The sequence below is a fragment of the Symphalangus syndactylus genome, chromosome 5, assembly GCF_028878055.3.
Source record: "Symphalangus syndactylus isolate Jambi chromosome 5, NHGRI_mSymSyn1-v2.1_pri, whole genome shotgun sequence".
Taxonomy (NCBI): domain Eukaryota; kingdom Metazoa; phylum Chordata; class Mammalia; order Primates; family Hylobatidae; genus Symphalangus; species Symphalangus syndactylus.
The window spans coordinates 58,214,502-59,263,470 of NC_072427.2; the positions used below are offsets into that span (position 1 = coordinate 58,214,502).

Here is a 1,048,969-nt window from a genome sequence, read left to right on the forward strand (position 1 = left end):
AATTCAGTATTTCAATAGGACTGTCTTGCATGCTTGACCTGGTGCCAAATCATTTGCAAACATAGTTTCTTCGATCTTGTCAAAATCAATTGACATTATGGCAGTGAATTGGTACTCCTGGATCTTCTAAAAATGGTGCAACTTGTAAATAGCTTTGAGAATCACAACTTACTAAAAGGAATCTATTGAGAGTCCTATGCCATAAACCTTCCAATAGAAACCATAAAAGAATATGAGATAGATAAAATCTAAATCCTTTCATCAAAAATAAAACAATTACAAGCAACACAGTAAGTACAAAGTGACACATTCCATTCATTACAGATGAATGAATAAACAAAATGTGGCAACTATACAATGAAATAGTATTTGGTCTTAAAAAAGAATAAAATTTGATCCATACTACAACATGAACTTTGAAAACATTATACCAACTGAAATAAGCCAGACTCAAAAGGACACATATTGTATGATTCCACTTACATGAGGTACCTAGAATACTCAAATTCATAGACACCAATAATAGAATAGTGGTTACCAGGGACTGGGTAGAGATGAGGTGGACAGGTGACTGAAGAATTATTGTTTAAAGGGTGCAGAGTTTCAGTTTGGAAAGATGAAAAAGTTCTGGAAATGGGTAGTGGTAATCATTGCACAACATTGTGAAAGTACTTAATGCCACTGAATTTTACGTTTTAAAACGGTTAAGATGGCAAATCTTATAAGTTTGTAGATTTTTGAGTTTCATCCTTTTACCTCTGGGAAGAAAGGCACAAGATAGTTCCATAAGTCCAGAATTGTACTGTTTTATCCAATAGGTGGATTACCTACATGCTTTAAGGTAGCAGTGTCCAGCAGAAATAAGCTACACGGCCAGGCACAGTGGCTCAGACCTGTAATCCCAGCACTTTGGGAGGCCGAGGTGGGCAGATCATCTGAGGTCAGGAGTTCAAGACCAGCCTGGCCAACACATAGTGAAACCCGGTCTCTACTAAAAATATAAAAATTAGCTGGGTGTAGTGGCACACACCTGTAGTCCCAGCTACTTGGGAAGCTGAGGCAGGAGAATCGCTTGAATTTAGGAGGCAGAGGTAGCAGTGAGCCGAGATCGCACCTCTGCACTCCAGCCTAGGCAACAAAATGAGACTCTGTCTCTAAAAAAAAAAAAAAAAAAAAAAAAAAAAAAGGAAATATAAGCTACATATGTAACTCTAAATTCCTTAGAAACTGCGTTAAAAATATAAACAGAAAAATAGAAACAAGCAAGGTTAATTTTGATTGTATATATTATTTAACCTAATATATCTCAAATATTAACACTTCAGCATATAGTGAATGAAAAATTACTAGTGTTTGACCCAATGGGAGAACAAAACTAAAAAGAAAGTTACTAGTGAGATATGTGATGCTTTTATACCTACTACACTTCTCATTTTGGTCTAGCCACATGTTGTTATTGGCTACTATACAGAACAGAACAGCCTTAAGGGCTTCAAAGAGGCCATATATTAAATAGAAATATTTTGAATAATTTGAGATTTGATCCTGCTAAACCAAACTTCATTTAATGAAGGGGATATAAAGTCTCTCAGAAAATCAAATGCTAAGGGAATTTATCACCAGCAGACAGGACCTACAAGAAATGCTTAAAGGAGTTCCAAACATGGAAACAAAATAATAATATTTGCTACCATAAAAGCACATGTAAATACAAAGCTCACTGATTTTATAAAGCAATTACACAATTGAGACTACAAAGCAACTAGCTAACAACACTATCACAGGAACAAAACATCACATGTCAATATTAAGCTTGAATATAAATAGCCTAAATGCTCCACTTAAAAGACATAGAATGGCAAATTGGATTAAAAAAATAAGACCCAAACTTCTGCTGCATTCAAGAGACTCGCCTCACATGCATTGACACCCAAAGGCTAAAAGTAAAAGGATAGAAAAAAAAGTCTGTTATGCAAATGGAAAACAAAGAAGAGCAGCTTTGCTATTCTTGTATCAGATAAATTAGACTTTGAACAAACAACAGTAAAAAAAGACAAAGAGGCCGGGCACGGTGGCTCACGCCTGTAATCCCAGCACTTTGGGAGGCCGAGGCGGGTGGATCACGAGGTCAGGAGATCGAGGCCATCCTGGCTAACACAGTGAAACCCCGTCTCTACTAAAAATACAAAAAAATTAGCCGGCCATGGTGGCAGGTGCCTGTAGTCCCAGCTACTTGGGAGGCTGAGGCAGGAGAATGGTGTGAGCCCAAGAGGCAGAGCTTGCAGTGAGCTGAGATCGCACCACTGCACTCCAGCCTGGGCGACAGAGTGAGACTCTGTCTCAAAAAAAAAAAAAAAAAAAAAAAAAAGACAAAGAAGGGCATCTTATAATGATAAAGGGTTCGATTCAACAATAAATTTAACTATCCTAAATATGAATGCACCCGGCCGGGTGCAGTGACTCATGCCTGTAATCTCAGCACTTTTAGAGGCCAAGGCGGGCAGATCACTTGAGGTCAGGGGTTCAAGACCAGCCTGGCCAACATGGTGAAACCTCATCTCCACTAAAAATACAAAAATTAGTTGGGCTTGGTTGTGTGCACCTGTAGTCCCACCTACTTGGGAGGCCTGAGGCAGGAGAATTGCTTGAACCCGGGAGGTGGAGGTTACAGTGAGCTGAGATCACCCCACTGTACTCCAGCCTGGGCTACAGAGCGAGACTGTGTCTCAAAAAAAAAAAAAAATGCACCCAACATCAGAGCAGCCAAATTTATAAAACAAATACTACTAGACCTAAGAAAGAGGATAGACAGTCATGCAATGGTAGTGGGGGACTGTAACCACTAACAGCAGTAGACAGATCATTGAGGCAAAAAACTAACAAAGAAATTCTGGACTTAAATTGGACTCCTGACCAAATGGACTTAATAGACCTCTACAGAATACTACACTCAATAACCACAGAATGCACATTTTTCTCATTTGCACATGGAACATTCTCTAAAATTGACCACATGCTGAGCCATAAAGCAAATCTCAATAAATTCAAAACAATCAAAATCGTATCAAGCGTCTTCTCAGACCGCAGTGGTATAAAATTGGAAATCAATAAGAGGAACTCTCGGCGGGGTGCAGTGGCTCATTCCTATAATCCCGGCACTTTGGGAGGCCGAGGCGGGCGGATCACCTGAGGTGGGGAGTTTGAAACCAGTCTGACCAACCTGGAGAAATCCGTCTCTATGAAAAATCCAAAAATTAGCCAGGCATGGTGGCGCATGCCTGTAATCCCAGCTACTCGGAAGGCTGAGGCAGGAGAATCACTTGAACCCGGGAGGCGGAGGTTGCAGTGAGCCGAGATCGCACCATTGCACTCCAGCCTGGGCAACAAGAGCAAAACTCTGTCTCAAAAACAAACAAACAAACAAAAAAAGGAACTCTGAGACCACACAAGTACATGGAAACTAAGCAACTTGCTTCTGAATAACTTTTGGGTAAACAAAAAATTAAGGCAGAAATTTTATACAAAAATTAATTCAAGATGGATTAAAAACTTAAATGTTAGACCTAAAACCATAAAAACCCTAGAAGAAAACCTAGGCAATACCATTCAGGACCTAGGCATGGGCAAGGACTTCATGTCTAAAACACCAAAAGCAATGGCAGCAAAAGCCAAAATTGACAAATGGGATCAATTAAACTAAAGAGCTTCTGCACAGCAAAATAAATTACCATCAGAGTGAACAGGCAGCCTACAGAATGGGAGAAAATTTTTGCAATCTACCTATCTGACAAAGGGCTAATATCCAGAATCTACAAAGAACTTAAACAAATTTACAAGAAAAAATCAAACAATCCCATCAAAAAGTGGGCGAATGAGATGAACAGACACTTCTCAAAAGAAGACATTTATGCAGCCAACAGACACATGAAAAAATGCTCATCATCACTGACCATCAGAGAAATGCAAATCAAAACCACAATGAGATACCATCTCAACACCAGTTAGAATGGTGATGATTAAAAAGTCAGGAAACAACAGGTGCTGGAGAGGATGTGGAGAAATAGCAACACTTTTACACTGTTGGTGGGACTGTAAACTACTTCAACCATCGTGGAAGATAGTGTGGCGATTCCTCAAGGATCTAGAACAAGAAATACTATTTGACCCAGCCATCCCATTACTGGGTATATACCCAAAGGATTATAAATCATGCTGCTATAAAGACACATGCACATGTATGTTTATTGTGGCACTATTCACGATAGCAAAGACTTGGAACCAACCCAAATGTCCATCAATGATAGACTGGATTAAGAAAATGTGGCACATATACACCATGGCATACTATACAGTCATAAAAAAGGATGAGTTCATGTCCTTTGTAGGGACATGGATGAAGCTGGAAACCATCATTCTGAGCAAACTGTCACAAGGACAGAAAACCAAACACCGCATGTTCTCACTCATAGGTGGGAATTGAATAATGAGAACACTTGGACACAGGAAGGGGAACATCACACACCAGGGCCTATTGCGGGGTGGGGGGAGGGGGGAGGAATAGCATTAGGAGATATACCTAATGTAAATGACAAGTTAATGGGTGCAGCACACCAACATAGCACATGTATACATATGTAACAAACCTACACGTTGTACACATGTACCCTAAAACTTAATGTATAATAATTTTTAAAAAAAGAAAAAAGTTTGAAGTAAGTGAAAAGAGAGACACAGCACACCTCTGGGATCCTCTGGATACAGTGAAAGCAGTGTTAAGAGGAAAGTTTATGGTGCTAAATCCCTACATCAAAAAGATATACATGTCCAAATTAACAACCTAATGTCACACCTAAAAGAACTAGAAAAACAAGAATAAACCAAACCCAAAGGTAGCAGAAGAAATGAAAAAACAAAGATCATAACAGAACTAAATGAAAGTAAGACAAAAAAATAAAAAAGATCCTCGGAGACTACTATGAACATCTCTATGCACACCAACTAGAAAATCTAGAGGAAATGTGTAAATTTTTGGAAACACACAATTTCACACTGAACCAGGAAGAAACTTGAAATCCTGAACAGACCAAAAACAAGGTATAAAATTGAATCAGAGTCCAGGCACAGTGGCTCATGCCTGTAATCCCAGCACATTGGGAGTCCGAGGTAGGAGGATTACTTGAGCTCAGGAGTTTGAGACCATCCTGGGCAACATGGTGAAACTCCATCTCTACAAAAAATGCAAAAATTAGCCAGGCATGGTGATGCACACCTGCGGTCCCAGATACTTGGGAGGCTGACTGAGGTGGAAGGATTGCTTGAGCCCAGGAGTTCGAGGCTGCAGTGACCCAAGATTGTGCCACTGCTCTCCAGCCTGGGTAACAGAGTAAGACCCTGTCTCATAAAAAAAAAAAAAAAAGACGAAAGAAAGAAAGAGAGAGAGAGAGAGAGAGAGAGACAAAGGGAGGGAGATTGAATCAGTAATAAAATGAAAAAATCTACCAGTCAAAAAAAAAGCCCTGGACAGATGGATTCACAGCCAAATTCTATCAGACACAGAAAGAAAAGCTAGTACCAATTTACTGAAACTATTCCAAAAAATCAAGGAGGAGGGATTCCTCCCTAACTCATTCTATGGAAGTAGTATCATCCTGACCCCAAAATCTAGCAAAGACACGATGTCAGATGAAACTACAGGTCAATATCCTTGATGAACATAGATGCAAAAATCCTCAAAATAATAACTGAATCCAGCAGCATATCAACAAGTTAATATACTATAATCAAGCAGACTTTATTGCTGGAACACAAATCTGGTTCAACATATACAAATCAGTAAATGTGATTCACCACATATACAGTTAAGACAAAAACCATATGATCATCTCAATAGATATAGGAAAAGCTTTTGATAAAATTCAACTTCCCTTCATGATAAAAACCCTCAACACACTTGGTATTGAAAGAACATACCTCAAAATAATAAGAGCCATCTTTGACAAACTCACAGTCAACAAAAATGAACAGTGGAGAAAGAACACTTTATTCAATAAATGGTGCTGGGAAAACTGACTAGCCATATGCAGAAGAATAAAACTGGACCCCTACCTATATGGTGAGCATATATAAAAATTAACCCAAATGGATTAAAGACTTAAATGTAAGACCTCAAACTATAAAAATCCTAGAAAAAATCTGAACAAACTCTTCTGGACATTGGCCTAGGCAAAGAATTTATGACTAAGACCTCAAAGGCAAATGCAACAAAAACAATAAATGGGCAAATGGGATTTAGTTACAATAAAGAGCTTCTGCACAGCAAAATAAACTATCAACAGAGTAAACAGACAACCTACAGAATGGGAGAAAATACTTGCAAACTATGCATCTAACAAAAGGCTAATATCCAGAATCTATAAGAAACTTAAGTCAATAAGCAAAAACAAACCCCATTAAAAAGTGGGTAAATGACATGAACAGACACTTCTCAAAAAGTGTCCAACAATCATACGAAAAAATGTTCAACATCACTAATCATCAGAGAAATACAAAATAAAACCACAATGAGATACCATCTCACACCAGTCAGAGTGACTATTATTGAAAAGTCAAAAAACTAACAGATGTTGGTGAGAATGCAGAGAAAAGAGAACACTTGTACACTGTTAGTGGGAATGTAAATTAGTTCAACCCCCATGGAAAACAGTGTGGAGATTTCTCAAAGAACTAAGAATAGAACTACCATTTGACTCAGTAATCCCACTACTGGGTATCTTCCCAAAGGAAAATAAATCATTTTATCGAAAAAGATGCCTGCATGCATATGTTTATCACAGCACTATTCACAATAGCAAAGTCATGGAATCAACCTAAGTGTCCATCAATGGTGGATTGGATAAAGAAAATTTGGTATATATAAACATATATACACACACCATGAAATACTATGCAGCCATTAAAAATAATGAATTCTGGGCTGGGCACGGTGGCTCAGCCTGTAATCCCAGCACTTTGGGAAGCTGAGGTGGGCAGATCACCTGAGTTCAGGAGTTCAAGACCAGCCTGGGCAACATAGCAAAATCCTGTCTCTACTAAAAATACAAAAAATTAGCCAGGCAAGGTAGTCAACACCTGTAATACCAGCTACTTGGGAGGCTGAGGCAGGAGAATCACTTTAACCCGGTAGGTGGAGGTTACAGTGAGCCGAGATCTTGCCACTGTATTTCAGCCTGGTTGACAGAACAAGACTCTGTCTCAAAAAGAAAAACAAAAAAGGAAAAAAAAAAAGAACGAATTTTGGCTAAGCATGGTGGCTCATGCCTATAATCCAAGCACTTCGGGAGGTCAAATTGGGAGAATTGCTTGAGCCTAGAAGTTCAAGACCAGCCTGGGTAACATGGTGAGACCTCGCCTCTACTAAAACAACAACAACAAACAAACAACAACAACAACAACAAATAGGCATTCATCTGTAGTCTCAGCTACTTGGGAAGCTAAGGTGGGAGGATCATTTGAGCACAGGAGTTGGAGATTGCAGTGAGCTATGATAGCACCACGGCACTCCAGCCTGAACAACAGATGGATACCCTATCTCAAGGGGCGGGGAGGGTGGGGGGAAGGAATGAATGTATGTTCTTTGCAGCAACATGGATATAGCTGCATCCATGAAGGCCACTATCCTAAGTGGAATAACATAGAAACAGAAAATCAAATGCCACATTCATTAGTGGGAGCTCAACAATGGGTACACATGGACATAAAGATGAGAACAATAGATGCTGGAGACTCTAAAAGGAGTGAGGGAGCAAGTGGGGGGATAGTTAAAAAAACTACCTATTGTGTACCATAATCACTATTTGGATGATGGTTTCAACAGAAGCCTAAACCCCACCATTGTACAATATTCCCATGAAACATACCTGGACATGTACCCTGTGAACCTATAATAAAAACAATTTTTAAAATAATTTTGTGTGTGTGTGTGTGTGTGTGTGGCAGAGTCTCACTCTGTCACCCAGGCTGGAGCACAGTAGAGTCATCCTGGCTCACTGCAAACTCTGCCTGCTGGGTTCAAATGATTCTCCTGTCTCAGCCTCCTGATTACAGGTGTCAGCCACCACATCCAGATAATTTTTGTATTTTTAGTAGAGACAGGGTTTCACCATTTTAGCCAGGCTGGTCTTAAACTCCTGACCTCAGGTGATCTGCCCACCTCAGCCTCCAAAAGTGCTGGGATTACAGGCATGAACCACTGCGCCTGGCTGAAAGAATTTGATATTTGATTTTCCTGCCATGCAATGTAAGTCATCACATAGAAAATTGGATTTCATTTATTTTATAATTTTTAAATGAGAAATGGCATGTGTTGTGTTTGTTGATGACATATCATAGTTTAATTAGCAGTCATTTTTCTTAGTGGCATGTATAATGGTGCATTTTATACTTAGTGGCATTTTAGCTTCTAGAAACACAATTTTTTTTTTTTTTGAGACGGAGTCTCTGTTGCCCAGGCTAGAATGCAGTGGCGTGATCTCAGCTCACTGTAACCTCCACCTCCCAGGTTCAAGTGATTCTCCTGCCTCAGCCTCCTGAGTAGCTGGGACTACAGGCACGTGCCACCACACCCGGCTAATTTTTGTATTTTTTGGTAGAGACAGGGTTTCACCATATTGGCCAGGCTGGTCTTGCACTCCTTACCTCAAGTGATCTATCCACCTCAGCCTCCCAAAGTGCTGGGATTACAGGTGTGAGCCACCGCGCCCGGCCAGGAAAAATAATTCTTAGCTCTGAGTCCCTGGCTCTTCCTCCATGAAATGAGGGTAATGAAGGGACCTAGGGAATAGGGTCATTGCAAAGATTAAGTAAGATAATGTGTGTAAGATATTTAGCAGCTGCTCAAGGCTGTCTGCCTTTCTTGGTCCATGGCCAAGAGGCTGGCTTCTATCTTCAAAGCCAGCACTTGTATCACTCAAATCTCTGCTTCTATTATCATACCTTCTTAAACTCCGATTCTCCTTTCCCCTTTGTGATTACACTGGGCTCACCTGGAAAATTCAAAGGAATCTCACCATCTTAAAATCATTAATCATCTCTGCAGAGGCCCACATGAGGGAACATATTCACAGGTTCTGGATCCTATGTTGTCACATTTGCAATGGACTGAATGTGTTCCCTCTAAAATTCCTATGTTGAGACTCTAATCTCAGTGTGATGGTGTTTGTGGGTGGGGCCTTGGGGAGGTAATTAGTTCATGAAGGCAGAGCCGTTGAGGATTAGTGCCCTTATAAGAACAGGCCAGAGAGCCAGCCAGCTCTTTCTTCTGTGTGAGGATACAGTTAGCAGCCTGCAACCCAGAAGAGGGATCTCACCTTAACTCAACCCTGCTGGCACCCTGATCTTGTATTTCCAACCTCTAGAACTGTGAAAAATAAATGTTTGATAGTTTATGGTATTTTATTATGGCTGCCTGGGCTGACAACATCTTTGGCGGGGCTGTTATTCAGCCTACCATGTCTGGAAAGCGGCAATTTTTTGCTTTACCCTGATTTCTATATTCTCTCCATGTAGTGGGAAGAATCCAATATGTTAAAGAGACTGTTCTAATCAATGTAAAGTAGGTGGGAGCAAATACAGACCCAGCCGGAATTCAAGGCTGAAGATGCCAAAGCTGCTACAAATATGAAGAAATAATCAGGAAGGGTGGCTTCATATTGAGGTCCACTTATTCTTCCTATATAGAAGGAATTTTCCCAATTTGGAAATAACTCTCCCCACTTCTCTCTTGTCTTTATATAAGGAGTCTGGAGGTTACCAAAAGTGCTTTCAGAGCAGTGGTTTGCAGCCTTGGCTGTACATTGGAATTAAGGCAGGAGACTAGGGAATTAGGGTAACCAAAGGTTAGGGCATAAGCAAAAGAAGAGCAGGTGCAGGCAGTTCTAGCCAAGATTGGGCAGCATACAAGCCACATCCTCCTTCCTGTGATAATAAGACAGAAGTTTCCACTTCAGACTCTGATTGGCCACAGGCCAATCTTTCATAGACTGCAACCAGTTGGAGGCCTCTAAAGGGCACCTAGGGGTGTTGCCAAGTTCTTTTGGCTTTATAAATACCCTGGGGAGCATTGCAATAGGAAGGCTCTTGAGCCACTTGCTCAAGCCTGCTCCCACTCTATGAATTGTACTTCTGCATCTTCAATAAATTTGTGCCTTTATTACTCTACTCTTTTGTTTCATCTTTCATTGCTTCTTTTGTTGCTTTGTGCATTTTGTTCAATTCTTTGTTCAATATGCCAAAAACCTGGACAACTCACCGTCAAGACGTTCTATCCAGTAATGGAATCACCTGGAGGAGCTTTTCAATGATACCAATACCCCTAAATAAAATCAAGATATCTGGAGTTGGGGCCCAGGCATCAATATTTTAAACTGTCCCCAGGTGATTCTGATGTGTTACTAGGGTTGAGAATCTGCTATAAAGGAAGTAACAGGATTCCTCTTCCGGAGGCCCACAAAATTTTCTCTCTCTCGCAAACACTTCACTTTGGTCTGAGTATTTCTGGGAATCAATGGTTTTGAATGTTTAAACATTTGGAAAGTTTACCCTTGGGGAGCCCTCAGGACTATCTCATACTTTCTCTTCTCCCCCAGTCATGTCAATACCTAATCCAATGGAGACCAAAGTTTATTGATTCTATTTTAAACTCTTTCTTGCATACCAGATATAAGTGGATAATAAATAAAGTTTCTTGAACAACTAGTAATCAAGTAAGCTGGTGTAAGGTTTTCTCTGCTGGGATAATGAACTCCAAACAGTCGAAGGATCAATATACCTCTAGCCTCTCCCCCAGGCAGTTGAGATATTTAAAGCCTGAGGACACATTCTAATTTCCATCTTTTACCTTTCCTGAGTTAGAAGGCCCTTTCTCCTCCATCTCCATGAGTTGAAATCATATCTCTTGGTCAATGCCTGTATCAAATGACACCTCTCCCATTAGCTCCTTTTTGTTCTAGATGTCATCTTTTTCATTTGAGCCTTTTTGTATTCTCTTGATGACACTTCCCTCATGCTTCTTTGCGTTAGTTAGTACTTTCCTTTTCCCTTGTGAATAGAATATAAACTCTTTTGAAGTAGGATTATATAACAAAATATACAATCCTCTCATGCCTATTTTTCCTAGCACAGTAATGCAGGTGAAGGGACATAAAAATTTCTAATTGACATTTTCTCTTGTAAGATTGATCACTGGTGATCTTCCCGGTAGGATAAAACCTTGGGAAGATGAGTTTTCCATTACATGAGAAGTCACTGGAAGACTATATTTCAGGCCCGTTGTTGACTTATCAATTCTTTAGATCAGAAATACTCAGACCATGCTTGGAGAGACAGGTGAATCTTTCAGCATCCAACCTTAGATTTATCTCTTATTTCCAGACTACAGTACTGCCTGTGGACTGTGTAGGGTTTAAACTGTCATGGGGTTTTGTTTAAAGTTGACTGTAAATGTAGTTCCAGGTTTAGCTGACCTGGAAGCCAGGAAATCTCCTAACCACCTACATTTTCAGCAGAGAAATTCTAGCAAAGGCAAGGATTCATATCCAGGAAATCTATTTCCTTGCCCATCAGACTCTCTTAGACTTTCCCCATCCACCACGCTGCCCTAGCCCTCACCCTCGCCCCATCTTTCCACCCCTGAACTCCTAAGAACTGCTGAAAAACACTGCTATAGCTCTCTCCACTCTTCTGTGACTTCGCTCAGTGGGGCTGAGAAATTCAGGATCTGAAAATCCTCAAGTTAGATTCAGACTTCACTAATCTACTGAAAAACCCCCCAAAAGAAAAATAAATCCCAACCTCCAAGGAGGGGATCAGCCTCTTTACACTACTGGAAAATCATCCCTCTGCTGGTTAAGGTTAGTTAGATGACCCCACACTGGGGCAGATTTGCCAGCTGAGAGCCGTGGGATAGCAGCCTGGAAAGGAAGGCTTTTACAGCCCAAGAAAATGGAGAAGGACCTGCCCGTTCATGGGCCCTGCCACAGAGCTGGCAGCTCTTGAGTTTGGAGACCACAGACCCTTCAGGATTCAAACTCATTGAACCCCAAGAGGGGATATCTTCATCTGTTTGGCCTGCTATATAACAAAGTATCATAGACTGGGCAGCTTATACACAACAGAAATTAATTTCTCATAGTTCTGAGGGTTGGAAAGTCCAAGATCAAGGTACCAGAAGATTTGGTGTCTGATTTTCCTGCTTTCTGGTTCGTGGATGGCCATCTTCTTGCTTTGTACTCACATGGCAGAAGGAGCAAGGGAGCTCCCTGAGGTCCCTTTTGTAAGGGCACTAATCCTCCTGCCCCGATCACCCAATTACCTCCCAAAGGCCCCACCTCCAGATACCATCACATTGGGGATTTTAATCTCAGCATATACATTTTGGGGAGACACAAACATTCAGTCTATTCAGGGGGCAACTGATGCTCTTTCAAGCTGACACTCACACACAAAGGGTGATGACCTTAGTGTAAAGACAAGGATTTCAAAGGAGCTGATGAAAACCTAACCAGTAAATATGTATGTTGTGTGGGATAAAGATCAACCATGAACATTTCAAATGGGCCTTACAAGAAAGCGACCTGCAGGGAATAATGTCACCCCTGGAGTGGGTTGGGATTCCCCAAGTCCAGTTATTTTATACTAGAAATTATTGCATGAGAAGGGCATGGTTATGTGTGAGAAATAAAGCTTTACATGCCTCCCCCAACAGCCAACTCAGACAAGGCTGCTCTTGGTGAAGTCATCTTTTGAAGGATTACTTTATCTTCCTGGTTAGCCCTGAATTCAATGCCTTCACTCTTCTTCAATTGGTGGCTGGGCGCAGTGGCTCATGCCTGTAATCCCAGCACTTTTGGAGGCTGAGGCAGGCAGATCACTTGAGGTGAGGAGCTAGAGACCAGCCTGGCCAACATGGTGAAATCCTGTCTCCACTGAAAAAAAAAAAAAAAATTAGCTGCGGTGGTGGCACATGCATGTAATCCCACCTGCTAAGGAGGCTGAGGTAGAAGAATTGCTTGAACCCAGAAAGCGGAGGTTGTAGTGAGCCGAGATTGTGTCACTGCTCTCCACCATAGGTGACAGAGCGAGACTGTCTCCAAAAAATAAAAAAGACAATGGCCTAATAATTCCTTTAAGTCCCCCCATCCCCTATGGAACCCAGCCCTTCCATTTTTTACTCATACTAAGGTATAAATGGCCTGTGATGCTTTAATAAAGCATTTATCGAAAGCTTTTTAAAATCTTTAATGGGAATTATTAAACTAGAGGAATAATTGGGCTCTAAAGTAAAATTTAAGACAATGAATAGAAGGATTTGGGGTCCCTATACTATCTTTGAACAAATTACAGAGGAGAGAGGAAAATAAGTGATGGAAAATAACTGACAACACTTACTGACTCAATGGTTCTGAGTGGTAGGTTAATACTGCTGACTTCAAAGGTCTTTATTACACCTGAATATGAAAGGCAAATGTTCTGGGGGAGGCCGGAGGTGGCCCGTGAGTCCTGTCTCTACTGCTTACCAGATGGATAATCTGAGGCAACTCTCCAAACTGTGAAATAGAGATCCTATGACCTATCTAACACAATGTCTGCAATACAGTTGATGATCGAGAAACGTAGGCATCAATACTTCTGGGCCCCTACTAAGTCAGCATTTATACCTCAGAGAAGCTTCAGAGTTACCTCTAATCTTGATACTGAGGGCTGGGATCTGCCACAAAATGGACAGGTTTTGAGGGCATGATTCATTACTCATTCTTAAACTGCTCTCTGCCCCCCGCCAACCACTTCACTGCATTCATGCATTGCAGTGTCTGGTACATAGTAGAAACTCCATAAATATTTACTGAACTAAGCCTTTACGTGGAAGGTCTTAATTCATTCTTTTTTTTTTTTGGGGGGGGGGATGGAGTCTCGTTCTGTTGCCCAGGCTGGAGTGCAGTGGCATGATTGATCTTGGCTCACTGCAACCTCTGCCTCCTGGTTCAAGCGATTCTCCTGCCTCAGCCTCCCAAGCAGCTGGGATTACAGGCAAGCACCACCACCCTGGCTAATTTTTGTACTTTTAGTAGAGACAGGGTTTCACCATGTTGGCCAGGCTGGTCTTGAACTCCTGGCCTCAAGTGATCCGCTTGCCTTGGTCTCCCAAAGTGCTGGGATTACAGGCGTGAGCCACCACGCACGGCCTTAACTCATTCTTAAGAAACACTACTGCTGAGACTCTTGACAGGAAAAGGTGGCATAAGCAATTCCAGGCTTCCAGAGGAATCCTCTGGGAAAGAGGCTAAGATTGCTGGGAAGGCTGAAACCCGGGGGGCTTAGAGAACGTTAGGAAGAGGTTGGTTCTTACTCACCCAAGGACCTAAATGAACTAGTTCATAGAATCAATGTCAGCATGAATGATTTTAGAAACCACCTGGAAGTCAGCTCCAGGCCTGGAGAGGGTATATGGCTTCTATAAAATCAAATAAACAACAAAATTGCTAAAACTAGGGTCTAAGGCTTCACTCCTGTTCAGTGCTTTTTTCCAGACAACGCTGGAACTTGCCAAGAGATATTGAGTGGAATTTTTTAAAAAGGTACTTTGGAATAAGCAGAAGTGAAAGGGATAGGCCAATTCCTAGGGCAAAGGCTGTAATGTTGACAGATAAGAGTCCTATTTCACATCAACCTTCTCTATTAAGGAAATTGATCTCAGCATGATAAAAAGGATGGTCCAAAACAGTTAGCAGGTAATTATGTTTTAAGATAGGTAACAAGATAGAGAAGCCTAATGCATTTAATTGAATTCAAGCCTTCACACCCAAAGAAATTCCATTTCAGAATACTGAAAGAATTGCCCTGTTGTAACACTCTCCCTGGGGGAGAGTATTGTATTATTAACTACTTTAAGGAAAGAGTTAACTAGCTGCCTGAGGTCAACAATTAGTACAAGGCCTAAAGGAAATCTCACATTCAACCCTCTCTGCATCCAAACTTGAGCAAATTCCACTCTACCAGGTGTCACTGGTCACTAAGTGAGCTGGTGAATTCCTTCATAGAATCTGGGTTTTGAAACATTGCAACAAAATAAAATAAAGCACCCAAACCAACAAAATGAAATTTAACAGAGCAAGTAGAAAGTCCTGCGTGTAGCATAGTTTTAAAAATCTTTACAAATACAAAACAGAGGAGATGTAGAGTAAGAAGAATTTATGTTCAAAAGGGTTAGGAATCTTGGTGGACTCCAAGCTCATATCTTTGTGTGAAACAGCTACCAAAATGGCTAGCAAAATCTTAGAAAGCATTAATAAAGGCATAATGTTCAGAATAAAAGGAGAATAGGGCTACCGTACTTTGCCAGGCAGACATCGTCTAAAGTGCTGTATTCCGTTTAGCTCTGTAGGGTTCCAGGGAAGGATAAATAAGATAACACACGATCTAAAAGTTATGCCATATGAACTGAAAGGACTTGGGAATGTTCATTTGGAGAACAGAAGGCTGTTCAATTTTAGTGACTAAAATATGAAGGAGACAGTCATTTTTCTGTGTCGCTTTATAAAATAGAACTAAGATTAATTAGTAGATAAAAGCAAAGGAAAAGAAAACTTGTGTTGGTTGAATACCACCACATGCTGCTTGTGCTAGGTGCTTTATATTATTTTATTAAAACCTTTCAGAAACAGATGGATAGTTTGGGAGTGGTGAGCTCCCTGTGTCTGGAAATCAGATCCCCAGCTCAGCACTGCTCATTTAAAGCAGTGGCGGCCAGGTGTGGTGGCTCACGACTGTAATCCCAGTAGTTTGGGAGGCTGAGGTGGGAGGATCATTTAAGGCCAGGAGTTCAAGACCAGCCTGGGCAGCAGGGAGACCCCCATCTCTACAAAAAATGGAAAAAATTAGATGGGCATGGTGACATGTGCCTGTGGTCTCAGTTACTTAGGCGGCTGAGGCAAGAGAATCGCTTGAACCCGGCGGGTGGAGGTTGCATTGAGCTGAGATCATTCCACTGCATTCCAGCCTGGGCAACAGAGCAAGACTCCATCTGAAAAATATGAAATAAAATAAAATAATAAAATAAAATAAAATAAAATATAAAATAAAATAAAATAAAATAAAAACAGAGACAGGGTTCCATTATGTTGCCCAGGCTGGCCTCAAACTCCTGGGCTTAAGCGATCTTCCCAGCTCAGGAGGCTGAGGTGGGAGCATTGCTTGGGCCTGAGAGGTTGAGGATGCAGTGAGCTGTGATCATGCCACTACACTTTAGCCTGGGTGACAGAACAAGGCTTTGTCTCAAAAAAAAAAAAAAAATTATTATTTTTTAAAGCAGCAGCCATCCCTCTTCTGCTTCCAAGATTTAAGAATGCCATTCAGGCCCTTCTGAAGCCAGCTTCCTGGCTGGCCTGGAGCCAGCCTTGGAGGCAGGCTCTCTGGGTGCAGCAAAAGCAACTGTGTGTCAGCGACATGAATTTCTAGCGTTTCAAGGTTTCAAATCCCCACTAGGTGGCTGCCTGTAAGTAGGGGGCTACCTAGTCCATATTAGCCCAAGCTGCTGCTTTCTAGCCAGCCTTGAATGTTGGGATAGGCCCATGTTTGTCTAGAGTTGTGTCTGCAGGGAGGGCTAGGTGGTAGAGGAGAGCCTGAGTGTTCTACGAGTTGATGAGGAATTGTGTGATGGGATGGGAATGGGATACTTCTCTCGGCCAGCCAGAGCCATTCTTCTCACATAGACCTGTAATCATACAGTCACCCAACCACCGAAGCCCTTTGGCCTAGGACAGGTTCTGGCCAGTGGACAATGTATCAGCCAGGGTCCTGTCCTAGCAGAACCAGAATTCAACTTGGAGGATTCCAATGAAGAGACTTTAATGAAGGGACCGTTACAGAAGTGTGAGCAGGGAATCTGCAAAGGAACCTCAGCATCACGGGCACCCTCCAACCTCAAGACCATGTCTTTGCTGTCTCTTCATCTACCACTGGCTGAATCCTTCATCTCATTCTGGTCTTTGTTATAATGCCACTCTCTCAATGAACATTGTGACTGCTCCTCCTCAGCCCTCCCTCTTCGCCACTGAACTTTGTTATATCACTTAACATCATCCAATATTTGCATATTTAATTATGTGTTTATTGTCTGCCTCTATCCACTAGAAAATGAGCAGAGATTTTTGTCTGTTGTGTTCATTGCTATATCCCAGCACTTAGAACACTGCCTAGCCCAAGGAAGATGCTCAGTAAATATTTGTTGAATGAATTAATTAATAGATGAATGAAGACTAATTGGACTTATTAGAACACATAGAGAAAATTATCCAATGGTGACATCCGATCCCTCTTTCTTGCTTCAATTTGTTAATTACTCCTTTGGGTGAAGCCACTTGAAATGCAAAAAGGCTTTCATTTGGCCACGAGAGGGTGATATTGGCCAGTTTTTCATTTTATAGCCACCTTGTTCTGAGATCATTCTCTCTCTTCTTCCCCAGACCTCAGAAAGAAAACCTGAGGCAGGGCCATGCCTACAGCCAAAGTAAACATACAGTGTGTTTCTTCTGCCCAGACGCTGTCCAAGTGAAATTCAATTAAAACCTACATCAATAAAGGTTTCTAAAGAAGAGAAGGTCACTAGAAAGTAAGAGTGTAGGGAATGTGTAGGCAGAAGAAACAGGCAAAGAAAGGCATCTCCACCACTTTGGTAACCATGGAGATGCCACCAGCAGGCTAGATGACCTCAGGTTTTGTGCCACATTCTTCTACTTCCCTTCCCTCTGCACCATCCAGGCTCCATGTGGCTGTCCCTGCAAAAGTGTGAGCTTTCACAATACAGGGTCGAGGCTCATGGTTCCAATTGTGACCCTCCAAGTGCTCAGGGAAAGAAATACAGATTACTCAAGGAATCATTCCCTCTTTTACTAAATCCTACATTGTGAAGATACTGTTTGAAGGGAACATGTGGGATGATACAGAAATAAAGGGGCCATCAGCCCCGAGGTCAAGGCACACAGTGATGACACTATGAGGCAGAAGTGGATAGGGCAGTATGGGATGCCCAGAGAAAGTTTCAGGAGCATCTGGAAGGCAAGAGAGGCTGTCTTCAGTGAGAAGGGGGCAGAGGCAGCCATATGGGAGTGAGGACATTTGAACTGGGATTGAAGGATAGGTAGGTACACATTTGTGTTTGGCGGTATCTCAAGCACTTTCTGGTTTTATACGCTGCTTTTAATTGCACCTGAATTTTAGGATACTTTTCTTCTCATTTAAGAATGAGTAACCACCTGTTTAAATGAAAAAAATCAGTTTTTTTTTCCACATCTTAATCTTATAAGACATAGCATAATATAAAATAAAATAAGCCTGTAGGGGAGATAATGTGTTGTTAAAACAGTAGAAGAGGAAAAGCTTTGTATCCACCCCAGTGGTTCCTAAGTTGAGTGCCCTTATGTACATCCCAAAAAGGCTGGAGAATCTAACAAATGAACACATTATTATTATTATTATTATTATTATTATTATTGAGACGTTTCACTCTGTCACCCAGGCTGGAGTGCAGTGGCGCGATCCCGGCTCACTGCAACCTCTGCCTCCCCAGTTCAAGCAATACTCCCTCCTCAGCCTCCCGAGTAGCTGGGATTACAGGTGCGTGCCACCACACCCGGGTAAGTGTATGATTGTTTAAGTTTTTAAAAATATACAGCAGAGAATGGAAGTCCTGAGGGGAGTTTTTATTATCTCACCTCAAGTGCAGCTTTTCTCAACAGCAAAGGGTGGAACTTGTGAATACCTAGTGAGGGGTCCCAGGACCCACAGACTAACTTCACAGACCAACACTGTAGACTCTTGTCAAACATATTATTTATTTGAAAGAGAGACATTCCAGAGGGAAAGCAGGGAAAGAATGAAATGGAAAATCTCAGATGTCAAGTAGCGGCTCTGAGTCAAAGTCTTCCACATCCTTCCTGGCCATCCCCAACACGGGACCACAGCCATGGTCCCCTCCACTCAGGTGTGGGGTGATGCCACCAGGTCACCCTAGACTAGTGTGGTAGCACTTCTTCCACTTCTAGAGTGAGCAAGGGATGTAAGACCTTCCTCAGACTCTCCAAGGTGCCCCTGCTTAGCACCAGGGGCAGGACATCCACGAGAAAATCTGGGTTTATGTACCGCAGGTAGAAAAACACACAAGCCAGCAACTTAATGAAGACTAGGGCCATGAAGGTGAGATACTGGAAATACCTGCAAAGAGATGTTCATTATTTGCATGAGAAAAAAGACAGGCCGAGGTCAAGCAGTGAAAGGCAAACCTCACAGTCATAAATGGCTGGTGAATTGCTTTCTTGAGGCAAAGTTGATATGGGAAAGTAGGGAATGGGGCTTTTTATTAAAGTGCCACTTGAAGCTCTTCAGGGTCAATCTTCCTGTTTCAAAAACTAAAAAAGCAAAGGCACAGAGAGTTCAAGGATCTTTTTTCTAAAATTTCTAAGCCTGAAGATAACTAAGAAAATTAATGCACCCTGGACTTTTTTCCCAACGAGGAATATCACAGAGGTAATCAAGTTCAGGACTTGAAAAATGCAAAGGGGCTATACCTAGGATCATAAGAATGAAAAATAAAAGTTAAATGCAACCTACATCTTTATCCCAAATTTCTCAGAAATATGCACACATTTCTCCAGCTATTTATAACTGCTGTTTAACTCTGGTGTTATAATTCTGCATTGAGAAAAGTAAGAATGGTTGGGAGAAATTTGGGGCTGCCTTATGTATTCTGATCAGTGGATGATGTGTTTATCCTTGTTCTTTTGGCCCTTATTGGGTAATGTGCAGAGTGAAATGTGGTCTAGGCTAGGTAAAAGCAAGATTCTTCCACTTACTTGTACCAACAGATTCTCTCCTGTTTCTTAATGGTGGTCTTATCCTGTGGGAAGCAATGAAAAATCACAGCTATGGCTTTTCATGCGTTCACAGAGAGGCAGAAGAGCAGAGACCCTGGAGTCAGGATGCCTGGGTTTGAATTCTGGCTCTGCCACCTCCTAGCTTCCATGGTGTGGAGTAGGCACTAAACCTCATTATTTCCTAATTATAGGATTATTAAAAAGGAGGGAGAGAGAGAGAGAGAGAACCTAGGAGAGGGAAGAGATAGAGGAAAACCCAGGTTTGGAATAGGAAAAACTTGCCATGTTTCTTTGGGTGGTGTCCACCAAAATTGACCCAGGTTTCACTATTTGAGAGGAGTCATTCTGGGCTTTGGATCTAGGTAAGAGATCAGAGCCAAGAATTAGGTAACATAATCTGAGAGGATGATCAAAGGTGCTTTCCTAAGTTATGCGACATCTACGATTCATATCCTAGACTCTTAATAACATTCACAATGCTCAACGTTTAAAATCCATAATTGCTGAACTTATAAAGAGCCAAGTAAACGTGATTCATTTTTAAAAGAAAGACAATCAGTGAAAACTAAGCTGGATATAACCCTGACGTTGGATTCAAACTGCAGTTTGTGTCTTGGTGGCAGCTCAAATGTCAGTTCTGGTCTTATGTTCTCAGCTGGGCTGCTCACACATTGCCCTGAGCACGCATGGTTTGGAAGTCCAGTCAGAGATTCAGGTATAGTTTAGACACAGATTTAGGAACTCCCCATGTCTGACTCCCTACTTTTTCCCCAGTATCATTGGCTGCCTCAAACTCTTTATTCTCTATTTTGTTAGTCCAAAAGGACTATAGGTTTTCTCTGCTGGTGCATCTTACACACCCAGTTTGGTCTTTCTTCAGGCTAGAAACTATAAAAATACGGGAAATAATGCCCATCATTCTCTTTTTCCAAGTGCCAGATCCCTTCCAGAATCTGCTTGCTTTTATTCACTCGCCAATACCTTCTGTTCATTGTTTGTTCGTTTGTTTTGTTTTGTTTTGTTTTGTTGTCCTAAGTTTCATTTTCTGCAAGAGGATTGAGTCCATTAATGGAAATGCCTGTGAATAATACCAGCAAATAATGCCTGCAAATGCTTGCAAATAATTCAATAAAGCAAGAAAAAGAAATAAAAAGGTAAAGACTGAAAAGGAAAAAATACAATTGTGATTCTTTATAGTTGAGAAACTAAAAGAAATTTTTAGAATAGGTGAATTTAGCCAGATTAATGATACAAGTTCAATATATAGAAACCAATTGTATTTCTATGCACTAACAGTAATCAATTAAAATATCAAGGCTGGGCATGTTGGCTCACACCTGCAATCCTAGCACTTTGGGAGGCCAAGGTGGGAGGATCACTTAAGCTCAGGAGTTTGAGACCAGCCTGGGCAACATAGCGGGACCCTGTCTCTATTTATTTTATTTTATTTTATTTATTTTATTTTATTTTATTATTTTATTTTATTATTTTTATTTTTTGAGATGGAGTCTCACTCTGTCACCCAGGCTGGAGTGCAGTGGCATAATCTCGGCTCACTGCAACCTCCACCTCCCGGGTTCAAGCAATTCTCCTGCCTCAGCCTCCCAAGTAGCTGGGACTACAGGCATGTGCCACCACACCTGGCTATTTTTTTTTTTTTTTTTGTATTTTTAGTAGAGACAGGGTTTCATCATGTTGGTTAGGCTGGTCTCAAACTCCTGACCTCAGGTAATCCACCTGCCTTGGCTTCCCAAAGTGCTGGGATTACAGGCATGAGCCACCACACCCGGCCACCGTCTCTATTTTTTTTAATATTAATAAAAAAAGAAAATCAAATTAACACAGCATTCACAGTAGCATTAAAAATATAAAATACTTAGGAATAAATCTGATGGAAAGTGTATAAGAATACCACACAGAAAACTGTAAAACATTATTTTGAGAAATTAAATATCTAAATAAATGAAGGGATAAAGATATCATGGTGTGTGAAACTATTGTTTATTTTTATTATTCTTTTTGAGATAGTATCTCACTCTTTGGTCCAGGCTGGAATACAGTGATGCAATATAACTCACTTTTACCTCAAACTCCTGGGCTCAAACAATCCTCCTGCCTCAGCCTCCTGAGTAGCTAGGACTATAAGCACACACAACCATGCCCGGCTAATTTGTTTTATTTTTTGTAGAGATAGTGTCTTGCTATGTTGCCCAGGCTAGTCTCGATCTCCTGGCCTCAAGAGAACCTCCCCCGCAGCCTCCCAAAACACTGGCATTACAGGCATGAGCCAAGCACCTGGCCCTGGAAAACTATTGTTTAGATACTAATTATCCTCTCACTTTATCTATAGATTCCATGTAACTCCAGTCAACATCTCAGCAAGGTTTTTTGTTTTTGTTTTGGTAGAAGTTGAAAAACCGATTTAAAAATTTATATAGAAATTCAAGGGGCCAAGAAAGCCAAGATAATTATGCAGAATTCAAGCTACCATATCAATACTAATTATAAAGCTATAATAATTAGTGTAGTTTTGGCACAAGGATAGAAACAGTGACTAATTGCACAGAATAAAGCATCCAGAAACACTCACACATATATGGTCACTAGACATAAAATAAGACACCACTGCAAATGCATAGTATCTTCAATAAATGGTGCTGGATCAATTGGATATCCATATGGAAAAAAACCCCACAAATTTTAATCTCTACCTCACACCACAGAAAAGAAAATAAATTCCAAAAGAATGTAAACCTGAGTAAAAGGTAAATGATAAAAAATTCTAGGGGAAACCATAGAGAGTAGTTTTATGACCTCTAAAATTAGGCAGAAAGCAAAAAAGAATGGACTGATACATTTCACAGATTACATTTTTTCTAAATTAATAACTATTGTTTATCTAAAATGTCATTGAGAGAGTAAAAAAGGAAAGCCACAGAATAGACTATAATACATACATTTGACAAAGGATCTTATGAAAAAAATAAGGAACTCCTACTAATCGATTAGAAAAAAACTAACCATCTCACAGATGCAGGCAAAAGACATGTCACAAAAGAGGACATTCAAATTTCCAAACTGTGTGAAAAGCTATAAAACATCATTATTAATCAGCAATAAAATGCACATAAAATATCATTATTATTCAGTAATAAAATGTTTTTTAAATCAAAATTGTATACATCACTACACCCTCCTGCCAGAATAGCTAAAATCATAAAGGCTATAAATACTGAGTGAAAGTAAGGATGAGGAATAACTAGAACTCTTGTACATTTTTTATGGGAGGGGATGTTGGTACAGGCACTTTGGAAAATTGTTTAGCTTATCTAGTAAACCAAAGATGTATATACTCTGTGACCTAGAAATTCTATTCCTTGGTATATAACCCAAGAAAAATGAGAGGATACATCCATCAAAAGACATGCACAAGAATGCTTGTAGCAGCTTTATTATAAATGTCCAAACTGGAAATAAGCAACATGGTCCTTAACAATAGCATAGATAAATTGTGCCATATTTCTATAATAGAATATAACAGCCATGAAAAAGAACAAATCATGCAGCAATGCGAGTGAGTCTCAGTGAAAACCAGATACAATCAAGAACATACTAAATTTATATAAAGTTCAAGAATGTTTTAAAAAGAAAGAGATAGAAGTCAGGCTAGTGGTTACTTTTCCGGGAGTACTGACTGGGAGGAGGGCACAGGGAGACTTTTCGGGAACTCAAAATGTTCCATAGCTTGATCTCAGTGGTGTTATCACGTATAAAAATTCACCAAGCTATATAAAATTTGTGCACTCTATGTATATTATATAATGCAATTGAAAAGTATAAATAATCAAAAGGAAAGTGTGACAATTCCTGAGACATACAGTCTATGGAAAGAAAGTATAAAAGGGTATCACTGGGGCCTCTGGTCAGTCTGGTGGACCCACTGCATCCTGGGAAAGGGGACAGCACACACACATAAAGGAATATTTCTGGGCCCCTAGTCCTCTTTTTACTACGTTTCTTCCTCTCTGAACATAGCTCCAGATAATTTTCAGGAACGGCATGCCTCTGAGGACATGTGAAAAGAACATTAGGGCCGGGCACGGTGGCTCACGCCTGTAATCCCAGCACTTTGGGAGTCCGAGTGGGGTGGATCACCTGGGATCAGGAGTTCGAGACCAGCCTGGCTAACATGGTGAAAACCTGTCTCTACTAAAAATACAAAAATTAATCTGTAGTCCCAGCTACTCGGGAGGCTGAGGCAGGAGAATGGCATGAACCCGGGAGGCGGAGCTTGCAGTGAGCCGAGATCGCGCCATTGCACACCCGCCTGGGAGACAGAGCAAGACTCCGTCTCAAAAAAAAAAAAAAAAAAAAAAAAATTAGCTGGGCGCGGTGGCACATGCCTGTAATCCCAGCTACTTGGGAGGCTGAGGCAGGAGAATCGCTTGAACCTGGGAGGTGGAGGTTGCAGTTAACTGAGATCATACCATTGCACTCCAGCCTGGGCGACAAGAGTGAAACTCTGTCTCAAACAGACAACAACAACAACAACAATAAGAACAACAACAACAAAGAGAAGAACATTAAAAAGAGATCTTTTTCTTTCTTTTTTTTTTTTTTTGCGACAAAGTCTCACTCTGTTGCCTAGGCTGAAGTGCAGTGGCCTGATCTTGGCTCACTGCAACTTCCACCTCCCGGGTTCAAGGGATTCTCATGCCTCAGCCTTCTGAGTAGCTAGGATTACAGGTGGCCGCCACTACGCCCGGCTCGTTTTTGTATTTTTTTAGTAGAGACAGGGTTTCACCATGTTGGCCAGGATGGTCTCGATCTCCTGACCTCAGGTGATCCACTCGCCTTGGCCTCTCAAAGTGCTGGGATTATAGGCGTGAGTCACCACGCCTGGCCAAAAAAAGGCTTTTAAAACACCAGTTGCTGAGGAAGGCAAGAGGAAAGCCTGAATGCTGTTGGTTTTCCAGTCTGAACCATGGAGCAGAGGCTGAAAGAGATGACTTGTTGGAGGCCATTTACACAGTGACACACACTGTGCTGAGAAGCACCCTGCCCTTCAAAGACCACCCAGACTGCCCAACTGCCACTGCAGTCCGCCAGGGAGGCCATTTTTCTAAGCTTACGTTTCTTTTTCAAGAAGCAGCACCTCCTTTTCCTCTTTCATCGTCCTCAAAACTTGCTGGTATTTCTTTCCATGAAGTTAAAAAAAAAACAAAGTCATAAATGGAAAATTTCCATATTTCATCATGATGTCATTAATAAAAACATTCTGCTAATTATTTTCCAAACAGTATACTCATCAGTATGCACACACCAGTGGGGGAGGGGTTCTAATAAAAAATTCAAAGATATTAGTGACCAGAATGGATGTATATGAACAAAAAGAGCTCCCTCCCATTTAGGTGCCTGCTTGTATTCAAATCCCAGCTCTGACGTTTACTAGCTGTGTTCCCCCATACTAGCTGCGTTCCCCGTTACTAGCTGTGTTCTAACTTCCTGAAACCTCATTGTCCCCTTGATCATAACTGTCACGCTCATAGAATTATTGAACAAATTGATTGAGAAAAATACTCTATGCTGAGTGCTTAGCACAGTACTTGGCACAAAGTAAATCCTTGACATACACCCGTCTTCTTGTTGCTGTTGTATACAGAGCATTTTCCCTAGTGACACATTCTAGCCTAATGAAAAACCAAGGAACCCATGGCCTTGGAGACATTCTGCCTCTACTCAGACTTTTCCTCCATGTGGGTTGTACCTTTATGTAGTAGATCTGGTCCTTACAGAGCTCAGACACAGATTGGTAGTCACTCTCTATCTAAAAAGAAAGAAAATTAACAAACTCCATGAGTTAAATCAGAACCAAGCCCAGTCTCCTCCCTGGGGCTCTACCTGGTGCACTGGCACTTGGCTGGTTACCTAGCAACTCCTGACTTGAAGGAAAAACAATCACATCACAAAGAGGTGATCTCATCGTTAGGCACAGGGTCTGATTTTAAGCAAAGGAAATATTTTGTCCAAGTTGTCATCTGCCTCTCATGTGAAATACCAGGGGACGTGTCAAGGCACTTTGGTTTGGAATTCAACAATGGTATTTGACATAGAGGTGTAAGAAATGGTAAAAGCAATATTTTTAATAGAAGTTTTCTTTCCCTTCAGCTGCATAAGAATGCATAAGAATCAGAAATTCATTTGCAAGATGTTTTTGTACCTCCCCCTCCCATGCCTCAAGCAGACCTGTTTCTAAGACCCTTGGGATTCTCTCCCATTCTGTCCTGGGCAGACCCTCAGTGGAAGAGACATTGCCTCTACCTTGGCCAGCTCCTCCTCTTGCTTTACACAGGACTCTGTTGACTTCTGTAGTCTTGCCTATGGAAGACAATGAGTGATGGCAGAAAGTTACTAGCATTCTTTTATGGAAGGGAAGTGGGTAATTACCATCTCTAGACCAGCAGAGGGCATGATACTAATGGCTATCATGTTGAAGACATCTGATAACAATTTAGGGTGGGCCCTTGTTATTATCGCCTCCCCCCATTTTACAAATGAGGAAACAAAGGCGCAGAGAAGTTGAGTATGTAACTTGTTAAAGTGGCAGAGCTGACATTTATGCCTCAGTAGGCCAGTGCCCATTCAGTGAGCCCAGCCTTCCTCCTTCCTCCAGGCCTACTGACCAAAGCTCACAAGCCTCTTCCTCCCGCTCATATTTCATAGGGTGCACTGGCATGTCCCCTGAATCACACAGGAAATAAAAGAGAAACCTGGGCCAGGTGTGGCGACTCACGCCTGTAATCCCAGCACTTTTGGAGACTGAGGCAGGCAGATTCAAGGTCTGAATTCAAGGTCTGAATCTGAGGTCAGGAATTCAAGACCACCCTGGCCAACATGGTGAACTCTGGACAATGTGGTGAAACCCCATCTCTACTGAAAATACAAAAATTAGCCAGGTATCATGGCGTGTGCCTGTAGTCCCAGCTACTCAGGAGGCTGAGGCAGGAGAATTGCTTTAACTCCTGGGAAGCAGAGGTTGCAGTGAGCCGAGATCTTACCACTGCACTCCAGCCCGGGTGACAGAGAGAGAATCCATCTCAGAAAAAAAAAAAAAAGAAAAGAGAGAGAAACCTGGTTTCTCTTTTTCTGAGAAATGCATAAGACAGTGGAGCTCTTGTATAGTGGGCTCGGTTAAATTGCCACACTCACCACATAAGTATGCAAAGAGCTTCCTAATAGGGGTTTTCCCCACTATTGGGTGTACAGTGTAGTCATTCATTCAATATATATTTATTGGGCATCTACTGTGTGCCAGGCACATAGTTCTAGGCCCTGGGGAAACAAATGAACAACATAGGCAACAACTCATGTTCTCAATGGGTTTATCTTCTAGCAGAGGAAAATGATAATAAAATAAATTAAAAATAAAACCACTTCTTTGGCCTTTGAGCCATGGGTTGGAAAATCAGAAGATCATGACACATCCTTGTATGATTATGGGAGTCAATATTTTCTTCCTGTTGAATAGCTTATTTGTGTGTCCTCACTTAAATAATAAACTTCCGGAGGGCAAGTCCCAGTGGGCATTCAGAACGTGTGTTTTATTGACTGGTGGAAGATGGGGACTCTGGAGCAGTTCCCTCCACTTTGATCCACTGCAGCCATCTCTGCTCCTAGTGTGACTAGTGATGTCATAAATGCCCCACAGGCCATGGGATTACATACAGAGAATAAAGGACACTGACTCATCTCTGACAAGTACACAGACATAACCAGTACATACCCTAGGGTAGTCCTTGAGAGCAATTTCTCACGGGACCTAGAATTGACACATCTCCCAGAAAAATCTGTTTGTTTTATCTACTCACCTTCATTTCCTCCAGGATCTGCTTTGTGGTTTCTTCTTCACGGCCAATATTTGTAAATAACCCTGCAATCTAAAATACCATTTAAAAAATCATGAACCCTATAAGGCACACAGACATGAAAACCTGGGACCGTGGCAGACTGGGGTCCCAGGCTGCAGACGGTGGTTACTAATTTGGGCCCTGGATAGAAGCTTGGAAGAAAAGCATCTCCTTCTCCCTGTGGAGGCTGCCTGACTCCATGCGGGCTGGACAGACTTTTCTGTTCCCATAGCCCATGGAAGTAAGGGCACAGCGAGGAGGGGAGGACAATGAGAAAGGGAAGAGAGAATGGGGCAGAGTGGAAGGAGGGATAAGTCTTTTCCCTCTGTACAGCTCTTTAGCCCTCTCACCACAATCTGTAATGCCCAGAGAACAATTGGCAGCAGCAGTGCAGAGGGAGCATGCAAACTTTGCCAGTTGCTCCTTCTTCTCCAGTTTCTGTGATTAGAGAGTTCTGGAAGATAACTCTTACCGAGATTCCTAAGAAACGAGGCTTGTTTCCAGGGCAGGCTTTGCTATGTGGAGAACAGCCTTTCCATTAACGTTTATGTATATCTTTTCTCATTCTGAATGTGTCTAGGACCCCTCCTGCATACTCCCAGCCCAGCCCATCAGCCTTTCTCTTGTGAAGACACGATGTTGTTGGGGACTCGGGGACCCTAAAACACCCAGGGCTCTCCTTACCTTTTCCTGAATCTCCACCACATTCCTGCTTAGGACTGCATTACTTTTTTCCTGTGGGGAAAAAGGAAGTCAAGGGAAGAAAGTTGCTCTGCCGTCATCTCTCCCCCTTCACCAGGCCACTGGAATAATATCTGGGGATTAGTCTATCAAGTCGGAAAAGTGCACTCTGGCTCACACAGCAGAGCTGGGAAAAAAGCCTCTTCGGCCCCCATGCCCAGGGCTTCATTCCCAGAGCACTCTCTTAAACAGCCATGATTTTAGACACAGAAGCAATGAACATGGGATGAATTCCTGGGAAAGAGAGCAGCAGAATGCAAACAAAATGCATCCAATGGTCATTTTCTAGACACCTCCTTACCAGCTTTGCTATCTCTAATTCCAGCTCCCTCAGGGATTCCTCCTGTTCATCTCTGATACAGTTCAACTCCTCCTCCTCTTTGGCTTGTTCTAGTGACAAGGCCAGCTCTCTTTCCAGGCTGAAAAAATAAAGTCACCCAGGTGTGGATCAGCCCCTAAGGAAGCTGCCAGGGCCCCAGTTTGAGAAGCTACTTTTGAAGTCTCAGGAAGTCAGAGTAACTACCAAATGCAATGGTGATAAAATGTCAACCTAATGTGAAAATTTAATGCAAAGATCTATACCTGAAGTATTTTGAGGGCACTGTAGTTCATACTTTAGGATTTAAATAAAACGTCAAGATTCACCATCTTTCTTCCACCTTCTGTATCCCAAGGGACCTGCAGGGGAGGAGAGGCCCTTTCCCCACCAACCACAAAGGCTTACCTTCGAATATTTTCTTCTTTCTCTTTAATCTTTCTAAGGACAACCTGATTCTCCACATCCAGTTTCTGCAGGTCCTTTTCAAGGTCTGAATTCAGGCAGTTAAGGTTCTGTTTTACGGCTTCTAATGCTGGTAATGCTATCATCCGGTACCTACAGAAAATCATCTTTATCACCAACCTCAGGACAGGAAAACATAGGAGCTCTAAGAAGACGTTCTCCTATAATTTCATTCATTCTCTTATCCTCTGTTGTTAATAAGCTTAACCAGCCTTATTTTGTTTTCCATGATAAATTGATTTCTACACTGTTTTGCATAAAGTAAATTCCTGGAGTGGAACCATATTTTAATTTTAAATACTATAGGTGGAACCCACTAAAACAAATCTTTCATGAAGCAAAAGAAATATTTTTTCTATGAATACTTTAACACACTTGTTTTAAGATATTTTAGATGAAGTATGCAGAATCCAAGCAATACCTCTAAAGCATTTAAAGACCTGCAAGGGCAAGGTTTCTCCTTTTGTTATCTTCTAACCTAGTCAGGCAGGGACATGGGCTGAGTAGAGGCCAAAAGGGAGATGAATCTTTTTCCTGCCAGACTGATTAGCTACTTGAGACACTAGAGATCTTTGAAAACCCCATCATTATTCTGATGAGAACTGAAGCCAAAGTTTCTTATCCCTAGGAAGCCTCCTCAGACTTGAGGAGATAAGGTCTCACACAACGGAGTTCTTCCTTACTGGATCGCTGGAGACTCTTCCCTTGGAGCTTCCTCTACTGAACTCTTTTATTATTCCCATACTTACACATCATCCAGGGGATTCTGTCCAACGTCTTCCATCATAGCGTCCCTAAAATGTGAACACAAACATCCGTTATGGAAGAGCCCCTAACAGCCAATGCACTAATTGCCCCAGGAAGGAGCAGGTAAAAGGTGGACCTTGTGTTCAGGCCGCACAGAGCCAAGAAGAAACATAAGCCTCCTACACTCTCACGCTTCCCGGGATCAATAGCAGTATTTTTTACAAGCTAAATTTCAGTAAACCAGATCGTATTTTAATTTAAAAAATCTCATAAATGAAACCCACTGGAGCACAGGAATCTTTTTGTTTTCAAAATTTTCCACACTTTGGCTCCATTTTCCTTTTCTCACCTACATTTGTCCCATCACAAGTTGCTAAGGGTATTCATGTATGTCTATTGACAAACACACTGAGTGTTTGTTTTTAACCAAACCTTCAGAGAAACTTTAAAAAATAGTAGAAGAGTTAGAGGGTAACAAAAAGTTGGCTGACTGATTTGTATTAGTTTATTACCATCCTACTTTCGAAAAATCTGTAGCTATTATAAGTGGAGTTAACCCTAAAACAACAGCAGAAACAGCAGCATGGGCAACAAGATACAACTACTGAAAGGAAGAAACACATGTCACGCTCTCAGACACAGCATATCCTAATCATCGCACTACACAAGTTCAGGACCAAATCCAACCTAAGAAAAGTAGAGAACAAAATCTCTATTCTCCTTTCACATTGCATCTTCTCTTCTTTTCCCTTCCTATTTAAGCTCTTTTGTTTTAATTCCCTTTTCAATTTCTTCTCCTGCCTCCGCCTCCTTTTTTTTTTTTTTTTTTTTTTTTTCCTCACTCTCCCTGGGTTTTACTTTTCTTTCTACGGTCTTTACACACAGTAATGTGGTGTGATGATGATGCCCTCTGAGCTCACCCTTCTCTTCCCAATTGAGATTTCTTCTGCTCCCAACAGAGATTTCCAACTGAATGTCAGAACTGTCAGAAAGGGCAATGCCTTACTGATAGTAACAGCGCATAGCTGGACCTATTATATAATCTCTGGCTGGGCAGGGCAGTGTGTCATAGTGGGTTGTGTGGGTGAGGTAAGTAGGGGGGTGGGTGGGGCAGCAACAATCCAGCTGCAGCATCACTGTGGGCACAGCGGGGGCAGAGTTCAGCACTTTAGGATGGTCTAGATCTCTTCTGTAGCAGCAATAAGATCTATGAAACAGATTTCTAGGTACAGTTCAAATCTCTTCCGAAGCAGTAATCAGTTTTATAGAACATATTTCATTTTTCCAAATCTCTAGGCCTAATGGTACTTGTGATCACTTTAATTTCTCTTCCATGATCTCTGTGCGGCATGTGTACAAATTGCTGCCCCCAAATCCAAAGCATGCATCTATATTGAATGCATCCAGGAGCTATAAGGTAGGGATGTCAGAGAGCAGGCCAGGAAGGATCTGAGAGAAGACTTATCTATGAGATAAGCAAGCCCTCATTCTCACCCAATCAGATTCTTGGAGTTGCAGAACAAGTCTCTTTATTTTCCCTTAACTGGCAATGCCGTCATTGGGAAAAAAGGATCTGACGTTTCAAAGGTGGAAGGAGTGTGTGGAGGTGGAACAGGAAGGAAGAGGAGTGTAGGGTCCAGAGATTCCATTTTACTGCCCACTCCTTTGGAATTCCCTCTTCGCTTTTTGAGGTCTTAAATTGCTGGAACAGTAGATGGAATTTTACATGTCAGTGTCACTCTGCTAACCATTCCTGGGTTCTTCTCTGTGTTGACTAAGAAGATGAGGCAGGATACAGAATTGAAGAGATATCAATAAAGGTGTGTGCTTGGACTTCAGGTCTGTCCATTTCTGTCCTGTATATGCAATTTACTCCCCTATGATCTTTTTACTTTCTTTCTTTTTTTTTTTAGCTCAAAAGGAGAGAATTCTTCTATGATTTAAGTCTAACCTTTTCCAGATAAATTGTACTAATCTCAAGTTGCTGAAAAGTCCTTATAAGACACACTAGTGTTTCTCCCAAAACATCTCTCCTATGCAGTAATATCTCCCATAACCTTATCCATCCTTTTCAGTTAGCTGAAATGCTGCTTCTGTTTCAGTAGGTAACTGGTAAGACATGAGCAGAGCCAGAGAGGGCTTTCCTGCCGCACCCACACACACACACCCACCCACACACACACACAGACACACACACACCAGGAATCAGAAATGTGAGGCAACCATCAGGTGATGGTCAGGCAGCTGTTACACTGCCTCTCTGAAATAATAATTGGTTGCAGCCGGTGCCAGGGAAAGGCAGTCTCGCAATAAATAGAAACACCTGAAGTTGGTGATCAGCCGCTTTCTGGTAAGATCTCAGGAGCTGGACGAGTGGGCTCAAGTATGTACATTAAGAGGCAAAATGGGAGAGTTTAACTGGTATATGACTTCCTAGGAACATTTGACTGGTAAGGGAAGAATGCCTCAAACGAGCACATGAACAACTCTAGGAAACACACTGCACACCTCACCTCCCAAGTGCTAGCAGGCCACTGCGCATGCGGACAGCCTACTCCAAGGGAAAAATCGGGGGGACAGGACGCAAGACCCCAGAAATATGGCAACATATAAAACCTCAAGTCAAAAGGTCAAACCGTGCACTTGATCTCTCAAGTTGCACGCTTGGCCCTCTTCGGAGTGTACTTTGTTTCATTTCTGCTCTAAAGCTTTTTGTTTCTCTTTCACACTCCACAACTCCCCTCTAAAGCTTTTTGTTTTTAAATTTTTTTAATTTTTTAGAGATGGAGTCAAGCTCTGTCGTTCAGGCTGGAGTGCAGTGGCGCGATCTCGGCTCACTGAAAGCTCCGCCTCCCGGGTTCATGCCATTCTCCTGCCTCAGCCTCCCGTAAAGCTTTTTAATAAACTTCCTTTCCTTCTCTAAAACTTGCCCTGGCCTCTCCTTCTGCTTATGGCTCCTCAGTTGAATTCTTTCTTCTGAGGAGGCAAGAAGTGATGTTACTGCAGACCCACATGGATTTGCCACTGGTAACACCTTCTATAGCTTCCTGGATGCCAGCCCCAATCCTGGCAGAATGATTCCCTCTAACCTCTTTTTGCCTCTTTGGGGATTTTTATATTGCTTTTAGGAATATAATCATACTGGTCTTCATCCCACAATTAGGCCATAAACCCTTTGAAAGAGTGTGTGTTAATCAAAAGCATTTTTATTTATCTCCTCAGTTGGGCTACAGGGGCACTGTTCACAGGAAATTCAATAGGAATGGTGACTCTTGAAATTGTTCAAGAAGGGACCTTGGGCAAATTACTTAAACTCTCTTTAAGCTCAAGTCTCCTGACTTGTGAAATGAGCACTACTTCTACTTTACAAAGTTGTGGTGATGATTAGATGAAATCATATATGTTAAGCTCCTAACACCATACCTGGCATACAGTGAGCAGCATCTAATTCTCCCTAACATGGTACTTGTTTTATTTTTTTATCTCATCTTTCTTTTGCACATGGCATATGCTGAGTATTTTTAGAATAAATGAATTAACAAATGGCTCGTTCTTCTCCCCTTGTCTAAAACAGGTATTCTTCACCCTTTTCTCCTTTTAACACACCTGAGACCCTCACCTGTACTCTTCCATTAGTACACTCTCGGCAACACATTGTACCATGGCAGAATTCCCAACAGAGGGCCACATTCCCCAGGACACCTATGCATAGTCAACAGGAATGTAATTTGAAAGCCTTTGTAAAATGTCCCAGAGCAGTAGACACCACTGGTTGAAAAACACTAATGAGGAACGTTTTCCCTCCACTAAACTGCGTTTTCCTTTTCTTAACGACACTGCACAAATTCACCCTTTCCATGAAACTTCCCAAAATAAACCCTTCTTACCTTATTGCTCCAAGTAGATAGCGTGCACTTTGCAAGTGACCACATTTCCCTTTCTTACTTTACAACCAAGATGTCAAAGCCACATTTGAAGCCCCAAATTTTTATGATTGTACTGAACATCATGGTGTATAGTCTCAGCCTCACACTTTATTCATATTCACAGAATCCTGATTATTATTATTGTTACTATTATTTTTACACAAAGTCTGGCTCTGTTGCCCAGGCTGGAGTGCAATGGTGCGATCTCAGCTCACTGCAACCTCCAACTCCTGGGCTCAAGCCATGCTCCCACCTCAGCCTCCTGAGTAGCTGGGCCCACAGGTGTGCACTACCATGCCTGGCTAATTTTTGTAGAAATGGAGTTTTGCCATGTTGCCTAGGCTGGCCTCAAACTCCTGAGCTCAAGCAATCTGCCTGCCTCAGCCTCCCAAAGTGCTAGGATTATAGGTGTGAGCCACCACACCTGGCCTGATCCTGATTTTTTCACTATTTTGTATTAAATATAGATCCAGATATAGTTAGACATAGACATAGTTGTAGATATAGATTTGAGATGGTGGAGTGAGTTTGAGTGTAATGAATAAGCACACTGGGAATCAGACCAAACTGACTTTGAATACCAGCTCAACCACTTTACATATGTAAAGTCTTTGATAAGTTATTTAATCCTTTTGAGCCTTGGTTTTCCAATTTACAAAATGGAAATGATGTGTGCCTACTTCATACAATTATCTTGAGGTTGAAAAAATGACTTATCACAAAGCCTGACACAAAATAAATGCTCAATAAATGATGATGATGATTATTATTATTTTGAGATGCGGTCCTGCCCTGTTGCCCAGGCTACAGGGCAGTGGTGCAATCATGACTCACTGCACCCTGGACCTCCTGGGCACAAGTGAACCTCCCACCTCAACCTCCCGAGTAGCCAGGACTACAGGCATGTGCCGACTAGCTCATTTTTGTATTTTTTGTAGAGATGGAGACTCACTATGCTGCCCAGGCTGGCATCATTATTATATTAAAGGTATCTAAATTGGTTCAGCACCATTAATAGTCCCTCTTCATCCATCACCTCAGGGCATTCCTCCAGGCTATGTCTCTGTCAATCATTCTCGCTCTGTTCTGACTAGCTGCAGTTCCTTCCTTTGCCACATCCTTCTTTGGCTTCTGCTTCTCTGTCCAGCCCTTTTGGCCTCACTTTTTTGCTGTCACTGTATTAGTCCATTTTCGCACTGCTGATAAAGACATAGCAGAGACTGGGCAATTTACAAAAGAAAGAGGTTTATTGGACTTACAGTTCCACGTGGCTAGGCAGGCCTCACAATCATGAAGGAAGGCAAGGAGGAGCAAGTCACGTCTTACATGGATGGTGGCAGGCAAAAAGAGAGAGAGCTCGTGCAGGGGAACTCCTCTTTATAAAATGATCAGATCTTGTGAGACTTATTCACTATCACGAGAACAGCATGGAAAAGACTTCCCCCCATGATTCAATTATCTCTCACCAGGTCCCTCACACAACACATGGGAATTCAAAATGAGATTTGGTTGGGGACACAGCCAAACCATATCAGTCACCTTGATTTTAGATATTCTGGTTTTTGCCCTGGACACTATCCTTGGGCTGTTCCTTAGTTTCACTCTGTCACCTACAAATCATACTCCCCAACTGTTTACCCAGCCTAGCACTTGGAACTGTAAATCTTGTATGTTTAGATAGGGCATGAAGGCTGTCTGAAGCCTCAAAACTTTTGTGATGATACAAATATGCTATGACCACTATAGTGGTCAACACAGTGAGCTTTGAGTTGATTTAATTGCCAGTAAATACATGGACCAGTAAACAAATTTACTAAGTAGTTGACTGAGAGAGAAAAGTTGGGGGAGTTTACTGCTAGAAACAAATATTTGGATGGGTTATGCTAATTAAAAATAGAAAGTTTGCACTCTGGATAGGGATAAATGAATTCACATATTTGTACTAGGTAGGTTAAGGCAAATGTCTTTGTTCACTAGCCAAGAAAGAGTTTTCAGTTTGATCCAGTAGGGGTCTGGCATACTGGGATCTCTTAAAGGTCTTAGTCATTTGTCATCTTTGTATAGTGAATTGCTCAAAGATGATGGTCTCTTTCTCTTTCTCTTTTAAACTTTTTATTTAGACATGATTATAGGAAAACATAGCACCAAGGGGCCCCATGTACTCATTACACAGTTTTCCTCAAATACCTTTCATTTCCGTAGTACAATATCAAAACCAGGAAACTGAGATTGGTGCAATGTGTGTAGATACCTCTATGACATTTTATCACAAGTGTAGATTGTGCAACCACTACCACAATGAAGATTCAGAACTCTTTCATCACCACAAAGATCATCCTCATACTACATCCTTATAGGCACATTCACTTTGTTCTCCTCCACTATCCCTAAATCCTAGCAGCCGGTAATGTATTTCCCATATGATAATTTTATTACTTCCAGAATGTTCTATAAATGGAATCATATGGTGTGTGATCTTTTGAGATTGGCTTTTTGTTTCACTATTTTTATCCCTGAAATCCATCCAAGTTGTTTCATGTATCAATAGTTTATTCCTTTTTATTGCTGAGTAACATTCTATGGTATGGATATAACACAGTTTGTTTATTTACCTATTAAAGGACATTTTGCTAGCTTCTAGGTTTGGCTATTACAAATAAACCTGCTGTGAATATTGTGTACAAGTTTTTGTGTGGATGTAAATTTTCATGTCTCTGGGATAAATGCCCAGGAGTGTGATTACTGGGTTGCATCATAAATATATGTTTAAGTGTTTACAAAACTGCCAGACTACTTTCTAGAGTGGCTGTAGCATCTTACATACCCACAGATAAATGTATGAGAGATCCAATTTCTTTGCATCCTTACTAGCATTTGGTATCGTCACTTTTTATTTTAGCTATTCTAGCAGGTTTGCAGTAATAGCGGATCACGGTCTTAATTTGCATTTCCCTAAAATCTAATGAATTTAATCTTTTCATGTACTTATTTGCCATCTGCATATCCTTTTTGGTGAAAGTTTCCTCATGTATCTTGCCCATTTTCTAATTGTATTGTTTGCTTTTATACTGTTGAGTTTGGGGAATTCTTTATGCATTCTATCTATGAATACTTTATTATGTATGCGACTTGTAAATATTTTCTTCCAGTTTGTAGCTTGTCTTTTCAGTGCCTAAAGAGAGTTTTCACAAAGCAAATTTAAAAAATAATTCATGCCCAATTTATAGATTTTTTTCTTTTATGGATCTGGTGTCATATCTAGATCTCTTCACAAAGCTCTGGGTCCCTAGGATTTTCTCCTATGTTTTATTCTAAAAGTTTTATAGTTTTCTGTTTTACGCTTCAGTCTACGATCCATTTTGAGTTCATTTTTCTGGAAGGTTTGAGGTTTATGTAGAGTTTTTTTTTTCCTGTGGTTGTCCGATTGCTGCAGGACCAGTTGTTGAAAAGGCTATCCTTCTTCCACTGAATTGGTTTGCACTTTTGTCAAAATCCGGTTAGCCAAATGATGCTCTTTTAACAGTTTCAGCTGATTAGATCCAGTTGTGGTGATACACCATTTTGTTTTCATATTCATAGGCAAATGCTGTCATAACTGGATTTTTTTCCTTTTCCATGGCATAGGCAGAATATAAATGTATGATTAATTATACTTGGATTCCTAAGTAAATTTAGTAGCCCCCAAGCTAGGACATATGCATGACTAGTTAGTAAACTCTGGATCTTTCTGTGCCATATAACATATTTTGAAGCCTGGGTCTACATACATAAAAGCTTTTAAGAGTATGGACCGTATGTCCTTTTTCCTTAGTTCATTTCTATACAGTATAAAATCCATGAATATGAACCACTTGCTGGTGAATACAAACGCAGATGCTCACCTGCCTTCTTGATAAATAGTTTCATTCATGCCATCCTAGCAAATAGAAAGAATGGTATTGGCAGGGTGCGATGGCTCATGCCTGTAATCCCAGCACTCTGGGAGGCCAAGGTGGGCAGATCACCTGAGGTCAGGAGCTCAAGACAAGCCTGGCCAACATGGTGAAACCCTGTCTCTACTAAAATTAAAAAAAAAAAAATTAGCTGGGCTTGGTAGTGCACACCTGTGATCCCAGCTACTCAGGAGACTGAGGCAGGATAATTGCTTGAACCTGGGAGGTGGAGGTTTCGGTGATCCAAGATCATGCCACTGCACTCCAGCTTGGGCGACAGAGCAAGACTCTGTCTCAAAACAATGGAACAGAACAGAGCCCTCAGAAATGATGCCGCATAGCTACAACTATCTGATCTTTGACAAACCTGACAAAAACAAGAAATGGGGAAAGGATTCCCTATTTAATAAATGGTGCTGGGAAAACTGGCTAGCCATATGTAGAAAGCTGCAACTGGATCCCTTCCTTACACCTTATACAAAAATTAATTCAAGATGGATTAAAGACTTATATGTTAGACCTAAAACCATTAAAATCCTACAAGAAAACCTAGGCAATACCATTCAGGACATAGGCGTGGGCAAGGACTTCATGTCTAAAACACCAAAAGCAATGGCAACAAAAGCCAAAATCGACAAATGGGATCTCATTAAACTAAAGAGCTTCTGCACAGCAAAAGAAACTATCATCAGAGTGAACAGGCAACCTACACAATGGGAGAAAATTTTTGCAACCTACTCATCTGACAAAGGGCTAATATCCAGAATCTACAATGAACTCAAACAAATTTACAAGAAAAAAACAAACAACCCCATCAAAAAGTGGGCAGAGGACATGAACAGACACTTCTCAAAAGAAGACATTTATGCAGCCAAAAAACACATGAAGAAATGCTCCTCATCACTGGCCATCAGAGAAATGCAAATCAAAACCACAGTGAGATACCATCTCACACCAGTTAGAATGGCCATCATTAAAAAATCAGGAAACAACAGGTGCTGGAGAGGATGTGGAGAAATTAGGAACACTTTTACACTGTTGGTGGGACTGTAAACTAGTTCAGCCATTGTAGAAGTCAGTGTGGCGATTCCTCAGGGATCTAGAACTAGAAATACCATTTGACCCAGCCATCCCATTACTGGGTATATACCCAAAGGACTATAAATCATGCTGCTATAAAGACACATGCACACGTATGTTTATTGCGGCACTATTCACAATAGCAAAGAGTTGGAACCAACCCAAAGGTCCAACAACGATAGACTGGATTAAGAAAATGTGGCACATATACACCATGGAATACTATGCAGCCATAAAAAATGATGAGTTCGTGTCCTTTGTAGGGACATGGATGAAACTGGAAAACATCATTCTCAGTAAACTATCGCAAGGACAAAAAACCAAACACCGCATGTTCTCACTCATAGGTGGGAATTGAACAATGAGAACTCATGGACACAGGAAGGGGAACATCACGCTCCGGGGACTGTTGTGGGGTGGGGGGAGGGGGGAGGGACAGCATTAGGAGATACACCTAATGCTAAATGACGAATTAATGGGTGCAGGAAATCAACATGGCACATGGATACATATGTAACAAACCTGCACATTGTGCACATGTACCCTAAAACCCTAAAGTATAATTAAAAAAAAAAAAATAGTAAACAACAACAAAAAAATTAGCCAGGCGTGGTGGTGTGCTCCTGTAGTCCCAGCTACTCGGGAGGCTGAGGCAAGAGAATCACTTGAACCTGGGAGGCAGGCTTTGCAGTGAGCCAAGACAGTGCCATTGCACTCCAGCCTGGGCTACAAGAGTGAAACTCTGTCTCAAAAAAAAGAAAAAAAAGAAAGATATTATGTGTATCAAAGACCTTTTAGATGAGTCTAAAAATGATCAGACTGGCTGGGTACGGTGGCTCACACCTGTAATCCCAGCACTTTGGGAGGCTGAGGAGGGTGGATTGCCTGAGCTCAGGAGTTCCAGAACAGCCTGGCCAACATGGTGAAACCCCCGTCTCTACTGAAAATACAAAAAATTAGCTGGGCATGGTGGTAGGTGCCTGTAATCCCAGCTACTCAGGAGGCTGAGGCACAAGAATTGCTTGAACCCCAAAGGAGGAGGTTGCAGTGAGCCAAGATCATGCCACTGCACTCCAGCCTTGGCGACAGAGAGAGACTCTGTCTCCAAAAAAAAAAAGAAAGAAAAAAAATCAATCAATAAATACATAAATAAATACATAAAAATAATCAGCCCTTTGGACTTCCTATAGCTTTTCCTTCACCTAGCAGTTTGTCTTTGTAATAATGCAGCAGGGAGCTCTAAGCTTCAGCAGCTTAAGAAACAGAATTGAAGACTCCTACTTACTGTTTCAAGTTGTTTTTATTCTCAACAGCTTAATTTTATTGAGAACTGCTCCAGTTTTGTTCCAGTACCTGAGGCTGTAGTGAAGGTCTATGCTAATTTGTATAGCTGCAGAATGCAATTTTAACCTTTTTGTTTGATCCCACAAGTCAGAAGGGTTTTTGTTGTCATGCTATTCTAGTTATCTGCAAATATCACATCTTGACGAGACAAATTGTTGCAGTGTCAGGAATTACTGTCTTCTGACTAAGGTGAATTAATTTTCAATCACTGGATTGCATACCTGGAAGAAGACAAAAATGTAGATTGAATATGTGTTTCAAAAATCTTGCATTCCTTATTTTACATGCAAATATGCGAAAAATTAAATCTTTTGAGATTTAAAAGAGATTGTTATTTTGTATGTTGTATAACTTTTCACAACATTAAGACTAAGTTGTCAATTAAAACTAATAGAATAAAATTATATGATAATAAAATATCATTAAGAGAGCATTGTTCACAAGGTAATAGCTGAATTGTACAATTTGTGATCAAAGTTCGAAATATAATGAATGGCTTCATACCAAAAAAGAAAAATGTCCTTCTAACCCATCATGACAAACAATTTTTCTCATGGTAGTCTTAATATCTGGGAGGGATCTATAAGAATTCCAGAATTAGGCCAGGCGCGGTGGCTCACGCTTGTAATCCCAGCACTTTGGGAGGCCGAGGCAGGTGGATCACGAGGTCAGGAGATTGAGACCATCCTAAAACGGTGAAACCCCATCTCTACTAAAAATACAAAAAATTAACCGGGCGTCGTAGCTGGCGCCTGTAGTCCCAGCTACTCGGGAGGCTGAGGCAGGAGAATGGCACGAACCCGGGAGGTGGAGCTTGCAGTGAGCCGAGATTGCGCCACTGCACTGCAGCCTGGGCGACAGAGTGAGACTCCTTCTCAAAAAAAAAAAAAAAAGAATTCCAGAATTATTATTAGGACACTGGGATTGCTCAAGATCAAAATAATGATAACACAGCATTTTTGAAAACTTTGAAATCCGATTTTTCCTCTGTAATGCTACCTATAATGGAGTGTGTTAATGAAAACTTAGCTGTGTCCTGCCTTTTATATCAGCTGGGCTAGTTTGAAAAAATGAAAATTTCAGTGGACAATGTTAGGTCATAATTCATGTTAAACAACAGGAAATCTTTGTGTGTGTGTGTTTTATTATTATTATTTTATTATTATACTTTAAGTTCTAGGGTACATGTGCACAACATGCAGGTTTATTACATATGTATACATGTGTCATGCTGGTGTGCTGCACCCAGTAACTCGTCATTTAGCATTAGGTATATCTCCTAATGCTATCCCTCCCCACTTCCCACACCCCACGACAGGCCCTGGTGTGTGATGTTCCCTGCCCTGTGTCCAAGTGTTCTCATTGTTCAATTCCCACCTATGAGTGAGAATATGCGGTGTTTGGTTTTGTGTCCTTGCAATAGTTTGCTGAGAATGATGGTTTCCAGCTTCATCCATGTCCCTACAAAGGACATGAACTCATCCTTTTTTATGGCTGCGTAGTAGTCCATGGTGTATATGTGCCACATTTTCTTAATCCAGTCTATCATTGATGGGCATTTGGGTTGGTTCCAAGTCTTTGCTATTGTGAATAGTGCCGCAATAAACATAGGTGTGCATGTGTCTTTATAGCAGCATGATTTATAATCCTTTGGTTATATACCCAGTAGTGGGATGGCTGGGTCAAATGGTATTTCTAGTTCTAGATCCTTGAGGAATCGCCACACTGTCTTCCACAATGGTTGAACTAGTTTACAGTCCCACTAACAGTGTAAAAGTATTTCTATTTCTCCACATCCTCTCCAGCACCTAACAACAGGAAATCTTAATACACTATCTATGGGATGTAAATTGGCACAATAACCAAGGAAAACGATTTGGAGAAAACTACCACTTTGCAAAAGCACTTTTGTAAATTTGTAAATGGCAAAATAGAACTTGTACCTATCCTACAAGACATCAATCTCTCTATACAACGTACCTGAAAATACTCTTGCACTTATACCCCAGAAGAGAGTGTACAATAATTTTAACTCTGCATTGTTAATAACACCAAAACACTGGAAACAATCCAAATGTCCATAAACAGTAGAATGGAGAAATAACAGATATAGAGTAGAAGAAATAATTTACAATCATAGTCAATAACATACATGAGTCTCTCAATCATAATGTTGATCAAAAGAGGCAAATCACAGAAGAATGTACGCATTCTAATTCAAGACGTACAAAGTACAAAATAGAGTAAACAAAATGTTTTAGTGCAGTGGTCCCCAACCTTTTTGGCACCAGGGACCGGTTTCATGGAAGACAATTTTTCCATGGGGTGCAAGGGTGGGGGGGATGGTTTCAGGATGAAACTGCTCGACCTCAGATCATCATGCATTAGATTCTAATAAGGAGGGTGCAACCTAGATCCCTCGTATGCGCAGTTCACAGTAGGGTTTGCCCTCTTAGGAGAATCTAATGCCACGGCTGATCTAACGGGAGCTGGAGCTCAAGCGGTAAAGCTCGCTCCAGCCGCTCACCTCCTGCTGTGCAGCCTGGTTCCTAACAGCCTATGGACCTGCAATGATCTGCAGCCAGGGGCTAGGAACCCCTGTTTTAGGGTACTTTTGTAGGTGATAAATTTACAAAAAAAAGAAAGGGCATAATTATCACAAAATTCATAATGGTTAGCCTTCTGGAGAAGAGAGGGCTTTGTAGATTCTGTGAGTGGCACAAAATGTGGCCCTTTTGCTTGCAGTGTCCAGATACAAGGACGCCTGGTTCTCTTGGAACTCATGCTTTGAGGATGCCCAAGTAGCTCATGGAAAGGAATCAAGACTTGGGTCTGAAGAAGCATTCTGGCAATAGCCAGCACCAACTTCCCAGCTATGTGAGTGAGAAATCTTGAAGGTAGGTCCTCCAGTCTAACAGCTCCAGCTAATACTTTGTAAGCAAAATAGTAGTTGTTCCCACAAAGCCATCCCAAATTGTAGATTTGTGGGGAGAAAAAGATTGTACTTTGTTTAAGCCTCTAAGCTTTGTGTGTGGTTTGTCGTTATATAGCTTGCAGATAAGCAGCAGGCTGCCTAACTCTTAAGTGTCACAGGAGGAAGAGGCAAGGAACCAGGAGCAAGGTGTTCAAAATTCTTTCAGATTTTTTTTTCTTTTAAAAAGAGTTTCCAGTCTGGGTGCTGTGGCTCACGCCTGTAATCCTAGCACTTTGGGAGGCCAAGGTGGGCGGATCACAAGGTCAGGAGATCAAGACCATCCTGGCTAACGTGGTGAAACACCATCTCTACTAAAAATACAAAAATTAGCCAGGCATGGTGGCGGGCGCTGGTAGTCCCAGCTGCTGGGGAGGCTGAGGCACCAGAATGGCATGAACCCGGGAGGCGGAGCTTGCAGTGAGCCAAGATCGTGTCACTGCCCTCCATCCTGGGCGACAGAGCGAGACTCCGTCTCAAAAAAAAAAAAAAAAAAAAAAAAGAGTTTCCAGTTTGAGGATACTACAACTGTACAGCTGAAGGAACCTGACCAGAATAAGTTAGACAGGACTCTTTACATCTCCTGGACCTCATAAGCAAGAAACAGCAGCCATGCCTAAAAGGCCCTATCTTAAAAAGCCTGACTGTCATCCCAGGCCCAAAGCACTGGCTAGAGAGCTTTGCTGGAGGAGTCCTTCAACCTCAGGCACTCCATGCTAGTCCTTCACACTGAAGATGACATCTCGTCTTGGTCCTGCTTCTCTCACTTGCAGTGACAGTCTTCCAGCCCTGCTCTGCTCTCAACCTGAGTGCCTAACTCCAGCTAGTTGAAACTGGGGCTTGAAAATGTGAAACGTTCAGTAGGAACTTCTCTGATACAGACCTAAAATCAACAAAAGCAGTCACAGCCATCATGCCCAAGATCAGTCCAACTCCACAAGAGCCAGTACACAAAAATCGTAAGTCCAGAAACTGTCCCAGGAAAATAAAAGCTACCATATGAGAAATTTCCCAAATGTAGGTTAGGGTTAATTGCAACTGATACGTTGTAATTAGGGACTTATGGTTTCCCTAGAGTTTAGGGCCAACAGCTACAGAATCTTATTAGAGAATTTAATTAATGTATTTCCTCTACATTTCTACTGACTAGAAGGGAAACCAGAATAGTGATGAAAGACTTTTCATAAAAATAAAAGAAGTCAGGTAAATTACCATTTTTAAGCCTCATTATAAAAGAAAAATACTCTTTTAATGCAATCTTGTTAACCTAAATAGGTTAAAATGCTTCTCTATGCTTTTTTTTTAAAAAACTGCCATTTCTATTTTAAGATAAATTAAGACTCAAAAGGATATTCCAGCTTTTGGTGAAATCAGTTTGTCAAGGATTTGGAAAAAATATAATCTTGATTATAAGGGGCAAATGGAATGAAGACTATCTTAGCTAAGAGAACTTGAGAAAAAGCTACATTAGTGTGAGATTACTCAAAGAGGGGATACTATTTCACACAGTTCTCTTCATTCTGTGATAATAAACATTAAAGTTAATGTGCTAAAATATATCCCCATCAATCTACAAAATGTCCCCAAATAAAGATTCATTAATTAGCAGTAAATACTTTTTGCATTTAGGAACAACCTGTTAAAATATTAGTATTCATGGAAACAGTACTGTTATCAGTTATTACAGTTTTATCTTGGATCTTTTGAAATACTACTTGGATCTTTTGAAATACTACTTATAACTACTTAAAGATAATTTCTGAGTAAAATTTAATGACAGTTTATTCCTCCTTATCAAGGTTTAGCTTATATCTCACCTCCTCTATGAAGACTTCCATGAACTCCCAACCCCAAGCAATTAATTACTCCATCTTCTTTAACCTCACAGCATTTTAGGCATGCCTCCATTATAAATGTATAACCACTCGCTAAGACATAAACTCCTAGAATTTTGGTGGTGCCAAAACAAGTGAGCTTAAAGGTTAACGAGTCATAAAAGAATTGTGACACCTGTAAATTTTGTGCAACAGGAAAATTCTTTTTCAGTTCAGACGCAATCCATATGTTATTCTTCCTACAGAGGCTTCAGAAACATTCAGAATAGAGACAGATAGAAAGCATTAGCAATATGCATATCACGAAACTATTCCCAGTTAACGAGTATATGTTGGCAAGTATCTCGCCGCACTTACTTAGCAATTCTCCTAAGAAATAAAGTTGATGGGGGCCCTGTTATATAACACCTGAATCTGTAAATTTGCAAAGGAAAAAAAACAGAATTCTCTGAATCCAGCAACAGGTGCCTTGTTACAAGAAAGTAGCTATTTAAGACCAGACCAGTACAGAGAAGGAGTAACATGGAAGGTTTAGTAGAATCTGAGAGAGAATAAATGAGTCTAGAGCAGAAGAGAAACAATGCATGAATTAAGAGTAAGAAGGATTGGAAGTTAATCTCCAAACACCATGATATAGCGTTTTTACTTATTCTACTTCCATCTACTTCTACCAGTATATCATTTAGCTATACTTAAGTTAATTGAATGGTAAACTATTGTTATTGTTCTTGTTATCAGCGTGAGCCCAGGCATTCTCAATCCTTTAATTAACTTTACAAAATTTAGAAATAACCTCTCAAGTATTATCACAGATAGCTGTCAGAATCAATTCAACCTGTCCAAAAATTGCAAATACAATAAAAATTCTGGCGTTCAGAATGAGTCTACCAGGTAAGCATTTTTTTTCTTACACAGACATTTCTCACTGAATTTTCCCCAAACACAGCATATTTCTCTAAGTGCACTATCTATTTCCCAAGCATGCATTCTCCCTAATTTTGAGTTCTCAGTTATTTGTACAGTGACTGACACATAGTAAGCATTCAATAAATATTTGTGAAAAAAGGATGGTCAGAGATCCCTTTAGCTAAACCTCCAAAGTAAAGTAATTGAGTGTTTTAATTGTGGGTACTTAATCTATCTTGCTGTTCATGATAAATGTCATATAATAAGACTATTGGTATAACAATGTTTTTTTGGTTGTATCTTCACATCATTATGTAGATCAACTGATTTGAACGTGGGCTTTTTAAAAAAATCAGTAACTGGGATTTCTATAATTTGAAAAACGTGTTCTTTCAGGGCAGTTTTGTCTAAATAGGATCAGGTAAAACTCTGAGATGTTATTTCCTTATTTTCAGTTTAGCTTGGGATCCAGAAAATAGATGGGAATTAAGAAAAATGATGTGGGTTTTCAGTTCATGCAAAAGAACATTCTTCTCCAAGGGAATATCAGTTCAAGTTTGCATGCTGATATGGTTTGGATCTGTGTGTCTGCCCAAATCTCAGCTCAAATTATAATTCCTAAAGTTGGAGGTGGAGCCTGGTGGGAGGTGACTGGATCATGGCAGTGGATTCCCCCTTTGGTGCTGTTCTTGTGATAGAGTTCTCACGAGATCTGGTTGTTTAAAGGTGTGTGGCACCTCCCGCCTCTCTCTTGCTCTTGTTTCAGCTATGTAAGATGAGCCTGCTTCCCCTTTGCCTTCCGTCATGATTGTAAGTTTTCCTGAGGCCTTCCCAGAAGCTGAGCAGATGCCAGCATGGTGCTTCCTATACAGCCTGTGGAACCATGAGCCAATTAAACCTCTAACCTCTTTTCTTTATCAATTACCCAGTCTCAGGTACTTCTTTATAGCATTGTGAGAATGGACTAACACACGTGCCTTATTTATAAAACTTCTGATTTTGTATCTCTAGTCAAAAGTGAGACAGGAAAAGCCTTTCCAACCAAATTCAGATTGACTTGAGTCAACCTCTCAAAAGTAGAATCGGAATAGGGCTCTTACTGTCAATTTTTAATTAGACTAAGCCATAAAGTACTATCTTTCCTCATATATTCCTCTAAAAACAGAAAACTAGACATTTCCTTTTCTGATAAGGACATATGCCAGAGTCATAATTGCTGATTGAAATGGGGAAGGTGGTAGAAAGATTATCTTAATGAATACTTGGTGGCTGAGCACAGTGGCTCATGCCTGTAATCCCAACACTTTGGGAGGCTGAGGTGGGTGGATTGCCTGAGGTCGGGAGTTCAAGACCAGCCTGAACAATATGGTGAAACCCTATCTGTACTAAAAATACAAAAATTAGCTGGTCATGGTGGCAGGTGCCTGTAATCCCTGCTACTCAGGAGGCTGAGGCAAGAGAATCACTTGAACCCGGGAGACGGAGGTTGCAGTGAGCCAAGATCATGCCATTCCACTCCAGCCTGGGAAACAGAGCAAGACTCTGTCTCAAAAAGAAAAATAAATAAGTAAATAAATAAATAAATAAATAAATAAATAAGTACATAAAATAAATACTTGGCAGATGTGCACCGTTATACATATTTTTGATTAAAGGATTTGGAACCCGACTGAATGTCAACACTAATTGTCACCATTTATATTAACACACCATGGTAAAATGGTAATTCTGGCACCAAGGAAAATAATAAGTAGTAGCAATAAAGAACATACTTTTATCAATTGGCAAATTTAGTTATACATAGAAACCGTCTCCCAAATTAAGAGTCAGAAAAGTGGTTCATGCAAACCTGATCACTTTGAAGAACCAACAAGCTAAATATCCCAATTTGCTTTAGTTTGATTAAAATAGCCATTTTCATTTCTTAGGAAAGGTCTCAATCTTTAAGAAATCATACTTGTCATTCTTATGCAATGTTTTTGTGCCATGATGCTAAGGAATACAACAGTTCTAGAGCTAGAACCAGAAGTATGTCAGCTTGTGGGAAATCTAACTGGATTCAGACCAAGAGGCAGACAGGCTCAGAAGTGATCTGTTACATGCAGATGGAACTCCTGCCTCTTGCCATCTCCTCTGAGCAGCAGAGGAAGGGCTGGGCCAATTTTCAAATTTTATTTATGAGACAGTGTTAGACTCTTTTTATTACATAGAATGGAGATGCAGTCAACGACTTAAGAAAAATAAAGCAAATCATAGGGATACATAAGAGCCAGCTTTTGAAAGTCTTCAGGATTGGAGACAAGTCTATAGACCATGCAGTCTTTGCTTTCACTCTTGGCTGATGGAACCTACCTCTCCCAAGGTCTTGCTTTACTAGGCATCCTTATTTCATCTGCTTGTTTCCTTGTTTGTACACTGGGAAAGTAGTTTCTACTGCACAGGGCTGTCATAAGGATTAGTGAATTAATTAGTGCAAAGCACTTAGAGCAAGGCTGGATTTCTTTACCCCATTCATCTTCCTTTCTCCTCCAAGTGTTTCTCTTTCTTTAAACCTCCCACCCCTTTCTGCCCCATCCTCACTCTCAGATGATGATTTGCTTCATATTTTACTGAGAACACAAAGAGATTTCCACAAATTCCCACCAAGACCTCAACTCAATGATGAGTGTCTGTGCCCGTGTACTCTGCTCCCCCTCCTGCCACCATGTATGTCCATGTGTCTGCCTAAGGCCCACCTCTCCACTCATGCACTAGGCCCCTTACCCTTTCTTCTACATGAGCACCCCTCACCAGGAGTGTTTTTCTTTCCTGTTTCATCATTTTCCCCTTTCGAATGGATCATTCCCATCAGCATATAAACTCCAATTCTTCCTATTAGGAAAAAATGAAAACAAAAATGCCCTCTCTTGACTCTCATTCCACCTCTGGCTACCACTCCATTTATCTCTTTCCCTTTAAGAGAACAACTTGCAGAAAGAATTGTCTGTTCTATTTCCAACTTCTCTTCTTCTTCCCTCACGATCTTGAAACCATTCCCATCAAGCTTTCATCCCCGTCACTCCACCAACACTGCCACTCTTGAGGCCATTAATAATTTCCAGAATACCAAACGCATCTGCTCACCCTTGGCCTATCTGCAGCATTTGACACAGTTGACCATTCTCTTCTCCTTCACTTTGACTTCCCACTCCTAGTTTTCCTTTCACCTTACTGGGTTCTCATGTTCAGTTTCATATCCTGGCTTTTCTTCATCTTTCAAATCTCTAAATAACAGAGTGGCCCAGGGATAATCTTTAGATCTCTTTTCGTGTCTGCCTACTCTCTCCCTGGGTGATCTTCCACTTCACATGCTGGCAGTTTTCTTTCTTTCTTTCTTTCTTTTTTTTTTTTTTTTTTTTTTTAGGCGGAGTCTCGCTCTGTCGCCCAGGCTGGAGTGCAGTGGCGATCTCGGCTCACTGCAAGCTCCGCCTCCCGCGTTCACGCCATTCTCCTGCCTCAGCCTCATAAGTAGCTGAGACAGGCGCCCCCCACCACGCCCGGCTAATTTTTTTGTATTTTTAGTAGAAACGGGGTTTCACTGTGTTAGCCAGGATGGTCTCAATCTCCTGACCTCGTGATCCGCCTGCCTCGGCCTCCCAAAGTGCTGGGATTGCAGGCGTGAGCCACCGCGCCTGGCTGCAATTTTCAAACAAATGCCTGTCCAATAGTTATCTCCACTTTTCTATCAAACAGGCATCTCAAACTTATAATGTCCAAACTGGACACCTTATCTTCTTCCCATAACCTGCTTCTGCCTGAAGTTTTCCTCAACGTGGGAAATAGTAACTGTATCCTTTAGTTGTTTGGCCAGCCATGACACCTCTCTTACTGTGAACATCACTTCCAATGTCCTGAGAGCTTTACTTTCAAAACAGATTCAGACTTGCCAGTCACTTCTCATGACTTTCATCACTACTGCCTTGGTTCAAGCCACCATCACCTTTCACCTTGAGTGTCACAGGAGGATTCCCTCTACCTTAGGCTCCCAGTCTGCACTCAACCTGGTAGCCAGAGTGATCTTATTGAAAAGAAATAGGAATATGTCATGTTTCTACTTTCCACACTCAGGGTTTTCCCATTTGACTTTAGAATAAAAGCTTAAGTCTTTTGAGTTGAGCTTGTTTATAAACCAGGGTGGACACAAACTGGTCCTTCCCTTCACGCATTAACTTCTGACCTCATCTCCTCTATTCTCTTCCTTACTCATGGCCACACTCCAATCCAGCCGTTCTGGCTGCTCAGAGCCTTGACACTGGCTGCTGTCTCTGCCCAGATTGCCCCTTTTCCAGATTTCCATGTGGCTCATGCCCTGATTGCCTATGGTGCTTATTAAATGTCATTTTGTCCCATAAGGCCTTTCTAACCATGGTGTTTAAAACCCCACTCTCTAGCTGGTTCCCCTTTCCTACCTCATGTTCTCCATAGCATTTATCACCATCTAATAGACTATTAATTTTACTTGCTTAAAAACTGCCCCCACATGAGAATGGAAGTTTCATGAAATCGAGTTTTTTTTAAAATTATTGTTATTTATATATTTATTTATTCTTGCAGAGACAGGGTTTTGCCATGTTGCAGAAGCTGGTCTCAAGCTCCTGGACTCAAGTGATGGATCCGCCCACCTCAGCATCCCAAAGTTCTGGGACTACAGGCGTGAGCCACCTTGTCTGGTCAGTATTTTTTTTTTTTTAACCTCTATATCTTCTGTGTGTAGAAGAGTACTTGGAACAAAATACGCACTCAAGAACTATTGCAACAGTGATCGGCAGTAAGTCAATGCTCTATAAGTACTAGCAACAATTTTCATCTTTCTCTTATCTGATCAGGGGGCAATTCATGGCGAAATTTATTTCCTTTTAAAACCCACTTTATTGAGGTATGATTGACATACAAAAAGTTGTGCATATTTAATATATACAACTTGATAAATTTAGAGACGATAAATATACGCTGTGAAATAATCACTGCAATCTGTGCCATAAACATATCCATTATCTCCAAAAGTTTCCTCCCACCCTCTTTATTCATTATTATTATGACCCTTATTGTATGTGTATGTGTGTTTGTGTGTGACAACAATACTTAGCATAAGATCTACTCTCTTAGTGAATTTTTAAGTGTACAACACAGGATTGTTATCTATGGTTACAATGCACGCAGTCGATCTCTAGGAGTTACTTCATCTTGCATAATTGAAACCTTGTACTCTTTGACTTATACCTTCCTATATCCCCTGCCCCCACAGCCGCTGGTAACCACCATTCTATTCTCTGCTTCTATGATTCTCTGCTTCTATGAGTCTATTTTAGATTCCTCATAAAAATGCTTTTGTGTAGCATTTGTCCTTCTCTGTCTGGATTATTCTAATTAACATAATGTCCTCTAGGTACCCATGTTGTTGCAAACAGCAGAATTTCTTCATTTTTATAAGGCTGAATAATATTCCATTGTGGCCATGCGTGGTGGCTCAAGCCTGTAATCCCAGCACTTTGGGAGGCCGAGGAGGGCTGATCATCTGAGGTCAGGAGTTCGAGACCAGCCTGGCCAACACAGTGAAACCCTGTCTCTACTGAAAATACAAAAATTAGCTGGTTGTGGTGGTGCATGCCTGTAATCCCAGCTACTTGGGAGGCTGAAGCAAGAGAATCACTTGAACCCAGGAGGCAGAGGTTGCAGTGAGCTGAGATTGCACCACTGCACTCCAGCCTGGGTGACAGAGTAAGACTCCATCTCAAAAACAAAACAAAACAAAAACAAAAATTCCATTGTATGTTTATACCACATTTTCTTTATCCATTCATGTTGATTGACATTTAGGTTACTTCCAAGTCTTGGCTATTGTGAATAATGCTGAAGTGAACATAGGAGTGCAGATATCTCTTCTAGATCTTGATCTTGATTCCTTTGGATATACAGCCAGAAGTAGGATTGCAGGATCATATGGTAGTTCAATTTTTAATTTTTTGAGGAACCTCCATACTGTTTTTCATAGAGGCTGCACCAATTTATGTTCCCACCAACAGTGTACAAAGGTTTCTATTCCTCCACATCCTCACCAACATTTGTTCTCTTTTATTTGTTTCGTTTTTGTTTTTATAATAGCTATCCTAACTAGGGTGAGATGATACCTCATTGTGGTTTTGTATTTTCTTGATAATTAGTGATTTTGAGCACCTTTCTGTATACCTATTAGCCACTGGTATGTCTTCTTTGGAGAAATTTCTATTCAGTTCCTTTGTCCATTTTTTAATCATGTTGTTTTTTATTTTTTATTGTTTTTACTATTGAGTGGTAGGAGTTCCTTATCTATACTGTATATTAACCCTTTATCATATATATGATTTGTAAATATTTTCTCCAATTCTTTTGGTTGCCTTTTTATTTTGTTCGTTGTTTTTAGTGTGATGCAATTCTATTGTCTGTTTTGGCTTTTGTTGTCTGTGCTTTTGGTATCATTTCCAAGAAATCATTGCCAAAGCCAATATCATGGAGTTTTTCCCTGTGTTTTCTTCTAGGAGTTGTATGGTTTTAGGTCTAACACTTAAGTCTTTAATGAATTTTGAATTTATTTTTCTGTAGAGTGTAAGATAAGGATCAAATTTCAGTCTTTTTAATTTTTTAATTTTTAATTTTTGTAGGTACATAGTAAGTATATATATTTGTGGGGTATATGAGATGTTTTGATACAGGCATGCAATGTGAAATAAGCACATCATGGACATTGGGGTATGCATCCCCTCAAGCATTTATCCTTTATGTTACAAAGAATCCAATTATACCCTTCAAGTTATTTTAAAATGTACAATTAAGTTATTATTGGCTATAGTCACCCTATTGTGCTATGAAATAGTAGGTCTTATTCATTCTTTCTAACTATTTTTTTTTGGTACCCATTAACCATCCCCACCTCCCTGCCAGGCCCGCACTTACCATTCTTAGCTCTTTTAACCATCCTTCTACTCTCTATGTCCATGAGTTCAATTGTTTTGACTTTTAGATCCCATAAATAAGTGAGAACACACAATGTTTGCCTTCCTGTGCCTGGCTTATTTCACTTAACATAATGATCTCCAGTTCCATCCATGTTGTTGCAAATGACTGGATCTCATTCTTTTATTTTTTTATTTTTTTTTTTGAGGTGGATTCTCGCTCTGTTGCCCAGGCTGGAGTGCAATGGCATGATCTCAGCTCACTGCAAACCTTCGCCTCATGGGTTCAAGTGATTCTCCTGCCTTAGCCTCCCGAGTAACTGGGATTACAGGCACCCGCCACCACGTCCAGCTAATTTTTGTATTTTTAGTACAGACAGGGTTTCACCATGTTGGCCAGGCTGGTCTTGGACTCCTGACCTCAGGTGATCCACCTGCCTCAGCCTCTCAAAGTGCTGGGATTACAGGCATGATCCACTGCGCCTGGCAAGGATCTCTTTCTTTTTTATGGCTGTGTGTAAGTATCACATTTTATTTATTCATTTATCTGTTGATGGATACTTAGGCTGCTTCCAAATCTTAGCTATTGTAAACAGTGTTGTAACAAATAGAAGTGCAGATATCTCTTCAATATACTGATTTCCTTTCTTTTGGGGCTATACCCAGCAGTGGGATTGCTGGATCATATGGTAACTCAATTTTTAGTTTTTTTGAGGAAACTCCAAACTGTTCTCCAAAGTGGTTGTTTACTTACATTCCCAGCAACAGTTTACAAGGGTTCCCTTTTCTCCACATCCTTGCCGGCGTTTGTTATTGGCTGTGTTTTGGATATAAGCCATTTTAACTAGGGTGAGATGATATTCATTGTAGTTCTGATTTGCATTTCTCTGGTGATCAATGATGTTGAGCACCTTTTCATATGCCTGTTTGCCATTTGTATGTGGTTTTTTTTTTTTTTTTTGAGACGGAGTCTTGCTGTGTCACCCAGGCTGGAGTGCAGTGTTGTGATGTTGGCTCACTGCAATCTCTGCCTCCCGGGTTCAAGCAATTCTCCTTCCTCAGCCTCCTAAGTAGCTGGGATTACAGGTGAGTGCTACCACACCTGTCTAATTTTTATGTTTTTAGTGGAGACGGGGTTTCACCATGTTGGCCAGGCTGGTTTTGAACTACTGATGTCAAGTGATCCACCCACCCTGGCCTCCCAAAGTGTGTATGTCTTCTTTTGAGAGATGTCTATTCAAATCTTTGCCCATCTTTTGATCAAATTACTAGATTTGTTTTCCTATAGAGTTGAGCTCTTTACATATTCTGGTTATTAATCCCTTGTCAGATGGGTAGCTTTCAAATATTTCCTCCCATCCTGTGGGTTATCTCTTCACTTTGTTGATTGTATCATTTGCTGTGCAGAAGCTTTTTAACTTGATGTGATCGCATTTGTCCATTTTGGCTTTGGTTGCCTGTGTTTGTGGGCTATTGGTCAATAAATGTTTGCCCAGATCAATGTCCTGGAGATTTTCCCAAATCTTTTCTTGTAGTAGTTTCATAGTTTGAGGTCTTATATTTAAGTCATTAATCCATTTGATTTGATTCTATTTTTATATACAGAGAGAGATAGAGGTCTAGTTTCATTTTTCTGCATAGAGATATCCAGTTTTTCCAGCACCATTTATTGAAGAAATTGTCTTTTCCCCAGTGTATGTTCTTGGCACTTTTGTCGAAAATGAGTTCACTGTAGGAATGTGGATTAGCTTCTGGGTTCTCTATTCTGTTTTCTTTTTTTTTTTTTTTTGATGGAATCTTGCTCTGTTCCCCAGACTGGAGTACAGTAGTATGATCTCAGCTCACTGCAACCTCTGCCTCCCAGGTTCAAGTGATCCTCCTGCCTCAGCCTCCCAAGTAGCTGGGACTACAGGAATGTACCACCATGCCTGGCTAATTTTTGTATTTTTGGTAGAGATAGGGTTTTACCATGTTGGGCAGTCTGGTCTCGAATTCCTAATCTCAAGTGATCTGCCCATCTCAACCTCCCAAAGTGCTAGGATTACAGGCATGAGCCACTGTTCCTGGCCTCATTTCTGTTTTTACACTAATACCATGCTGTTTTGTTAACTATAGCTCTTTAGTATCATTTGAAGTCAGGTAATGTGATTTCTCCAGTTTGTTCTTTTGACTTAGGATAGCTTTGGCTATTCTGAGTCTTTTGAGGTTCCATATAAATTTTAGGATTTTTTTTTCTATTTCTGTGAAGAATGTTATTTGTATTTTGATAGGAATTGCATTGAATCTGTAGGTTGCTTTGGGTAGTATAGGCATTTTAACAACATTGATTCTTCCAATCCATGAATATGGAATATTTTTCCTTTTTTTTGGTATTCTTTTCAGTATTTTATAGTTTTCTTTATAGAGATCTTTCACTAATTAAATTAATAATTCTTTGGTTAATTGCTACGTATTTAATTTTATGTGTGGCTACTGTAAATGGGATTACTTTTTAAATTTCTTTTTCACATTGTTCACTGTTGGCCTGTAGAAATGCTACTGATTTTTGTATGTTGATTTTATATCCTGCAACTTTACTGAATTTGTTTATCAGTTCTAATAGTTTTCTTGTGGAATCTTTAGGTTTTTCCAAATATAAAGGGCATCCAATTTGGATGCCATATATGACAGACCTACAGCTAGTATCATACTGAATGGGGGAATTTGTTCATTTCTTTTAGATTTTCCAATTTATTGGTATATAATTTCCCATAATAGCCACATATGTCATATATGGCTTTTGAGGTATGTTTTTTCTATCTGCAGTTTTTTGAGGGGTTTTATCATGAAAAGATTTTGAATTTTATCAAATGCTTTTTCAGCATCAATTGAAACAATCATATGGTTTTTATCCTTCATTCTGTTGATATGATGTATCACACTGATTGATCTGTGTATGTTGACCATCCTTGCATCCTTGCATCCCAGGGATAAATCCCACTTGGTCATGATAAAATGACCTTTTTAATGTATTGTTGAATTCAGTTTGCTAGTATTTTGTTGAGGATTTTTGTATCAATATTCATCAGAAATCTTGGCCTGTAGTTTTATTTATTTATTTTTAATGTGTCTTTGATTTTGGTATCAGGGTAACTCTGGTCTCATAGAATGAGTTTGGAAGTATTTCCCTCTCCTCTATTTTTCAAAATAGTTTGAATAGGATTGGTATTAGTTCTTCTTTAAATGCTTGGTAGAATTCAGCAGTGAAGCTGTTAGGTCCCAGGCTTTTCTTTACTGGGAGACTTTTGATTAAAGCCTCAATCGTGTTACTGTTATTGATCTCATTAGGCTTGAATTTCTTCCTGGTTATATCTTGGTTAGGTTGTATGCATCTAGGAATTTGTTCATTTCTTTTAGATTTTCCAATTTATAGGCATATAGTTGCTCGTAACAACCACTAATAATCATTTGAATTTCTGCAATATCAGTGTAATGTCTCCTTTTTCATTCCTGATTTTATTTATTTGGATCTTCTCTCTTTTTTTTCTTAGTCTGGCTAAAGGTTTGTCAATTTTAACTTTTCAGGAAACCAACTTTTTGTTTCATTGATTTTTGTATTGTTTTTTCATTTTAATTTCATTTACTTCTGCTCTGATCTTTATTATTTATTTTCTTCTACTAATTTTGGGTTTAGTTTGCTCTTGCTTTTCTAGTTCTTTAATATGCATTGTTAGATTGTTTGTTTGAAGTTTTCTCTTTTTGGATGTAGGTATTTATAATGATAAAATTCCCTCTTAGAACTGCTGCATCCCATAGGTTTTGGTATGTTGTGCTTCTGTTATCATTTGTTTCATGAAATTTTTAAATTTCCTTCTTGATTTCTTTATTGACTGGTCATTCAGGAGTGCATTGCTTAATTTCCATTTTTTTATAGCTTCCGAGATTCCTCTTATTACTGATTTCTAGCTTTTCCAGAGAAGAAGTTTGATATTATTTCAATTTTTTTGAATGTTTTAAGACTGTCTTGTGACCTCGCAAATGATCTATATTTGAGAATGATCCATCTGTTGAGGAAAAGAATATGTATTCTGCAGTTCTTACATGAAATGTTCTGTAAATATCTATTAGATCCATTTAGTCTATAGTGCAGATTAAGTCTGATGTTTCTTTGTTGATTTTCTGACTGGAAAATCTGTCCAGTGCTGAAAGGGGGGTGTTGAAGTATCCAGCTATTATTGTATTGGGACCTATCTCTCTCTTTAGCTTAATAATAGTTCCTTTATATATCCACGTGCTCCAGTATTGGGTGTATATATATATATATATATATTTTTTTTTTTTTTGAGATGGAGTCTTGCTCTGTCACCTAGGCTAGAGTGCAGTGGTGCAATCTTGGCTCACTGCAACCTCCACCTCCTGGATTCAAGTGATTCTCCTTTCTCAGCCTCCCAAGTAGGTGGGATTACAGGCACATGCCACCACACCCAGCTAATTTTTGTATTTTTAGTAGAGATGGGGTTTCACCATGTTGGCCAGGCTGGTCTTGAACTCCTGACCTCAAGTGATCTAAATGCCTTGGCCTCCCAAAGTGCTGGGATTGCAGGCATGAGCCACCATGCCTGGCCAGTTATTTTCCCTTTGAATAAACTTTCTAATCCTGCCTCTTTATCTACCTCCTCTTTAAGGCCAATAACTCTTAGATTTGCCTTCTGAGGCTACTTTCTAGATCCTGTAGGTATGATTAATGGTTTTTTATTCCTTCTTATGTCTCCTCTGACTGTGTATTTTCAAATAGGCTGCCCTCAAGCTCACTAATTCTTTCTTCTGCTTGATCAATTCTGCTGCTAAAGGACTCTGATGCATTCTTCAGTATGCCAATTGCGTTTTTCAGCTCCAGATTTTCTCCTTGATTCTTTTTAATTATTTTAATCTCTTTATTAAATTTATCTGATTGAATTCTGAATTCCTTCTCTGTGTTATCTTGAATTTCTTTGAGTTTCCTCAACACAGCTATTTTGAATTGTCTTTCTGAAAGATCACACATCTCTGTTTCTCTAGGATTGGTCCCTGGTTCCTTATTTAGTTCATTTGGTGAGGTCATGTTTTCCTGGATTATGTTGATACTTGTAGATGTTCTTCAGCATCTGGGCATTGAAGAATTAGTTATTATTTTGGTCTTCACAGTCTGGGCTTGTTTGTTCCCATCCTTCTTGGAAAGGCCTTCCAGGTGTTTGAAGGGACTTGACTGTTGTGTTCTAAGCTGTAGCTGTTTTAGGAGGAACCCCAAGCTCACTAATGTTGTGATTCTTCCAGACTCATAGAGGTACCACCTTGATGGTCTTGGACAAGATCCAGGAGAATTCTCTGGATTACCAGGCAGAGGCTCTTGCGCTCTTCCCTTACTTTCTTCCAAACAAAGTCTCCCTCTGTGTCCTGAGCCACCCGAAGCTAGGGATGGAGTGACACAAGCACCCCTGTGGCCACAACCACTGTGAATGTGCTGCATCATACTGGAAGGCAGCACAGCAATGGGTCTTGCCCAAGTCCTGCTATAACCACTCCCTGGCTACTGCTTATGTTCACTCAAGGCCCTGGGGTTTTATGATCAACAGGTAGCAAAGCCAGCCAGCCGGACCTGTGTCCTTCCCTTCAGGGTGGTGAGTTCCCCTAGGCCCTGGATAGGTCAGCAGATGCTGTCCAGCAGCCAGGGACTACAGTCAAAACCATTAGAAGTCCACCTGGTGTTCTATTATGCTGTAGCTGAGCTGGCACTCAAACCACAAGACACAATCCACTCTTTCCTCCACTTTCCAAAAGTAGAGGAGCCTTACCCATGGCCACTGCCACCACCCCACAGGCAATACGGTAAGATTACTGCTGATGTTCCCTTAAGGCCCAAGGACTTTTCAGTCAGCTTGTGGTGAATGCTGCCTAACCTGGGACTCACCCTTCTGAGCAGCAGGCTCCCCTATGACACAGGGCAGGTCTAAGAATGCTGTCCAAGAGCCATGTCCTAGAATTGAGGATGCCAAGAGCCCACTTTGTGCTCTACATTCCTATGGCTGAGCTGGTACTTAAGATGCAAGACAAAGTCCCCTTTACTTTTCCCTCTGCTTTTCTCAAATGGAAGGAGTCTTGCCCAAAGTCACCACATCTGGGAATGTGCTGAGTCTCACCTGAAGCCAGCAAGGCTCAGTATCTTGCCCAAGGTCCTTGACTTATTATCTAGGTATTGCTGCTGGTTATACAGAGCCTAAGAGCTCTTTGGTTAAAAGGTGATGAATGCTGCCAGGATGGGGTTCTTCCCTTCAAGGGAGCAGGTTCTCTTTTGGCCTAGGATGTGCCTAGAACTGTCCATGAACTAGGACTGAAAAGGGGGCCTTAAGCTTCTCACCCATGCCCTATCTTGCTGTGGCTGAACTGATATCTGAGATGCAAGACAAAGTCCTTTCCACTCTTCCTTCTCCTCTCCTCTCCCCCGTGGATGGAAGGGTAGTAGTTTCCCTCTGACTTAGTATGTGTCTAGAAATGTCATCTGGGAGCTAGGGCCTGGAATGGGGGCCTCATGACTCTGGCCAATGTTTTATTCTGCTGTAGTTAAGCTGGTATCCAAGATGCAAGACAAAGTCCTTGCCACTCTTCCCTCTCCTCTCTTCAAGTGGAAGAAGGAGGTATCTTCTGGAGCAAGAAGCTGTGCAGCTTGGAGTTAAGGGAGGGATGATGCTGGCACACCCTTAGCCGCCCTGGCTGTTGTCTCAGTATGATACATGTCCCCTCCCAGGCCACTGTTTCTGTGCCTAGTTCAGCACTAGGATTCACCTAAGAGTTGCAGTTCTTATGGCTTAGACTGTGTTTCAAGTTCATTTAGCGATACAGAGCTCTGTAGCACACAGTGGCGAGGTTTGCAGGAACTCAAGTTCAGACTGCTGAGACTGGCGATTTCCCCTGGCTAGTGCGAGTGTAAATGCTCCTTTGGTGGGCAGGCATCAGCTGAGTTCGGTCCAGTTTTCCTTTCTGCTCTAACAGGACAGTACTGAGCTCAATGCCTCACAATTACTGTGTTCTCCCTCCCCCAGTGCCCAGACACTCTCTGTTCTTCACACCATTCGGCCACTGCAGGGGGTGGGGAGGGGTTTTGTTGGCAATTCAGGACTGTTTTTTTCTATCTTTTCTGTGCCTCTTGCCTCTTTCAGCAATATGAAGTTAAAACCAGGTACTATGAGTGTTCACCTGATTTTTCATTCTTATACAGGTGTTTTTTTCTACATAGATAGTTGTTAAATTGGTGTCCTTGAGGGGGCAATAATGGCTGGAGCCTTCTATCCTGCCATCTTGCTTCACCTTTCTCTCAAATTTTATTCTTTTGCTTTGGGATATCCAGTTTTCCAGTACCATTTATTAGAGAGGCTATCCTTTACTCATTGGGTATTCTTAACACCCCTGTCAAAGATTAACCACATATATGTGAGTTTATTTCTGGGCTTTCTATTCTGTTCCATTGGTCTAAATGTCTGTTTTCACACCAGAACTATACTGTTTTGATTACTGTAGCTTTGTAAGATATTTTGAAATTAGGATGTGTGACATCTCTAGCTTTGCTTTTCTTATTCAGTATTGCATTGGTTTTGGTGTCTTTTGTGATTCTATACAAATTTTAGGGTTTCTTGTATTTTCTGAAAAATGTCATTGAAATTTTACTACAGATTGCATTGAATCTGTTGTAGATCACTTTGGGCAGTACAGGCATCTTAACAATATTGATTCTTCTATCCATGAATAAGGGATGGATATTTCATTTATGAGGGAACATGGGCAAAGCAAACTCCCAGAGTGTTTGTCGTGTTCTAGTGGGGCACTCTGCTGGCTGCTCAAAGTGCTGCCATGGTCTTTAGCACATGTGAGTTATGCCTCTGAGAAGGTGCTGAACTGTGTGCTCTGAGTGCCTCCTCTGTCCTTTCCCCAGGCCCTCACCCAGGGCTGGGACCCACACTTGATTGGGGATGGAGACTGGGGTGACTGAGCACAGAAAAAGTCAGAACGACAATTGATGAAACCAGAAGAGTCTGAAAGAATGTCCGGGATCTTAATAGTGGTTGTCTCTGGGAGGGTATTTTTTATTTTGTTGCATTTTACTTGTCTAAGTTTTCTTAAATAAACAAATAGGAGGGAAAGGTTGGAAATGGTTGTTTTAATATATGCAGGAAAGAAAAGTTAGATTCAGAGACTCTTATGACAGCAGTGTATCTCCAAAATGTCCAGGAGAGAAAGTAGCCTGCCCCAGGGGTAGCTGTGTCCCTAGAGGGGCTGCAATGGATCCACCTCAACATCAACGTGCATTAGGATTTACCCAACTAGTTCCACTTGCTGTAATGCCATGCTCACCAAACAACATTCTGATAATAATTTAGCATCCTAGGAAAATTGTCTTCAGGGAGAAGCTGCACTCACTGAACATGAGCATCCATCCTCCTGTTAGTTACATTTTCTTCATTAAAAATTAATACATTTGCTTTCTGTATTTGGTTTTTGAGATGATGGATTTTTTTTTCAGATCCCAGCTGAGAACAACAATCCTCTCTCTGTCTAGCTAATGTGTTTGCCCTGGTGAGTCCTGGGGCAGATGCAGGCTCTGTTTCTCCTCTGATAGTGGGAAGGGAATTTGAATTTCAGTGAACAACTGTAACCAATTATTGGAGTCATTGCAGAAGATCAGATATTTTATTGAAACTATGTCAGAGAATAGAAAGGTTTAATTAGACAGGGTTATGGACCCCTTTTCATTGAAATCATATTTATTCAAAGATTATCTGTAGCATTTTGAATTTAATTCCTTAATATAACAGTGGAGAGAAATAGAAACCTGCAAAACCAATTATAACAGTTCATCAAAGCATTCAAGAAGGATATATAGCTGATCAAAAAGCTCATGTAACCTGTATTTCCTATCCTGGCAATAGGGCTGCGGAGGAGAAGAGAGAACAGGCACTGTACCCTGTCTAACTGGGTAGGTGGTGGGATAACTCCATGTGTCTCCATTCATTCCCCATCATTAATTATGACCACTGCTCTAACCCCATTTTTCTGTAGTGTGACTAATCAAATAGATTTTTATATATACATAAAATTTTATATTATATAGTTATATATATATATATTAGATATAGATAGATGGAATTGATTTGTTGTCACTTTTTCCTATAGACTAATACTCAGTTTTATGTTCCCATGTTCCCATTAACTCAAGGCTTGGGCTTCAGAAGGGAAGAAAATGAAGATCTTAGCTTCTAGAACTTACCTTCGGTTCTCTTGTCCTTTTCACAAACTTGAAAGTGTTGAAAATGAGGTTCATTGTACTACACAAGAAAAAGGTAGTCCTGTCTAAAAAAGTCATTTAAATTTCTATTCTTAAGGGTTTTTGCTTACCAGTTTTGTAAGTTTAAAAGTTTTAAAGTTTAAAAGGCAAACTTTATGGAGATAGAGATGGTATTTCTAAATTCTAAGGCTCTTTTCTTTAACCGATTAATGCTTGATGGTACTGACCTTAGAGTCTTAGGTGGGAGGAGGCCTGTGAAAAAAGATGGGAAAATGAGAAGCCTAAAATTTTCAACACTTTCAAGTTTGTGAAAAGGACAAGGGAACCAAAGGTAAGTTTTAGAGGCTAAGGTCTTCATTTTCTTCCCTTCTGAAGCCCAAGCCTTGAGCTAATGGGAACATAGGAACATAAAAGTGAGTCACCATTGAGGCATCCACAACACTCAGGCTCAGGGCTGCTTTCCCAGGAGAAGCCGGAGGAGGCAGAAACCCCCTGGGGAGCCTGGCACTCTGCTTGGCTCCATGTCCAACATGGCATCAGAGTAATGGAGCAGGGGGAGCTGACGGGACAGGTGAGCCTGGGGCAGTGCTCCTGGCTCCCCAAAAGCCTCAGCCTGACTGCAAGGATGCCTGTGTGCCCTGTTCAAGTGATGGGAAGTGCTGGGAGAGCCAGAGCATCAGCAGGATGAAGAGGCTCCCATGAGAGGGGTCTTTATAAAGGTGCAGGTAGCTGGGACCCAGACTCCAGAGATAAGTACCAGTGCAAGACCTGAGAAGGTTATAGGGGATGGGCCATAACACAGTGGTTAACAGTTAAGTGTACAGATCAAATGAGCCATTCTACAGCAGCAGGCCCCGAAAGGATACCCACCGCAGGAACACTGTAAGGTGCCTGATCCATCTCTCAGGAAAGAGAAAGATAGTAAAGCAGCACTCTTGAAGGCTGAGGATTTACCCAGAGACTGTGTCATTCAAAATGTATGAATTATGCCAGGCCCTGTAGGAAATTGAACTTTGAATAATATGATTACTTAACCAAAAGGAGACTGTTTAAACCCTAAGAGACAGAAACTTTAATTAGCAAGTTAATTAGCAAGTACCTAGAGGGGGTGGAGGCTTACAGGAAATTAAATACATCTTCTTTGTGCATGTGAGTATATAGTCTGAGTTATTTGTAACCCTGCTACATTGGCTAAGTAAACACACATGAAACCCCAAGGAAAGTTCTTTCTTTTAGCTTTGCTTTGATTGCAAAGTGTGCTTGCTTAGTCAGGGAGACAAAGGGCTGGGTGAACCCAGTCTACCTAACTTACCCTACCCCATGTACATGACCTCCGTCACTGTCCACCCTTTCAGGTTGTGCCTGTGAATATTCCCCTCACCCCACAGTGAATCATTCTCCTAGACTTCTTCCTTTTCCCCAACTCACAGTTGCTAAAACAATTAGGAAATGTATTACCTTCCCTAACTGAAGTCCAGAGGCTTCAGGCTAAATTGATTCAGTGGCTCAGCAATGCTATCAAGGCCCTGATTTTGTTCCATCTCTCGAGTCTGTTATTATTAGTGCTGTCTCAGCTCTCAGCCTGGTGGAAGTTGGCTGCAGCAGTTCTAAGAGTCGCATGCAGACACTGTCTTTTTTTTAAAATTTTTTTTATTATACTTTAAGTTCTAGGGTACATGTGCACAACGTGCAGGTGGGTTACATATGTATACACGTGCCATGTTGGTGTGCTGCACCCATTAACTCGTCATTTAGACTAGGTATATCTCCTAATGCTATCCCTCCGCCCTCCCCCCACCCCACAATAGGCCCCGGTATGTGATGTTCCCCTTACTGTGTCCAAGTGTTCTCATTATTCAATTCCCACCTATGAGTGAGAACATGCAGTGTTTGGTTTTTTTTTGTCTTTGTGATAGTTTGCTGAGAATGATGGTCTCCAGCTTCATCCATGTCCCTACAAAGGACATGAACTCATCCTTTTTATGGCTGCATAGTATTCCATGGTATATATGTGCCACATTTTCTTAATCCAGTCTATCATTGTTGGACATTTGGGTTGGTTACAAGTCTTTGCTATTGTGAGTAGTGCCGCAATAAACATACGTGTGCATGTGTCTTTATAGCAGCATGACTTATAATCCTTTGGGTATATACCCAGTAATGGGATGGCTGGGTCAAATGGTATTTCTAGTTCTAGATCCCTGAGGAATCGCCACACTGTCTTCCACAATGGTTGAACTAGTTTACAGTCCCACCAACAGTGTAAAAGTGTTCCTATTTCTCCACATCCTCTCCACCACCTGTTGTTTCCCGACTTTTTAATGATCGCCATTCTAACTGGTGTAAGATGGTATCTCATTGTGGTTTTGATTTGCATTTCTCTGATGGCCAGTGATGATGAGCATTTTTTCATGCAGACACTGTCTTAAGGAAGCTAGACCATTTCCTCCTGTGTGTCCCCAAAGCTCTCATCAGAATTCTTCCGAGTCTCATCAGCCAAATTTTGTCACTAGCCTTTTCTAAGCCAAATGCCAGCAAGGGTAATAGGATTACAAAGATAAAATTAATTATCTTCAATAAAACTGGTATTATGACATCAACAAGAAATATCCATTGCCCCTTCCCCATATTCCTGCTCCAGTAATGGATGATTAATTTATTTCTCCCCCTTGAAGTCTTGTGTTATTCTTGGGGCAGCGGGGGGCAGTGTGTGTGGCGTGTTCTTCAACCTATTTCAAAACCTTTGAGCTATTAGCATCCTATTCATTCTCTGTGTTGAAGTGACCAGTACTTGAGGGGGGAGGATGGAGGCACTTTAGATACTATTGAGGGTAGAGCCAGGTAAAAACTCATGAGTAGGTCTGAACTGCAGACAGTAGCTCACCATATTTCTCTTTTTCTCTTAATGTCACTTTTTTAAACTTTTTAATTTTTATTTATTTATTTGAGACAGGGTCTCACTCTGTGGCCCAGGCTGGAGTGCATTCGTGCACTCTTGGCTCACTTCAACCTCTGTCCTCCTAGGTTCAAGTGATTCTCCCACCTCAGCCTTCTCGGTAGCTGGGACTACAGGGGCACGCCACCACGCCAGGCTAATTTTTGTATTTTTTTGTTAGAGGTGGGGTTTCACCATGTTGGCCAGGCTGGTCTCGAACACCTGACGTCAAGTGATCTGCCTGCCTTGGCCTCCCAAAGTGCTGGGATTACAGTCGTGAGCCACCATGCCTGGCCTCCTTTTTTTTTTTTTTTAAGTAAAAAAAGAAACATCTCTCAGTATAGGAGCTAATCTTTCACCTAGCTTTTGAAGCTTATTGTGCCAAAAAGTTATCTGCCTCCTTATCTGGATTGACAGTACCAAGTTGTCTCCTATGAGCTGCAGTTGCCCTTGCTCAATCTAGTTGTAGGTTTCAATTTTCCCTTACCAGCTTGACTGAAGCTGGCTGATGGTAGAATGAAACTGTCCCACTGCTTGTTAAATATTTACAGGAGTGAAAGATGCAAAGGCTGCCACAACGGGCAGGGAAGAGGCAGGATCTGTGTTTAAATGAGGACCACAGAGATGAGCTCTCAGAAGGAGGGAGGAGAACAATCCCCTGGCAGCAGCTGGCACGGTTTCATGGTGCCAGACTCAGTGGGGCTTGCCTCTAATTATCACTGGAAGCGGAACTCCAACAATTTGGAATAAAATAGGAAATGACTTGCACTTCATTTGCATGGAGTATAGCTCATTTGATAGCCACTAAGTTCCAGTATAGTCCTGAATGGTCAACTATCATTTTAATTCCAATTATGTAGGTATGAAATATTAGCCCTAGTAGAATGTACGTATATTCATTTAGTAATCAGAAGAAAACATTAACAAGATTATTTTTCCAGTTAAAAATGTAAAATCTGTACTTTACTAAAAACTTGTAAGAATAAAATAGTAGTAATTCCAACACCACCACTGCGAATAATTGCTTTGTCTTACTGTGGTAATTTTTCCATATGTATGAAATGTGTCTATAACACATACATACACAAATGTAGGTATACTTTGATTGCAAAATGTGCTTAGTCAGGGACGCCAAGAGCCTCCCGTATGTTTATGTGCAATTGGTAATACATGGCATACAATTTGTAAATTGCTTTTTTTTCATTTAAAAGTATATCATGAGCACTTTCTCATGCCCCTGCATACTCATAGCCTAGTTCCTGTCATTAAGTATTTCTCTATTGACATGTATTTTAGTTTTTTTCTTAACAACTTTTAATCATCCTTGTGAACATAGCATGTTGGAGGAATCTGGAAGGAGAGCTGGAGGGACGATTAGAAACCCTCTTACTCATCTCTCTTGCTTGCAGATGAGGAAACAGTGACCCAGGCAGATTCTATGACTTGTAGTCTGCGAAATAATTAGTGAAAAAACCAGACTAGAACCCAGATCTGTAGGCTCCTAGTTCCCAGTCTAACAGACAGTTGTACCAGATACTTCTCATCTCAAATTTTCCGACCTTTTATACGAAATTGGAGCCACTGACCTGTCATTAGCAATGGCTATAAGCTCAATGGTTGTATACAGCAGTGGTTCATTTTGATTGCTCAAAAAATGTCTTTTGATCACAGTCTGAAAGAGAATTCCTCTTCACAAGGCTTTCTTTGAAGGAGCATTTTTTTAATCCCTCTAGGGTTGTAAATTCTGTGGGCTCACATGTCCCTTTCTGCCCAGTCTCACCCTGTTGTCCCAGCACTAGATGGGAAGGAAGCACCAGTATATATGAAGAGTCCTCCTGTGACCAGTGGCATGAGTGAGAAAGACGCCTTTGGTAGGCCTGCAGTGAAATCTGTGGCCTTGGAATAGAATGGAGCTGCATACTGGAATTTGGCCAAAAACTTGAACTTCACCCTCAAAAGCTACCAACCCTCTGGCATAATGTAGCTCAGTGTTCCTTCTGTTAGAGTATTTTCATCTTGCTGTACCAGTTGTAATGCAGATTCCCTTATGTGGAAAGCTACCTGGATGGGAACATTATCTACTTAACGAATGTATATTGGGAGTTGGCTAGTTGCCAGGAACGAAGGGACCAATGATGCATTCAACTGACTCACTACCTGCCTTTGAGGAGTTAGAGGGCAGTGAGGGTGCCCACCCCTGGACAGGTGAGTGTAGCAGGCCGCGTGGTAGGCAGCAGAGAGAGGGAAATGGCACTGTGGCAGTACTAGGGGATACATAACTCCAGCTGGGAGGGGGAAGCCACTGGGCAGAGCTTCCCAGAGGATGTGAATGGAAGGATGAGAAGCAGTTGGCCCGTGAAGACCGCAGGGTTTGGAGGTGTGAGGAGATTTATGACAAAAGAGGGAATGGCACATGGAAAGTCATGGAAGTTGGTAATAACCCAGGTTTCTTTTCTTTCTTTCTTTCTTTCTTTCTTTCTTTCTTTCTTTCTTTCTTTCTTTCTTTCTTTCTTTGAGACGGAGTTTCACTCTTTTGCCCAGGCTGGAGTGAAGCCGTGCGATTTCGCTCACTGCAACATCCACCCCTGGGTTCAAGTGATTCTCCTAACTCGTTCTCCCAAGTAGCTGGGATTATAGGCGCCTGCCACCACGCCCGGCTAATTTTTCTATTTTTAGTAGAGACAGGGTTTCACCATGTTGGCCAGGCTGGCCTCAAACTCCTGACCTCAAGTGATCCGCCTGCCTCAACCTCCTAAGGTGTTGGGATTATAGGCATGAGCCACCGCACCCAGCCCAGAGTTTCTTTTACTTAATGAAACCACAGAGTATTGCTTGTTTTTTTACAAATGTTTATAGAGGTACACCGCAGCCTATCCTGATCCCCACAACTGAAACCCAGAAACAAAATATGTAGCATTTGTCACTTCGTGGGCATGCAATTAAACAGAATTTCATTTCTCATGTTACTAATAACATTTCTAATAAGCTCAGCTGTACATCGACTTTTAGATATTACTAACTTGAGAGCTTTTTTCCCCATAAGACAATTATATTCAAATAGCTAAATGCTGATTTAAAAAGAAAGTCGCAGCAATTACTTTGATCTATTATACTACAGAGAGGTCCTATTGTATAGGAATATTTACCACTGGGCCTTTTGTTTTTATTCTGTGCCATTTTAATAGACTTTTGTCTCCCTCTTCCTATCAGAAAGTGAGCTTTCCCATCTGACTGATGTTGATGTTCCTGACCATAGCACTCCATCTCTGCTCCTCCAGTCAGATGTGGGCTTGCAAACCATATTACAACATGTGTTAGAAGTGCATATGATATAAAATCACATTGATTTTGAGTGAGGAGTTCTTCTCTGAGTAATACATTTCTGTTCATGGGCATCAACGTTGGGGGCCTTCATGATTTTCACTATTCTCAATCATTTCCCCTTCTTTTCAGTTGTGTTCTAAAGAGGAAAGCTTTCTGAATAACTGAATTTCACATAGGTGAGGACCTTTATGCTCTGAATACAGAATATAAAATCTCATGTCTATTTCCTGTTTTGCAGGCCTGTAAACATTAGCGGGGATGTAAGCAGCAGGGTACATCCATGATGGGTCATAGTTGTAGGCAAGGTGGCCAGAAACCATAATATTCACAGAGTAAGGGTGGGTTACAAGGGAGGCCTTAGAGGCCAGAAAAGCCAAAGTTCTGTTCCAAAGAAGGCTTTATAAGCCTCAGACTCAGTGGGTGAATAAAAACCTGAAAACTAAAACCAAATAGGCAAGAGACTGGTGAATTGTCTTTTTTTTTTTTTTTTTTTTTTTTTTTTAGTTGTGATAATAGTATGTAACAAACCACCCCAACACTCAGTGGTTACAACAATAAACATTTATTTCGTCATCATATACCTATTAGGTCAGTTTTGGCTCTGCTTGGCTTGGCTGAGATTGGCTGGGCTTGTCTAGACTGGCTTTAGGGGTTGGAGCCATATGGACCAGGCAGAAGGAACAGCCATTACCTAGGACATGTGGCTCTCCTGGCAGAGGACAGGAGGACAATAGTGGAAGCAGCAAGTGATGCCTCTGCTCAGAGCTTGCACCTGCCATTTTCTCTACATGGCCCAGTCTATAGTCAATGCAGTGGGGAAGTATTGGTGAACAAGGGCAGGGAGGAAAAATTGTGAATAAATAATACATTCCACCCCAATAGTTGATAAGAGAATACGTTTGTGGAAAAAGCAAAGAGGGTGGAAGGTTAACATTTCAGAATACCAAAATGCAAACAAGAGGGCACCAGAAAGCTCTGGTTGACAGAGGCCTCTTTTATTGGGCCCAGGTCACACGAGTGGTCTGAGAAAGACAGAGCTGGGATGGACACCAGGCTCTAATGAGAGAGGCTGTGTATCTGAGAGTGATGGTCAGTCAGGCCCAGCACCTGCACTCTTTGGAAGGCTTACCTTATAGTGATGTTTTTTATTTCAGATTCAGGGGGTACATGTGCTTGTTTATTACATAGGTATTACATGCTCAGTGGTGGAAGTTGGGGTTCTAGTGTACTCATCACCTAAGTATTGAACATTGGGCTTGTTTGTTTCCTGGTTTTTTGTTTGTTTGTTTGTTTTTAATTTACCTTTTAGCATTCAGCACTCTTTTCTTTTTCTTTTTCTTTTTTTTTTTTGACGGAGTCTCGCTCTGTCACCCAGGCTGGAGTGCAGTGGCGCAATCTCGGCTCACTGTAAGTTCCGCCTCCCGGGTTCACGCCATTCTCCTGCCTCAGCCTCGCAAGTAGCTGGGACTACAGGCACCCGCCACCACGCCTGGCTATTTTTTTGTATTTTTAGTAGAGACAGGGTTTCACCATGTTAGCCAGGATGGTCTTGATCTCCTGAGACCTTGTGATCCGCCCGCCTCGGCCTCCCAAAGTGCTGGGATTACAGGCGTGAACCACTGTTCCCGGCCCCAGCACTTTTTTCATCTTATTGAAGATTGATGTAATTCTTTCCTGGCTGGTTGCACAAATAAAAATTTACCAGCTGGACCACAATTATGTTTAATTGAATACTTTAACAACAACAAAATATTCAACTTACCTATTGAGTGTTCAGTAATTCCAGTCTTGGCCCGTGTTATTTTGTCACTCCTCTTTCCTAAAATTGTAGTTTTTATTTTGAAATCTCATCAGGAATGCTTTAGCATGATCATTAAATAAATGTTCCCAGCTGTGAAGGTGATGCCATTCTCTTGGACACCTTGACTTAAAAACTCCAAGTCATCCAATTCCTGTATCATATCTTTTAAGTTGACAGGTATAGGTGGCTTTACTTGTGGAATGTCCCTCACTTCCTTCTGTCTATTCCTGCCACAACCTGGCACGAATTATCTCTCACCTGGATAATTGCATTAGCCTCTTGGGAGCCTCTTAATATGTCACAACATTATGTTCAACCACTATATTATGTATTTTTTCTCTTAATTTTTATTTTGACATAATTTTAGATGTACAGAAGTTTTTTTTTTTTTTTATGTGTCCATGTGCCATGTTGTTTTGCTGCACCCATTAACTCTTCATTTAGCATTAGGTGTATCTCCTAATGCTGTCCCTCCCCCCTCCCCCCACCCCACAACAGTCCCCGGAGTGTGATGTTCCCCTTCCTGTGTCCATGAGTTCTCATTGTTCAATTCCCACCTATGAGTGAGAACATGCGGTGTTTGGTTTTTTGTCCTTGTGATAGTTTACTGAGAATGATGTTTTCCAGTTTCATCCATGTCCCTACAAAGGACATGAACTCATCATTTTTTATGGCTGCATAGTATTCCATGGTGTATATGTGCCACATTTTCTTAATCCAGTCTATCGTTGTTGGACATTTGGGTTGGTTCCAACTCTTTGCTATCGTGAATAGTGCCGCAATAAACATATGTGTGAGATGTACAGAAGTTTTGAGAAAAGTACAAAGAATTCCAGAATGCCCTCATCGAGATTCCCCATATATTAACACTTTATAACATTTGCTTTTTCCATTCTCCATCTCTCACTTATATATGCATACATATATGTGTATTTATATATACATATCTTTATTTCTGAACAATTTGATAGTTGCAGACATTATGTTTCTTTACCTGTAAATGCTTCAGTGTACATTTCCCCAAAACAAGAACATAAGCTCAGTACAGTTATGAAATCAGTAATTACACTGACACAATACTATTTTCTAATCTACAGGCCGTATTCAGATTTTGCTGATTATGCCAATAATACCCTTAGCTTAAAAAAAAAATCCAACAACAGATGCTGGTGAGCTTGCAGAGAAATAGGAATGCTTTTAAAATGTTGATGGGAATTTAAATTAGCTTAATGATTGTGGAAGACAGTGTGATGATTCCTCAAAGATCTAGAACCAGAAATACCATTTAACCTAGCAATCCCATTATTGGGTATATACCCAAAGGAATAGAAATCATTCTATTACAAATACGCATGTATGCATATGTTCATTGCAGCACTGTTCACAATAGCAAAGACATAGAATCAATCAAATGCCCATCAACAATAGACTGGATAGAGAAAATGTGGTACGTATACACCATGGAATACTATACAGTCATAAAAAATAAAAATAAAAGAATGAGATCATGTCCTTTACAGAGACGTGGTCAGAGCTGGGAATCATTATCCTCAGCAAACTAATGCAGGAACAGAAAACCAAACACTGCATGTTCTCATTTATAAGTGGGAGCTGAACAATGAGAACACATGGACACAGGGAGGGAAACAATACACATTGGGGCCTGTTGGGGGTTCGAGTTGGGGGAGGAAGAGCAATAGGAAAAGTAGCTAATGCATGCTGGGCTTATTATTTAGGGGGTGAATTCACAGGTTCAGCAAACCACCATGGCACACATTTACCAGTGTAACAAACGTGCACATCCTGCGCATGTATCCCAGAACTTAAAATAAAAATAAAAATTAAAAAAAAACAACCCGGATGACATGTTGCATTCAGTTGTCATGTGTGTTGAGTTTACTTCGAAATAATTTCTCAGTTTTTCTTTATCCTTCATGGCACTGATAACTTTAAAGAGTACGAGCCAGCTGTTTCATAGAGTAGTGCTCATTTGGAGTTTGTATGATTTTTTTTTTTTTTTTTGCACGATCTCAGCTTGCTACAAGCTGTGACTCACTGGTTCAAATGATTCTCCTGCCTCAGCTCCCCGAGCAGCTGGGATTACAGGCACACGCCACCACATCCAGGTAATTTTTGTATTTTTAGTAGAGATGGGGTTTCACCACGGTGGCCAGAATGGTCTCGATCTCCTGACCTCGTGATCCTCCCGCCTCGGCCTCCCAAAGTGCTGGGATTACAGGCGTGAGCTACTGCGCCAGGCCTGTCTGATGGTTTTTTATGATTAACATCACTTTTTTAAAAGTTCCACTCTGGCCAGAAAAATAGCTTCAGTTACTGCCCAACATACCCTCAGAAAAGTTCATATGTTCTGGCCTTAAGGATCTGACCTTACCCTTCTTTCTAGCCTAAGTTTTTATACCCCAGCCAGACTGGACTACATAGTTGACAATTATCTCTGACTGTTCTTAAGATGTTCCTTCACACTGGATCATTTTCCTCATTCTTATTTCACCAATTGACCTCTACTCTTCGTCTTTTAAAGACAAATGCAAATGCCGCCTGATATGGTTTGGCTGTGTCTCCACCCAGATCTCATCTTGATCTGTAGTTCCCATAATCCCCATGTGTCATGGGAAGGACCCAGTGGGAGGCAACTGAATCATGGGGGCGGTTATCCTCATGCTGTTCTTGTGACAGTGAGTTCTCAGGAGATTTGATGGTTTTTATAAAGGACTGTCCCCCGCTTTCCTCTGCACTTCTCCTTGCTGCTGCCATGTGAAAAAAGGATTTGTTTGTTTCCCTTTCTGCCATGATTGTAAGTTTCCTGAGGTCTTCTCAGCCCTACAGAACGGTGAGTCAACTAAACCTCTTTCCCTTATAAATTACCCAGTCTTCACTATTTCTTCATAGCAGCATGAGAATGGACTAATACCCCATCTGAAAATATTCATATTTTCTCCCCAGTCATGGAATCATCCTTTCACTTTACTGATCTTCTCTTGGCTTTATTTAGAGTTTTATACTGATCACCATCAAAATTAAAATGGAATTATGAAATATAAGCCTATGAGCACTTAAAAAAAAGGAAGCAGTAATTGTTAGTAGCCAGCATCCTACAGTCAGGGCCAGGCACACCAGCATAATGTCATTTCCTTTTGTGATAAGATTGTGACACTGAGGGTTCAGGAAAATAACAGAGGCATCTCTATCTGAGTGAGGCATGTGACCAAATCCTGAAGTGTGGACCAGGTACAGAAATGGTGAGCTGCACAGATTCCTAGCCCCTGGAACCCCCCTCTCCCAACATTGGGGCCCCCGATCCCCCACCTGAGGCTCAGCCTCGCCCTGTCTCAAGGAAAGAGGCTATTAGGTGGTGTATCCCAGGTCACAACAGTGGCCAGTGTAACTCAGACTCTGTGTGGTATTTTTAGTCGGCTTTCTTGCTCCTGAAACCAAGTCCCCACTTGGTGTCCAAGTTCTAGTGACTATGTGTAGTTCTTATTTGTCTTCTGTGTCTCAGTGTTCATCTTTTACCTCCAGCCCCATGTTTTTTTTTTTTTTTTTTTTTTTTTGAGACAGAGTCTCGCTCTGTCACCCAGGCTGGAGTGCAGTGGCGCGATCTCGGCTCACTGCAAGCTCTGCCTCCCGGGTGCACACCATTCTCCTGCCTCAGCCTCTCCGAGTAGCTGGGACTACAGGCGCCCGCCACCACGCCCGGCTAATTTTTTGTATTTTTAGTAGAGACGGGGTTTCACCGTGTTAGCCAGGACGGTCTCGATCTCCTGACCTCGTGATCCGCCCGCCTCGGCCTCCCAAAGTGCTGGGATTACAAGCGTGAGCCACCGCGCCCCATGTTTTGATCTTAATTATAGCTTCTCCTAGAAACTGAAGTCCTGCCCTTGACTCATAGCTGGGGCTTTAGATTCTAGATTGTTTTCCTGATGCTAAATGTTTCTTGGATTTCTAAATATCTGTCTCTGTAATCCCTATCACTCTGCTCCCTTCACTTTTTAGAATAAGCCCGTTACGGTATGTGATCCTCATTCTCTGCCTTGCCCAGTTGACTACTTGCTTGTTGTCTGTTACCATAATTTCTAGATATTGCTGCTGCCTGTATCTGGAACTGAGTTCCCTTCAGCACTGACATGTGGATCGGTCTTCTGACGCCTGACCTCTCCTTTGGCAAGTATACTTTTATGTAAGATCCTTTCTAAGTTGTCCTAACCTGCCATTCCTGAACATAGATAGCCAAACTGTCTCTCATTACTGCAGAGTGTCAGCTAATTAAACACCCATGTATGTGGGCAGTTGACTGAGGGGTCAATGTCAGTTTTGCAGGAGAGCTTTAGAGGATACTGAAGGGCTCTGGATTTGGTGCTGCTGCGCTGTTCAACTTTTTTGTTTCAAGGGCTAGAAGAAAGCTAGAGAAAGAATGTTTATCAGGTTTTCAGATGATCTGTAGCTCTTGGGAAGTAGTAAATATAATCCTTTAATACTTTGAGAATATTCTAAGACTATTATAAAAGGGCAAGACAAGTAATATACATATTAAAATCAATAAATGTAAAGACCTTTACTTAGGTTCTAAAGGTAACTTCTCAAGTACAGGAAAAGAAAAAATCTATTACCACAGTGATCAACACTTAGCAATCCAGCAGCACTGAACTATAAGTAACTCCATTTTACATCATGCTGCTTCTCATTCTCTGGCTTTGACTTGACTTTTCTCTTCCATGAAGAAATTCCTTCCCCACTGCTTTCATCTGCCTAACTCCTCCCCATGCTATAAGACTCAGTCTCCTCCCCAGAGCCTAATCGGACAACCCAGGCTGTGCTATTTGCTTTTCTTCTGTAGTTCAATGTGTTCCTCCTCCTTGTACTGAACACATTACAGGATAGGTATATGGCCTGTACCCGTCTCCCAGAGGAGGCTGTGAGATCTCTAACAACCGGGGCCAGTTCTTCATCTTTTATATCCAGTGCTTAGCCAGGCCGTGGCACATAGTGAATGCTAATTAAGTGTCTGAAGATGCTGGAACAGGCTTGGTCCTCCTCTAGGAGTGAGCCCATACAAGATCTAAAATTGCTTCTAGTTACTTTTCTGAATTCCACCTCTGAAACCTGCTTTTTTATCCTTGACTGTCCCTTATTGAAGCCATTTCACTTTGGCTCTTAATATTTATGTTGACTTGCTCCTCAGATAATAAGTTTTTAGTTCTCCCTTGCTTTTGGGCCTACCCTCAACTCGGAGTTCCTTTTTTATTTTCTCCTTAGCCTGGGCCCCCAAACCCAGGACAAGGACTGGCCTGTTTACTCCTCTGTCCACATGCCCAGCTTCTGTTCCTGAGACCCAGCAAGCACGAAAGGCATTTCCTCGACTAGCCCTGTCCTGCCCCCTCTCTCCTCCCACCACACACCATGCTCTCTTTGGCTAGGATGATGGCTGCAGCATCAGGGCCTGAGGCTTTAGTTGACTTCAAGTATAAGACAAGCTATCAGCGTGCTATAGCTGCAAGAAAAGCACATGCTTTTGCATAATTCACGAGTAGAGTATAATAAATATCATGAGAGGAAGCGACTCCATTACACTCTAAATAGATAGATCCAATTCAGGCATCACATTTAAGAATCATACAAATTTAGTTCCTCTACAGAAAGCAAACCAGAATGCAGAAAGATTTTCAGGCCCTCTTCTGGAAAACGGATAACCCAGGGGTACATGAGTTCAATATGTGAATACCTGTTATAGAAAAAATGTGTTAGAAGCAGCATAGCTTTCTAAGTAGAGATTAAATTAAGTAAAGATTTTTGCTTAGTATAAGAGAAATTTCCTCTCAATAAGAACTATTCAAATGCAAATGACTGTTTTTATAGATTATAGTCCATCATTTTATATGTATATTTAAAAAATATATGTAATTATATATAATTTATAATATATACATTTATATTTACATTATATAGATTACATATATGCTATATTTTTTTAAGAGTGTTAGCAATAATGCCTGGATACTGGATATTCTACAGAATATTTATGCACTCTTGAGATAAATTGGACTACATAATCTCTAAGATCCCTTTATCTTCTGAAATTCCAATCCTGTTAATGTATAAAGCACCCATGTCAGCCTATTTTCTAAATTTATACGTGTCTTATTGGTCCTACTTTATTGCAAGCTCCTTCAATACAGGGATATTATATCTAATTCACTTTTGCTACCCTTGTAACAGTACATATATATTATACAGACTTGCTCAACAGGCATCTGATGAATAAATGTATGAATGGATTGATGGATGGATGAATGGATGGATGGGTGGATGGATGGATAGATAGATGAATAGATGGATCAAACAAAAACCATGTGGACTTCTCTAAGAGATTTTATGTGATCTTGAGAAATCCCTCAATTTCTTTCTCCAATTAACGAAATGAACATTAACTAAGGATCCTACTACCTGCAGTGTTAGAGGATATAGTAAATGTGTAATTTAAAGACGCTGGAAATGTACAAATGTTAGGCAAAAACAGTAAAACAGTATTTTGTTAATGATATTTGTTCCTGTCTCAAATCCTTCTATTAAAATTTAACTTTTTTTTTCAAATTATGGAATTTTATAGCTGACATTGAAGGCTCAGATGCATTTTTATCTGAGATTAATTTTTTTCACTATGCCATATTCTTTGTAAGAAATCGTTACAGAGCCATAAAATCTTTTTGTGGCATGGGTTAGAATACATTAACTCAATAATATGGCTTTAGTTATGCTGCCTAATTTCAATGTGAGAAAAAATACCAACTTCACTATTAACCGTAGCAGAAGTAGCATAAACACATGCTTGTCAGGGCTCAAAGCAAGAAACTATTCCTTTTTCCCCCCTAGGATTGATATGAGTTTGTCCTTGCAGTTCACATCTGTTGGGTTACGTGCTGCAGCCCCAAATCCCACCTGATTTACCCTATTCACAGCTACAGTAATAGCAGGGTGAGCTCCTGACCAAAGCCAGATCCATCACAGCCCTTTTCCTCAAAATCTGAGCTTGGGATTAAATATCAGCCTCTCTCCTCATAGCTGTGCCTATTACATGTTAAACTTGATGCTCACTTCTGCCGCGTTTCCCAATGTATTCTGAATAATTGAGGAAGTCTTCCTGGGTATTCATTGTTTAAATTGCCTTTATAATGTATATGTATATATTATTGGGTCTCTGCTGACTGTAGTCTTCTGGAGAGCATTTATTGATTGAGATTCTTTGGGTTACAAGTAACATTGTAGGTAGTTTAAGAAAAAATCGCAAATTTAGCTTAAGGCTATTGGTGCATCTAATAATGGAATCCAAGACCACAGAGCTAGACAGACGGTATCAGCACTAGCACCCTGCCTGCTGATTAAGCCTGTTGCTTGGACTATTTTTAAAATTCAATTATTCACTTATTAAAATTTTTTCTCACCTCCTATATATTTTCAGTGATTGTTGGCCTTTTTTATTTTTCAAGTCCATTTCAAATAGGTTTACGAAGATTGTCCTGGCTGAGGTCATCTCTTTATAAGCCAGAGTGTTTTATTTGCCATTAACAGTGAAAGTGTATTTATCAAACATGCTATCAATTTCAGTAACACAGAATCCCTATTAATGACATATTTCTGATAGAACAGTACAGTGAATATTACTTAGGTTCTTCAAGATCCCAAATTGCTTCCTGAAGTCTTTACAAGAAATGAAACAGAAACTGTAATTAGGTTTTTATTGTTTCTTCATTCCATTAAAAAGTATCAGTTTATATTTGCTACATATGATAGCGCCAACAGAATATTTAATTAGCTCAAATCTAAGGTATTGCAGAGGATACACAGGCTTTATCAGAAGCTAGATTAGCTCGGTGCCACCAGAGGGCGACCTTAAACCTAATTATGTGGAAGTGTGAGACTCCGGAGGGGTTAAAATCTAGAGTGAGCCCTAAATGGTTGAGGGGCGGGAAACGAATTACAAACAAGAACATATACAATGGAAAATTAGAATAAGCACACACAAGCCTACAATTTTCCAAGTCTTCCTAGTCATAGTTCCTTGCTTCCGAAAAACTTGTTTCATTCATTAAGGACATATATTAACTGTTTGCTACCTGATATTTAATCCTTGCTATTGCCTCATTGCAGGCGGTGGTCATCATTTAAGTGTTTCTTTAGGTTAAATAATTATGTAGAAAGTTACGCACTGCAATATTTGCAACTCACTGCCTAAGATGGAAAGGAGGCCCTGAGCCACTCCAAACACACAGGGACCCTCATGCGGCATCGTCCCATTACTGTCCCTGTTCGCTTCCCCAGTTATTATAGCAACCGTGCTCTCATGGTCTAACCCAAATTCCTAACAGTATAGTACAAACCCACTTTCTCCTCTTTTGTCTTCAGTAGTGATGGGAGCAGCTTGTGACACATACAAAAAGCTTTGTTATATCCTTTCCTTGGACTTTTATTCTTCCACTGAAATAATGTGCATTCTTTTTAGCTTATTTTCAGACATTATATGGCATTGCTACTTTCCGATTTTCCTGTTATTCTGATGTTCTCTTTTAAAACGATAGAATTGCTTGTTTTAAAATCATTATAACTGATAACAAAAATAGTTATTCTGGCTGATTTCATTTTTAGTTTTCCTCTTGTGGTGTCAAGCAGGAGTCCATCTGTGTGCCATTGGTGAAATGGTGGTGTTTACTTTGGTTTTCATTCAAACACATATCAGAGCCAGCCATTCAGTCTGAGTTCATGCAGCCTTCTATTCCTTCAGCGGGAGAACACAAAAGCAGTCTCCACTCCTGTCTCCAGACACACAGCCTATCACTGCCTGAAATCGGTGCTTTGATTCTCAAATGCAGCTACTGGGCAACTCACAGTCCGCTGCGTACTAAAGGCAGTTTCCTAGGCAGACCACCGGCACAGCCCAGACTGCAGGGGCCTGTGAGAGGACGAACCTCTGAAGTTAGGTGGCTGCTGTCCCGAGTGGTGTGCGCGTTTCTCACCACATTCATCCCCAAGAATATCTCATGGAGACAATCTTTCCTGGGAGACAAGTCAGGCAGCGGTTGCAATAGGTGTGACAAGCTTCCAAGCTATGTGTCACACTGCAAATATGTGGGCATTAAGGGGTGTGTTTCCCTGGCTCCAGACCCGAAAAGTAACTCTGCCCAAGATAACTAGCTGCCCCAGGACTCAGGGCAAACAAACAAACATGCTGCCCAGCCAATGCTGTGTCCTTCCTGCTCTAGCAAGAGAAGCTCCTGTTAAAACACAAACACAGTCTTGTTGGATGGAAGGGGATTGTCGCAAACTCACACACAGCAGACAGTCAAAGTGCAGGTATATTTTCTTTAGTAAATGAGAGATTCTTTTCCTCCTTCTATTTTCATTCTTTGGGCTTTTGATGAGGATGAAAAAGAAGCAAGACATGATCTGCTTTTTCCATTCCCATTCTTAGCAAGGGCAGTGGCAAATAATTGGTGTCTCTAGAGCATAGCATATTAAATATTAACTACCAAATAAGAACAGAAAGTCTCTTTCCAGCCCCATGATTCTGCCTAACACAAAAAAGTAGTTGACGTTTTTTCAGATCTTTTGCTGTGTCAGGCACCCATGCTAAGTACTTGGTATACATTATATCATTTAATTTTCACCACAACCTTTTCAGGTAGTATTACTATTATTCCCATTTTACAGATAGGAAAGCTGAGGCTGGTCAAGTATAGGAAATCTGCTCAAGTTCTCACAGCTGTTAAGCTATAGAGATGAGCTTTGAATCAGCATTTGTAACCATACTCTAGTCAGGACTTAAAGAGTGTACTAGAATAGAGCATGTATACAGATAGGACGCATTGGGTTCTATTCACCAGTCGTAAATCTTCACTGAAGAACTTATGCCGTAAAAATAGGTGTCATATCCTGCCAGTTTCTCTAACTGAAGGAAAATTCCAGAATCTGATGGGCTTTGTAGTTCTATGGACCAAAGAAAGGCTCCAGGCTGCAGAGAACAGGTTCCAGCTTGAATGGTGCATGGACCTTTCTCCTATCTCTATCCCTCACCCACTGGACTCACATGACAGCTGCAATGGCTGAGGGAGGGTGGGTCTCCCAAACTGCTCAGGTTTTAGCGTTGAGGTGGACATAAATCTTCTTGAGCTATAAGACAGATGCCCCCTTATTCTAAATTAATACACTTTGCACAATTGAAGATTAATAGATATCAATCAATCAATACCTACAGAGTATGTATCCGGCATTCAAAGTCTTGCTGGATTCTGTAGAAGATAAAAAAATATATACACAACATGGCTTCTGTTGTGAATTTAGCCATTAGCAAGAAGGAGAGGACTCGAGGTTCCATGGCCACTCTAAGCTGTTCCCAATTCCTGGGGCCTGTCACCCATAAAGGCACATTTTGCTTTTTGTTTCAGCAAGACCATAATCAATGGTATACAACAGTGGTTACGCAACAAGCTTTTTGCTCTTAGGATTCCTTAGACTCTTAAAAATTGTTGAGAACCCAAAGAACTTTTGTTTATGTGGGTTATATCTAATAATATATCACATTAAAGATTAAAACAGGCTGGGCACGGTGGCTCACGCCTGTAATCCCAGCACTTTAGGAGGCCAAGGTGGGTGGATCACGAGGTCAGGAGATCGAGACCATCCTGGCTAACACGGTGAAACCGCATCTCTACTGAAAATACAAAAAGTAGCCAGGTGTGGTGGCGGGCGCCTGTAGTCCCAGCTGCTGGGGAGGCTGAGGCAGGAGAATGGCGTGAACCCAGGAGGTGGAGCTTGTAGTGAGCCGAGATCGCGCCACTGCAGTCCAGCCTGGGTGACAGAGCAAGACTACATCTCAAAAAAAAAAAAAAAAAAAAGATTAAAACAGATCACTTAAAATATTTACTTATAAGTTATTTTAAAATAATGATAATAAATCCACATATATTGTATTTTATGAAAAATGACTGCATTGTTCCCCCAGATTAGTGAGAAAAATGTCACTATTTTAGATTTTTAAAAAAATATTGTATTGAATGGCCTAATAAAAGACAGCACAACTCTATCTTCTTCTTCAATTATAATCTGTTGTGACATGTTGTTTTGATTCAAGTATATAAAGAAAATATGCTTCACCTGGGTATGTAGTTGGAAAAGGAGGATCTAGCCAACTTCCTGGAAGTGTCACAGAGACCCCTAGAGGTCCTCAGGCCACACTTTGAGACCAGTGATCATTATGTAGGGTGTGGGCACAGGCAGCTTACATGGCTTAACATCAGCCTAAGACCATGTATTGGTACAAATATAGAGATGTGCTATGACTCTGGGTGTCCTACAAGGCAGCTACCTGAACGGCAGGATTTGAGAAGCATGATGAGGTCCTCCTGCCCCAAATTTTCTCCCTTTCACTGGCTCCTCATGGTGCAAGAGCCTGATGATTAGTTTAATCTTTGGATTAAGACATTGAATGCTCCAATTTAAATGCAGATTTATCGATCATCCTTTAAATAAACTTGTATTAAGTGACATAAATGTGCAAGACTTGGAGCTAGGAACATAACTGTGAATAAGAGAGAATAATAGAACAATTGATTAGCCAGTAGTTTCCTGAGAGAATGGAAAATAGAATAAGCAAATGTTGATTGTATGGAGTGGCAGAAAAAGTCTAAAGAGGATATTATCAAGGCCTAATTCAGGCCAAACTAGAGGTGGCAAGCGTGGCATGACTTGAGGGATATCTGGAATTCTCATAGGGGGAAAAATATTATTTTTGAAAACTCAAATGAGAAAACTCCCTTCTTCAAGTTATTCAATTTTTTTAAAATTAAAATATGCCTCCCTCTCCCTATCAGTATAGAGGCCACTATCAGAATTATTGGATATTCCTGCCAGCTGTTCATTCAGGACTCAACAGAATACACACACACACACACACACACACACACACACACACACACAACCCACACATACCGATTTACTGCAAGAAATTATGCAACAGGGAGGCTAGGCATGTACAAATCTGTAGGGCCAACTAGCTGTCAAGAAGGGCAAGCTGGAAACTCCTGGGCAGGAGATGATGTTGCAGCCTTCAGGCAAAATATCTGCTTCTGCAGGGAAACCTTGGTTTCAACTAATTAGATCAGGCCCACCCAGATTACCCAGGGTAATCTCCTTTACCTTAAATTGACTGACTGTAGATATTAATCACATCTACAAGATGCTTTCACGACAATGCCTGAGTAACTGGGGATATTCAACAATGGTTGAATAACTGGGGATCATAGCTTAGCCAAGTTGAGACACGAAACTGACCAGTGCATTACTTTATTGTAAATTTGTCAACTTCTCCCTTCCTAAAAAGTTTTATAAATTAAAAAAATTCAACACCTAGGGACTAAAAAATGAAAAGAAAAATACAGAGCAGTAAGATAGAAAGAGAAAGCTGGTCAAGAGGTGGGGAACGGAAGGAAGACAGACAAGCAAAGCCTGGAAACTGCCACAGAGAGACATGCAAAATTAGAGAGGGGTGAGGCCAAGGGACAGGAACAGAGAGGAAAGGGTGACTGTTCCGGAGTCTAACTGCTCTTATCACTAACTTTAAATTAGGAATTCGAGAAATAATCATTATTCGTAACTCTTCATTTTCCTTATTCTTGGTGCTGAATGGAATCGCTGTCTGAGTTTGCCAGGTAGGAAAATATAACTCCTGGAGCTCAAGTGACTGGAAACTTACTAACTTTAAATCCTAGCTGCAGCTGGCCTCTGGGATACAACTTCCCCATTCCTGCACTCTCTGTTGAGATAGGTTTGGTTCTTCCAAGTTTGCCTAGGGAAAATGTGACCTGTCTCTTCTTTTGGTCAAGGTCTGGGGCTCAGTCGTCAGACCGTGCAGAAGGAATCCTTTAGGATGGTCCCAGTGAACTCCACCTCTTAATATTCACGCCCTTTGTGTTATCTCCTCACTGTTAGTGTGGGCTGAGGCTAATGATTTGCTTCTTATGAATACAATATGGCAGATTGATGTGATATCACTTCTGCAATTAGGTTTGCATCTTGCTTTCACTCTGTCTGAATCTTCCCACGTACTTGTTCTAGTGAAGCAAGCTGCTATGTTTTAAGTCACCTTATGGAGAGGCCCATGTGATAAGGAACTGAGGGTGGCAAATGACTTGAGTTCTGTGCCTCAGTTAACTCATTTGTAAAACATGGACAGTAATAATAATACTGATGGCATAGGGCTATTGTTGGACTAAATGACTTAATACATGTAACCAGAATAGTTCTACTATTATCATTCAAAGTTCAGAGAATGATCTACTATTATCATTCAAAGTTCAGAGAAAGATCACTATGTATATCCTTCTAGAGAAAAGCACAATGTTACTGCTGGGCAATTAAGAATAAATGCGCCTCTTAGGGAGTTAGTCTTAAATTTTCAACATCAGCTTCCCAAGCTTCTGCTAGCTTCATGCAATTCTAATCTTGGAATGGCAATGTCCTTGTACATAGATGGCCCCTGAGAGCCCAGTGCCTTGCTGAGCCCAGAATATTCAAAAAGATTTCCAAAATATTTGGAAAATATCCTCCACAGATATCTTTTCCCATTTGTTCTTTTTATCACTTTGTGATTTTTACCCAAGGATTTTCAGTGCCTGGTCAGGGAGTTACCTACTAAAAAAAATAGAGAGGATGTCTGGCCTCAGAGACTGGCGAGGAATTACTTAAATGGAATGCTGAGCAGAGACTGCACCTGACGTGTCAGTGATCTACTCCAGAATCTTGCAGTGCTTTTGCCTCAAGGGATTCTGACTGGGCTGCAGGGAGTGGAGGTGTCTGCAAAAGGGAAAGACCAAACTGAAGGGTCATTATTGGTCATGTCTCTTCCCTTAACTGTACATCAAGGCTAATATTTCACCCTCTCTACTTTTCTTTCTTTCTTTTTTTTTTTCTTTTTTTTGAGACAGAGTCTCTCTCTGTCGCCCAGGCTGGAGTGCAGTGGCCTGATCTCGGCTCACTGCAAGCTCCGCCCCCCAGGTTCACGCCATTCTCCTGCCTCAGCCTCCGAGTAGCTGGGACTACAGGCGCCCACCACCACACCTGGCTAATTTTTAGTATTTTTAGTAGAGACGGGGTTTCACCATGTTAGCCAGGATGGTCTCGATCTCCTGACCTCGTGATCTGCCCGCCTCGGCCTCCCAAAGTGCTGGGATTACAGGCGTGAGCCACTGCGCCCGGCCCACCCTCTCTACTTTTCTAAGCTATCTTTTTAGGAATCAATGAATGAATGAATGCCTCAATGATATCTTTAACACACCTGTTATAGTGAAAGGAAGCTTCGGGTAATGAGTATATTTGATTTTTTAAAAACCTGCCAAAAGGTAACAGATGGAATGTTAAGTAATAGCTAAATAAGCCTTGCCATTTGGCAGAAATGGGCCTGAACTCACATCTCAAGGAATTCTTCTACTTCTAGAGATCCAAGAATGCCATAAATGTACCGTCTGTTGACCAAGGCAGGGAAGCCATCACTCAAGTGGATTTCTCTTTGGTCCCTTCCCAAACTTCTCTCCATAAGCTTGCAGCAGTTGCTGTGCAGCCTTAGAAGTAGTACCCATAGCTGTGTTGATAATGAGGAAGAATAAACAACCTCTAAATACAAGTGCTTTGGATCAATCTGTAGGATCTACTTTGACTATCTTAAATCTAAAGTAATTAAAAGTGTTTTTTTTCTTCTCTGCTTGAACTGGAGGCATTAAAGCATAGTGATTTGGTTTGGCTTTAAAATTAGATAGACTAGGGTTTAAATCTCAGTTTAGCTGAGAACCCTTAGGGAGATTTCTATTTTTTTTTTTTTTTTTTTTTGAGATGGAGTCTCGCTCTGTCGCCCAGGCTGGAGTGCAGTGGCACAACCTTGGCTCACTGCAAGCTCCGCCTCCCGGGTTCATGCCCTTCTCCTGCCTCTGCCTCCTGAGTAGCTGGGACTACAGGCGCCCGCCACCACGCCTGGCTAATTTTTTGTATTTTTAGTAGAGACGGGGTTTCACCGTGTTAGCCAGGATGGTCTGGATCTCCTGACCTCGTGATCCACCTGCCTCCACCTCCCAAAGTGCTGGGATTACAGGCGTGAGCCACTGCGCTCGGCCGAGAACCCTTAGGGAGATTTTTTAACCCTGACTCTCAGTCTCCTCATCTGTAAAATGGCAGTAAAAACGCCTACTTCACAGGGGTGTTGATAGCTATTATCATGACATGAGAGAGAATATTTAAGATGGAAGGGCAGGGCAGGGCAGGGGTGGAGAGAGGCTGAAAGCTGGATCTACCTCTGGGAGTGATGATTTTTGAAGAATGGCATTGCCATTCAGTAAAGCACTTTGCACAGTCCAGTATAACTGAGGGGTGGCAAGAAGCAGCAGTCCGGGCCCCAGGTCTTCCACATGACAACCAGTGTCTCAATCAGGGGAGCTCTTGGGCCCAATCAGTGTATCGTTGCCTCTGTTCTGCGAGTCTAAAAAGAAATCATCCCATAGGGCTAAGCTTAATCTTGTTTACTCATGGGAGCTCCTTCTGACCACTCCAGCCAGTGGCAGTCTCCCTGGACACCCAACTTCTACTCCACTCCCTGGACACTAAACTTGCATTGCTTACTTTACTGTACTATGTTCATATTTTGTCTTTGAAACTAAGCTGCAGTTCCTTGAGGGAGAGAGGTAGATTTTTATCTTATTTGAATCACTCCCAGTGATAGTATACTCATTACCTGAAGCTTCCTTTCCTTATAACAGTGTGTTAAATATACCATTTTTATCTTCTTTGAATCACTCCCAGTATTCACAAATGCTAAGAACTGTGCTCCCCAAATTGGTCTGCGAATCCCTAAGGTTCTGTAGAGCTGACTCAGGTACCTCACCTACGATGAGATCACTGGGCACCCAGTGCCAAATCCTGGGACCCCCATCCACATCTCTCCCTGCAGCTTCAGCCAGAATAGCCTGTTTTCATATAGGTTTTGCCTTTGGATGTCAGTGGTGATGATGACGATGGCATATTTATTGAACATTGGGTTTCCTCCCATTGTTGGGTATTTGGCAGCCCAATTTCCAACTGCCCACGGGCTTTCTCTGGCAGCTGGAGCAGGCTGAAAGTGCCAGAGAATTAACACCCTGGGAGCAGCCTTCACCCAGTGACTGACCGCAGTTAGCGTGTAAATACCCCAGCTTCCTTGTTTTTCTGAGGGTGACTCTGAAGTGCATGTTCCTCACTAGTTCCCAGAGTTCCCCAGTGAGACTGGGCTCCTCATGCATAGTGGTAACCTGCTTGATAACTTGCTCCTTACTGGCTTCCTTCCCTTTCCTGTCTCACTTTCTCACTCTTACTGGTACTTTCTGGGATCATCTCCCAAATCGGGTTCTGCTTTTGGAGAAACCAGACAGTAAATCAGCATCTGCTCATTGCCAGTCACTGTTCTAAAAACTTTATAGATGGCCGGGTGCGGTGGCTCACGCCTGTAATACCAGCACTTTGGGAGGCTGAGGCTGGCGGATCACGAGGTCAGGAGATAGAGACCATCCTGGCCAACATGGTGAAACCCTATCTCTACTAAAATACAAAAAATTAGCTGGGTGTGGTGGTGCATGACTGTAGTCCCAGCTATTTGGGAGGCTGACGCAGGGGAGTCGCTTGAACCTGGGAGGCGGAGATTGCAGTGAGCCGAGATCACACCACTGCACTCCAGCCTGGCAACAGAGTGAGACTCCATTAAAAATAATAATAATAAAAAAAAACCCCAAAACTTTATAGAGATACTGACTTTTCAATTCTTCAATCACCCTCTTAAATTTGTTTTTAAATTTTACTTTCCTTTTTTAAATAAGAAAATTGAGACAAGGCAAGATTAGGTATCTTACTCAGGTTCACAAAGCTAAACAGTGTTGGTGCCAGGATTCAAAGCAAAGGGTTCCAAATTGAAGAGACTTTGAAATGTGCTGATCCAGGTAGGTACTCTGCCCATTGGATGAGAATCTTAGCTTCCTTGCAGAAGTCCTTGGCAAAGCTCGTTTTCTCTCAACTCCTGAATCCTGTCTTTGTGTTGAAGTGTTTTAGGTCTAGATAACCTTTGTCTGTTGTTTGAAGGCATCTCTTTATCAGAGTTGTTAGTTTTTTTGTTTTGTTTTTCACACACCAAACTCAGTTGTGGAAGCCAGCACAGGGGCAATGTGGCAGGGAGAAGTGTATGTCCTGATGTCTTGACTGAGTGACTCATTATTTCTGCTGGTTCCCTTGCCAGTGTCAGTCATTGTTCCTCCAAGGATGGTGGTAGAAATAATAGAGATAGAAAGGCTGGGAGGAAGGAGAAGCCAGTAGGTCTGGAAAAGGGGAGCTCATGGAGAGGGTACTTACTTACAGGATAAATTCTGTTTTAGTCATGTTGATTTGAAGAAATGGTGATACACACAGTTGGAAGTCTCCAACGTACAGTTAGAAAAGTAAATCTGTAACTTGGAAGACCTGGCAATAAAGATCTGAGCATAGAGACTATGGTGGCTAAAGTCATGAAAGAGAATAAGATGAGTTTGCAGAAAATGAAGGAGGTTCAAATTTGGAATCTTAGGGAATGTCCATTTCTCATGTCAGGATGAGAAAGAGAGTTCATCAAATGAAATCAAGAAGGAAGGGTCAGAGAGGTAGAAAAGTCTGGATAGTGCTAGGACCTGGACCCCAAGGATGGGGAGTAGTTCTAATAAATAGTAATGAACCAACAGGGCCAAATACTGAAAGGGTTGAGAAGAACAAGAACCACAATTAAAGAGTGCTTAAGGTGTCTCAGCGTTTGAGGCCATAGACTATAATGTGGTAGAAACTAAGAAGTGGAAGGATATGAAAAATGTGAAGTAATGTGTAAGCCATTGATATGGTTTGGCTGTGTCCTCACCTAAATCTCATCTTGAATTGCAACTCCCACAATCCCCATGTGTCATGGGAGGAACCTGGTGGGAGGGGATTGAATTATGGGGGCAGGTGTTTTCTGTGCTGTTCTCATGATAGTGAATGAGTCTCACGAGATCTGATGGTTTTAAAAATGAGAGTTTCCCTGCACAAGCTCTCTCTCTTTGCCTGCTGCCATCCATGTAAGATGTGACTTGCTTCTCCTTGCCTTCTGTTATGATTGTGATGCCTCCCCAGCCACCTGGAACTGTAAGTCCATTAAACCTTTTTTTTTTTTTTTTGTAAATTGCCCAGTCTCAGGTATGTCTTTTTCAGCAGTGTGAAAATGGACTAGTACAGTCATGCAATTTAGTAAATTAATATTTTACATCAGTAAAGGGCTATTCTAAAATCACCTCAACATGAGATTCACCAGTCCCAAAACCTCCTCAACACACTGCTTTTATGTGTAATAAATACTTAAGTGAGTGAAGTGATTAAGCTCAACCTTAATTTTCTTTCCTATTTTTGTTGTTGTTGTTGTTGTCTGTTGTTATAGTTTTAAAGATAGTCAATAATCCCTTAGGGAACAAGCACTCTAGGTGGTCACTAGTGAATTCTCATACGTGTTAGCCATTTTTAAAAGAATTAGACTACAGCAAATTCACTAAACATTATAACTTTATAGAGGACAATATTTGATGATTAAGAAGACACTCCAGGATCTTGCTCTACATCTGGGTCATTACACTGAATTTAATTATGAAGAAAGCAAGGAAAATAAATACCAGACAAGGAGCCCAGAGATCTGGGCTTTGATCCCAGCTTTCATCAATTCAGTTCACAGTTCACCTTAGGGGGCCTTAGTTTCCTCATCTTAGAGTGAGGGGTTGACTCTATTGGTGATTCCCAAATCCGTGCTGGTCTTGATGAGGTTTTCATCTCCTTTGCGGGAAAAGGAGAGAGAGTGAGTGATAAAGAGAGAGAGGCAGAGAAAGAAAGAGATTATGTAATGAGTTATTCATAAAGTCAAATTTATTCTTAATTCTAAGATTTGTCCTTTTTACTGTCTTATGTTAAAAAGTTCTTGCTTTATACAATGGTAATAGTCATTAACTAGCAGTTTGATTATCAATGTGCTTAATAGCAACATAAAAACATGGCAACCCCATGATACAGCTGAAAATTGTCTGCACATTTTTACTCGTCTATGCACCCATTGAACTTAGACTCTACATTCTCAATTTTAGATTGTATGATAAGGTACAAATGTGGTAGTTTAAGATCTCTGACTTCTGTTTGGACCTCAGATGAGAGTAACAGGAGCCACTCAGCAGCACTGCAGGCCTCCTGAACTCTTAGAGTCCACAGCATTCTGCCATGCATGTTGGCGACAACAGCAACATGCTGACAAGGAATTGCAAAGCAGAACTCACATCCTAGGACACTGGAGCGCTGAATACTAAGAGAAATTGTGTGTCCTTTAGTGCAGAGAGAACAAGGATTTGCTTTGTTAGATTCCTTGAATTATTTTAAAGGAAATTTCACCAGCTCAAAGATACTGGAAATGAGATCTGCTCAGAACACGCTGTAGGGACAAGTTGAACCTGGGAGTTGGCCATATAGTTACATATAGTTACCCTAGAACCAGCATAAAAGTCATTTACCTACATTTTTGCCTACTGAAATATGGGTCTCACCCTGGCACCTGAAATAAATGACACAAAACTGTGTTCATCTCCTTTCCCACTGTGTGCCCACCTATTTCAGCAGGAACTATTAAAACTGCAGCAAATCAGAGCAAATTGTTGCTGGCAGCAGCTTCAATAAATCTGTGCCACTGAATTACAGGAAGAATTAAAATGCAGAAATTAGAAGTCAAAGGCATTGAGTTTAGTGTGAGACTTATCTGATTAAGTATAGTTTCATAAGCCACTAGATCTCAATCTCATAAAGCCCAAGGGAAAACCTGAGGGGGGTGGAAGGTGACAATTCCACCTTCCAGAGGAAGTCATAAATTTCAATATGCCATAGCAACAGAATACATCTCTCATTAAAGATGCAAACATAATACAGCTCAGAACAAGCTCCCTAGGAAACAAACACAGAAAAGCAGTGTTGGTGTTCACCATTAACTTGCAACACATGAGATCTGCCTAGAATGTTTTGCTTATTGGGGCAGGAAATAGTTTGCTGAAATCAGAAACATTGTGTCTTTTTTTGTGTGAGTAAAGGCCTCATAAAAGTCGAATAAGAATAGAACTTTAAGAGAGGCAAGAATACAAACAGACCGGAAAGGCAGGCATTGGAAACCAACACAAAGGAGGACAGGGACTGATCTGCAAGGAATATCTAGGTGTTTTGTGCTGAGCACTTTTACAAGACATTCTGCTAAACATTCTAATCACTCAGTCATTTAATCTTTAAAATACACCCAAAAGTGGGTATTTTCATAAAATGAAAACAGTCTTTGAGAGTTTAAATTATTTGCTCAGAATCATACAAATGTCAGTTTTGCCCAGGGCTCAAACTCTTGTGTTTCTAATGTCAAATGTCTAATTTCTAATGTCTAATACACAATGATTACAGTATAAATTTACTGTTAAACAGAGGCTGACCTGCAGGGAAATGCAAATAAACTACTATAATGCTGGTGGCTTAATCTATTGCTTTAACAACCCTTTCCAACTGGAGACTCCTTGAAGATGAATCAGCTCAATGGATGGCACCTTGCAAAAGATCTGCCTCCTAGGCTTCTGCAAGTGTGCTCAGCTTGCCTCTATCTCTGCTGTGCCTCAGAGGCTGCCCCAGCCCTGCTGGGACAAAGCCCCTTCTTTGAGTGATTTAGTTTCCGGAGCCTTTCACCAGAATGGCATATTAACTTTGGCCTTATAATGTAATCCTCCAATCTTAAAACATCAGAAAGAAAAAGGAGAATGTGAAAAAGGAGTAGAGGAAGGAGTAAAAGAGGAAGAAGAAAGGAGGAGGAGGAAGAAGAGGAAGAGGAGGAGAAGGAGGAGGCGGTGGCAACAACCACATTTCCATGTGTTCAGCTTCAGGGAGGTATCAGTAAGTGGATCCTTGCCTGTGTTAAGCAGTTGCGATGTCTGTGGCTTTTATAAACAAAATAATGCACATATCATCAGAAAAAGATTTTTTTTTGTACCTGTCCCCTCTCTATTTTAGAAAGGAATCTGAATCAAGGATTTTTGGTATGGCTTCCAAGTTTTAGGACAAAGGTATATTAGTATACCTTAGTAGCTTATTATAAAGATCTTGGAAACTAAGGATAATTTTTCTTAACATTAAAAAATGACTTTTGTAAAATGTGTATACCATCATTCCTACTGGCACCAAATTAAAGGCAGGTGTAGTCTCAGGAGTTCTTTCTGTTCACAGGCTTCCCTGGTGAGAATACCTTCTTGCCTTTGAACACCTGAACAAAAAGCAGAGAAAAGTGTTTTCTTTTTTGCTAATGAAAAACATAAATAAATCTTCAGTCAGTATATAAATAGTACTTGTGTATGTGGTGAGATATTTTAAAAGATGGTAGCTAGCAGAGTCAGCTCCCTCAACACTACAGTTCTTTCCATCTTCCCTGTTATACTTTCCTTAGGCAAAACCTGAGTCAATGCAGACTGAAGCCATGAGTGCAACTAATGGAAGACATGCATTTTCAGCAAATGGATGACTCCTATAGTTAGGAAGTGAGGCTGAAATGGATATTGGAGGAAGATTTAGTGTTGTGTGGAGTTTAATATATCACTAATAACATGGGTGAAGGCTATCTTTATCAAGTGTGACCTCTTAGCTTCTGTGTCTCCAAGCATGGGAAGTCCTAGCTAGTTAAAGCTTAAGCCTGCCTCCCCTAAGGCTAATAAACAAAGATTTATGAGACTTTTAGCCAGAATGAAGGAGCCAGGGTCTTTGGATAGCAAATGCAGTGAAGCTAACTGGCCCTCCTAGAATTGAATCCATATCCTTGGCCTCATTGAGACCACTTGGGCAACTGGCTACCATGAATAATACAACATAGCAAATGAGATACTGACTTATATGAGTGTGGATATTTTCATTAGCATTTTAAAACTATAGCAATATTACTGTTAAAACACAAATAAGAGGCCCTCTTATGTGAGAAAATCCTCAGGACCAATACTTTGAGAACCTGCCAGAGGAGAAAATAAACACATGAATTTTATTTCAATAGTCAATATTGAATAACAACATTTCAATGTCAGGCCTTTAAAATTATATATGTGAAAGGTATAAAAGTGCTATAATGAGAAAAATGAAAAATTTCTGATTTGGCCCCCACCACAGGCTGTCCACCTGCTGTTGATATTGGCTGCACAGTGCCCCAACATTCAAATACAGCGGGCTTTGAGGTCTGACTTTGAACCATGCCAGCATCCCAAAGGTATTTCATTTCTCTGTCATGTGCACCTAATTTAAGTCATAATAATGGCTGATAGCTTTCTCCAGGGGTTTAGAAACCTGGGAGGCTTTGGGTTTTTCTTTCAAAATGTAGTAGCTACAGTACCCTCTAAGACCTAAGGTCCAAGTCCTCTGGCTCTCTACTAAGAGTAACTGGTCTTGAGAGAGACTCAGTTTAAAATATAGGCTGTGTGGAAGCAAACCCAATGTGTATGTGGTATGGGGGGCATGGAGGTGGTGTATGAACCTGATGTTTTCCACTTTGCTGTTCTAGAAGCAAGGCAGTATAGTGGAGAAAGTACTGAAAAGTATTGAACTTGGAGTCAAACAATCTCCTCTTTTTTTTTTTTTTTCTTTTTTATTTTTTATTATACTTTAGGGTTTTAGGGTACATGTGCACAATGTGCAGGTTTGTTACATATGTATCCATGTGCCATGTTGATTTCCTGTACCCATTAACTCGTCATTTAGCATTAGGTGTATCTCCTAATGCTGTCCCTCCCCCCTCCCCCCACCCCACAACAGTCCCCGGAGTGTGATGTTCCCCTTCCTGTGTCCATGAGTTCTCATTGTTCAATTCCCACCTATGAGTGAGAACATGCGGTGTTTGGTTTTTTGTCCTTGCGATAGTTTACTGAGAATGATGTTTTCCAGTTTCATCCATGTCCCTACAAAGGACACGAACTCATAATTTTTTATGGCTACATAGTATTCCATGGTGTATATGTGCCACATTTTCTTAATCCAGTCTATCGTTGTTGGACATTTGGGTTGGTTCCAACTCTTTGCTATTGTGAATAGTGCCGCAATAAACATACGTGTGCATGTGTCTTTATAGCAGCATGATTTATAGTCCTTTGGGTATATACCCAGTAATGGGATGGCTGGGTCAAATGGTATTTCTAGTTCGAGATCCCTGAGGAATCGCCACACTGACTTCCACAATGGTTGAACTAGTTTACAGTCCCACCAACAGTGTAAAAGTGTTCCTATTTCTCCACATCCTCTCCAGCACCTGTTGTTTCCTGATTTTTTAATGATGGCCATTCTAACTGGTGTGAGATGGTACTTGGAGAAAGTACTGAAAACTATTGAGATTGTTTTACTCCAAGTAAGAGGAGATTGTGTGACTCCTTTTACTAGATGTATGAATTTAGACAAGTCACTTACTATTAGTTTATTCTCTCCCAGTCTTAATGGGTGAACTAATAGCAAAACAAGTATCAAAGCACAGTGTCTGAACTACTATTTATCTATACCTATATGACTACAGCATCATTATTGGTGCATCTTTGGGAAATCTTAGAGAATGGAAGAAGTACCAATAGATTTCAAATAGAAGTAAATGTCCACCTTCCCCAGTTTATAGTCTGAAACAACAGTCTGAGACTCTTTTATAAGCTGAGCTCCAGAACAATCTTAGATTTTGATAATTAAACAGCTTACTTTTGGGCACTCTAAAGGAACACAAAGACCATCAGGAATCCAAGTGGATGCACCAATGGTGTTACAGAACTCCATTCTTACTTCTTTTGTGGTAGGGTTATTTGACTGATACGGGAGGTGGTGTCCCAGGTTACATATCTGTATTTCAGTAAAGTATGTAAAAAAGGCATTTGTAGTAGCCCCATGAACAAGAAGAAATTTGGGCTGCAAAATAATATATTTATGTAGGTTATTTTTTAATTATAACTTTTAGTTTAGGTTCAAGGGTACATGTGTAGGTTTGTTACATAAGTAAACTGCATGCCATGGAGGTTTGGTGTACAAATTATTTTGTCACCCAGGTAATAAGCATAGTACTCAATAGGTATTATTTTTCTGACTTAGGTAAGTTCTTGATCATTAAATAAGCATAATCAACAGTATGAAAGTTAATCCAGGAGGGCCTCTATTAGTATTCTGAAGGTATGCCATATCACAGGTTAGTAATAATTAGCACCTTGCATGGCATGGCATATTCTAGCTTTAAAAATACCTTAAAGGTTCACATATAGAGACATCAATACATGATTGGGTATTACGATTGGAAGGAATACACACACACACACACACACACACATATATTTTTTTGAGACGGAGTCTCACTGTTGTTGCCCAGGCTGGAGTGCAATGGCATGATCTCGGCTCACCACAATCTCCGCCTCCACCCTGGGTTCAAGCGATTCTCCTGCCTCAGCCTCCCAAGTAGCTGGGATTACAGGCATGTGCCACCATGCCCAGCTAATTTTGTATTTTTTTTTTTAAGTAGAAATGGGGTTTCTCCATGTTGGTCAGGCTGGTCTCGAACTCCCGACCTGAGGTGATCCACCCACCTCGGCCTTCCAAAGTGTTGAGATTATAGGCATGAGCCACCGTGCCCACAGGTACTCAAGCACTTGCACGTGATCAAGATAGAGAAGAGCTGACTTTTGCAGTTCACGTGGGAGGAAAAAAAAGTAAATCTAGAAATTCTAGTTAACTCCAAACACAGTGAGTGTCACTGGTGTTTCTCCAAAAGCCAATCCAATATTAGGCTACACATAAAGACTGTCCAAAACAAGGATGGAGAGCACAACAATTCTGGAAGAAGACAACCTGGAATGCTTATATGGCCATCAAAGATGACATAGGCTCTGGAAACTATACTACAGGGAAAGTTGGGGGTAAGAAGAACCTTTAGCTAGGAGAAGAAAAGAGTGGATGGTGGGCGATAGAGGCAAGCATGGCAGATGCCTTGTAAGAGGTGAAGGGCCACAATGTACAGATGGTTTGACTTGTTCTAAGCGGATTTCAGAAGAGGCGCAAGGCCCAAGCTGCAGCCTAGAAGGTAGCAGTTTGAGTACAATACAAGAAAAAAACATTATTTTTCTTTGCATTTCTGATGTTCATCAGAACATGTGGGACGGAAGCTCAGGAAAGAGATCTTAAGAGATAGATGTCGTCCACAAGGAGGCGGTATATGAAGCTGTGAAATGGCTTGGGGTTTCCAGTGTCTTCCACTACCATCAGCCCAGAATTACCACCTTCCCAGTTGCACTTCCTCCTAAATCTACATCTCTGGTGCCTTTTGCTTTGAACAGTCTCTTGCCTCGGAGCTTCTCGGCCATCAAACAGAAGGGGGCACCCTGCACCGTCAGTCAAGGCAAGGACCAATCTGGCAATCCCCAACCATGGCAAAGGACCTGAGGCTGGGTGGGATGTAGGAGCCTTCCAGGACCTGGAAGGGAACCTCCTGTAACTACTCTCTACTCCCTTTAGAGTCCACAGGGCTGGAACTCTAAATGCAGAATAAGGTTAGGGGTGGACAGAGAGGAAGGGTTGTGATGCCACCTGACTTCCAAATTGAGGATGGCACAGGATCCCCCAGAAGCTCCCTGGGGTACAGAAGTCACAGCAACCCTGGACAAGCCAGGGGTTTGGTAAAGTGTACTTACCAATTTTGAAGAGGGGAAGGGATTCTCTTAAGGTGTAGAAAGGACTATCCAGGGAGTTGCAAACTTTGTTGTAAGTGGACAATCACCCTCGCTCCTCACTGCACCGTTTTCTCCTTGCCCAACAAGGCACGCGGGTTCTAGCAAGGTATTCGAGTCCAGATCTCTCTCTCTCTCTCTATCTCTCTCCCCCCCGCCCTCTCTCTCTCTCTCTCTCTCTCTCTCACACACACACACACACACACACACACGCAAAGGGGGCAAAGCGAGCAAAGCGAGAGGGTTGGTACCCAGTCTGGGCGCGCTGGAGCTAAGCAACTGGCCTTTGTTTGTGAATCGGCGCAGTTTAGGGGACATCCTCCGGTCGCCACGGGGCGCGCGCTTCCGCTGTGTGTGCGGTGCGGTGCCCAGCGGTGCGGGGGAGGCTCCACCGCGCCGGCCCAGGGCCCCCGCACCGCCCCCGCCGGCTCGACGCGCCCGGCGTTGCGCTCTCCACGGAGCGGGCGGCCGCAGCGCACTTGGCTGGGGCGAGAGGCGAGAGGGGTGGGCGGACTGCTTGGTTGGCGTTGGCGCTCTGCAGTGCAGTGGAGTGTTAGCCCAGCTCCCTATATGGTCGGGGATTAGCTTGGCGCTGCTGAGGCTGAGGCTGAGCCAGGAGCCGGAGGAGGAGGTGGAGGACGAGGACGAAGAGGAGGAGGAGAAAGAGCGCAGCAGCAGTCAGCGCACGCCGAGCGGCTGCCGGGGGAAGCAGAGGCGCCGGAGGCTGGGGCACCGCCGACGCCTCGGGAGCCATGGCCGAAGGGGGAGAAGGAGGCGAGGACGAGATCCAGTTTCTGAGGACTGTGAGTCTCCGCGGCGGGGGCGAGGCCGTGGGCAGGTGGGGAGGAGCGCGGAGCGCGGCGAGGAGGGGCTGGCTGCGCTGCGCCGCGCCGCGGTGCCGGGTACCCGGTGCCGAGCGCTTTCTCGGCACCCGCGGGCTGCAGAGGCGGACCGGCCACCTACCCGCGGGGCTGCGAGGGGCTGCGTGGGAAGGGGCACCATCTCCTGCCTCTCCCTTGTTCCTCTACCGCCACCCCTGCCCCAGGCCCTCCACCTAGGACCGCTCGCTCTCCAGGCAACTTGCTACTTGGTCTGAAACCCTTGATGCCCAAACTTCAGCCGGGTTTTGTTCGCGGTTGTCCTGACCCAGAAGAGCGGCGTTGGAAGCCCTCGCCCCGGGGTTGGCCCTCTGACACGTCCACACTCCACGCCGGCCCCATTCCTCTTCCAAGGCGCCCCCACGCACCGGGGAACCTCCGCGAAGGAGCCAGCGGGGCAGGGGGGAGCGTGGGGAGCCGGGTCAGAGAAGCGGGCGCAGGCGCTTGATCCTAGCCCTGGGATCGCTCGGAAGGGAATTCACCCAGCGCCGCCCCTCTCGTGTTAAGCCCCACGCCGGCAACTGCTGCTGGAGCCTGACTTGACTGACTGCCTGCCGTGTATTCGAGAGCTGTGGCTTCTGCTCCCGGCTCCCGCGAGCCCCGCAGGACGGGGAAACCCCAGTCAGTGGCTCCGCGTCACTCAGGTCCCCTCCTTGGCACCTGAGGGCGCTGCTCCGTCCCAGATTTGGGGGTGAGGGGGGCGAAGTGTGTTGCAGCCACACCAGCCTTGCCCTATAGGAGATAATACAAAGACTTTCAAGGTGGACGGCCACCCGGAGAGGTGGGGGTATTGGGGATGCATCCTAGCGCTGATTTCAGCCAAGTGACCTTGAGCAAGTCGCATAATCCGCCCTACTCAGCCTCAGTTTCCTCATGTGTAAAATAAAATGTAACCAGCGTTTCAGGGTGATAAGGATTAAATGATATCGTGAATGTCATACTGTTTTGTAAACGGCAAATTGCTCTGTAAATCTTAGGTAATTTTATATGCGCTGCCTTGCTTTCAGGAATTAGAATGAAATTCTTTCTTTCCCTCTCTCACTCCCCTTTAAGGGTGCCCCCTCCCCCGTGACCTGGTCTTCGAAGATCACAGCTTACCTCTTGTCCATCTTTTGAACCACTCTCCTCCTGCTGAAGTGCTTCCTTCCAATTCATTTCAGTTTCTCTTCCAAACATGGTTCTTTTGTCAAAGCTGGGACTTGGGTCTTATTTGGGGCGGTATGGAAGTACCTATCGCCCTGCTGGTACTACTGAGAGGCTAGAGTATTCATCTCTTCATCCTTGGTCTGACCTGCAGACCCAGACTCCATTCTCATCTTTCACACTGCACACAAGATGGCCCCACAGTTGCAACTCATGACAACCCTATTGTTATAAAGCTGCCTGCTCCCCTCAAAGCTCCATCAGATCTTTTGGTTGTCCCTCTGACAGGTGTCTTTAGTAGTGGATGGGTGGCAGCTCGGGTTTTTTCTGCCTTGTGTCCTCCATGATCAGTCATTTCTTCTGCTTATTATTAATGATCTTCTAGGCATTATTGCTTGAAAAAATTATCTTCAGACAGGACAATGTTGAATAGATGTCCCAGGGAGTTGAGGCTTAGGAAGGTGGTGGTTTTCGTGAGATCCTTATGCTTTTCTCTTGGCTTCTGAGCCATCTTCCCTGACTTTTCCTCTCCATCTGGCATTGTAAGTGTTTTTTGTTCTTGTTTGTTTTTGGTACACCTGTAGCCAAGGTTTATTATAGTAGTGGTTCTTAAGTTTTGTGTCCTGGGCTTCCTGCCCTAGAGATCAGAGCTGGTGGACCTCTTTTAAAGTACACCCATGACAGCCTGTGGGGTTCAAGGACCCAGGTTCAGAACCCCTGTTGCAGAGAAGTGCATATCAGTTATGACTTAGAGTGAGTGATGGTGGTAACCATGGGGGCAATGACTCCAAATGTGGCATTATTGATTCTTTTCCTTCTAGTTATCACCTTATGTATTTTTTAAGGTGTGTTCCTCATTTCTTGACCCTATGAGGCACCTTAACATCTTCGTTTTTAGCTCACTGGGAAGGAAATAGGTGATGAAACTGAAGCACGGGAAATCGAGTGACTTGAACATAGCTGTTGACAAGTTATTGGTAATTTTCATTATACAATGTTAAATTACATTCCTGCTAGAGCCTGGCATTGAGCGTTAGGCCAGATGTTATATATAGTCTTAAGAATATACTTAAGAACATGAGAGGAGTACTGCAGCTTTCTGAGCTTGGCATCCTCCTTCTTCATCTGTGAATCTGACAAAATGATTTATTGGAATCCAATAGCCATAAGCTTTTGATCTCTGCACAAAATTTTGACTTTAGGGTAGTTGGGAACACCAGGCTTGTGCCAGCAGTGGGATTTTTCTCTCCTCTGGGTATGTCTGGATTAGGGAAGCTATTTCACTTTGAACTCACTCAGTTACCTTTGCCTTAGGCTTTCTTTCTCCTCCCCAGACAACACCTTTAAAAGCATTTTGGCAGTGTATTAGTCATATATAATGCTTCCTCACATCGACATGGTCCTGGATGAGAAGGTGGCTGATACTGGACCATGGAATAGAATCATATCTTTGTAACCATGAACTTTAAAGGATTGCCATCCCAGAGAGCAGAAGCTTTTAACCTACTTACAAAAAAAGACCATACAATAGCATTATGCCAAGGATCCTAATCAAATTGTTAGTGGCTGTAGTGTCATGTTTGTTATAATAGTGCCAAAAATGAAAGCAGCTAGAACTATCGATAGCGTGAAATGAGCCAGAATTACTGCAGTAACCACTGTTGGTGTGCGTGTGGTGTGGCTTTAGACACTTAATTTGTGGTAGTGTTTATTTTGGTTATGTCTTCTGATATATTTGAAAGCCCACCCTCTCCTAAGTAGGGAACAAGACCTAAACAAGGGCTTTGGAAGCTTAAACACATGTTAACTAAATGCTACTGTACCCCAAGCCTTAAGGAGGCAGTCTAAAACTATATACCCTCTTCTGGCCTTCTGAAATCACTGACAGTCATGTATGCCAGTTAGAATCAGGCAGATAGACAGATAGAATCTTTAAGGCTAAAATTTTCCCTCCCACTGCTGTTGGCAGTGGCATCCTCCTCTCTTCCGATTGCTCTTGCTGACGTAGCCAGTGTCATTGACGTGGCTCTGAAGCTGCTCAGAAGCAGATAAACCTGCCAGCCGCTGATCTGAAAGCAAGGAGTTATGGTGAGAAGAGCGGCAATTACCCCATCTTCAGACAGTCGGTGGAGCAGCTGGCACCACATTCTGCTTTGAGGGTGCCAGGAGAAAACTTTTCTCTTCTACTTTTCCCCTTAGACTACAGTATCCATTTAAAAAACACAAAACAAAACAAAACTCTAATCCTTAGCTTATTGTTTTTAAAATATCACAGTCTTCTCCTTGCCAACTGCCTTTCCACCACAATGTGAATTAAAACAGAACTCAGAGCCAGGTGCGGTGGCTCACGTCTGTAATCCCAGCACTTTGGGAGGCTGAGGCGGGTGGATCAGGAGGTCAGGAGATCAAGACCATCCTGATTAACACGGTGAAACCCCGTCTCTACTAAAAATACAAAAAATTAGCCAGGCTTGGTGGCAGGCGCCTGTAGTCCCAGCTGCTCGGGAGGCTGAGGCAGGAGAATGGCATGAGCCCGGGAGGCGGAGCTCGCTGGACTCCAGCCTGGGCAACAGAGCAAGACTCAGCCTCAAAAAAAAAAAAAAAAAAAAGAAAAAGAAACAGAACTCAGAGTGAGATAGACATTTGTTTGCATTAGTTTCAATTAAAGGTTGGTCATAGACAGCCTAATTTAGCCCTCCCCATAGAAAGTTGTCCTCCTTCATCTAAATTTGCAGCTCTCGAGGGATGAGAAAAGGCACTTGGGCTGAAAATCAAGGATTGCTCCCTTGTCTTGGGTTCCTGCCTACAGGGTGCCTAGGACAAATTCCTGAATTTGAGCCGCGGCACTCACGTGAGCTCACGTCTCTCGTCCCTCCCCAGGGCGCGTTGTCTTGGGTTGGAATGACAGTGAACTTGTACCTGGTGGTTTATGGATGCCTGCTTTCTTCTCTCTGCAGCAGGGTCCATTGACATAACAGCTGCATGAAGCCTGTGTTTTGGTAGATTTTCTTTAAGGAGATAAGGGAAAGGAGGTGGACACCTTCCTTCAGGCGCTGGGTGCTAGTGAATAGCAATGGAGGTAGTGCTAAAATGCAGACCTCAGATGCCCAGACATGCAGTGTGAGTTGTTGCAGAGCTGAATTGTAAGCTCTCCTGCTGAGTTATGTTTGAGGATTAAAATGACAAAACTTGGAATATTCCCACACTCTGGGCCTCCCAAGGTCACTTCAGGGCTTCCCGTCTTCTCAGTCTCTCCTTCCTTCACTTCTCAGAGCTGATCTGATTAAAGACCCATATCAGCCGAGCTGGACACACAATATCCCTTCCTTTCCAGGGAAACGTTCCCGGTGAGGTGAGGAGGAGGCTGGATCCTTTTTTCCAAAGCAATTAACTTGAATCAGAAAGGCCGCATTAGCAGTACGGGGGTGGTGGCACATACCTTCTCTGCTAAGGCAAGATTGCCATGTCCGGGGTTGTCCTAAGGATTTTAAGCTGCTGAGCTCCTGGGGAAGGAGGTGGTGATGAATGCAAACTTGGAAACATTTGAAATGCAGTGTGGCCCACTGTATAAGGACTGAGGTCAAGGGATAGGTCTGCAGTTGAAGAATGTGTGTCTGACATCTGTGCATGTTTTTTTTCTTATGCTACTATGCTTATTAAGCAAGGAATAATTATTAAATATGTTAAATAACATATTTCACAAGTGTAATTTTTAATTTCTAATATTGGTTTCTCCAGCTCCTTAGGGTTGATCTGAGGGCAGAAAAAAATGGTGAAAAAGAAAAGAGTGGGAGGAATTTATCTGGAGAGAAAAATACTCTGATAATTATTTTTGAAGGATTTGTATTTAAATAAGGCATAGCTATCTGTGCTTATTTGTCTCTTTGTGTTATTTTTACACCTTCATGGAAAGGAATCTTTATAATTCGACTTTTTCTTTACCTTACTACTTAAAAGAATTTTTAACTTAGAAGCCATCAACTCCATCATCTTCTAATTGACTTGGCATTCTTCTGAATGATCTTTACCAGTCTCAAGTGCAGACCCAGGCGGTCCTAGGTCTTAAGAACCCAATACTTTAGCTAATTTCCCACAAGTTCACATCAGTATAAACCTTTCTAAATTAGATATGTTCTTTAAGCTACCCTTAATACAAGATTTATCCAGTAGGAGTGGGATGCTGTAATAAAAAAAAATGAACTTAGAGGCAAGAATTCCTATTTTTAGGTCTAGATCACTATGACCTTCAAAGAGTCACATAAGAAAATTGAAGTTTCATTTTTCCCACTGTATGGAGATAGAACCTGCATTAACAGAAGTGTTGAGAGAGGCAATAGTCATTCCAAATGACAGACATATTACCCCAAATGAGTGAGTAAGTTGTGTTTCATAGGGTATTATCATTGTGTCTCTCCTGCACTAGGAAGTTGACCCTGCTTATCATCAGATCTTGTTGGAAAACCAGCCCAGTTGCCCTCATCTCTAACGTGGTCTTTGTTGCGGGTCCTTCCCTCCATCCCGGAGCTGTTAGACAGCCTCCAGTGTCGGGCTCACCTCAGGATCTCTGGGCAATTACTTCACTAAAGCCAACTGCAACTATTCTTAAGCTATTTGATTAAAAGACTTGAGAAGTCAAGGCAGTGGGTGTGATAATCTTCAAAAGGCCAGGTAGGCTCCTCCCAGGATCCCAGCCACCAAACAGAACATTCAGAGTTATTTTTTGTCATCTCAGAAAATTACCAAGGCTACCGTTTCCCATAGGACCGCCTTTTCTTATTGAATCCCGTAGCTCTTCCTTTCATAGCTATCCTTCCTATTCCCCTTCCTGTTTCTTTTATGAGCCCATTTTTTCTTTCACTCAAAGCATTGGGGACCTGCTTTCCTGTAAAACCAGAGCCGCTTTTCCTCCCAGGGATTCTGCTGCTTTAGTCATGTCTGCTCAGGGTGTTGGGGCCTTTGAAGAGTTCCTTTTGGCTGCACCCGGATGAAGCAGATGCTTCTAGGGTGGAGAGCCCAGCCAGTGATGAGGCTGTAGGGCCACAGTTCTCCTTGGGGAGCCACACTGGGTCCTCCAGGCCCCAGGCTGGTGTCCTGTCAGCCATCTTCTTGTTTGGAAGCCAGTGGAGGTGTTTTAGGGACAAAGACATTTCCAGTCACTGCAGTTTCCTTTGGTTCAGTGAATTTTGCCATCATAGCACCTCTTCAATTCAGAGAGAGGGAAGAAAAAGTGCTGGCACCTCAGCCCTGATCCTGCTACAGGGATGAGCCTTTTGAGATGCCAAGATTATTTTTTTTCTCTTTATGTCATTTCTGATTCCCAGTTGTTAGAAAACAAAGTTCAGATCATCTCTGAGACTGATGATGCGGTATTCCAGAATAAAAGAGCTATACCTCCTCTCCTCACACGCACTTCTCCCCTCCTCTGGCTTAGAGTACATTGCTGACTCTACAGTCATACACTGGGCTATTGTCCTTTGAGGTGGGACATAGCTTTACAAGGAGGAGGCATGGAGACACCAGGGCCTTCTTTTTTCACCTTCCACCTCCCTATACAGTGAACTCCTCATTGATTTCAGGTCTCTCTTCTCCTGCACAGGCTTGTCAATACTTGAGGAATCTTATTATTATTGGATTCAATGCCCAAGAAGAAGGAAAGCAAACACTCTATCCTAAAATCAGATTACAAAGAGATTCAAAAATTACGCTCAACATGAGCTCTTCCCTCTGGGGTGACAGCTGCTTGCTGCTGCTTACTTCAGAGTACAAAGGAGGCAGAGAGAGCTCTGGAGACAGAGCTGCTGCTGCCTGTGCAGAATTGTACAGGCCATCAACAGTTTTTCTACTGAGTTCAGTTTGTAAGTGGTTTTATGCTATAGGAACCAGCCAGTGTTATGAGCAAGGCAGCACACCTGTTATAAAAGTGTAGAGATGAAAGTCTGGGTTGGTGTCAGTGTCACTGTGACCTTTGCAGATACCCAGAAGGATATCTTTCTCCTTGATCTGTCTTTGGGATAAAGCACTGTCTCAAGAAATTCCCCCTATTAAAATGCTGAAATGCAAAGTTGTTGGCTCAGCAGGTACCATTAATGATTAACATCATTAACAGCTGAGCAGAGCTTATTCCTGAAGGAACAGGAATTGGGCTGGAGAAAGGTGAGAGCACATGGGAGCATTGCCGAGAGGGGCAAGCCTGAGTAGGGCACTGCATTGGTGCTTGGGGAACCTTGAGTAGGAAATGTACATCAAAGCACAGGAATCTGGGTTCTGGAGATGGTGGTTCAGACTCCATCTTTATTTAGAGCTTTGAGCAGAGGAGAAGAAGGCTTGAGTTACCTGGGAGAAAGTGGCCAACCTTCAGGCATTCAGAAGAGCATTATTCACCATCAGGACTGGTGCTAATACATACTTTGTTTTAGATAATTCATAATCAGAGAAAACAGTAAGATAAGGTGACTCTACATCAAAATGAGAACTAAGGTGCCTCCTTCCTGAAGTAGAAAAGTGTTTGAGAGACAAAACCCCATTATCAGTTATTGTATTCATTGATGCGTCCCTCATACTAATCCCAAGCAAATGCTCCAGAGCCTCTGAAACCATTTCAAAGCAATTCCTGTAGCAAAAAAAGGAAAGTGCTAAGGGGAGCTGCTTATCCCCTAACAGAGCAAATAGAAAAAGCTCTTACTGGAAGGTACAGGCATTGCACTCCACCAGTGACAGGTACTGGCATCAACTCTGAAAATTTCACAGTTGAGTTCTCTAATGGGGCTAGGCAGAAAGAGTTAGTCAGCGGGACTACAGGAAGGAATGGAAAGTTCTCCATCAATGGCGCATAAATGTCCATGGTGTGAGAATTATTGATTTGAATCGTGGTGCTCTATACCATTGACCAGATCCAGACTGTAAATAATACTAGGGCAGAAGGAAAGATCCTGTTGGCCACCACATCATATTAAACCAGAAGCCTAATCCAAGAGATCAGATCAAAATAGGGCAGCTGGTCTTGGAGTAGCCTAAGCCCCTCCTAAGTCTCTTCTCAGTCACCCAGGACACTTGGCTATTGTTCCAGTTTAGGACAGTGGTTCTCCTCCAAGTAATCCTCTCTTCTGTCCAGGCTGGCTAGAAGATAACAGTTCAAGAATAAACTACAGTGAGGTCTTGAACAGATCTCATCTCTTTGCAAGAGGCATTTTAGGTGAAAAATATAGCAAAGAACATACTAGTCAAATGTTGGGTAAAGTCAGAGGTAAAGCGTTTGCTATATTTGGCAGCATTTCTATCGCCAGATGCCTGTGAGATTGCCTGCCCTTCCCAGGTCCTAGTTCAACCATTTGTAAAGACATGGTAATAACTAATGATTACATCTCAGAGATGTCCTGAAGAAACTCCACATTTCCTCCAGGAGAACTAGGTATGTAAATCTAGAGAGAGTAGCTTGGAATAATAGTTGCCCTATTCCCTGAAAATGTTTCCATCAGCCTTAAGTATGAGCCATACATTATGAACTCCAGGAACACAGGGGTCTTAAATTTGGTTTACGCCAAGTTCTCAGGTACTTGTAGATTGGAAAGTTCACAAATCTAAATACTTTGGGGTCAAGCAGGTAGCTAAATGTGTAAATCAGGCTTTATTTGCAAATAGAGGCGGGCCTGATCTGTACGTTCAAATAAAAAAATTCTCAACACTGCCAGTCAAGCAAAACACATCTGCAGCAGGATTCTGAGCTGCCTACCAGTGTGCAGCTGCAAATGAGCACTCCAAATCTGTTTGAATGAAGGCACTTCCTAGAATGCACGAATATTTTCATGATAGGATCAGGCTCACAATACACATCATGGCCCTTGGATAAAAATGTCAACCTTAAAGACAGTGTATCATTTATCACAGGGTATAAAAGAGAGATTGGCAGGCAGACAGATTAATGGACTTAATAAATGATAGACTTTATCATCAAAATGAATTCAGATTTTGCTAGTCTTTAAAACACTGTTTAAAATCGTCATATGGATGTAGACATCATGAAATTTAAAGAAAGCAGGGTGTGCATTCAACATATATTGACCAACTACTCTCCGCCCAGCCTTAAACAAGTTAGTGGAAGTTACATAGATGAAAAAGACATCTTAATGTTTGTTGTTTTTGACAGCTCAGGATCAAGAGGGAGCTCAGACTTACTTTGAGGTAGCAAGGATATCAGTCACTTCAGATGACTTTATAACAATTCATTTAACTTTTCCATGTTTCTGTGGTACAAAAATTTTCCTGTTGAAAGGTATGACCTTGGGGGAAGTTTCCTTACTTCTGTTGTTGTTTTCTCACGTTAAATGAGGGTCATAATAGTGCCTATCTGAGAGGATTGTTGCAAGGATTAAATGAGTTAATCCATGTGAGGTACTTGGAACAGTGCTCAACATATAGTAAATCCTCAATAAATATTATTTATTATTGTCTCAACAAAACAGTGTAAACATTGACATTAGTCACACTAGCTATTCCAAATGTCATTGCACAGTCATTTTATTGTTGGAAAGTACAAAGGGACAATCCCCTGGGATTATTCCATAGTCTTGATTCCTGGCATTCCGCTTAACTCTAAATATGAGCAGGCTTTGTGAATGGAAATGAGCCTGCAATGTTCATGGCCTTGGGAGTACAGATTGGCAGGTCAGTTCTCTGAGCGTCTACTTTGCAAAGCCTCTTGATGCAAACGCTGATTGACTTTTCCCTGGGCAATTTTAAATTGCTCACGTCAATAGATGGGCAACATGATTTGAAGAATCCTCAACTACACAAAAATTCATCATCTTTGGTTTGGGGAGACATTTTTTACAACTTACGTCTTAAGTGTAGAAATTAACCTCTCTGGGAATTCACTGTATTTCTAATAACACAAGGTCATCTTGCTGTAAAGATCTGGCTTTTCATATCTAAGGATGCAAAGCATGGACCTAAAGTAAAGCTTGATCCTTGCTACATACTTCACTGCCCTCTCCCCTGAGAGGTCCTGCTGTGGCAGTTGTCCAAGCCTGTGATTCTTCCTCCTATCAAACCTTATTCCCATCCTTTTTCCCTCTACTTTCCATGGAATTAAACTGGATCATATCGGTTATTTAACTCTATTAAGCATTGTCCTTCCCTGGTTGAGAGTACATGTGTGTGAAGCTAAAATTCTCAGCTCCTTAAGTGACAGGCGTGTAGAAAGGCACATGGACAGGCTGATGGCACCTTGTTTTTTATTAGTTTGGATCACCCTAATTGGTTCTTATTTCACTCAGAAATCTGGTCCCAATGACTGAAAGCTTAACTGGACTTAATAGATGGGAAATTTAATAATAATACAAAAAAACTAAAGCACAATTTCTTCAAATAATAGAGAATGGGTGGGCTTTTGATCTTCTTAAAGAAAGGAGAGTTCTTCTGGTGCTGAATCTGAGTGTTTTACTAACTAGCAATACATTTAACATGTTAAGTTGTGAATAGAAAAGTGAACTCTATGGATGAATTATTTCATTAATGCCAGCCTCAGTTTCCTAATCTATAGAAAGGTGAAAATTATAACTAATTCACAGAGAAGGGGTCAGGGTGAAATGAGCAGACCTGAGATTCTCCAGAACAAGGCTCTATTTTATCACCATTTGCTGCTTCCCTCTCCCCAACGGCTAACTATGCCTAGCACTTGAGATTGCCCTCAGAAAGTACACTTTATAGAGTATAAAATGCTACGAAGATGTCACACATGCATCTTAGAACTTGGACAACACTGACATCTGATCACACATTATGTTAGGCCATTCTTGGGTTGCCATAAAGAAAGCTATGTCTGAGACTGGGCAATTTATAAAGGAAAGGGTTTAATTGGCACGTGGCTCTGCGGGCTGCACAAGCATGACACTGGCATCTGCTCGGCTTCTGGGGAGGCCTCCAGGAGCTTTTTGGCGTAGTGAAAAGCAAAGCAAGAGCAAGCATGTCACATGGCCAGAGAAGGAGCAAGAGAGGGAGCGGCAAGGGGAAGTGTCACACACTTTTAAACAACTAGATTTCACAAGAACCCCGTCTATCATGAGGACAGCACCAGGACATGAGAAATCCACACCCATGACCCAAACACCTCCCACAAGGGCCCACCTCCAACACTGGGGATTACAATTCAACAAGAGATTTGGCGGGGGCATATAATCAAACTATATCCCATATATAGAGAGCCCACTATTCTAATTAAATACATTTTAGATCAAAGTTGCTCTGACTTACTTATTTTTGTACATAAATTTTATTATATTGGCTCATAATTAGGCATGATGGTACACAATTCACATAAATGACTACAATCTATGTAAGTTCTGTCTATCCAAAACAACTTTTTGTCCACTGAACATCCTAGTTCTCTCTTATTATCGATCCTAAAGTCGATGATTTCTCTGGAACCACATCATTTTCAGGTCACTATTGTCACTGTGCTTATTGCAGCTCTACAAACATAAATGACAAATTCAGAATTCACACTCTTATCAACCTTACTGTAAGCTCTTAACCACTCTTTTATCAGAGACTGTACATGATAGTGGTGCTGAGACAGATGATACATTGTTTGACAAGAGAGTGGTTAAGAGCTTACAGTAAGGTAGACAAGAGTGTGAATTCTGAATTTGTCATTTATGTTTGTAGAGCTGCAATAAGCACAATGCCTGGCTTGTACTAGGCATATTTTCTCTTCTGTGCTATAATATATGATATGCTATTTAATACATATATATATATATTTTTTTTCTTTGAGACAGAGTCTCACTCTGTCTCCCAGGCTGGAGTGCAGTGGCGCGATCTCTGCTCACTGCAAGCTCTGCCTCCCAGGTTCACGCCATCCTCCTGCCTCAGCCTCCCGAGTAGCTGGGACTACAGGTGCCCGCCACCATGCCCGGCTTTTTTGTATTTTTAGTAGAGACGGGGTTTCACCATGTTGGCCAGGATGGTCTTGATCTCCTGACCTCATGATCCGCCTGCTTCAGCCTCCCAAAGTGCTGGGATTACAGGCGTGAGCCACCGCGCCAGGCCTTAATACATATTTTGATGGCAGAGCCTACTCCCCAGTGGCTGAGGATTCTTTCTGCGAGAGCCCCAGCACCCATGCGCAGACTATACTTTGATGAGCCACCTGGGATCCTGAAGCAGCTGCTCCTCAGTGATATGGGGGGGTGGAAGATGTACTTAAACTGTTTATTTACTACAATTTCTAAGTCAATTAATTGAGAAAAGAAATCTAAATAGCTCTCCCACCTGCGCCCTGGAAGCCTTAGCCAAGTGAAAACCTGTGGGTGTGCATGCATTTGTACTTGATTTTCTAAACATGTGAAGGTTGCAGTCCAAGTCATGCTTTTAACTCAACCACAGCCTGTGCTTGACTCCCAGCTGTTTGGGAGGTGATAACTTTGACTGTCCCCTGGGCTTTGCTCTGGTTTCTGGCTGTGCTAAGTGCATGCCACTTGTTCACATCCTAGTGAGGCCTGTGGAATACACATAAGAGGGCAAATAACTCACAAAGCTGGAAGAGGCTCCCGGATCTAGTCTGAACTGCCCAATTAAATGCAGATTAAAAGGCAGGTTTATTGAGGTTTTGAAGTAAAGGAGAGTTAGGGTTAACCTTTATCTAGCCACAGGTTAGGTATAATATGTCACTGGGCAGGACGTGGCCCCTTGCCTAGACTTCTTTATCACCATATGACATGGTATGTGGAATTCCTGACATTCAAGATACACTTTTGGATTAAGGTTTTATCTCCAAGGCAAATATATTGTCTGGGGGTGGGAGGAGTGAATTTAGATGTTGGTATACATCCTCTTGGTTATGACATTATCTATGGATAAAACTTTGGTAATGTGGCATTTGGGATATAAAGAATGATCACTAAGGCACTGGCAGATTCCGCTCACAGTAGGTTACCCTGTATCTTCTGGGGAAATGGAGGAAGGAAGGGTACGCTAAAAAAGTGGCATCTTAAGGATAAGGAATAGAAGCACAGAGTCCAAACATCACTAATGTCACCATTTTTATCCCAATCAGTAGATGCTAATATCTTAGGTAAAACTCAGTGCTTTCTATCAATAGAGGAGGGGTTCTAATGTTAAATGTTTCTTTCTTTACCACCTACCTTTCTTCATCCTTGGTGCTTGTCAACATCTAGCGAGCTATGTATGATACTGATTTATCCTGTTCGTCTCTGTCCTACTTTGCAAGCATTCAGGGGCCAGAATTTTGGTTTTTTTCTTTGATGTGTTCTTAGTACTAAGGATGGTGCTTAGCATATAGTAGGTCTCTGTAAAGAGTTGTTGAAAGAATTGGTAAATCCTCATCTGTTGCCCCTCCAGCCCAGGTGCTCTCCTCACTCAACTCTCTGCTAAGTTCCCCTCTCTGTGCACTCATGGTTGGTGAGACTGAAGTATGTGTTGACACAAAGTTAAAAACCCAACCACATTATGGAATGATCCATTGGGGATCTGGGGACTGTTGTCTCAGTTTCTGATCTCAGTGGCTTATAGGAAGCCAGCTTGTGAAGACTGAGAAATCAGGATGGCACGGACATCACATATGCATTTGCCTGATTCTCAGGACTAAACACACATATCGGATATTTCTAGATTCTTCTAAAAATGGAAAATAGATATAGGACAATTCTATATTTATGGGACATATATCTGCTCTACATATTACTGATACCAGTTTGATGACTGTTCATATTTTTGTATTTCCTTGTGTTTGCAAACTGATGCTTGTTTGAGAAACTGAAGGTTATTTGATGTCAGTGTACCTTGGACAACATTTCTGTGTGCTTTTAAATCCTACAGTCTGTACCAGATACAAACCAGTAGCCACTCTATAGGACCCCTTTACTCCCATGAGATTCTTGAGCACCATCAACAGCAGATACCAGCCCCTCCACTGGCATGTGTACTTGCCGATTAGGAGCATAAACCCAGCCATCACTCATCTAAAGATGGAGGGAAGACATTTTATTGGCAGTTGAAGTTATTGAATGGTCCAAGATTAATTTTTGTTTGGCTTTGAAATGTACTTTACTACTTTCATGTTGCTTAGCTTGTTTCTACTTTTATATTATTCCTGCTTCCTTCTAGCCCTCATCTTCCTTTAGAATCTACAGCTTCTTCTGAGCCTTCTGAGATTTCTCCTGTAGGGTCCTGAATTCCCATAGGATTATGATGAGATTTCTTTTCTTTTCTTTTCTTTTCTTTTCTTTTCTTTTCTTTTCTTCTCTTTTCTTCTCCTTTCCTTTCCTACCCCTTTCCACCTTCCCCCTTCCCCCTTCCCCCTCTGCCTTCCCCCCACCACTTTCCCCCTTCCACCTTCCCCCTTCCCCCCTCTGCCTTCCCCCCTCCCCACTCTGCCTTCCTCCCTCCCCCTCTTCCTTCCTTCCTTCCTTCTTTTCTTTTCTCTTTTCTTTTCTTTCTGTTGTTGAGACAGGGTCTCACTCTGTTACCCAGGCTGGAGTGTAGTGGCACAATCATGCCTCACTGCAGCCTCCATCTCTCGATCTCAAGCAATTCTCCCACCTCAGCCTCCCAAGTAGCTAGGACTATAGGCATGTGCCACCATGCCTCGCTAATTTTTGTAGTTTTTGTAGAGATGGGGTTTTGCCATTTTGCCCAGGCTGTTCTTGAACCCCTAAGCTCAAGCAACCTGCTCACTTTGGCCTCCCACAGTGCTGGGATTACAGGTGTAAGCAACCATGCCCGGCCTATTTCTTTCTTATACGAGTCTGTTGAGGTTCTTTGTTTTTTGTTTTTTCCCCAATGTCTACTGAACGAAATCAAAGCTACTATCTTCTAAAAGAACCACAGGGCATTATAGATAGGAAAAGACCCCTGGCAATCATCTGTTAACTATTGTGTTAGGGAACTGAGATGCTATCCCTTATTCATCTATCCATCCACCCATTCATCCAACAAGCATTTGTTGAGTACTTACTATGTGAAAGGCATGTGCTAGGGATTGGAGAAGATTTAAAGGTGATCAAAACACATAATCCCATTTTCAAGGATCTTAAAATGTGGTCAGAGAGTTAGATATCTAAGGAACTAACAAGAAAGCAGAACAAAAATGTGTTAAATAAAGGTAAAAGTTATACATCCTAGAAGGAATAATTTTGACTAGGGAGTCAGGGAAGATTTGAAAAGAGAGGGAACATTTGAACTGGGGGTTTCTGTAGGTTGTTGATAGGTTGCAAATGGGGTGAAAGAGGCACTTGAGACAGAAGGATGATCGTAAAGCAATACTCAGCAGTATAAAAGTATGTGACATGTTCAGGGAACTATAAAGACTGGAGCATAGGGAGGTACATGGAAGACTGACTGTATTGGGAGATAAGGCTGGAAAACTGGGGAGCAAATCAAGACAATCTGGCCTTAATTCTTTAGGTAATGGAGAACTAGCTAACATAAGTGCAATTAAGTCTAAAAATTTTGAACATACTTATGATAATTTACTACAGCATGGTTTTGATAAGGTAGACTATATAGACATAGATTATGAAGGATGCTTTTTATATTAATTTCTTCAACTTATTGTTATATGTCTGATGCTAGATCATTTGTGCAATTGCAACTATAAATACTGTACTTGATAAGCCTTAGGGTGTAGTTAAAAAAAAAAAAAACTCCACTGAGAGAGAACTGGCATTGCCCCTTGCATGGAAGTGAAAGACGAGACGCATGTTACATCTATGATTTTCTTCATGGAATGAGAGCTGTTATACAGCTATAGAAGATGATTCACCTTCTCAGGCCAAAGGATTAAAGGTGACAGAAAAAAAAGTAGGTACTTTGAGAACATGTAGAAAACAGAAGCTGATGAGCACTGGAGGGCTACAGTCTTATTAAAGGCGTTACTAAGGAGTCTGGTTGTTGAAAGTTGAGTATCAGCAGCATCCCTCATACCTCACACTGTTAAGTGTGTATGGATCCTCCACTTCTGACAGAAAGCCATGAATCCATGGGACACAGGGGCTATCTTAAAGCCACTGGTGATAGTGTGGTACAACCATTGTTTGAATACACATTTATAGACCTTGCTACCCTCACTCTGGCCCTTTGAACCTACTATTTGGTTACATCTAATAGTGAAGAAAAATTGGAGAATTCAAATCAACACAATCAGATTGTTTAAAATTTTGCTAAAGATTTAGTAAGGACTGTAACTGGAAAGTGATTGTTAATTACTGTTTTCTGAACTAAACAATCAGGTGCTTGATCATATTGTGCAAATTTTACTTCACGTTATGAAAATCTCCTTTCCTCCACTAGACTGAATAGCTTCCTGGAGGGGAAGTTGCCTTCCTATCTTCCTTCCTTCCTTCCTTCCTTCCTTCCTTCCTTCTTTCCTTCCTCCCCATCTCTATCTCTCTCCCTTTCTTTTCCTTTATCAGTGCTCATATTTGGATATACAGTGACTCAGTGATTACTTGAATGATTTTTCATTCATCATTTCTGCATGGTCTCATTGATTAGACTAGATATTCTGCAAGTATTACTTCAGATCCCCCCAGGTGGTGTTTTCTTACTTAGTTACTTATGAAAATCCACATTCAGAAATTGCAGGTTATATTCTGAGTTAGACAATGTGAACCTCTAATGGGAATGACTTGTTTTCAATAAAATTTTAAAAGGGGGTTGTGTCTGTGTGTGTGCCTGAGATTAAGTCCAAGACTCTGGGTTTTTGTTGCTGTGTTTTCTGATATAGCCTTAATGGCCAACACAGCATTTCACCTATAGCATGTGCCAAATAAACATATGCAGAACAACCTAATAAAATGAAATGGATAAAATGGGAAGAAACATAAGTTTATTTGAAATCTGACATCTCATGTTCCAACTAAACTCTACGTCCATCCTATTTCCACCTATGTAGTATCATGAGTTCCCTGTGTGGGCTGTTACCGCAGCTCTGCCCACACTGTCCTTATCTTTCTGGAGTGCTTTGTCTGTTCCTTTTCAAGCTTCCTATTGTTCCTTTTAAGTGTGCTTAACTAAGTGGGCCACCCATCATAGCTCCTTTCTTTCACCTAATCTTCAGTTATTCCTTCTCAGGTTCCTTTCTTCAGGTCTAATGTCCCCTGCTACATTTTCAGATGGGTTCCTTCTCTATCACTAATCTACATGGGATCATTAAAGTGAGTGCCCCAGATAATATTCTCTTTGCTTTCATCAAGAGCTTCATTATGCTTTTGGGAACATTACGTATAAGCAATTATAAGTGCACATATTTCCTGTGCTTTAGTTAAGACTGATTTGTAACCTTCCTTTCCAGATGTTACAGAGGTATAATTGTTGTCTTAGACTTTGGTTTGTAGATCTAATATGGTCATTTGAATGCCTGAATCATTTTGTAGCCTTTTAATAAACCCAGACCTAGCATTATTCAAATATGTCTAAACTTGTAAAAGTACTTTCTCCTCTTCCTTCTTATGCTTATTTATTCTTTATTCCTTCATCCTTTGCTTACTTTTTCTAGCTTGTGGTTTTATTTTCCTCTTTCTCCCCCTTTTCCCTTGTTTTCAGATGTATCTCTCCTTCTTCATTTCTTGCTTTCCTTTTTCAGTATTTCTCTGGAAATATCAGTAAGTACAAGTAAATTTTAGCTATGGAATACTAATGTAGGCTGAAGTACTCCAGTTAAAGGAAATTTATGGTTAGAGTAACGGCAGTTACTCCCTGCTTAGTGAACTTCTGTAGTCGTCTGTCAAGTCTGGTCTGCAAGCCGAGGGACAGTTTCCTGCTTCCTCTTCTTCTCCCATCCCCATTTCTTCCCCTGGCTTGCAGAAGGTTTCTGGAGGATGCCTCAGGCACATGGGCTGGTGATTCTTTCTTCTCGATTTTACATATGGGTAAGAACTCATATGTAATGCTAACCTGGGTTTCTATGAGTGGGCAGCATGAAATATTTAATTTTGTCATCTAAGAAATGAAAATTTTCATGTCCCCAGAGAAGTCACTTACCAAAGAACATGAATACTGCTAATAAAAGTTATGAAAGATGAATATAAAAACTAGAACTCAGGCTTCAAATTTACCAGAATATACTTGGCTCAAACCGATGATCTATGTATGGTTTTAAAGTTCATTAAGTTGTTTGATGAGTGTGGAACTGATGGAGACAAAAAGAAACTGATGTTCCTGAAAGGAGCATCAGGCTCACTCCTTTCAGTGTGTAGAGCGATTCCACTTTTGTGCATCTTTGTCGAAAGAACTGGAACACAATATGTACCGGAAGCTGGAGCTATGTTGGTAAAAATGCTTACTCACCAGTTCTCAATGTTCTCAATACTCCTTAACATCAAAATCTTTGGCCATCACAACATTATCTGTTCTTACAATTTGACAAAGGATAGTCTATTTTTCATTTGATGCTTGTACATAGGACTGGTCTATGCCCAAATAAGCAGCCTACGGATAGTACTCAAATATAGGAGACTCCAGACTTTGTGCAAAGGAGAGGTGGTTACTGTTGTATTTGTCTGTGGCAATGTAATGCCAAGGAGACAGTCATCAAAATACAGGAAATGGAGGCAAAAGTTGGGAGTCGGGAAGGATATATGTGGTAAATCAAGAGGACAGTATGAATGGGTGAAAGGGAGTGATCTTGGGTATAAGTGCACAAACCCTGAGGTCCTTCAGGGCAGTCTTCTTACCCAGGCCTAGGGCACCGTGGGCTAAGAACAGTCATAACTCAGACTGGACAGTTTTTCCTTGGGTTATATTCTATGGAGGCACCATCCTACCCAATAAATCTCATGAGTAACTTAGCTTAAAGTGGCGGTGCTTGTTGGCTTCAATTTTAGGGTACATTTTCTTTGTCCCAAAATCATCAGGCTACACCTCTTTATGTGCTTCACTGTCTTCTATTCAGCAACCACCTGTATTCCTTCTTCATGTCTTCTGTTTATTCCCAGAACTTACACTAAGTAAAACAAACAGAGGAGTTTCTTTGTTTTCTCTGTCTTTGCATCCCCCTCTCTGAAGTAGTCTCTTCATTGGAGCAGTTGCCATCATGCCATTTTTTGCCTCCCGACTTTCCCCAATCAACCATAGCTTTCTACACATATGCCTGGAGGCACTGTCCACAGGCTGGTTAGCCCAGGAGGCTCTCTCTCCTGTGCTCTAACCCTCCCTACTCTTCCTCTCCTCCAAAGTTTACCTGACTAGTGTTCCTTCACATCGTGATTCTATTTGGTATCTCCACTGCTTTTATGAGTTGATTTCAATTAGAGTATTAAAGATTGACTAATACTATGTTCCCAGATAGTTCTATTTTAAAATCAGTCTTCAATGGCCTAATTCATGTAAGTGAACAATAACTGGAATTCTAGGCATGCTAGGAGCAGGATGCCATAGGTTGTAGCTGCTACTCAGAGCTACCCTAGTCCCAGGGTTATCAATCCCCTTCCTCAGTCTTATAGATAGAGTGTATAGCATTAAACTTAGAACTTAAAAGCTGTGAAATGTTAGTTTTCACAGGATTCTCTTAAGCCACCCATTTAGCATTTGTGTTTTAGTATTAGCTCTGCTACTAGCTCTGCAAACTTGATCTATTACTCATTCATCTCTAAAATGAATGCTCTGTAAATGCAGAGGACCTCACCCTGTAGCCGCTTTCCCCAGGAGCAGTGTGCTCCAGTGACGGAGCTTTGTTTGTTTGTTTGTTTGGTTGGTTGGTTTTTGTTTTGCAATTTTATGAACAGAGTTGAGAGAATATATTTTAAAGGCTGGTTTTCAGAACAGAGCCTCTTCATCCTACTATATATTTTTAAACATATTAAAGTTAACTTTTTTTCTCAACAAATATACTTTGGACCTTTTGAAAGAGTAATCTTTTAAAACTAGTTCATTCTCTTCCAAATATTAATTCTACAATGTTCTTGATGTCTCAGTACTTTAGGGTGTAGTCACATAGTTAAGAAGGCAAAAAAAATGTGTTCTTAAATCCATTCCACCTATTATCTTATAGCTGTTTAATTCACTAATGTTCTTATAAGGTAGATCACTAGCTAATTCCACACTTTATAAGGATGCACTGAAGCATGGTTTGGTTTAATTAAGTAATTTTTGGTAGCAAATTAATTGTTTTACTAGAAATAGACTCTTAGTTTTTCTTGCTTCACTTGGTAATGACAATGCCTCTAGCTCTTCTTCTGTGATTAAAAAATGTATACATGAAATATATATTTATACATTAAGTGCTGAGAGAAAATAGGATATTCAGTGAAATTATCTTTCAAGAATAAAGACTTAAGACAGTTTTCAGAAAAAAACACAAACCTAAGAAGGATTACCACAGACAGAACTTAGCTAAAGGATGTATTTCAGGAAGAATAAAAATGATCATAAAAAGAGGGTTTAAGAAGAAAGAAGAAATGGTAAGAAAAACAAAATTAAGTTAAAACAAAGTGATAAATATGTCTACTGGAAACAGTAACAGTATGTGTAAGTTGTGGGGTTAATAAAACCAGTATGTATCCAAAATTTTGGATAATAATTGCATGTAAATAGCATGAAAAGTGGAAGGTGATTGATGATAAATAATTCTTAGATCCTTTTATCATTGTAGGAGGTAAAGACAGTGATTTTAGAGTTTAAGTATAATATGCAAATTAAAATTTCTAGACTATCCAGGAAGAAGGGGAAGGAAGGAAATAGTACATAACTTTAAAGCAAGTACAGGAGTTAAAGTGAGGGAAATTTTAATCAATCTGAAAGAAAACAAAATTGGAACTACAAAATCAATGAGTCAAATATCCAGATATAGCAATAATGACAACATAATGGGCTTATCCTCCAATTAAAGCTAAAGATTCTCAGAATGGATACATAAACAAATTCATAAATATTAATTAGAAATGAATAGGGACAGTGCTTATCTTTGTAAGTAGTCCAGTTCATCAGGAAGTTATAAAATGTTTAATTGGCATGCGTCTGAAAATATAGAGCAAAAGTGGTCAGTGCTGCAAGAAGAAATTGTTAAATCCACTGTTTAATGGGAAATGTTAACACTTATCTCAATAATTGATCTGTTAAGCAATCAACAAGGACATAAAAGAGTTGAAAGATACAATTAATAAGACACTGCATTCAACAATTATAGAATATATACTATTTTTAAGCACACACACACAAATTATAAAAAGTGATCATGTACCAGGCCAAGAATAACATTTCTAAAAATTTTATCATATAAATCATATGCTCTCATTACAGAACAATTTAGATTAGAAATCAGTTACAACAAAGATACCTTGAAAAAAACCTGCGTTTGGAAATTTAAAAATTACACTTTCTAAATGACCCAAATAACTTCCTTAAGTCAAAGAAATTATACCTGATGGTAGAAATAACTAAGTTCAGAAGAGTTATGAAAATACCATATAGCAAAATATATGTGTTGTAGCTCAAGCAATACTTAGAAAAAAATCTGTATTCTTAAAGCAGGGTGGGCAAAATTTTCTGCAGCAGAAAAGATAATAAATCTCACTATTTACTGTCAGAACTCTGCTGCAACTACTCAACTTTGCTGCTGTAGCATGAAACCAACCATATCCAATAAATATGAAAGTAAATGGGTCTGTCTGTGTTCTGATAAAACTTTATTTATGAAAACAGTCAGTGCCAATAACGATTTCTGAAACTGAGGCAATAATAAATAGCCTACCAATAGGCAGTAATAAATAGCCTACTGAAACTATTCTGAAAAATGGAAAAGGAGGGACTCTTCCCTAACTCATTCTATGAGGCCAGCATCATCTTGATATCAAAACCTGGCAGAGATACAATAAAAAAGGAAAACTTCAGGCCAATATCCTCGATGAACATCAATGTAAAAATCCTCAACGGTATACTGGCAAACCAAATCTAGCAGCACATTAAAAATCAGGTAGGCATCATCTCCAGAATACAAGGTTGGTTTAACAATGCAAATCAATAAATGTGATTCATCACATAAACATCACTAAAGACAAAAACCACCTGATTATCTCAATAGATGCAGAAAAGGCTTTCTGTAAAATTCAACATCGTTTCATGTTAAAAGCTCTCAATAAACTAGGTATTGAAGGAACATACCTCAAAAGAATAAGAGCCACATATGACAAACCCACAGCCAACATCATACTGAATGAGCAAAGCTCAAGCATATCCCTTGGAAACCAGCACAAGACAAGGATGCCCTCTCTCACCACTCCTATTCAGCATAGTATTGGAAGTTCTGGCTGGGACAATCAGGCAAGAGAAAGAAATAAAGGGCATTCACATAGGAAGAAAGGAAGTTAAACTATCCCTGTTTGCAGACAACATGTTCCTATATCTAGAAAACCCCATAATCTCAGCCTAAAAGCTTCTTAAGCTGATAAGCAGCTTCAGCAAAGTCTCAGGATACAAAAATCAATGTGGCAAAATTGCTACTATTCTTCTACACTAACAACAGTCTAGCCAAGAGCCAAATCATGAACTCCCATTCACAACTGCCACAAGAAGAATAAAATACCTAGGAATATAGCTAACAAAGGAAGTGAAAGATCTCTGCAAGGAAAACTACAACCACTGCTCAAATAAATCAGAGATGTCACAAACAAATGGAAAAACATTCCATGCTCATGGATAGGAAGAATCAATGTTGTTAAAATGGCCATACTGCCCAAAGCAATTTATAGATTCAATGCTAGCCCCATTAAACTACCATTGACATTCTTCACGGAACTAGACAAAACTATTTTAAAATTCATATGGAGCCAAAAAAGAGCCTGAATAGCCCAGGCAATCCTAAGCAAAAGGAACAAAGCTGGAGGCATCATGCTACTCGACTTCAAACTATACTAAAAGGCTACAGTAACCAAAACAACATGATACTGGTACAAGAACAGACACAGACTGATGGAACAGAATAGAGAACCCAGAAATAAGACCACACACCTACAACTATCGGATCTTCCACAAACCTGACAAAAATAAGCAATGGGGAAGGGATTCCCTATTCAATAAATGATGCTGGGATAACTAGCTAGTCATATGCAGAAAATTGAACCTGGACTCCTTCCTTACACCTTATACAAAAATTAACTCAAGATGGATTAAATACTTAAATGTAAAACCCAAAAACTATAAAAACCCAGAAGACAACCTAGGCAATACGATTCAGGAAATAGGCACAGGCAAAGATTTCATAATGAAGATGCCAAAAGCAATTGCAACAAAAGCAAAAATTGACAAATGGGATCTAATTAAACTAAAGAACTTCTGCACAGCAAAAGAAAACTATCAACAGAGTAAACAGACAACCTACAGAATGGGAGAAAATTTTTGCAAACTATGCTTCTGACAAAGGTCTAATATCCAGCCTCTGTAAGGAACTTAAACAAATTAACAAGAAAGAAAACAACCCCGTTAAACAGTGGGCAAAGCACATGAACAGACACTTCTCAAAAGAAGACATACATACAGTCAACAAACATGAAAAAATGCTCAACATTACTGATCATTAGAGAAAAATGCAAATCAAAACCACCATGAGATACCATCTCACACCAGTCAGAATGGTTATTATTAAAAAGCCAAAAAATAACAATGTCGGTGAGGTTGTGAAGAAAAAGGAACACTTTTACACTGCTGGTGAGAGTGTAAATTAGTTCAACCATTGTGGAAGACAGTGTGGCAATTCCTTAGAGACCTAAAGACAGAAATACCATTCAACTCAGCAATCCCATTACTGGGCATATACCCAAAGGAATATAAATCATTCTATTATAAAGACACATGTATGTGTATACTCATTGCAGCAGTATTCACAATAGCAAAGATATGGAATCAACCTAAATGCCCATCAATGATAGACCGGATAAAGAAAATGTGGTACATATACACCATAGAATACTATGCAGCCATAAAAAAGAATGAGATCATGTCCTTTGCAGGGACACGGATGGAGCTGGAGGCCATTGTCCTTAGCAAACTAACACAGGAACAGAAAATCAAATACTGCATGTTCTCACTTATAAGTGGGAGCTATATGATGAGAACACATGGACACATAGAGGGGAACAGCATACATTGGGGCCTATCAGAGGGTGGAGGGTGGAAAGGAGGAAAAATAACTAATGGATAACTAGGCTTAATACCTAGGTGATGAAATCATCTGTACAGCACGAAATAATCTGTACAGCAAACCCCCATGACACATGTTACATATGTAACAAACCTGCACTTCCTGCAGCTATACACCTGAGCTTAAAATAAAAGTGAAAAAATAAATAAAGAATAATTAAAAAAAAATGGTCAGTGGATCAGTTTTGGCCCAAGCTTCTTGGTTTGCCAACCCCTACCTGCTATTTATTTATTTGTTTGTTTATTTCATTTAATCATCCTTCACAGAACAAAACTCTTGCCTTTTAAAGGCTGGTACTAGAAGAAGAGAAAGGTTGGAATAAATTAACTAATCATCTAACATAAGATCTTAATTTAAAACCTAAAGAATAAACCTAAAGAAAGGAACAGAAAGGAAATAAATGATAAAGACAAGAACAGCAATAAATAAAAGATTTCATAAAACAAAGCCAAATTCTGGTTATTTTAAAAGACTTTTTAGCCTGGGTCCTCCAAAAAGTAGAAACTTAGGTACAGATTAGTTTCTAATACTTAAGAGACACAAGTCCAAGGCTATGAAAGTGAGATAAAAAAAAAACAAAAAACCCTAAAAGCAACACTTATGAAAATAAGCTGGAAGGAAATGCAATAAAGTTAATTAAAATATAAAAATAAAAAAAAAAGAAAGCGAGATAAAAAGATCAGCAAAAAGCACCATGAGCCTGTAATCTCAGCACTTTGGGAGGCTGAGGCAGGCAGATCACTTGAGGTCAGGAGTTTGAGACCAGCCTGGCCAACATGGTGAAATCCTGTCTCTACTAAAAATGCAAAAATTAGCCGGCCGTGGTGGCACATGCTTGTAATCCCAGTTACTCGCGAGGCTGAGGCGGGAGAATCACTTCAACCTGGGAGGCTGCAGTGAGCTGAGATCGTGCCACTGCACTCCAGCCTGGGCGACAGGCGAGACTCTGTCTCAAAAAGAAAGAAAGAAAAAAAAGCACCATGCACTGTCAAGGGTACAACATGTTGCCCAGCAGGCACATTGGCTTAGCAGCATGATCTTTCATCCATGTTTGAAAGTAGAGGTATGATCCAGTACAGGTGAGCTCCGTGCAAAGGATAAAGAAGAAGCTGTGCAGGAAAATCTAAGAATGCCTGTGAGGTTTGTGTTGCAGTACAAAGACTATAAAGTTTCTAAAACTCTGGCCGGGTGTGGTGGCTCACACCTGTAATCCCAGCACTTTGGGAGGCTGAGGTGGGCGGATCACGAGGTCAGGAGATCGAGACCATCTTGGCTAACATGGTGAAACCCTGTCTTTACTAAAAATACAAAAAAAATTAGCCAGGCGTGGTGGCAGGTGCCTGTAGTCCCAGCTACTCAGGAGGGTGAGGCAGGAGAATGGTGTGAACCCGGGAGGCGGAGCTTGCAGTGAGCCAAGATTGCGCCACTGCACTCCAGCCTGGGCTACAGAGCAGGACTCCATCTCCAAAAAAAAAAAAAGTTTATAAAACTCTGAGGAGACTGATAAAAAAAGAGAAGGCATGAGTAATCAATATTAGGAACAAAAAGAGTACATTACTGATGCAGCAGAGATTTAAAAGATAAGAGAATATTTTGAACTACTTTATGCCAACAATTTTGAAAACTTAGATGTTAGGTCAGATTCCTAGAGGAATGTAAATTATCAAAACTGACTCACAAAGAAGAAGAAAATTAGAATGCTCCTATAAATTATTAAATAAAATGAAAAATATATTACCAAGAAAGTTTTCTCCAGAAACACAGAGCCTAGGTAATTTTATAGGCAAATTCTACAGCAACAACAAAAATCAAGCAACTGATAGTTTCAATCTTGCAAAAACCTTTTAAAACAGTGGATATAGAAGAAACACTCCCAAATTAATGTATGAGGCCAGTGCAAACTTTAAGCCAAAATCAAAGATTATTTCAGAAAGGAAAAATTACAATCCAAGTGCCATTTTTTTTTTGCATGTGTTCACTTTTGAACATAGATGCTAAAGTCCTAAACAAAATAACATCAGATGGAATTTATGAATAGATGAAGAAAAGCTATTTCATCATGACTGTCAACTGGTACAGTCACTTTGGAAAATAACCTGATAACATGGTGAAGTTGAATATACACATTTCCTGTGACCCAGCAATTCCTCCAAGTGGAGCCTCTAAACTCATGCATATATGCATCAGGTATGTGTTCAAGTATGTTCATAGTACTGAACAACTGGGAACAACACACATGCCCATCAGCAATAGAATGGAGAAGGTGTGTACATCATACATATGTCAATAGAGGAGATTTTTTTTTTTTTTTTTTTTGAGACGGAGTCTCACTCTGTTGCCTAGGCTAGAATGCAGTGGCATGATCTTGGCTCACTGCAAGCTCCGCCTCCCGGTTCACGCCATTCTCTTGCCTCAGCCTCCCGAGTAGCTGGGACTGCAGGTGCCCGCCACCACGCCCGGCTGTTTTTTGTATTTTTAGTGGAGTCGGGGTTTCACTGTGTTAGCCAGGATGGTCTCGATCTTCTGACCTCGTGATCTGCCCCCCTCGGCCTCCCAAAGTGCTGGGATTACAGGCGTAAGCCACCACGCCTGGCCCATTTTAGGAAATTTATTTAAGGATGCACCTGAGAGACAGGTCTATGGCTTTCCCGAAAGATGATTTCGAGGGCTCCAAATTTTTAAAGGGGAAAGGGCGGGATATTGAGAAGTACATGGTTTTCATGTAAGTGAATCCGCGTTTTTACATGAGATGACATAAACAAAAGGGGCAGAGGAAAAATGCGGGGAATCTGCATTTTACATAAGAGAATGCAGACAAAACGGGGTAGGGGAACAGTCAGATGTGCATTTGTGTCTGGTGGGCTGGGGTGACTGCACCTGTAAAGACAAGCTACCAGTTTCCATTGCTATGGTGAAATTTTAACAGCTCACTAGGAATTTCCTTGTGGGCAAAATATGGGGGAGGCATGTAGCTTTTCATCTTGGAGCCATCTTATTTAGGATCCGAAAGGGGGAGGCAGGTTTGCTGCCAGCTTCCCAGCTTGACTTTTCCCTTTGGCTAAATGCGTTTAGGGTCCCCACATTTAATTTCCTTTCACATACATATATTCATAGATATTTATAGAAGGAGCAGTGAAATGAAATAGCTAGCTACCTGCAACAATGTGGGCAAATTTCATGAACATAATGGTGAAAAAAATACGTCCTTGAAAAATACAAACATTCGTTTCCTCTTAAAAACAAGCAAAACGAAACAATATGTTATTTATGTGTACATACACACTGTAAAACTATAAAGGAAAGCAAGAGACTGACAAAACTGCAGATGAAAGATAGCTGCAGCTTCTGGCAGATGGAAGGGAGGCAGGGAGTCAGAGGGCTTCCGAAGATTGGTCATATTCTCTTTCTTATATTGGTGGTTGGAACATGAGGGCTATTAATATATCATGTATGACATTTCACACACAAAGGAAAAAGCAGATATTTTCCAGTAGACATTAGGACTACTGCACACTCGGACCCACAGGACTCAAGGCACTTACGTGCTGGGCCGTGGGACTGGAGAGGTGTGGCTGCTACTGCAGCCTGCTGAGGTGGCAGGGCTGTGGCCCCAGGTCAGACTGGAAGGGCTGATGGGCTCATGGAGAGCTCTTTCTGAGATTTATGTTTTGGAAGGAAGACTTCTGCCCATATTTTGCAGAGGATGAAAGAGTAAGGCCAATGACCAGGGAACCAGTTACAAGACTTTTAGTCCAGGCAAGAGATGACAGAAGTGTCTTCCAAGGTTGTAGTAGCCAAGATGAAGAAGAGAGGAAGGATTTGAAAGATATTTCACATGAACGGGATTGGCTGCTGCCTAGTGGATATGGAAGATGAGGGAATCAGAAAAAGTCAAAGATGGCCTCAGAAGGCAAGGATTTCAGCTGGCCTAACTAGAAGGTTAAAATTGCCATTACCTGAGTCGTGGGACACCAAAGGAGGAATGCTTTTGTGGCTTAAAAGAGAAGAAGAAAGGAAGATGACAGATTGAGCTTGAGGTGTATCTGAGACACTTTTCTCCAGGGGTGGCCTGTCCAAAGGGCGTTTGGCCACTGCCCTTCCTACAGACCCATCCTGATCCTACTGCCTGCTTCTCCTCCAAGGACAAACGCCATGTACTTTGTGTTATTCAATCTTCCTTAGCTTCTTCCAACTTAGTGGCTCCCTTTGAACGCTTTAAGGAAGGACCACAGCTCTCACATCACCATGACACAACCACTGCACACATTGCAGGTTAGGAGAACTTACCTTTTGAGCAGTGCCAGACCTGTGCACAGGGTCAGGGGCTGTAGGATGTCCTCTTCTTACTGTCTGTCATGCTGACAGTGCAGCCTTCCTAGAGTTGCATTTGTTTCTTTTGATGTTGGAGGCTTGATCCAGAATTCCAAAATCATTTAATTAAAATTTAAAGATTCCTATCCAGAGAATCAGAAGACACGGCGTGTTACTCTGCTAGGGATGCCATAATAAAATACCATAGACTTGGTGGCTTAAACAGCAGAAATTTATTTTTCACAGTTCTGGAGACTGTCCAAGATCAAGGTATCGGCAGGTTTAGTTTCTCCTGAGGCCTCGCTCTCTTTGGTTCGCGGATGGTCCCCTTCTCACTCTGTCCTCATGTGGCCTTTTCTCTGTGCACACAGGTCCTTGGTGTCCCTTCCTCTTTTTTTTTTTTTTTTTGAGACAGAGTCTCGCTCTGTCGCCCAGGCTGGAGTGCAGTGGCGCAATCTCGGCTCACTGCAAGCTCCACCTTCCAGGTTCACGCCATTCTCCTGCCTCAGCCTCTCCGAGTAGCTGGGACTACAGGCGACTGCCACCACGCCCGGCTAATTTTTTGTATTTTTAGTAGAGACGGGGTTTCACCGTGGTCTCGATCTCCTCCCTTCCTCTTCTTACAAGGACACTAGTCCTATTGGATTAGGGCTCCACCCTTATGATTATGACCTTATTTAACCTTAATTATCTCTTTAAAGGCCCTATCTCCAAATAGAGTCACATTGTGGGTTAGGGCTTTATGAATTTTGTCGGGAGGCACAATTCAGTCCATAACACTTGGAATCTCATCATGGCCCACCCATACCCTAGAGGTATGGTCTTGGGCAAGTGACTTTTCCTGTACTCCTGTGTTTCTCATCTGAAAATAAAGATCTAGAGACTAGAATGGTGGTTCTCAAATGTTAATGTGCATTGGAATCACCTGTACCTGTAGGGCTTGTTGAACCACACAATGCTAAGCCCCATCCCCAGAGTTTCTGATTCAGTGGACTTTGTTTTGTTTTGAGACAAAGTGTCACTCTGTCACTCAGGGTGCAGTGAAATGGTGTGATCTCAGCTCACTGCAACCTCACCCTCCTGGGTTCAAGTGATTCTCCTGCCTCAGCCTCCCGAGTAGCTGGGACTACAGGCACGCGCCACTGCACCCAGCTAATTTTTGTATTTTTAGTAGTGACAGGGCTTCGCCATGTTAGCCAGGATGATCTCGAACCCCTGACCTCAAGTGATCCACCCGCCCCAGCCTCCCAAAGTGCTGGGATTACAGGCATGAGCCACCGTGCCCGGTCTGATTCAGTGGACTTTGCATTTGAACAAGTTTTCAGGTGCTGCTGCTGCTGCTGCTCTGGAAACACCACACTTTGAGAACCACTGTAATAGAATGATCTATGTAGTTCTTTTAAGCCTTATCATTCTAATATTAAATTTATTGGAAAGTAACATCTTGCATCCTTTCTCAACTGGAGTTCCTCATCTGAACCACAACCTGGAAATAGATCTGAGTGGCTGTTTTCTGAATTCTCCCAAAAATGGAATATAAATCGTACCATCTACCACCTAGAAGCGGGGGGAGGGGGGGTGGTTGTTCATTCATCATAGAGAGTGAGTGTTGTAGGATGTTAAAGCCTGATTCTCTCTTGGAACCCTTGTTGAAAAGGCTGATATTAGAGGCTCAGTCAGGCTGAAAGGACTCCAGTTATGAACTTTACTTCCCTCAAGATGGTGTCCACAGCTTGTGGAAGAGCAGAACCTCTCTCTTAGATGTCCCTTCTTTCTGTCCAAAAAGGTGGAAAAAATTTAAAAAAAAATTAGAGCTCAAAGAGATTGTAAGTCATTTCGAGACCGGAAGTATAAATTTTCAGAGGAGGAAACTGAGGCTCGAGGGTGACCTATGCAAAGCCACACAGCAAATTAGTGTCAGGACCTGAACTAGAATTTAGGGTTAGTGATTAACCTGTCCAGACCAGTGCTTCATACCTACTTAGCACGAGAAACGAATGATTCAGCAAGGGAAGAGAATCAACATGGAAGTGGGTGGGCAGGATTTCTGCTTTCTGCCAGGAGCAGTGAGTCCTGCCCCCACAGCTGTAGTGGGTGTATTACCTCGGCACTTAGGAAGGTGGCAGATGTCACATGAGCACTCCTGCTGGGATCCTTTGCTGACTTCTGGCCCCTGCCATCTGCAAATTTCCATAGCATGGGGCTTAGAAAACTGATAATTTGTTGCATTGCCTTAATGCTCAATTTTTACAAATTAGGAATAAAATACAAGATGACAGGAGTTGTACTCATAAAAGAAATTTATGTCCATTGAAAGTTAAGCCATGTTCATTCTTCTCAGATGAATTAGGATTTAGCATTATGTTAGTTTCCTGATCACAGCCCTTGATGCCAGTTTTCCGGTGTGTACCCGTTTGCTGCATTGATATCTATTGCCTAAGTATTGAAAATATATTAATAGGTAGGGTTTCCATAACCTGCAGTAGTTTTAAAAATCATTTTCAAGGAAAATGGGTCTCTAGTTTCACGTATATAATATTATCCAATAATCAATCTTGTTTAGTATAATTAAAGCCAATTTGTATTACTCAGTTTTCTACCTCAAAATCCTTCTCCCTTCCCCTAAATTCAAAAACAGAAGCAAGAAGCTTCTCTTCAAAATGGCATGAGTTCTGGTCCCCATTGCTCTTGCCATTAGACTGTAAATTTCCCTGCTGTACTCAGAGAATCAATCTCAAAACCACTTCAAAAGAAAAAGACATTTCTTATTAACTCACAGCCCGGAAGTTTTATTCGAACTGTGTCCCCTAGATCCTTCCTAGTGTTGGAGGACAAACTGCGACATATGACATATGAGGTATCTAGATACCATGGGGGTCTACAGGGCAGAAGTATAGAGCTTTGAAAAAACTCGGTTGTTTTAAATGTTCTGTCTCACTGCAGTTAATTAAGACAGAAATGAACATCCTTAATAATGCTATTTTTGATCATGGAAATGAGAAAGTGGAATCAGGGAGTACCATTCTCATACCTTCTCACCTCCCCACCGTAAACCATTGAGCAAATGCACAGAACTCTTTCTACTAGGAGTACAGTACGTTACAGCATCGTCATGGAATAAGTAAAAGAATCTGTTTCTGCCAGTCCTCTGGAAGGTCTGAGTTCTTTAAAAGCTGAGGGTAGCTCTTTGCCCTTACACAATCACCCACTTCTCTAAGTGGCCCTTCATTGTCAAATGCAAAGTTAAAAAAGTAAATAAATTTAAAAAAACCCTTCATCTTCTATTCCCTATCTCTTTTACAGTCTAACGAACACCTCCCTTTGTGTTTTCCTCTGAACTGTCTTCTTTGTGGCACCTCCTGCTGAATCACACAAGAAAATCTATTTTGGGTTATTTTGTCACTATTTTATGCCTCCTCCCATCCCGCGCAGTTTGATTTCCCAGATGCTCTCGCTTTACTGTCTTTTGAATTTTCCTGCACTTTCCATCTTCAGAGTGATTTATGATCATCCTTGCCTATTTTTTACTGTGTCATGAAAAGAGATTGTTGTTATCAGTGGAAAAACACTTCTTTTCCTTTAGCATTATTTCTTGTCTACACATCTTGATCTTTTTCAAAATACTTTGCCAATTATTCTTATTTTCAGTTCCTATTGTTTTGGTTCAATTTTTCAGATGAGTCAAGATCAAAGTGGGAGGTGTCCCATCCCAGGAACGGAAGCAGACTTTTGCTTATTTGGCCTATTTATTTGGCCCAGTTGCTGCTAGCTTGAGAAAGATGTCTTGGGTATTTGCATTTTTCCTATTCAGTAGTAATTCTTGATGTCTTCTGGCTTTGGAGCAGTGATTAGTGGAATGGAGAAAGGTTAAGAAGATTCTGAAAGATGGCAGCTTCTAGCAATCTTATTTTAAGATTAAGAAAAAAATCTCTGCCAAAGAAATAGTCCCGAAATGCTGTCGCAAGCTTAAATTCAAAAATGTAGATTCACTTGCTGGAATTGTTGTTGTTGCTTTTTACAAAGCAGTATTAATGCAGAGTAATGAGATGCAATCTGTCTGTACTAGCCAAAGCAAATGAAAACTTATCTCCCTGGTTGAAGGTGAGGTTTCAATTCATCCATGTAAACTTGCACTGAAACTGGAAACTCTCTTGCTGACTTCATTAAAGAGCTTGCACCTTGTACTGAAATCTGCCTAATAGTTGAACAAACGTGTTTTGCTGACATTGGGTTAAGTCATGAAAAGTAATTTCTTCCTAGACAATATTTGCTAGTACTGTCCATTTGCCAATGTAAAACTAAATTTGGAAAATTAGACCCTGCCATGGGTATATATACACATTGACAAATGGTTTTCTAATACAGTTTTCGGTTCCCCATTTGCTTGTTTTTGTACGTTCATTTTTAGTGGACAGTATATATATTTTTTTCCAGAAGACGTCTTGGAATCATCTAGGTCATATAGAAAAAAATGTGTTAATTTTCCCAGGTGGAGTGTTTTTTTCTGGGTGGTTCTTAAGATTACCATGTTCAAAATGTTCAAAACATCTCTCAGGTGTTTCCACTCGACTTTAATTTCAGAGGCTGGTTCTGGGCATAAAACCCCTGATGAGTATAATGACAGAACCATTGACAAGACAGTTTCTTAAAACAACCAAGGCCTACTTTCTGGTCATGTAAAAATGAGTTATCACCGCTTCAGCCACTACAAAGCTCAAAGTAGGGGAGGTGACAACATAAAAAGAGGCCAAGACTAAGAAGATTATATTTAATAAGTATAATTGAAAAGTCTTGAGCTTAAGCATGACAGAGGGTTAGCAGAAGTTCTGACACTGTAGCTGATGTTCAGAATTTTGTTGCTGAAATCCACTTTCCCAATTCTCCCACATTTTGCAGGTAGGAAGGAGGCTTGCACAGATGTGAACTGACTTCCCCAACTTTGCACAGCTGATAAATAACATAACCAGAATGAGAAGTTAGGTTGTCTGGTTTCTAGTCCACTGCTTTTTTTCTTTTCTTTTTTTTTTTTTTGCAAGTTCGATATGAAGTAACTGAGATAGAGTTGCCAAAATCTATATTACAAACTCAGGAAAAAGAAGAGTAGGACAGAGTATAAGCCTACCTACTCTTCAGCAATCAACTTATACATAAATAAATATTTATTGAGTAGCCACTATGTGCCAGGCATGGAGCTCCTAGCTCACAGCATTACAAACGACTATATAAGATATCATCGAGCAGCTATTTTATAGTTTTCAGCAGCTATTATAATTATTATTATTATTTTGAAACAGGGTCTCCCTTTGTCACTCTGGCTGGAGTGCAGTGGTGCAATCACAGCTCACTGAAGACCTCTCGGGCTCTTAGGTGGCCTGTTAGGTTCTTTACTGCTCTAAAGGCCCGTGGTTCCTGGAAAAGCTTCTATAAATGTTTTCACCATGGAGTTTTATATATAGATTCTGCACAGGAGTAACAGTGTGTATTCTAGACCAGCCATAAGACTAAGGAGAGGGTCTCAGACTTTGTACTTTGCCATGCGTGGGTCCAGCCTGGGTCCCAGCAGAGCAGAAGGAGAAGGGTGTGACACTCTCCACTGAATTGCCAGCACCTCATTGCATCAGGCTACACAGTGTTCAAGAGAAAATACGTAGTTTTTAATATGGAAAATTTTCCAAACTACAAAATGAATATGCTCTGTTTACAAAAGTTTAACCATTACTAAAATCCCTACGTGAAAGTGAAAATCCTTAATCATTCCACCCACCCAGTAAAGCAGTTTGGCATACATTTCTCTAAATCCTTTTTTGAATGTATTAACATGCGCCATTTCTTAATAAAAATCTAGTTATGTTCTACTTAGTAACTTTGTGTTTTTACTTAATTATCTTAGATATGTTAGATGTTACTGTATTTATTTGAAAAAGGCTTATACAGCATTTCATTGAATGGAAGTATCATTTTAAACTATCATTATATATATTTTTTCCTATTTTTAAAACAGTAATACTATACCAACTTCCAAAGGATATTGACCTTTGTGGTTGCAAAATAAAGGTGACAGGTGATTCTTCGAAATGAGAGAAATACAACACTAGATTTTTAGACGGCTGTGTACATGTATGTGTTGGAGTGAGAAGGACGTAACTGACAGGGAGTTGGTCATAAAAACGTATTGAACAAAAATAGATTGTAATTTCTCTACAGAGAACATTGTGACATTTTATTGTGTCTGCATACTGACCTCAGTGGTTTCAAAGCAGTCCTACTGAAATTGATGGAGGAAAACTCTCTTCTCCTAATTATTTACCTGAATCCTCCAATATAATTTGCACCCAAAGTGTGGCAGTAACCCATGCAGCTGCAAGAGCAGGAACCCTGGAACCATTTGGAAGGAGAGCACAGTGGTTTATGTATGGCTTCATCTTTTATTCTGGGCATTATCTAGAGAAATAGTTCAAATATTGATACCCAAATGTAAGAACTGCTATTCTGTATCTACTGTTGGAGTTCAAAATTCTTTAAAATGCCCTGTTGTGTGTGGGGCACCTTGTAGTAATTAGAAATCCTCTTGATACCAGAAAAAATGGTAGGCAAGGTTTTCCCCTGAACTTCGCTTTATAAGTAAGTACACCAGAAAAAGGGGCCTCCAGCATAATCGTACTTGCTTTATTTGCAAAGGCCCTAAAAGCACATTAGAATCCAAACTAGTGTCACTGATTTTTAAAATTACTAGGCTTTATTTTAGATTAAAAAAAATTGAAGGCTTAGGTGGGAGGGTTGCTTGAGGCCAGGAGTTCTAGACCAGCCAGGGCAACATAGCAAGACCCTGTATCCACAAAAATTAAAAAAAAAATAGCTGGTCATGGTGGTGGACAGACATGCATCTGGTGTTTTTCTCATGATTAGGCTGGGAGTATGTGTTCTGGGGAGGAAGATCACAGATGTAAAATGCCATTTTCATCATGTCATATCGTAGGTCCATATTATCAACATGTTGACTGTTGATGCTGACCTTGATCACCTGGCAGACAGTACTTGTTGGCTTTCTCCACAGCAAAGTAACCCCCATAATGTCCCCTTCAGAGGGAAGCCACCATGCACAGCCTACACTTAAGGAGTGAAGAGGTATGTTGCACCTGTTGAAGGGCAGAGAATCTGCATAAATGATTTGGAAGTCTCCTGCATGAAGGATATGTCTTTTCTCCTGTTCCATTAATTTATTCAATCATTGATTTATATCATGAATGTAAATAAATGGAATCATGGATATTTATTCTGTACCTTGAGTTATAGTCCAATATCACTTCATCTTGTTGCTCATGTTGTGTCAGCTTTGGACACTGGGAGCTCTTTTTTTTTTTTTTGAGATGGAGTCTCGCTCTGTCACCCAGGCTGGAGTGCAGTGGCGCTATCTTGACTCACTGCAAGCTCCACCTCCCGGGGTCACACCATTCTTCTGCCTCAGCCTCATGAGTAGCTGGGACTACAGGCACCTGCCGCCATGCCTGGCTAATTTTTTGTATTTTTTAGTAGAGATGGGGTTTCACCGTGTTATCCAGGATGGTCTCGATCCCCTGACCTCGTGATCTGCCCGCCTTGGCCTCCCGAAGTGCGGGAGCTCTTTGAATTGGCTCCTGTGCCCCTTTGTCGTAGCCCATCAATTAAAAATATTTGCTTTTTGGACTTCCTCACTTTCTGACACTAGAAGATACTCCAGGCTCATCTTACGTATTTTCTGCCCCAGTCCTAGAATCAGCCATTTATTCCAGGAACCCTAGTTCCTTTCACTGGAGAATGATATCAGAAACCAACTTCCAGGTACTATGTACCCTTGTTGCTACTGGCATTTTTTTATTTTGGCACTTTTAACTGACAGAGCAAAGAAAGATATGTATGTATATTAAGGGTAGTATATACATATATCTATAAACATTCCTGTATGTAGCAATCTATGTCTCTAGTAAGCTAAACATGAGTGCTGATTGATATCTTCAGCTCTATACATTATCACATGTATTATTCTGGCCTTCTCCCCTCGCTTATTTATAAATTCTACTCCCACAGTGAGAAACCTGTCTCACACCATCTGCCCTGCATTTACTTAGTTGTTCAGTTCCAGTATACATAGCCGTATCAAAATTGTTAGCCCATAACCCCTGTGGGAAACAACTGCAGTACAGTGTTTACATGCAGTTCCTATAGCCTGTAGTCTTACAGACGTCATTCATTTCCAGAGTTACTTAGGTTAGCGTCTTTTCCTCTCTCACTTCAGTGAGGTTGTTTCATACATGGTAATACAGTTAGATTCTCCTGTCATTGTCTTCATTCTTTCCTGAGGTCTCCTGACCTAAATTATTTAATTAATTAATTAATTTATTTATTTTTGAGATGGAGTTTCACTCTTTTTGCCCAGACTGGAGTGCAATGGCATGATCTTGGCTCACTGCAACCTTCGCCTCCCTGGTTCAAGCAATTCTCTTGCCTCAGCCTCCTGAGTAGCTGGGACTACAGGCGTGGGCCACCACTCCCGGGCTAATTTTGTATTTTTAGTAGAGACAGGGTTTCACCATGTTAGCCAGGCTGGTCTTGAACTCCTGACCACAAGTGATCCGCCCACCTATGCCTCCCAAAGTGCTGGGATTACAGGCGTGAGCCACTGCGCCTGGCCTAATTTTAAAAAAATTTGCATGCATTAAGTTTCACTCTGTGCTGTGAAGTTTGGCGAGTTTTGCCAGATGTGTAGTGTTGTGTATCCACTATTGCAGCATAATACAGAATAGTTTATCACCCTAAAAATCCCGTGTTTTATTTTTTTCTCCTCCCACTGACACCCTGGCAGCCACTGATATTTTCATTGTCTCTATAGTTTGCCATTTCCAAAAGGTCATGTAATTGGAATCATACAGTAGGTAGCTTTTTCAGACTGGTTTCTTTTGCTTAGCAATATGCACTTAAGGTTCCTCTATATCTTTTTGTGGCTGGATAGCTTGTGCCTTTTTTTTTTTTTGCTAGATAATATTCTACAGGGTGGATGTACCACAGTTTGTTTATCCATTTACCTATAGAAGTACATTTTAATTGCTTCCAGTTTTGGGCAATTATGACTAAAGCTACTAGTAATGATTCACATGCACGTTTTGTGTAGACATAAGGTTTCAGCCTAATTGGGTAAATTCCTAGGAGCATGAATGCTAGATTGTATTGTAAGAGCAGGTTTAGTTTATAAGAAACTGCCAAACTGTCTTCCAAAGTGGCTGCGCCATTTTGAGTTCCCACCAGCAATGAATGAGAGTTCCTGTTGCTTGCCATCCTTACCAACATTTAATATGTCAGTTTTCTGAATTTATCCATTCTAATAGATGTTTAGTGGTATTTCATTGTTTTAATTTGCAATTCCCTAATGACGAATGACGACAAGCATCTTTTCATATGCTTTTTTCCGCCCATTTGTGTACCTTCTTTAGTGAAGTGACTGTTCAGATCTTTTGCCCATTTTTAAATCAATTTTTTTAAATTGTTGAGTTTTAGGAGTTTTAGAAAAATATTTTCAGTCTTTATCAGATCCTTACATAGATGGGCTTTAGTTAAAGTTCCTTTATCAGATACGTGTTTTGCAAATATTTTCCCCTTTTTGTGGCTTATCTTCTCATCCTCTTACCAGTGTCTTTCATGTGTTTTTAAATTTTATTGCCATTTTCTTTACTCTCAGAGAGTAGCTCTGAGCATTAGGGTTGAATTCTTCTGGTGCTAGGCAAGATCAATTATTTTGATAAAGTCAGTGCTTTCTTCTTCCCCTTTCTATATTGATAACCACTGGTCTAGATTCCCACTGCTGAGCCAAGCCTACCACACTTTGGAGTCTGCCCTTGTTGACTTAACTAGATAGAAGCAATGAGGAGGTGCACAAAATCCTAGGAGACTTGGTGTTTAGTTTTGTCTCTGCTCATTATCAGCTGCGTGGCTATAAAAAGACAGTGGTATTTCTCTGTGCTGCAGTTGCTTTGGATCTGATACTCTTTAAGCTAACAATGCATAGAATATTATTCACAAGCAAAAGTTTTACTGGCAGAGTATTTGATTGCTCTTACTGAGTTTCAAGGTTGACTACTACAAATAGCTTTTAAAACAGATGCCTATGCCCACTTCCGTTTACTCATGGTGGTCATTTAGAGAGCTAAGGTTAAAGCTGTAACTGGATGATTTCTAGGAAATAGGTTCAAGCAGTTCCAAATATTTCACTTAACACATGAGGACGTTGGGGACCTGTTTGCTCTTCTTTTAATATATTTACTATGCACTTTGAAATCTACCCCGGACCTAAGATGAGCTCTCCTTTTGAAAGTGCCTCCCAAAATGGAGCACCTACTCTATGAAACCTTCTTCTGACATTTATTAGATGAAGTAGAAAGGTTTAGAGCAGCAGTTCTAGTGTTGTTTCATCTTCTTCGTTCCTCTTCTCTAAGGTATATGAGTGCATTTTTTATATTTAGCTTGAATTTAAATTAGAACAGCCTAAGTCAACTGTGGGGAAGATAGTAATATACAGCCAAGTCCGATTTTTGCCTTGATAAGATGTTTCTGTTGTTCTATATGCCAAGGAAAGTAACTGAAGAATTTTAAGGAGAATACTGATGTGATTTGATAACTTTTTTTTTTTTTTGGAGAGGTCACCCTTGAAGATGCACACAAAAGGGATTTTAGTTGGACAGGAGCAAAAGCAGGGAAACATAGTAGGCAGTGATCACAATAGGCAAAGCTACAAAATATCTTGGACCATCTGGTGGCAGTGGAGCTGGGGAGAAGGCATCAGATTTGAAGCTTGTTTGGGAGGTAAAGCTAACCAGATTTGCTGTTAGATTGAATCTGAGTGGAAAATATGGCAACTAACCATACTGGTTTGCCCAAGAATGTCTTGATTTTTACCACTGAGAGTCCCACATCATAGAAACCCCATCTGGAATGGGTCGCCCTAGTGGAGGAACACCCACACTTTAAAATCAGGAGTTGAATCCACAGATCATGAAGTTTCTTTTCCCTACCTCTAAAGTTCTTTGTTGCTGTGATTCTGTGAAATACTCCCGCAGAACAATTTTCCCTCAATTAACAGACAGTCTAATGGTGATTTTTTTTTCAGGTAGGTCTAGGGCAGATATTGCAGAAGAAGGCATCCTGTATAAGAATAACACATCCCATCCTTTGTAACACCTATGTGAAAGAAAATTCTTTATGGTAGGAGAAATTTAGTTTCCATAAAAGAAATAATGTTTTAACTCTGGGGAATGGAAAACTGTGACTCCATCCTTTTGAAAGATCCTTGAAGAGCAGATTGGACACTCATTTATCTGACGGCTGCCCAGAATCAAAGGAAAGCTTGACATGGCCTCTTAGGGTCACTCTTCTGATTCTTTGACAAGTGGTTTGGGTTCTACAGCAAAAGAAGTTGGAAAATGCAAAATTTAGTGAGTACTTATTGTTACTGCCCAACGTAAATGTTTAACATCCCATTTTCTCAGATACAGGTGGCATCTATGAGAATTCCTTTGAGAGGCAGTCAACTTACAGCTGTTAAATTCAGCCTCTCTGCAGCATCTACCAAGAAACTACTGTTAAAGAACCATGTAGTAAGATGCCCATTTCTTAGTGTTCCTATCCACCCAGCTTTATTTCTCACATTGGAATCTGGTCTGCCCTCCCTCACTTCTGGTAGAGCATTGCCTCTTGTTTGCTTTCTTTCTGCAAATTGCACACACAAGTGCAAACATTTTGACTAATGTCACCTATGAAGCCTTGAACCTACCCATGGGGAAATGCTCAAAGTCATTTCGAAATCCTGTAAATGAGAGCATCTTTACAAAAAAGAAAAACTGCTAAGCGTCAAGTATCACTTCATAATGCAGCTCTTGACTTGTTATTATTCAAGAATGCCAAGCCTTTCATCTTCTTCGCAAGCCTGCCCTGGAATTGATTTAATCAGCTTTCTGTGCTTGGTGGGAAGTTGTGGTGTGGGAGTAGTTTCTCACTAACTCTCACATATACTCTTTATAAAATAAGTACATCTTTCTTTCAGGAGGTGGTTTATCAAGGTTGATCTGGAAGCTTACTATTTTCTGTGATGCTCAATTTCCTTAGCAATTCACAAGTGAAGTAGTTGGACTTTACTGGCCTGTCTCTGAAAGGATCAGTTGAAAATCACCTTTTGGCAGCATTCATCATGTATCATTCCCACAACCAAAGTCATGTATTAGTTGGGGCCAGGTGCGGTGGCCTCATGCCTGTAATGCTAGCCCTTTGGGAGGCTGAGGCGGGCAGATCACTTGAGGTCAGGAGATTGAGATCAGCCTGGCCAACATGGTGAAACCCCGTCTCCACTAAAAATACAAAAATTAGCCGGGCGTGGTGGTGCACGCCTATAATCCCTGCTACTCAGGAGGCTGAGACAGGAGAATCGCTTGAACCTGGGAGGCGGAGGTTGCAGTGAGCTGAGATTGTTCCATTGCACTCCAGCGTGGTGGACAAGAGTGAAACTCCCTCAAAAAAAAAAAAAAAAAATCATGTATTAGTTGGCTTGGGCAGACTTGTCCTCTTTATATTTTCCAAAAACACAAAGCATGAGATCAGGCAAAATTATGATTTCACTATTTAAATGTGAAAGGTTTCTAACTTGCAGTCATTATTTAATGGCCAGGAGAATAAGACTCGTGCTTATGGTAATTAATATTTATTTAGCATCATATGGTACCTATAGCATCATATAGCAGCCTTCCCAGCAACCCTATGAGGTGTATGTTATTATTCCTACTGTACATGTGAGGAAACTGAGGTTGAAAAACTTTAAGGTGTTTGTGAAAGCTGACATCGCTAACAAGCATCAGAGATAGGTTCGCAACTGCTGTGGAAGCCATAAGACAATCAAAGCCATGATTTGATCTTTAGGCTTCTCTTCTGCCATATTTTCTCAGGTGATTTTAAAGAGCCTTTAATCTAGTCATCCAGAGTGTCTAAAACCTTCCAGGCTGGTGTTGCTTCCATTGTAGCTGGCTATATGGAGGCCCTTTGTCACTTGGGCCACCAGAAGATGGCTGCTTCTCATCCCTGATCCTCTAGCTAGGTATAACTGGTGCCAATGATACTCATCTTGGGTGGAGAGGATGCGAACTTAGTATCTGTCTGGTCCCTATACTGCCCAGGTGCCCACCACACAATTCAGCTCAGTTACTGGCTTCTTTCTCCTTTTTCCTTTGAAATATGTAATTTGTCTATTCAAAACTTGTTAAGTGCCTGCTTCATATAGAATCCTGTAGTAGATTTTGTGAGAGAAACAAAAGAGTAAGACCTTCAGCTGTAGGACATTCAGGTGGAGATTTCCTGGAGATGGATGGCAGGGGGGTTCTCAGTTTCAGAAATAGATAAGAACTGTGAGTATAGATTTGTGAATCATGCATAATGAGGTTCCATGAATTTTAAGTGAAGGAGCAGCATGATTATTTGGAAAGGAATTTTGGAGTGAGAAGGTCTGTGTTAGTCTCATTTCTGACTCTTACTAGATACCTCTGGCAATCTTTATAACCTTAACTAAACCTAAGATCCGTTTTCTCTTAAAGCAGAATAACTGTCATTTCTACCTCACAGCATTGTCACAAGGTAGCGATGAAGTATGCCGGTGTGCTTTGTGATATGCTATGTCTAAACTTCAGTTGTTAGTGTTATTTTTGTTTCCATCATAAACAAGTGAGAAAAGTAAGAGTAGGTGAGGGTGATCCACATGAAAGTGGCCCTCTGGTTATAGTGTGCCACTTAGCAGGTAGGCTTAGAAGTCTGAATTTGAATTTGTGGACTTTTCTCTATGGACATAGTGGCACAGATCTAAGAAATAATGATAATTAAGAACATATCAAGATAAACAAAATTATGTATAATCTCTGAATTTTAATTTCTCCCTCAGTAAAATGAGAATGATTATAGACATATAATATGTTTATTTTGAGGATTAAATGAGAGGAGTAAGTAGTAAGGAGTAAGTATAAGTAGACGCTTACAGATTATAAGTAGATACTCTCTGTTCCCTCATCTGTAGATTTTTTGTGTGTGTGCCATTTAGTAAGGTAAGATTGAGGTTTGCTCTCTGAGAACCAATGTAGCATTTAACTCTCCTCTAACGTGGCATATAGTAAGAATCCAGTAAATCACAGGTAGTAATAGTTATAACATGGAAAAATAGGCCTTTGGGGGCCACAGTTGAGCAATACCATTTATTACTAGTTAATGTATCCTGGATGCTTCTTTGGAAAGGAGTGATTCCTTATGGCTGGTGACTCAGGCTCTGTTCTCTTGGAAGGGTCTTTAGGAAGTGGAAGATGTGGTGTCCCATCCTTCACTTGTCTATCTCACCTGCTTGCCCTGCCTTTATGCCACCTCTGACTTTGCTTTCCTACCACGTGGCCTGGTCCTGGACATACGTGGTGTTTGCAGCAAACAGAAGTCTAAAAATTTTGAAGGAGGGCCCAGCCCTACTTCTGCCACTTATCAGACCTTAATTATGTGGACACTGCAGGGTTTCTTTAAAATAACTTCAGATCTGGTCTTGAGTGGATCAAGAAAGATTTTGTTAATAAAACAAACAAAAACAGCAATCCTGTCCTTTATGAATTTACTTGTTTTGGAAAACTTAATTTCCACATTGGACAAGAGAAAAGGTGAGTTCTGGTAGGTGAGGGCACAACCTGGGTATCACTCTCCTCTCTAGTGACACAAGGGTCACTCTATGTCACCCTCATCTGTCAATACCCTTCTACATTTTAGAATTTCTCTGGCATTCCGCCGGGCGCGGTGGCTCACGCTTGTAATCCCAGCACTTTGGGAGGCCGAGGCGGGCGGATCACGAGGTCAGGAGATCGAGACCATGGTGAAACCCCGTCTCTACTAAAAATACAAAAAATTAGCCGGGCGTGGTGGCGGGCGCCTGTAGTCCCAGCTACTCGGAGAGGCTGAGGCAGGAGAATGGCGTGAACCCGGGAGGCGGAGCTTGCAGTGAGCCGAGATTGCGCCACTGCACTCCAGCCTGGGCGACAGAGCGAGACTCCGTCTCAAAAAAAAAAAAAAAAAAAAAAAAGAATTTCTCTGGCATTCAAAACCTTCAAATTTTAAAATCAGAACCTTGTTCTCCAGCTAACCCATCCAGATTTTCCAACTTCCTGCATTTTTGTCTTGTAGGTTATTTTATAGTGCCTACTTAAAACAGTCAATAATCTATAGATATCATAGAAAATTTAGAGTTCGATTGCTCTGCCTATGGAGTAGCCGTTCTTTATTCCTCTTTACTTTCTTAATAAACTTGCGTTCATTTAAAAAAAGAAAACTCAGCCTTCATTTATAAGTATTTTAAGAAACAACCTGTTCCTTCATTAATTGGACATTATTGACTATTTTAAAACAAACATACAGGGTAATCTTTCCCCCACACTGTCCCCAGCAATCACCAGCAAGCCTAATCTTGTTTTGGCCCTTTTACACAGAAATATTTTACATGAATGGCAAACTTAAATTGGATCAGTTGGAAAAACTGTACTAGAAGGAGGGCAGTGTCCAAACTCTTACAGCAGTGTAGCCAGTAAGTGATATGTCCTTGCAGTTGCCGGGCGAAAGCATACATCACTGCCTTTTACCTGAGCAGCATGTGCCAGGGCACGCTCTTAACTTCTAATTACTTCCTTCTAAGCTGGTAGAGTCGAGTCATGGGGAGAGTATGGAGTCAGGTTGGGTCCAATCCTGGCTGAGTGACCACTGGCAAGTTGTGTATCTCCTCTGAGCCTTGCTTTCGTCCTCGGTAGAGTGAGGATTATAATGCTGACTTCATACACTTATTGTCCAGATTAAGAACAAGGTGCCAGGCCCCCAGAAAGTGCTTAGTGGGGTGCAGGGTCTGCCCCTGTGCTGGGTACTCTACCTACTGGGGCACTGCTGCCCATCTGGAATCTCACTCTATCAACAATAAGTAAAACTTGCCTTTCTCCACTGACGAATTCTCTCAGCCTCTGTTTGGCTTACTTGGAATTTGTTTGACAGTATATCTGTCTGACCCATAAAGAGAGGAATTTAGACAAGGTTGAAATGCATCAAATTAAGTCCTGTCTCCACAAAGAAAACACCTTTTTGTACTTCTGTGAAAAGGCTGCAGAGACATAATGACTGGCCGTGAGTCACCCCAGGACTGTGATGCAGCTGTGGTCCTTAATCCTTGCCCCACAAAAGATTTGATTTAAATGCCTTGTCGCACTTGTTGAAATATGGGAAGTGGTATTGTGAAAAACAAAAAAAACAGGACTTGGTTTAAACGTAATTTTAATACCCTGTTAGATTTTGCTTCTTTTGCAGTACTTAGTGCCTTAGCAGTAGTTAAATTTATAAAAATGAGACTTACAATCTTTTGGCCAAAATAATGTGGCACTTTCTTCTCCTGAGGGACGACGAGTGCTCTTTTACCAAAGAAGAGTGACAATCCTAGGTCACATGGCTGAGAGCTTAACTAGGTGCTAGGCACTATTCTAAGTTCATTTTCTTTCAAACATTCTAAGTACTTTTCTAAGCACTATTTCATGTGTGTTGAGTATTTTAAGTATTTTTCAGGTGCTTAGAGCATTCCAAATACTTTTCAGTGTTTCTTCAGAGCCAACCTATGAAGTAGGCACTCTTTACTCTCCAAATTTACCCTGATCACATTCTCCGCTGTTACACCCTAGTTCAGGCCCCTGTCATCTCTTGCTCCGATGGTGTGATAGTCTCATAACTATTACTTCCGTCTTTACCCACTTCCACCTCTTCTCTTCACAGCAACCAACATGATACTCTTAAAACACAGATAATATCAAAGCATTTTTCTTCTCATTCAGAAAAAATACAACAATAACAACACACCAAACCGACAAAGGCCTCTACTCACTTTCCAGCGTACTTAAATTCCAAATTCCTTACCTACAGTCTTCCTACGGTCTTTAAAGACCCTGTGTGTCTTGATTTTCCCGACTGTTCACCTTCGTCCCTTGGCTTCAGCCTCAGCAGCTTCTCTGCTGTTTCTCAACTACACCAGACACCACTCTGCCCCAGGGCCTTTGCACGTCCTGTTGTCAGTACTTGGGATACTCTTTCCCCAGATAGACCCATGGCTCACGTCCTCTCTCAGCCTTTCACTTCACTGAAGTTTCTGCTCAAACACAGTCTTTTTAGAGAGGCCTTCCCTGACCCCTTATTTATTTATTTATTTATTTATTTATTTATTTATTTATTTATTTATTTTGAGACGGAGTCTCGCTCTGTCGCCCAGGCTGGAGTGCAGTGGTGCTATCTCGGCTCACTGCAAGCTCCACCTCCTGGGTTCACGCCATTCTCCTGCCTCAGCCTCCGAAGTAGCTGGGACTACAGGCGCCCACCACCATGCCTGGCTAATTTTTTTTGTATTTTTTAGTGGAGACGGGGTTTCACCATGTTAGCCAGGATGATCTTGATCTCCTGACCTCGTGATCTGCCCGCCTCGGTCTCCCAAAGTGCTGGGATTACAGGCATGAGCCACCGCACCTGGCCCCCTGACCCCTTATTTAAATAGTGCCTATGATACTCTCCATACCCTTACCCTGCTTTATTTTTTTAATGGCATTTATCATTTTGAATTGAATCTATTTTTATGCATTGATTATCTGTCTCTCCTCTTTAGACTGTAAGTTTCACAGGGCCAGGACTTTGTTTTATTCATATCATATTCCAGCACTTAGAACAGTACTTGACTCGTGGTGGTGCTCCATATAAATAAATTTTGAGATATTATTTGAATGCAAAAATAGTGCCCATTCAAATGAATCATTTGACAAGTAGACCTGTATAATCACTCTTACAGCCATGAGATAGAATAGTTTCCCCCACCCCTCCACAGTCAGTCCCTGCCCACCTCCCACTCCCAGCCCCAGGCCATCACTGACCTGCTTTCTATCACTATAGATTAGTTTGTCTTTTCTAGAATTTTGTATACATGGAATCCTACAGTATGTGCTCTTTTGTGCCTGGCGTCTTTTTCTCAGCATAATGTTTTTGAGATTCATCTGTGTTATTGCATGTACCAGAAGTTTATTCCTTTTCATTACCGAGTACCATGACTTTGTATGGATATATCACAGTTTACCAGTTCACCTGCTGATATGAATATTTGGGTTGATTCTGATCTTTGGATGTGATAAATAAAGCTGTTCTGAATGTTTATACATAGGTATTCCTGAAGACACACATTTTCACTTCTGTCTACTAAATACCTGGATATGGCTTAAAATATGTTTTGAATGAATTTTGGAAGTGAAGAATTGGAGCCTTAGAGAGAGTCAGTGACATTCCCAAGAACACACAGCCAGTGTGTTGGAGTAGGGTTTGCACCTGGGTGGCTTAACTCCAAAGTGCCTGAGTTTTGCATCTTTCACTGAAGGTAAATTATTTTCTATAGCCCAAGGCAGCCAAGGAGTCTGGCCTATGCTTTAGTGTGGCCAGCCCTCTGCTCCTGGAGACAGAACAGTAGACAGACCTGAGCAGAGGTTGCACACTCCTCACTTCCCCATTGATTCCCTTCTCTCTGCCCCAATCCAGCTGCTGTTACCTAGCTTTCTCCTCTCAGCACAGAGCAGTAATGGCTGTATTGAGGGAAAAGCAGATGTTGCAGCTCCTATTCTGATTGGAGCACATGGTGTGTTCCCCTCTAGCTGGAGGCTTCTCAGCCTGCATACAGCTGGGGCCCACATTTCTCATGGCCTGGATCCAGGTCAGCAGCTGGGCTGGGGTAGGTTTTCTATTGCAGCTTCCATGTAGATAGTGAGAAATGGATACTGGATCTCAGTTCTCTTCTTTGGTAAAGACACCCCTTTCTTTCACATCTGGGACTCTCCACTGGACACTTGCTAAACACGTGATGCAGAACTATTACAAAGGATAGAATCCCTCAGCAGATTACAGCCTAATTGAAAGGATGGCAAGCAAATATACATGAATGCAGTTTTTATAAAAGGTTGCTGAAATAAAACTATCTAACCATGCACGGGCCGTCTCCATTTTAGCAATGTAGAAAGTGCATGGCAGCAGTAAATACTTTATACCAATAGAATAAAGGAAGAGAATGAGGGAGAGTGAATTTCAGGGGTGTTTAGCATTGCACCTTTCAAAGAGTAGTCAGAGCAGAGAAAGGTAAAAGAGACTGCAAGGATTGCAGTTACCTGGGCTTCAGGCAGCATCACAAGTGTAAAATAAGGGCTAAATACGCAGCAGAAAGGACTTCCTTCACTGTGACTTCCTTACAAGTTCCCCAGCCTTGAAGAGACTCTATATTGTTCCCTTCTGCACTGGGAGCATCTTGGCTAACAAATGAGCCAGTGATACCCAAAACCTAGTGTGTGAGGAGTACCTGGTGGTGTGTTGAAAACATAGATTCCCACAACCTATTCCCAGTGACTTGAAGCTAATTGATCCGGGATGGGGCTTAGGAATCTGCATTTTTAGCAATTCCTGGATGACTGTGATGCTTGTTGTCAGGAAACCATACTTAGGAGAAAGAGTGATCCAAGCTCAGCATCTTCCTCGGTGAGCAAGGTTCAGTGGGAGCCCAGGGACTGGAGGCTGGCTGAGTTGCCTCATTCCCAAGGCTGAGCCTCCTGACCAGTGGCCACTCACCCATTGCCAGGCCTGATGTTCATGGAATCCCACAAGAGGTGAATGCAAAAGATTAATGTGTTATTTATAACACAGCACCCTTGCCCCCTGCAGTGTGTTGCCTCTTACTTTTTGTGCTGAATGCTCTATAGCTCTTGTAGATAGAATTCCCCATTGGTTTGTGTTATTGCATTATTTGCTTGGTATTTTTGCCTTCTATTGTCTTTTCCCTCCCTGTGATCCAAAATGAACAAACTGATGTTAACCTGTCTCCTCTACATCATAGGGTTGTGGGGAGAATTAAATGAACTAATGTGTGTAAAGCATGTAGAATACGGCCTGGCACACAGCAACCACTTGGTAAATGTTTGTTATCATCATCATCATCATCATCATCATCTCGTCACCACCATTTCATGAGTATAAACCTGCACATTTATATTGATATAAATCCACACATATGATTAAATCTTCTGTTCAAGTGCTTTTATTGGTTCCCAGTGTCCTACTTAGGAGGACCCAACTCCTAGCCTGGAAGCCAAGGCTGGCCTCAGCCTTCCTTGTCAGTCTCAGCTTTTCCTTTCACCTATACAGTGTTTGAATCGAGCTGGATTGCTCTCTGTTCCCTCCCATGCTTTTCCACGTATTTTCTTCTACTAGGCTTCATGCTTGGAGAGCCCTTCCTTGAAATATCCTACACCATCACTGTCCTTCAGTACCAGAGCAAAACACAAAAGTCATCCTCTCCCTCAAGGTTTCTCCAACCCTCCCAGATAGTATTAACATTTTCTTTCTGTGAAATCTCAGGGGGTTACCAGTATCATTTATCTGCACTTCCCTTATAACACCTGACACATTGTTCTACCGTGTGATGGCAGCAGTTGAGCTTGGGTCTGTACTCTCCTATTAGAGAACAACAGGGCAGTGGCTTTTGGACATGGCTGTGTATTATATACTTCTTCATATCCTCACCCTGTCCTGACTGCTCCTTCCCCAACGCAGCAACCTTCATCTGGCATCTCCATTGGTTGATGAATAAATATAATGAACACTGCAAGGGTGCCATGTGTACCAGTCGGTCTTGGGCAGAGGAGAGAAAGCAGAGAACTTATGTAGGTAGGGTGCTCTTTTTCTCTCTCTTTTCATCTTTTTGCAGGGGTTCACTAAGCTGGTGTAACCCGTGCTCCAAAATTTCCCTCTTAGCCTCTCCCTCCCTCACTCCAACTAAAACATCTTGGTTCTGCATGGAATTGTTGGCTCGCTAACATTTGATAACTAATTTTTGTGAGTATGCCAAAGGTTGATAATGGCTTAAGAGCCTTCTCTTCTGTTTCAACCAGTACTGATTTCTAATGCTCAGTTTTGGGACACGGGATCCTTTGGCCAGCAGATTCTAACTAGTGGCATGGAAGCTCCTAGGATATGGCAGAAGTTAATACAGTGGCCTTTCAAATCTGCATATGTGGATATTTTAAAAAACCCTATTTTTAGATATTTGTATCAGTATTTTTTTCAAATACATGTAGATGCTGAAATGAGTATGCTGAAATTATTTAAAGGAATTACTGAGTACAGACTTTTTGTCAATTTGCAGGTTGTCAATCATGAGATGTTAGCATAAAATGACTATTATGTGTTGAGCTCAAGAAATTTTTGTTAACAGATGGATTCTCACACTCAGAACTTTCTGTGTCTCTAGATTGTGCTGTTCAGTGTGACAGCCACCAGCTGCATGTGGGTCCTGAGCGTTTGAAATGTGGCTGATGCAATAGAGGAATGGAATTTAAAATTTTATTTAATTTTAATTAATTTAAATTTAAAAACTGATACTGGATCCAGTTACTGGAAAACTTTTTAAGTATGTTTGAAACTACTTGGATATATGAATCTACTTTTTCCACTGTAAATTTTATGAACTCTAAATACAGATCAAGTATTTCCAATGAAAATTTACCTTCTGAATTGAGGTGTGCAGTGAGTGTGAAAGACCAGGTTTCAGAAACTTATAATATCTCATTAGTAACTTTTTATATTGAATACATTGAAACGACAAATATCTTGGATATATTGGGCTAAGTAAAATGCTATTAAAATTTACTTCACCTGTTTCTTTTTTGTTTTTAAAATGTGGCTAATAGAAAATTTATATTACATAGGTGCCTCATTATATTTCTGTTGGACAAGGCTGCCCTAAACCATTTCTCTCAGTGGCTGACATTCCTTCCATCACAAACCTGTTCACTCTTCTTTTTCTCTGAGTTTCATATGAAACAAAAGGCTTCTATAGTTACTTTAAAACAAGTGGTTATATTTTGCTGAGGCAGCATGCACACCTCATGAGCAGCCCTTTGCAGGGTCCTTCTGTTTCCCATCTATCCCTTTCCTCTAAATCTTCATTTTACCCAGATCATGGTATTTGCTAGCAGCTTGCAAAACCATAGGCACAAGGCAGGGAGAAATACAAGACAGAGTAATGGTGGGAGACTTCAAATATTTGGATCTGTAGAGGCAGATGCATTCAACTAAAAAGCAGAGTACCAGACAATGCATTGTCAGGCCTTGCTGAAAAAGTCATCTCCTAAGATACAGAAGTGAAAAGGTAGACAGAATTGTGTCCGACAAGGAAGACCCAGGTTGATGTGCTGGAGAAGAAAGGGATCTGAGAAGAAAGGGATTCTATCTAACGTTCATCAAAACAAAAGTAAAGATGACAAGGCAGAAGAACCTTAGATTTGGGCAAGGCAGGCTTCAGAAACTTCAGAAAAGAGCAGTAGATGTAATTCCACGGCATGCAATTCTGACAGGAAAGAGGGCTCATTAATGTGAAGGAGGTCTCAAAAAGTAACTCTGCCACTTGCGAATGATCTCAGGAAGGAAGACAAGAAGATATAGAAGAACAGCTTTCTCAGGAGCTGAGAGGCAAAAAGGACACATACCGAAGATGGACAGAGGGACATGTGACCAAAGAGGAGTATGACAGGGTAGCAGCGACATGTAGGAGCATTACACAGAGGGCTGAGGGCTCAGATCAGCTGATGCCTGTGAAAAATAATGGCCACACTAACACCTATTTTAGTTCAGCTGGTGCCGAAAGAGTCACAACACAGGACAGTCTGGATAACCCTCCTCCTTGGGGGCCATAGTGTTTATCCATGTCCTGAGATTGGGAAGATAAACATTAATTAATTATGTGGAATTGAGAGCTCATGACTCCTGAACTGGATGAATTCCATTCTGTAGGTCCAAAAGGCAGTCAGTGAAATCACTGAACTTTCTGATAGAATCTTTGAAAGTGTGGAAGGACAAGAAAAGTGCTTGTCAGGAAGGACAAGAAAAGTCAGGACTGGGAGGGGCAGAGGAAGGGAGGAGAAGGCATTTCCAGATTTAAAAGTGAAGTCAGTGGATGGTAAAGACTCCAGGATAGTGAGTTCCACAATTCCAGACAAGACACTAGGATAGATTATGAAGAGTGTAGTTTGGGGACGTAAGAAAAAACTCAAAAAAGCCATCAGTGATTGGTAGGAGCCAGCTTAAGTTCAGCAAAAATAAGTTGTTTCATCTACTATACAGCACAGCACCAATAGCTAACAATGCTGTATTGTACACTTAGAACTTTCTAAAAGGATAGAGCTCATGTTAAATGTTCTTACTATACAAATAAATAAGTAGTAACACTAATAAAGGGGATAGGAGGAAACTTTGGGAGATGATGGATATGTCTGTGGCCTTGGTGGTGATGATGGTTTCACTGATGTACACTTAGACCCAAGTCATTGAATTGCATTTATCATATATATATACAGCCTTTTACATATCAGTCATGCCTCAGTAAAGCGGTTTTTAAAAAAGTTATCTCAGAGTAGTTTATTTTTCTTAATTTATTAGCTTATTGGACTGGAAGATAAGATTAATGTTTCACATGTGTATCACCAGTTTATAAGGCACTTAATAAGGTCTTTCCTAAAAGTGCTGTAAACCAAACTGAGAAATGTAAACTGAATGATATTAGAATTGTGCTTGGAAACTAATGCCCATAATTGAAGAACACCGATCATTTCTTACTAGAATGCAAATTCTGAGTGAGCAGTCTTTGTTCTGTTTTCTCCTGTTTCTGCAGCACCTGTTTGCTTCACATATAGTAGGTAATTAGCAAATGTGTTTTATGAATTAATTAACTTGAAAAATATGGGTTGATTATTTACTATTGATTGTCATAGATTATCTATTTTCTGGTCCTGTGTCATTTATTCTCTTCTTGGTCTTGTCTGTTCAACAGTTTTATCAGTGAATTAGGTAAAGTTCAAAAAGACATGCTTATCAAGCTGCAGATGTCATAAAGCTTTCAAGAGTAGTTAATATATTGAATGGCATAATAAAAAAAGATCTGTATAGTTAGAAATAATGGGGCTCATCTAAGAAGATAAATTTAAATAAAAGTATATGTGAAGCCCTGCACTTAATTTCAAAAAGCTAAGAGAACCAGCAGCAGTGGTACATCTGAACAAGAATTAAGGGTTTTAAATGGACAGTCTATTCAATTTGAGGCAACAGGGTGCTGTGCCTATTGAAGAACTAATGTGAACTTGGGAAACATTGAGATGGACAAAGATAAATCAGAGGAGGGGTTTGCTAGGAAAATGATGGATGGTGAGGAGCCTCAGTGTGCTAGGAGGAACCACGGGGCCCATGGGAGCATGGAGCCTGGAGACACAGTAGATGGCTTTACTCAAAATACAAGAGAATTCTACTACTTACAAGAGACTTGTTATACATAGTGCAAATGGAGAACAATGAGACCAGTCAATAGAAAATTAGAGGGATGAATTTGAGCCCAACAAAAGGAAAGAGTTTCTAACAGCTAAGATAGAATACCACACAGGAGGAAAAAAGCTACCCCATCTCTAGGGGAAAACAGGGATGTCTGGATGACATTGGGTGTATCTGATATTAGCGTGGCCAATTTACCACTGGGATTGTAACATTTTATTCATCCATTTATTTCAGTGCTACTAAAGGCATTGCCAATGATTGAAGAACTATGAAAAACAAATTACAAAGCCTATTTTTATTACTATAAGTAAATTATTTTCAGTAGCCAGAGGCTGTGATACCTCCTAGTGGCTATGTCATCAAATCAGAAAACATGTAGTTTATTACCAGATGTTAAATTCTTTCGCATTGCATTTCTGAAAAAAAAGTTCAGAAAGTATAAAGAAAATAAGTAACCAAGAAAAGACTATAGCGACCTCAATCTTTATATCCTCTGAATTCTCCCTTTTGTCACTTTCTTCCTTTATTTCCTTTCTGCCTGCCTACTCTTGCCCGTTTTCTCCTGGATAATCTTCGACTCTGCTGTAGTGTTCAGAGTTTTAAAAATACAGTTGGTTTAGTTTAGGCGATGGAGAAGTCAGACTGAATTAATGAAAACATATGAACAATGGGGCATTCTATCAAACCTTCACACAGTTTGTCCAGTCATAAGAGTGCCCTGTGGTGAGAAGAAAGAGAAAACAGGGCTCTAGAATCTGGCCCAGGCTTTGGCTAGATGAGAACCATTTCTAAGGAGCACAATTATTGGTTGTATATCAGGTGTGCTGGTAAAGGAGTTCATTCTTAAGAAGTTACACTATGATTTCAAAACAAAACAGCCAGACCCATTTTTATAGTACAGTATGACTACAAATTTCTGAACTGTTCGCATATCCCTGAAACTAATCCTGGTAGCAGTGCTGGTTGATCTAGTGATAACATATGCCCCTAAATTCACAAGGATTGTCAAGAATCCCAAGAGATTTTCAGTCCAGCCTTACTATTTTGCAGATATGAAAATTAAGGCCCCCAGAGATAACTTACTTATATAAAGTTGTGGGGCTTCTCTGCAATTAATAATCCTCTATATTAATCTTCATCTTGCTTCTGTGATAAATATTTTCTATATCTGATGAAGTATTGTTAGCACTGTAAATGGGAAGGAAGGGGGGAAGCTGGAAGTGAACTCTAGTTTTATTCATATTTTGTTATCCTGTCAATAAATTGCAAAAGCTCTTTAACTTTCCTCACACAATTTAATCATTCCTTTTTGAAAAACCAGCCTAGTTTTCAGTTCACAAAGGTCAATCACAAAAAGACGTAAGGACTCAGTATAAACAACAACAACAAAAAAATCTCCACTGAGTTTGACTTGCCTCAACTCATCCAAATATATAACATCGGAGTGGATTCTGGGTCATCGCCTAGTTTTGCAGCTTCAAAACAGGAGTTTTGTTTCTTCATTGTAGCCTTCCTCTCTTTTTTTTACCATGCTGGCTCCTTATTACAAGGTCTGGATAAATAGTCTGCTTCTCTTCTCTTAGAGTCAGCAGGGCTTTGTGGCTTGGGGAGACACAGGGTTCAGCAGCCCCCACATTAGCCTGTGTGGCCCTCATCTAACGTTGGCTTTGCCTTTGTGATCTTCCCAAGGCCGTTGAAGCTGAGATTTCTGGAAAGTGGTGACATGGATGGATGAGCCTCCTGGTCCTCTGTAAGTGGAGTTCAATTCAGTGATAATGTTCAATATAAAATGCTTGCACCTTTCCGGGTGAGGCACGTGGCTCCCAGAAAAAGTGCAGTGAGCAGTGTCCTTCCCATGCACCTTGTCAGAGTGCCCCGGAACCTCCTCGTCTGCAGTCTCGGCAGCATTCCACCCACTCTGCAGGGAGGGTGGTGGAGAAGGCCTCTTTCATCGGGTGGGCTCTAGTGCCTTGAGTTTGGAGAAATAGCCTCCTCAACTTAGAGCAAGGTCCAGAAGAGAGGGTTTCAATCCGAAACAAGACAGTGTCCTGAAAACTTTACCTGCCTCAATCCACCTCAAAATAGTAGCGTTTTTTAGTCATCGTTAGGGATGTTTCCCAAGATTAGGGAGGGCCTCAGGGAGCTCTTGCTGTGCACCAGCACTGACAGAAGGACTTTTCCTGGACCAGTCGCTATCTGCTCAATCATGACATATATGACTATATGCCGGATACAGCTTAAACATTTATATTTTATAACATCACTTTTTGAAACAACTCTGTAATCCCCAGTTTGCAGAGAAGGAAACTGAATCACCAAAAAGTGGTCATTTGCCAAAGGCCACACACCTAGAAAGTGGCAGAATCAGGCAGCCTGGCTCCAGGACCAAACCCTAGCCACTGTACTCTGTTGTCCTAACATAGACCTTGTTCTTCTCTCCTTCAAGCCCTCTCCCTATAGCCTAGCCAAACCCAGCCATTCAGCTGTCCACAAATGCCACTGGCACTCCTCCACCAAAGTGCCTTTTTTCAGTCTCTGGTCCTTTGATGCCCTTGGTCCTCTCCCTTTTGTTAAAAGCCTACTCGTCATCCATGGCCGAGCTCACATGCTGCCTCCTCCATGAAGCCTACCCTTTTCCTTCCATCTATAGCTTCTGTCTCTGTGTTTGAGGAGCTCGTTTATCATAGGATTCTCTCTGTTAGCTTCATGGCAGGTGTCAGTTTGTAATTCTTCTTATCTATCTATCTATCTATCTATCTATCTATCTATCTATCTGTCTATCATCTATCTATCCGTCCATCCATCCATCCATCTTCATCATTAATCTATCTAATTTATTATCTATTGCTCAGATCCTTCTCTGCTTTAGACTTTAAAGGAAGATACCATGTCCATTTTTTCTGAATATGGACACCCAGCACCCATAACAGAGCTTGGGCTGAAATATTTTCCGAGTGAATGAGGAAGTAAGTTAATAGATGTGTGTACCTTTCCTGTAGTAGCGGTCACATTCTGCCTTATGTGTTGGTTCTCTTTGTGAAATGTCTCTCTTCCAGACTTGATTATAATCCTCATGGACTTTAAGGCTTAGATCATGGACGATATCTTATTCATCCCAACATTCATCCCATACCTAATATAATGTGCTAGTGCCTAGCGCATGGAAAATGCTCATCAATGTATATTTGTTCACTTGAATTTAAGGGACACTTTCAGCCATCATACTACCACTTATTAAAATGTTTCTGTGCTATTAACAAGCGTTTGAAAATGCATCTTTTTCCCCCTGTAGGAGTCTTGATACCATGGCAACCACATTGGTTTGACTTGGAAGTATGTCTTAGGAACTGAAGGCTTTTCCTTCTACCTGCTGCTATACAACCATGCACTGAGATGCTTTCCAAAAAAGGCTATTATTTCCATCTGAGCAGATTTGAGTAGGTAGAGCCCTCTCCTCTACACACTGTGACACGGTTTCCACATGGTCTGCCCCACCTCTGCCTCTCAACCTGTTACTGATGAGTTATTTTGAGGTCTGTAATCATGATGTCAGAAAATCAACAGCAGTCATTCCCTTGATACTGTTACTGGCACAGAACACTAAAGTCCAGAACTCTAAAGCCAGATGTGCTAAGAAGAGCAGCTGGCAAGCTATGCTGCTTACAGATAGGACACAGCTGGCCATAAAGAATGCTGACTCCCAGTTCTTGGCTGTGATTCTCATCTTTCATGTAGGTAATCACTTTTGTGGCCCAGATACAAAGTAAACGTATTGGACATATTATAGGTACCCAGGTTTTCATTTTATAGCTAGGCATTTTAAGAAGATTGTCATGCCAAGATGTTGGCAGCTTTGGTGCAAGACAAGCAAGGCTGTGAGCCAGGATGGAGAAAGTCAAGTAAAGCATCCAGATGAACCAGAAAGAAACTGGAACCAGGGCAGGGCTCAAGGCAAAATCAGCTTCAAAGCAATTTTAGGCAAGCAGGGAAGATAGACATAAGGAACTGGAAATAAAGATGACTCATATCTAGAGCAGTAGCATTTAGAGATGGGTGCTTCGCCATACTGTCTACTGCCTACCTCCTAGGGAGATATAGACACAAGAATGGAAATATCACAAAGCAGGGATTTTAGTCTCTTTTGTCCCTCACTTGATCCTCTGCTCCAAGAACAACAGTTTCTGGCACAAAGAAGATGCTCAGTAAACATTTGGTGACTGAATGAATGGGCCCAAGACAAATCATTATTTTTATTTCATATTTATTTTGTAACATATTTAGCAAAAGCATTCACACACAATCTCATGTAAACCTTGTAACAGCTCTTTGAGAGAGCATATTATCCTGTTTTATGAATGAGAGAACAGGTAAGGAGGTAAAGTGGCTGAGAAACAGAGGGTTGCTCAGCTGGAAACTGGCATCGCAGGGCTTCAGCCTCAAGTCTGGAGCTCCTGCTGCTATTTGGAGCAGGTAGAAGGGAAAGCCTTCAGCTCCAAAGCATACTTCCAAGTCAAACCAATGCGGTTGCCATGGTATCAAGGCTCCTGCAGGAGGGAAAAAGATGCATTTTCAAACACTTGTTAGTAGCACAGAAACATTTAAATAAGTGGCAATGTGGTGGCTGAAAGTGTCATGAGGCCCCTTAAATTCAAGTGAACAAACATACATTGATAAGCACTTTCTATCTGCTAGGCACCAGCACATGATGCTAGGTATGGATGAATGTTTAGATAAATAAGATACTGTCCATGATCTAAGCTTTATTGTCCATGGGGTTTATAATAAAGTCAGGCAGTAGACATTTTACTAGCCTACTCTCAGCAGACAAGACAGCCGAGAAAAGTTGGAGCTAGGCATAGACAGACACCTAGCAGGAGGATCATATTCATTTTCTGGGAACCAGTGACTGATTCTCCAACTGGGGCAGCACAAAGCTGGAGATTCAGCAACTCCTGATGTCTTGCTGGCTACAACAAGCACATCCTGTATCCTAGATAGCTGCCTACAAGTCCAAGCCCAGGGCCTGCTGTCAGATGGGAGTTTGCAGAGGAGGGTGGGCTAAGGCAGCAGTGATGGCTGGTTCTGCTGGAACCCTTATGAGCACCACCAGTCAACTTGTTTATCTGGCATTTCAGCCAAGATGCTAAGACCTGGAAGCCCTCAAGTGAAGGTTACTCACTCCAGCCAAGTAGGCATTTGCCTTCATGAAACTGCTTTGCAAATAATAGCTTCCACTTGTTGATGCTCTGTGTGCTAGGTATTGTGCTGACTACTCTACATGAATTATTCCATTCAGTCTTCACAGCACTGCTGTGAAGGAGATAGGATTGCTATTCCCTATTTATAGATGAAGAAACAGGTTTTGATATTGTTACTGCCTGGCTCAGAAAGCGTTTTGAGACAGGGCCTTGCTCTGTTGCCCAGGCTGGAGTGCAATGGCATGATCTCGGCTCACTGCAATCTCCGCCTCCTGGGTTCAAGCAATTCTCCTGCCTCAGCCTTCCGAGTCGCTGGGACTCAAGGTGCACTCTGCCATACCCAGCTAATTTTTTTTTTTTTTTTTTTTGAGACGGAATCTCGCTGTCTCCCGGGCTGGAGTGCAGTGGCATGATCTCGGCTCACTGCAAGCTCCGCCTCCCGGGTTCACGCCATTCTCCTGCCTCAGCCTCCCGAGTCGCTGGGACTACAGGCACCCGCCACCACGCCCGGCTAATTTTTTGTGTTTTTAGTAGAGACGGGGTTTCACTCTGTTAACCAGGACGGTCTTGATCTCCTGACCTCGTGATCTGCCTTCCTCGGCCTCCCAAAGTGCTGGGATTGCAGGCGTGAGCCACCGCACCCGGCCACGGCTAACTTTTTGTATTTTAGTAGAGACAGGGTTTCACCATGTTTCCCAGGCTGGTATCGAACTCCTGAGCTCAGGCAATCCACCCGCCTCAGCCTCCCAAAGTGCCAGGATTACAGGCGTGAGCCATAGCACCCTGCTCATAAAGCTTTGACCCTTTAGGGCTTCAGTCAAGTTTCAGCTCCACACCAACCTTCATGACTACTTCAGTGTGCGTCAAATTTTGCCTTCTCCAAAGTCATAAGAATTGTAATATGGTGCCCAACAATAGATAGCCTGGTAGATAGCCTGGCAGTGCTGATTTTCTTGGTGTTTAGATTGGCACCCAATCTAGATTATGCATCCTTTGCAGGCAGGGACACCATCTCATACTTCTCATGTGTCTCTTGCCCATTTCTCCTATCAGTGAATTTGTTGAGTGATCAATTCACTTTGAGTTAGGTTTTCAGGAATGGTGGATTCATGCTGATCAAGTCTTCTCCTTCCTGTTCTCTCTTCAATTTACCAACAAGCATCTGTCAATGGCTGACCCTGACCAGGGTCATCAACTTCTATTTTAGGAATACATCTCCACATGGTGTTATAGTCCTACTTCTTTCCTCTTCCCTTTTCTACTCTCTCTATATAAATGCCAGAAAAGATCCAGATGATGTGATGTATTTATTCCTAGTTCACCTACCAGATGACAGACTTTCCACAAGTTACATAACTTATTTAAATCATATTTCTGTATCTGTAAAATGGGCTAATGCCTATTTCATAAAGTTGTTACAAGGTCTAAATGAAATTACAAAGTATGCAAAGGGTCTGGCACAGTAGGTGATCAACCTATGTTTGGAAAAAATAGCTGTTGTTATTGGAATACACCACAGAATGGAACCTCAATATATATTTCTAGGCATTTTTGTGATATTGATACAATAGCTACTTCATATTTTGGAGGTTTTTAAAATTGTTTGTTTGTTTGATTGTTTGTTTTGTCCAGGATACATTTCCAGGAGATAACTTGATTTTTATGTTCTGATGTGTTTTAAATTGTATGTAATCTTAGTAAAAGGCATCACAGTGCTTGGTTCTGCTGCAGACCTACAACAATTAGATTGTATGCCCTCAAATAGCTCCAAAATGATTAAATGAGGGCTATTGGAAGTAGCAGGTATGAATGAGAAAAAGGCAGTTATTTTATAAAAGTATAAGACAGATAAAATGAAAAGTAAATGCATTTTTTAAATATGTTGTGGTAGGAATAGAGAAAAAGAGGCCAGGAACTATAAAGAGTAATTGAAATGTACAGATAATTGAGAAAAAGAAATCTTATTTTAGGTGATAGTTTAAAATCCCTTCCTCACAATGCCTTGAATCAGGGGTGCTGTCAGAAAACAAAATTGGCTAGTTTTAATTTGGCATATTTTTATTTTCCCTGTTAAATCTCTAACAAAGCAGCTAAAAAGCGGTGAATTGCTAAAAAGATAGGCAATTAAGAGGGAGGAAGATGAATAACAAAAAAAATTTTTTAAAGAAAAAAAGCCAACCTCAGACACTGCATCCTCAGTCTCTGAATAATGGAGTATCAACTGTGCCTGCCTACTCAGGTTCACTGAGATGCGACTGGCTCTAAGCTCATCTATCATTTAGCTGGTAGCCTCCATAGTATCCTTGTCTCCTTGCTCTGTGTGTCTCTGGCTTTCTTCCTGTACGAGTATATATGTGTGTGTGTGTATATATATATATATCTCCACCCCCACCCACACACACCCACACGCATAGATGTACACGTCAGCCAGAGCTCATTTTTCCTCAATTATGGTCAGTGCCAACTATGCCTCCTTTGCTTTGAACAGTCTGTAGCAAAGGGAAGTGAAAAATATCCAGAGCTTAATGGCACCAAGAAAATTTCCTCAGCACACCAGATCACACTTGACCCTTTGGGACAGTTTGAGTTTGTATCTGGAAGCCTGAATTTAATCTTATTGGGGTTTAAAAAAATGACAACACATTTGTGCTCTGAATGGTAATGAAATGGTAATGTTATAATTGAGAGCAGATGAATTACATTGCACTAAACATTCAACGAACAGAAATGTAATTGTGAAAGCATGTGTTTGGAGCATTCTGGAAGTCTCCTGGAGCCCTCCAGGACACTCAGCAGCTGTATTCAGCTGCTCCATGGCTGTGGCTGTGGCTGGGCTTCACCCAGGGTAAATCAGAGCTTGCAAATTGGTGCTCCTTGCTTCTAAATTTAAAAGTGCTGTTATTTACTTTAGAGAACTATCTTGAATATTTATTATAATCACTGCATTATTAATAGTATAGCTATTTTTAAATTCAAGCAAGGGATATTTTATTAAACATACATTGAAAGCAAATAGTGTCTAGTGGAGAGTATCCAGGCTTTGAGACCAGATGGAGTTCAGTTTGAGTCCTGAGTTTTTAAATTATTGCTCTATAACTAAGGATAAATTGCAAAATTTCTCTGAGTCTCTGTTTCTTTCTCTGTAAAATGAGAGTAGTAATACCTACCTTAAGGGTTTGCCCCAAGTTTTTAAGTGAAATAATACAAAGCGCTTAGGACACTGTTTGATGCATGGTAAGCACTCAGAAATAGCAATTATTGTTATTGCTGTTGTTATTGTTAAGTCCCCAGTGGTCTGCTGCCAGAGAGATGTTGATTCTCTAGATGGCAAAATAGCGAGCCCGTCGGCTGGAATCAGTGGATTGAGAAGGGGAAAGATATGGGGAAGGAAGTTGTCACTTGCTTCAAAAATCCTTAAAGTTCTTGAAAGAAGGGTAATCCAGATAAAATAGAGAAGCTGAGTTCTGGATAAAGCCAGACAGGCATATTTCAAGGCTCTGGACTCAAACATGGGAGTTGTGTTATGAACCACTCTTAAAAGTTCACTGCAGTGGAATTGACGGTGATAGAGATCTCGATCCACATGTAGGGGTGATCAGAGCAAGCCCAGATTCAAGGCAAACATTATTTTTTATTGAAGTGTAATTTTTACACAGTAAAATGCACAGATCTCAAATCTATAATTTGCTGAATTTTGACAATTGCATACATCTGTGTAACCACCAATGAGATTAAGATATAGAACATTTCTGGCCAGGCACAGTGGCTCATGCCTGTAATCCCAGCACTCTGGGAGGCCGAGGCGGGCAGATAATGAGGTCAGGAGATCGAGACCATCCTGGCTAACACGGTGAAACCCCGTCTCTACTAAAAATACAAAAAATTAGCTGGGCGTGGTGGCGGGCACCGGTAGTCCCAGCTTACTCGGGAGGCTGAGGCAGGAGAATGGTGTGAACCCGGGAGGTGGAGCTTACAGTGAGCCGAGATCGCGCCACTGCACTCCAGCCTGGGGGACAGAGTGAGACTCCATCTCAAAAAAAAAAAAAGATATAGAACATTTCTGTAAACCCAAGTTTCTTCTTGTCCCTTTTCAGGCAACGTTCTCCTCCTCGCCCCAGAGACAACCACATTCTAATTTCTAGCACCATAGTTTTATTTGATCTGGCATTTCATATAGATGGATTAGTACTATATATACTTTTTTGTGTCTGGCTTCTTTCCCTCAACCTAATGATTTTAAGATCATTCATGATACTGAGTGTATCAGTAGTTTGTTCCTTTTTATTGTTGAGTAATATTCCTTTGTATGAATATCCAACAACTTGCTTATCCATTCCCCTCTGATGGACATTTGGATTTCCTGTTTATTGCTGTCATGACTAAGTCAACTCCAGACATTCAGAAATAAGTCCTTGTGGACATATGTTTCATTTCTCATGGGATAGTTTTCAAATTTGTCTCAAATTGAGGCAAGGGAACAGGGCTATGTATACACGGTTTGACTAGTCATTGGATGAGGGCTACCTGCTGGGTGAGGCAGATCCCTTTTGCCGAGGGAAATGCATGAAGAGACACAGCTGTGACCATAACAGCCAGCACTTGCAGCTGCGGGAATGGGGTCTTGATCTGAAGGGGGGAACCTGGGTAGTACTCCACAACATCCACTTCATCTGTCTAAGGTCACATTTTCCCCTGTGTTCTCTTCTAGAAGTTTTATGGTTCGAACTTTCACATCCATGTCTGTGAGCCATTTCAAATTTATTTTCGTATATGGAATGAGTTCGGTGTTGAAGTATTTCTGTTTTTGCATACAGATATCTAATTGTTCTAGCACCAGTTGAAAATTTTTCCTATCTTTATTGAATTCCTTGGTGCCTTTATTGAAAATCAACTGACCACATATGTGTGGGCCTGTTTTTGGACTCTCTGTTCTGTTTCATTGATCTATTTATCTATCCTTACATGAGGCAATGTTTTGAAAGAAATCTGATAGAAACAATGTAACCCTTTGTGTTCTGGAAGGTAATTTAGTAGCTTAGGGAAGCAAGGCAGGCAGCATGTACCACCATTTAGACAGATGTAGACAATGGGCCCTAACAAGTTAATACCTGAAGTAAATTGGGTATTGTAGGCTCTGAATTGGCTAGGCTATGCCATGGTTACAAACCAACCCTGAAATCTCAGTGTCTTAACCCAGTAAAAGTTTGTTTCTTGCTCACGTCACATGAGTTGGGTGGCTCTTCTGGGCAGCACTTCTCTAAACAATGACGCAGACACCCTGGCTGCTTCCATCTGATATCTGTGCCATCTGGAACTTGTGCCTTCCAAGACCACATGGATGGGGAAGAGGACACTGAAGGATGTTTTAAGTGTCTGGCCTAGATATTCTCACATTGTGTCCACTCATATCTAACTGTCCAGTACTCAGTTACATGACTCAACCTAACAGCAAGGAAGGCTGGGAAATGTAGTCTTTGAAAAGCATGAGCATTCTCCACAGGTAGGATTGGAGCAAGTTAGAATCCGATAACTTTCATATGCAAGGGATTGTAGCAGAAGTGTTAAACTCATGAGCTCTAGAGCCTGATTTCTCCAGGTTCAAATCCATCTCTGCCACTTACTGAATACATAGGTGACCTTAAAAGCAAGGCACATACATCTTCTGATATCTCAGATTCCTCACCTGGAAAATGCAATGGTTAATAATACTTATTTCAAGGTGTTGCTGTGAGAATTTTTTAAAAACGTAAGTTCTAGAAATCTTTTTTTTTTTCCCTTTGGATATAGGCTCTGGTTATATCACCCTGGCTGGAGTGCAGTGGTGCCATCATGGCTCACTGCAGCCTTGACCTCCCAGGCCCAGGCAATCCTCCTGCTTCAGCCTCCCCAGTAGCTGGGGCTACAGGTGCACACAACTAACCTCAGCTAATTTTTGTATTTTTTTTGTAGAGATGGGGTCTCACCATATGGCCCAGGCTGGTCTTGAACTCCTAGACTCAAATGATCCTCCTGCCTTGGCCTCCCAAAGTGCTAGGATTACAGGTGCAAGCCACTGTGCCTGGCCTGCTGTAAGAATTTAAAGAATATAGTATATATATATGGTCCTTAGCATAATGCTTGGCATAGAATAGCATTTAATAAATAGCAGTTATTATTACACCTATACAGGCCCATAGGCATTACTTTGAATTCGGATCTAGGGGAGCCAGTCCAGCCCACCTTCTTCCCATTCTATTCAGCACTTTCTTCCACAGATCTTGGGGACTCTTGATGGGACCAGAACATCCAAACTGAAACAGCTCCATGTCCCCTCTGCCTGTCCCAGCCTCCTATCATTTTAAACTTAACAGTGTTGCTTCCTGGGAGAAGAGTTGTCAAGTGGTCAGAGGCTGTACACAGCAGAAACTTAAAAGGGTTCCTCATCCCAGGCATCTGGCATTGTATGTATTCGGAGGGTTCCTCTTCATCTTTGTTGAGGCTAATGTGGTTGGTAATAAGCTGTTTGCAATGACGGCCAATGAAACCCGAGTTGTTTAAATAAGAAGCAAATAAGGAGAAGGGATCTAGTGTTTCTTTATGGAATTACCAGAAAAATGTTTGTGCCTGAGTATTTGTTTCAGTCAGCAGAAGTTATTATTAGGACAGAAAGCAGACTGAAAATATGTTTTAAGGTCATGTGCAGTGGCTCACGCCTGTAATCCCAACATTTTGGGAGGTCAAGGCAGGAGGCCTGCTTGAGGCCAGGAGTTCAAGACCAGCCTGGGCAATATAGCAAGAACCCCATCTCTATAAAAAATAAAAAGATTAGCCAGGCATAGTGGTGTGTGCCTGTAGTCCTAGCTACTCAGTAGGCTGAGGCAGGAGGATTGCTTAAGCCCAGAAGTTCAAGGTTAATTTGAGCTATGATTGTGCTACTGCTCTCCAGCCTGGGCAATAAAGTGAGACCTCATCTCAGAAAAAAAAGTATGTTTTAATATTACACTTAGTCCAGGTGAAAATCTTATCTATGTTACTACAAAGGTTCTCTTTTTCTCCTTCTAAGGGACTGTGGATAAACTACTTCTCCCTCTGAGTTTTGATCTTTCCACACCCACCTAAAATGGATAAAAGACAGAAAATTCTGATAGTCTTCTCATCAGGAAAAAAATGAGTACAAGCAGTTCTGGCTACTGGTTTGTAATCACATAAAACTGATTGCCTGTGATACTGTAACACACTGTGGTTTTCAGGAATTTGAGAGGTTGCTGATGTAATATTCATAAAAAAGAATAGAAGTGACACTTGACTATTAGTGACCGGTCATGTGGCTATTTCTCATTATGCTCTAGAAGGAGTGGAAGTGAAGGGCCATGCTGGGGATTGGAACAAAATGGACATTGGAACTGGGCATTTGGTTACGGTTTAATGCCTGTGAAAAAAATACTTTCTGTCATTGTTCTGTTTGCAAAGTTCATCTGACTTTGACTTGAACTGTCTTGCTACCCTCTATTTCATTACTCTTCAGTGTGTCTGTTTTTCACTCAACTGGAAGCAAATAATGGAATTAATAAGTCAAGAAGAACGGAACTGAGATTGAATCTGTATTAGGGTTCTCCATAGGGACAGAACCAATGGGATATATTTGTGTGTGTGTGTGTGTGTATGAATTTGTTAGAGAGAATTGGCTCACACAATTACAAGGTGAAGTCCTACAATAGGCAGTCTGCAAACTGGTGAGGAGAGAAGCCAGTAGTGGCTCAGTCCATGTTCGAAAGCCTCAAAACCAGGGAAGCCGAAAGTGCAGCCTTCAGTCTGTGAATGAAGACCCCAGAGCCCCTGGCAAGCCCCTGATGCAATTCCCGGAGTCCAAAGGCTGAAGAACCTGGAGTCTGATGTCCAAGGGCAGGAGGAGCTTAAGGAAGCAGCCGGCATCAGAGAAAGAAGGAAACCAGAAGACTCAGCAAGCAAGGTTATCCTACCTGCTTTGTTCTAGCCGCACTGGCAGCCGATTGGGTGATGCCCACCCACATTGAGAGTGGATCTTCCTCTCCCAGTTCACTGACTTAAATATCAATCTCCTCTGGCAACATCCTCACAAACACACCCAGAAACACTATTTTACCAGCCATCTAGGCATCCTTCAATCCAATCAAGTTGACACCTAATATTAACCATCACAGAATCCTTGAACTCTGTCCAATTTCTAAATTGGTAACTCTAAGGACCTTTATAAAGGGGCTCCCAGTGCCCCAGGCTTAGCAAAGGGGACTGACCAGAGACCTGTTCCTGGAGGCGGGAGGTGGGACTGGGGATGGGGGATAGTTAGGTAAATGCCTATTACCCACTGCGAGGAAACCCTCACACCATTCTATTTTAGGACATTTTCTTGCAGGGGACATTTATCTTTGAGGGACTTCTGAAGTTCTTTTAGCCATGGGAAGGCTGAACTAGAGATGGCTGAGCAGTTAGCTACTAGGGTGATAAGCACTCTAGAATTTTCAAGGGAGAGGGCTAAAGATAGCAAATTCCACAAGCTGCACTTAGTATCAGACTGCCAAGGGAGACAACTCATGTTACTTGGGTTCCATGCATCTTCCAAAGTACAGCCAGTCGCATTTGCACACGGCGCTAAGCCATGCCCTGGGTAGTGCTTTTCAGCTGGTGTGGGCTGTATGGTATTCCTCTGACAGGACATTCCTTCAGAGCCCACGAAGCAGCACCTGTACGTACACTTCAGCCAAGCCTTGCACGGAGACCCAGAAATGTCTTTAGCTTGCAAAGCTCTCCTCAGTTCTTCTGATTTTGGTGAGTATCATGGCAATCAAGCCTTTATAGCCAACTATTTAATAAAACAAATATTTTAAAGAAGGACCTTATTCTTGGTTTATCACATCTGTGCTGTTCACTCATGATTTTGGTCTTAGGATGTATGTCCAAGCCTTCATCACCTTGTAAGGATCAATAATCTCCTAAAATGTTTCCGATTTCCGGTCTTCTGTCTTCTATCTTTAGTCTATTAGATCAATTTTCCTAAACCTCTACTTTGAAAGCGTTCCCTGTTAACAGATCCACATAGGCTCCTTACTGCCAAGATGAAGGAGTCCAGGTTCCTCAGTTTGCTATCATCTGGTTCCGCCAATGTTTCCAACGCCTTCCTGTTCATCTTAGAACATTGGAGAGAAAAGTGATCTTAGAAATGCCCGAGACCCATATGTTACAGATAAAGAGGCAGATCCAGAGCAGTGAGGTGATTTGCTTGAGGTGACACAAGGAATTAGCAGCCGAACCCCTGGAAAGGAAGTGCTATGAGGTCAGGGATTTTTATTTTGCTTACTGCTGTGTCACCAGTGCCCCAAACAGCAGGTGCTCAGTAAACATATATTGAATTAATTCATGAACTTTGAGCATCTCAGTTCAGCCTTCTTTCCATCTCCCTGCTGTCCTCCACTATCCTCTGCTGCCCCAGCCTGATGGGTCAGCATCCCGTCTTCCAGGTGTTTTTTCATAGTCTTCTTCCTGCCCTGACCACTCCTCTCAGTTTAATTTTTCCTTCAAGGCTCAATTCAGTCCTACCACTCCTTGAAATCATTTCTGACAGCCCCAAATCTCAGCTTCCTCTCCTTTCATTGGCCTCTTGTTGTTCTGCAGTATGCATGGCTGACTTGCCTTACTCTGCCTTGTATTGATGCTTTACTCCAGGAGCACAGTCTGTTGCTCACCCACTTCAGCCTCCTCTGTCTTGCAGGTGCTCTGTTCATTAGTATGAGCACGACAGTGCTATGGAGTGTGATGTTGATTTTCATTCAGACTCGCCCCATCTTCTTTTCAATCCTGTAAGTTTCTATTATTTCACTTAGTTATATGCCTCCATCTCCTGTCTTGAGTGCATGGGCAGTGGTAGGTATAACAGTTATTTCCAGAGCCCATATAGCGTAGTGTAGCACAGGAATCAAGGGAGTTCAGAAGAGGGGTGTCAAAATTAGACTAGAATTTTAGTACTTTAAAAAGATGATAATTGGGTAAAGAAAGGCCAAAGAGGGCACTGCAGACAGATGTAACCTAGAAGGACAGTGTTTTGGGGAACTGCAAGAAGTTTGGTGGGGCTGGAAGGAAAACTGGATATGGGGAAGTAAAGGAAAATGAAGCAAAGTGTGTAGGCAGCAGCCAGATCATAAGGGACTCGTCTGCTGAATTTAGGTATTAAAACTTGATTGTGCATTAGTATAGTTACCAACATAAATATCCACAGGAACTGCTAATTTTAAAAGTGGCTTTTTTTTTTTTTTTTTTTTTTTGAGACGGAGTCTTGCTTTGTTGCCCAGGCTGGAGTGCAGTGGCACAATCTTGGCTTACTGCAACCTCCGCCTCCTGGGTTCAAGCAATTCTCCTGTCTCAGCCTCTTGAGTAGCTGGGACTACAGGCACGCACCACCATGCACGGCTAATTTTCGTATTTTTAGTAGAGATGAGGTTTCACCATATTGGTCAGGCTGGTCTCAAACTCCTGACCTTAGGTGATCCACCTGCCTCGGCCTCCCAAAGTGCTGGGATTACAGACATGAGCCACAGTGCCCACCCCAAAAAATGACATTTTATACTTTCAATATTGTGCAAAAGAATGAAGTAGATCTGTGTACACGCATATGACATAACCTTCAATATAAATTACATAAAATGCATTTGTGTAAATGTTATATATGACATGTCTGTTAATATAACACATATATATGCATAGAAAAATTTTGTGGTACTGTTAATAGTAGGAGCCCTGGGGGTATGGGGTGAGTGAACAACTTACATTTCATGAAAATGATCTTTACATTTTAATGACAAGAGTCATTTCATACCCTTTGGTAATATTTGAAATTTTAAACCTGTAGCTGTATTACCATGACTAAAAAAAATCTTCAGTTAAAAAATGAACAAATTCTTCATACCTAGAATGACTTAGCACCCCTGACAGATTTGAAATAAGAAAACAATGTAGTCATATTTCAAAAAGACTGTTAGGCCATAGTGAGGAAACAGAGATGGAAGAAGCGCCTCATGGAGGCAGGGAGACTAGGTGAGTGTTGGAGACTGTTACAGGGATCCCAGACAGAAGTGATGGGGGTAACAGTGAAGATCAAGACCACGAGGGGATGGAAAAGTGAATGATGAGCGTGTCAGAGCTCCAGGATTTGCATGTGTGAAAGGAGGGAGGAGTGTGGCATGACTGCCAGCTTTGTATTGTTGTGGCCACTGGCTATCTAGTGTTGCCGTCATGAGAGAGGAAAAAATAGAAAAAGACCAGAAAAATGAATGCAGTTTTGAGATACGCCACACTTCGGGATATGTCACATTTGTGGTACCTCTGACTGGTGATCCCTGTTGGCATCTTCCAGAAATTGCCTTTTGGGTTTCATAACAACATGAGTTAATGTCCAGCATTTTCATAGGGTCCACAGTACCTAAGTCTTATCTTTCAAACTACAAGAGTCCACCTTAGTCTCTAATTGGTGTGACCATTTTGTTTTTAATTGGGTGTACATTTGCAGGGTTGTTGCATGGATATATTGCATGATGCTGAGGTTTGGCATACAGATGGTACCAACACCCAGGTGGTGAGCATAGTACCCAATAGGTAGTATTTTTGGCCCATGCCCCTCTTCCACTCTCCCCCATCAAGCAGTCCCCAGGGGCTACCATTTGACTCAGCAATCCCATTGCTAGGTATATACCCAAAAGAAAATTATTCATTCTGTCAAAGAGATACATATAGTTGTATGTTCACTGCAGCACTATTCAGTCGTAAACTCATGGAGTCAACTTAGGTGCCCATCAACAGTGGATTGGATAAAGAAAATTGGGTACATATACACCATGGAATGCTATGCAGCCATAAAAAAGCACGAAATTATGTCCTTTGTAGCAACATGGATGCAGATGGAGGCCATTATCTTATGTCAATTAACGCAAGAACAGAAAACTAAATACTGCATGTTCTCACTTGTAAGTGAGAGCTAAACAAAACAATGGCTTTTGTCCTGTGCACTCTGCCCCCCATTTGATAGGCAGGCAAGTCGTGTCTCCTAGGTTTAAAGCTAGGTCTCCCTTTGAGAATCTTGCCATTACGAATATGTACGATACAGCTTTTGTACCCAGAACGAGGAAAGATGCCTTGACTGTTTATCTTTTTTAAGCTTTCAGAGAGGATGGCAACCTAAATCTTCTGCCTTCCTCAAGGCACATGAAAAGGTAAAGTGGATGAAGAGGCAATTAGTCTGCTAAATAATGCAGGCCAGAGGCATCCGGGTTTTGCCTGAATTATTTGAAAAATTCCTTGGCTCCTCTGATTATAATTGAGTTTTGTCAACACAAATTGGGTACTTTGTACTTGTTTTATTGGTCATTATTATTTTAATTAATATTGTATATATTTATGGTGTACAACATTATATATACATACCTATATATACACACCTATATATACACACACACACAGACACACACACACATTGTGGAATAACTAAATAAATTTAATTAACCTATCCCTTACTTCACATACTTACCATTTTTTTGTAATGAAAATATCTAGACTCCACTCTCTTAGCAATTTTCAATAATGCAATGTATTGTTAACTATAATCACCATGTTGTATAATGGATCCCCTGAACTTATTCTCCTGTCTGCCTGCAATTTTGTATCCTTTGACCAACACCTCCTTAACATGCCCCCCACCTCAAATTGACTGCATTTGTTTTGACTAACGATTTTCTAAAGGTTGATTGGAGGTAGTGTGGAATTTCCAAGACTATAGCAGAAGCATTTAAAGGATAACTATGAAAGAAACAGTAAAATATGACCATAATATTTTAGCCTTGATGTTTTTCCCTTCCACCCTTAGATGTGCCAGCAAGGTATAGGAAAAAGAAAGCTAAACAGTTTCCTGCGAAATTTGACGTAAAATCAAATTTTTTACGTCACTCACCACAGCTTTTTCCTTATTCCTCTACTTTTTCATCTACATTAAAGGGTTATTTTCTGGATGTATACAACACTCACCATTTCACTCATGGAAACGAGATGCTGCGTGATTAGTTAATAAGTGTTTATTGATTACTTCTGGGCCTCTTGGCAGAATTGAATTAGAGCCAGATACTATCCCCTTGTGCTTAATAGTACTTTTTTCTTCCCCTTGTAGAAGGTGGAGAAATATGTTCTCTTTGCTAACAACAGTGAAAATGGAATTTATCTTTTTTATCCCTGAAAATGCCAGGATACTTCAGTTCGACTGATTATTTTTAGCTGAGTAATGGGCATTATGATTCAAGTCATTCTTAGTCCATAGCTACTTCTACTACTGCTTTTATCTATAGAGTTATGAGACTCCAAAGTTAAAAGTACTTACCTATTGTCCTACATTAAAAACAAACAAACAAAAACCTCATAGTTTAAAATCTGAACGGTAAAGCTAAATACTCATCCTCTATGTTAATACCGACTTTGGACAGTAATGAGTTGGCTCTATATTGAGTATTTTCAAGAAATATGCTGACACTTCTGCCCCCTTTTTCTTTTCTTTTTTTTTTTTTCTTTTTCTTTTCTTTTTTTTTGATACAGGATCTCACTCTGTAGCCCATGCTGGAGTGCAGTGGCATTATTATGGCTCACTGCAACCTCCAGCTCCCGGGCTCAAGCAATCCTCCCACCTCAGCCTCCCAAGTAGCTGGGATTACAGGTGTGCACCACCAAGCCTGGCTAATTTTTTTAAATGTTGGTAGAAATGAGGTCTCACTATGTCACCCAGGCTGGTCACAAACTCCTGTGCTCAAGTGATCCTCCCGCCCTGGCCTCCTGCCTTGACTGGGATAACAGATGTGAGCCACTGTGTCCGGCCCCTTTTCTTTTTTTAAAACATGTTACTGTTATAAAATAAAAACAATCCTTCTTCAAGAAAATAGAATTTATGGATTTAAAAGGCTAAAAAGAAAATCTTTTAACTTTCTATATCAATTTGTCTTAAGGTGGTAGCATTTCATTTGATTCATACAGCCTGAAATTCTTTTCTTTCCAACACTACCCCTCTTGCTTGCTTTATATATTCCTAGAAAATTTGTACTAAAGATCAGAACTCCTGTGTTCTGAGCAGTTTCTTTAACTCATTGGTGTTTCATTCCTTGCTGTATCATAATTAAGACCATTTCCAAATACAGAACAACTCATAAGATGTCATTGAGCCCATATCTTGGAGAAGAGTGTTAATATAAAAATGTATGTTGCTAATATTGATTACTTTCGCATCAAAAATTTAAAACATTGCCATGAACTGCTGCACTCAAATCAAATTGGAGTCATGCCAGCGTGAGCTGAAATTGTAATTCCTGAGAAGATAATGGATAATGCCCCAGTGCTTCTGCTACAGCTCCTTGTCAGGTTCTTCTCCTCTTTTTTAAAAATCATCGTAACCATTTTCAGGTATACAGTTCAGTATTGCTAAGTATATTCATATCATTGTGCAACCAATCTCCACAACTTTTTCATCTTGCAAATCTGAAACTCTCTATCCATTAAACAACAATTCCCATTCCCCCTTCCCTCAGCTTCTGGCAACCACTATTCAATTTTCTGTTTCTGTGCATTTGATTACTCTCTAGATGTGTTATAGAAGTGGAATTGTACAGTGTTGGTGGCTTATTTCACTTAGCACCATGCCTCAACATTCATGTTGTATCATGTGTCGAATTTTTTTCCTTTTTTTTAAATTTTTTAATTTTTTTGAGACAGAGTCTCGCTCTGTCGCCCAGGCTGGAGTGCAGTGGCATAATCTCAGCTCACTGCAAACTCCGCCTCCCGGGTTCGTGCCATTCTCCTGCCTCAGCCTCACGAGTAGCTGGGACTACAGGTGCCCACCACCACGCCCGGCTAATTTTTTGTATTTCTAGTAGAGACGGGGTTTCACCGTGTTAGCCAGGATGGTCTCGATCTCCTGACCTCATGATCCACCCGCCTCGGCCTCCCAAAGTGCTGGGATTACAGGCGTGAGCCACCGTGCCCAGCAATTTTTTTCCTTTTTAAGGCTGAGTAATACTCCACTGTATGTATATACCATGTTTTCTTTATTCAGTAATCCACTGATGGACAATTGGGTTGCTTCCACCTTTTGGTTGTTGTGAATAGTGCTGCTGTGAACATAGGTGTACAAACATTTCTTAGAGACTCTGCTTTCAGTTCTTTTGGGTAGATACCCAGAAGTGGACTTGCTGGATCATATAGCAATTCTATTTTTCATTTTTTTTGAGAAACTGCCGCACTCTTCCATAGCAGCAGCATCATTTTACATTCCCAGCAACAGGGCACAGGGGTTCCAGTTTCTCCACATCCCCAACACTTGTTATTTTCTATTTTTTTGAGAATAGCCATCTTGATGGGCATAAGGTACCTGTCAGTTTTTTGTTGGTTGATCCTTAAATATGTGCAACTAAGGATCACCAGATATTTGAAGAAAATCTGAAAAATGAAGAAAAGAACACAAGATGAATAGGCAGGAAAAATGACCTCACCAAAAAAACAGAAATAGAGAAGAGATTGGATTTTTTTTCTTATGATTCTCAGAAAAATGTAAGCAGACACTGCATCCATAGAACAAAGTGCTCTAAAAAAAAGGAACAAAGAACAAAATGCTTAATATATGACTGTATAATGTTTTTTAAAGTACTGAAAGGGTAGATGATTTTGAGGCAGGTATAATAGAGAAAAACAGTGATGAAGAATGTGAGAGAAAAGATAAGTTATAGAGAATAAATCTAGGCAGACTAGAAAGAAAGAACAGGGAAAAGAGAGAGGAGGAAATTATAAAAAAAATTTAATTTCACAACACTAAAAAACAAGAATGAAGAGATCCACTTAATGTCTAGCACAAATAAATAAAACATGATCTACAGAGAAAACACAGTTTCTGAATGTTCTGAACACCTGGGATAAGGAGAAACACTTACGAGTTTTTTGAGGAAGAAAACAACAAAACAAAACAAGAAAACATAAAAACAGGCCACCTGCAAAAGATCAGGAACCATAGCAACAAAGGATGTGATAGTTGATAAAGTAAAACTTTAAGTTTTTGAGTGAAAATTATCTTCAATTTAGATTTCTCTTCCCAGCAAAACTATCAGGCAAGTGTAAGAATAGAATACAGATATTTCAGATATGTTCTAAGTGGGAGAAAAAAGTAAAACGGAAGATGGAATAGTGGAAATAATAATTTCAACCCAATAGAGTAAGGGAGGAGAATCCCAGGTTGACAGCCGAATTTTACTGACAATTAGTTATGACTGGAGCAGGAGAAATGATTGCTTTGGGAGGGAGGTATCAGAGAGGAGGGATAGGTGAGGAAAAGCGATTCTATAGCTACATTACTACTTTTAATTTCCTAGATCATATAGGGAAGCAATACAAACATTGCAAGAAGAAAGACAAGGACAACTATAAATCCCAGGATAAACAAAATACTATGCAATAAAGGAAATAGAGGTACGCTATACCACTGGCTTCCAAGAGTGAACAGTAGTTATGGAGTCATCCTTATATAGACACTGTTCATTGATTTCAACTTTTAGAATTCACCTATAGACAAAGTATGGAAGACAGACATGGCTACAGAACAGCATGTAAGTAGTATCAACCTCCATGCTATAAAAGTGTAAACATGAACAACAGAGAGCTTCAGAATGAAGCTGGGGAGGAAACCTGAAGGGGAAGATGAGGGCACTCATCACTCTTTATTCCTATAGAATGGAGAATTAAGAAAATTCTACTCATCATAGTTGGAACAAGAAATGAAGGGATAAGTAATTACAAAGGAAACCAATACAGAAACCAAAAGTAGCAATCAGTAGATCATATCTAAAATCAATACATTAAGAAATAATAGTATAACTATGTTTTTTAATGATATGGAGATGATCAGTAGAAAATTAAAAACAAGGACATTTAAATAAAAGTGGTTGCTACTAGGGAATAACAGCAGCTGGCATGTGGTAAGGCAGGAGACTGTGACTTTTCATTTAAAATAATTTCTTGACTATTTCGTAACAATGGGTATTGACTACTTGGATTAAAAATTAAGAATTTATTTAATACACAAATTAAAGTAAAACTGTCTCCTACTGCAGCAAGTAATGTAATGGAGTGATAATTATGACATCTATGGAAAAATATGAAAAATATTTGTCCTATGTTTAAAATCTGAACATTGATGCACAATATGATCATAACCTTATTAAATATATATGATCTGGACAGAGTCTAAAAGGTAACATGCAAAACAGGCATTTTGTGTGAAATCGTGAATAATTTTCTCTTTGCAAACTTTTATTTAATATCTTTTCACTGCTTTTTCAAGGATGCAGTTTAGTATTTATGGGTTATTATTATATGCAGCTATTTCACCTTTCAGTAATATTTATGAAAATGTAATGTGACAGTGAATTACATGAGAAAATAGCATCCTATAAATATGCTACCTTGCCACTAAGAAAGGTCACTTTGGCTATAAAAAGTTACCATGAAGAGGGCCATGTATTTAGGCTATGCTGATTAGTTTCCAATTTCTGTCATTTCAGGTATGTAAATTATTGCTGAAAACATGGTTTATGTTTGTGGTAAATGAAATTTATGTCGCCGGATGAGTTGGCTTCACTGCTGGAAATCTGTACTGTTATTCCAAGCAGAGTCTCGCTGCTGGGAGACAAGAAAAGAAATCTCAGTTTTTAATATGCTTTTCAAATGAAGGCAATCATTAAATATAGCCCATTGGTATTATCTATTTAAAGCTGACAAAATAAGAGTTTTTTTTTGTTTGTTTGTTTGGTTTGTTCTTTTAGCTGGGCCCACATGGGCCTCAGTACCAGTATACCTGGGGATCTCTAAATTTCACCTGAGCTATTGAACACTGATATTTCCAAACACTGATATTTCGAAACTGATAATTTGCAGGACCAAGCCACTGCAAAAGAGAATTCCTATAAAACCTCCTATGAAGTTGCTTCTCTTTATCTGCTGATCTTATGATGCTGAAAATAGGGGAAAGTTCGACGCATTTGTTTTCACAACTTCTTCATGGGGTGATAGGGGTGGAGAGAAGAGTTAACAAAGCAGGCATGAGGTTGCTATGTTTAGAAGGGTCTGTCTGCAAGGGTGGGGGTCTTGGCTGACACCTGGGAACTTGGTACTTGTCCCATTCTCTAAGAAATCAGAGTGGTTCACTCGCTTAGGTTGTTTGCACTAACAATGTGATTTATGCCGAACACCTGCTTAGTTCTGGGAATCTAGAAGAGTGGTACTTGCTAGTCAGAGGGTGCCCCTGTGACCATACCCCAATAAAAACCTTGGATGCTGACTCCATAATGGGATCCCCAGGCAGAAACATTGCACACAGTACTGTACTTTTAGTTGCTGGAGAAAGGAACATGCTCAGTTGTGCCCCATCACAGGAGGGAATGGGTATAAGGAAGCCTGGCATTGATTTATCTGCCTGTGTCTTTCCCTTATGATCCAGCTGTGTATTCTTACTCTGTGGCTATAATAAACTCCAGCTTTGAGTACAACTGTTTGCTGAGTCCCGTGAATCCTTCTAGCAAATCTCCGAAGGTGAGAGTAATCTTTGGGATCCCTGAAACAGTAAGGAATACATTAGTCCTGCCTCTTTCCCCTCATCCCTCCAGCCCCACCACTCTGCTTATAGTCAAAGATTTGGGAGTAATTCTCAAACACAGACATGGTTTTCTAAGAAAGGCCTGGGATTCCAACCGTTTTGAACTGGTGTGCCTCCACTGAGGCTTCACTCTCATGCAGCCAAGTAATTTCACTTTTGAACAAGTGCAAGATTGCATGTTTTTAAATGGAGTTTAAAAGTAGTTAAAATTTGGGCTGGGCACGGTGGCTCACGCCTATAATCCCAGCACTTTGGTAGGCCTAGGCGGGCGGATCACAAGGTCAGGAGGTCGAGACCATCCTGGCTAACACAGTGAAACCCCATCTCTACTAAAATAAAAAAAAAAATTAGCCAGGTGTGGTGGCGGGCGCCTGTAGTCCCAGCTACTCGGGAGGCTGAGGCAGGAGAATGGAGTGAACCTGGGAGGCGAAACTTGCAGTGAGCCGAGATTGTGCCGCTGCACTCCAGCCTGGGCGACAGAGCAAGACTCAGTCTCAAAAAAAAAAAAAAAAATTAAAATTTGAAGGGCTGCACCAAATAGGCAGAATTAATAAATCATTAGATGAGTAAAATAATAGTGTTGAGTTTTTGTTTTGACTCCCAAAAGAAATTGCAAAGTCCTTTCCATTTCTTTAGGGTTCTTTGCTCAATTTGATCATTTAGGAGGGATTGGAAGAGGGTGTAGGACTCTTCCACAATGCTTCAGCCATGTTTTTCTTCTCTCTGCAACACTGTATCCTTATGCCTCAGGGCTTTTATTTTTTTTTATTTTTTTTTGTTTTTGTTTTTGTTTTTTTTTGTTTGTTTTGTTTTTTTTTTTCGTTTTTGTTTTTTATTTATTTTTTTTATTATACTTTAGGGTTTTAGGGTACATGTGCACAATGTGCAGGTTTGTTACATATGTATCCGTGTGCCATGTTGATTTCCTGCACCCATTAACTCGTCATTTAGCATTAGGTGTATCTCCTAATGCTGTCCCTCCCCCCTCCCCCCACCCCACAACAGTCCCCGGAGTGTGATGTTCCCCTTCCTGTGTCCATGAGTTCTCATTGTTCAATTCCCACCTATGAGTGAGAACATGCGGTGTTTGGTTTTTTGTCCTTGCGATAGTTTACTGAGAATGATGTTTTCCAGTTTCATCCATGTCCCTACAAAGGACACGAACTCATCATTTTTTATGGCTGCATAGTTTTCCATGGTGTATATGTGCCACATTTTCTTAATCCAGTCTATCGTTGTTGGACATTTGGGTTGGTTCCAACTCTTTGCTATTGTGAATAGTGCCGCAATAAACATACGTGTGCATGTGTCTTTATAGCAGCATGATTTATAGTCCTTTGGGTATATACCCAGTAATGGGATGGCTGGGTCAAATGGTATTTCTAGTTCGAGATCCCTGAGGAATCGCCACACTGACTTCCACAATGGTTGAACTAGTTTACAGTCCCACCAACAGTGTAAAAGTGTTCCTATTTCTCCACATCCTCTATACATGCTGTTTCCTCTGCCTGGGACAATATTCCACCCACTCTACTTGCTTAATCCTACCCATCCTTCAGCGTTTTACTAAAAGCTGCTTCTTAAGGGAAAGCTTTCCTACAAATGTGGCTAGATATCCTTATTTTATATTCTGCTTTTATTCTGCACTTTGTCTTCAGAGCACCCATCAATTAGATGCTTACTTGCTTGATGTCTCTTCCCCCATTTGATCATAAATTGGCTGAGAAAAGGATAGTGTCCATCTTAATTGTTGCATCCGTAGAACCTAGCGCAGAGCCAGACACATGGTAAGCCCTCAAAAAAAAATCCTAAGTCAAATAAAGGAATGAAGAGACGCTGGGTCTCATTGCATGCGTCAGTGTCTTAGGGTGAACCTTTCCAAATAAACGACATGTGCTCCAGCCTTATTTCAAGGTACCCATGATTATACCTTGAAATAAGGCTGGAGCACAAGTCGTTTATTTGGAAGGATTCCAGGAAGCACCGTTGGGAAGTGGGGAAGTGAGGAAGAGAAGGGAAGGAAGCCAACCTTGGGAGGGTGAGTGGCAGGTCACTCTGTAGGCAGCTGGGACTTGATCCTGCTTCAGGCCTCTGAGAGACAGTGGAGAACATGCCTCAGGGTTGTTCTAACTGAGGGGCGAGGAATTGGGTATTTATTCACTAAACCTCTTTTATTTTAGTTGAAGGCTACTCCCAGCATCATTAACTCTCTGCCACTTCCAGCCTATGCCATTTGGAGGCCTAACAGGCTCCTGTGGGTAGAGAAGCTCCTTACACGGAGAGTAGAAAATGCTTGTAATAGCAGGAGATCAGACACTACTGGAATGGCATTGAGGGGTTATGAGTGGGTCATCCACAGTATCTACTATGGTCAGAAACCCAACTGGATGAAATCGAAGCAAGGAGAGTATAGTATAATGCCAGTATAATTATATCACATGCTGAAAAGACGGGAAGAAAATAAAACCTATGCATATATGCAGTTGTAATTATTGTTCAAGTATGTTTTAGGATGCCTGCAAGGGCATGGAATTGCACAAGAAGCTAGCACACTACAGATACGTAGTTGTGGCAGGAAGAAAGCTCATGTTGGCCATAGATTTGGAAATTCTGAAAACAGACTCCTCTAAGAGCCCTGAATGAATGGCTGCTACCACCTCATCTCTGTCACATGAAACCAGCTCTATCAAGAGAGATACTGCCAACAGCACTTGTCTTTGACTCGGTTTTTGTGTAACTGCTTAAACATTTTTCAGGGAACAGTTCTGCAAGGCAGATGTGAACAGGTGGAATCTATGTAACAGCTGACTTGAGTTAAATGAGGAACTGAAACTTCCCAGGACTGAAAGAAACCTGCTGATTATTGTCACATAACCATGATTTGCTTTCAGAACTTCAGCATAAAAATCAAGTGAACTCTTTCCATACCTATTGACCCTCCCCTCAGTGTAGTGGTTATATTTCTATAGAAAGGTTGTTAGAAAGACCACAGGAACCATGCTGAGAACCTACATAACATGTATGAAATGCAACATGCTTTTAGCCAATTCTGGCAAGAAAGGGAGAAAGACTCATATTAAAAAATAGGGAGAGGAAATAGGAAGAGCTTATTATTTATAGGGAGGGAAGCAGGGTTTTGCAAACTTTGAGAAGGAGCCCACTTGAGCTCATTATGGTTGAGAAGGAGCAACTCAAGGAAAATTCGACAACAAAGGGTGATTGTTTGGTAGGACTCAGGACTGGGAACTCCGCTGTGTATTTTAGGCTTTGCATGTTGCCAGTTTGGTAAATTATCAGAGCCGCTATTGGACGCTGGCGCAGGATGACAAGCTTGAATTCTAGGCCAGGCAAATTCACAATCTTGGACCCTTGGACTGCAACATGGCATTTCCTGTTGGTTTTTCTGATTTACTTCAGGGACAGAAAACAAGCAGCTACTGGGCAAGGACTGTGTGCCAGATACAATGTGAGGCATTCTGTGATACGATATCTCAATTAGCACATCCAGCAGCCCTATGAGATAGATGTTGACATCCCCTTTTCAAATGAGGACACAGAGACACAGGATCAAACAATTTTCCTATGGTCATCTACCTGCTAAATAACAGAGCCAGGCTCAGTTATGTCAGGCTCCAAAGTTTGTGTTCTCTGCACCATCTTGTGTGGCACAGGTTACCACTCCGTTCTCTTGTGACCCTGGGAAGTTAGTTCAAGTGTTACTGTCTTCATTTTCCATATTGGGAAATGTGGAAAGTAAGATATTCAACACTGCATGGCAGTAACTCCTACGCGGAGTAAAATGGTCCTTTGTAGTGGCATGGTGCCAACTCTGTGATGAGCTGAGACAGTAGGGAAGAAAGGAAGTTATTACAGGGTACACAAGCTTTTCGATAGAATTCAACATTGTTTAAAATATTTTCAGTGCAGCCAAAAAGAGAGATGGGAGAATCAGAAAAATCAGAGTATGTAGTAATCTGAGTCCAGTGATCTGAAAGAGAGGGACAATTTACATGTTGTGTTCCAACTTTCCATGTGGTTTAGACTGGCCCAGACTGTATACGTTTGGTGTTTAGGTGTGGGAGCAAGGGGTATGGAACACCCTGTTTTCCATCAGGTTGAGTCACAAGTTGTCACTTTGGCTGTTGAGCTGATTTTCTCCTTGATATCTCTTTGAAGTGTTATCCTGTGAAAAGCACTGTAATTTCAGGGGAAGAATTCTTTCCTCCATTCTATGAGATTCTTGGCTGAAGCCACAAACTAATTTGATTCTGAAATGATGCTGTATAGAAGAGCTCATCTCTTAATCTCTGGGGCTTTCACCAACCAAACGTGCTGATTCTGTTTTTCACAAGTCAAGCTAATTTCTAAATAATGTAGCAACCAGTTAGGGCAATCACAAGAGGGAGAGAAATTGATTTTGAAAGCCAGTTCTGAGAGATGAATGGAAATAAATTTGGAATGTGAAAGGTAAGGAGAGCCAGAGGGACATACAGTATAATGCCAGACATGAGGAGTTTTAAAAAATGCTGATGCAAAAAAACACATACTGATACCCGGGTCCCAACCTTAGAGGGTCTGACTTAATTGGTATGGTATGGGGTGCAATCTTGGCATTGAGGTTTTATAAGCTCGTTGAAGTTTGAGAACCTCTGGGCTAGAAAATACCATGTGTTATTCCAAGGACTGTGAACTTTAGAGGAAAATCAAGAAAATGTGCTCAGTTACACAAAGATGGTGTGCGATTTTAAAATTTGATTGTGAAAAACTAGTGCCCGCCCTTATAGCTGTGTACACATCAAGGTGTGACTTTTCGTATCAGTCACAAACATGGGGACTTAGCTGGAGCCTTTTCCTTCAGCGGTAGCCTGATTATGGGAAGACATTTCTAATGCAGAGATGATGCTTTATGTTTTATTCTTTCTAAGCCACAGTCCCTGGAGCACTGCTATGTTTGTAAAAACCGCAACTTAAAATGGAACCACTTCGGGGTCTTTTATTTTCATCATCTGCTACATAACGCAAGGCACATACGTACTTCAACACTGGGCATTTCTGAATGTCAGCCTGGGCTCTAGGATGACTGACAGGCAATCCAGAGAGACAGGGCCTAAAATTTGAGCTGGTAATGAATCTGGGCCAGACCCAGTGACTGACAGCCTTCCTGTGACACAGGCAGGCACTCTGCTAAGTAAGTCCTTCCACTGTGCCTGGGGCCCCATGTTCATCAGCCATTCTAGAAATCATATCTGGATGCTCTGTGCAGTGATGAACGTGGACGTGGTTCACTCTGGGGCTTCTCCCTGTTAAATCCTCTCTGATTAGCTGAGTGATTTATCTTAGGGACTGCTTGCCTTGAAAGTGACTTCACTTAGCTCTCTGTAGTTGTGGAGCGTTGGTTCCAGGACCTCCCACAGATTCCAAGATCCATGGATGCTCAAGTCCTTTACATAAAATGGCATAGCATAGTTGACCCTCAGTATCCATGCGTTCTGCCTCTGCAGATTCAACCAACTGCAGATGGAAACCCACACATACAGGGGACCGACTGTTTTTATCTGTCCTGCTGTGCCTGCCCATTTTGGATATCTGGCCTGAGTGAGTGGGTGAGACTTCATCCACCCGTGCTGTCATTCAGGGACACAGACACTTCGGATTCATGCCGGTGACTTTTCCACAGTGGCTGAAGAGAAGCGGGTGTTGTCCGAAGGATCTTACATTCAGGGGCCAGCACACTTGAGTGATTATGAAAGCTGGACCTATTCTGGCCCGGAATAGTATACTTCATTGAGAGAGAGCCCTGCCCAGGCCTTCTTTATAACTGCCAAATTTAGATTAAAAGCCACAAAATATATCCCGTCTGTGTGAGTGAAGTGAAGCACCTTCCAAACCCGTCAGTGTTTTCAGTGTTTTGTGGTTGACACCCTGCATGTCATCTCCCACCTGTGCCCAACAGTGAAAATTGTGGTTGTCACCTGAATGGTCTTCTGGCCTCTGCCTGCCCACCCGAGGGACACTTCCTCTGCTCTTGAGTGAAGTAATGAGACTTATCCCAAGTTCTCCAACTCCTAATCTTCTCGACTTTTCTGTCTTTAGATGAGAGATCTCAAGCCCTGGGGATCCCTTGGCCAGACAGATACTAGATTGGTGCAAAGGTAACTGGGGTTTTGCCATTGCTTTCAATGCAAAAACTGCAACTGCCTGTGTACAAATTTAATGCATGAGTGAAACAGGCTGGCCTCGGAGATAGGGGGAATGCTGAAGACTGTGACAAACTGGAGGGCTGGTGACCCATCTGCAGAGGATACCTGCCACTCAGCTCCAGCCAGTTGGTGGTTACCACAGTGAGATAACAAGTGACCCAGGTCTAGGGAGATTTTTACCTCTCACTCATGGATATCCTGGGCTACAGGAAAGGAGATTTAGACAGAGCCTTTTCTCCTTCAGCCCCCCTTTACAGACTGAAACCCAGAAGAGTAACGCTTACATGACCAAATAAGACAAGCCAGCCTCTTTATTTTTCTGGTACTGAAACAAAGCCAGTCATATTTTATTAATACTCCTGTAATAAAGGCAAAAAATAATGTCTGCAGAAAAATTGGAGCTTCTATATGCCAGAGAAGGCAACAATACGTTTGATTTTTGTTACATATTGTTAACTGAAAAAATTACAATGTATAAATTTAGAAAAGGAGAAGAAAGAAAATTTATTTCTTATAAAGGGTTATAACCTGTAAGGTGCCCATCCCCCAGGCTGGGAAAACATACCTCCAGCCAAGACCCGAGACAGGAACTTTGAAGGAGGAGGGGTAGGGATAGGACTTTATGCTGAACAGGCTGGCTGAACATACATATTCAGCAGGTTACAAAAGGAGCTATGAATATTCATAAAGGTGATACTGACACAAGCATATTAAACAAACATGCATGTTAACATATGACCCATGTTCACTTTGGAGTGGAGCCTTAACATTTAAATGTCTTACAACTAGGCCCTATGCATCAAAAGGTCTTTTCAGGACACAAAGACATAGAAGTACAAAATCTCTGTAAACTGGCCTAGACCAGTGCATGGTCAGTAGTCTCTTTTCAGGAGAAAGTTACTGAAAGCAGTCTCTTGTCCAATCAGAGCTGTAGTCATGGCTGGTGGAACACGGGCATCGTCTGTGAGTTAGGCAGCATCTGTGAGCTGGATGAGCTGTAATTGTTCTAATATTGCTTATCTGGAGAACAGTTCTTGTTTTGCTGCCAGAGAAAAAGAAAAACCTTTTGGCAGTGAGAATCATAGTGTATTCTTTAGGTGTGGGGTGTGTGACTTAACCCTTGCCTGGCCTTAGGTCTTGTTCATAATTTGGTATCTTATTGCCACTGAGAGGCTATTCTGTCAGTCTTATGATCTCTATTTTAATATTAATTCTGGCCAGTTGTTTTGTCTAAACCACAGAAGAGAGGGGGTGTAATGAGGCCTGTTTGATCTCCCATCCCATCGTGGCCAGAAATTCAGTTTTTTTCTGGGCTCCCTTTGTCCACAAGGGGGTCTGTGGCCCATCAGTTGTTTGGAGCTTAGGATTTTATTTTTAGTTTACAAATATCACAAGCCTGGTATACCAAATATAAAATCCGTGTAATAATATATTTCAATTATTTTTCTACAGTCCCAGCGAGATAAAATACTCAACTTGGGGCTTCTTCGAAGAATGATCTGATATAAATTTAAAGTAGCTTTAAATAAAATGGATGATGAACACACAACATTGACAGAAATGAACTACCTTTTTCCAAGGACTTTTTCAGAATTATAAAGATCATGTAAGGTCAATGGTCAAAGCAAAATTGCTAAGTTTTTATTAGATACCGTCAGGGTGGCTGTCCATCCACAACGCTGTGGGTGTCAGGCGCACCATTCTTAGTGCAGTAAGCAGTGCGAGGAACTCCTGACTTTGTCGCATCTTTACTCTAAAGAACATAAACAGTGAATTCTGAGTGGGGAAAGTGAATGGTGTTTGGCAACTTCACAGTCAGAAATAGGAGGTCTGAGACAGATGGGTTAAATGATTAGGTCACAGTGAATTTTGGCAGTATTGAAATGTGCTAGTCTGACAGAATGTCTTCAATTAGTCAGTGTATCTATACTTATTTTACTGTGTGTGAAACAAGAAATATCTCCACGCATGGGATTTCAGGGAGTTTTGTTTTGGGGAGGGATTTTTCCCACTCTCTTCTCTCCCAGGCGGGTGGAGGGTGGAGCTTTGGTCTCCTCTTGTGAGTGGCGTCGTGTGGTTAGGCACACAGCAAAGCAGCGGAGGTGGGAAGGGACCAGGAGGTGGGGGGGTGATGGGTGTTGCAGACCCACAATGCAGAGCTGAGCTGTGTTCCTGGCTCTGAGGAGAGCGAGGCCCTGGCCTGGAGGGACTCGTTCACACGGCGAGATGAGCATGTCTCTGGCAGCCTGGGTACCTGGGTGCGGGTGCACCTGCCAGCTGTCATCTCACAGGGCGTGCCGAGAATGGGCCTCTCAGATTGTGGGGGCATTGCCTGGTTCTCTAGGTTGAATGTTTTGTTTCCTCAAACTGTACCATTAGATGTTAATCCAGAATCCTGGATTTATACGAGGGCCAGGATTTAGATAAATGGAGGACCAAGACTCCTAATAGCAGAGACACCATGGAGAAGAGCACAGGCTTGAGAATCCATCACACCTAGAGCCAAATCCTGGCATGACCTTTGACAAGTGACCCTTTTTTTAAGTCTCTGCCTCTTCATTTGTGAAATGTAGCTAAACCATTGTAAGACTCATATGACATAATTTGTATTTGCTTGCTAGCCAATTTAAAGGACGGCATTTATAGCGCTATTAAGTTCTGCATTGTTACATTTCAATAGACTTCGCTGAGCCAGAACCAAGCTCTCTTCTCCTAAATTAAAAAAGTGAACCCTGAGGCCGGGCACGGTGGCTCATGTCTGTACAATCCCAGCACTTTGGGAGGCCGAGGTGGGAGGATCTCGAGGTCAGGAGTTCGAGACCAGCCTGGCCAATATGGTGAAAACCTGTCTCTACTAAAATACAAAAAATTAGCCGGGTGCGGTGGCCGGCGCCTGTATTCCCAGCTACTCGCGAGGCTGAGGCAGGAGAATCACTTGACTCCAAGAAGCAGAGGTTACAGTGAGCCAAGATAGCGCCACTGCACTCCAGCCTGGGCGACAGAGTGAGACTCCGTCTCGAAAAAAAAAAAAAAAAGGAACCCTGAAATTGCTGCAGTTGTTCATGGGCGACAACTGCTTTACCTGTATCTCCTCAACACCCCCAGGCAAGAATAATGACATGGTAGCTAATACTAAAATAAGCCTGAAAGAAAGATAGATCTATATCTATAGTTCTAGCTGTAGCTGTAAATAAATATATGGAAATATGTGTGTATACATATATGTATATGTATATACATACAATCAAATCCTAAGTCTTCCTTTTTAATAACTTCTAAAATCTAGGTAGGACAGACATAGAAGTGCACATGCCACAACAGAGCACCTCAATGAATTACCACACAGTCCACACTACACTCAACTCAGGAAATGGAATGTTACTGGAATCACCAAGCCCTCCTCATGCCCCTCCCCTCTTCTTCTGACTCCTTTCTCACAAGGAAAACACTAAGCTGACTTCTTATCTCATGGATAAATTTTGCATGTATTGAAATTTATTAAAATAAAATCATGTATATATCCTTTTGTGTCTGGCTTCTTTCACTCAGCCTTATATTTGTCAGAGTCAAGCACATTAATGCATGTCCTAACACCATGGTCACCATATGTAAACTAGGACCATCCCAGTTCATGCTACCATTTTGGCATAATCACTGTTGAAAGTGTCCCGTTTTGGAAAATAAATGGAATGATCAACCCTACCTACCACCAACGAAAAGAGATGGACTCCTTCCGCCCGCCACACACACATTATAGGCTGCTTTGTAACTTTTCCTTTAAAGCCTGTTCCTACTGATGAAGCTAATTGATGACACCTGAGTCTTTTTGCATTCACGTGCTGGGGGAAAAGCAGGTGAGCTCCTGGGTGATTTCCCTATTTAGAGGTCTGTGAAAGCTGCAGAAGGCCGAGTTCTATCACTGATTTGAACTTTCTTCATGGAGACTTTCTTCCTTCATGGAGACTTTCTTCCTTCATGGTGAGTTGTATGGAACAAGATAAAGCAACGGGGCAATTTTGTAAGGTAGTAGAGTAGGGGTGCTTGCTTTTTTTAGAATCTTAAAAAAAATTGGCTTCTGTAGCAAGATGCCTGAGTTGGCTTCCAGTGGGGAGTGGTATTATTAAAGATACTATCATGCTTTCCCTTTCTTCCACCAGCGTATAATCCAACACGTTAAAACTATGTCTTGAACAAGAAAAACACTCTGAACCTTCTTTTGTAAGTATTTAGTGCCCTTTTCTTACCTGTGGTCTTTGAGCCACTGTTTGGGTCAATCATACTGACCTAAAGTCAAGACAGCCTGGATGGGTAAATTTGCAATACAACAGCTTGCCTTAATCTGGTCACCCTGAAATGACTGTTGGTTCTGTAACAGATGTTTTCTGGTTACTGGAACACGTGAAAGGCATTAGCAGCCCAGGGCCAAATATGAGCGAACGCCCTTCTTTATCTGCAGCATGGGAGGTGTCCCCCTTGAGAGTGTCATTTAGCGGTCTCTTCTGCTCGGCTATTATGAGGTCTTAAAAACAGTACTGCTTTGTTGGGGCAATCATCCTGAAGGGCAAGTGAGCTAAGAAATCCTTGAATGTATCATCTCCTGATGATAGAAGCACTGTTTACACTCATAGAGCACTTTTAACTTCTCACAGCTTATTTAAAAAATTATTAATTTTATCCTTGCAATAGCCCTGGTCAGGCTGGGTGGTAACCTTGTTGTTGTCTCAGGCATCTGGTTTCACAAGTACACCGTATAGTGCATGAATTTAAGTCACCTGGTAAAATTCTGTGACAAGTCTTGCGAATCTTACATTCAGCGTTCAGCACTATTCAGCGCCTATCACTGCCAGCTGAAAACTGTATAGCCATTAAGATGATGCTGTAGAAATTCGAGAATTTCTGGCCTGTAGAATAATTTTTTACATGGAAAAACATTTGTAAAATTTTGCTTGATGAAACAGATTACAAAACAGTATGTTCAGTGTGATGCCATATGGAAAAAAGATATGTCACCTTTAAGACATGGACCACCATTTAACAGTTTTGAAATAAGGATACATCTCAAAATGTGAGTGCTCCACCCCTACAAATCTTATATGGATGACAAATCCTATATTTGACAGCATCTTAGAATAAATACAATCTTTTTCTCAAATCTGTACCTGTATAAGTAATTTAAAGAATGTCTACCAAAATGTTAACAGTGATTATCTCTGGGTGGGGGCAATGAGTGATTTTGTGTTTTCCAAATTTGAGTACACATTAATTTCAACAATGGCTTTTTGAAAAGATAATATACAAGGCCAAGGACCACAAAGTAGTAGACTGAGAAGGATGAGGTTCTTCCCATGATTATTATAAAATAATAGATGGAGAAGCCAAACAGCTAAAATCTTCTGCAAGAATGGTTAAAAGCATCTACAGGTTGATTTGGGGGAAAGGAAATAGAAATTTTAATTTAAATGTTGTATTTCAACATTTAAATTGATCATAGATATTTTGTGCAATTTTTGTACAAGACTATCTGGGAGGAAAGAAATTATAAGACACTAATAAATTCATACCTGCATCTGTGGTTGATTCATTTACAAGAGTGTTCCTGATAGAATTGGGAGACTAACAATTTACAGGTTACAGATGAAGAAGAGCCATGAATAACACAGCTGAAGCGGCGTGGTTAGTAAATGGCAATGGAATTTGAGTCTCCCAATTTGATTTTCTCTCCCCAAATACTTGAGGCACACAGGAGGCTTTCATAAACCAGTTGTATCAAATACGGGAAAAGCATGAACCAGGTGCTCGTTGTTTCTGTCACACTTCTCATGTAAATTCACAGTCTGCCTTGGATAAATATTCTTTATTCATCAGCTTAACCTAGAGCACTATTTAGAGCTGATTTACGATGAAAATGTAGACAGGCTGTTTTTGTTAATACTAAGCTGAACTTTACATATTAAACAGCTTGGCTAGATTTAAGCACCAGCTTTGAAGATGATCCGTTCAGCGTAAATCCTGCACAGACGAAGAGCATGTCAGTGGGAACTGCCCTAGGCAGAGGGGCCCCGGGACGGCGATGACTCAAGGACTCAGAAGACTCTGCTGGGATATCAAATTTGTGTTTTGTCAAGTCCTAGCAGGACTTGGTGCTATTTGTTGTTATGAAATCAAATGACTTATACGGCCAGGACTAATTAGGTTGACCATGGTGTCAGCTGCAGGGATGCAGGCTGTTGGGAATCTGACCACAGCTGGATGTGGATGGGCAGTGCCTGCCTCACTGCATCAGCCACAACCCTGCTATGAGCAACCAAGTCCACCATCAAATGGCTAGAGACATAGTTATTTAAGTGAGCATTTAATGGACTTTACTTTGATATTTTATTTTAGTTTGTATCTTTAATATGAGGCAGTAGAGAAATGAATGGTCAAGAGAGCTGCTTTTGGACATGAGGAATCTTAAAGACTTCATTTCTGAACCAGGACTCTATAAAGAGGTATAAAACTCAGTAACTGATGAAAGATCTCTTTTGCATGTTTTAATTATTTTCTTTTCAACCATGTATAGGTAGAAAATTAAGGCAATGTGCAATGATACTCTTTTTCTTTTTAAACTCTGGGCCAATACCTTTAGCGAAATTAACAAAATAATTGGGCTTTGTGAAGAGGAGCAAATCTAGACTCCAAATGATAAGATATATGTTTAAAGCTAGGAAACTAACTTCATAGTATACAGAGAAGTGCTGACTTTGTGTGTGGGCGTGGATGTCTGATGTTTTTAGTAATCGGAGATGAATTGAAATACTTTTGAAGTGTCAATAGTACATTTTTTCAGTAATGTGTATGCCCAATACAGACTAAATATAAAATCCTTAATAGGTAAATATATCAGAATATAAAAATTATTTTCTAATTATAAATTTCACTACAGAATAATAATTCTTTGACAACTTTTCAGTAAACATGTATGATTCATTAATCTAAATTAATGTAATTTTAGAAAACATAAAATGAGTCCGATTTTTTCAGTGAAATAGTCATAATTTTGTCTCCCATTTGCTTCATAGCTAATAATTCAAGTATTTCTAAAAACACTGATCTTAAATGGTTAATAAGTAGACTGTGTGCATAATCACATACATTGGTTCTTCCAGTTCCTTTGAAATATCTTTCCTCTTAGTTGGGTTTGGCTGAGTTTATCCTTTAACTAAATCTTGGATGGTTTTCAAATGGAAGCCAAAAGAGAGATTCTTAGCCATAATTTTAGAGGAGTGGTAAAAAAATGCAATAGCCAAAAAGCATATGGAATATCTTGTCAATTGAAAGATAAACAGTTGTTTTGTATGGGTACATCTTGCTTATAATAGCAAGCCACATGTTACTGTTCTTTCAGAAGTGTTTTTGCCTCTCCCTTTGAGGGATGAATTTGCTAGTAAAATAACAGTTAGCTTACATCTGGAGTGGTGCCTTTTATTAGTAGAAATGATGACAGGATGTAAAATCAAGATATTGCTTGTGCTGTTGCTTTTTAGCTTACCCTGATTAGTATAAATGATGAAACATCTTGGCGATGTTTAGAGGGAGAAAACATTCACTTTTATTGAACATGTATGTGTTCATGTGCTCATTTAATCTTTACAATGATTCTAAATGATAAACATTCATCCCTTCTTACCAACTAAAAAATGGGCTTCAGAGCTGTTAAGTAACTTGGCCAAGGTCGCACAGACTGGGGTGGCTGTGACCATGAGACCAAGCTTGTCTGCTCTCAAAGCTCAGGTTCTTCTATATGGTTCTCTTTAGCCAACTGGTTGTTTATGGCAGAACTACTGTCATTGAAATAGCTAATCCAACTAGCATATCAATAAAATAGGGACCTGTTTATAATTTTAAATGAGGAATTACTATTTACTACTGTGTTTTTTTTTTTTTTTTTACTTTTAACCGTTGAAACTGGAAAACACTAGGCTTCAGTCACTTTTCAAAGTATACAAGTCGAGAAGCTGAGAAGCATTAACTACAACAAAGTCTTAATACAAATGAGAATGGATAAAGTTCATAATAAAAGTATAAACTGGACTGAAATGATTTAATTTGTTTTTGAAGACTATAAGCTAATTTTTCTTTCCAGACAGAATGTATTCATTTGTATACATAACTTTTATTTTAAAAATTTGTCTTTTTGGTATCAGGTGTCTAGTATTTTAGGGGCTGTCTGCTGGAGAAACTGGGAAATATAATGAAAGGAGCATGTATCCTCCAGTCAGATGACCTGAGGTTAAGTCCTGGCTTTGCCACCAACTAGCTGTGTGACCTTGGGAAACTGGTAACCTTGGAAAGCCATGATTGTCTCATTTGGTAAATTGAACTCATACTTACCTCCCAGGTGCTGTGAAATCCCTCATGAGATAATGTTTATGGAAACATTAGAAATATGTAAAGTGTTATTTGAATCAAAGGTGATGGTAGTTTTTGTCAAACATATAAAACTTTGGTATTCTTGCATGAGTATTTTTAATGCAGAAGTTGGCTTAGGGATCTGATCTAGCAACCATGAGTGGTTTTCATTCCTTGAGGCCATGGTTCTGGCATTGGAGACTGAGGTTATAAACCACTCTCCTGATTCACTTCATTAAGAATGTGTCTTGGAGTTTAACTGGGGTAAGATGTGACCTTATAAACTGTCCTGTGTCCCCTCTCTAGGGATTTTCCCTGTGCCTTTTCACTGAGTATATGGCCAAGATTCTAGGCTGCTAGCACCTGGGACTATGGGAGGTTTTGTCTTGCTTTGATAGTAGAAAGAAAGAGTTGAACAATTCTGGAGAACCATGAAACCTCCTTGGCATGCTGATGTATTTTTTTTTAACCCACATGTAGTATTGTGTTCCATAAATACTTTTTTTTAAATATAAAGCATCATAGTTTAGTCACTTGACTGGCTGATGCTTCACTGATACTTACAAGCAAGTAAGGCATGTTGATAGTAATGATGTATATTAACCGAGGCTTATTCAGTTGCAAGTGTCAGAAACCCAACTCAAATGAGCTTGCAAAGAGGGAAACTTACTTGGTAATGTAACTGGGTAGTCCAACTGGTGGTGCTGGCTTCAGACCCAGGTAATCAAAGGATTTAGACAATGTCATTAGGACTCTGCTCTGCTTGCCTTGCTTGGCTCTGCTCTCCTCTGCTTCATTCTCAGGCAGCTTCTCTCTGGGGGTGGGGCAAAGAGGTCCACAGTGGCTATAGGCCCATAGCATCCTCACAGGTGTGTATCAGGGAGAAAAGAATGTGTCACTCCCTTCTCTATAATCCATATTGATTGCTGAAAAGGACTCTCAGTGACTCTTAGTTTATGTGCCTACCCTTGAACCAAGCAGTGTACTCAGGAGGACACGTTATTCTGGAGATCCAGTCTGAGTTACCTGCTAACTGCTGTGGCTGGAAAGAGTGTCTAATGGCAGTAGGGAGGTGGGAGGGAAGGGATATCACAGTAGTACCGTAGAATACCTTCTGTGCTTTGTCATGGATACATGGAAATAGGAATCCCATTGGATGCCAAGGAAAGGCCTTCTTTTTATTACCACCTTCTCTGATTAGACAGGTGATTAGGGGAGAAGAAGTCCCAAGGAGTGGATCTATTGATAACAGATGGCTAGCTCCCTTTGACCAAATGTTTTTAATTTCCCCTCTCAGGAATCTTTCAGCTGTCTCTTCCACACCTCTGGCCTCACTGCACTTCCATAAAATGTCTGTAATCTATCCCCGTCAGCATGACAGTGAAAGTATTGACCCATGATATTTAGTTGCCTCTCAAGAACATTTACTCTGGAGAATTTTTCAAAGATAACCTTTTAAGAGCTGAGGAATAAAGAATTGCCATGAAACAATGGTCTCTATTTGGGGGTCAGGTTGCGTGCGCTACAAATCCTCAAATAATACAGCAGAGGAAGCCACTTAGTTGGCTTTGGGATACAGGCTGAAGCCTTGTGTTCTGTACAATCAGTTTGAACATAGCTGAAAGTTAGCAGTCAGACAAGGGCTTGTTAGTCGAAGAGGAAATAACTATCCCAGGCCATTTCGTTGGTTCTTTTAGCAAATGTTTGTTGAATTCTAAATACATGCCAGATCCTACTCTAGATTCTAAGGATAAAGCAAAGTTCCTACCTGAATTGAGTGTTTATTCAGATATATACAAGAAAGGGGATATGTTAGTGAATTTGTGCTTCTATAACAAAATACCACAAACTATGCAATTTATAAACAATAGAAATTTATCTCTCATGGTTTTTGAGGCTGGCAAGTCCAGAATCAAGGCACTGGCAGGAATGGTATCTGGTGAAGATGGCTCTCTGCTTGTAAGATGACAGCTTGTTGTTGGATTCTCTGAAGGGGAGGAACACTGTGTCTACACGTGGTGGAAGGCACAGAAGGTCAAGAGGGGTCTAAGCTAGTTTCCCTCAGCGCTTTTATAAAGCACTAATCCATTCATGAGGGCTTTGCCCTCATGGCTTAATCACTATCTTAAAGGCCCCACCTCTTAATACTACCACCGTGGGGATCAAGTGTCAACATGAGTTTGGAGAAGACATAATTGTTCAAACTGTAGTAGAGGGTGATGAAGTAAATATATAATGTGACAGAAGAGAAGGAAAACAGCATAACAAGAATAGGGTATATAAATGGGGAGCAGAGTAGCCTTACTGGAAGAGACCTGATGGAGACGAGAGAGTAAACCACAGATCTGTGGACAGAGTTCCAGGCAGCAGGAACAGGAAGTCCATGTTCCTGTGGTGGGTCATGCTTGGTGTGACAGAACAGCAGATGAGGCCATGGGAGCCAGATCATCTGGGGCCTTGGAAATCACTGTGAGGACGTTGACTTGTACTCTAAGGGAGATGGAAAGGGACTGCAGGGGTGACATGCCATTTCATCCAGATACCAAAACCTGAGAGTTGGATAGCTTTGATTTTGTGTCAATGGATGGAGTTAATTGCGATTCACGTAGCTTCAAAGTACTGCAGTAGAAACCTTGACCCATGGTAGTGGAAGAGAGTGAGTAAAGAGAAAATAGAGGCATGTCTAGAAAACAGAAGCATAAAATCTGGAGAAAGGCATTTATTCCCGGCATGGACAGTGGATTCCCAGCTAACCATAGGTTATTAAGGTTAGTTAACATGTGAGCATTTCCTGTGGCATGTATATATTACTTGTTTCCCCTCTACTCTCACTCAAAAGAGTTAAACCTGATAGTGTTCCTTTGTACAGCATTGCTTGAGGGTAGGGTTGCCTTATTTGGGAAAGGAAAAAAAAATGATATCCCAGTTAAACTTGAATTTTTTTTTCCAGTTTTCATTTTTAGATTCTGGGGGTATGTATGCTGGTTTGTTACCTGGGTATATTGCATGATGCTGAGGTTGCGGCATGAATGATCCCATCATCCAGGTAATGAGCATAGTACCCAATAGATTTTAAGCTCTTCCCACACCCCCTTTGCAGTCCCCAGTTGCTACTGTGGGCATCTTTATGTCCATGAGTACCTAATGCTTAGCTGACACTTAAAAGTGAGAACATATATTCGGTTTTCTGTTTCTGTGTTAATTTGCTTAGGATAATGGCCTCCAGATGGCATCCATGTTGTGGTAAAGGACACGGTTTTGTTCTTTATTATGGTTGTGTAGTAGTCCATGATATGTATATTCCACATCATTTTTATCCAGTCCATTATTGATGGGCACCTAGGTTGATTCCATATCCTTGCTATTGTGAATAGTGCTGTGATAAATATGAGTGATTGTGTCTTTTTATTAGAACAATTTTCTTTTGGATATATACCCAGTAATGAGATTGCTGGGTCAAATGGTAGTTCTGTTTCAAGTTCTTTGAGAAATCTTTGAACTGCTTTCCACAGTGGCTGAACTAAGTTACTTTCTCACTGATGGTGTATAAGCATTCCCTTTTCTCCTCAGCCTCACTATCATCGGTTTTTTGACTTTTTAATAATAGCAATTCTGACTGGTGTGATATGGTATCTCATTGTGATTTTGATTCAGATATACAAATATTTTTAAAGTATAAATATGTCCCAAATATTGCATGCCATCCTGTATTTTATCTGGCAATCCTCTTAGGCAGCAGAGAATATAAAATTGTAATATTTTGGGTCTCAACTTCAGTTGCTTCTCCTATAGAACAGAAAAACAAATGGATCTTTAAGATTTATAGTCATCTACTTAGAGTGATCTATGACTAGAAAACTGCTCCTCACAAATCTGTCAGAGGTGAAGTAACATGAAATCCACTCTCTATGTATGTGTATTCAGATGAGGAAAAAAACCCTCCAAATCCTAAGTACCACTTTCTCATAATGCATTAGGGGTTTGCTTTTTGATTGCTCATCAGTGGCCCTTCTGCCAGAGAGTGCTGACAGGCAGAGGATTTCTATAAACTTTCACTGTCTAGTTGGCTTGGCCAATGGCCTAGGTAATTACAACCTATGTACTCGGAGATAAGAAATAGGTCTTCTTTAAGTTTTAGGGTACATGTGCACAACGTGCAGGTTAGTTACATGTGTATATATGTGCCATGTTTGTGTGCTACGTATAATAAAAAAAGATAAATAAGCAAGTCACTGATCCAAATAAACTTGACTTTCAAAAAATCTAAAAAAAAAAAAAAAAAGAAAAAGAAATAGGCCTTCTTGTTCCCAGAGACAGTACCTAGATTCCGCTCTCTCTGCAGCTCTCTACTCTCTGATACTCTGTCCCGTGAACTCTGGCTGTCTTGGGCTCCCCAGGTGCTCAGCTCTATCTGTTCAACTCAGGTTCCACCTGGGTTTCTCCTCCCTGTGCCACAGCCTGGCTCTCACAGACAGGAAGTAGGACAGTGGTTGGACCCACTGTTGTCCAGTTTCTGGTGTCCAGTGTCTTGAAAAACCATTGTTCCATATCCAGTATTTTGTTGTTTTAAAATTTTCCCTATTGTTTGGAGTGGGAGGGTCAATCTGATCCTTCTATTTCATCTTGGCCAGAGGTGGGTGTACAAGAGAGAGTATCTTAGGAATTACCCACTTCTGGAGTCCTAGCTATGTCTGAAAAATAGCTGAATTAAAACTTGTCCCTTAGAGGGAATCAAGAACTTATCTTCTAGACTAAAAAGGCACAAAACCTTGTGTCTAAGGTTTTTCTGTCTAAGGAGTCAGAAAATGCTAGTTCCTGTTCTCTTTCTCCCTTAGACCTGGATTAAAGAAGGATTGTAATCTGAGAAACTCCTGAAAACACCAGGGCCTGTGATCCAGTGATCCTGGAATTTATTTCCCTTACTTCGAGCAGCCCAAGCAGGCATAAACCCCCAAGAACATAGAAGTCAATTTGAAGGAGCCTGTTTATATTCCCTTGTTGTGTTTTTCTGAGCATAGAAAAACCATATATCCCACTGTGTAAACATGGTCTGGGGCTGTGTGCACAGTGATAAATGATAGTGGGAAGAACAGTATAACTGGCCCATCTAATGCCACCGCCTGGGAAATCTATGCCACAGCACTGATTAAGCAAATCCTTGGGGCTGATCTGCTAGCTCATCACCCTCAGTGGTATTATTGCTTCTCATGTATTTTTTAATAACTGAACACGAGCCTTTGATTCTTCAGAACACTTGGTTTGACAGGCCCAGGGCTCCTTAACTTGGAATCATTTGAGTTGAATTGGAATGAACAGGCAGGTAGCCTCCATAGTGGAAACCAATTATTCACTACGTGTCAAGATGTTGAAAATGATTTGTTACAAGTTTAGACAAACTTTTTGTCACTAAAGGTTCATCCTCATTATTCAAACTCAGGACCAGCCATCCATAATAGATTTGAGAAGAGAATTTGTCAGGTGAAGAAAGCCGATGTCTCAGAAAGCAATGAGAAGTCTGTGTGTACTTGATTGCCTTGTTTTAATCTAATTGTTGGGGAGAGTTCGAATTGAGGCATAAATGTCTTTCAGAGGATTTTATTCCCCACTGGAAGTTCTTTCAGTCTCAGAGTAACATGAGTGGCATGGGCCCCGCACAGCATGGCAGTGGGTGGAAGGCCACGAGAGGTACCATGGACACTGTATTAGTCTGTTCTCATGCTCCTAATAAAGACATACCCAAGACTGGGTAATTTATAAAGGAAAGAGGTTTAATGGACTCACAGTTCCACATGGCTGGGGAGGCCTCACAATCATGGCAGAAGGCAAAGGAGAGGCAAAGGCACATCTTACATGGTGGCAGGCAACAGAGCTCGTGCAGGGGAACTCACATTTATAAAACCATAAGATCTCGTGAGACTTATTCACTACCATGAGAACGGTATGGGGGAAACTGCCCCGTGATTCAATTATCTCCACCTGGCTCTGCTTTTGACACATGGGTATTATTACAATTCAATGTGAGATTTGGGTGGGGACACAGACAAACCCTATCAGCTACCCTCCCTCCCTGGCTGAGAAGCTGGCTTCTTGCTGGTGCCTACTTCTAAGTGCCCCCTACCTGGATTTGTCTTGCTCTGGCTGTTTGAAAGTCTGCTTACCTAGGGCTGAAGTTGTCTTGCTGAGCCCCTGAGAAAAGTTATGAGTATCGACATTAAATTTAAATAATGTATTTTCCTTGTCTCTACACAACCCTCAGCCATCACTGATGTCTTTAGGGCATTAAGTAACACAGGCAGCTGTGCAGCCTGCCTTTAAGAAGTCTGATGACAGACATCTGTCACTGCAAATATTGAAGCAAACAAATCTATATGTTCTATTCATATTTACATGGAGGAATTTCTGTGGCCACATGGATGTGAGACAGAATGAGATATGAGGATGGTTCAGATGGGATGCACACGGTGAAGAAATTGTGCCACCTGTTCCTTGGGCATGTGCTATCTTCACGGTTAACCCACTGACTCTGCTGAAGATTATTATTTCTAGTTATTTACTAATTTGACAAAGCTGCCAAAATCTGAATCACAAACTTACCACCACTTCCACTTCACCTTAGGAGTTCATTTTCCTGACTGCCCACACACAAAAATTTATGAGCGTATCTGAGGTTTGGAGCTTTCTGAGAGGCTGTGTCTTCATATGAAAATCATGGTCCTGTGCTGGTCTCTTCCCTCTGGTTGCACGGTAATGGCTTTTCACATACCACACTGATGGCCGTGCCTCAGCCGCAAGCCTCAAGAAAATAGGGACAAGACTGTCAGACTCTTGGCAAGGGTCTAGCCTATCTTTCCTGTGTTTTGGATGTTTTCTGTAGTAATAATCAGCTCCAGGAAGACATTTTAGGACCAAGTTAACCCCCAAGAAAGAATTTGTCACAGTTGTCTGTCAAGAAATCTCATATTACTGTGAAGGTAATATCCAATTTAGGTTCCCAGTGTGTCAGCCACACCTGTTGCTGCCATTCAGTAGGCTACTTTGTGTATAGTTTCTTAGTTACTTAGAATAACTACTTAGGCGAGTAAGAGATTATAAATATTATCATTGAAATGAGGTAGGCTTATTTTCTTGGATACAGTTGTGGGCTTGTGGATTCAGTAATTTCTGGTGAAGGCATGCAGCTTTTCAATTTAGTAACCCCTTTGGCTTGAGGCTGGGAAGGCCATGGGTTGTTCTTGGCACGGACTTGCCAGTGACCTCTTCCAAGTGCCAAAGGTATGTTCTCAAGCTGAATTTGGGCTTTGATGCCACTCTTCTTAGTGGGAGACAAACTGACAGTGGAAACCCTGGCTCTATGTAAGGCCTCTGGAGAGACAGCAGGTGGTGATATATGGATTTCCATCAAATAATTTGGTTGTCACCAGTAGGATCACTTTGAAGCCACCCTGGCCATGTGCATTGGCAGAAGTCTCCCTGCCCTCTGGAGAAAGGAGAGGAAAGCCCCACTGTTTCTCTTCTGGGTCTAAGGTTTGTCACCAGGCCCAGAAATATGGGACTCAGGCCTTTTTCTGCAGCAGCGGAGACCAGGCCCAGCATTGGAGATGGGCTGGTTTGGTTGTAACTCTCTGAAGCTGAGTACTGTGGCTAAATCAAGCTCCCATTCCACTGCTGCATTTTCAGAACTGTCCTCCGGTTTGCCTGTTTCACACCCTCCCACTTCTACAGCTTCCTGTTTGCAAACAGATTTGCTTGTTAAATGGAGAAAACCAAGTTTGTATGCATTTGTGTCATGCAAAGGAGGAGGAAAACCAGTCTTCCTGGGGGAAGGCAGCTGGGGTTGAGTGTTGATGATGAGAAAAAAATTCTGTTCAAGAAACTAGCCTATGTACTCCATCTTTCTCTTTCTGTGCTCTTTGAGAATGAGAAATGGTCTACCCATCTCTGGCCCTGAAAGACAACTGTACCATCCTGATAATTAGGCTGATGTAATTCCAAGGATATTATTTCATGGATAAAATGGCTCTCTTCTTTTGAAGAAATAAAAATGAGGTGTTCTTCCAACCTCTTGAATTCTGGCATGTATGCTTCTAGGAGAGGCCTTGTTATGCCCTTTGAGAAAAGGGAGGGAGCTTGCATTTCCTAGAAAACCTAGTAAAAACACATTTGTATTGGCCAGTAAGTCTTCTCACTGACTTGGATTCTCAAAAGATTTACGTCTTGGGCAAGAGTTTGTCATATTTTAGAACCTTCTCAAAGACGGAACATTAGAAAGATATGCTATAACAAGTGTGACTTCCAAAAGGGTGTGAATAACTCTTAAAGCAAAGCAGAGAAAACAGTCCAATTCCTAGTGGAAGCGTCATGTGAGGAAAGGTGGGGAGAGCAAACAAGACAGTCCTGTCATTGCCACTGAGAGCTCTCTGTGTGCTTCCCCAGAGCTTTCTTAGCAGGTCAAGGAGGTATTACTGTTCTGATTTAGGTACAGGAGTGTGGCCAGCAGGGGCTGTCATCTTCATGAAAAGAGATGTGTGGTCTGCAGACTGACTTCTGATCTAGGACTGGTCAGAATTGCAAAGTGGGTCAAATGTGTTTAAAGGGCCTCTGCACTGAGGCCCTTACCTCGTGACTGGTGCCCCCATGTTGTGCAGCAGCCCCGTGGTCCTGTTCCCCGCTCAGCTCTGCGCTGTTTCTGGGCCCCTGAGTCATTCTTTGCCACCTTTCCCATCAAAGTTTACCTGTCTTGTTCCCCCTGTATTTGGGATTCATTATCCTATTAACTTTTTTTACCATGATTGGTAATAGTCTTAATAACTTAGAGTATTGTCATATTTATATTTGAAAAAGCTCTTAGTGGCTATTTTTGCAAAGTAAGGAGAGGGAATTCCAAGTACAATGGCAGGCCATCAAGGAGGTTTCTCAGGATTAATGTCATTTAAGCATCTCTAAGATACATTAGAATGAATGCTACTATACTAATAAAAAATTAAAATGTATATCAAATTACCTAATGAATCTGTTTCTACTTGTTATACATTCATACCTTCAGGAGTCCCAGATTCTACTTCACCCCGTTGTTAAACAACAGAAATTAATTAGTCATACTATAAAATTATAAAAATTTTCATTGACTTAAAGTATTACATGATAAAGTTACAAAAATAATATTAGAAAAGAGCATGTGATTAAAAGGAGGCAAACAACTAGAGACTTCCTGGAAAATAAGGACTTTGAGCTGAGATTTTTAAATGGTTTGGAGAGTGGTACTGTAAGCTAGTGGTAGAAAGTTGTGTTGTGTGCTGGGTCTGTATAGCTAAAGTTCTGAGACAAAAGAGAAAGATTGTGCTGACCCAAAGTATGTAAGATCTGGAGGTCTCCATGGGTATCTTGCTTATAGTTCTAAATATGTAACAAAACAACTCTGGCTCCCAGACCAAGAAAGACAGCTTCCTCAACATTTTCGGTATGAGTGAAGCTAGGCAATATTTGAATCTTGACTCAGAAGCAGTGACAGAATGTGTCATGTCTGAGAGGCACCTTGAAGTTTGAATAAGTAATTTTTTTTTTTTTAGATGGAGTCTCGCTCTGTCGCCCAGGCTGGAGTTCAGTGGCACGATCTCAGCTCACTGCAAGCTCTGCCTCCTGGGTTCGCGCCATTCCCATGCCTCAGCCTTTCAAGTAGCTGGGACTATAGGCGCCCGCCACTACGCCCAGCTAATTTTTTTGTATTTTTAGTAGAGACAGGGTTTCACCGTGTTAGCCAGGATGGTCTCAATCTCCTGGTCTCATGATCCACCCACCTAGGCCTCCCAAAGTGCTGGGATTACAGGCGTGAGCCACCGCGCCGGCCTTAATAAGTAATTTGTGTGGTTTATCAATAACCTGCCAATCATCTTTGTGCCTGATAACTTCTCGGTTATATATAGGCACTCCCTCAAATATGCGAATGCATTTGGATTAATAAGACACTCTGTCCAGTATAGTAGCCACCGGCCACATGTGGCTGTTGACCACCTGGAGTGTGGCCAGTCCAAATTGAGATGTGTTAAGTATGAGGCACGTTGTGGATTTCAGAGATTTAGTATGAAAAAAGAATGCAAAGTATCTCAAGAATGACAACTTTTTATTGATTATAAATTGAAATGATGGTATTTTAGATATACTGGGTTGAGTAAATATGATTGAACTACCAGTCCTTTTTACTTTTTATTAATGTGGCTACTAGAAAAGTTAAAATTACATATGTGTCTAGCAGTGTATTTCTATAGGACAGCACTGGCATGGATATTCATGTGTGTATACAGCTGTAAAAATGTTTCAGATATTTCCATATTTTCCCCTTTCATTTAATAATTTGCATGACTGTAAGGGACCTGAATTACAAAAGTGAATAAAGATTCCATATGTTTCACGTATTCAGCAGCTTACCATTTGGTGAAAGAGATACTCTTTAAAAAAAAAATAATAATAATTACAGTACAGTATGTAAGGGCTGTAATAGAGAAGTGTACCAGTGCTGTAGGAGAACAGAGGAGAAAGACCGTGAGACCACTCCAAGCCAGGGAGTGGGCAAAGGCTTCAGACAGGAGTTCATATTTGAACTAGAATTAATTTTATTTAGTTTTTTACAAGACATAATTTCTTTTTTAAAAAAATATTTAGATTTGAGGGTACATGTGCAGGTTTGTTACTTGGGTATATTGTGTGATGCTGAGATTTGGGTCTCGAATGACCCCATCACCCACATAGTGAACATAGTGCCCAACAGGTAGTTTTTCAGCCCTTCTCCCCACCTTCCTCCCTCCCTCCCTCTTTTTGGATTCCCCAGTGTTCATTGTTCCCATCTTTGCATGTAGCCAATGTTTAGCTCCTACTTGTAAGTGAGAACATCTGGGTTTCTGTTTCTGTGTTAATTCACTCAGGATAATGGCCTCCAGCTGCATCCATGTTGCTATAAACGTCATGATTTCATTCTTTTTTATGGCTATGTAGCATTCCGTAGTATATCTATCCCACATTTTCTTTACCTAATCCACCATTGATGGGCACACAGGCTGATTTTATGTCTTTGCCCTTGTAAATAGTTCTGCAGTGAACATAATGAGTGCATGTGTCTTTTTGGTAGAATGATTTAATTTCCTTTGGATATATATCCAGTAATTGGATTGCTGGGTCAAATGGTAATTCTGTTTTTAGTTATTTAAGAAATCTCCAAGCTGCTTTCCAGAGGGGCTGAGCTAATTTGCATTGCTACCAATAGCGTATAAGCATTCTCTTTTCTCTACAACCTTGCCAGTATCTGTTATTTTTTGACTTCTTAATAGTAGCCATTCTGACTGGTGTGAGATGGGATCTCATTGTGGTTTTGATTTGCATTTCTCTAATAATTAGTAATGATGAGCATTTTCATATATTTGGCTACTTGTATGTCTTTTTGGAAGTGTCTGTCCTTTGCTTATTTTTTAATGGGTTATTTTTTTCTTCTTGATTTAAGCTCCTTATAGATTCTAGATATTAGTCCTTTGTCAGATGCATAGTTTGCAAATATATTTTCTCCTATTCTGTAGGTTCATTGTTTACTCTATTGATAGTTTCTTTTGCTGGGCAGAAGCTCTTTAGCTTAATTAGGTCCCAGTTGTTAATTTTTGTTTCTGTTACATTTGCTTTTGAGGACTTAGTCATAACTTTTTTGCCTAGGCCAATGTCTGGAACCGTATTTCCTACATCTTCTTGTAAGTCTTTAATCCATCTTGAGTTAATTTTTATATGTGGTGAGAGGTAGGAATCCAGTTTCATTCTTCTGCATATGGTTAGACAGTTTTCCCAGCACCATTTATTAAATAGGGTGTCCTTTCCCCATTGTTTATTTTTGTTGACTTTGTTGAAGATCATTTGGTTTAAAGTGTGAGGCTTTATTTCAGTAGTCCCTATTCAGTTCTATTTGTCTGTGTGTCTATTTTTGTACCAGTACCATGCTATTTTGGTTACTGTAGCCTTGTAGTATAGTTTGAAGTCAGATATGTGATGTCTCCAGCTTTTTTCTTTTTGCTTAGGCTTGCCTTGGCTATTTGGGGCTTTTTTGGTGTCATATGAGTTTTAGAATAGTTTTTTCTAATTCTATAAAAAAGAATACTGGTAATTTGATAGGAATAGCATTGAATTTGTAGATTGCTCTGGGAAATGGACATTTTAATGATATTGATTCTTCCTATTCATAAGCATGGAATGTCTTTCCATTTGTTTGTGTTGCTTATGGTCCCTTTCAGCTGTGTTCTGTAGTTCTGTAAAGATCTTTCACCTCCTTGATGAGATGTATTCCTAGGTATTTTATGTTTTTTGTGGCCATTGTAAGTGAGATTGTATCATCTATTTGGTTTTCGGCTTGAACGTTATTGGTGTGTAGAAATACTACTGATTTTTGTACATCGATTTTTGTATCCTGAGACTTTGCTAAAGTTATCAGGTCTAGGAGTCATTTGGCAGAATCTTTAGGATTTTCTAGGTATAGAATCATGTCCTCAGTGAAGAGATAATTGGACTTCCTCTTTTCCTATTTCGATGCCCTTTATTTATTTCTCTTGACTGATTGCTCTGGCTAGGACTTCCAGTACATTGTTGAATAAGAGCGGTGAGAGTTGGACATCCTTGTCTTTTTCCGGTTCACAGTGGGATTGCTTTCAGTTTTTGCCCTTTTGGTATGATATTGGCTGTGAGTTCGTCATAGATGGCTCTTATTTTGAGGTATGTTCCTTTGATGACTAGTTTGTTGAGGGTTTTTATCATGAAATGATGTTGGATTTTATTGAACATCTTTTCTTCATCTATTGAGATGATCATATGGTGTTTGTTTTTAAATCTACTTATGTGGTGAATCACATCAATTTGCATATGTTGAACCATCTTTGCATCACAGATACAATGCTCACTTGATCATGGTGAATTAACTTTTCAGGGTGCTGCTGGATTCAGTTTGCTAGTACTTTGTTAAGGACTTTTGTGTCTACATTCATTGGGGATATTGGCCTACATTCATTAGGGATAGTTTTGTTATTGTTTCTTTGCCAGATATGGGCATCAGGATGATAATTGGTTATATAGAATGAGTTAGAGAGGAGTCCCTCCTGCTCGATTTTTTTGGAATAGTTTCAATAGCATTGGTATCAGCTCTTCTTTGTAAGTCTGATAGAATTTGGCTGTGAATCCATCTGGTCCAGGGCTTTTTCTCGTTGGTAGGTTTTTTATTATTATTATTGATTCATCTTTTATTACTGATTCACTCGTTATTGGTCTTGAACTGGACTTTAAGTGAGAGTAGAAATAGACCAGGTAGAGAAAATGGCAAGAGCATTTTTCAGGTAGAGAAAAAAGCGCAAGGGAAGATGGTGAGAAATGGAAGAGCTGGACAGAGTGGGATTCAGCAAGAGTTGAGGGTGGCCAGACAGGTAGCAAGTAGAAGAAAGATAACCCTGAAAGTTGGAGAAACTGGACTTTATCTTATAGAATAAGGCTAACCTATAATGATATGTCGATAAGGTTTTTCAACAATCAGTGACCTCAAATTTGTGTTTTAAGACAACCCCTGGAAGCAGTGTAACTAAGGAACTGGGGAAGGCAAAGATAGACATCCCAGAAAAACTAAGCCCTAACTTTACACACTGGGAGTAGAGATAAAGCCAAGGGGACACATTCAAAAAATACTTAGGTGGTATAGAAGACAGGATTTGAAAGTTGAATTGCTTTGGAGAATCAAGGCAATAAGCTAGCATGAGGACAAGAGAAACCAGAACGCAATGAGTTAAGGAATTAGTGAAAGTAAAGAAGAGGCAATATGAGGATAGATGGCTTTATTTCCAGAAGCTCGAAGGTGCAGGCAAACACAGAAAGGTGAGCAGCTTTTGATGGGAGGGCAAGGAGGTGTGGTATGGTATACAGCCATCCTGCTTGTGTGTTTTATATGTGCTTTATATGCATTTAAGCCTTTGGGCCGGGGAGCAGGACCAACTAGAAAGAAAGAGACTAGAGATATAAAAGTGAGGGAATAATGAATGGGAAAAGCTTCCTGAGGAAGCCTGGGCAGGGACTGAGAAGCAAGAATTATTAGGTAAAGGAGAATCAGGTAAATTTGAAAAAGCCACTGTGAGAAACTGAGGTTGCTGAAACCCTCAGTTCTGCCTCTTTTAGTAATAGAGGCCAAGCACCTTGAAATTCTTCAACCAAATCATTTTAGAAGTGTCGGTCCAGTTCTTGCTTGCCGTTGACTTTCGGGAAGGGGTGGGAAATCCATTTCAGGTGGAAAAGTTGGCTTTTGGAGGTGCACTGTGTGCCAGGAAGTAATCAGTCAGACGTTAGACTTTATTGCCTCTAATCATAAACTTTTGGCTCCTGTCCTTCCTTCCTTCCATCTATCATTCATTTATTTTTAATCTGTATGCTTTCATTTGGAACTTAGTTTGAAAAGATGTAAAGAAAGTACTTTTCTGCTGACAGGCTCTGTCAAACCTAAGGCACAAACAGTACCTTTATTTGACAGTGTGAGCACATAAAATTCTCACGTTTTGGAGGCTTCATTTTCTTTATCTCTAAAACTTAGCGTTCGTTTGGATTATTACCGAGGCTCTTTTTAATTCTAAAATTCCATGGTGGTATGGTACCAAGTTGAATTCATGCCCACTTACAAGACGTGAAACAGAAGGAAAAAGTGATGCAGTGTGTACTCATCAGTGAGGGCGCTGGTGTTGATGTACTACATATGTATAAAATCCCCATGTAACTTTACCAGGCATCTGCAGTACAAGGACATTTTGCCTGCATAAGCAGCGTATGCTTCAGCTCAGAATATATGCCAAGCACACTTGAGAACTTTCGTATTTTGCAGCTGAAGTACAACACAGCTGGCCTCCTAAATGATTTAAAGTCTTCCTCTCCACCAGCAGAATTAAAAACTGTTATGATGCCTCTAAGAGAACGGAGATGCAACCTATAATTATGAATTTATCAGACAATAGGTGACTTTCCACAGCAATTCTTAATGTGTTACCATAATCACACTTTCTCCTTTGGAGAATCAAGGCTTGTTTTAAGAATTTGCATTGCATAGAGAGTGGGAGAGGGGAAATGGATGTGTTGTGCATCCAGCAAAACTTAGAAAGAAAATATAATTGGGTTCCTCCTTACCTGCAGCAAAGCAACCAACAGAAGAATCAGAATGTCAGGGGTTTGAGTGTTTAGCAGGTGACCATGGGGTCTCAAGCCCAGGGCCTGTTTATAAGTCCCACAAAACGTAATACATTTGTTTGTGATGTTACTTGTAAGTTGATTAATATTTTTATATTGACATAGAAGAGCAAGGTGAATCTGCTGGATTTCTTGTAGACCATTCCATTCAGAGTGGAGGTACCTTCATGTCGTGTCTTATTTGTTCTTGCAACACCCTGATAAGGTAGAAATCTATCCTTATTTTGCAGCCGAAGTTAAGGCACAAGAAGTCAGTTTCAGCAAAGCAAGTCAGGGACAGATGGAGCACTAGAATCAGATCTCTAGATTTGTAGCATGTTCTTTTCCTTCGATTTTTTTTTAAAACAATCCCACAAATTTTAAAAACTGAGCTGCTATTTGTCTAGTTCTTTGCCTACCTTATAAGAAAGGAAGCTGTTGCTTCTGATAAGGCCTCTTGATGAAATATGCCGATATAGAAGTAGGAAAGCAAAAATAATCTAGATCAGAACCTACTGTTGGTAAAATGAAATCCCACCATGTCCATTACCTACCTGCTGTGATGGTAAGCAGTCATTCTGCAGGCATTTTTGAGTACCTGCCCTGTGCCATGCAGTGTGCTAGAGACTGAGGAGGTGCTCCTAAATTTTCCTTGGGAGTCTTGCTTCTTTAGGGAAAATTACCTTACAAAGATGACTGAGTCCTTAATGGGTTATCCAGGGCAAAAAGCCAATCTGGGGAGCCAGGAGAGGAGGGATTTCACTTACTATTCATTCATTCTTTCTGTAGTAAAGGCCTGGAACTAAGAAAGATCCTGGTGAATTGGAGGAGAAACGGAATGAAGCTGAATTTTAGATTTAAAAGGGGTGCATAAGGAGACTAGAGAAAGAGGCAGAGGACAGATATTAGAAGATGTCGTCGATTGTGTAAGGTATTTAGAGGAGCCTCATGCAAGGGAGCTATCTAATTAGAGCTACTTTTGCAATCAGTCTGAGCCTAGAGATAAGTTGAAAGGAGAAAGACTAAAGGCACAGAGACCACTTTGGAGTTGTTGCATGAATCCAGGTGAAAAACCAAGGTCAGGACTAGGATAATGACATTGAGGATGGAAGTAATCTAATCTGTATGGTTTGGGAAAGATTATTGGGGCTTGGTGATAATTGGATGTGGATAAAAAGGCGAAGGAAGCTTCGATGATGATATTTAGGTTTCTGGTTCCCAAACAAAGGTAGATGGTGTGAAATAAGGAATGCTGGCAGAGGAGGGGGTTTTGAAAGATCAGTAGGAGACAATGAGCTTACTTTTAGACCTCTAACTTCATGAGAAGTTCAAAGAAAGATGCCCAAGAGGCAGTGCCTGTTGAGAGATCTAGGCTGGAGATAAAGATCGGAGACTTCAGCAGAGGAATGAAAGCCTTTGGAGGGGAGAGATTGCCAAGGCAAGAAGTAAAGAGTGGAAAGAGCAGAGGACCTGGAAAAGAACCCTAAGGCATGTACCATATACTATAAGGGAAGGATAGAGGAACAAAAGCATATGGAGAGGATTGGAAAGGAACTTCAATAGTCAGTCACTGAAGGACAAATAGCATGTGTTTCTATTTATAAAATGGCCGGAATAGGCAAATCCACAGAGACAAAGTAGATTCGTGGTGGCCAGGGACTGGTGGTAAGGAAGAATGGGGAATGACTGCTAATACATATGGTGGTTCTTTTGGGAGTGGTGGTGTTTAAAAATCCGATGGTAGTGAAAGGTGCATAACTCTGAACATGTTGAAAACCCCTGACTTGTACTCTTTGAAAGAATGACTTCTACGAAATGTGAACTCTATCTCAATCTATACTATAAAAAGAGATTTGACCGGGCGCAGTGGCTCACGCCTGTAATCCCAGCACTTTGGGAGGCTGAGGCGGATGGATCATGAGGTCAGGAGATCAAGACCATCCTGGCCAACATGGTGAAACCCCATCTCTACTAAAATACAAAAAATTAGCCATGCATGGTGGCATGTGCCTGTAGTCCCAGCTACTTGGGAGGCTGAGGCAGGGGAATCACTTGAACCCGGGAGGTGGAGGTTGCAGTGAGCCGAGATCACACCACTGCACTCCAGCCTGGAGACAGAGCAAGACTCTGTCTCTTAAAAAAAAAAAAAAAAAAAAAAAAAAAAAGATTCGATAATCAAATACCCTAATGGGGCAGGATGGATGAGAGGCTAATGTGAAATGGGGGTGAGGGAGTGGCAGGGATGTTGTAGAGTGGTTTCAACTTTCACCTGATTTTTCTCTAGGTCCTTCAGGAGTCAGGCTGGGCCATCCTTTCTCTCAGAGTTGCTAGTGCCTAGAAGTTTATGTTTACAATTCAACAAATTAAATTAAAAACAACAGACCAACATGAGAGGGACATCTCATTTCCAAGCCACAGGACTGTGAAAAGTGTTTTTCTTGGTACAATGAGCACAAAGCAGCCACAATGTAAAAGGACTCAGAGGCATCCAAGGCTTTGAATCACCGTCATTTCTCACAACACTCCGAACGAACTGTGTTATCTTTTTTATTTTTTATTTAACTGCTAAATAAACAGAGCCTATTTTTGCAAAAATGGCAATTTAAAATCTTTTGACTTTAAGCCAAGAGTGTTTTTTTCCACTGTAGCTTCTGTGGGCTTGGCCTCAGGCCTCAATCTTTCCAGGACCCCGCTGAGCTGCCGCCTCTTTACTGCTTCAGTTCCCCAGAGCTTTCAGAGGGAGTTAAAAGGGTTAAGTTAAAATGGAAGAGACGCAAGGAGAAGCCAGCCCAGTAAGTAGAGAGAACAGGTATGTGGGCAGCATATTAGAGGGAGCCAGGCTCATGAATCAGTCTCAGTAATTAGTAAAGAACAAGTTTCTGTCCGTCATGCTTGTAATGATCGGTTCTTAGCAGTACTGTCTTTTGGCCGGCTTTTCAAACCTGCAGGATTTATATGTGATGCATCCATTAAAGCTGGGAACACAGAGACTCAAAGGGAATGAGTAACAATCCCAGGTTTGTGCATGGGGCTAAGTCAGGGAACAGGAATTGAGATCCAGGCCTAGGCCCTGCTGCTTACCACTCTAGCTGTAGCATCAGCTGCAACATAGTTCAGCCCTCGGGTGTGAGAGATGAGCATGAGTGAGGACTTACAAATTGGACTTGTTGAAGGGCATGTGTGAGCCTTCTCTGTCCCTGAACACTTAGGACAAGGCCAAGCCATGTCCTTCTGAAATGAGCATGTTAAAGCTTCTGTGAGGTTCTGATGACATGTGTGGTGATCTTTAGGTAAATTACTTGGCTAGGCCATTGGGGACTGAATCACAGCAGAGTTCAGCTTGTTTCTTTTTGGAATGTCTTGAAGATCAGCAAGACGCCTGCTGTGGTGTCAGGTGGTACCTCCATGAGGTCAGATCTAGAACACACAGTCATCTCTTAAGTGTTGGGCAGGGCTCCAGGCTGCCACAGCAGAGCAATGGCTCAGGCTTCCTCCTGGCTTCTTGATAAGCTACCAAAAAGCAGAAGGATGGGGTATTGATGTGTTTGTCTAATTCTGTAAGGATCTGGCATGCTGGTAAAAAAGGGTCTTGTTAGCAGTAGCACAGAAATTCAATGGACACATCATCAGGAGTGACTCCCATCCAATCGGGCCAAAGGCAATACATAGACTCCAACTTAAAAGTGGTCAAAAAGTTTATTTTCACGCTGGCTGTTAGGGATGTGCAATGAGTTTTCCAAAAAGAAACTATGGTATAAATCAGAGTTGTACATAATAAAAATGGAGTGGAGCTCGAAGTAGCTAATGATGAAAGGAGAAATCTAGGGAGTATAGCAGCCCTCCAGCCTGTTAGAGGGGAGGAAGAAAGGTGACCAGGATGAAGTCTTGCTTCACATAACCCTCATGTTAGCCACAAGGAAGAGCCGTAAGCCCTGAAAGGCATCATTACACAGGATGTGATTCTCAGTGCCAAAGGACCAAATGCCTACTTTTAATTATGTTTGTGTAGTGCTGATCAGGCCCTAATTCATAGTGACCAAAGTTACAGGAGCTTATAAATCTGAGTATTGGTTTGTTAATTTTTATTTAGAAGCATTTATTTCCTGATGACTAGAAAATCCCCTATTTATATCAGTTCCATCTGTTAGGTAGAACTTCAGAGTAACCCAATTATCAGATGTAGAAGCAGAACAAAGAAAAATGGACGGATTTTAAAGGAGGTTTAATTTAGTTCCGTAAAATGTGGAAGACCTTCTGCTTGGAAACAGACATATTTATATAAGAATCATCAAATTACCCATTTGAGGTTGGTAGTATTGGGTGATTACTAACATTTTTACTCTTCACTTTAAGATTTTGCTTCCCTTCACTGCAGTGCTACTTCAGTTCATTATTATAATTGAACAATTCTGTTTCACATGGAGCACATTTTCAATAAACTGCTTCCCACTTGCCTTCTCAGAACTTCCTCAGGTTCCAGTTTGTGTGGATAGTCTCACTGTGTGGGTGATCCTTTGAGGCTTTTCTGACTTTGATGGTTTTTTTGTTTTTGTTTTTTTACTTGACACCTGGTATTCATACTTAAACTTGGTGTCCACTGAAGGACAATGAGGCAGCAGCAGTGAGTGACTTTGTCTTAGAATACACAGGTGATCAGAATCTTTACTCCCCAGCTGAGTGCTGGGCTTAGTCTCTTGCTCATTTATTTAAAAACCATTTATGGAATACTAGTTCTTGTAGAGAAACATGGAATGGCATATTTCCTCTTCTTAATAAAGTAACAGTGTAGTAGAATATAGACATGCAAATGAGGAATTGGAATATTGTGATTGCCATTGCAGAGGGATAAGTCAAGGTAATGGGCCATGGGTAAAAGAGCTTCAGAAGTGTGAGGAAGGCTTGATCGTAGATTCATTAGGCTAGATGATAACAGTTGGGGTAGGGGTGGTATGTGAGTCCTTTCTAAGTACACAGAACTGCGTGGGCAAGCAGAGAGAGATGAGAGAACCCGGCACATCCTGGGACTTTTCTGTATCGTAGGGCCATAAATTTATAGATAGCAGAGGTAGTATGGGAGATGAGCTTGGGCTTGGACAGGTAAGTAGGAACCAGATCAGCAGAGGCCTTGTATCCCCTGTAAAATAGTTTAAATATTAGCCTGCAGGAAGCCATTGAATTGTTTTGAATAATATATTTTAAAGGCATCTAGTTCTAAGCATATTTGCATTTGACATAGACCTAAAGACAAGACAAGGTTGCATTTATTCCCTCTTGTAGTAGTTGAGGCAACTTTGCACATTAGTGTTTTTATTTTGCTTCAAGGGAGTTTAAATTGTAACGTATATATAGTATAGAGTTTGCCATTTTAACAAGTTTTAATTTTAATGGTTAAAATTCAGTGGTAATAAGTACTTACACAGTGTTTTACAACCATCACCACTATTCCCGAAACATCTCCAGTACTGCAAATAGAGACTTCGTAACCGTTAAACAATAACTCTCCATCCCTGCCTCCAGCCCCTGGTAATCTCAAATCTACCTTCTGTGTCTCAAATCCACCTTCTGGATTTGCCTATTCTAGAAATTTCATATAATTGAAATTATATAATATTTGTATTTTTGTGTCTGACTTATTTCACTTAGCAAAATGTTTCCAGAGTTTATCCATGTTGTAGTATGTATCAGAACTTCATTCCTTTTTTTATAGCTGAATAAAATTCAATTGTATGTATAGGCTGTATTTTGTTTATCCATTTATCTGTTGACAGACACTTTGGTTGTTTCCACCTTAGGTTATTGTGAATTGGACTGTAAAGATCTGTTTGAGTCCCTGATTTCAGTTCCTTTGGATATATACCTAGAAGTGGAGTTGCTGGGTCACATGGTAATTCTACATTTAACTTTTTGAGGACCCACCAAACTGTTTTCCACAGAGGCTGTACCATTTTACACTTCCACCAGCAATGTACGAGGATTCCGATTTCTCCACATCTTTATCAACATTTATTATTTTCCAGTTGTTTTTTTTTTTTAATATTGTCATAGCCATCCTAGCGGGTGTGAAGTAGAATCTCATTGTGCTCTTATACACCCTGGATTTGGAATATGCAAAAATGTTTTATAGTGAGTAATAGGCTTTGAACGCATTTTTGTTCATGAGGTTTCTTAAGTGTTCCTATTTTTGCCATAGAAAATAATTGATTATAGACTTTTATTTCCAAATTAAGGCTTGTAAGTTGAAGCATTCTTCTAAAAATTTTAAAGTAAGAAAACCCGTCGCTCTGAACTATCCTCCAGTGCACCCAGGATCAGTTTGCTAAACGGCAGCTCTTGGCCATGTCAATATGCCTTGCTAGTACTCTTGCTGAACTCTCCTTGCCCTGGTTCAGATGTCCCTCGTCTCTGGGCTAGACTAGTACAGTGGCTTGCAGACTGTTCTCTTATTTCCTGATCTCCTCTTTTTCTCATTCCTCCTAAGTACTGCAGGCAGTAGAGCATAGTGCTTAAATGCACAGGCATCAGAATGAGAACCTGGTCTGAGTCCCAGCTCTGCCACTACTAGCCATGACACTTCAGACAAGTCAGTTAATCTCAATGAACACCTGTTTCTTTACCTATAAAAGAGGACAACATTGCCTACCCAACAGGGCTATTGTGAAGACAAGACAGGTCAAGCCCTTAGTACATGGCTTGGCACATAGACAAATGGGGTTAGTTGGGGTGCTATTAATACTGCCTGCAGACTTATTTTTCTAAAAACCTGATTATGGAACTTCTCTGCTTGAGCCACTTCAAATTTCTATTTTCTCAAAACAAACTTCAAACTGTTTGGCACTTCGTAAGAGGCCCTTTGCAGTGCAGGTCGCTAGCCTTGTCTGCTGCCCTCCTAAGCCACTGGCCAATGTAGACCAGATAAGCATGTGACTAATAGCTCAGTGCATGCTGTCCCATCTGCCTGATGGAGCCACATACAAGGAAATTGTCCTTTCTCTGAAGCCTATAAAAAGATTCCTCTCTCTGAAGCCCCACCTGGCATATATTGGACTGGGTCTAGGTTCACCTGTCTCTGTTAGAGTGATTATCTGTCATCACATGGGGGGTTTTTGTGAACTCTGCTGTGTCTTATTTCATTTATCATATCTTATTTATATGATGAGCACTATAGGGCCTCTATCAAGATGCAAATACGAGAAGCTGGGCATGCTGGTGTGTGCCTGTAGCCCCAGCTACTTGGAAGGCTAAGGCAGGAAAATCACTTGAGCCCACGAGTTTGAGTCTAGCCTGGCAACATTTTAAAAAACAAGAAGAAAATGGGAATATGGGAATAACTTTACCTACAGCAATCAGCCCCATTCCCTTGTTTTCTAACTTGGCTTGGTTAGGATTGTGGGAAGAGTTTCCACATCTTAAAACTTACCTGTCCTTTCATGTGGCCCTACAGTCAACAGACTCCTTAAAAGTGCACCATGGGTGAATCCTGTGTGCTAGTGTTGATCTCGACTGCGTTTTATTTATTCAGCAACTCTGTTGAATACCCAGTTGGTGTAAGTCACTTTAATAGCCCCCTAAGGGAGATAAAGAATTGCATAAGATGTTTCTGTTAATGAGGCTTTCCAAGATAAATGTTCTTGCTTGTCCTGTGGCTTTGAGGAATATAAAATCTAGCTGGAGCAATTGTAGTCTGTTTGCTGGAGAGGCTGTGGGAAATTCTGACTCCTCCTGTCATCATTGTATTTCCAAAACAGTTCAGCCTTCTTGCTTGGCAGATGGGGCCACATGTAGTCCTGAATCAGCTTCTGAATTTCTGGTGAAATCTAAAACTACAAGAGAAGAGAAATCCTGCTGTTTGCAAAGGATTCAAGAGGGAGACCACAATAGGCAGCAATTCAGAAGTAAACGCCAACAAAATAACCCTGTGTTGTCTGCTATAGTCTATAGTCTGTTTTCTGACACCATTTGGTCTGAAGCTTCTACTAGGTTGAGACTCACTTTTTTTTTTTTTTTTTTTTTTTTTTGTGAGACAGAGTCTCGCTCTGTAGCCCAGGCTGGAGTGCAGTGGCGCAATCTCAGCTCACTGCAAGCTCTGCCTCCTGGGTTCACTCCATTCTCCTGCCTCAGCCTCCCAAGTAGCTGGGACTACAGGTGCCCACCACCACGCCCGGCTAATTTTTTTGTATTTTTAGTAGAGATGGGGTTTCACCATGTTAGCCAGGATGGTATTGATCTCCTGACCCTGTGATCTGCCCGCCTCGGCCTCCCAAAGTGCTGGGATTACAGGCGTGAGCCCCCGCGCCCAGACTGTTTTTTTAATCTTTAAATCTTTAAGGAAAATGTACTGATATGTTCCTACATTGTTTGTAATCAATCTCCCTGACCCTCTGATCTTATGTAAAGATCTAAAGCTACAAATCAGTAGCATTATTTTGAAGAGGTATTTAATGGGAGAAGAAAGCAGTGTGAGCCAGGAGAAAAGTTACAGCAAAAGTATATGCTAAGCATTCTTTGTAAAGTAGACGTAAAACTTAGTTATGAGCTTCTTGACAGGTGATGCAAAAGAGAAAAATACCAGGAATTGAATTAATACTTTAAAATACTTTGACTTCAATACTTTGAAATTACCGAGTTGAAAAATGTTAATTTTTTTTTAAGAAAACGTGGGAAATGTGGGCACCCCCTGTGGTCCTTTGGTGCTCTTCAGCCCGGCTTCCAGATTTCAGATGATGTTGGATCCAGGCTCAGAAGTGAGGATGGGCCTTTGTTCCTGAGTTCAGAAGATGCAGGCTACAGGCACTATTCCATATTTTTTAGCTAGTTGTTAAAAAAAAATGTTGCTCCTGGAAGTAGTACCTTCTTATCCTTTCAGTGGTAAGGGTGTAACTTTTTGTACTAAAGGCAGTTTAATTTAAAAAACTACACAAGATACATGGTTAAGTGATTTTATGTACATATAACCCTTTTGGGTATTCTTATAATCTGGATTTAACAAAGATATAACTGAGGCTGGTAGTTAAATATATTACCAGCTGATTAGTGGCAGAACCAGGATTGGAATCTTGGTCTTATTTACTGGCATCTTGGTTTATTCTGGCTGCTATAACAAAATATCACAGACTGGGTGGCTTATAAATAACAGAAATTTCTCTCTCTCAGTTCTGGAGTCTGGAAGTGTGGGATTGTGGTGCCAGCATGATCAGGTTCTGGTGAGAGCCCTGTTCTGGGTTGCAGACTGCTGGCTTCTCTTGTATCCTCACATGGTGGGATGAGAGAGCTCTAGTCTTTCTACTTATAAGGGTACAAATCCCATTTATAAGGGCCCCACCCTCAGAATCTAATTATCTCCCAAAAGCCCCTCCTCCAAATGCCATCACATGAGGGATTTAGACTTCAACTTATGAATTTGGGAGAAGAGAGAGATGCAGACACTTAGTTCATAACAGCTGGGTTCTATAGTTACCAGCTAGAGAGGCCTCTGATGGATCCAGGGATCCAGGAGGATATGCAGAAAGGCACTGAACAGGGTATAGAAGTGTGTGGGTATGTGAGTCTGTGGGTATTCACTCTAAAAGTACAGTAGTATCAAAATTTAATGTTCCACTCTTTGTTGGATTTGGCCCCAATTTCATTTTACGAATGGATGTTAAGATATTTCTGGCCTTGATATTTCTGACTACAGGCCAAAGTGATTCAAAGCTGAGTGCAGTGGTGTGCACCTATAGTCCCAGCTTCTTGGGAGCCTGAAGCAGGAAGATCACGTGAGCCTAGAAGTTTTAGGCAACATAGACCTCATCTCTAAAAAACAAATGAAAAATATTCAAACTCTAATTGGTAGTAATAAAGAACGCTGCTCACAACTACATTTTTTTGTATATATGTTATGGGTATTCTCTTCAGTGCAGATTTATGACTAGTATTCTCTTTTTGAAAAATACTTTTTAGGATGACAGTCTGTTTTCAAACTCTTGACTTTATTTTCTAGAACTAGATGTTGTATTACATCACTGGAAGTTTATTCATGGCTCTCTCTGAAATGAATATTTATGCACCTGTGCAAAGCTCCCCTCACATCTCCGAGCAGAACCAGTCAATGGTATCACAATGAAAGCCAGAGGTAGAAGGAGCAGGTTGAGATTGGTGAATATAAAACATGAAACTGGAGTCTGTTAGACACCAAAGGAGCCTCATGGCTGTATCTCTTTTCCCCCATTTCCGCTGGGCAGTCTTATTTCTGGGTAGAAGCTCTGATCCAAAGAGAACAGCAAAGGGCAGGCCTTAAGTAGACAGGAAATGCTCATGTGGGAACTACTATCTTGCTGAAGCCTTTCTGAAATCCCTTCTTCTCTCAGAAACGGAGATCTCTCTGACCTGATCTGTTCTCCCTTATCCATCCCTATCATCAGGTATAACATGGTGCCATGCATTGTCTGTTATCTTTGTATTGTAAGCTCCTTGAAGGTAAGGCTTGTGTCTTTGTCTTTGGTTTGTGGTAGTAGAAGGCCACCCCAATAGTGAATGATCTAGGATTTCCAGATAAGCTTATTGTTCATCATATAGATGGTGCACATTTCCTTCTTCTTCTACCTGTCTCTATCTCTTGTATTGCATTCGAGTTAATGAGCTAATTCCATATCAAATGGCACAATGATCCTTAACATGTGTACATTCAGTTATTAATGATAGGTGCTCTCTTGGGTTTAAAAAGCTCTGCTCAAAGAAAGGTTTTGCTTTCTCTCAATTTATGAAAAGTCATCGTGTGCAGGTAGATATTAAGTTTTGTACTTTGAAGATTTTAGTAATTTAATAATCCTCACCCAGATATCTCAGATAAACAAAATCCTCTTGTTGGACAGATAATAAAAACAAAATACCTTAGACCTATGTTTCTGGGTTTTCCTATATCCATTTAAGGCAACATAAATACCCATGTGGAAACAAAACCTTAATCTTAGTTTATTCAAAGTTTTTTTTCTGTCTCCTCCAAGAGGAAGATGAGCAAAAAAAAAAACAAAAAAAAAACCAAACTGTTCAGGTGTGTTTCAATCTAAGATTACTTGATTCCTTATTTTCTAGCATTCACATAGTCAGACCCAATTAAGTTAGAGGATTTTTTCCATGACTTCATATTTTTAAAATGAGTAATAAACAGTTCTAGTTCAGGGGATACATGTTAATGGAAAAAAAAGTCAAAGTTGCTGGCATAATTGTATAGGGCACCACATTAAGTTTTTCACAGAACTTTTCAAATACCTGAGATAACACAATATACCAGGTGCCCAAGTGTGACTTGAACATCCTGTGACTTCTGTTTCCTGAAGCTGCTGAGATTCTTGACTGTTAGAGCTTGGGAATTTCAGGAGCAGCACTTCCACAAGAACCTGGTTGTCAAGTTGCCCAGTGGCTCAGACATCTTGGAGGAAAAATGACACTTTGTTTAGTGGGCGGGCACTGCAGGAGTTTGTTTTCCCTTTTCTCCTGCTCGCATCCTTTGTTTTCTCATACTCCCTTAGAATAATCATGGAAACATGATGCAGGAGGCCTGGGAGGGATCTTTCAACTGTGTCTAAGCAATTTTAAGAGTTGTTCCACCAGGGTCCCCGGAGGACTTACGGTTTTATCTCCACTCGGTTTATGAGCTGGTAGGGAAATTTGGGAAGAAGCAAGGGAACATGTTTTCAGCCTGATGAGTACCCTATATTAGCCAAGTATAGGTGTCACTAAGGATTGTCACGTAGCTCAAAGAGATGTATTTTTTTTCTTATAGACTACCTTCCTTGTAAAAGTCAGCCTCTTCTGAAAAAGATTTTAAAATCAGATAATAGCAGGAACACAAAGCTGAAGGATTCCTCTTTCTTTCTCTGGGCTTCTGAAAGGCAGACGCTGATGATCGTATTTGCACTTTTAATGGTGCTCTAATTGACTGGTTAAACATGCCATTGCTGTCTCTAATGTTTTCATTGTGCTGTAATGAATCTCTTAGAGGACACACAGCTCAGCACTCTGAATGCATCCACACCAACGGTCCTCTTTATTATCCCCTCCCAAAACACTATTTTGAGGAGACTTCTTCTTTTATACATTTTACTTAAACATATTTATTAAGCACGTATAGGAAAATCACAAAAATGGAATGAATAATTTAGGAAGCTCATCTAAGTGACTGGGTAGCACTGACAGTTGGTTTCTGGAAAGGCAGAGCTCTGTTAAATATTGTATGACATAAATAAGATTTCTTTTCAAAAGATGGTTTATTATTAGTGTTTCTTTGGGAAATAGGAATAGCAGCAGTGGGAAAAAAGACTTTGTTTTGGTTCTCTAGTGTACCTTCAGCCAGCCAGCCAGTCGTCTAGGGCCCACAGGGCATTCTGGCTGGGTGTGCTGGTGGTTGGTCTAAAATGAGAGGGGAAGTAGGGCACGTGAGCGGTTGCAATTTCCAGCCAACATCAGCAAAAAACACGAAGAGGAGGTGTACACTATTTGTTTTGAGAGAGATGACTGTTAGTGTTATCCAACCAAACTGGGTCCACTCACCCAATGCAGCAAAGCCAAACACTTATATCAGGATTGCAGTGAGCGAAAATGAGGCATTTATTGCACAATGCCAAGCAAGGAGTATCAGGCAGCTAATGCTTAGGACCCGAACTCCCTGATGCGTTACAGATGAGGGTTTTTAAAGGTGGGGAGGCAGAAGTCACAGGCAAAGTGATAAATCGGCACATCGATGCTATTGGTTTGACCTAAAAAGGGAGGGCATCTCAAAGTGGGGACCCACAGATCCATAGATGAATTTGAAGATTTTCTGATTTGCAGTTGGTTAAGGAGGGAGAGCTTTACTTAAAAATTTAGGGTCAGCAGAAAAGAATGTTAGCAGTGGCTTATGGATGTGACCTCCTCCGCGCCCCTTAGAAAGAATTTAGAACAAAGAACAGTGGTCAGAATTCTGTCCTCAGTTTCCCCCTTATCTGAGGTCTACGTGCCAGAGAATCCATTTGGTGGAGATGTGGGTTTCTGAAAAACAACTTGGGCACGTGTGTTAAGATGTCATCTTCAGTTTCTGTAAGGAACAAAACATTCTCCTGACTCTACCTTCCTTGGCTATGGTTTTAAGCTACTACTACCTTCTTGCTTATCACGTTGCTCATTTACTTCTCAAGGCTGGCTAGGTGCCAGGATTTTCCCTTGAAGAAATTCAAGATTTTCCTTTATTTCCATGCTCTGGGGGTGAGAGATGTCTGGCAGGCCCCCAAGAGTGGGTCCCCGCTCTGTCTCAGTAAACTCACCAACTGCCGGCAGCCTCAGAAGAGAGTGTACATTGCTTTCTTACCCTTTATTTTTTTAGGCCCATCTTACCTATTACTGCCTAGAGGAACAACTAGACTTAAGGGCTCAAAAAAGACTTGTCAAAGTGAATTTCTCTAAATGTTGTAATATCAAGAATGGGTGAAACTGTGGAGTAACTGACACATTGCTTGTGGGATTATAAATTGTACCACCACTTTAAGAGGTGAGTTAGAAGTATCTGTCCAACCCAGCATTTCTTCTTCAGTATAACCAGCAGGAGGTAAGCATAAGAATATCTACTGCCACATAACAAAAGCAAAAGTACTCCCATATCCATGGGAAACCACTTATGGAGCAGCTAAACAGAATGAGTTAGATCTGTATCCAGCTCAACACAGAGGGATCTCTAAGATGCTTTGAGTGGGGGAAAAAAAAGTATCACATACCTTTTATGAGATACCATATAGTTTTTGCAGCTACATTTATGTACAATCATACATATAAGTGTGTGTATATGTATGTATAGATATGTCTGGAAAGAGATAAACCTAATTTCTACTTCTGAAAAGGAAGAGAGGGGCGGGGCACAGTGGCTCACACCTATAAACCCAACACTTTGGGAGGCTGAGGTGGGCGGATCACTTGAGTCCAGGAGTTCAAGACCAGCTTGGGCAACATGGCAAGATTCCCTCTCTGCAAAAAAAAAAAAAAATGAAAAGTTTAACCAGGCATGGTGGTGTGCATCTGCAGTCCCAGCCACTCAGGAGGCCGAGGTTGGAGGATTGCTTGAGACAAGGAGGTTGAGGCTTCGGTGAGCCGAGCATGCACTACTACATTCCAGCCTGAAAAAAAAAATGAGGGGAACAACAGAGATAGAAGATGGAGGATAATCACAGAGGATTTGGCCTTCTTTGAAATGCCAAAAAAGTATGTGTTGATGTATTACTGATCTAATTTAAGCCTAAACCAAAAAGTAATGCATTTCCCCTTTTATGGCGAGACTGGGTAGTTTGTGGGGCCAGGGGACATTTTTGCATCATCAAGTAATCTGTCAACATATTTCAGATAAGAAACAGCAAGACTTACTGGAGTAGATAGGAATTATTTCTACTAGTAAGTCACTGGGTTACCCTCACTCATTGCTTACCTTGCCTTCAGATTTGGCTACTCATAAAATGCTGGCTTTTGTTTAACTCATAGATGTCTTACAAACATTAAATAGCAGTTTTGGATGAGAATAAATACGTATTCCCTTCATGGCTGCATAGTTTTTTAGAGAAAGCCAAGATAAGCATCACAAGCAGGAGTTTGTGAGGATCATAAAAATCATAGGTGCTGAGGTAAAAAGATGACTACTACAGAAGGGAAAAAACCCAAGTGTTTGCATTTAGTTAAAAGGAAGAACAGTGTGGTATCTAGGGAACACAAAGGATGTTATTGAACTACATAAATGTAGTTTTCAAAACAGTACACCTATGTTAACCTGCCAGCCCTCACCCTGTAGCCTCATCTGTTTGGGGAAAAATTGCTGTTGCAAGACTTTTTCTTCTCTTAAGATGCTTACTCCTGAGTTTTGCAACACTGCTGCATTTAAGTCCTGTTTCCAGGTGACTATGAAACTATTCTTGAGATAGTCAACCATGTTTTCTGAGTTTTTGACCACAGAGACCCACTTATATTTCATTAGATGTAAAGATTTTTCTTTTTTCTGTCTTTTTTTTTTTTTTTTTTTTTTTGATATGGAGTAGCTGGGATTACAGGTGCCCACCACCATGCCTAGCTAATTTTTTTTGTGTGTGTTTTTTTGTTTGTTTGTTTGTTTGTTTTTAGTAGAGACGGGGTGTCACTATGTTGGCCAGGCTAGTCTCAAACTCCTGACCTCGTGATCTGCCTGCCTCAGTCTCCCAAAGTGCTAGGATTACAGGCGTGAGCCACCGCGACTGGCCGAGATGAGAAGATTTTTCTAGTCTCAATAATTCCACATTGAATTAGTTTTTCAATGTCTGGCTTATATGAAGTCAGGATAGAAAAATCAGTACAATCCAACTCTTTGGCCTAAATTAATCTAGTCTTACAACCATGGGAATAATGTCCATTGTGTTGGCTGAATCAAATTAGTTAATTGATCAGTTCTTCAACTGGTCTGTCCATTACCTGAGGCCTATATTGACCTTTTCCTTCATGGGTCTTTGACTCATGCACATTCTAGAGGAAGATAAAATGGGACTCTCCAAATCACTGTTATCTGCTGCATAGAGATGTATTTTATGCTGTATATATTCAGGTATGTATTTTTGGTTAGTGTGTAGTAAGCATAAAAACTGCCACCTGGGGTTGGACCGAGGGGTCCCTATACTGCTTCACTTGTCTCCCACAGGAAAGTCATTGTTATAGAAGAGTATCTTTGTTTGATTTGGCTTTTTCAGGTATTAGTATCAAATGTTAGGCATGTCCCCCCAAATCCTTTATTTCATTAGCAGACCATTAATGCATGTTTGGATTTGCATCTAAAGCTATTTTGGTCATTCAACATTTTATATAATAAGTACATATTACGTTCACTAAACTTCTTGGGTATTGTGTGCTGGACATATGAGATGACATAGAAGTAATGATACACTCAAAGAAATTAAAGGACAATTAGGGAAGATAGATTAGTAAGTAAATAAATGCAGTTATAGGAGTATGAACAAGGGTAAGACGGAAAAATATAGAAGTAGCCAATTTATATATTGACTGTGTAGCATCTTTTGAAGTAACAAGTTTCACATGATTAGCCTATACAAATTACTTTTAGTATTAGAAAACTAAACTGGTGTGTGAGAAAGCACCTTACTGGGTAGCTAGTACATTTCAGGCTTTCAATGTATTTGCTTCCCCTTCCTTACCTCTAGCTTTGGGATGCCCCATCCACAAGCAGCTGGTTACCTCATCCACACTTTTAAGTAAACTGATGCATTTTAGTGGTTATTTCTTTTCAAGTCCCATTTTCCAGATTGGCAGACTCTCATATTTCAGTGGGACCTCATTGGACACAACTTTATCCACCTAATCATTATAGTTCATCTTTTTGTGTCTCCTCCAGCTCCATCACATTTTTCTTCAAGTGCAAAAATTTGAACTTCACACAGCATTCCAACTGTGCAAGCACCCTGATTCTCCAAAATCCTAAATAATAGTTTGCACCTTTTCTGATGGTAGTTGACATTTTGTTGGGATGTTTTTCTAGGTAACAGCACACTGGGTCTACGTCTTCAAAAATAGTTTGTGATATCATCAAGGTCTCTTTCCTAAGTTGTGCCTGAGAGAGAGCCCATCAAAGCAGTAAATGTAGGTTGTATTTTCAGTAAAAATATTGTCTATTTGCCCACAGTGAAATTCATCAGTTGTTTGTTGGTTGTTTGCCAGTTGCAGCGTCAGAAGTTTGCTCCGCAAATCACCTCCCGTGTCTTGGTGGTTCCCGTGCTTATAGTTTGTATTAGCTGCAAGAGTTTTTGTCATTTGCACATTAAGAGATTTCAAAGTGTATTTACTCCAGAATGTATTAGAACTCAGTTGAATCCATTTATTCCTCTCCATGTTTCCACATTTCTAAAACGCATCTTCTCTCTGTAATATATAGAACAATATTAACCAATTTCATGGCAACTTTTTTGAAAGTAGAGTTTGAAGCCTTGGTAACTTTATGAAATATTTTATACAAGTAAAAATATCTAGTACTCATATGTAAGGTACAAACAATAAAGATAAACTGAACACTCACATACTTGGTATTCAGCTAAAGCAACAGGGTATTACCAATAACTGTGTGCCCCTCCCTAATTGTATTTCTCTCTCTCCTCTTCAGAGATAACCTCTAACCAGAATGTGTCATTCTCTTTAGTGTTTGCTATAGGTATTTCTCACAACACTAATAAAAAGATTTTTTCTTATTTACATTTGTTGTTGTTGTTGCTGTTGTTTTTGAGAGAGTCTCGCTCTGTTGCCCAGGCTGAAGTGCAGTGGTGCGATCTCGGCTCACTGCAAGCTCCACCTCCCGGGCTCATGCCATTCTCCTGACTCAGCCTCCTGAGTAGCTGGGACTACAGGTGCCCGCCATCATGCCCAGCTAATTTTTTTTTGTATTTTTAGTAGAGCTGGGGTTTCACCGTGTTAGCCAGGATGGTCTCAATCTCCTGACCTTGTGATCCGCCCGCCTCAGCCTCCCAAAGTGCTGGGATTACAGGTATGAGCCACCGTGCCCGGCCATTTACATTTTTTTTTAAGTTCAGGGGTACATGTGCAGGTTTGCTATATAGGTAAACTTGTATCATTAGGGCTTGTTGTACAGATTATTTCATCACCCAGGCATTAAGCCTAAACCCACCCATTAGTTATTTTTCCTGATTCTCCAACCTCTGATAATTATAATTTTTATATAGATGTGTCATACTCTATATATTTTTCTGGAACTTCTTTTATTAATATTGTGAGTTTCACTTAGTGATATATATGGTTCTCATCAATTTTCAGCTGTTCTGTGGTATTCCAGTGTATACATTTATCATTAGGCTTTTTTCCTGTCAATGGATAGTTTGGGGCTTTGGGTGCGTGTGTGTGCATGCGCACACGCGTGCTATTTCACATCCTACTGTAATAAACATTCTTGTACTTGTGTGAGAATTTCTTCAGGATTTATACTTAGAAATGAAATTGATGGGTTACATGGGCTATATGCCTCTTCTTCCCTATTGTGTCTGGAATTTATTCCTTCTGGTGGGTTCTTGCTCTCGCTGACTTCAAGAATGAAGCCGTGGACCTCAAGTGTTACAGCTCTTAAAGGTGGCATGTCTGGAGTTGTTTGCTCCTCCAGGGGGGTTCATGGTCTGGCTAACTTCAGGAATGAAGCTGTAGAACCTCGTGGTGTTACAGCTCTTAAAAGTGGTGCAGACTCAAAGAGTGAGCAGCAGCAGCAGCAGCAGCAGCAAGATTTATTATGAAGAGCTAAAGAACGAAGCCTCCATAGCGTGGCAGGAGACCCAAGTGAGTTGCTGCTACTGGCTGGGGTGGCAGCTTTTATTCCCTTATTTGTCCCTGCCCACGTCCTGCTGATTGGTCCATTTTACGGAGTGCTGATTGGTCCATTTTACAGAGTGCTGATTGGTCCATTTTACAGAGTGCTGATTGGTACATTTACAATCCTCTAGCTAGACAGAAAAGTTCTCCAAGTCCCCACCAACCCAGAAACCCAGCTGGCTTCACCTCTCAATATCATATACAGCAAGTTATATTTCAAGGTTGTGTTCATTTGAGTTGTCATTGCCATCATAAGTATATGAGCCCTCCTTGTTCAATATCTTTGCTATACTGATTTCGTTTTTTTCAAATCTGATGGAATGAAATAGTGTCACACTGTGTCTTTACTTTTACCATTAAGGTTGAGTATCTTTTTCATGTATTTATTATATATTGGTGTTGGTTTTTTCTTTGAAATACCTGCTCATGGCTTTGGGTTACTTTCTTTTCTAAATAATTCATACTAGTTCTTTGGACATTACAATTGTTAACCTGTTGGTTACGTTACAAAGATCTTCCAGTTTGTGGCTTATGTGTTACTTTATCTGTCTTTTCATGAAACCATATTCTTTTTTTTCTTTTTTTTTTTTTTTTTTTTTTTTGAGATGGAGTCTCGCTCTGTCACCCAGGCTGGAGTGCAGTGGTGCAAACTCGGCTCACTGCAACCTCCGCTTCCTGGGTTCACGCCATTCTCCTGCCTCAGGCTCCCAAGTAGCTGGGACTACAGGTGTGTGCCACCAGGCCAGCCTAATTTTTTTTTTGTATTTTTAGTAGAGACGAGGTTTCACCATCTTGGCCAGGCCTGTCTTGAACTTCTGACCTTGTGATCCACCTACCTCAGCCTCCCAAAGTGCTGGGATTACAAGCATGAGCCACTGTGCCCAGCCAAAACCATATTGTTAATCTTAGTGCAACTTGATGTATTAGCCTTTAAGTTATTTATTTTTTGTTTTTGAAGTGGTCCTTATCTACCACAATATCAAAAATATTCTTATTTTCTTCTAACATTTTCAAAGTTTTCCTTTTTACATTTAAATATCTAATCCACTGGAATTGGTTGGTGTGTGAGTTGTAAAGTAGGGATTCAGTTTTATTGTTTATGCATGTGCTAACTAGTCTTAGCATCACTTATTGTAATGATTTACACTTTCAACTCTGTCAGTATCAGGATTCCATGTGTTTGTGTGTGTGTGTGTGTGTGAGAGAGAGAGAGAGAGAGTGTGTGTGTGTGTGTGTGTGTGTGTGTAAGTATAAATTCAATTTGATTGCAAAACATAGAAAAAAAAAATAGTGGCCTATTAAGCCCGGAGTTTGTCTCATGGAATAAGCAGTCTGTGGTCTGGAGCAAAGTCGTTGAGGCTGGCATAGCAGCTCAGCAGTGTCATCAAGGACCTAGGGTCCTTTTACATTACATCATTGCCGTCCTTAACATTTTCCTCATGGTTACGGCATGGCTGCCATACTCCCAGGTTTTATATTTGTGTTCAAGTCAGAAAGACGAGGAGAAGTATAAAGGACAAAGACCTGATCTTGTCATGATTTACCTTTTAGTTTTTCAGGGAGGGAAAATCTTTTTTAAGACCTTATCCCTAAATTTTACTGTATGAAACTGTTATATATACCACTCTTAGCTGAAAGGAGGCTGGGAATTAAAATAGAGCATTGAATTGAGTAGTTTCCACTGTGGAAGAAAACAAGGAAGAATGGAGTTGGGATAACTGTTGAGTGAGCCAACTTAGTCTCTGCCACAGTGGCCTGTTTCTGGACTCTGCTGTTCCGCTGGTCTGTATACTTAGCTCTTCACCAATACCACATTATCTTACTATAACTTTATTTTTTTATTTTTGACACAAGGTCTTTCTCAGTCTCCAAGGCTGGGGTGCAGTGACACAGTCATGGCTCACTGCTGCCTCAGTCACCCGGGCTCAAGCGATCCTCCCACCTCAGCTTCCCAAGTAGCTGGGACTACAGACCCATGCCACCCCACCCGGCTATTTTTTTTTTAATTTTTGTAGAAACAGGGTCTTGCCATGTTGCCCAGGCTGGCCTTGAACTCCTGGCCTCAGCATTCCACCTGCTTCAGCCTCCCGAATTATTATTTACTGACAAATGATAAATTGTATATATTTATTGCATATTATTGTATTTCTCTATCTCCTCTTCAGAGGTAACCTCTAACCAGAATTTGTCTGGTTAGACAGAAACAATGTGATGTTTTTTGAACTGAGAAAATTTACATAGTAATTACTTCACATACTTTTTTGTGGTGAGAACATTTAAAATCTCTCTTGGCAATTTTCAAGTATATTATACATTATTATTAATTATAGTCACCATGATGTACAGTGGATCCCCAGAACTTATTCCCCTTGCCTGACACTGTGTACCTGTAACCAACGTCTCCCCATTCCCTACTTCCCTCCCCATCCTCCACCCCCAGGCCCTGGTAACCATCATTCCACTCATTGCTTCTGTGAGCTCCTTTTAAAAAAAATTCCACATGTAAGTGAAATTATGCAGTATTTGTCTTGATGTGCCTGGTGCCTGGCCTGTCTCACTAAGCATAACTTTAAAAATGTCTTATTGTGTGGTGTGGAAAGCCCCCTGCTCCCAGTCCCAACCGCATTTCCTATTATTCTTTTTTCAACTGTCTCAGCTATTCTTGTTCCTTTTCTCTCCCATATAATTTTTAGGATTAAATTATCAAGTTACACACACATGTGCACCAACACACAGGGTAGTTTCACCACATTGTATTGAATTTATAGATTAATTTGAGGATAACGGACATACTCACAATATCTTTTTTTTTCCACAATATTTTTTTATCTTTGAGCATGGTACATTTATTCAGGTCTTTGTCAATGTCTTTATATAATTTTCTCCTGAAACTGATAGAGTTAAAAACATAATAACTAAAAGAATGGAATCTATTGCACATTATTATTTACATCACAAAAACACACCTGCACATAAAACAGTAATCTACACTTTACAAGAACTCATACAAACAAAAGGATACATAACAAATACATTAGGATGTTTTTCTGTGGTCACTGTGGAATGGAAATAGGAATGAGAGAATGGGCCGATGCTGATACATGACCCAAGAGTCGAGCAGTATTAGTAACTTGAAGTTCAAAGTGTTAAAAAATATATATAATAAAAAGTTCTGTAATCTTTTAGTATAGTTGTCTTGTTTCCTTTTTTGTTATTGCTAGTTAAAAATTTTTTTAAAATTTTGTTTTATAATCCTTTACTGCTGAGTTATGGAAATGCTTTTGCTTTTTAACATGTCGATCTTGGAACTAGCCATCTTGTAAAATTCTTAATATTTTATCTTTGGGTTTATTTGGCATTTCTGTAAAAGAAATTATATAGTCTTCGTATGACAGTCTTTTTCCCGTATTGCAGAGTACAATGTCAAATAGAACCAACAATAGTAAATACACTTGATTTGTTTTAATTTTTAAAGGGGCTACGTCAAATGTTTTATCATTGTACATGACTCGAGCAAGTTCCTGTAAACTCCTGTTTCTTGGTGAGTGGTGGTTCAAATGCTTTTTAAAAGTACTATATATCTTCTTCATACTCTATTTGATTCAATTTGCCATCATGTTGTTTTTTTAATTGATGCTCATAAATGAGAACAGTCTTTAATCACCCTTTCCTATATTCTCCTATGTGGTTTTAATCTCATAAAATTAGTTAGGGAGTATTTCCTATTTCTAATCTTTATTCAAAATGTTTGAAGACTAAATTGATTACAGCCATAAAATAGTTGTGTGATCATGGACAAGTTATTTAATCCTAAATCTTCACTTTCCTTATGAATAAAATCAGAATAATCGGATGCCATGGGGTTTTTAAGAGAATGAGTTGAAATAACCCATATGAAGTACTTAGCTCATTGACTAACATATGGCAAATATACAAAAAAAATCATAGTTATGGTAACATTATCTATCATTAGTCCTTTTTCATTCATTAACATATGGGCTTGTTCTTTTTTTTTTTTTTGAGAAGGAGTCTCGCTCTTTCACCCAGGCTGGAGTGCAGTGGCGCGATCTCGGCTCACTGCAGGCTCCGCCCCCCGGGGTTCACGCCATTCTCCTGCCTCAGCCTCCCGCGTAGCTGGGTCATATGGGCTTGTTCTTATGGAAAAAAATGCCTTTTTATGTGTTGTAGGTATACAAGCATGGATAGCGACAGGTAGATAAAAACGAATTTGTTTTAAATTCTTTGGTTACAATTTTTCATTTTAAAATTGAGTCTAGGCTGGGCATGGTGGCTCATACCTGTAATCCCAGCACTTTGAGAGGCCAAGTTGGGAGGATCACTTGAGCCTAGGAGCTCAAGACCAGCCTGGGCAGCATAGGGAGATCCTGCTTCTATTAAATTTTAAAAATTAATGGGGCATGGCAGCACGCACCTGTAGTCCCAGCTACTTGAGAGGCTGAGGTGGGAGGATCACTTGAGCCTGGGAAATCAAGGATGCTGTGAGCTGTGATTGCACCACTGCACTCTAGCCTGGGCAACAGAGTGAGACCCTGTCTCAAAAAATTGAGTCCAACTTCATATGGACTGCTGACTCGAACCCATTTAAACAAGGAAGTACATAGGTAACTGAGAACCACATCTTTGAGGCAATCGTAGCCTCTGTCCCATGGGTATTTTAGGATAGACTAGTTCAGTGGCTTCCAACCAGGCGTGATTATGCCCCCAGGGGACATTAGGTAGTGCCTGGAGATGTTTTTGGTTGTTACAGCTGGAGTGCTATTGGCATCTAGTGGGTTGAGGCCAAGGATGCTGCTTAATATCATGCAATGCACAGAGCAGCCTTCATAACAAAGAATGATCTGATCCAAAATGTCAGTAGCGCTAACTTTAAAACTTACATTATCAAAGTGATTCTCCAACGTGGCATTTCTATGTATGTTGGGGGTTCCTTATTCAAAATTCCACAATTCCAGTCTCTATCCCTAGAGATTCTATTTCAACTTGGTAGAGCCCTAAAAGCTGGCTCTTTAAATCTGCAGATGAGTTTGATATATGTGGTCCAGAAGGTTCATTATAAGACACAATGAAATAAGCAAATAGCGAAAACATGTTAGTAAATGCATTTTCCAAGTACGTAGACAGCAACAAGGAAAAGAATGGTCAGACAGCAGCGAGAGTATTTGTGCTAAGAGCTGTGGATTTGGGAGCAGTCAGACTCACTGGCTCTTTCTTGTGGTGGCAACGATGATTTCTTGAGTCACTTGCTGTTGTGTGACAGTAGTTTCTTACCCAGTTACATACACAGCACAGCTGAACAGTTTCTGTCATTATCAAGCACTATGTGCCCAGCCAGCCACATTTTCAGGGTCACTTCAGTGGTGAGAATCTGCCATCATTCTAGGCAGGCTGAAAACAGGGCTGAGTGAAATTCATTTCTTGCAATTGTGGTTACAGTTAGGGTTAAGAATGCTTAGAGGAAATTGCACATCAAGTCTTATCCTTGGTTGCCAAATTGTTCAGTCTGATTTTCTGACCATCCTTTTCAGCCACAGTATTAACTAATGTCACTTTGATTTAAAAAAAAAAAAAACTTATTTTAGGGTTAATATTTCTATAATGGGTGCTTTTTAGTCAATGCCTGTATAGCACATATAATTTTCCAGGAATTGTTCTGAGTTCCTTAAATATATTAGATGACTTAATTTTCGTGACAGCCTAATGACATAGGTTCTGTTACTATTTCCATTTTTTAGATGAGGGAAGATAGGCAGGGAGTTGGGGGAGGCAGATAGTAATTTTCTCATGGTCTTATAGCTGGTAGAAGTGGGGACTTAAACTCATTTATTCTTGTTTCGGGGTCTAGGCTCTCAGACACTTGAACAAACTTTCAGGGGCTTTCTCAAAACTCTGAGCATAACATTAAGCTTACAAAATGTTCATTCCCTAGAAGTTCATTGTTTAAAAGACCTCAGCTTTTAAGTGAATGCCCTACTTTATACATTTGGATACTTTCTTCTACTTTATTTCTGCAAATGTCTGAAGACCTTACTGCTGTTGAATGTGAATTACCTGTCCCAGATCCTTACCTGGTTGCCGTATTGGATTCCATGAGAGCCTCTTGATGGTGACTGAATTATTTCCTTGAGAGTAGGAAAGAGAAGACACAGGATAAGAAGAGAAAAAACATGTTCATTGTAATTTTTCAGACATATCATTGGAATGTCATTCAGCAAGTTATCACTTCTTGGATTCTCCATAGGAATTTCTGAGTTTCATTTTGTCTACTGCTCAGCTGGGTCGTGGTCTGTTACCTGTAAGATGAAGCCAGAGAGACATCAAACCCAGAAACTGGTATTAGTGTCAGTGAGTGACTTCTGAGTGTGTGCCACGCAAAAACAATTTTCAAATTCTCAATTAGGTATTATCTATTCCTTACATTTGTGTGTGAAAGTTGACTCCAATGATACATTAATTAATGTAATAAATTACCTTTTTTTCTAAGAGAGGAAATATAGCTAAAAGATGGTTGTAAAAACAATATTTCAGTCAAGCAGTTGAAATTTCCACCATGAATTAATTACATTGTTTTATGCTGTCTCACTTTTATGTTCTCTGGGAACTACAATTTACCTTTGAGCATGTTTGCTTATTATTTTTATTCTGATTAATATTAGGTAGTTTAAAAATTTAAGTGTATATAATGCCTCTTTGCTTCTAAAATTTGAAAAGAAACGACTTCAAAGAACTATATTTGAGAATTTCAGTGTGTAGTGGTTTTCTGCTTCTAGCGGAATTAAGTAGGGGAGTGAGTTTGCAAAGAAGTGCCACGTAATAATGGTGATGCTGATAACAAAGACAATTAAAACCACAGGTTATAGCCACCTGACCATATCAGCAGGTTGCACATGGCCTGAAAATGCCACATGTTGTTTATATGGCTTCCTCAAGCCAAATAGGCTTTAGACAGAAATTTCAACCATAGCAATACTTCGTTTATCCGGAGGTCACTCATCCAGTATCTGTAAATATTTAAAACATAATTGATAATAATAAGCAAAAGCCTCTGGACAGCCAAAATAGATGCTACAAAGCCAAAACACTAAATCCATGTGTTTGTCCACCACAAGGGGCTATAACAAAGCATATTTGCTCTTACAGTAGAATACAGTTGTTCTACTTGTCCTGATAATGGTGATTTCCAGACACATTAGAAGGTAGGAGAAAGAAGGGAATTACAAACTTCATAAACGAGGCCAGGTGCAGTGGCTCATGCCTGTAATCCCAGCACTGTGGGAGGCCGAGGCGGGCGGATCACTTAAGGTCAGGAGTTTGAGACCAGCATGGCCAACATCGTGAAACCCTCGTTTCTACTAAAAATACAAAATTAGCTGGGTGTTGTGGCACACGTCTGTAATCCCAGCTACTCTGGAGGCTGAGGTGGGAGAATTGCTTGAACCAGGGGGGAGGAGGTTGCAGTGAGCTGAGATTGCACCACTGCACTCCAGCCTGGGTGAGATAGTGAGACTCCACCTCAAAAAAACAAAAAAAACTGCATAGACAAAAGTGCAGCATTTCTAGTTGACAGCTAAAAAATAAACTAAACCCTGGAAGTCAGAAAAATGGAAAAATCAGTGTGCCCTGTAGGCTACCAGCAACATTAAGAACACAACATAATTTTATTATGATGAGCCTAAGTTGTAAAAAATGGCTAAATTTTATTTAATATAGGATGTTTAGTAAAGCAAAGTTTGCAATGCATTTAAAAAGAGATTAACCACTCTTTCCACCCAAGAAATTAGAAAACAGCGCCTCATGACATGACAGTATCCTATTGTGTGTTGCTTACCTAGGACAGTAAAGACATTGCTCCTCTGACACTGTTCAGAGTAGTAATTATCAGGTTGTCAGGTCTTTTATTGTTTTACAAGACATGGGGCACCTGAGTCTGGAAATGATGGAACAGACACAAAATAAATGGGCCCACTTTGCTCACTCATCAGGAATTCACTGGCTGTGCCTCTGCCACATGCCCAGGAAGCAGGAAGCTGTTTATCACATTTTCCTTATAACTCTCCTCTTGTTTTCTGCCATCATCCTTAGCTCCTGTTATCATTTTTGGAGATTTCAGCCTCTGTGTTGACAGTTCATCTGGGGTTCTCTATGTGACAGCTTGAAAATCTATTCCATTCCGACACACCATAGATATTGCAGGAGGCAGCCGCTGTGTGAAATCTAGTTACCCACACCCTGTAGGTTATATTGGAATGATAATTGCAAGATGCCCCCAGGGTGCCTGAAATGAATTTGAGGGCTTCGTGGTTAGCATTCTTTGGAAATTAAATTTTTAGTCAGGAAAACCAAATTGAGACCCATAGGAAAAAGTTTTTGGTGGGATTTTTTTCTCCATTTCGTGGGTTCCTTGTGGGGTTCGTGTACAAAGCTAGGGCCAAGAGGCTGTCACAGACCTGTTGTAGACAGGTGACACTAATTATTCTGCTCTGTGAGCAAAAAGCTTGTTAGAACAGGAAGTTTTCTAAGCAGTCCCCTCAAGTTCAGCCAATTTGCATTTTAATTTGCTTTCTGAAAAACCAAAGGTTTAAGAAATATTTATTTTGCTAATTTCATTTATTGTTTTCAGAGCAATAGGAAAATGTAAGTGCCTTGACATGTGATAAAACCATAGACCCCGCTCCTTGGTTATGTTTGTTCAGCACCTATCAACTGAGCACTAGCTTGCACATAGCTTAGCGCTAGACATATGGGGATGAAGGAGACAGAGCCTCCCTGCCCTCAAGGAGTTTACATACTAGGAGAGAAGAGACAAGTAAGCTCATGAATAAGTAAGGATTGTGGCAGGTGCTCTGATACATATTAGCAATGGTGTGAGGAAGAATAAGGGCAAAGAGCTGTCTTAGTTGGGGCAATTACATTGGAGGCTTAGACCTGAGCAGTGAGTCAACCAGCCACACAGCAAAGCTGGCAAAAGAGCATTGAAGGTGGAGAGCACAGTAAGTTCAGCAGCCCTGAAAGGGAAAGGCTTGTCACATTCAAGAAGCTGAATAAAAGCTGGTGTGAGCCGGCCCTGTGCCCTGATGGGAGAATGCTGATAGCTGAAGTGGAAGTGAAGACAATTGGTAGCCTATGTAAGGCGTTGGAGGGCACTATAAGGTGTTTGGATTTATCCTAAAAGGACGCTATCAAAGGATATTTAGCAGAAGAGTGGTATTTCATTTACATTTTGCAAAGATTCCATTCTTGGCCAAGGCAGCAGGCTGGAAGGACCAAGAATAGAAGCAGGAAGGTGAGTTGAGAAGCCACTGCAGTGGTCAGAGCAGAGGTGGTGAGAGCTTGGGCCAGAGACTCAGCAGTGAGGGTGATGCGAAGGGGGCACATGGGATATGTCTTGGAGTTGGCAGTGATAGGAAACGCTGATGGACTGGATATTGAGGAATAAGGATGCGGGAGGAATCAAGAAGGAATCTTAAGTTTGAGGTTTTGAACAACTGGGTGAATGCTGGTATTTTCAGAGATGGGGGAGACAGGAGACAGGAGACAAAATGACAAGATCTGTTTTTGACATACTCATGCTGAAATGCCTATAAGCAGCCAGCCCAGTAGAGACACATGTCTGATTTTTCCTGATCTAGGTCCCCTCTAGGGAATGTAGCAGAGACATGGTGTAGACCTTAGATTTAGTAAATATTAAATTCTGGGGAACCTGCACTTCTGTTTTTCAATCTCAGGTGATGAATATAAATTCCTGTCCCTCCTCATCTCATTTTTCTACAAAAATAAATACCACCCTTTCCCCCCCCACACACAGACACATACACACACACACACACACACAGACACACACACACACACACACACACACACACGAAAGCCATTTGAGATTCTAGGAAGCAACACAAAGGAAGAATTCAATGTTTGTTTGTTTTTTAATAAAAGTTAAAAGTCAAGTTAGTTCATCCTTATTAGGTACTGGATTTGTACATGTTACAGACAGAAGAAAATCGATGTGATTTTTGTACTGTTATAAAGAGCAAAAGAAGTGACTTTACGTTATGTAACATTAAGATCCTGAATGTTCTGGGAACCTGAGACGCGTTAGTAGGAAATGCTGTAGACTTGCTTCCTTGAAACCTTTACATGAACTCTCAGGAGTGGCTTAAGTGTGATTGTCCAGATTTTATTAGAGTCCTGAGGATAATGGAGGCAATTTCTTAAAAGTGATTTCCACACTTAATATTTACTTTATCCATGGCGAGGTGGAGAATGAAAACTAGGAACTATTTCTGCCACCTGGAGAAAATTCGTTTAATTACCACTGACCTCACTAACTTCTGCTTTTCTGATTCTCTTGCTCAAATTAGAGTGTTCTCCTCCCAAGAACCAAGCATGAGATTGAGATTTTCTTTCTAAATTGAAGACTTAGGACAACTGAGCTCTTCCCTCTCAGTTATGGAAGCTTTAGAATAAATACTAATATTTCTTTACATGGGTGAAAGTTGGGTATGAAAATAAGCTTAATGTGTTTGTATTTGTTTGCTAGAGCTGCCACAATAAAGTCCATAGATTGGGTGGCTTAGCAGAAATCTATTTTCCCACAGTTATAGAGGCTGGAATTCCGAGATCAAGGTGTCAACAGATTTGGTTTCTTCTGAGGCCTCTCTCCTTGGCTTGTAGATGATGACTGTCTTCTCTCTGTGTCTTCACATGGTCGGCCCTCTGTGTGTGTCTGTGTCCTGATCTCTTCTTCTAAAGATACCAGTGAGATTGGATTAGGGCCCACCATATGACCTAATTTTACCTTAATTACTATTTATAAAACATTGTTTCAAAATATGGTCAATTCTGAGGTACTCTAGGTTAGGACTTCCACATACGAATTTTGGAGAAGCGCAGTTCAGCCCATAATAGTATACCAATCTTAATTAGTTCCGCCAGAAAACTCACTCTAGTGCAGAAACTTGCAACTTCCTTTTAGCACTTTAGTATCATTAACAGTTGTTACTCTTCCTTCCCTTACATACATTGTAGAAGGCAGTTTCTCCAATGCCTTCACCACCTTGCTCAGTTGCCTCTTGCTCTTAGAAAACTTTTTTCCTGCTCTTTCCACAACAAATGGAGTTGAAGGCAGACTCTTTTATGCCATTGTAGAGTACGTCTCACCCTGCACCACAGTTCTTTACTTGCATCTGCAGCCCTGATTAGAATGAGAGAAATGAGGCCAAAGGCTGTTTACAACTTTGCATCCTATTATTTAGCCTGGCATAGAATAAGTGCTTAGTAAAAGAAAAGGTTGGATGTACACGTGTTAGTATTAGTTTGGAGACAGCTTCTATTTCATGTAGTGTCAATAAAGGTAATCTTTTGTTCATTGCTTAGAACTTGGTATTCATGATGATAAATTCCTGTACTCTAATTACCTTCACACAGAGAACCCCCTGATTTCATTCAGCCAGTAGCCATTAGGGTGACTGGTTGAGAATGGGGATAAATGGGTATGAACTGGGCAGTCTTCAAAGCAATAGGAGAACTGGACATTCTGTTAATGGTGGGTCAGGAGCATTCTCTTTCCCTGAAAGGACTTCCTTCCCCACCCCACGCCCACTTACTTTCCTCCGAGCAGTATTGGGGTTTTGGACTTCATAAGAGGTCAAGGTTGTATTTTGCAGCACTCCGGTCAGAGCAGGCATTGCGTTGTGCTCCCTCTGGGAAGGACATGAGATGATGGGCCTTTTCACAGATAAGATCGTCCTTGAAAGCACTGTCACAGATAAGATTGTCCAGGATGGAGGCCACTAGCTACATGTAGCTAGGCAAAGTTAAATTAACTAAAATAAAATAAAAATTCAGTTCCCCAGTGACATCTGACACATTTCAAGTGCTCAATAGCCACACATGACTAGTGGCCACAGAGTACGGACCATTTCCATCATCACTGAAAGTTCTTTTGTTCAGCATAATTCTAAAGCTCAGCTCATAACTTTTTGTTTACTTCAATAGATGATAATAGTAATAAGTACCATTTAGCATGCACTTACCATGGGTTAAACTCAAATCTCTTTTTGAGGCTCAGTGAATTAAGTAATTTGCCCAAGTTGGGTCCCCCAAATTAAAAAGTAGCAGAGACAGGATAATAATAACAATATGATATTTTCTAAAATTACCAATGTAAGAGATAGAAAATGGTCCTGTACTGTAATTTCAACTTACATGCCTTTTACAATGAGGTTAAATTAGAGCAAAGCAAATTATCTGAGGTTTTGTTTCAGACCAAGCTGGCCTCAGTTTCTTCTCTCTTGTCTTGGTTCCCAGTGACTTGAGGTGGCTGAGTCTTCCAGTGAGGGCCTCCGGGAGGATGAGCAGCCCCTCTCAGGGAAGCAGGCGTCTGGCCAGCTGCTGGCCTCGAGAATATGGAGGCAGTTTGTGTTTCATGACTGCTTTTTGCTCCTCTCCCTTTTCCAGATCAGAGTCATGTTTCAGTGGAACTAAGAGCAGGATAATACCTTTTGCCCTGAGGCTACCCAATCTACCAGTGAACAAGAATAGGACCCTGAAAGGGTGAAGGAGGCCAGTCATTTGTTCATGTGTAGACTTCTCAGAGAAACAGGTATTTCTGAAGTGAAAAAGGCAAAGCCTTGAGAGCGAGATTTGAAGGTGGCTGAGTACTAACAAGGAAATGTACATAAAATAAAAAGTATGCACAAGAGTTTCCACAGATGGTGACAAAGTAATGATGAGGGCCTTTTGCTGCTGGACCAAAGGTGCAGTTTATCCAGAAATCAATTTTAATCTGTATTTTCACTATTTCAGTGAAATAGGGGAGGAAACAATCAAAGAGTAAGAGAAAAAACAATCAAAGAGTAAGAGAATGACGGTTCTGGGAAGCGGATTCTGGCCTCATTGGGTGAGGAGGTGGACAGGTGGCAGGACCTTTGTTGTGCGGTCAGCTCCTGAGGGTCAATGGCCCTGTCTGGGTTGCCCATTGCAGCTGATTGGAAGTTGCTGCAGCTGCCTGGAGTGTGGGGAGAGAACGTGATCACTGATTATCCTTGTCTTCCACAGGTTTAGAAAGGGAAGTGGTGTCACACATGTCAAGTATTCGTGACGCAAGGGCCTGAGAAGTAGTCCTGGGAAGAGTTTCACTACTCAAAACTTGTGGCAGAGAGAGTAATTAGTTGTCTATTGCTGAGTGGCAAATTATCCCCAAACTTAGCAACTTCAACAAATTTATTACCCCAGTTCCTGTAGGTCTGGAATCTGGGTGTGGTTTGGCTGCATCCTCTAGCTCTGGTTCTCCCACAGGGCTGAATCAAGGTGTCAGTGCGGGCTGTGGTCACCTTAGTGGTCCACTGGGGGAGGATCTACTTCCAAGCTTACTCACCTAGCTGGGACAGACCTCTGGTTCTCATTGGCTGTTAACCAGAGACATCCATTCCTGACCACATGAGCCCCTCCATAAGGCAGTGGATTCCACAGTGATCAAGCGAGAGAGAAAGAGGGGTCATACAATGTAAAACTCACAGTCTCCTTGTAACATAATCTTGGCAATGACATCGTGAATCAAGCCACTAGGTCCAGCCCATACTCACCGGGCAAGGATTGCACAAGGGTGTGAACCCCAGGAGGCAGGAATCACTGAAGGCTATTCAAGAGGTTTCTACATAACCTAGTGTGAATGGGGGGCAGAATACTAAATATATTATAGAAATACATTTGTTTTATTAGTAACGTATTTTAAAATGTAACAGTGTCATGTGCTGTCCCATGCTGAATATAAAAATAACACAAATGCCATAATGAAACCTGAAAGAGTTCTGATTGTTCCTTAAAGTTTAATCAGATTGCTTTTTGCGATAACGTCAAGAGAACGGAAGTTTTGGCAAGGTGTATAGGGTAGGTCAGTCATTTTCGAGCATGGATGTCTTTGCTTCAAAGATGGTGTTCCTGCTGGTGTGGAAGGAAGGTATTTAACCAGAGGGAAGCATAAAGATCCCCCAAATCCTGGGCGGGACCGGGAGGAGGGGGACAAAGGCAGCTGAGGAAGTAGAATAGGGTCTGGATGAGGTGGAGAATACCCAAAAGGAAACTTAAACCTAGTTTGAATTATTGCTTAGTGGCAGCCCTGCCCTTCCCTTCTAGAGGCAAAGTATCCGTAAATTATCTCTGTTATCTCAATCCCACTTTTTCCTGTCCTTACTGCAGCTGAAGCATTAATACCTAAAAAAAAAAAAAAAAAAAAAAAAAAAAAAAAAAAAAAAAGAGCCAGCAACTGTGAGCATTGGCAGTTACACTTCTCAAATGGGAGAATTCCAGGGGCATCCACACCCTGCATGGCTTCACTCAGACACAGCTTAGTGGGCTCAGATGTCTGACCAAGAATCTGAGATTCTGTGATGTCCTTAGAGATAAAAATCCTGCTAAATAATTAGTTCTTGAATCTAATGGCTGTACTTTATTTGGGAAAACAAGACTCTGATTGTGAGTTTATAACCACAATGGATTTCTAAGGTTAGAAGGCAGAGAGGGCAGGGACTGGATGCCACCAAGCCCCAGGCTGTACACCCTGTAGCTTTGCAAGCAGCCAGACACTCCTGCCTCCAGCCCTCATCTCAAGCTTGTCTAAGTCAGAGTTTTCCACACAGCAGTTTACAGAGCCCAAGGTGCTGAGATGAAACTGTTCGGAGCAGAGTGACGTTGTCTATTCCTGGGCAGAGCTCCTTGAGCTCCTTGCACCCTCTGCTCTTGAATTTTTTGAGGGTTTTTTTTTTTTAATATAATGTCAGCTTATGGGCTACGTATGTATCCTTTATTTACACTGCAGACCTTGCAGGATCCTTATCTTGCGGAGTACTGAGTCCTGGCTTCATGAATTTCATGTCAAGTAAATGGGTTTTAGTCATCCCTAGTTCATGTGCATGTGCCGAGAAAAAGGGGGGCTTCTAAAACATGTGCTGCAAACCACAGAAAACAGTGCAATCCTGTGTGTCTCCTATTCCACTTACTCCTCAAGGCCCCAAGGTAGGACGCATGTTTGGTGGCTTTCTGGCTTGTAAGTTCCAATGCCTGCTCCCATTCCCTCAGAGGTTTGCTGTGATCACTGAGGGAAGCAGAATGGAACATCCTGTGGTCCTTACTGGATACTCCTTGCAGCATCTGAAACACCCAATGTTGTTAGAGGCAAGTCTGTGCTGGCAAACCTGGAATCTCATTTCATCTCTACTACTGTGTAGCTTTGGGTAAATAACAGATAGTCTGAGCCTTACTAGTTTTCTCGCATGTAAAATGCAAATGAGATCATTGTCAGTGTTTAATAAAGTACTGTTTATAAAGTGCCTGGCACAGAGCTGGTACATAACAGGCACTCCATAAATGGTGGCTTCCTTCCCCTTTCCCCCAGTAGATAGCAGTGACCTGTCATTACCTCTATTCAAACGGGCACCCTATTCTGCTCCTTTCTCTCTCTACCCCTTCCCCACTTATCTTTCAGGATAGTGACAGTTCCCATTAGCTTAGCCTGACAGAGGCTGGACAATATAAAATGAACAGATGAGAGTGACCACTGGCTGCATAGCTCTGTTATAAATTGTCAAGATTGTCATGGAAAAGGAACCTAAATTTTGAAAACAACAACAACAAAAAACAACAAAAAAAAAAAACTGGAGTAAAATGTGCTCCACAATCACGTGACTGAGGCAGACAAGCAGGTTATGTTAACTCCAGAATTATTAATGCGTCAGTGACGTCTGCAGCAGCATGCCAGAATTTGCCAGGATGGAAAAGAGGCTGGAAGATCTTTAGGTTACAGTCAAGTCCAGAGACAAGCCTAGTCCAGTCCAGACAGGAATCAAGTCCAGAGTGACATAGCAAGGAAGATGGAATCCCATGCAAACTGAGAGACTAAAAAAGTTGAAGGCTGAAAATTTGAGTTATTAATATTTCTGCTTTATAGTTTATAGGATGCATCTTCACGTATGATTGTTACTCTTCACTTTGACTTGGTCATTATTAACTTCAGTTGATAAAGCTCATAAAATTAAGGGATTTGCTCAAAGCCGTGCAGCCAGTGAATAATCAGTACTCAAACCGGAGTCTTTGGAATTTCATTCTGTTGTCTTTTTAAAAATTAAAGCACAATCACAGACTTAATCAATCTGTCTAAGGCACTGAAGTCTGGTTGAAGGCCAGGAAAGGGCCTCCATGCTCCAGCAACCAAACAGACATGATAGTGGAACAAGACTCTGGGGCCAGGCCATGTGTGTTTGCCTCTTTCAGAATTAAAATTGGTTCCAAAGGCTGCGATCCAGCCTTTCTTTTAGAGTAAGCTCAGTTATGGGGTACAAATCAGGGCTGAAAGGGAATGTTTCTCATTGTTGGTTCAGCCCTGGTGATCACCCAGCGTGCTGCCAGTTCATTGCAGGACAGACACAAGATATTTCTTTTTAACTTCCAACTTTCCAAAGCAGGACTGATACTGTGGCTTTGGGTTGGTAATCTATTGAGGATAATTTATATTGCTTAGATTTAAAGCAGCATCTCAGTTTCCAGAAAAGCAACCAAAGAGAAAAAAAAATCAGTCCTATTTCTTCTAAATCTTGGCTGCAACTTTAGAAATAATATGTCTATGAAAATCAGACTATTTCTATTGTTATAAGGAGACATAGGCCATTGAGTATTGGTTATTCTTAAAGGGCTTCTGAAATATAATGATAGAATATTAACAAAATACCAATATCTATTGAGTACTTGTTAGATACAAGTACTGTTTTGGAGGTTTTATATTTACTAACTCATTTAATCCTCAAACAATGTGTGAATAAATTACTATTATTATTATTATTTCCATTTCACAGCCACAAAAATTGAGGTGTGAGAGGTTAAAAAAATTGCCAGAAGTCACATGGTGAGGTTCAGGGGAGAAGATTCCAACCCAAACAGTCTGATTTCAGAGCCTGGTAGTTTTCACTACTCTGCTATAATGGATTTTATATGAAAATTAAAGTAGTGAAATTAATGAATGAACAAGACAGACTTTAAAAACATTGGCCGGGTGCGGTGGCTCACGCTTGTAATCCCAGCACTTTGGGAGGCCGAGGCGGGCGGATCACGAGGTCAGGAGATCAAGACCACGGTGAAACCCCGTCTCTACTAAAAATACAAAAACTTAGCCGGGCGTGGTGGCGGGCGCCTGTAGTCCCAGCTACTCGGAGAGGCTGAGGCAGGAGAATGGCGTGAACCCGGGAAGCGGAGCTTGCAGTGAGCCGAGATTGCGCCACTGCACTCCAGCCTGGGCGACAGAGCGAGACTCTGTCTCAAAAAAAAAAAAAAAAAAAAAAAAAAAAAAAAATCATAATACCTTATTCCTAATTACGGAAAAACCTCCAGCAATCTGTTAGGGTCAATGGAGGCTCACTCTCTGAATGTTTGACTTGTCTGCAAGCAAATCTTCATACCAACACTTGCCAAAAGCCTCCTGGCTCCAACCTTTTTCCTTCCTTTGAAGACTCCAGTGAGGTTTGCTGCACTTGAAACTAGGGTTTTTTTTTTTTTTCCTTAGGGGCAGCAGCCTGAACTGCAGGCCAAAGCTTCAAAATGGAATATAGTCAAGCAACAAGTTCTATCTCAAAGCTCAAAATAAACTAAGACCTTTATTAAATCATCCATTTGTTGGCTTAAGAACATTTGAAAGGTTAAGTGCTATATTAAAGTAAGATTTGTAGAAAAAAATAAACCTTAACTACTATTCAGATGGCTTTTAGGCATTCTGTGTCGATTTACCTCATTCTGGCCCAGATGTAGTTGATTTTACCAGCATTTTTCAGCTTTAAAAGTACTTTAGCTGCTTGGGGACTTTTGTATATTCTAGAGCAGTCTCTGCATAATATTCCTACCATTGTATGTGGCTGAAGGAAACAACATTTGCTTCCATGATTGCCTGGGTGAGAAAGTCATATATTGATTGCTTGTCCATAAAAAAGCAGAAATATAAAATAAGACCTACAACAGTTCTGTAGGTTTGATGCAAAAAGGAACAACTGCTATAGTATAGTGATGATTCTCCCTAAGAATGTATATCTGTATACAAATGTTAACTGTCTACTATACGACAAATCCTGGTATACTTGGAAAATATGCATGTGGAGTTGCATCGTCTTTGTGTTTCTGCAACAGTTGACACACAGTTTCCTGATATTTCTATGAAAAGAAAAATAAGGATATTGTTTCTAAAAGAAGGATTAGGGAAATAATACTAACGTCTTCCCATGTTTGCATATGAAAAAAATGTTAATTTACAATCAAGGAACCCAGACTGCACACAAATGATTAACCCTTTGACTCTGTTGGAGAGGAACAGTGAGTCAAACACAGCCTTTTCTTTTCATTGGGTCCTTTCCTAGGATCCAGTGGGCAAATGATTGACTCGTTTTGAATGAGGAACTATTGAGTTCTTGCCAGGTTGAGGCTTGGAGAGTGGTACTGGACCTGAAAATTGGCAATAGCTCAGAATCTAAGCAGACATCATAAGAATTCTGCCTGCGGCTGGAGGCTGTCCCTCTGGTCTGTTCCTTCAGTGATTTGTGAGGTGAGAGGCTCACTTGACAAAGTTCTGCAAAGATGCTGGAGTACTGGAAAACATGGCTCCTGTTGACGTGGAGCATCCAGTAAAGAGAGAAATTGAAGGATAAGAAGGAGTCATGGTGCTCTGGCTGAGTGTCTGCAAACTAAACTGGCCAGAGGAGGCAGTTAAGGTGCTTGCTTGTAAAACTGTTTAAACTTGACTGTTATCCCACTGCAGGTAACATTGGCCTTTTCTTTCTACCTACTTTCCCCATACAGTAGCCTGGACTAAAAAATAAAAACCAGAAGTTAACCTGTGACTATATTGGCGGTAACATGCTGAGTTTAAACTTAAGACCCTGGCCAAGCTAAACTCAATCATCCAGTCATTAAGCATTTACTGAGCATATCCTCTCTGCTAGGCCTTATCCTCGGCATGGAGATGAGTCAGACACGGTTGCCATCTCCAAGGATCTTATAACCAGGAGAAGGAGGCAGACAAGCGAAACAGCAGTTAAGGTACAAGATAATAAATGTAGTCCCAGAAGTATGCAGGGAGCACTATAGATGCACAGTGATGGACCCTCCCAGATTAGATAATATATATGATGCAAGCCTGAGAAAATGAGGAGTGTGATAGAGGCATGCATCCTAGGCCAAAAGAACAGCATAAACAAGGGCTCAGAGATAAGAGTACGTGTGGCACTGCAGCAAGTAGCTCCATTGCACTGAAGTTGAGCATTTGGGTCAGGGCTGGTGAGGGCGGGTAGGAACTGAGGCTATAGAGAAGAGAGCAGGAACCAGGTGAGGAGGAACTTGAACTTCAGCTATAAAACCTGAATGTTATTGGCAAACTATGGAAGAGTTTTAAGCAATGTAGTGAGCTGCTGAGATTTGTCTTTTAGGATATCACTGTGTCTGGAGCAGAGAAGAGAGAAACAAGGCTGGGCTCAGTAAGGAAGCTGTCATAGAAATCCTAGGTGCCTAAACTAGGAAAACAGCAGTGGGGACGGAGAGAAGCAAAGGAAATTCTAATTGAATGTGTAACACAGAACAGCTGTGGATGACTTCCAGGTTTCTCCATGGGTGTGTGGGTGAATGATGACACCTGTCACTGTGTAGGGAGGGCAGAAGAAACACCTGTGGGAAGGAACAATTATGATGTGAGTTTTGGATGAACTGACTTGCAGTGTGTCGGGGCATCCAAAGGAAATGACTGGCAGCCTGCAATCTAACATAGGGTCTAGAGGTCAGATAAGATGTTTAGGGGTCATAAATAAAGAGATTTGAGTTAATCGTCATTTCGGATGGAGTCACTTGGTAAGTAATGTGAGAAGAGCAGGGCCCGAGGACAGAGCCTGAGGAATTCTACCTCTAAAGGCACAAGAGGCTGAATGAGAGGATGGGAAGCTTTACAGGAGAGGAGTATGTGCCTTAGAGGCCAAAAGAAAAGATGGTTTCCAGAAAAATGAAGAGATTTACAGTGTCCCTTGCCACATAGAGAGGTCAAGTAAGACCAGGTCAGAAGGTGTCCCTCAGATAGGACAAATTGGAAGTTCCTGGCCATCTAAAGTGAAAGCAATTGGCTGCAGGAACAGACAATATCACACATTGTAGAACAAATGGATGCAGCTTTGTCATAGGAACAGAGCCCAAGAAACTTGGTCTCTGGATATTGATCCTGGAAAAAAAAAGTATTAGACACAAATGTCTACCTTGTTAAATAAAGAACAGGAAAAATATTTTATTTCCTATTTATTGCACATAATTCCACACTAAACATAATGGAGGCAGGCTTAAGTGTGTATGCAGCCACGAAGCTCAAGTCCATCAGTACACAAACATCAAGACTCTAAAACTGGATACATTGACCAAATATAACATTTTGTTAATGACTGTTTCCTTAGATTGTATTCTTACAGAATATTAATCACAAGACATTTCAAATATCTCAGAGAAGATAGTTCTGTATTCTGTGTGTGAATAACTGTAATCTAATCTTGAAAACTTATAGTAGTGTTTAACCCTCACTTTCAGTAATTCCTTTCTCATATCTCATTTCAGTCTCGTCTGCTATATTTTTAGGGCTATTCTGTCTTATTGTCACTTCGCTGGATAATGGATGGTTACCATCTTCCATTTATCAATCCTTCCCATAGCTGCAGATGAATAATAAATTTCTCTTCTGCTTGGAATGCTCCAGGCTGAATAACTTCAATAGAGCCCAAAGAATTGATCGTGCAGAATGCCAAGAGGATTAACTAGTTAATGGACACTGACTGTTTGTAGGCAGAGTGGGCAAGCACGTGACAGAGGAAGTTTTTAATCAGAAAAAGAAGTGTGCAAAATAGCATTACATCTTTTTTTATAAGCCCTGCTGTGTGATTGGTTGTACAGGTTATCTTTTGGTGCTGTGCATGTGAATTTCTTCCCTTGCAAAGAGAGCAGTTTGAACTTCTGTCTTGAATTCCTGAGAGGTTTGGATTCAGTGGCTCCTGAGATGCTTCACTCCTAAACACTGATTCCACTTCCACGTCGACCATTTTTCCATCCCTTATCTTGGTTTGGAGGTTACATTTGCACAAAAGAACTTGATAATGACAAAGCATGAGAAATGAGGCCACGAGCACCTTCTCAGGGTTTTGCTAGAGATGAGTGTTGCTTTTTCCTGTTCCTGGTGAAATCTCTTGCTGTGTTGTTTCAGTGGCTCAGTGCTGAATCAGAAATCATCAGAACAACAAGTAGTTGCAGTTGTATGATAAAATAGGGGCCATTCTATATCATTAATTTGCTTTAGATAAAAGATGTGAATTTTGGTGTTTAATTCTAAACTGACTTAGACAATTACAATCCAAAGTTACAAAGTCTCTCCATTCCTGGGACAATAAATACTGCATAATGACTAGAATTTTGTTTGTGTTCAACAAATAGGTAGCTACCTGTAGGTGAACTGTGGTTTTTTAAATGTTTGGAATACATTTACATGTATTATTTGACATTGTATAATACCATTGCGTAACTATGTTTTCTCCAAATTTGGGGAAGAAGATTAAAATTTATTTCCCTATTTCAAATGGAAAAAAAATGTGCCAAAAGAAAATTAAGATACATACATATTAGCTTTAAACATTATTTAGGCATTCTGACTCCTGCTGCTGAGAAGGAAATGTGTTGTGGGAGAGAGACCTTGATTCTTTTTGAAATCAGTATGTCAAAGAGATATCTGTAGTCTTATGCAGCACTATCTACAATAGCCAAGATATGGAATCAACTTGTGTCTGTCAGTGGATGAATAGATGAAGAAAATGTAATATGTATACACAATGGAATACTCTTCAGCCGTAAAGAATAAAGTCCTGTCATCTGCAGCAGCATAGACGAGCCTGAAGGACATTATGTTAAGTGAAATAAGCCAGGCACAGAAAGACCAGTATCACACATATGTGAAATCTAAAGAAATTGACCTCACGGAAGTAGAGTATGGAATAGTGGTTACCAAAGGCTGTTAAGGAGAAGGGGAAAGAGGATAAGAGATTGATCAATGGGTAAAAAGTTATGGTTAGGAGGAATAAGTTCTCCTGTTCTGTGGCACAGTAGGGTGACTGCGATTCACAATATCGTATACTTTAAAATAGCTAGAAGAAAGGATTTTGAATGTTTTCATTGCCAAGAAGTGATACATGTGTGAGGTGATGGATAATACCCTGATTTGATCATCATACAACATACACATAGAACATACACATACAATACATACCCTGATTTGATCATCATACAACATACACATATATTGAAACATCACACTCTACCCCACAGACATGTGCAATTATGTGTTCATTTTAAAAGTTAAAATAGTTTTACTTACTGTCCTTTGAAGCTGTCAGAAAATCATTCACACCTTGTCTTGGAGCAGTTTGGGAGTGGATTGGGGAAAGGAAAATAAGGATCAGCACGTTTCCTGTCAGTAGTGCCAGGTACATTGAGAACATTCAATAAGTTCTTGCTGGTTGCTTGGCTAGTGTGATGGTTAATTCTATGGTGTCAACTTGACTGGGTAAGGGATGCCCAGATAGCTGGTAAAACATTATTTCTGGGTGTGTCTGTGAGTGTGTTTCTGGAAGAGATGAGCACTTAAATCAGTAAGCTGAGTAAAGAAAGAAGAGTGGTTACCAGGGGCTGGGGAGGGTAGACAGTGGGATAGGAGGAGATCAATTAACACTTTGTACTCACCCTCATCAACGTGAGGGGGCATCATCCCATCTGAAGGCCTAAATAGAACAAAAAAGCAGAGGAAGGGCAAATTCTCCCACTCTCTCTGTCTTTGAGCTGGGACATCTATTTTTGTCTGCCCTTGGATGTTGGTACTCCTGGTTCTTGGGACTTTGAACTCCAGGACTACTTATATCACCAGCTTTCCTGGTTCTCAGCCTGCAGAGGCCACATCGTGGGACTTCTCAGCTTCCATAAACACATGAGCCAGTTCTCATAATCTGTGTGTATATTTGTGTGTGTATATCTCCTATTGGCTCTGTTTCTCTGGAGAACCATGACTAATACAGCTACTTTTCTTGTTTTGAACTTCTCAGTTCATTGTAAGTTCATGATTCCCTAGTTCTGGAGAAGTCTGTAAGGTGTTTAGTTTCTCTTGATGATTCACTTAAAGCTGACCTATCATCTTCCTATCTAGTCCCTGTAGCCAGGGGACTAGTCCTATGAGGCAGTATTATAAAGGCCTTGAGAAAAAAGAAACCAGGCTCTGTTTTAGAGTAGTGTACCAAATGAGGGACCTGTAAACAATAGCCTTTGGTGACTGGCGTTTTCTGGGGTCAACAATGGCCTAGCCTTTGGATTCTTGATTGAAAGGAAATGAAGACCCAATACCTGATCTTTCCCACCACTGCCTTCTTTTTGTCATATCCAGAACTCATTTATTTTCCCCTGTGATGTTATGCCTGTATTAGTATATATCTACCAACCTTCTCTAACTTCCCCAGCTATCACTTCTGACCTGAGTCAATAGAGGAGTCCTCCACCCTCACTGGTGTCTGTCACCTGGGAAGTGCTTCGATACCCGGCCCAGCATCCACCCTTCCCCAGAGATTCTCATTCATTTGGATTGGGCTAGGGCCCAGGCATCAATATATTTTTACGGGTGCTTCAGATGAGTATGATGCTCACATATGGTTGAGCCCCACGGCTTCACAGCAGAGCTAAGTTTGTTCTTTTCCTGTAGACTCATCAGAAGGAGAAAAATTCTGGTAAAAAAAATACAGAATAAAAATAAGTTGTATCTTCTGTCCCTTCCTCACCCGGGCAAGCAAGGATTTGTATCCTGGAGACCTGGGGTTCCCTTTTGCCATGTGGCAGAGCTGAGACTTAATTCTCAAAGTCTCTTGGAGATAAAAATTCAGGTGGTATTAGTAAGATGTCCCTGAGGCTTGGACAAGTTGAGACTAAATGGTCAAACCGGGGAAAGCTGTGCTTTCTGGTTTAAGACTGGTGTAAGAGCACGGCAGGGCTTAATAGGTGGCAGAAACCTGCAACCCTGACCATTATTCTCTCCAGGAGACATAGGGTCTATGAGGGCCAAAATGCTAAAGACCTGGGCACTGACCCTGAAGCCACCAAGACTTTGGGTATCACAGTCTGTGGCTGAAAATGGTGATGAGGTGGTAGACACCTGCCATCACATGGACCATGCAGGCTTGGACAGTGGGTATCTTGACAGCAATCTTTAACTGAAGACCAGCTGCCTTGCTCTAAATGTGTATACTATATAATTCTCCTGGGATTATTAAACAGCTCTAGGGAGGGGAAAGCTTCTCCAAACATGACTGAGATTGAAATTATTGCAAGTGAGGATTCAAAGCCAGACATGATTATATTTAGAGGGAAAAAAGCAATATGATGAGGATATGGAACAGATTCTAGTCTCGGTTACAAAAGGAATCAAGCAGTCATGCTTAAATAAATTAACTGTATCTCATATGCTTCTAATTTTATTGGTTTTTAAACTAGATTTTGGTTTGGCTAAGCACTCTAAGAATACAGAAAAATACAGAATAAAAGGTTACAGATTTAACCTTTTGTTGCAGTGTACAGGTGCATTTTCTGAGCCTGTTGTTAGAATATGCTCCAGAAATTTTTATGGCAGGGCATATGGTCAGCAGGTCAGCAGAGTGATTGGACATGGTAGGGGACAGAGAGAATGGCCCCTAGGCTTGAAGCTGTGTTTTCATTAAACTTAAGGTGGAGAAACAATTGGTTGTTCATATTTTATTTAAGAAAGGGAAGCTGCTCCTTTAACTAAAGCCTTCCAGCTGCAATGCCCACTGCTACACTATGAGTAAGAAGTTGAAAAAGTAGTATCACTAAGTGGGAGTGGTGAGTGATGGACATATTGCAACTCTTACATTTGGTATGCAACTGACTGAAATGCTTTCTTCACAAAAGAGCCTTGTGTAAATTGGGAAGAACTTGAAGTTTGGAGTCACACAGAACTGGATTTACACCCCTACTTACTAAATTTGAAGCTTTCTTGTATTCTGAGGACCTAGCGAGTCATACAGAACTGGATTTACAGCACTACTTACTAAATTTGAAGCTTTCTTGTATTCTGAGGGCCTAGTACTGCATGGTGTGTAATGGGCACTGAATAAATGCATGATACATTAAGGAATAACTAACAAAAGAAATCGCCGTCTTGCTCTGAGCAGTGACTTAATACGTCTGAACCCAAGCTTAAGTGCCTTTACCTGTAAAATGGGCATAATGACAACTATCTGGAACAGAATTTTTAGGAGTTTATGAACTATAAAGTACTCAAACCAGTGCCTGGAGGGGTCTTGGTAAATTTGTTTCCTGCTTGGCCCACCCCTTCCCTAAGTGCTGTTTATTCTGTGATTTGTGATAGGAAGAGCCCCACTGTATCACAGCCTTCAAGTGTGGGAATTTGTGGCACATAATATCCACTTTTTTTTTTTTTTTTTTTTTGAGATGGAGTCTTGCTCTGTCACCCAGGCTGGAGTGCAGTGGCGCGATCTCGACTCACTGCAAGCTCCGCCTCCCGGATTCACACCATTCTCCTGTCTCAGCCTCCCAAGTAGCTGGAACTACAGGCGCCCGCCACCACGCCCAGCTAATTTTTTGTATTTTTAGTAGAGACGGGGTTTCACCGTGTTAGCCAGGATGGTCTCGATCTCCTGACCTCGTGATCCGCCCATCTCGGCCTCCCAAAGTGCTGGGATTACAGGCGTGAGCCACCGCACCCGGCCTTCTAATATCCAACTTTTAACCACAGACTAGACCCTGGGAACTAAACACTGAGTCCCACCACAGGAGAATGAGTTGAGGAGAATTCTGTCAGCAGAAATAGGCTTCACTCCAGTTTCACGGGTACTTTGTCTCTCCACGAGGCAATGTCTTATAACCCTGGACAGTGTCTGGTTTTGATTCTACTTTTAGATACTTTGGGTTCACAGCTTTTTGTCCTATTTGACCCACAATTCGAATCTGTTATTTCTCCTAACCATTATTTTAATTCAATGAATACTTTTAACATGTTTTCTGTATGATCGGTATTAGGGATACAAGATAAACAGATGGAGATGGGCAGGATATGATCCTTGCCTTCTAAGCCTAAATATTCTGGTGAGAGAGGAATTAAATAAGAAATATGAGTTGCAACATAAAGGGATAAGTTTTCCAATGGAAACATTTACTCACAGCAGCTCAGCCTGGGGCAGAAAAGTTGTCAGGGAAGAGAAAAAAGTAGCCCAAACATCCGTGTGTTCTTCCTGCTGTCTTACTCAGATTCTTCTGGTCCTGAATTATGTCATCATCTCTGCAAACCAGTGCAACCCCAAGCCTGTCTAAGCTAATATATAAGCTGGGCTCTTTATCCACCTGGAATGTGACCTCCATAAAGGTGGATGCCATGCCTGCCTTGTTCACCACCATATCCAATACCATAAAATAAATATTTCTTGAATGAATGCATGATTTAGTTCTGAATGGAGCTGGAAAAAAAAACTGGAAGTTTTATGTTTTTTGGTTTGTTTGTTTGTTTAAGAAACTAGTCCTGGACAGGACAGTTCAGAGGGCTTATATGTTCCATTAAATTATGAAAACACTTATTTTTCCCGTTAGTGACCTGTTTTCAAAGATTTAACCTTCTAAAAGTCAGCCCATAAATTTCATTAACATCTGCTAACTTTATAGAGCATCTTTTTTTGAAAAAGGTAGTGTTCCCTGGTTATTAGATTTTGTATGGAAATTGCTGGATGCTTTGTTCTGACAAATTTACTGACAACATCTGTCAGTAAATTGCAGTGAGTGTGCACATACAGGATATTCAAAGAGTATCCTACATGCCGAGTATTTTAGTTTTGTTTACTTTTTCTACAGACGTTAAAGGGGAAAATCTCAGAAAGCACCCTGTATGAGGCACTACAAGTAGAAAGAATCTCAATAGGTTAGTTATTTCCCAAAAAACAAAAGTGGATGTGCTGTGGCCCTCTCTCCTGAAGATAAGTATTGTTAGAAGATCTTGCTAAAAGTAGATGGGTTTGTCGTTGGTCAGTTGTATGGCCCAGGGAAGACATTATGTCTTAACTCAGTAGCCAAAGATTCCAGAACCAATGATAAACAGGAAAATAAATAGACTTAAAAATAAATAATGTATCTAATGACATACAAATGCAGATGCCATAGATCTGATAACATACAAACATAGATACCATTGCACAATTTGTCAGGGTCTCTCTGCTACTGCCATGGTAGCCTCAGACTTAGATGCTCTTCTGTCTCTTTGGGGCCACAGTGCTTAGAGTGCATCATATGATGGAGACACAGCCACAAACTCATCAACATTTATGATCGAAATATGAAGAGTTAAAGTTTCCTGGTCATATGTCCTTCTTCGAATAAGGTTCAGGTCAGGTGTGTGGTGGCTCACACACCTCTAATCCTAGCACTTCGGAAGGCTGATTGCTTGAGCCCAGAAGTCTGAGACCAGCCTGGGCAACATGGCAAAAGCCCGTCTCTACAAAAAAACACAAAAATTAGCCAGGCGCATGCCTGTAGTCCCAGCTACTCAGCAGGCTGAGGTGGGAGGATTGCTTGAGCCCAGGAGGTCGAGGCTGCAGTGAACTGTCATCACACCACTGCACTCCAGCCTGGGTGACAGAGTGAGACCGTATCTCAAAAAAAAAAAAAAAAAAAAAAATTCAGAACAATGTTAGAACCAGAGACCAAAACTTTCCTGCCATAACTTTGTTATTGACCATTGCTACCTCTGAGGTTAGAGAGTAAAAATTATGATTTGCTGTAGTATTTGAGATTTCTCTCATTCATTCTTCTCCATGGCTGTCGTATCTAAAGAATGAAACCAAAGGAGTGTGTGCAAGCTTTTGGGTGTGGTCACTCACCTGCTGTGTTCTGATTGGGTGGGAGAGATGTATCCAGAATATCAGTGTTACCATTTTATAGAAAATCCTTCTGTGGGGCCTGAAATTCTCTGGGTAGCAACGAGATCATTATTTTTCCATCCTATGAGAATAGAAAACTTAAACAAATTGATTATTATTTCTGGAGAAAAACGTCATGGGTAATAGGTCACTGCATTCTTCCATGTTACAGAGCAGCATGTTCTGCCTGAGAGAGAATGAATTGCATATGTAAACCCTAATGCCTGTATGCCACTACATCTCCCTAATCAACTCAGGGAAAGGCTTTCTCCTTTGCTCTCCCTTGCAAGTTTTCTAAGAGATCAAGCCATGGGAGGCTGAGTAGATTTTATGGTCAAGCTCCAACCTCTGCCTTCTTGGTAATGGGAAAAGTCGTAAAGAGGAATTATAACAGTCCTCCGTGTTGCTGGAGCCCAAAGCGTCCTGTAAGCTGTGGGTGCCTGTTTTGTCAGTCTCCGTAAGCAAACAATTCCAGCTGAGACCAAAGAATGTAATGAATTCCCAGGTTTTTGTGGGGATTACTACTTAGTAAGAACTAAAACGACGAATCTTTGGTTCAGTGACTCCGCAAGTGCCTACCATATGCCAGGCACTGTTTCAGGCATTGAGTATACAATGGTAAACAGAATCATATGCATGAAGGTTACATTCTAATGAGGAGGAGAGAGATTAGAAGTAAACCTGTATTGTTAGGAGGTAAATACTGGTTGGAAAAGAATATTAAGCAAGATTGGAAGTGCAACATGAAAATGGAGTTATAATTTTATATGGGGTGATCAGGGAAGGCCTTTCTGACAAGGCGACATTTGAGCAGACACCTAAAGGAAGTGAGGGAGGGAGCCCTCCAGGTATGTGGGGGAAGAACATCCTGCATGAAGGGAACAGCAAGTACAAGGTTTTGAGGGAGGATAATGCTTCAAAAACTTGAGCTCTAAGGAGAGGGCCAGTATAGTTAAAACCAAGCAAGCAAAAGAGTTACAGAAGAGAGATTGTAGGGAGGTGGAGATATATATACCTTTATATGTATGTAAATATATACAAATATAGATAATATATATTTAGTGTATAATGTATATAATGCATTTCCTATATTTTAATTGATATATTTTTATTTAAGATATCAACTTGATGTTTTGATATACATTGTGCAGCGATCACCACAATCAAGCTAATGAATATTTCCATCACCTCACATTCTTAGCTTTGTGTGTGTGTGATAACACTTAAGTATCCTCTTAGCAAATCTCAATTATAAGATAGAGTATTGTCAATTAGAGTCACCATGCTGTACATTAGAGCTCCAGAACTTACTTACCTTGTATAACTGAAACTTTTTACCCTTTGACCAGCATCTTCCCACTGTCCCCATCCCCCTGTCTCTGACAACCACAATTCTACGCTGCATCTATGAATTTGACTATTTTAGATCCCGCAAAAAGTGAGATCATGCAGTATTTGTCTTTCTGCACATAGCTTATTTCAGCTAGCATAATGCTGTCCAGGATCCCATAACATCTGTGTTATTGCAAGTGACAGGATGCCCTTCTTTTTAAGGCTGAATAATATTTCATTGTGTGTGTGTGTCACATTTTGTTTATCTGTTCATCTGTCAATGAACATTTAGGTTGTTTTTGTATCTTGGCTATTGTGAATGTGCTGCAGTGAACATGGGAGTTAGATATCTGTTTGAGATACTAATCACATTTTCTTTGGAAATATATATATAGATAGATAGATCTGTATATTTATATCTATCGATAGATATCGATATCTATATCCAGAAGCAGGATTGCTTCATCATATGGCAGTTATATATTTAATTTTTTGAAAACCCACCTTGCTGTTTTCCGTAACTTCTGTCCCAATTTCCAATCCCACCCAGGGAATGGTTTTCAGTGTACATCCAGCATGCAGAGGTCCCTTTTTTCCATATGTTCACCAACACTTCATAGCTTTTGTCTTTTTGGTAATAGCCAGTCTAACAGGTATGAGATGGTACCCACTGTGGTTTTGCTTTGCGTTTCAAGATGGGCATTTTTTAGGACCTTGTAGGCCATAGTAAGATAAGAATCCTGCCTTTTCCTTAAGTAAGATGGAAAGTGATTGGAAGCTTTCAAGTCGTGAAATGATGTGATCTCAGGTTTTTAAAAGACTCTGGCTACTGTGTGGAGGACAGCAGTGAGGAACAAGTTTGGAGGTGATTACAATAGTTGTGACAAGAGATGATGGCTGAGCTAGGTGGTGGTGGTGAAGAGGATGCAAGATGGTACAATCGTGTATATTTAGAAAGTAGAATGGGAAGAATTTGCTGATGGTGTGGATGTGGGGTAAGAGAAGGAAAGGAATCACATGACCTCAAGATTTTTCTCTTTTCCTCCGTTCCTTTCTTCATCTCTCCCTCTCTTCCCTCCGTTCACTCAAGCAACCCCAGAGAATAGAGTTGCCATGTTCTGAAATAAAGAAAACTACAAAAGGAACATATGTGGGGAGATACTCAGCAATCTGATTTTGGACATAGTAAGCTTGACATGCCTATCGGACATCCAAGTGGAGACGTTGAGTAGCATTTTGAAACACAAGTCGAGTTCAGAGAAGAGGTTTAATGTGGTGGCACAAACTTGGGAGTCCTTAAAACACACCTGTTTTTTAAAGCCATGTAACCAAATGGAATCAAGAGGGGGAGATACAGGTAAAGAAGGGAACTCTGAGGACTGGTCCTGGAGCACCACTCTAGCAGTAGAGGGAAGAAAATGAGGAGAAGCAACCAAGGACACGGAGTATGAGGTGCTAGTGAATAGAAAAAATAGTATCCTACAAGCCAAATGAAGAAAGTATTTTAAAAAGGAAAGATAAATAAGTCTGTCAATTTGCCTCTTGGTATCCTGAAATTTCCATTTTATTTCACTTTTTAACAATAAGTAGTAAGAAACTGGAGATGGGTAGCTTTCACTAACTTTTGACACATTCTAAGACAATAAGAAGTACCAAAGGGATAATAAAACCAAAACCCAAAACAGACAGTTGTAACAACAAAACTTCAAACATTGTTGCTGGAGATACTATGTCTGAGAGCTGGACACTGGATGAAGGGAGTTATTCTCGTTCAATCTGTAACCTTTATTTTCATAATGTGTGCAAAATGAGATTAATAATATTTCTACGTCTCATGGGTCTATTGTGGAAGCAAACAGGGTATCATAGATTCCTTTAAGAAGGATCTTTATTTTGGAATTTTTATACATAAGCATATTTGTTGATATAATTAGTTGTTTTCAGAACATACGATTCTTTCATTGAATTCACAAATATTTGTGCTTTTTCTATTCAGTTCCAGGTACTATTTTAGGCACTGAAGATTCATAGACAAAGGAGAGGCTCCTACCCCTAAAGATCTTAGAATTGAAGGAAGCAAATTGTCCAAATGATTGCTATTTAGAACACACAAGTAAACGAACTTGTCATTAATTCTTGTGAAATAATCTGTGTGTAGTCTTGTCATTCCAAAAAGCCCATTTATTTTTCATTTAAGAAAGGCTTTTGATGTGGAGAAATAGGAACACTTTTACACTGTTGGTGGGACTGTAAACTAGTTCAACCATTGTGGAAGACAGTGTGGCGATTCCTCAAGGATCTAGAACTAGAAATACCATTTGACCCAGCCATCTCATTACTGGGTATATACCCAAAGGACTATAAATCATGCTGCTATAAAGACACATGCACACGTATGTTTATTGCGGCACTATTCACAATAGCAAAGACTTGGAACCAACCCAAATGTCCAACAACGGTAGACTGGATTAAGAAAATGTGGCACATATACACCATGGAATACTATGCAGCCATAAAAAAGGATGAGTTCATGTCCTTTGTAGGGACATGGATGAAACTGGAAACCATCATTCTCAGCAAACTATTGCAAGGACAAAAAAACCAAACACCGCATGTTCTCACTCATAGGTGGGAATTTGAACAATGAGAACAGATGGACACAGGAAGGGGAACATCACACACCAGGGACTGTTGTGGGGTGGGGTGGGGGAAGGGGGGAGGGATAGCATTAGGAGAGATACCTAATGCTAAATGACGAGTTAATGGGTGCAGCACTCCAACATGGCACATGTATACATATGTAACAAACCTGCACGTTGTGCACATGTACCCTAAAACTTAAAGTATAATAATAATAAAATTAAAAAAAAAACGGGTGAGTATACAAGCCAGCTCAGCCTAGGCAGCTCAGGACCTGCCGTGTTGCTAAGTCCTGTTCTAAAAGTAAGCCATGTGAGGTTCCCATGTAGACAAACAGGACAGATCTCAGAAGAATCACTGCATCTGTGATGTTTCTTTGGCTCATTTCATATATGGACAAAACCATACCTTCTTTAAATATGAACCCCAGCGTAAGATCAGTTGTGCTAGGAATTACTTTCAAAGTGCCCTAGTTCCTCTGTTATATACCACAATGCCCTTCATCCACTAATCTTGCAGAAACTATGGATTTTTGAAGGAGCCAAAAGTTGAGCAGCAAAACACGATATGAATCTCTCTGACCAGGAACGTGAAGCAATGGCTCAGTCCTCTATCGCATCATAATAGCAACAATATATTCCGCATTTTACCCAAATTCTAGGTTTGTCTTAATTCGTCTCCCAACCAAGAATCTTCAAAGCAGATTTAATGTCACTTTCCTTTTTTTAACTCTGGACATAATTTTTATCTAACTCATTTGTGTTCTATTTTTAGCCCTTCGATTTTCATAACATATTAGGCTATATAAGAAATATATTTCATGGCAAGACTGTTCAAGACTTCTTCCCACTGCTTCTTTTGTTTTCACTTGATTCTATATTTTTCTGTGAATAATTTGTATATTCTGTTGGATTTTGAACAGAAACTCTTTACAAAATTCTGGAGTCCTGTAAGAGGGATATTTGCTACTGAGCTTGTATCTAACACCCCTGAGCAAGCCAGATAACAAGGACTGCTTCTGCTGTTTAAAATGCCAGTCAGTCCTTCACCTCTCACCACTCTTCAGTACGAAGTATCTCCAGCGTTGTCTCCATCCTTACCCTGAGGAATTGACCTATTTATATGTACTTTGAAAAAATATACTTCAGGTTCATATATTGTTATTAAAAGCTAAACATAATAAATCATTCAACTATGCAAAAAAAAAAGAAAGGCTTTTGGGTAAAGTCTTAAAATAAGTGCACACCCATGTCTTTCATATATTTAGAAAGTAGGTTAACTTTATCAGTTCCTTAAGTGCCTGATGTTTAAGATGAGTAGGTAGGAAACATCTTCCCTTTTAAAGCAATACATGGTTATGGATTTTCCTCTGCAGTAATAATGTCTGCACTTAAACATGAAATCTGCTGGATGGCACTCTGTCCCACGTGCTCTTGGTCATGAGCTGCTCAGTACCAGTGATTTGCAGATCTAACTATAGGGCTGTCATCAGCTGCCTGGTGATCTACCTTAAATAGGGCTGTCAGCCATTTTGTTTTGTCCCAGAAGAGTTCTTCACAGGTGACCCACAGAGAAGCGGGAGAGCCAAGGTTCCCCAGCCATCAGCTCAGAGCCAGCAGAGATGGCTCTCTATTGTTCTGGCCCTCAGGCTGCGAGCCAAGGTATAAGAAAGAAAGCTGTAAGGATAAAATAGGCAAGATCCATTCATTTTCAAGTTCAAAGTTCTTTGGCCAGAGGATGGTAGAAAGAACTTGACTTTGTCAGAGATGACCTGTGACAATGTGAAATCTAAGCAAAGAGAGCCACAGGCTGTATATCCTTGTTCGGGGACAATCACTCAACACCACCACAAGCTGAATCTATGATAGGAATAGCTGGCGTGTGTGAACCACATAGCTTGGAGGGAGGCTGACATATGATAGACCTTGGATTTTCATTTTTCTCCCTTTGCAGCAAGTTTTGGGCTGATGTTTACCCCTTCCAGTATTGCAATCATGGGGAATAGAGAAATCTTGTTGTATTTATTTATTTATTTTAGCACTCTGGCTGCTCTTTTTGGCCTTGTGCTCTGTTATGTGGTTATGTTTCAATGTGGTTTGATCATGTGACAGGGCTGGGAGCATCTATTTTTGTCAACACCATCACCATGGGCTTTAGAATCAGACAGACATGAATTCATACCTATTGCTAAGGTCAGTCTCTTAGAATAAGAGAGCCAGTTTGGCGCCATGGTAGAGAACTGACTCTTGATTCCGACAGTCCTGGGCTTAAGGTCTGGCTCTATCACTTACAAGCTGTGTGGCACTGGGCAAGTGACTTACCCTTTCTGTGCCTCAACCACTTCATCAAATAGAGAGCATATTAGCACCTACCTGACAGGATGATTGTAAGGATTAAGCTGAGATGCTGTAACATGGTAGCACATAGTGACTGGCTATTAAATATTCACTGTTATTAAATTTACCTAACCCCTCTGAGTTTTGGTTTTCTCGTTCTTAAAGTGGTTGTGTTGTTGTGAAGTTTAATTTAATCTAGGAGGAAATGTCAGCAAAGTGTTTGGCACAGAAGTCCAGAATGAATAGTTGATAACATTATCAATAATAATAATTAAGAAATAGAAGCTATGGACTCCAAAGCCTCATTGTTTTATTTTAAATGCCAGCATCTGTTCCCATTTTATTCAATTATTCAGTTCTGACTCATCAATGAAAATGACCCTGTTATGTGGGTGAAAGTAGGGAAATTTCTTGTAATCTGAGTCTATATCCCAGTTAATTAACACATTTTTACAAAACACATTATCTTTCCAGCTTGGATGGGAAAGCAGAAGTTTTCTGCTCTAATAGAGTTTATAATTAAATAGGGTTACAATGTAAAAACATACCCATTCTGTAAATTATAATTGGGTGCATAATAGACATCAGATACCACAGTGGTGAGTATCATGATAGGCAGAAATGTGAATCAGATGTGATCCTGCCTTTGAGGGGTACAAAGTCAGCTGGAAGTGGTGGTAGCAAGTGCATCAATATAGACTGCCTGGATTAGATACCAGGCTCTGCCCCCTGCCACCATGAGACCCTGAGGCAAGTCATGTAACTGCTCTATACAGGCTTTCATTTGCAAAATGGAGACAACAATAGTGCTTACATAGTGTTGATGTGAAGCTTAAATGGGTTCTTGTGCGTAAAGCATGGTGCCTGTCACATAGGGATCAGTAAATGTTGGCCATTTAAAAACACATAGTTGGGGAGAAGGCATGCATGTAAGTAACACTGCAAAAAGTATGGTGATATTGCCATGGAAATTCAGAGACCAGAGAGATTACTTGGGCTTCATAAAACAATGTGGCATTTAAACTAAGCTTAGAAGGATAGGTAATATATGGACATGAAAAACTAGGGCAAATTAGGGCAGCTTTTTAGAGATTTCATGATCAAAGGCATGGAAATAGGGAAACCCAACGCTACAGGGAAGAAGTTAGGATGATAGTTTGGAAATGTGGAAGCCTCAGATACTAGTTCAGGAAGTTTATGTTTTTTGAGAGTGCCATTGAGGATTTTCAGCAAGAAAATAAAGCCAGAGCTAGGCCTCTGGTAGCAGACTAGGGAAGAATGCTTTGGGTCAAATAATAGCCTTGTCTTGGTCTCAAGACCTCCAGTCTCTCCTTCTGCTGGCCCATTTGCTGTGATACAGGAAAAGGGGAGGACTCAAAGATACTAGATAATGATGTGTAAGCTGAGGTTGCCCAGAGGTTGGATGTGCTTTTAACAAACTTGGGGAATATAAAAGGATAGGTAGACTGAAAAAGAAGCCTTTTAGTGCACTGGGACATGTCGGTTTGAAGAGTTGGTAAGTCCGCAGGTAAAAATAGATGGAGGTCTGGAACCCTTGAGTACCACCAGGTTGGAGGTACAGACAGTAACAGCTCCTCAGAAGTAAAGCAGGAAGCCTGAAGAATGAATGAGATGGCCAAGGGAAAATGACAAAGACAAATCATTGAGCAGTCCCTTATATTTAGGGATGGCAGAAGAAAATAGAGATGGGAAGGATCAACAGAAAGGTGGGAGCACTAGAAGAATACAGAGATGAATATGGGAATGGAGGGGTTTCAAGAAGGAGCATTTTAGGGAGCCTGGGCATGACTTATTTGGGAGACAGTAAGGCAATAGGAATGAAGGAGAGACAAAGCTAGAGGTGTCAGGTAGAACTCAACTGTGGGGCACCTGAAATCCAGGCAGAGACATTTTGGCTTACTTGGTATAAAGCAGGAAACCTTTATGTGATCTTAATGATATTATTTCCTGATGACTAAAGAGAATCATATTCTTATCCTAAAAGACAGAGGCTGAGTTTGAAAGGTCTTAGTGTCCCCCTAGCCCCCACCACCATTGCTTATTATTGCACCCTCTAACTTAGTACTTTCTTCTCTTTATTTTGTTTCTCTTTCTTTTAAAGATGAGAGGTACGATTATTTTATATTGACAGAGTTGAATCTGCTGTGAGGCCTACAAAAGGAAAATTTTGTGGTCTTGTTCCAGTGAGATAGAGTTGAAACAAGCTGAAAATTGGTTACCAGGAAATCATAAATTTATAGTGGCATAAAACCCCAGAGTTGTGTTATTTTCTCTATCAAAAAAAAAATCAAGAGTTCTCCTTGAGAAAGAGGAAATAATGAGGATGAGAGCACTTTCTAGGACCTGGAAGTCTTGATAAAATAGAGCAAATCTAGTAAAAGTAAGGAATGCGAAAGCAAGAGAGAAAATGGGTTTGTAAAGGTGGATAGTCCAGTTCTGGATTTTAGAAGTGGGATCATTCTAGGTTATGACATGGAAGGTTCATGACAGTGTGCTACCAAAACAGAGTGGAAATCATTTGGTCCAACTGAAGAGTTTTTGCACATGGGTAGAACAGTAAGGTCCAAATTTGGCGTTGGGACATGTCAGAAGTAGGCAGGCTTCTGGGAAAAGGAGATACAAAATGTGGAAGAATTTGCAGCCTTCGAGTAAGGGTGCTTCCTTGGAAATGACATCCTTCAGCAATGCCCAGATCTGATTTAAAGCAAAATGAGAAAAAAAGAGGGAGGATAATTCTAGGGGAGAAAGTGCAAATCAGTACAGGGATGAAGAGAAAGACTTGTGTTCTAATTGGAGAGCTTGTGTTTTGTATTTTACTCAGGAGCAAGAGGAGTAATCAGATGGGTTGAATTAACTCATCTCATAATCCCAAATGGAATTCAGTGCAAAGATTTCAGTGTCAGGCACTCAGAGGCTCCAGATGTCCGTCTATTGCAGGTTTATGGAAATAATTGCTGCTATATGGAGCAAAGGCAGGTGCAGGCTGCCACTCCAGGTGGTGTCTGCAGCCAGGTCAGCATGGTTGAGCAGAAGGTTCCAGACAGAATGTGGGAAAGAGTAGAAAGAGTAGAAATCATTTGGAGAAGCATCAGTTTGGCCCAGAGTCCCATACCCATCTGTCTGTCACCAGAGCCCCAACCTAGGAACACATGGGTGCACGGCTGCTGTTCTGCAAATGGCTATTAATTAAATCAGGGCATGTTATTGCATTAGTTTCTTGGCAGCTTGGGATTTGACTTATAGAATGGGGAAATTTCAGAAGACAAATAGGGAGACCCCAAGGCAGCTAGTGCAAGGTCAAAGCCTTGGTGGTTTGGGCGCCTGGGGGATAGAAAGGGAAAGAGAATTGAGATCTTGAAAAGAGAACCTCAAAGGCACACATTGATGGGAAAACTGTCAACTTTCATGCCTTTGTTAAAAAAAAAAAATCCATAATTACACTTGTATGATTTCTAAATGCCTGGGTTTTGTTGTTGTTGTCTTAGTTTTTTGGGGGGTTTTAAGTTTTGTTTCTTTCTTTTTACTAGTTAACTGTGGGTGGGGTAGATACATAACTATTTCTCAATAAGGGGTATTCTTGATCTAGGTGTGAAAGTTAAGTTTTGAGTACTGCCTCTTGCATTGCTGATGACTTAACTTCCATGGCCCCTGCTTTCCAACACAAGCAGCACTTCTCAGTCATCTTGGCAACTAAGAGCACCTCACCACCCACCACCGCCCACCAATGCCATTAGGAGGATCCTAGCGCCCCTGGTTGATATGGGATCTAGGGGCACACTACACCTGGGGAAAAATTTCATTCTCTTCAGAGATTTCACTAAACCCCCACTTTTAAAGCAGTGATATTCTGTAGTTTTCGTCAGTCTCAATTAAAATGAAGACCATGAATTCTTTTTTTTATTATTATTATACTTTAAGTTCTAGGGTACATGTGCACAATGTGCAGGTTTGTTACATATGTATCCATGTGCCATGTTGGTTTGCTGTACCCATTAACTCGTCATTTAGCATTAGGTATATCTCCTAATGCTGTCCCTCCCCCCTCCCCCCACCCCACAACAGTCACCGGAGTGTGATGTTCCCCTTCCTGTGTCCATGTGTTCTCATTGTTCAATTCCCACCTATGAGTGAGAACATGCGGTGTTTGGTTTTTTGGAAGACCATGAATTCTGATTTTACTATAAGCAAAGACTCCTGACTTTGTTTCTGACTCACTTAGATCATGAACAGTGACATTTCAGTGCTAGTAAAACTGTGGAGCTGTATTTTCCCACTCTTCTTTTCATACATCTACAATTTGTGGCTTCTCGCATTCCCCTGTAGCCCCTCACCTATCTCTGGGCACAAGCAGACATCTTTGTAGGGGTCTGTTAATAGTGAATTGTTTCACACTCTCAGCAGATAGGACCATTTTATTATTTTCATTTCATAGGCACATTCTAGACACAGTTTAAGAAAAATGATTTCTACTTAATCTGCCTTTCCAACACTCTGGTGACACTTTCCAACAAGACAATCTCTGACACTGAGGGACATGGAGGTGAGATGGGGCAATGGATGGCCAGATGCTCAGAAGGAGGGAGGCTCCAGCTGGCTCCCCCAGGTCACTTCCGTAACTTAACCACACCCGGAAATCTGTTTGCTGCTTGAAATCCAGAGCTATGTGGTGGTGATTAGGGAGCATGGCCTGACAGATAGGGACAGGAATGGAAGGATTAGTAAGGAAACTGTTTTCCTCTCCACCTCAGGGAGGGTTGTGCAAGAAGCGAACATTTTGGTGTAGATGGAGGGCTGCCTCTTTTCCAGGGCCTCTGAAATTTTAGGAGGGCTGCTTTTGAGATTGATATTTAGGAGGGAGGTCTACTCCTTGGGAATTCAGAGCAGTTCTTCTACTTGACCTTCAGTTCCTCCTCCTCTTACCTGATCTTCAAGGCATCTTTAATCTTCCTTTTCTGTGAGTCTAACACCCATCTCCTTCACCCTCCATATCTTCCTCTACCATCTCTGGCAAATACGTGGCCCACCACATACACCCCCTTCCTCCAACAAAACATACTTTGCCTCTTCCACAACCTGAAACCCCAACACTTTCCCTCCATTCATCCCACCTTGCCCTGATCTTGTCTGTATTCTCTATCCTCCTCAATGCTATCTTACTGTTTTATTCTATATTTGGAGAGATTGTATAAATTTGCTTTCACGTTTGCCCAAGTGTTGAAATCATCAGCTCACCTAGACCATATGCTTTGCACAGCTCTCAGAAGTAAGGCCTTGGCTGTATGTGTACTTGGCCCCACTGACCTCACCCCAGGATTAAGTAGAGTTCTGACTCATGGTAGATGCTCCGTGATGTCCTGTGAATAAAAAATCTCCTTCCGTAGTCAGGTTTAAAAATAAAAACAAAAAGCACGTGGCTGTCAGGGATTGGTGGCTTACCTGACTCAGGTACTGGAAGGTGACTCGGGGCCTGGCTCAGCAGTTCCCCTTACTCATGTTTGGGTCTCTCTTCTCCCGGCAGGAGGATGAAGTGGTGCTCCAGTGCATCGCCACCATTCATAAGGAGCAGAGGAAGTTCTGCCTGGCAGCCGAGGGACTTGGGAATCGCCTGTGCTTCTTGGAACCCACTTCAGAAGCCAAGGTGAGATTGGTTGTCCGCCCTGCACCTTCCTCCACCTTGGCGTCTGACATAGTCATTTAGGGGAGATACTGCTGGGAGATGGTGATGAGGATGACATTTGAAAGGACACATTTGTTTTTTAAACAGGAAGCAGATCTGGTTTAAACCATAACTCTCCACAAGCCTAGGAATCGTTGACGTAGGAACCCAGAGCACTACGAAGAATTAGAGGTGCTTTGCCTGTCTGTGTTGTCCAGGACTCTGGGGAGGCTTTGAGCTCACTGTCAGCACTGACCGAAGAGGTCCTCTTAATACTCCCAGAATGCCTTGCTGTTGCTGTTAATTCCTAGGAATCTGAGTGTGTGTTCTTTACTCCCTGCTGTCGTTTTATTGCTACAGAGACCGACAGATGCCTGAGCCTGTGTTTCACAGTGAGCACACCCCTTTCAGTTCTGACTGCCCTGAGATTGTTGTAACTGTCTGCCCACTGTGACACGAGGGCAGAGAGTAATGTTTGCACTGGTCTCTGCCTGCATGGTGGCAATACTGCTGTGTCTCTTCAGCAGAACTTTTCTTTCTCCGTTTTCAGGCTGTTTCTGCTTTTCATGATCTGTGTGTCAAGTGGATCTGTGTGCTCAGCATTCTTGCAGTGCGTTTCAGTCCTAGGAAAACCCCTATATCCGTCAAGGTTCTCCAGAGAAACAAAGTCAACTGGATGGATGGATGGATGGATGGTGGGCAGATGGGCAGATGGGTGGATGGGTGAGTGAGTGCATGAGTGGGTAGGTAGGTAAGTAGGTAAGTGTGTAGAGATTTCTTTTAAGAAATTAGTTCATGCAGTTGTAGGGGCTAGTGAGACTGAAATCTGTAGTTAATATCAGTAGGCTGGAAACTCAGGCAGGAGTTAATGCTGTCGCCTTGAGGTAGAGTTTCTTCTTTTCCAGGATATCTCAGTTGTTCTGAAGGCCTTCATCTGATCGGATGAGGCATACCAAAGTTATCAAGGCTAATAGCCTTTTCTTAAAGTTAACTGACTGTAGATGTTAATTACATCCACAAAATACCTTCACCTCAAAACCTATAGTGTCGTTTGGCTGAATAACAGCACTGTGGCCTAGCGAAGTTGACATAAAACCCACCATCACACCCTCTAAGCTCAGTTTTTCTCACAGAACCTTTTTTAAAAAAACCGTGAACAAAAATCAGAAATTGGTAACATTTTCCAAAAGACCCATCTATTGGCATGCCATTTTCCACATAAACATACACAACACAGACATACACAGAGAGTTTGGCTAAAATCTGGAACACCAGGTGTCCAGGGTGATGGCCACGTCCCCCAGAAGCCCCTCTTGTACTTCTCCCTCCCTTGTAGGTCACTGATCCGTGGATCCATGAGGATAGACATGAACCAGAGTCCCATTAAAATATATGGAATAGAAGAGAGACAAGGAAAATTTTTATCTTTTTAAAGATCTTTGACTTGATTTTCCTAAGGCCTTTTCTCATTTGCTTTTGTTCTTAGCTAGGTTTTTTTGTTTTTGTTCTTTGTTTTGTTTTGTTTTTCATTCCCGGCAGTCTGGGATAATAGGGAATTCATTAGATCAGAAGTCAAGAAGTTAATTCTCAACCATGAGCTACTCATGTGACCATGGACAAGTCAGTCACTCATGTTTGCAGTTTTCTCATCTGCCAAATGAGGTGCAGGACAATCCAATGGGAAGTGTGTTGACCTAAATTAGAAAACAAGTGGTATCCTTTTCTAGTCATCCATCGAGTAGGGTATAGGGCAGTGCTTTAGGGCAGCAGTTCCCAACTTTTTTGGCACCAGGATCCAGTTTTATGGAAGATAGTTTTTCCACGGATGGTGGGAGATGGTTTCAGGATGAAACTGTTCCACCTCAGATCATCGGGCATTAGATTCTCATAAGGAGCGTGCAACCTAGATCCCTCACTTGCACAGTTCACATTAAGGTTCATGCTACTATGAGAATCTAATGCTGCCACTGATCTGACAGGAGGCAGAGCTCAGGCAGTAATACTCACCCACCTCCTGCTGTGCAGCCTGTTTCCTAACAGGCCATGAACTGGGTCCATGGCCTCAGGGGTTGAGGACCCTGCTTTAGGGCACAGGCTGTGAGCCAGACTGTCAAAGTTGGAATCCTGTCTCTACCACTTGCTGGCTAAACCAGGACCTTGGACAAGGTACCTCACTTTTCTGAGCTGAGTTTCCTCATCTGCTTAATGGGAATTTAATAGTAACTACCTTATAAGATTGCTCTCAGGATCAAATGGGTTAGGAAATTGCCTAGTACATCGTAAGCTTGATAAAACCATCAGTTATTATGATTTCATATTTTATAAGATATTTAAACTGGGACTTAGTTTCTTGTTCTTTAAAATAAGGAAAACTAATTATCTTTCAGGGGGACTGTGAAAATAAAGAGAATATATATAAAGCACATAGTACTGAACTAATACAGTACACTTAATAGCTAGAGTTGATAATAATACTAAGTATAAAGTTGTTATCCCTTTTGACTTAAAAGGTCTGATTTTGTGTAAAAGACAGATCACGGATCAGCCCCTGAACTTACAAAATCTTGGGTTTAGAATGAAAGCCTTGGAATTACAAATTCATTTAACTATCAGATAATTCTATAAACATGGCTCTGTATTTATCGTTGTTTCACCCAAGCTAGATTAGAAACAACAGTGTGTTGTAATCTGAGAATGCTTTGTATCCCTCAGGCATAGAAACGATAAGTCATACACTCATAGATGAATTGGGGATGAGGAAATGTCTTTCCTAAGACATTTAACTAAGTGATGTTCTTATTTTAATTTGTCATTCTAAATTTCAAACAAGACTGAAGAATTTTAAAAAGAGATGCGTGTCATCCATAATTTTACCACTTTGTCACAACTATTTTCATTTGTTTTTCATTCTAGCCTTTGCCCACGTATACCTGTCTGTTTTCAAAGTTGTACTCATACTGGTTATTCAGACATTCTCTGTTTTGGGTTTTTTTTTTTTTTTTTTTTTTTACTATTTCAGCCAGTTCCATATTGCTATATGGTCTTCATGAATGGTAAGAAAATAATACGCATATGGTTTTCTTGGATTATTTTGGCTTTCAGGAGTAAATATTCAGGAGTAGAATTAATGGTGTCAGAAGCATGAACACTATTAAACTGCTTTCCCAAAATGATAGACGAATTGTTTGCAGTTGACATACCCACCATCCTTGCATGAGTGCGCCCCTTTTATATGTAGCATGAGGGAAGTGCGCCATCAGGATTCTCACAGAGAAACAGGGTCAAATTCACGGTAAGGATAGAGCAGATATTCAGAATTTCTTGTCACCATTCCTGAGAGCAGCCTGCTAGAGGAACTCAGGTTCCGAGAGCTTCATTCTTTCCTGCAGTCATTTGCAGCTATGCAAGCCTCTCTTTTGGCTGGTTGTCTTCTCCCTTATTACTAAATAGTTGCCCTAATTCTCTACCATCAAATTTCTCAACGAGCTGTGCCATTCTTAGGTTCTTGGATCTTAATGGAAGTCATGCAGTGAGGTGAGGAGGTATGTTTCCAAGCTTGGCACTGGGCATGAGGCAAAGACATCAAACACCATTCTTCTCAGCTGGCTACAGAGCCTACCGGTGACCTTGGGCATTTCTAGTCAAGGGTGTTTTAAGCTAGTTGAGACTCAGAGAAAATTGAGATGAATTCTATGGAGAAGAAAGACCTCAGAGAAAAAAAGAGATAAAGTGCTCAAAAACTATTCTTAGTGTGTGACCCTGAGGAAAGGAGATCATATGGAAGCAAAGGAGTGAGAGGATAGAAGAATAAGGGGCACGAGTATAAGATCATTAACACTTGCTGTAGACATGAAGACTATTTAGCACTTGGGAAGTCTCCCAGGACTTTGATTCCTGTATGCCATGGTCCACCCTTCCTCGAAGGTCTCCTGAAACTGCTATTAATTGATGGAAGCACTATTATTCAGCTCCCTTTCAAATAAGCAAAGGTTCAGGAATTTAAAGGTATCTTGTTTTGTTTTTAAAAATAAAAGGGCCGGGTGCGGTGGCTCACGCTTGTAATCCCAGCACTTTAGGAGGCTGAGATGGGCGGATCACGAGGTCAGGAGATGGAGACCATCCTGGCTAATACGGTGAAACCCCATCTCTACTAAAAATACAAAAAATTAGCCAGGCGTGGTGGCGGGCACCTGTAGTCCCAGCTACTCAGGAGGCTGGGGCAGGAGAATGGCATGAACCCAGGAGGCGGAGGTTGCAGTGAGCTGAGATCGCACCACTGCACTCCAGCCTGGGCAACAGAGCGAGACTCCATCTCAAGAAAAAAAAAAAAAAGAAGACTAGGGGCTAGAACCAGAGACCCAGAAGAAAGAGAGAGGAAATGTTTCTTTTTTATTTTATCGATAGCAAATGTTTATTTACTTTCCTTTTTATTCAATAGAAAATGTGTTCCTAGGCACTAGGAATTTAATACTTTCCCTCTGGTCCTTCACATTACATCTTATCTATTCTGTATCTGCAGTGTCCACTTGAGGGGGTGGGGTGGGGGTCTTTGGTTCAACTTTACATCCATACTCATAAGACTCTCATAGACCACTTGGCATCAGTCTTCTCAGAAGGACACAGGACAGGAACCATGGCTTGCCAGCTGGGATGTATCAAGTACTGCGTTTTGGCAGAAACCCCTATAGCAATTCAGGGGCTGGCTTCTGGATTTCCAATCCCCAGATGACAGCTCAGGTACAAGGAGCTTGAGAGGGTCCACATCAGGCAGGTGTGAGAGTCACCATGGCTTAAAAGCCTCATGTACCGCAGGAAACAATATATCTGTAACAATTGCATAGGCATAGCTTTTGAGGACTCCACAAAGGCAGCCCCAGCTACAAGAGTCGCTGCTCTCCAAGGATATGCCTTTCTAAAATACGTATTGTTAGTCTTCCCAGTCCACATGCAGGCTATCAATCAGGAACCATTTTTCACCACAAGCAGTGTACCCTGGTAACATGATTTACATACAGGTTGTATCAAGTGACCATGGGAACAAAACTGGAAAGTTAACTGAAGGTCAAATTCTCATTCGAAAGGATTTTTAAAAAGTCATGACACTTACCCCACAGTAATCTTCAATGATGACAATTATTTAACTACCACAGCCTTGTTAGATATATCCGGAACCCCAATACCCTTCCAAATCTCAACTTCCACCTTTCTTAATAGTAGATCATCATCAAGAAATGGGAAGAATATGAGAACTATTTTTTGTTTAAAATAAGTTTCAACAGACCAAGGTTTGTTTCATTGATTTTAAGGAAGAAGAAACTAAGGTGGAGTAAAACAATTTACCTTAGTGCCCTTTAAAAAGCCAGTGGCATGTCTAAAGTCTTGAGGCTCTAGGTATCTAACAGTGAAGTCCCACTTCTTTTTTGAGGAATTCTTTCTTTCTTACTGATCATGGCTTGTTCAAACTGAAAAATACAGTTTTCAAATCCAATGGAAATTTTCATTTTATTGTTTTCATCTCCTGTTTGGAGAATGAGGGTGGAACAGTGTGCTGTTGTTTGAGAGTTATGTAGGATCTGAAGACCCAGGATTAAACATTAGCTATTGTGCAAACATCATTATGTAGATGACATAAATTAAGATTGCATCTTTGGCTAAAAATAACTTATTTTCTATTATTTTTAGATTCTTTAGTTGAGAAAGAGATTACTGTTTCCTCCTAAAATATTAAGTCTATGAAGATTTGCAGAGACAGACTCATCCTAAGGTTGTACACCCTTCTTTGAACTTCTGATGTATGTTAGTACATAGTATTCTCTATAGACCTGAGATCTTATGAAAGACCAAGCTATTATAAAACTTTAAAAAAAAAAAAACAAAACTCCCTTGTCGGCCGGGCGCGGTGGCTCACGCTTGTAATCCCAGCACTTTGGGAGGCCGAGGCGGGCGGATCACGAGGTCAGGAGATCGAGACCATGGTGAAACCCCGTCTCTACTAAAAATACAAAAAATTAGCCGGGCGTGGTGGCGGGCGCCTGTAGTCCCAGCTACTCGGAGAGGCTGAGGCAGGAGAATGGCGTGAACCTGGGAGGCGGAGCTTGCAGTGAGCCGAGATTGCGCCACTGCACTCCAGCCTGGGCGACAGAGCGAGACTCCGTCTCAAAAAAAAAACTCCCTTGTCATGTAATATGAGAGATGTATAAGCTGAGATTTTGACTTTTTTTTTTTTTTTTTTTTTAACATTTATCAGGCATCATGCGCTGTGTCCCAAGTAATGCCGTGGGTGCCTACTGCTTTCATTTACTCTTTATGATTCTACAAAGCAAACATTGCCCTCATTTACAGAGAAGAAAGGTTATAAGAATTTAAACTGAGTTAAGTGACTTCATGAAGATTGTTCATTCCAAACCTGAATCACTGTCTAATTTTTGTAATATTCAGAAATAAAGAGTATCGTGGATCCAACTTACATAAGGGTAAAGAAGGCATATTACTCCATGTAATTAGACTTCAAAAATGCCTGGGCACATCTCCATACCCCTCCCACAAGTTTTCTACATCTGTCCTATGACTGTCTGGCATTCCTAAGTTAGAAATATATATTTTGCTTAAATCAAACAGGAACTAGTAAAATGCAAATGCTCTGAGTGAGCCATAAAGCAGTGTTAAAATTTTTTACAGCTAATATTTTACAATATAAATGAGAGTATCATGTATTTTCTTCAAAGTAGGTTTCTAAAGGGATCTAAGGCAGATTACTATGTTCCTCTATATTGGGATACAGGTACCCAGACACAGTAAGACGGGGGAGGAGGGGTGCAAAACATCTACTGCATTAATTTGTGATAGTTTATCTGACTTTCTTCTGCCTTTCCACCAGTCTGTGAGCACTGAAATCAAGGACTTTGTATAGCTCTGTATAGCACAGTGCTTAATAAACTTGACCCTGGAGTCAGACTGCCTGGACTGGTAATTCTGGCTCCAACACTTAGCTGTGTGACCATGGGCAGATGACTTTACCTCTCTCTTCTTCAGTTTCTTCATCCTTCAAACTATACCTATCTCATAGGATTATTATGAAGATTCAATGACACAGGTTTAAAATTGTAATATGTTTTACAGCAGTTCCTAACACATCAGAAGTGCTGTATTTAAGCAGTAGCGTTTAGTATCAGCACAGGGTCATACACATATTAGGTCCTCAGAAAATGTTGATTGGCTTAGTTAAGTTGCCCATGTGTACTGAATTAACTAATTCAATTTTTGAAAGCCTGGATGTAAGAATCAAGAGAATATTTGTGACTTTTAAAAGTAAAATATTAAGGAGAGTCAGAGGGAGTTAGATAAAAAGTGTTAATCAGTGAGTGGACGTTTTAAACAGCGAATCAGTGGGATATAGGTTTTAATTGTTACTAATTTTTATTTTAATTCTGATGTGCTCAGAGAACATTCTGTGTATCACTCCAATCTTTTTCAATTTATGGAGACTTATTTTGTGGCCCAGCGTATGGTCTATGTTGGTGAATGTTTCAGGTGTCTTGAAAATACAGTGTGTCCTGTAGTTGTTGGATGTAGGTTTTATGGATGTCAAGATGGTCAGTAGTGGTGTTCAAATCTCCTATGTCCTTACTGAAATGTATCTACTTGTTTTATCAATTATTGAGAGAAAGATGTTAAAAACTATGATTGAGGATTTGTCTCTTTTTAGTTCTGTCACGTGTGTTTCATGTATTTTAAAGCTCTGTTATTAGGTGCGTGTGTATTCAGAATTTTTGTTGATGAATTGATCCTTTTGTCATTATCAAATTGTCCTATTTGTCCTTGGTCTTGTAGTGTACTTTGATTGATGTTAGTATAGCCATAAGCTTTCTTATGCTTATTGTTTATATGATACATCTTTTTCATCAGTTTGTTTTTACCTTATGTATGTATTTATATCTTTATATTTAAAATGTATCCCTTATAAACAACATATGGGTAAGTACTGTTTTCCTACCCCATTTTACAATCTCTGGTGTTTAATTGGAATGTTTTATTCATTTACATTTATTGTAATAATTAGATACTCGGGTTTTAGTCTACCTTCCTGCTATTCTTTTGTCTCCTCTGGATTTTGTTCTTCTGTTTCTCTTTTATTTGCCTTTAAATAAAATAAAGTTATGTCATTTTATCTTCTCTGTTGGCTTTTTAGCTCTACCTCTTAGTATTATTTTTGAATACTTTTTTTTTTTTTTTTTTTTCAGACAGAGTCTTGCTCTGTCACCTAGGCTGGAGTGCAACGATGCAATCTCAGCTCACTGCAACCTCTGCCCCCTGGGTTCAAGCAATTTTCATGCCTCAGTCTCCCAAGTAGCTGGGATTACAGGCACCTGCCACCAGGCCCAGCTAATTTTTTGTATATTTCGTAGAGATGGGGTTTGGCCATGTTGACCAGGCTGGTCTTGAGCTCCTGACCTAAGGTGATCCACCCACCTCAATCTCCCAAAGTGCTGGGATTACAGGAGTGAGCCACCAGGCCTGGCCTTGAATACTTTTTTTTTTTTTTTTTTTAGCAATTAAAATATAAATCGTTAACTTACCACAGTTTTCCTTGCATTCATATTTATACAAATTCCCTTATATCTTTTGTGCTATTATTGTCAGAGATTTTATTTCTACCCATTATAAAATGTGTACACATTTTTGTTTTTGTTTCAGAATGTCAATAGTCTTTTAAAGAAATTAATAAAAGGGAAGAATAACCTTTTATAAAATTAATGTATTTTCCATTTTCAGTGCTCTTTTTTTCTGTCCTCTAGATCCAGATTTCTATCTGGTAGCATTTTCCTTCAGCCTGAAGGATATTCCTTAGTGTTTCTTATACTTCAGTTCTGCTGGAGACAAACTTTCCAAGCTTTTTTTTTCACTGAGAATGTCTTTATTTTGAAGGATTTTTCTCTGGGTAAAAAAATCATTATTTAGTTTTTTTTTCCTTCTTGCATCTTCTTTGAAGATGGCATATTATTGCACCTTTACCTCCCTTGTTTATGATGTAAAGTTAGCTCTCATTTTTATCATCATTCTTCTGTATGTAACAAACCTTTTCCTCTGGAAAGTTTTAACATTTTTTTCTTTATCTTTGACTTCTAGCAATTTGGTTTTTGTTGTTGTTTGTTGTTGTTTGAGATGGAGTTTCACTGTTGTCACCCAGGCTGGAGTGCAATGGCACGATCTCGGCTCCCTGCAACCTCCACCTCCCAGGTTCAAGCAATTCTCCTGCCTCAGTCTCCTGAGTAGCTGGGATTACAGGCGCAAGCCACCACGCCTGGCTAATTTTTGTATTTTTGTAGAGACAGGGTTTCACCATGTTGGCCAGGCTGGTCTTGAACTCCTGACCTTAGGTGCTCCTCCCACCTCAGCCTCCAACAGTGCTGGGACTACAGGCGTGAGCCACCGTGCCCAGTCAGGTTTCTAGCAATCTGAATGATGTGTTTGAGGGTAGTTTTCTTTAAATTTATCTTGCCTGGATTTTGATGAGCTGAGCTTTATGGATCTTTTGGTTGTTGTTTTTCATTAAGTGTAGAATTTGGGGGACATTATTTCTTAAAATATTTTATGTGCCATATTTACTCTCTCCTGGGACTCCAACTAGTTATATGTTAGATTGTTTTATATTGTTCCACAGGTCACTATGACTCTATCCATTTTTTCTTCAACTATTTTTTTATCTATGCATCTGCCCGAACACTTTCCATTGACCTATTTTATATTCCCTTTTTTAATGTACATGTGCTATTAACCCCTTCTAATGACCCCCTCCATTATTCTTTCTCCCCTTCCATTATCTCTCTCTTCTCCCATTATTCCCATTTTTTGGTAAATTCATTAATAAATTTATAATCATTATTTAAATCCTTGACTACTAATTCAACATCTTGAATGTCTATAGGTCTGCTTCTAATGACTGATTTTGCTCTTGGTTATAAGTCGCATTTTCCTATTTCCTTTAATATTTAGCATTTTTTAATTTTATACTGAGCATTGTAGATGATATTTTATAGTTATTCTGGTTTCTGTTGTCTTCCCCCTGAGGAATATTGTATTTTGTTGTAGCTAGTAGTTAAATTACTAGTGTGTCTCCTTCTTCTCATGCCAGCTTGCTCCATTTTAATTTTACCCTTAGTTCTAAGGTACTGTTCCTGGTCTCCAGATGTAGTCTTTTGGGATTTTAATGAAAAGCCTGCAGTATTTTCTAAACCCCTCTAAATAGCCAGACTTGAAAACCAAATTTTGACATTCCAGAAATAAGTAGCTGTTGAAACTTTTGCTTATTCTAAGCATTTTAGCTGTTGCTTTCTAGCAATGCTGTCTTACATAGCTTATGAGTTGGCAAACAAATTGAGGGGAATTTATATACTGATCTTGGGTTTTATTAATCTATGGTGGTTTCCTTGTTTCTAACATTTCTCCTCTTCCATTTCCAGACATTCTGGTAGCCCCAGACTCAGGTCTCTTACTTCCTAGAAGCCTGTTTCTTGACATCTATTCCCCATGGATCCTGTGAACAGGAGAGTACCCTTAGAAGAAAATTTAATTAAATGTTTATAGCACCTGATTGGCTTCTCATCTTTAAAAAGTAATATTCCTCTCAGTTCCAGATTGCTCCCTGGTGTCTTCAAATAGTTATTTATTTAAATATTTATCCAGAATGTATCATTGTTATTATCAGGAGGATTATTTTGCTATAAGTAGTTCCACCATTACCTGAACCAGAACCTCATCAGTGAGTATTCATTGCTCTTTAAAAGAAGTTGAGTGTTTAAATGAAGAAGAGAAAAAAAAATGATGGTTGAAGTAGAATTGAAGTTTTATAAAGAAAAAGTGTTAAAGTTGTAAGAAAAAGTTTTCATAAGAGACACAAGCATGTTTCTAGGGAGAGAGGAAAAGGGTCCTAGAAAAGGAGAGTGAAGGTTCCAAAAGATAGAACTATAGGCATGTGCAAAAGATAGAACTTTCTTTTGCTTATGCCAAAGCTTCACTCAATTTAATTCCCTCTCTAATAGATGGCACTACTAGAGAGGGAATTAAATTACGTATGGCTTTGGCATATGCAAAAGAAAAGATAGGTGATGAGGGCACAGATTTTGAAGTAGCAAGGATGGGAGCTGAACATGTGTAGGGATTTACTGCTGAAGGAAAACATAGACTTGTGATCATTGTATAGATTTCTCATGTGAATAGGAGATGAATAGGCTTGGATTACGTTGAATTCAGATATGGGTAACAGAATTCATGGGGTGGCAAAAGGGATCACGGTAGGAGGAGTCAAGTATGATGCTAGAGTTACAGGTTTTAGCTGCCTGTAAGTGGCTAGCATATCATTGAGTGAAATAGGGCATATATTGGAGGAGGGATAAAGGAAGACAGAGGGAGGTGATGGAATTTACGAACTAAATCTTAGTCATGTGGAATTCAAAAAGCTTGTAAGACATCCAACAGAAAATTTTGGTAGACATCTGTATATATGGCTTAAGAGTTCAAAAGAGAGATTGGGATGGAAGTCATGTTCAGGAGTTACTGGCTTAAGTAACTCCTTAGTAAAGGAGTTAGTAAATCACACTATGAGAGTGAATACAGAAAATATGTATTAAAAAGAGAGGAGGGCCTGGGAAATGTCAATAATTAAAAATGAATGGAGAAAGAGAAATGATAAGAAGGAACATCCTGAGAGATCAGAAAAGAAATAGGCATGTGTGTCATAGAAGTCACAGAAATCAAGAGAAGAATGTCAAGAAGGCCTATAGTCATAGGGTAGAATGCCTCTCGGAGAAGATGGCATGCCCATTAGATATAGTGACATGGAGGCCAGTGGTAACCTTGGAGGGAGCTCTTTCAATGGCATGTGATGAGGACAGAAGCCAATTTAGAGAACTTGAGGAATAAGAAGAAAGTAAGAAAATAAAGACAACCGGTGAGGCATCTCTGAAAAAGAATGATAGCAGGATAGGGTCTTAGAATGGAAGGATTTTTGTAATAGGAAAGACTTCAGAATGTTTCAATGCTGAGGGGAGGATATATGTGGAAAAGAAGAGAGAGGAGATACAGGAGAGGGAAGAGGTGGTCAGTGTGCAAAATTGCTGATATGGTGGAAAGCCCTGGCATTAAAAACAGAGACAAGGAACTGACTTTCAAATAAATGAAGAACTCATATTCCATTGAATAGGAAGAAAAACGTCAAGGATGAGGGTGGATCTGTAGGTTTTTGTGCAGAAACTTTTGGAGAGTGAGCTGCCTAGAGAAGAGTAATGGCATTTCCAAATAGTGTGAGAGTATAGGGTTGAAGACCACTTGAGGATGGTGACCATGAATTTTTAGTGCTACCTGTTTTCTAGATGGTGTCACTCTCTGCAGCAGTGCCAGCACAGGCACGAAGAAAGTGGATAAATTCAGCCAGTATCAAAGTGTTGCCAGGCAAGTATGGTAAGCAACAAAGGGGCAAATGAGTTTAGGAGATTGGACCATGGAATCTTGGAATTTAAGCTGAATGAGGAAAGAACCAAAGACAGAAGTGAAAATGTATAAGGGATATAAATAGTAGGGAGAGTAGTTGAATGAGTGAGCAAGCAAGTTGGAAGATGAGTAGATGTTTAAGACACTGGTCTGTCTCAATGAGAGGTCTCAGAGTAGAAGAGTTTCATGGAAAAAAAACCCTAGGTGTATGACCATGAGAGGGGGTGTGCCTGACTTGGAGTGTGGGAGATCATTGATAAAGAGGAGGCCAGATAACTGAGGAGTTGTAAGATGGAGTATTCATTCATTAGTAAGGCCACTGTAATAAATTACCACAGTCTAGATGGCTTAAAACAACAAATTATTCCCTTGCAGTTCTGGAGGCTAGAATTGGAAGTCAAGGTGTTATCAGGGCCATGCTCCTTCCAAAGTCTCTAGGGCAGGACACTTCCTTGCCCGTTCCATTTTCTGGTAGCTTTAGGCATTCTTTGGTTTGTGGAAGCATAACCCCAATCTCTGCCTCCATCTTTACATGGCTTTTTTCTCTGTGCATGTCTTTGCTTGTACATAGCATTTTGTTCTTCGTATAAAGGACATCGGTCATCTTGGAAGAGGGCCTCCATCTCAACTTGATTATATCTCATAAGGTCATATTCACAGGTACAGGGTGTTAGGAATTCAATATATTTTTTGGGGTGACACAAAACCTTATCAATATGAATGTTCAAATCGCTAGGAGCAGAAATGAAGAGAAGACAGATTTCAGTAAAGGAATAATAGGTCAAAGTACACAAACATCAAAGAGGAGGGGAGTGGAAGGTGATGTTGCCAGGTGTGCAAATCTTAGAGTTAACAGTTTGTGGAAGAATAATGATCTGAAACCAGTGTTGAGCAGGAGAAGTGCATAGGCCCCACCTTGTGAGCCTGAGTTATTTGGTGAGAGAATAAGTATCCTGTGATTGGGAAGTCCCCAAGAGAAGCAGGGTCCTTTGAGAGGAGCTGAGTTTCATTTGTGCAGGCTCGGAGGGAGAAGTGGTGCTCAGGGAGAACTTTGGGACAGATGGCTGGGCACAGTGGGTCATGACTGTAATCCCAGAACTTTTGAGAGGCCAAGGCGGATGGATCACATGAGGCCAGGAATTCAAGACCACCCTGGCTAACATGACAAAACCCCCATCCCTACTAAAAATACAAAAATTAGCCAGGTGTGGTGGTAGGCATCTGTAGTCCCAGCTACTTGGGATGCCAAGGCATGAGAACTGCTTGAACCCAGGAGGGTGGAGGTTGCAGTGAGCTGAGATCATGCCACTTCACTCCAGCCTGGGTGACAGAGCAAGACTCCGTCTCAAAAACAAACATGATCACGGAGTAGGCATTCCAGCAGGAGGTTTGGAATGGGCAAAAGGCTGAGTCAGGTGAATGGAGGGTGAGAGAATTAAGAAAATGAAAATACAGAAGAGGAAAAATGACACAGCAGAGGATTTAGATAGTGGCAGTTGCCAAAAGGAAACAAAAGAAGGGCATGAGACTTATGGGTTTAATCCTGCTGTCTTCTGGAGCATGGTGGGCATGTAGGAGATAGAGGCTGGATAGTCGTTTTGTTTGACCTAGACATTCTTTTATCTTAGCTACCAGGGTGCCTGTTTACAAGTTCAAGCCTTGCTGCCTAACATTTTGGGTGAACAGAGTTCACTAAGAATGTTCAGTATTATGCATATATGGTGGGCCAGCCCTGTGGTGAGGTTCTAGGGGGACCATGGTGGGCACTATGCATTGAGAAACTAGCCTACATCAGGCCGTTGTTCCTGTTGGGCCAGGGATTATTGCTGTCACATGCAGGCAGAACAAAAAGGCTCATTTCATATTCGTCCATATGCAACTTTAAGGTGAAGGGTTGGGATGCAATCCTACCTATGTTCAGATTCTGAAAAACATGGCTCCACATTCCAGTTCTTCCCAATTGGCAGCTCAACTGTTTTCTCTCAGGAAGTTCTCTTCCCATTTCTACATCCACATTGCTCCTCATGCTCTGCTATTTCTAACAGTCAAGGAATGGAGAAGGGAAACAGATATCTAAAGAAATAGCATAGAAGTCAAGTGCAACACATGTCAAGTTTATTAATGCATTTGTCATTTGTTGAACCCATAGTAAAAAAGAAAAAAAAATTCACCTTTTAACTCTGAGATCTCTCCTCATCTGTATTGTCCTCCTTCCTACTTGAGTTATTAATGCTGTCTTGATAACTTATCTGCTTGAGGCAATACCAAACCCCTCTTTTTATTTAAAGGCAATCTGTACCTTAGTGATGGGAATCTTCACAAAGAATTTATTCAGTGTGTAAAGTAGCACCATAGGTCTGCTGTTCATTTGTCATTTACTTGCTCACAGCAGGCCAGTGGCCCCAGGTGAATTATGAATAAGTATTATTCATACACAGGCACCTCTGCCACGTTTAGTACTTTGCTCTTTAGACCTAATAGCTGCTATTTTGGTCTCAATTAGCAGTATTTTTTTCTTTCTCCGCTGACTCCTGAACTTACTAATTAGATCACAGTCTTGCCTTTTTTTTTTTTTCTGTGATTAGAACATCTCTTTTCTAGGTGTTGTTTTTACATGGAAAAAAAAAATGGTATATTGTGTTTGTGTTAGAACTTGACTTTTAAGAGCGCAAGTCATGGCCGGGCGTGGTGGCTGATGCCTGTAATCCCAGCACTTTGGAGGCCAAGGCGGGCAGATCACGAGGTCATGAGATCGAGACCATCCTGGCTAACACGGTGAAACCCCGTCTCTACTAAAAATACAAAAAATTAGCCAGGGATGGTGACACATGCCTGTAGTTCCAGCTATTCAGGAGGCTGAGGCAGGTAATCGCTTGAACCCAGGAGGCAGGGGTTGCAGTGAGCCGAGATTGCGCTACTGCACTCCAGCCCGAGCAACAGAGCGAGACTCTATCTCAAAAAAACAAAACAAAACAAAACAAAACAAAACAAAACAAAACAAAACAAAAAAAAAAACAAAAACAAAAACAAAAAAACAAACCCAAGTCATGTTACATCTATCAGCTTGATTCTTCATGGATATTTTTAAACCAGGAGGTAAAACCTAAGTCATGGTTATGACCTTTTGTGTTGTATTTTGAAGTTATGTGCATGCTCATAATTCACAAATCATACTACTGTTTTGGGTAGTGATTCAAGAGATCTGGCTTTGCTCTCCCTCTAAATTGCTGTAAAATGTTATGCAAAATGACCTGTCAGGACTGAGTTTTGCTACCTGTCACATGAGGACATGTTTTATGAAGGAAATGCCTACAATTTTTTTAGAAATTAAGATTTTCAGACATTTACGTCGACAGTTTTATGTTCCTTATTTTTTTAACTTTCAAGTTCAGGGGTACACTTGAAGGTTTGTTACATAGGTAAACTCATGTCACAAGGGTTTGTTGTACAGAGTATTTCATCATCCAGGTATTAAGCCCAGTGCCCAGTAGTTATTTTTTCTGCTCCTCTCCCTCCTCCCACCTTTCACTGTCAAGTAGACCCATGTCTGTTGTTTCCTTCTTTGTGCTCATAAGCTATCATCATTTAGCTCCCACTTTTAAGTGAGAACATCAAGTATTTGATTTTCTGTTCCTGCATTAGTTTACTGAGGATAATAGCCTCCAGCTCCATCCATGTTCCCACAAAATACATAACATTGCTCTTTTTTATGGCTGCATAGTATTCCATGGTGTATGTGTACCACATTTTCTTTATCCAATCTGCCATTGGTGGGCATTTAGGCTGATTCTATATCTTTACTACTGTGAATAGTGCTACAATGAATATTCACGTGGAATAGAATATTCTAGAATGATTTCTATTCCTCTAGGTATGTACCCAGTAATGGGATTGCTGGGTCGAATGGTGGTTCTGCTTTTAGCTGAGACATCACCACACTGCTTTCCACAACAGTTGAACTAATTTATACTCCCACCAACAGTGTATAAGTATTCCTTTTTCTCTGCACCCTCACCAGTATCTGTTGTTTTTTTTAACATTTTAATAATGGCCGTTCTGAATGAGATGGTGAGATGGTACCTCATTTGCCCATTCATTCCTTAAAGTTACATTCTTTTTAAATAGTGACCAAACTCTATGAACTGAAAACTTTTGAACCATTTGCAAACAAAAAACTTTTTTATTCTTAACTTCCTGACACAGAGCAAATAGTTGATTTTTAAATAATTTATTAACAAAACACTCTTGGGAGTTTGTTTTTCTTCATCTAAATTATTTCAGGGAATGATGACAAAGTGTTCCTAACTCAGTCATTCCAGGGTTTTGCTGCTTTCTCTGTAAGAATGTCTTCAAATCACTTTTCTTCCATTTAACTGAGCTTTATCCAAAGCTTTTAGAGGATGAGAACAATTGGTACAAGAAAGCTGTTTGTAAGCCTCTCTCAAACAGCTGCCTTTGGGCCACTGAGCAGTTGACAAAATTAAGAAACTCTTGACCTAATGATCTGTTTCTTCTTGGAGCATTTTCATGAAGGATTTCTGCTCTAAGCCCTACTTTAGTACTTCACTGTACATCCCAAGATATTTCCACTTCAAAATAGAACAGAATATCATCTCTTTGGGGTGGTTCAGGTGCACTACTGCCTAATAACACTGAGGGTGGAATAATTGATCTCAGCCTCACCTCTTCAATTCCAAGAGTAGTCACTTCAGACTTGAAATTTGAATTATTACCCTAATAAGCTGTGGCATTTAGGTTCACACAATTTAACTTCTTTTACCTAAAGATGAAGAGAGTTTTTAGAATTTAATACAAGCTGTGTAATGGAGTGAACAGAGGAAGGCTTAATATTATCCTTCAGAAAATTTCAAGCAAACAGCTAAAGAGTATTACTCTTTTGTTTAAAAAAAAAAAAAAGAGTCAAGAAAGATGAGAACTTTTTGATGTTTATGAGAATTTTTACACCCTTCTCTGGTCAATTTTTGACTTGAAAAATGAGCCCTGTGGTTTTGCTCACTACTCAATTTCCTTGGCAAATTGTGTCAAGAATGCTTCTCCATAAAGATAAGCCTGGCCAGTATCCATGGGGCTTGGCACGGAGCTCTCTTGGAAGGGTGGTGGTTCTCAATCTTGAATAAACATATCCATCAATTCTCATTTTTATATTGGATGGGGCCAGAAACTGGCTTTTTTTTTTTTAAATAAACTCCCAACAATTCTTATGCAAGTGGTCTACAGCCTGCACTTTTGAGAAATTGTTGGCGGGTCTAAATTTGCAGTCATTAACCTTATACACCTGTTGCATCATTTGACTAATATCTTCAGTGACAAAGGAGCTAGCTAGTTAGCCAGGTTAGGTGTGCTGGTGTCATCACAAAATAAAGCAAAGCTATGATCTCGACTTCATTAGCATCACATTCAAACTTACCCACATTCTGTCCTAGGTTTCCAGTTGCTATAGTAATAGATAGACTTGCTTCCTTTCCAAAATATACAAGTTTAATAGGCAGCCAAACATGGCTTTCATCTGTGTATAGTTCACTAAGAGCATAAGGATGAATGCCATAGGAGAGCAAATGGCTAATTTGAAGCATTTATCTTCATGGGGTCTGACAGACCTTGCTTAGGTCGCCGTGAGCAAGGACTTTCCTTTTTGAGGTGTGGCATTGCTCCATCAGTTTCTATCAATGCATTCATTCTGCCTAGTGCTGCCAAGTGAACTCAACCATGGAGATAACTCTTAGTTATCCAGGAGGGAAAAAGAAAAGTCATAATTTGTCATGCCACACCCCTTCCCTGCCTTCATTGTTGATGGAGAACCTCAGTAACCCTGGTTAGTTACTTAGCAAAGCGGAGGAAGGGAGCTCAAGATGAAAGCCCAGTCATGTGAACTTGGACGGTTGGGCAGATGTAGCATTAGACGTGGTATTTCCTGGCCATTCCCCCCAGATACTGAGTGATGGGTTGAATTCAAGTAGGAGGAGACTGAGTCTCCTAATGGTTTCCCTGTGTTTATCAGAGACAGCTCATGCGCTGGGTGAAAGATGTCAATGACTTCAACCAGGAAAGATTTGAGGAGAAGGAGATCCAATAGATCACAGTTCAATGAACACTTTCATTTTACCCAAACTCCATACTTACAATTCTTCCTGGTAAGGATGACATGATTGAAGAAGATATGGCCTGAGGAGGGAATAGGTCTTTCTATTACCATTCTATTCAAAAACTGATAAGTGAACATTTTAACTCCTGCAGGCTCTGACTGGCAGTGCTAAATCCATGCCCAGTGTATATATTTTTAAGTGTCTGTGATGAATGTTACGTGCTTTCTTGCAGTGGGGATGTATAGTACAAATCCTTGCAGATGTAAACATCTAGTGGTGGTAGTTCAGCTCAGATAGTATAAGACAGTTGGAGGGGATGGGGTCTAGTTCTCTGTGAAGAGATGAGAACTTTTTCCATTTTGGAGAAAAATATAACATTTATTTCCACAAAGGTTTTTGAAAACTGCACATTTTTGAGTATCTGTCCATGTACTGCTGCTACTTATTTTTTAAATCTAGAATTCGGTTTCTAGAGATATTCTTATTTCTCTCAAAGCAAAAAAAAATGCCATGTAGGAGCAAAAAATAAAAACTACATGTCCACATTGGAATTTGGATTCAGTTTGAGAGTAGGAAGAAGGCATTGGGGAAAAATCTCAAAAAACATTTGGAAGCCAAGCTGTTGTCCTTGGCTTTCATTGCCCTGAGCGTTGTGTTCACTTCCCATCCTGGGTCCATGAACTGCATGCAGCTAATACTGCAGTCAAGGCAGGACCCAGTACACTAGAGGTGCTCCCAAAGTGATAAACGATGCCGATGCTGATTACACCTAAGGAGACAGCCCCACCTCTGGCTACTCAGTGTCTCTGTTCTGTCTGTCAGCCTTCAGTTCCAGTTTGGCATTTCCTCAGCTCTCGTGGGTGCTTAACAATGCTTTTCTCAATCTTCTGCTTCCTGTTATGCAATGAAAAGGCCAAGAGACACAGATTCTCCCATCCTGCAGCTGCTGGATACCACTGCCTTGGTAATAGAGAAAAGCCTCTCCATGGTTTGTAAATTCTGTAGCAACTGTATCATCATTCCAGAGGGAGGAGGGTGTAAGTGGAATGGGAAAGGAATACATGGGAGAGGCGACGCTCATTTGTGTTCTTCCCACCAAAACTACAGTGAAACAAAATTTGAGACAAAAACATGAACAGTAGCTGGAGACTTAGACCTTCCTTCTCCCCTCTCCCCTCAATCTTCACCCCATCTCTCTGTGTGTCTGCCAATCCTACCTCATCTTAGCTGCACCATCATGTACCCTGCCTTCCTCCCTGCTGCCAATGCTTACATCCCTAACTTATCGATGGGACGCTGTGGTTGATTTTTATCTCCTGTTTGACATTCTGCCTTTTCTCTCTCCTGGCCTCTGCTATTTTTCTGATATGCAAGCTCTTTGGAATAACATCTTCATGGTTTCTCATCACAGCATCCATTGAAAGCTAAAATTCTAGGGATTGTACATTCCCATTAAGTTTCCACAGCTCATTGTAGTACCTGTGCTACTCATTAAGTGGTTGTTTATTTATGGCTGTATATTTTTATGACCATATAAAGAGTCAGTGTTTCAGGTATTTCTGTCCATCAACAGTAGGCATTAGTTGTGCTCATCAACACAACTTGTTTTTCCAGGTGCGAGTGTTCCAACTTTTCACCTATTGGAACCTTAGCTCTGTAATATGTCAACCATGTGCTGCCAGACAGAGGGAAAAAGTGGGCTTCATTGAGAAACTAAACCAACCATCCAACCTGCCACTTATGCTTTTTCCCAGCAGGCAGTTTTGCAAGCCAGCTGTCCAGCATTTTGTCTCTGATTCTTGGCTGCCCCCTCTTCCTAATTTTAAAGACACAAGCTTTATCACACTAATTTTCACCAGGTTCTTGGTAATATTCTTCCTAACTTCCAGAAACAACTTATGCTCAGCAGAATGTAGGTGTCCAGGGCACCGCAGCATTGCTTTTGGTTGGGGTCATATCAAGCAAAATCATAAAAATAACAATCATCTAGATCTCAAATTATTGTATTATTTATTTGAAAGGAACTCTTAATGAATGGAACTCCATTCAATCCATTTTAATGAATGGATATAGAGTGAGAATCAGTTATTCTCAGAGGCCTAAATTTGCTTGTTTGGTCTAGTTGTTTGAGTCTCTCTCAAGCAGGTGTCAGAGACCTCCTGTTTAACAATCAGCTGAGATATCCTTTTAATGTACACACATGGAAAAGGGTTCAAGGAATATGAGATTTTGCCAGTCCTGCTCAGGAGTTTCTTGGGCTCACTGTATTTCTGCATTAATCCTTCCAGAGCAAGCTTATACATATCTGTTTTAGCTCTTGTGAAAAATATCTGAGCACCACCAAAAGAATAATTAGCTGGGCGCTGTGGCACACACTGGTAGTCCCGAGCTCTTTAAGAGGCTGAGGCGGGAGAGTCTCTTGAGCCTAGGAATTGGAGTTCAGCTTAGGCAACAGAGAGAGACCTTGTCTCAAAATAATGATGATGATGATAATTGATGCAAGTGTTGTTCTCACTTGAGTTAATAAACATTCCCCCAGGAGAGGCTAGACTTTAATGGATCTGATGATCGATGTCAATTAATAGCTATATATCTGGGCCTTTGAGGAATAGGCAAAGAAACAGTGATTGTGGCTATTTTTTTTTTTAGCTCTTTATCACATTAGGTTGGCATTTCTCAGCAAGTCTTTTGTCAAAGGATATTTGTCCTGCAATTTGGATTCTCTGCTTCTAGGCAGTGGTGATGCCTCCCTTACATAAGAAAAGCTTCAGCAAGCATTTTTCTTAAGTAAATATTTATTTAAGCTTTCTAGAATGAGCTTTTTATTCTATTCAATAAATAAATTTGATAACCTTCTCCAATTTCCTTGCACGTGATCAACTTATTCCAACATTTTCCTTCTGAATATTCCTTGTGGTGTTGGAGTAAACCTCAGGCCAGCATAGTGCCTAGAAACCACAATCATTCTGCTCATGGCTGCGAGTGCTTCTGCTTTAGAAGGCTCCTGGTGCTGTGATAGTGGTTTGCCACCACTGTCAGTTCTCTTGGGGCAGCTCACTCATCCCTAGAATGAAGAAGCACCTAGACAGAGTCTTTGTGCTGAACGTATTGCATTTCTGTGGTTTATTCCTCAGACATCAGAAGGGGTTTTCTTTACTTCCTTTTAAAAGATACTGACATCTTCCTCCCCACCTCCCCCAAAAAAGAATATTTTCCAGCTATAAGTTTAAATTTTCTGCATCCTACTGTGTACATATAATTGCTTTTGTTAGCAGTGTCTAAGCAACATTGCAGCTCAAATGTTGTGAATACAATAGCAAAGAGTTGGAACCAACCCAAATGTCCAACAACGATAAACTGGATTAAGAAAATGTGGCACATATACACCATGGAATACTATGCAGCCATAAAAAATGATGAGTTCGTGTCCTTTGTAGGGACATGGATGAAACTGGAAAACATCATTCTCAGTAAACTATCGCAAGGACAAAAAACCAAACACCGCATGTTCTCACTCATAGGTGGGAATTGAACAATGAGAACTCATGGACACAGGAAGGGGAACATCACGCTCCAGGGACTGTTGTGGGGTGGGGGGAGGGGGGAGGGACAGCATTAGGAGATACACCTAATGCTAAATGACGAGTTAATGGGTGCAGGAAATCAACATGGCACATGGATACATATGTAACAAACCTGCACATTGTGCACATGTACCCTAAAACCCTAAAGTGTATAAAAAAAAAAAAAAAAAAAAGTTGTGAATAGCTTCTATAGTTTTCTTCAGAAAAACTTTCCATCTTTTACCCTAGCAAAATATATTTTTAATTTAAGAAAGCTTTATGCATTTTAACTTTATTTTATAATAACAGCTCTTAACACAAACAGGCAAGCTCTCTTTTCTCAAAATGTTTAAAATCTGAATATATACACATTTAAAATCACACATGTGGTCCATAATTGAGACTCGTACCATCATCCCCAGAGTTAAATTGCCTTTTGGAAGAAAAAGCTTATATGGTGAGTCAGTCTCAGATTTTTAGAACTGCATAAAATGAAAATAATCTCACCTGCCTAAGTTTATAAAATATAGATTTTATGAGCTCTTGAGCCCTGATAGTCCCAGTAACTTCAGTCCATAGTCTTTACATTCTCCAAAGTTATTCCAAAATAGAGAATGCTTTCTGAGATACACTCAGGAACGGAGTATAAAGTCCTTAACTTTCATTTAAGGCATACGAGTTGGGAGGTAGGTAGCCTAGTGGGATTAGAATTCTACAATCTTGGGATAGGCGTGGGAATGGGAACTCTATCTCCAGGGATATTGAGGCAGTATGAGTCAGAAAGACTTGGGTCTGAAATTTAGGGTTTAAATGTTCATCCCAGCGGTGTGATTGTGGGGAAGTGTTTCAGCCTTTCTGAGTCTTTCTCAGCTGCAAATGGCTTAAAACCTCTTCTCTAAAAGCGCTGGTGTAAGGGATAGATGACAGTATTTATAAAGCATCTTAGTGCAATGCCTGGTACAATTATATAGATAGTTTCATGGATACATTTAAAATGTATATATGGATTCTATTCTTCTGTCTCTACTTGCCCACATAAGTTTTACCTAGTTCCTTTGTATTTCAATGGACTCACCTCTAATATGGTTATACAACCATTGATTATTTTTGTAGAAATCCGGAGACTAGCCAACAGCATCAGATTTAAACATTCACCATGTAACTTTCTCCATTATAAACTATCAACAACTGTCCAGAGGTCACAAAGGTAGGCTTAAAAAGCATTTAACTGCACAAATACATAAATAAAATCTGGTTAAGATGAGGTATAGATATTAATGACTGGCTTCACCTTTGAAGTATAACTACAATGCAAATAATTATGTGTTATCAATAACTGATTGGAAGTCTGTAAGTGAGCTCAGGTCTGCTGTAGGTTTATGAGATAATGTCTTTAAAGTGCCCAAAGGTCCTGAAATACAAACTACACATACCATCTCCACCTATCCTGATGCTGTCCCATGAAAATGTGGTCCTTATCCAGTTCCACTGTACCCCATGAGGCCTGGTTGACCTGGGACATTTTCCAGAGGCGATAGTGGTTTTCTGCCCAGGAGAGCTTGAGAAGTCTTCTCATCCATGTCTTTGAGTAGGACTATATAAAACCATCATAGGGAGATGGCAGTCAGCCCTGTTTGAGGTCATGGAGCAAATGCAGTGCATATGGAAGCCAGGCCACCGGGGACCGAGTTCATCTCCACCTTCTACCAGCAGACATAATGCCCCTGAAGAAGTAGACTCTGTGTCTACACAATCTGAAATCTAGAGCCACGACAATGAACACCACCCATATTTATTCCTGAACGAGGCAGTCTCAGGTAGCATGAAGAGAGCATAAAGGGGGAAATTGAGGGCCTGGTGAAGTGGTGTACTACTTTTTCTTTCCTTTGCTCACACCCATTCCTCATTCATGATATCCTCATATATGTGCTCTTTTTCTTTGAGGAGTTGAGAGAAAAAGCAAAGGGAGGCGAGGACAAATTCGGTAAAGCCTGTAATTTTAGAATGCTGCTTCAATTAATGAAATTTTAAACAGAAGGGAAGAATGCACACACACAATACAAAAAATGGAAAGAATAACTCTCCCATTTGGATCATTCATTAAACAAAAATTTGAGATCTTACTATATGCAGGAACTCCTTCTTGCCCATATATGAATAAATCCTCTTCACCCCTAAAGCCAAGCTCCCGCCTGGGTGTACCTGCCTAATCACATCGTCCCTGGGAAAGTTCCTGTACGACTTTATATGCCAAACCTCTCAATTTAGCATTGAATTTCCTTTTTTTGTATTGTTTTATAAAGTTTCGTGTACAGCAGATCTGTCTCTTCAAATAGGTAAAAAAAAAAATTCCTTGAAGGACAGAAACCATGCCTTACTTTGTTTGTTTGTCCCCAGAGCAGCTGTTACAGGACTGAATGTACATTGTTTCCTTCTCTAAGGACTGACTACCTGCATGGCTAATACAGGAAAGGACAGTGAGGTTAATTGGGCTGACTCTGGTTGCCCAGCCTCCACTAATTCTCCTTTTGTAGAGAATACGCTTTAATTCCCCAGATTCCTCCTCTTCTCCCAGAGGAGCCTACCTCTGCTGACATCTGCAGAGATACCTATACATCACCACAGAAATTTCTCCGCTTTCCTGTCACCTTTCTGTTGGCCCAAATGAGAGGTCCCAGTGGGCTATCTGCCATATTTAAATGCTGTCTACATGGTCTTTCTGACACTTGCCATGACTTGTTCTTGCTCAGTCCTGTCCTTATTGCTTTCTGTCCCATCCAGTAGAAACCTGCTCATCTCCCAGTCTTGCTCCATCATCTCCCATATCCACTTAGTCACCAGGCCTCATCTCTCCTAACTTCTCAAGATTTTAAAAATCCATTCCCTTATCTCTATTCCTACTGCTACTACTTTAATTTAGGCCATTGTCACCTCTTACCCAGTTGACTGCAAAACCTCCTAATTTATCTCTCTGCTTCAGCCTAGCCCTCTTTATCTCTCTTTTTAAAATTGGCACATAAGAATTGTACATATTTTATGGGGTACAGTGTGATGTTTTGATTAATATATACAATATGTAAGGATCAAATCAGGCTAATTAGCACATCTGTAGCCTCAAATCTTTATCATTTCTTTGTGTTAGAAACATTCAAAATCTGCTCTTGTGGCTATTTTAAAATATACGTTAAATTATTGTTAACCATAGTCACCCTAAGTGCTATAGAACACTAGAATTTATTATTCCTAGCTAGCTGCAATTTTACATCCATTAACCAGCCTCTCTCTCCCCACCCCTTCCCAGCCTCTAGTAACCACCATTCTACTCTCTACATCTGTGAGATCAACTTCTTTTAATTCCACATGCGAGTGAGAATATGCAGTATTTTTCTTTTTGTGCCTAGCTTATTTCACTTAACATAATGTCCTCCAGGCTGACCCATGTTGCCATCAATGACAAGATTTTAATCTTTTGTATGGCTGAATAATACTCCATTGTACATATATACCACATTTTCCTTATCCATTTATTTGTTGATGAACACAAATTGATTCCATATCTCGGTTATGTAATATGCAATAAGCATGGGAGTGCAGATATCTCTTCAATATACTGATTTCATTTTCTGTTCAGTAGTGGGATTGCTGGATCATACGGTAGTTGTGTTTTAAGGACCCTCCATACTATTTTGCATAATAGCTGTACTAATTTACATTCCCACCAACAGTGTATAAGAGTTTTCTCTTCTATGCATCCTCATCAGCATTTGTTATTTTTTGTCATCTTGATAGTAGGCATCTCAACTGGACTACTATCATTGTGGCTTTGATTTGCATTTCCCTGATTAGTGATATGAGCATTTTTCAAATACCTATTGCCCACTTCTGTGTCTTCTTTTGAGAAATGTTTATTCAGACCATGTGCTCATTTTGTAGTTGAGTTTTTTTGGCGGGGTGGGGAGGGGGTTGTTTAGTTGTTTGAGTTCCTTGTATAGTCTAGATATTAATTCCTTGTCAGATGAATAGTTTGCAAATATTTTCTCCCATCCTGCAGGCTGTCTCTTTACTCTGTTGTTTCCTTTTCTGTGCAAAAGCTTTTTTGATATAATCGTATTTATTTTTGTTTTGTTGCCTGTGTTTTTGAGATCTTTCTTATTCATAAAATCTTTGTCCACACCAATGTACTGAACCATTTTTAGATGTCTTCTTCCAACAGTTTTATAATTTCCAGTCTTGCATTTAAGTTTTTAATCCATTTTGAGTTGATTTTTGGATATGGTGTGTGTGGGGTGTTGTTTCATTCTTCAGCCTATGCACATTCAGTTTTCTCAGCACCGTTTGTTGAAGAGACTGTTCTTTCCCCAGGGTATGCCCTTAATGCCTTTGTCAAAAATCAGTTTAGCCTTCTTAACACTGGACCTGCAATTCTTTCAAAGATGCCAATTTGATTATATCATTTCCTACATAACTTGCTCTAATGGCACCCTGTTCTTTGAAAATGAAGCCCAAACTCCTCCTTGGCAAGAGTACTCAAGACGCAGTCTAATACTTCTTCCTAAGCCTCATTTCTAACCTCCCTAGGCTTACTCCCTTCCTCTCTCCCCCTCCCCTTCCTCTCCCTTTCTCTCCTCCTCTCTCCCATTTTTTTTTTTTTTTTGAGACGGAGTCTTGCCGTGTCGCCCAGGCTGGAGTGCAGTGGCGCAGTCTCGGCTCACTGCGAGCTCCGCCTCCCGGGTTCACGCCATTCTCCTGCCTCAGCCTCTCCGAGTAGCTGGGACTACAGGCGCCCGCCACCACGCCTGGCTAATTTTTTGTATTTTTAGTAGAGACGGGGTTTCACCGTGGTCTCTATCTCCTGACCTCGTGATCCGCCCGCCTCGGCCTCCCAAAGTGCTGGGATTACAAGCGTGAGCCACGGCGCCCGGCGCCTCTCTCCCATTTTCTACCCCTCTTTACCTCTCTTCCCTCCTTTTCCCTCCCTGTCCTCCAAAGTGGGCTTTGCTCCTCCCTCCTTCCCCTTTCTTCCCCTCTTTCTTCCCCTCTTTCTTCCCCTCTGTCTTCCCCTCTGTCTCCCTCTCTCCTTTCCACTCCAGCCATCCTCAACTCTATGTGCTTCCTCACATGTTTTCTTACCTCTGGGCCTTTTGTCTCATGCTCTGAAAATTACTCATTTGCTTCCCTGACATTCCACTAAATCACACAATCCTGTAAGGCAGGGATTTTGCCTTATTCTTATACAAATAAGAACTTCAAAAATATATTAGTGAACATATAAGTGAGTTACTGAGTTTTGATTTCATTGCTCTTTTTTGGATATGCTTGACATTTATTAAGTATTTACTGTGCACATCAGATCCTATTTTAAGCTCTTTAAGTATAAAACCTTAGTTTATTTTGAGAAGTAGGTACTATTATATCTCCATTATACAGATAAGGAAACAAAGGTGTGTATAACAGAAACTAAGTTACCTGCATAAGGTCATTCAGCTAATGAATAGTCGATCAGAGATTTGACTTCAGGTAATCCTACACTAGAGTGTTCACTCTTAGTGCCTTCAGAGCCATTGACACACCTACAAGGTATATCACTGAGGCATGACTGTGTATGAACCAGACAGATTAACAGAGAAGTGAAAGGGGCTCGTGACACTGGGAGAAGAAAGACATGTTGAATAACAGGCAGGAGACTTGAGGAGTCATTGCAGTCTGTCTACAGCCACAGCCATGATCAGCACCACACTCCTGGATGATAGTCTTGAAGGACACAGGGTCTGTTCAAGAAGACTTGAGTTGGGTGCTTACTCTTCTACGTACTTGGGATACCAACAGTAGAATAAGGCACAGATTCTTTCAAGGGACCCACAATCTAGTGAAACAGACAAACCTCAATGCATCAAGAACTATATAAGCCAAAACAGACTGCAGTTAACAGTACGATGGAGAGGTGACAGTCCTCCTTTGTGTAATTAACTCCCCACCTCATTTCCCTGAGGGCTTGGCTAGTGTATGCTAGTACAGTGTGAAGTGAATGTTGTCGATTGCCAGATAGAGAAATGCTAAATGACTATAAAACAGGGGCAGCAGATTCCTACTAGCCAGGATTCAATAAGCCCCAGAAAAATATGCCATTATGTAGATTTATGGAGCACGGAGGATATATAGACCTTGCCTCCTACTATTTTCCACATAGTGAGGCTAAGTGAATCCTAGTTCCTGGCTTACCCAGGGCCCTGGCCTCTCAAGGTTTCCTGTAGGACGTTTGGAAATGTAGTGCTTCTCTAGGCTCAGGACAGGGCTTGGGGAGAGTGATGAGGAGCCATTTCAGAACAGATGTCAACAGAGCCCTTCTCTCCGTGCTGAGAATCATCAAACACTTGCCCCATGCCTGCCAGGTAGAGTGACTGAGGCACAGGTTCCACAGCACAGACACAATGAGCTGGCCTCCTAGGGGACTCTCACGGCTGCAAACAAATTAGCTTTGATGGACGAGTGGCCTTTGCTCATTCTTTAGGAGTGTGGAGGTGGGAGTTCAGGCCAGTTTGGAGTTAAATTAAGGATGGCAGCTGGCATAGCACGTCAGATGGCTCTGTGCTCCATTCATGTCACAAGTTTTTAGTTGTTTTGTTTTTCTCCAGACATTCCAGTTGCTCTGTTCCCTCCCTTACCACTGCCCACACATTGTTTTGTGTGCTATTGGAGTGGCATGCTCTTATTTCCAAGGACAGAGAGTCCAGGCAGGACCACATGCCAGAGGTACAGAAACTAAGCTGCCAGGAAACTCTGTAAACCAGTGGCAGGTACGGTGTTCTCATTTGAGAGGCTTCGTCTCCCTGCGCACTATCGTCCTGTTTAAATGTACCCATTCAAACCAGTAATGAAATTATGACCACCTGGGGACTTTCAATACCTGGATTGAAAGGACAGCTATAATTATAGTATGCCTAGTGTCCCTATTATCTATTAGTGCTTCTCCTTCAAAATGGTTGATGGCAGAGACAAGGAGAGGTCCTGTCTCCTGTCTGAACAAACCAGACACGGGAAGGAAAGCAAGCTGACTTAGAATTACACGATGTCATGTAAGGGCAGAATATCTAGCATTTGGAGCTATGAAGGTTTCTGTCTTAAAGAGAATAGACTGAATAGGTTTATTGTAAACGTGGGTGTGAATGTTGTGACCATTTAATTTGCCAAATTAAACTGTAAAGCAGACTTTAAAGGGCCAACCATAACTGCAGACATTCTTCAATGGGAAATCTCCAAATCATTCATTCTAATGAATTGGAAGAGGAAGAAACAAGCAAACTATGGCTTTTATGCTTCCTATTCTGGGAACATGAAATTCAGGTAGGCAGAGTGGTAGAAAAATATAAAGTCTCCTGAGATGGCATCACATTTTGGAAGACTAAGTTAGACAATATATGTTTATCGTATAAGGTCTTAAGGAAATGCTTTGTCATATAATTGTATGCTACTTGTAATAATGCTGTATGTACTATACAAACATTTCCTGGACATGAAGCTCTGCCCTGCATCACCAGCTGCCTGCTTGCTCAAGTCCCATACAAATGAGTGAATTACCTGCTTTGAGAACAGACTTTGAAAACAAAGTGAACACCACAAAATAAAGGCAGTAATCCTCCTCTGTTACAATCTCTTCTTAGTTAATTGTTTTAATAAAAAAGGATTGGGCAAATTCCTGTATTGCCAGAATTCTAAGACTAGGTTTTTAGGATTTCTCAGCATAGAGACCTTGAGTTGAAAAGTATTTAAGTAGAAAAGTACTCACTCAAATCCTTAGTAGAAAAGTACTTGAAAATGCACGTCACTCAGCCGTACCTTTGGAATAGGTACGGCTGGGTGACTTGTACTCACTCAAATCCTTAGTAGAAAAAGTACTTGAAAATGTATGTCACCCAAACATACCTTTGGAATAGGATTGTCCATTCCTGACTTAAAACTTTAATAAAGGAAAATTGTAAGCAGGTCCAGCAGGTCGATTATCTTATTTTTGAGAAATTGCAGTTGGGAGAAGTGGAAGAATAAACCAACACTTGGAAATTAAAGGGAACTTAAAGATGGTCAGTTCCATTATTTTTATTTTAAAACTAAATGCTGAAGTTAGAGAGGTTGTCAGAGCCTTAGCAGCAGTCTTGGTTTAGCTTTTAAAGTGGAGCTCCACGGAAACAGCTTTACCTGTTTTGAAGTGTTAGGCATGGCTTCGGTAGCTTCTGGCCCTCATTCCTCATTCCTGTTGTTCTCATGGTATTGATGTTCTGCCAATATGTAGGAAACAAAGGATTGGTACACAGGTGATCACAAGCTGTATTCTCAAGGAAAATGGTGTGTCATTGAAATGGGATTGTAAACTCCAGAAAGGCAGTGGTTTTGGTTTGTATTTCTTTGTATCTTTTCCAATATCAAGCACTACGTAAATGAAATACTTGAATATTTGCTGATCTAGAATGTTCTCACAGTGAAGAAAAACTTTAATATTTTTATTAGTGGCAGGAACAGTGTAGGGTTAAGTGCATGAACTTTGGAGACAGACTGTCTGGATTTGTGTCTGACTCAGCCAAATGTAACACTTGGGCAGGCGACCTAAACTCACTGTGCCTTCGTTTCCTTGGCTAGAAACTGGAATATTAATAGTCCCTCTTTTATAGGACGGTTGCGAAGATTAAATGAGTTAACCTATGCAAAGCCCTTAGAACAGTACCTGGAATAAAGCACTCAATAAATATTAGCTACTGTTAGTATGCAAAGAAGGCTATCTTTAACTGTTAAGGAATGTCCCAGAATAGGCATGAATGTCATGATGTTAACTGGTCACTGTTAACTGATTCTAATAAATTGGAATGATTGTTAAAGGGATCATCAATTCTTAAAGTTCTGGACATTCCTTTGATTATGCTATATTTATATAGCTCTTAACCCCCTCTATGGCCTCTTTTTATACTATATCTAGGTTTCTTAACAAATAAATGGATTCTCTATTAGAGTCACCACTGTCTAGAGCCACATTATGTTCTGTCCACTGCCCTTTTACAGATTATTGTGGATGAGATCCCAGTGGCTTGCTTTCTCTGGTCTCACCCAGACCTGGCTGTAGATCAGCCTTCCCTTCCTCTCCCTTCATTGGCAAGGCTATGTCTGTGTTCTTCCATATGTACCGCAAGCCTTCCCTCAAGTCGATCCTGACATGTTGGAAACTATTCCCTTGATATATGGGGCTTTTCTTAGCATTCTTTAGAAACCAGCTTAAAACCCATCTTGAACAGGAGAAAGCCACCTTTTTGCATTCCTATTCATCCAACTGTCGTTTTGATTCATAGGCTCTTTGCCCTTGAGATGTTGTTGCGTGACTGATCTCTGACTGATATGAGTAGGTATCCTCATTCTGATTTTATTTCCACAGTACATTCCTCCAGATCTCTGCGTCTGCAATTTTGTGCTGGAACAGTCCCTATCTGTCAGAGCCCTGCAAGAAATGCTTGCCAACACAGGTGAAAATGGCGGCGAAGGGGTGAGTACCTGAATTGTGTCCTAGGTTGGGATTGGGGCGCACCACATCCCCAAAATACATTGTACATTTCATCCAACTTTGAACTGAAACATTTTAGGACTGTTGAGATGACTCATATGGAGATAGTAAATCTTTCTCCCTGAGTTGAGTTGTTGTTGTTCAGCAGCCCTACTTCTGCTTCCTTTGAGTTAATCAGCTCCCACCAGAAAATGGACCACCACTAATGCTGCATGAGCAAGGCATTGGATGCTAAGCCTACTCTCCTCTCTTATCCCGGAATTCACCAGCGAATGTGGAGAGGCTGAGAGGGTCTTGAGATTCAGTGTGCCTGTGAGGCAGTTTCTTTTTCCTTGGAGAAACGTCACTGGGGAGTTATGACTGCTCCAATGGAGCACAACCAAGTTACAACAGTTCGAACATGATTTCCTGCAGAATTATGAGTCTTTGACATGTGTCCAGAACTTGATGGTTTCACTGATGATGAGCAAGTACAGAATTGTCTTGAGTTTCCATTGTCAGTAAAATGATCCTTATAACTAAGAGACAAGCTCCATATTGCCTATGTTGGCAGGCTTTTGGGCAAGACTTTGGCCAGATATTTCAAAATAATTTTTGACTCTTCCCTTTCCTAATGACTCACATTCATTTTTATATATTTATCATCAAATACTTTAATTCTACTGCCTGAATATCTCAAATTCAACCATTTTTCTCCACCATCCTCACTCCCCCATACTCCATTAGATGACTGTCCTCTACCTTTCGGTTACGGCAACAGCCTATTAATTGCTTTGATTCCTCCTATACTCACCCCCTCCTCCCATTTTTCCACTCAGCAGTTCTTTCCAAAATATAAATACAATTATTACAGTTGCCTGTTTTAAAATCCTTTGTCTTCCCATTACTTTGAGATAAATTCCAAATTCCTAAACATGGCATAGAGCCCTTTAGGAGTTGGTGAGCCCTGTTCACCTTTCCTGCCCCATCTCTCACCACATCCCACCAAGTACTCAGTGTCCCAGTGACATCGGATTCCTCTCTCTGCCTCAAACATGCCAGTTCTCTTTTGCCTCTGATCCTGCATATCAGCTATTCCCTCCACATGGAACAGCTTCCCTCTTCCTCTCTCACTTCCCTTATGTAATCCCTATATATCCTTCAAGGAACCAGTTTAGTTATTAGATCAGTTGAGAAGCCTCTGCTGACCCCACAAGTCTGTTGCTGGGACGTTAGGTACTTTTTCTGTCATAGCTCTTATCACTCTGTACTGTCATTGCAAGCCTTTTTTCTTCGCTACTGGAGAGTACGCTGTCTGTGGGTAGAAACTGTTTGCAGTTACCTAGTAGCACAGTTTGTTCTTACTTGAAGTTGTACATAGTACAGACATGTCTCATTTGTAGTGGAAGAGGCAATTGACCATAGAATCAAGAGAATCGATGTTTACATTTTGGCCATCCTCCAGCCCTTAATGTGATCTTGGGTACATCTAATCTCTTGGGGCCACAGTGTTCTGTGAATTAGATCTCTAAGACCCTTAATACCAAATATTTGTGTTTTTTCACTCTTTTGATTTATAGCAGTATGCTTTAGTAAGACAACTGAGAATAGTTTGCTTTGTGCCTTAGATCATTAACACAGGTGAGATTTTTGTTCATTTAATGTTCGCCTCAGTCTGGGTTCACTTCCCCATTCCTTGCATTGACCTCAACATCTTATATCTTCCACATACTCTCAAACACTTCCAGTTTAGGGAAACTTTGTTGTTGTTGAGACAGAGTCTCACTCTGTCACCCAGGCTGGAGTACAGTGGCATGATCTCTGCTCACTGCAAGCTCCGCCTCCTGGGTTCACGCCATTCTCCTGTCTCAGCCTCCCGAGTAGCTGGGACTACAGGCACCCGCCACCATGCCCAGCTAATTTTTTAGTATTTTTAGTAGAGATGGGGTTTCACCGTGTTAGCCAAGATGGTCTCGATCTCCTGACCTCGTGATCCGCCTGCCTCGGCCTCCCAAAGTGCTGGGATTACAGGTGTGAGCTACTGCACCCGACTGGGAAACTTTTTTTAATTGATCACTCTTCTTTTTCCAAGATGCATCATATACAGAAATCTTTGCTGAGGGAGACCTAGTTGATTTTAAATATCACCACTTTCAGTATCAAATAAGATCTTCTAGACCCAGCCTACTATGGTCTCAGGATAGAAGTTAAGAAGACAAAGAGATACTATGTTATTTGGAGAATTATTCCTTGGCGATTCTCTTATCCTGTTTTGTTTTAAAAGTATATTTCAAAGGACTTCTTTTTCTTTATCATTTAGCTTGAGTGGTTCAGAGTCCTATAGATGAGAAAGTAAATTCAAAAGTTCTGGTTCTTCCTTGTTGCAAAGAACTTAATAGTCTTAACTTAGTTTGTCTTAAGAGGAATAAGTAATCATTCATGTTCCAAGTAGAATGGAAGGACCCACTTTAATAAAACTGAGCTCTTCATTTTAGAATATATGAATAAGACCTACCTTAATTACCAGGCATGTTATAGCAGAAGTTTGTTTAATATAATTATATATTTCAGAAGCCATTTATAAGTTACAACAAGTAGAAACCAATACATTAAATCTTATTTGAATAATCTACTCTTCTTTAAAAACTCACGTTCAAAATAAATGATCCGTGACATTTTTGTTAATATCTATAGAATCATCATCATCATCACGTTGAGTCAGACTCTGAAATTTTCCATATTGCCTTTTGTTCTATTTTTGCCAAAGATAAGAGAGACCTAATAGTTATTTCCCATCTTGACACATTTATCACTATTATAAGGAGTAGTATTCACTGGAGATCTCAGAGAAAAGGGACTTGAGAAGAGAGATGGAACACAGATGGGAAGGAACTCTTTTCAAATCATATTATTTTACTGTGCATTGATGACTCCAAAACATAGTTACCTGAACAGCAGCTTCAGGTACTAGAACCCTCTTGGAACTTTCTCACAACTCCATCTGGGCTCTCAGTCTTTCATATGAAAAATACGAGTTTTATATCATCTCTTGAGTCTGATTATTTTGCTTTTCTGAAGTAATTACTGTGCACATTTATTATTGGTGTTTAATTTGATTTTAGAAGATAATATTCAGTAGGGAAGAAAAAGAGGAAAAATGAAGAAGGAAGTGAGTTAACATGACAGAGCGGAATGATTCTCTGGAGAGCCTGGGGATGTTTGAGTGGGATGAAGCCTTCTTTGCATGCCACTCCATTCTGTTTGAAAATAGCCATTTTCTGCTCTTAAATAGATATTGCTTTCACTAATGATCATGACTGCCACCAAATGGGAGGCTTTGAAGAGTATAATTTTTCCTTCTAGTCAAAAATTTGGTCCTGGTGTACTGTGTCTGTTCACTGCTGTGTAGCAACTGGACATTTTTAAAGATGACTTCAGCTGTTTGTTTACTCACGTGTTGAGTGTACAGAAGTCTTTTTGCAAAGATTTACAATTCTGCAGCAATTTCTCTTGCTAACAAAGAAAACAAAAGTGCCCTAATTTAACAGCAAAGAGGTTTCTTTATTATTTAAATGTCCTTAGCTGCAGCCAGTAGCACATGGAAGCCAGCTTTATATTGAGAAGGAGAATCAGTGATGAGGAGGACCTGGAGCAGAGAACATTTTGTGCCTCTCAGAGTCTGCCCTATCTCAGCTCCTCCTTGGATCACTTTACCTCTGATCTAATCCTATGTAATTTTGTTCGGGGGAAAATTACCAAGGGATAGATGCTTGGCACTGCGGCCAATCTTATGGCTACAGTTTGAAGTAAAATTCCTGCAATCAAATATTAGAGTATTTTCACATTTTCAATTGATTAGACCTATAGTGTCTACCAACCTTCAGCAGCACATGGAGCTGAAAGAGATGTCCCCAACTCCCTCTAAGCCCTCAATCCCCATCATACTACAGAAATGACTTTAAAGTGAGAGCAAACAGCATTTGTGATGAAAAAAATGCTCAGTCTTCAGTGTCAGGCAGATGTGTTTTCAGTCCAGCCTATATTGGACCAGGTGACCTCTGGGGCAAATTATTTCTCCTTTCTGTACCTTAGTTTCCACATCTTCAAGATGCAATCTGTCTCATAGGACTGGGTGAGAATTAAATGAGATCAGTGCCTACAACTGCCTGTGAGTTTGAAAATAAAAGTATTGGTTCCTCTGTTCATCCCTGGTCCACATCCTCCTGTCACACGGATCCTTCAGGAATATTCAAACTTCCTCAAAGGAAGGAGAGTCCTGTGCTACACAACTAGGTGCATGTTAAACTTAACTCCACATGGGTTCTGACATGAACTGGCATAATGCTTCTAGGAATGAAAGGCCTTGCTTAACACAATTATCAGCTGCACTCCTTCCGATAAGGGCTCCGGTTTTCTCTAAAAGTTGACTTCATCAATGTCAAATCTTTACAACTACAAAGAGAGATGAAGTATAAATATAAAATGAATTATATAAATGGTATATATATAAATATAAAACTAATTGTATAGTTGCCACGTGAATGTGACACTTCATCCATGTCCAGAACACATAAGATTATGCCTGACTTTGGATGCTAAAATATCTGGTATGCTAATACACAAGCAGCCTTTTAACCTTGATTGGGCTGGGCGTCGTGGCTCACACCTGTAATCCCAGCACTTTGGGAAGCTGAGGTGGGCGGATCACAAGGTCAGGACATCAAGACCATCCTGGCTAACACAGTGAAACCCCATCTCTACTAAAAATACAAAAAAATTAGCCAGGCGTGGTGGCAGGCGCCTGTAGTCCCAGCTACTCGGGAGGCTGAGGCAGGAGAATGGTGTGAACCCAGGAGGTGGAGCTTGCAGCGAGCTGAGATTGCGCCACTGCACTCCAGACTGGGCGACAGAGCAAGTCTCCATCTCAAAACAAAACAAAACAAAAAACCTTAATTGGGAAATGTGACCTGGAAAGATATTATTTCTGCAAGAACCTTTATAACAGATGTCCTCACTGAGAAGTTCTTCATTTCCCTGTATTACTTGTGTGATTTGATAGTCCCATTAACTCTGAAAGGAGCTTTTGGCTCCTTTGATTTATTCTTGTCTTTACAGTAGGGAATACCACACACAGCATGGTTGCTAGTGAAATGGTGTGGCACATTTGTCATATGTTACTGCTTCCTGAAGATGACATGCCTGTGACTACTAGGGGTTGTCTCCTGGTATCATGTGACCTTGTAAACGGCCAGTGAAGCGTACACATACATTATGCTATATTCACGTAAAGGTCCTTACAGTGCATGTCATGAGATACATGAGATATTTACCTTGCAGCCAAGTTCAGGACATTCATTCATCTCATAAACTCACAAAATATTTAGTGACAGGTGGCAACATCATTAAAAAAGAATTGGCTAACAATGCATCTGCCGTGACACTGCTAGCTGATAAATATATCAAAACAAACACTGATGAAGGGAATTATTAGAAGCCCCTTGTTTAAAGTCTGAACTGTGGCTGTGCCAAGGTTTAGACATGTTGTGCAAACTCCTCTAGAATGAAAATAGGATCCTTACTTCTTTCTTCCTGGGTTCCTGTGTGCCTGCCAACATTTTTATATCATAGAAGAAAAGGGGAACCACCACCATCCAGATTTAGCATCTCACTCTGAGGTTTTTATCTTCCCTTTATAAGTGTTAGAAAAAAATTAGTAATAGAATTTATTTTGTATGTGTGTGAGGAGGAAACATGACGATGGAGGAACTGCGTCCATAACTCTAAACCTCATCCCCATTAACATGTTTTAATATTACATTTTTAAAAATACCTAAGTTAATGAGTCAAATCTAACAAGCATTGATTACACTTCAGGAGAGTTCATAAGATTTCCTTTGGAGAATAAGCACTGAGTCACTCATGCTTATATTGTGATGTAAGTCCTAGGTCTTGCCCATGCATGTGTCAAGTCCCTACAGCAGAATAGCCATGTTAGGTGTTGAAAGCCTGAATTTCCTTTGTACTCGTTGGTGAAAAGCCACTGCCTCAAGCTGTCCAAGAACATCCTTGGTGCCCTCGCTCAGGACCTCCCCACCCCAGTGCCGACGACTTTCAGGCTGCTAACCTTTGGGACACTCCCCCTCCCTACACCTGATTGGTAAGAACAGGATATCACATCATTAAATTTTTAACTTGCTTGACTTGACTCTGCTTTTTCCTTGGAGAGGGACAAAAATAACATTCTGGTTTCAGATGCTGTTCTTTCCCTTTTTAAATCTATGGCTGACCATCCGCACCTGCTGCAAAAATAATGTTTTTTTTTATACTCGCAAAATAACAAATCGACTTGGCAAAATTGCTCTCACGTGCAAAAGCTTGTTGAAACCTACTCTTTAAAAGCTGCCCTGTGTTAGAGTTCATTTTACAGATGTACTCGTGGCAGGCAGCCTGTTTCGGTGACAAAGCTGGGTGTTGGGAGGTTTAGATTTGGTCTTAACAATGCCACCAACTGGAAATTTAACTTCAAGCAAATCTCTTACCAACTGGGCTTCAGGTTCCCCACCTCTATATGACACCACTTAGATGCAAAGTCCTTTCTCAGGTCTGTACTGGTTGCAATGTACCGAGTTAAAATGGAAAAGTGTCATCACGTCACTTCCTCTGGTGTGTCCTATGGGCTGTAGCCCATCACTGATGAGCTGTGGAAATGTTCTCCCTTTTGTATTAACCATTACTTGAGACCTTGGCTCCCATTTATTTAGGTAGAATGAATAAATGTATTTATTCTTTCTTCTTTGCTATGGACAAGGAGAATTTTACAAAATCCATCCAGGACAGCAACGCTAAAACACTAAGCATTGAGTACATAATTTTAATTTTTTTTGAGACAAAGTTCTCCTGTAAATTTTCTTGTGGAGTTATAGGGGACATATCATGTATATTTGACAGGTTTTCTTTCCTCAAAGAGCTAGGAATTATTTTGATAAATTAAATATTGGTATAAACGAGAGGCCTCCAAACTAAAGTTTCAATGTGTTTTTTTTCACAGACCAAATTGTCATTAAACATATGTACATCCTCTTCCCCCTTTCCTATCCCCTCCTTACTGTTCTTTCTCATGTTATGCTATGATTTTAGGATTTTATGCTGATATAATGGATTTTAATGTTTCCTTGATAAGCTGATATTTATGAAGATATATGCAAATAACTCACATTTCATTTTTGGACTGGCCTTTTGATGACATGATTTTTAGTTAAAATATGCCATCTGGAAGACCTTCATGGTAAGAAAGCACCTTTCTTGGTCTAAGCAAAATCTGATTGATTAATCGATTGCAATTCTATGAGAAATTCCAAATTGCCTGATGTAGGTATTGACCATTTTTCTTGGGCGGATTTTCTTATTTAAATGTTAGTTATAAAAAAGTGATACAGCTGACTTAGGCGACAGTACATTGCTTGCTTATAGTTTGTTGATGATATCAGCACTGTACTAGAGAAAAACAGGAAAAACAAACTTTTACATTTAATGCTCTTGCAAACCTCTAAGATAACAAAATATTTACCAGGTAGGAAATCCACCCTCTTTTTTCTCTCTTTTTTTTTTTTAAAAAAAAAAAACTCTTTAGTAAGTATCAGTAGACTCTTCAAGTAAGTTGAAAGCTTTCAGCAAAACCTGCGCACGCTAAAATATCCATTTACTGTTTTGTTTTTGATTTTGCTAGCTCAGTGATCTCTCGGAATGGGTATGTTACTCACTCCTTCAATATACATGTACTTTGCATGGACAACTGACTTCAAGCTGTATTTGTCATGAACTGGGCCTTTCACTTGTGAGTGTTCAGGGCAGTTTCCATTCTTTGTGTCTCTGCAATTAAAAAAAAAAAACAAAACACCAGTGCACCTCACCCTTCAGTGTTGTGAAATTAGAGGTGGCTGCACACATAGAAATTCGTCGCTAGGCAGTTTGTTTTACCACTGCTCTCCAATTGGAATGACTTGCCTGTGAAATCATTTTTTATTTCTTCAAAACATTGCAAGTTATTTTTTTATTTTTTTATCTTTTTGAGACGGAGTCTTGCTCTGTCACCCAGGCTGGAGTGCAGTGGTGCGATCTCACCTCACTGCAAGCTCTGCCTCCTGGGTTCATGCCATTCTCCTACCTCAGCCTCCCGAGTAACTGGGACTACAGGCGCCCACCACCACGCCCAGCTAATTTTTTGTATTTTTTAGTAGAGATGGGGTTTCACCATGTTAGCCAGGATGGTCTCGATCTCCTGACCTCGTGATCCGCCCACCTCGGCCTCCCAAAGTGCTGGGATTACACGCATGAGCCACTGTGCCCGGCCGCAAGTTGTTTTTACAGCCTCTCGTTTGCTCTGAATATGGTCTAGACGGCCTGTGATCATAGGTTTCAATCTGGTGAGATGACACAAGTGTGTAGCTTTGCCTTCACCTCAGCTTCTCGATGCTTCAGACCTCTTCCAGTGCTATTATGCAACTCCAGCTCTGCTATTCCATAAGGTTGGAATTCATGATAAAAATGGAAAAAGCTAGTATGATATTTTCTTTCTCCTGCCATATCTCCAAAGTGAACCAGCAGAATAATTAAATGTGAACTTCAACAATTAAGAATAACCATTCAGGTTAACTAGCTTTTTACATTTCTTCATATGCTGAGTAGAAGCCTTTTCAAGTGAAAGAACTCACAGAATGAATTTTTAAAGCTCCAGACTCTCTCAAATCCCCTCATTTATTGAATATAGTGCTTCAGCTTTAGTGTGACTGTCTTTTCTTTGGTGAAATGGGCGTGTTGTGAAGTCGGCACCTCATGTTTAAGATCAATATGCCTGTCTGATCCTGGCGGTGTTTTTGCAAATGTGTTAACATTTAGCTTTGCTAATGTTACACAAACTAGAATTCTGTTCATCCTTGCTGTGGACATTGGAATGCTCTGTTGAAATAATCTTGTCATAATGGTATCTGTCATCTAGAAAGCCTGAGCTGCTTCTCCATGGCTGGACTAAAGATATTTGTTGTTGGTGGTGGTTGTTTCTGTATTTTAATTGCAAAAAAAATGTAAACATCTTCATTAAAGTTTCTTAGAGGCATGAGGAGGGATTGGGGGTGTCTAAGCTTTCTCCAGGACACAATCCGTAGGTAAATAGTTTATTATTCAGGGAGATGTTTTGATAAGAGATTTTGCTGAGAGTTTTGAGAAAAATAACTGTTTCATGGGGGGCAGGAGTAGAGATGGGTTGTAAAAACTGCATTCCTGGCAACATGTTTTAATCCTTCATTGTACAATATTTGAATTTTGGGGAAATCTTTTAAGAAACCTGCTTACCTTTTGAAAATAAAGCACATTTGCAATTTTTTAAATCCTAGGAGAATAGAAACTCTTCAGTTTATTTATTAGACTGTTCCTTTGATCATGTAATTCACTTTTTAATAAATACCTGAGTTTAAATTATATATTTGTAGTGAGAATTGAATGAACTAGAGCAAACTCCAATTTATTTCCATTTCATTAAAGTTTAATAAGAGCACCAATCTGGATATTCTGGTAAAGAAAAGTTAACTTGGTGCTGGAGAAACCCTGATCTCAGCTGGCATTTTCATCTTTACTTGAGTAAAAACCTTGTGACCGACACTCCAGTCCTATGATTGCCACTATCTGGTTTTAGAATGGAAGGAGCTAAAATGATGACGTGGAATCGGTGGAAAGAAAGTGGGAATAAGACCAAATATATTTAGGCGAACCATGGTGTAAAAATCGCTTCCGCTCTGCAGAGGGCTGAAATGGTTACCCGCAAAGTAGGAGGAAAGCTGAAGGCAGAATGCTTCTGCTTCCACCTAGAGTTTCCTCCTGTGGGTACTGCACATACTTGGGCTTGTAGTGAGGTGGGAGATGGGGAGAATGCTGAGCCTCGTTTCTGAGTTTCATGATGTTGCTCTGGTGTGAGGGAGGAAAGTGCTGGACTAGGCAGGGGGTGGACATTCTAGCCTTGGTATTCCCACTCTCTGGTCCTTGCTGTCCCACCTGCAAAACATGGACTCTGAACTAAATGAGTAGTTCCTAAACATCTATCCCAGGATCAATGTCTACCCATGATGAAGGATTCGTAAGTCATCAGGAAAATGGGAAAAACTGTTTTTTAGTACCATTCCTATATTGATGATCAGTTTCATTCCTGTGGTTGAAATTGTACTGGTTCTTGAACTTCTTCACTTGTAAGGCCTATTCTTGCCTACAGCTCACACATTCCATGTACTAAATAGTTTTGCCCAAGTATCAGATAGGTGTTTTGGTTTAAAAAATGCCTTAAAAAATGTTCTTACTGAAACCTGTGGATAGTCAATTCCCTTGTTTGTTGTGGTTATTCACCTCTTTCTTTGTGGATAACTACCTCTGTGATTGAAGAGGAAAGGCACCTGATTGTAGAGTTTTTACGCACCAGTTGCCCCTCCTTTTGTTTTTGTTCGAGAGAGAAACATGCATTGGCACCAGCACTGATAAGAATCACCTGGTGCCATCCTATTAAGGATGTACAGCTGGAGGCTTGGTGCTCCAGACCCCGTTTCTCTGCTGCTCATCTGCCTTGAAAAGGTGGAGGGTGGTAGGCAGGAGAACTGGGATGTTGTTCCAAAAGAATGAATTCAGAGCTGACCCAGTGTAAATGAGGCCCGCACCACGGAGGTTTCTTCTAAGAAACAGCCTTTGGGAGTTTGCTTTTTTTAAAAAGGCCCTTCTCTCTGCTGACTCCGGAGTCCTGCTCTCTGGGTGGGGCCAGAGGTGGAAATTATTCATGGCGGAACCATTCCTTAAAATACTCATTTTCATGTCTTTGATGAGCTATTTGAAAGGTAGGTTGAATGCATTATTTTATTTTATTTTATTTTTACTTTATATCTTCATAGTTTAGTTTCTAAAGTTATGACTTGGTTTTAGGAATTTTCAGAATTACTGCTAGGGTATAAAAATATCTCCAGTTATCGGCCAGGCGCAGTGGCTCATGCCTGTAATCCCAGCACTTTGGGAGGCTGAGATGGGTGGATCACGAGGTCAGGAGATCGAGACCATCCTGGTTAACACGGTGAAAACCCATCTCTACTAAAAATACAAAAAAATTAGCCAGGCGTGGTGGCGGGTGCCTGTAGTCCCAGCTACTCGGGAGGCTGAGGCGGGAGAATGGCGTGAACCCGGGAGGCGGAGCTTGCAGTGAGCCGAGATCGCGCCACTGCACTCCAGCCTGGGGGACAGAGCGAGACTCCGTCTCAAAAAAAAAATCTCCAGTTATTTTAAACAATTTTTTAATTGATACATAATGTACCTAGTTTCAGAATACATGTGATAATTTAATACATTCATGTAATTTATAAAGAGCAAATCAGTGAAAATCTCCAGAATTTGTTTTTGATAGGTACAAATAACTGAGCTGTAATGACTGAGCCATCGTGAGTCGATGAAATAGAGCTATGGAGCTGATTCTGTAAAACCTCACCTCCACAATGATACTGTCTAAACCATAGAAGCCACAATTAAGTCTCTGACCTCAGGCAGCTGACCCAGGTCACCAGGAGAATGAGCAACTGCTGTTTTCAGGCAACTACTTTGACGGTGCAGGGCAGGTGGAGCAATAGGGATACGCAAATCCATGCTTTATTAGCTATGCAGATTTCACTGAAAGTCAGTGGGAGAAACCGTAGGTCTGTCTGCAGCCTTCTCAAGCTCTCTCAATGATATAGTCACTACCTGTTGTATATGGAATGCCAATTTCTCTTCTCATGACTTCAGTCTTTCCTATGGCACAAATCCCTTCTGAACTTCTTACTATGTCTTTCCCCGAGTGGAGCTACCTAGGCCTCTGCTAACACTATTTATTGCATTTGCAGTTTCTTGTGAGATTTTATTAAAATGAGCTGTTCCCAGGGTAACCAGGAATGGTAAGTTCACTGGGCTGAACCCCTGGTCCAAACAGATCTAATTCAAACTGGTTTATTGTTTCGCCTTAGGTTTTTGGCTTGCAGGAATATAAAACATTCTTTGGTTCTGCCAGTCTCTTTCCCCATTTGTCTGTCTATAAAAATTCATCAATGTACACTTTTTTCTAAATATATTAACTTCATTTTAATGCTATTAACCTTAGTATTTTGTGTGTATGTGTGTGTGCGCATAATAGATATCACTTCGCACTTCCTCACATTTACACTTGTCTTTCCAAACATATATCCCTGTATAAAAGCAATTTCTAGGGTGCCTATCCTTTGGACTTCACTTCTTTTTCCCACATGGTACACTTTGTTACTAAGATAAAATTCTAACAGAATAAAAAGCCTTTAATATTATGATTTCTTGTATTAAGCTATGTTTAAAAATTGGTTGCTTCAATCCCTTTTTCTGAAGAGTAACGTCCTAGTTGCTGTATCTTACAAAACATGCCAAAAATAATCAAGAGATTTCTGTATTCCAGCTTCCCCCATGTTTTATTCAATATAGGCTACTTTAATTTATCCTCAGGTTCTAGCATGAAACAGAGGCATGCCCACCCGCAAATCATCCTGTTTTTGACATACATGTATATCCCTGTAAACCAAAAGACTCATATCTGTAAGATCTACTTTTTTTTTTCCCTCCTGAGACGGAATCTCACTCTGTCACCCTGGCTGGCGTGCGGTGGTGTAATCTCTCCTCACTGCAACCTCTGCCTCCTGTATTCAGGTGATTCTCCTGCCTCAGCCCCCTGAGTAGCTGGGATTACAGATGCCCACCACCATGCCTGGCTAATTTTTGGTAGAGACAGGTTTTCACCATGTTGGCCAAGCTGGTCTTGAACTCCTGACCTCAAGTGATCCACCCACCCCGGCCTCCCAAAGTGCTGTGATTATAGGCATGTGCCACCACCCCTGGCCTGTAAGATCTATTTTAAATGCACTCACTTGATCTAGGAAAAGAGTCTCAGGCCAAATCCAATTTTTTCTTACAAATCCCAGTGGGCTTCAGAGAAAGGGGAATGCTGAGTCAGACAATATGCTATCCCTAATGTTCCCGAACCTCTCTGTAACTAGATCCTGCTGGCTCAGACCACCCAGTTTGTAACCCATGAGACCTTGCACAGCATTCTCTCCCAGATGGAGCTTCTGCAATTTTTCAGAATGGCTTTAAAAAAAAAAAAAAAGGGACCAATAAAGAACAACCTGGGTTACCATGTTAACAGAATTGATGACAAGAGCCAAACACATTACCCGGTGTTCTTCTACCTTTTATTTTATTATTATTATTTTTTGAGACGGAGTCTCGCTGTATTGCCCAGGCTGCTGTGTGCAGTGGCACAATCTTGGCTCACTGCAATCTCCACCTCTTGGGTTCAAGCGATTCTCCTGCCTCAGCCTCCCAACCAGCTGGGATTACAGGTGCGTGCCACCACATCTGGCTAGTTTTTGTATTTTTAGTACAGATGAGGTTTCACCGTGTTGGCCAGGCTGGTCTTGAACTCCTGACCTCGTGATCTGCACACCTCGGCCTCCCAGAGTGCTGGGATTATAGGTGTGAGCCACCGTGCCTAGCCTCTTCTACCTTTTAAATAACCTTTCTGATTTTGTCTTTATAATCCAGTGATTGAAAAATAAACTTCAGTATGGGACTATTATAATTTGAACTGAGAATCACTGCTGTAACACTACATTGGAAACTCGCTGTGATGTAATGTAAATGAACATTACAATGACCATTTCACACAACGTGTCACCAATTCCTGTTTTAGTATCATCTTGAATTCACTTCTCTTTAAAATACCCAGCATGTTCCAAAATGCAGTTGTCATTTTCTCTTGAATACTGAGATCCTCCTTGCTTGGTCCAAGGGAATGCATGTTAACCTGTGCAGCCTCATGGCTGATATCTTTGAGCAAACCCCTGCTTTCTTGCAGCAACAAGGGTGGCCCAGGCTCATCTGAATTTTTCTACCCCAGGACATGACATTGTATAACTCTTTAATATCTCTGGTTCTGTTTCATAGAGAATATTAAAGATCAAACTCTGGCTCTAGGGATATTTTATTACCCCCACTATGACCCATCACAGGCCAAGTCCAATTGGCCTGAGATTGGAGGAGATATTAGTATGATACCAGAAGAGAGGTTAAATCACCTTGATGACAGAATGATTTAATAATAGAGTGAGACTTTATTATTTTTATGAGGAACATGGCACTTAATGGAACACCTACTGTATGTCCTTTCCATTCTCTGGTTTCATGGCAAAATTTTCTAGGGTTTCTAAATCATCTTTTGATTCTTCAAGCTGCGTAAACAGCTGTGGATACATATTGGTGACTGGACAGTGATAGGGTTTCCAGTGATTTATATAGCCTGCCTTGGCTCAAGTCAGTCAGTTAATCTGTCTGTTTCTCTGGCACTTCCTCTCACTGTGGGCCATCACAAACTGCTTCTCTTAGATAACATGCTTCCTTCTTCAGGCTTCTGAAGATCATTCCCAGTCAGCAGTGGTCTGTCTCAGTGGAAAGAGCAGAAATCAGCAGCAACGTTCTTTTCAGTGCCAAGTTGTCACATTACATTAACGGTAACCACCAAACTTGCTGCAAATGGATTGAATTGTTATTTTTTTTCTTCATTGGAGGAGGCAAACATCAACACAACTGATACTAATTTTATTAATTTCGTGGAGTTGTTTTTTTCAAATTGTGAACCATACTTGGTGTTTTTGAGCTGGCCGCTCCTCCTCCTCTCACAGGAGCTCTGCAGGTGCTACTTTTAATATGCCTTCTTTCTTTGCTGCAAAGCCTGCCACAGTGTCTTGCAGCTCAAGGGAAGTCAGGTTTTACTGTCAGCCCCAGTAGGTTATCCTGTCATTGTCAGTGTGATAAATTTGCTCACTGCACAATGGGAGAAATGGTGCTCGCTCTGTCCGGGTCCCAGCTTCCATTCATAGATCAGCAAAGGAGCTTTTTTATTTAACTTTTATTTTTTCCAGTTGACAGAAGAGCTAGTGGATGAGAAGAATGCTTGGACCTAAGCCAGCCTGTGAAAGGTGGGCTTTGGAAAGCAGCCATGCGAAAGCACTGTCCAAGCGTTAGGGAACTCAAAACAACTCTGAGACACACTAGCCCTGCAGATACAGAGAGAAATGTAGAATGCTATACTAAGAATGCAGAATGAATGCTGAGGCATACCCTTAAGTTCTGGGGGTCTGCAAAGCACAGAAACCAGAGTGAGAACGTAAGATCAGAAGTGACTAATTCCAGAGGGAGGTGACCAAGTAGTAAGGGAAGCAATAGTGCAAGTCCCTTTCCCCAGCCTGCTTTGTGCTTTGCCATTAACTGCATCTCTTCCCAGGCCCTGCAGCGTCCACACCGGTGGGGAGGGAGGTCTAGAATGCATGGGAGGCAGTTCAGGAAGTGTCCAGCTGACCTTTGATGTGGTGAAGACAGGTGGATCTGGGGTTGACCATGGTGGGCCTGAAACTCCTCTTCTGAGAAGCTTGTCTAGGGTCTTCACCACACATAGATTTCGTAGTAGGGATTTCTGTCTATCTATCATATATATAGAAGCAGAGCTGAGACAGAAGCAGAGAGAGTCAAACATTACTCCTAAAGTTAGCGAAAGCAAGCAATCATGTTTGTTCTTTGCTTCTTTGGGGTTCTGGAAAAATATTAAAAGGAAAGTCAATCACTGGTCCAAAAGGATGATGCTGAGAACACAGAAGTGCTTGCCGACTGCATGTATCATACACGAAGGGTCCTATGTGGCTAAGTCCCGGAGGGGTGACTGTCAAGCCTGACTGTGCATTTGAATTACCTGGGAGCTCAGACCTCATCGTGGGCCCACCAAATCGGAATCTTATGAAAATGACCCAGCTTTTACGTTGTTTTTTTTTCTTCTTTTGTATTCATTTTTAAATCTCCACTAGTTATTCCTGTCCGTAGCTGGGATTGAGGGCCACTTTTCTAGAATGAAATCATGAGAGGTTCAGAAGAATGATGTCATTGCCTTCAGAACAGCACCTGGTCTGTGGACAGGTACTAAGTATTAGGAGCGTCTGTTCTGTCTACCCCCAGGCCCACATACACAGGACCCTGGAGAATCAGCCTCTCTGCCCAAGACCACTTCATATACTTCAAGAAAAAAGCAAGATCGCTGTTTGTTTTGCTTGGTAATATAAACTTGGCCCCATGCTCATTATGTGGATATAGAGAGAACAGGATGAATCGATCTCCATCTAGCAAAATCATAGTTGAGACCAGTACAACAAAGATAGAGAGATTTAAAAAAATAAAGGTTGGTTGTTGCAGGACATCCAAGGGGAAAAAAAAACCCATGTAAGTTGAAGAAGTGCAGGAAAGAGGGAGGAGGATCAGATAACAAAATAGAATCCAGTTGACCTTCTGCTTTATAGCTTGTGTGGGTAAAGGTGTTACACACAGTAGCAGTCAGCAGGGTTTTATGATAAAAAACTTACTCCTATTTTGTTATCTGTAAATCCTCAGGATGAATAGTGAGTTTTTTATAGAGAAACAGTAGATTAGAAACAGTGTTCAAATTTTCATGTCAAGGTAATCGGACCTTTTGAATGTTAGACTCTTTGTTGGAAATATTCATTATGCTACATTTGGTGAATGGAAATAATTGGGCAGAGCTCTTAGTATTGACCCTTCATGGTCACTGATCCACTGTTTCATCTGAAGCCTGATGAGGAGGAGGAGTATGGGTGGTTCAAACAGAAACCAGAGCAGTGACTAGAAAACAAATTTGGCTGACAGGCTCCTTTTATGCAAAGAATAAATTTGGCAACATCAGATTCTTAATCTATTAGCTACAGGAGAAGGTGGGGGGAATAATTCAGAGAAAAAAAAATTGCCTCACCTCTTTCCAAGTATACTTGTCATCAATCTAAATGTCACTAATACGCTGACAAATATCTGGCGGTTTGCTCTTTTAAAAGACACCATAATAAGAAACATGTGTTAGGGCTGCCATTTTGGCTCGCTGTTCACTCCATGGCATCTGCGTTCAAAGAAAAGCACAGATGTATCCAGGATGACCCTGCCCAATTTGGAGGCATCCCAGTGACCACCTTTTCCCCCTCAATGGAAAATGCTCATCCGTCTGTTTGAGAAGCAGTGTTTGAAAAGTATCAGGACTAGTGGGAAACTCAGTCATTTAATTTGTTCCCCAACCATTGTGGATTGGGACAAAAGGGGAGGAAAATGGTTGCAGAAATCTACATGGATTCTCATAGGGCAAAGGCTCTTATTTTTAAAGTCTTGGAAGGCAGGAGGTTCCCCAGTTGTCTTCAGTTGCACATTTGGAGTTTAAGTCTGCACCATCCAGGGGATCTTCGTACGGCTTTAGGTGCCCACAGGAAAGAATCAACTCTAGGTCACCATAGCACCTCGTTTGCAGTCTCCAACCCATCTGAGCCATCTCGCAGATTATACCAATTCCATGTGCCAAACTTGTGCCAAGCAGAATCTAAATTGGTGTTTTCCTGGAAGAGACTGCTTTACTGGGGTACAGGATCTTGCTGCAAATGATGCCTGTGACTGAGAATTTACACCTTCTCAAATTAGGCTCTGGCCTTCCATCCTTTTGTTCTGAAATCCTTCCATGTGGCTGTGAAACTAATGACATGAACAAAAAGGAGATTGCACCACCTTCTCATCCAGGAAAAATAATTCTAGGCACTTCCAAGAGAGAGGGTTAGCTGGATTCAGTAAATTAAAAACCATGGGAATGGTAAATTTGACATTCAATCGTGGGCGGAGGGGGATGGATTGTTTGATTTTGCCTGTTTTCCTTGCTTAGTGGCAAAGTTTATGTATTTAAAAAATCAAAGGAGTGCCTGTCTGTGCACTGCTTTTCAAGTGTTTTTCTCTTTTGTCCCGTGATATGAGGAGATAGGAAGAAGGCAGTACTGTGGGTGTCGAAGGTGGGGCTCCCTGGAGTCAAGGTCACTCTGCAAGAGCACAGCAGCAGACAGAGTGACTGCCATAGGTCCTTCTGCCACCAGATGCAGCCAACTTTCTTTTCTGGGGTAAGGGCTGTCCTATTGTGCATTGTAGCCTTTGACATTTGGTCCTGTCTTTTTAGTAAGGCAACTGCTAGCTGACCCAGTAAGACTGCCATGATCACTGAATTTGGGGGAAGTAGTGCTATCAGATGCTGTGGCTCCCTTCTGTTTTCTGAACTTCATTAAGATTCTATTTGATGGCCAGATGTGGTGGCTCGTGCCTGTAATCCCAGCACTTTGGGAGGCCGAGGCAGGCAGATCACCTGAGGTCATGAGTTCGAGACCAGCCTGGTCAATATGGCAAAACCCCATCTCTACTTAAAAAAAAAAAAAAATACAAAAACTAGCCAGGTGTGGTGGCGTGAGCATGTATTCCTAGCTACCCAGGAGGCTGACGCAGGAGAATCGCTGGAACCCGGTGGGCAGAGGCTGCAGTGAGCCGGGATTGCGCCACTGCACTCCAGCCTGGGCAACAGAGCAAGACTCCATCTCAAAAAAAAAAAAAAAAAATTCTGTTTCACAGTTTCAGTTTTCACTTTTCTCTCAAGATGCCCATGAAAGATGCCGGGGGTGTCGCCCCCTTTCAAGCATGTTTCTGTTAAGGACCTGTACTGCTCTGGCTGAGTTAGTCCAGGCCCACTTGGAAGATTTCTTAGGGGGGAAAAACCTCTTCACAAAGTTCCCTGAAGCCAATGGCTCAGGCACCTCTGACTCTTGGCTTTAGATTCATATTAATCACACTATTATGAGTTGAAAATCAAGGTGTCAAAAGAACAATACCTTACACTGTATAGTGCTTTCTACTCCAAGGTTGAGAGCCACAGGAGGTAGATAGAATCTTTGTTCAGCTCAGGAGAAGCAGCATTTGGCAATTAGCCAGTTGAGGATTGAAGTATCTGATCCAAAAAAGGTGGTGAAGAAACAAGTTAAGTGTCCCACACTGGGCTCTTTGGGGTTTCACACCAGTTTCAGGGAGTTAGGATGGCTACATGTACTTAGCGAGCTCCTGTTGTCTCATTCTCTGGCTGTGACTCCTCATCCCTCATCACAAGCCATACTCATCTGTGCACATGCGCCTCCCACCCCTGGGCTGTACTTTCTAATTTCCAGTCTACTACCACAAAATCCTTCATTAACTATTAATATCATTAAAGGAGAAAAAAAATCCCTGTTACCAGATGTTTACAACTCAAGGCCTGTTTGGAAAATGCCCCATCAGTTCCTTTGGTGTCATTTGAGCTGGAGAGGTGTTGTCTAGCCCTATTGAGAGGTGAAGCCAGCTGGGCTTCTGGGTCGGGTAGGGTCTTGGAGACATTTTGTGTCTGTCTAAAGGATTGTAAATGCACCAATCAGTGCTCTGTGTCTAGCTAAAGGATTGTAAACGCACCAATCAGCCCTGTAAAAACGCGCCAATCAGCACTCTGTAAAATGGACCTATCAGCAGGATGTGGGCAGGGCCAAATAAGGGAATAAAAGCTGGCCACCCGAGCCAGCAGCAGCAACCTGCTGGTGTCCCCTTCCACGGAGTGGAAGCTTTGGTCTTTTGCTTTTCACGGTAAATCTTGCTGCTGCTCACTCTTTGGGTCCAGGTCCACACTACCTTTATGAGCTGTAACATCGCGAGGGTCTGCAGCTTCATTACTGAAGTCAGCCAGACCACGAACCCACGGGAAGGAGCAAATTCCCGACACCCCAACTTCAAGGGCTGTAGCACTCACCGCAAGGCCCGCAGCTTCATTCTCGAAGTCAGCGAGACCAGGAACCCACCAGAAGAAATCAATTCCGGACACACTATCTGTCCACCCCTCCTGGAAGGGCAGTTTGCTTGAGTATGATCTTTGGAGTTTGGCCAGAAGGGAGTGATCCGCTAGCCTAAAGCAGTAGGGCAGGGTAGACCTAGAATCTCACAGCTGCGTGAGGCAGCCTTGAGAAGCAGGGAATGCACCAACTCCCCCGAAACAAGAACGGGATTTAAAGTGAAGAGTCCACAAGGGACAGTCAGAGGAGCCACTGGGTTTGGGACCCAACTGCAACGAATCCCTGCAGCAGGAGATGTTTGCTATGGAGTCTGGAGCTGAGCCTGAGGGAGCTATGGGGAAGGGAGTCAGGTATCGTCAATAAAGGTTGCCTCTCTAGCGTTTCCATGTAACACCAAGGGTAAAGAAAGACTCTGGAGTCAGTGTCTTAAAAACAATGATGCTAGATATGTGTCCCCATCTGCCTTTCAGGTAGGTAAAGTCGTTTCCTGAGGATCCTGGCAAAGTGATCGTACCCACAAGCAACTGAAGGGTACAGAGAATAGACAAAATACTTTTAAAATGCTCGATTTCATTAAACACATGTACCATGTTGTTGCACCACCCCCCCCCCCACACACACACTATACTTTCCCCCAAAATGATGATATAGTAATAGTGTTAAAGAAAATTTAGAATAGGAAAAATTCAGTGGTTCGGCAACCAGCCAAATGGCTATTTCATTTTCATAGGTTTCCTTATTCTTGCCTATGTATAATACTTGAAGGTATTTTGTTTTCTGCTTTTCCCACGGTTGCATATCATAAACGTTTTTCTGTGTTTCCACATAACCTCTATAACTGCCTTCTTCAATAGGTAAAGCGTAGAACATCCTCAAGAAGCCTCATAATTTACTAGATAATATTTTTCTTTGAGATAGTTAGGTTCTTTCCAGGTTTTTTGTTTTGTTGCACCTATTATAATGCTCTTATCACAGCTGGGTGCACACTGTTCTTTGCTTGTCTTGAATTGCCCCCAGAAGTAGAATCACTACAGAAAAAGTTATAGACTTCTTTATGGCCCTTTTCATACACTTCCATATTGCTTTGCAAAAGGGTTGTATTCCGTACCACCTTGCCTGGAATCTCATCAGCTAAATTGCAACTCTGACAGCATTAAGCTTTTTTTTCCCACTTTTGCAAATTTTGCAGATGTAAAATGATATATCAAAGTTGCTTTAAGTGTCATTCCTTTCATTACTAGAAAAGAATCTCTTCCATACGTTTGAATTTTCTTCTAATATGCATCATTTATTCATATTCTTTGCCGACTTCTATGAGGCTGTTTTTTTCCCTACATTTCAATGAGATAGTAACCCTTTTGTCATAGCGTTACAAAGTCTTTCTGTAGTCTTTTAAATGTTGGTGTTTCCATTGTTCTGAATTTCAGTAATTTTGGTACAATCATATCTGTCTTCTCTTTCCTTTGAGTATATCTGATGCATCAAAGCATGGATAAGTATTAGGTCTGTGAAGAATGTAGACTCTTCCGTTGCATGCTAGTTGTTTTAGAATTTAATTTTAAAATGAAATATTTAATTATGTTATCCTTCTGTAACTTATCTTTTTATGTTTCCTGTGGATCTTACTGAAAGCTTTTCTGATTTGCCATCCGCATCTCACAGAGACTTGTGCTTAATAACCCTGCCTTTCTCCTGTTATACTGAAATCTGCTTTGTCATATGCTACACTTTCATATAGTCAGACCTGTTTATGGACTGTCTGTATTGTGCCACATTTTTCTCTTTGAATGAGAGTATCAGAGTGAATTAATGAACTTGGCTTCATAACATTTACTAAAACCTTGGTTCTTTGCAGAATAAAAAAAATCCTTACTGTTTATATTACCAGATTAGTTTTGCAGCAATTTGTGAAATTGCAAAATATCCCATTGGAATTGTAATTAAAACTGTATTAAATCTGTAAGTTACATTTAGGGGAATAAGCAGTTACAAATATTAATGTTCTCATCCTGTAACAAAGTACACCTTTCCGTTTCATCAAATCAAATCTTATTTCATACAATAAGGTTTTGTAGTTTGATTTTAAAGGTTGCATTCACCTAAGCAGATTTCTAAAAATTTAACATTTTGTGGAAATCATGAGTAGAATCTTTCTTTATGCTTTCTAGCTGAATATACTGAGTGACTTGCTTTTGTTTATTTCTACTGTTAAGTATTATTGTTTTCTACTTATAAGGCATCATTACTATTTAGTTGTCACGTGTTTCAAAGGAAATGCAAACCTCCCAGGCAATGTGAAAGGGGTCCAGCCTGTTCAGGAAATATTGTTATGTGAGCTTCCAGAAAGACTTCTTTCTTCTTAGCCTAAAAGAGGGGAACTGAAGTGAGGTGTGAAAGGAAGAGAAAATTAAAGTGCACATCCATGTTTGGAAAATGACTTCATCCCCTACAAGACCTCCTAGGAATATGACCTTCCAAACAAACTCAGCAAGGAGCCTTCCTGAGGCCTTGGAATATTTCTTATTGCCTGGGACTCCCAAAGTGGAATTTAGGGTTCAAGATGTTAAAGGAAGTTGGTTTGGAGCTCTAACAATATTGAAAGGTTTGTATGCGGCTGGATAGAAGCATAGTCCCCTCCCCTCCCCTCCTTAGTTGCCGTATCTGGTTTATCTGACTGGGAAGCAATATCCTCTGGGAACTACTAGAAGAAACGTCAGTCACGGAAATTAATTCTGAAATTATGGGCAAGAGGATTGAGTTAATGAGCTAGTGGAACATTTTTCCTCTGGACATGGCATCAGGGCCTTTTACCAGCATTTCCCTGATCCACTCCCATCCGGTGAGATGGAACCAAATATTTTCCTTCTGCCATTGGTAATAGCCAAGGTCACTCATGGCAGGGACAGGACTGCCATCCTGATAAAGCTTCCCAGTCTCGAGGTCTGGACCTCCTTCGTGAGCAGACCCACACAATCTTCTATGTAGCATATCACACCTTTCCTGGAATGTTATTCCAGAATTAGTATCAAACAGTGAAAAGAGTAGAATTTGTAGTTAGACCTAAGTTCAAATCCAAACACGTTGCTGACGAGCTCATCATGGGAATGTTTATTAAATTCTCTATGCCTTTTTTTTTCCATCTGTAAAATGAAACCAAAGCACCATCTCCCCTAATTACTTACTCATTCAGTAAATATTTAATGCATGCCTTCTATGGTGCCGGGCACTGACGTGGGCACAGCAGAAGATACAACATGATCATAGAGCTTGTATTCTAGGGGGAGAGAGAAGAAATTCATATTAAAAATAATACCACAAGAGGTAATAAAGCAGAAAATGTGACAGAGTAAGGGTGATTGTTCTTTTAGAAGAGTTGACCAGAGGAAGACTTCTCTCATAAGATGTTTGAGCACAGAACTGAATAAAGAGTGGAAGTTAACCATGAGAATATTGGAAGAGCATCTCAGGCAGAGGGAAACGCATGTGCAGAAGCTTTGTGGTGGGAGCATGCATGTCTGAAAAACAGAGGAAAACCAGTATGATTGGAGCAGAGGATGTGATGGAGAGCATGCTGCTGGCAGGTGAAGTTAGAGAGGTATGAGGGAACCAGGTCGTACAAGGCAGTGATTTGCAAACTACAGCCAACAGGCCAAATCCAGACTATGGCCTGTTTATGTACAACCCTTTAGGTAAGGGAGGTTTTAAATTTTTAGAAGAATGTTTTTAAAACGTTTTTTAAAGGGCAAATTCTTTAAAAAAAAAAAAAAAAATACATTAAGGCTGGGCATGCTGGCTCATTCCTATAATCCCAGCACTTTGGGAGGCCGAGGTGGGTGGATCACTTGAGGTCAGGAGTTCGAGACAGCCTGGCCAACATGGGAAAACCCCATCTCTGCCAAAAATACAAAAATTTGCTGGGTGTGGTAGTGCACACCAGTAATCTCAACTACTCGGGAGGGAGGCTGAGGCAGGAGAATTGCTTGAACCTGGGAGGCAGAGGTTGCAGTGAGCTGAGATTGCACCACTGCACACCAGCCTTGGGTAACAGAGGGACACAATTCTGTCTCAAAAAAAGAAAAAAAAAAGGACAGTATCATATTTGGCCCACAAAGCCTAAAATATTTGCTATCTGCCCTTTTACCGAAAAAAGTTGCCTGGTACACGGCCTTAGAGGCCACAGTGAGGACTTTGTACTTGTATTTTAAGTATGGTTGGAAGCCATTGGGCGTTTTTGAGCAAGAAAGTAACATGATGTGATTGACAGTTTTTAAAGGATGTCTCCGGCTGCCGTGACTGGAAGGAGGAAGGGCAGAGCAGGGAGCACAGTTGGAAGGTCGGTCATTAGCAAAACCCTGATGAGACCTGGTGGCAATAGAATGGACTAGACTGGCAGGTGCAAGGTGCTGAGTAGTGGGATACAGAGTATATTTTGGAGATGGCACCAAAAGATGCTTTGAACTAATGGGGGGTTATGAGAAGAAGAAAGGAGTGAAAGATGACACCGACACCAAGATTTCTGGCCTGCTCACCCTTCGTAATGCTGTCATGGAAACAGAATGAGACAATTATTTTTTTTCTACCTCTGTAGCTTGACCATCCCATTTCTTCCACCATTTTGCAGTCAGAGTTTCCTTTCTAAGGTACAACTTTGATTGTGACACTGTCCTTTCAAAAATCTATTCCAGTATTCTGTTAGCTGTGGAACAAAGTCCATTCACTGAGCCAGTCAGTCTGAGCCCTCCATAATCTGTCCACCCCTCACCTACATCCTGTGTCATGTCCTTTCACTCCTGTTCATCCACCCCACCACAAACCAGTGAATGGTCTGCGAGTCCCCATATGTGCTTTATTCTTTCCACTTCCAGGCCTTTGCCCACATGTGCTCCTCTCTCTTACTATGGAGGTGTGTCAACAGTCCTACCAGAATGTTGTGGTCTACTTTTACAACAAGGTCATTGCATGATACCTCTTTATCCTCCTAGTCTATTTCAATACTCTCTGCCTTCGCCTATTTTAATAGGTGTTTCCATTTGTAACATCATTTTTATACACAAGTCTCATCCCCCATCATCAAACTTCAGAAAAGGAGACAGTATAGCACATAGTTAAGTGTCCTCACTTTTGTTAAATCTTGACTGTGAACTTGGAACTTATATGACTTTGAGCAAGCTACTTAATCTCTGTAAACCTCAGTAGTGTGTGCCCAATGGTAGTAATCACCATGACGATAATTATCAAAAGCTCTATAGGAAAACCACTTCTGCCGTTCTAGCACTTGAGGCTTGCTTGTTCCCTGAAAGCAGTGGTTCTCAAAACATGACCCCCCCCACCCCCAACTCAGCTTTTGGAGATCAGTGACTCTTAATTCTTCTTATGATTACAGAGTTGGTAGGGACAAAGAAGAGTTGGAGAAAGGAAGTATAAGCTGGTCAGTGGATCCGTTTGAGATATAGGACTGTTTTGGGAGGACACACCCAAGTGTAAGCCATCAGGAGCCATCCATTAACTTGTAATAATACAAGTGGATAAGATCAATTTTTGTTAGATTGACAAGATGTGACAATTATTTGGTATGTCTAATTTTAACATAAGCTGTTGACACATTTATAAATACAGAAACTAAAGTTAGTGCAAATGATTTCAAGAAATTTTAAAATATTGTGAAGAGCATTGTAATTCCACACAGTATTAAAGCCTGGAGAACACTTAAATAATCTCTATAGCTGTGGGAAAAAGCGCAGCCACATTTATATTTAGTTACTGGCTTTTTTGGAACATGATACCACGTTTATCTTTCTTCTCTTCTTTAGGCTCATTATGTGACATGAAAAAACATCTCTTTGACAGAGTGATTCTATTAATCCAAATAGAATTGAAATAAAATTACCCCAGGCTTTGTCCTCCACACTACCTGATTCCCCTTCCTCCACATTGCTCATTGGTGTGGTTGCGGGTGGACACGGGAGAGGGGCAGAGCCTCAAACTAGTCCTTGGGCTGCCAGTCTGTAGCTCTGAATAAAATGGACTGCATAAAAGGTGTCCTTGAAGAAAAATGCTAGAATTATCTTCATAATTTTTATCTCAAGCTTTGGATTCTCTTTCTGTGCATGTTTGGGGAGGGGAGGGCTTATGCTCAAATATTTTCTCCAAAAAGGAGTGCATGATCAAAAACTTTATTGCTGGTTAGCATGATGAAGAGATACTTAGGTGAGAGGTTGGAAATGTTGATGCCAAAAAATCCTAGAATTTTCTGTAGATTTCCATTTTCCATGCGACCTACTCACCTCTAACTATAATAAATTGCAGTTTTGTCTCCTATCATGTACTATTCAGTTCAGCATGGTGACGTGGGAATCAGATTCAGGGAAAGAATAAGAAACAGACACCAGTGGCTTTATGTTGGGCCATCTCTCCCTCTCATGTCACCCTCTCCCACTGTTTGGGCAGCCATTGAGGAAATAGCCAAAGTGGGAGTTGCCTGGTGAGGCAGAGAAGATACCTAGATGGTCTGTCAACTGAAGGATCTATTTCTGCATAACTGGTTACCCTTTTAAAGTCCTGGATTTCAGAGCCATCTCTCGTTGGTGAGATCTGTGTATAAAGGACCCATTTAAGGGAGTGGGCAGAAGGCCTAAGTGCCTTGAAGGGAAAAGACTGCATGGCACAGAATGTGACCATGTGCCGCCTGCCACGCTGCCTTTGTGTTGCTAGGCTATGGCTACATCACATTTGTTTCTCTCTCTCACTCTGAACGCTTCTGAGAAGTTTCAAAGGAAGGTAAGCAGTACCTATGTCATTTACATGCTTCTCTGGTAGGACAGCTCTGGGTTTCTGCTGATCCTGGGCAGAGGCCATTTCTGGGAATAGATTTAGCCCCACACACCCTCTCCCAAGGATGTTGCATGGCTGTGGTCACATGTCTCTTTCTGCCCGTAGACCAGCCACTTGCTTCTGGAATGAATTCCTTAGGAGCTTTGCAATGGGTCTTTTCCTGGTAGTCTGTCTCTCAGAATTATTGTGCTGCTTGGCTCCCAGAGAAGCCACAACTGGCATGTGCTGACCTTATTCTTCCTCATTCCCACAGGCAGCACAAGGAGGTGGCCACAGGACCCTGTTATACGGCCATGCAGTTCTCCTGAGGCACTCTTTCAGCGGAATGGTAAGCAGCTGTGGTACCCACTTTGATCATTCAAGGAGGAGGAAAAACTGAAGAGGGGGAAGTACAAGAAGCCAGCAATAACAACCTAACAGCAGGAACAATTGGAACATAACTAATTTTAGCACATTATCCTCTTGGCATTTCCTTCATATGACCTACCTCAATTTGCAGTAATTGCAATTATGTTTTTTGTTTCCTCAATGTCTGATACCCCACCTCCAACTCCATGAGGAAGAGGGCCATGTTTCTTTTTTATTTTGCTAAACCTATAACCCCATCAAATACAGTGCTTTGATATACTAGATGCTCAATAAATATTTGATGAATTGACAAATGATCAAATGGCTTATGGAGTAACAGATCTCTTTAGTATACAAGGATAACCAGCATAGAGGAAAAACCAATCAAATGGAAATTTTGTGACAGTTCTCCTCCTTTACCTAGCTAAGAGAAATAGGATGGTACTCACTGTTTTCAGTCCTGGAAGAACTTGCAGGTGTGATGCTAATCCAGAGACAGGAGGAAGACAGGAGGCAAGGTAGTCACAGAAAGCTGCATGGCTATTACTAATCAGGGATCTAGAACCAGAATTGACAGAAGGACGATGCCTCAATGTAACTTGAAAAAGAATGCTACATTTTACATAAATATAATTTATTTATAATTTACAAAAGAATTATAATTTTCAATATTTTAAAAGGCAGATATTGTAGTTTTGCAGGGAGTATTAAGGAGAATATTATTACTCAGTCAACCATATGCCACTCCGATAGTGTATCATCCTCACTTTCTTTCAGTATCAGGAAGGCTTGTCATTTTCCTCTAGCCCTAGTGGAAAACCGATACATTAATTCAAGACTATTTCCACACATTTATACCAGCAGCATGATGCAAAGTTCATCTCAAGGCTTGAACTATCAAACTGACAACGGGAGCAACAGCTGCCTGTTAAATAATTCATTTGCTGCAGCATGTTTTTTTTTTTTTCTGAGCACTGGTAAGAAGCTGACCTTTTCAGCCTGAACATGCGTCTGCTGTAGTCCTTCATGGCAAAAGACGAAAAACAAAAATGTCCAAATGGAAGTGTATCCAAGTAGGAGATGGAGACGTTTTTAAGAGTAGGGAAACTTTGAACCCTGATAATATCTGGAATTGAGAAGGTGATACTATCTTTCAGAATCTGGTGTTTATCCATAGGGTAAATAAAACTCCAACACTTCTCTTTACCTAAATGTAATAAGCAGAACTTCAAAAGCATACTTCTTATGACTTCAAAAACAAGCTAATATCGTGGCAGTGACACAAAGACTTGCATTATTTACATTAAGTTTACCCCTCCTAAAAAGCAGTTCTACTCACAGTGAACATATACTCTCTACTGGCTAGCTCCTTTTAAGTACAGCTCTGGGAATAAAGCCTGTAAGATACGACTTTCTACATTGCAATGATTTTCCGTCTTCCTCTCGCAGAGACCTAGAACTGTGGCTTAGAAAGCACATCCCAAGAGCTTACCTGCCTCTCAGTCTAATCCTATGCCCATCAGTGCAGGAGGCCGTGGGATGCTTTACTGAGTTAGTTTAACAGTCATTTGTCAGTTTTACCTGCCCATGTATCTTTATAATAAGAAAAAGAACCATTATTTTGAGAAGTTTTAAAACTCATAGAAAATTTGAAAAACCAAAAATAGAAGTGGGAAGGTCATCCGTGTCCCTCCACACTATCCAAAATCAACTTCTGTTTCATTTTCGTGTAATTCCTTTTAGTCTCGTTGCTACACATTTAAATTGTTAAGTACAGGTTAACTTATAAATGTACTATTTTATATATTACTTTTTAGCTTCATGTATTGTAAACAATGTTCCAGGCTATTACACATTCTTGATAAACACTCAATAACATAATATTATATAAAACAGAAGTATCAGAGGTTATCTAGCTTTATTATTATTGTTGGTCATTTATGTTTCATTTGTATTGTTCCTAATTAAAAAGTTTCTCAACATCTTTAAGGCATCTTTAATATTTCTAACTCATTTCTATAACATATAGTTCTATACATTAAACTACTGAGTCATCAGATAAGAGCATCTTTGAGGTTTTAAGTGTGTTGTAAAAGTATTTTCAGCTGGGCATAGGGTGGTTCACACGTGTAATCTCAACACTTTGGGAGGCCAAAGCAGGAGGATCACTTGAAGCCAGGAGTTCAAGACCAGCCTGGGAAACATAGCTAGACCACATCTCCACAAAATTTTTTTTAATTAGCTGGGCATGGTGGCACACACCTGTAGTCCTGGCTACTTGGGAGGCTGAGGTGGAAAGATTGCTTGAGCCCAGGAGTTTGAGGCTGCAGTGAGCTAGGATTGTGCCACTGCATTCCAGCCTGGGCAACAGAATGAGACCCTGACTCTAAAAATAATAATAATAATTAAAAATGAAAGTATTGTGTTAAGGCATGTACCAATTAACTTTCCAATGAGCAAGATAAATAGAGGTCTCTTCACAGTAGCTCGTTGTTGAACTTAACTGGAAGCTAACTAGTGGTAAGATACCAAGACCCAATGCAAGAGTGTGACTTCACTAGTATTTGCTCTTCTTTCACAGTATCTAACATGCTTGACTACATCGAGATCCCAGACAGACAAACTTGCCTTTGATGTAGGTCTACGGGAACATGCCACAGGTGAGTCAACAACATTCCCAGATCTCTTGAGCTCAGTGGGGGTCTTGAGCTAAGGGCTTTTGAGAGGGACCCTGAATGCATTACTGATTTGGGATTCCAAACCAACCTGGTTAAGAAATAGGTCTGAAAAAAAATTGCAGAATAATGGACTAGAGAAAGAATGTGTGATGGAAGCACGGAAACTAAGAATGAAGGAGAACATAATGTTTTTACCACAGTCAGCCAGAATCTCAAAGAAAAACAATTCTTTAACATCGTTAGGTATTGAAAGTAAGTGAATAAGTCATTTGTGATAAGAACCAATGATACTAAATGACTGCCAGAAAATAAAGGTATCGTAATAAAGGCTTAAATAATGAAATATAGTGTCTAGATCAACCGAGTAGTCCTATTTTGTTCTGCAGTGAACAAGCTATGTCTAAAGCAGTGTTTTCCAAATGTTAGTTATTGACATCTATAATCATGATTTTGCCATTCCACTGTATCCTTTGTAGTATCATTTACTTTATGATTTTATTTAATTACTTTTGTACTTAAAATTTTATAGACAAAACTTATTCCGTAAGTATAAACTGTTTTTGCTTGCCATAAAAGTAAAATAATGAAAACCATGTCGTTAAGTAATTGAAGAGATGTTGACAAATATTATAACGTGTTAATGATGCACTAGTTCCAAATGTAAAACTTTATTTGAAAGCATCAGAAGGCTTAAAAGAGTAGTAAAAATGGGCTGGGCATGGTGGCTCACGCCTGTAATCCCAGCATTTTAGTAGGCCAAGGCGGGTGGATGACCTGAGGTCAGGAGTTCGAGACTAGCCTGGCCGACATGGTGAAACCCCATCTCTACTAAAAATACAAAAATTAGCTGGGTGTGGTGGCAGGTGCCTGTAATCCCAGCTACTTGGGAGGCCAAGGTGGGAGAATCGCTTGAACCCAAGAGGCGGAGGTTGCAGTGAGCCGAGATGGCACCATTGCACCCCAGCCTGGGGAAGAAGAGCGAGACTTTGTCTCAAAAAAAAAAAAAGTGGTAAAAATGAAAATAAATTTCTCACTATTTTTGTCAATGTCATTTAATTGCCTCCCACCAATGATATGCATCATATACTTTGGGAACCAATGGATTATTATTTTTTTTTACTATAGTCAAAAATATTGACAGTTAAGAGGTGGGTGCTGAAAACGCTGACCAGGATGACACAGGTTCTCACTGGAAACCAAAAATGAACAGAGGACTAAGATAACAATCTACAGATATTCAAAGTTATAACATCAAACAAGATGCTGACTTGCTGGGGTTCTTCCAAAGACCAACAGAGCAGTGGGTAGGAGTTGAAAAGAGGCACATTTCACATCAATTGTGAAAACTACTTTGGAACATCTGCAATTAATGAGCAGAAGAACAGCTGGCCTTAGGATATCAGGTGCTTCCTGTGGCTAAAAATATTCATGAACAATCTGACTATCCATCAAGGGCATTACATGTGCAATTTCTGCTCCATTTAGAGGTTGGGCTAGGTACCAAACAGGATTCTTTGTTGCAAACAAGAAAACTTGATTCAGGTTAACTCATTAAGAATGAGAATTTACTAGAAGGATGTTGGGTAGAGCCTGCACTATATCTGGAGCCTCAGGCTTGAATATTGGGTAGGAACAGAGACCAAGGAAGAGAAAACAGGTTACGGCACACTGCAGGAAAAGTCTAATTTGAATACAGTCTATAATATGACATTCTCCCTTAAATAGGAAAAGGGTTCCAATGTTGGGTAGCCAAAGAAAGACAAGAGCCTGTGTTGTTATTCTAAAGCTAGGTCAGTTCATAATGGAAGGATCCAGGTTGTCTCATTTTATAGATCTAGAAAAAAAATCCAGCATCCAAACCATGTGTACTTGCTGTTTCCATGTCTTGCACAATGGTGTCCTGAGAGTGCCTGAGGGAACCTCTTGCTCTTTTCTTCCTCTTCCTGTTTTTGTACCAAGCAAAAAAGTGGCCCTGCCTTTGCCCATTATGGTTTTTTTCCTAAAATAAGATTAGATTTGAATTTGGTTTAAAGTTTCTTTGTTTTCAGCCAAAGTGTTAGTCTTAAAATATAATTTCCTCTAAGGTGTTGTCAACCTTGCTGGAAATTACAAAGTGAGTGAAGTGCCACACTCTGAATATACACTTCTTTCTAAATATAGACCAACTGTCAATCCTGAAGAATATGATCAGAAAAGTCAAATATGGTCACTGTATGTATATCAGTAAAATAACTTTATACTTTTTGAGATTGGAAAGAAATTGAGAAACACCACTTTCTAGTCAAGTGTTCAGAGAATTATTTTAATTGTTAGAGCCTTAAATAAAAATAAAGGGAAACAACAGCAGGCAATATTACTATTTTCAGCAGTTTTGAAAAATTTCTAAAATCAGACGAGGTGTGAATTCTGTTGATAGACTAGGCAAACACATAGAACTAACCCAAATTCGAGCTGGCTGATGAAAAGCTACCTGTGGCAGAAGACAGGGAGAAAAGGCTTGACTAGGTCTTCATGAAAACCTAGAGCCTAAAATAACTTAGGTTTGTTTTGCCTCTCTCACCCAAACTCATGATATTCTCCTTGAAGAAAGCTAGCTGGTGTTTGTGAAGGACAAGGAGGATGCACCTCCAACTCAGATGAGGTTCAGCATTACCTGGAGATTCTCCTCACTGCAGGAGGAGGTTCACACGGAATCTCACAGAAGGGTACCCTGTTCCTGTCTGGCTGGTTCTTTGAATGCACTTCTGGCTCAGAAACCCCTTCAGAGTTGTAAACAAGTAAACTGGCCAGTAGCGGAGTTGAAACTATAGGAGAATATGAGGAGAAAGTGTGGGGGCAGTTTCTTGATCAATTCTGGCATTTTTCCCCAACACATTGAATTGTACATTCTCACACTTAACACAGAATTGATGATCATTTTATCCTTGATTTTGGGTAAAATTACTTATCCTGGTCTCCTTTTAAAGTTGTTTAATTGTTTTGTTTTTAGGATTTAGACATAGCTTTAGAATTTAGGCTTAGGAGGAAAGAAATGTTTAACGCACACCCACGCTAAAAGCGTTATTTTCTATTTTACGGCCATGGACTGGCCCACCCCACTGCTTCAGGGGCAGCTCCATCCCTGGCTCCAGAGTGTGGGAGAGGTCAGGGAAACAAAATGCTCTTTCTGTGTGTTCGTCTTCAGGACCCCCTTCATCCTGGACACCCTTCGGTGGTCCTCAGAGAACATTAAAGATGCATGCAACATTTTCCCCTTCAAATGTAGAGCTCAGCCTCTTTGTCATGTCATGTTTAGTTTAATTGAAGTAATACTCACACATAGATTAAAGAGAGGAATAGTTCTCCTGAGCTTATTATAAACACCAGTCTCCTGCCCTCCCTCCTTTGGATGCCTGCCTCTCTGGGGCATCTACTTGCAGCTCTTTTAGTATTGTTTACCACTTGTTTATAATATACATATTAATACAATTCTTTTTAAAATTCTTTCTAGATTATGCATTAACTGTGGATGTCCTGATAAAAATTTTGCTTTTATTTCACTCTTCCCTGTCTTTTCTTCCACTCTTCCCATCCTTCCAATAGATTTTCATCTATTTTATTTAACTATCAAATCAATATTTACTTCCACTGCCATAACTGTAACTTTTATTTGCAAATGAGCCACATAATATATTCTGACCACGTAATTTATTGTATTACTTTAGGGTTTTCCAATAGTTAATAACTGCCTTATTTGTTTGCTTAATTTTTTTGTGACCCAATCATGTATTCACTTTCAAACTTTACTATAGAACTAAAAATCTGGTTAGATTCGCTCGCATGATCTGTTCTGTCAGTTTCATCTTCTTAGAAACATCAGCCATCATCTAGGGAGTTTCTGTTGCCTTGCCCTAGATTCCGTGTTTATTAGATCTTACAGGGTTGGTTTTTGTTTTTTGGTTTTTTTGTTTGTTTGTTTGCTTATTTTTTGCCACCTTGGTTTACCACCTCACTGTGGTGGAACACATTATCTAGTAACTTTTACAGAAAAGATGCATGTGGATTAAATTTTTGTCTGAAAATTTCCTAATTACAGCTTCACAAGTCATACACACTTTACTGTAATTCTATATTGGAAATATTTTTGCCTCAGCTTCCTGAAGGCTTTCTTCTAGCCAATGTTCTGACTGTTGAGAAGTCCACATTCTGATTTCTTATCCTTTGTGCGTGACTTGTTTTTATTTTCTGAAAGCAGCTAAGAGCGTCTCTTGTGCCTTGGTGTCTGAAATTCCACAGCGATGTGTCTTGGCATGGCCTCTTTCTGTTCTGACATCTCACAGGAATGCACCTTAGAGTGGGTTTCTAATCTCTACTGTGTTAGGGACTCTGTATGTTCTTTCAATCTGGGAAAGCTCATTTTTCAGCTTTGAAAAAACTTTAATAGTATTTCTTTGTTAATTTCCTCTCTCTGTTTTTTTCAGTTCTTGCTCTCTGGAATTCTTCTAGGTTGGTTTTTTGATATTTCTAATCTGTTTTTTGTCTTCCTTCCTTCTGGAAGAATTTTTCAGCTTTATCCTACAACCTTTTTCTTTTCTTTTTTTTTTTTTTTTCTAAGATCAATGAGTATTTTTCTTTTCCTTGGAAGGGGCCCTTCATAGATACTAATGTAGCTGTTTCATCAATGTCCTCTGAGATTATTAATTATAAGACCTTTTAAGTTTTCTTTTGTTCTCTATAATCTTTGTTTTCTCCAAGTCCCTTTCTTCTCTTTTCACTTTGTTTCTGTAGTTCCTGTTAAAGACCTTCCTCAGTTGTCAGGTGGTCCTTGGTCTTCATTCGTGTTCTGATCAAGGCAGTAAAAGCTGACTAGAAGCTGGCTGGGGCTTGTCGTCTGTTAAGCCTCACTTTTAGGTCATCTGGCAGAGACCTGAGCATTTCACTGGTGACCTCAAACCACAGAATGTTTTATCTTAGCTAGTTTGGCTTCCCTAAAGAGTGGTCCTCAAATTTGGGTGGAGGGAGGGAGGGAAAGGAGCTGGGGTTTTACTAATCAGGGTATAAAGTTTGAATTCTGTTTTCAGCAAGACTCTACTTCTTTATTTGACAATGTATGGTATTTCCAAAACCAGACCCTTGGTAGTTTGCTTTTCCGTGGATTAAACGTCTAATCTTCTATAGGGTGGAGGAGGACAGGTCTTCTGGCTGTGCAGGGCACGGAAAGGCATCAGGGATTTGAATGTCCTTTTAAAGATTTCCACCAGTCCCATTTTCCACCCATTTTCTGCCTTCGCAGGTAGCTGGTGCTTCCAACTCCAGGGACTTTCTTGGGATTCTGCAGCAGGAATTGGCTTTTTATTAATGGTTTCTTCTCCATTTTCTTACTCAGAGACCTGAGTTTTAACTTTTTATTGGCTAAAAGCATCCACCTGCTTTCCTTTTTTCAAAATGTCAATTTATCTTCTTTGCTATCCATTTCTCACTTATTGTCTGAGTCCTTGCAGATGTAAGCCTTTAAAAAAAATTCCGTTAGGAAAGGGGGAGACAAAGATGAAAGTGTGTAAGTGTTCAGTAGACCAATGACGTAGATTCTTATTTATTTATTTTTTTTTCTTGATGCTCTTGATTGGAGTCAATTCTCAAAACAGAAATTTGAAAGACTATAAAAAGCATTTTTCCTATTTGCATTAAAAATACTCAAAGGCTTCTATAGTTTCTGGCTTCCAATACTCCTTTCCAAACACTGTTTTTCTGTTTCTAGGGAAAATGAAAATGACAGACATAGTCAAGAGCAGATGGGGGTCTGTCTGGAAGGGTTAGAGACCAACAGAAGTTGAGGTCTGGAATATGCACTTGTTGTGTACACGTGAAGGGTTGTCCTAGGAGGAAGGAGAACAAGGGGCAAAATTAGGGACACTGGCTTCTGTGAAGCAATGACTAACTCGAGGAGCCTTCATGTAGGAGAAGCCTGTTGGTGGACTATACATCCTGCTTCCAAACAGAGGTCCGAAGGAGAGAAAGTTCGAATTGGTGATGACCTCATCCTCGTCAGCGTGTTCTCTGAAAGATACCTTGTAAGTACCTCATAATACAAAAGTCTTTTGTTTTCAGAAATTTTTCCTTTAGGAATAGATGGCCATGAAGCACTGAGCCACAGCAGGTTGGATAGAATAAGATGCTTTTACACATACAGAGTTGACCCTTAAACAATGTAGGAGTTAGGGACGCTAACCCCCTGCACAATAGAAAATTAAAGTGTAACTTTCGACTCCTAAAAACTTTAACTTTTGATAGGAAATAGCCTAATTTTGATGGGAAATAGCCTACTTTTGATGGGAAACCTTACTGATAATGTAAATAGCCTGTTAAAGCATATTTTATATGATAGATGTATTATATATTGCATTCTTACAATAAAGTAAGACAGAAAAGGAAATGTTAAGGAAATCATAAGAAAGAGAAAGTATATATACTATCTATTAAGTAGAAGTGGATCATCCTAAAGATCTTCATCCTTGTCATCTTCACATTGAACAGGAGGAAGAGAAGGAAAATGAGGGGTTAATCTTGCTGTCTTAGGGGCAGTAGAGGTGGAAGAAAATCCATGTATACGTGGACCCGTGCAGTTCAAACCCGTGTTGTTCAATAGTCAACTGTACTTGAGGGATGATTAAATACTCTCCCCTGCCACGTGATCATGGTGTCCAGAACTAATCTGTTACTCTTTTAGATTATGGTGCTGTGTCCAGCAAGCTGTTAAAATGCTCCAAGCACTATTTGCACATTAACTCCCATTATTCTGAATTTATTGCATTGTTTAGCTCTTGTTTAGAGAAGAACAAGAAAGGATGGACTATAGGAAAATAAGTTTATGTTGGAGAAAGAAAGAAAATGTACAATGTTTCAGGGCATGAGGTATCGCAGAGAGTGGAAGTTGCCGGTGAGATTTTGCAGCTGGGGATGGGTAATAAAAAGCACCATTTGTGTCAGGCACTTCTCTGGGGGTGGGGATGCCTGAAGATGAGAGAAACGTCAGAGAAGCTTCTCACGGAGTCAACTGAAGTGAAATCTGTGGGCAGATTTTACTTTGCCTAGGCCAAGTGTTGGGTAATTTTTCTCATTTGTGAGTTATCTTATCCTACAAAGAATGGACATTTTATGAGTTGTGTTGAATCAGCTCCAGCTGAGGGGATGAAGTCAACACGTCTGCCATCTCTGTAGCTGAATAATTCCTCACCCTAGAATAAAGTGTCCCACTTTGAAGCTGCTTCTAGAGCAGGTGGAGAAATCTCCTACAGGCAGTATAGAAAGAACCAGGTGACAGTAAGGCTGTTTAATTTAATCCTTAAAGTTCTAGGTGAGCTGTTTCTGTTGGTACTGGACTGGTGATTTAAAAGATGTCTCATTTCTGTTTCTGCCGCAGCATCTCTCAGTATCAAATGGTAACATACAAGTGGATGCCTCCTTTATGCAAACACTCTGGAATGTACATCCTACGTGCTCAGGAAGTAGCATCGAAGAAGGTGTGCTTCTTTAAATGCATTTAGCCCTGAGCCTGCCTATCTCTCTTGAGCTGTATACATTGACATTTTCTGCTACTTCCCAGATCTCACCTGAATGTCTTGGTACACAGGTAGCCTGATTTTAGCTCACTTGAGTTTCTTTCTCTGAATTCAGTACAGATTATTTTCTATTCTAACTTCCAGTTACATGAGCATCTCTGAACTTATTTTTTTAACCCCTTGGAGCCCACTATTATTTTAGCACTACGTGTATTCAGGACTTGGATATGCACCTTTGCTCTCTCCCTGAGTTTCCACATTTTTATTTTTGCTTACTAGTTGTAAGTATAAAGACCTCAGCACCTTCAGTTTTAGAAGAGATTATTTGCCAAGAAGGTGACATGGTTTATATTTCTCCTTATGCTTCTCTCCATGCAGGTGAAGCACTTACTCTATCATAAAAGTGTTTGGTCGTTTGTTTTTACTTGCATTTATGGAAGGCCATTTTAACATAAGAGGTGAAATTATTTTTCCCTTGGAAATAAAGTCATCCAACATTGTTCAACATACTTTATTTCATAGAATCAGGTAAAAATCAATACACCTTTCAAGTTGTGTAATAAATGTACTGGCCTTACCTCACTCATAGGTAATACCACAGCTGAGAAGAATAATCAAATGTCAGTGACCTGTGGGCTATTGTGTTACATTTTGGCACATTATAGCAAGATCAGAATTTTTAAAAATACTCATCACAGGCTTTAGGCCTATGAAAGTCTAGTACTTTCAAACTGGGAATGCCCGTCTATTCTATGATGTTTGAAAAAAGAGGGAAAACAGTTGTCAAGGTGATACCCCAGTTTCAGAATGCATGATAGCTAAACTGAAGACTCAGGAAAAGACAAGTTCTTAACTCTTTTGGCAACAAGTGGAAGGCTTTAAAAGGTAGGATGTGTTTAGCCCTCTTCCTTTGTGCCAAAATTAACCCACCCTCCTAAGTCTACTGTCAGTCAATCCCTTTCTATTAAGAATCAAGAAGCTCTGGGTTTAAGCCTTTCCCAAGAAAGTTTTGGCTCAATCTTCTCCATGTTAAATTTTTATTTTCACCGTAGGAATAAAATTATTTCCTGGTCCCAACAGAGGGCTTGTGGAGATTAATTAAGGAGTGTTTGCAAATTATGTCAAAAGGTCCTTATACAAGTGTTGAGTGCCCTTGTAATAAAGTCTGGATAACTCATCACTTGAGTCATCTGGCTCTGTAGAAAAATGTCCTTCCAGCATCCACTGGTGAGAAACCCACTTCAGCCCTTAAGAACGTAAGTGATCTTCATCATGATGCTGCTTTCCTCACTATGGCCCTGATAGATTTCAGTTGAGAAAAGTCACGATGCACCAGCACTTGGCAGTGTTCTCTGTGTGAGTAGGGTATTGATTGAAGGAGCCCAAGAACTGTAAAGGATAAACTCCAAATAGGGCATGGCCTCACCATCATGAGATGAATGAGAGCTTAATCAAGAGGTTGGTCATGGAGGGCTTTAATTTTCTAAATAAATTAGCTGTTAAGAATCCCTCTATAATATATCATGAATCATTTTTAATGCAAAGAAGGTTATAACTCAGAATATCAGTACAAAAAGATACAGGAAAATTGGAAGGAGACTTCTGAATATTTGAGGGAATTTTAGAAAAACTCGCCTTGTCTAGGTGAAAATACTGAACTCATATCAGACTGTCACTATACAAAATTCACTAATAATACCCTTTTCTCCTCTGACATGATTGCTCATTCTTACTGTTTTAATCCAGCACCCAAAATAGTTTTAAGACAGCCCCTAAAGTGATCTAATTATGTGATTTTTTTCCTTTAAAAATTCTGACGCAGACATTGGGTATATTAAGTTCATATGTCTCCTGAGAACAGACTAGCCTGGAGAATTTCTTAATTCAGAGGAATAACAAATCCCATTTCTTGGAGCAAGGTAAAGCTCAGACTGGAGCCCCTCTCCTGCTACTATGTTCTTTGAATTAAGGCTTAGCATTTATTTGAAGACAAATGGGTCATCATGTCCTTGAAGTTCATTGTTTCCTTTCCATCTCTGAACTCCATGACTATTGAGATTATTTTCCTTATTCTGAAGGCTAAGTGTTTGTTGATGAAAGCATCTACACTTGTTCACTCAGGGATGCTGGAGAGTAATTCTGCTTTCCCTTTGTGCTGTAGGAGTAGCAACCAGATTTGATCTGTTTGTTAAATGTATTTGAATGTTGCCTTCTCTTAAAGGGTCTTAAGAATGGTCTGCTACCCCGTTCTCAGCACCTTTCTTTCCCATGACTGCAATCTGATTTGGATTTTTTTTTTGCAAAGTATACACAGTGAGATTGTGGATATTTATCCAGAAATTTGGTGTTGGGTGTTTTTACATCCTAAGCAACTGGAAACTCCTACCATTAGCAACTTAATTTTCCTTTTGATTTTTAATGATATCAGTTGGCACACTATTTTCACCTTACCTTTTGATGTTGGACTTGCTCACCTCTGAAGCCCTATTTAACTTTGAACATTAGAATTGTTTTGACTTTCCTGTCTTTTCTGCCTGAGGCCTGCATTCATGGAATAAGTAGTTATCAAAATGTGTCTCTCTCGGTATTTTCTGTAACTGGCTCAGACCTGTGTGAATTTACCCTTTTTAAATATGCCATTCTCTTCATTAAACTTCCCATCATTCACAGTAGAATATAATTCTCTTACAGGATACCTACTTGGTGGGCATGTAGTACGACTTTTCCATGGTCATGATGAATGTTTGACGATACCGTCTACAGACCAGAATGATTCCCAGCACAGGTAAGTCAGTAGCTTCATTCTTCCCCTAGCTGTTTCCAGTCTCAGGTGACTCAAACTAAAGAGTTTACCTTGTATTTAGCCACATATGAGCTCTGTACCTGTCAGTCCCTTGACGAACCTTCCTCCTGCCATGGGTTCCAGTTTGTAAAACAGGAATGGCAGTTCACCTTGCTCACAGGAGGAGCTCTGTACACATGCTGTTCTTAGGCAGTTCTGTAATGCTTCCAGATCCCTTCATTTTCTTTGGCTCTGCACTTAAACAAATTATTCACCAGGCTCTTCAAAGACAGATCATCTCTATTCCCATTTCATGTGCTAAGCAAATAAGGTGGACTTCGTTGATTTGGTTTAATAGCATTAGAGAAACTGATGTCCATCTGAAGCTGCATTTAGCAGGGGGTGGTGCCAAGGGTGCATTTAGAGGGCGCTGTGCTGAGGACGATGTGTTCTTGTCCTTATACTTGACCCCTTCATGAATGCTTTTCAAAATTTCAAAGCCATGAGATGGAGGATATGAATCCAAGTCTTAAATGCATACTAAAGAGTTTTTTTTTGGTATTCTATCATCAAAGGAACAGAACATAAAAAAGCTTGGCCTTGTAACTATAGAAATCTGATATTAAAAAAAAAATCAAACCTCAGATCCAAACTAGATTGAATTTGGGGCAGCAGTGAGTCTGATCCGGTGATAATGTTTCCTTTTCCTTTTGTGTAATGCCTACAGGAACCTTGTCAACTGCATTTCTTTTGCTTCATTAGAAACGTGGGCTCACAAGTCTTCACATCTTGGAGAATATGTAGGTCAGGCTCCTGCCACAGGTCACACACTGGCTGATTTCAGATGCACGCCTAGAAGCCAGAGCTGCTGACTCTCCATCAGGGACCATTTCCTATTTGATGTACTCAAGGACCTCCGCAGAAGCAATGTGCTTGAATGTATTATTATGCACCTTAGAAAGCACCCATTGGCAATGTGTATCCCTTATAGTTCTGAGTCTCTTCCTACTTGCTATCTACTCTGAATACTCTTTCATAGGAACCAGATGTGACCCAGAAGGGTGCCTAGGACACATAAAGCACAGACCTATGTAAAGTGCAGTGCTTAATTCACTTGTTGCCTCCCTGGCACTGGTCCAGCAGTTGATAGTTATCTCTGATGGGGAAGTTAGGTCGACCTGATTTTCCTTAGAAGTAAGGATTCTCTACCCTGTCATGTGATCCTGTTCACTTGTGGTTTGCCTTTTATTCAATATTGAAACTATACAATAGCCCATTTACTGTCCCTTTGATATCATATTCTGCTGCATCAAGGGGAAGGTTTGCAGGTGAATGAATAACTGAGATTTTATGAGTTTTGCAGGGTTGTCTGTATCTAAGATGGAATACATCAGGGCTTTCCTAATTCATTCTCTCTATTCCTGTTCTACTTTTAAGGATGGGAACTGGAAAAAAATGAAGTATTTACCATGGGCATGCCCCCACCCACATGTACACACCTGTCATCAAAATTAGAGCCAAATTAGAAACAGCTGGACAGAAACTGTGCTAGTTAGTCATTTGGTGGGCATTTCGGTCAAGTGATTCAGCAAAATTCTGCTTAGAAGGAAAGGCTCAGCAAGTGTTTGAAAGGAGGTGATGGGAAGAGTGAAGTAGATGGAGAGGGGTTTTCACAGTTGGCACACTGGAGCAGACATGCATGCCATCATTTAAATAAACATGAAGGTGGCCTTTCTTTAGTCCAGGATTTCATAGGATCTAATTTGTGTTTTGGAAAAAAATTCATCAATAAAAATAAGAAGGCTTATTTTATAAGGAAGCATGAAGGGTTTGAGACCGGGGCAAGTGAGCAGCTGTTCAGCACACTGGAACTTGAATCTTTCTATCAGCTTAGTCTCAAAACAGGATGCCTTGGTGTTATTTAATGTCTAGGTGAAGTGAGTGATAAGCCTTGTCTTTGTCTTCTATTGTCAGGTAAATCCTCAGAACTGGCCAGGATGGCCAGGAACACCAAAATCTGGGGAGCATGATAGAATAGGAAACAGCACACTAAAAGACTCCAGCAACCACTAAGGCATACAGGTGTTCCATTGCAATGGTGCTGACTCTCCAGAAGAAATTGTTTTCAGTCCCTGTAAATCCTGAGAGCAGTCAGGCTATGTGGAAAGACTGTCTGTCCCAGGGTGGAAACCGAAGATTAACAATCTAACATTTTGAGCTCTGATCCTTGGCTTTGCCTCTGGCTTGTCAAACAGCCTGGGATAAGTTACTTAACCTATTGAAGCTAAGGCTAAGCTGTCAGCCAAGCTTTCAAAAGCACCTCAGCTTGCCGCCCACTCTACTCCTCTCCTTGGAATTGTTTTAGAGAACAAGAACAAGTTGTTTCAACCTCAGTAACCTTGTGAGATTAAATGGAGCAAGCCGCCCAAATGTCACAGGTGGGAAGAACAAACCTTCACAAATCCTTCAGATGTCAGGGGTAGAGAATCTTCTAGTCCAAGCTCCAGCGCTGTTTCACCTGTGACCTGGATGAGCCACTTCATCCCTTCTCCTGAAGGGATCCTTTCAGCTTGCACCAGAGGAGAAGCATCAGTGAGAATCTTAGCAAATTTTCCTAAGTGGCTAGGAGGTTGGTGCAGTATCATTTCTGTTCTAGGCCTGGTACAGAGACACCTGGGGTGTAGGAACTCTAAAGCAATGTCAGATTTTCTTTCCTAATATTTATTGGGCATTTCCCGATAACATGTACATTAGAGAAAGATTGAGAAATAGCCTCTGTAATCCCACCTTCCAGAGGTAACCACTGTTGATGTAATGTTTCATTGATTGCTGTACGATTAATGTGTTCCTCTATGCATGTTTATAAACATTTATAAAAAACACTTTCTAAACATTTTTTAAAAGCCCTTCAAATTTTCACAACATTGTTATATAAGTACCCTTATTAGATAAGCAAACTGAGACACAGAGAGTTGAAGGGGCTTGCCCGAGGTCACACAGCTACCAGATTCAAACCCAGGTCTAACTTCCAAGCTCATATTTTGAATCGACTCATAATTATGCTGCTTCTCCAGAAAAAAAAAAGTATGCATTTTCTTTTCACCACTATTGATTAACTCGTCTCTAAAATCTAAATCAGGATTCCTCTGGGGTTTGACCAAATCAATTGTGATCCATACAAATTCTCTATGGTGGAGGTAGGATTTTAAGTTAGTGAATGTAAATGCAGTTAAATAATCAGTTTTGATCGAAGGTCACAAGATTCTCAAAAAGTGGCTGGATTCATTATACCAGGTAATCTGGGGACTGCTGTTCTTGAGACATGCTCTCAAACTGAATTTTGTACAGTGTGGAGCAACCTGTCCTGATCACAGATTACACAGAATTTATTTAAAATAAAACTTTAAAAACTAAGGCTTTGTTAATCACTGGAAAAACATCAGACAAACCCAAGTTGAGACACATTTCACAAAATACCCAACCAGTACTCCACAAAAATGTCAAAGTCCTGAGAAACAAGGCAAGACTGAGAAAGCATAACAGATCAGAGGAAATGGGAGACACGGCAGCTAAACACAGTGTGGTATCCTGGATTATATCCTGGAACTGGAAAAAAGTTTACGGGAAAAATTAAGGTGAAATCCAAATAAAGTCTTGAGTTTAGCTAGTAATGACATACTCATGTTGGTTTCTCAGTTTTGACAAACGTACCTTGGTAATGTAAGATGATAACATTGGGAGAAGCTGAGTGAGATCATACAGGAACTCTCTGGACTATCTTTAGTAACTGTTTTATAAACCTAACATTTTTCTAAAATAAAAATTTTATTTCAAAATACATTAAAAGATGATTCTTAACATGGGAAAGGAAGCAACAGTACAGTAATAAAATCGTGAACACTGTAACAACTGAGCATAAAGCTTTGTTCCAAGTGCCCTAGAACGATGGAAATGAGTTCACACTATGTCGAATAGGTGTTTTTAAAGTACAAATACATTTTTTAAAGATATAAAACTACATCAAGGAGCTTGACCTGAAGGAACTGGAGCATTCTGTGTCTGCCGTCATTGTGTAACTGGGCTATCGTGACTCCTGATGTAGAAATGGAGATGTTCTTGTTCCTGCCTTTTCTTTGCATACCTGATGATGCATAAATGCCCATGATGTGGATATGGCGAGCAGTTCTCTCCCCTCTAGCTGCTTTGACCCTTTCTGAGAGACTGAGACTGGGAAACTGTCCTTTCTCTTATTCTGGCTTTGCATTCTGCTGACTCCGAAAGGGCTTAGACAAGCTCGGTGCCTGAACAGCCTCTGCAGGGAGCTGTTCTTTACCCGGGTGCTGATCTCCAACTCTGCTCACAGGAGGATATTCTACGAAGCTGGGGGAGCTGGGACTCGAGCCAGATCTCTGTGGAGAGTGGAACCCCTTCGGATAAGGTAATGGAGGGCCTGGGAGTGCCCTTTTCAAGATTACCTTCTTTTCCAGTACAGGCCGTTCTTTTAAATATTTCATTCATTCCACATCACCTGGCAAACTCCTTCAAGTCCTTTGTCTAGAGCTAAGTTCTGATATTTCTGTTGACTTTGTTTTTAAAGAACATACACACACAATTTCCAAAGCCACTGTGTTGACTCTGAGGCTGGCAGGCTCTTCTGCACTTGCAGTAGCTGACTATAAAAGGAAAGCTCGGACAAGGCCACTGAAAGCCATCCAAGTTCTCCCATTTGTTTTCTTAAACAAGTTCTCTGGAACCCAGATAAGTCTTCTCTTTCCTCTCAGTAGCTTTGTTGGCTCCAGTGGACAGTTAGCTTTAAATGGCACACAGACAGGTAGTCACGATGGCATAAGATAAGGAAGATGTAAACTTCACTGGAAATGTAAGTGTGAAGAAAAAGGTACTTACGAGAACTTTTCGGAGACAGTTTTGTCCCTTGGTGGAAGGAACAGGAGGCTGAGACTTTCCAGCCACAAGCTTGAATAACCTCAGGTGGTCGCTTAACTTCAAACTACTGAAGGGGGATCACTTTCAATGCAGGACCTTTGCTAGGCTGAGAGGGTTTGCAAGTTAGGCTAGAGCTAAACTGCTTGGAATGAGAAAGGAGGGTTAAGTATCACCCTCTGATTTTCCTTCTCTGCCTTTCTGCTCAGTCTCTCCCTGAAAATATGTTCAAAATAAGTCTCTCTCATGCAGGGTATATGCCCCCCTAGGGGTCCTGAAGATAATCCACTGGCAATCAGAAGGGAATATTAGGACTTCTCTTACACCATACACACATATGCACACATTTTTTTTCTGAGAAATTGGCAGCTGATGGTTTAAGGAATACCGGTTTTAAGGAGAGTGCACTTAGTAACTGGCTTCAGTCATTTACATCCTCTTTCCAAACCCATTAAAAATCTGAGAGTAACATACTCTTGTTCTCAGGACATTAGGCCTTAGTTCTTGCTTAATGGACTTTTTAAGAGGTCAAAATAGGTATGTATGCGTACTTCTGGTTATGATTCCTTGCTCATTTCCCCAGAGACCTAAACAGGAAGAATTTAAGCTTTTTCTCAATGTGATTTGGATGTATTGATGCTTCAAAAAATTGGACAAAGTAGAGAGTGGTTTTAAAATTTCACACACATATCTCATAAACCTTATATTCTGAAGAGATAAGTATTTTGCATATGAGCAAATACTTTAAAAAGATAAATTTTGAGTTAGATTATTCAGTGGATAATTTCTCCCGTAACACTTACCATAACTTTTGCTGAGTGCTAATCTTTTGATGAAGGACCATGAAGAGGACAGTATTCAATATGAGTTCTCACTTGTCTTAATCCTTTTTTCCTGCTTTACTTATTTTCCATAGAATTTATCTCCTTTTAGCATAATTCAGTGTTGACTTACTATGCTTGTTTATTGTCTTTCTTTGTCTGGCAAGCGTAAGCTGCGCAGGTATTTTTACTATTTCCCTCGAAGATAGAATTCTTTGTGGTAGTAATATGTTTTAGTTCAGATGGCAGGTTTGGAAAGGCTTTCCCAGAAACAAGTTTCCATTCAAAGACAAGCTTCCCATTGATTTTTGATTATTTGCATCAAGACCTTTCAGTGGAGTGAAGGAAAAATTGGAAACCTGGGACTTCCAGTTGTATGAAGCCACTGACCTGCCTTCAAGATCATTCCTTGTTGATATCAAGAAAGAGCACTATGCTGGGTTGTAGGCAGACACGAAATCCTACAGCAAGCCATGAGCCTGGTGCATTTTCCCTTAAGGATGGACACCAGAAGGGTTATAAGTCTGCTAGCATGTGTAAGAAAGCACAGGATAAATACTGAAAAGGACTTATTTTTGTGTAAATGCAATTTCTTGTCTGTTTCATCTGCCCAGCTGGAGTGGCAGTAACATCAGATGGGGCCAGGCTTTCCGACTCCGGCATCTCACCACAGGCCACTACCTGGCCTTGACAGAAGACCAAGGCCTTATACTGCAAGACCGGGCAAAGTCAGACACCAAGTCCACAGCTTTCTCTTTCCGGGCATCAAAGGTAAGGTGTGATAAAGTGGACTTTGACCCTGTTCTAAAAGTGAAAACTCAGAAACCTCCAGGTAGAACTATAACTGGAAAAGAAAATAGGCTGGAACAAAGCGAAATTGGAAATTTGACCTAAGATAAATAAACACTTTCTTTTATCTTTTGAATTGAGTTCATGGAGGAATGTGTACCTTAGATGAAGGTTGAAGTCTTGAGCAAAAGGAGAGTGTGGAAAGTCCTGGAAAGTGCAAGGATCATAGGAATGGACATTGTTGCTCAAAGGCTAATGGAAACTATTGTTGTTGTTTAATGCATTCTGAGTTGTCTTTAATAAATTCCAAGTTATGTTCTTCACTCTTTTAAAGCAATAGTAACATGGAGGCATGAGTTTCAGAGCTGCATTTGTTTAAATAAAAAGGTAATTTGTTAAATAAAAGATTTAAATGTGAAAAGCGTGAGTTTCAGTGCTATATTTGTTTAAATTTTTTTAATGGTGCAGAGAAGACATTCTGGACATAACATTATCTTGCAGTTATTAATACCTATATGATAGAATTTACTAGTACCTTCCTCGTTCTTTTCCTTAACTATCCCTACTCCCCAGATCTCTTAGCTTTCTCCTATCCATCCCAAACCTTCATTAAGAATGGATCCTCTGGTAGTTAGGTTAACCTCGAATTAATGGCTTTACCTTTTGATGTGTATGTAGACAACTATTCTTTTTTAGAAACCACCACCTTTAATGTTCAGTCAAGCTTCTACTCTGTCTAACTCAGAGCTGGATCTAGCTGAATAGTCAGAATTGCATGCTGAGCTAACCTCTGACAGACAGTTGGATGGTCTGTCACTTTATGAGTGTTCTGGAAAGATCATCCAAGCATGAGAAGGGCTCTGCACAGATGCTTGCACAGTTATCAGGAAGTCTGCACTTCCTAAGAATATAGCTCAATATCTCCTTTGGGAGCTTCACCTTTGGTTTCATTCTTTGCTCTTTTCCAGAAATAAATCTTGATGTGTGTTCTCACCATGATTTCACTCAAGGGTTGTTGAGTAGTGCTAGGTGTGAGGCGGACAGCTGAATTTTCTGTGGGGCATCTCTGCTTCCTAATGCACCTGAAGAAGATAGTCAGCACTGTCCCCTTCTTTGGTGCAGGCGTTCAGAGTCTGTTTTCTCCCTCATTTTGTGCTCCTATGGTCTTTTTAGGCAGAGAAACTCTTTGGCATGTAGTTTTTTCTCTTTGATATTGCCCTATATCAGAATTGGGCTTTTTTCATATCTTTATTTCAAATATTAAAAGACGTGAGCTTCCTGTTCATATCTTCCTGTCTCTCAAATGTCATCTTCCATCTGCCTGTCTTCCAATGGCTATTGACTCTGATTTCATTCTGGTTTTCTGAGCACATCTTCCTCACTTTGCTATCATTTTTTTTAGATTCCCAGCGCAAGAGGGATTCTTTACATTCAAATTTATATCTATTTAGTGAACAGTTTTGCCTCCAGGAAGTGATTTAGAGCAGTGCAACTTTCTAAAAGATTCAGTGAAACAAAGCAACAGAAAAGTCATAAGAACAGAGACTGGGACATGGAGTGGGAGCTGAAGGTGGGTGGCAGTAGAAGAGGGAGGTGGAAAATAAGAAATGACTCATCGTGGCTAATGACCAAGCAAGTGTGTTCCTAAGAATGCCAGTTTGGCCCTTTCCTTATTTGAGCATTCTACCCCCTTTCTCCTTGACCCACTCAGGATATGCTGCCAAGGTTAGAACAATGACCTCGAGGTCTTTACCATTTCAAAAAGGGGCTTTTCTTCCAGCACAGGATCAGGCAGGCTTCCAGGCAGCTGGCAGGATCCTGTTCCAAGGGGACTCTTCCATTCTATTCCATTCTTGGCTCAGTCTTGTGGAGCATGGCTCAGCACTGTGCTGTGGTCTCTGGGGTAAGCAAGGAAAGATCAGAGCCCCATAGGGACCTTGTAACACTCCTTCCGCTTGGCATCACTTCTGGCCTCTGAATACATTTCCCTTCAAAGGGTCCGTTGCTTATCTCCCCAAGTTCCTCCATTTCCATGTATGGAGAGGCAAGCAGCGCATGGCTGGAAAGTCGTCATGGTACAGCGGGGGCCATCGGCATAGCAGAGCTGGAGGCAAAAGTCACCCATGAGTCACATTGTCCTGTGCACTCGGCAGTGTGGTTACATTTCATTGGAGTCACTATACTAGAGATTTTAAGTAAGTCTCCATGCGGTAGTATTCAACCTAGCTACCTTCATTTCAATTTGAAAGGAACGGAAATTAAAATGGCCTGGACTCTATGGCAGGCCAAGATATGGCTGTGTTCCCACTGGACATCAGGGTTTCTTTGGGACATTGTGTGGGCAGGGCTTTGGCACCTTAGACTGCGAAGCTGCACAATAAGGACGAACATGTGGAGAACACATAACTGTCATACACCATCCAAATAACTAGGGGGAGAGTGCTGGAGAGGCCCTGATTTTCCTGGGCTTCCATGTGCCTGCTTAGTAAGCATATTCTTGCCTTGCTTGGCACGGACTTTCCTTAAATGCACTCTCTGTGCTTCCCCTCCCTGAGTGCTAGTGACAATACCCAGCAGAAAGAGGTTTGGAGCTCTGTTTCTCAACAATGTAAGGACACTGAATCATCTGGCCAGCCCTTGACTGTTACAGGTGTTATGTGACAGAGCAAGTGGCAAATGGTAGCGTGAGATAGTGGTTCAGGATCTGTGTGGTGGCATAGGAGTTGGAAAGGCTGAGGGAGAGGTGGAGACAGTCACCTATTTCCTATGGGACTGGGGCAGAGGGCGAGGAAGCAGGGTGTTCTTCTGATCCTCTCCGTATGTTGGAGAATCTGAAAAAGAGAAAAAGAGACTCTTGGGAAGAGCACTGCTGGGGCTTTAGTCGTGTGTTTTGGGAGGACACTGGATGTGCTGGGTCGTGAGTCATTTGGTAATGACAAGCTTCCCAGCCCACATTTTCTGTCAGGTTGCATTTGCCTGTGACAGTTATGACTACTAAATTGGGGACCACTGGACAGCTGCAGGTGTGTGCTAACATCCTTAGCAGCCTGCCATTACCAGGAAGATGGCAGGTGCCCCAGTGCATCTTGTATGTGCATAATAAGATGGAGGTGGGATTGAGCCTTGCTGAAAGGTGACCAAGTCCAAGAACCAGCTGCAGTTATTGGCCTGGGCCTGGCTCAAATGCAATCAGACCGAAGACTTTGAGCAGGCTGTACGAATCACATAGAATAAAGAGCAGGATGTGATCTTGATCAAGGTCCTCCTTCCCCGCACTTCAGCAGATGGCACAACTCAAATTGGAGGGCTAGGATGTAGTATTACTTCCAAAATACAGCATCTCAGCCTTATCCCTTTGATCTGGGAGTGGTGTTGTGTAAGACACAGCCTGGCTTCAAAGTTAGCGTAGATTGGGCCTCGATTCTCATCTGCTCTCTGTGAGACCTGGAACACAATTCTTCATCAATGTGCACCTCATTTGAAGTCTGTCATAAAAGTTCATTCAGACCTGACTGCTGCCTGCCCTTCCATTGTGTCTCTTGCTACTTGCCTGAGGTTGCCTTGAGCTCCGACATACTATTTATCAGTCTTGGAACATATTTGTTTTTTTCTAACCATGAAACTTGTGCCTGGAATGCCTTTTGCCCCTCTGCACTCCACAGTGAGCACAGTGAGCACCTTCTCATGCTTTCAGGCAAGTGTCAAGTGCTCTCTGTGAGAGGAAAACCTGCTCATGCATCTTAAGGCCATCACTTCCTTGACTGGGAGCCCCTGGATGACAAGGACCATGCGTACCCCACCCTGCTTTATTTTTGCATCCCAGAATGTCTTGTAGTAAGTTTGAAAAATGCTTGCTGAAGGGTTACATCAGTGTGGTCATACCTTGAAACAGAGTGAAATCCATTTCATTCTAACCTCCATTATCTTTTTTTTTTTTTTTTTTTTTTTTTTTTGAGACGGATTCTCACTCTGTCACCCAGGCTGGAGTGCAGTGGCATGATCTCGGCTCACTGCAAGCTCCGCCTCCCGGGTTCACACCATTCTCCTGCCTCAGCCTCCCAAGTAGCTGGGACTACAGGCGCCCGCTACCACGCCCGGCTAATTTTTTTGTATTTTTAGTAGAGATGGGGTTTCACTGTGTTAGCCAGGATGGTCTCGATCTGCTGACCTCGTGATCCTCTTGCCTCAGCCTCCCAAAGTGCTGGGATTACAGGCGTGAGCCACTGCGCCCAGCCAACCTCCGTTATCTTTATAGAAACATCCTGCCATCCTTGTGTAATGATTTTGCTACTGTGATCTCTTCCCAGTACACAACCAATGAGAGAGATTCACATTATTTTGAACATCTAAGTCAAATTTCTATGAACTTGATTTCACATCATTTTTCCATGGTCTTGACATTACAAGGCCATTCCCACAAGGATTTCAGATGATGTGATTTAATATTTACTCTGGCACAGCAATATTGTCTTTTTAGATGTCATGACTCAATGTCAGTTTACAGCATTGAATTTTTTTCAGGGAAAGGTAATAATGTTAAAGCAGGCCTTATATATAGCCACTTATTGTAAAGCCACTTTAAAAGTGCTTTAAAAAGCCATTTTAAATGACTACACCATACGTCTTGAATGACCGGGATAGAATCTCAAATGTTGCCTATTTCATAGTGTAAGGGTATAGAGCTATCACTGTTCCCAATTAGAGGAAATTTTTCCTCACTGTATAAAAACATTAAATTCAGCTTAGTAAACATTTATGAAACATCTATGTGCTGAGTATGGTGTTCTTGGCCAAATGTGACTTCCCTGCCTACTTTTCACATGCCCTTTAACCTCGGCAGCCACAGCACCCCTAACCAAGGTGACAGCTGTGCTCATGGTGCACCTGTCTCTGAAACTCTGGTGCAGAAACAGCGCTGTTTTTGCCAGTCCCCTTGCTTGCTCCGTTTTCTCACCAAGTTATCCACTGGGGAAAGGGAGGGTATGGAGCAAAGGAGGGAAGGGGAGAGAAGAAAATATGGATAGTAAGATTCAAATGCCTAAAGACAACATCACTTACTGCAGCTTCATTTTAAATAAAATCTACAAAGGATTTTTAAACTTTAAGTTGATGTGCTTTCTCTAGTGTTTATTGTTCAAAGTGGACCAAATAGAGAGTCAGTCAAGGAAAACCTTGGGCTTTGAAGTGGAAGAAGCCTGGGTTTGAACCCTGGCTCTGCCATATGCTGTTCGTATGTTTTGTAAAAAATAGAGATTTTTTTTTAAAAAAGTGTGTCTTGAAAGATTGCTGTGAAAATTAAATGAGACCAGGAAGATGACCCGGTAGTTTTCTTATCCATAAAATGGAAGTAATGCTGCTTATCTCAAGGTGGTGGTGCAAGGGTTAAATGAGAAATACGGAGAAAAGAGCCCAGTACAGTGACTTCTGCTCAAGAAATATACCTTCCCCAATAAGGCAGATGAATCTGCTTCCCAGCATGTAGTAAACAGAGGAAGGCATTCCTCCTCTTCCCACACAAAGCTTGGGGCCAGCTAGACTCTTACCAATGTTCTGTAGTGTGTGGGTTTTAAGGGCAATGCGAAGATCTCAAATTCTAGATGAGAAAGTCTTAAGGGGGCTATACTGATATAGAAACAAACCCAAAGGTGATTCCTCAAGGTTTCTCCAGAGACACCTGGAAATAGTGGGCTAACCAGGAGTTTCTTGAAGGCTCACCCCAGCATCCATGAATGGGCTCTGCCTTCCCATATCTACTTTTCCTCTGAAACATTTCTGAGTGCCTACAGTCCTGTATTGTAAAAGGTACTTTCTTGTCATCTGTAAACACAGGTGGCTTAATTGTATTAAATAACACATTTCACTCTAATTAATAAGCATGGATTAGAAGCTACTCCATTCCACGTATCATCCTAAATACTAATGGCATAACTTAACAACTCAGCTATCTCCAGCCATATTTCTTGTCAGCCCATCACTCACATTGATGCCAGAATGGTTATTCTAAGATGCAACTCTGTGTTTCAGTGGCTTTCCGTTACTTACACTAGCTTTTCCCAAGAGGTATTCCAAACAATGATAATAGTGGGAGGAAATAAACAAAATGCTGCATTAGAGTTCAAAAGGTCATTTTGATTTTTTCACTGATGCTGATGTTTTGTTTTTACCAAAGGACTAACAAGAGCTTATACGATCATAATATTCCCTTTGACTGTTAGAAGAAGATTCAGTATTTGTCCACAGTCATCTTTTTCCCACACGAAGTCTGTTAACAACATGAGCTTGAGAAACATGAACCTATAGAATAGAGTTCAGAGTCCTTAATTTTTGCTCTCATCTCTTTCTGGATTCCAGCATTCTTCTAGCCTTCTAGCCATGCAGTGCCCCTTTTACTAGAAAGCCAATCCCTTCCTCATTTCCCTTCACTCCTCTCTCCCCTGGCTGCACTCACATCAGGTAGAAATTCTTGTATAAAACCATCCCTAACTCCTCGGTAGAGTTATTTTTTCTTCCAAACTCCAATTGTACTCTGAATATAGACCATACCACCTTGTTGTGCTTGTTGATTTATATGTATAACTCAAAATTTGTATGAACCTAAAGCCATTTTCTAATAGTATTATATGTTTTCAACTTTTTCTTCATATTAACCTTTAAGCAACGAAACTATTGGTATGATTAATTACTTAACTGTGCTACTGGTAATGGCAACTATTCAGATATTCTGTTGAAATGAATTATACCTGGCTTTGGAATTGTACCTGATTTTGGATTATGTTCTATTACTTACAACTATGTGGCTTTGAGCAAGTTGCTCACACTCTGCAAGCCTCAGTGTTACCATCTATAAAGTAGGATAATACAAGCCGTAGGGCCATTGAAAGATTTAGAGAAAATGTAAAGTGTCATGTGTGATACATACCACTTTGTAGGTCCCTGGTAAATTCACGTGATGGCATTTTCATTGTAAAGTACTTAGCACAATACCTAGTTTGAACCAGGCACTGGGCAACTATTGGTTCTAGTTTCTTTATTTTTTATTTTTTATTTATTTTTTGAGACGGAGTCTCGCTCTGTTGCCAGGCTGGAGTGCAGTGGCACGATCTTGGCTCACTGCAACCTCCGACTCCCTGGTTCAAGCAGTTCTGCCTCAGCTTCCTGAGTAGCTGGGATTACAGGCACACACCAACACACCCAGCTAATTTTTGTATTTTTAGTAGAGATGGGGTTTCACCATGTTGGCCGGGGTGGTCTTGATCTCCTGACCTCGTGACCCACCCACCTCGGCCTCCCAAAGTGCTGGGATTACAGGCGTGAGCCACCACGCCCGGCCGGGTTCTAGTTCCTTTCTTCATCCTTCCAGGAATATTAAACCAATCTTGGCAACTTGATCATCTCCAGCCAAACATTTACTATTCCAGGAATATTAAACCAGTCGTAGCAATTTGATCATCTCAGCCAAATACTAATATGACAATTATGATGTGGTCATGAGCATTTCCTTAATAAGCTGTCAGTGGAGGCAGAGGATAATGGTTACTGCCCTTCAACACATATTAGGCCAGATGACCTCTTCCTTCTTAGAATCAGCTTATCATCTAACATAAACAAGGTTGATGCAGATAAACAGATACAGATTGAATGCCTGCAGAACAATAAAACAATAAATGATTTGCAACCTGTTTTAAGCATTGTATGAAATACAAAGACAAATCTCAGTTTTGTTTTTTTTTGAGAACTTTATTTATTTATTTTTTATTATACTTTAAGTTCTAGGGTACATGTGCACAACGTGCAGGTTTGTTACATATGTATACACTTGCCATGTTGGTGTGCTTCACCCATTAACTCGTCATTTACATTAGGTATATCTCCTAATGCTATCCCTCCCCCCTTCCCCCGCCACCCCACAACAGGCCCCGGTGTGTGATGTTCCCCTTCCTGTGTCCAAGTGTTCTCATTGTTCAATTCCCACCTATGAGTGAGAACATGCAGTGTTTGGTTTTTTGTCCTTGCAATAGTTTGCTGAGAATGATGGTTTCCAGCTTCATCCATGTCCCTACAAAGGACATGAATTCATCATTTTTTACGGCTGCATAGTATTCCATGGTGTATATGTGCCACATTTTCTTAATCCAGTCTATCATTGATGGACATTTGGGTTGGTTCCAAGTCTTTGCTATTGTGAGTAGTGCCGCAATAAACATACGTGTGCATGTGTCTTTATAGCAGCATGATTTATATACCTTTGGTATTGTGGAAGACAGTGTGGTGATTCCTCAGGGATCTAGAACTAGAAATACCATTTGACCCAGAAATCCCAGTTTTACACCTTTGGCATTTTCAATCTGGCAGGGGGCAGCTAGTATACCAACAGCAATACATGTTTTTAAAATGTAGATTTTATTATTCAGGTATGATGAAGGCAATAAATCAGGAGACAATCAGCATTGAAAAAGTACACTTGTTACTCACAGTTGCCAAGAGGAATGGACACGCCATACCACACAGGGCCACATAGAGAAGCGCCATTCTCCAGGAGGCAGAGAGTGAGGGGAAGCTGGGGGAAAGCCTTTTCGTGGTTTGCGTAGAAAGGGATGGGCTAGGCAGGATAAATAGGCATATGGTTGGCTACTTTGAATAATTTCAGCAGGCTCTGGAGCATGGGAGTTGCTATTAGTTGTCTGGTACCGGCCCTGGGGAGATTAGTCTAGGGGAATGGGGGTCCAGAGGGTAAAAGAGGAGGTTGGCTTTATGCACTTCGGGTTGGTTTTGCATATAAAAGGTGAGTCCTGGGTTTGCATACCCAGATGAGTCCTTTACCATTTTAGGAATTGGCTAGCCCTGGAAAGGACAGTCCCTTCAGGGTCCACAAAACCATGAGATCAGAGAATGTGTACAGGTATCCTCTGACTTTGGCTAAGTAGAGAAGGCTTGATGGATGGGATGTTGTGCTATGTTCCTTTATGTGATCATCAGTCAGGTGCAGCCATGTGAGGAGATACAGGAGAGGCTTAGGAAAACAAAGTTTATTATACTCACAGGTCCTAGCAACAGGAGACGTGCCACGCCATGCAGGGTCACATAGGAAAGCACCAGCTTTGGTCAGAAGGCAGACAAGGGGCAGAAGCAAGGTGACAGCCTACGCTACCACTTTTGTTGGGGTTTCCGTGGTTAAGGCAAGGCAGGGCTGGGTAAACAGTTTGGGATTTGCTAGTTTGAGTAATTTCAGGGGGCTGTAAGCTATAGAGGTGGTCCTTATCTACCTAGTACCTGGCCTTGGGAAGGCAGAGGAATATTGCCTCCTGGAAGGTATGAGCCAGCTAGAGGAGGTCTGGCTGTGAATTGATTAGATTGCATATCAAAGGCATGCAGCTGAGCCCTTTGCTACCTCTAACAAGAAAGGCAGTCTCTCCCCAGCCAGAAAGGTTTTAAAAATACTGAAATACCACAATATACAGAAGATATGAAATATAAACAATACAGATGTAGAGATGCCAAGGTGAGGCTGGGGAATTCCAAACAGAAAGTGTGATGTCAGTAAAGGCCCAGAGAAGGGGAATATTTGGTACATAAATATAAGTACTCTTAGTCCAATTTGGTTAGAGCATTTGGGGTATAAAAGCTTTAGAGATAACAATTGTATTCCATAGGAACTTGGGAGTTATTGAAAGAGAATGATTGGATTAGCTCTATTTTTTAGAAAGTTTCCATTTCTAGCAGTAGGGTGACTGCAGCTGGGGCCATATTCAAGTAAAAACAGAAGGGAGCATTAGTTCATACTCAAGTCAAAAGAAAATCACCAATGTGCTGTCAATAAAATCAAGCCTCTCCATCACTGAGCTCTTTAATTTCCTTTACTGATTTATCATTATTGTTTAGGGTTGCATTGGGTTGTTTTTCATATGGATTTTGTCTCTAGATCTTTGTTTGTTGTTGCTGCTGTTCTATTAAATTAGAAGTGCCCACTGCAGTGACTACCATAGAATTTGGAAGCTGATGCTGTTTTGTAAAAACAAAAACACAGAAACACTCCTTTCTATACAGAATAATGATTCGTTTATTTCAGTAATTCCAGAAAAACAGATCTTTGTATTTTTTTTTGCAAAGCCGTGTTTAAATAAGTGAAAGGCAAGAAAGTAATGAAGTTACCATATTCATTGATAGTTGGATAATATGAATTATTTTAATCAGGAGCTATTAGAAATCACTGTAATTATTCATATTTAACAGTTGTGGTGTGCATAATTTTTAACCACTGCATTGGCTATGGTTAGAGAGCAGATTAGAGATGAGAATTTTGGCGTCTTTTCAGTCCTGTTACTGGCTTGAGTGTCTCCAGAGCTGTGAATATTTCTGCAGTGAAAATCGAGTATCCATTGTTTTATAGAATAAATGCATTCTTGATGAATTGCCTATAAAGAAAATCCCATATATCAAATACTATTTTCCTATTAGCTAATGTTATAAAATCAGAAATATATTTTTCTGGAAATAATCTTTTTGAAAAATTCATACTTATCCTTGGATGTTATGTTGCTGCTTGAAAAAAATAAGTCATAGTTAATAATCCAGCCAATGTTTCAACACACACATTTAAAAGAAAAAGAAATTTCTTGTAAAATACTAATATTGCTCCAAGTGATCCTTTAAATGCTGTGCAAAATAATTTTGTTTTTATGAAATCTTGAAGGAAAATAAGAGTTGAAATGAAAAATAAATGTGAAAGAAAAAATTACTCAGCTATATATATTCTCTCAATATATGTCCATTAAGTAATTGATAGGTGTTGAACTTTGTTATAAATCCAAAGTTAATTGAAATTTGGCCTGTGCCCTTGATTTTTTTCATAGCCTGACAAGAAGAAAATGTCGTATAGACAAACACATTTTACATTATGATGCGCTAAGTGCCCAATAAAGCAATAAGACTGTGCTGGGGAAGAACAGCCGGAGAGACTAACTCTTCCCTTACAGAGGTAACCTCTGAGCAGGGTTTTGCAGGGTGAGTAGTAGTTTAGAGTAGGAGAAGAACGCAGACTCTGGAGCTGGACTTCCTGATTTAAATCCTGTCATTACTTCCTGAATGATCTTGGGCAAATTTACCTCCCTCATTTTCTCATCTGTAAAATTGGAATGGCATTTGTAGCTACGTCAGAGGCTACTATGGAGAGTTAAACCGTGTAAAGAACTTAGAACATTGGTATTGAGCATGGTAATGACTCAATACATATGCTGCCATTTGTTCCACTATTAAGAATGAGAAGAATGTGGAGGCTGAGGTGGGTGGATTGCTTGAGCCCAGGAGTTCCAGATCAGCCTGGGCAACATGGGGAAACCCTGTCTCTGCAAGACACAAAACAACAATAGCAGAAATACAAAAGATTAGCCAGGCGTTGTGGCCTGCACCTGTAGTCCTAGCTACTTGGGAGGGTAAGGTGGGAGGATCACTTGAGCCTGGGGGCAGAGGTTGCAGTGAGCCAAGATTGTACCAGTGCACTCCAGCCTGGGCGACAGAGTGAGACCCTGGGCTCAAAAAGAAAAAAAAAAAAATGTTTATGCAAATAGGTAATAGCCATTTTTTATTCTGTGAAAGTTCAAATTGCTGCCTGCTTAATGGCTTTTACAAATGAGCAATTTAATGCAAGATGTAGAAAAGAAGTGGAAATAGGGTGTAACCATTCAGAACAGAACCACGGAGGCCCTGATTGATGAGGAGGGGAAGAAGTTACCATGCGTCAGAGGTCTACCTCATGACACGCTATTGTGACAGGTACTTCAGATTGTCACTAAGCTGTAACCTGATGCACAGGAAGTCCCTTTTCCACACTGGAGAATAGGCAGTGAAACAGTGACAACTGAAGAATGAAACCGCCTGACTACAACACACCACTGAGGAGGCCCTAAGAGACTGATACACAGATTACTACATTAGCTTCAGCCACGGTAGTAACTCCTGCCTATTCAAAGGGTCTCCTTTCTCTGCAGGTTTTTATAAGAAATTTTTCCGTGAAATCAATAGATATGATGAAAGCCTCTGAGTCAGTGCATTTGTGACAGATAACCATTACAATTATGGAAGATGTCACTCACTGGAAATAAGTTAATTGGCTAGTAACAGATTACTTATTAAGGTATATAAATCAGGATGAGGAAAGTAGAAAATATAGTGAAGAATTACACAAAATCGGCACAGAAGAGAGAGCTTACTAGGTGTCCCCTTTTCCCATGGATTTAAATAATCACTGAAGTAACCAGAACTCGAAAGCCAATGATTTTACAGTTAACAAGAGAAAAGGGAAACAAGTCTTTCTGAAGTCCCGGCTTGGACAGGCACATCATGATTATTTTGGTAACCAGTTGCCTGGCTTACAGGTTCTTCATAGGTGATTCGTTTTGTATATTGAGCTTCTAATTTAATCAGATATGCCTATGTTCGTTGCTTTTTCTGTATGAATTAGGAACTCAAGGAGAAATTAGACTCCAGTCACAAGCGAGACATAGAAGGCATGGGAGTTCCAGAAATCAAGTATGGAGATTCTGTCTGCTTTGTGCAGCATATAGCCAGTGGTCTGTGGGTGACCTACAAAGCACAAGATGCCAAAACTTCCCGCCTGGGACCTCTAAAAAGAAAGGTGAGATTCAGAATGTCTGTCTACAAATTGTTTTACCCGAGTTGGAAGCAACTAGGCAATAGAAGTGATTCTGAGAACCAGGTGGACGTGATTGTGATTTACTTCTTACTATTCAGAAGAGTTATTTTGTGATAGATTGTACACAGTTTCTCCAATACTTCAGCCTAATTTGGATACTTTGACCCCATATTCGATAGGGGAAAAAATAGACAGCAAATCTATGAGGAGGAGGTGATGTGTTTAATGCACTCTAAAACCTCATCTAAATGACTTTTGGTGATGTGCTGTCTTGGGATTATCCACATCATTGCTCCCTTCATTTCAGTGGATAATTGAGTTGTTGTGCAGTTTTCATAATAGACTAAATAGATCTCTACAGAGGAAATGCAGATTGCATAATAACAAGCCCGCAGGAACCCACTGGCAGAAAGGAGGGATGTTGTGGAATGACACTGTATCCACAGATTGTATCTTGATTTGAGTGGTGCATCACAGCCTGCTCCAGTGAGAAAAACTAGCTTGGGTACCTGCAGCATCTATTTACCAGAAAGCCAATTGCCATAACAGTGTTTCTTTTGGTGGGAACCAAATAATGGATGTCAAGGATGTGATGCTTTTATTCCTGAAATACCCTTATAAAATATGGGTTTAAATAGTCAACTAGCCCCAGAATAAGGTGCTAGGAGGCACTGTGCTCTGTAGTTGAGGTATAGCAGCCTAAGGTAGTGATGATGAAAAGTTTTCCAGAATGCAGGTTATGGTAAGAAAGGATGTTGAGAATGAACATAAGGTAATATCTTAATTCTGTGTAAGGCAACACAGACTAGGAAAATATCCAGAAAATGGGAAATGAAATGATCAAGAGGGGATAGAAAATAGAATAAATAAGAGACCACATAATCTGGCTTGTATGAGACCAACCCTTCCTCTGAAAACAACCGCAAAGGCTGGATACAGTACCTTCAAAAAAAATGGAAGGTTTCAACAACCAAGCCACCCAAAACATAAGCACAAAATATTGCACATAGAACATAAGTGCACTAAGGTGAGCCTACCTTGATCTTTGTTTTCTCCTTCAGCACATTTGCCGATTTGCAGAACTAGGGCATGGGATCTTGCATTAGCTCAATTGTGCTAAAGAGTCAGATTAGACATAGGTGCAGCCAAGGCTTCTGGGACTCAAGGAGCCACGAGTCCAGAGTAGAGAGAACTGCAAAAACGTAAGCCTAAAATTCTACATGCAGTTTCCTCTAGAATCCTAAGCTGACCATGGATGGGGTGTGAAGCCAAAATAGTAACACAAAACTGCTGTGATAATGAAGAGCAAAGCAGAGATGTTGACATTATGACAGTACTAGGGATATACAAGTCAGGGTTCGGGGTATGACAAGTTGGAATTGCCGTGGAAAATACAGTAGGCTTTCCGCTGATCTTTAGAAGAGCTACACCCTTGGAATGAGGGCTACACGCTGGGAATAAGAACAAATCAAAAATAAATGCCAAAAATCCATCCTCTATTCTTACCAGCCTATCAGAAGAAACTTAAATCCTCTGTAGAGTGCAGTAATACCATCTAGAGCCTCTACAGTTTTTCAAACCTACTAAGGCAATGGTAGCATTTAAAGAAAGTGGAATTTGTGGATCTTGGCTGTAACTCTCGGTGGGCAGGGACACAGTACAAGGACTCTGTAAATGTGGAGAGATCTCATTTTGCATTGTTGACTTACTGGGCCTGGCCATGCCTTTCTCTTCTAGGACCATAGCCCGCAGATTCATTTAACTGTTAGAATGTATGTGTGAATTTGGGAGGTGCTTTTATAAACTCTCTCCAGCTGGTGTGATGGTGCTCAGCCCTCGACAGGGCTACACTGCTTCATTTCCTAAGAAGCATGTTAAGTGCCCTCTCTAAAAATACAAAGGATGTCTAAATCTGTGTTGTGTTTTATGAAATGAACAAAACAGTAATCAAGAAAAACCAATCGAGCACAAAGAGAATGAAACAACTGATGAGTACCCATTTTAAAGCACCCTCTTTCCTATTCCCATCTTAGGCTTCTTCTCCCTGCTCTTCAGTTGTAAGATTTCTCCGAGAGAAGGAAGTACCTTAGGAACTGGGCTGCTGAGATCAATAGGGTTCATAATAACAACATTCTAACAACTGCATTTCCCCCGGCCAGTTTTAAATGTGTTATCTGAACAAGCAAAACCTAAGAATTTCAGTCTTTAAGGACCAGAAATCTGGGACCCAGGCCAAAGTAAACACAGTGGCAATGTATTGCTAAACCCAAATGCAACATTGCTAACCAGTTGCTGAGATGTTCTGACAAAGTAATATTTTCTAACAGTCAGTGATTCCAGTGGTAACAGTATACTTTGCTAATGCTTACACTGCAGTATATAGATGGGATGCAAAGTCTTGTTTCAAAAATGAACAAGCAGGTATTCTATTTCATCATATCAGGAAGTACCTTCAAAATAATAAAAAGGAAGAGATGTTTCACATGGAAAAGAAAATAAGTTGTTCCTTTATGCTAAAAATGAGAGAGACCAACAATCTTCATTCTATAGGTATTTTCTAGAGCCACATGTTTTGTCTGTGTTGACATGTAGACTTCCAGGATCTACGCTTTGTCTCTCTTTGCTTACTTCCATCAAGAGGAAACCAGGCCAGGGAACTTGGATCAGGATTTGACCTTGACTTGAACCAGGATCAAACTATCTCACTTAACATCTTCACATGCTTGATCATTTTAAGGGAAAAAGCCACTGACCTCTACACAAAAAGCTGGTAGTCCCAAAAAAATTGTGTCATGATATCCTTAGTGACAAGTAGATAAGCTTAGCTTCCAGATAACTGATCTAACATCAGTACCTATTCTGCCTCTGATAACAAACACTCATGAGCACCTATTAGATTCTAGGTACCATGCCAATTGACTACATGTAAATCATTGAATCCTCCAACCCTCTAAGATAAGTCTATTTGCAGATGGTGAAATCCAAAGCAAATAGGGTTAAGTAACTTGCCCAAGGTCACATAGCTGGTAAGTGGCATAGCGGGCCTAGACAAAGGTCTGCTGGTATCAGAGCCCATGCTTTCAAATTTACTCTCTAGCCTCCAAGAGAAGCCAGATACCACCTTGAGCTGCTTTCCCCAGCCCTACAATTAACTAACTCAGGGTAGCTGGCCTTCAGTCGAGAAACCAAGCCTGATCCCAGTACAGAATTTTGCTTTAAATTGCCTGTCTTTTTCTTCAATTCATCTCTGGAGGAAAAGGCTTTGAACACAGTGACTTTTCCCATTTCCAAGGGTAAGATTCTATGTTCATTTTAAGAGAAAAATCAATTATGAGGTATGCTATCACCCTTTCAAATCTAGGCCTGAGGAATATGTGGTAACTCATACCATGGTGGCACATAAAATTTCATTTTCATCAAAGCACTGTGTCTAAGGAATGATTCACATGTTACTAATAGGGCATATGGGTGCAATAACTTCGCTAATGTCCCATTCTCAAAATGGACCCAGGGGAGCTTATTTGGAGAAAGGAATAAGAGGGATGAGGGAAATACTGCAGGAAATGTTGACTGCCCATATGTGGAATAATTGTAACCTAGAGCTCCCGTCCCTTGCCTGTGGGTAGGTCATACTCCATCAGGAAGGCCACATGGATGATGGATTAACACTGCAGAGATGCCAGCGTGAGGAGTCCCAGGCTGCTCGGATCATCCGGAACACTACAGCCTTATTCAGCCAGTTTGTCAGGTATGTTAGCTCCTTTCCTCCTCTACCTAGTGAGTTTGACTCTGTGGCCTTCCAACACCACCACCCACCTCCTTTTGATACTGTGAATGTTTTCAGGAAATAATGATACACCAGCAAAGAGTTTTACCATCAAGAGCCTGAGACTGAAACATATTTCCTACATAGGTGAACCTCCTACTAGCTTCATCCTTTGTTCAACAGATGCCCAAGCCCCATTAGTTACTCAGATTGGAGTGATGAATATCCAAGATCTTTGCGTGAAAATTAAGTGAATGGAGTTGGAGTGCATAGGTCCATTTTATATTTGTGTGTAAAGAGAGAAAGAGCAAAGAGGAACTGATACACTCCGCCATGTGTTATGTAGAAAGGGTTTCTACAGTCATTCAGAATTGCTGCTATGGTTTGGATCAAAGTAGCTTTGCACTGGAAGCCTTGGGTTGCCCAACTGTGGCTGCGGCTTAAATGGGAAAATGAACTGAACTGTCTGCTTGGATCATAATCCCTCCAGTCTAAATAATGCTTCCAAAACAGAACTCTGCAAATTGTTTTCACCAATTACCATGAGAAACTGATTCTGTTGTGAACTGTGCAGTGTTCCAAGACCATTCTTCTCTTGTAGGAAAATCTCTCTAAAGCCAAGGGGTGTAAATTGCATGTGTGAATTTGCATGAAATGATAACTTTTTTTTAGATCTTGACTTTTCTTGCTGTTGAAGGACTGCAGTCCAAGGGATGTGTATTAGGAAATAGAATAGGCTGCCATTGCAGTTCAGAGTAAACTTTTACTTCTTGTTTAAGTAATAATATAAAGTAGGTAGGTGGTTTAGGGAAAATAGGTGGCCTAGCTACTGGGGCTCAGGTTCCTTCCATCTTGCTGCTCTGACATCTCCCACAGATTCTTAAAGTTCTTCCCTGGACCAGAGCATCAGCATCACTTGCAAACTTGTTAAAAATGCAGATTCTCAGGTTTTACCTCAAACCCACTGAATCAGATACCCTCAGAATAAGATCCAGCAACTCATATTGTTATAGGTCTTCCAGGTAATGCTGATGCATGTTAAAGTTTAAACTTGACAATAGAGATCTTAACCTTGGCCACATGCTAGATTTATCTGGGGAGGTTTTAATACCCTGATGCCCAGGCTACATCTTAAACCAATTGCATCAGAATCTGCAGATGTTGGATTCAAATGCCAGTATTTTATTGAAGCTCCCTAGGTGATTCTATTTTCATTCACATGGCCAAAATGTCCAGAATAGATAAATCTATAGAGGAAAAATGTAGAGGCAGAAGTGGAAAGAGTTACCTAGGGCTGGGGTGTCTTAGGGGGAAAGGGAGAGTGACTGCTACTGTGTAAAGCTTTTTGGAGAGCTGATGAAAACATTCTGAAACTGATCATGACAAAGGTTGCACAACTCTGAATATTCCAAAAGCTAGTGAACCATTGAATTGTGCTCTTTAAATAGGTTACTGTATGATATATGAACTGTATTTCAATAAAGTTGTTATTTTAAAAAGTCAGTGGGAGTTATGTGCCTGACAATGGGAAAATTATTTTTAAACATCTTTATTGAGGTAGAATTTACATATTACAAAATTCATCCTTTTAAACATACAGTTCTGTGAGATTTTATTTTTTGTTTTTTGTTTGAGATAGGGTCTCACTGCAGCCATTCCACCATCCAAGCTCAAACTGTCCTCCCACCTTAGCCTCTTGAGTAGCTATGACCACACATAAATACCATCACACCTGGCTAATTTTTAAATTTTTTGTAGAGTTGGGGTCTCACTATGTTGCCCAGGCTGGTCTCAAATTGCTGGACACAAGTGATCCTCTCACCTCAGCCTCCCAAAATGTTGGCATTATAGGCATGAGCCACCATCGCTGGCCAATTCAGTAAGTTTTAATATATTTATTTGCAGAGCCTTACAACCATCACTGCAGTTCAGTTTTAGAACATTTCCATCACTCCAAAAATATCTCCTATGCTCATTGCAGTTTATTCTAGTTGCCACCCACAGCCCTAGGCAACCACTAATCTGCTTTCTGTCTCAATTTAATACATTAAATTAATAAATCATAAAATATGTTGTCTTTTGAGTCTGGCCTTTTCACTTAGCATTATATTTTTGAAGTTTATTCATTTGTTTCCTCACCTTTTTATTGGTGAAGAGTATTCTTGTGTGTGTGTGTGTGTGTGCATGTATGTGTGTGTAGAGTGAAAGATCTATATAGATAGAGATGCACATATATCACATTTTATTCATTCAGTTGATGAACAGTTGATAGTTTCCATTTTGATTACTAAGAACAATGTTTCTATGGATATTAGTGTAAAAGTTTTCAGATATGGTTTCCATTTCTCTTGGGTAAATACTTAGGAGTGAAATTGCTGAGTCATATATAAAATTGTATAACTTTTTGTTGTATTTTTATTGTGGTAAAATATACATCACATAAAACTTATCATTTTAGCCATTTTTAGGTTTAGTGTCATCACTACTATCCATCTCCACGTTTTGATCATCCCAAACTGAAACTCTGTATTTATTAAACGAGAACTCCCTATTCTCCTGTCTCTCAGCCCCTTATAACTTCTACTTACTCTCTGCTTCTATGAGTTTAACTATTCTCAGTACCTCATGTAAGTGGAAGCACACAATATTTGTCCTTTTGTGTCTGGCTTATCTCACTTAGCAAAATATCTTCAAGGTTTGTCCATGTCGTAACATGCAACATTTCATTCCTTTTTAAGGTTGAATAATATTCCATTGTATATAAATACCATGTTTTGTTTATTCAATTGCGTATGTTTTACTTTTTAAGAAAATGAAAATCTATTTTCCAAACTGGATGTACCATTTTACGTTTCTCTTAGAAATGTCTGAAGTTCCTGTTTCGTTACATCTTTTCCTACATTTGTTACTATCTGACTTTTTTATTGTAGCCATACTAGAAGTAATATCATGGTGGTTTTAGTTTGAATTTCCAGAATGAATAATACTGGACATCTTATCATGTGCTTATTAGCCATTCATGTATCTTCTTTGGTAAAATGTAATTAAGTATTTTGCCTTTTTAAGTTGGGTCATTTGTCTCAAAATTTGAGAGTTCTTTGTATCTTCTGATTACAAATTTTTTGCCATATTTATGATTTGCAAATATCTTCTCTTTGTCTTTGACTTTTCTTCTCTTTTTTTTAAAATGTTGTCTTTTGAAGCACAAACACTTTAATTTTTTATTAAGTTCAATTTAACATATTTATGGATTGTGCTTTTGGTGGCATGTCTAAGAACTCTTTACCTTACTCAAAATCATCATGATTTTCTCCTCTGTGTTTTTCTAAAAGTTTCAAAATTTCAGCATTTACATTTAGGTCCGTGATCTATTTTGAGTCTATTTCTGTGCATAGTATGAGGTAAAGGTTTAAATTAATATTTTTGCATGTGGCCATATGGATATCAGATTTTTCCCTGCACAGTTTTCTGGAAAGACAATATTTCCCCATCAAGTTATCTTGGCACCTTTGTCAAAAGCCAAGTGATCATAAATATAAGAGTTCTTTTTGGGCGCTTAGTTCTGTTCCATTGATCTATATGCCTGTCATTATTCCAAAATAACACTGTCTTAATTAATGTACCTTTATAGTAAGTATTGAAATCATGTACAGTGAATGCTCCAGTTTTTTACTTTTCAAAATTGTTTTGGTGCTTCTGGGTCCTTTGTATTCCCTTGTAAATTTTAGAGTGAGTTTATTAATTTTTGTCCAAAAAAAATTCTGCTGGAATTTTGATGGGTATTAAATTGAATCTAGAGATCAGTTTCGGAGGACTGTTATCCTCATTAAGTCTTCCAATCTACAAACATAAAATGTCTATTTATTCTTTAATTATTTTCGGGAAGATATTGTGGTTTTTATTATATGTCTTGCACTCCTTTTATGAAATGTATTCCTATGTATTTGATTCTTTTTGGAGAGGGTGGGAAACACCAATTTTTCACTATTAAGTGTGATATTGACTGTAGGATTTTTGTAGATACCCTTTATCAGGTAGAGGAAGTTCCCTTCTATTCCTGGTTTGTAGAGAGCTTTTATCTTGAACGAGCATTAGATTTTTTCAAATGCTTTTTCTTGGTCTATCGATATGACCATATAGTTTTGTCCTTTGTTAATGTGGTTTATTACATTAACTGGTGGAAAATCGGTTATTGATGTTTCTGTTACTGTTGAATTGTCATCTTCTACTTCAATTCCATCAGTTTTTGCTTCACATATTTTGGTTTCTGTTGTCAGGTGCTTATATGTTTATAATAGATATGTATTTCTGATAAATTTGCCCTTTTGTAATTTTAAACTATTTTTCTTTTTTCTCTATGAACAGTTTTGTCTTAAGTCTATTTCATAGAGCCATTCCAGGCGTCTTCAATGTGCAGATTATGTTTTTTGTTTGTATGGCATATTGTCTTCAATCTTTGTACTTTTAACCTATTTGTGTCCTTGAATATAAAGTGTGTCTCTTGTAGACAACATATATTTGATTTTTAAAACTAGTCTGACAATCTCTCCCTTTCATTGGTATGCTTAATCCATTTATATCTAATGTAATTATATAGATAACTGGATTTATGTCTGCCACTTTGCTATTTATTTCTTATGTCTCTTTTGTTATTTTTTGGTCTTCTGTTCCTCCCTTACTACCTTTTTTTGTGTTAAATAGATATTCTCTAGTGTAACATTTTAATTAACTTGGGTTTTTAAAAATACTTTTTTGAGGAGTTATTTTCTTAGTGGTTGCTCTAGGGAACTTAATATATATTTGACTTGAAATAATCCACTTCAGATTAATACTAACTTAGCAAATAAAGCAACTCTGCATTAACATTTTTCCATTCTTTGCCTACTCCTTTGTGATAATATTGCCATATATATTACATCTTCATAAATTATAAGCTCAGCAACACAGTTTTATAATTATTTTATGAAGTTGTTTTTTGAATCAATTACAGGAACAAAAAAGAAAGATACATATTTTTATACTGTTTCTGGTATTTACCTACATAGTTACCTTTACCAGTGTTCTTTATTTCTTTGCGTGGATTCTAGTTACTGTTTGGTGTCATTGTCTTTCAGCCTGAAGGACTTCCCTTATTATTTCTTACAAGACAAGCCTGTGACTATTTGCTGATGGACCTGTGTGTGTGGGCTGAATGACAGTTGGAGGTTCAGGCAGTTTAGAGTTCTATCCTGGATTTTGTTTTCTGCTTGTGTGGGAATGAATAGATAGCTAGGGTCCTCTCCAGCTTTTCCCAAGCATGTGTGTGGCTTTGCCCACTGCCTACTCTGCCCTGTTAGAGCTGTTTTGCCATGAGGTGGTAGGGGGAGGGAGATGGAAGCATCAACAGGCTGGAACACCAGAGACTCCAACTGTTCTTCCTAAGGCTCATTAAATTAAAAAAAATATATGTATATATATATATACACACACACACACACACACACACACACACATATATATATATATACTGGGCTGGGCACAGTGGCTCATGCCTGTAATCCCAGCACTTTGGGAGGCCGAGGCAGACGAATCACCTGAGATCAGGGGTTCAAGACCAGCCTGACCAACATGGAGAAACCCCATCTTTACTAAAAATACAAAAATAGCCGGGCATAGTGGCGCATGCCTGTAATGCCAGCTACTCAGGAGGCTGAGGCATGAGAATCACTTGAACCCAAGAGGTGGAGGTTGCAGTGAGCCAAGATCACGCCATTGCACTCCAACCTGGGCAACAACAGCGAAACTCTGTCTCAAAAAATAAAATAAAAAATTAAGATAAACACTTCATATTTTGTATGCCTTTAGTCAATTTCCAGAGTCCAGAGATTGTTATTTTGAAAGGTTTTGCCCAATTTTATTATTATTTTGTGTGAGAAAGGATTTACTGAGCTCTTTACTCAGCTATTAAGTCCCACCCTCAAGAGGCAAATTCTTGATTCTTCCAGGTGCAGGATATTTTAGAAAAAAAGGACTAATGAAAAAATATCGATGCTGAGGGGGTGTGGGCTGCAAAAATTATAGTATTTGAATTTTGTGATAGCTAGGAAGTAAAGGAGAAAAAAACATTTTAGAAGTAGATTCTTCTTTCCCATCTCTTTTGAGAAACCAACTTTGTATGCTGTGTGTACACGGAAGCCAGGAGGAGGGATGGCCTTCTGGGAGCACATTAAGGCTAAGGGAATAGGGAAGGAACAAGAAAGAAAAATGAAGACGAAGAGGGTAAACTTTCATCATGCTATCTCATCATCCTCTGTAGAGTTGCTGGGAACTGTCCAGTAGAATGAACAGTGTGATCAATTAAGGAGTCTGAAAAACTCTGCTGAGGAAAAGATACTGTCAGCTGTCCTCTAAGTTTAACCTTAGAAGAGAGACAACAAATAAATCACTATGTTATGATAAATATTCAGAATCACCTGGGACCTCACTTGAATTTAATAAAAGAATTCATTGGCAAAGGCCCAAGAATATAGTGGGACAGGCTATAGGGAGTTGAAGAAGGTGGGAAGGGATAGGTGCCGACTGTAGTTATTTCTGAGTTGAGGCTCTGACTTATCTCTATACATTGGGCTTTACTCTCTGAGGTTCTTCTAGAGTAGAATATGAACGCCATGATGCTTTCCGGAAGTCATGTCTGTTTTCACCGTTGCTCCCCATGCCAAGCGTGTGATATGTCTTATTTTTTGAGGACGGAATGAATCTGCCTTAGTCTAGTGGAGGACTATAATATTCATGTTTCTTCAAGGGGCAAGATGAAGTAGCCCAGCAATGAGAACCCAACAGACAGAAAATTAGACCTGAAGGACCCTGGCAATCAAAGACTGCCTTTTCTATTTTCCAGGTGCTAAATGGAAGCATAAGAGGCTTAGCGGCAACCCAAATATCACACTGATAATGGCAGTGGCAAGGCTGAGACCTGAGATTTCCAACTCCCTGTATGGTGCATTTGCTGCCTCAGCAAGCTACAAAAATGTCTATAAGCCTCTTGCTGTCATCTTTTCCTGTCATGTAAAGAATTATTCTTGACCACCCTCGGTGTCTCTAGTAAAATGAAAGTGTTTTTAAAACAAAAAGCAAAAAGCAAGCCCTGGAACTAGACCAAAATATTGAGGAAAATGTATTCATTCCTTCACTGAATTCAGAAGTGGGAAGTTCTATCGAATTGAGTTTCATACTGCCAAGCCTTCATCTCATGTACTCATGGCATTCTCTTCCCCACTATTTTTGTGTCTAGTAATATCCCAGGTAGTCATTTGCAAACACTAACTGAGAACTTACAACGTGCCAGGCACTGCTAGGAGTTGAATACACACTGTTGTGCCTCCCTGCCTATAATAAGCTTACAGTCTCCCATTATTCCTTCCCCATTGCATGCACTTGGCATTTTTAATTCAAAATTGGAATGATCACCTCACAGCCCGATTGCTTTCAGAACTTTCTGAGTCTTTGGGCCCAGATGAAAATTTTCCCTTAGCATCTATGCAGATTAATATTTAGCAGTTGGTGAATAAGCAAATATACTGTGAATGCCTAGGAGAGCTCATTAGAAATTGGCCATCAAGAAGAAGCCGTGCTAAATGCTCTAATTAAAAGACACAGAATGGCAAGCTGGGTCAGTAGTCAAGACCCATTCATGTGCTGTATTCAAGAGACCCATCTCATGTGCAAAGACACGCATAAGCTTGAAATAAAGGCCCAAGGAAAATTTACCAAGCAAATGCAAAGTGGAAAAAAGCAGGGGTTACAATCTTAGTTTCTGACAAGACAGACTTTAAACGAACTAAGATCAAAAAAGACAAGGGCATTACATAATAATAAAGAGTTCAATTCAACAAGAAGAGCTAACTATCTTAAATATATGTGTACCTAATACAAGGGCACCCAGATTTATAAAACAAGTTCTTAGAGACCTACAAAAAGACTTAGACTCCCACACAATAATAGTGGGAGACCTTAACACCCCACTGTCAATACTAGATCATTGAGACAGAAAATTAACAAAGATATTCAGGACCTCAATATCAGTTCTGGATCAAGTGGACCTGATAAATGTCTATATAACTCTCCATGCAAAAACAACAGAATATACATTCTTCTCAGTGCCACATGACACTTAACTCTGAAATCAATCACATAATTGCAGGTAAAACACTTCTCAGCAAATGTAAAAGAATTGAAATCATAACAGTGTCTCAGACCACAGCAAAATCAAATTAGAACTCAAGAAACTCGCTCAAAATCACACAACTACATGGGATGTGAACAACCTGCTCCTGAATGACTCCTGGGTAAATAATGAAATTAAGGCAGAAATCAAGAAGTTCTTTGAAACCAATGAGAACAAAGAGACAATGTACCAGAATCTCTGTGATGCAGCTAAAGTAGTATTAAGAGCGAAGTTTATAGCACTAAATGCCCACCTCAAAAAGCTAGAAAGATCTCAAATTGACATCCTAACATCACAACTAAAAGAACTAGAGAACCAAGAGCAAACAAACCCAAAAGCTAGTAAAAGACAAGAAATAACTAAGGTCAGGGCAGAACTAAAGGAGATAGAGACACAGAAAGCCCTTCAGAGCATCAACAAATACAGGAGCTGGTTTTTTAAAAAAATTAATAAAATAGACTGCTAGCTAGACTAATGAAGAAAAGAGAAGAATAAAATAGACACAATAAAAAATGATAAAGGGGATATCAGCATTGACCCCACAGAAATTGAAACAACCATCAGAGAATACGATAAACACCTCTATGCAAATAAACTAGAAAATTTAGAAAGAGTGGATAAATTCTGGACATATACGCCCTCCCAAGACTGAACCAGGAAGAAATTGAATTCCTGAATAGACCAGTGATGAGTTCTGAATTGAGGCAGTAATAAATAGCCTACCAACCAGAAAAGCCCAGGACAAGATGGACTTAACAGCTGAATTCTACCAGAATTCTACCAGGTACGAAGAGGAGCTGGTACCATTTCTTCTGAAACTGTTTCAAACAATTGAAAAGGAGAGACTCCTCCCTAACTCATTTTATGAGGCCAGAATCATCCTGATACCAAAACCTGGCAGAGATGAACAAAAAAAGAAAACTTCAGGCCAGTATCCCTGATGAACATTGATGTGAAAATCTCAATAAAATATGGGCAAACCAAATCCAGCAGCACATCAAAAAGCTTATCCAGCATGATCAAGTTGGCTTCATCCCTGGGATGCAAGGCTGGTTCAACATATACAAATCAATAGATGCAATTCATCACATAAACAGAACTAAAGACAAAAATCATATGATTATCTCCATAGACACAGAAAAGGTCTTTGATAAAATTCAACATTTCTTCACAGTTAAAACTCAATAAACTAGGTATTGATGGGACATACCTCAAAATAATAAAAGTCATTTAGGACAAACCCACAGCCAATATCATACTGAATGGGCAAAAGCTGGAAGCATTCCCCCTTGAAAACCAGCACAAGACAAGGATGCCCTTTCTCACAACTCCTGTTCAACATAGTGTTGGAAGTTCAGGCCAGGTCACTCAGGCAAGAGAAAGAAATAAAGGGTATTCACACAGGAAGAGAGGAAGTCAAACTGTCTCTGTTTGCAGATGACATGATCCTGTATCTAGAAAACCCCATCATCTCAATCCAAAAGCTTCTTAAGCTGATAAGCAACTTCAGCAAAGTCTCAGGATACAAAATCAATGTGCAAAAATCACAAGCATTCCTATACACCAACAGCAGACAAGCGGAGAGCCAAATCATGAATGAATTCCCATTAATACTTGCCGCAAAGAGAATAAAATACCCAGGAATACAGCTAACAAGGGAAGTGAAGGACTTCTTCAAGGAGAACTAAAAAACACTCCTCGAAGAAATTAGAGATGACTGAAACGAATGGAAAACATTCCATGCTCATGGACAGGAAGAATCAGTATCATGAAAATGGCCATACTGCCCAAAGTAGTTAATAGATTCAATGCTATTCCCATTAAACTACCATTGACATTCTTCAGAGAATTAGAAAAAACTACTTTAAAATTCATGTGGAGCCAAAAAAGAGCCCATATAACCAAGACAATCTTAAGCAAAAAGAATAAAGACAGAGGTATCACACCACCAACTTCAAACTATGTTATAAGGCTACAGTAACCAAAACAGCATGATACTGGTACAAAAACACATAGACCAATAGAAGAGAATAGAGGACTCAGAAATAAGACCGCACATCTACAACCATCTGATCTTCGACAAACCTGACAAAAACAAGCAATGGGGAAGTGATTCACTATTTAATAAATGATGCTGGGAGAACTGGCTAGCCATGTGCAGAAAATTGAAACTGGACCCCTTCCTTACACCTTATACAAAAATTAACTCAAGATGGATTAAAGACTTCAATGTAAAACCCAAAACTATAAAAACCCTAGAAGAAAATGTAGGCAATACCATTCAGGACATAGGCATAGGCAAAGATTTCATTATAAAAACGTCAAAAGCAAATGCAACAGATGCAAAAATTGACAAATGGGATCTAATTAAACTAAAGAGCTTCTGCACAGCCAAAGAAACTATCATCAGAGTGAACAGACAACCTACAGAATGGGAGAAAATTTTTGCAATCTCTCCATCTGACTAAAGTCTAACATCCAGAATCTACAAGGAACTTAAATTTACAAGAAAAAAAACTCATTAAAAGGTGAGCAAAGGACATAAACAGACAGTTCTCAAAAGAAGACATTTATGTGGCCAACAAACATGAAGAAAAGCTCAACATCACTGATCACTAGGGAAATGCAAATCAAAACCACAGTGAGATACCATCTCATGCTAGTCAGAGTGGCAAGTATTAAAAAGTCAAACAACAGATTCTGGCGAGGCTGTGAAGAAATGGGAGTGCTTTTAAACGATTGGTGGGAATGTAAATTAGTTCAACCATTATGGGAGACAGTGTAGCAATTCCTCAAATACCTAGAACCAGAAATACCATTTGACCCAGCAATCCCATTACTGGGTATATTTCCAAAGGAATATAAATCATCCTATTATAAAGATACAAGTGCCCATATGTTCACTGAAGCTCTAGGCACAATAGCAAAGACATAGAATCAACCCAAATGCCCATCTGATAAGACTGGATACTACAAAATACAAAAAAAATTAGCCGGGCGTGGTGGCAGGCGCCTGTAGTCCCAGCTACTTGGGAGGCTGAGGCAGGAGAATGACATGAACCCGGGAGGCAGAGCTTGCAGTGAGCCGTGATCACACCACTGCACTCCAGCTGGGGCGACAGAGCGAGACTCCATCTCAAAAAAAAAAAAAAAACAACAACAAAGAAAATGTGGTACATATACACCATGGAATACTATGCACCCATAAAAAGGAATGAGATCGTGTCCTTAGCAGGGACATGGATGGAACTGGAAGCGATTATCCTCAGCAAACTAATGCAGGAACAGAAAACAAAGCACCACATGTTCTCAGTTATAAGTGGGACCTGAACAATGAGAACACATGGACACAGGGAGGGAAACAACACACACTATGGCCTGTGGAGGGGTGGGGGGTAGGAGGAGCCAGAGCATCAGGAAAAATAGCTGATGCATGCTGGACATAATACTTAGGTAAGGGGTTGATAGATGCAGCAAACCACCATGGCACACGTCTGTGTAACGAACCTGCACATCCTCCACATGTATCCCAGAACTTAGAATTAAAAAAAAAAAAAAAAAAAAGTCCTCGTGATGTTACTTGCACATTGAGCCAATTCTCAATCACTCAGGGCCTAATGATGCAAACTCACAAGAGGTAGGTCCATTTCCCCTTCCTCTTCATAGCCTATGCCCTCTGAGAGGCTCCCAGGTGTACCCCTCAAGGAGATGGGGAAATGAAGGGTCATTTTGTTATCTGTAGTGCTTTGTATTCTCTCTGTGTTGAAGGGGTTTAATTACAAAAAATTGGGAGAGATTAAAACAGAAAAAGAGACAGAGACACTTGCGGAATAGGAGGAACACAACAGGGAGAGAGAGATGGAAGGGCAGGTAACGTGGGGTTGGGGAACACCAAGAAACAAAGAGGGACAGACCTCAAGGCAGAGAAGAGGGATGTTTGAGAGATAGGGGACACTGAGAAAGGAGAGTGATATTCAGAGAGGGAACACAGGGAGAGGAAAGTCAGATGAAAAGACCACAGATACAGAAAGTAAAGGAAACATCAACAAATGGAATGAGGGAAAGCAGGCATGTACACAGAGAAACATGATGAGAAAAACACATGCAGAGAGCTCAGAAGACACAGAGATGTGGAGGGGGTACAAGAGGAGAGACAAAACTAACATGGAGATAGAGGCAAAGACCCAGTGATAGAAATCCTTCCAGCCTTATGATTAATCAATGCCAAGAAGGTGTGATTGTTTAAAAGAATCATGGGTTAAGAAGTTTATTTTTTCTAAATGTTTTTATTTAAAAAAAAATGTGTGACAGACAACCAGGGGTAAACGGAAGGGGAAGCATCTGCTATAGATAGAAGAGTCACTGTCACAATCACAGTTGAAATTACCTCTTTAGATTACAGGGAAATCTTGATTAGACATTCAGTGAATACCCATTGACGCTATGTGCTGAAATATTACAATAATATTAACAGGATGAGTTATAAGTTGCTTGAAAATAAATGTGCTAAAAGGAGTCATTTCCCTTTGTTTATGAAAATAGCTTTAAACTTGAATGTGAATATTTCCTTCTGTTGCTCTGTTATCTGGGAAACTTCATTTTGTAGCTGCTGGTACAGTGGCCGCCCAAGGAAGCAACTCATGGTGCACCATGGGGGGCTGTTAGGAGCAGGACCCAGTGGGTGTCCATCAGGGCCCTGCTGCTGGCTGGTGCCTAAACCATGTCAATCTCATGGTTTTTAGCGGAAACAATCGCACAGCTGCCCCCATCACCCTGCCTATAGAAGAAGTCCTGCAGACCCTACAGGACTTGATCGCCTACTTCCAGCCCCCGGAGGAGGAGATGCGACATGAAGACAAGCAGAACAAGCTCCGCTCACTCAAAAACAGACAAAATCTTTTCAAGGAAGAGGTAAGTCGAAAAGTGAAAAGTTGAAATTCACTTTGTGTCCAGAGCTAGAATATCCCTACGACTGCAACTTAGCTTTGTCTTTCTGCATGCACGTGTTTATGAGAGAGCCAGAGGACGAGAGAGATTTGGAAGCTGGGAAATTGGAAGCCAACCTTCTCTGTCCACCAAACCTGGTTACATTAGCAATGGCCGGCACGTTCAAACCAGATTACATTTTAAAGCTTCAGTGCCACATGTGTATCAAATATACATTTTCAGTAAATTTCAGCTGTGAGAGCATGACATTGGCTGTGATTCCCAAGTTTTGGGAAATGTTAGAATTACCTGGGAAATCTGTTTGAAAAATACAGATGCCTGGATTCTACCACATTAAGAATACCTGAGAAGCTGGTTTAAAAGACACAGAAGATGCTAAGTCTTATGTCAGAATTCAGCATCTGAGTCACTGGGAGTGGGGCCTGGCCATGCGGAAAATATCAGCTAGGGTCTTAAGAGACCCAGGACCTCATTCTGGCTCCATCTCCAGCTGTGTGTGACCACAGACAAGTCACAAGCCTTTTCCAGACTCAGAGGTGTGATGATTTAGTGCCAACAGGCCATGGTTGTACTTCTGGGCCTGCCATGCCTGGGCACAGGGCTTGTCTCTTGGGCATTTCCAAAGTTAGTGGTGTGGGATGTAAACCATCCCAGCTCAGTCTTCTGATCTAACCAGACTTTGGCCCCAGGGGCATTCTCTATGACTTAAAGGCTACTGAAATTCCATTTACCATCTCCCTCCTATGCGCTGAGAACAGCTAGCACAGATTTTTACTGAGTGGCATAGTATTTCAAATTAGCTAGAAAAGTGGTTGAAGATCCTCTTATAGTGTTATTGTCTCTAAATCCCACCTTTTTTCACGGGGGGTGGTGGGGGGAGGTAGGAAGCAAGCATGGTTGTTTTGTGCATCTGAATGGAACTTGAACTTACTTGATATTTAAGAGAAAAATAGGTACTATATCCAGAGCTGTTTCTGGGTGAGTCAGAACCACTTCACACCAGACTGAAAGCAGGTTTTTGTGAAACTCATTCACCCTCCCTCTTCGTAAGTATGTCCTTGGATTGAGTTAAGCACGTGGGGGCAACCCGTCAGAAGAGGCTGCTGACTCACTCTCCAAATGGATGCTATTTAGGTCTCTCAGGCATAAAAATACATATTTTGGTTTTAGGAGGGAAAAAAAAACAAAACCCAACTGGCACCATGAAGATCTGTTTGCATATTGGCATTATCAGCTTTAAAAGGTGAATGACACAGGAGGGGAAAGAGCAAGAGGGATTCTGCTTTCTTAATCAGCAATGTTTACATTTTCCTCCATTCTCCTTCTCAGGGAATGTTGGCCCTTGTCTTAAATTGCATTGACCGCTTAAATATCTACAATAGCGTAGCACACTTTGCAGGGATTGCAAGGGAAGAGAGTGGCATGGCCTGGAAAGAAATTCTGAACCTCCTCTACAAATTGCTGGGTAAGTACACATACAGTGCCTTCTGCCTGGGACGATTTCCGTGGGATTTCCACGTGCAATCCCAAGATTGTCTTTAACTTGCCATTAACCCTGTGATATTTGGACTGCCTTATTCCTTAGAAGCCCTTTGTTAACCATTCAGTTTTAACCCAGCTGGTCATTCTGTTAACTAGTAGCAGCCAGTGGAAGCAGATGGTAATCAGTTTCCCTGCAACTACCTGGGAAACTCTGACAGACACCTACACTCCCTCAACCTCTATTCCTTACCTTTCATGAGGAAACGAGACTAGAACACATTTATGATGTCTTCCAGTTTTAAACTTCTGCAAAGATATCACCTGCACTTTAAGAATTGTTATTCTCTTAAATCTGTGGCCTCTCACTTGTCTGCTTGTTAGTTATGATTCCCACTGCTTTGGCCTGTTATTTATTTCATTTTGGTGAAAAAGGTGGGAAATGAGAATATTCCAGTAATAAGCTTATCTTCTCACAGTATGGAGTGTGTAGTGATGTTCTGGTGCCTTCTCCAACAGGTTCCATCCAATAGGCCTAGGCCACCCGCCTGTGGGTGGGAGGCAGAGAGAAGACAGTGAGCCTGTGCAAGAAGGTGGCCACCAGGAGTTGCTCAGACACTGTGATAAGCTAGCACTTTAGGGCTTTTCTCTGAAGTGTATGTCCCACTGAGAGGAAATCTATCATAGAAAGTTCACTAGGCCAGAAGGGAGCCCAGAGAAATCAGTCCGGACCTATTCCCCAGCTTAGGGTTGAGGCTGATTGGATTACCACAGTACTGATCGATTGCCACTGTATGACCCTGTAAAGTGTCTTCAAACTCTAGTGTTTTGTATTGACCCAGTAGGCATGATTTTAACAATAATACCTAACAATTATTGATCTCTTTGTGAGCGGTGAAATATCTCTTTTGAACCCCAGAGCAACACTTTAAGGGTCAGTTACTATTATTATTATCATTTCACTGATGAAGAAACTGATGTACATAGATGCTCATAACCCAAGGTTACACATCTAGTAACTGATGGAGCTATGGCTTGAGACCCAGCAGTCTAACTCCAGGACTCTTATGCTTAACTTCCTTGCTGCAACTGATCTGAAAAGGAGGTCAGGAGCTCAGACTTGAATTGTGTCCTTTACTGACTGAAGATACAAAGCTGAGGCCCTAGAGGAGGCCTTTCTTTATCCTAAATTTGCCATGTATCAGCCTCAGTGAAATTCCAATTCAGACCTATCACGTGAAGGGCAAGCTACTTGGGAGCTAATCAATTCACATGGACTTGTTCCAGATTTGCGTCTACTCTTTTTGCCCTGCGGAGAGAAGGTTATTTGGTGTAGATTGGTAAAACTCAAATGACAGCATATTCTCTCCCTCTCTCTGCAGTATCATCTGCCAGTGGCTTTCAAGTAGGAACAGGCATCAGGATCAGCTGGAGGGCTGGTTACAATAAAGATGCCGAGGCCCACCCCCAGAGTTTCTAAATCAGTAAAGCTGGATAAGGCCTGAGAATTTGCGTTTTTAACAAATTCTTAGGTGATGCTGATCCAGGGACCATGATTCAAGAACCACTGTCAAATAGGGATATATTTTAGATATTTTATAGTTACGTGTTGCAATTATTCATCCATTAGTGTATAGCCAACCTTTCCAGCTGTGTTCACTGGGATGCCTTCCTTTAGCACTGAAGAATAATAAATCTGTAGCTAAATTTAAGAAAACACTGTAAGAAGTTGAGTTCTTAAGTCAGTAACCAAGCCAATATTAAATTCTTGCTTATCACTATCTGAAGGAATTTCATTACTTTATGCATTTATTCTCTCCATTGCCTACTTGATGAAGGCAGGGAATCTTCCTCCCTTCCTCATTGCTCTAGTCTGAACAACTGGACAGGTGTTTGGTACATAGCAGACTCTCTGGAAACACTTGTAAAGTGAGTCAATACTAGATTTTTATTTTTCTAAGTATAGAAAGAGGTTGGGTGTGGTGGTTCATACCTGTAATTCCAACAGTTTCGGAGGCTGAGCTGAGGAGGATTGATTGAGGCCAAGAGTTCAAGACCAGCCTGGGCAACATAGACCCCATCTGAATAAAAAATATTTACACCAGGCATGGTAGCTCATTCCTGTAATCCCAACACTTTGGGAGGCTGAGGCAGGTGGATCACTTGAGGTCAGGAGTTCGAGACTAGCCTGGCCAACATAGTGAAGCCCCGTCTCTACTTAAAAATACAAAAATTAGCTGGGTGTGGTGGCGCATGCCTGTAATCCCAGCTACTTGGGAGGCTGAGGCAGGAGAATCACTGGAACCAGGAGATGGGGGTTGCAGTGAGCCAAGATTGCACCACTGTACTCCAGCCTGGGCAACAAGAGTGAAAACTCCGTCTCAAAAACAAAAAAAAAAACTTAAAAATTAGCTGGACATGGTGGTACATGCCTGTAGTCTTAGCTACTCTGGAGGCTGAGGCAAGAGGATCACTTAAGCTCAGGAGTTTGAGGCTGCAATGAGCCACTACACTCCAGCCTGGGTGACTGGGTGAGACTGTCGCTTAAAAAAAGAAAGAAAGAAAAAAGAAACAGAATTGTGTCAAAGGGCTAGATAGGCTAAGATTGGCATTCAGTTCCTTTTAGTTGCTAAGCAGGTGAAGTATTGGACAGCTTTCCAAGTTCTCATGCCCATCATTATATCCTTTAACCTCTATGATCAAACATCTCCTTGTTTGCAGCTGCTCTCATTCGCGGAAACAGAAACAATTGCGCTCAATTCTCCAACAACCTTGATTGGCTCATCAGTAAATTGGACAGACTAGAATCTTCCTCAGGTGAGAATTGACAGGAAACTATAACAAGAAAAGATGAAGGGTTTTTTTTTTCTTTCTGTTAAGAAGAAAACAAAGTTGAATCTTTTCCAGTGGATTCCAAACAATCCTCAAATCATACTTCAAAATTAAAAAGAAATAGTTTTCAAGCTTCCTGGCACCTGTACAACTTTATTTAACAACTCTAACCCAGACTTCAACAATCCTTCCTTTTTAAATTTTTTACTTTGTGCCTTCATTGTTATTCCATGCCTTCATTTTTAATCCTTGGGTCCATTAATCACCTCCCCCCCACCCCACCCCACCCACCCAGTGATCGTTGTCTCCTTCTAACTCCCATTATATTCTTATTCTCTGGGTTTTTAAACCCTTTTCAATGTTGCCCAAACTATTTCTTAGAGTTCTGAAAGCGGGGGTGACAAATGACAGGGATGAGAGGAAAAATGATCCCCACTCACCCCCTCTCCCCTGACTCACCCTTCACATCATATCTATATTCCTCCCTCATGACTTACAGAGAATCTGAGCCAAGAGTGTGGTCAGCATTGGGAAGTGACCATGCTGCAGGGCTTAGCAGTTTGCTTCCTCCGAGATGAGTAAACATGGCAGGTGTAGGCCCCTCATGGGGAAGCTGAAGGTTTTGATGCTTTTCTCACAGTATAGAAATGACAGGTGCTTTAACAGACCGGCCAAGAGAGGGTCCCCCAAGGATCATCCACCTACACATGTCTTCCTAAGCCTCTCTTTTCTTCAGTGCCTCGGTCTCATGGGCTAGATTACATTTCAGGCTAATTTATGAAAACATTGAGAAAAAAACAGAATCAAAAGAAATTTTCTTAAACTAATTAAGCTATTAGCCAACTACTTCCCCTGAATTTCCATCATGATATTACCGTGTATGTGCCAGGCTGCAGAGGCACTAGTTTTTCTTAAGCCTTCACTTATATAACCTATCCAGTGTGCCAAAAAAAGGGGGAAAAGCCAAACAGACTTTATTGTGTGAGCTTACAATTTGTTTAATACATGAGTAGACCTAAAATAAAAATAATTTCTAGGGTAGTTCCTAGAAAAATTCCTATTTGGGAGAAACTCAGAATATTTTCCGAATTACTTGAATGACCTTTAGAATTTATAGTAAACTGGACGTCTTCTTTTATATCTATTTTTAAATGAAGTATTATGTGGTTTGATCAAATGAAAAATTTTATTTTACAGCTGCTTCTCTATATTTTGACATACAAAGATCATGTCTTTGTCCAGGAAGCGGGAGGTAGGGTTCGTGCTGAATTAAAATCACCAATAAATTACAGACTGGTTGACCCCCCGGGGGCTCTGAAGTCTACCGGAAATGAATGCATTTTTTTTCTGACTGGAAATATTTGATAGATTCAAAGAATTGATGATATCCTATCCCCTCAGGAAGGTCTGTTCACACTCAGGTTTCTAAATTATGGTCACTTCTGCAGGGCATTTAATTTCCAAATGATGTTTGTGGCATTCATGTAGGTATCTTGGAAGTTTTGCACTGCATCTTAACTGAAAGCCCAGAAGCCTTAAATCTGATAGCAGAGGGCCACATCAAGTCCATCATCTCCCTGTTGGATAAGCACGGGCGGAATCACAAGGTAGGTGTGGAAAGAACAGTGATTGACTTTGCCTGGTGTTTCCCTCCCTAACGTTCATGACCACTGTGTATTACTGAGAGCATGTTGATTAGTCTCTTTCTTGACTTTGATAAAAATCTTGGGAAACTGGAGAAAGACTTTCCCCGCATACAAGCACACTCCAAGCTGGGCAACCACACTGGACTTTGGATGGTGCCGTGCGTTTCCACCAGCTCCCCAGTTGCCACTCAATATCATTAACCCTTAACACCAGCTCACTGTGGGACACTCAATAGGCCCTGTCTGCACATGGCCCGTATGGGACTGGCTTCCACCCTAGGGTCCAGGAACTTCATAGTGAAACAGCTTATACCAAGCTGTATAGAAAAGGTATGAAAAAATCAGATTTAAAACAGCGTAGAAAGTCTTGGCAACGTGGTTTGTTATTAAACAAAATCAGATTTACTATGAGTGAAACCAAATGAAGTAAATGAATCTGTGCATATGCAAGCAGAACTGAAGCCACTGGTCCTTCCCTTTTATGCAAAGCAGTTATATGAGTTGGGGCCTCAGTTATGTCATCTGTAAAATGGAGACAAGGGCATCTCACTAAGTGGATTGCTATATCATTTTTTGAGATCTCTTATAGTTCTAACATCTATTTTTATGAAGTTATATCTCTAAGACACAGTGATCTATGGGGAAAGTCTACTAAAGTATGGAGAGTTTTTTTCCTGACCCTTCAACATCTGCACACACATGGGGGCTACTGTGCTAATTAGTGGACAGATGCAATATTCAATGGTTCAGGAGGTGTATTTCAGAGCAGATGGCATGATGGGACATGTGGGACTGCAGCTGTGCTTCTACAGAGTGGAGAGAAGTAGGCTTGGTCACTGGGAGCCTCTGCTTGTCATCATCTGGGGAGACTGCGTATTTGAGACAGCTCAGTGTGTCCGGGAGATCGAGACTCGGCAGCATAGACTGTATGACATGCATCAGCCTTGGGCAGCAGAAAGCCATGGTCCTTAGCATGTGTGAAATTGTTTGACAAATAATAAAAAGAAATATGTGGGATCTGAAATCGCTCTTCCAAATGTAGTAAATCAAAGGCAAACATGAAGCTTCAGCTTCAGTCCAGATTCTCTGCGTTCCAACATGTTCCTTCCTGTCTGTGAAGTGTAATGAGAATAATCAATATGCATCTGAGCAATGCATGCTAGGAGCCATGGGCTATGTGCAAATGTCAGAGAAGCCTTTTGACAGGAAAGCTGCTCTCATTTCATTGCCCCAGAGGTTTCTTTATTATTAGAACATGTAGTATACTTAATAAATAACCAACTTTGTTGTGGCTTCTTTCAGCCAAAAACCACAAAGCATTTGATGCATGTCACTTGGTGGCAAGCTGATTACTATTCTACCCATTCCACAGTTGAGAAAATTGAGGCCCACCAAGCTGAAACATTTTGCTAGAAATCAATGCCTGATCTGATATGTTATCAGATTAGCCTTTAATCTTCTAGAACCAAGACATTGTTAGAGAAATTCTGGTAATGTAAAAGTTGAAGCAATGTGATCTTGGTATGTAAGAGTCTTTTCAAAGATGTTCCTTTTCCATCTTTGGATACATTTTTGGGTAAAAGTTTGTCATGAATTCAGATCCTTCCTTAGGTACTATTCCATTGGATAGCTTTCATTTTCAAAGAGAAAAAACAGGTTCAAACCATCACTAATGTATTTGTGGTCATTTTGCAAAGAATGTGCTGAGTGGAGGCCAGACTTCCATTGCAACACTTCATCTTTGCTTGGAAAATGCCAGGGTCATGTTTTTCTATCCAGGCTGCATTGTTGTCTCCTGTCCTAGAATTTCAGGAGTCTCTGACCAATCCACTTAGTTTTTGGTGAAGACAATGACTCAAAATATGCAGAATTTTAAAGCCACAAGGGACCTCAGAAGTCCTCTCACAAGAGCAACAACAGTAATGATAACCAGCATTTATTTTGCAGTTAACAAATGCCGGTTATTGCTGTCAGTGTTCGTGTGTATCTTATTCAGGTCTCATTACGACCTTATGACATAGCATCATTATTATTTGTACATGACAGTGGCAGAAGGAAGGCTGGGGCCTGGGTCCTTAGATGTTAAGCTGTTTCCCAGGACCCACACAGCTAATTAATGACAGACTAGGAGCAGAAGTTGAATATTCTTTCCAGTGTTTCTCAAGCTGCAGCCTGTGAACATGTTCTTTAGAATCCAAATGTTCTGTGAGAATATATTTAATTTTGTGATTTTATTTTTATAATTATCTAAATACAAAACTTTTGCAGTGAAAAATTCACCCTAGAAAGCATTTTCTTTGCTTTTTTTATTTATAAAAAAAAATAAGGGGTACAAGTGCAATTTTGTTACCTGGATATATCGTATAGGGCTGATGTCTGGCTTTTTATTGTAACCCCAACCCAAATAATGTACATTATACTCATTAAGCAATTTCTCATCATTTACCCACTTCCACACTTCCAAGTTGCCAGTGCCTATCACTCCACTCTCTATGTCCGCATCTCCACATTATTTAGCTCCTACTTATAAGTGATATGCAGTATTTGACTTTCTGTATCTGAATTATTTCACTTAAGATTATGGCTTGCAGTTCTATCTATGTTGCTGCAAAAACCTGATTTCATTCTTTTTTATGACTGAACAGTATTCCATTGTGTGTGTGTATATAAACCACATTTTCTAGTCTTCCGTTGATGGATACGTACGTTCATTCCATGTCTTTGCTATTGTGAATAGGGCTATGATAAACATACAAATGCAGATATCTTTTTGATATAGCAATTTATTTTCCTTTGGGTAGATACCCAGTAGTGGGATGGCTGGATCAAAAATGGTAGATCTATTTTTAGTTCTTTGAGAAATCTCCATACTGTTTTCCATAGGGGTTGTATTAATTTACATTCCTACCAACGTGTATAAGCATTCCCTTTTCTCTGTATCCTCACCGACATTTATTGTTTTTTAATCTTTTCAATAGTGGCCATCCTGACTAGTGTTAAGATGACGTCTCATAGTGGTTTTAGTTTGCATTTCTCTGATGATTAGTGACGCTGAGCACTTTTTCGTATGCTTGTTGGCCATTCGTGTGTCTTCGTTTGAAAAATGTCTGTCCCTGTCCTTTGCTCACTTTTTAATGGGATTATTTGTTTTTTGTTGTTGTTGAGTTGTTTGAGTTCCTTGTAAATTTTGGATATTAGTCCTTTGTTGGATGCATAGTTGGCAAATATTTTCTCCTATTCTATAGGTTTTCTGTTCACTCTATTGATTATTTTGCTTTGCAGAGCTTTTTAATTTAATTAAGTCCCATTTATCTATTTTTTGTTTTTGTTGCTTGTGCTTCTGAGGTCTTAGTCATGAATTCTTTGCCTAGACCAATGTCCAGAAGAATTTTCCCTAGATTTGCTTCTAGGATTTTTATGGTTTCAGGTCTTACACTTAAGTCTTTAATTATATCTTCAGTTGATTTTTGTATGTAGTGAAAGAGAGGGATCCCATTTTCATTCTTCTGCATATGGCAATCCAAAGTTGCCAGCACCATTTGCTGAAAAGGGTGTCCTTTCCCCGGTGTATGTTCTTGTTGACTTTGTCAGAGATCAGTTCGCTATAGCTATGTGGCTTTATTTCTAAGTTCTCTATTCTGTTTCATTGATCCATGTGTCTATTTTTATACCAGTACCATGCTATTTTGCTTACTATGGCCTTGTAGTATAATTTGACGTCAAGTAATTGTGTCACGTATGTCCATGTGAAGAGACCACCAAACAGGCTTTGTGTGAGCAACAAGGCTGTTGATTTCACCTGGGTGCAGGTGGGCTGAGTTCGAAAAGAGAGTCAGCGAAGAGAGATAGGGGTGGGGCCATTTTATAGGATTTGGGTGAGTAGTGGAAAATTACAGTCAAAGGGGGTTGTTCTCTTGCGGGCAGGGGTGGGGGTCACAAGGTGCTCCGTGGGGGAGCCTCTGAGCCAGGAGAAGGAATTTCACAAGGTTAATCTCTCAGTTAAGGTGGGGCAGGAACAAATCACAATGGTGGAATGTCATCAGTTAAGGCAGGAACTGGCCATTTTCACTTCTTTTGTGATTCTTCACTTGCTTCAGGCCATCTGGACATATACGTGCAGGTCTCCGGATACGATGGCTTAGCTTGAGCTCAGAGGCCTGAAAGTAATGTGATGCCTCCAGCTTTGTTATTTTTGCTCAGAATTGTCTGGGCTACTCAGGTTCTTTTTTGGTTACATATGAATTTTAGGATTGTTTTTTCTAATTCTGTGAATGACACTGGTATTTTGGTAGGGATTGTATTGAATCTATAGATTGCTTTGGGCAGTATGGTCATTTCAAAGATATTCATTCTTCTGATCCATGAGCATGGGATGTTTTTCCATTTTGTGTCATCTGCAATTTCTTTCATCAGTGTTTCATAATTTTTTTTTAGAGATCTTTCACCTCCTTGGTTACATGTTTTCATAGGGTTTTGTTTTTTGGCAGCTGTTGTAAATGGGATTGCCTAGAAGGCATTTTCATATAATAAGTTAGTGTTTTGCAGACTGGAATTGGAGAGCTCCTATGGGTTCATGAAGGTAGCCTTCAGGGTATGACATTTTTCCTTTAAATATAATTTTATATCTCATAGGTTTGAGATGTAAAAATTCTTTCTGTACCTTGCCACTTCCAATCATATGCTTAGAATTGAGACTACATATAATGGTAGCAATTATTATACCTTTACTTCTTTGCTAAAATATTTAAGTTGTTAGCTTTGTCCCTTTCATGGAAATAACTGCCACTCATCAAAAGCATGATCAGATTTGAGGTAAAAAAGTTATAGGGGAAGAACACAATCTTTGGAGTGAAAAAGACAGGAGTGTGTTGCAGTGCCCACTCCATATTTTCTGAATGCACTTTACCCTTTGACCTCTCAATGATTTCACTCTTGTGGATCCTTCAGCAGCTCCTCACTTCCTACTTTTCCAGGACTCATCAAAATTCTTCTCTGGTCAATTAAAAAATCAATAAAAAATTCTTGTCTGCTCTTTAAAACTTAGTTCAAGTGCCACTTCCTCCATGAATCTTTTTCTGATTCCAGTTGGAATTGGTCTCTTCTTATGATTTGTTCTCTGCTGTAACGATTCTTCCAATCTGCCTTCTATTATAGTTATTTTTTCATATCTATTTCTCTTACATCTGTAAGTTCCTTTGTGATAGGGACTGTCTTTGTAATCCTCATAGTGCCAAGCTAAGATGTTGTACATGGCAAGCATTCATACAAGTTTGTTGAAGGTTTAATAAATGAATAAAAGGAACAAATGAGTGAGCCAGAATCTACTCCTGTCTCACCTTGAACTAATAACACACTATGTTAGTAGCACTGATTGTGTTATTTGGTAAAAAGAATAACTGATGAAAATTCTAACAGTCACTCTGTAGTTTTTCCAGAGTAAGTTTCTGCTAATATATATAAAGTATGCATTTTCTACTTGCCCCTGAAGCTGCCTTACTCCAAACCTGCTCAAAGTTGCCATAGATAAATATTTTTTATTATCTTCTTTGTTTTGCAAGGATTTGGGGCTACCTTTGAGAAAAATATATGATAAAATAGTAATATCATTGATTCTCAGAAAGTATAAATCAGGAATCAAAGGTTTAGCCTGGAGGGGCTGAATAGCACTCATTTCTCAAATATAGGACTTGATCTAAAAATCTCAGAATAAATATAGTTAGCATTTGTTTAATAAGACTGCTTTTACAGATGAAAGCTAATGACAAAAATGCAACAGCCAAACAGTGTTTCCATAGGTATTTATCTTCAAAGTATAATTCCCATATAAGCTTGTGTTTGGGATAGACAGTAATAGAGATAAAAAGCAGTGAGAGGCTCTCTAATGAAATGTGGTATCAGTGATGAGAATGAAAACAACCAGAAACAAATGAACCCCACAAATGGGCCATTGATTAGAGAGGCGTAACTCCTATGACACACAACCCCATATTGTCAGTGACTTAGTGTAGTCAAAATTTATTTTTGCTCATATGACTCTCCAAGGCCAGTGGGAGGGCTCTATTCAGTGTGGTTATTGGCTTCACCATCCCCTAAGGGCAGAGCCTCACAGACAGTAAGGTGTTTACAGGTCTCCTGGGGATCATGTTAACATGGGGGCTCTGATTCAGTAATTTGGGAGTGGGGCTGGGGCTAAGCATCTGTATTTCTAGAATGGTAGCACTGTTGCTGATGAACTAGATGGTACCAGTGCTGGTGTTCTGGGGATCACACTTGAAATAAGGAGATCTTTGGGCTTTGGAAGCCCTTGTTGGATATCTGTATCCAGTGGAAGGAAGGTAAGGATGGTGGGGCCCACTCCTGGGGCCCACCCACTTCCAATTGGCCAGAATTTAGTCCCCTATACCTGCAAGTGAAGGGTGGGAAATAAAGCCTTTGTATGTTCAGAAGGAGAAGAAAATGGAGTCTGGTGAATACTCAGCAATACCTGCCTCTCCAGCCAGGTATTCCAGAGGTCACCAAGATGCCCCCTGTCAGTCAGAAAGTACAGATGGCCTCTAGTTGCAATGCCTGCATGCCCCCCATGGTGGATTGGACGTATCTGCACTCCTTTTTCTTTTAAAAGAACCTGTGAACCCAGAAAATCTGAGACAGGTCTTAGTTAATTTAGAAAGTTTATTTTGCCAAGGTTGAGGACGTGCCCGTGACAGAGCCTCAGGAAGTCCTGATGACATGTGCCGAAGGTGGTCTGGGCACAGCTTGGTTTTATACATTTAGGGAGACGTGAGACGTGAGACATCAGTCAGTATATGTAAGAAGTACAATGGTTCAGTCTGGAAAGGTGGGACAGCTTGAAGCAAAGGCAGGAAGACTGGAAGCTGAGAGGGAGCTTCCAGGTCACAGATAGGTGATACACAAATGGTTACATTCTTCTGAGTTTCTGATTAGCGTCTCCAAAGGAGGCAATCAGATATGCATCTATCTCAGTGAGCAGAGGAATGACTTTGACTAGAATGGCAGGCAGGTTTGCCCTTAGCAGTTCCCAGCTTGAGTTTTCCGTAGTGATTGTGGGGGCTAAAGACATTTTCCTTTCACATTTCCCCACTTTTCTGTTTTTTTAATCTTTTGGAGAAAGCATTTTACAAGAGAATGAGTCTCTGGTCTCAGGTTTCATCTGATCTCTCATAGCTAGAAGGGTTTATTCCTAGATGGGTGGGTCCCAAAAGCTAATTTTTAGGGGGTTGTGAAGTCCATATCCTGTGAATAGAAAACAGTGGGGAGGAAGGGAGAAAAAAAAAAACAATGAACAAAAGAACAATCCTGGAGAAATCCATATAGGCCACATTACTCTGAAGTCCATACATTAGTAGGCAGGTATGAAAGTGGCTTATGTATGTAAACAGGTTGTTGTTATTTTCTTCTGAGGTTTATTTAAGTTGTCTGGCTTCGGTACACAGGGTTTTAAGAAAGCACAACTTAGTTTTCAGTGACTCCAAATTAGGAAAAATAGAAAAAAGAAGGAAAAAAATTTGAAAACATTATTTTGAAGACTTGTAACCAGGAAAAATTAGAATTCATTCCCAAACTGTAGAAAATAATAAAAATGGAAAAAAATACTAGGCAGACCAGAATCTAACAACAGGTCTACTTGAAACATAATTTTTCTCTCTGCAGTTTCCTATTTTCACTAAAGACAAATCATGGGAGGACTGGTTTGCTTTATTATACTTGGCCTAATTATTTGTATACAGTGCAACAAGAGTAATTAGTTTTTACATAGGCTTTTAAATGGGCTTTGATGGAACTTTGTTCCATAGCAGGAATCTCAGATACAACTTTTTAAAGCTGAGCCCAGCCATGGATTTGTGCCATCAAATACCTATGAGTTGGGTGAATTTCCTGTCCTCTGGAGAGTCCAAGATAAACCTGGGGCTTCTGCACGTGTCAGAAAGTGACATTCTTTACTTAGCTCAGAAACCCTGTACGTGGACTGTGTACACAAAATATGAGGCCATTTGTTTCAAGGGCTTTATTGGCTCCGTAAGTCAAGTTTGATTCCTTAAAGCAAAGCACACCATTCCAGTCAAAGCCTTGGTAAAATAACCAGTGTATCCAACTGTGCCCTATTACAAAAGAAAAGTGATTCTTATTGCACTTATGCAAATAACTCTATTGCCATAAATTGAGACTACTCACAAATAGTTTCCAAATTCTGGAGAAGTTAGGTAGAGAGAAACAAATATGCTCCAAACTTTGTTCACAGGAGTGTTCTTTACTCAATTGTTAAAAGCCGTAAATAGCTTAAAAGTTTTCTTAATTCTGTAAAACAAAACAAAGTATCAGCAACATTTGAAGCAAAAAGTCAAAAAGATTACTTCAATTTTTTGTCGCTTCAGTTAATTCAGTTAACTCCTGTTCTGTTTGATAGCCATGAACATTTCAGCTCTCCATGAGAGTTCTGAAAGTTTTTTCCTTTATTCCAATGTCACAATTTCCAAAGTTACCAGAAAACCTGCGTTTAAGTGCATGCACTGTTAGAGTCCTACAGCTGATTATAAACCCACCTTTTAGAGAAGGTTTAAAACAAGATAAAACAAGACAATTTCTTGCGGATGAAAAAAAGGTTTTAAGGCAGCCATAGTTAAAAGAAACAATTGACAAGGAAATTTGTTAGCTCTGTGGCATGCAATAATTTTAAAATGACAATTATGATTATTACTGATAATGTACACTAAGGTACATCAGAATTATAGGAGTTTCCCATAATTTTGGAATACATACCAATAATACATTTATACAAATATATCCCAAAGAAACCAAATACCATTTCATATTTGACAATGCTTCCTGAATAATTTTTATACCAAATAAGCTAAATTATGTCATTTTTGGACTTTAGGGAAACTAATGTCTTAAAAGATTAATTAGGTTAGAAAAAGACGTAATTTATAATTTGATTTTGGAAAGCTTGTCAAATATAAAAAGTTTAAAACACTTGATATTACAAAATAGGATTACAGGTCATTGTAAAGTCATTTATTTAAGTGATAATTCAAGCATTTCAAAAAGCGAAAACCTTCATTCTCTGAGAGAGAAGACTTAATTTTCTAAAAGGAAGCCCTAATAAAAACAGCATGAAGTCAATTATATTTGCTTTTCAAACTTTTGTAAACAATTTATAAAATTTAATCTTGATTATAAAATATAACTTCCGTAAGCCTTTTATAACCTTTATAATCTTTATTAAGAAGTTGGTTAATCCTTAAAGAAAACCTTGTTAATCTGACACAGGGATCCATATATTGGTTTTGCATCAGTGTGCCTTTGACATTAATAATTAATTTATAGAGGAACTGAACTTATTTTATCTTTCAAAATTGGCCCTTACAATCTTACACACCCACCTCTTTGGAGACAGTCCCTGGGCCTTGAGGAGTTCAATAGCTTTAATTTCTTGCCCTGTGTCTCAGGAATGCAGTTTATTTTATTGACATCTTCTACGGGGCCTGAAGATGAGCCTTTAATTGCTGTCAGTGTTTAAGATTTAGCAGGACTTGGTGTCCTTTTTAGACCCAGGAGTTAGAGCCCTGTAACTCAATGTTACAAGAACGTTAAATGCACATACAGGAAGATACATGGATGTAATAATGTAATAAACTTAATTTAAAAAAAAAATTATCTCAGTTTTCTTTCCTAAGCAAACCAAAACTTAATATGACAACTTGATTATATGAATTTTCTTTAATATGTAAATCCTCTTATTGTGACTTACACTGACTGCTCATGACAGGGTTGGACTTTCTGATTTGTTCTGAACATCCCTCCTTTTTAAAAAAATCAGCGATTTTATTTTAGGACTAAATTTGCCATACAAGATTCTTTCTTATATAAACTTATTTCTAAGTTTTTCACCGCAGAAAAAAAAATAAAACCTCTTTATTTTTATAACTTTCTTTACATCTTTTTTATTCCTGGTTCCTTTCACCTGGTTTTATAGATAACCTTTAAGCTTTGATTAGACAAAACTTGTTCACTTTTTTTTTTTTAAGGACATACTTTTTTTTTCTTTAGCAATAATGTTTTCCTACAATATGCATTTATTGGAAAATACCCAAATAGTGAAATATCTATTATTTGATTTAATATAGCTTTATATTCTAAATTATGACCAGTTAGTCTACAAATATTTATGCCATTACATTTACCTAATTGTTTTAATTGTTTACCTGGATTATTCACAAAAACTGTGATAGTCATTATTTAAAGTTATAAAACTGCCATTGCAAAATTATAACTGAGACACTGAAAAGAGATTTGATCTAACTGACTCAATATTGCTCTTAACCTCCAAGCTGTCCTTGTTCGTTCCTGGGCATAGGCCGAACTAACTTTGAGAGGAACGTCATTTATAGTTTAGCTTTGAAATAGACAATAACAGTCCTTTCCCAAAACAAACCTCCTTATTGCCTGTGGACTAGACTGCCTAAAGCCACCGGATTAGAAGTTACAGTAATCTTACTAAATTCAAGATGCAGCTATTTTCATTAAACCCTTATCAATGTCTTATTTCTTGCAAATTACAAAAGCAAAGATTATTCTGTTTTGGGCTAGGCTTATAGTTTTGTAAGCCCTATGCCGAATTTTGACACCTTACAGTATTTGGCAGGGATAAGTATGAAATCACTTGATTAATAAATGCAAACAAAAGTGTATGCTGGGCAATTAAGGTATTTCTAATAGTAGTTTACCAGTAATTTTAAAGCTAGCTTACTTATTAAGATTTTACTGGCCAGGCACAGTAGCTCACGCCTGTAATCCCAGCACTTTGGGAGGCTGAGGTGGGCAGATCATGAGGTCAGGAGTTCAAGACTAGCTTGGTCAACATGGTGAAACCCTGTCTCTACTAAAAATACAAAAAATTAGCTGGGTGGTGGGCGCCTGTAATCCCAGCTACTCCGGAGGCTGAGGCAGGAGAATCGCTTGAACCTGGGAGGCAGAGGTTGCAGTAAGTCAAGATTGCACCATTGTACTCCAGACTGGGCGACAGTGCAACAGTGCGAGACTCCGTCTCAAAAAAAAAAAAAAAAAAGATTTTACTTAAGTTACAGGAACTTTAAAAAGCATTTTATTTAGTCTTTAAACAGGAACTTTAAAATAAGGACTAAACAGGAACTTTAAAAAGCATTTATTTAGTCTTTTCTTATTTAGTATATAATTTAAGAGCTTTTATTTTTTAAGCCAATTAATTAGAGCTCTTTTATATATTGTTAGTAGTAAAACATTCTGTACACGTCACAGAAATACCTAGAAAAACTTACGAGGCATGCCAATGGAAGTACATTTTATAGATTTATAAAGACTCCTCTCCCCTTTTTTTTTTTCCTGTCTTAGACTTACATATTCTTGATAACCTGTTTCACAACCCTAGGCAGTTTTCAGCTAAATAGCCTTAAATTTGCACATTAAGGGAAACAACTCAAGTGAAAATCAAATAGCAACATTTACATCATAAAGTACAGAGAGAAAAAGTCTGGTGGTGCTTGAGGGAGACACTTATTTTTCTTGAGCCAAATTAAACATAAAATTAAACTACACTCTTCCTTAAAAACCCAAGAGTAGCCTCTGTTGCAATAACTATTTTAATTTAAAAAAAAATCAGATGAAAACAGAATTCAGTTAACTGAGAAGAAAAAAATTTGCTCAAAAAAAAAAAAAAAAAAGACAAGGCCTTAGGAGAGAAAAACAAACAAAATACCAAAAACACGAAGACCTTTCAAATACAAACACGCACACATGCACACATACACACACACATCTTGGATGTTAGCCTTTTAATTAAGCTGACTTCTAACCATTGAGCTCCTTTAAAAAAATTTTTTTTAAATCTTATTACCGTATTTCTGCTAGGACAAAATGCTGCTAAACTAACAATGATCACACAAATTGTACGATTTCTGAGCACTCTTAAGTGTTAAGCAGAAATTAACACCAGCTGGTTGTTAAATGCTAACTTTAGTCGTTTAAAAGGAATTTGCAAGACAGAATCCCAAACCAGTTTCTTACCTAGTGATGGGTCTCAGGCTGTAGACTGCTGTCTGCCAGCCTAGAAGCAGGACAAAAAAAAAAAAAAAACTCATCTTCCCTGTTGGAAGCAAGCTCAAACTCCATAAAGGAGTTACCTGCCTTCCATCATCATGGAAGCAGGAAAACTTGCCTTCCTTGTTGGAAACAAGTAAAACTCAAAAAAAAAAAAAAAAAAAAAAAAGTTGTATAGCTAAATAGACTTTAGATCTCAACCTGAAGTTTTGGGAGATCAGGGATTCTCTGGAGGGGGTACTCTCAGACCTCAGCAAATTGTCCTATTGGTTTAAGCCATAAGGTTAGCTCATGCTGGTACCAAGCACCGATAGGAGATTCGTCAAAGGTCAGGGGCATCTCCACTCAGAATCCCCCCCGTGGTTACCAACATGTGAACCCAGAAAATCTGAGACAGGTCTTAGTTAATTTAGAAAGTTTATTTTGCCAAGGTTGAGGACTCGCTCGTGACACAGCCTCATTAAATCCTGATGACACGTGCCCAAGGTGGTCCGGGCACAGCTTGGTTTTAGACATTTAGAGAGACATGCGACATCACTCAATATATATAAGAAGTACGCTGGAAGGCAGGATAACTTGAAGCCAAAACAGGAAGACTGGAAATGGACAGGGAACTTCCAGGTCACAGATAGTTGATAACACAAATGGTTACATTCTTCTGATTTTCTGATTAGCCTTTCCAAAGAAGGCAAATCAGATATGCATCTCTCTCAGTGAGCAGAGGAGTGACTGAATAGAACAGGAGGCAGGTTTGTCCTAAGCAGTTTCCAGCTTGAGTTTTCCTTAGTGATTTTGGGAGCCCAAGATATTTTCCTTTCACAAACCCATTTGAACTATTTTAGAAAAGGAAGTTTATCCCCATTCCCCAGTTTTACCTGAAGGAGTGTCTCCTAAAGCAAAACCTAAGCAATGTCAACTCTGATTCTTTAAGTGGCGTCATTTATTTATAGATGAGGCACTGCTCTGTTAGGCTGTGTGCTTTTTACAGAGCCTTTTTCTTTTTGCTGTTCCTACGTTATGTGGATTAAGCCCTGCTTTCCCTCTGGCTGTGACAGCAAGTCTCCCACAGCCATCACTCCAAGGCAAAACAGGTGAAATGTGTAATAGGCCGACTGAAAAGTATTTCATTTCCTGGCCATCTATGGCTCTTTTCTTAGGGTGAGAAATTATCCTCTGGATTTCAAGTTTCCATAGTTGATGCCTATCACAGAGTGCTAATGATAAGAGTCCCCCATAAAACTGCATTTGGGATGCTTTTCCGCTTGTCCCATAAATGTGCTTTGTATTTATCTGGAACAAAACTGACATTCAGGGAGTCAGGTAGAAAGTTGGTTTGTGAGAATTATGGATACAAATGCCATGAACATCTTGAAGCTATCAAACCCCACTAAGCATTGGGTCTTCAGTGGCCACTTTGAGAGACTGAAATGAGGCTGCCTGCCTCTCTGTTGGTGCAACCTGCCATATCGTGGCTGTTATTTATCGACTGCTGTTTGTACATTCCTGTCTGTGAATGAAGGAGAGCGGGAGGAAGAGAGCCTGAGTGGCCCAGCACAGTTCGCTTTGCCATGATAGGAACAAAAATAAATGTGAATGAAAGAGGATAGAGTGCAAGGAGAGGACAGAGGAGAGGTGAGCGTGCAGGACGAGGCAAACAGAGACTGTTTTCCAGCTGCCTAGGAAGTGGGAACAAGGGGCAGAAGCAGTTTAATGACGGGTCTCTTAGACTCATGGGCCACCTGGGCTCTTGAAAGTTTGTTCTCCTTCTAGATGGGAGAAGGAGAGCAGGTAAAATATTTAGAATACCAATTTCCAGAAATTAAAGGGTATCTTCATGAGTTTGATGATACCACAGCAAAAGACCGAAGAACAGCAGTCTGCCCTACCATCACCCCACCTACACGAGATTCCCAAGCTTGCTACATGCAAGACCTTAGCCAAATCTTACGTGCCTTTTTATTAAGACCTGTAATGAGCCTCCACTAATACTCAGTTCCAAGCACCATCAGGGCTGGGTGAGAGTGTGCTGCTTGAGTTTGAAGTCCATGGAGGGCCTTTTATCCTTCTGCCCTGTGTTTTCAGAGCTCGGACAGTGAGCAGGGCCTGGATTTTGTGCCCTAGATGCCTCACCACACCTTAGTCCTGGCCTGGCTGGGATATTATCTTAGACAGTCTGTCTTCAGAGCACAGCCTCTTACTTACTGTAATAGAACAATGGCCACCGATGGTGTGCATAGTTTGGAGGGAAGGGGCATAAGACTAGAGCAGAGGGGCTAGAAAGAAGCCAAGACTCATTTTCCCAAGAAGCAGTAGGCTCTGAGGCATCACTCGCTCCTTCTGGGTAAGAGGCAAAGCTTCCTTGGCTCTGAGCTGGCTCTCCACCCATCACCTAGCCCCCATTCTTTATGACTCCTTCCTTCATGCATTGAGGTGGTCCTGCCCGCTGTGCCCTCCTGGTGGTCCTGAGGTTTGGTGGGTGTGTCCTGCTGCAGGTTCTGGATATCCTGTGCTCCCTCTGTCTCTGCAATGGGATTGCAGTGAGAGCCAACCAGAATCTGATCTGTGACAACTTGCTGCCCCGGAGAAACCTACTCCTGCAGACACGACTGATTAACGATGTAACCAGGTAAGGCCACCACCATCATTCCAAATGTCAAGCATAGTTCTGCCTGTCTTGTCTCCAAGCAGGAAAAGAGGGCTGATCTGAACTCCAAAGTTGCCCACCCATTGTTTCCATGGTGATACAAGTACATAAGACAAGACCAAGCAAATGTGCATTTCCTATGACCAGGGCGTCCAACCCCTTTAGCAGAATTCCTCAAACTTTTCTGTTTAAGTAGCTGAGGATAGAGTATGTGTAGCATCTGAGTGCTAAAGAATTTGACCTGAGGTGGCCTACCATGTTTTCTTTTAAACATTAATGCAACTCTTATAACTTCATAATATATTCATATTTATTTTTATACACCAACTTTGTTTTCTATAATCTTTTCATAGAATGGATGTCCCAAGTGAGACTGTGGCTTCTTGCATCCTCTGGCTCATGGCCATGTATCTCACTGCTGTCTGTGAGGATCAGAGTAAAGAGCAGGGTCCCATGCAAGACCCCTAGCTTGATAGTCCATACATGTGGCTGCACGTGAGTCATGTGAACTCACTGGACTGGGACTAGGCAGGTCTGCGGTTTTGTAGCCACTTTCTACCTAGGCCTACACACTAATCCACAATGGCAAGAATAGAATCTTTCCTCTGAAGTGCAGAGCAGCCCAAAGACCTGAGCTGTCACACAGACTTACTTTCTTCATGGTGCCAGCCTCGTTTTTCTTTGCCTACCCAAAATAGGGCATAGCTCCAGCCCAAGAACAGTTTGTCTCTAAGAGTTTGATTCTTAACATAAAAACTCTAAGTGGTGTATCTTAAGCTTTTAACCACTTTGCTGGATACATTAAAACCTCTTTCCCTTAATGAGGTTGCCTAGTAATGACTTCTTAATGGTTTTAAGAGACCAGTGTTATTAATAATGCTTCGGTAACAAAGCTGCTATACTGAAAATAAGGGTGCTTATACCAATTGACCAGAAAATGGAATTCAAGTAAACTTTTTTAACTTAAAAAACAAAGGTTTGTAATTATATAAATCTGTATAACATTTTCAGCATCGTTGCCCATGGTTGGCACTCAGTAAACGTTGGTTGCCTTGAATGGAATATTAAAATAAACATCCTTTATGTTTTTTAATGAAAATGTTGTCCTGATGCATCACGCTAAGAACTTGATCAAGTGTTGAGGGTCCTAAGCTTTTTCTAGTCTTTTTTTTTTTTTTTTTTTTTTTTTCTGAGACAAGGTCCCACTCTGCCGCCCAGGCTGGAGTGCGGTGGCATAATCATGGCTCACTGCAGCCTTGAACTCCTAGGCTCAAGCAGTCTCCAACCTCACCCTCGCAAGTAGCTTGGACTATAGGTGTGCACCACCATACCCAGCTAATTTTTGTAGAGACAGGGTCTCACTTTGTTACCAGGCTGATCCCAGACTCCTGGCTTTTAGAGATCCCTCCCATCTTTTGAGCAATATGAAAAACACAGCATTGCTCTTGTCCTAGGTGTAAATGGGCCATTGCCTCCTATGGTCTGGTTCAACTTGCTTTCTCAGTTTTTAAGGGTCTGTAGATGCCACTCGCCCATGTTTAATTTCAGTATCCGGCCAAACATCTTCCTGGGAGTCGCAGAGGGCTCAGCCCAGTACAAGAAGTGGTACTTCGAGCTGATTATCGACCAGGTGGACCCCTTCCTAACAGCAGAGCCCACACATCTGCGGGTGGGCTGGGCCTCTTCCTCAGGCTATGCCCCGTACCCGGGAGGTGGAGAAGGATGGGGAGGCAATGGTGTTGGCGACGACCTGTACTCCTATGGCTTTGATGGACTTCACCTTTGGTCAGGTGAGTACCTTGCTAAAGCTTTGGCTCATAATCTCACTGGAAATGATGGAGGCTCAAATTATTCAAGCTGAAATAACCACTTTCAGTTGAAATGATACAGACTGAAGAGTCTCAACTAATTAAACAGTTAGGTGGAAAAGAGTATCAGGTTAAAATAAGACTCATTTATACCATTACTCAGACAGTTCCTAGCTACATGGTCTAATGCAGATCACTTCTCTCAAGCTCATTGCATCTGTATGAGCCTTATTATACGGAATCGTTAGGATTATATGAGCAGAGACTCAGCATTTATTCACTGAGCAGTGAGTTACATACTGTTTTTTCATTTTTCTCTTATTTTATCCTCACAATGACCCCTTAAGGTGGAAAATATTGACCTCATGTGACAAACATGTAAACAGAAGCATAAAGATTGTTCAGTAATTTATTCAAAGTCACACTAGGGGCTGGATGTGGTGGCTCACGCCTGTAATCCCAGCACTTTGGGAGGCCGAGGCGGGCGGATCACGAGGTCAGGAGATCAAGACCATCCTGGCTAACATGGTGAAACCCCCTCTCTACCAAAAATACAAAAAATTAGCCGGGCGAGGTGGCAGGCGCCTGTAGTCCTAGATACGTGGGAGGCTGAGGCAGGAGAATGGCGTGAACCCTGGGGGGCGGAGCCTGCAGTGAGCCGAGATCGCACCACTGCACTCCAGCCTGGGTGAAAGAACAAGACTCCTTCTCAAAAAAAAGGAAAAAAAAAAAAAAAGTCACACTAGGAAGGATCCAGACCTGACTATAAGTCCATAATCTTGTCAACACAGCCTGTTGCTTCATAATAGAATTATAAAATGTCTGGATGGATGCCTAACACACAATAGGTGCTAACCTCTTTAAACGAATTCAGGGCTTCGTTTTTTTTAGATAAATGATTGATGCTTTTCCCAAGCATGTCCATGGCCTGTGCCTGTGGAGGAATGTCTTGACTTCTGCCTGGGAGAAAAACGCAAGATTCACTCTCAGGCTTTCAGCAAGAAGAAGAGCCCTACCTCTCCTGTCTGTTGTCCAAGGCATGTGTTTTCTGTATCTTTTGCAAAACTGCAATTGCAGACATCGTGTCCCTTATAGAAATCTCTTACATAAGCACTGAGTCTGTGGCTATGAGGTAGTGACCTTAAGCTTAGGTTATCATCAGATATCATAAGGTTCACAGGAAACTGTCTCTGAAGAAATGGTCTGAGAAGAAAGAATCCTTATGCTCATGCACCTTTGCAGCTCCCGAGTGTGGTAGGGTTAAGTCTGTGAAGGAATTAACAAGACTGACTTGTAAAATTTGTTTCACACTCCTGCTGACTGCTGCCTATCTCCCGCCAACTCACCACCATAGCCCAAGAATGTTCTCTGGAACCCAGCTACGCCTGAAGAGCACTCTGCATGGAAATTGACTAAGGAGGTATGAAGCACACCTAGACCCTGGGGTGAAGCAGATTGGACCCTTGTTTCGAAGAGAAACTAATCATTCTCAAAGGAAAAAAATTTACTTAGTCTTTTTCTGACTTTACAGCACTGCGTGGGCCACTTACTGTATTCTTGTATCCCTTTGTAGAAATTTGAGGAGTGAATACATCAGTGAGTCAGGAGGCATGGAACCCGTTCATGGTGCATCCATAGAGGGCTACTCTGTGCATTTCAGAACCTGAACATCCTGTCTAATTGTGTATCATTCCAGGAGTGTACAGTTCCCCATCCTCTCCCTCATCCCTCCTGTCTCCTCTGAAGGCAAGGAAGCTGGGTGCTCCAGACTCATGCCGAACATGACTAGCAGTGGCTCCTATGATTGGAGAAGTGGGAAGAAGGCTAGTGACTCAGCTTTTCAAAAACTGATTGTGGCTCTCTGAAATGGCCCGCACTTGATGGTGTATTGCCATGTAGGTGCACTCAAGGGATTTCATCCCTCAGTCTCCAGCATCTGATGAGACCTGGAGAAACCAGTGTCTCCAAGTTTTATACGTTTCATTCTCACCAAAATCCAAGCTTTCCTGGGTCTAGGCATCATTCTGACTTCTCTAACCAGCACACGGGGAGCATATATCTTGCAGAAGGGATTGGAATGTGTCAGGAATATTTCTTCAGCTGAAGAAATAAAGTTTCTGTTGATGACCCCCACCAGGACAGCCATGAATTTCAGACTATCTGATGAAAAGGTAATTATCTGATGAAGAAATGAAACGGAAATAACACTCCAACTTACTACAGGGGAGAATGGTGGGTACATAGGGGGATATATTAGAAAGTGGTCATGATAAATTATTCTCCTTTTATTTGAGATTTAAATGCCCAGGTCATTACCTTTAAAGTTACTCATATGCATAAATTAAGCCACTGCCTTGAATTGGTCTTTAACGTAGTTATTAAAGTACAATAGATTTTGCAGTAGTTAGAAAGAATTATGGTGCCTCTAACACTTTGTCAATGGAAAGTCAGGAACAAACAGCATAGCTTTGGAGTTATGCCTGGGTTTGAATCCTAGCTCTGCCACTTAATGTTTCTTTTTTTATATTGGGCAAATTACTTAACCTCTCAGAGACTCAGTTTTCCTCTGATAAAATGAGGATACTATAAGATTCTTACGAAACTTAAATAAGAAATATGAAGTCCCTGACATATATTAGGTACACAGTAAATATGAGCTACCTTCCCTCATCATCTATGAATTGCACTGTAGTTATAAAGACCAAATCCAGAGTCCTTGATACTTCACTCAAGACCATGAGAATAGCCCAGTTAGGGCTACCCCAGGAATATCTAAGGGCATAAAGAACCCCAGTTCCATGCTGAATGAGAAAAGAATTCTCAGTGACATCCTGGAAGTATGAATGAGCTTTTTCTCTGTGTAGGGGAGAAGACAGCCTTAATAGGCCTTTTTAGCCGTGGAAGCCTGGGAAGTCATTTTCAGGCATCAGCTGTGGGAACATCTCCCTCCTCAATTCTGTCTAACCCTCCCTACAGAATCCAGGGTCACCTCAGACACTGTGATCTTCTCTTTGGAGGAATGGCTCTTTTTTGTGATGATCTCACTTTCCCTCTCTGGATGGAGCCTCAGTGGGGCTTTCAGGATAGCACTTGGGAGTGAATTCTGCTCAGAGCAGCCTACACAGTATGTTACTGGCTGGGGGAAGTTTCATAGGAGAAATCATATCTCCCCTTCCCTTTAACCACTTTTTCCTACTCAGAATTGAAATAAGCAAAAGAATTCACCATTCCAAGAGACGAGTAGCATGGAAGTGAATGAATGGAGTAAAATTGTGCTTCCTGATTTATTAAGACTACTGACTCCTCAAGATAATTTACCTCTGCAGTCAGATCTGCACAAGGGGACTTCACCTGTCTCCCAACTAAGATGAGTTCCAGGGTATTTGTTTATAAAACACAGCCCACTGTGACTCACACCTTTCCAACCCCAGTGCTATGTGGACAAGATCCGAGGAGTAGCTGCAGAAGAGCAGCGCTTTTCTGTCTTTGGATCCCCTGTCATTCCAAGTGGCTAAATATTTGTGCTTGTATTATAATGCCAAACTCTGCAGTGCCTGGACCTGTGCAAGTGCTGAGCATCGCTGTTACCAGTTGGCTTGTTACTAATCAGAAGGGACTAAATTCTGCAGTAATACACCCTGAGGTTAATTGAAGATGTGCAGCATCTGATTAAGTGGCCTTTAAAAAAAATCTTATTATCGGGTTTGGAATGGCCTTTCCAAGCTTCCTGGGCCCTTCAGGTGGGCCTGAGCCTCCAAACCAGGGGACAGTTTTTCTTCTTCAGACTGGCAGAGATAAGAACCACTGGCCTCTTGCAGTGGATGGTCTCTAGAATTATTCAGAGTTCCTAATATCATAAAAAGCACTTGAGGCTGCTCTTAGAAAAGCTCTCTGAAACAAGTTTGATTTTTCATTCCATAGTGTCACATTTCTGCTGGTTGTTCTAAAAGGGTCAAATACATTAAACATACTTTAAAATGTGCATGTTTTTCAGTACTGTCTTTCAACAAAGAAAGTAGATTTTAAATCACTTTTTAGATTCAGCCCTCAGTGCTATAACTTCCCATATTGTTACTTTCTTCTACTATTATAAAAGGTGTAATATTCCTACAGTGTCCCGGCAAACTTTTCTACTGTTAGCCTAATAATTAAGGTTCCTGGAGTTGAAAAAAACACAAACAAATAGCACTTGCTGTGGGTTACAGTGTGTGAGGCACTCTTCTGTTGCTCTATAGAGATTAAGTGATTTAAAACTCATAGCAGTCTTATGAGGTAGACATTATTCCTGTTTGACAGATTAGGTAAATTGAGTCCACAAAGGTAAGTTACTTGCCCAAGGTCACACAGTAAGTAACAGAGCCAGAACTAGAGCCCAGGCAGTCTGGTTCCAGAAACCCCTTAACCACTACGATAAACTGCCTCTTAAGTGGTACATAGGACATCATTTATTTATTTCATTAAAGTGAAAAGGATAATAATGGTACCTTACAAATAACTCTCTTTACAGCATCCCTGTGGGTACCACTGTGCCCATTTTACAGATGGGGAAGTTGAGCCTCTAGTAAAATCATAGGTCCTGGTTCATGCAGCAGGTAAGGGCTTGGGATTTGAACTCAGTCCTGTGTGACTCCAACGCCCCTTCGACCTCCCTTTGCTACCTCATTGCAGCTCAGTTGAAAGGATTTGCGTCTTGTTTAAATGTGGAGTACAAGACCCTTCCTAAGTGATTAGGAAGCCATGAAAGCCCTCACAGGGGTGGAGATTACTTTCTCTGCATGTGAGGAGATTTATAAAACACAGTATGCAAAAGCAATGCCACAATTCCATCATTTTCCAATTTCAAACTCTTCATACTACTCACATTTTAAAGTGAGGTATACTTCATCAGATGACGTTTTACAGTGTGAATATGATATGAAATGGGCTCTCTTATCCAAATAGTCTTCCCATGACATTGCTCTAAGAACTTGCTAAGTATATCCTTCATATCCAGTGATTATCAACAGCTACCCTTTCATTTCTAGAAAATATTCGTCCCAACTCTGTTCTCTACTGTACAAGCTTTAAAATAGGCCCAGCCTATGAGTTCAATTTGCTTATAACTTTTCTTAGCAAGTGTTCCAAAGGAAACTTCTACTATGAGCCCAGTCTCTTAGAGAAAAGGTGGGAAAAGACAGCATCTTTCACCACGAGGGCATAATTGCTCCTCCTGGTGGTTATTTTCAATGGAAAGAGCAAGCCAGACGGGGGAAATTCTCTCAGCCATATTTCCTCTGGAGGGCATATGGCAGCTATGGCTAAATAAAGTTCAGAGCTCAGCTCCTGTTGGTATCAAAGCCCTGCTGCAGATGAAGAGCATCCCCCATGAAAGCTGCTCTTTGTCTTCAGTGGCCGAGCCTCAGGCCAGTATAGAAGCCAACAGTGAACCCTCAGAGGACGGGAGAGAGGATGCTGGAGTCATGATTCAACATTGGCAGTTTCGTCCCAGTTTGTATGATTCTTAGAACATGAAAGAACCTTGGAATTTGTATTTTTATCCAGTAAGGATCTGAATACTTTTAAAGACAATTGTCCAGTGTAGCATTTCAATTATTTCCTGGTCTTCCTCAATTCACAAATATTTGTTAGAATTTGTTCAAGTAGGCTGTGTGCGGTAGCTCAAACCTGTAATCCCAGCACTTTGGGAGGCCGAGGTGGGGAGGATCAGTTGAGGCCAGGAGTTCAAGACCTGCCCAGCCAATGTGGTGAAATCGTATCTCTACTAAAAATACAAAAATTATCTGGGCAGTGGCGTGCGCCTATAGTCCCAGCTACTTGGGGGGCTGCAGTGAAAGGATCACTTGAACCCAGGAGGCAGAGGTTGCAGTGAGATTGTGCCATTGTACTCCAGCCTGGGTGACAGAGTAAAACTCTGTCTCAAAAAAAAGTTCAAGTAACTACAGTGATATTTTCCAGAAGTTAAGCTAATGAAAAAAAAAAAAGATTGTTTTTAATGGTAAATCTTAAAAGTGAGACAATTACTGTAAGTTTTGCTGAATTTTAATATCATAAATATTTTTTCATAGCAAGACTTAGGAGGAAGAAAAGATCCTGGGACCTTGGGTATCTAAACTCCATACAATGAGCTAAGAGTACTCAGTGTCCTCAAATGGAGAAATGTGAAAGACGTCAAACCTACACACTCTTCAACTTTGGCTCAGTTTTGTTTTGTTTTTAAATAATTTTACCTACAGGTGCTTCATTGAGGAAGTTGTTCCTCTTTCTCAGTGGTGAAGCAAGGTATTAAAGTTATAAAAACAGAGTCTAAGGCCACTCCAGACTATTTGCCAATATGCATTGAGTACATTACGTGTAGCAGCATTCTTACTGTGCAGGTGGTCCAAGCCGGATGCTCCTGTCCGGCTTTATTGCCCCACCATATCTCCCTCATCCAGCCCTCATTAACCCTCACCTTCCAGCCTTACCAAACTCCAGCCATTCTGCAACTGTGTTAGACACTCCTCTTGCTCTTTCCTTTCATTTCTCTAGTGAGCTTTTTATTCTCCAAGTCTCAGCTTGTCCCATGCTCCCAGACAGATTCCCAGGCATCTTCCTCTCCCTCTAGAAGGCAACGCATACATACCTTCATTCCAATATTTATTGCATTATTTTTTATTTAAATGTCCATTTCCCACCAGACAATGGGCTTCTTAAGAGCGTGAGTTGGGTCTTCTGTCTTTGATCCCCAGCCCCAGGTGTAGTATCTGGCACAGAGGAGAGCCTCGTTACTTACTGCCTGTGGAAGAATGGGAGGGAATGCAATATGGCTTTGTCAATTACCCAAATTAATTAGAGGGAGCTACCTAATCTTTATTAATTAAAAAGAGCACAGTGATTTCACCATTTAAAAATTCACCACTTAGTTTAGAATCTATTATAGGTTGAGTATCCCTTATTTGAAATTCTTAGGACCAAAAGTGTTTCAGGTTTTAGATTTTTTGGGTTTGGGAATATTTGCATATGCATAATAAGATACCTTGGGAATGGGACTCAACCCTAAACACAAAATTCCTTTGTGTTTCATAAATACAAAGCCTGAAGGTAATTTTATACAAAATTTTTAATAATTTTGTGTATGAAACAAAATTTTGACTTTTTTGCCTGTGACCCATCACATGAGGTTGAATATGAAGTTTTCTACTTGTGGCATCATGTCAGTGCTCAAAATGTTTCAGATTCTAGAGTATTTTCACGTTTTGGATTTTTAGATTAAGGATGCTCAACCTGAACTAGACTAGCAGTAACCACAGAAAACATTAAATAGTTCTAAACTGGGATTATAAATATTATATAGCAAAGATACATGTACAAAATCTGTAAATAACTCGTATCCATCAGGTGGGGATTTTTTAAAATTACCTTTTCATAGCATATTATACAGCCATTAAATTTCGAATGAATATTGTATTATACAATAAAATGTTTGTGATATAATTAGTAGAGCAAGCTACAAAAACCTATTATACCCCAGTTTGAACAAAAAGTGTGTGTGTGGGGCCGGGCGCGGTGGCTCACGCCTGTAATCCCAGCACTTTGGGAGGCCGAGGCAGGCGGATCACAAGGTCAGGAGATCGAGACCATCCTGGCTAACACAGTGAAACCCCGTCTGTACTAAAAATACAAAAAGTTAGCCGGGTGTGGTGGTGGGCACATGTAGTCCCAGCTACTTGGGAGGCTGAGGCAGCCTCCTGGCCTGAACCCAGGAGGTGGAGCTTGCATTGAGCCCAGATTGTGCCACTGCGCTCCAGCCTGGGCGACAGAGTGAGACTCTGTCTCAAAAAAAAAAAAAAAGTGTGTATGTGTATAACTCCATAAAATATATATAACTCCATCAAAATAGAGTGTGTGTGTACATATATATTTGGAAGCATTTTTATGGAGTTATATTTTTTCTTTTGTATTTATTTGAGACAGGGTCTCATTCTGTCACCCAGGCTGGAGCGCAGTGGCATGATCTCAGCTCACCTCAGCCTCCACCTCTTGGGTTCAAGCTATCTTTCCACCTCAGCCCCCTAAGTAGCTGGGACTACAGGTGCGCATCACCACGCGCAGCTAATTTTTGTATCTTTAGTAGAGACAGAGTTTCATCATGTTGGCCAGGCTGGTCTCAAACTCCTGAGCTCAAGCGATCCGCCTGCCTTGGCCCCCCAAAGTGCTGGTATTACAGGCATGAGCACCTAGCCTTTTTGTATACTTTCCTGTATAAATGGTGACCATTTATAATGAATACATATTATTTCTGTAATCAAGAAACAAGATATCTTTTTATCTTTTGCTGGAAACTCTATTTTAAAACCTAACTTCTCTTTTGTTGCTCTCTTTCTAATAGAAATGTAAACCTGATAGGGGAGGGGTGGGTGGTTATAATTATTAATATTTACTTTTAGAATTTCCAGAATAAGATGATATAGGAAAGCAGAGAGGTGATTTTCCTCACTACTTTAAGTCAGGAAATGATAAATCATCTCATGAAAGAGATGTGAAGAAGTTTTTTAATCAATTCAGAGTATAACTGGCAATGTGTTTTCCCACTTATCTGAAATAATAAAGTTTTTTAAAACAAATAAGCAAACTGTGTAACATAGTTTTTTTTGTTTGTTTTTTGAAATGGAGTTTTGCTCTTGTTGCCCAGGCTGGAGTGCAATGGCATGATCTCGGCTCTCCGCAACCTCTGCCTTCCGGGTTCAAGCGATTCTCCTGCCTCAGCCTCCCGAGTAGCTGGGATTACAAGCATGCACCACCACGCCCGGCTACTTTTGTATTTTTAGTAGAGATGGGGTTTCTCCATGTTGGTCAGGCTGGTCTCGAACTCCCAACCTCAGGTGATCCACCTGCCCCAGCCTCCCAAAGTGCTGGGATTACAGGCGTGAGCCACTGCGCCCAGCCTATGTAGTATAGTTTAATGGCTAGATGTCCTTGCCATTCTTCTCTTTGATGGCTTCTCTATTCAACACTAGAGCAGTCTAATCTTTTTGAGGAAGTAGAAGACAGGAAGGTCTTTGGGCACTTGCAACTGAACAGACACACACACCAGCTACCTCTGAAGAGCTACACCAGCAACAGCAGTCTGTCTGTTACTTCAGACACCAGGCCAGAGTCTGAACACACATTGAGCAGGCTAAGTTTTGTTATTTCTCATTCTTAGCAGCTTGAGCATTTCCCCTGAGACTCATCTCAAATCAAGCATGGTGTCTGCCCACTCGCCAGCTTAGGAATTCATTTCTCATTGCTCATCTCACATAGGAAAAGCAAAGTTGCATTTCAAATGCAGTAGTACCTCCGGACCTCTTGAGTACCCATCACACCTCCCCATTTCCCACAGAGGCCTCTGAGCCTTTCTCAGCCTGGCAGGTGCCTCTAGAGTTCCACAGCCTTCTTCCTGTTCTTTCCTCACCAGGCCGGATACCCAGAGCTGTGGCTTCCATCAACCAGCACCTCCTGAGATCGGATGACGTGGTAAGCTGCTGCCTGGACCTCGGGGTGCCTAGCATCTCATTCCGCATCAATGGGCAGCCCGTGCAGGGGATGTTTGAGAACTTCAACACAGACGGGCTCTTCTTCCCTGTGATGAGCTTTTCAGCAGGTGTCAAGTAAGTTATGGCTGTGATTTCATGGAGAGTAGCAGTTACCCCACCTCCCCACCACCACTGTGAGCTGCGAAGCCAGCAGTCTCCTTCAGGGCTTCAGTACTGTGAACTAAGTTCCCCAGGACAGTGATGGTGCAAGGGCAAGAGCCACCTAGAGTCATTTGCTCCATCGCTACTGGTAGAACCAGGGGTTGTATTATGTACTCAGATAAACAGTAAGATTAGTAGGATAAATCCTGTGTAGAAAATTAATAATTATAAAAGTATTACATGCTCATTATAAGAAAAACTTCAAAGACATAGTTATGAACAGCACAGTAAAAATCACCTATGATGCCAATGGTTAGCTGTAATCTATTAATACTTTGGCATATTTTTCAAGTCTTTTCTTCTACAAATATACATCTATTTTTTAATTGGTATCACATCGAATATGAAGTTTATGTCTTGATTATCTTTTATTCAACAATAAGTAATGAGCCTTTTCCTGAGTCATTGAGTATCCTCAAAATGATTTTATAGCCACATAATAGCCCTTTATTTGGCTGTTTCATAATACAGCCATTACTCTGCTGTTAAAGTCTATGCCAATTTCATTTTTATTGTTGTAAATAAAATTCTTATGAATATCCTGAAGCATAACTCTTTGTGTGCTTCTATTTTGTTCCTCCTTGAAATTGGTCAAAATGCATGAACGTTTTAAAGTCTAAATTTATAATTATGTGGCCAAATTGATTTTGAGAAAGATTCTCTAAACAGTTCAGAATTCCTTATCAATAACTTTAGAATCTAAAACGCTCTGAAAACCATAAATTTGTTCATAACTCATTTTGTAATAAAATGTAACCTGAACTCATTTTGTGACAAAACTGTCATCAGCATAAATGAGGCTGTTTTCAGTCATTTATTCTGCTTCTTGTGAATATATGTTTAACTGCAGAAATATTAATGTGTCTGATTATGATGTACTGCCCCTCCCCTGGCTGCAGTTTCTGCTTAATCTGCATAACGGGTAACTTTTTAAAAAATTCTAAAGAATTCCAAAGTCTGAAGCACATCTCTGATGATTTCAGATAAAGGATTTGGGCTTGCAGTATCATTTAAAGCAACATACGGGAATGTCCAACTGACTGGATCCTTATTAATTTTTACTGTTACTGGTTATTTTAAACCTTCGCTGATTTGGAAAAATTGTACCTTAGAGTATTATTTTTTTATTTTTTATTACGAATGTGGTGAAACATTTTTTAATGCTAATTTTTATGTACTTTTTCCAACCCAGTATTTTTGCTAACTTTGTGTTCTCAGCCTTTCTGATATTTATTTTTTGGTAGATATCTTACATATTTTGTGTATACTGACTTTATATAGTATATGTAATATATTTACATATTTATGTATAATAATTTTATATTGAGGATGTTAAACTGTTGTTTATTGGTTTCAAATATTTCTCCCAGTTTCTGATTTATACTTTAACACTTGGGTTTTTTCCTATTGTTTTTTGTTTTTCTTTTTCACAAAAGGAATGTAAGTCAAAGAAAGTACCAGGAACCCATAATAGTACCACCTAGAGATAATCATATTAGCTTTTTATATACACAGTTCAATATTGTTCATTTAATTGGGCTTGTGCTATGCATGCTGCTTTCCTATATACTATTGCTATTTCTCTGCCTCTTTCCTTGTACCTACCAGTTGGATGCTATTTTTAATTCTTTTAACCACGTTATACATTTTAATGTCTGTAAGGCAAAACCCCACAATAACCCTTCTTTCCCAAGCTTTTCTCAGCCATTCTTCATCCTTGTATTTTAAAGAGATCACAATCAACTGAGCAGGAGACTGGAGTCAACATAGAATCATACTAGTGTCCATGGAAGCCCCTGGAAAGGGTCATAGCAGGAGGAGAGTTGTGGGAAGCAGGAGCTGAGATCTGGGATCACAGAGAAACCATTTCAGGGATCCAGGTCCAAGTGAGGGGATTTTCAGGGTGAAACCACTCTAGTAGGCCTCAGCACCTCATGTGGATTGGTAAACCAAGATATGTTCATATGTTTTCCAAAGTAGGATTTTGGTTCTGTTTCAATTATATAAACTATTTAGAAATAATTGTCCTTTGTGAATGGTACTCAGCCTTTGGAATTTGAGACGGATGTGTATGTTTGTATACATACACAAGCATATTTACAAACATTCATATAAATGGATATATTAAAGTTATTTAATATTTAATAAAAACAATTTAAAATTGTTTGAGGTTCTTGTAACAAATGGAGAACCAGTAGAGTAAAGCTTTACTGAGGCTGAAAATCTCATCACATATTCAAGCCAGGGAATCTTACACTATCTGCAGACACTGTATTCTAAGAGCTGAAAGTTCTTCTGTGCTGAGGATATTTCATCCCAGTTCTTTCTTTTTAAATATGTGAGGGTACCGCATAGAGCCATTCTCATTGATAGCCATCAGAAGCATGTGGAAAACGGGGAGTGTTATTGACAAGAGAGGCACTGTAAGCACAGAAGAAACTGACTGGAGCAAAGGCCTTCTGGAAGAGGGAAAGGACCTTCTAGCCCTATTTTCCATCTTCCCCACTCCACTCCTTAGGAATAAAGAGAATGAGTACAAATACAAATACAACACAACAGTATTGGGGTCATCCACCCTTTGACTCAGGACCTTCCCTGAAGAAACAAGGTTACTCTGAGCAGTCAGTTCCCAGGACTGCATTTGCCTGTGTAGCTGGTGGCCTTGGTCACCCACCATTAATACTCCTCCCACTTTTACTTATTTTGCCCATGTCCACTCATTGTTTTTAACTTATTTTCAAAGGGAGTACACCTATTTCACAAGCATGTCATTTGAAAAAACTACTTAGGCAAATTTAGATCTACGGAGAAGGGATCTTCTCCAGTCTACTGGCTAATGGACTTTTCCACAGTTTGTGTTTAGAGAACAGTATATCTGCTCTCAAATGTTGCATAATGATTCTTAATCATTAGTTCATCCTTCCCATCTCCCTCAGAACAATGAGATAGGATTTTTGTGTCTGTGATTTTTTAGAGGGTAGTGGAGGGATTTTTTTGGAATCCTCTCTTGACAAGAACTGCAGTTAGCAGATGAAAAAATAGTTGACTGAAAGGTGGTATCCACATGTAGAAGACATTTCTAGCATCTGGTGTCTAGGTCAGCAGATCATGCAGACTTCTGAGTGCACAGATGAAAGAGAAGCAATGTTGCAAGACAAGAAAAATGAGATGACTAATCATTTAGGAGGCACGACTGCTAAGGAAATTTAAGAAACTGAAGGGTCCAGATGTATTGACTCAAAGAACCAACAGCTTAGTTCTGAGAGCTTTTTGCTTATAGCAGCTGAACAGGTGGGAAGGCTAAAAAGCAGTGCCAGTAGGGTGTGCAGTGGGGCTTGAAGTCACTCAAGCCTCCTGTCTCTCAGGAAACTATCCGCTCTGATATATTCCTGGCTTCAGGTCTCACAGCATGTTGTGATTTGAAGAGAGGTGGAATCACAGGGCCTATGTAGTTGGGATACATTTTACTGACATGCCTCTAGTGCATCACATGATGACCTTGGTCAGGGTCAGTGCAGGACCTGTACTGGGGGCTAGCCAGTTGCTTATAAATCAAAATAAACCGATTGGCTATTCTACAATCCAGGTGTTATTCTTACATCAACTGGTAAAGTATGATTTGGTGCTGAAACCCAGCAGTTCTTCTCTGTACTACTTTAGTTCAGTTGAACAAAGAGCTAGAAAGAGAAACCACAGTATGAATTCCAAGTTAATTAAAGTATCTTATTGAAAAGAAATATATTGGCTGGGCGCAGTGGCTCATGCCTGTAATCCCAGCATTTGGGAGGCCGAGGTGGGCGGATCATGAGGTCAGGAGATCGAGACCATCCTGGCTAACACGATGAAACCCCGTCTCTACTAAAAATACAAAAATTAGCTGGGCGTGGTGGCAGGCACCTGTAGTCCCAGCTACTTGGGAGGCTGAGGCAGGAGAATGGTGTGAACCCGGGAGGCGGAGCTTGCAGTGAGCCAAGATCGCGCCACTGCACTCCAGCCTGGGCGACAGAGTGAGATTCCATCTCAAAAAAAAAAAAAAAAAAAGAAATATATTTTATAATGAAATTGAAAAGAAATTATTGTTTCACCCAATACTGTAGAACACTTGCCTGGTTTTATAGCATCTCTCCCAGCAAGATGCAAAGTGTTATGCCCGTCTAGAAAGAGATTCTTTTTCTCCCATCATAGAAGTCTTCAGAGTTGTTTCTCATATTTATTTTTAACTTCTGTATGGCTTCTAAATTAGATTTGAGTTCTCTTTCACAGTCCTGTTTCCTCCTGTTTAATGATCTTTACTGAAATCCTTGTCTTGAATTTTTAAAATAATTTTTATACTTACAAACTATGTTGTTAATAATACCTGATTAGGATGTCCCTGCCAGCCGTCATCGAAGAGCAAAGCTACATGAAGGGCAAAAATCTTTGTCAATTAGATTTACTCACAGTGAAGTCAAAGTTAGCATGAGTAATTACTGACAAAACCCACAAATCAGTGTCATAGCCTCTTTTCTCTTAATGAATATGCTTCCAAAGTTTTCTTCTCAATGTGGTTTGTTTATAGACAGTATTATTAGTGCAGTAGGCCCCCAGTGTAACAACCCTATTCATTATAGAATAGAATTTGGGATGAGGTATATGTATCTTGTAGCCCACCGAAAAGGTTGAATTACTTAGATGCCAGGAAGCTCTTACTAAAAGTTGATCTTATATACACCTCACAAATGGCATGAATCAGATAGAGAGCATTATACAGAAAGCCATAATATATAGTGAAATTTGGGTGCTAATTTTTTTTTTGCAGAAAATTAATGAGTTAGTCATAATAGAATATATTTTATGGCTATAGTTAAACTCCCCATAAATCTATTTAATCATCTTACGTAACTCTTGCCAGCTCTAATTTATAAAAATAACCATATCCAAAGATAGTATTTGTGGTGGTTGTTTGTTTTCTGTTGGTATTCTCCAGACTTGGCTAAAATTCAGGTAACCAACAGCTTAGCTATTTCCAGCTTGCTGTGGTCAATGCTGTGGAAATTATTGCTGAGATAAATATACTTCTTCAGAGAACATGATGGGCACTGGCTGGATTGCCCTGAGCTTTCATCAAACACTAGCCAGAAAGAAATATGAATGTGGGAATGTCCATAACTCAGTCTTAGCGATACGGCCTAAAGATGCAATTATGAATCGTGACTTATGAGTCGAATTCAGGTCAGCAAAAGCTGGCTAATTCTTTCTCCTCTTAACCACAGCTTGTATCCTTTTCTTCTATGAAACATTATCTCAGCTCTCTGGGAGGAATTCAATAGCAGATAACAGTAATGAGACATCTATAAGACTAGTGATTTTACACATTTGCTAGCAAGCTCTGAATAATAATATGATAGCCCAAGGAAAGAAAAGTTGGTCACCCCCTTTGAGCACAGCACAGCTTTGTCATGATTTTTACTATTTTTTTTCTTAATGGGTTAATCTTTCAAATCTGGGAATTTGTAATAGGTAGTCCCATCTCTCCTGGAAGTTAACAAGCAAAAATGCACAAATCTCAAAGATGAAGTTGAAAATGCTGGCAGAGATTTTTCAATATAATTTGTCCTGTGTTTTCAAAATTAGTCAAGTAAATAAAAATTTCCTCTACACATCCCAAAACTTCACTACTCCCAGGCAGCTCTTACTGAAGCTATTGCTTATCTTTGAGGTGAGAGTATCTATGGACAGAGTCGCTTACTGTAAACACTTTAGGAAGGAAAAAGTCTTTGAGAGCTGATGAAACATTTGAGTTACAGGAAGAACCCCAGAAAATGATACAAGTGCTGTGGTGGAACGGATTAAACTGATTAATGAATTTGATTTTTTAAATCCATTAATGTAGAGAAAAATCTGAGGATAAAGAGGAACTAATTGTAATGAAATCAGTTCTGAAATTCTCTTTTTTATTTTACATTTAACATTTTGGGGATGCTGGGTGATTCCATGGAACTCAAGGAGCCGGGGAGGAAACATGTAGAGAGGGGAGATTCGCATTCCAACTGGACATTTCTCGTTTGTGAATGAGGCAAAGGATTTAAAAGATAAACGTGAAGTGCCAGGTAACAATTTACTGAGAGAAGTGGACTGGTAGGTTTAACTTTATTGTTTCTTCTTCTACGCCTGTAACTCCATGCTCTGGACAAGTCCTCGGGTAGGTCCTGTAGCTTTTATTGCTACTTTTAGGAACAAGAACAATCTTGTCAGTAATTTGAAAGTTCTGCCTATTTGAATATAAAATCAAAATTTGTATCCAGTTTACAGCTCGAGCCCTCCCCCAGCTTGGGCCTGCAGTATGAGGCAGCTTTTTCTCCACATTGGTCTGCCCCTCCCTGATTGGCCAGCTCCTATTGCAGACCCGTCTAGAGTTGAGCCCCAGGGAGAGGTGACTGGAGAATAGGCATGTCTGATGGAGTCAGTGCTATTGTCAGGTAGCATTGAGTCTTTGTGTAGTGGTTGTACAGTTGCTGCCTCTTTCTTTTCTGGGACCCTTTTGTAGTTTTCTTAGCCTCAGGCTGGGAACTTCTGACCAGTTCTTTTGACACAAACCTTACCACTTCTGTTGGCTGCTCCCTCTGGCTGACCCTAAACCTCCCTCCAGATCCCCCTTCCCACGTCCCCCAGCCCCTGGGTTTCTGATCTCTACTCAGACATTTGCCTTTCTGGGAAGTCCCTTTTTAAGATGGCAGACAGTGGGCTCATTCATGGAGCCCTTAAATAGCCTTCTAGGGAGCACAGTCCTTGGCGTCGCCCTGAGCGGAAGGGCACCTCTTTTCCATGCAGACCTTTCTCACGCTGTCAGCTCTGTCACCAGGAAAATGTGTCCCTCAGTAAACTCCAGAGGACACTTGTCCAGCTTCTACGTGGTTTCTTGAAACCTCATCATTTGGCTTCCAAAAAGGGAGAACGCTTCTGCCTTTCTCCCTGAAAGTTCTCTCCAAAGGAATTCTTTCCTTTATCCGTCTAGAGGTGTGTGATAGGCTGTGGCTGATAGAACTGGTTTCACAGTTTTTTCGTATATACTACATAGTTGACTCAGCACTTCACTTTAGAATGTGAAAATATTTAGCATCCTCTGAATTATGGATTCATACATCTAACTTTGGGACCTCAACCAAAACTCTGAGACAGAGGGGAGCCCACTTTCATATACTCAGATACTTAAAGTGAGTTTCAAGTATTTTGTTTCCGTCTTTCAGTCGTTCCCTTCAAACCTGAATTTTATCTCCCTAGTTATTACCTTTGATCTCATCAATCTGGATCTCACAGGGCAAATTATGAAGGGGACCGTCAATATTGGTGGCGGTTTGTTGGATCCCTTCTCACAGACTCTGGGCAGTTTGTTCACAGGCAGTGAGGGGAGGAGCCACAGGTGGTAGGTGTGCCTTGGACCATCGTCTGTTCAGTCTGCCTGCTGAGGGCACAGGGACTCTCATCTCCGGGAGTTCTGAAGCAATCCAGGACCTTTTCTTCCACCCACTGAAGCACTGCACGATGATGTTTAAAGACCAAAGATTCAGTATGCAGTAAACACTGATTCCTGCCTGTGTTAATTTATTTTACAGTTTATGTGGCCATTAGAGAAGATAAGATTCAGATTTATAACCAAATGATCAGTCTCCTTTTAATAACTGAATATAAAAACTAAGCATTGTTCTCATTAGATGCTACCTGAAACTCTACCTTTCTTGATTTGTTATCTCATCCAGCAGATTTTAAAACCTAAGAGAAATTTTGAAACTCAACAATTAGCAAGAGAGCTCATGAATAATTAAATTCCTCTAGAAATCCTCATAAGAGACCATTTACTTGTTCTTGGAATCCATATGCTAGTGAGTAATGGAATACACTTACTTGCTGTACAAGCTACTAGGCATTCAGCTGCTCTCAGGAAAGATGCTCAATGAGAAGAGAGAGGCAGAAAGTTTCCCACACTAATTCTTTGCCCAGAAAGATCCAATTTTATCCCATGGTTTCCATATGTCAGTAACACAATCTGTTACGTTGCAATTGAATTGGGAAATTTTCAACAAATAATTTTAAGATTTAGTCATTATTTCCTGAGGTTCACTAAATTAGTAATACTGCAGGCTAATGACTCAATTTTGTTTTAATTTCATTGTTCAAATTCTTAATAAACATAGATCATGTCCTACATAACACTTAATGTAGGAGCATTCACAAGGGACAATTGTGATTCTAACTGTATATCATTATTATTGAGTACCTTAAAATAGGAAACTGGGAGGTTTCATATGATTTCTAGAATTAATTTTAAAACAGCATTTTATAAAATGCTTTTCAGATAAAGTGTCTGCTCTTATTGGGAAGGAAAAAAACCTTAGCATCTCTTAAAGAGGCTCCAGTTTCACGATTAGGATATTTCCACCATCACAATTATGCAGCCAACACTGAGAATATCTTGTGAGGCTGCCCTACCGGAACGTTCCAGTGAAAGGAAATGAGGCCCATTGGAAAGTATCCTGTTGTGAAAGTTTTGCCAAATCATAACTTTTCTCCGTTTACCTCATCCCCCTCCACACAGACACTCAGTCCATGAGCAATTCCAAACAAGCCTAATTCCAAAACAAAACTGGGTGTGGCTGCTTGGATCACCTCCATCCAACCCACCATTATCTCCCTCTGACTATTTCAAGATAGTCCCCAGATCTATCTGCATAGGGCAACTAGGAGAATCTTATATTTCCTTACATTAAAACCCATCAGCAGCTTTCCATTTGGAATAAAATCCTACCTCCTTGCCAGGGCTCATAGACCCTGCCTGATACAGCCTTACCACTCGGGCTCATGGCATTCTCACCCACGCCACCCTCCTTCCCGTTAATCTGATCCACCCAAGGTCTTCTCCACCTCAGAGCCTTTGCACTTGTTCCTCTGCCTGAAATGCTCTTCCTCCAGATCTTGAGCTCACTGGTTTCTCCTTACCCCTCAGAGTCAGCTTGCATGTCAGAGAGGCCTTCCTTGATACCATCTCTAGCAGCCAACCCCGTACCTGAGTGATTTCAAGATGTCTGCCAATCAGTAATTAACGCCTATTGGTCTGCTAGAATACCTGCTCTGTGACACCAGGGATGCCATATACCTTGTTCATTGCTGAATCCCCAGTACAAAAGCAAGTGCTAATTGTATGGGCTCAGTAAAGATTTGTTAAATGGAGAAGGGCAGGGGAATGAATGTTGTACGTAAACACTGCATATATATTGACATGTTTCCAGTGTTCAATTACTGTTGAATCTCCAGAGCTCCATATCTTGCCATGTTTTAGTTATGGAAAACTGGTTGTATTTCCTCATCAATTTAATGTGGTTGCAGCTGACTTGTGAAAGCTCTATTTCTGATTATAAACCTGGGATCATATGAAGTATCATTTTGAAATAGCTTACTTTCACCTCTCCTTTTTGTGTGGGGAACTTTAGGGTCCAATCTAACCCTAACCTAACCCATATATATGAGGCTGACTTTCAGCCAGAATGCTGAATTACAATATTGAAAGACTTCCGCGTGGTGGTAATCAGAGCCTGCCTGCTATTACTGTGAGACCTTTAGTGTCCTTCCCCACTTCGTTGGGAAGTACCAGTGAGCACTGCAGAAGGTGGGCCAGGGTGTCAGGACTGGGTACTATCAGGAGGATGATACTAAGAAAGACACTGGCATCCCAGTGAGCAAACTCTTGATGCCCATCTGTGCCCATGCAGCCATGGCTGCCTCCTCACAGTCGCCCCCATACAGCTGCTTCAGGGAAATGTGGCCTCCACAGTGTAACATTTTTAAGTAACCTCACCAGCCATGTACCATTTGCGATTAATACTCTGATGTTACTTAGTCTTTTCCCCTGAATATTAAAATAAGATTTTACTACTTTCTCCATGTAGTTATGTCATGCTTTCGTCTTCTTCTTTTTCTTCTTATTTTTTGAGATGGAGTCTCACTCTGTCACCCAGGCTAGAGTGCAGTGGCGCGATCTCGGCTCACTGCAAGCTCTACCTCCCGGGTTCACACCATTCTCCTGCCTCAGCCTCCCAAGTAGCTGGGACTACAGGCGCCTGCCACCACACCCGGCTAATTTTGTGTGTGTGTGTATTTTTAGTAGAGACGGAGTTTCACCATGGTCCTGATCTCCTGACCTCGTGATCCGCCCACCTCAGCCTCCCAAAGTGCTGGGATTATAGGCGTGAGCCACCACGCCTGGCCACGTCATGCTTTCTTTAACTGATGTGTGGATAATCTCTCTCAAGAAGAGTTGAAGTTATCACACTGTAATTTTGATATGATCTTTGCAGAGAATAATCTCATTATCACGGTTATGTTTTTCAATACTGCAATAATATCTATAGTAATTATTTACCTATTAGAGTTCAGATAAACTTGGTTCTAAAAACCTAGTGGTTTATGTATATAAATGTTTAGGAACTTAGCCGTGATGGGTCAGCTGAGGATCAGCCTTGATGCTCACTTACCCCTTTACTGCTTTGTTACATACTGGAGGATGTTTGCTGTGGTTAACCTGAAGTCATTCACTTATCAACAAAATTATGTTGAGGGTGGGAGGTAGGGATTGATCTTTAATTTTCACTTATTTGGGCAGCACTGTTTTTTTTTTAACCTCTGTATTTCTGCTGTCTTCAAATGACAGAGTACGTTTCCTGATGGGTGGACGTCATGGAGAATTTAAGTTCCTGCCTCCCTCGGGCTATGCCCCTTGCTATGAAGCCTTGCTTCCAAAAGAGAAGATGAGATTGGAGCCTGTCAAAGAATATAAACGTGATGCTGATGGCGTTAGAGATCTCTTGGGTACCACCCAGTTCCTCTCCCAAGCCTCTTTCATCCCATGCCCCATAGACACCAGTCAGGTAGGTTCAAATTGCCCGCAGAAGGCAACCGATACAGATGAAGCAATAGAGTTAAATAGTTCTTTCTTTCTTGTCTTTGAACCTTTCTTAATATACATACTCCAGAATTGTTGTGTAATGTGAACAGCTATTACTCTTCACATTTTCACCGCATGCGTTAATTGGGTCTTTAAGGATTTCTCAATCTGTGAACATGTTGAGCACCTGCTACGTGTGTTATATTCTGTGAAGGATATACAGAAATATTCATGTATTCTCTGGGAATTCTCAACCAAGTTAAAGATGTAAGAAGCAAATGTATTATTTTTTTAAAAGGCCAAATGTAATAAATGCAAAATGGCCAGTATGCACCAGTAAATACTAGAGAAATCCTTTAGGCCAGAATGTTTCTAGAAGTCTGTGTGGTAAGAGTGGAATTCAGTTAGAGCCTTTAAAAAGCTTAAATGGGGAGGGTCTCCAGGGGTGATATAAAAGAAATGGTATAAATAAGGGCCTAGAAGTAACACAAAGTAGAAATATAGACAGGGGCAATGCATATTCTCATATGGCTGGGCTCTGGGAAGAGGGAGGAGCATGTAGGAGAAGAGTTGGAAAATAAAAGGGAGAGAAACAGGGAGTAGCGTGAAGGGCTTTGGAAATGCTGATAAATGGATATTTTCTTTCCCCTCCAGGGTCTGTAATTTGAGAGAGACACATTCACATGATATTACAAGGGGCATGCAAGAGCTTTCAGCATTTTCTACACTGCAGGGCTATTTGAATCACTATTCTAGATGTTATAGAAAATAAATGAAAAGAGACTATGCCTCTAAGGCACTTGGGGTTAATAATTTCCCCAATATAGCTCTTTTAGACTAGAGACTTTCTCTAGCATGCATTTTTACTCCCATAATATTCATATGACCCTATTATATTCATCTATGTGTATGTGTTCATGAGTCTGCTTCTCATCTCCTGTGGCTAATGACTATGTATTAGTCCATTTTCATACTGCTATAAAGAACTACCTGAGACTGGGTAATTTATAAAGAAAAGAGGTTTAGTTGACTCACAGTTCTGCATGGCTGGGGAGGCCTCAGGAAACTTACAATCATAGCAGAAGGTGAAGGAGAAGCAAGCACGTCTTCACATGGCAGCAGGAGAGAGAGAATGAACGGGAAGTGCCACACTTTTAAGCCATCAGATCTTATGAGAACTCTATTATGAGGACAGTAAGGGGGAAGGCTGCCCCTACGATCAAATCCCTCCCCACCAGGCCCCTCCCCCAACATGTGGGAATTACAATTCGAGATGATATTTGGGTGGGGACACAGAGCCAAACTATATCACTTTTGATAGCATTTCAGTATTTCTCTGCCTGCTTCACAGAGTACCTTAATGGGGAATGAGAATGTTGATAGGAAATTGAGAGGGGGTTGTGAGCTAGAGGTGATTCTAAGAATTAGATCATCTAGGTTCTGTGTATTCTAGATGTCAGGGAGGAAAAACTTTTCTTCTACCCTCCTAGGTTCTGTTTTTGGGGTCCTGTGAATTAAACTCATATGGACAGATTAGCAAGAGAAAAAAAACATTTTAATCACCTGGTATGGAGTTCACAAAGAAATGTGGCTCAGGGAGGAAGTTAGAATTTGGAGCTTATATACCATCTTAATAGGAAAAGGAGATGGGGAGAAGGGCACTTTTGGGAAAATAAATGTCTTTGGGGAAAGATAAATGATTCCTAAGGAGAACAGATAGGAGATATGATAGTTCTGTGATAGAGCCTTTTTAGGTGTGATGCTGACCTTTCTCTGGTGGTAGGTGTCAATCTCCCATGGGAAAAAAATTGTTGAATTCTTTTGGGGGGCTCTTTTTTTTAGGCAGATAAGAGGAGTCCAGAAAAAGCCCCATCCTGTATCATTTGTTTTTCAAAGTCTTCAGCTCAAAATAATCCTTATACCACTGTGGCATTTTCTGGACTCCTTCATAGACAAGAAGCTTGAAGGCCAAGGCCTGAAGGAGCTTCTCCATGGATGCAGGGCTGCTGGTGCCCAAGCAGGCAGAAAGTAGAAGCATGAGTGTGACTCCTGTCTGGGCTGCCTCTCCTGACTTAAGTAATCAGAAACAAGTAATCAGTAACATACTCAGACAGGGCTTTCTATAAGATGCTGGCCTCAACAAGGGTTCAAAAGAATGAGGTAAAGTTTTGATTGGGAAGACTTGTTGAATGGCTTTGACCAAAATGCTGATAGTTATATAGACAATAAGGTCCACCAGTCTGAGGTGGCCTCAGATGGAGGTAGAAGAACTTGTTGGGAACTGTGGTAAAGGTCACTCCTCCTATGCAAAGGGACTGGCGGCATTTTGGAACTTTGAATTTGAGAGAGATGATTTAGGGTATCTGGGGGAAGAAATTTCTAAGCAGCAAAGCATTCAAGAGGAAGCAGAGCATAAAAGTTTGAAAAATTTGTAGCCTAACAATGCAATAGAAAAGAAAAACCCGTTTTCTGGGGAGAAATTCAAGCCCACTGCAGAAATTTGCATATATAACAAGGAGCCGAATGTTAATCCCCAAGACAATGGGGAAAATGTCTCCAGGGCGTGTCATTGACCTTTGCAGTAGCCCCTCCCAGAGGCCTAGAAGGAAAAAATGATTTTCTGGGCCAGGCCCAGGGCCCCCTTGCTTTGTGCAGCCTAGGAACTTGGTGCCTTGTGACCCAGCCACTTCCCTCCAGCTATGGCTAAAAGGGGCCAAGGTACAGCTCAGGCCATGGCTTCAGAGGGCGCAAGCCCCAGGTCTTGGTAGCTTCCATGTGATGTTGAGCCTGTGAGTGCACAGAAGTCAAGAATTGAGGTTTGGGAACCTCTACCTAGATTTCAGAGGATGTATGGAAACACCTGGATGTCCAAGCAGAAGTTTGCTGGATGGATGGGGTCCTCATAGAGAACTTCTACTAGGGTGGTGTGGAAGGGAAATGTGGAATTGGAGCCCCCACACAGAGTCCCCACTGGGACACTGCTTAGTGGAGCTGCGAGAAGAGGGCCACCATCCTCCAGACTCTAAAATAGTAGATCCACCAACACAACAGCTTGCACCACACACCTGGAAAAGCCATAGACACTCGAGCATGCAGGTCCTCCTGAAATGGATGGTTAGTTCTCAGCTCCAGCTGACAGACACCAGGCAAAAGTATGGGTCCTGTGTTAGTCATCTTCTAAGTTGTCAAAAGAAACTAGAAATCTGGAATTTTATATGAAGTCTCCCATTTCTTAGGGATTGTCAACCAATAAACATGAAAATAATAATAATAAAAAATCTGAGAGGAAACAAAACTTAGGCTCCCATTTTGTGACCTCTGTGGAGAGATAGGAGCAAAACACCAGGAAAATACAGAGGAACTCTCCCTTTAGGTAATCAGGGGAGACTTCTCAAAGGTGGTGACACTTGAACTAAATGCAGGAGGATAAATGTTGAAGGTATTTGCCAGGTGCCAGGGAAGAGTGTGTGGTGGGGGGTGGTGTGTGATGTGTACGGTGGGGAGTATTAATAAGGGTTAAGGTTGCATATGCAAGGGCACAGAACTGTGAAACAGTGTGGTCTTTTGGGAGAATTTCAAGAAGTTTGAAAAGGATGTGTTTGTAGAGACTGTGATGAGAACTAAAGAAGAGCACTGTGTATGTGGTTAATACATCTAGTCTTAGTGTCAAGGAACACTTGGGTGACACTAGAGAGTGTTCCGACATGATTTTTTGTTGTAGACTTGTCCCACTGGTTGCAGTGTAGAGGATAGATCAGTGGGGAGCTGGGGAGGCCAATTGTAAGGCTCTTGGAATGGTCCAGGGAGAAAATAATGAGGTTGAGTAATGGAGAGAAGGGGATCCCTCAGAAGGACACTTAGGAAATGAACATGGTAGGTTTCATGACTGATTAGGTGAGGGAGTAGTGCCAAGGGAAAGATAATAGGATGACTTCCAGGCTTAAAGAGGTAGTGGGGCCATGCAACAAAAAGAGAAAATAAAAACAGGAGGAGAAAAAAGATTTTGAAGGAAAAATAATGAATTCAGCTTTGGGTAACATATTGAGCTCACTTTAATGGAAAAATCCTGTAGGCAGCTGGAACCATGAGTTTAAACTTCAAAAGAGACCATGGTTAGAAATGGCCTGACTTGGGAGTGATCATCTACTGGGTGAGAGAACATGTAGAGAGGAAATAAGGTGAGGCAAACATTCACATGTGAAGAACATTCAACACATACACCTACAGAAAAGACTAAGAGGCAATGGTCAGAGAGACAGCAAGGAGCAGAGAGGAAGCCAAGAAAGGAGGAGGGAGGAGGGCTGGGAGTATGTGGGTCAGGCAGAGTGAGGTCGGATACTGCAGCTCCTCCTGGGTGATGTGCCAATTCAAGTGGGGTGCCCAACTCCTATAGATTTTATGATAGGTTTCAAAACAATCGATTCTTTTCACTTGCTCCTTTTCCTTTAGGTTGTTTTGCCACCGCACCTAGAAAAGATCCGAGACAGACTAGCTGAAAACATCCACGAGCTTTGGGGAATGAATAAAATAGAACTTGGCTGGACTTTCGGCAAGGTATGTGTCTCACGGCCAGGTTGGGGTGAAGGATGGGATTGCCTTGTTGCCTGGAACCGTTCTTCCTGCTGCATCCCTAGTTTTCATTGCATTCACTAGTTAGGAACACTGAGGAGACCAGGTCTTCACAGACAGAACCAGAAGTGTCTCCCCTTTCTTACTCCCAAATACTGGTTTATTTTATTTGGGATGTATCATTGTTTCTCAGCACTTGCTTCAGAATACTCAAATCTCTCCTTCAGAAAAAAAGTTGTCATCTCTGTGTGGATAGTGAAAAGTGGCTGATTCATTATTTTGAATCAGAACTTGTTTAATATGGTTTTCAGATGTGTCACTAAGATTAATGGACACTCAGAGGAGGATAGGGAATCTTTCACTAGAAATCATTTTTCAGAGAGAATGTAAATTGACTGTGTTCCATGATTTGTGTAAGGTCATGTCTGAAGGCAGGATAGGGAAGTTCAGAAGCTTCCTATAACCCCGACTCTCTCAAATGACACACATTCTAGCTTAGTTACTGACAGGGTCTCTGCATTCCCACACTTATGTGTTTATATAGCTACCATAAAATATTCTCACATGAGGATGGCTTCACTGTTGAACTCCTAATATCTAGCTCAGGGTCTGTCATGTAGTACAGGCATACAACAAATGTTTGTTGAATGAATTAATTAATTAATTACTTAATGTCTAGAACTGTACTGTTTAATACAAAGCCATGAGTCACATGTACTTGAAGTGTGACTAGTTAGGATTGAGATGTACTAAAAGTGTAAAATAGTCACCAGATTTGGAAGATTAGTGTGGGGGAAAAAGTAAAATATCTCATAAATCATTTCTTATATTGATTACTTGTTAAAATGATTATTTTGCATTTATTAGGTTAAATAAAACACATTAATTTCAACTTTTTGATTTTCTAATGTGGCTACTAGAAAATTTGAAATTACAAATGTGCTTCATGTTTGTGGCTGACTTTTGGTTCTACTGCACAACACTGGTCCAGATTCTGTAGCCTGTCCTATACTGAAGAATGTTCCTCTTCAGAAACATTATGGTTACATGAATTTTGGAGGAACAAGAGCATGGCTGCCACATGTAGCACTGCTTCTCTCGGAAAGTATGTTCGAAATGCAGATGCCTATCTAGAAATAAATCCACGGAGCACAAACCACTGGCAACTTGGAGACTGTGTGTCTCATTTACTAGAGAGATCATCTGTTTGCCGATTAGCAAGTTGCTGTCTTTGTCTTGCCTGATATGGATTGCCTGGGCCATGTTTCAAAGTATGTTCTGTTCTGTTTTCCCATGCAATGCCAGCTGTCAAAACTTAAATCACATTCTTTCTTATGTCACCACCTAGATACGAGATGACAATAAAAGACAACACCCTTGCCTTGTGGAGTTTTCAAAGCTCCCCGAAACTGAGAAGAATTATAACCTGCAAATGTCAACTGAAACCTTAAAGTGAGTATTTAATTGAGCTAAAGTTTTACAAACAATGAGTAGATGATTTAATGCATTATAACTAAACTGCAAAGATATGTCTCTTGCCTGAAAACATGGCGCATTCTAATAAATTAGAGGAGATGATGATGAATCATGTCACAACAGGATTTAGCATAACCACCCACCATTATTATTGACTATATTTCTTAAACCATTTGCTATTTGCTAGGGACAGGGAAAAAGTAAGAGGCAGAAAAGAAACTTAGAATCAAAGGACCAAGTACCTCTTGCAGTTCACATTAAATAAAGGAAAAAAGATAAAGCATTTCTAAAACCCGTTGGGAAACCTGATCTGATTCACTAAAATTCAATTTTAAAATAACTTTCGCTTCTCCATGATGCTACCCATGGGCCTAATTTAGACCTTAACTTTTCTAGCCCAAATTGTTATCTCCCATTTTGAATTCTTTGGGGGCTTGTTACCTGCTCTCTTATCTTTGTATTTCCCTGTTCTCCAGTTGTCACTGCAGAACATTTTAACTTTGTGGTTTTGTTGGCATAATGATGCTCCGTAAGGTCCCTTGTCCCACAGGCTCACATGGGATACCTTCAGTTACACTGGCACCTTTTGAGGGTACGGCTTTGTACTTCATGGTTTTAAGCACAGCTCATGCCCTTACAGGCATCATGCAGTACATATTTGCTGACCTGTGGGCTGGATATTAGAATTCTATCTGTTCCATGGAATTAGAAGAGGCATATAATTGTAATGCAAATTTATAAAATAGAAAAATGTCTCCAAGAGGGGCAATTAACAAATTTCTCTTTTGTAATCTTACACTTGCTATCATCTAAATCGGGAGTTGACAAATTATGGCCCATGGGACAATCAGACCAGCTACCTATTTTTGTAAATAGATTGTTATTGTAACAGAGTCAAGCTCATTGGTTTGCATATTGCCTATGGCTGGCTTTGCTCTGTAATCACAGAGTTGTAGCTGTGACAGAGACATATGGCTCACAAAGCCTAGGCATTTACTCTCTGGCTCTGTACAGAAAAAGTCTACTGACCCCTGGTCTCAATGAATGGCTCTTGTCTGTTTTCAACTCAGATGTGAATTAGGGTTCCTGCTGTTCCCAACACTGCAGTTGACCTTTGTCTTCTCCTTCTGTTGTGTCACAGAACCCTCCTGGCCCTGGGGTGCCACATTGCTCATGTTAACCCAGCTGCTGAAGAGGACCTCAAGAAGGTCAAACTGCCCAAAAAGTAGGTGATTTTTTTTTAATGGTTCAAGACTTTAATGCTTCAGCCTGGATTTTTAATCCAGGTGGGTGGTACCAAGACAGACAGCTAGCCCACATAGTTGCTAGCACCAGCTCAGAAGGGCTCCCCTGTTTCCTGGATGGCACTGAAGCCCTCAGATAGAAGCCTGGTGAAGAAATATTTCAGGGTTTTCCCTCTCTTTGCCCCTTCTACCTGGACCTCACACTAATATTGTTAGTTTTGAGCCAGGAGGTGTGGAGACATCAGACAGATGCACTGTCTTTGATCTATAAGAATAGCATTCAGCACAAAAGCTTAAAAATGGTGCCCAGCCATGACAGAGAGTCACTCCTCTGGCATTGGACCAGCCTTGTAAGTCCTTTGTGGAAGGGGTATCTCTGCCACCATTCATTTGACCCCCTGGATCTGCCTGTGTCCTACTCTCCCTCTCTCCCGCTACATTCAGACACAGTTGCATGTTTCTTGTCCTTGCACATTCAAATACTTGCTCAGTGGCACATCCACTGGTTCCCTTGCTTGCTTGCTCTCATGCATGCCAGCAGATGTGCAGATGGATTCGCACACAGGTGTCATCATTACTTAGGAGCCAAGCAGTGCCAGCTTTAATCAAACGTTTATCTTCCCCCTTCTTTCCACTTAAACTTCCAAGATCCACTCTCACACACGCAACTCCTAGTACCAAGAAAAGCACATCTGACAGGCTGCAGTGGAGGAACAGGCTGCTGGCCAGAGCTGCTGAGGTCAGGATGCAGCAGTCAGTGCATCCTGACTATGCCCAAGGGCAGCATCCTGAAAAGGTGGATGCAGAACATTATCTTATACCTACCTACAATAGACCCTGCATCTCATGCTGCTCAGAAGTCCTGGATGGATTGAGCCCTGGTCTATGGTTCATCACTGTTGGATTCTGGCTCTGGCCTAGGCAGTCAGTGGCCCTAGGGCCATAGATACCTTTAAACTCATATTCCCACATGGCTATGACAATCTGCTTTCCTGAGGTTTCACTCCACGGTGTGCCCTAGTCTTCTGCATTTACACAATGTGTCTCCCTAGAGCTCTTCCACTTCTTCCCATTTTCAGTCAACTTACAGACATTTGAGGCTGTGACTCTTGGACTGGACAGCTAACTGCTAAGATCACTTTAAGTTCAAAAATTCTCTGACATCATTCTTTTTTTAATTCCAAAAGTAAAAGTTTGGCCTTTACTTTTTGACTGAGTGATTATTCTGTGCTGGTTTATAAGGAGACATTTGACTCAAGGTCTTGTTCTTGCCAATCTGGTTTTGACTTTTTGTGTTTTTGTAGGGGGATGAAGGGCTTCTGGTAATGTTGCAGCATGCTGAATGTGCCCATTCTTTGCAGAGAACAGAAGTAGTTTTCATAGAAATAAAGATGGTTTGTACTGACCATCTGCTTTTTTCAAGTCTTCTTTGAAATGTGTTACATATGTTGGGAAGAAGGATGGTAGATTGGGGGTTTCATCTATAGACTTGAAACAGAGCTGAGCTATTCGTTCAGCCAAAGAGTGGGACCTGTGACTGTAGCCTTCTTTGCACAGCATTCTTACCATGTGCTCTTGGTCTAAAATCCGGAATGGGAAACTCATGGAGATCTGTTAAAAATGTATACTTTTACATTTACTTGTAGCTATATGATGTCCAACGGCTATAAGCCAGCCCCTTTGGATTTGTCTGATGTGAAGCTATTACCTCCTCAAGAAATTTTAGTGGATAAGCTTGCAGAAAATGCGCACAATGTTTGGGCAAAAGACAGAATAAAACAAGGATGGACCTATGGCATCCAACAGGTAAGAAATGCTGGGTCAGGCATGCTGGAAAACTTAGAAGATATGATCATCCACGTGCCGTTTTGCTTTGGTGTGTGTTAGATCAGAAGGAAGAGGTTGCCTTTGCACTCTATCCCTCACACCTCAGTGTGTTCATTATTTATGGAATCATGGGGCTGGACAGAATTTGTAATAGTCACATCATAGCTCAGCAATATTTCTGGGATAGTCCCACGTATCTACTGGTGAGGATGAAATGGAGGGGAAGCTAGCCCAGCACAGCAGCAAACCAGCCTGCCCAAAAGCTTTTGTCTCCTTATTTCAGTCCATTGAGCCAACGATTTCTGGGCAGAGGCCTTGGCCTGAGCAGGAGGCAACTTGAAAGCCAGAGCACAGCAAGAAATTAGACAGAGTTTAGCCCCAAACCACCTGGCACACCTCTTTCCTTGAGATGGTTTCTCTCATCTTAGTAATCACCAGTGGTAGGGTTAGTATCAGGGAAGATCAGGAGTGGCTATGTGCACATTAGTTAATTCATGCTGGAGCCTTCAAACCTGCACACATCTGGAAGCCAGGAAGAAGACAACTATGAAAACTATGGGGGGAGGAGGAGCAGCAGAGTGAAGAGGTTCAAAACCGCATGTTATATGTGTGAGTTTGGGTGACTTATCATTACAGTTGTCCCTATTGTCTTCTTAGTCCCTCCTAAGGAACTGAGAGGGACATTACTACAAATGTGTGTCCTCTGCCATGAAATGAACACACTGTGGCTCTGCCACCTTTTCCGACGTTTCTCCATGAAGGCTTGTTAAGCTGTTATGAGGAGGCTATAGCAACTTAAATGGTGACATGATCTTCCATAGGGAAATCATTATACAAATCTCCATCTGCTTTGCCTTGGGAATGGAGGTTTCTAACCAATTCTGTGACGCTTCATTTTATTCACAGGCTGGTATTATTTAAAGTGTTTTTTGTTTTGTTTTGTTTTGTTAATGAGACAGACTCTCGCTCTGTCACCCAGGCTGGAGTGCAGTGGCATGACATCAGCTCACTGCAACCTTCATCTCCCAGGCTCAAATGATTCTCCTGCCTCAGCCTCCTGAGTAGGTGGGATTACAGGCATGTGCCACCACACCGAGCTAATTTTTGTTTTTTTCGTAGGGACGGGGGTTTCACCATGTTGGCCAGACTGGTCTCAAACTCCTGACCTCAAGTGATCTGCCCGCCTCAGCCTCCCAAAGTGCTGGGATTACAGGCATGAGTCACCATGCCCGGCCAAAAGTGTTTTTTAATGCTAGCTTTGAGCATTAGTGAAATGTTCCCATTTATACTCATTTAATCGGGAGGAGAAGTGGCAAATATGTACATTGCTAAATGTGAAGGCACTGAGGGAAGAGCTAATAGACCTAGAGCAGCCAGAAAGCTAGGACTGTTGCTGGGAATATGTGAATAGGGTGAGTTGTGGTGAAGGTGAAATGTTTTCTTGGCACCTTTTTTCTCTGGCTTCACATAGGATTTGAAGAACAAAAGAAATCCCCGTCTGGTGCCATATGCATTACTGGATGAGCGTACCAAGAAGTCAAACAGGGACAGCCTGCGGGAAGCTGTGCGCACTTTTGTTGGTTACGGGTATAACATTGAGCCATCAGACCAAGAACTAGGTAATGAGTTGAGAGTGTTTATTCTGGCCCCAGTTTACTAAACAGGTCCTCTTCTTGGGGCATCCTAACTTCAAATAGGTCTAACTTGTACTATTGGAAATAGTATTGGGGCTGAAGAGCACTAGACTAAATGGTGTGATTTTTTTTATTATTATCAGGGAGACCATGTTTGATATAAACCATCATCCCATTGACAGATTTTCTGCAATGAGCACTTCTATGACTTATTCCCACAAGGAATAGGTTATCTTCTAGGGTAGCCAAGCTTTTCAGAATACCTGATCAAAAACCAAGTCACTGTTTTTTTCTCTTATTTTCCAAATGTGTGAATATCAGCTTACTTTTAGATCAGGTAGTCACATCTCCAAATTAAAAGCTTGTTCAGATTAAAATCTGAACAACAGCTTAAAATTGATGAGCCTGTTACTGTCATCCCATGCCCCAGGAGGTACAATAGGCCACAGGGGCAGAATTGTAAGTCGTTAAGGGGATGGTTTTGAAGTCCAATCTGGGTTTATACCTTTGCTCCTCTGTTCATTGGCTCTGTGACGTTGAATAAATGATTTTACCTCTTGAGCCTGAATTTCTTCATCAGTAAAATGAGGACAATATTAGCTACCTCATAGGATTATTGTGAGGGAAAACTGAGAAGTGGTCTCTAAAGGATCTACTATGAAGCAATCCCTCAGTCAGTGGTAGCTTGTATGGTGATGATGATGATGATCATCATGAACAGAATGCCATATTGGATAGTAGTCGACCTATGGTCAGTCTTAGATGTTCTCATCAAATTCTTTTGAGTAGTGCTACCTAATTATTAAAGATCTATGTTCTCTCTTTCCCTTCCACACCCTCTGTTCGTCTTCCTTCTCACAATAGCTGACTCGGCTGTGGAGAAAGTCAGCATAGACAAGATCCGATTTTTCCGGGTAGAGCGATCTTATGCAGTGAGATCTGGAAAGTGGTATTTTGAGTTTGAGGTGGTGACTGGAGGAGACATGCGAGTCGGCTGGGCCAGGCCAGGCTGTCGGCCTGATGTCGAGCTGGGGGCCGATGACCAAGCCTTTGTATTTGAAGGCAACAGGGTGAGTCTATATATGTAGCAAACACTCATCCTCAGACCACATTTTCCTTCTCCAAACATTTTTCTGGAAGCTCAAATTACTGGATCTCTGGCTTCAAAGTGAGTGGCCACCACCACTGGCTAATGTAGACATTGAATGAGCATCGCCTAGTGACTGTTTCTTTGCTCTTCACTCTGTTGAAGGGGAGCACTGTACCCCAAATCCTTTCTACAAGGATTTCATATCTGCTTTTGCACCCAAGCCCATTGACTCCACTCCAGAGGTGACACAAAGATCACTATGAAGCTAGCATGTCAGGAAATCTTACCAGTTTTCCCTAGAGAGAATCCTGATTATTGCCATAGCTGTGACTAGAAATCAAGAGACTTGGGCTACCTTGTGTGTCTCGGTTTCATTCATAACATAGACCACTCCTCCTTGTTGGTTATCCTTGAGTACCCCCTAGAAATCATGTACCACTGCTAGTTAGGAGATATTGCAGATATGGTCATTTCTCCAGCTGCTGGGGCTTCTAGAAACTCCATTTCTCTAAGCCCTAGAGTCTTGTTTTCTAGGGCCAGCGTTGGCATCAAGGAAGTGGGTATTTTGGGCGTACCTGGCAGCCAGGGGATGTGGTCGGATGTATGATTAACCTCGATGATGCTTCAATGATCTTCACACTGAATGGGGAGCTGCTGATCACCAACAAAGGCTCTGAACTTGCCTTCGCTGACTACGAGATTGAGAATGGTAAATCTAACACCCTTTGCCAACCCCAGCTCCATGAGGCTGGAGGAAAATACAGGGAAAACTGAGCGAGCTGCTCTACTTCCTTATTTGGTCTACACTGTCCTTTGCACATTTGAAAACCCTAATGGTGAAGACGATCCCATAGACTAGCAATTTCAAAGAATTAGGGGAGATAATAGTGATAGTTGGTGTGTGCAGCATACATATACATTCTGAACTCTCAGATAGGTTAACCAAGAAGCTAATTCCCTGCCCTGTGTCTTGGCATTTTAAGATTCTCCAGATTTCCCAGTATTACAAAGAAAATGCTTATTGTATATGACTAATGTCCTTGACAGGAGAGAAAAATCAGTGAATTAAAGAATTATCCTTTTATTCTGATTTGAATTGTCAGTCTGTACGTTTGTGTAATTGAACTTGATGCTTTGAAGAGAACCATTGAAACACGAAAGTTAGATTTAGCTATTTCCTTGAATGAAATAGAACTTATTTTGAAATTCAGACACGCTGTGAAACCCAACCAGAGTTGCATTTTTTAATGTCCATGAATAGACCACAGTCAGGGGCACACTTCCAGCTACACAAAGGAGGAAGTGGAGCTTATTATTTCTTGTCTATATAACTACATTATGTACACAAGACTGTTGGTATATAGGGGAAAGAGTGTACTGCAAGTCAGTAGACTTGCTCCTAACAAGCTCATTGGCTCCTAAGGAGTATTTGTTTGACCTCTCTGGGCTTTACTTTCTTCATGTATATCAGAGAATAAAAGGGGTGATGAAATAAAATCTAATGTTCTTCCCAGATATAAAATTCAACGGCAGTGACTTAACACCTGCTGTGTGAATGCCCTTATGCCTGGTGCTTTGCCACACTGTTTCCTCCTCACGGACGAGAAGGGGGCTGTTCTGGGTCAGGAGACCTGGACCCTCACCTGCCACTGCTCCTGCCTACCCAGGACATCTTAGTTGACTTTATTTATCCATTTGGGAACTCATTTTTCTCTCTGTAAATTATGAGGGCTCCTTGTAGCCCTAAATTTCTGAGACTTTACAGAAAGAAACATTTCCTACCTAGAAAGCTAAAACGATACAACTGCATAGGCAAGAGAGCACAAATAAATGAAGCTGTGTGTATGTAATATACATGCTCTGTACAGAGCATTTTTAGCTTTATAAATGACTTTCGCACTTTTTTTCAGACACCTATTGTCTAAAGTATGCATATCCAACTGTACCTTTCAGGGTTTTTCTGAGAGCCAAATATTTGGAGAAATAAAAAGCTTACAAGTCATTGTATTTTCCTAAAAAGACAAATGACTAAAGTCAAATGGGGTCATATTTTAATGCCTTCCGAAGAGGTTTAAAATCAAAGTTTTAAAGAAATAACTCCGTTTTTGGAGACAGGTGAGAATGATATTGCCAGAAGAAGGAGTGGCCTGTGTGCTGGTTCAGAGGCAAAGGAGAGGATTTCTGTGGGTGGACATCAGGGCAGTGTACAAAGACCACCGGTGCTTTCCAAGCACCCACCTCATGCAGTGCCCTCCCTCTGAGGCCAGGAGGAAAACAGCCTAGGAGATTCAGGCACATCTCCAAAGAAACTCGTTCTCTGGGGTAGAAAGAGTCCAAAAATCAGGACCTTTTCCAGGCTCTGCTATTGTGTGAACTGGAAGAGGTTACTAGTCTGTTGAACTCTGAGGAGGAGATGAGAATCTCGTATGTTGTGCAGAGTTACAAGAACTTTGTAAAGTCCAAAGCCTTGATACTCAGAGTATGGTCTGCTTGTTAGCAATGAGGAATCTCAGCCCCACCCCAGACCAGAATCAGAATCTGCATTCTGATGAGACACTCTGGTGATTTGCATACACACTGAAGTATGAGAGCAGTGGTTTAAAGCGTATGCAAATGTGAGGCATTTGTGCCTCCCATTAGTAGCAGTACTAAGGAGCTCATTTTTTAGTTGTAAAAAAGATGATAATAATGCAGAGCAGTAAGTTATCAATGGCAAGTGACTAATACAGAATGAAAAGTCTATATGAATGGGATTTGAATTGCATGTTAACTAAAGAATACGAGATGTCTATGTGTAAGGAGAAGGCTAGTCCTGTCAGGGGATGTAACAGGAGTAGTTCTGTGGCTCCAGGAAGCTATAGGAAAGGGTAGAAGGTTTGTGTGTGGAATGTGTGGATGATGAAGCTGGAAAGGTAGATAAGGTGCAGATTATAGGCTCAAATACTGAGACTCAGCCTTTTCATTCAAGAAACTACTGTCTTCTCTGAGCCAAGCACCCTTGGACTTCACCCTCTAGGAAATGAGGGGCCATTATGGGGTTTGAGCAGAGGAATACTATAAAGGGGAGGGATATTTGAGCATAACCCTGCTTTTAGAGAGCATCTGTATTGTAATGAAAGTAATGTCCCATAGGCCTGTTGTGTACAGGGATATGATTTGACCTTCAGAATAACAAAGTATTATTAGGATGCTGTTTAATAATAGAATTGTACTGTAATGTGTTAGCACATTATACTGTCCTATCATATTGCCCTTTAATAACACAGAGACAACATAATTGGAAAGCTCTTTCAGTTCTGCAATGGCTTGTGAGTTGGTGGAAGTGTAGTTATAAGGAAGTCGACATGCCATTCTTTGATAACAGTAGCCCAAAGGCCTGGAATAACCACATAGCATCTCTCTTCTCTCTGCGTCAAGTGGAAAGAGATAGCAATTCTTGCCTTGAGTTAAGAAAAGCATCTGTTGAAAATAAAACATTTCATGCATTGTAGCGCCTACCTCCCCCCACCCCGTAAAGCAGAATGCCCTACTTGCTTGTGTTCTTCTGGTCACCAGCATGTCAGCTTTGATTTCAGTCATTACCCCAGTGGGAGCTGGGCCATGGGAAGCCTTTTGCCCTTTTGGGGAAGCAGTGGGGACAGATATTGTAGTTCATGGCTGTTTTTACCTCTGGCTTACTTACAAGTTGTCATTTCCATCCTCTTATGCATCATAGATTATATGCCTTTATCTGCTTCATTAGAATTTTCTAATTAATGTTCCCTCCCCTGATCCCTGGACTGGACCATCACAGCTGTCAGTGTTGTCACCTAGAAGCATCTGAGATCTCAGAAGCCTCCAAGGTAAACCCTTTGCTATTAGCCTTCTCTTTTCCTCTGTTTAAAGGAAAGGAAGATAAAATCCTGAACATCCTGCTAGACCTCAGAATGCGACATCTGGAAGAGGCTTTGGTGTGGTCTCCTGTGCTGCCTCTCTGCCAGGCACTTCCCTGAGGGACATCCTGCCTCCTGCTGCAGCTTTGGTGTCTGCAGGGGCAGCCTCCCAGGCTGTTCCTGCCCATTGACCTGTCGGGTTTAACAGATCCCTCATTTCTGTTGGCAGCTTTTCAATAGGCAGAAAGTGAACCTTATCTGCAGGAAGTGTCACTGCCATCTGCAGGCACACACGCTGGTACCCAGGGTCCCCTGTCATTCTCTCTCCAGATGGGTCTTGTGTTTCAGAAAGTGGCTGTGGCAGGGGAGCGTGGCCTATCGTTTCTTTTGTTTTCTACAAGGCTTGTGACCATCTCAGTGTCGTCTCCTGTAACTCTGTCTTTGCAAGGCTTAGCAGGAAATGGGAAGCAATGGGTATAACATGTACTGCTGGATTGAAACTCCCAGAAACACTCCAGGAATGGTCTGAGCGGTCATCTACCTCCCTCTCTCTAAGATGTCAGCTTTTCCCTTGCTGGTAGCTATTCTCTTTTATGTCTTCCTTTAGTTTAAAATGGATTGAAAATGGGCCTATCCTTTGCATTTTTGAGAGAGCTGGTTTCTTTGCAATCTCCTGGAATTATAAGATTACCCCCCTGCTCTCCCTCTTCCTAATCAGAAAACCAGTATGAGGCCTTATAATACCAAGTGTATCAGAACTGGGGGTCCTCTACAAAATGTAAATGCATATAATCTTGCCATTTCTTTCCTGGGACAAGAACTTCTATATACATCTTGGCTGAAGACTGTGCCGTTTGCAGATTTTCTTCTCAGACCTCTTCAGAGTTGTCAGCATAATTATGTCTACTAGGATGCATGTAGGGAGGTGGTATTCTTTTCCCTCTTATTTTTTTTTCTTCTTCTCCAGTCTCATTTGAGGCTATGGGTTAATTAAGCTGTGTGCAAAATGGAAATCCTTCTTTGTGACAGATAGTAATGCTACGTGACCTTGCCCAGTGGGTCCTTTTATCCAGGTGAATTCTGGAAAGCCACGTAGTGAGCTGTGTACAGGTAGCCCTTTTCCTCTTAGGGGCCTGGAATGTGTTGTGGTCATGGGTCTCCATCTGTCTAATCTAGAGACAAACAGGTGAACTACCTGACACGTTGGAAAATCATTTGAAAAGCAATGTAACTGCTAACAAAACAAGTTAGCTTAGACGACAATTAGAAAGCAGGCATCCTGGCCGCAGTCCCCATTGCTTGCTGTGGACTCCTGCTCAGGCAGCTTTGTTCACATGCTGACTCTGCAGTTTACCAGGTGGCAGATGTTGAGCAAGTCCACTTTCTAGGTCTGTTTCCTCGTCTGTAACATTGGCATAATAATGAGATGTGTCTGTAGAGCACTAAGCCTGACATTTACGAAGTATTTGGTAAATATTTGCTATTGTGGTTTGTCATGCCATGGTTGTTCTCCCTTATCTATCTTTCATGAAGAGTTACAAAGTTACAAGATTTTTAAATGCCTCAAATAAAGAAGTTTTAGAAATGGAGATATTAGCTAGATCCTCTTAGCCAGGTGGAGGGAGCTGATTAAATGTATCTAGTTATCGAATCATTTTCTCCAAGAGAAAGCGCTGATGCTTTATGAGAATTAATCTTTCCTCTCTGTCCTTTCAGATTTTCTCTTTTCTGACTCAAGCCTTACATTTAGCTTTTCTGCTGCTGTGTTACAGAGCTGCCCCAGCTGTGTCCACTTAGCCTCCTGGAGGTGCCCAGTACTCTGTGCCTCCCATTGCTCTTGCATCCATGACTTTTGTTACCGTGTCTTTTCCCACGGAGTGTGCAACTCTCCCTGTAGAGAGGGCTTCTGCCCCACAGGGACAACACTTTACTCTCTAGTGAATGCAGTCCTCTGGCCCTGGTCATAACTACTGTTTAAATCTGGGGCATTCATCCCCTGAACACTCACTCCCTCTCACACACAGACTGGCAGCTGGCCTATGACTCGAGGATAAAGAATCTCATCCCATTTTTGTCGCTTGCCCTTCCCGTGACCATGGTCAAGTCCATTAACTCGTCATGTTCTTAGTTTTAGCCTTATTAAAGTGCTGTCCTCTCTACTGGTGCTTAGGAATGAAGAGGAGCTCAACATCCTTAGAAAAAAAGAAGTCTTATGCAATTATTACCTTTTCCCCCTTACATTGTCAGTGGGTCTGTGACTAGGACATTATTTTTATGTCCTGAGTTCAAATCCTCATTGTTGCCACTTCCCACGGAAGCTTTTACTCCTGTTGCCCACTTATTGCACCATCCACGTTCATGGAGAAAAATGGAATAGAGAGGTTTTCTTAAGCTATCCTATTCTGTGCTCACATCAAGGCTGGACTGTTTCATGATCTTCATGTTCATGGCTCCAAGATAAACCTATACTGGTGGTTTTCTTGGTTTAGTTACCTCCCTTAGTAGAATAACTAAAATGCTGTCTTGAGATGAGGGATGGTTTGCAGCCAACACATTCCCTCTTTTATATTCCATTCCTTGTCCTCATTTCTGTAAGCTCCTTGGGATTGGGATAGTTTCTTCTTCCTTCACATCTTGTCATGGCACATAGGAAAACCATCTTTCCCAATGAGGAGCCTAGGAATTTTACTGGCAAGCAATTCTCATTCTACACTGTAATCAGATTTCCAAAGCTTCTTTATTTATAAACATCTATAGAAAGGAGATGGTTTCATCCATCGCAGCCCCTATCACAAAAATACCAGAAGCATAGCAGTGCTCAGGATGTTACATGCACAGGTGCTTGTCCAAGGGACCAGTCCATTGCCTGTCCTGAGAGGCAGGGGTCCTAGTCTGTCCTCAGCTGGCAGTGCTGCGAGGAGGCTTTTTGTACAAACATCACTGCCATTTTGCTAGGACTGCATTGACATTCTCTTTTATTTAGACACGGTATTAAACACGTCTGTATCCTAAGTGAGTTTATAGTTTCTAAAAGCAACCACATAGCTTGCAAGAGATTTACGTTTCACTTACGTAACTTATTATTTACATAGAAACTTCGTGGCTTAGATAATAGTACATAAGCCTCCCGTCTAGGAAGAGTGCATCTTGGCCTTGGTGTCTGTGAAAGAAAGTTTTTACTGTTAGATGTAAATGCTCCCAAAATTGGCCTTTAAATGTCCCCTGAAGTGACCACTCTTATCCTAGGGAGTGACACCACTTTCTTTTGTAAGGAGCTCCAGCCCCTGCCTCATCCAGCAGCCTCAGAACTTCTCCTACCCTTCCAGGCACTCTCTGCAGCCTCCAGCGGTCCTCCAGCCACCTGCCTGCCTCTCACATCCTCCCAAATCCAACATAATTAGCGCTTTCCCTGTGTTGCTGATTTGTTGGTCCACAATTATGATTTATAAATAGCCCACAAACAAGAACACCAAACAATTTGAACTTCTGCTTTGGTCTGTTTTGAGTGGTAGTTTTTTTAATATGATCAAGCTACAGATGTGAGCTTGGAGAGATGATAGCTGTAGGAAGGAAGAGAGGAGCTTTCTCTGGCTCCTGCTTGAAACTCTGCCCTCCTGAGTAGGCGAGAAGGAGAGTGGGCTAGGAGACTGGGTGTTTGTAAATTGTATTTTGTTAACAAGCACAATCATAGTGCTAGCATTTAAAACTTCTTAGAATCCTACTCTCGAAATGTGAAGGACCTCTCATGTCACTGGGGAAGATGCTGGGGTTCAGAAAAGTTGGGCAACTTGCACCAAGTCACCATTTTTTTATTTTAAATAAATTTTATTTTGTATATTTAAGGTATACGACGTGATGTTTTGAAATACATAGAGATAGTAAAAAGGCTACTACAGTGCAGCAAAATAACATATTCATCATCTCACATAGTTACCCATCTTTTTGTTTTGGGGGCAGAAAATCTCACCAAGTCATTCTTTAGGCTCACTGCATTGTTTTGGGTAGTGTTTAAATTTTCCCAGGGCCTAAGATCAATTTTAACTAAGGGATAGATAAAGAATTTCACTTTTTCTCTTACTGGTTTTGCCTTTCCAGTTGATATTTATTTATATCTTACGAATATTCTTAACTGGATCATTGTTTTTCCCAAATCATTTTGAACCAAGCTCTCTTATCTTTCCTATGTACCATGGGCAGTGGTGGTCTCCATGTGGCCTCCTGTTGTTGATTTTATGTGCCAGGAAGAAAGACAGAAAGAATGGGTTGTGTCCCATCTTTCCTACTGGGAGTCAAAGCTCTTAAGCAAAGATTCAGCTTCCTCAGTTTCCCGGGATGGTGCCCTCGGGTTAAAGCAGGTCTCTCTAACTGTTCTGCAGGCTTTGTGCCCATCTGCTGTCTGGGGCTATCTCAGATCGGCCGCATGAATCTAGGGACAGATGCCAGTACCTTCAAGTTTTATACCATGTGTGGTCTCCAAGAGGGCTTTGAGCCTTTTGCTGTCAACATGAACAGAGATGTTGCTATGTGGTTCAGCAAGCGCCTCCCAACGTTTGTCAACGTGCCAAAGGATCATCCACACATAGAGGTAATGTTACACGATGTGCGTGGCCCTGGCAGGTCAGGTGGGCCAAGGCCCTAAGCTTGCCCTAAGTCTCCTGTCAACAGGCAGCTGTTTACCTAAGTCCGTGCCCTGGCCACTTACCAGCCACCTCCACGCTGGCCCTCAGAGCTGCAGTTGCAGGCATCTTAATTGGGGCAGCTCAGTGGCATCTTACGAGAGACATCAGCCTTGCACATAAAACCTTACAGATCAACTCTCAACATTTTGGGCCCCTGAATTTGCTCTGGATGTTCCTGTACTGTATTGTCATAGCAATATAGTATCCGGAGACCTTAAACTTTTCTGTTTTTTTTTTCTTTTTTTAAGTTCGGGCTGGGTGTGGTGGCTCACACCTGTAATCCCAGCTACTTGGGAGGCTGAGGTGGGAGGATCCCTTGAGCCCGGGAGTTCGAGGCTGCAGTGAGCTATGATCACATCACTGCACTGTAGCCTGGGTGACAGAGAGAGACCTTGTCTCTTGAAACAATTTTTTTATTAAAAAAAATTTAAAAGTTCCATACCTATATTCAAGATTATATGTACTGAACATGTATGTTGTTACCCACTCATGACTTGATGTCTTGTAGGACCTATTTAATTTTTTCATGGTGTTGCCAAGATTTTAAGCTGATGTGTGATCATTGATTAATCTATCCCCATCTTCTAGGAGGAGCAGAGAGGAGCCAAAGACTGTAAGGAGCCTAACTTTAGTCCTGGCCCTACATCGACTTAGACTTGCCTCTGTTTTGGTTCACAGACCATGGTTTTTCCATGGTGGATAGCGGGAGAGTGTTGATTAAAAAAATGCCAGACAGATCAGCCCCATTGCAGCTTTAGTCAAGGTAGATTCTATGGTTGGCTTCAACCTCACTGTAAGTTCCTTAACTCATCCTCCCATCTGAATTCAACAAGCATCAACCTTAATGCCCCACTTTCTTCCTCAGTTAAATAGTAGAGACTTTTCTCTCTCTGATTCCTCCCTAACCATTGCTTTAGAAAAGTGACTCTTAAACTTTTGGAGGTCATGAACCCCTAGAGGCCCTCTACTTAGAAAAATAGAATGGAAGTATTCTCATAGGACCTAGGACAAGAACAGTTCTATAGAGAGCAAAGAAAAGGCTCAGATTATAAGAAATTTATTATTGTAAGCCTCAGTTCACATCCCCTGTATCCCCCCATTTCCCTCTCCACACACAAATTGCAAAAATCCATTTCTGACCTTTCCTCCCCTAACTCTGCCCCCTGCAATGCTTGTGCCTAGGAACTGCTGATTTCCTAGTATTAGGAGGCTCCAGCAGCCTCAGCCTTCAGGCCGTGACTGTGGCAGAGATGAGAGCTGGGCTGGGTGGGGAGGGTGCCCTTCTCAGGAGCTGGACATCCTTCCTGAGCTTTGGGATTACTTTTGTCCCTTCCCTTAGATGTTCTCATGCCCAGTGACAAGCATGGTCCTTGGAAAGATTATCTTCTTTAGCCACTTGCCCCCTGACCTAAAAGGTTAGCCTCTGTGGACACTATGCTCTGTCTCCCAGATGCCACCCCCCTCTGGCATTTATTCTCCACCCTTGGTCTTACAGAGAACCCAGTGAGCATGTTTTTAAATCTCTAATTTCCCTAGCCAGGAGCAGATCTGTTTCTTCCTACAGGACAAGGCCCAAGTAATGATGAGAATCATAGTTTGGTTATCACTGGACACAACTTACTTCTATAGTTCACAGAATGCCTTGCCATGTGCATGTCCACGAGGGAAAAAGGGACTGGGTCAAGGTCAGGCCCTTTGGTATGTCAAGGTAAGGACTCGTCCTGTTTCCAGGTCATGAGGATTGATGGCACCATGGACAGCCCTCCGTGTCTCAAGGTGACCCATAAGACATTTGGCACACAGAATAGCAATGCTGACATGATCTACTGCCGCTTGAGCATGCCTGTCGAGTGCCACTCCTCCTTCAGCCACAGCCCCTGTCTGGACAGTGAAGCTTTCCAGAAAAGGTGAGGGTGAGGCCTCCAGTTCTCAGAGGCACTCATTGCATCTACTGTAAAGTGAGCTTTCTGCTTTTTACCCTAACTCAGCACGGGAACTCCATAGATAGGGTTCTCTCTGCTTTCAGTCAGGTAAAAAAAAAAAAAAAAAAATGAGAATGTGTGTGCACGCATGTGCATGCAAGTACACGTGTGTGTTTGTGCAGTGCATAATTAAGGTACCAATCATGCTAAACAGACACATCTGGTGGAAAAGTTTCTGCTCTTCTTGAACTCTGAGCCCCTACCTTCCTTGCTGCCCACAATTCCTGTGTTTTGTGAGTGCATAAGAGGGTGCGATTATTTTTGCTTTTGTGTGCAATTAGAAGTTTCTGGAGGCAGATACTGCCTTCTTTGCATAACTATGGGCATTGTCCAACTCTGCAGCTGTGTGATTCATGGGCAATGTGACTTCTTTCTTCCTGATAAGGAACATATTCCTTGCTGTGTTTCTTTCCCCTGATGTCTATTTTTAATCATTGATGTATGTCTGCTGCCTGGAGCCATCTTGTTGGAGTTTCCTCTAGGGTTTTGCTTTCTACCAAGCTTTTAAACAAGCACAGCTGCTTGAGAGAATAGGATAACCTATTCAGAGGTATCCCTGCTTATATTATTGCAGTCTTCCATCCTCACTCTCAACTTACCATCTAACTTACCATCTGGGCTGAGGGATAAGAGTTGGGAGTCACATCCCTCCCTTGTGTTAACAGCTTACAAATGAATAAGTCCCAAGACTGGTTGCAATCACTTGTGTTTAGGAAGTAGCCAGTTTCCTAAACTTACCTTGATCATTGAAGGTAGATCAATTGCCTGTTGGAACTGTGGGATTCTCTATACAGCTGAATAACTAAAACATGGATTATCTTTCCCCCAGGAAACAGATGCAAGAAATACTCTCTCATACAACAACAGTAAGTAAATGTGCTCAGTTATGGTTTTAATTATTTGATTCTTTGTTGTGCCTGGTAATATGCCCCTTACAGCAAAGATCTATCTAGAGATCCTCTTTAATTGCCAATTACTCTGTCTTTTAATATCCGTCTTGATGCTTCCAGAACACATCTATGGCATTTCTCAAGTGGGGGAAAGAAATACAGTTACTCGGCGCAAAGCAAAAGCTCTACCTGGAGCTCCTAACTGGGCATCATTGGGTACTTGTTGCCCATTTGCCATCAGGGATCCAACACTGCCTTTCTGATTGAAATGAGCATCAGTTGGAGGATGCTCAATTAAATCTTTTGGTTTGCTTTTTTTGTGTAAACTTTTGTGAGTCAGCTCCCCCATGTCTCTGTGCAGTGCTAGGAGTGATGTTAAAAGCAATCAAATGAGAAGAAGAGCAAGAAGCCACTGCAGAAGATGGAAGCTACTTTTGGTCTCTAGACAGTAGTCAGAAAGCAACTCCTGGTTTTTCTTTCTTTCTCTCATTCTTCTTTAGCATCTGGCAAAAAAAAAAAAAAAAAAAAAAAAAGCCTGTGGAAGAAATGTGTGTCAACCCTTCTGTAAAGTTATCCAACAATCCTGAATTTGTAGGTTAACCCTCATCAGGAATAAGATTCTCGCTGCAGTGAATCACACACACAGTGTGTGTGGGACACTGTGCTCGGCACATTGTCGCCTTCCCATTTAATCTCCATTTAAAATTAATCAGCAAGCCCTGAAATGGATAATATTACACGCAATATAATGCACAGAGAGGACAAATGATTTGTTCAAAGTCACATGATGAATACCTGGCAGTGTCAAGATTCAAGCCCAGGTTTGTCTAGCTGACCCTTTTTTCTTCCGGTCAAGAAAATTTGACAGACTACAATAAGAGCCACTTCATTAAGAATGAATCTGCTCAGTTTCATAAGGAAAATGATGAGCTAGTCACCTGCCTCAGTGCTGTAGCTATTGTTGTAATATAGTGATAACCCCATGAATTGTATGAGCCCTGCCAAAAATTGCTGTACTTCTCAGTACTGAGTGTAGTTGAGTGTGACAGCTACACAAAGCACATTTGGCCATGAGATGAACTCTTTCTTAAGCAACCTCTTTCAAGACTTTCCAGTAAAAAGCACTGGACTTCCCTTTAGAAGAAGAAAGTAGAACAGGAATGCTCTGACCCTTGACCACTCTCTCTCTGAGGGCAGGGACTGTGCCCGCTCTCTCCTGCAGCGCAGATCTGCCCTGGTGCCCAGGAAATGGTTAGGGCTCTGTGCTGCCATTCTGAGCAGCTGCCACTGCTTCCATCCACAGCATCTCCTGATTTCAGCACCAGCGTCTTCTGGGCAAAGGGTGGTAGATTAGCTTAAGCATTTGCTTTGCCAGATGCTACAGCGAAATAGAAAGGAAAAATTAGGAAGCCAGAATCCCTATTCAGCCTTCCTTGCAGATCTAGCGTGTAGTCTACCTCTACTAGTGTGTACTTTTCCAGAAAAAAAAAAGGGAGCCAAGTGAGCTGCTGTGTTATTTCTGCATCTTGGGCCCCCTATCTTCAACTGCATGGGGGCTGGGGGCCGTTGACTCCCCTCTGCGGTCTCTCCACAGCAGTGCTACTATGCCATCCGCATCTTTGCTGGACAGGATCCATCCTGCGTCTGGGTCGGATGGGTGACTCCAGACTATCACTTGTACAGTGAAAAGTTTGACCTGAATAAAAACTGCACAGTGACTGTCACCCTAGGGGATGAAAGAGGCCGTGTCCACGAAAGGTAAGGGGGCTCCCAAGTGGCAGGGTTAGCATCGGGCTTCTCAGTCCCTACCCCCAGTCTTTTTCTTCCACCCCACACCCAGAGAAGGAGACATCTTGGCCTCTCTTAAAAGGAGAAAATGAAGCACAGACTTCAAATAAACAAACTGGTACTATGACAGTGAGAAAAAGTGCTAGTGAAAACAGAGAAGAATTTTATCATGTATATAAATCGTGCCCCAGGGATGGAAAATATAGACAGAGAATGGGGTACGTGATCTCTCTCAGAGTTTTTTTTCCAGCACTTCTGGGCAAGTCCCAATTTCTACAACATCAGGACAAGACAGAGAAAATCTCTGGGTGCTTGAGAGAAGTTGATTCAGAAGAAATAAAAAGATATACCACATCACGCACTAACTGATATACTCAGAACTCCTCCTCCCAAGAGTTTATAATGGTTGAAAGCATAAGGAATGAAAGAGACATTGAAACTTCATGAATAATAACCACCAAATAGAAATTAGGAAACTTTAGGGCAAGCACGTTCTAGGCATACACATACCCTCCCACTGGTCTGCTGGCACTGCTGCCAGAGAAGGGATTGTTGGCCTGATGTGCTCCAGAGGTGACTCAGGAGACCATGGCTTGTGGTTTCCATCTATTCCCCACCTATGTGAGGTACAGGGCATCTTTTCCCTATACAGCCATACGTAGTAGAGATGTCATAAGTTGTTTTTCAAGCTGGCCTTTGCTCCCTACAAAGACAGGAATGTCTTGGAATCAGTGCCCTTTAGAGAATATTGGCTCACCAAAGACTAGTGGCCGGAGGTGAGTCACAGTCACTGTGTCATGAGGGACCTGCAGCTGGTTAGGAGTGCTGGCTTAGGCCGGGCACGGTGGCTCATGCCTGTAATCACAGCACTTTGGGAGGCCGAGGCGGGTGGATCACGAGGTCAAGAGATGGAGACCACCCTGGCCAACACGATGAAACCCCGTTTCTACTAAAAATACAAAAATTAGCTGGGCGTGGTGGCATGTGCCTGTAGTCCCAGCTACTCAGGAGGCTGAGGCAGGAGAATCACTGGAACCCAGGAGGAGAATGTTGAAGTGAACCAAGATCACGCCACTGTACTCCATCCTGGCAACAGAGCAAGACTCTGTCTCAAAAAAAAAAAAAAAAAAAAAAAAAAAAAAAGGCTGGCTTTAGAATAAACTGCCTGGGTTCGTAGGCATATGACATTGGACCAGTCACTTAACCTCCCTGGGCCTCGATTTCCTCATCTAAAGATGAGGATAATAGTTTCCATCACAGAGTATTGTAAGGATTAGATAAGTTAATTCATAGAAAAATTCTTAGGACAGTGCCTCAATTCAGGCACTCAGTGAATATCAGCTACAGTCATCCCTTGGCATATGAGCTAGATTTGCCCCAGCATCTTCTGCCTATACCAAAATCCACTCATACTTAATGACTGCAGTCAGCACTGAACCTCTGTATAGGAAAAGTCAGCCTTCCCTATTGGTGAGTTTTGCACTCTGTGAACACTGTATTTTCAATCCATGTGTGGTTGAAAAAAATTCACCTATAAGTGGACCCATGTATAATGGACCTATGCAATTCAAACCCATGTTTTTCAAGGGTCAGCTGTCTAATTATTATTCCCATTATTGAATGTCCATCATTGTGAGAGCCAAAATAGATGCTATAAGCAACATCTGGTTTAGATTGGAAATGAAAGTATTCTAAAGTAATAGACCAATCCAGGCTTTGTTCTTCAGCCAGAAGAAAAGGCAGAAGTGTCCACCTCATTTGAGTTTGTAATTCCAGTTTGCTGGCTCTACCATACGAGATAGATTACTTGATTTATCTGAACCTCCATGGCCGTACTTACTGTGAAAATTAACTGACATTTTAGCACCTAGGATAAGACATACTGTATGGTACACATTCAGTAATTCTTACTTCTTTGTCCTATGTAATAAGCAATAAATACAAAATCCGTTTACAGATGCTTTAGGACATTTTGAATTTGAGACCTTTAATATATGACCAAAGTCAGCCACTTCACATTCCCACAGCTTTAATACATTATTAATTGAATTCTGTATTAGTCATCAGTATGGTTAGCACCTTAATCACTAAAAAGTAGTACTAACATGGCTGCAGTTATGGAACTCTAATAACGCTATAACTCTTTGAAAGAGGCTATTTGCACTGGTCCCTGCCTGAGGGCATTCACAGGAAGTGAGCGGACCCATCATTGCCCCAAAGGAGAGGACAGGAGATTAATGCATGCTTACAACGTAGGAAAGTGATAGACTTCTAGAGGCAGAAGGAACTCGGAGAATCCTAATTGAATCCTTGGTTTTTCAAATGAGAACATCATCCCGAGAGGTGAAGCAACTCTCAGAGTTTACAGGATCTATTCCAGGATCTACCCACCCCACAGTGCCAAATGTACTATCCCTGCCGCTGTGTGGCCTTGCCCTCCATGCTGAGGACCACAACAGGAAGCCAAGCTGAGTCACATCAGACTGACCCTAAGATGTTTAAAGGGGCTGCTCTTCCATCAGGTATAGCATCACCCTTTTATTTAACTTGAGAAAAGTCATGTCATGTCACTTCGAGGGACCAGGTGCCTGAGCTGATGTACACCAGTGTGGGCTTAGAAGGAGAAAGAATCAGCCATCTCTTGCCCACGGTGGGGGAAATCTGAGAATCACTTCTGCCACTGCACATCTCCCCAGCTCACCTGGGATGTGAAATCCTACAATTAGGGAATCAGGCTTTGGGAGCCTTAAAGTCTTTTTCATTATTGTAGTTTGCTTTTAAGTGTAAATACCTGTAATGGAGTTTTGTGTTCTGGGGTTTGGTAGACAGAAAGCTAAGCAAGGCACCTAAGTTGATGGTTAGCCAGTAGTGCGGGAGGCAGAACTCCAAGGCACTGGGAAGGACAGGGGCATATAAGTCAACGTAGCGGCAAGGTGTCAGAGAAAAACTACTTTGTAGGGCTACCAGGCCGGCCATCCTAAGGAATGTGGGCCTGAGTTTTTAAGTGTTTTACAGCCTTTTGCCCTGGTTACCAGACTGGGACTCTGAACCCAGACTTTTTTTCTGCCTCTTATTCCAAATCCCCGTATAAGTTTGCTGAAGGTGGTCATTCACTCCGTGCCTCAATTTCCCGTCTCTTTGGTGGGATACTGCCATTCCCATGATCTGTTTCACAAAGGTGTGTTGGCATTGAGTCTGGAAACAGTTCTCTGAATATTGTGCTCTTTGGAAGGAGGTAGCCTGAATAGATTGCCACATCCTTACACTGAGTGGTTTGTGTCTGAGTAAATTAGGTTGAAGCTAAATAAACTCATTTAAGAAAAAAACAGTATTTGGAGCTGAACAGAAAGCTTTCTAGGAAAGTTTCTGTAGCCATTTTTATTTTTCATTTCATTCCTGAGTCTTGATTACAAACTGCCCCAGTCCAGATTCTGTGCCTTTTCCTGTCTTGGCTCCTAGTGTGAAACGCAGCAACTGCTACATGGTCTGGGGTGGGGACATTGTAGCCAGTTCCCAGAGATCAAATCGGAGCAACGTGGACCTGGAGATCGGCTGTCTCGTGGATCTGGCGATGGGCATGTTGTCCTTCTCAGCCAACGGAAAGGAACTGGGCGTCTGCTACCAGGTAAGGGCGGCTTCTGGGGCCGAAACAGGGCTATCCCAGGCCTGGTGTTTATGACTGTGTTCCTTGTTCTCCGTACTCAGCATTCCTGCCACGGTGTGTCAAGCTGATAAGCCCACGTGGGCCATGGGCCACTTAGGACAACAAATAAACAACAACAAAGTTACTTCACTGTATGCAGAGAAAAAAGGGCTGGGCAATCATAGTTATTGGTTGATCCAATATGCCAGTCGTCTTTCTAGAGGACAAAAAGTCTTTTCCTTGGTGTTGAGCTGTAAATGTTATTTATTTATTTCATAAATATTTCTTCTGCAGCCTTATCTATTACCTGCACTATACAAGATACAAGACGTAAAAGGTGAACAGAAATACTTCTCACTTTAAGAAACTTCTGTACTCAAAATAGAAACCTATAAAAATGGATTAATTTGCCAGGAAATACGCTTTTGCAAAAAGGTTATCCACATTCCCTATGACTACCTTATAAGATGCTTTAAAAATACATTTATAGGCCAGGCACGGTGGCTCATGCCTGTAATCGCAGCACTTTGGGAGGCCGAGGTGAGGGGATCATGAGGGCAGGAGACTGAGACCATCCTGGCTAACACAGTGAAACCCTGTCTCTACTAAAAATGCAAAATTTAGCCGAGCGTGGTGGCCTGTGCCTGTAGTCCCATCTACTCAGGAGGCTGAGACAGGAGAATCGCTTGAACCTGGGAGGCGGAGGTTGCAGTGAGCTGAGATCATGCCACTGCACCCCAGCCTGGGCAACAAAGCGAGACTCCATCTCAAAAAAAAAAAAAAATACATTTATATAAATAATGTGTTTCCTCATTTCCTGGACTGTGAACTTCCATAGAGCTACTCAGGAAAACCATCCGTGATACACATGTAGGTTTACCTGTCATTAACCACAAGCAGCCTGATCTCTTCATCCTTGATGGCCAGGTAAGCTTGGGAAACTGCCACGTATCACATCCTCCTCTTGAAGTTTTGTAATGAAGGTTAGCACACTGAAATATTTGATAAATACTTCAGAAAGAAACCTGTCTAACCAAGCAATTCTCAAATTATTTGACAAAGAAAAGCACTTTTTTTAATTTTAAGAATCAGTAATGTTCTATGAACCTAGAGTTCCACAGAGCAAGCTATGGGAGATGGGAGGTTAAGGAATTAATGTCTATGTTAAACATTCTTGACTCTCCAAGGTAGAATGGAGAGTCACAAGTATTTGTAGACAGAGAATGCTATACGAGTTCAAAAAAGAAGCGCTCACTCCATCACGAGCAGTCAGGAAAATGTTCATTAAGGAGAAATCTTGATTTTTTTTTTCTTTTTTTAAGGAAAAAGCGTTTTTACGGGCCAGGCATGGAGGCTCACACCTGTAGTCCCAGTATCTTGGGGAGGCCGAGGCAGACAGATCATTTGAGCTCAGGAGTTCGAGACCAGCCTGGGCAACATGGTGGACCCTCAGCTTTACAAAAAATACAAAAATTAGCTGGCTTTGGTGGCATACATCTGTGGTCCCAGCTACTCAGGAGGCTGAGAGAATCACTTGAGTCTGGGGAGGTCAAGGCTGCAGTAAGCCATGATTGTTCCACTGCACTCCAGTCTGAGTGACTGAGTGAGACCCTCTCTTAAAAAAATAAAATAAAAATAAAAAAGAATGAATTTTCATGGGTAGAAAGAGAAGAGTGTTGAATACATAGCTCAAGAAGTATTATGGAGATGGGGAAGCAGAAAGTGTGTTTGGGGATCTGTGGACAACATCGCATAGGGCTCTTATGGTTATTGGTAAGAAATTTATTTGGAAAGCTGGGGAGATATAGATAGGAAATGGGGAGCCATTGAAGGTTTCTGAGCAGGAGAGTGGCGTGCATTATTTAAGGAATCCAACAGTTTTTCAGGGTCACCAGTTTACCTAACTATAGCAAATTAAAAACATCCTGCTATGATGTACACGGATAAAACCCCTGATTGTTAAATCAGCCTCAGGTTACAGCCTCCAGGCTGAAAAGCCTCTTGGCAGCCAGTTCTCTGGCCTGTGGTTGGAGAGAATGGGGTAAGGTAGACAGCAGACAGAGTAGCCACCTCCCATCTGAAACGTTCATTGACCAAGAACAGGTGGACCAAACCCTTCCTGGGGGCGGGGAGCAGCCTGCTGGCACAGAGGCCGCCACCTTGTTTCTCCAGCACCTCCTGCAGTGCATGACCCTCTCTGCACCTCCTCCTCCTGGGAGAAAGTGGAATCATCACCACTTGGCATGCTTGCTTCAGCAGCTGGGGCCCAACCAGCTATTTCCAGAAAGATGCACTCACAAAGCCAGGCTTTCAGGCAGAAAGTAAAGTATTATTCTCCTAGTACTTTTTCATGATTCTATCTCCTCCACCCCCAAATCCCCTGAGAAATGTTTTATCTACATTACCGCTGTCCTTTAGAATCCATTAGCTTTTTCCCATTAACTTTAGAAATGAGTTTAACTGAAGGGTCCTCCCTGAGCTGCAGAGAACACTAAAGCATCTCGTAACTTTTAAGACTAGCTGATCTTTAGAAGTTCAAAAAAATTAATTAATTTTTTTAAATGGCATTTGCAGCAGCAGTGACTTGTCTGCTTCAGGAAAGAGCCCATGATGTTGAAGAGGAGGACACTGTGGCAGCTTTAGCCCACCTTTCACCATCCTCCTGGGTGACATAGGCTGGTCAGTTGTCTTCTTTTGGCTGGGTTCTGGTACCCTACCTCCTGGAGAGCCTTCCTCCACCCCGTGCATGGAAATCCTGATGACCCTGCTCAGTGATCCCAGTCCTGACTCTTGCCCTTAAGAATGCTGCTGCAAAGGAGACAGTATCAGGACTCTGTCCAGAAACCTGAGCAGTTCACACCCGGCCAGCCCCCTTCTCATTCCAGGCAAGACAGTAACGTGTCCTGCCATGCATCTGGTCCCTGGCAGTGGGATTGTTGTTATTCTGCAGCTGTAGCCGTTTTCATTTTTCAATTATCTCAAGAAAAACAGTCCAGCAATATTTATACACTGGCTTTCAGATTCAGAAAGGGCTAGAAACCAAACTAATGAGAGAAGGAGTCTCTCAAACAATGTTTCTAGACCTCCCCATTAAATAGTGATAAGCAATTTGAACACATTTTTCTGTCCACTTAATATAATCAGTGGAGAATTTGAGAAATAAAATCTACATTCAAGAGATACTCCTTGGTGATCGCCACTCCAGGCACACCAGTCTGAGACAGAGGCAGCTATGAGGTTTGGATTTACAAGAGGGGTTAGCTTTCAGTTCAGGCCCGTTCCTACGCCATGACCTTCACATATGATTAGAAAAAGAATGTCCATTATTGCAAGGACAAACAGATCAGCCAGTGATGAAAGGTGCCTCAGATACAAAAGGGAAAATGTCAGTGGCATACCACGGCAGTGCTAAATCTGGGCTGGTTACGCAATCCATGGGCATGTAAGTTCCTCATTTAGAAGGTAAGCTCCTTGAGGGCAGAGGCCCTCTCCTGTGCTCACTGCTGCCTCCCCATGCATGAAACAGTACCTGGCACCTAGTGAATGCTCACCGAGTATGTGTTGCCAGCCTGACCCATGGCTGGGAAATCCCCCTGTAGGCATTTTTTTATTGCTGCCTGACAAGTTACCACAAAATTTAGCAGCTTGAAACAACACACATTCTTTCAGAGTTCTGCAGGCTTGACTGGGTACTCAGATTCTCACAAGGCCAAACACAAAGTGTACCCTGGGCCTGAACCAGGCTCATCTGGAGGCTCTAAGACGAATCCACTTCTGAGCTTATTCAAGGTATTGGCAGTTCTTTGAGATTATGGGTCTTAGGTCCTAGATTCTGAGGCCCCTGTTTCCTTGCTGGCTATCAGCCAGGGCCACTGTCAGCTCCCAGAGGGTACCCACATTCCTTTACACGTGGCCCCCTCCATTTCAAAGCCAACAAGGGCACATCTGGTTTTTCTCTCTGATTTTCCCTTCTTCCTCCAGCAGGAAAACTCCTGCTTTTAGAAGCCTCGTGCCATTTGAAAAGGCCAACAAGGTCTCCCTATCTTGAGGCCAAATGGTTAGTACAGTTTTATTACATCTGCAGAATGCCTTTTGCTGTGCAACATAGCACGATCATAAGAGTAACACCAGGGGTCCCAGAGGGCCTTCTAGAATCCTGCTTACCACACCACCAATTGCCCATTTTTATCCTCATTACATCCTCATGAGCCCACACTTGTGTTTTTTTCTTATTTTAGCGATCGAAGAGACATTTCCTTTGTTTATCATGTGGGAGTATACTCTGCATGGTGGAAAATAAACCTATCCCAGGGCATCCTAAATGCTCTCAAAACACTTACTTTCTTCAGGGAGGATTGAGGAGAGCCCTGGAGCTTGGGCAGTTTATGAAGCTTTCAGGAATCAGTCCTGAGGGACCTGAAAATAAAACTCCCTCTTCAAGCTATGGCTTCCTATACTGGTGTGATTTAGTTCAGCCGAGGAAGCCTTCGACTGAATGCATTTCTCTCTCCCTGTTAGCACAGATGCATGGGCTTCCTGCTGGTCCACATGAAGTTTCCTCAGCCACAGGAGCTCTTTCCCTTCAGTTTGCAGTGACTTGAGGCCTACAAGTTGTTCTAGATGTCACATATTGGGCATTTGAGAAATCTGGGAGCCAGCCCAGGGACGACTCCTGCCTTATAGCTAAAGTCACTTTTGTGTACTAGAAGGACCATGTACTGGGTGGAAGTCTGGGGTTTAACCAATCCATCCTGTTTCATCATGAACAAATGATAGCACTAAATCATGTAATCTTCTAAGTCATAGCCATAAAAATGTGTGGTTTTGTAAATCTTGTGTCTAAATGCATTGAGGAAGTTCATTATTTAAAGAAAACCTATGACAATTGCTTTGACAAAAAGAAAACTCACTGTACTCATTCTCTGTTGTCACATTACAAATCACTACAAATTTAGTGGCTTAAAATAACATATTTATTATCCCATAATTTCTATGGATCAGGAGTCTGGCCACAGTGTATCTGGGCCCTCAGTCCAAGGTCTCACAAGGATACAGTTAAGGTGTCAGCCAGGCTGCATTCTTTTCTAGAGTTCAGTATCTTCTTCCATGCTTACGTGCTTGTTGGCAGAATTCAGTTGCTTGCATTTGTAGAACTGAGGTCCTGTTTTCATGCTGGCTGCAGCCAGGGGCCCCTCTCCCCACCTTCCGCCCCCAAGAATTCCTTGTTCCTTGGCCCTCTCGTAAGCCTTCTAACAGTGTAGCTGCTCACATCTCCAAGGTCAGCTGGAGAAGCTTTCTCTCCAGTCCAAGATGAAGTTTTACGTAAAATAATCTAGGAAGTGACAGGTCCTTCATCTTTGCCATTCTATTTGCTGAAAGCAAGACAAAAGTTCTAGGGGAATGATGACTCACTGGGGTCACCTTAGGGTATGTCCAGCACACCTGCCATCCCCTCATTTGTAGATGGGGAGAGTTGCAAGAATTTCCTAATGTCTATATTTGCTTCAACCTAAAAGGTTTCAGTTGGTGGAATTAAAGTCCCAGTGTGTGAGCAGACTTTATGTAGTCTTCCATCATCCTCCAGTGACTCTCTCTTGAAAACAGTTTAGTAATATGGAATTCAGAGGCTGCTCCTCCATCAAAGGGAGCAAGTAATACCTGGAGCTCCTGATATGGTACACTGATAAATCTAATGTTTCATCTAAATGGCAGCTGCAGCACAATCAGTAAATGCCAGACCCTTCAACATAAGAACTGGAATGCTGAAGAATACAAAGGGGGTGGAGAGGATGGAGAGGAGTCCAGAGGAACCCGGGGAGAATGAGAGCTTTGAGAGGGAGACAGTGTCCTTTTGTTATTCCAGTGAGGGACCTCACAGACTTTGCCTGTAGAGCAGTGTTTCTCAATCAGGGGTGCTTTTGCCCTTCACAGAACATTTGGCAACGTTGGGAACCTTGTTGGCTGTCATGACTGTGGTGGGGACAGAGAGTGCTGCTGATGTGCAGTGGGCAGAGGGCAGGGATGCCGCTCAACATCCTACAGTGCACGGGATGGCTCCCACCACAAAAAGCTACCTGGCCTGAAATGTCGGCAGTGCCAAGGTTGAGAAACCCTATCATGGGATCTCCCTGGGCTTGCTTGACTAATGTCGGTTTGCCTGAGTCACCACCCTATCCCAGTTATCATCTCCTACGGGCAGGTGTGGAGAGTGATGGTGCTGCCATGTGCCACGTGTCTCTGGGCTCTGCGAAGAGCAAGCACATCGCACTGTTCAGTGACCAACAGCAGGTATGCCTTTGGTGGGGAGTTAGCTTCACACCTACCTGTCCTGTGCACTGGAGGAAGCTACTGGCTACAGGTATCTGAGAGAAAAAGTGAAAGGACCTGAGATTATTCAGCCCTGAGCGGAGACAGTGTTTAAGGTGTGGAATTGTGACAATCTCCGCTGATAGATAATTGGTCTCTGCGAATTTCTGAGCAGTGGAGAATGACCAGACAGCTAGCAGTCATTGGAATGAGATTGTTGACCAAAACACCCAATGGCTGAGCCAGCTGTGATGTTTGCCCAGCTCTGGGCAAAGCTTTCGATTTGTTTTGATTTCCAGGTGGAGCCTAATACCAAAGTGTTTCCAGCAGTCTTCCTGCAGCCTACGAGTACTTCTTTGTTTCAGTTTGAACTTGGAAAGCTGAAGGTATTTATTTGTCCTCTCGTCTAATGGCCATGACAAGAGAAAGAATCACAAACCATTAGGGGGGAAATCCCAGGCCTCAGAAGATGGGAGAAGCCTGCTCACTTCCCATAAGCCCCCCACCCCCAGGCCCTGCCCTTTCCTGTGGCATTCAGATGATAGAATATGCATTCTTATCTTCCCCTTTTCCCACCTCTTTTGGGTGCTGAAAGAATCAACTAATGCTCATATAACCCATTATTTGAAGTGCTAATTAATGCTGGTAAAGCCCTGGATACATTTGTCCCTCTTTAATCTATACTGACCATATTGGTTAAAATGTCTGGGTGCGTCATCCAGCAACTGTGTGTTTCTTTTCTAATGCCTTCCCCACGTGCCCCAGAACGCAATGCCCCTGTCGGCGGCCATATTCAAGAGTGAAGAGAAGAACCCAGTCCCACAGTGTCCACCTCGGCTGGACGTCCAAACCATCCAGCCCGTGCTCTGGAGCCGCATGCCCAACAGCTTCCTGAAGGTGGAGACCGAGCGTGTGAGTGAGCGCCACGGCTGGGTGGTGCAGTGCCTGGAGCCCCTGCAGATGATGGCGCTCCACATCCCCGAGGAGAACAGGTACCAGAGGGGCCCGCGAAGGAAGGGGCAGGCCTGAGGGGCAGGTGAGGCAGAGCCAAGCCAGCCCAGAAGGAAACCAGGAGCATCTGTGTTGGATCCTGCTCAGTCCCAATATGACTTGATTTTCCCAGTGCCTCAGTTTCTATTCCTTCCCACTTTCATTACTCAGAAACAGCAGGAAACACCCTACAAGGTGCCTGCCACAGGGCCTTTGTTGCAGCTCGTAGTGCCTGGTATTAAGGAACAGTGCCATGCCTTAAATTAAAAACCAGTTTACCTTGAAATATGCATCATTTATGACAGGAAGGGGAAGACTCTAGCTTGACTTAGAGAATCAGGAATCAGGTTCCTGGTCTCCCCTTGCTAAGAGGTGCTATTAATTATGGCTGGGGTTCAATCCCGTTCCTCTCTCTTTCTGGCTATGTGGCCTTGGGTACATTACTTGTGTACTTTGAACATTGCTCTCTTCATCTACACAGTGAGAGAAATGCCCACCCAAAGGGTTTCTGGGAGGAAAAAAATGAGATCATATAGGTATAATCTGGTACAGTTTCTGTACATAGTAAGAAATAAATGTTACAGTTATTGCCATCCCTTGACCTCTTTGAATAAAAAAGCAGAGTAATAGGAAAGGGTGGAGGTATTTGATACCTGCATAGGTCCCATTTAGGTGTCCCACTGGGTCACGGGCAGCAGGGCAGGCCATGGCGGGAAAGGGGCAGAAAAGACCAGGAGCCCAGCCAAGTAAGTCAGTTCCACAGGGTCCTCAAATCCATGAGGAGGCGTGAGACTAAATGGAAAATCTAAGCAGAGATTAGAACCCAGGGCTTGGACCCACACAAACAAGGGAGCAACATACAAATAGACCTCTAAGTTAAGAAAGAGAGAGCCAACTGGATAATGTTAACTGGTTTCAGGTTGGAAGGTGTTTCCTCTCTGGACAAGAGTGCAGGTGTGTTTGTTTTCAGGTTGTCGGAGGAACACCCCATGGATAGTGGTAGATTGGACATTATACAAATGATACAGATCAGTGGTCCTCAGCCTTTTTGACACCAGGGACTGGTTTCATGGAAGATAGTTTTTCCACAGACAGTGGTGGGTGAGGCTGGGGGAGGGGGTAGAGGGGATGGTTTCAGGATGAAACTGTTCCACCTCAGATCATCAGGCATTAGATTCTTATAAGGAGCATGCAGCCTAGATCCCTCGCATGCACCCTAGATCCCTCGCATGCACCCTAGATCCCTCGCATGCATGGTTCACAATAGGGTTTGCACTCCTATGAGAATCTATTGCCGGTCCCTGTCCATGGCCCCGGGATTGGGAACCCCTGATGTAGATAGTAGAATGACAGAAAGCATAATCTGCGTTTTCTGAGGAGATTTTACACAGGGAAATGCAAGATCTGCTTGATCCTACAAGTAAGATGACCAAGTCATCGCTCTCATATATGTGAATGTTTTCTGTTTGGGAATTTCGGATTTTTTCCTAATAATGAGGACTTTCAGATTGGTAAACCAGTGTCTTGCAGGCTTTTGAGAGCCTTGTAGTTAAATATGGTGGAGTACTGGGAACTGGAATATGGACCAGAGCTGAGAGAGGCATGATAAACCGTAAGAGAAACTGTGGCAGAGACCCCTCCATCCTTCCACCCACTCTGCCTTTGTTGGGCTGGGTGAAATCGCTGGATTCTGGTGGGTTCTTCTCCCCCTGGTGTGGCTGATTGCTTGTCGTCTCCTCAGGTGTGTGGATATCCTGGAGCTCTGTGAGCAGGAGGACCTGATGCGGTTCCATTACCACACGCTGAGGCTCTACAGCGCGGTGTGCGCCCTGGGAAACAGCCGCGTGGCCTACGCCCTGTGCAGCCACGTGGACCTCTCCCAGCTCTTCTATGCCATTGACAACAAGTACCTCCCCGGCCTCCTTCGATCTGGTTTCTATGACCTGCTCATCAGCATCCACCTGGCCAACGCCAAGGAGAGGAAGCTGATGATGAAGAACGAGTACATCATCCCCATTACCAGCACCACCAGGAATATCCGCCTCTTCCCGGACGAGTCCAAGAGGCATGGACTGCCTGGGGTGGGCCTGAGAACATGTCTCAAGCCAGCGTTCAGGTTCTCCACCCCTTGCTTTGTTGTGACTAGTGAGGATCACCAAAAGCAGAGCCCTGAGATTCCCTTGGAGAGTCTCAGGACGAAGGCTCTGAGTATGCTGACAGAGGCCGTGCAGTGCAGCGGGGCCCACATCCGAGACCCCGTAGGGGGGTCTGTGGAGTTCCAGTTTGTGCCTGTGCTGAAACTCATTGGAACCCTGCTGGTCATGGGCGTGTTTGATGATGATGATGTTCGGCAGATCCTTCTCCTGATTGATCCCTCTGTGTTTGGGGAGCATAGTGCGGGGACAGAGGAGGGAGCAGAAAAGGAGGACGTGTCCCAGGTGGAGGAGAAGGCCGTGGAGGCTGGGGAGAAGGCCGGCAAGGAGGCTCCTGTCAAAGGCTTGTTGCAGACTCGGTTACCCGAGTCCGTCAAGCTGCAGGTAAGCTGCAGGTGGTTAAGTGGAGGCAGGTTAATAGATCTTCTGCTTTGATAAAAATATCAGGAACACACTGAGGATTAAAGGAGGTAAGGTATGTCAAGTGTGCGGCGTAATGACTGGCCAAGAGTGCTTGATGATTGTGGTGCTTGTTGTTGAGTAAGTTCTAACAGTGATAAGATTGGTAATAATAACAATCCAAAACAACTCATTCCAGAAAAATAGTACGAAAAACAATGAAAGATGGAGAGAAGGACAAACATCTCTACTTTCCATCCTCCAGGACTGGAAAATTTCAGAAAGGGAGGCAGCACTCACATGCATGATCTGGAGCTGGTTTTTCTACTCAGCTTCCTGGGAAAATATTTTCTTAGAAATGTCATTCTCTCTCTCCACAGGCAGATTTCTTGTGTCTTTAGTGAGCTGTTTTCTGTCATTGCCTTCACCTTAATGGTGAAGATATGAGTAACAGCTCTATGGCTACTGTGTGGCAATTTACTCTGTCTAAGTATCAGTGCTACTGTCTGTAAAATGGGGATGCTAGCAGCCTCACCAATGTACACAAAGTGTTATATATATAATACTTTCATTGCAGATGTGTGAGCTGCTCAGCTATCTTTGCGACTGTGAGCTGCAGCACCGAGTGGAGGCCATTGTGGCATTTGGTGACATTTATGTCTCCAAGCTGCAGGCAAATCAGAAGTTCCGCTACGATGAGCTCATGCAGGCCCTGAACATGTCTGCGGCCCTGACTGCCCGGAAGACCAAGGAGTTCCGCTCACCCCCACAGGAGCAGGTGAGGGTCCCTCCTGAGCCTCCATCCAGTTCCTGTGGAAGAACTTGAGACCTATGGAACAGGGCACATGAAACCTCTGTGGTCTCTGGGGCAGCCTCAAGAGCTATGGAAGATGAAAAGACCCACTTCAATACCAGGAGACAGGCCTAGTCCTGAAAGCTAAGGAATATGTGCCAATTCTCTTGGGTAGGAAAATACCCCTTTCTAAACTGCACATGTGGCATGGCTTCCTCCCTTCTTTAACCCTCTCCAATGCCTCCATTACTGATTCAAAGACCAGACCACTGTTGGGATTCAATTGTCTCCTCAGCAAGGATACACCACTCAGAAGGATTTCTGCCAACCCTTCCAGAAGTCGCTACCTGTCTATCAGATACCAACAGAATAGGGTCAACCTGCCCCTACTTATGAGAGTTGGCACACAGTCTTCTTCGTCTAATGCGTCTAAACCCCCTCGCCAGTGGCACGACTCTCTCACAAAGCCTCCCCAGCTCCATGGAGCCTGGAGAAGGGGACTCAGTGAGTGAGTCATCTTTGTGATTTGTTGTATTCATTCTTTACAGTACCCACCTTGGGGTTAGCCTTACCCCGATGGGAAGGGCTTCTTTAAGAAGAGTCAAGATCCTAGTGAGAAATTTCTAAATGAGGGAGGCACATCTTGTAGAGTAAGAGTTTCCATTTTCCCCGCTACTCAGCAGCTCACTTAGACCTTGCAGATGGGTTGGCCACTGCTCCCTAAGTGTTCAAAAGAAAGATAAATCTTTCAGTGAAGGAAGTAATTTTTGTTTTGAAACCAGATCTTTGGATTGTATTTATACATATAGATAGATAGATAGATAGATAGATAGATAGATAGATAGATAGATAGATAGATTTTTGTTTTGAAACCAGATCTTTGGATTGTATTTATACATATAGATAGATAGATAGATAGACAGACAGACAGACAGACAGATAGATGTGTGTGTGTGTGTGTGTGTATATATATATATATGTATGTATACATCTGGGAGGGAGATGCAAAATGTAGGTAATTTTTGCATCTCCTCCCCAGGGTTCTTGCAAGGATCACATGAGATAATTTGTTTAGATTGCTTAGCATGACGCCTGTCGTAGAGTAAGCATATATACATGTATATAAAACAAGCAGCCTGTCCATGAAGTGTTGTCAATATAGTTACCACCATTGTATGTTAATGGCAGAACTACAATTCCATCCAATTACTTTCCTAACCTATTTTAAAACGTAGATATTTATATTGGCTTACAAATGAATGACATATCTTGGCTTTCAAAAGACTCTCTTGAATGATACCAGCCTGGCTAATGAGCGGGTAAAGCTTATCATCCCTTTGCAAAATGAGAAAGCCCTTTGGATTGACTGGAACAGATCGTTTGCACCACACAAAATGCACAAGTGTGCTATTTTCCCAAGAATTACTCCTGAAGGCTTTACAAATGTTGTCAGGCTGCTTTTAGACTGGCAATAGATCTGAATGTTCCCTATTTCACTGGGCAAATTCTGGCTCTTTCGTATGTATTTGTGAATTACAGAAGACAGAATGACATGGTGATGGTAACACGTGTTGGCCTCAGGCTGTGGGTTCCCAAACTGGCTCCCCCATTGCTCGCTCTGTGGCCTTCCACATGACCTTTCTGTATCTGTTTCTTTAGCTGCAAAATGTGGATAATTTTTGCATCTCCCTCCCAGGGTTCTTGCAAGGATCCCATTTAGATTGCTTTGTGTGATGCCTATCACAGAGTAAGCATTCTGTAAGTACTGAGTGAGCTACTATTACTTTTATTTTTGGAGATATTTGCGATTGCTTCATGACAGGCTCTGTGACCTTCCATCAGTGACCCAATGAGTGGAGTTCACACGTTTTCTGGCATCTCTTTCTCCCAGCCAAGACTGGGGTTGCCCACCCAACACTGTCCTCGTGGATATAGCTGCTCATGGTTCCAGATCTTGGGAAGGACAAGGCTTGCTCACACACTTCCTTTCCCCATTCTGCCTCCATACCTTCTGCTGTCTCTTGGGCTGCCATTTAGATCCACTGCCAGTCTAAAAGCAGCTTGACAACATTCGTAAAGCCTTCAAGAGTAATTCCTGACAAAACAGCATACCTGTGCATTTGGCATAGTGCAAATAATATTTTCCAGTCGATCCAAAAGACTTCCTCATTTTACATCCAGCAAAGGGATGATGAGTATGTACCATCCTTTAGTATTCTAAACAATCCTCTGATCAATCATTTCAGACTCATTTCAGAAAGTCTGTAACTCAAGAAATTCTTCACTAATGTATTAGACCAGTGATTCTTGAGCAAGCATCAGAATCATCTAAAGGGCTTAATAAAACACAGATTGCTTGGTTTCACCCCTAGAGTTTCTTTTTTGCAACAGAGTCTCACTCTGTCTTGCAGGCTGGGATGCAGTGGCATCTCAGCTTACTGCAACCTCTGCTTCCCGGGTTCAAGTGATTCTCATGCCTCAGCCTCCCAAGTAGCTGGGACTACAGGCATGCACCACCATGACCAGCTAATTTTTGTATTTTTAGTAGAGGGGCAGGTTTCCCCATATTGGGCAGGCTGGTCTCGAACTCCTGACCTCAAGCTCCACCTGCCTCAGCTTCCCAAAGTGCTGGGATTACAGGCGTGAGCCACTGTGCCCAGCCTCACTCCTAGGGTTTCTAATACGGTGGGTCTAGGGTGAGGCCTAAGCATTTGCATTTTTAGCAAGTTTTTCAGGTAATGCTGATACTGCTGGTCTGGGAATAAAAATGAAAGAAGGGACACTTACCACTATGAGATTCAGCTGTCCCCCTGCCATCCCTCTGAGAGTATTCACTTCTATAGGGCACCTACCCGTAGAGTTATCAATATCAGGAAGATTTAATGTCATCAATGGATATGGTGGATTTAGATCAATTTCAGAGAATAGCAATGCAAAATCACTTAGAAAATAGGATGCCTGAAAATTACAATTTTAAAACAGTGATATCCTTCTACAACCTTTGAAGAGAAAATAGATTTTTAAGCCCTATATCCAGAGAGTATTCAAGGAGATGAAAGAAAATGGGGGATATAACTAAGTACAAAAGAAGGTAAAACTGAGATTAATCCAAGGGTTGCTGGCAAGTTAGCCAAGCATAGCCAGCTGGCCTTTCACTTCCAAGAGGATGTCATTAAAGGGCATGACCTGCAGTGGAAAATTCAGCTCAACCCAGCTTTCTGTTGTATGTCCTACAGGCAGGGAAGCCCCTGCTTCCTAAATGTTCTGCCAAAGGAAAGATCTTTTAGTAAAGAAATTAGTTTTCTAACTCAGAAACCAGATCTTCAAATCTTATTTTTATTTAATCGACAACAAATCAGCATATGTTGTTAATATAATTACCGTAATTTAACCTCACAGAAAAACCACAAACGTGACCTCGCCTGTTTTGTGGATATTTTTTCTTACAAACAATACCTCCACCTACTTGCAAAATGTGGTTTGCAGTAAGAGCTTTGCGTAGAGTTCCCCCCAACAATGCTACATAAGGTTCATGATTTAATAAGAGATTGCAAATTTTTCCAACCTGGAAATCCTAAACAAAAGGAGTTTGGGTTATCCTGGCTGAGGCAGCAAAATGTTTACCTCTGGTTATTTCTTCTGTCACTCCAGGTGTTCAGTGACCTGGGGTCGTGGCCCTATAGGCAGAATTCAGAGATCTAGGAACCTGAGTGGAAAAATGAATGACAGCTTTATTTTCACTGATCTCTGATAGCATTTCTTTTCTTATTTTAATATTGGCAGCAAAACAAGTACCTGACTTTGACACCAACCAAAATTGCACACTTTTTCATATCACATTACGGTGCTTACGGTATCTAGAAAGATCATTTTCATTCCTTACTACTTCAAGACCACAGCGGATATAAGACCTGCCACTAGATCATTTTCTCTAATGAGTTAATAAGTACATATGATACTACATCACAAATTTGGTTTTTATAGTTTTGATACCTGTATTGCAATATAATTATTTCTCTTTGTAGTCCTATGTATTTTATTTTGTGCATTTAAAATATTAATCAGAGAAGCAATCCATGGGTTTCACCAGACTGTCAGAGGGGTCCATAGCACAAAAACTACTAAAAATCCCTGAGTCAGGCCGGGCACAGTGGCTCACGCCTGTAATCCCAGCACTTTGGGAGGCCAAGGCAGGTGGATCAGGAGGTCAGGAGTTCTAGATCAGCCTGGCCAACATGGTGAAAACCCATCTGTACTAAAAAATACAAGAAATTAGCCAAGTGCAGTGGTGCACGCCTGTAATCCCAGCACTTTGGGAGGCCAAGGCAGGTGGATCAGGAGGTCAGGAGTTCTAGATCAGCCTGGCCAACATGGTGAAAACCCATCTGTACTAAAAAATACAAGAAATTAGCCAAGTGCAGTGGTGCACGCCTGTAATCCCAGCACTTTGGGAGGCCAAGGCAGGTGGATCACGAGGTCAGGAGTTCTAGATCAGCCTGGCCAACATGGTGAAAACCCATCTGTACTAAAAAATACAAGAAATTAGCCAAGTGCAGTGGTGCACGCCTGTAATCCCAGCACTTTGGGAGGCCAAGGCAGGTGGATCACGAGGTCAGGAGTTCTAGATCAGCCTGGCCAACATGGTGAAAACCCATGTGTACTAAAAATACAAGAAATTAGCCAGGTGCAGTGGTGCACGCCTGTAATCCCAGCTACTCGGCACCCTGAGGCAGGAGAATCACTTTAACCCAGGTGGTGGAGGTTGCAGCGAGCCAAGATCACGCCATTGCCTTCCAGCCTAGGCAACAAAGCAAACTCAGTCTTGAAAAAAAAAAAAAAAATCCCTGAGACAAAAACTAAAAAGAATGATAGATCGGCGTGAAACCCCGTCTCTACTAAAAATACAAAAAAAAAAAAAAAATCAGCCGGGTGTGGTGGTGGGCACCTGTGGTCCCAGCTACTTGGGAGGCTGAGGCAGGAGAATGGCGTGAACCCGGGAGGCAGAGCTTGCAGTGAGCCGGGATTGTGCCACTGCACTCCAGCCTGGGCAACAAAGCGAGACTCTGTCTCAAAAAAAAAAAAAAAAACTTGTAGACAAAATTAAAAGCTGACCAAAAACTGGGCAATACATTTAGAGTATAAAAGTATATAAAAAGTTAAAAATCTACAGGTGTGCAAAGCACTCAAGGGCAAATTTTTTAAAGATAATTACCCAGTAGAAAAATACAGGAAAAACATGGATGGGAAATTTATAAAATACAAAATAAAATTAATCTTTATGTGTGAAAAAAATTTCAACCTCACCAATTAAGCATAAATTAAAGCAACAGGGATAGGACATTTTTCACCCATTCAATTGAAAATGTATGAAAATGTGTTAACTCTCATTACTATAATGAAGATGGCATAGTAATACACACTTGTATAAATTTGTTAATAATGCAAATTGTAGGCTTTCTGAAGGGCAATTTGTAAATTCATATAAAAAAATTAAAATATGCAAACCTGTTGCTCTAGTCATTTTGCTTCCGGGAGTTTATTCTAAGAAAGTAAGCAGAGACATGAACAAAAATTATTTTAAAGGAAACTCAAACCAGCTTTATAAGGACAAATAATAGAAACAAATATGTCATAACAGAGTTAATTTTACATAAATTATAATTCTTCTGTATAATTACAATGAAACTATTAAAAATTGGATTAAGAAAATAAGAAAATGTTCAAGTAGCATTAAGTGGAAAACTCTGGTTTTTAAAAAGTGTATCTGGAATGTGATCCCATTCTGTGTGTATACCTATATAATGTCAGGAAGACATTAGCTAAAATATTAACAGTAGTTATCTTGGGGTGGTGGAATCACAGTAAATTTTCTTATTTAGATATTTTCCAAATGTTATACAATTAATACTTTACTTTTATAATCAGAAAAAGGTGAAAGCTACTTTTAAATATTGGCCACTTTTACCAAAAAAAAAAAAAAAAAAATCACTAAGCAAAATAAATTTGCAAAGAATGTAAGTGTCTGTATAAGGCAGGATCTGAGTTGCCTTGGCCAACATTGAGAACCAACTAGCTATTCTTCTCTTGCCTCTCAAAGATCAACATGCTTCTTAACTTTCAACTGGGAGAGAACTGCCCCTGCCCAGAGGAGATTCGGGAGGAGCTCTATGATTTCCACGAGGACCTTCTCCTTCACTGTGGTGAGCTGCCCAGAGAAAGGCTTTGTCCAAGAAAAGTCTGTTGTGGATTCCTTCATTAGAAAGCTGGTGGGAGGTTGGGAAGTTATTTTTGTATTTAAAATTGTAATACTGTCTTTCAAGACGTGACTCTATCCTAACTACTTGTGTCAGAAAAGATGCAGGAAGTAACCCTGGCAGAATATATGACCAAAATTCCTTCTGCCTAGAGGAGCCTGTGCTGAGCTATAGAGAGGAAACAGGGTTTCTAGCAAAAGAATGAAGATAACTGATCCTTATATAAACCTCACCTAATTTGCTTAAAGTTAGTTGGGACTCTCAGCTTCCAGGTGAGACAAGATTCTGATCCCTTTGCTTTTTAGCGTGTGTGTGTGTGTGTGGGTGTGTGTGTGGGGGTGTGTGTGTGTGTGTGTGTTAACTTCTGCCCTTAAGGCTTCTCAGCCAGCAATCTCTACTTGGATACGTACCTACTGGTTTCGAGCCGCTCTCAGCATTTGTGTGGCTTGTACCTGGGTAGATTTAATAATATATGGGTAATTGACAAGCTTTTCATTTGAAATAACTCAATGTTAACTCCTTCTACAGACTCTAGGGCCATATCCCCCAAACATTCTTCCAGAGGTTTCAACACTATAAGAGTGTATGTAATCCCCCATACACTCTTTTGGAGGTTTTGGGGGTACAGATTCAAAACACCTGTTTTAGGATTAAACTTACTTGATGTTCTGATAAATAGGAAATCAATCTTTTTTTTTTTTCAAAAGCTATAAGATAGGTAAATATTTACGAGAGATTGCTTGTAGTATCTTTAGAAAGTTCCAGAAGGATGGGAAGCAGTTTTTTAAATGTTCTTTCTGACACTATGATGGTTTCATGTACTGCTTTGGATTTTCACCCTGTTCTGTGGCTTGCTAGGGGTTCCTTTGGAAGAAGAGGAAGAGGAGGAGGAGGACACCTCCTGGACAGGAAAACTCTGTGCCTTGGTTTACAAAATCAAAGGCCCACCCAAGCCAGAGAAGGAGCAGCCGACGGAGGAGGAGGAGAGATGCCCCAGTAAGTGACATTGCCTTTAAATGACAGTGTGCTCTTCTAAGACTTAATTAAGGTAACTGTTTTTTTAAACAAATACTGTAAGATAGATAGGGGCTGCTTAACTTCAAAGAAAGCATCTGGGCAGTATGTTATAATTGCTGGTGGTTCTGTTATGTATTTTGGGTTCTGCCTTTCTTCTGGTTGAAGAAACTTACTTTCAGACTGTCCTGAAACCTGAGATGGATTGCTTGGTGTCTGTTCTTGCTGTCGTGTTCTACTTAACGGTGCCTGTAAATGTCTGTTCTTCTTTTAGGTTTCCATAGTCTTCCTCTTTTAACCATTATTGTTAATGATTATTGTTTCCGTCACTTCCTTTGTGGTTCCTTAGCATTGAAAATTGCAGCAGAGAGGAAATAAAATAATAATAAAAGAGAGTTCGTAAAGGAAATAGGATATGAGTTTGGGAGGGGTCGTTTTTGGTTTTGGGGTATGATTTTTGAAAATGTAGCATCCTAGAAACTTTGACCTCATATTTTTTTTTTTTTTATTATTATTATACTTTAGGTTTTAGGGTACATATGCACAATGTGCAGGTTTGTTACATATGTATCCATGTGCCATGTTGTTTTGCTGCACCCATTAACTCGTCATTTAGCATTAGGTATATCTCCTAATGCTGTCCCTCCCCCCTCCCCCTACCCCACAACAGTCCCCAGAGTGTGATGTTCCCCTTCCTGTGTCCATGAGTTCTCATTGTTCAATTCCCACCTATGAGTGAGAACATGCGGTGTTTGGTTTTTTGTCCTTGTGATAGTTTACTGAGAATGATGTTTTCCAGTTTCATCCATGTCCCTACAAAGGACACGAACTCATCATTTTTTATGGCTGCATAGTATTCCATGGTGTATATGTGCCACATTTTCTTAATCCAGTCTATCGTTGTTGGACATTTGGGTTGGTTCCAACTCTTTGCTATTGTGAATAGTGCTGCAATAAACATACGTGTGCATGTGTCTTTATAGCAGCATGATTTATAGTCCTTTGGGTATATACCCAGTAATGGGATGGCTGGGTCAAATGGTATTTCTAGTTCGAGATCCCTGAGGAATCGCCACACTGACTTCCACAATGGTTGAACTAGTTTACAGTCCCACCAACAGTGTAAAAGTGTTCCTATTTCTCCACATCCTCTCCAGCACCTGTTGTTTCCTGACTTTTTAATGATGGCCATTCTAACTGGTGTGAGATGGTATCTCATTGTGGTTTTGATTTGCATTTCTGTGATGGCCAGTGATGATGAGCATTTTTTCATGTGTTTTTTGGCTGCATAAATGTCTTCTTTTGAGAAGTGTCTGTTCATGTCCTTCGCCCACTTTTTGATGGGGTTGTTTTTTTCTTGTAAATTTGTTTGAGTTCATTGTAGATTCTGGACTTCCTATTTTTCAACAATGCCGAACTTTGTCCAGATTTATCTCTCTAATCCTTGTACTATAGATGACTCCTACCATTTTGACCCATGACGAAACAAGATTATAACTTGTTCTGCAGGGCTGACTGTCTCTAAGACATGAAATTTCAAGAGGAAGATTGTCTTGTCTGAGTATTATATATAATCAGTCTGCTCCTTGGTACAGATTCAGCAAATTTATCATTTGTCTAAAGAAGAAGGAATTTCTCAGGTTTAATATCATTGCTTTTTATCTTGTTTCCTATTCCTATCCATCTTGGAACACACTTTCAAATCATAGACTAGAGCAATTAACTGTCAAGATAGGATCGGTTTGTCTGAAAACACTACTTTGGGGTTCATACATCTTACTGCCCTTTATATTGACCTTTTATCTTTGTCAGAATATCTCTGAAGGGAACAAATCTCACCATTCGTCCGCAGAAGTATTGAAACCTCTGGAAGAGTGTATGGGGGACTTGGCACTGGCAACCCTTGATAGGGTAGTTCAGTCAGGCACTCTGGAAAGGGCGGGTCTTTTTTGAGGACGTGCCAGCAGCACTCTGAAGCCACAAAAACGTGAATTTAGACTCCCTTTGTGGTTACCGCCAAAGGAGAACTGAAAATAGGCTGAGTTACCCATATGTCTCCTATAACACCTGCTGAGAGTCTCTTTTGAAAGTGGATGTTCCTTTCCCACCTTCTTTTTCTTTTTTTTTTTTTTTTTTTTTTTTTTTCCTGAGACAGGGTCTTGCTCTGTCATCCAGGCTGGAGTGCAGTGGTGTGATCTCCGCTCACGGCAACCTCCACGTCACGGTTCAAGCAATTCTCATGCCTCAGCCTCCCGAGTAGCTGGGATTACAGGCATGCGCCACCATGTCTGGCTAATTTTTGTATTTTTAGTAGAGACAGGGTTTCATCATGTTGGCCAGGCTGGTCTCGATCTTTTGACCTCAAACAGTCTGCCCTCCTCAGCCTCCCAAAGTGCTGGGATTACAGGCATGAGCCACCACAGCTGGCCCTTTCCTACCTTCTTTTTAACAGAGAGTTTGTCGTGGCTGGGGGTCCCACCAGGTGACCATTTCATGTGAGGTAAATGGAGTCAGTCAGATGAAGTCACTTGTCACCTGCCTCTGTGAAGCCTCCCCCTACGCCTGTGAATGGTGTTCGGGCACCAAGGATTGCAGTGTGCAGCCCCGCTACCTCAGGCCTCAGGCACACAGACCACATTCTGTCTGTCTTGGCAAAACACGCACACCTAAGAGGCCAGCCCTGTATGAGACTGCATGTCTTCACCTCATGCTTCTTCCCTTCCCCAGGAGGAGTTATGAGAGGTTCACGCTTCGTGTCATCAGTGCTCTATCCTGGGATCCCAGAAATAGACGAAATGGTCGAGGTGATCAGGCATGTTTGGCTTCTCTGCTGAATGTTCCAGACATGATGAATCCCCTCACTCAAGCCTGGCATTTTAAAATAAATTCTAGAGAGTGGTTTAACAACCACCACCCCTATATATTGTTTTTAATATGATCAAAGAGAGACAAGGTTGCTGATTGCAGAACCAGATGCATTGAAGGGTCAAAATCCTTTAAATTATTGATAACTTTGTTCACGTTATTTCATATCTGATTTCTATTACCCTTGCATTTGATGAAATAATAAAAGTGTAGATAGTGTTAGAAACATTCTACAATGAATTGGCAGTTTACCAAATACTTCCACACATATTCATTTACTGCTGTTAGTTTTCTACATTCCTCCATCATATAGTTGGGGGAAGCAGGACTCAGAAGAATTAAGGGGTACTTGTTTATTCTTTCTACCCTTACCCGGTTCCAGAAAAACGTCCGAGTGTCTGATTGTCACCAGCCCAAGGTACCTAAAGTGAGTAAAGCTATGGCTTGAAGGCAGGTCTTCTGTCTCTTTGTATTGTACTGTGCTTCTCCACTGTACCATGAGGCTTGCCAAAGAACTTACCAGCATATGTACCATGAGCTACAAACACATATGGAACGGCTTTTTAAAATCACTTTTTTTTATCTTGCCTACTACATCTGTGAGATATCTCACTATTGTGACTCGAAATCTGAACCCAACGGAATGCAATGTTTTAACATTTAAAATTTCACCAAACCAAGGATCTGAATTGTTTTCAGATAAGGCGGTGGTGGGCCCGCCCTGCAGTCCCTCCACTGTGAGCAGCTGATGTTGGCCAGTGACCTGCAGAGAAGCCACAACTTTTCTAGGAAAGAGAGAGCAACGGTGTCCTGACACTCACATTCTGAAATCTGCTAGCTGGTTCAATGGTGAAGGGATTTGCCTAAATTAACTCCAAGCCATATTGTTAATGAAAGCTGTTACAGTATCATCAAAGGATCAAATGATAATGAACAAGTGAAAAAAAACTAACAATAGTAGCCACTATACTGTCACTTTTTTTTTTTTCATATCTCCATCGAGAAAATTCCCTAGAAAATGTTTTGCTTGTTCCTTCTGGCAGTACTTCTCCAACGCTGCAGTTTAAGCAGCATTTCCTTGAATGTAAATATATAGGCACTGAATTATTCTTCCAGAAGAGGCTGACCAGGTATTTCTGCTAAATTCTAAAATTAACAAAATAAAAATCACCTGTCAAATTTTACAGATTAAAATGTGGTACCTTCTTGATCTCTGCCATTTGTTGAATGCTTTCCCCATGGGAGAAGGAAGCTCCATGCTAGCATTTTATCTCTATGCTTAGAGGCCTTGAGATGACCCATTGCAATTCAGCTTTGGGTGGCATCGGTTAAGAACTGAGTTATAGGTGAGCATGACTGAATCTTTCTGAAGGAGGTGAACATCCCTCTTCTGTCTTTAGCCCTGTGCTGTTTGCCACAGAATGTTACCTCTCGCAGAGATTAGGTGGCACTCTTGGCCTTGAATAGCACCTGCTCTCCCCTGCCACTCTTCTTCTAATGAAGACCGGAACTGGAGGTGACCTTGAACCTGTCAAGCCCCAAAGCCCTTACGTATGTTACCTCTTGCCTATTCACGAAACAGCCTAGGAGGCCTAAACCAAAATTCTCTCCCAGCTAAATGCTGTAGCATGTTTAGTGCTGAGAGGAAGAAAACATCTATACGAAATAAGTCCTAGCCCCTCAACACAAATACGCACATGCAAAGTAAGATAACTTAGTAGTAAGTACATCTGCAGAGCTCAGGCAGTATTTCTAAGCCTCTTCTCTAAATTCTCTCCAAAGAGCCTCTCCCTAAACATACACACAAACGCCTCCTCTGTGAAGTCTTTCAAACTCATTCTTCTTCCCTCTACCCCTTCCATATTGTGGAATTTCTAGTAGTGTATGTATGACTTTCCATCTTATGTGAGGTATTGGTATATGTATTTGTTTTCCTCACCAGGTCTTAATGCAGGGAGCATGTCGTACTTGTTTCCACGCTCAGCTCTATGGCACAAATCTTTTTGACCTCCAACTGAATATTGGTCACTTGAGGCTTATAAAAAAGAATAAAACAGAGACCTTTCAGAAAAAGGAGGAAATGGGTATGGCTAGGCAACTCAAAATAATCATGAGGTTGGATGTACTATAATAAAAGTACAGACAAAATACAGTAGGTGGCCAGAGGAGGAGATTGGGAAATTGTCTGTGAAGAATGTAGATGGATGGATAAAATAAGAAGGAAAAGGCATTTTTAATGAAAAAAAAAAAAAGCTGCTTCAACAAAGGCCCATGGGCAGCAAAGTTCATGTCATAAACAGGAATGGCAACAAGTTGAGATTGGCTGAGTTATAAAAAGAATAGAATGGGTCAGAATGAAAAAAAAAAAAAAGAGTGGTGTTAGAATATAGAACATCTTGAAAAATCCAACGGCTATATTCCCAGCTACAGGGGAGGCTGAGGCGGGAGAATGGCGTGAACCCAGGAGGCAGAGCTTGCAGTGAGCCGAGATAGTGCCACTGCAGTCCGGCCTGGGCGACAGAGCGAAAATTCTGTCTCAAAAATCCAGCAGCTAAACCGTACGCAGGCTTAGAGTGTTACTCTTTGTTATACCCGTGTATTCTGTAATACTTGGTCTCCCAATTGTGGGGAGGGAGGGGCGAACACTTACGTGGTACCCACTTTGTCCTGAGCGTTGTCTTGAGCACTTGCATAAATATTACCTCGTTTAATTCTCATGAGAACAATCTGTAATACACAATTCTATTTCTATTTTACAATGGAAGAAACTGAAGTAAAGACAGAGTAAGTAACTTGCCAAAATCACACAGAGGTGGCATAAAACTTCAAAACTTCGTCAACCTGAATTCAACGCCCATCCTTATCACTTATGTAATAACATCCTGCCCCCTATAGGCAATGGCTGTGAAATGGCTTAAGGACTAAATCATGAATTTACTTAACAATACTGAGATAGTTATGAGCACAGGGCTCTGGAGTTAGGCTGCCTAGTCTTAAATTCTTAACTTCTCCCAGAATTCATGATATCCAGGAGACTGAGCGTGAGACAGCTTCTCTGTGCCTCAGTTTTCTCACCTATGAAATGGACATGGCATATACATACTTACCTCATTGGGTTGATATAAGCATTACATTAGTTATATGCAAATTGCTTAAATGTGTGGCATATAGTGAGTGCTTAATTTTAACCATTTTTTGGCTATTGTTTGTTGATTACTTGCCATATTAGGCACAAATCAAACTGCTTTAGCAAGACAGTAGTCTTTTAATTAATGATTTAGTCCTTACCAGCTTTGTATAGCCCTCCCTACAGCGGGGAGACACTGGGAACAGGGGCATCCGTTAGGATTTCATCGCAGTGCTCTGGGTGAGAGGTTGTGAGGACTTGAATAAGGCTGGTATGGTAGGCAGGATAATTGACCCCAAAGATGTTCACATCCCACTTCCTAGAACCTATGGATATGTTAGGTTAAATGGTCCAAAAAAAAATGCAGATGGAATTAAGATTGCTAATCAGAAAATCTGGTTTATTGGAGTTGACCCAAAGTAATCCCAAGGGTTCTCAAGAGTGAGAGAGATCGACAGAAGAGAGCCAGAGATATGCAACATGAGAGGGATGTGGCTTAAATTTCCTGAAGGAAGGGGTCATGAGCCAACAAATGAATGCTGCCTCTAGAAGTTAAAAAAAAAAAAAAAGGCTAGGAAATGGATTGTCTCCCAGAACCTTCAGAAAGGATTGCACCTTGCCACACCTTGCTTTCAGTCTAGATCTGGGTCAGACTTCTGATCTATAGAATCATCGGACCAGAAATTTCTGTTGTTTTAAGCCACTAAGTTTGTGGTAATCTGTCACAGCAGCAATAGAAAAGGTGGTGACAACAAAAAGTATTTTTGAGATGTCAGACATGTTAGAGGTAGGGTTGCCATATCGTGGCACCCAATTAGAAATGTGAAGAAGAAGAAGGCATTAAAGAGAGCATTATAGTTTCCTGGAAGATGGTCAGGCGCATAATAGACATGCAGATGGGGTAAGTTTGGGAAGAGGGGCAGAACTTTACTTTTATTTAGCTCCATAGAGGTTGCAGGAAGATTTTCCACACAGTCTGATTTGCCTTGATACCCTGCATGGCAAACAAAACAGACGTCATTAGTCCCAGCTTAGAGATGAGGAAATGGGGACTCCCAGGCGGTTAGCAACTTGCCTACCTCACAGGTGGCAAAGCAGGCATAAAAAATCATTGTACTGGGCTCCTGGAATGGTGCTTCACAGTAATCGATGCTTAAAAAGTATTCTGTGATCTGTTTAATTAATCAGTGTCAGGCCCTCTCTTTTGGTAGCCTGTGCTTTAGTGACGGGGAAGAGAGTTTGGTTCTCAGGTGGGAGGAAGTCAAACACTTAATTGAGTACCTCCTTTGTGCCCGGTACTGCGCTTGGCACTTCACCTTACCTCGTTTGATTTTATCCTCGCAACAAGCAACCAAGTATAGTGACCTCTAGACTCCCATTTTATGCACTAGGCAACTAAGCCTGAGAGTAGAAAAATAATTTGGACAAAGTCTTGCAACAAGTAAGTAAAAGGCCAAGATCTGAATTGCAATCCGGACCCACACTCTTTCCAGAGTACCGTGCAGGGATGCCTGGAAAGGGGGCCATGGGGATGGAAAAAAGGGGATAGGGAAGCATGGATGTTTAGGGTACATGGCCAGTAGCTTGCCTCATAATCACTTATTCTCTATATTGAAACTAAAAAGCAATTCGATGACTTTCCCAGCTGAGTGAAGACAGAGGCCCCAGGTCCCTGAGTCCTTTGCTGTGCCATCTTTGCCTCATCTTTATTTCAGAGGCATCCCTCCCTAACACATCAGCAGGTGCCCTCTGTCCTCACTGTGCTCTTTTCCCCACCATCATCATCGGTCATTTAATCGCCTACATGTATTGAGAAAGTGATTATGAGGCTAGTTGACAGATTTCAAAAACAGGATAATTATCTTAGTCTGATGGATGAAACCCCTTGGGACTCTAGAGCAGGACTGGCAGAATCAGGCTGCAAACACAGTCTCACTGGTGGCTTGCAGGGCTGCCTCTGTCAGATATGGGTATCTATCTGGCTAGGGAAGCAGTTCTGGGAGTGAAGCATTTGATTCTACACTTGTCTCCATCCTTAGAGAGATGGAGGCTCTGCCCAAGGTAGAAAACCACAGACAGAGGGAAATTTAGAAACAGATTTAGCAGAAATACACACCTGTCACGAGCCTATCTAGACACAGCCTGTCCTGAGAGCCAAGTTCTGTGGGCCAGTATGACTGGGGCAGTTTTGTGGGATACACAGCCAATCATGGATAGAGTCAGGAGGATCCATATCCGCCACACCTTCTCCTGGACAGCACTCACTACCACCTGTTTATAGGAACTTAGATTTGTTTATTCAATTGAAGCATTGCTTTGCCTAAAGAAACCATAAAGCGAGGCTTGGGTTAAGAAGGGCCATCATTGTTGGGGAAATTCCATCCCTGCCACACCTGTCTTGTCAGTTTTTACATGGTAATGGTGAGGATTGAATGATCATTCAGGCACAGTAATTAAGAGTCGGACACAGGAAGCTCTTAGTAAATGTTGGCTATATTATTTGATATGGTTTGGCTCTGTGTCCCCACCCAAATCTCCTGTGGAATTGTAATCCCCACTTGTTGAAGGAGGGGCCTGGTGGGAGATGATTGAATCATGCGGGCGGGGCTTCCCCCGTTCTGTTCTCGTAATAGAGTTCCCACAAGATCTGGTTGTTTGAAAGTGTATAGTTCTTCCCCGTTCATACGCGCTCCCTCTCTCCTGCTCTGCCATGATAAGATGCGCTTGCTTCCTGTCTGCCTTCCACCACAATTGTAAGTTTTCTGAGGCCTCCCAGCCATGCTTCCTATACAGCCTGCAGAACTGTGAGTCAATTAAACCTCTCTTCTTCATAAATTATGCAATCTCAGGTAGTTCTTTATAGCAGTGTGAGAATGGACTAATACATTATGATAATGAGAGGTAGGATGTTCTAGAAGGCAGTTTGAACTTTTATTCTTCAGCCAAGGAGGCCAATATAGAAAGATACAAATGTACATACCCAAAAATTAAATACAGACCCGGGATGTGTCCTGCTGTTTCCTGTGGAGCCTGGGGCCAGCCCTACACCATCACGTGCCTCGAGGGCTCTGATAGCCAGTGCCTGTTGTGTGCCCTGATAACACGCTATAAACACAGCAGTTCTTATCACCCAAGAACAATGCTCCAGGTTGTCTTCACAGGTTTTTCCTTTCACTGCAGAGAGCCTTGTAACTTTATTCTGAGTAATCACAACAACATCCTTGCTCTAGCAAAATGAGGCCAAAACGGTACCTACTGCACAACCTGGGCCAGAGAGGCACTGGGGAAGCACAGAGAAATTTGCATGATGAATTCTCCAAAAGTCCTCTTGAAGTCCATGGATTTAACTTTTTCCCTGACCTTCTCTGCTAATAAGTAGTAGATATTTGGCGACTTTGTAATTCAGACCAGACTTTTGGCCTAGAGGAAGCTCTAGGGCACAGAGCACAGAGGGCATGAGTTTTCCCCCCCAGTAAATCTTCCCAACTAAATCTAGAGGGTGTTATTGCATCACCTGACCCCTGACACAGGAAGCTTCATTTCTCTGCCAGCAATCAGGACAGACATCAAAGAGGCCATCAAGTTGCCACAGCTCATCTCCTCGATGTAAATGATTAGTGATGTGCAGTGATGCTTTGATAATGGCCACTTACTCACCATAGTCAGTAACCACTGGAATTTTGAGATTTTATTTCTTCATCCTCAGGTTTTACTGTTAGGAAAAGCAAGCTGGGTACCATCAAAATAGGGCATTAAAATGTGATGGTAAAATTCTCGATGCTCATTAATTTAACCCAATGAAGCCAAAGGCTTTCGTTTGCCATTTTAGTAAATTGACACAACCCTTTCAAGAGCTCCATGGGTCAGATAGAAATAGAATCATGGAATATTAAGCCACAAGTGACTTGACTTCACAGAAGTGCACAGAGACACAGAGAGGTAGGTGACTTGCCCAAGGTCACATAGCCAGAGCTAGAACAAAGGACTCTTATTCCCTGACCAGTGCTCTTGTTCCCATACCACACTTAGATTCATTTTCTTCAACATAAATTTTATATTGCTAATTTCATTTTATTGGTAAAGAAATCAAGGCTCCGGGAAAATGAGTAATCTGCCCAGCTGAGAGTCAGAAAAAGAACTAAAGCTTTATGATTTGGGAGATTTTATTTCTGAATCCATTTTATGGTTTATTAAAAGAGCATCATCTAGACAGAATAATATAAATTTAAAACATTAATAAAGACTATTTTTCTGAGTTTTATGGAGCTATTAAAAGTAAACAGCTCTAAGATGGTCAAGTAGATGTGCTTAGATTCCAGCAGCGTGGGTTTGAATTCAAGCTCTGACATTCACTAATTGATTGTAATATTAGGCAACTTCCTTAACCTCTGTATATTTCAGTTTCTCTATATGAAAAATGAGAATAATAATAGCTCCTATCCTGGTGAGTGGGGGCTAGGGAATATAAGGATTAAATAAAATAGTGCTCAGCTTGATGTCCTGGTTCTTGGAAGTTTGTATGCCTCAGCTTCTGAAATGAGTATACAAAGCATAGATCATAAGAACTTCATCTCCACATTTATCTTTTCCGATGCTTTCAGCAAACAAGCAACAGGAAGCCCAACTCAGGTAGAACAGCCATTAACGGATTTCACTGGCTGACACCTGTGAGTTTAGCAATGGAGCCAGCCAAGGACTGAGTTCATCCAGTGGCTCTGCTCACTCTCCGGGCAGTCATCTTGCTTCTTGTTCCAGCTTTGCCCTCGAGCTGGTAGTAAGATGGTGGCTGCAGTTCTGGGCCTCATATCCATGCACTACAGTGTCCAAGGGAAAACTGAGAAAGTTTATCCTGCCCTGATATTGCAAGCAAGGATCCCGAGATCACTTTTGATTACAAAAACTTGGTCACAGGCCAATCCGTGTACTAGAGTGTGACCTAGAAAATAGAACATGCTGGTTGACTTAAGTCAACAGGGTCTATTTCTGAAATAAGTTTGGGTCATTTTACATACCTGAGGAGCATAGGCTGTAAGTTGGAGAGGCAGAAACCTGTGCAAAGGCAGGGTTCTGTTAAGAAGGAAGAAGAGACAAATGGATGCTATGTATGTGGCCAGTAATATTCATTATGCATGATGGTTATCAGCATCTTTAATTTATTCAGGGGTTAATGTTGACATGCAGCCAGCTCTAGCTCGTGATTTTCAGAGGGAGAACAGGGCAAAAAGAAAAGCTGTGTTCTAGAAACTGGAGACTGTGCTGTCTGTAATCTACGTATGTTATCTAATGGTCCACAACAGTTCTGCAGTAGGTGCTTTCTGTGTTTAATGTCAGCTCTGGCTTCACAAGAGCTCTGAGCCAGATTCAGGCAGACCTCAGTTATATCAGTAGCCCTGCAATTTACTCCAGTTGCCTCAACAATACATAGAAGACTGTATCTCTCTTGGGTCCCAGTTTCTGTGGGCACATTTGCCATGGCTTTGTAACGGAGACTCTCCGGTCTGGTTTGTAGCTTCAGAAAAGAGTTAATCATCCTCAACTCAAGCCTTTCTTAACAGCTGGAGTACATTAGTTTTCTATTGTTGCTATAACAAATTATCACAAACTTAATGGAACTGAAAACAACACAAATTGACTTCTTATAGTTCTGGAGGTCACAAGTCAACAGTAGGCTAGTAGGGCTGCATTCCTTCTGGACTCTCTAGGGGAGAATATACATTTCATGCCTTTCCCAGCTTCTTCACATCTGAAAAGTCTCTTTTGTAAGGTAACATATTCATATGTTCTGGTAATTAGGACATGGACATTTGGGGGAGTTGGAGGGACATTATTTAGCCTACTACTGGGTGAAAGAAAGTAGAGGTCAAAATACACTTATTCTTTACACTTCGAAATTATCTACCACCTGTTCATGCCTCCAGAGCATTTACAGCATGCCACAAGCTGACTTTTCAATCACTTAGAATTTAAAAATAAGTGTACATCCTTTAGATGCACATAATTATTTTTCTTTTCCCATTGTAATGTGAGCATTATAAATTGCTTTCTAAGTGTAACCTAAGTGTGGTGTAATTTTGTTTGCTCCTTCTTCTCAAAGGGATTGGATGACTTTTTCTTCCAAACTGACCCAGATTTAAGAGCACTCACAAAAATATAACACCAGCATAGGTTTGAGATCTGTAAGCTGCAGGGATTTGCTTTGCCAGTGGCCAACCTCTACTCTTTGATCATAACGTACTTCATTGCGTGGTGGCCACTTGGATTGTGATCTAAATTTGGAGGAGGAAATAAAAGATTATTTACAGACCCCTGCAGCCTAAAAATTTAAACCTGCACCATGAAAATAAGTGACCTTTCCTTTATGGTAGTTGGCATTGCAAAGCTGGTAATTTTACCATTTAAAAAGGAGTTATACCAACTTTGGTAGGGGAATCTCTAGAGAATTTCTCATAAGGGTCAGACATGGTGTGCTTGGGTTCTAAAGTCAGAGGAGGAAGTTACAAAATGACAAGTGGAGGGGAATAAACAATAATAAGTGATACCTGGGCTCCAAACTGATGTACTAAGGCTAGCTCAAATTTAAAGACACTCTAACTCTTTGTTATTGTATAAAAGGTCTGACTAGTCCAAAAATCAGGTAATGAGTAGTTTTGTTTTTTTCCTTTTTGAAATATCCCTCAGGCATCAAGTCTCCCTAAACAATACAGTGCCTTGGAAATATTTCCGTTCTGAGTTAGCCTGAATAATCATTTAAAATGCAGCTTATAGATCATATATTTGATATCATTGCCTTAATGTGACTACCCCTAATTACACTAATTGCAAAAGTGAAGTGAATTAGAATGTTAATAGTAATCTCATAAATGAAGCCATTTATAATTATCAAGGAAACCATCTGTACATGACTAGCTTCCCTAAGACATTCTGTTCAAGAGGATTTGCTTTATTTCTCATCAGAAAACATGTGCTTGGCGACATATTTTTCTTTCTTTTTCCTTTTTGAAAAGAACACTATATAATAATCCCATGAACTGAACCATCGAGTGCACTTGGCAAGGCCTTCTTGAAATTCTGCTAAGTCAGTGCACAAAAATCCTAGAGATGCAACAAGGTCTGCTGAGGCGTCCTTGTTATGTGTGGTGGCTCTGAGTGGGGTTAAGTGGTGTGCACATGCCTGTGTGCGTGTGTGAAAGAGTAAGATGGGCCATACTTTGTGGCAAATGGTAGATTTAACCTGTTTACCTCAACATCATCTTGCTTCTGATGGCTGTCCCACTTTGAGAGTCATGTTTCTTACCAATACCGAAGTATTTTGTAGTCATTAAAGGGTAGCATTTCCAAAGATGAACTTAGAAAAGCAACAGAAATAAAATCATTATTTAGTTGTAACTCTTCTTAAAATCTCTGTTGCTCTTTGTTTATGAAAGAGATTCAAATAAATTCACAAGAAATAAGTCCCTCCTTTGCTATTTGAAAATCCTACCAAAACTGGGGAGTCCATTCCAAGATGGCCAAATAGGAACAGCTCCGGTCTGCAGCTCCCAGCATGATCGCGCAGAAGACGGGTGATTTCTGCATTTCCAACTGAGGTACCTGGTTCATGTCATTGGGACTGGTTGGACAGTGGATGCAGCCCATGGAGGGTGAGCCAAAGCAGGGCAGGGCGTCGCCTCACCCAGAAAGTGCAAGGGGTTGGGGGATTTCCCTTTCCTAGCCAAGGGAAGCCGTGACAGACTGTACATGGAAAAACGGGACACTCCTGCCCAAATACAGTGCTTTACCCAAGGTCTTAGCAACCAGCAGACAAGGAGATTCTCTCCCATACCTGGCTTAGCAGTTCCCATGCCCATGGAGCCTTGTTCACTGCTAGCACAGCAGTCTGAGATCAAACTGCAAGGTGGCAGCCTGGCTGGGGGAGGGGTGTCCACCATTGCTGAGGCTTGAGTAGGTAAACAAAACAGCTGGTAAGCTCAAACTGGGCGGAGCCCACTGCAGCTCAGCAAGGCTTACTGCCTCTATATATTCCACCTCTGTGGGCAGGGCATAGCTGAACAAAAGGCAGCAGACAACTTCTGCAGACTTAAATGTCCCTGTCTGACAGCTCTGAAGAGAGCAGTGGTTCTCCCACCATGGCGTTTGAGCTCTGAGAATGGACAGACTACCTCCTCAAGTGGGTCCCTGACCCCCATGTAGCCTAACTGGGAGACACCTCCTAGTAGAGGACGACTGACACCTCATACAGATGGGTTCCCCTCTGGAATGAAGCTTCCAGAGGACGGATCAGGCAGCAATATTTGCTGTTCTGCAATATTTGCTATTCTGTAGCCTCCACTGGTGATACCCAGGCAAACAGGGTCTGGAGTGGACCTCCAGCAAAGTCTAACAGACCTGCAGCTGAGGGACCTGCCTGTTAGAAGGAAAACTAACAAATAGAAAGGAATAGCATCAACATCAACAGAAAGGACATCCATACCAAAGCCCCATCTGTAGATCACCAGTATCAAAGACCAAAGGTAGATAAAACCACAAAGATGGGGAGAAACCAGAGCAGAAAAGCTGAAAATTCTAAAAATCAGAGTGCCTCTTCTCCTCCAAAGAATCACAGGTCCTCACCAGCAACAGAAGAAAGCTGGACAGAGTTGACAGAAGTAGGGTTCAGAAAGTTGGTAATAACAAACTTCTCCAAGCTAAAGGAGGATATATGAACCCATCGCAAGGAAGCTAAAAACCTTGAAAAAAGGTTAGACGAATGGCTAACTGGAATAAACAGTGTAGGGAAGACATTAAATGACCTGATGGAGCTGAAAACCATGGCACAAGAACTTCGTGACACATGCACAAGCTTCAATAGCTGATTTGATCAAGTGGAAGAAAGGGTATCAGTGATCGAAGATCAAATTAATGAAGTAAACTAAGAAGACAAGGTTAGAGAAAAAAGAGTAAAAAGAAACAAAGCCTCCAAGAAATATGGGACTATGTGAAAAGACCAAATCAGCGTTTGACTGGTGTACCTGAAAGTGATGAGGAGAATGGAACCAAGTTGGAAAACACTCTTCAGGATATTACCCTGAAGGATAATATTCCCCAACCTAGCAAGACAGGCCAACATTGAAATTCAGGAAATACAGAGACCACAAAGATACTCCTTGAGAAGAGCAACCCCAAGACACATAATTGTCAGATTCACCAAGGTTGAAATGAAGGAAAAAATGTTAAGGGCAGCCAGAGAGAAAGGTCAGGTTACCCACAAAGGGAAGTCCATCAGACTAAGAGCGGATCTCTCAGCAGAAACCCTACAAGCCAGAAGAGAGTGGGGGCCAACATTCAACATTCTTAAAGAATTTTCAACCCAGAATTTCATATCCAGCCAAACTAAGCTTCATAAGTGAAGGAGAAATAAAATCCTTTACAGACAAGCAAATGCTGAGAGATTTTGTCACCACCAGGCCTGCCTTACAAGAGCTCCTGAAGGAAGCACTAAACATGGAAAGGAACAACCAGTACCAGCCACTGCAAAAACATGCCAAATTGTAAAGACCATCAATGCTATGAAGAAACTGCATCAATTAATGGGCAAAATAACCAGCTAATATCATAATGACAGGATCAAATTCACACATAACAATATTAACCTTAAATGTAAATGGGCTAAATGCCCCAATTAAAAGACACAGACTGCAAATTAGATAAGGAGTCAAGACCCATCAGTGTTTTGTGTTCAGGAGACCTATCTCACGTGCAGAGACACAGAAAGGCTCAAAATAAAAGGATGGAGGAAGATCTATGAAGCAAATGGAAAGCAAAAAAAAAAAAAAAAAAAAAAAGAAGCAGGGGTTGCAATCCTAGTCTCTGGGAAAACAGACTTTAAACCAACAAAGATCAAAAGAGACAAAAGGGATCAATTCAACAAGAAGAACTAACTGTCCTAAATATATACGCACCCAATACAGGAGCACCCAGATTCATAAAGCAAGTCCTTAGAGACCTACAAAGAGACTTAGACTCCCACACAATAATAACGGGAGACTTTGACACCTCACTGTCAATATTAGATCAACAAGACAGAAGGTTAATAAGGATATCCAGGACTTGAACTGAGCTCTGCACCAAGCAGACCTAATAGACATCTACAGAACTCTCCACCCCAAATCAACAGAATATACATTCTTCTCAGCACCACATTGCACTTATTCTAAAATTGACCACATAATTGGAAGTAAAGCACTGCTCAGCAAATGTAAAAGAACAGAAATCACAACAAACTGTCTCTCAGACCACAGTGCCATCAAATTGGGACTCAGGATTAAGAAATTCACTCAAAACCGCACAACTACATGGAAACTCAACAACCTGCTCCTGGGTTGTCAATAATGAAATGAAGGCAGAAATAAAGATGTTCTTTGAAACCAATGACAACAAAGACACAGTGTACCAGAATCTCTGGGACACATTTAAAGCAGTGTGTGAGGGAAATTTATAGCACGAAATGCCACAAGAGAAAGCAGAAAAGATCTAAAATTGACACCCTAACATCACAATTAAAAGAACGAGAGAAGCAAGAGCAAACAAATTCAAAAGCTAGCAGAAGGCAAGAAATAAGATCAGAGCACAACTGAAAGAGACAGACACACATACACAAAAAAAAACCTTCAAAAAATCAATGAATCCAGGAGCTGGTTTTTGAAAAGATCAACAAAATTGATAGACCGCTAGCAAGACTAATAAAGAAGAAAAGAGAGAAGAATCAAATAGACGCAATAAAAAATGATAAAAGGGATATCACTGCCAATCCCACAGAAATACAAACTACCATCAGAGAATACTATAAACACCTCTATGCAAATAAGCTAGAAAATCTAGAAGAAATGGATAAATTCCTGGATACTTAGACCCTCCCAAGACTAAACCAGGAAGAAGTTGAATCCCTGAATAGACCAATAACAGGCTCTGAAATTGAGGTAATAATTAATAGCTTACCAACCAAAAAAAGTCCAGGACCAGACAGATTCACAGCCGAATTCTACCAGAGATGCAAAGAGGAGCTGGTACCATTCCCTCTGAAACTATTCCAGTCAATAGAAAAAGAGGGAATCCTCCCTAACTCATTTTATGAGGCCAGCATCATCCTGATACCAAAGCCTGGCAGAGACACAACAAAACATGAGAATTTTAGACCAATATCCCTGATGAACATCGATGCGAAAATCCTCAATAAATACTGGCAAACCGAATCCAGCAGCACATAAAAACCTTATCTGCCACAATCAAGTCAGCTTCATCCCTGGGATGCAAGGCTGGTTCAACATACACAAATCAATAAATGTAATCCATCACATAAACAGAACCAATGACAAAAACCACATGATTATCTCAATAGATGCAGAAAAGGCCTTCAACAAAATTCAACAGCCCTTCATGCTAAAAACTCTCAATAAACTAGGTATTGAAGGGTTATATCTCAAAATGATAAGAGCTATTTATGACAAACCCACAGCAAATATACTGAATGGACAAAAACTGGAAGCATTCCCTTGGAAAACTGGCATAAGACAAGAATGCCCTCTCTTACTACTCCTATTCAACATAGTTTTGGAAGTTCTGGCCGGGCAATCAGACAAGAGAAAGAAATAAAGCGTATTCAATTAGGAAAAGAGGAAGTCAAATTGTCCCTGTTTGCAGATGACATGATTGTATATTTAGAAAACTCCATCGTCTCAGCCCAAAATCTCCTTAAGCTGATAAGCAACTTCAGCAAAGTCCCAGGATACAAAATCAATGTGCAGAAATCACAAGCATTCCTATACACCATTAACAGACAAACAGAGAGCCAAATCATGAGTGAACTCCCATTTACAATAGCTACAAGAAGAATAAAATACCTAGGAATCCAACTTACAAGGGATGTGAAGGATCTCTTCAAGAACTACAAACCACTGCTCAACGAAATAAAAGAGGACACAAACAAATGGAAGAACATTCCATGCTCATGGATAGGAAGAATCAATATCGTGAAAATGGCCATACTGTCCAAGGTAATTTATAGATTCAGTGCCATCCCCCTCAAGCTACCAATGACTTTCTTCACAGAATTGGAAAAATCTACTTTAAATTTCATATGGAACCAAAAAAGAGCCTGCATCGCCAAGACAATCCTAAGCAAAAAGAACAAAGCTGGAGGCATCGTGCTACCTGACTTCAAACTATATTACAAGGCTGCAGTAACCAAAACAGCATGGTACTGGCACCAAAACAGATATATAGACCAATGGAACAGAACAGAGGCCTCAAAAATAACACCACACATCTACAACCATCTGATCTTTGACAAACCTGACAAAAACAAGAAATGAGGAAAGGATTCCCTATTTAATAAATGGTGCTGGGAAAACTGGCTAGCCATATGTAGAAAGCTGAAACTGGATCCCTTCCTTACACCTTATACCAAAATTAATTCAAGATGGATTGAAGACTTAAATGTTAGACCTAAAACTATAAAAACCCTAGAAGAAAACCTAGGCAATACCATTCAGGACATAGGCATGGGGAAGGACTTCAGGACTAAATCAAAAGCAATGGCAACAAAAGCCGAAATAGACAAACAGGATCTAATTAAACTAAAGAGCTTCTGCACGGCAAAAGAAACTACCATCAGAGTGAACAGACAACCTACAGAATGGGAGAAAAATTTTGTAATCTACCCATCTGACAAAGGGCTAATATCCAGAATCTATAAAGAACTCAAACAAATTTACAAGAAAAAAAAAACCCCCATCAAAAAGTGGACAAAGGATATGAACAGACACTTCTCAAAAGAAGACATTTATGCAGCCAACAGACACATGAAAAATTGCTCATCATCACTGGCCATCAGAGAAATGCAAATCAAAACCTCATTGTGAGATACCATCTCACACTAGTTAGAATGGCCATCATTAAAAAGTCAGGAAACAACAGGTGCTGGAGAGGATGTGGAGAAATAGGAACACTTTTACACTGTTGGTGGGAGTGTAAATTAGTTCAACCATTGTGGAAGACAGTGTGGTGATTCCTCAAGGATCTAGAACTAGAAATACCATTTGACCTGGCAATCCCATTACTGGGTATATACCCAGTGGATTATAAATCCTGCTACTATAAAGACATCTGCACATGTATGTTTATTGTGGCACTATTCACCATAGCAAAGACTTTGAACCAACCCAAGTGCCCATCAATGATAGACTGGATTAAAAAAACGTGGCACATATACACCATGGAATACTATGAAACCATAAAAAAGGATGAGTTCATGTCCTTTGCAGGGACATGGATGAAGCTGGAAACCATCATTCTCAGCAAACTAACACAAGGACAGAAAACCAAACATTGCATGTTCTCACTCACAGGTGGGAATTGAACAATGAGAACACTTGGACACAGGGAGGGAAACATCACACACCAGGGCCTGTCAGGGGGTGGGGGTCTGGGGGAGGGATAGCATTAGGAGAAATACCTAATGTAAATGACGACTTGATGGGTGCAGCAAACCAACATGGCACATGTATACCTATGTATCAAACCTGCACGTTGTGCACACATGCCCTAGAACTTCAAGTATAATTAAAAAAAAAAAAGCCTACCAAAATTGTCAGCATTTCCCCATGGATACTATATATATATGTACACAGACACACACATGCACACACACATACAGGTGCTATATGTATGAATCATCTAAGGAGCATAGCATTCCAAAATAATCATAACAAAGCATGATGTCTTTTTCATCAGATCATTTCTGATATCACTTGGAAGGCCCCTCTTTTAACTTCCCGATAGAGCTTTTTCTTCCCTGCTTTAGTCTCCATGTAATGGAGACTTATTCTAGAAATATAAACAACTTCAGATAAAAAAAAGCCATTGGAAGAAAAGAAAGGGGGATCTTATTTCTCTTCTCTAGTTTCTTTTGAATGTATGTGTTACTACAGGAGTTATGCCTTCTTATGAATTGTCTCATTTCCTAATTGTCTTAGACAACACACTTTTACTCATTATTTTACATTTATTTTTTATTAAATGCTTCACATGTATTAGTTTTTCCAACTAGGCTGTAGTGGATAATAATTGTGTCTTGAAATAGTTTCTTGTAGAGTACTTAACCTTGGGCATGTGACAGATACCCAGAAAATGCTGGTCAGTTAAAAGCTAACTTAGAAGTGGCCGTGACCGGAGTTAACTCAGCTACTCAGATGAAGACAGGCAGAAACTTGTGAACTGGTGTATGTCCTGAGTCCTGGACACATATCAACTTCAGGGCAAAGCCTCCTATAGTTGACAGCTCTAGTTTCCAGTATTAATAAGAGGAAAGTCATTGCTGAAGGATCAGCTAATGTTGGGGACAAAGAGTTAAGTGCCTCCCTCTCCAGCCTGCAGCCCACCTTTCTCTGTGCGTGTGCAGAGCAGGCTGAAGAAAGCCAGGCAGCCTCAGCATAATACAAGCCTGGCTCCCTCCTTGCTTAGAAGATGACTGTTCTTAAGCCCAAATTCAGGAGAAGAAAAGCGTTAGGAGCCCTTCAGGCTAGGAGGTTGCCCGTTGGTGATGAAAGAATAATAGCCAGGGCCCTTGACTGCCAGGATTCAATTTTCAAAATAATGATTCTTTAATCCTCACTTTATTTCTCAATGTGAGGTGTCTTACTCTTCTTATATGAGATACTCTTCTTACGTGAGATACTCACATTTAATCTCACATATACCCCCCTCCCATCCAGAAGTAAACAGGGAAAGCCTCCTAATCTGTAGCTTTCTAGGTTCAGGTCTCAGCTACTTGATCAGACTCATGCAGCCTAATAGAACAGGTTTCATCTTAGCTGGAGGGAAAGCTTTGGTTTCCATTCACAGCCTCACTTCAGCATAGGCCCTTCTATATAGATCAGTGGTTCTCAAACCCTTTGGTCTTGGAACCCCTTTACACTATAGAAAATTACTGAGAACCTCAAAAGCTTTAGTTTATGTGGATTATATCTATCGGTGTTTACCAAATTTAAAATTAAAATTGGCAAACATTTAAATATTTATTAATTTAAAAATAACCTTATTACATGTTACATAAAAATACTTTTATGAAAACTAAATTTTTCAAAACAAAATAAAGTGATATTTCTTTGCATGATTATAAATCTCTTTAATGTCTGACTTAATTGAAGGCAGCTGGATTCTTATATCTGGTTAAAGAATGGGAAGAAAAATGGCCTTAAATATATGATTGGAAGGGTAGTAGTATTTTTCATAGCCTTTTCCAATAATTATGGATATTCTTCTCTAATACTATATCTGAACAAGTAGTAGTTTCTGAAAAGTTAGTTGGCATGTGGAATCTGAAACCATATTAACTAGATGTTTGTACTTTGTTACATAAAAATTCATTGGTCTATCTTGCACATTGAATGGATCTTTTACCTATGAATGTTTTTGTAATGTCATTCATTGATCATTGAGAGATTATTGGTTCATTGAGTTAATAAGAACTTCAAAATCTTGACACATTTCATTATAAAATAGTTTAAAAATCACATTTGTTAATATAGACAGCTTAATCAGAAAAGTCTTTAAGTACTGGGAAGCTGTTGAGCTCCCAGTGGCAGATAAACATTTTTCAAAATTCTGATTTTCACTTGAAAGCTCAAATTTCATTATTGGCAACAAATACTATCATTTGAAGTGAAAGGCTTACTTTTTTCATTGCATTTTTTTTCATTTGTTCAAGTTAACCACAGTTTGTTGTTCTTTAATTAAAAATGGCATTCCATGAAATAAGCAGCTAGTTTAGCTCACAACTCCATCACACAAGTACTTTTCCTCCAGAAAAAACACTGAACTTTAATACACAGCAGAAGTGCTTTACTTCTTTTCTTTCTCTGTACCATTCTATCACAGAGGATATTTTAAAGATGTAAACTCAAGAGTTTATGATTAATAAAATTAATAATTTTTACTGCTTTATTCAGGACATCCTTCTGTGAAACTGGGCAATTATCTGGAAGTGTGGCAATAAAAAATATAGTTGGGTGCTGCTAACTTGATTCAAGCTAAGGCACAAGCAGTTTTACCCACCATTTCTTTTGCACCATCAGTGCAATTATCAACACGATGAAAAAGGCCAACAATATCTTAGAATTTTTATGAAAACACATTTGGACTTAAAGGGTATCTAAAGGATCTTGGGCCCCCAAGGCTCTGCAGATCCCATTTTTATAAGTATTGGTAGAGATGTCAGTAATAGTACACCTTTATTAAACCTGCAGTATGTGCCATCCATGGTTATATGCATTAATTAGTTTAATCATCAGATATACAGGTATATGGAGAGCCTAACACAGTCTAGAAAATGTATTCTTTTTAACTTCTGGACTCTGGTACGTTTTGGCTGCTCTGCTGCTGATGCACGGGAGCTAATTAAAATCTGAAGAATTTTTAGCAGCATTGCTGCTAGGGGTATAAAGCTCCATTTTCTCAATCCCAAAAGTGTTTAGACCTTGAGAAGTTCATTGGTTGTGCCTGGGTTTGCTTGGTGGGTCCTGAGTCTCTAGTATATGTCAGATGACAAAATATGTTGTGCTTTTCATGGCTCCTGAAAATGTCCCCTTCTGCCCCTCTCCCCCTGAATTTTGTTTCTCTTCATAGTTATTGTTTCTCTCACTTACTGCACTTTGGTCTCACAATTTGAAACATTGTCCAGTACATACGGCTTTAAACGTCAGGCCTTCCATGGAATTACATCTGCCTGTCATCAACGCAGCAGTAAGTCTTGCCTCCTTTTCTGGCAGGACCTGGCAGCTACTTTTTTTTTTTTTAACTGTACTTTAGCTTGGTCACACATAAATATTTATCCCATTCTCTGACACTGACTTTGAAGGCTTGCCTGGGCAAAGAATGGAGTGGAAGGTGTTTACTGCTCCATGCTTTGAGGCCAAAAGGGTGTTTCCTTTCCCATTTGCCCTCTAGTGAGGTGTTTTGCTTTACATGCTCTCTAGGCCATAAATATTTATTTGGATTTTTGAGTCAGTGTGAGGCTAAGAGCTTACCCAAATCCTGAATTAATCTGAAAGCCAGGTTAAGGGAAACTAATATGTACTTGGTTTTATTATGATTCTGTAAAATTCTCTGCTTGAGCAGATTAGTAATTCCACCAGATCTGATTATTGCTTTTCCAGTGTGGCAGGGACTGGGATAGCATGTATTATATCTGCAGAGAATTGTTTTGTTAGTGGTGAGAACTATAATTCTTCCAAGCCAAGGTATACGTTTTAGAGGAAATTGTACTGACGGGACTAGAAAAACTTAAATTGGGTACGAGAGTCTATGTTTTTGTCTTGCTTTCATTCTTACTGCACAAGTAATAACTAGGAGTGCATCCATACGTGTTTGTGGTCACCTCTGTGATGCTGCCTCTGCTGTGCTGCATGCCCAGTGCCCTGGGCTCCGCAGTTGCCGGCCTCCATGCTACCATGCCTGCCCCACCGCCCCAGCAGCGGCCAGGTCCTGTGCCCGGCCCTTTGCGCTGCGCAGTGTGCATGTGTTTGGGGTCTGCGTGGCAGCCTGGCCTGCTGTGGCCTCCTAGGCCCTGTGCCTGTGGCTACAGCGGCTGCGCGCTGCGCACCAAAGGAGACAGAGCTTCTGTTGAATCCCTGAGTGATGAAATTAAGGAGGAAAGGGAAATCGAGAAGCATAAGAGGCATTCCCTCCCTAAGAGGTCTGGAAGTTGGGAGCTAGAATTTAAATGGAACAGAAGCTAAATTAGCATGGCAAGTTGCCAGGGGAAAGATCACTGTCACTTTCAACATTGTCAACAGCATCCCACCCACATCTGATGGTGAGGAGGAGCCCTCACAAGGGCTATAGGTTGAAGAACAGGATTCTGAATTGACATCAACTCCCAGTTTCATAGTTGAAGTTATGAAGAATGATAGCAAGAAGGTCCTGGTGCTGACTGTCACTATCAGAGGATGAGTTTGGACAAGAGCAGGTGGAGAGTAACATTTTCTCCATCAGGGAAGTTAGCTTTCAGTCCAATGGCAAGTCTGGATGGAAGGGCACTAGTACACACTCAATGCAGAGTCCCCGGACTAGGCCTTGTATTATTTCCTTGAGGACAAAGGGGTGGACAACGCTTTTGTGGATGGGTTGGTGGAGCTCAGCACAGTTCCGGAGCACCAGGAGGATGTTACTTTTCTTGAAAATCTCAAAAGTTTTGTCAAGGACCAGCAGAGTAGACAGACACTGAAAGCCTTAGTTTTATGGCAGGCTTTGGCCAGCGAACAAATCCTACCGTGAAGCCAGGCACTATCATCCTAATATCATGGACAAAAAATAGCAAATTTAAATTATTTCTTTTGTGCTCTCATTTACTATTCATTTGTTTTTTTCTGTACAAATCTATTATTACTAGTTTTTTTTTTTTTTTTTTTTGAGACGGAGTCTTGCTCTGTCCCCCAGGCTGGAGTGCAGTGGCGCAATCTCGGCTCACTGCAAGCTCTGCCTCCCGGGTTCACGCCATTCTCCTGCCTCAGCCTCCCGAGTAGCTGGGACTACAGGCGCCCGCCACCACGCCCAGCTAATTTTTGTATTTTTAGTAGAGACGGGGTTTCACCGTGTTAGCCAGGATGGTCTCGATCTCCTGACCTCGTGATCCGCCCACCTCGGCCTCCCAAAATGCTGGGGTTACAGGCGTGAGCCACTGCTACCGGCCTAGATTTTTTTAAATAATATGACAGACAATAAAATTAGGGTTTCTCCTCCAAAACGTATACATGTGAATTAACTAGGAGATGCAGGAACTTTTATATTTGGACTCTGAGGAAACAGGTTTCTGACAAGGAGCCCAGCGTAGCCCTTAAATGGCTTTGCCCCTAGAGGATACAGATATTATCTAACCTAACAGGTATTAGTCTGCAGTCCCTGCCTAGTGAGATCTCTTAAGAACATCCTTTAACTGTGCTTCTCTCTGACTTGGGTGTCCTTTTTTAAGGTTTTCAGTTTATGTGTCCCATCTGAATCTAACACACCCACAGGGTTGATAGACACAGCAGTAAGTTAAATTAATCCTTTACATCTAGGTCTCTTTTAAAGCTTGGTAACTGAGTTCTATTTTTATATCCTTACGATGAGCCAAGACTGTATATAGAGCAGACATCTGCCATCTATAGTGATGTGGAGTAGAAACCTCGACTATTAGAGATGCCACGGGCTACCAGAAGCACTGATCTGTTTACTCCCCTTTCTTTCACTGATTGACTGAGTGACCTTCATTGTCCCCTTGGCACTGCCTGGCCTGAATTAAGGATCTTCCTGCCATCCATACCTTGTAGGACTGTGATATGCAGTGCGAGGGTAGGATGCATTTGTGATTTAAGAGCAGTGTGTCTCACCTCTGTCATCTTCTGGAAGTGTGGATGGTAAGGGAAGAGGTGAGCAGTGACTTCCCAGCCATTCCAACAGGTCCCCTTCCTCCTTTACCTCCTATGCCAGTGCCAATCAGCAATTTTCAGGGGCTTTTTAGTATGACCTCTGAAGGTTCCACAGCTGTTTTGAGTCCCAGTTCAGTAATCTTTCCTTTACCTGTATAGACAGTAAAATTTCTCTAAAACCAGTATGAGCCCCGATAAATTCTGAATTCAAAGTCACTGTGGTTTTTTTCTCTTGATGCTTATGAAAGGAGTCCAAGATGCAGTGTCAGCTGACTCTTGCCAAAGATCCAGTACAAAAAAAGGCTGTTCAGACTTTAGGATGATGGTCAGATGTCCCGTTGTAAATAGCCTTTAGATCTGTTCTCTCAGCCCAGTGTGGATGCAAATATTGTTTAATCAAAATAGAATAGTTAGCACCCTGAACTCATAATTGGGATATTCTTTTATTGTTATATAGCCGGTTTGTCTTTTGATGATATATTCTACTTCTGTGTATGTCATAACCCACCCTTAAAATACAAAATTTTTTTTTTTTTTTTGAGACACAGTCTCACTCTGTTGCCCAGGCTACAGTGCAGTGATGCAGTCATGGCTTACTGCACCCTCAACGTCCAAGGCTCAAGCAGTCCTCCCACCTCAGCCTCCCAAACAGCTGACTACAGGCGTGTGCAACCACACCCAGCCTCTTTTTTTTTTTTTTTTTTTCTTTTTTGTAGCAACAGGGTCTCGCTTTGTTGCCCAGGCTGGTCTCAAACTGCTAGGCTCAAGAAATCCTTCAGCCTCAGCCTCCCAAATTGCTAGGATTATAGGCATGAGCCACTGCACATTGCCTGTAATAAGAATTTTGTAACCTCAGCCAATGATATGTCTTCTATTTGCATGAAGTGGCTGAAACACCCAGCTCTCCCTGAGCCATGACAGCCACAGTCCTACTCCCCCCTGTTGTCCTTCCAGCAACATTGAAGGAACTCATCTCACAGACGATGATCTGCTGGGCCCAGGAGGACCAGATCCAGGATTCAGAGCTGGTCCGAATGATGTTCAACCTCCTCCGGAGGCAGTATGACAGCATCGGGGAGCTGCTGCAGGCGCTGCGGAAGACCTACACCATCAGCCACACCTCTGTAAGCGACACCATCAACCTGCTGGCTGCCCTGGGCCAAATCCGCTCCCTCCTCAGTGTCAGGATGGGCAAGGAAGAGGAGTTGCTCATGATCAATGGGCTGGGGTAGGTGATTCACGGTTACATGCTGTTCTCTCTAGAAAGCTTTAAGTGGGAAAACTGACTTATCTTGACATAGGGATGTAGTGGAATCAAATCATATTAAATCTTTGTGTGACCTGATTCCAATTTCACTCCTCATGGGGTCATATCCTTTGTAACCTGAGAGACCCGACTACTCACAGTGAAAGGCATTGCTAAAGGAAGTATGGAGGAGTCTTGGGGAAAAGCACTTGGTTTTAATCTTTTGAAAAGAGCCCCAGGGAGCCCATGAAAACATCTGGAGGAAGGGACAGTGTGTTCAACCCAAGACGGAAATGATCTGAGCACCTGAGCTTTTGACTTGAAATCTTCTGAAACTTGCCTCTGAAAAATTGCCACCTGATCTCTCCCTTTTCTCAGGACTAACCTAGAGTCATTTTTGTTAGTTCATTGAGATAACTTTCCCCTTAACAGTAGCTCATGGCTCTCCCTTAGAAGCCATGTAGTCAAAAAAAATTCATAGCATTTTAGGCATCAAAAGGGTTTCCTATAATTATGTAAGGTAGCCCTTCTATTTCGCAGATGAGAACACGAAGGCCCAAAAAGATTCACTAACCAGCCTACAGTTTTACTTTATTAGAATCAAGAACTAGACCTACAGACATCCTCCTACCTAACTTCTCATCCTACCACCCTTGAGCCAGCAAACCAAAGGAGCATCACCAAGGTGCAGGAAAGGGACGTTCAGGATCCTTGGGGGAAATGCACGCATTCGCCAACCTCATTTCCAAAGAGAAATCTTACATACGTGAAGAAACTCTTATGGGAAGAGAATACAGTTAGAGAATTATTCTCTCCCCAGCCTTCGTAGTAGACATAGCAGAAGTAAAAACTGGCAATTGCAGGTGGTGTTTCCTGCAACCCTCAAGAGAAGGGGAATGGGCAGCCAGAAAGTAACCACCCAGCAAGGGAGTACACAGCAAATTACCAAGCTGTTTCTGTATTTTGATTTGCATGCAGCTTTACTCTGTGAATTTATATTGGATGACTAAAGATGTAATTGTTCTTACATCTTAATATCATGAGTTTTTAAAGACTATTGTCCAAAAGCTTCATTGGTATCTAAAATTATTACAAGAAAAAATAAAACAAGGGATGTTTAATAGGTCATTAGAAAGAAATGTTTCAAAGAGAAAAAGCAAGTACTTAGAGGAGCGCAGAACATTTCTGTCAGCTAAAATGGCCCTCCACATATATTCCAGCTGACCTAGTGCCTTCTTACTATCTTTTCAGCCTGTTACTTTCATATTACTTTGCCCTCTCATGTGTTTGTGTGTTCTCATCCCTGAATTTTCATAGCATATAAATAAGTAGGTGCTGAAGACTCTCTCTGATCCTTATCCTAGGGACATAATGAACAACAAGGTGTTTTACCAGCATCCCAACCTCATGAGAGTCCTGGGCATGCACGAGACGGTGATGGAGGTGATGGTGAACGTGTTGGGTACAGAGAAATCTCAGGTAATGCTAAAAGGAGAACCTAGCCAGAACTTGTCCCTTGAGGCAGGAGCACATGAGGTGACTTGTTCAGAGCCACGTGGCTGGTGTCCCTTGCCTCAGTTTCTCTTCCAGGGGGAGGAAGGGATAGGCACAGTGCCAAGAAGGAGCCAAGCGATGGGATAATGCTGCTGGACGGAATCCCATTGTGTAAGAGCTCCTGAAGCTTGGAGACTTTCTTCATTAATCCCACTGGGCTATTCAGTTGCTAAGTTTACTTCCCGTATTCGGCATCCCCGCTCTTTCCAAGATGAAATCACTCTGACTTCCACTTAGGAGGCTAGTGTGTCTTGTGCTGAGTCAGGGGAAGTCTGTTCTAAAGGAGAACAAGATCTCAGTAGTGATCCTGGCAGTGTTTCCCCAGAAGTATTTGTGTTTCCTCTGTCAACCGAGCTCCTGAAGAAGCCAGATTTCCTTGCCAGCTCCCTCATGAGGAGCCTGCATCAGGGGGATCTCCTGTTGGTAAGGAGAGAGGAGTGGGGATAGGACACAACTGGACATTTATCCCAGCTGGGCTGGGGTCCTCCTCGCAGTTAAACTGCTTCCGCAGGCAGTAGATAGGGTGTGGCTTCAAATGTTGGAATTTCCAGAGTGCCAGGGTCCTAGGAAGGGATGATTTCTGGTGCGGTTTCATCAGTGCTACTGGGGAGGGGGGTGGGTGTGTAGAAGGAACAGAAGCCAGGGCCACGTTCCTCATGGGCTTCCTTCTGATCTCTTGGGAAAGTGAAATCTCTCCAGAAGATCCCTGAGCACATGTCTGGATGCCTCAGCGAGCAGATAGACTGTAAGTTTCTGAACCTTATTGCTTAGAGCATCCTCTGTGATATTAAAGGAGGAAATCAAGGTTGTCTTAGGATCCCGAGCAAGGTTAACACTGGCACCATTTATTGAGCATTGTAGGATCAAAACTAAGATTTGGCCCAACCTAGAGATGCTGGTTACTTTGTTAAGCAGAAAAGCCAAGCGCAATCAACAGGAATGTAAGATGGCATCTTTATGCTAGACTGCATGAATCAAATTACAAGTGCTGCGGAATCCCATAGAAGAGCAATTATCAATGACAAAAGTAGTCAGAGAAGACTCAGAGAGCGATGCCTTTCAGACTTGCGTAACTGTAGAGGCCAGCCTTGACCGAGGGCACTTGGGCTTTGATACACTGGTGGGCCTTATGTGTCTACGATGACCTGTGTCTGTCTGTCTGTCTGTCTGTCTCTCTCTCTCTCTCTCTCCCCCCCTTTCTCTCTCCCGTCTCTCTCTCTCTCTCTCCTCTCTCTCTCCTCACTCTCTTCTCTCTTTCCTCACTCTGTCTCCTCTCTGTCTCACCTCTCTCTCTCCTGTCTCTCTCTCTCTCTCTCTCTGAATTCTGTCCACTCGCTTCCTGGTTGGAAACAATAGCCTGGTAGAAGGTCATGCAATTTCACGTGACTTCTGAGGATGGTTGGGATTCCTGTTTGACATCTGTTTCTCTTGGAGGAAAGATATTTCAGGAACTATAACTGTCTCTCCTATGAATAAGTCTTGAGAAAAAAAATGGAAGAAGAAAGTTCATTTACCCACTTAAGACTCTGAGGTCAGAGTTTTCAGAAAGGCCTCACGATAGATTCTTTTGTCTGACACTTTCTACTTCTCCCTACAGATTGCATTTCCAAAGATGGTTGCTAGTTGCTGCCGTTTCCTTTGCTATTTCTGTCGAATTAGCCGGCAAAATCAGAAGGCAATGTTTGAGCATCTGAGTTACCTTCTGGAGAACAGCAGTGTTGGCCTAGGTGCGTAAGTCTTCTTGTAACTTCCACATCCAAACTCGAAGGTTACACTCCCCCTTTTGACCACTTAGGAAATACAGGTAAAGAAGCCACATGCGTGCTGTGATATTTGTAAATGCTAGAAGAGACTCTGCCTGATTTAAAACAACTGAAGTAACGATGCCACAACAACGTTCTCCAACATAAGTAGAGATGTTGCTGCCAGCCAAGATTGGTGACAGATTAGTGTTGGCATAGTCGTACAGTTTTACCTCATCTCTCTTGGGACCAGTGGCCCATGGTTTACAAAATGCCCCTGGGATTGCAGATATAGTCTGGGGGCACAGCTCTTCCCAGCCCACTCAACTGACCAGGGAGCAGTGCTGATGAGACCAAGGTCATAGATCGGATCTCGTCTTGGCAGGGTGGCTGCAGGCTGCATACCTGTCCATCAACCTCCCAGCAAGTGCTTTCCTTAGCGGGGAGGCAGACTGGCCAAGAGCAATCGTGGATAAACAGTGTAAATCCACCACCACCACTAGAAAAGCAAGTCAATGCATATGCCTTACTCACTGTTCTGGATATAAACGAAATGAATTTGTGTAATACACAAATACTTGTACTTGAAAACTGAAGTTTCACGGGTTTTTATTTCTCAAATGCAACCTCAGGCTACTAACCTTTTTGTAAAATGCCACCTGAAGTTTTTCTTAATTCTAGCCTGAGAACCAAACAAACAAGTCAAAAACAACATTGGTGACCTGGTGAAACTATATGAGCTAATGCTGTTTGATGCTATTTTTAAACTCTAGGTGGTAGCCCCAGAAATATACAAGTTCCACTGGGCTTAGTTGGTCAAGTGGCATCTGATATGGGGACCTCAAGAAGTTTTGTGTTAGAAAAGCACTTGGAAATACATGGTCCCGGCTGGTAGTGTGAGCCGATTTTCTATTAATTTGTATTCATGGCAATGAATTTGGGGAGGAAGGATAGCTAATAGAGCTGTTCTTAACGCAAGTGGACTGGCCCGTTGGCGAACAGTTGTGTAAACCAGGTTTCAATGTGTTTGCTGCCCTCTCCTGTCCGCTTATGTGCACTGCAGTCTCGGCTCAGCACTGAGTGCCTTCCTCTGTCCTTTTCTTGCTAATCCTCCCCTCCTCCCTCAGCCTCCCCGTCGATGAGGGGATCCACTCCGCTGGATGTGGCAGCTTCCTCTGTGATGGACAACAACGAGTTAGCGCTGAGCTTAGAGGAACCAGACCTCGAGAAGGTAACCGGCCCTTGGGGAGACAGTGTGGCACTCTTTCTGCCTGTAGTGCAGCTAAGCTAAGGATAAGCAGACCACAGATGGAGTCTCTGTCACTGTATGGTCATGTTGGTGGGCTTGTAGGGAAAGTGTGGAAGAATGTGAGTAACCAGTAGCAGCACAACGATTACGACCAAGGGATCTCCTGTGAACACAGGTAGCCAACTTCAGAGACTTGTGGACATTTATGTTCTTCGTGTGTGGAAGCCCAGCCTCGTTGGTCTACATGGAACATTACCAGATGCCTGCAGTTCCTAATAAAGTTCTATGTAATTTACAAATTTATAAATTTACCTATGGAAGGAAGAGACATGGCAGAATACTGTATAATCAGTGTCCTTTCCATGTGCAACTGAGACAAACTGAGCTGCCCTCTGCTGGGAGCGTGAATGAAGCTCCTGGTGGTGGAGCTGGTTGAGGCGGCCTCACTACATCTTTTCCCCATCCCTTTCTTTCAATGATGTCCTTGACCGGAGGGCTGACAGGATTCACAGTGTGACTTTCTGAGTGTGGAGAAGAGCAACCTGGAGGGGGAGGGGGGAGGAGAGGAGGGACGTGGGCAAGTCAAAGACAAATCAAAGGTCATTATTATGTAGGGGGTTTGGGAGCATGCGGAAAAGGGCACCTGAGCCTGACTAGGGGATTGGGAAGGTCACTCAGAAACAGTCGTGACCTGAGGGATGAGTAGAAGCTGATCAGCCGCATTGTTGGGGAAGCATGCCACGGATGTTTGCATGTCGGAGAGGAGAGCATGGCGTGCTGGGGAATAGGAGACTGGGTATGACTGAAGCACAGAGTGCCTGGGGGATGTGGTGAGAATGCAGCAGAAGCAGTGCGGAATTGAACTTTGTGCTACCATTTCTATTACTAAAAGAAATTCATGCTCATACACTGTGCTAGGCTTTATTCTGAATGCTTCCCACAGATGAACTCACGTGACCCTGAGACCAAGCCCTTTCATTGTTGCCTGCCAGTTACAGGCAAGGAAGTGGAGGCATAAAGAGATTGGGTGGCATCCTCAGTGTCGTGCGGTTAGTCAGTAGCACAGCCAGGTATCGAGAGCATTGGGCTCCGGAGGCTGTGCTCCTACCCACTTTATTACAGGAGGTCACCGTAGAGCCAAGAGTGGTGGAAACCACTGGAGATTATTAGGCAAAGGGGCAACACAGTACGATTCATATTTTAGAAAACACCCCAGTTTCAGTAAGAAGAACTGGTTGGAACAGAAATAAGTCTTGAGGCAAGGAGGAGAGTTTCTCTAGTAATCAAAGCCCAAGACTGTGCTGGCTTCAATTAATATTGATGCAGTGGGTGTGAGAAGCGTTTGAAGTCAGGGGACCGATCTATTAGAGGACAAATTGCAGCCATTAATTAGGTATCAGTTCAGCCCACGTTTTCCTCCAAGGAGTGCAGGAGGTATAGCAGATCTGAGGAGGCTGGCGATGAGTTTGGGGTCTGTCAAGTAGAAGGGGCCCCGAGGCTCCCAAATGGCATTGTCAAGTAGGGAGTTGACGACGTGGCAGTAAATCTCAGGAAAGCTCTCTGAGCTGCAGATAGAGCACACAGAGGGTGGTTAAAGTTCTGGGGGTACATGAGGTGACTCCAGGGGCTGGTCTGGAGCAAGAAGAGAAGCATGTCCAGGCCAGAGCCCTGAGGACCACCAGCATATTTAAGGGAGTCGCTGAGGAAAAGGCACCAACAAAAAACAGGAGGAGGAGCAGCCAAGAGGATGAAAAAACCCAGAAAATCTAGTATCTGAGAAGCTGAGAGGAAAAATTGAGAAATAAATACACATTTTTTTCTTCGTGTCGCATAGTGAATGTGGGGTGGCTCAAAGAAGACAGGGTGAGGAAAGAGAGAGAGGGGATGTCTTGATTAAACGATTGTGGCAGCAGATGGCCTTCCTCTAGCTGAGGCAGCCACACAGACCACATAGATTTACCACTCACGAAGATTCTGCTGTTTCAGGCCTTGGCAGAGAATCATTGGCCAAGCTGCAAAACCACGTCTGATCTATTAAGATGAGATGATAATTACCCACCAATAATTCGTTGACATTTTTCAGTTAGTAAATTCTATTTCAAATGCATTCAACTGATAATTACTGAGGGCCTATCATGAACCAGGCAGACAAAACACCCGTATTTATGCAGCATATTTCTAATGGGAGGAACTTTCCTTGTAGTAAGAGGAGGATATTACTTTGCTGGGGCTGCCATAACATTAAAGTACCACAGGTTGGGTGACATAAACATCAGAAATTTATTTTCTCACAGTTCTGGAAGCTGGAAGTCCAAGATCGAGGTGTGGGCAGATTTGGTTTCTTCTGAGGCTTCGCCTCCTGGCTTGCAGATAGATGGCCACTGTTTTGCTGTGTCGTCACTTGGTGTTTTCTTTGTGTGCACGTATCCTTGGTATCTCTCTATATGTCCAGATTTCCTCCTCTTGAAGGACATGACCCCAACAACTCAGTTTAACTTAATCACCTCTTTACAGCCCCTATGTCCAAATACAGAAACATTCTAGGATACTGGGAGTTAGGGCTTCCACATATGAAATTTGCGGGAGACCATTTAGCCCGTGACAGAGGGGTTTGTCTTTGAGTTGGTCCTTTTATTTTGTTCTTTAAAGTATTTTGAAATATCAAAGAGACATTTTTACAATAATGTTTTGAGGTGACAAATTTAAGTGAAAGCGTTTTTTTTTTATTTTGTCAGATGCAATCAATATTTCCGGTGGACTTCATTGGGTCCCTTATAAATCATTAAGTTAAAAGCAGGAATCAAGGAAAGAATCTATTACTGACCTTATCAAATATGGTATTTATCAAACAACCCAATAGCATAATAGAAGAACCTTGCTTTGTAGCATTCTGTTAAAAGAAGGCAGTCGCGGTGGCTCACGCCTGTAATCCCAGCACTTCGGGAGGCCGAGGCAGGTGAATCATTTGAGGTCAGGAGTTCAAGACCAGTCTGGCCAACATGGCGAAACCCCGTCTTTACTAAAAAGAAATACAAAAATTAGCCAGGCGTGGTGGTGGGTGCCTGTAGTCCCAGCTACTCAGGAGGCTGAGGCAGGAGAATTGTTTGATCCCAGGAGGCAGAGGTTGCAGTGAGCCGAGATCATGCCACGGCACTCCAGTCAATATGACTTAGGGTTAACTTTAATAAGCTCTCAGCTGCAAAAGGAGTAAGTGAAAATGACCAGACCAGAGGGAAATGCTAGAAGTTGCTCCTCCAGGCCCAGTGGACCTGTGTTGTGAAGGGTACCAGCCACCTCCTACATACACACAAGACTCAAGCACCACGCCACCTGTCGTGAGAGCTTCCATAAATGCTGTGTCTATTCATGGTCTCTGCTTCTAGAGGGACAGACCTCAGCCAAACTCTGTTATTCATACATTTAGATGACAATAAATAGCTCAGTGTTTTAGGTGGTGTGATGATAACCAATGCTTGTGTGAAAAGCAGCTGAATGGGTCTTCTTTGACAAGGCAATGCCACAAGGTTTTGCACTCCATATCCTATTCTCAGCCTCAGTTCATCTTTTGAAACAATGTTGCTCAGCAAAGACATGGAGCCTCCACTGGAAGAAGTCAGATGTGATTAACGCAGGCCAGCAAGCTGGGAGAGGGGAGAAATGGGCACTTCGGGAAATCTGTAAAGGGGATGAGGTTTGCCACACCGTTTTCAAGTAGTTGGGGTGGCTTAGCACACCGCCATAGACTTTATTCAACCCAATGTCAGGAAATTACCCAAGTTTGGTTCACAGGGAAGAACAGCAAAGGACGGGTATGCTGGAGTTTCTCCCTTCTATTGATCACGCCAGAAATTAGATCATTTAGGATTGAACAGTAGCCCTACCCCAACACATACACACACGCATATGCACACACACACACACACACACTCTTTCTCTCTCTCTCTCTCTCATATGGGCAATTATAGCAACCTGTGAAGTATCTGCACCTGCAATCTTGAAAACTCTGCCCAATTCTGGCCCTTATTGATGCTTCCTTGACATTTTAAAGACAAAATCAAATCTGAACTCTAAACAGAATATTATCTTTACTGGTTTAAGAAGGAAAAAGTATGGCGATAGATTCTTGCTGAGTTTGGCCTTATTTTTATTATACTTGCAAAATAGAATATTTGACAGCAGCAAGTAAGTGATTCATTGAACAAACATTTATTGAATAGCTACTATGTGCTAGGCCCTGGAGGTTAAAAAATTCTTAAAAACACCATCTCTGACTTTGAGGACTTTGGAGCACTGTGGATTCTCCTCTTCTCTGTGTATACATAAGATACCAAAGGTGAAATTAGAATAGCAACTGTGTTTTAAACAAAGGTATATTTGCCAGGCTTTTTGCCTGACAGCTGCTGAAAAGTAGAACAGAATATAAAATCGTCTGTAAGATCCTAGCACAGAGATCTCGTGATAAGTGGTAACCTGGAAGCAAAGAGACCACCACCAATCCCAGTCCTTAATGGATGGGGATCTCTTTTTCTGGCCGTTGCAACCTTAACATCTTGGCATCTTGGCAACTGTTGTGGATGCAGAACGAGAGTAGACACCCCTGATTACTCAAGGGCCCAGTCTGGGTCAATCAGTGACTGAATATTGTGGCCTTGCAATACCATGGCCAAATGAACATGGCCAGACCCCAGTGGGCCCTTCTTTTCCTGCACTGTTATCTCCCCAGATGTACGCTAGCTAGGCTTATTTTTAAATGACAGCTCCCTCTTGCCAGAACTGGAAAAACCAGGAACTGACAGTACATGGTGTGTTCCTACATAACAATGATAATCAATCTTGTTAATTACTTGGAAACAAAAAATGAATTGGAGGCTCTTTCTAGCCTCTAGGGAAATGGACGCCTTTGAGTTCTTAGAATTTCACAGGCCTCACAGCTATCTCATAAAAAAAAATAAATAAAAACTTGAGCAGTTTTTTTTGTTTGTTTCTTATATATGTGTAAGATTTATTTTTAAATTTTTTTATTGTGTTAAAATACACAAAATATATAATTTACTATCTTGATCATTTTTAACTGTATATGTAGTATTCAGTACTTTTGTAATGTTGTTGAATTGTCACCACCATCTATCTCCATAACTATTTTTCATCTTGTAAAACTGAAATTCTAGACCCACTTAACAATAACTTTTCATTCTTCCCTCCCCTCCCCCAAGTCCCTGGCAACCACCCTTCTACTTTCTGTCTTTATGGGTTTTACTACTCGAATTACCTCCTATGAATGGAACGATATGGTATTTGTCTTTTTGTGACTGGCTTATTTCACTTAGCGAATGTCCTCAATGTTCATCACATTGTAGCATATATCAAAATTCTGTTCCTGTTTAAGGCTGAATATCCCATTGTACGTATATATCACATTTCGCTTATTCATTCATTCATCCATCAGTGGCCACGTGGGTTGCTTCCACATTTTAGCTTTCAATTATTTGGGGGTAGATACCCAGAAGTGGAATTGCTGGATCATATAGCAATTCTGTTTTTAATTTTCTGAGGATCTGTAGTACTGTTTTCCACAGTGGCTGTACCATTTTACATTCTCACCAGCAATGCACAGGAGTTCCAACTTCTCTACATCCTCAACCAACACTTGTTATTTTTTGAGGTGTGTTTTTTAATAGCCATCCTAATGCGTATGAGAGAACACTTTTGTACTATTTCTGGCAGGTGGTGACCTACTTGGCAGGCTGTGGCCTACAGAGCTGCCCCATGCTTCTGGCCAAAGGATACCCTGATGTCAGCTGGAACCCCATTGAAGGGGAACGCTACCTGTCCTTCCTGAGGTTTGCCGTCTTCGTGAACAGTGAGTCCCACATTTTTCCATACCTTTTATACCCAGAATAGCATGATCATGGATACGTACAAGGAAAAGGATATCCTTTCCATTGCTTCTTATCTGAAAATAGGGGTTTGGTGGCTGGCAAGAGAAATCTCAGGGAGAATCACAAGTGTTTGGTGGCTGGCAAGAGAAATCTCAGAATAAGGCCAGACAAGGATAAAGAGTAGAGTCCAGTGAACAGAGCACTGAGCATTAGTCCCAGGTCCAGCAAGAAACTCACTGCCTGAGGTTGGACATGTCATCTCTCTGCACTGTAAAAGGGGGCCTTATGAATATCATCATTAATACCTCACCTGTTTCACAGTGCTAAATGCACATGTACATCTAGATCCCTGGACGGATGGACGGACGGATGGATGGATGGATGGATGGATAAAATCAAGTATAACTGAGTAGCTGTAAAAGATAAGTAAACTCCCAGGAGAAAAAAATTGCTATAGCAACCCTAAATATTATTCTTCATAATACAATTTACCTCCCATTTATAGTGAATTCCAACACTACCAGAATTCTTTAGTTGCTCTGGAATAATATGCTGAATATTATGTAAAATAAGTGGGGTACTTTCTTGAAAATGAGCCTTGTCTCCTAAGAATTTTTGTTACAATACTAATTCACTTGTATTGACATTATCGTTACAGTCCCTCTCTGTTCTCTCAGTTTGGGGTTCCAGGCTAACAAATTGCACTAAGCAGGTTAGGTGATCTCAAAGAGAGATTGTAGCTAACACACAATCATGCCAATTGTTCTAAGTATAACAATTTGTCTCAAAATACGTTGACATAATGTGATCGTTATATTCCCATGTGCTTTTCTTGTTGTCTCTCTACCCTCCCATTGCACCTGCTTGCTTTTCTTCACGGTACTATACTATAGTCATAATATTTAAATGCTTTCTTTTCTCCTTGCCCTGGATGGATTGCAGGCCTTGAGGTGGTTGTGTTTTATTCCCCTGGGACCCACCCAGCCAACTTCCTAATCAACTCTCTCTGCTTCTCTCTGTGTTTTCATCACTGCTTCCTTCTGTGTTTATCACCAGCTTTGCTAACCTCCATTTTCTTCTCTCGCGGGCAGTTTTAGAGTATCCTCTAATAGCCGCGTTCACTTTGTATCCAAATTATCGCATGTCCAGAATTAATGTAGAGTTAATGTAAGAGTAAGCAAATTTGTGGATGTATGAAGCATGTATAAAGTATGAAGTGTGGATGTATAAAGATTAAGAATTTATACAGCTCGCCAAATTATGTAAATAGATTGTTTGCAGACAAATCTGATCAAGGCAGGACCAATTTATTCATCTTGGTCACCTTCACAGTCAAGATCAAGAGCTTTTTGAGTCATTTTATGAGACCATCTACCTGGGTCGTGAAGGTAAAGGAATCCACTGGCTCTTCTTCTACGCAGATTGCATAAATTCTAACACTTGCTTTTGTGGGTTAGGTAAACCATATTGAACTAAACTCTAGACCAAAATGTTCGGTCCACCCCTTTTGTTTTCAAGTTATTTTATATCTTTTCTAAAGATATAAGTTTTAAGTTTCTAAAACATGCTTTTTAGGGGATACATTTAAACAATAGTACTAGGTTTCCTGAGCACAGTATGCTTTAGCCTTTGAGCTACTGTACATGCTGCTCCTCAACTGAATCTATGTATTTGGAAGCTTGACCTTTCAAAGCTTATCTCTAACATCACCTCCTCCATTAGGCCTTTTCTGATCTCCTCAATAAGCTATGTTTCCCGTCTTGAACCCCTTTGGTGCTCTCTCCCTGCCTTACGCCATTTTTATTGTTTTAAAACTTAAAACTTATTTTCTGCACTACAATTTTATAATGCAACAAACTCTGGCAAACTGGCCCATCAGTATAAATATTTGTGGATTTTAGTTTAATGTTTATTTTGTCTCTATAATAGTGTTATATATAAAGTTTCGGTGCTGCAAAAAAAATAGCATTTGAATATAAAATTTTCTTTTTAATTCTCAGCAAGGCAAGGTATTTCTATAGAAGGGTGCACCCTTACAGATGGAGCAATGGTGAGCACACACTTGGACAAAGGAGGGGAAGGCGTTCTTATTCCTGATGCACGTGGCCCCTGCTGCTATGTCCTTCCCCTGTTGGCTAGGGTTAGACAGCACAGGCTAAACTAATTCCCATTGGCTAATTTAAATAGAATGACGGGGTGAGGGCTTTGGCGGGAGTCAGGACAGAGCAGGTAGCAGGTAATTGGAATGAGTCAGGGTGGAGCAGGTGATCAGAATGAGCCAGGGTGGAGCAGGTAATCGAAAAATGTTGCTTTACGAGGAAGTTAAGTTTAAAAGTAGAAGGCAAAGAATTGAACATACTGACATATTCTTTGAAAAGAAATTTAGAACTCATATCTAATACATAGCCATGTCTAGTTTTGGCAAAGGATGTCAGCTTCTCCTTTCAAAGAATTTTCAGTCTTCTAAGGGGAGGAGACATGGACAGAGATCACTACAATAAAAATGGCGTAAGGCAGGGAGAGAGCACCAAAGGGGTTCAAGACGGGAAACATAGCTTATTGAGGAGATCAGAAAAGGCCTAATGGAGGAGGTGATGTTAGAGATAAGCTTTGAAAGGTCAAGCTTCCAAATACATAGATTCAGTTGAGGAGCAGCATGTACAGTAGCTCAAAGGCTAAAGCATACTGTGCTCAGGAAACCTAGTACTATTGTTTAAATGTATCCCCTAAAAAGCATGTTTTAGAAACTTAATCCTGAGAGTTGGGAGATGGGGCCTAATTGGAGGTGTTAGGTCATGAGGACCCAACACCTCATGAATGGATTAATGCCCATTATAAAATGGCTTGAGGCCACGAGTTCAACATCTTGCTTTCTTGTGCTCACTCTCTTGCCATGTGATGCCTTCTGCCATGTTATGATGCAGCAAGAAGGCACTTAACAGATGCACCCCCTTGATCTTGGACTTCTCAGCCTCTAGAACCACGAGCCAAATAAACCTCTATATTTTATAAATTACCTAGTCTTTGATATTCTGTTATAGCAGCACAAAACAGACTAAGATACCCAATGATCTGTCAGTCTGGAGGATAGATGCATGGATGGCAGTGGTAAGACATAAGGTTTAAAAGGTAGGTGATTATAATGGGGAAAACCTAAATGCCAAGTTGGAAAGTTCAGTATTGATTCAGTGTGTAGAGAACTGCAAAACTTTTTAACAGAATAGAGACTGATGGGTTGATACCCACTCATGGGTTCTGTGCTCAGATTAGAATAATGAGTTTCTAAATTATTATGGTGTTGGTAAAATGGACTGGAAGAGATACATTTGAAGGAAATTACAGAGGTGGAATTCATAGGACTGTATTAGACCATTCTTGCATTGCTATAGAGAAATATCTGAGACTTGATAATTTATTAAGAAAAGAGGTTTAATTGGCTCACAGTTTTGTAGGCTTTATAGGAAGCATGGTGCTGGTATCTACTAAACTTCTGATGAAGCCTCAGGGAGCTTCCAATCATGGCAGAAGGCAAAGATGGACTAGGCATGTCACATGGTGAAAGCAGGAGGAAGAGAGAGAGAGAGTAGAGAGGCTGGAGGTGCCATACACTTTTTTTTTTTTTTTTGAGACAAGGTCTCACTCTGTCGCCCAGGCTGGAGTGCAGTGGTGCAATCTCAGCTGACTGCAGCCTCGACCTCCTAGGCTCAAACAATCCTCCCATCTCAGCCTTCCAAGTAGCTGGGACTATAGGCATGCCAGTGGCTCTACCATCCTGGGGTCTGGAGGGTGGTAGCCCCCTCCCCACAGCTCCACTAGGCAGTACCCCAGGAGGGACTCTGCATGGAGCCTCCAACCCCACATTTCCCCTCTGTACTGCCTTAGTAGAGGTATTCTGTGGGGCTCCACCCCTGCAGCAGGATTCTGCCTGGGGACCCAGGCTTTTCCATACATCCTCTGAAATCTAGGTGGAGGCTGACAAGTGTTCTCCACTGTTGCATTTTGCATACCTACAGGCTTAACACTACGTGGAAACTGCCAAGAGTCATGGCTTGCATTCTCCGAAGTGGCAGCCCAAGCTTTAGCTGGGCCCATTTGAGCCACAGCTAGAGTTGGAGCAGCCAGGATATATGGGGAGCAATGTCATGAGGCTGCCCTGGGCCTGGCCCACAAATTAATTCTTACCTCGTAAGCCTCTGGGCCTATGATGGGAGGGGCTGCCACGAAGGTCTCTGAAGTGCCTTTGAGGCCTTTTCCTCATTGTCTTGGATATTAGCACTTGGCTTCCTTTTAGTCATGCAAATATCTCTAGTAAGTAGTTGCTCTACATCCCACTTGATTTCCTCTTCTAAAAAGCCTCTTCTTTCTCTTGCCACATGGCCAGGCTGCAAATTTTCCAAACTTTTACACTCTGCTCTTGTTTCAATAAATTTCCAACTTTAAGTCATTTATTCATTTTCACAAGTGAACATAGGTTTGTTAGAAGCAGCCATGCCACTTCTTTCTTTCTTTTTTTTTGAGACGGAGTCCTGCTCTGTCGGCCAGGCTGGAGTGCAGTGGCATGATCTCGGCTCGCTGCAAGCTCCGCCTCTGACGTTCACGCCATTCTCCTGCCTCAGCCTCCCGAATAGCTGGGACTACAGGCGCCCACCACCATGCCTGGCTAATTTTTTGTATTTTTAGTAGACACGGGGTTTCACCACATTAGCCAGGATGGTCTCGATCTCCTGACTTCGTGATCCACCCAGCTCGGCCTCCCAAAGTGCTGGCATTACGGGCGTGAGCCACCGTGCCCGGCTGCCAGGCCACTTCTTGAACACTTTGCTGCTTAGAAGTTTCTTCCACCAGGATACCCTAGGTCATCACTCTCAAGTTCAAACTTCCATCCATCCCTAAGGCATGAACAGAATGCAGCCAAGTTCTTTACTAATGCATAATATGCATGACCTTTGCTCCAATTCCAAATAAGTTCCTCATTTCCATCCAAGACCTCAGCAGCTTGGACTTCACTGTCAGCATTTTGGTCACAACCATTTAACCAGTCTCCAGGAAGTTCCAAACTTCCTGTCATCTTCTTCTGAGCCCTACAGACGCTTTCAATCTCTGCCGCCTACCCAGTCCCAAAGCTGCTTCCACATTTTCAGGTATCTTTATAGCAATACCCCACTCTTTGGAACAAATGTTCAGTAGTAGGCCATTCTTGCATTGCTATAAAAAAATACCTGAAACTGGGTGATTTGTTAATAAAAGAAGTTTAATTGGCTCGTGGTTCTGCAGGCTTTACAGGAAGCATGGTGCTAGCATCTGCTTGGCTTCTGGTGAAGCCTCTGGGAGCTTTCAATTATGGCAGAAGGTGAAGGGGGAATAGGCACATCATATGGTGAAAGCAGGCATAAGGCAAGGGGGAGGTGCCACACACTTTTGAATGGCCAGATCTCTTAAGAACTCACTATCGTGAAGACAGCACCAAGCTGTGAGTGATCTGCCCCCATGATTCAAACACCTCGCACCAGGCCCCACCTCCAGCATTGGGGATTACAATTCAACATGAGATTTGGGCAGGGACAAATATAGAAACTGTATCAAGCACTGAATGGCGATGATGATGGCTGAGCCTAGGTATGTTGAGCGAAAAGGAACAGAGGTCACATTGAAGCTTAGAGATTTGAGGGTAGAGAGAAAGAAATAAGGATGTCAGAAGAAGCAAAATGGTTTGAGATGGAAGGTAATAAGCTTGGCTTGGGTCACATCGTATTGATTTTTCTGTATACAATATCCATATAGAGATACCCCTAATTGAATTTGTAGGACAGAAATCAATCAATCAACAGATTAGAACTAAGTAGATTTGCAGTCCATCAGTAGCTCAAATGCTTCGCAGTAGGTTTCCACAGGCGAAGGCATGAAAAAGAAAAATGTGGAGACTATGAAAAAGAAAAATGAGAATATTTCTAAATACTTAGGAGGAATAGTGGCTCAATCACAACAGAATGTTACAGAAGAGTTTGGGCTGGAGAATGGAGTATCTTGGGTTCAAATTTGGCTCTATCATTTACTAGTTATGTGAATTTAAGCAAGTTAGTCAAAATGCCTAACCTCAGTGCTTTTTTATGTGTAAAACAGAGATGATAATAATGTATGCCTCACAGAGTTGTGAGGCTTAAATGAAATAATCCATGGAAAACTTAGATTAGCCCAGTGCCACAAACCTTATAAACTTATAGTTATGATAGTTTTGTTCATGATCTTTACAAGAGTGGTAGGGCATTGGAAATGGGAAAACTGTAATAAACAGATTTCTTTGGGATCTCAAAACCCTTTATAAGTCCTTATGTCTAAAAGGTGATTCAAAAGGACTTTCTGAATACTTTTGTGACCTCTGCTCAGCAATGTAAGATAAAAGTGATATAAGGAATCATGGCAGATGATGGAAGTATTCATGGTGGGTGATGGTAGATGATGGTGGGTGGTGGTAGATGATTATTGTGGGTGATAGGGGTGTTCATGGTGAGTAATGGTGGTAATGGTGAGTGGTGGTGAGGGTTGTGATAGTGGGTGATGAATGGTGATGATGCTAATGATAGTGGAATATGATAGTTGGTCAGTGGTTATAGTGAGCTGTAGGGTGATTGAGGTGGGTGGTGGTTAGTGAAGGTAGACATGGTGATGGTGGTGGGTGATGATGATGGTGATGATGGGATATGATGGTTGGGTGGTGCATGGTCATACAGGGGGGTTATAAGGGTGAGTGTGGTGAATGATGGTGAGTGATGATGGGGGTGGTGAGGGTTGTGGTGAGGATGACAACAGCTAACACTTATTGAGCATTTACCATGTACCAGGCACTGTTCAAAACACATATATTAAATTATATGACAATCCAATGAGGGAAGTATCTTAGTCTGTTCAGGCTGCCATAACAAAATACCACAGACAAGGTAGCTTATAAACAACATAAATTTATCTCTTACACTTCCGAAAGCTGGGAAGTCCAGGATCAAGGTGCTGGCAGATTCAGTGTCTGGTGAGGTTTCCTAATTCATAGATGGTGACTTCTCACTGTGTTCTCAGATGGTGGAAGAGGCAAGGCAGCTCTCTGGGGCCTCTTTTATAATGGCACAAATCCCATTCATGAGGGCTCTGCCCTTATGACTTAATTACCCACCAAAGGCCCTACTGCCTAATATTGTCACCTGGACAGTTAGGATTTCAACATATCAATTTTGGAGGGTAGGGGGACACAAATTTTCAGACCATAGCAAGTGGATACAATTATCTTCATCTTATAGATGAAGACCCTGAAGCTTAGATTAAATACCTTGCCCAGAGTCTCATAGGTAGTAGAAAGTAAAGCCAGAAATTGAATCAAGCAGTTTGACACCAGAGGCCAAATTTTATGAACCATTGTGCACTGTTGTCTTCCTGTCTCCATAATGAACAAGGAGAAACAACCTTTTCCCCTTTGAGCTTGTAAAAAATTGTGGTATTATTTAATCACTGTTTGGTGCTAATTTAAAAAATTTTAAGCCAAATCAAAAACTTTTAATATATCAAAATAATGGAAATAGAGAACTCTTTCTAACATTAATTCACTATTATTTCTTAATGTTTGTAGTAAATCTTCTTAAATATTTGTCTTTAAGAAAATGTTTCAAGGCATATAATTTGCTTCACTTTATTAGCTGTTGAGAAGCCTTGGTTTGTGTTTAACTCTAGAAGTAATGAAGTCGATAAGGTTCTATTTTCCCGGCAGTTGCAAACACTGTAGCCAGGCTAAGCACAGATGTGTTTGGGTGTCTGTGATTAATCCCTTCCTATTAGATTAATCTGAGAAGGAAAAGGTTTCCTATCAATCCACAAGAAAAAGGGAAAAGTTATTCTGTGTTTTCTTAGAGTCCTTGGAGAGTTACAGCGATATCTTCCCCAGACTACAAACTTAGTTTAAGGAACATAATATCTCCTCTGAGCTTTGCTGAATCTGCTTTCCTAGGTAGATTTATTACCAGTGGCCATAACTTGGGCATCCATCATGTGACATGTGACGAGTCTATGAGGGGCTGTGAAACGTGATGCTCTAGAAGTCCTGCCCAGAAGTCACTTCCTGCAACTCAAAGCAGGAAACAGAGAAAACCCAAGTAGAGTAATCAGAAACATGTCTGGAATAATTACTAAAAACTTTGTAATCAACCACTCCTACCTACATAGTGACACATGAGACGTTGGCATGCCAAAATGATGGCGTTTATTGGAATCTGGTAGAATTAGTCAAGGGATGCATGAGGAAGAAGGAAAGTGTTGAATAACGTCTTGAAATAAATGGATATAGTTTAACAAAGTCCTAAAGGGAGAGCATATGGATAGACTGTTGTGCTGGGAGACATACATCTTTTAGGGTTGAGAGTACAAAGTGTCATCTTAGCTTCGAAGGGCATATAAGGTGTAGACACTTCAGAATCATCTGGTTTATTTCTGCCCTTGTATTCATGTTTTTAGAGTCAGAAAGGGCATGTTAACCATTCTTCAGTGTGATTGGTACTAGACTAGGCATGGTTAAGACTAAATGTGTGAGACATAGTTTTGTTCTCAAATTTATAAAACAGTTGAAAAGATTCAGCAAGCTCTTGAAAAATTAACCAATGGCAAAAGATTTAAATAACAGTTTAAAACAAATAGGAACAACATCGCAATGTTGTACTCAGGAGACACATCATGCTACAGTGATAAGAAGGTAGAATATAAGGTACATTTGAGATATGGCTAGTTGCAGCTGGATTCTTAACATCTGTGTTACACCTTTGTACTAACTGTAAGGTATCTTAGTCCATTTATACTGCAGTAACAAAATGCCTGAGACTGGATAATTTATAAAGACAGAAATTTATTTCTCACAGCTCTGAAGACTGGGAAGTTCAAGAACAAGGCACCAGTAAGATTGATGTCTGGGAGGGCTGCTCTCTGCTTCCAAGATAGTACCATGTTGCTGCATCCTCTGGAGAAGAGGAACACTGTGTCCTCACATGACAGAATCAATTGAAGGGCAAGAGAACATCCCTTCAATTTTAAACCCTTTTATAAGGGTACTAATCCCACTGGTGTGGGCAGAGATCCTTATAACTTAATCACCTCCCAAAGGCCACACTTCCTACTACTGTTTAATATGGTTTGGATGTTGTCTCCTCTAAATCTCTTGTTGAATTCTCATCCCGAATGTTGGGGGTGAGGCCTGGTGGGAGGTGTTTGGATCATGGAGGCAGATGCCTCTTGGCTTGGTGCTGTCCTCACACTAGTGAGTTCTCATAAGCTCTGGTTGCTTAAGTGTGTGGTACTTCCTCCCACTCTTTCTCTCGTTCTCTGAGACACCTGCTCCCCCTTCACCTTCTGCTGTGAGTAAAAGTTTCCCAAGGCCTCACCAGAAACCAAGCAGTTGCTGGCACCATGTTTCCTGTATAGCCTGCAGAACCAATGAGCCAATTAAACCTCTTTTCTTTATAAATTACTCAGTCTCAGATATTTTGTTATGGCAATGCAAGAATGGCCTAACACACTGTTGCATTAGGGATTAAGTTTCCACATAAATTTTGGAGGGGGCACCATCATTGAAACCATAGTATAAAGCGTGTACAGTTTTGCATACCCCACTTTCTTCATTCTCCCACTGGACTTCCTGGAATCTTTATACCTGAGAAAAGGAAAGGAAATCTATCAGACAGGTAAAGGGCTTCTAGTGACAGAGACAAGGAAATGTGCCTCCATCTGTAAAAATTCAAAGTGAAACAGCATCAAAGTCCAGAAATAATAGACAGTCAAAACACTACCAGTAATAGAAAATAAATTCCTCAAATAAAGAAGCCAATGGCAAATCTAGGCCCAGAGCACCAAAATGAGAAAAGCTGGCTGGGGTGAAAGGATGTCAGCTACATTCTTTTCACACTAAGTGAATTTCTCAGCAGCTTGCCTCCAAGGGCCCTGTGGGATTCCAATGGTAGTGGTAACTGAGTGTCTTGGCAGTGGACTCAAAAGTCCAGAACCTACTTAATATATGTATGTAGATTTCATCAACCATTTCATTGATAAGAGTAGTAAATGAAGCCTGATACTTCAATAAAACTATGTAATTAAGCTAAATGAAACAAAAAAATCTGCTTCATCAACATTATTCACACAAAATGGCAGTATTATGATCCTTGTGCTCATGAAAGGCTGATTTTCATCATCTTATTGAGAATGCCCATATTTTGTCAGAGCACACCTCAATTCTGACTCCAGGTTTCTATTGCATTCAAGTTTTATTTGGCATATTTCATGAAAAAGCTACATGGACCCAAACTCTAGACACATGGGCAAAATCTTAGCACAATTCTGTGATTAAATACTGGTCTTCAAAATATCTGGGCTACTACTGGCCATCCACCCTGCATGGTTTCATGCAGTCCCTTGGCTTTGAATTCCACGTATACACTGATGACCCCCAGATTTACTTTGCCAGCTTTGTCCTCTTCCCTGAGCCCCAGACTTGTATATCTTGGTTATCTACTTGGTATTTCTACTTGGAGGAATACGCATCTTAAATTTTGTACATCTTAAAGCTGAGTATGTAATTACCACCCAAAACCTGTTCTTCCCCGAGGATTCTCCATCTCCTTAACTAGCTCCACCAACTTTTCAGATACTCAGACTAAGTCTAGAAAGCATCCTTGAATCAACTTTTTTTCCTTATTCCCACATTCAGTCCATCAGCAAGTTCTGTTGATTCAGCATCTAAAAGATATCTGAAGTCTATCTTCTCTCCATCTCCACTGGCCACTTTCTACTCCAAGTTGTTATTATCTTATACCTGGGCCACTCTAAGTTGTGTAGGAACTGAATTCCCTCCTTCTACTCTCTTATATCAGCCTGCATCTGCTACATAATAACTTCATAATCTCAAAGGCATAAAATAATAAGCATTTATTTCTTACATATCTGCAAGATGGTGGGAAAGCTCTGCTGCAGGTCCACAGGTCTGCTGGGGTGACTCTGTTCCACTAGTTTCATTCTGGGGTTCAGGCTTGACTGTCCTGGTTACTGCTTGTCTGCTGTCTCTAGATCAGTTACTAGCATGTAGTATGGACTCAATGGATAGTTGAATTCATTAGTAAATGGGCAAACAATTCCTGGTTTGCTCTCTATGCTATCACAGTGGCTCTTAGACACATCTCCAGTCCATCCCTTCCCAGGCTGGAAGGCCCTAAAAAGAAGATGGTATGTCCTTACTATTTGTAATCACTTAGTTCATACAAGTTGCCTGGTACCCTATCAAAGATGGCATTTAGCAAAAAGAGGTGTTGGATCCTGGCCATTACCCTGCCCGTGGGATTCTCTAAATTAATTAAATGAGTGTCAGTACATTCATTCATGCTGGAGCCCCGTGTTCTGTCTTACTGAGGTGGGACTTGATTGGGCATATGTTTCTTTTATTTAGGACTAATTGAAATCTGAGGTAGTAGACGATGCAGACTCTTGTAAACAGAGGCTGATAATTGCCTGGGATAATACAACAATGGGTAGCCACCTTTGGTTTTCCATCCAGTCATTTCAAGTCTGTGCCTTGAGTCTCAATGAAGTCTACTGACTTATTGAAGAAATATATTTTTTGAATGTTTGTGATATGCCAGATGTTAACAAGACCCTTGAGCACACAGTGTTAGATAATTCAGACACAAGGCCCTGTTCTTATGGCATGTACAGTCTAATGGGGAAAGCAGGCACAAAGGAGGAGGACAGGGTGTTTGAGAGGAACAGGTCCTCTGGGGTTCCCATGTTTAAGCTCCTCCTGTAGGATGAAATGGAGTTACCTAAGCTGAGGGTTTACATCAAAAGAATGGGAAGAAAAACAGTGTTCCAGACAATGGAACTTTAAAACAGGAACTAGAGTTAGAACACAGAGAGTGAGAAAAGTGATGGGCTGAAGGTTAAATAATTATTTCCCTGCTAACCGTCCCTGTGGTGAGTATGACTGTTTTACCAGGGTAAAGTGGGGAGAATCATTTCCATTTCCATCCAACTATTCGGGAACGTTGAAAAGAAAATAGTAACATGAAGACAGTGTTGAAGCCTTTGAAGAAAGGCACTGTGAACATTCATGCTGTTATTAAGCTCATTATTCATGTTAGAACTCAAGCAGAAAGCATTGTTGCAAGCCCTTGGGCAAAACTAGTTTACCTCAATCTCTCTCTCTCCCCCTTGAAAAATGCCCTCAAGGTCAATATCTAGCTTTTCCACAATGGATTTGGTTAGCAGTGAAGCTTGCTGAGCTACAGGTAATTAGGAAGAGACTGTCTCTCCCTCCTAATCATGCCATCCTCTTTGCCTTGGGAAGCCTTTGGAAATTCTTTTCCTTGGTCCCCTGTCTAATTAGCGGCAATGGTTGCACTTCAGCTCCTTCCTCTTAGAGTGTGCTCTGCATTCTCCGCAGATGTCCACAATTCAGTAATCAAGGGCCGGCTTCCTGGGTCACTTGTAGGAGCAGACCCAATTAGTTCAGTTCTGAAGGCCTGAGACTCAAATAAAATAAGGTTAATTGGGCAAATGAATTTCAATCACAAGCTCAACGTAGAACTCACAGTCTGATTTTTCAACTTCTGCATATTGTGGTTTTATATCCCACCAACTTCGTGATGCCAATCACTGTGGGAAAAGCTAAATTGAATTCAACATGCTGGTAAAATAGGTGTGGCTGACCCACAAGCATTTCCACCAGGTAACTGAAAGAATCTGAGTATAGTATTCAAATAAGCTTGATTAACAGAGTTGGGTTTTTTCCTCCATTTTTTACATTTAAAATTTCAATGTTTTAGCTTTATTATTCTTGTAGTGAGAAATTACAACTGAGAGGGCTGATGTATGTGCTACCTGATAAGTATTGGAGGCCAAAACCATTTGAAAGTAGTGAACTGTGAGATACATCCAATCTATGTCTGAGACCACTGGCTTTTAAAAATGTAGATTCTCCTGGGGCTTTTCTGTAAGTATCCCTCCTGTGAGTAAACTATATTAGGTATAAATGGTAGGTTCAACTGATAGGAGAGCATGGGCGTAGTACTTGGCATCATACCCTTCTCTGAGGTCTTCTACAAACTGTACAATGTCTCTCAACCTCTCCTTGGCTTCTCTTTTTCCAGAATATGTTGATTCTTTCCACCATCCCATTATTATGATAATTTTACCCTTTTAGTATCTCCTGAGAATTTTCTTCACATGGATTCTGGTTTAATAAAAACCGATTTTTTTTTTTTTTTTTTTTTTTTTGGTGTGTGATACATTGGATAGAACTTGAAGACAAACTTCTTTACAAAAATTTTAGACTCTTGAAGGATTGAGCTATAAAACCGTGAATGGAAGCTGATTAGCTGTTTAAATTCAGTCTAATAAGTTTTTTTCTGGATCGAGCTACACAACTCTAAAACTTAGAGTGGTACATGCTTACAATCTTGGATTTTGCCCACAGTGCAAAAGCTTGAGTGATAAAAGAGGATGTCAGCAAGCCAAGCTCTAGGAATGGACTACACCTGTGGTCTGAGGTAGACTCTCCAGGGCTGTGAGACACATTCGGTATGTTCAAGATTGAGTTTGGTGTGAGAGGTGAGCCTGAGTTAATTACGAGCATTCGGACGGCAAGCTCAGCTGCCACCCCACCCCATCCCCATTCCTCTGAGCATCATGGGAGAAATCTCTGCATCTCAGTTAGACCAATAGCGTCACTCTAAAACTAGATGGAGCATGCATATCTGAACAGGGGAAAGATCCAGTGAGATTGTGCAGTGTGTGTACTCACACAGTGATGAGCTAAAAAGCTGGAACCAGAAGATTTTCTGGGTTCTCATTCAGATGCTCTGCCAGGGTGTGGTGGCTCATGCTTGTGTAATCCCAGCACTTTGGGAGGCCAAGGCAGGGGGTTGCTTGAGTCCAGGAATTTGAGAACGGCCTGGGCAACATGGTGAAACCCTGTCTTTACAAAAAAATACAACAACAACAAAAACAAAAATTTGCCAGTTGTGGTAGCATGTGCCTGTAGTCTCAGCTACTCAAGAGGCTGAGGTGGGAGGATCACTTGAACCCTAGAGGGTGAGGCTGCACTGAGCTGAGGTCACGCCACTGTACTCCAGCCTGGGTGACAGAGCCAGACCCTGTCTCTTAAAAAAAATGGTTTACTCGCAACACTTCTAAGTTGATTCATAAAATGTTTTATTAAATAGAACTTAAGCTGCTAAAATCGTTTCAAAATAAGTCTGTAAATTCTTTGATGCTCCTCTCTCCAAAATACAGAGCCTAATTCTCCCTTTACATGTGAGCTGGACTTAGTGACTCACTTCTAATGAATAGGATATGACAAAGTAACAATAAGTGACTAGGTTATTAAAGGCAGCTTGGCTTCCGCTTTACTGTCCTTCTGGATAATTTTCTCTGTGGGAAGCCAGCTGCCACATCATGAGAACACTCAAGCAGCCTTATTGGGGGGAGGTCAACATGGTGAGAAACTGAGGCCTCCACCCAACATCCAGTATGCAACTGAGGCCTCTTGCCAACAGCCGTGTGAGTGAACGTGGAAGCTGATGCTCCAGTCCCAGACAGGCCTTCAGAAGACGGCAGCTGCCACCTCATGGGAGACCCAAGGCAGGACCACCTAGCTTAGCCACTTCAAAATCCCTGACCTGTACAAATACTGCGAGATAACAAATATTTATTATTCTAGTCTGCCAATATTTTGAGGTAACTTTTTGCAGAAGAATAAATAATACAAGAGCTTATCACATTGTAACCTCTGTTATCGCTCAGTTCTCCAAGAAATACCCTATGATTCTGTAGAAAAATTTTTCTTCAAGCTTCCAATACATAACATCAAAAAGTCTTGCCTTTGAGTATTGGGTTCAGGGATAAATTCTCAGACACAAATGAGGTACCTCTTATGATTTTGTAGAGAAGTTTTTCTTTAGCCTTTAGCAAACACAACGTGAAAAAAAGTCTTGCCCTTGAGTCTTGGCTCAGAGATGAATTCTCAGATACAAATTAGGATTTCATCTGAGACAGAGGTATTTTTTTTATTAACTTGTTTGCACAAGCTACCAACCCACTTTTGAATATAAATATTGGCTCTAAGAAAGAATGGCTATCCCTAAGTGTCCAGTTCTACCACTTAATCACTTGATCACGAAATGAGACCCTATCTTCATTATCTATGGTTCATCCAAAAACAAATGCCACAGAATACAATTCTCTAACCTCTGCCTTCCCACAGAGCAAGTTTAGGAATAACCAATAAAACTTTACCAAGCAGATTCTTCATCTGGATACATGATTCCAGAAATGACCTGAAGTCCATCCATACAAACCTGGCTGTCCTAGGGTAGGTATTAGACTCTTTGAGAGTATTAGGGTAACAGAGTCAGAAGCTGATATGTCACTTCCCCAAACGTTAATTGAAGCACACCAGCTCGAGTAACCATCTTACTTCCTTTCAAGGAAGGAAGTACAGATTTGCATGCCCTCATTGAGGTAATCAAGATGTAAAGTCCTTCTGTTCTCTAAGTCACTTGGGAATGAATCAGTATTCCATGGTAGACTCAGTAGTTTATTAATTGCCCTCTGAGGACCTAAATATATGGAAATAATCTCTACAGTACAAAATCCTGAGCCGAAGAGTAAAAACCTGCTCTGCAATGGTGGATCTTAATACTTTAAATAAACAGATCCTGACCCAATTTATCAAAGCCACCTTTTTCTCCATCAGTATCAACTCCTAATCTCAAGAGTAGATGAGGCTGGTTCAAATGCAGTGAGTGGGGTTTATAACTAACTGACTACACTCTGTTACAGATGTCTTAGTTCCTTCTCCACTCCCACTGCCCACTTAACTGACCTAAACCAAAAAAAGAGTAGGTGATAAGCTGAACAAAATACTGTTCTCCCAGCCTCATCAACTAGAAATAAATTCTGGGGTTGTCCTTTCCATTGAGAAGGAAACAGTGTCTGTCTTCCTTAGGTGAGAGTGTGGAAGAAAACGCCAGCGTTGTGGTCAAGCTGCTCATCAGACGCCCAGAGTGCTTCGGCCCGGCCCTGCGGGGTGAGGGGGGAAACGGGCTGTTGGCGGCCATGCAGGGTGCCATTAAGATCTCTGAGAACCCAGCGCTCGACCTCCCCTCTCAAGGATACAAAAGAGAAGTGTAAGTGAATGGAGTTGCCTTCCAGCACGGATACGGTCGGTGAGCTCTCAGATATTACCGGTATACGGATGATTTAGGAGGTGATAGAGAAAGTACATGTTCTTAACAGTTACAGCTAAAATATTTGCCCTTCATCAAGCACAGTGATGCCTTAACTCTCCCAGTAAGCCTAGTGATCAGCCTCACCTTCATCCCCTTCCATTTTCTCTACTCTGCTCAGCACAGCTGGAAATCACAAAGTGGGCAAACTCTTGGCCTCCCTATAGTATCACCATGGGGTAGGAAGCTAAAGGCCTGGACCAAGGTTCTACTCCTTGTCTAACTTCAGCATGTTTCCTTCAGCATTTTGTCCCACAGTGTCTCATCCCATACCTCGTTTGTAAAAACAGATAGTGCCTCCATTTCCTCTTCTGAAAGCACAAGGACTAATTAAGAAAGTGTTTTGATTTGACTTCTTTAAAAAAAAAAAGCTGCAGAATGTGAAAAGTCACAGCACTATAATGTTGTTATTTAAATGTTAAGGATATAGTTGGTAGATTATCTGATTGTCTTACTTTCCCTTTATCAAGTCTCATGATCATGTCTCTTTCTTTATCACAGCCTTTAGATTAGACCATAGAATCTAGAGCGTGGGCATAACCCAGCAGCAGAAACTCTTTAGACGGTTGGCTTTTCTCTTTGTCATCAGACCTGGTAGAGCTGGAAAGGACCCTACACATACGCTTTCACCACTTCCTCAAGCAACATGAGAAAAAATCTGAGGCCCAAGGTCATATAGCTTATTCGCAACAGAGCCAGGACAGGGACCGAGCCCTCCTGACTCCTGGTCCAATGTGCTTTCCATGTATCTTCCCCTCACAGAGAGGAAAAGGGAATGAATGGTTGGTAGGAGTTATGGTCTGATGATCAGCTCATGTTGGTACTCATGCCTTAAGATTCATGGAATCCTGTGAATGTCATGGACAAAAATTTGGGTTCCTTGAGCTTAATGAATGAAACCACTTTGTCAACTTCTAGAGGAAGACGAGGTTCCAAGGGAAAGGATGTATGTGATATGCAAGAAGAGCAGAGTGCTTCCATATCAAGCAGCTTATGTCTCCCATCGTGGCAGTGCCTGCCAACCTTCCTCACACCTCCCCTCTGTTGGTTCTCTCAGCAGCACGGAGGACGATGAAGAGGAAGAAGAAATCGTGCATATGGGCAATGCAATTATGTCATTTTATTCGGCCCTTATAGATCTACTGGGCCGCTGTGCTCCTGAAATGCACGTAAGTGATAGAGCTTCCAGAGAACAGCTTTAAGAAACTTACACCAAGAACACTATAGATTTCCTGAACCTCATTTCTTCCTCTGTCTCTGGCATTTGCTATCATGCCTTTTTCTAGGTCCCTTTTAGCTAATTTCAAAAGTAGTTTCCACCTCTGATACGTGACTCTGCTGCTTTCTAGGGAGGGACTCCTGGGCAGATCCCTGTCTTGTGTGATTTCTCCGTGGCACTAGTTGAGCATGTCCTCTGAACAGTTTATTTCAAAAGCCTCCCATTTGACATGCCTCAATTTGGTCAAAATGGAAGCAACTTGATTCTGGATCATGGCCATCAGGATGCTCCACGTAGAAGATCCCTTTCCTGATGACTATGGCATTAGGCCCAGGGAAGGCAGGCTCTTCCTGTGGTTGGTGTTTGAATTTTTCCCCCAGAGGTAGAGTTTGTAAACATCACAAAAGGATGGTTCTGTTTTATGAGATGTCTTCTCAGACTTCTAGTTTTGAACTAGAAAGTATGTTCTTTTCTTTTTTCACCTCTACTGAGGGCTGAAAGAATAAGCCTTATTTCATATAAGGTCTGACATCATAAGAGAGGAAATAGCTGCTTTTCCTATGAAAAGCAACTCTAAATCTTGATAAGGGAGGCTGATCTGAATTCCTAGGATTCCAATTCCTACTATGATAAAGGAGACTTACCCACATAGTTCTGTTTTTCTATTTCAGTGCCTTTAAGCAAATGCAGGAAACTTGGAAGGGAGCCCAGAAAACACTAGGGTGTTCTACAGTCTTGGGGGTGGGGAGGGTCAGGGTCTCCTGTGTGTTCATACTCTAGCTTTCCTGATCACCTCTCATCACATCAGAAAGCACATTATATATAGTTCGCTGCTTCTCAAGAAGGCAGCGTGAGATAGCTCAGTCACCAGAGCCCCATCCGCGGTGCCCCATTCTTCCTGCCTTACTGCCTCTGCTCCAACACCTTACACACACACATACGCATGCATACATCCCTTCTTAGGACCCCTCCTGTGGGTCCTGCCCTATCAGTGGTGAGGGAAGGATGCCATCATCACCGACCACCTCTTCTTTACCCTTGGAGATGGCGGTGGCACCAGGGTGGGTGGGCAGGCCTTCTCCTTTCCCTGATGGCACCAAGCATCATATCTCAGCATACCGTCGAGCCCACCTGGGGACAGTCTGACCCTATGACATTCAGTTCCCAGCTGAACACCTGCTACAGCCTGCCAGAGACTGCCTGTGCAGGGGGATATGCGTGCACACCATTGTACATGCTGGTTGGCCCATCAGTGTCAGGGTGGATCAGGCTACTTAAGCCGGGATAACTCCACTGAGCCCCTCAAGTTCTCTCTGACCTTCTCTACACCCTTTTTGCCCCCTCGTCATCCCCAGCATTAATCAAACTCTTAGAAATTGAAATTCATAAGCCATTTCTACGTTTAACAGAATTCTAGAGGCCAGGCGTGGTGGCTCATGCCTGTGATCGCAGCACTTTGGGAGGCCGAGGTGGGCAGATCATGAGGTCAGGAGATCGAGACCATCCTGGCTAACACGAAGAAACCCCGTCTATACTAGAAAAAAAAAAAATACAAAAAAATTAGCCGGGCGTGGTGGCGGGCGCCTGTAGTCCCAGCTACTCGGGAGCCTGAGGCAGGAGAATGGCATGAACCCGGGAGGCAGAGCTTACAGTGAGCCAAGATTGCACCGCCGCACTCCAGCCTGGGCGACAGAGCGAGACTCCGTCTCAAAAAATAAATAAATAAATAAATAAATAAAACAGAATTATAGAGTCTGGCATTGTGGCCACACTGCCAACACTTCTATCATGGCCACTGAGTGCTTCCAGCAGTGCAGTCACACTGAGAAGCCACCAGCAGGTCGTGTACTTATTCCTGGGACCTGATACCACAACCTCATGGCCACTTTAATAACAGCAAAGGAATCATGCAACCTCTTTAGTTATTTCCTCAGTAGCACCTCTTCTGGAAAATCAAGAGACCACTCTTCTCTTTCCCTGTGGCCACAAATGTCTGTAGCAATTAGGGAAACACAGAAATGGACCCCTGCCCTGAAGCCATTTTACTGCCAGAGGTTTGGAGGTGGGGTGGATCGAGATGTGGGAACCTCACTTATCTAATGTCATTCTCCACCCTATCTTCCAGCTCATCCAGACAGGAAAGGGGGAAGCCATCCGCATCAGGTCCATCCTGCGCTCCCTGGTCCCCACAGAAGACCTGGTTGGGATCATCAGCATCCCCTTGAAACTGCCCTCCCTCAACAAAGGTAAGGGGAGTGACTGCAGGCTGCAGCAGCAGTCTCCCAGCAGCCACTGGATCAGGGCAGGACTCTGTCCCCACCACAGCGGCCCCCAGGCCCTGACTTGCAGGGCGGGCTGCACAGGGCAAGTGTCTCGCCGTTTTTCCTGTGATGAGTTTTCTCCTCTAGGCTCTAGCCAGCTGCTCTCTTGTCTTCTCAAGAAGCAATCTCAAAACAGTAAATTGACTCCTGATTCCTAGCATTTACCCATTTCTGTGGTATAAACTTTCTTACCATGACCAATTTCAAGCCACCAATGTAATGTCACTGAACACAGAGTTGGGAAGAAAATGGACATGGCACACCGTTAGGTTGTATTCCCAAACCGCAAATACAACTGATGCAAAAAACCTCAAGAGTATAGTTCATAGTGAAATAATTCGGAAGTAATGAATTCAATCTGCTCTCTTGTCTGTGTCAAGACAACTGTACCCTGTGTCCCACAGGTACAGACAGACCTTGCTGTCCTCCTATGAGCATGCCAACCCTCTGAGGGAGGCTGATGGAATGGGACAAGCGAAAGCTCTCCCCACGGCCTCCCTTCTCCTTTTCCCCTGGGTCCCCCAGCTTGTGTAGGCAGTTGGGGCACAGACGGGCCCCCCACACAGCCTGTCTTCAGCCACAGTCGCTCACCTCATGGCTGAGGATCATAAAGTGTTTTCCCCCAGTGCTACCTGTGACATTTGACATCAGTCAGTGTTATCTTTGCAAAACTTACACTCTCCTCGAAGTGTTGTTTCTCTGAGTCGCCCCACCCATTATCCAGGCTAATGGAAGAATTGAAAACATATGATTCCAACCGTTGGTTTCCCAAACTGATATTCCACAGAAGGTTTTTTTGGGAGATATTAATAGGTGTGCATATTAATAAGGGGCCTGGGGTCAAATAAGTTTAGGAAATGCTGTGGAATACATCACATTGGTATAAGCACAATAAAATGATTACATCTCTGAGAAAACTTAAGATAAAGCAAATAGATGTTGAACTCAGTGTTTCCCAAACACAAAACACTAACTAATATCCCACCACACCAGGCATGCGTGAGAGAGGAAGTCAATTTCAGCCGTTCAGGCCCGGCTTCGCCTGGTACACAGGGCAGGAGAGGCCGCAGCCTGCGGTCTGGAAGGCCCCTTCTCTCTGGCTCTCCTAGAGCCTGACGCTGATTCCTGGGCAGGACGAGAGTCTGGGCTGCCTTGGACTTAATCTTTGTCCTCTCAGGGCTCCTTATGAAGTCCCACACCTTTCCAGTGCAGTATTTAAATATGCTGTGGCTATCATTTGGGGGTCCTCTTTCCTAGTTTTCAGTGTCAACAAAACAGGAAGAGGAAATTGTTTTCTATCCTCACTCGAAATCCTGTCTTTATTCTCCAGCTCAAGCAGTTTTTATTTTCTTCATAGTATTTCCCCACTTCACCTTTGAACCTCTTGATTAAGATTAGAATTCTTGGATGACCTGGTTTACATTTCACCTAAATCAGACGATAATTTCCAAATATTGCAACAATATGTCCTCGAAGTGTGTTCTATTTATGATGTAATAACTACAGACATGACATATTAAACTTAATCTGCCTTCATTCATGTTTTCTCCCTCACTTATGTTTCAAATCAACAAAGCAATAAATCGAGCCCTGATTCCTAGCATTTGCCCATTTCTGTGGTATAAACTTTCTCACCATGGCCAATTTCAAGCCACCGATGTAATGTCACTGAACACAGAGTTGGGAAGAAAATGGACATGGCACACCATTAGATTGTATTCCTAACACACAAATACAATTGATGCAGAAAACCTCAAGAGTGTGGTTCACACTGAAATAATTAGGAAGTAATGAGTTCTAGTATTTGTTACCTTTTTTAAATATCTATTTAATTGTAAATTCTAATTTTTAATAATGAGCATGTTTAACAACTGGCTGGAATTTTAAACTGGCTTTTCAACAAAGTACAAGCTACCTTCAGCACAGCACTGTACAGGTTGAGTACTCCTTATCCTAAATGCCTGGGACTAGAAGTATGTTGGATTTTTTTGGATTTTGGAATATTTGCACTATACTTACCAATTGCATATCTCAAATCTGAAAATCCAAAATCCAGAATACTCTGTTGAGCATTTCCATTGAGCATCATGCTGGTGCCCAAAAAGTTTCAGATATTGGTGCATTTCAGGTTTCAGATTTTTGGATTTGAGATGCTCAATCTGTATTTTTCCAAAATTCTTGTCCCTTATAGGGAGAACAAGCTATAGACAGACAAGCTCTGTGTTACCTTTTGAGACTTTGGAGATAGAAAAAGGGAAATTACATTTTCTATGTGTCTTTCAGATGGGTCGGTTAGTGAGCCAGATATGGCGGCCAACTTCTGCCCTGACCACAAGGCACCCATGGTGCTGTTCTTGGACCGCGTTTATGGCATTAAGGATCAAACTTTTCTGCTCCACTTGCTGGAGGTTGGATTTTTACCTGACCTAAGAGCTTCTGCCTCTCTAGATACAGTAAGTTGCAAAAATAACAAAAATTATTGTTCCCATCATTGTAAAATTAGTAATGTTGGACTTAGAAGCAAGTATTTTCTATTTACTCACCAATTACATTTTAATAGCTTACTTTAATGGGTGAGAAAATAGGGGTACCATGAAATGGAAGATCTTCATTTATTGGGCCAGAGACTTAGACATAGGTAAATTTGACCCCAAATCCAACTCCCTCAATTGCAGAGTTTTTTTTAACCTTGACAGTAAGTTGTAAGGGGCTATCCTGTGCATTGTAGAACGTTTAGCAACATCCCTGGCCTCTACCCACTAGATATCAGTAGCACCCCAGTTCACCCCGAATCCCTGCCAAAACCAATTTCAGATATCACCAGATGTCCCCTGGGGGACAAAAGCACCCTCTGGTGAGACCATGTCTCTATTGCCTTTGAAAAAGGCTGGCTGGCGACATTATAGGCTGACATTACTCTTCCCACTCTCACTTCTTAGTTTCATGTAATGACCACCAGATGGATAGGTCTGAAGCTAGGGGCCTGACGAAGGTCAGTACAAGAGGACAAAGGCAAATATAAGTTTGGAAATCAAGGGTGAGATAGATAAGGTAGTTCACCATCAACAAACATCAAGAGAGGGGGCCCCTAGGGTTACAAAGCTCAGATACGAGATGCCACAAGTCAAAACTAAGCAGAAAAAGGTACACCAGGAGTCATAGGTCCAAGGAGAAAAGACAAACTAGATCGGCGTAAGCCTAAAAAACATCTTGCCAGTTTAGGATTGTTTTTAGTTAAAACATTTCTCAAAGGCTCCACCTGGTGTCCAACAGAGATAGAAATCTGAGCTCTGTGATGGGTTGTCAGCGGTAAATACCTTAACTTGGGTGGATTCCACCTGCACGGGTTATCCAGAAATGGAAAGAAATACGAGCCCCAGCCTCAGTGGGAGCTGCATTCCCATGTGTGGTATGGAGATGATAAATGGTATATATGACAGTATTAGGGTATACGATCCCTAATACCGAATAACCCAGTCTAACCCTACATTTTGATATAATAAAACAATAACTTTTTATTCATAATAATTATGAATAATTATTTGTGAATAATTAAAACAATGCTTCTGCCACTGCTGTTGTTTTGAACTTTTCTATAAATTATTTGATTTTAAAAATAGTTTTCTTAACTCACGGGATCTCCCCAAGCTTCCTGATCAAATAATTTAACGTTTTTATAAATCAAATAAACAGCAAATGCTATTCTAGTATCTGGTGTTCAATCAGATGTTTGTCCAAACACCATCTACAACAAAAAGGTGTTATATTCAGTTCATTAACACATAGACATTCATGCATTCTCTTTTGAAAACTTATAATCTACTGAAATCAAAGCTCTGTCCTTTCTCATTTTAACTCTGTATATTAAAGTGATAAATGTGAAAGATTAGCTGTTTCTCCCAGAATGATTACTGAAGTTCCTAGGAGACAAACTTGATAATTTAGATAATTTATAGGAACAATGAGACATGTATATAGTTCAAAGAAAATGGTTTTTCAAATCATAAGTTATACAAAGTATGTTACAGATAGAATGACTGCAGTAATCACAGGAAATGGTAATATTTCATCTGTGTGGATCTCAAGCTTTCTTTTGAAAGTTCTACGGTTTTCAAAGATGGTGGTAAGGCATGCTTTGGCTATACTTAGTGTCACTAAATGGGTTTTCCTTGTATTCAATTCATCCATCTAAATGTACGTAAAAGAGCATCATAAGCAAGAACTATGTTAGAGTTGTATAGAAGGTCCCAAGTTTCTGTTCTTTTTCCATGTTCCCCATGCAGAGTTAGGTTCCCTTTAGTGGGGTCTACTCTCATGTCAGTATTGATTGTGAATTGCTCGAAGCGCTACCAATTAACTGAAAGGAGTCAGAGTTCCACTTTCTCTTTCACAAAACTGGTGAATTTGAGAAACTGCTTGGCCTATAACCATTCACTAATCTTACAGTCATAAGATAACAGTGTGTGAGCCCCTGGTAGGTGAGAAAAGAGAGCAAAAACCAGAATAATAATGTAGTATCCTGGCAACTAGACTTCGCACGCATCAAAATGTTGGGTTAGACTGGCCATCGGCTGATTTTAATGAGTTCAAAATTCTTTTGAAGGGAACAGATATTTATAGGATCATTTGGGAAGACTTAGAGCCAGCTAGCCTTTGTTACTATTTTTTTGTTTTTTGTTTTTTTGTTCTTTTAACTTGATTTTTTTTTTCACTGAAAATGCAAAAAGAAAAATAGAACTGCTGATAAGGTAGAAAGTTGTTCACTTCCTTGCTATGCAACGTGGACATATATAAGCTCCCACAGCTTGCTACATGGGAACTCAGCGCAGAGCCAGCTTTGCTCTGTTCCTCAGGGCGATTAACCTGTGTCCCAATCTTCTTTCCCTAGGTTTCCCTAAGCACCGCAGAGGCTGCGCTTGCACTAAATAGGTATATATGTTCTGCTGTGCTCCCGCTCCTCACAAGATGTGCCCCTCTCTTTGCCGGAACAGAACACTGCACCTCTCTGATTGATTCCACACTGCAGACAATATACAGGCTTTCCAAGGGACGTTCCCTCACCAAAGCACAAAGGGACACTATAGAAGAATGTTTGCTTGCCATTTGCAAGTAAGTACACATCCTACGTTGTTAGTTCTGTGTATGCATCCAGGTCAACTGCATTTTCCTATGTAGTCTAAAAACCGGTAGTCTAGTCTAAGGAAGCTTCCAGGCCTTTGTCATACACCAGCCCTCCCCCAGACATCTCATAGGATGTGTTCGGCTCCCCTATTTGCCACAGACTCTTCCTTGAGGCTGATCTTCCCCTTTGGGGAAGGGAGAGGGCACAGCTCAGGCTTTACCCATCACGGTTGATGGACCAGAAGACTATTTCAGGCCTAAAGTGTTCAGATTAAGGGTTGTCTTCATTCTCAAAATAGAGCCAGAAGCAGATGTGTCTGCCCTCTACATGAGCACATCTTACATAGAAGCCAGACTCTAAGTGTGAATAAAAGTGACCTACCTCTAGGCCTCCCAAGACCGGCAGCAAATAAAAGAAAAAACCTCCAGTCACAGTGGGGAGTTTAAGGCAATAATTTTTAAGACTGCAGATAGGCATCAGAGCCAGCTGAGGACAAAAGGTAAAGTCACCCCAAGAGCCTTGGGTCCTCAGGAATCTAAGTCAAGTCTGGTAGAATCCAAGGAAGACGACTCTTTCAACAGCAGGTCTTGGCAGCACAGGCCAAGACTGTGATCTGCTGTTTTTCAGCCAGTGTTTTTCCTTCTCACCTGCATATCAGAAATGCTTGAGGAGTTACGAAATAAATATCCCAGTGCCCAGGCCACATCCCAGCCCAAAGAGTCAAAACTGTTAGGGATGGGACCCAAGATTCTGGCTTTTGAACTTCCCAGGTGATTCCAATATGTAGTCAAGATTAGGAATCACTGCTGTAGGTCACTCCAGAGAGAGGATCAACAGGCTTCCCCCTTTAGGGGCCAGCTGAGTATGGTCTTGATTTCTTGTTGAATGAGTTCTTTTCTGATCACATAAATTACTATGCACTGGGGAGCTAGGGCTACCTAGAAAAAAAGACTCATCGGTCCTCACATCGATGTGAGTAGAACATCACACCAAAAGGTAATCTCAGCAATGAGATAGCACTACACACATATCAGAATGGCCAAAATGCAGAACACTGATAACATCAAATGCTGGCAAGGATGTGGAACAACAGGAACTCTCATTCATTGCTGGTGGGAGTGACAATGGTATAGTCACTTTGGAAGGTAATTTGTCAGTCTCTTATAAAACTAAACATACTCTTAACCACATGATTCAACTCTTACTCCTTGGTTTTTTTACCCAAATGAGTTGAAAACTTACATCCATACAAAAACCTGTATGCAGATACTTGTAGCAGCTTTATTCATAATTGCCAATACTTGGGAGCAATCAGAATGTTTTTGAGTGGGCAAATGGATAAATAAACTGTGGTACATCAGACCATGGACTTTTATTCAGTGCTAAAAGGAAATGAGCTATCAAGCAATGAAAATACATAGAGGAACCTTAAACCCATATTACTAAGTGCAAGAAGCCAATCTGAAAAGGCTACATGCTGTATGATTCCAACTATACAGCTTTCTGGAAAAGGCAAAGCTAAGGAAACAGTGAAAAGATCAGTGGTGTCAGGGGTTGGGGGAGGGAGAGATGAACAGGCTGAGCACAGAATTTTTAGGGCAGTGGAAACAGTATAATGATGGATGTATGTCATTAAATACTTGCTCAAACTGATAGAATGTACAACACCAAGAGTGAACCCTAGTGTAAATTATGAAATTTGGGTGATAACGATGTTTCAGTATAAGTTTATCAGTTGTCACAAATGTGCCACTGGTGGGGGATAATGATAATGGGGAAAGCTGTGCCTGTATGGGGCCAGGGATATATGAGAACTCTCAGTACCCTTTGCTCAATTTTGCTGTAAACCGAAAACTGCTCTGAAAAATAAAGCCTGTTACAAAACAGTTTTAAAATGTTGTAAAAAGGATAATCTCATGCTTATATTTCAAATATAACAATGACCACTATGTTTAAAATACTTTTTAAAATTAATCTATACCTACTGTCTTTGTATCGTCTAAGGCCTACAGGCTTTAACTGCTCTATGGGACAAGCTGTGTCATTGCATAGTATTATTTTCTTGGGGTGGGGAGTAAAGGCTGGTTGGTGGGAAGGAGGCCTCGACCCAGGCCCCAGAAAGGATTTTCTCCCAGAGATCTCCTTCCAAAACCAGGCCTGATACTATGGTACTGCTTCATTCAACACAAGATTTTTATGATAACTGGCAGACAATTAAGCTAATTAGAATATTTTTGGTCTTTCAAGAGAGACAAATTTCAGTGTACACACCAATTAACCTCCAGGAATTAATAAGTTACCTAGGTTCTGCACTTTGCCACTTCAAAAGGAAGATTAATGCCCCATTATTTTTATGAGCCTCTATTTTCTTAATGGTAGAAAATGAAATAAATAATGAGTTTACACAAAAAGAAATCCTTTGCATCAGCTTTAATTTGTAATTGGCTGGTAATGCATCAATAGCAGCTGCAGATCTTGTTCTGCCTTTTGCTGGAGCTGAACTCTGGGTGTATTTTAGAAACCACATCAACCAAGGACCCCTGCCTCCCAACATAAGCTATTTCCTAATAACAAAGTCACATTGGTGAGACTGATTAGAGCTGCAAATATTTCTAAAGAATCAGACTTTGGAGAAATTAGATTTTTTTTTTTTTTTTTTTTTTTTTTAAACAGAGTCTCGCTCTGTTGCCCAGGCTGGAGTGTGGTGGTGCCATCTCCGCTCTCTGCAAGCTCCGCCTCCTGGGTTCACACCATTCTCCTGCCTCAGCCTCCTGAGTAGCTGGGACTATAGGCACCCGCCACCACGCCTGGCTAATTTTTTGTATTTTTAGTAGAAACAGGGTTTCACTATGTTAGCCAGGCTGGTCTCGAACTCCTGACCTCAGGTGATCCGCCCACCTTGACCTTTCAAAGTGCTGAGATTACAGGCGTGAGCTACTGCGCCCGGCCAAGAAATTAGAATTTTACATCAAACAAAAAGTAGAGCTCACAGCCCTATTACTGTACTTTTAGAGCTTTTCTTCTTGATCACTTGAGCTCTAGATGTAGCAGGCAAACTGATACTTAACTAGGTTTTTTCATTGTTTATTTTAATAAGTCAGGAATTCGCAGAATTACAGATGTATTGCACTCTTTGTATTCAAGTTAGTGAATCTTAGGTGATAATTGCTAAAGAGCTGAATAATAATGTGAAACATTGAGTGATTTTTGTATTCTAACTATTGGATTCCGAGACAAGGCTACTTACTCGCTGTGTATTTTCACCCCGGGGCTTTTTATCACAAGGCCAGCTCCAGAAACAGTTGTGAAACAGATGACTTTTGTTCTCCATCTGCATACATCCTTCTTATTGTAGATGTTCCAAGGATTTCTTCCCTGGCATTCCAACATTTAACAAAGGGGTGTTAGCTTTACCTCCGTAGCTCCTTAGGCAATAGTGGAAAAAGTCCAGGGATTCATGAGCTGAACTTATATACCAAATTGTGTTTATGTGTGTACACCTTTCTCTGGAGAAAACCATAGGTTCCACTAAGATTTTTCAAAGTTTGGCAATGTAAAAAAGCAAAATTCGTGTTGCTTACCTCTCCTTTCTCTACCTCGAAATGTACTTGTGCCATGAACTCTGTAATTTGATAGATTATTCTTTAAATAATTACTGTATTTGCCTATTAATGGAGTTGTTTTGAGAACAAAGCCTTACCCCAAACAAATGATTCCAGTAGTGAGAATTTCATGGCCCAGATCGTAAGGCAGAGGGCTTTAAAGTTCTCTTCAAATCACACCAGTAGGTGGCCTCAGATTCCACCTGTGCAGCTGCTCAACGCAAGTTTCTCCCTCTGCAGAGTTCAGGGGACATTAGAGATGACTACAAAATGAACTGCACCTTCTTTCTGTTATATTCTTTGCACATAATCAGTGACTATATTTTGAGTATACATATATCCTAGAACATTTTGTCACATAGCAATTAGAATTCCACCTCAGGTATCCCAATTCATTAGCACCCTTTTTCTGAATTTTAACTATACTGTTTTCAAGTGTTTTATCATCTACTCTTGTTTATCCAAGATCTTGTGTATTAGGAGCTGTTTTGAGGCTTGGCCGTAATATGCTTATTGTTGAGTGTTTCTTTCATTCCTCCTTTATTATTTTTCTTATGTTTTCATTTTATTTTTCTATGTTTCTTATTTCATACTGCAGTCACTTGAGGCCTTCTATGTTACAGCAACTCCTGCGACGCCTCGTTTTTGATGTGCCACAACTCAATGAATACTGCAAAATGCCTCTCAAGGTAAACATCACTATGGTTACAGAAATACAGTCTATTGCACAGGAAACTTGCCTTGTAATATGTGATGTCTTCACAATTTGGAGGGAAAAGTACATGCTAAATGGGTTTTACTCCTTTAAATTGATGATTAGCTAACAAGATACATCCCACAAAACCAAGTCCTTTCTTGAATGCCAAGGTTGAAGAAAATTGCTCCAATTTTCTTTAACTGCTTTCCACTGACTGCTTGATATTTAGCTGCAGTTCATACGGGGACTTAGATTTTGTGCTTTCCCGCTATAATTAGGTTTATCAGAATGTGTTCATCTCAAAAAGTTTTGAAGGCCCTGTGGTTTTTCATTAAATTGATTAAAATGTCCCTTTTCTATTCCATACTGTTTTGTGCTTTTCTTCTTTGTAAGAAATCTTTTTTTGTTGTTTTCTATTTTTTTTTTTAAATGAGATGGAGTCTTGCTCTGTCACTCAGGCTGAAGTGCAGCGGTGAGATCTCAGCTCACTGCAACCTCTACCTCCCAGGTTCAAGCAATTCTCCTGCCTCAGCCTCTTGAGTAGCTGGGACTACAGGCACGTGCTACTATGCCCAGCTAATTTTTGTTTGTTTGTTTGTTTTTTAGTAGAGATGGGGTTTCACCATGTTGGCCAGGCTGGTCTCGAACGCCTGACCTCAAGTGATCTACCTGCCTCAGCCTCCCAAAGTGCTGGGATTACAGCCATGAGCCACTGCGCCTGGCTCTCTTTCTTAAAAAGACCACAGACCCCTCTCTTTTATTATTATTTTTTTGAGACAGAGTCTCACTCTTTTTTTTTTTTTTTTTTTTTTTTTTTTTGAGACGGAGTCTCGCTGTGTCTCCCAGGTTGGAGTGCAGTGGCGCAATCTCGGCTCACTGCAAGCTCCGCCTCCCGGGTTCACGCCATTCTCCTGCCTCAGCCTCCCGAGTAGCTGGGACTACAGGCGCCCGCCATCACTCCCGGCTAATTTTTTTTTTTTTTTTTTTTTTTTTTTTGTATTTTTAGTAGAGACAGGGTTTCACCGTGGTCTCGATCTCCTGACCTCGTGATCCGCCCACCTCAGCCTCCCAAAGTGCTGGGATTACAAGCGTGAGCCACCGCACCTGGCCGAGTCTCACTCTTTTACTCACTCTTGAGTGCAGTGGCACAGCCACGGCTTGCTGCAACCTTGAGCTCCCGAGTTCAAGCAACCCTCCCTCCTCAGTCTCCCAAAATGCTGGGATTACAGCAGGTGTGAACCACCATGCCTGGCCTTCCCTTTTTTTATTGTCTTGTTTCTGGTTTTCTCATACATTACAAATATTTTATCACTAGAGGCATCTGGGCCTGGTGGGAGGCCACCAGAATCAGCCATCCACCCAAGCAGACAGTGTTTTTTACCTTTTCTCTCTGAGGCACCTGCCATATTCACACCTGAAAATCCTACCTAATGATTTTAACAGCACTTTTCTTTATAGTCCAAGCAAGCATTTCAGGCAGCATTTTACTGTGATAACCAGAATTCCCAGAGGGCTTTAGTTCAATCCCCTGTCTCCATGCCAGGCAGAAAACAGTTTGTGTGTTCTCAGAGATTCCACAGTCCTCCAAGGGCTGATTCTTCTCTCTAGCAGCCCTAGTTTTAATCTCAAAAAAATACTTTAACTGAAAACCATAGTGTGTACATCTTAATTTAGTATTGCTTCCTCTGCAAGCCTTTGCTGCCAGCTGGATACTGGCTTTCAAGAGGCATTATTGATATCACTCAATAAGCTCACTTTTACCTCTCAAATCCGTGGGATTTTTCTTCGAGGACATGGGTCCCACCTGCTGAGAGGGAAACATTACCGGTAATTTCTGCCCTCTACTGGCAAGATGTGAAACTGCTGTAAAGTCACTGGGGTGTGAGAGAGGGGAGAGGGAGTGGGCACAGGGAGTGGGGGCAAGGAAACAACGGGTAGTAATTGATGAGAGAAAATCTTCAGACCCACGATTTGCAGCCCACCATCCTCTCCCCATATCAGCATCCCCCCAAGATCTTCCAGAATTACAAGCAAAGGTCCCAGAAGAAATTCTTTCCACCCCTGACTGGCTAGAACAACACACAGTGGCTACTTTCAGAAGGTAGCACTTTCTGGTTTGAACTAGAAACGGCTCCTCTCCATTTTCTAGTAACTGCTAGGGGCACATTAGGAGGCACAAGAATTAATCAGGCAGATCCGCTCAGGCTCAAGCTCATTAGGCAGAGAGCAGACTGTTCCCAGCGGTGTTTGAAGGGCCTCTTTGTAAACAGCCCAGCTGTTTCGCATGTTTCATTCTCATGATCTCTGCTTACTATTTGATTCTCTCCTGCATGTTTTTGATGCCTGTGGACTTTCTCTACCCCACCCCGCTGGTCTGTCCTGTTCTGCACCTCCCAGCTTCTGACAAATCACTATGAACAGTGCTGGAAGTATTACTGCCTGCCTTCAGGATGGGGGAGCTACGGGCTAGCTGTGGAAGAAGAGCTGCACCTAACAGAGAAGCTTTTCTGGGGGATTTTTGACTCGCTCTCCCAAAAGGTAATGACAGTACTTTCTGAATAAAAAGAGAGCATCTCAGTGCTCCAGCAGCTACAGATAATAACAGCCATCATCTGTTTAGCATTCCATTTGCCCAGGACCTGTGCTAAGTACTTCACAAGCGTATTATGCTAATCGTTACCCATCTCTCTGAAATGGAAACTCTCAAAATCCTTATTTTACAGGTGAAGAAAAGCCTCGGAGTAGTTGAATAAATTTTCACATTCACAAAGCTGTACATGGGAAAGTGACTACCAGAGTGAATTACACACACATCATCTGATGTCAGTCTTTGATGTCTTACTTCCCCATTTGTTTCCCCCTGATGTGGCGCGGCTCCTGTCTGCCAACCTTCACTAGGCTCGAGCCAAGAGGAAAAGTCCTGACATCTGCTGTGATGGTGGGACAGGGGATTTCCGGAAGACCTTAAGCCATTCTGGGAGAGGTTCTTCGCAGGCACTCATTTGAGGAGGCGTCAAGTGAGAACTGAGAGCCTCTGAATCCCAGGCCTTCCTGAACAGTGTGATTGAAGTAGAGCTCTGACTCTTAGACTTTGCTCCACTTCCCCTAACCCAATTTGTGAGGTCAGGAGCTTTAAAGGTAGAAAATGAGTAGGTCTGGTTTTCTTAGAGAAATCTAGAACATGCACATAGCTTGTTCACCTGCATTTAAATTTTCTTTACCCCTGGATTTCATTGGTCTAGTATAAGCAGATCAAAAGCTCTTCCCAACCCCATGCTATTTGACTGAAATTCATTTCTGGCTGAGTTCAAGAGACAATGATGGATATTGAGCAGCCTGCTGATGATGTCAACATATGACCCATATTAGCTACTGCAGAGCTTGGCACAGCTTACTCTGCCCTCTCCAGTTGTAAGTTGGGTCCGTTTCTATGACCATCCTTAGCAGACAAGTTTATAGTCGCTTCTGGCCTAGCAACTAGTCACTTTAACCCGTAGGTAGTCTTGAAATTAACCATTTAGGAGATATTGATTTAAACCTGTTTAAGATTTTTCAACTTAAAGCAAATGGTGACTTGAGGATTTATAGAGTGTTATTTCATTTTCCAAGGATACCTTCGTTTCCACCAGAAAATATTTAAGGGGTTACACATTTCTCGTTTTGGTTAACCTGGATAAATGCACATATTTTATTTCTGTTTTCAGCTGATTGGTGATTGGTTCTGTCTAAGGGCATGGTTCTGCTTTCTCTACTAACGTGGCCTTGTTTTTCCCTCACAGAAATATGACCCAGATCTTTTCCGAATGGCCCTGCCTTGTCTCAGTGCTATAGCTGGGGCCTTGCCACCAGATTATTTAGATACCAGAATCACAGCCACATTGGAGAAACAGATCTCAGTGGATGCGGATGGCAACTTTGACCCAAAACCTATCAACACCTTGAAGTGAGTCCAGAATCATCTCTAAGCTGGTCCTGTATTTTGTCCAGTAGCCAATGTTTTCTTCCAGAGGTTAGCAAGAAATGTGAGCTTTACCTCTTTCCCTCCTGCCAACACTGTTCATCATTTCTCTTGACGTGGCAAGTCCCATCAGGCACAAGGTTTAATCCATACATATGTGTATTATTATATTCTGGGCTTTTGGTGGGGGAGGAAAGGGTTGGTTTATTTTTTACCAGAGATAGATGCTCCCACAAATAAATGTCTCCTGAGGCACTGAGAGAACTACCCTGACAAATTATGCAATTAATTTATTAATGAGCTTTTTGACAATATCTTTGCTCTTGGTGAATTAGGCTCATATGGTTCTAATAGCGTCATACATCACAACAGCTCCATAAATAACACTCAGCTGTGTCCTGGCAAGGCTGGGGTGTGATGGCAGAACAGTGTGGGGTCCTCAATGGAAAAGCTGGACCTGCTCTTTGTCATGCCGAGGGATGCTGGAACTTCAGAATAGCCCTACCATTGTGCCTTTTACTTTCTCCCTATAATTTTCCAGAATTTCTCACTGGTGTTGACTAGGCCATGGAGGTGTGCTTATCCCTTGGGCAAAATATTGCTAAATTTTGGTTTGTGGTAGTTCTGCCCAGTTATGAATATGTGCTGCAGGGTATACAGTCAGCTCCAGGTGCATTTTAAATGAAGAGCTCTAAAACTGCTTCAGAGTGAGCAGGGAAAGTAAGCCTGAGCCTATATGAGCCCCTTGGACCTGTCCTTCATGGCGGTAGTTCTCAAATGAAAGCCTGAACCCTTCCCAGGGGGACTGTCTGCTTTGATAATGTGTAAAATTCATCTTTGGGACAATTAAACACACATTCCATCGGAAAGAGCTTTGAGCTGTGGGGATGGTGGGACAGAATTGAAACTGCTGTAAGTAAGAGGTAAGGAGCATGGTAAACCATCAAGCTGGGGCCAAAGAAGGCAGGTGCTGACTTGGGAGAACTCTGCCTATAAAAATGTAACAGTGCTAAAGAAAGACAAAGCAAATGGCGTAGTAACTTGGATGCTTTTGAAAACATTCTGAGAAAACATTATACTCTAGCAACTGTGTGTTAATGGCTCTGTGTTATTTTGAGAGTTCAGATTTATTCCAGTATAGCTGTGACATCAATATAGTTCCTTGAGGAATGGAGAGACTAACCCTGGCTTAAGGAGAAAAGCGCCTTATTGCAAGAATATGGGGTCATTATCAAGACCAAGTGAAAGGCCAACCTGGCCTTAGCACACATAGTCATCAGGGAAGGACTGGAATCAGGCATAGTGAGGAAATTGACAATCTTCAGGTGTCCCCATTGGGTGAATCACCTTGAAGAATTTACTGCCCTAGTTTCACCCAACTCAAGACTTAAATTCCGTGGAGAGAGAGTCTGATTTGCCTAGTCATATGCCCATCCTTGGTGACAGTTCACGTAACACTGCATGCAATATAAGAAGACTATACAATATGCAAAGGGAATGTAGGTGCTGGTACCAACAGAAGGGACAAGAGCTGTTTTCTGGGAAAACAAATAGCAGATGTCTACTGTACTTGCAAAATTCTAGCTTTCTTTTTTTTTTTTTTTTTTTTTTTTTTTTTTTTTTTTTTTTTTTTGAGATGGAGTCTTGCTCTGTCACCCAGGCTGGAGTGCAGTGGCACGATCTCAACTCACTGCAAGCTCCACCTCCCGGTTCACGCCATTCTCCTGCCTCAGCCTCCCGAGTAGCTGGGACCACAGGCACCAGCCACTACGCCCGGCTAATTTTTTTGTATTTTTAGTAGAGACGGGGTTTCACCGTGTTAGCCAAGATGGTCTCGATCTCCTGACCTCATGATCCATCCACCTTGGCCTCCCAAAGTGCAGGGATTACAGGCATGAGCCACAGCGCCCGGCCCCAAAATTCTAGTATTTTACCATGAGCTACTGAGCCCCAAAAGGTAGAAAACCACTATTTCATAACATATGACTCTGTGGCTACCCAATTCTACCATTTCCAGATTGTAGCCAGAGGATGACAGGCCATTTACCTTGGATTCTCACTGTCTAACCAAGACAGGTCTGGCCCAGGAGCCAAGAGACCCCGGAGCACATGGCAGGAGGCCTTCCCAGCCAAGGCTCCTGCAGAGATGTTCCATGGTTAGACTTGGGTGTGTCTGTGACCTAACCCTGGCTATGCCACCCCTACTGAGGAATGTCACTGTGCCTGGAGTCCAGCTTTAGCTTTGGGATTGGCTGGCTGATCAAATCCACCTTCTGACAGCTGGTTGATTGGTGGTTCTGACTATCTTCTGCTATGTCTGGCTGAAGTGCTTGGGGAGGTTGTAATTGTTTTTCCTCATTTCACAGTTTTTCCTTGCCTGAAAAATTGGAATACATCGTCACCAAGTATGCTGAGCATTCACATGATAAATGGGCCTATGACAAGGTAGGGATTATCATCCAACTGACAATCGTCAGGAAGGAAAAACAGCCCAAGAACATTAAAGGGCCCAGTGCTGGAAATCTGCCTGATTTGTCTAAGTAACAGATTTTCCATGCCAAGAGCATTCATTATTTCTGAGCAGCAATTTCCCAGGGTTGGTGGAAGTCAAAGAAATAGGTGACAGCAGCTGCTGGTGTTGCTTTTGTATTTCTCAAGAAAATGATCAATTCTGGAAGTGTTAACTTCTTTCTTAACATTTACTTACTGGAGTCGTGCCCAAACACAGGCTTGTGTGTGTTTGATGTAAATGCTTAATGGGAATGGGGAGGCTTCTATTTAATTTTTATCTTTGAATGCAGATTGGAAAAAAAAAATGAAATCGAAAGCCTAACCCTTGCACGTTTCTGGAAGGCTGGATTTTATTCTAGGGAAGACATGCAATCGTCTTCTTATGGTAGGCAGTAGTAGAACTCCCAGACACTCCCTTATTAATAAGGCTCTCCATCTGGTGTTTAAAATTCCTCACCACATGAGGTCAGGCTGTTTAATAAGTTTCATTGCTGTGTCAACCCTTTAACACTGGCAGGCAAAGTGGGAAGACTGTGCCAAAGATATCCAGGATTCCCGTGGGCAGCTAGTTAAGGATTGGGGCCATTTCTCAGCTGCAGCCTACAGTGTGTAACAGTGGACCCATGTCCACAGCGAAGCCACAGAAAACCACCTCCATACAATGTGCCCACAGAGAGGGGACACTGTGAACCACCAGCTCAGCCTCTGTGTGGATGTAGGCTCAGCTCATCCTTCCAGGAGTCTACTGGGGGCTGATGATAACAGCTATTCATTGTAACTATAAAACAGGCTAATACCTCATGATTCTAAAAAGGAGTTAAAACAGAGTTGGCAAATCTATTCTGTAACGGGCTGAATGATCAACATTTGAGGCTTCAAGGGCCAGACGATCTCCACTGCAACAACTCCACTTGGCTGTTGTGGCACAAAAGTAGCCATAGAGAAAACATAAACAAAAGTGCATGCGTGTGTTCCAATCAAATTTTATTAATTAAAAAAGGTGGCCAGCTAGATTTGGCTCGGGGCATAGCTGCTGGCCCTGGCTCTAGAGCATCTGCGTTTTCTAAGAACTCTTTGACTATGGCCGTTTGGCCAGCCTGTGAATTAGGGAGAAGAGTCACCTCCAGGAGCCCACAGCATTAGCCAAGCTATCACTCATGCATGTGGATTTGAACTCCCGAGTCTCTCTTACATCTGTACATTTGTCTCTGTTCTTACGACTTCAGTCCAAGCTGCCATCGTCTTTTACCCAGACGACTGGGATAAGCTCTTTACGGGTCTCCCCAAGTGCATTTGCCCAGTCTGTTCTTCATACTGCAAGCAAGTCAGAGTTTCAGTACACAAATTAAATCATACATATTCTACCACTGCTCCTCCTACCCAGGCCCTTCTCCTTGTTAAAATCCTTTCATAATTTCTAACTCTTCTGAAGATAATGGTCAAAATCTTTGGTATGGCCTGGTAAGCACTCCCTGATCTGACTGCTGCTGCCATCTCTAGCCTCATCTCCTCCTTTGCCCTCTGCCCTCCAGCCACCTCCCCTTATTTTAGACTCACTCTCTCTTTCATGTGCGCTACACATGCCAGAGACCCTCCTCTGTCTGAGCCTGCCAGATACTCACCTGTACTCACACACATTCTCACAGCGTTCACCAACTCATCCTGCAAATATCACTGCAAGCATGAATTCCTAGAATGCCATTTAGGATGGCATTTTTTTCCAGATTTCTCAGCCCTGGGCCCTCTTAGCACCTTGTTCTTCTCTTTCATAGTACTTCCATAGCATGCTTAGGTATTTGTATTTATAACAGTTATACATCTATACATTTATTCTGTTTATCAATTTTACATTTACTAGTATGGTTATTTGATTGATATCTCTTTCTGCCACTAGACTGTAAGCTTCACGAGGGCATAGATACATGCTGCTCAGCAGTACCAGGCAGCACTGAGTATCTCACGAGAAAAAAGAGTATTTTCCTTGCCCTCAAAAGCCTCATGATCTTGTGGGAGAAACAAAATGAACCAGCCATTGTGGGGCAGCTTGTTCAGGGCTATGGTGAGCATCAGCACAGGATTAGAACACATAGGAGTCCCTAATCCAGGACTGGGGGTCCAGGGACACCTCCCAGAGTTGGTGACATCTACAGCATGTGCTAAAGGATGAGTGGGAGCCATTTGTCACAAGGAGGTAAGCACGCTGCCGGCCTTGGGAACAGCAGGTGCAGACCCAGGGAGGCAAGAGACAGTTTGGCTTTAGGGAACCATGGTTCAGTATAGCTAGGACATAGAGCAGGATGGGAACAGAGGGTGAGAAATAAGTCTGGAGAGGGCAATATGATCACCTTTTTAGGTTTACAGGTCATTTGAAAGCACGTGGGTTTTACCAGGATGGCAGCTGGCAGTCAGAAACATTCGAAGTCAGAAACATTCGAAGTCAGAATCGTTGTGTGCCCACAAATGATTGTGATTTTTGAATATCCCCTGACGCTGGTGTAGAAAATGAATCCATAGAGAGGCAGCAAGACTGGAGGCTGGGAGGCTACTTAGGAAGCTCTTGCAGTAACCCCAATGAGAGCTAATGGTGGCCTGAGCTAACACATTAGCAGGGAAGTGGGTGAGAGAGAGAGACAGACAGACAGACAAATGATGGGAGGGGTACAGGCAGTGGTGTCAAGGAGGACTCCCATGTCATTGGCTTGGAAAGTGAGTGTAAGCTGGGGCTGTTCACTCCACTTCATCCAGGGGACCCAAGAGGAGGAGACATGTAGAGAAGTAATTTGAGGGGTGCCTGTGGAACATCCAAGCAAAGCTTAAATAGGTTTGAAACTAGGAGGGAGTTTCTGCGCTGGAAGTACTGATTTGATACTAGTCTCTTCTCAGTGGTAACTGAAACGTGCATTTAACAAATGGACAGAAGCAGAGATTGAGAAAGAGCAGCCAGGAGTCTTGGGGATATGAAGTTACGGAAATCAGGGGCTCTTACTTATCTTCGTATCCACTGTACCTAGGACAGAGTCTGGTGTGTACCGTAGAAGACATTCACCCAATATTTGTTGAATAACCCTAAAAGTTCTTAAACTTCTGTGACTCTAGGAAGCACACATCACTACACTTTTGCTCTGGCACTGGCAGGCAAGGGTTGCAAGGCAAATGGGCCCCTCTAGGCAGTGGCAATAGGTCCAGTCTTCCCAGGCCTTCCAGTCCTAGCCTCTGTGCTTCCTGCGAGGGGGGTACGCTAACCTGAGAAGCACTGTTCCCAGGGCCTTTTGAAACATGCTGTTTTAAGTGGGCCTGAAATACAAGCGAAAAAGTGGAGAGGACAGCAACTGAAACAAGAAGGAATAAAAGAGCAGGGTTCAAGATTCAGGAGGCGGAGAGCCTGATGGCCTGAAAGTATCAATTAGGCATTTTTGAGGAGAATTTCTAAGCCCTGTCACTATCCATTATTCCATTTGCTCCATGAAAATAGAAGCAGGGATTGGGTCACATAGCGGGGTTCTTTGTGTGCCAAGGATATTTGAACTGAGAACATTTCTACAGAGTCAGAGTGGATGGAAATATGGGATTTCCCTGGATGAAAATGTGAAGACCCACCCACTAATAAGGCCTTTCAAGACATTAACGGAGAAGGTAAGAAACAGGCCTCTGGTAACACTGTGTGGCCATGCTCTTTCCTTCCTTGAGTGATTTTATCAGGAGCTCAGAGGAGTTCAGAGCACATTGACTCTCAAGTCCCTAAAACATCGTCTAGGACTCAGTAAACTGCTCACAAGCTTGCCAGTGTGCAACTGCCTCAGGACCAGTTTCCGAGAGCCCAGCCTCACTTTCTGTTCTTTGGCTTTGAGAGGCCATTGGTGAAAGAAGCATTGTTCAGCACTTTGAGGCTGGGCTAAAATGCATTTGTAGTTCTGCAACTGAACTGAACCAGGAAGGGGTTTGGTTAGGGCAGGGCAGGGAGAAGGCACAGTGAAATTACTGGAGAAATTCAGACAAGGCCGGGTGTGGTGGCTCACACCTGTAATCCTAGCACTTTGGGAGACCAAGGTGGGAGGATTGCTTGAGGTCAGGGGTTCAAGACCAGCCTAGCCAATATGGCAAAACCCCGTCTCTACTGAAAATACAAAAATTAGCCGGGCAGGAGAATTAGCTGAGGCAGGAGAATTGCTTGAACTCAGGAGGCAGAGGTTGCAGTGAGCCAAGATCATGCCACTGCACCCCAGTCTGGTGACAGAGCGAGACTCTATCTCAAAGAAAGAGAAAAAATTCAGACAAAAATAATTTCTTTCTTTTTTTCTTTTTTTTTTTGAGGCAGGGTCTCATTCTGTCACCCAGGCTAGAGTGTAGTGGTGTGATCTTGGCTCACTGCAACCTCCACCTTCCAGGCTCAAGTGATCCTCCCACCTCAGCCTCCCAAGTAGCTGGGACTATAGGCATGCACCACCATGCCAAGCTAATTTTTGTAATTTTTTAGCAGAGACAGGGTTTCGCCATGTTGGCCAGGCTGGTCTTGAACCCCTGACCTCAAGCAATCCTCCCACCTCGGCCTCCCAAAGTGCTGGAATTACAGGTGTAAACTACCATGCCCAGCCAAAAATGATTTCTAATACACAGAAGATACAGGTAATAGAGAAGAGAATCCTCAAGAAAATATGGTTAAAAGAACACGTCTCTTGCTTAAAAAAATTAATTAATTAATTAACATATTTGGTTTAACTCAACTCTGAATTCTTGTCTTGCAATCTGTAAGATTCTTAGTGAGCTTTAGGCCTAGGCCTAGTGTCACATGTAAAGGATGATGTATGTATCTTTGTATTCATGTTAACTACCTATTAAATTGTACATAGACCAAAAGAGAATTCTTTTTTTTTTTTTTTTTTTTGAGGCAGAGTTTCACTTTTTTTGAGACGGAGTTTTTTTGAGACAGAGTAGCACTCAAGCTAGAGTGCAGTGGTGCAGTCTTGGCTCACTGCAAGCTCCATCTCCCGGATTCAAGCGACTCTCTTGCCTCAGCCTCCCAAGTAGCTGGGACTACAGGCATGTGCCACTACGCCCGGCTAATTTTTGAGTTTTTAGTGGAGATGGAGTTTCACCATGTTGTCTAGGCTGGTGTCGAATTTCTGACTTCAGATGATCCACCTGCCTCGGCCTCCCAAAGTGCTGGGATTACAGGCGTGAGCCACCGCGCCCAGCCCACAAGAATTCTAAATCTAAGAAATTATCTTTCCCAAACTCACAGGAGAGCTTTATGCAGATGCATTTTGACAAGGTCTCATCTTCAACAACTACTAGAACATGAGGAGTCACTCTCCTGTTCCTGTTCTTTGTCTACAGAATGTAGATAATGTCATTAATAATGTCTGGCACATTTCCTTCCAGGGCAGGAGAGACTGTAGGGTCTTATACCTAAAAACACCGGAAAGACTATGTTTTGGGTAAGATGCTGCAAAGGATGTTTTGACCTTGTGAGAGAAGGCTGTTGCTAACTAGCACCCCCACCCACAGTGGGAGACACCTTCCATGCAGAGATGGGCCAGGGGGAATGCTGGGGTGTGTTCTGCAAAGTGCTTCTGCTCAAATTCTCTTCTAGGAGAAGGAAATTTATCGCTGGCCTGCCCGAGAGTCCCTGAAAACCATGCTGGCTGTGGGCTGGACTGTGGAGAGGACCAAAGAGGGAGAAGCTTTGGTTCAACAGCGGGAAAATGAGAAGCTTCGAAGTGTGTCCCAGGCCAACCAGGTACGACACCACACCCAGAGGCCCACACTAGGCCGATGGAAGCCATGGAGAATCTGGAAATGTTCTGCTTGGGGCATCATAGGTGGGACCATCTAAGATGAACCCTGGGGATTTTTCAGGGCACATCTTTGACAGCTGAAGTTGGGGATGCCTGATAAGAACAAGGAAAATAATGGCAACCCAGTGACTCTGCCTTTGCTTTCCTAGGGCAACAGCTACAGCCCTGCTCCCCTCGACCTCTCAAACGTTGTGCTCTCCAGAGAACTCCAGGTCAGTGCCCCAGGTCCAGCATGGCTCAAGTGCAGGACGCATTACCTTCCAAAGAGTTAAAGGGGGAAAAAAGGGAAAGAATGCCTAGAACATATCACCACTAAAATTCAAAACTGAAGATGGTCACATTGTGCAGAGGCCACAGGGAAAGTCTCTGCAGAGTGAACCAATCCTCCAAGAACGGGAGGCTTTGCGCTTCTTCCAAGGACTTCATGATGGGTGCTGACACAGTAGGAAGCACCACCAGCGCGCTAGTCATTCCTCAGTATCCACGGAGGCTTCACCCTAGGACTTCCCACAGATACCAAAACCCACGAACGCTCAAGTCCCTGACATAAAATGGCATAGTTTTACCTATAACCTACACACATCACCCCATATACTTTAAATTATCTGTAGATTATTTATAATTCCTAACACAATGTAAATTCTATGTAAATAGTTGCTATGCTGTATTGTTTAGAGAATAATGACAAGAAAAAAGTCTGTACATGTTCAGTACAGACACATTTTTTTCCAAATATTTTCAAGCTATGATTGGTTGAATCTGCAGATGCAGAACACATGGTTAAGGAAGGCTGACTATACCGTATCAAAACCCAAAATAAATAAGACAGCTAGGACAAAATCTGTGAAACTTAGCGCCTCAATGGAGGTGCTTGCTCGTCATTGCAAGGCCCCCAAAACATAAGGACAGCCCACACGTCCCACAGTGGGTTTGCTGGAGCTCCCTGTGTTGGTGCAGGCAGGCAATCATTGCAGGATATAGGGATGTAAGACCAAGGGGTTGAAACTGAAAGCCCTAAGCTGCTTCCTCCCATTGCTCCCCTCCTGTACACATGGTGGCTGTGGCCTGCCTTAGCCTGGAGTACTCACCCTCTGGAAGTCCATCAGACCAGCCCCTTGGACCTTAGAGAAAGTTTCTTTCCAAAATACGTCCTTCATTTTAAGTCACTGTTTTACAAGCCTTACAAAGATGGATTCTACTAGAGAAATCTTATTTACAGTACTTCCTTTAAGATGTGATTAAGGTTTAGCTATAGGCTTTCAGGGGTTCTAGACTTTTCTTGGCCCGCACTCCCAACTCCCCGTCTGAGGTCAGGAGTACAATACCCAGCTGCTGTGAAAAACGATGTGCTGCCAGCATGCAGGTTCAAGTGGAAATGGATGTTTCTCATAAATGCATCAAACTGCCAGAGTAATAAGTTACAAGGGAAGGACAGAGTTAGAAATTGTTTTCTATGTGTATGAGAAGATAGGAAACTAATGAGGTACATAAGCACAGACTAATTAATGATGGGAAGCCCTTGGCCGTCTGCTGTTAGTGTTCAGTGGTGTGCTTTTCCCGAGGCTGCCTGAAATGGCCTAGCAGCTATGAAGCCAGCTTGCCTGCTTTCTTTCTCTTTGACTTGGCTCTTCTTGGTGGGACACAGGGAATGGTGGAGGTCGTGGCTGAGAACTATCACAATATCTGGGCCAAGAAGAAGAAGCTGGAGCTGGAGAGCAAAGGTGAGTGAGGTTCACAGCATCCCCTAAAGAAGCTGAACCGGGGCAGCTATGGTCTCCCAGAAGTGCAAAGGAAGAGCCAAATGTCATCTCTCACCTTACTGACCCCAGGTGGTGGCAGTCACCCTCTTCTTGTACCATATGACACCTTGACTGCCAAGGAAAAGTTCAAGGACCGGGAGAAGGCACAGGACCTGTTTAAGTTCCTCCAAGTGAATGGCGTCATAGTTTCCAGGTAAGTCACCTTCTATGTGATGTTAGTGGGACAGGGCTGTGCCTCCCCAGGTATTTAATTACCTGCCTACAAAACCCATCCAAGTAAGGAGAACAGTTGAGTCTTTTAAAATGAGAACAGTTTTATTTTGGAAGATGAAGCCCTCTTTTTTTGACATAAGCAGAAATGTTAGATATTAATTTTCAAAGATCAGTGACAACAAAGAATTACAAATTATACCTACATACCTTAAACATTTCATTGTAACTTAAAATATATAAGCATGCATTCATTCACAAATCTTGTGCTATGGGCCAAGGCCCTTTCTTTGTATATTCTCTTTATTGGAGTTATAAACGACATCCATAATACAACCTCAAAGCTTTGGAATTTGGGCTTCTTTAAAGAATGGTGATAATTTGCAGCACATGATAACAGGGTAAATGCAGTACCCTAGATTTTTTTTATTATTATTTAAGTTCTGGGGTACATGAGCAGAATGTGCAGGTTTGTTACATAAGTATACACGTGCCATGGTGGTTTGCTGCACCCATTAACCTGTCATCTACATTTGGTATTTCTCCTAATGTTATCCCTCCCCTTCCCCCACAACCCCCACAGGCCCTGGTGTGTGATGTTCCCCGCCCTGTGTCCATGTGTTCTCATTGTTCAACTCCTACTTATGAGTGAGAACATGTTTGGTTTTGGTTTTCTGTTTGGTTTTCAGTTCTTGTGTTAATTTGCTGAGAATGATGGTTTCCAGCATTATCCATGTCCCTGCAAAGGACATGAACTCATCCTTTTTTATGGCTGCATAGTATTCCATGGTGTATGTGTGTCACATTTTCTTAATCCAGTCTATCATTGATGGGCATTTGGGTTGGTTCCAAGTCTTTGCTATTGTGAACAGTGCTGCAGTAAACATATGTGTGCATGTGTCTTTATAGTAGAATAATTTATAATCCTTTGGGTGTATACCCAGTAATGGGATTGCTGGGTCAAATGGTATTTCTAGTTCTAGATCCTTGAGGAATTGCCACACTGTCTTCCACACTGGTTGAACTAATTTACACTCCCACGAACAGTGTAAAAATATTCCTATATCTCCACATCCTCTCCAGCATCTGTCGTTTCCTGACTTTTTAATTATCGCCATTCTAACTGGCGTGAGATGGTATCTCATTGTGATTTCAATTTGCATTTCTCTAATGACCAGTGATGATGAGCTTTTTTTGGTATGCTTGTTGGCTGCATAAATGTCTTCTTTTGAAAAGTGTCTGTTCAAAGCCTTCACCTAATTTTTGATGAGGTTATTTTTTTTTTCTTGTAAATTTAAGTTCCTTGTAGATTCTGGATATTAGCCCTTTGTCAGATGGATAGATTGCAAAAATTTTCTCTCATTCTGTAGGTTGCCTGTTCATCCTGATGATAGTTTCTTTTGCTATGCAGAAGCTCTTTAGTTTAATTAGACCCCATTTGTCAATTTTGGCTTTTGTTGCCATTGATTTTGGTGTTTTAGTCATGAAGTCTTTGCCCATGCCTATGTCCTGAATGATATTGCCTAGGTTTTCTTCTAGGGCTTTTATGGTTTTAGGTCTTATGTTTAAGTCTTCAATCCATCTTGAGTTAGTTTTTGTATAAGGTGTAGGGAAGGGATCCAGTTTCAGCTTTCTGCATATGGCTAGCCAGTTTTCCCAGCACCATTTATTAAATAGGGAATCCTTTCCCCATTGCTTGTTTTTGTCAGGTTTGTCAAAGATCAGATGGTTGTAGATGTGTGGCATTTTTTCTGAGGTCTCTGTTCTATTCCATTGGTCTATATCTCTTTTGGTACCAGCCATGCTGTTTTTGTTACTGTAGCCTTGTAGTATAGTTGGAAGTCAGGTAGCATGATGGCTCCAGATTTGTTCTTTTTGCTTAGGATTGTCTTGGCTATGCGGGCTCTTTTGTTGTTCCATATGAAATTTAAAGTAGTTGTTTCTAATTCTGTGAAGAAAGACAATGGTAGCTTGATGGGAATAGCATTCAATCTATAAATTATTTTGGGCAGTATGGCCATTTTCTCAATATCGATTCTTCCTATCCATGAGCATGGAATGTTTTTCCATTTGTTTGTGTCCTCTCTGATTTCGTTGAGCAGTGATTTGTAGTTCTCTTTGAAGAGGTCCTTCACATCCCTTGTAAGTTGGATTCCTAGTTATTTTATTCTCTTTGTAGCAATTGTGAATGGGAGTTCCCTCGTGATTTGGCTCTGTTTGTCTGTTATTGGTGTATAGCAATGCTTGTGATTTTCGCACATTGATTTTGTATCCTGAGACTTTGCTGAAGTTGATTATCAACTTGAGATTTGGGGCTGAGGTGATGGGGTTTTCTAAATACACAATCATGTCATCTGCAAACAGGGACAATTTGACTTCCTCTTTTCCTAATTGAATACCCTTTATTTCTTTCTCTTGCCTGATTGCCCTGGCCAGAACTTCCAATAATATGTTGAATAGGAGTGGTGAGAGATGGCATCCTTGTCTTGTGCCTGTTTTCAAAGGGAATGCTTCCCGTTTTTGCCCATTGGCTGTGGGTTTGTCATAAATAGCTCTCATTTGATACCTTATTTGATATTGGCTGTGGGTTTGTCATAAATAGCTCTTATTATTTTGAGATACGTTCCGTCAATACCTAGTTTATTGAGAGTTTTTAGCAGGAAGGATGTTGAATTTTATTGAAGGCCTTTTCTGCATCTATTGAGATAATCATGTGGTTTTTGTCATTGGTTCTGTTTATGTGATGGATTACATAGTACCCTAGATATTTTTCAAATTTCCTCCCTTATCTTTGACAGTTGTCTCACCCATACCTAATTCAAAAATTACGTATTTGGAAGCCTGCAATTGCAAGTCTTTACAAAATATGCATCTTAGCTTTCATAGAATCAGCAGTTCTCTTCATACTTTTATTTTGTTGTTTTGTATGATATTAAATTACATAGTAATAATAGTAAGCATAACTGACATAAACAGTCTTGGAACAAAGGGAATTGATTCTTAGGAAGATACAACTCTACGGGAGAGATTGAATGCATCATGATGTCCTAAGATGTTTTATCTCAAACTTACATAAGTCAAAATCATCTAGATGAATGTTTTATATAGAATGGCATTGGCTGCTTAAGTCTTAAAGTCAGGCTGTTTTCTCCCTGGTCAAATGGTGCTGGTGGGCTGTGCTATGTAGGATCATGCTTGCTGAGTTCTTTGTCAAATGAAAAGCCAGTGTTTTTATTCCGATATAGCCATTCTTCCTAAAAGAAACATTTATTGAGCAAGCTGCTGTTTCTTCTAGTTTCCTATAGAATTTTTGCCATTGAATGGCAAACATAAAAATAAAAATCTATACAAACATTTCTATTGTATCTCATATGAAAAAAATAGCAAGACTTATTTGCCATGTTGTCAAACAGTAAAGGTCAGACAGCAGGAGATAGCCTCCGGGGAAGCATTCGAGAAAGACTCCCGTCGTCATTTTAATCCTGTTCTTAACACCAAGATGAATCTGTGGTGTGATTTGCTGATAAACAACTTGCTCACAGAAATGAAAAATTCCCATTTACTCTAATGATAAAGGAAGTCAAGGAAATAGGAGGAAATCAAGAAGAAAGATAATTGAATTCAGCAAACATATCCGAACCAGTTGTCTACCACATGCCAGACCCTGTGGTAGGAATTTGGATGCACAGATGATCAAGCGAGGTCCCTGTAGCCAAGGAGAAATCCTGGCTTCCCCACACTCCTGCTCAGACCTGTTCTGTCTTCAGCTTCCCCATCACTCGACGGCAAGCCATTCTTCTACCTTCTCAAGCAAAAAACCTTGACTCCTCTTTTTCTCCCAATCTACATCCAATCCTTCAGGAAATCCTGGCAGTCCTACCTTTAAAATATACCCAGAGGCCAGGCGCAGTGGCTCACGCCTGTAATCCCAGCACTTTGGGAAGCCAAGGCAGGTGGATCATGAGGTCAGGAGTTCAAGACCAGCCTGGCCTAGATGGTGAAACCCCATCTCTACTAAAAATACAAAAAAATAGCCAGGAATGATGGTGCATGCCTGTAATCCCAGCTACTCGGGAGGCTGAGGCAGAGAATTGCTTGAACCCAGGAGGCAGAGGTTGCAGTGAGCCAAGATCATGCCACTGCTCTCCAGCCAGGGTGACAGAGTGAGACTCCATCTCAAATAAAAATACCCAGAATTTGACCACTTCTCACCCACTTCATGCTATCCTTATCCTCCTGCCTGTGCTCCCTGCTTCTACACTTGACTCACCACCATGGTCAATTTTAAACACAGCAACCAGTGATCCTGTTATGATGCAAGTCATATCATGTCACTTCTCTGTTGAAAACTTCCAATAGCTTCCCTTCTCACTCAGAGCAAAAGCAAAATTCTAAGGATGGCCTGTAGGGATGTACATGATTGTCCCCACTTCCTACCCCTTACCCCTCTAACCTTCAACACAACATGCATGCTCCTGCCTCAGGACCTTTGCACTGTCTCTTCACTCCGCCTTAAGAACTGTTTCCCCAGATGTCCATATGGCTCACCTCCTTATCTGCTTCAAGCCTTTATTGAAGCATCAGTCTCCCAGTGAGACCAACCCTGACTACCCTATTTAACACTACAGTGTGCAAACCCTGGTAGTTTTACCTTTAAAATATACCCAGAGGCTGGGCGGCACGGTGGCTGGACTTTCTGGACCAGTTCGGGACCAGTCTGGACTTTTTCATTCTGCTTTAATTTTTCTTTTATTCACAAAATGTGTTAACTTCTAAGATTCCATCTAATTTATATTTTGTTTTTGTCTGTTTACAGCTAGCATGTAAATTCTTTCCATAAGAGTAGAGATTTTTGCTTTCCCCTCAGACATCCCCAGTTCAGTACTCATTGCATGAATGATAAAGGTCTTTCCAAAAAATCTGTGCTCACATAGGCAGGTTCCAAGTGAGAGGGGAAATCAGTCAAATGATGAGTCATGTCACTATGCCAGAATAACCACTAACATTTGGAAATTAAATTCAACACTGGTAGGACCTGGTGGTGCGCCTGGGTGACATGGTTGTCTCTGTTACTTCCTGGGGTCTGTCCATATCCAATGTAGGGGTATGAAGGATATGGAGCTGGATGCCTCCTCCATGGAGAAGAGATTTGCCTATAAGTTCTTGAAGAAGATCCTGAAATACGTTGATTCTGCTCAAGAATTTATTGCCCATTTAGGTAAGTATCATCATGAAATTTCCCAAAAGAATTCAATATTCTTTTATCAAGAAATAATCCTTTCAGACTGTAACTTTTTATGATTCATTTAGATGCATGATTTTAGGGGGAAAACAGTGGCTGAGATTTTTTCCCCCGACTTAAAAAAAATCAATCCCAGCCGGGCGCAGTGGCTCAAACCTGTAATCCCAGCACTTTGGGAGGCCGAGGCGGGCGGATCTCGAGGTCAGGAGATCGAGACCATCCTGGCTAACATGGTGAAACCCCGTCTCTACTAAAAATACAAAAAATTAGCCGGGTGTGTTGGCGGGCGCCTGTAGTCCCAGCTACTCGGGAGGCTGAGGCAGGAGAATGGCGTGAACCCGGGAGGCGGAGCTTGCAGTGAGCCGAGATCGCGCCACTGCACTCCAGCCTGGGGGACAGAGAAAGACTCTGTCTCAAAAAAAAAAAAAAAAAAAAAAAAAAAATCAATCCAGCAAGGCTCAGTGGCTCACGCCTGTAATCCCAGCACTTTGGGAGGCCAAGGCGAGAGGATCACAAGGTCAAGAGATGGATACCATCCTGGCCAACATGGTGAAATACCATCTCTGCTAAAAATACAAAAAAAATTAGCTGAGTGTGGTGGTGCATGCCTGTAGTCCCAGCTACTCGGGAGGCTGAGGCAGGAGAATCACTTGAACCCGGGAGGCAGAGGTTGCAGTGAGCCGAGATCGTGCCATTGCACTCCAGCCTGGGGACAGAGTAAGATTCTATCTCAAAACAAACAAACAAACAAACAAAAAACTCCTTAGTTTTTTTAGTGGACTTGATTGAACCTTTTGTCATTTTTTCGCACAACTTATCCTATTTTAATTTTCCTGTTTTCTTGCTTTATGACTGTGGACATATGACTCAACCTGTCTGAAGCTGCTTTCCTTCTTTTTTTTTTTTTTTCTGAGATGGAGTTTTGCTCTTGTTGCCCAGGCTGGAGTGCAGTGGCACAGTCTCGGCTCACAGCAACCTCTGCCTCCCAGGTTCAAGCAATTCTCCTGTCTCAGCCTCCCAGGTAGCTGAGATTACAGGTGCCCGCCACCACGCCTGCCCGGCTAATTTTTGTACTTTTAGTAGAGATGGGGTTTCACCATGTTTTGCAGGCTGGTTTCGAACTCCTGACCTCAAGTGATCCACCTGCTTCAGCCTCCCAAAGTGTTGGGATTACAGGTGTGAGCCATCGCGCCCAGCCTTGAAGCTGCTTTCTGATTGCTAAAGTAGACAAAAGGGTAGTGAAACAGCTTAAAGAATTGACACAAGAAATAACTAACCAGCACAGTTGTAAAGTACTTTGTAAAATATATTTTGTGAAATCAGATAGCCTTTTTAAATAGCATTTAGAAAAGCTGCTCTGTTTCTAAAATGTTGTGACTGATTTTTACTTTGTAACTCTGGCCAACTTTGTGTTACCTGTGTCTTTGTAGAAGCCATTGTCAGCAGTGGGAAAACTGAAAAGTCTCCCCATGACCAGGAGATCAAATTCTTTGCCAAAGTAAGTGGCCCTGCACTTAATCAAATTACTTTCTTCTTAGGATCTCTACTGTTTAGGAAACAGGTTAAGCGGATCCAATGAAGATATCTAAAACTCCAGTGGCTTCAGTGAGGTGCATGTATATTTCTCTGTTGTTTAACAGTCCCAAGGGAGGCTGGCAGTCCAAGGAGGGATGCAGCCTGCCTAGCCCCACACCATCACCCAGGAACCCAGGTTCTTCCTCTCTTGCTGCTCCACCGTCTCCGGAGGTGTGGCCTGTGTGCGTGGTTCAGACAGGCTCACCTGCACTGCATCTGTGGGAAAGGGAAAAGGAGAAGGGAAGGCAAGCTGTTACTTTTTAAAAGTTCTATCCCAATGGCTAGAACTTGTCATCTCTCACCTTACTGACCCCAGACATACTTCCTGGGGTCAGTAAGGTGAGAGATGACAAGTTTACCCTTGTGGTACATATGGTACCCTCTTCTGGTACCATATGATACCTCAAATGCCAAGGAAAAGTTCAGGGACTGGGAGAAGGCACAGGACCTGTTTAAGTTCCATTTGAGCTTCATCTAGCTGCAAGGGAGACTGGGTGATACATTTTCTGCCTGGGTGGCTCTCTACCCAGCTAAAACACAGTGGGATTCTGTTGTCAAAAGGAAGAAGGGGAGAATGAATTTGGGCACTAGTTAGCAGTCTCTTCCATACAGCCCTACTCAGAGGACTAAAGGCACAGAAGGGCTTGAGTCGCCTTGCTCTGAGAAGCAGACAGAATGCTTGAGGCTAGTGGCACTAAGCCATGCCTCGAGTGCCTCTTGGATGCAGTGCCCAAGAAGCCCTGTCTGAGTGCAGCTGTCCCATAGGACTCCTCTGCAAATGTGCACATGTTTCTTTGGGCCCTTAGTCCATGGCTGTCTCCTTTCACATACCCCCAAGGACTCTGGTTTGAGGCATAGAAAAGGAAAGTGCGATGGAAACTAGGACCAAAGGGGTAGAATTTCCTGGAAATTACAGGACCAGAGTTCAGAGGCTTTTCGCTCACTGAAAATAAACACTTTTAAATGAACCAAATGAAGAGTTTTGGATAGCTTCCTAGAAGTTGATTTGTGGTGCGTTTTCCAGGTTCTCCTCCCGCTGGTTGACCAGTACTTCACCAATCATCGCCTCTACTTCTTGTCATCCCCTCTGAAGCCCCTTAGCAGCAGCGGATATGCCTCCCATAAGGAGAAAGAAATGGTGGCCAGGTGAGTCTACAAGATAAAGAGAAGATGATGGTGCTGATGCAATTTACTTAAAATGCCAGGTTCCTGTGGACTAAAAGATGAGTCTTTTGGAGAAATGAAACTGGGTGATGTTTTGGTTTGTCATCTTAGTTTTGAAAGAAACTATATTCATACATACCTGAATTATTTCAGCAACTAAATGAGGTATACTATGTGGGAGTACCCGTGGGGCTTGGGAAAGATTTATATACTTAAATCAACATCGGGACAGAGATTAAGATGGCCGAACAGGAAAAGCTCTGGTCTGTAGCTCCCAGCAAGACCAACATAGAAGGAGAGTGATTTCTGCATTTCCAACTGAGGTACCCAGTTCATCTCACTGGGGCTGGTTAGACAGTGGGTGCAGCCCACTGAGGGTGAGCCGAAGCAGGGTGGGGCGTCACCTCACCTGGGAAGTGCAGGGGTTGTGGAACTCCCTCCCCTAGCCAAGGGAAGCCATGAGGGACTGTGCCATGAAGGAACAGTGCATTCTGGCCCAGATACTATGCTTCTCCAATGGTCTTCACAACCTGCAGACCAGGAGATTCCCTCAGGTACCTACACCACCAGGGCCCTGGGTTTCAAGCATAAAACTGGGCGGCCATTTGGGCAGACACTGAGCTAGCTGCAGTTTTTTTCATATCTCAATGGCACCTGGAATACTAGCGAGACAGAACTGTTCGCTCACTCCCCTGGAAAGGGGGCTGAAGCCAGGAAGCCAAGTGGACTTGCTCGGCGGATCCCATACCCATGGAGCCCAACAAGCTAAGATCCACTGACTTGAAATTCTCGCTGCCAGCACAACAGTCTGAAGTCGACCTGGGACACTCGAGCTTGGTTGGGGGAGAGGTGTCCGCCATTACTGAGACTTGATTAGGCCGTTTTCCCCTCACAGTATAAACGAAGCCGCCAGGAAGTTCGAACTGGGTGTGGAACACACGGCAGTGCAGCAAAGCTGCTGTAGCCAGACTGCCTTTCTAGATTCCTCCTCTCTGGGCAGGGCATCTCTGAAAGAAAGGAGGCAGCCCCAATCAGGGTATTATAGATAAAACTCCAATATCCCTGGGACAGAGCACCTGGGGGAAGGGGTGGCTGTGGGCGCAGCTTCAGCAGACTTAAAAGTTCCTGCCTGCTGGCTCTGAACATAGCAGAGGATCTCCCAGCACAACACTCGAGCTCTGCTAAGGGACACACTGCCTCCTCAAGTGGGTCCCTGAGCCCCGTGCCTCCTGATGGGGAGAAACCTCCCAGTAGGAGCCGACAGACACCTCATGGAGGAGAGCTCCAGCTAGCATCTGTCAGGTGCCCCTCTGGGACGAAGCTTCCAGAGGAAGGATCAGGCAGCAATCTTTGCTGTTCTGCAGCCTCTGCTGGCAATACCCAGGCAAACAGGGTCTAGAGTGGACCTCCAGCAAACTCCAGCACACCTGCAGCAGAGGGGCCTGACTGTTAGAAGGAAAATTAACAAACAGAAAGCAATAGCATCAAGATCAACAAAAACGACACCCATGCAAAAGCTCTATCCGAAGGTCATCAACATCAAAGACCAAAGGTAGATAAATCCACGAAGAGGAGGAAAAAACAGCACAAAAAGGCTGAAAATTCCGAAAACCAGAATGCCTCTTCTCCTCCAAAGGATCACAACCCCTCACCAGCAAGGGAACAAAACTGGACAGAGAATGAGTTTGACAAATTGACAGAAGTAGGTTTCAGAAGATGGGTAATAACAAACTCCTCTGACCTAAAGGAGCATGTTCTCACCCAATGCAAGGAATCTAAGAACCTTGATAAAAACTTAGAGGAATTGCTAACTAGAATAACCAATTTAGAGAAAAACATAAATGACCTGATGGAGCTGAAAAACACAGCACGAGAACTTCATGAAGCATACATAAGTATCAATATCCAAATCAATCAAGCGGAAGAAAGGAAATCAGAAATTGAAGATCAACTAAATGAAATAAAGCATAAAGACAAGATTAGAGAAGAAAAAGAATGAAAAAGAACAAACAAAGCCTCCAAGAAATATGGGACTGTGAAAAGACCAAACCTATGTTTGATTGGTGTACCTAAAAGTGATGGGGAGAATGGAACCAAGTTGGAAAACACTCTGCAGGATATTATCCACGAGAACTTCCCTAACCTAACAAGACAGGCCAACATTCAAATTCAGGAAATACAGAGAACGCCACAAAGATACTCCTCGAGAAGAGCAACCCCAAGACACATAATCATCAGATTCACCAAGGTTGAAATGAAGGAAAAAATGTTAAGTGCAACCAGAGAGAAAGGCCAGGTTACCCACAAAGGGAAGCCCATCAGACTAACAGCAGATCTCTCAGCAGAAACTCTACAAGCCAGAAGAGAGTGGGGGCCAATATTCAACATTCTTAAAAGACTTTTCAACCCAGAATTTAATATCCAGCCAAACTAAGCTTCATAACTGAAGAAGAAATAAAATCCTTTACAGACAATCAAATGTTGAGGGATTTTGTCACCACCAGGCCTGCCTTGCAAGAGCTGCTGAAGGAAGCACTAAATATGGAAAGGAAAAACCAGTACCAGCCACTGCAAAAACATACCAAAATGTAAAGACGATCAACACTATGAAGAAACTGCATCAACTAATGGGCAGAATAACCAGCTAGCATCATAATGGCAGGATCAAATTCACATAGAACAATATTAACCTTAAATTTAAACGGGCTAAATGCCCCAATTAAAAGACACAGACTGGCAAATTGGATAAAGAGTCAAGACCCATCTCACGTGCAAAGACACACATAGACTCAAAATAAAGGGATGGAGGAATATTTACCAAGCAAAAAGAAAGCAAAAAAAAAACAAAAAACAGGGATTCAATCCTAGTCTCTGTTAAAACAGACTTTAAACCAACAAAGATCAAAAAAGACAAACAAGGGCATTACATAATCGTAAAGGGTTCTGTGCAACAAGAAGAGCTAACTATCCTAAATATATATGCACCCAATACAGGAGCACTCAGATGCATAAAATAAGTTCTTAGAGACCTACAAAGAGACTTAGACTCCCACACAATAATAGTAGAAGACTTTAAAACCCCATTGTCAATATTAGACAGATCAACAAGACAGAAAATTAACAAGGATATTCAGGACATGAATTCAGTTCTGGATCAAGCGGACTTAGACATCTACAGAACTCTCCACCCCAAATCAACAGAATATACATTCTTCTCGGCACAACATGCACCTATTCTAAAATTGACCACATAATTGGAAGTAAAGCACTCCTCAGCAAATGTAAAAGAACAGAAATCACAACAAACTGTCTCTCAGACCACAGTGCAATCAAATTAGAACTCAGGATTAAGAAACTCACTCAAAACCGCACAACTACATGGAAACTAAACAACGGGCTCCTGAATGACTACTGGGTAAATAACGAAATGAAGGCAGAAATAAAGATGTTCTTTGAAACCAATGAGAACAAAGATACAACATACCAGAATCTCTGGGACACCAGCTAAAGCAATAAACGTTTAGAGGGAAATTTGTAACACCAAATGCCCACAGAAGAAAGTGGGAAAGATCTAAAATTGACACCCTAACATCACAACTAAAAGAACTAGAGAAGCAAGAGCAAACACATTCAAAAGCTAGCAGAAGGCAAGAAACAACTAAGATCAGAGCAGAACTGAAGGAGATAGAGACACGAAAAACCCTTCAAAAAATCCAGGAGCTGGTTTTTTGAAAAGATTAACAAAATAGACCACTAGCCAGACTAATAAATAAGAAAAGAGAAGAATCAAATAGACGCAATAAAAATGATAAAGAGGATATCACCACTGATCCCACAGAAATACAAACTACCATTACAGAATACTATAAACACATCTATGCAAATAAGCTAGAAAAATCTAGAATAAATGGATAAATTCCTGGACACCACATACACCCTCCCAAGACTAAACCAGGAAGAAGTTGAATCCCTGAATAGACCAATAACAAGTTCTGAAATTGAGGCAGTAACTAAAAGCCTACCAACCAAAAAAGGCCCAGGACCAGACGGATTCACAGCCGAATTCTACCAGAGGTACAAAGAGGAGCTGGTACCATTTCTTCTGAAACTATTCCAAATAACAGAAAAAGAGGGACTCCTCCCTAACTCATTTTATGAGGCCAGCATTATTCTGGTACCAAAACCTGGCAGAGACACATACACACACAAAAGAAAATTTCAGGCCAATATTCCTGATGAACATCGATGCAAAAATCCTCAATAAAATACGGGCAAACTGAATCCAGCAGCACATCAAAAAGTTTATCCAACACAATCAAGTCGACTTTATCCCTGGGATCCAAGGCTGGTTCAACATACAGAAATCAATAAACATAATCCATCACATAGAACCAATGACAAAAACCACATGATTATCTCAATAGACGCAGAAAAGGCCTTCGATAAAATTCAACACCCCTTCATGCTAAAAACACTCAATAAACTAGGTGTTGATGGAAAGTATCTCAAAATAATAGCTATTTATGACAAACCGACAGCCAATATCATACTGAATGGGCAGAAGCTGGAAGCATTCCCTTAGAAAACCGGCACTGGACAGGGATGCCCTCTCTCATCACTCCTATTCAACATAGTATTGGAAGTTCTGGCTGGGGTAATCAGGCAAGAGAAAGAAATAAAGCATATTCAAATTGGAAGAGAGGAAGGCAAATCGTCTCTGTTTGCAGATGACATGATCCTATACTTAAGAAATGCCATCGACTCAGCCCAAAAACCCCTTAAGCTGATAAGCAACTTAAGCAAAGTCTCAGGATACAAAATCAATGTGAAAAAATTACAGGCATTCCTATACACCAATAATAAAACAGAGAGCCAAATCGTGAGTGAACTCCCATTGGCAATTGCATTTATTCTCACGAAGAGCATAAAATACGTAGGAATACAACTTACAAGGGATATGAAGGACCTCTTCAAGGAGAACTATAAACCACTGCACAAGAAAATAAGAGAGGACACAAACAAATGGAAAAACAATCCATGATCATGGATAGGAAGAATCAATATCGTGAGAATAGCCATACTGCCCAAAGTAATTTGTAGATTGAATTTTATTCCCATCAAGCTACCATTGTCTTTCTTCACAGAACTAGAAAAAACTACTTTAAATTTCATATGGAACCAAAAAAGAGCCCGTATAGGCAAGACAATCCTAAGCCAAAAGAACAAAGCTGGAGCCATCACGCTACCTGACTTTACACTATGCTACAAGGCTACAGTAACCAAAACAGCATGCTGCTGGAACCAAAACAGAGATATAGACCAATGGGACAGAACAGAGGCCTCAGAAATAACACCACACAACTACAACCATCCGATCTTTGACAAACCTGACAAAAACAAGCAATGGGGAAAGGATTCCCTATTTAATAAATGGTGTTGAGAAAGCTGGCTACCCATATGCAGAAAACTAAAAGTGCACCCCTTCCTTACACCTTATACAGAAATTAACGCAAGATGGATTAAAGACTTAAACATAAGACCTAAAACCATAAAAACCCTAGAAGAAAACCTAGGCAATACCATTCAGGACATAGGCATGGGCAAGGACTTCATGACTAAAACATCAAAAGCAATGGCAACAAAAGCCAAAATTGACAAATGGGGTCTAATTAAACCAAAGAGCTTTTCACAGCAAAAGAAACTATCATCAGAGTGAACAGGAAACCTACAGAATGAGAGAAAATTTTTGCAATCTATCCATCTGACAAAGGGCTAATATCCAGAATCTACAAGGAACTTAAACAAATTTACAAGAAAAAAACAACCCCATCAAAAAGGGAGTGAAGGATATGAACAGACACTTTTCAAAAGAAGACATTTATGCAGCCAACAAACATATGAAAAAAGCTCATCATCACTGGTCATTAGAGAAATGCAAATCAAAGCCACAATGAGATACCATCTCACGCCAGTTAGAATGGCGATCATTAAAAAGTCGGGCGGCCAGGCACAGTGGCACATGCCTGTAATCCCAGCACTTTGGGGAGCCCAAGGCAGGCAGATCACGAGGTCAGGATATTCAGACCAGCCTGGCCAACATGGTGAAACACTGTCTCTAATAAAGATACAAAAAATTAGCCAGGCGTGGTGGCATGCGCCTGTAATCCCAGCTACTTGGGAGGCTGAGGCAGGACAATCGCTTGAACCCAGGAGGTGGAGGTTGCAGTGAGCCAAGATTGTACCAGTGCACTCCAGCCTGAGTGACAGAGTGAGACTCCATCTCAAAAAAAAAAAGAATGTCAGGAAACAACAGATGCTGAAGAGGATGTGGAAAAATAGGAATGCTTTTACACTGTTGGTGGGAGTGTAAATTAGTTCAACCATTGTGGAATACAGTGTGGCGATTCCTCAAGGATCTAGAACCAGAAATGCCATTTGACCCAGCAATCCCAATATACCTTTGGGTATATATCCCTGGGTATATACCCAAAGGATTATAAATCATTCTAATATAAAGACATATGCCCACATATGTTTACTGTGGCGCTGTGTACAGTAGCAAAGACTTGGAACCAACCCAAATGCCCATCAATGGTAGACTGGATAAAGAAGATGTGGCCATTTACACTGTGGAATCCTGTGCAGCCATAAAAAAGAATGAGTTCATGTCCTTTGCATAGACATGGATAAAGCTGAAAACAATCATTCTCAGCAAACTAACACAGGAACAGAAAACCAAGTACCACATGTTCTCCCTCATAAGTGGGAGTTGAACAATGAGAACACATGGACACAGGGAGAGGAACATCACATACCGGGGCCTGCCGGGAGGCGGGGGGCAAGGGAAGGGATAGCATTAGGAGAAATACCTAATGTAGATGACAGGTTGATGGGTGCAGCAAACTACCATGGCGCGTGTATACCTATGTAACAAAACTGCACGTTCTGCACATGTATCCCAGAACTTAAACTATAATTTTAAAAAAAGCAGCATCTGTCCTGAGACAACATTGAGAAGAAGGCAAAGATCATTCTGAAGCTTGGGAAAAGTGAACACGTAACATTGTGAATAAACAGGTGGACACTGCTTTCCATCCCATGGTTATCAAACTCCATAAGATTAAAACTTTTAAAAAGACTCAGATCGACTGGGCACAGTGGCTCATGCCTGTAATCCCAGCACTTTGGGAGGCCAAGGCAGGCGGATCACGAGGTCAGGAGTTCGACACCAGCCTGACTAACATGGTGAAACCCCGTCTCTACTAAGAACACAAAAATTAGCCGGGCGTGGTGCCATGTGCCTGTAATCCCAGCTACTCGGAGGCTGAGGCAGGAGAATCGCTTGAACCTGGGAGGCGGAGGTTGCAGCAAGCCAAGATCATGCCACCGCACTCCACCCTGGGCAACAGAGCGAGACTTTGTCTCAAAAAAAAAAAAAAAAAAAAAAAAAAAATTAGATCATACAAGTCTTGGTGTGAGTGAGCTGAAATTTGTAGTCTAAAGCAACGTAATTCAATTTAAATTCCTAATAGGAAAAGAAATTTTCGTCAAAAGCACCAGCCTTCCTACTCATTCCACTGGGCTAACATGTAGACACATTAACAGAAATAAGAAAAGAGGGGATATATCATGATTGGGCTAAAAGATGGATTCTACTATGCCTTAGGTTCTGTCTGTATTTTATTAAAGAAATACAGGAATGGACTAGACTTTTAAGTAGCAAAAAGCTAAGACCCTAATGAAAATAGTTAGGAGGCCACGCGCGGTGGCTCACGCCTATAATCCCAGCACTTTGGGAGGCCGAGGCAGGCGAATCATCTGAGGTCAGGAGTTCGAGACCAGCCTGGCTAACATGATAAAACCCCGTCTCTACTAAAAATACAAAAATTAACCGTGCATGGTGGCACACACCTGTAGTCCCAGCCACTCAGGAAGCTGAGGCAGGAGAATCACTTGAACCCGGGAGGCAGAGGTTGCAGTGAGCTGAGATGGCACCACTGCACTCCAGCCTCGCCAACAGAGCGAGACTCCGTCTCAAAAAAAAAAAAAGAAAAAGAAAATAGTCTAAAAGTGCTTTCCCTAGCATCCAGTGAACAGTGTACATTGTAGGGCCCAGCCATTAAATATCACCATCTTGGGGAGGATATTCAACTTTGAGATTTAGCTAACTTTTATGAAACACTTAGCATAACTAAACATTGAGCACAGTTTTTTATATGTAAGAGTTATTGCCCATTTGTGTAAAAATCATTGTGAAACTCATGTTTTAAATTCTGAGAACTGCCTGTGTAGTATGATCTCCATTTTCCAGAAGAAGAAATTGAAATTCAATTGGGTTCACTCCACTGTCCAAAGTGACTCTTCTAAGTTTGGACAAAAATAAAAATGCAGTCCTGGCCGAGTGCAGTGGCTCACGCTTATAATCCCAGCATTTGGGGAGGCTGAGGCGGGTGGATCACTTGAGGTCAGGAGTTTGAGACCAGCCTGGCCAACATGGCAAAACCCCGTCTCTACTAAAAATACAAAAAAAATTAGCTGGGCATGGTGGCACGCACCTGTAGTCCCAGCTACTCTGGAGGCTGAGGCAGGAGAATTGCTTGAACCCAGGAGCGGAGGTTGCAGTGAGCTGAGATCGCGCCACTGTACTCCAGCCTGGGCAACACATTGAGTCTCCATCTCAAAAAAAAAAAAAAAGAAAGAAAGAAAAACCAGTCCTGTCTATCCACATCGAGTATGATTTATTCTGCACTATAATTACTTACTCTAAGTTAAGACAGGCGACGCCCCGTGCTATCAAAACGAGATACTCTTAAAATCAGGTGCTGACCAAAGACCTCCTAAACATTTGCAGGATGCACCAGTGTGTTTTGTAAGAAGCTAGGGCAACAGTGAGTAAAGTGAGATATTCAGATAATCCAACAGAGGGCAGGTGTGTCTGTTTTCTTTATCTACTTTTCTTAGATTATTAATTCATGGAAATGTAACATTTGTTCAACCAGGCACCATTTGTCACGGCTGGAATACAACCTAGAGCTGATCAGCCTTGCAAATAGCTTTCAAATCCATCAGTGTGCTTGCTGCCCTCCCGCAGAAGCAGTTGTGTTTGCACTGACTGTGTCTGCATTGCCAGATTCCTCTTCTTTGTAGCCTTTGCCCTCGCCCCACCTCTTCTGCATCTGCAGCCCTTTGCCCGTGGGTCTCACACTCTCCCTGAGATTCCTTTCATTTATTGTCTTCAAACTCTGAGATGGAAGAGAGGCACCTGGGGACTCGGGCCCTTCATAACTCTGGGCTGAGGACAGTGCTTCCAGTTAAATCCCAGGCTCCATAGGGAACAAGCAGTAGCCTTTGGAAATTTCAGATCCTGGCCTTGGTATGCCTGAGAAAGCACTTCTGACAATGCGATTAGCCATGTTAGTATTAGGATCAAACAACCCAAATCTCTGACTTTGTTAGAAAAACATTGTTTTGTGTTTACACAGAACATGTGTCCAACTTGAAGCATTTTCACCAGAAATACCTGAGTTTACCTGCCCCTAACTCTGAAACCCGAGTCCTGTGATGACTCTCTACAGTGAGAAAGTTAGCACACAGAGCAGTTAAGGGTTTCCCCAAGACAGCCCAGCTAATCACAGAGCTACAGAGCCCACATTCCACAGGGTTAGCCCCTCGCCCCAGCTCCATGAGTTTGCATCAAATACCCGTCTCTGAAAAAAACACCATGGGAAGAGAAAAAGAGCAGCCGATATTTAATTTCACCCTAAATGGCTGCCAAGTTTCTGGTAACTTATTGTGTGTTCTCTTAAGCTATAGGCCAGGGGATCCCAGCTCTTTTCCACTGCAAAACCAAATAGCTAGCCATGGGAACTTTTGTTGTGATTTTCCAGTAGACAGCCCAGAAAGACTCAGGACATTTATTGAAAACCATTTAAAGGTGAGCAGGTTTTCATCCCCATCAACACTCAGGATGTATTTCTGCCCCATTTGAGTTGTCCTGTGGAAGACTTCCGCCCTGAATGGGGTAAGGAGCTCCATGACAAGTTATGAATCAGAAACTGGGAATGTGTCACCAGAGGACCCCGTGGCCTGTACAGGCGGCTTTTCTCTCTCTCTTTTTTCCCCTCTTTCTATTCCACTGCTTTCTGAAGCAACTGCAAAGTTCTTGTCTAGCCATGCCAGTGTCAATAATGTCAGTTCTAAGCAATCTCTTCCCAAGAGCTTCAGCAACACAGGTCAAATGATGGCCACAGTGCCCCTAGATGAGGTCCATTAGCAGCATGTTCGGAAACAGTGATAGACTCCTTTCTAACATCACAAGGCCCTCGTTAGGCACTGAGGAAAGTCAAACAATGAGGCACAGCTGAACCTTCAGCGGTTCCACAGTGGAAAATGTGGGTGAAAGCATAAAGGAGAGTCAAAAACCACAAAAATATACAACATGGCCTTTCCTAGTTTCCAAGGACCCAGTTAGAACAGTGACCTGGTCCGGCCTGGAGACTAACTGGAGATGACAGAGAATATACAATTCTTAAAATGTTTTTGTTTAACACAATCTCACCTTGTACCTGAACCATTAACACTTTTCCAATCCCAGCTTCTTGCCAGCCTCCCAACTAAAACTTCATACCCTCAATGGAAGGCTACAAAATGGTTTGCAATCCATTGCAACAAGGGGAAAATCATGCTTTTTTCCGGAGTCCTCATTTATCCCTGAATGTCACACAAATGAACATTTCAATACATGGTACTCTATAGCAAAGGATACATTGCACTAGGTCACTGCAAAATACTATAACTGTTTCAGAGGGATTGTGTTTAATAAAGATGGAGCTGCCTGCAAGGTACCTTTCATGATTCTCCAAGGCAGTGTGAACCACACATGTTCCTGAGTGTGGACCAGAGGATTCTTTGCTAGGAACATAGTGCATCTTCCTAGAATGCCACTCTGTGCTCTCTGTTTCACAGTGTAAGGGACATTGGGGTGGGGGATAAAAAGCATGAGTCCTTTAATCTCTGTGACTTTCTGAATTGCTTTCTTTTCTGCTTCAGCCTGTTCTGCAAACTTGCTGCTCTTGTTAGACACAGAATTTCCCTCTTTGGTAAGTGAAGTGTTGCTCAAGGCACCGCTCCTGCCTGTAATTATCCTCAACTTGCACTTTGCCTTTATTTGTGTCTTCCTCAGACAACCCGGGCCTTGGGACTAAGGTGTCACCTAAATTTGCCATAGAAAATTGGTCTGAAGCATGATAAATGACCTCTTTACCCTTCTAACTGCTCAGATTTTCCACACCAATGAAAATTTTAAGCTCTGCCTCTGACATTCATCATAAAGCAAAGGCTGTGTCAGGCTAGAAATTAATGCATTGTCTCTGAACACAGGCCCAGCACTTTATGTGTTGGTAGTTAATTATGCTGGGCTGTGGCTTGTGCATATGGAGAAGATTGCATTTGAAAGACAGTCTGAGTGGTTTGAGGGAATCACAGATGGTATTTTTTATTCTAGGTAGTGATTCTACTACAATGGTGAGCTGTCTTCACATCTTAGCTCAGACACTTGACACAAGGTAAGTCTGCCCAGTTTTTCCCAATAGTTTCTCATGACTTCCTCTCTAACCCTCTCATCTCACCAATTATACTGAAGAGGAGACAGATCGCTGCTGCCAGGGTTTGAGAAGAGAGGGGAGACAGGGCAAAGACCCTAGAAGTTAGCACTCCTTTTCTCAGTTCACATAACAAGAGCCACTGCCATGGCATAGACGGAATGCAAAGGCCTGATCCATTCTTGTCTTTCCTTCCTAAGAAGTTCGTCTTTTAGAAGATAAAATATGTAATGTGGCAAACCCCACTGGTGGGTGGTGAATCTACAAATGTTATGGGAAAGATGAACCACAGCGCTCTGAATTCAAAACGGCCAAGGAAGGAAATGCACAGAGATCTGGCTTCAGAAGAATCAGAGACAAAGATGTTGATCCTATGGCCTAGGGATTTGGGAAGAAGTCTTAAAAAATAATACATAAGTTCTGGTAATAACACAAATGATGAGACTGAAAAGAGAGACGCAGGCCGGGTGCGGTGGCTCACGCTTGTAATCCCAGCACTTTGGGAGGCCAAGGCAGGCAGATCACTTGAGCTCAACAGTTCAAGACCAGCCTGGGCAACATGGTGAAACATCTTATCTACAGAAAATACAAAAATTAGCCAGGCATGGTGGTGCATGCCTGTAGTCCCAACTACTCAGGTGGCTGAAGTGGGAGGATGGCTTGAGCCCAGGAGGTGGAGGTTGCAGTGAGTTGAGATCACGCCACTACACTCCAGCCTGGATGACAGAGCCAGACCCTGTCTTAAAAAAAAAAATAAAAATAAAAATAAGAGAGAAGCAGTGGAAAGAACTGACAGGGACCTTTCTTTAACGTGCCCATTAAGAAGGGTCATTGTCAGAGCCGGGAACCATGATTTCTGTCTATAGTTGAAGCTACTCAGGAGGCTGAAGTGGAAGGATTGCTTGAGCCTAAGAGTTCAAGACCAGCCTGAATAATGTAGAGAGACCTCATCTTTAAAAAAAAAAAAAAAAGAAACGTCTTTAGCAAAATTGGGAGGAGGACACACACCTAAGACCCAGTGCAAAAGAGGTTACCAACCTAAAAGAGTGGGACACTAAAAGAGTGTCCCAAAGACGAAAATCCACAATGAACTGAGAATGGCTATAAAAAAGGAGAGTAAGGACTGTTAAAGGGATGAGAAATCTTTACTCCAAGAAACTTGGGCAAAGTCTTGAGAGAGTCCAGTTTTTTGTTTGTTTGTTTTATTTTGTTTTAAATGAAGGTCAGTTGCAGGTTGGTGTGTTTAGTAATTATTCCTAACAAAACCTGGGACTAGAAAGTTAGGAAGGGCCAGATGCAGTGGCTCACGCCTGTAATCCCAGCACTTTGGGAGGCAGAGGTGAGTGGATCGCTTGAGGCCAGGAGTTCAAGACCAGTCTGGGCAACATAGACCCCCATCTCTACAAAAAAATTTTAAAAATTATCCAGACATGATGGCACATGCCTGTGATCCCAGCTACTCGGGAGGCTGAGGTGAGAGGATTGCTGAGCATGGGAGGCTCTCATGAGAGGTCACTGCACTCCAGCCTATGCAACAGAGTGAGACCCCATCTCAAAAAAAAAAGTTAGGAAGATAGCTCATGAATACTTATAGGATAAGAACAAGCGTAACTGACTTTATTTCTTTGTTTGTATTGTCTTGATGAGTGGAATGATTATCAGGAAAATGATGTAGATAAAAAGTATCTGTCCTTGAACCAAGTCTTTCATAATCTTCTGAATAAGATATAGAAATACAAAACTTATAGATGACTTGTAAGCTTTGTTCCAATTCTAAGTTTTATGAAATACTGTAGTTTTGAGGGAAGCCTTCAGATGTCCATAGCTGATCTTCATCCCTGTAGATCACATTTCCGTGTTTTGTTTTGTGTTTTCCAGAGATCTGATTAAGCTATCTACTTTAAAAGGGCTAGGTGTCTCTTTTCTCTTTCCTCATCCAACCTAAGACATTTCCTGCAAACTAACAGAAATCTAAGCTTCTGTTGACTTATTTCCTTGCTCTTTTTCTCTAAGAGGTCTTACATCAGAAGAGTTTATGTTTCTAGCTAGCCTTTATAAAAGTTGTTTATCTAGGCTGAGTGTGTTGGCTCACGCCTGTAATCCCAGCACTTTGGGAGGCCAAGGCGGGCGGATCACCAGGTCAAGAGTTGGAGACCATCCTGGCCAACGTGGTGAAACCCCGTCTCTACTAAAAATACAAAAATTAGCCCGGGCGTGGTGGCGGGCACCTGTAAATCCCAGCTACTCGGGAGGCTGAGGCAGGAGAATTGCTGGAACCTGGGAGGCGGAGGTTGCAGTGAGCCGAGATCACACCATTGCACTCCACCCTGGTGACAGGGTGAGACTCTGTCTCAAAAAAAACAAACAAACAAAAAGTTGTTTATCCCACAACTTTTCTTAAAGCTCATTTCCCTGTTCTTTTAACTAGATATTTACAGAAGACTTTAGCCAGTTGCAACTTACTGTAGATAATAGTGGGTGACCAATATTGGCTTCATTCTAGATTGTTCTCTGCATTTCCTGAAGAGGTGAGCAATATTTTCCTCAGACTGTCCAGTGGCTAGCCCCTCTGGGATTATGTGATTCAGGTTTCTTCCTGGATGTTAACTGCTCTCTCCCTTTCTCCTGACACAGTATCATTGAGTGACAGGAGTGGCAAATGTCTGCCCAGACGACACTGCCAGTTTCAAGAAGGGGATTGGGCAAAAGTTCAGATTATGCTTCTAGATTTGAACATTGTTTGCTTGCAGGACTGTCATGAAGTCAGGCTCAGAGCTGGTGAAAGCTGGGTTACGAGCATTCTTTGAAAATGCTGCAGAAGATTTGGAGAAGACTTCAGAAAACCTGAAACTTGGGAAGTTCACCCATTCCCGAACGCAGATTAAAGGCGTTTCTCAGAATATTAACTATACTACAGTGGCTCTGCTCCCCATCCTGACATCCATCTTTGAGCACGTCACTCAGCATCAGTTTGGAATGGATCTACTCTGTGAGTTCTACTGGTATTTGTCATGGATTTATGTGCACATGGCCCCAGATAGGAGGTGCAGGGCCCATTCACTTATGTTGACCTTGAGGGCAGAGCAGAGAGAGAATTATTCCATGCCTTTTCCTTCTTAGATTAAAAAGAAGAAGAAGAAGAAGTAATATACTCTTGGAATGGAAAGAAATTCCCTAATTTGAATATATAATATTTATCTTTTTCCACTTTTGTTCTGGACCAGAATTTCCCATTTGCTGGTCTAGCTCTTAGCTATTGTACTCTCGCTTAATTTGAAAGGTTATCTGAGTAATACAGTGGGAGATACAGATTTGCTCCTGGGTTTTTGAGACACCATTTTTCTTATTAAGAAGACTTAATTTATTCATTGGATACCAGGAGCAAAGGAAAAATGCTAACATTTCATTATCTGAGCTTTCAGAAGACCAAAGCTGGTTGGTTTTATTTTAGTTTGCATTAACACCATGTTTATTGCCAACACCTCCTCCAGCCCCCTGTGCCGATAGTCTGCCACCAAACTTCAGTTTTACACTTTAAATATTGGGACATGATTTAATTTGACCAGTTGTTGATAGCTAAGACTATGTCTTTCATATCCTTGAACAACTGAAAATCAGTGATTTCTGTTGTGTGGGGGCTGGGAGAACATCCAAACTCATTATTTTGTGTTATAAAAACAATGCAATTCCTTGGTCCGAAAATAAAACATTAAATTAGTTCTGAAAGTAGTCCCAGCCTTGGTATGAGCTCCAGACATGGCTAGGGATGTGTAGCCTGCAGATTCACAAGCAAAACATGCCCTTTCCCTAGGAAACATGATAAAACCATACTATTGAATTGCCTTTTGCAGAACACCCAGCAGAGAACCTGGGATAGGCAGATGTGAGGGATTTTGCTGTATCTCTAAGGGAAGTCTAGCAGTTGGACGTATCTTCCTGGGAAATGAGCAAAAGGCTCATTCAAGCTTCAGATTTTCTGCATTCTTCCTTCCAAAGGAAGGAAATATTGCACTGGATAAAATTGGGCTAAAATGTCTCTCTCTATTGGAAACAAACCAAATCCCATTATGGAAGGACCCACTGGTCAAATGATTCCTTTCCCTGCGAAGTGATGTAATCTTCATGTTAAGCCCCACAAAGGAACTGGGATTGCTCAGTGGAGGATTTTTCCTATTTTTTTTTTTTTCCCAGTCCAGCAATTAGCAAACTGGCATCTGGGTAGAAAAGGAATATGTTTGTTGAGAGAGAAAGGGAGAGATCTTTTACTCTTTACTCTTTTGCTCTTTACTCAAAAAATGCTCATGCATTTTTTTTTTCCTCTTCATGGATCCTTTCTGTGTTCAGGATTGATGCAAATCAATGACATTTCTTCTTTGTTTCAGTGGGTGATGTGCAGATTTCATGCTACCACATACTGTGCAGCCTCTACTCCCTTGGGACGGGAAAGAACATTTATGTTGAAAGGTAATTAGTGAACGAAGAGGCTAACACTTTCAAGCGTAGTAAAATGTTACTTACAGATTTTTGAACACTTAATGATATCATTTCAATCCAGCAAGACCAAAATGCTCCCTGATATAGAGTGGTGGTTTTGAGCCTTGTTTATGACATGCTTTTGGCAACATAAAGAAGTGCAATGATGAGGCTATTGAGATTTATGACTCCTGTGGAGATAGCTGGTGAATGTATGTGGCTGGAGAAGCAATATAGCCAAGCTAAATCATGTGCTCATAATCAAAATGTGTTGGAGATATGTCTATTTCCTCAGAATCACAGCTTCTAAATAGCTTCCAGAGTTTCTGAGGTTAAAGTTTGCTGAGAAGATCAAGGGACATGAGGCAGTTGCTTTAGTGTTTAATGAGTTTCTGTGTGCTACAACCCTGGACCTTTACCAGTCTTGGCTGTCAGATTTGCTATAGTTTTCAACAAGTGCACACTTTGGTATTAGCAATGCTAGTCAATACTCTTGAGTCTGAGCAAGCTGACTGCAGAAGTGCGTGGGTTCCAGTTTTGCCTCTCTAATCTGCCTGTCCCAGCAGAGGCCCTCGGTGACCCCTTGCTTTTCAGCATCAAATGCCTTGTGTTCTGTTGTTCTGTTTAATCCATGGGGAAGATTGGAAGGATAAACAGTATTAACAAAACTCTAGATCTTACTCTTATCCTTGGAAGATTTTTGTTTTCTTTCTTGCCTTTTCAAAGAAGCAAACTGGAAAGAATTCGGTCTGTGCTTACAGTTACTTAATCTAAAATCCTTCGGTATCTGCTTTCCATGTGCTGCCTCTATGTATGATGCTTTTATCAAACAAATCAGCAGTGAACCCTTGTCTCATGTCAAAACTTATATTTATTCAAATTGCAATTTCTCAATAAAGCCAAAAATGAAATAAAAGACTTCAGCCCCTTCAAGAACTAAGGAATTACTGACTTGAAGTCATGTACTAGAAACCAAGAAATGTTGTAGAAATGTCTGTTTCTTCATAATCACGGCTTCAAAATAGCTTCCAGAACACAAGAAATTGAGGAACTAATGGCTACATTTGTTTTTATTACGATTTTAAGTCTTTAACAGTTGTCAGGCTTTCCTTACTGTTTTACATAAAATATAGATAAATCATTTGTAATTTAGGATAGGAACTGGGCAGACAAAGTTTTATCCATATTTTATACCAAATCACAGAAAAATCAACAAAAAAATTTTCCATTAATGCCAAATTTCACTTGAGGCAGATGTTTTTAGTTTATTTCTCCCACTGAGCATTTGTAAATACATCCTCAGTATCTTTCTCATTCTCTCGTTATATGTATATAAGTATACATTCACCCATATGTCTGTATGTTTCTTGGTACAATTTTTTGTAAAGCTTATGCATTCTTCTCTTGAAAAAAAAAAAGTCAAAGAAAAGTCAACTCTGAAATGTCAGACCAGAAAAAGACTGCTCTTCATGTGACTTTCTATCCTTTATTCATGGATTCATTCCAGGTTGACTGTGTATCTGCAGCACTGTGAAAATTGTGCCTGTGCTTCGTACTCCATGTTGGTAGAAGTCAAGGCTTGGAGAAGCCCCTAGGTTAAGGCTGTCCCTATTGCTTTTTTCTGTATTTTTTTCCTAGATATTTTTTCCCCTGAACTATGTTTCTCATCTGTGTGTTGGTTATTAGGTACATGGCTAGTTTTCGAGAGTGGAGAGGATGTGTGTGCTTGTGTGTTTTAAAACGGAGGAGAATGAACAGGAAGGAACAGCAGGCAGCTTCACATCTGAGAAGCTGGCTAAGGACTTACTCTTTCTCCCTTAATTAGCCGTGTATTTAGCCCTAGCAATGTACCAATGCTCAGCCTCTGATGTTCTCCCCCAACTAAAGTAAGCAGCTGGCCCAGGTGAGAGGTTGGTGAAACTCAGTGCATCTTAGAGTCATAGGACTTGTGTTTAGTGATTTAATGTAATTGTATTCCCTACTTAGAGAACTCAAGTCAGCGGCCACAAAACGGGCTACTTCTAACCCTTTCACTTTGCCTGACCTCCAGGGTTTCTCTAGGCTAGTAGTCCAGGTCATGAGAATGGCAGATGGCATGTATACTTTCCCCTACTCTGTTCCCACCTGCTACTCTGTAATATGGAACGTGGCCCCACACGCATGCTGCCCACCGGGTCTCCCGTGGCCTGCTCACACCCTTCATCCTCATTGTTTCAGGCAAAACTTTATCTTTTGGCCCCCTTAAAACCCCGATATTCACTTCCAGAGGCCAAAGTCCTCTTCCAGGTCTGGAAAGCATGTTTCCATTTCGGTGTCCTTACTTGATTTGGTTCGTATTTTATGGGTTCAGAGTTATTGTACATTTTCCAATTTTAGCATAGATCAAGATGTCTTCCCACTTTCTTTTCATTTCTTGGGGGTTTCACAGAGGAAAGTACAATGAACCCACCATTTCTCTACCACCTTTTGCTGACGTCTCCTTGACTGATGAACGTATGTAAGGGAATCACTACATACTTGCTTTCCAGCTACACCTGGAGTATGCTTTGTAGATGGAAATGATTCAAGACACCTTGGTGATAGGGTTGACTGTGAGGGGCAAAGTCATTGAAACGGAGTACAGACATTTCTTTTGGAATATTTTCTAATTGAGACAACAACACTGAGAATGTCATTGACAAGTGGAGTTTGCAGACACAAAATTTCAGAGAAGGGTAATGGTTTGTGCATTTAATCACGCAGAATACGTAATTATTTCACTTGGAGATACTTTGATGAACTGAAAGAGCATTTGATGGGGGTTATTCAAGAAAGCAAAGCTTGAAACTTGATAACATTAAACACTGGGTCTCAGTTTTGTTTCAAATGAAGACTGAGTTTTCTACTTCATGCTTTAAAGCTATTTTGTTTCTTTCATCCCGCCTGGCTCCCTTTGACCAATTATTTCTGATCAGACATTGCACCAATGTTCCCTAAACCTCTAAGGTCACCAGCACTGCTGTCTAGACCCGTGTCCTGCCCTGTCCCCACTGTGCTTTCTGCTTCTCTGTTACATGTTATTTCCTCTCTTTAGTACCCTCTGGAATATAAATGAAGGTACTTTCAAAATTGCAAAGCACCATTTACGTGCAAGATATTATTATTATTACCTTGATGACTTTGTCTTTTCCTGTATCCCTAACAATCGATTTTGAGAGGCAAGATTCAGATATATGGAAATAAAACTGAGAGATTGAAAAGGAAAGTGCTACTTGTCAAATTAGGATGTAACAAAAACTGAGATACAAACTGAACACTGTCCAGTCTGTCACCGTTGACCAAGTATGTATTGTGTGAAAAATACTGTATGAGGCAGTGAGAACCGAGACCAGATGAACCTGGGCAACCTGGCAAGACCCAGTGGCTACAAAAATTTTAAAAATCAGCCAGTCATGGTGGCACATGCCGTAGTCCTAGCTACTCAACAGGCTGAGGTGGGAGGATCGTGTGAGCCCAGGCTTTCAGGGCTGCAGTAAGCTGTGATAGCACCACTGCACTCCAGCCTGGGCTATGAAACAAGAACTTGTCTCTAAATAAAGAGAGTTTCCATATCCAATGATAAACCCTTCCAGTATATCCTCTGGTAATATTATGGAGCTGTTTCTGTAGGCTTTTCTCTGCAAGAAGCTTGGCCCATACCAACGCTCCCTGCTGGGGAGCACTAATGACCGGTGAACCTTATATTAATAACAGCAAGTCTTTGCCTGGCTCAATCCCTCCTTGGGCTTTGGGGCCAAAGTCATTCACACTGATATTTCACAGCCAGGAGCATTAATTGGCAGACTTCTGGGTTTTACTTTTACAGACTTCTCAGTTTTACTTTTTTTTTTTTTCCTGGGTTTAACTTTTAACAGCTAGGCCAAGAGAGCTGTTGTTTATTTCTTGGCAAGAAGCTAATTAGCACCGTCGTGCACCCCAGACTAGAAAATGCCCTGTTGTGGAGCTTGTGGAGTGGTCAGGTTTGTCAGTAATTAATATGAGGGCGCAGGGCCAGTCCCCTGAGTCAACACAGCACCAGAGAACTGAGACTTAGCAACAGCCTGTTACCCCAGGGACTGCCTTCGTGTCTGACTAACCTTCTAGAAATCCACTTTCAGGAGATCATGGTTTTAATTTTGGTCAAAGAAAGAGGAAAAAAAAAAAAAGAGAGCAATAATGGATCTCTCCAGTCCCAAGCCACCTCGGGACCCCTTGTCTCCTAGGTTCATCTCTGTGTAAAATTTGCTATCAGGCAGGATGCGGTGGCTCACGCCTGTAATCCCAGCACTTTGGGAGGCAGAGGCGGGCAGATCACCTGAGGTCAGGAGTTCCAGACCAGCCTGGCCAACATGGTGACACTTCATCTCTACCAAAAATACAAAAATTAGTCGGGTGTGGTGGTGGGTGCCTGTGGTCCCAGCTACTCGGGAGGCTAAGGCAGGAGAGTCGCTTGAACCCAGGAGGCAGAGCTTGTAGTGAGCTGAGATCACACCACTGTACTCCAGCCTGGGCAACAGAGCAAGACTCTGTCTCAAAATAAATAAATAAATAAAGCTATCAGATTTGAAATCTTACCCCTTGTTATTCCTGATTTTCATCCAGGTTTTCTTTCCCAATGCTCTCCCTGTGGCCTTTCTTGTCCTTTAACAATTTATCTCCTTATTTCTTCCTCCAATTCACAAAGCAAGACTGAAGAGAGAAAACACCATATTTCTCCTCATTGGCCACTATGGTAAAGATGGTAAAACTCTTAGCTGAAAAAAATTGCCCCTTGTGAATGCCTGTATTTGAGGTGTAGAAGCACTCGCTATCCTCAGTTATCACCGAGGGAATTGGCAACTCAAGTCTGACGTTAAAATGATGCCCCTCTTCCCACGCCTGGCCACGACCTTCAGCTTAGTAAAGAAGAGAAATAATCAGGGAAGAGCAGGTGCTGAGAAGGAAACGCAGGGGAATAGGCCTGGCCTGGGGCCTGCTCACAAGCGAAGCTGCATTGTGAAAGCTTCGCCAAGAGCACCTGCTTCTCAGCGGTCTCGGTCTCTGAGCAGCATTGATACACAGGGCACAACAGGATTGGTTTGTCCAAGGGCTTCTGCTCTGCCTCTGGAGCAGTCCTGGGTGGGGAGGTTTTAGCAGTCAAACCTTCATCCAAAGGACAAGACTGAGCCATCAGCTAAGAAGAGATTGCCTGACTGAGGACCTGTCAATCCAGTGTTGCTGACTGGGGGCTGATTTTAAAGTTATCGTTTCAAATGCTTCATGGCCAAGTGGGCTATCAGCCGAGCCTAAGAAGAAGATAAAACATAAAACCACATATATTAACTTCCCCTTATAGTAATTTAAAAGATCACTTTTTAAAATACGTTTGGTAACTTGAATGAAGACTAGGTGGGTTTTCGAAGGAATACACAGCTTTCTGCCAACTCACCCACCCTTCCCTCCTCCTCCTCTCTAGTTCAGCAGCTTTATCTTATATCTCAAGGAGAGCACTTCTGTAGACCCTAGATTTGCTGTCTGCAGATTCTATCATAGTCTTGTGCATTTTTTTCAAGACCAGTTAAGATCACAATTTTCTTTTTTTTTTTTTTTTTTTTTTTGAGATGGAGTCTTGCCCTGTCAACCAGGCTGGAGTGCAATGGTGAGATCTCAGCTCACTGCAACCTCCACCTCCCAGGTTCAAATGATTCTCCTGCCACAGCCTCCCAAGTAGCTGGGATTACAGGCGCCCACCACCACGCCCAGCTAATTTTTGTATTTTTAGTAGAGACAGGGTTTCACCATGTTGGCCAGGCTGGTCTCGAACTCCTGACCACGTGATCCACCCGCCTTGGCTTCCCAAATTGCTGGAATTACAGGCATGAGCCACTGCACCCGGCCAAGATCATATTTTTAACCTAACTCAAGTGTGTATATTTCTCTGTTAGAGCAAAGCTGCAGGTTGACCCTAATCCTTATGATTAGTCCATACAGATGTTATTTGATCACATTGTTGATGTAGAGTTCAATATAGAACACAGGTTCTATATTTGCCCTGCATTTAATGAGAAAGAATCTGGAGGACAAAGGTTAAGGTTAAGACTATCTGGTTTACTTCTCAGTTTAAAAAAAAAATAAAAGGCTCCCCTAACCTCCCCATAATAAATACTTGTTATCCACTTTAAGACAATCTATGCTTTTGGCATTCTAGCTTCTTGGTGCTGCTGGAATTATTGGCTGTTGTCACAGTGAGAGGCAATTAACACAAAGTCTTGGGCACAGGTCTTAGTGGGGAACTGAAGGAAACCCACAAGAGTTGGATGCCCTTCTGCTTCCACAGAATCACAGTAATGTGGCAAGTGTTGGCTCTTGGCTCCAAGTGCCCTTTCTCAAGCTGGCCATTGTTGTGTGATGATCCTGTAACATTCCCCGAGGTGCAGCCCAGCACCCTCAGTTCCCAGGGATTCTGCTCATGAGCTCATATGCAGAGCATCAGTGCTTGACTTGAGTTGATCAGCCAGAGAGAACACATGGACACAGGAAGGGGAGCATCACACATCGGGGCCTGTTGTGGGGTGGGGTAGCATTAGGAGATATACCTAATGTTAAATGATGAGTTAATGGGTGCAGCACACCAACCTGGCACATGTATACATATGCAACAAACCTGCACGTTGTGCACATGTACCCTCAAACTTAAATTATAATAAAAAAGTTAAAAAAAAAAACAGACCTTAAGATATGGTGAACAGTTAACTATTTGTACAAAAGAGGGAAAGGAGTAACCGTTATTTGAGGTCTCTCTTGTAAATCAAGCAGTAGGTTTTAGGACCTATTGTTTGTGTTGTAAGGGCAGGTCTTTTATTTTTGTGTCTCACTGGTGCTTTGGTGTGCTACCTACTGTTCCCACTAGTGGACACAGGCTCCATCCCTAGCAGAGAATAGACACAGAGAAATTACACAGATTTCAAAGCATTTTTGAGAACAGGGAGGATCCATCTCAATTTGGATACCAGCAGAACTTGCTCTCACACATGCTAGGAGAGAGGGACAAAGCCGCACAGTGTGTTATATCATCTTAACCAGTTAAGAACTAGGATCTGGCTGGGCTCGGTGGCTCACACCTGTAGTCCTAGCACTTTGGGAGGCTGAGGCGGGCGGATCACGAGGTCAGGAGATCGAGACCATCCTGGCCAACGTGGTGAAACCCCATCTCTACTAAAAAAAAAAAAAATACAAAAAGAAATGAACCGGGCGTGGTGGCAGGTGCCTATAGTCCCAGCTACTCAGGAGGCTGAGGCAGGAGAATGGCATGAACCTGGGAGGCGGAGCTCGCAGTGAGCTGAGATCTCGCCACTGCACTCCAGCCTGAGCGACAGAGCAAGACTCCATCTCAAAAAGAAAAGAAAAGAAAAAAAAGAACTAGGATCTAAGTAGTGAGAGCATTGGTTAGTGTCCAGAGAAAGAGGAGGGGAAGAAGTGCATGCAACCTTGCTAAGCCTAGTGCCTGGGGATGTCCATGGATTAATCTATGTGGAAGGCCTGGTCCGCCAATGCATGGGGCCAGCATGTGCGGGGCAACACTTCTCAATGGACTTCTTTGTTTCCAGGCAACGCCCTGCCCTTGGAGAATGTCTGGCCTCGCTGGCAGCTGCCATACCAGTGGCATTCCTGGAGCCCACCCTTAATCGCTACAATCTACTCTCGGTCTTCAACACCAAAACCCCCAGGGAGAGGTCTAGTAAGTATCTCCCCTCAAAGGTCATCAACCCATTTCATGTGCTGAGAGGAGAGGAGCCACACAGGCAGAGAGCAGCAGCCCTGCAGCACTGTGGCTTTCTTGGCCTGAGAGGAGCCAGGAGGTGAGGTTAGGGAGTAGGTTGCAGGTCTCCATCTTACTGGAGAAATAAGGATGGGCAAGGCTTTGTTATAATTAGGCTGTGATTTCCTCTTCTGTACAGTGAGGAGTCAGTGTTGCTGATTTTGAAATCCTTTCCATCCTAAGACCTCAGGGTCTCTTGTCTGCTCTGGGTTTCAATTCCCCTTCTGCACCTGGGGATGTGACTCCTTTTTTGCAGTCCCTCTCCAGAGTGGTATCAGAAGATGCACATCCACACTCATAACCTAATTATACTCTTCAAGTCCATGGAGAAGCTGTGCTTCTAAAGATGCTGACGACACATTTTCATCTTCGTGGAAGATAAGACATAGAAAAGCACCAAAAGGAAGAGAAAGTATACAAGAAAGAGTATTTCTTAGCAAAAGTATTGACACACTAGGTTCCACAACAGGGTGGCAAACTATGACCACAGGGCAAATCTGGCCCCCTGCCTATTTTTAAATAATTAAAATTTAAATTTTTAAATTTTAAATAAAGTTTTATTTGAACACAGCCACACCTACTTGTTTACATTTGGTCTGTGGCTGCTTTTGCATGACAATGGCAGAGTCCAGTAGAGGCAGGAGTTAGCCCCCGAGGCCTAAAATATTTACTATCTGGCCCTCTACGGGAAACGTTTTCCACCCTCTTTTGTAGAAGGATCCTGGAACTAAAATCCAAGGCAAGTTGTAAATCTGCTTCTGGAGGGTCCTTGTATCTGGGTTAATTGTGCTCCTGCCTAAGGACAAGGGAATAGAATAGAGGAGCTTCAAGTAGGAGCCTTGAATCAAGCTTGGACTCCAACTAGAAAGAACTGCGATGATTCCATCTATTCTGAAGCAAAAATTACCAAACTGTAGGCTAATCAATATTAAGGGGAAAAAAGCCACAGTCAATTATTTTCAACCAGAACTTTTTCTATTCAGAACCATTGTTTTCTTAAAATATTGCTATACTATACACTACCAGTAGATGTCTGGACGTGGCAGCAATTCCATTTAGTTCAAGCCCCCTTTCTCAAACTGCCATGAGATTTAAGGAAGAAGCATTTTGAGCAAGAAAGGGCTCATGCCACACTTTGCTTTGCCACCGCTGTTTTTTTCATCTAAAAATGTGAAGTGCTAAGCCATGGCAGCTTATATTCCCACTTACTTCTTGTTACTTCAGGTAAGAGGAGCACATTGCCCCCCAGAAATGATCACCAGGACAACTCAGATAAGGCCACTAATAAAAATCTTTCACTGAGGTAGAATACAGTGGAGACTAGTGTTCTCAGAGGTAGTCAAGAGAAACATTGCCAAGATGCCTCAACTTCCCAAAGTCCCATATGAAATCTATGTTAACCTTTCCTCAACCGCTTCAGCCTCATCTCACCCTTTCTTCCCTTTGAAACTAGCAAAAAAAAAAAGGGATTTCCAATCTTTGTTTTTTTTGTTCTTCCCACTCCTGATTCCAAATGAGTCCTAGCTTTCCACCAAAGTGGAAGCTGAGCAACAGAGCAGACTTTGGTGAAGTTGAGAAGTGGCTGTGACATCTCCAGGCAAATGCCAGCCCAGGTGTTGCTCCCTGACTCCAAAGGGACATGGGGCCCAGTCATGACAGTTCTGGATATGTATACATTTATTCTGCTTCAACTGTGACTTGAGAAGTAGTGTACCTCTGTCTCTATACCAGCACTGTGTAGAGCTTCACCTGGGGACAGAGGGAAACTGCCTCGGCTTTTCAGCTCATAAAGGCACAGTAGCAGGGTGAAATGAGGATGTGACAAAGATAGAGGAGAGCCTAGGTTAGCTTTGGCAGGGAGGGGAATTAGTCTCTTGCATTGTGCTCCTTCCCAATAGCTATTTGAAAAGTTCCTTCTCATTCTATATACCTTTGCATTGATTTGATAAGACATATTCATAAATAATAAATGACTCCCCATCATTGCATACTCCAAAGGAAGAAAAGAGACAAGGTTGTAATTAGAGATGACACAGTCCTTTTTCCATTAGTGACACACTGTGGGACTCTATGTCCAGTTCCCCTGAGCCCTTGTTTTTTATCATTGAATTCAGCAAAGAGTGAATGCTGACCGTGTGTATGGCTCTTAAAAAGTTTATCTAGAGCCAGAGAATGACTGATGGCTTAATGAGCTGTAAGAAGGTAGACTTCATTCATTACAAAGTGGGTGGCCTGAGGGATAAAGGGCGGGGAGGAATGTATAAGGTGACAGATGATGTGAGCCTGTGGTTTAGAAATACAATATGAACTGATTTATCATGTCTTCAGTTAATTGGGCATCTCTATTAATTGACACTTGATGCTTTGCCAGCAGAATTACTCAGATTAGTATCTTTGATGCCCTGTAACATCCTGGTGCATTTTCTTCCTCATCCAAAAATTATTAAGATATACCTAGAAAAAGTTTCATACTGTTAAGTGCCAGTTATTCAAAACTAGTTAAATCCTTAGTTATGGGTGGCAGTGATCTACTAATCAGAACACTAGATGTCGGACCAAAGCATCCTATTACCAGTCAGTTTGCTTTTCTTCTGTACCCTATTGGAACTCTTTTCTCTTTGGTTGATTATTCCAATTCTAATGTAAGCCATCTGTCTGTGTTGCAAAGAGAAGAGGTGCTAAGGTGAGGCACACGGGACTTTAGAATCTAATCCGGTGATTCTTGAATTCTAACGTGCATCAGAATCACCCAGGAGGCTTGTTCAAGACTGTTGAGCCCCAACCCTAGGGTTTCTAATGCAGTCAGTCAGTTTGGAGTGAGGCCCAGGAATTTGCATTTTCAGCCGGTCTCCAGGTGATGCTGGTGCTGCTGGTAGGAGGACCACACTTTGAGAATTATTGATCTAGAAGATAAAAGGACAGTGATCCTAAAGATTCCCCCTAACAGTCTTGTATCTGATTCTAAGAGGACACAGCTGAGGCTGTTTTTCTAGCAGCTAACTCGGAATTCATTCTGTGGGTTTATGCTGTGGCATTTGAAGTACAAAACACCCTGAATCACAAATGTTTGTTCCACTCAAGGACCAATTATGTATAAATAACTTTTAAAGGTCATTATAATGGCTCCAGTGCAGCAACCTCAAGCAACTCTGTTTTTCTTAGGCAGCGGGCAAAAAGTGTTCATGATGATGTATTGTCTGTGTGACATTTAAACAAACGCACCTGAGCCTTATCGTTTATAATCCCACGGCAAATAGTTGTAAATTTCAGTTGCATCTATGGCAGTGGCATTGTTCTGTGTGTAGAACCTCAAGGTAGAACGTTTGGCTTCCCTGTGTTTACCTCTGTACTCTGAGAGTATGTGTATAAAATTATTTTGTTTGTAAGGGTCTCTCTAGACTCCCGTGTTCTTGTTACCCATGACCATTGTTGTCCTGCTGCGAGATGCAGGACAGACTCATTCTCTGCAAATGACCATATCTGACCCATAATTTCCTTGCGCAAATCACAAGAGTTCGGGGTTTTTTGGCTTTCATGCTATTAATCCTTTTCAATTGTCTGGGTTTTAAAAGATATTGGTCCACTCCTGACATCCAAGGAGGAGAGATTTTTAGCCTTCTATCCACCAAAAGGCTCTAGTGATAGCAACAAAAATCATCACTAGGAAAAGGGTAATAGTGCTTCATTGGGCCTATTCCATAGCATAAAGGCTGCTGGGATCCATTGCTTTGCAACTGCACATCCTGTCCAGGTAAGAACCACTTGTCTCAGCTGCAGATTCATTCTCTCCAAGAAAGCCAGGATTATTCTGTATATCTGCTCCATGCACTATAACCATGAGAGAAATTGAGACAGTCCCTTTCAATTGACCAGTATTCCTAAAGGCCAAGGAATTTGGTATGGCCTCTCCTATTTATTAATCCTTCAATTCTAATGGATATAAAATCTGAAAATCTAGAGAAGAAAGACCTCAAGCCAATGGTAATCCCAATGGCAAAGGGCCTGCAGGCATAACCCAGTTCACTAAACATACATTTGTATTTGCAGTCTTCTGCTTTATCTTTGGAAATGTCTGAGAACTTTGCATTTGATTCCAAATATCAAAAATAATTTCCTCAAATCTTCCAGTGAACTGATGTTCTGGGAAAACACACCACATTTTTCCTGTGGCTTCCCAGACTGCCTAGCTCCTTCAGTGCCTGATGTTTTTGCCCCAGTTTGAGAAGTTTGGCCTGAGGATGAAGTAGACACATTCTGTAGGAAGCAGTTAGATCAGTGGGTGAGTATGCAAAGCTTTGGGCTTGTGGCTCTTACTCAGAATTGTCCATGTCCCTTCCTCCCCTCAGAGCCCTTGTTATCTTCTCATGTGTCAGGAACTTCAGGAAGCTTCCAGTCTTCCTTCCGTCTTGCAGGAAAGAGTGTCCTTTACCTAAGGGAAGCAGGACAGATAAGCCCTGGATTTTTCTGTTTACAGTTCTTGCATCTGACAACCATCCCTGGTTGAATATTGAACTCTGTCTGTTGATACTTCAGCCTGTGTGTCCTTGTCTAGAGCAGCACCCTCAATCATTCAGAGTGAGGAAAAGATAGGGCTCCCACGATTCCTTACAAATCAGTCCTTGGAAACAAAAAGGATTAAGTGATTGATAGGCAGTCAATCAAGCCACCTCAGGTCATCCATCATTTCTATCGTGAAGTCAGAAATCAGTCCATGTGCGATGCTTTCCCCCCCGGAATTCCAGCTGGATGGAAAGTTGTTTCTGGTCCAGCTGAAAGACTATTAGATGAGTGGACTTTTATTTTTCCTTTCCTAAGCCGAGTATAGATGTGATCCAGGCAGTGGCACCACAACTTGCAACTAAACACTGATCAGTTGCTTTTCTCTTCTGATTACTGATTTTCCTGCAGGGGACACACTAAGGCCCAGGCAGGCAGGCCAAGAGGGAGAAGCCAAGAGACTGGCTTCATCACAGGGTAGTCTCAGGAACTAACTATCCCTCATCCTTGTGTCTGCTGTACTCCTTTAACCATGTGTTTGTTTTAACCTCACCTCAACATGACATTTAGGAAGATAATGCAGCCTCTGGAAGCTGCAGTCTGTTCACAGACAGCTGGAGGACAAAAGCCACTCCACATCCAAGCTCACTGCTGTGAAGCTCTAGAAATTTATTTCTAAAGACCAAAGGAAAGGAGGGGCAGAGAGAAAGAAGCTTGCACCCACTGTGCTTTTGAATTTCTGTCCCTTTATTCTTCCTCTCAATCAGTTCTGGGGATGCCAGACACGGTGGAAGACATGTGTCCTGACATCCCCCAGCTGGAAGGCCTGATGAAGGAAATCAATGACCTGGCCGAGTCAGGGGCCCGGTACACAGAGATGCCCCATGTCATCGAGGTGATCTTACCCATGCTCTGCAACTACCTGTCCTACTGGTGGGAGCGGGGGCCTGAGAACCTGCCCTCCAGCACAGGGCCGTGCTGCACCAAGGTCACCTCTGAACACCTCAGTCTCATCCTGGGCAACATTCTGAAAATCATCAACAACAACCTGGGCATCGATGAGGCCTCCTGGATGAAGCGCATTGCAGGTACCGATGCCTTTTCTCCCCAGTCCCCAGCCCAGGGGCCAAGATAATCTGTATTCTCTTTTCATCTCTATTATTAATTCCAAGATGGTTTTGCACAAGCTGTATTCTATATTTAAACCTCCCCATGCCCACCCCAGTTGCTTAACAGTAAAAAGAATTGACATATTCCCCTGAAGAGCTTCCTGGGGCCAATGCCCCTGGCCCACTCCCCTACTCATCCAGGCCCCTCAAATCTCCAGGAAGCCCTTCTTAATCAACTCCACTCAAATCCAATGAGCATTGCTTTATTTGATTTTGGTACTCAAGAATCCCATTTGCTCTTACGGTAATAACTGTCCAGAATTTTCCTGGTAAGTAACCCTGTGTGTTTTCCACTTGTATAAAACTCACTCCCATCTGACCTACACTGTAAGTTCCTTACTGTCACTCTGCATTTGTATTTCACTCTATGCTTTCTAAGACACTGTCTCATGTGGGCTCACGGTAGTGGCGCTGTTTTTTTTTTTCTTTTGTATCCCTCTAAAGTTACTTACATGCAGCCAGCTCTCAATGAATGTTATTAGCCAATTTTCTCTTCCTGAAGCAACTTCAAGAAAAGGACAGGCTTGGAAAATCAATAACTATACTTTCCACAGTCAGGAAACCACAAATATTTTGTGTCCTCTCTGTCAAACTACAGTCCAAGGAGATAGAAGCTAAGGCAAAGTTACTGCTTTTGATGGACCTATGATTTAGGTAGTGGAGTCCACCAGTAACATCTTTACCCATATAATCTCCTGGACATGAAAACAGTGGCTAGGCTAAAGGGAACTATTAATCCAACACTGATATTTACTTTCCTGGACAAAGGAATCAATGTCCTTCTGCAGGACCAAGGAAGAAAAGTTACTGCTTCTTCCTGTCTCACAGATGAACTGAGATCAAAATTATAAATATCTTGGGTGCTAATGGCAGCTAGATAACATAAGCCTCTGTGGACATTTGAATAGAGTTGGTGTTCCTCTATTACCCATTAGTTCTAAAATATTGTTAACCATAAAGTAATTTTTCAATGAGTTTTACTTGGTAAATCTGAATTAAGGGAAGGAAGGGTTTCAGAAAAATCTCCTCCCTTACCTCCCTAGAGGTGCACAGAGGGAAGGTGTCACAGCATGAGGGCCACTGATGGAAACTGAAGTTTGGCCTGTTATTCCACAGGTGAATCTAGACTTCATTCAGACAGGCTACTTACTTCTTGGTGACTAAACAAAGTCAATTTTAAGTAGTAACCCCAAATCGCCCACATAAGATATAGCCATTCTGATTACATATCTAAAGCAGAGTTGCTCGTTGAAGAAGGCTAAGAAGTCACAACTTCTTGGTTAATGCAGAGAGTGCCATTAACCTTCTCTTTCTAAAAGTATCTTTTTTATAAAAGTAAAACATAAAGTGATATTTCGAAGAAAATTGCTGGAATGCAAGCTGTTTCCAACTGAAATGCCTTAAGCTAAAGACACTTTGAAAACATGTGAATGTAGATTGTCAGTGGTTCGCAACTCTCTCTCACTCATTTTTTTCTTACAATTACTCTGATCTTTTTAAAAACAAAACAAAAAAAGACCAATGCAATGGCATATTGCTCTTTCTCTGATTGCTTGTTTCTGCTTTTCAACTTCTAGTGATCACCCCAGCCTCTTTTTGTTCATTTATAATTGATACCAGAGTTATATCCCTCCCTCAGAGCCCAGAGGAGTCTCCAGGCAATAGGTTGGCAGGTTTCAAGTGTTGAGGCTGAGGATGGTAGTTGGGTTAATGTGCTTTTAACAACAGATTGTTCTGTAAAATAACCAGAAAGCATATAGTACTGTGCCCGCTCTTAGCACAGTACTTGTTGTTAATAAAAGTCTTCCTTCAGGAAGTTTACAATCTGCTAGTGAGCCGAAAGCAAAAAGAATGGACTATAAAATAATACAAAATAGTCTGTCATGAAGAGCTAAGGGGTGTGGCATAGGCCATGTGTGCTTGAGAGGTTCGAGGGAGGCAGGGGCTCCCCATGGCCTGGAAGAGCAGAGCAGGAATATGGACCTTCTCCCATAGTGGCCTCGGTCCCCCATCCCCTGAGGTGACTCTATGAGAGGGAGGTATCAAGGTGAAGATTGAGGAAGGAAACGAGGGGCAGGTGCCATCCTGAGTTGATGGGATTCCATGGCCTCACCTTTCAGTCATGTCTTTCATTTTCATCAATTGCCATAATACGTGAAATGACGGGGAGGCTCTTTGTAAACGCAGTGTATGCACAGCCCATCATCAGCAAAGCCAGACCCGACCTGCTGAGAAGCCACTTCATCCCAACTCTGGAGAAGCTGAAGAAAAAAGCTGTCAAGACGGTGCAGGAGGAGGAGCAGTTGAAAGCCGATGGCAAAGGGGACACCCAGGAGGCGGAACTCCTCATCCTGGATGAGTTCGCGGTCCTCTGCAGAGATCTCTATGCCTTCTACCCCATGCTGATCCGCTACGTGGACAACAACAGGTACAGAGGAGACCACTAGGAGACTGTCTGCCCCTCTGTGGGGCTAGTTTAGGCAACAGAATACAACGGAAAGATGGTGTTGGGCTGTTAACAGTGAGATAAAGGAGGTGATAGCCGCTCCCACCATTCTCCTTCCCAACGCCAATGGTTCCTGCTGTAGGAGCTCTGGGCAGTGCTTTCCTGGAGCAACGATTCTGTATGGTCTGTGACGTGGCCATCCCCTCCATCCTTACGGGCTACCACAGGTCAGAGGAAGTTGGTCAAATAAAGGTAGCAGTGACCCACTTCTGCCCCTCTGCTGTTCACTAATGTATTCCTTCAACCAGTACTGCCTGACTGTGTGTTAAGCGCTCTTCTAGGCTTTAAGTGATAGGAGTGAACAGAAGAGACAAGCTCTCTTGCCTAGGGAGATTTATTTCTGGGGCTAGGAGAGGTGCATAAACAATAAACAACCCATATAAGTAAATTATCTAGAGCGGGGTAAGGGGAATTAGGAGGGTCAGGGTGCGGTGGGAGTTGTGTTTTTAGATAGGATGTTCCTGAGAAATCAACATTTGAGCAAAGACCTGAAGTCAGTAAAGTTTGGAACCAGAAAAATCTGGGGCGAGGGTGTTGCGGGAAGAGGAAACGTCTGGTGCAGGCGCCAAGAAAAAAGTGTGTTTGGGATGTTCAAGGGACCAAAAGGAGACCAGCGTAGCTGAAGCAGAGGGAGGGGTGGGGAAGAGCAGTAGAGGATGTCAGAGAGGCAACATGGGGCCCAGAGTCCAGGCCTGGGACGCCACTGTGAGGACTCTGACTTTTACTCTGAGTCAGATAACAAGCACCTGGAGATTTTGAGGGAGTCTGTAATGTGATCTGATTCACTCTTTGAGCACTGTAGCAAGAGGTGGAGGCAGTAGGGAGGAAGAAGACCAGTGGGAGGCTCTCCATGATCCAGGTGAGAGTGGAATGTGATCCATACAAACTGAAAGTGGATTAGCAGTGTCAGGGGTGGGAGAGAGTGATGGGGAGGGACTGCTTTATGCTTTTTTTTAAGCACTGGGGTTTCTTTTGGGGTGATGAAAACATTGTGGAACTGGATAATGATTGTAGTTTCACAACATTGTGAATGTACTAAACATCACTGATTGCAAATTTTATGTTATATGCATTTTACCAGGTTTTATTTTATATATATATATATATATGTATTTTTTTTTTTTTTTTTTGAGATGAAGTCTTGCTTTGTCACCCAGGCTGGAGTGCAGTGGTGCGATCTCGGCTCACTGCAAGCTCCGCCTCCTGGGCTCATGCGATTCTTCCACCTCAGCCTCCTGAGTAGCTGGGACTACAGGCGCACGCCACCATGCCTGGCTAATTTTTTGGTATTTTTGTAGAGATGGGGTTTTACCACATTGCCCAGGGTGGTTTCAAACTCCTGAGCTCAAACAATCCGCCTGCCTCGGCTTCCGCAAAGTGTTGGGATTACAGATTACTGGCCTTCTTTTTTTTTTTCTGAGACGGAGTCTCGCTCTGTCACCCAGGCTGGAGTACAGTGGTGCCATCTCGGCTCACTACAAGCTCCACCTCCCGGGTTCACGCCATTTTCCTGCCTCAACCTCCCAAGTAGCTGGGACTACAGGCGCACACCACCACACCTGGCTAATTTTTATTGTGTTTTTTAGTAGAGACAGGGTTTTACCATGTTAGCCAAGATGGTCTCGATCTCCTGACCTCGTGATCCACCTGCCTGGACCTCCCAAACTGCTGGGATTACAGGCGTGAGCCACCGTGCCCGGCCCATTTTTTTTTTTTTTTTTTTCTTGAAGTTGATGGCGGCTGAGGCCAGGATGGTAGCAGTGAAGGTTACCAGAAGTTATCAGATTCTGGGTCTGTTTTGAAGGTAGAGCCCTTGGAATTTCCAAATTGGGAATGAGAGAAAAGAGAAGAGTCAAAAATGCTTCCAGGAATTTTGCCTGAATACATGGAAGAATGGCCTTTTCGGCAATTGAGGAAGACTGTGGATACATCAGATTTGGCCAAGGTTGGAGTGACATTGTTGAAGGGAAGATCAGGAGATCACTTTCAGACATGTTGAATTTAGTTGCCTATTCAATAGAAAAGTGAAAATGTTGAATGGGCAATTGCATATAAGATTCAGAGTTCAGAGGAGAGGTCTGGTGTAGACATATGAATTTGGGAGTAATCGATACATTTAAGGACTGTGAGACTAGATGAGATAAGTAAAGGATTGAGGAAGGGACAGAAGAGTTCCTCAGTACTAAGAGGTCAGGCAGAAGAAGAGGAACAGCAAATGAGACTGAGAGGGAGAAACCAACGAGACAGTAGGAAAGCCAACAGAATGTGGTATCCTGGGTTCCAACTTTACAAAGAGTTTCCAGAAGGAAAGAATGACCAACTGTTTCAAATGCTGCTGGTAAATAAGATGAGAACTGAGACTGGGCATTATATTAAGCAGCTCATTAGTTATTGGTGACCTTGACAAGAGCAGTGTCTATGAAGTATTGAAGATAAAAAGCCTCTTTGGAATGGGTTAAAAGAATGAGAGAAAAGGACTTGGATCTAGCAGTACAGGCAACTTCTTCAAGTTTTACTCTAAAGGAGGACAGAGAAATGGGACACTAACTACAGGCAGAAGTGTGGTCAAGAGAGGAGTTGTTAACATAGGAAACCTGTCAGGTTGTTTCTTCACCAATGGGAAGGATCCAGTAGAGACGGGGGCTATGATCATGTAAGAGAGAGACAATTCCTAAGGCAATGCCTTTGAGCAGGTAAAAGGTCAGCTTTAGGACGTTCATCCACAGAACAGACAGGAGGGCAGAGACTACGGGTGCCGATGCTGGTTGTGTATGTGTGTGTGTGTGTGTGTGTGTGTACATACACACACACACACACACACACACCCCTACGTTAAGAGAGAGAGAGGTCTTTTGGGGTCCTTTCCAATTGCTTTTATTTTCTCAGTGAAGTAGGAAGCAAGATCATCAGGTGGGAATGAAGATGGGGAAAGGTGCCTAGAGGTTTGAAGAGTAAAAAGAAGGTATGAGGTGGTTCCCAGGGAGAGTGGAAGAGTAGATGGACCAGGGAAATGCAGAGTGATTACCAGGCAGCATTAAGAGATCTCTGGTCATGAATTTACAGCAAGACCCATCAGCAGGTTGTCTTTTTCTCCAGCCAAATTCAATTGTCAGATATCAACCAAGAACAGGAAGTAAGTTGCATTTAATGAGAGGCGAGGTTTTGCAAAGTGAGTATAACAAAAACACTTTAGGGAGTTAAGGGTATACGTAAGGGGGTAATTATAAAGATTTACCGTGGAATTTAAGCTGGATGATGAGGAGGACAGAACGTAGAAAGCCTAATGTGCATGAACAGACAAAAGATCAAAGGATTGTTGGAGAGTGGGTACTAGATAGGAGGAAGGTGGTGGTCAGAGAAGTGAAATGCATGGATTTAAGATTAGGGGATTAGGGGAGGTTGCAGTTATTAGTAATGACCATGGGATTGCATACTGAGGTAGGTGGAGGGCAAGAACCTTAGAGAAGAAATCAACAGACTGAAAGGCCATGGAGCTGGAAAATCATAAACACATATATTTAAGTCACTGAGAATGAAGACGGTGACATGTTGAGAATATCAGTGAGATATGTGCTAAAAGCATGGATAAAGGAAGGGGAATGGCTCAGATTAGTGGACACCTTGGTAAGAGATGAAATTCAAAACTGGAGACTTTCGGAGACACTTCATGGTGCATGTCTCTGTTTTGACATTTGAGCTCCATTTACAGAGGAGAGGTGGAAAAGAGCACAATATAATGAACTTACCCAAACCTGCTGCTCCCTTCTCTCAAGGCCTCTTCCCCAGCCTGAGTCCTTCAGGACAGTCACCCAGAATCCTCATTCTCTCCCTATCCCTTGCCTTCAGCCCTTCACACTGACTCTGTGCACCTTCCCTTCTCTCCCATCAGTCAGTCCCCTGGGGTGGTGACCATATGCTGTGCTGGACAGCCTGCATATCCCAGCTCACCATCATCACTCCTATTCTATAGAACTTCAAAGGTTGAAAGTCTCTAATGTCATAATTAGGCAAATTAATTCATGTCATAAGATAAATTTTTAATGTAATTCACTCTTTCCCCAGTGTTCATTTGGTGCACAAAATTTAGCTGAGTCAAAATAAATAAACAACAATTATATGAGAAATGTGAAGGCTTGTGGGAATATAAGTCTATAAAATCATAAAGCTATTGATAGGGTGAGCACAGACATTTTCATTGTATCTTAGGCTATGACCCTTACCCTATTTGTGGGTTTTGTTGCATTTTTCCCTGTAACCAAATATGTGTCAGTTGTCCAAGTCCATTCTCCAGTTCTCCAACACCAATTGGATATCCAACAATCCAATTTAATTCTGACAGTAACTACGCACAGTTTAGTGCAGATCCCACAGGTCAGTGGCTTAGTTCTGTAAGACTGTTCCTGCCTCAGACACCAGCCACAAATGAGTTGCCCAGGCTGCTCACACTTCTGCCCAGCGAACTGCAGATTCCATGGTTCTCATGACCTGGTTTGATAATTCACTCAGATTTGATAATTCACTGGAATAGCTTATAGAACTCAGGAAAGCACGTTAATAATTACAGGCTTATTAGAAAAGAATCAACTCAGGAACATTCAAATGGAAAAGATGCATAGGGAAATGTATGGGTTTAGGGGAGTGCAGAACCTCTGTGTCCACCCTGGCACACACCACCCTTCTTGCCCATCAATGTGTTTATCAACCTGTAGGCTCCCTGCATCTCATATGAGCTTTTGTGTAAGTTTCATTGATAAATCACTGGTCATTGGTGATTGAGATTGAACTCAATCTTCAGCACCTCCTCTCTCCCCAGAGGTAGGGAGTGAGGCTGAAAGTTCCAACCCTCTTACCATGTGCTTGGTCTTTCTGGTAACCAGCGCCATCCTGAAGCTACCTAGCCCTTCCCCACTCAAGGGTCACTTCATTAGCATAAATCCAGGTATGGTCAAAGGGGCTCGTTATATATAACAAAAAAAAGTCCTATTACTCAGGAAATTCCACAAGTTCTAGTAGCTCTGTGCCTGGAAACGGGCAAAGACTAATACATATTTTTATTATACCATACCCTTCTAAAGTTTAAGGCCCTAAGATACAAATTTGAAAATGTTTAATTTTAAGGTACCCATTATAGATATTGAAGGGATGCGGGAATATTTGGGGGAACATTGGTAACTTTTTGAGTGGTAACCCATTCTGCCATGGGCAAGAAATGGACCTGGATATACTCATTTTAGCATTTATTTTATAAGGCAAATTGTACTTACTATTTAAAATAACCTAATTAAGATTACTTATATTTAGCACTCCAATAGAAACACTTTATACACAACACCTTACACACACACACACGCTCTCTCTCTCTCTATATATAAATATATATTATATATTTATGTAAATCTATTATATAAATAAATATATAAATATATAATATACATAAATATTATATATAATATATAATATACATAAATATTATATATAATATATAATATACATAAATATATAATATATAAATATATAACATGCATACATATATATTATATATAAATATATAACATGCATAAATATATATTATATATAAATATATAACATGCATAAATATATAACATGCATAAATATATATTATATATAAATATATAACATGCATAAATATATATTATATATAAATATATAACATGCATAAATATAATATATAAATATATAACATGCATAAATATATATTATATATAAATATATAACATGCATAAATATATATTATATATAAATATATAACATACATATATATTATATATAAATATATAACATACATATATATTATATATAAATATATAACATACATATATATTATATATAAATATATAACATACATATATATTATATATAAATATATAACATACATATATATTATATATAAATATATAACATACATATATATTATATATAAATATATAACATACATATATATTATATATAAATATATAACATACATATATATTATATATAAATATATAACATACATAAATATATATTATATATAAATAGAACATACATAAATATATATTATATATAAATAGAACATACATAAATATATATTATATATAAATATAACACATAAATATATATTATATATAAATATAACATACATAAATATATATAATATACATAAATATATAATATAATATACATAAATATATATTTTATATATAAATATATTTATGTGAAAATGAGTACAGTTTCCCATAGGTAAGGAAAGAAAATATTTTTCACATATATATAAAAAATATTTTCTTTCCTTACCTATCTGTGGGAAATTGTACTCATTTTCACACACAAAAATCCCTGCTTTTTTGAGGGTCATCATTTTAGTCATTTCCCATATCATAATAACGTTAGCAGTGTAGAGAAGGAAATCGCCAGAGTTTGAAGTGAAAAACAAAAGTAGAGTAAGGTTGCTCCTGGAATAGCTCTTTAATTGCATTTGTCTCTATTGACGATCAAGACTCAAGACAGCGTGTGTTGTACTTATGCAGTGTTTGACAGTTACTAAAAATGGCAATGTCAGAGAGTCTTTGAGATCATCATTAATTCATTCATCCCCACTTTTCAATCTGTTCTTCCCAGAGCATCACGGTCATATGAGCTGTGCTGAGAAATACAGGCTTCCAACGTGAGTGCCTTTACTTTCTGCAGGTCCTCTCTTCATCCAAAAAATTAGCTGGCTTTGAATTATGGAATTGTGGCCTTGGCAGGGTTGTTAGAGGTCACCTCGTCTTACCTCCCAGTGGATGGAGAAATACCCCTTCCTTTTTCCTATCATGACTTTCTGCCTCTGGTTATTGGGAAAAGTGGAGGGCAAAAGATAACAGGGACAGCATTGCCATGCATGCAATACCATTCTAGTTTCAGACAGTTCAAACCATTTGAGCTCAAAGGATAGCTCCTACCTATCAGCTCTAATTTTACTCTTCAGAACCACACAAAATTACTCTAATCCCTCTTGTGGCAGCTCTTTAAATATGTAACAGAGCCATCTTGGGCTTTCCTCTTCCCTGCTTTTTCTCATCATATTAAACCTTTGTACTCTTTTCTGCCCTGCCACAGCAGTGTGTAAAGTTTCTTCTGTGTCTGGAATACTCTTCTGAAGAGCGGCTTCTGTTGGTCAGTGTCCAACCTGAAGTTGACCCAGAATAAGCAAGAACCAGCTGTGGTGTGCTCAGTGGGGGACACATAAGTGCTTCGTTTTCTCACGCCAGGAGATAAAAGTCAAGACGTATTACACAAGTCTTTTTTTTTTTTTTTTTTTTTTTTGAGACAGAGTCTCACTCTGTTGCCCAGCCAGGCTGGAGTACAGTGGTGCGATCTTGGCTCACTGTAACCTCCACCTCCCGGGTTCAAGCGATTCTCCTGCCTAAGCCTCCTGAGTAGCTGGGACTACAGGTATGCACCATGACACCTGGCTAATTTTTTTGTATTTTTAGTAGAGACAGGGTTTCACCATGTTGGCCAGGCTGGTCTCGAACTCCTGACCTCAGGTGATCTGCCTGCCTCTGCCTCCCAAAGTGCTGGGATTACAGGCATGAGCCACTGCACCCGACCTAAACAAGTCTCTCTTTCTAAAAGGTTATCAGCTTCTTAGCCTCCTTCCTGGGAGTCAGAAATATTTGGAACTTAGCATTGAACTTTAAATAGTGAGATTTTTGGTGAAAACCTATCTCTCAAACTGTTGAAGGGAGTTAGAGTAAATCCCATGCAGCAACTGCCTCAGGCTTGGTCCTCTAGGGGAGGCTTTGGAACAAAGTTGAAAAAAGCTCTTACCTCTGAAGTAGACATGCTGACTGTGAACACAGGAGCATGGCTTCATTTTCTTTCAAAACCTGATCATTTGTCTGTTGTTTTTTGTTTTGTTTTGTTTTTGTTTCTGGGGCAAAGTGTCGCTCTGTCGCCCAGGCTGGAGTGCAGTGGCGTGATCTCTGCTCACTGCAACCTACACCTCCTGGGTTCAAGTGATTCTCCTGCCTCAGCCTCCCGAGTAGCTGGGATTACAGGCATGTGCCACTACGCCTGGCTAATTTTGTATTTTTAGTACAGACGGGATTTCACCATGTTGATCAGGCTGGTCTTGAAGTCCTGACATGAGGTGATCCACCCACCTTAGCCTCCCAAAGTGCTGGGGATTACAGGCGTGAGCCACCGCGACCAGCCCCATTTGTCTTTTTGAAAATGAAAGTCTGGGCCGGGCGCGGTGGCTCACGCCTGTAATCCTAGCACTTTGGGAGGCCGAGGCGGGCAGATCATGAGGTCAGGAGATCAAGACCATCCTGGCTAACACGGTGAAACCCCGTTTCTGCTAAAAGTACAAAAAATGAGCCGGGCATGGTGGCGGGTGCCTGTAGTCCCAGCTACTCGGGAGGCTGAGGTAGGAGAATGGCCTGAACCCAGGAGGCGGAGCTTGCAGTGAGCCGAGATTGCGCCACTGTACTCCAGCCTGGGCTACAGAGCGAGATTCCATCTCAGAAAAAAAAAGAAAATGGAAGTCTGAATCTCCTTACTTTCGCTACCCCCCAGGATTCTGTTCTTATGCTTCTTGTTTTTCCTGTGACTGTGCTCAGTTATTTCATCCACTTAGGTTGCTGCTGCTCTTTTGGTTGTTGTTATAAATTTAAGAGTTACAAGTACAGTTTTGCTACATAGATACATTGCTTAGTGGCAAAGTCTGGACTTTTGGCGTGACCATCACCCAATACAACCTCTCTGGAAAACAGTATGGAAATTTCTCAAAGAACTAAAATTAGACCTACTATGCAGTCCAGCAATCTCATTGCTAAGCATCTACCCAAAGGAAAAGGAATCATTATATCAAGAAGATACTTGCACTCATATGTTTATTGCAGCACTATTCGCAACAGCAAAGATATGCCATCAACCCAAGCATCTATCAATGGATGCCTGCATTTAAAAAAAGTGGGATACACATATACGTACACAGTGGAATACTATTTAGTGATTAAAAGGGACAAAATCATGTCTTTTTTAGCAACGTGGATGGATTGGAGGCCATTATCTTAAATGAGACAACTCAGAAACAGAAACTCAAATACTACATGTTCTCACTTGGTGGGAGCTATATAATGTGTCCACATGGACATAGAGTGTAGAAAAATAGACATTGGAGATTCGGAAGGGTTGGATGGAGCTGAGGGATGAGAAATTACTTAATGAGGACAATATGCCTTATTTGAGTGACGTGCCATCTCCTCCATATGGCAGAATCTCTGATGGTTACCTCTAAACCCAGTCTTCTTCTCTGCCTACAGCCTTGAGTTTTCCAACTGCCTTTTGGCAGCAAGCAGTGCAGATAATAAAAGAGACCCACAGATCAGCTAGGTATCTACAAGAAAATCAAGCGACTAAATATTGACAGAGATGATGAATCCCGTAGGAGACTGGGAGCAAGCAGGAGAAGCACCTTGTTGCATTAATTGGGGGCAGAGAGGGTATGAGCGAATGTGAACAGCTGGGTGAGGATCTTCCATTCTCCCACAAATACTTTCCTTGACTTGTGTGCCTAGGGGAAAACCTTTAATGAGATGTTTTTCATTGCACTTATCACTCTGAGCTTGAAGAAAGAACCTCCCTAGAGATAAAGAGCAAATGTCTGCCTCTTAGAAGAGGGATGGCCAAAGAAAAATATGTTCAACTGAAACTGCATTCTCACACAAAGGCAACAAGATGAAAATCTTCTTCCTTCTCCCACCAAGAAACGTTACCCAAGATTTTGTTCCTGATGCTCTTGCTACTCATAGTCCCCGTGGCTGTGCTTTTCCTTGGCTAGATAGGATATGACCCTCATCTTTTCCCACTGAAGGCATCTCGAAAACCTGTCAAGCTCATTTAAACCAAAACACTAAGGAATGAATAGCTGGTAGTTGTGATAAAATTTGACATTTGACCCTGAGAAATCAATAGAAAAGAAAACAGAAAGCATTGCCAACCTCAAGCCTCAAGTTTGAATTTCATTTGGCTGCTAGTAATGGAGAATTGGCTATAGTGGCTTAAACAAATGAGAAATTTAATCTCACACGGAAAAGAAGTCCAAAGATAGTTGAGCTAGGGCCAGTATCGTTCCTCGTTAGAAAGCCTCATTCCTTTGTCTTTCTTTCTTTCTTTCCTTTCTTTTCTTTCTTTCTTTCTTTCTTTCTTTCTTTCTTTCTTTCTTTCTTTCTTTCTGTCTTTCTTTCTGTCTTTCTTTCTTTCTTTCTTTGACAGAGTCTTGCTCTGTGGCCCAGGCTGGAGTGCAATGGCACAATCTCGGTGCTCACTGCAACCTCCGCCTCCCAGGCTCAAGTGGTTCTCCTGCCTCAGCCTCCCGAGTAGCTGGGATTGCAGGTGCCCACCACCATGCAAAGCTAATTTTTGTATTTTTTTAGTAGAGATGGGGTTTCACCACATTGGCCAGGCTGGTCTCAAACTCCTGACCTCAAGTGATCCACCTGTCTCAGCCTCCCAAAGTGCTGGGATTACAGGTGTGAGCCACCATGTCCAGCCTCATTCCTTTGTCTTTATATTCTCAACATTGCCTTCCATCTTTGAAGTTACTTTATGATATAATAAGCCAATTAGAGTTCCAGCCATCATATTTTCATTCCAGACAGGAAGTAGGAAATCAACAGGAGAAAGGCAAAAAGGCACCTTCAGCTATCTGATCCCTTCTTAGAGATTTATTTCCAGGAGGCCCATCCAACAACTTCTACATTCATCTTATTGATCTGAACTTAGTTACATACCTATAGTTAAAGGGAAGCTGTGTAATGTGATCTTTAGCAGGGCATAGTTCCACCCTGAACAAAATGGGGTTTGTTACTATGGAAGAAGAGGAGAATGAATATTGAGTAGGCAACCAGTAATGTCAGCTATATGAAGGAGAGGCTGCTTGAATCTGAAAACAAGAGAGATTAGATAAGAATGTCCCTGAGGCTGGAACCAAGGGCAGTAAGGAATTCAGGAGATAAGAGAAGGATCCCAGAGTGATCTTGGCCTCATGAGTCTACATTTCTTAGGCTGGTGCTTCTCATGAATGGGAAGGAGGTACAGGCTACCCACAACAATTCATTCTGATGTCCTAGGGCTTAGGGAACTGGCTTTTGGTAGCTGTTACCCTACATGAGGCAAGAGGCATCAGGTTTTTTAAACCATTTTGAGACGCAATTTTTTTTTAACTAAAGAAAGACAATAGTTTAACTTGTGTCACTGTGATATTTCGATATAATAAATATGTATTTGCTCTTCATCTCTCCTTCCTGGCGCAGAGCTCCTAAAACTCATAGAATTTCCTGAGGGAAAGGGATGAAAGGAACATCTTCTGTTATTCATACTAAGCCCCTTTCAACCATACCTGAGTTTATTCTAATGAGGTGACTCTTGGAGAATGAAGACTGGTTGCCAGATGTACCAACTCTGCAATTAGAGGGTTGGAGCTTTCAGCCCCGCCACCATTTACCCTCCCCTAACCTCTGGGGAGAGGAGAGGGGCTGGATATTGAGTTTAATAACCAACGGCCAGTGGTTTCACCAATCATGCCTATATAATGATGGAGCCACCACAAAAAAAACCCCTAAGCTATGGGGTTTGGAGACGTCCATGTTGCTGAACACACAAAGGTACTGGGAAGGTGGTGTGCCTGGAGAAGGCATGGAAGCTCCCTGCCTCTTCCCCCACACCTTGCCCCATGCATCTCTTTCATTTGGCTATTCCTTGGTTGTGTCCTTTACAATAAACTGCTAATAGTAAATCAAGTATTTTCCTGAGTTCTGTGAGCTGCTCTAGCAAATTATTGAACCCAATGAAGGGGTTGGTTATAGCCAGTTGGTCAGAAGTACAAGTCACAACCTGGGACTTGAGACCGGCATCTGAAGTGAGAGGCAGGCTTGTGCGTCTGAGCCCTTCACCTGTGGGGACTGCACTAAATCCAGGTAGTTAGTGTCATATTTGAATTGTAGGGCACTCAGTCAGTGTCTGAAGAGTTGAAGAATTGTTTTATGTGAGAAAAACCCCACATATTTGATATCAGAAGTGTTGAGCAGAGCAACAGTGGGGGTTTTTTGTTTTTTGTTTGTTTAGTTACTCTATGTAGACATTTGAAAATGACAACTCACCCAGCCCTTGGAAATACAGTTTAATTTGAATATGTAAGCTACTTCATGGCAAGACAGCTTACAGAAACGACTGAATTCCTGAAACTGCAGTTCAGCCTTCTTGGTGCTACTGCAAAATTTCTTAACCAGTCTATTTTTTTTTTAATGAGTAATGCTTATTTATAGGGAATCTTCAAACCATTTTAGAGGGCATAGATGAGGATAATTGATCTCTGCTTATACACTTCAGATCACAGTGAAAAACATTATCTTACAAATTTCAATGATGAAACTGGCTTTAAAGGAAAAAGGGTGGGACATGAGTGCTCAGAATTTCAGAGATTTGACAATGACAAGTGTCAAGGACAAGGTTAGATGTCATAGTGACCAAGACTTGCCTACCTTTGCTAGCCTTATATATTAAAGGAAGCATGTCCCAAAACTTAGAGCGTAACCTTAATCAACTAATCAGTTTAAAGAAAACACATAACCTACTTTTGACCATTTTGAAATGTTGATTTCGGACATCAGTTTGCTAAGGTAATTCTTGAATCCTTTGGCAAATGGAAATAATTATTGTAGATCTTTCAAGAAATCTACTGTAATTATGTACCTATATCTAAATGTTTAAGGAATATATTGCTATTTAGTCTCCCTGATTATTGCTTTCATATGAGAATGCAGTTTGATCTGGATAAATGTGTGTCTCCAGTGCTGGTATAATTTTTAGGGTGTGAATATTTTAATCCCTACTGAAATTCAAATGCCTATTCATTTACTTTTGGACCCAGATCTAACTGGCTGAAGAGCCCTGATGCTGATTCTGACCAGCTCTTCCGCATGGTGGCAGAAGTCTTCATCCTGTGGTGTAAATCTCATGTAAGAACACATTTGGGCCCTGGGTTTAGAATGGTTGTGAAAGCTGCAGACCGTGGAAAACTGTTGATGAAAAAAAAGCCAAACTGTAAAATATTCGAAGAGATGTATTCTGAGCCAAATGTGAGGACCATGACCCATGACACTGCCTCAGGAGGTCCTGAGAACATGTACCCAAGGTGGTTGGGTTACAGCTTGACTTTATACACTTCAGTGGGACAGAAGTTACTGACAGAGGCGTAAATCAATACATGTAAAGTATACCTTGGTTTAGCCCAGAAAGGCAGGACATCTTACAGGGGTAGGTACTGGGCATCCAGGTCATAGATGGATTCAAAAATTTTCTGATTGACAGTTGTCAGTCAGAAAGGGTTATTATCTAAAAACCTGGAATCAATAGAAACAGTATCTGAGTTAAGACAAAGGATTGTGGAGACCAACATTGTTATTATGTAGATGAAGTCTCATATGTGGCCACCCATAGAGACAACAGGTGACATTTGTTTCATATTCAGACATTTAAAAGGTGCTAGACTCTCATTTAATCTCTTCAAGATCAGGAAAAGACCAGGAAAGGGAAGGGGATTCTCTCCAGAATGTGAATTTTCACCACAGGAGAGACAGCTTTGCAGAGCCCTTTCAAAATATGTCAAATAAATATATTTTGGGGTCAAATATTTTTATTTCCTTTAAGGCCTGCTGTCTGTCATGTCATGCTATACTACAGTCAGGTTGGAATTTGGTGTCTTATTGCTACCAAGAATCTATTTTGTCAGTCTTAAGATCTCTATTTTAATGTTAATGCTGGTCATATGTGCCTAAACTCTAAAAGGGAGAGAGTATAATGAGACATGCCTGACCTCCTCTTCTCATCATGGAATGAATTAGTTTTTCGGGTGTCTTTGGAATCACCTCGGCTGAGAGGAGGGGTCTATTCAGTTACTTGGGGAGCTTAGAATCTTATTTTTGGTTTACAGAACTTTCTTGTAATGTTTGCTTTTTCAATTCTTTCCCACTTAGAACTTCAAGAGGGAAGAGCAAAATTTTGTGATTCAGAATGAAATTAATAATTTGGCATTTTTAACTGGAGACAGCAAAAGCAAGATGTCAAAAGTAAGTCCTTAGAAATCAATTCCAAAAACTCCTCAACCTTAACCTCAGCCGGGACTTGGATCTGTTTCATATTTTCTGGGGGTAACACCATACTGCATTTAGGTCAAACTACATAATCAACAGTCTCTGCTGCTGTTTCTTTGAGAACGAGCCAAAAGAAACTGCTCTCAAATAAGCATGGTCATCACATTTTATGAATAAATAGCTGCTTGTATGTCAAAAAGGTTAAGTTTCAAGACTTGCCTAAGGCATCTGAGAGGTCTCCAAAATAAAAGCTACTGTTAGTGGTTTTAAAATAGAACTACTTCCTGTGTAGTGAGGATACAGAAATACACATGCCTAGAGCCACCTTTTGATAGCTAGGAAAAAATTACCTTGCTTTGTAGATTTTGACAGCACGTACTTTTACATCATGCTTGTTTTCCTCCTATCTGTAATATCCAATACCTGTTTTATTTCAGCTGTGTTGATCTCTTAATGCCCTCTGTTACTTTTTCATGACAGTTGCACTCAGAAAGCCAAACATTTGTCCATTCCCTTTAGGAAATGTTTGAAAAAGGGCATATCAGACATCAGTCTGAAAAAAGAGTAACCTATAGAGAGGAGCATAGCGGGAATACAAGGGGCACAAGTTAGCCTCCCAGCTCCTCTTGCGTCAGCTCTGCACACTGAGGCTTCATTATTTTGATTTAAGACACTTCTCAGACATACTTCTTCAAGTGTACATACAAAAGCAAAGCCTACTTAAATGTGATGTTTTGTTACCAGCTGTTATGGCTTACCCTTGACTCTGTACCCCTGAGAAATGTGCCTCAATGAGGGTTGATTTTATATGTCAAGTATAAGTGACATTAATACCTGAGATGTGCATCTCTCTCATTGCTGGTACAGTGCTGCCTTTGAGGAACATCAAGGTGGAGTGTGCATGGGGACCCTCAGAAGGAAAAGTCAGTTCTGGAAAGATGAGAATCGTGGGTTTTTGTAACAAAGCCCTTGGGCATCTTTCCAAATAACCATGTGGGATGGAGGTCTCATATATAAGCTGCAGACAAGGGGCTGGTATGACACCAAAAATGAAAACTTTAGCACCTAGAGCTCCACCAAGCATAGCTAGCTCTAGTCAGCTGCGATCATTCTGAGCTTTCTGTTGCTTTTATTTATGTTGACACATTTCTTCCAACATATAGAAATTGACTGTTAGAGTTTATAGTATACTCTAAGTATACACTTTTAGTATGCATTGTTTGATAAAGTTTGACAAACAAAATTATGTACATACAAAGTAGAGCAATCACATTCATGAGGAATCTTTGCTGCAAAGGGATCCGTTGTGCTTTAGTTTTATTTGATTTTTCAAAATTCATTTTGCATTTGTCTTTTGGTAAACACTATTGTCATATGATGTAGACGGGGTTGAGTTCTTTCAAATCCACGTTTCTGGGACAGCTAGCTTATCTTAAGTTGCCTCTGCAGGTCTTCTTATAGGTATCACAGCCTCTTCTTTGACTCATCTACCTACAGAAAGTCAATAAATCCCAGACAGATTCCATACTATCTTTTTTTTAAATTTTTTGAGATGGAGTCTCACTGTGTTGCCCAGCTGGAGTGCAGTGGCGTGATCTCGGCTCTCTGTGAGCTCTGCCTCCCAGATTCAAGCGATTCTCCTGCCTCAGCCTCCCAAATAGCTGGAGCTACAGGTGCACACCACCACACCCGGCTAATTTTTGTATTTTTAGTAGAGATGGAGTTTCGCCACGTTGGCCAGGCTGGTGTCGAACTCCTGACCTCAAGTGATCCACGTCATCCTCCCAGAGTGCTGGGATTACAGGCGTGAGCCACAGCTCCTGGCCTTATCTTCAAATTGGGGTAGATTGAATGGCTCAGGACTGAACCAGCTAACATCCATTGGGATTGTCAGGGAACGGTCACAAAGCAATGGAAATGAATCTGATACCAGGACTTGGATCCTGGATGAGCAGAAATGGCAAAGACATCTCAAGCCTCTGGTAATGAATGAATGCTCAAGGTACTTGGGTTTACATTTGGAAAAAGATGAGGTAACAAAAAATGGCATTTCAAAACCCACCTACTAACAAACTAACCTGACATTTTGTTCATTCACATCACTGAATGAGGAAAAGGGGGTGTTTTCTTCTTGACAAAGAATGGTCATTTTCAGAAGGTGGGCTTCTTCCTTGCTGGTCCGGTTAGTCTGTAGAAGCAAAGTCCTTTGTTTCATTTCTGTTGTTGTCATATGCCAATTATTTCTGAGCTACATGGGATAGGATCAAAATTACAATGTAAGAATGGATGAGAGGACACTCCCTAGATGTTGAATAATATTTGCCATGGTCCTCAGGGTAACAAGTGTTCATACTGTTCCTGTTGCCTGAGTTGAGACACCATGTAGTGGTAAATAGACCAGAAGGTGAAAGGAAGCTAAGTCTTGCCCCTGGCCCAGCTGTTGGCTAGAGCTACACCTTGCATCATTCACTTAACTCCTCTGGGTCCCAATTTACCAATCTGCAGAATGGGATTGAGCTTACTACCTGACTTCTCCCAGCTCTACTGAGATGTTCTGGTTGAAAGTCAGTTTCAACAGTATCTCTAGGATACAGTAATATTTGAGAAATGCAGTGCATTATCTCAGACCAAGAGATGCCATGCCTCTGATAAGCAATAACTCCTAGCCATTTCTGGTATTTTTTGGATGTGGAACTACATATTGAGGGATTAGGGCAGGAGTATTCTTCCTTATCAGTTGACTCCCTATTGCCTTTGCCTCCCTGCAATTAGATGTTCTCTCTACTACCTGATCTGAACAGTGACCTGTACTTGCTTTTATCTCCACTCTTAACTGAATTCTGGTGTTGTAAAAATGAAGTTAGCCTCAGTGCATATGGCAGGCTTTGTGGAGGTATGTGTATATGAATGCCCTATGCCACACACACCACATATGCCATTGCGAATGGAAAGGAAGTGGAGAAAATATACAGTGAGCCACGCTGTTACTACTTGATTAGTCGAAGGTCACTTCAAAGATAACGTTATTTTTCTGGGTCAGTCAAAGCAGATTTTGCTTGTGAGAGCTCATTGTATATTTTGTGTATATAACACCAGTTTGCAAATGTATGTTAAGCTAAATGTAACTAAGCTGAGCAAGTGTTTTTTGTTTTGTTTTGAAACTTTTTTTGTTTCTGGAAAAATGACAGCAGCTTCTTCAGAAGGGAATGGTAAGTTAGAATGTGTTCAGCCCAAGAAATGCCAGTTCCTTGACCAAGGTTATAAACAATAAAATAAAAAAAGTGTTGTGATGCAGGAAATATTAGAGTGCCTCATGGTTCAAAGCCACTCCACCCCATGAAGCGTGATTTCAGTGGATCGAAAAAGGACAGGAAATGTTTTAGAAGCTGTCTTTGAGTTTTTCAAGGGCATTCACACTTACATGTGTGAGTGAATTTTCTTGCTCATTCTCCCTCATTCATTCCCTCCCCTACCACTTTTCTCTTTTTTTTTTTTTTTCATCTTCTTTGAGACAGAGTCCCACTCTGTCGCCCAGGCTGGAGTACAGTGGTGTGATCTCGTCTCACTGCAAGCTCTGCCTCCCAAGTTCACACCATTCTCCTGCCTCAGCCTCCCGAGTAGCTGGGACTGCAGGTGCCCGCCACCATGCCCAGCTAATTTTTTGTATTTTTAGTAGAGACGGGGTTTCACTGTGTTAGCCAGGATGGTCTCAATCTCCTGACCTCATGATCCGCCCGCCTCGGCCTCCCAAAGGGCTGGGATTACAGGCGTGAGCCACCGCGCCCCGCCTTCTCTTTTGTTTTTATTCCCTTTGTTCTTGCACTTCTGCTGTGTACTCACAGGCATGTGTGCATACTGTGTCTCTGTCTCTCTCTCTCTCGTAAACATGCACACAGGAACACACACTCATCCTCTTCTTCTCCCCTCCCCCTCCCCTTTCACCCCCCACCTTTCTCCTCCTCTCCCCCCCTTCTCTCCACCATTTCTTCCTTCCCTCCTGCCCTCCTTCTCTCACTCTATCTCTTGCTTCGCATTCTCAGACTGACTTACAGAAAGTCTCCATTTCCTCTGTCTAATGTTGGGTTGACTTGTCATTGCTTCGGTTACCTTCTCAGTGGGACAAGAGCTTCCCAAGGCCCGGGCTTGCCTTTGTTCAGAAGCCTGACACCAGCTCTCCCTGTGCCGTCCCCTTGTGATGTGTCCTCAAAGTCACTTACCCCACAAAAGCCTGTGTCTGTCTTTTAAGTTCCACACACAAAATCGACTGTCTGATTATAAGCTAACTACTGGTGATAGTTTATGATGTAAGCGTGGGGAGATGAAATGATTTTGAAGGTGTAGGAATCTGTACATTTCTAGTAAGAAAATAAAACATGGGCCAGTGTGGTGGCTCATGCCTGTAATCCTAGTACTTTAGGAAGCTAAGGAGGGAGGATCACTTGAGGCCGAGGGTTCAATACGAGCCTGGGCAACATAGCGAAACCCTGTCTCTTAAGAAAAAAAAAAAGGAAGAAAGTGAAAGAAAATAAAATGTTTCCACCACCAAATTTTTAAAAGCATTTCATTAGAAAATTGCAATGAGTTAACTAATCTTAGCAATATGTGACAGAACAAATAAAATTAGAATCTGTAGCCCCACCCTAAGGTATGTTTAAACGTTGTGGCACAAGAAGGGAAACGCTCCGTCTTTTAGTTTTTTTGGTGATCCTGAATCACTTTGGATATTCCTAGAGTACTTTTTGTTAATAAATCTTCTTTTTTCATTGTTTTTTTTTTTTTTTTTTTAAGACAGGGTGTCCCTCTGTTGCCCAGTCTGGAGTGCAGTGGTGTGATCATAGCTCACTGCAACCTCGAACTCTTGAGCTCAAGTGATCCTCCTACCTCAGCATCCCTAGTAGCTGGGACTATAGCACACACCACCACACCCAGCTGAATTTTTTTTTTTTTTTTTTTTGTAAAGATAGTGGCTATGTTGCCCAGGCTGGTCTCAAATTCCTAGCTTCAAGTGGTCTTCCCACCTTGGCCTCCCAAAGTGCTGGGATTACAGGCATGAGCCACTGTGTCTGGCCTACGCTGCCTTCTTTTAACATAAGCACAAGCATTGCCCCTTAGCTCAGTTCTCCCCTCTCTGTAGCCACAGATGTTGCTAATGTGGTGGGTAGAAGGAAGAAAGAAAAGTCGGCTCTTTGGTTATATGACAGATTGTCTATAGCCTATCCAGGTGAAAGGAGGGAGGTAGAAGGGGCAAAGACTTCAGATCTGGCCACCCACAAGAACTCACTAGATCTAAAGACCAGCCTGGGTTGGGTCTGAGTGCCATACACTCTGGAAGGCTGCTTCTGGGTTGACCTTACCTGAGAAGTAGATTGCTTGGTCTGGATGTAAGTCCTTTGACCAAATTAACCTCCGTCCTAACCTCCCACTCACTCTTCATGCTATGCTCAACTGGCTTCCAGAACCACTGAGTTTCTGTTGTGTTGGCTGAGAAATGGGGGCTAAGAAGCTATAACTAACATATAGTGCCTTATGCCTTAGAGCCCTGCTTTTACTGACTGACTCTTCTCCTTGTTTCTTTTCTTTTGTCTTTCCACACAGGCCATGCAAGTAAAGGTACAGGTCAAATGCATGACGTGTCTTTTCTGTCCTAGTATTAGAGGTGCCAGGCTCTGGCCCCCTCTGCACTGTGATCACCATGGGGGTGGTACAGAATGGGTTTTCCCGCCTGGAGGTCCCCCAGGCCTGCACCAGGGAAGACAACTGCCTGTCAAAGAGTGAATGTAGGCCTTGGAATGGGGAAGCCGGGGAAGCCAGCCAAGCCTCACCCTAACCGAGGTCTCCTTGCTATCTCTGCTCCCTTCTCCAGCTGCCCTCTCGGCAGCCACCACACTAATAGAGATAGGGATGACTGACAGGGCTTGAGAACCCAGGGGACTACTCCTCGTGGTGCTACCCAGGGTCAGAGTCCTATTTTTTGTTAGTGGTCTCAGCCCTTTCACACTGTAGGTGTCCTGCCTCCTGTATAAGGCTCCCATGATTCAAAGAGAGTCTTCCAAAGACTACCCTGGGAGAATTTCCCAGTTACAGTTTCAGGTTATAACTGAACATTTTCTCTTCCTCTTAATTAATGTGTGTCGGCTGCCATTCTCCCAAACCTCTGCTCTACACTATGCAGTGAAGAAGGGGAGATGCGCAGGAACTAGGGCACATGCAGCTCTTAGTTAGGAAAGGAAGATGGAGCCCAGGCGAGATAGACTTGCATCTGGATAGCTCAGAGGCTTACTTGCTATGTGATCTTGGAAAAATTGCTTAACTTCCCTGAGCAATCCCATTCTCATTTACAAAACTGACTGGTTTCAGGGGTTTTGGGAGGATCATAAATGTTTTATATAAGTAGCAGGCACATTTGGAGTCATATTGCATATGCAGCATTTATGATTAGAAGAACATGAGATTGGCCCAATCAAATAGAGGGTGAGCAGGAAATAATTTAGAGTGTGTAATCAAATCCACGTAATTACACTTTTAGGCATATTTATTCGATTGCATGCTGTGTATTGCCATTTATATTTTACATGTATACATATGTGATATCACATAGTTTATATACATATAACCAGGTTCTGTTTTATGGATGATTTGAAACATTTTCAAGGGTAATTTAGACTATAAATGAGTTTTGCCCTGAGTCGCAACCTTTAGAATTTTAAACCTGGTGGTAGAATGATGAGGAGCCCAGCAAGCACTCAGCCAGTGATAGTTGGCACACACTCAGTGAAGCAGCTCTCCCTTCCTGCTGTTTTCTGGAACACCAGGAGCCTCCTCCTCTTAGCCCCATTTCTTTCCCTCTTTATATTTCTTACTGCCCCTCCCACTGCCGTCCAGGGGCTGACTGGTGTTTTGGAGCACTGGACACAAGATACCCCTGCAACCGATAGAATTTTCTGGCAATGTTTGGCCAGACAGGGGTTCTGCTGGCCAGAGATTTTGCTGTGGTTTCTGTGATATTGTGATACAACCACCTGAAATTGCAGCCACCACAAGTGCTGAAAGAAATTACACTGTTCTTAAGAGTGTCCGTTAATAATTATGAAACTCTTTTGCCCTTTGGAAAGCAATTTAAAGAGATTAGTCCCAAGACAGTGTTAATTCTGACCCTACTCTTCTCTTCCAAAAGCCTTTTCCCATAAAATGAATTCTGCCCAAGCCCAGGAGGACCAGGTCTTGAGTGCCAGTTCCAGGGGAGGCATCTGGCGTGCTCCCAGAGCCCTGTATCTGTATGTCATGATAAACCACAGTGCTGCCCCCTCATTACTGCAAACACTCCATAGTACCTCATAGTGCAAAGCTTTGGTGAGCACCGCTTCTTTCCCGGAGTCCCTGACTTGCTTCTGGCTGCCCAGCTCTCCCCACTTCCAGCAAGTGCCCACTGAGGCCCAGTCCTGCAAGGACGTACCACGTGAGCAGCTCTGCGTCTCTGGAACCTGGAATTATGAAAACTGAGTAACCGCAGAGCCTTGTTTCCTTGAGCCCACCTGGACCCACCAAGTGATTTCCTTGTGCTGTGGATGCTGAGGGTTCTCAGTGGGTTCCCTGGGGCTGCTATTGTGTCATAGCCCAGTACACTGGATTCCTCTCTCTCTCTTTTTTTTTTTTTTAATGTTTTTTGTTGTTGTTGAGGCCGAGTCTTGCTCTGTCACCCACGCTGTAGTGCCATGGCGTGATCTCGGCTCACTGCAACCTCTGTCTCATGGGTTCAAGCAATTCTCCTGCCTCAGCCTCCTAAGTAGCTGAGATTACAGGCGTGTGCCACCATGCCCAGCTAACTTTTGTATGTTTAGTAGACCCAGGCTGGTCTCAAACTCCTGACCTCAGGTGATCCACCCGCCTCAGCCTCCCAAAGTGCTGGGGTTACAGGTGTGAGCCACCGCACCTGGCCTGGATTCCTCTCTTAAACCTACAACTTCACTGAGTGAACTCTCTCTGAAAAGGATGAGAAGGCATAAGCCAAAGAATGAGCTTCCATGGACTGAGGAGTTCCTTTCTTTCATGTCTTCAGTTTTTCTCCTAACTTTCCTTCAGCTGGATTCCAAAGCAGCCCTACTTTCGATTTTCCTTTTCTTGTAAGAATTTGCACTGGCTCATGGTGAGGAGGCTATGGTGAGGTGCTCCAAAACACCAGCTTCAGCTTTGAAAACACAGAGCAATTATTCTGTGCTGGATGCTCTTTCACATTTTTAGTGATTCCCCAGCATCAGAATTCTCAGAACTTTTCTGGGGCCATTTTTGTCAGTTAACAAATCATTCTTTTTGTAGAACACCAGTTTACTTGTTCAGTCCAGAACTGAGTGAGCAATAGGCGTTGGTGATGTGTGTTTAGTTATGTGGCTCTGTGTGCATGTGCAGAAGGAGAAGGCTCAGGGTTATGGCTGGTCTTTGATGGCTACCTAATTCATCTTTGTTCAACACACTCTTTTCACTGTCCTTTGAAGTGTAGTAAGGCCCACCCTATACTGACGGGGCCACAAGGAGGCAGGCTGCCTCTGACAGGAGGCCATTCCTTTGGGAGAATCACTGAGCCCCTCTCTGTTTATTTCAACATCATCTCCTAGTCTGGAGGACAAGACCAGGAGCGGAAGAAGACAAAGCGGCGGGGAGACTTGTATTCCATCCAGACCTCCCTCATCGTGGCTGCACTCAAGAAAATGCTGCCCATTGGTTTGAATATGTGTACTCCAGGCGACCAGGAGCTGATCTCCCTCGCAAAATCTCGATACGGCCATGTAAGCTGCCCATCTGCCTGGGCTGAGTGTGTGATCCACGTGGTGTAGTGATAGGCATTCAGCCCCTGAAGGGTTAGTCCCCCTCCCCTGGGGGGCGGAGAGCAGATGAGCAGAAACCAGTGTATATGGAGGCAAGATGCCCTCATCTTTAAAACTGGTTTGGAAGCCAGTGTGTGCCCTTTGGGACAAATCTCTGGAATATTTTTTCTTTTGTTCTTCTGATAAAGATCCCAGCAAAACTGTGCGTTGACTCTCCATACATCCCCATGTGCTACTTGACAGTTCCATGGTGATCTCCGGGAATAAAATCTGACATCTCTTTCCACAGAGGGACACAGATGAAGAGGTCAGAGAACATCTGCGGAACAACTTGCACTTGCAGGAAAAGGTGATGACTCAGGACGGCAGTGAGAACTCACATAGGCTTTCCTTCTGGCTGCAGGGTTCCGGCTTTTCACTTCATTTACTCATGCTTCTTATATGTGTTCCAAAATCAGTTTTGGGGTATTTGTGTTTAATTGGTAGGACTAGCTCTCTCTTTTTTAAATTTTTTTTTTTTAAATTTACTGGTACATGGCCGGGCACGGTGACTCACGCCTGTAACCCCAGCACTTTGGGAGGCCGAGGCGGGCGGATCATGAGGTCAGGAGATCGAGACCATCCTGGCTAACACGGTGAAACCCCATCTCTACTAAAAATACAAAAAGTTAGCTGGGCGTGGTGACAGGCACCTGTAGCCCCAGCTACTCGGGAGGCTGAGGCAGGAGAATGGTGTGAACCTGGGAGGCAGAGCTTGCAGTGAGCCGAGATCGTGCCACTGCACTCCAGCCTGGGCGGCAGAGCAAGACTCCTCAAAAAAAAAAAAAAAATGTACTGGTACATAAACTGCCCTTAATGTTTGTTTGTTTGTTTGTTTGTTTGTTTGTTTGTTTTTGCCCTTAATTTTTGTTCTTAGCTATTACAAAGAGGATACAAAGAGGCACCCAATAAAGCATCTATTCCAATTTCCCATTATGGGAACGTCAGGCCATAGCAGTGGGATGTAGATTAGGTCTCAGAATTTACTGACTGTAAGTCTTGTTAAACAGTGCAGTGGACACCTGGGGGAAGTTTTAGCACCTCCTGCTCTAAAGAGATTTTGAAACAAAATAATTCTGTGTCTAGTTGGTACAATAAAAAAATATAATTTTCATGTTAAAGGCTATTTGAGATGTTTTAAAGCCTGTGAATCTGAACAACTCTTACCTCAGATACATTATGCCCTGAGATGGAGAACTAAGCCAGCATGCAAAGTCTTTCCTTTCCACCCCAAACATATAGGAATGGTGGATAAAATATACTAGAAGAAAAAAAAAGGCAATAAAAAGGAATCTCTAGGGCCAGAAAAAAAATCTTAGGGGCTTGGTTTTTTAACCATTGTAAAGGAAGGGGAGTGTGGGACCTAATTAGCCACACTATGCATAAATACAGAGCAAGAAACTTCCATAAAGTTAGCCTTGAACCAGTAAAACCCACAAATATTCCACAGAGAAACCCAAGTGGAATAACCACTTGGAGAGCCTCCACCTCCTAAAATATAAGCTGAGATACCAATAGGTAAAATTCCTCCAGAAGACAAGCTCATGTTTTTTTTTAATTACAAAGCACATCAGGAAATCTACTATTAGAGAGTCAGCATAGGAAACAAAGAGAATTCAACCATAAGGAGCAATTGAAAGAGATGTAAATGTAAATAAAATCAAAACATTTAAAGGAGATATAAAGGAAGTAATCGAACCCATAAAGCAATAATTGGATGTTATATTTTTAAAGAGGAGAAGGGGAGATGGGTTTGAAAAAAGACTTCACAGTCATTATAAAAATAAAAAATAATCGTTGAAATAAAAAACCTAATAAATGGGTTAAAAATAGGCTACACATAGCTGAAACAAGAATTTATAAATTAGAAGAGTGCTTTAAGGAAATCATCCAAAATGCAACACAGAGAGATGATGAGATAGAAAATATGACAGAAGCATTAAGAGACATAGAAGTTAGAATGAGAAGCTCCTATACAGCATCTACAGTGTTCCAGACGATAATTGAGAAAATGAAAGTGAAGCGATAATAGAAGGAGAGTCTTGACTCCTACAGAACCATGGTAGGACCAAAAGGCTTCTTCAGTATAAGAGGTACAGGAAATTCCTCATCTTATGAGTATGCTTCAATTTTCAGTCTGATGACCCAGCTGTAAAATGGCAACTGAACCTTTACAAGGATGTTCTGAAGAGTGAAGAACCTTTCAATCCGGAAAAGACAGTGGAGCGTGTGCAGAGAATTTCAGCAGCTGTCTTCCACCTGGAACAGGTAAGGAGCATCTGCCCTGAGGAATGGGGAAGCAGAAACACCCTGGACAGTACAAAGCTCCTCTCCACACTCAGCTGTCAGGTACAAGTGCCCTCATAAGACTGAGAAAACAAAGACCAAGGATCATCCCAAATCACCCTCACATGCCATCTCGATGCCCTGTAATGGGAGACCTCTCCATTATTTCCCCTGCCAGTGTTTTGTGCATTCTTGCCATTAGCTCAAATGCCCTATTTAAGTCCCCTACTGTCAGTTAAGCTGCTATTAGGGAATAAATGACTAAAAGCAACTGGGAGAAAGAGGAAAACCTAAGACTTTCACAACTGAAATCATCTGCTCCTGGGTGCATTTTGCTAACTACAGTTGAGAAGCCAAAATTCTTCCAGAATGAAGAAGTCTGGGCTACAGGTGACTAGCTTCTGCCACCAGAAGATCAGCCTAATGTGCGCCAACCCATGTGATCTCTTCTCAGGTGGAACAGCCTTTGAGGTCCAAGAAGGCCGTCTGGCACAAGCTGTTATCAAAGCAACGGAAAAGGGCAGTGGTGGCCTGCTTCAGGATGGCCCCTCTCTACAACCTGCCCAGGCAAGTATTTTGTCTTTTTTCCTGGCATGTAAGCCAGCGATGGGAATGGAAGTATCCTCCCACAGCTGTGCTCTCTCACTCTTAATCCAAGGAATAGAAATTGGAATCCTTGGCCTATGGAGCTATTGCAGTCTGCATAGTATAAAGGCCTGGCTAAGACAATCAAGGTAAGCATAAAAACTGAAACCAGATGAGATTCTCTAGGGCCCATTCCTGTCGGGCTCACCATTTGTACCCTAAAGTCAGCCAAGTAAGCATATGGAAGTACACTACTTTTGCTGAGGTGGGATTCTTGGTTAGCACATAAAGGCTTCTGGAAAAAAGAAACTGTTTTCTGAAACATTTTACCCCAAATTCCATCAACATGTCCGATAGTATTTCTCTGCTCAGGAAGTTGACACTGAAATTACCATTTCCTCAGCAGGTACAGAAATGTAACTTGAAAATCTTTTAGCACAGTGTACTAGCTGTCAAAATATAGAAAGGCTGGAGATGCCTCAAGAGGCATGCCAGAGGCACGATGCCTTCGGGTGTTTTAGCTTATACTTTGAAGTAAAATATATTTGAAGCTTTTGCTGAAAAGTCTGGGACATATCCTTGTCAACATAGGGAATAGTATCAGTGACAGACTGGCCCAGAGTTGACCACCCAGACTGATTCAGTGTCTTTGGTGATGTGGTGACATTCCTGTCCTCAGACTTATTGCAGAGTAGGTATGGTCAGGTCTTGGGTCAATAAACAAAGCTAGTAATTGAATATCAGCCTCTGCTTCATTGACTTATCAAATCAGTAGTAATATTCTCACTTGCTCAGGGAAACTAAACTGACTTAGACAAGTATACTCTGAAGCTTATGTAAATAACTGTGTTTCTTTGGAATATCACATAAAGGACTATTCCTATGCTTGACATTTTGTTTTCATCAAATTGTGGATCTTGGCCATAATTTGTCCAGAGTAGCCTATAACCTCGTCCTGAGCCAACTGGCCACCTGGGCTTTCTTAGTTAGGGTCTTTGAAGATAGTTAAGAATGATGGTCTCTGCCGGGCGCAGTGGCTCACTCCTGTAACCCTAGCACTTTGGGAGGCCAAGGCAGGCGGATCACTTAAGGTCAGGAGATTGAGACCAGCCTGGCCAAAATGGTGAAACCATTTCTACTAAAAATATTTTAAAAACTTAGCCAAGCATGGTGGCATGTGCCTGTAATCCCAGCTACTTGGGAGGCTGAGGCAGGAGAATCGCTTGAACCCAGGAGGCGGAGGTTGCAGTGAGCTGAGATCACGCCACTGCACTCCAGCCTGGGCAACAGAACAAGACTCTGTCTCAAAAAAAAAAAAATCAGCCAGGCGTGGTGGCAGGAGCCTGTAATCCCAGCTACTTGGGAGGCTGAAGCAGGAGAATCGCTTGAACCTGGGAGATGGAGGTTGCAGTGAACCAAGATAACACCACTGCACTCCAGCCTGGGCAACAGAATGAGACTCTGTCTCAAAAAAAAAAAAAAAAAGAATCACGGTCTCTGAGACACACACCTGCTCCAACAGATCTCTTTCAAGAAACAGATTACTATCTTTGGAAGAGAATGAGGCACCACCAAATCAAGTAGAATTCATGAATGAAAAGATGAAAAGCTCAAGCAGTCATGGGCATTAAGCCTGCTGAAGTCCTAACAGAAAAGTGAAATTCATAGCCCGTTAGAAAAAGCAAAAGTGCATAGAATTTGTCTTTGTTTTCTGGAAGTGTCGTAACATCAGAAAGTGTTTCCATCCCTATCTGATTGAGATTTCTACTTGACATTGTGCTGAGTTGGCCTTCGAAAGAGCCCAGCTCTAAAGCACATGTCTCTAGGACCAGGACAGCTAGGCAGAAATTACATCTCTCAAAAACAAGCATTTTTTTTTCTAAATCCACTGAAGATACTAGTACCATCCTTACATATCTGGGCTGCGCCTTCAGTAGTTTTACTCTGTATGGGTAAGAGTAAGTCTAGGAATTCACTATGTCCTTCATGAAGCATGACCGTCCCTAACTCAGTTGTTTTAGAGGAGCTGCTGTGGGTGATCTCTCTAGTATGGAGGACTGTAAGTAGATTTCATAACAACAACAGAGAAGCTGATGATGGAGACAACTTCTCCAGCTTGTGATCATCTAGCTGCATAGAATCTCCCAAACGAAAGGGCTAAAGGGATTTATTTTATTATGTGGAAACTGTCTCTGATGCTGGCTTTTAAAAGAAAACTTGTATGCTTCTCTCCAGACACAAAATTAATAATTTCTTCCTGAGCACCTTTCAACAAGTTTGGCTGGAAAAGGTTAATGAACAAACTCAGTATGACAGGCTTATACCCATTTTAATGGTAATGTAACCTGTGGAGAGACCTGCTCATTCTCTGCACACTCCTCCTTTATTGACCATGATTTAACGTTACCATAAGAACACGAATTTGTACAATTTTTAGGAAGAATTCTGATTGGTCAGACTTGAAGAAAGATGGCAAGGGCTGTGTCCTACCGAAAACCATGACCGGAGCTTAATGACTGTGGTGTTGACTTTTATCTTCCTCCCCTCTCCTTCCCTCCGCACCACTGTCCTCACATTTTGTAAACACTTGGCTGCTTTTGCTTTGCAGTGGCTAATATTCTCAGAAGTCAATCCTGGCTTATCGGGAGTGGCTCGTGCCAGTTATTCAGTGCACCCACATACCAGGGACATAGCTAGAATCCATGAGGCACACAGAAAATATGCCAACGACGTAACGTGCTTAAACCTTGCCTTGCTAAGTAAAAGCTAGAGCACCTTACCAGTGTGGTTACTTGGAGAATGAAAAGAAGCCACATTTTGGTATTTTGGTATCTCTAAGACGAAACCACTGATCATTGGTATGACTTAAATTGGATTACCTAGAAGGGTGATCAGCCTAAAGGAATACCTAAATTTCCATATGAAGCAAATACTTCAGGACTGTTACTTGGCCTAATGATTGATTTCTCATTGGAGAGGAAATGTGATAAAGACCCTATGAGAACAGAGTAGGATGACAGATAACTGCCATGTCTTGCTAACCATTGTCATTTTCAGAAGGTGCTCTAATATTCAAGACTCGTCACGGTAGAGGGTTCTGGTTTCTTTGAAGTGAGTTCTGTGGTATGCTGCTGGCTACCCTGACCAATCAGAAGACAAGAATTGTACAAAAGTCTGTCCTGCTTACTAACCATTAACTGCCCAAACTAAAAGAACAAGTTCCATGGATCCCTCTTGACCTCCCTCTCACCCCTTCCGCTCAGGCACCGCTCTATTAACCTCTTCCTCCATGGCTATCAGAGATTTTGGATAGAAACAGAGGAGTATTCCTTTGAAGAGAAACTAGTACAGGATTTGGCTGTAAGTACTGACTCCCCTGGGAGCAGATATGGGTGTGGATGAATTTGATTTTCGAATTCATGTGTGTGGTTGTAACAGTTAAACATTCACAAGGAATCGTGTGTATACATTTGAAAAGCACTAACGGCGTAAACGCTCAGGGGAGGCCCTGCTAATGGTCATAGGAGCCAGAGGATGAATTTTTACTTGGAGGTGCTAATACTATCATCCTCCTCCTCATTGTCGCTGTTAACAACTAATATTTCTTGAAATGCACAGCCATGTCATGGGGGGTTCATGCTAAGTGAAGTTTTGAGCACCATTGGTTGCAGGAGGCCACCCCAGCCAAAGCCCCACATTCCCACTCTGTAGTTCTGCTTTGGGGAAGATGCATCTAAATACCCTTCCTGCATCTTACATTTCTATATTTGGTCTTTCAGAAAATTTGGCATGCCTTGTCTCTAACAGACTTCATGCTCTAAAGCCACTTAAAATGACACACGAGGGGAAAACTTATTGCAGAGGTGCCACAGAGCCTCATTCTGGTTCAGAGAGAAAATAAACCCTCCTTCTCTTTGGCCGGCCTGTGGTTCTTTTTCTCGTTCTCCCACAAACCTTTTTCTCTTACCACTCACTCTCTCCATTCATCTTGTCCTGTGTTTCTGATAGTCACTCTTTTCCAAATGTCTTTCTCTTTCTGTCTTTCCCTGTCACCCTCTGTTTCTTTCCTTCTTTCTTAAAGGCTTTTCCTATTGTTTTCTTTCTCTTTGTCTTTATGTCTTTCATTCTTCTCATATATTCCTGTTGGTGAGAAAGACACTCCGTTGGTTTTCTCAGTTTCTTGATGAGTGTGAAGTTGACAATGAGCATCACTTCAGCCTCTACTTCTTCTGAACCATTCATACCAACCCATGTAGTTCTCACCAATTTACCAAATACGGTCCACCCTGCTGGCTCTGCCACTGCTAGAAAATTCACTTTTACCTCTGACATTAGCTGTTATTTCTCTTTCCATGAAAAGCGATAAAGAAAAGACCTGATAAAAGAAGGGCATGGCCTGCAGCTCCAGGATGGCAGCTCTCAGGAGCAACAAGAATTTTAGAATCAAGAGTTAGGTCAGGAAAGAGAGATGTTTTGCTGGGTTGAATCTAGAATAGTATTAGACCCAAAATGGCCCCACCGCTTTGTAACTCTTGCCCCACCTCCATGTCGAGCCCAGCTCTTCAAAAGAAACGTCAGCTGTTGGCCTGAGAGAGCCAGTCTCTCAGGTGACTCTGGGGTTTCCTCCTGAACTCGGGTGCCCAGAGCTTGCATGAGAGGTCAGCTGATTGGGGTCTGTAGCTATTCCCTTTATGGGCAGCCTTTTGCTTTTTATTTTGTTTTAACCTGAGATTGGAATGTTTCTTTGAGTGGCTGTAAAAATAAAAAATATATATACATATATACACATATATCTCAAACCTTGCACCTTTAGGGCTTCTATCCTGAAATAAATAACACGACGTAGTGGTTTTGTTTTGTGCTTTAGTCTGATGCACTCTGTGCCTTGCGCTTTACCTTCTCTTTGTTCGCATGCAGTCACGTGGCACGAGATTATATTCATGCCTAAAACCTACCTGTGTTGGTTTGTGTAGAAATCTCCAAAGGTGGAAGAGGAGGAGGAGGAAGAGACAGAAAAACAACCTGACCCACTACATCAGATCATTCTCTATTTTAGCCGCAACGCTCTCACGGAGAGGAGGTCAGAACCACCAGATCACCTGCTTCTCCCAGGCACCAGGGATACTTGTGTCCACTCCTAGCCTTCCTCTCTCCGATGGCAGTGGGTGGAAAAGGGAAGCCAGATTTGAGCAGCCCTCCTTGCTGCCTTATATTTGGCCATCAAGATATGTCTAGGGAGCCAGGCGTGGTGGCTTACGCCTGTAATCCCAGCACTTTGGGAGGCCAAGGCAGGCGGACCATCTGAGGTCAGGAGTTCGAGGCCAGCCTGACCAACATGGTGAAACACCGTCTCTACTAAAACTACAAAATTAGCCGGGCATGGTGGTGCACGCATGTAATCCCAGCTACTCAGGAGGCTGAGGCAGGACAATCGCTTGAACCTGGGAGGCGGAGGTTGCAGTGAGCCGAGATTGCACCATTGCACTCCAGCCTGGGCGACAAGAGCGAAACTCCGTCTCCAGAAAAAAAGATATGTCTAGGGAAACTACATCAAGCCACAGCCTGCTCTTCATAATGTCAGACACTGAGCTGCAGATTAAACAGCCTGAAACTATAAACTTCATCTCCGAATTCCATGTTAAGCCACTGCTGGTTCACATTTTCAGAGTGGTTTCTAAGAGTCAGAGTGGGGGAAGGGATTTTCTAATTAATTCACTAGTACTTATAATTTGAGATTTATATGACTCTTAGTCTTTACTGTGGGGTCCAAAGAGTAGCCTGCTAAGGCCGGGCACGGTGGCTCATGCCTGTAATTCCAGCACTTTGGGAGGCCAAGGCAGGCAGGTCACTTGAGGTCAGGAGTTTGAGACCAGCCTGGCCAATATGGTGAAACCCCATCTCTACTAAAAATACAAAAAAATTAGCTGGGCATGGTGGCAGGCACCTGTAATCCCAGCTACTGGGGAGGTTGCGGCAGGAGAATCACTTGAATCCAGGAGGTGGAGGTTGCAGTGAGATGAGATCGCGCCATTGCACTCTAGCCTGGGGGACAAGAGCAAAACTCTGTCTCAAAAAAAAAAAAAAAAAAAAAAAAAAAAAAAAAAAAAAAAAAAAAAGTAGCCTGCTAAATATTTCCTCCATTCTTTCCAGCAAATTGGAAGACGACCCTTTGTACACCTCCTATTCCAGCATGATGGCCAAGGTACACCCAGGTTTTCTGCCCATTGTCTCTGTCTTTCTGTCTTCCCTTAGATTTCTTTAGGTGCATGAAAATTGTCATGTTGAATCACACGCCTGGGACTTTGTCATGACATAGGTTTCAGGCATTGCACAATTCATGTGCCATAGAGATGATATTAGTAAACCACTTCACCGTCTTCCTAAGGAAACCTTGAAGCTTTGCAGAAACAATGGGTGCTGGTGGATAGGTTCACACTGGGATTTCTAAAGCCAGCTAAATGGGGCTTAGGCATACAGCATACCCTTGTGTTTTCACTCAATGTTCAGAATACATCAAACAGTTCAAACACATCCACAGGTGAAGGTTAGGAACTAGAGAGAGCTCCCTGTGTTCTGGAAGAGGCAGTGTGACCAGAGATGTTCTACATCACCTAGAAAGATGGTGACCTCTGGAATGCTGAGCGAATAAGGCAAACTTTGATGTCAGGCAGAAAGGGTGTGTTGGGGTATAGGAGCACCTATTCCTTGATCCAACTGTACCACAGGGCCCCAGTGGGAAGAGGCACTTCAGGGTTCACATCCTAGATGATGTGTCTCCAATCTTATTGCCATGCCCGTGGGGCTGTATCTAGGAAGTGGCAGCTCCCTGCATTCCTGTCTCCCATTTACACCAGAACTTTACTAAGGTAGAAGAGTTCAAGTCTGTGGTTAAACCAGCTAGGTCACCATTGATGATGTGAGCTCCGTGTTCTCATTGCTCATTTCTGAACTCTGTGGTAACTGGGAAGATGGCATTTACCGTAGAAATGTTGCCCAGCAGTGGCCAAAATGTTCCTGGTTTTACACAATGCTGAGGTCCTGAGGTGCCTGTGAATTACGTCCTGTCTCTTGCCCTTGCAGAGTTGTGTTTATTAGATTCACCTTTAATTTGGTTATCTGTCTTCTCCCTTCCCTGCTCCCTGAAATCCAGAGTTGTCAAAGTGGTGAGGATGAAGAAGAAGATGAAGACAAGGAAAAAACATTCGAAGTAAGTTCTCATGAAGATTAAAAACAGAGCCACCCTCCAAGGCCAGTAGACCAGGCCTTCAGAGGTGGGTGCTGACATTAGCATATGTGGCTCACCCACCAGGAGTGTGTGAGTTGGCAAATCTGCCTTAATAAAGCACACTCAGCAGCTGTGGTTCTCTTGTCTCTCTGCCCATGAAAAGGTAGCAGGTAGTATGCCAGTCAGCAAACCGCTAGCTTTGTTCTTGTGGGAAATTGTACTCAATTACTGTAGCAACAGGGGCCATAGAAGGATAAACTGAAACATCTGAAATGAAAAAATCAGAAAAATGAAAATCAGGCCAAGTGTGGTGGCTCACACCTGTAATCCCAGCACTTTGGGAGGCCTGGGGAGGGAAGATCACTTGGGCTTAGAAGTTCGAGACCAGCCTGGGCAACACAGGGAGACCTACCTCATCTATACAAAAGATAAAAAATCAGCTGGGTATGGTAGTGTGCTCCTATAGTCCCAGCTGCTCAGGAGGCTGAGGTAGGAGGATAGCTTGAGCCCAAGTATTTGAGGCTGCAGTGAGTTCTGATTGCACCACTGCACTCCAGGCTGGGAGACAGAGTAACATCCAGTGTCTTAAAAAAAAAAAAAAAAAAAAGATTAAAAAATGAGAGGAATGGAGACACTTGATTGGCTTTTGCGCTATTATTCTATAAATGCAAGTTGATAGTGATTTTTATTTTGAGGCAGTACAGGACCCTGAAATTCTCAAGATTAAACTATATTAGGTTACTTGTACTCTTTTGTAGACAAAGTACATGACAAAACACAGCAGAAGTGAATGACTATAATTACAGTCTGGAAAGCTTTGACATTCTCATAACCCATGTCTGATAGAAAGTGTGCGGTGCCTCACGCCTGTAATCCCAGCACTTTGGGAGGCCAAGGCGGGTGGATCACCTGATGTCAGGAGTTCAAGACCAGCCTGGCCAACATGGCGAAACCCCATCTCTACTAAAAATACAAAAATTAGCTGGGTGTGGTGACATACGCCTGTAATCCCAGCTACTGGGGAGGCTGAGGCAGGAGAATCGCTTGAACCCAGGAGGCGGACGTTGCAGTGAGCCGAGATCGCACCACTGCACTCGAGCCTGGGCGACAGAGCAAGACTCCGTCTCAAAAAGAAATGTGTTAGCTGTGGTCTGAGCATTCCAGGTAAGTGAGCATTTCCTGCATTCAGCCAGAAATACTCAAGTTGACCCCTCAGCAGGTTTCCCTGTGTAACAGAACATCAAAAACAAACACATTTTAATGTTGGGTTGCTTCGCACAATTATGGTATCCAAAAGAAATGGACTGTGTGTTCTATCAGTACATAAATGGAAAATGTACCATCAAAATAAGAGTGATGGGTAGACAGTTTTAGAAAGCTGGCTAGTGTCTGGAAATAAACTTCAGAGGTCTGCTTTATCCAAGTTGATGTGTGTTACCTTCCTTAGGTAACTGGAAAATTCTCTCACCTCACTATGGGTGAACTCCTTGGTGCTGGGTAGGAACCAATCTTTCCCTGTGATTTTTTTTTCCCCCCAGGAGAAAGAGATGGAGAAGCAAAAAACCCTCTATCAGCAAGCTCGGCTGCATGAGCGTGGTGCTGCAGAGATGGTCCTTCAGATGATAAGCGCTAGCAAAGGTGATTACCCTACTTTCTGGATGGGCCCGTGTAACTTCCACAAAGATATCATGCTGTGACATACAGCCATTATTAAAGAGCCCTGCTAAGGCCCAGGAGGCGTGATTTACCATCTGCTTCCTTGGTGATTCATTCGAATCTTCACCATGGCAGGTGAGATGAGCCCCATGGTGGTTGAGACGCTGAAGCTGGGGATCGCCATTCTGAACGGAGGCAACGCTGGTGTGCAACAGGTAACGGGAACTCACAGCGGCTGGGCAGGCTCCCGGGGTATTCCCATTTGACACCTGTCATGCTTCAGGGAAGAGGAGTTGACTGCCACAGAGGGGAGCCACCCAGAATCACTTAGCTGGCATTTGTCCTTAGTGGCCAGTTATATCAGAGTAGCTGGGAGCACAACCATGGCTGGGAGTCTACAGGCAAATGTGTCTTTAATAAAGAGGTTTTACCCAGGATTAAAGATGAAAACATTTAGTTTTTCATCAGTAGATAACTTTCTGTATAAATATTCTCTAGAAAAATTTCCTAAGAGTTAGGTTTTACTTTAGTCCTTTATTTTCACTTATTAGCTGCCTTTACTATGAGCAAGGAGCCTCATCAGTTAAGTGGAACTGAGAAACTCGCAAACCTGTTATTCATTCATTCGTTCGTTCATTCATTCATTCAGCAACTGTTTACTGACTAATGACCATGCCAGGCTCTGCTGCAAGGGCTGAGGGTGTAGCAGTGAATAATACAAATAAAAACTCCTGCCATTGTGCAGTCGCATTAAATGCGACAACACATAGAAGCATACAACCAAGTACCTAACACATGGTATTCCTTCAACAATCTGAATTGGAACAGGCTGCAGAAGACAGGAACGTACCGGTGTTTCTCAGGCACTCCGGGTTCTGGATAAAAGCATCTGTGTGTACAGGGAAGTGAAATTTCAAACAGACCCTTGGCATTCATGAGGATTCTATCCCAGGGCCTGTGAGAGTCTTCAAATTCACAACTACCATCATTGCATATAGCTTTTCCCAGCCTTTAACTCATCCCCCCAAAATTTCTCCAATTTTTCATTAAAAACTGTCATTTTCTAAGTTACCATTCACTTTCTGTTCCCTTCTACCACCTACCACTAGCTGTCAGTTGACTTTCTTACAGGGCCTTTTGTTTATTTATTTTTTAAAAGACAAAATTTTTATTATGTCAGACAAAGTTCTTACCTTCCAGTAAGAGAGAACACAGGAAACAAAGCCTCACTGTGAAAGAAATACTGAGTTTTCAGCCAGGCTCCTTACTGGCTAAGCTCCTTGCTCCTGTGTGCCAAATTCATAGCATGAGCTATTCACATTATAACTCAGCTTCGTGATACATTACTATATCACGGCCTTGGTGCTTGTTCCCAAATAGAAGCGACTTCAGTCAGTAGGTCTATGAATGTTAATTCTGCCCTAGAAGAAATGCCAGTGGGCCTTTATAAAATAAACATGGCCTACCCCCAAGGGACTCTGATTCCATAAGTAGAGGGTCCAACTCTGTGGCTGGGGGTTTCTCTATCAGGATTAGGAGGGTCAGCTCTGTGGCATAGTTTTCATTGCTTTTCCCTTTACAACGTGTCTCCCTTGCAGAAAATGCTAGATTACCTAAAGGAGAAAAAGGATGCTGGATTCTTTCAAAGCCTTTCTGGTCTTATGCAGTCTTGCAGGTAAATGTGGGAAAACTACCATAGCATTTAAAACACTCTTCCCTCTAAGCATAGGAGGCAGGGGAAGGGGAGCACAAAATATACTGGCCTACCATAGAATTCTTGAGAGAGGAGTCACCTACTTTAGAAAGCTAAGAGAGTAGGTGTTGTTCCTCCAGCCTTCAGGATTACAATTCAGCTAGCATTCAGAGGGGAAAATGTGATTGCCATTAGCCACATACACACGCTCCCCCACTGCTGTTGTGTTTGATCTCCCTTCCTTACCTCCATGTTTATGTTGCTTTCCCAGGAGGCTCAGTGTGCACATTGAGTTTCTCATCAAACATGTATGCCCATAAAAGTCAAACCAGAAAAGAATGGAAAAGAGGGGGGATTCCTGACTATGATTCAAGGCTATGTTTTATTAAACCCACTAGGTACTTAATTAATCTTTATCCTTAACAATTCTTTGAGCTTGAATGTGTGTTAGGGTGGTATGTATTTTGACACATCCATTTTGACAGCAGTACGTCCTGGCATGGGAACATTTTGACATAGCCTGAAAAACAAGGCTTTGAACTTTCCATTCATATTATTAAGCTGTTTAAGCCACCCCTCATGGCTGAGCAGCTCTGACACATAAATAATATATAATCCAGAGTCATAGGTCATGATACTTGCTCAATTCAGAGATGAGCCAGAATCTAAGAAAAGTGTCAGCTTATTGTCTAAGATTCATATGTATTTGGATAGTCTGCAGATAATTCTAAAAGAAATTAAACTTTTAATTACCTAGCTCATTTGCCTCCAATTATGCTTTCCACTTAAAAATTTGGAGGATGGACATCCTTTCTCTTGGTGGACTACATACTTTTGCTAACCATATTTCACTGGGTAAAATATCATACCCTGGGCAGTAGGGAGTGTATCTGAGCTGCAGTATAATTCTTTATTCCCCGCTCTATGGGGCTTTTCCCCACCAACAGCCTATTCATTTATTATCTCTCTCAGGAAAACAAAAAGGAATATTTCCAGGCCTGACTCTCTGGGCTAAAATAGTACATGTGAACTTAGAGATGGCAAAAATCAAGGCAACTCAATTCCATGTTGCTCATAAAGTTATCCATTTACTTTCTAAGAGTTCTCTCAGTATCCTGTAATACTTAATATTGCTAAACTCATTTATAATGACAGCTTGGAGAGACAGGTGATATACACTTAGATGCCAACTGAGTTCTAACAGAAGTTTTAAGATGTCTTTTTTTTTTTTTTAACTTTTTTTTTTATTTTTTTTTTTTATTATACTTTAGGGTTTTAGGGTACATGTGCACAATGTGCAGGTTTGTTACATATGTATCCATGTGCCATGTTGATTTCCTGGACCCATTAACTCGTCATTTAGCATTAGGTGTATCTCCTAATGCTGTCCCTCCCCCTCCCCCCACCCCACAACAGTCCCCGGAGCGTGATGTTCCCCTTCCTGTGTCCATGAGTTCTCATTGTTCAATTCCCACCTATGAGTGAGAACATGCGGTGTTTGGTTTTTTGTCCTTGTGATAGCTTACTGAGAATGATGGTTTCCAGTTTCATCCATGTCCCTACAAAGGACACGAACTCATCATTTTTTATGGCTGCATAGTATTCCATGGTGTATATGTGCCACATTTTCTTAATCCAGTCTATCGTTGTTGGACATTTGGGTTGGTTCCAACTCTTTGCTATTGTGAATAGTGCCGCAATAAACATACGTGTGCATGTGTCTTTATAGCAGCATGATTTATAGTCCTTTGGGTATATACCCAGTAATGGGATGGCTGGGTCAAATGGTATTTCTAGTTCTAGATCCCTGAGGAATCGCCACACTGACTTCCACAATGGTTGAACTAGTTTACAGTCCCACCAACAGTGTAAAAGTGTTCCTATTTCTCCACATCCTCTCCAGCACCTGTTGTTTCCTGATTTTTTAATGATGGCCATTCTAACTGGTGTGAGATGGTATCTCACTGTGGTTTTGATTTGCATTTCTCTGATGGCCAGTGATGAGGAGCATTTCTTCATGTGTTTTTTGGCTGCATAAATGTCTTCTTTTGAGAAGTGTCTGTTCATGTCCTCTGCCCACTTTTTGATGGGGTTGTTTGTTTTTTTCTTGTAAATTTGTTTGAGTTCATTGTAGATTCTGGATATTAGCCCTTTGTCAGATGAGTAGGTTGCAAAAATTTTCTCCCATTGTGTAGGTTGCCTGTTCACTCTGATGATAGTTTCTTTTGCTGTGCAGAAGCTCTTTAGTTTAATGAGATCCCATTTGTCGATTTTGGCTTTTGTTGCCATTGCTTTTGGTGTTTTAGACATGAAGTCCTTGCCCACGCCTATGTCCTGAATGGTATTGCCTAGGTTTTCTTGTAGGATTTTAATGGTTTTAGGTCTAACATATAAGTCTTTAATCCATCTTGAATTAATTTTTGTATAAGGTGTAAGGAAGGGATCCAGTTGCAGCTTTCTACATATGGCTAGCCAGTTTTCCCAGCACCATTTATTAAATAGGGAATCCTTTCCCCATTTCTTGTTTTTGTCAGGTTTGTTAAAGATCATATAGTTGTAGCTATGCGGCATCATTTCTGAGGGCTCTGTTCTGTTCCATTGATCTATGTCTCTGTTGTGGTACCAGTACCATGCTGTTTTGGTTACTGTAGCCTTGTAGTATAGTTTAAAGTCAGGTAGTGTGATGCCTCCAGCTTTGTTCTTTTGGCTTAGGATTGACTTGGCGATGCAGGCTCTTTTTTGGTTCCATATGAACTTTAAAGTAGTTTTTTCCAATTCTGTGAAGAAAGTCATTGGTAGCTTGATGGGGATGGCATTGAATCTATAAATTACCTTGGGCAGTATGGCCATTTTCACGATATTGATTCTTCCAACCCATGAGCATGGAATGTTCTTCCATTTGTTTGTATCCTCTTTTATTTCATTGAGCAGTGGTTTGTAGTTCTCCTTGAAGAGGTCCTTCACATCCCTTGTAAGTTGGATTCCTAGGTATTTTATTCTCTTTGAAGCAATTGTGAATGGGAGTTCACTCATGATTTGGCTCTCTGTTTGTCTGTTATTGCTGGGTTTTTTATGATTATAAAAACAATATATGTTTTTTAAAAATTTAAGCAGTAGGGAAGTTAAAACATTCAAAATGGGTATTTAGGAATGGAGTAAGGATCAGAAATGTGTGTTGCACAGATTCAGATTCAAAACTGCTGCTTCAGAGCAACTATGTCCAAATGTTCTTTCCCATGTTTTCCTCCCCTGATGGCTAAACCAAAGTAGAAAGATAGTTTTGTGTTGATGAGCAAGCCCTTTTGCCAGAAGAATCTGGGGAAAAAAAAAAATGGCAATAGAGATTTCACTGTTTACCTAAATCATTTTTACCTAAATGATGAAATTAAGTAAATGAAATTTACCTAAATCACAAAACATGTGACTCCTTAAAAAGAAAACAGGAATGCCAGATTTTTCTCCATGCCTTTGCCCCGCGGTAGAAGGAAAGCTAAGTTTTGCAGTCTTAATGGACTTAGCCATAAACTTTCCTAAGAGCTATGTTCTATGTTCTATGAAACCTTTCAGATTGGGGAATAAGTTAGACTCCGTTAGTAAAATGGAATGAGCCCCACTTAGAAATAACATGATCATATAGTGGTCTCATCAGCAAGCTTTGTGGTTGCACTGTGGCTTCCTGGCTAAGTAAAATTTGGCAGTGGCTGCGACTAGGAAGGTTGGGGGCAGCAGGGACAAAAATGAAGGCCAACTTGTCATAAATTCAGGAATATCTGGAGGCACTGTTCCCTGTGGAAAGTGGAACCTCAGCTTCTACAGGCTTTTGCATGATGTAGAATCATAAAAGGGCATGGCCCCTTGAAATCTGGAAGTTTGTAGCTCATCCTAAGCTCTGGAAACCACAATTCCATGCGATTCTCAGAGAAAATAGGTAAAGGTGGGAGGCAAACATTAATCAGTGCAGTTTAAAGTAAACTTTCCCTCGAGAAATCTTAAAAACAGATTATTCCTTCTTTATTTGGAAAACCTTTCTAAACCTTCACACCAAGGTGAAGACCTTGAGTCTTCACCAAAAGACTCAAACTGGACAGACAATGGGAGTCACCATAAGTGTTCATGACCCCTCTACCTGTATGTAACAAAGTCTGTGAGCTACAGGCACCTAAGACAACACTGCTCGGCACAAAACCAAGGAATCATTACTTTCAACCACCCTGGAATGTGTTAGTTTATTTATGATAACACAGGGGCAGGATATGCTTAGTTGATAGGTACATTAACGTTAGAAATCTGCTTTCCCAGTGTGCGTAGCCTTGAACCTTGTTTCTTTCTGTCTATTAAAAGTGTCCTTGATTTGAATGCGTTTGAGAGACAGAATAAAGCTGAAGGCCTGGGGATGGTGACTGAAGAAGGAACACGTAAGTAACTAGTGAATGTGAAGGCCATTCTCCTCCTGATTAAAATCTTTTTTTTTTTTCTTTTTTTTCCCCCGAGTTTTGCTCTTGTTGCTCAGGCTGGACTGCAGTGGCGCGATCTCAGCTCACTGCAACCTCTGTCTCCTGGGTTCAAGCACTTCTCCTGCCTCATCCTCCCGAGTAGATGGGATTACAGGCTCCCACCACCACAGCCAGCTAATTTTTTGTATTTTTAGTAGAGGCAGCATTTCATCAGGTTGGCCAGGCTGGTCTTGAACTCCTGACCTCAGGTGATCCACCCCACCTTGGCCTCCCGTAGTGCTGGAATTACAGGCGTGAGCCACCGCACCTGGCCATTTAAAATCTTAATTACCTATTTCTGGCCAGAGCTCATGTCTTTGCTTAATATGCAAGGACTTGCTCTGTTTCAGCAAAATGTTTCCATCAGTAGCTTTAATAAAGCGATCATCTAGGATAGATGTGTTCACGTAGCCAGTTTTAACTGAAGACAGTTTATCATGATGTTTACAGTTTTCTTAACTTTGTATTCTTCTATTTTTCTCTCGTTACCAGTCATTGTTCGTGAACGTGGTAAGTTTCAGTTTCTGGCCTGAGTTCCTACCATGTGTGTGAATCCTAGGAGATCTCATTTAATTGCCTCAGCGCAGAAACATTTTAGGCTTGGTGGTTGCATGTTGAGTTGAACTCAGCAGTTTGATGCTTAATTAAAGAAGTATCTTCCATCTGTAAAGCATGGGTTATGGACCATGAGCCATTTACTGTCCTTATCCAGTTGTCTTCATTACGAATGCATTTGTTGGGCACTGTGCCCTGCAGCCCCAGTTCAGTTTAATTGGGCTTTTCACCATTCATCCAAAGTTCCTTTTCCAAACCATTCTGACACAACTCCTTTATCATCTGTGTAGTCATTTGCATTAGAAAGTATTCCCTGTTGAGAAGCCAAACCAATGCTCATCAACGTTTTATGTTTTCAAGGTGAAAAAGTACTCCAGAACGACGAGTTCACGCGTGATCTCTTTAGATTCCTACAGTTACTTTGTGAGGGACATAACAGTGGTGAGTGGAACAGATTGATCTGCCAAGGAAACACAGCACTCAGGGGCAAAACTAGAATTCCGTTCAGTATGCCCCACTTGATGCAACTAGTTGTTAACTCAAGGACATCAGTTAATGCATTCCTCAATAAGAAACTATGTAAATATCATGGATAGTGATATTTAGTGCCACCAAGGCTAAGCTGCTTCCAGAATCTTCAGATGAGAAATCTAAATACCCAACCCCTTCCATCTAGCCCCTTGGGGCTCGTTAAGTCCAGTTTCTGGTGTTGGCAGGTTGGAGGGTGCTCAGAGCAGAGCTCTGCCCTGCAGGATCTGCCATGACCCAAACATGGTATTCCTATAAGCCTTTTCACATAGAATGTCTTATCTGAGCTCAGCTGAGAGGGCATGCCTGGGCCCCTCGGCATGGCAGGGACAAGCTCTGACCCAGCACTGGTGCTCTCAGACTTTCAGAATTTCCTGCGGACTCAGATGGGCAACACCACCACCGTGAATGTCATCATCAGCACTGTGGACTACCTTCTGCGTCTGCAGGTGAGTGGGAGGGCCTTGGACAATGGGACCTCTCACCTTTGCTTCCAAAAGATAAACACAGTTACACGGGGTCAGGGACAGCCCAGGATACAGTCAAGCCCCTATAAGGAAGGTGTTGTAATGTATATCCACAGATGCATGGGAAGTCCAGTGCCTAAAGAGTACATTTGAAGACAGAAGTGGGAGACGTGGTTAAACACCAAATCATCTGTTATAAAATGCTAGTTTACTTTAGTTTTGCCAGTGGAAACCAATCTGTGTTGCTATAAAACAACCAAGAGCTATAACACAACCAAGAGCTCTAAAATAACCTGTGAATGAGAACAGATTTCACTAGAAAAAAAGACTTACACAAGATGATAGGAATAGGATGAGTTTATAAGTTTGTGTTGAGAAGTCAGATGGTTTGTTTCAAGGAAGTCCAAATTATATTGAGAAAATCTACATAAACCTATTAACAAAAAGGGATTTTTTTCCTCTTTGCTGATTCCTCATCCTGGTTCTGCCACTTACTGGTTTGTAACCTAGAGCAATCTGTTTAACGTGCCTCTGTTCCAGTTTTTTCATCAGTAAAAGGGGTAGGACCTATGCCATAGGGTGGTAGTAAAGATTGAGAGGTTGAATACAGGCATACCTCATTTTATTGCAGTTGATTCTGTTGTGCTTCACAGATGCTGTTTTACAAATCGAAGGTTTGTGGTAACCCTGCATCAAGCAAGTGTATCTGCCATTTTACCAACAGCATTTACTCACGTGGTGCTGTCACATTTTGATAATTCTCACAATATTTCAAACTTTTCACTGTTATATCTATTATGGTGATCTGTGATCAGTGATCTTCGATGTTACTATTGTAATTGTTTTGGGGTGCCATGAACTATGCCCATGTAAGACAGCAAACTTAATCAATGTTGCATGTGTTCTGACCACTCCACCAACTGTTCCTCCATCTGCCTCCTTCTCCTCAGGCCTTCCTATTCGCTGAGACATAACAATATTGAAGTTAGGTCAGTTAATAACCCTACAATGGCCTCTCAGTGTTCAAGTGAAAAGAAGAGTCACACATCTCCCACTTTAAATCAAAAGCTAGAAATGATTAAGCTTAGTAAGGAAGGCATGTTGAAAGCTAAGACAGGCCAAAGGTTAGGCCCCTTGCACTAAACAGCAATGCAAAGAAAAAGTTATAAAGGACATTAAAAGGGCTGCCTCAGTGAGCATATGAATGATAAGAAAGCAAAACACCCTCATTACTGAAATGGGGACAGTGCAAGTGGTCTGGATAAAAGGTCAAACCAGCCACAACATTCTCGTAGGCCACAATCTAATCTAGAGCAGGAGTCTAACTCTATTCAATTCTATGAAGGCTGAGAGAGGTGAGGAAGCTGCCAAAGAACAGTTTGAAGCTAGCAGTTTGGTTCATGAGGTTTAGGGAAAGAAGTCATCTCCAAAACAGAAGTGTAAGGTAAAGCAGCAAGTGCAGATATAGAAGCTGCAGCAAGTTATCCAGAAGATCTGCCTAGGATAATTGATGAAGGTGGTTACACTGAACAACAGATATCCCGTGTACATGAAACAGCCTCCTGGAAGAGGGATACCATCTAGGACTTTCATAGTTAGAGAGGACAAGCCAATACCTCACTTCAGAGCTTCAAAGGACAGGCTGACTTTCTTATCAGGGGCAGCCCAGCTGGTAGCTTTAAGTTGAAGCCACTGCTTATTTACCATTCCAAAAATCCTAGGGCCCTTAAGAATTATGGTAAATCTACTCTGCCCATGCTCTACGTGTAGAAAAACAAAGCTGGGATTGTCATCTGCTTACAGCATGGTTTACTATTTTAAGCCCACTGTTGACACCTACTGCTCAGAAAAAAAAAAAAGATTCCGTTCAAAATATTACTGTTTGTTGACTATGCACCTGGTTCCAAGAGCTCTGATGGAGATATACAAGGAAATGAATCTTGTTTTCATGCCTGCTAATACAACATTTATTCTGCAGCCCATGGATCAAGGAGTAATTTTGACTTGCAAGTCTTATTTTTTAAGAAATGCATTTTGTAAGGCTACAGCTGCTATAGATAGTGATTCCTCTGATGGATCTGGGCAAGGTAAGTTGAAAACCTTCTGGAAAGGATTCAACATTGTAGATGTCATTAAAAAACATTGTGGACCAGGTGCAGTGGCTCATGCCTGTAATCCCAGCACTTTGGGAGGCCGAGGCAGGCAGATCACGAGGTCAGGAGATCAAAACCATCCTGGCTAACACAGTGAAACCCTGTCTCTACTAAAAATACAAAAAAAGTTATCCAGGTGTGGTGGTGGATGCCTGTAGTCCCAGCTATTCGGGAAGCTGAGGCAGGAGAATGGCGTGAACCCGGGAGGCAGAGCTTGCAGTGAGCCAGGATCATGCCACTGCACTCCAGCCTGGGCGACAGAGTGAGACTCCAAAAAAGAAAATTGTGATTCGTGGGAGAAGGTCAAAATATCAACATTAACAGGAGTTAAGGAAGTTGATTGCAACCCTTGTGGGTGATTTGGAGAGGTTCAAGACTTCGGCGGAGGACATAACTGCAGATGTGCTGAAAATAACGAGAGAACTAGAATTAGTAGTGGAGCCTGAAGAACATGAACCTGAATTGCTGCAATTTCATAATCAAACTTGGACAAATGAAGAGTTGCCTCTCATGGATGAGCAAAGAAAGTGGTTTCTTGAGATGGAATCTTCCTGGTGAAGATGCTCTAAACATTGTTGAAATGCCAAAAAGGGATTTAAAATATTACATAAACTTAGTTGATAAAGGAGTGGCAGGGTTTGAGAAGATCGACTCCAATTTTGAAAGAAGTCCTGTGGGTAAAATGCTATCAAGTAGTACATGCTACAGAGAAATCTTTCATGAAAGGAAGTCTATTGATGCAGTTAACATTGCCTTATTTTAAGAAATTGCCACAGCCACCTCAACCTTCAGCAGCCACCACCCTGTTCAGTCAGTAGCCATCAACATAAAGGCAAGACCTTTCACCAGTAAAACGATGGTGGAACTTACAACTTGCTGAGAGCTCAGGTGATTGTTAGCACTTTTTAGCAATAAAATATTTTTTAATGATGGCATGTACATTGTTTTTTAAAAACATAATGCTATTGCACACTTAATAGACTACAGCATATTGTAAACATAACTCTGATGTGCACTGAGAAATCAACATTTTGTACGACTCACTTTATTGTAATGTTCAATTTACTGTAGTTTATCTGTAATCACACTCGGATTATCTCTGAATCTCTGTATGCCTCTATATGTAATGTACTCAGAACAATGTCTGGCACTTACAATGTCAGCTATTATGTTGTTGCTGTTATTATGATTATTTGGATAATTACCATTATCTTCACATATTTCTCATTGAGTAAATTATCCTATTTCATAGTCTCCAAGTTCTAGCTGAAGGCAGTCCTCATTCCTATCTATTCTTTCCCCTGGAGGGATATTTGTGCTTGAAAAGTTCTAGAGATCTGGTATCTCTGCAGTTCTTCACAGGGTCCCTGGCTCCTGTTAGAGCAAAGAGTCATAGAGATGCAGGATTCTCATGTACCATTCCCAAACACCAAGTTTAGCTTCACTGACTGAAGTCTGAGAAATACTAAGCTCTACTCATTTGTTTTTAGGAATCAATCAGTGATTTCTACTGGTATTATTCAGGGAAGGACATCATTGATGAATCTGGACAGCACAATTTTTCCAAAGCTCTGGCAGTCACCAAGCAGGTTTTCAATTCTCTTACAGAATACATCCAGGTATGTGCTACAGAGTGCATGGTTGAAAACAAAGAGAACGTTGTTGATATGCCCATATTCTATATTCCCTACAGAATACTTGATTGTACACAGTGCACTATCCATCCAGCCCTAATGCTGACAATACTTATTTTCTATAAATAGGAAGCAATAGTACCTGCATTCCACAAGCAGGTCCCCCCACTGTACCTGTTTATAGTGTTCATACTTTATTTGCATTTATCTAGTTACATTTTGCTTTCCCTCCTAAACTAAAAATTTTTCATGGAAAGAAAATGTCTTACTCAAAACCATATCTAGAACAATGTCTGGCATATATCTGTTCAGTAAGCATGGAGAATGGAGTGGAGAAATAATTCATAGAATGAAGGAATTAAGGGATAAATGATGTTCTCTTGATAGAGATTAAAAAGAGGATCCATGAGATCCTACTGATTTGTCAGAAATTAACTCTGGAAAAAGTAACTTCAGAAGCACACAAACTACATAGTGGTGGCCAAATCTGCAAGTGAATTTCATGTTAACTGTCTAGATCTCGCTGCAGTCTTTCTCTATTCGTAGTATTTTCTGTTCATTGTCTGTGGTGGTCTAGCTATTTTGGAAAAGGAACAGAGGATAAATTCAGGCATAATTTGCTATAAAATTAGTAGGCATATCATTACCCTCTGTGATACAAGCTTTTTTTTAAAGCAAAAGTAATACTTCATCTTCAGATTACCATAATCAGGAGACTCATGAAAAGGGCTTTTATTCGTTCATTCAACAAAACGCTCAGTTTGTACTCTGCGCTGTGGTTCATGAAAAGAAGCACAGTATATTGCCTCTACCCGTAAAGAGCTTACAGTGCAATTGAGAAAATACTTATGCACAAGGAAAATTATTCAATATAAGATGATCATACAGCTGGATGCGGTGGCTCACACCTGTAATCCTAGCACTTTGGGAGGCTGAGGCAGGTGGATTGTCTGAGCTCAGGAGTTCGAGACCAGCCTGGGCAACATGGTGCAACCCCATCTCTACTAAAATACAAAAAATTAGCCAGGCAAGGTGGCGTGCGCGTGTAGTCCCCGCTACTTGGGAGCCTGAGGCGGGAGAATCACTTGAACCCGGGAGGCAGAGGTTGCAGTGAGCCGAGATTGCGCTGCTGCACTGCAACCTGGGTGACAGAGCAAGACTCAGTCTCAAAAAAAAAAAAAAAAATACATGATTTAGAATAATCATACATACAATGATTAAGAACCACATATGTGGCTGGGCGTGGTGGCTCACACAAGTAATCCCAACTCTTTGGGAGGCCGAGGTGAGCGGACCACCTGGAGTCAGGAGTTCAAGACCAGCCTGGCCAACATGGTGAAAGCCCGTCTCTACTAAAAAATACAAATTAGCTGGGTGTGGTGGCGGATGCCTGTAATCCCAGCTACTCAAGAGGCTAAGGCAGGAGAATCGCTTGAACCCGGGAGGCAGAGGTTGCAGTGAGCTGAGATCGCACCGTTGCACTCCAGCCTGGGCAACAAAACTCTGTCTCAAAAAAAAAGAAAAGAAAAAAAGAGCCAAAGGGCTCCGAGTCTCCATAGGACCACGCAGGCTATGGATAGATGCAAAGGAGGAAGTACATTCTGTGTCAGTGATTTGGAAAAGTTAGAGATAGGATTATGCGTGGCTTTATAAGAAATAATGTCAGCAATTATATCCATCTTGCTGAAACAGAAGGCATAGGTGAGGGAAGAAGTGGAGAATGTTTTTTACCTTTTCCCGTACACCTTCATTTCTTTCCCAAAGAACTTTTTATATTCCAAGAGTCCATGAGTTTTTAGTGACTTTTTTTTTTTACTGGTAATATGACTGAGCCAAAACTTGTTCTATGAAAAATATTAAATTCTCATCAAAGAAAGATCCATGTGATGAGCCAACTGGCACAGTCAGATCATATTTGCTCATTAAAAGAAACACAAAACTAAGGCTGTCAACTTGAAAGGGAGGATTTTGAGGGGAGATATATCCTTGTCACTCAAGCATTATAAGGACATGAAGAGATAAAGCTAAAAACAAGTTACTGTTCTGAAATTTCACAAAATGCAGTGTACCTAAGGAGATCATTGAATATATTTGTTAAGCATCTGATTTGATCTCTGCAAAATCCATCCTTATCTTCAGAACGTTCCACGGAGCACGAACCCAAAAGTAAAGGAGAAGCTCATTTTTGGTGAATGTGTTTCTTTCAGCAACCAGCTTTGTTCCAAAAAGAATCTAATGGTTTCTAGGGATCAGACACTGAATGCACATAAACAGTGATTTTTAACAAACTTACGTGATTTGGGAATGCAGGCAGTATTTCTACTGCTTACCTTTTAAACCTTGGGAATCCTGCCAAGACTTTTCTAGAAATTCGGGTAATATATGTGTTCCTTTTAGAACTTTCTTATTGAGTAATTTGGAGATTGGTTAAAGGGTAGAAAAAAACAGACTATAAAGAAAAGAAATGTTGGCTCAATAATGATCTTCAAAAAGAGTGAGATTATTGACCACGCACTGTGGTTCCTGCCTGTAATCCCAGCACTTTCGCAGGCTAAGGCGGGTGGATCACTTGAGGCCAGGAGTTTGAGACCAACCTGGCCAACATGACAAAACCCTGTCTCTATTAAAAATACAAAAAAATCAGCCAGGCATGGTGGCACATGCCTGTAATCTCAGCTACTTGGGAGGCTGAGTCACAAGAATCATTTGAACCCAGTGGGCAGAGGTTGCAGTGAGCTGAGATCGTGCCACTGCACTCCAGCCTGGGTGACAGAGCGAGACTCTGTCTTAAACACACACACACACACAGACACACACACACACACACACACACACACACAGAGTGTGAGATTATTAACATGGAAAATGCAAACTAAGTTATTCCTCTACATTTGATTTTCAGAAAAGTTCATTAGAGATGCTATTATATCTGAAGTTTAGGTTAGTAAGAAAATCCTAGAAGTGGTTGAATGCTAAGATTATTACACAGATTTCTTTTTTTTTTTTTTACTTAATTAGATAGCTGTGTGATTATCAGCATGTGTAACTTTGCCTGGAAACATAGGTAGATGAGGGCCTGGTTTTCACACTGTGCTTCACAGCACCCTTGATTTCCTCCAAAGGCCTCTGAGGCCAAGGTGAGGGTGGGGAGTGTGCCCTTCAGCCCTGTGTCAACCACAGCATTTCACTGTTTTAAATATTGTTCTCCAGTGTAAGCTTTTATTTTAAAAACTCATTCTGAGGCTAAAAGAAAGTCTCTGAAAATCGCTGGACTGTGAAATCCCTAGTGGTTTTTCCTAGATATGGTATCCTATAATCAGGAAAAGAAAAAAATAATAATCCTGGGAAAATACTGAGCTATGAAATATTTGACTTTTGGAAAGTCTGCTCATATAAGTAGGTATCAGATGCCTTTACTAGACAGATTTCAGAGCAACTTGTGATGTTTAAGTGACATAAGAATGTCCTCTTCTCCGCAGGGCCCTTGCATTGGTAATCAGCAGAGCCTGGCTCACAGCAGGCTGTGGGACGCAGTGGTTGGCTTCCTCCATGTCTTTGCTAATATGCAGATGAAACTCTCTCAGGTACTGTGGCCCATTCCCTGCACATGTCATTGTTGTGAAATGCTAAGTCAGTCCTCACTCCTTGGTGTTCCCATTGTGATGTGGCTGTTTGATCAAAGGCTGAACAAGCCATGCATATTAGGTCTCAGTTTTTTAAACTGAAGGCCAAAATGGGAGACGGAAATGAATGCCTCCGGTGGGGGGGGGGGGTCCCAGACAGGCTTTTGCATGAAAGCAGCTTCGTTCTTTGTGTCTCACCAACCTACCCTTTTTATTATTGCCTCAACATTTGCTTTCTATGGTGCTAATCCTTTCTGCTTCCTTGTCACTGTTTTGTCAACTTATAAACACTCCCTACCAGCCCTGTCTGATCTGTCTCATGTTGCATGTCTCTATAATCCACATTCCTCTTCTCTCTCACCCCTGCTTCTTCCTCCCTCCCCCCCTGTCTCTGCCTCTCCTTCTCACTCCCCATCTCTCTGGCAAGATGAATCAGAACCGCTCAGAGCATTTATTATGAACAAATAAATGTAGCACATGTAGCAGTTTATTGCCTCTCTCCATGGCAACACATGAGGGAGACCTTCAGGAGGTATTTGAGGCTGATTAGAGTAACATTTGCAGCTTTAACTTAAATCATGTGTATCTAAAATTTTCAAGGCTGTCACATCTGCCTCCTCTCTTCTGGAATGTGCTATTTAACCTTTCATTTTTCCCCTTTTGACTCTGGCCTTATGGGAGGAGAGAGTTCCTGGGAGGGCTGCAATTTGACAGCAAGATGTCCATTCCTATGTCAGCTGGGCAGTGTGGTGTAGAGTCTCGAGATGAGAGCCCCAGCCCTGCCACCTCCTCACCAGTGACTTTTGGAAAGCCACTTTCCCTTTCTGGTTTTGGTTTCATCATCTCTAAAATATCCCAAGTTAGAACAGGTGATCTCTGAGGTCTCTTCCCAGCTCTGATATCCTACACTTCTGTGATATTTTGTATATAGCTGTGATACACACCATAGGTGATGAAGATTCCTCTGAAAGTTGAAGGGCTAGGCAAAGAGCTATGGTTGGGTTTTTGGTTTCTTTTTTTTTCCTCTTTTCTTTTTTTTTATTATTTCTTTTCTTTTCTTTCTTTCCCTTTTTTTTGTTGGGGGGGGGGCGGTCTGTAAAAGGTATGTGACTCAGAATACATTTTTAATTGAATCCCCAGATTGCCCACCTCAGATCTTCCAAGAATTGTTTCCTACTGTGACATAGGGTATAAAGCATGGAGTTAGCTTAGCGATGCTCTTCCTGCATTGCTGAAATTAAAACCAAACAGACTGGTATCAAAACCATCCAGAGGAATAGCCTCCATTTTATTCCATTTAAAGGGACAAGTGGCACCCAGATCACCACCAACTAGAATTGGGAAACTCTAAATTAATCCAGAAAGAAAGGAGAACCCACTTGGTGATTATAACCTTGATACCTTTACCAGATGTCCAGTGTTCCCATAAAGCTCACTGGTAATTCTCCAGTGTAGAAAATGACAATGTAAATTACTAGAGACAGCCGAAGGCTCTTTGGTGCATTGGGTTGTTCAGTCGTTTTGGACAACACTTGGTATATCTGCCACATTGTACTAATAAAAGGAAAAATGTAAAGTAGCTTTGTTGGATGAGTCCTGCTACAGTGAGTCTCCCGGTGCTGCAAACAGTGGACGATAAGGCATCCTCATTCAGAATGAGAAGGAAGCTCTTTCCCGACACTGATGCAGCCTGCACCTAACCTTTCCAGAGCAGGCTCTTCTCGCTCACTGCCCTGTACTTTACTGAGGGATCAGATAGCTCAGGGGTATCTCCTGTTTCTGTTCTAGGATTCCAGTCAGATCGAGCTGCTGAAGGAACTCTTGGATCTCCTTCAGGACATGGTGGTGATGCTTCTGTCCCTCCTGGAAGGTTGGGCTGTTTGGTATAACTAGGCCTTCACACAACTGTAATTGGTCTGAGCACTAACCTTACTGATCGTGCAGATTATCCTTCTGTCAGGTCACTGATGCCATATGATATTGGTCAGAAAGCCAAATTTTCAGAAACAAAAAATAAAATGAGGGGCACCTGGTCTGATGGACGAAGCCTGAAATCAATTGATTTTCTATCAATAGGAAAGCCAGAATGAACTGGGGAAAACCTCCAAGCTTTGCTCTTCCCTATCCTCTCCCTCTCCCCATTGCTTTTCAACACATCTGGCTGCCAGTGTGTATGCCAGCCATCTAGTTGGGCACCCTCCTAGGTCTAAGGGGATCAAAGGGACACCATGTATCCCTATGTGTCCCTGATAATCTAATAATGAAACCACTTCCCAGGCCCCAGACCATGTTAAAGGCAGTGGTGTGGCCACCTCCTTCTTCCCTTTGTTTCTTTCCCCCTTGGCTCCTAGTGGTGTAGTCTTTATGGCTTGCTGCTCCCTCCTACATCATCACAGTCAGAGAACAGCTGACTAATTTGGCACAAAAGTCTTCTAAAAATAGCTACCTGACAAGTGACATGATAGCTTGGGTTTATTTATATATTTGTATGTCTTTTTGAACCTGCCTCACAGGGAATGTGGTAAATGGCACCATTGGCAAGCAGATGGTTGACACACTGGTAGAATCATCTACCAATGTAGAAATGATCTTGAAATTCTTTGACATGTTCTTGAAACTTAAAGACTTAACCAGCTCAGACACCTTCAAAGAATATGACCCAGATGGTAAAGGAATTATCTCCAAAAAAGAATTCCAGAAGGCCATGGAAGGGCAAAAACAGTACACGCAGTCAGAGATTGACTTTCTCCTGTCGTGTGCAGAAGCTGATGAGAATGACATGTTTAATTACGTTGATTTTGTAGACCGGTTCCATGAGCCAGCCAAGGACATAGGGTTTAATGTGGCTGTGTTATTGACAAATCTTTCTGAACACATGCCAAACGATTCCCGCCTGAAGTGTCTGTTGGACCCAGCAGAAAGTGTGCTAAATTACTTCGAACCCTACCTAGGACGCATCGAGATCATGGGTGGGGCCAAGAAAATTGAGCGTGTTTATTTTGAGATCAGTGAATCCAGTCGCACTCAGTGGGAGAAGCCCCAGGTGAAGGAATCTAAGCGACAGTTCATTTTTGATGTTGTCAACGAAGGCGGGGAGCAGGAAAAGATGGAGCTGTTTGTGAACTTCTGTGAGGACACCATCTTTGAAATGCAGTTAGCATCTCAGATCTCTGAATCCGATTCAGCTGACAGGCCAGAAGAGGAGGAAGAAGATGAAGATTCTTCTTACGTGTTAGAAATTGCGGGTGAAGAGGAGGAAGACGGGTCTTTCGAGCCGGCCTCTGCATTTGCTATGGCCTGTGCCTCTGTGAAGAGGAATGTCGCCGACTTCCTGAAGAAAGCAACCCTGAAGAACCTCAGGAAGCAGTACAGGAACGTGAAGAAGATGACTGCGAAGGAGCTGGTGAAGGTGTTCTTCTCCTTTTTCTGGATGCTGTTCGTGGGGCTATTCCAGTTGCTCTTCACCATCCTGGGAGGAGTCTTTCAGATCCTCTGGAGCACAGTGTTTGGAGGGGGCCTGGTAGAAGGGGCAAAGAACATCAGAGTGACCAAGATCCTGGGTGACATGCCTGACCCAACCCAATTTGGTATCCATGATGACACTATGGAGGCTGAGAGGGCAGAGGTGATGGAGCCAGGTATCACCACTGAACTAGTACACTTCATAAAGGGGGAGAAGGGAGATACAGAGATCATGTCAGACCTCTTTGGACTCCACCCAAAGAAAGAGAGCAGCTTAAAGCATGGGCCTGAAGTGGGTTTGGGTGACCTCTCAGAAATTATTGGCAAGGATGAACCCCCTACATTAGAGAGTACTGTACAGAAGAAAAGGAAAGCTCAGGTAAGTGTCATTTGTTTCTTTCATCTTCCTTTATCCCCAGAATAAGACTTGCCACCGTATCTTGTGATCAGTACTGACACCATTTCCCCAAGGAGCCAACACTGTATATTAGATGGTGGCTCTGGTGTGATTATGCTGATCTTATAATTCCACCTCTGACGTGTCTGCAGAAATCAAGACTTAGATGGTTATCTCAGTGTCTAATCATTGGTTGTTCTTCTAGTTTATATTGTAGAATTCAAACATGATGGCCTGTGATACTTTGCCTCAGACTTTTATTAGAAGGTTAGTTCTCATGCTGTGTAGATGCATTCAGTGAACTGAAAGCATAGGAAACGAAGAATAACATAAAAGGAGACCTTCCTTTTGAGTCCGTGCTGTCTCAGTGTCATAAAAGGTCAAAATAGATCCTTATGATTTGGCCTCTCAATGAGTTTGATCATGCTTGGGACATTTTTATCCTTGTGATACACTCACTGTTCAGTTAGTACTTCATGTCAGTCAACAAGATTAAGTGAACAAGATAGCAGGAATTCAGAGCCCCTTGATCATGGAAGGTTCTGGGTGTTCCCCTCTCTTGTAGTATCCAATTCACAGTGTCATTCTAGCATCAAAGAGAGTAGAGAAGTGTGAAAAGATCCAAGCCCAAAAACATTCATTCATTCATTCCATTATTATTTGTTGAAAAGTTAATGTGCTTTGTCACTGTTTTAGGCTCTGGGAATATGGTGGTGAATAAGAAACACACTGTCCCTACAGTTTAGTGGAGAATAAAGGCATTGGACAAGTCAAGACAAGTATAAAGAATGCTAGGAAGGAGAGATGTCAGGTACTATGGTTCTCTGTAGGAGAGAACGCTGGTTTGAAGATTTCAGGGAAGAAAACATCAGAATCAGCATTCCTACAATATTATTCTGTTTTGCTCCCTGATGTAGCCCCAAAACCTAGAATACAGTTTGATACATAATAGGGTCCCATTCCAGGACTGCTATGTGCCAGCCTGTGTTCTAGGATACAGGAATACATAGGTTCAAAGCAGAAAACAACATTTTTGCTTTCATGGATCTTAACTTCTAGTGGGAGAAGACAACAAATAAGATAATTATGATTTGTGCTGCGTGTTAGAACACATGAACGTGCAATGAGTTACAGAGTGAATGTAGGCCCATCAGAAATAGAGGAGGATTCTGAAAAGGTGTCATCTGAGTCGAGTCCTGACGGGCAGCAGGCACATGAAAAGCTGGGGCAGGCATACTCCAGGCAGAGGATATGGCTAAGTATCCTCTAGAAGTACGCCTGGAAGGATCGGGAACGTTCCAGGAAGTCTGCGTGTTTGGGTGTGGGACACCAGTCAAATGGTACAAGACGGGGATGAAGAGAAACACCAGGATCATGCAAGACTCATAGGCTGTGTTGAGGAGCTTGAATTTTACTCTAACTGCAGTGGTCCTCAGCCAGAGGAATTGGGATACCGGCAGGAGGATTAAAGACAAGGCAAGAAGAAGCCTGTCAGATGGAGGCAGGCTGATCAAACTTGGTTTGATCTGTGTCCCATCTCTTTCTGACCCCATGGAGCAGTAGAACCACTGCCTTGAGGCTCTCACAATGTCCTAACACAAGTTTCCTCTTTGAGTTGAGTAAGTTATAGAAGGGAGGTTGAGTTTTCAAGTTTCAAATCTTTGTCTTGGCATCTCTTCAGAGTCACTTGATATATATATAGCAGGACACTCATGTTCGGTGATCCTGAGAGAAGCAGAAACATGAAAAGTCATTGAAATTTGTGACCAAGAAGCAAATGGCCAAGAAAATGTCTCATCATCATGACCTCGCTTCTTTGAGGAAAGCTTGATTGATTGTTATTTCTGTCTAGGCAGCAGAGATGAAAGCAGCAAATGAAGCAGAAGGAAAAGAATCCGAGAAGGCAGAGTAAGTTCTTGGTAGCATCAACTACTCTAATTGCTATGGTAGATAGTTCTTAGGCCAGGCAGAGTGGCTTACACCTGTAATCCCAGCACTTTGAGAGGCTGAGGCTGGAGGATCACTTGAACCCAGGACTTCGAGACCAGCCTAGGAAACATAATGAGACCCCATCTCTCCAAAAAGATACAAAAATTGCTGGGCATGGTGGTGTGCACCTGTAGTCACAGCTACTTGGGAGGCTGAGGTGGGAGGATTGCTTGAGCCCAGGAGGTCGAGGCTGCAGTGAGCCAAGATCACACCACTGCACTCCAAGCTGGGCAACAGAGCAAGACCCTGTCTCAAAAACAAAAAAGAAAAAAAATAAAGATAGTTATTGATAGCATCTGATATTCTGTTGCTATAGTAAATAGAAAACTTGATTTCTGTCAATGCAAGCAATTATTCTGCAAGCCCTGGGTATATTTCCTTTTACCGTAGCTATATAATAAATACATTATATTCATCATGCTAAGTTTATAATCCCACTAGCAGATCAGAGTTTCATTATCTGGCCAGATGACTTTGCAACTTCATATATTGATGACAATGATCTCTAGTATTAAATAACTATTATTTGTCAGGCCTGTGCTCAGGTCTTTTATACAATATCTTATTAAATCTTGCCAGAAGTGTAGAAGAGTAGGTACTATTGCTTAGAAAATAAAGGGTAACTTCAGAAAGGGAAAAAAATTGTTAAGCCTAATTTCAGAAGAAGAGTACAAACTTGTATATAGCTGGTGTTCACCAAGATCATGGCTCGTCCTCACTGAATATAAATCTAATGTCCAGCCACTGTGGACTAAAAAAGACCTGAAGTTTCCACCCTCAAGGAATGATTCTACCTCCCGGCCCTCTCAATCCAGATTTCTCTTTAATCTAGTCTCCCTTTTTGGGCCCGATCACCCTCCCTTCTCCCTGCTGAGTGGGTTTCCCATTTTTGCAGCATGGAAGATGGAGAGAAGGAAGACGAAGACAAAGAAGAGGAGCAAGCTGAGTACCTGTGGACAGAAGTGACAAAAAAGAAGAAGCGGCGGTGTGGTCAGAAGGTTGAGAAGCCGGAAGCTTTCACAGCCAATTTCTTTAAAGGGCTGGAAATCTATCAGACCAAGTTACTGGTAAGCGCTCTAGCCGTGGCCCTGTTCATGGTGCAGGCATTGGCCCAGGCAGATGGCAGAGAGGTGCCGCTGATTTGTTTCACTGTTTGGTCAGTTACACTTCCTCCCCTTTCTCATTCCTAAACTTTCTTCTTCCCATGTGTCTACCTGTTCCTTTTCTGTTGGAGGAAAAGAAAAGGGGGAGAGCTTGGAAAGAACCACAGTCCTCCAACAGCTCTGCTATCAGCAGGGTGTCCTCTCTCACCTGTTTCCTTACCAGGAGAGCAGGAACACCTCTTTCTACCCAGTCCTTTATGTGTATTATGTGGAGACTTAGCCGATCCTAGTCCAAAAGTTCAGAAGTGTTTTGATCACGTGGGAATCAGAAAGAATGTTCCTCTTATGTTAGCTTCCCACACTAGTCCTCCAGACCTTGATTGTTCTATATGCAATCAAAGCTTAGAACAGCTTGTAATATTCTTTCTCTGATACATTGCCCTCTGAGGTACAGTGGCTGAAGGCCAGGACCACACCTTCCCTAGCACCATTAGTGAGGGCTCCCCACAGAGAGATTGGGAATGTTACCCAGGCAGCTTCCACTCCAGTCTGCGGATGCTGATTTTTCTGGGGAAAATGGCAGCAAGAATGGGAATGCTGTTCCCAACAAGGGAGAAGAAGAGGCTCCTGGAACTGTAACTTGGAAAGGAATGAGGACTGAGGCCACAGAATGGCTACATCCAGTTTGGGAGTTGCCAGCGTCTTCTGCGAGCCTAGATCACTTACAGTTTCCTAATAGACTGCTTGCTGTGTGGAGTGATCATGAAAATGCAATCACACAAGCACTTCAAGGCAAGGCTCGAGTCCTCTGCTGGTGGCGTGTTTAGGCCTTTGGCTCCCTGAGCAATAAGCCAGAGCAGGATTCTTTATACCAATTCTAGGCAAATTTTTTTTTAAATCAACATTTTGGTTCCATGTTCATGACATGACACGGTCATGCCATGGCTGTGTTAAAAATGCCAGGGTTGCTCTAGAAGAGTGGTGTCATCAAAGAGTAAGATGAGTCATGTGTGAACTTCTAACCAGAATTGTCCTTCTAGAAGTGTGAAAGTAGGAAGTTCTCTTTTCCTTCCAAAGCTCTTCTACTTCTGCCTGTCCTTTTCTTTGCAGCATTACCTGGCCAGGAATTTCTACAACCTGAGGTTCCTTGCTCTGTTTGTAGCCTTCGCTATCAACTTCATCCTGCTTTTTTATAAGGTGATACTTCATTCAGGGGTTATTTGCTAAATATGCTGTATACTAAGTATACTATGTGTAGAAAAAGAATCATGACAGAATTTGTGTTCTTAATTGTAGCGAACATTCTAATAGGTAGCAAATTTCTAAGACATTGGCTTTTAAAAGGAATACAATTTCTAGCAGTGGAGAGACTACTGACAAGGGAGCCAGTGAGGGGACCATTTCAATAGTTCATGCTTATTTTAGTCATTACTTAATTTAGTCTTGAAATACTTGCTGAGCATCTACCATGAACTAGACCCTATATTAGGAATCACAAGGTATTTCAAAATGAATAATAAATACAATTCTTTCTTCAAGGAATAAGGTAACCAACAGCCATTATAGCTGGCCTGTTTGTTAGAAGCATTATAAAGGAAAAATTAACAGGATTTGGAAAGAGAGGGGACTGCTCAAGTTAACTGAAGGTTTTGAACATTGGCAAGTGGGTCTTGCATGCTGTAGGCATGTAATAATTGTTAGTGCAATGAATTAATGAAGGGTCCTGAATTCTCGACATAGTCTTTTAACTGGCTTTTCTATCTCTTGCCTATCTCCCTTTCTACTTAAAACCACCAATCTAATTTGTATGAAACATTGTTTTATCCACCTCAACTTTCCACTCGACAAACTAATTACCTTCTGTTGCCCATAAAAGAAAAATGGAAGTCTATAGCCAAGAGAGGCAAAGCTTGGTTTTAAACACACTGAGGTTGAAGTGACTTCAGACAGCCATCCAAGTGGAGAAAGCAAGCAGTTGGAGCTATAGGACAAAGCCTCAAAGTTGTAGATTTGAGAGTCATCTGTGTAAGAATAGCGGCTGAAGCCATGAACGTAAATGGCATCTCAGAAAGAATGGAAAATATTGAGTCTCTGGCTGGGTGGCAGTGGTGGGTGGGGGAGCAGGCACACACATGCTTCATGCTTGTGTGTGTGTCTTCGCCTCCTCTCAGGCCACAGCATGATCAGAGATTCCCTTCTGTGGCATAAGGATTATAAGCATATGTAGTAAAAGTTTCCTAATTTTAATTTTTTTGCATTCTTTTCAAGAGATAGGTTTTGTCTCCTTTTTAAAAGTTTGTTTGCAATTATTAGAGATACTGGGTGATTCCTAGTAATAAGTTACCTAAAAACCTCATTCATTCAGCAAGTAATGTTGAGTCACTACTATTTGTACAGCATATGCTACCAATATAAAATATGTGGGGAGAGCCCAATGGCTGAGGTTCTTTTTGATGTTTAATAAGCGAGTGTGTGTTTTGAGCCAGGTCACTGAAGAACCTTTAGAAGAAGAGACAGAGGATGTTGCAAACCTATGGAATTCCTTTAATGACGAGGAAGAGGAAGAAGCGATGGTATTCTTTGTCCTTCAGGAGAGCACCGGGTATATGGCACCAACGCTGCGGGCCCTGGCCATCATCCACACCATCATCTCTCTAGTCTGTGTGGTGGGCTACTACTGCCTAAAGGTGAGCTGTTTGCCACTCTGGATCTAATCTCACTCCTTGAGGAAGAAGTGTCCTTTTTGAGCCCAGCCAGCCCTTTGCTCTAAGACTTTGCTATTTGTAAAGGTCTTTGTAAGGTCCATGGAGCAGCAGCAGCGCATCACCTGGGAGCTGCCTAGACCTGCAGGGTCTCGGGCCTCACCCCAGGTCTTTTTTTTTTTTTTTTTTTTGAGATGGAGATTTGCTCTTGTCTCCCAGGCTGGAGTGCAGTGATGCAATCTCGGCTCACTGCAACCTCCGCCTCCTGGGTTCAAGCAATTCTCCTCTCTCAGTCTCCCAAGTAGCTGGGATTACAGGTGCCTGCCACCATGCCCAGCTAATTTTTGTATTTTTTAGTAGAGACAGGGTTTCACCATGTTGGCCAGGCTGGTCCTGAACTCCTGACCTCAGGTAATCCACCCGCCTCGGCCTCCCAAAGTGCTGGGATTACAGGCATCAGCCACCGCACCCAGCCCCCGAGTCTTTTAACTCAGAATCTACCACTTAGCATGATCACTGGGCAATTTGTACGCACTTTCAAGTTTGAGAAGCCTTGCGCTAGGAGTCCCATTTCAGGTACCTCTTGTTGAATTTCATAGAACTAGAGTCATCAGGCTAAAGACACATGGAGAGCTAGTCATGAGAGAGTCTTCTGATCTTGGAATTGATGTCAAAATTTTTATAACAATACCTTTTCATTAGGTGATAACCACTCAAGATCTCAGAAGCAAGCTTACTGATGTGTTAGTTTTCAGTTATCTGTTGCTGCATAACAAACCACTCTAAAACTCAGTGGTCTAAAATGACAACTGTCTATCTCTCTGATTCTGTGAGATGGCACATCTGGGCAGTTCCTCTGTTCTATGTAAAGGGGCTACATTTGCAGCCATCCGTGAGCTCAGCTGGGCTGGAATGGCCAAGATGGCACATTCCCGTGCCTGGCAGCTCCATAGGGAGACAACTGGAAGGATGGGCTCAGCTGGGATAGCTGGGCCTCTCTCTCTCTCTCTCCCTCTTTCTCTCCAGGGAGATTCAGAGCATCTCCTTCTCCATGTGGCCTTTCCACATGATCTGTCCGGTAGGGTAGCTAGACTTCTTGCACGATGGCTTGGGTTTCCAAAAAGAGCATGGAGGTGGAAGCTGCTAAGCCTTCTTAAGTCTTAGGCCCAGAACTGGTACAGTGTCATTTCCATTGCATTCTGTTGTTTAAGGCAAGTCACATGGCCATCCCAGATGCACTGCTGCATGGTAGAGGGGAGAGGCACAACACAAAGGCATGAATTCCAGGAGGCATTGTTCCTTGGGGGCCATATTCACAACCACTACAGTTATGTCAATCTTCAGTCATTCAATTTTTGGTGTCCCAAGTCCAGTTCTAGTTCTGCTACATCATAGTTGTGTTTTTCTCACTGCTTTTCTCATTACATTTTTTTCTTCCTTCTCTTGAGTAGGAAGTCTCCTTAAGTACAGCAAGCCATCTTCTTCCCGGGAAGAGTCCAGGAAATATTTTCCTATATTGTGGTCCTTTCTTCCCTCAGTGAACTATTGTGTCATGTAGGAAGTTCAGCTACTGTGCTGAAGAGACCTTGTGCCTTGGGCTACACTAAGGACTCCATTGCAACTATGAAAGTGCAAATTCTGGAGCCAGGCTGCCTGGGTTGAAGTCACAGCTCTGCCACTTAAACTCCCAGTCCTCTATCTTCTCATACGTAAAAATGAGTATTGTTGCTAAAGTTGCTGGGGGATTAAATGTAGAGGTATGTGTAAATGTACTCAGAATACATAGTAAACCCTCAAGCATGTTCGCTGCTGCTCCTTAGTTTAAGATCCTAGAGTTCAGCTTATTAGATGGAGTACAGATTATACTGTGACCAGGAGAAACAAAAAAGAAACTCTATTTAGCAAGAAAAGAATGTGGAAGTTCTGTTTGCAAGAGTATACAAACTTCTAGGAGATTGAAGGGGAATGCTTGGAATCCCAGAAATGAGCACCGCTCTATAACTTGATATTACTACTGTTCTTCAGAGTCATCCAAAACGCAGCAGGCATTAGTCGCTGAGCTTTGCCTCACCTCCCACATCATCTATGTACTAACAGTCATCATCAGTTCCTCACAGTGTGCAGTGGCTACTAACCTTTGCCACCTTCCTATCGTGAGTTTTTCATTTTATCAGTGTTATTTCATTGTTTTAAAGAAAAACAGGGCAAGAGGTAACTCTTTACAAATCACTGTCTGAATTTTGTTCTTTTGTTTTGGACAAAAGCAATGTGGGGTACATGCGTATCGTGGGTTTGGAGATAAAGGTCTCAAGGATGTTGCCAAGTAGCCAGTGGCATCTCAGCTGGAGATGAGATGAGACGCCCTAGCTCTGTCTGAATTAAGCTTTTCTGGCTAGAGGAGCTGTGTCGATTGTGACTTCTCATTTCCTGGGATTTCAGCAGTATCCTCTGGCCTCATTAACTGTCCCATGTTTGGAGTGTGTGTGCACTTAGTGATGGTTGGGGCAAGTGGATTGTTTTCCAATCCCTTTCTGCGTTCCCCTTTGGCAGTAAGTCCTTATAGCCATACCACTATATCTAGTCTAAAATAAAATTCCAATTATAAAAGAATGGAGAGTGATAGTAGGAAATAAGTACGCCACTACCTGGAAGGAGCTCTTTACGGACAGAATCTCCGGAAGAAAACTTCAATACAGAAAGACTGAATCCTCTCATTCTAACTATGAAACCATGTTTCATTAACTACCTTCAAAGCCATGAGATAAATATGACCCTGTACATTGAAGGGAGTTGGAACATTTCATCATATTCCTGTGGCTGGCCGATCTGTTCTAGAATGGTTTATTGTCATTTTTAAATATTGGTTCAACTCCAGCTGAGGAGTCTTAGGAGTCCTACCTAACTCATTCAGCCCTGGGGCTCATCTAGGCGTAGCCTGTACGCTAGCATGGGTCAAGGAGTCTAGTTTGTATTAGTATTAGCTATCTAACTGAAAACTTAAAGGGTGACCCAAATCAGATCAGCTTTAAAGAGGTAAGTATTTAGCCAAAGAAAATCATTTGGCTTTGATCCCACAACTAGGCACCCTAAGAATTCCACTATAAGGAGATTGCTGCTCTGAAGTTGGAAGGTTAATTTGTGACAAATACCTGGGAGCAGGTGCTTTAATCACAAAGCCTGCTCTGAGTAACCATCTTCTTCCCACTCCTAGGTGCCTTTGGTGGTATTCAAAAGGGAAAAAGAAATCGCCAGGAAGCTGGAGTTTGATGGCCTATATATCACCGAACAGCCATCTGAAGATGACATCAAGGGGCAGTGGGACCGCTTGGTGATCAACACACCGTGAGTGTCCCTCTACCCCAACCTAAAAGGGAGATGGAGTCTCTACTGTAAATAGAGTAACTCTTTCCTCCTGGCCTTAAAACTGGTTAATATAAACTTTCTTTTGGTTTCTGGGACTTTTCTCCCTTGCCTCTTCAATAAAGCCACTTACTGCCCATCAAATACTTGTATAGACTTCTATTAGTTTAATGGGGACAGAAGATATTATCAGAACGTACTGAGTATATTTGATTTAGACCAGACAGTCCAGTACAATATTGCTTAAACTAGTTTTCTATGTTCGAGTCACACAGTGTTTCCAGGGCTTAAGTGGCCAAGGAGTCTAGAGATCAAGGTGATCAGCTTCAGCTTTTCCATAGCCTTCCATGGCACAGCACTGCTGTAACTGCCATCTCTGAAGTCTTCTTTTTTTTCGAGACAGAGTCTCCCTCTGTTGCCCAGGCTGGAGTGCAGTGGCGCGATCTCAGCTCACTGCAAGCTCTGCCTCCCGGGTTCACGCCATTCTCCTGCCTTAGCCTCCCGCGTAGCTGGGACTACAGGCGCCTGCCACCACGCCTGGCTAATTTTTTTGTATTTTCAGTAGAGACGGGGTTTCACCATGTTAGCCAGGATGGTCTCCATCTCCTGACCTGGTGATCCGCCCACCTAGGCCTCCCAAAGTGCTAGGATTACAGGCATGAGCCACCGCGCCCAGCCTGAAGTCCTCTTCTTAACCAAATAGCCTGCTTGGTAAGAGACCTCGTCTTAACATAAGATTGAGAGGCACTTACATGGGCAGGTAAATAGAGCCGTCTGGTAGGGATGTGAAGACCCGTAGAGGCAAGCCTGCCTTCCTGTAGGCATGTGGCGCTGTGTTGGGAAGAAGGAAGAGCACTGATTGACAGGCAGATGACACCAAGGCTCTGAAGCTTACTGGTCTGTGAACTTGCACAAGGTAATCAAGCCATCTCAGCCTTAGTTTCCTGATCAGTAATAGAGGGATGAGAATATCATCCTGCAGAGGATTAATGAGTGTATGTGTCAAATGCTTGGCAAATGCCTGGCACGTGGTAGGCATTAAGCTGTTACTCATTCTCTTTCTCCTAACTATCCAAAAAATGGCCATCACCATTAGAAAATGTCACGCTGTAATGACAGTTGATTCACAAAGTAAGTGACGGTTTCAAGATAAATTAATGTGGTAAAAGAAATAGGGCCAAATAGTAAACAAAGGTGACTGTGTTGAAACTTTTAGGTGTGCCAATTAAGATAGGCATGTTAAGAAACAGCAACCCTGACTCCAGGGGAAGAAAACTGTGTCCTATCCAAAGATGATCAGGCAAACTAAGAAGCAGCTCTGCAAAGGTACAACTAAGCATATTTCTTTATATTCTCCAGAAAAGGAAGGCTCTTCTCTTAGAAGGGGGAAAATGTGAACAGGCACATCCTCACATCCTAAGTCTGTCCCTGCCTCCGGGTCCCCTGCCAATCTTCTCACACAAGGAAAAGCACTGTTTCTGATGCTTTGTCATTACATTACAGAAGTCTTAGACACTATTGAACAGTGTAATCCTTTGGTAAGCTTTGTGCAATCATCAGTAATGCTTGTGTCTTGTTATACAAGGGGATATGGCCTAAAAGTCCCAGTAAGAAGGCAGTTCAATTTCGGCTGGGCGCAATGGTTCATGCCTGTAATCCCAGCGCTTTGGGAGGCCGAGGCAGGTGGTTCATGAGGTCAGGAGTTCGAGACCAGCCTGGCCAACATAGTGAAACCCCGTCTCTACTAAAAATACAAAAAAATTAGCTGGGCGTGGTGGTGGGTGCCTGTAATCCCAGCTACTTGGGAGTCTGAAGCAAGGAGAATCACTTGAACCTGGGAGGTGGAGGTTGCAGTGAGCTGAGATCGCACCACTGCACTCCAGCCTGGGTGACAGAGTGAGACTTCATCTCAGAAAAAAAAAAAAAAAAAAAGGCAGTTCAATTTCTAGAAATGTATCCTAAGGAGATAATGAGACAAGTACGCTAAAATGTCCCAGCAAAGGCATTTCTGAGGACTTCAGGCTGGGCGCGGTGGCTCATGCCTGTAATATTTTTTACTTACAGTGGCTTGAACGTCCATGAGTAGGAAATGGATAAATAAATAGCTATTTTTTAAAATTTTAGATAGACCAATGTTTAATTTTTTTTCACAATGGCATCATAGTACATGTTCATGTTTTGTAACTTGCTTTTTTTCAGTTAACTGTATGTCATGGGAGCTTTCTTTTTAAACATTTTACTTTTATATTGTTAAGCACACATAACAACATATAAAATGTATATGTACATTTTACAATATAATTATAAACCAAAAAGGTTAAAAAATAGAACATTACTGAGAGCTTAAAAATCCCCTGTATTATCCCCCTGATCATATCTTCCCAACCCACAGCTATCTACATTTTTGATGTTCATTAGTGGTTAGTAATATTAATTCTTAAATAATTAGCAATCAGTGATATTAGTGATATTCATTCTCCTGCTTTATAGTTTTCCCACTTAGGTATTTGTCCCTAAATATATTTTGACTATTTTGACTACTTGGAACTTAATATAAATGGAATTATACTATATACATTATACTGTCACTTGAATTTTTTTTAGCATTATGTTTGGGAACTCACCTATGTTGATGTATATAGCTATAGTTTGTTCATTTTCAAAGCTGTAGCATTTTCCATTATGTATATTATCACATTGATCAATTTTCCTGACAGTAGATATTTCAACTTGTTTTCTAAAGTTTCTGGCTTTTATCAACAGTGCTACAGTGAACATTCTTATACCTGATACACAATTCGAATGATTTCTCTAGAGTATAGACCCAGGAGAGAAATTTGCTGAATAGTAGGATATGCAAAATGTTTGTTCCAATTTATACTCCAAACAGTACTATATTCGAGTTTCTTCTTCTCTGCTTCTTTGCTGGCACTTATTGTTGGCAGATAATTTTGCTGATCTAGTAGGTATATAATGGCACCTCATTGTATATTTCCCTGATTACTAAATGGGTTAAGCATCTTGTACTTTTCCCCTGAACATTCATGTATAGATGCACTCTTTATTTATGCACTTTCCTTCTGAAGGTCTATTCTCTATGCCACACTTTAAGGACTAGTAACAAGTAAAAATCTGTTTTCTACCTTCAAGGAGTTTGCATACCTAGTCAGGGGACAAGAAATTCAGAATGCTCAGATGAAGGTAAGACCATATCTATGAAGGGGTCATGCCCAGAGCCTGTGGTCCTTGGCCCTTCGGCATCACTTGTGGAATCTTCTGCTTAGGACAATATACGACCAGGCTGAGTTGTATGTTACCATTTGTATAAATGAATACCTCCTTAAGAGAAAGGAGGTATCAGTGTGGCAGAGAGAGCATGGCTTGATTTTTATTTGTTTTGTTTTCAATTTAAATGCAGTACATAAAAAAATCAAGTAGCAATGTACAAGGAAGAAAGTCAAAATAATTGTTATTTTCATCCCCCAGAGATAAAATATTAGCAGTTTACTCTGTAACACCAGCATTTGTTTTTGCTTTCAAGTGGCATTTAAATGTTTAAGACAAACTGCTTTAACAAACCAAAAACAAGCAATACTGCCAACCTGTTGGAGGAGAGGCAGCATTTGCTGGGGTTATTCTTCTGAGAGGTCAGTGAATAATGGGAGGTCTCCATTTCCTTATCACCAACTTGGGTGGTATCTGGAGAATACGGAACTGTTGTGTTCTAGAACCAAAAAGAATGAATCAAATAAAGGAAAACGAAAGTAAGAATGCATGCACCAGAGGCCAGAGGCTCCTAGGCTGCAATCCAGCCTTACAAGGAACGCCCACAGGAAGGATTCAGTAATTCTGGATAGGAACAACATATTTTCAATGGTTTTTGCCAACATTCCTGAAGATGACAGTTCTTTCTTAACTTTAACAATAAGAAATATTTGCAGTGGAGCTGGTACAAGCTACAGAGAGAAGAAAGATCATCTCTCTGGGGATGTTAGGGGATGGTACAGAACCATCTCCAAAAAAGAAAGGGATCCAACTCCTGGAGGAAAGCAGGCCCTGCGGCATTATGTGGGAATAGAAAATAAGAGTGGAAAAGCACTCGGCTTAAAAAATCCGATGTAAATAAACTAACGGTGATTCCCTGATTGGAAACTCCATATAGTTAGGGACTTTGTCTGCACTTTCCACCACATCCCACATCCCGCATCCCCATTATCTACCCCAGTAGCTGACATAAACTAGTGACTCATTGAATGGAATGCCTGTGTTTTCTGTAGCATTTTGTTTCTGGTTATACTGGGATTAGGGAAAGGATTTAGAAACATATATCTGTCTCTGTCTAATCCGTCATTACAATTCTTGGCTCCAAATCATAATTCTGAGGCAGAAACTGCCCAGTGGCCTTCCGAGTGTTTCAGAAGCCAGTACAAAGTATTGTAGACCTGTGATGACTCTGAACGTCAATCAGATCTTAAATTCTTTGGTGAGCAGGACACAAACCAAAAAGATCCCAGATCCAAGCACTCAAACTGAAACGTTTCTTGATGTGTTTTCCTTGATGTTAAGAATGAAGAACCAACCTTTTTCATTTTGTTTTTCAGATCTTTTCCTAATAACTACTGGGACAAGTTTGTAAAGAGAAAGGTATGCCTTGTTAGTGGGGGTGAGTTCTGTGATCACAAAAAAAAGTGGTGTATGTATTTTAAGTTTCCCACATACAAACATGAGTAAATGTGATGCTACTTTTATGATAATATCTCAAGAAGAGTAGGTCACAGAAGGGGTTGGATATGAACATACGTAGGTTTTTGGCTTCATTCATATACTCATCTGCCTTAAACAAGTTAACACAGTCCTCATTGTTTTCTGCATAGTAGTAGATGTTTTTTCCCCTGCAAATCAAGATATCAGTATCAGCTAAAAAAGCAGTTATTTGTCTTCATTGCTTTTTTCTCTGGGTTTTCTCTTTTTTCTACATTTTGAACTATGTCTTAATCTACCCCTTGGAAGATTGCCCATAGGGCAGCAAAGCTCTGAAGACCCCAGAGCTAGAAAGTATTTGGTGGTGGTGTGTGGCCTGAGCTCACTCTGTCATCCTTTGTTTCAGGTGATCAACAAGTATGGAGATCTCTACGGAGCAGAACGTATTGCTGAACTTCTGGGTTTGGATAAAAATGCTCTTGACTTTAGCCCAGTAGAAGAGACCAAAGCAGAAGCGGCTTCTCTGGTGTCATGGTACAAAAAGCTTAGGAGTTAAAATCCGAAGCAGCTAAAATAGATCTTTGCTTTTCCATTCTTCTTCAGTTGCTCCAGGGAAAAATCACAACCGTGTCTTTGTTCTCTCAGGCTCTGGTCTGGCTTAGGTGTTTCTTCTAGGTTCTAACATACTGGGAGAGCACTGCTTTAAAAATTTGAAGACTAATACATTTTTATGCCCTATAGAGCTGAAAAATAAAGACTAATTAAAATTTCAGGTTGGGCTGGGCAAGGTGGCTCACACCTGCAATCCCAGCACTTTGGGAGGCCGAGGTGGGCAGATCACGAGGTCAGGAGTTCGATACCAGCCTGGCCAACATAGTGAAACCCCGTCTCTACTAAGAATACAAAAAAAAAGTAGCTAGGCGTGGTGGTGGGCACCTGTAGTCCCAGCTGCTTGGGAGGCTGAGGCAGGAGAATCGCTTGAACCTGGGAGGTGGAGGTTGCAGTGAGCCGAGATCGCGCCACTACACTCCAGCCTGGGTGACAGACCGAGACTCCGTCTCAAAAAAAAAAAAAATTTCAGGCTATGTGATTCAACTGTTCTCTTGTCTCATGGGGAACACGTACAACTCGATAAAGCTGAGAGCCGTATTTAGGTTATTAAGCCTGAGAGAAAAAACTTACTTTCTCCCCCTTATTAAGCACTTAACTACCTCTTGACATTTTTAAGTTTTAAAATTACTTGTTCTTCTCTAGGCTAAGTTCCATAGACATGAAGTACCATATCTGGAAACTTGGAGTTGTTTTTACTGACAATGTAAGTACTGCACCTGGAAAAACAAAATTCTGTACCCCAGGTTCAGGGATGTCACAGAGAAGCAAGTTATGCAGGATGCTCAGAAGGGTTCAGGGATTGTTTATCAAAGACCAAGAGCCTTATACGTGCTGGGGGAACACTTATACAATGGTGTAAGGTAGATGGGGCTCGCTTGGCAGTTCTTGGGCCAGCTCACAGCACTTCAGTACCTAAACCCCCTCTATCCTCAGTGTGTCCCCCAAAATAAGAAAAAATCGTTTAATGAGCACATTATGAGGCAAAAATGCTTAAAAGTTTGCTTTCTTCCATTCCCAGTCCTTTCTCTACCTTGCCTGGTATACAACCATGTCAGTCCTGGGCCACTACAATAACTTCTTCTTTGCTGCTCACCTATTGGACATCGCAATGGGCTTCAAGACACTGAGGACCATTCTGTCATCTGTAACTCACAATGGCAAACAGGTATGGTTTCTACTGATGCAGAACAGAATGGACCTGTATATGCATAGGAAAAAAAAAAACAGCAGGTAGTGTACAGTGTATGACAGGAAGGAATGTGTCATGGTATATAATGTACTTTTCCTGGCCAAACGTTTGAACTAATGGTGATTGTTTTTGCAAAATTGTAGCCAATTATAAATGTAACTGCAACCATCATGTAAAAAGCATAAGACCTTGATTCAGTGACCCGTGACATTTAGATCAAGCAGGGGAGGGAGTGAGGTGATGGACATGTCAGAATAACCTTGGAGATTTTTTTTTTTTTTTTTTTTTTTTTGAGACGGAGTCTCGCTCTGTAACTCAGGCTGGAGTGCAGGGGCGGGATCTTGGCTCACTGCAAACTCCGCCTCCCAGGTGCCAGTTCAAGCAATTCTCCTGCCTCAGCCTCCCGAGTAGCTGGGATTACAGGCACATGCCACCATGCCCAGCTAATTTTTGTATTTTTAGTAGAGACGGGGTTTCACCATGTTGGCCAGGCTGGTCTCAAACTCCTAATCTCAGGTGATCCACCCACCTCGGCCTCCCAAAGTGCTGGGATTACAGGTGTGAGCCATCGTGCCCGGCCGGAGATCTTTTTAAGGTCTACCCCTTCCTCCATGAATCTGATCTATTCCCTGGAGGGTTAGCAAGTAGACATACTGTACACAGAAGACTCCCCAGGTATTTCTGGTATCTGCATCCAATTAAGAGCCAATGATTTCAGACACACACACACGTATATGATTGTTATGTATTATACACATAGTACACATTTTATGTGTGTGTATATATATTATATAGTTAATACATATATATATATATAATCAAGAAATAAATTGACTCTGACACTATATAGAAGACTGGATATTGATGAGACTGGATATAGCAATGGCTATAACCATATTAAAATCTTCTAATGGCTTCTCCTTGTGTACAGATTCAAACTGTTTAGCATTTCATTCCTCATTAAGTACAAGTCTGCGTATGACAGACATGCTCCCTCACATCTCCAAACCTTTGTACGGGAGAAGGAGAAAAGACGGAAGTTACAATGTGCCAAGCTCATGCCATGTCCCAGTTACTCTGACAGCCTCACAACTACCTGGTAAGGTAGACATTAGGCTCACTTTACAGATAAGAGAACTGAGGCTCAGAGAGGCTAAATGTCTCACCCAAGACCACACAGCTGCTAAGTGGCAGAGCTTAGATTCAACGCCTTTTCTTCCCTGATGCAAAGTCCAAGTTCTTTCTCTTTTTTTCCTAAACCACCTGCCTTCTGTGAGGTCTGCTCTCCAAGGTTTGAGTGACTATTCCTCTCAAGTCTGCTGAATACATTTCCTCTGGTGCTGATCTTCACACTTAAATGCCCACTCCCTTTTGTGTGGCTCCTTGAAGGCAAAGTTCTGATCTTGTTGATCTTCGTATCTCCTAGCTCAATGCCTAGTCCTTGAGAGAGGTCAGATGTGCAGGTCCTGTGTACTCCTCACTTAAGCCACTGAACTCTCACTCCTAAAGCCTGGAAGTAAGCGTGCCCTAGGACACTGCAAAGGGCCTGGGCAGAATTCTCTGTAATAAAAAGTGTGACTCAGCTCCACCACTGTAATTCTTAGAGTAACTTCAAAGTTGTGACAATTATCCAGTGCATGATTATTTATGAAACAGCATAAGGTAGGGATACCCACCAGTCCAAAGAACCTTTGGTTTTGTGTTTTGTTTTGTTTTTTTGAGACGGAGTCTCGCTCTGCCACCAGGCTGAAGTGCAGTGGCGCGATCTCAGCTCACGGCAACCTCCGCCTCCCGGGTTCAAGCAATTCTCCTACCTCAGCTTCCCAAGTAGCTGGGATTACAGGCATGCACCACCATGCCCAGCTAATTTTTGTATTTTTAGTAGAGACAGGGTTTCACCATGTTGGCCAGGATGGTCTCGATCTCCTGACCTCGTGATCCGCCCACCTCAACCTCCCAAAGTGCTGGGATCACAGGCGTGAGCCACCCCTTCCCGGCCTGGGGTTTTTTAAGAAGCAGCATTAGAGCAGAAGCTGCATTGTGAAGCCTCAGGTAACAGCTAGCTCTGTATGAACAACAACGAAACACAATATATCCCTCCTCACAGCACCTGCACTATTCAATACTTAAGTTCCTTTATATTTTACTTACGTCCAATCTAATACCCTATACATTAGTCTGCTTGGGCTGCCAGAACGAATTACTACAGACTGGTATTTTGTTAAACAACAGAAATGTCTTTTTGACAGTTCTGGAGGCGGTAAGTCCAGTGTCACGGTGCTGGCAGGGTTGGTCTCCTTGGGGGCCTCTCCGTGGCTGTGGACAGCCACCCTCTCCCTGCTGCTTCCCCTGACCGTCCCTTCACGTGTGCCTGTGTCTAGCCTCCCTGTGTCCCCAACTCCTTTTCTTCTAAGGACACCAGGGAGATTGGTTGCGGGCCCATCTTAACAGCCTCACTTTTAACTTACTTACTCACCTCTTTGAAGGCTGTATCTGCATCTCCAAATACAGTCACATTCCGAGGTACTGGAGGCCAGGACTTCAGCATATGAATTTGGGGGGACACAATTCAGCCCCTAACACCCCATCATTACTCTTTTCTCCCAGTAAGTCCACTTCTCTTTACCTGTGGTCCCATCTTTCCTCCTCTGCTCATGGCCTGATAGCTTTCTTAGCTGCCCTCCACCCCTTCCCCATTTCCTCTCCTTGCTGGTCCTCACTGTTCCTCCTTGTTTTCTTAGAGTCTCCTGTGAACCTTTCCAGGTAGAGAAGACCCCACTCCTTTTCCTTTCTCTGTCCTCTCATTCCCAGTTGGTTCTGACTGTCGGTCTCCTGGCCGTGGTGGTTTATCTCTATACTGTGGTGGCTTTCAACTTCTTCCGCAAGTTCTACAACAAAAGTGAAGATGATGACGAGCCCGATATGAAGTGCGACGACATGATGACGGTGAGAGCCCATGCACTGCGGGGCCACCCCGCCCCACCACCTCACTGGGAAGAAGGGCTGTGTGGGGGTGCTCTGGAGAACTAAGTGAGAGCTGTAGAGTTAGTTACAGAGCACAGCAGAGATTAGAGTAGAAGACAGATGTCTCCTCCGAACAGGAGTGTTCTGGGAAGACAGAAGTGATGGAGGTCGGTTTCTTTACCACACATCTGAGCCCCGTGGAAAGGGAAGCACCCTGCACGGTGGGGTCATCATTAATCTATTTTTTTCTGGGGTAAAGATGAGACATTATTTTATTTTTTGAGATGGAGTTTCACTTTTGTCGCCCAGGCTGGAGTGCAATGGCATCACCTCGGCTCATTGCAACCTCTGCCTCTCAGGTTCAAGCGATTCTTCTGCCTCGGCCTCCCTGGTAGCTGGGACTATAGGCATACGCCACCACACCTGGCTAATTTTGCATTTTTTAGTAGTGATGGGGTTTCTCCATGTTGGTCGGGCTGGTCTCAAACTCCCAATCTCAGGTGATCTGCCCACCTCGGCCTCCCAAAGTGCTGGGATTACAGGCATGAGCCACAGTGCCTGGCCAAGGTGAGACATTATTATGAATGAAACCTGTGTCTAAATTTCATGGGAGTCGAGCTTTGATCGTTGTCTCTCAGAACAGAGAGCAAAGTCCCATGGACCGGGATTGAGCACTTGATTGATTTCAGCAAGCCAGTCGGGGGCTCTTTGTGGACAGCCACCATTGGCTGAAGAACGTGACCGCAGTAGGATCAGGTTTGGAGGTGGGGAGGGGGAGTCCTGTCAGGCCAGATCTTCATGAGAAAAAAGGCACCGCCCAGAGTAAGCCAGCTTGGCTGCAGCAGCATCTCCAGTTTATTTTGCCCAGATTTCAGAAAAAGAACCTGTGTCTCAGGGTCAGGGAACAGTGAACTGCCCAGTCTGTGAGCATTTCTATAAAAGAGGTAACATTTCTTGACAAAAAACTCTCCATGTGCTTTCTTGGGCCAAGCACCGTCATGAGACAGCAACCCTAGCCCCTAGAGTGCTAGCATGAGCAGCATGTCTTCAGGCTGCCCCTGGCTTTTGATTTTCCAGGTATAAGACAGTCCTTTTTTTGTGAATCTAACCCATCCCATCAGGTGGAGAGACAGGGTCAGTGCCTAGATTGGCTCAAACCTGCAGAACAGGAGGAGCAGAAAGGTCCATTATCTTTGACCTTCCTGCTGCAGGAATCCCTGCCTTACCTGGTATAAGGGGAACGCAGATGAAGAAGAGAGGGGGCCTTTTTTGCAGTTTGTAGCACAGCCTGAAGGCCAGGCTAACACGCTTAAAATTAAATGAGGAAAGATTAATATCTGGCATAGGCCATACTCACCAAGGCTTAAAGATCTTTTAACTTATATACACCTTAAATGAATTCTGTTCTATCAAATAGTTCAAAACTTTTTTTTAATGGGCCTAAAAATACCTTTTAAAAGCCTAAATGTAACAACAGTCTTTCCATCTTTGTAGATATCAAACTGTCCAGAGGGTGCAGTGGACAGCAGCTAGCAGCATGAATACTGGTACCTCTGAAGAGTTCCCCTCTCCTGGCTCAGGGCTGCCACAATCTGACCGAATCATATGAATGATTTGAGCATCTTGCTAAAAACAGAACTGTGACTTTTGCCTAAATCTCCATTATTTTTCTTCTCTAGTGTTACCTTTTCCACATGTACGTGGGAGTGAGAGCAGGAGGTGGCATTGGTGATGAAATTGAAGACCCTGCTGGTGATCCTTATGAAATGTATCGCATTGTCTTTGACATTACCTTTTTCTTCTTTGTCATTGTCATCTTGCTGGCCATCATTCAAGGTATGATTGCCAATTATGTTGAGTATGAACAGGGTTTAATCTAGTTCTTTTCACTTTCTTGCATCTATGACTTAATTGGTTTATGAAGAAGTGTGTGAATTCATTTGCTTGTTAATTTAGCAAGAGCTAATTTAGCATCTACTATACCTGAGGCTTTGGCTATATATAAAGCCAAAGACACAACCAGGCACAGTTATAAGAAGCTTCATCCATACAGAGGAACCCCTTCCTTCTGTTCCTCTACTCTGAATTATTTCCTCCTCACTTCTGCTTCTGAGATCTCTCCTGTGGCTAGTCTTGTCCTCTTCGTTTTCTTCCCAGAGAGGGAGGTGGGGCAGGAGCAGAGGAGCTGGGCAGTGCAGGGGAGGGGAGGGGAGGGAAAGAATGATATTTTAGTCAATAGCTTGTCAGTCAAGACTGGAGAAAGATGACGAATTTAGCTTGAGTCATGCTGAGTGGAGGAACCTGTAAGACATGCAGGTGTTGAGGGCTAAGAAGTGAAGGAACTGAGGAGGAACCCTGATCCACGTGGCTCAATGTCAGCGGGGCTAGGAGAAGAGGGGGAAGAGGGAGAGCCTATCACACAGACTGAACACAAATAGCTAAGCAAAATAGGAGACCAACCAGGGAGAAGTAGAGAGGAAAGAGTTTCAGGGAGGAGCATGCAGTTAACAGCACTGCATAGTGTAGAAAGGTAGAGTTAGGAGAAACAATGAGAAATTGTTAGCCAGGATGTAACACTGAGAAATACGAGTATTATTTTTCTAATTTTGCTTTGATAATTCACTTTTTTTAACAGAACAAAGTAGCTTCTTCCTTTATCATTCCTCTACCCCTGAACCACTAAACAGATTGCTTTGTCTTTGTATTTAAAATTCCAGGTCTTATTATTGATGCTTTTGGAGAGCTGAGAGACCAGCAGGAACAAGTGCGAGAAGATATGGAGGTAATGTTCCTCTAACTACTAATCCTAGCTCTATTTTAATATCCCCAGAAGCAAATAGATTTTTTAAACAATAGGTTTTTACTATTACTTAGGGCCAGTACTAAGCAAGAACACAGTTTGTTTTCCATGCCCTGTGCTCTGCACCCTGCCATACCTGCCACTCTGCTGCCTCCTCCACTGTCCCACAATCGGAGGGAGCAGTATCCTCAGCTAATCAGGAGCTAAGTGTGTGGCACTACTGAGTGAACGACTAATAGCCAAAAGCATTAGAAAGTTTTCATTGTCCCTCAATTCAATAGAATCATGACAGTTTTCTCTCCTGCCTATATTATGCCAACAAATGCCTTTTCTGCCTGTTATTTTTCTTAGACTAAATGTTTCATCTGTGGGATTGGCAATGACTACTTTGACACGACCCCTCATGGTTTTGAAACACATACATTACAAGAGCACAACTTAGCCAACTACTTGTGAGTATTCTTGGTTAACAAAAGTGATGGCAGTTGTAGCATAAATAAAGCCGATTATGTCATATAGTTCAGTCTCTGCTGGAAAAAGAGTAACCAGAAAGGAACTTCCAGGAGTCCCCATGAGCCTGTACCTTTGTCCATAGACTCTGTCTCTCCCATGTGTGATAGACGTGTGTTGTAGACAATTCCTGCTCCTAGCAAAAGGCCAGCCCCTCACCCTGTGATTGGATTCCATCCAGGACACATACCTCCAGCAATTTCTCTTTCTCTACTGGACTTCTATCACCATATAAATATGCTTTTTTTTTTTTTTTTTAAATCCTAAACAAACAAAAATCTGTGGCCCCACTTTTACTTCCAATTATTGCCCTACTTCTTTTTCCCTTTCAGCACAAATGAAAGCTGTCCATGTTCACTCACTGTCTTCAATTTTTCTCTTCTCATTCTCCTGTGAACCTCCTACTGGCAGGCTTTCCTCCCCACTACATCTTAAGATTGGGTCTTGTCAAAGGGGCCTTTAACCTGCATGTTGCTAAATTCTGTGGTCAGTTTTCAGGCCTCAACATGTCTGTCTTTTCTCATTAATAGCTAAGCCCTATGACCTGGGATATTTTCGGGCATTTCTGTTTTCATACTGCCTTTTTTTGTTGTTGGCCAGGCTGGTCTTGAACTCCTATCCTCAGGTGATCCGCCTGCCTCGGCCTCTCAGTGCTAGCATTACAGGTGTGAGCCACCGTGCCCGGCCCTTTCATACTGCCTTTTTTTTTTTTTTTTTTTTTGAGACAGAGTCTTGCTCTGTCGCCCTGTCGCCCAGGCTGGAGTGCAGTGGCGTGATCTCGGCTCACTGCAAGCCCCACCTCCTGGGTTCACGCCATTCTCTTGCCTCAGCCTCCCGAGTTTGGGACTACAGGTGCCCGCCACCACGCCTGGCTAAGTTTTTGTATTTTTTAGTAGAGATGGAGTTTCACTGTGTTAGCCAGGTTGGTCTCGATCTCCTGACCTTGTAATCCGCCCGCCTCAGCCTCCCAAAGTGCTGGGATTACAGGCGTGAGCCACCGTGCCCAGCCTCATACTGCTTTATCCCAGCACCTAGAACAGTGCCTGGCACCCAGTAGGCAACTAATAAGTGTTTCACTTATTCGACGGTAAAGCATTCACTGAATAACAAGTTACTTGAACCTATTGGGTGCTAGGGACTGCCTATAAAACTTAAAAACTTAACAGAATTTAGAGAGTGTATAGATTTTATTACCTGATAACTCAGACCCTGTAACTGATCATTTACAAGAAAAAAAATAAAATGCTGGGCTCTGTTCCCCAGCCTAGCTCTTCCCGCTTCTCTCTATATTTTGCAGCTTAGAGAGTCCTCATCTTTCTTTCTCTCCTTTCTCTCTTTCTTTCGAGATAAGGTCTCACCCCATTGCCCAGTCTCGAGTGCAGCGGTGTGATCTTGGCTCACTGCAACCTCCACCTCCCAGGCTCAAGACATCCTCCTGCCTCAGCCTCCTGAGTAGCTGGGACAGGTGCACCACTAATTTAGCACCAGCTAATTTTTTTTTTAGTAGAGAAGGGGCTTTGCTGTATTGCCCAGGCTGATCTCGAACTCCTGAGCTCAAGCTATCCACCCACCTTGGCCTTCCAGAGTGCTGGGATTACGGGCGTGAGCCACTGGGCTGAGCCCTCATCTTTCTTCCTTTTTTTTTTTGAGACGGAGTCTTTCTCTGTCCCCCAGGCTGGAGTGCAGTGGCACGATCTCGGCTCACTGCAAGCTCCGCCTCCCGGGTTCACGCCATTCTCCCGCCTCAGCCTCCCGAGTAGCTGGGACTACAGGCACCCGCCAACACGACCGGCTAATTTTTTGTATTTTTAGTAGAGACGGGGTTTCACCATGTTAGCCAGGGTGGTCTCGATCTCCTGACCTTGTGATCCGCCCGCCTCGGCCTCCCAAAGTGCTGGGATTACAGGTTTGAGCCACCGCGCCCGGCCTCATCTTTCTTTAGGACAGAGCAGGCTCAGCCTTTGGAGAAGGCATTGTCAGAAGTGGCAAAGATACATGTTTTTGCTGGGGGATGAGTTTAGGTCAAAAACATGAGTTTTGTTTTTATTTATTGAGACAGTCTCTCTCCGTCTCTGTACTATTCCAGAAGTATAGTTTTGTTTTTATCATAGATAGCTGGGGGAATGCCAGTGTAATTTCACTTGCTCTGTGATCCGTGTCTTGGGTTTGAGTTTGTCTGTGACACATAAGTATCCCAGGGGGCTGAACTCTCAGCTCACATTACATGATCTCAGAGACAGTTTCCAAAGGAACCAGGCTCGTGCCCTTCAGGAAAAGGATTGTGAGGTTAGTTATATGAGAAAGTAGAAATTATGTCCTTCTGAGGGTGGAGAGTGCAGTGTGGAGTGCAGTGGCGCCATCTTGACTCACTGTAGCCTCCACCTCCTGGGTTCAAGTGATTCTCCTGCCTCAGCCTCCCAAGTAGCTGGGACTACAAGCACCTACCACCATCCTGGGCTAATTTTTGTATTTTTAGTAGAGACGTGGTTTCACCGTGTTGGCCAAGCTGGTCTCAAACTCCCGACCTGAAGTGATCCACCTGCCTTGGCCTCAGCCTCCCAAAGTGCTGGAATTACAGGCGTGAGCCATCACACCCGGCCTCAAAAACTTGAATTTTAAAAAGATAACTTTAACGTGCCCTTCCTCATGAGTATTTATCATCAATTCCCATTAAGAGAATATACATCTTAATGGACGTGAATGAGCCCATGGCCACGTGTCAGGACCCATGGGTTACAGACCAGTGGAAGGATGCTGTCCGTTGGGCTGGAACCCCTTCTGTGCCTTCCCATGGCACTGTTACACTGGTTTCTTTCCTGTCTCTATCCCCTCTAGGAGCAAGCTTGAGGGGAAAGAACCCAACTTTATTCGTGTCTGAGCCTCCCACCCAAAATGGTGCTTTGTTAAGTAAATGTGCTAGGCAAGGAATGATGTCCTAAGCCCCTAAGTATCAAACAGGATAAAGGGATTAACCCTACTTTCTTTCTCAGTAAACGAGAAGGGGAAAGACAATGAACATACTTAGAGCTGCTACTGTGAGCCAAGACCTAAAGCTCTAAACACAGGACCACCCTGACAGAACTCAAGATCTGGGGCTCAGACTCTCCACCCTCAGAAGGACATAATTTCTACTTTCTCGTATAACTAACCTCACAATCCTTTTCCTGAAGGGCACGAGCCTGGTTCCTTTGGAAACTGTCTCTGAGATCATGTAATGTGAGCTGAGAGTTCAGCCCCCTGCCCCCTGGGATACTTATGTGTCACAGACAAACTCAAACCCAAGAACGGATCACAGAGCAAGTGAAACTACACTGGCATTCCCCCAGCTATCTATGATAAAAACAAAACTATACTTCTGGAAGAATCAGAGCAACTCCATGAGATTAAATACTTTCTACCTTTTCCATGACAGATATTCTTGAGACACACACATAATTTCAATTCTACATTTTTATGAGATGATAAATGGCCTGTTAAATATTCTATGGTAAGAATTTGGGCTACCATTTTTATTGTTTTATTAGAATTTTGTTAACAATAAAATGGTGGCCAAAATGCTACCTACCTTGCAAGTGATCTTACTTAGCTCAAGGTTTAGGGATGTCAAAAAGCATCTCTCCTCACAAAGTGGCTAATTTCGGGATTCGTGCGTGCTACTATTAGAAAATGATGGTTTGTGTCCTTATGCCACACTTCCCTGATCCTTAAAGTCACTGTAGACAGCGTGGGACCAACTAGCCTTTCTGAGCCCTGATTACAGTTAATCCATGCCAATGAACTTGGGTCTTGACCAGAGTATCTAATACTATCTATCTTTTCCTCATTCCAGGTTCTTTCTGATGTATTTGATTAATAAAGATGAAACAGAGCACACGGGTCAGGTAAGAAATAAAATGCCTTCAATTAAGAATCATACACCCGTGTTAGATCTCCCTTTCCTAAATCTTGAGACTTAGTAGGGCATAGGTTATCTGAAATAGATAGATGGCCCCATTAATCCCGTGTATGCATTTTTCCATCACCTTTTTGTGACTTAGTAAGAAGCCAAAGTCCTCCTAGTTATCCTTCCCAACAAGCACTGACATTTTCTAAACGCTTATAGCTACTGCTTCAGACTAGAAGAGCTGGAGGTGGGGAGAACATTATGGAGAAAAAGACAATGAGAAATGGAGTGGGTGGCTGTAACAGAGCAGAAAAATTAGAGTACAACAGAGTGAGAGACAGGCTAAGAACAATAAAGACCTCATGTGTGGGTGACACAGGAGCCTGGAGGTGTGCATGTGAGAGGATGAGTGAAAGGATGTGTCAAATTTTGTGACTAAATGTGAAAAAGAAACAGAAAGGTAGAGAGCAAGGGAGGAAAAAGTCAGTTATCAAATATTCAAACATCACTGGCTTTGTAGGAAAACTTTACAGCTCACTCATTCAATGGGAGAGGTACCTGGTTTCCAGCTCTGGATTTAGCAGGCAATAAACGTTCCCTCATGCATTCCTCCGTCTTCCACCAGCGGCATGGAATCAGCTTATTGCTAAATCTTTAAGTATGTTTAGTGGCAAACATTGATTGGTTTCAGTTTTGCTTGGGGCAGAGGGGGATTTTTCTCCTTCCCTGCCAGCATGTGTCAGGGAGACATGGCTTCTTGCTTCCCAAACAGCCTGTGCTGGGAATAGAGCAAGAATGAATGTGCAGGTTTGGCCTCATATAAATTCACATCAGTCTTCCTAAAGGGAGCCACAAAGAACAAAAACAAACTGGGTTTTAGCTTTTACTGTGGTTTAAAAATAAGCACCCGTTGTTCACATGATTTCAGGAATCTTATGTCTGGAAGATGTACCAAGAAAGGTGTTGGGATTTCTTCCCAGCCGGTGACTGCTTTCGTAAACAATATGAAGATCAGCTTGGATAAATCTGAATGAAAGAAGCGCCACAATTCTGGACAGTCAACTTCCCATGAAATAAAGTCCTCCTTTTACAGTTCTGCAACATATCTGAAATGTGACATTTTCTAAATGCCTCCCTTAAAAACAAAAAAAACTGCTGAAAATCTGTGCTATTTTGAAATTGATTTGGCTTTTTGTGCCTAATGGACATACACTGTGGGAGAGAACCTGTCAAAATGTTGAAGAAGGAAGGCGAAGAATCAAGTAGTCTCTAGGCAAATGGCCTTCAAGTTTTCCAGTTCTGAGCTAACTACTTTGTTGGGATGGAAGCATGAAGGAAAGGGCTAGAGAAGTATGAAGTCTCAAATGTGTCATACCTGAAATTTTAAACACTGGAATGTCATCATGGTATCCAATTTGTGACTCATCCAAAAGATAATAACTGCAGTCTAATTTTTCCCATGGTACTTGCTAGTGACTGTATCCAGAAAAGCTTTAAGCAGTTAAAGAAACAGAAAAAAACCAACACTTTGTCGACACTGAAATATCGATTAAGTGCCTTAAAACCTCTTTAGATATAGCTATGCAAGTTTTTTATGTTTGTGTTCCAGGACAGTTCCATTCATTAGTTGTGATCTTCTGTCTTACTTTATGAAACTGCACTTGAAGGTGAAACTGCACTTGAAGGTTATTCATACAAGTTTTTTTAGTAACAGCTGTCAGTCAACTGCTGTTATTAGAAGAAAAGTACTGTACTGAAACTTCAGAAAAAATCTCAACCTTATGCCAAAATGGAGTAATGCTTTATGGTCCCTTGTAAGTAGTGGAGCTGCTCTGTTTAGGTGAATCTCCTCAAATACAATGAAGTGCCCACTGCAATAAAGTAATACGTACCAATACCTCCATGGTCTGGCCTCTTGGAATGTACCACTTCTGGTTGATTCTACAACCACTCTGTGACTGCTGGGAAAGGGGACATGAGACAAATTGCCCAGGGCCCCACACAAGAAAGGAAAGGAAAACTGGACAGACCAGCATTTTATTTTGGCCAAATGCATGCCTTGTTTGCATCTATTCTCTTAATCAGCAGCAGCACCTGCTATGCTGTAAACACTGGCTATGCTGTAAACACTGCAAGGAAGGAGGCTAGAAACAAGGGCCAGAGTCTATCTCCTGCCCCTAAGGAAATCTATTAGATTACTAAGCCAGAAAAACAAATGCAACAAGCTGCTTCAATGTATTCTTTCGGATGTCAAACACACACAGAGGTAGGCATTTACTGCTGTGAGCCATGAACACACTAGCTGGGGCATGCTTGTAAACTGGCTGGTCCTGAAGGACAGACAGCCTTATGCCCACCTGCCCTTAGAAGGCAACCAAGATTTGCTTCAGGCACTTTTCTTCCCCTTTTTAGGAAATCATGCTGTCCAGCCAGTCTTCCAGCTCTTCCTCGGTAACAGTTTTGGAGGTACTTGGTTGCTCAGGTTCCATGTTCTTTTCTTCAGTCACAGATGGTTTTGCACAAACTGGGGAAATAAAAACAATGTTAACACCCTCAGATGAGTCCTAAAATTGAAGATATAATTCAGCCCTAATTATTACTTTCCTTACAACAAGGGGAAACATTCTCATTATCGTTACTCCCTAAGATGATACAGTAATACCTAAACAAAGCTGGGTAGGGATTTGCTCTTTATTCTGAAGTTGAACTTCACACCTCGCTAGTTGGTTTTTTTTTTAAAGACCAACAGCTCAGTTTCCTTTTTACTATTATTGCAGCAGTCCTGGAAAATTAAAGGATCTCAAATGCAATATATGCATGTGGCAATCACCTTGGGCCCCTCTACATCAGATGGGCCACCATCTCACAGGACATGCAGAAATCAGAATGTGGTGTTCTTTTGTCAAAATATAAGATTGAAATAACAAGAAAAAAGTATGAAGAGGTGGCCTGTCGGTCAATTAAAAGGGCCACTGCCAAAAAGCTGAAGGCTACAGGTATCCTAATGCCTTCTGATAGCGGAAATTCCATTTGCAGCCCCAGGTTTCTACTGCAGTGAGGCAGGTAGCAGCTTTGGAAGCTCGGTGTGTCACATGAGAGGAAGGTTGTCAGAAAGGTCAGCTCAGGGGGAAGCAGAGATGTGAGCACAGAAATAGATGTCAGTGGACAACACTGGATCGATGTCAGACACCCAGAGGGATGTGTGCGGATGTGATGCGGGCGGGGCTGTTCTTGAAAAAACACCAGAATCAAGATTCACGGGGAATAAAATGAAAGCCATACCTTCTTCCTCTTGGACCACCTCCCCATCTTCCTGGGATTTCAGGTCCTGAGACGTCTGATCTGCTAAGATGTTATCTCCCTCTTTTATAGGTGCATCTAAATTAAGCAACAGATCTAGTTCTTCTTCCAGATGGTCTCCTGCTAACTGCAGTGGGGAAGTGGGTTTCTGAGAATCCCTTGAAGGACCCGGGCTTGGGTTGTCTTTGCCCAGCAACACAGGGCAGCCAGCAGCCACAGATTTCAGCTCAAAGATGGGCCCCCTTCCTCCAGGCCCCAAGGGCCCCTTTAACTGCATCCCTAATCCCTTGCCATCGTCAGTTCTCTTTGGTTTCACCTGAGGAAGCTCTAAAGGAACTGTAGCCTGAAAGAGAAGTATAAAAACTGAGTTAAAAATGTGAGTCTTGCCATACTGGCTTAAGTAAATACATAGGAGGCTAAAGGAAGCCATCAAACTTTGTGACATAGGAAACTCAATTCAGATAGTTCACAAAGTGGCTCCTTTCCAGGCCCTGGCGGGGGCACCCTTCCTAATATCTGGGGTAAATGTGGGAGACCTCACTGAAACATGCCAGCACTGTGCCTCCCACTCTCTCTACCTCGACCATGTGCTAACTAGCTCAGATTTGGAATGAAAAGATCCATGTCTTCCTAGCCCTGGCCTGAAAACTGCCAGTACCATACATCTATTTGGCTTTACACTTAAATCTGTAATGAGACATGAACATCTGTAAAAAGTCACCAAGAAGTGGCCGGGCACGGTGGCTCACACCTGTAATCCCAGCACTTTGGGAGGCCGAGGCAGGCGGATCATGAGGTCAGGAGATTGAGACCATCCTGGCTAACATGGTGAAACCCCATCTCCACTGAAAGGAAAAAAAAAAAAAAAAAAAAATTAGCCGGGAGTGGTGGAGACTACTCGGGAGGCTGAGGCAGGAGAATGGCGTGAACCCGGGAGGCAGAGCTTGCAGTGAGCCGAGATCTCGCCACTGCACTCGAGCCTGGGCGACAGAGCGAGACTCCGTCTCAAAAAAAAAAAGTCACCAAGAAGTAATTAGCAAATCAGATCTGTTCATTGTATTTAAGCGCACTAATATAAAGGTGCAGTAACAAATTCACCAAGAAGAGTCTCCTACCAACATCAAGTAAGAAAATGCCAGACACAAAAGAAAATACACTATTTGATTATATGTGTAAAAAGTTCAAAAGCTACAGTATTAGAAGTTAGGTGAGCGAGTGCCTTTTGGGGAGACAGTGACGTGGAGTGTGTATGAATGGTGGCTTCTGAGGTGCTGACAATATTCTAAGTCTTTATCCGGATGCTCATTCCATGGTTATACTTACATGTGCACTTTTCTGCATTAATGTTATGCTTTAATAGAAGTTACAAACTCCTCCAGTGATTGTAATATAAGGTTACAATCTAAGGCTGAGAATCACTGCTCTCGAGAGAAGGCTCCAGGGACTAGCAAGGCCTCATAGTGGGCAGGTTCAGAAGTTCAACCTCTACTGGAGGTCCTGACCCCTTATTTTTACATAAACATCCTGAGCAGACATGTAAGACGGTATGGCTTTATATACAAACAGGAATAAATATCCAGCAGAGTCAGTCAGTTGTACAGGGCAAAGCTGGGACATGGTCCTCTATTCTAATCTTAGAGTCATTTAATTGGTCTGGGGTGGGTGTCTGGCCTTGTTTTTGTTTGTTTTTTAACTCCCCAGGTGATTCTAATGTGCAAACAAGGTAGAGAATACTGCTCTACAGCATGGGTGGGGGAGAAATGTTTTTAAGTGATTTAGCTAGGATTTCAGTATCACATAATTATTTTATACCTTTACTCTAATGCCCGCCACTGACATTACATCCTTCACTTCAAAGGCTCACAACCACTTCCTCTCTGTCCTGACTCCTGAAGCCTTTATCTCAGCATTTCCCTGGTGAGTTCTGCTAAACATTCATCATATGAGATCAAGCCAAGCACTTCAGAACTTTGAACATCACTGGACATCAGCAGAAGAGCCACTAGTGCTCTCCCAAACACCCCCAAATGTTTCCAAAGAACCCCCAGGGCAACCCCCCATCAGAGGCAAATGTAATTCTTTCTAGTTCTCTACCCTGTCCCTAACCGTCCTCCATCCCTGAACTCTGCCTGCTGTCCCAAATTTTAGACTAGTAAATGCAATACAGCAAATGAGTGGGTAACCAATTCATTGCTATGCTCAAGCTTAGCATCACATTCACCCACAGAAGGAAGTTGATAATTTCAGTTGCCAGGATTCTACTTAAAATCAGTACGTCCCAGGGTTTCACTTTTTTTTTTTTTTATCGTGCCAGAATTTTGAAGTTCTTCATGGCATAATCTTCGGGCCTCCTCCCTCTCTTAGTTAATCAATTATCAATTATCACTTCATCCTGTTACTCCTGAATTTGTATTTCTAGCCCTTGATGTAGAACTATAAAGTTCAGCATTCAGTTGACTATTATTTCCACTTGGCACAAAGTCCAAAACTCACCCTTCCTGATCCTACCTACCACTGAGTTGCACAATCTACAAAGTCTTGAATTTTTTCTTGACCACTCTCTCCCAATTTCCAACATATAGTCAAATCCTGTTAATTGTACCTTTGAAGTACCTCAGTACAGCCCTCTTCTCTGCCATCTCTACCATCATTACTGTAGTCCAAGCTACAGTACTACTCACCTGCACCTGTACAACAGCCTCCCCATGTGCCTCCCTCACCTGCTCTGTGCATGTGTATGTGCACATGCAGACTTACCCCCACACATGCACTCCAATCCCACAGTCTTCTCTACTTGGCAGCCCTATCATTTTTATTAACGCAAAGCTGACTGGGTCTTTCTCATTTAAATTCCAGCTCAAATGTCCTTATGCTTTAGACCTCAGCTCATCTATCACTGCTTCAGAAAGCCATTCCTAACCACACCACACCAGAAACTGATTTACTCTAAGAGCACACTGTACTTCACAGGATGTATTACAATTTGTATATGTTTGTGTGACTACTTGATTAATATTCATCCTTCCCAATAGATTAAGTTCCAGAAAGGCAGGAACGACATCTGTCTGTTCACCACTGTGTCCCTAGTGCCGAATATAGAGCGTGATGCATAAATATTTTGAGTAAAATAGCCAGACTTTATATTTTACATTTCACTCAATTCCACTATATTTGATCCTTTAAAATGTTTCAAATATAAAATGTAAAAAAGTAACTTCAAAAAATTTTTGGATTCTCCTTTAAACTTTACAAAATGCTACCTTGATATGAAACCCTCAGTTTTATAAAGGGAAGCTGACACTGAGACATCCTGCTGAGAGAAGTGTTCCCCTCTTTTTCTCCTCCTGCCCTAATCCACCCGCTTCAAGAGGGCTTCGGGATTTTTACCTGGACCAGTTCAGCAGCAACGTTGAGTCGGAGGGAGAGAGGCAGCTCTTGAAGGGCTCGAACCAATAACTCACTATCCACGTAAAATGCTGAATTCTACATATATATATATATAAAAATAAAATGTCAGGTGATGATTATGACCTTTTGGAAATAAAAGAAGAAACTGTAAATAAATAATCCACTGGAGTTACATTTGGCTAGGAATAAGTCACACCATACATCACACTTGATGTGTTAGTTTCTGCATCTCCACATTATGATCAGTAAAACCAAAGCTACCTTCTTGAGTCACAGCTCACACTGTCAGAGCAACAACAGGGCAATGATCACCTTCCCATCAAGACTGTCCAGGCTGGGCGCAGTGGCTCATGCCCATAATCCCAGCACTTCAGGAGGCTGAGGCGGGTGGATCACCTGAGGTTAGGAGTTTGAGACCATCCTGGCCAACATGGTGAAACCTTGTTTCTACTGAAAATACAAAAAATTAACGGGGCATGGTGGCTGATGCCTGTAATCACAGCTACTTGGGAGGCTGAGGCAGGAGAATCACTTGAACCTGGGAGGCAGAGGCCGCGGTGAGCCGAGATCGCGACACCACACAACAGCCTGAGCAACAAGAGTGAAACTCCATCTCAAAAAAAAAAAAAAAAAAAGACTGTCCAGTAACCTGGAAACAGTGGAGGCTTTTGCAATGACTGACAAGCTGAAAGAAAAGCAAGCATTTAATGAAATCTAACCTGATCTCTTCCCTAAATTCAGACTGCTGGCCTCAGAAGAGGAAAGGGCTGTTTAGGCAGTGAGAAGGGACTGACAGGTGTTGCGAAGGTTTCAAACGAGCTGGTCTCCTCAAAAAAAAAGAAGCCACTTTGTAAGAAGGCTTTCTTTTTTGGTCACCAGTTTGCCCCATAAAGGGCTAAAGCTGAAGAAGGCCTTAGATATAAAGTTAGCTGCAGTGAATTGCTTTTAATACTAAACTGTGAATTTTTAAAATAGGTTTAATTGGAATAATAATAAATCCACATTTTCTACACGTTTTAAACTATTCGCCGCATTATTTTTGCCTGGGTAACCCAGCTCACATGTCAGCCTAGTCAACCCTGGCAGCCACTCGCAGTTGAAGTAGAGGGCCTGGCCTACAACATCTGGCTGCAGACAGGAGCACACAACACCCACTAAGGATGCTATGAGGAGGGGTATAAAGAGAAAGGAGACACACCAGTGCTGGGAGAGGGGAGCCAGTCCTGACTGTAGGACAAAGCCTTTCTGTCCCCCTTCTCTGCCATCAGTGTGCACAGGACCCTGTCTGTGTGGTGAGAATCTGCAAGCCTGAAGCTTCCTCTCTGGCCAGGAATCTTAGACTCTGAGTCTCCAGTATCTGTATGAAGGCACACTCTTTAGTAAGAAAAGAACCTGCTATATACTTCACTTTGCAGCTAAAAAACATACCCTTCAATGAGACCATTACATCCTCCCCAGAATCTACAGCAATTACTGTCCATATGAGCCTGGGGCCCAGAGACCATGTGTACATGGTATGGTGGAGTAATAAGCTGGGCAACTTTTTAAGATACAGGTTCACAGGCCTCACCCACAGAACTGGACTCTCTGGGTGGGGTGGGGGGGAGCTGGGAATCTGTGCCTTTAAAAGCCAGGCCCTCAGGAACGGCCGCATATCACTCAGCAGCCAGCCGTTTGCTCAGCAGCCAGCAGTTCGCTCAGCAGCCAGCATATCACTCAAGGAAGTCCTACTGGATAAGTCACCATGTCAACAGAAATTTAATGTGGAATTTAAAAAACGTAGGTGATTTAAAAAATAATAAATCTGTTTGTTCACCCAGGGAAATTACCTTCCCAGTCATCCTCTCTTTACATGGTACCCACCCTGCCCAAAGGAAAGGTGTGAGAATCCCACTTGTGGATCTAAGAGAGCCACACCCCTGTGGTCATGGAGGCCAACACTGCTAGATCAGAGCACTCTGACCGCTGGCCTGTGTCCGTTCACCCTGCGTATCAGCCACAGAGCAACGAACGCCAAGTCCAAGCCGTGACGCCCGGTCCCTCTCCTGCCAGGATTCCCTTGAGGATTTTGGACATGTCTCCCTATCAAATTCCCACTCCCTTTAACTGCAAAGACAAAACATATTTCTACTTTTCCTTTTTTTTTTTTTTTTTTTTTTTTTTTTGAGATGGAGTCTCTCTGTTGCCCAGGCTGGAGTGCAATGGCACAATCTCGGCTCACTGCAACCTCCACCTTCTTGGTTCAAGTGATTCTCCTGCCCCAGCCTCCCAAGTAGCTGGGATTACAGATGTGCACCACCACGCCCAGCTAATTTTTGTATTTTCAGTAGAGGCGGGGTTTCACCATGTTGGCCAGGCTGGTCTCGAACTCCTGACCTCAAGTAATCCGCCCACCTCGGCCTCCCAAAGTGCTGGGATTATAGGCGTGAGCCACTGCGCCGGCCCCTCTCTATTGTCTTGAGTCACTGGTCACACTGAGGACATGGGGATGGTATAAGGAACAACAACAAATTACATATATGTGTGTGTGTGTGTACATATATATAAAATATATAATATATATATGCACTCAACATATATATATGCACTCAATATATAATATATAATACGTATTATATTACATATAATTATATGTAATATATATTACATATAATTATAATTATATGTATATATATAATATATATATACATATAATTATAATTATATATGTAATATATACTACATGTAATTATATGTAATTTATATACTACATATAATTATATGTAATATATAACATATTAATATATAATATAATACATATAATTATATGTAATATTATATACTACATATAATTATATATAATACATATTATATATTATATATATCCAGTTTTTTCTCTTACATCAACAAGGAAGAAAATTTAGTGAGGAGTTAAGTCAGACAGGAAATTGTTTTGATGATGAAATAAATTCAGTTTCAGACATGTCCTACCAACACCTCCAACTCGAACTGTTCAAAATCAAACTTAACTTCTGCTCTTATTTTTTCCATTCATGGCATCACCACTCACCTAGTTACTCAAGCTAGAAAGCATAGTGCCACTGCAAATCTTTCTTGTCCTTGTGTCTCACATCTGGCCAGTGACCACAGTTGACCCCATCCTCCACTCAAGTCCTGTCTATGAGTAACCCCTGTCCCATGCTCACTGCTTGCACCCTCTCGGGCTCTCGTTCTTTCCCATTCGTCCAACATCACATCCTCCTAATTGGTTTCCCTGCCTCTAACCTCTCATCCGTCCAATCCCTCCCCATCCTTCCCAATACTGCAGAAGTTAGATCTAACCATTTCCATGTTCTTGCTAAACAAGACTTTGTTAACAAATAATATTAGTAATAAAAGAGCTCATTTGAGTGTTTCATATGCATCAGGAACTGTACTCCAGGGCTTTTTATTTATTATCTAATTTAGTCCTTCTTATAACTCTGAGTCATATTTTGTTATTACCTCCATTTTACAGGTGAAGCAATAGAGAAGGAAGAAGTTTGCCAAGTCTTAGATCTAGAATTTACACTCAGGTCTGAAACTGCTGGTACTAACTGGCCCACACCTGCTCCTGAGGCCTCCTCCTCTGGGAATACTACACTCTGGCCACACCCTTCTCTGAGCATAACCTCGTTTTCCTGATTACCATTTTCATGTTGTTTCCTTAGACACGACCTACCAGAGTCACACTTGTCCACCAAGACCCGTTCAAATGATCTTTTCCCCATGGTACCAATTCTAATCACTTCCAGTGCAAAGTAGCTATCTCTCTCAGTATTGTTAATTCATTTATCACACCCCTTATTTTAGGTTGTATTCTTTTGCATGTATTAGGTAAATATCTACTGAGCATCTACCATACTACAGGTCAGCGAGTGTGCCCAGGTAAGGGGCTTAGAGCAATGAACAGACATGGTCTGTCTCATTCACTTTGAATAAGCTCCATTTAATAAAAACATTTAGTAAACAAGTGCTCTATGTTTTGATGAATGACGAAGCTTAGAATTATTTGAAACTCTGAAGCTACTTGAAATATTCTTTGGTAATCAGTGTGGTTCAAAAGGAGCTGAAATGTAAATTGTTCGGCTTCTACCATATTCCTCAACAATCTATCCTCGATGTGTCCTAGAATACTAAACAGTACCTCAGGCGTAGGCCCAGACTTAAGCAAAGACAAATGTTTGTAATTCTCACCTTTTTCTATGGCCTATATAACACGCCCTTTGTAAAGTGCCAGGCAGTCATTTTCTAAGAGACTCCCCTCCTCGTAATCTGTAAGAGTCGAAGGCCATCCCAAACAAGTGAGCCTAAAACCGGCCCACAGCACATATGCTGATGTGGGAGCAGAACAGGAAGGACAGTGCCTATGGGCTTCGGGTCTGCAGCTTCAGCCACCTCTCTGAAGCTGGGGGCAGGTGGTAATCAGTTTATCAGACAGTATGCTCTAGGCCTGGAGTTGGGGAGCATATCGCAAGTCACCACTATGTCCCTATGTGCATCCTAAAAGGGGGAGAATCTCTGTCATCTCTTATATGAAAATAATTAGAGGAAGCCTGCTTGGAAAATAATCAGAACTCCTTGGGAAGAAAATATTACATACACACAAAGAAAATAAGGCATTCGGGGTTTAGAGACTTGCTGAAAGATTCTATAATATTTGCCCTTATTTTATACTTCTATTCTCCTAATTGTAGGAGAAGTGTTATTTAAAGCTGCAAGGTTAAGGGTTTTCTCAATCTAACACCAAAAACAATGAGAGACAGAAAACTAATTTTCAACTCTAAAGGGAATTGCCAAAGAGTGGCAAGGGAGGAAGACCAAATGGCAAAGTAATCCACTCTGTCAAAATCACAGCTATCAAGTTTCTACCTCAAGACCCAGTCCATGTGGGCTGCATAATTCACACAGATGGCCAGGTAGAAAGGTGAACTCTAGCTTCAAGGACCTGTGGAATATCAGCCCCCTGAAAAGTTTCTGAAAAGTTTAGCTGAGAGTACACTGTATAAGAATTACTACTCTTTTCTACATGAAGACTCTATTTCAAGAATGTAAAAGGTGTTAGCCTTCAGCCTTGAAGAGCCAGTCCACACGTAAGACAACTCTTATCTTACCTGTTTTGGACAAGAAGCTTCACTATCCCATTCTTTCTCCTCAGCAAACCGGAACTGTGAGAAGGAGTCCCCTAGGAATAGGGAAAAAAAAAAAAATTTATGCAAAAGCCAAAGGAAACTCTCAGTTCTCTAAATTTCCCTGCTAGAGCAGAAGTGCCATTTCTGAAGTGCTCAAACTCGAAGGGAGAGATAAGGATAAAACTGGAACATACCTCCAACTCCATTTCCAAAATTACAAAACACACAGATGACAATGTTAACATTTGATAAGATTCAATGTAAGGCAAAAGGACCAAGAAAAAAGGATAAAATCACTACTCTTAGTCATTGGTAAATAAATCTGATCCCTCAAAAAGTTATGACATAGGCCAGGCACAGTGGCTCACACCTGGAATCCCAGCACTTTGGGAGGCCGAGGCGGGTGGATTACTTGAGGTCAGAAGCACAAGACTAGCCTGGACAACATGGTGAAACCACGTCTCTACTAAAAATACAAAAATTAGCTGGGCATGGTGGCGCGTGCGTATTAATCCCAGCTACTTGGGAGGCTGAGGCAGGAGAATCGCTTGAACCCGGGAGACAGAGGTTGCAGTGAGCCAAGATCATGCGACTGCACTCCAGCCTGGGTGACAGAGTGAGACCCTGTCTCAAAAAAAAAAAAAAAAATTATTACATAAAGGCTCTGAATAATATAATTAATAAGACCTTTTATTTGTGGATATACATGTGTATATGTGCATACCATAACAGACTTAAACTTTCTCTTTGAGAGGAGGTTATCAACCTCTACTGTCACTCCAAAAATCACCTGGTCAGAATGTCAAACATATTTTGATAGGTATGTGTACTTACTTTATAAATATCAATGTAACACTAATTTTTAAAAAGGACTGTATAATAAGACCATGAAAAAATTGATTCTAAAATGTAGCAGCCATACAAATCATATTCACTGATGTAAGCAAGAAGAAATTAACCACAAAAGTAAAAGCCCCCCACATTTTTATAAATTTAAATTCCTTCCCACATGACTTTTTGATCAGAAAAAAACAAACTAAAACTGTAGAATTAGAAGACAGAAAAGAGTAATAAATTGATATAAACCAATCCATAAGAAATAAGTAGTTGTTCTCAGAGAAAAAGTTAAAGTCAAATACTTTCATTACTAAGCAAAGAAAGAACTTTAAGAAGAAATAAAGCAGTTTTATAAAGTTTCCTAACTTCCCAAAAAGCCAAACAGAGAAGCTGATGAAAAGAACCAACAGAGTTGTGGGTTGTTTTTTCTTTTTTTTAAATTAAAGACACAAACACAGCAATCTTCTCATCTAAATAACTGAAAGCCAGGATTATACCTAAAAATATAAACTAACACCATGGTCATCTAACATTTTTTTTAAAAGAGTAACCAATGCAATTAGAAAAGAGGATGAATTAAAAGGCATCAACACTGAAAAGCAGGGGACAACAGCATGATAATCTGAAGAAACAATCCTGTGTGTCTGGAAAACCAAAAGAATGAGTGAAAGGGATTCAGAAAGGTGGCCCGGTCATAAAACTTATATTAAAAAATAAATGGCTCTCTCATATACAAACAAAATCCAGTGAGAAAACAAAATGGGGCCGGGCGCAGTGGCTCACGCCTATAATCCCAGCACTTCGGGAGGCCGAGGAGGGTAGATCACTTGAGGTCAGGAGTTCGAGACCAGCCTGACCAATATGGTGAACCCTCATCTCTACTAGAAATACAAAAATTAGACTGGGCATGGTGTCTCATGCCTGTAAATCCCAGCACTGTGGGAGGCCGAGGCAGGCGGATCATGAGGTCAGGAGTTCGAGAACAGCCTGGCCAACGTGGTAAAACCCCGTCTCTACTAAAAATACAAAAAATAGCCGAGCATGGTGGCACACGCCTATAATCTCAGCTACTCGGGAGGCTGAGGCAGGAGAATTGCTTATACCCGGGAGGCGGAGGTTGCAGTGAGCCAAAATCGCACCACTGCACTCTGGCCTGGGCATTAGAGCAAGACTCTGTCTCAAATAAATAAATAAAACAAAATGGAAGAAAATATCTCATTCATAATAGCAATAACATACAAAAAATTCCTGGGAATGAATCAGGAATAAACATTTATTAAAAGAAACTTTAAAAAATAAAACTTAAAAAGGAAAACAAAAAACTCAACAGTATCAACATACCAGTTTCACCTAATGAAGTCTATGAATTCACTATTCAATCCCAAAAAGATTTTTGAATTTGTCCAAATTACTCAAATTCATTTTTTAAAATATATGAAACGAAGATATGCTTTTTTTTAAAGGGCAAAGAAGTTGTCTTATTGATTATAAAAATGTATTCAAAAGTCTCAAAAATGTATTCAAAATGAATAGCCACTGGTGAAAAACATAAGAACAGAAGAGTGTCTAGAAACAGCCCCAGGTATATGGATACTTAGATATTATAAGAGCGGCAGATGATATCTGTGCAGAAATCACTTAACAGTGTTAAAGCAACTGACCAGCCATGTGAGAGACTAGGCTAGTTACCAGTATCTCATTTCTCAGATGTAAAACATATTTTGTATGAATCAGATATTTAAGTGTTTAGAAAAAAAGGAAATCATAACACTATTGCAAGAAAGCAGGGAGGGCAAATTTTGGCCACTGAAAAAATTTTAATACATAAAAAAAAATTTTTTTTGAATTACAGAAATTATAAAACAAACTCAAAAGATGACAGGCTGAGAAGTAACGTTTGTAGCAAATATTATTGGTAAAGAATATGTGGACATTCTTTGTATATTAGATCTTTGTGTATTAGATACAAAGAACTTCCACAAATCCATTAGAATAAAGCAACCCAGTAGGGAAATAGGAAAAGGGGAGAATATATGAAATATGATTGCTAATACATATGAAGTAAATGACAGATGTATGAATTTAAAATCTGGTAGATTTTTTTAAATTGGCCAAATTGCTGAATGCCTTATTCAGTGTTGTTTTTGACATTCCTGAACTTCTATATTAGAAATGATCATATGATTTCACAGAATAATATATAATTGGTACAAGATTCAGTAATGCAAATAAGGCATGCTATATATACTTATTTTTAATATCTGAATATTCACTTAAAAATATAGGTAAAATCCAACAATGACTATCTTATTCCACCAGTCTTGCTGAGAACGAGGAACCAGGCGCCCCTACCCAAAAAGACCCAAAAAGTCTTATCTGAAGACATGAGAGCTACCAAGGCAGTGAGGACTTGGATGAAATTTCTGGAGAGAAGAGAAGCATACAAGGAGGTCAGGCTAACATTTAGGGCTGTTTATCCCCCTAGGGCATTTATCAATTTTCGAAAGGTGGTATTGAGAGGCTAAAAAACAACCCAGGAGGTCGTAAAGCTGAAGAAAGCTCTGCTAGTCTTACAGCACTGGGAGGACAAAAACCAGAGTTCAGGGCCAATGGATGAGGAAGAGTCTTGGAAAACCAAGGCTTTCAGGCGGAACCCCCGATGACTGCATCCTGTAAGTAGGAGTAAAGTAGGAATTGATCAGCCCTCACCAAGTCTGAGGTCCAGCTGTGAGTCAGCTCAATCTCTGATTCTGCCTACAAGCAAAAGTAAATCATTTTTGGAGGAAAATGACACTATCAATAGCCTCCAATGATCTCTACAATTTTTAATTTACAATGTCCAAAATTCGTTAAAAATGATCAGGACTACCAAAAGATGAGACCAAAATAGTAGAAAACAAAGAGAAAAGAAAAAAGAAACAAGAATTAACTGAAAAAGATCCACAGAGATCAGGATACTGGGGACATGAGACATGGATTTTGTAATTTTGCCATGTCAAAATTTCAAGAACAGGAAAAACTATAACATCATAAACAATGACATCCATGAAGTCATCTTTGATGCACACAAAATACACATAAAGAATATAAAGAAGAAAATGTTAGAGAAAAATGAGTTACCTAAATACCACAAAAGTTACCACATTTTGTTTCCAGGAATAAAACTTCAAAATATAACACAATTTAAAGAAGGCTTTAAAAAATCCTTACAGATAAGGCATATAGAGGCTAATTTTATTTTATTTTATTTTTTTACTTTAGTAGAGATTGGCTCTCACTCTGTCACCCTGGCTGGAGTGCAGTGGCATGATCAGAGCTCACTGCAGCCTCAAACTCCTAGACTCAAGTGATCTCCCCCATCTCAGCCTCCCAAGTTTCTGGGACTACAGGTGCACACCACCATGCTCAGCAAAATTATCTTTTGTAGAGATAGAGTATTGCTATATTGCCCAGACTGGTCTCAAACTCCTGGCCTCAAACAATCCACCACCTCAACCTCCCAAAGAGCTAGGATTACAGGTATGAGACACTGCATGTGGCCTAGAGGCTAATTTTATTATGTTTTAGATAAGGTCTCACTCTGTCACCCAGACTGGAATGCAGTGGCACAATCATAGCTCACTGCAGCCATGACCTCTGAGGCTCAACTGATCTTCCTGGCTAATTTTAAGTAATAAACTTGGTAAAATGACTACTATAGAATACCAACCACTCTGATTCTCGCAATGAAAATGAAATTGTACAAACCTGATGAAACTGTGAATCCTAGAACTAAAAGTCTTTCTGGAAAACATTACCAAAATTCTTCTGCGTTATGTTGTTACATACACACAAAGTATGGTGATTTACCAAATGTGCTACTTTTATATCTTATATACCAGACATTTGGACATGCATGGACAGTTAGAAACTTACTTTAAGTAAGACAGTATGGGGTATTCACAGCACATTCCATTCCACTCCAGCTTTATTTGTTTGCCAGAAGAGTTCCTGGTCTCTCACATACTAAAGACATGGTGAATCTGACTAAGAGGTATAGAAAAAAACCAGAAAAGAACAGTGACAGCCAACTGTAGTTGACAAGGGAACAAACATGGACAAGTGTGTCTTAGGAGTCATAAGATTCAACAGCTGTGTGTCCTGAATTAATTGGTGAAAGGAATAGAACTAGAAAGAACTAGGAAGCTCAAAGGGAGTATACCACTGTCTTCCCTCTTCTTCAAGTAAAGACTAATTGTATGACTTATAGAAGACTGTAGAACAGCCTTGTTGTGTACTTATATAATATCCTCAAACAAGATAGAAGAGCAGCTAGTGCCTATTACATAGCCTGATTAAAAAACAATAAAAATCCCATAATATTCTACTACCTTATAGATAAGAATACCAAAATATTAGGCCTACAAAATCCAATGACTGCTTATTATGAAGGCATTTACTGGAATCTGTTTAAAAGGGGGAAGGGATAGCAAAACTGATGTACCTGAAGAGTTCACATTTTCCTTACATGATAAAAAGCCTCATCTCATCCTACTCCAGCAACAATGCTAGAGTTGGTATGCATGCAATCAAAGCTGAGACACAGGAGATATTGAGACAATTTGGTGTATTTTGAAAGTCAGCTACATTCCTCTATTGCCACATTTCTAGAGCCAAAATTACTAAGAGATTTTTAAATCAAATAATTGTGTGAAGAAGCAAAAATGTTAAAAAAAAAATTAGAAATAAGGCTGGGTGTATAGTGGCTTACGCCTGTAATCTCAGCACTTTGGGAGGCTGAGGTGGGAGGATCAGTTGAGGCCAGGAATTCAAGACAAGCCTGGGCAACAAAATGAGAACTCATCTCTATTTAAAAAAAAAAAAAAAATTATCCAGGCACGGTGGCCCGCGCCTATAGTCTCAGCTACTCAGGAGGCTGAGGTGGGAGATCGCTTGAGCCCAGGAGTTTAAGGCTGCAGTGGAGCTGAGATCATGCCACTGCACTCCAGCCTGGGTGACGGAACAAGACCCAAGACCCTGTCTCAAACAAAAAAAAAAAAAAAGGAAGAAAATTAGAAATAAATGTAAAAGATGGCAGCAATCTTACAAATCCTTCTGAAAATATTCAAAAAGAATGTTTCAAGCAGTATACAACGCTTCAATTTCTAGGATTGCTTCATGAAACTCATGACCATCAAACAAATCTCCAAGGGTAAGGGTTGATAAGGAGATCAAGTCCTTACCTAGTCAGTTACTATTTGAGAAGACAAGCGTAGTTGCTGAGGAACAACATTACCATCATCAGTACTCTATTCTGGGAGAGCCAGCCAAACAACATCTTGTTCCTCTAGACACCTCAGTTAAAAGCTACCAACTTTAGTATTGCAAAGGTGTAGTGTAGTGTATGGTGACTACAGGAATAACCACATAGCTGACGGTGGTCAGAAATCAGTATGCCCATTTGTCTAAATCTGGCTACTAAAATTTTAATATAGTCTTTAATTTCAGTTTTTTTCTTGTATCCCAGTAGTCCATTTTACAACAATGATATTTAGCTTTAACTTCAGCTAAATATTGATCATTTGGCCAAAATGTGTTTTGGTGAACCACAATATTCAATCAGTGGCACTCCATTTGGTAGGTCTGTATGTACTGACACAGAAAGATACCCATTATCTCAACTGCTACATGAGAAAAGCAAGCTTCAGTATAGTATGAATGATACATATATAGATATAAAGATACATAAGTATATATATTACAAAAAATACTAATTTATGCATAGAAATTAGTCGAAATAATACCTATTTTTAAAATGATTCTCTCTCAGGGTGTGGGATTGAAGGAAACTTTTCCTTTTGACACACTACGTTTTCCAGTTGAATCATCCTTTGTAAACAACAAGGATTTTTCCTTTTGGAACTAAACAAAATGGAAGAAAATCTAGAGAAAAACCTGAATTTTCTTGAGGGCAGGGACCTTCTCAGAATGTATTTGAGACAAAATATTCAGAGACTTCAAAAGTTGGAACTGCAGACATCATTCATTCTAACCCTCACTTTATAGAGCTATGAAGAACCTTAGCTCTAGAAAGTTCAATGTTCTAACCAAGACCACACAGCCATTTAATGGCTAGACACCAAGACTCTTGGCTCACAGCATTTGTTATTTTATTTTTTAACTCTGCTTCTCCAAAAGACAACCTGGCATCGATTTTTCTCAAACTCCTGGGCTCAAGGGATCCTCCCACCTCAGCCTCCCCTCCCAAGTAGCTAGAAATACAGGTGCATGCCACCATGCCCAGAGAGCATTTATAATACTAAACTATTAAGTAACCAAGCTCTTTTTTCCACTGTTTCTGCTAGGCCTCTTGGCTGTCTTGAGTTTCCCAGAACAAAAGCAAATGCTCAGGAAATATTTTATGATACTTGACATACTAATATTTGATTTGTTGACATGTTTGAAGAAATGGAAGTCCAAACTAAGAAATAAAGAATTCTTTTTAGGAAATCACCTCAGGAATTTCCTAAAATTATGCCTATAGTACTTTTAAAAATAGTCTGTATTACAGAACTCTAAGTATTCTAATAATGATAGTATTAGTGAAATAAAGGTGACATACCAATTCCATCACTGTGTTTATAATATCCAGGATTTTCACTCTGCCTAACTTCCCAAACTGGCCTAACACATGTCTTATGGTCAGTGGCAAAGTGGACACTAAACTTGCTAGAATTCCTCAGTACTAATATGCTTTCAAAAAGCTTACCATCTAGTCATATATAATACGGCTATCAATTTTAAGCTTACCCTTTCAGCCCCATCAACAAAAAAAGAGCTTTCAGTCAAGCAAAAGTACTTAACAAAGCTATCCAGTGAGAATTCAGAGATTACAAGAACAATCTTTACTCAGGCAGAAGGAAACCTGCAAAGACTTTCAGAATGAACAATACAGATCAGGCATATGTGAAGAGTGAATGTGAAAGATGGAAAATCTTCCCAAGCCTACCACCCAATTCTGATCATTTGATAGTAGCAATTCCCACAACTCATTCATCCTGGCTATTTGGATCTTTTAAATCATGTAATTGACCTGGATCTTTGTGGTGTCTCCTTTCGGAAACCAACTCTAGAAAGCAGAGGAATATGTGTCACCAATTCTGAGTAAGTACTTCATTTTAAGCTCCATTTTCCTGGCTCCTCTTCATCATGATCATCTTCCTTTATTTATCCCACAGCCCCTGCAGAACATGTCCTCAACCAGGACACCCAGTTACTGAAAAATCACAAATGAACTTTATAGGTCTACAAAGGCTGAGAAGACCCCAGTCTTCACAGAGGAGGAGAGAATGTCCAACAGTCACCACAATGGCTGCTACCAAAAATAAAATGTCCTCTTTCATTTCTCTTAACTTCTCTAATCTCATCTACTATGAAAGATGACATATTTGGAGGATCAAGGTGGATCCTAAGTCTCCACGCTGACACAGATCAATCCAGGGAAAATCCACAGCTCAGCCTACAGGACATAAAAATTCTTCACCACTTCCAATTTCTAGCTTCCATGATTCAGCCTTTGTAGATGCAGATGTGATGTCCTTCACCTCAATATTTACCCTAAAACAAGCGACACCTATCACTTTGTCTTTGTGAGGAAGACTATGCAAGCCACTACAGTGACTATTTTAAAAGTTAGGCTGAGCTAAATGAACAAGAGGATAATAATAAAAATCTCTCCTCCTGCTCAGCAGTGACTTATAATTAGCTTTCTCACCAAGTGCAGGGCCCAAAAAGCCCCTGAGCATCGAACATCCACACTGAGCACTACAGAATAGGATGTGCCTATCTTCCCAATGCCATTAAAAAGCTGCTTCCCCATCTGCATGGATTTTGTTGAAGGAAATGCCAAATACACTAAGGAAACTTAAAGGGATTCTAGGCTTTATGAGAACGAGATGATGACATTCTGGAATTTAGAATCCAGCTGTTTTCCCCAAAACAGTTGGCTATTCTGTTAACCCTGTACCACTGTATATGACCTAGTAAAAATTCTCAGATCAATCATCTTCAGAACAAGGCCAGCATCAAACCCTGGCACAGAACTCCAAGATGAGAGTAGATGACTTGACAAGGCTGAATAAATAAGGGAATACAAAGATCAGTCTTTGGATGGACAATGAAGTCATAAGATCCTAGAACTGCTCGGTAGTATAGTGTGTCAGGATAAGGTCTGGCTGCATGTAACAAAGACCTGTACCTGTATATCACGGCCCAAACAAGAGAAAAGATTCTATCTCTGTTGATATGGTTTGGCTCTGTCCCCACCCAAATCTCATCTTGAACTGTAGTTCCCATAAGCCCCACGAAGTCATGAGAGGGACCCAGTGGGAGATAACTGAATCATGGCGGGCGGTCTCCCCCATGCTATTCTCATGATAGTAAGTTCTGACAAGATTTGATAGTTTTTTGTTTGTTTTGAGATGGAGTCTCGCTCTGTCGCCCAGGCTGGAATGTAGTGGTGCGATCTCAGCTCACTGCAACCTCTGCCTCCCAGGTTCAAGCGAGTCTCCTGCCTCAGCCTCCCGAATAGCTGGGACTACAGGCATGTGCCACCACACTCAGCTAATTTTTTTGTATTTTTAGTAGAGATCGGGTTTCACCACGTTAGCCAGGATTGTCTCGATCTCCTGACCTCATGATCCGCCCACCTCAGCCTCCCAAAGGAGAGTTGATGGTTTTATAAGGGGCTTCCCCCTTCACTCAGCTCTCATTCTTCTCTCTCCTGCCACCTTGTGAAGAAGAACATGTCTAATTCCCCTTCCGCCATGACTCTAAGTTTCCTGAGGCTTCCGCAGCTCTGCAGAACTGTGAGCCAATTAAACCTCTTTCCTATATAAATTACCCAGTCTTGGGTATGTCCTTACAGCAGTGTGAGAATGGACTAATACATTCGTCAACTAAATGAAGTACAGAGTCCAGCAGTCAAAGGCTGGTATGGTGGCCCAGGCTCCTCCCATTGCTCTGCCATGCCTGGGGAGGCCATTCTTGCCACAGTCCAATATGAGAACTAGAGCTCCTGCTATCCCATCAAAATTCCAGACAGCAAGATGGAAAAATAGTTGAAGAAAAAGGGGCAGAAGGCATGCAGCATCTATCAGTTAAGGTTTTCTAGAAACTACAATAGAACATTTGCACTCATTTCTCTTTTGGACAGAGCTATATCATAAATATAAGAAATAACATCATAGTTCTATCAAACCACAAAGTATGTAAGATAATTTTTTTCAGGTGGCCACGAGTCCAGATAAGAATCAGAGGTTCTATTACCACAGAGAAAAAGGGAGAATGAATATGGGGTTAGGAAGCAAATACTCTCTGTGACAGGTTATGGGACCAAACTACTTGAGAAATAGCTGGTTAATAAGGGTCAGCTTCTTGGGGAGGGATTGTGCTCACTAAACCGTGAGTTGTCTCCCCATCATTTTGAAAACTACTTGTAACATTCAGACTTCTCAAATTGGGATTTTAGACAACGTGCCTTTCAACATTTTTTTCAATTCTAACATAGGGTAATTATGGGGTAAAATTCTAGTTTCCAGCAGAACGTAACAGCTTTTACCAAAATAAGTATTGTTTACTACCTTTCTAGGGGAAAATGGAAATGACTTCAGGAGTAATGATTCTTCTATTTATTTTCATTTTTCATACATTTTAGCACAACTATGTGCCAAACACTCTTGTATGCTATAACATAAATATAGAAGACACACTCCTGCTCTCCTTATTCTCAGACTGAGTTGAACAAGAAAAAAAAAAAAAACAGAAAAACATGAACATGAAACAGAAAAAAAGAAATTTAAAGGAAATCTGAAAAAAATTTAGAGAAATTTAAATTTAAATTTAAAGAAATTTAAAGAAATCTGAAAAAAATTTAAAGAAATTTAAAGGAAATCTGAATTCTTTCCTCAAGGACTTAGAGGGGGTCACACTCTCTCCCTTTATTATTTTATACACAGAATGATATGCTCGTGATGCTAATTTACTTAGAAAAGATTTGGTCCACCAAGAAGCTTATGTGTGTCCCACTAATAACTTGTCTGACACCTAAAATGTTGACTATTAGTTAACTTGGTTGGTGAAAACCACCATACAAATAATCAAAGCTTCCAGGTCCAATGCCTGGAGCTGAAAGCCCACCAACACCATCAGCAATCTTGCAACCACACCTAGTTCACCCCCAGGCAGAGCAGATGAGAAAGAACTTTCCCACATACTACCAATAAACAAGTAGATAACTTTAAGCAGAAAAAAGTAACCCCTCTGTGACAGCAACAAAACCTTAAGAATGGGTGAGACCTATATGAAAAAAAATATAAAACTATACAGAAAGATCCTTGATTATTCATTTAACAAAAATTTGTTAAGAGCCAGATACTGTATTAAGTGCTGAAAATATAAAATTAAATAGACTAGTGCCATACCCTAATGAGTTAAGGATCACATAAATAAGCAGTTACAGAACATACAATGACAGATACAAAGTCTTATGGGACCACTGTGTGTGTGTGTGGCAGGGGAAAGGCGGGCATAGTGAATCCAGGTTGGGGCAGAGTCAGTGAAGCTTCCTAGAAGTGACAGCTGATCTGAAGGGAAAACAAAGAGCCGCCCAGGCAAAAAGCCAGAAGGAGATGGTAACTACAAGAAGGGCCAAAATCAGAAAGGAGAAAATGCAGGTACTGTGGGATGTGCAAGCAATTTGCTGTTACTAGAGCATAAAATTTGAGCGAGGTAAAGATAAGGACAAAGGTATAAATGGAAAAGTGGAACATTCCTGGATGAAAATTTACAACTCTAAAGATGTCAATATTAATGTTTATAGTCAATGTAATTCCAATCAAATTACTAATGTTAATGTTTTGTATTCAATATATTTAATATTTAAATTTATATCCAATGTGATTAATATTAATTTTAAATTGCCTATGGAAAATACTTTTGGCATTTTTTTTTTTTTTGATGGAGTCTCGCTCTGTCACCAGACTGGAGTGCAGTGGCACGATCTCGGCTCACTACAACCTCTGACTCCCTGGTTCAAGCGATTCTCCTGCCTCAGCCTCCCAAATAGCTAGGACTACAGGCGCACGCCACCACGCCCAGCTAATTTTTGAATTTTTAGTAGAGATGGGGTTTCACCATGTTGGCCAGGATGGTCTCAATTTCTCGACCTTGTGATCCACCTGCCTCGGCCTCCCAAAGTGCTGGGATTACAGGCATGAGCCACCACACCCAGCCTGGAATTCTTTTTTGCTATTTTCATATAACTCAGGTGAGATGTACTTATTACAGATATTTTAAAAATATTATTTTAATTTTTATATACTTGAAAATATACCTTTCAGAAAATTACCATTTAATATTTTGAACATCTTCCAGATTTCTAAATACAAACATGAAAAATCTATTAACAAAATCATAAAAATGGGCATCTTTTTTGACAGCTGTACTACACAAAGACTTTAAATGACATATAAATTAAATTCAAAAACTCTAAAACCACATTATTCAAATAATGCTAGTCTTTTAATCTATGTCGGTATAACAAAACCTTTTCCCACCAATGCCAATATCATTTCTGTAAGTATCCAGCAGATTTCTTGCTTTTATTGCTCTCTCCATTGTTAGCTTGTGAGTCTGTTCTGTTTGTTTTTGTGCACACTATGAGCTTAGCTGAAAACTCTAAAATAATATTAGACTAATTAGGACGTCCATAATGTCCCTGGAATACACCTGACACTGCAATGTAAATCTTAAATTATCTGTTTCTCTGCCTCTTCCCCCTCCTGTTCAACCCAATGGACATGAAATATGTTTCTGCATAAAAAAAATACGCATCCAACTTGCCTTCTCATCTCATTAGGTTTTATTTTTAGTTTTGAAAAACACTATTCTACAGAGCTGTGATTTAAATGGGCAAATGACAGAGTAATTTGAATTTTTAAATTTTTTGTTTAGCTTTCCTGTCAAAAATTAGAGCAAATATGTGCAATCTGTGATTTTTATTCTTTTTCAGGTCATGTCCTTTGAGACTAACGGAGCAGCTGTGGCTTCTTGTCACAGCATACATTTATAGAAAATCGGGCATACAATTAGAGGGGAGACTTGAAGCTTGGTCCTGAAAATGATGTGCAAACAAATGTGCTCTCCACCAGTGGGGTCAAGGTACGGCAAGGCAGATGCAAACCCTACCTTCTACCGATTCCAAACTTCACAGAAAACCAAGTGGCCACAAGGTGTCAAGGCAAGTTCCCTCTCCGACGTGCCAAACTGATCTTGCTCTGGAGATGTTTGTGCATCACTGATAGTGTCTAGGTTTTTGTTCATTGATGCAAAACATTTTTTGGTTTTCTGGTTTTTTTACTTCCTCAAGGGGTAATACACATTATATGTTCAGTAGTCTGAGGTATATAGTGATCTTATCTTTGTTGGGGCTCGATGCTGCCTAGCTCCACACAAAGCCAACATGATTTCTGCAATGTACACATCTTCAGTAAAGCACTGTTAACTGTCAGAGCCCAGTTTTTATTACTACTCCTGAGACTGGTGCGGTGCCTGGCACACAGTAGGCAGTTAGTAAATGTGCACTTAGGAAGGAGGGAAATAAGAATAATGCGTAAATATATGCATGCAAGAATAAATGAGCAAATGAACAAGAATACAAGTCTAAAAAAAATCAACAAATGAACATCAGTAGTCTTATGTGCCATAAAGGGGATAAGGGAACAGAGAAATAAGGGGGAAAATCATGTTACTTTTATGAAGCTTGCCAAAAATATAGGGCAAAAATGTAAAATACAGAATTGTTTGCAACCAGAAATTTCTAGTAAATCAAAGAACTGAAATAAGAACAAGTGGGAAGGAGAAAAAATGGCAGAGATCTTCAATTAGAATTTTCTTAAACCACTCTCAAAAAGGGAGAAAGATGAAAAGAAACTAAGGATGGATCTCAAAATGTAATATTCCAACAATTACCACTAACCAAAACAAGTGAATAGTGCAAACTTACTAGCTGATGAGCTATGAACATGACCATTACAAAGGTAAAACTGGCTAAGCATGGTGGCTCACAGCTGTAATCCCAGCACTTTGGGAGGCTGAAGAGGATCACGTGAGCCCTGAAATTTGAGGCCAGCCTGGGCAATATAGTGAGAACTCATCACTACAAAAAATTTAAAGAATTAGCGGAGCGTGGTGGCACACGTGTAGTCCCAGCTACTCGAGAGGCTGAGATGACAAGATTGCTTGAGGCTGGGGGGCGAAGGTTGCAGTGAGCCAAGATCACACCACTGCACTCCAGCAACAGAGTGAGACTGTCTGGAAAAAAAAATAAATCCTAAAAGATATACTAAAATGTCTGGCTTTTAAACATTCCCCTTGTTGGTAATAAGCAAGCTTTAGAAATTTATCCCCACAGAAATTTTGTTTTATATTGTATTATCTATTTTTTAATGGTTTTATTATACTTTAAGTTCTAGGGCACACGTGCACAACATGCAGGTTTGATACACAGGTATACATGTGCCATGTTGGTTTGTTGCACCCATCAACTTGTCATTTATATTAGGTATTTCTCCTAATGCTATCCCTCCCCCAGACCCCACCCTCTGACAGGCCCTGGTGTGTGATGTTCCCCTCCCGGTGTCCAAGTGTTCTCATTGTTCAATTCCCACCTATGAATAAGAACATGTGGTGTTTGGTTTTCTGTGATAGTTTGCTGAGAATGATGGTTTCCAGCTTCATTCATGTCCCTGCAAAGGACATGAACTCATCATTTTTATGGCTGCATAGTATTCCATGGTGTATATGTGCCACATTTTCTTAATCCAGTCTATCAATGATGGACATTTGGGTTGGTTCCAAGTCTTTGCTATTGTGAACAGTGCCACAATAAACATAGGTGTGCATGTGTCTTTATAGTAGAATGATTTATAATCCTTTGGGTATATACCCAGTAATGGGATTGCTGGGTCAAATGGTATTTCTAGTTCTAGATCCTTGAGGAATCACCATACTGTCTTCCACAATAGTTGAACCAATTTACAATCCCACCAACAGTGTAAAAGCATTCCTATTTCTCCACATCTTCTCCAGCATCTGTTGTTTCCTGACTTTTTAATGATTGCCATTCTAACTGGCGTGAGATGGTATCTCATTGTAGTTTTGATTTGCATTTCTTTGATGACCAGTGATGATGAGCATTTTTTCATGTATCTGTTGGCTGCATAAATGTCTTCTTTTGAGAAGTGTCTGTTCATATCCTTTGCCCACTTTTTGATGGGATTTTTTTTTCTTGTAAATTTAAGTTCTTTGTAGATTCTGGATATTAGCCCTTTGTCAGATGAGTAGATTGCAAAAATTTTCTCCCATTCTGTAGGTTGCCTGTTCACTCTGATGGTAGTTTCTTTTGCTGTGCAGAAGCTCTTTAGTTTAATTAGATCCCATTTGTCTGTTTTGGCTTTTGTTGCCATTGCTTTTGGTGTTTTAGTCATGAAGTCTTTGCCCATGCCTATGTCCTGAATGGTATTGCCTAGGTTTTCTTCTAGGCTTTTTATGGTTTTAGGTCTAACATTTAAGTCTTTAATCCATCTTGAATTAATTTCTGTATAAGGTGTAAGGAAGGGATCCAGTTTCAGCTTTCTACATATGGCTAGCCAATTTTCCCAGCACCATGTATCAAATAGGGAATCCTTTCCCCATTGCTTGTTTTTGTCAGGTTTGTCAAAGATCAGATGGTTGTGGATGTGTGGTGTTATTTTCTGAGGCCTCTGTTCTGTTCCATTGGTCTATCTCTGTTTTGGTACCAGCACCATGCTGTTTGGTAGCCTTGTAGTATAGTTTGAAGTCAGGTAGCGTGTACTCCAGCTTTGTTCTTTTTACTTAGGATTGTCTTGGCAATGCGGGCTCTTTTTTGGTTCCATATGAACTTTAAAGTAGTTTTTTCCAATTCTGTGAAGAAAGTCATTGGTAGCTTGATGGGGGTGGCATTGAATCTATAAATTACCCTGGGCAGTATGGCCATTTTCACAATACCGATTCTTTCTATTCATGAGCATGGAATGTTCTTCCATTTGTTTGTGTCCTCTTTTATTTCGTTGAGCAGTGGTTTGTAGTTCTCCTTGAAGAGGTCCTTCACATCCCTTGTAAGTTGGATTCCTAGGTATTTTATTCTCTTAGTAGCAATTGTGAATGGGAGTTCACTCATGATTTGGCTCTCTGTCTGTTATTGGTGTATAGGAATGCTTGTGATTTTTGCACATTGATTTTGTATCCTGAGACTTTGCTGAAGTTGCTTATCAGCTTAAGGAGATTTTGGCTGAGACAATGGGGTTTTCTAAATATACAATCATGTCATCAGCACGCATGGAAAATTTGACTTCCTCTTTTCCTAATTGAATACCCTTTATTTCTTTCTCTTGCCTGATTGCACTGGCCAGAACTTCCAACACTACGTTGAATAGGAGTGGTAAGTGAGGGCATCCTTGTCTTGTGCCAGTTTTCAAAGGGAATGCTTCCAGTTTTTGCCCATTCAGTATGATATTGGCTGTATCTCCACAGAAATTTTAACATGTAGGAAGAAATGCATACAAACACCAACCTTGCTTATATCAGAAAGTAGTATTTGCAGGGCATGGTGGCTCGCACCTGTAATGCCTGCTACCTGTGAAGATAGCTTGAGCCCAGGAGTTGGGGGTTACAGTGAGGTATGAGCACACCCCAGTATTCCAGCTTAGGTGGAAAAAAAGAAACAAAGAAAGTAGTATTTTCCTGAGGATTCTGTTTTTAAACTATTGTTTGCAATGCATAATGTGAATTCTTTAGAAATTTACTTTTGTTCTTTTTGGACTTTCTTTCCTGAATAAAAACTGGCATCACCACTACTAGAAACATGAACTCTACCTGAAGCATCTTAAAGCTGGTGATAGGAAAAGCAGAAAGGGGTGTGCACTCTCTGGGTTCCCTGCTGTGCTTATGCGGCCCCTCTGATTAGCTACTTCTGGCTCAGACCAAATGTGCAATAAATCAAAGAAGCAGTTGGAAGAGACTGTGGTCACGGTGTTCCGTCAATTCATCAGTGACACCAAGTTCCAACTCAAGGCTTTCAAACAGAAAAGAATGAGAAGAAGGAGCAACCTTGATGCCAAGAATTTTTTTTTTTTTTTTTTTTTTTTTGAGACAGAGTCTAGCTCAGTTGCCCAGGCTGGTGCAATGGTGTGACCTTGGCTCACTGCAAACTCCACCTCACGGGGTTAAGTGATTCTCCTGCCTCAACCTCCCCAGCAGCTGAGACTACAAGTGAGCACAACCACACCTGGCTAAGTTTTGTATTTTTAGTAGGGATGGGGTTTCACTATGCTGGCCAGGCTGATCTCAAACTCTTGACCTTAGGTGATCTGCCCACTTCGGACTCCCAAAGTTCTGGGATTAAAGGTGTGAGCTACTGCGCCTGACTGATGCCAAGAATGTTAAATAGCACTACCAGCACCGAAAGTCCAGAACCAGGAAGGAGCTACTGAACTCTGCCCGATCTCCAGAAAGAACGCGCACTGGATAGCACAGCTACAGAACAGGAAGGCACTGACAGGCCTTCATTAGGATCTGACTCCTCTTTTCTGGTAAATGATACTGAAACCACTGACAGCTAATACTAAAAATGCAAATAAAAGTGTAACAAAGTAGAAGAACACACACAGTTGGGGTGATAGGGTTTTTCTCTTTAAAAAAAAAAAAAAAAAAAATCATCAGGCTGGGTGCAGTGGCTCACTAGCACTTTGGGAGGCCGAGGCAGGCGGATTGCCTGAGCTCAGGAGTTCGAGACCAACCTGGGCAACACGGTAACACCCCATCTCTACAGAAATACAAAAAATTAGCTGGGCATGGCAGCGTGTACCTGCAGTCCCAGCTACTCAGGAGGCTGAGGCAGGAGAATTGCTTGAACCTGGGAGGCAGAGGTTGCAATCAGCTGAGATCACGACACTGCACTCCATTCTGGGTGACAGAGTGAGACTCCGTCTCCAAAAAAAAAAAAAAAAAAAAATTATCAAATCTGTCAAATGCAGTTTTCCCCTATGGGTGGCTTTTCAAGATACACACTTTAATGTAAAGCTAAGGTTTGGGTATATTTTATTCTTGACATATATTCCTAAAATTGGAATTACTGGGTACAAGAATAAAATTTACTTTGAAACTATTTGTTATGTTACTCTATTGATCTGCTGAAACATAGATCCAACGTGCAAATTCCACTCATAACATTCTCATCCACTTTTACACAAATGTGTGTTAAGTGCCTACTATGTGTCAGACTGGAAGCTAGTGATACAGAATGTTATCCAAAGTCCCTGCTCTCATGGAATTACTACTACTTAAATGTCTACTAAAGGGAGAAGAAAATTTAAATGAATCAACTAATTCCTGAAAGCCCTATCAATAACTTTTGTATTTACATACACAATTGTATTAAAAGCCTTATTATTTATTAAATAAATTAAGAAGTATAAGCCCTTCTACTTATTAAAATAATAGAATGTGGCCAGGTGTGGTGGCTCACGCTTGTAATCCCAGCACTTTGGGAGCCTGAGGCGGGCGGATCACAAGGTCAGGAGATCGAGACCATCCTGGCTAACACAGTGTAACCCCACCTCTACTAAAAATACAAAAAATTAGCCGGGCATGGTGGCGGGCGCCTGTAGTCCCAGCTACTTGGGAGGCTGAGGCAGGAGAATGGCGTGAACCAGGGTGACGGAGCTTGCAGTGAGCGGAGATCGTGTCACTGCACTCCAGCCTGGGTGACAGAGCGAGAAACCACCTCAAAAAAAAAAAAAAAATAATAATAATAATAATAGAATGCTGTTTTAATTGCTTTTAAAGGTTTCTCTTTTTCCACATAACTTTTTCCTAACTTGTATATCCTTAGATGCCAATTGCTGGATGTTATCTATGTGATTAAAAGGTGCCATCTGGAAATTAAACTTTGGGCTACCTTTTAGATACTGATTCTATAGCATAGCAAGATTCCAGAATGTTCTTTTATTGAAAGCATGTTTCCATCTTCAACTTTCCTCTAAGTGCTCTGTGTCATAGCTCTCTCATACCCATCTGTAGGTGTTTGGATTCTACCACTGGTGGGCACCCTCTCTGAATTCAAATGAACTTACTCTCTAGTATGACAATGTATTTTTTAAATCAGATTTGGGCTGATTTTTCGATCTTTGAAGCTTAACCTACTATTTTTTTCATTGTTGTTCTGCAATGGTTTATATTTTCTACTTCAAAGATACTTTTTGAACAACTCAGACACTGTTTTCAATGCAACTGTATTTCTTTCTTTTTTTTTTTTTTTTTAAGAGACAGGGCCCCACTCTGTTACCCAGTATGAAGTGCAGTGGTGCAATCATAGCTCACTGCAGCCTCAATCTCCCAGGCTGAAGTAATCCTGCCACCTCAGCCTCCTGAATAGCTGGGACTACAGATATTCACCACCATGCCCAGCTAACCTTTTTATTTTTTGAAGAGATGAGGTCTCCCTTTGTTGCCTAGAGTGGTCTCGAATTCCTGGCTCAAGTGATCCTCCCACCTCAGCCTCTCAAAGTGCTGGAATTACAGGCATGAGCCACCACACCCGGCCCAGTCATAACTATTTCTTAACTGAATTGCTGCAGTTGTATTCTAACTGGTTTACCTACCTCCAACATAGTATTCTGAAGGCCCCACCAACTCTACCAGATAAACAGAACAAGCCATTATCTGTATTATATTCAAAATGATCTTTTAAAAATGCAAATCTGATCCTGCCAGACTCTTACACCTCTCTATAACTGCCCTCCACTAATTTTAGATAAGGTATAATAACTTTTATATCTAGCCGAGATGGAGGCCAGGGATCAAATGTACCCTCCTACCTGAAACAGTCAAAAAGTCTGCCTCCAAATTCATGCCTCCTAACGCATAAGGCAGTGGGTAGAGAATTCCTGAGGCGTTGGGCAGAGAATTCAAAAGGGTCTTGCTGTAGTAGAGAATAACTAACTCCACACAAAACATTGCTCTGGTCTCACCTAACAAATATTAAAAGCAAGACCTAAAAAGATTAAACTGTTTCCAAGTAACTTAACTGTACCCCAGAATAAAAACTACATAGTATTTATAGGAATACAAAATTATGATTGCACTCAACAAGGTAAAAGCAATTTCTGATACGCCATCAAAAATTACACAGCATGCACAGAAGCAGGAAAATAATGGCCCCCTAAAGAGGAGAATGATCAATCAATCAAAATAATGCCAGAACTGACACAGATATGAAATTAGCAGAAAAGGACATTACAGATTGTTAGCATAGCTTACATCACCCAATACAATCTGGCCCCCATCGAATTCTCCAGGCCTCAGTTCTCTGCCTTACACCCTATACTTCAACTCTACTGAATTTTAGTTCTTCAAAAATGCCATGTTCTTTCTTGCATTCATGTTAATTATCTCTCCTGGTTATAATACTTATCCATCCAGCGGTGTACAGGAGAACTGTTTAGGGGCTGGGAGAGAGTCATTTGATGTGTTTAACAATATCCGTGGTGTAAGCACACCCACCATGGCCGATTTCAATCTATCAAAAATTTAGCCACTACCTTGCAAAGTTACTGAATTTCTAACAATCAACTCTGAAGTTGGTATAAGCCTACATCCATCCCTCTCATCATCTGCCTGGAGCCTAATCATTCATCCATGAGTCTCAAGTTAAACATCAGTTCCTCTAGGAAGCCTTTTAAGATCCTTCAAATCTGTTAAATGTTCCTCCTCTGTACTCCTATATAATACACTGTACTTACACCATCACAGCACTTACGATACTCTATTGTTATTACCTGACATATAAACCCCAAAAGGTAGATATTGTGCCCACCCTATTCATTAATCTATCTGCAGGACATTAGCACAATAGCATGGAATGACACTCAAAAATCAGCTGAATGAGTAGTAAAAAGGAACAGACTTCCAGTAAGTGCAACAACATAGATGAATCACCAATGCATTACGCAATGTGAAAGAAGCCAGACATAAAAGGCCACATACTATAGGGTTCCATTACATAACATTCTGAAAATGACAAAATCCACAAATCTATAGTTGCCAGGAAAGGACTGGGAAGATACATAGGGAACTTTCTGGGATGATGAAAATATTCTATGTGTTGGTGGTGGTCACAGACTGCTTACATTTGTAAAAACTGTATACCTAAAAAGGCTGAATTTTGCTCAACATAAATTATACCTCAATAAACATAAATAAATAAATTAATTAATTAATTTTGAGATGGAGTCGTGCTCTATTGCCCAGGCTGGAGTGCAGTGGCATGATCTTGGCTCACTGCAACCTCCATCTCCCAAGTGCAAGCAATTCTCCTGCCTCAGCCTCCACCACGCCAGGCTAATTTTTGTATTTTTAGTACAGACAGGGTTTCACCATGTTGGCCAGCTGGTCTCGAATTCCTGACCTCAGGCAATCTGCCTGCCTCAGCTTCCCAAAGTGCTAGGATTACAGGCATGAGCCACCATGCCCGGCCATGAATTTATTTTTTAAACAATAGCTGCCAGGCCTGGTGGCTCATGCCTATAATCCCAGCACTTTGGGAGGCTGAGGCAGGAGGACTGCTTGAGGCCAAAAGTTCAAGACCAGACTGGGCAACATAAGACCTTATCTCTACTAAAAATTAAAAATATATGATGCAGGCATGGTGGTGTGCACCTGTAGTCTTAGCTACTTAAGAGGCTGAGGTAGGAGGGTGGCTTGAGCCAAGGAGTTTTAGGTTAAAGCAAGTTATGATTGTGCCACTGCACTCCAGCCTGGGTGACAAAGACTCTGTATCTAAAAAAGCAAAACAAAAAATAGCTGAATGGGCTGGGCATGGTGGCTCACGCCTGTAATCTCAGCACTTTGGGAGGCCGAAGGGGGTGGATCACAAGGTCAGGAGATCGAGACCATCCTGGCTAACACGGTGAAACCCCATTTCTACTAAAAATACAAAAAATTTGCCAGGCGTGGTGGCGGGCACCTGTAGTCCCAGCTACTCGGGAGGCTGAGGCAGGAGAATGGCGTGAACCCGGGAGGCAAAGCTTGCAGTGAGCCCAGATCGCGCCACTGCACTCTAGCCTGGGCAACAGTGCGAGACTCCGTCTCAAAACAAAACAAAACAGCTGAATGACTCAGTCACTGCTAAGGAGATAATGATGAGTAAAAAACAGCCCAAGCTCTTAACCAACTTATAATACATTGGCTGGGGAGGACTAGAGATTAGATCAACACACTATATGTGTTTCCTGGGGCAGCCTTTGTAAAGGACCACAAAGTGAGTGGCTTAAAACAATAGAAACTTATTCTCCCAGTTCTGGAGGTTACAAGTCTGAAATCAACGTGCTGGCAAGGCCATGCTGTCTCTGAAGGCTCTAGGGGAGGAGCTTCCTCGCATCTTCCTAGCATCTGGCCTTGCCAGCAACCCCTGACATTCCAGTTTGTAGTTGCATCACTCCAATCTCCGCTTCTGTGGTCCCACGGCCTTCTTACCTCTGTGTCTCTGTCCAAATTTCTCTCTCCTTTTGACACTAGTCATTGAATTAAGACACACCCTAATCTTGTGTGACCTCATCTTCACTTGATCACATTTGCCAAGACCATTTGCCAAGACATTCACAAAGGACTGAAGTTTAGGGCTTGAACATATCTTTTAGGAGGACACAGTTCAACCCACGACACACAAAAATAGCTATGAAACAAGACAAAAACATAACAAATACCACAGAAAGACATATAAAGTGCTATGGTTCAGAAGTCCCAGGGGGATGAAGAGAGGACTTCATGGTATTCGAAAATAGTATTTGAAATGGTCCTGAAGAGGAGTATAATTTGGGTTAAGAGATATAAAGGAGAAGAGTAGGACATTCCAAGTAAAGGGACGAAATGTTATAATGTTGTAAGACAGAGGTAGGAAAGGGTGATGATACCAGGAAGGAGTCCAATTAGATAAAAGCATTAGCTCTAAGTGTGATATACTGGAAAGGTAAGTGGGGACCAGGTAACAGGTGGTCACATGCCTAAATAAGGATTCTGTACTTCATTCAGCAGACTTTTGGGGACCACTGAGGGAGTTAACTGTGGTAAAAACAGCCCCCTTTTCTCACCTCTGCCCCTATGACACGGTGGAGAGGCTCATATAGTGTTGACAGGACACTTTCAAGTGCAGTTCTTTGAACTGTTCACATCACCCAGGTAGCAGTTACTGATGTTCAAACTGAATTTTCTTCATTGATCTAGCTACCATATGGTAGTAGAACTAGAAATAGCTGGAGGGTCCTCAAAGATTTTGCTATTGTGTTTAATCTACTTTGTTCATCTGCTGAAATAGTTTTCTCTTGAAAATGCAACATTGATTCAAAGTGTTTACATTTATTTGCTTCAGGGAAAACCTTTTTTTTTTTTTTTTTTGAGACAGAGCGTTGCTCTGTCGCCAGGCTGGACTGCAGTGGCGCCATCTCAGCTCACCGCAACCTCCGCCTCCCGGGTTCACGCCATTCTCCTGCCTCAGCCTCCCGAGTAGCTGGAACTACAGGCGCCCACCACCAAGCCCAGCTAATTTTTGTATTTTTAGTAGAGACAGGGTTTCACCATGTTGGCCAGGATGGTCTCGATCTCTTGACCGAGATCCGCCTGCCTCGGCCTCCCAAAGTGCTAGGATGACAGGCGTGAGCCACCGCGCCCGGCCAGGGAAAGCCTTTTCTATCCTTAACTTGCAAGCTAGCATACAAAACTTTGGTTTTTCTGCTAGTCAGAAATCTTTCTCTTAGGTAATTCTTCTTTCCAAAAGTATGTTCCAGAGGTCATACCAACTCATTCTTTTAGATTAAAAGCTAAGGATCCTCAAATCACAGTTTGGTTATTTTTTTTTTTTTCACACACAAGTATAAAGTCATGTGCAAAGACGTAAACAGAATAGAGAATCTAACTTACAGCAATTCAATGGAAATTCACAGTAAGAATGCCAAGGTCACAATTATCGCATGTATTATTGTCCTAGTGTCTACATCTGTATTTATGAATCACCTTTTTTTTTCCTCCTTTTCTTCTCTCTAAGCCCTTTTCTAGGATACTGCAATTATAGTTGTTCTATTAGAAATGAGTCCTTGAAACCCTTTGGAATCTAGAAGGTCACCTATCCCATGAAGCCACATTACGTCTAAATGTTCTCAACTGTGTGAGATTACAGTCACTCTATTTAGTGCGGGAAAGTGGATAGAGTTTTGGGGGAATAATTTTTTTTTTTTGAGACAGTTATTTTCTGGCACCCAGGCTGGAGTGCAGTGGCATGATCACAGCTTACTGCAGCCTCAACCTCCCGGGCTCAAGCGGTCCTCCCACCTCAGCCTCCCAAACAACTGGGACTACAGGCATGAGCCACCACGCCCAGTTGATTTTGGTAGTTTTTGTAGAGACATGGTTTTGCCATGTTACCCAGGCTGGTTCAAACTCCTGGGCTCAAGAGCTCTGCCCACCTCAGCCTCCCAAAGTGCTTGGATTATAGGTGTGAGCCACCATGCCTGGCCAATTTAGTAATTTTTAAATACAAAAAAAAAAAAAAACTGATCACATAGCAAAATAGGTCAAGTAAAATATCATTGGTGCTGTATTTATTTTCAACCACACAATAATTACCTTAAGGTCTAAAACCTGACATTTATCTATAGGTGACAAGTTTAAGTCAAATTTAATTTAAAGTCTTAATTATTCTATTTCATAAATAGCAATACCCAGACAATTATTAACTGCCAACGAACAGTTTTTCGTGTTTTCTTCAGTAGTAACCTTGAGATGTATCTTCTACCTTTCCTTCAGAGATTCCTTGGGCTGGGGCTAGAAAGAAGGAAATGTCTATAGAGCACCCTTGATGTAAATAACTCCATCTTAGAAAAAGACTCTGCCTTACATTGGCCGGGCACAGTGGCTCATGCCTGTAATCCCAGCACTTTGGGAGGCCGAGGCGGGCACATCATGACATCAGGAGATTGAGACCATCCTGGCTAACATGGTGAAACCCCATCTCTACTAAAAATACAAAAAACTTAGCTGGGCATGGTGGCAGGCACCTGTAGTCCCAGCTACTTGGGAGGCTGAGGCAGGAGAATGGCGTGAACCTGGGAGGCGGAGCTTGCAGTGAGCCGAGATCGCACCACTGCACTCCAACCTGGGCGACAGAGCAAGACTCCATCTCAAAAACGAAAAGAAAAGAAAAGAAAAGAAAAAGACTCTACCTTACCTTTCAAAAGGCATCATGCCAACAAGGACTAGATATTCACACACTAGAAGTCCACACACAATGAAATACAGACATGTGCACACACACGCACACACGTTTTCTTTATCTATTTGCCCACTGATGGACACTCACATTGTCTCCATATCTTGGCTCTTGTGAATAATACTGAAATGAACATAGAGTACAGATATCTTTACAAGATGGCAATTTCAATTTCATGTCCTTTGGGTATATATCCAGAAGAGAGATTACTAGGTCATATGGCAGTTCTATTTTTAGTTTATTTAGGAACCTCCATACTGTTTTCCATAATGGCTATACCAATCCACATCCCACCAACAGTGTGCCAGGGTTCCCTTTTCTCCACACCTCACCAACATTTACATCTTGTGTTTTTTATAACAGCCATCCTCATGAACATGAGGTGGTATCTCACAGTGGTTTTAATTTGTGTTTCCCCAACGATTAGTAATGTTGGACACCTTTTCATATATCTGTTGACCATTTTTATGTCTTTTTTGGAGAAATGTCTATTCAGGTCCTTTGTCTACTTTTTAAACAGATTGTTTTTCTGCCACTGAGTTGTAACAGTTATTAAAATGTTTAAGAACTTAAAAATGTAACCCCTTATCAGATATGTAGTCTGTGAATACTTTTTCCTAGCCCATAGGTTGCCTTTCCATTTTGTTGACTGGTTTTTTGTTTTGTTTGTTTTGCTGTGCAGAAGCCTAATTTGATATAGTTCATGTATTTATTTATCTTTGCTTTTGTAGCTTGAACTTTTGGTGTGATCCAAAAAGTCACTGCCAAAGCCATCTATGAGCACAGGGTATTTTCCATTTATTTGCGTCTTCTTTATTTCAATAATGTTTTATTGTTTTTAGTGTACAAATGTTTCACCTCCTTCAAATTTATTCCTAAGTGTTTTATTTTTGTTGATGATATCATCAACAAGTGAGATTTATTCCAGGTATGCATGGCTAGTTTAACACACACAAAATCAATGTGATACATCACATTAACAGAATGAAAGATTGAAAAACCCCATGATCATCTCAATGGATGCAGACAACGCCTTTGACAAAGTTAAATATCCTTTCTCAATAAAAACTCTTTAACAGTTTAAGCCTAAAAGGAAAGTTCCTCAACATAATAAAGGTCACTCATGAAAAACATACAACTAACATCATAATCAACAGGAAACAAATGAAAACTATTCCACTAAGATCCAGTACAAGGCAGGGATGCCCATTTCTATTCAACATAGTACTAGAAGTACTAGCAAAGGTAATCAAACAAGAAAGAAAAGGCATCCAAATCAGAAAGGAAGAAGTACAATGATCTCTATCTGGAGATGACATGATTTTATACATAGAAAACCCCAAAGATTCCACACAAAAATAACCTGTTAGAATAAATGAACTCAGTAAAGTTGCAACATACAAAATCAACACACAAAAATCAGTGCATTCCTACACACAAATAAAACGGCCTAGTTGAAAAAGAAATCAAGACAATCCCATTTTTGATATCATAAAAAATTCTTAGGAATAAATTCTGTAGCTTAATTAAACGAATTAATTAATCCATTAATCCTACGTGTTTATCTTTAGCAGTCTCTCCTATAGTTTGATGATCAATTTACCCTCTACCCTTCACAACTGCGAAAGCAAATGCAATCTAATGGAGCCACTTACCATTCTTTTGGCCACCAGGATCTGAATCCCCTTCCTAATCCTTAGCATCCCTTACCTTATAAAACAGAGCGCCTCTCCTACTATCAAAGCAGAAAATTCTAGATACTTCTTTTCCAGCATCTCTTGCTCTAGACATCGGCACATAAATGAGGCCACGTTGATCATAAATACTCACCTGCAGTATTTGAATCAAAAACTAGGGATGAGAATGAGGGATTATGCAGAATCCATTCTTAGTATTAGGTGGTGGCAACTACAGTTTATAAAAGGACAGAGGCAGTAGCAGTGTCCACTGCCCAGTGACAGTAACACTGACGTGGATGGCACAGATTGCAGTGCTCATGAGTGCAACACCACCAACAGGTCTTCAGTCAGCTCTGCAATGTGAGGCCCTATACTAGCCTTCTGGTTTTTGAACACAGTCCCTAGGCGCTCCCAGAAAGGTTTGTGAGCTGCCCAAAATACTTTTAATAAATTCCTTCTCTGCTTAAATTTGCCTAAGTCAGTTTCTGCAGCTTGCAACTAAGACCCTGATTGATACAGCATCTTGGTCTCCTTAGACTAACTTTACATGTTTTGGCATTACATCATCTCTTTAACTACACGTTTCCTCAAAGCACACATGGGATCCTAGTAAGGAGATGTGTTTAGGAAAAACATCATAATATTAACACTTTGCATTGTATAGATCTTAACTGACTCTGAAAAGAATGAAAAATAGAAAACATGGTATACATACTTGTTTATAAGTGAATATATATTGTATATGTGTATATACAGTCATGCATCACATAACAATAGGGATACATTTTGAGAAATGCATCATTAGGTGATTTGTCATTGTGCAAACATCAGAGAGTGTACTAACAAACCTAGATGGCATGGTCTACCTATAGGCTATATGGTGTAGCCTATTGTTTCTAGGCTACAAGCCTGTACAGCATGTTACTGTACTGAATACTGCAGGCAACTATAACACAATGGTAAGTATTTGTGTTTCCAAACATATCTAAACATAGAACAGGTACAGTAAAAGTATGGTATTATAATTTTATGGGACCACTGTCGTATATGTGGTCCATGATTGACCAAAACATCATTATGCAGTGCATGACTGTATATGCATATATATTAACACATATTTGTAGGCCAGGTGCAGTAGCTCACACCTGTAATCCCAGCACTTTGGGAGGCCAAGTCAGGAGTATTGCTTGAAGCCAGGAATTTGAGACCAACCTGGGCAATGTAGTGATACCCTGTCTCTACAAAATATTTAAAAATTAGCCAGACATGATGGTACAGACCTATAGTCCCAACTACTTGGGAGACTGAGGCAGAAGAACCACTTGAGCCCAGGAGTTCAAAACTGCAGTGAGCTATGATCGTGCCACTGCACTGAAGCCTAGGCAACAGGGTAAGACTGTGGTTTTTTTTGTTGTTTTTTGTTTTTTTTTGTTGGTGGTGGTGGTTTTTTTTCTCTTTTCTTTTTTTTTTTTTTTTTTTTTTTTTTTGAGACAGAGTTTTGCTCTTGTCACCCAGGCTGGAGTGCAGTGGTGTGATCTCCACCTCCCAGGTTCAAGTGATTCTCCTGCCTCAGCCTCCCGAGTAGCTGGGGATTACAGGTGCTCACCACCACACCTGGCTAATTTTTTGTATTTTTAGTAGAGATGGGGTTTCGCCATGTTGGCCAGGCTGGTCTTGAACTCCTGACCTCAGGTGATCCACCTGCCTTGGCCTCCCAAAGTGCTGGGATTACAGGCGTGAGCCACCATGCCCAGCCGAGACTGTGTTTCTTTAAAAATATACATATATATACACACACATATACACGTGTATATGTATATACACATATACACGTGTACATGTATATATATACATATATATACACACATATACACGTGTATATGTATATATACACATATATATTTTTACATATGTATATATGTATCTATACGTATATATGTATATATATACACACACACACGCATATGTTCGCACACACAGAGAAACACACACATATATATGTATATCTGTTGTTCTTCATAATGAAGTTTGGTTATATTTAATTATATTTTAAAAATCTGTTAAAAGATAACTACTTTTGGCTGGGCGCAGTGGCTGATGCCTGTAATCCCAGCACTTTGAGAGGCCAAGGCAGGTCGATCACCTCAGGTCAGGAGTTCGAGATCAGCCTGGCCAACATGGTGAAACCTCGTCTCTACTAAAAATACAAAAATTAGCCGGCTGTGGTGGCACACATCTGTAATCCCAGCTATTCAGTAGGCTGAGGCAGGAGAATCACTTGAACCTGGGAGGTGGAGATTGCAGTGAACTGAGATTGCACCATTGCACTCCAGCCTGGGTGACAGAGCGAGACTCCGTCTCCAAAAAAAAAAAAAAAAGATAACTACTTTTGTTTCCCAACTAATTGGGTGTTTAAACTAATTAGGTGTCAAAACAAAACAAAAAAAAGAAAAGAAAAAACCCACAGGCTTTGGGGTCAGAAAAAAATGAGTTTAAACTGCTATTCACTACTTACTTGCTATGAAACCTTGGAGAACTTTCTTAAATTATCTAAGCCTCAATTCTCTCATTGGAAAAATAAGTATAATAACACCCATTCTATAAGGCTATCTGTAGGATGAGAGAGAACATACATAAAACAGCTCGCCCAGTATCTGACATGTATTAGATGCTCAATAAACTTTGAGAGTCCAGCCCTCACAATCTGCCTATCCCTCAATGCCAAACCAAACTAATCTTCTCCAGGGATTATGTTCTTCCAAAGGAAGATAAAATTGGCTGGGCGCGGGGGTTCACGCCTGGAATCCCAGCATTTTGGGAGGCCGAGGCAGGCCTATTGCTTGAGCTCAGGAGTTTATACCAGCCTGGGAAACATGGCGAAACCTCTTCTCTACAAAAAATGCAAAAAATTAGACAGGAGTGCTGGCATGCGCCTGTGGTCCCAGAGGGAAGCTGAAGTGGGAGGTTTGCTTGAGCTCCAGAGGTAGAGGTTGCAGTGAGCCAAGACCGTGCCACTGCACTCCAGCCTGGATGACAAAGTGAGACCTTGTTTCAAAAAAAAAAAAAAAAAAAAGGTAAAATTCACTCCCAGACACCCACCCAATTCAATCAAATGCACTGACACTAGTGAACACCATGCATCTTATGTTTAGCGTACCTGTTACCTACTGTCTTCCCTATATTTCTAGGATACTGTCTTCCTTCTATTTCTAGATTTTCTCAGTACCTCCTATACATGAATTGCTATCCATATAGGCATGAAGGAAAGGCTGGGGTATCAACGTCAGTCACTGCTTCCACATGGGATTATGCTTTTTAAATGAGACATTGTTTCTAAGGGACATTGCCATTAAGTTGTTAAATTGCATTTCATTAACATCATTGCCCTAACAAAAAAAGGTCAAGCTTAAAGCTACTCGGTTACCTAAGAACAGGTCTATGTTTCTCCCAACTTACTGAACACAGCTGGAGTGAACTGTGTGTACTTGAGCTTCTGTGTATGTGGAATGGGTGGAGGGAGGGAGGGGCAGGGAAGGCAAACACCAAAAAGGAAATGAAACATGCACCAGTAGGACCCACAAGCCCTCCATACCAATGTATTCACACAAAATACTAGAGGGGCTTCAGAGATTAACTGGTTCAACCACCTTGTTTTAGAGATATAAAACATGAGAAGTACCTTTTAAAATACTGAATGATATGCCACTGTACGTAGATGCCACAAGTTGTTCATCCAATTATTTATCTATGGACACTTGAGCTTGCTTTCACCTTTTGGCTATTGTGAATAATGCTGTGCTATAAAGTTGGATGTACAAATATCTGTTCCAGTCCCTGCTTTCAATTCTTTGGGCTATATAATAAGTGGAATTCTCGAATTACATAATTCTATTTTTAATTTTTATTGAAACTTGAAGACATTATGCTAAGTGAATAAACCAGTCACAAAAACAGACAAATGCTATATGATTCTGCTTATATGAGTTACCTACAGTAGTCAGACTCATAGAGACAGAAAGTAGGATGGTGGTTGCCAGGGGTTGGGGAGAAAAGACAATGGCAAGTTATTGTTTAATGGGTATAGAATTTCAGTTTAGGAAAATGAAAAAAAAACTCTGGATATGGATGATGATGATGATGACGGTTGCATAGCAGTGTGAATACACCTAATACCACTCAACTGTACACTTAAAGATGATTCAAGTGGTAAATCTTATGTATATTTTACCACAAATTTAAAAATGTATTCATCTATTTTTTTTAAAAGGGGAGTGGGGGGAAGGGGGTATATACAAATTGGTTAACAGACTTTCCAATGTCAAACAATGAGTGGTAGAACAAGGATTACAACCAAGTTCTTCTACTTGATGGCCCACAGCTTTTCCTACCAAACCACAAATGAAAAGAAAAATAATTATAGACTTGGAATGCCTCCTCATACTAGCATCTGGACCACATCTTGTCCAATATGATAATATCTCAAATATCAGCAGGATAGACCCTGCTCGCCCAACTCCAGTTGTTTTCTGACACCTACTAGGCACCAAGTTAACTGGGCCTCTCCTTACAGCTGAGACCTCAAATGATGGCACACAGAGGCTGTCCCCTTTCCTCCCTCTCAGGCAATGTTATGTCTCAAGGGCAGGAACCTGCGGTCAGCTATGCTTTGCTCTGGGAATTTCAAGGAGTATCTCAAAGGAAAGGCTGGGGTATCAACATCAGTCATTTTGCTTCCACATGGGATTATGCTTTTTGAATGAGACATTGTTTCTAAGGGACATTGCCAGCCTTCTGTTCCATGTTTTTCACTGGTTTAAAAGATTTTTGTTGCTAAGTCAGCTCATTAGGAAGGAAGGAAATGTAGCCTTATTTCAGGCCAGACTGTTGCAAAGTATTCATAATGTATCACAGCCTTGGAAGCTGGATTTCATGTTGCTATCTGCCTTTTATTCCCCTCACCTCTCCATTCTGACAACTGTAGACAAGTTAAAATTCAGGCTGGGCGCGGTGGCTCACGCTTGTAATCCCAGCACTTTGGGAGGCCGAGGCGGGCGGATCACGAGGTCGGGAGATCGAGACCACAGTGAAACCCCGTCACTACTAAAAAATACAAAAATTTAGCCGGGCGTGGTGGCGGGCGCCTGTAGTCCCAGCTACTCGGAGAGGCTGAGACAGGAGAATGGCGTGAACCCGGGAGGTGGAGCTTGCAGTGAGCCGAGATTGCGCCACTGCACTCCAGCCTGGGCAACAGAGCGAGACTCTATCTCAAAAAAAAAAAAAAAAAATTCAGCAGTACGTAAGAATCAGAGAACAGAGGTTGTTTCTCTAAAGTCCTAATAAACCTTGACAACAATAAAGCACTAGAAATACCCCTGCTGTCCTAATCCACAAAATTCCCAGCACTAAAAAAAATAAATAAATAAAAATAAAAAAAACTATATGGAATAAAGATTTAAACATAAAAAAGTTAAAAGTGCTAGAAGAAAAAATGAGTGAAATGTATTATCTTTTATAATCTTGAAGAAGACCTTTATAAACAGAATACAAAATGCATCTAACTACATAAAAATGTAAAGCATCTCTATGTCCAAAAATTTAGGAAAGTCAAAAGACAAATGACAATGCAGGAGAAATATCTGCAACACATCAGATAAAAGGCTATTTTTCATTTACATTGTATATTTTACAAATCACTTATTAAAAAATTTGTATTGTGATAAGATATACATAAAATTTACCATTTTAGTCACTTTTAAGTATACAGTCCGGTGGCATTAAGTACATTCACATTATTGTGTAACCATCACCACTATCTGTCCCCAGAACTCATTTATCATCCCAAATGAAAACTCCTTACCCATTACACATAACTCCCCATTCTCTCTCACCCCGAACCCTGGCAACTGCCATTCTATTTTCTGTCTCTGTGAATCTGACCATTCTGGGTGACTCATATAAGTAGAATCACACAGTATTTTTCTTTTTTTTTCTGACTGGCTTATTTGACTCAGCAAGGTTCATCCTTCTTGTCGCATGTGTCCGAATTTCCTTTCTGAAGTCTGAATAATAATCCACTGCATCACATTTATTCGTTTATCCATCAATAAACACTTAGGTTGTTTCTACTTCTTTGTTATTGTGTATAAATCACTATTTTAAAAAGACAAATAATTCAGTTAATGGAGAAACTACGAGAGGGCTGGGGCTTGATTCATGCAGAAGTCTGCAGGAGAAAAGACAAACCAGCAAAGACAGGAGCAGTCATCTGGGATGGTCTACAGCGACAAAGCTGGAGACCTGAGATCTGGGCAGTTTCCCTCACATGATTTTTGCTGAATTCTGAAGCTGCTTCAGAGACGCACTGAAGTGTTTCTGTACATTTTAAATATCCCCTGTAGTGATTTTCTACCACTCTGGGCTGCCTGCCTGGGCTGTCCCTCAAATATCTCCCCAAGTACAAGTTGGTTTTTGTTTTGTTTTGGTGCTTGAGTTTGTTAGTGTTCTGGTTACAAAGTGACATAAACTCTCAATGGCCAGCTTCTACCCTTATTTTTCCCTTAAGCCCTGTTATTTTAACGTGCGATTTTGTAGAACCCAGGTTTCTCAGGAAAGCAAAAGCACCTTTACTTCCAACACCGAAGTGTGGCACAGGCTGGCAATTCAGAGAAAGAGACAAAAGTAAAATGTGCAGAGAGAAAAAACAAAAAAAAACTAAGAGCTCTCATGGGAATAACCTATTTGCCCATTTGCAATTATAGAGTGATTTTATAGTCTATAAATGCACCAACAGTGACGAGGATTAATACTCATAACCAGCTCAAGATGTGAACAAAAAAGCAGGAATCTTTTATTCCAGGTAACAATAATGCTTGTAGTAAGGAAGAAAACTGTCATAACACAAAGATGATGGCTTCTTAATTGCAGGCACTGTCAACACAATGTTCCTTGGAATTAGCAATTCAGCTTTCGAAGTAAAAGAATCCTGGTTAGATGCTAAAGGTGTCAGCTCCATTCCTACCCCTACACCAAGCTACCAGTTAAAAAACCACCTATTTTTCAAACGTTTAAAATCAAAACAATTTTGGAATGACTACAATTATGGTAATTTTACAAGGTATAAATTTTATCAGGTATATAAAATTATAACTGCCACAACTTTGCATTTATGTAGCACCTTTTTTAAGCATTAAAAACATTTGCTGGCCGGGTGCGGTGGCTCATGTCTGTAATCCCAACACTTTGGGAGGCCGAGGCGGGTGGATCACCTGAGGTCAGGAGTTTGAGACCAGCCTGGCCAAATACAAAAAATTACACAAAATACAAATACAAAAAATACAAAAAATTAGCTGGGCTTGGTGATGGACACCTGTAATCCTAGCTACTCGGGAGGCTGAGGCAGAAGAATCACTTGAACCCGGGAGGCGGAGGTTGCAGTGAGCTGAGATCACGCCACTGCACTCCAGCCCCAGCCTGGGTGACAGAGGGAGACTCCGTCTCAAAAAAAAAAAAAAAAAAAAAAAAAAAAAATTGCTTAGTAAGCAAGGTAGTACTTGTTAAAAACGAGTCTCCTTGGCTTCCCTGTAAGACATATATTCCTTTCATTTCTCTGAGATCTTTCAATGGGGAGCTAAAAGAAGTGTGAAAAAACAAGAGGGGAAGGTGTGAGGTGGCTGTGAACTCTGCCGGACAACTAGTAAGATGTCTGCTCAGAAATCACTAACAGGAAAGAAAAAAGGGAAACAAAAATAATATAACGCAAACACATTTACCACATACTCAATATCTGTACAGCATTGTGCCTGGTGCTGTAAGAACTCCGGCCACAAAGCCAAAAGTGTGTGGAAGAAATTGGGACGTGAAGACAGTTGCGCCAGTATCTGTTATGTAATTATCCTATAGCCAAAGTGATGCTATACAAGGTCTTCCTCTCTCACAAAGTACTAGTGGGAATTTGTGCTCTAGGATCTTAAAAAGTGACAGGGAGAGAGAATGCACCTCATAAAATGCCCAACTCACCCAAAGGGCATTACTCATGATGTTAGAAGGAGATCTGTCTAATGGGACACATTGGTGAGGTTGGAATAACAGGAACATTCTGCAGATGGGCCAACGGACACTCTGGTAGGGACTGACCTGTAAAGAAATGGGAGTTTCCTGAGTCTAGCCAACAGTCATCATGGCAGCTCCCAATGAAGAGTTAAGGGGCATCCCAGTTCTACTGCCACTGCTGACTAGTTATCACTTCAACTCTCCATTCATCCATTTTCCCATATACAAAATGGAACAAATAATATCTTAGAAGACGTCAAGATCATAAATATTCTATATTCAAGTGCTTTGGAAGAAAAACAGTTTTAAACCGATGAATCATTGTGACTCAACATTGGGTTGGGAGAGAAGCTAAAACAGTGAGGACAGTTCTAAAAAACTAAACTGCATAGAAGCCAACCCATTAAAATATCCTCTCAAAAACGTTCATCAAAGCAGAATAAATGTTCCTTATTCCTCTCAAGACCAACTCCGGCACTACCACCTCTTCTCATCACTCACAGTATCAAAACCACCGCTGCCAATACCATATTAAGTAGGAGTCAAGCAAAACACATGGTTGAAACTTGTTCTACTGACCAGATACCACTGTGAAGGCAGCACATCAAAGCTGGTGCCAGACACCCCTTGAGGAACAAAGGAGAAAGATATCCAGAGCACGCACAACAAAATCAAGGGCATCACTAGCCATTCTCATCTGTGTTTAGCTTTGTTCCCTGCCCCCTCCTTTTTTGCTGACACATCTTTGAAGGATAAAATACTTTACATACCCCGTTCACATGGCATTATATACCTTTCTTTCATAGTAACTTAGAAATAATGCAATGCCCAGAAAAAGAGGTATACATCTTATTTAATACAGCACCACCAAATTGGGAAATAACTCTTTGTTAAAAGCACAAATTACATTGGATATACTGGGCTCTCCCAGGGTCATGATATTTAAGTAAGAATTTCTGAGCCATGAACTGAGACTGTTAAAAAGCAAAATACAATGGTTAATAATACAGAGCTCTAAACATAAAAGCATATATTATTTAAGCATTAAAAAGTCATTGTGTATATTTGTCTAACTGGCAATATAAAAAAACACAAAAATCTGATTTGTTATAAACTACACAGAAAATTGAAGTAGCAATTACAGGCTAGCAACTAACTAATGACTTATACCGTTCCTTTGTTCTGATAGGTGTTAGCATACAGAAGAACTTCCAGAGAGAGAAAGAAGAAGGTACGAACTGCAAGTCAGTTCACTATTTTTATGTTGGATCTCCCAATAACAGGATTTGAATAAGCAAGGAGAGAGGGAACCCCAGGCTTCAAGGAAGATTTGTGTCATCTGTATATTCCCTGCATTATGTAAATTATCTATGGATCTCTGGAAACAGCATGAGGTAATAGAAATCAAAGAGATATGTTTAACTCAGCTTCACAACTTATTAACTCTGTGACCTTAGTAAAGTCCATTAATCTCACTTAACTTTCTCATCTGTAAAATAAGATGTAACACTATCTACTTCATAGAACTGTCAAGTTTAAGGGAAAGAACAAACGTATGTTCTTTAGAAGAGGCGTAAATATTAGTGCTCCCTACACGCTGGCTGCCTATTGACTATTTGCAATGATGACAGACCACAGTTGGAAGGCATCCGATGCAATATGGAGTGTCTGCTTAATATTAAAAAAATTATCAGTTATGGAACATTTAAACATGGAGACATGTTCTAAGAGGAAAGAGTATGAAATAATCTCAACTATGTAAAATATTTATAGAAAATGTAATTAATTATGGGCATCTAAATGAGGTTCCTCATAAAGTTACTACCTATAATGTTAAGGACAATTCTTGGTCAAAGGGCAAAAGTACAATACAAAACATCACCAAGCATGGATTTCCATCAATGTGTAACTTAATCCCTCTCAAAGAGGATACTTCAGTTGAAGTTCGGCCCAACTGAAATGCTGAGCTGTTCTAATCTTCGCTCTGTATGTTCTCTTTTTAGGGATGAGCTTGTCTTTCACTGCTAATTGAACAAATCAATTGTCACAACAAGACTGCTGACATACGACACTCATGCCCATTACACTCCCACTGGTGGCAAAAGGAAAAAACTGAGTCCCTATAAGCCAGTGACTAAAATCCACATTTGGCTAGAATTTTCATTAGTAAATCTAATCCCAACACTTATAAACTGGCTATATTGTTTAAAGATTATCATGTAAAAGGCATAATTTTTTTTTTTTTTTTTGAGACAGAGTTTCGCTCTTGTTGCCTAGGCTGGAGTGCAATGGCGTGATCTCGGCTCACCACAACCTCCGCCTCCTGGGTTCAAGTGATTCTCCTGCCTCAGCCTCCCAAGTAGCTGGGATTACAGGCATGCACCACCACACCCAGCTAATTTTGTATTTTTAGTAGAGACGGGGTTTCTCCACGTTGGTCAGGCTGGTCTCGAACTCCCAGCCTCAGGTGATTCACCCGCCTCGGCCTCCCAAAGTGTAGGGATTACAGGCATGTGCCACCATGCCCAGCTGGCATAATTTTTAAAAAAGAATGCAGAGGAACTGCATTCAATTAAGAGGCTTTAACTCAAACCCCATGGCCATGCCTACGTTCAAACAAGGGCTGAAACCAAATGTTAAACTTTTAAACTAATTGGTATTAAAAGGAGTAGATATATACATACAGGTCCAAATAATACAAATTCTCAACATTAAAATTCCTCTATTAATGAGGAAGATAATAGAGACAACCAAAACATCATTAATTTGGGACTGGCGAGCTCATTACAGAACATAAGGGGCTTTGAGCAGATTTACATTCCTAATTATGTTTTGCTTCATCTAATATTAAAATTACCTTGCAGTATTTCCTAAGACCCACGGTGAGGGTGACTAGCATCCGGCTGAGTGTAGCAGGTACAGTGAGCCTAGGATGAGATCTAATGCCAGTAACTCATACAAATTACCTTAAGTCATTCAAGTTCGTACATTTCCCGTAAAACTGAAAACCAGCCCTCTGAGTCATAATCAAATGATAAAGAATACAATTAGTCAGGATATTGAATATTTTTCCCATAAAGTCAAGAACAAGGTAAGAATGTCCTCTCCCACCACTTTTCATCAAGCAAGAATACAAAAGTAGCCTTGAACCAATGAAAAGACCATTCCTTATTCTTGGTTAAGGACATCTCAACAATATCAATGGATATAACCAGGCGGAAACTCAGATCTGCAGAAATCAATGAAAAGGACTGAAAATGGGAAATATGTGGATATAAAATATCATTGTTCTTCCATAATTTCTTTAAAAGACAACTGATCATGTAAGCAAAAATAACAACATTGTAAAGTGAGGTTCACAGCATACGTAGAAGTTAACAATAGCACAAAGAGCAGGGAGGAGCAGATGAATAGAATTATACCCATAGAAGGTGCTTACATTTGAGGAATGGGAGGAGCGGAATGTCAGTTCTCTCTAAGTTAACGTATAAATTTAATGTAACCCCCTCCCCAATAGCAATGAGCTCTTTTACAATGGTTTTATAGTTTTTCTTTATAAAGTTTGAATGTAAAAATAAACATACAACAGCAGCTAGGAACACACTGAAAAGGAAGAGCCATGAGAAATACTAAAACACTTAAAAGCCTGTGATTAAAACAGCGTGTAGCACATATATGCACAGATGCCAAAGGAATAGAAGTCCAGAAGTAGACCCATACCTAACCTATGATAAAAGTACATCTCAAATCACAAAGATGACCTTTTTAATAAATAGGACTGGTACAACCGTATAGCAATTTGGAGAAAGATAAAATTGGATGCATTCCTCACACTATATAGAAGAATAAACTCCACATGCCTCCAGGATCTAAATATAAAATATGAAACTCAACAAGTACTAGAAGAAAATATAAATTCCTTTTTAACAGGCATATAGGGAAACCATACTAGATGAGTTATAGGATTGAACATACATGTGAATGCATTGGTACTGCTGAGTGCCAAGGTTCTCATCATGAAAGGGACATACAAACATGGAGCAGGAGAAGGCAAGAAAGATCCCTGTGGGGATGGACGAGAACTAGAAGTACTGGTATGAACTCATGATTTTTTTTAAAGTGTATGTAGAGATACATGTATGCATGCATGTAGTTCATATCAGTATATGTACATATATGTACACATAAATGTATTCCTTAGCTCTCACCATCTAGCAAAGGTACCTCATGTGCAATGCTCACACCTAGAACCCATATCTTGGTCTTTAAAACCATTTGCACTAAAAGGAACCAGGATTCCTGAGAGAAACGACTGATTTCAGGGTTGGGAAACAGCAGGGACAAGATGAATACCAGAAAGGAAGTACCCTCAAAAAATGATGGGGAACATGTCACAAATATACAGCAGTAGTTAAAAAGGGCTTCCAACTGGCCAAGTCTGGGGCAATTTGATATGTGTTTTAAGTATAAAACACTTAAGAGGGGAGATGGGGGAAAAATGGTAGATAGCAGGCAGGACTAACTTGCAGCTCCCACTCAGAGCGGCATGTGGAGACTCACATCGTGAACTTTTGCTCCAAGAACTACTGCAGGAACATATAAGGAAAGCCAAGATAATCCACAGACCCTTTGAAGGAAGCAAGCGCATTGCTCCTGCAGGTCCCAGGAAACAACCAAAAAACTGTTGAGTGCCCAGAGTGTGAAAGTGTGAAAGGGTGATCGTCCACCCCCGAACACACACCCTCACTGGGGAACATGAAGGTCCAGATCACAAGAGAAGAATATGACTTACCTGGAGCTGAGACAAATTTAGAGAGCCAAGTGAAATACAGGAGCAGAAGAAGCAGCGGGAAAAGCCATGTGGGCTCTTGGTCCCCAGGAAAGCCATTTCTGACTCTGTCTCACAGAGGTCCTTGGGGAGGGCTGCCAGAGGAACTGGGAAAAGACCACAAGGAGAAGGGAACTTCCAGCTGAGCTTTGTAACAATTTGGATAGAACTCAAAGTTTCCTGGACAGAACTCGGGAGAGAGGATGAATCAGGAGTACAGACACAGCACAGAAACCACAGCAGGTGGGGAGGCCTGAAACCTGAAAGACCTGTTTGGTTTCTCAGCCAAGAGGCTGGTAGCCTGGGGTAAGTTCTCAGCCCTGCTCACCCGCGGCCTGGAAATAAACTCCATGCTGTTGGAGGGGCATGGTAGGAATGAGACCGGCCTTTTGGGCAACGTGGGAGCTGGGTAAGGGCTTGCTTTACCCCACCTTCCTGGTGACCTGCATGACACAGCAGAAGCAGCCATAATTCTCCTGGGAATGTAACTCCACTGGCCTGAGAGCCACACCTCCATCCCCCACAGCAGCCGCAGCAAGCCCCACCCACGGAGAGTCTGAGCTCAGACAGGCTCAACCCTGCTCCCATCTGATGGTTTTTCTCTACCTGCCCTGCTAGCCGAAGACAAAGGACATAATCTCCTGGGAGCTCTAGGGCCCCATCCACCACCTGATCCTCCCTATACTACCACAGCTGACGCCCTCTTGAAAGCGCCACCTCCTGGCAAGAGGCCAGCCAACACAAAACTTGTGCAATAAACAAAACTATAACTAAGGACCCTCACAGAGTCCATTTCACTCCCCTGCCACCTCTACTGGAGCAAGTGCTGGTATCTACAGCTGAGAGACCTGAAGACAGATCACATTAACAGGACTTGTGCAGACACCCCCAGTACCAGCCCAGAGCCCAGAAACTCCGCTGGGTGGCTAGAGTGGGAGGAAATCTTCACAGTCTATGCATCTGACAAAGGACTAATAACCAGAATTTACAAGAAACTTAAATCAGCAGGAAAAAAACAAACAATCCCATCAAAAAGTGGGCTAAGGACACGAATAGACAATTTTCAAAAGAAGATATACAAATGGCCAAAACACATATGAAAAAATGCTTAACATCACTAATGATCAGGGAAATGCAAATCAAAACCACAATGCAATACTACATTACTCCTGCAAGAATGGCCATAATCAAAAAAAAAAAAAATGTTGGCATGGATGTGGTGAAAAGGAAACACTTTTACACTGCTGGTGTGAATGTAAACTAGTACAACGATCGTTATTAGTCTGTTCTCACGCTGCTATAAAGAACTGCCAGAGACTGGGTAATTTAGAAAAAGAAAAGAGGTTTAATTGACTCACAGTTCCACAGGGTGGGGGAGGGCTCAGGAAACTTACCAACATGGTGGAAGGGGAAGCAAACACACCCTTCTTCACATGGCAGCAGCAAGCAGTGCCCAACAAAAAGGGGAAAAGCCCCTTATAAAACCATCTGAGCTCATGAGAACTCACTGTCATGAGAACAGCATGTGGGTAACTGCCCCCATGATTAGATTACTTCCCACAGGGTCTCTCCAGCAATACATAGGGCTTATGAGAACTACTATTCAAGATGAGATCTGGGTGGGGACACAGCCAAACCATATCAACCACTATGGAAAACAGTGGAGATTCCTTAAAGAACTCAAAGCAGAACTACCATTTGATCCAACAAACCCACTCCTGGGTATCTACCCAGAGGAAAAGTCATCATACAAAAAAGATACTTGCACATATGTTTATAGCAGCACAATTTGCAATACAAAAACATGGAATCAGCCTAAATGCCCATCAATTAATGAATGAAGAAAATGTGGTGTGTGTGTGTGTGTGTGTGTGTATATATGCAGACACATATATATATACACACACACCATGGAATACTACTATATATATATACACCCATATACATATACACATATACACACACACACACACACATATATATATATATACATACACCATGGGATACTACATATATACACACGGAATTCACACACACACACGTATATATGTATATATATATCACACACATATGTGTATATATACACACACACACCATGGAATACTACATATATATACACACATGGAATAATATACATATATATACACACACACTCACCACGGAATACTACTCAGCCATAAAAAGGAATGAAATAATGGCATTCACAGCAATCTGGATGGAACTGGAGATTACTATTCTAAGTGAAGTAACTCAGGAATGGAAAACTAAACATCATATGTTCTCACTCAAAAGTGGAAGCTAAGCTCTGAGGATGCAAAGGCAGACTCAGGGGAAAGTGTTGGGGGGAGGTGAGGGATAAGACTACACATTGGGTACAGTGTACACTACTCAGGTGATGGGTGCACCAAAAACTCAGAAATCACCGCTGAAGAACTTATTCATGTAACCAAACACCACTTGTTCCCTAAAAATTTATTGAACTAAAAAAGAAAAATATATGATTCTTCAAAAATTTCGTACAAAATAAAAGTTATTTTTCTGTTATTACAGGTTGAGATAATATTTTGGATATATCCAGTTCAATAAAATACATTAGCACCATTAATTTCACTTTTTTCTTTCTACTTTTTGTTTTATAATAAAATATGCAACAAAGACAAAAATAAGTTGTTTCATTCTAAGGTTTCTGATATAAAAGCAGATTCTCATATGTATCTAAGAAAAGCAAAGCAAGTGCTATTGGCAGGACTGGAAAAAAATTAATCAACATTTTAAAACTGCTTGAAGGTTCTTCTAAATAACCATAAATTTTAAGCTCATTTAGCTCCTACTATGTACTTTGAAAATCAAACGAATAATATGAACCTAGCCATAGTTTTCTAAATCTTGCTTATTAATTTAGTTGAACATCGCTATAATTTATCAAAGAAAAGCATTTTATAAAATTTGATGTTGTCTTCCCAGTCTTAAATTACAGCTTTTTTTTTTTTTTTTTTGTGAGATAGAGTCTTACTCTGTCACCTAGGTTGCAGTGCAGTGGCGTGATCTCAGCTCACTGCATGCAGCCTCTGCCTCCCAGGTTCAAGCGATTCTCCTGCCTCAGCCTCCTGAGTAGCTGGGATTACATGCGCACACCACGAAGCCTGGCTAATTTTTTGTATTTTTAGCAGAGATGGGGTTTCTCCATGTTGGCCAGGCCAGTCTTGAACTCCTGACTTCAGGTGATCCGCCCGCCTCAGCCTCCCGAAGTGCTGGAATTACAGGCGTGAGCCACCATGCCCAGCCTACAGCATCCTTTTTATAATTAAACTTTTTCTTCTAAATGATGTTGTCCTAATTGACTAAACAGAATTTCCTCAATGTGAAGGAAATTAATCTACCTTTTTAAGGAGAGGTTAATGCTACTGCCATCTCGTCCTCAAACACATGAAATAGCCCATGCCTCTGCTTTTCTGTTTTTCTTTTTTGATGTTGTTGTTGTTGTTTTGTTTTGTTTTTGAGATAGAGTCTCACACTGTCTCCCAGGCTAGGGTGCAGTGGCGCAGTCTCGGCTCACTGCAACCTCCGCCTCCCAGGTTCAAGTGATTCTCCTGCCTCAGCCTCCCGAGTAGCTGGGATTACAGGCACCCGCCCACCACGCCCGGCTAATTTTTTGTATTTTTAGTAGACACGGGGTTTCATTCTGTTGGCCAGGCTGGTCTCAAACGCCTGACCTCGTGATCCACCCACCTCAACCTCCCAAAGTGCTGAGATTACAGGTGCTTTTGTGTTTTTATGAAAAAAATCCATACTAATATCTTGTTTACATAAATTTTCTTAGCAAAAGAAAAATAAATCCCAGAATTTATTTTTCAATACTCTAAATTTCAATAACGTCTAAAAACATTAGGTAACGGTGATGTTATATAGCAAAGGGAAATCTAGCAAGGCAATTCTAACTTTAGAAGGACAAATTAGTATCTCTCAAACAGCAGTCATGCAACTTTGGCACATATCAGAATCATCTGAAGAGCTTATTAAAAGTAGAAATGCCCAGGTTCTACCCAAAAGCAATGAAATCAGAATCCACAAGGGTGAAGTCAATATCTATAATTTTATCCCCAAATCTCAGTGGAATATCAATCCCCCTTAGACAACAAAAAGGGTATAGGAATGAACCATATGAGTTCTGTCCACTACTCAGCAAACACCTCAGAAATGTGTGGCTTAGAATAAGAGCACGAGGGAAACGAAGAGCAAGCCAAAGGCATTTTCTGTAGGGGATGCTACTTCCAGATATGTGACAATACACACACGTTCTTTAACCGATAATTTCACTGAGCACATTCCAGGTATTTGGCCTCATCCCCTAAATTAACACGAAGTACAAAAAAATTTGAATCAACCATTAAGAAGTTTCCCATCCAACAGATTTCCATTCATAATGAATGTAGATAAGTATCACTTCCAAAGAATACACACAAGCCTCTATTTCCTAGTCTGATTACAATCTCCTATGTCTTTGGCATTTTCCCAGTATGCCTACTCTTTAAGACCTCTTCCTAACCTCTTATTCCTTCCCTATCCATCTCCTCTACCAGAACTAACTACTCACGTGAACCTACCCTCAATAGTACCCCTTGTTACCTTATTCTACACTGGCCCAGCAAAACCCTAACCCTGGATTAATGAGATATCTTCTTCTATATGCAACAGGTGCTACAGCCAACCATGCAATGCAGATTTGTCCTACAATCTTAATTGTAGTAAAATACACATAACATAAAATGTGCCACTTAAACATTTTTAAGTAGATACAGTTCAGTAGCATTAAGTATATGCATATTGTCCTGCAACCAATCTCCAGAACTTTTTCACCTTGCAAAGCTGAAACGACACTCATTAAACAACTCATTTCCCCATCTCCCCAACCCCTAGCAACCACCATTCTACTGCTTCTATGAATTTGACTTCTTCAGTACTTCATAGACATGGAATCATACAGTATTTGTCTTTTTGAGGCTGGCTTATTTCACTCAATCCCACTACTTGTTGTCAATATCACGGTATTCCTTTTGATAGCAGTCTCATTCCTAAATCTGACTTACATCTTAACCCCAGTATGCTTTTATCTTTCTCCTAAAAGAACATGCTCCTTTTCTGATAACAAAAGTAATCCATGTTCAAAGCAAAATACTTTAAAAACACAAAGAAAAAATATGTGTCTTGCCATGAGACTGTCTCTTGAGGACAAGGGCCACACCTGATTCATCTCTGGATCTCTGGCACAGTGGCAAGTACATAAAACACTTACATGTTTGATGATTACTTTTCTAAATATACTTCCTTTTTTTTTTTTTTTTTTTGAGATGAAGTCTTGCTCTGTTGCCCAGGCTGGAGCGCAGTGGTGCAATTTTGCAATCTCGGCTCACTGCAGCCTCTGCCTCCTGGGTTCAAGTGATCCTCCTGCCTCAGCCCGCCAAGCAGCTGGGACCACAGGCGCACACCACCACACCCAGCTAATTTGTGTATTTTTGGTAAAGACGGGTTTCCACCATGTTGCCCGGGCTAGTTTGGAACACCTGAGCTCAAGTGTCCACCTCAGCCACCCAAAGTGCTGGGATTACTGGCGTCAGCTACCGCACCTGGCCCTTCCTCGTGTTTCAATAGGTAAATTTATGTGTGCCCTTGATAACTGTTTAACACTTTTCCACAAAGCAAAATTTCCATTCTCATCACTATTATTAGTTAGTAGTAGCAGTATTCAAGTATTTTAACAACACACAGCTCAAGCTCCTAGTAAATAAAGATTAATCTTCGCAGGACTGCACCTAAGCACCTAAGATATGCCCACCCTAAAGGACCTCACAATCTAATTAAGAAGAAAGGCAAGTTCCACGTGACAGACACAGACAGTAACTACTAATTCCAAAAAGAGTCTGCTGCAAACTGATAGAGTTTTTCAAAACAGATGAGATTTAATCTCGAATTGAGAGAACAGGTAGGAGAGTGAGAGAGAGAGTGCATTCCTGGAGGAAGGAACTTCCCAAAAGTCAAAGAAATAAGGAAGGCACACTTGAGGTAGAGGCAGCAATATATAGTTGGCAAAGAGGATTCTTAAGGAAAATGGAAGCCAAGAAAGTTGGAAAGGTAAGTTGGGAGCAGCCTGTGCATTGCCTTGAGATGGTGGGATAAGATATTTAAACTACATCCCACAGAGTGGCAACAAGAATATTTAGAAAACAATGACATCATGAGGGTTGAGCATCAGAAAGGCTCATTTGGACACTTTCTTTCCTATTCTGAAGAGACAAGAATCATACTCAAAATGTAAGCACATCCACAAATCTCAAACTTTAAGAAAAGAGAACAGAAGAAAACTCAGCACACATGCTAACTGACCTGGCTATATTATTATTGTCTTGTCTCTGCTCAGGCTGGAGAGAGAGACTGGAAAAAATGGTCAGCAGCAAGCCTACAGTTCATTTCTCCTTAAAAGCAGGGAGCGGAGGGCGAGGAGGGGGCTATGGAAACACTCCTAGTAAATAAAGAAAGGAGGTAGTTAACCTGGTCAATTCTCCTTGTAAACATACTAGTGTCAGATCTCTTGACAAACAATCCAATGGTGTTTATTAGTAAGAAAGTCCCTATCGATGGATTTTAGCAGGACATATCTGTCTAGGATTACTTCTGGTTAAAAAATTTGGAATCTTTCAATATATGGAGTATAGCCCCTTGGAAAATATGTCACATAAGTTATGCAACCACTGGAGTACAAAGTGAAAATGATTCCTAATGGAAACAGCTTCCTAACATACCACAGGTGTTGCTTCTAAGCCCTTGTACCTTAAATCTGGGCCACAGCATCCTAGTGCAGCTAGAGAGGACCTGGAGAGTAGGGATGGATGGCCGTCCTGTACCTGAGGACTACTTGTATTCATGAACATTATTAGTAAGCCTTGATGTAAGCTAAGGGCTGATTCTTGTAAATGTGATTTGACACTTTTTTTATTTTTTATTTCTGAGACAGGGTCTCACTCTGTTGCCCAAGTTGGAATGCAATAGCATGATCATGACTCACTGCAGCCTCAACCCCTGGGCTCAAGAGGTGCTCCTGCCTCAGCCTCCTGAGCAGCTGGGACTACTGGCATGTACTACCACACCCAGCTAATTTTTATTTTTTGTAGAGATGGGGTCTCGCTATGTTGCCCAGGCTGGTCTGGACTCCTGGCTTCAGGAGATCCTCCCTCCTCAGCCTCCTGTAATCACAAGTGCTGTGATTACAGGTGGGAGCCACTGGTACCCAGTTTCTGATGTGACAACCTAATTATCTATATTATCTCAGAGGACTTCTCTTCTTACAGCTTATTTCATGAAATATGCCTTCTGCTTTACTTCTTATGCTCTTTCTTGGGCGAGGAAGGGTGTCTGTGGCTCAATCCTTAAGATACCCACAATTCTCTGTAAAAAGTTCAATCAAAGTTTTATCAGGAATGAATAAATGAATGTTGAATTTACATGTTTTACAGATATTCTAATCAGTTTCTCATGTATATGTGTATATATACACTTAATGAATATCAACTTAAAATAATACTGAGTTAACCTGATTTAGAACACATATTTTAAGAATGCAAATTTATACTATAATTAGAAAGTTTTCACAAGATTAAGGCAAACTACATTAAAATAGGATAAGCTAAGAGAGAGAGAGATAAGCTTGGTAATTACCATGCTTTTTTTCCATTTCAATGAAACAAACTTATTAGGTAGAAAAAAGAACTAGTAATGTAAGATTTAGCCAAACATTGTTTTACAAATTGTAAAAAGGAGTAATTGCGTATTCTATCCTTGAAACATATTGGCCGGGCACGGTGGCCCACGCCTGTAACCCCAGCACTTTGGGAGGCCAAGGCGGGTGGATCACGAGGTCAGGAGATCAAGACCATCTTGGCTAACATGGTGACACCCCGTCTCTACTAAAAAAATACAAAAAATTAGCCAGGCACGGTGGCAGGTGCCTGTAGTCCCAGCTACTTGGGAGGCTGAGGCAGGAGAATGGCGTCAACCCGGAGGCGAAGCTTGCAGTGAGCTGAGATTGTGCCACTGCAGTCTGGCCTGGGCAAAAGAGCAAGACTCTATCTCAAAAAAAAAGAAACATATGTTTAGCTCCTGTAATTTTAATAATCATATGTAACCTTACAATAATAGTCAAGCAGATGCATTCATGAAGAGTAATAAGTTAATTCCTCAAAGCATATTACTTGATTTATTCTGTGACTTCCAAATTACAAGACATGGAATTGTGAGAGCCTACAGTTACAAATGTAGAGCTGAGATGGGCAAACTTTCAGTAAATAGTTAAATAGTAATTATTTTAACTTTGTGGGTCACACAGTCTCTGTTGTAACTACTCAACTAGCTGCTATAGTGCAAAGGCAATCAGTCAATAAGTAAATAAATGGGTGTAGCTGTGTTCTAATAAAACTTTATTTATAAAAGTTGGCAATGAGCCATATTTGGCCCTGAAGTGGTATTTTGCCCACCATGATGTACACAGCATGGGTTCCCAACTCCTAGGGGTTAGGAACCAGGCCACACAGCAGGAGGTGAATGGCAAGGCAGGGGAGAGTGCGCAAAGCTTCATCTGTATTTACAGCCACTCCCCATCCCCATTCTCATAGGAGCACAAACTCTATTGTGAACTGCACCTAAGAGGGATCCAGGTTGCTACTCCTTATGAGAATCTAATGCCTGATCATCTGTCACTGTCTCCCATCACCCCCAGGTGTGACTATCTAGTTGCAGGAAAACAAGCTCAGGGCTCCCACTGATTCTACATTATGGTGAGTTGTAAAATTATTTCATCATATATTACAATGTAACAATAATAGAAATAAAGTGCACAATAAATGTAATGATCTTGAATCATCCCTAAACTATCCCCCCCCTTTCCTGGCCCATGGAAAAACTATCTTCCATGAAACCAGTCTCTGGTGCCAAAAAGGTTGGGGACCACTAATGCATAGTATCTCTGTCTCCACTATTTGTTGAGTGCCTAAAGCAATCAAGGCACTCGGAGGACTAGGGGTACGGTCTGGCCCGTCCTCAAAAAAGTAACAAAAAGCTGCACAGGAATATAAAGCAGCACATACTGAGCATTTATATATTGAAATAAAGGTAGGATTTAGACAAGCAGAAAGAGAGGTGAGACATGCAGTGCTTCTAGGTGGGGGAAAAGATGTATACAATGTTGAGGAGACAGAAATATATCCAGTGTGCTTGAGGAAGAGCTGTGGGTACCTATACTGAATAAGAAAAAGAGAAGGCTGGAGAAGTTTTAGGAGTCATACTTAGAGTACAGGTTTCATGCTGAAGATATGAGCAGAGGTTTACATTTACTATACAAAGTTCCCTTTTACTGGAAACAGATAACTCTTATCGAATGTACTGGAAAATGTATGTTGTACATTTTGCAAGTGTGTGTGTATATCATATTGAGTTCATGAAAGTAGAAATTACAATGCCAGTGCAAGCAGCTAATAAATTAAAGAATTTGCTAAAGAAATTGCAGCAGCTCAGGCTCTAGGGTGAAAGGAAGCCGAGGAGACAGTGAAAATGCATGACAAGGAATTAGAAAAAAGTGTGAAGGACAGAATTAGGGATACTGAGATTAAGGAGTCAGCCTTAGATAGTATGAGACATTTAACTATTTCTAAGAAAGAGGAAATAGCTGAATGAAAATACAGAAAGGTTTTAAAGTGATCATGAAAGTATGATGAAGTTTTCAGAGAAATGCAGAATAGGTGAGGAAGTGAGATGGACGTGGCAAGGTCATTTTCAAAACCCTAGACACCTGAAGATAATTATCAGGTAGTCAATAAGAGAAGCTGTTAGATTTAACATAACTCTCTAGAGCAGCACTGACCAGAAATTTCTACAATGATGGAAATGTTTTAAATCTGCACTGCCCAGGACCCAGTCAGCACAATTTGGTTGATTTCTTGAGAATCTTTCAATAGCCAATAAGGTGGTTCACGTCTGTAATTCCAGCACTTTGGGAGGTCAAGGCAGGCGGATCACTTGAGGTGAGGAGTTCAAGACCAGCCTTGCCAACATGGCGAAACCCTGCCACTACTAAAAATAAAAAAATTAGCCAGGTGTGGTGGCACACACCTGTAGTCCCAGCTACTCGGGAGGCTGAGGCACAAGAATCACTTGAACCCCAGAGGTGGAGGTTGCAGTGAGCCAAGATCATGCCACTACACTCCAGCCTAGGCGACAGAGCGAGACTCTGTCTCAAAAAAAAAAAATTATTTTTTTTTCCTGGCACGATGCAGTCTTGACCTCCCAAGTTCAGGTGATGTTCCCACCTCAGCCTCCGAACTATAGGCATGTGCCACCAAACCCAGCTAAATTTCCTGATTTTTTTTGTAGAGACAGGGTTTTGCCATGTTGCCCAGACTGGTCTTGAACACCTGGGCTCAAGCCATCTACCTGCCACAGCCTCTCAAAGTGCTGGGATTATAGGCGTGAGCCACCGCACCTGGCCAGCACATCATTTTAAAATGCTTCACTATGATTGTCTTATACTATTTTATCAAATACGTTCATGGAGTTTTTCAAAGCATTTTGAAGTATTAAATTATTTGAAGCATTAATTTATAGAGATGTAAGCTTTCAGAGTACCTTCCTGCTTCAACTGTAGAATATTTCATTATTATCGAGGACCCATAATTGCTGGCATTATTTGAAGAAAGACATAGGTAATAAATAATTGAGAAAATTTGGAACCTACTCTGAATTAAATAGATAATATATGTAATTCATTATATACATATATTTTAAACTATAAATTATGTTTGCAACTGTGATTGATAAATGCAACTGACTGGTTAAACGTATTTTTAGAACTCCTTTTGCCTTATCTACAAACACCCTTATGTTACCAAATTTCGCTTTAGGAAATATTTAATTATTCATATCAAAATTAGAATTTAATTCTTTATTAAACTCTGTGTTAACTATATTGGTGTTTACACGTCTTCTGGCTTATTATAAAGCAACTTGATGATGGCTTCACACAAGCCCCTGTACCTTCCTCCCTATGATTCCCTAAAGCACTTACAAGAAAAAGTACCACTTTGTCTCAACCTAACATCATTTTTTGCAAAGTCCCAGGGATAAATGATTAATGTTAGCATTAGATGGGGAGACATCTACCCCAACCTCCCTCTGATACCTTCCTTTCTATAAGATAAAACCAGGATTGCTCATATGATACCCACAGAATTAAGATAAAATTGGTGGTCAAAGAAGGAAGTCTGGCTAAAGACTTTAGTGAAGATGCTTTGGTTGAAGAAATGGGGGGACAAATAGGGCCATTCCATGCCAATAGTTTCCCTGGTGCTCCAGTCACTGCGGTGGCAGCACTGCAATGGTATTAGGACCCTCAGAACCATAGGCAGTGCTTTTAAGATGGGTGTGCCGGTTAATGGCTGTTAATTGCATAAGACACTTCAAAGTAATTCCTGCCTATCAGCATGGGTGAGAGCTGATAATACTAACTAGTAAGACTGTAGTGAATGAGGTGCATTATAAAGATTTTTATCCAACAAGGTACCACCGTAAGGTTAATTTATATGCTGATACTCTCTTTAGTGGGAGAAAGAATTTCAAATCATGGCTAGAAGTCAACTCTGAACCTATTTGAGATGGAAAGTTTTTAGAATTGTATTTTATTTACCTTTAAAGACTGAAATCCTATGCTTCCCTTTTTGGAGTACTGTTGTAACATGATCATTAAGAAAACATTCCTTATGTTTCATCAGACTCTTCCTGTATTATTTAAGCTATTTTCTCTTAATTATGCCTTCTCCGCAAATGAAGGTATTGGGCGATATCCTTGAAGCAACCCTGTATGTGCTGTTTTTCCAAGACTCCATTTTCATTTGTGCTAATGGTTTCAACATAGTTTTTCAGACGGCAGGGGAACATTACCACATCACCTCTATATATCCATAAAGCATATATGGACCAAAAAATCAAAAATGTGAAAAGTATTTCCCAGCGTCTGGAAAACACAGTGCAATTAAGCAGCTATTCAATAACCAGCCCTCTCACTGGCTAACCTGTCTCAATTTTTGTGTTTTCTCTGGAACCCTATTTATGGCTCCTTTCATTCTAGCTTCTCTTCTACAAATCTTTTTCTTTTTCATAACTCTCCTAAAGTAGGGAAAACAAAATACATCCCTACTAAGCATACTGGAAAGGTCACTTTCCGGCCTTGTGAGGATTGGGATCATGGCAGCTCTATTAGGATTTGAGAGGCAGTGCAGGGGCGGTCAGGAAGTGAAGTGTGGAGCCTGAGCTTTGATCCCAGTGCTACTATTTATTGACAGGTTATTTAGAATGTCTGTGCCTCAGATTTCTCCTCTTTAAAATGAAAGTAAGATTAGGCACAGTGGCTCATGCCTATAATCTCAGCATTTGGGGAGGCTGAGGCAGGAGGATTGCTTGAGGGCAGGAGCTCAAAATCAGCCTAGGCAACATAACAAGACCCTGACTCTACAAAGAAAATTTAGAAATTATTATTTTGAGATGGAGTCTCGCTCTGTCACCCAGGCTGGAGTGCACAATCTCAGCTCACTGCAACCTCCACTGCCTGGGTTCAAGCGATTCTCCCACCTCAGCCTCCCAAGTAGCTGGGATTACAGGCATGTGCCAACTCACCCGGCTAATTTTTGAATTTTTAGTAAAGAGAGGGTTTTGCCATGTTGGCAAGGCTGGTTTCAAACTCCTGACCTCAGGTGGTCTGCCTGCCTCAGCCTCCCAAATTGCTAGGATTACAGGAGTGAGCCACCACACCCAGCTAGAAATAAAATAAAAATAATTTTAAAAGGAAAATAATAGCCTGTAATCCCAGCACTTTGGGAGGCCGAGGCAGGCAGATCACGAGGTCAGGAGACTGAGACCATCCTGGCTAACACCCTGAAACCCCCTCTCTACTAAAAATACAAAGAAATTAGCCGGGTGTGGTGGCGGGCACCTATAGTCCCAGCTACTTGGTAGGCTGAGGCAGGAGAATGGCTTGAACCTGAGAGGTGGAGCTTGCAGTGAGCCAAGATCATGCCACTGCACTCCAGCCTGGGTGACAGAGCGAGACTCCAACTCAAAATAATAATAATAATAATAATAATGATGATGATGATTGAATTTCCTAAGACTTAAGTGAGATGGTATGTTAAGTGCTCCTAACAGTGCCCGGTACATGGAAAGTGTCTGCATTGAATCATTGAAATGAATTAATTACCAATAACAATGATAGTTAATAATTATCAATAATAATGATAGTTAATTCATCTCAATGATTCTCCAGTGCCAACTATATGTATAAAACACTCTAAAAAGCCCTGCCTCTAACCATACTTTGCTATGATGTTCTGATATTTCTCTACTGGAAGATACAGACTGATTGGAGGCAATTTACAACAAGGCTAACAGAACAAGCTTCAGGGCTCCTCACTTGCACAGGCCCCTTCCAAGGCCTTGGGAGGCCCAAGGCACCTATTCACATGGTCACATGTTTCTGTAGAATTTGGAGGCCCTAGCAATGTATTACATGGTCATATATTTTTGTAGAATGTGCAAAAGTAAGATATTTTAACTGCAATCTGTTAAGAACATTTTCTTTCCATTCAAACGTCACACTTTTCCTCATGTAGGGTGGCTTTGGTGTGGCCCTGGAACCTTGGGGGGTCTAGATAAGGGGAAATTTGAGTTGGGGACATATTTAATGTGGTTTCTGCAGTGCTGGCCCTCTTGGTATAGGAATAGCTTTCTGGAATATTCCCACTGCCCACTGTGCCAACTCAGCATCAGGACACAACAGTACAGGCTGGAGAGCTTACTGTGTGTCCTACTATGCCTGGTGATGAAGTAAGTGGGTAGTGGAGAAGAAACATGTTTGGAACGTATAAAGAAGCTAATCCATGCAAAACTTTTCCAACCACCACATGGGTAAAACTGTAGGCTAAAGATTCAGTTCTTTTCAACACCTTGTCAAAATGGAAGTCTCTCTGTTGAGTAAGGCAGTAAAATACTACTATTAAAGAATGTTACGTAAAACTCACAATGAGCCACTGCAACAAAGACACAAACAAACTGGTTACCGACTGTTGTAAATTGAAAGATTAGTCCCTGCACAAGAAAACTTGAAAGCTCTGAAATCTTACAGTTCATATTATGAAAGAAACTTGAGAAAGGCATGCCTAAATTTGACACCAGAAACCTGGCCAGCAAGCTAAAAGAAAGCAAGGGATCAATCTACGGCAGAGAGGGCTGTAGACTTACTGGAAAGGTGGTCCTGGAAGTATCAGAGGTAAGGAGATGCTGTGGACAGCAGACCTAAGGCTGAAGAATGCCTTATGAGGACTAATTAATAGTACAAGAGGTTGAGGCTGAGGTTGAGAAACAGTAAACAGGTAGAGTGCGCTCCAAGATGCAACTGAATGGGGGAGATAGAGGAGGAAATAGAGCTCTATGCATCCAAGGGTGGGCAAGGATGTATGGAGTAAGCCATCCTGACTTGATTGCCACATGAACCCAGAAGCTGACACAGAAAGGGAGCTCAGCCATCCTCCCCAGAGGGACTGCACAAGTACCAAGAGTCACAGAGAAACTAATGGGGAGGTGCTCCCAGGCAGGAAGGGCCTTTAATGCAGTAGCCTTGGGTCTAAAATCAGTCCAGATGTGTCTTCAAAAGGCACCTGCCTTATGGACAAGAATCAACATAATAACAAATAAAGCAGAATTCCTTCCTCCCCTTCCCTGATATGGTATGAAATAATACTGTGGAATACTACCTAAGATGTTCCTGAACTCTAGAGATGAGAACCTCCGGCTAGGTAGTACCCATCTAATCATAACGGCCTCAAGAAACTCAAAGTGACAGTCATGTGGAACAGAATAAAAATTCTTACTAAGTTCCAAAATAGTTGTATCTCTTGCTTCCTGCTTATAGAAAATTTGTTCTTGGTGGGGCCTTAGAACCATGGAGTTGGAGAATGGGGTGCCTGACCTAGAATACCAAACTATGTTCAATATAAAATGTACGTGTTTTATCACCTTAGCACCTGAATCTCAGTAGTTCTTTGAGGCATTTTGCTTTCCACACACATTTGATTCTCTCCATGGTATGTGTGTTGACTGTTATTTGCTGAGGCACAGAAATGTTAACCCTGTCACCCAGGAAGGCTAAAGTCATACTTCCCCAAGTCCTGACTTTATATTCTGAGTCATGATTTCAAGTGAGCTGCCCACACTGCATAGCTGTAGACAGTCTTCCAACTGATAGGACGAGGGCCAGCCTCTGGGCCAAGGGAAAAAGAGTAAACTACTTTGTAGGACTGATGCTGGTGCCGGCCTTGTGAGCTACCCAAGTAAAGGAGGCTAGTTTACAAGGCTGCTAAAGTACAAATGCTTCAAGGATTCATCGGTCTTTTAACTGTTTAAACCACAAAACTAAAGCAAGAATTCTCTACCACCATTACGAAATTAGAATGTTTCACCAAGCAACCTAAATTTGCACACAAAATGGGGGAAAAAATTACTGTGACTAATTATTTTTTACTACCCTTTTCAAAGATAGATCAAAACATCCTTTAACAAATGTCACTTTAATTTTACTGCTAAAGAGAAGCAGCAGGTGATACATGGGAAACACAGTGTCCCTAAAGACACATTGAAGCAGATCAGCTTAATCTTCACATATCTAAGAAATGAAATTAATTCAGAACAAATAGGAGCATAAGGCATTAAACTACTAGGGAACTGAATAAAAAGTCTATGATAACCAGCTGATGAAATACAAGTATGCTCAATTATAACTGGTATAACTGCTGCTTAAAAAAATATTCCTCCAGTCCTTTCTTCATAAATGCTACAAATCATTCATCCAGTGGAGAAATACCAAAAGGGCCCTATAAAAGCACCAGTGTCTTGACGAACAGATTAGGAAACTGTTCTAGCATGCCATGGTAAGTCTCCAAAGCAATAGAAAAAAATTAACAAATACCTTCCATAACTTTACACATCTTCTTCTGCCATCTTTCTCCGTCCTTCTGGTCTATAGTTTCCTACTCCAAGAGTGAGCAGAACCATGTCCCAAGAAGATTTTATTATGGACCTGATTTGGGATGCCATCTGGACATTAGTCACCCAAGATAAGAAGTAAAGCATTACTCTAGTATTATTTTGAGTCCATCTAGGACAAAAAAAAAAATTTAATTTAAAGAGAGTTGATTAAGTAACTACTAATTTCAGGTTCCGTTTAAGCCAAGTAAACATCAGGTCCTAGACATAAAGAAACATGATACAAAAGAATGTGAACATGTATAAAATACTCATAAATTGTAATCCATAACTATTTTCTCAAAGACATGGAGCTAAATAATCTCTCTTCTTTTCACATAGAACAGCCAACATATACTTTCTTACAAAATCTAAAATGTTATGGGAATAGTCTGTACCCAAAATTAAGATTATCATGTTCAATATGAAATTCAGAATGAAAAGTAATCTGTTACAACTTAAAAACTGGCCGGGTACGGTAGCTCATGCCTGTAATCCCAGCACTTTGGGAGGCCAAGGCAGGCAGGTCAGGAGATTGAGACCATCCTGGCTAACACGGTGAAACCCTGTCTCTACTAAAAATACAAAAAATTAGCTGGGCGTGGTGGCGAGCGCCTGTAGTCCCAGCCACTTGGGAGGCTGAGGCAGGAGAATGGCATGAACCCGGGAGGCGGAGCTTGCAGTGAGCTGAGATCACACCACTGCACTTCAGCCTGGGCCAACAGAGCGAGACTCTGTCTCAAAAAAAAAAAAAAAAAAAAAAACTTAAGGATTACTAAGGGGTGTGACTGGAGGATAACAATGATTTCATGATTTCTAAACATTCTCTTCTCTGGGCAGATCCCATATTTTTACCCACTCCTTAGAAAAATTAGACGTTACAACTTCCTGTAGGTACTTTTCTTTTGTCTTTTAGAATGACTACCAGTGATGGATACAATACAAACAATGAGGAAATTATCTATAGTCTAAATTAGAAACCATGCTCCCTTGTTAAGAAAGGCAGCTTTCAATAACAAATTTAAATATTTAATTCCATTTATAGGATCATTTGTATGGGCTTGTTTTGCACTTATTTCAGTCAACATATAACCATCAAATTAAGGGACCTTTTAAATTTATTTATTTGCCAAAAACAAACTATGCTGAATATTTTCACTAAGCTTATTAAAGTGTTACAACAAAATCAAGTAATTAATTTCTCTTATTTCACTTTTTTTTTTTTTTTAAATAAAGAGCTTCGTCATTAGAATTCACACAGTAAGCAGAAGGCAAGACCCAATTGATTAGGAAGATCCCTTTCTCACAGCTAGAGGTATAGTTGATTTGCAACTGAGAAAAATAGCTCATCAGTCAAAACCATCCCCCGATGGAAGACAGAGACCAGAGAAAGAATAAAACATCCAGAATCCTCACATTCATGTGGAAAGGCCTGATTCTAAGATGAGCTTGATCTCCAGGGAAGTAAATCACAATAAGCAGTATTATCCAGCATTCTATAAGGCTGGTTTGAACAGACTTCCAGCATGTAAAAGTCAGAAAATTTAGAGCATCTTATGAGGTCAAGATTGCAGACCACTAAGAGCAGCATCAGAAACTACAATCAAACTACAATGCTGAAAGAAATAACCTTGAAGAATAAACACACATTCTGAAAACCTTTGGTCTTTTTTTGTAACATATGCTAAATAACATATACCCAATTTGGCAAGTTCAGAACTACCATTTCCAAATAAACAAAACAGCAAGAGTCTCCATGTCCACCAGTGATTCACATGTTAACAAGTCATACAGTGATCTTGTCAGTTCTAAGTGTGCACTCAGTGGACAGTGCCATGAAGACAGACATAGTTCCCAGGACAACTCTATGTACACTGACATTACTAGGTACACGTTTTTGCAAGATTAACTCTATGAGGAAGTTAAACTGTAACAAGAATAATACACAGTTATGAAGAAGAATAAGAAATGGTCTCCTTAAGCCAGCGTTACTTTTAAATTGTAGGTCTGGGCCGGGCGCGGTGGCTCACACCTGTAATCCCAGCACTTTGGAAGGCCAAGGTGGGGGGATCATGAGGTCAGGAGTTCAAGACCAGCCTAGCCAACATGGTGAAACCCTGTCTGTACTAAAAATACAAAAATTAGCCAGGTGTGGTGGCGGGTGCCTGTAATCCCAGCTACTCAGGAGGCTGAGGCAGAAGAATTGCTTGAACCCTAGAGGCGGAGGTTGCAGTGGGCCGAGATTGTGCCATTGTACTCCAGCCTGGGTGACAAGAGCAAGACTCCATCACAAAAAATAAATAAATAAATAAATAAAAATTGTAGGTCTTGACACATCAGTGGTTTGTTAAATCAATAGAGTGGGTGTCAGCATTTTTAGATGAAATAAATAATAGAACACAACAAACACTGCATGCAGTAAACGCAAGATTTATTTCATGAATCTTTTGTTTCTGGTATATGTGGGAGAAGGGGTAGCAAAACAAACTATTTCTTATTTGGATCCCATTCAAAAATGTTTGAAAGCTACTGGATCAAGCATTGCCTGTACAAACAGAATATACTAATCAGAGATGAAGATGAAGGGACACCTGAAAGAATGTCCCTCCTCACATGCTGGCAGCTCCAGTATCACAAAGGTTATTATAGGTAGGTCACGACGACTCTGTGTCGTTAGGTAAGAGTGGAATATATTCAAAAGACAGCCCTTGTCTCTCTGTTCTACACAAAGCTGGAGTATAATGGTCTTTCCAAAGCAGTAACAAGGTTGCGAAGCTCTCAGGGAACTTGGTTAGACCTGAGTCTGTTCAGCTCCATGTGGAGATGGAGAGAAATGAATGTGGATGCTAAACTGGACTAGATGGTATCTCCCCCTCTCTATGGAAACACTCCAATTGAATTAGGCTCAGGAAGTAAGCCAGGCCTGGCCTCCAACAATCACACACACACACACACACACACACACACAGAGACAGAGAGAGAGAGAGAGAGAAATAGAGAGAGAGAGAGAAAGAGAGAGAGAGAGAGAGAGAGAGAACTGAGGCATCCTCCAGTGGAGCTCCAGTCTCTTTTTCTCTCATACCTACAGACTATGCTAGGGCCTGTACAAACTGAGTTAGAAAAATAGTCTCAGCCAGGTGCAGTGGCACATGCCTGTAATCCCAGCACTTTGGGAGGCTGAGGCAGGCAGATCACCTGAGGCCAGGAGTTCAAGACCAACCAGCCTGGCCAACATGGCAAAACCCTGTCTCTACTAAAAATACAAAAATTAGCCAGGAGTGGTACACACCTGTAATCCCAGCTACTCAGGAGGCTGAGGCACAAGAATTGCTTAAACTGGGGAGGCAGAGGTTGCAGTGAGCCAAGATCGCACCACTGCACTCTAGTTTGGGTGATGGAATAAGACTGTCTCACACACAGACACACACAAAAAAGACTGGTTTGAAACAGGAATTTTCTTTGCTCAAGAAATCCCTCTGTTCTCATTGCTGAGGCTCAATCTATTACATACTCAAATTAAGATACTATGATTAAAAAGATCTTCAGGACCAGGTGTGGTGGCTCATGCCTGTAATTCTAGCATTTGGGAAGTCAAGGCAGGAAGATGGTTTGAAGCCAGGAGTTCAAGACCAGCCTAGGCAACATAGCAAGACCCCATCTCTACAAAAAAAAAAAAAAAATTAGCCATACCCACAGTCCCAGCTACTCAGGAGGCTGAGGTGGGGACTCCTTGAGCCCAGGAGTTTGAGGCTGCAGTGAGCAATGAATGTGCCACTGTACTCCAATCTGAGTGACACAGTGAAACCTAGTCTCAAAAAACAAAATCTTCAGCAACTAGAGACCAAGCAATTCTTCTAGGAACCAAAAGAAGAGAAAAGAATTTGCAAGGGAGGGGGGGAAATATCACACAAAGTGTTATCTATCGCCAAGTTATTTTCTCATTTGTTTTGTGTTTTTATTTTGATCTATCTCACCTTGGACAGCTATCCTGAGCCACACAAACATCAGGGCTGGTTTCCTCCACTGCAAACTCTGTCAAGTGGAGTCTCTGCAGCACTCTAACGTCCTTGCTAGGAAGGATGACTAAGTGGTACATGAGGACTATGTTTAACTCTTCACATGGTGAAATCAAAGCATTACAGAAACAATCTGAGTATCATGTATTTACCTGGTATCCTGGTTACGGACTCTCAGAATGGAAGTAACTTAGTGAAAAGTATATGGGCTACAGAATCAGGGAAATATGTCTCCAAACCTGAGCTCTATCACTTTCCAATTGTGTGACCTTGAGGAAGTTGTCTGCCTAAATTCTGACCTGTTTCCTCAACTGTGAAGGGTAAATGAGAATTCCTACTTCATGGTTAGGTAAGAATTAAATGAAACGATGTAAGTAAAGCAGATAGCACACTGCCTGGCATATTATAAGTCTCAAGTATTATTTACCTTGAAAATCTTCCAGATTTTCAGCTTATTCATCTATGAAAAGAGGGATCGAAACAGATGATCACTAAGGCTCTTTCCCAGGATGGAAGGATCCATTCAAGTGTCATGAGTCCATGGGACTGATGTGTAGACATGACTAATGTATTCTGATGGCTCCACTTTCTCCTATTTTGAACCACAATATACAAACTGAAAAACTTGAGACACTTAATTGAAAACATCTCTTTCCACAGGTTGTCATAAAAATGATTTTCAAGACGTGGAAAATTCGAGGCATCTCAGGCCTTTTTCTAGGACTCTATCACACAAAAATGCTAGCACAATTAGTTGAAGACGTATATACATGTGTATTCACAATTACTGCAATAGTCCAAAACTGGAGAATGTTTGTAATATGGTTTGTAATTCATATAAGGAGCTCTAAGTAGCATTTTTTTAACTCAGAAAATGTCAATTAAATATTGTTGCATTAGAAAAGTTGCTATATATATTTGTGTATATATGTGTGTATATATGTATATATGTGTGTATATATATATATGTGTATATATATGTGTGTGTATATATATATATGTGTGTGTGTATATATATATGGCATGATCCCACTTGGGGATTTCTGTAAAGGCTATATATGTGTGTAGATAAATTTTTCATTAGTCTACTTTTTGTATGCTGACTACATGGAAAGTGCGAGAGAAAAAAGGTAGCAGCAATACACATGAACTGGTTAAGTGGTAACCTAGCGGAAAGTAGAGATTGAGGCAGCCTATCTCTATACTTCATAAGATATCAACAGAAAACATTTTAAATAGAGTGATTATTACTAACTTTTACTTCTTTTAATGTGCTTTTGAGTATTTTCCAAATTTTCTATACTGGATTATAAATGTTTAAGACTGAGAGGACTCCTTTACTATTTTAATTTTTTAAAGTTACCCTCAGTTACATATATGTTCATTCATTTAGTTTTGTAACCATGTACTTCAGGCAAGAAATATACCAAAGAATAACCTTTTAATTTACAGAAAACAATCATAAAATGAATCGATTTCAAGATTAAAAAAAGCAAAAATATGAATAGAAGGGAACTTTCTTAAACTGGTAACAGCTATAAAAACAAACAGCAAACATTTCATATCATGGTGAGATTTTAGAGGCATTCCCACTAAAGTAAAAACAAAAACAAAACAAAACAAAAAACAAGGATGGCCTCTATCACTGCCTCTATTCAGCATCATGCAAAATCTAGTGTGATAAGAAAAAGATCAATAGTAGAAAGGGAGAAACAAAACTGACTCTGCATACAGACAAAGCAGACTACATGGAAAAATGCAAAAGCATCTGCAGACAAACTGCAAGGATTAATATGAGAGTTCATAAGGTTACTGGATCAGATATGTTCCTCTGATGACCAGAAAGTATAATTGATAAGCAATCCTATGCGTTATATCAAAAAAACTATAAAGTACCTGAGAATATAATATGTCAAAGACTCATGGAAACAATAACAACATATTATTCTACAATATAAAAGAACTGAATAAATAAATGGAGAAATTTGCCATGATCATGGCTGAGAAAACACAATATTGTAAAGAAGTCAGTTCTCCCCAAATCATTCATCACAATGTAAACACAAACAGAATCTATACATTTGGGGACTTTGGTCTTGTTTTGTGTGTGTCTGTGGTGTGTGTATGAGTGATTTAATCAACTTCTCCTGAAATTCACACGAGAGAAGAAAGGGCCACTAATAGCCAAGACAATTTTGAAGAATAACAAATTAGGAGTTTTACGATCTCAGATATTAAGATTTATTTTATAACTTTAATAATTAAGACTGTACTATTGGTATAATTAAAAACAAAGCAGTGATCAAAATTAAGACCAAAAACAGGGCCGGGCGCGGTGGCTCACGTCTGTAATCCCAGCACTTTGGGAGGCCGAGGCGGGCGGATTACGAGGTCAGGAGATCGAGACCATCCTGGCTAATGCAGTGAAACCCCATCTCCACTAAAAATACAAGAAATTAGCCGGGCGTGGTGGCGGGCACCTGTAGTCCCAGCTACTCGGGAGGCTGAGGCAGGAGAATGGCATGAACCTGGGAGGCAGAGCTTACAGTGAGCCCAGATCGCGCCACTGCACTCAAGCCTGGGCGACAGAGCGAGACTCCATCTCAAAAAAAAAAACACCAAAAACAGACACTCTATCATTGTAAATCACTGGGAAAAAGACAGCTGATTCAATTAGATGCTGGGGCAACTGTTGGCGACATTTTAAAAATTAAATCAGGGCCAGGCACAGTGGCTCACGCCTGTAATCCCAGCACTTTGGGAGGCCGAGGCAGGCGGATCACGAGGTCAGGAGATTGAGACCATCCTGGCTAATACGGTGAAACCCCATCTCTACTAAAAATACAAAAAATTAGCCGGGCGTGGTGGCAGGTGCCTGTAGTCCCAGCTACTCAGGAAGCTGAGGCAGGAGAACGGCATGAGCCCAGGAGGCGGAGCTTACAGTGAGCCGAGATTGCGCCACTGCACTCCAGCCTGGACGACAGAGCAAGACTCTGTCTCAAAAAAAAAAAAAAAAAAATTAAATTAAATCCTTCTACGGACTAAATGGTATCCCCCCAAAATTTATATGTTGAAGCCCTAACCCCTCAATGTGATGGTATTTAGACATGGGGAGGTAATCAGATTTAGACCAAGTCATGAGGACAGGGCCCTCACGATGGGATTAATGGCCTTATAAGAAAAGACACCAGAGAGTTTCCTCACTATTTCTGCCCTGTGAGCACAGGGAGAAGGTAGCTGTCTGTAAACCAAATGAGAGAGCCCTCACCAGACAACAACCCTGCTGGTACCTTGATCATAGACTTCCAGTCTCCAGAACTGTGAGAAAATAAATTTCTGTTGTTTAAGTCATCCAGTCTATGGTATTTACAGCAGCCTGAGCTAATACAAATCCCCACTTCACCAAAAAAAAAAAAAAAAAAGAAAGAAAGAGAAAAAGAATTCCAATTAAAGTACTAAATATGAAAGTTCAACTATTTAAAATAAAGGAATCATAATCATAATAAAAAATCATGAACTATTTAAAATAAAGGAATCATAGTCATAATATCTTAGGGGGAAAGAAAGATTTCTTGAAGCAACAGGTCTGAAATAATAAAGGGAAATGTGGACAAATATGATTACTATAAAATTTAAAACCTGGCCAGGCACGGTGGCTCATGCCTGTAATCCCAGCACTTTGGGAGGTGGGCAGATCACGAGGTCAGGAGATTGAGACCATCCTGGCTAACACTGTGAAACCCCGTCTCTACTAAAAATACAAAAAATTAGCAGGGCGTGGTCGTGGGCACCTGTAGTACCAGCTACTAGGGAGACTGAGGCAGGAGAATGGCGTGAACCCGGGAGGTGGAGCTTGCAGTGAGCCGAGATCGTGCCACTGCATTCCAGCCTGGGCGATAGAGTGAGACTCTGTCTCGAAAAAATAAAAAATAAAAATAAAAAATAAAATTTAAAACCTCTGTTCAGCAACAGACACCACAGAAAAAGTAAAAAACAAGCCATTGACTGGGAGAAAAATATTTGCATACATGTAACCAACCAAAAATTAACAACTTTTTCTAGAATACACAAAGAACTACAAATCTAAACTACTTGCTGGACATTCATACCTGACCTCTCAGCAGCACCTTATTCATCAAAATGCCATACTGGTCAAATTTTTAAAATAGAGAATGCATTAGTTACATAACCAGAATAAATGATAAAGTTATAAATTTAAAAACTCCAGATGTCTAACCACAAACATCATGCTCCCTACGAAACCGACAGCATCAGATACACCTATTTCTTTCTTTCTTTTTTTTTTTTTGTGGGGGATTGTGGGGGGGGTCAGAGTTTCACCCTTGTTGCTGAGGCTGGAATGCAAAGGCATGATCTCGGCTCACTGCAACCTCTGCCTTCTGAGTTCAAACAATTATCCTGTCTCAGCCTCCTGAGAAGCTGGGATTACAGGTGCCCGCCATTATGCCCCGCTAATTTTTTGTATTTTTAGTAGAGACATGGTTTCACCATGTTGGCCAGGCTGGTCTCGAACTCCTGACCTTGTGATTCGCCCGCTTCAGCCTCCCAAAGTGCTGGGATTACAGGTGTGAGCTACCACGCCCAGCCACACCTATTTCTTTCAACGGCACTGCCATTCTCCCAGTCACTAAAGCCTTGAGACCACAGGGAGGGAGGAAGAACCTCAGTCTTCCCTCTTCTTCACTTCTATACAAATTGTCACTGAATTTACAATGTGGTCAATGGTATTTAAACAAATTTCATTAATTAATTACAATTCATAAATTGCCAGAGTATCAAATGGAACCATTTTAGGAGACATGAGCATAGGCTAGAAATCAGTATCGCTTGTTACTTACGGAGTAACACGTACAACTGAAGAAAATATGCTAAAGGCAAAATCCCCTACAGAGATGAACTCTAAAGAAACAATACAATATATTTACAGAGAGATAGATAATGAGCAACAGAGAGAGACAACTCACTGCCACAGTAGAGGGTTGCAAAGTGCCATGGAAATTATCAAACTACGAACCAGATCTGGATTCTAATCTAAACCCTGCTTTTAAAATAGCTGTGAATTAAAGCGAGTTACATACTATCCCTCGTGTTTAGCTTTCTCATCTTAAAAATAGGATGATTGCTAAAAGTTGCTACAACTCTAAAATTCTATAAGCCTTCTGTTATAGACTGAATGCTTGTGTCTCCCCAAAACTCATTTGTTGAAACACTACCCCCTAATGTGATGGTCTTAGGAGATGGGGCCATTGGGAAGTAGTTAGGATTAGAAGAAGTCATGAGGGAGAAGCCCTCATGAATGAAATTAGTATCCTTCTTTTTACTGTTTCTATTGTGGTAGAAAATATGTAACGTTAAATTTACCATCTTAACCATTTTTAAGTTTACAGTTCAGTAGTGTTAAGTATATTTACATTCCTTCTACGAGCCCTCAGAGAGCTTGCTTCCTTTCTCTACCAGGTGAAGACAGAGCAAAAAGATACTCTCAAGGAACCATGAAGCAGGCCCTCACCAGGAGGAATCTGCTGGTGCCTTCATCTTGAACCTCCCAGCCTGCAGAATTATGAGAAATAAATTTTGTCGTTTAAACCACCCAGTTTAAGTATTCTGTTATAGCAGCCCAAGCTATGACGCATTTTTTGTTAAACAGATGGGGAAAGTGTAATTTGGACTGAACAAGTAATGTAAGTCTGCAGCTCAGTTTCCTTCTAACAATCTTAAAAAACCATTAAGGCAGCTATTAACTTTCCAAAATAGAGTAATGCCAAATATTTCAATAAAACAAATTTGCTTTTTCCTCTTCTCAACCTTTCAGCTCTTCCCTAAGTTGTGAAGAGCAAATACAATATTATGAATTACTAATTAGCAGGCCAGCTCATCCCCAGTACTGTGTCACCAAGTACCTATAAAAGTATGCCAGTCATACCTATAAAACTGGGAAGCAGGTTGCACACATAAAGTCTAGTTGAAATGTCTTTGCAAGATGTGAAATTCCTTTTTTTTTCTTTTTTTTTTTTTTTTTGAGACAGAGTCTCACTCTGTCACCCACGCTGGAGTGCAATGGCATGATGTCAGCTCACTGCAACCTCCGCCTCTCGGGTTCAAGCGATTCTCCTGCCTCAGCCTCCTGAGTAGCTGGGACGACAGGAACCTGCCACCACGCCCAGATAATTTTTGTATTTTTAGTAGAGACGGGGTTTCACCATGTTGGCCAGGCTGGTCTCAAACTCTTGACCACGTGATCCACCCACTTTGGCCTCCCAAAGTGCTGGGATTACAGATATGAGCCACCGCACCCAGCCATGATGTGAAATTCTTATCGCTTAGGCTGAATAGGGATTCAGCCTCATCTGAACCATACATACCTCCTGTAACCTCCAACAAACCTCTTGCTCTAAATGCTTCCTAATCCATTTTTCCACGGTTTCTTAACAGAGTATTAGTTCTACAAGATGCTAGGAGAAAAAAGAATTCTACAAATGTTTCAGAAACACTACAGGTTATCCCTCATTCCTAAATCAATTCACAATGAACATTCAAACATTAAAGGCTTTGAGAAGCCCCAGAGTTAAGAAATCTGATTTCTACTGTTTAATCTAGGGTTTCTCAACCCATGTGACTGTTAACACCCTTTCTTCACAGAATGTTTACTAACACCCTATAAAACTGGTATTCCAAGGAACTCACTTTGGAAGGTACTTGAGTAAAAGCATTTGCTCAAAATGTGTTATTAGATTAAATTCACATAGCTAAACTGAAACTGATTCTTCTTTGTTTTGCTTCTGACACTGTACCATTCAAAGAATCATTTATCCATTTCTAAATATTAATTTTCCAACATCCAACTATTTAAGGTTAAACGAACAGTAAGACTTTCCTCCTGACACAGGCAACCGAAACCTACCAATCAAAGAATATGGTCACATGTGACAAAAACTACCACCAGCTGTCTGGTCCAAGTATGTAAACTGCTATTATCCTGTCACAGTATAACTTATATCTTGTCTGGTTGTTCCAGTTTCAGTTTGGGAACTGCACAGTTTACATTAAAAACAAAAATAAACTTTTAAGCAAAAGGTAATTAAAATACAAAGTGAGAATAATTTAAATTACCAGCAAAATAAGGGAAATAAAAACTGAAGATGGACAAGCCTTAAGATATATCCTATGAAAGAAGAAAATCTATTAAAAACAAAAAAAAACATAGAACTTATGGGACAATAGTCTTACACTCCACATTCATATGGAAAACATGTCATTGCTTGAAGGTTGACTTAGATTTGCAGAGGATAGGCAATACTTGTACAAGTAGAACACGTTGTTAGCTATTTACACACTTCAGCTTTCCAGTGTTTGCTTTCTTGATAGTAAGTGTTCTTTTGTACACGTAGCCATGTCTACAACAAAGAAAATAAAGGGACAGCCTGCCCTAAATTACAAACATCAAAAACACTCAGTCCTAGGAGGTTAGATAACAAAATGGTGTTTATCAAGTAAGCTTTGAATCCTTTCTAGGGATTCTGTGACACAAATCGTTACAGCACTTGAAGACTTATTGTCAAATCTCAATGAAAATCACAAAAAAATTAATCTGTCCTCATTAAATAAACTCAGTTACTATTTCCAATTACAGCTATTACTAAATAGAGAAGAGAAAGCATTGAATCTTAGCTCCCATTGTCAAATTCTATGTTTGTATAATTTTAAGATCACATTTTTCCTTATATTAATGCCCACTTAATGCCCACTTCTCTAGCTGTCAATTCACACCATCTCCCTTCAAGCTCCCATTCAAAATGTATCACGTTTAGAAAGTCTTATGTTATTGACACAATTCGAGATGTCTACTCAACAACTATGGTACTAAGTGTTTAAATGAAGTTGTATTTGGTGACATGCCGCTTTGAGAAGAAGTTTTTTATCTTTTTTATTTTATTTTTTTTTTCTGAGATGGAGTCTCACTCTGTCGCCCAGGCTGGAGTGCAGTGGTGCGGGCTCCGCTCACTGCAAGCTCCGCCCCCTGGGTTCACGCCATTCTCCTGCCTGAGCCTTCTGAGTAGCTAGGACTACAGGCGCCCACCACCATGCCCGGATAATTTTTTTGTATTTTTAGTAGAGACAGGGTTTCACAGTGTTAGCCAGGATGGTCTCGATCTCCTGACCTCGTGATCCGCCCACCTCAGCCTCCCAAAGTGCTGGGATTACAGGCGTGAGCCACTGCGCCCGGCCAAAGTTTTTTTATCTTTATATATGTGCATGAATTCTTCTCAATTACAATATCCTGAGGATTTCTTTTATCATTTAGGACTTATCAAAAGTTCTATATTCCTTTCATTAGATCTGCCACAAAAATCATGATTTATTTGAAGCCTTCTGTTTTACCTTTAACATTCATTCAGAATGTAGATTCAACACCGTAACACATTTTTTAACAGCAAAATAAAAGTGAATGTTGGCAAGAACACAGAGAAAGTGCACTGTTACTGGGACTGTAAAATGGTGCAACTGCTATAGAAAACAGTATGGAAGTTCCTCAAAAAATTCAAAATAGAGCTACCATATGATCCAGCAATCCTGCTTCTGGGTATTTATCCAGAAGAGCTGGAAGCAGGATCTTGAAGGGGTATTTGCCTACTCATGTTCACAGCAGCCCAATTCACAATAGCCAAGAGGTAGAGGCAACCCAAGTGTCTGTTGAATGGATAAACAAAATGTGGTATATATACACTATGGAACATTATTCAGCCTTCAAAAGGAAGGAAATCCTGTCACATGCTACAACATGGATGAACCTTGAGGACATAATTACTAAGTGAAATAAGCCAGTCACTAAAAGACAAATACTATATTATTCCATTTATATGAGGTATCTAAAGTAGTCAAATTCATAAATATAGAAAGTACAATGAAGGCTGTCAGGGGCTGGGAGGCAGGGCAAACAAGGGAGATATTGTATAATACAGAGTTTCTGATATGCAAGATGAACAAATTCTAGACTTAACTCTATGGAACTGTACAATTAAAAATTGTTACAATAGGCTGGGCACATACCTGTAATCCCAACACTTTGGAAGGCCGAGGTGGGTGGATCACTTGAGGTCAGGAGTTTGAGACTAGCCTGGCCAACATGGTGAAACTAAAATACAAAAAATTAGCTAGGTGTGGTGGCGCACGCCTATAATCCCAGCTACTTGGGAAGCTGCAGCAGAAGAGTCACTTGAACTCATGAGGCAGAAGTTGCCGTGACTTAAGACTGTACTACTGCACTCCAGCCTGGGTGACAGAGCAAGACTCCGTCTTAAAAAAAAAAAAAAAAAAAAAAAAAAAAGTCGTTACCATGGTAAATTCTATGTTGTGTTTTTTTATCACAATTTATTTTATATACTTTTTTATTTTTAGAAACAGGGTCTTGCTATGTTCTCGAACTCCTGGGCTCAAGTGATTCTCTCTCCTCAGCCTCACAAAGGGCCAGGATTACAGGCATGAGCCACCACACCTGGCCTAGTCACAATTTTTAAAAATGTTTTTAATTAATTCATTTGTTTCAAATCTTCAAGTAAGACTGATAGTACTATATTTTGCCAACATCCAACAGGAACCTACTGAATAAAGTTGCCTAAAAGACCCACATAAGTCTGAATGTGATCACTGAACAATGCCTTTACTTCTCTCACATCCCCTGCTCAATTCAACAAACATTTATGAAACAAGCAAGTATACTGTGGTAACTGAAGAAGAATATAGAAATTAATTAGGCCATGATCCCTGTCCCTGAGCAGATCAGAGAAACCCACAAGACCTAGTTCAGTGCTAGCAACTATAATGTGTCCAGTGAATTGATCAGTTTCACAGTTCTCCTCAATTATCTGCTAAATTGTAGGAGGAAAAGTGGACTTCTCCAAACTGAAGTTTCTCTGGACAAAGTTTCCATAATGTTAAGCACAAAGAACAATACCTGCGTGTGGGATGGAAATCAACATAAATTTTTTAAAAAACACTCAACCAGGCCGGGCACAGTGGCTCACACCTGTAATCCCAGCACTTTGGGAGGCCGAGGCAGGTGGATCACGAGGTCAGGAGATCGAGACCATCCTGGCTAACATGGTGAAACCCCGTCTCTATTAAAAATACAAAAAATTAGCTGGGCGTGGTGGCGGGCGCCTATAGTCCCAGCTACTCGGGAGACTGAGGCAGGAGAATGGCGTGAACTCGGGAGGTGGAGCTTGCAGTGAGCCGAGATTGCACCACTGCACTCCAGCCTGGGCGACAGAGCAAGACTCACTCTCGAAAAAAAAAAAAAACCACCAAAAGTTCTTTTGTAAAAAGAGAAAACCTTGAAGTAAAAATGATAGAAATGTCTTTCCATTAAAGCAGATATATAGAAAGTTCTTAAGGTACATGTTAGCTTGGCATACCAGGCACAGACTCTCCACAGCAATGAGCACAGGCTATCCAATGAAACAGAAAATTTATGGGTGAGATAACTACAAAAAATTTATTAGTACAGATTCCAGCATTGCATCCACCAGACCAGATGAATTCAGTTCTGAGCAATGTCTGTAATCACACAGAACTGTTCCCTGAATGGCAATAAGCCAAGCTACTTTCTGGTGGGTCTCTCTGTTTATTGCAATGTCAATCTTGTCATAGATCCTACTACTTTGTCTCTGGGTACAACCACAAGAGACATTTCGCTTGTAAGAACAAGCCCACTTCCCTTAATAATGGCTAGTCATGTTACCACAGAAAAAGCTTTCCCTCCAAGGGAATCTGATAAAATGGGCATTATGGGAAAAGCTGCTTTTCTCCACCATAAGTGTCTCATCTGAGGCCTTCATCATTTCTGATTACAAAGCCTCCTACCTGGTATGCCTTCCTCCAGTCTTGATGCCCTGAACTCATCCTAGTTTCTACTCAGAGTTAATTTTTCTTCATTCCAAAATTTATAGTACTCCCCTGCTTAAAACCTTTAATGGCTCACAGAGCCTTCAGGATCTCTGGCATGGCACAGGAGGCTCTTCATGATTTTGTGGGTCTGCTTGGTGCACTCTTAGAAAATGTTTTGTTTTTTGTTTTTTGGGTTTTTTTGGAAACAGAGTCTCACTCTGTCACCAGGCTGGAGTGCAGTGGCATAGTCTCGGCTCATTGCAACCTCCACTTCCCGAGTTCAAGTGATTCCCCTGCCTCAGCCTCCTGAGTAACTGGGACTACAGATGCACACCACCACACCCGGCTAATTTTTTTGTATTTTAGTAGAGACAGGATTTCGCTATGTTGGCCAGGATAGTCTCGATCTCCTGACCTCATGATCCGCCCACCTTGGCCTCCCAAAGTGCTGGGATTACAAGCGTGAGCCACCTCCCTCGGCCCGAAAATATTTATTTTTAAATAATTTCAAACTTACAGAAATATCGCAAGAATAATAAAAAGAATTCCTGACTCTTTTCATCCAAATTCACCGTTTACTAACCTCAGTAAGAGCAGGAACTGTATATTTTATTCTTAGTGTTTGGCACATAGTCAGTATTCAATAAATTCATGGAAGAAATTAATCTGTGTGTGAACTGAGGAGGAAGTAATGAAGGGCCCAGCTTCTGGTTAAACAGAGTGGATGGAATACAAATGTTACCTGTACTTCCTCCCGAATACTCAAATAAGTGTTAAAGATATATACATTTTGGAAGCATAAATCTCTAAGGACAAAGAGAAGATATGACAGTGGCCAAAACTGACTTGGCAGCCCTAGTAATGTGAACCTTAGAAAAACAGCCCAAAATAAAGGCTCAGGCAAAGGAGGCATAGGTAGGGCTGAAAAATCTCAGAAAGAGCAGTTAGTCACTCCCCCTCATCTCCTGTCCAACACAATAAATCACATAACACTCCTTCCAATACCAGCAGAAAATCTCTATAGAAATTCATTCAACTGATAATCCAGCAAGCAAATTCCCGGATGCCAGGCTCAGTTCTAGATGCCCAGAAATCTCCAAGGGAACAAAGCTTAGTCCTGCCCTCACGGAACTTACATTCTATCGGGGAACCACAAGCAAGAGGATCTGTGTTAGCTCAGATGTCATGACTGCTATGGTGCAAGAGGAAGCAGGCCAGGGGGTAAGAACCGTGGTGCAGTTTTTGCTACAGAGCAGAATCCTGAAAGGAAGGAGAAGTGAGTGATGCACAGGACAAGGGAAAGAGCCCTCCAGACAGAGAGCAGCAGGTGCACATACCTCAGGATGGACGCATAATTAAAGAGGGTACAGCAAAGTAGCTGTGGTTGCGGGGAGCAGTTAGGCAAGAGTAAAAGGGCAGCAGAGAAGTCACAGATGTAGTGCGGGCTCGGTCACGGGAGGAGCAATCTGAGCAATGATTCCTCTGCTCAGCTGCACATTGGACTCACCTGGAGAGCTTTAAAACACTCACGAGTCCCACCAGAGTTTCTGATTTGAAGTTTGATTGGTATGAGGTGTGGCTGGTTGTCAGCAGTTTCACAATTTCCCCAGGTGGTTCTCATCTGTAGACAGGTTAGGGCCATGGAATTAGAGAAACTCTGGATGCAGGGACCCCAAGCATAACTGGTGGAAGAGGTGGAGGGGGCTCCACCGGAAACAGGGAGATAAAGTAGAGGGTGACCAAAGTCAAGCGGAAGCCTCCAGCCTCTCCAAGATTCCTTTCCCATCTAACCCTGGGATACCACAGACAGAAAATGCTGGCTTCCAGACAGACTCATATGCCTCTGTTGCAGATCGGTGTGGGCAAAAACCAAACAACGAATGCTCCCAGCATGAGGAAGAGAAAAGCCAAACGGGGTACTCCTAGTGTTTTAATTCCTTGAAAACTGAGAGGTAAACCCCAACCAATGAATAGGAAAAGTGAAAAACCATCATGAGAGACTGAGAGAAAAAGATAAGGAAAATAGAAACATCTGTAATACGCAGATGCGTTTGGGGACCACATCCAGTCATCCTACCATATAAGAGGCAGGTGGCCAGGGAGGGAGAGGTTGGTTCCAGAACCCCTGAGGATACCAAAATCTGTGGATGCTCAAGTCCCTGATATAAAATGGTGAAGTATTTGGATGTAACATACAACATCCTCCTGTACACTTCAAATCACCTCTAGATTACTTATAATAATTAATACAACATAAACGCTATGTAAATAGTTTTACCATATTTTTATATTATTTTTATCTTTTGAGTTTTTAAAAATATTTTTAATCTGCTGTTGGCTGAATCTGTGGATGCAGAACCTTCAGATACAGAGGGTCAACTATAATTAAATAAGTAATTTAACCGAGTGGTATCATCCCTCAGACTCCCTTTGAAACAGTCATTTGAAACAAAAATTATGGCTATGCCATGTCTGTAATGGATGGAAAATATTACAGCAATAGATTTCTACTAGGTAGAAAATACATAAACAATTCTGCTTTAAAGGTTTTTCAAGAATGGCATTAAAAATCTTTTCAAACTATAAGTGTAAACACACTGAAGTATATATATAATTAGATCTTCATCTGAGACCACATGCTATCTCTGAAAACATCCAACATATTTATGAGAATATCAAACAATGTCTTCTTTTTTCTTTTTTTTTTTTTTTTTTGAGATGGAGTCTGGCTGTCTCCCAGGCTGGAGTGCCGGTGGCATGATCTCGGCTCACTGCAACCTCCGCCTCCCAGGTTCAAGCAATTCTCTGCCTCAGCCTCCTGAATAGCTGGAATTAAAGGCACCCACCACCACGCCCAGCTGATTTTTGTATTTTTAGTAGAGACGGGGGTTCACTATCTTGGCCAGGCTGGTCTTGAACTCCTGACCTTGTGATCCACCCACCTCGGCCTCCCAAAGTGCTGGGATTACAAGCATGAGCCACCACGCCCAGCCTATTTTTTATATTTTAAAAGTAAAATTTAAATATCTAAGTGTCTAAAGAGCATCAGTATTTTAAAGATGCAAGGAAGCATAAAAATAAAGTAACAATACTTTTTAATAAGTGTTAGTATCTTTTAATAAATATCTCAATATTTAGATACCTAAATAAAGATACTAAAAATGTAAGACAAAGAAGTCATTACTGTGTCACTCACAAACACTACAGCAGGAGTTTGAGAACCCAAGGATGCATAGGATAAAGGATAAAATAAGGTATGGTTTTTGAAGGTGTTTGTTTATTTGTTTTTAAGACAGAGTCTCACTCTGTTGCCCAGGCTGGAATGCAGTGGCGCAATCTCGGCTCACTGCAACCTCTACCTCCTGGGTTCAAGCGATTCTCCTGCCTCAGTCTCCCAAGTAGCTGGGATTACAGGTGCCCATCACCACGTCCGGCTAACTTTTGTATTTTTAGTCGAGACATGGGATTCATCATGATGGCCAGGCTGGTCTCGAACTCCTGACCTCAAGGGATCCACCCACCTTGGCCTCCCAAAGTGCTGGGATTACAGGTGTGAGCCACCGTGCCTGGCCAACTTTTGAAGGTTTTTAAATATGACAATTCAATTCAACTCATTTCAACAAACAGTTGGGTTTTTTTTGTTTTGAGACGGAGTTTTGCTCTTGTTGCCCAGGCTAGAGTGCAATGGCGCGATCTTGGCTTACTGCAACCTCCGCTTCCCAGGTTCACGCGGTTCTCCTGCCTCAGCCTCCTGAGTAGCTGGGACTACAGCTGCCCGCCACTACGCATTTTTTTTTTTTTTTTTTGTATTTTTAGTAGAGATGGGGTTTCACCATCTTGGCCAGGCTGGTCTTGAACTCCTGGGATCCGCTTGCCTCAGTCTCTCAAAGTGCTGGGATTACAGGCATGAGCCACTGTGCCCTGCCTAACAAACAGTTCTTAATGTCATGCTACGTGCCAAGTATCCTGCTAAGTGCTGGGAGGACCTCAAAGATGAAAGGCACTCCCCCCTGCAACTGGGGAGTTCAAAAATCCTAAGAGACAGATATCTCAACAAGTTATTAAAATCCTTGTAAGAACACGACTCCACGGTAGAGAGATGGTACACAAAAAGGAAGGGTTGACTGGCTGAAATGGGCACCAGGAAAAGTCTCAGGGAAAAAATGAGGATTGATGAGATTCTTTAAGGAGAAAGGAAAAGCTGATTGGGGGAAAACAGATAAAATGGCTGGTAAAAGGGCAAAGAGCCATGAAAGAGGCTCAGGAAAGTCTAAGTAGTTTGCTATCATTAAAGTAGAATCAGATGACATCAAGCTAAAAAGCCTCACACAGCAAAGGAAACAACAGAGTGAAGAGACAACCTACAGAATGAGAGAAACTATTTGTAAACTATACATCTGACAAGGGACTAATAGCCACAATATATAAGGAACTCAACTCAACACCAAAAATAAATAAATAATCCAATTACGACACAGGCAAATTATCTGAATAATCATCTCTCAAAAGAAGACACACTAATGGCCAACGGGTATATGAAAAAATAGTCAACATCTCTAATCATCAGGGAAATGCAAATCAAAACCACAATGGAGATATTGTCTCACCTCAGATAAAATGGCTTTTATCAAAAATAAATAACAGAGGCTGGGAAGAATGTGGAGAAAGGGAATCTCTGGTATACTGTTGATGACTTCGGGCCTGTCAATGCAGATTAACTGTAGCCACTATGGAAAATAGTATGGAGGTTCCTCAAAAAAACTAAAAACAGACCTACCATATGATCCAGCAATCCCAGTGCTGGGATTATATCCAAAGGAAAGGAAAGACTTTTGGTTCCAAAATGGTGGCATAGAAGCAAGCTGGCTTCACTGCCCCCAACAAGACCAAAAAAAAAAAAAACCAAAAGAAAAAGAAATCAGAGCTATCTGCACTCCCATGTTTCCTGTGGCACTATCCACAATAGCCAAGATATGAAATCAGTTTAAGTGTCCACCAACAGATGAATGAATAAAGAAAATGTGGCACAGATACAGAGTGGAATATTATTCAGCCATCAAAAGAATGAAATCCTGTCATTTGCAGCAACATGGATAGGACTGGGTGTCATTATGCTAAGTAAAATAAGCCAGGCATAGAAAGACAAATATCACATGTTCTCAAACTCATATGTGGGAGTTAAAAGTTGATCTCATGGAGGGAGATAATAGAATGATGATTATCAGAGGCTGGGAAGGATGGCAGGAAGAGGAAGATGAAGAGAGGTCAGTTAACAGATACAAATATACAGTTATATAGAAAGAATTAAGTCTAATGTTCTTGTTTTATTGTTGTTGTTTTTGTTTTTGTTTTTTGAGACAGAGTCTTGCTCTGTCGCCCAGGCTGGAATGCAGTGGCACAATCTCGGCTCACTGCAAGCTCCGCCTCCTGGGTTCATGCCATTTTCCTGCCTCAGCCTCCCAAGTAGCTGGGACTATAGGCGCCCGCCACCATGCCCAGCTAATTTTTTGTATTTTTTCAGTAGAGACGGGGTTTCACCGTGTTAGCCAGGATGGTCTCGATTTCCTGACCTGATGATCCGCCTGCCTCGGCCTCCAAAGTGCTGGGATTACAGACGTGAGCCACCACACCCAGCCGAATAAGTCTAATGTTCAACAGCACAGTAGAAGGTCTATAGTTATCATTAATTTATGCTATATTTCAAAATATCTAGAAGATTTGGGATGTTCTCTACACAAAGAAATTGTTAATGTTTGAGGTGATGGATATCCTAATTACCCTGATTTGATCATTATTCATTGTATGCATCAAAATATCAACTATATGCCATAAATACGTATAATTATTATGCATAAATTTTTTAAGTGGATTAGTAGTTGCCTGAGGCTGGGTGTGGGAAGGGGAAGTGACTGCAAATGGACACAAGGTTTTTTTTCTGGGTGATGGAAACATTGTAAAATTAGACTGGGGAGATGTTGCATGATTTTCTGAATTTATGAAGAAATCACTGAATTATACTCTTAAAATGAGTAAATTTAATGATATGTAAATTATATCTCAATAAAGTTGTTTTTTAAAATAAGCCAAAAGATAATTGGTACAGCTATTATGGTAAACAGATGGCGGTTCCTCAAAATATTAAAACGGGAACTACCATATGATCCAGCAATCCCACTTCTGGGTATAAGGCCAAAATGAAATCAATATCTCGAAAAGATACCTGCACTCCCATGTTCACTGCAGCACTATTCACAATAGCCAAGATATGGAATCAACCTAAGCGTCTATCAAGGGATAAATGAATAAAGAAAATGCGATATATATACACAATGGAATATTATTTAGCCATAAAAAAGAAGGAAAGCCTGCTATTTGCAACAATGTGGATGAACCTGGAGGATATTATACTAAGTGAAATAAGCCAGGCACAGCAAGACAAATATTGTATGATCTCACTTATATGTGGACTAAGAGTCAAACCCATAGAAGTAGAGAGTAGAACAGTAGTTGCCAGAAGCTGGAGTGTGAGGGAAATGGGGAGATGCTGGTCAAAGGGTACAAACTGTTCAGTTTTGAGTAAGTTCTGGAGATCTAATACACAGAAAAGTAACTACAGTTAATATTACTGTATTAAAATTTTCTAAGAGTTGATCTTAGTATTCTCACCACACACATACATAGTGAAGGGTGTGTTAACTTGATCGGTGATCATTACACTATGTATACAAGTATCAAATAATTACATTGTACACCTTAAATAGATACAGTTTGTATGTGTCAATTATACCTCAATAAGCTGAGAGGAAAAAAAGAAAGACATCAAGGAAAAAACCCACCAGGGTGAACTTGTGAGAGGTGGGAGGAAACTAAAGCCAAAGCAAGATCTTGAAGAGCCTGTGTGGCATTCCTACCTACAGCACCAAAGCCTTTATAAAGGCCTGCATGTCGGAAAGAGGCAAATAATTTTTAGTCTCCTAGGCTCCACTTGCTTCAAAACATTCTTCAAAGTATTTCTAAAGTAATTTCTGGCTGGGCTCAGTGGCTCACACCTGTAATCTCAGCGCTTTGGGAGGCCAAGGCAGGAGAACAGCTTGAGGCCAGCAGTTCAAGGCCAGCCTGGGCAACATAACGAGACCCTGTCTCTACAGAAAATAATAATAATTAGCAAGGCAGGGTGGCTCATGCTTGTAGTCCCAGCCACTCATGAGGCTGAGGCAGGAGGATCACCAGAGCCCAGGAGCTCTGAGGCTGCAGTGAGCTGTGATTGCACCACTGCACTGCAGCCTGGGCAACAGAGTGATACCCTGTCAAGAAAGAAAAGAAAGAGAAGGAAGGAAAGGAAGGGAGAGAGGGTGGGAGGAAGGGGAGAGGAGGGAAGAGGAGAGCGGGGTGAGGAAGAAAACAAACCCACAAGGGTGAACTTATGAGAGGTGGCAGGAGACTTCAGCCAAGGCCAGATCTTGAAAAGCCTGTGTAGCATTCCTATGCGCAGCACCAAAACCTTTATAAAGGCCTGTGCATGGGAGGGAGGTCAAGTATTTTTTAGTTTCTCAGGCTATACTTCCTTCAAAACATTCCTCACAGTATTTCTAAAATAATTTATTAACAATTAATAGTTTGACCATGTCAATTTAATACTTCTAGACATTATTCCCAGAACCAAAAAGTCTAAACCAGCCTTCAAAAATTCCTTCATTTCACACACCGGGGCCTGTCGTGGGGTGAGGGGAGGGGGGAGGGATAGCATTAGGAGATATATCTCATGTAAATGACGAGTTAATGGGTGCAGCACACCAACACGGCACATGTATACATATGTAACAAACCTGGACATTGTGCACATGTACCCTAGAACTTAAAGTATAATAAAAAAATGCAATTTATTAGCCATCCAAAATAAAAAAATTCCTTCTTTCATTCCCCTTTCCCTCCTCTAACAAATCTCATTATACCTTAGCCCACACTCTTCCATTTTCATCAAACCTGTCTCCTTGAAGGCAAACAAATAAGGTAGAAGATGGAGGTAAAGGCTACTTTCTAAGTTACAGAACCATGTCTATTAACACAACATCACACACATAATGAATATAAAATAATGATAAGAAGAAATTGTTTAGGAAAGACCATACTAGCACAGAGGAAAGTTTGATAAATAGACTCAAAGTAAAAATGTATCTTTACTGAGAAGATGCTTCTATTTCTCAGAGAAATCACTCCCAACTCCATCTGGAAAGCTGGATAAGACCAAGGCCAAACATTAATTTGCTAAATACTTACCACACACAATGCACCATCCACACCCAAGTAAGCAGAGCTCTAGAGCTCAAAAATCCATTTGATTTCAATAGCAAGATGTATAGATTATTCAGGGTTTATGTGGTTGCAGTAACAAAAGATATATTTTAGAACAAAATTCGGTCTGGTCTAGCTTTAGAAATAAATCTGCACCAAGGTGGATATATAGATAACAGCAGCTCACAAATGGGTGGAAATGATATTATCTTCAATAGCAAGATAAGTCAGCCTGTCTTCCACATCAAAAAGGGAAAAAAAATCACTCCAGGTTCAAAGGTACAGATAGAGGGAGTTGGAGGAGGCAAAGCATTAGCAAAGAGAGCAATATACCAATATACCAAACCATTAGAAGATGACTCCTAAATCTATCCTACTTTATCTGTCTAGATAGATGCTTGCCCATAATTGGTACACCTGTAGTAACTTGGTTAGCAGGAAATGAGAAATTAAGTCTCATCCACTGTAATTTCAGTATTTCTTCCCTTTCTGAGTCAGATACCAACATACTCAATGGCAAAAAAATTACAATGATTCTCCAAAAAGATAGGAAACTGCATAAATAATGAAAGAGTATTACGTCTTTTTTAAAAACTGGCTCCCAAAACAACATAAATGAAAAAAACAGATATTAAATATGCATTTTTTTAATAACTACACAATTTTACCTAATCTTCTGAGATTGTTGAACTAGATGTGGAACTGAAACTATCCAACTGAGGAAAACAGCGTGGACAAGAATTTCTCAATCAACCAATAAGTATGTTTGAATGCCTAATAGGGCACAATAGGAAGACACCTACATATGCCCAAAACACCAAGTTGGACAGGTCATACACCCTTGTCCACAAGGGGCTAAAGAAAAAAAACAAACAAACACTTCATTTCAACAACACAGAGATCCCTAAGCATCCCAACATTTATATTAGAAAATAAGACTTTTCGGCCGGGCGCGGTGGCTCATGCTTGTAATCCCAGCACTTTGGGAGGCCAAGGCGGGAGGATCACGAGGTCAGGAGATCCAGACCACAGTGAAACCCCGTCTCCACTAAAAATAAAAATAAAAAAAATTAGCTGGGCATGGTGGCAGGCGCCTGTAGTCCCAGCTACTTGGAGAGGCTGAGGCAGGAGAATGGCGTGAACCCGGGAGGCGGAGCTTGCAGTGAGCCAAGATCACGCCACTGCACTCCAGCCTGGGTGACAGAGCAAGACTCCGTCTCAAAAAAAAAAAAAAAAAAAAAAAGAAAAGAAAATAAGACTTTTCATCTCAGGATACAAAATCAATGTGCAAAAATCACAAGCATTCTTATACACCAATAACAGACCAGAAAGCCAAATCATGAGTGAACTCCCATTCACAATTGCTACTAAGAGAATAAAATACCTACGAATACAACTTACAAGGGATGTGAAGGACCTCTTCAAGGAGAACTACAAACCACTGCTCAACAAAATAAAAGAGGACACACACAAGTGGAAGAACATTTCATGCTCATGGATAGAAAGAATCAATATCATGAAAATGACCATACTGCCCAAGGTAATTTATAGATTCAATGCCATCCCCATCAAGCTACCAATGACTTTCTTCACAGAATTAAAAAAAAAAACTACTTTAAAGTTCATACGGAACTAAAAAAGAGCCCACATTGCCAAGACAATTCTACGCAAAAAGAACAAAGCTGGAGGCATCAGGCTACCTGACTTCAAACTATACTACAAGGCTACAGTAACCAAAACAGCATGGTACTGGTACCAAAACAGAGATATAGACCAGGAACAGAACAGAGGCCTCAGAAATAACACCACACATCTACAACCATCTGATCTTTGACAAACCTGACAAAAACAAGCAATGGGGAAAGGATTCCCTATTTAATACATGGTGCTGGGAAAACTGGCTAGCCATATGTAGAAAGCTGAAACTGGATCCCTTCCTTATACCTTATACAAAAATTATTTCAAGATGGATTAAAGACTTAAATGTTAGACCTAAAACCATAAAAAGCCTAGAAGAAAACCTAGGCAATACCATTCAGGACATAAGCATGGGCAAGGACTTCATGACTAAAACACCAATAGCAATGGCAACAAAAGCCAAAACAGACAAATGGGATCTAATTAAACTAAAGAGCTTCTGCACAGCAAAAGAAACTACCATCAGAGTGAACAGGCAACCTACAGAATGGGAGAAAATTTTTGCAATTTACCTATCTGGCAAAGGGCTAATATCCAGAATCTACAAAGAACTTAAACTTTCAAGAACTTAAATTTTCAAGAAAAAATCAAACAACCCCATCAAAAAGTGGGCAAAGGATATGAACAGATACTTCTCAAAAGAAGACATTTATGCAGCCAACAGACACATGAAAAAATGCTCATCTACACTGGTCATCAGAGACATGCAAATCAAAACCACAATGAAATACCATCTCACACCAGTTAGTAAGGCAATCATTAAAAAGTCAGGAAACAACAGATGCTGGAGAGGATGTGGAGAAATAGGAATGCTTTTACACTGTTGGTGGGAGTGTAAACTAGTTCAACCATCATGGAAGACAGTGTGGCGATTCCTCAAGGATCTAGAACTAGAAATATCATTTGACCCAGCGATCCCATTACTGGGTATATACCCAAAGGATTATAAATCATGCTGCCATAAAGACACATGCACACATATGTTTATTGTGGCACTATTCACAATAGCAAAGACTTGGAATCAACCCAAATGTCCATCAATGATAAACTGGATTAAGAAAATGTGGCACATATACATCATGGAATACTATGCAGCCAGAAAAACGGATGACTTTATGTCCCTTGCAGGGACATGGATGAAGCTGGAAACCATCATTCTGAGCAAACTATCACAAGGACAGAAAATCAAACACCACATGTTCTCACCCATAGGAAGGAATTGAACAATGAGAACACTTGGACACAGGGAGGGGAACATCACACCCCGGGGCCTGTCGTGGGGTGGGGGGAGGGGGGAGGGATAGCATTAGGAGATATACCTAATGTAATGATGAGTTAATGGGTGCAGCACACCAACATGGCACATGTATACATATGTAACAAACCTGCACGATGTGCACATGTGCCCTAGAACTTAAAGTATAATAAATAAAAAAGACTTTTCAATCTGCATCTAGTCCCACAAACTCAACTCTTCTTAACTAAGATAAATAATGTCTGAGTTATCAATATCAACATTTTCTCAATCATTAGATTTTCCACCCAGAAAAGTCCCTGAAAGGGCCACCGGAAGGTACCAAATGGTTATCTTTCTACAGCTTTGCACTGGAGTGAGTACAAGACATTTTGGATAATGCCCATCTGTACAATAATTCAATATAAAATAAGCTTGCTTTTCAGATACCATAAAGAATACTATCTTTCTGACACCACAGTATTGTCTTTTTAAATTTTTTTAAATGTAATCTATAACCTTAACTGTAAGAAAATACTATACAATCTTTGTTGGTCAGTATTCAAAGTATTCTATTAGGTGTACTTTCTTCCCTTAATCTTTTGCCTTAGTGACTCACATTTGGGCATAGGGTTAAATTAAAAAAAAAAAATCTAGATAGCAACCAAACTGTGAGTGAGAAGGAAAATGTAAATCAAGTTAACTTGTTGGTTTGAACATGTAATTACATTCTTTTTTAGGAATGTAAGCAATCAAGAATATCATTAAATATTTGGTGCTCTATTTGCCCCAATATGTATAAATCTGCAGGTATAATCCACAATGTACAATGCTTAAAACTATATTGTACCACACAGAATTATAACATCCTAGACCAAAAGGTATCTCAAGCAGTTATCTATTAACCTCCAATACTAAACTAGTCAGGAAAAATGATAGTAACTTCATTTTAAAAAGCATTATGAATTTTAGAATTCTGAAAGTAAAATGAGTGATGAGGCAGAAGTCATAGGAAGATAAGAAATGTCGGGGGGATGGGAATTAAAAAGAAAGGCACCATTCTGTTAAATTACATGCATTACTTACTTTTCCAAAATTAAACACTAATAGTTAATCTCTCTCCTAATCAGTTACTTATGCTACCTACACCTTTGCAACCAAAGGGAGACACAGGCATGACTGCACATTTTTGTCCTAAGCATTCAGTGATGTAACGTAATTCACTGTAAGAGAAGCTACGAATAGCAATAAGCAGCTAAACCAGTAGAGATGTGTTTCATTTATTCAGCATCTTCAAATACAGTCTCCAAAAATTAAATTTGAGACAACCGAAGAATATATCTTTAAATTATAATTTGTTAAAGAGTGTTAAATTTTCATTCCATTAAAAATTCTATTTTAATGCTTTCTTAAATGGAAAATGCTGGGAATAATGTAACCTCTTGGGGTAAGTGACTCCCTTGGGCCGTTATCTTTAGGGCCGTCTGCCTACGTGGTGACCAGCATTTGTAGTTATTACGTGTAGCTATCTAGTGCCCCTGCTTCTCCCATGACACTAGAGCGCCAGCTGTCGCTCCTTGCTAAAGTCAACACACCTGCCCCTACATTAGCTCACCTGTCCTGCTCTAATGTGCTGACCCTACCTTTTCCATTTCCATCTCCCCGCTTCTCCAATTCCCCTCAACTTGAAATGCCCTTCTTCTCCAACACTGTGCATCCTCACCCTTGCCAGTGCAAAGTCTAATCAAACTTTCTGATCTCTGTCAATCTGATAACTGAAAATACGTATTTCAGTTTAATTAATCTGCATTTCTCCTATGAGTGCGTTGAGCATCTTTTCACATGTTTAAGAGCCATTTGCATTTCATTTTCTGTGAACAGTCTGCTCATAGCCTTTGCCCAGTTTTAACAGGCTTGTTAAAACACATTATGTATGTTGGAAACCAGTTCTCTGTAATGAGTCACTATCCTATCTCCCCAACCCACACACACATAATCATTTATCTTTTGGCCTTGGTTATGGTGGGTTTTACCGTGCAGAAATTCGTCACTTTTAGATAATCAGATTTAATAGCCCTGTATTTCTGAATTTTGTCCAATATTTTAAAACACCTTCCCTATTCTGACATTAGAAAAGAGTATGTTTGTGATTTGTCCTAATGTTTTTATTAAAGTTGTTGTTTTGCACTAAACTTTTTGGCACATGTTGACATCATCCTGATACGAGGTTTGAATCCCAATTTTTTTCCCAGATGGTGAACTCCACTTGGACCAACACCATTTTCCTGACAAATCCATCTTTTTCCCCAGTGATGTGAAATGCTCTGGAGTTTTTTTGGGTTTTTTGGTTTATGTCCTCATTGTCTGATATTTAGAACTTCTGGAAAAATAACATTCAGATAAACCAGGAGTAAGATAGTTTAGATTTAAGGCACTGCCTTGCACCCTCTTAAAATATAATAATTTGTTTTACCTGTGAGCTCCTCAGGAACGGTACTGGGAGCCATGTGCCTTTCTACGGCTAATACACGGTAAGTGCTTATTAACTGTTCTTTGAATGAATAATGAACTACATTTTTAAAATCTAAACAGATTTCAATTCTCTTAGGATTTGGAAGAGTTCCATGGTCACTGTTGATTAGCCATATGTATATCCCAAAGGGTAACACTGCCAAGCTTCCTTGTCCACTAGAGACCTTTCTTCTTTGACAAAAAGTCCTTCAATATAGTCGATGTCTAGGATCTTCACTAGAGTCAATAAAAATTTAATCACAATTCGACTACATTACAACCACTATGGAAAACTATTTTGGCAGTTTCTTATAAAATTAAGCATAAATTTACCCTAGGACCCAACAATCCTACTCCTAAGTATTTACCCAAGAGAAATGAAAACATATAACCACAAAAAGACTTGTATACTAATGTTCACGCAAGTTTTATTTGTAATATCCCAAAATTGAAACTGAATCAAATGTCTGTCAACAGGAGAACTGATAAACAAATTGTGATCTAGTCACATGATGGAATGCTAGTCAGCAGGTAAAAAGGAATAAACCCCATGCAACAACATAGGGGAATCTCAAAATCATTATATTGTATGAAAAAAAAAGCCAGACATAAGCAAATACTGAGTAATTCCATTTGTGCAGTCCAGGAAGAGGCAAACTAATCACAGTGCTAGAAATCAGAACTGTGATTGCCTGGGGAGAGAGGCAAAAAGGGCGAAGAGGGCCTTTCTGGAGTGGCAGTGGTATTTTATATCAGCAGTTTCCAAAGTGTGGTCCCTGAACCCAGTGGCACTTGGGAATTGTTAGTTGAATTCTCAGTCCTCACCCCAGATCTACTAAATCTGAAACTCTGAGTGGGAGTAGCAACTTATGGTCCATCAAGCCATCCAGGTGTTTCTGATGCACACTAAATATTGAGAACCACTATTCCATAACTTGTTTGTAGAAGTGGTTACACAGGTGTACATAAATTGTCAAAGCTTATCAAACTGTTAGGATTTGAGCATTTTATATGTAAATTATACCCCAAATTTTAAAATGTGGATGAACTTTTCAAAATATTATCTTTAACTAAATCTGTCTTCTCCTCCTGTTTTCCTTACATTGATAAATTGCAAAATAATTCACCTAGACGCTTGAATAAGAAAACTTCTTCTCACCATGCGCTGTGGCTCACGCCTGCAGTCCCAGCCCTTTGGGAGGCAGAAGTGGGTGGATCGCTTAAGGCCAGGAGTTCAAGACTGGCCTGGCCAACATGGCAAAACCCCATCTCTACTAAAAATACAAAAAAAAAAAAAAAAAATCAGACAGGCATGGCAGCACACATCTGTAATCCCAGCTACTCAGGTGGCTGAGGGAGGAGAATCACTTGAACTCAGGAGGCAGAGGTTGCAGTGAGCCCAGATCATGCCACTGCTCTCCAGCCTGGGCAAGAGAGTGAGACCCTATCTCAAAAAAAAAAAAAAAAAAAAAAAAAAGAAAAGAAAAAGAAAGAAAGAAAAAAGGAAAAAAAAAAAGAAAAATTTACACTTTTCCCCATACAGCCAATCACATCTGCTAAATTAACCTTTGAAACATGCCTCTTCTTCATTCCTAATCCTCCATTTATACTCTTTCTAATCCCACCATCCTAGTTCAACAGGCACCTTTATTTTACCTGGTCTGGTAGAATAGCATCCAGCTCTCATTTTCCAATTCATCCTCTAAACTGCTAGAGCTATTTCTCTATGCCATAGGTCTGCTCATGTCTTTTAGCTGCTTTTTTAAAGCTCACAGCTCCTCTCTATCTAGAGCATAAAATCTTCACTCCATAGTGGGGCACCAAAAACCTTTTGGTGACCTGCTTTCAGCCCATCCTATCCAGTCTCCTCTCAAGCCATTGGTCTCCTCAGACCTGGCACCACATCAACATCAGCAGGGTCAAGATTTTCCCAATATGCCAAGCATATGCTTGCCTCTGATTCTTCACTCAAGCTGCTTCTCACGTCTAAAATTCCATCTTCCCAACCTCCCTGCATGGTGCAATCCTAGCTACCCTTTAATATCCAGCTGAAACATCACCTCATTTGTGAAAGCTTCCTGTCATCAAACCCAAGGCAGAATTAATTACTCTCTTCTCTGACCTTACATTTTCCTACTAGATACAATGATTACCTGTTTATGCCATACTTTTTTAAATACAAATTTCAGTCTTCAAGGACCTGAACGTGCAGCAGTTTTAGGTAATCTCTTTCTATCACTTCCCTGCTTATGACCTTTCAATAGGTCCCTCTTGCCTACTAAACAAAGTTCAGATTCCTCAGCAGGAAGTCCATTCCAAGTCTACCTTCAGGCCCCTTAATGCCTCTTTAACCTCTCTCACTACTCCCTACACTTCAGTCACAGCCACAGCCCTCCAAGCACCACACTCTTGAACCCCCAGACTCTACCTAGGGGCAGAGGGAGGCTCCCTCCTCTCTCCACACCAGTGCCCACTCCCCAATCCCTCTAAAGACAGGTCATTAGGTTCAAGCACTAAGAATAAGCAACAAGGAAGGTCAGACACCAGGTGAACTGGAATGAGAACAAGGAAGGAAAAGAGGCAGAACTGATCCTTCTCTGCAAATGCTGGAGACATTATAATGAGTAAAGCATGGTGTCTACCCTGGAGAAACGTTTAGTGGAGATCAGAAAGACATATAAACCAATTTCTACAACACGGAATGTGACAACAGAATGAATCCTATTATAGCAGAAAGGATATATATCAAATACACAAAGAGACACATATGCAAAAAAATGAAAGGCATGTCATGGTGAGATTTAACCAAAAATCAAAAAGATCACTAAGCGGAAGATGCCACTGAACTCCAACATGTGTGCAGTAGTGTGTAACTACTAGATTCGTGTCGGATGACTTGCCTAAGGGTGAAAAGGCAAGGCAAGGGCCTTGTCAGATGACCCTTCAGAGCCTCAACTTCCTCTTTATAAAATAAGGGACCGTGATCAGATATGGAGGTTTCTTTTAGAAATAAAACACAAATTAACAAAAGCAGAATCCTACAAACCAGATATATGAACCTCTTTCAACACAGGGGGAGAGGAGAATGCCTTTTGGAGATTTAAGTATGAGGCAAAATCAAATTAATAAATAGAATTTTATATGTCACGTCTGTGAATGTGACACTGAATTTTAGGATCCTAAAAATTGCAGCTTATAATGGAACTGCTGACACAACCTCAACCATAGCAGCAAATGCACTACGACAATCAGGTTGTTATGGCAACTAGAATACTTAGGTTAAAACGAGGAAGAGAGTCTGTGTCTCGTGTGTGTGTGTGTGTGTGTGTGTGTGTGAGAGAGAGAGAGACAGAGATTTTGTTGCCACTTCCACTAGAAATATTTTTTAAATGTTTTATATTTAATCTCAGAACTACATTCATCACTTAGCACATAAGTATCTTATTAATGCTTTGGGATTAAAAAAATGAACTTCTTAAAAAATAAAAATAAAATGAACTCTTTTTAAGGGGTTCAAAGAGCACCTAACCAATGTCTACAGCTGACACAGCTTAACATACCTCCCTGACATCTCCAGATTAAACCAGCTATTTCCTCCTTCATGTGAGCCCCATTTATCTTCTGTTCTATAGCTACTTGAGTATAACATAAAGATAACATTATTCCTTGATATGCTTGTCTTCCCCAGTCCATTCAGCTGCTTGGGAGGAGAGTTTATCCCTTAGTCATGCTCACATATCCAGTGTCTAGAACAATGCACGTTTTAGGTGCTAAACTGTTTGTTGAACTGAGGACTAAAGTATCAATCTTATCAATTTTAAATATGAAGTCTTTACAGAAATAATGTAACTATTTTTACCTTATCAAATGTATTTCTGGTAAAAATATTTCTTTTTCTTTTTCTTTTCTTTTGAGACAGGGTCTTGCTCTGTTGTCCAGGCTGGAGTGCAGCAGTGAGAACTTGGCTCACTGAAGTCCTGACCTCCTGGGTTCAAGCGATCCTCCTGCCTCAGCCTCCCGAGTAGCTGGGATTACAGGTACACACCACCATGCCTGGCCAATTTTTGTTTTGTTTTGTTTTGTTTTTGTTTTTTTGAGACGGAGTCTTGCTCTGTCGCCCAGGCTGGAGTGCAGTGGCGCAATCTCGGCTCACTGCAAGCTCCACCTCCCGGGTTCACGCCATTCTCCTGCCTCAGCCTCCCAAGTAGCTGGGACTACAGGTGCCTGCCACCACACCCGGCTAATTTTTTGTATTTTTAGTAGAGACGGGGTTTCACCATGTTAGCCAGGATGGTCTCGATCTCCTGACCTCGTGATCTGCCTGCCTCAGCCTCCCAAAGTGCTGGGATTACAGGCGTGAGCCACCACGCCCGGCCGCCTGGCCAATTTTTTGATATTATATAGAGACAGAGTCTCACTATGTTTCCCAGGCTGGTCTCGAACTCCTGGGCTCAAGCAATTCTCCTGCCTCGGCCTCCTAAATCTCACACCTACTGGGATTAGAGGCATGAGCCACCATGGCCAGCCATAAAATATATTTCATTTCTCATTATGCATAAGAATTTCTCTTATTAGAGAAACCAATAAGTAAATGGTATGTCTCATAGGAGGAATTATTGGCTAGAATTTTGATTCTTAGGGTTCTACTGTTCTAACATATTGACTGTTAACTAGTTACAAGATCTGCACCCTTGGGTGAATGACAACCTCTGAGATGCTCAGCATTCTCATCTAGAAAATGAAGTGTCTGCGCTGGGCGCGGTGGCTCATGCCTGTAATTCCAACACTTCGGGAGGCCGAGGCAGGCGAATCACGAGGTCAGGAGATCGAGACCATCCTGGCTAACACAGTGAAACCCTGTCTCTACTAAAAATACAAAAAAATTAGCCGGGCGTGGTGGCGGGCGCCTGTAGTCCCAGCTACTTGGGAGGCTGAGGCAGGAGAATGGCGTGAACCCGGGAGGCGGAGCTTGCAGTGAGCTGAGATTGCGCCACTGCACTCCAGCCTGGGCGACAGAGCGAGACTCTGTCTCAAAAAAAAAAAAAAAAAAAAGAAAGAAAATGAAGTGTCTGATCATCTGAGAAGAGTGTGTTCCTATGAACGAGTATAACCAAGAAATCTTTTTAGAAAATTAAGGAAATGTTCCATATCAAAAATCATTTATAGATGATTTTACAGAAATTATTTTCAACCAGCTTTGGGGGGGCAGAGTACAGCATATTTATTCCTAGAGTGGCTATATCCAACCACACCCCACACAGAAAGATTGATTCATTAATTCCTATCTCACTGAAATACTTGCATGGAGAGAAGTTACGATTGGTAAGTGTTACATGTAAGTGGCAGAGACAGGAAAAAACAAGTTAAGGTTAAAAACCATCATGAAAAACAAAGGAATGGGGGAAAAAAGGAACTATTTACAAAAATAACATGTAACAGTGTATTGCTTCTCACATATGTCAATTGTAAAGTATTCCTTCACATGCCTCAAGTATTTCAGAAGGTAAGAATTACCAGATCCACAGCCCATCTTGTTCAATATTCTCTCTCTTGATTTCCCTTTCCCAAACCTGTTCCTCATCCAGCTTCCCCAATTTTCAGCATATTGCATCTCCAGCCACAGTTACTCAAGCCAGAGTTCTCAGGGTCATTCTCAATACTTCTCTCCCCATCATACCTAGATACCTAATTCATCAGCAAACTATCATTTATACCTCCATATATTCCTGTAATCTGTCCCCTTCTTTCCATCTATTATTACCTTAGTCTAAGGAATCATCGTATTTTCCCTGGATCATCATCATAACCTCCTGCTATTTCCTAAATTTTTTAACATGCCACATCAGACTCAAATCCTTTAAAAACATAACAAATCACTAAATTTCCCTGCATAAAATCTGTCTATAATTCCCCCCTTATCTTCTGCATATCATACAATTATGATCAAGATCATTTTCATTTATTCATGTTCCCACTAAAATGTGTATGTTGCCAGGCATGAAGGCACATACATGTAGTCTCAGCTACTCAGGAGGCTGAGGCAGGAGAATGGCGTGAACCCAGGAAGCGGAGCTTGCAGTGAGCCAAGATCGCGCCAGTGCACTCCAGCCTGGGCGACGGAGCGAGACTCGGTCTCAAAAAAAAAAAAAATTCTCATATAGAAGTATAATAATTAAGCAGATAATGACTAAATCAAAATTATGGCCTTCCTAACATGAGATAACTGAAGAGAACAACTCCTAACAGTTAGATGCCTGTATGAGAAGGAAAAGAGCACTAAAATTTATTGTGTAAAATGGGTGGCAGGACTAAATTATCTCTACAGTCCCTTCCAGCAGTAAAATTAAATTAAATTCCATAATAATTATGACAACTGTTGACATCTACTAAGCATCTGCCCTCTCTGTGCCAGGCACTGTGCTAGGTGCTTTGCATGGGTTACTCAGAATACGTCCTTAAGACTGTTACTATGAGATACCTGTCTATTTATTTATTTATTTATTTATTTATTTTTAGGTTTTTTTTGCACACAAAACAATAAACATTTTCTAAAAATACATACAAACAAAAAGATGCATATCAAACATATTAGGAAGGTTGCACATGAGAAGACAGGGAATAGAAATGGGGGGTGGGAATTAAAGAAAATAAATGAGAGAGGGACTTTGTATGGATCAATGATAATAACTCAATCCTCTATTTGACAAAGAAGAAGGAGAAGAAAGAGGAAGAAAAAGAAAGTGGGATAAAGGATCAGAAAGGGAGGAAAATAGAGAAAATTAGAGTACGACTCCAGGGTAGACCTGTTTTGTTGTCACTGGGTTGGTTGGTTGGTTTGTCTGTTGTATTTTTCATATGTTTCGCCATGTTGGCCAGACTGGTGTCGAACTCCTAGCCTCAAGTGATCAACCCGCCTCGGCCTCCCAGAGTGCTGGGACCACAGGCGTGAGCCACCACGTCCAGCCCCCACATTGCGTCTGGCCTCCGTGGTAGACCTCCCAGACGGGGGGCGGCCAGGCAGAGGCGCTCCCCACATCCCAGATGGGGCGGCAGGGCAGAGGTGCTCCTCACTTCCCAGACGGGGCGGCCGGGCAGAGACGCTCCTCACCTCTTCCCAGACGGGTGGCCGGGCAGAGGCGCTCCTCACCTCCCAGACGGGACGGCGGCCGGGCAGAGGCGCTCCCCACATCCCAGATGATGGGCGGCCAGGCAGAGATGCTCCTCACTTCCTAGACGGGGTGGTGGCCGGGCAGAGGCGCTCCTCACATCCCAGACGGGGCAGCCGGGCAGAGGCGCTCCTCACATCCCAGAGGATGGGCGGCCAGGCAGAGACGCTCCTCACTTCCTAGACGGGGTGGTGGCTGGGCAGAGGCGCTCCTCACATCCCAGACGGGGCAGCCGGGCAGAGGCGCTCCTCACATCCCAGAGGATGGGCGGCCAGGCAGAGATGCTCCCCACCTCCCTGACGGGGCGGCCGGCAGAGGCTGCAATCTCAGCACCCTGGGAGGCCAAGGCAGGCGGCTGGGAGGCGGAGGCTGCAGCGAGCCAAGACTACGCCACCACACTCCAGCCCGGGCAACACCGAGCACCGAGTGAGCGAGACCCCGTCTGCAGTCCCAGCACCTCGGGAGGCCGAGGTGGGCAGACCACTCAAGGTCAGGAGCTGGAAACCAGCCTGGCCAACATGGCGAAACCGCGCCTCCAGCCAAAGGAGAAAAACCAGGGAGGGGTGGTGGCGCGCGCCCGCAATCCCAGGCAGGCTGCAGGCCGAGGGAGGAGAATCAGGGGAGCCGGAGGCAGGGAGTCTGCAGCAAGCAGAGTACAGTCTAGCCTGGGCAACAGAGGGAAGAAAAGAAAGGGAGGGAGGAAGGGAAGAGAGGGAGGGAGGGACGGATGGAAGGAAGGAAGGAAGGAAGGAAGGAAGGAAGGAAGGAAGGAAGGAAGGAAGGAAAGAAGGAAGGAAACCTGTCTATTTAAACACCCCTAACAGACAAGGGATCCAAGAGGAAGGCAGATCCTTTAAAATTTCTCTGATATAAAGCAAAACGGAAATGGAAGGTCTAAAATCTCTGTGGGATCTGCCTTGTTCACTGAGACAGGCAGTGGCTGGCTTTTGTATGAAGTGCTTCCCTAAAGATCAGATGCCAGAGCTGCTGAGAAGGGTATCAGAAGGTAAAAAACCAGGACCCAGCCGGGCACGGCGGCTCACGCCTATAATCCTAGCACTTTGGGAAGCCGAGGCAGGCGGATCACTTGAGGTCAGGAGTTTGAGACCAGTCTGGCCAACATGGTGAAACCCCGTCTATACTAAAAGTACAAAAATTAGCCAGGCATGGTGGCAGGCGCCTGTAATCCCAGCTACTTAGGAGGCTGAAGCAGGAGAATTGCTTGAACCCGGGAGGCAGAGGTTGCAGTGAGCCGAGATCGCACCACTGCATTCCAGCCTGGGAGACAGAGCGAGACTCTGTCTCAAAAAAAAAAAAGAAAAAGAAAAAGAAAACGAACAAACAAAAAAACCCCAGAGCCCATCCAAATAATCCTATTTGCCCCCAGAGAATGGCTCCTTGCCAGATTGATGCAGTATCAGGGCTCATCAAGAAAGCAGGAGTGATCTCGCTACAGAGAGTATTAGTGGGGCATTCACAAACTTAGAAACCTAAAGGTCTCCAGTCATTAGGATCTAAAAGGATGTGATGTGGGTGTGCCTAACATAACATCTTGTGACCACACGTTTCAAATGTTAGTGTCCCCACTGGCCTACAGGGTTCTTAGGGTCTAAGTACTTACTTTAAAAAAAAAAAAAAAAGTCTACCCCCAGGACATAGCATAGTTCTAGAATCTGGAATATAAGAAGCATTTCACAAATACTTAATGAGGAATATTAGTACCCAATCTCCCCCCGAACATATCTGTTCCACTTACTAGGGTATGGTTGTAAAATCAGAGCTTTCTAAAGTGTGGTCTGGAGACCTCTAGTGGTTGTCTGCAGTTCAGTATAAGGTCAAAATCTTAAGGATGACAAATTAGGAAAGAGCCAAATATCAGGTCACAGGTTAAGGCCTGAGATGAGTGAACAAAGTGGGTGCTATGGTAGAGGAATAAGCAAAAGAAGTTTAAAAATGAAAGATTTGTTTAAAGTGTCTAAATTAAAAGATAAAAATGCAATCTTTTTTTCTCCAACAAACTGATGCCAAAAGAAAAAAAATGCAATCATTTTACCCGAATGTAATACATATGAAGACAGCAACTGTTTCCTAATAATCAACTGCATTGCAAAGTACAGCAAATCTAGTTCATATCCCCCTCATACCACTACTTAGTTTTTAAAAAAAATTTAATAGAACATAAATGACTAGTATTTTAAAACACATTGCTATTTGAGAGGCCATAATACAATTTTGGAATGAAAAAAAATCACCCTTTATAAATTCAAGACATAGAAAACAAGAAGAACACATTCCCTATATATTAAAGACAGTCAACTCTCCAGGTTATCTAAGATCTCCAAGAAACTGCAGATCTCATTTTTGTAGAATGTTAGTTATGCTGGAGAGACGCCACTCTTTCAACATTATACTGGGAGGCTCACGCTTAAGTGGAATGATCGTTATTCTCAGTAGGCAATCTTACTGGACTTTAAAACCACCTAGGCTGGGTTCATACCACAGTTCAACATCTTAATAACAGGGTAAACTTGAACAAGTTACTTAACCTTTGTGTACCTCAGTTTCCTTCTTTATAGAAGATGAATGATAACAGTCTGCCTCAGAGCTGTTAAAAGTAAATGCATTATAAATCCAAAGAACCAAGTGCACTGGTCTTGTACCTAGTAAGGAGTCAATAAATGTTTATTATTACAATTAATGTGCTAAAAATGGCATGGCATGACTCACGAAAGTCAACAAAGATTTGATTTCTTCAACAAGAATTTAAAAGCATATTTATTTTAGAAACAGCTTCCGTAAGTCCACAATACTCTCTTGAAATGCAACTTTTTCTCTTCGTTTATTAACTGAAAAATAATCACACTCAATTGAGATTATAAATATTGAAATGCCCTAAAAGTAAGCCGTTGCCATGGAAGAAATCATTAACCACAAATCCTACTCATTTAAAAACTGGAGAGCATAAAGGAGAGATTTTTTTCTTTATAAAAGTATTTATAATTTTGTAAAGAGCTATGAAAGTAACTCTAGGTATGGACCAAATGTTCTAGCAAAAAAGGACCTTGTAAAAGAAAAAATCATTTATCTTATACATAAATTCATTTGAAAGTCTATGATGCTTCTGAAGTTGTTTAGCCAACTTTACAGTGGGCAATGGGAGAGTTTAGTTTAAATATGAGAATACATAGAGTTGTAAAAAGAGAGATGAGAATTGAGACATCTGAACAAAAGAAAAATGTGCTTTATTATATGTATGAAAGAAAACATAAAAGTCCATATCCCTAAGACTTTCCTCCTCCTCCTCATATTTAGGGTGGAAAAACAAGCCATCCACCCAACTAGCTACTCAACCTATTAGATCTCTGAACAATACAATTCATGTAGACAACTCCTTGCTTCAAAGCAGAAAGTTCATCCCGTAGAAAGTAAAAATAAATACAGCTTTTTATTAAAAAAAAAAAAAAAAAGAACAACATCAGGAAGACCAAGAGCAAAGCCTTGGAGAAAATTACTTTCCACAATGGCTGAAGTATAATTTGGAACTCTATAGGTCAGTACTTAAGTCAATATTTTTCTATTAATTCAGTTTATAGCTAAAGTACTGAGAGATAATGATATGAAATATTTGCACCCAAAATACATTCATAATCTATTATTCCAATTCCCTCTATAACCACTTTTTCACCCACCCTACAAAGTTCTCCAGCAGAACCTGCATATTTGCGAAGTGTTCTCCTATGTTGACATTGTATTATAAATGACCAAGAAAAATTTCAGAGACAACCTGGAAAGAGAATGGAAGCATTTTTGCTCACCTTTTCCCATTCGGCTTATCTATATTAAATGGTGATGATCAGCAACTATTTACTAAGCTTTCAAAAAGTGATTGGCACATATAGTCCTTGTTCAGCAAGATTTAAAGGACAAGGCATAATTTGAGAACATAAAGTGTAACACAAAGCTCCCAAATGTTCATGCCATAACATGACATATGACAAGAGATACTCAAAAGTGAGCACCTTGGGAGAGAGGTATTCTATTGCCCTCCATAAAAAGTGGGAGCACGGTCCTCAGCAGTGGCTTTGAGCTTAGATGGAAACAGAAAATTATAACTTCCATCTATACCTCTTTAATGGCTCCCCACATTCACCACCCCCATTCTCTTTCATCCAGTCAATTTGAAAGATGAGATGAGATAAGAGTAAGAAGAGAGAGAGAACCTGAATGAGAATGAATTTCGACAGGTGAGGGTGCAGCACACAAGTTATTTTCAGGACCTCATGCTATTCTATTCTTGGAAAAGTTAAGTGGACAGCCAAATGTTATGCTTTACCAGAAAGGAGCTAGGAGTTCAAACTTCACAGAAAAATTAAAATTCATTGGGAAAAAACCTTGATGTTAATGAAAAACATATATAATATTATAGCCATCGATCCTCATAAACACAATGGCCCCATTTGATAGATTTTTACTTCTCTCATTTTGGATCTCCACTGAACTCTAAGTCACATTCAATCATTGAAATGGCTTAATAATCAGTGGCTTAAAACTTGGGGTATTTATTATAGAAGTGACCAGTATATAATGACCAATCATTACCATATGAAATTACAACCTTTTCAGTATCATGCAATGTTAAGTGGGAAAAGTTCAAGAAAATATTCTAAAGATATGTTCTCTTGCATAAATATTCCTATTACAAATGTGTGTCAAAGACCACTACAAAACTAAAATTTACTTCTTTCTCATACATGTTCATCTAAGTCAGTGTTTAAAATTCTGTTGGCTAACAATTAAATTGTATACTTTGTCTGGATTCCCACTCAGAAAAAACCTACATAAAGACATAGTTTCTGAGACACAGGAATTTAAAATGAACTGGATATTATATGACTGCAGAGGATTACAGCCAATGTGTTAGGTGTGATAATGGCACAGGGTCATGTGCAAAAGTGTCCATACTTTAAAAATATACATACTAGGCCGGGCGCGGTGGCTCACGCCTGTAATCCCAGCACTTTGGGAGGCTGAGGCGGGCGGATTACGAGGTCAGGAGATCGAGACCATCCTGGCTAACACGGTGAAACCCCGTCTCTACTAAAAATACAAAAAATTAGCCGGGCGAGGTGGCAGGCGCCTGTAGTCCCAGCTACAAAGGAGGCTGAGGCAGGAGAATGGTGTGAACCCCGGGGGGCGGAGCCTGCAGTGAGCCGAGATCGCGCCACTGCACTCCAGCCTGGGTGAAAGAGCGAGACTCCGTCTCAAAAAAAAAAAAAAAAAAAAAAAAAAAAAATATATATATATATATATATATATATATACTAAAGTACGAATAGGTGAAATGAGATTTGCTTTAAAATATTTTAGCAAAGAACTTGACAGTTATTAAATCTGGGTAATGAGTTTCTGGAGGTTCGTGTATTATTTTTGTATTATTTTTCAGAGTTTTGTGTAAGTTTGAAATGTTCCATAATAATTTTTTAAAGATTTAAAAACATATTGTCTAGATACACTCATAAAGAACTCAGGCAGGGAAAAAAACGTTTAAATTTAAAATTTAAATTTTAAACTGAAGTGCAGTTTTAAAAATTTGAATTTTAAATTTAAAAACAAGTACAAAAATTATGAAATTGACATTTAAAAATCTATTCTTTTATACGGCTAATCTGGATTTCATCTAACTTAAGAAAAAGCTTTAATGAAGACCCTGTTAAAAGTTTGTATCAAATGAGGACTTATAATGCTTTACTCCAGAGCAACAAAATGCATATGCCCAAAAGATGTATAAAAACAGGCATACATTTAGAAAAAAAAAAAAGCAGCCTTTTCTCTGCTACAAATGTTTAAAACTCAGAGTATACTCTATCTCAAAGACTTTTAAAAATTATTTTCCATCATTAGGGAAAACCATATGAGAAAATAACTCAGCAACATGTCTGTGAATAATGCCTAGCAAAGCTTTAAAAAAAAAAAAAAAAGCTTCTAGCCAAAAAGACTAACAGGAAAAAAATGAACATTTTCAAAAGCATTTTGGAACCTTATTCCAGCTACCTCCATGCTAAGCCCTCTTTTCCTCCCAAAATACGTCACTTAACTGTCTGTCAAATAACTCTTGCCCATTCTACCTGATCACACTCTGAAGCTGCAGCTTTTCCTGGATTCGCTTCTCAATGACAAGCTGTTCAAACAGAGAACACCCATCAAAACGAATATCATCATCTGCTCCTTTCTTTCTTCCTTTCAGGATATACTGCTGTCCAGCAGCGGAAGTAATTAATGAGTTTCTTATGTATGGCAGCGTCATCCCATCAGTTTGCTGTCTGGTTTGAATAGCTCCTATCAGCTCTTCATTCATGCCAAGTACGCTCACCGTCCAGAGACATGATAAAGCCGTACTTCCTTTTGGATTTTTACCTCACTATTCAAAAAACAGTGTACCAGAAGCATAGGTTACAAAGCATGAGGAGGACAGAAGAAATGCCTGCATCTTCTACAGAAAGGAAGCTGATGGACTGAAAAGTTGGTATGGAGAAAGGAAAGCAAGAGAGTGCAAGAACATCCATGCTTCTAGTCCAGATAATGTTTTTTAAAGCAGCTTGATTTGGAAGCGTGTGTAATTCTGAAATACGAACAAGCAGAACTTTTCCAGGGGGTAAAATGCATATAGGAACAACCAGGATTTCTCATTGCTGAAGCATTCAATGAATCTTTAATAAGTTCTCAACACTCAAATTGTTTGTGGTCAGATCAACTGCTGTTATCAGATAAAGGCAAAACTCACCCTTCTGGTTCTATAATCCTATTCAAATGGAGTCTTCGTCTACCGCATACTATCCTAACTAATGCTACAGGATTATCAGGAATACAGATATAAAGACACTGCAAGAAATAAAACACTGGCAAAATAAAACATGAAAGGAAAAATAGAGAAGGCATTTCAGGTCTCGAAGCTTACTATTTCCGGCCAGAGTTCAAATTACTGAGCTTCAAACAAACCACTGCCAGGTAAGATTTAATTTTATAACCTTAATTTATATCTTGTCTACTGAAATTAAATCTGCTCGTGCTGTGAATGAGATAGTGGATTTGAATTTCTTGCAACCCTTCCTTAAGCTTTTGCAGATTTAAGCTGAGGTAAACACTTGTTTTTACTTATGCTGCATAAACAAGTCACTCATAACTAGATAATAAAGCATCCAAAACTCTCATTCATTTTTCATTGAATTTCTCTCATCTTTGTCTTTATTTTATCCCAATTTTGTTTTATTTAATAGCTTCAAAAAAATGCATGAAGAGAGCCCTGAATGGTGCATAAGAGCCATTCACAGATAATGTTTACCAACAATATTCAAATGAACTTTGTTTCCCAGAGTACTTGATAAAACAAAGAAAAATTAATAAGCATTTTAAATATTTCTATTCATATAAAGTAACAAAAGCTCAATGACTGATTTCTATTGTTACGGAGAAAAAAAAGCTGTGATGTCATTTCATTCATACTAAAGAAAAATAATCTCTGCTAAATCGAGGGATAACACTCTTGTAGGATAGGGCTAATTTATCCTAAAGATACTAGATAGACATTTTTATAACAGACTAAATGAAGACATTTTTCTGATTTAACAAGAGGATAAAAAGATGAAAGATGTCTGGTACCTTAAAACCTCAAAAGCTCTGACTTAGGTCAGTGGTCCAAACTGTAAAATGCAAAGCACTAGTGAAGCCATCAAAGAATTTTAAAAGATACAGTGCCTTTTAGAAATTCCCTAGAAATCACTGCATAATGAGACTTCTAGAGTGACAATCTTATGTAAAAACAACAAAACGTTATCATTTAGCAGAAATCCCAACCACACTGGTTTTCATATAAGTTTCATTGGAAAACTTAGGTCCAAAGCACCTTATCATAAAGAAGTCCTACAACAAATAATATTTCTATTATCTTAGAAGAGAGGAGACAGGGAAACAAGAGCATATCACACCTAACTACGGAGATCTTCTGGTAATATACATAAAGTTATCAGAAGTAAGTATTCAATACTTGTCTAAAAGTAGTCAAATTAGAAATTCTCTTCCATTTCACTGAATTCTTTCTTTTTTTCAAATTTTAGTTAAGGGAGTAAATTATATGATCCCTTCAGGCTTTTCAAGACAGTCTATAAATAACCTTAAATATCATAAGTCTTTTGCATCTGAAGTCATTACAGAAACTTACCTGTCATTTTCCAGTACCAAAGGAAAGCAGCAATTTAATACAAGTAGTGATTATCTAATACACCAATTTGTTTCAGAGAAAAAGATGTTTATTTGGAAATCTCGAAATACTTCTTATGCATACCAGACATAAGTAAAAGTTAAGGGTGGTATTGTTGCTGTTTACCTACACTGAGAAATAGCTGAACCCTTAAGGGTTCTTTTCATCTGTTCCCTCCTTATTATGATATTACAGTTTGTAAACAGACATGATTCAAAAATATGTAGATATTTTAAATGAAGAATATTAATCAATATTTTAAATTATAATTAAAGATTTTTTAATTAACTTGGACAAAAGTATGAAATTTCTATTATGCTCAAACAATTTGCTTCCAATAAATAGAATTAAAGGGGGCAGATAACAATATTCCTTAAGTGTTCTGGATTTTATTTACTCATTGTAATGTAAACAGAGACTCATATCCCACTAATTTGGGGGCTTTGTTTCTATAACTCACCTTCTAATGACAATGGCTGGGCAAATGAATACTACCTTGCTCCACCCCAATTTGGTCCTTGTGAGCATCAATCCCAGTGAATTTTCACTTTCTTTCCTTTCCAAATCAAGGCTTTGCTCTATAATAACCCATTCAGAAAAGTGATTATTGAAGTTTCAGTAACAGCTTTCAAAAAAATACCCTACAGCAATTTAGAATAATATGTATTTTCTTCATGTAGGGTGAAAAAAATTGAAAACTGCTTCAAGTTTACATCTCATGGGTACAAATGATGAGGGATTTTATGCTAGTACCTGAAGATTTGGTTTATTTATAAGAACTTTTCCCTGTTATTGACAGATTTAACAATTAAAGAGATTCTGAATGGTCTTGGGACCTGCCTACTTGTTTCTGCAATTTAGAATGTATTTCATTCACACATACTATACGAAAGTATTATATTGTAAAAGTAATGTGATCGTGTATCATTAATTCCTTTCATAGAAATGGAGCAAATACTTTGGCTGCCATATCCTTATAATAATACCTATTGCTATATCCTTAAATTCTGGTCATTTTAAATTATCCAAAAGCTATAAGCTTTTTATTTAAATTATGATAAAATAAAAATAGGCATCTAGGTCAAAATGAACACATCCATTTCAAGTATGTTGACATAACAATCTTAAAAAGTAATTTTTGTCTGAAATACCAAGCAACATAATTTTGTATATAAAATTAGAAACATACCTAAAATTCATTTTTCTGTGTTAGCATTTAACTTAAAGGGACTGACATTGCATAATATTTTTAAATGCATTAAATATATATTTACTTATATCTTCATTATTATAACTTTAAGTTTTCATAAGGAATTTTTTTCATTCCATTATAATGGCACAGTGTTTCAAGCTTAATTCAACCAGGCATTTCAACTAGCCAATGTATTTGTTCCTTATTATGGTTAATTTTCCTTATGAAGTGACCAAATTTGAATAAGAATGTGGTTCACCATGAAGATTCATCTTCTCTCCAGCTTCTTCCTGCTGCGAGAGAACAATCTTTGGTTTGTGACATCACAATCTGTGACTGGGAAGTGGCTCTGATATCAAACAGAAGATTATATGCTTTCAGTGTGAACTAGCTGAAATAGAGATGTAAGCACTATTATTTCAAGTCATATCACCAAGACACTAAAGAGATGCATGACAGGAACTGAATTAGAGAAAGATGCTTTTATTGCATTTGTCACTTTTTCAGCATCAACTATTAAAGATAAAAGTACCATCTCACAGTTTTCTTCATTAATAATTCAAAAGCGGGAGTAAACATCATGTTGGTTAAATTCACAGACCATGATAAAACGAGAGTAAGGAAAATACCAGTAAGCAAGCAGACAGTCATGAAAGAGGCCCCTAGAGAACTGAGGAATAGATGCAAAATTTCACCTTGGTTCAAGCAGAAATACTGATGCTACTCAGAAAATTGAAAAATTACCAAAACACCCAAAATGGAAAAGACAGTGTCTCTGAATGAGAAAGGGATCCCTAAATATAGATTATAAAGTGATCCCATGACATAGATTAATTAATATCCGACACATGGACTAGTATGAGGGCAGGGAGGGGGCTGGTTAACACCTTTCTAAAAAAGCATGGATTTGTTAAAAAAAAAAAAAAACAGAAAACAAAAACAAAAAAAAAAAGGATTCTCTTTAATTAGCAAAACTACTGTGTTCTCTGAAAGTCTTCAAAAAATATTTGTAAAAAATAAATAAAAATAAATGAGGAGTTAGGGTTCAATAAAGGAAACAAAAATGAAAGCTCCTTTTACAAATACATAGGCATATACAGACCTCTTTGTGTAATCTTTGTTTGCAACAGTAGCCAAAGGACAAAGCAGACCAACTAATCCTTCCACATTGAACACATGTGCAGTCTGTCCTTTGATTAGTGCCAATACCCTGATTCAGAGTATCAGTCATTTGTGACTGCCCTCCCAGACTCAGAGCCTATACAAAGATGATGTGTAAAAAATACAGTAACAACTCCACGCATAATTACAAGTCAAGCTGAAGTCTCATTATCTACAGTTACACAGATTGCTTGATCCAGTGGTGTGTAGAGAATTCTTAAAGCATTTATTCAGTCCTATGTACTGGTTCATTACAACCAATGGGTTATTCAGCAGTTGTTTAAAGATCTGACATTCTCCATTTTTCGTACTGAAATTATTAGTGAAATAACTCAAGAATCTGGACGAATCAGAAAACATTACCACTTTTATAGACATTGTTTGATGTCACACTGTTGTCATCATCAGACTATGTGGGCCTTATTTCCTGATTATCACTATAGAAATGTAGCACTGAATAATGTGTTCTTTAAGAAGCAAAAGCCAGAGATGATTTCCAGTTCAGTTATCACTAAAAATCCTTAGCTATTTATAGAATTTTTTGGCACAGTAACCTAGAAAGCTGTTGGTGCAAATCCATCAGGCTCAGTATATAACATGGTACAACTCTAAATATTTCATCAACTGTATACCTTCCCTTCATTTGTGTTGCAAAGACAGTCCTCTACATGCAGAAACTTCTGGGTAACTTCTGGTAATATCTACAGAAGAGCTTCTCATGCCTAGGAACTTCCCCAACACTTTGAGGATACTTCTTTTATAACACCTTGTTAGACTGCATTGAAAACCTATTTATGGCCAAGCACAACCTGTAATCCCAGCACTCTGGGAGGCCAAAGCTGGAGGATCGCTTGAGGCCAGGAATTTGAGACCCACCTAGGCAACATAACAAGACTCCATCTCTATAAAAAATTTAAAAGTTAAAAAAATAAGAAAATCTATTTATATAGTTGTCTGACATATAAAATTGCATTTTTCATGGTTGAGGGCCTTAAGAATAAAGACCACATCTAATTTATCTGTCGATTCCCAAGGTAAGCTCAGGACTAGTTAATCAGCAGGTGTGTTAAATGAATGTGAAAATGTACCTTAATGCATTCTCAGGTACAATCTCAGACAGGAGAAGAATAGTGATCCTAAAATATACCTCAGCTATATTTCACTGATAATAGGCAAGTAGGTAACTGCAAAAAAGTCTAATGAAGGAGTCTTTTAAAGTAGTTTATACTGAAATAATAGCTATAAGGAGATAATATCTGTTAGGGATATTATATGATATTATGAGGTATGCAAATACAGGATAGCAAATTTATCCCTTATGCTTTTGCTCTATTTGACATAATGGAAATCACGTTTGCTATACTACTAGATCTAGAATTTCATCAATAATCCAAAAGGATCTAAATTGGTCTTGCTATTAAAAAGTGACTTTAGGGGAATTTGAATAAGTACTTTGCAAATGAAATTGAAGAGATACTACAATCATCTTTCTACTCAAAGATGAGTGGAGAAAGTGACACACTTAAAATCTTACATTTATTCTATTGGATGCTCTCCCTGCCCCCTCTCCCTCTTTCACTCTCTGTGAGGAATGAATGTTTGCAAGTTACCTATGTTATATCTCCCCAAGTCATCTCTTCTCCTTATGCCAACAATACAATATACCAACAATGGTGATTTCTTTAAAAGCAGGGACAAAGGCTAAAAGACTATGCTGTGCCTCAACCCCTATGATAGAAATTAAAGTAGCAGAGTTTTGAAGTAAGCCAGCATCACTCTAGAATTCATCAACATGTGTGTTGGGGTGGGGGCAGCTATAGTCTGAAGATGCTCAGGGTACATGAATAATGCATGCGTACATCCTCACAGAAATCTGTGATTTGATGTTGGTGTGCACAACTTAAGATTTTGAGCTTTGGGCTGGGCACAGTGGCTCACACCTGTAATCCCAGCACTTTGGGAGGCCGAGGCAGGTGGATCACCTGAGGTCAGGGGTTTGAGACCAGCCTGGCCAACATGTTGAAACCCCATTTCTAATAAAAATACAAAAATTAGCCAGGCGTGGTGGTGCACGCCTGTAATCCCGGCTACTTGGAGACTGGGGCCGGAGAATCGCTTGAATCCAGGAGGTGGAGGTTGCAGTGAGCCAAGATTGCACCATTACGCTCCAGCCTGGAGCGAAATGTCTGTCCTGAAGGAAAACAAGAGCGAAACTCTGTCCTGAAGGAAAAAAAACAACAGATTTTGAGTTTTGACATCCCATCATGTTTTTAGCCATGTTCCTTCTTTCAAACAACATCTTAGATAAAATGCCAAGATATAAGACATAGAAGAGCAAATCTGCCCTGGCTGGGTTGAGACAGAAAGCTTAGCACCCGCAGGTCCCCTTCTCACCCCATCTCTCTACACTCTCTCCTCCACACGCTTCTTGGACACCTTCTAAGATATATTTGTTGTAATTGTTCTGCCATCTAGAGGATTCACAAAGGTATTCTTCACCATTTTAATGCAAGTTTTTGATTCCGTATAGACACTGCCAAATACTCTAACCTAAAACTCCTGGTACATGTCAAGCAATAGTATTTTCTAGAGCAAGAGGGCACAGGTTGCAAAACAGTGCTACTTAGCTATGCAGAATGCTACTCAATTATTCTGTTGCCTAAACATTGATCAAGCAACCAAGACCTAGGATTCAAATAAATTGTAAGTTGATTTTAAAAAGGACTAAACATCGATAATTTGGGTTGGAATATTCCAGAAGTAACTAAAATTAACAAAATCTCAGAAAATTATCATTTGCAATCAAGAAAGCATAGAAACAAAAAGTGAGAATTTGTCATAATAGAACTCAGAATTCAGTGTGAGAAAACAACAGAATTTGTTAGAAATACCAGGTCCCAGCTGGGCACAGTGGCTCACGCCTGTAATCCTAGCACTTTGGGAGACCGAGGCAGGTGAATCACGAGGTCAGGAGTTCAAGACCAGCCTGACCAACATGGTGAAATCCCGTCGCTACTGAAAATACAAAAATTAGCCGGGCATGGTGGTGCATGCCTGTAGTCCCAGCTACTCGGGAGGCTGAGGCAGAAGAATCCCTTGAACCCGGGCAGCAGAGGTTGCAGTGAGCCTAGATTGCGCCACTGTACTCCAGCCTGGGTGACAGAGTGACTATGTCTCAAAAAAAGAAAAGAAAAGAAAGAAATACCAGGTCCCTTGTATAATATTCTAGTATTATTTCACCTAACAACATTAAGCCAAACACTGGAGTTGTCTTGAGTTGCTTCCAGGTTTGTGAACTCTGCAATTTACTTGCTTTTGCAAGTGAGATGGGGCTCAAAAGTATTTAAGCTTGAACCTCCATATATAACTAAATATTATAACCGGCACGATATATTGGATACAATCAACTTTTAAAAGAGGAAATATGATCTTCCATCTAAAAAAGCCATGTTTCAATTACTATGACATACTATTTATATTACAATGGATTCATTTGCATTCAGTGATCATCTCCAGCACTGTCCTATTCACTAAGGAATTCTCGTAACTATTCATCCAAAATCTCAAATGATTCCTGCTTTGAAGCCAATCTCCTAAGTGAGTAATGTCGCTTGTTTCTCTAAAATACTTTAAAATATTTTCAAATATATTCTTGAGATTCAATTTTAAGTAGAGTTATTTTAAACCAACAACCAATACCCATGGACTTATTATACAGCTTTAACAAATATAAATTTCTGCCATTCCTGCATCAGATTTTTTATGGCCTCTCCATAAATGGATCTGGGAAGAAAAACTCCAGTAGACAACACACTTTTATTCTGTAAGTGTATTATGAACTCGTTAAAATTTATACTCTTTATTTAGGCTTTTTAAGTATCAGGAATAGGACCTTCTGTAGGCATAATGGTATATCTCCATTTAAAATATTTTAAATAAATGTAAACAGCAAGACAGAAACAAAAAAATTTTAACATAAATTTAAATTTATTGTACCTCTCCTGTCTCAGATAACCAGCTGAAATTTTTAACATAAATTTATTGTACCTTTCCTGTCTCAGATCCCCAGCTGAACTTTTGGAACAAACATCCTAGGCATAGAAACATAAGCTACTTTATTTTTCTATGCCTTTTCTTCCCACCCCTGAGTCAGCCAGCCTCCTGTGGTACAGTGACATCGTGGATGGAAGTAAAATAATCAAAATTACAGGGTCCCTTGGGAAGGAAACTAATTCCCAGCAGTGATTCCTTATATAGAAAAGAGATAGCTAAACTCATGGTCACAATGGCATGAATTAGTTATGGCAAGGTTAATATCTTGTACAGAAAAAAATAATTTTTGGCTTAAATTGGTACCAAGGAGATAGGAAGGTTGAAAGGCTCTCTGTCTCCTCACTAACAAAATCCCCGCTACCTTTTTTAGCAACAAAATAAACAAAAACCACAAAAAATACACTTAAAGGGAACACAAAAAGCTGGAGTTCTTACATGAGACAGGGAAGCTTGCCTTCAGGATAACAAGAACAAGCTCCAATACTCTTACTCTAAGACACTGTTTCTCATATATTGGTAGGATAGAAAGATCATCTGATTAGCACTTCAACAAAGCAGAAGATGAACAGATTCAAACAAATCCTCCCCTTATCATCTCCTCCTACACTCCCTTACCTTTATTTACAAGTACATAAAATATTGCATATTATAATGAATTCCGGTTTCAAACCTTGACATTCTCTTTTGTTAGGAGGCTATGACAGCATGCTTTGATTCAGGCTGTTGTATCCCAGCCTCATGGCCTCACTGAGCACCATTCTTAGGCTTGCCCTCCTCCAAGGACACTTTGGAAGAAAGGATGGTACATACATATTTTTCTTCTCATTACAGCCCTATGTCTATGTCCGTGAAATTTGGAACCTTGAAATTCTGACTATTTCTACAAGTGAAGAATCAAAGGTTCTCTATTATACTCTAAGTTTCCAATAATATGGTCTCAGAGCAAGTAAGTCCTCCCTGGCAAAACAGCCAGGTTTGAATTAGAAAGGACTATTTCAGGCCAGGTGTGGTAGTTCACCCCTGTAATTCTAACACTTTGGATGCCAAGGCAGGAGGATCGCTTGAGCCCAGGAGGTCAAAGCTGCAGCAAGCTGTGAACACGCCACTGCACTCCAGCCTGGGTGACAGAACGAGACCTGTCAAAACAGAGAAAAAAGAAAACAAAAGAAAAAGAAAAAGAGAAAAGGAAAAAGAAAGGAAGAAAAGGAAGAGAGGAAGGGAGGGAGGGAGGGAGGGATGGAAGGATGGAGGAAGGAAGGGAGGGAGGGAGGTAGGGAGGGAGGGAGAGAGGGAGGGAGGGAGGACCATTTCAAAAGTCATTATGTCTATATAAAACTATTTTAAAAACATAGAAATTCAACCAGAAAACCTTAGCGATCCAAGTACATGAAGAAAGAGGAAATTTCTCTCTAGGCAGAACCAATGCAGACTGGCCGTTCTGAACAAAGTGACACTTATGTATTACTAACATTTCCTGAGCATCCTCTGAACATGTGTGGTACTAGACTACGGCAAACCCACTGTAGACACAGGAAGTCTCTTGAGTGAGAAAAAAAGAGTGGGGGAGTACATTTAATAATTGGAAATGAAACACCAAATGAAAATTAAAGTGTACAGGCCGGGCACGGTGGCTCACGCCTGTAATCCTAGCACTTTAGGAGCCCGAGGCGGGAGGATCACCTGAGGTCAGGAGTTCAAGACCAGCCTGATCAACATGGTGAAACCCTGTCTCTACTAAAAATACAAAAATTAGCCAGCATGGTGGCAGGCACCTGTAATCCCAGCTACTTGGGAGGCTGAGACAGGAGAATGGCTTGAACCTGGGAGGCAGAGGTTGCAATTAGCCAAGATTACGCCACTGCATGCCAGCCTGGGTGACAGAGTGAGACTCTGTCTCAAAATAAATAAGTAAATAAATAAATAAAAATAAAAATAAATAAAATTAAAGTGTACAAATTCGTCCCCAAGAGTTTGAGAAAAACAGAATTTGGCCTTACTTTTTCCCTTTCCCCTGGTTCCTACACCCAAGAAATATTTGAAGGATATATTAATAAATCACAAACTTAGAAGAAACCAGAGAGTAATGTTCACTTTCACCCTGAAGTCCCAAGTCTAACAAGAACAAACGTGAAAAATGCACAGAGGAAAGAGATGTATGTCCATGCCAGGCGAGAGTAAGGAGTAGGGGTAGCAGAACAAGATAAATCAAAAAACAGACAATAAATGGGACCTACTGGCTCACATAATGCTCCAGGTTTCTTTTTCATCCTGTTTAGAAAGGTTGACATACTTGAGAATATTCCACATTTTAAGTCTAATCTAATAAAGAACCCTTTACTTCCTCTCTGCATATCAATTTGATTACAGCTTACTCCAAGGGACACAACCACAGAAGAGTCACCTCGTAAACCCCTCTTCGAAATAAAAATTGGAATTTAAATGAGTATCTAGGCTATTATTTAAATACTGCACGTTTGGCTGGGCACAGTGTCCCATGCCTGCAATCCCAGTACTTTGGGAGGCCAAAGCAGAAGGATTGCTCGAGCCCAAGAGTTTGAGACCAGCCTGGGCAATATGGCAAAACCCCGTCTCTATAAAAAATACAAAAATTAGCCGGGCATGCTAGGGTGTGCCTGTAGTCCCAGCTACTCAGGTGGCTGAGGTGGAAGGATCACGTGAGCCCAAGAGGTTGAGGCTGCACTCCAGCCTGGGCAACAAAGCAAGACCTTGTCTCAAAAACAAACAAACAAATAAAACTGCACTATTTATGAACCTACAGAAGACACTCTTATCTGAGCAATTCATCTCCAACAAATACTTGCATGGCCTTAAGTTAAACCTCAACCTTTATGAGCCTCGGTTTCCTCCTTTAAAAAATGAAAGATTTGAACCAAATGTCATCTAATACTGTTTTCAGAATGAATATTCTATAATGTTCCTGAAGAGTGAGAAAAAAGACACCAATGGTTCATAACATATCAGCTTTACTCAACTAAGAGAAGTTGGTTTGGTATCCTCAGGAATCTTAAAGGACACATGTAGAGAAACACTAAGGAGCTCCAGTGGTCAAGAAAAACACAATGCATGTATGCCTATATATTTGTCTTATATCAACTGCCGGTTAATTAGAATAGCATAAGCAATCCAAGAGATTCAAGATTGGTATTAGAGAAAACCATTCGGGTGAGCACTAACTTGTTCTAGCTATGAATTTGTTAAATCTCTGTTTTCTGGATTTTATAAAATAACCAGCTCACTTTTTCACTATGATTTTAAAGGAAAAAAAGAGAACGAGAATAACAAGGGAGAAGATTTAAGACATCCTGGTTGAATCCATGATATTGTTTGACATTATCTCATAGTAAACTAGTATGGCTCAGAGCAACTAGGCACAGAAGAAATAGGTCCAAGGAACCCAAACATGTAGAGCTGAAAACACATTAAAGTATGTAAGAATGTCAGGAGCAGCAAGTTCTTATTTAGGAATTATACTGTACAGCTGACAGACATGCACACTCCCACACAGACTAGATTTAATAATATCTTTTTGTTAGTAGCACACCTTTCAAGAATCATTGCCCTGGTAATGTCTTAACTTGACAAGACCTCAGTGTGACAGCCTGCTCTAAAATGATCCCATCTTACCTGTTGCATTACTTACACAAGGCTGTTCTAGTACCACCCCACACGTGAACACTCCAAATGTGCTGCCTCCCAGGTAACACTTCCTCTGATTTCTCTTGTGGGCTGATGGCCATATATGACATGAGCACAAACTACGAATATTAAATATACATGTAAGGGTATCCTGGGAGATCAGGCAAGGCATAAATGAGTATATTAAAGCCGTGGGCATTACAATAGGTAGTCAGGCACCCACATAGGAAAGAAAAGGGAGTAACACACAGAAAAGACAGGCAAGGTTTAAAGTGAAACCTGCCCCACAACTTGCCCCATTTATCATTATCTGTACACAGAGAACCCCAAATTACTTCTTGCTCTAAGTAGAGTGTAGGCAAGGACCTTAACTAGTTCCCAAATCCCATGTATACCGTATGCAAAACATTATCAACAAGAGTATGAAAATTACTAACTTGCAATACCATTCTGACTTCAAAATATAATGGAAAAAATATAGCTAAATGTAGCCTGCCCTAAAAATCGTATCACTAGAGCCTCCAATCAGAACTCAAAAAAGATTAACACAGGATTCAGAAACACTCTGCAAGTAAAAACTTTCTCACTTTAAAATAGAGATCATCAAATTGAAAAAGTGCTGTGACTTGCTGAGGTCACACTGAGTTTTTACATAAACATACAATCACAACTTGGTTCCAAGACTCCTCCAATTTTGGGCAGCAATCCCTCTTAATTTTCTCTCAAAATTGTGGAGAGAAAATATCTGAATTAAGAAATCCAAAAGGTAATGTGAAAAATATTAACAGTGATGCCTTATCAATTTTCCTAAAAAATATGAAGCAGATGAATTTCATTTCACTTTCAGCATGCACAGCTTATAACACATAATTATCTTTTTGCTTGAGTTAATTATTAGCAGTCAAGAAAAACTCATTTCCATGTTAGCACTCCTGCGTACTAATATATTTTTTCCAGACTTTTCAGTTTAAATGAAGCAAGTAGCAAGCATAAGAGTATTGCTCCTATTGTCAGGACCAGATCAAAAGGCACCAAACTAAACAACATAACCAAGTTTTTTTAAGTAGCCAAAAGCTTTCTTCTTTTAACAGATACTAAAAATGGGGGGAAGGGGAGGAAACACAAGTATTCCCAAACAATGAAATGGCTCATTTTCTATACAATATACCAAAAAGGCCTACTGCTGCACAGCCAACTGTATGCATAACACAGAGGGCGAGAGTGAAATATGAAGAATAGTCATGGGTTTTGGAATCAGATTGAAAGGAATTCACACTGCAGTTCCATTACACACTAGTTATGTGATCCTTGTTACCTAACTTCTTTGAGCTTAATTTATCTCATCTATAAAACTGTCTAATACTAACATTGAAGGGCTATTTTGAATTTAAATAAAATGTATACAAAATACCAAATATCTAGCCAGGTACTCTATAAACAAGAGTTTTGTTTTTTTGTTTTTGAAACGGAGTCTCGCTCTGTTACCCAGGCTGGAGTGCAGTGGCGCGATCTTGGCTCACTCCAACCTCAGCTCACTGCAACCTCCACCACCCAAGTTCAAGCAATCCTCCTGCCTCAGCCTCCCTAGTAGCTGGGACTACAGGTGCATGCCACCATGCCCTGCTAATTTTTGTATTTTCTCTTTTTTTTTATTAGTAGAGATGAGGTTTCACCATATTGGCCAGGCTGGTCTTGAACTCCTGACCTCAGATGATCCGCCTGCCTCGGCCTCCGAAAGTGCTGGGATTACAGGCGTGAACCACCACACCCAGCACTAAATAAGAGTTATTTTAACACATTCGTTAACACCTACATCTCTGCAGATGTAAAGCTGCATCTGCAGCTCTGCCCCCAACAAACTAAGCCAATCTAATTCAGAGGTTGGCCCTAATGCATTTTTCAGCAGTGCTGCCTTCTCAATTTCAAATTCCTATAAGATCACACCCTCTCCCATCCCAATCCAAACCCTAGTAATGACCCCAAGAATTACCAAATGCTATGCTGTGCCAAAAATAAAAATTAAAAAAGGAAAAAAATAAATGGAAGTATTTCTGACAATACTACTAAAATATTTTCTGGAGCAAAGCAATAACATATGGTTAAGAGGCCAAATCTCAGTCCCAATGGTCAAATTCAATTTGATTGACTACTATTAACTCAGCACTGCCAAATCTTGATCCTTTTTAAGATTTTACAATTTTTTTTAAATGCTACAAATGTTTACCCATATCTAGCATTGCACTGACTGCACTGACTCAAAATTTTTGAATTTAGTAATGGAAACAAGAATTTGTTTAGGTTACGGCATTTCCAAGAACAGCAGTAAAGAATGTAGTTATGTTGTACATCCAAATACCATGATGTTTTCCCCTTATGAATCGAAAAACACATTAACCACATTCTCTCTCTCTGGACCAGCCCATCTGGACAACACCCCTAAAGCAACAAAGGCTACCTTAGAATTATCCCAACTTCTGAGGGAGATGAGCCAAATGGTTAGCATGTCCTGGGATGACTGTTGGATCCTTGAGACGTGCCTCCTTCTGACCCTTCAACTCCTGTTGGGATAATTTTTGAAAAGACTGCACCTCTTAACTGCATGGACCATGACTGTCTCTTGCACAAGAAGCACAGCATTAAGGCAGGTTTTTCTGAGCAATGGATTTTAGACATGGATATATAAATCACTTGGGATATAGCTAACCATATACATATATGTCCATACTGTGTATGTGTGTGTGTGTGTGTCTGTGTGTGTGTGTGTGTGTGTATGGCTTCTTACTTGGTAACCAACAAATGAGTGTGTGTGTGTGTGTGTGTGTATGGCTTCTTACTTGGTAACCAACAAATGACAAAAGATAAATTAAGCTTTTTGTAACTGATTAATGAGGAAGAAATTAAAATCAATTACCGATATTTCACCTTGTTTTACAAATGTACCCTCATTAACCCCATTCAGTTAATATAAACGCTTCCATTCTTCAAAGAAATTGACAGAAGGGTCAATGACACAAGAATAGCACCATTTATAATATAGATAGCTCTGCAGTAAAGCATAAATAAAAAGGTCAAGTGTTTAGTCATTATAACTTGACCTCTTGTCCAAGGCAATTCTTGGCTTCATTCAGAGAGAACTAGTTCCCCTGAACTTTTAAGGAAAAACAGTATCTTTGCATAGCCTCAAAATATTATTTACTGTCATTGTTTTTAACACATGCCCAGAAATTCCTCCTTCCATGGATGAAGCTTACTCCCATCGTCTTGAGTGTGAGCGAGACTTAGTGACTCGCTGCTAGTGAACAATAAATGGAAAGAGAAAAACAGGAAGTTCACAGGGGGAAACCTACAGAGGTTTCTAAGTGGTAACTAAGAGTAACTAAGTGATCAGAGTTAACATCATCAGCAGTAAGTCCTATAAATATTTTGTGTCCACTGACATGATCCAACAAGAAAGGTACATCATCTTAGGGTATTCTCCCTCAGAATCCATAATCTCAGCCTCATCATGAAAAAAAAAAAAAAATCAGAAAAACCCAAATTAAGGGACGTTCTACAACATGGTCTACTCTTCAAAAGTGTCAAGTTCAGAAAAGACTGAGAAACTGTCACAAATAAGAGACTAAGGAAATACAAAGAATAAATGCAATGTGGTATCCTGAGTTAGAAGAGAAAAAGGACATCAGTGGAAAAAACTGGAGAAATGCAAATAAAGTCTGTGGTATACCAATGTTAATTTCTTAGTTTTGATAAAGATACCATGGTTATATAAAATAATAATATTAAGGGAAGCTGGGTAGAAAGTACATGGAAACTCACTGTATTATCTTTGTAACTCTTCTGAAAAATCTAAAAAATATTAGAAAACAAAAAGTTTACAAAATAAGTAATTGGGCCTTAATGTCATTTAGTACTAAGTTAATCTACATACAAGATATTCTGCAAACTCAACCACTTTCCTCACCTGTTAGAATAGATTCATGGTAGGTTTGTTTGTTTTTTTTTTTTGGAGACAGTGTTTCGCTCTTGTTGCCCAGGCTGGAGTACAATGGCGTGATCTCAGCTCACCGCAACCTCCACCTCCCTGGTTCAAGCAATTCTCCTGCCTCAGCCTCCCATGTAGCTGGGATTACAGGCATGCTCCATCACACCCGCCTAATTTTGTATTTTCCGTAGAGACGGGGGTTTCTCCATGCTGGTCAAGCTGGTCTCGAACTCCTGACCTCAGGTGATCCACCCATCTTGGCCTCCCAAAGTGCTGGGATTACAGGTGTGAGCCACTGCGCCCAGCCTATTCATGGTACGTTTCTACATGAGTTGCTTTTCACTGAAGAACAAACATCTTCCCAGGACTTCGGTCTTTAAAAATGAGATAAACTTTAGTAGCAAACATAGGGACCTTTGATGCAGTAAATCACACCCAATAACCACAAATAACAGTTCATTCACTCATTCAGCAAGCTCTGTCATCATGAACCATGTGCCCTGGGTTATCCCACAGCACTCTGTATCCCACAGCACTCTGTACCTGCCACACTGAACTGTATTTGTTGGTTTCCTCACATCTATATCACCTCACAAGAGATATTTGCCAATAACTATGTAGGGTCTGAGATTCCACCTTATCTGTAAGCTAATAGGTTAGCCTGTTACTGTTTCACGGGTACTAGCAGAAGACATGAGATACCTGGGCCAGAGATAAAGGTGTCTCTGGCAAAAGGAGTAGTCAAACTTCATGTTAATTTTTGTTGGTTCCTCATCGCCCCCGTCTCAGAGTGGTAATTCAAAGAGTCCTGTACATGCTGTGGGCTTTGCTACAGGGAAGGAACACTGAGCTGAGTGTTCCTTTGTTACTAGAAAGGAACGCTGAGCTGAGTGCATGCCCTCAGCTCAGTGTTTCTTTTTCAGTAAGAGTAAGTTCCTTGAGTAAGTGGAAGCAGCCCTGGGGGAGATATTACCTCATCCCTCAGGGTTGCTTGCTGGAAACACAACTATGAGAAATTCAGACAAAGAGCAGTCAGAGCCTTGCATTCCTGACATACCCATCAGGAGCAGTCTGGGCCACTGCAGTTCAGCTCTCCCAACAATATTCTGAAAGGCGGGCACTGTGTTGTAGGCATTTCTGTACCCTCAGCACTTGACATGGTGCATGATACACCTGATTCCTTAGTGTTTGGTAAATAAGCACCCATAAGCTAGAAATCTTGAGTTTGAAGCCAAAGACTACTGTTCCCAATTCTGTGGCCATGCACACAGTCACTTAATCTTTTTAAGCTTCATTCTATTAATTTCTAGGAAATGTTCAAAAATAGAAGTTCAAGAAATGTTCAGTGAAAGAACTATCTCTAAGGATTCTTCTCTAATACTGAAAGGTTCATGATTCTTTCAAGGGCAGAATATCAGAAAGCCCAAGTGCCTGATATCTCTCTGACAGATCTGACTCACACAGCATTCCCCCATGGAGGCAGAAATTCATGATGGCATAACAAATTTAGGATTCTATTAAGTTGATTTTTGTTTCTCAGGGTTATTCATGAAAACCCCACATTTCAGTGTAAATTTTTTTTTTTTTTTTTTTTTGAGATGGACTCTCACTCTGTCACCCAGGCTGGAGTGCAGTAGCACGATCTCGGCTCACTGCAAGCTCCGCCTCCCAGGTTCATGCCATTCTCCTGCCTCAGCCTCCTGAGTAGCTGGGACTACAGGCGCCCGCCACCACGCCCAGCTAATTTATTTTTGTATTTTTAGTAGAGACAGGGTTTCACCGTGTTATCCAGGATGGTCTCAATCTCCTGACCTCGTGATACACCCGCCTCGGCCTCCCAAAGTGCCGGGATTACAGGCGTGAGCCACTGCGCCTGGCCCACTGTAAATTTTTATAAACTCTTTATAAACACAAGGCAGAAGACTCTACAACTACAGAATTTTAAAGGTAAATATAAAACCACATTAATTATCTACTTAGCTAGAAAGTAAGAGGTAAAGAAAGCAAGCTTTCTGAAACTTAATGATTTTAAAAAACAAGCAGTAACATTATTAAAGACAGTATTTCCCTTCACGTGCAATACACAGGATATAATAGATCATGACCATAAGGCTCTATATCAAGTTTTTTTGTTTGTTTGTTTTGTTTTGTTTTTGAGACAGAGTCTGCCTCTGTCGCCTAGGCTGGAGTGCAGTGGCACAATCTTGGCTCACTGCAACCTCCGCCTCCCAAGTTCAAGCGATTCTCCTGCCTCAGCCGCCTGACTAGCTAGGACTATAGGCACGCGCCACTACACCCAGCTAATTTTTCTGTATTTTTAGTAGAGATGGGGTTTCACCATGTTAGCCAGGATGGTCTCGATCTCCTGACCTTGTGATCCGCCCACCTCGGCCTCCCAAAGTGCTGGGATTACAGGTGTGAGCCACCGCACCTGGCCCAGGTTCTTTTCAAGTGCTAAATAAACAGATAAAATATAGATTTACTTTTCCAGGAAGAATTCTCATCACAGGTTATGAAAAGCAGTATGTTGACATCCTCACCACTCAATGCCACTAAATTAAACAGTATATATTCATAATTCATTAGCATTAATTCCATTCTCAGGTCACTGAAAATTCTGAGACCAATGTAGTATTCTCACAACAAATCATCTGAGGATGTTCTTTCCATCCCACTCCACATATGACAGTGACTAAGAATGTACAATGCAGTATCCCATATGTGCTTTATTCTTTTGCATATGTCACCTTTCCATTGGAAAAGGTACATTTGAAGGCTTTTTCATTTGATAAACTAAGATCAAATTCATTTATTATACTGGCTTGCTTTTTATTTAACAAAGGGGAAAGGGAAAGGGAAAGGCCAGGAAAGGAAAAGAGAAAAACAATGGACAGCCACCAGGCAGTCTCTTGCCTCCACAGTGTTAGGATGGAATAAACCCACAGACTCAAGGTCTTCCCTACTCCAGTCTATGATTACACTCCACTCTCCTCCCCAGTTGCAGCCTCTGGGACCATCTCCTTGCCCATCCCCTTCTTCTCAGACCAGCTAACAGTGGTTTTTGTCTCCAACCAACCATGAGCTCCCAAATCTACCAGAATTATTCTACTGAGGTCAAGGCTGCTGCCAGCTGCTTGGTCCACCAGCATCTGTGGGCCTCCTCTATTTCTCTCTCTCTTTCTCTCTTTGGGCTTTTGTTTCAACTGCAAGAATGTGGCCCCAGAAGGCAGGAACCACTTCTGCTACAAGTTGGCAAACAAGCATGCCAAGCATGCCTAGAAGATTCATAATCAGTGCTGCACGCAGAAGCTGCCCCAAGATGAGTGGGATCACACCCTGGATGCCTAGGAAGCTTTCTGGCCCCATGGAAAACCCTAACCAGGTCCTGCTGGGTCTGCATGCCCTGGTTATGGCCACACAGACCTGCATTCTCTGTGACTGTCTACACAAGTAGGTGAAATGCATCAAGAAGGAAAACCACCCGACCAACTTCCATAGGCCAAAAGACATGTGTCTTAGATAGCGATACATAATAAACATGTGTTTCTTAGACAGTGATACATAATAAACATAGATTTTCTTTTTAGTTTCAGATAATCAACAATATATTTTGATTTTAATGAACAGTATCAAGTGCAAAAAATTCCAACCTTGAAGCCAGGCATATTTAAGTTTGAATCCTGATTCCGCACCTAAGAAATAAGAGAATTTTGTACAAATTGTTGAACTTTATTTCTAAGGCTTAGTTTCAACACGTATAGAATCGAGATAATGAAACCTACCCTATTAGGTTAAAGTTAGGATTTAATGAAATAGAGAAAGTGCCCATGTAACACATCTCACACAGAGCCTACACTTGGTGGGTTTCAGGAAATGACAGCACTGATGACTGCCATCAGCTTGTTAGCTTAAGGTCACCTGCAGTTGCAGGGTCACTAGTGGCCACAGGGCTCATTTACACACACACGCCTTGCTTATTTATTAAGCCTAACCCTTCTGAGGACACTGGGTGTGCTCGCTTAACACACAGGTAAAACACTGTAGAATTATCCCAAAATTAAAAGCCAAGAGAACAGAATTACAGGGTTGAAAAAACTCCTTGATAACATGACTTTGCTGTATCCCATGCAGCAAGAAGGACCATTGTTGAACCCATTTCCATTAAATGAAACCAAATCCATTTTGAAAGATTTTCAGTAAAGGTGATTTCCCAACTCTCCCTTGGAAGCCCAGGTAACACTCATAACACAAATGGCTAATCTAAATCCCCTGCATTTTAGTTTAAGCACATTTGATTTTTTTTTCCTTTGTCTTTACAGCTTGGAAAACACGAATTATTAAACCATTTCTCAGGCTTCTTTTGCTTAGCATCCTAAACCTTTCATCATAAATCCTGTTTTTCTTATTTTTAATCATCTTTCAAGTTCTCTGTATCACCTCTATAGTTGCAGAAGTTAAAATAGTTCAACAAATCCCACACACACACACAAAAAAAAGCTAAATAAAAGAGAAAATGAGTTAATGATCGTTTGTTTTATTTTTCTAATGACATATATATGTTAGTACCATGCTTGGATATTTTAATGACAGCCCCATGTTAATGACCTGATTTCAAATATGACCCACAGTATATTCTAACCCAACAGTTTGTTTCTCTTCACCTAAAAAGTAATTCTTAGCTTTTGTATAGAACTTTATAATTTGTAAAATAATTCCACATGATCTTCACAACTACCCCTAGATTAAAGCAAGGAGGTATTATTTCTAACAGCTGGTTTTGCTTGGAGTTTAAAAAAAAAAAAAAGGTTCTAAGACAACCAAAACCAAAACTAAGATCCCCTGACACCCACCAAGCGTTCCTTCTATTCCACTACCTAAACACACATACTACACTTCAGGCACACTACTGAAAAGATGCCTTTCCTACCACAATACTAATGCTACAGACGTCCCTTTTCATAGTCTCTGAATTCATGTTTCATGTGTTTTATTTTAGAAGAGGTTCTACCCTGATTTTATTTAAGGACTTTATCAAAACTAACCTTTTATTATCTTTCCAGAGCAAGTAAAGAGAATTTACCAACTTCCAACATTATCAGAAGCATTTATTTGCTCTCCTTCCCAAAACCCACCTAAAATTATCTTAATTTTTTTAAGGAGAGGTATGAGTCTAAAAGATAATCATACAAAGAAGAGACAGTAGCAATTGAGATAGATACACTAGATGCTATTAGAACATGGTACCCAGATGAGGCCGGGCTCAGTGGCTCACCTCTAATCCCAGCACTTTGGGAGGCCAAAGCAGGAGGATCACTTGAGGTCAGGAGTTGAGACCAGCCTGGCTAACATGGTGAAACCCCATCTCTATTAAAAATACACAAAATTAGCCAGGCATGGTGGTGGGCGCCTATAATCCCAGCTACTCGGGAGGCTGAGGCAGGAGAATCGCTTGAACCGGGAGGCAGAGGTTGCAGTGAGCTGAGATTGCATCATTGCAATCCAGCCTGGGCAACAGGGTGAGACTCCGTCTCAAAAAAAAAAAAAAAATTAGCCCGGCGTTGTGGTGCGTGCCTATAGTCCCAGCTACTTAGGAGGCTAAGGCAGGAGAATCGCTTGAACCTGGGAGGCAGAGGCTGCAGTGAGCCAAGATCACGCCACTGCCCTCCAGCATGGGCGATAGAGTGAGACCCTGTCTGAAGAAAAAAAAAAGAAAAGAAAAGAATGTAGTACCCAGATGATATGATGATGCAGCCAGTTGTCTAACTGAAGAGTAACTGGAATATAAGTCATTTGATAACCAGCAGAGTATCTGGAATACAAGTTAAACTCAAAAAAGATTCACTAATGTTCTCCCATTAAGCCATGTCTAGTATAACTAGTTTAAATTACCTAATAATAAACATTTAAAAATAAACATTCAGTCCTTCATGTGAACTTGAAAGTACCGTCTCTGCTAGCGATCCTATGGCTCGGCTCTGGGGGCCTGGGACCGGAAAGATAACCACAGCAGCCAAAAATGGTGATAGTGAAAACAATGGCGGCTCTAGGGACCGAAACCTACCACCATCAAATCAAGTATCATTTTGATGACTTTAATTTGCCATAAGACAAATTTTTAAAAGGAACAGACTAAATTAGATGAAAGCTACATACCTCTGGAAATAACAAAATTCAACAGGTTAAATTACCTAACCACAGATTTTAATATAATAGAAGCACTGAACAAATCAAAGGCAGAACTAATGAAAATACAGATAAAACTAAAATCAGAAGATTTTTCCAAACAAACCTCCCTCTGATTAGTACAAAATGTCCCTCTGGCAACCGATGAGTAGAAAAAAATGATGTAAAACCAGATCCATTCATATGAAAGGCTTCCCAATGGATGCAGACCCTGATGACATAATTATCTTATGTCTAATCTTTTAAAGATTAGAAGATAAAGGTCAAGTACTAAATATTCAAATGAGAAAAACATTACACAAAGCATTTAAGCAATCAACATGTGCAGTGTTTGACCGTATTAAATCCAATAAAAAGTTTATAGAGACCCCGGCCCTGAACCCTGGTATAAAAATACAGACCTTCTAATACTTTTCAAGGAGGATTATTTTGCAAAACAAGAATGAAGCAAAACAAAGTATAAACTAAATTCAGAGCTAAGCAAAAGCAAGAAGAAAAATGGAAGTGCAGCAAAGGATAAATGCTTGAGAGGATGGATACCCAATTTTCCATGATGTGATTAATATGCATTGCATACCTGTACCAAAATATCTCATATACCCAGTAAATATATATACCCACTACGGACCCACAAAAATAAACTTAAAAAAAAAACAAAACCAGAAGTGCTGAGGATACTCAAATGGAATGTCTAGATTGGATATCTGCTCAAATTTTGGGGTGACTTAGATAATCTGACCTGTAGAAAGCACTCACATATCCTTTTCTCAAATCATGGGGAAATAAAATGGATCAGACTTTATCAGTAGAGCAAAACAGAGATTAATTCTATTTAAGAAAAAAGCTAAAGAAACACTAAATAAAGCAGAAGCAGCCAGCAATTGTAACCTATGACTAAGAAACAAGGAAGAGATGTGGAAATTACTAGACGGAAAGGTAGAAAAAGAAACACTGGAAAAAACTCATGCAAAATCACCAAGAATCCCTAAACAAATGAGAATCAAAAGGTCATAGATTTAAAGGAAAAAGAAAGGGAAATAAAGCTGCCTAGGCTGGATCTGCTAAAGGAAATGTACAACTTCAGAGCAGGAAAATGAAAGTTCAGGAGGATGAAAATGGTGCAGCTGGACCAGTAAAAACAAAGAATTGCTTCAAAACAACAGAAAACACAAAATGGCGCTGGAGACTAGCAGTTTAGGACACAAATTCTGCTCTTATCTTTTGAAGGTTTTTAAAAAGAAAATCAGGCCGGGAACGGTGGCTCACGCCTGTAATCCCAGCACTCTGGGAGGCCAAGGCAGGGGGAATCACGAAGTCAGAAGATTTGAGACCATCCTGGCTAACACGGTGAAACCCCGTCTCTACTAAAAAAATACAAAAAATTAGCCACGCGTGGTGGCGGGCGCCTGTAGTCCCAGCTACTTGGGAGGCTGAGGCAGGAGAATGGCGTCAACCCGGGGGGGCAGAGGTTGCAGTGGGCCGAGATCGCGCCACTGCACTCCAGCCTGGGCGACAGAGCAAGACTCCGTCTCAAAAAAAAAAAAGAAAAAGAAAAAAGAAAATCAAATTAGGCCCAATATTCAATATTCGGCTATAAGGAAAAGTTTTTTTATTATCGGAGTTTTCCTTTTTTTTATTTTTTTGGTTATCCAATTGAAAATTTTTTTAGCCTGTCAGCCAGAACAAACAAAAAAAATTTTAAATGTATAGTTCTGTTTGTGTTATTTCAGATGTTTTAAATATCAAAGGGAAGAATTTTCTTCTACTATATTGCCTTTGTAATATGAGACTATATTAGTACAAACTATATACAAGAAGAGGGAAAAAGTGAGCTGAATCAATGAGGACAAATAAAACTGTCTTGTTGCCTCATGGAAAGAAAAGGTTCAAGGTTTAATTTGAAAGTACAGGCTGCTAGAGTCATATCCTTTCTTTTCCCTTCAGTCTAATTGTTGGCACAAGGAACGGAGGAGGGAAGAAATTCAAATGTCATTACAATTAAAATTTCCTACCCAAAATAGCTTTTCATAAAATTAAATTGAAAAAAATATATAATAGTTTTAAGCAAAAATATGCACAGACAACAACTATACTGACCAAACTGCAGTCTGGTTATTTCGTTTTTATTTGTATCTCTAAAAATAGTGTTTATAGACTTGCACATAATATTTTCCCCATGTTTTCTTCAATATTGATCCAGTGCATTCTACTCACACTGTTAAACATTTTTGTAACTCTGGCTATCTGTGACATCTTGAAAGGAACAGACAACGCATATGGCATGAATTCAATAATTTGACTTTTGGGGAAAAAAATGAAAGGCAGAAGAAATTTCTCATAGATCTTACTTTTTACGTTTGAAGGTAAGAGTAGGGTGCCATTTTCAAAGCTCTTGAAACGTAACTTAGAACTGCAAGAATACTGTTTAAAAACAAAAGCTAAAGGCATGATTATCTCTTTCAGAGACTTACAGAAAGAGTTCAACAAAGACACCTAAAGACTCACAATCTTACCAGAAAAAGTATGACTTTGAACAACCGTCCCCATTCCCATATCCACCACTAATATAAATGAGAGTGTCACTGTCAGTGGTCAGAAACAAACAGAGCAGGCAGTGCCCGTGCGGCACAAGTGGAAGGAAGCAGGCTGGAAAGGGCTGCCTCTCCAAAAATGGTTCCCACCTCTATGGTGGTAACAGAAATTTTACCATTAGAAATCCACTTTTAAAGAGTTTTATTCCTTTTATAAAGAGATCTGTAAAATAAAAAAATTGATAATACATATGAGCTTATAGAATAATTGTTAAACCAACATAAATAACAATCATCCAGGCCAGGAAATAGAATACTGCCAATACCACACCTGCTATCTGGCCCTCCTCAATCATTACACCTCATCTCCCTACTAGAGGTGACCTCAATCCTGATATCTGGAATAATCATTTCCTTGACTGTCACTTTAGTATGTAAATATACATCCCAGGCCAGGCGCGGTGGCTCACGCCTGTAATCCCAGTGCTTTGGGAGGCCGAGGCGGGTGGATCACGAGGTCAGGAGATCGAGACCATCCTGGCTAACACAGTGAAACCCCCTCTCTACTAAAAATACAAAAAAATTAGCCGGGTGTGGTGGCGGGCACCTGTAGTCCCAGCTACTTGGGAGGCTGAGGCAGGAGAATGGCATGAACCCTGGAGGTGGAGTTTGCAGTGGGCCAAGACCATGCCACTGCACTCCAGCCTGGGCGACAGAGCAAGACTCCATCTCAAAAAAAAAAAAAAATTAATTAATTAAATAAAAATAAATAAATATACATCCCTAAAAAATAGGGGTTTTTTTTTTCCTGTGTTTGAACTTTATATAAATAGAATCATACTAATGAATTCTGTGGGCATGTTTCTTTTACTTCATGCTATGTTGAAAAGATTCATCCACTTATTTAAGTATTCATTCCACTATTAATGAATATTTGTGTTGCTTCCATCTGAGGCTCTTCTGAACATACAGCTGTGAACATTTGGGCACACACGTGCTGGAGTTTCTCTAGAGCAGGGGGTCCCCAACCCCCAGACCATGGATCAGTACCTGTCTGTGGCTTGTTAGGAACCGGGCTGCATAGCAGGAGGTGAGTGGTGGGCAAGTGAGCAAAGATTCTTCTCTATTTACAGCCACTCCCCACTGCTTGCATTAGTGCCTGAGCGCCACCTCCTGTCAGATCAGCAGCAGCATCAGATTCTCATAGGAGCTAAACCCTATTGTGAACTGCACATGTGAGGGATCCAGGTTGCATGCTCCTTACGAGAATCTAATGCCTGATGATCTATCACTGTCTACCATCATTCCCAGATGGGACCATCCAGTTGCAAGATAACAAGCTTAGGACTCCCACTGAATCTACATTATGGTGAGTTGTATAATTATTTCACTATATATCACAATGTAATAATAATAGAAATAAAGCACACAATAAATGTAACGTGCTTAAATCATCCTGAAACCATCATCCCCACCCCAGTCTGTGGAAAAATTGTCTTCCACAAAACCGGTCCCTGGTGCCAAAAAGGTTGGGGACCTCTGCTCTAGAGTATCCTTTAAGGGTGAAAGTGCTAGATCTTCAGTTTTATCAGAAAATGGCAAACTATCTTCCAAAGTGAGAATCAACATATACATACACTGTGTGTGAAATAGAAATTCACTTTTTAATTACCAGTCTTCAAAAATTCACTGTTACAATGGAAATCTACTTAGAGAATATATGTTAAGCTATATTCTCTACTCTTAAAGTTCTATATTCTCTACTCTTAAAGTTCTATATTCTCTACTCTTAGATAAAGGTCTATCTTCCAAATAGCATTTGAGAACTGGACCAGAGGTGCAGCTAATTTGGGAAGAAAAAATAACATACAGGCAACCATTCATATTGGCGGATTTAACCAACCACAGATCAAAATTATTTTTTAAAAATAAAAAATAACAATACTGGCCAGGCACAGTGGCTCACACCTGTAATCTCAGCACTTTGGGAGGCCAAAGAGGGAGGATCACTTGAGACCAGGAGTTCAAGACCAGCCTGGGCAACATAGCAAGGTCCTGTCTCTACAAAAAAAATGAAGAAATCAGCCAGGCATGGGTGGCACACATCTATAGTCCCACCTACTCAGGAGGCTGGGGCAGGAGGATGGCTTGAGCCCAGGAGGTCAAGGCTGCAGTGAGCTATGATCATGCCACTGCACTCCAGCCTGGGTGACAGAGGAAGACCCTGTCTCTCTAAAAATAAATGAATAAAGAAAATTATTTTAAAATAACAATACAACAATAAAAATACAAATAAAAAGTAATACAGTAAAACTTTACATAGCACTTACATTGCATTAGATATTATAAATGATTTAAAGATGATTTAAAGTATATAAAGGAAGATATCTATACTTTTTGCATAGGTTATATGCAAATATTGTGCCATTTTATATCAGAGACTTAGCATTCCTAGATTTTGGTATCCACAGGCATCCTGAAACCATCCCTCTTGGATACCAAGGGAAAATTTTTGAGTCCTTAAGTCCTCAAAAGCAACTGCAACAAAACCAAAAATTGACAGGTGGGACCTAATTAAACTAAAGAGTTTCTGCTCAGACATTTTTTGAAGTTACTGAAATGATTAAATGAATCAGATGCTTCAGACCACACCAAACTGCAGGTCATAAGCCATTAGTGTGTCATTATATCATTTGGGTTTTTAAAATGCTGCTGCATCTCCCAGCGCGATCAACGCAGAAGACAGTGATTTCTGCATTTCCAACTGAGGTACCTGGTTCATCTCATTGGGACCGGTTGGACAGTGGGTGCAGGCCATGGAGGGCGAGCTGAAGCAGGGCGGGGCGCTGCCTCACCCAGGAAGCGCAAGGGGTCAGGGGATTTCCCTTTCCTAGCCAAGGGAAGATGTGACAGACTGTACCTGGAAAATCTGGACACTGCCGCCCAAATACTGCGCTTTTCCAACAGTCTTAGCAAACAGCACACCAGGAGATTATATCCCATGCCTGGCTAGGTGGGTCCCATGCCCACAGAGCCTTGCTCACTGCTAGCGCAGCAGTCTGAGATAGTCCTGTGAGGCAGCAGCCTGGCAGGGGAAGGGGCGTCTGCCATTGCTGAGACTTGAGTAGGTAAACATTGTGGCTGGGGAAGCTTGAATTGGACAGAGCCCACTGCAGCTTAGCAAGGCCTGCTGCCCTGTAGACCCCACCCCTGAGGGCAGGGCATAGCTGAACAAATGGCAGCACAAACTTCTGCAGACTTAAACATCCCTGTCTGACAGCTCTGAAGAGAGGTGTGGTTCTCCCAGCACGGTGTTTGAGCTCTGAGAACCGACAGACTGCCTCCTCAAGTGGGTCCCTGAACCCCATGTAGCCTAACTGGGAGACAACTCCCAGTAGGGGCCGACTGACACCTCATACAGGTGGGTGACCCTCTGGGATGAAGCTTCCAGAAGAAGGATCAGGTGGCAATATTTGCTGTCCTGCAATATTTGCTGTTCTGCAGCCTCCGCTGGTGATACCCAGGCAAACAGGGCCTGGAGTGGACCTCCTGCAAACTCCAACAGACCTGCAGCTGAGGGACCTGACTGTTGGAAGGAAAACTAACAAACAGAAAGGAATAGCATCAACATCAACAAAAAGGACATCCACACCAAAACCCCATCTGTAGGTCACCAGCATCAAAGACCAAAGGTAGATAAAACCACAAAGATGGGGAGAAACCAGAGCAGAAAAGCTGAAAATTCTAAAAACCAGAGCACCTCTTCTCCTCCAAAGGAACGCAGCTCCTCGCCAGCAACAGAACAAAGCTGGATGGAGAATGACTTTGACAAGCTGACAGAAGTAGGCTTCAGAAGGCTGGTAATAACAAACTTCTCCAAGCTAAAGGAGGATGTTCGAACCCATCGCAAGGAAGCTAAAAAGCTTGAAAAAAGATTAGAAGAATGGCTAACTAGAATAAACAGCGTAGAGAAGACCTTAAATTACCCGATGGAGCTGAAAACCATGGCACAAGAATGTAGCAAACAATAAAATGTAACACTCTTCAGGAAAAAAAGCAAAATTAGAACTTTTAGAACAAAATAGAGAAGAACATCTTTAACCTTGGGGGAAAGATGGATTTCTCAAGGCATAAAACAGCATAAACAGTAGGATAGAAAATTGATAAATTCAACTAAAATTTAAAACAATGCACTGAAAGACACCACTATAGAAGTCAATCTCATATCAGGAGATACCTGCAAACACAAATATCAAAAGATAAGTATCAAGACTACATTTTTTTTAACCCACAAATCAATAAGAAACAAAATAGCCAAAGGGTCAAAGAACGGGAGCAGCAGTTCACAAAGAAAGCAAGTATCACAAATACAAAGATGTTAACCTCAGTAATAACTAAGGAAATATAAACTAAAAACTCCAAAGACGAGGTCTCCACACCACCTCACAGCCAGGCACACCCATATTTTTATATAAGACTATATCATTACCATCATCTGCAACCCTCTGCCCCACCAAATCTCAATGTCAAACATTCTAATCTACAGCCACCACTTCCCACCTCTCCAACTTACACTTTCTCAAGAAGGTCAACAATCCTTCTGCCCTGAAAAATCTGTAGTCCTGTAATCCCACGATCTTTTTACTGCCCCTCATCTTCTCTCATATCTTCACTTATTTCCTTATCCCACTTAAATTCATGTCAATCATTCTAATCATCTCCTTTTCCCTCTCTCATTTCATTGCATTTGCTCTGCTAAACTGTAATCATGATTAAGTCCTACCCTTCCGTCCGGTCTTTCTGGGCCTGCACCCATACAGCACAATATGAGTCAGGGAAAAGTATACCTGTTCTCACCTTAAATTTATGAATACCAACTTCATGTGGGCCCCTATTGTTACCCAACATCTATACCACATTTTCCTATTTGGAAAATAGGAAACTATACTTTCCCACTTCCTCAACAACTATTTCTTACTTCTACTCTCTCCATCCACTTCCAGTACCTCCTCCACAACACTTATCCATGGTTTTCTTAGACCACTTCCTCAAGCCCCCATGACATCTACCCATATCTATGCCCATATATTCTGCCTTTCCTCCAATTACAGTTGGAAAACTGCCCAAGCCCCAGCAATGGGCCATCCCTCCACCTGCACAATAGATCCTATCAAGCTCATATCTACTAAAGAACATAGATCCAGGAATTCTCACCCCTCCCCTTATGATTTTTGTCCTCTTTTCTGGATCTATCAACAAGTAAACATGTAGTTATTTCTCCCACCTTTAAAAAATGTCTTAACTGGCCAAGCACAGTGGCTGACATCTGTAATTCCAGGACTTTAGGAGGCCAAGGCAGGATTGTTTGAGCCCAGGAATTCGAGACCAGCCTAAGCAACATAACAAGACCCTGTCGCCACAAAAGAAATGCCAAAAAAAGAAAAAATTAAAAAGTCTTGACCCACTTCTCCCACCAGCCCATTATTCTCCTTTCCTTTATAACAAAACTCCTTAAAATTAAGTCATTTATACCTGCTGTCTCAAACATCTCCTCCCACATTCTTTTTAAATTCAAGAAAAAATTTATGCCACCACTCCAACAAAACTGAACTTGTGAAGATCACCAATAGCCTTCCTGTTAAATTTAACAGTCAATTCTTCATTGTCATCAACCGCATTTGATACAGATCTCTCCTCCCGCTTCAAAACACTTAAAGACACTACACTCTCTGGTTCTTTCTTCTACCACTCATGCTCAGTCTCCTTTGCTGGTTTCTTCTCTTTCCCCTAAACTCTAGACACTGTGGTACCTGGGAATCAGTACTTCTCTAGGTAATAACTTCCCTGGTCATCTCATACATTCTCACGACTTTAAATATCATCTATAGGCTGGCATCACCCAAATGTATTATTGCCAGCCCAGGCCTGGATCCTGAACCCCACATTCCTCCATCCAGCAGCCTGCTCCATGTCACCTATTAGATGTTGTGCTGGGTCTCTTCCGTGTGCCAATGCAGATTTATCCTCCACCCTTCTCCATCCTGTTCTGCCCTAGGAGGTTGACCAGTATGGACTACAACTTCCCTTGTCTTCTGGCTTCCAGTAGGTTAGACTTATGGAAGCCTTGGCAGAGACAGGAAGAGAATGTTTATTCCTCTGACTCTCTCAGAGTGGGGTCATCTTCACTGGCTGAGTCCCCTCACCGAAGGTAATTCATTCTCCCAAGGCCAACTCTCTATGACTCTCTTCAAATTTCCAGTAACTAGGGTGGTAACATCTCTGCTGCTACTTGCCCTCTCAACACAGCACTACCTCAGTGCTTTCATTATACTCTACACATACCTTTGTAAATGATTCGTTTGTCAAAATGTTCAATTATATTGAGTGTGCCAGACATTTCTTAAGGAATTCTGACTGCAACAGGTATCTAAGTGACATCTCAATTTTAATATATGCAACACTGAGTATCTCCTATAACTTATACACCTCAGTTAAGGGCAACTCCATTCTTCTCGCTGTTCAGACCAAAAACCTAGTGTCATCCTTACATATCTTTCTATCTCATACCCAACATTTGCAAGTGCTCTCTGCTCTTCCCTCTACATAGATCTAGAACCCAACCACTTTTCACCACCTCCACTGCTCTCCTCTGGACCCAGCAACCACCACCACTGCTCACCTGGCTTATTATTAGTGGCTTCCTAACTAGTCTACCTGCTACTAGTAGTAGCAGTGGCTTCCTAACTAGTCTACCTGCTGCCCTCTTGCCAGTCTTCAGTTCCTTCCAACACAGCAGAGTGATCCTGTTAACACAGGAGTGTTATATCACTCTTCTCTTCAAACCCTCCACTGGTTTTTCATCTCACTCGCAATAAAAGAAAACATCTTCACAATGGTCTACAATACTATGCGATCTGGCTGAATAATGCCTTTCTGACCCCATCGCATACTCGCTCACTTTGCTTCTGCCACACTGGCCTTCCTTGCGATTCCCTATCCTCCTATCTCAAAGCCTTTGAGCTTGCTATTCCCTTTGCCTGGGACACTTTTCCCACAGATATCCTCACTTGCTCCCTCACCCTCCTCAGATCTTTGCTCAAATGTTATCTTCTCAGTAAGACCCCTGGCTACTTCTAAAACTGGTTAACAGCGCTTCCTCATTTTATTTCTATTCTAAGCAATTATAGCATTTAACATTTTATATACTCTTCTTGTTTGTCTCTACCCTCTAGAAAGTCAACTCTGTGAGGCAGGTGTTTATATCTGTTCTGTTCACCACTCTATGTCCAGCCTCTAAGCCAATAGCTGGAACAATGGGTACTTAAATATCTGTTAAATTAACTACACTAGATACCATTCAAACAACTGGTCACAATTTAAAAGTCCAACAGTACTATGTATTTGCAGAGATGACAAACACTAGGAACTCTCTCATCTTTACTGTGGAAAGCAATTTGGCAATATCTAGAAAAGTTTATGATTGCACACCTAAGGAGCCAACAATATTTTTTCTCAGTTGTATATTTATACAAACAAGGATAGTAAACTAGGAAGCAGAATCGTTTCAAGGAGTATAGTCAGCTTACCTAGAGAACACTGCATACTCTAGAATTTTTATCATCAGAGAATGAAGTTGACCTCTCGAAAGTAAACCAATATAGCACCAAAACACTGAGTATGAAGAAAGCATGGAAGCTCTTCTCAGTCTTATGCTATCGTGAGAAGAAACTGATTTTAAAAAAAAGCAACAGAGTGGGAAAGAAATGTAAGCACATATCAAAAGACAGGACGGCTGCAATTACCTAAAAAACCAATCACAGATAAACAAGCCACTTCAGAAGAAATCAGTAAGCAAAGAGACTACAAGAAAAATACATGAGAGACTCAATCCACGCCAGGTTTTTAATTATAAATAAAATGCTAAAATAAATAAGCAAAATCATAAACCAGAGGACAAACCTGCTAGGTTGGACTAGAATTTTTTTTTTTTTTGAGATGGAGTTTTGCTCTTGTTGCCCAGGCTGGAGTGCAGTGGTGCGATCTTGGCTCACTACAACCTCCACCTCCCAGGTTGAAGCGATTCTCCTGCCTCAGCCTCCCTAGTAGCTGGGATTACAGGCGCCCGCCACCATGCCCAGCTAATTTTTTGTATTTTCAGTAGAGACGGGGTTTCTCCACGTTGGTCAAGCTGGTCTCGAACTCCTGACCTCAGGCGATGTACCCGCCTCAGCCTGCTAAAGTGCTGGGATTACAGGCATGAGCCACCATGCCCAGCCTGGACTAGAATTTTTAACTGCCTTCCAACATTTATGAAGTATCTTTTTTTGCCAGATACTAGTAACTGACTACACAACTGACTGAATTAAATCTACTTTAGTCCACAAGTTAATTTCATTGTATTACTTCAATTTTCTCCCCCTAGATCTTTTGGCAGAACAGCTGTTGAGAATTAAAACCAACCAGCTCATATTTTACCTTCATTCCCCTTCTCCCACCTTGAAGAAAAGTGCTTATAAACCCACAATTGGCCAAAATATAGGTACCAAGATGGAAGCACTCATTTGACGGGAAAAATTATTCAGTGTTACCAATCCTTGAATAGTCAATGAGTTGAGAGCAATCCACAAACCTAAAGTAGTTATGCTATTTGAATCATCTATGGTAATGACAAACTGAATCCTGTACTTCTGACTCACAATTTTATGATCTACTTCTTTCCTGATCAGAAAAGCATATTCTATTAAGTTAGAGGAGAATGTATCACTTTATTGTCCTTAGTCTGGTGCCGGCATTCAAAAATACAAGCAGATAAAGAAGAAAGGTAGAATTAAACAGCAACATCAAAGTCATGAGGAAGAAAAAATTCAAAGCAGTCCCAAAGTATTATTTTTGTTTTACTTCTCTGCTTCTCACATCTGCATCCTTTATATCTTTTTAACCTGACAATAATTTATTGAGGTAATTGCAGATTCACACACAGTTGTAAAGAAATAATACAGAGAGATCTCTTGTACACATTGCCCAGTTTCCCCCAATGATAACATTTTGCAAAACCGTAATATCACAACCAGAAGAGTGACACTGAAACTGATACAATCTGCCAATCTTATTCAAATTTATTCATACTCATTTGTGCACGTGTGTATGTTAAGTTCTATACAATTTTATCACCTGTGTAGGTTCGTGTATCTGCCACCACAGTCAAGATACTAAACAGTATTAGCATCCCAGGGATCTGTCATGCTGCCCCTTTATAACCACATCCACCTCCTACCCTCCCATCCCCAACACCTGGTAATCACTAATCTATCTTCCACTTATTCTTTAAATTCTTACGCCACACCTTAGTAGGGACCCTGCAGCCATCTGTACACCCAGCACTCCTCCATTCTTCCCTGTTACTGCTCTCCAGCATCACATCACTCAAGGTGCAATCAATCTTAGATTACAGCTGATCACGGAAAGGCTAGGTTTTCCACTGTATTGACAGAGAAGACTATCCAAAAGCAAAAACAAAAACTTGGTGTTCAAGTGCATATGGCTCCAATATGTGCATATCCACTACTATGTATATGCCTGGCTACTTAAAAAAAAAGGAAAAAAAAAAGAGAACATATATTCTAGAAACTTTATAATGCTTCCTACAAATATACGGAATGTTTCCTCCAATATCAAAGAAAACATTTATGTTTCTCAGACTATCAAATTTACAGCAGCATGGCTCAGCTTTTTCCACTTATAGAAAGGCTTTTATCTATCGCAAAGACTTTAGTCATTCTACATCAGTACATGGAAACCCTTACTTCCACTTAAACATCATTTTTTTTCCCTTACAAGCCATTAGAAACACTGTCCTTTACTTGAATTAAAAATCCAAAGAACAAAGGATAAATTGCTAGTTATAAAAGTGGAATTTAAAACTATAAATAAAATGTCTGTGCAACTTTTAGAGCACTAAACAGTATGCACGCAACTGGAATTCATACCTGCAGAGCTAAGGAGGACACTGAAATCTGTTCCCCTCTGTGACTCTCCACTTTCATTATTGACCTCTTTTTCAATATCTTGATATCGATCCCAGTTAGAGACAATCTTTCTTTTAGAATAATTTCCCTGTTCATCATTCTCTTCTCCATAGGTCTCTGCATCGCTGTCATCTTCAACCTGCAATCATTAGAGACAAATCGATAAGTAGGCAGTGGAAATCCTGACCTTAGTAGACTTCCCAGTAAAATAAAACAAAAAAGTCCATAGACATAACAATAAAAAGCAATAGACCAAGCTGTCTGAAGATATTAAATATTATTTTAAGAGAATCACACTATACCAGAGTGTTCTTTCAGGGTGAACTTTTCAGTAATCATTGAAAAGGAAATCTAGCAAGCAGCTGCCTGAACATTTGTGTAGCTGATCTCTAAAATCTATCCCTATGTATCCGATTTCAATTGTTGTTTCATCCAGTTGAAATAATCAAGGCTGTAAGCATCTTAAACTCAAAGGACTTCAGGATGGACATCAACTCTCCCTTTCAATTTATGGATATGGATTTTACAAACACATTCCATAAACATGTTTATAAGCTTTATTTAATTTTTTAGAGCAATGAAAGTATGACATTATTTAAAACTATTTAACTTAAACATATATTACTAGGAAAACACTATTACATATAGTGAGGGACAATGACTTGTGAAATGGAGTGTGAATTTACATGGTACTACGTTTGTACGTGTGATTCCATACTCTAGAATAATGAAAACCATTCCACATCTAAATTTGTTTTAGTACTTCTTATTAACAACTTGAGTTTGGAATAAATACATGTTATGACCAGAACCATCCAAATAGGTGATTAATGAACGTTCTGATGTTATATATTGACACAAATCTATTTTTAAATATTGAGAGGAGACAAATTACTGACAAAGTCAAGGCCACTTCATTTGCCCTTGATAGCCTTCTGTGAGCGCCCTCTCAGGTACCCTCTTAGCACTCTCCAGGCTCAATTTCTACAACTTGCCTGTGTGATTTTTCAGGCAGCATCTGTGTGAGCAACTAGTTGTATACATGTGGACACACACACATACACAATGCTCCTAGAAAAAAGCTGGCACAAAATCTTAATTCAATAGAAAAGAAAGTGCTTGGGTATAAAAAAGTTCCCTGTATTACAACTGACCATGTTGTATAGATTTTTAAATAGGAACTCTGCTCAGATGCATGCTAGAGAAGAGTTTCCAGTCTTGGGCACTGAAAGGTTAAGAGAGCACACAGAAAGATGCACAATGTGAACAATTCTAGAAGATAAGGAGCCCAGTTTCTTCAATGAATAAACTGCAAGAGAAAAAATGGTAAGAGAGGATGGAGAAACCTATAAACCAAAAGAGCCGAAGGCGTAATCAGTTGTAATGTAGGGAACTTATTTGTACCGATTTGAACAATCTAGAGAAAATAATGACTATGAGACAACAGGGAAAAATAATGACTGGATATTTGATTATATTAAGGAAATACCACTAATTTATTGTTTGTTTATTATAATACTGGTATTGTAATTTTTTAAAGTGTTGTTAACTTTTAGATATAAACACTGAACTCTTTATGGATGAAAAGACAGGACACGTGAGGTTTGCGCCAAAATAGCGGGTGGAGAGGAATGGTGGATAGACATGAAATACACTATACTTCATTGCTAATTGCTGAAGTTGGATGATGGGTACATGGAAAATCATCGTATTATTATTCTATCTACTTTTGCATGTATTTAATTTTTTTCATAATAGAATATAAAATTTTTAAAAGAGAGAGATGCATGTAGAATCTAAAGACATGGTTCAAAGATGTGTCCCAAACATTACAAAATCCTTATCAAGAAAAAAATGAGTAAAATTATTAAAACAACTCATTTGTATAGGATGGGTTAGTGTGGACTTAAAAAAAAAACCAAGCTTTTATTAACATAGAAACAGGACATATGCACTGGAGAAAATCAGGAGGAAAAGACAAGCAAAACTAAAATAAATAAAAACCCCAAATTCCCTCACCCACAGAGTACCACTAACCCCTCAGTACACATACTTCCAGATCTTTTTCTATGTATATATTTATATATACTTCTTTTTGGTCACCAGATTTTTAAAAGATATTCTTCATCTCTCCACTTAATAAATTTCATTTCCTATAACACCCAGGCTAGTTCCAAATTTCCCTAACCCAAAAAATGTCCTATACAGCTGGTTTTTCCAAGACAGTATCCAATCCAGGACCAGGAATTGTATCTAATTGTTTATTCCTTAAGTCTCTTTGAATCTAGCACCATCCCTATTGTTACGACACTGACTTATTGACAAGGCCAGGCCAGGTCTGGTTGCTTCCTCATGGTATTATTTACAGATTTTTTTATCTCCAATATTATCTATAAACTAACCTTAAAAATGTAAGTGCTCAATGGAGTCACGCTAAATATTTTTGGCTAAAATACATTACAGATGGTGCTTTGAACCCTTTGTTACATCACATAAGATGGCTGAATAAACATAAGCACTATATATAATAACTAAGATGGACCACAGGGTTTGGATAATGAAGTCTGATCCACTCACCCACTGTACAGATATGTCTTCCCTCTTTCATCTAGGAAATTGTGCAGTGTTATTTGATCCACTGTAAATTTCTAGTTCCCCAACCATTCACTTAACAAAGTTAACACTAGTCAATAATCCTCACCTGAATCAACTTTCATACACTTTCATGAAATAGACTAATTGGACTTTCAAGATCACTTTCACCCACAAATAGCATCATAAGCCTCCCTGTCAAAACAAAAAGATGGCATTTTACATTATGGTCTAGGGACTGCAAAGACTGCCTGAAAACTAGAGCATTCCCGCAAGTTTCTTAGAACCAAAAGATGCTGGCAGATTAAAGGCATATACTAGAATCTGCTATGTAAATAACAAATACCAGGAACATTCTACAGAAAATAGCCTTGGTCGGGCACGGTGGCTCACACCTGTAATCCCAACACTTTGGGAGGCCAAGGCGGGCTGATCACGAGGTCAGGAGATCGAGACCATCCTGGCTAACATGGTGAAACCCCATCTCTACTAAAAATACAAAAAATTAGCTGGGCATGGTGGCGGGCACCTGTAGTCCCAGCTACTCGGGAGGCTGAGGCAGGAGAATGGCGTGAATCCGGGAGGCGGAGTTTGCAGTGAGTCAAGATTAGGCCATTGCACTCCAGCCCAGGCAACAGAGTGAGACTCCATCTCAAAAAAAAAAAAAAAAAAAAAAAAAAAATAGCCTTGTAACTGATGAGAATTTGCGGGACAGAACTAGAGCTGAAAACACCAGCAGGGTTTTGTCTGGGAAAATTCAATATTCTTTTGTTGGCCCATTGGGTGAACAGAGTTCAGAGAGGCTTCTCCAGTTAGTATAAAACCTATAAAACCTCTGAACATAGCTATAACACATGGCAAAAATGTAAATCTGGGCAAAATAATTACCTTGATCTAAAAAAGGATTATGATCTGAAACACCTAAGGAACCATTAATGCAGTGAAACAAGCACTGAAATGGAAAGTGGGAGACCTAGACCGAATTAATGGTCCTGCCAAGTGTTTATAATAGGCTGATCCTTGTGCACATGAATGACTCGCCAGTCCCCAAATTAGAAGAACCACTGAACAAGGATCTCATTACCCCTACCCAAATGCAGAGACAAACAGAGCTGCCATTAGCCTTCATTCACAAGAGAGTAGCAAGAAGTAATAATAATAATAAAAAAGTTTAGAAGACATTTGATGTAACTGAAAGATGTATCTTAAAAACTAGAGATTTTATAGTTTCATTGTGCAAAGATCTGAGACAAAATAAAAATATGCAAAGCCTCAATATGGAGAAAAAGAACAGAGCAAATAAAATACTGATCAGAAAACAAGGTGAAAACTATGAAGATAAAGGCATCATTTTCATATAAATATCGTTACAAAATTAGTCTGGTGGTTTTCACTGTAATATTTAATACCTGGACATCGGTCACTGGTTGCATTGTTCAGAGATTAACAGGAATCCATTTAGATTAATAAGCTGAAGACCTATTACATAATCAAACTACTGCCGAGCTATTATCTTGTCCAATGACACACACACACAAATCCATTTAAAACAAATTGAGATTCCCAACTAGAAAGAGTAGCTTAATGTTTTGCAGCTTTTCCAATAGGCAAGGGTCGTTTTTGACTTCACCTGCTCTGCAGAATGAAAATGAAAAAATGAAATAAAAAAATGAATCAACTTCCTAATAATAAGAATTGTCGTGATAAGTCTACGTCATTCTCCAAACAGAAGAGCTGACAGCCCCTTACATAGACATATTAGAACTGTAAAGTAGAACATAATTCAGCCAAATTCTCTGCCACTTTCAAACCAGGCATGCTTTTCCTCTAGTGTCCAGTAACATGTTCCTCATTTCCATCTGAGACCTACTCAGAGTCGCCTTTAATGTCCATATTTCTACCAACAGTATCTTCGAGACAACCTAGGCTGCTTCTATCATGCACCTTAAAATTCTTCACTACACAATTCCAAAGCCACTTCCACACTTTTAGGTATTGGTTAGAGCAGCACCCCTTCCTGGTACTGTATTACTTTCCTACAGCTGTCATAACAAAGTATCACAAATTAGATGGCTTAAAACCACAGAATGTTTTTCTCTCTCAGTTCTAGAGGCTAGAAGTCTGAAATCTGGGTATTGGTAGGGTTGGCTCTTTCTGGAAGTTCTGAGGGAGAATCTGTTCCATGACATTCTCCAGCTTCTAGTGGTTGCTGGCATCCTTAGCATTCCTTCCTTTGCCATTTTCACATGGCATTTTCTCCTCTATGGGTGTGCATCTTCTCCATTCTTATGAGGACATGAGTTATATTGGATTAGGGCCTACCTTAATCCAGTAAGACCTTATTTTATCTTTGATTACATCTGCAAACAACCTATTTCCAAATAAGATCACACTCAGAGGTACTGCGGATTAGAATTTAAACATATCAAAATTCTTGGAGGACAAAAATCACCTATCACAGGAGAAAAAAATAGTCGAAAATAATGGGTGGGCCTGGCACCATGGCTCACTTCTGTAATCCCAGCACTTTGGGAAGCCAAGGCAGAAGGCCTGCTTGAGGCCAGGAGTTCAAGACCAGCCTAGGCAACATAGCAAGACCCTATCTCCATGAAAAAGATAAAAATTAGCCAGGTATGGTGGTGTACCTCTGTTATCCCAGCTACTCAGGAGGCTGAGGTGATAGGATCAGCTGACCCAGGAGTTTGAGGCTGCAGTGAGCTGTGATTCTGCCACTACACTGAAGCCTGGGGGACAGAGCAAGACCCTGTCTCTTAAAAAGAAAAAAAAAGGAAGAAAAATAATGCCTGAAAACTTCCCAAAGTTGATGAAAAAAAAATTTTTTTTTTTTTTTTTGAGACAGTCTTGCTCTGTCACCCAGGCTGGAGTGCAGTGGCGCAATCTCGGCTCACTGCAACCTCCGCCTCCCGGGTTCAAGTGATTCTTCTGCTTCAGCTTCCCAAGTAGCTGGGACCACAGGCGTGTGCCACCACACCAGGCTAATTCTTTGTATTTATAGTAGAGACAGGGTTTCACCATGTTAGCCAGGATGGTCTCGATCTCCTGACCTCGTGATCTGCCTGCTTCAGCCTCCCAAAGTGCTGGGATTACAGGCGTGAGCCACTGTGCGTAGCCGATGAAAAACCTTTATACATCCAAGAAGCTCAACGAACTTCTAGTGTATATGCAGAGATTCATAGATACATAATAAAAAAGCTAAAAGCCAAAAACAAGGATTCTGCAGACCCACTCCATTTTGTTAAGATAAAATTAAAACACACACACATGCGCGCACACACACACACACACACCATGGAGAAAATACTGAAAATCAAGAAAAAGGAAAAAACAACTCATCACAAGGCAACCCAAAGAAAATTAATGGCTAACTTCTCATCAGAATCAACGGAAGCCAGAAGGCAATAATATAACATATTCAAAGTGTTGCTAGGAAAAAAAATAAACTGTCAGCCAAGAATCCTACATACAAAAAAGCTATCTTTCAAAAATGAGGGTGAAAAAAAGACATTCCCAGATAAACAAAACGTAAGAAAATTTGCTCTAACAGGCCCACCTTACAAGATACACTAACAAAGTTCTTCAAACTAAAAACAAGTGGTCCTAAACAGCAATTCAAATCCACATGAAAAAAACAAATCCACATGAAAAAAACAGTAATTATGTAACTATAAAATATCACATAAATGCATATTTCTTCTCTTGTCTTCCCTTTACTGATTTTAAAAGCAATTCTATAAAACACTATGTGTATAATTGTATTGCTGGGCCTATAACATAGATTTTTTTTTAAAAATCAATATCCAACTATAGCTGTCTACAGGAGATTCACTTTAGATTCAAAGATACAAGTAGCAGTAAAATAAAGAAAAAGCATAAAAAAATTCTGTGCAAACAGTAAAGAGCTAGCATGACTACATAAATATCAGACAAAATAGACTTTAAAACAAAAATCGTTATAAAGACCAAGAAGGCTGTCACATAATAATAAAAAGGTCAATAAAAAGATATAACAATTGGGCCGGGCACAGTGGTTCACACCTGTAATCCCAATGCTTTGGGGGGCCGAGGCAGGGAGGATCGCTTGAGGCCAGGAGTTTGAGATAAGCCTGGGCAACATAGAGAGCATCACTACAAAAATAAAAATAAAAAATTAGCTGGGCATGGTGGCATGAACCTGTAGTCCTAGCACTTGAGCCCAAGAGTTTGAAGTTACAGTGAGCTATGATCATGCCACTGTACTCCAGCCTGGGCAATGGAGTGAAACCCTGTCTCTTAAAAGAAAAAAAAAAAATAATAACAATTATGAACATATAAACATATGCTCCTAAGAACACAGCTTCACAATATATGAAGCAAAAACTGACAGAATAGAAGGGAGAATAGAAAGTTTAACAATAATAGTTAGAAACTTCAAGCCCCTACCTTTAATAATGGATTAGACCGACTAGACAAAAGGAATCATATGCTTAACAGAACCAATAAAAAGATTTACTTACTGAAGCTGCCATCCTATTTAACTTACAATAAATAAACAATAATTTACATTAATTTATAATCTGCTTAATTTAACTGGCCCACCTATGAACAGTATATTTGGACAACCTTATTCATTAAATATCCTATCTTTTCTTTCCAAAAATAAATAAATAAATAAAAGAAGTTGCCAAGAGAATACTTAAAGATTATCTCTATCACCAAGAGCCTTCAGATAAGCTGGTAAAATTTCAGAAGTTATTAATACTAATAACATATAACAACCAGACAACAGATCCTATTTAAAGCCTTTTATGTTTAAGAACCTAGTTTTTGCAGGCCCCTGGTTCTACTTTCTTCTGGAGCAAAAAGGTATAGAAAAGGCTTTCCTGTTTTGAAGCTAGTAAGGAGTTCAAAAACATTCACACATTTTTCACCCACCTCCTATGTTCCTCACAAAAGGTAAATTATATCATAGAAGCGAATAGGTAGAATAGAAAGAAATGAGAAAGAACACATTTAAGGAAACCCTCCAACAAAAAGTCACCAAAAACTAATTGCAGTGATTACTAATGTCGAATATTCTCAATTAAAATTTTACAATGTGTATAAGTGAAAAATAATGTTAATTCAGCCCATTTCAAAATGTTTAATACTACTGAGCTTTAAAATATATAACTGATTAATAGTTAATTGCCAACTTTTATATTTGTAACCCTATTAAGGTCATTTTTATCTTATATAATCATTTGGACCATAAGCAACAACTTACACTACTTTTTTCACTATTAAAAAAATTATCTTTTTAACAATAGAAAAATTCATCAACCATCATAATTAAAGAATTCAATGACAGTTTTCGATATTTGAAAAGTGTGCTAGGGTCAGGCATGGTGGCTCATTCCTACAATCCCCGCACTTTGGGAGGCCTAGGCAGGGGGATTACTTGAGCCCAAGAGCTCAAGGCTACAGTGAGCTATGATCATGCCACTGCACTCCAGCCTGGGTGACACAGCAAGACTCTGTCTCAAAAAAAACTTTGTTTACTAGGCCTATATGAAAAAGGAAAAAAAGGCAGGGGGAACTACGCTAGCAAAAACAATTCTTTCAAGGAGTGAAATTTCAATAAAAGATTGAATAAAAAAGGATACGGATATACAAAAAAGGGCGTTTCCATTTGTCTTTGTGTATTAAATAAAATATACATTGTATATTAAATAAGATACATGATCATATTTGAAAAAATTAATAAATGCAGTATATGGCATATATGTGAATTATCTCTTGATCCCAGAACAATGTACATAATAATAAATAATTGGGCTCCAAAATACTGTGGCCATTAAGAATGGGAATAAAATGATCCACATGATAGTCAAATTCAACTGTTTCTCTAGCAAAAGAAGTATATACAGCTGTCCTTCCTTATGGTCAGTATATGGAAAAAGCAGAGGGGAAGGGAAGAGAGGCATCCCACAACCAAGAAAATGGGAACCCAACCCTCAGTGCAGCTGTTCAACCACTCATCTCACAGGCCTCTCATTCCATCTCTCTCTTTCCCTAAGTCCTTATATCTTTCTCAAGTGTGTCATTTTGCTTCAAAGTCAGCTAAAACTGGAAGGCACAGGAAGGTAATTCGCATCCGTAGGCAGCCCACACCAGGAAGAGACTACAGGATTTCTTAAAGTCAAGACCTTGCGAGTTCTATGCTTCAATGACTTAAGGATAATTTGGGAAATTAGACTGGAGTAATTTTTATTGGACTAATTAGTGATTTTAAACTACACTTTGTGGAGGTCCTCTTAGGGAGTCCTTGTAGAAAGGAAGGTGGAAAAGGCAATAGAATCAGTTTCATTTTATCTGCTTTAAAAAATGAGCTTCTTATAAGAATTTGGGACTTTTTAAGCTTTTTAACAATGTTTGGAAACTACCAAATTAAGCTATTTTGCAAGTCCCAACTCCCAGGTAAAGTCTATGAACTAGATTACCATCAACAACTTTTCTAGTAAAGAAGGCATTAAATGGTCCTATATAAAGACAATTTGCTTCTTGGTGTGGTTATGATCTGAGAGAAAAGATACCATTTTGCTTTGCCAATCTATTTAATCCACAGACACACACAATAAGTAATGACACAACCAGAAGGCCTATAAGTAAAAAAATTTCCTTTGTTAAATCACATGATTAAAGGTCATCTATATAAAAATATATAAAGACCCTGAGCATTTCTGGGTGATCTGAGTATGCAAAATGTATTCACCTCAACCATTGCCACTGAACACTTACTGTTTTTCTGAAGGGGGAAAGGGATGCTTCAGGTACATCTGCCTCTCTGCTCCATTTTTGCTGGGATTTCACCGCATATGCTTAATGCTGCAAATGGCCAGATTTTCTTTTGTCTCTGTCTCAGTTAAATTTTCAACTCTCGGCCGGGCGCAGTGGCTCACGCCTGTAATCCCAGCACTTTGGGAGGCCAAGGTGGGCGGATCACCTGAGGTTGGGAGTTCGAGACCAGCCTGACTAACATGGAGAAACCTCATCTCTACTAAAAATACAAAATTAGCCGGGCGTGGTGGTGCGTGCCTGTAATCCCAGCTTCTCGGGGGGCTGAGGCAGGAGAATCACTTGAACCCGGGAGGCGGAGGTTGTGGTGAGCCGAGATCGTGCCATTGCACTCCAGCCTGGGCAACAAGAGCAAAACTCCGTCTCAAAAAAAAAAAAAAAAATTTTCAACTCTCTTATCTGCCAGCACAGATTAGTTACTCAGGTTTTAATGTCATCACATTCCATTTTCCAGAAAAATCAGACCGTTAAATAGCTGTCTTCTGGCCCACTTGAAGATACTTTCCAAACCCTCAAGTCACCAGAGGAAGAGAACTTAATTAACAAGTAAAGCATTACTGAACTAGAAGGAACCTAGACAGGTCAAGCCTCTGCCCTCAAGCAAGAACATGCAGAAATCACACTGCACCAGTCTGTCCTACGGCTAGGTTCTGGGGTTGTGTTTACTCTTCACCTGAGTTAACCATGATTTTTTCCTTTATAAGCACAAATTTCCAATTTCTTAATCATTGTCATGGTCTGTTTTAAATTTCCTAAATTCCCCACCACCTTTTTTAATGGTTATAATCAAAATGAATGTAGCATACTAAGGACTTGACCAGTGTCTCCTCCTCTCTATCATAGTTTTTTTAAATTTTATTTTATTTTTTGAGACAGAGTCTCACTCTGTCGCCCCGGCTGGAGTGCAATGGCGCAATCTTGGCTCACTGCAACCTCCGCCTCCTGGGTTCAAGCGATTCTCACGTCTCAGCCTCCTGCGTAGCTGGGATTACAGGCGCGTGCCACCACGCCCAGCTAATATTTGTATTTTTAGTAGAGGTGGGGTTTCGCCATGTTGGCCAGGCTGGTCTCAAACTCCTGATCTCAAGTAATCCGTCTGCCTTGGCCTCCCAAAGTGCTAGGATTACAAGTGTGAGCCACTGGGCCTGGCCAAATGTTATAAATAAAATGAAAATAAAAACAGTCACCTTGATGGTTTCTTCCCAAGACAAACTTATTTCTTTAAGTACAACTCTAAGTGGCACTTATTGTTACATTTGTCTGTCCTGCAATATGTCCACAGAGAGCTACTTTTGCTCCTTGCACCACTAACTTGCCAACATTCATTTAACAATGTTTCCTGAGTAGTTACTGAGTCCCAGCACTGGATCAGGCATTGGGAATACAAAGACCAATAAGCCAAGGGCCCTAGCCTCAAGAACTCACATTGCTGTGGGAAACACGGAGAAGTAAACATATATAGTGTGATATCAGCCACTATAAAACATTCACAAGATGTTACAGAAGCACAGAAAAAAACATCATCAATGGGGGAAAAGGGGGAATGGGGGACATCTTCAGGACCAGGCTTGTGAGCCAGTGGGAAGCAGGAGGATGACATCATAGGCTGAGGGAAGAGTATGTACGAGGACCCATGAGCGAGAAACAGTTCTGCTCTAGATGTAGACTCATGACCTGAGATGAGCCTACTGAAGGAACGGCTGCTATCTTCCGCCTGCTGGCTCTTCCCAGCCTCAAGAACAGACGGAACTCTCATTATCCCCTGCCTTGGTATTAGCAAAGAACATGCTTCTAACCAAGAGATAACACCTGTTCAAAACAAAACCCAGGGCGATCAACAATGGGAAATTTTGAAAAAAGAAAAACACATTTAGCTGGGCACGGTGGCTCACGCCTGTAATCCCAGCACTTTGGGAGGCCAACGTGGGCTGATCACCTGAGGTCAGGAATTTGAGACCAGCCTGGCCAACATGGCAAAACCCCATCTCTACTAAAAATATGAAAAATTAGCCAGGTGTGGTGGCATGCACCTGTAATCCCAGCTACTTGGGAGGCTGAGGCAGGAGAATTGCTTGAACCCAGGAGGCAGAGATTACAGTGGGCCACGATCGCGCCATTGCACTCCAGCTTAAGCAACAAGAGCGAAACTCCAACTCACAAAAAAAAAAAAAAAAGAAACACACACGTTTGAGGATTCTGGCCGCAGCAGCAGTATGGTTTTCCCAGGTCCCCTGATAAAAAATACAAAGAGCAACTAGGATAACAAAATCAAAAATCCATGGGAAACAGCCACAAAAGCCTAGGTGACAAAGTATCTCCACAAAGTCCCAAATATTAGCAGGTACAAATCACCAATAGTCACAAGACCTGCAAGGTAGGTACCAGTGTCTGTGAGAGGAAGCAGAGATGGGATCAATGCAGCATCTAACAGACCTGGGCATGCCAAAACAAACAACAGGCACTCAACTGGAAAGTTCAGCGGGCCCATCTGGGAACAGCAGCTAAATATGTTGGGTCTACTCCAACAGCTGGTGAGTTCAAGGAATTTGCAGCTAAGGCTGAAGGAGCTGAGAATATGGCCCCTTGAACTCTCAAAACTAACTGACCAAAGCTCTTTTGCCAGACAACACTCCACTCTGAAGACAAAATCCTGGGGGCAGAATTCAAATTGAGCAGAAGAGGAATAATAAAAGATAAAAGGAAAGGAAGGGTCAGATAGAGGGGGTGAGGGGTGCCAGATCTGAGAAGCAGGGACCATCTTTTTAAACACTTCAAGACAGCAGAAGACTTCTGGTACTCTAGAGTCCTGAAGTCTGAAAAGCTGTCCTTAACAGTGTGTCTCCCTTCTAAAAGCTGGGAAAACTGACTTTCCATGAAGATGAGCAACAACAAAGGATCACAGTCAAATCCCATTCAAAGCTGTTACCATAAGGAAAAAGATAATAAAGGAGCACTTTTTTTAAAATTCCACAAAATAGGCTGGGCGCAGTGGCTCACGCCTGTAATCCCAGCACTTTGGGAGGCCGAGGCGGGCGGATCACGAGGTCAGGAGATCGAGACTACGGTGAAACCCCGTCTCTACTAAAAATACAAAAAATTAGCCGGGTGTGGTGGCGGGCGCCTGTAGTCCCAGCTACTCAGGAGGGTGAGGCAGGAGAATGGTGTGAACCCGGGAGGCGGAGCTTGCAGTGAGCCGAGATTGCGCCACTGCACTCCAGCCTGGGCGACAGAGCGAGACTCCGTCTCAAAAAAAAAAAAAAAAAATTCCACAAAATATCCAAAAATGTTTTATTATAATACAATCTCACTGTTTTAGGATAATTTGGGAAATTGAACTAACTAAAAATTCCACCCTCGGTCTTTAGGAGCTAAGAATAAAAAAGTAACAGTTGTCAACTCTCAATCTTGCTCAGAAACAGCAATACATGAGGGAAAAAAGTGGGTAGAGAGACTCTGACAGAGAAAAAGGTAAACCAACCCACAAAGCTGCTGTTCAGTGACACGTCTCACAGGGATCTTCACTCCACCCCTTTCCTTCTCCAAGTCCTTATATCTTTCTCATAGGTGTTATTTTATTTCAGAGATAAAATGATAAAAATGAGAGGCATGAAAGAGTAATTACCATTCGTTAGCAGAATCAAGAATTGGAGACAGTACATTCCTGGCTCCTTCGATGCACTCTAACTTTCCTTCAAACAACACACTCTCAGATCTGAAAGTAACCCTTATGTGGACATAAAACTGGAAAGTGGCTGGGCGCGGTGGCTCACGCCTGTAATCCCAGCACTTTGGGAGGCCAAGGCGGGCAGATCGCATGAGGTCGGGAGTTCGAGACCAGCCTGACCAACATGGAGAAACCCCCGTCTCTACTAAAAATACAAAATTAGCCAGACATGGTGGTACATGCCTGTAATTCCAACTACTCGGAACCCAAGAGGCGGAGGTTGAGGTGAGCCGAGATCGTGCCACTGCACTCCAGCCTGGGCTACAAGAGCAAAACTCTGTCAAAAAACAAAAACAAACACACAAAAAAAAACCGGAATGCAATTTATCTCTCCTAGGTTCTGCATTAGAATGAAGTGCACAGTACTATCAGATCAACAAAACAACAGACTTTTAAAAATCTTATTAGGTAGTAAATTACAATACTAATAGACACAGAGTTGAGCTCACATGGGTACTGACCTCTCCATCTCACCTGGTCAATTATCTACTTCCTGGTACTTGATACTCTGCATGTGGCCACACGACTCTTTTTTCTTACAAATTTCCCCCTTTCCCTTCATACCACACTTCAGTCAAAAGTATCTCAACAATATTTATCTCCCGGGCTACAAAATGTAACCTGAATCTTTTAAAAATATTACCAACAGGAGTTTTTGATCCAGTCAACAAACTTTTCTCCAATAACTAAACCCAAGTGTCTCTGCCTGCTTGTATGCTATGGAGTATGTAATCAGAAACAAATTAAATACTCAAAGAATTCCCTTCTCTGGTGAGTGGTCCATTTTAAACCAGCGTAACTGTTTTGTCAAAAACAAAAGGTTTGTTTCTTCTTCACATTCAGAGTTCTAGACCATTACCTTCTAAATAACTCAGGTTCACCAAAATATCATTTGCCAACCACGTGCGGTAGTGCACGCCTGTAACTGCAGCACTTTGGGAGGCCAAGGTGGATTGATTACTAGAGCCCAGGAATTCAAGATCAGCCTGGACAACATGGCAAAACCCCATCTCTACAAAAAAGTACCAAAAATTAGCCAGGCGTGGTGGCACGTCCCTGTAGTCCAAGCTACTCAGGAGGCTGAGGTGGGAGGATCACCTCAGCCCGGGGAGGTCGAAGCTGTAATGAGCTGTGATTGTGCCACTGCATTCCTAGATGACAAAATGAGACGCTGTCTAAAGGGAAAAAAAAAGGTATCATTTGACAAAGCTTCTCACCTACAATGAACCCAACCACCCGTCTCAAATCCACCCACTCTGTTCACCTATTAACAATTCATCCAAAAGCCTAGAACTGAGCTCTCATACAAAACGCAACAAAGCAAACCAACCACCACCACCCCATTTTAAACAGCATGGAGATCTCATCCCTGTTCCAATAAAGTTAAGCAGATTCCCCAAAGAATGACATTTCAAAAGAGAAGATATCAATCACTTAAGATTTTTCAGGTAATGTCCCTATCACCACATAACTATCAATTCTCGTAAGATGACAATTAACCAAGATAAGTGATTTCAGTAAGATTTTTTTTTTTTTTTTTTTGAGACAGGGTCTTGCTATGTCATCCAAGCTGGAGTGCAGTAGAGCAATTAGCTTATTGCAACCTCTATCTCCCAGTTCAAGCAATTCTCCTGCCTCAGTCTCTCGAGCAGCTGAGACTACAGGTTCATGCCACCAGACCCAGCTAATTTTTATATTTTTAGTAGAGATAGGGTTTCACCATGCTGGCCAGGCAGGTCTTGAACTCCTGACCTCAAGTGGTCCACCCACCTCGGCCTCCCAAAGTGCTAGGATTACAGTCGTGAGCCACTGAGCCTGGCCAGTAAGCCTAAGGTCTGAAAATGATTAAAAACTCCATTGTCTAGCAATTAAGTAATGCACCACACACCATTTTGGTCAACAATGGACCACATTTACAACAGTGGTCCCATAAGGTTATAATGGAGCTGAAAATAATGTCATAGTGCAAGGCATTATTCACATGTCTGTGGTGATACTGGTGTAAACAAACCTACTACATTACCAGTCATATAAAAGTCTAGCACATACAATTATGTACAGTACATAATAAATACTTGATAATGATACTAAATGGTTACTGATTTATGTATTTACTATATTATAGTTTTTACCATTATTTTAGAGTATAGTCATTCTACTTACTTTTTAAAAAGCTAACTGTAAGCCTCAAGCAGGTCCTTCAGGAGGTATTCCAAAAGAAGGCATTGTTACATAGGAGATGACAGCTCCATGCATTTTACTGCCCCTAAAGACCTTCCAGTGGTACAAGATGTGGAGGTGGAAGACAGTGATATTGTGTGCGGAATTTATTCCTTCTTGTGTGTTCTTGGTCTTGCTGACTTCAAGAATGAAGCCGCAGACCCTCACGGTGAGTGTTACAGTTCTTTTTTTTTTTTTCCTTGGAGAAGGCCATTTCTTTTTTTTTTTTTTTTCCAATGATAATAACTCAATCCTCTATCTGACAAAGAAGAAGAAAGAAGAGGAAGAGAAAGAAAGTGGGATAAAGGATCAGAAAGGGAGGAAAATAGAAAAAATTAGAGTATGACTCCAGGGTAGACCTGTTTTGTTGTCGCTTGGTTGGTTGGTTTGTCTGTTGTATTTTTCATATGTTTCGCCATGTTGGCCAGGCTGGTCTCGAAATCCTAGCCTCAAGGGATCAACCCGCCTCGGCCTCCCAGAGTACTGGGACTACAGGCGTGAGCCACCACATCCAGCCGCCACAGTGCTTCTGGCCTCTGTGGTAGACCTCCCAGACGGGGTGGCTGGGCAGAGGCGCTCCCCACATCCCAGACGGGGCGGCCGGGCAGAGGCACTCCTCACTTCTTCCCAGACGGGGCAGCCGGGCAGAGGCGCTCCTCACTTCCCAGAAGGGGCGGCCGGGCAGAGGCGCTCCTCACTTCCCAGACGGGGCGGCCGGGCAGAGGCGCTCCTCACTTCTTCCCAGACGGGGCGGCCGGGCAGAGACGCTCACTTCCCGGATGGGGTGGCAGCCGGGCAGAGGGTCTCCTCACTTCCCGGACAGGGCGGCCAGGCAGAGGCGCTCCTCACATCCCAGATGATGGGTGGCCGGGCAGAGGTGCTCCTCACATCCCAGACGATGGGTGGCCGGGCAGAGGCGCTCTTCACTTCCCAGACGGGGCGGCCGGGCAGAGGCGCTCCTCACTTCCCAGAAGGGGCGGCCGGGCAGAGGCGCTCCTCACTTCCCAGACGGGGCGGCCGGGCAGAGGCGCTCCTCACATCCCAGAAGGGGCGGCCGCTCAGAGGTGCTCCTCACTTCCCAGGCGGGGCGGCCGGGCAGAGGCGCTCCTCACATCCCAGAAGGGGCGGCCGCTCAGAGGCGCTCCTCACTTCCCAGAAGGGGCGGCCGGGCAGAGGCGCTCCTCACTTCCCAGACGGGGTGGCGGCCGAGCACAGTCACTCCTCACATCCCAGACGATGGGCGGCTGGGCAGAGGCGCTCCTCACATCCCAGACGGTGGGCGGCCGGGCAGAGGCGCTCCTCACATCCCAGACGGTGGGCGGCCGGGCAGAGGCGATCCTCACATCCCAGAAGGGGCGGCCGCTCAGAGGCGCTCCTCACTTCCCAGAAGGGGCGGCCGGGCAGAGGCGCTCCTCACTTCCCAGACGGGGTGGCGGCCGAGCACAGTCACTCCTCACATCCCAGACGGTGGGCGGCCGGGCAGAGGCGCTCCTCACATCCCAGAAGGGGCGGCCGCTCAGAGGCGCTCCTCACTTCCCAGAAGGGGCGGCCGGGCAGAGGCGCTCCTCACTTCCCAGACGGGGTGGCGGCCGAGCACAGTCACTCCTCACATCCCAGACGATGGGCGGCCGGGCAGAGGCGCTCCTCACATCCCAGACGGTGGGCGGCCGGGCAGAGGCGCTTCTCACATCCCACACGATGGGTGGCCAGGCAGAGACGTTCCTCACTTCCTAGACGGGGTGGCGGCTGGGCAGAGGCGCTCCTCACCTCCCAGACGGGGCGGCCGGGCAGAGGAGCTCCTCATAACCCTCATAACGATGGACGGCCAGGCAGAGACGCTCCTCACATCCCAGACGGGGCGGCGGCCAGGCAGAGGCTGCAGTCCCAGCACCCTGGGAGGCCAAGGCAGGTGGCTGGGAGGCGGAGGCTGCAGCGAGCCAAGACCATGCCACCACACTGCAGCCCGGGCAACACCGAGCACCGAGTGAGCGAGCCTCCGTCTGCAGTCCCAGCACCTCTAGAGGCCGAGGCGGGCAGACCACCGGAGGTCAGGAGCTGGAGACCAGCCTGGCCAACATGGCGAAACCGCGCCTCCAGCCAAAGGAGAAAAACCAGGGAGGGGTGGTGGCGCGCACCGGCAATCCCAGGCAGCCCGCAGGCCATGGCAGGAGAATCACGGGAGCCGGACGCAGGGAGTCTGCAGCGAGCCGAGTGTACTCCAGCCTGGGCCACAGAGGGAAGAAAAGAAAGAAGAAAGAAAGGAAGGGAGGGAAGAATGGAAGGACGGAAGGGCGGAGAGAGAGTGTTACAGTTCTTTTTTTTTTTTTTTTTTTTTTTTGAGACGGAGTCTCGCTCTGTCGCCCAGGCTGGAGTGCAGTGGCGCAGTCTCGGCTCACTGCAAGCTCCGCCTCCCGGGTTCACGCTATTCTCCTGCCTCAGCCTCTCCGAGTAGCTGGGACTACAGGCGCCCGCCACCACGCCCGGCTAATTTTTTGTATTTTTAGTAGAGACGGGGTTTCACCGCGGTCTCGATCTCCTGACCTCGTGATCCGCCCGCCTCGGCCTCCCAAAGTGCTGGGATTACAAGCGTGAGCCACCGCGCCCGGCAGTGTTACAGTTCTTAAAGATGGTGTGTCCGGAGTTTGTTCCTTCAGATGTTCAGATGTGTCCAGAGTGTCTTCCTTCCAGTGGGTTCGTGGTCTCGCTGACTTCGGAAGTGAAGCCGCAGAACTTCGTAGTGAGTGTTACAGCTTTTAAGGTGGTGTGTCCAGAGTTGTTTGTTCCTCCTGGTGGGTTCACGGTTTCGCTGATTTCAGGAATGAAGCCGCAGACCTCGCAGTGAGTGTTACAGCTCATAAAGGTAGTGCAGATCCAAAGGGTGAGTAGCAGCAAGATTTATTGTGAAGAGTGAAAGAACAAAGCTTCCACAGCATGGAAGGAGACCCGAGTGGGTTGCCACTGGTGGCTGGGGGTGGCCAGCTTTTATTCCCTTATTTGGCCCCACCCAGGTCCTACTGATTGGTCCATTTTACAGAGTGCTGATTGGTCCATTTTACAGAGTGCTGATTGGTGTGTTTTCAATTGTTTAGCTAGACACAGAGCACTGATTGGTGCGTTTTTACAGAGTGCTGATTGGTACATTTATAATCCTTTAGCTAGACACAGAGTGCTGATCGGTATGCTTTTACAGGGTGCTGATTGGTGTGTTTTACAATCCTTTAGCTAGACACAGAGTGCTGATTGGTGCATTTTTACAGAGTGCTGATTGGTGCATTTACAATCCTTTAGCTAGACACAGAGTGCTGATTGGTGCATTTACAATCCTCTAGCCAGACAGAAAAGTTATCCAAGTCCCTGCTCAACCCAGGAAGTACAGCTGGCTTCACCTCTCAATATTGATGATCCTGACCCTGTGTAGGCCTAGGCTAATGAATGTAATTGTTTGTGTCTTCATTTTTAAGAAAAAACTTTTAAACATAAAAAAAGTATTTTTTTAAAAGAAAACAAAAGCTTATAAAGATATAAAAATATTTTTGTACAGCTGTACAATGTGTTTCTGTTTTAAGCTAAGTGTTATTACAAGAGTCAAAAAGGTAAAAATATTTAAAAGTTTATAAAGTAAGAAAATTACAGTAAACTAGGGCTAATTATTAAAAAAATTTGTAAGTTTAGTGTAGCCTAAGTGTACAGTGTTTATAAAGTCTACAGTAGTGTACAGTAATGTCCTAGGCCCTCATATTCATTCACCACTCACTCACGGACTCACTCAGAGCAACTTTCAGTCCTGCAAGCTCCATTTGTGGAAAGCACCCTATACAGGTTTACCATTTCTCATCCTATACACAGTAATTTTACTGTACCTTTTCTATGTTTAGACACACAAATACTTACCATTGTGTTATAACCGTCTACAGTATCCAGTACCGTAACATGCTGTACAGGTTTGTAGCCTAGGAGCAATAGGTTATACCATACAGCCTGGGTGTACAGTAGGCTACACCATCTAGGTTTATGTAAGTACCCTCTATGGTATTGCACAATGACAAATCACCTAACAACATGTTTCTCAGACTATATCCCCATTAAGCAATACATGACTATTTATTGCAGCAAAACTTAGAAAAATAGAATTGCAAAGTCTTAAGCAGTTATTTTGTATGCAATTACGCTTTAATGCATACAAGTTCAAAAGAGTCTTGATTTTTTAAACACCTTTTCCATGCCTCAAAATAGAGGTTTTAGGCCTGGTGCAGTGGCTCACGCCTGTAATCCCAGCACTTTGGGAGGCCAAAGCGGGCAGATCACGAGGTCAGGAAATCGAGACCATCCTGGCTAACACGGTGAAACCCCATCTCTACTAAAAGTACAAAAAATTAGCCGGACGTGGTGGCGGGTGCCTGTAGTCCCAGCTACTCGGGAGGCTGAGGAAGGAGAATGGCGTGAACCCAGGAGGCAGAGCTTGCAGTGAGCCGATATCGCGCCACTGCACTCCAGCCTGGGAGACAGAGCGAGACTCCGTCTCAAAAAAAACAAAAAAATAAATAGAGGTTTTAAAAGGATGGTGTTCTTTTCTGCTTTTAGAACTTTCTTACTGATGCCCTTACAAGTTGGTTCCACAATATAAATCCAAGGAGGCAAATTAGAAATTTGGTTGAAACAATACTATTTCTCTTAAAGCATGTAGATCATCAGGTTTAAGCCTCTAAGCACCTATCCTTGTTAACTAAAGGGTTAATGCTATTATCTGGCAGAACATCCCCTCTTCTCACAGCACCTCACAACTCTGAAATGGATTTCAATTCCCACTGCACTTTCATTAGTACTTGCTCTGAGTTACAGATGGGCAGCTCTAACTTTATAAAGCTATGTATACCTTCATAAAAGCTCCTCATGTCACATCATTTAAGCCCCTTGACTGAATTACGACCTTACTCTCCTTGTCATGAAAAGCTGTAAGTTTAACGAATTAGGCCAAATTTCATAAGACCCAAGATATAATCTCCACATAACTTTTTACTTGTTTTTACAAGAAAAGGGCCAAACTCCAGGCCTAACCAGTAAAAGCTGTTTGATTTGCCATTTTGTATTAAAAAACAAATGGACCTACCAAAATTATCTTCCTTTTAAGCACCTACCTTATGTGGAGACAGTCTATATGCATACACTGACCAAATGGTGAGGAATGAATCACTGGGCCAATCATCTGAAAAGTCTTTTTCTGCATATACACTTTACCTGACAGAAAATGATTTCACGTATGCTTACCTAGCTTTCCAGCATCTGAAGCTCCTCTTTTGAATTTATTCTCCTTTTCAGTTCTTCCCTGATGAAGAGTCTATAAAATGCCTATCTTTTCTCATTTGTGGCCTGGGTGAATTTTTCTATTAAAAAATTGCATCTTTTTCTTTTTCTTTTTTTGGAGATGGAGTTTTGCTCTGTCGCCTCCCAAGTAGCTGAGGTTACAGGTACACACCACCACATTTGGCTAAAAAATATTTTCTGTATTTTTTTTTTTTTTTGAGATGGAGTTTCACTCTTGTTGCCCAGCCTGGAGTACAATGGCGCCATCTTGGCTCACCACAACCTCTGCCTCCCGGGTTCAAGTGAGTCTCCTGCCTCAGCCTCCTGAGTAGCTGGGATTATAGGCACTCACCACCACGCCCAGCTAATTTTGTATTTTTAGTATATACAGGGTTTCTCCGTGTTGGTCAGGCTGGTCTGGAACTCCCGAACTCAGGTGCCTGGCTTATTTTCTGTATCTTTAAGAGCACTTACACATGGCCGTGTAAGGTGGCTCATGCCTGTAATCCCAGCACTTTGGGAGGCCAAGGCGGGCAGATCATTTGAGGTCAGGAGTTCGAGACCAGCCTGGCTAAAATGGTGAAACCCCGTCTCTACTAAAAATACAAAAATTAACTGGACATGGTGGCAGGTGCCTGTAATCCCAGCTACTGGGAAGGCTGAGGCAGGAGAATCACTCGAACCTAGGAGGTGGAGGTTGCAGTAAGCCAAGGTTGCGCCACTGCACTCCATCCTGGGTGGACAGCACAAGACTCCATCTCAAAAATAAAAATAAAATAAAGTAAGAGCACTTCCACATGACAATATTAACATGAAAAAGAAGTGAGCACCCACAGCACTTGTGCAAGCAGCATTCTTAAAGTCCATAGAAAGCAAATGACAACTACTGCAAAATTTGTACTTAGAGAATTCAAGTGCAAATATTTTGTAGATGGAATAAGACAGCATTGTTTACAATAAAGACAAGTGCATGCATTATACTTAAAACCTACTTCTGCCGCACAATGCATGACATTTGAAAGGTGTTTCGCTAGCATGCCCTTCTTTTCTAGCTGAACTGCTTTCTGTTGCTCCTCAGCCATCAAATGAATGGCATCATGGCCACATGTTAGCAAAAATTCCTTCTTCCCAATCCCGACAATTTTAACCGGAATGGAGAAATAAGAAAACATTTTTCAGAGGCAGAACGATTCACAAGACAATTTCCCCCATGACAAGACAGAATACTATTATAATCTGCATCTCCCTTCTGCAGCTCTTTTCAATTGTGACCTTTAGGAAGCTCTCCCAACATTAGGGAGGAAAAAATATTTAATTAAAAGAAAGGGCAGCAAAGGTGCCTACAGAAGGGAGAAAGCTTTTACCTTGTATTAGAGAAAGGTGGATTTTCTCAAAGCTTCCCATCCATCAGAACAAAATGCAAATCCCAGGATCAGGATTATGCAGCAGGAAGAGTACACAAACTTTCAGGCTGGGCCACAGCCTGACATGCAAGCCTGAACATCTGCATGCTGGTAAAATTCCCTTGGAGTTAGCAGTACTAACATTATGGGTGCCTTACACCTTTTGCATAAGTATGAGATTATTTCTCTGCTTCACAGAAATTTAAAGACTCCAAGGATTCTGCCCACTGTGATTAAAAAAGGAAGGCATTCCTCCAACACACACACACTCTCCAGCTTACATTTTCCTGACCTTCTGGCCGGAAGGATGAGATTTCTCTTGGATTTTTGCTACCTCTGTACCACCACTGCAGCTCTGCTGAAAGCTTGCCTTTGGCTCAAAGCCAGATAGAAAAAAACAATGAGGCCGGGCGTGGTGGCTCACTCCTGTAATCCCAGCATTTTGGGAGGCCCAGGTGGGCGGATCACAAGGTCAGGAGTTCAAGACTAGCCTGGCCAACATGGTGAAACCCCCGTCTCTACTAAAAACACAAAAATTAGCCTGGCGTGGTGGTGTGCGCCTGTAGTCCCAGCTACTCAGGAGGCTGAGACAGAACTGCTTGAACCCAGGCGGAGGCTGCAGTGAACTGAGATCACGCCACTGGGCTCCAGCCTGGCAACAGAGCGAGACTCCGTCTCAAAAAAAAAAGGAAAAGAACAATGAGAAACTTACCCCTCTCATCCCCCACTCAGGTTGCTACTCCAGGCTTTCACTTCACGATCTGCCAGCTTTTCTTTACTTTTCTGAGTCCTCAGGTAATCTGCCCACTGAGTTAGGTTGCCATCAGCAAGAGAAACAGGCTGTGGTGGGCTAACCTCATCTTGGCCGAGTCCTCCCTAGTAATCTTAGTAACAGTTGTTGCGGCAGCATTTCTCTTGGCCGCATCACAAAATGATAGCCGACACACACCAGAGCTCAGGCGCAGCCCACCTCTCACCTTCCTCTTGATGATGCTGTCAGGGTAGAGAAAGCCTGGTCATTCATTCTTGTAAAACCTGAGATTCAGTGCACAATTTCTTAACCTCCTCTTAGGTGTCACCATTTATTTCAGACTCTAACAAAAGATGGAAGAAAACAAAAAAACTCTCTGACCTCTGGAACACTGTCCTATTCTTGCCCCTACTCTGTAAGCCTCTGTCACTTGCCATCCCTTCAATCACGCCAGGCTTAAAAGGCCAGGTGGGCAGTTAAATATTAAGTGTGAACAGCTGCGTATTGTGTGCTGCTAGCAACTAAAAAGACCTAATCTATACACCTTCAGGCTGTGAAGGGCATCAAAGAAAGAAAACGTGTTAGAAATTCTGACAGATGCCACTTTTTTGGCCAGGGAAATTTAAACTCATTCTGGCTCTTTTTATTGATGGCAAAATAGAGGACTCTATCCAGAGAGGAGCCCAGAGAGTGGATTTGATTTCATATGTAAGCTAAACCCCTTCTCCCTTCACTGGTTTTAATTGTAACAGGAAAAGCATAAAACCTGCTACCAGGAAATAAATGTGAATGTTTCCAGAATATTGCAAGTAATCCCTTGCTTAAACACAAAATCCATTATTCAATTACATAACAAATATCTACTGAGAGCTGATACTATGCCAGGCATTAGTCAATGTGCTTGGATTATAGCAGTGAACAAGACCAATTCCATGCACCCATGAAGTTTGCATTCCACCGCAGGAGTCAAACAACAAAAAAGGAATAATTTATAATGCTATTATAAATACATAAGACACAATAACTTCAGGCAGTGATAAATGGTATCAAAATAAAGTAGGTATGAGATGAAGAGTGATGGGGGGCAATCTCTGTGAAGAAACCTCTGAAGGCCGGGCGCCATGGCTTACCCCTATAATCCCAGCATTTTGGGAGGCCAAGGCCAAGACTGCACCACTGCCCTCCAGCCTGGGCAACAGAATGAGACCCTGTCTCAAAAAAAAAAAAAAAAAAAAAAAAAAAGAAGCACTTTGCTCACAGAATATTCATTAAGGAAAACTATCAAATTAAAACTAATTACTATAAATAAAAAGGAAGGCCAAGCACGGTGGCTCACACCTGTAATCCCAGCACTTTGGGAGGCCGAGGCGGGTGGATCATGAGGTCAGGAGTTCGAGACCAGCCTGACCAACATGGTGAAACCCCGTCTCTACTAAAAAAATAAAAAATAAAAATACAAAAATTAGCCAGGCACAGTGGCACGCGCCTGTAATCCCAGCTACGCAGGAGGCTGAGGCAGGAGAATCACTTGAACCCAAGAGGCAGAGGTTGCAGTGAGCCAAGATCGTGCCATTGCACTCCAGCCTGGGCAACAGAGCGAGACTCCATCTCAAAAAAAAAAAAGGAAAAAAAAAAAAGAAAGGTGGCAAGGCTGGGCATGGTGGCTCATACCTGTAATCCTAGCACTTTGGGAGGCCGAGGCAGGTGGATTACCTGAGGTCAGGATTTTGAGACCAGTCTGGCCAACGTGGTGAAACCCCGTCTCTACTAAAAATACAAAATTAGCTGGGCATGATGGTAGGAGCCTGTAATCCAGCTACTTGGGAGGGTGAGGCAGGATAATCGTTTGACCCCGGGAGGCAGAGGATGCAATGAGCAGAGATCGCACCACTGCACTCCAGCCTGGGCAACGGAGTGAGACTCCATCTCAAAAAAAAGGGTAGCATTTGAGGTGAGCATGTGAAAATGAGTAAGATTCTGAAATACGAAGTGTGGGAGGGAAATGTAATTTACCAGAGTTTTGGTTGCAAACTATAGAAACCAACTCTGGCTAATTTAGGTAGAAAAGGAATTTACTAAAAGAATTTCTAGTAGCTTATAAAATCGACAAGAAGTTTAGAGAAATAGGCTGAATAAAAAACAAGCAGGAAGCAGGCAACTGAGAACCCAGCCACAGGAACAATCAGAGAAGTAGACTAGAGTGGTTAGGATGCCATGGTAACCGCCATAGTGAAGACTCTCTTTAAGCGTCCCTTCATCCATACATCATTGCTCAAGACTCGAAGCCTAATAAAGGACGTTATTGGGTCATCTGGTGAAACCTCTGTAAGGTTAAATAGAATTGTAGCAATGTTAATGTCCTGATTTTGATAATTGTGCAACGGTTATAAAAGATTTCCTTGCTTTTAGGAAATACACATTGAAGTGTTTAGGGGTAAAGGAGCATCATATCCACCACTCAAAGGTTCAGAAGAAAAAAAAATTGTGTGTGTGTGTTTTTTTGTTTTGGTTTGGTTTGGTTTTGTGTGTGTGTGTTTGTGTGTGTGTGCGCGTGTGCGCGTGTGGAAAGCAGAGGAAGGAGAAAAAGGCACTGAACCTGTCCAAACTCAAGTGATCATCTTGCCCCACAAAGCTCGCGTTTACACTTACCACACATGACACCACATAATCTCACCACCCAGAGATAATCCCTACGGTTTTTATGTGCATTGTCTTGCCTACCTGTCTTCCCTACTTTTATAATCACAATATATTTGTAGAATCATCTTTTCAAATTGGAATATATCTATGTTTCTGATAATACACAACAGCAAAAAATATGAATAAAGGAAAGACAAAGTTCTACATAATCCCTATATTTTCCCTACTCCAAACACAGATTAACAGTTTGATATTATTCTTCTACCCTTTTCAGAGTTTTAAATGCATACATATACCTTATAATTTTCACATATTGTCTTTTTTTTTTTTACTTAAAAGTCTTATGACATCTTCCCAGTTTTATAAGAAAAGAATCTACATCAAATGTTAACAGTGGTTATTTCTGGGTGATGATATTAAAGGGCACTTTTATTTTCTTCTTGGTATTTTTCCTATTATATGACAGCAAAATAGATGAAGCTTTTAACCTCAGGGTGTGACTTTTAACCTTAGGATATAACTTTTAACCTTTTATATTAAAGGGGAGGAAAGGAAACACGGATTAATTTTGATGACAAGGGGAGATATGTTGAGAAAGGTCAACTTGAGATGAGGTTGGAATTGAAGAAATCATATAAGGAAATCATGAGGTAATGTGTGTCAATCACATATAAGCTGACGTCACCCAGGATGTAGTAAAAAAATATAAACTATAAATCAGGTACTCAAATTTTCCAAGGAATGATGAAAACAGGCCCATGAAAAGATAAACAATCCGAACAAGGATCACTGAGGACAAGAGGAAAAAAAATGATAGACTATCACATTTCACTAAGTAACTAAATCACTAGTTTTTGCCTTAATACACTGATATGGATATGTGATCAATTCCAAATTGACAGTTTCAGAAAAAGTAAGTCTCTCACATTAAATATTAAAAACTTCCCCTCGGGTCTTTTGTACAGCCTTAAGAGAGTTCTGTGCTTTGGCTGAGCCAAAAACTCTGTTGTTCCAAAGACTAGAACTGTGGCCTACATATAATAGAATTAAAGAGTGACATGACGTGTTTTGTCCCAAAGGAAGAAGTTTCTAACAATTAGAGAGGCCCAAGACTGGCAATGGCTGCTTCAAAAAATAGAAGTACTTCCAGAATGATAAAGACCTCTGCAAACCCACTCTACTACAAAAGCAACAAGAACACTGACAAAAATTGTCAACATATACTCTTTCAAAACTGCAAAGTAGCCAAAGACTCACAAAAGTCCAAGGAGTGTTTATTTAAAACAGCTAAATCTCAGTATGAACAGTAACTTGCCCCATTCCCATTCCACTTTACTCTGCTCTGCAGTCGCTTTGAAAACGAACAGCCTTGGCTCATACCTGTAATCCTAGCACTTTGGGAGGCTGAGGCGGGCTGATCACCTGAGGTCAGGAGTTTGAAACCAGTCTGGCCAACATGGCGAACCTCCGTCTCTACTAAAAATACAAAAAATAAAAATAAAAAAATAGCCAGGCGTGTTGGGGGGCGCCTGTAATCCCAGCTGCTCAGGAGACTGAGGCAGGAGAATCGCTTGAATCCGGAAGGCAGAGGTTGCAGTGAGCTGAGATCGCACCACTGCACTCCAGACTGGATGACAAAGAGAGACTCTGTCTCAAAAAAAAAAAAAAGAAAGAAAACGAACAGCCTCACAACTATGGTGACTGTGAAAACCAGGATCCTTGGATCCACTGGAAAGGGCAGAAAAGTTTGCCAAAAGCCCCATCCCCAGGAGGCTGACACCATTTGACCTCCCTGACAGCTCTGTGAAAAACTCCATTCTCAGGCCTTGACTTTATCCACCAGACTCAATTCACTCTGTGCAAACAGTGCTATTACCAGAGAGTTTGTCAAAAACAATCAGCAACAAGGGTTTAAAATCACAGCTACCCGAGGCAAGGATCAGGTGAGGCTCAAAAAAAAAAAAAAAAAACTGACAAAAACCTTAAAGGAAAAAACTGGGGAACAAGATGCTCAAGAGGGCTTTGTAGAACTTCGACATTCCTGGGCATCTGGAAGATGTACACATGTCCAAGGCTGTGATCATGCCCAGAAAAGATCTGAGAAGATCCTAATATCTCACCTCTGGCTGCCCTTAAGGCTCTGCGCAGGCAGGAAGTAAACACTACGGCAGAGGTGTAAATTTCCTAGCAGAGCACTGAAAGCGTAAGCATACCCCACACACAGAGAGACCCCCCCCTCAGCAAAAGCTGGGAGACTTCATGCTTCAAGCCATTTAAAAAAATGTTTAATGAAGAAAGATAATACATATTCAGTAAATAATAAGATTCTAAATATTCTATACACATATGTTCATGTGTATGTATGAATGAGTATATAGTTTGCATCTGACCTACACACTGTAACAAGAGAAGGCCAGGTGCAATGGCTCACACCTGTAGGCCCAACACTTTGGGAAGCCAAGGCAGATGGTTCACTTGAGCCCAGGAGTTCGAGACCAGCCTGTGCAACCTGGCAAAATCCTGTCTCTATAAAAATAAAAAAAATTAGCCAAGCATGGTGGCACACATCTATTCGGTCCCAGTATTCAGAAGGCTGAGGTGGGAAGGATCACTTAAGCCAAGGAGGTCAAGGCTTTGGTGAGCTATGATCATGTCATGGGCACACCAGCGTGGGTAACAAAGTGAGATCTTGTCTTAAAACAAACAATAACAATCACAACAACAAAAAAAAAAAAAAAAAAGAAGACCCTGAATGAGAGAGGACAGCAAAGTGGCAAAGTGACTATAAATACTTTATATTGTGTTCATCTAATGTCAGTCCTTACAACAGCTGTGTAAGGTAGATATCCTTAATCACCTTTCACAGGCAAGGAAACTGAGGTTCAGGAAGTTTCAGTAGCTTTCCTGAGATTTTACAACTAGCCCGTGGGGGGTGAGAAGGTAGGATTCTTTTTTTTTTTTTTTTTTTTTTTTTTTGAGGCAGAGTCTCGCTCTGTCACCCAGGCTGTAGTGCAGTGGTGCAATCTCAGCTCACTGCAAGCTCCGCCTCCCGGGTTCACGCCATTCTCCTGCCTCAGCCTCTCCGAGTAGCTGGGACTACAGGCGCCCGCCACCACGCCCGGCTAATTTTTTTGTATTTTTAGTAGAGACGGGGTTTCACCGTGGTCTCGATCTCCTGACCTCGTGATCCGCCCGCCTCGGCCTCCCAAAGTGCTGGGATTACAAGCGTGAGCCACCGCGCCCAGCCTGAGAAGGTAGGATTCTAACCAGTCTGTTAGACTGCAAAACACACATCATCAGCCACCACATTGTACCTTCACCTGAAAGAAAGAGGAAAAACACACTGATGTCAAAAAAAAAAAAAAAATTGGGAGAGAAAGTAAGGCAAAAAGCAGAACACTTACTTGGTTTTGAGAGGTTATATCTTAGTTATTCATTTGTCTATAAATTTATTTACTACCTTGAAATAACAATTACTATTTGTCCACAACTCTTCACCTCTAATCCTCAAGTTTTCAGAGATTCCCCACTGCAGAGGTTCATGCCACTCACCAGAGCAGACATTCATTCTCAGGCTTCCACAGCAACTTCCCCTCTCCACCCAGGGACAGAAAACAGTTGAGGCTCAAACCTGAACCCTCCATCACCCCCACCACCGCCACTGCCAACTCTAAAAACCCTCTACTTTAAGTTTACTTCCATATTGTAAAAATGAAAAATAATTCAACATGTCTGTTTAATTTTTCTTTCCAAGGTATGTAAAATATGTGCTCATAAAATAACATCTGGCCACATCTTAATTCAGTAATTTCCTTGGCTGACTACTAGAATAAGAGGGGAAAAAAAAAAAGTTTTAGGAACTAGGCAAGGTGGCTCATGCCTGTAATCCCAGCACTTTGGTAGGCCGAGGCAGGGGGATCACTTGAGTCCAGGAGTTCAAGACCAGCCTGGGCAACATAGGTAGATCCTGTTTCTACAAAAAAAAAAAAAAAAAAAAAATTGAAAAGGAAATGGTTTGAAAACTTTAGGAGTTGTTTACATATTCGTAGTACTACTGACTTTAAAAAGAAAAGAAGCAGCAAAACAAAACACAACACTTGGGAATGGAGTGAAGAACACTAAGGGAAAATAGGAAGCCAAGCTTTGTCTTTAGAATAATACTCATTTTTTCATCAAGGTTTGCTCCCAGAAAAATCATAACTTCCTTGGAAGGATTTGAAGTGTAATGTATCTGTAACAGGGATTAAGACTTCTTCAATAATATAAGACTAATCTTTAATTAGCCCAAATATTGAACAGAGACACTCTTTTATTATCAGCCTTGTAGTAAAAGGAAAAAAATGATGTTGAAACATTCTAGTCCTCAATATCATGAATCCAGCTCACTAGACTGTGACCTCTAGATTCACAATAGAACTATAAATTCCAAGCCGAGCATGGTGACTCACACTTGTAATCCCAGCACTTTGGGAGGCCAAGGCAGGCGGATCACTTGAGGTCAGGAGTTCAAAACCAGCCTGGCCAACATGGTGCAACCCCATCTCTACTAAAACTACAAAAATTAGCCAGGCATGGTGGCACATGTCTGTAATCCCAGCTACTTGGGAGGCTGAGGCAGGAGAATCTCTTGAACCCAGGAGGCAGAGGTTGCAGGGAGCTAAGATCACACCACTGCATTCCAGCCTGGGTGACAGAGTGAGTGAGACTTCATCTCAAAAAAAGAACTATGAATTCCAAATCCACTATGTAAATAAAATTCACATTGCATGAAACTTTTTGAGAATACTAGGTTTTGGGGGGTTTCTTGTTTTGTTTTGTTTTGTTTGAGACGGAGTCGCTCTGTCGCCCAGGCTGGAGCGCAGTGGCGTAATCTTGCTTCACTGCAAGCTCCGCCTCCTGGGTTCACGCCATTCTCCTGCCTCAGCCTCCTAAGTAGCTGGGACTACAGGTGCCCGCCACCTCGCCCGGCTAATTTTTTTGTATCTTTAGTAAAGACGGGGTTTCACTGTGTTAGGCTGACCTTGTGATCTGTCCGCCTCAGCCTCCCAAAATGCTGGGATTATAGGCCTGAGCCACCATGCCCAGCCTGGTTTGGGGGGTTTTGTTGAGACAGAGTCTCAATCTGTCACCCAGGCTGGAGTGCAGTGGTGTGATCATAGCTCACTGCAACCTCCAACTCCTGGGTTAAAAATCTCTCTGCCTCAGCCTCCTGAGTAGGTGGGAATACAAGCGTGCACCATTTTTTGTTGTTGTTGTTGACAGGGATCTTGCTTCGTTGCCCAGGCTGGTCTTGAACTCCTGGCCTTAAGCAGTCCTCCCACCTCACCCTCCCAAAGTGCTGGGATTACAGGTATAAGCCACTACACCTGGCCTAAATATTTTTTAATTTTCCCCAAATGTAACTGTGAATGGTCCTTTCAAGCCAGAATTTATAGAAATCCAAAATAGATGACTATGTTTGTTTCATAGAATATACATCTATTAACAAACTCTCGGTGTCAGTAACTTGACACAGTTAAATACAGAAATAGAGGAATCACAACACTGATAATGATAAGCCAAAAGAATACATATGAGTTTTTTTGTAAGAGCCTATTATCCCAATTATGCTTTGCTTAGGTTAATTTTTTTTTTTTTTTTTTTTTTGAGGCAGAGTTTCGCTCTTGTTGCCCAGGCTGGAGTGCAATGGCGTGATCTCGGCTCACTGCAACCTCCGCCTCCTGGGTTCAAGCGATTCTCCTGTCTCAACCTCCCGAGTAGCTGGGATTACAGGCGCATGCCACCATGCCTGGCTAATTTTTGTATTTCTTTTTTTTTTTTTTTTTTTTTTGAGACGGAGTCTCGCTCTGTCGCCCAGGCTGGAGTGCAGTGGCGCAATCTCAGCTCACTGCAAGCTCCGCCTCCCGGGTTCACGCCATTCTCCTGCCTCAGCCTCTCCGAGTAGCTGGGACTACAGGCGCCCGCCACCACGCCCCGCTAATTTTTTTGTATTTTTAGTAGAGACGGGGTTTCACTGTGGTCTCGATCTTCTGACCTCGTGATCCGCCTGCCTCGGCCTCCCAAAGTGCTGGGATTACAAGCGTGAGCCACCGCGCCTGGCCAATTTTTGTATTTCTAATAGTGACAGGGTTTCATCATATTAGTCAGGCTGGTCTCGAACTCCTGACCTCAGGTGATCTGCCTGCCTCGGCCTCCCAAAGTGCTGGGATTACGGGCATGAGCCACCACGCCTAGCCTGCTTAGGTTAATATTAAAATGTTTGCTATCCCTCAATGTAAGTTTGACTTGGTACTAAAGAAATATGGATCAGACAGATTTGTATCAGTCCTTAATGGCAAGAGGACTCAAAGGTAGAATAAAGTTTTTACAACAGGGAATGCATTCTATTAATCTCCTATATATTTTTTTTATTGTTGTGCTGTTTGCACACACACCAATGATGTGATATGGGTGGTAGGAAACAGCATCCTTGGCAGTGTTGTTCTTCACAGGAATTGCCTTTTAAGCAATTTAAGGCTTACAAAATCAGGTTGGTCAGATTATAACAACAGCATCCTAGCAGCATCAAGATAAAACACACACATCAGTTTGTTATTTCTTTTCAGCATCCTTTGACAAAACCCACTCAAAAGTGAAAAATTATCCATAACCATCATCCATGCACTGCCCCATGACACCTTTATAGAAAATTTTCAGACTAACAAAGCTGTTATTTCCATCCAAGAGAAAAAGTATTAAAGTATTTATTTCTGGCACCTTAAAACACACATACGCACACACACGTACACAGACAGATACACAGGGCTTCTAACAAAAGAAGAAAAATTCAAAGAGAACTAATCCAGTGCCGTAATAAGTTAGTCAGTAGCTTCTATCAAATAGAAATTATTATGTGTCACTGTGGTCTTTATTGCTCCCTTTGACACTTCAAAGTGCATCAGGAAATAGTGACATCTGAATAGAAAACACCTTTGCAACCACTTAATTTCTAGAAAAAGGCTAGTTAAGTCATGCTATGGTGTGGTTAGGATCAAATGACCTACGTAACCTCTCTAGAGGTCACTTGCCCAGTGCTGTAAAAAGTAATCACTACTTTTTCTGGAAAAAAAATAAGAAAACCAACAATGACTTAGTACCTACTCTTCCAGAAAACATATGCCAGTGGTATCGATTTATGAGCGAGCTATTTTCCATCCTAGCAGCAGTTTAAAACAAAGACAGTAACACTATTAAGAATGACAAAACCTGGAAACCATATTCTGCAAATGATGGATAGCCAGAAAACAAAAAAGCTCTGAATGAATTCATGCAATGAACCATCTTACTAAGAAACAAAGGTGCTATCTTAGCTGTCCTCGAAATGGAGTGTGCACATACCTAGGGGTTCAGAAAGATTTTCCAAGGAGTATATGAGCAGTAAGTTTTTCAGGGAATCAACTTCCAGATGTTCAAGATCCATGGTCTTTCCCAAAAGCAGTCTACCCTAGAAGGCACCTGAAGACAGCACAACTCCTTCTCAGCCATTCTCAATCTGGCTGTATTCCCCAAGCCCCAACAATAGGACAATTTTAAATATAGATGCTGAGGAAGTGTAACTCTAAAGAACAAGTAACATGTCCTTTTGCAAATCAGGTAGCTCCAATTATTTGCTTTCAATCAAAGTGATGGAGAACCTAATACAGTCATCACTTGACAGATTCTTAAAATACTTTAAAAATTTTTTTTGGCATATAAGTAGAGATATTTAATGAACTGAGTGACATTGATATGGCAAAACTCCAACATTCCCATCTACCTATTTATGTGAACAATGTTTCTCAATCCTTACATCTATAAAATCAAAAATTGAGAAAAGAATTGACACTGAATCCTATCTCGTGCAGGCAATAAGTAATGTTCATCCATGGATACTCAAACTCATTAGGGAAAATGAGACTCGTTTACAATGAAGTTTTACCTTTATGTTTAACAATTGCAAGGCCAGGCGCGGTGGCTCACGCCTGTAATCCTAGCACATCAGGAGGCAGAGGCGGGCGGACTGCCTGAGCTCAGGAGTTCAAAACCAGCCTGAGCAACACGGTGAAACCCCGTCTCTACTAAAATACAAAAAATTAGCCAGGAGGCGGTGTGCACCTGTAGTCCCAGCTACTCAGGAGGCTGAGGCAGGAGAATTGCCTGAACCCAGGAGGCGGAGACTGCAGTGAGCCAAGATCGTGCCACTGCACTCCAGCCTGGGTGACAGAGCGAGACTCCGTCTCAAAAAAAAATTTTTAAAAACTGCAAATCAAAATAACTGTATATATTAATCGATGTAATCTTAATTCAATCTAAAAGAAAAAATAGCACCCAAGCCTGTAGAGTTATATAACATTTTTTAAGTCAACATTTATTACAGGAAGACACGAAATAGTAACCACTAAAAAATTTTCAAGTATGAAAATATATTCTGTTGAATAAGGTTCTGTGAGAGATGGGGAATTAAAATACAAGTAAAAAAGAATAAGAAACAATGGAAATCTTCACACTACTAAAGAGTTGGGTTCTGTTTTTTGTTTTTTGTTTCAAAACGGAGTCTCAGAAGGAGGGCAGTGGCGCAATTTTGGTTCACTGCAACCTCCGCCTCCCAAGTTCAAGTGATTCTCCTGCCTCAGCCTCCCAAGTAGCTGGGACTACAGGCGTGCGCCACCACACCCAGCTAACTTTTCTATCTTTAGTAGAGACGGGGTTTCACCATGTTGGCCAGGATGGTCTCGATCTCTTGACCTCGTGATCCGCCCACCTCAGCCTCCCAAAGTGCTGGGATTACAGGCATGAGCCACCGCGCCCAGCCTAAAGAATTTATTAATGTGATTTTTAAATGGCTAAAGGCAAATATCAAATCACTCTAGTATTTAAAATCCATCCACAGCCAAGTGTGGTGACTCACATCTGTAACCCCAGCACTTTGGGTGGCTGAAGTGGGAGGACTGCTTGGGCCCAGGAGTTTGAGACCAGCCTGGGCAAGACAGTGAGACCATCTCTACAAAATATAAAAATATTAGTTGGGTGTGGTGGTTCACGCCTGTACTCCCACCTACTCAGGAGGCTGAGGTGGGAGGATCCCTTGAGTACAGCAGTTGAAGGCAGCAGTGAGCTTAGCTCACACTACCACACTTCAGCCTGAGCAACAAAGTGAGACCCAGTTTCTTTACAAAAAAAAAAAGAAAGAAAGAAAAAAAGAAAAAAAATCAATTTATAAAAATTGTGTGAGTTTTATTTAAAAAGTCAATATATACAATATGTTGGAAATTTTATATTTTGAAATTCTCTGATCCATTGATAAAAATGTGTTAGATATAAACTTTAAAGTACATTGTACATGGTTTCGCAAAATTTTTTTAGGCAGAATACAAGCAAAAAAGTTCAGTTGTCTGTGTTGATATTGAAAATATGTAAGTGAAATAGTGGTCAGTGAGAAAAGCAACTTAAAAACAGAATATGTTAACAAGGATAAGGATGCCAAAATAATTACTGTGTGTGTGCAATGGTTTGCAGCAGGAGGAGAGGTCAATTTCACGGATTACCAAGAACTAATCTTAAAGCAATCTTCTGTTGGGACACTTAAGCACATTCAGTTTCTAACCAAATTTGCTTCAGCCTTTCTGGAAAAAAAGAAAAATAAAGTCTAGAGGCTGTCATTTCAGTTTGAGCTTTTAACAGGCTCTCAGTCTCTAGCTGGCTGACATGTTGCTGGTGGCTACTTTGAGCAAAAGTGAAGGAGCAAGTCCTTAGACACCTGCCTGTAACTGATCTGACACCATTTCTTCCCTCCAGGTTCACACTAAACTTGAATAGAAAATTAGAGATTTCTTTTTGACCAAGTGAAATGAAAATGTCAAAGGCATCAGGTATTAATTACTACTCAGGCTTTATTTACAAAGCAAAAGTTTGATCAGAATTAAATGCCTCCAGATTCTACTTTTTAGTACAACTATAAACAGCTGTCTCATCTTTTACTGAATATAAATCATTTTAAAAGGAATATGAAAAGCTGCAATATAAACATGGAGCAAGAAAGCAAAGGTCTGCTGACACCCACAATAACTGAAGATGGTACCAATATTACCTTAAAACCTTATAACCATACTAAAACATCAGTTAAAAAAATAATCAGGCATGTGGAAGAATCACTCAACAGTCCTCCACACACCCTTTTTTCAAATCTCAAAGTCATTCCAGGAGCAGTTTAGAGCAGCAGTCGAAAGAACAGGCTCTGGAGTGAAAATGCTAGGGTGGAATCCAGGTTCAGCAATTTTCTGGTTGAGTGATATTAAAAAGTTATTTCACCTCTCCTAACTGTGAGTTATTTAACGGTGCCTCAGCTGTCTCATATTAAGTACTCAACAAATGTGAATTACTGTTATTACTACAGGAAGGAAAAAATAAAAAAAAATTCCAAAGACTGCCAACAGGCCTTGTCTTCCTCTCTGCTAACAGCCCATCATGAAGATAAATACTAAACAATCCTAGTATTGGGGGGAGTGATAGGGTGATTATTTATTCATTTAGTTAGTAAGTTAGTTATTTGAGACAGAGTCTCACTCTATTGCCCAGGCTGGAGTGCAGTGGCAGGATCACAGCTCACTGCAGCCTCCATCTCCGGGGCTCAAACAATCCTGCTGCTTCAGCCTCCCTTGCAGCAGGGACTACAGACGCACCCTGCCATGCTCAGCAGTTTTTTATTTTTTTTATAGAGAGGGGATCTCGTTATGTTGCCCAGTCTGGTCTCGAACCCCCAGACTCAAGTGACCCACCCACCTCAGCCTCCCAAAGTGCTGGGATTACAAGCGTGAACCACCACACCCAGCCAGTTTTTTTTTTTTTTAAGTTAATGATTGTATCTAGTACAATAATGCTTCTAGTGAGTATTCTGTGAAGATAATTATGCTCACCCATAATCGGTAAGCTTAGAGCTCAGACTATTTACAGAAGGAATGATTTAAGAGCAAGAGACTAAGAGATGTACTCAACTTAGTACTCAACTAAGTTACCTTGGAGTATTTACATAGCTACCTAGAAATTGGTTAGTTTGATTGTTTTCCATTTGTATGCAGTGGTCCAAAATAGAAAGCAAAGGTGTACATAGAATTGGTTTCTGAAGGTGGACAACTGGTCTTTACATGGCTGGGAGGCTATTATGATTTTTTTTCCTTTGATCATTTCAGTTACTCTCTCCTTGGGGCACAAATGCACCATAGGATATGAGAACAAGAAGGTTTCAGGAAAGTCAATCAATCTTGTCTCATGTAATGGTTAAGTACCAAAAATGGTGTCCTAGCAAGACTAAATACAAACAGTACTTCAGAATCTGAGAAATGGAAGGAACTTAGAGATGACCAATCCAAACCAAAATTAAGGAACAATCTGCCCAACATCCCTTCCTCCAGCTTTGGCTGAAAACATGATGATGAAGGGGTAAAACCAACTCGACAAAAGAAAAAGCCTAAAATTTTAACAGAATGTGTTACAATACTATCTTAAATTTTTTAAAGTCTTGTATTATTCTTTCTTTTAATGATATACCATCATGACCGGGCACAGTGGGTCACGCCTGTAATCCCAGCACCTTGGGAGGCCGAGGCGGGTGGATCACCTGAGGTCAGGAGTTCGAGACCAGCCTGACCAACATGGTGAAACCCCATCTCTACTAAAAATACAAAATTAGCCGGGCAAGGTGGCTCATGCCTGTAATCCCAGCTACTTGGGAGGCTGAGGCAGCAGAATCACTTGAACCCAGGAGGCGGAGGTTGCAGTGAGCCAAGATCATGCCATTGCACTCCAGCCTGGGCAACAAGAGCGAAACTCTGACTCAAAAAAAAAAAAAAGAAAAAAGAAAAAAGATACACCATCATTTCACCCAATTTAATTCAACAGAGATTAACAAAACAGAAGCACCTTCACTCACACAATTCAACTTAAAGGCGCTTATTAGTAAAGTCCTGTGCGCCAGACACCATAGTTAATACCAAAGGTACCATTACTACAATTACTCTTAAAGCACGATCTCTGCAGCCAAGGAATATCTACTTTGTTCTCGGTAAAGTGGTGACTGGTTCACGAAAAAGTAAGACATAAAATACGGTTGACTCAAGGGCAGCTTGATATAAATCCCAGCTCTGCCACTAGCTGTGAAAGCTTAGGCAAGTCAGTTAGCCTGTAAAAATAAAGATTACTCTATATACATGTATATATAAATAATATATAACATTGTAGTTAATATATAATTATATACTATTATATTACATAATTCTACATTACATATATATTACATATATATAATACAGTTATAAGACCAAAATGTGATATATAGTGGGCACTAGGTTGGTCTTAGTTTCTGTCATTTACCTTAGTTTCTGTCAGTTTACACCAGGTAAACTGACCCTAAAAATGTTTTTATATCTCATTCAAGTTTTGCCTATTACCTACCTTAATCTTAACAAGATTTAAGTTTGTTACATTTAAATTTAAGTTTTATACTTTTTTTCCAGCTCTGTATTGCTGTATACAACTACTCTCTTTAGGGATATCTTATCTGCTATGCCCTCAAGATATTGTAAATACTTCAGTAAGAGCAAATTTTGCCTCATTCAAAAAAGAATTTTTTAAATCTGTGTGCATAAGAATGCAGAATATAAAGATGGTCTTGTCCTACAGATGTTAAAGTAACAGAACAGCTCATAAAAAGACAGTCCTCTAACTCCTTTAGCTGAGATATGATTAGGTTTGCCCCCATATATATCATCCCCTGCTCCAATCTCCGAAAACTTTCCTTCTATGAACGTGTCAATAAGACCGATGATATTGCTATTAAAACTCAGAACTTCACTGCTCATTTATAAATTGAAAATTCAAAACGACAAAGGCCAGTGCTCCCTGATTTCTACACATATAGGCATAATAAAAGAGAACTACGCTATTACAAAGAACTATGCATCTGGTCCCGCCCCCAAATACTGGAGTCCAGTCGTAGGGGTCATTCTTTCACTCAACAAACTTTTTATTATGCGCCTACTGTGTACTAGGCATTGCACAGACAGTTAACAAAACAGACCAAAAAATCCCTTCCCTCCTAATAACAGGAGCGTGCCCGTAAAGGCTGCCGAGGGGCCACGTCCTGGCCGCGCCTCCGTCCCACAGTGGTAATCGTACAGACAGCCCAGCCGGCCCACAGGCCGCCAAGACTTGCACCCCCGACACACGGCCTTGGCCTCTGGGTTCCTACCCTGGACCCTGGGGCAGGCTGGGGAGCCCTCCTACCCCACTGCCTCGCGCCAGCCCGGCCAGGAGGCCACGAGGCGAGCCAAGCGCATACCCAGGCGCGCCCCCGCCACCATCCGCCCGTCCCGCGCAGGCGCCGCCGCCCCTCTGGCGCGCGCCTGGCACGCTGTCTTGTGGCTCTTGACTGGCGGCCTCGGCCCCACTTGCCCCAGTTACACGCGGTCCCAGCCCCACCAGCCGTCGCCTCTTACCGGCGCGCTGGCCCCTGCGCCCCGGCCTCCCGGCTCCCGGCGGCTGCCTCGCGGGGCGCCTCCTCCTCCTCGGCCTCCGCGAGCGCCGCGGAAGCCCCGGCCACGGCCCCGGCGTCCGCCTCCGTCCCCACCGCCGCCTCTGGCTACCGCCGCTGCGGCTCCGGGCCGCTCGCTGTGGCGATCTCCGCCAGGCCGGCCGCGGCCCGGCCGCCGCCCACGGCCTCCCCGAGCTCCTCGCTCCGCCTGCATCTGGCCGCCGCCGGCGGTGCTGAGCGCGCGGGAGCCGAGCCGCGTCGGAGACGCCCTGGCCCCACCGGAAGCGGGCCGCACTGAGGAGCCGCGAGCGAACGGCGCCCGGTAGCAGCGGGGTGCGGGGCCAGGGATCGAGGCCGGCCGCGGCGGGGCGGGGCGGCCGGCGTCCCGCAGGTGGGGCTGGAACCGGGACTGCGGGAAAGCCCGACCGCTGGGAGCTGGAAGTGGTGGGGGTCTGCAGCGGGGCGGGGGGGGTTCTCAAGGCATCAGAGATAGCGTTGGGGGAGGGACCGTGCTAAGTGCAAGGACGAGTCATAAAATAAAATTTGTATGATGTGAACTTTCGGGAAAAAAAAAGTTTAAACGTGTGTATTTGCATAAGAAAAGGTCTAAACAAATACATACTAAAATGTTGTTGGTTAACTGCTGAGATTTCCAGTGAGTTAATTTTTTTTCCTCCGTTTAATCTAATTTTCAGCAACGAATGTGTATCATTTTAAAACTATACCGAAGTCAGGGTTCAGGAGGTGTGGACGTAAAGACAGAGTTTGTGTCTGGTGAGAGGTGGACTGCAGCACGTGGGAGAGAGAACAGTGCGAAACTGGGAGACGGCTAGAAAGGGCGTCAAAGTCCTCAGCAGAATTTCTGTAGAAATGACTACTACAGCTGACATTTATTGAGCACATGAGTATTTCATTCTCATAACAGCTCTGTGAGGTAGGGATGACTGTTATCCTTATTCTGCAGGGAGGTAACAGCCTTGGAAAGGTTAAAAAAACTTGCCTAAAGTGAACAACCAGGTAGTGGTGGAACTGGCATTCTAAGGCGGTCTCACTCCAGTCCCTTCTTTCAACCAAGGAGAAAACAGGAAGGGGAACAGTTGGTTACACAGATGCATGGAAGCAGTTTTTAACTTGGGACTGAAACCACATGAAAATAATGAAAGCAAGGGCTAAAATGTCAGCCTAGCAGAACCAGTGTTTTCTTCCCTCTCAGTACTTTCTGGTTCTTTCCTATATCCATACATAGTTAATACTTTTCATTGCTTCTAATTGCCTACTCTGCATCAGGCACAGTGCTATGTCCTGAAATTTAAAACAAAAACAAACAAAAAAAAACCTTGCCCCTGCCCTCAAGTAGCTCACTGCCCACAAGGAAGATAATCTAGTCCTGTGAATAGATGGTTACAGTACAGTGTTGCTGAGTGCAGTGAGAGATTCAAGGTCAAGGCCCAAAGAAGAAAAGTTTAATTATGTTTAAACGGGTTATCCAAGGCTTCATGAGAAATAGACCCCTGAGCTAAAGCCTAATGGTTGAGTAGGAGTTTGCTTGTTTGGTAAGTGGGAGTAGGGGAGCCTTCCAGACGGGGAACTATTGAAGGATTGTCAACTCCAGAGAAACAGTCTTAAAAATAGTAACACTTGTAGAGCACTTATATGCACCAAACACTATTCTACATACTTCCCATATCACTTCATTTGAGACTAATAGCTGGCCTACGAGGTAAGCTAGTGTTGTCTCCATTTTACAGATCAGGGATCTAAAACAGATGTTAAGTAACTTCCAAGATTACACAGTTACAGGCCAGGTGTGTGGCTCATGCCTGTAATCCCAGCATTTTGGGAGCCTGTGGCGGGTGGATTGCCTGAGACATGAGTTCAAGACCAGCCTGGGCAACATGGTGAAACCCCATTTCTACAAAAATTAGCTGGGCATGGTGGTATATGCCTATAGTCCCACTACTTGGGAGGCTGAGATAGAGAATCATTTGAGCCCAGGAGGTTGAGGCTGTAGCGAGCTGTGATCGTACATGGGCAACAGAAGGAGACTGTCTCAAAAAAAAAAAAAAAGATTTCAACATACGAATTTTGAGGGAGATGAACATTTAGACCGTAGCAGTGGGAAAGGGGCATGGAAGAATGTGGTTAAATATCTACCAGCATATCACTGGTCTGGCCTCTCACCAAGTTAAGATCCACACATTAATCTCATACTAGACATTTGCACAAATCGGAGTTTCTCAATGTTGGCAAATTTAGGGCTGGATAAAATTTTGTGGTGGTAGCTTATCCTGTGCATTGTACAATATTTAACAGCATCCCTGGCCTCTACCCACTAGATGCCAGAATCAACCCCTCCGCCTCATTAAGACAACCAAAAACATCTCCAGACATTGCCAAATGTTCCCTGAGAGGCAGTCACCCTGGATGAGAACCACTAGCACAGATAGATTGGTGCAGAGGGTATATTTTAGTATCTAAGGAGCTACCGATGTGATTTATCCAAAAATTTATCCAGCCCTAAATTTGCCAACATTGAGAAACCCTGATTTGGGCAAATGTCTGGTATGAGATTAATATGTACATCTCCAATGTAGTGAGAGACAAGACCAGTGGGAAATAGGGCTTTAAGGAACTATATAACTATCCCTCGAGAAGCCCCCAAAATTATGAGGTTGAAAAGATCAGTGGCTTTTAGATTAAGCCAGTGTTATCAGGGCACATTCACTGTGCTTGATACTTTCAACTAGTCAGTGTAAGACTCAGTAACACTTTGAAAGATACGCCATTTTAGAGATACATTGGTTTGTGGATGATGCTAAGTTTTTTTAACATTTATTTTGCACCTGATACTATTCTAAGCACTTTCCACATACTAACTCATTAAATCTTCAAAATATCCCTATGAAATAAACACTATCATTATTCCTATTTTACAGATAAGAAAACTGAGTTGCAAAAAAGTTAAATAATTTGCTCAAGCTAATAAGTAACAGAACTGGGATTTATACCAGTATAGTCTAGTTCCAGAATCCATGCCTGTAAGTCTATTCTGCAGATGCCCTCAGAAGTCAGGGGGCTATGTTACTCTCCATCTATTCATTCAAGGCTTACTTTGTTTTTCTCAATTCAACCAAGAGTGTTTAGGATATGGAAAATTCTGAGGTCCGCCTTCTAGCACTTCCTAATTAGCGGACACAACTAGCCGAAGTTCTTTCAACAAGGATATGGTATATGCTGTCCTCATGTGATTCTGGTCCAAAAAATGTGTTATTAAGGTTTAAAAATACCACACAAGTACCTCCTGCATTTTGAGCAGCCAGAGACCTTTGGATTGCATAAATAACTAAGGGAAGGAATATTTTCTGGTATTGCTTTTACTTGATAGTCCTGATTTTAAACATATGCCATTGCATGAATAAAAAATTCAGTTTTCCCTTAGGTAGAACTCATGAGAATTCATGAGTATCAAAACCAAAGTGCTCAATTATATAGGTAGCTCCTTAGAAACAAAACTGTACTTTTTGCATATTTTTAGTACATATATGACCTAAGGTTTTTTTGTTTTGTTTTGTTTTTTTGAGACGGAGTTTCACACTTGTTGCCCAGGCTGGAGTACAGTGACGCAATCTCGGCTCACCACAACCTTCAAGTGATTCTCCTGCCTCAGCTTCCTGAGTAGCTGGGATTACAGGCATGCACCACCACACCTGGCTAAATTTTTTGTATTTTTAGTAGAGATGGGGTTTCTCCATGTTGGTCAGGCTGGCCTCAAACTCCCGACCTCAGGTGATCTGCCTGCCTCAGCCTCCCAAAGTGCTGGGATTACAGGCGTGAGCCACCGCGTCCGGCAACCTAAGTTATTTTTTAAATAAAATGGTAGCCAGTTCCTTAAGGTGGTTCTCAAAATGTGGACCAGAAACATAGCATCACCTGGGAACTTGTTAGAAATGCAAATTCAGAATTAAAAGTCTGGGGCTGAGGCCCAGTAATCTGTGTTTTAATAAACCTGCCAGTTGATTCTGATGCATCCTCAACTACTCTGTGAAGGTAGCATCTGAAGCCTTCAAACATCACAAGAAACCCAGTAATTCCTAGTCTAAGACTATGGATCAGCCGGGTGCAGTAACTCACGCCTGTAATCCCAGCACTTTGGGAGGCCGAGGCAGGCGGATCACAAGGTCAGGAGATCGAGACCATCCTGGCTAACACGGTGAAACCCCGTCTCTACTAAAAATACAAAAAAAAAAAAAAATTAGCCTTGTTTGGTGGTGGGTGCCTGTAGTTCCAGCTACTCGGGAGGCTGAGGCAGGAGAATGGTGTGAACCCGGGAGGTAGAGCTTGCAGTGAGGTGAGATCGTGCCACTGCACTACAGCCTGGGCGACAGCGCGAGACTCCGTCTCAAAAAAAAAAAAAAAGACTATGGATCTCGTAGGCTCTCACTGTTTGACGAAAAGTAGATGTTATGATAGGACTTAGAAAAAAATGCACTGTCCTCTTGCAAATACAAAGTTTATGGGAAAAGTACATCTTCCTGATTCTTCTCTTCATAGGCAAGTAGATTTTCGACAGTTTAGCTAGTTTCTCGCGCTTAATGTATAAACAATGCAAACTGGAAAACACGTAAGTTTCTCAGAAAGATGTCTTCGTTCACTATGCTGTTTTGAACAGCTCCGTCTGCTACTGAGGGTGCTCACCAGCTACAGGGTGAGGGACTCTGGCATGAGCTATTCTTTCAGCCCAGAATCCACAGCCTGTACTCTGGTGGAGAAAAGCGAAAGTGAAGAGCTTACCAGGTCATAAGGGTACTTTGACTTGAAGGGCTGGAGTCATGATTAGAGAACTCCTGAAAATGAATGGAGCAAACTCCCAAAATACAGAATACATGACAATATCTTCTCCTCTCTCCTTCCACACTCACTCTCAGCTGCTGACTTTGCTTTCTATTTCATGAAGAAATGGAAGCAACCAGAAAAGAATTTCCAGTGTTGCCATTACCACAACTCCCAGCCTACTTGTATCTGTACCTATATTCTCTGCTTTCCTTCCTGTTAGTATAGAGGGGTCTCTGCCCCAGTCCAAGGCCAAGGCCTCTATTACTGTACTAGATCTTATCTGTGATCACCTACTTGGGGACATCTTTCCAGCAAATGCTCCCACTCTCCCCTGCACATCAGTTGTTACCTTCTAATGAATCATTCACATTAGCATACAAGCATGCTGTATTTTCGCCCTTTAAAAAAAATGAAAAAAAAAAAAAAACTTCTTGGCCTTACACCCTAATCCATTTTCTGCATCATTTCTCTACTCCTTTTTATAGCAAAGTTCCTCAGAAGAGTCATCTATAGCACTGTCTCCAATTCTCCTTTTCCCACTCCCTATTTCATCCACTCCTCAAGCCTTTTGTGCCCACCACTTCACCAAAACAACTTTACAAGTTTCACTGTGATCTCCATGTAACTAAATCCAATGGTCAGGTCACCGCCCTAATCTTACTTGGTTTATCAGTCTCATTTGATACAGTTGATTACTCCTTCCTCCTTGAAACATTTTATTGTTGTTGTTTCCAGAACAATACACTACCCTTAGGAATTTAAAGATATATATAATCCTTGCCCTAGGTTTGTGGGGAAGACTTGGGCAACAGTCAAGGGCTTCTGTGCCTCCAGATTCTCACATAACTTTGTTTATGACAGTACTTCCCAGACTTTTTCATGTCTTGGCACACATAGAAAATGGTAATATTTGCCCAGTACTCTGGAATAACAAGTCAATACTGCTCCCAACAGAAGGGGACCCACCTAGCCAACCCCATAGCCCATGGCAGGAGTGGACAGTGTATGCGTTAAATGGGTCCAGTTTATGCTTTCATGTAAAGTGATTCCACATATTTTCCTGTCCTATAGCAATACAGTAATTTGGCCGGGCACAGTGGCTCACGCCTGTAATCCCAGCACTTTGGGAGGCCAAGGCGGGTGGATCACGATGTCAGGAGATTGAGACCATCCTGGCTAATAGGGTGAAACCCCGTCTCTACTAAAAATACAAAAAATTAGCCAGGCATGGTGGTGGCTGCCTGTAGTCCCAGCTACTCGGGAGGCTGAGGCAGGAGAATGGAGTGAACTCGGGAGGCGGAGCTTGTAGGGAGGCGGAGCTTGTAGTGAGCCGAGATCGTGCCACTGCACTCCAGCCTGGGCAACAGAGCAAGACTCTGTCGCAAAAATTAATAATAATAATAAAAAATAAAGTAATTTAATGACCTCAGTAACAGACCTCTCTGTCGCCTGAATTTGGTCTAAAAACTCAACTTTATTCTTACATTCTCTTTTTCTTAGAGCTATAAAGATGAACTCTTTCAGTTCAAGGACTATCGTATATCTCTTTTATATGCCCCACAGCAGCTGGCACACTAGTGAACACAAAGTATGTTCTAAAGAACATGTCACATTGAAATCTTGCTCTGGATATTATTGCTTCAGAGATATTAAGAAGTCATTTCTTAATCACCACCTTATCTTCAGTCAGCAATTTGATTCTACCAATCAAAAGGAGTTAGATATATCTTACTTTAAAATATTCACCAAAAAAATGCAAGTCCAGAACCCCCCTTATTCATTCACACATTCTTTCACTGCAAGTCCTTCCTCATATCTAACACAGTGTTACCCCATGTGCTTTAAGCCTACTTTGTCTTGATTTGTCCTTGAAAAGGAAGGAGGGAAAGAGTCACTCATCTATATTCTACATAACATTATGAGCTGGTTATCATGATGTCCCAATATCACTGGATTGTAGATGCCATTAAAGTTTTCCACTGTAGTTGCTATAGAAACAATGAAGAGTAGCAAGGACAGGTTCAGGCATAAAGCTTCTCATAAAAAAAAAAAAAAAAAAGTGTTTCAGAAAACGAAGGCCTAACCTCACCTTAGGAAAAGCCTCAAAAGTTGGCAAGGCCACTCGACAAGCAAAGGAATTCATTTGGTACACAGGGTTACCTTCTTTGATTTTTATGTTGCTTTGCTTCATTTGTAATGTATTGACAGCAAAGAACAAGAAACAATCGGCCAAGGTTGGAAACACAGAGGCTTTTATTACTGTGGGAGTCTTTGTCTTATGGAGTGGTAGAAAATAAATCTGGGATGATTACTGCTCTCTCTTAATGCTGGCATCCTAAAAATAAACATACTCTTTATGGTGGGATGAAAAATGGGAACTTTTGGCCGGGCGCGGTGGCTCACGCTTGTAATCCCAGCACTTTGGGAGGCCGAGGCGGGCGGATCACGAGGTCAGGAGATCGAGACCACGGTGAAACCCCGTCTCTACTAAAAATACAAAAAATTAGCCGGGCGTGGTGGCGGGCGCCTGTAGTCCCAGCTACTCGGAGAGGCTGAGGCAGGAGAATGGCATGAACCCGGGAGGCAGAGTTTGCAGTGAGCCGAGATTGCGCCACTGCACTCCAGCCTGGGTGACAGAGCAAGACTCCGTCTCAAAAAAAAAAAAAAAAAAGAAAAAAAAAAAAAGAAAAATGGGAACTTTTAAAGTTTGAGTAATCAGGTTGGGCGTGGTGGCTCACGCTTGTAATCCCAGCACTTTGGGAGGCTGAGGCGGGCGGATCATGAGGTCAGGAGATTGAGACCACGGTGAAACCCCGTCTCTACTAAAAATACAAAAAAAATTAGCCTGGGGTGGTGGCGGGCACCTGTAGTCCCAGCTACTCGGAAAGGCTGAGGCAGGAGAATGGTGTGAACCCAGGAGGCGGAGCTTGCAGTGAGCCGAGATTGTGCCACTGCACTCCAGCCTGGGCGACAGAGTGAGACTCTGTCTCAAAAAAAAAAAAAAAAAAAAAAAGTTTGAGTAATCGGGGAAGAGCTCAAAAGGATCCACACTCCCAGATAACCACTTATATTTCATTTGCCTCTGCAACTTTCCTCAAAAATAAGTTACCCTTTCAAAAACACAATCAATGATTGAAGAAGTTTATTGTGGAAAACATTCAGGCTGGAAACTCAGTTTTCATACTCAACTATTATCCAAAAAAGAAATCAATCCATCAGCCGTGGAGCCTACTTTATGTCCCAAATCTTTTTGCAGAAAGATCTGTCCAGCAGCCTAGGAATCAGGAAAAGTCATTCTCCCAAAAAGTGAGGCAGGAAAAAAAAAAACGGGAAAAAGAGAAGGCAGAAAATCTCTAAAGGCTAATTGTATTAATTTCAAACAGGAGAAAAAAATTTTTTTAACTCAAGTGATTTTGGAAGGCAGAGGGGGGATTCAAATGTTACTGCACATTGCAGTTGGAAAATTCCCATTTAACAGCCCCTTTGTGAGCGATCGTTCCCCTTTTCGAGCGATCATTCCCCTTTTCTAGGAACTTAGGAAATCATTCTCAACCTTGCAACTTAAAATATGGTACATGGATCAGTAGCATCAAGAATACTCAGGAGCTTTTCAGAAATGTGCAATTGTGAAATATGGCCAAGATGGCGGATTAGAAGCAGAAGCAGCCCGCAGCACTCATGCAAAGGAATGAAAGGTGTGACTGAATACAGCACCTTCAACTGAAATATCCAGGTTCTCACTTTGGGACTAATTGGGCAAACAGCTTGACCCACAGAAAACAAAGAAAAGCCGGGTGGGGTGACGGCCCACCTGGGAGCAGCACAGAGCCAAAGGATCCCCCACCTCCAGCCAAGGGAAGCGGTGAGTGATTGTGCGACCCCACCGGGAAAACCACATTTCTCCCACAGGTCTTTGCAACCCATGGAACAGGAGTTCTCCTTGTGAGCCCATGCCAGCAGAGCCTTAGGTCCAACACACAGAGCTGTGCAGAGTCTCAGCAGAGCAGCCGCTCAGGCACACACAGAGACCTAGCAGGGATTTTTTGTTTGTTTGTTTTTTGTTTTTGTTTTTGTTTTTGTTTCTGTTTTGAGATGGAGTCTCGTTCTGTCGCCCAGGCTGGATTGTAGTGGCACGATCTCGGCTCACTGCAAGCTCCGCCTCCTGGGTTCACGCCATTCTCCTGCCTCAGCGTCCCGAGTAGCTGAGACTACAGGCGCCCGCCACCACGCCCGGCTAATTTTTTGTATTTTTAATAGAGACGGGGTTTCACCGTGTTAGCCAGGATGGTCTGGATCTCCTGACCTCATGATCCGCCCGTGTCAGCCTCCCAAAGTGCTGGGATTACAGGCGTGAGCCACCGCGCCCGGCAGAGACCTAGAAGTTTTACATACTCCAACCCTGGGATCCCTGGCAAGGCGGGAGGTCCATCTGCACATACACCTAGGAAGAGGGCTGAAACCAGGGAGCCAAGCAGCATCTTTCTGCAGGCCCCACTTCCCCGGCACCTCACAAGATAAGACCCACTGACTTGGAATTCCAGCCAGCCAACAATTAAAGCTGGAGTCCGCCTGAGATAGAATTGAGCTTCCAGCGGGAGGATGACTGTTATCGCTGTGGTTCAGTTGACTCAGCCATTCTAGCTTGCGGCTTTGGAGAGTCCAAACAGTCCAGACAAGGAAAGGTCCCTCCCAACGCAGCAGAGCTGCTTTGTCAGATGGTGGCCAGACTGCTTGTTTTGTCTTTGTTTTGTTTTGTTGAGATAGAGTCTCACTTTGTCACCCAGGCTGGAGTGCAATGGCGCAATCTCGGCTCACTGCAACCTCCGCCTCCCAAGCTCAAGTAATCCTCCCACCTCAGCCTCCCGCACCCTGTTTCCCAGGATGAGGGGCTCTCCACACCAGATCCCAGAAATAAGAAATCAAAGGGTGCATGGGAGAAGGCATGGGGTCAAACAATAGGACCAAGTGAGTAGAGTAGCTGGGACTACAGGCACACATTACCACACCCAGCTCGTGTGTGTGTGTGTTTGTGTGTGTGTGTGTTTGGTAGAGACGGGGTTTCACCCTGTTGCCCAGGCTGGTCTGAAACTCCTGAACTCAAGCAATCCACTTGCCTCGGCTTTCCAAAGTGCTGGAATTACAGGCGTAAGCCACCACATCTGGCCAGACTGCTTCTTTAAGCAGGACCCGGATCCATTCCTCCTCACTGGGTGGGATCTCCCTGTGGGAGCTTCAACCACTCCAGCCAGGGTTATATGGATAGAGCTCTGATCTTTCCCTGGGATGGAGCTCCCAGAGGGAGGGGCAGCTGCCATCTCTGTGGTTTGGTTGACTCAGCTGTTCCAGCCTGCTGGCTTTGGAGAGTCCAAATGGTCCTGACAAGGAAGGGTCCCCCACAACACAGCACAGCAGCTTTGCCAGATCATGACCAGGCTGCTTCTTTAAGTGGGACCTGGATCCATTCCTCCTCACTGGGCAGGACCTCCCTGCAGGGGTTTCAGCCACTCTAGCCAGGGTTATACAGACAGAGCTCTGATTTCTCCCTGGGATGGAGCTCCCAGGAGGAGGGGCAGCCACCATCTCTACAGTTTGGTTGACTCAGCCATTCCAGCCTGCTGGCTTTGGAGAGTCCAAACAGTCTGGACAAGGAACGGTCCCCCCACAATGCAGCACACCTGCTCTACCAAAAAGCAGCCAGACTGCTTCTTTAAGCAGGTCCCTGATCCCATTCCTCCTGACTGACACCTCCCAACAGGAGTCTGTGGCCTAGGTGTGTCTGGGCCAGCAACAGGTCAGTATCCTCCTGGGATGGAGCCTCCAAAGGAAGGAGCAGGCTGCCACCTTTGCTGTTTTGCATACCTGGTGGTATGTTTTGCATACTTGGTGGTATGTTTTGCAGCATACCACCAGGTATGAGAAAAACCGAGGTGACTAGAGTCTGGAGTGGACCCACAGCAAACTGCAGCAGCCCTATGGAAGAGTTGTCTGACTGTTAAAAGAAAAACAAACAGAAAACAATGACAACATCAACATAAAAGACCCTACAAAAACCTATTTCAAAGTCAGCAACCTCAAAGATCAAAGGTAGATAAGCCCACAAAGATGAGACAGATTCAACACAAAAATGCTGAAAACTCAAAAAGACAGAGTGCTTCTCTGCCTCCAAATGACTGCACACCTCTCCAGCAAGGGCACAGAACTGGGCTGAGGCTCAGATGGCTGAATTGACAGAACTAGGCTTCTGAAAGTGGGTAATAACAAACTTCACTGAGCTAAAGGACCATGTTGTAACCCAATGCAAGGAAGCTATGAATCACGATAAAACAATGCAAGAGCTGACAGCCAGAGTAGCCAGTTTAAAGAGGAACATAACAGACCTGATGGAGCTGAAAAACACACTATGAGAACTTTACAATGCAATCACGAGTATCAATAGCAGAATAGACCAGTGGAGAAAAGAATCACAGAGTTTGAAGACTATTTTTCAGAAATAAGACAGGCATACAAGAATGGAGAAAAAAAGAATGAAAAGGATCATGGGATTATGTAAAGCAAAACCTATGACTGATTGGGGTACCTGAAAGAGACAGGGAGAATGGAACAGAGTTGGAAAACATACTTCAGGATGTCATTCAGGAGAATTTCCCCAACCTAGCAAGACAGGCCAACGTTCAAATTGAAAAAATGCAGAGAACCCCAGTAAGATACTCCACAAGAAGATCAACCCCAAGACACACAATCATCAGATTCTCCAAGGTTGAAATGAAAGAAAAAATGTTAAGGGCAGCCAGAGAGAAGGGCCAGGTCACCTACAAAAGGAAGCCCATGAGACTCACAGCAGGCCTCTCAGTGGAAATCCTACAAGCCAGAAGAGATTGGGGCCAATAATCAACATTCTTTTTTTTTTTTTTTCTTTTTTTTTGAGACAGAGTCTCACTCCATCACCCAGGCTGGAGTGCAGTGGCACGATCTCAGCTCACTGTAACCTCTGCCTCCTGGGTTCAAGCAATTCTCTCATCTCAGCCTCCCGAGTAGCTGGGACTACAGGCACCTGCCATCACGCCTGGCTAATTTTTGTATTTTTAGTAGAGATGGGGTTTCACCTTGTTGGTCAGGCTGGTCTTGAACTCCTGACCTCAAGTGATCCACCCACCTCAGCCTCCCAAAGTGCTGGGATTACAGGCGTGAGTCCCTGTGTCTGGCCTCAACATTCTTTAAGAAAAGAATGTCCAGACCAGAATTTCAGATCCAGCCCAACTAAGCTTTATAAGTAAAGGAGAAATAAGATCCTTTGCAGACAAGCAAATGCTGAGGGAATTTGTCACCATTGGGCCTGCCTTGCAAGAGCTCCTGAAGCTTCCATATTAAGCACTAAATATGGAAAGGAAAACCTGTTACCAGACACTACAAAAACACACTGAAATACACAGACCAGTGACATTATGAAGCAACCACATAAAAATGTCTGCAATGATGACAGGATCAAATTCACACATAACCATACTAACCTTAAATGTAAATAGGCTAAATGCCCCAGTTAAAAGACACAGAATGACAAGCTGGATAAAGTGCCAAGACCCATCAGTATGCTGTCTTCAAGAGACTCATCTCATGTGTGAAGACACACATAGGCTCAAAATAAAGGGATGGACAAAAATTCACCCAAACGAATGGGAAACAGAAAAAAGTAGGGGTTGCCATCCTAGTTTCTGACAAAACAGACTTTAAACCAACAAGATCAAAAAAGAGAAAGAAGGGCATTACATAATGGTAAAGCGTTCAATTCAACAAGAAGAGCTAACTATCCTAAATATATATGCACCCAATACAGGAGCACCCAGATTCATAAAACAAGTTCTTAGAGACCCACAAAGAGACTTAGACTCCCAAACAATAATAATGGGAGACTTTAACACCCCACCGACTGTATTAGATCACTGAGAGAGAAAATTAACAATGATATTCAGGACCTGAACTCAGTTCTGAATCGAGTGGACCTGATAGATATTTACAGAACTCTCCACCCCAAAACAACAGAATAAGCATTCTTCTCATCACCCACAGAACTTACTCTAAAACTGATTACATAATCAGAAGTAAAACACTCCTCAGCAAATACAAAAGAACTGAAATAATAATAGTCTCTCAGACCACAGCGCAATCAAATTAGAACTCAAGATTAAGAAATTCACTCACAACCACACAACTACATGGAAACTGAACAACCTACTCCTGAATGACTCCTGGGCAAATAATGAAATTAAGACAGAAAACAAGAAGTTCTTTGAAACTGAAACAAAGAGACAAAGTACCAGAATTTCTGGGATGCAGCTAAAGCAGTGTTAAGAGGGAAATTTATAGCACTAAAATGCTCATATCAAAAAGCTAGAAAGATCTCAAGTTAAAAACCTAACATCACAACAAAAAGAACTAGAGAATCAAGTGCAAACAAACTCCAAAGCTAGAGGATGACAAGAAATAACTAAGATCAGAGTTGAACTGAAGGAGATAGAGACAAGAGAAACACTTTCAAAAATCAAAAAATCTAGGAGCTGGTTTTTTGAAAATAGGTAAAATAGATAAACCACTAACTAGACTAATAAAGAAGAAGAGAGAAGAATCAAATAAACACAATCAGAAATGATAAGGGAGAAATCACCATTGACCCCACAGAAATCCAAACAATCATCAGAAGATGCTATAAACACTTCTATGTAGGTAAACTAGAAAATCTAGAAGAAATGGATAGATCCTGAACACATACACCCTCCCAAGACTGAACCAAGAATAAACTGAATCCCTTAATAGACCAATAATGAGTTCTGAAATTGATGCACTAATAAATAGCCTACCAACCAAAAAAAGAAAAAAAAACCCCAGGACCAGACAGATTTACAGCAGAATTCTACCAGAGGTACAAAGAGCTGGTACCACTCCTACTGAAACTATCTGAAAAAATTGAAAAGGAGGGACTCCTCCCTGACTCATTCTATGAAGCCAGCATCATCCTGATACCAAAGCCTGGCAGAGATACAACAAAAAAAAGAAAACTTCAGGCCAACATCTTTGATGAACATTGATGCAAAAATCCTCAATAAAATACTGGCAAATGAAATCCAGCAGCACATCAAAAAGTTTATCCACTACAATCAAGTTGGCTTCATCCCTGGGATGCAAGGTTGGTTCAACATATGGAAATCAATAAATGCACTTCATCACATAAACAGAACTAAAGATGAAAACCACATGATTATCTCCACAGATGCAGAAAAGGCTTTGATAAAATTTAAATCCCTTCATGTTAAAAACTCTGAATAAACTAGGTTTTGAAAAAACATACCACAAAATAATAAAAGCCATCTGTGACAGACTCACAGCCAATATCATACCAAATGGACAAAAGCTGGAAGCATTCCCCATGAAAACCAGCACAAGACAAGGATACCCTCTCTCACCACTCCTATTCAACATAGTATTCAAAGTTCTGGCCAGGGCAATCAGGCAAGAGAAAGAAATGAAGGGTAGTCAAATAGGAAGAGAGGACATCAAATTGTCTTTATTTGCAGATAATATAATTCTATGTCCAGAAAGCCCCATCATTTCAGCTTAAAAGCTTCTTAAGCTGATAAGCAATTTCAGCAGTCTCAGGATGCAAAATCAATGTGCAAAAATTGCTAGCATTCCTGTACATCAACAACAGGAAAGCACAGAGCCAAATCATGAATGAATTCCCATTCACAATTGCTAAAAAGAGAATAAAATACCTAGGAATACAGCTAACAAGGGAAGTGAAGGGCCTCTTCAAGGAGAACTGCAACCCAATGCTCAAGGAAATCAGAGAGGACACAAACAAATGGAAAAACATCCATGCTCATGGATAGGAAGAATCAATATCATCAAAACAGTCATACTGCCCAAAGTAGTTTATAGATTCAATGCTAATCTCACTAAACTACCATTGACATTCTTCACAAAATTAGAAAAAAACTACTTAAAAATTCATATGGAACCAGACCAGGTACAGTGGCTCAAACCTGTAATCCCAACACTTTGGGAGGCCAAGGCGGGCAGATCACTTGAGATCAAGAGTTCAAGTCCAGCCTGGCCAACATGGCGAAACCCCTGTCTCTACTAAAAATTCAAAAATTAGCCAGGCACAGTGGCCGGCGCCTACAATCCCAGCTACTCAGGAGGCTGAGGCAGAGAATTGCTTGAACCCAGGAGGCGGAGGTTGCAGTGAGCCAAGATCATGTCACTGCACTCCAGCCTGGGTGACAGAGTGAGACTCCATCTCAAAAAAAAAAAAAAAAAAAAAAAGTCATATGGAACTGAAAAGAGCCCATATAGCCAAGATAATCTGAAGGAAAAAGAACAAAGCTGGAGGTGTCACATTACCCACTTCAGCATGGTACTGGTACAAAAATAGACACATAGGCCAATGGAACAGAATAGAGAATTAAGAAATAAAACCACACATCTACAAACATCTGATCTTTGACAAACCTAACAAAAACAAGCAGTGGGGAAAGGATTCCCTATTTAATAAATGGTGCTAAGAGAACTGGCTAGCCATATGCAGAAAATTGAAACTGGACCCCTTCCTTATACCTTATACAAAAATTAACTCAAGATGACTGGGCGCGGTGGCTCACGCTTGTAGTCCCAGCACTTTGGGAGGCCGAGGTGGGCGGATCACGAGGTCAGGAGATCGAGACCACTGTGAAACCCCGTCTCTACTAAAAATACAAAAAATTAGCCGGGCGTGGTGGCGGGCGCCTGTAGTCCCAGCTACTCGGAGAGGCTGAGGCAGGAGAATGGTGTGAACCCGGGAGGCGGAGCTTGCAGTGAGCCGTGATCGCGCCACTGCACTCCAGCCTGGGCGACAGAGCAAGACTCCGTCTCAAAAAAAAAAAAAAAAAAAAAAATTAACTCAAGATGAATTAAATGTAAAACCCGAAACTATAAAAACTCTAGAAGAAAATCTAAGCAATACCATTCAGGACATAGGCAAATGCAAAGATTTCATGATGAAAACATGAAAAGCAATTGCAACAAAAGCAAAAATTGACAAATGGGATCTAATTAAACTAAAGAGCTTCTGCACAGCCAAAGAAACTATCATCAGAGTGAACAGGCAACCTACAGAATGGGAGAAAATTTTTGCAATCTGTCCATCTGACAAAGGGCTAATATCCAGAATCTACAAGGAACATAAACAAATTTACAAGAAAAAAACAACCCCGTCAAAAAGTGGGCAAAGAACCTGCATGAACAAACACTTCTCAAAAGAAGACATACATGCGGCCAAAAAACATATGAAAAAAAACTCAGCATCACTGATCATTAGAGAAATGCAAATCAAAAACAAATGAGATCCCATCTCACACCAGTGAGAATGGCTATTATTAAAACTCCAGAAAACAACAGATGCTGGCAAGGCTGTGGAGAAAAAGGAACACTTTTACATGCTGGTGGGAGTGTAAATTAGTTCAACCATTGTGGAATACTGTGTGGTAATTCCTCAAAGACCTAGAGGCAGACATACCATTTGACCTAGTAATCTCATTACTGGGTATATACCCAAGGGAATATAAATCATTCTATTATAAAGATACATGCACGTGTATGTTCATTACAGCATTATCCACAATAGCAAAGACATGGAATTGACCTAAATACCCATCAACAATAGACTGGACAAAAAATGTGGTACATACACACCATGGAATACTATGCAGCCTTAAAAAGGAACGACATTATGTCCTTTGCAGGGACATAGATGGAGTTGTAAGCTGCTACCCTGAGCAAACTAACACAGGAACAGAAAACTAAACACCGCATGTTCTCACTTATAAGTAAGAGCTGAATGATGAGAGAACACAAGGGCACATCCAGGGAAACAACACACACTGGAGCCTGTGGGGGTGGGGGTGGGAGGAGGGAGAACATCAAGAAGAATAGGTAATAGATGTTGGGCTTAATACCTAGGTAATGGGATGATCTGTGCAGCAAACCACCCTGGCACACATTTACCTGTGTAACAAACCTGCACCTCCTTCATATGTATCCCTGAACTTAAGATAAATGTTGGGAAAAAAAGGAACAAACGGTTGCTTGAAAACAATTTTAAAACACTTTAAAAGTAAACAAGCTGGGCTCAGTGGCTCACACCTGTAATCCCAGCACTTTGGGAGGCCGAGGCGGGCAGATCACCTGAAGTCAGGAGTTCAAGACCAGCCTGACTAACATGGAGAAACCCCGTCTCTACTAAATATACAAAATTAGCCAGGCATGGTGCCACATTCCTGTAATGCCAGCTACTCAGGAGGCTGAGGCAGGAGAATCACTTGAACCCGGGAGGCGGTGATTGCGGTGAGCCGAGATCACGCCATTGCACTCCAGCCTGGGCAAAAAGAGTGAAACTCCGTCTCAAAAAAAAAAAAGTAAATAAACGAGGCCAGGCCCGGTAGCTCACACCTGTAATCCCAGCATTTGGGAGGCCAAGGTGGGTGGATCGCTTGAGGCCAGGAGTTTGAGGCCAGCCTGGCCAACATGATTAAACCCCATCTCTACTAAAAATACAAAAAACTATAATTATCTGGGTGTGGTGGTGTGCACCTGTAGTCCCAGCTACTCAGGAGGCTGAGGCAGGAGAATCTCCTGGACCCGGGAGGAAGAGGTTACGGTGAGCCAAGATCATGCCACTGCACTCTAGCCTGGGCAACAGAGTGAAACACTGTCTCAAAAAAATAAATATAGGCCAGGTGCAGTGGCTCATTCCTGTAATCCCAGCACTTTGGGAGGCCGAGGTGGGTGGATCACGAGGTCAGGAGATCAAGACCATCCTGGCTAACCTGGTGAAACCCCGTCTCTACTAAAAATACAAAAAATTAGCCAGGCATGGTGGCAGGCACCTGTAGTCCCAGCTACTCAGGAAGCTGAGGCAGGAGAATGGCGTGAACCCGGGAGGCAGAACTTGCAGTGAGCCGAGATCATACCACTGCACTCCAGCCTGGGCGACAGAGCGAGGCTCTGTCACAAAAAATAAATAAATAAATAAAAATAAATAAACAAATAAAATGTGGAAATGCAAGCCCCACCCTTCTACAATTTAACAAGATTATGCATATTAAATTTTGAGACACACTGATTATAAAATCCTGGTGACCTCAGGTGATCTGCCCACCTCAGCCTCCCAAAGTGCTGGGATTACATGTGTGAGCCACCACACCCAGTCTAAGCAGGTATTATTATACATGTTTAACAGATGAGAAAGCCGAGAACTCAAAATATGTTAAGGGCTGTTTTCACTACACTAACTTCCAAAGCAACTAAGTAACTGCCATTTCCCTAGTTAAGAATAGAAGAAAGTTGAGGGCTAAAATTAATACAGTTTCCAGTGTTTTCTACTGTGAGCCTATAAGAAGAGCCTGAAAGCATTTTAAAGGATAAACCATTACTTCCAGTCTTTTAATTCCGTATATGGAGAAACTGGGGCCCAGAGAGAATACATGGCTTGTCTCATATCACAGGATTTTAGCCGAAATTAGAACTCCTACTCCATACTCCTAATTGGTTGTTTTTTACTCAAATGCATTTCCCAAATGTGATTCATGGATTCCACAGGATATTAACAGACATTCCTCTGAGAAAGGTTAGATAAGCTAAGCCACCTCTCTGTTAGGCCAAATTAAGTAATGTTCTCTACTGCAGAACCTCCCAGCTTTCACTAGGCTAATGTGTCTTCTGAATCTTTGAGAGCTCTACATACTACATGGTGTTTTCTCAATTTATCAGATCATGAAACCTTTTCAATCAAGCATTTGAGGTAGTCCTAGTCTATGAGCAGACTCTGAGGAAGACTGTGTTAGCCTCGGCTCTCCTCAAGGTTGTTCTGCTTGAATGATTGGGAGCAGTTTGTTATGTTCCTAGAGGTAGAGCACCAACCAAAAAAAACTAAAGAGGAAGAGCCAGGTGTGATGTAATCCCAGCATTTTGGAAGGTCGAGGCTGGCAAATCGCTTGAGGCCAGGAGTTCGAGGCCAGGAGTTCGAGGCCAGCCTGAGCAACATAGTGAGACCCTATCTCAAAGCAAAATGAAACCAGAAAAAAAATTAGCTGGGGATTGTGGCACATGCCTGTAGTCCCAGCCACTCAGGAGGCTAAGGTGGGAGGATCCCTTGAGCCCAAGAGGTTGAGGTTGCAGTGAACTATGATCACACCACTGCAATCCAGTGTCAGCACCCTGAAGCATCTAAAAGAGCCAGTTTGTGGTTATGAAAATATTGCCTTATTATTTTACCCTGTCCCTTAATAACCATGCCTCAAACTCATTCCTACCAGGAGAAGAGTTTTTTTTGTTTTTTTTTTTTAGGTGGAATCTTGCTGTGTCGCCAGGCTGGAGTGCAGTCGCATGATCTTGGCTCATTGCAACCTCCGCTTCCCGGGTTCAAGCGATCCTCCTGCCTCAGCATCCCGAGTAGCTGAGACTATAGGCACATGCCACCACGCCCAGCTAATTTTTGTTGTTGTTGTTGTTGTATTTTTAGTAGAGACGGGGTTTCACCATGTTGGCCAGGATGATCTTGATCTCTTGACCTCATGATCCACCCACCTTGGCTTCCCAAAGTGCTGGGATTACAGGCGTGAGCCACTGTGCCTGGCCAGAATAGTCATTCTGATGCTCTTGTTGCTGGATTGCTACTTTGTAGTGAACATTCCCTTGTGTCAGGCACTGGCTGAATACAACATGGGTTATCTCATTTAATACTTGAAACAATCCTACGAGGTAAGGACTCTTTTTATCCCCACCTCAAAGTTTAAAATCTGAGACTCAGGTTAAGTAATGTGTCCAAAGTCATACAGTAAGTTGGAGCCATATGTTGTGGCCCACACCTGTAGTCCCAGCTACATAGGAGGCTGAGGCAGGAGGATCGCTTGAGGCCATGGGTTCCAGCTTCAGTGAGCTATGATGGTGACACTGTTCTCCAGCCTGAGTGACAGAGCAAGACCTTGTTTCCAATCAATTAATGAATGTCATACAGCAAGTAATGGAACTAGGTTTTTAATCTGAAGCTGACCAATGCCAAATTGTGATATGATTGTGAGGTGATGTTACCACTGTAAATTATTTTCTTTTCCCTTTTAGCAAAGAGCTTATTCCATTTATCAGAGAGAGAGAGATTTATTTTTATTTTAAAGGACTGGGTCACATGATTGTAGGGGCTAGCAAGTCTGAAATCTGTAGGCAAGCTGGAAAATCCAGCAGGAATCAATGTTGCTGTCTTGAGTTCTAAGGCAGTTTGGTGACAGAATTCCTTGCTCTTTTCATTCGGCACCTCAGTCTTCCCTTAAGGCCTTCAAATGATTGAAAGAGGCCTACCCACATTATGGTGGGTAATCTTTACTTAAACTCTGCTGATTTCAGTATTAATCATATCTGAAAATACCTTCACAGCAATATCTAGACTGGTGTTTGACAAAACAACTGGGTACTGTAGCCTAGCCAAGTGGACACATAAAATTAACCATCACACTATTGATAAATAAAAAATTATAGGAGGTCATTGTTTTGGACTAAGTTCTTGATCTAGACTCCAACAAACCAGAATAAAAATCAAAATGGAGCCACCCATACTAAAGTTCCAAGTCACCAAACCTAAACTAAGTTGTTATTTGACCTGAGAAATCAGGAGAGAGAGAGAGCCAATTTCTCAAACAGGCCACTATAAATCTTCAATCAGCATGATAAGGAAGTTATCTCTGCTTTAATTCTAACACACACACACACACACACACACACAGCCTGAAGTAACCTGATGTTAACTAACCAGTTATTTTCTGTTGTTCTGTCTAGAAGTAACTAATACACCCTTGTTCTTTGCTTCTGCTTTCTTCAGGCCTTCTCTGCCTATAAAGCCAAATTCTTCTGGTCAGCTCATCAGAACATTTATTTCCCAAAATGAAGAATTGCCTGATTCTAGAATCACAAATAAAGCCAACTGAGATCTTTACATTTGTTTTAATTTTGTTTTTTGACACAATATAATATACAAAGTCATAAAAATGTAGGTATGTTAGTTCCCATAGTCCAATTTCCTTTTTTTCTTAAATTTTCTTTTGAAACAGAGTCTCACTCTGTCGCCCAGGCTGGAGTGCAGTGGTGAGATCTTGGCTCACTGAAACCTCCACCTCCCGAGTTCAAGCAATTCTCCTGCCTCGACTTCCCAAGTAGCTAAGATTACAGGCACGCACCACCATGCCCAGCTAACTTTTGCATTTTTAGTAGAGACAGGGTTTCATCATGTTGGCCAGGCTGGTCTCGAATTCCCGACCTCAGGCGATCCACTCGCCTCGGCCTCCCAAAGTGCTGGGATTATAGGCGTGAGCCACCACGCCCGGCCTCCTTATTTTTTCTAATGAGGAAACAGATGAAAAAGAAGTACCCAGGTTATACATGTGTCCAAAGGAGTATGTGCACATCCGAATTCCCAGAACCTTCTGTAAATTGCTTACGACCTGATAATAAAATTAAGTGGAAAAATTAAATCCTTCCAAAACACCATGTATTCCTATTTTGAAGAATTGATTAGAAAAAATTCAGCAAGCGGTCAGATCATTTTACTACTTCACTCCGGACTAATGCTCCCCAACACCTGGATGTTGGGACTACCTTCAGAGTAGACGGGGAGTCTGGAAATAGCTGACACAGCTCTCCCAGAAAGCTGACTTTTCTCTCAGGTCCTCTCCTGCCCCTCCTTCTCCTGCCAGCCTCTCCAGTTTCACCTTTCACTTCTCAGCTTTCTTTGGCTCCAGCTATCTTGTTTCTTTCCATTCCTCCTCTTTTGCCTCTGGGCTTACAAACAAGCTCTTCCCTTCCCTGTCTGAAACATTCTGGCACTACCATCCCCAGCCTCCACCCACCTTTTGCCTAGCTATTGGTGATTCATTCTTCAAGTCTCGACTCTTAGGTCTCTTCCTCAGGAAGTGCTTCCCATGTCTGCTCAACGAGGCTGGAGGTCCTTCACAGGTGCCCCTATGGCATGCTGCACCCCTGCTATTTCTATCTGCTAATTTATTTACATTCCCAACTAGTGTCTAAAGAGCAGAGACATTGGCCTATTCCATGGTATTGCCAGCATTAGAGTCTGTCCCATAATAAACATTCAAATATTTAAGAGGGGCAGGAGAGGAAGGAAGAAAAGAAAGAATAAAGGAGAAATGGATTTCCACAGGCCCTTTTTTGCACTATGTGGCTTAAATCTGATCATTGGAAGATAATCTGTGATGGCATTTGCCTAGAGATTCGTAGAGTGTAGAGTAACTGGTCTTTTCAGATGCTGGGGAATCGCTACCTAATGACCTGGCAACCTTAGAATTTGCTTCAACAACTTGAAGAATGTTGATAACACCGAGGTGTTATAGCTATAAGGTAACAGTTGGTAGCAGCAGGAATGGAGAGGGACCAAAAAGAGGAGTCTTCGTGGGTCGGTTAGACTGCATGTGTTTGGGAGGTGAAGAAGCATGCAAGATTGGGAAGATGGGAGAATCTGGTTTCCGGTGCAAGACAATATCATCAACTCAATTCCATATTGAATTTGAGGTGTTATGAAAACACCCAAAATTACAGCTGAAAATATAAAGCAAAGCCAAGAAAACTGTACCCTTCACAAATTTGCCACCTTTCTGTCAGTTACTGTTATCAAAAAAGTGTCAAGACTGGCCATAGGCAGAGCAGAAATACCCCATTAAATAAAATTGCCCACATGGGGTATTTTAAGGGTCATCAAAAAGATTTTCACTGGGTGCAGTCACTCACACCTGTAATCCCAGAACTTTGGGAGGCTGAGGCGGGCGGATCACCTGAGGTCAGGAGTTTGAGACCAGTCTGGCCAACATGGCAAAACCTCATCTCTACTAAAAAGTACAAAAATTAGCCGGGCATGGTGGCTGTAATCCTAGCTACTCAAAAGGCTGAGGCAGAAGAATTGCTTGAACCCGAGGGGCGGAGGTTGCAGTGAGCCAAGATGGTGCCACTACACTTCAGCCTGGGCGACAAGGGCAAGACTCTGTTAGCCAGGCGTGGTGGCGGGCGCCTGTAGTCCCAGCGACTGGGGAGGCTGAGGCAGGAGAATGGCGTGAACCTGGGAGGCGGAGCTTGCAGTGAGCCGAGATAGCGCCACGGCACTCCAGCCTGGGCAACAGAGCGAGACTCAATCTCAAAACAAAAAAAAAAAATATTTTTTTTTCCCTTTACTGCCCATTATCATGTCAAGGTGGTGTTTGTTACATATCATCAAGTATATGTTGTATGCACATATATCTCTAGAAGGAAAAACAAATGGTAGCAGTGGTTACCTCTGAAAATGGGGAGCTTGCAAGCTTGGAGGTCAGAGGTGGGAGGGAGACCTAATTTCTACCATTTACCCTTTGGTACACACTGAAATCTTTATCATGTACATAGATTTTTTAATCTACAAAAGGAAAATTTGCTTTTAGTTTTAAAAGTTAAAATTTGTCAACAGAGGGTTAATTAAATATAGTACATCCATTAAGTGGAATAATGTACAGTCATTACAATGAAAGTGATAGCTCTAGATGTACTGATACAAAGGCTGTCCGTGATAATTCATTTGTTAAGTAAAAAACAAAATTCAAATTGTAAATGGTAAAAGGCACCCATTTAAAATATTTATTAGTATATGCACGGGAAATTGTATTTAAATATTTATTTATTAGTATATGCATATGGGAAAATGCCAAAATATACACTAAACTGTTAGCATTGATTACCTCTGCAAGGTGGAATTAGAGGAGACTTTTGCTTTCTAAGATTTACATTTTGACATTGTTTGAACTTTTATAAGGAATATATTACTCTATAACCAGAAAAAAGATAACCTAAAATAATTCTATGATATTGCAAATAGTTCAGGAACAGAAATAAGGTTCTTATCTTCAGCAGCTGGGGCAAATGTAAAACCCCCCTAGATGAAAACCAGATATGCACTTGGAGTTTGTGCATTAGGGCAAGGAGAGGTGGTATAATATGGTCTTGGCTCACAACAGCACCTCAGTAATGTTTAATAATCAAGACTGGGACTATAGAATAGATACTACTTTTTCCCCAGTGCATGACGATTTAGGTATTTATCACCAGGATCTTAAAAAAATAGGGTTTCTGCCCTTACGATCATTGCAATCTAAAGTGATTTAACATCCCTGCTTTCCCCTCTTTACTGCTTCTCAACAATCCATTTTTTTCCTTTCCCTTCACCCTCCTCGTCTTCCCAGCCCTTTTTAAAATTGCCACTAGAGGGCAGCAGCCTCATGAATAAGAAGGGCACTCAGCCATAGGTTAACAAAAAGCAAAAGGATGCCATTAAAAATAGGTGATCAAACTTTAGAGATTTCAGCATCTTGCTCTGAATATGTGTGCAGCCACGTTTAATATTCCGTTAGAAACTATAAACAATGGGCCAGGCGCGGTGGCTCACGCCTGTAGTCCCAGCACTTTGAGAGGCCGAGGCGGGTGGATCACGAGGTCAGGAGATCGCGACCATCCTGGCTAACACAGTGAAACCCCGTCTCTACTAAAAATACCAAAAAATAGCTGGGCGTGGTGGTGGGCGCCTGTACTCCCAGCTACTCAGGAGGCTGAGGCAGGAGAATGGTGTGAACCCGGGAGGCGGAGCTTGTAGAGAGCTGAGATCGCACCACTGCACTCCAGCCTGGGTGACAGAGCCAGACTCCGTCTCAGAAAAAAAAAAAAATTAAAAAAAAGAAACTATAAACAATGGATGGACAAGAAAGTCATACTGGTGTGCGGAGCTAATGTGTTTCCCTCTCTTCCAGATGCTGGCCAAGAAGAGCTGAAACAGAAAACAGTCTAGAACCTAACACTATTCTACTATAAAATTTTTGCACCAGGATGGAAGGGGACTCTTACCACAATGCAACCACCTTCAATGGCACCCCAGTAAATCACCAGCCTTTGGAACGCCACAGGTTGTGGGAAGTCATCACCATTGCAGCTGTGACTGCTGTGGTAAGCCTGATCACCATTGTGGGCAATGTCTTGGTCATGATCTCCTTCAAAGTCAACAGCCAGCTCAAGACAGTTAACAACTATTACCTGCTCAGCTTAGCCTGTGCAGATCTCATCATTGGGATCTTCTCCATGAACCTCTACACCACCTACATCCTCATGGGACGCTGGGCTCTCGGGAGTCTGGCTTGTGACCTTTGGCTTGCACTGGACTACGTGGCCAGCAACGCTTCTGTCATGAACCTTCTGGTGATCAGTTTTGACCGTTACTTTTCCATCACAAGACCCTTGACATATCGGGCCAAGCGTACTCCGAAAAGGGCTGGCATCATGATTGGCTTGGCCTGGCTGATCTCCTTCATCCTCTGGGCCCCAGCAATCCTCTGCTGGCAGTACTTGGTTGGGAAGCGGACAGTTCCACTGGATGAGTGCCAGATCCAGTTTCTCTCTGAGCCCACCATCACTTTTGGCACTGCCATTGCTGCCTTCTACATCCCTGTTTCTGTCATGACCATCCTCTACTGTCGAATCTACCGGGAAACAGAGAAGCGAACCAAGGACCTGGCTGACCTCCAGGGTTCTGACTCTGTGACCGAAGCTGAGAAGAGAAAGCCAGCTCATAGGGCTCTGTTCAGATCCTGCTTGCGCTGTCCTCGACCCACCCTGGCCCAGCGGGAAAGGAACCAGGCCTCCTGGTCTTCCTCCCGCAGGAGCACCTCCACCACTGGGAAGCCATCCCAAGCCACTGGCCCAAGCGCTAATTGGGCCAAAGCTGAGCAGCTCACCACCTGTAGCAGCTACCCTTCCTCAGAGGATGAGGACAAGCCTGCCACTGACCCTGTCCTCCAAGTGGTCTATAAGAGTCAGGGTAAGGAAAGCCCAGGGGAAGAATTCAGTGCTGAAGAGACTGAGGAAACTTTTGTGAAAGCTGAAACTGAAAAACGTGACTATGACACCCCAAACTACCTTCTGTCTCCAGCAGCTGCTCATAGACCCAAGAGTCAGAAATGTGTGGCCTATAAGTTCCGATTGGTGGTAAAAGCTGACGGGACCCAGGAGACCAACAACGGCTGTCACAAGGTGAAAATCATGCCCTGCTCCTTCCCAGTGGCCAAGGAACCTTCAACGAAAGGCCTCAATCCCAACCCCAGCCATCAAATGACCAAACGAAAGAGAATGGTCCTAGTCAAAGAAAGGAAAGCAGCCCAGACACTGAGTGCCATTCTCCTGGCCTTCATCATCACATGGACCCCGTATAACATCATGGTCCTGGTTTCTACCTTCTGTGACAAGTGTGTCCCAGTCACCCTGTGGCACTTGGGCTATTGGTTGTGCTATGTCAATAGCACTGTCAACCCCATCTGCTATGCCCTCTGCAACAGAACCTTCAGGAAGACCTTTAAGATGCTGCTTCTCTGCCGATGGAAAAAGAAAAAAGTGGAAGAGAAGTTGTACTGGCAGGGGAACAGCAAGCTACCCTGAAAAGTTAACAACTCCTCTCGAAAGAACAACGACCACAGTCAACATCCTTTGAGGATGAGCAAGCTGATTCTGGTTTGTATATTTTCAAAAAGAAGACATCTCATTTTGAGTCCTTGAAGACTTTTGTAAAGGCTCAAGGTTGGTTGCCAAATGGAAGGGGTCACAGCTGCAGCAATTGCTGACATATTAAATGACTCTTGCCTATGACCAAGGCCATTTGATGCCAGTGGAGTTTGCCAATGAAGTAAAGAGATAGGCTCATGCCCTTCACAGGAGGAAGCACACTGGGTAACAATGAACAGTGACTCAGGGAACTTATGTCCCTTCTGTGGGAAGCAGCAGAGACCAGGTGGAAACCTTTTCCTGTGGAAACCTGTCTTAGAATTTTGTGCAATATGTATGTGTCTATGAAGCTGTCTTGTGCCAGTGAGAACCAGGAGAATGTACAACAGTGTCACTTGTTAACAAGACTGATATTCAACCGGCTTCTAAGAATATGTATCTTCATATACTGATCACTGTCTATTATGCAGCTATTATGTGGTCTATACTATACTGTGGTTTGTTTTCCTGTCCCTACATCTGAATGAAGGCCTTGCTCTTCCCTTTCATATCCAATGTCAATTCCTTGTACTCACTGAACCCGTGCTAATCTCCAGGGAACCATCCTTCCTCTCAGAATCCAGAGTCTGGAAGGACTGAAACCTGGTCATACCCAGTCCTTTAAAGGGGCCTCTATTCTACTAATAAAGACGGATCAAGTCTCCACGGTCAGTTATTTTAGCTTTTGCCAGTGGAAATTTTTTCTTTCATCTAAACAAATATTGTGCATTCTATTTTGTGCCCATTTGAACCCATTTATTTATGCTCTGTTCTTAGGAAGACTAATTATGTAAGAGCCCTTCACTGGCTGAAGATTTTCTCCAGGCTATTGAATTAAGGTTCTTATATTGTTTTCAGAGATCTTGCTTTCTAATCTCTTCACAGGGCAAACCTGGGCAAAATGTGGAAAACAAATTTGCTTTTGAACTTCTTCCAGAGCCCTTTTGCAGCCTCCAGTTTCCCTCGTTCAGATCCCCAGTTCACACCAAGACGCAAGCAGGTCAGCTGTGCTGCCTCCAAGCAGGGGGTTGCGGGGTGGGGTGGGGGTGGAAAGACTTTCTTTTTTTATAGGTCCTTCAAATCAGGGCCTAAAAATGACTTCTTCATTCCTCTCCAAATTCAGTCAAAAATGAGAAGGCCAGAAAAGCACACTTGAGGGTGCGATGAAGTTGAAAATGATCTGAAAGCTTCATTTTTAAAAACAAAGTGTAGGTCATAGTAATGCATAAAAAGAAAACAGTTAACATGCATGAGAGCATGAGGATTATTAAAAACCACATTTAATTGAAATCTCTAAGTGCGTATAAACAAACTGAATCAAAGGACCTTTGTGGACAAAAGTCCACAAAGAAGCAGTAGTGTGGTATACAACAAGGATTTTAAAGATGAAGCACTCCTGTCAGACATTATTTAACTTTTTGGTTACATCTGCAGCTGGATTTAAAAATCGCCAGACTTCATGCGTCTTAGTGTAGGCCAGGTCCTTTTCAGTCTCATTTGCTAAGAGGATGGAAAAATAGCTGGTTTAGTTGTCCTGGGAATTAGATATGTACCTGAGTATGAGAGAGCTTCAGCCTACCACTGAGGAGCATAATCAGCCTCTCACAGGATGTCCCAGGGAGGCTTCAGGGTAGTAGAATCTCAGGCAGGATGGGACTGGTCCCCTATAAAGACTTCACGTTGACATAAAACATCTTGTAAGCAGTGCATCTGCTGAGCCTTTGTAAAGGGCAGGTTGACACCTGCAAAGAATTTGGTGGGAACAGTAATTGGCTCAGTTCTCCAGCACAGAGGCTCTTGGGCCTCTGTGATGCCAACTGGGTGTGACTTCATGAGCAAACCTGCTCTACCAGCTCCAGATAAACAGTTGAGTCTTCATTTAAGGCTTTGATTCCTGATAAAGATTAAAACCCCTTCATGAGAATAGGCTTTTAAGCCCATGTTCGGCATTCACCATTCGCAGTTGAGAGTGAAACAAGCTAATTCTAAAAAAAGAACACAAATCGGGAAAGGATGCCACGGAGGGCACTCTTCACACACTCCGCAGTTGCTTAGGACATGGCCTTTTTTGTTCATCTTTTGTGAAATTGATTAAGAAGCGTATTGCTGGGTGTGGTGGCTCACACCTGTAATCCCAGCACTTTGGGAGGCTGAGGCAAGAGGACTGCTTGAGCCTAGGGGCTCAAGACTAGCCTGGCAACATAGGAAGACCCCGTCTCTACAAAAAAAATTTTAAATACCTGGGCATTAGCAGGGCATGGTAGTCTGTGCCTGTAGACCCAGCTACTTCAGAGGTTGAAGCAGGAGGATCGCATGAGCCCAGGAGTTAGAGGTTGCAGTGAGTTATGATCACACCACTGCACTCCAGCCTAAGTGACAGAGCAAGATTCTGCCTCAAAAAAAGAGAGAGAGAGAGAGAGAGAGAGAGAGGTCGATGCTTCTTTCTTTATCATTGGCTTTGGAAAGCAGCCAGTTTTGCAGACTACCTATGCCTCTTGACACAGACAAAAAATATCCCAAACTACTAGGGACAACTGGACTTCTATAGAATAGGGGCTTTAGTGGGGTTCTCAGAATGAATAGACCTAATTGTAAACTACAGGGACCTGATGGGTAGGTAGGAAGCGCATGGCCTAACTTGAGATCTTAGGCCTTCTATGCCCCCGGTCTTCCAGGCTTTGTCTATAGTAAACCATGTACGACTTTGGCTAGTTACCTACTGGATGCTGTTACTTTGCTATCATTGTAATTTGTTTCCCCTTGGCTCTGAATCTGATGGCTTCTCAGGGAATCTGTTTTCCCTTCAATTTTTGGTTAAACAAAGCATTTTGTCAATATTCTCAGCTTTTGCTTTGCTCCTTTGGTGAATGTCCTTTGAAGACAATACTGATGCCAGCTCTCTGTAATTGTGAAATCTGTACCCAAACCTCTGGATTAGAATCTCTAGTTGTCTACTGTAAATACTGGAATTACATCAAAGGATATGGGGACTGGGCTGCTTTTCTGTATTGTACAAGCACTATTCCAGATATTAAAGAAATTTAACCGCACAGTGGTCCAATGCAGAGCATTTAAATAAGAAAATTGTTTCAGAGTAGCTTATTAGATCCATCTATATTGGGGTTCCCTCACACCTTTGCATGGCCTGGCCTTTCAAGAAAGTTGAGATTGATACACAGTATGGATACACGTCCTTCTTGCTACCTTTTGTGATTCCTCCTTCCCTCTAAATTACCAATGACCAAACTAAGATTAACTAATGATGACAAGAGATCTGTGAGTAAAATGCTTTCCCTTCCCTGTGGGACAAGGGAGGTGGGGCAGACCTGAAACCACAGTCCTTTACCGAGTGGAGACTGCACCAAAAGGGGCAGCAGCATTTCCTCTTCAACTATTTAAAGAGTCGGTGCCCCAATCCCTTCATTCCCATTGTAAGTGATACTAATTTCCATCTTCCCCACATCATTTTACTGGTAAAGTTCAAGATTATGTAAACTCTTGCCCAATAAGGACCCCAGATCGAGAGTGAGCGGAAGAAGGGAAATAAGTTTAATTGTCAACGAAGAAGCTGGAAGCAATTAAAAACAAAACAAAACTTTTTTGAAATCATTTAAAATTTACAGAAAAGTTGCAAGAGTAATAAGAACTCCTAATGTCCTTCACCCACATTCTGCACTTAACGTTTTGCCACATCTGTGCCTGCTCTCTGTGTGTGTGTGTGTATGTGTGTGTGTGTGCGTGCACATTTTTTTTCTCAACCATTTGAGAGTAAGTTGCAGACATCTTGCCAATTTACCACTAAATACTTCTTGAGTGTGTGTTCCTTTTCTCATTCTTTTTTTTTTTTTTTTTTCAAGACAGAGTCTCACTTTGTCACCTAGGCTGGAGCGGCAGCTTCGACCTCCCAGACTCAAGTGATCCCACCTTAGCCTCCCAAGTAGCTGGGATTACAGATGCACACCACCAAGCCCGCTTAATTTTTTCTACTTTTTGTAGAGACAGGGTTTCACCATGGTGCTCAAGCTAGTCTTGAACTCCTGGGCTCAGGCAATCCACCCGATTTGGCCTGGCAAAGTGCTGGGATTGCAGGCATGAACCACCGCATCTGACCTTAGAGTGTGTATTTCTTAAGAAGGAGATTATTTTACATAACCTCAATACAAATATAAAAATCAGGAAATTTGACATTGTTACAATGTTATTATGTAATCTACAGTCCACACTCAAATTTTACTAGTTTTTCTATTTGGAAAACTAATATATGTTCATTATAAAAATTTATTTTCCAGTTCAATATCTAATCCAGGATCACACATTGCATTTAGTTGTCATGTCATGGTTAGACTTATTTAATCTGTCTACAGCTTTTCTGTCTTTCATGATATAGTCATCTTTTAAGAGCACCTGCAGTTCAATTTTTTTTTTTTTTTTTTTTGAGACGGAGTCTCGCTCCTTTGCCCAGGCTGGAGTGCAGTGGTGCAATCTTGGCTCACTGCAAGGTCCGCCTCCCGGGTTCACGCCATTCTCCTGCCTCAGCCTCCCCAGTAGCTGGGACTACAGGCGCCTGCCACCACGCCCGGCTAATTTTTTGTATTTTTAGTAGAGACGGGGTTTCACCTTGTTAGCAAGGATGGTCTTGATCTCCTGACCTCATGATCCTCCCGCCTCAGCCTCCCAAAGTGCTGGGATTACAGGAGTGAGCCATCACGCCAGGCCCCTACAGTCCAATTTTTAAAAATAATTTCGGCTGGGCATGGTGGCTCACACCTGTAATCCCAACACTTTGGGAGACCAAGGAGGCTGAATCATGATGTCAGGAGTTTGAGACCAGCCTGATCAACTAAAAATACAAAAATTAGCCAGGCGTGGTGGTGCGTGCCTGTAATCCCAGCTACTTGGGAGGCTGAGGCAGAAGAATTGCTTGAACCTGGGAGGCGGAGGTTGCAGTGAGCTGAGATCATGCCACTGTACTCCAGCCTGGGCAACAGAGCAAGACTTCATCTAGAAAAATAAATAAATAAAAATAATTTCATCAGTTTGAAGCTATCTGATATTTCCTCATTAAATTCAATTTAATTGTTTTTGGGGGGCCAAGAATATCACAATGCGTTAGTATGTTCTCAAGCTGCTATAAAGCACTGCCTGGCCTGGGCACAGTAGCTCATGCCTGTAATCCCAGCACTTTAGGAGGCCAAATCATGAGGTCAGGAGTTCGAGACCAGCCTGGCCAACATGGTGAAACCCCGTCTCTACTAAAAATACAAAAATAAGCTGGACGTGGTGGCATGCGCCTGTAATCCCAGCTACTCCAGAGGCTGGGGCAGGAGAATTGCTTGAATCTGGGAGGCGGAGGTTGCAGTGAGCCGAGATCATGCCACTGCACTCCAGCTTATGTGGCACAGCAAGACTCTGTCTCAGAAAAAAAAAAAAAAAGAAGAACTGCTTGAGGCCAGGCATGGTGGCTCATGCCTGTAATCCCAGCACTTTGGGAGGCCGAGGCGGGCGGATCATGAGGTCAGGAGATCGAGACCAGCCTGGCCAACATGGTGAAACCCCATCTCTACTAAAAATACAAAAATAAGCTGGACGTGGTGGCATGCACCTGTAATCCCAGCTACTCCAGAGGCTGGGGCAGGAGAATTGCTTGAATCTGGGAGGCGGAGGTTGCAGTGAGCCGAGATCATGCCACTGCACTCCAGCTTATGTGGCACAGCAAGACTCTGTCTCAGAAAAAAAAAAAAAAAGAAGAACTGCTTGAGGCCAGGTGTGGTGGCTCATGCCTGTAATCCCAGCACTTTGGGAGGCCGAGGCGGGCGGATCATGAGGTCAGGAGATCGAGACCATCGTGGCTAACACGGTGAAACCTTGTCTCTTGCTAAAAATACAAAAAGTAGCTGGGCTTGGTGACACACGCCTGTAGTTCCAGTTACTCAGCAGGCTGAGGCAGGAGAATCAGTTGAACCTGGGAGGTGGAGTTTGCAGTGAGCCAAGCCAAGATCACGCCACTGCACTCCAGCCTGGGCGAAAGAGCAAGACTCTGTCTCAAAAAAAAAAAAAAAAAAAAAAAAAAGAAAAGAAAAAAAAAACACTACCTGAAACTGGGGTAATTTATAAAGGAAAGAAGTTTAATTTACTCACAGTTCTGCGTGGCTCTGGAGGCCTCAGGAAACTTACAATCATGGCAGAAGGGGAAGTAAACACATCCTTCTTCACGTGACAGCAGGAGAGAGAAGTGCAGAGTGATGAGGGGAAAAACCCCTCATAAAACCATCAGATTTCGTGAGAACTCACTATCACAAGAACAGCATGGCGAGGAGCGCCCCCATGATCAAATCACCTCCCACGAGGTCCCTCCCTCAACACACAGGGATTACAATTTGGATTACAATTCACAATGAGATTTGGGTGGGGACACAGAGCCAGACCATATCATTCACCATCTTTTTATATCCAAGAATCACCAGCTAGGCAATCTAATTACTCCTTTGTTTGGTTACTTGTTTGTTCAGCAAATAGTTCTTGATCTATTTGGAAAACTTAGGGATGTGGAAGGGAATAAGACACTGTCTCTGCCCTCTAGGAACATAGACTAACAGAATGATGGATGGAACAACTATAGTAACTACAAAGAAAATTGTCCCAGTGGTGGCTGAAGGACATGCTCCTCCCCAAGAACAAGCATTTCCCTCTGCAGGCCTCTTATTCCCTGCTCTTTGGCACAGAAGGAAAACTAGCACTGAAGCCTAAACATATAGGCTTGAAGAGGAAGGGTGACTGAGGAATGACAAGATGAATGTGGATAACATCCAACATTCCACTCACAGGATCTCACAAGCACGGGCCTCTGATCTTTTTTTTTTTTTTTTCGGTTTGGTTCCCAGGTCCTGGACTACATGCCAAGGTACTGTGTTTTTCAGAAAGAAGACTTGCCCTGTCTAGATATACCCTAAACTTCTTATTCTATAATCCAACTGCTTCTCATCGGAGGAGCAGAGGTCAGGTAGAAATACAAAGAAATTAGAGTTTTCCATAGAATTCTCCAAATTTTCAAAATCAAATGCATATAATCACACACATTAGAGCACAACTTAAAGCAGTGAATACAGAGTCTCAAGGTTGGAGCAGCTGGTTCACAGTAGGAGTGCTGAGGGCCTACCAGGAATGAGGAGACCTCTGAGGGGCTTTGAAAAAGAGCAGAAACCTTCCTTCCAACCAGTTCCCACCAGCTCCAAAGAGGATGAACGGAGAGAAACCGTCTTTATGCCACTGGCCTCTGCTGGGCCACATCATTTAAAGATTTGAGGTTGGGCCATAAGTAGGCAGAGAACAAGGCAGGAGGGAAGACAAGGCTTATTTTTCCTCCAACTAACATATTCTCTCAAAGTTTCTGGGACTCTGAGATTTCTACTAAAGATTCTAGGCTTTCTTGGCAATGATTTTCATATAGCACAGTTTGCTCAGAGACCTGTTATCAGTATATCATGACCAGGTGATCACAGCAAGTCACAGCCAGCTTCAGGTCTCGATAAGAGGGAGTCCCTCCAGAATTGTGTGATTTGCCTGTGGCAATCACATCTATTTTAGGTGCATTAGGGGGAACTATGTAAAGGACACTTCTAGTGAATCCTTTAGTAAAGTGAATAATTACTTCCAGGCTTCAACTAGAAGTGATTGGAAGTGATAGAAGTCATTCGAAGGAGCCTTATGACTTCACCATTTTACTTATTATTAATGGCCACAGTCACCACCATGTTACTCACAAGATTCAAACCCAAGCTGGCCTGGCTCCCAATCTGTATTCAGTTCTACCTCATTGTCTCAAGCACACTGAACACCATACACAGGGCTTTCCCTTATCATTTTTCCAGAGAGAATCAGGGTATTGACCTCCAGAAGATAAGGCGAGTTCAGGCCTGCAATGCAACCAGGCGATGGTTTCTTTTTTGCCTCTCTTCTCTCCAGCTGTACTGTTCTTTGAGTTCCTTCAAGAGCCAAGCTCCAGGCCCACCCCTCCTGCAGCTCAGACTAGGAGGCACCTCATTCTTATCCCCCTCTTCTCAGCCTCAGCCTGGTTAATTCCTAGTCTTTCAATCTTACCTATGAGTCACTTTTTAATGGAAGTGCTCTTACATTTGCCCTCTATCCACCCATTCAGGTTCCCCATTTATGAGCTTATAAATGACTTTTTCTTGGTAGCATCTGTCAAGGTTTTCATTAGATCCTTGCGTGTGTTTGGTGGATTCAGTGTCTGTGTCTCCCTCTAAATGCTCAGCTCTGAAGCCAGAGTTCACGCTCATTGTGCTCATGATCCTGTCCCCTCATCTAATAGCCCTTGGCACATACATGGCGCTTCACAATGTATTCTGTACTAAATAAGTATGTGCTTACCTGAGATAGGAGATGGTCGCAAGGCAAGGTTCCTGGGTCTTGTTTTTTCCTGTATTCTTAGTATCTTTATGATTCCCTGAAAAGTACAAACTTAATTCACCATGGGTCTCTGATCTCTATCCTTGTCTAATGATTTGAGTTAGGATCCCAACAATATGATAGAGCTATATGTATGGCAGCCACCCCAGAACCATTTTGGAGGAGAGATTAATATTCTTCCCCCACCCTTCCTTGAGGACAGGACTGTTGTACTACTAGTGCTTTATAGTCCAAGGAGCTTAGGGTACAGGTAGGCAAGTCAGAGAAGTAGACAAGTAATCTCAGAAAATGAAGTGCTATATATATAATAGGATAAGCACAGGCATGAAGGGGGACAAAGAGGCTCTTATCTGATCTGATCTGGAAGATTTCTGTAGAAAGTCCTAAAAAAGATGTTAGAGGTTGATAAGGGAAAAGAATAGGCATGGGGTGGAGAGCTGAGATGAAGAGATACTCAAAAAGGCTCAGAGGCGAGAGAGCATGGAGTTTTCAGAGGGGAATTGTGAATAATTTGAGATATATAGGGAAGTGGCAAGAAGTGAGTCTGAAGGAACTGTGTTCAGGGGCCAAAGATGTTTGTCTTGAAGTCCATGAGAGTCAACATAGGGTTTAATTGATGAGTGACCCCATCAGATTTGTCTTTTAGAAACATCTTTAAGATTAGTGTCTAAAGCTCCAGTTACCAGAAACTAGGACTACAACTACTTTCTCCTGGAAGTCAATTTCTCTTGAATACACCACTGCTTTCTCTCTAAGGAGAGTTTGGAAGGAGAGAGATAAGTCCCTAGATCATGCCAATAGAGGTAGGAGGAGGGTGGACAGGTTGGAAGAGATGCATACCATGTGTTGACTATGGGTATATTAATGTTTTTCAGTTTAGCATGTGAGGGCAGTACTACAGAAAGTAGTTAACAGTTTTCTCTAGATTAAGACCACTTACCCACTGATGAGTTTGGGAAATTGTTTAACCTGTTTCCTCATCTGAAAAGTAAGGATATTAATAATTATAAACTCATCGAGAACTTATATGCCTTATCTCACTTATATGTGGAATCTAAAAAAGCCAAACTTATGGAAGCAGAGAATGAAATGGTGGGTTGAGGGGTAGGAGAAATAGGAAGATACTGGCCAAAGGGTACAAACTCTCAATTATAAGATGAACAAGTTTCAGGGATCTTAACTACATCATGAGTGATGATGGATGTGTTAATTAATTTGATTGTGGTAGTCATAATACAATGTATATCAAATAATCACATTGTATACTCTGAATATAGTCAATCTTTATAAATTATTTTTAAATATTTTTAAAAGGGAATGAAATAAATTTACATTCATATATATGAAAATTTTGATTTCAAAATTATCTAAAAGAGGAACAAATACGAATCAATAGATTATTAAATTTCAGTGGAATTAAATGCCTTGTCAACAGTTTTCTGTTGGAAATGCTGCATATAGCTAGTTTTTACAGTTCCACTCATTCCTCCAGTTTACTGTTTGACCTTAATTTACTCCTTCCTCTTCTCAGGGTTGCTTGGCTGGCAGGGTTACAAGCCTGGCTGGCTCAGTCCTACCAGACAGAAGCCACTGTGGAAAGCTTCAGTTCCCCTAGTGCTCATAATAAGGTCGTTTTACCATGAACTAAAGAGATAAGCTAATATTTGGAGCTATTTTGGGGTCATTTTTAAATTTTCAATACTTCATCTTTTACCAAGAGTATAAAAACAATATCCACAATTTATAGACACCATTTGAATTTTACCAAAGCTACTTTCAAGTTCTCCTGAATAACATAAACATTTAAACCAAATGGATATTCTCAACAGCCTTATAAATTTTTTTAAGACTCTAAATAATGAAAATAATCACACCTAAAATGCAGAAGAGCTCAGTACAACTGGTCCCGTCTCAACATACTCTTTGAGCTGAATTAAAGGACTCAGTCACTAGCTTCTATTGGGTTACCTGAAATTGGTGCTTAGCAGAATTTTTGCTGGGTTTAAATACAAAATGTACATACATGATTGTAACCATGCAAATGTATGTCTATATGTGACCTGAAAGGCAATAAGCAAAAATGAAAATAGTGGTTTAAAATATTTAATAAAAATATTTTCAGTAAGTTTTTAAACAAAAGGTTGAGCACTTAAAAAAAAAAAAGAAGCAAGCCAGGTGTGGTGGCTCACACCTGTAATCCCAGCACTTTGGGAGGCCGAGGTGGGCGGATCACGAGGTCAGGAGATCGAGACCATCCTGGCTAACATAGTGAAACCCCATCTCTACTAAAAATACAAACAATTAGCCAGGCGTAGTGGTGGACACCTGTAGTCCCAGCTACTTGGGAGGCTGAGGCAGGAGAATGGCATGAACCCAGGAGGCGGAGGTTGCAGTGAGCTGAGATCACGCCACTGTACTCCAGCCTGGGTGACAGAGCGAAACTCTGTCTCAAAAAAAAAAAAAACACTCAAAACTTCCTGAAAGTCTGAGTGACTACTTAAATGAAAAGCTCTCCTTTATCTTTATGGACATTGCTTATCAGGCCCTTGAAACCCTTCCCTACTGAGAAGTATGCTGTGTGATAGTATCTGCCCTCCTGTCAGGGAGGGCATAAGGGAAAAATGATAAGATGGTTTTCTACTCAGGGCAGTTTAGGTAAAATCCTGTATCTTTTCAAAATGTTAACCAGATCTAGGGTAAATCCTGAGGTTTTGGCTCCTAAAAAACTGTTTGAAACTTGGGAGCAATAGAAATGTCCTGGAGAAATCATCCCGGACACTCAGGACTTTTTGGCAAGAATGGACAGCAAAATTTGTTTTGCACAAAGTCACTATTCAGATTTAATTCAGTAGATGTGAAAAATTATAAAACACAAAATTTACATTTAAAAGAAGATACATAGTGACCGGGCATGGTGGCTCATGCCTGTAATCCCAGCACTTTGGGAGGCCAAGGCAGGCGGATCACTTGAGGTCAGGAGTTTGGAGCCAGCCTGGCCAACATGGTGAAACCCGATCTCTACTAAAAATACACAAAATTAGCCAGGGGTGGTGGCACTCACCTGTTATCCCAGCTACTCGGGAGGCTGAGGCAGGAGAATCGCTTGAACCTGAGAGGCAGAGGCTGCAGTGAACCAAGACGGTGCCACTGCACTCCAGCCTGGGTGACAGAGTGAAACTCCATCTCAAAGAAAAAGAAATGATATATATAAAATAATTTTTTAAAAATAAATAAAAGGAGATACATATAAACCAAATCTAACAAAGGCTCTAAAGAAGAGCAAAACAATACTTTGTTCCAAATGGGAAATAGCAGAAAGAATCCAAGGAAGTAAAATAAGAAAGCCAGCACTGATCATATGGTTCTTAAGGGTAGGAAATACTAGGACTGGGTTAAAAGTATAACAGAATTTGAGATTTCAAATTTGAAATTTCAAAAAGAAATTTACAGGTCTAATCCAAGTCCTTCCATTTATAGATGACGAAACTTAAGGTCCATTTATTATTCATCCAACAAACTTGTATTGGTGTGCCTACATGCTAGATGCTAGAGATAGAACAAAGACCAAGACAAGACATGGTCCAGGAAAGTGACTTGCTCAAAGTCACAAAGCAAGTTAGCAGCTAATCAGGGGCTCTTTGCACTAAAACCCCATATTGTCTAATAATATAGTCATTCCTGTGCCTATAAGCACCTTAAGCATTTGATGATGGTTCTATGAAAATATAAGATTTTCATACACAACTGATAAAACATTAGGGGTATATATTATATTCAGAGGTAATATGATAAGGGGTATATATAATATATAAAGTGTATAGATTATAGTCAGATGCTGTTAGAATCCACGTAAAATAAGCAGTTTCTTATGTAGCATATGAAATGGTAATTTCCTTGGAAGTGCTTCCTAATTTCTTAGTCATTAGGTGTTCCATGTGCAAATGTTGACAATCTAAATTATAAAATTATTTACTTTTTAAGTTTGGGGGTACATGTGAAGGTTTGTTACACAGATAAACACATGTCACAGGGTAAATTATGAAATTTTAAAACATGATTTCTGGTCATATGACTCTTACTATGTCTCCTTTGAATTACAAAGGAGAATGTCATTTTTTTTAACTTAATGTTTAAGTGAAAATTAGAACACTAATTTTTTTTTTTTGAGACAGGGTCTCTGTCATTAGGCTGGAGGTCAGTAGCGCGACCTTGGCTCACTGCAACCTCCACCTCCCAGGTTCAAGCAATTCTCCTGCCTCCACCTCCCAAGTAGTTGGGACTACAGGCACGTGCCACCATGCCCAACTAATTTTTGTATTTTTAGTAGAGACGGGATTTCACCATGTTGGCTAGGATGGTCTTGATCTCTTGACCTCATGATCTGCCTGCCTGGGCCTCCCAAAAGTACTGGGATTACAGGTGTGAGCCACCGCGCCTGGCCTAAAACACTAATTTTAATTGAACATTAGAATACTAGTTGAATGAATGACATTTAGCTAGTGTTCTAACACTTTATTTTCATAAATGACTCGATTTTAAAAGACCTACTTCTATCATTAACCTGTTGACCCGTCTAATCATTCATAGCTTAACCAGTTTGGTAACAGTGTATATAATGTAAATAGAGACAGTTAATAAAATGTTCTGCATCAGAACCTTTTTTTTTTTTTTTTTTTGAGACAGAGTCTCACTCTTGTCATCCAGGTTGGAGTGCAGTGGCGTGATGGCTCACTGCAACATCCACCTCCCCCAGGTTCAAGCAATTCTCCTGCCTCAGCCTCCCCAGCAGCTGGGATTATAGGCGTCTGCCACCAAGCCCGGCTAATTTTTTGTATTTTTAGTAGAGACAGGGTTTCACCATGTTGGTAAGGCTGGTCTCAAACTCCTGACCTCAGGTGATCCTCCCGCCTCGGCCTCCCAAAGTACTGGGATTACAGGCGTGAGCCACAGTGCCCGGCCCAGAATTTATTTCTTTAAGAGAAAACACGTACCTCATTTTTAAATGAACAATAGCACCTAATACAAAAGAGAAAATTGAGTTTGGAAGCTACTCTGTTTTTTTCGCTGATTTAATAACTTTAAGAAAGCAATACAGGAGTTATTTAATATGGGAAAGAATAGGAGCCCTCTACTAGAAGCAATACTGTGGCCTGAGAGTTCTTTAATTAAAATAACCCAAAAGGAAAAGGTGTGAAAATGTTGTAACTTATTGAAATAAAAAACTTTTGAGATACTCCCGATTGGGAAGTAGTTATTTGGCCAGGCACAGTGGCTCACGGCTGTAATCCCAGCACTTTGGGAAACCGAGGCAGGCAGATCACCTGAGGTCAGGAGTTGGAGACCAGCCTGGCCAATGTGGTGAAACCCCATCTCTACTAAAAATACAAAATTAGCTGGGCATGGTGGCACATGCCTGTAATCCCAGCTACTTGGGAGGCTGAGGCAGAAGAATCGCTTGAACCCAGGAGGCAGAGGTTGCAGTGAGCCAAGATCGTGCCCTTGCACTCCAGCTTGGGCAACAAGAGTGAAACTCTGTTTCAAAAAAAAAAAAAAAAAAGAGACCAGGCATAGTGGCTCACGTCTGTAATCCCAGCACTTTGGGAGGCCGAGGCGGGCAGATCATCTGAGGTCAGGAGTTCGAGACCAGCCTGGCCAACATGGTGAAACCCCATCTCTGCTAAAAAATACAAAAATTAGCTGGCTGTGGTGGCCAGTGCCTTAATCCCAGCTACTTGGGAGGCAGAGGCAGGAGAATTGTTTGAACCCGGGAGGCAGAGGTTGCAGTGAGTCGAGATAAAGCCATTGCACTCGAACCTGGGGTACAAGAGCGAGACTTCCCTCAAAAAAAATAGTAGTAATTTATCTTCTAACACCTCTGAGAATCTATGATGAGAAAGATGAGGGGACTGAAAAGCTACCTGTGTTATACATCTCTATTACAATATAGAGGTCTAAGGTTGATTCCCCATCCTCAGGCTCTAGAAGGCTCTCCTACTATTGTACTTCTTTCCCCTGGCCATTCATTCCCTGTTATTATTTGTCCTCCCTCCTGACATAATAAGTTCTATCAAGGAGAAGCACTTGGATATTATCCATCTCTGTATTCTACCTTGCATCACAGCACATAGCTGGTACTCAATAATTGTAAAATGGATACCATAGATGGTAACCAGAATAAAATAGTTGATAAGATCTATTGTGATTCATATATCCATACTCAGAAACTAACTGTAATAATAAAAAATTGCAACTACATCAGCAACATATGGTTCCATCTCAGATTATCAGGGAATTAAATGGCACAGAACTGAAAATTTTGAAAGGTGTGGCCACATAAAAAACAATGTGCATGCTGTCTAAAAATAACAACCACTCCCTTTTAAAGAGGAAAGGTCAATTTCAAGCCTCAGATAATTGAAGAAAATTGTCAGAAAAAAAGAAACATTAAGTAAAAAAAAAAGAAAGATGGTTTGATTTCTGGATTAAGATGTTTTAATTAATATACATAATGTATAGTAGTTCATATAATTTATTAATGGCATTTTCTATAGGACACTGTAATTAATTCAGTGACATCAATATTGACCTCATACAGACAAAAGATGAAAGCTGGGTTCTCTCATGTACCGAGTACAAAACATGTGCTAAAAAGTTAACATATACAGTTGTAAGAGATCAACGTTCGGGATGACTCAAGTTTACAGTAGTTGCTTCACACGGTTTTCCAAGACTTGGATGCCACCCAGTGTTGCCGTGTTTGTGCAAATGTCAGCTCTGGACAGCCTGACTACCTCCTTTTGCCAGCCCCACTTTTGCCTGTTTTACTGCTGCCGCTGCTAGATTTGCCAGATGATTTTGAAGAGAAGAGTCTTGTCATGAACTCAGAAACATCAGGCAACTCATGGTTGGAATTCAGCATATTCATTGACTGCTCCATTTCCTGCAAGAAGACAAGGCACAATGATATGTAGGATCCTTCGAGTCTTTTAACTCCTAACACTTCCTATTAAGGAAAAAGTAAAGGAGTAGAACAAGTGAAAGGTACTGGTTCTGAGCAATGATGCAACATCATACTCAATAGTACTTCACCTATATGTCACTAGTAACTATTTTCCATATCTCCTTTATACCACTAGACATTTTAACTCTTAGTAAATGTCCAATAAATGATTGCCTAGGGTTTGATTCTGCTTGTCTTTTTTTTCATTATTATGCTTTAAGTTTTAGGGTACATGTGCACAACATGCAGGTTTGTTACATATGTATGCATGTGCCACGTTGGTGTGCTGCACCCATTAACTCGTCATTTAACATTAGGTACATCTCCTAATGCTATCCTTTCCCCCTCCCCCCACTCCACAACAGGCCCCGTGTGTGATGTTCCCCTTCGTGTGATTCTGCTTGTCTTAATAAAGAACATTTTTTTGATAATGAATATATTTGATCATATTCCTATCATATGTTTTCTGATTAAAGTGCTTTCTTATTGTTCTAATGAGTACATTTTTAAGTTCATGCTTCCTTCAGATGCATATAACCAGAATATTAATTTTTAACCATATATCAAGGTATCAGTAAAGTTTGGAAAATAAGTGCAGTATTTCTAAGAGTTCATTTATAAGCCTCAGTAGTAAATCTATGAATGCTGTATGGCTTGCATGACTTCAATTAGACTCTAAAGCAAGCAACACACTGTTTCAAAGAAGTCATTGGCAAAACAGGATAGGACTTGGCACTTTTGAGTATTTGTCCTACCCCTTAATTGAGCCAACATCTATAAAGTACTGTTTGGTAGTTATATAATGTTAATGTAACATCTGCTTCATTTAAATTTTAAGTGACATTCTAAAAGTGAACTTAAAATTGACTTTAGCCCATTCATACATGAAAAAGATAGCAAATACTATATTATCTATCATTTCTTTCATTTTTTTCTTTCTTTTTTTTTTTTAAGAGATAGTGCTCAGGTGATCCTCCTGCCTCAGCTTCCTGGGCAGCTGGGACTATAGGCAGACACCACAGCACTAGGCTTCCATTTCAAATTGAACACTGTTGGGATATTAGCTTGAGCTTTTCCCACAAAGGTAGAATTTATTCCTGAGTTTTAAAGGAGAAGGTGCTTTTACAAATAAGGCTAGCGAAAGAAATATTATAAACATAAATCAAATATGTTAACATGCCCCAATAATTAAGAAATAAATGTATATGGTAACAGCTCTTGAGTCCCTGCAAACATAGATCAACTCTATTTTTGAATCTGTTCAACTCTGAAGCTCCTTTTTTTTTTTTTTTTTTTTTCAGTTTTTGTGGTTTTATTTAAACACAAATAAAACATGCACGTGAGCCGTTGATTCCTTTTCCTCACTGTGCAGCCTGGCATTGGGACTAGTGACGCTGATGGCCAGCTGGGCTGCTCTTTCCAGATGGCTTTATGGTTCTTGGAGGAAACACTCTGAGTAATCTCAGCACGGTAAGCTCTGTTGCAGATCAGCAGTACTTCCAGCTCCTTGATGTTGTAGATCAGGAACTTCCAGAAGCCACTGGGTAGTAAGTACTTTTGTTTCTTTGCTGCTCCAATAACCAATGTTGGGGATCAAGATCTGGCCCTTGAATCTTCTACGAACACTGTTAACGCCTCTGGGTTTCTGCCAGTTAAGCTTAATTTTGACAAATTGGTCTGACTGGTGCCAGATAAACCTCTTGGTTCTCTTTTTGATGATCTTGGGCTTCACAAAGGATCTAAGGGCAGCCATGATGCCAAGTAGGAGATGGTGCCACCTCTGCAGGCAGTGCCAAGGAAGAGAGCTTCTGAAGCTCTTGAATCAACTTTTTAAGATGCTTACTATGTGCAAAGCACTTTACAAGGAATGAAATTTTTTTTTTTTTTTTTAACGGAGTTTTGCTCTTATTGCCCAGGCTGGAGTGCAATGGCACAATCTCGGCTCATTGTAACCTCTGCCTCCCAGGTTCGAGCGATTCTCCTGTCTCAGCCTCCCAAGTAGCTCGGATTACAGGCATGCGCCACCATGCCTGGCTAATTTTTTTGTATTTAGTAGAGACGGGGTTTCACCATGTTAGTCAGGCTGGTCGCAAACTCCTGACCTCAGGTGATCCACCTGCCTTGGTCTCCCAAACTGCTGGGATTACAGACCTGTGCCACCGTGCCCGGCCGGAATGAACTTTTAATCAAATGTGACTTCTGATGTTTCCTTCTACTGATGCCACAGTTAATTGGCTTCACATATACAAGGAATGCACAGGATGTATTACTTTCAGTCTAATACTGAAGCAAAAATGCAAACATTTACCAATAAAACATTTTGAAATATCAAAAACCTTTGTTTTCCTATGAATCTTTTTCTGCCATTCCTGCTTTGAATATACCCCTTATTACCTTCCACAGAACGTACTCACCTACTACCTTAGCAAACATTTTTATTTACCTTATTTCTTTAAGAAATAAGATAAAATTCTATTAAGAAAAAAGGAAAGAAAAAGTCACAAAATCCCCTGATAGCAAGAAGACTATTTGATAAATCCATTCTATTTTCTACATTTAACTGGACTGAGCCTACTGATGACAGGGATGGCCTATAATTCATTTCTGTATCTCCAGTATCTAGACCCTAGAAATTGATAAATGTTTACTCAGGAATGAATAAAATGTCAACACATCAATATAATAAATAAAATGGGGAACCTTGAAACTCAGAAGATAACTTGTTGATGGTTGAATGGAAAAATGCACGATGGTTTTTTGAAAAAATGAAGAGTTCAAACAGAAGCCAATATTCAAAGAGAAAATGTGGTGACACTAAATTGGAAGCATCCTACTTAGCAAATCCTCTCCCTCTGTAGAACCAGTATGGTTTTGTGGAACAGAATTCAAAGGTCACTCTTCTACTTACCCATCCCCCTTGGTCTATCTGTGCATCTGAACACATAAACTGAGTATGTACTCTGAAGAGAGTTTTGCAAAGTAAAGGCAGATCATAGGAGGAATCATTTTGTAAAATATTTAGATTAAGTATACCAGAAGTATTGTACATTTCAGCTATTTAAAAAGTAAGGCACACAAAGAGGCTAGGATGCAGTAAGATCTTTTAGCTACATAAAGAGATCTAGGCCTTTATGAGGCACAACTAACAATTTATCTAGTCTAATGGAAGCAACTAATTAAAAGCCAGAAACATGATACTGTGTTAATTACAACCTCTAGATTAATTTGGCTTGGGAACTAGAATAAAATTGAGAAAAACCAAGCTACCCAGGTACGATAGGATAGAGCAAACATCACAATATGGTTCAAAAACCCACAGATGGGGCCAGGCATGGTGCCTCAGACCTATAATCCCAGTGCTTTGGGAGGCTGAGGCAGGTGGACAGCTTGAGCCCAGGAGTTTGAGGCTACTCAAACTGATTGTGCCACTGCACTCCAGCTTGAGCAACAGAGGCTCTATCTCTTAAAAAAAAAAAAAAAAAATCCATAGCTGGACCATCATCTTACCCGTCTCATGTCAGGATCACTTGTGTTGACCACTTTAGGCAGAAGCACAAATATCAGTAAAGGAAGAACCATCATCATGACCTGCAGAAAAAAAAAAAAAAAATCCAGAAAATGTTTTTCCCCCACTTTACAGTTAATAGAACAAAAACTGCACTTAACAACCAATGGTGAAATTAAAGATTTAAATGTTGTCTATACAATAACACTAGTAGCAACCACCTCAGTTCTACTGAGCCAGTTCTGACGATAGCAAGCTGCTGTCTGTCTGACTATGGTGGACTATTATAGAATGTAAAAGTTTTCTGTATGTATGTTTGGACTTTATAATAGACACCTCACTTCATAGTTGTGCTACCCACCTATCTTTTTGCAGAGTTTACTGTGTTATTTAACACAAATAGTTTGCAAATGGAACTATCTATTCCCTTTTTTTTTTTTTAATCTATAGTCTGGCAATGGGATTGGTGATCTGATGGCAAGCTAACTGCTTTTTTCAGATGACTGTGGTTCTTGGAAAACTGACCTACTTTAGCAGACCAGTTTTGAAAAATGACCTAGAAGCATCAAGCACTGGAGCACTAGATACACTTCCACAGAATTTCAGAAATGAGAACATGGAAGGTGAATAAGCTCTGGAGTTTCACTGCTGACTTCTTCCATTCAGTCTCCCCCCCGCCTCTTTATCTCTGATAACAGATTCTAGGTACTAATTTATTCCTCCCTAGGGGATATACAGCCTCTGAATATAGATCATGTGTGATCTAAATAGCTATCAGCAAGGAATATGACCAAAACTTAGATAAATTCTTTTATTTTTATTTTTTGAGGCACAGTCTTGCTCTGTTCCCCTGACTAAAGTGTGGTGGTGCAATCTCGGCTCACTGCAACCTCCACCCTCTCTGGTTCAAGCAGTTCTCCTGTCTCAGCCTCCTGAATAGCTGGGATTACAGGTCCCCGCCACCACACCTGGCTAACTTTTTATGTTTTTGGTAGAGACGAGGTTTCACCACGTTGGCCAGGCTGGTCTCGAACTCCTGACCTTGTGATCTGTCCACCTCAGCTTCCCAAAGTGCTGGGATTACAGGCGTGAGCCACCACACCTGGCCTACTTAAATTCTAAGACAGCAATTCAATTTTTTAAAACAGCAAAAGAAAAGGTCGATTTGTTTCTAAAAACTGTTTTCTTGATGATACTCAACAATAATTTATTGTATATTTTAAAATAACAACCAAAGAGTGGAATTGGTATGTTCCTAACATTTACAAAAAACATAAATGCTTAAGGTGAGGGATATCCCAATTACCCTGATGTGATTAATACACATTGTATGCCTATATCAAAACATCACATGTACTTCATAAATGTACATCTATTAGGCACCTATAATAATTAAACATAAAAACAAATTTTTAGAGAATGCATGCTATTAGTGTTTTATTATTATTATCATAACATCGGTTTCATAATGCCAACTACTTAAATTACCATAGAATAACTTTTCTGTTCACTACACATGTTAAAAAAAGAGAAAGAAATCCTTACTTGTGCTATCAATAGGGGCTGGTTAATAAATGATGGCACATTCATCAATGGACTAATAATATGCAGGTAGTATGGCTGGGTGTGGTGGCTCACGCCTGTAATCCCAGCACTTTAGGAGGCCAAGGCGGGCAGATCACTTGAGGTCAGGAGTTCAAGACCAGCCTGGCCAAGATGGAGAAACTCTGTCTCTACTAAAAATACAAAATTAGGTGGGCATGGTGGCACATGCCTGTAAAACCCAGCTACTTAGGAGGCTGAGGCAAGAGAATCGCCTGATCCCGGGAGGCAGAGGTTGTGATGAGCCGAGATCGCGCCATTGCACTCCAGCCTGGCCAACAAGAGCGAAACTCCGTCTAAAAAAAGCCAAAACAAAACAAAAACAAAAAATATGCAGGTAGTATGAAGAATGAGACAGCTCCAGGTATGACTGACTTACTGAGTATTCTTATTCTATTTGAAATGTAAAACATCCTAGAAATACTTATCCAATTTCTATTACACATTTCAATAATCAAATCTACAATGCAATTCTCATTATATTCTCTTTATTAAGTATTCCCAAAGCCACTATTCTTCTGAAATCTGCAAATTATTCACAATTACCCTTTCATCCACCAATCTGACCTCAGCTTTCTATCTCACAGATGTTTGAAGTTTCCACTGCCTAGAAGCAAATTAGGTATTAGTAAAGTGCTTTATTTTAGCCTGATACATACCATTGGGTTCATCAGAAAGTCTGTCCAGCCCCACGATTCCCTTTTAATAAAGTAAGAAGGTGGACCTGAAGATTTCATTTGGAGAGGATAGGGCAGTCTGACAACCTCTGATGTTTTGATGTAATTCACATATCTTGCTCTGATAAAGCAACATGGGGAAAGCAACAGTAATTCCATTAAAAACATTACTGGTTAAAAGAACTGCTTATATTATATTAGCAATGTCTCATACACACCTTCAGCTTTTTCCAAAATGCTTTAAAATCTAAACTTTTGATCTTGAAAATCTGACCAAAATAGCTTTATCTACATGTCTAAAATATGCAGCAAAACACAGAAAAAAACGCTAGACTTGGAATCTTCTAGCTGCAGCTCTGTCATTACCTAGACCAGTGGGATTAAATCAGTTCCCTAACTTCTATTCATGTCAAAAGTTATTTTAGAATCCTTCTGGTGCTAAAGTCATTTGATTATATTTAGTAATGAATTTACTTCATTATACCATACAAAAACACTGGATTTTATTTTTTTGATGGTCTAAGAAATGCATTATTGGATGTAACCAATTTTTAAGGCTATATTGCCAGAAAATTTTATAATGCAAGAAAGCACTGCAACAGTGCTATAGGTAACACTACATTTTTTCACCAAAGATGCATTAATTTTAATCAAAATTCTCATCCATGTTTACATATGATCCATTTTACTTTTTGAAAACTGCCTCTCCTATTTCACTGTCATTGCTGTGTTGGGAAATTTTTTTTCTGATCTATCTCCCACTTCATTAAACTTCTGCTCAGTTTCTTAATGCATCCATTTAGTTGTAAATTTCAATGCCTATATTCATTGTAGAGGTTCTATTCTATTCTTTTTTCAAATGTCTATAGCCTATTTTGGTATATCATTTCTATGGCAGTCTTTTATTTCCTTAAGTACTTTAAATATATATTAAATTATTTTACAATCTATATCTAATAATTCTACTATTTAAAGTTCTTAGAGGTCTGATTTATTTGCTGACTCAATGTAGACTGTTTTCTTGGGTTCTTTGTAAGTCTAGTAGACTTTATTTACCTTTATTTAAATAAAGAGATACAAAGGGTATCTCCTTCCAGAGAGATTATGCGTTTGTTACTGCCAGGAATTTGAGAATTATAAACAAACTATTTTGTTCATTGCTTAGCTTGGAAGTTCCTGGATTATGCAGAAAGTAATAAATTCATACCCCAAATTGTAATGAGTATAGGAGCATAACTATCAGTTTTCAGGGGAGACTTTTTCCCCCAAAGGCCAGCATCAGACTTTTCCCTCTGAAAATCCAGGGCCTTCTGCATTTTAGTACCAAAGGTCAAAGGGAGGACCAAATTTTAGATCTAATTCTGACTCCAAGCAAGCCCATGGCTTGCCTCCTCCCTGCACAATGCTAATTAAATCTAAGCCTTTTGGGTTAGAGAATATTAAAATCTCCAGGTGGGGAAGTGGTTTATAGGTTATCCCGAGGGATTTCCTTTGTTTGGGGAGAGCTATGCATTTATTAATATAAGAAAATATTTGTCATATTTTTATCCAGCATTTCTCTGCCAAAATGTCAGAAATGAAAATCCCACATATATTCAAAACTAATTTATCATGCATGCTACATGCTTATAAAATATTGGTCAAGGCTGGGCACAGTGGCTAATGCCTGTAATCTCAGCACTTTGGGAGGCCAAGGTGGGTGGATCATTTGAGGTCAGGAGTTTGAGACCAGCCTGGCCAACATGGTGAATCCTGTCTCCACTAAAAATACAAAAATTAGCCAGGCATGGTGGCACGTGCCTGTAATCCCAGCTACTTGGGAGGCTGAGGCAGGAGAATCACTTGAACTCAGGAAGTGGAGATTGTAGTGAGCTGAGGGTGCGCCACTGCACTCCAGCCTGGGTGACCGAGTAAGAGTCCATCACACACACACACACAAAAAAGAATTAGGATCTTATATGAATCCCACTTTGTTCTCTACTCTGTCCCACCCCCAATTATTATTATTATTATTATTATTATTATTATTATTATTATTCTTTTTTTGAGACAGAGTCTCGCTCTGTCACCCAGGCTGGAGTGCAGTGGCGCAATCTCGGCTCACTGCAAGCTCCGCCTCCCGGGTTCACGCCATTCTCCTGCCTCAGCCTCTCAGAGTAGCTGGGACTACAGGCACCTGCCACCACACCTGGCTAATTTTTTGCATTTTTTGTAGAGACGGGGTTTCACCGTGGCCTCGATCTCCTGACCTCGTGATTCGCCCGCCTTGGCCTCCCAAAGTGCTGGGATTACAAGCGTGAGCCACCGCGCCTGGCCAGTTATTTTTTATTTTTATTTTTTTGAGACGAAATATCGCTCTGTAGCCCAGGCTGGAGTGTAGTGGCGCAATCTCAGCTCACTGCAACCTCCGCCTCCCGGGTTCAAGTGATTCTCCTGCCTCAGCCTCCTGAGTAGCTGGAATTACAGGCGCACGCCACCACGCCCAGCTGATTTTTGTATTTTTAGTAGAGATGGGGTTTCATCATGTTGGTCAGGCTGGTCTCAAACTCCTGACTTCGTGATCTGCCCGCCTCAGCCTCCCAAAGTGCTGGGATTACAGGTGTGAGCCACCGTGCCCGGCCCCCATCCCTAATTATTAAAATAATTTTTAAATGATTTTTTCTTTTTTTTAATTTAACCTATGCTTCAGACATCCAATCATCAGGAATGTATCTGAGAACATGCATCCCACTGCTACAACCAGTTCGTAAGTGCTAAAGCAGGAAGTACTCTTTACCCAAGGTAAAAAGGCAACGAAAACTTTATACAGTTGCTCGTCGATTTACATTCTGATAAGCCCATTATAGGTTGAAAAATACTGTAAGTCAAAAATGCATTTAATACAGCTAACCCACAGAACAACACAGCCTAGCTTAGCCTGCCTTAAAAGTGCTCAGAATACTTACATTAGCCGACAGGTGGCAAAATCACCTAACACAAAGCCCATTTTATAATAAGAAACTTATTTAATTCATGTAACTTACTAAATTCTGTACTAAGCATAAAAAAAAGAATGGTGGTTATGGGTACTTAAAGTATGGTTTCTACTGTGTATTGCTTTCGCACCATGGTAAAGTCAAAAAATTCTAAGTTGAGGGCCGGGCACGGTGGCTCACACCTGTAATCCTAGTACTTTGGGAGGCCAAAGCAGGCGGATCACGATGTCAAGAGATCGAAACCATCCTGGCCAACATGGTGAGACCCTGCCTCTATTAAAAATACAAAATTAGTTGGGCATGGTGGCACGCGCCTGTAGTCCCAGCTACTCAGGAGGCTGAGGCAGGAGAATCACTTGAACCCAGGAGGCGGAGGTTGCAGCGAGCCGAGATCACGCCACTGCACTCCAGCCTGGTGACAGAGCGAGACTCTGTCCCAAATTAAAAAAAAAAAAAAATTATAAGTTGAATCATTGTAAGCTGGGGACCGTCTATATTTAAAACAATATTCCTATTTGCTGAAACTACTTTATTCAGAATTTAACCAGAGTAAAATGGATTAAAAAAAAAACAAGTATTCCCTTTTGTGTAACAGCTCTCATTCCCTCCAATATTGTGTTTTCAATATAAATAAAATGTTTAAAGCAGTATATATAACATATACTGTGATCCACATACCCCCCCATTTCCAAGCTTACAATTCTAAAATATACAAAAAGTCATGAATAAGCCCTTTAAGGCACAGATTTAATATAAAAGAACTTTATATATACACATATATGTATACATACATACACACACACACACACACACGTATATGTACATATATATATATATATATATATATATTTTTTTTTTTTTTTTTTTTTTTTTTTTTGAGACAGGATCTCGCTTTGTTGCCCAGGCTGGAGTGCAGTGGTACAGTCATGGCTCACTGCTGCAGCCTCAACTTCCCGGGCTTAAGTGATTCTCCTACCTCAGCCTACTAAGTAGCTGGGATCACAAGCATGTGCCACCATGTCCAGCTAAGTTTTTAACCTTTTTTTTTTTGGTAGAGACAGGGTCTTCACTATGCTGCCCAGGCTAGTCTCAAAGTCCTGGGTTCAAGTGATATAACTGCCTCAGCCTCCCACAGTGCTGGGATTACAGGCATGAGCCACCACACCTGGCCTATATATACATTTTTTTAAATCCTCATGTTTCCAAAAAGACACGAGAAAGTCAATACTTTAAAAAATTCATCTACTTTGAAACAATCTATTCCATCAAAAAAAATGTATAAACAGATATGCAAGGTGCTACCTTCTAAGTGAAGCTTTGCCCTTACGCTAAATAGCCAAAAGCAAGAAATGTCATCAGAATTTGGACAAAAATATATTCAAAGACAATAACTTAACTTCAAAAATAAGGAAGAAGCTGGACACGGTGTATGCCTGTAATCCCAGCTACTCAGGAGGCTGAGGTGGGAAGATTGCTAAAGGTCAATTTGAGGCTGTAGCGGGCTATGCTTGCACCTGAGAAAAACCACTACACTCCAGCCTAGGCAACATAGCAAGACTTTGTCTCTCTACAAAGTAGGGTGGAAAAGTAATTTGTTTTTAAGAATATATTTATTAGTGGCATTAGAGTATTACTTTCCTGATAATATCAAGAATATTCTCTTGGACAGGCGCAGTGGCTCACATCTGTAATCCCAGCACTTTGGGAGGCCAAAGTGGGCAGATCACTTGAGGTCAGGAGTTTGAGACCAGCCTGGCCAACATGGCGAAACCCTGTCTCTACTAAAAATAAAAAAATCAGGCCAGGTGCAGTGGCTCACGCCTGTAATCCCAGGACTTTGGGAGGTGGGCAAATCACGAGGTCAGGAGTTCGAGACCAGCCTGGCCAATATGGTGAAATCTCATCTCTACTAAAAATACAAAAATTAGCCGGGCGTGGTGGTAGGTGCCTGTAGTCCCAGCTACTTAGGAGGCTGAGGCAGAAGAATCGCTTGAACCCAGGAGGCGGAGGTTGCAGTGAGCCGAAATCACGCCACTGCATTCCAGCCTGGGTGACAGAGCGAGACTCCATCTCAAAAAAAAAAAAAAATAAATAAATCAGACAGGCATGGTGGCGTGCAGCTGTAATCCCAACTACTTGGGAGGCTGAGATACGAGAATCCCTTGAACCTGGGAGGCAGAGGTTGCAATGAACCAAGATTGCACCACTGTACTCTAGCTTGGGCAACAGAGCAAGATTTTGTCTCAAAAAAAAAAAAAAAAAAGAATATTCTCTTGATAACTGTCTCTGTTTAGTATACATGCTAAGAGAAAGAAATCACTATATGTCTATCAATAGGAGCCGGTTATATAAATGATGGCAAATCCATCAATGGACTAACATGCAGCTAAGATAAAGGATGGGACAACTCCATATGTGACTCATTCTATTTGAATTATGGCATATTTACATATTACATTTTTAAAACTTGCAATGTCAAAGAAAGCAAAGAAAGAAGAAACAAATTTTAGGAGTAAACACTAACTCAAATGTAAATACTATGGTACTAACTGAACATGTGTCAGCTCAATTTTGAGTCTCTACAAGTCAGTCTAAATATGCTGGGCAGACACCAAAAAGATCAGTAGTAAAATTATTTATTAGTCCTCCACCTCCAGAAATTGTTTTTGCCTTTGCATGACCTGTGCTTTATTACTGCAACATAGAGTCATATTTCATAGCTTAAAGAAGAGACATTACCACTTAAAAGTTGCTTCATATATTTCCTGGTCAGATTTGACCACAGAGGATGCTATTGTCATGAGACAACAAAATAAATAAATAAATGTGTTCTATTATAATGGGAAGCTGACTCTGAAGACTATAGATATCTACATGAATGTTTCAACTTCAAATAAGTTTTGCTATTCAACACTCACAGTCTAAATTAAACTATAGTTCTTTTCACCTCAATTGTTTTCCCTAGAAATACTACATTTCCATTGAACATAAAAGATTCCATAAAGAAAGGACCACAGAAATTTCTAGATCAATGAAGTATCAAATAGGTAATAAGAGGTATTATCAAAATATCCCAGTGAAAAACAGGTGATGAATAGTATTTCTAATTTAGAAAAGTTAAATTATTCCCAACTTATTAATCATATTTCAATTATAACTTTCATAGCGCTTTAGCTCCTATAGTAAGTAATCTTACCTTTTCTTTATGTAATCATATTAGGAGCTTTAAAATAAATTTTAAGCCAGAGCAAGAAGCTCAACTTTACAATTTTTTCAATGTTCAGATTAAATAAACATGAGGATATTTTAAGTGTTTTAAGGAATAGCTGTAGTTTAAATAAAAAGAATTTTCCATCTAAACTATTAATTCTAAAAGGAATATATACTAAGGTATTCAGTAACCTAGCTTACGGCAAAAATTAAATCAAGTGCCCTCACCTCATTTTTCCTTTCGAAGTGATATCCACTCGAACGGGATCAAATCTGTAAGCTGGAGATACAACTTCCACTACATAAGATCCAGAAGGTATATCATGAACCACAAAACTCCCATCTGTCCTGGAAAAATGAAAATCATGTTTAGCTACTACTGATCAACAGCTTAGTCTTTTCTTATTTGCTAATTCCCAAATCAACTCTCCCGAAAAATGGCATTAAAAGCAACTGGCAAACAAACAAACAAAACTTTGGCGAAAATTGTCCTATGCTTCAGTTTCTTTTCTTTTTTCTTTTGAGACGGAGTCATCTGGCTGCGACGCTCAGAGTGGAGTGCAATGGCAGGATCTCAGCTCACTGCAACTTTCGCCTCCTGGGTTCGAGCGATTCTCCTGCCTCAGCCTCCGGAGTAGCTGGGATTACAGGCATGCCCCATCATGCCCGGCTAATTTTTGTATTTTTAGTAGAGACGGGGTTTCACCATGTTGGCCAGGCTGGTCTCAAACTCCTGACCTCAGGTGATCCACCCGCCTCAGCCTCCCAAAGTGCTGGGATTACAGGCATGAGCCACTGTGCCCGGCCTTCAGTTTCTATAATTACACTGAATAGGTTCTGAAAATACCCAAGACCACTCCAGAGTAGCAGAGAAGCCTGATAGAGTAATTATTTTCCTTCTATGGGTAGAGATGACAGGTGACAGAAACACAATTCCCATTCTAAAGCCATGTCTTCATTGAATATACATTATTATTACAATATTAGGATTCCAATTTTGCCAGTCACCCCCAACAATTTCTTACTATTAAAAATGGCAGGCCGCGCGTGGTGGCTCCCACCTGTAATCCCAGCACTTTGGGAGGCCGAAGCGGACGGATCACCTGAGGTTGGGAGTTAGAGACTAGCCTGACCAACATGGAGAAACCCCGTCTCTACCAAAAATACAAAATTAGCCAGGCGAGGTGGCGCATGCCTGTAATCCCAGCTACTTAGGAGACTGAGATAGGAGAATTGCTTTAACCCGGGAGGCAGAGGTTGCAGTGAGCCGTCCAGCCTGGGCAACCAGAGCAAAAACTCCGTCTCCAAAAAAAAAAAAGGCATTTTGTTCTAGTTTTAATCTGCAATTTTTGGTTTTCTAGTTTTGTTTGTTTGTTTCCGTTGCCCAGGCTGGAGTGCAGTGGCCTGATCTCGGCTCACTGCAAGCTCCGCCTCCCGGGTTCACGCCATTCTCCTTCCTCAGCCTCCGGAGTAGCTGGGACTACAGGCGCCCCCCACCACGCCTGGCTAATTTTTTGTTTTAGTAGAGACGGGGTTTCACCATGTTAGCCAGGATGGTCTCGATCTCTTGGCCTCGTGATCCGCCCGCCTCGGCCTCCCAAAGTGCTGGGATTACAGGCGTGAGCCCCTGCGCCCGGCCGGTTTTCTGTTCTTTTTAACAAATAATAAAAGGTATTTAAGTACCATTTGTTCTATTTGCTATAAATAATTCCCATTTACTTTGGTTACTAGAAGTTTAAAATGTTTATGTGGTTAAAAACATCCATCTTTTCCTTACTGATTTCTTCTAAACTTCCTAGACTTAGAAAACCATCCTATCAAGAGCTAATAATTTCATTTCACAGATCAAAATTAATTTGTTTGAAAAATGAGAAACTACTATTCTGAGGGGGAAAAAAGTTTATGTTTCAGGAAAACAAATGGTTCTAAAACGACCAACTGTATCAGAGAATTCCCAATATCGTAATAATATATTAAAATAATGCTTCTTAAATCCTCATAGGCTCTTTCATAGTTAAAGGAATAACTGATACTGATGATATCCACAACAGTTACTAAAAAGCAAGATGACAAGACCATCCTGACTAAGACGGTAAAACCGTCTCTACTAAAAATACAAAAATTAGCCGGGTGTGGTGGCACGTGCCTGTATCCCAGCTACTCGGGAGGCTGGGACAGGAGAATCACTTGAACCTGGGAGGCGGAAGTTGCAATGAGCCAAGATTGTGCCATTGCACTCCAGTCTGAGTGACAGAGAGAGACTCTGTCTCAAAAAAAAAAAAGTTAAGATGAAAAAGTGTTACTCCAAAGCACACACTAAACTAAACCAGAATTGAAATGGAAACAAGTTAACTTATGCCTGGGCTGGATATGTTCCACTTGCCCTCTAGATCCACTCTCTACCTTTCTCCTCTTTGCAGACTAGAAGAAGGAAAGAAAATGAGCTTAGTGTATTCCCCCGCCCCTCTCTCACTGACAGGCCACTTCTGACTGGCTGTGTCAAGGGACTGGTTTGTGTCTTTCAATGCAGGCTTTTCTTCCCTTCAAGGTTCCAGTAACCTCTACTCTCCTCTTCCTTCAGGATTAGAGGTGGTGATAATAACCTTGAGGTTGTAAGCTCCAGGGTACTGCACAATCTGGCTGTTTCCCAACACCATGACTACACTGTTTGATCCCTTCATTAAATTATCCTTGAATTACTCTAATTTGAATGCATCTTCTACTTCTTAATGGGACCCTGACTGAACCAATTTCTTTCTTTCTTTTTTTTTTTTTTGAGACAGAGTCTTGCTCTGTCACCCAGGATGGAGTGCAGTGGGGTGATCTCTGCTCACTGCAACCTCTGCCTCCTGGGTTTTTTTTTTTTTTTTTTTTTTTTTTTAAGACGGAGTCTCGCTCTGTCGCCCAGGCTGGAGTGCAGTGGCACAATCTCGGCTCACTGCAAGCTCCGCCTCCTGGGTTCAAGCCATTCTCCTGCCTCAGCCTCTCCGAGTAGCTGGGACTACAGGCGCCCGCCACCACGCCCGGCTAATTTTTTGTATTTTTAGTAGAGACGGGGTTTCACCGTGGTCTCGATCTCCTGACCTCGTGATCCGCCCGCCTCGGCCTCCCAAAGTGCTGGGATTACAAGCGTGAGCCACTGCGCCTGGCCTTGCCTCCTGGGTTTAAGTGATTCTCCTGCCTCAGCCTCCCTAGTAGCTGGGATTACAGACTACCGCCAGTACGCCTGGCTGATTTTTGTTTGTATTTTTAGTAGAGACGGGGTTTTTCCATGTTGGCCAGGCTGGTCTCCAACTCCTGACCTCTGGTGATCTGCCTGCCTCGGCCTCCCAAAGTGCTAGGATTACAGGTGTGAGCCACCATACCCAGCCCTGACTGAACCAATTTCAAAACATTTTTTCAGATCCAGAAAAAAACAAACTGATGACAGTGGAACACAAATAATATCAGAAATAATTAAAGAAAAAGCAAATATATTGGCCGGGCGCGGTGGCTCACGCCTGTAATTCAGCACTTTGGGAGGCCGAGGCAGGCGGATCACGAGGTCAAGGAGATCGAGACCATCCTGGCTAACACGGTGAAACCCCGTCTCTACTAAAAAAATACAAAAAATTAGCCGGGCACGGTGGCGGGCGCCTGTAGTCCCAGCTACTCGGGAGGCTGAGGCAGGAAAACGGCGTGAACCTGGGAGGCGGAGCTTGCAGTGAGCCAAGATAGCGCCACTGCACTCCGGCCTGGGCAAAAGAGCGAGATTCTGTCTCAAAAAAAGAAAAATAAAATATATTTATCATCCTAAGGTAAATATTTTACTTAAGAAAAATAACAAAGTTTGCAATACAAAATTTAAAATTTGTCCTTAAAAACGTACTCTACAAAATGTAGGCCTTATTGGATCCTGATTTGAAAGAACAATTATATAAAAACATTTTTGAGATAACTGAGGAAACATAAAAATGGGACTGTTAGATGATATTAAGGCATGATTATTTTGTTGAATCAATAATGGTAATGTGGTTTTTGTTTAAGTCCTTATTTTTTGGAGATACATAATAATGCTTTTACAAGTAAAATCCTATTATTCTTAGAACCATTTAAAAATATTTCAGAAAAAAATTAATGAGGTACACAAAAGACACGAAACAAAACAGTAGAATGCCATTCTATTTATGCATGCTTGAAAATTTCTATAATAAAAAGTGCAAAAAAGTATAGAATATTACTATGTAAACAAACAAACACACCTGAAAACCACCTGTCCAAAAACAGAGGACTGGTTAAATAAATTATGGCTTATATACAATGTGACGATAGCAAGAAATGGCATGAGGAGTCTTCAGGCCCAATTCCCTTTATCTCCATTAACCAAGTCCTAAGCCACCTCCAATAAGCACAAATGTAAGTCAAAACTGTGTGCTAGTCATGCAAAACAGCTACAATACAAATTACCTACCCCTTTCCCAATAAGATTATCACCATAAACTCCTCATATTAATTCTCCATCAACCTTTCTTTTCTTCCTGAGAGACAGGGTTTTGCTCTGTAGTCCAGGCTGGAATGCAATGGCATGATCACAGCTCACTACAGCCTCGACCGCCTCGGCTCAAGCGATCCTCCCACCTCAGCCTCCTGAGTAGCTTGGACTACAGGTGCACACCACCACTCCTGGCTAATTATTTATTTTTTGTAGAGATGGGGTCCCGCTATGTTGCCCCAGCTGGTCTGAAACTCCTGGGCTCAAGCGATCCTTCCACCTCAGCCTCCCAAAGTGCTAAGATTACAAGTATAAGCCACCGCGCCTGGAAATTCTCCATCAACCTTTCTACATACAAATGAAAGAACATGAAATGGTATCAAAAGCTGTTCAAAAATATTAAGTGAAAAAGGCAGGATATAAACTACTACATGTTGTATTTTACTAGTAAAAACCTAAGTCATATGATTCCAAAAGAAGGTGGAAAAATGGCAGGCGCCGTGGCTCACGCCTATAATCCCAAAAACGTGACAGGCTGAGGCAGAAATATCACTTGAGGCCAGGAGTTTGAGACCACACTGGGCAACATAGCAAGACCCTGTCTCTACAAAAAATAAAAAAATTAGCTGGACATGGTGGTGTCCGCCTGTAGTCCTATCTACTCAGGAGGCTGAGACAGGAGGATCACTTGAGTACAGAAGTTCAAAGCTGCCATGAACTATGATCTCGCCACTGCACTCCAGGCTGAGTAACAGAACAAGAACTTGTCTCAAAAAAAAAAAAAAAAAGATACAATGAAACATTAAGGGTTGTTTTCCTACTTTGTTTCTAATATACTATTTTTAAACAGAAATTAAATGCTTTTTAAAAGAACTGTATACAGAAGAGTGGCCAAATGGTCAATTAAGGCTCATTCCTAAAGCTTAGTGAGAACTTTATATTAAAACATCATTAATTAGGGTAAACTCTAAAGAATGCCCTAATGCCAGATTCTTAATGACAGATGGCAGTAAAATACTGGTTGTAAATTTGTCACTATTTATTAATCTGAGGTTGGAATTACCACTCAAGGGCACTTAGATGATCTGAACAAATATGTAAATCAGATTTGGATTTAAATGTCCACATTTAAGTTGTCTGATTTTCAGATACCATCTGCTGGTGTATGAACCCACCAAAGGAAACACTTCCTAATTATTTTCTTTCAGTTTACAGTTTCACCTTCCAAGTAAGGGTGGAAAGATTTAAAACAACATACGTGTGCCTAGACATTTCAAAAGCAGGCTGCTGCAAAACTAGTGCTAACAAATTCATCCTGTCTTTTAATATAGACAGAAAACCCACTTCCACTAACAGCACGAAAGGACAGAAGCAAGAAAGCAATGTAGAGAAATCCTAGTCTCACATAAATGACAAGTGTGATATAGCAAATCCCTCGATGAATTCAAGTGTAAAAAAGAAGAACAATCCCACCTCCAAGCCAAAAAAAAAAGTGCTTTGATTAGGGATTTCAGGGCCTATTAATTTTAGAAGCAGTAACCTTGGCCTCCCAGTCTATGTCGTCACTAGAAGCCCTTTGGGTTTTGAGAATTCCCACTTGTGTCGCATCTTTCTACATAGTAACAAGCTACCAAAAGACTGAAGTGAATGCAAAAAACGACTAGGTTCTAGGGAAACCAGATGAGATATAAAAGAATCCAACAAGAGACTAATAAGGGTCCACCTGTCCCCAGGGCCCAGGAATGATCGTCCCCACATGGGGCCAAAATAAGGTTGAAAATAATTGACTCCATGCTCTGACCATGGCAGGCAGTGAGCGCCTGCCATGCTCATTCCAGAGGTACAGGACCAGGAAAGGGAAAGCATCCGACTGCCTCCCAAGGTCTCCCGGCATAGACCGTTAGTGGCACCCTACCCGTCAGTCTGAGACAGCGACGTTGTTCCGTCCTGACACTTAACTCTCCTGGTGGGGTCCCTGTCCGGCCTCCACCCCAGCCTTTTTCCCGCTGCCCTCAGGATGCTCACTTAAGGAAACCGACGTGCTCTTCTCCGTCTACGAGCACTCGGGCCGCCGAGATCCAGTCCTGAGGCTTCACCCCTGGAACAACTGCACGCCCCTCAATCTTGAAGCGATCTCCCATGCCGACCCCACTCCCTCCCGATCCCTCAGCAGCAGCCCCGGGAACCTCCGGGCTCTGGACATTCCCTGATAGCAGCAGCAGCAGGATGGGAAAGGAGCCCCACAGAGCGGCCGCCATGACAGCAGCTCTGCACTCAGACAGGCAGCCCCGGAAGCCCTCCCAGTCTCCCGGCCGCCACCGCGCCGCTGGCGGCTTGATGTTGTCATCATTGGGCGCCCGTTTCTGTCATAAGCTGTGGGATCCAACCAGAGGGAAGAGATCATGGCCCATCGACTAGCGAGGCGGAAGTAAGGCGGAAGTACTGCCCTTAACTCCGCGCACTCCAGGGAACTGGTTAAGTAAACTGTGGTACATCCAAATTATGCATACTGTGCAGTTGCAAAGAAGAATGAGAAAGACCTCTGGACTCTTGTAGAAGAACTCGGATATATTGTATGTATTTTTTAAAAGGAAGAAGGAATGGCATCGTATGTGTGGTATGCTATTTTTTGTGTTGAGAGAGAAGAGTAGAATAAGAATATACATGTGCATTTGCAAAGATAAATTCTGAAATGATATATAAGAAACCAATTAAAAGTGTTTGGCTGTGGAAGGAGAATAAGACTGTGAATGGGATTTTGCCGCATACTTTTATAGGTAGTTACATTTAAAAATTTTCTGAACTATATATTTGTACACATGACCCTTTTAAAAATAAGTGAATGAAGGAATGAAGTAGGATTATGAGAAAGAGATAAAAGGATCTAAGGGGCTGCCCATCTATTTATTACCCAGTGAATACTGATACATAACAATAGCAGCGAAAATTGGAAGAGTAGCCCCAGGAGGGTGGGGAGTCAGCCTTTCCTTTGTCTTTTCCTCAATTTCATATATTAAAAAATATATATTCTGAGAACAATAAAACAATTTGAAATAAAAGTGTCTCCAGATCTCTTAAAAGGAAGATGGGGCAGCTTTATGTAGTGCACTTCCAAAAAATGGGCTGGTTTCCCTCAAGAGGCAGGCATTCTAGCCTACATGGGACACATACGGGAGAAAAAATAAGAAAAAGAAAAGAGATTTAAATATAAATAAATGAAAATATCACTTCTCCCTGATTACAAAGGAAATCACATTCTTTCTGTAATAATTTGGATGACAAATATTAAGAAAAGTCTTTAATTTGCCAGCCAAAACATTCTGGTTTGTTGCTTTTTATACTTTTTTATGCATGTAAACATTTTAAAAAGTGGAATCATACTAGATAGTCTTTTGTCACTTACTATATTGGGGGCATACTTCTGTGGCAGTAAATATATCCTGGCATCATCATTTTTAATAGCTGGATGTATATTAATTATTGCCACCACAGAGGTGAATTTTCTTATATATACATGTTAATGGACTCGTGCAAGCATTTTTGGACTGAATTCATAGACGTAGAATTTCTGGAGGGTAATAATGTTTAGGGTCTTGAATAGAAATTTTCAAATTATCCTCCAGGGAAAGTGGCTCAGTTTACACTGTCACCAATGGGAACAGAGCTCCAGGTTCCCCTTTCCATGTGTCATCTTTGCACCTTTATACAGAAAATGTCATTGTTTTCATGACATTTCCTTGATTTCTAGTGCTTTTGAATCTTTTTTGTATACCTATTGGCCATTTTTATTTTTGTGAGAAGTGCCTGCTTCTCCATTGCCTATTTTCTGTTGAAAATCATTTGTTTTTTTTTCTGAGTGATGTTAAAGATTTCTTTATAGGCTAAGGATACAAACCTTTTATTTGTCATTGAGTTTACTAAAACTTTCTCCCAGAAGTAATTTGTCATTTCATTTTTTTCCTTCTTCCTTCCCTTCCCTTTCCTTTAGTTTCTTTCCATTCTTTCCCTTTCCTTTCTTTTTTCTTTCCTTCCTTTTTTCTCCTTTCTTTCCTTTTCCTTCCTTTTTCCTTCTTCCTTTCCTTTTCCTTTTCCCCTTCCTTCCTTCCTTTTCTTCCTCCCTCCCTCCATCCCTTCCTTCCTTCCTTCCTTCTTTCTCCCTCCAAACTCCAAAGTCACATTTCACTTAATTTTTATCCTGCCAAATTGGAAAGCATTTTAACTTAGCGATTTTAGTGTAAACAGGAGCAGGAGAGAATGTAATTATCTAGGTCTCACTCTGTCACCCAGGCTGGAGGGCAGTGTCATAATCATAGATACTGCAGCCTCAAATTTTTCCCACCTCAGCCTGCCAAGTAGCTAGGATGACAGGTGTGTGCTACCATGCCCAGCTATTTTTAAAAATTTTTTGTGGAGATGTGAATTTGCAGTGCTTCCCAGGCTTGTCTTCAACTCCTGACTTCAAGTAATCCTCCCACCTTGGCTTGTCAAAGGGCTGGGATTACAGGTGTGAACTACTGCTCCCGGCCGAGAGTTTAGTTTTCTTTGCTAGTGATGTTCTTGGTATCTTTTCATATTTGAGGCATTGGTGCTAGTACTGAAGTATTACATTCACCATCCAAGGCTTACAGGGCTTTTGTTTTAATATGGAACAGTTGGAACTGTTTAGTTCTGCATCTTTGCAGGTATACAAAATGTGCCTACCAGGACACTGCTTTATATCCATTGAAAGCAAGAAGTAATACAGTAAAACTTTGCTGGGCTAGAGGCTTTGATTGAAGGAATGCAGTGTTCTGGTTGAATTCTATTAACTCGAAAGTATGAAGATGAGAAAAATTCAGAACTTAAATTTCCTTTAAATGCAATTTGAAAATACAGCCAATGATTCCACTTTTCTTCTCTAGTAACCGTGGACATTCTGATCTACTTGGTGTTTTATTATAGAACTCCTAGTGTGCCTGAAACTTACATTGTGAAGATACTTTTTTAAAACTTTAGCTAAGAGGATGTAAATGGTTTTGTATAAGGTCAGGCTGGATGAGAACTAATACTTGTAAATATACTTTTTAGACTAAACTTCTGACTGCCACTTGTTTTCTTATTGAACTCATAAAAACATAACACATTGGATGGAGGGTGGGAGTAGGAAGGAGAGTTAAGTGTTTTAATTGCATGTCATTGTTTCATATCGAGATAGAACATATAGTATCCCTGGCTTTGGACCTACAGAAAGAAACACATTTTTCTACCTGCTGTATGCCAGAGGTTCCTGAGCACCTGGAGGGATTACTGCAGCACAGATTGCTGAGCCCTACTCCAGAGATTCTGATTCACCAGGTCCAGGGTAGGGCCTGAGAATTTGCACTTACAGAAAGTTCTCAGGTGCTGCTGCTGCTGCTGCTGGTCCAGAGACTACATTACTGAGAACCACTCTTGTCTACTAACTGTAAATTGTAGAACTCTAAACAAAAGCTTAGTTTGGTCTGGGATAAGAAGTGCACATAGTTCATGGAGCAAATCATGAAAGATTCGACCCTTGATCCCAGCCTCGTGTGAAATTCAGGTAACAAGCAGTACACAGTGACACAACACAATTCTTGCTTTTCATGATTGCAAGTCATAGCCAAGTATCAAGTGAGAAATTCAGTTTCATTTGCAAGGCTTAGAGAAGCCAAGTGATTCTAGAAAAGTGGACCTTGTATTTGTTTTAAATTGGTAAAGAGCTTTGAGTGCTTATTAAATTGAAAGCTTTTAAAATTTACTTTGTATTTTATTTTATTTCTTTTGAGATGGAGTCTCGCTCTGTCACCCAGGCTGGAGTGCAGTGGCATGAGTTTGGCTCACTGCAACCTCCATCTCCTGGGTTCAAGTGATTCTCCTGCCTCAGCCTCCCGAATAGCTGGGATTACAGGCACCCACCACCACGCCTGGCTAGTTTTTGTATTTTTAGTAGAGATGCGGTTTCACCATGTAGGCCAGGCTGGTCTCGAACTCCTGACCTCAGGTGATCCACCCGCCTCGGGCTCCCAAAGTGCTGGGATTACAGGTGTGAGCCACCGCACCCAGCCCAAAAGCTTTGTGTTTTTACAGATATTAACCAAGTTTCCTGTTTAAAAAAAAAAAAAACTTAACAATAATGTACGAGAATAAGAGAAACATTTTTCCAAAAAAGCATTTTGATTATTTTATCTTATTGGAATGTTGGATAATATAGTGTGCTTCATTAATGATCAAGCATGTATGGATTTCCCACCTTTATAGGATCGTATCTGAGTTCAGGTAATACTGGTAATTTTTGTACTGTATTTGAAGATGAAAAGTATAGGTCCAAATCATAGACCTTGCATAGAAGCTGGTTAATGAAGACAGCTCTGGAGGAACACATAGATACACACAGAGAGACAAGCATATATATATATATAAAGTATACACACATCTGTTTTTTAAAGTTTTAAAGCTTTTAAAGCAAAAGCCAGCCCCTCCCCTCTCTCAGAGTGGGTGGGGACAGCAGTTGCATGGGCAGCTTTCCTGATGAGCCACAGGTCCCTCTGGACACAGTTGCCTGGCCACGCCCCCTTTCCCTTTCATCTTTCTCATTGACCAATGTGCTTGGAGCATTAAGGCCACGCCCCTATTCTGCATTCTACTGGTTCCCTGGTTACGGCTTCCTCTGGCTCAGTTACGCAGCTGCCTGCTAGGTGACTGGACGTGTTGATCAGTGCTCGCTGGGATTTTGCTGACGTGGCCCCAACCCCGCCTCCCTCCCCACCCCGCCTCCCTCCCCACCCCGCAATGGCAGAAGAAACTCAACAGAGCAAATTGGCTGCAGCCAAGAAAAAGGTAAAGACGTACCAGGTCATGGCCCCCCAACCCAGCCACAGATCCCCTCCGACGACAAGACCGCTGCCAGAGTCCATACTACTCCTGAGGCACACCGAACTTTGCCCCCTAACCCTGGCGCTTCTGGCCTCCCCCTACAAAAATCTTGTCAGTCAGCCCTGCCCCTTCAGCAAACAGCTCAGTCCCTGCCCTCGCCAGTCACCCCAGGGTGACTTTGGGTGGGTGACTCCTGGGGCTCCCCGTTCCATTACTGAGCGCTCACCTCTTGCCGCCCCAAATTGGACCTCCCTGGGCTCTTTGGGCTCATGTCTCGAAGGACCTGGGTTCCCCAGCCCCAGGCCCCGCCCTCGCCAGTCGTCCCTGGGTGACTTTGGGCTGGTGACTCCTGGGGCTCCCTGCTGTAGACTCTGCCCTGCCCTCCTGCTGCCTCAAGGTTGACCTCCCTGGGCTCTTTGGGCTGGCGTCTCCAAGGACCTGGGTCACAACCCTGTGTTTCCCTCCCGCATGGTGGAGCGGCAACTCAGACATCGCGCTGTCCCTCCCCCACACTAGGAGGAGTGGAATGTAGTGATGTCACAGTCTGCTTACAAACTGTCATTACTGAAAGACTGGCCTTGGTCTTATGACCCAGTCCCCTAAGCGTTGTCACCCCATTTCTGCTTCTTCTGGTCCCAGCAGAAATTTCCAGCTGGAAGGGGAATGGAGACTATGGGACCTAGGAGCAAGAGGTTTCAGGCTGCCTTACTCCCTTAACATAGACATTGACGGTGGGGAAAGCCTACACTTCCCCCGTGAGCTCAAAACGTTGACAGTATCTCTGGGTGGTGATGGGAGAATGGGTTTGGTTTGGTTTTCTCCCAGGCGTCTACTTTCCAGAGAGATTTTAACATTTTTTTTCTGAGTTCTCCACCTCATATTCTAATTCTCCATGGTTCTGGGACCAGACTGCCCTTCAGTCAGTGGTCTCTGAAGTGAGAATTCCTCATCTTCTGTGGAATAGATCTTGGGAAACTGAACTTGACAGTTGGAATCTTCCTGATATTATCTCAACCTTGGGTACTTTGAGTGCCACAGGATAAATGTGGGACATCTTTCTGAAGCATCAGTTTCCCTTGATTCTCTTGAGATCAAGAGAAAAAACATGAATGTACTTAGGGATGACAGTCACATAGGTTTCTAAGAGTATACCAGACTTCTCTCTGAAATGAGGCTTGGTTTGTCGTCTTTCTGATAAACTCCCAGATTTAACAAAAAGCCTGCCTTCTGCCATGAGGACACATTGGTATAAAAGTTTGAGAGGTACTGGTGCACTTCTTCACACTAACAGACGTGTGAGGATATGTGACTCTAAACCACACGGTATACAGTTCCTGCCTACTTAATGTTTACTTTTCTACCTCTGCCTCTGGTTTTGGTCCCTGGCAGCTGCTGATTCTTGGCAAAACCCCAGAGCTTGGAGTCAGAGGACTGAGTTTCAAAGTCCCAGTATCGCCTTTTTCTTTTTTCTAGCCATGATATCAATCCCTCTCAGTCACTAAATGATTGTGACAACACCTTGTACTGTTGTTGGTGTCATTACATCAGATGGTGTATAAGAGTATTTTGTAAAAACTGTAAAGGAGGATGTGCCTCTAGGGGCTGACAGTTCTCATGAGTGTTACCACTCTTCTTTCCCACAGTTTAAAGCATATTGGCAGAAAAACAGCCCTAGAGTTCCAACAGGAGCGAAGAGGAACAGGAAAACAAATGGCAGTATCCCTGAGGCAGCCACTTCTCGTGGTTGCCAGTCACCTGGGGATGTGAGTCTTGGCTGGCCAGGCTCCTGGGGACAGGGGGCCCAAGGGGCAGTAGAGGGTAATTGTTAAGATTGTGGATGAACTGTTGGGTACTGGTTAAGAATTCTGGGTTTGGCTGGGTGTGGTGGCTCACGCCTGTAATCCCAGCACTTTGGGAGACTGAGGCAGGCAGATCACGAGATCAGGAGATTGAGACCATCCTGGCTAACATGGTGAAACCCCGTCTCTACAAAAAAATACAAAGAAATTTGCCAGGCGAGGTGGCGGGCGCCTGTAGTCCCAGCTACTCGGGAGGCTGAGGCAGGAGAATGGCGTGAACCTGGGAGGCAGAGCTTGCAGTGAGCCGAGATTGTGCCACTGCACTCCAGCCTGGGAGACAGAGTGAGACCCTGTCTCAAAAAAAAAAAAAAAAAAAAAGGAATTCTGGGTTTGCATCCTGCCTCTCTGTCTGGGAGGGATATGATTTATGGCAAGTTGCTTGAGCTCTTTGGGCCTCTCTTTTTACATCTGTATAACAGAAGTGGTATTGTTTGACTTCCATTTGTGAAGTTTAAATGAGATTTGTTATTGTTGTTTTTATGTTAATCCCTAGTACATAGTACATGACCTGCTGTAAACACCCAGGACACCCAGCATTGCTGTTTGATTTTCCTCATCCCCAGTCTCAAGGGGAAGCCAGGACAATGAGAACAGTCACTTGCCATCAGGAGTCATTGAAAGGGCCCCCGGGTGGGATGCTGGGGAGATAAGAACCATGAGAGAAGTTGGCACAGAGTTATGGGACAAAGGTCCAAGATAGGCAGAAAAGAAAATGTTACCAGTTGATGGGGAAGAAAGGAAGTCAGAGGGCTCAGACACTGAGGGGGACAGAACATCTCCATATGCACTCTCATCTTATAGTCAGCAACAGCTTTCCACGGGGAGGGCCCTACATCATCGGCTACCCTGAAGGATCTGGAGGTAAGAGGCTCTGGGTGAAGGTGCAGTGACCCTGCAGGCCAGCCCTCTAACCTCCTCACACAGTGGGGACTAGGTGCCCCTCTGCCAGCTAAGACAGCCCACACACCCCAGCCCTAATGATTGTTCTCTCTACCTCTCCCCAAACTCCTGCTCCACCTCCTCCTCTCTGCATGCACCTCAGAGCCCGTGCCAAGAACCGGCAGTAGTCCGGGATTCAAGGTCCATAAAAGTCAATGAACTGAAGAACACCATCAAATCTTTGGTAAGAGTTCAGTGGGGTCCCCTGATTCCATGCTGCCAATCCTGGGCTGGGTTTCCCCTTAGGGCCCTGAAGAAAGAGCTGGGGGCCCCTGGTGCCAAGGGTTAATAGGGAGCTGGAGTGGCCAGGACTAACCTGGAGGGACCCCAGAGCATGCAGCGGGGCTCTTCTTTTGCTGCCCTCTTTGCCGACTCTTTCCTCTCCAGACACCCCTGCTCCAGTCCTTGCTACACACGCCCTGGGGTTGTTGCCTCTCGGGGAATTGCTAGCCTGACTGGTTGTCAGGGGCCCTGTATTTCTGCTGTGACTCAGTCCCCAATTTGATCTTCGATTCTGGACAAGCCACCTCTCCTTTTTGGGTTTGTGTTTCCAGAGGAGGTAGTGAGTATCAAAGGTCTCTGTTAGCTCTGAGAGTCCGAGATTTAAAGACCCCCTAGAATGGAAACCTCAGGGCCAAGGGCTCCTGTCTGTCCTTTTCCATCCTATATCTGCTGTGAAGAACCATACCTGGCCCGTACGTGCTCAGTAAATGTTTATTGAATGAACGCACTTTCTAAATCACAAGCTGCCAGAAGGAGGGGCCTTTCTCAAACTCCATCTCTAGGGGTTTATGTTACTGTCCTCTCAAAAGAGTCCTGATTCAGACTTTGAGTTCTGTGGCTGTGGGCAAAAACCAACAAAGACACAAATCCTCTGTCCTTGGGAGCTTGAGGAGACTTTACCGGTTCATGTTCCCATTATGTCTGAGAACTTTGCCTTTAAAATCCATTCCTGGCCTCTGCCTACCGCTTCCTGGTCTGGGGAATAGAGTTGAGGGGGCCACGCTCCATCACCTTAATTTGACTCTCCCCACAGAAACAACAGAAGAAAGAATTGGAACATCAGCTGGAAAAAGTAATGTGATTTCCTTTCCTTGCGACATGACTGCTGGGTTTGGGGGGCACTCAGACATAGAGGCCTCAGTCTCATCTCACCCACTCCCAGCCTGGGGAAGAAGGCTCACTCCTCACATTCCACCCCATCCCCACAGGGCCTCTCATAACCTGGTCCCATGGGTGGGCCTGTCCTGGGGCATTGGTGGCATTCTGGGGGCATGTCTCTTGCTGTGCTGTCTCTGCCTCCCCCTGGTAAGAGCTCTGTCTTCCTCTTCCTACAGGAAAAGAAAGAAAACAACAGGAGACACCAAGCCAAAAGGGGGCTAGAAGTGAGTGGAGGGTGTGAAGTTTCCTCCTGTCCTCCCGAGAATGTTTCTTTCCTTCTCTTTCAGCACTTGCTTGGTTTTTCTCCCAAAGGTTCAAATCAAGATATTGAACACCGAGAAAAAGAAACTGCATACGGACATATCCCACACAAAACGTTCTCTCAGATACTTTGAAGGTGGGAATCTGGGCACCCTGTCATCCTTCAACCTGGCACTTTGACAGGTCTTCGGGGGAGTCCTTTGGGCCCCATCTCAACTCTCATTACAGAACAGTCCAAGGATCTGGCAGGCCAGCTGCAATGTTCATTGCAGCGTAAAGAAGAATTAGAGCGGGTTCTCTCTGCTGTCGCCGCCACACAGAATAAGAAGCTGGATGGGGTGAGTCCAACCACCTGCCCCGTCCCCTGGGAGCCCAGCTTCACAGATGGAGGAGTGAGCCTAAAAGTCCCTTCTGCAGGATGGAGTGTCCTGCCCAGAAGGCAGCATGGCCATTTCTCGCTGCTTTTGTTTATGGTTGTTAGAGGCAGCATGGGGCTGAGTCAGCTGCTGTGGGTGAGTTGGGGGGCACTGGGGAGCGAGCACTGGACACAGAGCTTGGAGGCCAAGTGCCTGCCCCACCCTTACCTGGCTGTGGTCTTGGGCAAGTCCTAGGTGGGGTATTGGGTACTTGTACTGTGAAGGTACAGAAGAGTACCTTTAGTATGTTACCATTTCTGTAGAGAGGGGAAATGTGTGTGTGTGTGCGTGTTTGTGTACATACTATGATAATATACATAAAATGTGTCTGCAAGCGTTCATAAAAAATTCAGGAGAGAGCAACAAGATGGCTGGGAGATACTTCCCTTCTGTACCTTCTGAGTTTTGGACTATGCGAATGTATCATCCTTTCAAAAAGTGAACAAAAGATTAATTTTCCCCTTCCTATCTGTGCCCCCATCCCCAGCAAGAAAAATGGGCTTAGAGAATTGGATAGACCTGGGTGTTTAAATCCCAGCTCTACCTAAGTGATCTTAGGCAAGCACTTAACCTCAAATACTCCATGTTTTTTCATCTACACAATAGAGGTAATCATAGTAACTGTCTCCTGTGGTGGTTGTGAGGATTAAATGGAATCACTAGCATGGTACCTGTTGAAGCACTCCATAAAGGTTCAAACAGTGGTAATAATAACAGTAATAACAATAGCAATATTTTCTGATCTCTCTGGGCCTCTGTTAGCCAGCTATAAATTAAATATCATTCCCTGTCCTTTCCAACTTTACTGAGTTCTTTTAAAAACCAGACCACGGGCTTGGAAATGCCTTGATCTTTACTGGCCAAGTTGTATATTGGGCCTAGCCCTAGCCCTTTTAAGGGGCACTGTGTGGAATGTTCCGGGCTCTCCAGATTGAAACTTCTCACTCTTCACCATCCAGTTCTTGAGCCACAGTAGAGCACGTATGGAGAGGATGTTACAGCAGTCCCTACAGGACCAGGCACTGCTCAAGGCACAGCTGACACAGGTGAGGTTTTCAGAGGGAGGGATGTGGAAGGAAGATGACCCCAGGTGGCCAGGAGCAGGTGAGGACCAGTGACAGCCCTTCCTAACTTCTGTGCCCATTCTTGCAGTTGAAGGAGACATTTAAACAAGGCCTATCAGAGCGAGACGAATATGCTCAGTGTCTAAAAGGAGAGAAGGCCCGGTGGCAGCAGAGGATGACACAAATGTCGCAGGAAGTGAGTTCTGACCCTTCAGACCCCCCACCTTAGATAGGTCACTGGATCTTTCTGGGCATCTGTAAAATGGGAATAGTATAGCCAGAGGTGGTCATGGGTCTGGGCTTTGTGGAGGTGGGGGCAGAGAGGGAGATGGCAGCCTGCCCAGCCACCAGCCCCTCTCTCCAGGGCCCTTTCCCCTGTGCTTTGGCCAGGTAGACAAGTTGAAGAAGGAAAATAATCATTATATGCAGTGGGTAGAGGAGCTGGAGAGGCTGTCCGAACTGCAAAAACAGACGGGTAAGATGGGGCTGGCGTGACCCGGGAGCAGGACTGGCATCAGAGGGCTGTGCGGGTGGCTTAGAATGCCTCAGGGAGGTGGGTGGATGGAAGGGCTTTGAGGCAGAGGGAAAGAGGTCTGTGCCAGGAGACGGCAAGTCTTGTCATCTCCATTAGCCCCAGTGTCCCCATCAACAAAGAGAGCCCATTGTCAGCCACCCACAGTGCTCTCTTTCTGAAAGTGGCTTGGAAGATTGGCTACCATCTGGGTGCGAGGAATCATTAGCAGTGAGGCCATGTTTGAGGAGCCTGAGAGGAGCTGTGCGCCAAGAGAGGGTTTTTTTTGTTTGTTTGTTTGTTTGTTTGAGAATCCGGAGGCCCTTATTGTCTGCTTCCTTTCTCAGCTGAACCCCTGCCCCCGGAGCCCCCAGCAGTGCCCTCTCAGGTGGAGCTGCAGCACCTGAGGAAGGAACTCGAGAGAGTGGCAGGAGAGCTCCAGGCCCAGGTCGAAAAGAATCAGCGCATAAGTTTCCTGAACCGGGTCCAAGAAGAGAGGCTTCAGAAGCAGGAGGAGAGGCTTCAGGAACAGCAGGAGAGGCTTCAGCAGCTGGCCAAGCCACAGAGCGTCTTCGAGGAGCTGGTGCGTTCCCCAGCTGGGGAGCGTGCCCTCCTCCCTAGCCCTCCGGGCCTTTGTTTCCCCACCTCTAAAACGGGGCAGTGTAGCCCTCATGTGAAATGTTACTTCTAAAGGCACCTGTGAACCAGGTGGCTGTGGGAGAGAGGGGATGATTTTTCTAACCTTCCTCCACCCTTCCTGGTGCCATGGGAGGCAGACACCAAGTTCTGGGGTCTCCAGCTGCAGTGGGTGGTTGCTGATTGCTTCTCTCTGTCCTGAACAATGAGAACAAGAGCACCCTGTGTTTGGAGCAGCAAGTAAAGGAGCTACAGGAGAAGCTGGACGAGATGAAGGAGACGGAAACCTCCACCCCATCCAAGAAGGGCTGGGAGGGGGGCACTAGCCTCTGGGGAGGGGAGGTGCCAGGCCAGAGGCAGCTCCAGCCTGGGGGCTGGTGACCACAGCACCCCCCAGGGCATTCCTGTGGCTGTTTCTTGCTTCCTGCCCTCTGACTTTTATAGGTGGGTAGCCCTGGGCTCCTCCCAGGTCTGGACACCATCATCCTGGGCATGGAGCCCCCCAGTCACAGAGGAAGAGACAGTGGTATAACAGGCTCCTTATGCCAGGCGCAGTGGCTCATGCCTATAATCCCAGCACTTTGGGAGGCTGAGGCAGGAGAATCACTTGAGGTCGGGAGATTGAGATCAGCCTGGCCAATGTGGTAAAACCTCATCTCTACTAAAATTACAAAAAAAAAAAAATTAGCGGGGCATGGTTCACATGCCTGTAATTCCACCTACTCAGGAGGCTGAGGCACGAGAATTGCTTCAACCCAGGAGGTGGAGGTTGCAGTGAGCTGAGATTGCACCACTGCACTCCAGCCTGGGCCACAGAGTGACACTGTTGTCTCAAAACAAAACAGAAAGACTCCTTACATTAAAACTGGATTCCAGCCTCCGTTCCACTGGTCACCATTCAAGTACTTTGCATCTCTAAGTCTCTGTTTCTTTAACTTCAAAAGGAAGTCAGCATTTTCCTTACACAGGTGCTGAGGATTAAATGAGAAGAGGGTATGAGATTTGAGGCTGGGGAAGGAGGCATGGGGTTCTAGGAAAGCGAGGCAGTCACTTAGGCCTGGAGTAAGGAGACAGGGGCCTGGGCAGCCGACAGAGCCCCCACAGTGCTCTCGCTACCCTATTAATGGGCCCAGAATCTGGAAACCAGCCACCACGTGCCCACACACCCAGGGTCTTCCTGCAGGTGGAGCTGAAGAGCCAAGAGGCTCAGAGTCTGCAGGAGCAGCCAGACCTTTACCTGGGTCACCTGCAGCAGTACGTGGCCACCTATCAGCAGCAGGTGGCCACCTATCAGCAGCTGACCTCTGAGAAGGAGGTGCTGCACAGGCAGTGACTGCAGCAGACCCAGCTAATGAACCAGCTGCAGCAGCAGGAAACTTGGGGCAAAGCGGTGGCCAAGATGGCCCGCCAAAAGTTGCAGGAGACCCAGGGGAGGGAGCTGCTGAGGATGGGGCCGTGAGAGGGAAGACCTGGCAAACTTCGTCCCTTCTCACTCTTTCCTGGCCCCTTAGGAGCACCTGGAAGCTGCCAGCAAGCAGAACCAGCAGCTAACAACCCAGTTGGGCCTCATGGTTCTACCTGGGGAAGGTACGGGAGACCGCTCAGAGGAAGAGGAGAGAGCCCCAGGAGGAAGGGGGGACTGTTAGCAGCATAGGATTGAGGAGTTGGAAGAGACCTTTAGAACAGCTGGTCACTATGCCGACCGGGTGCCTGCACTAAGTCTGGCATCAGTGTGGTGACCTCCTGTGAGCAGGGGCCACCAAGTTGCCTAAGGATGGCTGAACTGGCCCAGGTCAGAAAGGGAGCAGGTCAGAACTCCCACATCGACCAGTAGTGGGAGTGTGCCTGGGCGGAATAGCAAGATCTTGATTCTTAAAAGTAAAAATAAAGAACAGCAGCTCATTCCTCTCTGGGGAGGGGCTGGCTCAGGGTTACACAGTAAGGGTAGAGGTAGAGGTGGGCCCACGGTACCTCCCTTGTTGGGTTGTCTGAGGACCCCTCTGGCCACCCCCCACAGGAGATGGAGGAGAACCTCGGTCCATGCTGAGCGTCCCAGAGGACCTGGAGAGCGGGGAGGCCACGGTGAGCCTGACTCCTCCTGCACCCACTTTGCCACCTTCCTTTGTGGTCCCTCCAAGACCCCTTTATGCTCTTAGATTCCCTTCCTTCTGATTTCTCTGGACCTTCACCCCTTCCGAGAGCCAGTGGTCAGACACCATTTTACCTGTGACCAACAGGTGCACTCTGAGGCCCCAAGGGAAGGGGCAGCGCTCCACCTCTCTGCCCCATTTCTTCTGTGTATGCCCCTACAAGAATGCTCACGTCTTGCCCTCAGGTGGCATTTTTCAAGGCCACTGGAGCCACTGCCCAGGAGGAGCAGGCATGGTTACGAGAGCAGGTGAAAGAGCAGAGGGTGTGCTGCCAGCGCCTGGCTCACCTGTGGCCTCGGCCCAGAAGGAGCCAGAGGCAGTGGTCCCAGCCCCAGGGACTGGGGGCGAGTCTGTGAGTGGGGAGACCCACCGGGTCCTGCAGGAAGTCATGGAGAAGCTGGCCCACGCCAGTACTCCCCTCCGCCTTCTCCATGACTTGAAAATGCCACCTGAGGGCAGGTCACTGCCGAGATATGACCACAATATTTTGGCTCCAGATCAGCTTTATGGACCACCTGGAGGAGAAGGCAGACCTGAGTGAGCTGGTGAAGAAACAAGAAATACGATGCCATCAGTGAGTGGGAGGCCAGGGCACGGCAGGGGGAGCTGCAGGGCCATCAGAGAGGCCCCGGTGTCTGAGCCCTGTCCTCCTGCAGGAAAATCCATCACCTTTTAAAAGAGCCAGGACGCCATGCCAAAGATGTGGCACTGGGAGGAGGAGATCATGAGGCTGGCCCAGGACAGGGAGGAGATGAAGGTAGGGTGTGCAACATCTCTGTGGGGGTGTGGGTGGGGGTGGGTGTGAGGGTGGGCGCAGGCAGTGGCATGACAGCTGAGCACCCCTCCCTCCAGGTGAAGCTGCTGGAGCTGCAGCAGATGGTATCGGGGCCTGTGGCAACTACAACAATGGGCACAGAAAATTCCTGGCCGCTGCCCAGAACCCTGCTGGTGAGCCCGGTCCAGGAGCCCCAGCCCCCCAGGAGCTTGGGGCTGCAGACAAGCATGGTGGTGAGTAGAGCCCTCAGGCGGGGTGGGCAGGCAGGAAGAGGGGGGCTCCCACTGTGCTCAGATCCCTGCCTCCCTCTCTCCAAAGATCTTTGTGAGGTGAGCCTCACCACCTCTGCGCAAGGAGAGGCCAGGGAGGGTCCTACCTGTGACAACCCTACTGCACAGCCGATCCTGCAGGACCACCAGGAGCACCCAGGCTTGGGCAGCATTGGCTGTCTTCCATTCTTTTGCTGGGCGTGGCTGCCGAGAAGAAGGAGATAAACATCATCATCATCAAAGAGCTGGCCAAGAAATTTTTAAATAAGAAACCAAGTTATGGGGTTAATCTCCGACACAATTCATTTCGTTCATTTGAATGTTAGAGCCACTCATGATTATTTGTGTTTCTAATTTATAGTTTAAGTTTATTTGTAAAAAGTTAAAAGAGAGTGGGTCTCTGTGGCTTTCACTGATGTTCACTCTGGCATCCTTTAGTATTTTTCTTTTTTAATTTCATAATTGTAGGTCATTAGCATGCATATCGAGTTTGCCCTTATGTGGTGGGAGTTCAAACACGCAAAGACTCACTCTTTGCAAAAAATTCTTCTCGTTGGTTTGGAATAGGCTGCCATGCTTTTGTAATGTCATTGCAGCATGTATATTAATTACAGAATTCAGATAAAATTTGCCTATGTTCTGCTAGTGTTTGATCTAATCTTAATCACAGTGAGCTCTTCATTAGCTCAATATGTGGTTTGCCCCCAAGTGTGCACTGTTTATTACTTTGTAATATGCCACTATGAGTATTGACATTTAGAGTTGTTCAAAGGCCGAGAACTGGAAACAGCCTTTCCTCCATTTTCTGTGTATTGGTGATGGGAGTCATAACCTTTTGGGGGAGCTTTTTAAATCTCACAGAAGAGGAAAGTGGCCTGCTCCTGGCAGGTATGTGCAGGATAGAGTGTGTTTCATCTGTCCCGGTGCCAAGAATTAGCGCTGTATTATGGTGATTCCCTTAGGATTTGCATGTGCTCTGGGCTCATGAAGATACTGCATCATGAGCTGCAGCAGTTGTACTCTTTTTCGATGACCTAAGAAGGGATGATTTCTGAGGAACGAAAGGCTCCCATCATTGACTGTGGATGTGGAAAACCTTTCCTAGCTTAGAGCATTTGTATCTATAATACGTTTTAAAGTCAGAGTTCATGTTACCTGTTTTAATCACATGACTACATGCCTCAGTACACAAAAGGGTACTGGTTGGCATTCTTCTTAATGTATTTAGTGAAGATCATAAGAAATCCTTTACGAGTTCAAATGTCCCTGGAACAGGCATACAGGCTCTAGCCAAGAATGAATTAGAGTGAAGGAAAGCTGTGTGACACCTGGCATTCCTCTCTGTCCACGGAGCTTCTTTCAGGCTTGAAGATTGATTTTACCATCTAGACCTCTCTGGCTAATACCTATTCGTCAACCACCTTGGTTACTCTGACATAGGAATTTACTTCTTTTCCTTGAATGGAAAACACTTTAAAAAATAATAAGAAACATTATTATAAACTAATACGTGTGAGAGTACTTAGTTGAAACAAAAAGGAATTTTAGTAGACAGTATTATACTATCTTTGAAAATCAAAGAGAAATTTACGCAACTTAAAATGTTTACAAACTGCAGTGCAATCTACTGTTTGCGAATGTCGATGTATTATCAGGAAACGTGTCTATACAATCACACAGTTATATTTTCTCACAAACTTCTTTACGAAGAGTGAAATATGTTTCTGTACCTCTCGGTTTCAGTTAGGGACATGTTTTGTGCAATATTTATGTGACTGTGCCTATGCATGATGAATGAATGCATTTCAGTCATATATTGCCTAAATCATAACTTGATGATGCTTGGGAAAGACTCAACAGTTCAAACTTCATGAAGTTCTAATGTCTGTGTTCCAGAACACATCACATTTTTAGGACGTAGGGAGATATGTATGTGTGCTCCCTGGGGTGGGGATTTCTAGTTACTAGACCATCTCCAGATTTAGCATTTGGCATCCTCCTGATACTTCTATGACATTAACAGGAGACCAACAATATGATTTAACCAATGGAATAACAGATTTGCCGGCATTCACTGAACGAGGGCAAATATTCGGTCCTTGTGACTTCAACTGACTCTTCCAAATTTTATGAATGTATCAATGTATTAGATAAACCCAGTTTCAGAATGATAAAGAAAAAATGTTGGACCAAATAATGCGGCTAATTAACAGTGGTACGATTTCTAGCCCGTGGGTTTAAAATGCACTTAAAGTCCTGTTCTTGCCTTTTATTTCCTGAACTTGCCGCTTTTGCTTTCTTTGAGTTCAGTTTAAAGACAGTTACTTTAAGAGCATTTTAAACCCTCGGGCTAGAAATCGGACCACTGTTAATTAGCCACATTATTCGGTCTAACGTTTTTTCTTTTATCATTCTGAAACTGGGTTTATCTAATACATTGATAAATTATTTCAAAGGTACTTTTATCTTTGAAATCACTTCACTTTTACCGTGATGAATATCAGTGACTAGGAATGACCTTCAGATAGCGTTTAGCATCTGTAACCAATCTGACAATAATGTGTTCATCAGGTGCCTATGGATTAAATCACACACTGGCATATTTAAGCTGAAGGTCAGTCTGGAAAATAAATTTACCATATTGACTGAAATAGCACTCTTTGTATAGGTATTTGTCATATATTTAAGAAAAAGCTAAAAAGAATGGAAATTGTATGAGAATAACTTCCGTCTTTCTTCAAACTGCAAGCCGTCTTTTGCGATACCTCATTCAGCCGAGTATTTGTGCTCTTCCTCATTCAGTGTAAGGCAGCTCTCAGTTTGCTTAGAAGGCAACATTGGAAGGTTACAGTTCATCAGAAACATAAAATTTTAAAATGTGATTTCCACTGAATACATTTTAATTTCTGTAGGAAAATCAAAACACCGATTTGAAGATTGCAGTATGTAATAATTACTTTAAAAGTATTTGATTAAACCTGATAGATTTTCCAGAAATGAAAATATGTCAGCTCTAAAACCAAAGCTGAATTTTAGAAAATTTGAAAATGTAAATCAGTCCTATCCATAATATAGTTTCTCTAAAACTTTATCTTGAAGAGTCATTTTAAAATAATATAGCTAATAAAAAATATAACTGCTATCTTAATGTTCTGAAATAAGTTAAAACATTTTAAAATATGAATACTGTAGTACAAAAGAAAGAAACGGTGGGAAGGAAAAGCAGAGAAAGAAATGCCAATTCCAGTCCGCAGCTTTATTTGCCAAGTTTTCTTAGAATGAATTTTACTAATTTATGAATTCTTGTAAACAGAATGTGTAATGGAAATACTGAAAGATTTTTCCCTAGAGTGGCATTATTGACTGCTGATGTGATGCTACTGTAATGTAATAAATTATTAAATTGTTTCAAAGTGTTGTTTTTGCCTTAAATTTTTATTTTGCGTTTCTTGAAAACTATAGTATTAAAGGTATTAATACTGTGCAAATGCTGGGCATGCTTGGCATGCCCACAAAATAAAAAAGTTATGGGATTAAAAAAGTTGTGGGGTGAAAAAGTTATGGGATAAAAAATATAAAAAAGTTGTGGCAAAAAAACTTGTGGGAAAAAAGTAGAAAAAAGTTTTACGAAAAGTTACAAAAAAAAAGTTATGAAAAAGAAGATATGGGATTTGTTTAAAAAGTCATGGAATAAAAATAAAAATTAAAATCAGGCCCCTGTCAGCAAAGCCTGGAGAAGTGGGGCTGGAGTCTCCACCGCCACCATGTCCCTACCACCCCTTCGCAGGCACCCCTTTACAATTAGGGTAGCAGGACAAGACCTCTGTCTAATGGGGAAAGACAAACAGACCCTTTGCCACCTTGACCAGGGCTGAGTCCCTAAATTTCTGGATGATGATGATTGTTACTTAAGAGCCAGAGGCTGGTGGAGTTGGTTTGTTTGGAGGAGGCCTGATGGCCCCCTTACTCTCACCATAGCAACTTTTCCCTCAGGGGGACTCCCATCTTCTTATTCAGAGAGATAGCTGAGGCAGGAAAGTGGGGCTAACGGTGGACCAGCGAGGGCATGGGCTGCTGGGGTGGCCCCCATTCCCCGGTGTACATACTGTGTCTGTGTAACATTTTGTATATTCCAGAGGGTAGGGCTGCCCCTGTATCATACCTAGCAGTGGTTGGAGCTGGCACATGGGAGGAGGTTCTAATAATTATTTGTGGCTGGGAAACTTATTTATTGCTAGCATAGGACAGAGGAAGGAGGCGGGGATGGGGTCGTGGCTCCCTGGTGATGCGACTCCTGTTTATTTTGCTTTTTATTTTGGAATAAATGGATTTAGACATACTCCTCGGCCTGGTGTGTTCCCGTTTCCCTCACTGGGTCCTGGAGTTCGTGCCACCAAACAAGGAGTCCCAGAGTGTCTTGAGCATGTCCAGCTAGGCTGTTGGGGACCTTCCAGGCATGTTACCTGTATGCTGCCTGGTGGCGCCTGGAGGATTCCACAGGGACTGCCATGGCGCCTATGGGGCGCAGTCCGGCCCTGACAGTCAACAGGCTCAGAAGCCTGATCTAGCGGTGGCCGGGAAGACAGATACCAGCACCTAAGGGCACTGACTTCCACCCACCCCAGGAGTCTTCCCTTCCGTCTCTTTGCCTCCCTCTCCTGTCTGCACCTGGTGGCCTGTTCTGTCTGTCCCTCCAGAGTGCCAGCTGCCCCGCAGGCTCCCTTCAGGCTGAGTTCGTGGCCCTGCCCCCTGGTGGCCAGAGCCGGCTTCACAGGATAACAGCCAGCTGAGTTCCAGGGGCTTTCCAGGAAAAGTGTCCCTTGGAAAAGGTATGGCCTTTTCACCCCTCCAAACAGCACACTAAAAATGGCTTGGCCTTTCCCCTCCCCTGAGCTCCACAGAGAACACACCCAGCAGACGACACACTTCCCCGTCATCCAGAAATGGGTTTGATTCTCAGCCAAGGGACAGCAGGACTGGTAGAGACTGTCAGGCCACACAGCTGCCTGCACAGCACTCCCATGCTTGGTTGGGGGGGAGCGGAAGGGATAGCGGGGGCTGATTCTCCATAGGCTGGGCATGACAGGCCCACTGGAGGTCGTGCACTTTGGAGGGGCAATGTCAGGTGACAGCTTTCTCTTGCTGGACCACAAGACTCCAAAAGGACAGCACAGTGACTGACTCCCAGCACTAGAGGCGAGGCGGTCCGCCACGTGTAGGTGTAGGGGTGTGTGTCTGTGTGTGTGTGTGTGTGTGTGTGTATGTGTATTTATAGATATTTATAGAACAATGCAGGGGCATACCACAGAGGGGGGCACAAGTTTTCACGACGGTCACACCTGGATGTGTCAGCTCACCACCACAACAGACTACTAAGTCACAGATGAAGGAGGCAGGCTTTGGGGCTGGGGGAGCCACTGCCAAGTCACAGAACAGCCGCCCAGGCAGGCTTGGAAAGGGAGGCCTCCGAGAAGAGGAGGGATCTGTTTAGAGATTGAAGGGGGGCCTGGGGCTCCCAGGATGGGATGGACTTGCCTGACCCGATCGGCTGGCAGTTGAAGAGAAAGCAGAGAGAAAGCAGGAGAGAGAAAAGGGAGCAGAGAGCTCTGAGGCAAGTGCAGAGCACAGGTGTGCCACAGCAGCTGTGGGAGGGCCAGGGAGGGGAGGGTGCAGGTGAGGGTGTGGCAAGGTTCCTGGAAAAGAGGGGCTGGAAGGGAAAGGGGAGGAAGATGGAGGGAGGAGCCGGAGCTTCACAGGTAGTGCCTGGGGGCTGCGGCGGCCCTCCTCACCCCACACATGCTGGCCTCTTCCATTGCACTCAGGCAGTGCACCCACAGGTCAGACCAATGCTCGACCCCCTTGGGCTTCCCTCTTCTCTGATCACCAACCAACTTGTCTTCCAAGCTGTCTTCCAAGCTGTCTTCCAACCAACTGGTCCGGGGCCACCTCTCACCTTGGGGAGCCCAACGCAACAGCCACCAGGCCTGACAGAAGGAACACTGCTTGAAAAAGGATGATGAAGCTAAATGGGATGGATGGCTGGAGTGATCGCCGGAACCCCCTCTGGGTGGTCAGAAAGCCCAGGACCCTCTGAAGGGACCCTGGGGGAGGCAGGGAGGGCAGGCAGCTGGAAGCCACTGGCTACAGACTTGTAAGTCTAAGAGGGGAGCCTCATCTTGTTGGGGCTTGCAGGTCACATAGGTGAGGCTGGGTCCTTCCTCCTAGGAAAAGAAGAGGGAGACCATGGCAAGGGAGGTGGGTGGGCTTGCTGGGCAGAGCTCAGCTGGGCCAGCAGGCACTGTGGTCCCTTTGGCTGAATAGCAGGGCCAACCTCTAGGAGCAACAAGCCAAGGTGCGTGAGCCTACTGGCTGGCGGTAGTGCTTCAGCGGGGCCCAGGGACCCTGCCTTCAGTCACATGCTAGCAGCTATGATGGTACCTGGGAGGGAGGGAAGGGGGCTGTGTGCCCCTACCTGGCCTGTGAGGTGTGTTTTGGGTTGACCGTGTGCATGGGACTCTTGAGGTTTTATCCTAGATCACCACTGTTTTGCTGACAGATAGAGGAGGTGGGACCCTATCACCCCCGCTCTGCAGTGGATTTGGCTGTCAGCACTCCAAGGCATCCAGGCTGGGAGCTGGATGCCCCACCCTGGCAGCATGGCTCAGACAGCACAACAGGTACGGCATGCCCAGGATGACATTCCTAGGCCTCTGGCCACCTCAGAGTACAGCCCCACACACAACCCCCTCCAAGCTCTCAGCCCTTACACCATAAACCACGAGCTCCCCGACAGCTCCAGAGAGCACCCACATCTGCCAGCTTGGGCACGGAGCCTGTTCCAAGAGCCCCCAGACTCAGCCATGGGGGCCAACCCTGGTACCTGCATCTGGCAAGGATGCTCTGCACCTGCAGCCAGGAGTTGCCCACGGGCCCCCATGTGCACGCTGATGGTGGTTGTGTTGGTGTCACCGATGATGCTGAGCGCCTCCTTCAGCACGTGGTGAATGCGCAGCATCTCATCCCGCCACTGTGCCTGCTCTGCCAACTCCTCCATCAGTGTGTTCTGGTTCCCATGCAAGTACAGGTTGGACAGCAACTCTGATAATATGAACTCCTTGGTCTGAGAGAGGGCAAAGAGGGAAGGAGGTTGGGACCTGATGCCTGTGCTGGGACAGTGTGCTGGACTTGGAGCCCCGAGTATGGCTTTTCACACGCGGCTTCTACACCACTTAGACTCAAAGATCTGCCTCCCCACCGCCCTTTTCTCACTCAGATAGGGACACTGAGGTCCAGAGGAAAAGTCACCTGTCCAAGGTCACAGATCTGGCAGGGTACCCAGGACCTATCATGCCACCAGCACACCTGTCTACTCAGTTTTTTTAAAAAAAAATTTTTTGGAGATAGGATCTCGCTCTGTCGCTAGGCTGGAGTACAGTGGGTGAGATCACCGCTCACTGCAGCCTCAACCTCTTGGGCTCAAAGTGACCCTCCAATGCCAGCCTGTCGAGTAGCTAGGACTATAGGCACGTGTCACCACCAAGCCCAGCTATTTTTAAAATTTTTGTGTAGAGACCAGGTCTCACTATGTTGCCAAGGCTGGTCTCGAACTCCTGGACTCAAGCTATCCTCCTGCCTTGGCCACCCAAAGTGCTGGGATTACAGGCATGGGCCGCTGTCCTCAGTACCATGTTATATTTCTATGAGACAGCTCTGGTCTGGACCGTGCCTCCCTCCCTGGACCTGGTCCCATAGGGCTGGTCGGCATCTCCCCCTGGCCAACATGGCCACCTGCATCCTCAATGCCACAGGAGCCCCCTGCTCCCATAAGGTGGTGCATGCATGTTCTTGATCATGACATGCATGATGGCCTTGGGCGTGACACCAACCATGAGGTCCCACAGGGTCTTGTTGACAATGGCCATGTAGGAGTCCACCAGGTTCTGCGTGGTTTCCATTTGCTGCTCCAGCTGTGGGTCCATGGAGTGCATGAAGCTGTCAGAGCCATTCTCCTCGGCCTTGCTGTCCTATCATGGAGAACACAAGGGCATCAGGGTGGCCAGGCCATGCAGCCAGGCTCCAGGAATCCCTAGGATCTCAGCACTTCCAAGGGTACCTGGAACATTGAGGCACAGAGAGAAGCAACTGGCCTGAACATGCACCCAGCTCCCCACATGCTCTAGACGGTTTCAGGTCTCTGCCTCTCAGAACCCCAGACTCCCCTGATTCAGTCTCCTCTTAGTTCTGACTCTAGTGCCCAGAATTTGCCTCAAGTTACCAATCCAGAAATTGGAAAAGAACATCTCCAGGTCCCTTGCTTGGAGACCTGGCCAGAGCTTGTGCCAGGATGCAGACGCCTGGCAGGAGGCAAAAAAAGGGCATATTCACTTTCCCCTTGTCCGGGGAGGCCCATGCACCAACACTGCCACCGCCGCTGCCACCAGGGAACACAGCAAAGTAGACACACACAGAGAGGAAAACGGGAAGGGTTGAGTGACCTGCGACACTGCACCCCAACTTTAATGCATTGTGGAATTCAGTTAGCTCATATTTTATTGAGGATTTTTGCATCAATATTCATCAGTGATATTGGCCTGTAGTTTTCTTTTTTGGATGAATCTTTGGTTTTGGTATCAGGGTGATACTAGCCTTGTAGAAAGAGTTTGGAAGTATTCCCTCCTTCTCTATTTTTGGAATCGTTTGGGTAAGGTTGGTATTAGTTCTTCTTTAAATGTTTGCTAGAATTCAGCAGTGAATCATCAGGTCCCAGGCTTTTCTTTGCTGGGAGATTTTTACTACCGCTTTGATCCCATTATTTGTTATTGGTCTGTTCAGGTTTTGGCTTTTATCATGGTTCAATCTGGGTAGTCTGGATGTGTCTGGAAATTTATCCATTTTTAGTAGGTTTTCCTATTTCTTCGCATATAGTTGTTGATAATAGCCACTAGTGATCCTTTGAGGTTTTGTTTGTTTGTTTGCTTGTTTTTTGAGATGGAGTCTTGCTCTGTCTCCCAGGCTGGAGTGCAGTGGCGCGATCTTGGCTCACTGCAAGCTCCGCCTCCGGGGTTCATGCCATTCTCCTGCCTCAGCCTCCTGAGTAGCTGGGACTATAAGCGTCTGCCACCATGCCCGGTTAATTTTTGTTATTTTTAGTAGAGACGGGGTTTCACTGTGTTAGCCAGGATGGTCTCGATCTCCTGACCTCATGATCCACCCACCTCAGCCTCCCAAAGTGCTAGGATTACAGGCATGAGCCACCGCGCCTGGCCTGAGTTTTTGCAGTATCAGTTGTCATGTTTCCTTTTGTTTGTCAATGTTGTGTATCTTTTCAAAAAACCAACTTTTTAAGAAATTATTTTATTTTATTTTATTTTATTTGGAGACAGAGTCTTGCTCTGTCACCCAGGCTGGAGTGCAGTCATGCAATCTCAGCTCACTGCAACCTCTGTCTCCCATGTTCAAGCGATTCTCCTACCTCAGCCTCCTGAGTAGCTGGGATTACAGGCGTGCACCACCACGCCCGGCTAAGTTTTGTATTTTTAGTAGAGACGTGATTTCACCATGTTGGTCAGGCTGGTCTTCAACTCCGGGCCTCCTGAACCGCCCATCTCAACCCCCAAATTGCTGGGATTATGGGTGTGAGACATCAGAGCCAGCCCACAGTTTGTTGTTAAATTTTACTTATTTACTTTTTTTTTTTCTTAAGAGACAGGGTCTCATTCTGTTGCCCAGGCTGGAGTGCAGTGGTGCAACCATGGCTCACTGTAACCTTGAACACCTAAACTCAAGAGATCCTCCCACCTCAGCCTCATGAGTAGCTGGGACTACAAGCCTGCACCACCACACCCAGCTAATTTTTCTGGTTTCTGTAGAGACAGGGTTTTGCTCTGTTGTCCAGGCTGGTCCTGAATTCCTGGCCTCAAGAATCCTCCTGCCTCAGCCTCCCAAAGTGCCGAGATTACAGGCATGAGCCACCATGCCCGGCCTATATATACATTTCCTTTTCCAAGTTATATAAAGTATGCTGTATGCATCCTTCTGGAATTTGTTTTTTTCCCTTAATAGTATATTGTTAAGATTCTTATTGTTGTTTATAGCTGGCATTTATTCTTTTTGACTGCTTGTGACATCACCAGAAGATAGAGCTCCTGAGATCTCTTAAGAACTGCTGCTGGGGCTGGGCGCAGTGGCTCAAGCCTGTAATCCCAGCACTTTGGGAGGCCAAGGTGGGCGGATCACGAGGTCAGGAGATTGAGACCATCCTGGCTAACACGGTGAAACTCCGTCTCTACTAAAAATACAAAAAATTAGCCGGGCGTGTTGGCGGGCGCCTGTAGTCCCAGCTACTCGGGAGGCTGAGGCAGGAGAATGGCGTGAACCTGGGAGGCGGAGCTTGCAGTGAGCCGAGATCGCGCCACTGCACCCCAGCCTGGGGGACAGAGCAAGACTCCGTCTCAAAAAAAAAAAAAAAAGAACTGCTGCTGGGCCAGGCGCAGTGGCTCACACCTGTAATCCCCGCACTTTGGGAGGCCGAGGTGGGTGGATCACGAGGTCAGGAGATCGAGACCATCCTGGCTAACACAGTGAAACCCCATCTCTACTAAAAAAATTAGCCAGGTGTGACGGTGGGCACCTGTAGTCCCAGCTACTTGGGAGGTTGAGGCAAGAGAATGGGGTGAACCCAGGTGACAGAGCTTGCAATGAGCCGAGATTGTGCCACTGCACGTTAGCCTGGGCGGAGCCTGTCTCAAAAAAAAAAAAAAAAAAAAAGGAACTGCTGCCTGCTGCTGGGAGCATACACTGGTATGACCACCTTGGAAAACAGTTTGGCTCCATCTCATAAGGTAGAATATTCACACTCCTCCCAGCCCAGCAATTCTACTCTACATCCAAGACAAATTCTTGCCTATATAAAACAGGGGATGTGGACGAGGCATGCAGCTCTGTTCAGAATAGCAAAAACTTATTGCCAACTGGAGAGTAGCTGACTAAATTGTGCTTTTTCTTCCCTTTGATTTCCTGTAGTCTTTTTTTTTTTTTTTTTTTTTTTGAGACGGAGTCTCGCTCTGTCGCCCAGGCTGGAGTGCAGTGGCACAATCTCGGCTCACTGCAAGCTCCGCCTCCCGGGTTCACACCATTCTCCTGCCTCAGCCTCTCCGAGTAGCTGGGACTACAGGCGCCCGCCACCATGCCCGGCTAATTTTTTTGTATTTTTAGTAGAGACGGGGTGTTCACCGTGGTCTCGATCTCCTGACCTCATGATCCGCCCGCCTCGGCCTCCCAAAGTGCTGGGATTACAAGCTTGAGCCACCGCGCCCGGCCTCCTGTAGTCTTATGATGCAAGTGGCTTTCCCATGGCTAGCTTGGGGAGGGGGATACTGTTGGCAGTCGAGTCTGGGGTGGCAGTCCCGCTTAGCCCTAGGGCAATGGTGCTGCCCAAAACAAGAGTAAACAGAACGAGTTACCCAGTCGAGCCAATGCCTTGGGTCCCTGGAGGTACAGACTTGTACCTGTAGGAAATAGCCATCATACACATCAGTCTTTTCAAATGCTTTTGTCACCGGGCTGAGTCCAAAGGACATCCTCTCCCAAAACATTACAAAGTTTATTGGGGCTACCATTTATCGAGCATTTATCATGTGCCTGAGCATGTACTAGTGTACTAATTGCATGCATTATTTTATTATTTTATTTATTTATTTACTTATTCATTTCTTAGAGACAGGGTCTCTTTCTGTTGCCTGGGCTGGAGTGCAGTGGTGCAATCAGGGCTCACTGCAGCCTCAAACTCCTGGGCTCAACTGGTCTCACCTCAGCCTCCCAAGTAGCTGGGACTACAGGCATAAGTCACCAAGTCCAGCTAATTTTTAAAGAAACATCTTTAAATAAACATTTTAAATAAATGGGGTTTGGCTTTGTTGCCCAGGCTAGTCTTGAACTCCCGGCTTCAAGTGAGCCTCCTCCTTTACCCTTATTGTTGCATTTAATCTTCACCATCACCCCATAAGAGTGCCTGGGGGTAAGTTCTCCACACAGTAACAATGTAGCAACCTCCACTCATAGGTGACAACGAGATTCAGTTTAGTCAAACAACTTCCCAAAGGTCACACAGCTGGCGAGTGGCTGAGCCAACATGAAGACCTAGGACTCTAAAGCTGGTGCACCAGTAAATGAGAAAATCTCTGGGGGTTCACTATAGCTTCCTCCCAAGAAATCTTTCTCCAAACGTTCTAAAAACAATGACAGATCCATCTTTCATAAAGCAAACAAAACTAGCAGCCCCTTCATTTTGGGTTGGGTAGTGGGGGGAGGATAAAGGTTAGCTAAGCTCCAGGGCATCCCATTTTAATCCTACATATTTATAAGGCAACTGCCAGCACAGCACCCCAAACCTGAAGAACCCTGCACAGCTGTCTCTGTGGGGCATGGCGTGTCCATGGATGTAAAGATTTTCCAATGTGTGCTTACAGGCCAGTGGCATCATCCTCAGTCACAGGTTAAAGGGCAGCTAGGCCTGGCCTGCTAGGCACCACCGTGAGAATCTGCTGAGCTTTCCAACTAGTGTTATCTGTTGTTTGCAGTGACAGACGCCCTGAAAAGAAGGGGTGTGGGTGGGAAAAGTTCTGATTTGAGGTCCCCTGATCCGGGCACGATCTCTTTTCCCAGTCGCAGGAATCAGGGGACTCCATCTGCTCACAGGCTCAAGCTATGTCCCCCAGCCCCCTCTTTCAACCAGGTGCCACCCTCTGCTTCTCTTCCATAGACAGCCTCGAGCTGCCAGCTTTCCCTTAGGATCTGTGCCCTCGGGCCTGGCTTAATTTTTTCCTCTCCAAAGAGCCATCTGTAGGGCCAGAGCCCGGCAAAGCCTAACTCATTACTGGATGCCGGTTCCTTTGCCTGACTTTCAGTGATTCCTACCTTACCCTGGGGTTTATGTTTCTTGTCTCAACGCTAACATTTCTCATTCCTCCACAAGTTGAATTGCTCATTCCAGCCAACTGAAGCACGCTGTTCTTGACAGTTAGCTTGAGGCACATGGTTGATGCTTAAAAAAAAAACAAAAAAAAAACATTATGTCAATTTCATTGATCAACAAAAGTGATGGCTCCACTGCAAAGTTGATAGTGCCTGGACCTCTGAGTTCAAGAGCCTTCTAGACAAAGGGCTCTGAGCTGAAACATGAGCATGCACACATATACCTCTCTCTCGGTCTGATGAGATAATTTGGACACTTGGTTGTTATCCTTGAGTATTTTCCTGCCTCATTAATGCACATGTAGCCAACACAATAAAAATCATAGCTAATAACGGCTAAGGCTGAGGACTTTCCTTAGCCAGGTAGTGGCTTTAAAAACTTTAAAGTTTTCACTAGACTCTCATTGAATAATTTCTCTTTTTCAGATCAAGAAACTGAGACTTACTATCACATTTGGGATGAAGTTGAAACAAAAAAAGAAACTGGGGCTTAAAGCTGTCAAGTATTTCACAGCCAGCAAGTGGCTAAGTTGGAACTTGAACCCAGGCAGTCTAGCCCTGGGATCCTGTGCCCTTACCCATTATCCAGTGTCGGCTACACAAAACTAAAGTGTACACATTTTCAACTACAGTTTAAATGGGTGACATATTTTTCACTATATTTTATGTAGGTGACTTTCAGTTTGGGGGTATTCTACTTACACAGTCTATTGAGTTGGATATTAACTGAGAACAAAAAGAAACTAATGAACTCTGAAAAGCATAAAACATGAGCAACATGATGTCACCGCAAAAGACAAATCAGCACATAACCTTCTGGTGACTGTATTTTGCCGACAATCCACAAGTTAATCATCTGCCTGAACTCAGCAGTGCTCTGTTCCCTTGGGACACACACACACACACACACACACACACACACACAGAGAGAGAGAGAGAGAGAGAGAGAGAGGGAGAGAGAGAGAGAGAGAGAATTGGTGGTCGTGCCGCCCTGAGTCTCCAGTCGGCGAGTGTGAAGAAGGGACCAGATGGGTCGGGCAGAAAGATGCTGGGTCAAGGGAGGAGGGGGCAGCCGGGAGCGCGTGCACGCTCTGGACTCGTGCACCCGCCGAAACTGGTGCGCGCAGGGCCCGCCTGGTTGAGGGGTGAGGGTGACAGGGGCGGAGTAGGGGCAGCCCTTTCCCAGGCGGTAGTGGGGGCAGTGGTTATGTTGCCCTTTTAAGCTGCGGCTTGACAGGAGCCGCGCCTCCTGTCGGTGGAGTCGGTTACAAAGGGAGCAGCCCCCCCAGGCCGCCACACAGCTCCCGCCAAGGCCTCCCTGCCCCTTGCCATTTTCCAGCCGCGCTCCCACAAGGGTCCAGGCGGCCCTTAGAGGCAGAGCCGCGAAAGCTCGGCTGGGCGGCCCTGCTGGGTAGTCGCGGCCGTGACAGCGGCTCCGGACAGGCTCCCCTTCCGCGCCCCTCCCGCCGTAGATGAGTGGAAGATGTCCGTGTCAGGGTTCAAGGCCAAACTGAAGTTTCTGGGTCTATCTTCCACAAGAACCAGGAGCCGCAGCCCCCGCTCACGCTCCACTGCAACATGACTGTGAGGCGCCCGGCGGCCCCCTCGCGGGGCAGGGCGAGGTCAGAGACCGGGCGCCCGGAGTCCCAGGACAAAGGGGAGCCTGCCCCAGAGAGGCCCCGGTTCCCCGCCCCTTTCTCCTGCAACTGGCCCTGCCCCGGCCCGGGACTGCGGGAGGCTTGGGTGGGAGGAAACGGAGGGCGCGTCTCTGCGACTTCTCGCGTGGGGTAGGCTTGGGGGCTGTTGGCCCCTCTAGGCCTCCGTCGCCGCGCCCTGAGGTGGGAGCCCGCGACCGCCGGAGCCTTTTTGGGACCCATGGTCGCCCTCAGTCGGCTAGTCTGCTCCGGAGACCGCGACAGGGCGGTGCAGGGCGGCTCCGGCGTTTTTGGAGCCCAGGCAGGGAAGGGGAAAGACCTTTAAGATTTTCGGTGTTTTGGCTGGGTGCAGTGGCTCACGCCTGTAATCCCCCCACTTTGGGAGGCAGAGGCGGGCGGATCACCTGAGGTCAGGAGTTAGAGACCAGCCTGGCCAACATGGTGAAACCCCGTCTCCACTAAAATATACAAAAATTATCCGGGCGTGTTGGCAGGCGACTTAATCCCCGCTATTTGGGAGGCAGAGGCAGGAGAATCGTTTGAACCCGGGAGGCGGAGGTTGCAGTGAGTCAAGATCGAGCCGTTGCACTAAAACTTGGGGGATAAGAGGGAGACTTCTCTCAAAAAATTTTTTTTCTTTCTTTTTTTTTTTTTTTTTGAGGGAGTCTCACTCTGTCACCCAGGCTGGAGTGCAGTGGCACGATCTCGGCTCATTGCAGCCTATGTCTCTTGACAGTCCACGGGATAAAGCGATTCTGCTGCCTCAGCCTCCCAAGTAGCTGGGATTACAGGCGCCTGCCACCACGCCTGGCTAACTTGTGTTTTTAGTAGAGACGGGGTTTCACCGTGTTGGTCAGGCTGGTCTCAAACTCCTGACCTCAAATGACCCACCTCTGCCTCCCAAAGTGCTGGGATTCCAGGCGTGAGCCACCGTGCCAGGACCCAAGGCCCTTAAGTTTTAAGCCTCATTCTTCAGTCAGGTTTTCCTTGCTCCCGCGTGTTCAGCCAACTGGTTTTAAGTTTGTGTTTAAGGAGAAAATAACAATGAAAACGGACTCCTTGATGGAGGAAAAGTTGGAATGCAGCCTCTGGTGCTGTTTGAGTGATCCCTCTCCCCTGGGCCTGGCTGCGCACTGCTGTGTTCTGGAAAGGCGCATTGTATGGTAGATGCTGCAGGTAAGAGTCCTGTCCAGGTGCTCTGCCCTCTTTTCCTTTCAGGCTTCTGTATCAGCTGTTTTTCCCTTGTAGAATGTGCCCCTGACCTCCAACGCTTAACCCTACCCAACTCGTCTTTACGTGTCTGACCATCAAGGCTCTTCTGGGTCATATTGAGTTCATGCTGATATTTTCCCTTCCTCCCCTCTTCAGTCCTTTCTATTTTTGCTTTGGTCATGTTCTGCTATATTCTGTAAGCCTTTAAAAAAATTCTTTTATGGTAGCAGGGGAGAATATTTTGTAATTATGCTTTGGGCTTTTTACCTTCCACTCAATAAATGCTTGGTAAATATTTGTTTTATTGAGTATATGACCCTATTCTAGCTATGTTGTGCTTGAACAAAAATCTTAACTGCCCTGTAAGTTAACTGCTAAGAATTTGTCAAAAGTGCAGAGATAACATCCAGAACTTGCCATGGATAGTACAAAAAGGTCTCTAAGGGCTTGATGGAAGTCTGTAAATTGATTTCATGTGAAAGACGTAAGAAACAAAAATATGAAGCATGACTGGAGAGCCGGAGTGATGAAGCCAGGGTCCCTTTCTCCAGATCCTTTGTAACAGTGTTATGTGACCTCTTCTAGAAGATCATTCTGAAAGATAATGCCAACTTGGAACCTAGGAAATCACCCAGTGGGTTTCTGCAGGTTAGGTGGTTCAAATCCTCATCAGCACCTTTGTTTTCTCTGCCTCAGTTTGTTTACAACGATGTTCTCAGTAGCTGTAATTGCTGTCTTTGAATACTTAAGCATTTTTTTTAGATCACAGGGGTATATGTGTGTTTTTATTTTACCAAGTGTTAGAATTTTTACTCTGCTTTTGTGGGCTCTGCGTTAGTTACTTGGTTGTTTAGTTGTAAAATGATTAGCAGGGAAAACTGTGTGTGTGTGTGTGTGTGTGTTTTAAGGTTCTTTTGTTGTCAGAGCACTTAGAATTTTATTTTATATGGCAATTCTGTCAGTTTACTTTATTCTCCAGCCCACATTTATTGAACAGCAAAGTATGAAAGTAATGTGTCCCATAATCAGCCTTCAGAAGAATTACAACTGCTGTATGTCTGAACTTTATTTTCTTTTCGAGATGGAGTCTCACTCTGTCACCCAGGCTGGAGTGCAGTGGTGCGATCTCATCACACTGCAACTTCCACCACTCAGGTTCAAGCGATTCTCCTGCCTCAGCCTCCTGAGTAGCTGGGATTACAGGCACCTGCCACCCCACCCAGCTAATTTTTGCAGTTTTAGTAGAAACAGGTTTCACCATCTTGACCAGGCTGGTCTTGAACTCCTGACCTCGTGATCCACCTGCCTCGGCCTCCTAAAGTGCTGGGATTACAGGTGTGAGCCACCATGCCTGGCTGAACTTTCAAGAAGTTTGTGCATCAATTTTTTAAAAATTGTGATGTCAAAAGATAGTTGTGGCCTACATTTGGAAAGATACAAACACTGAACATTCTGGCAGGCAGTTTTGCTTGCTGGTGCTTGAGATAGAGCCATACATTGGTCTCGGTGGGTTTATGGAGAAAAATAGATAGAGAAAGTTATTTCTAAATAAGACCAAAAAATCCTTTTCTTAAGCAGTGACAAGTAAAGAGGTTGTCTTGGTTAACCTTGAAATGTGTTGCCCTTGGTTAAGACAGTTTTATGGTGGGGATGGTAGTGGTGATAAACTTGTTTGAAATTTGTCCACTTATAGTAAATTTAAATAGTAATATAAAAGTTATAGTAACCTTTGTGGTAGCTGTCACAGACAACTTCATCCTCACAGGCCTTTAAATTACCATAAAATTAATAGAATAGAGGAGAAACGAAGGACCTGAATAATTAGATGCTTAGATAATTGTTCTGTGTTTTCATAACAGGTGAAAAAGAGCAGTGTTAGAAGCACTTAAACATTCTATGTAAGGAAAACTGCCTGAATTTATATTGCAATTTTTGAGCACCATTCATTGTTTAAAAACTGGTATATTGTAGGTCATAAAGACAAATAGAAAACTTTTTTCAAGATGGATATAAAGCTTAACCTTATCAAAATTACAAAATTTAAAGCATATGATTGAAAAATATTAATGCATAGGTTTAAATATTGGTCATCATTTTAGATGTCTTTCAAAATAGATTGTCTCTTAAACCGAACAAACTTTGAACATGTTGTAGCGTTTGTGCTGAAGGTTAAGTTTCCTGGGGTGGTGGATATTTTATAATATGGATAACAAAACCTTATTTTAAGAAATTTAGAAAATTTTTAGGCAAAACTAGAAAATGTTACTGATAATTCTCCCACTCAGAAGGTACCACTATCAGAATTTTGTATTTTTGCAGTCATCTGCTCATCTCTTTTCTCCTGTGCTTGTATATGTTCCCTCTCCCTTGAAAAATCAGATTTTTTTTCTGTAAACTGCTTTTTCACTCAACAATATTGTAGACCCATGTCGTAACTTACTCCTCTACAGTGGCTTCAGCTATTGTGTGCTTTCTCCTGGATGACTATACCGTCTAGTCAGTCATGTTTCCTGGTACTAAATACAAAGGAGGGGGGGGGGGATGCGTGTGTGGGTGTGTGTGTATTTTTTTCTACCTTAACTAATGCTTTAGACATCATTAGGTAGAGCTAAATCCTTGAAACCTTCCAAGTGGTGGCTTTCAGTTCTCATTGCTGAATTGGTTTCTAGAGATGGAACAAATTATATTGTATGGAAACTTTCTTTTTTTTTGAGATGAAGTCTCGCTCTTGTCGCTCAGACTGGAGTGCAATGGTGTGATCTCTGCTCACTGCAACCCCTCCTGGGTTCAAGCAATTCTCCTGCCTCAGCCTCCCAAGTAGTTGGGACTACAGGTGCATGCCTCCACGCCCAGCTAATTTTTGTATTTTTAGTAGAGACGGGATTTCACCATGTTGGCCAGGATGGTCTCAATCTCTTGACCTTGGGATCCACCCGCCTCAACCTCTCAAAGCGCTGGGATTACAGGTGTGAGCCACTGCACCCGGCCCAGCCAGATCACTTTCTACTCTTACCCTGCTTTGTGACCTGGAAGGGTGGACCTTTAAGGGCTGCAAAAATTCAGTTCCATTTCCTTCTGGCTTCCTGTTGGGTTCAGCCACTGGGAGCTATCAGTAACACACCCCTTGCAGTTTCTCTTAACGCTCCCCGTACTTCAAAAATTTTAATGAAGGGATAGTTTACAATCGCCCCTTTTGAGTGTTCCCTTTCTTTCCTGCCAAGACCCTGACCCATATGTATTTCAAGTAGAACTACATATGTTAATTATTGCAAATAGTGTTAAAGTGAGAAGTGATCAGTTTACTATCCAAGCTGTTCACTTTTTTCCCTCTTCTTTTTTTGCTGCCTAGCTCTTGACTTCGTATCATGGCCACAAGGGGGTGAACAAAGATAGGGACAGAAACAAATCTCAAAACCCATGCTTTAGGAATTTTTATAAATGTTCGATTATACCAACAAAAGTTAACTCTGGGGTTTACAGGTAATACTTCTTTTTTATCCAGTATTCTTTTTAAGTTTCTGTTTTTGGCAACATTTTTATAGTCAGGAAAGTATAAAGTATTTTTCAAAATAAAGGGGGAAGTAAACTTGCTAAAAATATATAATAGAATTTACTTTGAACTCTTAAAATTGGAATCTGCCAAAAAACAGTTATCATCTCTATCTGGACTTTTCATGATCATTTAAAGCAACATCTCTGGGAATAGTTTCGGCCTTTCCCTGTTCTCTTTCAGTATTCTGCTTGTCAGCACTGATGTAATAGTGCTTTTTATTTATTTTTTTTTTGACTTTTTATTATTTCTTTTAATACAAAGCTTTGGCATTAGCAATTTTATGAAAAAATAAAATGTACTAAAAATAAATGCTTGTGTGGCATGATTGGTAAATGATGCACAAAAATAGGTTCTTTTTTCCTTCAAGGCAAAATCAGTCAGAAAGCAGGTTTTTTCTTCTTCAAAACCATTCTACCTCATTAGCAGTCAAGCTAGCTGTGGCTCTGATGATCATGTAGCAGAGTGTGAGGGCACTGAGGAGGCCAAAACTGGCAATAATAAACCATTCTTTTGTTACTGCAATGTTGATTTCTCCTGTTCTCGGAGTGAGCTCCCCGTCCTGAGGAAGAGGCGAGATCCCCGAAGTTCGAAGTGGCTCAAGGCCGAGGGAGTTGTCGCCGGCAAGGTCGCCGAGGGCTGATCTTCGGTTAACAGCTTGGGTTCTGGTGAGCCTTTCCATATCGAATGCTACGTTATCAGTACATGGCAAATTCGGCACAATTCCCAGGGCCTTCAATATATTAAGTTTGCACATAGGACAGGTACAGTGTTCACTAAGCCAGGGATCCACGCAGGATTTGTGGAAAACATGCTTGCAGGGGAGAATTCGGACGACATCATTCTGCTTATAGCTCTCTATGAATTATGCAGACCGCACAATGATCAAAGTCTGGGTCAGTTTACTTGTCACCCTTCTTTACTGTCCTGGTTGTCAATTTACTGATGGCTTTCTTGGCTGCATCTCCAAGATGACGCTGGTTCCTGTCGCGTGTATTTGTGTACCTGATCTTCTGAATGAAGTAGAATATGCGCCATGCTGAAGAAATAATCATCAAAACAATAAAGGATATTGACACGAAGACTAGAGAGCCACGGCTGAAGTTCTTCGGTGGCAGTTCCAACAGCTATTGTCATTTGTACAGAGATGTTTTTCTCCAGATAACTCAAAATATCCTTACCCCTCAATTCTGTTATCATGACAGCAATAATATCTCCAGTGCCTGGGCGAGTCATGGTAACCGGCTCCTCTTTGGATTTATTATTGTAGATGACTACAGCAACTGCATTGTGGAAAGTGGCCCGTGGTATTTTCTCTTTAAACGTGCAGTTTCCCCTCTGCAGCAAGGCAATCCACTGTTTGATATTAGGAGGGACAAAGAACCGGGTTTGTGGATCACAGCCCAGATGATCAGCAACTCCGTGGAGGGGCAGCGGCGCCAGCACCTGGCCGCGGACCTCGGCCTTGGGGGAGTTAAGCCCGTAGCGCCCGCGGTCGATGCGGAACGTGAGCGGGGCGCCGCGGCCGGGCTCCTGCACCGTCACGTTGATGAGCGCCGTGTAGTACTCCTGGCTCGCGTTGTCTGCCCGCGCCGGCCACAGGCTGCATGCAGGTCAGCAGGGCGAGCGCGGCGAGCCGGGCAGGGCCCGCCCGTCCCGCGCAGCTCATCGTCCCTCCGGCAGCCGCTGCTGCTTGCGCCCTCCTGGACGCCGCGGCCCCGCCGCTCGCCGCCCTCACGTCCGCTGCCCGCCCGTGGGGACGCGCCCATGAGCCCTCGACGAGGGCGGTGTCTCAGGTCGCATGCGGACGTCTCTTCGGGGTCCCAGGAGGGCTGTAGGAGCGTGCCCCCTCCATCCCCCCCCGGGTCGGTCCCACCGAATGAGAGGCGCCTCGCCAGGACGCGGCGGAGGAGGGGAAGGGCGGCACGGGAGGAAGCGCCCCGAGGAGGATTAGAGGAACACAAAGTTCCTCTCGCGCGGCTGCCGCCTGAGGCGCGCGTCCGTCGCCGCCCCGCCTCCCCCCGGTGGTCTAGCGGCAACGCCGTAATGGTGCTTTTTAAACTATTCTTCACACATTGGCTATCTATTTACATGTAAGAGGTAGTCAGTTATAAGGTATGACTACAAAGTAACGAGGATTATACCTTTAGCCACTTCTCTTTTATATTTAAATCAATGGTTTGTGGGTTTTTTTTAAAATAGAGTAACACTAGCAGAATGCTTGGGAAACTTCAGCTGCTCTAATCTCCAAATACCTCATTTACTTTAAGTGATTTTTGAGCTTTAAGTTTTCAAATCTCATTTACTTCAAGTAGACTAGCTAATCTTTTTCACTCCAGTAAACTGGAGCCAATTCCCATAATATTTTTAAATGCTTGTCATCCACTAGGACTGTGGATTTGGCTTTCTGAAGTTCCCTATGAAGTCCTCTGAAATCGGATGGGTCATCCATCATTCTCAGAGGGAGTTCAAGATGAATCCTAACTTGCCTCAGTGTCCTGCAGAAATAAATTATAATGGAAAGATTTCACTTTCCTTGTTTTACTCTAAATTCTTATCCCTTCCACCAAATTCTGTGAAAAACACAAGTAAAATAAATTGTGAAAGTGTGAAGATATGCTAAATAACTGATAAACATGAAGAGGCAATCATCTTTGATATTAAGAAATGTTATAGAATTGTAAACATCCCGAGATATTCTAAAGTGCTCTGTAAATGCTAAACGGTAAATATTGTTAGTTACTATAATTGAACAATACTGACTAAGAAATGAAAGCGTTAGGGGGAAGGAGTTACGTTGCACTGACTATGCTTTGTGCTTTTAGGCTCTGCTGGCCCGGTGAACCCCGCTTCTCAAATGGCCTGTGGTACAGGTATAGGGATGGTCAATACACTACCGGGGATCTAGGCTAAAGGACTGGCTCTAAGACCAGTCACAGAACTTAAGCACAGTAGTTAAACTCCAGCTCCACACACAACATCCTAAGCTCTCCTTGTATAGTCTCTGTGTTGCTGCCTCACATGCCAGCCCTTATAAAGCATTAGTGCTCTATTTATTTCTCTCCATAATAAATGCAAAAACTGGATCTCCTTCATGCCTTGATTAGAGTTTTACTTAAAAACAAAAACAAACAAACAAAAAAAAACTGTGGGCTGGGCACAGTGACTCACGTCTGTAATCCCAGTACTTTGGGAGGCCAAGGCGGGTGGATTGCCTGAGCTCAGGAGTTCGAGACTAGCCTGGCCAACATGGTGAAACCCTGTCTCCACTGAAAGTACAAAAATTAGCTGGGCATGGTGGCACACCCCTGTAATCCCAGCTACTTGCAAGGCTGAGGCAGGAGAATCACTTGAACCCAGAAGGTAGAGATTGTAGTGAGCTGAGGGTGCACCACTGCACTCCAGCTGGGCAACAGACCAAGACCTTGTCTCAAAAAAATAAATAAAAATTTACTATCATCAATGTGCAAATGGGTGGATGATAAAATTTTACCATCTCAACTATTTTTTATTTTATTTTTTTGGTGGGGGAGATGGTATCTCACTCTGTTGCCAGGCTGGAGTGCAGTGGCGTGATCTCAGCTCACTGCAACCTCCGCCTCCCAGGTTCAAGCGATTCTCCTGCCTCAGCCTCCTGAGTAGCTGGGATTACAGGCACCTGCCACCACGCCCAGGTAATGTTTGTATTTTTAGTAGAGACAGAGTTTCACCATGTTGTCCAGGATAGTCTCAATCTCCTGACCTCTTGATCCCCCCAACTTGACCTCCCAAAGTGCTAGGATTACAGGTGTGAGCTATCACGCCCGGCCTACCATCTCAACTATTTTTAAGTGTACATTTCAGTAGTGTTAAGTATGTCACTGTTGTATTAAGTTATCGTTGTTGTAAAACTAATCTCCAGAACTTTTTTATCTTGCAAAACTGAAACTATACCCATTAAACTCCCCATTTCCCCACAGCCTCTGGTAACCACTATTTTTTCTGCTTCTGTAAATTTGACTACTTTTTTTTTTTTTTTTTTGAGATGGAGTCTTGTTCTGTCACTTAGGTTGGAGTGCAGTGGCATGATCTTGGCTCCCTGCAACCTCTGCCTCCCAAGTTCAAGCAATTCTTCTGCCTCAGCCTCCTGAGTAGCTGGGACTGCAGGTGAACGCCACCACTCCTGGCTAATTTTTATATTTTTAGTAGAGATGGGGTTTCACCATATTGGCCAGGCTGGTCTCAAACTCCTGACCTCGTGATCTACCTGCCTTGGACTCCCAAAGTGCTGGGATTACAGGTGTGAGCCACCACGCCCAGTGAATTTGGCTACTTTAAATAACTCATACAAGTGGAATCATACAGCATGTATCTTTTTGTGAATAGCTTATTTCACTCAGGATAATGACCTCAATGTTCATTCATGTTCTAGCATGTGTCTGAATTTTTTTCTTTTTAAAGACTGAATAAATTACATTGAATGTATGTACTATATTTTGTTTATCCATTCATCTGTTGATGGACACTTGGTTTGCTTCCACCTTTTGGCCATTGTGAATGATGCTGCTAAGAACATAGGTATATAAATATCTGTTCAAGTGCTTTCCTTCACTTCTTTTGGGTATATACCTAGAAGTGGGATTGCTGGATAATACAGTAATTGCATTTTCAGTTTTTGTTAAAACTGTCATACTGTCTTCCATAGTGGCTGCCTCATTTTACACTCCCACCAACAGTACACAAGTTTCTCCACATCCTCACTGACACTATTTTCTGTTGTGTTTCTTTTTCTTTTTGAGACAGGGTCTTGCTCACTTTCCCAGGCTGGAGTGCAGTGGCATAATCATGGCTCACTATAGCCTCAATCTCCTGGGCTTAAGCAATCCACCCACCTTGTCCTCCCAAGTAGCTGGGACTACAGGCATGTACCACCACACCTGGCTAATTGTTTATTTTCTGTGGAGACAGAAAAAAAATGTTGCCCATGCTGGTCTCAAATTCTGAGCTCAAGCAGTCCTCCTGCCTCAGCCTCCCGAACTGGTGGAATTACAGGTGTGAGCTACCATGCCTAGCCTTTAGCCTATTTTTAAATAGGACTTTTTGTTGTTGAATTATAGGAGTATTGTATATATTTTGAATATTAACTTCATATCAAATGTATGATTTGCAAATATTTTTTTCCATTCTGTAGGTTGTTTTTTCACTCTGTTGATTGTGCCCTTTAATGCACAGAAATTTCTAATTTTGATGTAATTCATTTTATTTGTTTTTATTTTATTTTGGTTATCTGTGCTCTTCTTGATGTGTCATGTCTAAGAAATAATTTTTTTTGTTGTTGCTGTTGTTGTTGTTGTTGAGATGGAGTCTCACTCTGTTGCCCAGGCTGGAGTGCAGTGGTACAATCTCAGCTCACTGCAACCTCCACCTCCCAGGTTCAAGCTATTCTCCTGCCTCAGCCTTTGAGTAGCTAGATTACAGTCACAGGCCACAATGCCTGGCTAAATTTTATATTTTTAGTAGAGACGGGGCTTCATCATGTTGGCCAGGCTGGTCTTGAACTCCTGAGCTCAAGTGATCTGCCTGCCTCAGCCTCCCAAAGTGTTGAGATTACAGGTATGAGCCATCACACCTGGCATGAAATCATTTCTAAATCCATTGTCATGAAGCTTTCCCCATATGTTTTCTTCTAAGAATTTTGTAGTTTTCTTATTATCTTTTTATGACTACCTTTTCTGCATTTGTTGGGAGATTTATCTGCTTCTTGTGGGATCTGGACTACTCATGTCCTGTGGGTAGAGTTGTTGGTCAAGGATTTGTTTGTCTGTTTACTCAATCATATTGATAGAGGCAGGAGGCAGATAAACTCTGGGCAGACAGGCGCGGGTCCCTGGCAAAACCCCACTTTTGAGCCCAAAAGCCTGAAACCCATGGCCCAAAGTGAGAACTTCCATCCTTGTATGCCCGCTCTCTCTCAGTTGGTTCTTTCTGAATAATGTCTTTTTACTAATCTAATGTTGCCTTTTCCAAAACCACCTACTGCCTGCCCCATCCGCCATACTGTGCCTATAAAGACCCCAGACTCAGCCAGTAGAGAAGAGAAGAAGCTGATGTCGGGGAGAGGTAACTTGACTTCAAAGATGATGGCTGGACGTTGGAAAGAGGCAACTTGACTTCAGAAGAGAGGTCACTTGGCTTTAGGGGAGAGCAACCTGCCCTTCCCATTCCTTTCCAGCTCTCCTCTCTGCTGAGAGCTGCTTTTGTTGCTCAATAAAATTCTCTGCATTCACCATCCTTCAATTTGTCTGTGTGACCTCATTCCCCCTGGGCACTGAACAAGAATTCGGTATGTACCAAGTGCAGGTAGCCAAAAAGGCTGTCACACTGGCCCTTTGCCCTTGCTGGTGGAGGGCAGCCACCCCAATGAGGCAAAATGGCCACTGAGCTGATAACACACTGCTGTTTGTGGATGGCAGAGCTAAGTGAGCATTGTAACATGCCCTCTAAGGCCTTGGGGTCACAGGCACTCCCACCTGGACACTGCCGTGGGGCCTGCACAGAGTTCACTTCTGCCGGCACTAAAGCAGTGGGCTGGTTCCTGCACTCAGTCACCTATGCACTCCCTCCAGCAAGGGGTGGAACATGGTTGCAAACCCTAGTGAACAGAGTTTGTTCCCACTGGTGCTGAAGTGACTGGCTGGTTCCCACACTCCTTTGCTCATGTGCTCCATCCAGCAAGCGCTTGAGCAGAGTGGGCTGAGTAAATGGGGCACCTCTGTCACGAGTCTTACAAAGGGGTCAAGAAAATATATTGTATCGATATTGCTTTTGGAGCAGTCCTCTCCTTTATTTAAATTAATTTTATTTTTATTTTTTGAGATGGAGTCTTGCTCTTTCGCCCAGGCTGGAGTAAAGTGGTGTGATCTTGGCTCACTGCAACCTCTGCCTCCCAGGTTCAAGTGATTCTCCTGCCTCAGCCCCTCTAGTAGCTGGGATTATAGGCACACATCACCATGCCCTGCTAATTTTTGTATTTTTAGTAGAGACAGAGTTTCACCACTTTGGCCAGGCTGGTCTTGTACTCCTGACCTTAGGTGATCCACCTGCCTTGGCCTCCCAAAGTGTTGAGATTACAGACGCAAGCCACTGCGCCTGGCCAGTCCTCTTCTTTAGAATGGAGAATATTTTCCTACGTATAGATTCTTCTAAAACTGACAGTGCCTCTCAATTTTCACATACATACATATCACCTGCAAATGTAGTAAAAAATGTACACTTTAATTAGGAAGGCCTGGATAGGGCCTGAGGTTCTGCATTTTTTTTTTTTTTTGAGATGGAGTTTCACTCTTGTCGCCCAGGCCGGAGTGCAATGGCATGTACTGCAACTTCTGCCTCCTGGGTTCAAGCTATTCTCCTGCCTCAGCCTCCCGAGTGGCTGGGATTACAGGCATGTGCCACTATGCCTGGCTAATTTTTGTATTTTTAGTAGAGAGGGGGTTTCACCATGTTGGCCAGGTTGGTCTCAAATTCCTGACCTCAGGTGATCCGTCCGTCTTGGCCTCCCAAAGTGCTGGGATTATAGGCATGAGCCACCACACCTGGCCCAAACAGGTTCTGCATTTCTAAGAAGCTCCTTCATGCTACTAGCGGATGGAGCCACTTTAAGTAGGAAAGGAGGAGACCTGAGATTATGTATGGCCTTTTGTTCCTGGGTGGGCTATGAGGATCCTCCAGTCCAGATGCTAAAATATAAATTCTTTTTCAGTTTTTATCGTATAACAAACAGCTCCATAAAGTTTCCCATAGCACTACAGGATCTCATTCTTTTTATTCTCGCTCACAACAATGCTATATTTTATGAGTTACTAAGGATGTAAATTTGGTATTCATGAGCTAAATTAGCAGAGTATGAGAGTTTACCATAGGGCTATGTCACAATTTTGGGGGGGGTCCTAAGCACTTTTGCCTTTGTAGATCACTTTCCTCCATAAAAAATTAAAAATTATATTTTATTACTGCACTGAGATAAGGATAAATATAATACAGGCAGATTCATTATTGTATATTCACTATTGTTTATTTATTTCTTATTTTAAAAGGAATTAAGACATTTTTGTGGAGCCCTGAAAGTATCATTGGCGCTAGGCCCTGTATTTACTGTGCCTAATGGGAAAGCTGGCCTTGGTTTGTTGAAGACTCTAATTCAGAATTCTACGGGTAAGACTGGCAGCCATACAATAGTTGGCAGATTGCTGAGCTCCCACAATTAATGGGCAGAGGCAGATGGTTGGAATTCCTGTGATTTTCAGACAGGATGCTGTCTGAAACTGGATCGGCAGTGTTGTTAGTTGGTCATAATTTTCCATTGCTGCTTTTCTTACTTGGTTTGTTTGTTTGTTGTTGTTGTTTTGAAACAGAGTTTTGCTCCATTGCCCAAGCTGGAGTACAGTGGCACGATCTTGGCTCACTGCAACCTCTGCCCCAAGGTTCAAGCAATTCTCTTGCCTCAGCCTCCAGAGTAGCTGGGATTACAAGCACACGCCACCACGCCTGGCTAATTTTTTGTATTTTTAGTAGAGATGTGGTTTCGCCATGTTGGCCAGGCTGCTCTCGAACTCCTGACCTCAAGTGATCCGCCTGCCTCGGCCTCCCAAAGTGCTGGGATTACAGGTGGGAGCCACCACATCCTGCCTCTTCTTCTTTTTTAATTATAAAAACCGTGTACTCTGTTAGTTTGTGTGGTGTTAACCCTAGAAAGTTTAATGATACAAATGGATACATTTTTGCCTATAATTTTCCCAAAGTCAGACTTTAACACAGGTACTATTGCAGTTCAAATATCAATCATTCAGTCCCTTGTTGCTAAAGCAGATGTATACATATATAATTTCCCACAGGCATACTTTTTTAGTTGTCAGCACATGTCTATAAGTTCATAGTCTTCTCTTATAAATACAAGTGACTCATATGTATATTTCTTTTCTGTACTTTGTTTTAAACCTGAAGAATTAACTTGAATCTGGATGTCATCAATGAGGGTAGGAGACTAGGTAGAACCAGATGCTAAAGAAGGGGTGGCAAAATATCTTGGATAGATGGACTGAGAGTGACAAAAAGAGATCACTACAGTTTCAGAAAATTCATGACAGGACCAAATCTGGAAGCCTCAAGAGAAACAGAGGAAAATGCTGGCCTCTCATTCTACCTCAGGCAAAAGGATATTGGAGAAGGGACTCTCTCCTGGGTGCATACCTCATAACTTTCATCATAAGTTATAATCAAACTGCAAATTTTCTTTATGCTAGTATATCATGTCATTTTCATCTGTGATTAGGGTTTTCAGTGCTCAACCTGGCTGGTCTATCTGAATGGTCACAGTAGGGTCTGGCTTTTCCTCTAATATTCAGACTTATACCCAAATATGCCTTCAACAAGGAAGGCCTACCAGGAAAATGCCCCTTCCCAATACTCCCCTGGCTTGTTATCTTAGTTGCTGCCTGCATTTGCCCCCTCTAATTGAATGCAGAGCTTTGAAGGTTAAATGACAATCATTTGGGCGGCTGGTTAGCAATGCATTTGCCCTTCTTTTCTTGGGCTCTAAGTCAAGTTCTGGTCTGTGGAAAAGGGTGGTGAAAAAAGTGTACATACCTTGAGGAAGGAGTGTTAGGAGTTCTCGGGTAGTGAGGACCCAAATGTTCTTTTTTTGGAGATGGAGTCTCTCCCTGTCACCCAGGCTGTGCAGTGGTGCAATCTCGGCTCACTGCAACCTCCACCTCTCAGGTTCAAGTGATTCTCCTGCCTCAGCCTCCCAAGTAGCTGGGACTACAGGCGCACGCCGCCACGCTCGGCCAATTTTTTAGTAGAGATAGGATTTCACGGTGTTGCCCAGGCTGGTCTCGAACTCCTGAGCTCAGGCAATCAGCTCACCTTGGCCTCCCAAAGCATGAGCCACTGTGCCCGGCCCAAATGTTCTTTTTCTTTCTGGCTTCAAAGGAGCAAGTGAATCACAGGAACCAGATGTACAATATATTTTTCATTTAGAAGATACCTATTAACAACCACAGGGTTTTTAGAAAGTTCTGAACAACTCATAAACAAAGCAAACAACTTCTTAAACTTCAAATCTGTTGCTACATGCTAATTATAATATAAATGGAACACTTAGAATGCTTTGACAGAATACAAGATCACATTCCTTTTTTTGTCATTTGAGCCTCTATATTTCAACACCCAAGAAAAAATGTCTCTATAAAGAATTACTAAAATTTATAAAGAAACAATATGAATAATGAATTTAGTTTAAGTGCCATAATTTTTATTTTTTGAGATGGAGTCTGGCTCTGTCACCCAGGCTGGAGTGCAGTGGCATGATCTCATCTCACTGCAACCTCCGTCTCCGTGTTCAAGTGATTCTGCTGCCTCAGCCTGCCAAGTAGCTGGGACTACAGGTGTGCGCCCCCATGCCTGGCTACTTTTTGTATTTTTAGTAGAGACAGGTTTTCACCATGTTGGCCAGGCTGGTCTTGAACCCCTGACCTCAAGTGATCCGCCTGCCTCAGCCTCCCAAAGTGCTGGGATTACAGGCATGAGCCACCACGCCCAGCCTAAATCCTATAATTACATGTCCAACTGTACAGAAAATAGCCTGACAGATGACCTGGTCATGGAATAAACATAGCTTACATCAGATAGTGAGGGCATCCTGTGAACTTTCAGAAAACTGCAATCGAGTCATCTTCTTGAGTAAAGGTTTTGGCTGATTTGATAAGAAGTTCTGATAAGAAGGTTTAAAAAAGGACTAATATATGGCAGCTCTAGAGAAATAGATTAAATCTTATTATAAGGAAGAGCTTTCTGAGTCAGACAGAATAGATCACTCCCAGGGGATGGTCAGGAATTCCCGGCAGGAATAAGCCACTTAGCCACTTGGTGGAGATGCTGTAAAAGAGAATTCAAGTAACATATGGCTGTGCATGATCACGTTAATCTTGGGATTTTGTGGTTCTTTATTTGGAGTCTGAACAGTTGTTGTTTTAAACTGAGAGTTTATTAATAGTGGTTACAGAAAAACAACTATCATTTCTCACATGCCAAAAGAAAAAGATGAAACACATACAAAACAGAGTGCTAGCTGTTATCATTAATACACAGTCTTTAAAAAAATTTTATTTTAATTTTTGTGGGTTAGGGTTAGGGTATATATATTTAACCTATATATATTTATAGGTTAGGTATATATATTATGGGTTGTGAGATATTTTGATCCAGGCATGCAATGCATAATAATCACATCATGAAAAATGGGGTATCCATTCCTTTAAGCATTATCTTTGTGTTACAAACATTCCAATTATACTCTTTGTTTTCTTGTTTTGTTTTGTTTTGTTTTTGAGATGGAGCCTCGCTCTGCTGCCCAGGCTGGAGTGCAGGGGTGATCTCAGCTCACTGCAACCTTGGCCTCCCAGATTCAAGCGATTCTCCTGCCTCAGCCTCCTGAGTAGCTGGGATTACAAGGCGCCCACCACCACACCTGGCTAATTTTTTTGTATTTTTAGTAGAAATGGGGTTTCACCATGTTGGCCAGGCTGGTCTCAAACTCCTGACCTCAGGTGATCCACCCGCCTCAGCCTCTCAAAGTGCTGGGATTACAGGTGTGAGCCACCACGCCCAGCCACTCTTTGTTATTTTTAAATGTACAATTGAATTATTGATTATAGTCTCCATTTCGTGCTATCAAATACTATGTCTTATTTATTATTTCTATTTATTTTTGGTACCCATTAAACATTCCCATCACCCCTACAGTCCCTCACTGCCCTTCCCAGTCTCTAATAACCATCCTTCTTTTCTCCATGTCCATCAGTTCAATGGTGTTGATTTTTAGATCCCACAAGTAAGTGAGAACATGTGATGTTTGTCTTTCTGTGCCTGGCTTACTTCACTTAACATAACGACCCCCAGTTATATCCATGTTGTTGCAAATGACAGGATTCTTTTTATGGCTGAATAGTACTCCATTGTGTGTAAGTACCACATTTTCTTTATCCATTCATCTGTTGCTGGACACTTAGGTTGCTTCCAAATCTTGATTATGATGAATAGAGCTGCAATAAACATGGGAGTGCAGATTATCTCCTCAATATACTGATTTCCTTCCTTTGGGGTATATACCCAGTGGTGGGATTGCTGGGTCGTATGGTAGCTCTATTTTTAATTTTTTGGGAACCTCCAAACTGTCCTCTGTAGTGGTTGTACTAATTTACATTCCCACCAACAGTTAGAAGAGTTCCCTTTTCTCTACATACTTGCCAGCATTTGTTATTAGCCTTTTGGATAAAAGCCATTTTAACTGGGGTGAGATTATTTCTCATTGTAGTTTTGACTTGCATTTCTGTCATCATCAGTGATGTTGAGCTCTTTTTCATATGCCCGTTTGCTATTTGTATGTCTTCTTTTGAGAAATGTCTATTAAAATCTTTTGCCCAATCAGATTATTAAATTTTTTTCCCCATAGAGTTGTTTGAGCTCCCATATTCTGGTTATTAATCCCTTTTCTGATGGGTAATTTGCAAATATTTTCTCCCAATCTCTAGGTTGTTCACTTTACTGATTGCTTCCTTTGCTGTGCAGAAGCTTTTTAACTTGATGTGATCCCATTTGTCCATTCCATTTTTGCTTTGGTTGCCAGTGCTTGTGGGGCATTACTTAAGAAATTTTTGCCCAGACCAATATCTGAAAGTTTCCTCAATGTTTTTTTTTCTTTTTTATTTTTTAGACAGGGTCTCTGTCACCCAGGTTGGATTGCAGTGGTTTGATCTCGGCTCACTGCAACCTCCTGGGCTCAAGCGATCCTCCCACCTCAGCCTCCTGAGTATTTGGGACTACAGGCGCAAGCCACCACATCCGGCTAATTTTTTGAATTTTTTGTAGAGACAGGGTTTAGCCATATTGCTCAGGCTGGTCTTGAACTTCTGAGCTCAAGGGATCTGCCCACCTTGACCTTCCAAAGTGCTAAGTTTGCAGGCGTGAGCCACTGTACCTGGCCTCCCCAATCTTTTCTTGTAGTAGTTTCATAGTTTGAAGTCTTAGGTTTAAGTATTTAATCCATTTTGACTTGATTTTTGTATATGGTTGAGAGAAGAGAGACAGACCCTCTCGTATTATTTTATACTCAGAAAAGGAAAGAGAAGCAAAACTAAAGGCAGGTGTCCTGGTGCCTAGGAACCAGACCTGAAACCAAGGAACCAGACCCAAAACCAGGCCTAGGCCTGCCTGACCTAAGCCTGATAGTTAAAATTCGACCCCTGACCTAGTAACTGATATTATCTATAGATCGTAGAAAGACACTGTAAAACTCCCTAGTCTGTTCTGTTTCACTCTGACCACCGGTGCATGCAGCCCCTGTCATGTACCCGCTGTTTGCTCAATCGATCACGACCCTCTCATGAGGATCCCCTTAGACTTGTGAGCCCTTAAAAAGGACAGGAATTGCTCACTCAGGGAGCTCGGCTCTTGAGACGGGAGTCCTGCCAATGCTCCCAGCCGAATAAACCTCTTCCTTCTTTAACTCGGTGTCTGAGGAGTTTTGTCTGTGGCTTGTCCTGCTACACAGTGAGAGACATGGGTCTAGTTTCATTCTTCTGCATATGGATATCCAGTTTTCCCAGCACCATTTATTGAAGAGACTCTTTTCCCAGTGTATGTTATTGGCCCCTTTGTTGAAATTGAGTTCACTGTAGTTATGTGAATTTGTTTCTGAGTTCTCTATTCTGTTCCATTGGTCTATGTGTCTGTTTTTATGCCAGTATCATGCTCTTTTGATTACTACAGCTCTATAGTATAATTTGAAGTCAGATAATGTGATTCCTCCAGTTTTGTTCTTTTTGCTTAGTATAACTTTGGCTATTTTGGGTCTTCTGTGATTCCACATACATTTTAGGATTTTTTTTTCATTTCTGTGGATACAGAATCTTTCAATGAGAAAAAAATAAAAATTCAATGAGTTCCATTATAATAGGTCATACTGGAGATGTTGCCAGTTGACAATTATACTATAAAATTAGACAAGATGATTTATAATTTGTTAGTTATAATTTTGCTATTCCCAAACTTCCTGTGAGGCCCTGACTAAACTGACAAACCTGAAAATTATAATTCCTAAAACAACAACAACAAAACCCTACCACTCACAGACCTCAATGATTCTCAAACTTATGTGTGTGTGTGTGTGTGTGTGTGAGAGAGAATCACCCGGGGAGTGTAATAAACATCAGAGGCCTGGGCCCCACCCCCAGAGATTCTGACTCGGTTGGTATGGAATGGGGCCCTGGGCAGTTCCATGTTTACAAGCTTGTGATGTCATTCTGATGTGCCGCAAGTTTGAGAGCTGCTGGCCTATCTCAGGGGAATAGCATTTGCATTAAACAAGTAGTCTAGTAAAGCTCTTAGAAAACAAAGCATAATGCTTCCTTTGTGGCTATCTGTCATTAGCAACTTTCCAGAAGCAGAAATTATATGTCCATTTATCACGATACTAACAAATTTCTGTCTAGCTTTGACACAATTAAAATAGTGCAAGGGTTAAGAACACACACACACAAGCTTTGGGGTCAAACCAGGGTTTGAATCCTAGCTGTGTCAATTACTAGCAGTGAGACCTTGTCCAAGTGGCTTCATGTTGAGCCTTAGTTTCTGCATGTGGGAAAAAGGAACTAGAGTACTTGTTTATCTCCCAGGGTTGTATGAGGATTAAATGAGAGAATGTAAATAAGGCACCTACCACAGCTATAGGCAAGTGAAAAGCAATCAATAAATGGAACTATTGGCCAGGCGTGGTGGCTCACACCTGTAATCCCAGCACTTTGGGAGGCCGAGGCAGGTGGATTACTTGAGGTCAGGAGTTCGAGACCAGCCTGGTCAACATGGTGAAACTCCGTCTCTACTAAAAATACAAAAATTAGCCAGGCGTGGTGGCAGGTGCCTATAATACCAGCTATTTGGGAGGCTTAGGCAGGAGAATCACTTGAACCTAGGAGGTGGAGGTTGCAATGAGCTGAGATAGCACCATTACCCAGCCTGGGCAACAAGAGTGAAACCCTGTCTCAAAAAAAAAAAGGAACTATTATTATTATGTTGACTAATTACTAGATGATTTCGGTGTGACCCTGCTGTGATTAATGCAGGATTAGAAACAGGATCAACTTAATATGATCACATTAAGCTTTCTGTGACCATATATTTGTTCTGGAAAGGGTGAAACATACAAGTGTGTATATTATACACACTACAAACAAATGTTTTATCTATTTTAAATTAAGTAATTATATTTAGTCTCTTCCATTCTTAATGTGTTTATGTAACTTAGAAAAATACTTCCATATCATATAGGGAGATCATTTTACGGAAGAAAATGAATGGCATGAGATGGCCACCTGTTTCATATTCTAGGCGACACAGCAGTCACAAACTATGGAAATCCAAGATTTAGGAGACTTGTTTTATATCCTAAGCCAAAGTTATCCCTCAAAACCAGAATGCTTTTTAAAAATAAAAATAAATTAGTCTTACGGTGATGAAGGCATATGTCTATAATACCAGACCGAAAAGTGGTAATAGTAATCAGCAAACAGCATTAACCATAGTTTTTTTAGTTATAGTGCTCTGACCTATTACATTAAAACGAACAATTTTTCAGGTAAAGAATCTTCAACTACATTTCCAGTGGAGAAATTCAATTGCCCTATCCTAGACTTATGCAACTGTGGTTCTCAAAGGTCCCTAATTTTTATCTATAAGAACAACTTTTTATTTCCTAGATACTTTATGATTCCAAATGGGTAGGGGTAGGGGTGAGGTAAGGGCAGAAAGTGTCCCAGAAGTCAGCAGTGAAGTCCCTGAACAGAGGTGGACAGTGCTAATGATAGAGTCATTCAGCTCCCTACTTTTGCCCTTCTCTTGGAACTGGTCAGAGGCATAACCAATATGGTGAGGAAAATGGCTTTCATGCAAGATCTACTGGCAGAGATCTTGAAGAGCTGCTGGAGGTCCCCGGGTTTATAATTATCAGCACACATCTATGGAACAATGCAACTGTAAAGTGTACTGTGCTGGGTACCCATACACAGTAAGTACCTTATATTAATTCTGCAACAAAATATGCAGTCTTACAATTAATGATCCATGTGTGAGGGAGTGAATCCTAATGGCAGTAACAGAGGGTTTGCAGATATGCTCATTGACAGCATGGCAGGGTCCTGTTACAGGAGTTCTATTACAGAATGAATCTTCTCTTGATAGAAAAACAGGTACTGGTTGGTGGCTACAGCCAAGAAGGATGAATGACTGATAGGAACAGGCACCTGGGTCTTGTCTGAATATTCTAGTTTAGTATAAACACCCAGTAGCTCTTTGTTCCTTTATTCATTTATTCAACAAATTTTTATTCAACTTTTCTTATTATATTTAGGTTGCACAGAGCAGGGAGCTAGAGTTACAATGGTGAGTTAGACAAACATTGATCCTACCTAAGAGGCTACTGACAGGTAAATAAGTAAAATTTGGCCATACTGCCCAAGGTAATTTATAGATTCAATGCCATCCCCATCAAGCTACCAATGACTTTCTTCATAGAATTGGAAAAAACTACTTTAAAGTTCATATGGAACCAAAAAAGAGCCCGCATGGCCAAGTCAATCCTAAGCCAAAAGAACAAAGCTGGAGGCATCACGCTACCTGACTTCAAACTATACTACAAGGCTACAGTAACCAAAACAGCATGGTACTGGTACCACAACAGAGACATAGATCAATGGAACAGAACAGAGCCCTCAGAAATGATGCTGCATATCTACAACTATCTGATCTTTGACAAACCTGACAAAAACAAGAAATGGGGAAAGGATTCCCTATTTAATAAATGGTGCTGGGAAAACTGGCTAGCCATATGTAGAAAGCTGAAACTGGATCCCTTCCTTATACCTTATACAAAAATTAATTCAAGATGGATTAAAGACTTAAATGTTAGACCTAAAACCATTAAAATCCTACAAGAAAACCTAGGCAATACCATTCAGGACATAGGCGTGGGCAAGAATTTCATGTCTAAAACACCAAAAGCAATGGCAACAAAAGCCAAAATCGACAAATGGGATCTCATTAAACTAAAGAGCTTCTGCACAGCAAAAGAAACTACCATCAGAGTGAACAGGCAACCTACAGAATGGGAGAAAATTTTTGCAACCTACTCATCTGACAAAGGGCTAATATCCAGAATCTACAATGAACTCAAACAAATTTACAAGAAAAAAACAAACAACCCCATCAAAAAGTGGGCAAAGGACATGAACAGACACTTCTCAAAAGAAGACATTTATGCAGCCAAAAAACACATGAAGAAATGCTCATCATCACTGGCCATCAGAGAAATGCAAATCAAAACCACAGTGAGATACCATCTCACACCAGTTAGAATGGTGATCATTAAAAAGTCAGGAAACAACAGGTGCTGGAGGGGATGTGGAGAAATAGGAACACTTTTACACTGTTGGTGGGACTGTAAACTAGTTCAACCATTGTGGAAGTCAGTGTGGCGATTCCTCAGGGATCTAGAACTAGAAATACCATTTGACCCAGCAATCCCATTACTGGGTATATACCCAAAGGACTATAAATCATGCTGCTATAAAGACACATGCACACGTATGTTTATTGTGGCACTATTCACAATAGCAAAGAGTTGGAACCAACCCAAATATCCAACAACGATAGACTGGATTAAGAAAATGTGGCACATATACACCATGGAATACTATGCAGCAATAAAAAATTATGAGTTCATGTCCTTTGTAGGGACATGGATGAAACTGGAAAACATCATTCTCAGTAAACTATCGCAAGGACAAAAAACCAAACACCGCATGTTCTCACTCATAGGTGGGAATTGAACAATGAGAACTCATGGACACAGGAAGGGGAACATCACACTCCGGGGACTGTTGTGGGTTGGGGGGAGAGGGGAGGGACAGCATTAGGAGATATACCTAATGCTAAATGACGAGTTAATGGGTGCAGCAAAACAACATGGCACATGGATACATATGTAACAAACCTGCACATTGTGCACATGTACCCTAAAACCTAAAGTATAATAATAAAAAATAAAAAAAATAAAAAAAATAAGTAAAATTTGGTATAGCCAATTATACTTATGTACCATGATGGGGGAAGAACAGGATACACTCAGAGCACAAAGAAGGGGCACCCAACACAAAAATTTGAAGGGAAGAACAAGCTAAGACTTGAAGATTCAAGAAAGAGTTATTTTCGGAGAAGGTGGGAGGATGGATGAAGGGAAAAAGGCAGAGACAGGAGTGAGTGTTCTCCGCAGAGAAAAACAGTAAGTTTGAAAGCCTGGAATGAAATTGCAGGGTGTGTCCAACCAAATGGCCCAAGAGTACCCTGGTACACAGTGGAGTATGTATGTGTGTGATGTTGAGATGAGATGAGGGTAGAAAGCAAAGCCAAGAACAACAAGAGGCTAGTGGCCAGGCACAGTGTCACAATGGTAATCTCAGCACTTTGGGAGGCCAAGGCAGGAAGACTGCTTGAGTCCAGGAGCTCCAAACCAGCCTGGGCAACATAATGAGACCCTGTCTCTACGAAACAGAAGAAATATTAGCTGGGTAGTCCCTGCTACTCAGGAGGCTGAGGTTGGAGGATCCCTCGAGCCCAGGAGCTCGAGGCTGCAGTGAGCTACGAGCTATGATTATACCAGTGCACTCCAGCCTGGGTGACAGAGAGACCCTGCCTCTTAAAAAAAAAAAAAAAAAGTAACATACAGTAATTTCTGAAATTACTAAAACCATATAAGGTGCCAGGAAGTTCCAGTTAGGTCACTAGCAGCAGTTAAGTTGACATCATTAAATCTGAGCGGATTCTGTGTAAAGTTGAAGAGTGATGGGCTCTTCGGTTTCTATGCTAGCTATTGATGCTTTCTCCCTCTATCTTGTTAAAGTCTATCTATTCCCAGCTAACTGTAAAATATGAGGAACACAGCAGTTTTGTCAACGTGAGTAAGAAAACTATTCAATTAGTAGACAACAATAAAGGAATTCTGTCCACAGAAAGCGTATAAAGTATTTGAACAAATTTGGTATTTGATATATATTGCCTGAACTACTAGCCTAAGTGTAAAGATCATGTTTTCCCAGATTCCTCCAGACTGAAGTAATCAACCCTTAACCAGTTGCAGCCAGCAAAAAGAATAACATAAACAAAACAAAAACAACAAACACAAGCATACTCCTTCCACTCACATGCTTTATACTACTTTTTACTTAAAAAAAAAAAGTGTATCTTCCAATAGAGCCCACAAAGCCTCATGCAGCAGGAACATGTAACGGGGTCTGTTTTGTCTGTTTTCTATGAAGGCATGATTTTACATATCAGCATTTATGTGCATAACAATCTGTCAGCAACAATACACCTGAAAATGTGATTTGGAGTTTGTAGTTTCCCAAACTTTTGTGTTGATACAGACAGAAAAAGTGAAGTAGTAGGAGATTCTAAACAGCTCAACCCAAAGAATTTCATCCTCAATATGAACAAGAGAGTTGCCAGAGGGCCCCTAATTATGCTTATTTCAGGTGCCTCTCCGCTTCCAAAAACATGTCAGTCATTTAAAGTATTTCAAATTAAAATTACTCTTCTTGAAGAGTAAATGACAGATCCCTGGGCTTTTTGTGGTGCTGTGACACTCCTGACCTAGACTACCATCCTTCATTCCTCTGCTGGAGTAGGTCACATGGTGATGGGAACCTGGGAATCCTCAGGAAACAGGCTGGGAGAGGGCTGCCTGACTGCAGCAGGAGAATGTTCTTGTCTCAGTTTTCATTCTGCCATCTCAGGGAGAGAAGCACCCTAACAGCTTAATCCGTATGTTAAAACCTCAGCAAAACAAAAAAACAAAACTAAGCACAAAAAGATTGCAGCCCCTTTTTTAGAGAGAATTCTGATGCCATTCCATTTTTTTTCTTTGTTCCTTGCTCTGATACTCAAACCAGGAAACACTAACTTGTAGCACTTTTCTTTCTCAGTGGTGCACATACACCCACCAAAACCAATTATAACTCAAACTGCAGGCTCAAACTAAACTCCTGGGCTCAAGCGATCCTTCACCTCAGCCTTCCAAGTAGCTAGGGGTACAGGTGCTCACCACCAGGCCCAACTAATTTTAATTTTTTTTTTTTAAAGAGACAGGGTCTTGCTATGCTGCCCAGGCTGGCTTTGAATTCCTAGGCTCAAGTTATCCCAAAGTGTTGGGATTACAGGCATGAACCACCATGCCCAGTCTGCCATTAAGTTTTTCTTTCAAATAGCTTTACTGAGATATAATTCACATACCATAAAATTCACTTAAGTATACAATTCAATGGCTTTTAATATATTCAGTTGTGTATCCATCACAATTTTAGAACACATTCATAACCCCCCAATTCTATCCCCCCTTAGCTGTCACTCCCCAATTTTCCCATCCATATATCCTTAGGCAACCACTAATCTGCTGTTTTTGTCTGTACAGGTTTGCCTATTTTGGACATTTCATATAAATGGAATCATACAATGTGGTCCCTTGTGACTGGCTTCTTTCACTTAGTAGAATGTTTTAAAGGTTCACCATGTTGTAGCATGTAGAGTATTTCATTCTTTTTATTGACAAGTAATATTCCATTGAATGAATATACGTTTTATCTTTCCATTAATTACTTATGGGCATTTGGGTGTTTTTCACCTTTTGGCCATCATAAGTAATTCTGGTTTGGACATTCATATACAAGTTTTTGGGTGAACACGTTTTGTTCTCTTGGTATTCTCTTAGGTGAGTATCTAGAAGTGAAATTGCTAAATCATATGGTAACCTTGTTTAACCATTTGAGGAACTACTAGACTATGTTCCAAAGAACTACACTATTTTACATTCCCACCAGCAATGTATGAGGATTCCAATTTCTCCACATCCTTGCCAACGCTTGCTATAATCTTTTTGTTGATAGTCATCCTAGTGGGTATGAAGTGGTATCTCACTGTGGTTTTGGTTTGCACTTCCCTGATGGCAAATGATGTTGAGCACCTTTTCATGTGCTTATTGGTCATGTGTATCTTCTTTGGAGAACTGCCTATTCAGAGTCTTTGTCCATAATTGTGTTGTCTTTTTATTACTGAGTAGCTCTTTATATACGTGTAGTATAAATAGCTCTTTATACAAATGTAGTAGCTCTTTATATATATTCTAGATACAAGTCCTTTATCAGACATATGATTTGCAAATGTTTTCTACCATTCTATGGGTATTTTCACTTTTTCGATAGCACAAACCTTGAGGCACAAAAACTTTTGAGAAAGTCCAAATTATCTTTTTTTCTTTTGAGATGGAGTCTAGCCCTGTCGCCCAGGCTAGAGTGCAGTGGTGCGATCTTGGCCCACTACAATTTCCAACTCCCTGGTTCAAGGGATTCTCCTGCCTCTGCCTCCCGAGTAGCTGGGATTACAGGCATGCACTACAATGTCTGGCTAATTTTTGTATTTTCAGTAGAGACGGGGTTCACCATGTTGGCCAGGCTGGTCTTTAAGTGATCCACCCACCTTGACCTCCCAAAGTGCTGGGATTACAGGCGTGAGCCACCGTGCCCGGCCCCATTTATCTTTCTTGTGTTGCTTATGCTTCTGCTGTCATATCTAATTTAAGGTCACAAATATTTAAACCTATTTTTTTCCAAGAGTTTTATAGTTTTTGCACCTACACTTAGATCTCTGATTCATTTTAATTTTTGTGTACATGTGAGGGGTCTAAATTCATTCTTTTGCATGTAGATGTTTGATCGTTCCAGCAATATCATCTCTGAAAAGACAATTCTTTCCCCATTTGTTGTGGCACCATTGAGGAAAATCAACTGACCATAAATATGAGGGCTTTTTTGACTCTCAATTCTGTTCTATTGATATATATGTCTGTTCTTACACCACTATCACTGTCTTGATTACTATAGCTTTGTAGTAAGTTTTGAAACCAGGAGTGTGAGTCCTCCAATTTGTTTTTTCTCAATTGTTTTGGCTATCCTAGTTCCCTTGCATTTCCATATGAGTTTTACGACCAGTTTGTTGATTTCTGCAAAGTCAGCTGTAATTCTGATAGTGATTGCATGGAATCTGTAGGTCAATTTTGGGAGTACTACCATATTAATATTCAGTGTTCCAAGCCATTAACATGGGATGTTTTTCCATTTATCTAAGTCTTATTTTCTTTCAACAATGTTTTGTAGTTTCTAAAGTATAAGTTTTGCACTGCTTTTGTTAAATTTGTTCCTATTTCTTTTTGGTGTTATTATAAATGGAATCACTTCCTTAATTTCATTTTCAGTCTGCTCACTGCTTCTGTACAGAAATACAATAAATTTTTCTATGTTGTCCTTGTCTTCTGCAATCTTGCATACATGCCAATGTTTTAGGGCATAGATAGATAACTGGAACACCAATCATTCACTTACTCCACAATGTCCACCTTAACCTCTTTCCTATCTATTCCACTGCCTCTGCTTTAGTTCAGGGCCTCACACCTACTGGCCTGGACTTATCCTCATAGACTTCTAACAGAGCTTTCTGCTTCCATTGAATCCCCTGCAATTCCTTTTCTACACTACTGCCAGAATGAGTTGTCCGAAAGACAAGACTTTCACGCAATTTATTTGTTTTGAATAATCAAATATTGATTCAAATATAACAACTTGGAATCATATAATCAAAGCTCACAAAACGTTTACTAACTGGCCCAATGTATACTCCTGGCACCTTCCAATGTAACTTTTGCAAGCCTTCAGACACACTGGTTACTTTACTGGGGCTACCTTTCCCCCAACTAGCTAGCTCATACTCATCTTCATTTAACTTGGGATACCTCTGTGAATCTTTTCGTTCTAGTCTCTTTTTCCACAGTCTGTTTATGTTTCTTCCTCTGGGAGCTCAGAAAATCCTACATTCCCCTCCACTGTTGAGCCTAATACATTATACTTAAGTTGGAAACTGCTTAAGGGCAGAGGGCAACTCCAAATAGCATCCAAATAAGAGGGGAGGGTAAGAAAATGAGTCTGGAAATGTAACCTCAAAGTACAGTCTCTAGGCTCAGTTTTGGAAGATGAGCTGGAAAATGGAAACGTTGTTAATTGATTTTTCATCCTGAAGCTTCCCATGATCAAAGGAGAAAGCCTTTTGTGAAATCCTAGACCCCACTCATGAAACATGTATCCTTGGCAATATATTTCCCAGGAAATTAACCTCCTGTTCATTGTAATAATACTATTAGTGGTGGTGGTGGGGCAGGGAGAAAAGTGTAAGCCTTCAAATTTAAGAAATTAAGGTTAGGAAGGAAGCCAGTATCATTTCTTAACTTTACCTTCAGATTAGGAGTCTTATTTTTTCTTTGTTATTCTTACTTTAGGGTCCCCTATTTACAAACATAATGAGGAAAGAGCTTTCCATATTACTCTTTTACAGATTTTCTGCTTTATGGTTACATTAGAATAATGAATACCTTCCACATATACAAAGGATGTACAATACGACAAATTAGTAAACTCTAGTAAAAATAAACTACTTTAAATACAAAAGGAACATAATTGTTTCTTTTGTCTACCTTAAGACACAGGCTTATTTGGGTTATTTTAACATCAATTTTCTTAAATGGTTTTGCTTACCTTTATTAGGGTATCAAAAGACTATATTATAAGCCTCAGATTAGATTTTTGCCATTTTGATGCGCAGGAGTTTGGTATATACTAAAACCTCTGCAGTAAGAAAAAATATAAGCAGGAAACACCTTTGATTTCTTGTTAAATTTAGCAAAATACATTTTAAATGAAACTTTTTCCTGCTCCACTTACAGTTCAAAAGGCACACCATAGGAATGAATTGGTATGGTGCTTTAGTAGCCAAGATACACAGTTAAAAGTATTAATAAAACAGGAATGAACACGTTAAGATGTATTTTAAATACTATAGAGAAATTATTCCTATCAAGAACATCTGAGATGTGGTAGAAACAGATTAAAACATTCATGTAAGGTTTAACATATATCATACAAAAGAAACAATTATTAGACACATATCCTGAAAGAATAAAACATTATTTGAAGAAATATAAAATTTACATATGTCAAGGGTGACAGTAATGCCTACTTAGTGAAGTGACATATTCAAAGGTCAAATATTGGCCGAGAGCTATGGCTCACACCTGTATCCCAGCACTTGGGCAGGCCGAGGTGGGCAGATCACGTGTGGTCAGGAGTTTGAGATCAGCCTAGCCAACATGGTGAAACCGTCTCTACTAAAAATACAAAAATTAGCTGGGCATGGGGGCAGGCGCCTGTAATCCCAGCTACTCGGGAGGCTGAGGCAGGAGAATCGCTTGAACCCAGAAGCTGAGATTGTGCCACTGCTCTCCAGCCTGGGTGACAGAGCGAGACTCCATTTCAAAAACAAATAAACAAAAAAAAAGGTCAAATATTGTGGCCAGGCATGGTGGCTCACGCCTGTAATCCCAGCACTTTGGGAGGCTGAGGCATTGCGGATCACCTGAGGTTGGGAGTTCAAGACCAGTCTGACCAACACGGAGAAACCCTGTCTCTACTAAAAACATAAAATTAAGTGGGCATGGTAGCAAATGCCTGTAATCCCAGCTACTTGGGAGGCCGAGGCAGGAGAATCGCTTGAACCCGGGAGGCGGAGGTTGCGGTGAGCTGAGATCGCACCATTGCACTCCAGCCTGGGCAACAAGAGTGAAACTCCATCTCAAACAAACAAACAAACAACAAATATTGCTAAGACTGCTCCACCTCCACCCTTCTTTATGTTCTCCTAGAACATAACTGAATGGTTAAGAGCATAAACTCTGGAGTCAGGCTGTCTGCTTTAACAGTTATTAACTGTATAGACTTGGGCAAACCAGTTAAATTCTCTGCTTTCATTTCTTAAGGACAACTATAATACCTACCATATGGTTGTTGTGAGGACAAAAGGAGTGAATACGAGCGCTCAGATCACTACCTGGCAGTATTCGGTAAGTGTTAGCTATTATTATAAATCTCCAGAAAAACTTTTTCTTCTCAATTACAGCAAGGGCTTCTTTCTAGAAAGGGTGAAATGTTTGTGTTCTTTAGCATTATCTTTGATTGCAGAAATAACACATATATGTACAATATTAAGAAGCCAAGTAATCATTGCAATGTTTATTGATGTAAAGCTGCAATCAAACACTAACTCTTGGGAGAAAAATCAAGGGTGAGGACAAAAAAATCACCTGATTATTGTAAAGCTCTGACTTAGGCAAGTTGTTTTGAGTAAACAGGTATAAAATGCTGAAAGAGCTCATGAGTAGGAATCAAGATTTGAATGTAGGAGTAAAAAATGTGCTTATGGGACACAATTACAGCTGTGCTGATGCTTCACACACATAATGTTTAAGTTCTATGAAAGTGTTGAATGGATCACAAACTAGATCAAGTGATTCAGCAAATTCCTTTAGAAGGCAATGCATTCATTGAATGCTGTTCCAAATAAAGTGTTGTAATGTTTCTATAAATACATAAATTCAAAACTTATAATTAACTAGCTGTTGTATGTTTACTGAGATCTTTAATATCTTAAGTATACAAAAAGGTGCAGGTCAGGCTATAGTGAAGGAGCTTAAGTTTGTTAAGGATTAAGGATTTAGCTCAGCTTCTAGGCCAGCCTTCAGGAATATAAAAAAGGCTTCAGATGACATAAAATCTAAATGTCTCCCAATTTGGCATAGTTTTAAGATAATTTTGCACTGTGGTGTCAAAGCAGAAGTTGTACAGTATATTGAGGACTTTATTATCGTGAAGCAGAGCCTATTATTTTGGGATGCTGAGCTGAAGTCAGACTCATTTCTCATAATCCAAGTACATAAAACCTACTTCACCTGAAAATCTCTGAGCCTCAATTTTAAGTGTTTAAAACTCAGGGTCCCCTAATCCTATACTAGTATCTTTTCCTCTGTGTTACAGTATTTATGACTCTGCATGTGCTAAGGAACAGCTTCCTTCTGATTCCTTAAAAGGAAAAACTCAAATAAATATCCAGGACATATGCAACTTTGGAGTTAAAAGTTCAGTAATTTCGTTGGAGACAGACAATTCAGGGAATGTATTTCTTCTAGGCTAACCACACACCCACAAAAAAGGGAGTGCTTTTGACACATGGTTTCATCTTGTGCATTAGGAATACAATCCAGTCACTGCATAACCACTGTACAATGTCAATTTCACCACGTAATAGTATTTTATAATACAGAGAAGAGGAGGCAAGGGATGGGTATATTTAAAGGCTATGATTTTACATAATTTACATAAAAAGTTCTTTCTATAAAAGATGATGGTGGTTGGGTGCAGTGACTCATGTCTGTAGTCTCAACACTTTGGTGGGTTGATGTGGGAGGATATCTTGAGGCCAGGAGTTCAAGACCAGCCCGGGAAATATAGCAAGACTCTGTCTTTGTTAAAACAACAACAACAAAAAAACAAAACAAACACAAAACCCCCCAAAACAAAAGGTTGATGCCTTCACAAGCCCAAAGGAGCTCTGTCTATAGTTTTGATTTTGTATATCATTTATAATTAAAATGTCACTTTTTCCTGAAGAGCCAAAAGCAGTAATTTAGATAGAATGTTGCTGCAACAATTCAGGAAGAAAAAATTAAAAACCAATACTTAGAATTTACCAAGCAGCTATTTACTCAGTATGACTCAGGACACAAGCACTGAAGGGTGTATAGTCTAGCGGACTTAGAATCTAAATTAAATAGGAACAAGGATGTACACAGCATGTAGAAGAAAAAAAAAAGCAAATTATCATAAAATAAGTAGAAATACTTTTTTTTTTTTTTTTGCAAATGTTTAAATTTGAATTATATTAGTTTCTCCAATGGAACATCTCTGGCTTCAAAGGTATTAATGGCTAAACAAGATAGTCATCATTTCAGTGAAAATAATAATGGTGTGACGCCAAAGAACATTACGATGTTTAACAATTTTTGAAATTTACAGCCAAGAAAAAGGATGATTTGGAAATGATGTAATCAGAATTTTTCCACGTCAAGTTCTTGTACAGAAAACTTCCCAGCAGCTACCCATTCTACAAGTCACAATGTGTAGGGAAGGAAGAAAGAACCTAAGACAAAATGCCCTTGAAAGTTGTACCTTAGCCCACTGGATGCTATGTCCTCAAAAGACATCACAGTATGGATAATGAACTAATATGTAAGTATGAATATCATATATCTAACTTAGAAATAAACAGGGATGGCCATGGTATACAAAACTCTCTATTAAACCTAATTATTACTTGAGTTTTGATTATAAAGGTCTGAGGGTCCTATTGACAGTAGTGCAAATAGCTTCCTTCTGTAGCCAGTCATGGAGAAAAAAGTAACATACTACATATAAAGAAAAAACTGTTTTTACAACACGCAATATTATATTTTACATTTGAGTTTGAAATTGCTTAGATCTGGATCTTCCTAAAAGCATAAGTTAGAACTAAAGCTTTCAAAGTATTTTCCAAAATAGTATGCTTTTAGAAACACAATACATTTAGTATTTCAGAACAACTTTTTGAGGGTAGGGACTGTACCTTACCTTTGCACTTAACACTAACAGGCATATAGCAAGTAATCAGTTTATTATGGAGGGCCTCACTACCTCAACCAGTTGACATTTTGTTACACACCAAGTATCTGGCAGCTCAATGCCTGTGTTTATCATCTAGAAACAAGGACATGCAATAAATAGAGAAATTTAGACATACTCTCAATCATACCTATTAACATTAGTTGGGACATAAAACTATTAATTTTCCAATAAAAGTTTTGGGAAACCTGAAATATGACTTTAGAGAGCTGTATAATCAGAATGACTAACAAGAAAAGAGATATATATTAGTCTAACTTGAAGGGAAAAATTCCATAGATTGAACTTTAATTTTGAGGTTCTGTTCTTTTTTTTTTTTCCCCGTGCCCCCTGGGGCTCTGTTCTTTATATACAACTTTAATATACAATTAAGTTGTAGTTGTTACTTACAACCTACTTGTTGAATGTTGAACCAAATATGTTTCTTTGGTATCTTTAACACTTGGCTTATAATGGCTGTGTTACAACTTACTCAGGTAACTGCTAATAAACATTACTGGAATGTACTGGAGGAAGCTCTTCCCACTATATAGTCAGCTGTTGCTTTTTTCTTAAAAGATGAAACAAAAGACTAATTAACAGACAAAAATAACAGGCCAGGCGTGGTGGCTCACACCTGTAATCCCAGCACTTTGGAGGCCGAGGTGGGTGGACTGCCTGAGGTCAGGAGTTTGAGGCCAGCCTGGCTAACATGCTGAAACCCATCTCTACTAAAAATACAAGAAGCAGCTGGGAGTGGTGGTGCATGCCTATAGTCCTAGCTACTCGGGAGGCTGAGGCAGGAGAATCGCTTGAATCCGGGAAGCAGAGGTTGCAGTGAGCCGAGATTGTGCCATTGCACTCCAGCCTGGGCGACAGAGCAAGACTCTGTCTCCACACACACACACACACACACACAAAAGTAACAGACTTGAAATTCATGCCACATGTGTTACGACAAATGTGGATGTGCCAGCTGCTACAAGGAGCTCATGGAAGCTGTGTATATTTTATAAATATATTTTAAAGTATTTGATTTCAAAGATATAATGCAGTTTCTCAAATATCACACTACTCAACAGTTGCATTAACATTTCTAAAGAAGCACTAAGTTTCATGTCATTTAAACACAAAACTTATGAGTCCTTCCATATCAACTTATATTTTCAAAAAACTGTTAGGTCCCACTACCTAATAAAGATACAGAAAAAGAAAGTCATACTGTATTCACTTATTTCAAATTATAAAAGTCTATCATGTGTCTAAGCAAACCTTAAGATACCTGACGTAATACTATTCTAAAACATTAGCTACTCCCTTTAAGACTACACCAAGCACATGTCAATCATTATAATTACTGTAGCTTTTATTAATTCTAAACTTGTCAATATTTAAATAATTGATGAAATTTAAGGAAAACTGTAGTTTAAATAGTTTGTCGAAGTATAATTTCTACATAGAAGTCTTCAGAAACTTTCAAAGCTATCTTTTGCTATTTCATATCTTGGAGGTTTGTAGAATGTAGTCATACTCATTAACTACAAAATGGAGCCTGACACAGCAGAAATGGCTGATTATCAGACTATGCCAATAATAACATGGCCCTAAATCAGTACTATTGGATATTCTTAAATGCCTAACATTTTAGGTTTATTTTCATTGCTATACTTTTTTTTTTTTGAGATAAGGTCTTACTCTGTCGCACATACTGGAGCGTGGTGGCACAATCTTGGCTCACTGAAACCTCCACCTCCCTGGTTCAAGCGATTCTCCTGCCTCAGCCTCTGGAATAGCTGGGACTACAGATGCCCGCCACCATGCCCGGCTAATTTTTGTATTTTTAGTAGAGTTGGGGTTTCACTATGTTGCTTATTAACTTAATAAGTTAAAAAAAATGGAAACTAGCTGGGTGCGGGGGCTCACGCCTGTAATCCCAGCACTTTGGGAGGCCAAGCGGGGCGGACCACGAGGTCAGAAGATCCAGGCCATCCTGGCTAACACGGTGAAACCCTGTCTCTACTAAAAAAATACAAAAAAATTGGCCGGGCCTGATGGTGGGCGCCTGTAGTCCCACCTACTCTGGCGGCTGAGGCAGGAGAATGGTGTGAACCCGGGAGGTGAAGCTTGCAGTGGGCCGAGATTGCGCCACCACACTACGGCCTGGGAGACAGAGCCAGACTCCACCTCAAAAAAAGAAAAAAAAAAAAAAAAAAAGAAGAAAAAAAGGAAACTATGCCAAACTAAAATCACCAATAACTTTTACGACTAATGTAGATAGTATTTTCTTTTTTTGAAACGGAGTCTCGCTCTGTCGTCCAGGCTGGACTGCAGTGGTGCCATCTCGGCTCACTGCAACCTCAGCCTCCTGCCTCAGCTTCCCAAGTAGGTGGGACTACAGGCACGTGCCATCATGCCCGGCTAATCTTCTGTATTTTTAGTAGAGACAGGGTTTCACCATGTTAGCCAGGATGGTCTCAATCTCCTGACCTCGTGATCTGCCCCCATCAGCCTCCCAAAGCGCCAGGATTACAGGCATGAGCCACTGCGCCCGACAGCTAATTCTACCCTTGACTCCTGGAAGAGTCAAATCCAGGCTCCACACTGCAGGTTTTGTGGATAAATGCAATAGAATAATTCTGGAAGCAAGTAATTATGGTGATTCAGTGTATTCCAGGACTCCCATGACAACTCTTTCTTACCCTAGAAAATGCTTTGCATTAACTCTTTGTACCTTTGGTGTAAATCCAGTGTCACAACTGTCCTGGCCAGGTCCAGGACATTTTTTAAACAAATCCTGGTTTAAATCTAAATGAAAATACAGAATATACTGTAAAGCTTAATAATCAACACCAATTCAAGTGTATCTGGGGAGTGAATCCTTATCTGGACTCCTGGTATCTCCCATCAGAAAACTTCTTAGTGCAGAGAGTAATAATTCTGTATATAAAAGAAATTATAACAAGCTTTGCTATGAAAAATGTATTGTCAGCTATGAGGCGGCCCTTTCATGAATTTTTTTTTTTTTTTTTTTTAGACAGAGTCTCGCCCCATCACCAGGCTGGAGTGCAGTGGCGTGATCTCAGCTCAACGCAGCCTCCACCTCTTGGGTTCAAGCGATTCTCCTGCCTCAGCCTCTCAAGTAGCTGGGACTACAGGCACGCGCTACCACACCCCGCTAATTTTTGTATTTAGTAGAGACAGGGTTTCACCATATTGGCCAGGATGGTCTTGATCTCTTGACCTCATGATCCGCCCACCTCGGCCTCCCAAAGTGCTGGGATTACAGGCATGAGCCACTGTGCCTTGGCCCCTTTCATGAAATTCCTAGTACACAGGAGCTATGTCTTTTTGTGTTTTATGACCAATTACAGTCTATAAAATACTATGGTATACATATTTTTTGTAGTTGTACTGAGATTTTATTGAAGTTTGATTTTAGGAGGTACTATTAAGTCAATTATTTGGCCCAGAGAAAATTATAGTATCTACATGTTTTACATATAGCATTGAAAAATAGACTCAATATACTGGATATATGATATGCAGTACTTACTTTGTTACAGTTGGTGCTATTACTGAATCAATCAAATAGATGAAAAATTAGAAGCATACGGTGTTCAGGGAGGGATAATTCTTTTTTTTGAGTAGGAGTTTTGCTCTTGTTGCCCAGGCTGGAGTGTAATGGCGCTATCTCGGCTCACTGCAACCTCTGCCTCCTGGGTTCAAGCGATTCACCTGCCTCAGCCTCCCGAGTAGCTGAGATTACAGGCATGCGCCACTACGTCTGGCTAATTTTCTATTTTTAGTAGAGACAAGGTTTCTCCATGTTGGTCAGGCTGGTCTCGAACTCCCAACCTCAGGTGATTCACCTGCCTCAGCCTCCCAAAATGCTGGCATTACAGGCGTGAGCCACTGCACCTGGCGTGAATTTTTATTCTATAATCCTGTCATAGAATAAAAAAGGGGGGGGGTATAGTGTGTTGTAAAGTTTTATGACAATTTTTGTAGCTAGAAGTATTCGAAATTAAAGGAAAAAGAAAAACATAGAAGTAAATACCTACCAACATATGTCCAGTAATACTATTTCCATCTATGGTAATCCAGAAATAAAAGTCTATATTGAAAGATAAGAAGTAGTGTATCCAAATACATCACTGTAGTTGGGTCATTTTCTCCTAATTTAATTTTTTTCTATTTAAATAAACAAAGGCAACTGCATTACCATCTTGTTCCTAAATAAGAAGATAACTGGGAGTGACTGATGAAATTATTAACTTAAACCTTACTTTTTCAGAGTCCTTGACTAACTTAAGTAACTAAGTAAGCATTTAAATATGACTTCTATTATCAGCATTCAGTAGCTAATAATCATTACTCCAATTAGTTATCCATTAATATTAATTATATGAACAACTTGGCAAAATATAGAAATGTCCTAAGTTTGAGAAAACTACTGTTTCAAAGGTCAGAAACCTAGCTTTGAACCCACACAACCATGGTTAAGGTTAGGACATGATGTGTACCGAGTAAATTTAGAGGCATTAGGATTTAATTCCTCAGTAGCCCTTAGAGTTCAATGCTGGTATTTTTGATTCCCCCAAATGGACAGAATACTTACATCCCAATTCTCACATCTCAAGATTCATGCAAATAGTGCCAATTGCCTTTGAAATCACTGCCAAATATTAATTTTAAAAACCATCTAATGATACTTACTTCCTAACTTTTAACCATTATTCTCATCACGATCACTCATTACAAAACTCACCCACTTTGTCCCAAGTAGAAGCAAATTATCTGATAACCCTCTATCACCTCAATAAACTACCTGCCCCTATACTTGCAGAGTTAGCAAAGTCAAGCATAGAAAACCTAAGATAGAAGGACTAAGAAGGCATAGAGACCTTGGGTAGTCCCTCAGTTCTGTATACTCCTTAGTAGCACAGCAAGAAATTAGCAACGACAGACAGTAATTGTCCTAATCTAGGTCAATATAACAGCCAAAACTTTGTAAGCACTCTCTTTGGCTATTCCTGGAGATCAACACTGTTCTAATTAAAATGCTGTAGCATGAAAGGGCTTAATAGCAACAGAAGTGTTCAAAAATACTTACTTATCTAATATCATTTATCTAAGAATCTTAAAAATCACTTAATACTAATCAATTCAATAACTGAGAGAGGTAGGTATTAAGGAAACCGCAAAGGCCAAGAACAGAAATTAGGAGTATATGCTACTCAATAATCTTTGTCAGCTAAAAACTGCTGACTTATATAGCTCTGAGTATGTAAGATAAAGTATTATCTACATGCCTTCAAAAAACCTAAATTTAGGTATAAGTGTTACCAAGATAATACCTGTTCTTACTATATATCATTTGTACTTAATTTTTCTGAAGTCTGATTTATTGAAGTTTGATTTTTGAAGATACTATTTAGTCAATGACCTGACCCAGAGAAAAATGTGAAAAATATCTGATGTAATATTACTTAATACTTTGAAACTAAACATTACACAGTATTTTAGATATCTTATTTTGAATCTATTATTTTAAATGTTAGATTAAAAGTCTACAGTATCACATATACCCATTATTTGAGTAATCCTTCCATTTGAGGCAAAAGGTTTATGCTAAGCTATACATACCATCTTCCTGAATTTCTGAGATGGATACCTGAGGGAAGGTGCAATCGACAGCTATAAAAACATTTTGTGTGTATGTAAAGTTAATGAACCTACAAAAGCATCAAACTCCTGTCCACGGCCTCTTTAGCACCATACTCCAACCAAGTTAACTGGTTCAAACTGCTACATAAGACAGTGATAACTACAGGAATAAGCACAAAGAAAGGTTATATTTTATCACGTTAAAGTTTCACAGAGATAACAGGTTTACAATTCAAATTCCCATGTCCTGGAAACTGGCCTCTTAAATAACTCACCTCTCAAATCACAGAAGTGCAATAATCTGAAATTATTCTAATCTAAAGACTTAAGGAAATAACCAATTATTACAATTCATGTTCACTGCGAGGAATATCTAGCTATATAAAATACAGCTATACAAAACCAGAACTCAGTGAAACATAACTTTTTAGAGCAAGAAATCTGCTTGAGATTCGTATCAGTAGTCATTAAACGAGTAAATGCTAAAGGTTTACATTCAAGTGCTTGAAGGACTACTGCAGAGAAATTCAATTACTAAAAGCCTTTGCTCAGATGCCTGTCAGGCATATTAAGGATGGGATGATGTGTGAACCACCAGCAGTGGTATTAAACCCCAATCATTTTCAAGACAAGTAAGATTTAGAGCTGTTAAGACATTCCAGAATTTGGTTCACTGACACTAAAAATGGTATTTTAAAAAAAGACCTCATATAGTCTGCTAGCATATCATACTAGCCATTAGAGGAGGTAGTGACACAAAGTGTCGGAATTTAAAATACAAGATCAGCATTAACTGTAAACTATTCTAAATCACTGTATGTAACTCTTTAAAACATATGTAGTGAAAAAGAATTAGAATTCATATAAAATCAGAATTTAAAAAAGCAAAAAATAGAAATATTTAGTGAATTTACTCAAATGAAGGAAGTTTAAATGATACAGGAATGAAAAATATTAGAAATCTATGTACAATAAAAAGTAAATATAAATTAGCCAAGTCCATGGACATTTCCAGTTAAACATTCACACAAAAACATATTCACCTTTTTCCTTAGATAGGGATAACACATACATACATGACATGATGATTCTGGCAAAAAATATCAGAGATACTAAAACTATTCTCAAGTTTTAAAAATGGTGCAGAGAGTGTTTCAAGAACATTCTACAAGAATGTAAACCCCTGATTTAATTCCATGATTTTATCATGCCAGAAGCATGGTTGGTTTTAGTTTTTTAAAACAGATATTGGTATCATAACACATTGGCTTATTAATAATTAAGGCATTTTACATACACAGTATCTCAGTGTGAACAAAAAATGTTTAATATTGATTTTTTCATGTTTTAAACTTTCAGTCTTTTCAACATAAGAAAATAGCTGCACACATTTAAGTGTTTTTTTTTTTTTTTTTAATAAAACACAATCTTAAAAAAGTTAATGATGATTGGTCTTGGTGGTTCCTAGTGGTAAGTCCTGTCTTATTTTTTCACATAGTATAAATTATATTTTTATGCAGGATTGCATTAAAATCCAGCAGTTCTTAATGTTACCAAATAACCATATAACTCCCAAATGCAGCAAAGTTGAACAATCTTCATAGTGCACTTTCACCTCAATGAAATTGAAGCTGCTCCTTTTGGATATTTTTCCACTTCAATGTGAAGCAGATTGTTGGGATTTCATTAGTGGTTTCATTATGTGGCTTTTTAAAAGAAAAAATAGTTTTGATTTCTTCCGCAGTTCAGTTCTCAGATGAGACTTTTTTTTTTTGTAAATTATACAGTTCAGGGATGTTTTGAAAAACCAAATGCTCTTTAGTAGATGAAATCTCTCAATGTAACTGTAATAAATAAGCATCTACATCCTTAGAAGATAAAACAAAAACATTTCATTAGACAGTACAGTAAATACAAACATAAACAATCCATTTTTTGTTGGTGTTGCTTAATTTGCCTTAGTTTCCTTTTGTGACCTTTTGAGGGTAAAAGACATGTCTTGTTCAGTGCTTTTATCTGCATTTGTTCAGCACAGGGCCTGGCACATAGTATGCGCTCAATACATATTTGCTAAGTGCTAAATGAATGTGTTGGTTCCTATGCTCAAACAACTCTGCTTTCATAGCTAACATTCACAGAAATTCTATCAGTGCTGTTTACTATCAATGCTATATCCACTTAAGCCCAGCTTGACAATAGCCTCTTTCAATTTCTTTCTTTTTATTGAGACAGAGTCTTGCTCTGTCACCAGGCTGGAGTGCAGTGGTGTGATCTCAGCTCTCTGCAACCTCCACCTGCAGGGTTCAAGTGATTCTCCTGCCTCAGCCTCCCCAGTAGCTGGGACTACGGGTGTGCACCACCATGCCTGGCTAATTTTTTGTATTTTAGTAGAGATGGGGTTTCAACCACGTTGGCCAGGATGGTCTCGATCTCCTGAGCTCATGATCTGCCCACCTTGGCCTCCCAAAGTACTGGGATTACAGGCATGAGCCACCTTGCCTGGCCCTCTTCTTTCAATTTCTATACTCAAAAAATTACAAATTAGTTTGATAGTTTAATTTTGTAATAAAGTCTCATCATAAGGAACTTCGCATTGAACTTTTAATCAGTCAGTATTGTCCTCAATAATAAATGGTACCTTAAAGTCACATTCACAATAAAGCTTCTCCCTTTGTGAAAAACTGATTGTGGCCGGGTGTGGTGGCTCCCGCCTGTAATCCCATTACTTTAGGAGGGGGAGGTGGGTAGGTCACTTGAGGTCAGGAGTTCGAAATCAGCCTGGCCAATGTGGTGAAATCCCGTCTTTACTAAAAATACAAAAATTAGCCAGGCACGTGTGTAATCCCAGCTATTCGGGAGGCTGAGGCAGGAGAATCACTTGAACCCAGGAGGTGGAGGTTGCAGTGAGCCGAGCTTGCGCCACTGCACTCCAGCCTGGGCAACAGAGCAAGATTCAGTCTCAAAGAAAAAAAAAAAAATTCTGATTGAAAGCAAATTTCAGTCATAAGGAACAATAATTTTTTAGTTCTTCTATACAGAATGCAACACCCCTTTAGAGCAAGGTAATACGTCATGTATGCTCTAAAAACCTAAAACAACAACAAAAACTTCCTAAGAGATTGATTTGTTCATAAGATTTTCATCATTAAGAATTCTATAGGCCAGGCGCAGTGGCTCACGCCTGTAATCCCAGCACTCTGGGAGGCCGAGGTGGGTGGATCATGAGGTCAAGAGATCGAGACCATCCTGGCTAACATGGTGAAACCCTGTCTCTACTAAAAATACAAAAAAAAAAAAAAATAGCCAGGCGTGGTGGTGGGCACCTGTAGTCCCAGCTACTTGGGAGGCTGAGGCAGGAGAATGGTGTGAACCTGGGAGGTGGAGCTTGTAGTGAGCCGAGATTGCGCCACTGCACTCCAGCCTGGGTGACAGAGAGAGACTCCATCTCAAAAAAAAAAAAAAGAATTCTATAGAGTAAAATCCCACACAGTGGTAACAAACTTGGTTGATATATCATTTTGCTTCTATTTTGCTTCTTTTTTTTGAAGGTATCTGAGAAATTTTTTTTGAGGGGGAGACGGGCCATGGTCTTCCATAGCAATGGCCAGAGCTCCTTTGTGGCTGTCACTTTGACAGGAGATAAGCTTCTGGTTGGTCACTGTTGGTATCACTCCCATTTGCTTTTCTTCCCTCAGCTACATTAATTCCCTGAAAGCTTCTGTCTCCTGTAAGATCTGAACTTACAATCTTGGAGTAGAAGCCAGATTATCCCTCAAGGCTACCTAGGTTTGCCCAAGCCTCTGTTTCCCTTAGCATTGTATTTTTTCCCCTAGCATTGTATTTTTTCCCCCTGAATTCTAAGAAGCTGTTTTGTCTCTGAGAAAAATTTTATAACTAAGTCCATGACATAAATCCTCTTATTTAGAAATATATATATTTAAAACCAAAGAATGCTTTTAAAACCAAAAAATGCTTTTTATATTCCTGGCTAATGCCCATTTATGATAGCAGTATGCCCAGTAATAGAGTAAAAGTATTTCTTAATGACAATTTTTTCTTCAATTAATTTTTAACTACCAATGTTTTTTCTTTTTTTTTTTTCTGAGACAGAGTTTCACTCTGTTGCCCAAACTGGAGTGCAATGGCGTGATCTCAGCTCACCACAACCTCCGCCTCCCAGGTTCAAGTGATTCTCCTGCCTCAGCCTCCCGAGTAGCTGGGATTACAGGCACGCGCCATCACACTCAGGTAATTTTTTGTATTTTTAGTAGAAACGGGGTTTCACCAGCCAGGCTGGTCTCGAACTCCTGACCTCAGGTGATCTGCTTGCCTTGGCCTCCCTAAGTGCTAGGATTACAGGAGTAAGCCACTGTGCCCGGCCTAATTACCAATGTTTTCTGGAGTTTAAATATTAAAATTCAAACTAGCAATTTTTACTTTTTCCTTTATGAGACAAATCAATAAAGACCAAAGTCAAATTCACTGTGATTTAAATAGTTTACCGTCTCAAAAAGCATAACATTAGCAAAAGTAAAACTTAATCTCCAAAACCATTTAATTATGTTCCTTATCCCTTGTTTCCTGAGTTCCTCATCTTGTTTTCTGATGCTGTCCTTACTGGATTCTCAAAATTTTTTCAAATACTTTTCTCTGATTAAAACCCTCTGTAAATATCCTCTAGCATAACATTTCAGGGGCTGTACATGAAACATGTTCAATGGCCAATTCCTGTGCTTGCTGCCAAGGTCACAGTTATATGCAGAGGACCTGAAGCATTTGAAAATATGAAATTGACTTTAGACATTAGAACAGTACCATATTATTTTGCCTAGAGACTTGAAAAATGTAAAATATTATTTCTAATTTTTAAATATATATTTAATATATATATTTAAATTTCTAATTTTTAAATATATAAATATATTTCTATTAAAATATATTTCTATTAAAATTATTCCTTCTAATAAATATTCTATTAAAAATATATTTCTATTTCTATTTCTATTAAAAATATATTTCTAATTTTTAAATATATAAATATAAATAAATGTAAAATATTATTTCTAATTTTTAATGTTTAATTTATAAGCTTAAATATAGATTACCTTAGCTATATTACCAGTATATCCTGGAACCAAAGTAAGATGGTTTTCCTGTTCCCATAATCCACTTAATTGTTGTTTTAAAATTTGAATATTTCTAAAAGAAAAAAAGGAAGAAAATGAGAAAGCAAATATATTAAGATATAAACTTTCATCATAAATATGCATAATAAAAACTGTTCTAAAATGTTTCAGGTATTTTTCAGGAGAAAATGATGCTATTTGAAATAAAACATTCGGGAACGTGGAGAGAAATTAAAAAAAAGTCAAATAACTTTTAGAATAATACATGTCAGTCACGAAAATTAAAGGTTTATCCACATAATACCACCAAACACCTCCAATTTAATTAATTCTTGGAAAAAACAAAAGACGTTTTTTCAATTCCAAAATTAATAAAATGTCTTACTTGATTTCAATTAAAAAAAAAGAAAATTAAAGGTTATTTAGTTGTCAAAGCAGGTAAGAAAATGACCAGGCGTTTGGAACATTTGGACATTCCTTGGTGTGAAGTAGAAAATTTTGAGAGCCTACAAAAGAAATTGTGGACTTTTATTTATTTATTTATTTATTTATTTATTTTTGAGACAAGGGCTGGCTCTATCGCCCAGGCTGGAGTGCAGTTGTGCCATTTCGGCTTACTGCAACCTCCACCTCCTGGGCTCAAGCGATTCTCCTGCCTCAGCCTGAGTAGCTGGGACTACAGGCGCACACCACCATGCCTGGCTAATTTTTGTATTTTTTGTAGAGATGGGGTGTCATCATGTTGCCCAGGCTGTCTCAAACTTGTGAGCTCAAGTGATTTGCCCTTCTTGGCCTCCCAAAGTGCTGGGATTACAGACAGGCATCAGCCACCATGCCTGACCCAAAATTATGGACTTTAAGGAAACTGTTGGGAGATATTTTTCTGCGGTTTCATGATAATCTGGGTATACTCTGGTAGAATACCCACAAATTTTCACATCAAGGCAGTAATAATACAGTTTTTAGAACTGTAAACATCAACACCGGACTCTCAGGTTAATGTCTAGGCTAAAGGACCCTGCAGGGTGCCTCCATTCCTTATTCTACTGTGGGCATCTCTTTTTCCTCCCTTACTCATATAATGAATATAAGAATTAAACACCATTGTGTTTTTCTTCTAAAATGAAGGGTAGGGTTGTGCCAAGAGAAAAGATACAGGAGGTTGGTAGGCTCTGGAATTCAATTTCCAGGTGTGGTTTTCACAAATGAACAGTATCTTAAGTTAGTATCTCTCTGAACATAAAAAGAATAAATAGCATACACTGATGATAATGGGATAAAATTATTACCTAGTTTAATCAAGCTGCTTTCCTGAAGAAAATTTCAGCATGAGTTTATCTTTAAAGGTATACTCACCCATCATTTATAATTTCTGTTTTGGATGATAGTTCTGACCACCACCTTTTAATGACTGCTTGAAGCCAGTTTAAACCAACTATAACATATCTGAAATGACATTTTGTTACAAAATTCAAGTGTTTTCATCTAAGAACCCTTCTTATAGGAGATGATACCTTCCCTCCCAAAAAACACATACACACATTGGTCTCTTCCCTTTTAACAATTTGTTACCTTCATATCTATTTCACAAAAGTATATCTCATGTAATTTGTTTAGAGATGCTTTTATAATTGCCCTTTAGTCATTTCATATTCTTTTCCTAATTGTACTATTAGCTTCTTGAAAACAGAAACCTTGTATGTCTCATTTAGCCCAATCTACTATGTACTCACAAAGCACAAAATCAAGGATGTTGAAAAAGAAAAATGAATCAAGATTCAGATTAGCACTTACTCTTCAAATTTGCTTTTAAGTAGTGACTTTACTAGAGGCAACAAGTCTACACAGCAGCCAAGTGAGATATATTGTTTTTCTTCCTGTAAACTAAAATAAATACCAAATTATAAAAATATGGATGGGCCATAATTTGACCTCCTTTAATCTTACTTTTTTTCTGAAAAATATTGTTTTTACCAATTGGTGAGCACAGGAAGGCAATCTACCACAACGCCAAGATCTTCTATCCTGAGAGTATAAAAAGAATAGCATTGCCTTAGAGAGCTGATTTCCTTATTTACTTTCATATTATGATTATTCACACTGCTTTTGAGAAATTCATTCATTTAACAATGTTGGTATCTACAATGAGTCATGTCTGTGGATACAGCAATGAACAAAGACGCAGGGCTTGTATTCCAGTGCGTGAGCAAGTGTGGGGGTTGGGGGGTGGGACCGAGACAGGCAATAAACAAATAACAAGACATAAGACATATAGAGCAGGTTGATGTAAGTGCTATGGAGAAAAATAAAACAGGAAAGGGAGATAGGGAGTGGAGAAATAGGTATTTTAAAATAAGTTGGTCAAAGAAGGCTTCCCTAAGGTAACATCTGAGAGACTCGAATACAATGAGGAAAGTAATGCTTCAAATTCCCACTCAAAAGGGATGTTTACTTTTTATTTTTACTAATTTTTTTTTTTTTTTTTTTTAAGAAACGGGTCTCATTCTGTTGCCCAGGCTGGAATGTAGTTGCATAATCACAGCTTACTGCAACCTCCAACTCCTGGGTTCAAGTGATCCTCCCAAGTACCTGGGACCACAAGCACGTACCACCGTGCCTGGCTTATTATTTTTATTTTTTGTAGAGATGGAGTCTTGCTATGTTGCTCAGTCTCTCACGCCTGGGCTCAAGTGACTCTCTCACCTCAATCTTCCCAAATGCTGGGATTACAGGCAAGAACTGCCACACCTGGCCTCAAAAGGGATTTTTAGAAGGTTAGTTTTCCCATATCATTATCTCTTAGTTTTATAGGTAAGAATGACAGGAAAGGTAACAGCTTTGTTCAATCTGATAAAACATTGTTTTCTGTATTTTGGTTACTCTTAGATAGGTGATGAATGTAATTTAAGCCATACTGTCTCTACTGAAGCTACATATAGGCAGTTTAGAATAATGAAGAAGGTTCACCTGAGCTCAGGAGTTCAAGAGCAGCCCGGGAAACATAACACCTCATGTCTTCCAAAAAATTTTTTTAAAAATTAGCCAGGTGTGGTGATGTGCACCTGTACTCTCAGCTACTTGGGAGGCTGAGGTGGGAGGGCTGCTTGAACCCAGCAGATTGAGGTTGCAGTGAGCCATGATTGTGCCACTGTACTCCAACCTGGATGACAAAGCAAGACCTTGTCTCAGAAAAAAAGTGATTGAACAAAGAGGATAAAAGGTCACACTTACCTCAACAAATAAGCTACAAGTTCACTTATACTTCTCTTTCTCCAGAAAGTTAAAGCTACATTCAATCTCATATTCCTGCTGAACAAAACTTGAGCCATTGTTTCATGGTCCTGAGAAACCTGAAAGGCAATAATCTGATTTGTTAAAAAGCACACCAAAACAGGGTATGAAACTATTTTTTTATTAAATCGTTCTGGTAGACATAGTTAAAAATCATGCAAAGGTAACTCCTTTTACTGGCCCACAAAAAGGAATACTGCAGTAGACCATAGTAAACAAATGATCTGAACAAATTTAAGACCCATTTATACTTTTTACTAGCTACCATTTTTCTTTTAAAATCCAATAAATTGTAAAATTATTTTTAGCTGACCTATAAACTAGGACTTAATTTATAACATGTATAAAAGAAAAATGTAAACATATAGGCTAGTCATTACCAACTGAATGGCACGAGAATCACAAAAACTCAGTTTTTGACAAGTGTTGTAGTATCATTTAAATTTATCTATTTATTGTTAAGTAATGAAGTGTCATTTTCCTGTTCTAATGTGTTTAACACAGAACTATGTAAGATAAAAAGTAAAAACTCTCTACCTGCCCACAAAAACATCCAATATCACTCTGCAGAAATAATCACAGTTAAGAGACTGATATGTATCTTTCCAGACCATTTTCTAGACAAAGACAAATTAAGTACACATATAAACACTCTGAAAAATTAATTACCTATATTGTTCAAAACCTTGCTTTTTTACCTATATGAACATTTTTCAATGTCAAAACACAGATCAAGCTTATTTTTTTGGAGACAGGGTCTTGCTCTGTTGCCCAGGCTGGAGTGCAGTGGCACAATCTCAGCTCACTGCAATCTCCGCCTCCCGGGCTCAAGTAATTCTCCTGCCTCAGCCTCCCCGAGTAGCTGGGATTACAGGTACCCACCACAACACCCCACTAATTTTTCTATTTTTAGTAGAGATGGGGTTTTGCCATGTTGGCCAAGCTGGTCTTGAACTCCTGACCTCACATGATCCGCCCGCCTTGGCCTCCCAAGTGCTGGGATTACAGGCATGAGCCACTACACCAGGCCCAACTTCACTTTTAAAGAACAACAGCATAGCCTGGCACAGTGTTGTGTGCCTATATTCCCAGCTACTTGGGAACCTGAGGTGGGAGAACCACGTGAGCTCAGGAGTTTGAGTCCAGCCTGGGAAAGACAGTGAGACAGTGAGACCTCATCTCTTAAAAACAACAATAACAACAAAAAACAATAGCATATTCTCTAGTCTTTATATACCATAATTTATTTAGATTCTGGTTTTTACCTATCAAAACCATGCATCAGCGGACATCCTGATATATGTAAATATGTGCACTTGTACAGATACTTTTGTTAAAATAAATTTTACAATTGGAACAGCTAGGTCAATGGATATATGTATTTTAACTTGGCTAAGATGCTATGGTATCACTTTCAGATTTAGATTTTTAGAGCAGGTACTGGTCAATCAAGAAAACAGGTATGAAACAAGAATAATCATTAAACCTATTAGTTAAATGTAAGGTTTAGTGAAAAGTAGTGAAAATGAGAATGTAAAGTAAAAGGAGGTTCTTGAGAAAGATGTCTCACTGGGGTAGTTTTTAAAATGTACAACTGAAACTTTTTAAAAAGAACTTTTATTCTGGCCAGGCACCGTGGCTCACACCTGTAATCCCAGCACTTTGGGCTGGGGCTGCGGCAGGTTGATCGCTTCAGCTCAGTAGTTCGAGACCAACCTGGGGAGCATGGCAAAACCCTGTCACTATAGGAAATACAAAAATCAGCTGGGTGTGGTGGCACATGCCTGTAGTCCCAGTTACTCTGGAGACTGAGGTGGGAGGATTGCTTGAACCTGGGAGGTGGAGGTTGCAGTGAGCCAAGATTGCACCACTGCACCCCAGCCTGGGTGATACAGTGAGAGACCCTGTTTCAAAACACAGAACAAAACAAACTTATTTTATGTTCAGGGGCACATGTGCAGGTTTGTTATATAGGTAGTTTGCATGTTGTGGGGGTCTGGTGTACAGATTATTTCGTCACACAGGTAATAAGCACAGTAACTGATAGGTAGCTTTTTGATCCTCACGCTCTTCTCACCCTCTACCCTAAGGTAGGCCTCATGTCTGTTGTTCCCATCTTTGTGTCCATATGCACTAGTGCAGTGTTTAGTTCCCACTCCAACTGAGAACATGAAGTATTTGGTTTTCTGTTCCTGTATTAGTTCGCTTAGGATAATGGCCTCCAGGTTCACCCGTGTGATTGCAAATGAAACGATCTCATTCTTTTTATGGCTGCATACAGTATTCCATGGTGTATATGCACCATATTTTCTTTATCCAGTTTACCATTGATGGGCATTTCGATTGATTCCATGTCTTTGCTATTGTGAATAGTGCTGTGATGAACATACGCATACACGTGTCTTTATGGTAGAATGTTTTATATTCCTTTGGGTATATATCCAACAATGAGATTGTTTTAAGTTCTTTGAAAAATTGTCACACTGCTTTCACGATAGCTGAAACTAAATTACATTGTCACCAGCATTGTATAAGTGTTCTCTTTTTTCCACAACCTTGCCAGAATCTGTTATTTTTTGACTTTTTAATAATAGCCATTCTAACTGGTATGAGATGATATCCTACTGTGGTTTGATTTGCATTTCTCTAATGATTAGTGATTTTAGGTTTAGCATTTAGGCTGAGCATTTTTTCATATGCTTGTCAGCTACATGTATGTCTTCTTTTGAAAAGTGTCTATTGTGTCCTTTGCCCACTTTTTTTTTTTTTTTGAGACAGAATCTCACTCTGTAACCCAGGCTGGAGGGCAGTGACAAGATCCTGGCTCACTGCAACCTTTGCCTCCCAGGTTCAAGCAATTCTTGAGCATCAGCCTCCCAAGTAGCTGGTATTACAGGCGTGCACCACCACGCCTGGGTAATTTTTGTATTTTTGGTAAAGATGGGGTTTTGCCATGTTGGCCAGGCAGGTCTTGAACTCCTGACCACCTGCCTTGGCCTCCCAAAGTGTGCCACCACGCCTAGCTAATTTTTGTATTTCTAGTAGAGATGAGGTTTTGCCATGTTGGCCAGGCCCAGTTTTAGAATATTTCTATCACTCTCAAAAACGCTTTTGAGTCTGTTAACCAGTTTTGCTTGAGCCAGAAGAGCAGCAAACCACAGCAGGTTTGCCTGAACTATGCTTTAACTAGGCAATATTGAGAGCCCGGCAAAATGTGTCTGGATAACTGGCTTCGGTGGTCCACTTTTTTTTTTTTTGTTTTGTTTGAGATGGAGTCTTGCTCTCTTGCCCAGGCTGGAGTGCAATGGAATGATCGTGGCTCACTGCAACCTCTGCCTCCCAGGTTCAAGTGATTCTTCTGCCTCAGCCTCCCAAGCAGCTGGGATTACAGGCACCCGCCATCATGCCCGGCTCATTTTTGTACTTTTGTAGAGACAGGGTGTTTCACCATGTTGGCCAGGCTGGCCTCAAACTCCTGACCTCAGGTGATCCGCCTGCAGATGTTGTCCTTCTTTTTATTTTTATTTTTTTGAGATAGAGTCGCTCTGTTGCCCAGGCTGGAGTGCAATGGTGCGATCTCAACTCACTGCAACTTCTGCCTCCTGGGTTCAGGCGATTCTCCTGTCTCAGCCTCCTTCTGAGTAGCTGGGATTACAGGTGCCCGCCACCATGCCCGGCTAATTTTTGTATTTTTAGTAGAGGCGGGGTTTCACCATGTTGGCCAGGCTGGTCTCAAACACTTAACCTCGTGATCCACCCACCTCGGGCTCCAGGCATGAGCCACCGTGTCCGGCCTAGTGCTCCACTTTTTTAGGCAAGATTTCTCCTTTTCCCTTCCTTTATATCTCTACTGGCTAACTTGTCGTTCTGGATAGTTTTAGCAGCCTGCTAAGCATTTCATCCCATCTTAGAGAAATGGAATAAATTATTAATTCAAATTTGGTTAATCTAGAAAATTGTCTCAGGGAGTTACTATGACTCAAATAAGTCTACATTCAATAGGTGACAAATTATTCTGCTAGTGGAATATGGCAAAGAAAAAAATCGAGATTATAACAGGAACAAAGTTAAACTAGACATGCGTTAGAGAAAAGACTTACCTCAGAAAAAAACCCACTATATTTTGATGATGGGCTTTCTGTCTGTGAAGAACCAGAATCACTGGAGTTAACCAAGTATGTTCGACTATCATGGTGTAATTTTTCAGGCAGGTGGCCTGCACAAGCCAGTTCATTTTCTTTATTTGCCATGTCACAGCCCCCACTTCCAGGGGACTGTCTTTTTCTGTAACAAGGATTTGGAAAGGGATGATGAACTTTCTTTCTGCGATAGATCACTTTACGAAGTTTATCTGGGCTTTTCACAGTTTGTCCAACTGTTCTGTAAAAAGAATTTATTTTCTTAAATGAAAAAGAACCATATGAAATCCTTTAAAAGTTTTTAAACAGAGAATTAATAGGCTATATTTTGTGATTGTAATCCACTAAAATTAGAAGTAAACAGAATTTGAAAAATCTTAATTCTGAGTTGAGGAGAAAAGTAAAAGGGAAATTACAAATTATCTGGAAGACAATGTAAAGGATGACATTTTATGCCAAATAAAAAAGACAGACATAATAACCAGAATGCTTTTAAAAATGAAATATTAAAGGCCATTCTGGGAGTAAGAAGATCACAACATTTTCTAGAAACCTGATCTTTTTCTAACAAAGTGGCAAATAAGACTGCAAGTTTGAATATTTTAAAATTTAATTAAGCTGAAGTATATTAGTTTATTTGAGTAAGAACACGATAGAGCAAGCCTCATGGTTTAATACAGTGGTTCTCAAACATTTTAGTGTCAGGATGCTTTGCCCTCTTAAAAATTATTAATGACTCAAAATATTTTTTTTTTTTTTTTTGAGACAGAGTCTCTCTCTGTTGCCAGGCCGGTGTGCAGTGGCGCAATCTCGGCTCACTGCAACCTCTGCCTCCCAGGTTCAAGTGATTCTCTTGCCTCAGCCTCCCAAGTAGCTAGGACTACAGGCGTGCGCCGCCATGCTGAACTAATTTTTGTATTTTTAGTAGAGACAGGGTTTCACCCTGTTGGCAAGGATGATCTCCATCTCTTGACCTCACGATCCACCCACCTTGGCCTCCCAAAGTGCTGGGAATACAGGTGTGAGCCATGGCCAAAATAATTTTTATGTGAATAATATCTATTGATATTTACTGTGTAAAAACTAAAACAAAATTTAAATCATTTGTTAATTCATTCAAAAAAAGACTAATTACATATTAATATTAATATGGAATATCTTACCCAAACCCCATATTTTCTAAAATAATTTTTTAAAAAGTGAGAAGGATGGTACTGTTTTACATTTTTATATATCTCTAATATCTGGTTTAACAAAAGACAGCTAGGTTCTCATTTCTGCTTCTCCATTCAGTCTATTGTGATATCAAATGGCATATAGCTTCTTGAAAAATTATATTGTACCCTCAAACAAGAGAATGAAAATGAAGACAGTCAATGTCTTAGTATTGCTATGGAAGTAATTCTGACTTCACAAATTCCATGAATGGTCTTTAGGAACCCGCAGGTCCTCAAATCACACTTTAAAAACCAGTCATTTTATAGAAAGTGCCTTTAGAAGTTAGGCAAATCTGAGAATGAATGTCATTCTTACCACTTTTCTAGCTATATGATTCTGAACAAATCACTTAACTTATCTGATCTTAAGTTTTCTCATCAACTGTTAGCGGTAATGTTATCTATAGAGTAGGACTGTTGTAAGGAGCAGAGACAATATTGATGTGTTTATTAGTGCAGATACTGGCACAAAGGAGCTGTCTGACAATAAGTTAATTATTATTATGATAAAAAAATGTTTATTTTTTCCCTTATTGTCATCCTTATCCAGCTTTCATATTTGTTGTTCCCCACAAACTTTAAAGAAACTCTTACCTATTTATGTAAGCAGCCAACTGTTTTGGAGATTTCTTAACCTGAAAAATGAAAGTAGATAGTTGATGTTAGAAACAAATGCTTGGTGCTGTAAAGAAGAATCAGCACTCCAGCAAAAAGCTTTCTCAGCAAGGCAATTTACTTCTGCAGAAGGGTGCCAATCGTGCCTGGAGTGGTCGCAAGAGCATACCGGACAAGGGAGGAGAAGGGGTTCTTATCCCTAATGCAGCTAGTCCCTACTGCTGTGTCGTTCCCCTATTGGCTAGGGTTGGACCGCACAGTCTACACTAATTCCAATAGGCTATTTGGGTATGAGCCAGAGTGGCAGGGTGAGCAGTTTCAGCGGGAAGGATGGTTACAGTGCAGGTGACTAAGGATGACTAAGGACAGGGCAGGTGACTGAGGATGACTAAGGACTCTAAATATGTGAGTATAAAGGCTAGAAGGGGGTTGTTTACTGAAACTAGGGCAAGGAGGTGTAAAGAACGAGGAAGTTAAACTTTAAAATGGAGAACAAAGTATAAGAAAGCTGAACATACTGACATACTGGGAGGAACTCCGAACTCATTGTACTTAACAATTTCCCCCTTTTGAATTTTACAGGTCTTCCTCTTCAAACTTCTTTAACATGTCTTAGCATAGCTGTTCTGCTTAGTTTTCTAAAAGAAAGAGCTTGTCAGAATATGGTGGGGGGGAACTGACAGAAGTTTTAGTAAGGGCTGTTTCTGTATGTTTTTGGACTAGCCCGCGGATGCGAGGTATGATGCAGCATCCAACAAGGATAAGCACTACTGCTACAATTGCAAGAGAAGTAAGGATGGAGGCTGTGATCCCTTTCCATTTACCAAACCATTTTTCTAGCCACCCTGTGAAGGGGTCATTTACTCCTGAGTTTTTTGCTAACTCATTGGATACAGCAGTTAGATCTTGCAATGCCTTTGTTATACTTTCATCAGGGGTGGTATTGTTTGGGATGAAGGTACAACATTGAGTTTCAATCATGATGCAAACTTCCCCTTTTTCTGCTAATACCATGTCTAAGGCCATTCTATTTTCCCAAGCCATCTGGCTAGTAGGCCCTAATTGCTCAGCTATTCCTTTAACAGCATCTCTAGTATAGTTAATAAACCGCTGTTGGTTGCAATAGGTGGAATTTATCTAATCTATGTTTTTATTAATTGTCACCCACCAAAATATTGACTCAAATCCAGCAGCTATTTGATCTCAGGTCTTAAATTTATTTGGTACTCCTCGTGGGACTCTAATTGTATCTAAATAAACGTGGGAGTCGAAAGACCCATAAGGGGCTTCCCTTGCTTTACAACATTGTTTTTTTCTTTCTCTGGTTGATGAAATGCCAGGGTGAAAGGGATAGCCAACTGGACTAGGGCGCAAGTGACACTCCAGTTACTTGGCAGAGTGTCCAGCAAAGGTCTACCACAATATCACCATACATCTGCTCGGGGGTGTATAAGGGCTGCCTGGTTGGTGAGCTCTTGGAAAGTCTTAAGCTCACTGCATCCTTTTAGGTCTCTAAGGGATGCTAAGTTTCCTCTTTGTCGTGAGAGAGACAAAGTGAACTCGGTGTTGGGAGACGGAAGCTGGATGGCCCTCGGGGGCTAACCTGTGAGGTGTTGAACTTCGGGATATAGCAGAGAAAGAGCTTGGCATGACTTGTTACCCCAGGGTGCGGAATCCTGGAAAAGAGCTACCACACAGCCCATGCCCGGTTGACTGGAGGACCATCACAGTGGAAAGGGGACGATCTGGGCCTCTGGCCTGCTGTGCGCACAAGCATAACAATTGCTTTTGTTTAAAGTGCGGATGAAATATTTGATCTATTCCAACCAGGCATTGGCATTTTGATATCCTGTCTCAATTGCTAAAGTTTGTTTTAGGTCTTTGACTTCTACAATAGCTACCTTGGTCTTGTCATTAGATGGAGGAAGAACAAGTTTTGTTGTGGGAGGTTCTGGAAGAAGGCTTAGGGGAAGGTGTAGGTGGTGGGGGAGCAATGAAGAATATTTCAAAGGATCTGATAGGGTCTGCTCCTGAAACCTCAGCCCCCATATTATAAAACTGGCTTAAAGAAGGAAATTGGCTTAGAGAAGGGGAAGAACTTAAGAGGGTTTGAGATAATAACCTGTACTGGATTGCATTGGTTTTGCTGCCAGTTAGGGGAAGCTGTTCCTTTAGTAAAATGAATGTATAGCTTTAGGAAATTACAACTACCGCTTGGGGCAATCTATTCTTGCTCTTTAGTGGTCCACAGAATGTTGGACCAACTACAGCATAAAAGCTTTGTATTGGGAGGGCAAGACTCTCAGTTTATACTGGAATCTCTGTCAAACTCTTCCCAAGCTAACTTATCCCAGTTAACAGAATTCCAGTCTGAGAAGAGCTAGGAAGGACAAAGATACTTTTCTGAAGTGGAGAGTTGCCTCTGGCTTGGCACATCTCCACAGGGCATCACAAGGCAAGCATCAAAGGTAATAGTTTGGGGTGAATTCGACCTAGTTACATTAATAACAAGAGGACTAGCAATAGATGGGGAAAAGAAAGAGATGCAACATAAGAGGATCAAACCCGTTTTAGCTTTAGCTTGGTTAGAGTAAGCCCTAGAATAGCTGCCCATGATTCTGGAGGAGGTGGTGCTCTTTTGACCTGGGTGTGATGAGTCCATCCTATTTCTGCTGTTTGAACTGTGGTCTCAATGGTTAGAAGCACTAGGCAGAGTCTTTCCTAAGTTGGTTCAAGTTTTCCTTCCCTCCAACTTTTGACAAGGATGTGGACCCTAGGCTGCTGTTGGTGTACTGGAAACTCTAGGGGTGGTGCCTGTGCTAAAAGACCTTTAGTTCTGAGGCAAGAGAAAGTGGAAGATAAACTAAGTATATAATTTCTGAGAAACTGATCTTTTGTTTCGAACATGGGAATGTCAGCAGTGGAGTGCAAATAGAGCAACTTACACAACATTTCATAAGGGGATAAGCCGACATCTCTCTGAGGAGCAGTTCGGATTCTCAACAGGGCAATGGGAAGGCATCTAGTCCATGGCAACCGAGTCTCTAAGACTAATTTGCTTAAGTGGCTTTTTAGAGTTTGGTTCATTTTTTTTCCCTACTCTTCCTGATGAAGGTGGGTGCCAGGGAGTATGATTTCCCATGTTATATCCAGTACCTGGGCTAATTTCTTAATGACATGTGCAGTGAAATGAGTTCCATTATCTGAATCAATGTTTCCTATTAATCCAAACCTGGATGTAATATTTTCAACTAATGTTTTGATTACATTATTAGCAGTTGCACTTGAAAGGAAATAGCTTCTACCCAATGAGTAAGGTGATCTACTATTACTAATAAATACTTTAGACAACCAATTGGGGGCATCTTGGCGTAATCCACTTGGATACTTTGGAACAGTCTTAATTCCGGATACCTTCCCCTAAGAGGTGGTTTTCTGAGGGTCTGCTTATTAGTCTTCCTACATACTAGGCAACTATCTGTAACCTGTCATGCCAAAGTGTAAATTCCTACACATCCATAAACCCAAAGGACTGCATCACACATAGCTTGAGGTCCCCAATGAGTCTCTTGATGCAGATGGGAGAGGTCTCTCATGAGGGAATTGGATAACATTTTTCTTTGGTCTGGTAACACTCATTTCTCTTCTGAATTTTCTTTGGCCCCTAGTTTTATTAATTTCTCTTTTTCAGTGGGAAAGAAGATGGGAACTGCAGTTGGGGGAAGAAGGCAAGGGGTTAAGTGAAAAACAGGCATTTCAGAGGAAATGGCAGCCTGTTTGGCTATTTGATCTGCAAGGTTGTTTCTCCAGCTTTCAAAAGAGATACCTCTTTGATGTCCTGGGACATGGACAACAGCTATTTCTTCTGGCAACTGGAGGTTACCTAATACTTGAGTGATTAATTCTTGTGGACCAGGTCTTGGCCTTTGAAGACCTTGTTTGCTCCAATTTTTTTTTTTCAAAGGTGTGAGCTAACCAGAAGGCATGTTTGAAATCAGTATAAATAGTCCTTTCTTGGCTCTGCAGATGCTTTAAAGGCTTGATTGCAAACAATTCACATGTTTGGGCAGACCAATTACGGAGTAGTATTCCTGACTCTACTTCTGCAAGGAGTTCCCCATTGACTACTAGTACCCATTATGTCTTTTTCCTTCAATTACCCAGGAAGAGCCATCTATAAATAAGTGCTGCCCGGTTTGAAAGGGGTCTTTCTTAAATCAGGTCTGACTTTAGTACGACAATCAATTAAATCTGAACACTCATGCTCAGGTCTCTTTAAATTTGGATTCTCAGTCAGGAAACCTGCTGGGTTAAGTGAATTATCAGTGGTTAGTGTTAAATCATTGCTCTCTAACAGGATAGCTTCGTATTTTAAAATTATTAATTCAATAAGCCACCTTTCTGCCTTCTGATTAAGGACAATTTTGACTTGGTGACACGTATTGACAATGAAGTTCTTTCTAAAAGTTAATTTTCTTTTTTTTTTTTCTGTTAATAGGGCTGTTGCTGCTACAGACTGAATACATTTAGGCCACTCTCGGATTACAGGGTCAAGAATTTTTGACAAAAAGGCTATGGGCTGCCGGTGGCCCCCGTGTTTTTGAGTGAGTACGCCTAAGGCTACTGTTTTGTTTACATTGACAAAGAGATGAAAAGGCAGTTCTAGGGGAAGGTAAAGCTAGGATGGGGACAGTTACTAGTAACAACAGGGTGGGTGGTTTGGACTATCTGATTAATAGCTCTAAGGTCTTAACGCTAACTGGTATGACCTGTCTGGCTTCTTTACAGGCAGTATTGGAGTGTTATAGGGAGACATACAGGGTTCAAGAAGCTCATCGTGGAGAAGACCTTCAATTATAGGTTTTAAATTTACCCTGGCTTTTAAAGGAATAGGGTGTTGCTTTCTCTTTACATTTCTCTAGGGTTTTTTAAATTTAACATGAACCGGAGGAAATCTGTAACCTTCCTTGATTCCCATCTTTTGACCATACCTTGGGATGAATGTGTTCTTCGTCTGCGGCGGTGAGCAAATTTAGGAAGGGGAGGAATTTTCCATGATTGATTTGGAAGCCTAAGCCTAATTTTAGAATTAATTCTCTTAATAGATTTGTCCCTGCATCCAGAATTAATAAATTTGATACTAACTGATCAGTTTTTATATTTCACTTCTGTCTCCTCTTGAGAGTTTTTGCTCTAAACTCTTCTCCTTTTACCCTTGAGATAAAAAGTTCTCCTTGTGAACAAGTTACACTAGATAGAAAGTAACAAACTGAGGAGCGAGCTGCTCCTGAGTTGATTAAAAAGGTAATAAGCTCAAATTTAGGTCCCACTTCTAATTTATCAAGGGCTGTTGGTGGGACTCAAGATAAAAAAAGATACAGCCCCTGACTTCCCTAGTCTTCCTCAAAAGCTCTAAGTGGGATGACTTTTTCTTCCTTTTCTCATTTGGGACATTTTCTTTTAAAGTGACCTAATTTTCCACATTTGAAACATTCGTTCTGTCCTTTTTTCTTTTTTACCTTTGAGCCTCCTGGCTTTACTCTTTTGTACCCTTCATATTGCCTGGAGAGCGGGGGTCTAGCTTCCTTACAGCTTCTGGCCCCATGGGTACTTTGTTGTATGGTGGACAGCAGAATTTTTGCCATCTGCTTTTTTCTTCATCTCTTCTTACATATACTTTCTGGGCTTCTCTTAGAAGCTCTTCTATAGATTTACCTTCCCAGTTTTCTATCTTTTGTAATTTCTTGTTAATATCTGGCCAACTATTAGTTACAAAATGAAGCTTTAACATCCTTCATCTGGGGGGGTCTTCTAATTATAGACCTGCATATTTTCTCATTTGCTCTTTGAGTCTTTTTAGGAATTTTACAGCTCTTTCATCTTTTCCTTGTTATTGAAAGCTTTTGTAATGTTTTGGATGCGGGGTTTAGACTCTCGAATTCTTTTTATTATCATTTCTCTAAGGTCTTTTCATTATTCTTCTAATATTTCAACATCAGGCCTAGGGGACTATCAGGGGGAATATTATTGTTGCTAGCTTTATACTTTTTATCCCTTACCTTACTTGGGGTATTTCCCATCTTGATGGTTTTGGGGTAAGGCTCAATCTCCCCTACTGGACATTTCTCGACTTTCGGGGTGAGGCTCAATTTCCCCTACTGGAAATTTTTTGCCTTCCCCACTACTGGACGTTGTGTGAGGCTCAATCCCCTCTACTGGAGATTTCACACCTTCCTTTCCTAGAGGCTCAACACCCCCTGCTGGAGGCTTCTCGCATTCTTCTACTTTCGCTTTATCCTTCTCTGGCTGCTTCCCTAATGGGAACATCAGATCCCTCTTGGGATTGGCAGGTTGGTATAAACCCCCAACCCAGACTCCTTTACAGGAGGGCTGCCCTAAGCTGTATGAGGTGACTACGAAACCACAAATCTGGACTCAACACTCGCTTTGCACTCAGTTGTGCATCTCATTCACACACTTTCAACCTCCCAAGATAACCCAACCACCAAGGAAATACTTTGTCACTCTTGTGACATTTCTTACCTTGGTCTATGCACAGGGTTACCTGGTATGTGATGATTTTTTTCCCCCAAGTTGTTGGTCTGTTTCTTCCTGCGTTGCTGAGAGTCCGGGTTTATTCATCACACTGAGTGGGCCTCGATTCCTTACACAAGGCCGCCGCAATGAGGCCGCAGGGCGTGCCTCCTTATGGGAGAGGACCGGAGACCCTTCCCCAGAGGAGAATGGGAATCCCGGACTACCCCCAAATTTGTTAGAAACAAATGCTTGATGCCGCAAAGAAGAATCAGCACTCTGGCAAAAACCTTTCTCAGCAAGGCAATTTACTTCTGCAGAAGGGTGCCAATCATGCCTGGAGTGGTTGCAAAAGCACACTGGACAAGGGAGGGGAAGGGGTTCTTATCCCTAACGCAGCTAGTCCCTACTGCTATGTTGTTCCCCTATTGGCTAGGGTTGGACCGCACAGTCTAAGCTAATTCTGATAGGCTATTTAGAGAGCAGGGGTATGAACTGGAGTGGCGGGGGAGCAGTTTCAGCGGGAAGGATGGTTACAGAGCAGGTGACTAAGATGACTGAGGACAGAGCAGGTGACTAAGGATGACTAAGAACTCTAAATATGTGAGTATAAAGGCTAGAAGGGGGTTGTTTACTGAAACTAGGGGCAAGGAGGCATAAAGAATGAGGAAGTTAAACTTTAAAATGCAGAACAAAATATAAGGAAGCTGAACATACTGACATACTGATTCTTTGAAGAGGAATTCAGAACTCATTGTACTTAATAACTGAGGCATATTTAAGTTCATTAATAGTTATGTAAATTTTGTGATTGATATCAACAAATCTAAAATTCAACAGATAAGTTTTTCAGATTAATGTTTTCTCTGTTCTAATTCTGTAGTCTGAATCAACATACAACAACATCATATGTAGTTATTTCTGGTAAAGCAACATATCTGATATGGTTTCGCTGTGTCCCCACCCAAATCTCATCTTGAATTGTAGCTCCCATAATTCCCACATGTTGTGGGAGGGACTCAGTTGGAGATAACTGAATCATGGGGGTGGTTTCCCCAATACTGTTCTTGTGGTAGTGAATAAGTTTCACGAGATCTGATGGTTTTATAAGGGGAAATCCCTTTCACATGGTTCTCATTCTCTCGTCTGCTGCCATGTAAGTAAAATGTGCCTTTCGCCTTCCAACATGATTGTGAGGCCTCTCTAGCCACGTGGAACTGTGAGTCCATTAAATCTCTTTTTCTTTAGAGATTACCCAGTCTCGGGTATGTCTTTATAAGCAGCACAAAAACGGACTAATACAACATCCAGCTCTCTATTTTCCACACCTCTAGTTGCAAATTATACTGTAACTCATAGGATGCTTAACAAGTGAGTTAAATTTTAATCTCTTTTCTTGTTGCTGTTGTTTTAGAGATAGGATCTTGCTCTGTCACTCAGGCTGACGTACAGTGGTATGAACACAGCTCACTGTAGCCTTAACACCCTGGGCTCAAGTGACCCTCCTACCTCAGCCTCCCCAGTAGCTAGGACCACAGGTGCATGCCACCATGCCTTGCTAGTTGAAAAAAGTTTTTTTGGTAGAGATGGAGTCTCACTATGTTGTCCAGGCTGGGCTTGAACTCCTGGGTTCAAGCAATCCTCCTGCCTCAGCCTCCGAAAGTGCTGGGATTATAGGCATGAGCCACCACACCTGGCCTAAATGTGGTTTAAAAGAAAGTACACCAGTGCTAATGAACCTTACAATAGTGAACACAAAGCACCTCTAGAATTCCTCTTTAACTAAAATATTTAAATTATATCATATTGAAACAGTATACTGACTAAAAACTTTTTTTTTTTGATATGGAGTTTTGCTCGTCACCCAGGCTAGAATGCAATGGCGCGATCTCAGCTCACTGCAACCTCCACCTCCTGGGTTCAAGTGAATCTCCTTCCTCAGCCTCCCAAGTGGCTGGGATTACAGGCACCCACCACCATGCTCAGCTAATTTTTGTATTTTTAGTAGACACAGGGTTTCACCATGTTGGCCAGGCTGGTCTTGAACTCCTGACCTCAGGTGATCCACCCACCTCGGCCTCCCAAAGTGCTGGGATTACAGGCATAAGCCACCATGCCCAGCCCGATTAAAAACCTTTTAGAGCTTATAGAAATAAAATGGTTAAGACCTAACAAAGAAAAAAAAAAGAAATTGGTTATATTTCACCAATTCAACTTAATTCTGGGAGATTAAGCAGAATTATTATCCTCCCATTGTTTAAACAATTCAACCAGAGATATCTAGAGACCTGAACGTTTAAATTGTCTTATCTGTTTTCTAGAAACCATGGACTTACCTCCTTCATGTTCTTATTAGTGAAATTAGAGATCTTTTTTCTAGGAAGATCAATGAAATGATCCTCAATCTTATTACAAAAGTTCCGTTTTTTAACATTGTGGGTTTCCGATGCCATAATCTCTTAAGTACCTAGACAATACAATAAAATAGAAAATTAAAAAAGCAAAAAGAGTCTGATCATTTTTAACACACACACGAACATATAACAGTAGCACAATGCTATATAAAAAAGGCAGAGGACATCATTTTAATTTACGCATTTTTAAAAACCTGAACATAGAGGAAGCACAAGGCAAGGCATTCCAGGAAATTAAGGATCTTTCTCTCCTCATTCTTTTTTTTTTTTTTTTTTTTTTTTTTTGAGATGGAGTTTTGCTCTGTTGCCCAGGCTGGAGTGCAATGGCACAATCTTGGCTCACGGCAACCTCCGCCTCCTGGGTTCAAGCATTCTCCTGCCTCAGTCTCCCAAGTAGCTGGGATTATAGGCTTGTGCCACCATGCCCAACTAATTTTATATTTTTTTAGTAGAGACAGGGTTTCACCAGGTTGGTCAGGCTGATCTCATACTCCTGACCTCAGATGATCCATCCACCTCGGCCTCCCTAAGTGCTGGGATTACAGGCATGGGCCACTGTGCCCAGCCTGTCCTCATTCTTTAGTTGGAACCAGTGACAATAATATTGTATGTATTTTTTTTTTTGCCAAAGCAACACATCAATCTCCCCATTTTCCATGTCACTGGCCATTTATTAAATGCACAGGTTATGAAATAAGGTGTATAAGGTGGTGGTATCTATGACATCCAAATGTATAGAAACCTAAAACTGTGCAACTAAATCACTGGGGCACATACAACCCTAAGCAATGAGAGGAACCAAAATTGGACTACATACAACTGACTTGTCCTATGCCTAATCCTTAAATTCTTCTTTCACTTTTGCAGACAGCTCTCCAAAGCTCTCCTCTACCTTTGAAAAAAAAAAAAATCAATGCCCTCCTATTTTATTAATTATATCTAAAGAGGGTCTAAAGAGGGGGTGGTGATGGAAACAAATGCTATGACTTAATTTATGTAACAGAGGAAATTTGTGATTTTCTCACTTGCACTCTGGTTTCACATTGGAAATTTATTTTAGGTCATGCGCTGAATGTAAGTTCCTCCCTTATTCTTTCTTTAAACATCTACTAAGCATTCACTATAAGCCAGGCCCTGGCTTTTTTTGTCACCACCAAGTCTGCCTTACAAGAGCTCCTGAAGGAAGCACTAAACATGGACACGAACAACCGGTACCAGCCACTGCAAAAATATGCCAAATTGTAAAGACCATCGATGCTATGAAGAAACTGCATCAATTCACAGGTGAAATAACCAGCTAGTATCATAATGACAGGATCAAATTCACACATAATAGTATTAACCTAAAATGTAAATGGGCTAAATGCCCCAATTAAAAGACACAGACTGGCAAATTGTATAAAGAGCAAGACATATCGGCGTGCTGTATTCAAGAGACCCATCTCACATGCAAAGACACATATAGGCTCAAAATAAAGGGATAGAGGAAGATCTTCCAAGTAAATGGAAAGCAAAAAAAAGCATGGTTTGCAATCCTGGTCTCTTATAAACAGACTTTAAACCAACAAAGATCAAAAGAGACAAAGAAGGCCATTATATAATGGTAAAGGAATCAATTCAACAAGAAGAGCTAACTATCTTAAATATATATGCACCCAATACAGGAGCACCCAGATTCATAAAGCAAGTCCTTGGAGACCTACAAAGAGACTTAGACTCCCAAACAATAACAATGGGAAACTTCAACACTCCACTGTCAATATTAGACAGATCAGTGAGACAGAAGGTTAACAAGGATACCCAGGATTTGAACTCAACTCTGCACCAAGCTGACCTAACAGACATCTACAGAACTCTTCACCTCAAATCAACAGAATATACATTCTTCTCAGCACCACATCGCACTTATTCCAAAATTGACCACACAGTTGGAAGTAAAGCGCTCCTCAGGAAATGTAAAAGAACAGAAATCACAGCAAACTGCCTCTCAGACCACAGTGCAATCAAACTAGAACTCAGGATTAAGAAACTCACTCAAAACCATACAACTACATGGAAACTGAACAACCTGCTCCTGAATGACTACTGGGTAAATAATGAAAGAAGGCAGAAATAAAGATGTTCTTTGAAACCAGTGAGAACAAAGACACAACATACCAGAATCTCTGGGACACATTTAAAGCAGTGTGTAGAGGGAAATTTATAGCATTAAATGCCCTCAAGAGAAAGCAGGAAAGATCTACAATCGGCACCCTAAAATCACAATCAAAAGAAGTAGAGAAGCAAGAGCAAACAAATTCAAAAGCTAGCAGAAGTCAAGAAATAACTAAGATCAGAGCAGAACTGAAGGAGATAGAGACACAAAAAACCCTTCAAAAAAATCAATGAATCCAGGAGCTGGTTTTTTGAAAAGATCAACAAAATTGATAGACCGCTAGCAAGACTAATAAGAAAACAGAGACGAATCAAATAGATGCAATAAAAAATGATAAAGGGGATATCACCACTGATGCCCCAGAAATACAAACTGCCATCAGAGAATACTATAAACACCTATATGTAAATAAACTAGAAAATCTAGAAGAAATGGATAAATTCCTGGATACGTACACCCTCCCAAGACTAAACCAGGAAGAAGTTGAATTGCTGAATAGACCAATAACAGGCTCTGAAATTGAGGCAATAATTAATAGCCTACCAACCAAAAAAAGTCCAGGACCAAACGGATTCACAGCTGAATTCTACCAGTAAGTACAAAGAGGAGCTGGTACCATTCCTTCTGAAACTATTCCATCAATAGAAAAAGAGGGAATCCTCCCTAACTCATTTTATGAGGCCAGCATCATCCTGATACCAAAGCCTGGCAGAGACACAACAAAAAAAGATAATTTTAGACCAATATCCCTGATGAACATTGACACAAAAATCCTCAATAAAATACTGGCAAACCAAATCCAGCAGCACATCAAAAGCTTATCCACCACGATCAAGTCGGCTTCATCCCTGGGATGCAAGGCTGGTTCAACAGACGCAAATCAATAAACATAATCCATCGCATAAACAGAACCAGCGACAAAAACCACGATTATCTCAATAGATGCAGAAAAGGCCTTTGACAAAATTCAACAGCCCTTCATGCTAAAATCTCTCAATAAACTAGGTATTGATGAATCATATCTCAAAATAATAAGAGCTATTTATGACAATCCCACAGCCAGTCTCACACTGAATGGGCAAAAACTGGAAGCATTCCCTTTGAAAACTGGCACAAGACAGGGATGCCCTCTCTCACCGTTCCTATTCAACATAGTGCTGGAAGTTCTGGCCAGAGCAATCAGGCAGGAGAAGGAAATAAAGGGTATTCAATTAGGAAAAGAGGAAGTCAAATTGTCCCTCTTTGCAGATGACATGATTGTGTATTTAGAAAACCCCATCGTCTCAGCCCAGAATCTCCTTAAGCTGATAAGCAACTTCAGCAAAGTCTCAGGACACAAAATCAATGTGCAAAAATCACAAGCATTCCTATATACCAATAACAGACAAACAGTGCCAAATCATGAGTGAACTCCCATTCACAATTGCTACAAAGAGAATAAAATACCTAGGAATCCGACTTAAATGGATGTGAAGGACCTCTTCAAGGAGAACTACAAACCACTGCTCAACAAAACAAAAGAGGACACAAAAAAATGGAAGAACATTCCATGCTCATGGATAGGAAAAATCAATATCGTGAAAATGGCCATACTGCCCAAGGTAATTTATAGATTCAATGTCATCCCCATCAAGCTACCAACGACTTTCTTCAAAGAATTGGAAAAAACTACTTTAAAGTTCATATGGAACCAAAAAAGAGCTTGCATTGCCAAGACAATCCTAAGCCAAAAGAACAAAGCTGGAGGCATCACACTACGTGACTTCAAACTATACTACAAGGCTACAGTAACCAAAACAGCAAAAGAGATATATAGACCAATGGAACAGAACAGAGACCTCAGAAACAGCAAAACAGATATATAGACCAATGGAACAGAACAGAGACCTCAGAAATAACACCACACATCTACAACCATCTGATCTTTGACAAACCTGACAACAAGCAATGGGGAAAGGATTCCCTATTTAATAAACGGTGCTGGGAAAACTGGCTAGCCATATGTAGAAAGCTGAAACTAGATCCCTTCCTTACACCTTATACAAAAATTAATTCAAGATGGATTAAAGACTTAAATGTTTGATGTAAAATCATAAAAACCCTAGAAGAAAACCTAGGCAATACCATTCAGGACACAGGCATCGGCAAGGACTTCATGATTAAAACACCAAAAGCAATGGCAACAAAAGCCAAAATAGACAAATGGGATCTAATTAAACTAAAGAGCTTCTGCACAGCAAAAGAAACTACCATCAGAGTGAACAGGCAGCCTACAGAATGGAAGAAAATTTTTGCAATCTACCCATCTGACAAAGGGCTAATATCCAAAATCTACAAAGAACTTAAACAAATTGTCAAGAAAAAAACAACCCAATCAAAACGTGGGCAAAGGATATGAACAGACACGTCTCAAAAGAAGACATTTATGCAGCCAACAGACATAGGAAAAAATGCTCATCATCAGTGGTCATCAGAGAAATGCAAATCAAAACCACAATGAGATAGCATCTCATGCCAGTTAGAATGGCGATCATTACAAAGTCAGGAAACAACAGATGCTGGAGAGGATGTGGAGAAACAAGAACACTTTTACACTGTTGGTGGGAGTGTAAATTGGTTCAACCATTGTGGAAGACAGTGTGGTGATTCCTCAAGGATCTAGAACTAGAAATACCATTTGGCCCAGTGATCCCATTACTGGGTATATATCCAAAGGATAATAAATCATGCTACTAGAAAGACACATGAACATGTATGTTTATTGCAGCACTATTCACAATAGCAAAGACTTGGAACCAACGCAAATGTCCATCAATGATAAACTGGATTATGAAAATGTGGCACATATATATATCATGGAATACTATGCAGCCATAAAAAAGGATGAGTTCATGTCCTTTACAGGGATATGAATGAAGCTGGAAACGATCATTCTCAGCAAACTATCACAAGGGCAGAAAACCAAACACCATATGTTCTCACTCACAGGTGGAAACTGAACAATGAGAACACTTGGACACAGGGCGGGGAACATCACACAGCAGGGTCTGTCATGGGGTAGGGGGTGGGGGAGGGATAGCATTAGGAGAAATACCTAATGTAAATGACAAGTTGACAGGTGCAGCAAACCAACATGGCACATGTATATGTATGTAACAAACCTGCACGTTGTGCACATGTACCCTGGCACTTAAAGTATAATAATAAAAAATAAATAAATAAAAGAAGTGGAGATAAAGGTAACCCTAAGAACAAGTAGATAGATCGAATATCCATTTAAGACACAGTTGGCTCACTAGATCCTCTTTCTCATTCCAGTAAAAAAACGAGTTTTATTCTCTAGAAAACGTAAACAGAGTCCTTGGGAGGAACATATTCTTTTTTTTTTTTTTTTTTTTTGAGATGGAGTCTCACTCTATCTCACTCTATTGCCCAGGCTGAAGTCCAGTGGCGTGATCTTGGCTCACTGCAACCTCTGCCTCCCAGGCTCAAGCGATTCTCCTGCCTCAGCCTCCTGAGTACCTGGGATTATGGGCTCCCGTCACCATGCCTGGCTAATTTCTGTATTTTCAGTAGAGATGGGGTTTCACCATATTGGCCAGGCTGGTCTCAAACTCCTGACCTCAAGTGATCCACCCACCTTGGCCTATCCAAATGTTGGGATTACAGATGTGAGCCACTGCACCCAGCCTAGGAACATATTCTAAAAAGGTGGATGACCAAGTGAAAGTTTACATACTAAATGTTGAGACCGCTAACCTTCTTTCTACTCCTTGCCTCACAGAGGCTTGCAACCAGGCTTATACACTCCAGGGAAGAGTGCAGAGGATACTTTCTTAGGAATTCTGACTAATCTTATAACACACAGACACACACACACACACACACACACACACACGCTTCTCTCTAAAATACTAACATCAATGGTGGTCTGTTTACAAAGAACTGTATGTCAACTACGGTGGTACTTACCTAATTATCAAAACTAATAGAGCTATATACTAAAAAGGGTGAATTTTTATTGTGTGTAAATTGTACTTTGATAAACCTAACTTCTAAAAAATATTTGAAATAATTGCATCTATACAACAAAAATGAGACAAAAAATCCAACAAAAATACTCTTAAAAATTAAAAATAGGACATAATAAAAATAGTAAAAAACTCAACAGAAGTTGGAAGAGAAACCTGAAGCTATCTCCCAGAACATAGGAAGAAAAAAAAAATCAGAAGACTGGTTTAGAGGGACCAACATCCAAATAAAGAGAATTTTAGAAAGAGTACAAGAAAGTAAAAGAGAAATCAAACAAAGAGATACTTTAAGAAAACTGTACAAGATTGAAGGATATAAATTTCTAAATGGAAAGTGTATCATAATGGATGAAAACAGACCTACAAGGTACATCATTGCTAAATTTCAGAGTAGTAGGGAAGCTAGAGAAGGTGAAAATACACAAACAAATAAAAAATAAATCCTAAAATCCAAACTTGGTCATGTAAAAATGACAGATACAGAGTAAAGCCTTCAAAATTCTCAGGCAACCTAAAATTTTATATCCAGCCAAATTGTCAAGTGTGAGGGTAAGAGAAACGTTATCTTCAGATACACAGAGTTCCCAAAAATTTATTCACAGAAAGCAATAAAAGAAGGATAAACCAAAAAAAAGAAGGGTAAGAAATGGAAATCCAATAGGATATATGGAAGGCATTTCCCAGGATGATTATGAAAGAAGGTCCCAAGATGAAGGCTGTGCACCAGAAGTAGAGGAAAACTGGTATACATCAGAATACATGAGGAAAGAAATTATGAAATTAATTTATAATAAATACCTGGTGTTAATTAGAGAGGAGATGGAGACAATTGGGGAATAGTTAGAAGGAATGGCACATTTTTCAAGTGCTATAAGAAAAGAAGTGTCAACCCAGAATCCTACGTTCAGTAAAAATATCCTTCAGGAATGAAAAGAAAACTGACAATCTCAGATGAAAGAAAATTAAGAGAATTTGTTACCAGCAGATCTACCTTAAAAGAATGACTATAGGAAGTTCTCTTTAGCCAAACAAAACAAATGAACAAACAAACAAACAAATGATGAAAGAAGAAATCTAGGAACACCAGGGAGACAGAAAATAGTGAGCAAGGCCGGGCGCGGTGGCTCACGCTTGTAATCCCAGCACTTTGGGAGGCCGAGGTGGGCGGATCACGAGGTCAGGAGATCGAGACCACAGTGAAACCCCGTCTCTACTAAAAATACAAAAAAAAATTAGCCGGGCATGGTGGCGGGCGCCTGTAGTCCCAGCTACTCGGAGAGGCTGAGGCAGGAGAATGGCGTGAACCCGGGAGGCGGAGCTTGCAGTGAGCCGAGATTGCGCCACTGCACTCCAGCCTGGGTGACAGAGCAAGACTCCGTCTCAAAAAAAAAAAAAAAAAAAAGAAAATAGTGAGCAAAAATATAAGAAAATGCAATAGACTTTCATTCTTGAGTTTTCCAAATTATGTTTCATTGTTGAAGTAAAAATTATAACACTATCTGATGCTGTTCAAAATACAGGTAAAGAAACTAATTAAGACTTTTATAGGATAAGTGGTGGAGGTTAAAAGGACATAAAAAGAGGTAAGATTTCTACATTTTACTCAAACTGGTAAAATGACAACATAAGTAGACTGTGATATGTATGTATAATGTAATAACTAGAGCTATCACTGAAAAAGCTGTATCAAGAATTATACTTAAAAACACTATAGGGAAATCAAAATGGAATGAGAAACGTGTTTACATAACCTGGAGAAAGGCAAACAAAACAAAATAACAAACCTGCATATAAAGCCAGGGAAACCAAAGAACAGAGAGAACAGAAAACAAAAAATAAAATGATAGACTTAAGCTCTGACATACTGATAACTGTATTATATGTAAATGGTCTAAAAGTCACTTAGTTTATTAAAAGCCAGAGACTGACAGAGTAAATTCAGAAACATGACCTAATTATATGTTGTCCACAAATAACTCACTTCAAAAATAATGGTGTAGGCATGCAGAAAGTAAAAGGAAGGGGGGAAAAAAGTATCATGCAAATACTTTTTTTTTTTCTTAATTTGCTTTCTCGCCTAGGCTGGAGTGCAGTGGTACGATCTCGGCTTACTGCAACCTCCGCCTCCCGCATTAAAGCGATTCTCCTGCCTCGATGGGACTATAGGTGCCCGCCATCACACCCAGCTAATTTTTCTATTTTTAGTCGAGATAGGGTCTCGCCATGTTAGCAAGGTTGGTCTTGAACTCCTGACCCCAAGTGATCCACCCACCTCGGCCTCCCAAAGTGCCGGGATTACAGGTATGAGCCACTGCGACTGGCCACAAATAATAACTTTTAAAAAGCAGGCCAGGGTGGTGGCTCATGCCTGTAATCCTAGCACTGTGGTAGGCTGACAAGGCAGGAGGATTGCCTGAGTGCAGGAGTTCAAGACCACCCAGGGCAACATACTAAGATTCCATTACAATAAAAATAATATAATACAAATATAAAATAAGCAACACGCACACACACACGTGCACACACACACACACACACACAGGCATATATAACATATATGTACATACAGGTTGAGTATCCCTTACCTGAAATCCTGAAATGCTTGGAACCAGAAGTGTTTTGGATCTTCTATTTTTTCAGATTTTGAAATATGTCCATTATATACTTACTGGTTACACACCCTAAATCCCAAATCCCAAATGCTTCAGTAAGCATTCCCGTTGAGTGCTCAAAATATTTCAGTGCTCAAAAAGCCTTGGATTTTGGACCATTTCAGATTTGGATTTTTAGATTTGGAATATTCAACCTGTATGTGTTTTTAAAGAATCTATAAAATTATTTTTTTCTCTAGATGATAATGTACATAGTCTGCACCCTTTCATATGGGAGACATGTTTACTTCTTCATAGGCTAAAATAGTTTTCTAAAACTTTTTAAGAATGAAGGACTTGACACCATTAGTCATTATAAAATGCAAGTCAAAACTACTTGCAAACCTGTTGCACAAGCAATGAGATAATACTTCGTAACCATTAGAATGGCTATACTAAAAAAGACAGACAATAACAATGTTGAGAAAGATGTGGAAGAACTGGATCCCTCACGCATTACTATGGGAATGTAACAATACATTCAAACTTTGGAAAATGTATTTTCCAAATATTACTTGAACCCGGGAGGCGGAAGTTGCAGTGAGCCCAGATCGCACCATTGCACTCCAGCCTGGGTGAGAAAATGGCAGTTTCTTAAAATATTAAATACAGATTTATCATATGATCCAACAACTCTACTCCTACATAAAAATGCAAAAGAAACAAAAACATATATCCCAACAAAGATATGTATGCAAATGTTATAACAACATTATTCACAATAGCCAAAAAGCAAAAAACAACCCAAATGTCCATCACCTGCTGAATGAATAAACGAAATGTGGTGTATCTGTATGGAATATCATTCAGCAACAAAAAGGAATGAAGTGGCCAGGTGTGGTGGCTCATGCTTGTAATACCAACACTTTGGGAGGCCGAGGTGGGCAGGTCACCTGAGGTCAGGAGTTCGAAACCAGCCTGGCCAACGTGGTGAAACTCCCTCTCAACTAAAAATAGAAAAAAAATAAGCTGGGTGTGGTGGCAGGCACCCGTAATCCTAGCTACTTGGGAGGCTGAGGCATGATAATTACTTGAACCCAGGAGGTGGAGTTTGCAGTGAGCCCAGATCACGCCGTTGCACTCCAGTCTGGGTGAGAAGAGTGAAACTTCGTCTCAAAAAAAAAAAAAAAAAAGTAGTACCAATACGTATACAACATGTTTGAATACTGTGTTAAGTGAAAGAAGCCAAACATGAAAGACCACATATTACATGATTCAATTTAAATGAAAATGTCTATAAAAATAAAATTTATAGAGATAGAAAGTAGATTCATGGTTGTCTTAGGCTAGGATGGGAGTGGGAATAATTATATATAGGCACAAGGTTTCTTTTTGGGATGATGGAAATGTTCTAAAATTATACTGGGGTTGACAACTGCACAGTTCTGTGTACACTTACAATATAGTTAAAATCAGTAAATTGTAACATTTTGGTATGTACATTTAAGACAGGTGAATTTTATGGTATATAAATTATACTTCAATAAAGCTTTAAAAGGAGTGAAGGAAATCATAATTGTAATGGTAAAGTCTCATTGCAAAGGATTTATACACTACAAATTCCATTTTGTTTCATATCTCATATATTTGACAGCACCTTTGTTGGGGTAACAATACAGGATTATCCCTTTTCCACCAAGAGCATTTGACAATGTAACTAAAACTAGTTTAAAGCAATGGTCAGGCCTCTATGTGCTTTTGAAGTGCTATTTGATAATACACAAAAAAGTGAAGAACCTGGAATGGTACTAAGGGTTGAAGACAGTGATCATAGAAACTGGCAATGATAGCCTTTTAATGAAAAAAAAAAAAAAAGGAACAAAAGAAATAAGGTCTTAAGAGAATAAAAGACTGAAAAGGGGCCAATATACTAACTGTGTATAACTATCCTGAACATTGGATATAGTGCATATTTTCTTAAAGACAATACAATGTTTGCTAATACCCTTAGGGTATTGTCCTGAGAAGGTAGAAAAACAGAAGCATGTAGAAGGAATTGGAGGGATAAATTCTCTTTACATAGTAGCTATCACCTACCAGAAAAATGAAAAGGGATCTTTCTATATAATCTACTACAATGACTGCCAAATCAAAGGATTAAACAGCTCTAGGCTGGGAGCGGTGGCTCACATATGTAATCCCAGCACTTTGGGCGGCCGAGGCGGGTGGATCATTTGAGGTCAGGAGTTTGAGACCAGCCTGACCAACATGGTGAAATCCCCTCTCTACTAAAAATATAAAATTAGCTGAGCATGGTGGTGCAAATCCCCTCTCTACTAAAAATATAAAATTAGCTGAGCATGGTGGTGCATGCCTGTAATCCCAGCTACTTGGGAGGCTGAGGCAGAAGAATCACTTGAGCCTGGGAGGCAGAGGTTGCAGCGAGCCACTGTACTCCAGACTGGGTGACAAGAGCGAAACTCTGTCTCAAAAAAAAAAAAAAAAAAAGATTAAACAGCTCGAAGTGTTCACATACTCCACATCTACTTAAAATAATGAGAAAAACTCATCATACAGGAATGGAACACGTCTAGACTTTTGTTTGTAACACCTTAAGTTACAGCTCAAGATCAAGTTAAGCTTTCTTTTTCCATTAATATACTACAATATATTTATCACTTACATTGTATTTAACTCTGTAATTTCACGAGGCAATTTCATTTCTCCTCTTGAAAATCAAAGCATAGTTGTGTACAAAGAAACTTTCTCCTCCAGTTACTACTACACAGTCATTCCCACTATGGCAAAGGGTATGTGTAGTTATCTCTCAAGAATCTTGAAGTTGAAAACAGTTTATAACCACTATAATACAATACATAAGAAATAAAAGGGTTTTAGAACGTAAAAGCTTTAGCCTATTTTTTTTTAACCCAGAGATGTCAAGTAACTAACCCAAAGACAGTTAATAGCAGATCACAGGACGTAGAATCCATGCCATTCAACCACATTTCTATTTTCGTTAATTGAATTCAATTTGTTCTCAACTAGAATAAACATTTTCAATCCGAATAACCAACTTTAAACAGCATACTGAAGCCAAATAATATGACTGTACTAATTTTTCTGAGGAGATAACAACAGGTGGACAGGTGAACATAAGCTATAAGCTATCTACCATCCCCTTCCTTCATCTAACATGGGTAGCCTTTTCCTCTCTTTACTAAGGCCCACCAGGAGATTCATGGGGCCTTATCACAAGTTTTCCCATGAGGTGGCTACCATGTAAAAAATGAAAGGGAAGGGTGAACATGAACTTTTTTCTTCAAGAATTTCAGTGGGCCCGGTGCGGTGGCTCACACCTATAATCTCAGCACTTTGGGTGGCCAAGGAGGGCGGACCATGAGGTCAGGAGATCGAGACCATCCTGGCTAACATGGTGAAACCCCGTCTCTACTAAAAATACAAAAATTAGCCGGGCATGGTGGTGGGCGCTTGTAGTCCCAGCTACTTGAGAGGCTGAGACAGGAGAATGGCGTGAACCCGGGAGGCGGAGCTTGCAGTGAGCTGAGATCATGCCACTGCACTCCAGCCTGGGTGACAGAGCGAGACTCTGTCTCAAAAAAAAAAAAAAAAAAAAAAAAAAAAGGATTTCAGTGAAGGAGAGAAGAAGAGAAGGTAAACATGAGATTTTTCTGGGATAATCTTTAGGGCCTGTACGTACTGATTCCTTCCTCCTTTCCTCCTAAATTCAGTTGCCAGACTCTCAATATGTGCAGTATTTCAATAACCACAGTATTATCTGTAGTTATGTTTCAAAATGCAATACAGATCAGGTTAAAAAAAGAAGGTGATAAGAATGGATCTAAGAAAGCCAAGGCTGATCTCAATGGGACTGGTGCTTACAATGGAATATTAAAAAGACTATTTTCAAAGGCTGTTTTGTGAAGTGGAGCAAAGTCCAAAAATAATGGTTGTCTTAGCTCGTTTTGTGCTACTACAACAGAATAGCTGAGACTGGGTAATTTATAAAGAACAGAGGTTTATTTTGTATAGTTCTAGAGGCTTGGAAGTCCAAGACTGAGGGGCCCATATCTAGCAAGGGCCTTTTTGCTTCCTCATCCCATGGTGGAAGGTAGAAGGGTAAGTGGGCAAAACAGAAAGCAAAAGGGCCAAAGTTACTTTTATAACAAACCCACTTTAACAATAATGAACCTGCTCCTATGATAAAAATACTAATCCATTCATGACAGAGCCCTCATGACCTAATCACCTCTTAATGGTCCCACCTCTCAACACTGTCGCATAGGGGATTAAGTTTCCAGCATGTGAACTCTGGAGCGCACATTGAAACCATAGCAATAGTATTTTTTGTTTGTTTGTTTTTTAAGAGATAAAGTCTCATATGTTGCTCAGGCTGGCCTCACTTCAGCCTCCAGAAGATGAGATCACTGTCTTATAAAACATGGTTTAATCGTATAACTCCCTTATAGTAAACAAGCAAAAAAGGTGGACATGCCAATACATGGAGGTAATATTTTATAAGAAGAATCTATTTTAACTTTTCCAAAATTAGGACAGCTTCATCTAACTTTCTCAGTTCTTGCTTTCTCACCTCAATTTGGACTTTGCTTCCACAAACCCTTTTTAAAAATCTTTGATTTCTCCCTTTGAACTTATTCCTCCCTTCTGCTTTCAAACATGATCAGATTTCCACAATCAACTCCTATACTCTTTCTCTGCTTCCCTTTCCTGCCAAATTTCTACAATGCGTGCTTTTTAGCTTCCATTTTCTCTTTAACTCTTTGTAATCTTGCTTTTATTTTGCTCTCTCATCTGAAAAAAAAGTGCATCTTGAATTAAACCTATATAGGAGCCTTTATAGAACTGATGATGCTCATCAAAGTCAGCCAAGCCAACTCTAAAGACATCGCTCATTCTTCATCACCATTTAGCTCTTTCGTCACTTCATGGCCCTTCCCTGACTCTTTCTGTTCATACGACACAGATGTTCTGACTCTCCTTGTTCCCTTACCATTTTTCTGGTTCCTTTTCCTCCAGCAGCTCCTCTCTCTACTAAAATTGAAGAAATATGCTTTCATGGCTTCAGTTATTTCTCTCAACCCAGGTCTTCCTTAATTTCTTTGTATTTGGCTCCTGGGTCAGCCACTGCTAGGTCCAAGTCAACACATCTAAATCTCTTCAATGTCAAACCAACTTGCTGCCCTTCCTAGCTATCACATTTGAAATGACTGGCAAAATTCTCTCAGACTGGAAACATGGGAGTTATTTTGACTCCTTTCTCCTTCCTTCTAATAAATCACCAAGTTTTCTCAAATCTTCAGGCAGGGCACAGTGGCTCACATCTGTAATCCCAGCACTTTGGGAGGGTCACTTGAGCCCAGGAGTTCGATACTAGCCTAGGCAACAGAGTGAGACCCGTCTCCAAAACAAACCAAACCAATGCAAAACAAACAAAAAACCTTCCTTAAAAATATTTCACAGATCCATTCAGATCTTCCTTCTTCCACTGTCAGAACTATAGCCCCATAACTTCAAGCCTAAATCACCATGACAATTATTTGATTTTCCTGCCACCAGTCTTCTCCTGGTCCTTGGAAATCATCCTATACAATCATTACCTATAGTGTTCATGGTAAAATACTACTACAGAATTTCCGAAGTAGTGCTGTAGATTTTAATGGATGCTTTATTGTGTTCAAGCACATTTGGATATGCTGCACATTAAACTATTTCCTGGAATTTAAATATATTAAAAAGGCCCTAAGAAGTTGGCACAATTTTACTCCGTGATTCCCAGACTTAGCCATCATCCTATCTTATTTTTATTTTAGCAGATACATATAAAATTTGAAAAATGTAGATTTCCAAGAAACATAGTTTTTGGAATTGATTTGCTACACCAAGACTAAACTATTTATCTAAATATCAAAGACATACTCTTGTTTCTCTTCAGATTGTATTAATCTTTCACCTCTTAAATATTGAAGGTCTTCATAATTAGAGACATTACTATTGAAAATTAATAATTAATTTTTTAAATTAGAATGGAGAAAACACAAAACATTCCTGTGTGTGTGTGTGTGTGTATATATATATATATATATATATACACATATATATATATACATATATATATACACATATATATATATATACATATATATATATATATGTATGTATGTATATGGATGGGGAGGAGAAAGGATTTTGCTGGGGAAAGATTCCACTATGATGGTGTTAACAGTATCATTAAAAATAACAGATAGACTTTATCAAAAATTTACCGTATGCCAGGTGTAGGCACTGAAGACATATTATCCTCTTTCTATAGGTAAGAAAATAAAGGCATAAAAAGATTAAATAATTTGCCCAAGATTAAACAACGAAAACAAGTAAGAGTCTGCACTGGAACCCAGGTGTTCTGTCTCCATTGCCTATATTCTTAACGAACACACTGTAATGCCTCCCAATTAATACGAGAGATTAAGGGCTGAATGTATAAGCGATGCAGTTTTTATCACTTTCTAGCTCATGATTTTTGGCAGGTCATTTATTCTATTCTAAATCTGTTTTCTCAAATGCAAAATGAGAATATTGTGAAAATCAAAATGAGATTACACATAAGTTATTACTGCTATTATCACCAATAATACTTATAAGAAATATAAATATATACAATTATGGTGTTCTAGAAGGCAAATATGACAGCATTATAAAGCAAATGAAATATAATCACATCTTGGTATGCCCTCATTTAGAGTGACCATAGAATTTATCATCCAAACTAGGACACTTTTGAGAGTGAAAGGAGTTACTATTAAAAATTATCCTGGGACGATAGGCATAAATCAGATCAGTCCCAGGAATGTTGGGATGTATGTTCACCCCACCTGAGGTAAATGTTTACCATCCTAGACTGATTTATTCATGATTTTTTTTTATACAAATGACTAACTACTCAGCAATAAAAAAGAATGAACTACCAATAGACATGACAACCTGGGTAAGTCTCAAATGCATTATACTAAGTGAAAGATGCCAGATTTAAAAGCCTACATATTACACAACTTCATTTTCATGACATTCTAGAAAATAAATATGGATAAGAAAAATATCAGTGATTGCCAGAGACAGGGAAGGAAGCTGACTACAAAAGGATAAGAGGAAACTTTTTGAGGAGAGGGACATGTTCTGTATTTTGATTGTGGTTGTAATTACACAACTGCCAAAACTCATGGAAAGGTATGATACCTCAATAATCTGACTCAAAAATAAATTGGGGCACAGAGAACATGCTATCCATGGCTTTTCACTAGACTCCTTGGATACTTGGCATTTGCTTGACAGAGCTGAGAAATATGGCGCCCCTTGGCCCACATCCATTCTTTCGTCTCCAGGAAACTGGTTACTCTTCAATCCTGGAGGTGCCAGAAACATTCCTCAAAGTATCCGGAATTTTCATTTTGACTGGCGACTACCAAGGCCAGCTCTACTGGTTTTGTTTGCTCCTCTCAGCTGTGTGGGCTGGGTCTGACCCTGCAGACTGGGGATGCCCTCTGTACCCTTTGCATGCAATGATGTGGGGTAAGTGCTGTCAAGCCAATGGGAGTTAAAACTTAATTTGCAAAGGCCTCCAGGTTCCTCCTGCCCCTTCCAGCTCTCTGGAAAGCTTTCTACTTACTATGCAGGTAGGTATCACAACTTACAATCTGGGTAAAAAATTAAAGACTCATCCAAATTTTTAAAGGCTGGTGCAGCTAAAAAGATTAGGTTAAACAGATCCATATTCAAATTCCCAGCTTTCCCGCTTAACTAGCTCTATAACCTTGGAAACAGCTGAGTCTCACTTTTTTAAATTTATTAAAGGCGTTTATGTATTTACCTTGCCTCACTCCAAAAGAAAGAAAAACCTGCAGACAATAAAATACAATTATTTTTTAATAGAGGAGGAAACTACAATAAAGAGAAAGGGGAATAAATAATTACGAAATTCTTAAAACCCAAGAGAATATTTTGATGTTCAAAGTGATTTCAAAGTGGTAGGCAAAGTTTGGCAGAGTACTAACATAAGAATGCCATGCAGAGATCAAGCGATTCCATTTATGAGAAGAGGGCAAAAACTTAAGAAACTACCACATTAAATCTTTTACAGGAAGCAGAGGGAAAAAGGTAGAAACTCCTAAACTCGGCTGGGTGCAGTGGCTCATGCCTTAATTCCAGCACCCTGGGAGGCCGAGGCGGGTGGATCAACTGAGGTCAGGAATTCAAGACTAGCCTGGCCAACATGGTGAAACCCCATCTCTACTAAAAACACAAAAAATTGCGGGGCGCAGTGGCTCACGCCTGTAATCCCAGCACTTTGGGAGGCCGAGGTGGGTGGATCACGAGGTCAGGAGATAGAGACCATCCTGGCTAACCCGGTGAAACCCCGTCTCTACTGAAAAAATACAAAATAATTAGCCGGGCGTGGTGGCGGGCACCTGTAGTCGCAGCTACTTGGGAGGCTGAGGCAGGAGAATGGCGTGAACATGGGAGGCGGAGCTTGCAGTGAGCCAAGATGGCGCCACTGCAGTCCAGCCTGAGTGACAGAGCGAGACTCCATCTCAAAAAAAAAAAAAAAAAAAAATTAGCTGGGCGTGGTGGTGCGCATCTGTAGTCCCAGCCACTCGGCAAACTCAGACAGCAGAATCACTTGAACCTGGGAGGCCAACGCTACAGTGAGCTGAGATGGCCACAGTGAACCGAGATGGCACCGCTGCACTCCAGCCCTGGGCAACAGAGTGACATTCCATCTCAAAAAAAAAAAAAAAAGAAAAAAAGAAACCCCTAAACTCATTGTAAGTATCCTTAAACACAGCTTTTGGTATTAATACTTCCTGTCTCTCCTAATGTTTCTTTTTTTTTTTTTTTTTTTGAGACAGAGTCTCGCTCTGCCACCCAGGCTGGAGTGCAGTGGCGATCTCGGCTCACTGCAAGCTCCGCCTCTGGGTTCACACCATTATCCTGCCTCAGCCTCCCGAGTAGCTGGGACTACAGGTGCCCGCCACCACGCCCAACTAATTTTTTGTATTTTTAGTAGAGATGGGTTTCACCTTGTTAGCCAGGATGGTCTCGATCTCCTGACCTCATGATCTGCCCACCTCGGCCTCCCAAAGTGCTGGGATTACAGGCGTGAGTCACCGCAACCGGCCATGTTTCATTTTTATTAAAACAAAATGTTTCTTCTCTCTGAAACTTCTCCTTCCTTCCTTTCTACTTCATCATAGCCTCTCTTGATGACTTGAGTTCAAATCTTCCTCTTTGAAACACTTCTTTGAGACAGGGTCTCGCTCTGTGCCTAGGCTGGAGTGCCATGGTATGATCACAGCTCACTGCAGCCTTGACTTCCCAAGCTCAAGTGATCCTGCCACCTCACCCTCCCAAGTAGCTGGGACTACAGGTGCCTGCCACCATGCCCAGCTAATTTTTGTATTTTTTGTAGAGACGGGGTTTCACCATGTTGCCCAGGCTGGTCTCAAACTCCTGGGCTCAAGAGATCTGCCTGCTTTGGCCTCCCAAAGTGCTGGGATTACAGGCATGTGCCACTGTGCCGGCCTCTGAAGGACTCTAGATCCTTGTCTTCGTTGATTTCTTCCTTCACTGTCTCTTTTTGTACTTAGTGAATACTGCACAGTTTAAGACTTAACAATCTACAAATAATTGAAGGCCTAAAGGCAAGATATCACTGGGCACTAACTAATCCAGGTGTGTCTCCTCTTGCCAAATAGACTGCAAAACTTCTCTTGGGCAGCAACTGCATTTCATATATTTATGTATGCAATGTAAATTGTAAATCAATGATTATTAGTTAATATGAATGTATACCTATAGATATATAACCTCCAGTGAACAATGAATATCATCACACTCAAAATACTGTTACCAGAACAGCAGAGGTTTGGTCTAGGTCCTGATGCTTGGCACACAGAAAGCCAATCACTGAGACAATGCAGGGAAGAAGGCTTTAATCAGGTGCTGCAGCTCAGGAAATGGAAGATCAGCCTCAAATCCATCTCCCTGATCAACTAAAATCAGGGGTTTACATAGCAAGGAAGAAATGTAACTACATGCAGGAAAACAGGAATTAGGGAGGGGTAAGAAAGAAGAGTTGGACAACAGGAAGCAGGTGGCCACTTGGGCAATCATGACAGATAAGGGGTCTGGTGTCTCATTGCCCAGATGCTATGATCTGGTAAGTTTTAGCTCCATGATACTGTCTGAGAGGCCTGCTGGTTGGTTTCCTGAGAAAGGAATTCACATAAGACAAGAGTTACTTTCTCAATGTTTTAAGACCAGGAGGGTCAATGTCTATGTTTATTCAAAGAAACCATAAACATCACTTCTATGGGACAATTGGGCCGTTTCAGTACCCTCCTTTCTATTTATTAGTCCCTCAATCATGAAGAGTCTGGTCATTGATCTTTCTGGCTGCTTCATGCTGAGGAGGGGCATTGTAGGCAACTAGATACCATGAGTGACCACACTGATGACAGTGGCTGCTGCCATCATGCCACTTGTAGCAGGGGAGACCAGTTGGGGCTGCACATTCCATGGAGCCAGTGGGAGCCCCGCCCCTTCTGAGTTGGGACAGGAGGTCCCCATGCCGCTGCAGTTGTAGACCCAAGTCTCCTGCTTTACTGAGCAAGCAGGAGCCCCGCCCAGGTGGGCTACAGCCGCCCAAACTGCAGCTGTGGATCCCAGCCTCCCTGTGCTCTGTGGGGAGCCAGGAAGAGGCAGGTCTGCCTTTCAGGGTGCAGCTGCAGCCACCGCACCCGTGGCTGCAGACCTGGGCCTCCTTCTCCAGGAAGCAGGCAGGAGCTGGGGACAGGCGGGAGCCCTGCCTCTTCCAAACTGGCGGGGTGGGAGCTCCCCTGTATAGCTGCGGCTGCCCTCCCAGGCACAGGACCAGGGCATCTCTGCAGTCTACACCCTTGGGCGCCCCAGGAAGGATCCCCCTCACCGTCCCTGTAGGCTCAGGGGTGTCTGCTCCCATTGCCTGGCCTCTCTCTGCTCCCAGCACCTGCTCTGATCTGAGAGCAGGGCTGGGGCCAAGCCCCAGGGCCATGAATGGCAGCGGGAGATAGACAAGAGTCCTGGATGGAAGGGGGCAGGGTCCCCAGTAAGGCCCCACCCTCAGGCCAGGGAGGACCTGAAGGAAGGGGGCTGGGCTGCCAGTCCCAAGGACAAGAATGGGGACTCGTGGTGCCTCTTCCGGGCCCACCCATGGCAGCCCATGGACCAACTGGCATGTACTTCCTCCCCTCTGAGGTCCACAAAAGCCCTGGGCTCAGCCACAGCAGGGCAGAGGATGCCAGAGGACAAAGATGGCAGAGAGATGACAGGAGAGGATGACTAGCTGCAGAGTGAAGTATCCTCTCTGCTGATTAGCCAGAGAAGATGGGACCACCAGCTGCAGAGAGGAGTACCGAATCCGTTGAATGCTGCAGAGACGACCCAGCGGAAGAGAGAAGCTGCCCTATCTGCTGAGCGCTTCAGAGACCTGCAGAGATATCAGAATGACTTAACTACAGAGAGGAGCCACTCTCTCCAGGGCCTCTTCTCTGCTAAGAGCTGAACACTCAACTGGACGACCTGCCTACAGAGAGGAGCTACCCACTCCTCTGAGCTGTTCTAACACTAAATAAAATTCTTCTTTACCCTTCACTTGTCTGTATACCTCATTCTTCCTGGACACAGGACAAGAACTTGGGCAAAGGCACTGCAGCCACAGAGGTTCTGGCCAGAAAAATCGACACCCCCGAGATCCTATAACAACATGGCCACTCAGGAATCAAAGGTAATCTAATACTACAGTTTTCCTCTGAAATACAATATTTCTCTCTCCAGTCCCCCACTTCTACCAAAGATAAATCACAGCAGGACCAAGCCACCTGTAAAATAAGCTTCAGTCCAACTATACTTGGCCTGATTACCCATACAAAGTACAGCAAAAATCATTGTCCACATAGGCTCTCCTAAAATGGTTTTGTTGGAACCTATCATAAGGCCATTTCAGTCAAAGTCCTGGAAAAATAACCAGTTCCTCCATCGGTGTCCCATTATAAAAGAAAACGGATTCTTACTGAACTTATGCAAACAACCACATTGCCACAAATTAAGAATATTCACAAATAGGCCAGGCACGGTGGCTCACACCTGTAATCCCAGCACTTTGGGAGGCCAAGGTAGGTGGATCACTGGAAGTCAGGAGTCAGAGACCAGCGTGGCCAACATGGTGAAACTCCATAGCTACTAAAAATACACAGATCAGCCAGGTATGGTGGCAAGTGCCTGTAATCCCAGCTGCTTGGTAGGTTGGGGCAAGAGAATCGCTTGAACCTGGGAAGTAGAGGTTGCAGTGACCCAAGATCATGCCATTGCCTTCCAGCCTGGGTGACAGAGGAAGATGCCATCTATTAAAAAAAAAAAAAAAAAAAAAAAATTCACAAATAATTTATGAATTCTGAAGAAACTGGGCAGAGAGAAATATACCTCAAATTCTGTATACTCTACTCAGCTGTTAAAGGCTATAAACAGCTCAAATGAGCTGGGTGCGGTGGCTCACACCTGTAATCCCAGCACTTTGGGAGGCTAAGGCAGACAGATCAGTTGAGGCCAGGAGTTCAAGATCAGCCTGGCCAACATGGTGAAAACCTGTCTGTACTAAAAATACAAAAATTAGCCAGGCATAACGGCACATGCCTGTAATCCCAGCTACTTGGGAGGCTGAGGCCTGAGAATTGCTTGAACCTGGGAGGTGGAGGTTGCAGTGAGTCAAGATTGTGCCACTGTACTCCAAGTTGGGCAACAGAGCGAGACTCTGTCTCAAAAAGGGGGAAGAAAAAAAGTTTTCCAGACTCTGAAAAACAAAACAAAAAAGTAGTAGTGTTTCAAACAAAAAGCCGTACAAAATTATTTCAGTTCTCCATTAGTTCTGTCCATGCAATCAGCTCCTGCTCTGCTTCATATTGGGTTAGTAATTTTTATGAATGCATCAGCCTTTTGGTTAGTCCTGGAAGTTTTCTCTCTAGTCTCATGGCACTATTTCCAAAGTTATCAGAGGCCTGCATTCAAGAGTCCTTTTCAGGAACTCCCCAAAGAAGTAAGCCCTGCATTATAACTGACTGTCAGCTGCTTTTTGGAAAGAATCAAAGCAAAACAATTAATGACAAAAATCTCAGGACAGGCACAATTGACAAGGACATTTGGTTACTTTTGTGGCATGCAAAAATGTAACAGACGTCATTACTGACATATTAATAATAATCAAGACATCAGAATTTTAGGAATTTCATACAACCAGGAACACCTTTTTTTTTTAGACAGAGTCTCGCTCTGTCGCCAGGCTGGAGTGCAGCGGTGTGATCTCGGCTCACCGCAACCTCTGCCTCCCGGGTTCAAGTGATTCTCCTGCCTCAGCCTCCAGTGGGATTACAGGCATGCGCCACCAGGCCCAGCTAATTTTGTATTTTTAGTAGAGATGGGGTTTTGCCATGCTGGCCAGGCTGGTCTCGAAGTCCCAACCTCAGGTGATCTGCCTGCCTCGGCCTCCCAAAGTGCTGGGATTACAGGCGTGAGCCACTGCACCTGGCCCTGGAACACATATTAATACCACATCTATATAAGTATAATCCAAAGAAAGTTAAACATCACCTCGCATTTGATAGTGCCTCCTTGTATAAATCTAACACCAAATAAGCCTAATAAGTCTCTCTTGGACTTCAGGGAACCCAATATCCAAAAAAGTTTGAGGCAAAAAGACTGAACTTAGAACTTGCAATTTTGCTTTTGGAAAGTTTGTCAAATATCAAAGGTTTAAAAAACTTGATATCACAAAATATGACCATAGGTCACTATAAAATAGTCATTCATTTAACCAAAATGAAAAAACAAAACGTTTACTCTGATAGAGAGGAGACAGTTTCCTAAACAAAAAGACTTAATAAAGACGGCACAAAGCTAACTAAATCTGTCTCTTCCCTCTCCTTCATTCCCTGCAGTTTACTCAAAAAGTAAACAAAAATATTTTATCTCATTAATATTACACACAAATTATGTTCAAAAGAGAAAATCAAATGTTACCTTTGTATGTTTCAGTACTGCTATTTTAGGGTTCATTTCTTAAACAATTAAAAGGAAGTGTATGTATTCAATCCAGCATGTACTGATTCAGCACTACTATGTGTCAAGAGATGAATGAGAAGTACATTTTTTTTTTTTTTTTTTTGAGACAGAGTCTTGCTCTGTCTCCCAGGCTAGAGTGCAGTGGCGCGATCTCGGCTCACTGTAAGCTCCGCCTCCCGGGTTCATGCCATTCTTCTGCCTCAGCCTCCTGAGTAGCTGGGACTACAGACGCCCGCCACCACGCCTGGCTAATTTTTTGTATTTTTAGTAGAGATGGGGTTTCACCATGTTAGCCAGGATTGTCTCGATTTCCTGACCTCGTGATCCGCCCGCCTTGGCCTCCCAAAGTGCTGGGATTACAGGCGTGAGCCACTGTGCCCGGCCTAGAAATACATTCTTATTTCTAAGAAGCTTACAATCTAGTGGGGACAAATGACAAGGAAGCCAATGAATATGAATAATGAGTGCTATAAAAGAGGAATAGACACAGGTTACTAAAAACGCAGAAGCAGTTCATCTAATTTAAGAGGCAATGAAGCATCCCAGAATACATCTTGGGTCACAGTAGACACGGTGGTCCTGAAGACAAACAGGAAATTGTAAACATGAAATAAAGGAAAGCTGTCTAGTTAAGCAACCACAATAAAACTCTTGTATACTCAAAATTCAGAATCCAGAGCTTTCCATATTTCCGAATTTCCAGTTCTTTTCCAGAAATGGTTCCTCAATTTGAGCATCAATAGAAAGCAAAAACAGTCAAAGAAGGTAATGGGGAACTTTACAATGGATAAATCAGGTTGACAACATCCAAGACACTAGTCAATTTTAGCATCAAAAAAAGAGACAACCAGACATTATATGAATCCTGATATGATACAACAGGAAATATTAACAACACTACTAATAAATATTCTTTCCAAAAAAAATCAAACCTGAACATGATCAAGCTTCAACTGCCTGTTACCAACTACCAGTTTAATGGAAATACGGAAGACACAGGAACCCGTTAATGCAACCATGAGGATGCAATTAGAAAAATCCAGAAAACTTTCTTTGGGATAGATGACTCAGTGTTCTCAACAAATGCTTCACAAGAAAATAAAATAAGAGGATGAGGCTACATATTAAAAGACACTTCAGGACTATATCAACTAAATGCAATGTTTGGATGTTGCTTAGATCCTAGTTTAAAAAAAACAAAACTTAAAATGTATATCCCTCCCCAACCACTTGAATGTATTTCTGTCACTATAGTTTGCCTTTTCAAGAATTTCATACAAATCATATATATATATATATATATATATATATATATATACATATTTATTTGGTAGGGCTTCTTTCACTTAGCATAACTAGTTTGAGAATCATCCATGCTGTTGCATGCATGTATCAACAGTCTATTCCTTTTTATTGTTAATAGACTGTTAACATAAGTCTATTAGGTGGCTATACCACAATTTGTTTATTCACCTACTGATGGACATTTGGGTTGTTTCCATTTTTCACTATTATTAGTAAAATTACTGTAAGTCATGTACACTTGTATGAACATATGCTTTCATTTCTCATGGCTAAATACCCAGAAGTGAAATGGCTGGGTTTTATGATAGGTGTATGTTAAACTTTTAAAGAAAATTGCCCAACCTTTTTTATAGTGGTTATACTATTTTACATTCTGATCAGCAGTGTATGAGAGAGAAGAATTATTATTAATCATTGTTAGTTATTTTTAGTTGAATGGTAGTGTGGTCATGTGTTTTGTTGTTGTTTAGAGTCTTTTAGAAATCCATCCTGGCTGGGCACAGTGGCTTACGCCTGTAATCCTAACACTTTGGGAGGCCGAGGTGGGCAGATCACGAGGTCAGGAGATCAAGACCATCCTGGCTAACACGGTGAAACCCCGTTTCTACCAAAAATACAAAAAATTAGCTGGGCATGGTGGCGGGCGCCTCTAGTCCCAGCTACTCGAGAGGCTGAGGCAGGAGAATGGAGTGAACCTGGGAGGCTGAGCTTGCAGTGAGCCGAGATTGCACCACCACACTCCAGCCTGGGCCACAGAGCACACAGTGAGACTCTGTCTCAAAAAAAAAAAAAAAATACATCCTACAGATAAAATGAGATTACATTTAGGATTTGCACAGAATAGGGAGTATCAATGAAGTAAGATATGTTGATAATTGCTGAAGCTGGGTAATTGTAAAGTTTATTCTACTATCCTCTCTGCTTTTTTATATGATTAAAAATTCAGTCAGGCGCAGTGGCTCAAGCCTGTAATCCCAGCACTTTTGGAGGCCGAAGCGGGTGGATCACCAGGTCAGGAGATTGAGACCATCCTGGCTAACATGGTGAAACCCTGTCACTACTAAAATTACAAAAAATTAGCCAGGTGTGGTGGCACGTGCCTGTAATCCCTGCTACTCAGGAGGCTGAAGCAGGAGAATTGCTTAAACCCAGGAGGCAGAGGTTGCAGTGAGCAGAGATGGCGCCACTGCACTCAAGCCTGGGCAACAGAGCGAGACTCCATCTCAAAAAAAAAAAGACAAAAAAAACAATTCCTGTAAGTTACAAGAAATAGGATACTAGACTATTTCAGTGAACAAAGCCAATTCATGGGAGACATACACGTTTATAGCAATGTTCTGCAATGATACAGAGAAAATGGCATGTCTCTTGCTTTTAGGCCTAGAGGGTGGTATTCTCTTCAATGACTGTAGATGAAATTGACTTTGTTTCAGTAAGAGTAATGTGTAAGTCCAGGGAGGGGGAAGAGACAGAAACAAAAACAGATGTGTGTAGAAAGACTACGTGCTGTCCGTCCTTCCCACTCCATACTCCTGGATTTGGGTATAAGGAGAAGGATGCATAGAAGAAGAAAAAATCAGGAATAAATATGGAAAAAATAATCTCTCTCCTTTTAGAATATCCCCCAGCAATCACTGAATGCTTCCACAAAGGTGAACCTGGGAGCTGGGGATCAACAGTATTAAACATTTTTACTTTATGCCCTCTTTATACTAAATTTTGCATCTCATAAGTATTACTTACTTTAAAAATAACAAGGCCAGATGCAGTGGCTCATGCCTGTAATCCCAGCATTTTGGGAGGCTGAGGCAGGCATATCACTTGAGGCCAGGAGTTTGAAACCAGCCTGGCCAATATGGCAAAATCCCATCTCTACTAAAAATACAAAAATTAGGCAGGCATGGTGGCGTACGTCTGTAATCTCAGCTATTCAGGAGGCTGAGACACAAGAATCGCCTGAACCTGGGATGCGGAGGTTGCAGTGAACAGAGATGGCGCCACTGCACTCCAGCCTGGGAAACAGAGCAAGACTCTTGTCTCAAAAAATAAATTAATTAATTAAAATATCACCAGTAGGCTGGGCATGATAACTCATTCCTGTAATCCTAGCAATTTGGGAGACAAAGGCAGTTGGGTTGCTTGAGCCCAGGAGTTTGAGACCTGCCTGGGCAACGTGGTGAAACCCTGCCTCTACAAAACATACAAAAAACTAGCCGGGCACAGTGGTGCACACCTGTAGTCCCAGCTACTCAGGACGCTGAGGCAGGAGGGTCGCTTGAGCCCAGGAGGTTGGGGCTGCAGTGAGCCAAAATTGCACCACTGTACTCTAGCGTGGGTGACAGAGAAAGGCCCTGTCTCAAAAAAAAAAAAAAAAAAATCACCAGCAAAATCGCCAGTAATTCAACCACTTTTCCTCCTATGCAGTTTAGTTTTTTTGTTGTTTTTTATTTTTTTGAGACAGAGTCTTGCTCTGTTGCCCAGGCTTGAATGCAGTGGCACAATCTCGGCTCACCGCAACCTTCGCCTCCCGGCTTCAAGCGATTCTTCTGCCTTGGCCTCCCGAGTAGCTGGGACTACAGGTGCATGCCACCATGCCTGGCTTATTTTTGTATTTTTAGTAGAGATGGGGTTTCACCATATTGGCCAGGCTGGTCTCGAACTCCTGACCTCATGATCCACCTGCCTTGGCCTCACAAAGTGGTGGGATTACAGGCATGAGCCACTGCACCCAGCCTGCAATTTAGTTTTATATGCTGCATTTTGTCATTAATATTATATTTTCCTACATATTAAAAGATTTTTTTTTGAAAATATGATTTAGGGCCCGGTGCAGTGGGTCATACCTGTAATTCTAGCACTTTGAAAGGCCAAGGCGGGAGTAGCACTTGAGCCCAGGAGTTTGAGGCCAGCCTGGGCAACATACCGAGACCCTGTCTCTATAAAAAAAAAAACAAAAAAAAAACTTTAAAAATTACGTGAGCATGGTGGCATGCGCCTGTAGTTCCAGCTACTTGGGAGGCTGAGGTGGGAGGACAGCTTGAGCCTGGGAGGTGGAGACTGCAGTTAAGCTGAGATTGTGCCACTGCACTCCAGCCTAGACAACAGAGCAGGACCGTGTGGAGGCGGGGTTGGGAAGGGAAAGCCTCTGCATGACCAAAGAATCAACAAAGTGAACAGACAGTATCTACAAACTATATATCTGACAGTGAACCAATATCCAGAATTTATAAGGATCTCAGACAATCAGACAACTGAACAAAAAACCCCAAATAATCCCATTAAAAAACAGGGTAAGAACACGAATAGACATTCTTCAAAAGAAGACAAATGGCCAAGAAGCATGTGAACAAATGTTCAATATCACTAATCACAGAAATGCAAATTAAAACTACAATGAAATATCATCTTACACCAATCAGAATGGCTATTATGAAAAAGACAAAAAGTAACAGATGACAGACCATAAACGGGGGGTGGGGTGGGGGGTGGTGGTGGAGCCAAGATGGCTGAATAGGAACAGCTCCGGTCTACAGCTCCCAGCCTGAGCAACACAGAAGACGGGTGATTTCTGCATTTCTGTTTGAGGTACCGGTTTCATCTCACTAGGGAGTGCCAAACAGTGGGTGCAGGACAGTCAGTGAAGCGCACTGTGCGCGAACCGAAGCAGGGCGAGGCATTGCCTCACTCGGGAATCGCAAGGGGTCAGGGAGTTCCCTTTCCTAGTGAAAGAAAGGGATAACAGATGGCACCTGGAAAATCGGGTCAGTCCCACTCTAATACTGCGCTTTTCCAACAGGCCTGGAAAACGGCACACTAGGAGATTGTGTCCCACACCTGGCTCAGACGGTCCTATGCCCAAGGAATCTAGCTGATTGCTAGCACAGCAGTCTGAGATCAACCTGTAAGGCGGCAGCGATGCTGGGGAAGGGATGCCTGCCATTGCCCAGGCTTGCTTAGGTAAACAAAGCAGCCAGGAAGCTCGAACTGGGTGGAGCCCACCACAGCTCAAGGAGGCCTGCCTGCCTCTGTAGGCTCCACCTCTGGGGGCAGGGCACAGACAAACAAAAAGTCAGCAGGAACCTCCACAGACTTAAATGTGCCTGTCTGGCTGACAGCTTTGAAGAGAGTAGTGGTTCTCCCAGCACGCAGCTGGAGATCTGAGAGCGGACAGACTGCCTCCTAAAGTGGGTCCCTCACCCCTGAGCAGCCTAACTGGGAGGCATCCCCCAGTAGGGACAGACTGACACCTCACTCAGCCGGGTACTCCTCTGAGACAAAATTTCCAGAGGAACTATCAGACAGCTGAATTTGTGGTCTCACGAAAATCCGCTGTTCTGCAGCCACCGCTGCTGACACCCAGCCAAACAGGGTCTGGAGTGGACCTCTAGTAAACTCCAACAGACCTGCAGCTGAGGGTCCTGTCTGGTAGAAGGAAAACTAACAAACAGAAAGGACATCCACACCAAAAACCCATCTGTACATCACCATCATCAAAGACCAAAAGTAGTAAAATCACAAAGATGGGGAAAAAACAGAGCAGATAAACTGCAAACTCTAAAAAGCAGAGCACCTCTCCTCCTCCAAAGGAACGCAGTTCCTCACCAGCAACGGAACAAAGCTGGACGGAGGATGACTTTGACGAGTTGAGAGAAGAAGGCTTCAGACGATCAAACTACTCTGAGCTACGGGAGGAAATTCAAAACAATAGCAAAGAAGTTAAAAACTTTGAAAAAAAATTAGAAGAATGGATAACTAGAATAACCAATAGAGAGAAGGGCTTAAAGGAGCTGATGGAGCTGAAAGCCAAGTTTCAAGAACTACGCGAAGATTGCAGAAGCCTCGGTAGCAGACGCGATCAACTGGAAGAAAGGGTATCGCTGATAGAAGATGAAATGAATGAAATGAAGCGAGAAGGGAAGTTTGGAGAAAAAAGAATAAAAAGAAATGAACAAAGCCTCCAAGAAATTTGGGACTATGTGAAAAGACCAAACCTACGTCTGATTGGTGTACCTGAAAATGACGGGGAGAATGGAACCAAGTTGGAAAACACTCTGCAAGATATTATCCAGGAGAACTTCCCCAATCTAGCAAGGCAGGCCAACATTCAGATTCAGGAAATACAGAGAACGCCACAAAGATACTCCTCGAGAAGAGCAACTCCAAGACACATAATTGTCAGATTCACCAAAGTTGAAATGAAGGAAAAAATGTTAAGGGCAGCCAGAGAGAAAGGTCGGGTTACCCACAAAGGGAAGCCCATCAGACTAACAGCTGATCTCTCAGCAGAAACTCTACAAGCCAGAAGAGAGTGGGGGCCGATATTCAACATTCATAAAGAAAAGAATTTTCAACCCAGAATTTCCTATCCAGCCAAACTAAGCTTCATAAGTGAAGGAGAAATAAAATACTTTACAGACAAGCAAATGCTGAGTGATTTTGTCACCACCAGGCCTGCCCTAAAAGAGCTCCTGAAGGAAGCACTAAACATGAAAAGGAACAACCAGTACCAGCCACTGCAAAAACATGCCAAATTGTAAAGACCATCGAGGCTAGGAAGAAACTGCATCAACTAACGAGCAAAATAACCAACTAACATCATAATGACAGGATCAGAGTCACACATAACAATATTAACGTTAAATGTAAATGGGCTAAATGCTCCAATTAAAAGACACAGACTGGCAAACTGGATAAGGAGTCAGGACCCATCAGTGTGCTGTATTCAGGAAACACATCTCATGTGCAGAGACACACATAGACTCAAAATAAAGGGATGGAGGAAGATCTATCAAGCAAATGGAAAGCAAAAAAAGGCAGGGGTTGCAATCCTAGTCTCTGATAAAATAGACTTTAAACCAACAAAGATCAAAAGAGACAAAGAAGGCCATTACATAATGGTAAAGGGATCAATTCAACAAGAAGAGCTAATTATCCTAAATATATATGCACCCAACACAGGAACACCCAGATTCATAAAGCAAGTCCTGAGTGACCTACAAAGGGACTTAAACTCCCACACAATAATAATGGAAGATTTTAACACCCCACTGTCAACATTAGACAGATCAACGAGACAGAAAGTTAACAAGGATATCCAGGAATTGAACTCAGCTCTGCACAAAGTGGACCTAACAGACATCTACAGAACTCTCCACCCCAAATCAACAGAACATACAATTTTTTCAGCACCACACCACACCTATTCCAAAACTGACCACATAGTTGGAAGTAAAGCTCTCCTCAGCAAATGTAAAAGAACAGAAATTATAACAAACTGTCTCTCAGACCACAGTGCAATCAAACTAGAACTCAGGATTAAGAAACTCACTCAAAACCACTCAACTACATGGAAACTGAACAACCTGCTCCTGAATGACTACTGGGTACATAATGAAATGAAGGCAGAAATAAAGATGTTTTTTGAAACCAATGAGAACAAAGACACAACATACCAGAATCTCTGGGACACATTTAAAGCAGTGTGTAGAGGGAAATTTATAGCACTAAATGCCCACAAGAGAAAGCAGGAAAGATCCAAAATTGACACCCTAACATCACAATTAAAAGAACTAGAAAAGCAAGAGCAAACACATTCAAAAGCTAGCAGAAGGCAAGAAATAACTAAAATCCGAGCAGAACTGAAGGAAATAGAGACACAAAAAACCCTTCAAAAAAATTAATGAATCCAGGAGCTGATAAAAAAACCCTTCAAAAAATTAATGAATCCAGGAGCTGGTTTTTTGAAAAGATCAACAAAATTGATAGACCGCTAGCAAGACTAATAAAGAAGAAAAGAGAGAAGAATCAAATAGATGCAATAAAAAATGAAAAAGGGGATATCACCACCGATCCCACAGAAATACAATCTACCATCAGAGAATACTACAAACACCTCTGTGCAAATAAACTAGAAAATCTAGAAGAAATGGATAAATTTCTCGACAAATACACTCTCCCAAGACTAAACCAGGAAGAAGTTGAATCTCTGAATAGACCAATAACAGGCTCTGAAATTGTGGCAATAATCAATAGCTTACCAACCAAAAAGAGTCCAGGACTTGATGGATTCACAGCCGAATTCCACCAGAGATACAAGGAGGAACTGGTACCATTCCTTCTGAAACTATTCCAATCGATAGAAAAAGAGGGAATCCTCCCTAACACATTTTATGAAGCCAGCATCGTCCTGATACCAAAGCCTAGCAGAGACATAACCAAAAAAGAGAATTTCAGACCAATATCCTTGATGAACATTGATGCAAAAATCCTCAATAAAATACTGGCAAGCCGAATCCAGCAGCACATCAAAAAGCTTATCCACCATGATCAAGTGGGCTTCATCCCTGGGATGCAAGGCTGGTTCAACATACGCAAATCAATAAATGTAATCCAGCATATAAACAGAACCAAAGACAAAAACCACAGGATTATCTCAATAGATGCAGAAAAGGCCTTTGACAAAATTCAACAACCCTTCATGCTAAAAACTCTCAATAAATTAGGTATTGACGGGACGTATCTCAAAATAATAAGAGCTATCTATGACAAACCCACAGCCAATATCATACTGAATGGGCAAAAACTGGAAGCATTCCCTTTGAAAACTGGCACAAGACAGGGATGCCCTCTCTCACCGTTCCTATTCAACATAGTGCTGGAAGTTCTGGCCAGAGCAATCAGGCAGGAGAAGGAAATAAAGGGTATTCAATTAGGAAAAGAGGAAGTCAAATTGTCCCTCTTTGCAGATGACATGATTGTATATCTAGAAAACCCCATTGTCTCAGCCCAAAATCTCCTTAAGCTGATTAGCAACTTCAGCAAAGTCTCAGGATACAAAAACAATGTACAAAAATCACAAGCATTCTTGTACACCAATAACAGACAAACAGAGAGCCAAATCATGAGTGAACTCCCATTCACAATTGCTTCAAAGAGAATAAAATACCTAGGAATCCAACTTACAAGGGATGTGAAGGACCTCTTCAAGGAGAACTACAAACCACTGCTCAATGAAATAAAAGAGGATACAAACAAATGGAAGAACATTCCATGCTCATGGGTTGGAAGAATCAATATCGTGAAAATGGCCATACTGCCCAAGGTAATTTATAGATTCAATGCCATCCCCATCAAGCTACCAATGACTTTCTTCACAGAATTGGAAAAAACGACTTTATATGGAACCAAAAAAGAGCCCGCATTGCCAAGTCAATCCTAAGCCAAAAGAACAAAGCTGGAGGCATCACGCTACCTGACTTCAAACTATACTACAAGGCTACAGTAACCAAAACAGCATGGTACTGGTACCACAACAGAGACATAGATCAATGGAACAGAACAGAGCCCTCAGAAATGATGCCGCTTATCTACAACTATCTGATCTTTGACAAACCTGACAAAAACAAGAAATGGGGAAAGGATTCCCTATTTAATAAATGGTGCTGGGAAAACTGGCTAGCCATATGTAGAAAGCTGAAACTGGATCCCTTCCTTACACCTTATACAAAAATTAATTCAAGATGGATTAAAGACTTAAATGTTAGACCTAAAACCATTAAAATCCTACAAGAAAACCTAGGCAATACCATTCAGGACATAGGCGTGGGCAAGGACTTCATGTCTAAAACATCAAAAGCAATGGCAACAAAGCCAAAATTGACAAATGGGATCTAATTAAACTAAACAGCTTCTGCACAGCAAAAGAAACTATCATCAGAGTGAACAGGCAACCTACAGAATGGGAGAAAATTTTTGCAACCTACTCATCTGACAAAGGGCTAATATCCAGAATCTACAATGAACTCAAACAAATTTACAAGAAAAAAACAAACAACCCCATCAAAAAGTGGGCGAAGGACATGAACAGACACTTTCAAAAGAAGACATTTATGCAGCCAAAAAACACATGAAGAAATGCTCATCATCACTGGCCATCAGAGAAATGCAAATCAAAACCACAGTGAGGTACCATCTCACACCAGTTAGAATGGCCATCATTAAAAAATCAGGAAACAACAGGTGCTGGAGAGGATGTGGAGAAACAGGAACACTTTTACACTGTTGGTGGGACTGTAAACTAGTTCAACCATTGTGGAAGTCAGTGTGGCGATTCCTCAGGGATCTAGAACTAGAAATACCATTTGACCCAGCCATCCCATTACTGGGTATATACCCAAAGGACTATAAATCATGCTGCTATAAAGACACATGCACACGTATGTTTATTGCGGCACTATTCACAATAGCAAAGAGTTGGAACCAACCCAAATGTCCAAGAACGATAGACTGGATTAAGAAAATGTGGCACATATACACCATGGAATACTATGCAGCAATAAAAAATGATGAGTTCATGTCCTTTGTAGGGACGTGGATGAAACTGGAAAACATCATTCTCAGTAAACTATCGCAAGGACAAAAAACCAAACACCGCATGTTCTCACTCATAGGTGGGAATTGAATAATGAGAACTCATGGACACAGGAAGGGGAACATCACACTCCAGGGACTGTTGTGGGGTGGGGGCAGAGGGGAGGGACAGCATTAGGAGATATACCTAATGCTAAATGACGAGTTAATGGGTGCAGGAAATCAACATGGCACATGGATACATATGTAACAAACCTGCACATTGTGCACATGTACCCTAAAACCTAAAGTATAATTAAAAAAAAAGAAAAAAAAAAGGAAAGTACAAATCCTATGTTTGCAAAATATTTTTGTGAACATATAAATTTTTCATTTACCATTGTCAAACTGTAAACTAAGCTTTGAGAATTACTATCCTTATGATTAAAATAACCATAATTTATAACAAAAAAAAAAGTGTGTCTGTGAGGGAGTACTTGTATATTCACTAAATATCTTTCGAAGGATACAAGAGAATCTGGGGACAAAGGTCACTTCTAGTGAGAGGATATGTGTGGCTGGGGAGTGAAGGGAGAAGACTTTTCCCTTTTGGGCCTTTTGAATTTTGTATAATGTGCAAGTATGTTTTAACTTAATTATAATGTATTAGTAGTATTATATACATATTTTCTTAAATGGCTATATAAACACCTGTATCTTTGAGAAGACTTAAGGCTTCTTATGCCTAGAAGTAGATGGTTATGATTATTCTAGCATGTTTTGGTGAATTCGCCAAATTCCAATTTACTTTCCCTGTTAGAATAACCCAGTATTTTCTGGAAATATTCAACAGGGAGGAAAAAATACTTGATTCTGTTTTAATTGTCTTCTTGGACTCAGAAATGGAAAAATATATACAACTGGCCCTCTGTATCCGTGGGTTCAGCATCTGTGGATTCAATCAATTCCCAATCAAAACTATTTAGAAAAAAAATACATCTCTACTGAATATGCAGACTTATTTTTCTCATCACTAGTCCCCCAATAATATAACAACTATTTACATAGCATTTACATTGTACTAGATATTATAAATAATTTAGAAATTATTTAAGGTGTATGGGAGGATGTGCAAAGGTTATGTGGAAATACTACACCACTTTATATCAGGGATTTGAGCATCCTCGGATAGTGATATCATTGGGAGGTCCTGGAACCAATCGCCCATAGATAATGAGGGATGAATGTGTACATACATAAAACATTGTCACTTTAAGGATCATTTTTGACGCTTGTTTGCCTGCTAAAGGTATTTCTGATACTTTCAAAACCGACAGACTCTCTACATATGACAGGATATACCAATAAAGTAGTATTCAACTCTCAAAACGACGAGCTAATATAAATTAATTCAAAAACTCTATCTTCATTATTTGGACTAATGTCACCACCCTACAACACTTGTGCCTAATTTCTACAGTACCAGAAGTCAACAGGGTTAAGTATACCCTAAGCCTTGGAAAAAAGGGTAGATCATCCTTTAAGAATAAAAAAAAATCAACAAAAATGATGCTAGAGACATTCAAAATCTTTTTATAACAACGGTTCTTAAACCTTTCTTATGGTCCAAAACTTGTGAGGATTATATTACAACCCCATCAGTTACAGTCGTTGGGCACCACCATATCTCCTGGGCTGAAATCAGAACGTATATTAAGGTTTGAAAATGCCTCCTCTCTTACGGAACACTTTCTTCTCCAACAGAAGAATCACATGCAGGCTCAAGAAAATATGACTCCTGTGTCCAAGACTTAACTGTAACAAAAATTAACATATTAGCTTTCATTTAAAAATAAAATCTCGGCCAGGCGCGGTGGCTCACACCTGTAATCTCAGCACTTTGGGAGGTCTGGGTGGGCGGATCACCTGAGGTCAGGAGTTAGAGACCAGCCTGGCCAACATGGTGAAAACCCATCTCTACTAAAAATACAAAAATTAGCTGGGCGTGGTGGCAGGCACCTGTAATCCCAGCCACCGGGGAGGCTGAGGCAGGAGAATCGCTTGAGCCCGGGAGGCGGAGGTTGCAGTAAGCCAAGATCGCGCCATTGCACTCCAGCCTGGGCGACAGCAAGACTCTGTCTCAAAAAAAAAAAAACAAATAAAATAAATAAATAAATAAAATCTCTCATCATACTGTTTCACCTAAAGTCTGGATTCAAATCTCCAACTGCCTACTACCCAACTCCACATGGATATCGAATAGTCATCTATTCTTGAACTTAACATATTAAAAATAGAACCCTTAATATCCCCCCCTCTCAAATCTGCTCCTCCCAACAGTCCCTAACTCAGTAAACAGAACCATCCTCCTCCCAATTTCTCAAGCCTGAAATAAAGGATTCATCCTTGATTTCTTTTTTCCTTAATAACCTACATCCAATTTGTTGACTTTGCCTTTATAATATATTCCCAAGCTGTCCTTTTCTTTCCATTTCCATTACCACCATTCTTGACCAAACCACCAACTCCTTTAGACTATAATAGCTTCCTAAATGCTCCAGCCACACTGGCCTTCTGTCCTTCAACATTTCAAACTTATTTCCATTTTGCGGCCAAGCCATTCTTTCTGCTTAAAATATTCCTCCCACGAACTCACCACCTAATCAAGAATAACCCCACCCTCACTTACAATCATTCTGTATAGCAGTACCCTATATTTTTCCCCCACCACATTTATCACCATCTGGAAATTAGCTTATGCACTTATTGCCCACGACCTCTCACTAGACTGTGAGCTCCATGAGAGCAGGAACCATGTTCATTGTACCTAGAACAGATACACCTATTCTGGTATCTATTTTTTCTTTTTTTTGAGATGGAGTCTTGCTCTGTCTCCAGGCTGGAGTGCAGCGGCATGATCTCAGCTCACTGCAACTAATTGAAGGACAGAAAACCAAACACTGCATGTTCTCACTCATAAGTGGGAGTTGAACAATGAGAACACATGGATACAGGGAGGGGAACATCACACACCGGGCCCTGTTGGGGGGTGGGGGACTAGGGGAGGGATAGCATTAGGAGAAACACCTAATGTAGATGACGGGTTAATGGCTACAGCAAACCACCATGGTATGTGTATACCTATGTAACAAACAGCACATTCTGCACACGTACCCCAGAACTTAAAAAAAAAAAAAAAAAAAAAAGCTAGTGTGTGTGATTCACTCCCATTACCTTACCTCTAACCATCAACAGGTAACCAACAACAGGCCAGAAAGTTAAGACTCACCTGTCCACATTGCTAAGCAAGGAAAACTAGGAGCACAGGCCCAGACAGCTCATGTGTAACATGAACTGAGGAAAAATAAACCTCTGAAATAAGCCACTGAGATTTGGGTGCTGTTTGTTACTACAAAATCACCTAGTCCATCCAGACTGATGAACTGTTCAAGCAATGCTGTGGGCACAGAATGATTCAGTCAGTCCCACTAAGTGGTTACTTGCAATGTAAACTGATGTCACTAGATACACATATTTAATTCCTCTCTTATTACAGTTGTCCCTCAGTATCTGAGTACGACTGGTTCCAGGACCACCTCAGATACCAAAATTCATGGATACTCATGTCCCCTAGTCAGCCTTCTGTATTCATGGCTTCCATACAGAGAACCCATGGATGCTGAGGGTAGACTGTATTACCTAGTTTCCAACAGGTCTGTCAACAAGGATCGAAAAAACTGTTTACATGGAGTTTTAAGGAATTCTTGTCTCTAATGCTATTTTTCACTAAATGGATAATTCACTCAAACAATGAATGCCACCCATACAGGCTTCTTGAAAAACCGTCTGCCAGACTTTCTTCAACTGGAAACATACTTTGTAGGCAAGAATAACTGCTTTTTGTTTCCTTATTTTCTATACCAACTATTCAATAATTAAGTAATTATTGAGTCCAGGCCACTGTAAGGGAAAAGAATAGAAAGGTAGGTTGGCTAAAATGCAGAAGTCCCTGAATGCTAGGTCAGGAATTTGGACTTTATCTTGTAGACAAAATAGACTTACTGAGAAACTTTGTATACGAATTATATGTGAAAAAACTATTCTTGACCATTATTTATATTGCAGTTGTGGAACAGGAAAGCGAAGAGGGACAGTTTTTTTTTTTTTTTTTTTTTTTTTTGCCTTTAAGATGGAGTCTCGCTCTGTTGCCAGGCCAGAGTGCAGTGGTGCAATATCGGCTCACTGCAACCTCCGCCTCCCGGGTTCAAGTGATTCCCCTGCCTCAGCCTCCTGAGTAGCTGGGGCTACAGGCGTGCATCACCACACCCAACTAATTTTTTGTATTTTAGTAAAGACAGGGTTTCACCATGTTGACCAGGATGGTCTCCATCTCTTGACCTTGTGATCCACCCACCTAGGCCTCCCAAAGTGCTGGGATTACAGGCATGAGCCACTGTGCCTGAAGAGTGCCAGTTTTTAAATGCTGTGCCATGAATCCTCCATGGATGAAAGGCCAAATTTTAATCAATATATATAATTCATTTTTGCTACAACAGTAAATGTCCTGTTATTGATTATATTAAGTGGCACAGAGAATAGCTAGGACATAGGTTTTTGAAAGTAAGAGTAAAATGCATACTGAAATGTCAAGCTGGCACTTAAGTATGTGGTGATGGTCAAAATCTTACTCTGTGAGTAAGAGGGGCAGCCAGGGCAGTAATCGCTTAATAGTTCTGAAAGGCAATTAAGTGAACAACAGACACTTTGCTACTGCTGGGAGGTATTTTTATATTGTAGGAATGATGGGTTGTACTCTGGTTGGTTTGCATTTTGAATTCCTTCAAGACACTCAGAGCATCTGCACAATACTCCAACAAACTTTGTCTTTCCCCAGCAACCCATTCCTTCATTTCTTTACTCGTTCAACGAATATTAAGTACATGTTACAGACTAATTACTGTTCTACGCACTAGGGAAACATCAGTGGACCAAACAAAAATCCCTGCTGTACTGAAGCTTATATTCTATTGGCCTTTAAATTCCATCCTAAGATTTCTTCCTCAACCCTATAAGTAGCTTTTAAAAATGCCTTTAGAAGAAATAATCTGTGATTAATCATACTAAGATGTAAAAGACTATCCAGAGGCCTCTTCCCCACAGGTCTCCCTCCTGCCCCAAAGAACTCCCCTCAAAAAGTAACTATTTTATAGATTCTTGACCTTGGAGATAATTTCAGATGAGATTAAATCACTTGCCCAAGAACACTTAGTTACTAACAGGCTTAGCGTTGTGACTTATAGTAATAGTGCCTTTCCCACTGTAACACCAAGCTGTGCATCTTAAGAGTATGCTAGTGAGCAGAGGAGATGCTAGAATGAGCATCTCATGACTCATACATAGGTGGTAGGTTTCTGGGTGACTTGCTCAAGGCAAAAAGAATTTCAGACAGTATATAAAACTGAAGGAGAGAGAGGTGGTTACAGGAAGCCAAAAAGGGAGTCCTTTCAGAATACCTTTTCTCCCATTTCTACCCTCATCATGCCCCAAGAACAAGAATGGTAAATATAATGCAGAAGTCTCCAAAGTTAAGGGGTATTAAGCTGGTAGTGAAAAAATACTTAGATGAACAAGAAATAGTAAACACAGCATTTGAACCTGGCAAAGAAAAGTCAAATTACACCAGGCATGGTGGCTCACGCCTGTAATCCCAGCACTTTGGGAGGCTGAGGCGGGCAGATCACCTGGGTCAGGAGTTCAAGACCAGCTTGGCCGACATGGCAAAACCCAGTCTCAACTAAAAATACAAAAATTACCCAGGCGTGGTGGTGGGCGCTTGTAATCCCAGCTACTCAGGAGGCTGAGGCAGGAGAATAGCTTGAACCCGCGAGGCGGAGGTTGCGGTGAGTCAAGATCTTGCCACTGTACTCCAGCCTGGGAGACAAGAGCAAGACTCCGTCTCCAAAAAAAAAAAAAAAAAGTCAAATTACACCCTTCCAATTTAAAAAGTGTATGTTCCCAGTAAAAGTACCATTTGTATTACATTTAAGGTCTTTAATTAAAAAAACATTATATTCCCAAATACATTTTCCAGAAAGCACCAAATTAACTAACATAGATCAACAAATATAATGACTGATAAAACATCAACATAATATTGACTAATGTAATGTTATGATGCATCTTGTTACTAGACAATACTTTTTTTTTTTTTTTCCTGAGACAGGGTCTTGCTTTGTCACCCAGGCTGGAGTGCAGTGATATGATCATGGCTCACTGCAGCCTCCAACTTCTGGACTCAAGGAATCCTCTCACCTCAGCCTCCCAAGGAGCTGTGACTACAGGTGCATGCCACTACATCTGCCTAATTTTATTTTATTTTATTTTTGAGATGGAGTCTCACTCTGTCGCCCAGGCTGGAGGGCAGTCGTGCGATCTCGGCTCACTGCAACCTCTGCCTCCTGGGTTCAACCGATTCTCCTGCCTCAGCCTCCCAAGTAGCTGGAACTACAGGCACGTGCCATCATGCCCAGCTAATTTTTTGTATTTTAAGTAGAGACTGGGTTTCATCGTGTTAGCCAGGATGGTCTCGATCTCCTGACCTCGTGATCCACCTGCCTCAGCCTCCTAAAGTGCTAGGATTACAGGCATGCCCACTGGCCCTAATTTTAAAATGTTTTGTAGAGATGGGGTCTTGGTATGTTGCCCAGGCTGGTCTCAAACTTCTGGGCTCAAGCTTTCCTCCTACCGTTGGCCTCCCAAAGTGCTGGGATTACAGGTGTGAGCCACACCGGTCTGCTGCTGCACTGAAGAGCAGTGGCACAATCTCGGCTCACTGTAGCCCTGACCTCTTGGGCTTAAGCGATCTTCCCACCCCAGCCTCCCAAGTAGCTGGGACTACAGACACATGCCACCATGCCTGGCAAAATATTTTAAATTTTTTGTAGAGATGTGGTCTCGCTATGTTGCCTAGCCTGCTCTCGAACTCCTGGCTTCCAGAGATCCTCCTGTCTTGGCCTCCCAAAATGTTGGGATTACCAACCATGCCTAGACCCGCCATCCACCCTTCTATTCAGTGCCCTACATAAATCCTGCAATTGTTGGTTTTTTGCAAAAGCTTTACCCAGTTCAGTTCTGCATTCATCCACTGTACTAATGAAGAGTGTCATATATATTTTTTGTTGTTAATCTCATAACCCAAACTAGATTAATCTCCCTAAGGTTGGTTGCCCTGGCACATTTCTTATTTTTATTATTTTTTATTTCAATAGGTTTTTGGGGAACAGGTGGTGTTTGGTTACATGAATCAGTTCTTCAGGGGTGATTTCTGAGATTCTGGTGCACCCATTACCCAAGCAGTGAACACTGTATCCAATGTGTAGTCTTTTATCCCTCATCCCCCTCCCACTCTCTTTCTACCAAGTCCCCAAAGTCCATAGTGTCATTCTTGCAGCACATTTCTTTTGTATAGCCAATTGGGTCTACCACCCTGTTGGGCATACAGGCAATCGAAAGCTTTGTAACTGATGAATGACATTCAAAAGCTCTGCTATAGGTAAGTATAAACTGCTGATTTCTTACTAAGTGATTTTGCTTTTGAACTTTATTCCTTGTCAAGGAGGTATTAGTTTAAGTATAACCATTTCAAGTACAGAATAACCACTCAATAAGTTTTAGGGATGAAAACATGTAACATATAACTTTTTATTTTAAAGTAATACATAAGTTGCTAAGACTAACACTTTCAAAACTTTCAGGAAAGGATATAAAGGAATTTAAAACATAAATTATAACACACATAAAGCATATGAACTCCATTTATCTTAAAATAGTCAATGGATTTTTTGTTCAGGCACAAACCTTAAGTATAATCATCAAGAGCAGAAAATTTGAATGAATGGTGTGTGAATGAATGTATGTGTACACAAAAGCACACTCAGGTCTCCGAAGTTGAAGTAAATGAAATGAAAGGGCTTTGTAAACTAAAAAGAGCCACAGATAAAGGAGGTAGTAGAGCAGCAGAGTTAAAAGCGTGGAGCCAGCCTGCTCGGGTGTTAATTATATTAGCTGTGTAACCCTGCACGGTACACGTTACAATACTAAAATTCCCTGTGCCTTAGTTTCTTCACTGTCAAAATGGGGACAACAGTATATATCCCAAAGCAAAGCTCTTAATACGCCTAGCGCATAGAAAGCACAAAATAAATATTGCCCATCATTATGATCACACTGGCTAATATTATTATTGGCTAATATTAGTCATTAGCCAAGTAAAAGCCTTAATGGATGATGTTTCAATTCAAGTCTGAAGCTGGCTATCCAAAGAAACTCCAAAAACCCAGCAGATTTAAGCTATTAGGTGGACTAGTTTCTCATAATTCTCGCAAGTGCTGAACTGATGATTATTACACAACTAATTTCTCTTACAATTTTTTTTTAAATCAGCAAAGAAACTGACATAGGTACCTCTGTTTTCAAGGAACTTTATAAGCTACAAGAAAACAAACCAACCCTTTGTTATCTCCATATTTAAGCAATTTAAGAGCGTAGTAAAAGCCTAGATACTTTACAGAACAACTTTTCAGAAAATACAATAAGGTTTTTAAAGTTGCAATCGACAATTCTTATGCAGTTATGTCAAGTTTTTGTCCTGCGAAACAAAAGCTCATCCGTCAGGAATCCGAGGACCCGTCGGAAAATAAGGAAATGCCTGGGCCGGGCCTAGGCGCTCTGCGGAAAACCTGTCCTCAAAGCAGCTCGCCCCACACTCGTTCTGTCCTTCCCCTTCCCCAGGTGCAGCTGTCGACTCCACCCGAAGATAAATAAGTGACAACAGCTTCCGTCCACGCCTCTCCCGGCCCAGGCCCCGGGAGCCCCCCAGCGCCCGCCGCCCAACCCTCCCCGCAGGGGCCGGCAGAGGGGCTCCGCCCCGGCCTTGCCGTCCCGCCCCGCGACCCGGCAGCGCTGCCGCGAGCCCGGCCGAGTCGAGACCGCCGCGGGGCCTGCAGGTGGGCCCAGGGCGCGGCCAAGCCCGGCTGGAGTAGCCCTGCCAGGGCAGGGCAGCTGCAGGCACGGGGCTCGCACCGGCTCGGCACTCACTTACCGGCGCCTCATGGTACCGCCGCGCCTCAGCCCAGCCTCGGCGCTGAGGATCAGCGCCTGGCAGCCTAGAGGGTCCCTCGGCCTCTGGGCCGAGTCCCACTCAGGGCCATTCAAACGCGGCCGCGCGCGGGGCCCGCCGGGATAGCTGGCGCTGTGGGCGTCTCGCGGGCTCCGCCCAACGTTGGCTCCGCCCCTCTGGGGGTCGCTAAGCGCCGGAGGGGAAAGGACGTGTGGCCACAGTGCCCCCTGGTGGCCAGAGCTTCGCACGGTAGCCTTGCTGCGGCGCGAGAAGTGATATTGCGATAGGAACTGAGGGTGGGTAAAGGTCAACGAACGACCGACCGTGCGCTAGGAACAACCTAGTGTGGGAGACCGTGTATTAGTGGTGTACCAGGAGGTGCAAACAATTTCCTATAAAGTTATGGTTCGGGGAGAGATTTATTCATTCACATCTATTTAAATACACTAAGGGTCTGGGAGCAGTGGCTCACACCTGTAATCCCAGCACTTTGGGAGGCCGAAGCAGGAGGTTCACCTAAGCCCAGGAATTCAAGACCAGCCTGGACGACGTGGGGACAACTACCCCCCACCCCCCACCTCCGCCCCCGTCTGTATAAAAATAAAAATGATACTAATAAACGCTGTAAGGCATAGTTTCTAAAAACATGGATTGTGGAACTATGTGACCTTGAGCAAGTCACATAAACTCCTAGGTGCTCTGCTTTCCCCTTCTGTAAAATGGGGATAATAACAATAGTATCTGTCTCTTAGCGTTGTGAGGATTAAATGAATTAATACATATAAAATGCTTAGAGGAGTGCCCGGCATATGGTAAGCACTACGTGTTTGTTAGTCATCATTTTTTCAGTTCCTATTATGTGCCAAACTTTGTGCTAAACTCTTAAGAGCACAAGAAATGCACATGATGCAGAACCTGTCCTCAGGAAGCCGGTTCAGTCTTGTTGGGATGGGGAACACTAAATTAGATTATGAGGTTAGGGTTGGGTCTGTAGATGATGAACTTTTAATTACTGAGGGCAATTCTCTTCATTAGAACCAGGCTGCTCACCTTCATAGATAAGCCACTGGTCAAAGTTAGCCAATCTGTGACAGGAGCAAGTTTGTCTATGGTGGTTCTCTCGCCCCTTGCAGAAACCAACCAAGCAGTGCATTTGATGGAAACAATTCCTCACCACAAGACTACATCCCTTGGCTTGCTTTTTCAGGCACTCATTTCGGAACTCTACAAGGCTTGCCTAGGGAGCAGGCTGCTTAAGTTTGGTTTAACAATCTTTTTGAAGGCCTGCCATGAGCCAGGCAAATTGTGCCTGGTGCTGGAAATCACCTGAAGCAGCTCACAGTGGCTTGAAAAACAGGAAAAGAGATCATTCCAATACACTGCAGTGATAAAAGGTATCTCCTAAATGCCGTGGGAGTTCTGAGCAATGGGAGGCCTGTCAGATAAACTGATGAGAACTAAGATGTCATCAGGTTGTTATAACTTTATGTATTTTTCCTCCCTAGTAGCAGAGTCCTTACTTAATAAAAAAAAAAAAAAAAAAAGTAATGTTGCAAATTTAGGCAAGACTTTAGGGCAGTGGGAAAATAGTTTTAGGATATTTGGCATAAGCAACACCTTTGAGAGCTTCTCGATTGTACCAAGCATAAGCAAGGCACATACATGCCTGTGTGTGGGGCCACATCTGTTAATAGGTGGTACTGTTGAGAGAGTCCAGCTAGGTGAGTAAAGGAAGCTGGAGCCCTAGGTTCCATGGATGTACAATGAAGAATATTTCCTGAATATGACTTCCACTAAGTAGATGTGTTGTTTTAAGGAAAATAAAAATTCAACACACATGGGTGAAGTCACTTTCTCTCAAGTCATTTCTTCATCATCATAAACAGGAATTTCTTGATGACCCACTATGCAAAAGGCACTGTGCTGTCCTCTCATCAGAAGAATAGGGTAAAAAGAGTGTACTATATGATCCTTATCCTCAAGGGAGGCTAAAGAGGTAAGACAAGTGATGGAGTCCTGGAACTCAGGGAATCTGCTGTGTTAACACAGAAGAATCTCAGCTAATACAAGTCCTCCAGTTGCTGGAGGCCAGAGAAGAACCTTGATATTCTCATTTCTGGAGCTTATTAGGGCACAAGATCTCAGGCAGGTTAATCTCCAGAGCCAAGTTATAAAGTTTGTATCAGTGTTGGGTAGCCCAGGCCCCCACATCTCATAATTTCACATAAAAATAAGGAAAACTGCCTTTGCATTGCTACTTTTGGAATATATACAAATAACATGAAATAGCATGTTATAAAACAGTATACAGTGTTAAATAAGTCTAAATATTAATTTTTAAAGTCTGGAAACATCTAAATCAAAATGCTCATGAAAGGTTTTTTTGGCATGATAGGATTTGTTGGTTTTCATCTTTTTGCCTATTTGTATTTCTCATTTATATAATAAATGTATTGCTTTTAAATTAAAGTGACTTTTTAAAAATCACTTTATTAAAGAAACGAATCATAGCAATTAGGAAATGAAGTAAGACTTTTCGTGTAAATGTTTTAAAGTTTAGGATTTAATTCTGTAATTATGGCAGTATTATTTTACTTATTATTTTATTGTTATCATTTTCTCCTTAAGCTAATCCTTAATACATCTGAATGGACTCTCTTTTAGAAAGAGATGTGTTTGTTTCTTAGTGTTGCTGTGACAAAGTACCACAAACTGAATAGCTTAAACCAACAGAAGTGTATTATCTCGCAGTTCCAGAGGCCAGAAGTCCAAAACCCAGCCTCCGGAACAGGACCATGCACCCTCTGAAGGCTCTAGGGAATAATCCTTTGCCTCCTCTTCCTAGCTTCCTCGGCTTATAGCTGCATCATTCCAATCTGTCTCCATTCATCACATGGCCTCTTTCCTCATGTGTCTGTGTGACCTCTCTTCATATAAGGATGCTATAGTCATCAGATTTAGGACTCCCTGTAATCCAGTATGACCTCATCTTAACCAATGTATCAGCCAAGAACTTAATTCCAAAGATCTGATGTGAGACTCTGGGTGGATACAAATTTGGGGGTGGGGGGAGGAAATTATTCTATTCACTGAAAGACTCTAGAAATAATTTAATCAGTAAACCCTTAGAACTGTAAATAGTACATTTTAGAGGGCCTATTTGAATCCATCAACATTTTAACTGTATAAACTGTGGGAACAAATCCTAATTGTATCACTGTCCTACAGAAATGTGTTGACAAGTACCCAACGATGTTCACAGCAACATTTCTCCGTAATAGCGAAAAATGGGAACAAGCTGAATGTCTATCAATTTGGGACTAATTAAATTATCTCACATCTACATTCTGCAGCCTTGAAAAAGAATAAGGTAGATCTGCATGATAGACATGGAAGATATCCAAAATAGATTAAGTAAAAAAAGCAAGTCAATAGACAGTGTTTAGTACATTCCTATTTACATAATGAGCAAATTAAACAAGTACGTTTATGTACATGTTTTAAGGAATGGCTTTATTTATCTTTCAAACACTAAAAGACACCTATTGTTCTCCAACTCTTCTGAATTTCATTTCATCCTTGTATTATTCTGCTTGGGTTGCCATAACAAAATACTGGGTGCTTTAAACCAGAGGTCCCGAATATTTTTGGCATGAAGGACCAATTTTATGGAAGACAATTTTTCCACAAATGTGAGCTGGGCAGGGAGGGTGGTTTCAGGATGAAACTGTTTCATCTCAGATCATCAGGCATTAAGACATAAGGAATACACAACCTAGATCCCTCGCATGCACAGTTCATAATAGGGTTTGAGCTCCTAAGGAATCTAATGCCCCCACCTTGATCTCATGGGAGGCAGAGCTCAGGCAGTAATGCTCCCTGGCCTTGGCAGAGAGCTCTTGAGTGTCTTATAAGGGCAATGCTATCATGAGACATGCACCCTCATTACCTCATTTAACTCTAATTACTTCCCAAAGGCTCTATCTCTAAATACCATCCCATAGAGGATTAGGATCATCCCATATGATTTCTGGGAGGACACAATCAGCCCATAACAATCCTCCTTTAAAAGACTCAGGTTATGGCCAGGTGTGGTGGCTCACACCTGTAATCCCAGCACTTTGGGAGGCCAAGGTGGGTGGATCACCTGAGGTCAGGAGTTCGAGACCAGCCTGGCTAACATGGTGAAACCTTGTCTCTACTAAAAATACAAAAAATTAGCCAGGCGTGTGGCAATGCCTGTAATCCCAGCTACTCAGGAGGCTGAGGCAGGAGAATGGCTTGAACCTGAGAGGTGGAGGTTGCAGTGAGTCAAGATGGTGCCATTGCACTCCAGCCTGGGCAACAAGAGCAAAACTCCATCTCAGAAAAACAAAACAAAACAAACTCAGGTTATAAAACAATGCTTTATATCGGAACTGATTGAAGCCTTTTAAAATTAGCACATAGGAAAAAATGCCCCAAAGGACCTTTATTGGTGGTTTAGTTACTTGATGTACAGACAGTTAGCCCACTTTCAGGATAGCTGAGATTAATCACCAAAAAGAATCCAGAGTAACTGATCTTGGAGAGACCTGTTAGGCCATTAGTAATGTATCATTATGACTCATGCTATGGTTGTCATTCTTATCCATTAATGAGATCTGTGGGAATGGCAACCCTTCCAACTTCCTAACCAAGTGCTGGAGGGAAGCTGCTATAATGGGAACTTGTTAAAATGTGAATTGGACAATAGGCCTCCTGAAATGAAGGAAAGGTAACTGCTAAGGAAGAATGGTATTACCAACATCTTCTCCCAGCACCATACTACTAGTTCATGTCGCTGCTGACAAGGGCATTTCATGACACGGCAGAGCCATGAAATAGAAATTGAAAAAGAATGTAATCTGTGTAGAAATGATGTGGTACCCCAACAGCAACTAGCAAGGTAAGATCTTACACAAAATGTTTTTTCACTAAAGGGGTTTGAAATGCAAACAGTCAAAATGGGTTAAAAAAAAGTTTCTGGCCGGGCGCGGTGGCTCATGCCTGTAATCCCAGCACTTTGGGAGGCCGAGGCGGGTGGATCACGAGGTCAGGAGATCGAGACCACTAAAAATACAAAAAATTAGCCGGGCCTGGTGGCCGGCGCCTGTAGTCCCAGCTACTCGGGAGGCTGAGGCAGGAGAATGGCGTGAACCCGAGAGGCGGAGCTTGCAGTGGGCGGAGATCGCGTCACTGCACTCCAGCCTGGGCGACAGCGAGACTCCGTCTCAAAAAAAAAAAAAAAGAAAAGAAAAAAAAAGTTTCTTCTTTAGACCACACAACTGATACACAGCAAATTGTGTCATGAAAGACATAGTTTTAAGTTGGTCTTTTTTAGAAGGTAATGATAGTAGAGTTAAAATAAGACAAATAACTGGGATTTGCAATGGAAGCCGATTTTTTTTGAAGCTGCAAAGAATCTTAGGAGCTTTTAGAGCACACTAGGCAAACTGGTTGTCCCAGGAAGGATGGCAAAATAGAATTATTATATAGACATTGTGAAATGGTATAGGCCAAAAACTTAAGACATATCTATAAAAGCCCCACCACCCCCTCCCCCGCCCAGAGGGATCCATTCTTGCAAACCTGGTTGTTTGAATAGAAAATTTTCTTGTTAAGTTTCAATCGAAATACAACTGTTCAGAGAAGAATGGCATGAAATAGCTTCTTTGGGTCTTAGGAAGAGGTAAAGGATGAAATACAAAAACGCAAAAACTGTGCAGGTGGCACAAATTATACAAAGTCAAACGAGGTAACTCATATGAGTTACAGAATTGTGGTTTGCCTTTTTATGCTTTCTTTAATTAAAATCGTATTTGCTCAAAGGCACAAAGGAAAATTTTAATATTTATTTATTTATTTTTTTTTGAGACTCTCGCTCTGTCGCCCAGGCTGGAGTGCAGTGGCACGATCTCAGCTCACTGCAAGCTCCACCTCCTGGGTTCACGCCATTTTCCTGCCTCAGCCTCCTGAGTAGCTGGGACTACAGGCACCTGCCACCACGCCTGGCTAATTTTTTTTTTTTTTTTTTTTTTTTTAGTAGAGATGGGGTTTCACCATATTAGCCAGGATGGTCTCCATCTCGTGACCTCGTGATTCGCCCACCTCGGCCTCCCAAAGTGCTGGGATTACAGGTGTGAGCCACCACACCCAGCAATACTTATGACTTCAATATTCCATCATTTTCCAATTCAGGTTTAGTCCAGTGGGATGCATACAAGAAGGTTCTTAAAATCTGATTGTCTGCTTAGATTATGTTGTGTAAATTCAAACCTTGTTATTTTAAAGCAACAAAATGCTTTAAATCAGCTGCTCTCAATCCTTACTGCGCAGCAGAATCACTTGAGAGCCATAAGAAATACTGATGCCCAAGTCTCACCCAAAGCAAATGAATCAGAATCACTAAAGGTGTCATCCAGGCATCTATATATATATATACATATATATATATATATATATATAGAGAGAGAGAGAGAGAGAGAGAAAGAGAGATACAGAGTTTTGGTCTTGTTGCCCAGGCTGGAGTGCAATGGCAAGATCTCGGCTCACTGCAACCTCCGCCTCCTGGGTTCAAGCAATTCTTCTCCCTCAGCCTCCCAAGAAGCTGGGATTACAGGCATGTGCCACCACGCCTGGCTAATTTTGTACTTTTAGTAGAGACAGGGTTTCTCCATGTTGGTCAGGCTGGTCTCGAACTCCTGACCTCAGGTGATCCACCTGCCTCGGCCTCCCAAAGTGCTGGAATTACAGGCGTGAGCCACCGTGCCCGGCAGGCATCAATATTTTTATGAGCTCTCAAGTTGATTCTCATGTGTATTCGTAACAGAGAACCATTATACTTCCATGTTTAGAATTATGTCATGTTATAATTAATAATATTTATGTTTTTCTAACTACAAAAGTAGTACCTGCACAATGCAGAGACCTAGGAAAACTGTAGGAAGGCACAATTTAAAAAAATTATCTGAAATCCCATTACTCCTTTGAGTGTCTATTACTGAGTGTTTTATTTCGGGTGTATATGCATGGAAAGAATAGTACACATTATATGTTTTTTTAAAAATAAGTATGATATATTTTAGAACTAGAAGGCACCCTTAGAAATCATCTAGTATAAATCTCTTATTTTATAGGTGAAGAAATTAAAGTCAAGAGAGTCCCTAATTCAAAGTGAATCATGTAGTTCATTTGGAGTCAGGATTAGAATCCAGGTTTCTCAGAGTGCAGTGGCACGATCTCAGCTCACTGCAGCCTTGACCTCCTGGGCTCCAGTGATCCTCCCACCTAAGCCTCCCAAGTAGCTGGGACTACAGACACAAGCCACTTCGCCTGCCTGATTTTTATATTTTTTGTAGAGACAGGGTTTCACCATGTTGCCCAGGCTGGTCTCAAACTCCTGGCCTCAAGCGATCTGCCCACCTTAGCCTTCCAAAGCACAAGGATTACAAGGGTGAAACACCACACCAGGCCTGGAAAATCATACACTAGTTTTGTTTTCCTTGCAAAACAAAATTTGTGCAAAAACTTTAAAACTTTAATTTCAACTTGAAGCTCCATTTCCATAAATAACCTATTATTTCTAATGATCTTCTAATATTTTAAAAATAACAAGCAAAGCTTTATAGGGAAGACCTTCATCTTTCTCCTGAAGAATTCTAGCATGCATATAGAGCAGCTGCCCTCACTGTATTCTATGGAACACTGATTCTATTGGATGTTAACAAATGTATTAAGGGAAAAAAAACAAAAAACTGGTTCCTTACTCAAGTAGATTGGGAAACAAAATTAAAGGAGATTCTTTACCAAACCATTTCTTGTTGTTTTCATATGTTATACTAACAGCACTAAGACTCTCTTGGGTGTGTGTGCAGAATATAATATGTAGAATTTCTCAAATTTATCTAATCTTGGAACCATCCTCAGCCTAGTCCTGATGTATTCATTTTTTGGAACAGAGTTTCACAAATAATACTATGAGGATTCCTAGGATAAATAAATAAATGATCCAGAGTACCCCCACTGAGGCCAAAGCAACTTTTTATTTTTTATTTATTTATTTTTTTTGAGACAGAGCCTTGCTCTGTCCCCCAGGCTGGAGTGCAGTGGCACAATCTCAGCTCACTGCAACCTCCACCTCCTGGGTTCAAGAAATTCTCTGCTTCAGCCTCCCGAGTAGCTGGGATTATAGACGATTGCCACCACGCCCAGCTAATTTTTTGTATTTTTAGTAGGGATGGGGTTTCACCATCTTGGCCAGGCTGGTCTTGAACTCCTGACCTCGTGATCCACCCACCTCGGCCTCCCAAAGTGCTGGGATTACAGGCGTGAGCCACAGTGCCCGGCCCAAAGCAACTTTAATTTAGGTTATAGTTTACACATTTTTATAGCAAGTAGGGGAGTATTTAAGTAGAAAGAATATATGATTCCAATGACTAACTTAATGTTTTCAAAAGTGTTCATTTAAAACTTATTAAAGCAGGGCCAGGTGTGGGCTCATGCCTGTAATCCCTGCACTTTGGGAGGCCAAGGCAGGAGGACTGCTTAAGCTCAGGAGTTCGAGACAAGCCTGGGCAACACAGTGAGACCCTGTCTCAAAAAAAAAGTAAAGGCCGGGTGTGATGGCTCATGCCTGTAATCCCAGCACTTTGGGAGGCCAAGGCGGGCGGATCACAAGGTCAGGAGATTGAGACCATCCTGGCTAATACGGTGAAACCCAGTCTCTACTAAAAATACAAAACATTAGCCGGGCAAGGTGGTGGGCGCCTGTAGTCCCAGCTACGTGGGAGGCAGGAGAATGGCGTGAACCCCGGGGGGCGGAGCCTGCAGTGAGCCGAGATCGCGCCACTGCACTCCAGCCTGGGTGAAAGAGCGAGACTCCTTCTCAAAAAAAAAAAAAAAAAAAGTAAAAAAAAATTATTAAAATATGGCTAGGAGCAGTGGCTCATGCCTGTAATCCCAGCACTTTGGGAGGCTGAGGCAGGCAGATCACGAGGTCAGGAGTTCAAGATCAGCCTGGCCAATATGGTGACACTCCGTCTCTACTAAAAATACAAAAATTAGCCAGGCGTGGTGGCACGCATCTGTAGTCCCAGCTACTTGGGAGGCTGAGGCAGAAGAATTGCTTGAACCTGGGAGGTGGAGGTTACAGTGAGCCAAGATTGCGCCACTACACTCCAGCCTGGTAACAGAGCAAGACTCCATCTCAAAAAAAAAAAAATGTATTAAAATGTAATAAGAAGGCCAGGTGTAGTGGCTCATGCCTGTAATCGTAGCACTTTGGGTGGCCCAAGTGGGCGGATCACCTGAGGGCAGGAGTTTGAGACTAGCCTGGCCAAATGGTGAAGCCCCATCTCTACTAAAAATACAAAAATGAACAGGGCGTGGTGGCGGGCGCCTGTAATCCCAGCTACTCAGGAGGCTGAGACAGGAAAATTGCTTGAACCTGGGAGGCGGAGGTTGCAGTGAGCCGAGATCGTGCCACTGCATTCCAGCCTGGGTGACAGAGTGAGACTCTGTGTCAAAAAAAAAAAAAAAAAAAAGATTATCTTGAAAATTAGACAAAATTCCATGAAAATCTTTGCCCCAATAGAATGTATATCCATTTTTATGTTTTATTTTGCACAAGTGTAGTTATAGTACATTCACATCTTGGTGTTTACTTTCAATTTAATTTACTCACATTCATTTATTCAATACTTTCTATGTTCTAGGCAACAGGCTCAAAGATAATATATAGCTTCTGACCTTGAGGAATTTAGGGTTGCCTATAGAAGGGTAGAGATAAGTGCTCAGGGGACTTTAACAAACAAAATGCAATGTGGTAAGTGCTATTATGCAGAATATAATGCAACAAAGAAGAATGCCCAATAGGGTCAGAAGCTTGAGACAAATATAAGGTTCATCAGAGAGAACGTGGTAAAGACAAAAAGTAGAAAGCAGAAACGCAATCTATAGTTAGGTCTTCCTACAATCAGATAGATACACATTTTAGGAGGGATTGGGGAGGCAAAAGACTTCCATTTCTGCCTTGTTTAAGCAGTCTGCTATGAACACATATTTTTAAAATCAGAAAACAAAGTGGAGGTGGCAGTCTTCAGCCTCTCTACATCATCATCATCATCTTCAAGAGTCCCAACTTTTTAGTTGGCCAAGGAAGCCTTTTTCAACCTTACCTTCCACAGCATCTCCTTCTCCCCAACTCCAGCCATATCAAATAACTTGGAGTCAAAGAAATACAAATTAAACAATAATACAGTACCATTTCAAACTATTAAAAAAATTATAGACTGTGAAATGTAAACGGTGCCATTTTTCCTAGTGGACATTTTCATTTTTTTGTTGTTGTTTGCGGAGGCAAGGTCTTACTATGTTGCCCAGGCTGGTCTTGAACTCCTGAGCTAAAGCAATCCTCTCGCCTCAGCCTCCCAAAGTTCTGGGATGACAGGTGTGAGCCACCACGCCTGGCTCCTGGTGGGCATTTAAAATGAAAATTCTTTAAAAATGTCCATACTCTTTGATCCAGCAATTCCAGTTTCACTTCTAGGACTATAAGTTTAGTTAAATAAGAAAACACATACAGATATGTTCACGGCAACACTGGTTATAAAAGGAAGGAAAACAGGAAACAACTTAAATGTCCAATAATAGGCTAAATTCTGAAAAAGGTATACAATACAAAACCCAATCACTTTAAAGAATGACATACATCATTTAATGACATGTCATTAAAAAAAATCAATGGTGTTATTTGGTAATGATGTGACACATCATTAAAAACATCACATAACCTAGCAGCACTTTGGGAGGCCGAGGCAGGCAGATCACCTGAGGTCGGGAGTTCGAAACCAGCCTGACAAACATGGTGAAATCCCATCTCTACTAAAAACACAAAATTAGCTGGGCGTGGTGGCGTGCGCCTGTAATCCCAGGTACTTAGGAGGCTGAGGCAGGAGAATCGCTGGAACCCGGGAGGCAGAGGTTGCAGTGAGCCGAGATACTGCCATTGCACTCCAGCCTGGGCAACAAAAGCAAAACTCCGTCTCAAACAAAAAACAAACAAACCAAACACTTCATATGTGGTGGGCACTAATCTCACAAGCCTTGAAAGTAGGTAGATTATCCAACTTTTACATGAAGAGGCTGAAACACAATTGATTTAACTTACCCAAGATCATACAATTAAGTGGTGAAACCAGGATTCAAAAGGAGGCCATCTGCCGGGTGCAGTGGCTCATGCCTTTGTAATCTCAACATTTTGGGAGGCCAAGGCAGGAGAATCACTTGAACCCAGGAGTTTGAGAGTAGCCTGGGCAACATAGCGAAACCCTGTCTCAAAACAAAACAAACAAAACAAAACAAAACAAAACAAAAGACTGGGCGTGGTG

The 1,048,969-nt window shown here is 41.5% G+C and overlaps 8 protein-coding genes, 2 long non-coding RNA genes and 2 pseudogenes across 24 annotated transcripts; 4 read left to right on the forward strand and 8 right to left on the reverse strand.

Annotated features, from left to right (window-relative positions):
- Positions 1–18,939: 18,939 nt before the first annotated feature.
- Positions 18,940–31,686, reverse strand: LOC129481776 (transmembrane and coiled-coil domain-containing protein 5B-like). Of its 3 annotated transcripts, none has more exons than XM_055276927.2 (12): positions 31,593–31,686; positions 30,101–30,145; positions 29,295–29,444; positions 28,872–28,989; positions 28,514–28,564; positions 27,791–27,859; positions 26,244–26,300; positions 25,690–25,749; positions 25,055–25,119; positions 20,205–20,280; positions 19,902–19,945; positions 18,940–19,263 (listed from the first exon to the last, which is right to left on the reverse strand). In XM_055276927.2, the coding sequence occupies exons 2-12, from the start codon at positions 30,136–30,138 to the stop codon at positions 19,065–19,067; spliced, it is 927 nt and encodes a 308-aa protein (XP_055132902.1). In that variant the 5' UTR covers positions 30,139–30,145; positions 31,593–31,686; the 3' UTR covers positions 18,940–19,064. The 3 variants fall into 3 exon arrangements, with proteins under 3 accessions (XP_055132902.1, XP_055132901.1, XP_055132903.1); XM_055276926.1 differs by lacking the exon at positions 31,593–31,686 and adding an exon at positions 31,019–31,152; XM_055276928.1 differs by lacking the exons at positions 18,940–19,263; positions 31,593–31,686 and adding exons at positions 19,346–19,457; positions 31,019–31,152.
- Positions 31,687–89,024: 57,338 nt separating this feature from the next.
- Positions 89,025–96,310, reverse strand: LOC129481777 (uncharacterized). The gene is made up of 3 exons (XR_008657507.2): positions 96,215–96,310; positions 91,698–91,797; positions 89,025–89,306 (listed from the first exon to the last, which is right to left on the reverse strand). It is a non-coding gene; the product is annotated as an uncharacterized lncRNA (long non-coding RNA).
- Positions 96,311–96,694: 384 nt separating this feature from the next.
- Positions 96,695–661,775, forward strand: RYR3 (ryanodine receptor 3). 4 transcript variants are annotated; one of them, XM_055278588.2, is made up of 104 exons: positions 96,695–97,053; positions 262,050–262,169; positions 293,753–293,860; positions 320,729–320,803; positions 323,405–323,483; positions 329,439–329,551; positions 330,901–331,000; positions 333,731–333,824; positions 338,185–338,259; positions 340,198–340,354; positions 352,830–353,003; positions 356,648–356,769; positions 369,733–369,901; positions 371,267–371,402; positions 374,138–374,233; positions 375,737–375,855; positions 390,480–390,613; positions 392,180–392,421; positions 401,876–402,068; positions 412,837–413,053; positions 417,520–417,624; positions 418,988–419,091; positions 420,257–420,340; positions 422,006–422,165; positions 423,658–423,805; positions 424,685–424,890; positions 425,445–425,619; positions 433,159–433,367; positions 435,193–435,368; positions 436,273–436,309; positions 437,928–438,091; positions 441,581–441,746; positions 448,370–448,456; positions 448,836–449,062; positions 450,802–451,597; positions 452,190–452,390; positions 458,503–458,605; positions 459,518–459,655; positions 486,062–486,335; positions 487,718–487,832; positions 489,505–489,634; positions 490,777–490,880; positions 496,623–496,758; positions 512,793–512,973; positions 514,130–514,241; positions 516,417–516,537; positions 518,896–519,065; positions 521,501–521,721; positions 525,935–526,025; positions 528,431–528,571; positions 529,813–529,976; positions 532,358–532,436; positions 536,046–536,135; positions 538,093–538,239; positions 538,447–538,509; positions 539,943–540,018; positions 540,127–540,250; positions 545,370–545,485; positions 546,940–547,007; positions 548,109–548,230; positions 559,298–559,347; positions 559,752–559,812; positions 562,599–562,837; positions 564,231–564,312; positions 571,926–572,056; positions 577,402–577,722; positions 579,991–580,231; positions 593,229–593,316; positions 594,334–594,426; positions 600,046–600,060; positions 603,060–603,230; positions 603,559–603,618; positions 605,445–605,576; positions 606,049–606,161; positions 609,443–609,539; positions 611,153–611,259; positions 612,330–612,381; positions 613,330–613,386; positions 614,943–615,042; positions 615,196–615,275; positions 616,659–616,735; positions 621,095–621,168; positions 621,739–621,756; positions 622,162–622,242; positions 622,690–622,778; positions 626,440–626,568; positions 630,063–630,167; positions 631,995–632,076; positions 632,720–634,047; positions 635,918–635,973; positions 636,950–637,121; positions 638,268–638,354; positions 639,644–639,844; positions 643,071–643,201; positions 647,821–647,863; positions 648,327–648,454; positions 649,175–649,235; positions 649,551–649,697; positions 652,533–652,667; positions 654,365–654,521; positions 655,403–655,467; positions 655,837–655,937; positions 659,825–659,876; positions 660,807–661,775. In XM_055278588.2, exons 1-104 carry the CDS (start codon positions 97,003–97,005, stop codon positions 660,900–660,902), a joined length of 14,610 nt encoding a protein of 4,869 aa, XP_055134563.2. In that variant the 5' UTR covers positions 96,695–97,002; the 3' UTR covers positions 660,903–661,775. The 4 variants fall into 4 exon arrangements, with proteins under 4 accessions (XP_055134563.2, XP_055134564.2, XP_055134565.2 ...); XM_055278590.2 differs by lacking the exon at positions 96,695–97,053 and adding an exon at positions 252,428–252,478; XM_055278589.2 differs by lacking the exon at positions 600,046–600,060.
- Positions 661,776–661,899: 124 nt separating this feature from the next.
- Positions 661,900–844,057, reverse strand: AVEN (apoptosis and caspase activation inhibitor). The gene is made up of 6 exons (XM_055278593.2): positions 843,449–844,057; positions 804,437–804,614; positions 671,719–671,789; positions 666,566–666,661; positions 663,161–663,521; positions 661,900–662,402 (listed from the first exon to the last, which is right to left on the reverse strand). Exons 1-6 carry the CDS (start codon positions 843,695–843,697, stop codon positions 662,287–662,289), a joined length of 1,071 nt encoding a protein of 356 aa, XP_055134568.2. The 5' UTR covers positions 843,698–844,057; the 3' UTR covers positions 661,900–662,286.
- Positions 769,709–873,170, forward strand: CHRM5 (cholinergic receptor muscarinic 5). The gene is made up of 2 exons (XM_063639069.1): positions 769,709–770,442; positions 868,170–873,170. Exon 2 carries the CDS (start codon positions 868,246–868,248, stop codon positions 869,842–869,844), a length of 1,599 nt encoding a protein of 532 aa, XP_063495139.1. The 5' UTR covers positions 769,709–770,442; positions 868,170–868,245; the 3' UTR covers positions 869,845–873,170.
- Positions 873,171–876,057: 2,887 nt separating this feature from the next.
- Positions 876,058–882,703, reverse strand: LOC134736633 (uncharacterized). Its single transcript, XR_010120746.1, has 3 exons — positions 881,435–882,703; positions 879,314–879,354; positions 876,058–878,410 (listed from the first exon to the last, which is right to left on the reverse strand). It is a non-coding gene; the product is annotated as an uncharacterized lncRNA (long non-coding RNA).
- Positions 882,704–884,847: 2,144 nt separating this feature from the next.
- On the reverse strand, positions 884,848–904,150 carry EMC7 (ER membrane protein complex subunit 7). Its single transcript, XM_055278594.2, has 5 exons — positions 903,839–904,150; positions 897,571–897,690; positions 891,140–891,278; positions 888,881–888,961; positions 884,848–885,313 (listed from the first exon to the last, which is right to left on the reverse strand). The coding sequence occupies exons 1-5, from the start codon at positions 904,069–904,071 to the stop codon at positions 885,161–885,163; spliced, it is 726 nt and encodes a 241-aa protein (XP_055134569.1). The 5' UTR covers positions 904,072–904,150; the 3' UTR covers positions 884,848–885,160.
- A 3,810-nt stretch (positions 904,151–907,960) lies between these two features.
- Positions 907,961–922,145, forward strand: LOC129482579 (golgin subfamily A member 8M-like). Of its 3 annotated transcripts, XM_055278601.2 has the most exons (19): positions 907,965–908,650; positions 910,330–910,449; positions 911,347–911,406; positions 911,588–911,668; positions 912,521–912,559; positions 912,822–912,869; positions 912,958–913,042; positions 913,135–913,244; positions 914,282–914,368; positions 914,475–914,582; positions 914,777–914,861; positions 915,245–915,477; positions 915,732–915,814; positions 917,044–917,120; positions 917,551–917,615; positions 918,181–918,257; positions 918,340–918,440; positions 918,536–918,691; positions 918,777–922,145. In XM_055278601.2, exons 1-19 carry the CDS (start codon positions 908,603–908,605, stop codon positions 918,950–918,952), a joined length of 1,839 nt encoding a protein of 612 aa, XP_055134576.2. In that variant the 5' UTR covers positions 907,965–908,602; the 3' UTR covers positions 918,953–922,145. The 3 variants fall into 3 exon arrangements, with proteins under 3 accessions (XP_055134577.2, XP_055134578.2, XP_055134576.2); XM_055278602.2 differs by lacking the exons at positions 911,347–911,406; positions 917,044–917,120; positions 917,551–917,615 and adding an exon at positions 917,977–918,035 and having other exon boundaries at positions 907,961–908,650; positions 910,330–910,436; positions 911,518–911,668; positions 915,245–915,484; positions 915,739–915,819; XM_055278603.2 differs by lacking the exons at positions 911,347–911,406; positions 917,044–917,120; positions 917,551–917,615 and adding an exon at positions 917,977–918,035 and having other exon boundaries at positions 907,961–908,650; positions 910,330–910,436; positions 911,518–911,668; positions 915,245–915,480; positions 915,744–915,819.
- A 2,081-nt stretch (positions 922,146–924,226) lies between these two features.
- On the reverse strand, positions 924,227–931,973 carry LOC129481583 (dynamin-1-like). Of its 3 annotated transcripts, none has more exons than XM_055276717.2 (4): positions 931,648–931,973; positions 926,614–926,751; positions 925,608–925,847; positions 924,227–924,948 (listed from the first exon to the last, which is right to left on the reverse strand). In XM_055276717.2, exons 1-4 carry the CDS (start codon positions 931,759–931,761, stop codon positions 924,799–924,801), a joined length of 642 nt encoding a protein of 213 aa, XP_055132692.2. In that variant the 5' UTR covers positions 931,762–931,973; the 3' UTR covers positions 924,227–924,798. The 3 variants fall into 3 exon arrangements, with proteins under 3 accessions (XP_055132692.2, XP_063495146.1, XP_063495147.1); XM_063639076.1 differs by having other exon boundaries at positions 924,392–924,711; XM_063639077.1 differs by having other exon boundaries at positions 924,392–924,711; positions 931,643–931,693.
- Positions 931,974–932,727: 754 nt separating this feature from the next.
- Positions 932,728–944,961, forward strand: LOC129481584 (uncharacterized; annotated as a pseudogene).
- LOC129482581 (E3 ubiquitin-protein ligase RNF130-like) lies at positions 937,773–940,029 on the reverse strand (annotated as a pseudogene).
- Positions 944,962–971,662: 26,701 nt separating the features above from the next.
- On the reverse strand, positions 971,663–1,037,734 carry KATNBL1 (katanin regulatory subunit B1 like 1). 6 transcript variants are annotated; one of them, XM_055278605.2, is made up of 11 exons: positions 1,037,544–1,037,714; positions 1,006,290–1,006,468; positions 994,752–994,882; positions 985,861–985,901; positions 984,011–984,290; positions 979,851–979,969; positions 978,594–978,644; positions 978,414–978,503; positions 977,976–978,065; positions 976,599–976,692; positions 971,663–973,361 (listed from the first exon to the last, which is right to left on the reverse strand). In XM_055278605.2, exons 3-11 carry the CDS (start codon positions 994,866–994,868, stop codon positions 973,329–973,331), a joined length of 915 nt encoding a protein of 304 aa, XP_055134580.1. In that variant the 5' UTR covers positions 994,869–994,882; positions 1,006,290–1,006,468; positions 1,037,544–1,037,714; the 3' UTR covers positions 971,663–973,328. The 6 variants fall into 6 exon arrangements, with proteins under 6 accessions (XP_055134580.1, XP_063495144.1, XP_055134579.1 ...); XM_063639074.1 differs by having other exon boundaries at positions 984,011–984,194; positions 1,037,544–1,037,698; XM_055278604.2 differs by lacking the exon at positions 1,006,290–1,006,468 and having other exon boundaries at positions 1,037,544–1,037,734.
- Positions 1,037,735–1,048,969: the final 11,235 nt, after the last annotated feature.

Excerpts from the sequence above, each read along its gene's own strand:
- LOC129481776 (XM_055276927.2), bottom strand. The coding sequence starts at position 30,138 with ATGATGGAAGACGTTGGACAGAATCCCCTGGATGATGT. Across the intron at positions 28,990-29,294 it reads AAAGAAGAAAATATTCGAAG|CCTGGAAAGAGAGCTGGCCT; the intron begins GTAAGCCTTTGT and ends TTATTTTTTCAG. Across the intron at positions 27,860-28,513 it reads TGGTGGAGATTCAGGAAAAG|ATTGCAGGGTTATTTACAAA; the intron begins GTAAGGAGAGCC and ends ATGGTATTTTAG.
- RYR3 (XM_055278588.2), top strand. The coding sequence starts at position 97,003 with ATGGCCGAAGGGGGAGAAGGAGGCGAGGACGAGATCCAGTTTCTGAGG. Across the intron at positions 521,722-525,934 it reads TGTTTGCTTGCCATTTGCAA|TCACTTGAGGCCTTCTATGT; the intron begins GTAAGTACACAT and ends TTCATACTGCAG. Across the intron at positions 643,202-647,820 it reads CGCTTGGTGATCAACACACC|ATCTTTTCCTAATAACTACT; the intron begins GTGAGTGTCCCT and ends TTTGTTTTTCAG.
- AVEN (XM_055278593.2), bottom strand. The coding sequence starts at position 843,697 with ATGCAGGCGGAGCGAGGAGCTCGGGGAGGCCGTGGGCGGCGGCCGGGC. Across the intron at positions 804,615-843,448 it reads GCGCAGGGGCCAGCGCGCCG|GTTGAAGATGACAGCGATGC; the intron begins GTAAGAGGCGAC and ends TAATGATTGCAG. Across the intron at positions 663,522-666,565 it reads TTGCTGCTGAACTGGTCCAG|GCTACAGTTCCTTTAGAGCT; the intron begins GTAAAAATCCCG and ends CTTCTCTTTCAG.
- CHRM5 (XM_063639069.1), top strand. The coding sequence starts at position 868,246 with ATGGAAGGGGACTCTTACCACAATGCAACCACCTTCAATGGCACCCCA.
- EMC7 (XM_055278594.2), bottom strand. The coding sequence starts at position 904,071 with ATGGCGGCCGCTCTGTGGGGCTCCTTTCCCATCCTGCTGCTGCTGCTA. Across the intron at positions 891,279-897,570 it reads ACTTCGAAAGGAAAAATGAG|AGCAAGATATGTGAATTACA; the intron begins GTGAGGGCACTT and ends TTGCTTTATCAG. Across the intron at positions 888,962-891,139 it reads ACTTTCTGATGAACCCAATG|GTCATGATGATGGTTCTTCC; the intron begins GTATGTATCAGG and ends TTTTTTCTGCAG.
- LOC129482579 (XM_055278601.2), top strand. The coding sequence starts at position 908,603 with ATGGCAGAAGAAACTCAACAGAGCAAATTGGCTGCAGCCAAGAAAAAG. Across the intron at positions 911,407-911,587 it reads CTACCCTGAAGGATCTGGAG|AGCCCGTGCCAAGAACCGGC; the intron begins GTAAGAGGCTCT and ends CATGCACCTCAG. Across the intron at positions 915,815-917,043 it reads CTGGACGAGATGAAGGAGAC|GGAGCACCTGGAAGCTGCCA; the intron begins GGAAACCTCCAC and ends CCTGGCCCCTTA.
- LOC129481583 (XM_063639076.1), bottom strand. The coding sequence starts at position 931,761 with ATGTGCCTCAAGCTAACTGTCAAGAACAGCGTGCTTCAGTTGGCTGGA. Across the intron at positions 925,848-926,613 it reads AGACCCTGTGGGACCTCATG|ACCAAGGAGTTCATATTATC; the intron begins GTTGGTGTCACG and ends GCCCTCTCTCAG. Across the intron at positions 924,712-925,607 it reads AGCATCCTTGCCAGATGCAG|GCCTGGTGGCTGTTGCGTTG; the intron begins GTACCAGGGTTG and ends TCCTTCTGTCAG.
- KATNBL1 (XM_055278604.2), bottom strand. The coding sequence starts at position 994,868 with ATGGCATCGGAAACCCACAATGTTAAAAAACGGAACTTTTGTAATAAG. Across the intron at positions 978,645-979,850 it reads CTTGTAGCTTATTTGTTGAG|GATAGAAGATCTTGGCGTTG; the intron begins GTAAGTGTGACC and ends TTATACTCTCAG. Across the intron at positions 973,362-976,598 it reads ATACTGGTAATATAGCTAAG|GATGTAGATGCTTATTTATT; the intron begins GTAATCTATATT and ends TTATCTTCTAAG.